Source organism: Chrysemys picta, chromosome 4, assembly GCF_011386835.1.
Source record: "Chrysemys picta bellii isolate R12L10 chromosome 4, ASM1138683v2, whole genome shotgun sequence".
In the NCBI taxonomy this organism is placed as follows: Eukaryota; Metazoa; Chordata; order Testudines; family Emydidae; genus Chrysemys; species Chrysemys picta.
This window is the reverse complement of record NC_088794.1, coordinates 132,837,201-133,920,537: the sequence shown is the minus strand read 5'-3', so window position 1 is coordinate 133,920,537 and position 1,083,337 is coordinate 132,837,201. Positions and strand designations below refer to the sequence as shown.

Here is a 1,083,337-nt window from a genome sequence, read left to right as displayed (position 1 = left end):
CTACAATAAGATGACTGTTAGCCCAAAACAAACAGTTGAAAGAGGAGTCCTTCTTTCTGACATGCCAAAAATTGAATGATCATGGAAATATTTACTGCTTCACCCTAAGTGGTCCTTCCAGGACAGGGATGAATCTGCTGTGGTAGCGGTTCAGTGCTCTCCAGCTGTCAAACCAACCCCTTTCAAAAGCACTAAACATTTTAAAACTTTAAACTTTACACCAGCATTTTGATTAACCCCATTAAATAAGTAATCGGAAAACCCGTTGTGTTAACAGATATTGCTATATTAGAAATTGTCTACTTTTCTCACTTAAAGCTGCTTCGAACTGTTACTACAGATTTCATAGTATCACTACTTCCTAGCAATAAATACAGTGAGAAGTGTTATGGGACATTTCAAGTTCTCATGGATGTTTACAATGTACTTGCAGAAAAAAAAATGGGTGTTAAATTTTCTCCTCATACTATTTGGGCAGACAGTCTCCTTTGAACAGAGGAAGGATTGCACCTGACAGGCTGGTAAGCTACTATACTCTCACTGAAGTTCTAATCATTAAAAAATTCTAGAGCAGTAGAATAAGAAAATCAGCAATAAGTAGTTATGAATACAGCTTAGATATGAGTTAAATATGAGTCAATAGAGTAACACTGTTGCAAAAAAAGCAAACATCATTCTGGGATATATTAGCAGGAGTGTTGTAAACAAAACACGAGAAGTAATTTTTCCGCTCTACACCACACTGATTAGGCCTCAACTGGAGTATTGTGTCCAGTTCTGGGCACCACATTTCATGAAAGATGTGGACAAATTGGAAAGTCTAGAGAAGAGCAGCAAAAATGATTAAAGGTCTAGAAAACATGTCCTATGAGGGAAGATCAAAAAAATTGGGTTTGTTTAGTCTTGAAAAGAGAAGACGGGTCATAACAGTTTTCAAGTACATAAAAGGTTGTTACAAGGAGGAGGGAGAAAAATTGTTGCTCTTAACTTCTGAGGATAGGACAAGAAGCAATGGGCTTAAATTGCAGCAAGGGTGGTTTAGGTTGGACATTAGGAAAAACTTCCTAACTTTATTCCTGTAGCTAGTTTGAGCTCATTTTGTGTCTTTGCCTTTCTAATCTTGCCCCTGCATTCCTGTGTTGTTTGCCTATATTCATCCTTTGTAATCTGTCCTAGTTTCCATTTTTATGACTCCTTTTTATTTTTTAGATCATGCAAGATCTCGTGGTTAAGCCAAGGTGGTCTTTTGCCACATTTTCTAGCTTGCTTTTGGGCCCTTAATAGTGTCCCTTTGAAAAACTGCCAACTCTCCTCAGTTGTTTTTCCCCTCAGTCTTGATTCCCATGGGACCTTACCTATCAGCTCTCTGAGCTTACCAAAATCTGTCTTCCTGAAATCCATTGTCTCTATTTTGCTGTTCTCCCTTCTACCCTTCCTTAGAATTGCAAACTCTATGATTCCATGATCACTTTCACCCAAACTGCCTTCTACTTTCAAATTCTCAACGAGTTCCTCCCTATTTGTTAAAATCAAGTCTAGAACAGCTTCCCCCCAGTAGCTTTTTCAACCTTCTGAAATAAAAAAGTTGTCTGCAATGCAGTCCAAGAATTTGTTGGATAGTCTGTGCCCCGCTGTGTTATTTTCCCAACATATATCCGGATAGTTGAAGTCCCCCATCACCACCAAATCTTGGTCTTTGGATGATTTTGTTAGTTGTTTAAAAAAAGCCTCATCCACCTGGTTAGGTGGCCTGTAGTAGACTCCTAGCATGACATCACCCTTGTTTTTTACCCCCTTTAGCCTAACCCAGAAACTCTCAACACTTCCGTCTCCTATGTCCATCTATGAGTATGAATGTACTTCTATTGTCTAGACAGGTGGTGGTCATCCACCAGAGCATTAAATTTAATGGTATGTCAGTACCATGTTATGTTCTGAAGCCTGCCAGCGAGATCGAAGATACTAGCAGCTAATGGGCAGCAGAAACTTTTTTTTACTAGCTTCTCCCTTACCTTGCTTAGATAAGAGGTTAAAACTCAGTGCTATGTCTATGAGAAAAACTTTTTAAAATATGAAGAAGACTGGGCTGATCTAAGGGTAGAGGTCTGCTTTGTGATTAGCAAGAGTAAAGCTTACTTAATAGTGACAGGCTCTGAAAGATGGTGCTTCTGCTTGGCCAAAAAGATGGGGTCTTAGACAAGGCTCTATCAAAGATGGAGAGGAGCCTGTGAGAGGAAGGAATTTAAGAAAAGACACTTGCTATCATATAAAAAAATGCAGATTAATGTTCAGATAAGCATCTCACAAGTGGTTGTCATACAGCATCAGCACTGTTTGACTTTACCTTGCATCTTAAACAAACCTGGTCAGATACTCTTCAGAATGCTAGTAGGAATCAGATAATGCTTTGGGGTTCTACAGGACTGGTATCTTTGCATGCTATCTTGCAGAAGTCAAGAGTAGATAGTAGCCCATGCTGATCTGTGTTGTGATCTGGGAGTTTGTACTGTCACTTTTCACAGTATCATTTTTGAAAAATGAAAGTTTACTTGGAATACTGAAATGCTAATAACTTATTTTTCCAGTTATACATTTGTGTGACAAGTCACGTGCACTAATAAAATAACTTGAATATTCAACTAGCTGCAATTAAGATAAAACACTAATACAGGTAAGATAAAACCTCTAATACATAGAAAATACAGCTCCTTTTAATGTTTTTATTTTGCCCATATACAGGTTGCCAGTATACAGCATAGCACTGACAACAGGCAGTGCAACACATTATATTGCATTTCTGTTGGCCAAAGAGTAAAACTAATATATAATAAAAAAGGTAATAGTGCATCAAAACTAGGGTTGACAGGTATCCACACACATCCCCTCACATAAACTCAATTAAGAGCACAAGTTGAATCAAAAGTCATTCCTTAGAATTTTTGGTTGCAATACAGCTAATATAAACATAAGTTATAAAAAAGTACAGGTCATAGAAATGTTTACAAATAAGTTAATTTCAATATTCACATTAGAAAAATATACATTTGATATGATCAGTCTTTTCCAGAAGAAAGCATGTATAAATAAAACAGGTTTTTATATTTATGGCTCCACTTCACTTTATGAGAGCAAAATATCTTCACTTTGGCCATCTGCTTCCATTGCCAGTAGTGCTTCCACAGTTTCCAAAGGAACCCCCTCAGGGGTGCGAATGTGCATTGTAGTACCATCAGCATTAGTTACAATCACAATGCCTTCTGCTTGAGACAGAACAGCAGTACCTGGATGAGATAGAATAAGCCCATCTGCAGTCTGAATAAAGATCTGTTCCTGTCCCTGGGACAAGAATTCATGGCTCTCATCAGCAATCTCAAAGGCTACAGTTTCACCTACAGTAACTGCATTCTCTAGCTCATGTTGTCCAGCATGTTGTTCCTCTAGCCCACAAGAGAATTCATTCAAGTTTTTAATTGGACTTTCAAGATTCTCCCGAGTGGATATGGAGGTTTCCTGTACAGGATTCTGATGTGGGTCAGTTTGAGTCTTGTAAGAATGGTCTACTGGCACAATGTTTGTTGAAAAGACTTTTTCAAGCTGCTGCATCTGATCAGCAATATCAGCATCATTAAGTTGTTCAGACTGTTCACTGGTAATAGTGTAACTCTGGTTTTCTTCATCTTGCTGAAGTTTCTGATATTTTCCATTATGATCAGTTCCTTTATTCATTGACAAGTTGGTACTCTGATTATCAATCACATCTTCTGATACCATGGAGCTACAAAATTCAGAACTTGTCAGTCTACCTGCTGTGTTCTCGTTTACAAAGTGTGCTTGAACAAATTCTTCTGGTGAGCTATCTGCCTCAGCATGCAACAATGCTTCAGTACATGGTGGAGATGTGTTACTTGTACTATCTGGTCCCTGTATACTTATGAGTTGAGAGCATTCCATTCTCATTTTCATGGACTGAAGGATATCTGAATTTTCAGTGTTAGTTCTAGCTTCTAAATCAAGTGATTTGTGTTGCTCCCCAGTATGCTTTGCACTTCCAGTTATGCAAGGAGTAATACCTCTGTCTTTGGAGAACACAACCATCCCATTTAGTGGATTAAAACCTGAACAGTTGGGAAAAAATGTTACAGCATGTTGTACAACAATATGATTTTGAACTCTCAAAAGTAATTTTCTACAAGCATCTTTCTAAGATTTTTATCTAGTTTTCCCTCCATCAAGTAGCATTGGATTCTTAGAACAGAATTATGCTATTGCCCTATGAATAATGGTACAAAAATTATACTTTTCCAAGGAGTCTGAAGTATACTTCTACTCAGGCTCTAGAAGTAGCTCCGGTAGGTTCCATATTTATTCTCCCAATGGCTCCATATCAAATGACCTTAGTTTATCAGAAAAGGGTGGTGATGGGTTTTTGTGTCATAATCCTGAAAACAGGATCAAAGATATGCTGGGTTCTTTCCATCATGCATGTCACTAGTAATAAGAGATACAACAGCAGGCCAAATTATGCCCCTTCTGGCACCTGTGCAACTTTGTTACCTTTAGTAGGTTTTCACTGGTATTGTCGATTGGACCTTAGTAAAAAAATCAAACTCAGTAACAAACACTGATATGCCAACTCATTCAATTTTAGCTGTTTCCTCTTCATGGTTAACAAGAGTCAAAACTTGTTTTTGTCATTAAGATATTGATTACATAGGAGACCTGTCAGGTAAGAAAGTGCCATTTTTATATGGTCAGGTTTTAAAGTGGAGCTGCACCTTAAACTAGCACAAACCTTAGTGGAGGTGCTAATGAATCAGATACTGTTTCTTTCTTGACTTTTTAAATAAATGGAAGTACAGCAGAAAATCCTCTTGTAAATGAAATAAGAGGAATGTGGTCTTGTAAGGGATACTTTAAAGGAGGAACAAGGAATATCTAAAAAAGTGAAAGGGAAGAAGGGGCAAAAATAAGCAAAAGCACAGAAGCTTGTACTAGTGGCAAAATAACAGCTATATGAAGAGAGGATAAAAAGGTGTAGTTCTTACACTGATTTTATCTACACTCTGACCAGCCCCATGTTCTGTCTTTTCTGTGTTTGTACAGTCCCTAGTACAATGGGGTCCTAGTCCATGATAGGGGCTCCTAGACACTATGATAATACAAATAAATAATATTCTTAACTCAGACTTCTCAGCTAAACTATCATTTAAGGACCTACAGAAACAAGTGCAAGACTAAGTTGAAGGCATGGTCATGACATCTTTAGAGACAACACAAGATAATGGAATTAACTGAACTGCACCAAAACAGAACAGAGTTGGTAAGTTAGAAGTTAAATGTTACCGTCTTTTGTAGTCAGTGTAGACAAGTTCCAGCTCTTTTCCTCTTCTCCATTTTGGCTAGCATAAACATTTTCCACATTCTCCAATATGCCTTCTACTCTGGTCCTTTTAGCTGATGGCAACAGTTCTTCATATGAACTCTGTCAATACAAAAACTAGCAGGTTTTAGATCACTTGCAGAAATAGACAATTTGTGATCTTTTCCAGTACTAAGTATAACATTACTCCCACCTACAACAGTTTTTCAAAGCTAGGGGGCCCTTAAAAAAATTCTAAACACAATCTAGAACTTTTTAAAAGATGTTTTCTTGTCTTAGTTTTGATGTCTGTTTTAATAAACCTGGCCTTGCTTCACAATTTGAGGGATGGGTCTGAGAGAAGTCTCACTAGTAAGATCTGACACAGCTCACACAAGGAATACCTACTATAGAAGACAGGTTTCAGAGTATTCAAATTTGTTAGTCTCTAAGGTGCCACAAGTACTCCTGTTCTTTTTACTATAGAAGAAAATCTCTCCTCCCTCCCCTCTCCAGCTTCAGTAAAGGGTAGTGAACTCCCTGCCATGAGAAGTGAGAGTGGGGGTGGGAAGGCTGACAAGGTTACAAGTTTAAGCAGAGGCAGAAAAAAGGGAAGATGTTGCCATCAATCCTCTCTAAAGGCAGCTCTGAGGGCTCGTCTACACTACAAAATTAGGTCGACTTAATTTAGGTCGACCTACGGCCACCAGGGTAATTCAGTCGGCTGTTGGTGTCCACATTGCCCTCCTTCTGCCAGTGGAGCACATCCTCACCAGAAGTGCTTGCATCGACTAAAGTGGGGCATTGCGGGCACTGACAGCCAAGCATGGCACACTGACAGCCACTGGGGCTCACACTGGAGCCCCGGCCTCAGGGTAACAGCCCCAGCTGTGAGTCCAACTGGTTCAATTTCACAGCATGGAGCCTACTAGCAGTGAAATTGACATTGTCTATTTCACGGCTGTTATTGTCTCTGACTCAGAGCTGTAGTGCTCTGAGAACCCTGGGGGCTCAGCACTGGGGAAGGCTCACAGCTGGAGACAAGAAATTGGCCAGGCTCAATTTCACAAAACCAAGACTACCAGCAGTGAAATTGACATTCTTGTCAATTTCACGGCTTCAAGTTATAAGCAGGTGCTGCTGACAGAATAACAGCCAAGAGGTGATGTAAGTAACAGCATCTGCATGGACACTGTGACCCTAACTACACCAACAGAAGTGCTACACCTCTCATGAGGTGGAGCTGTTATGTTGGTGTAGCAGGCCACTTACTTGGGCAGAAGCAGCATTCTAGCATAGAAACTGACATAATTAGGTCAGGTTTCAGAGTAGCAGCCGTGTTAGTCTGTATCCGCAAAAAGAAGAACCGGAGTACTTGTGGCACCTTAGAGACTAACAAATTTATTAGAGCATAAGCTTTCGTGGACTACAGCCCACTTCTTCGGATTTATTAGAGCATAAGCTTTCGTGGACTACAGCCCACTTCTTCGGATGCATCCGAAGAAGTGGGCTGTAGTCCACGAAAGCTTATGCTCTAATAAATTTGTTAGTCTCTAAGGTGCCACAAGTACTCCGGGTCTTCTTTTTATAATTAGGTCAGCATAAGCTGCCTTACATCGACCAAACTCTGTGGTATAGAGTAGACCAAGCCTGAATTGAGGCTGCCATCAGAAGAGAGGAAACTATCTGCTCACTGCTATAGCCACAGGCAACAGATTAAATATGCTAATCTGATCCTCTCAGAAACAAATGGGCTGGTTTCACTCACCACTGTTAGTCACCTAATTAACTGCAGCATTCACTTCTCCCCCATTACTTAAATTTGCATGATGGACAGTCCACCTTTTTCAACCCAAGCTACTGTTCTCTTCCAATAGCATGATACTTCATGTCAGCCTGCCAGATCCCACTTTAGACCAGGGGTTCTCAACAAAATGTTTGGTGGCCTCAGAGTGCGCCCATGAACTCTTGCTGGTGGTAGCCGCTCTGACAAATTTTCCTAAAATACTTAATAATCTTTAGGAAAAACAAATAAATATACACATACATGTCCAAACCATTGCAATTTATGTAGGTTTTTTTGCTGCCTCCCCTGCCCCCCCGTGGAGCCTCCTGGCCCCCCAGCGTCCCCAGACCTTGCTGTTTCCCCCCACTTCCCCCCATTGCCCCAAGCTCCCTTCCACAGCCTCGCACCCCAGGTTCATTCCACTCCTCCTCTCGACCACAACTCCCGGTAAGGCCAGCCCTGCTGAAGTACCACTGCCCTGGGCTGAAGCCCAGAGCCAGAGCCCCATGGGTACAGTGGAGGAGGGGGCTGAAGCCCAGAGCCCAACACCAGAGCAGGGAGGGGGCTGAAGCCCACCCCCGGAGTCCCACAGATGAAGCTGGGCAGGAGGGTCGGGGAGGGGAGCAGCTGAATCCAGTCCCCCGGAGTAGCACATCCTTAATGAGGGAGTGAGGGCAAACACACTGAAAAGCAAAGCTCTTTACCTAGCTAATTTTGATATCTTTTCTTAAAGAAGTACCCTCCAATAAGATATTTCAGTGTTACTGACTCAAAACTCTGTTACATCTGGAAACATCACTTTAATAGAAGTCAGGTAACACAGTTGTGAATATTCAAGAAATAAATTATATTACCATATTTTAAGCAGCTTTAACTTGTTTATATATTAAATTCACAATTATTCTGTACCTCATTTGCTCGTTTTTTCCCTGATATCTCTGTAAACATCTGCTCACCAACTGTTTTAATTACACATTGTGTGGAAGAGTCTATAGCTTGTATCTTTTGTTTTCCAAGAAGCTTCTCTGTAATTCCTAGTGATTCAGCAACCTATAAAATAATTAGGGATGACAGAATATAAGTGTGGTTTCTCCTACACCTAATATTTATATAGTCAAATACGTTTCTAAAACTGATCTAGAAAGACATTCAACACTGGGGTCCATTCTATCAGAGAAAACATATATACAGCTTCTCAAGCTATTTTAGACTACAATAACTTCTACAATTAGCCTCCATTCAAATTAAGCATCTCCTATATAATAACTAAAAGTAAAAATCAAGAAAAAAAAATCAAGCTTAGAGCAAGAACTAGGAATGTAGGGAATATGGCGCACAGGTCCCGAGTAAGTTACTGTACAGCAGAGTTTAACAAAGGACACTATAAAGGTTGTTCATGACTTAAAGAAGTTCTCCCAGTCTCTCTCTCTCTCTTTTTTTTTTAAATCCCTTTATATCTTCAGACTCGGTACACATTCTCTTACCAATTTTTGCTCTATTTTGTGCACGCATTGGTTTGTTAGTATAGGGTTTCTCATGAATGCTGGACTTTTTTTTTTTAAATAAGCACATTACAACATGTGTTAAAAAAAATCAAAGAATTATACATGGACTTTGCAAAGAGCAGCAAAAAAAGGTAGGTCAAATTTTGGGCCTACCAACCTTGACAGTGTCCCTTTAAACTGGCGCAATTTCATTTCTCCATAGAAGAAACATCATGATTGAGCAGTTACACGAGATAAAGTCAGATGAACACATGTAATAGTAATACAAGGCAAACTTTTGGTATATATTATGATTCTGCCATGATTTATTCTGAAAAACAAATATTCGATTAGCCAGTGCCAAAACTACATATTGTATTTCATTTTTACCCAGGATTATTCTATCTGTGAAATACGATTTCCTCTCTTCCCTTCCTCCCCTGGATTTTCCAGTTTGTCCTGTCTTCTCTCCATCTCACTCAAATTAAGATCTTTGGAGCAGAGACTGTCTTTTGTGCCTTGTTAAATACTGATCATGTTGTTTGCACTTTAAAAGTTTTGCTAGCAGTAATATGTACAAAATATTGTGTTATTCACTACTGAAAATTCGACAGTGATACACCATTACTTGGAGAGAGTCATTTCATCCCAAGCATCAGAAACTGTAAGAGATGTGAGAGATTCCAATATAACGGTCTCTCTCACCCAATGCTAAGAAGTGGAGTAGTGTCTGGAAAAATTGAACTCTTTACCCCAGCACAAATTTGTATTATGATCTGCACAAACAAGCATTAAAAACTGAAAAAGCTATTAAAGAACTAATCTTTGTTGTGTTACATGCCTCAGTTTGATTATGTTCTGTTAATGAGCTTGCTGAATTTATACTTTCATTGAAATATTAAAAATAAATAAATTTTCAAATGGTTCAATTATAGGGTATCTTTAAACTGTAATGTTTACTAGAAAATAAACTTTGGCAAATATAATGGATTTGTCTGCAGGGGGCTCTTTGCATCTCTGTCAGATCCTCAAATACCACTTATTTTAGCTCATCCCCAAGGTCCTCATGTGGTGGCCACTTCCTTTCTAGCCAAACATGGGATGGGATTCTGTTAATGCTACTGTCCATCAGAGATTATGTTGAGTCACCAAAGTACCCCTGGGCAGCAAAGCATAGCTTCACACTATTCTAAGCACCTGGGGTTTTGATTTGCATTTTGTAGTCAGCTATCAACTAAGGCTGTGGTTTAATCAAATATTTTCTATTACTAATCAAATTCCAAAAGATAAATATTGTTTAATCTTTTGGTATGTGTTCTTCAGTTTACACTTTATCTCCATTTTCTCTTACCAGGAAGTTGTTTTTCTGTTCACTTATGCTATATACTGCTTAGCAAGAGAGAAAAACATTGTTGAACATCCCCAAAGAACCCCCCTCCAAAATGTGTCCTCTTACCTTGGGATCTTTTATTTCCACAGGCTGCTGATAACTCAGAAAATCAGAATTACTGAAATGGTCTTGAGACATTTTCTTTACCATATTATGTAACTCTTCAAATTCTCTATAAACATCTGGAAAAAAGGCTTTTGCTGGGTAACCTTTTTCAACCTAAATGGAAATAAGCAAGAATATTAAATATGAAATCTAATTCGATCAGCAACATATAGATTTGTTTTGCCTACCACTTTTTTCAATCCTCATTTTATTAACCTTACCAATCAGTCCAGAAAAGAAAGGACTGTGGAATCTTCAGAAATAACACTGATGAAGCAGGCAGCAAAAATTAAAAGTATAATCTGGCAAACTATCAACCTTTGACTACATGAGACTCAAGGGTGAACTCTAAAATGTCTTCAGCCTTCATATGTCTAACATCGAACTAAGATTAATTCCCAGAGAAGTTTTCATGGTGTACCTGAAATCTCCAATAATTTAATATACGTACATGATGAGAAAAGCTCACCTTCATCAGTAGAAATTCATACACAGTAACAAGCTTTGTCAGGCGGGGAAGAGCCAGCTCCATTAAATCTTCATTGTCACATTGTTGGATTAGCTGGTAAAGACCAAAATAGTTTCTTTAGGGGGGGACCCAATATATGCTAATCATCCCTTAATTCATAATGTAAAAAATCTCAGTTCTGCACTATAGGACACAATAGTCACTATCAAAGAAATGGCACGTGGTAAGGACCAATTCACTTTCCTTTACAGGATCAATAAAATTAAGTGGCTTTAAGAATAAATCTAAATTTAAAGATCTGACCAGAAAAGTTAAGAAGAGTATGGTCCAGTCTTTCAACACAAGCAGTTAATGATCAGTCTCAGTAACAATTGTGTACTCATATGAAAAGAAAAGTAGATCTTAATGAATTAAGCAAATAAGCACAACCATAAGCTCAAACCACAGTAATGTGCAGGAAGCTCAGAAAAACATGACAATTACTTAGATTGTAAGAAAAATATTTTTAGAAAAAGATGGACTCCTTTTTATTATACATAATTTTTATATATTAATAGAGACACATAGTAGCAGTGGCAGTACTAATTATTTTCCCCCAAAACAGAGCCAAGAGTGCATCAAACTACTAAGAGGCCAATAACTATTATCCACAGGGCCAGTTTCTAAAAAAAAATCTATATCTTTTACCAATAACTTGATTTATATGTTTTGCTTAAAAACTTATATAAAATTTTACTTTGGTATTTAAATAACCCCCAGGCCTCCTCATTTATGCACATACATGTCTAGCTATATGTCAAACATACAGCAGCTCCTTGGAGAGCACATCCTCACTACATTTTGATTAAATTTATCAGATTTTGGCAGCAGGCAAGGAAAAAAGGTACATATGAAATAGTTGTAGAAGGGAACCATACCTCTTTTAGTCCAGCTTTTCTTCTAAATATGATGTGTTCTGTTGACACATTACTAAGCGACTTAGAAGGGGACCGACCAGGTCTATTAAGTCTTCCTGAACACATTGATCTTCCAGTCATCCTCGGTCGGCCACGTCTTTTAGGTCGTCTGGGTCTTCCAGGTCCATTTGGCATTCCAGGTCCCCAATGTACTAAACCAGTCTCATTTTGTTGTGCTGCCAACAAAGGTCTGTCTGTTGCAGATTTACCAGTCTTTATAAAAAAAAATACAATAATCATTAAAACACTCTCCCTCCCTCAATATGCTGCTGAGAAAATCTGTTTAAAATATTTAGCGAAATTATTCAACCAAATGCTCTCAGTATCCCTAAGCTCTCTTTGCCAGAAACTGGGAATGGACAACAGGGCAATCACTTGATTGCCTGTTCTGTTCATTCCCTCTGAAGCACTTGGCATTGGTCACTGTTGGAAAACAGGATACTGGGCTAGATGGACCACTGGACTGAACCAGTATGGCCATTATGTTCTTATGCAATTTCAGTATTGTTAGATATGAGTAAGTACAGCTGCATGAATATTTGCAGGATTAAATCAGGAAGAGGCTAGGGACACATCTGCTTCTGTAATTTGTTGTCCCTATTTGGAATGTTAGTTCTCCTGCTGATCCATTAAATTAAGTACAATACACAGAACAAAGGGAATTTGATCATAAACAAGAGTAGCCTATGGTCTTGTCAAAGAGCTGCTTGATTCAAAGAGGGTATCTTTTATTTTAAAAGAGAAAATAAAATGGTTTTATATTATTAATTTAGATTTAAAAATAGCATAATAGATCTAAACAAAAAGCTCTAGTTGCCTTGATGGTTAGTTTTACAATTTCATAATGATCACTCAGCAGCATAGGCGCTGACTTCCACTCTGCCCGGTTGGTGCTCGACCCCCCACCCCGACCTCACCCCTGCACTATCCTTGCCCCGCCCCAATTCCACCCCCTTTCCCCAAGTCCCTGCCGCACCTCTTCTCCGCTTCCTCCCCTGAGCGCGCCGCGTCCCCGCTCCTTCCCCTCCCTTCCGGAAAGTCCTAAGCATCAAACAGCTGTTAGGCAGCGGGGGGGGGGGGGGGGAATGGCGGAGGAGGAGCGGGAACGGAGTGCGCTCGGGGAAGGGAAGGAGGCGAGGAGCTTGGCTGCTGGTAGGTGTTGAGCACCCGCTAATTTTTCCCCATGGCTGCTCCAACCCCAGAGCACCCACAGAGTCAGCGCCTATGCTTAGCAGTATTAAGTTCATATATGAATAACAGACTCAATGCAGCAGCAGCAGCATTAAGCAATCAAATGGAAGGAAACAAATTAACTCAGCCAGCCAGAATACCAAAGAAACTATCCACTATTCCAGAAACATACCTTCAGCTTTCCCCCAAAATCCTGTCAAATAAACAGTTCTGCAGTGAGCCCAGGAAGTCATCAAGTTCAGGCTATCCTGAATTTTGTGTTTCCCTATTTCTAAGAACGTAAGAACAGCCATACTGGGTCAGACCAAAGGTCCATCTAGCCCAGTATCCTGTCTTCTGACAGTGGCCAATCTCAGGTGCCCCAGAAGGAATGAACAGAACAGGTAATCATCAGGTGATCCATCCCGTCACCCATTCCCAGCTCCTGGCAAACAGAAGCTAGGGACACCATCCCTGCCCATCCTGGTTAATAGCCACTGATGGACCTATCCTCCATGAATTTATCACATTCATTTTTGTTATATGTTATAGTCTTGGCCTTTGCGACATCCTCTGGCAAAGAGTTCCACAGGTTGACTGTGCGTTGTGTGAAGAAATACTTCCTTTTGTTTGTTTTAAACCTGCTGCCTATTAATTTCATTTGGTGACCCCTAGTTCTTGTGTTATGGGAAGAGTAAATAACACTTCCTTATTTACTTTCTCCACACCAGTCATGATTTTATATACCTCTATCATATTCCCCCCCTCTCCCCTTAGTTGTCTCTTTTCCAAGCTGAGAAGTCCCAGTCTTTTTAATCTCTCCTCATACGGAAGCTGTTCCATACCCCTAATCATTTTTGTTGCCCTTTTCTGAGCCTTTTCCAATTCCAATATATCACATCTGCATGCAGTATTATGATATTTTCTGTCTTCTTATCTTATCCTTCTCTTAATTATTACCAACATTCTGTTTGACTGCCGCTGCACATTGAGTGGATGATTTCAGAGAACTACCCACAATGACTCCAAGATTAGTGGTAACAGATAATTTAGACCCCATCATTTTATATGTATAGTTGGAATTATGTTTTCCAATGTGCATTACTTTGCATTTATCAACATTGAATTTCATCTGCCATTTTGTTGCCCAGTCACCCAGTTTTGTGAGATTCCTTTGTAACTCTTCGCAGTCTGCTTTGGACTTAACTATCTACAGTATTGTATCATCTGCAAATTTTGCCACTTCACTGTTCACCCCTTTTCCCAGATCATTTTTTAAAACTGGTGTTGTGGTCTCAATACAAACAAAGTCAAGCTATTTAAGCAACAGTAAACAATGGATATGCAGGAATACAATATTCACTACACCAAAAGAAGTTACAAAAATTTATATTTTCAAAAATGGTCTCAAAGCCAGCATAGAAAAAAGTTGGCAAAAGAGAGTCCAAGAATCTCTCACTGAAAGCCACTTCCCCTAGCTAGCTAGAATATTAAAATGAATGTCCTAAAGATTCATGTGATGAGGCTGTTTATAAATATCTTCAAATGGTAATTAATGTTACAATAATTCAAGTGTCCTCTCAGTTCTATGAACGAATCTTAGTCCTAACCTTCAATACCTCCTGCTTACATTCCAACAATAGCCCCCCTCTTTGCACAGACTTCCCAAATTTAGTGCAGTGTTACCTATAGACTAGATGCAAATTACCAAACTCATTCAACTGCAACTGAAGTTTTTAATTTGAAGTGTGGGTCACGGGTGCTATTCTTCCTCCATAATCTACCTGTATTGATAATCCTCTTAATGTTTCTCGATAACAATCATAACGGACAATGGCTTATGGCCAACAATATAGCTATCTGGCAGGACAGAAAGACAAAATCTAGCCTGGTGACTCAAGCAGCCACAATAATTAAGTCAATTTATAGACTAGTAAGTCATTCAGTTACCAAGGGGAAATTCTGTGGGGCTCATATTTGTCAGACAGAAATTTCAGATTTTCTGTAGCACTATATTCAGCCAATCAACAGTCCTAAAGATTGTATGGCAAAATAAATTCAAAAGACCACTTTTAGGTTTTTCTTAAGTCCCCATCACCACAATATACAAATACTGCACAGGCAAATTAGATCTATATAATGAGTCAGTTAACTTCATGGAGCTTTCTCTTCTTTTTCCTCCCCAAGTTGTAGAAAACTCTGCTTTTTGTTTGTAATTATCTACTAACCTTATGTCATGTCTCAGGCTACCCACATTCACAAAAACGCAACAAATATAACATTGCCGCATCCAAAAGAACAGTCTTCCTAAAAAGGCAGTTGTGATACAATTATAGCTCCACTGTTTACAGTGGAGACTTTCTTTTGCAGCAAGAAGGCTACAAAGACCATTCATTTCTATTGACAAATGCACTTTACTATGAAATGGACAGTTTAAAACCAGTTTCTTGGAACCTCTCCAACTGAAACTACTGACATTTTTCTAACGCAGGGAATTGTATTCTACCTACACTAGATTTCCCTCTATAGTTTCAATTGCAGAAGTTATGCTTCACTTCCAACAATACACTATATAGCATAGCTGTCCACGGACAGCTGAGTTTCAACCCAGCAGAGGCTGTATTTCAGTGATGGGTCAAACTGACTCCTGAATATAGAAGATGGTTGGGGTTTTTTAAGCCTTTTAAAATGAAATATACATAAACTGCAGAGTGTTTTTTCCTTATGTCAATGCTGAGAAATAAGCGAGGTTAGTTACAAAGTCTAAATCTTGTTCTCCCCCAGCAGGTCACTAAATTTTTTTGTTCGTTTGTTGTTTATTTTAAAACTTAACCAATGGTCATACATATTTATTGCAGTTTCAGACAAGCAGATTGCAACTTTTCCTAATTCATTCCTATTCTCTTTTGGCCATGCACATAGGCCACTACCTTCAATCTATGTAAAGAATTCCTATTGCCAGCAATAGGAATTCAGTATATGAATTAGTGTAGAATAAGGTTCTAAAATTGCAATAATGTTGGAGTGAAATTGCCTTTATATTGTTTATGAAACTGCATATTATGCAGAAAGCAAACTATTACTTTACCTGTTGCTCACTCTGTGAAGAAGCAGTTTCTTCCAAACCAATAGCTAGTGAATTTTCATTATTTAAAGTGACAGCAATTGGTTGCGAGAGTGCCAGACTCAGAGTTTCATCATCTGCTCCTCCAGAAATATCCAGAAACACACTTCTATTAGTTTTATTCATTGAGACTTTTTGCTGTGTAGACTCCAGTTGTCCATGACCTGGATTAAGTTTATAATGTCGTGCTAATCCTCCATTTCCTATGTAGGATTTTTCACAAGTCTGACATTTAAACATTTTGGGCTTTAGGTTATAATTCAAAGGATTGAATAATGCATCCATTCCCTTTGCTTTCCCCTCATCGTCATCTTCTATGCTTAGTTCAGCATAGTCATCAGAATCAGACTGATGACCATCGGCCAAATCCTCTGTTTTAATGAATTTATAATCTTTCGCTTTATATTTTGGAGGGCGTGAAATCCGTCCACAACGAGTCTTCACTTTCAAAGACTTTTTTAGCTTTAGTTCTTCTTTTTGCTTTTTCTCAAGGCTCGAGATAAGAGTATTTGCTGAACTGGCTGCCACCAAAGTAACATTTCGAGACTCTGTAGCAGACACTGTGGCACATGTAGTTTTTTGTCCATTCAGTGCCTGGTGTGTGGGAATCTTATTCACTGACACTGGTCCATCCGGGGCTAAAGGTCTCTGCACAAGTAGCTGAACTGGAGGCTCAGAAGAACTATGCAAGAAAAACTGTTGCTGCTCAGTTCCTGTTACAGGCTGTATCCTAATAATCTGGGGATTAATAATATTAAGTCTAGACAGACCAGAATTCCTACCAACTGGCTGACTCGGTGTTATAGCTTTGGACTGGACTCCTGCAACAGGTGGCACTGGCTTTTCATTTTCCTTCATCTGCCCCGGCTGCACTTGAACACAAATGGCTTCTAATTGCTTTAGGGGGAAAAAAGTTGAAAATGTAAAAGTACAATATTATTTATCAAGATTTTAGATCTTTGTGTATAAGACCTTAAAGTGAAACATGAAGAAACTAGATACATCATCCAGTTTTCTTACAACACTCAAGGAACATATTTCCTTCCTTCCAGCTACTAAATTATCATACAGTTCCATTTGTTGCTCAGATAAGGAATTTCAGTTTACTTTGTATATCATATCACTGTTTTATTTTTAATGTCCATCAACCATGAATTTAGTTGTCAAAAACTAAGGAATAATTTCTGCAAATGGATCCGTTGGGCAGAGCCCTGTTGAAGTCAATAAGGGTTCACCTGTGCAGATTCAGTTGCAAGCTCTAGACCTATGCTGTGAATTTGTAAACTGAATAACCACATCTCACCCACAGGACAACTACTGTCTATTAATTTTGCAGGCCAAGTATTAGGCCACAGTTATACCCTAATAAATGCACAGTTCAAAAATCCTTAAGATGATATAAGCAACTCAGGCCTCTGGCCTATCACCTCCTGTCTGTCCTTCTCTCCCCACCCTATTTATTGTTTTGTTTTTTAAAAATCACACCACAGGGATAGCAAGGGACTGAGGAAGAGTCAAAGCCTGTCTATTGCCTCTTACTTGAAAAGTGTCCATTTCTCTAGCTGCAAACCATCCATCAAAGCACTTAAGCACATGCCAAAGTGCAAACACACAAATAATCCCGCTGATGCTGTGCAAACACATGCTTAAGTGCTTTGCTAGATCAAGGCCTAAATGCACAGCTCTCCACTTAAAGGAAAGTCTACAAGTTAATTGCTTCTAGTTGGCAAATAATCCCTCTCCCCCCTCCCCCAATTAAGCAAATACTATCCCCAAAGAAAAGGCTCATTATTATTATTTGTATTACAGTGATGCCCAGAAACTCTAATCATGGACCAGGATCTCACTGTGCTAAGCACTGTATGAAAGGACAGAACAAAAAAAAAAAAAAAAAAAAAGGCAGTCCCTGCCCCAAAGACCTGACAGGCTAAATTCAGTCCAGACTTCTAATTTCAAACTTCAAATGTTTCTATTATAACAACACCTGTTCAAGAATGTGAACAGAGATTTTTCTGTTTTTAAAAACAGTCTTCCATAATACAAACACAGCTGAACGAATATTACTCACTTTAAAAAAAAAAAAAAAAAAGTTACTATTGGGCAAGAACCAAACATGGAAAATCTTAGCCCAAAAGGAAAATATTGGGAAAGTTAAAGAGTGCATGAAAACAAAAGTTATAATAGAAACAGCTTTAAAATCTCAAGTATAGCAGGCAGCCACTGTAATAAAAAAACAAAACACCTATAGATCAATGAGCTAGCACAAACTAAGTACCCCAAACACTCAGTTGCTAGATACGCTAGACTGACAGGTTACATTGGCCTAGTCGCTGTAAAGTAGTTCTTCCAAATCATGTTGGACAACTGTGCTTATTCTGCCAGACTAGAACATAGGTCACGCTGACCAGCGCCTGTCACCTCCATTCAACAGTATACGCTCTACCTTGTTAGAAACTGAGCTGCTCCCAACACCAGTGTTCCAAAACTATTAGACTGGAGAAATCTAATTCCAAGGCAGGTTAAAGTGATCAGGAAATTAGGGTCAGCAGTGGAAATAGTGCAATAGCACTCAGCAGTTTCATCACTGAGAACTGGCCATGACTATTCAATATTCAGCACATTCTAGTTCCCAGGCCCAATTCTATATTGGAGACCACTTTCCCATTCACTTGGCCCTTGGCTTTCCAAAGACATTCCCTCTTCCCCTTTGTTTACCTTGTGTACAAGGCATCTGGTGGTACCGATAGTTTTGCCCTGCTGAAGGGCAACCTGCTGGGCCACATTCTGCAACTGCTGAGCTGCATTGTGCATGATACTGGTCACGGGCTGGGACCCGGAGGCAGCAGTCAGGCTACAGCTCTGTGGTGAGCTGCTGAACCCTGATGCTGGGGGCATGAGGCCAATCTCCTGGGGTAGCGAGTACCCCCCAGCTCGGGGAGGAGGCAACAATAAGGATCCAATGCCAGCTCCAGAGGAGGGAAGAAGGGGCGGTGGAGGCTGCTTCTGGGCCCTGCTCACTTGTTCGATGACCCTCTGCAGCTCCTCGGGGGCCAGGGGCGTCGCTGTGGCCTGCTGGCCGGGAGGCTGAGCCAGTGGCTCGGCTTGACTCCTCTCCGCAGGCAAATTCCCCGGCAACCCAACTGCCTGGTTCTCGGTCGCCGCCACCACCAGCTGCTCCTCCGCGCTCAGCTCAGCCCCCTGCACCAGGCTCCCACCCGGCTCCAGGTAGAGGGCGGTGCCGACGGCGGAGGAGCTGGCAGCCAGGCTCTGGGCCAACTCCTCGGTCACCGCCAGCACCTCCGATCCCTCCTCGGTGGGGGATCCAGCCTCCAGGGGGCCCAGCAGACCCCCTCCCTCCTCAGGCTCCAGCGGACCCAGCAAGTCACCCCTGGCCGCGACCGCCCCGGGGGGATACCCAGGTCCCAGCAGGCCAACCCTCTCCCCGGCCGCCGCGCTGTGGCGAGCCCCGCGGGCGGCGGCCGGTCCGGGGGGCTCTTCCTCAGCAGGAGACGGCGGCGATGCCACCGTCACGCTCTCTCCGCCCCCATCCTCGGGAGCCGCCATCTTGGCAGCTGTCGGGGGGCGGGAGACGCATTCGGCCCCCAGGTCTTAAAGGTGCGGAACGAACCTACAGGAACCGGCAATGCGGGAGCCAATGGGGGCCGCCGCTGCGGTCTGGACACGTCATCATGGAAGGGGCGTGGTCATATGGACGGACCGGGGCCCAGGAGGGACAAGACACTTTCGAAAGCGTTTTCCTGTGCGGTGGTGCTCAGTGTAATACAGTTGAATTCGGTATACACTCATTCAACAGTATAGTTCAGTGCAATTCAATTCAGTGCAACACCCCACAAGTAGAATTCAAAACAGTGCAACTCATAGGGCGTCAGTACGTCTGTATAGACAGATTTGATACACCATGGGATAGACAAAAAGCATCTGAAACTGATTACAGTGCTTTTAAAAGTAAAAATAAGTGGTGGGGGAAGATCTTAAGCCTTTTTTTGTAAAGTAAATTGTATCCAAACCAAATGTCAGCCTGTTTTCTGAAACACACAAGATATAATCCCCCGATTAAGGGGTTTTAATGGAAATGCCAAGTCAACTTTACCCACAAAGGTATTACCTCACTGTTTTAACATTTTGGCTCTGATCCTGCAAAGATGTGTGCACGTGCTTACCCTCAAATCTATGGGATTAGGTACATGCATAATTTTTTCAATGAGCAGCATGCTGAGTCTACCCTGACTTTTAACCATTTCATTGGGAATGTTTTCTTCAATTTTTTAATTTGAAGTAGGGCAGTTTTCTCTGCATGACAATATTTTTTACAACCAGTTTTCAGAGTAGCGTAAAATTATTCAAGAGAATCAAGAGAGACTAGTTTTCTACTTTTAAACGTTCTAAAGCAAAAATAAAGAGACTATTTGAAATTTGTGGAGGGACTATTTTACATCTACAATTTACTTCTCAACTCACCTAAATGTGCTGTGCTGTTACTCTTTTGCTGAATATATATTTTTAAAACTATTATTTTGTATTGCACCAAGTAATGTGCTATAACAAAAACATGAAAAGTCAAATATGAGTGTGCAGATAGATGCAGGCATAATGGATACACTTGCATTTCTGACTGCAGATAATGTAATTGTGGGTGCATAAATCCTCAGGCAAAGGTTCCCCCTAAAAACTGTGGTGCTGCATTATAAGGTTATAGATCTTTTTAAAAGCTTGATGGAGAGGCAGTTTAAACCTCACCCTTTTGGTAGCTGATTGAAAGTAAAATAATCTCAGTCATTATTTTATAACAAGATTTTAATTTTAATATGAGCATGTTAATTTGCGTTTTTATCCATCAAAACATATTAATGGAAAGTCAATGTAATATAAAAAAATTAAAGAAAGAAAAAATTGCGTTGTGGCCCGTACGGGGATCGAACCCGCGACCTTGGCGTTATTAGCACCACGCTCTAACCAACTGAGCTAACCGGCCACTTCGTACAAAACGTTTGCACTGATCTTCATAAGAATAACACAGAAACAACTGTTGCCATTTCTCCCTCTCTAACTTACTGTAGACTCGTGTAAATATTGCCTGCTCCCGAGACAATGTACTCAGTTCCCGCCCCGACAGCGGGGTCCGGGGTCCAGACTCCAGACCTTGTAGGCTCAATAAGCATATTTGAGCCAGCGATTATACAAACCCGTTCAAAGGGTTCAGACGGGGGGGCCATGAGTAAGCAGGAGCAACAACCCTAAGGTACAAACAGCCCACAGGTCTCATTCATTCAGGCTAGATTCATAGCTAGTAAGTTATACCCCCACGCATGGCTTTTTAAAAGTGACTCCAGTTTTATTTAATTAAATCGAAATATTTCTTTTGCCACTTATTTTAATATTATTTATTTTTAATTCCCATTTATTTTACATACTGATTTTTAAACAAATATTGCATTGGTAAAATATGAGTCACATATTATTTTCTTTCTATAACTTTTGGGTTTATTGTAAATTGTATCTTTATTTTACATTAAAATAAACTTGTATTATTTATAGATGGTCAGTCCTGCAGCAAATCTTGCAGTTTTCAGCTGAGATTGCTACGTAGGCCATCAAACAAGAAAAAGAACCACAAACAGGGGAAGTGCAAGTTAGTAAACCAGAAATTCTGTTTAATGTACATGCATCAAATCCACTATTTTTCTTCCTAATATTATTATAGGTTCTCTGGCAAAGATGATGAACTTCTAATTGGATTGTAGCCACACCACTTTTACCGCTAGTTGTTTCACAGTGAATGACAGGTGGTAAGGATCAACTGTAGGCTTAACATACCTACCTAAATATGACTCTGAAAAGAGGAGGTAGTACTCACCTTACGTCTAATCACTGTTGCAATATTTAATGTATTGAATAAATATGGACCTATCTATACAGTACTATATACTTAATATACTTCTAAAATTGTTCATTAAGCAGAAATTTTGTGTGGGTGTAGCAACAATTCATAGATTCATAGGACTGGAAGGGACCCTGAGAGGTCTTCTAGTCCAGTCCCCTATGCTCAAGGCAGAACAAAGTATTTGACCATTCCTGACAGGTGTTTGTCTAACCTGGTCTTAAAGAACTCCAATGACAGAGATTCCACAACCTCCCTAGGCAATTTATTCCAGTACTTAACTACCTTGGCAGTTAGGAACTTTTTCCTAATGTCCAACCTAAACCTCCCTTGCTGCAATATAAGCACATTGCCAGGGCCGGCTTTAGCAAGAGCGGGGCCCAATTCCTGGGGGCGGGGCTTGCTGCCGGCAAGCCCCGCCCCCGGGAATCGGGCAGCGCTCCAGCTGGGGTCAAGGGGCTTGGGTCCGGGCTGGAGCTGCTGGGGCTGGGGCCGGGGGTGCTCGGCCAGCACGCTCGGCCGTGGCCGGCACCCCAGGGCCCGAGCTGACCTGGACCGGAGCCGCTCAGGCCGGGTCCGGGAGTGCTCAGCTGGTGCCAGGGCCGGGCCGGCGCATTTGGCCAGAGGCGCGGGGCCGGGGCTGGGCTGGCGCACTTGGCCAGAACCGGGGCCGGCACCCTGGGGCCCGAGCCGAGCTGGGCCAGAGCCGCTTGGGCTGGAGCCGTGGGTGCTCAGCCGGGGCCGGAGCTGCGGAGCCGGGGCCGGGCCGGCGCCCTGAGGCCCGAGCTGAGCCGGAGCCAGAACCACCGGTGCCGGGGGCGCTCGACAGGAGCCGGACTGGGCCGCGCCTCCCCAGATCCCTCCTTGCGCCCCTCCCCCACCCCAGTTTACCTGCTGCTGCCTGCCCCTGCTTGTTTTCAGACTTCCCGCGAACATCTGATTCGCGGGAAGCAGGGGAGGGGGAGGAGCAGGGGGCGGAGCATTCAGGGGAGGGGAGGAGGGGGAAGTGAGCTGGGGGCGGGGTGGACAGCTGCGGGACCCTCTTAGGCGCGAGGCCCAATTCAGCAGAATCGGCTGAATCGGCCTAAAGCCGGCCCTGCCCATTGCTTCTTGTCCTATCCACAGAAGTTAAGAACAACAATTTTTCTCCCTCCTCCTTGTGATAACCGTTTATATACTTGAAAACTGTTATGAACCCTCTGTCTTCTCTTTTCCAGACTAAACAAACCCAATTTTTTTGATCTTCCCTCATAAGTCATGTTTTCTAGACCTTTAATAATTTTTGTTGCTCTTCTCTGGACTTTCTCCAATTTGTCCACATTTTTCCTGAAATGTGGTGCCCAGAACTGGACACAATACTCCAGTTGAGGCTGGTATCATCATGGAGTAGAGTGGAAGAGTTATTTCTCATGTCTTCCTTACAACACTCTTGCTAATACATCCCAGAATATGTTTGCTTTTTTTGCAACAGTGTTACACTGTTGACCATAGGTGCCGACTCCGTGGGTGCTCTGGGGCTGGAGCACCCATGGAAAAAAATTGGTGGGTACTCAGCACCCACTGGCAGCTCCCTGTGGCCCCGCCCCGCGCCCCTGCTCCAACTCACCTCCGCTTCCGCCTCCTCTGCGAGTGCGCCACCGCATCCTGCTTCTCCCCCCTCTCTCCCAGCACTTGCGCCATGAAACAGCTGATTCGCCGGGCAGGGAGGGGGGAAAAAGGGGAACGTGGCGCACTGGGGGGAAGAGGCGGGGCCAGGGAGGGGATTTGGGGAAGGGATCAAATAGGGGCAGGGAGGGGGCAGAATTAGGGTGCGGACTTTGGGGATAGGGTTGGAATGGGGGCGGGGATGGGGTGGAGTTGGGGCGGGGCCACTGGTGGGGAAAGGGGCGGAGGGTGCAGGCACCCACCGGCGCTGGAGAAAATTGGCGACTATGCTGTTGACTCATATTGAGCTTGTGATCCACTATGATGCCCAGATCCCTTTATGCAGTACTCCTTCTTACATAGTAATTTCCCATTTTGTATGTGTGCAACTGATTGTTCCTTCCTAAATGGAGTACTTTGTATTTGTCCTTATTGAATGTCATCCTAATTAACTTAAACCCGTTTCTCCAGTTTGTCCAGATCATTTTTAATTTTAATCCTATCCTTCAAGACATTTGCAACCGCTCTCAGCTTGGTATTCTCTGCAAAAATTAGAAGGGACAGGTTTCAGAGGGGTAGCCGTGTTAGTCAATATCAGCAAAAACAATGAGGAGTCCTTGTGGCACCTTAGAAACTAACAGATTTATTTGGGAATATCAACAGAGGGAAAATTACTTTTTGTAGTGCTAATAAGGCCAATTCAATCAGGGTGCATGTGGCTCACAGATACTCATACCTTCTTGTCAACTGTTGGGAATGGGTCACATCCACCCTGATTGAATTGGCCTCGTTAGCACTGATCCCCTACTTGGTAAGGCAACTCCCATCTTTTCATGTGCTGTATATTTATATCTGCCTACTGTATTTTTCACTCCATGCATCTGATAAACTGGGTTATAGCCCATGAAAGCTTATGCCCAAATAAATCTGTTAGTCTCTAAGGTGCCACAAGGACTCCTCGTTAAAAATTGTAAGTGTACTCTCTATGCCATTATCTAAATCACTGATGAAGATACTGGACAGAACTGGACCCAGAACTGATCCCTGCAGGAACCTACTTGATATGCCCTTCCAGCTTGACTGTGAACCACTAACTACTCTCTGGGAACAGTTTCCCAACCAATTATGTACTCACCTTATATTAACTCCAGCTAGGTTATATTTCCCTAGTTTGTTTATGAGAAGGTCATGTGATACAGTATCAAAACCTTACTAAAGTCACGATATACCACATCTACCACTTCCCCCCCATCCACAAGACTTGTTACCTTAAAACTTTTAAAACTTACTTCATATTTCAAATTTGTATGAGACTTTTAAATTTTTAATTGAAAACACAATACTGATACACTAGTACTTTTAAAAAAACACAAGCCTAAGTCACTACCTTCTACAAGAAACTGTATGAAAGGGCCAAATAATTCTGCAAGTTTGAATATATGTAATTTCTATGGAATTCTCCCAGTAAGCCCCATTTTTCACACTGTTTTACAGTTATACTGTGTGTGTGTGTGTTTTTTTTATAATAGTTTGTTTCTATAGCTTTGATGATTTACAATAAAAAAATATTTATTTGTACTATCACAGGCAAGCATAGTGCTTTACAGAAAGGCATAACAAGATGCATTTACAGTCCTGCTCCTGCAATGGGACTACTCAGGTAATTACAAATGTTAAGTGTTACAGAGATAAGGGGGGTGAGGTAATATCTTTTACTTTTAGTAAATATCTTTTAATATCTGGTGGGGAGAGAGACAAGCACTCTTGCAGCAGTCACTCCAAAGACGACATAGGAGTTTGTGAGGATGCAGGGGCCCAGGTGAACAGTGCAGGATCACAGCCTATTGTAGACACAGCAGCCTACAGACAATGCAGGCATGGAGGAATACAGTTCACCACAAAGATGGCTCAAAGAGTTGCCATTTGTGTAAGAGTACAGCAAGCCAAACGGTGGCGAGGGCCTGGGCTGTATTATTGCACGGTCATCTAGACCGCGTCTGCCTCAGCAAAGGACTTGACCAGGAGTAGTCAATAGGCGGACCACAGGCCAAAGCTGGAACACCAGACACTTTTGAAATGACTGTGAAATCTTTCAGAGTAGCAGCCGTGTTAGTCTGTATCCGCAAAAAGAAGAACAGGAGTACTTGTGGCACCTTAGAGACTAACAAATTTATTAGAGCATAAGCTTTCGTGGACTACAGCCCACTTCTTCGGATGCATCCGAAGAAGTGGGCTGTAGTCCACGAAAGCTTATGCTCTAATAAATTTGTTAGTCTCTAAGGTGCCACAAGTACTCCTGTTCTTCTTTTTGTGAAATCTTTGTATTTACTTATTATTATCATTATTGTTATTGTGGTGTGAAAAAAAATGTTCCTCTGGAGTCTAGACCTTGACTATTCCTTGACCAAGACCTTGACAAAAAAATAATTGACTACACCGCTAAGCAGTGTGACGTTCCCCTTGCCTTGAGAAGACCCCCCCACAGCACTGCGGGGCTGCCCAGGTAAGGCCAGCCTAACCTAATCCTCCTCCCGCGCCCGGCCCACCCACAGGGAGCATCCTCAGGGGCAAAGCACCTGCCCGGCCTCAGAGCTTGGAAACCTGGGAACACAAATCCCTATTGCGTTTGCCCAACAATCACGGACTGAGGCGCAAAAGAAGTCTCTACTGCACATGCGCAGGCGGAGCCGTGTGGGGTACAAGGTTCTGGTTTGCCACTGTGCATCATCCGTCAAGGACGGGTGGGGAAAAGAGAGAAAGCGAGAGGGTTGCTACGCCTGCGCAAACGGGGTCGTAAGTGGCCCGGCCTAAAAACAAACTGTACTACGCCTGCGCGACTGTGAAACTGGGTAAAGATTGGAGAGCCTGTAATCTCGCGCCATGGGAGAAGAAGGAGACGGTATTGCGCTTGCGTGCCGGGGGGAGGCAGCTGCATTGCGCTTGCGCGGCTTTGTGGGCGGGTGGGGCTGACTCGGCTGTGTTTCTGGTCTGGAATCTTGAGCCTGTGCGGTTGCCAGGGTGACGGGAATACAACATGGCGCGCTGACAGCTCTGTCGGGAGGGGTGGGCGCTGCAGTGAAGGCCTCAGCCTTTCCCTCCCCGTCCCCACACCGCTGAGGAGCCGCAGGATGAACAGTAAGGGCGGAGAGGGACGGGGCCCGGGGGCGGTGTGAGGGGAGCGAGGGAGAGGGCCTCCCGCTGGGGGGGTCGGGGGACAGTTTCTCTGTGGAGAGAGAGGGAAATGCGGAGCGGGAGGCGCTAACGGGGTGCAGCAGGCAGGATGTGTAAGTGGGAGCGGGATCGCCGTAGGTTGGCAGCGGGTCCTGTGGCAGGGAGCAGACCCTCCTAGGGCAGAGAGAATGGAGATACTGTGTGAGGACGGGGGTGAGGCGGTGTCTAAGCCTTGCTCTGGGTGGGGCAGGTGCATGAGGTGCTTGTGCCCCACTTTTGTTATGTGTGAGTGGAGGACTAGGCTCCACTGTCAGATCCATTTGGAACAGAAATGGCCCTGCTATTGAGATGGGGATGGAATATGCATATTGGACTATGGGTTGGTGGGAGGGGGACCAGATCCTACTATGCAAAGATATATGAGGAGATAAGTAGCTGGGGGAAGGACCTGCCCTCTGATTACTAATATCAGTAAAGGAGCATCACAAGACCCACCTCAGCCTCTCGGTTGGTTCTGATGCTGTTGATCATCTTTTCCTTGACTTTTTGCCCTCATTGGCTTTTGAGATACTGTCCTCTTCTGGATTTCCTCCTACCTGTCCAGTCATTCCTTCATCAGGTTCTGTCCTTGGCCCTTTGATCATCTCACTTTACAGGCTGTCCCTGGACAATATCTTCTCACATGGTTTCAAATATCAACTCTGTGCTGATGACTTTCAAAACTTTCTCTCTACCATTGACCTGTCTCTTTCTAAACAATCCCATCTAATATCCCAGAGGAAATGTCAGAGAGATACGTTATCTTATCCATTTAAACTGAACATGGCCCCAAAAAACTCTTAAACTTTCCTCACAAACCTCCTCTTCCCCCTTTTTTTATCACTGTTGGCACCATTCTCTTTATTACTTATAAATTAAAAATTAATCCCATGTTCAGTATATCTTTCTCTTGGCCTACAGCGTCTTCCTTCTCAACATCTCCATACTCCATCCTTTTCTTTCCATTTCCACACCCACATTTCTGGTTTAGTTCCCCACTGTATTCCACCTTGACTACTGCAGTATCCTCCTATATTCATGGATTCTAGGACTGGAAGGGACCTTGAGAGATCATGGAGTCCAGTCCCCTGCCCTCATGGTAGGACCCAATACTGTCTAGACTATTCTGGATAGACATTTATCTAACCTACTCTTAAATATCTCCAGAGATGGAGATTCCACAACCTCCCTAGGCAGTTTATTCCAGTGTTTAACCACCCTGACAGTTAGGAACTTTTTCGTAATGTCCAACCTAAACCTCCCTTGCTGCAGTTTAAGCCCATTGCTTCTTGCTCTATCCTTAGAGGTTAAGGTGAACAAGTTTTCTCCTTCCTCCTTATGACACCCTTTTAGATACCTGAAAACTGCTATCATGTCCCCTCTCAGTCTTCTCTTTTCCAAACTAAACAAACCCAATTCTTTCAGCCTTCCTTCATAGGTCATGTTCTCAAGACCTTTAATCATTCTTGTTGCTCTTCTCTGGACCCTCTCCAATTTCTCCACATCATTCTTGAAATGCGGTGCCCAGAACTGGACACAATACTCCAGTTGAGGCCTAACCAGAGCAGAGTAGAGCGGAAGAATGACTTCTCGTGTCTTGCTCACAACACACCTGTTAATGCATCCCAGAATCCTGTTTGCTTTTTTTTGCAACAGCATCACACTGTTGACTCATATTTAGCTTGTGGTCCATTATAACCCCTAGATCCCTTTCTGCCGTACTCCTTCCTAGACAGTCTGTTCCCATTCTGTATGTGTGAAACTGATTGTTCCTTCCTAAGTGGAGCACTTTGCATTTGTCTTTGTTAAACTTCATCCTGTTTACCTCAGATCATTTTGAATTATGACCCTATCATCCAAAGCAGTTGCAATCCCTCCCAGTTTGGTATCATCTGCAAACTTAATAAGGGTACTTTTAAGTGGAACAGCTTTGCTAGGAGAGATTGAGAAAGACCTGCCCCACAATACCCCAAGGCCCAATGATAAGGGCACACTCCTGGGTATGGGGTGACACAAATTCAAATTTCTTCTCCATATTAGGCAGAGTAGGGAACTGAGTCTGAGTCTTTCACAACCTGGGCAGTGCCTTTCCCAGTGGGCTACCAACACTCACTAAGATAGTCAGGACACAATTAGGATTAGGGATGTGAGGTAGCTGTGCACATACTCATTGGCAGATTTCTAGGCACCGATGGGACTTCAACATCAGAAATTTAGGCACCTAAGGATTTTAGGTGCTTTCAGAGTTTGGCAGCAGCTGAATGAAGGTTTTGAGGATCTCAGAGGCACCTAAGGCTAACATTTAGGTACCAAAAGTGTCAGTTAGGTGCCTAAGTCCTTTTGTGGATCTAGGCCTTAGCTTTTTTTGAAAATCCCACTCTTTGATGCCTATATTATTGAAAATTTTGGCCTGAATTTTTGATGTAAAAAACTTCACAATATATTTGTTAATGCACCGAAAAGAAAAGGATAACTTTTCAATAACACGGAAGCGTTTTTATTGTGAAGTGACAATTTTTATGCCACTAAGAGAAAATTTGAAATCAAAATACAATTTTAGTCCCTGATTTCGCAAACACTTATGCACACGTGTAATTTTAAGCCTGAGCAGTGCCTTTAACATAAATGAGACTTTACAGGGGTTTGATCCTGCATCATTCAAGTCAATGGATGCTTTTTCATTGCCTTGAATGAGAGCAGGATCAAACTTCAAAAGAGTAAAATTTTGGATCTGCTTAAGTGTTTTCCAGGATCAGGGTCTTAGTCTTTAATATTTTGTTTTTGCCTACAGCTCTTTTGTAAAATTTGAGTGATACCTTACCATAGTGGCTTTTTTAAATTATAGTTTAGTTAGATTAAAATGTATCATGCAAGTTGTAATAGCACACTTTTTTCCCCCAAACCCTCACCTGATTTAAATCAGTGATAGACAAAAAGTGATTTAAATTACTCCATCCTGGTCCAGTGCTCCAGGCCTATTCTTCTGTGAGAAAAATACACTGGTGTGCTATAGCCAGACAAGAGTTCATGAACCAAATAGAGGTAGATGTCCATGGGATCAATCAGAAAGCTTTGTTTTGTGGTGGTGGTGTGGTTTTTTTTTCAATGTATTACATGTGCTTTTTAGCCTAGGTATTTTGAGTCTTCAGCACATATTGCTGATAGAATCTTCATATTTTATTTCTAGTTTATCTATCTCTAAGGATAGCCTGATTTGGATTTTTATCGTGCCATAAAATCAACTATTTGCATGTACGAACTAGCAATGGACGGTGTAGTAGAGAACTATTGAGATTGCTGACTGTTACCATTGAATAACAGGTAGACAACTTGCTAAACTTTGCTGCAGATACTTTATATGTTTAACACAGAAACTGTCTCCGACAATGTGGGGACGTAAAATGTCACTCACTATGCTATCATTTATCTCAGCCACAGTGACAGTTGACCTTTTAAAAAAAAAAAAAGTTGAGGAATGTTCTTTACAATAGTGAGGTATGAACATGCTAAATCAATGGTTGTTAAGGGTTATAAAATATTAGCAATCAGGCCTCTGAGCAGGATTATGCCACCTCAGCATATTATTCCTGATTTGGTGTCTTTGTGATGGGTTTTGGTGCCCTCCTATATCAGTTTTTGAGATTCTGTTTCTGACTTGTAAAGTACTTCATGAGCAAAGACTGTTTATAATACATAGCATTAGCAAGTGTACTTGGTATTTTATAAACAGGCACGTGCCTTGCACTGAAGATCTTACCATCTAAATCCGACAAGAAAATAGTAAAAGACAACAGTTCAGGAGAGAGAGAGGGAGCAGAATGTGGTGGTGATGAACAGGGAGAATAGATTTCTGGAAGAACTGGGCTTTAAAGAGGGCCTAGTGTAGAGAAATAGTGTTTCAAACATAAGAGCAGCATGAGGGAAGAGAAGGGAGAGTCTTAGAAGGAACTTAAAGAGCAAATGATAAGAGTGACAGGAGAGAGAGATGATTTTATCCAAAGTGCCACTGTTAGACTGCAAAAGAGGAAAGGTTGTAAAGGGGAAGGTCACAGTAATAAAGATGAAAAGTGAAAGAGAACCTTGGTAATGAGGAAAGGTTTTAAATGATCTTAATAAGAGAAGAAGCATTCATTGCAAGAGTGGATGTGAAGGTTGGCTAGTAGAAAAGAAGAACTGAAGATGACACCTGGGTTGCTGGTACGTACAGGTCTGTCGCATCTTACGCGCATTTAACATGCGCGATTTCAGCTTTACGCGGTCGGCAAAAAAAAAAAAAAGGAGAGAAAAATAACAATTTTAATATTGTACCTGTAGTGCGGGCGATTTCCCCCCCGCCATTACACTCAATGTAATTTTGACTATATGCGATTTTCGCTTTACGCACTGACTGCGGAACGTAACCCCAGAGTAAGATGCGACAGACCTGTATCTGAAATGTGAAGATCCACCATCCAGCTTCTGGATGGTAGAAAGAACTTGCCGTCACTTCTGCCCTGCAAAAACTCCTGGATGCTTCAAGGAGAAGGGGTATGTCTCCACTACTGTATGGCCTGGTCCAGACCTAAACTTGGGTCTAAACTCCACACCCCGAGCAACACAATTATATAAACCTAACTCCCAGTGTAGACAGCACTATGTCGATAGGAAGGCTTCTGCTACCGTCTCACACAGAGGTGGATTAACTATGCTGACAGAAGAAGCTCTTCCTTCAGCATAGTAGCATCTTCACTGAAGCGCTATCGCGGTGCAGCTGCACTGCTGCAAGCTTATCACTGCAGCATTTTAAGTGTAGACCTGTCTGTAGTTAAGCTGACCTAAGTCCCAATATGCAGTGATTCTCAAACTTTTGTATTGGTGACCCCTTCAACACAGCAAGCCTATGAGTGTGACCCCTCTTATATATTAAAAACACTTTAAAAATATTTAACACTATTATGAATGCTGGAGGCGCAGTGGGGTTTAGGGGTGGTGGGCAATAGGTTGTAACCTCCCCCCCCATAATAACCTTGTGACCCCTCAGGGGGTCACAACCCCCAGTTTAAGAACCACTGCCATATAGACACCACTAGGTAGACAGAAGAATTCTTCTGTTGACCTAGCTACTGCCTCTCAAGAGGGTGGATTCACTCTAGTGATGGAAAAACCCCTGTGGCTCTAGCATGTGTCTATACTATGTTGCTGTAGCATAGCTGCAGTGTCGCAGTACCCTAAGTCTCCTATAGCTGTCAGGCATGAGGGTGTGAGGGAGGAAAGAGGTCTTTGTTACTTTACCTCTCCCTTGGTCTCTACTTTTTGGAGTCTTCTCTGTGAATAACTCCACTGCCTGCTTCCTTTGTTGTTCATAAGCTTTCCCCAGCAGTAACAGTAGCATGAAACTGACATGAATTGGTTTATCTTCAGCTCACTGGTGGAGATGGTTGTTGCACCTATAGGTGCAGATGAGATTACCAAGGACAGAATCTGGAGGGACACTAAGCAATGAGGGGACTTGAGGGGATGAATAAGACTGGCTGATGGAACAGTCAGTATTACTGGAGCAGGACCAATCAAGTACATGTAGAGGAAGTTAAGGAAAGAGAAATATAGTTTGGGTCAAAGACAGGATAATGATACCACCCTCATTTCTGCGCTGCCTCTGGAGGTGGGTCTGATCTCCTCACCAAGAGCGGCTGTGCAGGGCCGTCCTGTCCCTCCCCAGCGTGGCTAGACTAGCAGCTAGGAGCCTCAGGCTCCCAGCAGCAGGGGAGATCAGATTTCATGGGGGAGGGCTGATTTCACAGTCCTTGACACATTTTTCATGGCTGTGAAATTGGTAGGGCCCTAGCTATGACAGAAAAAAGGCCTCTTGTATGTACAAAGGTATCGTGTCACGGAGCAGGGAGGTCACAGTTTGTGCTCTGGGATTGTGTTAATGTATTGTACAATCAATAATATGAGCATCAGTAGGACGGGGCAGTAAAACCCAATTTGCTCTAATTCAATTTAATTTTTTTCCCAAATGATTGACATGTGAACCACAACCAAAAGCGTAATATTGAAAATCACCCAGCAAAGACAGAATTTAATGAAAATCAACTAAGGATAAATATAAAAATATTTACTGTTTACAACAAAACTTACTTTTACATTTTAAAATTTAAATATTTTTGTTTTTAGAATATAAACCTGTTGGTAAAATAGGCGAGGGAACATTTTCTGATGTTCTGAAGACACAGAGTCTTAGGGATGGAAATTACTATGCATGCAAACAAATGAAACAGCATTTTGAAAGGTAGGTATAGTTAATCATGCTATTGCCCAAAATATGAAAACTTTGTTTACATTTATTGGGGAAATAAATATAAATTTAAGACTGACTAGAGGATTCTGAATACTTGTTCATGTGTATTGAAAAATATGTTTGCATATGTTAGAAAGGGGGAACTGAGGGCCTGATCATATAGCAAATTATAATTTGGCATTGTGCTTTCTACCAAGTAGACCCATTGATGTTACTCACTGTAGCAAATTCTATACCTGCTTGTCAACTGAATTGAGACCAGGATTAGAGAGAGAGGAGGACTGGGGTCTTTGTTCATTCCTATCTACTATTTGTTCCTGTCACCACTCTGGTCTTGGTTTTACATTTGTAAATGAATTCCTACCAGAAAGGAAAAGTAGAATATGTCTGAACATGCTCGTGTCATTTTTCTTCCTGCCATAAATGAATTAGTACAAGAAGATGGTGTAAAGAACACCCTCGTTATCCATTGTCAGGTTCATTTTAAATGCATTTTATTGTGGATCGTGTAACAGTAGTTATTTTCTCTCCCTATACAGATTTTGTTCCTCTTTGTATTTTGTATTTGCCTTTATTCACATTTGATTGTGTCCTCTAATAGTGGGCAACACAAGTCACAGTGGGAGCTCTTTCTTATTAGGAAAATGGGATTCACTGCACACTCACACACAGCATTCTCATCCAAATCAAGGTGCACAACCCCTAACTTTAGCAAGGGGCCAAGTTCAGCTCTCAGTTAGACACATTCATTTCCTATTGATTTCAGTGGGAGTTACAGTTGACGTTGCGTCTATTGCTTTGAAAAATTTCAGGTTTGATTCAGTGCTCTGTTGCTGCACAGATTATGAAGTCAATCAGATCTGCAGAGATTAAGCAAGAGTGAGTTTACCAACACAAATCCATCCTTTTCCTTTAAATGGAAAAAAAATTAATCAGCTCAGGCCACTGAATATAAACTTTCTACTATAGCCACTTTGTGCTGGTCCATTGTTACAATGGAGTCATAAACTCAGTGGATCTGGCCAGCTGGAGGAACAAGGTGTATGTAAAAGTGGTTCTGTCCTTAGTTACACTGAGTGAAGCTTAGTTACAACCCAGTATTTGGTCCAGAATGTTCAGAATACGCACACAAATTTCTTGGCTAATCAGTTTTAGAAATATTAAAAACTGAGAATTTGTTTAATTAGCTCTATGTATGAGGTTTATTTGGGAAAGATGGCAATTTGCTGGTGCTGACTTTTGGGTTTTTTTTTAATTGTGTTTGTTGTTGTTGTTGTTAACACAAACCAGGCTTCCATTATGTCTCACTGAAGTTATGATCAGTTTATTTTTGTTTATCAAGATTAAATCTTATTAGATGGTGAGGTAGCTGGCCCTGTCATGTAAACCAGTATTGATGAGTCAGTCAGTTTTGCACAGTGTACTCCAAGTAAAATTACTATTATTTACAGATCGTTGAAACTGGCAATGTATTTTGTGAAACAGATTCCAGCAATAGATTTTTATCAGGGAAATTCATATGGCAGTTCAGATCTAGTTATACTCTTTTGACAAATTCTGCCTATTTATCTTAAAATATAGGACATTTCATGTTGTTACTTATATAAAAAGAATCAGAAATAGCATCTTTTGAGTATATATTTTCCTTTTTAATGTATATTGAAATTGATTAAAAACAAACATGAAAATTGTACTACTTTGGTTCTGAAAATAACCCTCATTGTGTAAATCAATTGACTGTGGTCATGATTTGAATTAAAAGTAGGAACATTTTATTCCACATTTTATTTGGGACCATTCAGAAAAGCTAACATTAAGCACTGAGACCAAAAACATATCATGTTAGTTTTCAGACATCTGTTTTAGTTTTGTCTCTTTTCTTATTAAAAAAGAAAACAGACTCTCTAGAGTTGAGACCAAATTAATAAAAATAAATACTAGTTATAAGATTAAGAAATTTTGAGTGTGTTCAACTCATTGCACTTAGATGGCCAGCATTCCCATATTTATGAGGGATTGTGAGAACATCTTCCCTATGATGCGTTAAAGTCTCCCTTAGGTCTTGGACCCTCTGAAAGTTATGAATGGCTAGAGGTTACACTTTTTCTGGAATGTTCACTTATAGCTATAGGTAATAGTGATATAAATTGATCTTGCTAGTACAGGATAATTTTCTTATTTTCATGTTGAAACATAAGGATTTTGGCATTTGGCTAACTCTTGATCAGCTTGTGAAAGGAAAAGCTTATCCTGTAGTGATTTGCTATATCTAGTGTCCATGCAAGGCCATTGAAGCCCCATAAAATGAATTTCCCCCCCCAGTGGTTTCTGTAGCTTGGACTTCTAATGGTTAATTGAGTCCCAGGCATGAGTGACATGATTAAATACTATGTTTTAATTAGCTAGTAAAATACTGTGTTTCAGTTCTTCACACTAGTGGTTATTAATTTTAAATTGAGTTTTAATGCTAATGACTACACAGGGCTAGATTGTGACTTTAGGCATAGTCTTTAGCTGTAAGCTACACCAACCCAGGAGTAGCCGTGGGAGTTATTGTGACTTGGACGCACAATTCCTCTCTGATTTCTTTCTTGCTGCTGCGGAGTAGTAATTTACTTCTGGTCTACACCAACAGTAAATTACTACCCACCTCTCCTGGATCAGCCAATCTGGTCAGCAAGAAGGGGAAGTGGAACCAGGATATTATCCATTTCCTACCCTATTCCCTTGCCCCAGGCAATTAACTCCCCAATTACTTCTGCATTCCTGGACCCGAGATTTGGGTAGCTTGCATAGGGACATAAGAGGAGAGGAGGTTCTTGCTCCCTTGTGTGGATACTAAGTCACAATCTAATTCCTAACTTGTAAACTAGTTTTCCACTCTCACTTCTTTTTTAAATTACACATTAGTATCGAGCAAGTGAATAGTCTGCGAGAAATACAAGCACTGAGGCGACTGAATCCACATCCTAATATCCTTATGTTACACGAGGTGGTTTTGTAAGTACAGTGTATTTATTTCCCCTACTTCCTATATCCTCTATTTGAAAAATTTTCAGTAGCTTTTGGAGACAAAAGATAGTTTGGAGGCATTTAACCAATTATTTATTCCACCAAAAAGGAAATCTTTGGAAGATCTGTCTGATTCTCCCAAGCCCTCATGCCTCTTGTTAGGCAAAGGTATGATACAGTTCTAAATTGCACTTTTCAATTTCTTTAGAGTGTATTGCTGCAAAAACATCAGAACTACAACATCCATACTAAAAATTATGGGAAAACAGGTGACCTGGGACAAGAGATATTTTAAGCAATTAATAAACAAATTTATATTCTGGTTTTACGGGAAGGAGACTTCATGCCTACTACCCTCCAAGGCTCTATGTACTCTGTTGCACAGATAGACCAAATTCTGTAGCAAAGTTGACTTATTCTATTGCCATATAATTACCTTCAGCCTCCTCACCCCTATGCAACTGCACAGAACTATGGTTCATTGCTGAAAATAATCAGGCATAACATTTGTTAATTATTATTTTCAAGGATTTTTTTTTTTGCTTTGCTCTTCAGGCTGACTTTTTCTATTCCGTGGGCCTCCACTCTTGCAGTGTTATCCAAACAACCCAGCTTAGAACCTACTTCCCACCACAAGTGCCAGAAGAGGGAAGCTACTAGTCATCTTTAATAACCCACCTCCCAAGTTCCCTAGATCTAGCTGCAGCCCAGATTGTCAGCCACTCTCTTGCTCCAAGGTGGACTCTATTTCTGGTTCCCCGATTCCTTTTTGCCTGGCTCAACTGAACAGTGCAGGGAGCATGCACTGTAATCAAATTAACACCTTGTTATTAGGAAAGGAAGAGGCATCCATAGACAGGTCCCACCAGGGCAAGGAGACATAAAACAAAATGTCGGTTGCCAGCTGCAGGAACATGATGAATTCCATGGCATTTGGGAAAAACATCAAGTTATTCATCAGCAGAATTTTGAAGTCCACAGGGGCCCTGTTTTGAGATTAATGAGACAGGTCACACTTCTCGGGGAGATGTTCCAGCTCCCTGCAGAGTCAAACAGGAAACACTGCATCAGTTTACTCTCTGTTCATATTCACAAGCTTTTCTGCAACCACAAGGGTTAAACATTTTTTTTAAAAAATCTCAGATTCTGGAGTAAAATGTTTGAATGTCACAATTGTGGAATAGGCTGGGTCCTGTTTTTAATCATTTCACAGCTCCTATTACATACATAGTACAAGGGAAAATGAAAAAGCACAGATGGACAACAATTACCGTTCTGAAGGTCATTCCCAATATAGACTCATAGACTTTAAGGTCAGAAGGGACCAGGGCCATAATGATCATCTAGTCCAGAGTTCCCCAAACTGTGGGGCGCAAGGGGGCATGGAGAAACGTTCGAGGGGTGCGGCTAGGGCCCGGGCCAGCCTCCAGATGAGGAGCGATATCCGGGTCCCTGGCCACCGGCTCCGCACCCAGGGCTTTGCTCCTGGTCTCTCCCCTCCACTGCCTTACCCCCAGCTGTGGCCCCAGCCTCAGTCCTCTTACCCCTGTCCACATCCCCCGCTCCTGGAGCCATGGCACCACTCCAGGCTCTGGGGTGGGTGGGGGCACAGACAGGGGTAAAGGGGGGCATGAGGTGAAAAGTTTGGGGACCACTGATCTAGTCTGACCTCCTGCACATTGCAGGCCACAGAACCTCACCCACCCACTCCTGTAATAGACTCCTAACCTCTGGCTGAGTTACTGAAGTCCTCAAATCATGGTTTAAAGATTTCAAGTTACAGGGAATCCACAGAATTTAGAAAGTGACATACTCATTTAAAAATGTGACTTATTTTGGCCACACTGAACAATATTGGGCCCAGCTCAACTATTAAATATTTTCAGATATGGCACAATGCTTTTGTATCTCTTATCAATTTTTAGCATATACTTTATGGCTATATTATGTCTTGCTATTGCTATTTTACTGGGAGCTTCCAGACTGCATCATTGTGCCATACTTAGAGTAAAATCCATACAGTACTTGGAAAGCTAAGGAGGCTTCCTGCCAGGAGAGCCAGATGCAAAGAGTTTGGAAAAATGCCATTGTAAATTAAAATTATAAATCAATTTGAATAGGCTTCTCTAGGTAAAGGTTTGTTGAAACTGAAAACTACAAATTGCGTTATTGATGGTTAAACTGACTCTTTTGCTGAGTGGAGTACTTTTTGTCTACTTTCTGTACAAATGCAAATATAATTTTATTTCTTGCTCAGAAAAAAAACCTATTTGTTTCTTCAGTGACAGAAAATCTGGCTGTCTTGCCCTAATATGTGAACTTATGGACATGAATATTTATGAGCTAATAAGAGGTATGTAGAGCATGTTTGAGTCATTCAAAATCCTCTCTTTCAGAGACCATAAAGTGGCATTTATCGTACTTTTCACTTGGCTGTTCATGTAATGGTTATATAGTATGAAATTTAAGAGTATATTGTACAATTTTTAGGGACATTTCTACTATTTTATGGCTGTTTTCTATACTATATAGACATTTTAAATTTAGAAACTTGTGCACACGTCTATTTTTAAATGAGTCAGAGTAGTGACTCTATAGAGCACTATTAATATACATGATCAAACATGAAAGGAAAACAGGGAAACAACCCTGATTGTAAAGCATGGAAAGTTTGTATTTCATTACATTATACATTTTCATTGTAGAAATTACCAGTTTAATGGTAAGAAAATTGTGCTCATTTTGTTTGAAAGTAGCAAATCTTCTAGTTGAAACATAATAAAGTTTGAGAACCAAGGTAAGTCTATTCAAGAAGGGCTCATGATAGAGTAACAGAAGCCTCTACAGCTTCTGCTAAACTTATCCCCATATAGGAAATCTGCCACATTACTACCTGGAACTTCCTTCATGTTCTGTAAACATTAGTTCCTAGCTTCTGATGCTAGAGCAGCTGTTTTTCAGTGTAAGAATTAGGACCATGGGAGGAGTTTCCAGGAAAAGACAGTAGGATGATTTGTCAGTAACTAAAGACAGTAAATCGAAGTGGAGGAAGGCTAGAGTGTGTTGGTCATGTATTTTTAGAACTGTCTAAACAAAAAAGTTGTACTGCTTTAATTATATGACCCCCTGCACTCTGTGGACACAGTTATAGTGGTGCTTGTATCAGTGTAGTTTATTCATGTAAGAGAAAGAGAATAAGCTATACTGGTCTATGGCACCTTTATACTTGGGTAAGTCCATCCACACAAGGGGTTGTACTAATAACTATATACGTTTAAAGAAAAATCACATCCCTAACCAACAGTTTTTGTACTGGCATAACTATGTAGACTAGGCCGCATAGACACTTTGAGAGCTGGATACTGGTTGCTGGCTGGGGCTAGGGAGGTTGTTATTGAAGTTGAATGTGCAGGGTGATTTCAAAATTTAAAATAGTCACTAGAAAAGCCAAAGTGCCCAGGGTATGATAAGTGGTGCTATAAAACCCAAATAAGCAAATAAGAGTGTTGCTTGCTGAGTTACAATCTAGAGAAAAGTTCCTACTAGCTTCAAGGAGACCATGCTTTCAGACCTCTTGCAATGGTGAATAACCCTGTTTCTTATCACAGGCCAATGGGGGCTGCAAGAAGCAGTGGCCAGCACATCCCTCAGCCCGCGCTCCTTCCCGTAGCCCCCATTGCCCTGGGATGGCGAACCACGGCCAATGGGAGCCGTGATCGGCCAAACCTGTGGATGCTGCAGGTAAACAAACCAGGATATAAACTGGTAATTCGATGGATAACAGTTTCTACCAAATCAAAGTTTTTCATAGGAAGATTCCAAGTTTGCTGACATTTTTGATTTTCTGTTAGGAAAACCAAAATATTTCATGTCAGGTTGGGTCAACTCAAATTGAAACATTACAGTTTAGTTCAGTTTGATATTGAACTGCATCCATCTGAGCTGCTATGATACCTCATGCCCACGTTCTTTTTTATGGGCTGGGCTGCCTGGCTGGACTGCATTTCCCATGATTCACCACTGTCTCATCTCTTGTTTAACTTCTGTAGTACATCATGGGAAAGGTACTATGGGGAGCCTGGGTCATAGAGGAGAATGGGGTATGAGGCACCTGATCTATAGCTTCACATGAGGCAGCAAGATAACATTTTATTATATTTTCAAATTGAATTGTTTTGGAACTTTCTGTTCTGTGGAAAAAATATTTCAACTTTGTCTCAATGAAACACATCTGCCAAAATATCAACATTTACTGTGGATGGAAATTCTGATTTTGAACTAGCAATAGCCACAAACAAAGCCACCAAAAAGAAAGGACACCTACAAAACCCAGCAATACTTGAGACGTGCTATTTTAAAACCTAGAAAATGTTCACTGTTAAGCTCCCACCACACAGTTGGACTGGAAAGTAAATTAATCCTTCTTAATTTTGAAAAGTATAGTATTCAACAACTTTGAGACTATTATCTGGATGATAGTTGCAACTACATAAAAAGATCTCCTTTTGTAACGGCACTGTTCTGAAGCAGAAGGAACATATGGCTAATCTGTATATCACTCTGCTGTACATATTATTTTATTGATGCTTTCTCAGAGAGCAGACCACCACAGCTGTGCACCCACACAAACTAGTTAACATTTCAGACTGTTTCAGTGTGCAGAAGAGATATGGATTACTACCAGTAAACAATATCTCTTTAGTGTTAATTATGCTTTAATTTTCTGAATAAAATTATGAACCCTGCAAAATATAATTTGGAGAAAGGCATAAAACTACTACAAAAAGCTTTTTTTAAATCAGTGGAGACTATGAAAGAGGGGAAGCAAATGTCTAGAACCAGCTGGTCTGTACAAAGTTTTGGAATGAAGAAACTTTTCTAATTGGAACAGGTGTGTGGGAACAGCAATGTTTAGGAAAACAGCATTTATTGAGTTCCTTAGTGGCACTGGTCTTGGAAATTAATCCTATTTTTTTTTTCCTGAAAAAATTCTGGTTGACAGAAACATTAACATTGGTTATACAGAGTAGGACTATTTTGAAAGTGTCTTTAAAACTACTCAAGTGGAGAAAGAATTATGACATAATTTCCTTACAAAGTTATGTTCTGAATAGAACATTTAGTGCCATAGAGTGCCTTCATTCACTGTCTACAAACTAGACACGCAGCTCTATTCCCATGAAGTCAATGGGAATTTTGCCAGTGACTTTAGTGGAAGCAGGTTAGGGCTCTTAAGATCTGGAGAAGATTCCGTGGATACAAATGCATTGCAGCCACATACAAGGTAACATCTTCCTGTTGTGATTCTGTTCATAATTATTTATTGAGTTGAGTTAAGCTTTTATAATGTTGTAATTCTGAAAGCTGAAGAGCATTGGTTCAGTCCTAAAAGGTGACCTGCAAAGGGAAAAACAGTTGAGCTTGTGCCTTGTTATGAAGATGCCTACATTTTTTTTTTTTTTTTTTAATTCTGTTTTGAACGTTAGTAATTCAGAGTTTGTCTGATGTGGAAGACTCTGTAACCTTGTCTACACTAAGAAAGCTTTTCAAAAAATCCCATTGTTGCTAGCACTAATTAAGTTCCACTGATGACAGCACTGTTAAGATCCCTAGTGTAAATGCACCACTATTTCAAGCATTGTTGTCTAATCTACATGGATTATGGTGACTGGGAAACTAATGTGGAATTTTGAGAAATGCCTGTCAATTTGTGTGATTTGTATTCCTAAGTGACTTAGGGACTTATGAATAGTTGACTAAGGGTAGAATTATCAAACTAGAAACATCAAGGGTCAAGAGAATGAAAGCAAGCAGTTTATTGGGGAAGGAATCTTTAGTCAATCATACTGTTTAAAATTGTTTTTATTAATACATATTACCTTCAGTAATTAACATTTTGGAATTTTAAACATATCAAAGATTTGACACCCCATCCCTTACAAATAATGTGTGAGTGCTCGCAATATACATGGTCAGAGGTACAACAGGTCCTCTAGCAAAATCAAGGAAGACCAGATTTGACATTCCTGATACCCAATGGTAAAAAAAAATTAAAAATCAGAAAACAAATCAGGAAACGTTTTCAGGCTTTTATACACATCAAAGAAGCAAAAAAGGACCCAATCGGATTATTTTTTTTAAATCCTATGCAGAATTCTGAAAAAAAAATATTGCAGGTTAGTCTTAAAGAAAACTGTGTTACAGCAGACTCTTACACCAACAAGGGGATGAATCATCTTGTGGTTCAGGAACTGGACCGAGAATCTGGAAATCTTGGTTCTGTAGCTGGCTCAGCTGTAGACTTCTTTTGTGACCTTAGGAAAGCCATTTCACTTCTAAGCTTCAGTTTCATCATCTGTCAAATGGGAGAAAGTGCTCAGATACTGCAGTAATGTACTGTGGCAGGGGTGGGATGGGGTTTCGGAACCTTGACACTCCCAAGTTCATGTGCCCGTCTCTCTTTGGGCAGATGGTTGCAGCCTAATGGTCTCCTTCCCCACAATCACCCCTTGGTCGGGGTAGTGGGCCTAGCGGCCAGAGTTCAGATAACTCACCCCAGACGTCTGGGCAGTGTGGCCCAATGGCCAGGGTCCATATAAATTGCTCGCATGTTGGAGCAGTGCAGCCTAGCGGCCAAAGTCCATAGGATTCCCATGGTGGTAGGGGGACCTGGGCCCGCCCTCTCCACTGGATCCTGACCCAGGGCCCTGGTAGTGGCAAGTTCCCCTTGCCACCAGCTCGGCGGGGATCTACCCGCAACACGCCGAGCATCTTTGCAGCTCTAACGCCGTTTGCCTCTAAAGTTCCCCTGGGTCACTTCCTACCATAAACGCCGGGTTCTCCACTTCGGGAGGTCCTCTGGTCTGTTCCCCTCCTGTGACGTAATCCGTCTGGGCGTCAGAGTGCGTCCTGGCTTGGCTGGCCTCCGGATCCTGGTGCGTAGGCTTTCCCTCCTCAGGAGCTGGCAGCGTGCCTCCTTCCCCTCCGGCAGTCAGCCCAGACTGAGCAGTTCTGCAGGCTTTTATACCTGTTCTCCAGTTGGAGCATGCCCAGCAGAGCTTCCGGGGCGTGGCTTCCTCTGCTAGGAAGGAAAGGTTAACCCCTGCGGTACTAGTGCGGGGCCACAGGACCATACAAATGCCATTAAAGAAAAGAATTCTTATTGTCTTACTCTTTTAGGTATAACATTTATTTTTACGTGGCAAACAGTTCTACTTGGCAAAGAATGAATACAGATAGAAAATCCAAAGTTTGCAATAACATGTTTGGCTATATAATTAATTAGCATTATAATCTAAAGTTAGTTTTAGTTAATGAATTGTTAGACTATATTTAACTTTGAAGTAATTTAAAACTTGTTTAAACAAAGTCACTACGTTTTCTAAGGAATTTGCTAATTTTCTCTTCTTACTAATGATATTATAAATAATACAGCATTATTTAGAGGCACTACAGCAAAGCTCAAAGCCTCAAGCGGGCCTGTAGAAGGAAACAGTCTAAGTGATTATGAGATGTCTTCAGGACTCTAAACAAAAATGGAGTAGTCTTGCTTGTCAGCAGTCTTACCTATGTCAGTAAAACCCACTGAAGCGAACACGTTGTTCTGTAATTTGCATACCAAAACAGGAATAAGACACTTTGGGCAGTGCACTTGTAGAGGATTATATCCCTTCTAAACCTTGAATCTTATGTATCATTACTTTAGTGCTTACATAGGAAATAAGGCCTACCAATATGTTTGGAATGGAATATTTCTGCTATAATACAATTGGGAAAAAATAGATATATTATGTTACCATTCATAATACTCACACGTTCTCTGGAACAGAATCCCTCCCAACACTATGAAAAATCACGCAATACCAAAGCTGCCAATGTATAGGCAGTCAAATTCACAGCTGCACTTGTCAGACTATTCTGGTGTATTCTGAAATGTGTTTGTCTTCACCTTATGTCCTAGTTTAAATGAAATGCTGATTGCAATTGTGTTATTTTTGTATGACAAGTATAAAAATGTTAATCAAATTCTTCTTATTCATGAAGAAGGGAATATGGATTCATTATCAGAAGCTGAAAAATAGATGTTACTTCTATTGTATACTTACTCACTGATATAAAGCATTTGTACAACTTGAAATTTCATTTGACTGTTCCACATTCTAGGGAGGAGAAAGCCATTACCTGAAAAAAAAATAATGAACTACATGTACCAGTTATGCAAGTCCCTTGATCACATGCACAGGTAAGACACTAAATTCAGCAGTAACCTTGCAAGAAGTATGCCATATGCTTATAATTAAATATTGCCTACAAACAATTAGAAACATAGTGAATATGCTCATACTTTCATTGAGTTGTTCTTTTTGGTATTTTTATATTGGTGCAGAAATGGAATATTTCATAGAGATGTGAAACCAGAAAATATATTAATAAAGGTAAGTAGTCTTGTAAGATGATATCACTAATCTAAAAGTGTAAGTACATACACTAGTTTCTCAGAATAAACAGAGAGGTATAATTTTCATAGTTAGCGAGAGTTGACTCTTCGGTATATAATTTTAGTCTTGTGCCCTCCCCTCCTTGAACGGTGAATGAACAAATGTTTTCTGTTGCTATTGGATAAAAGCGTAAATGGATTCTCTTGTTCTATAGCTCAGATGTAAGATTTGCAGCTAAGTCTGAAAGCAAACAAATTCTCATTTTCATCTATTAATAACTTTTTCCTTTCTGTGCTATTTCAGTCCTGCAGCCCTCTCTCTCCATGCTTAACTCCTACTGTCGGCAGAAGTTGTTCACACGATTGCACAAGGAGACCTTAAGTTGATTTTGTTTTTGAAAGATTCCTGTATTAAAAACTATCAAATGCTGGCAGAAGGCCTATTTCCCAGAGTTGTTTAGTAGTTTTGTTGCCAGAATTCAGCTCATTTATATTTATGGGATAGATTTTACTGTTTCAAAGTCCTTAGTGTGTCCCAAAATGAAACCAGAAGGAGGAAGAGGAACTAATAGAAAGAAAAGCCAGGAAAATATCTATCATGTGACTACTAAAAATGAGAACACCAAAAAAATAACTTCATGTAAATATGCCACTTTTAGCAACCTTCCCTTCAAGACTAGCTAATACATTTTACTATTAATGGTTATCTCTAACATTTTTTGTGAAAATGTACAGAAAGATACTAGTGTGTATTATGGGACATAAATGGCCTTAAATTTCAGAGGCACTTACAATTTAAAGGGCAGTTTTACAATTTGTTACCATAATGAAACATTTACCATAGCTGAGATATGCTTCATTGATAGGCCCATTCAGTGTCGCTGGAGAATAGGTTTTTAATAACATTTAAACACAGACATGCAATTTGACATTCCAAATCACCTCTTTTCCTCTTTTAAAAAAACAACAAAAAAAAAAAACCTAAAAGTACCGAAAGCAAACTATAATTAGATTTAGAATGGCTGGTTCAGGTATTTCAGAAGGCTTCCTGCCTTTGCTTCAATATTTGACCGTTTTCTAATTTATTGGACAACATAAGTTTGTTTGTTTGTTTGTCTGGGGTGTTTTTGCAGGAGGATACCCTGAAGTTAGGAGACTTTGGATCTTGTAGGAGTGTATATTCCAAGCAGCCATATACAGAATATATCTCTACACGCTGGTACCGAGCACCTGAGTGTTTGCTCACAGATGGCTACTATAGTTACAAAATGGACATGTGGAGCTCTGGCTGTGTTTTCTATGAAATCACAAGGTACAGTGCTAAGTAGAAAGAAATTAAGAATTTGATTTATTCAGTGTCAAAGAAACTTCAAGTTGAGGATCAACTCATTATGTAATCAGAACATGGCCTGAGTAATATTATGTTAATATAAATGCAGGGCCTGTGCAACCTATTAGCGACCTAGGCGATCACCTAGGGTGCTAGGATTTTGGGGGTGGCATTTTCTTCAATGGCGACAGCAGCGGCCGGATCTTTGGCCGCCCTGGTCGCCGCCGGCATTTAGGCGGAGGGAGCTGGGGCAAGGGGGCGCGGGGAGGGCCACCTGCAGCAAGTAAGGGGGGGGGCATCACGCAGGGAAACTCCCCGCCCCAACTCACTTCTGCTCCGCCTTCTCCCCTGAGCATGCCGCCCCACTCTGTTTCTCTCCCTCCCAGGCTTGGGCGCCAAACAGCTGATTGGCGCCGCAAGCCTGAGAGGCAGGAGAAGTGGAGCAGCAACAGCGTGCTCGGGGAGGAGGCGGAGCAGAGGTGAGCTGGGGTGGGGAGCTGCTGCATGGCTTCCCGGGTGGGGGGGCCTCAGGGCGGAGAGGGGGTGGGGAGCTGCCACTGGCTCGGGGAGGGGGCGGAGCAGAGGTGAGCTGGGGTGGGGAGCTGCCGTATGGCTCCCTGGGTGGGGGTGGGGAGCTGCCACAGTGGAGGTGCCTCAGGGTGGAGTGGGGGTGGGGAGCTGCTGCGGGGGAGGTGCTGCAGAGCTCGGGGTGGGGGTGGAGCAGAGGTGAGCTGGGGTGGGGAGCTGCCGCACGGCTCCTCGGGCTGGGGGGGGGGGAGCTGTCATAGGGGGGGCGCGTCAGGGTGGGGGAGGGGAGGAGCTGCCGCAGGGCTTGGGGAGGGTACAAGGTGGAAGTTTCGTCTAGGGCACGAAACATCCTTGCACCGGCCCTGCATAAATGTTGTTTTCCATGGTTTTCTAGAACTCTTTCATGCCTCTAGTCTGGAAGTTACATTTGGCACAGATCAAGTATTGTTTGGCACCAAACATATATAATAGCAGATTAACAATAAAGTAGCTGGATGCTTAACAGAAAGTAAGATTGCCACATGCCTTTATGTAATTAATTCCCCCTAAATGTTTTATTGTTTGTAATATTTTTCATGATTGAATATGTCTTAGTTTGGGAAATAGTGACTTTTTTTCTTCCTTTCCTCACTGAGTCCTGCATGGCTCACTGAGGGTATACTCCCAGGAGTAGCCCGCAGTGGTCAGTCCCGAGTCTGGTACTATTCAGTAGTTTCATTAATGACTTGGATAATGGAGTGGAGAGTATGCTTATAAAATCTGCAGATGACACTAAGCTGGGAGGGGTTGCAAGCCCTTTGGAGTATAGGATTAGAATTCAAAATTACCTTGACAAAATGGAGAACTGGTCTGAAATCAACAAGATAAAATTCAATATAATTGCAAAGTACTACACTGAGGAAGGAAGAATCAAATGCTCAAATACAGATTGGGGAATAATTGGTTAGATGGTAATACTGCTGAAAAGGATCTGTGGGGTATAGTGGAACAACAATGTGATGCAATTGTGAAAAAAGCTATTATCATTCTGCAGTGTATTAACAGGAGTGTCATACGTAAGACATGGGAGGTAATTGTCTCTCTCTACTCAGCACTAGTGAGGCCTCAGCTGGAGTACTTTGTCCAGTTCTGTGCACCACCCTTTAGGAGAGATGTGGACAAATTGGAGAGAGTCCAAAGGAGAGCAACAAAAATGATAAAAGGTTTAGAAAACCTGATTTATGAGGAAAGGTTAAAAAAAACTGGGCATGTTTAGTCTTGAGAAACAAGACTGGGTTGGGGTGGGGGAGAAACATCTGATACCAGTCTTTCCTTACATTAAGGGCTGTTATAAAAAGGATGGGGATCCATTGTTTTTGGTGTCCAGTGAGGGTAGGACAAGAAGTAACCGGTTTAATTTGCAGCAGGGGAGATTAAGGTAAGATATTAGGAATAACTTTCTAACTATTAGGGTAATTAAGTCCTGGAATAGGCTTCCAATGGAGGTTGTGGAATCCCCATCACTGGAGGTTTACAAGAGCAGGTTAAACAAACACCAGTCAGGAATAGTCTAGGTTTACTTCGTCCTGTCTCAGCACAGGGGGATGGACTTGATGACCTTTCAAGGTCCATTCCAGCCCTACATTTCTATGATTCTATGCTGACACTGCAAGTGAAATATGATTGTAGCCTACCAATGCTATTTTTAATCTATCTAGTACATGTGGTGTAACAATAGTAGAGTAGACATGGCAGCATGCGCTAGCAACCCAGGTACATACCAGGCTCTCCAGGCAGCTTGTACTCTGGCTGCTAGCCTATGCTGCCATGTCTTCACTACCATTATTACCAGTGCTAGATAAATTAAAGCTAGCAGGGGGATGCCTTCCTGTGCTACAGTCACACTTTCAATGGCAGTGTAAACATACTGTTGTTGTCATGAGCATAGCAGTCATCAGTTTTGATAGTACATTTGAAATGTTAATATTTTTGCCTCTTCTGCTGATTTACTCTTTTGCAACAACAGAGGAAATCCGTCACATGAGAGTCGACTCCACAATTTAATTTGTAAAAGTTTGTTAAACCCCATTTTCTACCGGTTGTTTTGTGAAAAAAACAGACCTTACAGTTTGACTCTATGCAAAAGTGAGTTTTGGGAAAGCTGTAATAAAACTTGTTCAGCTGATTGAGATCTGCAAGTGTGCAAGAAATTATAGAACTGGAGAGAGTCTTTTTAATTTCCATTATTATTATAATTCATGAAAATAGTTAAAAAAGGCAGTGAATATTTCCTAAACATCCTTGTGCTCTGGAAAAGGCAGCTGATCTGTGAGGCTTTCCTTTTCTTCCTTCTCCTCCACTTGCCTATGTGCCGTAGCAATGGCAACAATTCTGCTCTGTCCTCTTCCCATACTGCCACCTTCTTGTTTGGTATGCAATGAGCAGTGGCAGTATTTTTGCTTCTCTCTCCTCCTTCACCAAGGACATACAGCTGCTATTGCTCCTGCCACATGAACTGGCAGCCCTTCTGCTTTGGCTGCTTGCTAACTAGTAGAAATAACTAATTTTATGTTGGGCAGAGGCCAGTTGACACACACAAAACCCAAATGTGTCCTTTCTCCCACAAAATAAAACTGACCCCAAATGAACTAACTCTACAGTACTCTCTTATAAAATGTCACACTTTCATCCCCATAAAAACCAGCTGAGCTTTAAAACTCTGCAAGTAAGTATACTCCAGGTGAATGCCAAAGAATGTCTAAACTCTGTTGTAAACAGATTGTGGGAATGGGGGCAGGTCAGGTTAGAGACTGTTCTTTTGCCTGAACTGATTTGCCCATTCCCACCAGAAGTGTGGGCAATAATCTAACACATTGCTCTCCTATAGCTGACCAGTATGAAATGCAGTCTGAAAACAGTCTGTCAGTTTTCAGAGCACCACACAGTGGCAGTCATTCCATTAGAACTAGTTTAAATCACTTTTAGTATTGCCAATTTTATTTCTTATCTTTCAGTTTCCACCCTCTCTTTCCTGGCTCTAATGAATTGGACCAAATATCAAAAATCCATGATATTCTAGGCACCCCTGCTAAGAAAACTCTTAATAAATTCAAACAGTAAGTATGTAGTACATTCCCATATTTATTAATCTAAATAAAATCTAGCAGTTTTCACAATCAGCTCTTTTATTGTGAACACTTAAATCTAAATATAGTCATTGTCATATATCTTAATATTAATTAATATGTAAATACTTAAGTCTGTCTTAAGTGTAATTCCTAAATGCAATTTTCTGATCTCACAAGATTTCAAGTTGAGGGGAGAGGAAACTTGAGCAGTTTTTTCTTACCCACATCAGGGATTTGTGTCCTGCAGCCTATACCAGCTGAACCATTGCTGCACAAACTTTGTGGTCAAGGGGACTTTCCTCCTCCACAAATGTAATGCTGCTTCATGCCAGTTGTCAGATAGGGGTTCTCTCCCTACCCAGAGGCAGTTCCTTTGTGATGCTCCCAGGCAGATGAGAGCAAATCAAAATTGTATTCTAGGTCTCACCTGGCAGTTTACCTCTGCAACATCTAGCATGTCAGTGATAATTTTATAAGGAAGGAAATTCTGTCATTTCAGTGCTTCTTAATTATTTCCGTTTTCAAAAACATAGTGATTAATTACTGTCCCTAGTCAGATTAGATTGACCTTTTAGGTATTTTTCAGTAAGTTTAATATTTGGAGGCAGTTTACATGAATGATAAGTGTTTGCTCTATTACTGGGTTTAACACAGGTCAAGAGCTATGAGTTTTGATTTCCCCTTTAAAAAAGGGACAGGACTATCTCCACATGTGCCTAATATCTCCCCCAAGAGCCTCTCCCTTATGTATGCGATGATAGAATACGATCCTGATCAGAGAATTGGTGCCCACCAAGCACTACAGCATCCTTATTTCCGAGAGCTGAGGTAAGTTTACACTTTCAATACAGGATTGTAAAGTTAGATCCCAAATTGCACAATGGACTGTGGAGAAAGGAACTTGGTCTAAAGTAAACCCTGAATTTATTAGGTTACAATCGCCTTGCAAATAACCATAGCTGCAGTTTTCTTTATTTACTGCATTAAAACAACTGAGAAGTAAAATTCATATGGCAGTTTCTTTACTATCCTACTGGACTCCAGATTTCATCTGAAGGGGTATTATTTGACTTTTTGTTCACTCTTTTCAGAACAGCAGAGAAGCAAGCTGTAACCATGCACAGAAAAATGAGATTAGCAGAAAACATAGTGGGACAAGAATCTATCAACTTGTGGTGTATTTCAAAGGATGGTAATAGGCAGGTAATATTTAAATCAAACTGGAGAACATGCAGCCTATTTAAATAAAGTCATTTGTAAGGTCTAGTTTAGATTCATAAACGTACATTAGATACATATAATCAGATAGGGCAAGTTTAGATACATAAACAAAAGTCACTTAATGGTGACTGCATGGTTTTATTCCTGAGGTAAACTAAGGTTCCAGTCCTGTATAGGAATCTGCTGGCACAGACTTCTGCACCTGTGCAAAATCCTATTGAAAGGCAGGGTCAGGGCCTAAAGGTTTGCCATAGTCCTTTAATTAGATAGTGGTAGTAAGTCTTGCTGATAGCTTTGTGCCTTTTTGCCTTCTGTATACATTATAAAGGACCAAGATATTTTTAATTTCTATTCATGTACATTGGAAATTTTGGTCTTGTCTACCCTGTTTTTCCTGGAAGACTATAGCTAACTGGAGAACTAAGGTAACATTAGAGGCCAAGGATATGAAGCCTTGCTGAGATAAGAGATTTATATGTAGACTGTTAAACTTTTTTTTTCTGTTTATACTTATCAAAACTAACTCCAAAATGATTCCACTTCTCCATCCCTTCATCCAAATGCCAAGTTCCTAATCCGCATCTCTGGGTCCTCCAACTGAGACCTGCAGCAAAACAGGACTTGACCTTCCTAATTTAAGATAGATTTTGTTGTTGTTGACAGAGATAAGATAGATGAGTTAATACCTTTTATTAGACCAACTTCTTTTGGTGGAACAGAGAAGCTTTCAAGTTTCTCAGAGCTCTTCTTCAAGTCTCCGTAGTTGACATATATTCAGCCTTTTTGGTTAAAAACACATCATAAATTAGCAACAAAAAAAGTCACAAGCCCAATTTTCTTCTATAGGTCACCTTTAAAGTACGAGTCCTTTTCCCATTAGCAGCCATTTGTGCCACTAATTCAACTGTTGGGAATTGGTTGAAATGGGGTTTGTACACAGATGCTTGGGGAAAACCACAAAAAGAAAATGTGCAGGTAGTTATAAATAACCATCATTAAGGGTGTGTGCTTAAGAATTCAGCTGAAATGGAGCTTTGGTGGGTTGCTTTTTGGGGGATGAAAGCTCTGTTTTTTATTGTATCCTGTTTAAGAAAAATGTCACTGTCAGCAGATTGAAACTTGTATCTTTATTTTAAAAGTACTCTCATAGGAAAACCCAGGAGAATCCAATAAGACATCATGGACCTTCCTATGCAATAGAGTTGCCAAAACTGAATGTTTCTGGAGTAACCAAGTTGACTTCTTATCCTAGTCCTACATTTCATTCAGTTTTTACCACGCCTGCAACAAATGGTGAAGTCCCTGTGTTACAACCTATTAAATATATTGGGACAAATCACAAGGTAGTAAACTTTAATTTGCTTATTCAGTTATACACAGCAAATAAATATAAATGCATTAGAGACCATATTTCAAACTTATATCATTTTTTCAACAGTCTGAAAAACAGAAGGAACTTAAGTCTTCTATGAAACAATACCACTTACCCACTATAGAAAGAAGAGGTGGAGGATATTGACCAGCTTGTCAAATATTTGGAATGTAAGGAAAAGCATGACTATGCAGTGAAACAGATTCAATCATGCTTTCTATATTATTGTCAAAGGTACACCAAAAGCAATAGTGCCTTATATTTTGTTTCTCTGAAATGCTGCAGGAAAACACTACAAGACTATTAGCACTTTGGTACTTTATTTCTGAACGGTATCAATATTTATCTAAGCACCATTTTGGCAGCTCAAAATGCACTTTATACTTGAACCCTTTTAAACAAATTCGCTTTAAAAAAATTTTTAAAAACAAAAATGGATAATTTGGGATTTTAGTTTGTGCTAGGAATGACATTTTGTAATTAAGTTTTATATTATATACAAAATAGTTTATGGTGTTATTTAAGACTTGTTAAACTTGATCTGTTCATTTTGTACCTTTTTAACAGATGAAAATGTTAAGTTGCGTAGACAATGTTGAAAAATAATTATCTCTTGTATTAGGTTGATAGTTTCAAAGCTCAAGTCTTAATATTTTATGGATTATGATATAATTTGAGAAACACCTGAGTTTAGTAAAATTAAATAGTTTTAATTACTTTTGAAATTTGTATATGCAAAGGATAACTGTACAGTTACATATCAGATTTGCTTATGAATCAATCGTTATCATTTGTGTCCTTTTCTTTCTTAAACCATGCTTTTGTATTAATCAAAAGCTTTACAGGGTCTGGTGGTTTTACAGTTAGTTGGCTGAAATAGTGGTAAAGAAACAGCATATGGATTTAGACCATTTTTTCACATTTCACAAATTATAGGCACTCATTTAATAAGGTTCTCAGCTTTTTGTGCTGTAGAAGCCAACAAAATTCAGAAATAGCATTTTGGTCATTGTAGCAGAGGGATACCATTTAAGGTAATGACTAAGAGTTCAGTGTGTTTGATTTTTAAAACTTTAATATCCTAGAAAGAAGGAAAATTGTCAGTTTAGCATTAGCTCTGTTAAAAAGTGGCTTTACAATTTCAGAACCAAATGGAGTTCAACTATGGAAGATATCTTATAGCTATGTTAGGACTGGATTTTTCAAGTTCTAGATATTCCTAAGTGGAAAGCTTTTCCTGACATATATGGAGGTACTTAAGATAATTTCTGTATAATGAGCTGTGCACTTAAAAAAAGATTCTAGCCTTTATGGTTGTAAAAGTTATGCTGTTCACAGCTGGAAAGTTAATGGATGTCTTCCTGTTTGAAAAACAGCTCCAGTGCCTCTGCTGCTCTTCAGAGCTTTTCCAGGCTGCAGCAGAATGAAATCATTAAGAGCCCAGTCAGTTTTCCAGCTGCTAGTCAGAACTTAGTGGACAGCAGTTAAACTGAAGTCACATCATCTTGGTGCTGCTGAGGCACTCGTTGGAGAACACCCCAGACTCAGTCTACACTAGAAAGCTTTGCCAGCATAGTTATGTCAGGTAGGAGAGTGGGGCAGGGGGGGAGAGTCCCACCCCCTAATCAATATAGTTAAACCACCCCCCTACCTCTCCCTCCTTTCCCCCTGTAAACACATCTTATACTGACAAGAGGAGTCCTTTTGCCAGTATAGCTTCTGTTGTTCGGAGCAGGCGGTTTAACTCTACTGCCAAAAGAACTCCTTTTGCTGAGTAGGCACTGCATCTCCAGTAGGGGGCTTTGCAAGTATAGCTCCACCATACACTATAGCCTTTGTGGTGTAGAGGAGTGAAGATCTCTTTTCTCCATGTTTTATCAGACATCAACTAGCCAAAGTTCAATGCAAACAATGGAGCCATTAGTCAAGATCCAGGAACAGCACCCTGGTAGAAATCCCAACAGCTCATGTGTCAGGGGCAGTAGGCTTCTCATCAAGGTGTTGCCTTTAGGCCTCACAGCGATGGTGCAGTTGTAATACCCTGATAATGCCCAGGAAATGCATGGACCTTACAGGCTTCATTTGTTAATGTATACATTGTTTTAGAACGTAATGGTCTGTGTGAGTAACTAATTCCTAGGTAATTGTTGTTTGGTGGTAAGAAGTGTGCTGGTCACCCTAAATCTTTGTTGCCTTATTGCTTATAGGAAGTAGAATGGCACTCTTAGCGCTAGATGGCTGGTCACTTTTTTATTAGAAAAAAAACATAAGCCAAACTAAACCCAGCTTTTTCATAAAAGGACATTAAAGGACTCAGTGCTTGTCTGCATGTACAGCGCTGCGGTGCACCAGTGCAGCTATGTCACTGTAGCACTTTAATGAAGATGCTACTATGCTGACGGGAGAGCTTCTCCTATCAGCATAGTTAATCCACCTCTGCAAGAGCTGGTAGCTATGTCAACAGGAGAAGCTCTCCCATCAACATAGCACTGTCTACGCCAGCCGTTAGCTCAGTATAACTATGTCACTCAAGTGTCGATATTTCACACCCCTGAGCAACACAGTTATACTGATGTAAGTTCGTAGTGTAGACCTGGCCTAAGCAAGTCAGTCTACATACAGCTAAAATAGTGCTGTAGTTTGCCCTAACTTCTAGAATTTTTTTCACGTTTGGTATTTGAAAGTTAGGCTGTTATAAAATCAACAAGTCTCACTTTGAAAATAAGATGCTGTGACTAACTTTATTTTTCATTAAAATCTCAGCATGTCATTCTCTCTACTAACCACATAGATGTCAGAATAGAGTTTGGCAGTGATACATTTTAAAAAAATACCTACCAAGTCTTCTAAGATTGTGTGGCCTAGTGCACAGAACACTGCACTACGACTCAGAGCTGGGTTCTGTTCCCAGCTCTCCTGCTGGTCTAGTAGGTGATCTTGAACAACTCACTTTACCTTCTTATGCATTGGTTTTCCAATCTCTAAAGTGGGTATATGGTACATTCCTCCTTTGTAAAACTCTGAGATCTACTGGTGAAAATGCTATGTAAGAGCTAGATATCATGGAAAGCCAATTTTCAAAGTGTAGTATGTTCTGACACAGGCAAGTTCTCTCAAATTCATTGCATGGCAGGGTGTATGGCTAAGGGTACTGGTCATGGAACATGGAGTCCCACTATTTGGCCCCCAGTTTAAATTTGACCTGATCACTACCCACATCATGATTTCATGGCTGTTTGCTGGCCTCTGAGATGTTTCTTACTCCAGTTCTTATTCAACAGGTAAATACTTTCTCAGCCCTGGAAGTATTTCAATAGAATGTAGGATAGGGGCAAGGCCCAATAGGAGGAATCTGGGGGGTTGCTTGTAGTGCTGCCAACCACCATATACCACTGGCTTGGATAGTGGACTTACACCAGGAACTGTATCAGTCATCTTTCATAAACATGAAAGCCTAATGAACTGGAAATTAAGAAAGGGTTTGAAGTGATTTAGGATGATAAAGAGATGTGTAAGTAGAAAATACCCATAATTTAGTTTGAAGAAGAGTAGGTCAACACTATCTGGATGAGTACCTGTGCTGTGTGTTTACATGGATACATCATTAGTGTTGAGGAAATGGAAGATAGAGAGATCCGTATCTGTGGTACAATAGTAGCCTACTAATCCTTATCTTTAGAAATTTGGGAGAGGTTTCATCAGATGTCTTTTGTGGGATGGAAGCTGTTACATTAGTTTTCCAAAGGAGGAACTGAGAAATACAAGACTCCTTGCAAATCTTCAATGTTGTGAGGGAGCAGGAGCCAAAAAAAAAAAAAAAGGGCACAAAATGATTTTTGTATTGCAAGATACTACACCAGGGGTCGGCAACCTTTCAGAAGTGGTGTGCCGAGTCTTCATTTATTCACTCTAATTTAAGGTTTTGCGTGCCAGTAATACATTAACGTTTTTAGAAGGTCTTTCTATATGTCAATAATATATAACTAAACTATTGTTGTATGTAAAGTAAATAAGGTTTTTAAGAAGCTTCATTTAAAATTAAATTAAAATACAGAGCCCTCTGGATCGGTGGCCAGGACCCAGGCAGTGAGTGCCACTGAAAATCAGCTTGCATGCTGCCTTTGGCACATGTGCCATAGGTTGCCTACCCCTGTACTACACTATAGTAGCTGGCAGGGCTGGCTCCAGGGTTTTGGCGCCCCAAGCAGCCCCCCCCCCCCCCCCCCAAAAGCCACGATCGCGATCTGCGGTGGCAATTCGGCGGAAGGTCCTTCACTCTGAGCAGGAGTGAGGGACCGTCCACCAAATTGCCACCGAATAGCTGGACCTGCCGCCCCTCTCCCGAGTGGCCGCCCCAAGCACTTGCTTGCCAAGCTGGTGCCTGGAGCCGGCCATGGTAGCTGGGTGACCTTCCTGTCAATCATTCAAGTCAGATTGAAAGAATGGAGAAGTGTCAGAGGCACTTGTGTTCTCCATTAAAGATACAAGGCTTTTGGTATGCTTCATTTCCTTGCTCTAAACATATATCTAGAGTAGCAACAGGTCAACCCTACGGGAGCATTAACATTCTAAAAGTTGATGAGCTTATCTTGTTTGATGAATACACTGGACAGTCTTGTTCTGTAGAGTGATGGATATAAGTCCCCAGAACATTTGATCTGCTGCAAAATTTCACTACAGGCTGCTCATTAGAAACTCAAATTGAAAAATAAAGTTGATCAACATTTGACATGAACAGCAGCCTCTCCAGGTTCTAAAAGTCTTACAGCTGTCCTACTCTTTCAAGCTCATGCTGTAGATCAGGGTTCACAGCAGCAATCTGCTAGTGTCAGAGATAAAGTTAATTTCATCTGATTTTCCTAGAGCTTTCCTAAGAGCTGTTTTTTCTCAAGGTGATTCAAGTAAACCACCTACTTTCATGTAATACTCCCATTCCAAAAGAAAACATGGAATTTTACAGAAAATTATTTGTATGAGGTTTTACTATTCTACCTCATAGCTAAGCATTATTACAAATGAGAAGCATGCCAAAAACCAAACTGCTTTCATGACTATCTCTTTTGTTACATAAGTTGTGCATTTTGAAACAGACTAACTTGTTAGGACACCCTAAATCAGTGGTTTTCAACCTTTTTTCATTTGTGGACTCCTAAAAAATTTCAAGTGGAAGTACAGACCCCTTTGGAAATCTTAGACAGGCTGCAGACCCCCCTCCTCCAGGGGTACAAAGACCACAGGATGAAAAACCACTGCCCTAAACATTATTCAAGGAAACTATTTGAAAAAGCCAAACTAAAGGCAGACGACTTCCAAGAAGACTAACTTAAGAAAATCACTACCGTATGTCACCTTGAGAACTTAATTTTATCACATCAGACTTTAGAAAGTGCTTCAAACTTATGCTGTGAGCTTACTAGTAGTTGTTTAACAATGAAAGCATCATCTTTGACTCCATTATTTCTGTGTTAAGTGGGCATTTAAGTGAAGAGGCTATTCCAATGTGATCCTTAACTCTACTGGATAGAGCAAGTGAAATATACAACTCCTACGTGACTATAACCACCAGAAAAAATAGGCAGGGCCTGCTGAAAAATAGCTGCTTAAGTAACATATCCCGAAGGGCGGTTAGGAACTAGATACAGTGCTTTACCAACATCAGAAGTTTCAACTGAGGAAGCTAACAAGTTAGCTACCTGAGTTATCTACAGCACTAATAAAACTCATACAACATTGATTTGTTAGTTAATCTTTAAACAGTTTTATTGAATTTCATATGCATGGCAGTTGCCTTCATTTGTCTACCTGGAATTTGTATTAACATAGAGTTGTGCAAGCCATTAGTTTTACTTCTGACAATTTTATATGCAGCGTTTTAAAAAAGGACCTATCTATAGAAAGTCCAACCTTGTTCATTTTGTTCAGATGCAAAATTCTCATTTTCACCAATTTGTCAGTGTGGCAGAGTGGCAATCACTAGTTTTAGCATGAATACCAGTTATCAGAAGTGACATATTTCCGAGTATGAAAATGTAAGTGTAGTCTCTTCAGATTTGAATATATGTAAAAATGCATCTTTTTGATTGTGTATGCTTTTACCTCTTTTTAGATCCCCAGAACCAAAACAGACAACAATGGGAGCTGGATTCTATTTCTAGAGCATCAACAGAACTAAAGTCCAATTAGAGTCCATTATGTCACTGTAAACCCCGAAAGCACTGGGGATTGCATAAAGTTAATGAGGGCATACTTTGGGCCTGCAGAACCTTTACGAAGGGTGCTAACATTTAGGGAAACCCAGCTTGAGGTTGTCAGGCTAGGAGTTGGAAAAATCTTCAATTGAAAAATAAGCAAATTGGGAACTGAGAAACATGGAAGCCCACAATGCCATTTTATAGAGTAACCTTGCCAAGCAAAGCCATATTATAATTTCCTCTCACCCAGCATTCAATTTGCTTTAGTGCAAAAAAATAACTTGTGTTCAATATGCAATGATGTATTTTCTCCTCCTGTTTAAAAATTTGGGGATTTTTTTTTTGTTTCCTAAAATTTTAGGAGTGTCTTGTTCTGATCAATACACTATATAAACATATAGTTTAAAATATTTCAATTACATGACTTATGCAAAATACAAAATCTTCCAAATAGGATATTCACTGTTTTTATTGTGCAATGTTAGGGCTTGCTTTGCTTTGCTTTTTTGTATTGTATCCCAATTATCCACACTAGAGGTTGAACATATACACCCAGAAGATTCATGATCTGGCTTTAGAATTGCCAGTCTACTTACAGAGTTCAAATATTGCTGATCTGGCAAAACTTTGGGGGTTGTTGTTAAAAGGGAGGTTTGTATTTTAAGCTCCTCTAAAAGGGCGTATTTCCTGGGATCTGAATGAAGCATGCAGGACTGGGTTCCTTCCATGGTAAGAGAGCGATGAGTGCTTTGAGCAGGGATTGATTACCCAAGTATGTGCTTAAAATTAAGCACATGCTCCAGTCTCTTCAAATTAAATATGCTCATGAGTGTTTTGCTGAATAAGGTCTTAAATAGATAGATCTTGTCAAGTGACCACACTTTCACTGAAGAATTCCTTTCATCATTCGAACTATATTCAATATTTCAGGTTTAAGACTAGTTGTCTCTGCATGCAAATGTAGAATAATATTCAGAGCACTTGAAATAGGGCAATAGGACAAATATTAAATAGTGACTGTATTTATGCTGTTTACTTTTTTGCATGTCAGTTTAAAACTACCTAATCTATCCACTTTTATGATTTCTAGTCAATTTCACTTTCAAATTCTCAGGCAAGTAGCCCAATACTGCAAAGTTTGGGTGGAAAGGCAATACATTTTCATACTCCCCATAGGATTTTTTAAATTACATTTAAATAGTTCCGTTGGACATCGGTTTTTGCAATTACTTGACCCAACAATATAGTATTTAAACGGTTTATTCTAGTTACTTTGCTTCTCAAAGCTTGTTTTGAGACAAAATGATAATCAATTTAATTCAAGTATGAGTCTTACAGCTTGAAAACAGGACAGACTGACACCCTTATTTTAAAGTGATTGTGTTCACAGAACCTGGTCACAATAAATATATATTTAGGGAAAGGGTGATATTTTCAAGTCTACTTCTTACCTACAAGACTTGTGAAGGGTGCGAGAATAACAGAACCAAGAAATGAAGTCTATTTAGCAAAAGAATTTATGACTTGGGTGCAGCCATGAAAGTTTCTAAACTTGGGGAAAGAGGAGTTTCTTCTAAACAAAGTACTTTTGACCCTTATTACAGAAGATGGACAGAAAGTTGGTTTCCATTCAGTGCTTTGTTTCTATGCCAACGGTGCCAATCAATGTTAGTCATGATAAAGAAAGCTATCCACAGACCAGCCCCCATTTTACATAGACCAGTGAATGACTGTCAGATGGTAACAACTTTGTCTTTTCTAATTTGGTTAGTGATCTGAATACAACCCAGGTGGTGACTAGCTCAGAGCATTTGGTAATAGGATTCTCAGACTGTCTCCACTGTATGTTTAAAAATCAGTTTAAGAATTTAACATATATTGCAACCAAGTGTCTCACTACTTCCATTTTTATCTAAATCAACTTTGGAGACATTTAAATAAGGAAGGTAAAATTAGAATTTTAATGGTTGTTAAATTGACAGTTTCAACCTGGTTTGTTTATATTCAAGGATTAAATAAACTTGAACTGCATAAAGCACAGGTCTGATTATTCTTCCGTTGAAGTGAACAGCAAAATTTATCTTCAGTGGGAGCAGGAGTGAGGCTTTAATTTTTATAAAACTGATATGTAGAACCAGGTGAGGCTTGCTAAAGTTTGAGTTTCTCCAGTGTTGCAAACAGATTTAGACTAAATCTCAGGAAAAACTTCCTAACAATAGGACAATGAAACAGATTGCCTAGGGAGGTTGCGGAAGGTCCTTCATAGAGGCTTTCAAAAGAAGGCAGGATAGCCATCGGTCTTGCATGGTTTAGATACAACAAACCAGCTTTCTTGGCAAGTTAGACTAGATGAGCCTTGAAGTCCCTTCTAACTCTATAATTCTATGTATAATTATATAGTTTATTCTAAAATGACGGTAGAGAATTAGTATCTTGTTATTAAAGAAAATTCTATTCAACTATAAATTTTATACAAAGATGTTGTTGGAACCTGGGATAAAGTTTGTTAGTAATTTAGGCCCAGATCATGCCTTCAGTATCAGCATTAAATTGACTTTTGGAAAGTCCTTCCATTTTGAAGGATATGAATGCCAGAGCAGAGCTAAGAAGGCTGTGCTTATACCACCTCCTAGCTGCACATCTGCAAAGTTCAGAAGAAGCCCAACAATAGAGTCTGAAGGGGCTTAGGCAGGGCAGAGGAAGTGAGAAGATGCCATCATATCATCTCAATCACCCTTTCTACTGGATTTTGATCCAGAGTAGCACATTCTTCATTCCTTTCATCCCCTTGCAGAAAATACCGGAAGGGATGAAATGGCCTTTGTTTTGCTAATAAAAACCAATTTAGTATCAACCACTATCATGCAGCACTAGATTATGAAAATACTTGGATATATCTACTTCAAATTTTAAATTGATAGCAAGGACATCTCATTTTTTTAGCACAGCAAGTTGTTCCAAAATACAATCTACTCCACTATTTTAGTACATAATTTTAGATTGTAAAAATCAAAGTGTATGCACCTACTACACTGTCATAGTTGTCTACATAATAAGCATTAGCTTGAAAGTCAATGCAATTCAACAATTAAAATTAAAACATCTAATTTTTAGACAAATACAGTATTAAACTGCACTAAAATGCAACTATTAAAAGGCATCAGAAGAAATCACTATACTGCAAAAAAAATCTGAGGCTCCTATTTTAGTAAATATTGGGTTTTAATGTCTGGAAAATGTATTCAGAGGTAAGTTGTAATAGGAAGAAGTGCAGGGGAAAATTTCTAATTTCATTTCCCTAATCCAATTAAGCAACATTAAACATGAAAGTGTTCCTGATGCAAAAGGTTTTTAAAATAAGGAATGTGTTCTACAAGGATTAGAGTGTATTTCTGTACCCAATATTTAATTCAAAAGATTGATTACATCAAAATCGATCCAATTTAAAACAGAACGTAAACAAAACTGCATATTCAAGATAGTTTAATATGTATTTTCAGAATTAGAAATATCTTTTAGATGATGAAAATTACTAGTGTACTGATCCATTTTCCTCCCAATCACTGAATTACATTTATACATATAATACAGAGCCGATTGCAATTGGAAACAATATTAAAATAAATGTTTCATAGATACAAAGGATATATTTTCTCCACAACATAGCTTTTCTGGGTGTCTGAATACCCATTTTAAAGTAATTCTCTACTAGCATTAAACTATTTAAGTGCAAACAATTTTGTTTAAAAAAAACCCCTATGATTGCAGCATCCATCTTCCTGAATTACATTTTTAAGCCAGAAAGTAATGACTTTCATTTTCCATGAGTGCATTCCAGGCTGTCTTCTAACCATCTCTGGTTAAAAATAAAAAAATCAGTGCAAAAAACAATGGTGAAGTACTAATTTATATAACCGTTGAACTTACTTGGATTTAAGAAACATACTTTATTTTACACGTATCTCTCTCTCTCTCTCTATATATATATATATATATTGATTAAATTACACTGAACTTGAAAAGTATAAAGAAAACTGAGAAAAAAATAATTTTTACTGCAACACCAAATGAAGCATTTCTTTTTTAAAAGGAAAATTCTTCTTTGGGTGAGCAGCCTAGAAGTATTAGCCATACTAAGAATTCATTACATTATTCTTTTGCAAAGTATTATGTGATTCACATAATTCCAAGTTTACACTCTGCCATTTTATAATTTCTGATGCTCTCTGCATGAAGAACAGCTCCTGGTTCCACTGTCATTACTTCTTGTCCTGTGTTCAAAGATTCGCTAGCAGTAGTGTGATGGCTATACTACAGTTCCACTTGGAGAATTGGCCTGGTTTTGGGATGACAATAAACCCTGCAAACAAAGCAGTTTACATTAATCCAGCAAGAGAGCCTGACATTAACTTAAAAAATTAATCTGCAGCAGATAAATTTATCAGTACAAAGGTTTGTATGTACAGGCACTCACTACTAACAGATTACCTTTATTCCTCAAAAAATAATGTGCCAGATTCCTATATGAAACATTTTATTTGCCCTGCTTAATAATGTTCAAAACAATGTTTTTGGGACAGATTAATAAATATGTTTAGGACACTGAATTTGTTGCAAATGTTTGATCTTAGTTTGCCTTGCATTTTTCTTAAGCCACTGGCAACTTCTGGACACTTATTTTTATACCACACTACACAAATAGTAAGTATCCTTTGAACTAATGGTTAAATATACAGCAAATGGGCACTACACAGACAATGTGTCTACTCTGCCATCAAGAAAAAAATTAGACAGTTGACCTCCATTAATGTTAATACTACTGGCGAGAATCCAAAGTTCTCATCTGCTGCTGATAAATAGTAAACAGTTTAAGAAATATTTTAACAAATATTCCTATAGGTTAGTTGGGAATGAGAATGCCTGGAAAAGACAATGAGTGTGGCGGGGAGACTCAGAATTCACATTAAGTTTTGCATTACCATTTAAGTTTGGATTTAGATACATCTATTAACTTAATTTTTTCACAAGTTTACCACCTTATTGAAATGCACTACAAATCAATAGTGGCTTGCTAATATTTCAGATTCGCAGCTTAAGAATTATGCAGCATTCTTAGCTACATATGATTCTTGTTGATAACTGGTTTGGATGGTATAATAAAGAGGTATTTTCTGCTTTTGATTTATGTACTTGGCTGTCAGGTGATCAAGAAGCTTTTCCCTATGTCATTCATTGAAAAGAAATGTAATGGTTGAATTTCAATTTGGACACCAGCCTTCAGATTTAAAAACAAACATCTGCACCAAGAGGCAGGTTTGTTTTCTTGCACTTTGTCATTTAGTTATTAAAAAGAGTGCTAACAGCCTGAAGAACTAAATACCTGCTAAGCCTGAAGTACCCTGATTAACATAATGACTTCACTTTCCCTTGCTATATAGCTAAAAAAAAAAAAAACCCACACTTTTAGTAATTGTTTCTTACCTCTAAATTATGTTCCTGTGACTCAGATCCATCAAGCTAGGCAAGATCAGATGCAACTAACAATAGGAATGTAGAATTAGTGACATCTTCAGAGTCTATAGGAGCTCTTTCTTGCTTGGATCCAAGTATCCAGGAACCCCTACTGAAGAAAAAAATCCCTGTTCTCTTAAATCACAAACAGAAGTGGAAGAGGTTCTGGATTGGTGGATCTGAGTCACAAAAAAAAAACTAATTTCAGGTAAACTCATCCTCCCCTTTAAAATCTCTGATCCACCAATTCAGACATGGGATGCATCCACATGGATTGGTGGGGTTCATGGCAGAAAATAAGTACATGGAAGATGGTATGGTATGCTACACCTTAGACTGCCCTCTGTAAATAGCATCTACAATTGTTTTATTTTGTTGTGTATGCAATGCATAACTGATTTTCATATAATTTATGCAATGAAGTAGATTTGTGGCTCAGTCATGAAATATACAAATGTGATATTCAGGCCTTACAAAGTTGCACATTTCAGAGTTCAGCATTACATGGAAGGAGGAATGGTAGGGTTTGCCTTCCTTCTCTGGGAGGAGGAGGAGGATGCACAGGGAGTGGAACTGTACATTAAAGGGTAAAAATTTTAACAGCATCTAAGTCATTGGGCACTTCTGAAAAAGTTACCAAAAAGGACTTTTTTTTTTAAAGTGAATAAAATGTGTGATGAATATACCAGAATGTTGAATCACATGCAGAGTTTACAGTGTTATCATGTACCACGTTCCAGGAGTCTGTTAATCCTAACCATGACACCAAAACAATTTTGCATTTTCTTGAAAGATTACACATACTAAGTAACTTTTAAAATGCAGTGGAAAAAGGATATTCTGTAGTTAAACATCCCTAGGTACCAATATTCCTAATCTTGTTTATGACAAATTAATCAAGGGTCTGACATGTGCATATGCTAGTAATCCTATGATTGTGAAGCATAAATTAAATCCTATAAAGATGGCGTAAAGGACAAGGTATTTCTCATGACCACAGTATCCAGGGGCCATGACAAGCAAGAAATAGACACTATCCATTGTGAATGTTAAGGGAACCCTTATTTGAAATGCAGTCACTTCCTGTGTTTTGCTATATACAGCTGTGCTTTAAAAAGGGGCGATTCTAGAAAGCACTACCTCCATTCAATGTGATACCACATACCCTATGATCTTCAGCATTCAAGTCATGAGGACCCAGACTGGGTTGATTCTCATCCTTATCTCCTGGGCTATGAATACCTTTTTATCAGAAAAAAGTTGAATAGTTTGAATAGAGGACTGGACAATAGGCACTCCTGAGTTTTAATTCCTGCTCTGAAATACTTCCTGCAGTTTTGAGCAAGGTACAGTCTGGTTCAGGTGCCCATCTATACAGTTAGGATAACTGTATATCTACTTCAGAGTGGTCTAAGACTAGACGTTTGTACAGCACTTTGAATGTGAAAAGCTAATATTAGCTAATACATTCTGATGAGTAACAGTTTAGTAGTATAATTCATATTAAGACCAAGGATGAAAATGAGTAGCACAGATTACATTTAACAAAATTGAAATTTGTAATTTCAAGTCTTTAAATCAAGACTGGATATCTTTTGAAGTGATATGCTCTCTCTCAAACAAATTATGGGTTTAATGCAGAAGTTATTAAGTGAGGTTCTTTAACCTGTGTTATACCAGCGGTCAGCCTATATATAATCATAATGATCCCTTCTGACTTTAAACTATGAATATGGTTATGAATTTTGGTCTGAGGATGATCATCAAAATTTGGTGAGGAAAACTTATGTTCAAGAAGGAAAGAAGCAAAGAAATTAAGATTGTAGCAGGCCATTTGCCTCTTTACTGAACCACTCTTGGATAGACCAGAGAAGATGGGACAGAACGCAAGTTACAGAAACTGAAGTAATTCTTAAATACAAAAAATCCTGCTAATGCAACAGTAATGCTGCCCACTTCAAGGTCAAAGTCGGGGGCACCTGGCATTGGCCACTGTCGGTAGACAGGATAGTGGACTGGATGGACCTTTGGTCTGACCCAGTATGGCCGTTATGTTCTTAAAGTGCAAAGAAATTCAGATTCCTACAGTAACTTCAGATCTGTTCTGTCGTGCACACAATGCATACTACGCACCAAAATAAGTTATATTAAGCTATGTATTCAGCAAACAAGGAACAGAATATACTTAGTGTGCATGCAGCAAGGGCAAATTCAAAGTGGCTGCTGACATCTTAAATAACTGCATTCATTTTTTGCATTTATCTTTATTAAATGTTCAATTAGAACAGCATTCATAGGACATGAGACACTCAAATCAGGAATTAATTTCCAATTAAAAAACTCAAACTACAAGAGGAAAAAAAATTACCTCCTGTCAAGCTTTGAAGTTCTTCCTACTAAGGTGAATGGAGTAAGGTGTGAAGTTCATAGTTTTGCCACTGCTTTTTTTTGTTTTGTTTGTTTTTGTTTTGGAAGAAGTCTTATCTGTTCAGGTTACGATGTCTGAACCTCCTTCAGTTACAAATCATAGAATGCATCAAAAATTGCAGGAAGCCCAGGGTGGGAAGATGTGCAGAGTTCATGTATATTTTTCTTTGTTCCTACTGTTAAGACGGGTCTTTTTGGTGGAGGATTTTGCAGTGTTCTCTCCCTAATTCAAGTTGTTTTCCCTTGGCCTACCAAATGCTAGTCAGGCCTGCCAGAACATATACTGTGATTTCATAAAAAGGGCAGGACTGAAATAATATATTCATTGAGCATGCTCAAACTTTAAAATCATTTATCTTTTCATTCCCTATCCTGCAAATCTAGCAAAGGCATTAGACCTCAGTAAGGATATTCCAATCAAGTTCTGAACCAGCCATATTTGCATTTTCTATTCAGAAGAGACTGCCTTTAAAAAACATTGAGTACCACAATTCTCAGTACTGATGGCATTTTGATTTTTTTTTTTTTTAAATTTACCTTCACAAACTTACAGAACTTCTGAAATACCTTTTGAGGCTGAAGTAATGTGTGAAGACAAAAATTTATAATGCAGTTTCCAGATTATAGCAGCTGAGCCTGATAGTCTGAATTTCAAAAATCAGCTAATGCTTGGTGAATATGAAATAAGGAATAAGATTAATGCCAATCAAAGTCACCATAGGGTTACAAATATTCTTATATGAATGAAGATAAAATTGATTAGAACCAAAGAGGGAACAATAGATAAGTTGGTGTTTTTCATTGAGAAACTGAAAAATGTGCAACAATGAATATGGTGGTAGCTAGGTGCTATATGGTATGCTGGATATATTAGGGCTTGTTTATACAATCACCAAGCTGCAGCAGCGTAAATCACGTCTTAAATGATTTAAAACTAAACCAGTATAAAGCCTTGCTTGAACACTACCATCCAATTTTCAACTTGTTAGCTAGGCTTGCGCCTCTAAGTTTTAAGTTGCAAATTAAACCAGTAAGAGTATCCACACGCACAGTTGCATTGATTTACATTTTTTAAGACCACAGTTTTAGTTAAACTGATACAAACTTTGTTTAGATGAGACCTCAAACAGTAGCTTGCTCAGGTAAATGTTCAAGTGCTAAGATGAGGCTCTGAGCTACATGAATTTCTTTACTAGATCACATTAAAGGAATTCCTAATGGAGTAATAAGATCAGTTAGTGAACTGGTGTTAAAATGTTATGGGTTTTTTTTTTTTTTAAAAAGGGCAAATCCTTTATGAACATATACCCACCATATAGCAGAAGACTTCTTGAAAAGAACTGGGAGAAAGAGGGGTTACGGGAAAGCTGATAAGCATTTTAAATAGAAATGACTATTTGTTTTGTTTCTTTTTAATATTTATTCATTTTATGGAAATTTTATGTTTGGTGCTGAAGTATCTACTTGTCTTTTCTTGTTTTGCTGTAGTAATGTCACATGCCTGAGTATAGTTTGTGTACGAGCAGGATAAAGTACCTTGTAAATGTGTGCAGCAGTAACACAAGTGATTCAGATGCAATTTTACTTCTGGTATATATTAGTGTATAGGGATATATTTCATTACTGAAGTGTATTTCCATCCTTGTGACAAAAAGCAGATTACTAAAATTTCACTATCTACATATAATCCATGTAAAAACCCTCTGCCTCAGACATCCACAGAGATTAGATAAAGTATACCATACCTTAAGGGCTCTTAACACTTCGGTTTAGATATGACAGGCACCTGTGTCCAAGAGGCAGACTATACCTCATGAGTTTATGTATAATGTAAACGTATAACTGCCTTATTTATCTTCTCTAAAGCCTGCTGAAGCACGCACATGCTTTTGCTGACAGGATCCTAATCCCACCTAGGCATGGAACCTAGTTTAGGAGGAAAGGACTCATACTTAAGTACAGAGAGAAGCATTCTCTAGCCTTTTGAAACTAGAACTTTTGGCAAGATTTAGGTTATAGGTCAGGTCAAACAAAAGCAACTTGAGAGAAACCAAGCAAATTTAATTTTGAATAGAAACTGCAGCAGCCAAGACTATGCAAACTCTCAATCTGAAAAGAGTGCACGGATAGAAAAGAGTGAAGACAGATGTGCCACCTAAATGCGAACTTTCAAGGCAGACTAGAACATGATCACACTGACTATTTCCTTAAGGACTTTTGTGCAAGAGATATTTAAAAAGGAAAGTAAAAGCCAGGTTACAGCTGGGAGACATCTTTTACCAAAGTATCAATTATGACTGTAGAATAGGGGGAAGCCAGATTGCTTTCATATTCCTACTAATTCCTGTGGAACTTGTTTGACCAAACAGTTCTCAATTACATGGCATTTGACAATCAGATGTTCCCACGGCAAGCCGTCAGGACGAATTTCACCTTGCCTCTCAGCATATGCTTTCAAAAGTGCTACCAGGTCCAGTCACATTAAGGTCATTCACTTCACTATTTCTTGAAGTGCCAGAAGACCATCCAGTGTTTAAATCCAATAATAAGGAAAGACGCTTCTCCCATCAGAAAGCTACAGAGGAATCTCACCAACAGAGAAACTGATCTCTGCTTGCCAGGGCCCATGACTCTAGAACTTAGGTCAATGAAATAAGGAGAATTTGAAGGCCCTGCTAGAAAAGCCCTAACCTGAGAAACAACCTCCTGGATATCATGTTTGTTGATTGCTTATCTGAATAAACCTGGAACTCTAGTTTAAGGGATGAGCTGTCCCCATGTATCTCTGATGGAAGTGAGTGGGCAGCATTTTACATCAGCCTAACTTGACTATCAAAGTCAATGTCAAACTTGGTCTGTTCTGGACCTATGATATTATTTATAGGTTGGAAGCACCTGAATTCTCTTCTCTTTTGAATAAAGCCCACATTGTTAGGGCTGTGAACTCAGTTTTGTATAGTAAGCCTCAAGGTCTACTTAAGGTTGTGACTGAGAAGCACAGCCTGAACTGGAATCCATAGGGGAAAGAGCTCCTGTAGAGTCCAAAGACAAAAATTCTCCATTCCAACTGCTGCTTTATGGATACACATTGACAGCCTAATTTACCAATGTCTGAATTACTAAATATGAGTTTAAAATGATTTATTTCATTGTTCTCATATTTAAGGATTTTAAAAGAAAACATGTGAACTTTACAACATAGTTCAAAGTTAGAAGTGACAGATCGAATATCAACTTGAGAACAATTTCTGAAAGATTTACTCAAAAACTGCATGATTTAGTCAATCCCTTGAATTATAAAATGGCAGCTAAAAAGCTAGCAGTTTCACTGCAGCCATCTGTTCAGCAAGGTACGTATAGCATATAGAAAAAACCTTTCACTCGTTACATCCCAGCTTTCAGAACTTTGATGTGAAAAGGACTATTGAAAATTATTTACATTTACAGTTCAGTCACACATTTTATTTAACGTCAGTATACAGAGGACAACCCCAGCAAATTTTGTAATGTCAAGTATTTAGTAAGGTTCTTCAGCTGTAACAGTGACAACAGAATAGCTAAAAAATAAGCAGTATGAAACAAACTTGAATTTTTAAAATTATAAATATACCAACAATACTTATTAAAGCTTAATTATTGCAACAGTTAATTTAACAATATTTCATGTTAGAAAGGCTCTATGAAATTTATTCAAGTTGTCAAGAAATTAGATGGAAGTGTAAAAAGGAAATACATATGAATTTTCTTTTGATTTGCACTCAAGATATAGTCAATACAATTTTGTACAGTATCACCTAACATATCAATCTTTAACAAACTCAAGTATACAGAATTGGTAAAAATGGAGGGGAAAAAAAATCTTGTTTTTAACTTTTACACCTAAGTTGTGCCACAGTAAATTAACTGACATGAAATTCATTATTGTAACATAAGCAGGCCAACAATTTTTTTCAGTATCAATTTAGTTGATTTAAGCTGCTAAAGGGGCAGATGTATACACAGTCTCTTCAAGTACATAACCAAGTTTGAAAAAGGTGATAGTTCAAAACATGGGATTTCTGCAAGTATTTAGTAAAAGGCATGTTATTTCTTAACATGAAACAGAAACCCTCACCCATAAGACCTTTTATACAGGGTTATGATCTCTCCTGGCTTCACTGAAGTCACTTTGCCACACCTCCATTGTGCACACCTTGCTATACATTATCAAACCAGTGTATTAGTTTAAATTCACTCTGCTAATGAAGGTGTACTATATGTCCAATTTCATTTGCTACTATATGCACATTACAGGAAGCTTCAAATTGCACCTTGGTAACCTGAAATCATATAGCTGTGATTCAGTTTTACTGTAGAATTTACGCAGATACCGTTATCACATTGAAATAATTCTAATTTGATAGTACTTCAAAATACCAGTAATTGAACTTCAGTTGTATTGAAAAAAATGCTCTTTTCCACTGAGGAAGAATTAATGTGTAGCCAGTGTTCCCACTCACCAAAGTATAATATATGAATGTTTGTTAAGTTCTTTTAGCAAAAACCATTAGTCATAATTTAAGGATGTTATAATTTAAGATTTTCATATACAATAAGAATCAAAAACATTCTAAATTTCATGTGCATTGTTTCACAAAATGGTAACGTATTTAGTCTGCCAGATATATACTGCCATTTCACTCTCCTTTGTAGTTTTGTCCAATCTTACCTTGAGCTCTCTCAGAAAAGAGAAATAAGTGGTAAGTTTCCCTTAAATTAAAACAAAGTGGTTGTACAAGATAAGCAGGTTAAATTTTAGTATCATTCAAACATTTAGATAATACAGTTTATTTTGTATTGAAATAACTTTAGTAATAAAATTAGTAATTGTAATTAGCTTCATTCATGCCTAGTAAAATAGTTTAAAGTAAAAGAATTAAATTCCTTTGCATGTAAATACGAAGCATTTTTACTGCATCTGTAGTATATGCAACTTGGCTTGAAGTAACTGGCAATGTGATTCATATGCAATTTCACTTTTCTAATTCTCTCCTATTTAAATTGTTTTCAGACATGTTAAGGGATAAGATGAAAGTTTCGATGACCTCAACTAGGTTTTCCTAGGGAGCAATCCCCATGGCCAATCTGATGACAGTTACTCAACTAAGGAGAGGAAAAAAAAAAAAAAAAAACCTCAAAAGTCAAACCCTCAAGAAGAGGGGACTAAAATTGTAGTTCCTAAAATGAGGGAAAGTGAAATTTGCAAATGAATGGATCAGACTGAAAGGAAAAATTGTTCATTCATTTTTCAGACAGGTAAAGCATGCTTTCCCATCACCCCAGCCCAATTTGTTTTACTGATTTTGTAAATCCCTTGCACTGCTTTTGTCCAAGAGTTAGTATGTTCATTTTAAAAGTGTGTTTGGATCACATACTTTACAAGAATAATGTAGCCAATAAGAAAGCTCAAGGTATGATGGGTAAACTGAAGTAATTCATAAAACTTGTGCGTAGGCTGTATGGGGCTGGGATGGCAGTGCATCATTCTGGCCTAATGGAATCAAGGTTGAAGATCCATTTCTGGATTTTCAGGCAAGGCCAGTAGAGACAAAAACACTGTGGGCAAGAGATTCAATAGGTCTAAAATGAGGAAGACCACCCTACGCCTGGTCGTTGGTGCTTTCATGGCTCTTCCAAAAAGGAGGCAAATGAGAGGGAAAGGTAGAGATGGCTCACTGGCACTGATGCTTTCTACTGCAAGGTTAGTTTAATTTTCTGTTCAGTCTTTCTTTGGGTTGGTTATGGTTGGCACTCAACTGAGGCTGTTTCTGAGGCAATGGTGGAAGAATTTTTTTTAGCACAAAAAAGTGGTAGGGAGGGCAGTCTTCCAGGACTGTCAGGAACCCAGATAATGGGAGGAAGACAGAAGATAGCAGCTTTAAACTCCAAAGTGACAGACTTAGCCAAGGATAAAACTACTGGCAATATAGAAATGTGTGGTATATAGCCCAGAAGTGACACGTTACCATCAGTGTTTTTATACTTTGACCATTCTCGTTAAATATGCATAAAGTTATTATAAGTGCTCTATCCTATAAACCAAAAGATGCTTATCTTTCTGGCACAGATACTTCCCCATCAAACTCCTGTAAACATGCCACTAAAACTTAGTTTAAATAGCAGAGTGAACTCACTGTAAATGCAAATGAAGAAATCAGAGAAACAAGTCCATTTGAAAAATATCTTTCTAGGGAAGTAAATATATCCTAAATAATATGGCATTTACATCAGTGTGCAATATATTAATTTTGAAAGATCGTGATAACTTCAGCATGAAAATGACTTACCTGTAATTAAAGTTTTCCATATTAGCCAAATACATAAATCCTGATTTTGGGTACTGCATACTCTATATCTGAAATATTTGAGATGATGTATTTTCTAAATCAAAACCATCAATGTACAAAAACAGATTAAGTTACACTCAGCAGTTTAAGGAAACCTAATTTATAAGTTCATAGAAAGAAAATGTAAAGGGGTAGTGTTTGGTAATACACACGCAGTCTGGGTTAACATTTATGCAAAATGGCAATATTCTACTCCAGAAAGCTGAGACACTGATACACGTTTAAAGTTGCTTTCATAAGAATGTTTGTGACTGGCACTGATTCACAGAAGTTAAAGTAGTTCCAGTGTAATGTAGTTTCACTATTTTGAGTTAATGATTCTCATGTACTAAATATCTTTAAAGGTAAAGTAATGCCCTTTCCCCCACCTTTAAAAGAAAGATACACTATGTTCAGACTTAGTCGACCTAGCCACTAAGTGTGCACAGATGCTGAGTGGAAGGGGTTCTCAATGTGTGCATATAATAGGACAGATTTGAGAACCAGACTGGAGGAGCTTTTTCAATATGTGCTTGGGGTTTCAAAGCAGCTAGAACCACCACTTTTTTTAAAAAAAAAGGAATAATTCTGATAATTCATTCTGAGACTTCCTTGCAACAGAAATCTGAAGTTAGTTGTGGTGTATTTTAGTTTTCTGGAACACAGTGGTTGCTCCAACTACAAACATGACTCTAGAGAATCAAGTAGTTTAGGATTAAGGAACTACATATATCTATATTGTCCAATTAGGAAAATATTCAAATAATTTAAGACCAATACTCCAGGAATGCAATAGCCTAATAAGTGCTGCATTTTTACACAAGCCCCTGCTGGTTCTCAGAACTGTATTTCATCAGAGAATGTTAAACAAAGCTATCTTGGCATAGAAGGTGCTTGAGGTTATAAACTGGCAATTAGTTTTAGAAAACACAAGAAAACAAATTTGCCATGCAATGGACAAGATAAATATTGTATTCAAGATTAAGAGGCTTTTACAAGGGAGGGTAAAAACCCTAGAAATGTGTTACCTTAAATTGATAGAAGTGATTGCCTGAAAGAAACCCACTAAAAATTCTTTTTTGCCTGCATACTTGACTAGTAAAAATGACACTACTGGACCAAACATGAAGCTGTTTATGCAGAATTTTTTTTTTTAAACTGTGGCCACGATTCTTCTCATGATAATGAGCCCTATAAAAATTAAGATCTTTATACAGGTTCATAAAATCTCATTAGTAATGTATTATGCATTTAGGACTGATTCACAATTTCAGGCAAGATACTGCAAATTATTCCCAATATGGTCAGCAGAGAGTTTTAAAAAGTATGCTCACAAGTTGACTGACATTTATTAATATTCCAGAAATCCATAAAAAGGTAGTGTTAAACACTTAAGTTTTCAGATGGGATACCTAAATTCTAAAAAAGCTAGCATTTCATGGTAGACTCAAAGCAGTAGTATTTCAAAACACAGGAAAACGGCAGCACAGGAAAATGTGTGAATGACTAATATTGTTACTTTAGTGATTGAATACTTTTAATCTAGTTTTTAAATCTTTGTCTTCACCATGTGTTTATACTAAAAAAGTTTGAAAATATAGGAACACAAACTTTGGATATACAGTATTTCTCTGGTTGGAAGGCAACTAAGAAATGTACCCCAAGACACTTCAAATCATTCAGAAATATGGCATGCAGTATCCAAAAGTATGGCTCTGAGGAAATAACCTTTTTACATTAAGCATAAAGAAATTTTATATCCAATAATCAGGTATATTGAGAAAACTACCTATTCAAAGTTCTAGTTCTTTGATGCAGCATTAAGGATTAAAACTTACCACTTTACCAGGCCTTGCCCATGTGCAAATAAATCCCTCCTGACAAGCAGTGACTATACAGTCTTCAAGAAAAATTAACACAGTCAGTCTTTCATGTGCTATCTTTTTACAAATAAGAGGCTCTAACAAGGGAACATCTTCCATTCTGGGACAGAGAGGTGTTCCCAAAGTTTTAGCTGGGTCCGTTTTGGTTTTAGTAACTAGGTTCAGTTTGTCACTGCTCTTGCTAGATATATGTCCCATGCTATGATTTCTCTTGTGATCTTTTTCATGGTGTCTTTCTTTCCGATCATGTAGCGATAAGGTTGCAAACTTACTAACACCAGCAGCAATGGCACCATCCATGACACTGCTTTTACTGCCAGCATTTGAGACTGCAGAATGTGGAAGGCTGTTTGACCGTGGAAGAGGAGGGGGTACTGAGTTTCCAGGTGTTGTGATACTGTTTCCATTACTTCCTGGATTATTTCCACCACTTCCTGCAGGTGGACTTGTGGCATTCATAACATTTGTGTGTGTCCTTGCTCTTGATAGAGGTTGGTGAGGGAAGAGAATATCTTCTGTAAGGTCCCACAAACAGAGTTGTGTGTCTTGGCCTACAGAACCAAACCTATATGTAACACTTACTGGACGACTGTCTGTAGAGTTCCTTTTTGATAACCTAGATTGTGTACTATTTGCTCGATCCCTACCAAAATGAAGGTGGTCTTGGAAATCCTCATCACTACCACTAAATTCCATTGGGTCACTCTCTTCTACACTAGTGGTATATGGGTCAAATGCCACAACACTAACCCATGATTTATGTCCGTGGCCTCTAGCTATTACTCGACAGTCCACAAAAGACCAAACCGTTACCAAGTCATCCTCTCCACCTATTACAATGTATTTCCCATCTGGGCTCCAACACACACATAGTAGTCCCCCAAAGTAGCTTTTCATTGTACCATGCAACTCCACTGAATCGAAGTTAAACACACGAAGAAAGCCATCTTGGCTCACACACGCCAAAAATTTCCCATCGGGGGAAAAAGCAAATTCATTCAGGGCACCTTCGCCTACGGTCCATTTAAGTAGAGGATTTCTTGTGGATTTACTCTTGCAAGTGTGGACTGCAAAACTTTCTCCTTGCTTAAGTAGCTGGTAGTGTGGGGCTGTGGTACCACAAGTGTGCTCCACATTATACAAGTACATATTTCCACTGGAATGAGCTACTAGGAAAAGGCTTTCCGAACCTGGTACCCATTTTACACAGGTTACTCTGGACTTGTCTATTAGTCTCTGTGAAAAACAAAGAACAAGATATGCATCAGAAGAGTGATAGTTTTACAGTTTACATCTATTAAAATAAAATTTGACTGAATTTTGAATACTGTCAAACTCCTGACAGTTATAAAGTGGTGTTATTTGCAAAAGAAGCTCCAGTCAGCTTAGGCAGTTAGGAAGAGGAGGAATTACTGTTTAGGGAAAAAGGTGCTTTTATTCTTTCTGGTCCAATTTTTATTCAATAATAAATCTCTGTCAGTAACTAGGCCAATTTGTTATAGATCACAATTTAACATTCTTAGATTTACCTCTACAAGCTCAGCAAAAACAAGAGGTTTACTTAAGGAGCCAAAGAACACAGTCTCAAAAATAGTATGCAATCTGTGTGAATAGAAGTTACTCACCTACACTCTATATTAAGCTTATATTTAGTTAGAAATCAAAACAAAGTTAAGACCAGAGTTCAGATTAAATCCCAAAAGCCACACATGGGACTTGCCCTCAAAAAAAAAAAAAGCAGCTTTAGGAGCCCAATGGAAGATTCTAGAGTTACTAAAGTCTGCAGTGAATGTGTGCCAAGATATATACTATAATTACTTCCTCTGACTTACAATAACCAAATTCCTAGAGGTGGATGGAAAATTGATGGCTTGTAGTTAAGTACTGGTCAGAGAATTTAAATCAGAGCATCCCTTTTCCAAGTTACCCTTCACATATCAGAGAAACATAGAAGTCCATTAGATCATTAGGGAGGTGGTGGAATCTCCTTCCTTAGAGATTTTTAAGGTCAGGCTTGACAAAGCCCTGGCTGGGATGATTTAGTTGGGAAATTGGTCCTGCTTTGTGCAGCGGGTTGGACTAGATGATCTCCTGAGGTCCCTTCCAACCCTGATATTCTATGATCGCCATCTGTACAACAAGCAGTCTCATTCAAAGTATTAAGTACTTCCACAAATCGAGAGACAATGAGTGACCATGTGTATTAAATATGCATATGTACGATATTTTGAGTGTCTTAGTGCTGAAAAAATTGAAAGCTGCTTAGCAAATTTCACCTGGCTGCTTGAGCCTGCTAGTCCAGCCATGGTGCCCAATAGATATTTGTAAACTCTGAGCTGATCCATCACGCTGCCCACCTGACCACCCACACCTCCAATGTGATCTAGGGCAGAAACAAGCAACAGCAGTAAATAAGTGAAAGTATTATGGGCCACAGTTTGTAGGTTGAAAGAACAGTTGAGATATTGCAATCTTGACTTTTTGTATAAGTAAAAAAGGAGTTCCCAGGGAAACATACAGGGACTGACTGGCTGTAAAGTGCACTTAGCTATTTGTCAGAAGAAAATTAATTGAAGGATGAGGCAGTAGACGTGTATTTATCTACCACACTGAAAAGCAGCAGTTAAATGAACATTTCAAGCTATGCTTTGAAGCACTTCTATTGCTGTCAACCTGAGGATGAAAGCCAAAATCTGTATGCCAAGTACTTATCATTATGGACTACCAAAAAGAGGAGTTCAAATACAAAATGATTTAAAGATTCAGAACAGTAACAATCTAGCAAATTTCTTCTGAAATAAGCATCTTCAAATAGCAGTTTTGCTCGTTTTTTGTGGTGAACTAAAGAGTTGGTTTGTGTGCTAATTATTTTAATTGTGGTAATTGTTTTGTTGTTGGCCAATCATGCCTCTATTGTGACCCCAACAAAATATTAGAGAATTACCTTTACTAAAAGTATGATGCTAGGAAACAGGATCAATCCTCCCTGCCACAGGCCACATCTGTCCCCTAGCCATGGAATAAGTACTGAGATGGCAAAATGAAAGCACTCTCACACTGCTCTATTAATGTGGCCCAAGAATGGGCAAGAGACCCCATCTACAGGGGTGAATATTATTCAACATTTATATTACACTAGCACCTGAAGGCCACAACCACATTAATGGTAGGTTTTGTACAGAAACAGATGACAATTCCTGCCCCCAAAAGCTTACAATCCAAGATGACAAGACGTAATAGGTGAATGAGAAACAAGCAGATTGAGGTGGAGATGCGGATGACAAAAGATAACAAAAATGGAAGGTGCACAAATCTTAGTGAGCGATCACAGCTTGCCACCTGCTTAACCATCAAGGTTGCAGTTTTCTGTATGCATTAGGAAGAGCAGAGTTGAGGGAGAATTGGAGAATAAGGTGATGGGTTTATGGATTTTTGACTGGAAGCCTTTCCAGTTCACAAGGTGCAGCATGGGAGAAAGCACTAAAATACTTGTGGGAGAAACAGAAAATTGTGGCTGGTAACATTCGCAGAGAGACTGTGCTATAAAACAACAGGTTGAACAGGTAGGGTGAGGCTAAATTGTGGAGGGCTTTGAAAGCAAGAAAAAGTCTGCATTTGATACAGTAAATGAAAGAGTCAGTGGAGGGACTTAAGAGGGTAAAAGGCGGGAAGGTAAGACAAGAAGATAATCCTAACAGCCACATTAACAGACTTGAAAGGGGACCTGGTTACAGGCAGAGAAGCTGGAGAAGGAGATTAAAGAATTTGCTCAGAAGTTTGGTGGTGTGGGTAGAAGGGAGAAGTTGGATCTTGGAGCTGTTGTGCAAGGAGAACCTGCAAGATTTCAGACATGGCTTTAATGTGTGGGTCGAAAGAGAGGGGAGAATCAAAAATAATGCATAGACCACAGGCTTGATAGTTAATAGTTCAGTTGCCCAACCAGAGGGTGCTGTAATTGGATTACAGACTTGTCCGCTGGAAATAAGACCACCACCAATTCATTTCACATACAGTTAAGGCTAAATTTTCCATCACTACAAAAATGGACTGGATTTGAACAGCCAACCAGAAGCAAGAGGTTCCATAGTCTACTCCTAGGGGAATTCTGCACCAGTGCGCATGCACAGAATTAATGTCTGGTGTGAAATTTTTCCCCCACAGTAGAAAGTACATTCTGCCCAAGAAGTGCTGCAATTCCACCTTTCGCCCACCAGAAGCAGCTGTGGCCCCAGAACAGCGGGCTGACCAGCAGTAACAGCTAGCAGCCAACTGTATTCGTTACAACAGCCTGCCAGTGGAGCCAGGTTAAGAGGCAGAGTGGGGCACACAGGGCTGCTATGGGGTCACAGATTGGGGAGCAGGCTCAGTAGCTAGTGAGGTGACAGCATTGAGCCAGGGGTGCATGGGAAGGGGGTCTCTGGGCCACATGGGGACAGGGGCAGATGTGCCTGACTGAATGGGAGAGGCTTGGGGTCAGCCAGGGTCTGCATGGGGAAGGCTCCCCAACGCCTTAAAAACCCCTGCCCCCCCCCAAAAGAAAGTTCCATATTTCTCCCACCCACACCTAACAACTCTCCAGTTCACTCCAAATCTCCTCTACTCTCCCTCAGCTCCTCCATTACCCCGTGACTCCCCCAAGCCTTTGCACTGCTTTTAAGGGGTGTGGAAATACATTTCTGTATTGTAGTTTAAATGAATTACTCAAAGTTCTGCATTAATATGCCCAGTAAGGAATCTGTCAAAAAAACATTTCCTGAATCTTTGTGAGTCTGTCTGTTTTGTTACAGACATACTTGCTTTCAGTTATTTTGAAATAAATTACCAAAATAATTGAAACTGGCATGTTTATATTGTGTTATTTGGACAAATAAAATATGCAGAATTTTAAAATATTGCATGCAGAATTTTTAATTTTTTGGCACCGAATTCCCCCAAAAGTAATAACCTCTTGAGCCTTTCAAGTCCCTACGTCTTGCCTATTCCAATGATTTTATATTTTGATCACAAAGTAATAGGACTGATTTTATCTTACTGAACTTGTTTCATTAGGCAACTATGACAGTAAAAATCTGGGATATCAGCAGGTTACTTTACTAAATCAGTTATTTGTCAGAAGGAATCTACCATCTTGATTGCTTTAGGGCAGAGGAGATTGCCTCTTTTTTTTTAAAAAAAAGAGGCAGTAATATTTTGACCACTCGTCACCAGTGATTTGAAAGCACTGGTGACAACAACTGTATTTTGCAAGAGATACAAGCCTGAGCAAGTCTTGAACTGGATGCAAACATTTCCTAACTCTTGCGTGTGTCAAGGTGTCAATTTGTCTGTCCCTTGGTGGCTCCCAGATTTGGCAGCATTAGCTGAGGAACCTATTACAATTAAAACTACCAGGATTAGAGAACAAGTTAAAGTCTACACTTCGCTACACTGCTAGTTGCAGCCAACCACACTTCAGCTTGAAAAAAATTGTGGTTAATTAATGGTGGCAATTTTAAGATTTAAAGGTTAGCACAGGCAACCAAACTTGTCACTATTAGCTGCATTTCCAATCTCTGCTACTGCTAGTATTAAGTGACCTCCTCTGCCATAAGTCTTGGTTTTTTTTCCAAATACCATCTCATTTGTTTATTGCCTCAGTGGTATGAGAGGCGATTCATTTCACTTTAATGGAACTAGTTATTGTGAAATGGGGAGAGTGTCCCAAACTGTTTGAATGCTTTTATCAACTTTTATTCTATGCTTACCATATATACTGGCAAAAACGAACTAATTCACCACCAGTGCACCTTCACCTTTTAGAAAGAGTCATGTAGGTAGAACGTAGGCTTTGTCATGGAGTTGGCTTACTCATGGTTAGACAACATGGGTTATGTCTGCACGAAGTCTCCATTGATGTTATCACCATTTCCTCTACATCAATGGGTAAAGCTAAGATTTTATCACGGTTATTTTTAGTAAAAGTCACAAACAGGTCACAGGCAATAAACAAAGCCCTGGGTACATGGTCCCCGGGTGAAGCCACCGAGCAGGGGCGCGCGGCCCCAGCTGCAGCCCCTGGAGGAAGCCTCAGGGTTGAAGCACGCGGCCCCCACCAAGCACGCAGGGCCGGCCTTTGGGGTGGGATGTATGGGCACCTGCCCAGGATGGCTCACCCAAGGGTGCGCCATGCACAGGGTTTGGATTTCCACCTGACCCGCTGCCGAGAGGCAGCACAGCAGGGAAGCGAGCAGCAGAGTGTGTGTGGGTGGGGTGGGGGTGGGGGGAGACCTGAGCTGCAGGGGGCAGTTAGACGACCAGGTGATTCCTCTGGAGCAGGGGTGCCACTCCTCCACCCTGCTCCACATGTGCAGCTGCTGCTGTTCCTGTCCCCCTCCACTGCCCACTCATCCCTGGAGTCGCCCCGGACTGGGAGTGTCCTCCTTTCTGCTCTGCCGGGGGGGAGGGGAGAGCGGCGGCGCAGCAGCAGAGTGTCCCCCTCCCCCCTATGTACCCGATTTCCACTACGCTGGGGTGACGGGGCAGAGGGAATCTGTGTGTGCTGCTGCCTCTCTGGGTCCGGAGCTGCTGGCATCTGCTTGTGTCTAAACAAGCCTAGTTCAGGCTCCTGACCCAGAGTGTTTTCTTAAAGAGAGCGCACTCAGGCACAAACACACTCCCCTCAACACAACACACACACCAGGGTTGCCTGCATCCAGGTCACTTCCTCACCTGGGCTGTGCTGAGGCATCAGGAGCTGCTGCTCTCTTGCACTCCCCTTACACAGCCCACAGGGAAAGTGACCTGGATGCAGGAAGCCCCGACATCACTCCTTTTGCACCCCTCCAGCCCCCTATGGCTGCGCGGGGCAGACGAGCAGCCATCCAGTGGGGGAGCGAGCGAGCAGCAATGCCAGCTGCTTTGTGCATCCAGGTCAGTTTCCCCATGTGGGTGCAGGAGGCGGATGCAAAGGTTAGGGGCTCAGGAGGAAGGTGCAGGGGTTGGGGTGAAGGGGGCACAGTGCAGGGGGTGGGGCACAGGAAGGGGCAGAGGCTAGGAGTGAAGGGGTGTAGGGATTAGGGGTGCAGGAGGGGAAGCAGGCATTAGGGGCGAAGGGGGCACCTTGCAGGGGTTAGGGTGGAAGGGAGGGTGAGGAGCCTGGGGAGCCCATGAGGGCCAGGGGCAAGGGGAGGGCTCGCCCACAGGGGCTGGGGCACCAAAACGCAAGTTCGCCCAGGGTGCCATTTTCCCTAAGGCTGGCTCTGCAAGCACGGGACGCCCCAGGTTTGCGGTGCATGGTCCCGGCTGCAGCCCCTGGCAACCGCGAAACTGGGCATGCAGCTCCGGCTGCAGTCCCCGCCAAACCCAGGATGCCACAGGGCTGGGGCACATGGCCCCAGCTGCAGCCCCCAGTGAAAGCTGGGGGGCTTGGGCTGCAGGGTACTGGTTCCAGTCAGCCCTAGTTGCAGAATAGGGGTGCACAGTCCCACTTCACCTCCTGAAGCCCTAGAAGTCACGGAATCCATGACTGCCGTGAACTCTGTGATTAAATCGTACCTTATCAATGGGAATTCAAGTGCCAACAAGGTCACAGAAGTTTGCCATTATGTCAAACTAACAAATTTATGTGAAAGTGATAAAATTTCAGAGGCTACTTGTGCCTTTTCTAAACTACAGCTCACACCAATGCAGCTGTACCAGTGGTGAATTATAGGTCCCATTTTTTCTAGTATAGACAAAATCATAGTGAAGCTTCACTCTGCTGTACATTGGTTTCTACCAAAAGGCACCTTTAAGTGGTGCATTCCAAGAAAACGTAAACTTTCCCCACTCAGCGAGACAAGGGGAATTGGGGAGAAGATGCAGGAAGTGGAAGAGGAAAGGGTAAGGAGAATTTCCCTCTCCTGAGCTAGTTGTAGCTGCTCCTAGAAGTGTGAAGAGGAACTAGATAGGTCTAAAGCAGCACCCTACTGGGAATGAGACTGTTTTCAAGACCCTACTCTACAGCTGTCAGTGAGGATGGGGGGGATGGGCCTCCCACCAATCCCAAGTTGAGCCAGGCTAGACCTCTTTTCAGGCTGTCTAGAATAAGGCTTTTGATTGCTAGAGTTAATTGCAAATTCTAAATTCAAGTCATTTGGCAATTATGCTAGTTGTGCAGCCATTCAATGACCACGTGTTACCATACACAAATGTTTGTTTCCGTCTGTGGTTCACCCTTGAACAAAATGTTTGTGGAGTGTCTACAGTAGCATTTACATTCATGCTAGTTAATTCAAGTAAACAGGCAATCAACTAACTAGTTACAATACGACCATAACTAGTCTAGACAAAACCTATACGATTTTTTGGTGAAAACACACCTTATAGTGCAAGACTTCACGTATTTTTAGTGGCAATCTTTGAGCTTACTTACATAATAACTTTTTAAAATAGGACATGTTTCCATGCAAAAAGATCAAGATTCCTACTTACTTCCTCATTAAATAATTTGCTAGTTTCTTTTTTAATAGGGTCTATAAGTTGGACCTGGCCTGCAGAGAAGCCCACTAGTAGAGAGACACTTTCTGCTGTGGCTGTTAAGTGATTGAAGTCATGACACGTAGGTTGCGTTCCTTTGTATATCCTTTTGTCTATTGGTTTACTCAAGTCAGCAGCCTGCAAAAAGAACAATGAAAACAAAAATTAAGATAGTTTATCATAAAAAGTTTATACATAACAGACTAAATTCTATTAGTGAACAAGTTTGCTGTATGTAGCAAGATGATCAACAAATGTAGTGAAGTTATAAAGCAACTTTAAATATTAATCAATTTGGCTTTAGTAAGTTACCATTGCTGTGTGAACAAAAGATGAGATGCTTTCAGCAATTTAACACACACACAGGCTTATCTATTACACGTCTTTCAGTTTTACTAAATACTGAATCATGTCCACCCATTGTGGTTACACTACATCCCACATGAAGATTAATGACACTCAAAGAATAATATCTAGGATCCAGCCTCTACATAGCCACGTTTCCACCAGGGCTCCTTTGAGAAGGGATGCTCTGATGGACAGGGGGAAAGGTCTCCCCACCAACTTTTCTGGCAAAAGCTTTCCCACATACAGTAACCCCTCACTTAAAGTCATCCTAGTTAACTTTGTTTCGCTGTTACATTGCTGATCAATTAGAGAACATGCTTGTTTAAAGTTGCACAATACTCCCTTATAACGTTGTTGGCAGTCGCCTGCTTTGTTCACTGCTTGCAGAAAGAGCAGCCCATTGGAGCTAGCTGGTGGGGGCTTGGAACCAGGGTGGACCAGCAGCCCCCCCTCAGCTCCCCACTGCCCTAAGTTCCCTGTGCGGCAGCCTCCCAGTAGGCTACCAATTGCCAGCAATTCAGCTGTCCCTCCCCCCACTGCCATGTGCTGCTCCTGCCCTCTGCCTTGGAGCTGTTCCCAAGAGCCTCCTGCTTGCTGTGCGGGGGGGGGGGGGGAGGAGAGGAGGAGGAGGAGGGGGCGGCGGTGCAGGAGAGGGGAGCTAATGTCAGGGTGCCCTCCTCCCCCCTGCTTACCCCATCTCTATAGAGCAGGGGGGGACATGACAGGGCTCAGGACGGAGGGAGCTGGCAGCAGCTGCTGTCTCAAACTTGCTGATCTACTTAAAAAGGCAATGTACTTAGAGTGGGGTCAGCATCCTTAAAGGGGCAATGCACTTATCTCACACACACACACACACACAATGTGTGTCTCTGTTTCTGTCTGCCATGCTGTCTCCCCTCCCTCCATTTGTGCTGTCTTGTAGAGTGTGAGGCTACATTAACAACAATGTGTTAACCCGTGAGTGTTCAGCCCAGTGCTAGTTCATCATTTAGCACGATGGCATTCCCTGGGAAATATCCCACCCTCTGACTTCACCACCTCAACCAAGCTTCACAGTCATCATTACTGTGTACAGTATTGTTTGTTTAAAAACATAGTGTGTGTGTATACATACATACACACACACAGTGTCTTGTCTGGTGAAAAAAGTTTCCCTGGAACCTAACCCCCCCCTTATTTACATTAATTCTTATGGGGAAATTGGATTCGCTTAACATTGTTTCGCTTAAAGTCGCATTTTTCAGGAACATTACTACAACGTTAAGCAAGGAGTTACTGTACTTGTTGCTAGGCAGAGTTGTGTGTGGTACAGATTACAGCACAGGAAACATTTTTAGCCAGCAGGTCTCCTAGGCCATTTCTACACTAGTGAACTCTGGAGCCACTTTGAGCTCCTTATCGCACTCTTCAATATTTGCTCCTATATAATCATATAGAAACTAGATTGTTTAAGTTTTCAAACAAGCACTTTCATGCTTTTTCACATTCTGCCCCACGTGCTTGTGAGCAGTTCCCTGTAAACTCACTCATTACCCTCCTTCAAATCCTTCCTTTGCTGTGATGCCTACAAAAAAATTGACAATAGTTGGTTGCTGCTGGGCTGAGACCACAGCTACCCTGCTAACAAATATTGTCACACTGTTTACTTGTGCTCAGTCACGCCTGAATTCATCTGTTGCCTCTTGCCTTATACTTAAGATTGTATGCTCTTCAGAGCAGGAACTCTCTTTGTTCTGTGTTTGTACAGCACTTAGCACAATGGAATCCTTGTCTGCAACTTGGGCTCCTAGGTACTACGGCAATACAAGTAATTCACAGGGTTTTTGTATGGTGCCTATACCATAAAGATATTTGTAGGAGACTCTATTCTCTATCATTGTTCTGTACAATAAGAATCTCATATAGTCTATACACACACTGTCTGGATTACTGGGACCTTAACATTTTTTCTGGAGGAAGAAATGGATCTCCCATGACCCTTGGTAAATAAAATGGCTCAGGCTGGCAAAGAAAGTTAAAGGCATGGAGTAGTTTCCATGTAACAGACTGGAGACATTGAGACTATTTAATTTGTCTCCCCTAAAGTCTCTTTTCTGTCCTGGAAGACTGATGGTCATTTCATTGTTCTCTGGCTCTATTACAAGATTCAACAGTAAAAGATGAGCAGCTGAAAGAATCTATTTTAAATTGTTTTTAAAAACCTTCTCTTCACACCCATTTCACTTCAAGAAATGATACTGATCAAGCAACCATAGAACACAAATGTAAATCTGGACGGGACCTCAAGAGCTCATCTAGTCAAGCCCCCTCTACTGAGGCAGGCTCAAATATACCTCTAGACCATCCCTGACAGGTGTTTGTCCAACCTGTTCTTAAACACCTCTAATGATGGGGATTCTACAACCTCCCTTGAAACCCTATTCCAGAACTTAACTATCCTTATAAAGTTTTTCCTAATATCTAACCTCAATCTCCCCTGAAGACTTACTTCTCGCCCTACCTTCAGCAGACATGGAGAACAATTGAGGATGGAGGTCCATGCTAGAGATTCAGCACATCCATGCCTTCAATTAAGATATGAAATCATACCACATCCTCAAAGTTAGATGCAGTTGGGGGCTTCAAGTTGACAGGAAAGTAGCTGTCCCTTTACACTTGTTTCAGTGACACTCTGCTTGCCTTCATACTATGGAAAGACAGCTATTTAGAAGGTTCAGAACTTATGACAACTACAGGAATATTCATATTTGAGTTGGCACAGGTATATGTTGTAGTTAGGTGACTTGCCCAAAAGGGCTTGTGCCCTTTTGATGCGCAAGGCCTTTAATTTTCCAGTTTATTTTACATGAAAAATCCAGCTCCAAACTTTGAGGGGGGAACAGTTTCATCAGATCTCTAGGCCTTATAACTCAGAACAAAATTCTTATCCTCTTTCATCTACAAGGTCCATGCATCTGTTAACCAATGAAATTTTTATAGCAGCAACCCTTGGGGGGGAGGGTGTGTGTGTTAAAATGGGTATCGTTGTGTTTAAATTCCTCCTCCTCTACTGGGAGAGGATAACTTGTAGCACCCTCCGATTGAAGGTGATACCCATAGATACCTGAACATGCAGTTGTAAAATTGAGAAAGTATGAACGGACAATCAGGTGGCCACCCTTTCAAGAGAGGGTTATGTTGTTAGTTAATGGAGACAGACTGATTTGTAGGTTTCATGGATGCATCATCTCAGCCACCTGAAATGGTAAATTTCAATGCTTTTCTTTACATCCTGATGGTAGAGAATATCTAGAGCACTGGACTCGTGAAAAGCCTGTGTGTGATTGATCTAGATATTGAGGGCTCTATAAACATTCAATGCATGTCCAAGCATCTCTGCTGGATGCGATGTTTTGGACAAAGAGGGAAGCACCATTTCTAAGACTGAAGAAAAAAAATTAATTTTCGGGATAAAGATCAGGTCTGTTCAGAGAACCACATCATTGTGAAATGTGCAGTACTGTTCCTCAAGAAGGAAGCCCCCTACCTCCGATACCCTCCAGGTAGAAGTAACTGCTACCAAGAAAACCATCTGGAGACAAAATACATGGATACTTTCCCAAGGAGATCAAAGAAATGCAGAATCAGGGCATTAACAACCAAACTGAGGTCCCATGATGCTGTTTGATGAGTCTTAGGAGAATGAAGTAAAGATGCAATGTTGAGGAAATGCTCAAGATCTCAGATAAAGAGTCTTCTGGCCTTTGGAGGAAAGTATGCTATACAGTGCAGCCATTTTTTTCAGTGTTAAAATGTCGACACTGAAATCCCTGATCAGACCTTCCTGTAAGAATTTTAAAATCTGCAAACAGATGGCGGAGGAGAAAATAGGGTGAATTTATTAAAATTAAAGTAATTTAAATCACCAATTTTAACCATAATTTAAATCAGGAAGCAGGAAATCTTAATTTAAATGATTGATTTTAATCTTTTGCATTTGTATTTATTTTTCTAAAGAAAATTGATTCTCACCGGTTAGTAATCATAAAAGCCATGTTGATTTGCCTTTAAACTAAATTTGGAACTTTTTACTAACCAGGATAACACTATCTTTTCACATTTAAGCAATTATATAGTTTTTCAGATTCTTAAATTATGTTAAAGGTTTTACTTTATTTTAGAAAATGGCAAATGATCATTTGATTTACTAGATTAATGTATTCATGTGTGTCAAGTTGCATCTGGATGGAAGTTGGAATTCAATCAAAATGCACAAAACAGTTTAACAGTTATTTAAATAAAGATGCTGAATACAGCAGAAGAAACCTAAGTTTATAAAAACACGTTTTGTATTTAAAACTGATTTATGAAACAAAGAAAATATCTGTAGTTAGTGAATTGTACTATTTCTAGTCACCATGTCCCTTCAGGGTTTTAGACCTACTAGATCTTATCCTCTCACACCTTTATTTTTATTCAGAAATTGGAAGAGGAAAACAAGATTTTCTGCTTTTTCATCTTCCACCTGGTTTCCCAACTTTGCATGAACTAATTATTCAATAAACAAAGAAAGTATTTTATGCACCTGTAGAAGAGGCACCTGCTGTCAACGCTGGTTTAGCACTTCAGTAAACTCTGGTTCCAGGTGCATACTCAGCAACTTCTACCAGTTCAATGGTTTGACTTTAATACTTTGGCATCAAGCATATACTGCTTAAATATTTTTATTTAATTTAAATTATTGTAAAATTATAGTAAGTTCGGCCTTAAAATTGGATACAAGTTTCAAAATTAAATGTTTTATTTTCAAAAAGAAAAACTTGTTTAAATAAAAAATGCAGTTTAATAAAATCAGTTTGTTTTTCTCATTAATTTTTTAGCCACTCAGAGAAAAGCAATGTTTCTTGCACTGCCCCTTGGACTTCCACCAGGTTCACAGAATAGAAAAAATTCGTGCAAGTTTTTCTAGATGTCAGCAGAGTGGAGATTACAGCTTCTGTATATCCCATGTCTCCTCCAAGATCATTCAAAAGCCACACAGTCTTCTGTACTCTGACTTATACATCAGTCCCATAGAAAGCAAATCCTATCTTAAAAGGGAGGACAACGAGATCAGACTGAGCCATGTTGAAAGACTGGAGAACCAGGGGTGCCTCAACCAATGCAGAGCCACTAATGTTACCAGTGCATTCTCCCTCCTTGTCTTCTGGTTAGTTCTGAGTAGCGGGGGGAGAGGAGGGAGGAGAGAGACAAGTAAAGACATACAGGAGGGCTACTGGCCACCTCAGGGAGCACCTATGCTTACTATCTTTGGATCTCTCTCTCTCTTTCAGGAGGGAAAGGAGGGGACCTTTCAAACCTGTTTACATCTGTAAGGACCCTGAAATTCCTCATTAGAAAGTGAAGCTTCTGGGTTCACACTCCACACACTGCTTGATGTAGCTGTTCGTTGCTTAGCCAGCTGGCAACCATTTTCCTCTTTGCTCCAGTATTTAGAGCTCTGAGGGACTGTAGGTTCTTCCTCCACCCAGAGAAAACTGTTGTTGGGAAAGCTCAGAGAATTCCCTAGTAAGGGCAGTACTCAAGATTCCCTGGACTTGATACTTCATTTGCCCCACACTGAATCCCTTGCCTGCATGTCCAGAGAGGGAGGCTTTGACCAAGCCTACACAGAGAGGCTCACCCTGGGAGAAAAGTTTCTCTGCAAGATCTGGGTCCATGACAATAAATCCCAGAATCTGACACTCACTACCACACTCAACTGAGATTGGCAGGAACTGAAAACTTCTCTATTTGGGAAACGACATTGGTCAGCCAGTAGTCATACTTGCCTGAAAGATGATATAGCTATATCAAAAGAGCACCAAGATGATAGAGTGTATATTTCCTTTTGAGCTACAAGGCCTTCTTACATTTTTTTGTTTTAATTTATTTAAGAAGTTTCCATGGCAGCTCCATTTACATTCAACGCACATACCTCCAGGTTACTCAATGGTTACCAATACCTGTCTTGCCTGGGATTGGCTTTCCACAGCCTCAGGCAAAGCTGGTATTGTAACAATAAGCTCTTTGCTTACTGTAAATCTCAGGCTGTTCAGGGGGCACACTATCTCCTACCACAGCTAAGGAAATCTCTCTCAAAAGAAGGATCCCAGTCCAGAGGATCTTCTGATCTTGAATGACAGTGGGCAATATGGAGTGATCAGGCAAATTACTTGTGGAAGAGAGCTGACCCTGCTCCCTGGAAGATGAACATGAGGAGCCTCTCTGCACTTCTTGGGCCCTTTCTTGTTCCTTTCATAAAATTATAGCAATATAGGGCTGACCTTGAGAGGTCACCTAGTCCACCCATCTGCAACAATGCAGAACGAACAAAACCTAGACCATCCCTGAGAGATGTCTGTCCAACCTGTTCTTAAAAGCCTTCAGGGATGTGGATTCCACAATCTCCCTCAGAAGCCTATTTCAGAATTTAATTATCCTTACAGTTTTTCCCCCCCCCCAATATCTACCTATGGGCTTGTCTACACTGGCACTTTACAGTGCTGCAACTTTCTCGCTCAGGGGTGTGAATAAACACCCCCGGGAGTGCTGCAAGTTTCAGCGCTGCAACGTGCCAGTATAGACAGTGCACCAGCGCTGGTAGCTACGTCCCTAGTTGAGGTGGGGGTTGTTTTTTTTTTTTTTTTTTTTTAAGAGAGCTGGGAGACCCAGCTGTTGCCGTGACTACACAAGCCACGTTAAAGCGCTGCCGCAGCACCACTTTAACATTGCCAGTGAACACGTGCCCTAAATCTCTCTTGCTGCAAATTAAGATCATTACTTCCTGCCCTATCTTCAGTGGATGTGGAAAACAAGTGATCACTGTCCTCTTTATAACAGCCCTTAACAAATCTGAAGACTTACCAGGTTCCCCTCCCCCAGTCTCTGCTCTTTTTAGAGCCTTTTCCCTTTGAAGGTTTTTGTAATACTTAACTAGAGGAAGAGAGTCCTTGCACTCCTGATTTTACTGGAAAAACTAAGCCTTAGAAGTCTCCTCTGTGAAGGAGCAACATTCTAGTCAGAATTGTAGCGTCTTTCCCCAATGTCTTTTACCTTTCCTTCCCAGTTTCTCAGGTTATAAGAGGAAAACAAGCATAATTAACCACTCATAGCCCAGCCAGCGAGTATACCATAACCTTACAGGGTCTCCACCCCCCCTTAGTTCTAGTACAGAAGGAAGTGGTTTCTATTTCTTAATATAATAATATAATCACTGAAGAGGCAATCTAAAGGGAACACTGCATCTGTTGCTGTGCTATAGAAATAACACTTGAAGTGAACACTTTTCAGATGGTCCCTAAATGGGTTCCTTGAATTTTACTGGTGTTTCCAGACCCATTTGAGGAAAGAGCCAGGGAAGCCTTTACACAGCCATACTTTTTGCATCACTGGATCCCATAGTGAGCCTGGCTGAGTTACATCAGGGCTCTCTCACAAAGAATCTGAGAGACCATTGCGGGAAGCAGTTCAAACTGGCTGAATGGATTTTCAGGGCTGTGACAACTCCCAGGACAATGCCCTGATTGACAAGGTCTGGTTTCTACCTTCAAGGATCTACAAGTAGGGGCATATGGATCTGCAGACTTTCCCTGTGAAGAGACAGCTATGGAAAGTAAATTTAGAGACTTTTTAAATAGTGTTTTTGCTCTGCAGAAGGCCAGGTAAACCTTCCTGGAGGCATGGAGGCAGAACAAAAAATTGTCAGGCTCTTCAGTGTACAGTAACTCCTCATTTAACATTGTTTCAATGTTACGTCCCTGCTCAATTAGGGAATATGCTCGTTTAAAGTTGTGCAATGCTCCCTTATAATGTAATTTGGCTGCCTGCTTGTAAGATTCTGTGGAAGAGCAGCGACTTTACAAGGGAGCATTGCACAAGTTCCTCTTCTCTGCCTCCTCCCCCTCCCTCTCAGCACTTCCCCCACTGCCAAACAGCTGTTTGGCAGCGCTTAGGACTTTGGGGAGGGAGGGCAGGAGCAGGGAAGCGCCGTGTCTCTGCTCCTCCCCCTCCCTCCCAGAAAATCCTAAGCGCTGCTAAACAGCTGTTTGGCGGCGCTTACGACTTTCTCGGAGGGAGGGGCAGGAGCGGGGAAGCACAGCTGTTTGGCAATGCTTGGGACTTTTGGGGGGAGGGATGTGGCGTGCTCCGGAGAGGAGGTGGAGTGGGGATGGGAAGAGGCAGGCCTGGAGCATTCCCGGCAAAATCCGAGACTGTTCTCTGGGGATGTTGCTGCTGCCGCTGCAAAGGTGCTTCCTAGCGTCCTTGTCTGCAGCGGGTTGCACCTGTGTGGGGTAAGCCAGGGGCACTTTCCGACCACAGAACAGTACTGTACAGTATACAGTATAATGCCTTTTGTCTGTCCCAAAAACATTTCCTTGGAACCTAACCCCCCACGTTTATATTAAATCTTATGGGACAATTGGATTAGTTTAACATTTTCACTTAAAGTTGCATTTTTCAGGAACATAACTACAACCTTCTTAAGTGAGGAGTTACTGTATTTAATCACACCATTCCCTCTGTAACTTACAGCTCTAGTTCTATTTATATAGATGCATGTAGGCTGACATCCCATTGGATAACAACTCTATTGATCTTACAGACAAAAGAGAAGACTTTATTCAGACTTCAAAAAGAAAAAAAAGGCCTACCTAAAGATCTAACTTGAGTGATAACATTGTTAAAGATTCAACATTCCCACCCCTTCAATTAAGGTGTAATCTAATATACACCTGACACACATTCCCTCTCCCAGAAGTTCTACAGCAAAATTAAGGAAAACAATTGATATTCCCAATATTTATACTGTAAATACAAGCAAAAAAAAAAAAGCCTTTATATCATAGAGCAGTGAAAATACAAGCATAGTTTATAAAGTTCAATTGTTTAAACTGCGTTACAACTTTTTTAAACCTCTTTCAGCCGTGCATCTCTTAAATTGAGATACATCAGGGCAGAGTTAAGATTGAGCTTCAAGTTTAATTTTGTTTTACACTTGACTCGATTTCCTCAGCTTGAAGGCTACATTAATGCTATTTTGCATAACTAGATACACTAATTTTGTTGTGTCTCACCTAGGTTATGAAAGGCTGGTTATGCCATAACTTTGAGAAAAGACGTGTTTCCTAGGGCTGGTCCACACTAACCCCCCAGTTCGAACTAAGATACGCAACTTCAGCTATGTGAATAACGTAACTGAAGTCGAAGTACCTTAGTTCGAACTACAAAGTACTTATCGCGGGTCCACATGCGGCAGGCAGGCTCCCCTGTCGACTCCGCGTACTCCTCTCGCGGAGCAGGAGTACCGGCGTCGACAGCGAGCACTTCCAGGATCGATTTATCGCGTCTAGACAAGACGCGATAAATCGATCCCAGAAGATCAATTGCTTACCGCCGAACCCGGAGGTAAGTATAGACGTATCCCTAGATTTGCAATGAGATCTGATTTAGGATTCTGATATCACAAAAAAGCTAATAATCATCATATGTAACATGAAAGCAAACTTTTTAAAGTTTACTAGCTTTATTTTTAAAGAGAAGCCCCACTAGTAGCAATTACATTTGTAAAATTTTACTTATACCCAACTCCTCAGATGTGGTGCACAAGTAGTTCAGTATTCAAAACAGCACATGATTAAAACTGGCTCATCTGCTTCCAGCTTATAAATGGAGATCTGCAAGTTTCAACTAAGACCAGAAATAAAAACAAACAAATTTGCCTTCAAATGGAGATTTAGACGGGGAAAGCAAGGAAAGAGAACAGAGGGAAGGGGGAGAGACAGCAAAGAAACTGTGGTGGCCTGCTTTAAAAATTACTATTTAAAAAAAATAAAACCTAAAGAATCAGGAAAATAGACATAAGACTGAATCAGTAGGAGAGAATGAGAAAAACATGACATGATATTAAGGTTTGCAATACAGCCATCCCCACCACCCATTTCATGACACTGCACTTCCCTGGAAAGTGTCCTGCAGCTCTTAATTTGTGTCAGATGCCCTGTGCTGTAAACCTAGAAGAATGAAGGCCCTGATCTTGTAAATAAATACTGGTGTGTGCATAACTTTACTTTGCTTCAGTAACAGTTGTATGGGATGATTTTTTTCTAATAATGAAGTATTTTGAACAAGTTTAATCACAAAATACTGAACAAATGCCATCAACATTCACTCTAAACACAACAACAACTTCAATAGCATGTACATATCTCATCTCTCTTTTCACTCCAAACACTTTATTCTACTGAGCACTCGTTCCCCTGGACTATCTTTTCCCCACAAACAGAGCACAATTTATTATATATATATCTTGTTTGTTCAAGATACCAGGGTGGATAAAAATCGATTAAAAAACGGTTTTTGATAAAATGCTTTTTGAGATAAAACCTATCTAAAGATAGTTTTAATTAAGATAAATTATAGCTCAGAGATATCTCATCATGGAATAGGGATTATAAATTCTATTGTATGAGACAATATATTCATATAATATTTAAGAAAAGTTTTGTAAATGGAGTTCCAACAGTTCATGGATTAGGGACCCAATCTTATGGGGTTCCAGGGGCTTCTGTATAGATTTAGGTTAATCTACACAATGGGACTCAGTGCTCAGTCTAGAAGATACCATCAGAGATGCTTAGTTTTACAGTTCTCAAACTGTGGATTTGTGTCTCCAGAGAGAACATGCTTGTTAACAGCAAAAATGTTTTAAAATAAATACATAATATATAGAGGTGAGAAATAACAGACCTCAACCCTACTGTCCCTCTGCAAATTTGTGTACAGTCAATCCCTTACCTCTCTAAAAGTGCAAAGTTTCAAAAAGTTCAATGAATAGAAGATTGTTGGGGGTGGAATAGATCTGGACAAGGAAAAGAAGTCTGGAGATAAATGTGAGAAGGAAGGGATAGGCAGTAGAAACAAAAGTGAAACTGTTTGAGCAGCATATTCCAGAAGTCTTGAGGTCTTTGTGAGCATAGGTGCCGACTCTGTGGGTGCTCCAGGGCTGGAGCACCCACAGGGAAAAATTGGTGGGTGCTCTGCACCCACCAGCAGCTCCCTGCCCCGCCCCCTACCTCAGCTCACCTCCGCCTCCTCTCCTGAGCGCACCGCGTGCGCGCTTTTCCCCCCCCCAACTCCCAGCACTTGCCACCGCAAAACAGCTGTTTCGCACAGCAAGTGCTAGGAGGGAGGGGGGAAGAAGGGGAATGCGCCATGTGCAAGGGAGGAGTCGGGGCGGGGATTTGGGGAAGGGATTAGGATGGGGGCGGGGCAGGGGTGGAGTCGGGGCGGGGTCAGGGGGCACGAGCACCCACCAGAGCCATGAGAAGTTGGCGCCTATGTTTCTGAGTGTATCCTTCATTGATTTGAGATCTACCATACCATTCTCCCACTGGAAGGGAAAACCTATAATGGCAGCAGGCCAAAAAAAAAAAAACAGTTTGGGAATAAGAACCATTCAAGAAGTATATGTTTACTGATGATGTTTTAAAGAAAGTCACACCAGAGAACTAGAGGAAGTCACTTAAGCACTTGGATTCAGAGACTGTTGAAGTGATAACTTCACTTTTAACAGCAGTAGCTTCTTCTGCTGGTGTAAAAAGAATATTTTCTTCCTTTGGACTAATTCATTCCAAATTGAGAAATCGTTTGGGACCTGAAAAAGCAGGAAAGCTAGTTTTTCTTGTCCAGATTATGAACAAACAGGAAAATGAAGGTGAAGATGACTGAGTTAGCTGCAGAAGCCAATATTTAATTGTTGTTTAAAAAAAAACTTAACTATTTTAGTTCAAAGCTTTGTTTTTGTTAAAATTGTTATTTTAAAAAACAAATGTTTAACTGAATTCAAAAATTCATCTGCTTGTTTTGTTAAAAAATTATGTTTGCTGTTGAAGAAAAAAATCCAGGAATACATAGTAATGTTGTTTTAGTTTAATAAAAAAATTTAAATGTCTGTCTGGTGATGTTCTCCTCCTAATACAGCATGGCAAGAAAATCCTCCAAATATTAATGATTAACCTCTTGAATTGGAGATAGTTCACCTCCCAATGACCTCATAAATATCTGTTTCAATTACCTTTGGTAAATGAAATAACCAATCATTCATTTTCTGAGATAGCTGTAAAACTAATCTGAAAAGTTTTCAAAAATAAATCAATTAAAAATGTATTGTGTGTACCTTTTAAAAATGAAACCTACATCTGAGTTGTGAAGAATATGTATTAAGGTTATAACAACCAACAAGAACGCACTTTTACATATAAATCCATGATTAAATCAAGTCTTCCTGACTAGTGATTTAAATCAAACCCACCCTGCAAGATACTAACAGTTTTGTGATTATCAAAACCAGACGTTTAATTCATTAAATGCAGAATCAGGATATGTTAGGTGTGCTGAAAAGTTCCTGCAAAATCATATAAAAACAGGGACTTTCCCAGTATTTCAAAATTAAGTGTTTCAGACCATTACATAGGCTTAGCTTGTTCATTTTTGACAAAACTAGTAAGATTAGAAAAAAAATGTGTTCAAGTTCTCAATAAAACTTGCATAAAAATTGTTATGCATCTCATTTTAGGTCCTGTATAAAAACCAGACGTGCTTTGAAAGCGAAGAGTCACTTTCAGAAGTATTTCAGTGTATAGTCTACTGGATGAATAAGACAAAACTCATAATGGCTCTATCATTTAAGGCCAGAATCTTGGGCACAAATCTATACTTAGGCATAGGAGTAAGAATGGTTTCGTTTTCCAGGAGGATTGAAGCATCCATAGCCTCCACTGAAGTCAATAGGTATTCAACACTTCTGAAAAAAATTCAGACTATGTGCCTATTTTAGGCACCTAAAGTGAAGAGTTGTGGTTTATTTTTTAAATGTCTAAACATTAACAATTCTAAATATTTGTTTCAATTTCTATAAAAATTGGAACACATTTATCCAAAGCTCTGATCAGCCTTGCCAAATAGCAAGGGTACAAAATCAAAACCACATCTCCCCCCATAAACTGGAAGAGGAAAAAAACCACTCAGTGTATGCACACATCTACAAACCCTTGGCTTACCCTTTTTCTCCCCTTAAAAGCTAGAAAAAGAAAAAGAGCTTTGCAGAAGAACACGAAGGTTAACAAACTTGGCTTACTTCAAACCAGGAAAGGGGATGAAGGAGTGAAATTCTAAAGACCTTCACAGAAAAAGACTACCTTTTGCATTGTGAGCCAATGCTGACTGCACCTGTTGCAATATGGTAGAGTGGCAGTCTCAACTAGATCCAAAGCTATGTTTACAATAGACATTTTATCCTTTTTCAATTGAACCTTCTATAGAATCAGTTAAAGCACAAACTGTTCAATGAATCCGCATGGTTATAGCGCCATTCTAACCATATCAGGTCCAAAGTTCTCCAGACATCTATACCACATTTCCAGACATAGCTCAGTAAGCAGTGGATTCTGGGAGATTTTCAAAGATCCTTGGTGCACTGCAGCTGGCCTTGCAGAAAGAATAGGCTGTGTCTAGGCTTGGGAAGTTTTCCAAGGAATTTTGAAAAACCCCAACTGCATTATAACCAAAGAACTTGTTTCAGAGATGAAGTCAGCAGAGACTAGTTGACAGATACCTACCAATCTTTTCAGGATGTTTGATTCTACATATTTAATGTAATACAATTAAAATAATTTTGCTTTCTCCCAGAAAAGTCTCAGCTCTAGTCAGCAGCCAATTCACATTAGTATTTCCATTGTTCCTAACACTAGTGAGAGATTTCCCAAGAACTGTCAGCATAGACCAGGCCAGTGTGCCCGGAAACAAATTATGTTTGGAGCCAACAAAGCCACTAGCTAGTTATAAACTCAGCCTGAAACTGTAGGGTAGACAGCGATTTAACACAGAAGTAGTAGAATTCTAAATTAAAGAGTTACAGTTCCCACTCCTCATTGTGAAAGTATGAGACCAAAGAGGTCTGGTGTCACCTAAACGTCAAATGCACTAGATTATATAACAGCATTAATTGTTCATGCAATTGTATCAGACTATAATGTAGGGACAAGTTGAGATGAATTGACAGTTTCAGTTTTGTTTCATACAAAAAAAAAATCCAATATCCTCAGTTTTATCTCTTGAAATACTAAATAAACTACATATAGTAGCAAAGTTGTCTTACTCATAACTATAGCAGTTTCTACAGCTAAGACTGAAAGTTTCTTTTACACTCCCTGCCTCCTTTTTCACATGCTCCGAATTCTAAACCATTTGCCTTTTGGACTGATGTTTTTCCATGCCTAGGCTATGTCTACACTACCATGGTAAGTTAACCTAAGTTACGCTACTCCACCTATAATAACGTAGCTGGAGTCAACGTAGCTTAGGTCGACTTACTGTGGTCTCTACACTGCACTGGGTCAACAGGAGACGCTCTCCCATTGATTCCAGTACTCCACCAGGAACGAGAGGAGTAAGGCGAATCAACCGGAGAGTGCTCTGCCGTTGATTTAGCGGGTCTTCACTAAATCGAGCGCTGGTGTATCGATCACAGCAGCGTGATCTTGTGGTAGTGTAGACATGGCCTTAGTCTCTGCTTAAGTGATTTGATGGGAAGTCTGAAGAAAATGCCTGCAGTCTTTGAGTTACAAGGGAGCGAAGAGGGTTTTTGTTGTGGTTTTTGCATAAACTAGCCCCAGTTTTTGCTGTAGCCACGTAAAAACACAGCTGAAGTAGGAAACAATCCAAATCAGAGCTGTATAGAGCAGGCAACAGTTTGTCAGCCTGAAATGAGAAGAAGGCACTACAATGGAATATTTACAGGTGTCAGCTGATGTTTGGAAGTATGAACTACGCTTACTAATACTGCTTACAATTAACCACATGTACCATTTAAATAGACTTGTGAGTATCATTCATCTATTATTTAAATCCTTGGAATGCACTGCAGTATGTTCCTTTACAATCTCCAATTAAGAAAGTATACCATTTCTGTGAGCCAATTAAGTGGATTCTGACAGATTTAGAAATTTTTTCCTAGACTACTCCACAGTAATTTGATCAATAAGCTTAAATGTAATTTTAAAGTTTGAACTGCATCTTAATTCTGTTCCCAGCTACCCAAAAGCCAGAAACTTAACATGGGTATTGCAGATTCTCCTCTCTGAAATAGAGGGTATTAATTCTCACCCTACTCTTATTCCCTACATTACACCCAACCCTTCAATGGATCCTTTAGTCTCCTCCCACTCCTGAAGTCATACCTTCTTTCATGCAACCCCCTACATTTATACCAGCCTCTCTTCCCATGGAAGAAGTGTCAGCCCTCTCAAAGTATTATGTAACAGTGAATAAGGTACTGTACAAACCAGATGAACTAGATATATGGAAAATAAGTCAATACAAACATGCCAAATAGATCCCAGCTAAACCAAGTATTCTGATGTAGTTCTGCAAATATTCTTGACTAGTTAGTTCATTGGGTCAACAAAAGTGACATGAAAATGTTTTCAGAGGAATTAAACTACTTATTTTCACAACATTTTAAATTGGATCATCCTCCCCACATTAGTATGAGAGATTTACTGGTAACACAAGTAAAACTAGTGGGAAGTTACAACTACTGTTAAGATTTGCCAATGAATGCTGCCTTTGACAAGTTGCACTTCTCATTTAGACAAAGGCAGCTGAACTGCTTTTATATTGCCAAAAAATATGCAGCAGTTTGGAAATGGTATTTACTTTCAGCATGACAATCATCTATCCCGTAGACTGAATGCCACCTGCCTATTTCACAAGGAATCTAGTCTATGAAGATCTCCTTCCCACACAAAAGTTACTTGACCTGTTGGACTAGTTCTCTCCTCTCAGCCACACTATTATCTTTGTACAGTCAATAGTTCTCTCTTTAGCTATCCTAACTCTCATACAACTTCTCCCTTTCATCTTCTCCTGTCATTCTCAAATTTTTCCAGTCTTCTCTTTTCAATGGCTTCTGCTCACCTTTGAAATCAACCCCATTGACTGAAGACCATCTGCCATCTTCTATGAAGATTACAAAATATGTAGTGGTGTGTATTGTACAACTTGTGTCTTTTGTTAAGCTCATCATATAGTACCAAACACAGCATTATATTTAGCATAATTGTGCTGAACAACTGAATACATACAAATTTTCATTCCTGTGCTGTGCAAAGTTTAGTCCATAAACTAAGCCATTGCTAGTTACAAGCCAGTTTATTTCTTCTCTAAAACTTTAGAAAAAGTCACATTTCGATGGGAAGTGAATATGCTGTTCTCTTTCTTGGGATACCAGGAAAAGGCGGCTTTATGAAACATATGAAAACTGCTACATGGGAGGTTAGCAGTATCAGGATGTTAGAGGTTTTCAATCCTTAAGAGACAGACTGGGTATGTATTGGAGACTACAAACAAGTAGAAGCCAACAGCTAAGTATAATGAGAAATTCATATGATTTCCCCCCCCCCACCCCCCAAAAAGGCAAAATAGTTTTTTTTTAGTTACATATTACACAAAATTAAGATAATTTGTTAAAGAACAATGTAAACATGCTAGAATGCAATTTTGGTGTTAGAAGACTTCTTCTGCTCTAATTTTAAAACTATCCAGATATTAGAAACACTCTACTGGTCTGTAGTTCTTTAAAATATCTGTGACAAACAAAATTGCAGTTCATCTGAAATTTTTAATATGTTAAGAAACTGAACAGCCTAATGAATAAGAATATTTCCCTCTTTAAGGATATCCTGACATTTCAGAAAAAAGTAATTAAGCATTGCGTGTAATTAACGTTTTTAAAGCCATATTAATTCATTATATTAGCCAGCATAAACAAACCTATACAGTTCACTAAAAATACATTCCAGTAGCCTCATACTAATGGGAATCTGCAAACTGACTGGAAGATCATATTCCTTTTCAAATCAGACCAATTTTAACTCCCCACAGTTGGAACTGAACTATGTATTTGCAGCGCCGTATTATTGCCTAGGCCTAGGGCGGCAAATTTTCAGGGGCAGAAGCTCCCCTCCACGCCCTGCTCCAGCTCACCTCCGCCTCCTCTGCAAGCGCGCTGTGGCGTCCTGTTTCTCTCCCCGCCCAGCACTTGCGCCGCGAAAGAGCTGTTTTGCGGGGCAGGGAGGGAGGGGGGAATGCCACGCGCTGGGGAAGAGGCGGGGCCAGGGGCGAGGATTTGGGGAAGAGATCCAATAGGAGAAGGGAGGGGGCGGAGTTGGGGTGAAGACTTTGGGGAGGGGGTTGGAATGGGGACAGGAAAAGGGCGGAGTTGGGGCAGGGCCAGGGCGGCAATTATTTCCCGACCTAGGGGCGACAAAATTATTAATCCGCCACTGTGTATTTGTACTGAAGAAATACCTAACAGCAATCAAAGATCAAGACCCCCATTGTACTAAGCACTGTACAGACATTCAGTAAAGACAGTCCCTGCCACAAAGAGCTCACAGTTTAGGTATAAAACTTTGAGATATGATTTTAAAAAAGGGAATACACAACAGAAATTTACCAGAAAAACCAGCACTCAAGATTTCAGTATCATCTGTTGCTATAATAAAATATAGCATTTTAAATCTGATAGTGTACATTTGATATCTGTGAGGGGAAAATTGTTACAAAGCAGTCAGCATAACTGCACCCTGTATTGCATCTGATGTTGCTATAGAAACTTATTTCACTGTAACAGTGCTTGATAATCACGTTATAGTCTCTTCATTGCAAAGCTCAGTATGAGTCAATTTCTGATTGTAAATATGGATCTTTTCGGACTGTTAGGTCTTACTGGCTCACAGGAATACCAGGGAATTTTGGTGTTATCTTACACATACCCAACCCAAATAATTCCATCATGTTGTAGCATGTTAAAAAAAATACAAGTGTAAAAATCAGATTATTACTAATATTCTATAAACAAACTAATTCCCTGTTATTCTAGAAGTCTAAAACAGTCTGATGATAATAGTTTGAATAAAATAAAGTATCTGCCAAGGAGGAGCCACTACTTCAATACCAAAAATAGGCCCAACTGGTTTATGCTTTTACTCCAAGCCATATCTGGTCATAGTCAGAAAAGATGTAATATTGTACACTGCCAATTGCTGTATTGATGTTACTTCAAGCTTCTAGCATTTTCCTTCCATGTCTCTCAAAAGGCTCTTAACATCCTTGTGTGGCAAGTAAATATTCTCATTTTACAAGCAGGAACCTGAGGCAGACAAAGAAACTACCTGCAAAAACATGTACTGAGGACCTGGCTGCAATACAAATTCATCCTGTAGAGTAGATGGGACTAACCATATCTGAGCTATGCTACCATGTTGGACAGACCAAGCACTTCATCTAAACTGGAAGCCTAAATCTTATTTTAGAAGTTCTAGGAGTAGAAGGCAGAAAGTCTCACTCAAGTACAATCCAGGTCTCCCAACATACAGAACTGTTACTTTACTTTCACCCAACATGTTTGTTACTTGTAATCAAAGCTCTTGTTTAAAGTTAAATTCAAGTTAAATAAGTTGTCTGATGCTTTGCAATTTACAAGAGCAGCAGAAAGCATAATTTTATATTTCTATTTACAAGATAACAAAAGATGGCATTGGAATTATTCCTCCCCCAATTGTTATGTACTTAGTGCCTAACAAATCCATTTGCCCACATTAATAAGCTGGAAGGTTTTCCTGGGAAATGTGGGGAGAGGCTAAGCCAACATCTGCAAAATTAAAGCTTTAAAAATGAAGTTTAATCCTTCAAGAAAGTCTTCTGAATAAGAACTGCACATACACAAAGCAGTGTTGTCTTCCCAATTCTGCAAGCCAACTGCTCCAGTACCTCTGTGGCGTCTCATAGCTTTGCCAAACAGCAGCTGAGTGAAATTAATATCCAGCTCTTATCACATTTATCAGTAGCTATCAACGCATTTTACAAAGGGGGTAACGAACATTATCCCTATTTTACAGCTGGGAAAACAGAGCAGCTAAGTGACTTGCCCATGGTCACACATGAAGTCTGTGGCAGAGAAGGGAATTGAATGCAGGTCTCCCAAGTCCAATGCTAGTGCCCTAATCACCAAACCATCTTTCCTTTATACCAGCAAAAGCACTTTTATACCAGTATAATAATTTGCACTATGATTTTTGCCAGCACAGAAAGACTGCCAAAAAGAATCACACTCATAACCAACATTACTATGCCAGCAAAAGTTTCTAGTGTAGATTTAGGCCCAAGATCCTTCTCCTTCCAGCAATTAGGACATGGAGCTTAAAATCTGTCAAACACTAAATGTGGGATAATGCAAAAAAACCAAACAAACAAAATAAAATTTTAAATGGAGCTCCAAAGCAAGACTAAGGGACAGCACATGAGTAGACACTAAAGTAGCCTCACCTTTTCCAGTACTTTATGAAGGCAGGGGAATAGACTTCTCAGAGCACTGACAGATCTCACTAGCGGCCTCCTTCACTCCACTTTACGATGATTTGTACTAAACCCTCTAACCAACTCAAGATTAGCAAGAAGCTATTATAAAGGAAGCAGTGTTCAAAGAACTCCAGCCAGAACTAAGGTTGACCTAATACCAGATACAAGGGTGGACGGACATGTGTTAATTAGAAGATATGTCTAGAAGCTTCTGGCATACATCATCAGGATTGGGAAAAGAACCTGTTAATGTTTTGTTTTTTTTTAAACTAGGCAGAGGCCCCAGTTTTGCAACCCATGTTAGGAAAATGGATGTGAAAGACTTAACTCTTGTCTAACTCATCTGGGAAAGCTTCCTACTTGCCCCAGATAAGTGAATTTTTAACGCCTGCACCCACAAGTCACTACTTCAAACGAAGAGCCTTTTTAGCATACACATTTTGCTTCATCCGGGTATATGCAAATTTGTTCAAGAGTCAAAATTCAAGTTACCAAAAGCAGGTTAGCATAATATGCTAATTTGATGTGGATACAAGTAGATGGTTTTTGCATCTGAACATAAGAAAAAAACATTTAGGGAAATTCTAGCTGTTTGTATTAAAGTCTCTTGTTGAGATAGAGAGCTAATACTAAACAATTACAGAATGGTAATTTCTTAAGTATTCATCTGACCCAGTGGTTGTCAAACCATGGGACACTTGTGGCCTAATCAGCACCCTGCTGTGGCCCATGTGACATCCTCAGGGCTGTAATTAGGGCGGGGCAGGAGGGGCACCTGCCCCAGCACAGAGCCAGTGGGGGGAGAATAGGGTGGCACAGGATCGGGCCCCGAAGCATCAGCAGGAGACCAGGGTGCTCAGCTCCTCCCAACACCACAGGATCGCAAGTCCAGTAACCCTGGCTGGAGCAGGCTCCTCTGCACTAGGACCACAGCGGCAGGTGGGCAGGGCAGGCTGCACTGCTGAGCTACATGCAGCCAAGGGGGTACAGCTAATGCATGGGGGACACACTGGTGGCTATCCCTGGATGGGAGTAGATATTGGGGCACAGTCCCTGGATGGGGGGGTTGAGTGCTGGGCGGCAGTCCCTGGGGCTCCGCACCCATGCTCTTTGGGTGCTCACCCCAGCCGCACTCACAACAGCAGCACGGACCATACCTTGCCACCCTTATAGTAAATTAATTTTAGCAGGTAATGTTTTGACTTATTTGGCTAATGTAAAATGCTCTTAGACATTTGCCAGTGTTGAAATGAAAGGTGCTATATTGATTTGAATTGTATTGTCGTCATATAACAAATACTGAACTTTTTTGGGGGGGTAGATGTACAAGTATATATAGTGTGTGGATGTGGCCTACATAACAGAGAGCTGCATAGGCAGCCCCCAATGATAAATAGGTTGAGAACCATTGATCTGACCCATATCACCTTTCGTAAGTAAGCATTAAAACTTAGTAGCGAGTGAGCAGTTGAATTCTACAGCCACACAATATTTACCGGTACCATACTAAAAACAAAACCCCTTTAAAAAGTTTATACAGATGTAATAAGACTACAAAGTAATATTTTGATACATGGCATAATAAGGCTCCAGGCCACATCATACATGGAATAGGATTGACAAATACTCCATTGCTATAGAGTACCGCCATCTAACTTCAAACAGGTATTACCTACTTAAAAATCTGTATGCATCAATGCAGCTGCTAGAGCAATAAGTGGGAATGGTAAGTTAGCCTTACAACCTCACATGTGCTTTCACTCACCCCTATGCTCAGCATCATCGTCCTCTTCCCTAGAAGGTTTGAAAAAGTGTACACCATAGTTTGGTCAGGCTAGGGTACTCACCTGAAAGGTAAGAGACCCAGGATCCAGTCCCCTGTTCCAATGAATTTTATAATTTATCTATTATCTACAGTGCAACAGTTTCAACAGGAGAGGCGGAGAAAGCCCAATATCAGAATAGCTTATAGCCCAGTGTTTTGGACACTCCCTGAAGAGGTGGCAGATCTCTGTTCAAACCTCTCTCTCTCCTCAGGCAGAGGGGGACTCGGACCAGGGGTCTCCCACAATTCAGGTGAGAATCCTAAGCACTTGGCTAGAAGTTATGAGGGAGGATTTCCTCCCCTGGCCATTTTGTGTAAGCTCTGCTATAGGGACCCAATCCAGTAGGCAAAGTCTGAGTATACTTACTGGATTGGAACCCCACAGGCAAAGGAATGCCCTGTGCATCACTCTGGGGCTCAGCCATCCAAATGCCTGGCATGGGGCTGCAGCACACATGCTTAGAGGCTGAAACATAGGTGCCTATGGAACTTTTACTGGAAAAAAAATTAAGTGCTGAGCAAGTTTATGCATCTACAAAATTCAGGGGTAGCTGACCAGGGGTTTTGTGAATCCCAATGGGGCCTGATTCTTGAATATAACCTTTTCTGGCAATGCACCTTTCGTTTTGTAAGTAACTTCCTACTTCAGTGCTTTGGCTCATCCCATCATCAGAAAAGGCTCCATGTACTCAAAAAATTCTAGAACTGCAAAATGAAGTCTTAGAAACGGTTAGTAAAATATAACAAATCCATCTATGTTCATTCTAATAAACGTCTGTCCTAATCTGAAAGAGGCAGTCTAGCAACACATGTAGAGCTGTAATACTCTGTTTAATTTATTTTTATAGTTAATAATTACCCTAGTAAACCAAACTGTTAAACACAGTGGTTCTCAAACTTCTGTATTGGTGACCCCTTTCACACGGCAAGCCTCTGAGTGCGATCCCTCCTTATAAATTAAACTTTTTTTATATTTAACACTATTCTAAATGCTGGAGCTGACGCAGGGTTTGTGGTGGAGGCTGACAGCTCGTGACCCCCACGTAATAACCTCATGACCCCAAGAAGTCACAAACCCCAGTTCGAGAACCCCTGAAAGCATTCAGATCACTGCATTATGTAACTGAACACTTGCTCGAAACTTATGCATGAGGTCGCAATAAAATTTTTAAAGTTATTTAGCACATCTTTAGAGGACTGGTGTCCATAATGCAAAAGTTAAGGCAAAATACTGGCAAAGTGAAAAAATGTATAGAAAAATGCAGTCACAAGGTCACATTTTCAGCTAGATAACTTACTGCAAAACAGAGACTATACAAATGGTTTCAAACTAAAAGTTTAAAACTTAAAGGTAACTCTCCTACATGCACCTGGATATTTAGAACCAGACTTTTACAATTCATGGGAATCTTGCTCAATAGATTACAAAGAACATGATTTATGAAAAATTAAGTCACATTTGTCATGGAAGTGAAAAAGATGGAGCTTTTGTTGTATTCATGGTTAAGGCTACAATTTAGTCACAGAGGTCACGGAAGTCATAGAATCCATGACTTCCAGTGACTTCTGAGACTTCAGCCTGTGGTGGTCAGAAGCTGAGGGGTACCCCTGCCGCCTCTGGAGGCACCTGCCACCATGGGGGAACCCCCAAGCTGTGGGCAGCAGGGGTACTCCACAGCTCCCAGCTGCCGCAGCGGAACCCCCCAAGCTCCCGGTCACTGTGGCTGACAGGTGAGGCGGGGGCACCCCACAGCTCCCAGCCCCCATGGGCAAAGAGGGACCCCCAGAGATGCAGGCAGCTGGGGTACCCCGCAGCTCCCAGCTGCTGCAGGTGGTTCCTAGCCCCTGCGGCAGTGTGGGGACCTGCAGATCCCCACTGGGGAGTCCTCTCTCCCCACCGTAGCCCCAGGGCTCGCACCTCCATCCGGAGTCATCACCCTGGACCCCACCCCAGAGTCTACACCCCAACCCTCTGTCCCAGCCCTAAGCCCCTCATCCCCAACCTCCCTCCCCCCCCCCGAGCCCACGCCTCCAGCTGGAGCCCTCATACCCCCCCTGCACACCAACCCTCTGCCCCAGTCCTGAGCCCTCTCCCACACTCCAAACCCCTCGGCCCCACCCCCACCACATGAGTTTTATTATGTGCATCAATAGGGAGGTGATGTGTCTCACATCACCTCCATATTGGTGCACATAAAATTCATTCTGCACATGTGTGGGAAAAATTAGAGGGAACACTGCCCTATAGGCAATCTCAGTATTTTTAAATGTATTTTACTATGTCTCCTGTGCTTTTGATACCTTTCCACTCCTGCCTTCACTGCACTTTTTTTCTATCCTAAATGATCAATACTGTGTTTTCATTGTATATTCTTTCCTTTCTCTCCCCCTGCCATTAACATTAACTTCCCCCCCCCCCAATACATTTTTACCTCCTTCCTCTTAAGCTTTCAGACCTGTGTTTTTACTTTATGCTCTTAGTCTTCCTCTCTCCCAACTACAGTTACACCCTTCCCCCTAGGATGAACAATAGTGGCTCCAATTACCCTGTACCTGGCTTCTCTCTCCTGCAGAAAAAAGTAGTTGCATAAGGTGTTTTGCTCCCCTGCTCTCAACTCCTCTCTGGGAAAGAATACGGCAGTTCCCAGTCCCACTCAGGCCCCTACAGATTGCTACTAGCCCTGAGTGAGCAGGTGTTTCTAATGAACTTGATTATAGCAAGTTATAGAGCTGTACTTTTGAGCTATACCTGTGGCTGAGTGCCCTCCACAGGAGCAGACAGGGAAAGTAGACTGTTGCTAGAAAAGTTATCAGTTGTTTATGGTTAGGGCCCTAACAAATCCACAGGCCATTTTGGTCAATTTCACGGTCATAGGATTTTAAAAATAGTAAATTTCATGATTTCAGCTATTTAAATCTGAAATTTCATCGTGTTGTAATTGCAGGAGTCCTGACCCAAAATGTTGTAGTGGGGGTTGCAGTACTGCTACCCTTACTTCTGAGCTGTGGCTGCTGGCCAGGAGTCCAGCTCTGAAGGCAGAACCGCCGCCAGCAGCAGCGCAGAAGTTGTGGTATGTAGAGCCCTATGTGGATACAAATGTATACCCGCGGATGCAGGGCTCTCCTAGGAACTGCAGCAGCAAAAGGAGCAAAACGTGGAGTCACCGCTCGCAGGAGCCAGTGCTCTACACCAGCAACTTCTCCGGCCTGGCTGTACCACCCTCAGCCCTGCCATGCAACTGTCTGCGGCTCCTGTCTGGGCACGTGTGCCACTTGCACACTATCGCAACCAGAGACAGATGCGATGAGCATGGTGCCCGCCCAATGGACGGGGTCGGGGGCAGTACAGCCATGCCAATGGAGCTGCCAGTGCAGGGTGCTAGTTCCTGGGAGCAACAGCCCAACGTTCTGCTCCTTTTGCCACTGCGGTTCCTAGGAGAGCCCTGCAGTTCCACAGATACTGATTTATATTCGCAGATATCTGCACCCACAGGTATAAATTTGTTTCCATGCAGAGTTCTAGTGGTATGGCATTGCCACCCTTACTTCTGTGCTGCTGCCTGCAGAGCTGGGCCCTCAGTAAACAGCTACCACTCTTTGGCCGCCCAGCTCTGAAGGCAGCAGCGCAGAAATAAGGGTAGCACAGTATGGTATTACCTCTGACCTCTACGCTGCTGATGGGGAGCTGGGGGAGAAGGGGGGCGCTGCCTTCAGAGCTGGCTACCCGGCGAACAGCCACCACTCTCTGGCCACCCAGCTCTGAAGGCAGTGCAGAAGGAAGAATGGCAATACTGTGACCCCCCTAAAATAACCTTGAGACCCCCCTGCAACTCCCTTTTGGGTCAGGGCCCACAATTTGAGAAATGCTGGTCTCCCCCATGAAATCCATATAGTATACAATAAAAGCATACAAAAGACTAGATTTCATAGGGGGAGACCAGATTTCACGGTCTGTGAAGCCTTTTTCATGCCCATGAATTTGGTAGGGTCCTATTTATGGTCCTAGAGTTGTGGGGCAGAGCAGATCTGAAGTTATGCAGTTCTCCCAGCCTCTGATGCATCTTACCTTTGGCCCTTGTCCCGCTGGACTAGTTTGGCACCCCTCTATAGCAGTAAAACACTAACTTCATGGTAGTATGAATATACATAACCTTTCTGATTAAGAGTAGTGTTTATGTGGCTACTATGTACAGCTAGTGTTTTATAGAACTCTCTTTAAAAAAACATTTGAATTTATTGGGAAAACTTCAGTATGCACTAATCTTACACAGAAACGCAGAAACAAAACAAAACCAATTTTCTAAAGAATAAAAACCTGACCTTCAACACAATCTGACATTTAAAATTCCTTGTACTTTGATTTGTCTCTCACCATGGTTTCTAGTACAAGATAACAACTTAACAGATTTACTGAGTAAGAGTATTTCTTTATATTGTTTGTTGCAGGCCAAAGGCATTATTACATGAATTTAAAAATCCACAAATGACTCATGAAATTTTTTTTAAAGACATTCAGTATGTGGAGCCCTTATTAGCATCTTCTAGTGAAGAACTAGCAGTAATAACAGAACATTGATATAAAAGGACATCTAACTTCTCAAAGTTTTACAAAGTGAAACATGTCCCAAGAGACTCTCATAACTTGGTAGCTTAATGAAAGTGATCTCCTAATAGAAGTGGGTAAGAATCATGCTCTGTGTCTGGAGAATCTTCAGGGACATCGCCTCTTGCTTAATAAGGTAGGTCTATATTCTGCTGCACACAGTAAATCCCATGCAATTTGTACACTGCAGTACATTTTAAGAAGTTGACGCTCTTGTTCAGAATAGCATTTGGCATTATATTGTATCTTTTCATTCACCAGTGAACCCAAATACTTAAAATTAGACTTCAGTAACCCAAGAACTGTGTGATGTGGCCCTTACTGAACTCTACAACATCATACAATCTCGAACATTAGGATTTACATTATCAAGAAGACACACTGGTCAAGACAAAATGGTTAAGTCCAATTTGAAAAATGTCAGTCTAATTTCGACCTGGACAGTCAAAACCGAGACAGATTTGCAGAAAGTCTAGAAACTTGTACCTTTTAGGTTTGTAATTTAACTCCCTCTTGAACTGCTTTCTTGCATAATGAAAGAGCATTCTTTCCGATAACTCACACTATGTCAATTACATTTCGACTGCACAGTAAATTCTGTTCTTCCACAACTTTTGTCCTGTTACATCCCTAACCTATCTGCTCCTAAAACCATTTCTGCACAAGAATTTCAAGTCAGTATCTGTTTTCACTATGTTGGCGATCATCCTAAACCATAACAAACAGTATAACTACAGTAATTGAGATACTTATGCAACATTTCAACAGATTTTAAAGTATTTCCAACATACACTTCCCAACCTTGAAACAGTTCTGAAGCTTGCCAATTGTTAATTTAAGCATTTTTAACATTTAACATGAACCCACTGTTTAAAAAACAACGAACCCCGTTTAAAAAAAAAATTGTACTGTAGATCTGCTACGACAAAAGTCAGCTCAGAAGACTGAGTACACCTAACCCACACAAAAGATAGTTGGGGTCACCAGTTTCAGAATTTTTGGGGTGATTGGTGTGTGTGTTATGACAGATACAGCCATTTCCTGCAATGTCCTTGGAAGGCCTTACTTTATTAAGTTAATCTATTATGGTGGGCCAAAATTGTGTGCAACCTCTCGAGGGAGGAGATGTGAGACCTGGAAGTTCAAAAGACTATACAGAAAATGTGCCAGACAAGTATGAACTTTTGGGATAAGTAGTGTTAAGTGGATTTTCTGGGTAATAACTAAGGAGACATTAATGCAAATTACCCAACTCCGGTTATACAAAACCCCAGTCTTTTATAGTTACTCTCCCAAGGAGAGAGCATAAGAACAGCCAAACTGGGCAGAGCAATAGTCCATCTAGCCCAGGATCCTGCCTTCCAACAATGGCCAGTGCCAACTGCTTCAGAGGGAATGAACAAAACAGGGCAATTAGCAAGTGAACCATTCCCTTTTGTCTAATCCCAACATCTGGCAGTCAAGAGGCTGAGGAACATCCAAAGCATAGGGTTGTGTCCCTGACTAGGTTAGGTCCATCAATGGCTTCCATGAATTTATCCAATTCTTTTTTGAACCCAGTTATACTTTTGGCCTTCACATCTCCTCCTGGGAACATGTTCCACACGTTGACTCTGCGTTGTGTTAAGTACTTCCTTTTGTTTGTTTTAAACCTGTTGCCCATTAATTTCATTGGGTAACCCGGTCTGTTGATTACCTGTTACAGAAGGCCAAGATCAAAGGCCTGGGCAGTATAAAGAAATGGGTAATCTTCCCAGCCTCTGTTTTGGTTCTGAATTTAAGGCAGATAAACTTGTAACCACAGGGAAAACCCAGTTGTGGGTTCTGACGGTGCACTTCAGTCTCTCCTTTTCTCTTCTTGTGGCACATAATAGCCTAGTCTCCTGTAGGCTGTAATACTTTGGCCTCATTTCGGTTGTTGGGTTTAGTGTGCAAGTGTCTTGTGATATACAGGAAATCACACTAGATGATCTAATGGTCCCTACTGGCTTTAAACTCAATGACTAAAGACTAAAACCTACCAGAGCTCTAGGTCAAAGATGGGGGTTACCTTTGGTAAGCTTTCTAACATGCACGTAGGTTCTTTTATTGATTTAAGATGTTAACTCTAATTAATTTACCTTAGGAATAAATGTGCTAACTTAGAAGAAGCTGTGGGGTAACACGTAACTGTGGGCAATACATTGGTCATAGTCTTTAGAGAGAAAGCAAAGACTGTTTAGGCAATCCAACTTGCGGGGAATCACAGTGTAAATCAGGGAGCCGTACAGCCTTAAAAACTCACATCAGAAGCGAGTGCGATGCAGAGCTCTACCCAGGAGAGGTAATGGCTGGGAGCTAGAAACCCTTATGCACGGTCCACCAACAGCAAGCACCCAGAAGAGGAAAAACTGGTGCAGTTACCCTGAAACTGTGACATGTTTGTTCAGAATACTCTGTAGCTCAGTAGTTAAGGCACTTGAGATGTGGGATACCCATTTTCAAATCCTTGCTCTACCTGATGTGAAGCAGGGACTTGTACTCAGGTCTCCCCCATGCCAAGCGACTGCCCTAACCACCAGGGTATTGGGTATTCTGTGACAGATCTTAATCTCTCTTGTTGCAACTGCTCCACTTAGTATAATTAAATATTTATTGTGCCAAAGAGAGAGAGACAGATTCTTGGTGGTTAAGGCATTTACTGGGACATGGAAGACCCAAGTCAAATTCCTTCTCCAAATCAGGCAAAGCAAGAATTTGAAAAATCAGTCTTCCACATCACAGGCATGTGCCCTGACCACTGGACTACTGACTATAAGGAGGTGGGGGAAGGGGTCTCTTCATGAGAAAGGGCTAATCTTGTTTAGGTGCCTGACTCCAGAAGGGGGTTCACGGCTGTGAACCCCAATCCAAGGCCTCCCTCTGGCCTTGAGTTAGGCACTTAATTTGCTTTGGATGGTAGGGCTTAGGCCATGCCAGTTTAGGCATCTGACAACTGAGCTTGCTGGTTTTTGTGAATCTTTTTCTTAGGCACCTTACTCTCCCCATTATTGTATAGGGAGAGTAACTCCGAGCTGAGGATTCCACTGAGCAGCAGGGTTAGGTGATGCAATGCCTAAGTCTAGCCTTTAAGGCCTAGCTAAATTCAGTTATAACTTGGTAATATGTACAAAGCCAGGAGAGTTCATCTATGATTAGATCATATATGGCATTAATTTCATTCATCTCTGACCTTGTAAACATGAACCGAACAACATTTTTATCAAAGAATGCCCTGTGGTCCACAAACAAGATGTATCTGATGGCAAGTCTCAGTTACCTGGTCTATACTTGAAAAATTATATCTTGCTTAGTCTTCCCATGCTCACCATAAAGGTACAAAGGAACTTGCCAATCCAACCAGAACCCACACACTATTTAACCCTTTGCCACACTACCATAGCAACCACTGAAAGGTCATAACTACTGCAGCAGCTAAGTTCACAAGTATGGACCTCCAGGAGAAACATCATCTTTTGGACAGAAATTTATTCTGAAGATTGAAACATACAACCCAGAGCACTCCCAAGTGAGCCTGAGATAGCACTCCCCACCCAAAGAGGGGATCACTCTCAAAACAACTCTGGACTTCACCTCCAGCAAAGCTTTCACCTTAACAGGAGATTGTTATACATAACTAGCCTCACTCAGTCCAGAAGCGGAGGTGAAAACAAAAACCACAGGAACATACCAGCACTCCCAAGAACACTTAACTAGCCAAGTATTTCATTAAAATGGCCACACCTAATTGCATCACAACCCTAACTTCTCCTTACTAACATACAGTTTCACTCCCCTGTCCACTGGATCTAATTTTAAGACAAGGTTAGAATCTACTAACAGGTTTTTTTGAGCTTTGGATTGTTGTAACGGGACAGAAAATACTGCATAAAAGCCTCATTACATCAAATAGCTGGCATATAACTCATCTGCTCTTCTCAAGTTTCCAGTATTTCATTCTTTCCTGCTACCTTCCTCAAGTTCACTTCTAAACATATTCTGATAGAGACTTTCAGTCTGGGGGAAAAAATCCTTCAGACTGCCTTGGAGACTTTTCATAGCAAACAAGTAGGTTCTTCCAAACTTTCTCTATCTTAGACACTGGACCCAACTCCCGATTCTACCCTCAAGAAACCAGGTTAAGAAAGCATCACAGTGTCACAAGGAATACCAATCCTTACATAGGATTCATCTCTAAAGCAACACAAACAATTCAGTAGCCTGGGTAAAGAGACTTACAACTAAAGATTAATTCACAAAACAGAAATGGCAGACAAATCTGATTTGGAACGTGAAGGCAGCCAGATAAAGAAAAGTATCCTAAAGGAATAAATACCCTTTAGGAATGTGATTTGGACTCATTCAGATTGGGATTTCAAAACATTTTAACTATTTCCAAGTTCTTCCACGGCTGAATTCAATATAGTACATACCAAAAGTTCATAACCTGCAGAAGTTCCCAGTGCAGACAGTTGTCATAGTTTCACAGTAATTGCACCTGTATTCCCCCTCCTTGGTCACTCAAGGGCACGCATTTAAAGTTTCCGGCTCCCAGCCATCACTTCTCTTGGGTGGAGACCTGCATCTCTCCCTCAAGACCAGAATTTTAAGGCTGCATGACTCCGTGCCTTACACTTTGATATCCCCAGCAAGCCAGTCACCTAATGGCCAGCGCCTGTGCTTTGCTTTCTCTCTGAGGGCTATAAACAGCGTATTTCCAGCAGTTACAAGTTACCACACAGTTCTTTCTAAGCAAGCACCTTTATTCTTAAGGCAAAAGCATTACAGAGAAAACATTAAAATCAATAAGAGTGCCTATATGCACACTAAAAGCTTACCAGAAGTTATCCATCAGTCTTATGGGGCTCTGATAGGCTAAAGTCTTTTCAACTCTTCCGCAAGAGTTGAGGCTCTAGGACAGAAGATCCTATCCATTTGTTGGATCAGAAAGGCAGCCTTGAGTCAGTTTACATGTAGCCTTTTAAAGCCAAATATTCTTTGTTTTCCTCGTGTGTGGAAACTCACTTTGAACCAGTATATATGTACCTTTGCAGGGGATGATACCTCTTTGGAGGTGTTTAAGGTGAATACATCATATTGTAATCAAAGTTTTAGTTCCTGGAGGAGTGTGGAACCCTCTCCCATGGAGTAGAGCACAGTCGCACATATGCTTGGCCCACAATAACATATAAACTTATTACGATATGTTCCCCTAAAGATAGTGTGTGCCGTTGCAATATCTGTTTACTTTGCTAGCTCTTTCATGGTTAAATAAAGCATGGTACATACTAAATAAAAGTTCTTTACCTGTAAAAGTTCCTACTGCAGGTAGTTACCTAAAACTGAGGAATAAGACCCAGCTTTTTCTTAAGATAATGGCAATTCCTTCTCTAACTTCAACAGGAACAGAAGCTAATGGAACAAGGCTTTTTAAAGACTCTTAACAGGCAGGAAGAGGTAATAAAATTAATTTCTTTTTAATCTAAGTTATACTGCAGCTTTAAAATACAAACCTGCATTTGCTGTAGTTAACATTTTAAAGTACCTGAACTATCATCACTGGTCTAATCTAGCTAAATTGATCAGGAGAAAAAGTTTAAGTCAGGCTTACATAACACAAGCCAAACTACACACAAACAAAACCAAGCCTCGCTTCCAGGTGTAAATTCAGAGTGACACTGTTCACTAGCAGAAGCTAGACTACAGCTCAACCTGCTAAAACTGAGTTAAGGGTGTTTTCCTGCTATAGATGCAAGCTAAGTAGCCAAGTTTAATCAGTCTTAGCTAGCTAGTGTTGGCTAAATGTTCTCTAGTCTAGAGACAACTTTAGAAGCATGCTGTATGTGAAGTTTACAGCAGTTTATATTTATTCATTTTAAGGCAGTGTTTTACACTTCTAGTTTAATCTATCATTGAGCTCTCCTTCTTTCACTTATCTTATACACCATATCAAGAAACAGTAGCAAATTTTATAACAAACGGCATTTCTCTTTATGAAAATTATGTTAATCATTCTGACAGCTGTAACTGTCAGCAGACAATCTTCCCTATGCTGATGCCAATTTTCTACATAAAGAGAACCAAAGCCATAGGCCCCAATCTACAGAATCACAGGCCATAATGATTTCAAGCTCATCAATATTTCTAGATACATTCATAATGAATACAATATTCCAAATGTATGGCAGATCAACTTCCCTAGTCTCTCATCTATAATATTTTCTTTCATTTGGATACATTTAATATATTTCAGCTGTTACTTTAAGGCTTTTTAAACTGAAGTTAGTAATTATGGTATTAAAAGTACCTGTTCTGAAGGTCAGTGATAAGATTGGATTGCTTTGCTTTGCCCAACACAAATTCTATTCTAAACTTCTAGTATATTTTACTGTATTATTTGAAGTAAGAATAGTATATTTAGAACATTTATAGTATGTCTCAAAACCCAAAACAAACATCCAGCAGGTAAGTACAGTACGATTTTCAACTGCTGCTAGGCCAAAAATACAAAGTTAAATACTGTTTTACTAAAGATATTGGAAAAGCTATTAGAAGAATGCAAATAAGACTTACAAGTTGTAAGTTGGCACTTAAAAATTCATCAGTTCCCTATTTTCATGGCATATTTTCAGCCTCTAGATTTTTCTTTACTTTAAGTGTGATAACAAATGACTAAAAAAGATTGGTAAGAGTCACATGTCCTGTAACCGGGCTGCATTAAGAGCTGCTCTAAATAAAACAGTTGCAGAAGTTTGCAATTATTCAGTACTGAAAACTAAGTCAAAGATGATAGACTCCTAGCAGTTACAAGGGTTGGAAGATGGACAGATTTTAACCATCATCTACACTGACTCCTATGTAGAAAAGGCCACTATGGATTATAAAATGGAAGTATTACAAATATTATTTGTTAACATGAGTAGACAGATAACTGTTCAATAACTTCACTCTAAGTGCTTAAATACCAAATTAATATTTAAATTTAATTCACAATTACTTAAAACATCCCCAAATTATCAAGACTCATCATATGATTAACTTAAATTATGTAAATGTCAATTCAAATGTGTGTATGAAACAAATGCATACAATTAGACAACACAAGTTGGGTCTGTTCAGTTGCTAGTCATTACCAACTGATCCTTACTAGGCTTAACTCTCCTCAGCAATTAGCTAGTGCTTACATTTTACATGAATTATCAAGCAAGAGAAAGAGTGGTTTGGACATTCATTCACCTGGAACTGTGTAAACCCAGGTCCAATTCCTTGCTATGCTACAAACTTCCCATGTGACCTTGGGCAGGTCAGTAAGTTTCTCTGTGCCTCAAATCCTATTTGTAAAGTGGGAATAACTCTTCCCTACATCTCAAGGTTGTCAGAGAATATATACATTAAATATTGTAAGGTGCTCACATACTTTAGTAATTGGGAGGGGGGGTTCATATGTACCCAAGATAAATAGATAATATCTCAATAAAACTTTGAGATTGGTTATGCCTATGCTTACATATATTAAAAGTAACATCTGTTCACTTGGTGATGCAAATTATCAGAATGCCTCACTAAACACCAGGAAGTAAGGCACCAAGTAGTACCAAAAAGTCAAAACAGCAATTATATATATTTATGTAGGTACAATTTGCCCATTAATATAGTATACTAGCCATTTAATGCACAAGCTATTAGACCTGCACCACCAAATATCATTCACAGGTTGGGAGCCTTATTTTGCATCAGTACTTCTCTCATGATAAAAGCTTTTGCTGTTATATTTAGAAATTTTAAGTCTTGGCCTTTAGAGGATTCAGCTCACTGTACTAGACACATCTGGAGACAGTCCTGGGGTTAGTTCACACTTTATAACACTAGACTCTAATTTTTCACTTTAAGTGTGAAAATTTTTCTCCAAATAAGGTTAACCCTAATAATAATAACCCTAAAACCCCACCCTGTCAGAGATCTGGCAGCCCCATGCTAACACCAAACACGCCTCGGAGAGAGTCCCATAATCTTCAGCCTGTAGCAGCAGGTGAGACAGGCCCAGAGTTACTATGTCATTACCAAACCTGCCCAAACGAGCCAAAAGAAAGGGCTGCACAGGAACATACTTTAGCTACTGGTGATGACTGAGTTGTTTAACTTAACTAGTTTTTAAATGTAGCTTTATAAATGTATGACTGGGCTTATAAAACAGAGTTGCCCACCACAGCAGGGGATTAGACTCTACAACCCAAGAAGTCACTTCCAGTCTTATATCCTTTAGGTAACCCCCAACACTAGTCCTCCTCTCTCTCAGGGTTCTCCCCCTCACACCTCTACCCCCTACACACACACACACACACCCCCACACACACACACGGTCCGACACCATGCAAGCCCCATGGCTCTGTGAGCAGGTACAGTTCCCGGCCACAGACCGACTCCACCTAGGAGGGCCTCCACCCTTCGCCTAGAGGGATCCCGCCCCCCTGAAAAGTGCTGAGCTCACAGTAGGGCAAAGCCCACTCCCCTGGCCTGGCCTCCGGCTCCCCGGCCTTCGCAGGTAGGGCTCCCGGATCACACTGAAGCCAAGCAGCTCGCCCCTGGCACGCCCCTCGTGCTCCGAGCAGTTCGGGGCCCTGGTCTCTCCCGCCCCCCGGCTGCCCCGGTACCTTGCGGACCCCCTTGTAGATGTAGAAGTAGAGCTCCCGGCCCACATTGAAGCAGAGCCGGTCGCCGTTGCCGCTCTGGTCGTTGACGTTGACGAAGGAGACGCGGACTGGGTTGGAGCCCTGCGAGTTGAAGGGCACCCGGTTGGGCCGGCTGTACTCCGAGTGGCTCAGCAGCTTGTACAGCCCCTCCCGGGTAGTGAACTGGGTCTTAATCTCGTTCATCTCCTTCCCTCCTCCCTCCGCCGCCATCTTGGAAAGGAGCATTCATCCTGCCCCAGTGCCCGGATGTGCCCCCACTGCGCAGCCGCCACCGCTCGCTCTCTCTACCCGAGAGCGGCACGCAAAGGCCGTAAGGGGGAGGAGCGCCTCGCCTGTTTACTGCGCCTCTGCGCATGTGCCTGAAATCTGGGCGGCCCCTAGTGGGGGAGAGGGAGGAGCCTTCTCTTGGGAGAGGCAGGGCCAGGGCTGGCGCCCAGGCGAGCGAGTGAGTGGCAGTGCTGCTCAGGGGGGAGAGCGGGGCTCGCGCACCCAGTGCTTTTACAAGGGGTGGTCGTCAGCGCAGCAAACGGGTGTCAGACCTCTGGGCGGAGGGCCAGCAGCACAGTGTCTTAAGGCTAGGGGGTGCTGCGGGGAGACAGGGGGATCAAAGCCCACCGGGAGGGGTTGGGTAGTGCTTAATGCCATGGGCTTGGGACTCTGCAGGGCGAGGGGAAGGGCGATTTAATTGTTCAGGGCAGGGTTTTTAACAGCATCCTGCGGCACTATGAGGTGCCAGTGTCGCACCCCCAGGTAACTTGTTATCACCATGCACAGTTTTTGTTCCCACCTCCGAAAATTGTCAGCTGTGAGAGTCAGGAGGAGTCTTGGGACCCTTGTCTGTGACCATGGGCAATTACTTCATCTCTCTGGGCCTAAATTCACCTGCTGACTGTAATCGTTCTCACCTACCTCAGAGGGGTGATGTTAGGCATAATTATTTATTGAATAAATTTACACCTTATCAATAGGCATCTAATCAAATAACAAGCAAAGGGATTCTCATTTGCCCTACGGCCCTCTGTTGTCACTCCAGCAGCATGTATAAAGGTGCCTTAAACTGGGTAGGAGTGGCCCTTGGGTCAAGTTCACAGCCAGCACAGGACTGATGGAATGGTTCTATGCCACTTTACTCCCAGTCCTGATTCATCTCTGCACATCCTGGATTCTGGAGCCACCCGGGTCTAGTTCCTGTCATAAATTAGAGCACTGCCAGATGGTTTTAATATTCACTTTTGCAACAGCCCTAAAAAGCTGGGCCACGGTATGCTCCAGTCATGCCTCCTCCCACCACTGACACTCTCTCTGTTGATCCTGAGAACACACCTATGCCATGGTCTGCAAAGAAGGGCAGTGTAGGGCTGTTCCACTGGCCCTATGCCACTGGGTAAATCCCCTTTTGCTGAGGGATCCTCAAGTGTCTGGTTTTGCCAGCTTCATGGCTCCTCTTTGTTGGCAAAACCCAGATTCAGAGTCTGGGATCACAAAGGTGCAGGAATGCTAAGTGCAGAAATAAAGGAACTGAGAATTAAGGCCAAAAATTCTAAATAGAAAAACCACCAGTTTAAATATACAGTGAACCCAAACTGATGCCTCAAATGCTTTGAGATCCTCAAATGAAAGGCACCGTAGAAGGTTATAGGATTATTATTTAAGTTCCATGATAAACTCCAACATTTATAACAAACAATGAGATTATTTTTATGAATTAGAGGATATCTTTATGAAAACATTCCCAATGGGTTATAAAATTTTATAATATGGAAAGTGGATTGGTTGATAATATATTGCTAAGGCAGCATCCTTTTTCACAGTTCTGCTGCACTAGTGCTCCCAATGCTATCACAGCATCTGAATTACTCCTCTCATCACCCTTTTTTGATAATAGTATTGTGCTGATCTTGCCCCTACATGTTAGCTCTGTTTGGATGGTAGGTTTAAAAATAACACTGTTGTGAAGGTATAAGTGATTAATATAACATCTTCTTATATGGTACATAGGGAAAGCAATCTAAGATTTCACACAATTTGTTTGGTAAGAAAACTATTATTTTAAACTTTCAAAGATTTGTTTAGTTGTCTTTTATTGGTAGGTTACAGAATTAACAAGTTACAACTGAAACCTGCCAAAACAAAACAAAAAAATCTTAAAAGAAGTGTTTCTCTAGGAACCATTTTACAAAATTATCTTAATTGGACTCAGATTCCCCAACTCTCTACATAAAATTTTGGTGCTGGGTCCTCCGTTCTGGTATAGCCAACATTAAGTGACTAAACTAGCCCTGTAGTTAACCAGTAGCATCTCACAGAAGAGAGTGTCCATGTGTGTGCATGGAACATTCCAATTGTGCATGCACTTAGTACGAGTATGCCACAGTGCTGTTCTGCACAAGCACGTGATATTCCTCCTCCCTAGCCTCCATCTTTCTAGGGCTGAGTGTTGGTATCACAGAATTACCATGATTCACTTCCCAATGTTTATCAGTGATTTGAGTTAAGTACCAGCTGATGTACAGTTTTGCATACAATTAATTTGTATTGCATTTTAAATAGGGCTGTCGATTAATCGCAGTTAACTCGCACAATTAACTAAAAAAATTAATCACAATTAAAAAAATTGATCACGATTAATTGCAGTTTTAATCACACAGTTAAACAATAGAATGCCACTTGAAATTTATTAAATATTTTGGACGTTTTTCTACATTTTCATATACATTGTATTCTGTGTTGTAATTGAAATCAAAGTGTATGTTATTTTTTATTACAAATATTTGCACTGTAAAAATGATAATCAAAAGAAATAGTATTTTTCAGTTCACCTCATACAGGTACTGTAGTGCAATCTCTTTGTTGTGAAAGTGCAATTTACAAAGGTAGATTTTTGTGTGTGACATAACTGTACTCAAAAACAAAACAATGTAAAACTTCAGAGCCTACAAGTCCACACAGTCCTACTTCTTGTTCAGCCAAACAAGTCTGTTTACATTTACAGAAGAGAATGCTGCCCTCTTCTTATTTACAATGTCACCAGAAAGTGAGAACAGGCATTTGCATGGCACTTTTATAGCCAGCATTGCAAGGTATTTATGTGCCAGATATGCTAAACATTTGTCTATCCCTTCATGCTTCGGCCACCATTTCCAGAGAACATGCTTCCATGCTGATGACGCTCGTTAAAAAAATGTGTTAATTAAATTTGTGACTGAACTCTTTGGGGGAGAATTGTATGTCCCCTGCTCTGTTTTACCTGCATTCTGCCATATATTTCATGTTATAGCAATCTTGGATGATGACCCAGCACATGTTGTTTATTTTAAGAACACTTTCACTGCAGATTTGACAAAATGCAAATAAGGTACCAATGTGAGATTTCTAAACATAGCTACAATATTCGACTCAAGGTTTAAGAATCTGAGTGCCTTCCAAAATCTGAGAGTGACAAGGAGTGGAGCATGCTTTCAGAAGTCTTAAAAGAGCAACACTCTGATCCAGAAACTGCAGAACCCAAACCACCAAAAAAGAAAATCAACCTTCTGCTGGTGGCATCTGACACAGATAATGAAAATGAACATGCGTCGGTCCACACTGCTTTGGATTGTTATTGAGCAGAACCCGTCATCAGCATGGACAGATGTCCCCTGGAATGGTGGTTGAAGCATGAAGGGACATATGAATCTTTAGCACATCTGACACGTAAATATCTTGCGATGCCGGCTACAACAGTGCCATGCAAATGCCTGTTCTCACTTTCAGGTGACATTGTAAACAAGAAGTGGGCAAGATTATCTCCTGCAAATATAAACAAACTTGTTTGTGTGAGCAATTGGCTGAACAAGAAATATGACTGAGTGGACTTGCGGGCTCTAAAGTTTTACATTGTTTTATTTTTGAATGCAGGTTTTTTTTGTACATAATTCTACCTTTGTAAGTTCAGTTTTCATGATACAGAGATTGCACTATAGTATTTGTATTAGGTCAGTGGTTCTCAAACCTTTGTACTGGTGACCCCTTTCACATAGCAAGCCTCTCAGTGTGACCCCCCTTATAAATTAAAAACACTTTTTTATATATTTAACACCAGTATAAATGCTGGATGCAAAGCGGGGCTTCGGGTTGAGGCTTACAGCTCATGACCCACATGTAATAACCTCGCAACCCCTGAGGGGTCCCAATCCCCAGTTTGAGAACCCCTGTATTAGGTGAATTGAAAAATACCATTTCTTTTGTTTTTTACAGTGCAAATATTTGTAATAAAAATAAATATAAAGTGAGCACTGTACACTTTGTATTCTGTGTTGTAATTGAAATCAATATATTTGAAAATGTAGAAAACATTCAAAAATATTTAAATAAATGGTATTAAATTATTGTTTATCACGATTAATTTTTTATCGCTTGACAGCCCGAATTTTAAACAAACAGCTATATCCATTAAAAATCAAAACATGGGCCACATGTACAGAAGATTTCAAACATTCCTGACTGTTGCTAACACCTTTTCAGTTCCACCAGTAGTAGCAATCGTGGTAGACCTTAGTGAAGATGCTGCAAAATGTAGTTAGTGTTAATAAGTATGACCCCAAGGCAGTGATACTCAGACTGAGGCTCGCAAGCCACAAATGGCTCTTCAATGTCTCCTTGTCAATACCCGACCCGGGCAAACTGTCCAACCCAGCGGACCAAATTTGGTGATGAATCCTGGTCACGTGCCATCTGAGGAACGTTGTGCATATGCTAAGAAGAATGTGTCTCCTGCGGCTCTTTGCAGTTCATGCTATTAAAACACTGAGGAGAGCCCAAGGCCTGGCGGCCTCTCCCTGGATAAACCCGAGGATGAGGGGCCCCCTGGGGTGGGCTATGACCAGGTAAGTAGCACTCCCTGCCCTAATTCTCCTGCCCCCATGACCTGCCCCCCCACAGTTGCCCCATCCCCTGGGGCCCAGCCCAGCCCCCCCAATTTTCCCCCATGTCCTAAATCCTCTGTTCTAATCTTCCTTACTCTGAATTTCCTTCTGTGTCTTAGACCATCTGACTCCTGCCTCCCCATCTATCTTACAACTCATCTGGCCTCTGGGGTCTTCCTCTTTCCCCAGTTCTCCCACCATCCAGGGTCCTGCCCCTCCATGTTCTGCCCCCCACCCTATCTGCTCCCATAGTCCTGTCGCCCCATGCCATCGACCCCCTTCTCTAGCATCCTGCCTCATCTGTACCCATGTCCTATTCCCCCCACACCATCTGCTCCCATGATCTGCTCCCTGCCTCCTGTTTTCCTAGCCCCCGCATCTGCCTCCCACCATGTCCTAGTGTCCTCCAACCCCATTTGTCTCCCACTGCAACCTAAACCCCACCTCACCTGTCCCGTGTGTCCTGATCTCCTCCTGTGTCCAGCCCCAATCCCCACCCTGTGTCCAGATTCCAGTCTCCCTGTATTATCCCCTCATTGTTCAACCTATGAATTGCTTGGCCCTCTCCCACCCCCCCAGCCTCATGTTGGGCCCCAGGCTCCAGCTGGGGCAGCTCCCTCTGCAGCTTAAGGGATCCCTTGGATCAACAGAGGGGTTTCTTTCCTCAGGATGGGGTGGGGCAGAGTCCAACTGGTGCAGAGGACTGATGGAGCTCCATGCAGTGAGTCCCAGCACATGGTGCTCTTAGGGACAAATCCCTAATGTGGGGCTCGGCAAGGCTGCTGGCTCTTCGGGGTGGCAAACCCCAGTGGGATCTTTCAGGGAAGCCAGTTCATGGAGGAGCACACTGCTATATTTGCCACTCTGTCATCCTGAAAGGGGAACTGACTGGGGCAAAGGAGTCAGGAAGCTGCAGGTGTTTTGCAAAGCAGGTTCAGTATTATGGACTAAAACCAGTTAAGAGAGAGGCTAGAATAGGAAGAGACAGGATTACCTATGTGCTATATGAAGAAGGGAAACCAAACACACTTGAACAACCATATAAAGATAAATTAGTTTTTAAAACTGTCAATTAGATCTTAATTTCAAGAGAGAAAAAAGCATCATAACTAGAGATGAGAAAAGACTTGCATGCTTCTCAGTTTGTCATATTTTATTTAAATATAATGTTTCACAGAGCAAAAATGAAAAAAACAACAACAACCGAGACTAAAGAGGCTTAACGTAGTTTAAAGAATTGCTCAGATGGTTGCTGACACACAGAAATACGAACATCAGAGCATCAGAGGAGCTGTGGGAAGTTAAGCAGGCTCGGGTGGACAGAATAAAAAACTTTTGCATGGGAATGTTGTTGTATAGTTATGAATTTAACTAATATAGAACTATCCAAACAAGAACTTGCTGTAATGGTTCACCAGAAAAATATTTTTTAAACAGAAATATATCATTACAATTGTGAAGAAACTGATGCAGTATGCTTTTGTACAGTAGAATTATTTTTATATCTCAGAATTTCTTTCTTTATTGTTTTAGCTCCATCTAGTGAATTTTTATTGCATTGCAAACTAGGAAGGCTTCCTACTGAATTACTTTGTTGGTAGTTCAGCCTCTTTACTTTTAAGAGGCAGTTGCACACACTTTGAGACAGCAACCTAGATTCTTCTCTGTGCCCACAATAGCAACAGGGCAAGTGTTTTCTATCTATCTATAGTGCCCCCCATTACCATAGTAGTTGAGTATCTCATAATCTCTAATGTACTGTATTTATCTTGCAAAGTATGGAGTACTAATATCCACGAGAGAATAAGTAACTTGCCCATAGTCACAAAGGAAACCCATGGCAGATGAGGATATTGAACCCAGCCCTCCAGTTGCAGGCTAGTACCTTAACTATTAGATGATCCTTCCACTATTGGTGGTTTATGCCTCCCCTATTCACGGGCTGCCAGAGAACAGTGTGGCCCATGGTACAGGCTAGGGCAGCCCTGAAGCTATCCTAACTTGCACCCCCATGTCCAATGGGCTATTGCAGGAGCACAATACACTCCAGACCTTACCCCTCCCACTACCAACAGACATCCATCTGCCCCCACCTATTCCACAAATCTCTCCTGGGACACTTTCCTACTACTTAGCCTAGACTCTTGCTTCTTCAGTTTCTTGTTACCTGCCCTCCTCAACAGCCCCCACTCCCACAACAAATTTATATATCCTCCTTGAACATCTATCTCTAAACACTTTGTCCTTGGAAGGTACATTACTATTAAGTTATTTCACAAAAGATAAAAACATGTCATCTTGTTTAAATAGTTTGTATGCTGCAGGGATTGTAGTTAGGGAGTGTAATAGGGACCTTATTTTCTTTTGGCGATCATGTGATCTAAATGATGGCTTAATCCATTATTTTCAAAATATACCCTCTCACTACAGTCATTTGATGAATTGAGATAACCTACCTGACACAAGGAAATAAGTATAAAAGTACTATATTTTTAGAGATGGGTACATATGAAATATCATTTTTCCTAAATGAATTGGGGACATAGAGTTCATGTGGATAAACTTAAACATGTAACTTGAACATATTTAAACATTAATTGGCATAATTTTATTTCTGATCAAGATGTAAAAACCTGACTCTTTTAAATGAGTACCTTACCAAATCAGCTCTAACTGGTGCTGACAGTAAAACTCTCAAATTTAATTATAAGGGAAGCTCTGGGCTGTGGTACAAAGGTTATCTTTCATCTTAAGGAAGACCAGACAAAGTAATTGGAGGAAAGACGAATCAAGGAAATTGTGAAGAAGCACTCTCAGTTCATTGGCTTTCCAATTACACTCTTTGTAAGTGTTCATCTTGGAATGTTAATAGTAATTAGACTAATTTTTAAATCATTTAAAAATGACAGTATATTACAATTTAGTGGTACAATAGATAATTTAGTCATAGTACAGAAATTCCATTCCAAAGATGCTGTTTACTAATACCATAGACTAAATTAATATATTAAGGCTGACTTGAATTATGTACTTCAAATACATTAAAACTCTTGCTTAAGAATCATCTCTTCCACCCCTTGCCCTGCTAGTGGGAATTCCTATGATAATCAACAGGGCTGTCAGACCTTGGTTCTCCTAATCCATTCTGTGATTTCACGTATGATGATTTATAATCTACACAAGATTGGAAGTGAGTGGCATAAATCTCATTAAGGGGATACTGTTCACTTGACATAAACCTAATGGTTTCAATAAACTTCAATCTCTTTATAGAGCACTTTGAAAAATGTCTTCAAATGACAAAATATTAAAGTCTCTGAAAGGTACTTGACTCTTTAATGCAATCTACATCTAGCTATTTAGAATTATGCTGTCCTACTACCTTTAGTTCATTCTAGTATGCTTAAATAGTGGGGTGCTATGTAACAGAAAACCAAATAACTATTTAAAGATTGCTACCGTCAAATAAATTTTCCCCTTCTTTTAGCACATCTCCCCACTAAATGTTTAAGAAGTTAGAAAGGGTCAGGGGAGAGAACTTGGCTGCTGCAGTATATAAGGTATACAAGATCACTTTGAAAACCAAGCCCAAAACTGTCAGTTGAGGACACTGGTATACCCTTAAAACTTATTACCAGGGGCTTTGACTCATGTATTCCATGCTATGATTAATGTCCATCTTCCACTTAAACTTCTAATAACATTGACAGATGGAGAAAGAACAGGATAAGGAAGTGTGAGGCAGAGGAAAAGGAAGAAAAGATAGAAGACAAACCAGAGATTAAGGATGTTGGCTCTGGTGAAGAGAAGGAAAAGAGAGATGGGGACAAGAAAAAGAAAATTGGCTTGGTTTTATTGACCTCTTCCTGGTCAATCTGTATTGGGAACCCAGATGACAATGAGGAATATGGAGAATTCTACAAGAGTCTGACCAATGACTGGGAAGACCACTTAGCAGTGAAAGTAGTAGGACTCACATCTAAAGTCTAAATAGCTGACAAGACCAATGGATCCTACTTCAGTTGTGTGCTTTGGGTGTCTGACTATTCTTGACCCAAGGAGAGAGATCTAAAAAGATGTCTGCCACCAGCAACTGAAGGTCAGATATGCCTGTCCAAGTGCTATATCACATAATGAAACACTGCTTTAATTTCATAGTGAAGATGACACTGTTACAATTTACACACCTGGCCTGTCTTTTACTTGCAAAGTAAAAATTGTAGGTCTTAAACTTGGCTTGGTTTTTACAATGTAGGAAAGCAGCATTGCTTTGACATAAATGTTTACAGTGTTGTAGTCATATTGTTCCCAGGATAAGAAGAGCTCTGTGGTGCTTGAAAACTTGTCTCTAATAAACAGAAGTTGGTCCAATAAAATATATTACCTCACTCACCTTGTCTCATACATATTGATAACGGATTAAGAATATCCTTTGACATACCTGATTGCAAAATAGAAGTTAAACATCACTCATCACAACTGGTAAGATGTAGCAGCAGTACCTGAGGCACTTCAGGAGCTCTGGCTCAGCAGGAGGGGAATCCTTGTCTGCAGAGCTTGGGACTCTTGCAGGAGCAGGGAATTGACCTTCACTCTCACTTACCGGGGATGCTAGTGGAAAGCAAAATAAATCTTCTGGATAGTTTAGTCTTGATGTTGGGGCCGGGGGCTAGCCTCCTGCAATGGCCAGGTCACCGGCCACCCATGACTGAATCCAAGAACTTTCTTCGTGCCTTGTGGCTGCTATTCCTTCAACCTGGTTATGTCAGCTGCAACGTCATCTTCTTCAGATTCAGTATCTCTCTTTGGAGTACTGCAAAAGATATATGTCTTGTTTTCAGCATTAACTATCAGGTGTAAGAACCTCACGGATAAATGTTACAAATCTGACCATGAAGCCACTAAGTGGCACTTGCTGGAAGAGTCGCATTGACAGTGTAAGGCCAGTGAGGTACCAAGTAACTGAAGTGTATGACATCCTGATGGAACTGGCGCAGTTGAGTAAAGCTGAGGCCGGAAAGCTGAGGTGCAAAGCCTGGCAAACCAGATCACTGACTTAATTGTGGTTTGGCACAATATACCTGTGACGGGATCCCCCGGGTACAACCTGGGGTACCGCTGTGTCCCCTTAACTCTCCAGCCTGGGTTGTCTTTCACAATGCTTTGCTAGTAACAAGCAGCAAACCCCTCTGGCTCAGCACAACAGCATATGGAACCCCATACCCTGCTAAATGGAATGCTCCCTAAGCCACTCACGAATCACACAGAGAAAGGCACCAGCAAATTTCCCAAGCCCCCAGCTTTGCATCCCAGAACAGTATTGACTTGCCCTCGTCAGAAACCTGACTAGTGTAAGTTCATTACCTAGTTCGCTCTTCCCTTGATGTGAAGAGGACACACACTAGCCTTTGTAAACTGAGCTGAGATTTCCCAAGCACTTCAGTCAAAACACACTATTTTAGCTAAAGTATAAAACAGATTTATTAACTACAGAAAGATAGATTTTAAATTATTGTAAGTGGTAGGCATAAAAGGTCAGAGATAGTTACCAAAGAACATAAAAAGTAAGCATGCAGTCTAAATCCTGAATCTTATCAGACTAGGCAGTATTTGGAACAAGCAGTTTTTCTCACCCCACTAGATGTTGCACGTAGGTTACAGTTCTTAATACACAGGATTCCCCTTTAAGCCTGGGACCAGTCTCCTGAGTTCAAGTCTTTGTTTTCCCAGCATTCTTGTTGCTTCCAGCATAGGTGGGGGAAGAGTAAGGCAAAAGCGTGATGCCACTGTCTCCTATTGTATACCCTCAGTCCATGCGCCTGGAAATCAGTAGCCAAGCAATGTCCTGGTGGGCTTTGCTGAGTCACAGAGTTGAGCAATCCCCCATTGTGTGATACTTGCACAGCTCTCTTACAGAATTGTAAATCCCTTGTTTATAACTCCTCTGCTGATTAATGGTCGTTTAACACCCTCCTTGTTGTCACTGGAGAACTAGTGGATGACTCTTAAATTTACAGCTTATTTCAGTAACAAACATATAGCAAAATCTCATAACTTTATACACACTAACAAGATACATATTTTGACAGAACAATGGGTTTCAGCTGATTATGATTTTTCATATGGTGACTTACATGGCATGTTTTGTATGAAATATATCATCATAATTATGACGGGGGGAATATGGAGGTTCCAGGGTGCTTTTTTGAGGTACAGAATACCACAATCCTGTTCCAAGTAAATGTTGTAAGCAAGGCATTACAAACGCAGTCAATGGACATAGTTTCATAAACTTCTTAACCGTGTTACACACAAACAGTGAATTACTATCAACCAAAATATGGTAACATGAGGTAGCTGCCAAATGAACTTCTCACTGACAAGTAACATGACTGGTCAAGTGTAGACAAAGTATAATTGCCCAAGCTGTCAGGAAAAGGGACTGCAGATAACCCTGTCCTGTGTCTGAAATAGAAGATCTAGAGACAGAGGAAAATATATCAACACCTCATTGGACAGTTGAAGCAGAATCGTAAACCACTACTGACACTGATTCAACTCAGGGAATCAGAGCCATCTTTGCCCTGCCCTGACATGTTCCACTGCATTCTGACCAAATCTAAAACATATGTACACACTATTAGGTATGCAAATACCTTGATAGGCGATCATGCCCGTTTAAAAATGTGGCATCTATGTCCTGGCATAAAATGTAACTTTTGCTCACTTTCTTAAATGCTCTTCCCTTGAGATTATACAGATTTTGAAAGTGGCAGTCTCCATAGATGTTGATGTTCACTTCAGCAATTTAACCACAAATGCACTCTTTCTGATGTATTATCTGAGATTTCCACTTGCAAATTTCTCCCTCAGTTGAAACATACTTCTCTTGGGGAGCATTCCTGAGTTTTGTTATCTCCCAGAGTGGATCTACTACAACTGGTGCCTATGAAGAGAAAAATAATTACCCAAAGGTATATATTTGGGAGAAACTTCTTGTCTTACATGTTGCCTATCTTCCCCAAAGAGTTAAGATGTGTGTTTATATTGGTTGGTTGGTTTGTTTTTCTGTCATTTTGCTTAAGAAAAGGGACTGATGGAAACGGGTTATTGCCATTAGTGAATGTGCTACTCTACGAACCTATAGCTGTTTGAGTTGCATTCTGGTTCCACAGTAGAAGCACAGACCCAAGAGCGCAGATCTAACTTCAGAGAACAACGATTACAGGAAATGTACGGTAATAATTCTCTTACAATGCCCATAAATCAAAAGGCAGAGCCAGGTACTGCAAAGAAGCACTTGTAAATAGAGGGAGGACCATTCTTATTTGTCTCTAAACTAGTATATGCATCATTCCTATTTAAAAATAGGTCTTCCAGTTCCACATTAAAGGCACATATATGAAGAATGAATTTACCATCTGTGACGGTGCTGCCCATGGGAGCCAGCTGAGGTCACTCAATTAGGGTGAACTGCAAACAAAATGGGCCAGACAAACCCCAAACACTGGTGGATATTCCAATACTTAGATTTACCAAGCCAGCACAAAACAGCTTCTATAGTACCTCACTGGTTACTTAGAAGTCCAAACAACACAGTTTCCTTAAAGTACCCAGCCTCAGGCCTCCATCCAGACATATATGTCAGATATGATGATGATTACTGAGAATCTTATCTCATCATATAAAAGAAAAGGTTCTCCCAGTCCCAAAGGATCCGCCACATACCCAGGTCCAATTATAACATAGATCTTACCCAAAATACACGCTTATAGCCAATTTTTATTAACTAAGCTAAAATTTATTAAAAAAGAAAAGAGAGAGAGTGTTGGTTAAAAGATCAATATACATACAGACTTGAATTCAATTCTTGAGGTTCAGATACATATGAGAGATGAGTTTGTAGTTGCCAAAAGTCCTTTTAGAAATAGTTCATAGGTTATAGTTCAATGTCCATATTCAGGGTGGCTCCAGTCAATGACTGGGGATCTCAATCCTTATGGCTTAAGGTTTCCCCCTCTTGAAACCCAAAGCAGATCTGAGATGCAGAAGGATCGTGTCCCAGGCTTCTTATACATTTCCAGCAGCCTTTTGGCCTGAGAAAACAATAGGCTTAACTCGCCTTCTTCCAAACATCCTGGCAATTAGCACAGGGTAATTTATCCATTAAACAGTTCAGATACAGGTTACCACAACCTTCAAAGAAACATATAGACAATAATACTATTTCACTCAAGTATCTTCCTAAATGTTAATATTCCTTTTTTGATCTTTGAATCAAAGCTATAGCAATAGACAAGACTTGTTTGCTTACATCACAAGACCTGAGCAAACATCTACCCTTCTATCTCTAACAATGCAGGCTTGCATTTCAAAGCTCTATTCATTTACATATCTTCCTAACCAGTCTTAAAAGTTCGGCCATGGGTCATGTCAGTCTGGGAGGTAATTAACTCTTTCTGGCCCTGTCATCTTTCAATGAGATATTATATTACACACATAACATCACACCATGTAGTGGCATGCTCAGGATAGGGGCTTATGGTTTGTGATAGCTAATTATATGAACTGCCCTGAGCCCGATTCTCCAGTTCCTTGCAAGTTATGTAATCATTTCACCTGTGCAAAGGGCATAAAACAGTACCAGATCAGAATGGCATTATTTTATATTCACTTTACACCAGTATAAATGACTATACAAGTTGCAAGGAACTAGAGAATAAAGTTCACGGTCTGGTCATGGGGGAGAGGGAATAGAGGGATGGGAGGAAAAGACAGATACAAAAATCTTGGGTCATATTAATTTAATCCATTATGCTTTATTTTGCAATTAAAAACAGTGAAAACAATTTAATAACTTAGCTAATATTAAAAATTGGCATTCTGTGGCCTGCCATTGTAATCCTTCCAGGAATCCTTGACCTCTGTTCTGTGACCACATGCCAAACCACTAGCCAGAATTTATACAGATTCCATTATCAAACAACCTGCATTCAGCTTCAATAAGTTAAACAAGTGGAACTTTATTAACCTGTGCACTGCTCTGTCCAAGTGGCTTGTGTTGCTTTCAGCCCAACACTTCACATTCAGTGTTACTGGTTTCCTCTCAATGAGACCCTCCAGGGAAGATGGGGCCTCTGACTCTAATTTCACTGATCATGATACATGTTCCCTATTTTTACAAACACTTGAATATAAACATTAAAAACAAATTGATGCCCAGACCCCCACTCCATGTCCCTTTAGCCAGAGGTTCTAGCACATGGAGTTGGAGTCTTGCCTTTACCACAGGCACATCTGGTTACGTAGGATACGTCTACACTGGAATAAAAGACCCACAGCACAGCTGCAGCTGGCCCAGGTCAGCTGACTCTGGCTCAGGCTGCAGAGCTGTAAAATTGCTTTGTAGACATTCAGGCTCAGGCTGGAGCTCAGGCTCCATAATCCAAAGGGGTAGGGTTGCAGATCCCCAGCTCCAGCCTGAGTCCAAATATCTACACAGCAATTTTACAACTCTGCAGCCCGAGCCCTATGAACCTGAGTTAGCTGATATGGGCCAGCCGTGGCTATTTAACTGCTGTGTAGACATACCCTATCTGTGTCCCTGTCTCCAAGTCTTGCACATTATCTCTCTGCGGAGTCTCCTCCCTACCTGTAAGGTTGGCCTCTGGAGGATTCTGTCTCTCTGTTCCCTGATGAGCTCTGTAGGGTCTCTGGGTGTTTGTCTGCTGGCTTGAGTCTCCTGTTCCTGTGGATCACTTGTCCCGGCCTCTTGCATAGTCACCTTGTATGACCTGGGTGCTGCTCCTCATCTCACAGCTCCATTTGTTCACTCCTGGTGTTTCTCTAATGGCTGGATCCTCACAGGAGTGCTTGTCTCCAGGGCTGGTAGGTTCTTGGCTGACCTGTCATATTCCAGTGCCTACTTTCTCTGATGGTCAGCCATTTCCTCTTGGTGGTATTGGTATCTCCCAGGCTGCAACAAGTTCCTCTTCATCGGTAGCAGGGTTTTGGTCCTTTGTCCCATCAGGCCTGTACTGGACTCTTCTGACAACCCTCTGAGGGGGTATGCCTGTTTGCCAAAAATGCTAACGAGAGGTCTGAATGTCAAGAAACAGTCTTGTGTAACAGCCTTTTAGGTATTTTCACAGCTGACTCCACTTTACCAGTACTCTGTGGACATGGCTGGGGAGGAGGTGTCGTGGTCAAGCTCCCAGATGCTTGTTCAAGTTCCTTGAATTCTTCCAAGGCAAAGGTCTACTGTAAATTAATACAGTGTCCAGAATCCCATATCTCAAAATGGGCTTTCAATTTGCCACCCACTGACTTTTTGTACCAGACATGTCATTCAAAATTTGAATAGTAGTCTACTGTAATCAAGTAGTACTTTTCATTGAAGGTAAATAAACCTGCTCCCACCTTTTACCATAGTCTATTAGAAAGCAACAAAGAGTCCTGTTGCACCTTATAGACTAACAGACTTATTGGAGCATAAGCTTTCTTGGGTGAATACCCACTTCGTCAGTGCGTCTGACGAAGTGGGTATTCACCCATGAAAGCTTATGCTCCAATATATCTGTTAGTCTATAAGGTGCCACAGGACTCTTTGTTGCTTTTTACAGATCCAGACTAACACGGCTACCCCTCTGATACATGGTCTATTAGGTAGCTCATGTGGTAAGTCTTTCTGCTGGCAGGTGTTCACACCCTTCAATCGAGGCATGGAGTTGTGTATTCACTTCTGGCTGTTAAACATACTCTTGAGCCTATGTAAGACAGTTATCAACGCTCAGGTAAGAGGCTGCTTATTTATCTATTTATTTATTTATTTATTTTGGCAAGACATCCTTATATAATGAAATGGGGACAACATTTCTCTGCCCTTGAAATATGACTCCATTCTACATGTGCAGCTCATCTTTCATTTGAAAATATGTTTTTGGTCCTTGGCTTTTGTCTTCTGGCCACCCTGCTAATATTGCTCTCTTGACACCTGTAGTAGAATGTCCTTTTCCATAGCCTCTTTAATTTCCACCCATTTCGCTGTTGAAACTGGAAGTGCAGCATGTTAATGGATTCAATGTTCTGATCTCCCTTCCCACAACTTGCTGATGCTGGGTATATAGGCCCTACTTATGGCATCAGCTAATGCCAGAAGTCATCCTGGACAATATTTGATCTCTAGCTGGTAGTGGTAGAGGTTGATATGACTGGTAGTCATATCAACATGTGCTGCATTTCATTTGGAACACTAAGAAGGGGCTTTACCATGACTGTCTCTAAGGGTTTGTGGTCTGATTACAGTATTACTGCATGGCTACATGTGTACAGATGGAATCGTTCTGCTCCAAATATCACAGCTGGAAGCTCTTTTTCTGTTTGGGTGTACTCCTCTTCAGTCCCTGACAAGGCTCTGCTGGCATAAATTATCAGCTGCTCCTGCAAAAGAGCTATACCCAATCATTTCTCCAGTTCATCACATTGGAATGTTAGTGGCTCTCCTGGCTGGTAGTACCTCAGGAGAGGGGAATCCCTTATAACTTGTTTCAGCATGTCAAATGTTTGCTGTTAGGGACCTGCCCAGTCCCACTCCACATCCTGTCTCGTGGACATTGGATACTGCCATCTTTTCAATGCCCTGTTGAATGATGTTCACTCTATGTAGCTGTGGAACTTGCCCGATGGCTTCTCTACCACCACACTACTTTTTCTTGCTGCATTGGCCTCTGTGAGTGCTACATTAGCTACAATACCCCTGCTCTATAAACTTTCAAGCTCCTTTGCATACTGGATTACATAGTGCCACTGGAATTTTCTTTCGTGGTAAGCACACAGGTTCCACTGTAGGGTCTACTTCCAGTCACAGCTTTCATCAGAGGCACCCATTGCCTTTGAAAACATCCCAATCAACTTTTAAAATTGTCTCCATTGTTCATGAGACTTCTCATTTTGCTTTTTGCACTTCAGCTATACAATGCTGATGCTGCACCATGATCAGATCCATGACTTGTACTAAATGTATTCCCCAAGGAGAGGGGGCCTGTGTTGCTTAACTTCTACTGCCACAAACCTCAGTTGGTACCCTCCATTATTTTTCAGGTTAGTTACTAAGAGCTCACACTTTCCTAGGGGCTGGAATTAGGCTCTCATTGTAAATTATTAGTGTGTGACTGCTGCTTTGTAATGGGTGTGCTCTAATCCAATTCATGCTGAGGAATCACAATGCAGGAACCTCCACTATCCAGCTGAAATTGCACACAGCATTTCTTATTACTATCGTTGCATTCACAGAGGTGGTATTCTCCCTTGTTGTTTTCCTGTCACTATGGCCTGAACCTGATATATGCTCCTAGACTCAAGGAGAGAGTCATGATGTCATCACAGCTGTCTGATGTGCCATCCCCTTCTTGTAAAAATCTGACTGAATTTTTTGAGACCTTCTTCTGCTCTTACACACACTGCTAAAATGCTCCACCTTGCCCCATTCCTTACAATGCTGTCTTAGTGCAGGGCACTTCTCCTTTACTCACTCATGCTGTCTCCTACAGTAAAGGTATAAAATCCTGACCCCTTACTCTCCTTTGCTGTTGTCTCACTGTATATACCTCTGGGGCTGTTGTCCTCACAGGGCTTTCATCCTTTTTGTTGAGGCTTCTGTTGCATGCCCCTGTCTAAGCATCTGTCTAATGTGAAATCGCCTACCCATAGCAGCCACTCCAAATTGGTGGTGACCCCAAATTAGGGAATCTATCAAGTCTCCAAAATTGCATGTAGCAACCAGTGTATAAGACAGTAACATAGGTGTTTAGCCTGGCCCCCTCAGATTGGTCTTAGTGTATAGGGTTTTTTTAATTACAAAAGAAAAAAATCACCTGCATTACTTTGTAGTTTTGTTCTGCTTTGGGGAGCAATAGTTCCCTAGGGCTGCTGTAATGCTTGAGGCAAGGGTAAGCTTCAGAGGGCTACAGACGTCGCTACTGTGTTCCCCAATAAGAGGGCAAGTCTGGACACAGCATGAACGCCTCTTTCCATTGGGTCTGTTGCTGGGCTAGGTTTGGGTCTGCAAACTCCAGTGCTCTAGGGAGTTTCTGATTAGTTCCATGGCTCATGTCACCAGCTGCTGCACTTCGATTGCTCTATCACTGGGCTGCTAACGAGTGAAGCCAAGAGTGATAGAGGTTAAGTTTAATAACTGGAACTTTAATAAAGACTGCGCACTGCTCCGTCCATCTGGCTGCATTGCCTCTAGCCCAACTCCTCACGTTGCCTGTTTCCCTGAATAACCGTTCCTCCAGGGAACATGGGTCTTCCGACTCCAGTTCCACTGATCATGATAGAATACTGCTTTCTCTTGTGCAGCTGAGATTTTAATAAATTCTACTTATCACTTGTAAAGTTAGTACACCGCTACCTCAATATAACGCCACCCGATATAACACGAATTCTGATATAACACGGTAAAGCAGTGCTCCGGGAGGGCGGGGCTGCGCACTCCGATGTATCAAAGCAAGTTCGATGTAACGCGGTTTCACCTATAACGCGGTAAGATTTTTTGGCTCCGGAGGACAGCATTATATCAAGGTAGAGGTGTAGTTGAATTCCTGACTCCTGCTATGTCATGTGTATCCATGTGCAAAAATCTGACAGCATTCTATCTAGCAGTGACTCTGACAATATCCCATTCTCATTGCCTAATTTATATTCCTCTTTCAAAGAAAGATTAGGTAGTTATCATAGTTCAGCTAGACTTTCTGGCTCATAAAAACTGACACACAAAAAGCTACATAATTTTGTACAACAACTGCTGCCAGCTACAGTTCAGAACAGCAACTTCATTTTATTAAAAAATGATTAGATTAAATTTATTCTGACTTACTCAAGGAATTTAGATACTCCTTTGTAATGAGAGCAGTGGTTATCAAACATTGCTGTATTATGGATCATTCTTTTGAACTACACATCCTCCTGTGTCCCATATCACTTCCCATTGACAGTTATGAGACTTGAGAAAGTGGGAAACAGCACAGCTGCTTAGCAGCAGGGGCAGCACTTTACTCAGTCAAGCCACAATCAAAGCATAAGCCTTTGCTCAGTCAGGTATCCTTAACTGGGTCTACACTTCCTTAGGCTACCACTAGGCTTTATACCAGTGATGGACAAACTGTGGCCCATGGGCTGCACACTGCCTGTCAGGGTAAACCACTGGCAGGCCGCAGACAGTTTGTTTACATTTGCACATCCGCCCACATCTCCCAGTGTCCACGGTTCGCTGTTCCCGGCCAATGGGAGCTGTGGGAAGTGGCGCGGGCTGCAGGGACATGTACAGGTTTGCGCAATGCAGCGTTGCACGGGTGGGTGGCGTGGCCCAGGGCCATGCAACGAAACGTGGACTGGGGCGGGGGCGCTGCAGGGCCATGCAGTATAGCATGGGGGGCACCCCAAGGGCATGCAGTGAGTATAACGTGCAGGTGGTGCCTCAGGCCAATGCACTGAAGTGTGGAATGGGTAGCATGTGCCCCAGGGCTGTGCACTGCAGTCTGGCATGGGGGGGTAGCACCCCAAGGCTACGCATGAAACGTGGCCTGGGGGGTGCCCCAGAGCCATGCATCATGGTATGAGGAGGGGCGCCCTATAGCCGCGCAGTGAAGTGTGGCAAGGAGGGGGGCGCCCCGGGGCCGTGCAGAGAAACGCGCAGAGACCCTGAGGGGAAGGGCAGACGGAGGCGATGCTACCCCGCCCCTCCCCCATCCCATCTCTTGGACGTTCTGATGCGAGGGGGAGGGGTGGGAATGGTGAGCTTCTGGCTGCTTCTAGGACTTTCTGAGGGAAGCGGGGTAGGGGAGGGAGGCAGAGCAGGAGAGGCGGAACTTGGCAGAGGGAGAGTCTAACGGGTGCCGCCTCCTTCTAGGAAGTTCGGAGGGCGGGGATAGGATCGGGGCGGAGTTCGGGTTTGCAATGAATGAAGTCATCTTGCGATTTGCGCAATCCCCCCCTTTCCCAAGCCAACCGATGACAGTTGATCTCGCGCAAGCGCATTTCCCACCCCTTCAGAGGTGACTGTTGGAAAGGGAGCGCGCGCGCGAACCGGGCTCCGGATGGCGCATGCGCAGTCTCCTCAGCTAGCTGACAGCGAAACGCGTGCGCAATCCGAGAAATTTCGTTCTGGCGCATGCGCATTTGTTCCCCAGCGGCTCCCCCCGGCCCCTCCCCCCGTGATGAGGGTTGGAGTCGCCACCCCCGTGCCTGTCAGTGAAAGTTCCCGATGGTTCTGGAAGGAGGCGGCGCCGGGGGTATATAAGGCGGGCGGGAGGCGACGAGTACCAGCGCTGTTAGTGCGGAGAGGGAAGCACGGTTAACCGAGAGGAGCAGCTACAGCTATCGCCGCTAAGGTGAGACGTGGAGGCAGCAGTGACCGGAGGATGTATCGGAGGCTGGACCTCTCAGCGGCTCTTTCTCCGGCCGGCGGGTGGGGGGTGACTTGGGCTGAGGCGGAGGTTCTTTCGCGCCGCGGAACGGAGACAGGCGGCTCTGCTCGCGGGAGCCGCGCTTGCAGGGCCGTGTAAGGGCTGCAGGCAGCGCCTGCCGAAAGAGCCCCCCGCAGAGCGGTGTCTGGCGTTGCGCGAAGTGACCCCTAGGCGGCTGTGCGGGGACTCACGCTTGTCTGGGGCGCTGATGGGAGCGGAGAGAGGCGGCTCCTAGAGGAGACTGGCTCCCGCTTCACACACGGAGCGGCCGGAGCAGGGGAGGGGACCGGCTCTGGCCGCGCAAGGGCGGTGATGGGTTCGGACTCGGGACGAGGCTGGCTCACGTGCGGGGGGGTGTGTGGAGAAGGGTCTGTCGGGGTAGCTCGTGTGGCTGCGGGGGTCTAGCGGGGGCGGGGACCGGCCCCGGAGGGGGGTGTGTGCGTGTGCAAGGGACTCGCTCTTGCGGCGAGTGGGTGGGGAAGGAAGGCTCTGGCAGTTTCTAGAATCTGTTCCTGGCCGGAGGCTGTAGGGGGCGCCGTGCCCCCGTTTCTTGGGAGAGTGAGGCGCTGATACCTCCCGGTTTCCAGCTCTGCCTGCTGCAAACTATACCAAGTACCCACCGCGGGGGCAGGTTGGAATCTGAATTTGACCCGGTTCTCCGTGGATATTTGTGGTGCATCTTACAGCGCTATTGCTCTGGAGAAGCACATTGCTAGGGAGGTCTCCCTCTGAGCTTTACGTGGATTTGGTTTAAGCCGGTACTGTAGCAGTTAAAACAAGGATATGACACTAGCACTGGGCTCCCCAGACTGGCGAAACCTGTTCTTTTGCAGCTAAGAAGTAATAAATGGATTATACCAAATTTATCTCTTCTTGGAATTGAAGTATAGTACCATTGCCTGGGTGAGGGGTATGAGCAACAAAATGCCACATTGTCTGTTAAACAGTCAATGCAGTTGCACATACACACCTTTGGGTTGTATGAGCTATGTTGCTCTGCAGCCTTGAGGTGAGAGCTTCCAATTTGTGACTAATCACTCAGCAAAAAAATTAGATGACTGCTGGAAACAATACTCCGATTGTGAGTTGAACTTAAGGGTATATGTGTAGGTATGTTTTGCAAATCATTTTCTAGTCCCAAATGTTGTATAAGGCTAAACTTAATTGTTGGAATTTTGGTTTAGACTATAATGTTAACTGTATACAGTATTCAGTCCTTGATTCTAGGGAATGATAGTCCCTAGATGCTCTGGAAACTCATTTAGATTTTTTTGACTTGTGTAAAAGTACATATTTTTTTAGACAAACAAGGCAGAACATCTAGAAGCCAATTCAAGTATTCAACACAGTTTCACTTTCTTCTCCTTTTCTAAATGGCTCCTGCAACTCTGAGGATGAAGAATCCTGAAGGATTCACAATATTGGCCTTACTGCCTATCATGCATTTTTAAGGAATGGGCAAATTGCTGCTGAGGTACTTAAACCTTTGTCCTCCTGAGGAGCAGAGAGTTGTGCTCATCCATCACTGCCAGGTCTTTCCAGATAAGGGGTATAAGAATTGGAGTTGGAGTGCTCTTCACTGCCAGCAGGAAGAGAATACCAACTGGGGTTCTCTTACTTAGTCTGATAGATAAGTCATGCTCTCAACAACCCTTCTATCCCAAAGTGGTGGTACTTGTTAAAAGAAGTCTTAGTGGTTGAACATAAAACAGGTGAAGAATACTATGTAATTGTTTTAAGAGCCATTCTACAGAGCTGTCTTTTAGAGCTACAACTTCACTTATTTCTACAGATGCCAGAAGCTGTGCAGACTCAAGACCAACCAATGGAGGAGGAGGTGGAGACCTTTGCCTTCCAGGCTGAAATAGCTCAGTTGATGTCTCTGATCATCAACACTTTCTATTCCAACAAGGAGATCTTCCTGAGAGAGCTGATTTCTAATTCATCAGATGTAAGTAATGGAAATAATTAAGTGATTAGCAGCCAGTGACATTGCTACCTAAATGCAAGTAGTGTGTTGAGGGGTCTGATAGTTGCCTCTTGTTTTGTAGGCTCTGGATAAAATCAGATATGAGAGTTTGACTGATCCAAGCAAACTAGATTCTGGAAAAGATCTGAAAATTAACCTCCTTCCCAACAAGCATGATCGCACCCTGACCATTGTGGATACTGGCATAGGGATGACCAAAGCTGATCTGGTTAACAACCTGGGTACTATTGCCAAATCTGGCACCAAAGCTTTCATGGAGGCATTGCAGGCAGGTGCAGATATTTCCATGATTGGTCAGTTTGGTGTTGGCTTCTACTCTGCCTATTTGGTTGCTGAGAAAGTAACAGTGATCACCAAGCACAATGATGATGAGCAGTATGCTTGGGAGTCTTCTGCTGGAGGATCATTCACTGTAAGACTTGATAATGGTAAGTACTAACATTCTGTTGCACAGATAGCTCTAAAGCAGCCCCTCATTCATGTGTTTCCCCATGTTATGGAAGGGTTTTGAAGATGGAACAGCAGTAGCATACGGTATCATGTTAGACTAAACTGCAGTTAAAACAACTGCTCCTCAGGGGTAGTGTTTCTTAACCTCTGCTGCAAAATTGATTCACAGTTGTAAGTAAATTACAATGGTAGTGCAGCAGTGGTCCTGCATTTCTCTTGTGAAAAGGATAAGAATGTGAGGTAGTGGTTCAGATAAGAAACTTCTATTTCAGAGGATAGCTCAACTACAAAGGGAGCTGGGAGCTGTTTGTATGCTGCAGGGATTGTAGGTAGGGTGCATATCTTGTATTAAAGATCATGTGATCTAAAGGAGGGCTAATACATTATTGTAAAAATACATAAAAATACTATGTAGATGTGGGTGTACAGGAAACCTGTGTCCCCCAAATAAATTGGGGACATAAATAATGTGGATAAATTTAGGCATAAGGTGCTTAATTAGAATCTTCTGATCAAGATGAAAAAACCTGACTAGCTAAACTGGCACCTTGCTAAACACACTTTTACTGGTGCTTGCAGTAAAGCTCTCAAATCTTTATTCTAGGGGAACCTCTGGGCCGGGGTACAAAGGTTATTCTGCATCTTAAGGAAGACCAGACAGAGTACTTGGAGGAAAGACGAATCAAGGAAATTGTGAAGAAGCACTCGCAGTTCATTGGTTATCCAATTACACTCTTTGTAAGTGTTCAGGTTGGAATGCTAACAGTAAATTAAACTAGTAAAATTTAATCACTTCATAAAATGACCACATTATAATGTTTAGTGGTACAATAGAAGGTTTAGCCATAGTATCTCAACAGTACAAAATTTTTGTTCTAAAGTGATACACCAGATTAAAAATCATTAATATACTAATGTGTAGTGTGTATAGATAACATTTGAATAAGTATCTTTTGTTTTTCCTCACTTGCTGTTGGGGACTCCTGCCAATCAACAGTGCTGTCAGACCTGGTTCTCTTCATACATGGAGTCACAGAATAGAGTAAAAGATAAACGTGATGGGCATTGAGTGACCTAACACAGTACGTCATTAAAGATGTACTGTTAAACCTAATGGTTTCAGTAAACTTTAGTTTCATATACAGATGTTTTCTGTTTGGGGTTTAACTTTGTTTTGGGGTTTATTTTAGAAATTTCTGAGTTGTGTAGCTGTCCAAAGACTAGGGTTTTTTCAGGGTCTTCTCTTGGTCTATACTGTAACAAATTAATCTCTTTAATGTTCCCTGATGCACTTTAACATGTTTCAAACCTTTAGTGTGCACCAGCAGGGTTTACGTGGAACAATTAACATGCAACTCATTAGTGTGATTTAGAAATGACACCCTTGTAGTCTGTATTAGTGCTCTGTGTAGACAGCCCCTTAGAGACAAGTAACCAGTTCTGATGTTTTTCTGATCTTTATTGGATACAAGAAAAATGAAATCTGGATTGATCAGAGCTGTTTTGTTGCTGTTCATCAGTTGAAACTAAAAATCAGAAGCCCTCCTTACAGAGCATCCTTAAAGTGACTTAAATGACTTGATAAATATTTCTCCTTCTGCCTTTTTTAACAAGGCTTTCACCAAATAAACTTGTTTCCCCCTCCTCCCCCCACAAACAATGTCTAGCTATTCAGGATTGTGCTGTGCTACTACTTTTTGATTTATTCTTTTATGCTTAAACACTAGGGTGCTAGGTAACAGAAAACCAAGTGCAATAGTTAAAATTGTCTCCCCCTTCATTTTTATCGCATTTCTACACTAAATCTTTAATTAGAGGTTAGGAAGAGCAAGGGGGAGAACTTGGTGGTTGCAGTGCGTGTGTGTATAGGGTATCCAAGATTGCTGTGACAATCAAGCCCCAAACTGTTGAGGACATGGGCATGCATGGAAAGATTATTATCAGCGTTTCTAACTCATGTATAACATGCTGTGATGTCCATCTTCCACTTAAATTTCTAATCTTTTTAGGTGGAAAAAGAGAGGGATAAGGAAGTAAGTGACGATGAGGCAGAGGAAAAGGAAGAAGAGAAAGAGGAAAAAGAAGAAAAGACAGAAGACAAACCAGAGATTGAGGATGTTGGCTCTGATGAGGAGGAAGAAAAGAAAGATGGGGACAAGAAGAAGAAAAAGAAGATTAAGGAGAAATACATTGACCAGGAGGAGCTCAACAAAACCAAGCCAATCTGGACCCGGAATCCAGATGATATTACAAATGAGGAATATGGAGAATTCTATAAAAGCCTGACCAATGATTGGGAAGACCACTTAGCAGTGAAAGTAAGTAGGACTTGTCTCTGAAATCAGAATGGCTACCTCAGTGGATCCTACCTCCGTTGTGTGGTTTGGGTATTGTCTAGGTTCCTTTTTTTAATAAAAAGACACCTCAGTACTTGAAGAGACCTTTCTGCTTGGCTGAGGGTGATGAAAGCTGCAGTATATGCCTACTAAAACTGCTGTAGCACTCAGTGTAACTGAATATCCTAAAGTTAGAAAATACAAAGTTATATCTCTTGATTTGTGCACATCTGAAACAAAGTAGAAAGTATAGGCCTTGTAAAACAAAGTTAAGTTATTAAACATAATGTAGGCAGCAGCATTTATCTCAGGCGCTGATTGGTAAAGTTTTTCTACAGTTAGGAATTGCCTTTGACAATCAAGGTGAATACATGCAAAACAAACGAAATAATGGATGGTAGGTTCTTATGGCACCACAGGAGCCCTGCCTAAAGAGAATGGGACCCTCCTGTAGAGCTCAAATTCTACAGTATTCGGAGAACATCCCTTCCACTAAGAGCTACATACTGGTGGAGACTAGGGGTATACCTTGATTAAGAGAGCAATGACATTTTATTAGTGAAGATGTCAAGAATGTCTCTTGGACGTCATAGCCCCAGCTCAGTGAAGTGGCCATGAATGTCTTCCAAACAGTGTAAAATGCATCAAGCTAACTTAAAAGATTCTTAAACCATGTCTTACTTTCTTGCAGCACTTTTCTGTGGAAGGGCAGCTGGAATTCAGAGCTCTTCTATTTGTCCCAAGACGTGCACCCTTTGATTTGTTTGAGAACAGAAAGAAAAAAAATAACATTAAATTGTATGTACGCAGAGTCTTCATCATGGATAACTGTGAGGAGCTAATTCCTGAATATCTGAGTAAGTAGGCCCTTGTTTGAGAAGTAACATTCCTCTGAACTCCTGTCATGTACACCGCTGAACAAAAGGCTTTCTAATAGGCTTGGTCTACACTACCCCCCTAATTCGAACTAAGGTACGCAACTTCAGCTACGTGAATAACGTAGCTGAAGTCGAAGTACCTTAGTTCGAACTTACCTTGGTCCACACTGGGCAGGCAGGCTCCCCCGTCGACTCCGCGGTACTCCTCTCGCCGAGCTGGAGTACCGCAGTCGACGGCAAGCACTTCCGGGTTCGACTTATCGCGTCCAGACTAGACGCGATAAATCGAACCCAGAACTTCGATTTCCAGCCGTCGAACTAGCTGGTAAGTGTAGCCAAGGCCATAGAAACATCTTTTGTGAGACCATAAATAGTGACCAAAATAAGATTGTCTTTTTCTTTAAGATGTGAATGTGGACGAGTAAGACAGAACAATTAAGAGTGTTGATTATCTATCTGATTCTTTAAGGTTTTGGAGAAAAGGAACTCTCTTAAAAAAAAAAAAAAAAAAAAAAAAAAAAAAAAACCTAGACTATATATTTATTTGGAGCATATCTAATTTATTAAGATTATTAATTTCATTGTAAAGATCTTTCTCTTAGTTTGCAAGATTTGACACACATACTTTCTTACAGACTTCATGCGGGGAGTGGTGGACTCTGAAGATCTGCCTCTAAATATTTCCCGTGAAATGCTGCAGCAGAGCAAGATTCTGAAAGTGATAAGAAAGAACTTGGTCAAGAAATGCTTGGAACTCTTCACTGAATTAGCAGAAGACAAGGAGAACTACAAGAAATTTTATGAGCAGTTCTCTAAAAATATTAAGGTTAGTGACCCTTTAGTATTTTAGCAAGAACTTCTCTCTCTATTTTGCATGGTGGCCTCTTATCAAATGATTTATATTATCTGTTTTTTATTATTGGCACTTGCACAATATGAGCATGTAGTTTGAAAAGGTGAGGGTTTTTTTTAATATATATTTATTTTCCCCCCAGCTTGGCATACATGAAGATTCCCAAAACCGAAAGAAACTCTCAGAATTGTTGAGGTACTACACTTCTGCATCTGGTGATGAGATGGTCTCTTTGAAAGACTATTGTACTCGGATGAAGGAAAACCAGAAACACATATATTACATTACAGGTAACTCAACTGCAATTACTTTCAGTTTTGGCTTTTAAAAGCTTCTGAATGTACTAGACCTTTGCTTGCTATTTAATGACTCTCAGGCAGGCACCGGAACTTGTGCCATAGGTAGTACATAGGACAAGTTGGAAGCTATCTGTCTTTTAAATAGTCTTGCTGTGGATTGGCAGTTCTTGCTCCATAGGATATCATACCACATGCTGTCACAATACCACTGCATGTTGGGATTAGTCTATAATTGAACAAGTGAGTCAGCAATACAAAAACATGTGTGGCATTTCATAAGGGTGAGTCTCTCTAACTTAAAACTACTTTCTTTAGAAGTATGTATTTATTTAGACAGACAGACATACCCTGTCTGAAGTAAGGTTATTGCATTTAAGCCCTTAGTAGGTATATGAAGGTGAACTCCACACAACAATATCTTTGCATGTTGGAAAATGCACAAGGAGGCAAGCTACATGGTGAATATCTCTCTTCTGAGCATCTGATGGAATCTTAATGACAAGCATCCGTGTTCTAAATGTCATGCTTGAGTATTTTTCATACTCGGAGTTGAGACATCTGTGGGTCTTTGTTCCCAGTCTCATGTCAAGGAATCATGTAGCTGTGTTTTGAGAGAAGCAGCCCTGGGCACAAACAAGGTTTCTAGTGGTATTCATATGGCCCCAATTTATACCTTGCAAACATTCCAGTCAGGAATGCAACTGCTAGGGAGCCTCTGAAATAACAGGAACAGTCTCCATTTTTTGGCTATTCCTTATCTTTGAATTTACTTCCCCCCCCCCCCCCCCCCCTTCGGGGGTCAGGGGACAACAGTGACAATGAAGTAGAAGTTTTTTGTGGTAGTCTCAAACTTCAACTCAACACACTTAAATTGGCTTCTTATCGTTCCTGAGGTACTTCACCTAGTGTTTGAGAATGTCTGTCTGAGAAATTGGAGATTAAAAGTACAACATGCTACATTCATGAGCTGTGATCTCTTCTGGAGTAGGTATTGCCAATCTGCAGCTGCTGTCCTTCAGCTATGGATTGCTAGGCCTACATGATTAAGGGACCAGGTGTAGCTTATCTTTCATCCTGATAAACACCCAGATTTTAAGAAGTTTATTTAAAAGGGTATATGTGGCTTAGCATCAAAATCAAGTGGCCTTAGGCAAATGGCTTCAAGATTCTGGATTTCATGACTAGGTTCAGTGCTGCTCAAGGATAAGCCTGAACCTGTTGAGGGAGCAGGTGCAAGCCTCTTTGCAGAGGACAAATAGGAAAGCCAATGTCCTTTCAGGGTTGTATCTGACACCTAGGGAGGGAAACTCCACTTTTCTAAGCAGTCCCTCAGACTGCTGGCCTCAGGGTGGCTCAGTAGTGCACTTCACAAGCTATTCTGGGCACCTTAGGCTGAAGTTGCAAGGCCCCTTTCAACAAGCACCAAAACAAGGTTAGCATTTTAGCCAGTCTTCCATTTCCAGTAGTCTGTCCAGAACAACCGGCTGTTTGCTGCTCCGTTGCTCTTCTGGGACAATTCAAGCTTACTTAAATGAGAATCTCAGATACCTAGAGAAGGGACAGTTTTCTATAGTCATCTACTGTAGTCAAATAGTTGTGGCTTAAGTTGAAAAATGGAATTCTTCTTTCAGGTGAAACTAAAGATCAGGTAGCAAACTCTGCTTTTGTGGAACGCCTTCGCAAACATGGTCTGGAGGTAATTTACATGATTGAACCTATTGACGAGTACTGCGTGCAGCAGTTAAAGGAATTTGAAGGCAAGACCTTAGTTTCCGTAACAAAGGAGGGTTTGGAGCTTCCAGAGGATGAAGAGGAGAAAAAGAAACAGGAGGAGAAGAAGGCAAAGTTTGAAAACCTCTGCAAAATCATGAAAGACATACTTGAAAAGAAAGTGGAAAAGGTATGAACATCTCACTGTTTGTAGGCAGTCTTAACCCAACTGTTACATCACTCTTCTGATTAGTAAGCTCTTACAGGCTACTGGGAGCAATGGTCTAGCTGTTAATGAGACAGCCTTTAGTCAGCCATGTTCCTAGCATTTAAGAGCTCTAGCACCACAAATATTGCTAGTCTATAATTCCTGTCTCATATGGAACACTTTCTCACTTCTCAGGGTTAAGTGTGTGTTTTAAGGCAAGGTGAAGAATGAGGAATGTGTAAAATAAACTGTTCTACTTGGTGTAGCTTGGCAGGAAGTATTTAATACTCCATGTCTTGTACTAAAATTACTAGCAGTTTTTTTTTTTTAAATAAACTATAGAACAGGGGTAGGCAACCTATGGCACATGTGCCAAAGGCAACACGCGAGCTGATTTTTCAGTGGCACTCACACTGCCCAGGTCCTGGCCACTGGTCCGGGGGGCTCTGCATTTTAATTTATTTTTAAATGAACTTCTTAGGTTTTTAAAATGTTTTATTTACTTTACATACAACAATAGTTTAGTTATATATTACAGACTTCTAGAAAGAGACCTTCTAAAAACATTAAAATGTATTACTGGCTCGCAAAACCTTAAATTAGAGTGAATAAATGAAGACTCAGCACACCACTTCTGAAAGGTTGCTGACCCCTGCTATAGAATGATCAGGCAATCTGTGCCCCTTACCTCTTTAGATGCAAAAAAAATTAATAAATTAAGGCATGACTCAAACACTAAAGTCAATTTTTTTTCTTGTATCCAACAGTAGTAACTAGCATATAGTCTGTCTGTACAGTGGTTATTACTTCCTCTTCCCCCACCAAAAAAGTAGGGTTGGAACATGTAGTTTTATAATCAGTTTGTCAAGTGGTGGGAGATGCTTTGGTTTCCAATCAGAGTGAAACAAGATTAGTCAGTTACTAGACTGTCCATTGGACTTTTAATAGTTAAAGTATCCTCAAATTCCACTTTGATGTGGATATACAAATGTTGATTGCATCATAGCTCCTCTGTATTTTGTTTCTTGGCTTATGCAGGTACTCTAGAACAATTGCTGCAGTTCAGCATATCTAGTATCTTAAACCCTACAGAAACCAACTTTGTGGTAACAACTAATGCTTCCACTCAACAGGTTGTGGTCTCCAACCGTTTGGTGACTTCTCCATGCTGCATTGTAACAAGTACATATGGCTGGACTGCAAATATGGAGAGGATAATGAAAGCACAAGCACTGAGAGACAACTCCACAATGGGCTACATGGCAGCAAAGAAACACCTTGAGATAAATCCTGACCATTCCATCATTGAAACACTAAGGCAGAAAGCAGAGGCCGACAAGAATGACAAGTCAGTGAAGGATCTGGTTATTTTGTTGTATGAAACCGCGCTCCTGTCCTCTGGTTTCAGTTTGGAGGATCCCCAGACACATGCTAACCGTATTTATAGAATGATCAAACTTGGTCTTGGTAAGTAAGCCTGTTCAATTTATAATCTTAGTTCATGTATATTTATTGTCCTTGGGAGGAATTTAATGGTTGTAGATCAACATTTCCTCTTGTCCAAATAACTGAGGGTGCAGTTGAGTAATCACTGCTGCCTATGATATGAAGGACATAGAAATTGTTTCTGTCCTGAACTCTGGTATTAGAGATTAAGACCATCTGGAAATATATTAATTGTACAATCGTGTTTTTTGTACAGGCATTGATGAAGATGATGCTGTTACAGAAGAAACTAGTCCCGCGGTTGCTGAGGAGATGCCACCACTTGAAGGCGATGATGACACTTCACGTATGGAGGAAGTGGACTGAAATAGCCAGCTAGCTTACAGAAACTTGTGGCTGTTTCCTTGGCTAATTTGAATAAGTTATATTTTGTATATTATGAATGTTACCTGCCAAAAAAATTGACATGATCTGCATTCCCTCTTTATATTTATTTTCAAAGATGTTATACCTTATTTTTGTTACCTTTTTTTTAGCTAATGTGAGATACGAAGGGAATGTGTTTTTCTTGGTGCATTAACACTGTAACACCCTAGACAGGCAAGGAAGTGATTATTTTGTCTATAAGAGCTGGTTGCAGATGGCAGGGATTTCAGCTTATTCTTTATTGCCAGAAATATGGGAAAAGTAACTTAATGTGCTATCTGGATGTTTAAAAGTTGTAATCTGTTATACAGCTCCTCACTCACTAAACATGTCTGGCATACGGTACCTAGTAACTAGGTATCTAGAAGAGCTGAAATATTTGGGGAAGCTTTAACCCCCCTGCTCCTATGTTTCAGAGTCTTGATGTTAAAATTTGTCTTTTTATACTGTAAAAGGATTTTGGATTGCACTCTACCATAGAATAGAATCCACTGTAAATCTCTTGTGATTTATGCAACTCTGCATGTACAGTTCAACCTTAGAGCTGTCTAGGAATAAAAGTGTTATGAATGAAGCTTCATTGTGAGGGAATGCAAAGTTATTTCACTAACAAGTGTGGCAGTCATACTAATTGATTCTCTGGAGACAAGTGAGCCATAATTGAAAGCCAGCAGTTTATTCTAGTATCTGTTACTGTGTATCTGGGGGGCTGCACTCAAGTTCATTGTGTAGAATGATTTTCTTCACCTCTGCATGATTTAGAAGTGTCCTATGCATGGTCGGTTCCCTACCTTCCCCTCTTCAAGTCTTAATTTCAACTCTCCAGCTGAGGTAGTTGGTACCCAGAGCCCTTTTTTTCTAGTCCTACTCTCCACAGCCTAGAAGCCACAAGGGAAGAGTCATGACAACACTCCAACCACCATGGCTTCACAGGCCCAAAGTGATCAGCTCCCCTACTGCAAAGTGCAGCCCTTGCCAGTGGTGCTAGCCTCTTTTTGGTGGGTGGGGCTGAGGTGGGCCATATCCCCCTGCTTGCCATGAAGCCCCACCCCCACTTCTCTCTCCCTGAGGCCCTAGCCAGGCCAGAAGCCAGAACTGGGCCATGGTAAGAGGCATCCAGGGAGCCCAGGCTGCTGGGGCAAGCCCTGGACCCTCTGCCTGCCTGGGCAGCATGTCCTGAGGGTCCAGGGCAGGAGTGACAGCATGGGTGGTGCATAATAAAGGTTGGGGGGGGGGGAAGAGGAGAGGGATGGACAGTGGCAGATGTGGGACTCCTGGAAAATCTCCCTATGCTGGAGGAACTCTCCCTCCCTGCTGCAGCCCCTAGGGCACAGTTTTTCCAGTCTTGGAGCCTCACTGGGGGAGGTGGGTGAAAGGAGCAAGCAGGGGGTGGGGTCTCAGGGAGGGAAGAGGAGGATGGGGGGGCCATGGGCAGAACAGGGATGGGGCCACGGGGAGGGGCTTGGGACTCAGAGCTCCAGCCAGGATGGAGACTTGTGCTGTGGTCCCTGCCCAATGATTCCAGATCTGGGGTGGGAGGGGCTGAAAGCAAGGAACAGGGCATGGCCTTGGCCAGAAGAAGAGGGGCAGGGGTCGAGACTCCCCAAAGGGAAACGTCACACACTGCCCATGGGTGATGGATTCTATCTAAAAGTGTGTGTGTGCCGGGGGGAGGGGGGGAAGGGTATGAAGCCATGCCTCCTCGGTAGCCCAAGCCCTGCCACTCTTCTTCCCCTGGTACACACCCTCTGGCCAAGCTGAAAAACATAGCTGGGCCAGGGACCCCAGACACCTCCACTGGCCTGGGATGGAGGGACCCAAGAACAGCCCCCAGCCTATGTCCCTGTTCCTCTGGCCCCCGACCTAGGGCAGCTGGAGGGTCTGCAGCTGCCCACGTGGCTTACCCCAACCCAACTCCAGCTTCCATCCTGGCCTGGGGGCAGCGCCTCAGGAGGCCGAAGAGCTGTAGCCAGGCCATGGTCAGGGGCAGCGTCTCAGGAGGCCGAAGAGCTGTAGCCAGGCCATGGTCAGAGCCACCTTTGCAGCTGTGGGGGGCTGCAGACCCTCCATCTGCCCTGGTGCGAGGCTTGAAAGCCTTGCAGATCTTACACTTGTCCCAGTGATGAGTGTCTCCCAGACACCGGAGGCAGGAGTCATGGGGGTTGCCTGTGGGCATAGGCTTAGTGCAGGAACTACAGGGTTTGAAGCCCTGAGACATCATGCCCCGAAGCCAGTAAGGGTGTGTATTGGAGGGGGAACACCCCAACCTGCTAAGTAGTGAGACTATAATTAACAACTAAGAACTGTGAACTATTAATGAATAAAGGGAACTATTTACAGAGAGTAACAGAAGAGCTAGGGATTAGTGGGACACTTGCAAGCAGGAGACCACTGTTCCAACAACTGTCACTGGTGGTAAGAAGGAACTGAAGGGGGGGTTGGGCCAGCAGGGTCATATATAGAGCACCATACCAGCACCACTCCAGGGGGCTCCACAGCCAGCCCGACAGGGAGCTGCTATGGAAAAGTTTGACAGCTGTGCACACAGTGCATGTGCACACCTAACTGGAATAGATATGAGCAACATCTCGAAGAACAAGTTACAAAAGGTGGGTAATCATTTTTAATGGAAGGTTAATAACTTTTTTCCTCAGGCACCCATAGCAAGATCACCTTTCCCTCACAGACCTCTGGAAGGTTATCTCATCCAGAAGGCATCTCATGTGTCCAGTCCAGAGAGAGAGCAGGAGAACTCGAAGGAGGCAGACCTCCAACCTGTCCTGAGAATGATCTTGTCTTTCCAACCCAGCTTGACAATTGAACTTCTCAGGAGAATAGTCAATGCCCTGGAAATTCTGGTTGAAGTGCTGCAAGACTAGTCTCACAACTTCTCAACATTCTGCACTTATAGGTCCCTGGTGGAATGGCAATGCCAGTAAATGAAAGCTGGTTGGAACCAGCCAAGGACCTTTGGCAAACCCCTGCCTCCAAGGCGCCCACCTCTAAGAAGGCAGATAGGCACTATCAAGTCTCCTCCAAGGGCTCTGAATATTTCTACAACCACCTGCCACCAGACTCTTTAGAGAGACAAAGTGTATGGGGTAATATCTGTTATTGGACCAACTTTTGTTGATGAGAGAAAGACAAGCTTTTGAGCCACACACAGCTCTTCTTCAGGTCTGAGAAAGGAACTCAGGGCATCACAGCAAAATGCAAGGCGGAACAGGTGGTTTAGCATAAGCAATCTGTTAAATGGTTAAAGGGGGAAAAAGGGGGAAAGAATGTTTAATAGAACCTCCTTCAATCCCTATAGTGCATTGGCCCTTCACACTTCTTTTACCACAGCATCCAAGCTCATTTCAATCCTAAAATGCTTTGAAGGACTACAGACAAAAGAAAGTTGACAATTGTTAATAATTTAAGAAAATAAGTAAAAATTACACCAACAAGGTGAGGAAAGTAGAAATGGGATACTTGAGGATGAGAAATGTCACAACATAACAATAAAACATTCTCTAAGACATTAATAGTGGTGATAAAATATCTTTATAATAATTCCTTTTTTCTCTGAAGCCTGTATGAACAGTTATATTAATTCAAGAGACTTACTCTCACTAATTTTTGCTTAACAATTAAACATAGAATTTTAATCTTATATTTGAATATCCTGTATGTAGGTTTAATTAGATCGCTGACACTGCTTAAGGTGTTTTGTAGTTGAATATATCAAAACCCTTCTTCCCTTCATAGTCAAGATATCCTATTTGTACAAAGTGATGTCACAGTATCATCTGTAACATCACATTCTGTTGCCACAGTAATAAATCTGACATCAAAACAGATGACTGGCTTTTGATGACTAAGAAGATAGTTTGTACAGCAAAAAGATCCTGTGTGCATATGCATTAATTAGCAGTTCTGGGAACTAGGATGGAAATAATGATTGAAAGGTAGGATTATGCATGCAAACGTTTCCTTCTTGGTGATGCTCAAATGTTTAAAACAAAGGTATTCGAATGCTTGATTTGTTTCAAACAGTTTCTTAGATAACTTCTCCAAATTCTCTCATTGGCTGAAGTGGTCATTTACTAAAATTGGATGAAGCATATTCACAAGGCTTATTATAACACAGAAGCTGAAATTATGTTTTAACTTATAAAAAACAGTAAGCTAAAGAAGCCAGATAAAATGCTATCAGAACAAGAGACTCAGAGCATCTGTGAATTGTCATGACATATCTCTTGTCAAACATTATGCCTGTTTTGCCTCACTCAAACATTATGCCTGTTTTGCTAATTGCCTTCTGAAACGAGGGAAGAGAGGTGAGGGGAAGGGGCTGGGGGAGAGATAAGGAACCATGGAGTGGAGCAGGCTGGCAGGTAGAGAAACTGTACCAATAAAGCAGGAGCTCTTTGAGGCCATGGTAGATAGGATACAAGTTTCAGGGATCGTGTGGGGCTGGGTGATAATGGCACTGGTACCACAGGTTTGGGGCGGGCAGCTATGTATGGTGCTGGGATGCAGTGTCTGCAATTGGGATGTAACAGCCCCACCTCTGGGGATGTAGTAAGTAGTGAGCTCTCCTGAGCATCAGTTGCATGTTTTAGGCTCAGGAAGAGAGAAGTGGCACAGGTAAAAGGAGGGGGTGGTGATAGTGTCATCTCATTTCTGGAGAATAAAAGTGTGTGAGATTTGAGGATGTGCTCTGCTTTTTAGCTGTGGAAATCAAACTTTTTAAACACTTCATTAATAAAAGGCTTAAAGTAAGTGGAAGATGAACATGTTAGGCTGGCATTAAAGGAATTAGTGTTTGGTTATTTAATTTGTTAGGAGGGTTTCTTTAACAAAACTCCTTTTCCCCCTCCTGTGTATTATATTCTTGTGATCTAATAGAGTCCACTAAAAATCCAGACTTTGTAGCAAAACTAACACATAAATGCATGGTAAAATCTTTTAAAATTATTGACTCTCTCTCTCTCTAGCGAAAAATACTCCTAAAATTTATCCTCTAGTGTGTTGAGATTTAAAACTCGCACAGTGAATTGGAAAATGCTGAAGACATCTATTTCTAGTTTTCTTTGCTGGTGGACTGATGACTTAAGCCTTTACCTCCATGAAAGTTGATTCAGATGTGAAGCATGAGAAGAAGGGAAGAAACCAGCTATGTTCTATTGGAATAGTTAAAATGTTGAGCAGTAGGTGGTGGCCCATGAGTGCAGATTAAAACCTCCACAGGAGATTAACCTAGACTATGGAATTTACTTCTGCAAGAGATAAGAATTACCACAGAGCACCACTTTCAGAACTAGATTCCGAACTAATTTCTTGAACTTCACTTTCCCTTCTTAAATTCTTCCTAGATACATAAGAAAGGCCATACTGGGTCATAACAATGATCTATCTAGACCAATATCCTGTCTCTGACAGTGGCCAGTGCCAGATGCTTCAGAGGGAATGAACAGAACAGGGCAAATTCGAGTAATCCATTCCGTCACCCAATCCCAGTTTCTGGCAGTTGGAGGTTTAGGGACACCCGAAACATGAGGTTGCATCTCTGACTAGCTTGACTAATAGCCATTGATATTCCTACTCTCCATGAATGAATTTACCTAATTATTTTTTGAATCCAACTAGAATTTTGGCCTTCACAACAGCTCCTTGCAACAAGTTCTACAGGTTGACTGTGCATTATGTGAAGAAATACTTCCTTTTGTTTGTTTTAAACCTGATGTCTATTAATTGAATCGGATGACCCCTAATTCTTGTGTTACACAAAGGGGTAAATAACACTTTCTCCACACCATTCATGATTGTATAGACCTCTATCATAGTCCCCCTTAGTTGTCTCTTTTCTAAGATAACCAGCCCCAGTCTTTTTAATCTCTCCTCATATGGAAGCTCTTCCATAGCCCTAATAATTTTTGTTGCCCTCCTCTGCACCTTTTCCAATTCTAATATATCTTTTTTGAGGTGACCAGAACTGCACAAAGTATTCAAGGTGTGGGCATACTATGGAGATATCCTATCTCCGGAAGGGACCTTGAAAAGTCATTAAGTCCAGCCCCCTGCCTTCACTAGCAGGACCAAGAACTGATTTTGCCCCAGATCCCTAAGTGGCCCCCTCAAGGATTGAACTCACAACCCTGGGTTTAGCAGGCTAATGCTCAAACCACTGAGCTATCCCTCCCCCCTAGATTTAGATAGTGGCATTATGATATTTTCCATCTTATTATGGATCCTTTTTCTAATGGTTTCTAATATTCTGTTAGCTTTTTTGACTGCTGCTGCATATTGAGTGGGTATTTTCAGAGAACTATCCACAATGACTCCAAGGTCTCTTTCTTGAGTGGTAACAGCTAATTTAGACCCCATTTTTTTGTATGTATAGTTGGGATTATGTTTTCTCATGTGCATCATTTTGCATTTATCTAAATTGAATTTGATCTGCCATTTTCTTGCTCAGCCAAACAGTTTAGTGACATCCTTTTGTAACTCTTCACAGTCAGCTTTGGACTTTTATCTTGAGTAATTTGGTATCATCTGCCAATTTTACAACCTCACTGTTCACCCCCTTTTCCAGATCATTTATGAATACGTTGAACAGCACAGGTCCCATTACAGGTCCTTGGGGGGGACCTCACTGTTTACCTCTTTCCATTGTTAAAGCTGACCATTTATTCCTACCCTTTGTTTCATATCTTTTAATGTATCAGTGATCCATAAGAGGACCTTCGCTCTTATCCCAGGACTGCTTAGTTTGCTTTAGAGCCTTTGGTGTGGGACCTTGCCAAAGGCTTTCTGAAAGTCCAAGTACTCTATATTGACTGGATCACTTTTATCTATATGTTTATTGACACCCTCAAAGAATTCTAATAGATTGCTGAGGCATGATTTCCCTTTACAAAAGTCGTGTTGACTCTTCCCCAACATATCGTGTTCATCTAGGTGTCTGATATGTCTGTTCTTTACTATAGTTTCAAGCAGTTTGCCTGGTATTGAAATTAGGTTTAGTGGCCTGGATTAATTGCCAGGAGTGCCTCAGTAGCCATTTAAAAAAAATCAGTATTACATTAGTTACTCTCCAGTCATCAGGTACAGAGGCTGATTTAGGCAATAGGTTACATACCATAGTTAGTAGTTCATATCTGAGTTCCTTCAGAACTCTTGAGTGAATACCATCTTGTCCTGGTGACTTATTACTGTTTAATGTATCAATTTGTTCTTAAACGTCCTCTACTGACACCTCAATCTGGGACAGTTCTTCAGATCTGTCACCTAAAACGAATGGCTCACATGTGGGGATCTCCCCCATATCCTTTGCAATGAAGACCAATTCAAAGAATTCATTTGGTGTCTTTCACAATGGACTTGTAATCTTTGAGGACTCCTTTAGCACCTGGATCGTTCAGTGGCCTCACTGACTATTTGGCTGGCTTTCTGCTTCTGATGTGCTTTTAAAAAATGTTGCTATTTGTTTTTGTGTCCCTGATTAGTTGCTCTCCAAATGTTTTCTTGGCCTGCCTTATTATACATTTGCAGTTGACTTGCCAGAGTTTATGCTTCTATTTTCCTCACTAGCATTTGACTTCCCGTTTTTAAAAGATGCCTTCTTGCTTCTGACCGCCCTATTTACTCTCGTTAGAGTAAAAGCATTTTTTGGGTTCTCCTACTTTTTTTATTTTTTTTTATTTGGAGTATACATTTAGTTTGGGCCTCTGATATGATGTTTTTAGGCAGTTTGCAGGCATTTCATCCTTGTAACTGTTCCATTTAATTTCTGTTTAACTAGCTTCCTCATTTTTGTGTAGTTCCTCTTTTCGAAATGTTCCTATGGTAGTCAGGGCTGGCTGTAAATCAAATGGAACCGCAGATGAGGAGTGTCTTCGGCACCCCCGCCTCCATTTGCTAAACTTTTGAATACCTTATTTCTTATTGCATTTGTAGCCCATTTCACAACTTTGATGCATGATTTGCAGGCATGATTTAACCCTGTTATATAAGACAATAAATTTGCACACTAGGATCTGTACAGCTGCAAGCCTGGCGCCCCAGGCGGTCGCCTGGGTCACCTGCCCCTAAATCCAGGCCTGGTGGTAGCTTTCTTTATCATTTTCCCCGTACAAGGATGTTAAATTTAATTACATTATGGTTGCTATTATTAAGCAGTTCACTTATATTCCTCTCTTGGAACAGAGCCTGCATTCCACCTAGGACTAAATCAAGAATTGCCTCTCCCCTTGTGGGTTCCTGGACAAGCTGCTCCAAGAAGCTGTCATTTAATGTGTCTAGAAATTTTATCTCTGCACTCCTTTCTTAGGTGACATATATCCAGTCAATATGAGGATAGTTGAAATTCTCCATTATTATTGTGTTTTCTGCCTTTGTAGCCTCTCTAATCTCCATGAGCATTTCACAATCATTGTCACCATCATTGTCAAGTGATCAGTAGTAATTCCTACCGCTAGACTCTTATTGTTCAAACGTGGAATTTCTACTCAGAGAAATTCTGTGTTACAGTTTGATTCATTTAAGATTTTTATTTTATTTGACGCTGTGCTTTCTTTCACATATAGTACCACTCCCCAACCAGTGCAACCGACTGTGTAATTTCTACATATTTTGTACCCTGGTATTATCGCATGCCAATCCTCATTCCACCAAGTTTCCATGATGCCTATTATACCAATTGTTTCTTTTAATGCTAAGCACTCTAATTCACCCATGTTAGTATTTAGACTTCTAGCATTTGTATACAAGCATTTGTACATTTTGTCAATATTCAGTTGTTTGTCTTCATGTGTTATATTTAAATGGGACTCTTTTATGTTTGACTGTTCCTTGCTAGCTCCTACTTGTATTTTACCAACTTCTTTCCTATCGTCTTTTCTAGGATATAGAGTTTCCCTTTTAATAAATTAATCTCTAAGGGATGGCTCTGCCTGAACCATGTGCTCTTCCATACCTGTTGGCTTTCCCCCAGGTCATAGTTTAAAAAATCCTCTACAATCTTTTTAATTTTACATGCCAGCAGTCTAGTTCTGTTTTGGTTTAGGTGGAGCCCATCCTTCCTGTATAATCTCCTCCTTTCCCAAAAGGTTCCTCAGTTCCTCCTCCGTACACCATCGTCTTGTCCACACATTGAGACCCTGCAGTTCTGCCTGTCTTCCTGGCCCTCCACATGGAACTGAAAACATTTTGGAAAATGCTACTATGGAGTTCCTGGACTTTAATCTCTTACCTAGCGGCCTAAGTTTGGCCTCCAAGATCTCTTTCCTACCTTTTCATATGTCATTGGTACCAATATGTACCATGACCACTGGCTCTTCCCCTGCATATATGTCTGTCTAGATATCTTATGAGATCTGCAGTCTCTGTAAATCGCCTGCCAAGTGCAATGCAGTTCTCCCAGTCATCACAAACCCAACTATTTATGTTCCTAATAATCAAATCCCCCATTACCGGGCTTTTCCTAGTAACTGGGATTCCCTTCCCAGCAGGGGTATTTTCTCAATGTCAGAGGATACCATGACATCATCTGGAAGGAGGGTCCCAACTATGGGATTGTGTCTCTCTGCTCTAGCTTGATGTTCTCCTTCCCTGAGACTTTCATACTCCTTAACTACACAGAGGCTGGCAGACTGGGAGGTGGGACTGCTCTATTGTGTCCCTGAAAGTCTCCTTTATATACCTCTCTGTTTCCCTTAGCTCCTTCAGTTCAGCCACTCTGGCCTCAAGAGCCTGTACTGTGTCTCTGAGAGCCATGAGTTGCTTGCACCAAACGCATGCATACACCACCTGCCCACAAGGCATGTAATCATACATGCTGCATTCAGTGCAATACACTGGATAGCCCCCACTCTGCTGCTGGACTTCTGCTTGCATTATTTTTACTTTTGACAAAAACACACAATATGCAGGGCCGGCGCTTCCATTTAGGTGACCTAGGCGGTTGCCTAGGGCAGCAGGATTTGGGGGGGCGGCAATTCTGCGGCGGGCGGTCCTTCCGCGCTCTGGGACCCGCTGCCGAAGTGCCCCAAAGACCGGGAGCACGGAAGGACCCCCCGCCGCAGAATTGCCGCTGAAGACCGGGAGCGTGGAAGGACCCCGCCTAGGGCGGCAAAAACCCTGGCGCCGCTTCTGACAATATGCCTGCTCTTGCACACAAAACACAAATAAAAAAACCCCTCCCAGACCTATAAACGAATCTATCTGTTTCTTCTACATGTTATTTTGGGAAATACACAGCTATGTAATGCGGACCATAAAAGTGCCTACATATATATCAAAGGTAACTAAGAGAGAGTGATATTTATAGCATTAACATGTGTAATGGACCTAGAAAACTATATAAAGCTCTGGTGAGCTGTTGCACTGCTTATAGACTGAGAGATTTTCTTTTGGAAAATATTTTATATACATTTACTATCGGGGCTGGCCAGGTCATAACTAAAATGCATACTGGAATTAAAGACAGCTGTAAACAGCTTTTCAACATTCAATTGCTAGCATTTGGGAGAGTAGGTATAAATGATTGGCTCAAGTAAAGTCTTGCTCTCTTAAAACTGACAGTAATATTTATTCTTATACTTGAGCTGTTTACCACGGAGATAAGAAGAAAAGCTAGAAATTAGCTTCCCTTTGTCACTTGGTGTATTTTGTAGCTGGGTGTTATCGCCTAAGTGGATGTGAGATGCTATTGAAACCTTTCTTTATGCACGACACCCATAAATCTGGTCAGGGAAAGATACAAGAAGTGTTAAAGAATGTTCAGTACAATAAGCATTCAGATATCATGGTGATGGGTACAATATCAATACTACATCAAAGTAAAACATGACTGTTGCTTTTTCGTTTGGCAAGACTCTCACAGAGCTTTTCAGCGCACTTAAACTGAATTGAGACATGTTCCTTTATATTGGCTTCTAATTGCATTTGGAGGTCTTTGATCGCCACATAGAAATGTTTACAGAGATCTTGTGGCAAATACATAATTACAAATGTTCTTGTGCATATTTCTGATGTAAAGACTTTCTTAAACCAGGGTTGGCCTAATACTGAAGGACCTGTAGAGAAACCAAGTGACATGAAACTTCAAGTAGGTTTGTACACTTCTGCTATTTGATTATTTAGCAGCCTTGTTTAAATATTCTGATGTAAAAAAAAAAACACAATTGTTTGACCTTTTATCTAGAAGAGTCATATGGGGAATGGCTATCACATATATCTCCCTTCTCAACCCATACGAGAAAGTTGTGATATACAGGGGAACGAACAAGAAACCGATCTTTTATATCTTGGCCCCTGTCACGTGATGTGGTTCAGGGTTACAAAAGGTGATAGTTTTACCATATGGCGGGAGTCTATTGTCTCCAACACTCTTATGTGTGTTATATGTTGATAGTGAATGTCAGTGTGTATTGCATTCTCTCAATGACCTTTCTCATTATTGTGGCATGGACAATTTGGGAGAGACAATGCTAAATTAGTTTGGTGGCAGCCAAACCAAACACAATTCTCATGCAATGAGAGGCTGTTGGCTGTTTGTTGAACTTATGATATGATATATTATGATATATTATAAAACGGCCTTGAGGTTTATATTTTTTTTAAATATTTACATTTTTTAAATTAAGTATAAAAAAATCCCAGTGAAAAATCCTCCCCTCTGAACCATGGCTGATCAAATGTGGAACAGACATAACTGCATCAAAGAAGCATTCAGTGTCCTTAGCACCAACGGTGGCATGAAGATGAGACAGAGAAGCACACTACTTCGTCATAAGGTGCCCCAATTGTGCTTTATTGTTTTGGTGATGGGAAAGAGAGAGATGGGTGTGGGTGGATTGGAGGGAGATGAGAATTTTTTGCAGTAGCCCTTCTCTGAACAGTACTAGTCATTCCTTGCACAAGCAGGGCTGGCTCCAGGATTTTGGCCACCCCAAGCAACCAAAAAAAAAAAAAAAAGCCGCGATCGCGATCTGCGGTGGCAATTCGGCAGGAGGTCCTTCGCTCCGAGCGGGAGTGAGGGACCGTCCACCGAATTGCCGCCGAATAGCTGGACCTGCCGCCCCTCTCTGGAGTGGCCGCCTCAAGCACCTGCTTGCCAAGCTGGTGCCTGGAGCCGGCCCTGTGCACAAGATTCTCTTCCAAAACTAGCTGTTGCTCTGCCTCCCAAGATATTCAGAGGGATAGCCATTTTTAAGCACTTTAGAGTATAAAAGAGCCCCCCCCCTTTTTACTTGTCATTTATAAAAAGCCTTAAACAGATTTCAAGTTCCTCACCAAGTTACTCTTCCATATTAGGAACATACTCTAAATATGTTGTATAACAGCTGTTTCAAACAAACAAAAAGAAACAAAAGAAACCCTTCCTCTGTTACAGGAAAAGGTTTTCTTTCCAAGTATTTTAACTATCTGTTCTTCACTGCCGTTTTCTGTAGAGGGTTGTAGAGGACTGTTCACAGACTTGCTCACTGTCAAGTAAGTGCGAGTTATAGTTAAAATTATGTGATCAGAAGGCCAGCATTTGTGGTACTGAAACCACTATGGTGACAGTACTTTCACACCAAAATGTCCCTGGGCATATAATCATCTTTGCCAAAATACCTTACTGCATCCTTCGGTCTGCTTCTGCTGGTACTGATGGCAAATAGCAGCAGAGATTTTAAGAGAAGCCTGCATTAATATTGTAACCCTAGCTATTGTTCCAGTACTGACTGAAATAACTGATGTTTATTTACAAAAGAGCTTATCGGTTCTTCATATTTGCAGTCGAAGTGATAATACAGTATTTGTCTCATTTATTTAGAGCTATTTTGTTGTTATAGTTTTTAGATCCTTATCGTGGTTATTCAGAAGACATGTCAACTCAGCCAGATTGTAGTTTGAATTTCATTAACAACATAAATTGTAGAAGAGTTAACTGTTGGCTGACACACAAAATACCAGAGGTGGTAGCTTTGGAAGACATCTTCCCTTTGGAAGACCAAGAGTTCCTCCATACATCTTCAAACTGGGTCTCCCCAGCAACAGAAACCCATGATGAAGTTTCTATGGAAACAGTAATTGATTTTAAAATGCCAGGGGATACAATCAGTAAAGAGAAGATGGATTTTCCAACAAGACTTGTAATGTCATTTGAACTGCCTACGAACTCTGAAGTAATTGCTGATGCAATGTGGCTGACACCTGATCATTCCTTACTTATGGATATTGATCCTTCAAAATCCAGGGGATTCCTAGAAAGCCCAGTCGCAGCTGCTCTGCAACAACCTATGCTAACAGAGTGTGAGGGTGACGTTACCATGTGTGAGCGACCAATAATCAAGAACAAACAAGTATTTCCAATTCTAGAGTGTGTTGGTGAAAAATTAAGAGAAAAACTGCACATTGACCTAAACTGAGGTATGAATAGGCTAATTATAATCTGGACTTGCCAAAATGTTCCCACTGTTAAATATATACTATCAATAATGCAAAAAGATACTTCTAAACAACTTATTCTAGCTGTCGTGTTAACTTGTGGGGCATTTGTACTTGGGTAGTAGTATTAAGGCTTTTGGTTAGGGCCTTGCAACCCTTGTGGGTAAGACGACGTTCTACTCAATTTATGAATTGTAGTCCTAGGTTGAATCTGTACACACAGTCACGCCACCCCCACCACAAAACTAGGACCCTCTTAACATCAGATGGCTGCATGAGGTACAGGACCTGTTCCAGTGTCTGAGAGGCCAGGTGCTCCCTCTCTCCTTTCTCAGGCTTTCAAAGAGATGTTGGTTTTCAGTGTTGGGGGTGGGAGCCGCTGGAAAGTGACCCAAATCCTATAGAGATTTTTCTGAGTGATTGAGAGCACAGCTCAGCTGGATTTGGGAAATACTCCCATTGGTTTTTTTGGCCCATTCCTGTGTACAGAAAACAGAGATAGAAATTAATGTTTTTCTTTGGATGGCCTCTGCACATTCCCAGTCATGGGATGCATTGGCTGTGCAGCTCCAGCGATGGAATGTTTCGAAGCAGTGCCCACTGTGGCATTCTCTCGCCCCCTTCTGTTCCTCCCCTCACTATTTCTTAACATTCTGAGGGCAAGGCTGTAAAAGGGGGTGTGGTGCGCTGGCTGCCTTAGATCCTTCCAAATGGACCAGGCTGATCCAGCCCAGATCCAATCTCTTCAAAGACCCAGTGCCTTAGTTAGATTTCATAGTTAGGTATGAATAGGGTTTGAAACTTTAGCTTGCATATTTTCTTTATGAAAGAATTTCTTGTATTCATTTTTATTAGTTCCCACTCCTCTGGGTGGGTTTAAAGATCCTGTGGCCAGGGCTGGCTCCAGGGTTTTGGCCGCCCCAAGCAGCCAAAAAAAAAAAAAAAAAATCGCGATCTGCGGCGGCAATTAGGCGGAAGGTCCTTCGCTCCGAGCAGGAGTGAGGGACCGTCTGCTGAATTGCCGCCGAATAGCTGGACCTGCCGCCCCTCTCCGGAGTGGCTGCCCCAAGCACCTGCTTGCCAAGCTGGTGCCTGGAGCCGGCCCTGCCTGTGGTAGATCCGAAGAGGAAGTGGCCAGGGGTTAAGAGGGTGTGCCTCTTGTCCTGCTATATTTCCGCTTTGGATGCCCATACAAGATGTTTGGTTTGCGTCAATGAAGGACACTCTCCTTCCTGGTGCATGATCTGCAGCACTTTCAGTCCAAGAGCTCACAAGGAGCCTCAAAGCCGGCTTCAAGCCATACGACTGCAAGAGGACTAGTGGCCTAACCTTCTGGTTCCATAACCACTTGTTCCATGAGTCCCAAGTGGTCTGCGTTGGCCCCTATCCCTTCAGGGGATAAAGAGCCCAAGATCCCGATAAAGGTACCCTGCTCTTCCTTTAGAACGAAAGCAAAACCTTTGATATTGAAAGATCCTAAGTCATTTGGATTCTAATTCTAGATACAGCAGAACCCCTCAGATGTCTGCTTCTGTTACCAGAACCAATCCTGGTGGGGGCATCTCTTGGATTCAACACCTCTGGTTCCAGTGAAAAGTTTGGTGCAAGATATGATTAGTTCTAGCAGAGCCAAGCACTACTCTGGGTCCCCCTTGGATACCTCAGGGTCAGTTCCAAAAACACCCTCAGAACCTAGGCCAAGGGTTAAGGCAACAGAAGAGGGCATACCCCTAATATAACAAGACTGAGGAGTTGTTCTGACTCTGATGCCGGCACTGTCTACCATAATGACAGCTGTCCAAGTACATTACTTGAATCAACAATTCAAATCTGATCTGAAGGTTATGAAGATTCCTGTGTCCTCTTGGTGGAGTGATAAGGGGAATAAAAGAAAAGTCACAGGTCCACTTCCTACTCCCACTTCCCTGATGGGAAAAGACAAAAGATCATGGAGCAGATTCAGATATCCCTAGATGTTTGACTAAGACTACTACAGGCTCACCAGGGAGGTCTGTCTCCCCCTTTTCAGTTTTAAGGATGCAAAGTCACTGATTTCCTTTTTATTTACTGCCTTGGTTCTGAGGTCAGAACTACAATTTGACATCGAGCTAGATTGTGAAAGACAAGTTAATTTACTTCCTCAGTTCCCCTCACCTGAAAGGAAAGAGTGCCTGGGCTACACAGATGCTCTACACAGTTCATATAAACATAGACCGTGCCCTTACTTCAGTAGATACTTCAATAGGGAACCTTATACAGAATATTAGAGACACAAGGTGGGTGAGGTAATATCTTTTATTGGACCAACTTCTGTTGGTGAGAGAGACAAGCTTTCAAGCTACACAGAGCTCTTCTTCAGGTCTGGGAAAGGTACTGAGTGTGTCACAGCTAACTACAAGATCAAGCATATAGTTTAGCATAAGTAGTTAGCACATATTCTAAGGCAGTGGTTCTCAACCAGAGGTCCGCCCCCCCCCCCCGGGGAGGGAGGAGGGGGGAAGTCTGTGAGCAGGTTTCAGGGGGTCTGCCAAGCAGGGCCGGCATTAGACTTACTGGAGCCCAGGGCAGAAAGCCAAAGCCCCACCGCATGGGGCAGAAGCCTGAGGCTCCAAGCCCCACCACCCAGGGCTGAAGCCAAAGCCTGAGCAACTTAGCTTTGCCAGGGGCCCTGTGGCGTGGGGCCCCAGACAATTGTCCTGCTTGCTACCCCCTAACTCTGGCCCTAACTTTTATATGCAGAAAAACAGTTGTGGTGGTGGGCTGTGGAATTTTTATAGCATGTTGTGGGGGGGCCTCAGAAAGAAAAAGGTCGAGAACCGCTTTTTTAAGGGACCATTCAAGATGAAGTGGCCCATTAACAGTCCTGTAGTCATAAGACCAAAGAGGGGTTAGTAGGTTACAGATTGTTGTAATAAGCCATAAATCCAGTGTCTTTATTAAGACCATGATTTTTAGTGTCTAGCAAAATTATGAATTTAAGCTCCCAGGCTCATCTTTTGAAAGTGTTGTGCAGGTTTCCTTTGAGGATGGGGACTGATAGGTCAGATATAGAGTGATTGCTTTGTGAAAAGTGTTCACCCATAGGTGATAGAGTGTTTTTGTCTTTTATCATTTTCCTGTGTGAGTTCATTTGAGAGCGTAGTGATTGTCTAGTTTCACCCACTTAGTTGCTACTGGGGATTTAGTGCACTGGATGAGGTATACTACATGTTATGATAAGCATATGTAGCACCCAGGGATCTTGAAAGGTTTAATTGTGGGGGATAGTTATCATTGTAACTGTGTAGATATGTCTGCAGGTTTTGCATCTGTTGCTCAGTTTCATGAACTGGTTATCAGAATGGCTTCAACTTTAAAGATGCCATCCATCTCACTAGAAGAGAACTCTCATCCAATGTTCCATATATTGGGGTCGCCTTCCAACAGCCAGATCATACTCTCAGTGTTAGAAGTGCTGTTAAAACCAGCCAAATCTGTTTGGACCAACCCTGCCTCTAATCGGCCATGACAAAGAAGGCTGACAAGCTCTATCACTTACTATATGAGGGATTTTCTTTTCCTTCCCCCACACACCTGGATCACAACTCACTGGTGGTTGCTGCAGCAGTTCAGAGGACAACAGGAGAGCAAGTGCATTCTACCCCATCTGACACAAAGAACAAAAAGTTGGATGATCTGATTAGGAAGGTTTTCGCCTCAGTCCCATTGGGCATTTGGTTGTCTAATTACCAGGCCATAATGTCCAGGTATCTGTACCATTTGTGGGAGAAAATGGCCTTATTTGCCAAGGACCTACCTGAATATCAAAGGAAATTGGCTAAAGCCTTAAAACTAGAAGAACATCTAGTAGTTACGCATGGACTGAGAACCTCATTTGATTCATCAGATGCAGCAACAAGATCAGTAGCTTCAGCCATCACACTGACATGACATGCATGACTTAGATTCTCTAGTCTTCTGCCTGAAACTAGGACATGTGTGGAAGATCTTCCATTCAACGATGATGGCTTGTTTAGTGCAAGGATGGATAAAGTCCTAGAGATGGTGAAGGATACTAGATCAACATTAGATCTCTGGGAGTTCATCAACCCTCAGAGGGAAGATTTGGAGCACCTGTCTTTAGATATCAGAAGCCGTAATACCCTTCCTCACCCTCATCTTTGTGTTTCATGCAGAGACATCAACATGAGCACCAACAATCTCCTGCAGAGGCAAAAGAGCTTCAAGCCCTACTCAAAGGACAGGCAAACCACATCTTTGTCTTTTGTGCCAGGCCTTAGACTGCAGGCTGGACATGAAATTCCACAGCTGCAAACCAATCTTAATCCGTTTACGCTGCTCCTGTCCCATATTTGGGGATCAGCTTCCTGTCTTGTACAACTGAAGTTCTATAACCACAAACAAGTGAATCCTAGACATAGCACAAAAGGGATATTACATACAATTTGACACAATCCCTCTCCACAACCCTCCTCTTTCCTCTCTATCCAGGTACTCCTCTCAAGGGAGCCTACTAAGAACAGAGGTTTGCCCAGTAGAGGAAGGAATTCAGGGGAAAGGGAATCTCTCCCAGATACGTTCTGATTCTGAAGACTGATGGAAGTCTCTGACCCATCTTAGACTTGAGAAAGCTCAACTCCTTCATCAGAAAGTTCAAATTCTGCACATTGATCCTAGCACCCATAATTCCCTCCTTAACCTGAGCTTAGTTCTGGGCTCTTGATTTGTAGGATGCATATTTCCACCTCACTATCCCTTTGGCTTTTCTACTACACCATGCCTGTTTACAGAGTTCTTACCTTTGATGGCAGCACATCTAAGATGATGGGGTGTACACATCTAACTTTATTTAGACAATTGGCTCATAAAAGTGTCATTGGGGATTTTTAAGAGCAGGTTGGACAAACACCTGTCAGGGATGGTCTAGATAATTCTTAGTCCTGCCTTGAGTGCTGGGGACTGGACTAGATGACCTCTTGAGGTCCCTTCCAGTTCTATGATTCTATGATCATCATCACCACAAGAAAGTCTGTCCAAAGATATGCCTCACAAATGCTTCCTTTTTGAGAAACTGGGACTCAGAATAAATACATCAGGGAAAAAAAATCACACTTACTCCCTACACAAAGAATCTCCTTCATTGTGGCAGTACTGGACTCAAGCAAGAGCCTTCCTTCAGTCAGGTACACTCATACCTCAAGAGAACTCCAACCAGACAGGAATGTTCTTCTCAGACTGATGGGCCTCATGGCCTCAGCTACATATGCAACCCACTATGCTCAACTCAGATGAGAGCTCTGCAGCACTGGATAGCAAAATATTATCTGACAAGTTTGGACAGCATATTATTGAAATTGACTCGCCCAAGAGAAGTGCTTCTGTCCGTCTCGCGGTGGACAGCACCACAACATCCGGAAAGGGGTAGCATTCAATCCCCCAGCTCCATGAGCAACTTTCACCTCCACTGCTTCCAACTTGGGATGGGGAGCTCACTTCAGCAACCTAACAATTCATGGTCATGGGAACCCGTTGGAGAAGAAGTTACATATCAGCATAGTGGAATTTAGGGCAATTCCTTGAGCTCTCAAGTCTTTCCTTCCTCACATCCAAGACAGGGTAGTCCAAGTAGTACAGTGGTTCTCAAGCTGTGGGTCGGGACCCCAAAGTGGGTTGTGACCCCATTTTAATGGGGTTGCCAGGGCCAGCATTAGACTTGCTGGGACCTGGGGCTGAAGCTGAAGCCCAAGCTCCACCCCAACCCAGGGCAGCAGGGCTCAGGCTCCGGCCCCCTCGTCCCCCACCCGGGGTGGTGGGGCTCAGGATCCACCCCTTACTCCAGGGTCATCTAGTAAGTTTGTTGTCAGAAGGGGGTCACAGTGCACTGAAGTTTGAGAACCCCTGAAGTAGTTACAAACACCACAGCAGCAGTGGTCTATGAACAAGCTAGGATTAGCTCATTTCACTCAGTGGTGGAAAGAAGCTGTGGCACTGTGGGACTGGTGCATCCATCACATTTACTCCATAGCCCACCATCTGGCGGGCAGACAACAATCTAGCAGATCAACAGAGCTGAGACAGAAGAGATCTGCATGAATGGTGTCTAAAGACAACAGTCATAGACGAGATGTTTGCTTTCTGGGGTTATCTGAAAACAGATCTGTTCACAACAAGGCAGAATGCTGAATAGAATACCCTGTTTCCCCGAAAATAAGACATCCTCCAAAAATAAGGCCTACTTACAGTTTTGCCTCTCGTTGTAATATAAGGCATCCCCCCCGATAATAAGACCTCCCCGATAATAAGGCAAAAAAATGTGTACCGTATTCTTCTTCATTGAAAAATAAGACATCCCCTGAAAATAAGACCTAGCGCATCTTTGGGAGCAAAAATTAATATAAGACACTGTCTTATTTTCGGGGAAACAGGGTAATAGAATTGTGGGACTGGAAGGGATCTTGAGAGGTCTAGTCCAGTCCCCTGCACTCATGGCAGGACTAAGTATTATCTAGACCAGCGGTTCTCAAACTTTAGCAACCTGAGGACCCCCATTTTGATTTAAAAAATTTTGTGGACCCCCCAAGCACCCTGCTCAGCTGCAGGCCCTGCCCCCACTCCACCCCTTCCCCCAAGGCCCCACCTCTTTCCATTGCCACTCCACTCCTACCCCTCCTCTTCCCCGCCTCTTTTCACTCCCTCCCCCAAGCATGCCTGTCCCCACTCCTCTCCCTCTCTCCCAGCGCCTCCTGCACACTGGGGAACAGCTGTTCTGTGGCGTTCAGGAGGCACTGGGAAGGAGGGGGAGGAGTTGATCAGCAGGGCCGTCAGCCCCAGACATGATTCTGCCCCCTCCCCAAGCACGCCCCATACCCGCTCTTCCCCCTCCCTCCCCACACCTCCTGCATGCCATGGAACAACTGTTCCCTGGCATGCAGGAGGTGCGGGGAGGGAGGGGAGGAATTGAGGGAGGAGGAAGAGTTGATCAGCAGGGCCCGCAGACCCCCTGGAGTACCCCCGCGGACCCCCGGGGGTCCGTGGACCCCAGTTTGAGAAATGCTGATATAGACCATCCCTGACAGGTGTTTGTCTAACCTGTTCTTAAAAATCTCCAATGATGGAGATTCCACAACCTCCCTAGGCAATTTATTTCCGTGCTACTCTGACAGTTAGGAAGTTTTTCCAAATGTCCAACCTAAACTGCCCCTTGCTGCAATTTAAACCCATTGCTTCTTGTTCTATCCTCAGAGGTTAGGAGAACAATTTTTCTCCCTCCTCTTTGTAACCACAGTTTATGTACTTGAAAATTGTTATCATGTCCCCTCTCATTCTTCTCATCTCCAGACCAAACAAACCCAATTCTTTCAATCTTTCCTCATAGGTCATGTTTTTAAGACCTTTAATCATTTTTGTTGCTCTTCTTCAGATTTTCTCCAATTTGTCCACATCTTTCTTGAAATGTGATGCCCAGAACTGGACACAATACTCCAGTTGAGGCCTAATCAGCGCTGAGTAGAGTGGAAGAAGTACTTTTTGTATCTTGCTTACAACACTCCTGCTAATACATCCCAGAATAATGTTTGCTTTTTTGCAACAGTGCTACACTGTTGACTCATATTTAGCTTGTGATCTTCTATGAATCCCAGATCCCTTTCTACAGTACTCCTTCCTATGCAGTCATTTCCCATTTTGTATGTGTGCAACTGATTGTTCCTTCCTAAGTGGGGCACTTTGCATTTGTCCTTATTGAATTTCATCCTATTTACTTCAGACCATTTTTCCAGTTTGTCCAGATCATTTTGAATTTTAATCCTAACCTCCAAAGCACTTGCAACCCCTCCCAGCTTGGTATCGTCCGCAAACTTTGTAAGTGTACTCTCTATGCCATTATCTAAATCACTGATGAAGATATTGAACAGAACCAGACCCAGAACTGATCCCAGTGGGACTCCACTTGATATGCCCTTCCAGCTTGACTGTGAATCACTGATAACTACTATCTGGGAACAGTTTTCCAACCGGTGATGCACCCAATGTATAGTAGCTCCATCTAGGCTATATTTCCCTAGTTTGTTTATGAGAAGGTCGTGTGAGACAGTATCAAAAGCCTTAATAAAGTTAAGGTATACCACATCTACCCCTTCTCCCCATCCACAAGGCATGTTACCCTGTCTGAGAAAGCTATTAGGTTGGTTTGACATGATTTATTTTTGAAAAATCCATGCTGACTCTTACTTATTACCTTATTATCTTCTAGGTGTCTGCAAATTGATTGCTTCATCATTTGCTCCATTATCTTTCCGGCTACTGAAGTTAAACTGACTGGTCTGTAATTCCCCGGGTTGTCCTTATTTCACTTTTTATAGATTGGCACTATATTTGCCTTTCTGCAGTCCTCTGGAATTTCTCCCATCTTCCATTACTTTTATAATTGCTAATGGCTCAGGTATCTCCTCAGTCAGCTCCTGGAATATTCTAGGATGTATTTCATCAGGCCCTGGTGACTTGAAGACATCTAACATGTCTAACTTGGAATACCTTTCCAACAGTTCAAATGCAGCCTCCTTGGCATGCCTTAGGCATATTTCTGGAAATTGCAGAAACTGTAGAAATTGCAGAGCTGCAACATGGAGCTCTATTCATATGTTCATAAAACATTATGTACTAGACCTAGCACCTCAGTTGGCTTAGAGAGTGGTACTTCAGTCACTGTTTAATTAGGACTCCAGGTCCCACCTTCCTCAGATGACTACTACTTATCAAAGTAACCCATGACTCTGAATGTGCAGAGGCCACTCAAAGAAGAAATTAAGGTTGCTCACCTGTAACCAGAGTTCTTTGAGAGGGACTCTGCACATTCATACTCCCTGCCCAGCTTCCCCTCTTCCCGGGAGTCCTAATTACAATCTTGGACCTGAGGAGGCAGAGGAAGGAACTTGGGTGGCCGGAGTACTAAACCCTCTTTTATAGCCTCACCTTCAAAATGTTTAGGAACAATAAGGGGAGGGGCTGGAGTGAGCACAAGAGTGCTACAATGGGCTCTGCTTGCAGAGCTGCCCCACCAATGTATCCTGTGAGTGTGAGTACGCAGAGTCCATCTCGAAGAACTCCAGTTACTAGTGAATAACCCTCATTTAAAGTCAGACAAAATCTCTCATATATTCTCCAGGGGGCATTTTTGAAAATATAATAGCAATATTTTAAACTGTCTTTATAAATGAAGCTTACTTTCCTAGTCAGCTTGTGTATTGGGTCACTGGTTCATTTCTCAGGTGATAGAATGTTCTCTCTTCCCAGGGTCATTCCCCACAAGATACCCACCATCTGCATTTGTTACTCAATAACTCAAGCCAGGTTGTAGCATTCCCCATAAAGTGCCAACGGGTATCAGCATATTGCTGGAGTCCAGGGCATCTGATTGAACAGTTTCCAGGAAACAGCAAACATGGCACCATAACTAAGTAGAAACGTTAGCAGCAAAATTCTGCATAAGTGATGCTGCATTTTGTGGTCAAACTGTAGCTTAACGGTGTAACTGTTAAATGCATAATGAAAAGTAGGCATCATATCATATTTCATTTTACAGTGACCCACCATTCAGATAATCGAGTCCTGAGACTATCATCTGTGGCCACTTCACTCTGAGCATGAATGATCTTTCACAGCTTCAACTATGGATGACTTTTAAAATAGCTCAGATGAAATAAAGCACAAAGAAACAAATAGCCCCGATCTAGTCTTATTTTACAGGGATAAACTGATTATTGCCTTGTATATGTGACTAATATGTAATAGAATGCTAAGGTATCATTGATCTGCCTTGATGCAGCACCAGATGTATTTTGAATATAGTTTTACATATAAAATCCATACGAATTTGCATGCAATATTGGATTTACAATGGAAATACCAAATAGCCATTTTGTTACGAGATGTTTACTTTTATTTTTGCTTTGTGAAAATTGAGTAACTTCCGCCTTCATTGTGCAATTACTAGTAATTAGCTCTTGCAAGCACATTTAATCTATCTAGGTCAAGTTGCTTTACAAAGAAAGGTAATATCATTATCTGCAGTTTACAGGTGGGGAAATGAGGCATAGAGATATATAAAGTGACTTGTCTGTGGTCACACAGCAGGCCAACGGAAGATCTAACAATAGAACCTGGGTTTCCTAATCCTAGTCTAGTGCCCTATTCACAGGCTCATACTGCCTCCCACTAAACAGAAGAAAACTGAGTCTTAAGTGACTATCTTTGCTCATTTCCATTTTCTCCACTTTTCCTGTAATATAGGGAGAATTTGGGGCATGTGCAACCTAGACCCTTTTGAACTGATTTCTACCACAAAAAACTCTACTTCTTCCATGTCCATAGAATAGAGAAGAGAGCTGAGTGAGTATTTTTTTACAGTGGCAAAGAAAAGGCTCTCCAAATCACTTGGGGCCAGATTTTAAAATATATTTAGGTCCCTAACTCAGGAGTTAGGGATCTAAATACCTTTACAAATCTGGCTCTTGGTCATGCCTAGTAGTGAGGGGGTTTAAAACTTGAATTTATCATTTTAGGCCTAATCTTGTGTTGTTGTTTTTTGAATAATCAACTGTCATATTAGCCACCATAATGATGATGCCTAGCTCTTATATAGTGCTTTCCATCAGTCAATCTGGAAGTGCTTTACAAAAGAGGTATTATCACCCCCATTTTAAAGATGGGGAAACTGAGGCAGAGAGCAGTAATGTGCCCAACGTCAGCCAGTGGCTGAGGTGGAACCCAGGTCTCCTGAGCCCCTGTCCAGCATGCTATTCACAAGGCCACACTGCCTCCCTTACAGTAGATATATTTCTTCATACGTTTAGCAATACATCAATAAAAAAGCATATTACTCTTAACTAAAACAACTACAAACTCTATCATGGTCCCTTATTCACTGTATCTCTTTGTTCACAATCTGGGTTGATTTAGTAGGAAGCCGCATATTCTGAAGAATTTCCTACACCATGCATGTAGATGGAGACAATTCCATTACGCAATATTAGTAGGGAGCCCTTTGGTCTTTGTCTAGTATGGCTTCTAGCTTCCACACACCACCGTTGTGTCTGAGTGCACGTCTAGCAAAAGGTCTCTTTATTAGAATGCCCCAAAGGATTGCCAAAATTCCTATTTGTTTATATAGCTACAGTAACATTGTACACAGTCTAATGTACAGCTTCTTGTAATGAGGAGATTGGCGCAACTTGCACCTTTCCCATTCAGCTTGAATCTTGACACTTGGTAAGACATTTATTATGTGTCACTGACTGCAGGAGCAAAACCATCTGGATTTGAAATGCAATATTTCTCTAGGAGGTCACCAAAAGAGCCTCAGCCCAACAATTTACACAAATTATATTAATTTCTGCTATGAGACTTTATGTTGGGTATAAAGCATCCACTGTGGAGAAGTTCAACTGAGTTCATTAGTTGTATTTATTGGACTTTTAACCAAGTAACTTTTAAAGAAACATCAGTTATCTAGAACGTCCTCTTCAAAGCCATTATGCTTGTAACTTGCATGCTACTGCCACAGGCAATTCCACTAGTGTACCTTCTGCAGAAGCTGATTTACCAGCACAGAGTGGTGATGTGCCCAAGGTCATCCAATGGCATCTGGAAAGGTGGCTGCAGTTGTGTCAGAGTTTATATTTTAAAAGTCAGCTTTGTTTATATTAGGACTTTGTCTCTGTATGACACATAGTTTAGTGGTCAGGTCCCAATTACTAACCTGTCTGACTCCTCCATGCTTGAGCTGGTCTGGGCTTGTGTATGTTACATCTGTTTCCAATGAATTCAGATAATTGTGATGCATTACTTTGTCTTATTGTGCTTCATTGTGCACTTACTGTACTTTTACTGCGGTATAGACTCATTTTACAGTTTTTTAAAAAGTGCCATGCTGATGAAAGGAAGATGTATAAAGATTCCTAATATCTGATCAGCACAAGAAATAATGGTATTCAGCACTACACCAGGGGGACTGAGGAGCAAGCCAGTGCCAGCCCTGCTATGTGAACCAGTAGACAAGTCTCTTTTAGCTCCAGTACATCTGTGAGGGGCCCTATGATGGAGCATACACACATGCTGTCTGTAGGTTGATGGCGAAACAGTTAATCTTCTTAGCAGAAGGATCACAGCTGCACATGATCAGTGCAGGGTAGCAGCTGTGAAAAGTTAATTTTCCAGCATACACAGTATACATGACCTGGTCTGAGAGGAAAGGGAGAAAGGAACTTTAGAAGTTGTTGCTGGTGTCATTGAAGTAGTCTGGATTTTATATGGGGGACTCTGGCTAAAGAAAGTCAGGTAATGCTTATGCCTAACTTGGAGACAGGAACATGTTCTGTTTTCTTTACAACAAAGTACATCTCCCAGCTCTTTGAATTCTCACCAGCTAGATGAATCCTTCCTTGACCACTTCTTCTTGGCCTGCCACAGACCCCCAAACCTGGTTACTCCCTCTCCCCTAATGGTTGATGAGCTGTGTAAAGAGTACTAAAGTTTTAACATCATGCTGCACCTTAAGAATTCTTTTGTTTGGGTTTTTTTTGGAGGGGGGAGGGAGTGGAAACAAGTTGTCTTTGAGCCCCCTGCCTCCCAGATAATGAGTTGGAAGCCTTGTTCACTGTTATGTCTCTAGGTACTAACTAAGCCAAAACATGCTCCTTCAGTAAAACTAAATAACTTTAATTGGCTCAGCAAAACAAACAAGGCAATAACAACAAACCAAGGTCTTGAGTAAGCACAGTGTGACATTACAAGTTGCCCTTCAATTCCACTCTGAAAGGCTTCAATCGGGACCAGGGTCCCACTGCCTTGGTGCTGTATAGACATGGAGGGAGACATAGTCCTTCCTGAAGAACGCACAGTCTAGAGTCAGTCTCAGCTGCAACTCCGCTAACTCCTACCTCTCAAGGCTTGAACTCTGCCCTCCAGCCAGTTCTAGAGCTGCAACTTGGTGCAACAGCACAGATAAAGTTAGTTTCCTACTGCTGCATACCTTGCCTTCCCCATTGCTTGCCTTTCACAGTAGGCAGACTAACACAACACAAATAGCCTGTATGTTTAATGTGCCATCAAACCAAGGGATACTCTATAGCTGAGGCACAGCTGTGCCATATTTCCAGTTGCGGTGATTGTTTAAGCAGAATGTAATGAATGACCCATGTGTGTGGTGTTCAAACAGAAAGGTACAATGAAAGATGTAGTTCCAAACTGGACCACTGGGAGAGCTGTTCCTTGCAGCTCCCATCTGTCAGACCACTTCGGGAAATGTGGGGAGGTGACTGGTTTGTTCAATATGACTGGGGGACTTTACTGGGTAAGCTGTTGGAAAGGCAGAGAGTACCAGTCCCAAAGGGGTTCAGGGCCAATCATGGTTGACAGAGCTCTGTATGGAGAGGACAGTCCTTCCCAAGGAAGATAAGGAACAACCAGGAGTGACAGTAAGTGATTGTTTCAATCTTATTACTGCCATAATTTTCGGTGTAGCTATACAGAGTGTTTTGTGCCTGTATATCCCTTCTAGCCCTTCTTTCTGCTTAGAACAAAATCTTGTTCTGCACTGCTTCTGCCATGACTCAACCACACTTCTTTTATTTCAGTTTTGACCCCTCTACACTTGCAATTAGGACTTTTTAAAGCACCAGTTCACACGGACCAGTTGCTGACAACTGTTCTCACAATAGATTAGCTACCTACTGTAGACAGATCTTGTGAGATTCAAATAAACATTTTCACACAGAGCTGCATGACTGAAAGAAGAATAGTTGTAATTACAAACGTATTGAAATCAGCTGTAGGTCAAAGCACTTACCATGGCATGCTTTAGCGCCCATATCCCAGCCGTGAGCCAAATTTACGTATGTAAGTAAATCCTGTACAGGCTGCTCGCTAGCTGCTCCATCCTTGTTATTGCTTTTACCATCCCACTCATCTCTATGCTCTTGTGAAAGTCGTCAGAGAATCTAGAGGTGCAGAAGAACTATCAATCCAACCCCTAACTACTGGAGAAGGAAATCAAGCTGGTTTGGCATGATTTGTTCTTGGTAAATCCATGCTGGCTGCTAGTGATTATCACTTCATCCCCCACGTATTCACAAATTGAATGTTTTATACACTGCGTTAGTAACTTCCCAGGTATTGAAGTTAGGCTGACTGGTCTGTAGTTTCTTGGCTCCTCCTTTATAAAGATGGGTACCCTTCTCAAGTCTTCCGGGATCTCTCCAGTCATCCATGAGTTTATTGCCAGTGGCTCTGAGATTTCTTTAGCTAATTCCTTCAGTATCCTCTGGTGAATCGTATCTGGCTGGCCCTGCTGATTTGAATCCATTCAAATTGATCAGAAGATCTGACATGTTCTTTACTTATCCTGATCTACATCCCTTCCCCTTTATTGTCTATGGTAACTTCACAGTCATCCAGTCACATGTTATTTTTTGTGAGAAGACTGAAGCAAAGTAGGCACTGAACAGCTCTGCCTCCCTATCATCTTCCATTACCAGCTCACCTTCTCCATTGAGCAGCAGACCCACACTGTCCTTGATCTTTTTTTGTCTGACATATTTGAAGAATTCCTTCCTATTGGTCTTTAACCTTTTTTGCCAGCTGTAACTCATTCTTTGCCTTGGCTTTCCTGATTTTGTCCCTGTACGCTCATGCTATTCCCAGGTATAGGGGGAAGAAGAGAGATAGAGGCAGTGAGAAGAGAGGAAGGTACGTGGAGGTCAATTGGAAAAGGGAATTGGAAGGTGGAGGGGGAGCTGGGTATAAGGAAGAAAAGAAGAAAGGAGTACAAAGAATTAGAAAAGTGGCATGGTGTACATAGATATGTGACTGGTTTTCTTTTTCTGTGAGCTTCCCCTTTAAATTCAGCAGCAGCCATTTTCAAAAGCAGAGTCAGCTGATGGGTACAGAGGGTGGGATCCAGGAAAGTACTGAAGCACCCCTGTCCCATTTGGGGTTCACTGTGATCTGCAGAACTCCTGCCCAACCCTGTAGGTGCCTACGTTTTCCAGAGTAAAAGTTCCCCAGATGCCTGTGTTTCTGCCTCTGGGCATGTGCACTGCTGCCTCCTGCTAGGTGACCGGATACCTGTCTCGCACCTAAGCCCCTGACTGATCCATGAACCAGGGGAAGATGGCATAGGTGTCCACTTCATGGGTGCTCCAGGGCTGCAGCACCCATGGGGGGAAAAGGGTGGGTGTTGAGCACCCACTGGCAGCTCCCTATCAGTTTCCCCCTCCCCCCAGCATCTCTTGCCTGCTGGCGGGTCCCGCTGATCAGTGCCTCCTCCTCTTTCCCAGTGCCTCCCATCTGCCATGATCAGCTGTTTCATGGCATGCAGGAGGTGCTGGGGGGGAGGGGAAATAGCGAGGGCACGGCGTGCTCATGGAGGCGGTGGAATGGGGTGGGAAGAGGCAGTATGAGAAGAAGTAGCTGGGAGTGGGGCCTTGGGGGAAGGGGTGGAGTGGGGGCAGGCCTAGGGTAGAGCCAGGGGTCCAGCACCCCCTGGTACATAGGGAAGTTGTTGCCTGTGGAAGATGGGCATTCATGTGTGGAGCCTGCTCTGATAGGTGTGCTGAGAGTCCATTCAAAATGCAGAGGTGGAGGTGCTACCCTTCACTTTATAACGCGTAGCCCAGTGGTTAGAGCCCTCAGCTGGGATATGGGAGACTCAGATTCAATTTCCCCCCCTCTGCCATATGGGTAGAAAGGATTTGAATAAAGGGCTCCCACCTCATAGGAGAGGGCTTTAAGCACCGAGCTACGGGATAGGCCAGTGTGGGGCTCCCTCAGCCTCTCCTGTTGAATCCTCTGTTGATAAATGCTTAAACAGTCCTTGGGCCAAAGAGCAGGAAGGACTCAATATCCCAATGGTTAGAGCACCCACCTGGGCAGTGGGAGTTCCTGGGTCCAGTCCCCCTGCTTTGCCACTCTTTGTTACTTATCCACAATGGCTCCAGGTAGCAGATGCCCATTTGTGGATTGCTAGGTGCCTCCCTAGAGCCTGGACTTATACAGCCCCCTCTGAGAGAGGGGCGGGGCAACCCCTTTGGTTGGCATTTCCCATTGGTTGGTTTAGGCGGCTCCCCAACAAACTTGCTGGCTTTTGTGGTTTGCATTCCTGGGGTGCCTGTCTCTCCCCATTCATGGTGTAGGGAGCCGAGGTGCCAAACTTGGCTTTGTGGATCACAGTGTTGTTTCTGTGATTTTCTAGACACCTGAAAGTTGGGTGCCATGATGTTCAGTGTTGCAGTGTCTAAGCCCCTTTGTGGATCCCATCCAGAGTGAGACACAAAGTGAAGAAACTACTCTAAGGCAAGTTTCCTATCTAATGAGAATGAACAAGAATCTGAAATATATTTGAAGAGACTTGTGCCCTGATCCTGCAGCGAGGTTCCACGGGGGTACATGGGTCTCCTTTGCTGAACTTTTTGCAAAATATGGGTCATGCAAATGTTGTAGAAAACAGTGGCAAGAAAAACAATCTATTTTCCTAACACTAATGAGAAAGGTGTGCAGTACTTAGGCAACCAGCTGGGATAGATTTCAAGGACTTAATAAAAGTGCTTAGAAAGCATAATGTGCCAAACCCAGTCTTTCTATCTGTGCAGATTTCCTGCAAAACTGAGCTTATATTAAAAACATACAGGGAAAAAGTGTGATGCATGTAAATATGAAACTGCGATGCCTTTTATTTTCTGTGTACTTCATCTGTATTACAGGGGTTTTCTGTCTTCAGCCGCCATTTTCAAAAGCAGGGTCTCCAGCCTTTACCAGTGACACACTCACTCTGTGGTCTCATAGAAAGACTTCATTTCCCCCCCTTTTCATTGCTTCAGCTTATTCTATCTTAAAAGCAATTTAGGTTGAGGTACAATTTTGCTCTTTGTATATGGAAACGGGTGGAGAGGTAGAGGAAAGCTGTGATACACAGGAGGGATGGGAAAGGAGCTGGCTCTCTCTTTCAGGATCAAATCACTGTGTGTTTCCTGAATAATTCTGATGAAAATTTGTTTATGGAATTTAAGGGTGGTGGGGAAAAGTAGATGAAGCGTTAGGGAGGGGAGGGGCAGGGCAGGGCAGAAGGGAGTGGAGGTGTCATGCCTATAAAACAGGAGCAGGCTGAGGCTGCTTGGAGCAGAATGGCTTCCGTGGAGAAAAGGCAAAGGAGAAGGAAGAAGTACTGGGGTGGACAACCCAGAGCAGGTATGGATGGGGTTAGGATGATCTTGGAAAATGGAGTTATAGTGGGAATAGGGAAGCTACACTGTTCTGCTTCTAACACCCCTTTTCCCTAAAAGCAAGTCTGTATTGCTGTTAACAGGATACACAGTCAAGCAGTTTATTCTGCCTACTAGAGAGTGCAAGGGTACTAGTAAATATTAATCAGGTTATTGCAATTTTATATAAAAATGATTTCTTGATTACATTTCCTGCCAGTGTGCTAGAAATGTCCTATAAAAGTGCAATACCTCGCATTCACAAGCTAGAGTGGGCTGAAAAAATGAGTTACAGCTAGTTCTAAACATGGCTTTACTTGAGCCTGACTGAAGAGTTCACTTGGGAAAGTGAAATGCCTTCTGTATTATCTGGCTCCCTGGGTTAATGCAAGTTTTTCTCCATTTTCCAATGACTTATAATGTTTAAAAACCATGTTGTGCACAAAATGACAGTCTTTGTGTCTTTTCTTTCTCATAACAGGATGATTAAATGTTGAATGTCCTAAATTTTTTCCTTGAGCCATCCTTTTGGTAAGATATGAGGGTATGAGCTTTGTGGATGCTCACTGCTTTTAAGCTGTAGAAGCCAAACTTTATTAAATATTTAACTTAAAATGCAATTGTTAATGTGGTGGATAGATGTGTTTCTAGTGTTAGGGGAGTTACCATGTCTAGGTATCCTCTATTAGAAATGCTTTTCTAACACAGCTTGTCTTTCCCTCCTTTGTGGTAGACTCCTGTGATCTGATGGATTCTGATAAAAGCTCAGACTATGTAGAGAGACTAGCACACAAATACATGGTAAAATTCCTTTAATTTATTGGTCTTTCCTATACATGTATGATTCTCTAGGCTAAGATTTCAGACTAAATAGCTAAATTGGAAAATGCTGCCTAATGAGCATATGTGGCTAATTGTATGTGTTGGTAAATTGACACAAACTGATTCACCTGCAAGGTAATGAGCATGGTAGGAAACTGCTTCTGATTTAACTCCTGTGTTACCATGGAAAAACCCTTACATTTTGTAGTTTTGAGTAAACACAGAAGACATAAAGTATCCTCTGGAAAAGCTGTGGGTGTTATAGATGTAGTTTAGCTATTTATCTATGGTTACACTACCATGAACACTAACTCCTCTTTTATAACTTGGATGCAATTTAAAATAATGGCCAAACTAAAATCAAGTTAACAAAACTGAAAGTGCTGTTTCTGTTGCAGGCTCTGAACCACTCTTTCTGCTATGACTTTAAAAAATAAATAAATCCCCATGACCTGAAATTTCTTAGGTCAGCACAGATTTATTTTCTGAAAATTTGAGGTTTTTCAGACAAGTTATCTTTGTGTAATGGAAGTTCAGAACAATACAGCATCAGCAAACTTCCTAAGTATATTCGAGAATGTGTCCTATTTATATTGACTTCAAAATAAATCTTGTGCTGTTTTATATTTACAAACATCTGGTTGTTCCCCCTTCTCTACAGCGAAAATGCACAGTGGAGTCCAGTACAGAGTCAGAATCTGAATCCAATAATGAGGTAATTTCTTTTGCTGCTTGATTCCCTGGGGGCTGGAGTTCTCCTCTCTGACTGTATGAAACAATGTCAGGGGGACTCTCTCTCACAGCATGTTGGCTGTGCTCATTCCCTGCCCACCCTCCTGCAGACTCTAGAGGGGAGAGAAGGCTGTCTTCACAGCCACGATTGTCTTCCCTTCAGAGCATCCTGTTGTGTGTGTGTGTGTGTTTTTTTGTTTGTTTGTTTGTTTTTCTGGAATGGCTGACTTGGGGAGCGGGGTGGGGTATTGACAATAGTGAATGTTTGGGGAGCTGAATGTAGTACTAGAGTTTCTCTGGTAAAAGGTACTTACAGCTGAACTGGGTCCTCTCTGATGAGGTGACTGTTTTTTCCCTTAATAGCTCAACTCTTGTGCAGCTGGGCTCCAGCATGTTGTAGAGTTAATGCAAGAATTATCTGCATTATGTGCTTCCAATGCATATTCTTGTCATCAACGGAGTGCAGTTGAGAGTGGATTTGACTTTCCCACTTGCTGGCAACAGTTGCCCCAAATTTCTGTCATTCCACAAAGAACCTGTTACCCTGATGGGTACAAGATAAAGAAAACAGTAAATCCTATGTTGTGATAGTGTGAATATTTATCTGTGGGTATAAAACTCCAGAATCTAACTGTAAAGATCCACCAGGTTAATATTGCCCCCTCTGTTGTCTGGAGATGTAGTAGGTGTCTTGCTGCAGTCTGTCACCCCTTCCCCATGCTCTGTGGAGGGTTGCTGAGAGGAGAGACTGGGAGGAGGCAGAAATGAGTCCTTCTACCAAGAATCTGACCCGAGGTAGATGACTTCTCTTTGAGAGCAGAAGATACAAAAGCCCCTCTTCTATGCAGTCATCTGTGACTGCTTCCATTGAGAACCAGGGAAGCCCATGGTTTGGGCCATGGATGATGATAGGGATGGCTGAGGCAGACATAGTTGCCTACTTAAGAGGATTTTGCACACCTTCATTGGAGCAGAAAGTGCATTTCCTCTTTGATATTCCTATGTTTCCCCACCTTTTTTCAGTAACTCCTCAGAGTACCCAAATCAAAACAAGAATTGTTGGTGCCAAAATCCGCTAAATGTCACAAACAGGCTTTGATAGGAATTTTGAGGTAAAAATTTTCAGAATAGTGTTTGAAAGGTCTGAACTCCTCTCCAGGCCTAAATAGGTGAGACTTTAGAAGAGACTTCTCTGAAAACATCCACTCAATATGCAGTGGCAGTCAAAAAAGCAAACAGAATGTTGGGAATCATTAAGAAAGGGATAGATAATAAGACAGAAAATATCCTATTGCCTCTATATAAATCCCTGGTATGCCCACATCTTGATTACTGTGTGCAGATGTGGTTGCCCCATCTCAAAAAAGATATATTGGACTTGGAAAAAGTTCAGAAAAGGGCAACAAAAATGATTAGGGGTATGGAACGGCCGCCGTATGAGGAGAGATTAATAAGACTGGGATTTTTCAGCTTGGAAAAGAGACGACTAAAGGGGGATATGATAGATGTCTATAAAAAAATCATGACTGGTGTGGAGAAAGTAAATAAGGAAGTATTATTTACTCCTTATAACACAAGAACTAGACTCCACCAAATGAAATTAATAGGCAGCAGGTTTAAAACAAAAGGAAGTATTTTTTTTCACACAACGCACAGTCAACCTGTGGAACTCTTTGCCGGAGGATGTTGTGAAGGCCAAGACTATAACAGGGTTCAAAAAAGAACTAGATAAATTCATGGAGGATTGGTCCATCAATGGCTATTAGCCAGGATGGGAAGGGATGGTGTCCCTAGCCAGTTTGCCGGAGGCTGGGAATGGGCGACAGGGGATGGATCACTTGATGATTACCTGTTCTGTTCATTCCCTCTGGGGCACCTGGCATTGGCCACTGTCGGAAGACAGAATATTGGGCTAGATGGGCCTTTGGTCTAACGCAGTATGGCTGTTCTTATGACTTTCTGTGGTGGGTTTCTTTCATAGAGACTAACAGGTACTAATGCTTTGCAGACGAAGGCTTGTCTGTTTGAGCTGCTGAGAAGGAAGAATAATAGTGACAGCTCCTCAGTGGAGTCTAGTCTGCAGTAGTGGCTGACAGAATTAGACCAAGAAGAGACTGAAGATTGTCTAGGGTGTTTGGGCTTACCTGTGAAATAGAATTCTTGCTGACAGTATTAGTTTTAAAATGACCAAACACTATAAACACCACTGGAGAAAAATCAGTTTAACAAAGACTTTCTTCAGGAACATACCTAATTGTTTGCTTGGGTCTTCACAAGTTCATATTATGCACACAGGAGATAGATGCAACTTGCTTATCACTGAAATAATTGTTAGGAGTTGATTTAACTGATCTGGCTTCAATAAAAATATCAAAACTCATAGGTGACAGCAATATTTAATGTTCTGGAGCAGCTCACAAGGGAGAGAAAAGGAAAGAGGATGTATAGTTTCTAGCTTCTCCTATGTATTTTATAGCCCCGAAACTTGCATTTCTTCACTTCATTCCCTCAAATCTATTCTGTACAATAAAAAATACAGTACAAACACCCAGAGTTAAAGCGGTTTAGAAATTTTTTTTAAATGGTACTTCACTTTCTTTTGTGTTTTGACTAGACTCTTGCAGAAATTTTTAGAGCACTTAAACTGAATTCCAAGAGATGTTCTTTTTGTTCTAACTAGCATTGGACATCTCTGCTCTCTACATTAAAACATCCAGAAAGAACTTGTGGCAACCATGTATGAAACCATTTGTAAATATGTATGTCTGATGGGAATACTTCCTTAAACAGGGCCTGCCTAGCACACTTACTGAAGGAGTATTCAAGAAAGCAAGGGACACACTACTTCAGGTAGGTTTACACACTTCTGCCATTTCATTATGTAGCAGCCTTGTTTAAATTTCCTTAAAAATAAACCATTGTTCAAGTTGTGGAGTGGGTGGATGTTGATTCTAAATGATGCTGTTACTTATGTTTTTCTAGTGTGATCTCTTAGTATTGCAGCAATGAATGGTTGTAGGGGAAACTGGATGGGTACCAAACTTTTTTCCAGAGAAATGTCAAGAAAAATGCAATGGATAATATAGTGATCTGCTTTATTTAGATGTATTTGTTTTAGTTTTTAGATCCATATGATGGTGATTCAGAAGATGCATCAACCCACTCAGATTGTAGTTTGAATTCTCTTAATGACATAAACTATAACAGAGTTACACCTTTGGTGCACAATTTGCCAGAGATGGTGGAAGACATTTACACTTCTGAAAACAGAGGGTCCCTACATATGTCTTCAAATTGGGTGTCCCCAATAACAGAAATCTGTGATGTCTATATGCAGCCAGCAAATGACCTTAAAATACAGATGGAAGTTATCACTAAAGAGAAAAGTGATGTTCCAACAAGACTTGCCAGACCATGTGAACTGTCCAGAGCCTCTGGAGTACTTGCCTCTGCAATGTGGCTGACATCTGACTGTTCCTTACTCATGAGTGGTGATCCTTCAAAATATCTTGGAGTCCTAGAAAGCCCAGTCACCACTACTCTGCAACAACCCATGTTAGCAAAGTCTGATGGTGAAAATACAATGTGTGACCAATCAATCAAAAGAAAACTAGGGCTTCCATTTCTAGAGGGTGTTGGTGAAAAGCTAAGAAGAAAGAAATTGCGTGCAACTTAATCTAAGGTGTGTATATATAGGCTAATTATTATCTGGAATTCTCTCTGTTTAAACATATATATCTCTCATTTACTATAGTATAAGACTACAAAATGTCAACTAGGTCTAGCAGTACCCTACAGAATATTAATGCTTGTGTAGGGGAGTTTGGAGTTAATATAGAGCTGTACCAGTAGTTGTGATCAAACCTGATCCTATCCAACATACAATACTCTACCTTCAGTCCTATTCTTCTCCTGCACCTGTGGCCAAGTAATTATGCATTTCTTTAAGCAATAAGCTACAGCAGATACTATGCCTTATTGTATACATGCCTATGCTATTGCTGTCGGGGTCAGGATTTCTCATGAATTGGTGGTTGGAGAAATGCATAGCCTCACAATAACTAAACTGAAGTAGTGTTGGTAATTCTGTAACTGCAGAATAAGTAGCACTTCCCATATTGTTTCACCTTCACAGTGACTGCACCATCTTCAGCGAGGCCTGTGCCTGCTTCCTGCAGCTGCTTTGTTCCTGTCGTGAATGGTCACTTGCAGGTTCAGCCTTGGAAAGCTGCCAAAATAACTCCAATCACACAAACTTATTTGTGTTAGCAGATAATGCTCATCAACTTTGATTTTGCAGGGTCAAACTGATTTTCCCTTTTTATTCAGTGTTGCGAATGAACTCTAAGGAGCCTGTTTCTCTAACCTTTTCTCCAGCACTGTGCATGCCAATGTAATATTATAATGTAAATACCAACAGTTGAAGTTCTTCTACAATGCGGGGTTTTTATTCTTTATGAGAATGATTTTTTTTCTTAAACCCAGCTGCTAAACAGAATGATTAGGACCCAGAGAATAAATAAGTTTTTAATTAGCAGGGGCTACCTCTTTTTGCCTTCCCCTCCATATGGTATGGGGTAGATTTTTTTTTTTTTTTTGGAGTAATCCAGAGAAGGAGAAAGGGCTTCATGAACCCCTTTGCTCAGCACTAGTAAAACTGTCTGCTACTGAACAAATGTAGAGGTGTGGGACTTGCCTCTTAGCAGGAAGAGGTGAGAAAAGGGTATCTTGTTGCAGCACCACCTAGAGCCACAGGGATGTTTGTTTAAACTTCTTTTCAAATTTACTATCCCAGTATATAACCTGTGTTTTATTACAATTGAAATAAACTACTTTAAACCAAGCCTGAACTTTATTGCTCTTCCTTAACTGAATTTTCTCAAGGTGGAGATGAGAAGTGGGGCAAGTGAAACATAAAATAATTCTACATCAAGTGTTCTGTTTGAACATCATCAGTTAGAACCTTTGTGTCTTAAGTTCATGAAAGTTCCACCTTACTTAAAAATCCTCCAAAGACTCACTAGTGTGCTAGAGCATGTATGTTGCTAGTATGGATTTCCATAGTGGAAGAGGGGTAAGAATACTTAACATTTAATGAGTGGCTACAATGTAAAATCATTTCATTTGTGTTCAAGTTCAGGATGGAAGCAAGAGAGCATGTTGAAGGTTTAGTTTCTTTTAGTAAACTCTTGTGCTTAAGGAAAACTAAGTTACTTACAGCTTTGATGTGCTGGAGGATGACCCTCTTGTATACTGAAATTTGCTGGGAATAAAAATGCTTCTGCTCACTTTTTCTTCCCTAGCATGACAATCAATGGCAATGTAACTATAAAACAAGACCGTTAGGCTCCCATGTGGTGCGTACAGCTTTGTTTGGAAAAACGAACAATGTTAATTATTTTACTACAATTGATGCAGTAGCCCAAAGCCTCCACTAAACTGGCACTAGGCTAGTGCCTCCCACTACATCTATAGAGTATCTCCATAGCAGCATAAGCCTTGTTCTTTAGTCAGTGATGCATCAATTTTTTTTTCTAAATTCCTCAATGTTTTTACTTCTGTTAAGTTTTTGGATACAGTTAACTTTGTCTGAGATGAAATCTAGAGAGCAAACTTGAGGTGGAAAGACTTTTATGCTCTAGCTCACTGGGATAGATTTCTACAACTGCTAGTAAGTGGAAAGCTGCTACTGGGGATGGTGAATAAACAGTGTTGAAATCTGGACCTCATGGTCCATCCCTTTAACCTGCCAAAGTCCAAAGCTGGGGCCCAAGGTCTGAAAACCCTCCACAGTGCGTAGTAAACATTACTTAAGCTTAAAATGCTGGAGGATTCTTCATAGCATAGATTAGTGTCTAACATGGGGCTAGGATTTGGTAGAAGTAAACAGAAAAAATTCAGAGCCCCCATCTAGCCATGTAGAATAGGAATGGGCTCAGGATAGGGTGACCAGACAGCAAGTGTGAAAAATCAGGACGGGGGTGGGAGGTAATAGGAGACTATATAAGAAAAAGACCCAAAAATCGGGACTGTCCCTATAAAATTGGGACATCTGGTCACCCTAGCTCAGGATGCCAGTAGCTCTGTTCATGACTCGTCAAGGCTGCCATTAAACATCTCTCAGCTTTTTGCTGATGTTTATTTCTGTTGTAAATTTTAGTAAAAGTGCATGGTAACATAAATAACAGTGAGTGAAAAGAGTTATGGTCCTCACTTTTAGGGTCATTAGACACATGCACACCCAGCTGTGTCAATCAGGGCAGGGAAGTAACCTTCCATCTCCTGCATTTCATATCCAAAGTAGTGTCATCAAAGGGCTTAACTTCCCCCACCCTTTGATTTACTTCAGCAACTGCATGAGACTATATTTCAGGGTGGATGCTTTTCCTCAGTTTAAATTATTTTCCATTTCACTGCCTCTAGCACCACCCTAAATAATAATTCTTAATATTTACCCTCTTCAGGCATGCATCTTTCTTCCACACACAACTTACCTGTGTAAAAATGACTTAAAAACAACCCATGCATCCAGTTCCTTACTCCTGTCTTGTTGCTTAATTGGCTCTTTCCGTCGTTCTGAGGCTCCAAACCTAATTCAATAATCTAGGTTCACTGGTTCTTTCCTTTAGACAGATTTTTTTCTAGATGGTTTCAAAACTACACCTCACTTTAGAAAAAGTTGTGTGTGTTTTATTTGTATTTGATCTAGGTTGGAGGTGAGAGAACAAGCTTCCCTCCATTACCCTCACTATGCCTCAGGCCTGTCTTGTAGGATGACCAGGGGCGAGGGGTCATAGATACTGTCTCCATGTTGAGTCAGTTTTGGCTTTCCTGCTGAGACCGCTAAAAACAAATAGGAACTAGGGGCAGTTAAGGGGGTGGTTTTTAGGGTAGACACCTGTTCTCCAGAGTCTATACTAAGATCAAAAAACATCTGTAATATATCAATTGTAACCATAACATAAATGTGGTAAAAATAGAACTATATATAGTATCCATGTAGAAGATAAAGATTGGTCAGACTGTATAAAATACATGTTGGTCCATCTTTACCCATACATAACTGTTTTGAAGAGCTCTTCAAAACAGTTAAGATCCATATTTAATCATCCTGTGAAAACTTAGGGTACTACTCTTTGGAACTAATTTGTGGATAGCCTTTAATATACTGTCAAGTGGTCTGAAATTCATTAGTTATCTATACAAGGCCTACATTTAACTTATAGCAAGGATCAGTTTAAGTATACAACAGCATCTTTAACATGTAGTTTAGGGGTCTATATGAGCCAGGCAACTACAGGCCTGTCAGTTTGATAGCTGCAGTATGCAAGGTCTTGAAAAATTTTTGAAGGAAAAAGTAGTCAAGGACATTGAGGTCAATGCTAATTGGGACAAAATACAACATGGTTTTACAAAAGGTAGATCGTGCCAAACCAACCTGATCTCCTTCTTTGAGAAGGTAAAAGATTTTTTTAGACAAAGGAAATGCAATGGATCTAATTTACCTCTATTTTGGTAAGGCATTTGATATGGTTCCACATGGGGAATTATTAGCTAAACTGGAAAAGATGAGGATCAATATGAAAATTGAAAGGTGGATAAGGAAATGGTTCAAGGGGAGACTACAGTGGGTCATACTGAAGGGAATTATCAGGCTAGAGGAGGTTACTAGTGGAGTTCCTCAGGGAGTGGTTTTGAGACCAATCTTATTTAATCTTTTTATTACTGACCTTGGCACAAAAAGTGGGAATGTGCTAATAAAGTTTGCAGCTGACACAAAGCTGGGAGGTATTGCCAATACAGAGAAGGACAGGGCTATCATACAGGAAGATCTGGATGACCTTGTAAACTGAAGTAATAGCATGACATTTAATAGTGAAAAGTGCAAGGTCATGCATTTAGGCAGGGCCGGTGCTACCATTAAGGCGAACTAGGCGGTTGCCCAGGGCGCCAAAAAGTGGTGCTCCCAATTTTTTTTTTTTTTTTTTTTTACAGCGTTCCTCCCTGAGCGTGCGGTTGCTGCTCCACTTCTCCCGCCTCCCAGGCTTGTGGCGCCAATCAACTGTTTGGTGCCGCAAGCCTGGCAGGGGAGGAGAATTGGAGCGGGGGTGGCGTGCTCGGGGAGGAGGTGAGCAAGGGTGGGGAGCTGCCGCACAGCTCCCTGGGGGGTGGGGGGGCGCGCCTCAGGGCAGTGGAGGGGAGCTGCTGCGGGGAGGGCACCTCATGGAGGGGGGGGAGATGGGGCGCAAGGTGGAAGTTTCGCCTAGGGTGTGAAACTTCCTTGCACCGGCCCTGCATTTAGGGATTAATAAGAACTATTGTTATAAGCTGGGGATTCATCAGTTGGAAGTAACAGAGGAGGAGTAGGACCTCAGAGTATTGGTTGATCGCAGGATGACTATGAGCTGCCAATGTGATATGGCTGTGAAAAACACTAATGCGGTCTTGGGCTGCATCAGGTGAGATATTTCCTGTAGAGATAAGGAGGTGTTAGTACCATTATACAAGGCACTGGTGAGACCTCATCTGGAATACTGTGTGCAGTTCTGTTCTCCCATGTTTAAGAAGGATGAATTCAAACTGGAACAGGTTCAGAGAAGGGCTACTAGGATGATCTGAGGAATGGAAAAACCTGTCATATGAAAGGAGACTCAAAGAGCTTGGCTTGTTTAGCCTAACCAAAAGAAGGCTGAGGGGAGATATGATTGCTCTCTCTAAATATATCAGAGGAATAAATGCCAGGGAGGGAGAGGAAATATTTAAGCTCAGTACCAATGTGAACACAAGAACAAATGGATATAAACTGGCTATCAGGAAGTTTAGACTTGAAATTAGACGAAGGTTTCTAACCATCAGAGGAGTGAAGTTCTGGAACAGCCTTCCAAGGGGAGTAGTGGGGGCAAAAGACATATCTGGCTTCAAGACTAAGCTTGATAAGTTTATGGAGGGGATGGTATGATAGGATAGCCTAATTTGGCAATTAATTAGTCTTTGACTACTAGTGGTAAATATGCCCAATGGCCTGTGATGGGATGGGATCTGAGTTACTACAGAGAATTCTTTCCTGGGTGTCTGGCTGGGGTGAGTCTTGCCCACATGCTGAGGGTTTAGCTGATCGCCATAGTTGGGGTTGGGAAGGAATTTTCCTCCAGGGCAGATTGGCAGAAGCCCTGGGGGTTCTTCGCCTTCCTCTGCAGCGTGGGGCACAGGTCACTTGCTGGAAGATTCTCTGCACCTTGAAGCCTTTAAACCATGATTTGAGGACTTCAACGGCTCAGACACGGATTTGATACAGGAGTGGGTGGGTGAGATTCTGTGGCCTGCCTTGTGCAGGAGGTCAGACTAGATGATCATAATGGTCCCTTCTGCCCTTAAAGTCTATGATTCTATATCATGACAGGTGTGAATGCACAACTCAGCTATTTTAGTCTCTCAACTTCCACTATCTACAGAACCTAGCTCTTAAAGCCTTTTTTCATTGGAGCTCTAGAATCTCTAAAGTAGTGCTCGCTCATCAACTGAATCATAAAAGGGTTTCAGAACAAATTACAGGGGGATGATTGAGCTAAGTCTGGCACTTTCTTCATTCCTCCCTCAAGGCAGCAGGGCTCAGAGGTCCTTACATAAGAGGCTCCACCAAAAGCTGATACTGTCCACCCTCCCAATGGAAGACACCCCCTACTCCAAGGATCAGGCTGCTGGTCAATGACAGGCTACTTGTACTGTTGCCACAGACTCACAAGCCATATGGTGTCATCAGTCTAAGAGCTACAGTTTCCCAATACAGCACAGGTTGTGCTCCCCCCACCAGTACACTCTTGCATATGTATCTCTATGTAAGCATGGCTCATTGAGTTCTTACAGCCACATGATCAGCCCATCTAAGACCTGTGTTTCCCTGGGTACAGGAGTTCAGAGGTCTCAAATGCCAAATGGGAATACAGAACAGCAAAGCTCTTTAATTACCAATGCAAATTTTGTTATGCATTTGATATTCAAATTACCTAAACACCACAGGAAGTTTAGACAGATGCTCCACGTGGCAACATTCTGTAGTCTAAATACCAGTCTCATTGGATGAAGCTTTTAGAAGATTTAGGGGCCTTCTAGTAAGCTTTAGGGCACAAGAAAATTATGCACTTCACTGGAAAGGATGTTAGAGGCAACATCCATGTTCAGAACTCACATCCCACAAAAAGCTCCTCAGAGGCAGAGAATACCAGATTCTGTGCATGAGGAACATCGATCAAGTGAGACTGTATTCAGAAATTGCAGGCTGTTTCACTATCCTAGAAATTTCTGAAGATAAAGGAGCCATACAAGTAAAAATCTAGTAAGGTTGTAGTTTGAGACCAGCAGAATTTAAAATGTTAGTGACTACTGTGGAACCAAAAGCTATGTGGTTGGGTGGGTCAGATTTTTGGGTCTGCCAGCTTTAAGTGTCCCTTTAAGGAATGAACAGAATAAAACCAACATCTTTAGAATATGCAATCAGAAGAGACACACCTCTAAGTGTGGTAGAGCTATTAGCTTATGTCAATGATGCCGCTCTCAGAGGTGGAAATAATATTCATTAAAAAAAAAAAAATCCCAAGTGGATCTAAATTCAAGTGTCTGCAAGCATGTTGATATTAATGGAAAGTTACTTCCTCACACATATCCACTGTGCTGGTTACTGTATCACTGGAAGTGATAAAACTGTTCTGAAAATTAGTGTTGTGTACAGGGTAATTCTCACATAAGTATGCAGGTGGTTCATATCTATTCCAGGTAGATTAAGCAATGTGTGCAGTTCATTGCTCCTGTGTAACAGTAATATTGGCATGACATCTCCCTTGCCTTCCTTTTGAAAACCAGTGTTTGCTCAATTTCAACTTGTTCCACTGAATTAATTTTGGCTTTTGCATTCTTGTTTCTGCTTACAGGCGATTTATACAGGAGATTTGCAAGTTACAAGCCACAAATGGTAAAACTGGTTTCTTAGTACGTTAGCACCATTCATTATTGAAGACCTGGGTAATGTTTCACCATCATTCTCCATTCCTTGAAAATTTAAAAGCATTAATGGAAGTAATTCTCTAGAGCAAGTCATGGCAAGAACAATGCTTTGAGAAATGAAATAAAAAACCACAAATCATGCTATAGAATTTAATGTAGTAAGAACCACCAAACATTACCACATGTAACTAGAGCCATCTAAAAACCACATCCAATTCTTCCTTAAATCATCAGTATCACCTTTCAAGTACACCAGCCTCTATCAAGTCAACTTTACACCAATCCTTCTGACAACTTAACCATCCCTTGGAAGTTAAAACTAACACTGTAGACTAGATTAAAGACACTGAATTTTACTACTATTTTCCTGTTAGAAAGTGTTATTTTGTTACTCTGTGCAGAGGACTGCAACACCACGTTCATAGAAACTGCGAGGATCTTCCTTGGTGGCTATTTCAAAGTCAACAGTGAAGATCAGATCAGCACGGGTGAAGTTCAGATAAACTGGTAATGTAACCTGGAAAAGAAGTTAGGCATTTATTAAAATGTGGATAAGACAGCTGAATGCAAGATAAAAGTCAAAGGGAAGACAGCAAAGGTCCCCACCACTGGAAATTAGGAATAGACACATTCCAAATTGGATTCTGCCCATCCTCCCCCAACCAAGATCTGTACTCGTAAGAAGGAACTTCCAACCTGCCAGGTTAAAGTGTACTTTTTCTAATACTTTTCTAAGGTGTTGTTCAGACTTCTAAGGACCCAATGCTACCTGAGTTTAAATTTCTTGATACCCCAGCTAGCCACAAAGAAAGAGGGTGGGAGCAATGCTGGATCTGTTTGCAAGACTCCTAGGAATTGTGACCTCCAGGCTGAAAACTCACATTGGAAAGGAACATCTGTGGTACTGCAAAATGTAAGACTAATGAAATGGAAGCAGGTATTTTCTCATTTTTATTCTAGGGCACCAGAAAGTAGAATTTAAAGCTGATGGGCCACTACTGAAAGGAGACACAGAATGACAAAACATTTATCTCCACGTTACTTACCACATCAGCCTTTTTTTCTGCATTTGTCTGCTTGATCCAGCGAAGCTGTGTTATGGGCAATATCGTTGATATAGCATTTGAAAGGGACAGTTTATTGTTACTGCATGTAGCTCCCTGAAGTTTCAAACCTAAGAGTTAAGAAGTATGAACATTTGAGGTCTTTCCTGAAAGGGAAGCGTATGCACATTTAAAGGAAGTTTCCTTTTCCACTCCATTTTCAAGTCCAGAGGTAGATTCACCCATCTAAAGTGTGGTCACTGATATTTAGACCTACTGTTAAAATGGGAGACCTAATTTATACAGATGAAAAAGTACTCCAGAAAAGGCAACAGTGAAGGCTATTAGAGGAATAAAAAAAAGCCACCAGAGCGCTACTTCTAACATAGAGACTAATGTTAGTTATTTGCATTTATCCATATTGCACTACTACTGACAATGTTCATTCATAAGGATTCTCAACCACTATGCACTAGCATAGCAAAGTTTTCCATTAACATGTTTTTAAATAATGCAGAATCCCCCATAGAAATTAACTTCCAATGCTACTTCTAGTGCAACTGCAATCAAACTTTCACTGTGCTTGTTAACTCCCCTTGGTGTTATGTATTTGATATGGTCCGGACCAGCATTTTTATAGAAGAAAAATTCCCAGTGTTAAGGGCTAATACCACTTATTTCCTTCCCTTCCACCTTGTAAAAAGCACATCAGCTAACCTGTGACTCCAAAACTGCAAGCATCCAGGACTGCATTCTGAGTAGTTGTCACATTGACTTCTAGACAAAGTTCTTCCAGGGACCAGCTGTTTGCTTGAGCCACATATTGTCTTGTAGCAGTAATATAAGCCTCAGGTACGAATAAGCCACCCAGGCACACATGGATATTCTATGAAAAGAATTGTATGTTTTAGAAGTTTCTATAGTACCTACTGCAATGGCACTTAGCTACATTCAATCTCTCTTTAAACAAAGAGTTGCACTAAAATATGGACCATCTTGCTAACTATGTATTGCATGTTTCCTCAGATGAAGATTTATCCTCAAAGGGATGGTTTCCTACTAACATACACATGTAGAAACAATTTTATGAATCCTAAAGTCTGTTTTATAGGAAAGAATTAGCAGTTTCAGAAGAGTTCAGTATTTGTATGCAATTGTATTGCACATATACAAGTAGAATTAGAAATAGGAATTTCCAAGTGTGTCAACATTTCCCACAAGGCTGTGCTATAAGGTATTGTCTTCTTTGAATACATGCAGCCTATTCCGTGCACATGCCCAGCACACCGAAACCGGAGAACTTTGCCTAGCAGTACCCATAGAGGCTGTGCTCATGCCTTGGGACTCATCCCCTGAGTATTTAAAGGCAGCACCTCCCTGACTCTCCTCAGTTCCTTCTCACTGCCCATGGCTTGAATCGGAGCTCTGAGTGTTGTTCTTGCCTCATGTTTTAGTCTCAGTTTTCTGAGCGTTATTTCTTCTAGATCAGCGGTTCTCAAATTATGGGTTGTGATAGTCAGTAGTACAGTCATTGCCCTGACAATAGATCCGGTTGTCGACTTCAGTACCGCCCTTGACCTCAGTGTTGGCACCTCTTCTGGTACCGGGTAGGACTGTGTCTCACTCAATCCCACAAGTGCTAATTCCCCATTCCTCTTTGGTACCGACGCCGCCCATGGGTTGGGATGCTATCAGTACACCATGTTCCCTTTTGCTCTATCTTCCACTTCTTGGGTTTTTACCAATTGCATAATTGTGGTGATAGCATACCTCAGGAAGAGGGGATTTCATATCTTCCTGTATCTGGATGATTGGTACAGAGAAGCAACTCCAGAGAAGAAGTCCTCATGTTCAGTTTACACTATGCTTACTCGAGAGTCTAGGTCTCATCCTAACCAGTGCGAAGTCAACATTGATGCCAGCTCAAAGTACTGAGTTCATTGCGACCCTGCTAGACTGAGTTTGAGAGAATTTCTGCCGACTGACTGATTTCGCATTATTCACCACCTATGTCTGGAACTGCAGTCTCAACCCTCAACCACAGCCCAAGTATGCCTGAGGTTGCTAGACCATGTGGCTGCATACACACAGATAGTCCAATATGTCAGGTTACGCCTTTGTTCTCTTCAAATGTGTCTGACGTTGGTCTATCATCTGAACCATCATCTGTTGGACAAACTGGTCTGACTTCCTCTGCCTATGGTGGACAACTGTTCAGGGAACGTATGCCACGGTGTTCCCTTCGCCTGGTCCCCGTCGACCAGGACTACTGTAATTGATGCCTCCTTAATAGGCTGGGGAGCACACCTGAGTGCACAGAAAGTTTAGGCCTGTGGTCGGAACAGGAAGCTTCTCTGCAAATCAGTGTCCTGGAACTTTGTGCCATCTACAGTGCTTGTCAGACACATCAGGGACTCAGCATGCGCATCCTTAACAATAGCACCATGATGTATTATAAAAACAACAAGGAGTCCAGTGGAACCTTAAAGACTAACAGATTTAAGCTTTTGCCCAAATAAATCTGTTAGTCTTTAAGGTTCCACCGGACTCCTTGTTGTTTTTGTGGATACAGACTAACATGGCTACCCCCTGATACATGACATGATGTATTAAATGAACAGACGGGGATGCATACTCCAATGTGCTGTGTCAAAAGGTGATCAGACTCTGGCAGTGTTGCATTAAAAAAACAAACAAACAAAAAAAACACACCACACACACCAATCACTGTGGCCTGTCAGTTACCTGGGATCCAGAATTGCCTGGCAGATCCCCTCAGCAGAAAATTTCTCCTTGAATTACAAGTGGTCTAAAAAGCCCAGTGTCCTGCGGTACCTCTTTGCAGTTTGGGAATTCTGACCTGTTCTTCAAGGCAGACAAGAAATGCCATCTGTTTTGCTCTTGAGGGTGTGGGTCTCAGTCCAGGCCCCCGATTGATGCTTTTCACCTGATGCTGGGAATCAGCACTTCTGTATGCTTTTACTTCCAATTATCCTGGAGGTTATTCTCAAGCTGAAACTGGATCGTGCCACGCTCATTCTCATGGCTCCAATGTGGCAGAGACAATATCAATTCTCTGATGTCCTCAGGTTATTCGTTTGGCCTCCCATATCTCTTCCTCTTCACCCTGACCTTTCTTTCTCTCTCTCCCCCTTTTGGTCAGAAAGCTCCTTTCCTTATGGCAACATCATCTGCTAGGAGCGTGTGAACTGCAAGCTCTGATGGAGGAGCATCCTGACATACAATTTTCTAAAAACAAAGTAACCCTGCAGTCTCACCATAAATTTTTATCTGAAGTGGTTTCTCAGTTTCACTTGAAACAAATTATCTCTCTATCAGTGTTCTTCCCTGAGCCGAATTCAACCCCAGATGAGCGGCATCTTCACACGTTGGATGTCAGATGATGTTTAGCCTTTTACAGATAAAACTAAATATTTCTTTTCTTAGTCTCACCTGTTTCATATGTGAACCCAATGAAGGGGCAAGCAGTCTCTTCATAGATGATCTCAAGGTGGAGAACTTCCTATATTATGACAGCATATGAAGCAGCTCAGACTGCGCCTCCCCAAAGGGCCCGGGCAACAGTGATGGCATTTCCAAGTGATGCTCCTATATTAGGAATTTGCAGGGCTGCCACTGGATCCTGTGTACATATGTTTAAAACCACTATGCCACTAATGCTAAATCCAAATCAGATGAAAACTTTGAGAAGGTAATCCTGCACCCCTTGTTTAAACATACTCTAAGCCCCACCTCCTGCAATTACTGCTTGAGAGTCACCTACATGAAATTCATGGCTGCATCTACTTGAAGAAGGAATTACAGTACAGGTAAGTAACTGTTTCTATTCTTCTGGATGTGATACAGATGTGTATTCCACAACTCACCCTGTGCATCGGAGTCTAACATGAGGGAGGTTGGGGGGTGCACCAACCTTATATAGCCACAGTAGAGGCTAGGGTCACAGGGTAGGAGTGCTCCTCTTACATGTACTGCTAGCCAAAATTATTTGCTTTGGTGCTCTGGACATGCACACACCTACAGGGAATACATGGCTGCATCATATTTTGAAGAACAACAGTTACAGAACAGTAAGTAAGGCTATGTCTACACTAACACGGTAAGTCGACCTACGCTACTCAACTCCAGCTACGTGAATAATGTAGCTGGTGTCAACATACCTTAGGTCCAGTTACCACAGGGTCTACACCGCGGGGGGTCGACAGCAGAAACTCTCTTGTCGGGGGTAGAATACAGGGGGGTTGACTGGAGAGTGATCTGCTCTTGATTTGGTGGGTCTTCACTAGGCCCGCTAAATCGACTGCCGGTGGATCAATCTCAGAGCGTCAATCCCGGCTGTAGTGTAGACATAGCCTAGCTGTTTTTTCCCCATTGCAGCAGCTGTGCTGTGTGCATGAGCTGTAGCTAGGTTTGGCAATTTTTAAACACAGGAAGTCATTCAGGAACACCATAATATACAAGCATGTTTGAAGGGGTGTCCAGGTAAGATTTCTGGTAAGCTCCTTAGCTAAAACGTTTCAATGCCCTTTACACTAACAGTTAGATATAAGCAGTTACAGACTCATGTAACCCTGATTTCTCAGAATTTCAGAAAAGCCTTTAATGAGAACGGCAATAAAACACAAGATGGATACCTTTAGTTCTTTTGCTCCACCAGAAGCAGCTGCCTGGGAAATATTCTGTAGTTGTTTAATGCGTTCACTGAAGTCAGACACCCACTGAATAACAGTCATGCCAGCAGGTACAGTGTAATGAGACCAGCTACGAGGCAGAATACCTAGAGAAGACGTATCCAAGATAAGAGCTCTGTATGAGTTGGATTACACATGATTTCCAAATGCAATTTTACCCTTTCAGTGGCAGCCACTTCGCTATTACTGTGTTTTACAACAGATTTTTTTATACCACCAAGCACAATGGGGTTCTAACCTATCTGGGACCAGAGAGTACAAGTGTAAACAAACTGAAAGACAGAGATTCATGACATTATAGAAAGCTACCTAGTTTTCTAAAATGTGTTCTGCAGATCAATATTTAAACAGAAATTACTGTCTGACTTCCAGGATTTGTTAGTAAGTTGTAAGACATTTATTAGTAAGTTTATTAGCATATACATCGAGTTGCAAAATACGTCTCAAGCTTATTTTAGAATGAAGCCTTTGCAACATGGAAGACTGCAATTTTAAGGAGTTATTGCGCAGGATACCACCTTTATCCTCAGGTCACAAGACAAAGAATATTTTATTAATTTACTGTACAATAGTTCTGTTTAAATCGATATCTCGACCATCAGCATATTCCACTATATTGGTACAAAATGTCCCCTTCTTATCATACTGCCAAATGTATGAGCAGAGAAAATAAAGCCAGGGTAACTTCTGGAGTTCCTCTGATAATTTTGTTAAAAGTGAGTGCTTAAAACTTAAGGTTTTGGTTGAAACTGGTTCAACAACACCGGGGTAATGGTTGCACTCCATATGTTTATGGACATATGCTTATGAGTGAATATAATGCAACTTGAATATGCTTTACGCAAAAGGTCTCTTGTAAGCTATCATTACAAAGCTTATAATCTACTGAGTGAGTTCAACCTATTTGTATGAATGTATCACTCTTGTCTCTGAAGCTAGAAATATGAAGTATTACTCTGAAGTCCTATTGTAATTATGTAAAGCGTGGGCCATTAATGGTGGCTTGGACTCTTGATGGCTCCCACTGACTAGGAAAATTGGTTGTGAATGGCTCTGTTTACTTGCAAACCTTCCTGGGGACATGCAGGCCAGCCCTGGAAGAATGAAGGCTGGGGTCTCACAGGAAATGTGACCATGTCACATGATACTAGAATACATCTTAAACCTGGAGCTTTTCCATTTAGAAGGAGGGGTGGGGACCCAGAGAGAGAGAAAAGATTCTCACCTTGGGCCAAAGCTATAGAAGGGGGTGGAGCAGAAGAAGGGGGGCTGCCAGTCATGAAAAATCCCCTAGGTACCACCTAAGATGGAACTAACAAGAACTGGGCCCAGACTAGGAAGGAGTTTAGTCTGTGAAAGAAGCTTATTGGAACATCTCTGAAGGTGAAATTTACCTGAATTCAGTTTCTTAATGTATTAGGCTTAGACTTACGTGTTTTGCTTTATTTTGCTTGGTGACTTACATTGTTCTGTCTGTTATTACTTGAAATCACTTAAGCCCTACTTTTTATTCTTAATAAAATCAATTTTTGTTTATTATTAAACCCAGAGTAAGTGATTAATACCTGGGAGCGCAAACAGCTGTGCATCTCTCTCTATCAGTGTTATAGAGGGCGGACAATTTATGAGCTTACCCTGTATAAGCTTTATACAGAGTAAAACAGATTTATTTGGGGTTTGGATCCCATTGGGAGCTGGGTGTCTGGGTGCTGGAGATAGTTGACCTGCTGAGCAGTTTTTGGTTAAAGTCTGCAGCTCTGGGGGCATGGACCAGACCTGGGTCTGTGTTGCAGCAGGCTAGTGTATCTGGCTCAACAAGGCAGGGTTCTGGAGTCCCAAGATGGCAGGGAAAACAGGCTCAGAGGTAATTTCAGCACATCAAGTGACAGTCCCAAGGGGGCCTCTGTGACCAAACCCGTCACACCAGGCTCCGGCTGTTTGTTTCAAACTCAGCAAAAATCTTACTTTTTGAGAACACGCTCAGTTTTAGTGTTGCCAACTCTCAATTCCTTTCCAAGTCACACAGTATAGCTGTCTTACTTAAATCTCCAGCTCCTGGACAGTAACATGAAAGTTTCATCTTTCATTTAAATAGTTTCTAGCTCCCACAGTTGCAGCACAAGGTCAAAAACCACAATCCAAGTGAACCCCAAAGGCAAAAAACCTAGACTGACTTGAAAAAAAATATAAATTTTTTACACCAATCTCATGCTATTTGAATGCTTAGGTTGGCAATACTGCAGTTCATATATGTCACAAGACCAACCTCACCATTTTGACTTTCAGAATTTTGTATTAGGCAAGAATAGTGGTGTTTCTTTTACCTGGTCAGTGCTGGAAATGAGAAAAGACATCAACTGATGTAATAGGGGAAAGCATTCTAAAACGAGAAGCCTGTTTAAAGTCACATACCTTTCACCAATTCGTTTATAAGTGTACGCAAGTAGTTGGTCTGTTTCTTCTTGCCTTCACAAACCTGAACCACATCTGCAAGATCCTGACGGACATCCTGAAGTAATTTGGCTCCCATTTTCACCTCTCTCTCAAAGAATCGGAACAACGGATCCTTATTTAAGCAAGAAAAATGAGGAAACAACAAGGTGAGCATCTTCTGGTGGGAAAACTAACCGTAGCCCTGCAACACTGAAGGGCACTAGTTGGTTGCCCAAATCCCACATGTATTATCATCAACTGTTAAGGCCTCACCGTAATGTGTTTTTTTACAATGTAGTCATTTCCTCCACCCACCCCAAAGATGCAGCTGCCTCAGAGGTGATAGTTTAAGGGAACTGAAGCAAGAACTTCATTCCCTACTGACACCAACTGCAGGTGGGAACAACAGCGTGCAAGCTGCCTGCTGCAGTTTGGCCTGATTACTACAAGTTCCTATTCCTTTCTGTATCTATGTCCAGAGCCCAAGTCCATAACCTGATCTAAACAGAAAAGTTTAATATATAATCCACGTCTGAATTATTCAACAACCTAGAAACTAAGACTTTCCATAAACTCTCTTGATTGTAAAACAACCTGTCTCATATTAGTCTCAGAGCTTTATGGCTCCCTTTCATGATTAGTCCCCATTCCCAATTAGCAGAAGCCTCAGTATTAGCTACCACCCAGCTTTCCAACGAGGACCAACCAGTGATACTACCTTTGAGCCAACATACACCCATCTGATCACTCAAGTGAACTGAAATGTGGTGTGTATGATGCTGCACCTACAGAACCCCTGGTTTAGGAAGCAAGAGACTAGAAATAAACTCTTCTACATGATACCTTCCCAATCAAATGAAAGTGTTACTCTGTCATAATTTCTTAAACTGAATTATAGCAAAGAAAAGGAAACACTGCCTTGTTTTTAGATTCAAGTAGTATAGCAGACTTTGAGAGACCATTTTCAGGCTGCAATCTGAGTAGGATACCTCACCCACATTTGCATAACTCCTACTCGTTTACAGACCAAAATATGTATTTGGAAATCTTAATCATCACCTTAATATTTTCCACTGTTCGTTTAAGATGATTTAGAGTTTGTGGGATAAGATGGAACCAGTTGGAGGCTGTGGTGTGCAGTGTTCTCATCCAGGATGGACGCCCATCTGAAGTTGAATCTGTTCTTGCCTTCTTCCCAGTTTCTGCATAAGCTAGATCATCCTCTAGCATCTGCATTTTTAGCATGTTACTGATCATATCAATACCTGAACCAAAGAATAAAGTAAGCAGAGCCACACAAAAAAAAAAAAAAAAGTGTTGGGATATCAGTACAAGGAAAGATTTAAAGATGCATTAGTGGATTACATTCAACACTTCTGCGATTACCACTTATTTAAAAATAATTCTTAAGTATACTATTAAACATGAGTAACCTTTCTTAGGACTAGAACTAAAAGTCAGAGTCTCACTTGTGTAGTATCTTCCTGTCTACTGATTAAATTCTAAACAAGTTACTTTCAACCTTAAGAATTCATAGACATTTATTTGTTATTTTGTGGAGGCTGATATAGTTAATACACATTGAGATACTTGTAACTTTACTATTTAGTGTCACTCAAAAAGATACTTGTGTCTCATCTATTTTCAGCATTTAAAAAAGAGAGTTTGAAGTTTACATAACTTGTAAGCACACAAGAAAGTCAAATACAAGTTTTACCCTGTGTGGTGAGAAGAACTCTTTCTGCATTGTTTGGTAAACCAAGCCAGGATGGGGTTTGTGTATCTGGCAGCAACTCAACCCATTGGACAAATTCTTCACGTCTGCAAGTGAAAGTTGTGGCAGTAAATTGAACTAAGTTAATTAACCATAATCTCACACATTTTACTAGGTTACCAGGAATACATTGCCTGGCTAAATACGAATGCAAAAAATACAACTTAGAGTTCAGCTTCTCAGAAAGAAAGCAGCTACTAAGGTGAGACCAACCGAAATTTGAGGCTGAAAAAATACCTGATTCCATCTGGCATTTGAATATCCTTATGTCCATCAACCTTGCAAGCCAGTTTGAATTCACTATCAAAGCTCAAAGTGGTAAACAAACGCTCCAGGAAAGTGTTTAGCAGACGCTGATCAAATTCATTATCAATGCGACCTCCATAAATGGACTGTGCTATCAATGTCTTCAGAGCAGACCATGGGATCTTATCAGGTGAAATGTTTTGGCGGCCCTGACAGTAAAGACAATTTAATTTGAATGTGAAGATTCCCCATAAAAATAGGGAAATCGAGTTTGGACAGTTTAATGAAAGCCGAAATCAAGCAAACAGTTTGATATTTAGTCAGGATGAGCTCTACCCTGACATTTGGTGGTGAGCCATGGAAAAGGACTTTAGGGGCTGATCTCATTTGCATGGGCACACCCACCCTGCCTAACATGAAGGATTGCCTGCCCAAATGGTCACTTTGGCTACTGTGGGATCCCCAGTTTCTCCATTATTGGGGCAGGAAGAATAAAGTGTTGTTACCCTGATTATGTGAATCAAGGACAGTGGAACTGTTTTATGACAGAGGGACTCGCCATCAACTAAGTAGAACTCGCTAGACAAGGGACCTGGGTTCCAAAACCCAGTGAATTGAGAGAGGCTAGGGACAGGCATTTGTGTCTGGTGGTGTGAGCCCCCTTTGAGGGCCTGAACACCAACCCCCTCCACTGTGAAATATCAGAGCTAGTTTTGATTCCATTAGGATGTCTAGTTATAGGCTGCTGAGCTGAATTCACTTTGGGCCAATGATGCACCAGCACTGAGGCTCCCCTATTATAAGCTGAAATCACTAAAGAGCTAAAATGACTAAGAGCTGAAATCACTGAGTGCCGTGTTAAGTAGTGGAGTGGAGTGGGGTGGCTGAACATATATTGCTGAGTGGCTGGCGGAGCAGAGCAGTTTGTGAGACAGTTGGAGTGGCTCACGGGACGGCTGGCGGAGCGGAGCAGTTTGTGGGATGGCTGGAGCTGCGTGGCTGGCGGAATGGCTCGTGGTGAAGGCTGCAGCAGAACCCCACGGAGAGGTGGGGCAGTCGGCCTCGGACCACGTAAGGTGCCCCTTAATACCCCCACTCACCCATTTCCACCCAGGCTAGGAGGTAAAACTCTACAGATAAACTTTTGAACTCTGGGGCTGCACTGACCAGGAACAGGAATTTTTGGGTTGCTGGACTTAAGACCCTGAGGGGAAAAGGACACTGCCAAACTTACTTGGGGGTGGGTCTTTTGCTCATGGTTTGTGTTATGAAACCTGTTTGTGGTGTTTCCCCAACAGAATGCCGCATTGTTTCCTTCCTTTATTAAAAGGACTTTGCTACACTTAGACTCCGTGCTTGCGAGAGGGGAAGTATTGCCTCTTAGAGGCGCCCGGGGGTGGGGGAGGTGGTATGTAATTGTCCCAGGTCATTGGGCTGGGGCTCGAGCCCGTTTAGCATTGTGTTATTGAAACGGAATCCCTAGATACTGAACCCGGCCCTTGTTGCTGCCAACTCAGATGGGCAAAAGGGTTACATTTGCTTCCAGCTAATCTCGTTAGTGTTTCAGATTAATCTGCCCTTCGTTGAACAGTAACCACAAGTAATCCAAATGTTACTTTGTATTTAAAAAAAAAAAAAGATTGAATTTTTTGCTCTGTCAATTACCTTTGCTGCATCATCCAGCCATGTATCTATTGTGTCACAGGCAGATCTCAGATCAGATTCACCAAATTCATATTTCTTGGACCAGCCCAGGGGAGCATATCGCAAACGTTCTTGAATGATGGCATGGAACCAGGCAAGGAGGAAATATAAACGAGCACGTTCGTTTGGAGACTAGGATGGGAAAAAGAAAATGCATTATTTCTCCACACTAAAACCAAAGTGATCAGAATTTATTAAAAAAGAAACCAGGCTGGCTACAGTGCTGGTGAATGTCAAATGTTTAGTAAGCACAGTATCTCCAGGTTTTAATGCATCAGATCACAAAAAGCTTAACAGATTGCTTCCTTACATGCCATTCGTGTTTTAATCAGGGTAAAGTGAAAGCCTCTGAAAAGCTGGTTGCTTTACAGTAAACTAATGTTATGCCTTCTGATATTAATGTATGCTAGACCAACTGAAAGCTATGAAGTTAAAAAGAAACTTTCATAAACAGTTTTCAGTTTCTGAGTTCCCCATAACTATACAGAAACCATCATCTCACCTTGCACATTCTAGAAACAGGAATACTACTGAATGTCCTCAGCATGTTCGCCTTTACACCAGGTGGTGGTTCAAACACAAAGATCCGACCAGCACGCAGCAAATTCACCGGCACCTAGGACAGAAGAGCATCAACACAAGTTATACCCCGAAGAATGCTCTCGTCTACGAGGAATGTGATATTTTGAACAAGTTTGTTAACCTACACTAAGTTTTTTATTGCAACAGAGTATCCGCCCTCTTGCAATAAGATGCCAAAACTATGAGCAGTATGGACTTAATTCATGTTAAAGTATGATTCTCATGTTGTAAGTACTAATGGCCAATTCCCATCCTTTCCTTTTCTTAGTAGAAAGTAGGAAGATGTAGGCAGCCTTTTCTTCCCTACGTAAGCATGGAGACAGGATATTTACAAAGCACTTGACATTACTAGGAACGGGGTGAGCAATACCCCAGAAAGCACCAGCAGGATTTTGGTGACATTTGTTCCTCCTCCTGCAGATTCATTCCAAAATCCACCCTTTCCCCTGGCAAACTAAGGCCATCATGGGGAATGCTGCCCTGGTTGGTGGGATTCTTGTAACAGTGGACATTGGAACAGCACTACACACCACTTGCTGTGCCAGTCGAAGCCGAACTTGGTTTCAGTTACCTTGGGATTTATCTCCATTGTAAGGAAAAGTCTGAAGCAAGCATGAGGTTGTAAAGAATGCAGCTTCTTCTCTAGCTGCATCAACCAACCAGGAGCCAGATGGACATTCTTTAGCATCACCCACCTACAAGAATATGGTAACAGAACAGTAACTAACTTATGTTATTCACAGTTCTACTTCTATAAAAAGAGGGACAAAACATACTTGCATAGGCGTGCACAGCACATTTCATTAGGGTGTGCACACAGGGAGCCCCGCCCTAGCCCCGCCCCCATCCACTCCCTCCTACTTCCCACCCCCTGACTGCCCCCCTGAGAACCCCCAACCCCCCAGCTCCTTGTCCCCTGACCACCCCCTCCAGAGACCCCCCCACCCTAACAGCCCCCCAGGACCCTTCTTGCTCCCTGTCCCCTGACTGCCCTGACCCCTATCCACCCCCTGCCCCCTGACAGACCCTGGGACTCCCATGCCCCATCCAACTCCCCCTACTCCCTGACTGCCCCCTCCAGAGACCCCCCACCCTTAACCACCCTCCCCGGGATCCCACCCCCTAACCAACTCACCCTGCTCCCTGTCCCCTGACTGCCCTCACCCCTTATCCAACTCCCCCGGACCCGGACCCCTTACCATGAGGCTCCTAGCAGCATGTTTGGCTCCGCGCAGAGCCAGACATGCTGCCCCGCGGGAGCTGGCAGCCCCGCCCCTCAGAATGCTGCGCGCGCGGTGGCATGGCTCCCGATGAGCAGGGAGCATGTCTGCCTCCCCGCAGAGCCAAACACTGCCCCACAGGAGTGCGCAGCCCTGGCCCCCAGAGCACTGTGCGTGCAGCAGCATGGCTCCAGGGGAGAGGGGAAGGCGGGGGAGGGGCCGGCGACTTGCTGTGCTCAGCCAGGCGCTCCGGCCTGGGAGTGCGGACCCCATGACTTGCCACGCCGGGAGAGTGGGGCCATTTTCGCACCCCTGCATTAGGGTGTGCCTGGGCACACCCCGTGCGCATGCCTATGCATACCTGCCAGATTTCACTGCTGTGTTTATTGCCTTATCTGCTTGATTAAATCCTTCAGCAGAGCCTACAAGCAGAAGGTTATGGTTAGCTCTAGAAACTTAATTGGCTTAAATTATGTTTATATGAGGTGGTAAGAAATAAGACAAACATGACAATTATGCCTGCAACAATTTGGTTTTTTTAAATTAGTAAATGTTAATTTCACCATGCACACACACAAAAATTAAAAAGAAAATTTGAATCAACAATAAAAATTTACAGACAGCCAAACAAGAAAAATGCTGCTTGAAGACAGATTTACGGATATTTACTTTGTATATTTTGACAAGTGATGTTGACAATTTGTGTTTATGGTGATAAAGCTTTAACTTTTTGAATCTCAATGTCTGTCATTAAATAAATTGTCTCCCCACCATGATTTCCCTCCATTGAAAATTTTAAACCTTTACATGTTCTTAAACCAAACATCAGCATCTGTCAAAAATTATTAAAAAAATGAAAGTCAAGTTCTGCCGAACCTAACAATAATGTATTCTTACCTATAGCAATAGAGGTAATCTGTGTGTTTTGTTCAGTGGCAAGATCTTCAACATAGTCACTGGCATCATAGCCAGGTACAGAACACATCAGTACAGGAGTATTAGGTTTCACCTACAATCCAAGACATTTAAACAAAACATTCACAATTACTGTAAGAATAAGCCATATTGATAATTATGCACCTCCCCCAAATCTGCGGGGGAAGTTAAATTCCCTTCATCCCTTATGCTACTGTAATAAACTGTTCAGCATAGTTAGTAAATTGGGTTATACTGCAATAGTTTTAGCTAAAAAATTTCCCTGGAACCTAACCCTCTCATTTACATTAATTCTTATGGGGAAATTGGATTCGCTTAACATCGTTTCGCTTAAAGTCGCATTTTCCAGGAACATAACGACAACGTTAAGTGAGGAGTTACTGTACTCTTCTTTCAGTGCTGAAACCTATAACGGACACCCATTTCCTCAAACTGAGGCAGAGCAGTCTGATGTGCCACCACCACCAGAGATTTATGCCCTCAATACGATGTCATGTTTTAAAGTATTTTCATTCCTATAATTTACCTCAGTATTTACAATGTGTTTCAGATCTAATGGCTGCTCCATAATAGACATAAAGGATTCGCCAAGGTTTGCTGAAACAAAGGCATGTGCCATGGCCAGCAGACGATCTGGACGGAATGCCTGGATCAAGAGTAAACGATGAATGGCCTGCCCAATAGGTGCTAAAATGAGAAGAAAAAAAAAAGAGTGTGTTTGTTCCTGAAGCTTAACAGATCATAACTCAACATTTTGATCTTTCCTTCCCAATCCTTGAACTGTGTTAATCAAATAATTGGAGAATAAAGAAAAGACTTGGCAAAACAACTACAGCTTTTAAAGACTGAGATGCCAGTTGCTAAATGCAGGACTCTAGATTCAAATTCACATAATGGTAATTGATGTAAATCAATCTGACAATCAAAACTAACTCTGTCCCAAGAAGGTTATCTTAAACTGACCTAGGCATATCTATCAATGTGACTATTAGTCTTACACACAGTAGTACTCCTTTCAGGTTGCGAGCTCTTCAGTGTCTAGTACAAAAGTACCCTAATTTGATTAGGGCCTTTGGATGCTTCCGCAGTGAGTTCATATACATAATCTAAAGCCTATAAAAGGGTTGCCATGAATTCTCTAGATATTTCAGCAAAGAAAAACGCTTTCCTGCAGCATCTGTAACTGAAGTGTGGCAATATTGTGTAATACGTAACACATGAAGAATGCTAGACTATTAAGGCAAATAATTAAGCTGTTATTTGTAATAGAAAATTTTTAGCTTGACAGTATCCCTTGTTAAGATTTTGTCCAGATCTACTGACTGTTTAGCTATCATTTGAAACCTATATGCTCCAGTGATAAAAGCACTACGGGAAATTAGTGTAGTTTATCTTATGCAAATTCTGATCCCATAGCCAAAGAGTTTTACAGCAGCTACTAAAAGTGAGCAACCTTTAGAAAAAAAGTTGGTTAGTAACAATTTATAGCAATTAGACAGCTGTGTCAAAGAAATACTCATTATAAATAGCCTATTTCAAACAAATTTTGCCTACAAGTGCTGTCCCATGTGATCTTACAGATGGGAAAGATTAAGCAAAAGAGTGGCAGTTTTCTTTTAAATTTTTCTCCAATCCAGAGCTTTAGTTTCTTTCTAGCCACCTACAAATATCTACACTTAGCATGAACTTAGGGAACTGGGGTAAAAAAATCTGTCTGGGGATTGGTCCTGCTTTCAGCAGGGGGTTGGACTAGATGATCTCCTGAGGTCCCTTCCAACCCTGATATTCTATGATTCTAAGAAGTTGAGGTTGGGGGGAGGGCGCGCAGAGGTAGCAATAGTTCTACCAGGAGACCAGGCAAGGTCAGCAAAACTTGTAATAAGAGAGCCTTTTACAGAGGACTGTTACAGAGCACTGAGTTAGACCAGGCTGGCAATGACCAAAAGGCACAGATGCCCATTCAACTGTCTACGTACAATGAATTGTAGGGTAGTTTGTTCCTGTTGCAGGGCACCACACTGACTACACTGGAACCAATTTTAACAGTGTTTTGAAGAGACTATTTGAATTTGCCTCTTTTATTACATTTGCAAGGAAACAGCACTCATGTAAAAATTCTGATACCAAGTAACTGACACCTTTTTGTGGGCAGTCTGAGGGTGATATCAAGATAATGCCCCATCTTGCGGCAAAGACTCTATGGTAGGTTAGAGTCAGGGACAGGCTGCACAGTCATTACTCATGCTGCAATTGTTTTGTGGATTGAAGACTTCCATTTTCAATCCTATCAAACTTGCAGTTTTCATAAGTGCTAAATTCTAAGACTTCAATGAAGGTCTATTCTATTCAAGACTTAAATTGGTAGCAAGGCAATTGCCAGGGTAAAAGTGCAACTGAACTTACTTGCAGGTTTTTCTTCAGACCAAATGTATGGCACAGTCTGCTCTGGTGAACTGCTCTCCAACCAGATACAGAATTGCTGTATTGAAAGAAATATTAATTATGATGCATTGTACATGACACTTAGGATTCCATTCCAGCTGTAAGATCTTCAGAACAGGGACTTTCTATACACATATGGATACAGAGCCTACCATTATAAGGTCTTGATACTGACAGGGGGTTTTATTGCAGCAAAAACCCCAACCAAAACTAAACACATACTGCATTTTACTGAAGATACTGGAAGTCCACTTAAGTAAAATAAAACCCAATGCTTGAAACTATATACTAGTTTCTACAGAGAGGGGGAGACTGTTCCCGGGGTTAGGGCACTAGCTAGGGAAAACCCAGGTTAGAATACCTGCTCAAAAAGTCTTCCTGTGTAAACTTGGCAAGCCACTTAGTCTGTGGCTCACTTCCCAATTGTAAAACGGGAACAGTACTTCCCTACCTCATAGGAGTGTTGTGAGGTTAGCTACATGGTGAGGCACTCATACTATAGCAATGGGGGGCCATGCAAGTACCCAACATAGGTCTAACCTAAATGTAGTGCAGTGACAGTGCTTAAGCAGGATACTTGCCTCATCAGCTTGAACCTTAGAAACCAGGTCCTTAAACTCAGGAAGGCAGCTCAATCTCATCATAGCTTCCATTTGTTCTGTTGTAAGTCCACTGACCTTTGGGAGAGATGCTGTGCTGAGTACAATTTCTTTTCCTCTTAAGAAATGTTGGAATTCTGCATCATATGTAGGCTCCCTTAAATTAAAAGTAGGGTACATTTTAGCCAAGTGTCTGTCTTCAGCTGAAGTAGTGGTTAACCTTAAGGCACCAAATACAAAGCTTTCATGTATGTAAATGGGAAAACTGAGATGCATCTCAAAAAGCAAAGATTCAAACATTTACCCAATTGTGCCTTTAAGTTTAATTCTGGCCAACAGCATAGCAAAGGTTATGTGATCCTGATGTAACATGCCACGAGCTACTCTATTGAAAGCCACCTATCAAAACAAAATGTAATCGGTTAGTTGTATTATGAAGAGCCTTAATCAGATTTCCACATGACAAGAACCTTTGCTAAGTATAATGTCTAGGAAAATACTGAACCTGGAAGAGGTCTTTTGTGATGATTGAGAGACGCTGAATGTGATCTGTAATTCCCTTCAAATTTGGGTTCTCATACAAGACATTATGATAGATGTCCAAGAAAAACTGGGGAGAATACTGGTATAAGAAGTGTATCTAAAGAGGTAAAAAAAAATTATATATATATAAAATCACTGAAGTTATTGCAATTCATGATGTACTTATGTAGTCATAACTGGAATTTAAACAGTACAGCATAATTTTGAAAAAAATGTTAACAGTACTGAATATTTCTGGTGAGAAGAAAGGGATTAAATTTGGTTTTTTATCTAACCTGTTTCAGTGATTCCATTGTGAAGTAGATACTACTGCATGCTGTAGAAAGTGGCAAATACTGCCGAGATACACTCTCCACCTCTTGCATGACAATATCAGTGTCTTCTACTTTTCTGGTGACCTCTGCTGCTTCCTTCTTTAGGGTCTCTAAAGTAGTTATGATTGTGTCATCTAAAATATGTCCCTTCACTTCATTGAGAGCTTGTAGCAGAGATTTTTCTAACTGCCGCAAACGCAGTTGGAATTCACCTTAAGTAAAACAAATTGAGATCTATGATCACACGCATTGCATATAACCTATATAAACATTTTATTCTATACCATTTGTCATATCTCCTGTATGCTTTGAAACAGAACGTTCCAAAATATCACATTCCTCAACTATAAAAAGAATAGCTGTATATTAGTAAGAGAGTGACTGTCAAGTTTATTCTCTGACTAGTTAGGACTCATTTTTATGGTTTGATTTTTCAGAAACCTACCTTGAAGTTTAAGGAGGTCAGAACGTTTTTCATCAACATCTGGTCTTTCAGCTTTCAGGACCTCATTCAGACACTGGCTCTGTAAACTACTGCGAGTTACTGTGAAATTGACAAACGTAACACGAGAGCAGAGATCCGGGGGAAATTCAACCTATCAAAATAAATATCAGGATCATTTTGTTGGCCTAATATGTGTGTTCTGCCCTGCTGAAAGCTAAACAAATTTGTAAGCGTTCCTTACTGTTGGATCTCTGGTGGAGAGGAAGATGACAAAGGACGGTGACAAGTCAATATCTTGGTCTCCCAGGGTAATAAGCACTCGACCTCCAGTTCTCCGGACTTCACGATTCAGCACAGGATTCAGAATTGGGTCATAGCTCTCCACATCCTAAACAGCAATACAATTGTGAGAGTAATGAACACAACAGTAGCTAAAATGGACCTGTGCTGGAACAAGCTTGAATAAAGTTTGATCTGGATCACATTTTTTCCCCTGCTTGGGAAAAGGTCTAGTAGTAATCCACATGAAGATTTGGTCATGTGTGTAACTACTGTTAATCCAATGTTATTCCCCATACAAGCAGCTAATTTTTAGGATCAAGTACTATTCAGACATTTTGGATGATGGATTACATACCTAAATAAACAAGAACAGGAGTACTTGTGGTACCTTAGAGACTAACAAATTTATTAGAGCATAAGCTTTCGTGGACTACAGCCCACTTCTTCGGATGCATCCTGTTCTTTTTGCGGATACAGACTAACACGGCTGCTACTCTGAAAACTACATGCCTAAGTAACGTTTCCTGTTTGGATTTCTTAATTTTTCTGTTTTCATTGTGTAGATATCAGATTATAAGTAGCACCAAGAGGTCCCAATCAGAAGTGATGCTCCCATTGCTACCTGAATCCTGCATCAAACACCTCACAGTTTAAGAGCACAAGCAATAAGAGGGTGATGGAGACCGACACCTTTGGAAAGTAAATTAATCTGTGCCTCAGTTTTACCATCTGTGCTATAGGGATAATACATCCTTATTTCTTAAGGCATGGGTGGCCATGAGAAGGAGCCAGAATTTATCAATGTACATTTCCAAAGAGCCACAGTAATATGTCAGCAGCCCCCCATCAGTTCTCCCATCCACCGGCAGCCCTGCCGATCAGTACCTCCCCCTCCCTCCGCATACCTCCCGATCAGCTGTGTGGGGTGGGGGGAGTGGGGGCAGGGGTTGAGCAGCAAGCACCCCCTGGCGCATTGGCGCCTGTAGCTCCAGCCCTGGAGTCGGTGCCTATACAAGGAGCCACATATTAACTTCTGAAGAGCCGCATGTGGCTCCAGAGCCACAGGTTGGCCACCCCTGTCTTAAGGTGTTGTGAGGTGTTGGATACTACAGAAATGGGTGCCATCTCTAAAACAGATGTACTTTTTTATATACGTGCATACATTTGCCTTTTTGTATTTTCATCAAGCCAATCTGGCTTCTCCCATCTGCTCCAACCTAGCTATTTCAACACTGACAGACATCCATAGAAGTGAGTTTTAAGATTTTTTTTTTTTAAAAAACAGGAGCATTATAGATCAGTGTACGGATTGTTGTGTGCAGAAGGGATGTTTTGTAAAGAGCCACTGAAGGGGAGTGGACAAGCAGACTGGATAGTCAAATCAGAAGGGGCACAATAGCTGACAAATTATTAAGTAGCAAGGGGCACACCTGAGAAAAGCCTTTAAATTTGACCTTGATACGGTAGGAGAGAGGGAGCAATGTGGTTAGAACAGGTAAGGAAGACGATCTTTGCTGCATTTTGATCCATTGTCTACACAAGGACCTTCATTTATTCGATACCTGAGAAGCACAGAATTGCCAGAGTAGTTTTATTGCTAAGCCCCAGCAAGTGAAGATTTCAAGTGTACTTCCTGGCAAATGCAACCACAATTTTTTTTAATTTATGTAAACAAGAGACTAACCTGGACGAGTAGAGGGTTACCAAATCTCAGTGCACTTTCCAAGTTCTTTCTGAAAGCATCATCCAAAAAGGTAGTACGAGTGATCTTACGGTCCTTGTATTCATTCATAATGAACTCTGTGGCTTGTCCAGAAGGATCAATGATCAGTGGATACCTGTTAGTGAAAAAATATTTCCGTCATATGACTGATTTAAGGCTTCTGATAGAAGCCATTTAGTCCACTCAGGTTGAGTTAATATTCTAAATCTTTTTTGGAGAATGTAGGCTCATGTAATGAAATATGGAGGATCATGGTCATTGTTTGGAGAAGATAACATAGTTAAATGATCTAACCAGATACAATTATCAAAAGGATACTTTACTGTTTCAGTCAATACAGACTAACAGTTTCAGTTTGAGCTAAGTTGGTATAATAGTGAAGTACACTAAAAATGCAAGTTGTTTTGCTTATAAACACAAGGGAAGGAGATTATTAAGACTTGCATTTAATTTGCTATCATGGGTACTATGTAGATATCAGACAGTGCTCAAAATTCTCTCAAAGCATTTATATTCAGTTGGATGATAAAGTTTCAATCAAGTTTTCCTTTTGATAGGTGTGTGCAAATTCCATTGACTTCAGTGGGAGTTCTGTGCACCGATCCATTGTTAAGTTTATCCCCATACATTCTGTACTTATTGTACAAATGAAGTACCTATTAAACCGCTTAAGCATGATAGCGTTTTCTGTGTACAGGTCATCTGCAGGTAGAGAACTTGCTTGCCAGCGAAGACGCTCATCTGCATTGGAAAGGTATTCTGTCCTTGCAATGTCTGTACGGAACTGAAGAGTAAAACATTATTATTACTTGCCCAAAGAGAGCCCACAGTTTGATCAAATTTGATCTTTACCTTTTGTGAACACCTTGTGATTTCCCCTTTACGAAGCAGTAACTCATTACAATCAATGTTAACACCTGTGTTAGTCATGACATTGGTAATTGTGGAGCAATCTTTACCTGGATATTTGCTTGCTGCAAGTGATGGGACCACGTAGTGAACAAGTTCTGTCGCATTTGCTGATCAAAGTACCCAGCATAAGCAATAAAAGCTCCTGAAAGCAAACAGTCTCCTGCAATAGTGGACATCTGGTTCTTGAAGGTTTCACTTGTCTTCTCCCATCTTTCACGTTCAGCAGACAGATTCTTCAAGAGAGCAGTGCTACGGTTTACCTAGAATTAAGGAATGGTCAATATAATGCACATCTTTATTCAAAATGAAGGCTCCCATAATTAATCGCATTTGCAACCTATACGGACAGACAAGTTTGCCCAACACACCAGACTTTGAACCCAAATTTTCAGAATTACGTATGTCCAGAAAACAACTATGAGTGCATGCACAACTCTGGAAGTTGGGTTGTTCGTATTCTTGGGCTGTGAATTTTATGGTTCTGGTAGTGGAAAGGGACAGAAGGATTGCAAGCATTTTGAAAAACAGGATTAGAATGCAAAACAACCTTGACAAATTGGAGAAATGATCTGAATTCCACAAGAGAAATTCAGGAAGGGGAAAAAAGAATAAATGCAAAACTACAGAACAGGGAATAACTGGCTAGGACAGGGGTGGCCAATCTGAGCCTGAGAAGGAGCCAAAATTTACCAATGTACATTGCTAAAAGGCCACAGTAATATGTAGCAGCCTCCCATGAGCGCCCCCCTCCCACCCTCCGCTCCTACTGCCCACCGGCAGCCCTGCGGCTCAGCGCCTCCCTGCACCTCCCGATCAGCTGTTTTGTGGCGTGCAGGAGGCTCTGGGCAGGAGAGGGAGGAGCGAGGGCACGACAGACTCAGGGGAGGGGGCGGGAAGGGGTGGAGTGGGGGCAGGACCTGTGGCAGAGCCAGGTGTTGAGCAGTGAGCACTCCCTGGCACATTGGAAAGTTGGCGCCTGTAGCTCCAGCCCTGGAGTTGGTGCCTATACAAGGAGCCTCATTAACTTCTGAAGAGCCGCATGGGGCTCCAGAGCCACAGGTTAGCCACCCCTGGGCTAGGATCTAGCTGGCTAGGCTGAAGAGGATCTGGGGGTTATATCGGATCACAAATTGAATATGAGTGATCAATGTGGTGCAGCTGCAAAAAAGGTTAATATTCTGGAACGTATTAACAGGAGTGTTGTAAGTAAGACACGGGAGGTACTGGTCCCAGTCTATACAGCAATCAGGGCTCAGCTGCATTACTGTGTCCAGTTCTGGATAGATGTGGACAGGTTGGAGAAATTCCAGAGAAGGACAAGAAAAATGATTAAATGTTTAGAAAACCTGTCTTATGAGAAAAGGTTAAAAAACTGGGCATGTTTGGCCTCGAGAAAAAGACAACCACGGTGAAAGTCTTCCAATATGTGAAGGGCTGTTCTAAAGAGGACTGATCAATTGTTCTCCATGTCCACTTAACCTAGGTTGAGAAGCAAGGGGCTTAATCTGCAGCAAGGGAAATATAGATTAGATATGAGGAAAAACTTTCCAACTATAAGTAGTTAAGCACCGGAATAGTCTTCCAAGGGAGGTTGTGGAATTCCCATTATTGGACATTTTAAAAAACAGATTGGACAGACACCTGTCAAGGATGAACGAGGTTTATTTTATCCTGCTGCAGCAAAGGGGGCTGGACTCGAGTTCACTTTCAGCCCTACATTTTTATGATTCCATCAGTGCAGCTCAAGGAACCAAAAAATAAGAGGACATTTGTATGGACCGTTTGACCTGACTTCACTAGTCTTGTCTGAAGAGAACATTAATATAGCAGTTACCCTGCAAGATAGTTTTAAAATATGAGAAAAGGCAGACACTCAACTCTATTAAAAACATTAAGTAATCACAATTCCTCTGAAACACATTTGAGACTTACAGAACTGATCCTTTTAATGGGTGAATTTTGTGCTTGTGAAAGAGGACTGGCTTTGCTTTACCTATGCTAGCTTTCCTTGGTTGAGTAACATCCCACCTGCTAGCCTAGTCCTAATCAGACAGATTGCCAATTAAATTGGCAGGCCAGCATAGGCAATGACTGGAAGAGCAATCCTCACTCTGGTCTGTTTATCAATGGTCGGCAAAGCTCTTTGTAAGAAGTCCAAAAGGAGGAAACATATTGAAAGGCAAACTGTTGTGTAGAGAGGCCATTAAAGCATTCTGTGTTAGAAAGGTATACAGAATGTTTCAAAGCCACTATTCCCACCCCCTGAAACATCAAAGAAAAGTCAGTAAAATGGACAAAATGGTACATTAAGGATTCTCACTTTTGCTTCAACTGCAGCCAGGTCCGCCTTAATTGCTTGAGCCTCTGAAATCAGCACTGCGTACTCTTCCTTGTAGCGAGCAGTACTGGCCTCGAGATCACGAATCATCTGTTCTACCTCATTAGCTTTCGGTTGATGGTCTTTGGCATCATCCTCCAGTTTCTGTAGTTCATTGCGGAGGGGTTCTACTCGCTTCAACATATCAGCATAATTCATCTGTGAAACATGTGAACAGTCAGTTCTAGATACTTTCTAGAATGGAACTTACCACGTGACTTGGGACCATGCAAGTCAGCAAGCATAATTTTTTATGGATTGAGGGCACCCCTCAGGATTTTAGGTATTCAGACTTTCATTTTAAAAAGTTTAAGTTTCTAGTCTTCTACTTAAACTGATTCACTATTGTGAGTCTGCAGGTGGCCTGAAACAGCCAAGAGGTGTGAACTGCACTATTCATCTCACTGAAGCGAGAATGATGTTCTTTGGGAAGCCTCCAGATTTCAATCAAATTTCAAATTCAATCGTGCAGTGCAGAGACAATTGCCGATGATGCCAGAGCTCTCTCTCAGGGAGTGTAGGATGAAGGCAGGGGAGATCCTGCAATGAGTCTGGAAGGCTAGAAGAGGGAAGCTTACCCTATGGGGTAAGTACCAAATTAGTGTATCCTTTTCCCTGCACACTGGGATTAGTCTGCCCCTGCCCCCACTGAAGAAGCCCTCCCGTTTTCCATAACGGCACACTACTCAACCATCTAAAATCCCACCCGGAAACCCTCAGCCAAAGCCTACACCCACAAATAACCAACCTGGGCTTTGAATAGGGCTGGATGGGATGCCATCTGTGCTTGCCATTGACATTACTTCAGAGCTAGATGCCCTCCCCTCAATAAGACATGATCACACTGCTCTACAACATTCCCCACCCTTGTCAGGAGGAGGAAATGAGATCAAACCAGGCAACAAAATCTGGTCTGTGCGTACACAAAACTGGCTAGAGAGCAAAAAGACCAGCCATTAGTCACTATTATTAAAAACAGATTATTTTTCAAAAGACAGTTGAAAATAAGTTGTAGGGTTGCAATCTTTACATACAAGTTCTTATGAAATGTACTGAAGGATCCTGTTAATCACAGAACAGTTAACCAGGTATGCAAGAACATTCAGCACCTTACTCTGTGCATTCACTTGAGACCAATTACTGTTTTTACCACTACAATAGCAAGCTAGACAAGATGCCACAGATCTTTGAGTGATGGAAGTCTGCGGATTCTGAGTCCTTGCATATTTCCAGCACTGTAGAACTAGTACTTATCACTAGTTAGATTTCCCACATAACACTGAAGCATTCTACATTGGCGCATCTACTGCAGATGAGTTACCTGTGCAATTGCCCATTTTACCAGTGGACCACATGCTAAGGATGCTCGGTTTATGATTTCATAATTGTAACTTGGATTTGACATGAAATTCTTCTTCATTTTTTCCCGGATGGAATCACTGCAAAAGAAGAGTCATGTTTGACACAGCATGTGCGCAAGTGTTGAATCTCTCAGCACAGAGTTACTGAGAGGAAGTTGCCCCTTTACTACAGTAGATGAACTAAAACCAATACCTTAGATCTTCAGTATTAAAGTTGACAATGCTGCTGATGAAATTATCTCTGAGAATAACTGGTCTGATCTTTTTCCAGTCATTTGTCTCCTCACCCAACAGGAGACAGATTGATTCTAAAGCCAGTTTTACTGAAGCAGGCGGGTTGGCCATTGCTCTTACTTCAACAAGATGCTGCTTCCTTATAGAGCTCACAGCTATTAAGGGGATGAAAAAAGTATTCAGCATGCAACAGTCAGGGATTTAAGGCTACTGCTGGGAAATAATGAACAGGGCCGGCTCCAGGCACCAGCTTCTCAAGCAGGTGCTTGGGGCAGCCACTTCGGAGAGGGGCTGCACGTTCAGGTATTCGGCGGCAATTCGGCGGACGGTCCCTCACTCCGCCTGGGAGTGAAGGACCTCCCGCCGAATTGCCGCCGCAGATCGCGATTGCAGATCGCGATCGCGACTTTTTTGTTTGTTGGTTTGTTGTTTTTTTTGGCTGCTTGGGGTGGCCAAAACCCTGGAGCCAGCCCTGATAATGAAAGACATTTAAGTTCAATTACTGGGAATAGTCTATACTCCAGTGCTCTGATGGCAGTATGTGCTACTCAGACTATACTTCAAAATTTATTTTAAGAGCAAAATTTAGCTCTGAGATGCACATTTTCTCCCTGATAGATCATCATCTTCATGAATATATGACAGAGTTTAATATTTAGTTCTCTGCATAAAAGGTGGAGATTTTGCACACACACGAGATGAATTCTGCTTTTTGTGAGGTAGAAAACAAACCCTAACATCACCAATTGTGACTACTAGTAAGATTTCTATTGTGAAAATCTTGTGAACAATTTATTTATATTCCCAGCAATAGCTCGGTACCTGCAGTTATTCACCTGATCTCCTCAGCAGAAAAGTTTACAATAGTTGGAATGAAGTTTTCCCTCATAATGATGGAACGTATCTGTTTCCAGTCAGTTGTACTTTCACCCAATAGTAGACAGATGGACTCTAGTGCTAGCTTCACTGCTGCAGGTGGGTTGGCCATAGAATGGACCTCTACCAGATGCTGCTTCTTTATTGATTTTACAGTTAATCACAGTGGTCAAGCCAGATCGAGCAGGAGAAAGGAAGAGTATTGATAGGGGAGAAAAAGGAAGAAAAGACAGCAAAATAGTAAGGACAGGAATTAGCAAATCTTCATTGACATTGTTGAGAGATTTTCAAGCTTCAGGTAACATCGAAAATGAATTAAACTTCTCTTGTAAAAACCAAATACTTTCCACATTTTGAAAACTCTCCACCAGTATGCTCATGCGAGAGAGAGCAAGCTGAACTATCAGAAGCCTCCAAGCACTACTACAAGAGCAAGAGTTTGCATGTGGCAGCTACGTTGCGTTCACAAGTTAAGGAGCCTAAAAACAAGGCTGTGCCTCTACAGCAAGAGACCGTATACCTAGGCAAATAGTGAGTGAGAAGTCCTTCCTCCCCTTATGCAACCCACTGATAAGCCATTGTAATGAAGTCTTGAGTAACTAAGTTGTAGGTAGTATTTCCATTCACGATACTTATGTAGCATTTATTAAATCACTAACTCCATGAACTGGACATTGCTATCTCTTAAGAGGCAACACCAACAGAAACAGAACACATTAGGGGTTTGTCTAGAAAACAGTGAGCAACAAGCTGGTGTCTAAGTGCACAGCAAGCTAGCATGCTGTAGACTAACTGACTATGTGGACCATACTACTGCACACCAGAAATTTCCTAGCGTTTGTTGACCTACTCCTGTTTCAGGAGTTCCTATTCTAATGTACCCTGGTATACTGAAAGATAGTAAGTAAATTTAGCAAAGTTTGGCAAAAAACAGTGAACTATTAAGACAGTTTATTGCTCAAAGTTTAATAAAAATACTGCTTAGAATGCAAGTCTACAGTAGCAATAATTGGAAGTTTGGAAGCTCAGTAGTGCTAGTGAACTATTTTCTTTCTACTGCTGCCACACTAAAGATTAAGATACTGCTGATAAAGGGATGGACCCAAAGTTTACTGAAGCAAATGGAAGCGTGCCCACTGACTTCAAGAGCCTTTTGATCACCCCCAAACCCCTAAAGGATGGCATGCTGTAGTTATTTGTGTTGACTTACCATTCTGAGCATCAATGACAGCAGGCTCAACTTTGTCTAGCTCCTCTTTCATACTCATTTGCTTATCTGCAATTACTGCTTGCTGTTCGTGCAGCTTCTCTTGAATGTCTTGGCTCATAACCTAAGAGAAAGATTGTGCAACCTGTAAGATATTATTTCTAAATATACTGTACATGTGCAAAGGGTAGAGAAAGCTTTGATTTCACCTTTTTCTCCTCAGCTTCTTGCTGATGCTTCACCATTTTTTTCAGCTTGTCATTAGCTGCTGCATTCTTTACTTCCAACTCCTGGCTCTTTATTCTCAAGTCCCTATGCAGTTCTTCCACCTGACATGAATGGTAAGATTAGAGTCTGTACAGACTAAACTCAGTTTTAAAATGTTTTAATAGCTCTAATTTTATATTAAAAAGCAAAGTTTAAAGGTATGTACCTGGTCAACAGTTTCCTTGATCTTTTTAAGACCAACATTCAAATGCATCTGCTGTTCCTCCAGCTCACTCCTTTTCTCATTGAACAAGTTGACATAATGGTTGATGAAGTCCAAATAGTGACGTGGTGTGATGGCCATAGTTCTGCCTCCCCATTTTGCTAGGCGAGCGTTAGCCTTTCCAAAGGAAAAAGAGTTTGCCAAAAGTTATTATATAATCCTAATCTTTTATATATACTATCTAGATTTTTTAAACTCAAAACTGTCACAGCAGCAACACTGTTGTATGGAACTTGTGTCAGTCCACTAGAACATGACATTAGAGATCTGAGTAGCATGGCAGAACACACCTGATGAAGGGTTTGATGAACAAATACACAGCTATTTACAATAGCTTCCCTATGTGATGGCAGTTGTGGTAACTTCTCATACACAACTGGCATATAGTCTGGCACAATGTAGTTTGGCTTCTCAAGATCCATTTTGCTTGTAAACTCTTTGCCAACTTCGTACAGTGCTTCAGTTGACCAGTCTCCAAACCAGTTCAAGACACACCTTCAGACAGGACAAGACGTATTACAACTTCCAAAATTTCTTTTTTCAAGAGGGTATTAACAATATTCTTAATTAAAAAAGACAGACCTGAAGTGTTAAGATACTCTGTTTGGGAGCTAACCTACAACAAAGTAAGTTAGTTACCTGTTGAAGAGAGATGGAGAAGTAGCTGCTTTGTCCTTCAGGCCCTCAGAAGATGGGTTCATGGTGAACACAACATGGAGATTGCGAATAACTTGACTGGTGAACCATTTGTACAGTTCTTCATGTGAATCTAGCATTAAACCTTCTTTCTGTGCTCCCTCTTTACATTGAGTCATAAGGGTGGCATATTCATCTCCTTCAAAGAGACCAGGAACCTAATCCAGGAAATAAGTATATTTTTCTTAAAGGCTTGATTTTCCCTGCATAACTGCTACTTTACACAGATTTATTCAAGTTACCTCTCCATTGGCCAGAAGATTATTCATTTTTTCCACAAATCCAGAATCCAGTACATTTGACTCATCCATTATAAACGCTATTTTCTCATTCTTGCAGCCAGAGCGTCTGAAGACCGTTCTCAGATCTTTATCAAAGTCTTCACCTGTGTATTTTCTATGAACCTATAAAGATTTAGCAATAGTTACTGATCTTTTTTAGCCCTTATCGTCCCACACAATGACTTATCTTTATACATTTATCTTACCAAAGACAGAATATCTGCAAGACAACTGCAAGCTTTAACAGTCAATTTTTTTGTTGAGTGATAGAACTAAACCAACCTTTATTTGGTAAACACTTAAACCATTCATCCAAGCCACAAATCGTGAGAGAGTGGTTTTCCCTGTTCCACTAACTCCAATGAGAAGCAAGTGACCCTGAGGCTGGCGGAAGATTCTGAAAGAGATTGGTACTTCAAGTACGTTTACTGCTTGATAAATTGTGAATTAGCCACAACATTTCTAAACTTCCTTTCCTTGCAAACTTAACCTGTATTTTTTTTTTTTTAAGTACTGTGACTGGTTCGGGGACACACTGAAGTGACTATTGGCAATATTTCTCAGTCCGCTACAATTCCAACCTTGCAGTGCTCCCTTTACAGAATGCCTCTCCCAAGTAGAACACCAGAACAAACCGGTGTGCCATTCTGGACTAGTCTGAATACAGATTTGTTTTACAATTCAAACTAGACAAACCCAGAAGTTGGAAATTCAGCTTACCGGTCAATTCTTAGCACATGATCCAAAACTTCATTAAACAGCACTAGTGGCACATCAAGTTCTTCTTCATAAAACACTTTCAGCCTGGCTTTTACATAGTCTCTCAGCTCTTCCTGATCCACTGGGATATAATCCTAGAATAAGAAGGTCAATATGTAAGCAAGAGATCTAACAGTCTAGAATTTAAGACTAAGGGAGAGATTCTCACCCTGCTGACCCCTCTGTGCTGGATAAAGGGCTAGAGTGACACAAATTCCCAACTCAAGAATTGAGGATGATAGCCACAGGGAACCCCTCAGACTCTGATGTAGCATGTGCCACAGGCAGGGCCTGTAATGTCACAAGCCATGGCAGCAGTGCTGCCCAGAATTTCTCCAGGCACCTGGGAACTGGCTTGCACGATTTAGACAACCCATTAAAGCTCAAAGCTACCTTAAGTTCCCCCCCACCTCACCCCACTCCCCCCTTGGCTAGGAGTTCTGTGCTGTGCCTCTTAGCAGCATAGTTCAGACTGTCACTTTAAGTTGAAAAAAACTAGTTTGCACAACAGCTCAGATGCTGCATTTAAATCAATCCACAAATAGAAAATGCATCATGTCTGTAGAGCCACTGTAATGTAAGGCATTTAAAATGATCTACTGCTTACTTTCAGAGGCAATATAAGTCAGTATATTCCATAAGTGCCAGAAAATTCCCAGGTAGATAGGTATTTGTGCTCCTCCTTGGCACTTTTACCATCACTGCAAATTCCTGATTTGAATACACATATGGCTCAACTGGTTTGAGGTATGTTAACATACATGCACCCAGTGTATTAGATAAGTGCATTTTCATAAGTCTAAACAGACAGAAGCACATTTAGCCAGCAGGCACAGAAGTAGATTTATGAATACCTGCTTGGATGCTGAAAAGCAAACCCTAAAACATTCAGTGATGAGCTTTACAATCACATATTAGCATTACACAATTGTTTCTTGAAGTCAGCTGCAACAGTAGAAGCCATATAAAGGATTGGGGGTGTGTGGGGGGAGAGAAATCTAAGGCTATGAACAGTTTATTGATCAGACATTATTGTTCGTTATGAGATGACTATAGGCATTTGTTGTTCTGAAAGCATATAGCCAGATACAAGATTGAGTATGCTTGTACTGCACAATCATACCACCTTGGGTCATACCTCAGATCAAGTTATGCAATGATCTGACTAACACCACTTGGGAGACCAAGGGAAACCCAGGATGCTAGGAAATGAAGCTTGTGACTCAGTGGGTGGCATTTCTTCTTTGAGTCATTAGTTAGCCAGTGTGGTTACAGACACCATTGGCTTATTTGTTAAACAAGCCAAAGAGACAACCTACATCCTCTAACTGCACTAGTCCAAGACCCCAAGATACTTTCTGCAATTGTTACCCTCAATATTCTAGATGAGTCCCTGTTTGGATATATGCTCTGCCTTCAAATTCACAGTTCTACTCCCTTGGTACCCGGACAGGTTCTGCTATGCGCTGGATACCCATCATGCCATGCTGCATCAAATGTGTTTGCTTACCAACTCCAACTGGTTAGCAATCCTTATTGTCAAAGGTAAATTCTATCACATCATGGACTGTGCTTAGTATGCTAGAAGAAGCGCTGCCTAAGAGAAGTGGTGGGCAAAGATTCACTCTCTTATTCTGATACTTCGTGTCTGCAACTGTTAATATCACGGCTTCTATTGAGATATCCCTCTTTACCTTTGACAGCCAATTGCTGTACAAGATGGGTCTGCTCATAGCTTTCTCTTTGTCTATGTTGGGGAAATGTTTCAGAGCTACCATATCAATGTTTTCATCAGTCCAACGTCTCTCCTCATCCTCCACAAGTCTAGTTAGAGAGAGACAGTTACAAGCAAGCATGCAACACCTATTAAAAACAGATATATGTGAAGGACACACCAAGTACTATAAATAGCAAGTTAAGGCAAAGGGTAATACTATTGTACATATGGGTCAGTTCTATCTACTTGGAACTACTTAGCAATCCAACAGACACTGCTCTTACCCTGAGCTTAGAGAACTAGATTTCAAATCCACAAAGGTATTATTCTTCATATTTAGGTTATGTGTATAAGCCTTTGTAGGTGGCACTTATTTTATGAACTTAAATTTTTGTTCATTTCTACAATTTGTACTTTTAATACTATTTCCATAGTTTCTTTACCTGTCTTGGAAGAGACGCAAGGCTTCGTGTGCCCAAATCCTAATAAGGCCTTCAACAGGTAAGGTTTCTAATGGTCTTAAGGCTTCAAAGATACCTCTCACCCATCGAGTCATTTCACGAGGTGAATAAATGTAGTGTGGCTGTGTGTCCTGGGTGAACCTTTTCTAAAAATTCAAAACACTGGGTATAATATCTAATGGGATAAAGTTATGCAACAATAATTAACATGCAAACAATGCTTTTCATGCCCCCATCTTACAACTGCTAATAAAAACAGGGTAAGCAGGCCAAAACAAAAAGCACTGGGATTTATCTAAAGTGGCATAGTAACTAGGAAAGAGGACTAGTCAGCAGAAGTTGGGAATAGTGTGTAGAGCAAGTTACCTGTGACATTGTGTAGAACTCTACCATGGCAGCAGTAAGAGGTTCTGCATATGTGCGGAGTGATGGGATGAGCCTCAGCATTGCACGATTGAATGTTCCATATATCTGAGTAAGTGAAGCTGGTCCAGGATAGTCCACATACACCACAGGGACATGGCGTAAAAATCTGAAAGAGGTCCAATAACTTAGTGTTCATACCAGGAAAGACTTCATCCAACACAGCTAGACTAGACTAGATCTGACCTATCTATTTTCAATATTCAAAACAACGGCCATCCTTGGTGGAGATTTCATCTCAAATTAAGCCACTAAAAGTCAAAATTAGGAGATCCAATTACTGACTTGTACTCTGCAATATCACATCACATCATATTGGTTCGTTTTTGATCCAAGCTGCTTGTTTCATAGGGTAAAAATAACTATTAATTTCACAACAGCATTCTCAGCCTCTGAAGTGAGTAATGTTCAGCACTCACCTTAGCCACCACCCTGTTGGCTAAAACAAAGTCCTCTTTGAAGTACAGGAATGTGAATGGAGTACAGTCTGTGTTGTTCATAGATTCTAAGGCCAGAAGAAATCTTGTCTAACCTCCCATATAACACTGGTGGTAGAACTTCCCCAACATAATTCCCAGGGCATCTTTTAGAAAAAAATGCTACTATCTCGATTTAAAAATTGTGAATGATGCAGAATTCACCCTTGGTAAGTTATTCCAATGGCTAATTACTCTCACTGTTAAAAAATGTATGCCTTGATTCCAGTTTGAATTTGTCTAGCTTCAGTCTAGCAAAGAAAGGTACAACATGATCCAGTGGCTGGAAGCTGAAGAGCCCATTATTAAATATTTGTTCCCCATGTTGGTCTGTGAGTACCTATCAAGTCCCTCCTTAACCTATTCTTTGTTAAGCTAAATAGCTTGAACATTTTGAGTCCATCATTATAAAAGCACGTGTTCTAATCAGTGCCAAATACAGAGATCAAATAAGACTCTTTATTCCTATTTGTGATCCCCATTTAAGCATCCCAGGATTGCATTAACTCTTTTGGCCACAGTGTTCCATGTTCAGCGGGGAGCTCAAGTTCAACTGATTATCCACCACGATCCCCAAACCTCTCTCAGGATAGAGTCCCCCAACCTGTAAGTATGGCCAACCTTCTTTGTTCCTAGATGTATACATTTACATTTAGCTTTATTAAAATGCATATTAACTGCTTGCGCCCAGTTTACCAAGTGACACCGATTGCTGTGAATCAGTGATCTGTTCTCGTCATTATTTACCATCCTCCCATTTTTGGGTCCTCTGCAAACAGTCAGTGATTATTTTGTTTTCTTCCAGGTAACTGATAAAGATATTATGGCCAAGAACCAGTCCCTGCGCAATCCTACTGGAAACAAGCCCATTCAATAATGGCTCCCTGTTAACAGTTACATTTTGAGACTTATCAGTTAGTCAGTTTTTAATCCATTTAATGTGTGCCATGTTACTTTTATATCATTCTAGTTTTTTTAAAAATCAAATTGTCATGCAGTACCAGGTCAAATGCCTTACCTAAGTGAGTATATTATGTCAACACTATTACCTTTATCAGCTAAACTTGCAATCTCATCAAAAACAACAAAGTTACTTTGACAGGATCTATTTTCCATAAACCCATGTTGATTTGTATTAGTTACATTGCTCTCTTTTAGTTGTTTAACAATCGAGTCCTGTATCAGTCACTATTATTTTGGCTGGGATCTAGGTCATCACGTTTACCCTTTTTAAAATCTGGCATTTTAGCAGTTTTCTTCCAGTCTTCGGAACTTCCCGTGCTCCAAGACTTACTGAAGATCAACAGGAGCTTGCTGGACCATTAATGAGCAGCTCAATTAGATGCAAGATATTTTTAAACCAATATTTGATGCTACAAACTAGATTCCAGTATTAGAGTGTAAAGGCATCAGATACTCCATTTTGCAGATCAGGACTATAGTTTTAGTAGCTTCAGACTAGTATTTACCTATGTGAAAGTGGTTTCCTTCCAGGATCAGTAGGTGGGTTACAAGCTCCAACAAACTGAATCCTCTCTAATTTCACCCAGGTCTGATCCGATGTACGGTAGAAGCCTCCATGTTCCACCATCTGAATGAGGGAATTGTTTTAATACAAGAAAGTTCCCATAATAATATAATAGTAATATCCTTAGTTTCACAACAAAACAAACCTGTCTAATGAAGGATATGACTCTCTGCGTGCCATACTTATCCATATCTGGCAAGTTGATTTCATCACAGAATAGCACCAGCCACTTTCCTAGCTGCACCGGACCCAGCACCACTCCTTTAGGTGTATGCCTGTACTCACAGTAATGATCAAAAGTTTTCAAAAGTAGCTCTGGGGTAGTAGCACTAGAGAAGTTAAGTCCAACCACCTTAAAAAAAAAAAACAAAAAAAACAAGGGTGAAAGAGGTAAATCCATGAAGACATTTGATACATTTTAATAGTTTAAAGTCTTAGAACCACAGTTTCAGTAGATGATCACTCCTCAGTAACAAATATGTATTACAACTTGGCTTTTGGATTGAAACTATATGCTGTAGGTTGACTAGATACTGATCACTGGATGCTGTTTACATAAGTATTTGGGTCACTACAGATATGTAAAATTCCTTATAGACTGCCATCAAAGTCTGTTATCTGCCAGTTGTACCCACTTGTTAGAATACATACCGTCTCTCATCACTGTTAACTGGTTTAAACACTCATACCTAGACGGAACAGCCACCTGAACTCAAAATACTTTTGATTTAATACTGAACAAGTGAAAAAAAAAAAAAAAGCCAGTACTACTGGCGCTAGTTAGAAAGGAAGAACAGATGGCCTTGATGTGAAGGGACTCCTGGAGTTAGGAAGAGTCTAGATCTTCCTGGTGACTATGGGCAAGTCACTGATTTCTGCTTCAGTTTCCACTCCCTTTTACAGATCATGTTTCTGCCTCACAGAGTGTTATAAGGATACATTCATTTAGTTGGGCAAAGAGCTCTGATACAATGAAGTTTTTGCCATGTAAGTAGAGAGGTGTTGCAGTAATCATTAGAGTAAACCCTGTAGGCAGCTTTTCCTTGTTATAAATTTGCAATTATTCAATAACGCACATATAAACAGAATAGTTACCTCCATATCAGGGAGGGCTCTGAGAGCACTGAAAAGGATCATAGTCTTTCCAGAACCTGGTGGGCCACAGAGCACCAGGGGTTTGTGTTCCGCTAGCCAAGTATACAGCAAGGCTTCATGGCGGACGGTATCTAGGGTTGGTACTACAACTTCAGGAGCAGCAACCTTGTGGGTCTCAACTTCAATCTGAGGAACCTTGGACTGCCATGGGACCCACTCACCTGTAATCGACACCTAGGTGAACAGAAATATAGTTAATGTATGAAATTTAGTAGAGAAATGGGTTCCAATGGGGTTCTCATCACAACCCCAGCTTATTTTACACAACTTCATGCTTTAATCGGTGAACTCAGTTAAGCTTTTAACACCTGCAAATTTGATGCTGTGGGACTAGTTTAGAAGAAGCTTGGACTACACAGTACATTATGTACCAACTGAACAAACAAAAAGGCAAAAAAAAAAAAAATCAAATGTAGAGTGGCTTGCCTTGAGCTAACTTGTGAGATACTGATTTACTCCCATTGAGAGAGGTTAATTTAGAAATAGTGTCATATTGGCTTTGTTTCCTTAGGAATTAGGTTTTTAACCTATAAAAAGTACAAGGGGCTATTACCTCATAATCAATTATGGGTATGTTGGGTGCTGTGGGCAATGGTACAGTGGTGATTCGCCTAATGTATTCTCCCAGCTCTGCTCTCATTTTCAGACGACTGTCTCCAGAGAGTGACCATAGTATTGCATAGACCAGGTATCTCTGATGGAAAACAAGAGAAAGATTAGTCCACACAAACGCAAAGAAGTATTACTTGTGTTCGAAGGACAGCAGAAGAAAATACAAGGAGAGCCTGGTAACTGTGTTCATCTTTAGGCTTTCAGATCACTTTGCTGCAGTATTTACTTTACCTGGATATAACGCTCCAGTTGATCTATCTGCATAGGGAAGTCGGGATGGTTTGCATTGTACTGGGCTACATTGCGGCAAGCCTGATGCAACATAGAGAACAATGAACCAAGACAGCGCAAGCGAGTGAGGTCCATGATATGCTCTAACTTGAAAGCATGTTCAAGAGCTTTAGTCACCAGTCCATTAGATGTGAAATAGGGTTGCATAATTGTTGCTGCATCTCTTTGAATCTGTTGGTAAAGACATTAGCATTGTTCAAGGAACTTGGTTTGTAGTCTTAAGTCATAACACTACATTTTAAAATAAGTTTGTCTATAACATGGGTTCAGAGTGTCATACTTTAATAGGGGAATACAACACGCAAGTTACATTTTGTTAACTCAATCTCTATGTATATTCAGTACAGTCTGTAAGATAAGCTTTCGAGGCACTTCCTACTTTTAGTGAGTCTGGTATCAGTCCACAGTATTACAATCCATTCCAAGATATACCTGCAACATTGGAGAAGCTGCTTCATCTTCATCTTCTTTGCCCTTTCGCCTCTGCTGAGCTTCCTCTTCACCTTCATCCAAAGGGATGTTTCGTAGTCTGGCCAAGAAGTTATTGAATATCATGTCAGTGCTTAAAACATCTTCACTGAACCAGACCATTCCGCACCTTGACACTGTGGTCAGAGTAGCATATTTCAGATCCTGTACCTCAAACATGATACGCACCTAGAGAGAAAGTGCAGACATTTAAGAGAAGTTAGGATTTATGTCCTACTGAATCTATTACAGTAACTTCTCACTTTCACGGTTAATGTTTCATTGTTAAGTCGCTGATCTGTTAGAGAACATGCTCGTTTAAAGTTGAGCAATGCTCCCTTATAACATTGTTTTTCTGCAAGCAGTGGACAAAGCAGGCGGCTGCCAGAGCAGCCCGTTGGAGCTAGTTGGTGGGGGCTTGGAACCAGGGTGGACCGGAAGCCCCCCCACCAGCTCCCCTAAGTTCCCTGTGCGGCAGCTGCCCAACAGGCTATCGATTGCCAGGCAGTTCACGTATCCCTCCGGCCTCTGCCATGGGCTGCTCCTGCCCTCTGCCTTGGAGCTGCTCCGGGGAGCCTTCTCCTTGCTGTGCGGGGGGGAGGGGAAAAGAGGGGTGCTGATGTCAGGGTGTGTCGTCCCCCCCCCCACCCCGCTCCTGTACCTCATCTCCACAGAGCAGGGGAAACGGGGGGACAGGACAGGGCTCAGGATAGAGGGAACTTGCTGGCAGCAGCTGTTGTATCAACTTGCTGATCTACTTAGAAAGGCAATGTACTTAGTGTTGGGTCAGCGTACTTAAAGGGGAATGCGCTTGACACACATGGTGTGTCTGTCTGTGTCTCACACCCACCCACAGCCACCCAAGTGGTGCATTAGTCTCACACACAGTGTGTCTCTATCTCACACACACATGCACCTCTCCCCCGCCAGCACTTTGGAAAGTGGTGCGCTCCAGTGGGATTGCATGAGTTCATCATCACGTTCAGTTTCCACAGGGAATGTTTGTAGCCACTCCCATGCTGTTTCTCCTCCCTCCATTCCTGCTACCTTGTAGAGTGTGAGGCTCCATTAACAATGTGTTAACCCTTGAGGGCTCAGCCGGGTGCTAGATCATCTACCAGTAAGGCATTCCCTGGGAAATATCCCACCCTCTGACTCCACCACCTCAACCCAGCTTCACAGTCATCATTGCTGTGTACATTAAATTGTTTGTTTAAAAAACTTATACTGTGTGTGTGCACGCACACACACACACACACACACACACACACACACACACACGACTGACTTGTCTAGTGAAAAACATTTCCCTGGGACCTAGCCCCCTCCGACCCCCATTTACATTAATTCTTATGGGGAAATTGGACTCACTTAACATTTTGCTTAAAGTAGCATTTTTCAGGAACATAACTACAATGTTAAACGAGGAGTTACTGTAAAAGCTATTAACATGCCTCTTTAAACTCCCCAAAAGCTAATATGTGGTATAAAAATTAGTTTTGTCTTAACTTCATAAAGTATTTTATGTATTCAACACCTAATTAAACATTCATGCATGATCTAGTATTTCCTAGTCTGGAAGGGTCAAGGTAAACCTGACATGACAAACTCCATAACCACAGAAGGGTTTTTAAACAATTCAACCAGACTATTGCATAAAATCACTTTTGCTCTGATGCAATATTAACTTTACTCTGTGCCCACAGGTAGTGTGATGAGAACCTGTTCATGTCAGTTACCAAAAGCAGCAGAGAGATCAAATTTTCAGTAGATTAAACTATTTAGAAATGCTAAAATGTTTGTAAAAACAAAAATCTTTACATTTGGTGGAAGGCTGAGACGTTCTCCATTGGGCAGAGTCAACAGTTTGTTGTCATCCAACACGGAGTTTAAGTTCTCCACCCATTCAGGATCTACATCTCCATCAAAGATGATCCACTGTCGTTTTTGCAATTCACCTCTCACATTGTCTATGATCCTAAGTTCAGGAAAGCATTTAGTGTAGGTTAAAAAACAGTAATTTTCCCTTCCCTCAATTCTCTATGGCAATGACAACATGCAAGAATATCTCTAATAGCCACTTCTTAACTTATACGCTATTCATGTTTAAGACTCACTTTCTCAGGACACGTGTAAACAATCCATCTGTCCATTCTCTGGTATTTGGATCCAAAGTACCATACAGGTGATCTTTGCTGATTGCTTTTGGATCAATGATGTGAGCAACACCTTCTACACCCTCTAGCCGCTCCAGGGCTTTTAGCAGCACTCTCCAAGCCATGCTCTTTCCACTTCCAGAAGGACCCACCATCATCAACCCATGATTGATCTGGGTAATTTGATAGAGCTGAAGAACCTGTGACAAAACAGAAGGATCTGTCATTTAAGACTTGCATTTATTAAAATTCAAACCTATTAATCTGGAATCACTTAAAGTTGAAACTTATTTTAGGTATTCTGTCTATTTGGGAAGCAGTTGTATTTGATTTCTGTATCACGGAATATGGAAAGTGTTACATGTACTTTGTCAACTCTACATTGTAAGATTTACAACTATCACAACGTACCTTTTCTACCCACATGCCACCAACTTCTTCTCCATCACCATATGTAAGGTACATTTCTTGACACACTTTCTTAAGCTCCTCTCGCAGGGCTGTCATTTCACCACGGTGATACTGTACTCCAGGGAATACATCAGACAAGAGACTGAACAGCAGTGGGATGTCTTCTGCAATAAGTTTGGGTACCATTGTTTCACACACACTCTGGATCAAAATCTACATGGAAAATTTCATGTTTTGATTAGACAATACACCGTAAGCAATGAATATCTGCATTAGTCACATTGGTAGAAAAATTTCAGACAGGTCATGCTGAATACTCAGACTGCAGAGTATATTGACATTTGCTAGGTTTGCATTTGGCATTCTTATTCCCTGCAAAACTTATTTGATGTTGAGTTTTATATTTGTGCAAGATCATTTATGACAGTGCATTATGAACTTTAAAAAGTGATGCTATACAGGGAATACTTAAGCTATTGCCTAATACAATTGCTTTAGTTGAGGAGTGACAACTGTACTTGCCTACATAATATTTACCTGAAAGTGATGTGAACTGCAGGAGTTCATTCAGAATGTCTACTCCACTTGGAATAGAGTCAGGACATCACTCGTTTTATAGGAGTGGTGAAAGTTTGTAATGACCACAAACCATCAGATGCCTCTGTTTTATTGTAAGAAAGAGGCTTCCAACAACTCAAGCACGGATTAAAACTCAGTTCAATCTACTGAAACTGCCACTCCTGTAGCCTAAAGTACCATGACTTCAAGTAAATACAACATTTGTGAACTTAAATAGATTACATTTGTGCTTGATGCAGCAGGTGCTTTACTGCAAGTGCTCATATACATGAATATGTACTGTAATCACCCCTTTGCTGTGAATGAATAAAAAAAATCTGTATATGTTTTACCTCTTGTTCAGATAGGTTCTCAGCAATTTCCCCTTCATCAACAACAACTTCACCACGCTCTGTCTTCTCCCGCTTTATCTTCTGAATCCTCTCCCTCTTCACATTTCCTGCACTAATCAGTACACTCTTCAAAGCTCTTAAGCCAAAGTCATAATGACTTTGAGAGGAGAGCTGCTCATCACAGAGGCTAAAGATAAAAGATACCAGAGTCAGTTTTAGACATAGTAAGATCACAAAACTAATGTTCAATAGTAAAGTGTCAAGCATGCTTACCGTTCGATGTTCTTGCTATGGTAGTTTCAAAACTAGCTACAGAGCCATTTTAAGTTCCAGATTTAAGTACACAAGTGATCTTTTAATGGTTTGGGCCACACTTGTTTAAGTGACTATTACTTACTTGAAGAATGGGACAATCTTATTGGCGAGCACTTCAGCAGTACGGAAACCCTGGGAGTACAACATGACCTGGGCAATCAGCTGGCGGTCTGGCTTTGTCATCGCCAAGCTACGGAACAGCTTCTTCAAGTTGTCTGGAAGATTTGATCTACCCACATAACCAGGATTCATGGTGACGAAGATAGCCATGTCTGGGCTCACTTTAACTTGTTTATTCAGCAGCTCACAAGTAATAGGTGCGAAAGCTAAAAGTAGTTCACACAAAGTATTTTTAGTTACAGTTGATTTTGTCTCAGTCAAATAAGCTATCAACTACAGTAGCTGAAACTTCAATTTTAGTATCCTGTATAGTTTTGTTTGTGGTACAGTAACTCCTCACTTAAAGTTGTCCCGGTTAACGTTGTTTCATTGCTGATCAGTTAGAGAACATGCTTGTTTAAAGTGGCGCAATGCTCCCTTATAACATTGTTTGGCAGCTGCCTGCTTTGTTCACTGCTTGCAGAAAGAGCAGCCCGTTGGAGCTAGCTGGTGGGGGCTTGGAACCAGGGTGGACTGGCAGCACCCCTCCCCCCCACACACACAATCAGCTCCCCGCTCCCCTAAGTTCCCTGTGCAGCAGCCGCCCACCAGGCTATCAATTGCCAGCAATTCAGCTGTCCTTCCCCCCACAGCCATGTGCTGCTCCTGCTCTCTGCCTTGGAGCTGCTCCCGGGAGCCTCCTGCTTGCTGTGCGGAGGGGCGGGGGAGGAGAAGAGAAGAGGGGGGCTAATGTCAGGATGTCCCCCTCCCTCCTGCTCCTGCCCCCTGCTTACCCCATCTCCATAGAGCAGGGGGAAACGACAGAGCTCAAGACAGAGGGAGCATGGTGGCAGCAGCTGCTGTCTCAACTTCCTGGTCTACTTAAAAAGGCAATCTACTTAGAGTGGTTCAGCGTACTTAAAGGGGCAATGCACATCTCTCTCTCTCTCTCACACACACACACACACACACACACACACGGTGTGTGTGTCTGTCTCTATCTGCCATGCTGTCTCCCCTCCCTCCATTTGTGCTGCCTTATAGAGTATGAGGCTACATTAACAACAATGTGTTAACCCTTGAGGGCTCAGCCGAGTTCTAGTTCATCATTTAGCAGTAAGGCATTCCCTGGGAAATATCCCACCCTGTGATGTCACCACCCCAACCAAGTTTCACAGTCATCATTGCTGTGTACAGTATTAAATTGTTTGTTTAAAAATTATACAGTGTGTGTGTCTTGTGTGCTGAAAAAAATTTCCCTAACCTAACCCCCACCCCCATTTACATTAATTCTTATGGGGAAATTGGATTCACTTAACATTGTTTCACTTAAAGTCGCATTTTTCAGGAACACAACTACAACATTAAGTGAGGAGTTACTGTACAACTAGTCAAACATTTTTTCTACCACTACACTAAAGTTACACAATGTTGAAAGTGACTGCATATCAGTTGAAAGCTACTTCCTTTAATTGTTTAATATTTAAGTTACATTTTCAAATTTAACACCCCCCCACCCGAAAAAAAAAAAAAAAGCCTGGCCAATGTGGGAATAACTGATCAAGTAGAGTTCTCAAAAGGACCTATTTCAGACATGCAAGTGAGGGCATTCTTTTGACAGCACAGCTATACAAAATCATTAGCAATGAAAAAAATTGCATACTCTTGTCATAGTTTGGATTGCAATGTTCTCGCAAGGCTTCCTGGATGCACTGAACCTGCTGAGAAACAGCCGAAAGCATACGCTCCTCAAGTCTGTTGAACTCATCAAAGCAGCCCCATGCGCCCACTTGACAGAGCCCCACAAAGATGCGTCCCATTGCCTGTAGGCAGAGAGAAAAAAAAAAAAAAAGAGAAGATCAGCTTTATTTACACACACACACACACACACACACACACACACACACACACAGAAAAAAAAGTTACCTTGGTTATTCTTCCCTGTACATAGTGGAACTGGTGTAGACTGGATAGGATTGTGGTTACATAAATTAACCCCCTATTTAATGTGTGTGTACGTTTATGCTGAGAATCTTTATGCTTTCAACAGAAACAACTACTTCTTTACCCACCACTCCACTCTTCTCTCCCCACTCACACCACTCTTGCTTCTCAGATGTTTCCGTTTTTGAATGCCAGCTTCCATGTTTTAGAATGTATAAGGCACTACCAAGCAACTTCCACTCCTCTTTAGGGAAGTCTGTCACTTAATTATTCTAAAAACTCTGCAAGCACATTCCTAAACCTGCAGCAGAATTTAAAAGTAGTTCCGATGCTGCAATGTATCAGGAAGTCCATTGAGATAAGGAGTATGTGCAGCAACATATACGTTAGGAGTCAGTCAACTAAACCTACTTGATTTCCACTAAAGTAGGTGTACTTCAGTTAGTCCCACAGTATGACTGCAGGATGGTAATGGAAGACTGTAGTTTGAAAATATTTTAAGTTACTTTCCTAAAGCTTGGAGTTCAGATTTTCCCTTGCTAAATTATTGTCTAAAAGCAGAGCAGGGAGCTTCTAACCCAATTCTGCTTTAGGTGGTAGCGAGGACCAATGAAGCTGCACAGTAAAGTAACCAGAATCTATTTTACCAGATACAGGAACAAGCTTTCAAACATTTTTTGACATCTACAAGCTGAAATGGCATATTAATGAGATCTTAACTTAAAATGAAGAATGTTCTGATGTTAAATGAAAGACACTATACCTGGAAGTCAAATGTTTCATCACAGTTGAAAACCAGAACAAAGCGACCAAGCTGGTGTCCAAGGGCCTTTACAGATTCTGTTTTACCAGTACCAACAGGACCTATTTTTAGAATAGGATAAAAACATTAGTGTCTTCCTAGGCACTAAACTGACAATATTAACATCTAGAGTCTACGGGCTGGGCTATGGTACTGCGGTAAGTCAGCCCAAATTACGCTACTTCAGTTACATGAATAACGTAACTGAAGTCGACGTAGCTTAGGTTGACTCAATGCAGTGTTTACACCGTGCTGTGTTGACGGGAGATGCTCTCCCGACGACTTTCCTTATTTTTCTCAGGGAGTTGGAGTACACACTTTATTAATTTTATAGCTGATGAACATCAGTCTTTACCTTTAACAGAAGACACATATGGAATCAGTACAAACTTACCAAAAGGTGAGCCTCCAAGTCTTGCCTCCAAGGCTTGCGTCATTGTCAGGTAACAGCGGTCAGTAAGAGGAGTCTGAACTAGTTTATCCTGAACACCAAGATACTCAAAGCCATAGCTGAATTTGGCATTTGCCATCTGAATGGACAGCTGTTGCAACACATCTGTCTGTTTTGGGTCAAAGTAGAATCGCATCTGGCTGAGCCACTCAAAGGATTTGGAGTTGTCAATCTTACTTTTGATCAGTGATCTTGTAACATCTCTTTGGTGCACTAACTCTGTAATCTGGAGAACAAGCATCTCATTAGCAACCACCACGAAAAAAGACCATGTACTCTAATGAAACTAACAGTTTTACTGCATCTCACTGCACCTCAGTTTATGAAAAGCCATTGCTCGGTGCTAGAAGGCATCATCTAATATCCATCCTCTAGCTTGCAGAAAAGAGGAGCTAGTAAAGAAAGTCTGTAGATGCAGGATCCCTCTCAGTCAAGCTTCAAGCCAAGGCATAGTTCTGAAACCACAAGAGCTGTCCTTATGGACAACCTTTTTCTGTCCACAAGCAGAGAAAGGAAGCAAATCCATACTCATCCTGCTACACCTCTCTGGCACCAGATACTGTTAGTCACCAGATATTCTTGTCTGCCTCCAAGAATCTGTAATGATGAATGAGAGTGCCCTTAAACCAGCTCACATTTTCCTCTAAGAAACCCCAAGTGCTGTAGAGGGAAAGTGTTTCTACATCCCTCGCCACCAAAAGCCCTCACCTCTGAGGTCCCACAAGTTTAATCCTCTGCAAAAGTTATTCAAAGTCTATATAAAGCCACCAAGAGAATTGCTCAGACACTATGGGCTGAAATCTCAGCAGGTACAGACCAAAACTGAGCTCTACATCTCCATTCCCATCTTTCAGTAGCTGGAATCAGCAGCTGAAGAAAGTGCATCTGACTAGAGCTAAACCCAGCCAAGACTGAGATGCCGGTAGATAAAGAGAAATGTTTCTAAGAACTTGCTTCCTCCGAGACTCCACTATGGAGGGCACCTTCCCCTCAGACTAGTTTATCACTAGCCTTCAATCCTTTTGGATGCTAAAGGCACAAAAAATGTCAACTTTCATCTTCAATAGGCCAGAAATTGACACCTCATTGTATCAGCAGACTTGGACATGGTAAGGCTGAAGGTCCACAGATTTGATTATCGCAAGTCATGTCTAGCAGTGAAACCACACCCCATGTGAAAGCTCCAACTCGTACAAAACACAGCACTCTAGTTTCTTGGCAGCACAGTCTGCCACAAACACCATTCTGTGGCTATGCACTCTACACTTGTTCCCCAATTAGAAGTTTAGGTCAAGGTTTATTTTATAGGAGCCTTTGAATAACAGGACAGATTGTCAGTTGCACTCGTCTGGTGGAAAGTAGAGCTTCTTAGGAGGAGCTGGAGTTAAGCTATGAATTCAGTGGGCAAGAAGCGATGGACTTTCATAGCTAAATGCAAAAAGCCTTCAGTTTAGCTTTTCTTTCTTCAGAAAGTTCTTCACATGCCTATGACAGCCCCTCACGCAAATACAGAAGTTTTAAATTAAGCTATTTCTCCTATAAGGAGTTTCTATTTTTAAACAGCTGAAGGAGCTCAGACACTATGATTATGGGAGCCATGTACATACTGTGACAAAGTTCCTCCTCTGCCTTGGTTGGTTCTGCGCTTTCTGGCGGATTTGCTCGCCTCAGAGGTTCACGGCAGTCCTCAGTTTGGCTCCTTTTGTAGTGGCACAAACCTGCCGTTCACTTGGCTAACCTCTTCACTGGCCAGCATGGGGAAAGAGAGGAGAACAATCCCCGCAGTCTCTGCTGACCCACCTAATGGGTCAGGGGATAGGCCAGGGACCTTCCCCTCTGCTGGGATCCACAGTCCAGGTCACCTCCTCTCATCTTAAATAGGGAGTTGAGGTGGATGGGGGAACCCAGGCCCGCCCTCTACGCTGGATTCCAGCCCAGGGTCCTGTGGATTGCAACCGTCTACAGTGTCTCTTGTAAAGCTGCGTGACAGCTACAACTCCCTGGGATACTTCCCCATGGCCTCCTCCAAACACCTTCTTTATCCTCACCACAGGGCCTTCCTCCTGATGTCTGGTAACGCTTGTACTTCGCAGTCCTTCAGAAGTATGCCTACTCACTCTCAGTTTCTTGTGCCTCTTGCTCCCAGCTCCTCACACGCACCTCACTAACTGAAGTGAGGTCCTTTTTAAAACCAGGTGCCCTGATTAGCCTGCTTGTCCTAATTGATTCCGGTAGATTCTTAATTGGCTCCAGGTGTCCTAATTAGCCTGCCTTAATTGGTTCCAGCAACTTCCTGATAGGTCTGGAACAGCCCATTATCTTACTCAGGGAAAAGGGACCTGTTTAATCTGGGGCTAATATATCTACCTTCTATCACTCCCTTGTAGCCATCTGGCCTGACCCTGTCACAATACATAGATGATAAAAGTTAATATAAACTGTAGATTTATAAATCTTATCTACTCTCAGAATAGGAGATTGGCTGGTATATTCTAAGAGTTGTTTCTATTCACTAAATAATTCTTCAGAATCTTATGCTACACTGACACTTAAGTTTATAGACATTATTTCAAGTCAGGCATATGTAACCTCTACAGAAACAGCTGTTCCTCAAGAAAGCTTGATGGGAATATTTTAGTTTTCCCTACATGTCAGTTTCATGATTTGAAGATGGACAGATTGTATTTAAATTTTGTAAGAGACCGAATGACTACTTGAGGATGGGGAGGAGAGTATTACTTACCAAGTGTTCCAATTTCCTTCTGCGGAGAGGTGGCTGTTCCATCAAGACAGAGTCTGCTAACATGTTCAGTGTGACCTCAACATTAGCCAGCACAGAGTGCAGAGGACTGCTGTCTCCATCACCACCCATGCCATTCAGAGCAGATTCCACATTCTCTGACCATGCAATTTGGGCTGACAGGACAACAAGCTGGGCCTGAACATTTAAAATACAGTTAGATTTTTGCTACAAGTTGTTCCTCCCACGAAAGTGTATTATATAGTTTGGTTAGACAAACGTGAATAAGATGGATACCTGATATTTGTCAATCCAAGAAATATAGAGAACTGGATCAATTGAAGTTGCTTTACCAAAGATTTCTACTTCAGTAACAGACTCAGCTAGCAGCTTTGCAAGTGTGACCCTCATTTCTTTTTCAACAAGTGTGAGCCACTCATTTATCTTAAGATGTTCTGTGATAGACACAGGTGTTTTAAACAGCACCTGAAACAATTAAAATTTAAGTGTAATTTTAGTTTTCATTTAGACCAGGTTTGTAAGTTTGCAAAACCCCCCGAAGACACAGCTCTACCTCCTCTCCTTCACGTGATGAGATCCCCAGAACAACAGTGTTATCTTCATTCAGGATGATGCTAGAAACTCCAGCAAACATTTTCTTGAAATGTTTCTGGAGCTTAGCTACATTCTTGCTGTTTCCTATGATTTCGAGCAAGTCCTCATCACCAACGAAGTAGAACCTAGTATTAGAGATAAGGTTAAAGCTTTTTAAAACAACTGACCACTGAGGTGAAAGAATTTTTTTTAAATTAATTTAAGGCCCAGAATTAAATATATTTACTTGAACCCGCTATAACCCTTATAAAACTGGGGAAATGTCTGATATTACACAGCATTGCACAAACTTCCTTTCCTCCATACTTCTGTTAGCTCATAGTAAAAATACCTCAGGGCTTATTCTCTGCACCATTTTTAGTCTAGATAGAGTTTTCTTCCCACTTTAACACCTCATTAGCAGATAAATGCCAAGTATTGAAAGATTATGAGATAGCAAAGATCCCACTCTGAACACATGCTTGATGTGGAGGTTAATGTTTAGATCTACAATCCAAGGACCTCACATACTACTGAGAATTGAAGGTGAAAAAGAATGCAACATGATTCAAATATAGAATGACACAAGTTCTTAAGCTTTGGTATTTGATGAGAGATTACTAAGGGTTTATCTAGTTTAATGAAACAAAACTAATTTGAGAATTTCATTATTCAGTACCAGGTGAAACAGCCTATTAAGCAATATTTATATTCAAATTATGCCATTTAAGTTACTAATCACAAGTGACCCACACAAAGAAAGTGAAGTTTGTCATTTCCCAGGAAATGGGACCATAAAATGACTAAATTATTCAACCTTTATTATTATTATTTTTTTTTTTATGATTCCAAAGCATTCATGACAGGTTTCAGAGTAGCAGCCGTGTTAGTCTGTATACGCAAAAAGAACAGGAGTACTTGTGGCACCTTAGAGACTAACAAATGTATTAGAGCATAAGCTTTCGTGGACTACAGCCCACTTCTTCGGATGCATATGCACCCGAAGAAGTGGGCTGTAGTCCACGAAAGCTTATGCTCTAATACATTTGTTAGTCTCTAAGGTGCCACAAGTACTCCTGTTCTTTTTGCAAAGCATTCATGTTTTCATATCTGTGTATGCACTAAAAGGTTTCTAGCAGAACACAATAAAAGGATGTACTTAGGCACTACTGTGCAAACGAACACAATTCATATTACAGTTTATTCCAGCACAATTGGTTGAGGAGATGAAATTCCTTACCGAGGAAAGGAGGATCTCTCCCTCTCCAGATATTCTCCCAGTGTTTTCTGGATCTTTCCAAGCAAGTCTGCTAATCTCTCCAGTGACCTTTGTACACCTTGGATGTTAAGAACATCCATTACAAGGGGAGATTTGGATACTTTTTTCATAAGTGCCAGAAACTCAGTACTGATGCTGTAAGTGAGAGTGAGAAAAATATTAAGCACACTTTAAATGAGGGATACAATAGTACAAGTTCAGTTACTGAGCGTGAAAAAGGGTGATATCTATTCATATTGTGTCAGAGTATTCTGGTGTGGCTGGCTTTATGCTACACTAAAGATGAATTCTAGTTGGAGCACTCCACATGGTACCCAAGAACCAGACAATGACTAACTCAATTGCCGGTGCTCAAATGGACCGTACAGTAAATCATTGCTAATGTCTACCTCTGACTCTCTGGAGAGGTGCATACGTCTGTCCTGGGACACCTGAACCTAGTCAAAGACTTTGAAATGGATAAGAGACTGCTTGTTAGCTCAGGGTGGAGACATCAAATGAAGACTGGAAACAGGCAGAGACTGCAAGGGTGCAATCTACCTGCCTACCCCAATGCTAGATGATAGGTGGGACAGAAAGGGCTACCTAAACTTGCAAGGAAAGACTAAGGTCTAGATAAAACAATAAAAGACCTGTAGACCTAGAAGTTAACCCTTTTATGTCCAAAAGAAAACTATCCTTATGAACAAGCTGTTCTGTCACTGCACTCTCATACTGTCATAGGCTTCCAAAGTCTGCAGCAGGGGCCAAAACCCAGATGGATCTGCTGAGAACACTATTGGTGAACAAGACTATTTTGCTCTGGGTCACTAGAACAAAAAAGTGGGGGCGAATCACAGGATTCACTGAGAGAAGTACAGACCTATCACTTGGAAGGGGTGCTCATGCAATGGGCAGGCAGAGGAACAAAGTCAATGGTGCAGTTTGCCCTGAACTGTAATTGAGAATTTCACACAAATCCAAAGTACATATACCTTTTGAACCTCTGTGTTTCAACAGGCAGTAAGTGCTCAATATCAGCACTACCAGTGAAGATACCCTCCAGGTAGACCCATCGCCTTTGGACATCTATCCAGACATCAAAGAGTGCAAAGATACGATTCAATTTGTCCTCCCAGCTAAGGGCATCTTCTTCAAATACCTAAATGTTACAAAAATCATTAACATTCAGTTTACCTTTAAAAACAAAAAACAAACAAAAAAAAAACAAACTAAAAAACAAACCAAAATTTCAGGTACAAGTCAGCATGATTTTAAGAAGTTGGACAAGTAACACTAATCAAGCTAGTTTAAGAACTGAATTGGAAATAATATTGCAAGTTTGGTTAAAGCTATAAAAAGTTATAATCACACTTATACACCTAGTTATTTGCCAAACTTGACACACAAGGTGCCAGCTGAACAAATGTACACTAGGAAAAGAATACTAAAACAAGGAGGGAGCCAAAGCTAATTGAAAAGAAAAATAAAGTAATTTTACAGTATACCTTGAAGTATGGTGATAATTTCATGGCAGACACACTGTTAATGTGCTCCTTGACCTTGTTGAAGAGATCATCCCAACCACGAATCAAATGACATTTGTAGTGAGAGTTAACCAAATCCAGTTCGTAAGTGTTCCACACTTCTCTTATCTTTAAGAAAAAAAGAAGTCAGATTATGAACTCCTGATAGTAATTTTAATTCGATTACATTTACTTCATTCTATAGTATAGAAATGTAGTTACATGAGCTGGATTCTTATCTTTTTACAGATCACATGAACCTGCAGGTCATGGATTGCTGTGAATCATATGGTGGAAGATTTCAGAATTATGTCTTCTGGGTCAGGGTTAAAATTATTGCAAGTCATAAAATGAAATTAGAGAAGGCAGTTTCCAGTCTTCTACTTAAAAGTTTTATAATAGTAACATACTAGCTATGCATTTTACTTGACTTATCTTTAAGTTTAAGTTATAGTACCTTCAGTAAACTTGCAAAGCTTTTAATAAAACCCCTAAACCTATAGGTTTTCATGTTGTGTCAGTTTTTGTGTTTAATTTACTCAGTTATTTAGAACTAAAAGTGTATGGTGAAGATCTAAAGCATTTCACTTTCACCATCCTGGGTATCCAAAATCCAACTTGTTACATAGCTGTCAGCAAATTAATTTATACCTCTAAAACCTCTCCTGCACAACAGGTCTAGTGTATGTAATGATAGATACTAGCCTGTTTCAAGAACTCCTCCAAAGCCATCTCTCCCTGAGCCACAAGAAGTACATCTTTGACAATTGCTTCATTCTTCTGCAAGTCAACATCCCAGATCTGTCCCAGGGTTAGTTCAGAGACAGCCCAGTTCACATGAAGTTTCTTCATCAGCTGCTTCCAGTGACGATCTTTAAGAGCCTCGGATTTCAGTTCAATCACCAACATGTTTTTCTAGAATGTGAGACAGCATATATTAAGTTAATGGATGCACTTAATTTTTTTAATTAGTTATCAAGGGTAAGTACAGCTTACCTTCATGTAACCCTTCAGAAGCCTCAGAACGTATTCATAGGAGGCATACTGCCGCAAACGAGCAGGGAAGTTTTTCAACTGGTTCAGTAAGCCATCCAAATTTTGTCGAAGCTGTCAATAAAATACAGAAGCCAAGAAAGAATTCATCTTCCAACGACATTATGATAAACACAATCACTCTAGTAAACTGGATATTACAACAGTTATTAGTTTTACTTACAGTTTGTAATCTTAACATTTTTATTCAACTGTTCTTTAAGAATGGGAGAATCACCCTTAGGCTACGTCCTCACTACGGGGGGGGGGGGGGGGAAGGGGGAGGGTCGATTTAAGATACGCAAATTCAGTTACGCAAATAGCGTAGCTGAATTCGACGTATCGGAGCCGACTTACCCCACTGTGAGGACGGCGGCAAATTGACCTCCGCGGCTCCCCCGTCGACGGCGCTTACTCCTACCTCCACTGGTGGAGTACAAGCGTCGATTCGGGGATCGATTGTCGTGTCCCGACGAGACACGATAATTTGATCCCTGAGAGACTGATTTCTACCCGCTGATTCAGGCGGGTAGTGTAGACGTAGCCTTAGATAATATTGATCATGCTTTCCTATGCTGCATATATTTAATTTTGCCAACAATAAATATAGCTGTATACAAGGCAGGCAAACCAAATACTAGAAGTATGAAAACATTCAATTGCCCCTCAAAACCTCATCATTCCAACAGATTCTCCAGGCCTTTGTTGATATATTCCACCTCAGCACATTATATGGAGTAAACAATACTGCTTTAAGCTTAATTCGTGACTGTTGGTACAATACTAGTTTTCTCTATCCCTTGATCATTGGAGTAGCACAGCATGAAGTAATTTTACACTAGATCACAGTGGTCATGAAATTGTGACATTCTTCCTTACAGATAAGAGGTAGAAGCCTTTGTGACGGGTTGGATCACAGAAACCCCCTTGGGGCGGCCAACTGATTGGCCAACAGACTACTTCTGCCCCTGGTTTCCCTGCCAGCTTGGGACTCCAGCACCCTATCTTGTTGAGCCAGACACGCCAGTCTGCTCCGACACAAACAGGGTGCTGGAGTCCCAAGCTGGCAGGGAAAGCAGGGGCAGAAGTAGTCTTGGCACATCAGTTGGCCACCCCAAGGGGGTTTCTGTGATCCAACCCGTCACAGTGGCGTAGTCGGCAGGATCTGTGCACAGCTGATTGTTTTGAGATACTGGTAGTGATTTTAAATGAGTTTTAAGTGTGGTGGCTGGAGAACAGACAAAGTTGTTACTGGTTTGTTATTTTCTGTTTGCTTATTTTGGGTAAGGGAAATAGGGATAGAAAAGGAAGCAAAATAAGTAAGAGTGAAGATCAGAAGAAGCTAGAACTACACCAGTTGCAAATTGCCCAGAAAGGCTAAACACTGGGTGCTGGGAAAGTCTCTGTTAACTAAGAACCCCTTGAGCTGAGTGCATCTCAGTTTCAGTGAACTGCAGATGGGTGTGGCCCAACCTCGGTCTCTGTGCTGAAGTTGACTAGAGTGCCTAACTTAGCAAGACAGGAGTGGAGGGGTGCCTGTTCTGGCAGGAGGGGGTTCTCTGTGGTACCCCAGCTCATCGAGTGACGGTCTCAAGGGTAGACATATGGAAATTGATGTGCAATTTGCCCAGTTAAAGGTTGCCCTGGAAAAAGAAAAGGCTGCCCACCAGCAAACCCAGGACTTAAAAGACAAAGCATATTGAGACCCAGAAGCACGAAACTGCCTGTAATGGAGTGGAAGAGGTGCACAGAGACACGTATCCTGGAGCTGGAAGTTGGGGTCCTGGTGACTGCTGCAGTGGGAACAGACCCCAAAGGACTCTCTAGCTGGAAGCAAGCGCAACCTGAGTGAAAGGGGGGGGATTTTTCTGGCCAGTGAAAGGTCTGTCATAGCTGGTAGCTGTGAGCCCACAGCTGGATCAGGGTTTCTTTCCCTTTTGGGGGACACAGGAGTGTCTGCCCCAGAGGGGAGCCCAAAAACAAATTTTAGGTATACTGCTTCCGCCATGGTCAGTGTCCAAGTCTCTGGCAGTAAGTTCAGGAGGAGGGTGTGACATTGCACTCTAAGATTTTATGAAAGTATGCTGATGAGTGTGAATATAATGTAACTAAAATATGCTTCATGCAAAAGGTCTCTTGTAAATTGTCATTACAAAGCTTGTAATCTACTGAGTGTGGTCATCCTATTTGTATAAGTGTATCACTTGTATCTGAAACTAGAAATATGAAATATAACTCTGAGGTCCTATTGTAGTTATGCAAAGTGTGGGCCATTAATGGTGGTTTGGAATCTTAATGCTCCCATTAACCAGGACAATTGACTGTAGATGGCTCTGTTTTACTTGTAAGTCTTCTTGTATACATGTGTGCTGGCAAGTGGCTAATGAAGTCTTACAGTGACATGTGATCATGTCACCTGAACTGGAATCCATCTTTAACCTGGTGCATTTACATTGAAAAGGAGGGGTGGGAACCCAGAGGGACAAAGGATTCCCGCCTTATGCAAAAGATATACAAGTGGATGGAACAGAACAAATTAGACGGCCATCATGAGAAATCCCCTAACTACCACCTGAGCTGGAACAAGGGCTGTACCAGGGGAAAGTATTGTGCCCAGACTAGGAAGGCATCCAGTCTGTGAAAGAAACGTATTGAAACATCTCTGAGGGTGAGATTTTATCTGTATTCAGTTCTATTACTTAGACTTGTATGTTTTGTTTTATTTTGCTTGGTAATTCACTTTGTTCTGTCTGTTACTACTTGGAACCACTTAAATCCTACTTTCTGTATTTAATAAAATCACTTTTTACTTATTAATTAACCCAGAGTATGCATTAATACCTGGGGGGGAGGGGGCAAACAGCTGTGCATACCTCTCTATCAATGTTATAGAAGGCAAAAAATTTATGAGTTTATACAGGGTAAAATGGATTTATTTGGGGTTTGGACCCCATTGGGAGTTGGGCATCTGAGTGTTAAAGACAGGAACACTTCTTAAGTTGCTTTCAATTAAGTCTGCAGCTTTGGGGCACGTGGTTCAGACCCTGAGTCGGTGTTGGAGCAGATAGGCATGTCTGGCTCAACAAGACAGGGTGCTGGGGTCCCGAGCTGGCAGGGAAAGCAGGGGCAGAAGTAGTCTTGACACATCAGATGACAGCCCCCAGGGGATTTCTGTGAACCAACCCGTCACAGCCCCGTTTCAGTTTATGTATCCAAGAAGCATCCGCTTGGACAATAGCTTTTCATCAGTGAAGTTAGACAAGTGTTTGAGAAAAGTGATAATTTAGATCAACTTAATTTCAAGAAACAGATATAGCATCAGTTCTTGTCCTCTGCAGATGTAGCCTATAATTAAATATATTTAAGGTTGTGCAGTTTCTGCAATCCTGATAATTTTTCAGGTTTTGTTTTGTAAGCCTTACCCTGCTGAAGCTTCAGTTAAGAGGAAAAGTTATTAGTGCTGCAAGTTAGATTAAGATAGAGGCTGCATTCTCAGTTATGAATTCTATTTTTCATATGCGAAAAAGACTCAGATACATAAGCACCAGGCCATATATTCTGGCTCATTTTCAAGTTGTTAGAACATTTAAATGTATTTTTACCACAAAGGCCAAGAGCCGAATGATATAGCTGTAGTTATGATTTCTATATACGGAATAAAAAAGGTACCTTGCGAGGTTGTACTGAAACCCACGGCTGCTCCTTCATCTGATCAATCTGGTCCCAGACCTTGGAAAGCTCAGACCAAACTCCTTTGAGGTCTTGTAACTCTTCTAAAGCTACCTACAGTACAAAGGGATACATCAAACTTTGGTCAGTTATACAGAAAGGACAGATATTTATTATCATTGAGTTAGACAGAGCTTGTTAAACAAATCATTGGGATAGGAACTTGGTCAGGGTACTGGTAATTGGACAGAGACTTGACCCTAGCTTGCCTAGCGCATCTCTGGTGCCAAAAGGAGTTATCATATGTTGACTGCTCAGTAGCTTAAATTAAGGCTTGTCTACATGGAAAGTTACTGCCCAGCATGCAAGAGTGAACGCCTACAGTATATCAAACTTGCCTTGCAGTAACGTCTCATGTGGACGCTGCTACAGTGCAGTTGAAGTCCTGGACTGTGGCTTAGAACAGCATTTCTCAAACTGGGGGCCGTGGACCCTGGGGGACCCTGAGGCTCCACGGGCCCCCGCTGATCAACTTAACTTCTCCCCATCCCTCCCAGCACCTGCACACTGGGGAACAGCGCTATCTCCTGGAGGCTACTGAAGCCAAATTGGGAAGATTTTAGGCACTAAAAGTCCGGCAGCACAGCGGGGCTAAGGCAGACTCCCTGACTCTCCTGGTTCCACTCTGCTCCCTGTGGCTCTGGGGGGAGTAGAAGAGGAGCAAGGAGTCTCCACGTGTTGCCCCGGCCCTGAGCGCTGAGTCTGCAGCTCCCATTGACTGGGAACTCCAGCCAATAGGAGCTACGGGCAGGGGCAGTGCAGAGAGACCTCCTGGCCCTTCCACTTAGGAACCACTGTCAGAGAGATATACTGGTAGTTTTTGGGAGCTACCTGAGGTACGCACCACCCAGCCAGAACCCACATCCCAACCTCCTGCCCCAGCTACAGAACCTGCACTCCCTCCCAGAGCCCGCATCCCGTACCCCCTCCTGCACCCAAACTCCCTCCCAGAGCCCGCACCCCTTCCTGCACCCCAACCCTCTGCCCCAGCCTGGTGAAAGTGAGTGAGGGTGGGGGAGAGTGAGTGACAGAGGGTGGGGGAATGGAGGGGGCAGGGGTGGAGTGGGGGCAGGGCCTGGGGCTGAGCGGTGGGGTCCCTGAATTCCTCCCCCCCCCATCAAAATGGGGGTCCTTGCATCGCTGAAGTTTGAGAACCGCTGACTTTGAAGCTACTTGTCACGTAGATAAGCCCTTAGTCTCATCTCTAGTTAGTTTAATGGCCAGATTTCTACATCTTATAAAGCTGCCCTCAAGTGTCTGTGGTTGCTGTCTCAGTGGAAAACCCAAGGGCTGAATGGGTATTGAGACTGAGTTACTCACCCCTAAGGCTGGACCATCCCAGTTAAGGATAGGGCACAGTGATAGGGCAGCATGAAGGGAGAACCATTGACTGCTATCCCTCCTCTATGAATGAATTGAAGGACTTCTGCCTACAAGAAGTCATCTGTCCAGAACCATTTGCAAACACCAAATTCATGGATTTTTAAAAAACAGTTTGTACCTGCACACGTTCTTCACTGCCACTGAGTAGTCCTGTATCTGTTAGCTCAAGAGCTTCTTTGGCCTTTGCACATTTCTCACGATCATCTTTCAACCTACCAAATTTCCCTTCGAAAGCGGTAAGTGCTTGAAGAGCCTCCTCTGGACGCAAGTTTCCCTAGAAAGAACCATATGAAGGACAACATGGCACAGATGTTAAGAGTAAGGGTTTACATAGGGGTCTCAAACTCACTTTACCTTAGGGCCAGGGCCAGTCCTTAAATCCTCCCAGCGGGTCAATAATGTCACTCATGCTGCCCAGAACCCAACCCCCCTCCCCAAAAAAACTCTACCCCCAACTGCCTAAGGATCTGGGAGGGAGTTTGGGTGGGGGAGGGGGTGGAGAAAGAGGGGATGGGGGTGCAGGCTCTGGGAGGGAGGAGGGGTGCAGGTTCTGGGAGGGAATTGGAGGTGGGAAGGGGGTGGGGGTGCAGGTTCTGGGAGGGAGTTTGGGGGCAGGAGGGGGTATATGGGAAGGGGGCCAAGGGGTATGGCGCTTACCTGGGGGTCTCCGCGCGCTGCTTCCCCCAGGCACCACCCCCGTAGCTCCCCATTGGCCACAGGGGCGCTCAGGGTGGGGGCAGCGTGCAGAGGCAAAGCCCCACCCCGCCCTGGGGTCGCAAAGGGGGCCTGGCAGACACGTGGAGCAAGCAGGCAGATGCCGCTCAACTCTGCTGCACTGCCGGGGCCCCGGGCCATTGTAAATCGCCTATGGGCGGCAGGTGGGGCCAAGGGAGAGACCAGCCCCAAAACTGCTGGAGTCCTGCGGGCCACATTGGGGAGGATCGCGGGCCGCAGATGGCCCGTGAGTTTGAGACCCCTGGTTTAGCACTTAAAATCTGTACAGAAACTACTTCTGATTAGCATCAGACACCATGCCATCTCTTCTGCTTTAAGGAATTTTCAGTTTCCCCGGCAGACCTTTAACTCTGGGTATATGAGTTACTGATCCCTTGCCTGGGTACATGTCTAAAGAATCATCTTGACAGAAAAGATTTTTTAGCAGACGCTAGCTAGTAACATTTATTTTAAGACACAGGCTCAGCAAGATTCTTCCTCTCACCAACTGCTCTATAGAGTGCACACTCCTTATTGCTAGTTAAATTTGTAAAAATCAAGTTACAATAGAGGTGTTTCTGTTTTAAAATGCAAGTTACGTCAGGGAAAGTGTTGGAGTTTTAAACCAAGAGCAAAAGACAAGGTACACTTTCTGCCAAGTCACTAGGAAACCCCCTAGAGAGGATTCACATTTCTGCATAAAAATCTGTAAAGGTAACAACTATGCCCCCCCACCCCAGTCTATTTCAGGATTTACTGAACAACCTCTTTGTTACAGAATGCTAACTTTCTATAGTAGTTCAGCAAAGAGACACGAAAAAACTCACTGTCACAGGCTTAGTTTTCTCCCAGTCAATCAGCAGGTCAGTTGTACGGCTCTCCACTGCTCGATCCTCTTGAACGATCTTCATTTGCAAATTTTCTACTTGTTGTTGAATGGCAGAATCCTTGCGACGCATTATGTCATTGAAAGCACCCCACTCTCCTTCAATGTTGTCAACGTATAACCAGGAGGAAGGGAACTGGAACCTCTGTTTCTCTAGCAAGCGCTGACCATTGCGGTAAAGCTACAGTCCACACAAACATTGTTAGAGGTAAACTACTTTAATTTCTCTGTTAGCTAGAAGTTCAATTAGAAATTCAGATAGCCAGAAGTTTAAAAGAGAAATCAGCAATAGATCAGCCTAAAGAACCCTCAGAAGTATGAAGTAATTCAATAAGGCTCACTATAGAATCTTGCTTTGAAAGTGTTTATCTAGAAGAGTTACTAGGACAGGAAATTAGAGGCAGGGTTTCTCTTAGGCGGCTTAGACTGGTCATGATCAATTGTCCCCTTGCTGTAAAAAAGCTTTTAAGGATTTCCAGAAACAAGAGGTTAGTAAGAAAAAGTGACAACTTACCTCAACTTGTTTCTCAAACTGCTTGATTTTACGTTTCAGGGATTGTACATATGTGCTGAATGTCACTGCATCTGATGTGCTAGCAGTGTCCACTAAATGCTGCTCCAACTCTTGACGGGACTGTTAGGGGGAGGAGAGGAAACAAAAAAACCAACAGTATTTTAAAGGTGGATGTGGTAAGTTGATTTTGTAATAAGGAATCATTGTTTGGACTATTCTTACCTTAGAAATTTGAGAGTGGAACTCGGTCATGTTCTGACCTAGCATTTGGCCAAATTTACTGAGTACTTCCTTATGGCAAGAGTCATATTTCAGGTTCACCTTAAATTGTACCTACAATCAAGAAAGTTTACTGAGTATTACTATTAGTTATGAAGTCTCATTTTAACCTCTATAAGCCCATTCTGAAGTTTATTTCCACAAAAAGAACAGGAGTACTTGTGGCACTTTAGAGATTAACGTGCCACAAGTACTCCTGTTCTTTTTGCGGATACAGACTAACACGGCTGCTACTCTGAAACCTTTATTTCCACAGGTTACTTTTACAAGATGCATGAAAGTTTCAGGTTCTTACCTTCCCATAGTCTATGATAACAGGTCCAAATTCCTTCCTGGTTTCTGCATTGTCAAAGGTTCCTCTAGCCTTCCTTATCTGAACTAAAAGGGCTTGCCACTTATTTAAATCTTCTCCAAGACGGTTATATACGTTTTCAGCTTGCATATCCCATAAGCACTGGTACTGCAGCCATACCTATTAATAAATACATTTAAAAAACCTCCATGTGACAGTGAATTTTCAGAATGTAGATACTTTCCTTATTTATGTAACTGAATTAATGGGGATTACAGTAAACAGGTAACATTGTTGGATTTAGAAGAGCTCTTCTATATCTTTAATCAAAGGTAACGCCCACCAAATGCGTTATTCTACAATTTCAAACTGAAAATCAGAACTCATATCCTACCTTAACATACTGTTCAACCTCTGTCACAATGCCCATAACAGCCGAATAAGACTCCTCCAGTGCTACAGGACCATCAGGCATCCGTGTTAAGGCATTCCGATAGAACTTCTCTTCCTCAGACAACTCATAGTGTACTCCCACCTGACAAGACCCACAATTAAATACAAGTTGCATATACCAAGTTCAGAATACATGGAGCAATTTTTGAAAATGAAAACTGGCCTTCATAACCATTAAAGATTACATTATCTGTATACTGTACATCTGCAATGCAACAGTTCTAGTTACAGCCATTTTATTAGATTTATAAATAAATTTCTCATGTTTACCTGGTATCTTTGACTTTGAATTCTGGGTAGTGATAGTATTACCATTTTCCAGGAAAACATTTCTTGATAGAGCTTATATCTGCATTCTTCAATTGGTGGATTCAAATAGATCACCTGGTTGGTTATCCTCAGTTCATGTACAACATTCTACAGGCATAGAAAGACACCACATTCAGTTTCAATTTTGCTAAATAAGAGCTTGCTGCGCCAGCTAAAGATACACAACTCAAAATACATTTTAGACAAAGCCTGCCACCTCTTCTTCTTTGAGTGATGGTCCCTATTGTATACCACTGAGGGTTAACAACAAGCAGGGTGCGAGGAAGATGATGAAACCGTGGAATGGAGCACAGCCGCACCAAGCGAGGTATCCATCGCAGAGTCTTGCACCAAGGCATAATGGGAAGAGAGTACGTACCGAACTCCACGTGACCGCCCTACATATGTCTGTAACTGGTACATTGTGAAGCACAGTTGTAGTCTATGCTTGCACTCTTGGGAGTGGGCTTGTACCCCAAGGCATGGGGACAGTCCCGATAACTGATAGTGTAATGCACCCCAAAACCCACTTAGAAATCCGCTGAATGGAAATCACTTGCCCTTTAATCCTTCCTGCTATAGCGATAAAATGTCTAGGGGACTTCATGAATCATCTCATCCTCTGAAGGTAGAAAGCCAGGGCCCAGCAGACATCGAGGGAGTGACGGCGCCGTTCCTCCACTGAGGCGTGAGGTTTCAGAAAGAAAGCAGGTAAGTGTATGGATTGCTTGAGATGAAAATGGGATACAACCTTTGGCAGAAACTTGGGGTGCAAGCACAGGGAAACACTGTCCTTACAGAACATGGTAAAGGGGAGGGGTCCATCACCATGACGCCCAGTTCTCCAACCCAGAAGTAATAGCTACCAGGAAAGTGACCTTCATGGAGAGGAGAGACAGGGAGGAGGTGGCCAGAGGTTCAAAGGGAAATTTTGTCAACACCGTGAGGAGAAGGTTGAGGTCCCATTGGGGGAGCAATGGATTGAAGGGGAAGATAAGTCCATCGGAGGTCCTTCCAAAACCTGGTAGTCAAGGGTGAGTAAAGAGAGTGCCCCTCCACAGGAGGGTGAAAGGCACTGATAATGGTTATATGCACCTTGATGGAGTTGAGAATGAGGCCGGATGTCTTCAGGGAGAGAAGATAGTCCAAAAGAACAGGGACGTCCACATCTTCAGGAGCAAGATCCCTCTGTTGGGTCCATGAGGTGAAACACTTCCACTTGGCCCTATAGGACTGCCTTGTGGACTCTTCTCTGCTCTTCAAGAAGTTGTCTTGTACTGCTGACGAACGTTCCTGCTCTAGTGAAGATGCCCATCCAAAAAACAAACTCGGATGTGAAGAGTCTCTGGATTGGGATGCTGGGTCCTGCAGCCATGTCGTTTGAGGAGTTCCAGAAAAGCTGGCCGTGGAAGCAGGGGGAATACATTGACATATGGGGACGAAGGGAACCCAGAACTGCAAGGCCAGAGGGGCAATCAGAGTGAACTTCATTCTCTCGCATCTGATCTTGTGTACGACACATGGCAGAAGCTCTAGGGGGGGAAATGCATTATTGATCTGGTCTGACTTGCAGAGGACTAGGGCATTACCTTGGGAAAGGTCACTGAGCCCCTCTCTCCCTCAGAGGAATATTGGGTGCATTTGCTGTTGGTGTGGGAGGCGAAGATGTCCCCGGACAGAATCCCACAGTGGTTAAAAATGTTGGTGACCACGGTGTCGTGGAGCTCCCATTTGTGATCAGTCATGAATTTCCTGCTGAGAGAGTTCGCAATTATGTTCTGAGTTCCGAAAAGGTATGCTGCTGACAACAGGATCTTTGAGCAATGCACCAATCCCAAAGATTAACTGCCTCCGTACTAAGTGTCTGTGACGTCATGGCCCCTTGTTTGTTGATTTAGTAAACAGTGATAGTGTTGTTTGACATGATGAGAACATGACAGGAATGAACGAATCTGAGAAATGCACAACATGCTCTACGCACCGCTCAAAGTTCTTGGATGTTGATAGGCATCCAGGATTCCCGAGCAGTCCAAGACTCCTGAGTCATGTGCTCGCCCATGTGGGACCCCATCCGACAAGTAACACATCTGTGGTGATAGTCATGCTTGGAGGATGGAAGGAATGGCATTCCGGTTCAGACCTGACCTGGATCTGTCCACCACTAGAGGGAGGAGAGAAGCTCTTGGGGAACTGTCAGTAGAAAGTCCATGATGTAGTTCATGGGAGAATAGGTCCTCTGGAGCCACAGCTGCAGGCAACAAAAGTGGAGACAAGCTCAGGCAGTAATGTATGTACAAGTCACCATGTAGCCAAGAAGAGAAAGGCAAGTCCTGGCCAGAAGAGAAGGACTGGAAATTGCAGTGGAAATCAGCTCTTGTAGGGCTTGGAACCTGTCCTCTGGGATGTGGGGACATGCTGATATTGCATTGATACAGACCCCAATGAATTCTAGGGACTGTGTGGGATCCAATTGATTTTCTGATGTTTACACTCACTGCCAGGGAGGAGCGGAGTGTAAGCAGCACGGAGGTCAAGGAACGACCCTCCTCTTTGGCTCCTAGCAGCACGATCAAATCGTCAAGGGAATATAGAGACCCCTCGGCGGTGGAGGTGGTCCACTGCTCCTGAGAAAACTTTGGTGAAGACTTGTGAAGCAGTGATGAGTCTAAAAGGTAGAACCTTGAATCTCAGGAAATGTCTGTGGGTAGGATGGATATCCATGTGGAAGTAAGCATCCTGCATATTGAGAGCTGTAAAATACATGCCTCTTTCTAACACAGGAACGATGGCTGCTAGGGTGACCATATGAAACTTTGGCTTGCGTATGAAGCAGTTGAGATGATGGAGCTCTAAGATCAGTCTCCACATGCCCCTCTTGGGGGCTAGAAAATAGGTGGAATAGAACACTGCAACCTGATAGGTCATAGGAACAGGTTCCATCACTCTTCTTTGCAGGAGAGAGTCCACTTCTAGGTCGAGTAAGACTTGCACTTGGTTGCTGGTGTGTAGATACCCAGTGATTGCAGAGCGGCTCTGGAGCCTTGGATGGAATGGAGGGAATCATCTGTCTTCTGACTGAAGAGATGAGACCCATCGAAAGGGAGGTCTTCTAGTGGTGTTCTGGACTTCCCTTGGGAAACCTGACGAATGCAGCCACGACTCCCTCCACACAACGATCCCCAAAGCCATAGTGCGCGAAGTAGCGTCTGCCACGTCCACCGTGGCCCGGAGCGTCGTCCTTCAACTAGTTTCCCCTCCTGTAGGATAGCCTGGAAGCAGGTTTGATCCTGCTGGGGAAGTTTGTCTGCGAAGTCCCACCAACTTGCCGTAGGTAAGGAAGTTGTATTTAGCGAACAGAGCCAAGTACTTGGAAATGCGAAATTGGAGGCTGGCAGAAAAGAATACCTTCTGACACAAGATGTCCAGTCGCTTGCCCTCATTATCTGCTGGGGTGGAGCTGAGTAGGGGACCCATAAAAGCGGCCGCCCAGCCAGGCAGCGGCACAGCTGCGAGCAGCGGCACCGGAGGCAGCAAACAGGGCGGCTAACAGGGGAGTTTGAGAGGGAGTTTGCAGGGGGAGGTAAAGGGGGAGGCAGGAGGGCGCGGTGTGGTGTGTGCTCTGTTTCCCCAGGTGCTGTGGGCAGAGACTGCAGCAGCCATGAGCCAAGCAGCAGCAGCAGATAGAATGCAGATGGCGGCATGTGGGAGCTGTGGTATGTATATAGTCCTAGCAGGCGACCTGGAACAAAGGTATGTGTGTATGAAGTGTCGCCTTATAGCGTTACTGGAGGAAAAGATTAAGGGGCTGGAGATGCAGGTAGAGACCCTGGTGGAGTTTAGACGGGGGTTTGAGCAGCTGATGGAGGATAGGCAAGGCGGAGCTGAAGGGGAATGCTCTAGGGTGCAGGAGGAGGCAATAGTAGACGACAGCGAGAGGGGAATGGAAGGGGGAGAACAAGGGAAGTGGAAGCATGTGACTGTGAGAAGCAGGCCAAGGAAAAGAAGGGCCAGTGAGGGGGGAATAGAACTCAGGAATAGGTTTGGGTGTTTGGATAACGAGGTGGAGGGGCAGCAGGTGGTGACTGAAGGTGGGAGGGTGAGGAAGAAGAGAAGAGCAGCTAGTCCGAGAGAGAGAGGGGAGGAGTTGATGGAGACAGCACCAATTCTGGGCCCCCGGAGGATTCAGGAAGGCATAAGGGGGAGCATAAGGGAAGATAGGAACAGACACAGGTCAGGACTAGAGGGATCAGAGACTAGATTACTAGATCGCACTGTTGCCAGGCGACGGCAGGTGTATGTAATTGGAGACTCTTTACTGAGGAGATTGGACAGGCCTGTGACCAGGGCAGACCCGGAGAACAGAAGGGTGTGCTGTCTACCGGGCGCAAAGATATGCGATGTGGACCTGCGGTTGAAAAGGATCCTAAAAGGAGCAGGTAAGAACCCCTTGATAATCCTTCATGTAGGAACGAATGACACGGCTAGGTTCTCGTTAGAGAGAATCAAGGGAGATTATGCCAGGCTGGGGAAGACGCTCAAGGAGATAGAAGCTCAGATTATCTTTAGTGGGATTCTGCCTGTTCCGAGGGAAGGGCAGCAAAGGGCTGATAGGATTGTAAGAATAAATAGTTGGCTAAGGGAGTGGTGCTATAAGGAGGGCTTTGGGATGTGTGGCCACTGGGAGGCTTTCGGGGACAGACACCTGTTCTCGCGGGATGGGCTTCACCTGAGTAGGGAAGGAAATAGACTTCTGGGAGGGAGACTGGCTCATCTTATCAAAAGAGCTTTAAACTAGGAAGTTTGGGGAGACGGTTGGGAGATGCACAGTTAATCTCCACGCCAGATTCCAGTATTGAAAAGCTGAGTGAAATAAGAGGAGACATAGCCGGGGAGATGAGATTGGACATAGGAAGGACAGGGGGGACGGACACAAAGAGGCCCGCAACATATAGTGCTACTAATGGGAGACAGGCTAAACAACATACATTAGGGTGTTTATACACCAATGCGAGAAGCCTAGGTAATAAAATGGAGGAATTGGAGCTCTTGGTCCGAGAATTGAAACCAGATATCGTAGGAATAACTGAAACGTGGTGGAATGGCAGTCACGACTGGAACACAGGTATGGAGGGGTATGCACTGTTTAGGAAAGACCGGGACAAAGGTAAAGGTGGGGGGGTGGCATTGTATGTCAATAGTGAAATAAGCTGTAAAGAAATAATAGTGGATGGAATAGATAACACGGAGTCCGTCTGGGCGATACTCACACTGGGTAAAAGGACTACTAGAGCCTCTCCGGGGATAGTGCTTGGGGTGTGCTATAGACCGCCGGGATCGACCCAGGATATGGATAAGGAACTATTTAATGTATTTAGGGAAGTAAATACTATTAGAAACTGTGTAATTATGGGGGACTTTAACTTCCCGGATATAGATTGGGGAACAAACGCTAGTAGCAATAATAGGGCTCAGATGTTCCTAGATGTGCTTGCTGATCAATTCCTTCACCAGGTGGTATCTGAACCAACGAGGGGGGAGGCCATTTTAGATTTGATTCTGGTAAGTAGTGAGGACCTCGTTGAGGAAGTGGTAGTAGGGGACAACTTGGGCTCCAGTGATCATGAGCTAATTCGGTTTAAACTAAATGGAAGGAGTAACAGAATTAAGTCAAAGACTAGGGTTTATAATTTTAAAAAGGCCAATTTTAACAAATTAAAGGGACTGGTAAGAGAAGTGGATTGGGCAAACGTATTAATGGATCTAAAGGCAGAAGAAGCCTGGGATTACTTTAAGTTAAAGATGCATGAGCTGTCAGAGGCCTGTATCCCCAAAAAGGGAAAAAGATTACTAAGCAAGAGATTTAGACCGAGCTGGATGAGCGACCGACTCAAAGGGGCGATTAGGAAAAAACAAAAAGCGTACAAAGAGTGGAAGAGGGGAGGGATCAGTAAGGAAACTTACCTTAGTGAAGTCAGAGAATGTAGAGATAGAGTGAGAAAGGCCAAAGGCCGTGTAGAGTTGGACCTAGCGAGGGGAATTAAAAGCAATAGTAAAACGTTTTACAGCCATATAAATAGGAAGAAAGCAAAGAAAGAAGAAGTGGGACCGCTGAAGACTATAGCCGGAGAGGAGATTAAAGATAATCTAGGCATGGCGCAATATCTCAATGAATATTTTGCATCAGTGTTTAATGAGGCCAATGAAGGTATTAGGGATACTAGCACCATTACAGAGGGGCATACATGATGGGGGATTACCGTATCCGAGGTAGAAACAAAACTTGAACGCCTTAATGGGACTAAGTCGGGAGGACCGGACGATCTTCATCCGAGAATATTGAAGGAATTGGCCTGGGAAATAGCAGGCCCATTAGCGATAATATTTAATGAATCTGTAAACTCGGGGGTGGTCCCGTTAGACTGGAGAATAGCTAACGTGGTTCCTATTTTCAAGAAAGGGAAAAAAAGTGATCCGGGTAACTACAGGCCTGTTAGTTTAACATCTGTCTTGTGCAAGGTGCTGGAGAAAATCCTGAAAGAGAAACTAGTTGAGGACCTTGAGGTTAATGGCAATTGCGATAAATTACAACATGGATTTACGAAGGGCAGATCGTGCCAAACGAATCTGATCTCCTTCTTCGAGAAAGTAACGGACTTATTAGATAAGGGAAATGCGGTGGACCTAATATACCTGGATTTCAGTAAAGCGTTTGATACTGTACCCCATGAGGAATTATTGGTTAAACTGGAAAACATGGGGATCGATATGAAAATCCAGAGGTGGATAAGGAATTGGTTAATGGGGAGAATGCAGTGGGTCGTATTGAAGGGTGAACTGTCAGGTTGAAGGGAGGTTACTAGTGGAGTGCCTCAAGGTTCGGTTTTGGGACCCATTTTATTTAATCTATTTATAACTGACCTCGGAACCGATTGCAGGAGTGGGCTGATAAAGTTTGCAGATGATACGAAGGTGGGAGGCGTTGCAAATTCGGAGGAGGATAGGGATATTCTGCAGGGAGACTTGAATGAGCTTATGAATTGGAGTATCAGAAATAGGATGAAATTTAATAGTGAAAAGTGTAAGGTGATGCACTTGGGGATGACTAATAACAATTTTAGTTACAAGATGGGGACGCATTGGTTAGAAGTAACGGAAGAGGAGAAGGACCTAGGGGTCCTTGTAGACCGCAGGATGACTATGAGTCGACAATGTGACGTGGCGGTGAAAAAAGCCAATGCGGTCTTGGGATGCATTAGGCGAGGTATATCTAGTAGGGATAAAGAGGTCCTGCTTCCGTTGTATAAGGCGCTGGTGAGACCTCATTTGGAGTACTGTGTGCAGTTCTGGTCTCCCATGTTTAAAAAAGATGAACTCAAACTGGAACGGGTGCAGAGAAGGGCGACTAGGATGATCAGAGGAATGGAAAACCTGTCGTATGAAAAGAGACTAGAGGAGCTTGGGTTGTTTAGTCTGACAAAGCGAAGGCTGAGGGGGGATACGATTGCTATCTTTAAATATATCAGAGGGATAAATACAAGGGAGGGAGAGGAATTATTCCAGTTTAGTACTAATGTGGACACGAGAACGAATGGATATAAACTGGCCGTGGGGAAGTTCAGGCCTGAAATTAGACGAAGGTTTCTGACTGTCAGAGGGGTGAAATATTGGAACGGCCTTCCGAGGGAAACGGTGGGGGCGACGGACCTGTCTGGTTTTAAGATTAAGTTAGATAAGTTTATGGAGGGAATGGTTTAATGGTAAAACATAGTAGCCAAGGAAAACCAAGCAATGGTACGTAAATAGTATAATGGCCAACAGGGGTCAGGCTAGAGACTCTTGCCTACATGCTTGGGGTCTTACTGATTGCCATATTTGGGGTTGGGAAGGAATTTTCCTCCAGGGTAGATTGGCTGAGCCTCTGGAGGTTTTTCGCCTTCCTCCGCAGCATGGGGCAGGGATCACTAGCAGGAGGGTCTCTGCCGATTGAAGTCACTAAAACACAGGATTGGGGACTTCAACAGCAGAGTCCAGAGAAGGGTTTTGTGGCCTGCAGCATGCAGGGGGTCAGACCAGATGATCATAATGGTCCCTTCTGACCTTAAAGTCTATGAGTCTATGAGTCAGCATTGCTGCCGGGCCCGCTCTGTCACTGCCTGTATGATGAGGAAATTGGATGGGCGGGATGAGAAAAATCAGACCCCTTTGCAGGTACACAATACCTCTTCTCCGCCCCTTGGGGGGTAGGTGTGTAAGTGGCTGGAGTGTGCCAGACAGTCCAGGCCAATTGAAAAACAGTATCACTGATTGGTAGAGCCATTCTGGCAAGTATCAAGGTGTGTAAGATATCAGACAGCTGGTGCTGTTTGTTCTGTACAGTGGAATGTGGAGGGTATTAGCCACCCTATGTAACAGTTCTTGGAACTGACAGTAATCATCCAGGGGCGAGGAGGGAGACAAAGACACTATAGCATGTGGAGATGAAGGGAACTGCTCTGGTTCCAGCGGTACTATCAGAGTTGGACTAAGAGGAGCACCTGCCAATATTGGTTCAGAATGCCTACTCGATGACGGTCAAAGAGGTGAGGTAGGGAACGCCTCTCGAGTGGAGTGGGAAGGTTCCAAAGGCAGATACCGAGGCCACAATACCCAGTACGGCCAACCAGGTAGATCCGTTACTGTGGAGGGCCCCAAAGAGCAGGGTACCAATGGTTCCGTTGCTGGGGAAAGGGAGGGTACTGCCAATGAGTCTGCGGAACCTTAGGGTAGTCATACTGGTTATGGAAGGGGCAGATCCTACACTCCATCCAAGTCCTCCAATAACAAAAAATCAAAGTCCAGTTCGAATGGCGGTGCCCTCAGAACTGGTGGATCCACAGGAGCCATAGGGGAATGGGCGGGAACATGTCCTGAAGGAGGAAAGTCTAATGTAGGAGAGCGTACCCCCCAGAGGAAGACAGCACTTGAAGACATGGAGACCTCACCTCCCCCAAGGAAAAGAGTTCAAGAGGCTCAGGGGAGGACTCAAGTCTCCATGGTGCCCGTGGTACATGATCTGCAGTTGGAACTGGAGCCAGAAAGGGGGACTGCCTCAGTACCAAAGGTTCCCTTGACTTCAGCGAAGCAAGGGCGTATGTGTGGACCAAGAGATGCTACTACTTTCAAAAGCTCCAGCTTCTCACGCATGGCGTGTGCATATAACCCCCAGTGGAATACAAATCAGGACCATAACTTGAAGAACTTACATTATATAGCAATATGTACCACAAGAGTATTTTATTTCTACTCAAGATTCTGTATTGTCTTATTTTAACAAAAAGCATAATGAGTAACAGTCAAATGTAACTTACTTTGATCTTTGGCTCCCCACCAGGCTTGTGACTGACTTGAGGCACATCTGTATCCATGTCAACTTCTGCTTTATCATCAGCTTGTCCAAGAAGAACTTGGGTCCAAGCTCTCAGCCCAGCCTGTAGACGAACTCCTAGTATTCGTTCAATCTAAGGGAGGAAGAAGCCATATTGAAAACAAATACAAAGAAATCTGGCAGAAAGACACTTATATCGTGTGTTCTCTCCATATGAGTCCCCCATTGTCAAGAAATCCCTGAAACTTTCAGATACAGCAGGACTCTTAAAAGGATGGAAATTCAGCCTTACACCTTAGAACAGGAGTGGGGTTTTTTCTTTAAATAAACAAACACCTTTAAAGCAAAGGAAGTTTATGTCAACATGTTAGACTACTGTTTAGAGTATTTAAAATCTATGTTTTAGGAGGGGACCTAAATGTCAGATTTACTGCCATGTTGTCCTAAGTAAGGGACTGCACCTTAGCATTATGATTAGTATTGTCTGTATTAAGGTGCTGATGTTCACCCACACTGGGCAACCTGTTCCCTACCCTGCCATATTCAACCATCCATTAAGCCTTTAGCTATTATCCTGTCAGCTGAAGAGCTAGCAAGTCTTCCCTGGAATCCATTAATTCCAGTCATCGGTAGCTAAGCACTCTTATCTGTCTGCCTAAGAGCCTGCCAAATGTCCTAAATGGCATTTGGTAGAGATATTCAGGAAGTGGCAAATAGATTGGAAATTCTTACTCTATGTCACTTGCGAGTGGTAGACCACGCTGTTAGTGACAAATTACTTTGCCACTTAACACCTTTGAAGGCTGTTCACTTTGAGTGAAAGACCTACCTCCATATCCAACTTATTGACCCAGATCGGCAAATTGGAATATGAATGAAGATTCAAGTCATCCACAGCTTTTTGAACTCTGTTCAAGATTTCTGAAAAAGTCTTATGATCATACATGCAGGTTTCCAAGGATCGAACTTCCAGGTCTATTTTTTCTTCAATAATGAGCAGATCATCCACCTAAGGGAAAATTTAATGTTAGTACTTGGCTGATATCAATCTGCCATGTTGGTGAAAGTGATAAAACATCCCTCTCTCACAAACAGAGCTACCTCCATTCTTGTGAGGGGGCAAGTCATTACTCTATTTTCATTCACTGAAGTCTCTGGGAACTTGCCTGATAATGGAGATGTCAGAATTAGACTAAGTTAGCACAAAAATTTGGCTAATTCCCTTAATCTAAAAGGGAGATACTTTTTAAAAACCTGCATGCATGTTTCTCAGTAATTGATGCTATACTAGAATATAAAGCATTAATACAAAGTGTGTTCATGTTATAATCACTAACTAAAAGGTTTCAGTAGCTACTTTACTAAATTAGCATTTTTTTTAATAAGATATGGTTTCTCTACCATCCCTGAAAAAGAACATTTGCCACATTACCAGGTAATAATCTGAGAGCATACATCTTGTCAATGGTTTCTCTGTTCAGTGACTTCTTCAATACTATAAGACATTATGCAACTATTGCTTAGATCTCACACAGATTATTTTCCAAGAGAAAGACAGCTGTGTCCTGAATAGCATCCAATCCAAAACTAAATGATTTTGTTGCTAATAAACTCAACTGCCACTGATATGTGCAGAGTCTCACTTAGAAAAAAGAACATAATCAGTAGAACAAACCTTTTCTTGGAAGCTGAAGACAGTCTCTGCTAGGCGTTGTACATAGGGGTCAAGTTTGTATGACTCCCACACCAGGGCAATACCTTCTCCAATCAAAGCCTGCACTTCCTTCTTTAGACCGGCTATCAGCAGAGAAATAGTGTTACGCTCTTCCACCTTCTCACAAGTACGTTCATACGTACGGACACTTTCAATCAGAGAAATAGCAAAAGGATAGAGCTGGTTTGCTTGGTGAGCTTTGTTGACAATTGCAAGTGGAACACGAAATCCAAACCACTTAAGGTTGCGGACTTCTTTTGAGAGTGTAATTATTTCTGGGAGAAAGTTGACTTTTAGTTTGAGGACATTTCCAGTTCGGCCTCTAACACGAGTGTTTTCAATAGTGAAGATACGGCCACACACACCAAGGTTGCGCTGCTGAACCTTCTTTGCCCAGTCATCAAATATTTCTTGAGTGTTGAGCTTCATACGGAAGCTGTCCCCATCCTGCTTCAGCTTCTGACCTTCAACATGGTTCTCCCAACCTTTGCCAAGCACATCTTCAACACGCTTCATGTAGGCTGTGAGCTGTCGATCAATCTGTTTGGCCCAGATTATAGACCCAGACACGGGAGGCAAGTCACGAACATGACTCATTTTGCAAGCCTGACTTTGTGGGTATTGTACCTTGAATTTGTCATGAAGAGACTCGATATCATCTTTTACACGCTGGATCAATTGTGTTTGATATTCACGAATAGCACCCCGAATGTGAGGTCTGACAAACAAAGCATTGAATCTGGAGAAGATCCTGAACATTTCATTAGCATTCTTTGCTGTGCCAAGCTGGTCTCGTAGACTAGCAGTTATTCTTGTTTCAACCCTATCAATTCTTTCATCATACCGTTTCATTGCTGCCTCCCAGGCTTCTGTACCTTCTTTAGAAACATCTAAGCCATCTACTTCTTTAACATTCTCATAAGCAAGATTTACTTCTTTAATAGCATTAGCATCTGCAGAATCAAAAAGGACTTCTGCTGCCTTCATATCCTGGGGTTCAGGTACATCTCCTTGATTCTGCTGGGCAACAGCAGTGACCTGCATAAAGTCACATAGTTTAGTTAACTCTCCAAGACTTACTGATCTAAAGGTTTCTTCGTGTCACACACATTTTGAGAGTTATGCATTTTATGTACACACTAAAAAGACACATGCAATTAATTTTTTGCACTGTACTTACAGTTGACTAAATCTTTTGGAACCTAACAGTGCTAATTTGGTTTTGGTAGGGTATTAGTCTGCAAATGAGATGAGGAGAGTATACCTTATGCGGCACAATGTTTAGCAATAATGAGATTCTCCACTTTAAACTTGTGATGTCGTTATTTGCCATATTCAAAAATCAAGCGATCCAAACTTAAAGCAAGTTATTGTATGCAGTATCCATTTTTTCCATCACAAGGAAAAACAAGCCAGCATTAGTGTGCTTTTATTCATGGAGTTAAGTAGGACATATATTAGTGTATGTACACTTTAGCCTTATTACTAGCAAAACGTGGAAGAATGTAATACCATTCTTCTCATTAATGTCTGCAAGCAAAATGAAAATGATTAACTATCTTTCACTACTGTCAGGGTATAAACACTGAATAATTTAAGAGGACTGCTCCTTTTGGAAAACTAAAGATTATTTAAAAACATGCCTTCAAGGCCTGAAAATAAATCCCTAGATTCTTTTTCCATTTGAAGAGAGATTATACAGAAAAAAGCATTGCTGTTTGCATGAATACAAAAGTGACAAGTTACAGACTGAATTGGTATTGGTACATTTCTAATGTAGCTGAAAATGGGTCTTTACCACTATGTCACACATATCAAAACTTTGAAATAACTGTTTAACTTGCTACAGGTTCAGCAGAGGAGCTCGCAGCTATGCGAGTGATTGTATATTCCTTTCCATGGTGGATTTCGAATGCTTCGAAGAGTTCTACCCAAATCCTAATGGTTATGTTTTGCACCTGTGGTTCCTTTAGTCAGCTGTTTGCAGGGGAACACAAGTAATTTTGCTTTTGTGAGTGACTAATGTAACTGGCTTGTGTCTGCATGTAGACTTTCATAAAAAGAGATGGGAAACTGCTATATCTTTACCAGATGTATAGGCAGTTACCCTAATTAGGAAGGAGTGGAACTCTACCTGAGGTCTTAAGACTCTCACAATAACTGCTCTCAGCTGCTCATGCTGGCGCCTGAACTTCCTCATTTGATCAAGACGAGCCTGCAGTTTCCTGTGAGCAGGATTGATACGCCACACCATCTTCAGATTCTCTTCTCTCTTTCTCTTCACAATGTCTCTCAGCAACACTTGTAGTTTCTCATATTCATCATCCCAAGTATGGAAGACTTCAAAACATGCAACCATAACCTGAAAGTTTAAGAAACTTGTTTGACTCTCAAACGACATGCTCTCATATCTGCATTCAGTGTGTTACATTCGCTATTACCGCCTTTGACACCCTAGACGTACCTTTTCAAACTCTTCATAGGCAACATGCATCAGTTTTCTGGTTCCCAATACTTTAAGTAGCTGAGAACTCAGGTCTCTTGAAATGGCTTCCACTAGACGCAGTGCCCTTTGAATGGGGTACTTTGTATTTCTGATTTTTCTCAGATGGGTGAATATTGCCACAAGTGCCTGTCTTATTTTGTCCAGTTCAGTAGCAGACAACAAGTCATTCAAAGGAAAGTCTTTCATCAGTGGATTGTAGTCATTTACAGTTTCCAGTGCCTGTTTTAGACCTAAAGACAATACAAGAGAGTTAAATTTAATTGACTTCATTGTGTCAATTCCATCTGGCCAGTTGAAAGACAATAGTTTTCACTTCATACAAGGTGAAGCTTTTTGATTGCAATGTTGACATTTAACTAGTGTAACTATATCACAAGAGCTAAACTTCTACAGAAAGTGCTCATTAATCTACAGCACATTGCAGTTTCTTACCTGTGTTCGTGTCAAAGCTGACAGTAGCATGAAAACGTTTGCCATGTTTCAAGATATCTAGCGTCAGGAGGACTTCTGGGCTTTCACGCTTCTCCTGAATGCGGTACAGAGCACGTTCCAAGTTCAGCCAGAAACTAATTTCCTGTAAAGCCGTGCCTGACGCAGGATCTCGATCCAGTTTGGTCACCTTAAACGCAAGTGAAATGTTGAAGAAAGTGACATGCTTTTGTTGTGTAACTGTTAATTGTTTTGCACTTCTATTAAAAAAAACTGCCTCCACACAACTTCAATAGTTCAACATGCCAAAATGGAAAGATCTAGTCTACACTAGCCCACTGCAAGCCATTCACCAACAACTGTAATAGTGGACATTGCATGCAGCAGCTGTACACAAAAGGTATAAGTTACAAAATGTTCCTAGGATAAAAAGAGCCAAATTAAAGTGTTTTCACAGGTGAGCAAACGTATTTCTTTAGGCTTCTGGAGGTACACTGGAGAAGGTGCAAAGCTGTTGTTGCTGTTGCCAAGTGGAAGGGATCCCGTATCTACTTGGGGTAGACTGAACTCATTTAGACATAGGAGTTGTGGTTGCTTTAAAACAAAACAACACAAGTGTAGTTGGTACCTTATCTTCATTTGGTTTTAGTCACCATGAGTTATGCAGAAGGACACTGACCAAAGCCCCAACATAAGCCATGCTCTTTGGGGAACCTGCTGGGTGTACTATATCAGTCCCAGAATCCAATAACTGCAGGAGCTGGCAATAAAATGAAAGAAGGAAGCTGTGGCCTCATTCTTTGCCTCAGTATATCCATGCAGGAACAGTGACAATTTGGCCATGAGAAAGTAAATAGCCACTATTTCATCCTTATTTAGGTTATGCCTGTATGTGTTGCACCAAGTGGTGTGCATGCATCCTATGAAATCTTAATGTATTGCAAACTTATACCTTAAGGGTAGAGCAGCCAGCGTTGCTTATGTCTGTCTCAATTATAGCATCCAGCTACAAATTATTTCTAGCACTTAAAAAAAAAATCAAGACTTGACACATATATTTCAAGTTAACTAAGTGTCACTGTACAGTAGCCTCTTCAAAATTTATCTTCACCACAACTAGAAAAACTCCACTCCCTCTTGGCAGATAGGTATTATGCCCAGAGAAGTGAGCCAACTTGGGCAAGAGAGTCAGTGGCTCCTTCTTTTAACTCAGGTAGTCCCAGGCTACCTAGTTCCCTGCCTTCACTGTTTATTTCCCAGCACAGACAGGTTGCCAAGGACACCTGCTTGCTTTCTCTTCACAGACTGATAACACGGTGATTATCAATACATAGTACCACACAGGTCTAAGCAAGCTTACTTCACTCTTTAGGCAAAAATCCCTGGAGAGAAACCACTTAAAAATAAAGTACTAAAAAGCTTATGAGGAACCTAAACCCTAACACGGACTCTGTCAGAAGCAGTCCTCCAACCCCTGCACAACCTAGGGGAATCGATCTGGTTATCAGCTCATCACAGCTTCTCTCAGAACCAGCACACAGCCTCTTGGGGACTCGGTAAGCAAGTCCTTCCAAGCCTTCCTTAAGGACTGGGGCCCTCATGGACCGAGGGCCTGTCCGCTAGCTGGATCAGGAAGTCATCCTGGGTCAATGTGAACTCACACTATTCATCCAAATGTCTTCTCTTTGCTAGTCTCTCGAGAATCCGGTTTGAACTATATCTGGGGACAGGGATGTGGCTTCAAAGGGTTGATAACAAGAGGAATTACATTACATTACCCCTCCCCTCCTAGTGGAAACCCCCTTAATCTTAAAACTTCACAATCAGGTTCCCCATCAGGGGGTCGGACACAGATGGGACTAGAGCTGAGTCCGAAGGAGCAAGAGGACCATGAGAGACAGCAAGAGCCTGAGAAAGAGCTGCAGGAGAAGCAGAAGCAGCATGAACTGGCGGTGGTGGAGCGGAGAGGCATAAGGGACTTCCCAGGGGTGAGTGGGGATAGACCCTGGGGTGCCAGTTCCGCAGGGAACCTCAATACTAAATTGCTGCCCCTGGTTAAGGAGTGGGGTGATGTGGATGCCTTCAAGCAGGCTGGTGATTTGAACGAGGGGGGCCCTACAGAAAAACCCTGGTATCTAGCTCCCTTGCTGTGTCCCAAGGCCATAGACGCCATCAGCCAGAAGGGTGGGGTGGTGAACAGGCTTCCATTCCTAACCCCAACCTATATGTCTGCGTGGAGTCTCCTGAGCTCCCTCGGAACCCCAGTGGAAGCGGAAGGTCATGGTCAATGGGGAAGACATTTCTGGGGTGGCGAGACCCTGGGACAGAGAACTGTTGTCAGGCCCCAGGTGGTGCAGCCCCACCAGATGCTGAAGGGTTGTGTGATGTGGGTGAAGGTCCCAGGGATGAAGCCCCTCGCCCTGCCTATGGCCCAGATCCCTGTGCAGACACAGGAGGGGTTGGGCTGGCTGGTAGTTGGGGTTCTCCAAGATATCGGCTGTGAGGTCCTGTTGGGGGATGACTGTCTCTTTGGGACAGGATTCAGACCCTGCTCCTGTAATGGCTGAGGATTTGAATTTGAATCCAGGGAAACAATTGGCTAAGAGGGAAATGGTCAGTGAAAATGCACATGACCTGGCTGGCAGGGAGGTGGAGCTGCAGGGCTCAGGATACCTGCCTGCCTGTAACCAGACCCTTGGGGCTGAGTGGGACAAAGAGATGCTCCCCACCCCCCCGCACAGCGGAGAGGGGCTCATGCAGGCTCTGATGCTGTGACCAAAGCAGCGAGCTGGCTGCTTACCCCCACTGGGACAGCAGGGGCAGCGCTGAGCATGGTGGGAGCCGAGACCCCATCTGAGTGAGGGGACACACAGGCAGGGCAGATTGACTGCCAACCAAGTTTTCCTTGTCCAGACGTGCTGCTGGGAAGTGATTCCACGGCAGGGAGGGAGCTACCAGGGACAGGGCTCAGCGGGGCTGTGACCCCAGGCCTAGCCAGTGAGAGGGAACAGGTCCCACTCCCTTCCCCAGCAGCTGAATTCCAGACGGAGCTGCAGAAGGATCCCTCCTCGGAGAAGCTGAGGGTGCTGGGCTGCCTAAGGGAGGCAGGACTGACAGTAAAAGCTGGAAAGCGCAAGGTGGGGATGGGAGAGATGTCATACCTGGGCCACAAGGTGAGGAGCAGCTGCCCAAGCCCAGAGCTGCCCAAGGTCAAGGTGGGGGCTCTTAACCAAGAGAGCCCAAATCGCAGCCCTCCAGACTGGAGCACTGAAGACCCAATCCCAGTTTGAACCCCAGGGGTACTAGGGTGGCAAAAGGGCACTGGCCGCATAAGCCTTCCCACATGTGGCCTTCGAGTGCCATCGAGCACACCTGACCTATGGGAGGGCGTGAAACTGGAAGGGACTGGTGTAACTCCCAACAAGGAATGGGAGAGATGCTGGAGCATCCATGGGAACGTTGGTGGGTTCGAACTTCCCCAGGTCACTGGCCAAAGTGATCCCGCTCAGTTTGGTCTTGAAGCGGGGAAGAGATGTGACGAAGTGGGAATGTTCTCTCTGAATACTGTGTGGGTGCCTCAGTTTCCCCTATGCAGTTCCTAAGTATCTAGGTGGTGGGATAAGGGTGTGTGATTGTCGCAGAGTCCTAGAGGGCCAGTGTGATGCTGTCTGCACAGAGAATGGCCGACGCCCTGTCTCCTGGCAACTGATGGCCTGGGCCCCTCCTCTGCAAAGGTGCCAACTGAAGGTGTTGGAGAACAAAGATCAGGTGACCTCCTGGCCCAGGAAAGAGACAAAGGCCAGAGGAGGGGCTGGAAAGTTTTAGTTTGGAGCTGGCTGGGGAAATGGAGGGGGGTCAGATGGGGCTCTGGCCTCCCTGGCCCAAAGATGGACTTAACTTAGGGGTCCTGTGTTCTGTACCTACAAGCTCTGTTTTAGACCGTGTTCCTGTAGTCTAATAAACCTTCTGTTTTACCGGCTAGCTGAGAGCCATGTCTGACTGCGGAGTTGGGGTGCAGGGCCCTCCAGATTCCCCAAGAGCCCCGCCTGTGCAGACTCGCTGTGGGAAGCGCACGGTGTGGAAGGGGATGCTGAATGCTCTGAGGTCAGACCCAGGAAGGTTGAAACTGTGTAAGCTTCTTGCTCTGGAGACAGTATGCTCACAGAGAGGAGACTCCCCCAGAGTCCTCACTGGCTTCGTATGGAGTAGTTCCAGAGCATTGCCTGGTGACTCTGACAGTTCAGAACTTTACTTGGAGCAGAGTTGAGTTACTGGGGGAGTAACACTATGGAAATGCAAAGTAAGCTGCCACCCTCACCAAAACAAAGCATGGGAGCCACTGTGGGGAAGAACTTTTATACATGCCAGTAAACATTTTCCCAGACCTGCTCTACTCAGTACCAACCTTCTGCACCAGTCCCTTCAAAGTTTTTTTAAAATTTCCGTCATTTTTTACTACCTGAATAGAAAGATGCAAAATTAGCCAGCATTTTATTAGTAATAATTTACTTAAAGGCAAAGAACGTGAGCCAGGTTCTTAGCTGTACACTGGTGTAGCTCAATTTACACTGGCTGAGAATCTGGCCCTATGTTTAGAGTTTCCTGCATAGAGTAAGATTTTACAACACAGTTAATAGGCCAACAGCAAAAGAGGAGGCTTTCACACCCTTAAAGAATGACACAGGAGTTTCTACCATGTAGTCTGACATTTGGTTCTGCAATTTTACCTTTTGTATTTCTCTAATCCATCGGTTAACTCCAGACTGTAGCTGGTTGAGAAAAGTTGGGTCCTCAACCTTGTCACCAAAGTCAGTAACCTTTGGCTTTTCTCCACGCTCATAACATTGCTTGGCAACATTAGTAATAATTGGATGAATTGGCAAACTGATCTCTGGAATTTCAATATTCTGCAGCAAATGCAGCAGTCCCATTTCAAGTTCTGCAATTTTTTTCTCAACTGATGGAGCCATTTTATCACCATCCCTGGGGGAAAAAACATCATCAAATGAAAAGCTAGGCCAATGGCATACATAAATTGCATGCACTTGTGTTCATGTAACTTGAATTACATTCCCAACAGCTTTAAGTTAATTTTAACAGGAAATGAGGTGTTTCAAGTCCTATTTACCTCAGCCCCACATTTCTTTTTGATCCATTTTTCATTAGTACTGAAAATTTATTATTTGCATTTAACAGAATTACCTGTCTGCTCTGCCAGACTCTCTGATAAAGGACTTAAAAAAGGGAGCAACAGCATTGCTAATGAAAGAATGTAATGTTTCATAAGGAGAATCTTCACTAAGAGTAAGCACTCTCAGTTGGGAGGACACTGGTTTGTCAGCATCGATCACTGGTGTACGCTTAATGAACGCCAAACTGTGGAGTAAAGAAAAAAGTTAGTTAACCATAAGACATTTAATTCCAGAATACAGTAAATTGCAGTAGCTCTAGTATAACACAAAATTAAGTGGTGTATATCAGACGTTACATGCTAGCGTGCTTTACTGGGTACACTTTTGAAAGTGTGAGAGCAAAACTTGTGCTAATCCTTTAAAACTATTACTAGTAGCTGAATGTATTAGGTTTTTATATTCATCCATTTTAGACTGACAGAAAACTAAAAGCAATCAAGTCTATAATCATGATAATTGAAAGCACATCATTTTCTGGTGTAAGACTGCTTCTTAAATATTTTAGCTTCACAGAGACAAATGCCTGCTAGGGCTAGACAATGACAAGAAACAAATATGCAAGCATATGAGAGAGCGCGAGAGCACGCTGTTGTGAAGCTAGATGTTTTTAGAGCACTTTGAACATCAAAAGCACTATATAAACTCTATATATTACTATATGTGTTAGCCAAAGGATTATAGGACTAGCTTTTCCTAGTCCTAAAACACTCATATCAGATTTCAGTAAGACTGCACTCACCTGTTTGACTTTAGCCCATAATGAATGTCATTATTAATGCTATACAATATGATTTCTTTTTCCTCTTCTCCTTCATCACTCACATCCTCTGCAAACAGAATTTGATATATTAAAAACCTCTAACATACACTTAAAAGCCTATTAACCCATCCCTCTCCACCCCATCTACCTCACGCCTACTCGTGCAGAAGCTCATTTGTATCCATCTCTCATCTAGCTTTGAAACTTTACACAAAAGTATCGTGTGCCATACAGCTCAAGTTATATTTTTAGGGGGTTGAGATACTACCTATAATAACCAGATAAGATGAAAACTGGTGAAGCCTTGCTACTTAACTTGAGAATTGTACCGTCAGTCTTTGATTTTTAATCAGCATTTCCAAGGCAACTACATTAAAATCATACCCAGAATGATTTCATTTGTTGTGAGCAGAATTGGATAGAACATACCAAAATATCTTTTCATTTGTACTAAGCCATGACTTAGAACCCCAAAACGCATGACTCCTCAAGACAGAGGTTTTTATGGCTTTATTACAAGAGATTAGTTACTTCAGGACCACTACTGCTCCCCTTTTTTCTAGGCTGCCTCCTGTATGAATTGCTGTAGTAAAAACAAATTACAAGCCAACTCCTTACATGCTGATTTCAAGAGAGAGATTTGCAGAGTTTCCCCACAATACAAAGCCTGAGTTATGGCTTGTTAAAACTAGACAAAGTTTTGTTATCTCAGTATGCTTAAATACCTGCAAGAACGTGCCACAAGATCGTCAGTTTAATTCCTTTCATAACTTACCTCGATATTTTTCAAAGACTTCAAATTAGGGTACGTCCACACTTACCGGAGGGTCCGGCGGCAGGCAATCGATGTTCTGGGATCTGGTTTAGACGCGATAAATCGATCCCGGATCGATCCCAGAAGTGCTCGCCGTCGACGCCGGTACTCAAGCTCGGCAAGAGGAGTATGCGGCATCGACGGGGGAGCCTCCCTGCCGTGTCTGGACCCGCGGTAATTTCGGACTATGGTACTTCGAATTCAGCTACGTTATTAACGTAGCTGAATTTTAACGTAGCTGAATTTGCGTACCTTAGTCCGAAGTGGGGGGTTAGTGGGGACCAGTCCTTATATTAAGGAAAAGAGGAGATTAAAAGTACAAAGTGTAAAAGAAAATGACTGTTTCCCTAACTTAGCTAGTGAGTCACAAGGTGATGTAATCACGGTGCATGCTTAGGGTGAGCAGACGGCAAATGTGAAAAATCAGGACAGGGAGTAGGGAGTAATATGAGCCTATATAAGAAAAAGACCCCAAAATCGGGACTGTCCTTATAAAATCGGGACATCTGGTCACCCTATGCATGCTGCCACTTCTGCAGTGAAACCACTGCAATGCAGCACAAAGCTATCTCCATCTGAGGAAGACACGCCCAAGTGAGAAAAAGAACAGGAGCATTACTCTCCTGTTCTCCCAATGCCTCCAAAAGATGAACTACCAGAGTTTTATTTTGTATTCCTGTAGCACCTAAAACCCATGGACTAGAAGTAGCCCATTGTGGTGGATGCCCTTGATGTCCAGATGAAAACAACCACTTAACAGCATACAATTTATGTTCGAGAAGATTAACGGGTGAATCTTCGTAATCTGAAGTCTGGCTCTTATTCTGAGAGTTGATAGTAGTCAGCACTCGGTGCTTTACATTTTGAAGTCACGATAGAAAAGTCAACACTAAAGATTTTAACTTCATAACCAAGCACGAGCGCTAGAACTCTACCCATTGCACTTAAAGGTATTTAACCCCCTTCCTACTGTATTAGTTGTGTAAAAGCACTGATAATCCAGCAGCATATTTCCAGAAGTAAGTTTTATTACACCAGGTGACGCTGACAGGAAGCACAGCTCTAGTGAGCTAATCAGTACTAAAAAAAAAAAAAAAGAACGGGAGTACTTGTGGCACCTTCGAGACTAACAAATTTATTTGAGCATAAGCTTTCGTGGACTAGAGCCCACTTCTTTGGATGTGAGGCTATGCATTTCTCCAACCACCATTTCATGAGAAAGCCTGACCCCTGCAGCAATAGCATAGGCATATATACAATGCTAAGGCATAATACATCCCACTTAATCAGATGGACAGAATGGAACATCGTAAGAAGTTCTATACACATACAGAAAACATGAAAATTAATCTTAATCATCTTAATTAATTAGCCTCTTAGAGTTGGTATGGCAACTTCCACCTTTTCATGTTTTCTGTATGTATATACACCTTCTTACTAGAAGTTCCATTCTATGCATCTGATGAAGTGGGCTGTAGCCTACGAAAGCTTATGCTCAAATAAATCTGTTAGTCTCTACGGTGCCACAAGTACTCCTGTTCTTTTTGCGGATACAGACGAACACGGCTGCTACTCTGAAACCTAATCAGTATTATATTTCCAGCCCACTTTTCAGAATGTTTTTAATCATCTTTTAAAAATTCAATACATGAGTGGTCAGGCTATTAATTTTTAGTGGCTGAAGCTGACCAAGAGTGTCCATAAAAGTCACGTGGGTCAGTTTTAAAAATATTAACAAAACCTTTTCTAGAATGTGGTATTTTAAAAGTTGATGTTTCGGCTATTAGTGTTGAACAGATTCCTTTTTGATGAAGTATTTAAAACAAGATTTAGAATTTTAGCAAAACTGCTCTCCCCATACAGAGGTGCACCTTTGTCTGGTTCCTCTATACCAGGGTGGCCAACCTGTGGCTCCGGAGCCCCATGCAGTTCTTCAGAAGTTAATATGCGGCTCCTTGTATAGGCACCGACTACGGGGCTGGAGCTACGGGCGCCAACTTTCCAGTATGCTGAGGAGTGCTCACTGCTCAACCCTTGTCTCTGCCACAGGCCCGGCCCCCACTCCACCCCTTCCCGCCCCCTCCCTTGAGTCTGACGTGCTCTCGCTCCTCTCCCTCCGAGCCTCCTGCACGCCACAAAACAGCTGATCTGGAGGTGCAGGGAGGGAGGGGGAGGTGCTGATGAGCCGGGCTGCTGGTGGGCAGGAGGCGCTGGGACCGGGGGATGGAGCTCATGGGGGGCTGCTGATGTATTACTGTGGATCTCTGGCAATGTACATTGGTAAATTCTGGCTCCTTCTCAGGCTCAGGTTGGCCACCCATGCTCTATACAAAGAAAGCATCTGAGGGTATGTCTACACTACAATTAAAAATCACCCAAGCCCCCTGTGACTGAGTGAAGGGGCTGTTTAATTGCAGTGCAGACAGGCTTGGGCAGACTGAGCTCTGGGCCCTCCCACCTCGCAGGCTGGAGCCCGAATGTCTACGTAGCTCTTTAGCCACAGCCAGCTGGCACAGGCCAGGCGCAGGTGTCTAATTACAGTATAGACATACTCTGAGGGAACAACAGTCCTTTGAAGACCCCAAAAGATCAAACCTATTCCTGATCCAGACACTCCATATATTTCAGAGACGTGCTATCCCAACTAAAAAAAAATATTTCAGTTTTGGTCTTTACAACCCAAACGTTATCACAAAATACTTATGCACTCAAACACCCACATGCACAACGACTTGTTGCAAGCCTGCAGTGAATGATCAGATGGATCAAACTCCGATAAAAAATAAAAGCGCCAGAAGAACAGCTTGCCATTTGACTCCTCTGCCCTTCCTTACAGAGATTCTTCTGCTAGTGAAGAAACATGAATCCTGCTGAAGACTTGTTTGAGATTTGGTTTTTTTAGGGGATGGAGGCGGGAGGAGCAGTGCCAAACAAATTTGCCAGAAGCCTTCTAGTGGTTATCCTATGGCTTGGAGCAAGGGTCTAAAGTTCCTGTGAAATGATGGCAAAGAAGAGGTCCTCAGGGTCGAGCAAGGATATAGCATCTAGTCTTGATGTGATAAATCGACCCCCGAGCGCTCTCCAGTCGACTCCTGTACTCCACCACCGCGAGAGGCACAGGCAGAGTCAACGGGGGAGTGGCAGCAGTCGACTCACCGTGGTAAAGACATCACGGTAAGTCAATTTAAGTACGTCGACTTCAAATACGTTATTCACGTAGCTGAAGTTGCATAACTTAGATTGATTCCTACCCCCCCCCCCAGTGTAGACTGGGTCTCAGCCTGCTGTGTCTCTTGACAGGTGTTGGGGCTACAAGGGAACATGATAGTCAAAGCTTCACACACTACTTATTACAAACCAGATCAGAAATTTTATTGCAGGTAATGCAAATATCTTCCTAGGGCATCTAGGAAGAGGCTGGACTGGATAGTGTGCTAATGTAAAGGGTAGCAAAGGGAGAGGTGTGAGTAGAGAGTGGATTGAGATCTCAAAATCAAAAGACAGCTGCCGGTTTATGTAATGACATACCAAGATAGGAAACATGAACACATTTAAGACCAGCACTCAATAGTGCATTTGAGTCAGTTATTCCAAAACAGTTCCATAAGTTTCCCTTACTGCACATGTGTGCTCATAGTCTCTAGTGAAAGAGGTACCAGTAGGATTTACAGAATGCAAGTCACTTAAGTCAACGACAGTTGCCAATTGTCACAAGCTATTAAAAGGAGATGACTACTAAAATTAATGTTTACATGTAGTTATTAGTCTTAAGTAAACTAACCTCGCCCTTGGGTATGCCAGTATAACATCTGACCATGTTGCGTGCAACACGCACACACTTTGGGCTGTGACTTTGTCAAGAAAATTGTTAAGAACCACCCCAGGCTAGTCATGGAGGCCATGGAATTTTTCTAAAAAGATTCCCACATTGACATTAACAACGGTTCAGGTAAACTGGTGTTCACGCCTTTACTTGGGCAGCCCACCATACCGTTTTAAGCACTACGTCGTTTGGATTTGGAGGTCTTCACCATGGTGCTTAAAAAGGTCTGGCCAGTTGATACTGTCTACACTTAGCACCAAGTAGAACTTCTAGAATTGCTTCAGCTGAACATTAGGAACAGTGGGAAACGGAGAGAGAGTTTCCCTGGGCTGGGGTCCAATAATTATATACAGCAAGAATGTCATAAGCAATCTTTTAGAACCGTTTACAGTTATACAAGTGCTGGAATCATTTGCTGTTTTTACCATGTTAAATAAAACCCAGGAAGTTAAAGTGAGCTATTTTGCCCATTCAAGATTTTGTGGTGCTGAATTTAACATCCAATTAACTTACTACTGTTAGAAGTATCATGAAACGGCAATTTGTTTTTACCAGGGTTTGCAGAATCAGCCTCTTGGCATTTGGCCCAAGGCATATTTTTTGGGTAAAGTTTAGGTAGAGCAATGTTCTCAAAAAACACTTACGCTTCCTCACTCCTGACAGGGTATCCATCACAGAAAGGAATGAGTAATACCAAAATGTTCGCAAACTGCTCTCAGAGCACTTTCTCTTAGACATAAGATGAAAAAATAGTCTGTGCCTGCAATATTTGAACATGCTTGGGTAGACTGGGGACCAAGTACTCTAGGAGTACAATAAAATAACTCACTGAACAGCTGTGGCTGGTGCCCATCAGCTGATTCAGACTTGTGGGGTTTGGGCTGAGGGGCCGAAAATTGCAGTGTAGACATCAGAGCACAGGCCTTGTGAGGGGTGTGGGTATCAGAGTCCAGTCTCCTACCTGAGAAGAACATTTACACTGCTATTTTTAGTCCAGCAGCACAAGCCAAATGACTTGGGCTCTGAGACTGTGCCGCAGATTGCATTACAGTGTAGACGTACTTCATGTGTCTCATAAATGGGGCAACTGGAGTTAGAGCACAATTGGCTTGTTTTGTGTGTGTGTGTGTGTGTGTGTGCGCGCACGTGCTTTTAAGGACTTTGACTTCCCACTCTCACCCCACTTCTCCAAAGCTTTTTTGCTATCGTTGGGGTGATCGGGGGCTAGAAATACTAGACCACCTAATTAACTGTCAAGGATTTGATATCTGTTATTACATCCCCATATCTGAAACTGATGTAGTTTATATTCATCCCTACGAGCAATTCACCCATAAAAAAGTTACTAGATGCTATACCGGGGGGGGGGGGGGACGGGACGGAAGAATAATGTAAATATCTAACATAGAAAAGTACACAAGCCAGGTTTTGAAACATTTATTCAATTTTAACTGAATTTGTTAGTCTCTACGGTGTCACAAGTATTCCTCGTTCTTTTTAGTGGTGTTAATATAGCTCAGTTGCTAAGCATTCTAGCCTCTAGGCTATAACATCACACATCCAAGTCCTTCAACAGTACTGGCTCATACCCACTGTTTAAATTGCAGTGCAGTACTTTGCAACACTGTGGCAGGTGCAGTCCTTCAGATGAAATTATAGGGAGATTCCTTCTGCCTGCATCTGTGAACTAGCCACATAGAAACGAATGATCCTTTGATTCTTCTCAAATTGAGCAACGAAAAATCCTAACATCATGTCCTTATCTTTTCAAGCCAGGTACCAGGCACAACGCCCGTTGTATTTACCTACATAAGACCTTTGAGCCAGCATCTACATATTACTTTATTTATAGCTTTGGGGTGATACGTGGCACAACACAGCAATAAAGTCAGATGCTGATGTGAAGGAGGTCCAAGTTCAAGGCTTCCAAGCACTCCAGTGCTGCAAAGCCAAGACAGAAACTTGACAAAAAAATAAATGCATAGCGTAGGGGTGGCCAACCTGTGGTTTCAGAGCCACATGCGGCTCCTTGTATAGGCACCAACTCCAAGGCTGGAGCTACATGTGCCAACTTTCTAATGTGCCACGGGGTGCTCACTGCTTAACCCCTGGCTCTGCCACAGGCCCTGCTCCCACTCCACCCCTTCCCGCCCCCTGCGCCTGCCATGCTCTCGCTCCTCCCTCTCTCCCCAGAGCCTCCTGTACACCACGAAACAGCTGATTGCTGACCGGCGGGGCTACTGGTGGGCAGGAGACACTGGGAATGGGGGGGGGGCTGATGGGCGGCTGCTGACGTATTACTGTGGTCTTTGACACTGTACTTTGGTAAATTTTGGCTCCTTCTCAGGTTGGCCACCCCTGGCATAGCTCATGGGAACGTTTTATCACCTTGACTTTGATTTCAGCCACAGTTCATATAAGGCAGTGTCCATAAGTGTCTTTTTTCAAAGACCAATGTTGATTTCTTGATCTCGGTAATTTAAAACTGAAGTACCAATTTCTGGCAATATTTTGTCCCACAGCACGGACATATTAGTAGCCCCTCTGTATAGGTTTTGGTTTAGCTTTCAGGACCAAGGTTATAGTTCATTCCCTCCCTGTGGGAATGGACAGGGGTGTTGCTGGGTGGGTTACAGCATCCCTTCTTCTCTTTATTCCAATACAGGAGGTTTCAAGGGGAACCAGTTCCAACCCTTGGGGGAATCAGTTAGGGAATTGTTGATGGGGTTGTCTCCCCTCTTCCTGTTGCAATAGGGTGTTACAGGGTACACCACACTGTGCAGGTGGGGTCAGCATCTCCCCTGGGGGAACGGGGTGAGAATACAGGGGGATCACAGACCCACCCCCACTGTGTGTATGTGTATATGGGGGGAGTCACAGGCCCACCGCTCACTCTGTGTGTGTGTGGCGGGGGGGAGGGGAGGGAGGAGGGAAGTCACAGACTCACCCAGGCCTGTCACAGGGAACATACATAAGAACATAAGAAAGGCCGTAGCAGGTCAGACCAAAGGTCCATCTAGCCCAGTATCCTGTCTACCGACAGTGGCCAATGCCAGGTGCCCCAGAGGGAGTGAACCTAACAGGCAATGATCAAGTGATCTCTCTCCTGCCATCCATCTCCACCCTCTGACAGACAGAGGATAGAGACACCATTCCTTACCCGTCCTGGCTAATAGCCATTAATGGACTTAACCACCATGAATTTATCCAGTTCTCTTTTAAACTCTGTTATAGTCCTAGCCTTCACAACCTTCTCAGGTAAGGAGTTCCACAAGTTTACTGTGCGCTGCGTGAAGAAGAACTTCCTTTTATTTGTTTTAAACCTCCTGCCTATTAATTTCATTTGATGACCCCTAGTTCTTGTATTATGGGAATAAGTAAATAACTTTTCCTTATCCATTTTCTCCACATCACTCATGATTTTATATATCTCTATCATATCCCCCCTTAGTCTCCTCTTTTCCAAGCTGAAGAGTCCTAGCCTCTTTAATCTCCCCTCATATGGGACCCGTTCCAAACCCTTAATTATTTTAGTTGCCCTTTTCTGAACCTTTTCTAGTGCCAGTATATCTTTTTTGAGATGAGGAGACCACATCTGTACGCAGTATTCGAGATGAGGGCGTACCATCGATTTATATAAGGGCAATAATATATTCTCAGTCTTATTCTCTATCCCCTTTTTAATGATTCCTAACATCCTGTTTGCTTTTTTGACCGCCTCTGCACACTGCGTGGACATTTTCAGAGAACTATCCACGATGACTCCAAGATCTTTTTCCTGACTTGTTGTAGCTAAATTAGGCCCCATCATATTGTATGTATAGTTGGGGTTATTTTTTCCAATGTGCATTACTTTACATTTATCCACATTAAATTTCATTTGCCATTTTGTTGCCCAATCCCTTAGTTTTGTGAGAGCTTTTTGAAGTTCTTCACAGTCTGCTTTGGACTTAACTATCTTTAGCAGTTTAGTATCATCTGCAAACTTTGCCACCTCACTGTTTACCCTTTTCTCCAGATCATTTATAAATAAGTTGAATAGGATCGGTCCGAGGACTGACCCTTGGGGAACACCACTAGTTACCCCTCTCCATTCTGAGAATTTACCATTTATTCCTACCCTTTGTTCCCTCTCTTTTAACCAGTTATCAGTCCATGAAAGGACCTTCCCTTTTATCCCATGGCAGCTTAATTTACATAAGAGCCTTTGGTGAGGGACCTTGTCAAAGGCTTTCTGGAAATCTAAGTACACTATGTCCACTGGATCCCCCTTGTCCACATGTTTGTTGACCCCTTCAAAGAATTCTAATAGATTAGTAAGACACGATTTCCCTTTACAGAAACCATGTTGATTATTGCTCAACAGTTAATGTTTTTCTATGTGTTGGACAATTTTATTCTTAACTATTGTTTCGACTAATTTGCCCGGTACAGACGTTAGACTTACCGGTCTGTAATTGCCGGGATCACCTCTAGAGCCCTTTTTAAATATTGGCATTACATTAGCTAACTTCCAGTCATTGAGTACAGAAGCCGATTTAAAGGACAGGTTACAAACCTTAGTTAACAGTTCCGCAAATTCCGCAAAGGGAGCGGGGGAACAAAAGTCACCGCGTCGCACAAAGCAGCGACTGTCACCAGCTACCATCTGCAGCGGACGGAGGCTCCGCTCAACCCAACCCCACCCCGCAGCGGCTCGGCGCCCGGCCCGGCTCTCACCCTTGAGCGTGGATCGCTCCACCAGCACCGTGTGCACCTGCGGGTCGGAGAGGAACTTGCGCATCTGCTCCAGGGCCCCCTTCTCCTCCAGCGCCGCCTCCAGCGCGGCCGGGACCTCCCCGCCGTCCTCCAGCAGCAGCGGCACCAGCTTGCGCAGGTGCTTCTGCAGCACCGAGACATCGGCCACATTCGGCACCGCGGAGCCGGGCACCTCCAGGCCGCCCCCCTCGCCGGGACCCCCGCCGGGACCTCCGCCGCCCGCGTCCGACATCCCCAGACAGCCAGACACAGCCCAGAACCTGCACCTGCGGTTGAGCCACCACCTAGTACTACTGAGCCAGCCGCACTCACCGCACCGCCTTGGAACCACCTCCCCCCCGCCGCGGGGCGGCCTGGGAAGTGTAGTCCCCACAGCCCGGATGCGCACAACAGAGCCGAAGAGAATGACTACAAATCCCAGCATGCACATCTTTCCCATTCTGGCATAATAATGGGAGGGAGACTAGAATTTGCCGACGGACTGATAGATTTCCATGGGAGTTTTGTAAGGCTGGGGAGCCCGGCCAGTTCTTGCTGCTTTGAATGGGAACTCTTACCGTTTACATTGTAAGGTTTTTAGTTTTATTTGTTCTTGACAGTACTAACCAAACAGCTGTAACCTGCGGTTGCCAGGTAATCATGAGTAGGGGAAAAAAATCTTATCCTGCCATCAGGTCCATGTGGGCGAACCTTGTGACCATATGGGATGCCATTGACTTCAGCAGGGTGTCATGTGGGTAAAAAGGTACATCCCTTCTGGTCCTATTGCAGCATATGGCAGGTTGGGCTAAATTCCACTCTCAGTTATGCTGATGTAACTGGTGTAACAGAGCAGAATGGCCCCTTATCTAATTGTTCCAAAGAGAAAAAAAATTCATATGTAAAAAAAGCCAAAATTAGGGGACAGTAAAAATTAAATTTATAAAATGATCATATGAAAATCTGACATCTACTGAATACTCAGTAGATTAGAAAAGAGAGAGGCTAATAATGACCAAATTAAATGACATGATGTGGGCTGACTTGGGCCCCATTCCAGTAATCTGCATCAGCACAGCAGCCTGCACATACAAATCAATCAGATGGCAAGATCCACGCCCTGGTCCCACACTGCAATTTAGCACTCCCACATGTACTTTACACTCATTAGATTAGTCCTAATTGTGTTTTTTAACTGGGCCATTTAAATAAACAACACTTTTGTTAGATATAGGCTTTGCACAATTTAATGAGTCCAGCCCCTTAAGGGTTAATTCTCTTTTAAGCAACAATTCATAGATTCTAAGGCAAGAAAGGACCACTCTGATTATCCAGTCTGATCTCCTGTATAACACAAACCATAGAACTTCTGAATACATAATTCCTATTTGAACTAGAGCATATTATAGGATGAAAGATGACTTGCAAAGGTAGAAACAACAAGGAGTCATTGTGGCACCTTAGAGACTAACAAATGTATTTGGGTATAAGCTTTCATAGGCTAAAACCCACTTCATCAGATGCATGGAGTGGAACATACAGTAGGGAGGTATAACTACACAGCATATGAAAAGATGGGAGTTGCCTTACCAAGTGTGGGGGGGTCAGAGCTAATGAGCCAAGCTAGAGGAAATGATTGACATTCTCCAGTGCCACTCAATTAATTTTGATAGATGGGGCATGTAATACCTCATTTGGAGAGGGCTGATAACGCACTTTAGTTTTCTTGATATTAAGAGTGAAACCAAGACATGCGTAGGCATTGGCAAACACATTCAAGATAGTTTGAAGATCTTGTCATTGCTCTTGTGAGAAGTATGTCACTATGATCTTGGGCACGAACTATGTCGTAGTCGAGGAGATGCCAGTGCTTTGACCGTGGCTGTCTCCAAGATGTTTTGAACTTTTCCTTTTGTTGGAAAAGAGTGTTCGTAATAATAAGTTCACGGTCAGCACACTTGGTCAGGAGCAGAATTCCATTTGAATTGCTTTTGCCAACTCCTTCTTTCCCGATTGTTCCTTTCCACAGGTCTGAGTCTCGTCCAACACGTACATTGAAATCCCCCAGAAGGATAATCTTGTCTTCTGTAGGGGTCTCCGATAAAATGGTTTCCGGCTGAGAATAAAAATCTTCCTTTACATTCTTATCGGCATCCAGTGTTTGTGCATAGGCGTTCACAAATAGTTGCCTGTTGATTTTTGGTGAGCCTCAATCAGAGTGTCATAAACCACTCATTGATGCCAACTGGTACTTCAGAGAGGCACCTTACGAGCTTGTTCTTTATAGCAAAGCCCATTCCATGGAATCGGGGTTCATCTATAAATTTTCCCTTCCAGAAGTAGGTGTATCCTCCTTTCTCCTCCCTCACCTTCATCAGCTCTTCTAGTTTCGGACAAAGCAGCAATATCAATGTTAAACCGACTCAATTCACGAGCAATAATGACTGTACGTCACTCTGGTCAGTTGCTGTTTGAGTTGTCCATCAGGGTACATAGGTTCCAAGTTCCAACTTTGAAAAGTTTCTTATATATTCGACCTCTGAGGTGGTGATCCTGCTGGATGCGGCTCTCCAGCCAGAAAAAAACAGAGGCAAGACTATTTTTAGAGTACCTTTTCTAACCCCTTCCCAATGTGGGGTGAGCAGAGTGGATCCTAAAAAGGACTGCTCAGTCATGGGTGCAGCTGCCGAGATGCTTGACCCACCTCAATCCTCGAGCAAGACGACTGTATCACACACACACCGCCTGGTGTGTCGGTCTGTGAATAGGAACTTCCAGATTTCACTGTCCTGTTCCCATCGCCACTCGCCGATCGCCACCAGACTTTTGACTTGTGCAAATGTTATTTTCCCAAAAACTGGAAGATGCTGGTGTGAGACTTCTTTTAAAGCAAGTTCAAAATGCAGGGGACCATCACATAGGACTTCACTCCATTTTAAGCGATTAATTCTTGCTGGAAAGAACATCTTGAAGACCCCTTAACCATAATTCTATGAAAAAAGAACAGGAGTACTTGTGGCACCTTAGAGACTAACAAATTTATTTGAGCATAAGCTTTCGTGGGCTACAGCCCACTTCTTTGGATGCAAGCCCAAGAAAGCTTATGCTCAAATAAATGTGTTAGTCTCTAAGGTGCCACAAGTACTCTTGTTCTTTTTGCGGATACAGACTAACACGGCTGCTACTCTGAAACCCATAATTCTATGGTTGCACATGAAGTCCTTGAGCAAATTCCTCAACAACCATTTAGGGATGAGCTCTGAGACCCTCCCAATTTGTATGAGGTACACAATGCCACCAAGCAGATGAAGAACAACAAGGCAGCAGGTCTAGATGGGATCCCCACTGAAATCTTTAAAGACGGTGGACCAGAGATAATTTGGCAGCTTTACCTGCTTATCCTTAAAATCTGGATAAAGGAGGAGATACCCAGTGAAATGAGGGATGCCCTGATTGTCATCCTCTTCAAGAAAGGGGATAAAGTGGATTGTGGAAATTATTGTGGTATCTCCCTCCTAGCCATTGCAGAGAAAGTTTTGGCACGGATCCTTGCAACCTGCCTTCTGCCCTTGTCAGAAGAAATTTTACCAGAGTCACAGAGTGGTTTCCGACCATGTCGTGGAACTCTGGATATGATCTTCACAGCACAGCAGCTGCAAGAAAAGTGTCAGGAGCAAAACCAACTGTTGTACATGGCTTCTATTGATCTAACTAAAGCCTTTGATTCAGTGAATCACCGTGCCCTCTGGACTGTACTTTCTAAGATTGGATGTCCTGATAAATACATCAGTGTCGTAAAATTGATTCATGATAACATGAAAGCGACTGTTCTGAGCAGCACTGGCTCCCAGGGTGAACCTTTCAAAGTACAAACAGCAATCAAACAGGGCTGTATCATCGCTCCAACCATGTTTGCGGTTTTTATTGCCGTCATTCTTTACCTAATTGCTGGGAAGTTTGCAGCTGGCATTGAAATCATGTACAGAATGGACGGAAAGCTGTACAGGCTTAGCAGGCTGGAAGCCAAGAGTAAGATCTCCACAACATCTATTGTGGAACTTCAGTATGCTGATGACAACACAGTCTTTGCCCACTCTAAGAAAGATCTTCAACTATCTTGAATGTGTTTGCCGATGCTTACGCATGTCCTGGTTTCACACTTAATATCAAGAAGACTAAAGTGCTCTATCAGCCCTCTCCAAATGAGGTATTACATGCCCCATCTATCAAAATTAATGAAGTGGCACTGGAGAATGTCGATCCTTTCCTCTACCTTGGAAGTCATCTTTCATTCAAGGCAGATATTGATGCAGAAATTCAACATCACCTCAGCTGTGCCAGTGTAGCTTTTTCTCATTTACGGCACTGGGTTTTTGAAGATCACAACATTCAAACAGACACTAAGCTTCTTGTTTATCAAGCCGTTATTCTCCCAACACTGTTGTATGGGCCCAAATCTTGGACAACCTATAGACACCACTTGAAAGTCCTTGAGAGGCACCATCAACGCTGCCTTCGTAAGATTCTGAAGACCAAATGGGAAGACAGGCGCACCAATATTAGTGTTCCGGAAGAGGCAAAGACCACCAGTATCGAGGCAATGATCATCCGTCAGCAATTCCGTTGGACTGGTCACATTGTCCGGATACCAGACCATCGCCTCCCAAAACAGGTCCTGTTCTCTCAGCTGAAAGAAGGGTGGACAAGGGTGGGAAGCCGTAACGTGGGTGAACAATGGAAGTGTTATAAGGACTTGCTGAAGGACAACCTAAAAAAGTGCAATATTGACATTGACACTTGGGAGACACTTGCCCAGGATCGCGTAAAATGGAGTGAAGTCCTATGTGATGGTCCCCTGCATTTTGAACTTGCTCGCCAACAAGCTGAAGAGGACAAGAGGTGCAGGAGGAAGGAGAGACTGGCTTCCAGTCGTGGTCAACAACCTCCTGCTGAGCCTGAAAACATCTGCCCTCATTGTAATAGAACTTGTGGTTCAAGGATTGGCCTTATTAGCCACCTGAGGACCCATAACTCCCATGGAAGATGATCATACTCGGTAACGAGTGATCGCCCATCACTAACCTGTCTGACTCCTCCATGCTTGAGCTGGTCTGGGCTTGTGTATGTTACATCTGTTTCTAATGAATTCAGATAATTGTGATGCATTACTTTGTCTTATTGTGCCTAATTGTGCACTAACTGTACTTTTACTGCAGTATAGACCCATTTTACAATTTTTTAAAAAGTGCCATGCTGATGAATGGACGATGTATAAAGATTCCTAATACCTGATCAGCACAAGAAATAATGGTATTCAGCACTACACTAGGGGGATTGAGAGGAGCAAGCCAGTGCCAACCCTGCTATGTGAACCAATAGATAAGTCTCTTTTAGCTCCAGTCCATCTGGGAGGTGCCCCATGATGGAACATACACACATGCTGTCTGTAGGTTGATGGCGAAACAGTTAACCTTCTTAGCAGAAGGACCACAGCTGCACATGGTCAGTGCAGAGTAGCAGCTGTGAAAAGTTAATTTTCCAGCATACACAATATACATGATCTGGTCTGAGAGGAAAGGCAGAAAGGAGCTTTAGAAGTTGCTACTGGTCTCATTGAAGTAGTCTGGATTTTATGTGTGGGACTCTGGCTAAAGAAAGTCAGGTAATGCTTAGGCCTAACTTGGAGACAGGAACATGTTCTGTTTTCTTTACAATAAAGTACATCTCCAGGCTCTTTGAATTCTCACCAGCTAGATGAATCCTTCCTTGACCACTTCTTCTTGGCTTGCCATAGACCCCCAAACCTGGTGTTCCCCCTCCAATGGTTGATGAGCTGTGTAAGGAGTACTAAAGTTTTAGCATCATGCTGCACCTTCAGAATTCTTCTTCTTCTTTTTTTTCTGGTGTGGGGGGAGTAGAAACAAGCTGTCTTTGAGCCCCCTGCCTCCCAAACAGATAGTGAGTTGGAAGCCTTGTTCACTGTTATGTCTCCAGGTACTAATTAAGCCAAAACACGCTCCTTCAGTAACACTAAATGACTTTAATTGGCTCAGCAAAACAAACAAGGCAATAACAACAAACCAAGGTCTCAAGTAAGCACAGTGTGACATTACAAGTTGTCATTCAAATCCACTCTGAAAGGCTTCAATCGGGACCAGGATCCCACTGCCTTGATGCTGTATAGACATGGAGGGAGACATGGTCCTTCCTGAATAGGGTTACCATATTTCAGCAAGCAAAAAAGAGGACGGGAGGAGCCCTAGCCCCGCCCCTGCCCCTCCCACTTCCTGCCCCCCCAGAACTCCCAACCCTCCCCCCGTTCCTTGTCCCCTGACTGCCCCCTCCTGGGACCCCTGCCCCTAACTGCCCCCCAGGACTCCACCCCCTATCTAAGCCTCCCTGCCTCTTGTCCCCTGACTGCCCCAACCCTTATCCATACCCCCACCCCCAGACAGACCCCTGGGACTCCCACGCCCCATCCAACCACTCCCCACCCCCTGACAGCCCCCCCCCCCAGAACTCCCAACCCATCTAAACCCCTCTGCTCCCTGTCCCCTGACTGCTCTGATCCCTCTCCCCACTCCTGCCCCCTGACAGCTCCCCCCCAGAACTCTCAACCCCCCCACCGCTCCTTGTCCCCTGACTGCCCCCTCCTGGGACCCCTGCTCCTAACTGCCCTCCAGAACCCCACCCCCTACCTAAGCCTCCCTGTGCATTGTCCCCTAACTGCCCCCTCCTAAGACCCCCCCCAACTGCCCCCCAGGACCCTACCCCCTACCTGTACCCTGACTGCCCAAAACTTTCTCCACTCCCCCCAAAAAGCCCCCCCATGAACTCCCGACCCCCCCCCCGTTTCTTGACTGCCCCCTCCAGAACCTCCCTGCCCCTTCTCCTGCCCCCTTACCCTGCTGCTCAGAACAGGGTGTTGGGCTCTGTGCGAGCCGGACACGTGGCTGCGCTCCCTAGCACAACAAAACCCGGTCCCTGGCCCTGCACAGTGCTGCCGGAGCCGGGCTGCAGGGGAGAACTGCCAGCTCAGAATGCAGGGCGGAGCTCCTCTACAGCTGCTCCGGAGTCCAGCCCGTGACTTCCCTGCAGCCCTCCCAGCCGCTCGCTCTGCTCTGCCCTGCCGGGGGAGGGGGGAAATCCCAGACATTTTGAGTGCTTTACAAATTCCCCCCGGATGCTATTTTTAGCGCAAAAAGGAGGACATGTCCGGGTAAATCCGGATGAATGGTAACCCTATTCCTGAAGAACGTACAGTTTAGAGTCAGGCTCAGCTGCAACTCCACTAACTCCTACCTCTCAAGGCTTGAACTCTACCCTCCAGCCAGTTCTAGAGCTGCAACAGCACAGATAAAATTAGTTTCCTACAGCTGCATATCTTGCCTTCCCCACTGCTTACCTTTCACAGTAGGCAGACTAACACAACACAAATAGCCTGTATGTTTAATGTGCCAGATAATGCTCCATCAAACCAAGGGATACTCAATAGCTGAGGCACAGCTGTGCCATATTTCCAGTTGCGGTGATTGTTTAAGCAGAGTGTAATGAATGATCCATGTGTGTGGTGTTCAAACAGAAAGGTGCAATGGAAGGTGTAGTTCCAAACTGGACCACTGGGAGAGCCGTTCCTTGCAGCTCCCATCTGTCAGACCACGCTGGGAAATAGCGGGAGGTGACTGGTTTGTTCAATATGACTGGGGGACTTTACTGGGTAAGCTGTTGGAAAGGCAGAGAGTACCAGTCCCAAAGGGGTTCAGGGCCAATCATGGTTGACAGAGCTCTGTATGGAGAGGACAGTCCTTCCCAAGGAAGATAAGGAACCACCAGGAGTGACAGTAAGTGATTGTTTCAATCTTATTACTGCCCTAATTTTTGGTGCAGCTGTACAGAGTGTTTCTGTGCCTGTATATCCCTGCTGCTAGCCCTTCTTTCTGTTTAGTAGGGAAAACAAAATCCTGTTCTGCACTGCTTCTGCCATGACTCAACCACACTTTTTTTATTTCAGTTTTGACCCCTCAACACTTGCAATTAGGACTTTTTTAAGCACCAGTTCACATGGACCAGTTCATTACAACCGTTTTCACCTACTGTAGACAGATCTTGGTAGATTCAAATAAACATTTTCTCACAGAGCTGCATGACTGAAAGAAGAATAGTTGTAATTACAAACGTATTGAAATCAGCTGTAGGTCAAAGCACTTACCATGGCATGCTTTAGCGCCCATATCCCAGCCTTGAGCCAAATTTAGGTATGTAAGTAAGTCCTGTACAGGCTGCTCGCTAGCTGCTCCGTCCTTGTTATTGCTTTTACCATCCCACTCATCTCTATGCTCTTGTGAAAGTCGTCAGAGAATCTAGAGGTGCAGAAGAACCACCAATCCAACCCCTAACTAGTGGAGAAGGGGAAAGAGAAAGCGGAGACAGAAAAGAAAGGTATAGGGGAAAGAAGAGAGATAGAGGTAGTGAGAAGAGAGGAAGGTAGTGGGAGGTCAGTTGGAAAAGGGAATTGGAAGGTGGAAGGGGAGCTGGGTAGAAGGAAGAAAGGAAGAAATGAGTACAAGGAATTAGAAAAGCGGCAAGGAGTACATAGCTGTGGTATTCTTTTTCTGTGAGCTTCCCCTTTAAATTCCTAGTGATTTGCTGTCAGCAGCAGCCATTTTCAAAAGCAGAGTCAGCTGATGGGTACAGAGGATCGGATCCAGGAAAGTACTGAAGTACCCCTGTCCCATTTGGGGTTCACTGTGATCTACAGAACTCCTGCCCAACCCTGTAGGTGCCTAAATTTTCCAGAGTAAATGTTCCCCAGATGCCTGTGTTTCTGCCTCTGGGCATGTGCACTGCTGCCTCCTGCTAGGTGACCGGATACCTGTCTCCCACCTAAGCCCCCGAGTGATCCATGAACCAGGGGAAGATGGCATAGGTGCCAACTCCATGGGTGCTCTGGGGCTGGAGTACCCATAGGGAAAAAGGGTGGGTGCTGAGCACCCACTGGCACCCCCCATCAGGTCTCCCCTCGCCCCAGTGCCTCCCGCCTGCTGGTGGGCCCAGCTGATCAGCATCTTCCTCTTCTTCCCAGTGCCTCCCGCCCACCATGATCAGGGCCGGCTCCAGGCACCAGCCTGGCAAGCAGGTGCGTGGGGTGGCCACTCCGGAGAGGGGCGGCACATCCAGCTATTCAGCGGCAATTCGGTGGACGGTCCCTCACTCCCGCTCCGAGCGAAGGACCTCCCGCCAAATTGCCCCCTCAGATCGCAATCACGGATCTTTTTTTTGTTTTTTTTTTGGCTGCTTGGGGCGGCCAAAACCCTGGAGCCAGCCCTGACCACGATCAGCTGTTTCTCGGCATGCAGGAGGAGCTGGGGTTTGGGGAGGAGCGAGGGCACGGCAGGCTCATGGAGGGGGTGGAATGAGGTGGGAAGAGGCGGGATGAGAAGAAGTAGGTGGGAGTGGTGCCTTGGGGGAAGGGGTGGAGTGGGGACAGGCCTGGGGTAGAGCCAGGGGTCCAGCACCCCCTGGCACATAGGGAAGTTGGTGCCTGTGGAAGATGGGCATTCATGTGTGGAGCCTGCTCTGATAGGTGTGCTGAGAGTCCATTCAAAATGCAGAGGTGGAGGTGCTACCCTTCACTTTATAATGCGTAGCCCAGTGGTTAGAGCCCTCAGCTGGGATATGGGAGACTCAGGTTCAATTTCCCCCCCTTTGCCATATGGGTAGAAAGGATTTGAATAAAGGGCTCCCACCTCATAGGAGAGGGCTTTAAGCACCGAGCTACGGGATAGGCCAGTGTGGGGCTCTCTCAGCCTCTCCTGTTGAAACCTCTGTCGATAAATGCTTAAACAGTCATTGGGCCAAGGAGCAGGAAGGACTCAATATCCCAACAGTTAGAGCACCCACCTGGGTGGTGGGAGTTCTTGGGTCCAGTCCCCCTGCTCTGCCACTCTTCATTACTTATCCACAACGGCTCCAGGCAGCAGGTGCCCATTTGTGGATCCCTAGCAGAGCTAGATGCCACCCTAGAGCCTGGACTTATGCAGCTCTCTCTGAGAGAGGGGCGGGGCAACCCCTTTTGTTTCCCATTGGTTGGTTTAGGCGGCTCCCCAACAAGCTTGCTGGCTTTTGTGGTTTGCATTCCTAGGGTGCCTGTCTCTCCCCATTCATGGTGTAGGGCGCCGAGGCTTTGTGGATCACAGTGTTGTTTCTGTGGTTTTCTAGACACCTGAAAGTTGGGTGTCATGATGTTCAGTGTTGCAATGCCTAAGTCCCTTTGTGGATCCCATCCAGAGTGAAACACAGTGAAGAAACTACTCTAAGGCAAGTTTCCTATCTAGTGAGAAAGAACAAGAATCTGAAATATATTTGAAGAGACTTGTGCCTGATCCTGCAGTGAGGTTCCACGGCAGTACACAGGTCTCCTTTGCTGAACTTCTTGCAAAATATGGGTCATGCAAATATTATAGAAAACAGTGGCAAGAAAAAAAATCTATTTTCCTAACACTAATGAGAAAGGTGTGCAGTACTTAGGCAACCAGCTGGGATAGATTTCAAGGACTTAATAAAAGTGCTTAGAAAGCATAATGTGCCCAACCCAGACTTTCTATCTGTGCAGATTTCCTGCAAAACTGAGCTTATATTAAAAACATACAGGGAAGAAGTGTGATGCATGTAAATATGAAACTGTGATGCCTTTTATTTTCTGTGTACTTCATCAGTGTATTACTGGGGTTTTCTGTCTTCACCTGCCATTTTCAAAAGCAGGGTCTCCAGCCTTTACCAGTGACACACTCACTCTGTGGTCTCATAGAAAGACTTCATTTCCCCCCTTTTTATTGCTTCAGCTTACTCTATCTTAAAAGCAATTTAGGTTGAGGTACAGTTTTGCTCTTTGTGTATGGAAACTGGTGGAGAGGTAGAGGAAAGCTGTGATACACAGGAGGGATGGGAAAGGAGATGGCTCACTCTTTCAGGATCAAATCACTGTTTTCTGATGAAAATTTGTTTATGGAATTTAAGGGTCGTGGGGAAAAGTAGATGAAGCATTAGGGAGGGGAGGGGCAGGGCAGAAGAGGGTGGAGAAGTCATGCCTATAAAACAGGAGCAGGCTGAGGCTGCTAGGAGCAGAATGGCTTCAGCGAAGAAAAGGCAAAGGAGAAGGAAGAAGTACTGGGGTGGCCAACCCAGAGCAGGTATGGATGGGGTTAGGATGATCCTGGAAAATGGAGTTATAGTGATAGTGGGGATAGAAGCTGAACAGTGCAACTTCCCTAACACCCCCTTTCCCTAAAGCAGTAGTTCCCAAACTGGGGTTTGCAAAATGTTACACTGGGTTCTCGGGGGGGAAAAAATCCCTAATGGTGGACAGAGCTGTCTCTAGGGACCCCAGGCAGCACAGGGCTAGCAGTCTGGAGCCCCTGGACTTCCAAGACTAAGCAGATCAAAGCAAGCATATCTATCACACTGATGAGATTTAAACTTCAAGACTCCTTATAAGAAACGGAAAAGGAGGTGGATATTCTTTGCTGTTTTTAAAATTAAATAGGTAGCTAGTATTGTTTTTAAAATTATTATGAAGAAGTTTAAGCTTTGTTGTAACGTTTGTTGTTTGCATGGACTGCTCAAAACCTGAATGCTTGTGTAGGAGGAACTCTTTGAGTTGGCTTCTTAAATACCTTCATGCTGTTTCACGTCTGATACTCCTTGATGAAACATAGGAGCCTTGTCTTATAATAGGCTTATTCAAAGTGATTAAAAACTACAAAAGTGAGATCTTGGAAGAGTGCTGCTGTTTCCATAATGTAATAAAAATACTGTCATGGTAAATAATAATTAATAATAAATAGTGTGTAATAAATATGTCAAAAACAAATTTTATATTTCCATGATCACTGCTTTTATAATTTATACTCAGGTAAAGGAGAAAATCCCTGGAAATATCCATTTTTATGAGGGGGTTTGTGAGACTTGACATTTTAGTGAAAGGGGTTCACAGGTTGTTAAAGTTTGGAAACCACTGCCCTAAAGGCAAGTCTGAGTTGCTGTTAACAGGACACACAGCCAAGCAGTTTATTCTGTCTACTAGAGAGGACAGTGGTACTAGTAAATATTAATCAGTTTATTGCAATTTTACATGAAAATGATTTCTTGATTGCATTTTCTCATAATAGGATGACTAAATATTGAATGTCCTAATTTTTTTCCCTTGAGCCATCCTTTTGGTAAGGTATGAGATTTGTGGGTGCTCACTGTTTTTAAGCTGTAGAAGTCAAACTTTATTAAACATTTAACTTAAAATGCAATTGTTAATGTGGTGGATAGATGTGTTTCTAGTATTAGGGGAGTTGCCATGTCTTGGTATCATCTATTAGAAATGCTTTTCTAACACAGCTTGTCTTTCCCTCCTTTGTGGTAGGCTCCTGTGATCTGATGGATTCTGATAAAAGTTCAGACTATGTAGAGAGACTAGCACACAAATACATCGTAAAATTTCTCTTTAATTTATTGGCCTTTCCTATACATGTGTGATTCTCTAGCCTAAGATTTCAGACTAAATATCTAAGTTGGAAAAAGCTGCCTAATGAGCATATGTGACTAATTGTCTGTGTTGGTAAATTGACGCAAACTGATTCATTTGCAAAGAAATGAGCATGGGAGGAAACTGCTTCTGATTTAACTCCTGTGTTACCACCTGCAGCATGAAAAACCCTTACTTTTGTTTGTAGTTTTAAGTAAACACAGAAGAGACACAGTATCCTCTGGAAAAGCTGTGGCTGTTATAGATGTAGTTTAGCTATTTATCTGTGGTTACACTGCCATAAACACTAACTTCTCTTTTATAACTTGGATGCAATTTAAAATAATGGCCAAAGAAAAATAAAGTTAACGAAGCTGAAAGAGCTGTTTCTGTTGCAGGCTCTGGACCACTCTTTCTGCTATGACTTTAAAAAAAAAATCCCCTTAACCTGAAATTTCTTAGGTCAGCAGATTTATTTTCTGAAAAATTGAGTTTTTTTCAGACAAGTTATCTTTGTGTAAAGGAAGTTTAGAAAAAATGCCCACGTCTGATGAAGTGGGCATTCACCCATGAAAGCTTATGCTCCAATACATCTGTTAGTCCTAAAGGTGCCACAGGACCCTCTGTTACTTTTTAGAAAAATACAGCATCAGCAAACTGCCTAAGTATATTCGAGAATGTGTCCTATTTATATCGACTTCAAAATAAATCTTGTGCTGCTTTATATTTACAAACACGTGGTTGTTCTCCCTTCTCTACAGCAAAAATGCACAGTGGAGTCCAGTACAGAGTCAGAATCTGAATCCAATAATGAGGTAATTTCTTTTGCTGCTTGATTCCCTGGGGACTGGGGTTCTGCTCTCTGATCATATGAAACAATGTCAGGGGACTCTCTCTCACACAGCCTGTGCTCCTTCCCTGCCCACACTCCTGAAGACTCTGTAGGGGAGAAAAGGCTTTGTCTTCCCTTCAGAGCATCCTCGTGTGTGTGGGTTTGCCCTCCCCCCCGAATGGCTGACTTTGTGGGGGGGGGGTATTGACAATAGTGAATGTTTGGGGAGCTGAATGTAGTACTAGAGTTTCTCTGTTATAAGGTACTTACAGCTGAATTGGGTTGTTTCTGAGAAGGTGGCTGTTTTTCCCCCCTTAATAGCTCAACTCTTGTGCAACTGGGCTCCAGCATGTTATAGAGTTCCTGCAGATAATTCTTGCCTTATGTGCTTCCAATGCATATTCTTGTCATCAACGGAGTGCAGTAGAGAGTGGATTTGACTTTCCCACTTGCTGACAACAGTTGCCCCTAATTTCTTTCATTCCGCAAAGAACATTTCCACCTGTTACCCTGATGGATACAAGATAAAGAAAACAGTAAATCTTATGTTGTGATGGTGTGAATATCTTTCTGTGGGTATAAAACTCCAGAATCTAACTGTAAAGATCCACCAGGTTAATATTGCCCCCTCTGTTGTCTGGAGACGTAGTAGGTGTCTTGCTGCAGTCTGTCACCTCTTCCTCATGCTCTGTGGAGGGTTGCTGAGAGGAGAGACTGGGAGGAGGCAGAAATGAGTTCTTCTACCAAGAATCTGACCAGAGGTAGATGACTTCTCTCTTTGAGAACAGAAGCTACAAAAGCCCCTCTTCTATGCAGTCATCTGTGACTGCTTCCATTGAGAACCAGGGAAGCCCACGGTTTGGGCCATGGATGATGATAGGGGTGGCTGAGGCAGACATGGTTGCCTACGTAAGAGGGTTTGCACGCCTTCATTGGAGCAGAAAGTGCATTCTTCTTCGAGTGATTGTTCACGTCCATTACACATTAGGTGTACGCGCGCCGCGTGCACGGACGTCGGAAACTTTTTCCATTAGCGGCTCCCGTCGGGTCGGCGGGCCCCCTCCTTCCCGCCAGAGCGGCGCCCCGCTCCAGGGTATATATATCCCTGCCGACCCGACCCCTCCAGTTCCTTCTTACCGTCCGTGGCGGCGTTGGAACAACTCTGTCTCTCGTCTGAGAGTGTCCCTTAGCAAATAGTCATTAGAGTTATCTAGTAGTCATCAAAGATAGAGTTTACTCAGTAGTTAACGGCTCATTAGAGTACTTAAAGCTCCTGCTGGGGTTGTTTGTTCAGCCCCGGCACCGGCCCCGGGCGGTGGGGTATGCCACACGCCCAGGGTTTCAAGGCCTGTGCCACGTGCCGCAGGCCTATGCCATTGAGCGACCCCCACGCTTCGTGTCTGCGTTGCCTGGGGGAAGCTCATCAGAAAGAGCGCTGCAAAATCTGCAAGGCTTTTAAGCCCAGAACTAGAAAAGAGAGGGACTTTCGCCTTAAGCAGCTGCTCATGGAGACGGCGCTACAGCCCTCTGCTTCGACGGCACCGTCTGCCTCCGTGCGAAGCGCACCGGCTTCGGTGAGGGAACCGGCACCGGCGAGTCACTCGAAGACCGTGGCACCGACCCAGCGGGGAAGGGCACGACGCCGATCGTCTTCGCCGGCGAAAGTGAAGGGCCAGCCTAAGGCCCGCGGTCGCTCCCCGCATAAGAAGGCGGCACCGGTAAAGACCTCGAGTGCCCCTAAGGCCGACACGGCCTTGTCAAGGACCCCGGTAGTGGCTCCGGCGCCGAAGGGCCCGTCGAGCCCCGGGATGAGCGCGTCGAGCGACAATGAAGGGCTAGAGGAACTTGTGGAACAGCCCTCCACTCCGGACACGTTTGAGGCAGCTAAGGACCTCATCGCCTTGTCCGTTGAGGCCCCAGTACGCGCTGAAGGCGCCCCGCCTATGCTGCCGCGCAGAGGCAAGCCGGCGATGGTGCGCCCGTCACGGTCGCCGTCTCGGCACCGTTCCAGGGACCGGTCCCGGTCGAGCTCCGCCTCGGTGGACTCCCGGTTGCCCCCGGCGCAAGAAGCACCGCAGCAGTCGGGCTTCAGCACACGATCGGCACCGACTCAGCAACCGAGCACGAGTCGGCACCGTGAAGCATTGGCGGCTCGTTACCCAAGGCTGACCAGCTGTAGCCGTTCCCGGTCCCGGGATCACCGGTACCGTTCCAGGTCCAGGTTGACGAGGCGCCGTTCCAGGTCCTGGTCGCGAAGGCGCTATTCTCCAAGATCGGACCGGCACCGTCCTACGGCGCCACCGTGGCCTTCCAGGTCACCGTCCGTGGTCTCGGGGACTGACTCAGACCGATACGGCGGGGTTGCCCGTAGATCACAGGCCAGCAGGGACTACGGACAGTCACAATGGGGCCAGCCGAGCCAATGGCCATTCTGGACACCCTGGGCCTACCACCAACAAGGGCCCCCATCGAGGGCTTCGAGATCCGGGCCATCCCGGTACCGATCCCGCTCCCCGCGGCACCGTCCGCCATCGTATAGGGAGGCAACGGTCTCTAGACCACCGGAGCGGGAAAGAGGGGACTCGGCACCGAGTACGGTACCGTCCCAATCCCACGCGGCGGGTCATGCCGCAGAGGAGCAATTGGCTGAGGCCGGACTGCAGGATACTGAGGATGGGCAAAAGGCCCCGACCTCGTCCTCCTCGCCAGATGAGGCAGTTGCGGGCACATTGGTGTCCGGCCCTCCCCCGATTGACCATCGGGCACATCAAGACCTGCTTCGCCGGGTAGCCCTTAATCTGGGTTTGCAGGCGGAAGAGACCGTGGAGCAGGACGACCCCATGGTCGATATCCTGAGCCCAGAGGGCCCCTCCAGAGTCGCTCTCCCGATTATACGGACAGTACAGTCCAACTATAAGACGGTGTGGCAAACACCGGCCTCTAGCGCGCCAACTGCAAAGGGCGTGGAGAGAAAGTACTTCGCCCCATCTAGAGGGTTTGACTTCCTCTTTCTACATCCGTCCCCCTGTTCGCTGGTGGTCTCGGCGGTGAACGAGAAAGAGCGGCATGGCCAGCAAGCTCCTGCCCCCAAGGGCAAGGAAGCTAAGAGATTGGACTTATTCGGGAGGGAAGTCTATTCATCGGGAGGCCTTCAGCTGAGGATCGCCAATCAGCAGGCGATCCTAAACAGGCACAATTTCAACTCCTGGGCATCAGTCGCCAAGTTTAAGGACTCCCTCCCACCTGACGCTCATCAGGAGTTCACGGCCCTGGTAGAGGAAGGAATGGCAGTAGCCAAGACCTCTTTACAGGCCGCTCTAGACTCAGCCGACGCTGCGGCCAGAACAATTGCGTCGGGAGTCGTGATGCGGCGTTCGGCGTGGTTGCAGGCTTCAGGTCTCCCGCCGGAGGTACAGACCATGCTGCAGGACCTCCCGTTTGAAGGTTCGGGCTTGTTTTCCGACCAGACGGACGCCAGGCTGCACAGCCTTAAGGACTCACGAGCGACCCTTAAGTCACTGGGTATGCACACGCCGGTGACGCAGCGTAAGCCCTTCAAGCCCCAGCCGCCGCAAAGGCATTACCACCCTCGGCCCCGACACGAGCCTTACCGCCGTCGAGGCAGGGATAATAGGCGGAGACGAAACAATACGCCTAACCAGGGCCAGAATCATGGCCAGGGCAAGCCACAGCCGGGAAATAAACCAGGCTTTTGAAGCTACGCCCGAGGACAGCGTACCACCTCCTATACCGGATCCTCCTTTGGGTTTCAAGGACCGTCTGTCCCGTTTCTACCGGGCCTGGTCGCGCATAACATCGGACCGCTGGGTCCTGCACACAGTGAAGGTGGGTTATACCCTCCAGTTTTCCTCGCCCCCTCCCTGCCATCCCCCTTCCCCGTCCCTCTTCAGGGACCCTTCTCACGAGCAACTCCTCGTACAGGAGGTACAGACCCTTCTCACTGCAGGAGCAGTAGAAGAGGTCCCTCTGGACCTAAGGGGAAAAGGATTCTATTCCAGATACTTCCTGATTCCCAAGGCAAAAGGGGGCCTCCGTCCTATCTTGGACCTGCGCGATCTAAACAGGTTCCTGATCAAAGCGCGCTTCCGTATGGTCTCCCTTGGAACTATTATCCCATCCCTGGATCCGGGGGATTGGTATGCTGCCCTCGATATGAAAGATGCCTATTTTCACATCGCAATCAATCCGGCCCACAGGCGGTTTCTGCGCTTCATCGTCGGCCAGCGCCATTTCCAATTTACGGTCCTGCCCTTCGGCCTGGCGTCAGCACCACGGGTGTTCACGAAGTGCATGTCCGTGGTAGCAGCCTTCCTTCGAAAAAGAAGGATGCGTGTGTTCCCGTACCTGGACGATTGGCTACTCATGGGCAGGTCGGAGGCCGAAGTCCGATCTCACGTAACGCTGGCCTTGCAGACGTTCGACAAGCTCGGCCTCCGGGTCAACGTACCGAAATCCACGTTAGTCCCCACTCAGAGGCTGGACTTCATAGGTGCTACCCTGGACTCTGTAACCGCGCGAGCGAGTTTACCAGAGGCACGGTTCATGTCAATTCACGGGGCCGTAAGCTCGGTCCAAAAATTTCCCACGACAACAGCAAGATGTTGCATGCAACTTCTGGGGCATATGGCAGCTTGCACACACGTGGTCAGACATGCCCGGCTGAGGCTCCGGCCTTTACAGTTGTGGTTCGCCCACACGCATCGCCCCAACAGAGACCCATTGGATCAAGTAGTCACGATCCCGAACCAGGTGCTCAGCTCGCTACGCTGGTGGCTCGATCGCCAGCAGGTATGCGAGGGGATCCCCTTCGCTACCCCACAACCCACTCTGACGTTAGTGACAGACGCATCAGACATAGGTTGGGGGGCGCACCTGGGGGAACTGCGGACACAAGGGCTGTGGTCCAGAGAAGACAAGCTGCTTCACATCAATCTGAAGGAGCTAAGAGCGGTTCGCCTCGCCTGCCAGACCTTCCACGCCTTCCTAAAAGGTCACAGCGTGGCAGTCCTGATGGACAACACTACCGCCATGTTCTATATAAACAAGCAGGGCGGGTCCCGGTCTTCTCCCCTCTGTCACGAGGCTCTCCAGTTATGGAACTTCTGTATAGCCCATGCAATACACCTCATCGCGACGTATCTTCCAGGAATTCAAAACGGCTTAGCGGACCGCCTCAGCCGCTCCTACCGAATACACGAATGGACGCTGAGAGGAGACGTCCTGCATTCGATCTTCCGGAGGTGGGGTTTTCCCCGGGTGGATCTGTTCGCCACCAGGGACAACAGCCAATGCCCTCAGTTCTGCTCGTTCCAGAACCTCAGCCCGGGATCAGTAGCGGATGCCTTCATGATCCCATGGGGAGGGAGCCTAAAATATGCCTTCCCTCCATTTCCACTTATACACAAGGTTCTTCTCAAGACCCGCAGGGACAGGGCAACGATCATTCTTATTGCCCCGGCCTGGCCCCGCCAGCATTGGTTCACGTCCCTGCTGGAACTGTCCATGGCCGATCCAATCACCCTTCCCCTCCATCGCGACCTAGTCACACAAGACAAAGGTCGCCTACTCCACCCGAACCTGTCTTCGCTTCATCTCACGGCATGGTATCTCTCTGGCTGAACGATGCAGAACATAGGTGCTCTCACCAGGTTCAGCAAGTCCTCCTTAATAGTAGGAAGCCCTCTACAAGGGCAACATACCTGGCGAAGTGGAAAAGGTTCTCCCACTGGTGTGAGCCCCAACGCATACAACCTTTACAGGCCTCGGTTCCGTCCATCTTGGACTATTTTACTGCACCTCAAGAATCAAGGGCTTGCGCCCGCCTCAATTAGAGTTCACTTAGCCGCTATTTCGGCTTTCCATCCGGGAGAGTTGGGAGTGTCAGTATTCTCCAACCCCACAGTGGCCCGATTCCTCAAGGGGCTGGAAAGGGTGTTTCCCTACTCACGCCCGCCGGTTCCGACGTGGTCTCTGAACCTAGTGCTAAATAGACTTATGAGTCCCCTCTTTGAGCCCCTGGCCACTTGCTCCCTCACGCACCTCTCCTGGAAGGTGGCGTTTCTCGTGGCCATCACGTCGGCCAGAAAGGTATCGGAATTGAAGGCCCTCTCGTCGGAGCCACCTTATACGGTGTTCCATAAAGATAAGGTGCAACTTAGGCCGCACCCCAAATTCCTCCCAAAGGTGGTGTCACAGTTCCACATGGGGCAAGACATTTGCCTTCCGGTGTTTTTTCCAAAACCCCATACGGACCCTCACCACCGCAGCCTACATACCCTGGATGTCCGAAGGGCGTTGGCATTTTACCTGGAGCGGACCAGGTCGTTCCGCAGAACACCCCAGCTGTTCATTGCGATTGCGGAACGTATGAAAGGCTTGCCTATTTCGACACAGCGCTTGTCGGCATGGATTGTGCACTGTATACGCACTTGTTATGAGCTCGCCAATGTTCCGGCCCCGGAAATCCGGGCCCATTCGACTAGAGCCCAAGCGTCCTCAATGGCCTACTTGGCGCAGGTCCCGATCCAGGAGATCTGTAAGGCAGCCACCTGGTCGTCCATACACACGTTCACAGCCCATTACGCGATCCATCATCAGACCAGAGAGGACGCGATGGTCGGTCGGGCTGTGTTACAGTCAGTTGTACCTTGACTCCTACCCACCTCCAATGGTAAGCTTGGGAATCACCTAATGTGTAATGGACGTGAACAATCACTCGAAGAAAAAACGGTTACTTACCTTCTGTAACTGTTGTTCTTCGAGATGTGTTGTTCACGTCCATTACACTTCCCACCCTCCTTCCCCTCTGTCGGAGTCTCCGGCAAGAAGGAACGGGAGGGGTCGGGTCGGCAGGGATATATATACCCTGGAGCGGGGCGCCGCTCTGGCGGGAAGGAGGGGGCCCGCCGACCCGACGGGAGCCGCTAAGGGAAAAAGTTTCCGACGTCCGTGCACGCAGCGCGCGTACACCTAATGTGTAATGGACGTGAACAACACATCTCGAAGAACAACAGTTACAGAAGGTAAGTAACCGTTTTTTTCCTCTTTGATATTCCTATGTTTCCCCACCTTTTTTCAGTAACTCCTCGGAGTACCCAAATCAAAACAAGAATTGTTAGTGCCAAAATCAGCTAAAAGTCAAACAGGCTTTGATAGGAATTTTCTGAGGTAAAATTTTTCAGAATAGGGTTTGAAAGGTCTGAACTCCTCTCCAGGCCTAAATAGGTGGGACTTTGGAAGAGACTTTTCTGAAAACATCCATTCAGTGTGCAGCAGCAGTCAAAAAAGCGAACAATGTTGGGAATCATTAAGAAAGGGATAGATAAGACAAAATATCATATTGCCTCTATATAAATCCATGATATTCCCACATCTTGATTACTGCATGCAGATGTGGTCGCCCCATCTCAAAAAAGATATATTGGACTAGGAAAAAGTTCAGAAAAGTGCAACAAAAATGATTAGGGGTATGGAACGGCTGCCGTATGAGGAGAGATTAATAGGACTGGGACTTTTCAGCATGGAAAAGCGACGACTAAAGGGGGATATGATAGAGGTCTATAAATTCATGACTGGTGTGGAGAAAGTAAATAAGGAAGTATTATTTACTCCTTTTCATAACACAAGAACTAGACTCCACCAGGCAGCAGGTTTAAAACAAACAAAAGGAAGTATTTTTTCACACAACGCACAGTCAACCTGTGGAACTCCTTGCCAGAGGATGTTGTGAAGGCCAAGACTATAATGGGGTTTAAAAAAAAACCTAGATAAATTCATGGAGGATAGGTCCATCAACAGCTATTAGCCAGGATGGGAAGGGATGGTGTCCCTAGCCTGTTTGCCAGAAGCTGGGAATGGGCGACAGGGGATGGATCACTTGATGATTACCTGTTCTGTTCATTCCCTCTGGGGCACCTGGCATTGGCCACTGTCGGAAGACAGGTTACTGGGCTAGATGGACCTTTGGTCTAACCCAGTATGACTGTTCTTATGACTTTCTGTGGTGGGTTTCTTTCATAGAGACTAACAGGTACTAATGCTTTGCAGACGAAGGCTTGCCTATTTGAGCTGCTGAGAAGGAAGAATAATAGTGACAGCTCCTCAGTGGAGTCTAGTCTGCAGTAGTGGCTGATAGAATTAGACCAAGGAGAGACTGAAGATTGTCTAGGGCAGGGGATCTCAGACTTCTGTACTGGTGACCCCTTTCACACAGCAAGTCTCTGAGTGCAACCCCCCCTTATACATTAAAAACACTTTTTTATATATTTAACACCATTATAAATGCTTGAGGCAATGCAGGGTTTGGGGTGGAGGCTGACAGCTTGTGACCCCCCATATACTAACCTTGGGCCCCCTGACCCCAGTTTGAGAAGCCCTGGTCTAGAGTGTATGGGCTTTCCTGTGAAATACAATTCCTGCTGACAGTATTAGTTTTTAAAATGAAAGAACACTATAAACACCACTGGAGAAAAATCAGTTTAACAAACATGCTTTCTTTAGGGACATACCTAATTGTTTGCTTGGGTCTGCACAAGTTCATATTGTGCACACAGGAGATAGAGATGCAACTTATCACTTAAATGATTGTTAGGATTTGATTTAACTGATCTGGCTGCAAGAAGAATATCAAAACTCATAGGTGGCAGCAATATTTAATGTTCTGGAGCAGCACACAAGGGAGATAAAAGGAAAGAGGATATATAGTTTCTAGCTTCTCTTAGGTAAGTTTCAGGGCTATAAAATATATTTCTCCACTTCATTCCCTCAAATCTATTCTGTACAATAAAAAAATACAGTACAAACACTCAACAGTTAAAGTGGCTTAGATAAGTGTTTTTATTTTTTTAAATGGTACTTCACTTTCTTCTGTGTTTTATTAGACTCTTGCAGAAATGTTTAGAGCACTTAAACTGAATTCCAAGAGATGTTCTTACTTGTTCTAAATGGCATTGGACATCTCTGCTCTCTACATTTAAAAACATCCAGAAAGAACTTCTGGTAACCATGTATGAGACCGTTTGTAAATATGTATGTCTGATGGGAATACTTCCTTAAACAGGGCCTGCCTAGCACACTTACTGAAGGAATCTTCAAGAAAGCAAGGGACACACTACTTCAGGTAGGTTTATGCACTTCTGCCATTTCATTATGTAGCAGCCTTGTTTAAATTTCCTTAAAAATAAACAGTTGTTCAAGTTGTGGAGTGGGTGGATGTGTTGATTCTAAATGCTGCTGTTGCTTATGTTTTTCTAGTGTGATCTCTTGGTATTGCAGCAATGAATGGTTGTGGGGAAAACTGGATGGGTACCAAACTTTTTTTCCAGAGAAATGTCAAGAAAGGTGCAATGGATAATGTAGTGATCTGCTTTATTTAGACCTATTTGTTTTAGTTTTTAGATCCATATGATGGTGATTCAGAAGATGCACAATTTGCCAGAGATGGTGGAAGACATTTACACTTCTGAAAACAGAGTTCCTACATATGTCTTCAAATTGGGTCTCCCCAATAACAGAAATCTGTGATGTCTATATGCAGCCAGAAAATGACCTTAAAATACAGATGGAAGTTATCACTAAAGAGAAAAGTGATGTTCCAATAAGACTTGCCAGACCATGTGAACTATCCAGAACCTCTGGAGTACTTGCCTCTGCAATGTGGCTGACATCTGACTGTTCCTTACTCATGAGTGTTGATCCTTCAAAATACGCTGGAGTCCTAGAAAGCCCAGTCCCCACTACTCTGCAACAACCCATGTTAGCAAAGTCTGATGGTGAAAATACAATGTGTGGCCAATCAATAATAAAAAGAAAACTAGGGCTTCCACTTCTAAAGGGTATTGGTGAAAAGCTAAGAAGAAAGATTAGGTTGCATGCAATTTCTAAGCTACATATAGGCTAATTTATGATTGGAATTCCCTCTGTTTAAATGTATAGTAAATGAGAGACAAGACTTCAAAATGTCAACTAGGTCTAGCAGTACCCTACAGAACATTAATGCTTGTGTAGGGGAATTGGAGCTAATATAGAGCTGTACCAGTAGTTGTGATCAAACCTGATCCCATCCAACATACTGTACTCTGCCTTCAGTCCTCTCCTTCCCCAGCAACCCAACTCTTGCACCTGTGGCCAAGTAATTATGCATTTCTTTAAGCAATAAGCTTCAATAGATATTATGCCTTAGCATTGTATATATGCCTATGCTATTGCTGCAGGGGTCAGGCTTTCTCATGAAATGGTGGTTGGAGAAATGCATAGCCTCACATCCGAAGAAGTGGGCTGTGGTCCACGAAAGCTTATGCTCTAATAAATTTGTTAGTCTCTAAGGTGCCACAAGTACTCCTGTTCTTTAAACTGAAGTAGTGTTTGTAATTCTGTAACTGCAGAATAAGTAGCACTTCTCATATTGTTTCACCTTCACAGTGACTGCACCATCTTCAGCGAGGCCTGTGTCTGCTTCTTGCAGCTGCTTTGTTCCTGTCGTGAATGGTCACTTGCAGGTTCAACCTTGGATAACTGCCAAAATAACACAAATCAGAAGTTTGTGGGAGCAGATAAGCCTCATCAACTTTCATTTTGCAGGGTCAAAATGACTTTCCCTTTTATTTGGTGTTGACAATGAACTCTAATAGAGCCTGTTTCTCTAACCTTCTCTCCAGCACTATGCACACCAATGTGGGTTTCTAATGTAAATACCAACAATTGAAGCTCTTCTACAATGAGGGGTTTTTATTCTTCCTTTATGAGAATGATTTTTTTTTTTCTTAAACTCAGCTGCTAAACAGAATGATCAGGACCCGGAGAATAGGGTTACCATACGTCCTTTTTTTCTCGGACATGTCCTGCTTTTCGGCAGTCAAACCCCTGTCCGGGGGGAATTGCCAAAAAGCCGAACATGTCCGGGAAAATGGCGGCTCTGCTCCTCCCCTGACTCTTCGGCTCTGTTTAAGAGCCGAGCTGCCCAAGCGCTATGGGCTTCAGGCAGCCCCCTTGCCTCCGGACCCCAGCCGCCGGCCGAGCACTTCCCCTCCCGGGCTCCGGCGGCGCAGGGTCTGGAGGCACGGGGGCTGCCTGAAGCCGGTAGCACTCGGGCAGCCCGGCTCTTAAACAGAGCCGAAGAGTCAGGGAGGAGCAGAGCCGCCGCGGCTGGAGGCTCTGCTCCTCTTCGGCTCTGTTTAAGAGCCGGGCTGCCCGAGCGCTACCGGCTTCAGGCAGCCCCTGTGCCTCCGGAGCCCGGGAGGGGAAGTGCCTGGCTGGGGGCACAGGGTCCAGAGGCATAGGGGCTGCCCAAAGCCCGAGCGCTACCGGCTTCACGGTTTGCCGGGCAGCCTCCAGACCCTGCGCCCCCAGCTGGGCACTTCCCCTCCCGGGCTCCAGCTGTGCTGGGGTAGCGCCGGCCGGGGGCGCAGGGTCTGGGGGCTGCCCGGCAAACCGTGAAGCCGGTAGCGCTGGGGCAGCCCTTTCCCCGTGGCTGGGAGTGGGAGGGAGGAGGGGGCGGAGTTAGGGAGTGGAAGGGGTGGCGTTGGGGCGGGGCTAGGGGTGGGGAAATGGGCGGGGCCAGGGCCTGTGGAGGGTCCTCTTTTTTTATTTATTAGATATGGTAACCCTACCGGAGAATAAATAAGTTGTAATTAGCTTGGGCTACTTCTTTTTGCCTTCCCCTCCATATGGTATGGAGTAGATTTTTTTTTTTTTGGAGAAGGAGAAAGGGCTTCATAGAGCCCCTTTGCTCAGCACTAGTAAAATTGTCTGCTACTGAACAAATGTAGAGGTGTGGGACTTGCCTATTAGCAGGAAGAGAGTGAGAAAAGGGTATTTTGTTGCAGCACCATCCAGAGCCACAGGGATGTTTGTTTAAACTTCTTTTCAAATCTACTATCCCAGTATATAACCTGTATTTTATTACAGTTGAAATAAACTACTTTAAACCAAGCCTGAATTTTAGTGCTCTTCTTTAACTGTATTTTCTCAAGATGGAGATGAGGGGAAGTGTGGCAAGTGAAACATGTAAAATAAACATAGTCAGTTAGAACCTTCGTGTCTTAAGTTCACTAAAGTTTCACCCTGCTTAAAAATCCTCCAAAGACTCTCAAGTGTGCTAGAGCATATATGTTGCTAGTATGGATTTCCAGGGCCGCCCAGAGGATGCAGGGGGCCTGGGGCAAAGCAATTTTGGGGGCCCCTTCCATTTAAAAAAAAGTTGCAATACTATAGTAACATGTATTTGGAAATGTAAAAAATAACCAGTGAAATACATTCAAAAATTAATTTTTAATCATTTGAAAATACACAAAATACATTATTTAAAAACAAATGCTTTAATGGTATGTATACATTTGCAATTACATAATGGGCTGTTGCTTGGTGATGGTTGGTGCCAATGGGCTGTCACTGCCTGGGGGTGGCGCTACTGTTGCCCAAGGCTGGGTGGGGAGCTGGGCTCTGGGTCGGGGGGGGTGCCCAGCTCAGAGGGGCTGGGCTCAGAGCTGGGGGTCAGGGTGGCGGGGGATGGGGTTGGGGGGTGTCCAGTTCAGAGGGGCTGGGCTCAGAAGTGGGGGGTCAGGGCTATAGGGGGATGGGGTCAGGAGGGTGCCTGGCTCAGAGGGGCTGGGCTCAGAGCTAGGGGTCAGTGCTGTTGGGGTATGTGTGTCCGGTTCAGAGGGACTGGGCTCGTAAGTGGGGGTCAGGGCGGTGGGGGGATGGGGTTGAGGGGGTGTCCAGTTCAGAGGGGCTGGGCTTGGAGCTGGGGGTCAGGGGGGGGGTGTGCCCGGCTCAGAGAGGCTTACGATGCCGCTTATCCCCTCTCCCAGAGCCTCAGCGAGCTGTATCCAGGAGCTCCTGCCGCTCAGCCCGCTGGAGCTTGCAGCCCCGCTTCCTTACCACGCGGCTCTGAGCAGGAGGACCTCCGCCCCTGCCCCCAAGCCACGCCACTGCAGCGCAGTCCAGGAACGCAGCGTGCTGAGGTGCCGGGGGATAGGGGAAGGCGAGGCGAGGCGAAGGCAGGGGGGAGCCTCCGACATTCTCATGGGGGGCCTTGCAGGGCCTGGGGCAAATTGCCCCACTTACCGCCCCCCCATCTGTCTGGGTGGCCCTGTGGATTTCTATGGTGGAAGAGTTGTAAGAATACTTAAGATTTAGGGGAGGGATAGCTCAGTGGTTTGAGCATTGGCCCACTAAACCCAGGGTTGTGAGTTCAATCCTTGAGGGGGTTATTTAGGGATCTGGGGCAAAAGTTGGTCTTGCTAGTGAAGGCAGGGGACTAGACTTGATGACTTTTCAAGGTTCCTTCCAGTTCTATGAGATAATATATGGAAATATACCTATTTAATGAGTGGCCACAATGTAAAATCATTTCATCTCTTTATGTGTTGTCACAGAGTGTGGGGGAGTCAGGGCCCGCATCCCCCACTTCCTGCGATTTACCATGACTCTCAGCCAGCCCATAAAACAGAAGGTTTATTAGATGACAGGAACACAGTCTCAAGCAGAGCGTGTAGGTACAGCCAGGTCCCTCTGGGGGGCAAGGATCTTAGACCTCAGCCTTAGGGTTCCCTGCCTCTTCCCAGTCAGCCCAAAAGTGAAACCCCCTCCCACAGGCTCTCCCCCCTCCTTGACTCCTCCTCTTCCTTTGTCCAGTTTCCCAAGCAGACGGTGGCACCTGGCCCAACCCCACTCCTGGCTCAGGTTACAGGCTCAGGTACCGTCCCTCACCTAAAGTCATTCCCCTGCTCTCCCATCTCCCATGCAGACAGTCCAGTAAAACTAAACAACATTCCCAGGTCAAGCCACCCCGCTCCCTACTGAGTCACATCTCTCCCCCCTTCGAGACTGAACTGAGCAGGGTCACTCTGACCCATGACCTGGGGAAGTTCAGGGCCCCCTCTCTGGGACAACGTATCCGCTATCACGTTGGCACTTCCCTTCACATGGACCACGTCCATGTCATAATCCTGCAGGAGCAGGCTCCACCTCAGGAGCTTGGCATTGGCTCCTTTGATCGGGTGCAGCCAGGTCAGGTGAGAGTGGTCGGTGTACACAGTGAAGTGTCGCCCAAACAGATATGGCTCTAGTTTCTTAAGGGCCCACACCATGGCCAGGCATTCCTTCTCGATGGCCACATAGTTTTGCTCCCGGGGTAGCAACTTCTTGCTCAGGTACACAATGGGGTCTCTCTCCCCTTTTCATCATCCTGCATTAACACCGCCCCTAGTCCCGTGTCTGAGGCGTTGGTGAACACCATAAAGGGCTTGTCAAAGTCTGGGTTTGCCAGAACTGGGCCACTGACCAGAGCCTCCTTCAGCGCCCGGAGAGCCTTCTGGCACTCCTCGGTCCAGACCACTTTGTCTGGCTTCCCCTTCTTGCACAGCTCAGTGTTGGGGGCAGCTATGGTGCTAAAGTGGGGTACGAACCTTCGATAGTACCCCACCATCCCAATAAAGGCTTGGACCTGCTTTTTGGTTTGTGGAGCGGGCCAGTCTCTGATCACCTCCACTTTGGCTGGTTCCGGCTTTAGGCAGCCGCTCCCCACCCGATGGCCCAGGTAGGATACTTCAGCCATCCCCACCTTGCACTTCTCAGCTCTTGGAGTCAGTCCAGCACTTGTCTAACCTGGGACACGTGGTCCTCCCAGGTCTGGCTAAAGACACAGATGTCATCAATGTACGCCACAGCAAAACTCTCCATCCCCCTCAGTAGCTGATCCACCAGGCACTGAACGTGGCCGGCGCCCTTTTGAGGCCGAAAGGCAGGGTCAGAGACTCATAGAGCCCCAGAGGGGTGATAAAGGCCGATTTCAGCCTGGCATCTGCATCCAGTGGCACTTGCCAGTAGCCCTTTGTAAGATCCATGGTGGTAAGATACCGAGCGCCTTCCAGCTTGTCTAGGAGCTTGTCAGGCCTGGACATGGGGTAGGCATTGGATACACTAATGGCATTACGCTTCCTATAGTCCACACAGAACCGGATAGACCCGTCCTTTTTGGGGACCAGCACCACCAGCGAGGCCCAAGGGCTGGAAGACGGCTGGATCACCCCCAAAGCCAGCATCTCCCTGACCTCTCTTTCCAGGTCCTGAGCAGTTTTCCCTGTGACAAGGAAGGGGGAGCATCTTATAGGAGAATGTGATCCGGTCTCCACCTGGTGGACAGTCAAATTAGTGCATCCAGGCTGTTTGGAAAACAGCTGTCGGTACTGATGCAGAACCCCTCTGATCTCAGCTTGCTGGGCAGGGGTCAGCCAATCAGAGAGGGGAATTGTTTCCAAGGGGGAACCAGCTCTTGTCCCAGGGAATAGATCTACTAAAGAGTCATCTCCCTGCTCCTCCCAATGTCCACACACGGCCAACACCACATTCCCCCTGTCATGACATGGTACACCCGGTGGTGATGTGCCCCGTTAGACAGCTTCACCACATAGTTTACCTCATTTAGCTGCTTGATAACCCGGAAGGGACCTTCCTAGGTGGCCTGTAGTTTGTTTTTCCTCATGGGGATGAGAACCATCACCTGATCCCCGGTGGTGTAGGCACGAGCCCGCGCCGTGCGGTCATACCAGACTTTCTGCTGCCTCTGAGCTCTGGCCAGATTCTCCCTGGCCAAGCCCATGAGCTCAGCCAGTCTTTCTCGGAAGGTCAGGACATACTCCACCACCAACTCTCCATCAGGAGTGGCCTTCCCCTCCCATTCGTCTCTCATCAGGTCTAGGGGCCCCCTTACCCTCCTGCCGTATAACAGTTCGAAAGGCAAAAACCCAGTAGACTACTGGGGCACTTCCCTGTACGCAAACAGTAGGTGAGGTAAATACTTGTCCCAGTCCTGCGGGTGCTGGTTCATAAAGGTTTTCAGCATCATCTTTAGCGTTCTGTTGAACCTCTCCACCAGCCTGTTGGATTGGGGGTGGTATGCTGAGACCCAGTTGTGCTGGACCCCACATTTCTCCCACAAGCACTGAAGCAGGGCCGACATGAAGTTGGACCCTTGGTCGGTCAAGACTTCCTTGGGGAACCCCACTGGGCTGAAAATGGTCAGCAGCGCATCCGCCACAGTATGGAAGCTAAGGGCACTGCCTCGGGGTAGCGGGTAGCGAAATCTACACCACCAAAATGTATTTCTTCCCCGACCGGGTCATCTTACTGAGAGGTCCCACTATGTCCATAGCCACCTTCTGGAAAGGTTCCTTGATGATGGGCAAAGGTCTCAAAGCCGCTTTCCCCTTGTCCCAGGTCTTCCCCACCCTCTGACAGGGATCACAGGATCAGCAATACTGTTGGACCGTAGTAAAGACCCCAGGCCAGTAAAAGTTCTGTAGCAACCTCTGCCTGGTGCGCCAGATTCCCTGGTGCCCTGCGAGAGGGATGTCATGGGCCAGGTACAGTAGCTTGCAGCAAAACTTCTGGGGGACCACCAGCTGCCTCCTGCTCTCCCATGACTCCATTTTCCCTGGGGGAAGCCCATTCTCGGTATAGGAACCCCTTCTCCCACAGGAACCTCTCCCTATGATATGTACCGCACCGATGTCGGCTAGGTCCCTTAGCTTCTGCAAGGAGGGATCTTTCTGCAACTCGGCCTGGAACTCAGCAGCTGGGACAGGGATGGGGACCGGCTCCCTCTCACCGGATGGGTCGGAAGCCGCCGCCTCCCTGAGCCATGTCCCTGGGTACTCCCTCCCCTCCGAGGTAGGGCCCTGCGCCTCGGGCAAGTTACCCTCCCCGAGGTCAGGGTGTAGTGGCCCTTGCTGGCTCTGGCTACGGGTTACAACCAGGGCACCCTGGGGGTTGCTTGGCCAGTCCTCCAGGTCCCCCCCCCATTAACATCTCAGTGGGCAAATGATGGTGCACCCCCACTTCCTTGGGGCCCTCCTTGGCCCCCCATTTCAGGTGTACCCTCACCACAGGCACCTTGAATGGGATCCCACCCACCCCCGTCATGGTCAGGTAGGTGTTGGGCATCACCCGATTTGGAGCTACCACCTCGGGCCGGGCCAGCGTCACCTCTGTGCCCGTATCCCAGTATCCATTGACCTTCCTCCCATCCACCTCCAGGGGAACAAGGCACTCACTCCGCAGGGACAGCCCCACGCCCACCCTGTAAACCGAGAACTTTGAATCTGGGGCATCCAGCCCTCCAGCAGAGCTGGCCTGGGGCCCTCCTTTCTCCTGTGCAGTTGGGAAGCGGTCAGCCCTCCTTGCCTGGGAAGCCTGCCCCTCGTCTGACTAGGTCCCTACCCAGATAACCCTCTGTGGGTTCGCTCTGCTCAGTCTGTCCTTGAGTTTGGGGCACTGGGACCGTATGTGGCCTCTCTGGCCTCTCTGGCCACAGTAATAGCAGCCCATGTCCCGTGGGTCCCCTTGAGTCGGCCGGTTGGCCCTGATGGTGGGTGTTCCCTTTGGAAGGGGGTTCTCCATATTCCCCCTTTGGGAGGTCCCAGAGTGACTCTCTCTCTCTCTGCATCATGGCCGGCCTGTTTCTTTGGGACTCCTCTTTGCCTCCCCCTGACCAGCTCTTCACAAACTCATCGGCCAGCCACCCTGCATGTCGCGGGTTCTTTGGTTTTTTTGTTCATCAACCACAGCCTCAGGTCAGATGGGCACTGCTCATACAGTTGCTCCAGTACTATCAGTTTAACCAGGTTCTCCTTCGTCTGGGCCGCATCTGCCCACTTGCTGGCGTATCCCTCCATGCGGACAGCTAGTTGCAGATATGAGACCTCAGGGGTTTTACGCTGGCTCCGGAACCTTTCCTGGTACATCTCAGGAGTCAGCCCAAACTCAGGTAGCAGGGCCTTTTTGAATAGTTCGTAGTCCCCTTTCTCCGCCCCTTACAGTTGGCGGTACAATGCCACAGCTTTGGGGTCCAGTAAGGGGGTGAGAACCTGGAGCCTGTCCGCAGGATCAACCTGGTGCAGCTCGCAGGCCATATCAAAGACATCCAGGAAGTCATCCATGTCCTCCCCCTCCTTACGCTGGGCCAGGATGCACTTAGCAAAGCTCTGTGCAGTCCTCGGTCCCCCCTCACTCACCGCGGCAGGGGCTTGCTGCCCCTCAGCCTCACCAGCTCCAGTTCATGCTGCCTCTGTCTCTCTTCATGCTGCCTCTGTTTTTCACGATCTTCCAGCTCTCACAGTTTTATCTCTCTCCCCCATTCCAGCCGCTTCCGCTCCATGGATGCCGAGCTTCGCCGGGAGGATCCCCTGCTGGCTGGGGGTGTCACGGTGCCCTTGGTATTCGCTGGGCTCCTCCCTTCCCCTAGGCATAGGAAAGATGGGTCTCGGGAAGCCCTCAGCAGCCGGCTGACCACTCCCAGCTGGGACAGACACTGGTGCCTGCGCTGCATCTGCCCGGCTGCTTCCCTCAGAAACAGGGATCAGTTCATTCCAGCAATCTCCCTCCTCCAGCTGGGCAATCAGCTGTTCTTTGATGAGTCTCCCACTGCACAGCCCCCTCTGCTTGCACAGCTCCACCAGGTCACTCTTAAGCCACTTGGCATACATCTTCCTGCTGGCCAATCACAGGCCTGGGTGCTTGCTGCTCCCCAGTTCCAGGGAGACCCCTAGTATGCCAGCCCTTTTCGAGGTCACCACCTCTCTGCCAGGGTCAAGCGGCAGACTCCTCCGCTCCTGGGACCACTTGCTGCAATCCCCCAGGGGACTCTGTTACTGCAAAAGTCCTTCTTGCTGGTCTCACACTCCCAGGGGTTAATTGCCCCCTGAAACCGTCCCTCACTGACTCTTCAGCACGCCTGGTCCCTGTCAATCCCCCTTCATTTTACTGCTCCCCAGTCACTTAATGCAGGAAGCGCTGTCCATGGGGTGCAGTAGATCCCCCTTGACTCCTCCTCTCCCTTTGTCCAGTTTCCTGGCAGAAGGTGGCACCTGGCCCAACTTCCCTCCTGGCTCTGGTTACAGGCTCAGGTACTGTCCCTCACCTAAAGTCATCCCCTGCTCTCCCATCCACCATGCAGACAGTCCAGTAAAACTAAATGACATTCCCAGGTCAATCCACCCCACTCCCTACTGCGTCACAGTGTTCACTAAGTTCAGAATGGAGAGCAGGTTGAAGGTTTAGTTTCTTTTAGTAAACTCCATTGAGGGTTGCACTCTTGTGCTTAAGGAAAACTAAGTTACTCAGCTTTGATGTGCTGGAGGATGACTATTCTTGAATGCTAAAATTTGCTGGGAATAAAAATGCTTCTGCTCATTTTTCTTCCCTGGCATTATAATCAATGTTAGTGTAACCATAAAATGGTGACAGCAAGGCTCCAGTGTGGTGCATACAGCCTAGTTTGGAAACACCAGCAATGTTAATTATTTTATCATGACTGATTCAGTAGCCCAAAGCCTACACTAAACTGGCACTAGGGTGAGTGCCTCCCACTACATCTACGGAGTATCTCCATAGCACCATAAGCCTTGTTCTTTAGTCAATTTTTTTCCTCAATGTTTTCAGTTCTTCTGTAAAAATTTTTTGGATACAATTAACTTTCATCTCAGATAAATTAGAGGTGGAAAAAGACCTATGCTCTAGCTCACTGGGATTTATTTCTGCAACTGCTAGTAAGCTGACAGTTGCTCCTAGAGACAGTGAACAAACTGTTGAAATCTGGACCTCATGGTCCATCCCTTCAACCTGCCAAAGTCGAAAGCTGGGGCACAATGTCTAAACCCCCTCCCCCCTCCAGTGTGTGGTGAACATTATTTAAGCTTAAAATGCTGGAGGATTCTTCATAGCATAGATCAGTGTCTACCTTTACCAAATCCTAGCCCCATGTTAAACAGAAAAAATTCAGAGCCCCCATCTAGCCATGTAGAATAGGAATGGGCTCAGAAGGCCAGTAGCTCTGTTCATGACCCCTCAAGGCTGCTATTAAACATCTCTCAGCTTTTTACTGATTATTTTTGTTGTAAATTTTAGACATGCATGTAACATAGATAAGTGAAAAGAGTTATGGTCCTCACTTTTAGGGTCATTTGACACATGCAAGTCCAGCTGTGTCAATCAGGGCAGGAAAGTAGCCCATTCTCCTTTCAAATCCATAATAGTGTCAAAGGGCTTAACTTCCCCCACCCTTTGATTTACTTCAGCAACTGTATGAGACTATATATTTCAGGGTGGGCACTTCTCCCTCAGTTTAAATTATTTTCCATTTCACTGCCTCTAGCACCAACCTAAATTATTCTTAATATTTGCCCTCTTCAGGCATGCTTCTTCCTTCCACACAGGGAGCTGTGTAAAAATGACTTAAATGAACCCATCCATCCAGTTCCTTCCTCCTGTCTTGTTGTGGTTCTTTCCTTCTTTCTGAGGCTCCAAACCTAGTTCAATAATCGAGGTTTACAGGCTACTTCCTTTAGACAGATTTTTTTTCTAGATGGTTTCAAAACTACACCCCACTTTAGAAAAAGTTGCATTTTTGTTTTATCTTAGTTGGAGGTAAGAGAACAAGCTTCCCTGCATTGCCCACACTATGCCTCAGGCCTGTCTTGTAGGATGACCAGTGAGGAGGGGTCATAGATACTGTCTCCATGTTCAGCCAGTTTTGGCTTGCCTGCTGAGACTGCTAAAAAACACATATGAACTAGTGGCATTTAGGGGAGTGTTTTTTAGGGTAGACACCTGTCCCCCACAGTCTATACTAAGATCAAAAACATCTGTAATATACCAATTGTAACTATAACAGAAACATGTGGTAAAAAGGGAATTATATATAGTATCCATGCAGAAGATAAAGATTGGTCAGACTGTATAAAATTCATTAAATAGATGTTGGTCCATCTTTACTCATACATAAACTGTTTTGAAGAGCTCTAACCTTAAGATCCATATTTGATCATCCTGTGAAAATACTCTTTAGAACTAATTTGTGGATAGCCTTTAATATACTGTCAAGTGGTCTGAAACTCAGTTATCTATACAAGGCCTACATGTAACTTACAGCAAGGATCAGTTTAAGTATACAACAGCATCTTTAAACATGGCAGGTGTGAATGCACAACTCAGCTATTTTAGTGGAAGTTGAGAGAGAACCTACAGAACCTAGCTCTTAAAGCCTTTTTTCATTGGAGCTCTAGAATCTCTAAAGTAGTGCTCGCTCATCAACTGAATCATAAAAGGGTTTCAGCTCAATCATCCCCCTGTAATTTGTTCTAAGCCTGGCACTTTCTTCATTCCTCCTTTAAGGCAGCAGGGCTCAGAGGTTCTCACATATGAATCTTAGTGAGGCTCCACCAAAAGCTGATACTGTCCACCCTCCCAATGGAAGACACCCCCCACTCCAAGGATCAGGCTGCTGGTCAATGACAGGCTACTTGTACTGTTGCCACAGACTCACAAGCCATATGGTGCCATCAGTCTAAGAGCTACAGTTTCCCAATACAGAACAGGTTGTGCTCCCCCCACCAGTACACTCTTGCATATGTATCTCTGTGTAAGCATGGCTCATTGAGTTCTTACAGCCACATGATCAGCCCATCTAAGACCTGTGTTTCCCTGGGTACAGGAGTTCAGAGGTCTCAAATGCCAAATGGGAATACAGAACAGCAAATCTCTAATTACCAATGCAAATTTTGTTATGCATTTGATATTCAAATTACCTAAACACCACAGGAAGTTTAGACAGATGCTCCATGTGGCAACATTCTGCAGTCTAAATACCAGTCTCATTGGATGAGGCTTTTAGAAGATTTAGGGGCCTTCTAGTAAGCTTTAGGGCACAAGGAAATTATGCACTTCACTGGAAAGAATGTTAGAGGCAACATCCATGTTCAGAACTCACATCCCATAAAAAGCTCCTCAGAGGCAGAGAATACCAGATTCTGTGCATGAGGAACATTGATCAAGTGAGACAGTATTCAGAAATTGCAGACTGTTTCGCTGTCCTAGAAATTTCTGAAGATAAAGGAGCCATACAAGTAAAAATCTAGTAAGGATGTAGTTTGAGAGCAGCAGAGTTTAAAATGTTAGTGACTACGGTGTAACCAAAAGCTATTTGGTTGGGTGGGTCAGATTTTTGGGTCTGTCAGCTTAAGTGTCCCTTTAAGGAATGAACAGAATAAAACCAATATCTTTAGCATATGCAATCAGAAGAGACACACCTCTAAGTGTGGTAAGCTAATAGCTCTATGTCAATGATGCCGCTCTCAGAGGTGGAAATAATATTCATTAAAAAAAAAAAAACAAGTGGATCTAAATTCAAGTGTCTGCAAGCATGTTGATATTAATGGAAAGTTACTTCCTCACACATCCACTGTGCTGGTTACTGTATCACTGGAAGTGATGAAACTGTTCTGAAAGTTAGTGTTCTGTGTACAGGGTAATTCTCACGTAAGTATGCAGGTAGTTCATATCTATTCCATGTAGATTAAGCAATGTGTGCAGTTCATTGCTCCTGTGTAACAGTAATATTGGCATGACATCTCCCTTGCCTTCCTTTTGAAAACCAGTGTTTGCTCAATTTCAACTTTTTCCACTGAATTAATTTTGGCTTTTGCATTCTTGTTTCTGCTTACAGGCGATTTATACAGGAGATTTGCAAGTTACATGCCACAAATGGTAAAACTGGTTTCTTAGTACGTTAGCACCATTCATTATTGAAAACCTGGGTAATGTTTCACCATCATTCTCCATTCCTTGAAAATTTAAAAGCATTAATGGAAGTAATTCTCTAGAGCAAGTCATGGCAAGAACAATGCTTTGAGAAATGAAATAAAGAACCACAAATCATACTATAGAATTTATTTAATGTAGTAAAAACCACCAAACATTACCACATGTAACTAGAGCCATCTAAAAACCACATCCAATTCTTCCTCAAATCATCAGTATCACCTTTCAAGTACACCAGCCTCTATCAAGTCAACTTTACACCAATCCTTCTGACAACTTAACCATCCCTTGGAAGTTAAAACTAACACGGTAGACTAGATTAAAGACACTGAATTTTACTACTATTTTCCGGTTAGAAAGCGTTATTTTGTTACTCTGTGCAGAGGACTGCAACACCACGTTCATAGAAACTGCGAGGATCTTCCTTGGTGGCTATTTCAAAGTCAACAGTGAAGATCAGATCAGCACGGGTGAAGTTCAGATAAACTGGTAATGTAACCTGGAAAAGAAGTTAGGCATTTATTAAAATGTGGATAAGACAGCTGAATGCAAGCTAAAAGTCAAAGGGAAGACAGCAAAGGTCCCCACCACTGGAAATTATGAATAGAGACATTCCAAATTGGACTCTGCCCATCCTCCCCCAACCAAGATCAACTGTACTCGTAAGGAGGAACTCCCAACCTGCCAGGCTAAAGTGTACTTTTTCTAATACTTTTCTAAGGTGTTGTTCAGACTTCTAAGGACCCAATGCTACCCGAGTTTAAATTTCTTGATACCCCCAGCTAGCCACAAAGAAAGAGAGTGGGATCAATGCTGGATCTGTTTGCAAGGAATTGTAACCTAGGAATTGTAACCTCCAGGCTGAAAACTCACATTGGAAAGGAACATCTGTGGTACTGCAAAATGTAAGACTAATGAAATGGAAGCAGGTATTTTCTCATTTTTATTCTAGGGCACCAGAAAGTAGAATTTAAAGCTGATGAGCCACTACTGAAAGGAGACACAGAATGACAAAACATTTATCTCCACATTACTTACCACATTAGCCTCTTTTTCTGCATTTGTCTGCTTGATCCAGCGAAGCTGTGTTATGGGCAATATCGTTGATATAGCATTTGAAAGGGACAGTTTATTGTTACTGCATGTAGCTCCCTGAAGCTTCAAACCTAAGAGTTAAGAAGTATGAACATTTGAGGTCTTTCCTGAAAGGGAAGCGTATGCACATTTAAAGGAAGTTTCCTTTTCCACTCCATTTTCAAGTCCAGAGGTAGATTCACCCATCTAAAGTGTGGTCATTGATATTTAGACCTACTGTTAAAATGGGAGACCTAATTTATACAGATGAAAAAGTACTCCAGAAAAGGCAACAGTGAAGGCTATTAGAGGAATAAAAAAAAGCCACCAGAGCGCTACTTCTAACATAGACTAATGTTAGTTATTTGCATTTATCCATATTGCACTACTACTGACAATGTTCATTCATAAGGATTCTCAACCACTGTGCACTAGCATAGCAAAGTTTTCCATTAACATGTTTTTAAATAATGCAGAATCCCCCATAGAAATTAACTTCCAATGCTACTTCTAGTGCAACTGCAATCAAACTTACACTGTGCTTGTTAACTCCCCTTGGTGTTATGTATTTGATATGGTCCATACCAGCATTTTTATAGAAGAAAAATTCCCAGTGTTACGGGCTAATACCACTTATTTCCTTCCCTTCCACCTTGTAAAAAGCACATCAGCTAACCTGTGACTCCAAAACTGCAAGCATCCAGGACTGCATTCTGAGTAGTTGTAACATTGACTTCTAGACAAAGTTCTTCCAGGGACCAGCTGTTTGCTTGAGCCACATATTGTCTTGTAGCAGTAATATAAGCCTCAGGTACGAATAAGCCACCCAGGCACACATGGATATTCTATGAAAAGAATTGTATGTTTTAGAAGTTTCTATAGTACTTACTGCAATGGCACTTAGCTACATTCAATCTCTCTTTAAACAAAGAGTTGCACTAAAATATGGACCATCTTGCAAACTATGTATGGCATGTTTCCTCAGATGAAGATTTATCCTCAAAGGGATGGTTTCCTACTAACATACACATGTAGAAACAATTTTATGAATCCTAAAGTATGTTTTATAGGAAAGAATTAGCAGTTTCAGAAGAGTTCAGTATTTGTACGCAATTGTATTGCACATATACAAGTAGAATTAGAAATACGAATTTTCAAGTGTGTCAACATTTCCCACATGGCTGTGCTATAAGGTATGGTCTTCTTTGAATACATGCAGCCTATTCCGTGCACGTGCCCAGCACACCAAAACCGGAGAACTTTGCCTAGCAGTACCCATAGAGGCTGTGCTCATGCCTTGGGACTCATCCCTTGGGTATTTAAAGGCAGCACCTCCCTGACTCTCCTCAGTTCCTTCTCACTGCCCATGGCTTGAATCGGAGTTCTGAGTGTTGTTCTTGCCTCATGTTTTAGTCTCAGTTTTCTGAGCGTTATTTCTTCTAGATCAGCGGTTCTCAAATTATGGGTTGTGACAGTCAGTAGTACAGTCATTGCCCTGACAATAGATCCGGTTGTCGATTTCAGTACCGCCCTTGACCTCAGTGTTGGCACCTCTTCTGGTACCGGGTAGGACTGTGTCTCACTCAATCCCACAAGTGCTAACTCCCCATTCCTCTTTGGTACCAACGCCGTTCCCGGGTTGGGGTGCTATCAGTACACTATGTTCCCTTTTGCTCTATCTTCCACTTCTTGGGTTTTTACCAATTGCACAATTGTGGTGACAGCATACCTCAGGAAGAGGGGATTTCATATCTTCCTGTATCTGGATGATTGGTACAGAGAGGCAACTCCAGAAAAGAAGTCCTCATGTTCAGTTCACACTATGCTTACTCGAGAGTCTAGGTCTCATCTTAACCAATGGGAAGTCGGCATTGATGCCAGCTCAAAGTACTGAGTTCATTGCGACCCTGCTAGACTGAGTTTGAGAGAATTTCTGCCGACTGACTGATTTCGCATTATTCACCACCTATGTCTGGAACTGCAGTCTCAACCCTCAACCACAGCCCAAGTATGCCGGAGGTTGCTAGACCATGTGGCTGCATACACACAGATAGTCCAATATGTCAGGTTATGCCTTTGTCCTCTTCAAATGTGGCTGACGTTGGTCTATCAGCTGAACCATCATCTGTTGGACAAACTGGTCTGACTTCCTCTGCCTATGGTGGACAACTGTTCAGGGAACGTATGCCAGGGTGTTGCCTTCGCCTGGTCCCCGTCGACCAGGACTACTGTAATTGATGCCTCCTTAATAGGCTGAGAGCACACCTGAGTGCACAGAAAGTTCTAGGCCTGTGGTCGGAACAGGAAGCTTCTCTGCAAATCAGTGTCCTGGAACTTTGTGCTTGTCAGACACATAAGGGACTCAGCATGCGCATCCTTAACAATAGCACCGTGATGTATTATAAAAACAACAAGGAGTCCAGTGGAACCTTAAAGACTAACAGATTTATTTGGGCATAAGCTTTTGCCCAAATAAATCTGTTAGTCTTTAAGGTTCCACCGGACTCCTTGTTGTTTTTGTGGATACAGACTAACATGGCTACCCCCCCGATATGTGACATGATGTATTAAGTGAACAGACGGGGATGCATACTCCAGTGTGCTGTGTCAAAAGGTAATCAGACTCTGGCAGTGTTGCAACACACCAATCACTGTGGCCTGTCAGTTACCTGGGATCCAGAATTGCCTGGCAGATCCCCTCAGCAGAAAATTTCTCCTTGAATTACAAGTGGTCTAAAAAGCCCAGTGTCCTGCGGTACCTCTTTGCAGTTTGGGAATTCTGACCTGTTCTTCAAGGCAGACAAGAAATGCCATCTATTTTGCTCTTGAGGGCGTGGGTCTCAGTCCAGGTCCCCAATTGATGCTTTTCACCTGATGCTGGGAATCAGAACTTCTGTATGCTTTTTCCTCCAATTCCAATCATCCTGGAGGTCACTCTGAAGCTGAAACTGGATCGTGCCAAGCTCTCCCTCATTGCTCCAATGTGGCAGAAACAATATCAATTCTCTGATGTCCTCAGGTTATTGGTTTGGCCTCCCATATCTCTTCCTTTCTCCCTTTTTGTGAGAAAGCTCCTTTCCCTGTGGCAACATCATCTGCTAGGAGCGTGTGTGAACTGCAAGCTCTGATGGCAGATCATCCTGAGAAACAATTTTCCAAAAAGGAAGTAACTCTGCAGTTGCACCATAAATTTTTATCTAAAGTGGTTTCTCAGTTTTACTTGAAACAAATTATATCTCTACTAGTGTTCTTCCCTGAGCCGAATTCAACCCCAGATGAGCAGCATCTTCACACGTTGGATGTCAGGTGATGTTTAGCCTTTTACAGATGGGAACATTTAGTTCTTTTCTTCATCTCACCTGTTTCATATGTGAACCCAATGAAGTGGCAAGCAGTCTCTTCACAGATGATCTCAAGGTGGAGAACTTCCTATATCCTGACAGCATACGAAGCAGCTCAGACTGCACCTCCTCAAAGGGCCTGGGCAACAGTGATGGCATTTCCAAGTGATGCTCCTATATTAGGAATTTGCAGGGCTGCCACTAGATCCTGTGTACATATGTTTAAAACCACTATGCCACTAACGCTAAATCCAAATCAGATGAAAACTTTGAGAAGGTAATCCTGCACCCCTTGTTTAAACATACTCTAAGCCTCACCTCCTGCAATTACTGCTTGAGAGTCACCTACATGAAATCCACGGCTGCATCTACTTGAAGAAGGAATTACAGTACAGGTAAGTAACTGTTTCTATTCTTCTGGATGTGATGCAGATGTGTATTCACCAGCCCCCCCTCTGCATCGGAGTCTGTACTGTTGACATGTGGTGCAAAGGAAATGAGGGAGGTTGGGGGGGGGGGCAGTGCGTGGGGTGCACCAACCTTATATAGCCACAGTAGAGGCTAGGATCACAGGGCATGAGAGCAACCCCTACTTGACTAGGAGTACATAAATTATTTGCTTTGGTGCTCTGGACGCGCACACACCTACAGGGAATACATGGTTGCATCACACTTTAAAGAACAGTAAGTAAGGCGATGTCTACACTACCGCGGTAAGTAAACCTATGCTACACAACTCCAGCTATATAAATAACGTAGCTGGAGTCAACATACCTTAGGTCGAGTTACCACAGGTCTACACCACGGGGGATCGACAGCAGAAACTCTACCGTCGACTTACCTTACTCTTCTTGTCGGGGTTAGAGTACAGGGGGTCGACTGGAGAGTGATCGGATGTCGATTTGGCGGGTCTTCATTAGACCCGCTAAATCGACCGCCAGTGGATCGATCTCCGAGTGTAGATCTCAGCTGTAGTGTAGATATAGGCTAGCTGTTTTTTCCCATTGTAGCAACTATGCTGTGTGCATGATCTGTAGCTAGATTTGGAAAATGGCAATTTTTAAACACAGGAAGTCATTCAGGAACACCATAATATACAAGCATGTTTGAAGGGGTGTCCAGGTAAGATTTCTGATAAGCTCCTTAGCTAAAGAGTTTCAATACTTTTTACACTAACAGTTAGATATAAGCAGTTACAGACTCATGTAACCCTGATTTCTCAGAATTGCAGAAAAGCCTTTAATGAGAACGGCAATAAAACACAAGATGGATACCTTTAGTTCTTTTGCTCCACCAGAAGCAGCTGCCTGGGAAATATTCTGCAGTTGTTTAATGCGTTCACTGAAGTCAGACACCCACTGAATAACAGTCATGCCAGCAGGTACAGTGTAATGAGACCAGCTACGAGGCAGAATACCTAGAGAAGACATATCCAAGATAAGAGCTCTGTATGGGTATGAGTTGGATTACACATGATTTCCAAATGCAATTTTACCCTTTCAGTGGCAGCCACTTCGCTATTACTGTGTTTTACAACAGTTTTTTTTATACCACCAAGCACAGTGGGGTTCTAACCTATCTGGGACCAGAGAGTAGAAGAGTAACATGAACTGAAAGACAGAGTTTCATGACATTATAGAAAGCTACTTAGTTTTCTAAAATGTGTTCTGCAGATCAATATTTAAACAGAAATTACTGTCTGAAGTACAACTTACTAATGAATGTCTTCCAGGATATGTTAGTAAGTTCAACTGCATATATATCAGGTTGCAAAATACGTCAAAGCTAATTTTAGAATTAAGCCTTTTGCAACATGGAAGACACCCACTTTAAGGAGTTACTGCACAGAGTACCACCACCTTTATCCTCAGGTCACAAGGCAAAGAATATTTTATTAATTCACTGTACAATAGTTCTGCTTAAATCAGTATCTCAACCACCAGCATATTCCACTATATTGGTACAACATGTCCCCTTCTCATCACACTGCCAAATATATGAGCAGAGAAAATAAAGCCAGGGTATCTTCTGGAGTTCCTCTGATAATTTTGTTACAAGTGAGTGCTTAAAACTTAAGGTTTTGATTGAAACTGGTTTACGGTCAATAATATCAGGCTCCAACTGTTTGTTTCAAACTCAGCAAAATCTTATTTTTTGATACGTCTCAGTTTTAGTGCTGCCAACTCTCAATTCCCTTCCAAGTCACACAGTATAGCGGTCTTACTTAAATCTCCAGCTCCTGGACAGTAACATGAAAGTTTTATCTTTCATTTAAATGGTTTCTAGCTCCCCCAGTTGCAGCACAAGGTTAAAAACCACAATCCAAGTGAACCCCAAAGGCAAAAACCTAGACTGACTTGAAAAAAAAAACACACCCCAATTTTTAAGCCAATTGCACTCTATTTGAATGCTTAGATTGGCAATACTGCAGTTCATATATGTCACAGGACCAACCTCACCATTTTGACTTTCAGAATTTTGTATTAGGCAAGAATAGTGCTGTCTCTTTTACCCGGTCAGTGCTGGAAATGAGAAAAGACATCAACTGATGCAACAGGATTACTTGGAAAGCATTCTAAAAAGAGAAGCTTGTTTGAAGTCTCATACCTTTCACCAATTCGTTTATAAGTGTACGCAAGTAGTTGGTCTGTTTCTTCTTGCCTTCGCAAACCTGAACCACATCTGCAAGATCCTGACGGACATCCTGAAGTAATTTGGCTCCCATTTTCACCTCTCTCTCAAAGAATCGGAACAACGGATCCTTGTTTAAGCAAGAAAAATGAGGAAACAACAAGATGAACGTCTTCTGGTGGGAAAACTAACTTAGCCTTGCAACACTGAAGGGCACTAGTTGGCTGCCCAAATCCCACATGCATTATCATCAACTGATGCAGTCATTTCCTCCATCCACCCCAAAGACGCAGCTGCCTCACAGATGGTAGTTTAAGGGAATCAAAGCAAGTACTTCATTCCCTACTGACGCCAACTGTAGGGGGGAACAACAGCATGCAAACTGCCTGCTGCAGTTTGGTCTGATTACTAAAAATTCCTGTTCCTTTCTGTATCTATGTCCAGAGCCCAAGTCTAACTTGATCTAAACAGAGAAGTTGAATATATAATCCGTCTGAATTATTCAACAACCTAGAAATTAAGAGAGATTATGGAGAGTCAACTGTAAAACAACCTGTCTCATATTAGCCCTCAGAGCTTTATGGCTCCCTTTCATTATTAGTCCCCACTCCCAATTAGCAGAAGCCTCAGTGTTAGCTACCACCCATCTTTCCAATGAGGACCGACCAGTGATACTACCTTTGAGCCCACATACACTCTTCAGTTCACTTGCGTGATCAGCATGTGGTGTGTATGATGTCGCACTTACAGCACCCTGGCTTAGGAAGCAAGAGACTATAAACAAACTCTTCTACATGATACCTTCCCAACCAAATGTAAGTGTTACTCTGTCATAATTTCTTAAACTGAATTATAGCAAAGAAAAGGAAACAATGTCTTGTTTCAAAGTCTGCTATACTATTTAGATCTAGAGAGACTATTTTCAAGCTGTAATCTGAGTAGGATACCTCACCCACATTTGCATAACCCTTACTCTTTTGCAGACCAAAATATGTATTTGGAAATCTTAATCATCACCTTAATATTTTCCTCTGTTCGTTTAAGATGATTTAGAGTTTGTGGGATAAGGTGGAACCAGTTGGAGGCTGTGGTGTGCAGTGTTCTCATCCAGGATGGACGCCCATCTGAAGTTGAATCTGTTCTTGCCTTCTTCCCAGTTTCTGCATAAACTAGATCATCCTCATCCTCTAGCATCTGCATTTTCAGCATTTTACTGATCATATCAATACCTGAACCAAAGAATAAAGTAAGCAGAGCCACACAAAAAAAAGTGTTGGGATATCAGGATAAGGAAAGGTTTAAAGATACATTAGTGGATTACATTTAAACACTTCTGTGATTGCCACTTATTTAAAAATAATTCTCACGTATACTATTAAACGTGAGTAACCTTCCTTAGAACTAGAAGTAAAAGTCAGTCTCACTTGTGTAGTATCTTCCTGTCTACCGATGAAATTCTAAGCAAGTTACTTTCAACTTTAAGAATTCATAGACATTTATTAGTTATTTTGTGGAGGCTGATATAGTTAATACACATTGAGATACTTGTAACTTTACTATTTAGTGTCACTCAAAAAGATACTTGTGTCTCATCTATTTTTTAATTTTTTTAAATGCTGAAGAGTTTGAAGTTTACATAACCTGTAAGCACACAAGAAAGTCAAATACAAGTTTTACCCTGTGTGGTGAGAAGAACTTTTTCTGCATTGTTTGGTAAACCAAGCCAGGATGGGGTTTGTGTGTCTGGCAGCAACTCAACCCATTGGACAAATTCTTCACGTCTGCAAGTGAAAGTTGTGGCAGTAAATTGAACTAAATTAATTATCCATAATCTCACGTATTTGAATAGGCAACCAGGAATACGTTGCCTGGCTAAATACCAATGGAAAAAGTACAATTTAGAGTCCAGCTTCTCAGAAGGAAAGCAAGCTACTAAGGTGAGACCAACTGATATTTGAGGTTGAAAAAAATACCTGATTCCATCTGGCATTTGTATATCCTTATGTCCATCAACCTTGCAAGCCAGTTTGAATTCACTATCAAAGCTCAAAGTGGTAAACAAACGCTCCAGGAAAGTGTTTAGCAGACGCTGATCAAATTCATTATCAATGCGACCTCCATAAATGGACTGTGCCATCAATGTCTTCAGAGCAGACCATGGGATCTTATCAGGTGAAATGTTTTGGCGGCCCTGACAGCAAAGACAATTTAATTAGAATGTGAAGATTCCCCATAAAAATAGGAAAATCGAGTTTGGACAGTTTAATGAAAGCCAAAATCAAACAAACAGTTTGATATTTAGTCAGGATGAGCTCTACCCTGACATTTGGTGGTGAGCCATGGAAAAGGACTTTAGGGGCTGATCTCGTTTGCATGGGCACACCCACGCTGCCTAACATGAAGGATTGCCTGCCCAAATGGTCACTTTGGCTACTGTGGGATCCCCTGTTTCTCCATTATTGGGGCAGGAAGAATAAAGTGTTGTTACCCTGATTATGTGAATCAAGGACAGTGGAACTGTTTTATGACAGAGGGACTCGTCATCAACTAAGCAGAACTCGCTAGACAAGGGACCTGGGTTCCAAAACCCAGTGAATTGAGAGAGGCTAGGGACAGGCATTTGTGTTTGGTGGTGTGGGCCCCCTTTGAGGGCCTGAAACACCAACTGCACCCCCCCCTCCACTGTGAAATATCAGAGCTAATTTTGATTCCATTAGGATGTCTAGTTATAGGCTGCTGAGCTGAATTCACTTTGGGCCAATGATGCACCAGCACTGAGGCTCCCCTATAAGCTGAAATCACTAAAGAGCTAAAATGACTAAGAGCTGAAATCACTGAGTGCTGTGTTAAGTAGTGGAGTGGAGTGGAGTGGCTGAAGATATATTGCTGAGTGGCTGGCAGAGCAGTTTGTGAGACAGTTGGAGTGGCTCACGGGACAGCTGGCGGAGCGGAGCAGTTCGCGGGATGGCTGGAGCTGCGTGGCTGGCGGAATGGCTCGCGGTGAAGGCTGCAGCAGAACCCCACGGAGAGGTGGGGCACTCGGCCTCGGACCACGTAAGGTGCCCCTTAATACCCCCACTCACCCATTTCCACCCAGGCTGGGAGGTAAAACTCTACAGATAAACTTTTGAACTCTGGGCTGCACTGACCAGGAACAGGAATTTTTGGGTTGCTGGACTTAAGACCCTGAGGGGAAAAGGACACTGCCAAACTTACTTGGGGATGAGTCTTTTGCTCATGGTTTGTGTTATGAGACCTTTTTGTGGTGTTTCTCCAACATAATGCCACATTGTTTCCTTCCTTTATTAAAAGGACTTTGCTACACTCAGACTCCGTGCTTGCGAGAGGGGAAGTATTGCCTCTTAGAGGCGCCCGGGGTGGGGGGGATGGTATGTAATTGTCCCAGGTCATTGGGCTGGGGCTTGAGCCCGTTTAGCATTGTGTTATTGAAACGGAACCCCTAGATACTGAACCCGGCCCTTGTTGCTGCCAACTCAGATGGGCAAAAGGGTTACACTTGCTACCAGCTAATCTCGTCAGTGTTTCAGATTAATCTGCCCTTCGTTGAACAGTAACCACAAGTAATCCAAATGTTACTTAGTATTAAAAAAAAAAAAAAAAAAAAAAGATTGACAGAGCAAAAAATTCAATTACCTTTGCTGCATCATCCAGCCATGTATCTATTATGTCACAGGCAGATCTCAGATCAGATTCACCAAATTCATATTTCTTGGACCAGCCCAGGGGAGCATATCGCAAACGTTCTTGAATGATGGCATGGAACCAGGCAAGGAGGAAATATAAACGAGCACGTTCGTTTGGAGACTAGGATGGGAAAAAGAAAATGCATTATTTCTCCACACTAAAACCAAAGTGATCAGAATTTATTAAAAAAGAAACCAGGCTGGCTACAGTGCTGGTGAATATCAAATGTTTAGTAGCACAGTATCTCCAGGTTTTAATGCATCAGATCACAAAAAGCTTAACAGATTGCTTCCTTACATGCCATTCATGTTTTAATCAGGGTAAAGTGAAAGCCTCTGAAAAGCTGGTTGCTTTACAGTAAACTAATGTTATGCCTTCTGATATTAATGTATGATAGACCAACTGAAAGCTATGAAGTTAAAAAGAAACTTTCATAAACAGTTTTCAGTTTCCGAGTTCCCCATAACTACACAGAAACCATCGCCTCACCTTGCATATTCTAGAAACAGGAATACTACTGAACGTCCTCAGCATGTTCGCCTTTACACCAGGTGGAGGTTCAAACACAAAGATCCGACCAGCACGCAGCAAATTCACCGGCACCTAGGATAGAAGAGCATCAACACAAGTTATACCCGAAGAATGCTCTTGTCTACGAGGAATGTGATATTTTGAACAAGTTTAACCTACACTAAGTTTTTTATTGCAACAGAGTATCCTCCCTCTTGCAATAAGATGCCAAAACTACGAGCAGTATGGACTTAATTCATGTTAAAGTATGATGCTCATGTTGTAAGTACTAATGGCCAATTCCCATCCTTTCCTTTTCTTAGTAGAAAGTAGGAAGATGTAGGCAGCCTTTTCTTCCCTACGTAAGCATGGAAACAGGATATTTACAAAGCACTTGACATTACTAGGAACGGGGTGAGCAATACCCTAGAAAGCATCAGGCAGGATTTTGGTGACATTTGTTCCTACTCCTGCAGATTCATTCCAAAATGCACCCTTTCCCCTGGCAAACTAAGGCCATCATGGGGAATGCTGCCCTGGTTGGTGGGATTCTTGTAACAGTGGACATTGGAACAGCACTACACACTACTTGCTGTGCCAGTCGAAGCCGAACTTGATTTCAGTTACCTTGGGATTTATCTCCATTGTAAGGAAAAGTCTGAAGCAAGCATGAGGTTGTAAAGAATGCAGCTTCTTCTCTAGCTGCATCAACCAACCAGGAGCCAGATGGACATTCTTTAGCATCACCCACCTACAAGAATATGGTAACAGAACAGTAACTAACTTATGTTATTCACAGTTCTACTTCTATAAAAAGAGGGACAAAACATACCTGCATAGGCGTGCACAGCACATTTCATTAGGGTGTGCACACATTGAGCCTTGCCCTAGCTCCGCCCCCATCCACTCCCTCCTACTTCCCACTCCCTGACTGCCCCCCTCAGAACCCGCAACCCCCCAGCTCCTTGTCCCTGACCACCCCCTCCAAAGACCCCCCCCATCCTAACAGTCCCCCCAGGACCCTCCTTGCTCCCTGTCCCTTGACTGCCCTGACCCCTAGCCACCCCCTGACAGACCCCGGGACTCCCATGCCCCATCCAACCCCCCCTACTCCCTGACTGCCCCCTCCAGAGACCCCCCACCCTTAACCACCCTCCCCGGGATCCCAACCCCTATCCAACTCACCCTGCTCCCTGTCCCCTGACTGCCCCACCCCTTATCCAACCCCCCCAGACCCGGACTCCTTACCATGAGGCTCCTAGCAGCATGTTTGGCTCCGCGCAGAGCCAGACACGCTGCCCCGCAGGAGCTGGCAGCCCCGCCCCTCAAAATGCTGCGCACGCGGCGGAATGGCTCCTGATGAGCAGGGAGCATGTCTGCCTCCCCGCAGAGCCAAACACTTCCCCACAGGAGCGCGCAGCCCTGGCCCCCAGAGCACTGCGCGCGCAGCAGCATGGCTCCAGGGGAGGAGGGAAGGCGGGGGAGGTGCCAGCGACTTGCTGTGCTCAGCCAGGCGCTCCGGGCCAGGAGCGCGGACCCCATGGCTTGCCACGTCGGGAGAGTGGGCCATTTTCCCACCCCTGCATTAGGGTGTGCCTGGGCACACCCCGTGCGCATGCCTATGCATACCTGCCAGATTTCACTGCTGTGTTTATTGCCTTATCGGCTTGATTAAATCCTTCAGCAGAGCCTACAAGCAGAAGGTTATGGTTAGCACTAGAAACTTAATTGGCTTAAATTATATGTTTATATGAGGTGGTAAGAAATAAGACAAACATGATAATTATGCCTGCAACAATTTGCTTTTTTTAAATTAGTAAATGTTAATTTCACCATGCACACACACAAAAATGAAAAAGAAAATTTGAATCAACAATAAAGATTTACAGACAGCCAAACAAGAAAAATGCTGCTTGAAGACAGATTTAAGTATATTTACTTTGTATATTTTGACAAGTGATGTTGACAATTTGTGTTTATGGTGATAAAGCTTTAACTTTTTGAATCCCAATGTCTGTCATTAAATAAATTGTCTCCCCACCGTGATTTCCCTCAATTGAAAATTTTAAACCTTTAAGTGTTCTTAAACCAAACATCAGCATCTGTCAAAAATTATAAAAAAAATGAAAGTCAAGTTCTGCCGAACCTAACGATAATGTATTCTTACCTATAGCAATAGAGGTAATCTGTGTGTTTTGTTCAGTGGCAAGATCTTCAACATGGTCACTGGCATCATAGCCAGGTACAGAACACATCAGTACAGGAGTATTAGGTTTCACCTACAATCCAAGACATTTAAACAAAACATTCACAATTACCATAAGAATAAGCCATATTGATAATTATGCACCTCCCCCAAATCTGCGGGGGAAGATAAATTCCCTTCATCCCTTATGCTACTGTAATAAACTGTTCAGCATAGTTAGTAAATTGGGTTATACTGCAATAGTTTTAGCTAAAAAATTTCCCTGGAACTTAACCCTCTCATTTACATTAATTCTTATGGGGAAATTGGATTTGCTTAACATCGTTTCGCTTAAAGTCGCATTTTCCAGGAACATAACCACAACGTTAAGTGAGGAGTTACTGTACTCTTCTTTCAGTGCTGAAGCATATAACGGACACCCATTTCCTCAAACTGAGGTAGAGCAGTCTGATGTGCCACCACCACCAGAGATTTATGCCCTCAATACTATGTCATGTTTTAAAGTATTTTCATTCCTATAATTTACCTCAGTATCTACAATGTGTTTCAGATCTAATGGCTGCTCCATAATAGACATAAAGGATTTGCCAAGGTTTGCTGAAACAAAGGCATGTGCCATGGCCAGCAGACGATCTGGACGGAATGCCTGGATCAAGAGTAAACGATGAATGGCCTGCCCAATAGGTGCTAAAATGAGAAAAAAAAAAGTGTGTTTGTTCCTGAAGCTTAACAGATCATAACTCAACATTTTGATCTTTCCTTCCCAATCCTTGAACTGTGTTAATCAAATAATTGGAGAAGAAAGAAAAGACTTGGCAAAACAACTACAGCTTTTAAAGACTGAGATGCAAGTTGCTAAATGCAGGACTCTAGATTCAAATTCACATAATGGTAATTGACGTAAATCAATCTGACAATCAAAATTAACTCTGTCCCAAGAAGGTTATCTTAAACTGACCTAGGCATATCTATCAATGTGACTATTAGGCTTACACACAATACTCTTTTCAGGTTGCGAGCTCTTCAGTGTCTAGTACAAAAATACCCTAATTTGATTAGGGCCTTTGGATGCTTCCGCAATGAGTTCATATACATAATCTAAAGCCTATAAACGTGTTGCCATGAATTCTCTAGATATTTCAGCAAAGAAAAACGCTTTCCTGCAGCATCTGTAACTGAAGTGTGGCAATATAGTGTAATACATAAGACATGAAGAATGCTAGACTATTAAGGCAAATAATTAAACTGATATTTGTAATAGAAAATTTTTAGCTTGACAGTATCCCTTGTTAAGATTTTGTCCAGATCTACTGACTGTTTAGCTATCATTTGAAACCTATATGCTCCAGTGATAAAAGCACTACGGGAAATTAGTGTAGTTTATCTTATGCAAATTCTGATCCCATAGCCAAAGAGTTTTACAGCAGCTACTAAAAGTGAGCAACCTTTAGAAAAAAAGTTGGTTAGTAACAATTTATAGCAATTAGACAGCTGTGTCAAAGAAATACTCATTATAAATAGCCTATTTCAAACAAATTTTGCCTACAAGTGCTGTCCCATGTGATCTTACAGATGGGCAAGATTAAGCAAAAGAGTGGCAGTTTTCTTTTAATTTTTCTCCAATCCAGAGCTTTAGTTTCTTTCTAGCCACCTACAAATATCTACACTTAGCATGAACTGTTAATACAGAAGTGGGGGGGGGGGGGGAAGGGGAGGGCGCGCAGAGGTAGCAATAGTTCTACCAGGAGACCAGGCAAGGTCAGCAAAACTTGTAATAAGAGAGCCTTTTACAGAGGACTGTTACAGAGCACTGAGTTAGACCAGGCTGGCAATGACCAAAAGGCACAGATGCCCATTCAACGGTCTACGTACAATGAATTGTAGGGTAGTTTGTTCCTGTTGCAGGGCACCACACTGACTACACTGGAGCCAATTTTAACAGTGTTTTGAAGAGAATATTTGAATTTGCCTCTTTTACTTACATTTGCAAGGAAACTGCACTCATGTAAAAATTCTGATACCAAGTAACTGACACCTTTTTGTGGTCAGTCTGAGGGTGATATCAAGACAATGCCCCATCTTGGGGCAAAGACCCCATGGTAGGGTAGAGTCAGGGACAGGCTGCACAGTCATTACTCATGCTGCAATTGTTTTGTGGATTGAAGACTTCCATTTTCAATCCTATCAAACTTGCAGTTTTCATAAGTGCTAAATTCTAAGACTTCAATGAAGGTCTATTCTATTCAAGACTTAAATTGGTAGCAAGGCAATTGCCAGGGTAAAAGTGCAACTGAACTTACTTGCAGGTTTTTCTTCAGACCAAATGTATGGCACAGTCTGCTCTGGTGAACTGCTCTCCAACCAGATACAGAATTGCTGTATTGAAAGAAATATTAATTATGATGCATTGTACATGACACTTAGGATTCCATTCCAGCTGTAAGATCTTCAGAACAGGGACTTTCTATACACATATGGATACAGAGCCTACCATTATAAGGTCTTGATACTGACTGGGGGTTTTATTGCAGCAAAAACCCCAACCAAAACTAAAAACATACTGCATTTTACTGAAGATACTGGAAGTCCACTTAAGTAAAATAAAACCCAATGCTTGAAACTATATACTAGTTTCTACAGAGAAGGGGAGACTGTTCCTGGGGTTAGAGCACTAGCTAGGGAAAACCCAGGTTAGAATACCTGCTCAAAAAGTCTTCCTGTGTAAACTTGGCAAGCCACTTAGTCTGTGGCTCACTTCCCAATTGTAAAACGGGAACAGTACTTCCCTACCTCATAGGAGTGTTGTGAGGTTGGCTACATGGTGAGGCACTCATACTATAGCAATGGGGGGCCATGCAAGTACCCAACATAGGTCTAACCTAAATGTAGTGCAGTGACAGTGCTTAAGCAGGATACTTGCCTCATCAGCTTGAACCTTAGAAACCAGGTCCTTAAACTCAGGAAGGCAGCTCAATCTCATCATAGCTTCCATTTGTTCTGTTGTAAGTCCACTGATCTTTGGGAGAGATGCTGTGCTGAGTACAATTTCTTTTCCTCTTAAGAAATGTTGGAATTCTGCATCATACGTAGGCTCCCTTAAATTAAAAGTAGAGTACATTTTAGCCAAGTGTCTGTCTTCAACTGAAGTAGTGGTTAACCTTAAGGCACCAAATACAAAGCTTTCATGTATGTAAATGGGAAAACTGAGATGCATCTCAAAAAGCAAAGATTCAAACATTTACCCAATTGTGCCTTTAAGTTTAATTCTGGCCAACAGCATAGCAAAGGTTATGTGATCCTGATGTAACATGCCACGAGCTACTCTATTGAAAGCCACCTATCAAAACAAAATGTAATCGGTTAGTTGTATTATAAAGAGCCTTAATCAGATTTCCACAGGACAAGAATTTTTGCTAAGTACAATGTCTATGAAAATTCTATACTGAACCTGGAAGAGGTCTTTTGTGATGATTGAGAGACGCTGGGTATGGTCTGTAATTCCCTTCAAATTTGGGTTCTCATACAAGACATTATGATAGATGTCCAAGAAAAACTGGAGAGAATACCGGTATAAGAAGTGTATCTAAAGAGTAAAAAAAAAAAAAAAGAGAGAGAGAGAGTTTAGAACGTATGGCTCCACTGTTTGACAAATACTGAGGTTATTGCAATTCATGATGTACTTATGTAGTCATAACTGGAATTTAAACAGTACAGCATAATTTTGAAAAAAATGTTAACAGTACTGAATATTTCTGGTGAGAAGAAAGGGATTAAATTTGGTTTTTTATCTAACCTGTTTCAGTGATTCCATTGTGAAGTAGATACTACTGCATGCTGTAGAAAGTGGCAAATACTGCCGAGATACAGTCTCCACCTCTTGCATGACAATATCAGTCTCTTCTACTTTTCTGGTGACCTCTGCTGCTTCCTTCTTTAGGGTCTCCAAAGTAGTTATGATTGTGTCATCTAAAATATGTCCCTTCACTTCATTGAGAGCTTGTAGCAGAGATTTTTCTAACTGCAGCAAACGCAGTTGGAATTCACCTTAAGTAAAACAAATTGAGATCTATGATCACACGCATTGCATATAACCTATATAAACATTTTATTCTATACCATTTGTCATATCTCCTGTATGCTTTGAAACAGAACATTCCAAAATATCACATTCCTCAACTATAAAAAGAATAGCTGTATATTAGTAAGAGAGTGACTGTCAAGTTTATTCTCTGACTAATTAGGACTCATTTTTATGGTTTGATTTTTCAGAAACCTACCTTGAAGTTTAAGGAGGTCAGAACGTTTTTCATCAACATCTGGTCTTTCAGCTTTCAGGACCTCATTCAGACACTGGCTCTGTAAACTACTGCGAGTTACTGTGAAATTGACAAACGTAACACGAGAGCAGAGATCCGGGGGAAATTCAACCTATCAAAATAAATATCAGGATCATTTTGTTGGCTTAATGTGTGTTCTGCCCTGCTGAAAGCTAAACAAATTTGTAAGCATTCCTTACTGTTGGATCTCTGGTGGAGAGGAAGATGACAAAGGACGGTGACAAGTCAATATCTTGGTCTCCCAGGGTAATAAGCACTCGACCTCCAGTTCTTCGGACTTCACGATTCAGCACAGGATTCAGAATTGGGTCATAGCTCTCCACATCCTAAACAGCAATACAATTGTGAGAGTAATGAACACAACAGTAGCTAAAATGGACCTGTGCTGGAACAAGCTTGAATAAAGTTTGATCTGGATCACATTTTTTCCCCTGCTTGGGAAAAGGTCTAGTAGTAATCCACATGAAGATTTGGTCATGTGTGTAACGACTGTTAATCCAATGTTATTCCCCATACAATAAGCTAATTTTTAGGATCAAGTACTATTCAGACATTTTGGATGATGGATTACATACCTAAGTAACAAGAACAGGAGTACTTGTGGCACCTTAGAGACTAACAAATTTATTAGAGCATAAGCTTTCGGGGACTACAGCCCACTTCTTCGGATGCATCCTGTTCTTTTTGCGGATACAGACTAACAAGGCTGCTACTCTGAAACCTACATACCTAAGTAACGTTTCCTGTTTGGATTTCTTAATTTTTCTGTTTTCATTGTGTAGATATCAGATTATAAGTAGCACCAAGAGGCCCCAATCAGAAGTGATGCTACCATTGCTACCTGAATCCTGCATCAAACACCTCACAGTTTAAGAGCACAAGCAATAAGAGGGTGATGGAGACCGACACCTTTGGAAAGTAAATTAATCTGTGCCTCAGTTTTACCATCTGTGCTATAGGGATAATATAACCTTATTTCTTAAGGCATGGGTGGCCAACCTGAGCCTGAGAAGGAGCCAGAATTTATCAATGTACATTTCCAAAGAGCCACAGTAATATGTCAGCAGCCCCCCATCAGTTCTCCCATCCACCGGCAGCCCTGCCGATCAGTACCTCCCCCTCCCTCCGCATACCTCCCGATCAGCTGTGTGGGGTGGGGGGAGTGGGGGCAGGGGTTGAGCAGCAAGCACCCCCTGGCGCATTGGCGCCTGTAGCTCCAGCCCTGGAGTCGGTGCCTATACAAGGAGCCACATATTAACTTCTGAAGAGCCGCATGTGGCTCCAGAGCCACAGGTTGGCCACCCCTGTCTTAAGGTGTTGTGAGGTGCTTGGATACTACAGAAATGGGTGCCATCTCTAAAACAGATGTCCTTTTTTATATACGTGCATACATTTGCCTTTTTGCATTTTCATCAAGCCAATCTGGCTTCTCCCATCTGCTCCAACCTAGCTATTTCAACACTGACAGACATCCATAGAAGTGAGTTTTAAGATTTTTTTTTTTTTTAAAAACAGGAGCATTATAGATCAGTGTACGGACTGTTGTGTGCAGAAGGGATGGTTTGTAAAGAGCCACTGAAGGGGAGTGGACAAGCAGACTGGATAGTCAAATCAGAAGGGGCACAATAGGTGACAAATTATTAAGTAGCAAGGGGCACACCTGAGAAAAGCCTTTAAATTTGACCTTGATATGGTAGGAGAGAGGGAGCAATGTGGTTAGAACAGGTAAGGAAGATGATCTTTGCTGCATTTTGATCCATTGTCTACACAAGGACCTTCATTTATTCAATACCTGAAAAGCACAGAATTGCCAGAGTAGTTTTATTGTTAAGCCTCAGCAAGAGAAGATTTCAAGAGTACTTCCTGGGAAATACAACCACAATTTTTTTTTAATTTATGTAAACAAGAGACTAACCTGGACGAGTAGAGGGTTACCAAATCTCAGTGCACTTTCCAAGTTCTTTCTGAAAGCATCATCCAAAAAGCTAGTACGAATGATCTTACGGTCCTTGTATTCATTCATAATGAACTCTGTGGCTTGTCCAGAAGGATCAATGATCAGTGGATACCTAAGTTAGTGAAAAAATATTTCCGTCATATGACTGATTTAAGGCTTCTGATAGAAGCCATTTAGTCCACTCAGGTTGAGTTAATATTCTAAATCCTTTTTTGGAGAATGTAGGCTCATGTAATGAAATATGGAAGATCATGGTCATTGTTTGGAGAAGATAACATAGTTAAATGATCTAACTAGATACAATTATCAAAAGGATACTTTACTGTTTCAGTCAATACAGACTAACAGTTTCAGTTTGAGCTAAGTTGGTATAATAGTGAAGTACACTAAAAATGCAAGTTGTTTTGCTTATAAACACAAGGGAAGGAGATTATTAAGACTTGCATTTAATTTGCTAACACGGGTACTATGTAGATATCAGACAGCGCTCAAAATTCTCTCAAAGCATTTATATTCAGTTGGATGATAAAGTTTCAATCAAGTTTTCCTTTTGATAGGTGTGTGCAAATTCCATTGACTTCAGTGGGAGTTCTGTGCACCAATCCATTGTTAAGTTTATCCCCATACATTCTGTACTTATCGTACAAATGAAGTACCTATTAAACCGCTTAAGCATGATAGCGTTTTCTGTGCACAGGTCATCTGCAGGTAGAGAACTTGCTTGCCAGCGAAGACGCTCATCTGCATTGGAAAGGTATTCTGTCCTTGCAATGTCTGTACGGAACTGAAGAGTAAAACATTATTATTACTTGCCCAAAGAGAGCCCAAAGTTTGATCAAATTTGATCTTTACTTTTTGTGAACACCTTGTAATTTCCCCTTTATGAAGCAGTAACTCATTACAATCAATGTTAACACCTGTGGTAGTCATGACATTGGTAATTGTGGAGCAATCTTTACCTGGATATTTGCTTGCTGCAAGTGATGGGACCACGTAGTGAACAAGTTCTGTCGCATTTGCTGATCAAAGTACCCAGCATAAGCAATAAAAGCTCCTGAAAGCAAACAGTCTCCTGCAATTGTGGACATCTGGTTCTTGAAGGTTTCACTTGTCTTCTCCCATCTTTCACGTTCAGCAGACAGATTCTTTAAGAGAGCAGTGCTACGGTTTACCTAGAAATTAAGGAATGGTCAATATAATGTACATCTTTATTCAAAATGAAGGCTCCCATAATTAATCGCATTTGCAACCTATACGGACAGACAAGTGTGCCCAACACAGCAGACTTTGAACCCAAATTTTCAGAATTACATATGTCCAGAAAACAACTATGAGTGCATGCACAACTCTGGAAGTTGGGTTGTTAGTATTCTTGGGCTGTGAATTTTATGGTTCTGGTAGCGGAAAGGGACAGAAGGATTGCAAGCATTTTGGAAAACAGGATTAGAATGCAAAACAACCGTCAACAGATTGGAGAACTGATCTGAATTCCACAAGAGAAATTCAGGAAGGGGAAAAAAGAATAAATGCAAAACTACAGAACAGGGAATAACTGGCTAGGACAGGGGTGGCCAATCTGAGCCTGAGAAGGAGCCAAAATTTACCAATGTACATTGCTAAAAGGCCACAGTAATATGTCAGCAGCCTCCCATGAGCGCCCCCCTCCCACCCTCTGCTCCTAGTGCCCACCGGCAGCCCTGCGGATCAGCGCCTCCCTGCACCTCCCGATCAGCTGTTTCGTGGTGTGCAGAAGGCTCTGGACAGGAGAGGGAGGAGCGAGGGCACGACAGACTCAGGGGAGGGGGTGGGAAGGGGTGGAGTGGGGGCAGGACCTGTGGCAGAGCCAGGTGTTGAGCAGTGAGCACTCCCTGGCACATTGGAAAGTTGGCGCCTGTAGGTCCAGCCCTGGAGTTGGTGCCTATACAAGGAGCCTCATTAACTTCTGAAGAGCCGCATGGGGCTCCAGAGCCACAGGTTGGCCACCCCTGGGCTAGGATCTAGCTGGCTAGGCTGAAGAGGATCTGGGGGTTATATCGGATCATAAATTGAACATGAGTGATCAATGTGGTGCAGCTGCAAAAAAGGTTAATATTCTGGAACGTATTAACAGGAGTGTTGTAAGTAAGACACGGGAGGTACTGGTCCCAATCTATACTGCAATCAGGGCTCAGCTGCATTACTGTGTCCAGTTCTGGATACCACACTTTAGGAAAGATGTGGACAGGTTGGAGAAATTCCAGAGAAGGACAACAAAAATGATTAAATGTTTAGAAAACCTGTCTTATGAGAAAAGGTTAAAAAACTGGGCATGTTTGGCCTCGAGAAAAAGACAACCACGGTGAAAGTCTTCCAATATGTGAAGGGCTGTTCTAAAGAGGACTGATCAATTGTTCTCCATGTCCACTTAAGGTAGGTTGAGAAGCAAGGGGCTTAATCTGCAGCAAGGGAAATATAGATTAGATATGAGGAAAAAAAAAAACTTTCCAACTATAAGTAGTTAAGCACCGGAATAGTCTTCCAAGGGAGGTTGTGGAATTCCCATTATTGGACATTTTAAAAAACAGATTGGACAGATACCTGTCAAGGATGAACGAGGTTTATTTTACCCTGCTGCAGCAAAGGGGGCTGGACTCGAGTTCACTTTCAGCCCTACATTTCTATGATTCCATCAGTGCAGCTCAAGGAACCAAAAAATAAGAGGACATTTGTATGGACCGTTTGACCTGACTTCACTAGTCTTGTCTGAAGAGAACATTAATATAGCAGTTACCCTGCAAGGTAGTTTTAAAATATGAGAAAAGGCAGACACTCAACTCTATTAAAAACATTAAGTAATCACAATTCCTCTGAAACACATTTGAGACTTACAAAACTGATCATTTTAATGGGTGAATTTTGTGCTTGTGAAAGACTGGCTTTGCTTCACCTATGCTAGCTTTCCTTGGTTGAGTAACATCCCACCTGCTAGCCTAGTCCTAATCAGACAGATTGCCAATTTAATTGGCAGGCCAGCATAGGCAGTGACTGGAAGAGCAATCCTCACTCTGGCCTGTTTATCAATGGTCGGCAAAGCTCTTTGTGAGAAGTCCAAAAGGAGGAAACATATTGAAAGGCAAACTGTTGTGTAGAGAGGCCATTAAAGCATTCTGTGTTAGAAAGGTATACAGAATGTTTCAAAGCCACTATTCCCACCCCCTGAAACATCAAAGAAAAGTCAGTAAAATGGACAAAATGGTACATTAAGGATTCTCACTTTTGCTTCAACTGCAGCCAGGTCTGCCTTAATTGCTTGAGCCTCTGAAATCAGCACTGCATACTCTTCCTTGTAGCGAGCAATACTGGCCTCGAGATCACGAATCATCTGTTCTACCTCATTAGCTTTCTGTTGATTGACTTTGGCATCATCCTCCAGTTTCTGTAGTTCATTGCGGAGGGGTTCTACTCGCTTCAACATATCAGCATAATTCAGCTGTGAAACATGTGAACAGTCAGTTCTAGATACTTTCTAGAATGGAACTTACCACTTGACTTGGGACCATGCAAGTCAGCAAGCATAATTTTTTTTATGGATTGAGGGCACCCCTCAGGATTTTAGGAATTCAGGCTTTCATTTTAAAAAGTTTAAGTTTCTAGTCTTCTACTTAAACTGATTCACTATTGTGAGTCTGCAGGTGGCCTGAAACAGCCAAGAGGTGTGAACTGCACTATTCATCTCACTGAAGCGAGAATGATGTTCTTTGGGAAGCCTCCAGTTTTCAATCAAATTTCAAATTCAATCGTGCAGTGCAGAGACAATTGCCGATGATGCCAGAGCTCTCTCTCAGGGAGTGTAGGATGAAGGCAGGGGAGATCCTGCAATGAGTCTGGAAGGCTAGAAGAGGGAAGCTTACCCTATGGGGTAAATACCAAATTAGTGTATCCTTTTCCCTGCACACTAGGATTAGCCTGCCCCTGCCCCCACTGAAGAAGCCCTCCCGTTTTCCCATAACGGCACACTACTCAACCATCTAAAATCCCACCCGGAAACCCTCAGCCAAAGCCTACACCCACAAATAACCAACCTTGGCTTTGAATAGGGCTGGATGAGATGCCATCTGTGCTTGCCATTGACATTATTTCAGAGCTAGATGCCCTCCCCTCAATAAGACATGATCACATTACTCTACAACATTCCCCACCCTTGTCAGGTGGAGGAAATGAGATCAAACCAGGCAACAAAATCTGGTCTGTGCGTACACAAAACTGGCTACAGAGCAAAAAGACCAGCCATTAGTCACTATTATTAAAAACAGATTCTTTTTCAAAAAAGACAGTTGAAAATAAGTTGTAGGGTTGCAATCTTTACATACAAGTTCTTATGAAATGTAATGCAAGATCCTGTTAATCACGGAACAGTTAACCAGGTATGCAAGAACATTCAGCACCTTACTCTGTGCATTCACTTGAGACCAATTACTGTTTTTACCACTACAATAGCAAGCTAGACAAGATTCCATAGATCTTTGAGTGATGGAAGTCTGCGTATTCTGAGTCCTTGCATATTTCAGCACCATAGAACTAGTACTTATCACTAGGTGTTAGATTTCCCACATAACACTGAAGCATTCTACATTGGCGCATCTACTGCAGAGGAGTTACCTGTGCAATTGCCCATTTTACCAGTGGACCACATGCTAAGGATGCTCGGTTTACGATTTCATAATTGTAACTTGGATTTGACATGAAATTCTTCATTTTTTCCCGGATGGAATCACTGCAAAAGAAGAGTTATGTTTGACACAGCATGTGCGCAAGTGTTGAATCTCTCAGCGCAGAGTTACTGAGAGGAAGTTGCCCCTTTACTACAGTAGATAAACTAAAACCAATACCTTAGATCTTCAGTATTAAAGTTGACAATGCTGCTGATGAAATTATCTCTGAGAATAACTGGTCTGATCTTTTTCCAGTCATTTGTCTCCTCACCCAACAGGAGACAGATTGATTCTAAAGTCAGTTTTACTGCAGCAGGAGGGTTGGCCATTGCTCTTACTTCAACAAGATGCGCCTTCCTTATAGAGCTCACAGCTATTAAGGGGATGAAAAAAAGTATTCAGCATGCAGCAGTCAGGGATTTAAGGCTACTGCTGGGAAATAATGAACAGGGCCGGCTCCAGGCACCAGCTTCTCAAGCAGGTGCTTGGGGCGGCTGCTCCGGAGAGGGGCGGCACGTCCAGGTATTCAGCAGCAATTCGGCAGACGGTCCCTCACTCCGCCTGGGAGTGAAGGACCTCCCGCCGAGTTGCCGCCGCAGATCGCGATCGCGACTTTTTTTTTTGTTTTTGTTTTGGCTGCTTGGGGCAGCCAAAACCCTGGAGCCAGCCCTGATAAGGAAAGACATTTAAGTTCAATTACTGGGAATAGTCTATACTCCAGTGCTCTGATGGCAGTATGTGCTACTCAGACTATACTTTAAAATTTTAAGAGGAAAATTTAGCTCTGAGATGCACATTTACTCCCTGATAGATCATCATCTTCATGAATATATGACAGAGTTTGATATTTAGTTCTCTGCATAAAAGGTGGAGATTCTGCACACACACGAGATGAATTCTGCTTTTTGTGAGGTAGAAACCAAACCCTAACATCACCAATTGTGACTACTAGTAAGATTTCTATTGTGAAAATAGAGAAATAAAACAATTTATTTATATTCCCAGCAATAGCTCGGTACCTGCAGTTATTCACCTGATCTTCTCAGCAGAAAAGTTTACAATAGTTGGAATGAAGTTTTCCCTCATAATGATGGAACGTATCTGTTTCCAGTCAGTTGTACTTTCACCCAATAGTAGACAGATGGACTCTAGTGCTAGCTTCAGTGCTGCAGGTGGGTTGGCCATAGAATGGACCTCTACCAGATGCTGCTGCTTTATTGATTTTACAGTTAATCACAGTGGTCAAGCCAGATCAAGCAGGAGAAAGGAAGAGTATTGATAGGGGAGAAAAAGGAAGAAAAGACAGCAAAATAGTAAGGACAGGAATTAGCAAATCTTCATTGACATTGTTGAGAGATTTTCAAGCTTCAGGTAACATCGAAAACGAATTAAACATTTCTTGTAAAAACTAAATGGTTTCCACATTTTGAAAACTCTCCACCAGTATGCTCATGTGAGAGAGAGCAAGCTGAACTATCAGAAGCCTCCAAGCACTACTACAAAAGCAAGAGTTTGCACGTGGCAACTATGTTGCGTTCACAAGTTAAGGAGCCTAAAAACAAGGCTGTGCCTCTACAGCGAGAGACCGTATACCTAGGCAAATAGTGAGCTAGAAGTCCTTCCTCCTCTTATGCAACCCACTGATAAGCCATTGTAACGAAGTCTTGAGTAACTAAGTTGTATGTAGTATTTCCATTCACGATACTTATGTAGCGTTTATTAAATCACTAATTCCATGAACTGGACACTGCTATCTCTTAAGAGGCAGCAGCAGCAGAAACAGAACACGTTAGGGGTTTGTCTAGAAAACAGTGAGCAACAAGCTGGTGTCTAAGTGCACAGCAAGCTAGTGTGCTGTAGACTAACTGACTACGTGGACCATACGACTGCACACCAGAAATTTCCTAGCGTTTGTTGACCTACTCCTGTTTCAGGAGTTCCTATTCTAATGTATCCTGGTATACTGAAAGATAGTAAGTAAATCTAGCAAAGCTTGGCAAAAAACAGTGAACCATTAAGACAGTTTATTGCTCAAAGTTTAATAAAAATACTGCTAAGAATGCAAGTCTACAGTAGCAATAATTGGAAGTTTGGAAGCTCAGTAGTGCTAGTGAACTATTTTCTTTCTACTGATGCCACACTAAAGATTAAGATACTGCTGATAAAGGGATGGACCCAAAGTTTACTGAAGCAAATGGAAGCACTCCCACTGAATTCAAGAGCCTTTGGATCAGCCCCAAACCCCTAAAGGAAGGAATGCTGTAGTTATTTGTGTTGACTTACCATTCTGAGCATCAATGACAGCAGGCTCAACTTTGTCTAGCTCCTCCTTCACACTCATTTGCTTATCTGCAATTACTGCTTGCTGTTCGTGCAGCTTCTCTTGAATGTCTTGGCTCATAACCTAAGAGAAAGATTGTGCAACCTTTAAGATATTAGTTCTAAATATACTGTACATGTGCAAAGGGTAAAGAAAGCTTTGATTTCACCTTTTTCATCTCAGCTTCTTGCTGATGCTTCACCATTTTTTTCAGCTTGTCATTAGCTGCTGCATTCTTTACTTCCTGCTCCTGGCTCTTTATTCTCAAGTCCCTACGCAGTTCTTCCACCTGACATGAATGGTAAGATTAGAGTCTGTACAGACTAAACTCAATTTTAAAATGTTTTAATAGCTCTAATTTTATATTAAAAAGCAAAGTTTAAAGGTATGTACCTGGTCAACAGTTTCCTTGATCTTTTTAAGACCAACATTCAAATGCATCTGCTGTTCCTCCAGCTCACTCCTTTTCTCATTGAACAAGTTGACATAATGGTTGATGAAGTCCAAATAGCGACGTGGTGTGATGGCCATAGTTCTGCCTCCCCGTTTTGCTAGACGAGCGTTAGCCTTTCCAAAGGAAAAAGAGTTTGTCAAAAGTTATTATATAATCCTAATCTTTTATATATACACTATCTAGATTTTTTAAACTCAAAACTGTCACAGCAGCAACACTGTTGTACTGAACTTGTGTCAGTCCACTAGAACATGACATTAGAGATCTGAGTAGCATGGCAGAACAGACCTGATGAAGGGTTTGATGAACAAATACACAGCTATTTACAATAGCTTCCCTATGTGATGGCGGTTGTGGTAACTTCTCATACACAACTGGCATATAGTCTGGCACAATGTAGTTTGGCTTCTCAAGATCCATTTTGCTTGTAAACTCTTTGCCAACTTCGTACAGTGCTTCAGTTGACCAGTCTCCAAACCAGTTCAAGACACACCTGCAGACAGGACAAGACGTATTACAACTTCCAAAATTTCTTTTTTCAAGAGGGTATTAACAATATTCTTAATTAAAAAAGACAAGACCTGAAGTGTTAAGATACTCTGTTTGGGAGCTAACCTACAACAAAGTAAGTTAGTTACCTGTTGAAGAGAGATGGAGAAGTAGCTGCTCTGTCCTTCAGGCCCTCAGAAGATGGGTTCATGGTGAACACAACATGGAGATTGCGAATAACTTGACTGGTGAACCATTTGTACAGTTCTTCATGTGAATCTAGCATTAAACCTTCTTTCTGTGCTCCCTCTTTACATTGAGTCATAAGGGTGGCATATTCATCTCCTTCAAAGAGACCGGGAACCTAATCCAGGAAATAAGTATATTTTTCTTAAAGGCTTGATTTTCCCTGCATAACTGCTACTTTACACAGATTTACTCAAGTTACCTCTCCATTGGCCAGAAGATTATTCATTTTTTCCACAAATCCAGAATCCAGTACATTTGACTCATCCATTATAAACGCTATTTTCTCATTCTTGCAGCCAGAGCGTCTGAAGACCGTTCTCAGATCTTCATCAAAGTCTTCACCTGTGTATTTTCTATGAACCTATAAAGATTTAGCAATAGTTACTGATCTTTTTTAGCCCTTATCGTCCCACACAATGACTTACGTTTATACATTTATCTTACCAAAGACAGAATATCTGCAAGACAACTGCAAGCTTTAACAGTCAATTTTTTTGTTGAGTGATAGAACTAAACCAACCTTTATTTGGTAAACACTTAAACCATTCATCCAAGCCACAAATCGCGAGAGAGTCGTTTTCCCTGCTCCACTAACTCCAATGAGAAGCAAGTGACCCTGAGGCTGGCGGAAGACTCTGAAAGAGATTGGTACTTCAAGTAAGTTTACTGCTTGATAAATTGTGAATTAGCCACAACATTTCTAAACTTCCTTTCCTTGCAAACTTAACCTGTATTATTATTTTTTTTTTAGTACTGTGACTGGTTCGGGGACACACTGAAGTAACTATTGGCAATATTTCTCAGTCTGTTACAATTCCAACCTTGCAGTGCTCCCTTTACAGAATGCCTCTCCCAAGCAGAACACCAGAACAAACCGGTGTGCCATTCTGGACTAGTCTGAATACAGATTTGTTTTACAATTCAAACTAGACAAACCCAGGAGTTGGAAATTCAGCTTACCGGTCAATTCTTAGCACATGATCCAAAAGTTCATTGAACAGCACTAGTGGCACATCAAGTTCTTCTTCATAAAACACTTTCAGCCTGGCTTTTACATAGTCTCTCAGCTCTTCCTGATCCACTGGGATATAATCCTAGAATAAGAAGGTCAATATGTAAGCAAGAGATCTAACAGTCTAGAATTTAAGACTAAGGGAAAGATTCTCACCCTGCTGACCCCTCTGTCCTGGATAAAGGGCCAGAGTGACACAAATTCCCAACTCAAGAATTGAGGATGACAGCCACAGGGAACCCCTCAGACTCTGATGTAGCATGTGCCACAGGCAGGGCCTGTAATGTCACAAGCCATGGCAGCAGTGTTGCCCAGAATTTCTCCAGGCACCTGGGAACTGGCTTGCACGATTTAGACAACCCATTAAGGCTCAAAGCTACCTTAAGTTCCCCCCCACCTCACCCCACTCCCCCCTTACCTAAGAGTTCTGTGCTGTGCCTCTTAGCAGCAAAGTTCAGACTTTCACTTTAAGTTGAAAAAAACTAGTTTGCACAACAGCTCAGATGCTGCATTTAAATCAATGCACAAATAGAAAATGCATCATGTCTGCAGAGCCACTGTAATGTAAGGCATTTAAAATGATCTACTGCTTACTTTCAGAAGCAATACAAGTCAGTATATTCCATAAGTGCCAGAAAATTCCCAGGTAGATAGGTATTTGTGCTCCTCCTTGGCACTTTTACCATCACTGCAAATTCCTGATTTGAATACACATATGGCTCAACTGGTTTGAGGTATGTTAACATACATGCACCCAGTGTATTAGGTAAGTGCATTTTCATAAGTCTAAACAGACAGGAGCACATTTAGCCAGCAGGCACAGAAGTAGATTTATGAATACCTGCTTGGACGCTGAAAAGCAAACCCTAAAACATTCAGAGTGACGAGCTTTACAATCACATATTAGCATTACACAATTGTTTCTTGAAGTCAGCTGCAACAGTTGAAGCCATATAAAGGATTGGGTGGCGGGGGGGTGGGGGGTGGGAGAAATCTAAGGCTATGAACAGTTTATTGATCAGACATTATTGTTCGTTATGAGTAGACTATAGGCATTTATTGTTCTGAAAGCATATAGCCAGATACAAGATTGTGCAGTACAAGCATACTCAATCATACCACCTTGGGTCATACCTCAGATCAAGTTATGCAATGATCTGACTAACACCACTTGGGAGACCAAGGGAAACCCAGGATGCTAGGAAATGAAGCTTGTGACTCAGTGGGTGGCACTTCCTTTGAGTTATTAGTTAGCCAGTGTGGTTACAGACACCATTGGCTTATTTGTTAAACAAGCCAAAGAGACAACCTACATCTTCTAACTGCACTAGTCCAAGACCCCAAGATACTTTCTGCAATTGTTACCCTAAATATTCTAGATGAGTCCCTTTTTGGGTATATGCTCTGCCTTCAAATTCACAGTTCTACTCCCTTGGTACCCGGACAGGTTCTGCTATGTGCTGGATACCCATCATGCCATGCTGCATCAAATGTGTTTGCTCCAAATGGTTAGCAATCCTTATTGTCAAAGGTAAATTCTATCACTTCATGGACTGTGCTTAGTATGCTAGAAGAAGCGCCGCCTAAGAGAAATGGTGGGCAAAGATTCACTCTCTTATTCTGATACTTCGTGTCTGCAACTGTCAATATCAAGGCTTCTATTGAGATATCCCTCTTTACCTTTGACAGCCAATTGCTGTACAAGATGGGTCTGCTCATAGCTTTCTCTTTGTCTATGTTGGGGAAATGTTTCAGAGCTACCATATCAATGTTTTCATCAGTCCAACGTCTCTCCTCATCTTCCACAAGTCTAGTTAGAGAGAGACAGTTACAAGCAAGCATGCAACACCTATTAAAAACAGATATATGTGAAGGACACACCAAGTACTATAAATAGCAAGTTAAGGCAAAGGGTAATACTATTGTACATATGGGTCAGTTCTATCTACTTGGAACTACTTAGCAATCCAACAGACACTGCTCTTACCCTGAGCTTAGAGAACTAGATTTCAAATCCACAAAAGGTATTATTCTTCATATTTAGGTTATGTGTATAAGCCTTTGTAGGTGGCACTTATTTTATGAACTTAAACTTCTGTTCATTTCTACAATTTGTACTTTTAATACTATTTCCATAGTTTCTTTACCTGTCCTGGAAGAGACGCAAGGCTTCGTGTGCCCAAATCCTAATAAGGCCTTCAACAGGTAAGGTTTCTAATGGTCTTAAGGCTTCAAAGATACCTCTCACCCATCGAGTCATTTCACGAGGTGAATAAATGTAGTGTGGCTGTGTGTCCTGGGTGAACCTTTCCTAAAAATTCAAAACACTGGGTATAGTGTTGAATAGGATAAAGTTGTGCAACAATAATTAACATGCAAACAATGCTTCTCATGCCCCCATCTCACAACTGCTAATAAAAACAGGGTAAGCAGGCCAAAACAAAAAGCACTGGGATTTATCTAAAGTGGCATAGTAACTAGGAAAGAGGACTAGTCAGCAGAAGTTGGGATAGCGTGTAGCGCAAGTTACCTGTGACATTGTGTAGAACTCTACCATGGCAGCAGTAAGAGGTTCTGCATATGTGCGGAGCGATGGGATGAGCCTCAGCATTGCACGATTGAATGTTCCATATATCTGAGTAAGTGAAGCTGGTCCAGGATAGTCCACATACACCACAGGGACATGGCGTAAAAATCTGAAAGAGGTCCAATAACTTAGTGTTCATACCAGGAAAGACTTCATCCAACTCAGCTAGACTAGACTAGACCTGACCTATCTATTTTCAATATTCAAAACAACTGCCATTCTTGGTGGAGATTTCATCTCAAATTAAGCCACTAAAAGTCAAAATTAGGAGAGCCAATTACTGACTTGTACTCTGCAATATCACATCACATCATATTGGTTTGTTTCTGATCCAAGCTGCTTGTTTCATAGGGTAAAAATAACTTAATTTCACAACAGCATTCTCAGCCTCTGAAGTGAGTAATGTTCAGCACTCACCTTAGCCACCACCCTGCTGGCTAAAACAAAGTCCTCTTTGAAGTACAGGAATGTGAATGGAGTACAGTCTGTGTTGTTCATAGATTCTAAGGCCAGAAGAAATCCTGTCTAACCTCCCATATAACACAGGTGGTAGAACTTCCCCAACATAATTCCCAGGGCATCTTTTAGAAAAAAATGCTACTATCTCGATTTAAAAATTGTGAATAATGCAGAATTCACCCTTGGTAAGTTATTCCAATGGCTAATTACTCTCACTGTTTAAAAAATGTATGCCTTGATTCCAGTTTGAATTTGTCTAGCTTCAGTCTAGCAAAGAAAGGTATAACACGATCCAGTGGCTGGAAGCTGAAGAGCCCATTATTAAATATTTGTTCCCCATGTTGGTCTGTGAGTACCTATCAAGTCCCTCCTTAACCTATTCTTTGTTAAGCTAAATAGCTTGAGCATTTTGAGTCCATCATTATAAAAGCACGTTTTCTAATCCTTTATCATTCTTGTGGCTCTTCTCTGAATCTCTTCAATTTGTCAACATCTTTCTTGAATTGTGGGCACCAGAACTGGACACAGATTCCAGCACTGGTCACATCAGTGCCAAATACAGAGATCAAATAAGCCTCTTTATTCCTATCTGATCCCCATTTAAGCATCCCAGGACTGCATTAACTCTTTTGGCCACAGTGTTCCATGTTCAGCGGGGAATTCAAGTTCAACTGATTATCCACCATGATCCCCAAACATCTCTCAGGATAGAGTCCCCCAACCTGTAAGTATGGCCAACCTTCTTTGTTCCTAGATGTATACTTTTACATTTAGATTTATTAAAATGCATATTAACTGCTTGCGCCCAGTTTACCAAGTGACACCGATTGCTGTGAATCAGTGACCTGTTCTCGTCATTATTTACCATCCTCCCATTTTTGGGTCCTCTGCAAACAGTCAGTGATTATTTTGTTCTCTTCCAGGTAACTGATAAAGATGTTATGGCCAAGAACCAGTCCCTGCGCAATCCTACTGGAAACAAGCCCATTCAATAATGGCTCCCTGTTAACAGTTACATTTTGAGACTTATCAGTTAGCCAGTTTTTAATCCATTTAATGTGTGCCATGTTACTTTTATATCATTCTAGTTTTTTTTTTTTTAAATCAAATTGTCATGCAGTACCAGGTCAAATGCCTTACCTAATATACTCACTTATGTCAACACTATTACCTTTATCAGCTAAACTTGCAATCTCATCAAAAACAACAAAGTTAGTTTGACAGGATCTATTTTCCATAAACCCATGTTGATTTGTATTAGTTACATTGCTCTCTTTTAGTTGTTTAACAATCAAGTCCTGTATCAGTCACTATTATTTTGGCTGGGATCTAGGTCATCCCATTTACCCTTTTTAAAAACTGGCATTTTAGCAGCTTTCTTCCAGTCTTCAGAACTTCCCGTGCTCCAAGACTTCTTGAAGATCAACAGGAGCTTGCTGGACCATTAATGAGCAGCTCAATTGGATGCAAGGTATTTTTAAACCAATATTTGATGCTACAAACTAGATTCCAGTATTAGAATGTAAAGGCATCAGATACTCCATTTTGCAGATCAGGAGTATAGTTTTAGTAGCTTCAGACTAGTATTTACCTACGTGAAAGTGGTTTCCTTCCAGGATCGGTAGGTGGGTTACAAGCTCCAACAAACTGAATCCTCTCTAATTTCACCCAGGTCTGATCCGATGTACGGTAGAAGCCTCCATGTTCCACCATCTGAATTAAGTAATTGTTTTAATACAAGAAAGTTCCCATAATAATATAATAGTAATATCCTTAGTTTCACAACAAAACAAACCTGTCTAATGAAGGATATGACTCTCTGCGTGCCATACTTATCCATATCTGGCAAGTTGATTTCATCACAGAATAGCACCAGCCACTTTCCTAGCTGCACCGGAGCCAGCACCACTCCTTTAGGTGTATGCCTGTACTCACAGTAATGATCAAAAGTTTTCAAAAGTAGCTCTGGGGTAGTAGCACTAGAGAAGTTAAGTCCAACCACCTTAAAAAAAAAAAAAAAAAAAAAAAAACAAGGGTGAAAGAGGTAAATCCATGAAGACATTTGATACATTTTAATAGTTTAAAGTCTTAGAACCACAGTTTCAGGAGATGATCACTCCTCAGTAACAAATATATATTACAACTTGGCTTTCGGATTGAAACTATATGCTGTAGGTTGACTAGATACTGATCACTGGATGCTGTTTACATAAGTATTTGGGTCACTACAGATATGTAAAATTCCTTATAGACTGCCATCAAAGTCTGTTATCTGCCAGTTGTACCCACTTGTTAGAATACATACCATCTCTCATCACTGTTAACTGGTTTAAACACTCATACCTAGACGGAACAGCCACCTGAACTCAAAATACTTTTGATTTAATACTGAACAAGTGAAAAAAAAAAAAAGCCAGTACTACTGGCGCTAGTTAGAAAGGAAGAACAGATGGCCTTGATGTGAAGGGACTCCTGGAGTTAGGAAGAGTCTAGATCTTCCTGGTGACTATGGGCAAGTCACTGATTTCTGCTTCATTTCCACTCCCTTTTACAGATCATGTTTCTGCCTCACAGAGTGTTATAAGGATACATTCATTTAGTTGGGCAAAGAGCTCTGATACAATGAAGTTTTTACCATGTAAGTAGAGAGGTGTTGCAGTAATCATTAGAGTAAACCTTGTAGGCAGCTTTTACTTGTTATAAATTTGCAATTATTCAATAACGTACATATAAACAGAATAGTTACCTCCATATCAGGGAGGGCTCTGAGAGCACTGAAAAGGATCATAGTCTTTCCAGAACCTGGTGGGCCACAGAGCACCAGGGGTTTGTGTTCCGCTAGCCAAGTATACAGCAAAGCTTCATGGCGGACGGTATCTAGGGTTGGTACTACAACATCAGGAGCAGCAACCTTGTGGGTCTCAACTTCAATCTGAGGAACCTTGGACTGCCATGGGACCCACTCACCTGTAATCGACACCTAGGTGAACAGAAATATAGTTAATGTATAAAATTTAGTAGAGAAATGGGTTCCAATGGGGTTCTCATCACAACCCCAGCTTATTTTACACAACTTCATGCTTTAATCTGTGAACTCAGTTAAGCTTTTAACACCTGCAAATTTGATGCTGTGGGACTAGTTTAGAAGAAGCTTGGACTACACAGTACATTATGTACCAACTGAACAAACAAAAAGGCACAAAAAAAAAATCAAATGTAGAGTGGCTTGCCTTGAGCTAACTTGTGAGATACTGATTTAATCCCATTGAGAGAGGTTAATTTAGAAATAGTGTCATATTGGCTTTGTTTCCTTAGGAATTAGGTTTTTAACCTATAAAAAGTACAAGGGGCTATTACCTCATAATCAATTATGGGTATGTTGGGTGCTGTGGGCAATGGTACAGTGGTGATTCGCCTAATGTATTCTCCCAGCTCTGCTCTCATTTTCAGACGACTGTCTCCAGAGAGTGACCACAGTATTGCATAGACCAGGTATCTCTGATGGAAAACAAGAGAAAGATTAGTCCACACAAATGCAAAAAAGTATTACTTGTGTTCGAAGGACAGCAGAAGAAAATACAAGGTAACTGTGTTCATCTTTAGGCTTTCAGATCACTTTGCTGCAGTATTTACTTTACCTGGATATAACGCTCCAGTTGATCTATCTGCATAGGGAAGTCGGGATGGTTTGCATTGTACTGGGCTACATTGCGGCAAGCCTGATGCAACATAGAGAACAATGAACCAAGACAGCGCAAGCGAGTGAGGTCCATGATATGCTCTAACTTGAAAGCATGTTCAAGAGCTTTAGTCACCAGTCCATTAGATGTGAAATAGGGCTGCATAATTGTTGCTGCATCTCTTTGAATCTGTTGGTAAAGACATTAGCATTGTTCAAGGAACTTGGTTTGTAGTCTTAAGTGATAACACTAGATTTTAAAATAAGTTTGTCTATAACATGGGTTCAGAGTGTCATACTTTAATAGGGGAATACAACACGCAAGTTACATTTTGTTAACTCAATCTCTATTTATATTCAGTACAGCCTGTAAGATAAGCTTTCGAGGCGCTTCCTACTTTTAGTGGGTCTGGTATCAGTCCACAGTATTACAATCCATTCCAAGTTATACCTGCAACATTGGAGAAGCTGCTGCTTCATCTTCATCTTCTTTGCCCTTTCGCCTCCGCTGAGCTTCCTCTTCACCTTCATCCAAAGGGATGTTTCGTAGTCTGGCCAAGAAGTTATTGAATATCATGTCAGTGCTTAAAACATCTTCACTGAACCAGACCATTCCGCACCTTGACACTGTGGTCAGAGTAGCATATTTCAGATCCTGTACCTCAAACATGATACGCACCTAGAGAGAAAGTGCAGACATTTAAGAGAAGTTAGGTTTTATGTTCTACTGAATCTATTACAGTAACTTCTCACTTTCACAGTTAATGTTTCATTGTTAAGTCGCTGATCTGTTAGAGAACATGCTCGTTTAAAGTTGAGCAATGCTCCCTTATAACATTGTTTTTCTGCAAGCAGTGGACAAAGCAGGCGGCTGCCAGAGTAGCCCGTTGGAGCTAGCTGGTGGGGCCTTGGAACCAGGGTGGACTGGAAGCCCCCCCACCAGCTCCCCTAAGTTCCCTGTGCGGCAGCTGCCCAACAGGCTATCGATTGCCAGGCAGTTCACGTATCCCTCCGGCCTCTGCCATGGGCTGCTCCTGCCCTCTGCCTTGGAGCTGCTCCGGGGAGCCTTCTGCTTGCTGTGCGAGGGAGAGGGGGAAAGAGGGGTGCTGATGTCAGGGTGTCCCCCTCCCCCCGCTCCTGTACCTCATCTCCACAGAGCAGGGGAAACGGGGGGACAGGACAGGGCTCAGGATAGAGGGAACTTGCTGGCAGCAGCTGTTGTATCAACTTGCTGATCTACTTAAAAAGGCAATGTACTTAGTGTTGGGTCAGCGTACTTAAAGGGGAATGCGCTTCACACACATGGTGTGTCTGTCTGTGTCACACCCACCCACAGCCACCCAAGTGGTGCATTAGTCTCACACACAGTGTGTGTGTGTGTCTCTCTATCTCACACACACATGCACCTCTCCCCCCCCTTTGGAAAGTGGTACGCTCCAGTGGGATTGCATGAGTTCATCATCACGTTCAGTTTCCACAGGGAATGTTTGTAGCCACTCCCATGCTGTGTCTCCTCTCTCCATTCCTGCTACCTTGTAGAGTGTGAGGCTCCATTAACAATGTGTTAACCCTTGAGGGCTCAGCCGGGTGCTAGATCATTTACCAGTAAGGCATTCCCTGGGAAATATCCCACCCTCTGACTCCTCCACCTCAACCCAGCTTCACAGTCATCATTGCTGTGTACATTATATTGTTTGTGCACACACACACACACACACGACTGACTTGTCTAGTGAAAAACATTTCCCTGGGACCTAGCCCCCTCTGACCCCCATTTACATTAATTCTTATGGGGAAATTGGACTCACTTAACATTTTGCTTAAAGTAGCATTTTTCAGGAACATAACTACAATGTTAAACGAGGAGTTACTGTAAAAGCTGTTAACATGCCTCTTTAAACTCCCCAAAAGCCAATATGTGGTATAAAATTAGTTTTGTCTTAACTTCATAAAGTATTTTATGTATTCAACACCTAATTAGACATTCATGCATGATCTAGTATTTCCTAGTCTGGAAGGGTCAAGGTAAACCTGACATGACAAACTCCATAACCACAGAAGGGTTTTTAAACAATTCAACCAGACTATTGCATAAAATCACTTTTGCTCTGATGCAATATTAACTTTACTCTGTGCCCACAGGTAGTGTGATGAGAACCTGTTCATGTCAGTTACCAAAAGCAGCAGAGAGATCAAATTTTTAGTAGATTAAACTATTTAGAAATGCTAAAATGTTTGTAAAAACAAAAATCTTTACATTTGGTGGAAGGCTGAGACGTTCTCCATTGGGCAGAGTCAGCAGTTTGTTGTCATCCAACACGGAGTTTAAGTTCTCCACCCATTCAGGATCTACATCCCCATCAAAGATGATCCACTGTCGTTTTTGCAATTCACCTCTCACATTGTCTATGATCCTAAGTTCAGGAAAGCATTTAGTGTAGGTTAAAAAACAGTAATTTTCCCTTCCCTCAATTCTCTATGGCAATGACAACATGCAAGAATATCTCTAATAGCCACTTCTTAACTTATACGCTATTCATGTTTAAGACTCACTTTCTCAGGACATGTGTAAACAATCCATCTGTCCATTCTCTGGTATTTGGATCCAAAGTACCATAGAGGTGATCTTTGCTGATTGCTTTTGGATCAATGATGTGAGCAACACCTTCTACACCCTCTAGCCGCTCCAGGGCTTTTAGCAGCACTCTCCAAGCCATGCTCTTTCCACTTCCAGAAGGACCCACCATCATCAACCCATGATTGATCTGGGTAATTTGATAGAGCTGAAGAACCTGTGACAAAACAGAAGGATCGGTCATTTAAGACTTGCATTTATTAAAATTCAAACCTATTAATCTGGAATCACTTAAAGTTGAAACTTATTTTAGGTATTCTGTCTATTTGGGGAGCAGTTGTATTTGATTTCTGTATCACGGAATATGGAAAGTGTTACATGTACTTTTGTCAACTCTACATTGTAAGATTTACAACTATCACAACGTACCTTTTCGACCCACATGCCACCAACTTCTTCTCCATCACCATATGTAAGGTACATTTCTTGACACACTTTCTTAAGCTCCTCTCGCAGGGCTGTCATTTCACCACGGTGATACTGTACTCCAGGGAATACATCAGACAAGAGACTGGACAGCAATGGGATGTCTTCTGCAATAAGTTTGGGTACCATTGTTTCACACACACTCTGGATCAAAATCTACATGGAAAATTTCATGTTTTGATTAGACAATACACCATAAACAATGAATATCTGCATTAGTCACATTGGTAGAAAAATTTCAGACAGGTCATGCTGAATACTCAGACTGCAGAGCATATTGACATTTGCTAGGTTTGCATTTGGCATTCTTATTCCCTGCAAAACTTATTTGATGTTGAGTTTTATATTTGTGCAAGATCATTTATGACAGTGCATTATGAACTTATAGTGATGCTATACAGGGAATACTTAAGCTATTGCCTAATACAATTGCCTTAGTTGAGGAATGACAACTGTACTTGCCTACATAATATTTACCTGAAAGTGATGTGAACTGCAGGAGTTCATTCAGAATGTCTACGCCACTTGGAATAGAGTCAGGACATCACTCGTTTTATAGGAGTGGTGAAAGTTTGTAATGACCACAAACCATCAGATGCCTCTGTTTTATTGTAAGAAAGAGGCTTCCAACAACTCAAGCACTGATTAAAACTCAGTTCAATCTACTGAAACTGCCACTCCTGTAGCCTAAAGTACCATGACTTCAAGTAAATACGACACTTGTGAACTTAAATAGATTACATTTGTGCTTGATACAGCAGGTGCTTTACTGCAAGTGCTCATATACATGAATATGTACCGTAATCACCCCTTTGCTGTGAATGAATTAAAAAAAAAATCTGTATATGTTTTACCTCTTGTTCAGATAGGTTCTCAGCAATTTCCCCTTCATCAACAACAACTTCACCACGCTCTGTCTTCTCCCGCTTTATCTTCTGAATCCTCTCCCTCTTCACATTTCCTGCACTAATCAGTACACTCTTCAAAGCTCTTAAGCCAAAGTCATAATGACTTTGAGAGGAGAGCTGCTCATCACAGAGGCTAAAGATAAAAGATACCCGAGTCAGTTTTAGACATAGTAAGATCACAAAACTAATGTTCAATAGTAAAGTGTCAAGCATGCTTACTGTTCTATGTTCTTGCTATGGTAGTTTCAAAACTAGCTACAGAGCCATTTTAAGTTCCAGATTTAAGTACACAAGTGATCTTTTAATGGTTTGGGCCACACTTGTTTAAGTGACTATTACTTACTTGAAGAATGGGACAATCTTATTGGCGAGCACTTCAGCAGTACGGAAACCCTGGGAATACAACATGACCTGGGCAATCAGCTGGCGGTCTGGCTTTGTCATCGCCAAGCTACGGAACAGCTTCTTCAAGTTGTCTGGAAGATTTGATCTACCCGCATAACCAGGATTCATGGTGACGAAGATAGCCATATCTGGGCTCACTTTAACTTGTTTATTCAGCAGCTCACAAGTAATAGGTGCGGAAGCTAAAAGTAGTTCACACACAAAGTATTTTTAATTACAGTTGATTTTGTCTCAGTCAAATAAGCTATCAACTACAGTAGCTGAAACTTCACTTTTAGTATCCTGTATAGTTTTGTTTGTGGTACAGTAACTCCGCACTTAAAGTTGTCCCGGTTAACATTGTTTCATTGCTGATCAGTTAGAGAACACGCTTGTTTAAAGTGGCGCAATGCTCCCTTATAACATTGTTTGGCAGCTGCCTGCTTTGTCCACTGCTTGCAGAAAGAGCAGCCCGTTGGAGCTAGCTGGTGGGGGCTTGGAACCAGGGTGGACTGGCAGCACCCCACCTTCCCACACACACACAATCAGCTCCCCGCTCCCCTAAGTTCCCTGTGCAGCAGCCGCCCACCAGGCTATCAATTGCCAGCAATTCAGCTGTCCCTCCCCCCACAGCCATGTGCTGCTCCTGCCCTCTGCCTTGGAGCTGCTCCCGGGAGCCTCCTGCTTGCTGTGCAGGGGGGCGGGGGAGGAGAAGAGAAGAGGGGGGCTAATGTCAGGGTGTCCCCCTCCCTCCTGCTCCTGCCCCCCTCTTACCCCATCTCCATAGAGCAGGGGGAAACGACAGAGCTCAAGACAGAGGGAGCGTGGTGGCAGCAGCTGTTGTCTCAACTTCCTGGTCTACTTAAAAAGGCAATCTACTTAGAGTGGTTCAGCGTACTTAAAGGGACAATGCACATCTCTCTCTCTCTCTCTCTCTGACACACACACACACACACACACACACACACACAGGGTGTGTGTCTCTGTCTCTATCTGCCATGCTGTCTCCCCTCCCTCCATTTGTGCTGCCTTATAGAGTATGAGGCTACATTAACAACAATGTGTTAACCCTTGAGGGCTCAGCCGAGTTCTAGTTCATCATTTAGCAGTAAGGCATTCCCTGGGAAATATCCCACCCTTTGACGTCACCACCCCAACCAGGTTTCACAATCATCATTGCTGTGTACAGTATTAAATTGTTTGTTTAAAAATTATACAGTGTGTGTGTCTTGTGTGCTGAATAAATTTCCCTAACCTAACCCCTCCCCCATTTACATTAATTCTTATGGGGAAATTGGATTCACTTAAAGTCGCATTTTTCAGGAACACAACTACAACGTTAAGTGAGGAGTTACTGTACAACTAGTCAAAAAATTTTTGTACCACTACACTAAAGTTATACAATGTTGAAAGTGACTGGATATCAGCTGAAAGCTACTTCCTTTAATTGTTTAATATTTAAGTTACATTTTCAAATTTAACCCCCCCCCCCCCCCGCCGAAAAAAAAAAAAAGCCTGGCCAATGTGGGAGTAACTGATCAAGTACATTTCTCAAAAGGACCTATTTCAGACATGCAAGTGAGGGCATTCTTTTGACAGCACAGCTATACAAAATCATTAGCAATGAAAAAAATTGCATACTCTTGTCATAGTTTGGATTGCAATGTTCTCGCAAGGCTTCCTGGATGCATTGAACCTGCTGAGAAACAGCAGAAAGCATACGCTCCTCAAGTCTGTTGAACTCATCAAAGCAGCCCCATGCGCCCACTTGACAGAGCCCCACAAAGATGCGTCCTATTGCCTGTAGGCAGAGAAAAAGAAGATAAGCTTTAAATATACACACACTGGGAAAAAAAAAAGTTACCTTGGTTATTCTTCCCTGTACATAGTGGAACTGGTGTAGACTGGATAGGATTGTGGTTACATATATTAACCCCCTATTTAATGTGTATGTATTGCTGAGAATCTTTGTGCTTTCATCAGAAACAACTACTTCTCTACCCACCACTCCACTCTTCTCTTCCCACTCACACCACTCTTGCTTCTCAGATGTTTCAGTTTTTGAATGCCAACTTCCATGTTCTAGAATGTATAAGGCACTACTAAGCAACTTCCACTCCTCTTTAGGGAAGTCTGTTAATTAATTCTAAAATCTCTGCAAGCACATTCCTAAACCTGCAGCAGATTTTAAAAGTAGTTCTGATGCTGCAATATATCAGGAAGTCCATTGAGAAAAGGAGTATGTGCAGCAACATATCCATTAGGCGTCAGCCAGTCACACCTATTTGATTTCCACTAAAGTAGGTCTACTTCAGTTGGTCACACAATATGACTGGGGAATGGTAATGGAAGACTGTAGTTTGAAAATATTTTAAATTACCTTCCTAAAGCTTGCAGTTCAAATTTTCCCTTGCTAAATTATTGTCTAAAACCAGAGCAGGCAGCTTCTAACCCAATTCTGCTTTAGGTGGTAGTGAGGTCCAATGAAGCACAGTAAAGTAACCATAATCTACTCACCAGATACAGGAACAAGCTTTCAAACGTTTTGAAATCTACAAGCTTAAAGGGCATATTAATGAGATCTTAACTTAAAATGAACAATGTTCTCATGTTAAATGAAAGATACTATACCTGGAAGTCAAACATTTCACCGCAGTTGAAAACCAGAACAAAGCGGCCAAGCTGGTGTCCAAGGGCCTTTACAGATTCTGTTTTACCAGTACCAGCAGGACCTATTTTTAGAATAGGATAAAAACATTAGTCTCTTCCTAGGCACTAAACTGAGAATATTAACATCTAGAGTCTACGGGCTGGGCTATGGTACTGCGGTAAGTCAGCCCAAATTACGCTACTTCAGTTACATGAATAATGTAACTGAAGTCGACGTAGCTTAGGTCGACTCAATGCAGTGTCTACACCGTGCTGTGTCGACGGGAGATGCTCTCCCGACGACTTCCCTTACTTTTCTCAGGGAGTTGGAGTACACAAATAAGTGGGAGAGCACTCTCCCATCAATTTAGCAGGTCTAAAACAGACCCACTAAATCAACACCTGCTGCATTGATTACAGCAGTGCAAATCTACCAGTAAGTATGGACGTGGCCTAAGTGTTGCTCATTTTTCAAAATTGGAGTCTCAACTATGGAAGTTACTTTATTAATTTTATAGCTGATGAACATCAATCTTTACCTTTAACAGAAGACACATATGGAATCAGTACAAACTTACCAAAAGGTGAGCCTCCAAGTCTTGCCTCCAAGGCTTGCGTCATTGTCAGGTAACAGCGGTCAGTAAGAGGAGTCTGAACTAGTTTATCCTGAACACCAAGATACTCAAAGCCATAGTTGAATTTGGCATTTGCCATCTGAATGGACAGCTGTTGCAACACATCTGTCTGTTTTGGGTCAAAGTAGAATCGCATCTGGCTGAGCCACTCAAAGGATTTGGAGTTGTCAATCTTACTTTTGATCAGTGATCTTGTAACATCTCTTTGGTGCACTAACTCTGTAATCTGGAGAACAAGCATCTCATTAGCAACCACCACGAAAAAAGACCATGTACTCTAATGAAGCTAACAGTTTTACTGCATCTCACTGCACCTCAGTTTATGAAAAGCCATTGCTCGGTGCTAGAAGGCATCATCTAATATCCATCCTCTAGCTTGCAGAAAAGAGGAGTTAGTAAAGAAAGTCTGTAGATGCAGGATCCCTCTCAGTCAAGCTTCAAGCCAAGGCATGGTTCTGAAACCACAAGAGCTGTCCTTATGGACAACCTTTTTCTGTCCACAAGCAGAGAAAGGAAGCAAATCCATACTCATCCTGCTACACCTCTCTGGCACCAGATACTGTTAGTCACCAGATATTCTTGTCTGCCTCCAAGAAGCTGTAATGTTGAATGAGAGTGCCCTTAAACCAGCTCACATTTTCCTCTAAGAAACCCCAAGTGCTGTAGAGGGAAAGTGTTTCTACATCCCTCCCCACCAAAAGCCCTCACCTCTGAGATCCCACAAGTTTAATCCTCTGCAAAAGTTATTCAAAGTCTATATAAAGCCACCAAGAGAATTGCTCAGACACTATGGGCTGAAATCTCAGCAGGTACAGACCAAAACTGAGCTCTACATCTCCATTCCCATCTTTCAGTAGCTGGAATCAGCAGCTGAAGAAAGTGCATCTGACAAGAGCTAAACCCAGCCAAGTCTGAGATGCCAGTAGATAAAGAGGAATGTTTCTCATAGACTCATAGACTTTAAGGTCAGAAGGGACCATTATGATCATCTGGTCTGACCCCCTGCATGCTGCAGGCCACAAGACCCTTCCCTGGACTCTGCCGTTGAAGTCCCCAATCCTGTGTTTTAGTGACTTCAATTGGCAGAGACCCTCCTGCTAGTGATCCCTGCCCCATGCTGCGGAGGAAGGCGAAAAACCTCCAGAGGCTCAGCCAATCTACCCTGGAGGAAAATTCCTTCCCGACCCCAAATATGGTGATCAGTAATACCCCGAGCATGTAGGCAAGAGTCTCTAGCCTGACCCTTGTTGGCCATTATGCTATTTACGTACCATTGCTTGGTTTTCCTTGGCTACTATGTTTTACCATTAAACCATTCCCTCCATAAACTTATCTAATTTAATCTTAAAACCAGACAGGTCCGTCGCCCCCACCGTTTCCCTCGGAAGGCCATTCCAATATTTCACCCCTCTGACGGTCAGAAATCTTCGTCTAATTTCAATCCTGAACTTCCCCACGGCCAGTTTATATCCATTTGTTCTCGTGTCCACATTAGTACTAAGCTGGAATAATTCCTCTCCCTCCCTTGTATTTATCCCTCTGATATATTTAAAGATAGCAATCATATCCCCCCTCAGCCTTCGTTTTGTCAGACTAAACAACCCAAGAACTTGCTTCCTCCAAGACTCCACTATGGAGGGCACCTTCCCCTCAGACTAGTTTATCACTAGCCTTCAATCCTTTTGGATGCTAAAGGCACAAAAAATGTCAACTTTCATCTTCAATAGGCCAGAAATTGACACCTCATTGTATCAGCAGACTTGGACATGATAAGGCTGAAGGTCCACAGATTTGATTATTGCAAGTCATGTCTAGCAGTGAAACCACACCCCATGTGAAAGCTCCAACTCGAACAAAACACAGCACTCTAGTTTCTTGGCAGCACAGACTGCCACAAACACCGTTCTGTGGCTATGCACTCTACACTTGTTCCCCAATTAGAAGTTTAGTTCAAGGTTTATTTTATAGGAGCCTTTGAATAACAGGACAGATTGTAAGTTGCACTCGTCTGGTGGAAAGTAGAGCTTCTTAGGACGAGCTGGAGTTAAGCTATGAATTCAGTGGGCAAGAAGTGATGGACTTTCATAGCTAAATGCAAAAAGCCTTCAGTTTAGCTTTTTCTTTCTTCAGAAAGTTCTTCACATGCCTATGACAGCCCCTCACGCAAATACAAAAAAGTTTTAAATTAAGCTATTTCTCCTATAAGGAGTTTCTATTTTTAAACAGCTGAAGGAGCTCAGACACTATGATTATGGGAGCCATGTACATACTGTGACAAAGTTCCTCCTCTGCCTTGGTGGGGTCTGCGCTTTCTGACGGATTTGCTTGCCTCAGAGGTTCACGGCAGTTCTCAGTTTGGGTCCTTTTGTAGTGGCACAAACCTGCCGTTCACTCAGCTAACCTCATCACTGGCCAGCATGGGGAAAGAGAGGAGAACAATCCCCGCAGTCTCTGCTGACCCACCTAATGGGTCAGGGGATAGGCCAGGGACCTTCCCCTCTGGTGGGACCCACAGTCCAGGTCACCTCCTCTCATCTTAAATAGGGAGTTGAGGTGGATGAGGGAACCCAGGCCCGCCCTCTACGCTGGGTTCCAGCTCAGGGTCCTGTGGATTGCAACCATCTACAGTGTCTCTTGTAACAGCTGCGTGACAGCTACAACTCCCTGGGATTCTTCCCCATGGCCTCCTCCCAACACCTTCTTTATCCTCACCACAGGACCTTCCTTCTGATGTCTGGTAAGGCTTGTACTTCGCAGTCCTTCAGAAGTATGCCTACTCACTCTCAGTTTCTTGTGCCTCTTGCTCCCAGCTCCTCACACGCACCTCACTAACTGAAGTGAGGTCCTTTTTAATACCAGGTGCCCTGATTAGCCTGCCTGTCCTAATTGATTCCGGTAGATTCTTAATTGGCTCCAGGTGTCCTAATTAGCCTGCCTTAATTGGTTCCAGCAACTTCCTGATAGTTCTGGAACAGCCCATTATCTTACTCAGGGAAAAGGGACCTGCTTAATCTGGGGCTAATATATCTACCTTCTATCACTCCCTTGTAGCCATCTGGCCTGACCCTGTCACAATACATAGATGATAAAAATTAATATAAACTGTAGATTTATAAATCTTACCTACTCTCAGAATAGGAGATTGGGTGGTATATTCTAAGAGTTGTTTCTATTCACTAAATAATTCTTCAGAATCTTATGCTACACTGACACTTAAGTTTATAGACATTATTTCAAGTCAGGCATATATAACCTCTACAGAAACAGCTGTTCCTCAAGAAAGCTTGATGGGAACATTTTAGTTTTCCCTACGTGTCAGTTTCATGATTTGAAGATGGACAGATTGTATTTAAATTTTGTAAGAGACCGAATGACTACTTGAGGATGGGGAGGAGAGTATTACTTACCAAGTGTTCCAATTTCCTTCTGCGGAGAGGTGGCTGTTCCATCAAGACAGAGTCTGCTAACATGTTCAGTGTGACCTCAACATTAGCCAGCACAGAGTGCAGAGGACTGCTGTCTCCATCACCACCCATACCATTCAGAGCAGATTCCACATTCTCTGACCATGCAATTTCGGCTGACAGGACAACAAGCTGGGCCTGAACATTTAAAATACAGTTAGATTTTTGCTACAAGTTGTTCCTCCCACAAAAGTGTATTATATAGTTTGCTTAGACAAATGTGAATAAGATGGATACCTGATATTTGTCAATCCAAGAAATATAGAGAACTGGATCAATTGAAGTTGCTTTACCAATGATTTCTACTTCAGTAACAGACTCAGCCAGTAGCTTTGCAAGTGTGACCCTCATTTCTTTTTCAACAAGTGTGAGCCACTCATTGATCTTAGGATGTTCTGTGATAGACACAGGTGTTTTAAACAGCACCTGAAACAATCAAATTTAAGTGTAATTTTAGTTTTAATTTAGACCAGGTTTGTAAGTTTGCAAAACCCCCCGAAGACACAGCTCTACCTCCTCTCCTTCTCGTGATGAGATCCCCAGAATAACAGAGTTATCTTCATTCAGGATGATGCTAGAAACTCCAGCAAACATTTTCTTGAAATGTTTCTGGAGCTTAGCTACATTCTTGCTGTTTCCTATGATTTCAAGCAAGTCCTCATCACCAACGAAGTAGAACCTAGTATTAGAGAGAAGGTTAAAGCTTTTTAAAACAACTGACCACTGAGGTGAAAGAATTTTTTTTTAATTAATTTAAGGCCCAGAATTAAATATATTTACTTGAACCCGCTATAACCCTTATAAAACTGGGGAAATGTCTGCTAGTTTGTGCAATGCTGTGTAATTCCTTTCCTCCATACTTCTGTTAGCTCATAGTAAAAATACCTCAGGGCTTATTCTCTGCACCATTTTTAGTCTATCTAGAGTTTTCTTCCCACTTTAACACCTCATTAGCAGATAAATGCCAAGTATTGAAAGATTATGAGACAGCAAAGCTCCCACTCTGAACACATGCTTGACGTGGAGGTTATGTTTAGATCTACAATCCAAGGACCTCACATACTACTGAGAATTGAAGGTGAAAAAGAATGCAACATGATTCAAATATAGAATGACACCAGTTCTTAAGCTTTGGTATTTGATGAGAGATTACTAAGGGTTTATTTAGTTTAATGAAACAAAACTAATTTGAGAATTTCATTATTCAGTACCAGGTGAAACAGCCTATTAAGCAATATTTATATTCAAATTACTAATCACAAGTGACCCAAACAAAGAAAGTGAAGTTTGTCATTTCCCAGGAAATGGGACCATAAAATGACTAAATTGTTCAACCTTTATTTTTTTTTTTTTTTATGATTCCAAAGCATTCATGTTTTCATATCTGTGTATGCACTAAAAGGTTGCTAGCAGAACACAATAAAAGGATGTACTTAGGCATTACTGTGCAAACGAACACAATTCATATTAGAGTTTATTCCAGCACAATTGGTTGAGGAGATGAAATTCCTTACCGAGGAAAGGAGGATCTCTCCCTCTCCAGATATTCTCCCAATGTTTTCTGGATCTTTCCAAGCAAGTCTGCTAATCTCTCCAGTGACCTTTGTACACCTTGGATGTTAAGAACATCCATCACAAGGGGAGATTTGGATACTTTTTTCATAAGTGCCAGAAACTCAGTACTGATGCTGTAAGTGAGAGTGAGAAAAATATTAAGCACACTTTAAATGAGGGATACAATAGTACAAGTTCAGTTACTGAGCGTGAAAAAGGGTGATATCTATTCATATTGTGTCAGAGTATTCTGGTGTGGCTGGCTTTATGCTACACTAAAGATGAATTCTAGTTGGAGCACTCCACATGGTATCCAAGAACCAGACAATGACTAACTCAATTGCCGGTGCTCAAATGGACCATACAGTAAATCCACTGCTAATGTCTACCTCTGACTCTCTGGAGAGGTGCATACGTCTGTCCTGGGACACCTGAACCTAGTTAAAGACTTTGAAATGGATAAGAGACTGCTTGTTAGCTCAGGGTGGAGACATCAAATGAAGACTGGACACAGGCAGAGACTGCAAGGGTGCAATCTACCTGCCTAGCCCAATGCTAGATGATAGGTGGGACAAGAGGGGCTACCTCAACTTGCAAGGAAAGGCCAACGTCTAGGAACTTCTAGGTCTACGAGACTTTTATTGTTTTAACCCTTTTATGATGTGCAAAACAAAAACTATCTATATGAACAAGCTGTTCTGGCACTGCACTCTCATACTGTCATAGGCTTCCAAAGTCTGCAGCAGGGGCCAAAACCCAGATGGACCTGCTGAGAACACTACTGGTGAACAAGACTATTTTGCTCTGGGTCACTAGAACAAAAAAGTGGGGGCGAATCACAGGATTCACTGAGAGAAGTACAGACCTATCACTTGGAAGGGGTGCTCATGCAACGGGCAGGCAGAGGAACAAAGTCAATGGTGCAGTTTGCCCTGAACTGTAATTGAGAATTTCACACAAATCCAAAGTAAATATACCTTTGGAACCTCTGTGTTTCAACAGGCAATAAGTGCTCAATATCAGCACTACCAGTGAAGATACCCTCCAGGTAGACCCATCGCCTTTGGACATCTATCCAGACATCAAAGAGTGCAAAGATACGATTCAATTTGTCCTCCCAGCTAAGGGCATCTTCTTCAAATACCTAAATGTTACAAAAACCATTAACATTCAGTTTACCTTTAAAAACAAAAAACAAACAAAAAAACAAACCAAAAAACAAACCAAAATTTCAGGTACAAGTCAGCATGATTTTAAGAAGTTGGACAAGTAACACTAATCAAGCTAGTTTAAGAACTGAATTGGAAATAATATTGCAAGTTTGGTTAAAGCTATAAAAAGGTATAATCACACTTATACACCTAGTTATTTGCCAAACTTGACACACAAGGTGCCAGCTGAACAAATGTACACTAGGAAAAGAATACTAAAACAAGGAGGGAGCCAAAGCTAATTGAAAAGAAAAATAAAGTAATTTTACAGTATACCTTGAAGTATGGTGATAACTTCATGGCAGACACACTGTTAATGTGCTCCTTGACCTTGTTGAAGAGATCATCCCAACCACGAATCAAATGACATTTGTAGTGATAGTTAACCAAGTCCAGTTCGTAAGTGTTCCACACTTCTCTTATCTTTAAGAAAAAAAAGAAGTCAGATTATGAACTCCTGACAGTAATTTTAATTCGAATACATTTACTTCATTCTATAGTATAGAAATGTAGTTACATGAGCTGTATTCTTATCTTTTTACAGAGCACATGAACCTGCAGGTCATGGATTGCTGTGAATCATATGGTGGAAGATTTCATAATTATGTCTTCTGGGTCAGAGTTAAAATTATTGCAAGTCATAAAATGAAATTAGAGAAGGCAGTTTCCAGTCTTCTATTTAGAAGTTTTATAATAGTAACATACTAGCTATGTATTTTACTTGACTTATCTTTAAGTTTAAGTTACAGTACCTTCAGTAAACTTGCAAAGCTTTTAATAAAACCCCTAAACCTATAGGGTTTCATGTTGTGTCAGTTTTTGTGTTTAATTTACTCAGTTATTTAGAACTAAAAGTGTATGGTGAAGATCTAAAGCATTTCACTTTCACCATCCTGGGTATCCAAAATCTAACTTGTTACATAGCTGTCAGCAAATTAATTTATACCTCTAAAACCTCTCCTGCACAACAGGTCTAGTGTATGTAATGATAGATACTAGCCTGTTTCAAGAACTCCTCCAAAGCCATCTCTCCCTGAGCCACAAGAAGTACATCTTTGACAATTGCTTCATTCTTCTGCAAGTCAACATCCCAGATCTGTCCCAGGGTTAGTTCAGAGACAGCCCAGTTCACATGAAGTTTCTTCATCAGCTGCTTCCAGTGACGATCTTTAAGAGCCTCAGATTTCAGTTCAATCACCAACATGTTTATCTAGAATGTGAGACAGCATATATTAAGTTAATGGATGCACTTAATTTTTTTAATTAGTTATCAAGGGTAAGTACAGCTTACCTTCATGTAACCCTTCAGAAGCCTCAGAACGTATTCATAGGAGGCATACTGCCGCAAATGAGCAGGGAAGTTTTTCAACTGGTTCAGTAAGCCATCCAAATTTTGTCGAAGCTGTCAATAAAATACAGAAGCCAAGAAAGAATTCATCTTCCAACGACATTATGATAAACACAATCACTCTAGTAAACTGGATATTACAACAGTTATTAGTTTTACTTACAGTTTGTCATCTTAACATTTTTATTCAACTGTTCTTTAAGAATGGGAGAATCACCCTTAGGCTACGTCCTCACTACGGGGGGGAAGGGGGAGGGTCGATTTAAGATACGCAAATTCAGTTACGCAAATAGCATAGCTGAATTCAACGTATCGGAGCCGACTTACCCCGCTGTGAGGACGGCGGCAAATCGACCTCCGCGGCTCCCCCGTCGACGGCGCTTACTCCTACCTCCACTGGTGGAGTACAAGCATCGATTCAGGGATCGATTGTCGTGTCCCGACGAGACACGATAATTTGATCCCCGAGAGACTGATTTCTACCCGCTGATTCAGGCGGGTAGTGTAGACGTAGCCTTAGATAATATTGATCATGCTTTCCTATGCTGCATATATTTAATTTTGCCAACAATAAATATAGCTGTATACAAGGCAGGCAAACCAAATACTAGAAGTATGAAAACATTCAATTGCCCCTCAAAACCTCATCATTCCAACAGATTCTCCAGGCTTTTGTTGATATATTCCACCTCAGCACATTATATGGAGTCAACAATACTGCTTTAAGCTTAATTCGTGACTGTTGGTACAATACTAGTTTTCTCTATCCCTTGATCATTGGAGTAGCACAGCATGAAGTAATTTTACACTAGATCACAGTGGTCATGAAATTGTGACATTCTTCCTTACAGATAAGAGGTAGAAGCCTTTGTGACGGGTTGGATCACAGAAACCCCCTTGGGGCGGCCAACTGATTGGCCAACAGACTACTTCTGCCCCTGGTTTCCCTGCCAGCTTGGGACTCCAGCACCCTATCTTGTTGAGCCAGACACGCCAGTCTGCTCCGACACAGACAGGGTGCTGGAGTCCCAAGCTGGCAGGGAAAGCAGGGGCAGAAGTAGTCTTGGCACATCAGTTGGCCACCCCAAGGGGGTTTCTGTGATCCAACCCGTCACAGTGGCGTAGTCGGCAGGATCTGTGCACAGCTGATTGCTTTGAGATACTGGTAGTGATTTTAAATGAGTTTTAAGTGTGGTGGCTGGAGAACAGACAAAGTTGTTACTGGTTTGTTATTTTCTGTTTGCTTATTTTGGGTAAGGGAAATAGGGACAGAAAAGGAAGCAAAATAAGTAAGAGTGAAGATCAGAAGAAGCTAGAACTACACAAGTTGCAAATTGCCCAGAAAGGCTAAACACTTTGTGCTGGGAAAGTCTCTGTTAACTAAGAAGCCCTTGAGCTGAGTGCATCTCAGTTTCAGTGAACTGCAGATGGGTGTGGCCCAACCTCGGTGTCTGTGCTGAAGCTGACTAGAGTTCATAACTTAGCAAGACAGGAGTGGAGGGGTGCCTGTTCTGGCAGGAGGGGGTTCTCTGTGGTACCCCAGCTCATCGAGTGACGGTCTCAAGGGAAGACATATGGAAATTGATGTGCAATTTGCCCAGTTAAAGGCTGCCCTAGAAAAAGAAAAGGCTGCCCACCAGCAAACCCTGGACTTAAAAGACAAAGCATATTGAGACCCAGAAGCACGAACTGGCTGTAATGGAGTGGAAGAGGTGCACAGAGACACGTATCCTGGAGCTGGAAGTTGGGGTCCTGATGACTGCTGCAGTGGGAACAGACCCCAAAGGATTCTCTAGCTGGAAGCAAGCGCAACCTGAGTGAAAGGGGGGGGGGATTTTTCTGGCCAGTGAAAGGTCTGTCATAGCTGGTAGCTGTGAGCCCACAGCTGGATCAGGGTTTCTTTCCCTTTTGGGGGACCAGGAGTGTCTGCCCCAGAGGGGAGCCCCAAAACAAATTTTAGGTATACTGCTTCCGCCATGGTCAGTGTCCAAGTCTCTGGCAGTAAGTTCAGGAGGAGGGTGTGACATTGCACTCTAAGATTTTATGAAAGTATGCTGATGAGTGTGAATATAATGTAACTAAAATATGCTTCATGCAAAAGGTCTCTTGTAAATTGTCATTACAAAGCTTGTAATCTACTGAGTGTGGTCATCCTATTTGTATAAGTGTATCACTTGTATCTGAAACTAGAAATATGAAATATAACTCTGAGGTCCTATTGTAGTTATGCAAAGTGTGGGCCATTAATGGTGGTTTGGAATCTTAATGCTCCCATTAACCAGGACAATTGACTGTAGATGGCTCTGTTTTACTTGTAAGTCTTCCTGTATACATGTGTGCTGGCAAGTGGCTAATGAAGTCTTACAGTGACATGTGATCATGTCACCTGAACTGGAATCCATCTTTAACCTGGTGCTTTTCCATTGAAAAGGAGAGGTGGGAACCCAGAGGGACAAAGGATTCCCGCCTTATGCAAAAGATATACAAGTGGATGGAACAGAACAAATTAGACGGCCATCATGAGAAATCCCCTAACTACCACCTGAGCTGGAACAAGGGCTGTACCAGGGGAAAGGATTGTGCCCAGACTAGGAAGGCATCCAGTCTGTGAAAGAAACGTATTGAAACATCTCTGAGGGTGAGATTTTATCTGTATTCAGTTTTATTACTTAGACTTGTATGTTTTGTTTTATTTTGCTTGGTAATTCACTCTGTTCTGTCTGTTACTACTTGGAACCACTTAAATCCTACTTTCAGTATTTAATAAAATCACTTTTTACTTATTAATTAACCCAGAGTATGCATTAATACCTGGGGGGAGGGGGCAAACAGCTGTGCATACCTCTCTATCAGTGTTATAGAGGGCAAAAAATTTATGAGTAAAATGGATTTATTTGGGGTTTGGACCCCACTGGGAGTTGGGCATCTGAGTGTTAAAGACAGGAACACTTCTTAAGTTGCTTTCAATTAAGTCTGCAGCTTTGGGGCACGTGGTTCAGACCCTGAGTCGGTGTTGGAGCAGACAGGCATGTCTGGCTCAGCAAGACAGGGTGCTGGGGTCCTGAGCTGGCAGGGAAAGCAGGGGCAGAAGTAGTCTTGACACATCAGATGACAGCCCCCAGGGGATTTCTGTGAACCAACCCGTCACAGCCTCGTTTCAGTTTATGTATCCAAGAAGCATCAGCTTGGACAATAGCTTTTCATCAGTGAAGTTAGACAAGTGTTTGAGAAAAGTGCTAATTTAGATCAACTTAATTTCAAGAAACAGATATAGCATCAGTTCTTGTCCTCTGCAGATGTAGCCTATAATTAAATATATTTAAGGTTGTGCAGTTTCTGCAATCCTGATAATTTTTCAGGTTTTGTTTTGTAAGCCTTACCCTGCTGAAGCTTCAGTTAAGAGGAAAAGTTATTAGTGCTGCAAGTTAGATTAAGATAGAGGCTGCATTCTCAGTTATGAATTCTATTTTTCATATGCCAAAAAGACTCAGATACATAAGGACCATGCCATATATTCTGGCTCATTTTCAAGTTGTTAGAACATTTAAATGTATTTTTACCACGAAGGCCAAGAGTCGAATGATATAGCTGTAGTTATGATTTCTATATACGGAATAAAAAAGGTACCTTGCGAGGTTGTACTGAAACCCACGGCTGCTCCTTCATCTGATCAATCTGGTCCCAGACCTTGGAAAGCTCAGACCAAACTCCTTTGAGGTCTTGTAACTCTTCTAAAGCTACCTACAGTACAAAGGGATACATCAAACTTTGGTCAGTTATACAGAAAGGACAGATATTTATTATCATTGAGTTAGACAGAACTTGTTAAACAAATCATTGGGATAGGAACTTGGTCAGGGTACTGGTAATTGGACAGAGACTTGACCCTAGCTTGCCTAGCACATCTCTGGTGCCAAAAGGAGTTATCATATGTTGACTGCTCAGTAGCTTAAATTAAGGCTTGTCTACATGGAAAGTTACTGCCCAGCATGCAAGAGTGAACGCCTACAGTATATCAAACTTGCCTTGCAGTAATGTCTCATGTGGACGCTGCTACAGTGCAGTTGAAGTCCTGGACTGTGGCTTAGAACAGCATTTCTCAAACTGGGGGCCGTGGACCCTGGGGGACCCTGAGGGTCCACGGGCCCCGCTGATCAACTTAACTTCTCCCCATCCCTCCCAGCACCTGCACACTGGGGAACAGCGCTATCTCCTGGAGGCTACTGAAGCCAAATTGGGAAGATTTTAGGCACTAAAAGTCCAGCAGCACAGGGGGGCTAAGGCAGACTCCCTGACTCTCCTGGTTCCACTCTGCTCCCTGTGGCTCTGGGGGGAGTAGAAGAGGAGCAAGGGGTCTCCACGTGTTGCCCCGGCCCTGAGCGCTGAGTCTGCAGCTCCCATTGACTGGGAACTCCAGCCAATAGGAGCTACGGGCAGGGGCAGCGCAGAGAGACCTCCTGACCCTTCCACTTAGGAACCACTGCCAGAGAGATATACTGGTCATTTTTGGGAGCTGCCTGAGGTACGCACCACCCAGCCAGAACCCGCATCCCAACCTCCTGCCCCAGCTACAGAACCTGCACTCCCTCCCAGAGCCCGCATCCCGTACCCCCTCCTGCACCCAAACTCCCTTCCAGAGCCCGCACCCCTTCCTGCACCCCAACCCTCTGCCCCAGCCTGGTGAAAGTGAGTGAGGGTGGGGGAGAGTGAGTGACAGAGGGTGGGGGAATGGAGGGGGCAGGGGTGGAGTGGGGGCAGGGCCTGGGGCTGAGCGGTGGAGTCCCTGAATTCCTCCCCCCCCCCATCAAAATGGGGGTCCTCGCATCGCTGAAGTTTGAGAACCGCTGACTTTGAAGCTACTTGTCACGTAGATAAGCCCTTAGTCTCATCTCTAGTTCGTTTAATGGCCAGATTTCTACATCTTATAAAGCTGCCCTCAAGTGTCTGTGGTTGCTGTCTCAGTGGAAAACCCAAGGGCTGAATGGGTATTGAGACTGAGTTACTCACCCCTAAGGCTGGACCATCCCAGTTAAGGATAGGGCACAGTGATAGGGCAGCATGAAGGGAGAACCATTGACTGCTATGCCTTCTCTATGAATGAATTGAAGGACTTCTGCCTACAAGAAGTCATCTGTCCAGAACCATTTACAAACACCAAATTCATGGATTTTTAAAAAACAGTTTGTACCTGCACACGTTCTTCACTGCCACTGAGTAGTCCTGTATCTGTTAGCTCAAGAGCTTCTTTGGCCTTTGCACATTTCTCACGATCATCTTTCAACCTACCAAATTTCCCTTCGAAAATGGTAAGTGCTTGAAGAGCCTCCTCTGGACACAAGTTTCCCTAGAAAGAACCATATGAAGGACAACATGGCACAGATGTTAAGAGTAAGGGTTTAGCATAGGGGTCTCAAACTCACTTTACCTTAGGGCCAGGGCCAGTCCTTAAATCCTCCCAGCGGGTCAATAATGTCACTCATGCCGCCCAGAACCTGACCCCCCCCCCACAAAAAACTCTACCCCCAACTGCCTAAGGATCTGGGAGGGAGTTTGGGTGGGGGAGGGGGGTGGAGAAAGAGGGGATGGGGGTGCAGGCTCTGGGAGGGAGGAGGGGTGCAGGTTCTGGGAGGAAATTGGAGGTGGGAAGGGGGTGGGGGTGCAGGTTCTGGGAGGGAGTTTGGGGGCAGGAAGGGGTATATGGGAAGGGGGCCAAGGGGTATGGCGCTTACCTGGGGGTCTCCGCGCGCTGCTTCCCCCAGGCACCACACCCATAGCTCCCCATTGGCCACAGGGGCGCTCAGGGTGGGGGCAGCGTGCAGAGGCAAAGCCCCACCCCACCCTGGGGTCGCAAAGGGGGCCTGGCAGACACGTGGAGCAAGCAGGCAGATGCCGCTCAACTCTGCTGCACTGCCGGGGCCCCGGGCCATTGTAAATCGCCTATGGGCGGCAGGTGGGGCCAAGGGAGAGACCCAGCCCCAAAACTGCTGGAGCCCTGTGGGCCACATTGGGGAGGATCGCAGGCCGCAGATGGCCCGTGAATTTGAGACCCCTGGTTTAGCACTTAAAATTTGTACAGAAACTACTTCTGATTAGCATCAGACACCATGCAATCTCTTCTGCTTTAAGGAATTTTCAGTTTCCCCGGCAGACCTTTAACTCTGGGTATATGAGTTACTGATCCCTTGCCTGGGTACATGTCTAAAGAATCATCTTGGCAGAAGAGATTTTTTAGCAGACGCTAGCTAGTAACATTTATTTTAAGACACAGGCTCAGCAAGATTTTTCCTCTCACCAACTGCTCTATAGAGTACACACTCCTTATTGCTAGTTAAATTTGTAAAAATCAAGTTACAATAGAGGTGTTTCTGTTTTAAAATGCAAGTTACGTCAGGGAAAGTGTTGGAGTTTTAAACCAAGAGCAAAAGACAAGGTACACTTTCTGCCAAGTCATTAGGAAACCCCCTAGAGAGGATTCACATTTCTGCATAAAAATCTGTAAAGGTAACAACTATGCCCCCCCACCCCAGTCTATTTCAGGGTTACTGAACAACCTCTTTGTTACAGAATGCTAACTTTCTATAGTGAGTTCAGCAAAGAGACACGAAAAAACTCACTGTCACAGGCTTAGTTTTCTCCCAGTCAATCAGCAGGTCAGTTGTACGGCTCTCCACTGCTCGATCCTCTTGAACGATCTTCATTTGCAAGTTTTCTACTTGTTGCTGAATGGCAGAATCCTTGCGACGCATTATGTCATTGAAAGCACCCCACTCTCCTTCAATGTTGTCAACGTATAACCAGGAGGAAGGAAACTGGAACCTCTGTTTCTCTAGCAAGCGCTGACCATTGCGGTAAAGCTACAGTCCACACAAACATTGTTAGAATGTAACCTACTTTAATTTCTCTGTTAGCTAGAAGTTCTATTAGAAATTCAGATAGCCAGAAGTTTAAAAGAGAAATCAGCAATAGATCAGCCTAAAGAACCCTCAGAAGTATAAAGTAACTCAGTAAGGCTCACTATAGAATCTTGCTTTGAAAGTGTTTATCTAGAAGAGTTACTAGGACAGGAAATTAGAGGCAAGGTTTCTCTTAGGAGGCTTAGACTGGTCATGATCAATTGTCCCCTTGCTGTAAAAAAGCTTTTAAGGATTTCCAGAAACAAGATGTTAGTAAGAAAGTGACAACTTACCTCAACTTGTTTCTCAAACTGCTTGATTTTACGTTTCAGGGATTGTACATATGTGATGAATGTCACTGCATCTGATGTGCTAGCAGTGTCCACTAAATGCTGCTCCAACTCTTGACGGGACTGTTAGGGGGAGGGGAGGAAACAAAAAAACAACAGTATTTTAAAGGTGGATGTGGTAAGTTGATTTTGTAATAAGGAATCATTGTTTGGACTATTCTTACCTTAGAAATTTGAGAGTGGAACTCGGTCATGTTCTGACCTAGCATTTGGCCAAATTTACTGAGTACTTCCTTATGCCAAGAGTCATATTTCAGGTTCACCTTAAATTGTACCTACAATCAAGAAAGTTTACTGAGTATTACTATTAGTTATGAAGTCTCATTTTAACCTCTATAAGCCCATTCTGAAGTTTATTTCCACAAAAAGAACAGGAGTACTTGTGGCACCTTAGAGATTAACGTGCCACAAGTACTCCTGTTCTTTTTGCGGATACAGACTAACACGGCTGCTACTCTGAAACCTTTATTTCCACAGGTTACTTTTACAAGATGCATGAAAGTTTCAGGTTCTTACCTTCCCATAGTCTATGATAACAGGTCCAAATTCCTTCCTGGTTTCTGCATTGTCAAAGGTTCCTCTAGACTTCCTTATCTGAACTAAGAGGGCTTGCCACTTATTTAAATCTTCTCCAAGACGGTTATATACGTTTTCAGCTTGCATATCCCATAAGCACTGGTACTGCAGCCATACCTATTAATAAGTACATTTAAAAAACCTCCATGTAACAGTGAATTTTCAGAATGTAGATACTTTCCTTATTTATGTAACTGAATTAATGGGGATTACAGTAAACAGGTAACATTGTTGGATTTAGAAGAGCTCTTCTATATCTTTAATCAAAGGTAACGCCCATCAAATGCGTTATTCTACAATTTCAAACTGAAAATCAGAACTCATATCCTACCTTAACATACCGTTCAACCTCTGTCACAATGCCCATAACAGCCGAATAAGACTCCTCCAGTGCTACAGGACCATCAGGCATCCGTGTTAAGGCATTCCGATAGAACTTCTCTTCCTCAGACAACTCATAGTGTACACCCACCTGACAAGACCCACAATTAAATACAAGTTGCACATACCAAGTTCAGAACATCTGGAGCAATTTTTGAAAATGAAAACTGGCCTTCATAACCATTAAAGATTACATTATCTGTATACTGTACATCTGCAATGCAACAGTTCTAGTTACAGCCATTTTATTAGATTTATAAATACATTTCTCATGCTTACCTGGTATCTTTGACTTTGAATTCTGGGTAGTGATAGTATTACCATTTTCCAGGAAAACATTTCTTGATAGAGCTTATATCTGCATTCTTCAATTGGTGGATTCAAATAGATCACCTGGTTGGTTATCCTCAGTTCATGTACAACATTCTACAGGCATAGAAAGACACCACATTCAGTTTCAATTTTGCTAAATAAGAGCTTGCTGCGCCAGCTAAAGATATACAACTCAAAATACATTTTAGACAAAGCCTGCCACCTCTTCTTCGAGTGATGGTCCCTATTGTATACCACTGAGGGTTAACAACAAGCAGGGTGCGAGGAAGATGATGAAACCGTGGAATGGAGCACAGCCGCACCAAGCGAGGTATCCATCGCAGAGTCTTGCACCAAGGCATAATGGGAAGAGAGGTACGTACCGAACTCCACGTGACCGCCCTACATATGTCCGTAACTGGTACATTGTGAAGCACAGTTGTAGTCTATGCTTGCACTCTTGGGAGTGGGCTTGTACCCCAAGGCATGGGGACAGTCCCGATAACTGATAGTGTAATGCACCCCAAAACCCACTTAGAAATCCGCTGAATGGAAATCACTTGCCCTTTAATCCTTCCTTCTATAGCGATAAAATGTCTAGGGGACTTCATGAATCATCTCATCCTCTGAAGGTAGAAAGCCAGGGCCCAGCAGACATCGAGGGAGTGACGGCGCCGTTCCTCCACTGAGGCGTGAGGTTTCAGAAAGAAAGCAGGTAAGTGTATTGATTGGTTGAGATGAAAATGGGATACAACCTTTGGCAGAAACTTGGGGTGAAGCACAGGGAAACACTGTCCTTACAGAACATGGTAAAGGGGAGGGGTCCATCACCATGACCCCCAGTTCTCCAACCCAGAAGTAATAGCTACCAGGAAAGTGACCTTCATGGAGAGGAGAGACAGGGAGGAGGTGGCCAGAGGTTCAAAGGGAAATTTTGTCAACACCGTGAGGAGAAGGTTGAGGTCCCATTGGGGGAGCAATGGATTGAAGGGGAGGATAAGTCCATCGGAGGTCCTTCCAAAACCTGGTAGTCAAGGGTGAGTAAAGAGAGTGCCCCTCCACAGGAGGGTGAAAGGCACTGATAGTGGTTATATGCACCTTGATGGAGTTGAGAATGAGGCCGGACGTCTTCAGGGAGAGAAGATAGTCCAAAAGAAGAGGGATGTCCACATCTTCAGGAGCAAGATCCCTCTGTTGGGTCCATGAGGTGAAACACTTCCACTTGGCCCTATAGGACTGCCTTGTGGACTCTTCTCTGCTCTTCAAGAAGTTGTCTTGTACTGCTGACGAACGTTCCTGCTCTAGTGAAGATGCCCATCCAAAAAATAAGCTCGGATGTGAAGAGTGTCTGGATTGGGATGCTGGGTCCTGCAGCCATGTCATTTGAGGAGTTCCAGAAAAGCTGGCCGTGGAAGCAGGGGGAATACACTGACATATGGGGACGAAGGGAACCCAGAACTGCAAGGCCAGAGGGGCAATCAGAGTGAACTTCATTCTCTCGCATCTGATCTTGTGTAGGACACGTGGCAGAAGCTCTAGGGGGGAAATGCATAATTGATCTGGTCTGACTTGCAGAGGACTAGGGCATCACCTTGGGAAAGGTCACTGAGCCCCTCTCTCCCTCAGAGGAATATTGGGTACATTTGCTGTTGGTGTGGGAGGCGAAGATGTCCCCGGTCAGAATCCCACAGTGGTTAAAAATGTTGGTGACCACGGTGTCGTGGAGCTCCCATTTGTGATCAGTCATGAATTTCCTGCTGAGAGAGTTCGCAATTATGTTCTGAGTTCCGGAAAGGTATGCTGCTGACAACAGGATCTTCGAGCAATGCACCAATCCCAAAGATCAACTGCCTCCGTACTAAGTGTCTGTGACGTCATGGCCCCTTGTTGGTTGATTTAGTAAACAGTGATAGTGTTGTTTGACATGATGAGAACATGACAGGAATGAACAAATGTGAGAAATGCACAACATGCTCTACGCACAGCCCAAAGTTCTTGGATGTTGATGGGCATCCAGGATTCCCAAGCAGTCCAAGGCTCCTGAGTCATGTGCTCGCCCATGTGGGACCCCATCCGACAAGTAACACATCTGCGGTGATAGTCATGCTTGGAGGATGGAAGGAATGGCATTCCGGTTCAGACCTGACCTGGATCTGTCCACCACTAGAGGGAGGAGAGAAGCTCTTGGGGAACGGTCAGTAGAAAGTCCATGATGTAGTTCATGGGAGAATAGGTCCTCTGGAGCCACAGCTGCAAGCAACAAAAGTGGAGACAAGCTCAGGCAGTAATGTATGTACAAGTCACCATGTAGCCAAGAAGAGAAAGGCAAGTTCTGGCCAGAACAGAAGGACTGGAAATTGCAGTGGAAATCAGCTCTTGTAGGGCTTGGAACCTGTCCTCTGGGAGGTGGGCACATGCTGATATTGCATCGATACAGACCCCAATGAATTCTAGGGACTGTGTGGGATCCAATTGATTTTCTGATGTTTACACTCACTGCCAGGGAGGAGCGGAGTGTAAGCAGCATGGAGGTCAAGGAACGACCCTCCCCTTTGGCTGCTAGCAGCATGATCAAATCGTCAAGGGAATATAGAGACCCCTTGGCGGTGGAGGTGGTCCACTGCTCCTGAGAAAACTTTGATGAAGACTTGTGAAGCAGTGATGAGTCCAAAAGGTAGAACCTTGAATCTCAGGAAACGTCTGTGGGCAGGATGGATATCCATGTGGAAGTAAGCATCCTGCATATTGAGAGCTGTAAAATACATGCCTCTCTCTAACAAAGGAACGATGGCTGCTAGGGTGACCATATGAAACTTTGGCTTGCGTATGAAGCAGTTGAGATGATGGAGGTCTAAGATCAGTCTCAACATGCCCCTCTTGGGGACTAGAAAATAGGTGGAATAGAACACTGCACCCTGATAGGTCATAGGAACAGGTTCCATCACTCTTCTTTGCAGGAGAGAGTCCACTTCTAGGTCGAGTAAGACTTGCACTTGGTTGCTGGTGTGTAGATACCCAGTGATTGCAGAGCGGTTCTGGAGCCTTGGATGGAATGGAGGGAATCATCTGTCTTCTGACTGAAGAGATGAGACCCATCGAAAGGGAGGTCTTCTAGTGGTGTTCTGGACTTCCCTTGGGAAACCTGACGAATGCAGCCATGATTCCCTCCACACAACGATCCCCAAAGCCATAGTGCGCGAAGTAGCGTCTGCCACGTCCACCGTGGCCTGGAGCGTCGTCCTTCAACTAGTTTCCCCTCCTGTAGGATAGCCTGGAAGCAGGTTTGATCCTGCTGGGGAAGTTTGTCTGCGAAGTCCCACCAACTTGCCGTAGGTAAGGAAGTTGTATTTAGCGAACAGAGCCAAGTACTTGGAAATGCGAAATTGGAGGCTGGCAGAAAAGAATACCTTCTGACACAAGATGTCCAGTCGCTTGCCCTCATTATCTGCTGGGGTGGAGCGTCAGCATTGCTACCGGGCCCGCTCTGTCACTGCCTGTATGATGAGGAAATTGGATGGGCGGGATGAGAAAAATCAGACCCCTTTGCAGGTACACAATACCTCTTCTCCGCCCCTTGGGGGTAGATGTGTAAGTGGTTGGAGTGTGCCAGACAGTCCAGGACAGCTGAAGAACAGTATCACTGATTGGTAGAGCCATTCTGGCAAGTATCAAGGCGTGTAAGATATCAGACAGCTGATGCTGTTTGTTCTGTACAGTGGAATGTGGAGGGTATTAGCCACCCTATGTAACAGTTCTTGGAACTGACAGTAATCATCCAGGGGCGAGGAGGGAGACAAAGACACTACAGCATGTGGAGATGAAGGGAACTGCTCTGGTTCCAGCGGTACTATCAGAGTTGGACTAAGGGGAGCACCTGCCAATATTGGTTCAGAATGCCTACTCGATGACGGTCAAAGAGGTGAGGTAGGGAATGCCTCTTGAGTGGAGTGGGAAGGTTCCAAAGGCAGATACCGAGGCCACAATACCCAGTACGGCCAACCAGGCAGATCTGTTGGGGTGGAGGGCCCCAAAGAGCAGGGTACCAATGGTTCCGTTGCTGGGAAAAGGGAGGGTACGGCCATTGAGTCTGCGGAACCTTAGGGTAATCATACTGGTTATGGAAGGGGCAGATCCTACACTCCATCCAAGTCCTCCAATAACAAAAAATCAAAGTCCAGTTCGAATGGCGGTGCCCTCAGAACTGGTGGATCCACAGGAGCCATAGGGGAATGGGCGGGAACATGTCCCGAAGGAGGAAAGTCTAATGTAGGAGAGCGTATCCCGCAGAGGAAGACAGCACTTGAAGACATGGAGACCTCACCTCCCCCAAGGAAAAGAACTCAAGAGGCTCAGGGGAGGACTCAAGTCTCCATGGTGCCTGTGGTACATGATCTGCAGTTGGAACTGGAGCCAGAAAGGGGGACTGCCTCAGTACCAAAGGTTCCCTTGACTTCAGCGAAGCAAGGGCGTATGTGTGGACCAAGAGATACTACTACTTTCAAAGCTCCAGCTTCTCACGCATGGCGTGTGCATATAACCCCCAGTGGAATACAAATCAGGACCATAACTTGAAGAACTTACATTATATAGCAATATGTACCACAAGAGTATTTTATTTCTACTCAAGATTCTGTATGGTCTTATTTTAACAAAAAGCATAATGAGTAACAGTCAAATGTAACTTACTTTGATCTTTGGCTCCCCACCAGGCTTGTGACTGACTTGAGGCGCATCTGTATCCATGTCAACTTCTGCTTTATCATCAGCTTGTCCAAGAAGAACTTGGGTCCAAGCTCTCAGCCCAGCCTGTAGACGAACTCCTAGTATTCGTTCAATCTAAGGGAGGAAGAAGCCATATTGAAAACAAATACAAAGAAATCTGGCAGAAAGACACTTATATCATGGGTTCTCTCCATAAGAGTCCCCCATTGTCAAGAAATCCCTGAAACTTTCAGATACAGCAGGACTCTTAAAAGGATGGAAATTCAGCCTTACACCTTAGAACAGGAGTGGGTTTTTTTCTTTAAATAAACACTTTTAAAGCAAAGGAAGTTTATGTCAACATGTTAGACTACTGTTTAGAGTATTTAAAATCTATGTTTTAGGAGGGGACCTAAATGTCAGATTTACTGCCATGTTGTCCTAAGTAAGGGACTGCACCTTAGCATTATGATTAGTATTGTCTGTATTAAGGTGCTGATGTTCACCCACATTGGGGAACCTGTTCCCTACCCTGCCATATTCAACCATCCATTAAGCCTTTAGCTATTATCCTGTCAGCTGAAGAGCTAGCAAGTCTTCCCTGGAATCCATTAATTCCAGTCATCGGTAGCTAAGCACTCTTATCTGTCTGCCTAAGAGCCTGCCAAATGTCCTAAATGGCATTTGTAGAGATATTCAGGAAGTGGCAAATAGATTGGAAATTCTTACTCTATGTCACTTGAGAGTGGTAGACCATGCTGTTAGTGACAAACTACTTCGCCATTTAACACCTTTGAAGGCTGTTCACTTTGAGTGAAAGACCTACCTCCATATCCAACTTATTGACCCAGATCGGCAAATTGGAATATGAATGAAGATTCAAGTCATCCACAGCTTTTTGAACTCTGTTCAAGATTTCTGAAAAAGTCTTATGATCATACATGCAGGTTTCCAAGGATCGAACTTCCAGGTCTATTTTTTCTTCAATAATGAGCAGATCATCCACCTAAGGGAAAATTTAATGTTAGCACTTTGCTGATATCAATCTGCCATGTTGGTGAAAGTGATAAAACATCCCTCTCTCACAAACAGAGCTACTTCCATTCTTGCGGGGGGCAGGTCACTACTCTATTTTCATTCACTGAAGTCTCTGGGAACTTGCCTGACAATGGAGATGTCAGAATTAGACTAAGTTAGCACAAACATTTGGCTAATTCCCTTAATCTAAAAGGGAGATACTTTTTAAAAACCTGCATGCATGTTTCTCAGTAACTGATGCTATACTAGAATATAAAGCATTAATACAAAGTGTGTTCACATTATAATCACTAACTAAAAGATTTCAGTAGCTACTTTACTAAATTAGCATTTTTTTAATAAGATATGGTTTCTCTACCATCCCTGAAAAAGAACATTTGCCACATTACCAGGTAATAATCTGAGAGCATACATCTTGTCAATGGTTTCTCTGTTCAGTGACTTCTTCAATACTATAAGACATTATGCAACTATTGCTTAGATCTCTCACAGATTATTTTCCAAGAGAAAGACAGCTGTGTCCTGAATAGTATAGAATCCAAAACTAAACTATTTTGTTGCTAATAAACTCAACTGTCACTGATATGTGCAGAGTCTCACTTAGAAAAAAAAGAACATAATCAGTAGAACAAACCTTTTCTTGGAAGCTGAAGACAGTCTCTGCTAGGCGTTGTACATAGGGGTCAAGTTTGTATGACTCCCACACCAGGGCAATACCTTCTCCAATCAAAGCCTGCACTTCCTTCTTTAGACCGGCTATCAGCAGAGAAATAGTGTTACGCTCTTCCACCTTCTCACAAGTCCGTTCATACGTACGGACACTTTCAATCAGAGAAATAGCAAAAGGATAGAGCTGGTTTGCTTGGTGAGCTTTGTTGACAATTGCAAGTGGAACACGAAATCCAAACCACTTAAGGTTGCGGACTTCTTTTGAGAGTGTTATTATTTCTGGGAGAAAGTTGACTTTTAGTTTGAGGACATTTCCAGTTCGGCCTCTAACACGAGTGCTTTCAATAGTGAAGATACGGCCACACACACCAAGATTGCGCTGCTGAACCTTCCTTGCCCAATCATCAAATATTTCTTGAGTGTTGAGCTTCATACGGAAGCTGTCGCCATCTTGCTTCAGCTTCTGGCCTTCAACATGGTTCTCCCAACCTTTGCCAAGCACATCTTCAACACGCTTCATGTAGGCTGTGAGCTGTCGATCAATCTGTTTGGCCCAGATTATAGACCCAGACACGGGAGGCAAGTCACGAACATGACTCATTTTGCAAGCCTGACTTTGTGGGTATTGTACCTTGAATTTGTCATGAAGAGACTCTATATCATCTTTTACACGCTGGATCAATTGTGTTTGATATTCACGAATAGCACCCCGAATGTGAGGTCTGACAAACAAAGCATTGAATCTGGAGAAGATCCTGAACATTTCATTAGCATTCTTTGCTGTGCCAAGCTGGTCTCGTAGACTAGCAGTTATTCTTGTTTCAACCCTATCAATTCTTTCATCATACCGTTTCATTGCTGCCTCCCAGGCTTCTGTACCTTCTTTAGAAACATCTAAGCCATCTACTTCTTTAACATTCTCATAAGCAAGATTTACTTCTTTAATAGCATTAGCATCTGCAGAATCAAAAAGGACTTCTGCTACCTTCATATCCTGGGGTTCAGGTGCATCTCCTTGATTCTGCTGGGCAACAGCAGTGACCTGCATAAAGTCACATAGTTTAGTTAACTCTCCAAGACTCACTGATCTAAAGGTTTCTTTGTGTCACACTCATTTTGAGAGTTATGCATTTTATGTACACACTAAAAAGAAACATGCAATTAATTTTTTGCACTGTACTTACAGTTGACTAAATCCTTTGGAATCTAACAGTGCTAATTTGGTTTTGGTAGGGTATTAGTCTGCAAATGAGACAAGGAGAGTATACCTCATGCTGCACAATGTTTAGCAATAATGAGATTCTCCACTTTAAACTTGTGATGTCGTTATTTGCCATATTCAAAAAATCAAGCGATCCAAACTTAAAGCAAGTTATTGTATGCAGTATCCATTTTTTCCATCACATGGAAAAACAAGCCAGCATTAGCGTGCTTTTATTCATGAAGTTAAGTAGGACATATATTAGTCTATGTACACTTTAGCCTTATTACTAGCAAAACGTGGAAGAATGTAATACCATTCTTCTCATTAATGTCTGCAAGCAAACTGAAAATGATTAACTATCTTTCACTACTGTCAGGGTATAAACACTGAATAATTTAAGAGGACTGCTCCTTTTGGAAAACTAAAGATTATTTAAAAACATGCCCTCAAGGCCTGAAAATAAATCCCTAGATTCTTTTTCCATTTGAAGAGAGATTATACAGAAAAAAGCATTGCTGTTTGCATGAATATAAAAGTGACAAGTTACAGACTGAATTGGTATTGGTACATTTCTAATGTAGCTGAAAATGGGTCTTTACCACTATGTCACACATATGAAAACTTTGAAATAACTGTTTAACTTGCTACAGGTCCAGCAGAGGAGCTCGCAGCTATGCGAGTGATTGTATATTCCTTTCCATGGTGGATTTCGAATGCTTCGAAGAGTTCTACCCAAATCCTAATGGTTATGTTTTGCACCTGTGGTTCCTTTAGTCAGCTGTTTGCAGGGGAACACAAGTAATTTTGCTTTTGTGAGTGACTAATGTAACTGGCTTGTGTCTGCATGTAGACTTTCATAAAAAGAGATGGGAAACTGCTATATCTTTACCAGATGTATAGGCAGTTACCCTAATTAGGAAGGAGTGGAACTCTACCTGAGGTCTTAAGACTCTCACAATAACTGCTCTCAGCTGCTCATGCTGGCGCCTGAACTTCCTCATTTGATCAAGACGAGCCTGCAGTTTCCTGTGAGCAGGATTGATACGCCACACCATCTTCAGATTCTCTTCTCTCTTTCTCTTCACAATGTCTCTCAGCAACACTTGTAGTTTCTCATATTCATCATCCCAAGTATGGAAGACTTCAAAACATGCAACCATAACCTGAAAGTTTAAGAAACTTGTTTGACTCTCAAACAACATGCTCTCATATTTGCATTCAGTGTGTTACGTTCGCTATTACTGCCTTTGACACCCTAGACGTACCTTTTCAAACTCTTCATAGGCAACATGCATCAGTTTTCTGGTTCCCAATACTTTAAGTAGCTGAGAACTCAGGTCTCTTGAAATGGCTTCCACTAGACGCAGTGCCCTTTGAATGGGGTACTTTGTATTTCTGATTTTTCTCAGATGGGTGAATATTGCCACAAGTGCCTGTCTTATTTTGTCCAGTTCAGTAGCAGACAACAAGTCATTCAAAGGAAAGTCTTTCATCAGTGGATTATAGTCATTTACAGTTTCCAGTGCCTGTTTTAGACCTAAAGACAATACAAGAGAGTTAAATTTAATTGACTTCATTGTGTCAATTCCATCTGACCAGTTGAAAGACAATAGTTTTCACTTCATACAAGGTGAAGCTTTTTGATTGCGATGCTGACATTTAACTAGTGTAACTATATCACAAGAGCTAAACTTCTACAGAAAGTGCTCATTAATCTACAGCACATTGCAGTTTCTTACCTGTGTCCGTGTCAAAGCTGACAGTAGCATGAAAACGTTTGCCATGTTTCAAGATATCTAGTGTCAGGAGGACTTCTGGGCTTTCACGCTTCTCCTGAATGCGGTACAGAGCACGTTCCAAGTTCAGCCAGAAACTAATTTCCTGTAAAGCCGTGCCTGACGCAGGATCTCGATCCAGTTTGGTCACCTTAAACGCAAGTGAAATGTTGAAGAAAGTGACATGCTTTTGTTGTGTAACTGTTAATTGTTTTGCACTTCTATTAAAAAAAAACTGCCTCCACACAACTTCAATAGTTCAACATGCCAAAATGGAAAGATCTAGTCTACACTAGCCCACTGCAAGCCATTCACCAACAACTGTAATAGTGGACATTGCATGCAGCAGCTGTACACAAAAGGTATAAGTTACAAAATGTTCCTAGGATAAAAAGAGCCAAATTAAAGTGTTTTCACAGGTGAGCAAACATATTTCTTTAGGTTTCTGGAGATGCACTGGAGAAGGTGCAAAGCAATTGTTGTTGCTGTTGCCAAGTGGAAGGGATCCCGTATCTACTTGGGTAGACTGAACTCATTCAGACATAGGAGTTGTAGTTGCTTTAAAAAAACAAAACAAGTGTAGTTGGTACCTTATCTTCATTTGGTTTTAGTCACCATGAGTTATGCAGAAGGGCACTGACCAAAGCCCCAACATAAGCCATGCTCTTTGGGGAACCTGCTGGGTGTACTAAATCAGTCCCAGAATCCAATAACTGCAGGAGCTGGCAATAAAATGAAAGAAGGAAGCTGTGGCCTCATCCTTTGCCTCAGTATATCCATGCAGGAACAGTGACAATTTGGCCATGAGAAAGTAAATAGCCACTATTTCATCCTTATTTAGGTTATGCCTGTGTGTATTGCGCCAAGTGGTGTGCATGCATCCTATGAAATCTTAATGTATTGCAAACTTATACCTTAAGGGTAGAGCAGCCAGCGTTGCTTATGTCTGTCTCAATTATAGCATCCATCTACAAATTATTTCTAGCACTTAAAAAAAAAATCAAGACTTGACACATATATTTCAAGTTAACTAAGTGTCACTGTACAGTAGCCTCTTCAAAATTTATCTTCACCACAACTAGAAAAACTCCACTCCCTCTTGGCAGATAGGTATTATGCCCAGAGAAGTGAGCCAACTTGGGCAAGAGAGTCAGTGGCTCCTTCTTTTAACTCAGGTAGTCCCAGGCTACCTAGTTCCCTGCCTTCACTGTTTATTTCCCAGCACAGACAGGTTGCCAAGGACACCTGCTTGCTTTCTCTTCACAGACTGATAACACGGTGATTATCAGTACATAGTACCACACAAGTCTAAGCAAGCTTACTTCACTCTTTAGGCAAAAATCCCTGGAGAGAAACCACTTAAAAATAAAGTACTAAAAAGCTTATGAGGAACCTAAACCCTAACACGGACTCTGTCAGAAGCAGTCCTCCAACCCCTGCACAACCTAGGGGAATTGATCTGGTTATCAGCTCATCACAGCTTCTCTCAGAACCAGCACACAGCCTGTTGGGGACTCGGTAAGCAAGTCCTTCCAAGCCTTCCTTAAGGACTGGGGCCCTCATGGACCGAGGTCCTGTCTGCTAGCTGGATCAGGAAGTCATCCTGGGTCAATGTGTACTCACACTATTCATCCAAATGTCTTCTCTTTGCTAGTCTCTCGAGAATCCGGTTTGAACTATATCTGGGGACAGGGATGTGGCTTCAAAGGGTTGATAACCAGAGGAATTACATTACATTGCCCCTCCTCTCCTAGCGGAAACCCCCTTAATCTTAAAACTTCACAATCAGGTTCCCCATCAGGGGGTCGGACACAGATGGGACTAGAGCTGAGTCCGAAGGAGCAAGAGGACCATGAGAGACAGCAAGAGCCTGAGAAAGAGCTGCAGGAGAAGCAGGAGCAGCATGAACTGGCGGTGGTGGAGCAGAGAGGCATAAGGGACTTCCCAGGGGTGAGTGGGGATAGACCCTGGGGTGCCAGTTCCGCAGGGAACCTCAATACTAAATTGCTGCCCCTGGTTAAGGAGTGGGGTGATGTGGATGCCCACCTTACTGCCTTCAAGCAGGCTGGTGATTTGAACGAGGGGGGCCCTGCAGAAAAACCCTGGTATCTAGCTCCCTTGCTGGGTCCTAAGGCCATAGATGCCATCAGCCAGAAGGGTGGGGTGGTGATCAGGCTTCCATTCCTGACCCCAACCTATATGTCTGCGTGGAGTCTCCTGGGCTCCCTTGGACCCCCAGTGGAAGCGGAAGATGATGGTCAATGGGGAAGACATTTCTGGGGTGGCGTGACCCTGGGACAGAGAACTGTTGTCAGGCCCCAGGTGGTACAGCCCCACCAGATGCTGAAGGGTTGTGTGATGTGGGTGAAGGTCCCAGGGATGAAGCCCCTCGCCCTGCCTATGGCCCAGATCCCTGTGCAGACACAGGAGGGGTTGGGCTGGCTGGTAGTTGGGGTTCTCCAAGATATCGGCTGTGAGGTCCTGTTGGGGGATGACTGTCTCTTTGGGACAGGATTCAGGCCCTGCTCCTGTAATGGCTGAGGATTTGAATTTGAATCCAGGGAAACAATTGGCTAAGAGGGAAATGGTCAGTGAAAATGCACATGACCTGGCTGGCAGGGAGGTGGAGCTGCAGGGCTCAGGATACCTGCCTGCCTGTAACCAGACCCTTGGGGCTGAGTGGGACAAAGAGATGCTCCCCACCCCCCTGCACATCGTAGAGGGGGCTCATGCGGGCTCTGATGCTGTGACCAAAGCAGCGAGCTGGCTGCTTACCGCCACTGGGACAGCAGGGGCAGCGCTGAGCATGGTGGGAGCTGAGACCCCATTTGAGTGAGGGGACACACAGGCAGGGCAGATTGACTGCCAACCAAGTTTTCCTTGTCCAGACGTGCTGCTGGGAAGTGATTCCACGGCAGGGAGGGAGCTACCAGGGACAGGGCTCAGCGGGGCTGTGACCCCAGGCCTAGCCAGTGAGAGGGAACAGGTCCTATTCCCTTCCCCAGCAGCTGAATTCCAGACCGAGCTGCAGAAGGATCCCTCCTCGGAGAAGCTGAGGGTGCTGGGCTGCCTCAGGGAGGCAGGACTGACAGTAAAAGCTGGAAAGTGCAAGGTGGGGATGGGAGAGATGTCATACCTGGGCCACAAGGTGAGGAGCAGCTGCCCAAGCCCAGAGCTGCCCAAGGTCAAGGTGGGGGCTCTTAACCAAGAGAGCCCAAATCACAGCCCTCCAGACTGGAGCACTGAAGACCCAATCCCAGTTTGAATCCCAGGGGTACTAGGGTGGCAAAAGGGCACTGGCCGCATAAGCCTTCCCACATGTGGCCTGCGAGTGCCATCGAGCACACCTGACCTATGGGAGGGCGTGAAACTGGAAGGGCCTGGTGTAACTCCCAACAAGGAATGGGAGAGATGCTGGAGCATCCATGGGAACGTTGATGGGTTTGAACTTTCCCAGGTCACCGGCCAAAGTGATCCCGCTCAGTTCGGTCTCGAAGTGGGGAAGAGATGTGACGAAGTGGGAATGTTCTTAATGTTCTCTCTGAATACTGTGTGGGTGCCTCAGTTTCCTCTATGCAGGTCCTAAGTATCTAGGTGGTGGGATAAGGGTGTGTGATTGTCGCAGAGTCCTAGAGGGCCAGTGTGATGCTGTCTGCACAGAGAATGGCCGACGCCCTGTCTCCTGGCAACTGATGGCCTGGGCCCCTCCTCTGCAAAGGTGCCAACTGAAGGTGTTGGAGAACAAAGATCAGGTGACCTCCTGGCCCAGGAAAGAGACAAAGGCCAGAAGAGGTGCTGGAGAGTATTAGTTTGGAGCTGGCTGGGGAAATGGAGGGGGGTCAGATGGGGCTCTGGCCTCCCTGGCCCAAAGATGGACCTGACTTAGGGGTCCTGTGTTCTGTACCTACAAGCTCTGTTTTAGACCGTGTTCCTGTAGTCTAATAAACCTTCTGTTTTACCGGCTAGCTGAGAGCCATGTCTGACTGCGGAGTTGGGGTGCAGGGCCCTCCAGCTTCCCCAAGAGCCCCGCCTGTGCGGACTCGCTGTGGGAAGCGCACGGTGTGGAAGGGGATGCTGAATGCTCTGAGGTCAGACCCAGGAAGGTCGAAGCTGTGTAAGCTTCTTGCTCTGGAGACAGTATGCTCACAGAGAGGAGACTCCCCCAGAGTCCTGACTGGCTTCGTATGGAGTAGTTCCAGAGCATTGCCTGGTGACTCTGACAGTTCAGAACTTTACTTGGAGCAGAGTTGAGTTACTGGGGGAGTAACACTATGGAAATGCAAAGTAAGCTGCCACCCTCACCAAAACAAAGCATGGGAGCCACTGTGGGGAAGAACTTTTATACATGCCAGTAAACATTTTCCCAGACCTGCTCTACTCAGTACCAACCTTCTGCACCAGTCCCTTCAAAGTTTTTTTTAAATTTCAGTCACTTTTTACTACCTGAATGGAAAGACGCAAAATTAGCCAGCATTTTATTAGTAACAATTTACTTAAAGACAAAGAACATGAGCCAGGTTCTTAGCTGTACACTGGTGTAGCTCAATTTACACTGGCTGAGAATCTGGCCCTATGTTTAGAGTTTCCTGCATAGAGTAAGATTTTACAACACAGTTAATAGGCCAACAGCAAAAGAGGAGGTTTTCACACCCTTAAAGAATGACACAGGAGTTTCTACCATGTAGTCTGACATTTGGTTCTGCAATTTTACCTTTTGTATTTCTCTAATCCATCGGTTAACTCCAGACTGTAGCTGGTTGAGAAAAGTTGGGTCCTCAACCTTGTCACCAAAGTCAGTAACCTTTGGCTTTTCTCCACGCTCATAACATTGTTTGGCAACATTAGTAATAATTGTATGAATTGGCAAACTGATCTCTGGAATTTCAATATTCTGCTGTAAATGCAGCAGTCCCATTTCAAGTTCTGCAATTTTTTTCTCAACTGATGGAGCCATTTTATCACCATCCCTGGGGGAAAAAACATCATCAAATGAAAAGCTAGACCAATGGCATACATAAATTGCATGCACTTGGGTTCATGTAACTTGAATTACATCCCCAACAGCTTTAAGTTAATTTTAACAGGAAATGAGGTGTTTCAAGTCCTATTTACCTCAGCCCCACATTTCTTTTTGATCCATTTTTCATTAGTACTGAAAATTTATTATTTGCATTTAACAGAATTACCTGTCTGCTTTGCCAGACTCTCTGATAAAGGACTTAAAAAAGGGAGCAACAGCATTGCTAATGAAAGAATGTAATGTTTCATAAGGAGAATCTTCACTAAGAGTAAGAACTCTAAGTTGGGAGGACACTGGTTTGTCAGCATCGATCACTGGTGTACGCTTAATGAACGCCAAACTGTGGAGTAAAGAAAAAAGTTAGTTAACTATAAGACATTTAATTCCACAATACAGTAAATTGCAGTAGCTCTAGTATAACACAAAATTAAGTGGTGTATATCAGACGTTACATGCTAACGTGCTTTACTGGGTACACTTTTGAAAGTGTGAGCAAAACTTGTGCTAATCCTTTAAAACTATTACTAGTAGCTGAATGTATTAGGTTTTTATATTAATCCATTTTAGACTGACAGAAAACTAAAAGCAATCAAGTCTATAATCATGATAATTGAAAGCACACCATTTTCTGGTGTAAGATTGCTTCTTAAATATTTTAGCTTCACAGAGACAAATGTGTGCTAGGGCCAGACAATGACAAGAAACAAATATGCAAGCATATGAGAGAGCGCGAAAGCATGCTGTTGTGAAGCTAGATGTTTTTAGAGCACTGTGACCATCAAAAGCACTATATAAGCACTACATATTAATATATGTGTGTTGGCCTAAGGATTACAGGACTAGCTTTTCCTAGTCCTAAAACATTCATATCAGATTTCAGTAAGACTGCACTCACCTGTTTGACTTTAGCCCATAATGAATGTCATTATTAATGCTATACAATATGATTTCTTTTTCTTCTTCTCCTTCATCACTCACATCCTCTGCAAACAGAATTTGATATATTAAAAACCTCTAACATACACTTAAAAGCCTATTAACCCATCCCTCTCCACCCCAGCTACCTCACGCCTACTCGTGCAGGAACTCATTTGTACCCATCTCTCATCTAGCTTTGAAACTTTGCACAAAAGTAGCGTGTGCCATACAGCTCAAGTTATATTTTTGGGGTTTGAGATACTACCTATAATAACCAGATAAGATGAAAACTGGTGAAGCCTTGTTACTTAACTTGAGAATTGTACCGTCAGTCTGATTTTTAATCAGCATTTCCAAGGCAACTAAATTAAAATCATACCCAGAATGATTTCATTTGTTGTCAGCAGAATTGGATAGAACATACCAAAATATATTTTCATTTGTACTAACCCATGACTTAGAACCCAAAAACGCATGACTCCTCAAGACACAGGTTTTTATGGCTTTATTACAAGAGATTAGTTACTTCAGGACCACTACTGCTCCCCTTTTTTCTAGGCTGCCTCCTGTATGAATTGCTGTAGTGAAAGCAAATTACAAGCCAACTCCTTACATCTGATTTCAAGAGAGAGATTTGCAGAGTTTCCCCACAATACAAAGCCTGAGTTATGGCTTGTTAAAACTACACAAAGTTTTGTTATCTCAGTATGCTTAAAGACCTGCAAGAACATGCCACAAGATCGTCAGTTTAATTCCTTTTCATAACTTGCCTCGATATTTTTCAAAGACTTCAAATTATATTAAGGAAAAGAGGAGATTAAAAGTACAAAGTGTAAGAGAAAATGACTCTTTCCCTAACTTAGCTAGTGAGTCACAAGGTGATGTAATCACGGTGCATGCTTAGGGTGAGCAGATGGCAAATGTGAAAAATCAGGACAGGGGGTAGGGAATAATATGAGCGTATATAAGAAAAAGATCCCCAAATCTGTTGCAAGCCTGAAGTGAATGATCAGATGGATCAAACTCCGATAAAAAATAAAAGCGCCAGAAGAACAGCTTGCCATTTGACTCTTCTGCCCTTCCTTACAGAGATTCTTCTGCTAGTGAAGAAACATGAAACCTGCTGAAGACTTGTTTGAGATTTGGTTTTTTTAGGGGATGGAGGCGGGAGGAGCAGTGCCAAACAAATTTGCCAGAAGCCTTCTAGTGGTTATCCTATGGCTTGGAGCAAGGGTCTAAAGTTCCTAGGGTGACCAGACGTCCCGATTTTATCGGGACTGTCCCGATATTTCCTTGTTTGTCCCGCGTCCCGACCGACGTGCGGTCGGGACACCGGACAAACAAGGAAATGCGCCGGAGCCTGGAGCCCGGAAGTGCTTGTGCCCCCCCCCCCCACCACCCCCACCCCCTCCTCCCCCGATTGGCTCCCTCCCCGAATCCCCGCCTCTTCCCCGGGCTCACCATTCCTCCCCCCTCCGCAAGCGCTGGAGGGAGGCCCGGGAGACTCAGGGGAAGCGAGACTCAGAGGAAGCGCGGGGCCGGGGTGAGTGAGAGTCTGGCCTGGTCCCCAGCAGGCAGGACCCAGTTGGGTGGTTGGGAGAGGAGGGGGGCGGCCCGCGGGGCCAGGTGGCGGCTGTTCTCCCCCCAGGGCAGCGGGACTCGGGAGCAGCCGCTGCTGCAGCTCCCACTGCCGCGGGGGGAGGGAGCGGCCATGGTGCTTGGCGGCTGCGGCTCTGGCGCCCCCGAACCCCCCGGGCCGGGGCCTGCTGCAGGGACCCAGCAGCGCGCACACTGTGCCCAGCCCCTGGCCAGCGTCTAGGCTGCTGCCCAGCTGGTGCTATCGTGTGGCAGCCCCGGGGTGGAGGCATCGGCAGCCCAGCCCCGTTCGTTCCCCTGCGGGACGGGGGGGCTGGGGCCTGCTGTCCCCACTCCGGGGCTGCCGCGCGATAGCACCAGCTGGGCAGCAGCCCAGACGCAACTGGCCAGGGGCTGGGCTGGGCGCAGCGTGCGCGCTACTGGGTCCCCGCAGCAGGTCCCGGCTCGGGGGGTTCGGGGGCGCCAGAGCCGCAGCCGCCAAGCGCCATGGCCGCTTCCTCCCCCCGCGGCAGTGGGAGCTGCAGCAGCGGCTGCTCCCGAGTCCCGCTGCCTGGGGGTGAGAACAGCCACCGCCTGGCCCCGCGGGACGCCCCCCTCCTCTCCCTACCACCCAACTGAGTCCTGCCTGCTCGGGACCAGGCCGGACTCTCACTCGCCCCGGCCCCGCGCTTCCCCTGAGTCTCGGTTCCCCTGAGTCTCCCGGGCCTCCCTCCAGCGCTTGCGGAGGAAGGTGGGGTTTTTTTTTTGGCCCCGCCCCCTGTCATGCCCCCCCCCCTCCCCCCGCGTCCCGATATTTGACTTGGGTGATCTGGTCACCCTAAAAGTTCCTGTGAAATGATGGCAAAGAAGAGGTCCTCAGGGTATCGAGCCAGGATATAGCATCTAGTCTAGATGTGATAAATCGACCCCCGAGCGCTCTCCTGTCGACTCCTGTACTCCACCACCGCGAGAGGCACAGGCAGAGTCAACGGGGGAGTGGCAGCAGTCGACTCACCGTGGTAAAGACATCACGGTAAGTCAATTTAAGTACGTCGACTTCAGCTATGTTATTCACGTAGCTGAAGTTGCATAACTTAGATTGATTCCTCCCCCCACCCCAGTGTAGACTGGGTCTCAGCCTGCTGTGTCTCTTGACAGGTGTTGGGGCTACAAGGGAACATGATAGTCAAAGCTTCACACACTACTTATTACAAACCAGATCAGAAATTTTATTGCAGGTAATGCAAATATCTTCCTAGGGCATCTAGGAAGAGGCTGGACTGGATAGTGTGCTAATGTAAAGGGTAGCAAAGGGAGAGGTGTGAGTAGAGAGTGGATTGAGATCTCAAAATCAAAAGACAGCTGCCGGTTTATGTAATGACATACCAAGATAGGAAACATGAACACATTTAAGACCAGCACTCAATAGTGCATTTGAGTCAGTTATTCCAAAACAGTTCCATAAGTTTCCCTTACTGCACATGTGTGCTCATAGTCTCTAGTGAAAGAGGTACCAGTAGGATTTACAGAATGCAAGTCACTTAAGTCAATGACAGTTGCCAATTGTCACAAGCTATTAAAAGGAGACGACTACTAAAATTAATGTTTACATGTAGTTATTAGTCTTAAGTAAACTAACCTCGCCCTTGAGTATGCCAGTATAACATCTGACCATGTTGCGTGCAACACGCACACACTTTGGGCTGTGACTTTGTCAAGAAAATTGTTAAGAACCACCCCAGGCTAGTCATGGAGGCCATGGAATTTTTCTAAAAAGATTCCCACATTGACATTAACAACGGTTCAGGTAAACTGGTGTTCACGCCTTTACTTGGGCAGCCCACCATACCGTTTTAAGCACTACGTAGTTTGGATTTGGAGGTCTTCACCATGGTGCTTAAAAAGGTCTGGCCAGTTGATACTGTCTACACTTAGCATGAAGTAGAACTTCTAGAATTGCTTCATCTGAACATTAGGAACAGTGGGAAACGGAGAGAGAGTTTCCCTGGGCTGGGGTCCAATAATTATATACAGCAAGAATGTCATAAGCAATCTTTTAGAACCGTTTACAGTTATACAACTGCTGGAATCATTTGCTGTTTTTACCATGTTAAATAAAACCCAGGAAGTTAAAGTGAGCTATTTTGCCCATTCAAGATTTTGTGGTGCTGAATTTAACATCCAATTAACTTACTACTGCTAGAAGTGTCATGAAACGGCAATTTGTTTTTACCAGGGTTTGCAGAATCAGCCTCTTGGCATTTGGCCCAAGGCATATTTGTTGGGTGAAGTTTAGGTAGAGAAATGTCCTCAAAAAACACTTATCCTGTCAGGAGTGAGGAAGTGTATCCATCACAGAAAGGAATGAGTAATACCAAAATGTTCGCAAACTGCTCTCAGAGCACTTTCTCTTAGACATAAGATGAAAAAATAGTCTGTGCCTGCAATATTTGAACATGCTGGGGTAGACTGGGGACCAAGTACTCTAGGAGTACATCTACACTGCAATAAAATAACTCACTGAACAGCTGTGGCTGGTGCCCATCAGCTGATTCAGACTTGTGGGGCTTGGGCTGAGGGGGCTAAAATTGCAGTGTAGACATTAGAGTACAGGCCTTGTGAGGGGTGTGGGTACCAGAGTCCAGTCTCCTACCTGAGATGAACATTTACACTGCTATTTTTAGTCCAGCAGCCCAAGCCAAATGACTCGGGCTCTGAGACTGTGCCGCAGATTGCATTACAGTGTAGATGTACTTCACGTGTCTCATAAATGGGGCAACTGGAGTTAGAGCACAATTGGCTTGTTTTGTGTGTGTGTGTGCACGTGCTTTTAAGGACTTTGACTTCCCACTCTCACCCCACTTCTCCAAAGCTTTTTTGCTATCGTTGGGGTGATCGGGGGCTAGAAATACTAGACCACCTAATTAACTGTCAAGGATTTGATATCTGTTATTACATCCCCATATCTGAAACTGATGTAGTTTATATTTGTCCCTACGAGCAATTCACTCATAAAAAAGTTACTAGATGCTATATGGGGGGATGGAGGGGGAAAGACGGAAGAATAATGTAAATATCTAACATAGAAAAGTACACAAGCCAGGTTTTGAAACATTTATTCAATTTTAACTGAATTTGTTAGTCTCTACGGTGTCACAAGTATTTCTCGTTCTTTTTAGTGGTGTTAATATAGCTCAGTTGCTAAGCATTCTTGCCTCTAGGCTATAACATCACACATCCAAGTCCTTCAACAGCACTGACTCATACCCACTGTTTAAATTGCACTGCAGTACTTTGCAACACAGTGGCAGGTTCAGTCCTTCAGATGAAATTATAGGGAGATTCCTTCTGCCTGCATCTGTGAACTAGCCACATAGAAACGAATGATCCTTTCATACTTCTCAAATTGAGCAACGAAAAATCCTAACATCATGTCCTTATCTTTTCAAGCCAGGTACCAGGCACAACGCCCGTTGTATTTACCTACATAAGACCTTTGAGCCAGCATCTACATATTACTTTATAAAGAGCTTTGGGGCGATACGTGGCACAACACAGCAATAAAGTCAGATGCTGTTGTGAAGGAGGTCCAAGTTCAAGGCTTCCAAGCACTCCAGTGCTGCAAAGCCAAGACAGAAACTTGACAAAAAAATAAATGCATAGCGTAGGGGTGGCCAACCTGTGGTTTCAGAGCCACATGCGGCTCCTTGTATAGGCACCAACTCCAAGGCTGGAGCTACATGTGCCAACTTTCTAATGTGCCACGGGGTGCTCACTGCTTAACCCCTGGCTCTGCCACAGGCCCTGCTCCCACTCCACCCCTTCCCGCCCCCTGCGCCTGCCGTGCTCTCGCTCCTCCCACTCCCCCCAGAGCCTCCGGCACACCACGAAACAGCTGATTGCTGACCGGCGGGGCTACTGGTGGGCAGGAGACACTGGGAATGGGGGGGGGGGGGAGCTGATGGGCGGCTGCTGACGTATTACTGTGGTCTTTGACACTGTACTTTGGTAAATTTTGGCTCCTTCTCAGGTTGGCCACCCCTGGCATAGCTCATGGGAACGTTTTATCACCTTGACTTTGATTTCAGCCACAGTTCATATAAGGCAGTGTCCATAAGTGTCTTTTTTCAAAGACCAATGTTGATTTCTTGATCTCGGTAATTTAAAACTGAAGTACCAATTTCTGGCAATTTTTTTGTCCCACAGCACGGACATATTAGTAGCCCCTCTGTATAGGTTTTGGTTTAGCTTTCAGGACCAAGGTTATAGTTCATTCCCTTCCTGTGGGAATGGACAGGGTGTTGCTGGGTGGGTTACAGCATCCCTTCTTCTCTTTATTCCAATACAGGAGGTTACAGGGGGAGCCAGTTCCAACCCTTGGGGGAATCAGTTAGGGAATTGTTGATGGGGCTGTCTCCCCTCTTCCTGTTGCAATAGGGTGTTACAGGGTATACCACACTGTGCAGGTGGGGTCAGCATCTCCCCTGGGGGGGGACGGGGGGGAATACAGGGGGATCACAGACCCATCCCCACTGTGTGTATGTGTATATGGGGGGAGTCACAGGCCCGCCGCTCACTCTGTGTGTGTGGGGAGGGGTGGGAGGAGGGAAGTCACAGACTCACCCAGGCCTGTCACAGGGAACATACATAAGAAAGGCCGTACCGGGTCAGAACAAAGGTCCATCTAGCCCAGTATCCTGTCTACCGACAGTGGCCAATGCCAGGTGCCCCAGAGGGAGTGAACCTAACAGGCAATGATCAAGTGATCTCTCTCCTGCCATCCATCTCCACCCTCTGACAGACAGAGGCTAGGGACACCATTCCTTACCCGTCCTGGCTAATAGCCATTAATGGACTTAACCACCATGAATTTATCCAGTTCTCTTTTAAACTCTGTTATAGTCCTAGCCTTCACAACCTTCTCAGGTAAGGAGTTCCACAAGTTGACTGTGCGCTGCGTGAAGAAGAACTTCCTTTTATTTGTTTTAAACCTGCTGCCTATTAATTTCATTTGATGACCCCTAGTTCTTGTATTATGGGAATAAGTAAATAACTTCTCCTTATCCATTTTCTCCACATCACTCATGATTTTATATACATCTATCATATCCCCCCTTAGTCTCCTCTTTTCCAAGCTGAAGAGTCCTAGCCTTTTTAATCTGTCCTCATATGGGACCCCGTTCCAAACCCTTAATCATTTTAGTTGCCCTTTTCTGAACCTTTTCTAGTGCCAGTATATCTTTTTTGAGATGAGGAGACCACATCTGTACGCAGTATTCGAGATGAGGGCGTATCATCGATTTATATAAGGTCAATAATATATTCTCAGTCTTATTCTCTATCCCCTTTTTAATGATTCCTAACATCCTGTTTGCTTTTTTGACCGCCTCTGCACACTGCATGGACATTTTCAGAGAACTATCCACGATGACTCCAAGATCTTTTTCCTGACTTGTTGTAGCTAAATTAGCCCCCATCATATTGTATGTATAGTTGGGGTTATTTTTTCCAATGTGCATTACTTTACATTTATCCACATTAAATTTCATTTGCCATTTTGTTGCCCAATCACTTAGTTTTGTGAGAGCTTTTTGAAGTTCTTCACAGTCTGCTTTGGACTTAACTATCTTTAGCAGTTTAGTATCATCTGCAAACTTTGCCACCTCACTGTTTACCCTTTTCTCCAGATCATTTATGAATAAGTTGAATAGGATTGGTCCGAGGACTGACCCTTGGGGAACACCACTAGTTACCCCTCTCCATTCTGAGAATTTATCATTTATTCCTACCCTTTGTTCCCTCTCTTTTAACCAGTTCTCAATCCATGAAAGGACCTTCCCTTTTATCCCATGGCAGCTTAATTTACATAAGAGCCTTTGGTGAAGGACCTTGTCAAAGGCTTTCTGGAAATCTAAGTACACTATGTCCACTGGATCCCCCTTGTCCACATGTTTGTTGACCCCTTCAAAGAATTCTAATAGATTAGTAAGACACGATTTCCCTTTACAGAAACCATGTTGACTATTGCTCAACAGTTAATGTTTTTCTATGTGTCGGACAATTTTATTCTTAACTATTGTTTCGACTAATTTGCCCAGTACAGACTTTAGACTCACCGGTCTGTAATTGCCGGGATCACCTCTAGAGCCCTTTTTAAATATTGGCGTTACATTAGCTAACTTCCAGTCATTGAGTACAGAAGCCGATTTAAAGGACAGGTTACAAACCTTAGTTAACAGTTCCGCAAATTCCGCAAAAGGAGCGGGGAACAAAGGTCACCGCGCTGCACAAAGCAGAGACTGTCACCAGCTACCATCTGCAGCGGAGGGAGGCTCCGCTCAACCCAACCCCACCCCGCAGCGGCTCGGCGCCCGGCCCGGCTCTCACCCTTGAGCGTGGATCGCTCCACCAGCACCGTGTGCACCTGCGGGTCGGAGAGGAACTTGCGCATCTGCTCCAGGGCCCCCTTCTCCTCCAGCGCCGCCTCCAGCGCGGCCGGGACCTCCCCGCCGTCCTCCAGCAGCAGCGGCACCAGCTTGCGCAGGTGCTTCTGCAGCACCGAGACATCGGCCACATTCTGCACCGCGGAGCCGGGCACCTCCAGGCCGCCCTCCTCGCCGCCCCCGCCGGGACCTCCGCCGCCCGCGTCCGACATCCCCAGACAGCCAGACACAGCCCAGAACCTGCACCTGCGGCTGAGCCACCACCTAGTACTACTGAGCCAGCCGCACTCACCGCACCGCCTTGTAACCACATCCCCCCCCCCGCCGCGGGGCGGCCTGGGAAGTGTAGTCCCCACAGCCCGGATGCGCACGACAGAGCCGAAGAGAATGACTACAAATCCCAGCATGCACATCTTTCCCATTCTGGCATAATAATGGGAGGGAGACTAGAATTTGCCGCCGGACTGATAGATTTCCATGGGAGTTTTGTAAGGCTGGGGAGCCCGGCCAGTTCTTGCTGCTTTGAATGGGAACTCTTACCGTTTACATTGTAAGGTTTTTAGTTTTATTTGTTCTTGACAGTACTAACCAAGCAGCTGTAACCTGCGGTTGCCAGGTAATCATGAGTAGGGGAAAAAAATCTTATCCTGCCATCAGGTCCATGTGGGCGAACCTTGTGACCATATGGGATGCCATTGACTTCAGCAGGGTGTCATGTGGGTAAAAAGGTACATCCCTTCTGGTCCTATTGCAGCATATGGCAGGTTGGGCTAAATTCCACTCTCAGTTATGCTGATGTAACTGGTGTAACAGAGCAGAATGGCCCCTTATCTAATTGTTCCAAAGAGAAAAAAAAATCATATGTAAAAAAAGCCAAATTAGGGGACAGTAAAACTCAAATTTATAAAATGATCATATGAAAATCTGACATCTACTGAATACTCAGTAGATTAGAAAAGAGAGAGAGGCTAATAATGACCAAATTAAATGATATGATGTGGGCTGACTTGGGCCCCATTCCAGTAATCTGCATCAATACAGGAGCCTGCACATAGAAATCAATCAGATGGCAAAATCCACACCCTGGTCCCACACTGCAATTTAGCACTCCCACATATACTTTACACTCATTAGATTAGTCCTAATTGTGTTTTTTAACTGGGCCATTTAAATAAACAACACTTTTGTTAGATATAGGCTTTGCACAATTTAATGAGTCCCGCCCCTTAAGGGTTAATTCTCTTTTAAGCAACAATTCATAAATTCTAAGGCAAGAAAGGACCACTCTGATTATCCAGTCTGATCTCCTGTATATCACAAACCGTGGAACTTCCCAAAACATAATTCCTGTTTGAACTAGAGCATATTATAGGATGAAAGATGACTTGCAAAGGTAGAAACAACAAGGAGTCATTGTGGCACCTTAGAGACTAACAAATGTATTTGGGTATAAGCTTTCATAGGCTAAAACCCACTTCATCAGATGCATGGAGTGGAACATACAGTAGGGAGGTATAAATACACAGCATATGAAAAGATGGGAGTTGCCTTACCAAGTGGAGGGGGGGGGCGTCAGAGCTAATGAGCCAAGCTAGAGGAAATGATTGACATTCTCCAGTGCCACTCAATTAATTTTGATAGATGGGGTATGTAATACCTCATTTGGAGAGGGCTGATAACGCACTTTAGTTTTCTTGATATTAAGAGTGAAACCAAGACATGCGTAGGCATTGGCAAACACATTCAAGATAGTTTGAAGATCTTGTCATTGCTTGTGAGAAGTATGTCACTACGATCTTGGGCACGAACTATGTCGTAGTCGAGGAGATGCCAGTGCTTTGACCGTGGCTGTCTCCAAGATGTTTTGAACTTTTCCTTTTGTTGGAAAAGAGTGTTCGTAATAATAAGTTCACGGTCAGCACACTTGGTCAGGAGCAGAATTCCATTTGAATTGCTTTTGCCAACTCCTTCTTTCCCGATTGTTCCTTTCCACAGGTCTGAGTCTCGTCCAACATGTACATTGAAATCCCCCAGAAGGCTAATCTTGTCTTCTGTAGGGGTCTCCGATAAAATGGTTTCCAGCTGAGAATAAAAATCTTCCTTTACATTCTTATCGGCATCCAGTGTTGGTGCATAGGCGCTCACAAATAGTTGCCTGTTGATTTTTGGTGAGCCTCAATCAGAGTGTCATAAACCACTCATTGATGCCAACTGGTACTTCAGAGAGGCACCTTACGAGCTTGTTCTTTATAGCAAAGCCCATTCCATGGAATCGGGGTTCATTGATAGATTTTCCCTTCCAGAAGTAGGTATATCCTCCTTTCTCCTCCCTCACCTTCATCAGCTCTTCTAGTTTCGGACAAAGAAGCAATATCGATGTTAAACCGACTCAATTCACGAGCAATAATGACTGTACGTCACTCTGGTCAGTTGCTGTTTGAGTTGTCCATCAGGGTACATAGGTTCCAAGTTCCAACGTTGAAAAGTTTCTTATATATTCGACCTCTGAGGTGGTGATCCTGCTGGATGAGGCTCTCCAGCCAGAAAAAAACAGAGGCAAGACTATTTTTAGAGTACCTTTTCTAACCCCTTCCTGATGTGGGGTGAGCAGAGTGGATCCTAAAAAGGACTGCTCAGTCATGGGTGCAGCTGCCGAGATGCTTGACCCACCTCAATCCTCAAGCAAGACGACTGTATCACACACACACCGCCTGGTGTGTCGGTCTGTGAATAGGAACTTCCAGATTTCACTGTCCTGTTCCCATCGCCGATCGCCACCAGACTTTTGACTTGTGCAAATGTTATTTTCCCAAAAACTGGAAGATGCTGGTGTGAGACTTCTTTTAAAGCAAGTTCAAAATGCAGGGGACCATCACGTAGGATTTCACTCCATTTTAAGTGATCAATTCTTGCTGGAAAGAACATCTTGAAGACCCCTTAACTATAATTCTATGAAAAAAGAACAGGAGTACTTGTGGCACCTTAGAGACTAACAAATTTATTTGAGCATAAGCTTTCGTGGGCTACAGCCCACTTCTTTGGATGCAAGCCCACGAAAGCTTATGTTCAAATAAATGTGTTAGTCTCTAAGGTGCCACAAGTACTCCTGTTCTTTTTGCGGATACAGACTAACACGGCTGCTACTCTGAAACCCATAATTCTATGGTTGCACATGAAGTCCTTTAGCAAATCCCTCAACAACCATTTAGGGATGAGCTCTGAGACCTCCTAATTTGTATGAGATACACAATGCCACCAAGCAGATGAAGAACAACAAGGCAGCAGGTCTAGATGGGATCCCCACTGAAATCTTTAAAGACGGTGGACCAGAGCTAATTTGACAGCTTTACCTGCTTATCCTTAAAATCTGGATAAAGGAGGAGATACCCAGTGAAATGAGGGATGCCCTGATTGTCACCCTCTTCAAGAAAGGGGATAAAGTGGATTGTGGAAATTATTGTGGTATCTCCCTCCTAGCCATTGCAGGGAAAGTTCTGGCACGGATCCTTGCAACCTGCCTTCTGACCCGGTCAGAAGAAATTTTACCAGAGTCACAGAGTGGTTTCCTACCATGTCGTGGAACTGTGGATATGATCTTCACAGCACGGCAGCTGCAAGAAAAGTGTCGGGAGCAAAACCAACTGCTGTACATGGCTTCTATTGATCTAACTAAAGCCTTTGATTCAGTGAATCACCGTGCCCTCTGGACTGTACTTTCCAAGATTGGATGTCCTGATAAATACATCAATGTCCTAAAATTGATTCATGATAACATGAAAGCGACTGTTCTGAGCAGCACTGGCTCCCAGAGTGAACCTTTCAAAGTACAAACAGCAATCAAACAGGGCTGTATCATCGCTCCAACCATGTTTGCGGTTTTTATTGCCGTCATTCTTTACCTAATTGCTAGGAAGTTTGCAGCTGGCACTGAAATCATTTACAGAATGGACGGAAAGCTGTTCAGGCTTAGCAGGCTGGAAGCCAAGAGTAAGATCTCCACACCATCTATTGTGGAACTTCAGTATGCTGATGACAACACAGTCTTTGCCCACTCCAAGAAAGATCTTCAACTATCTTGAATGTGTTTGCCGATGCTTACGCATGTCCTGGTTTCACACTTAATATCAAGAAGACTAAAGTGCTCTATCAGCCCTCTCCAAATGAGGTATTACATGCCCCATCTATCAAAATCAATGGAGTGGCACTGGAGAATGTCGATCCTTTCCTCTACCTTGGAAGTCATCTTTCATTCAAGGCAGATATTGATGCAGAAATTCAACATCACCTCAGCTGTGCCAGTGTAGCTTTTTCTCATTTACGGCACAGGGTTTTTGAAGATCACAACATTCAAATAGACACCAAGCTTCTTGTTTATCAAGCCGTTATTCTCTCAACACTGTTGTATGGGTCCAAATCTTGGACAACCTATAGACATCACTTGAAAGTCCTTGAGAGGCACCATCAACACTGCCTTCATAAGATTCTGAAGACCAAATGGGAAGACAGGCACACCAATATTAGTGTTCCAGAAGAGGCAAAGACCACCGGTATCGAGGCAATGATCATCCGTCAGCAATTCCGTTGGACTGGTCACATTGTCCGGATGCCAGACCATTGCCTCCCAAAACAGGTCCTGTTCTCTCAGCTGAAAGAAGGGTGGACAAGGGTGGGAAGCCGTAAAGTGGGTGAACAATGGAAGTGTTATAAGGGCTTGCTGAAGGACAACCTAAAAAAGTGCAATATTGACATTGACACTTGGGAGACACTTGCCCAGGATCGCGTAAAATGGAGTGAAGTCCTACGTGATGGTCCCCTGCATTTTGAACTTGCTCGCCGACAAGCTGAAGAGGACAAGAGGTGCAGGAGGAAGGAGAGACTGGCTTCCAGTCGTGGTCAACAACCTCCTGCTGAGCCTGAAAACATCTGCCCTCATTGTAATAGAACTTGTGGTTCAAGGATTGGCCTTATTAGCCACCTGAGGACCCATAACTCCCATGGAAGATGATCATACTCGGTAATAAGTGATCACCCATCACTAACCTGTCTGACTCCTCCATGATTGAGCTGGTCTGGGGCTTGTGTATGTTGCATCTGTTTCTAATGAATTCAGATAATTGTGATGCATTACTTTGTCTTATTGTGCCTAATTGTGCACTTACTGTACTTTTACTGCAGTATAGACCCATTTTACAATTTTTTAAAAAGTGCCATGCTGATGAATGGACGATGTATAAAGATTCCTAATACCTGATCAGCACAAGAAATAATGGTATTCAGCACTACACCTGGGGGACTGAGAGGAGCAAGCCAGTGCCAGCCCTGCTATGTGAGCCAGTAGACAAGTCTCCTTTAGCTCCAGTCCATCTGTGAGGGGCCCCATGATGGAACATACACACATGCTGTCTGTAGGTTGATGGCGAAACAGTTAATCTTCTTAGCAGAAGGACCACAGCTGCACATGGTCAGTGCAGGGTAGCAGCAGTGAAAAGTTAATTTTCGAGCATACACAGTATACATGACCTGGCCTGAGAGGAAAGGGAGAAAGGAGCTTTAGAAGTTGCTACTGGTCTCATTGAAGTAGTCTGGATTTTATGTGTGGGACTCTGGCTAAAGAAAGTCAGGTAATGCTTAGGCCTAACTTGGAGACAGGAACATGTTCTGTTTTCTTTACAATAAAGTACATCTCCCAGCTCTTTGAATTCTCACCAGCTAGATGAATCCTTCCTTGACCACTTCTTCTTGGCCTGCTATAGACCCCCAAACCTGGTGTTCCCCCTCCAATGGTTGATGAGCTGTGTAAGGAGTACTAAAGTTTTAGCATCATGCTGCACCTTAAGAATTCTTCTTCTTCTTCTTCTTTTTTGGTGTGGGGGGAGTGGAAACAAGCTGGCTTTGAGCCCCCTGCCTCCCAAACAGATAGTGAGTTGGAAGCCTTCTTCACTGTTATGTCTCCAGGTACTAATTAAGCCAAAACATGCTCCTTCAGTAACACTAAATGACTTTAATTGGTTCAGCAAAACAAACAAGGCAATAACAACAAACCAAGGACTTGAGTAAGCACAGTGTGACATTACAAGTTGCCCTTCAAATCCACTCTGAAAGGCTTCAATCGGGACCAGGATCCCACTGCCTTGATGCTGTATAGACATGGAGGGAGACATGGTCCTTCCTGAAGAACGTACAGTTTAGAGTCAGGCTCAGCTGCAACTCCACTAACTCCTACCTCTCAAGGCTTGAACTCTGCCCTCCAGCCAGTTCTAGAGCTGCAACAGCACAGATAAAATTAGTTTCCTACAGCTGCATATCTTGCCTTCCCCACTGCTTACCTTTCACAGTAGGCAGACTAACACAACACAAATAGCCTGTATGTTTAATGTGCCAGATAATGTTCCATCAAACCAAGGGATACTCAATAGCTGAGGCACAGCTGTGCCATATTTCCAGTTGCGGTGATTGTTTAAGCAGAGTGTAATGAATGATCCATGTGTGTGGTGTTCAAACAGAAAGGTGCAATGGAAGGTGTAGTTCCAAACTGGACCACTGGGAGAGATGTTCCTTGCAGCTCCCATCTGTCAGACCACGCTGGGAAATAGCGGGAGGTGACTGGTTTCTTCAATATGACTGGGGGACTTTACTGGGTAAGCTGTTGGAAAGGCAGAGAGTACCAGTCCCAAGGGGTTCAGGGCCAATCATGGTTGACAGAGCTCTGTATGGAGAGGACAGTCCTTCCCAAGGAAGATAAGGAACCACCAGGAGTGTCAGTAAGTAATTGTTTCAATCTTATTACTGCCCTAATTTTTGGTGCAGCTGTACAGAGTGTTTCTGTGCCTGTATATCCCTTCTAGCCCTTCTTTCTGCTTAGTAGGGAAAACAAAATCCTGTTCTGCACTGCTTCTGCCATGACTCAACCACACTTGTTTATTTCAGTTTTGACCCCTCAACACTTGCAATTATGACTTTAAGCACCAGTTCACATGGACCAGTTGATCACAACTGTTTTCACCTACTGTAGACAGATCTTGTAAGATTCAAATAAACATTTTCTCACAGAGCTGCATGACTGAAAGAAGAATAGTTGTAATTACAATGTATTGAAATCAGCTGTAGGTCAAAGCACTTACCATGGCATGCTTTAGCGCCCATATCCCAGCCTTGAGCCAAATGTAGGTATGTAAGTAAGTCCTGTACAGGCTGCTCACTAGCTGCTCCGTCCTTGTTATTGCTTTTACCATCCCACTCATCTCGATGCTCTTGTGAAAGTCGTCAGAGAATCTAGAGGTGCAGAAGAACCATCAATCCAACCCCTAACTACTGGAGAAGGGGAAAGAGAAAGCGGAGACAGAAAAGAAAGGTATAGGGGGAAGAAGAGAGATAGAGACAGTGAGAAGAGAGGAAGGTAGCGGGAGGTCAGTTGGAAAAGGGAATTGGAAGGTGGAGGGGGAGCTGGGTAGAAGGAAGAAAAGAAGAAATGAGTACAAGGAATTAGAAAAGCGGCATGGTGTACATAGCTGTGGTATTCTTTTTCTGTGAGCTTCCCCTTTAAATTCCTAGTGATTTGCTGTCAGCAGCAGCCATTTTCAAAAGCAGAGTCAGCTGATGGGTACAGAGGATCGGATCCAGGAAAGTACTGAAGCACCCCTGTCCCATTTGGGGTTCACTGTGATCTACAGAACTCCTGCCCAACCCTGTAGGTGCCTAAATTTTCCAGAGTAAATGTTCCCCAGATGCCTGTGTTTCTGCCTCTGGGCATGTGCACTGCTGCCTCCTGCTAGGTGACTAGATGCCTGTCTCCCACCTAAGCCCCTGAGTGATCCAGGAACCAGGGGAAGATGGCATAGGTGCCAACTCCATGCGTGCTCTGGGGCTGGAGCACCCATAGGGAAAAAGGGTGGGTGCTGAGCACCCACTGGCACCCCCCTATCAGGTCTCCCCTCGCCCCAGTGCCTCCCACCTGCTGGTGGGCCCAGCTGATCAGCATCTCCCCCTCCTTCCCAGTGCCTCCCGCCCACCATGATTAGGGCCAGCTCCAGGCACCCCTCCGGAGTGGCCACCCCACGCACCAGCCTGGCAAGCAGGTGCGTGGGGTGGCCACTCCGGAGGGGGGCGGCACATCCAGCTATTTGGCGGCAATTTGGCGGATGGTCCCTCGCTCCCGCTCCGAGCGAAGGATCTCCCGCTGAATTGCCCCTGCAGATCGCAATCACGGATTTTTTGGGGTTTTTTTTTGGCTGCTTGGGGCGGCCAAAACCCCGGAGCCAGCCCTGACCACGATCAGCTGTTTCTCGGCATGAGGAGGAGCTGGGGTTGGGGGAGGAGCGAGGGCACGGCAGGCTCATGGAGGGGGTGGAATGGGGTGGGAAGAGGAGGGATGAGAAGAAGTAGGTGGGAGTGGGGCCTTGGGGGAAGGGGTGGAGTGGGGCCAGGCCTGGGGTAGAGCCAGGGGTCCAGCACCCCCTGGCACATAGGGAAGTTGGTGCCTGTGGAAGATGGGCATTCATGTGTGGAGCCTGCTCTGATAGGTGTGCTGAGAGTCCATTCAAAATGCAGAGGTGGAGGCGCTACCCTTCACTTTATAACGCGTAGCCCAGGGGTTAGAGCCCTCAGCTGGGATATGGGAGACTCAGGTTCAATTTCCCCCTCTCTGCCATATGGGTAGAAAGGATTTGAATAAAGGGCTCCCACCTCGCAGGAGAGGGCTTTAAGCACCGAGCTACGGGATATGCCAGTGTGGGGCTCTCTCAGACTCTCCTGTTGAATCCTCTGTCAATAAATGCTTAAACAGTCATTGGGCCAAGGAGCAGGAAGGACTCAATATCCCAACAGTTAGAGCACCCACCTGGGCGGTGGGAGTTCTTGGGTCCAGTCCCCCTGCTCTGCCACTCTTCATTACTTATCCACAGTGGCTCCAGGCAGCAGGTGCCCATTTGTGGATCACTAGCAGAGCTAGTGCCTGGACTTATGCAGCTGTCTCTGAGAGAGGGGCGGGTCAACCCCTTTTGGTGGCATTTCCCATTGGTTGGTTTAGGCGGCTCCCCAAAAAGCTTGCTGGCTTTTGTGGTTTGCATTCCTAGGGTGCCTGTCTCTCCCCATTCATGGTGTAGGGCACCGAGGCTTTGTGGATCACAGTGTTGTTTCTGTGGTTTTCTAGACACCTGAAAGTTGGGTGTCATGATGTTCAGTGTTGCAATGCCTAAGTCCTTTGTGGATCCCATCCAGAGTGAGACACAAAGTGAAGAAACTACTCTAAGGCACGTTTCCTATCTAGTGAGAAAGAACAAGAATCTGAAATATATTTGAAGAGACTTGTGCCCTGATCCTGCAGTGAGGTTCCATGGCAGTACACAGGTCTCCTTTGCTGAACTTCTTGCAAAATATGGGACATGCAAATGTTGTAGAAAACAGTGGCAAGAAAAAAAAATCTATTTTCCTAACACTAATGAGAAAGGTGTGCAGTACTTAGGCAACCAGCTGGGATAGATTTCAAGGACTTAATAAAAGTGCTTAGAAAGCATAATGTGCCCAACCCAGACTTTCTATCTGTGCAGATTTCCTGCAAAACTGAGCTTATATTAAAAACATACAGGGAAGAAGTGTGATGCAGGTAAATATGAAACTGTGATGCCTTTTATTTTCTGTGTACTTCATCTGTGTATTACCGGGGTTTTCTGTCTTCACCTGCCATTTTCAAAAGCAGGGTCTCCAGCCTTTACCAGTGACACACTCACTCTGTGGTCTCATAGAAAGACTTCATTTCCCCCCCTTTTCATTGCTTCAGCTTACTCTATCTTAAAAGCAATTTAGGTTGAGGTACAGTTTTGCTCTTTGTGTATGGAAACAGGTGGAGAGGTAGAGGAAAGCTGTGATACACAGGAGGGATGGGAAAGGAGATGGCTCTCTCTTTAAGGATCAAATCACTGTTTTCTGATGAAAATTTGTTTATGGAATTTAAGGGTCGTGGGGAAAAGTAGATGAAGCATTAGGGAGGGGAGGGGCAGGGCAGAAGGGGGTGGAGAAGTCGTGCCTATAAAACAGGAGCAGGCTGAGGCTGCTAGGAGCAGAATGGCTTCCGTGGAGAAAAGGCAAAGGAGAAGGAAGAAGTGCTGGGGTGGACAACCCAGAGCAGGTATGGATGGGGTTAGGATGATCCTGGAAAATGGAGTTATAGTGATAGTGGGGATAGAAGCTGAACAGTGCAACTTCCCTAACACCCCCTTTCCCTAAAGCAGTAGTTCCCAAACTGGGGCTTGCAAAATGTTACACTGGATTCTTGGGGGAAAAAAATCCCTAATGGTGGACAGAGCTGTCTGTAGGGACCCCAGGCAGCACGGGGCTAGCAGTCTGGAGCCCCTGGACTTCCAAGACTAAGCAGATCAAAGCAAGCATATCTATCACACTGATGAGATTTAAACTTCAAGACTCCTTATAAGAAATGGAAAGGGAGGTGGATATTCTTTGCTGTTTTTAAAATTAAATAGGTAGCTAGTATTGTTTTTAAAATTATTATGAAGAAGTTTAAGCTTTGTTGTAACGTTTGTTGTTTGCATGGACTGCTCAAAACCTGAATGCTTGTGTAGGAGGAACTCTTTGAGTTGGCTTCTTAAATACCTTCATGCTGTTTCACGTCTGATACTCCTTGATGAAACATAGGAGCCTTGTCTTATAATAGGCTTATTCAAAGTGATAAAAACTACAAAAGTGAGATCTTGGAAGAGTGCTGCTGTTTCCATAATGTAATAAAAATACTGTCATGATAAATAATAATTAATAATAAATAGTGTGTAATAAGTATGTCAAAAACAAATTTTATATTTCCATGATCACTGCTTTTATAATTTATACTCAGGTAAAGGAGAAAATCCCTGGAAATATCCATTTTTATGACGGGGTTTGTGAGACTTGACATTTTAGTGAAAGGGGTTCACAGGTTGTTAAAGTTTGGAAACCACTGCCCTAAAGGCAAGTCTGTGTTGCTGTTAATAGGACACACAGCCAAGCAGTTTATTCTGTCTACTAGAGAGGGCAGTGGTACTAGTAAATATTAATCAGTTTATTGCAATTTTACATGAAAATGATTTCTTGATTGCATTTTCTGCCAGTGTGCTAGAAATGTCCTACAAAAGTGTAATACCTCGCATTCACAAGCTAGGGTGGGCTGAAAAAATGAGTTACAGCTAATTCTAAACATGGCTTTACTTGAGCCTGACTGAAGAGTTCACTTGGGAAAGTGAAATGCCTTCTGTATTATCTGGCTCCCTGGGTTAATGCAAGTTTTTCTCCACTTTCCAGTGATATACAATGCTTAAAACCATGTTGTGCACAAAGTGACCCTTTGTGCCTTTTCTTTCTCATAATAGGATGACTAAATATTGAATGTCCTAATTTTTTTTCCTTGAGCCATCCTTTTGGTAAGGTATGAGATTTGTGGGTGCTCACTGTTTTTAAGCTGTAGAAGTCAAACTTTATGAAATATTTAACTTAAAATGCAATTGTTAATGTGGTGGCTAGATGTGTTTCTAGTATTAGGGGAGTTGCCATGTCTTGGTATCATCTATTAGAAATGCTTTTCTAACACAGCTTGTCTTTCCCTCCTTTGTGGTAGGCTCCTGTGATCTGATGGATTCTGATAAAAGTTCAGACTATGTAGAGAGACTAGCACACAAATACATCGTAAAATTTCTCTTTAATTTATTGGCCTTTCCTATACATGTGTGATTCTCTAGCCTAAGATTTCAGACTAAATAGCTAAATTGGAAAATGCTGCTTAATGAGCATATGTGACTAATTGTCTGTGTTGGTAAATTGACATAAACTGATTCATTTGCAAAGAAATGAGCATGGGAGAAAACTGCTTCTGATTTAACTCCTGTGTTACCACCTACAGCATGAAAAACCCTTACTTTTGTTTGTAGTTTTAAGTAAACACAGAAGAGACACAGTATCCTCTGGAAAAGCTGTGGCTGTTATAGATGTAGTTTAGCTATTTATCTGTGGTTACACTGCCATAAACACGAACTTCTCTTTTATAACTTGGATGCAATTTAAAATAATGGCCAAAGAAAAATAAAGTTAATGAAGCTGAAAGAGCTGTTTCTGTTGCAGGCTCTGGACCAGTCTTTCTGCTATGACTTAAAAAAAAATCCCCTTAACCTGAAATTTCTTAGGTCAGCAGATTTATTTTCTGAAAATTTGAGTTTTTTTCAGACAAGTTATCTTTGTGTAAAGGAAGTTTAGAAAAATGCCCACGTCTGATGAAGTGGGCATTCACCCATGAAAGCTTATGCTCCAATACATGTGTTAGTCCTAAAGGTGCCACAGGACCCTCTGTTACTTTTTAGAAAAATACAGCATCAGCAAACTGCCTAAGTATATTCGAGAATGTGTCCTATTTATATCGACTTCAAAATAAATCTTGTGCTGCTTTATATTTAAAAACATGTGGTTGTTCTCCCTTCTCTACAGCAAAAATGCACAGTGGAGTCCAGTACAGAGTCAGAATCTGAATCCAATAATGAGGTAATTTCTTTTGCTGCTTGATTCCCTGGGGACTGGGGTTCTCCTCTCTGATCATATGAAACAATGTCAGGGTACTCTCTCTCACACAGCCTGTGCTCCTTCCCTGCCCACACTCCTGAAGACTCTGTAGTGGAGAAAAGGCTTTGTCTTCCCTTCAGAGCATCCTCGTGTGTGTGGGTTTGCCCTCCCCCCCCAAATGGCTGACTTGGGGAGGGGGGGTGGGGTATTGACAATAGTGAATATTTGGGGAGCTGAATGTAGTACTAGAGTTTCTCTGTTATAAGGTACTTACAGCTGAATTGGGTTGTTTCTGAGAAGGTGGCTGTTTTTCCCCCCTTAATAGCTCAACTCTTGTGCAACTGGGCTCCAGCATGTTGTAGAGTTCCTGCAGATAATTCTTGCCTTATGTGCTTCCAATGCATATTCTTGTCATCAACGGAGTGCAGTAGAGAGTGGATTTGACTTTCCCACTTGCTGACAACAGTTGCCCCTAATTTCTTTCATTCCGCAAAGAACATTTCCACCTGTTACCCTGATGGATACAAGATAAAGAAAACAGTAAATCTTATGTTGTGATGGTGTGAATATCTTTCTGTGGGTATAAAACTCCAGAATCTAACTGTAAAGATCCACCAGGTTAATATTGCCCCCTCTGTTGTCTGGAGATGTAGTAGGTGTCTTGCTGCAGTCTGTCACCCCTTCCCCATGCTCTGTGGAGGGTTGCTGAGAGGAGAGACTGGGAGGAGGCAGAAATGAGTTCTTCTACCAAGAATCTGACCAGAGATGACTTCTCTCTTTGAGAACAGAAGCTACAAAAGCCCCTCTTCTATGCAGTCATCTGTGACTGCTTCCATTGAGAACCAGGGAAGCCCACGATTTGGGGCATGGATGATGATAGGGGTGGCTGAGGCAGACATGGTTGCCTACGTAAGAGGATTTGCACGCCTTCATTGGAGCAGAAAGTGCATTTCCTCTTTGATATTCCTATGCTTCCCCACCTTTTTTCAGTAACTCCTCAGAGTACCCAAATCAAAACAAGAATTGTTGGTGCCAAAATCAGCTAAAAGTCAAACAGGCTTTGATAGGAATTTTCTGAGGTAAAATTTTTCAGAATAGGGTTTGAAAGGTCTGAACTCCTCTCCAGGCCTAAATAGGTGGGACTTTAGAAAAGACTTTTCTGAAAACATCCATTCAGTGTGCAGCAGCAGTCAAAAAAGCGAACAATGTTGGGAATCATTAAGAAAGGGATAGATAAGACAAAATATCATATTGCCTCTATATAAATCCATGGTATTCCCACATCTTGATTACTGCATGCAGATGTGGTCGCCCCATCTCAAAAAAGATATATTGGACTAGGAAAAAGTTCAGAAAAGTGCAACAAAAATGATTAGGGGTATGGAACGGCTGCCGTATGAGGAGAGATTAATAGGACTGGGACTTTTCAGCATGGAAAAGAGACGACTAAAGGGGGATATGATAGAGGTCTATAAATTTATGACTGGTGTGGAGAAAGTAAATAAGGAAGTATTATTTACTCCTTTTCATAACACAAGAACTAGACTCCACCAGGCAGCAGGTTTAAAACAAACAAAAGGAAGTATTTTTTCACACAACGCACAGTCAACCTGTGGAACTCCTTGCCAGAGGATGTTGGTGAAGGCCAAGACTATAATGGGGTTTTAAAAAAAACCTAGATAAATTCATGGAGGATAGGTCCATCAACAGCTATTAGCCAGGATGGGAAGGGATGGTGTCCCTAGCCTGTTTGCCAGAAGCTGGGAATGGGCGACAGGGGATGGATCACTTGATGATTACCTGTTCTGTTCATTCCCTCTGGGGCACCTGGCATTGGCCACTGTCGGAAGACCGGTTACTGGGCTAGATGGACCTTTGGTCTAACCCAGTATGACTGTTCTTATGACTTTCTGTGGTGGATTTCTTTCATAGAGACTAACAGGTACTAATACTTTGCAGATGAAGGCTTGCCTATTTGAGCTGCTGAGAAGGAAGAATAATAGTGACAGCTCCTCAGTGGAGTCTAGTCTGCAGTAGTGGCTGATAGAATTAGACCAAGGAGAGACTGAAGATTGTCTAGGGCAGGGGATCTCAGACTTTTGTACTGGTGACCCCTTTCACACAGCAAGTCTCTGAGTGCAACCCCCCCTTATACATTTAAAAACACTTTTTTATATATTTAACACCATTATAAATGCTTGAGGCAATGCAGGGTTTGGGGTGGAGGCTGACAGCTTGTGACCCCCCATATACTAACCTTGGGCCCCCTGAGGGGTATCGACCCCAGTTTGAGAAGCCCTGGTCTAGAGTGTATGGGCTTTCCTGTGAAATACAATTCCTGCTGACAGTATTAGTTTTTAAAATGAGAGAACACTATAAACACCACTGGAGAAAAATCAGTTTAACAAACATGCTTTCTTTAGGAACATACCTAATTGTTTGCTTGGGTCTGCACAAGTTCATATTGTGCACACAGGAGATAGAGATGCAACTTATCACTTAAATGATTGTTAGGATTTGATTTAACTGATCTGGCTGCAATAAGAATATCAAAACTCATAGGTGGCAGCAATATTTAATGTTATGGAGCAGCACACAAGGGAGATAAAAGGAAAGAGGATATATAGTTTCTAGCTTCTCTTAGGTAAGTTTCAGGGCTATAAAATATATTTCTCCACTTCATTCCCTCAAATCTATTCTGTACAATAAAAAAATACAGTACAAACACTCAACAGTTAAAGTGGCTTAGATAAGTGTTTTTATTTTTTTAAATGGTACTTCACTTTCTTCTGTGTTTTATTAGACTCTTGCAGAAATGTTTAGAGCACTTAAACTGAATTCCAAGAGATGTTCTTACTTGTTCTAAATGGCATTGGACATCTCTGCTCTCTACATTTAAAAACATCCAGAAAGAACTTCTGGTAACCATGTATGAGACTGTTTGTAAATATGTATGTCTGATGGGAATACTTCCTTAAACAGGGCCTGCCTAGCACACTTACTGAAGGAATCTTCAAGAAAGCAAGGGACACACTACTTCAGGTAGGTTTATACACTTCTGCCATTTCATTATGTAGCAGCCTTGTTTAAATTTCCTTAAAAATAAACAGTTATTCAAGTTGTGGAGTGGGTGGATGTGTTGATTCTAAATGCTGCTGTTGCTTATGTTTTTCTAGTGTGATCTCTTAGTATTGCAGCAATGAATGGTTGTGGGGAAAACTGGATGGTTACCAAACTTTTTTTCCAGAGAAATGTCAAGAAAGGTGCAATGGATAATGTAGTGATCTGCTTTATTTAGACCTATTTGTTTTAGTTTTTAGATCCATATGATGGTGATTCAGAAGATGCATCAACCCACTCAGATTGTAGTTTGAATTCTCTTAATGACATAAACTATAACAGAGTTACACCTTTGGTGCACAATTTGCCAGAGATGGTGGAAGATATTTACACTTCTGAAAACAGAGTCCGTAAATATGTCTTCAAATTGGGTCTCCCCAATAACAGAAATCTGTGATGTCTATATGCAGCCAGAAAATGACCTTAAAATACAGATGGAAGTTATCACTAAAGAGAAAAGTGATGTTCCAATAAGACTTGCCAGACCATGTGAACTATCCAGAACCTCTGGAGTACTTGCCTCTGCAATGTGGCTGACATCTGACTGTTCCTTACTCATGAGTGTTGATCCTTCAAAATACGCTGGAGTCCTAGAAAGCCCAGTCACCACTACTCTGCAACAACCCATGTTAGCAAAGTCTGATGGTGAAAATACAATGTGTGGCCAATCAATAATAAAAAGAAAACTAGGGCTTCCACTTCTAAAGGGTATTGGTGAAAAGCTAAGAAGAAAGATTAGGTTGCACGCAATTTCTAAGCTACATATAGGCTAATTTATGATTGGAATTCCCTCTGTTTAAATGTATACTATAGTAAATGAGAGACAAGACTTCAAAATGTCAACTAGGTCTAGCAGTACCCTACAGAACATTAATGCTTGTGTAGGGGAATTGGAGCTAATATAGAGCTGTACCAGTAGTTGTGATCAAACCTGATCCCATCCAACATACTGTACTCTGCCTTCAGTCCTCTCCTTCCCCAGCAACCCAACTCCTGCACCTGTGGCCAAGTAATTATGCATTTCTTTAAGCAATAAGCTTCAATAGATATTATGCCTTAGCATTGTATATATGCCTATGCTATTGCTGCCGGGGTCAGGCTTTCTCATGAAATGGTGGTTGGAGAAATGCATAGCCTCACATCCGAAGAAGTGGGCTGTAGTCCACAAAAGCTTATGCTCTAATAAATTTGTTAGTCTCTAAGGTGCCACAAGTACTCCTGTTCTTTAAACTGAAGTAGTGTTGGTAATTCTGTAACTGCAAAATAAGTAGCACTCCTCATACTGTTTCACCTTCACAGTGACTGCACCATCTTCAGCGAGGCCTGTGCCTGCTTCCTGCAGCTGCTTTGTTCCTGTCGTGAATGGTCACTTGCAGGTTCAGCCTTGGATAACTGCCAAAATAACACAAATCAGAAGTTTGTGGGAGCAGATAAGCCGCATCAACTTTCATTTTGCAGGGTCAAAATGACTTTCCCTTTTATTTGGTGTTGACAATGAACTCTAATAGAGCCTGTTTCTCTAACCTTCTCTCCAGCACTATGCACACCAATGTGGATTTCTAATGTAAATACCAACAATTGAAGCTCTTCTACAATGAGGGGTTTTTATTCTTCCTTTATGAGAATGATTTTTTTTTTCTTAAACTCAGCTGCTAAACAGAATGATCAGGACCCGGAGAATAGGGTTACCATACGTCCTCTTTTTCTCGGACATGTCCTGCTTTTCGGCAGTCAAACCCCTGTCCGGGGGGAATTGCCAAAAAGCCGAACATGTCCGGGAAAATGGCAGCTCTGCTCCTCCCCTGACTCTTCGGCTCTGTTTAAGAGCCAAGCTGCCCGAGCGCTATGGGCTTCAGGCAGCCCCCTTGCCTCCGGACCCCAGCCGCCGGCCGGGCACTTCCCCTCCCGGGTTCCGGCGGCGCAGGGTCTGGAGGCACGGGGGCTGCCCGAAGCCGGTAGCGCTCAGGCAGCCCGGCTCTTAAACAGAGCCGAAGAGTCGGGGAGGAGCAGAGCCGCCGCGGCTGGAGGCTCTGCTCCTCTTCGGCTCTGTTTAAGAGCCAGGCTGCCCGAGCGCTACGGGCTTCAGGCAGCCCCCGTGCCTCCGGACCCTGTGCCGCTGGAGCCCGGGAGGGGAAGTGCCCGGCTGGAGGCGCAGGGTCCGGAGGCATAGGGGCTGCCCAAAGCCCGAGCGCTACCAGCTTCACGGTTTGCCGGGCAGCCTCCAGACCCTGCGCCCCCGGCTGGGCACTTCCCCTCCCGGGCTCCAGCTGCGCTGGGGAAGCGCCAGCCGGGGGCGCAGGGTCTGGGGGCTGCCCGGCAAACCGTGAAGCCGGTAGCGCTGGGGCAGCCCTTTCCCCGTGGCTGGGAGGGGGCGGAGTTAGGGCGTGGAAGGGGTGGAGTTGGGGCGGGGCTAGGGTGGGGAAATGGGCGGGGCCAGGGCCCGTGGAGGGTCCTCTTTTTTTTTTTATTTATTAGATATGGTAACCCTACCGGAGAATAAATAAGTTGTAATTAGCTTGGGCTACCTCTTTTTGCCTTCCCCTCCATATGGTATGGAGTAGATTTTTTTTGGAGAAGGAGAAAGGACTTCATAAAGCCCCTTTGCTCAGCACTAGTAAAATTGTCTGCTACTGAACAAATGTAGAGGTGTGGGACTTGCCTATTAGCAGGAAGAGAGTGAGAAAAGGGTATTTTGTTGCAGCACCATCCAGAGCCACAGGGATGTTTGTTTAAACTTCTTTTCAAATCTACTATCCCAGTATATAACCTGTGTTTTATTACAGTTGAAATAAACTACTTTAAACCAAGCCTGAATTTTAGTGCTCTTCTTTAACTGTATTTTCTCAAGATGGAGATGAGGGGAAGTGTGGCAAGTGAAACATGTAAAATAAACATCGTCAGTTAGAACCTTCGTGTCTTAAGTTCACTAAAGTTTCACCCTGCTTAAAAATCCTCCAAAGACTCACAAATTTGCTAGAGCATATATGTTGCTAGTATGGATTTCCAGGGCCGCCCAGAGGATGCAGGGGGCCTGGGGCAAAGCAATTTTGGGGGCCCCTTCCATTAAAAAAAAGTTGCAATACTATAGTAACATGTATTTGGAAACGTAAAAAATAACCAGTGAAATACATTCAAAAATTAATTTTTAATCATTTGAAAATACACAAAATACATTATTTAAAAACAAATGCTTTAATGGTATGTATACATTTGCAATTACATAATGGGCTGTTGCTTGGTGATGGTTGGTGCCAATGGGCTGTCACTGCCTGGGGGTGGCGCTACTGTTGCCCAAGGCTGGGTGGGGAGCTGGGCTCTGGGTCGGGGGGGTGCCCAGCTCAGAGGGGCTGGGCTCAGAGCTGGGGGTCAGGGTGGTGGGGGATGGGGTTGGGGGGTGTCCGGTTCAGAGGGGCTGGGCTCAGAAGTGGGGGGTCAGGGCTGTAGGGGGATGGGGTCAGGAGGGTGCCTGGCTCAGAGGGGCTGGGCTCAGAGCTAGGGATCAGTGCTGTTGGGGTATGTGTGTCCGGTTCAGAGGGGCTGGGCTCGTAAGTGGGGGTCAGGGCAGTGGGGGGATGGGGTTGAGGGGGTGTCCAGTTCAGAGGGGCTGGGCTCGGAGCTGGGGGTCAGGGTTGGGGGGGGGGGGGGTGTGCCCGGCTCAGAGAGGCTTACGATGCCGCTTATCCCCTCTCCCAGAGCCTCAGCGAGCCATATCCAGGAGCTCCTGCCGCTCAGCCCGCTGGAGCTTGCAGCCCCGCTCCCTTACCACGCGGCTCTGAGCAGGAGGACCTCCGGCCCTGCCCCCGAGCCACGCCACTGCAGCGCAGTCCAGGAACACAGCGTGCTGAGGCGCTGGGGGATAGGGGAAGGCGAGGCGAGGCAAAGGCAGGGGGGAGCCTCCGACATTATCATGGGGGCCCTTGCAGGGCCTGGGGCAAATTGCCCCACTTACCCCCCCCCCATCTGTCTGGGTGGCCCCGTGGATTTCCATAGTGGAAGAGTTGTAAGAATACTTAACATTTGGGAGAGGGATAGCTCAGTGGTTTGAGCATTGGCCCACTAAACCCAGGGTTGTGAGTTCAATCCTTGAGGGGGCTATTTAGAGATCTGGGGCAAAAGTTGGTCTTGCTAGTGAAGGCAGGGGACTAGACTCGATGACTTTTCAAGGTTCCTTCCAGTTCTATGAGATAATATATGGAGATATACCTATTTAATGAGTGGCCACAATGTAAAATCATTTCATCTCTTTATGTGTTGTCACAGAGTGTGGGGGAATCAGGGCCCGCATCCCCCACTTCCTGCGATTCACCATGACTCTCAGCCAGCCAAAAACAGAAGGTTTATTAGATGACAGGAACACAGTCTCAAGCAGAGCGTGTAGGTATAGCCAGGTCCCTCTGGGGGGCAAGGATCTTAGACCTCAGCCTTAGGGTTCCCTGCCTCTTCCCAGTCAGCCCAAAACTGAAACCCCCTCCCACAGGCTCTCCCCCCTCCTTGACTCCTCCTCTTCCTTTGTCCAGTTTCCCAAGCAGACGGTGGCACCTGGCCCAACCCCACTCCTGGCTCAGGTTACAGGCTCAGGTACCGTCCCTCACCTAAAGTCATTCCCCTGCTCTCCCATCTCCCATGCAGACAGTCCAGTAAAACTAAACGACATTCCCAGGTCAAGCCACCCCGCTCCCTACTGAGTCACATCTCTCCCCCCTTCGAGACTGAACTGAGCAGGGTCACTCTGACCCATGACATGGGGAAGTTCAGGGCCCCCTCTCTGGGACAACGTATCCGCTATCACGTTAGCACTTCCCTTCACATGGACCACGTCCATGTCATAATCTTGCAGGAGCAGGCTCCACCTCAGGAGCTTGGCATTGGCTCCTTTGATCGGGTGCAGCCAGGTCAGGGGAGAGTGGTCGGTGTACACAGTGAAGTGTCGCCCAAACAGATATGGCTCTAGTTTCTTAAGGGCCCACACCATTGCCAGGCATTCCTTCTCGATGGCCATGTAGTTTTGCTCCCGGGGTAGCAACTTCTTGCTCAGGTACATGATGGGGTCTCTCTCCCCTTTTCATCATCCTGCATGAACACCATAAAGGGCTTGTCAAAGTCTGGGTTTGCCAGAACTGGGCCACTGACCAGAGCCTCCTTCAGCGCCCGAAGAGCCTCCTGGCACTCCTCGGTCCAGACCACTTTGTCTCGCTTCCCCTTCTTGCACAGCTCAGTGTTGGGGCAGCTATGGCGCTAAAGTGGGGTACGAACCTTCGATAGTACCCCACCATCCCAATAAAGGCTTGGACCTGCTTTTTGGTTTGTGGAGCGGGCCAGTCTCTGATCACCTCCACTTTGGCTGTTTCCGGCTTTAGGCAGCCGCTGCCCACCCGATGGCCCAGGTAGGATACTTCAGCCATCCCCATCTTGCACTTCTCAGCTCTTGGAGTCAGTCCAGCACTTGTCTAACCTGGGACACGTGGTCCTCCCAGGTCTGGCTAAAGACACAGATGTCATCAACGTACGCCACAGCAAAACTCTCCATCCCCCTCAGTAGCTGATCCACCGGGCACTGAACGTGGCCGGCGCCCTTTTGAGGCCGAAAGGCAGGGTCAGAGACTCATAGAGCCCCAGAGGGGTGATAAAGGCCGATTTCAGCCTGGCATCTGCATCCAGTGGCACTTGCCAGTAACCCTTTGTAAGATCCATGGTGGTAAGATACCGAGCGCCTTCCAGCTTGTCTAGGAGCTTGTCAGGCCTGGACATGGGGTAGGCATCGGATACACTGATGGCATTACGCTTCCTATAGTCCACACAGAACCGGATAGACCAGTCCTTTTTGGGGACCAGCACCACCAGCGAGGCCCAAGGGCTGGAAGACGGCTGGATCACCCCCAAAGCCAGCATCTCCCTGACCTCTCTTTCCAGGTCCTGAGCAGTTTTCCCTGTGACAAGGAAGGGGGAGCATCTTATAGGAGAATGTGATCCGGTCTCCACCTAGTGGACAGTCAAATTAGTGCATCCAGGCTGTTTGGAAAACAGCTGTCGGTACTGATGCAGAACCCCTCTGATCTCAGCTTGCTGGGTAGGGGTCAGCCAATCAGAGAGGGGAATTGTTTCCAAGGGGGAACCAGCTCTTGTCCCAGGGAATAGATATACTAAAGGGTCATCTCCCTGCTCCTCCCAATGGTACATGGTACACCCGGTGGTGATGTGCCCCCTTAGACAGCTTCACCACATAGTTTACCTCATTTAGCTGCTTGATAACCCAGAAGGGACCTTCCTAGGTGGCCTGTAGTTTGTTTTTCCTCATGGGGATGAGAACCATCACCTGATCCCCGGTGGTGTAGGCACAAGCCCACGCCGTGCGGTCATACCAGACTTTCTGCTGCCTCTGGGCTCTGGCCAGATTCTCCCTGGCCAAGCCCATGAGCTCAGCCAGTCTTTCTCGGAAGGTCAGGACATACTCCACCACCAACTCTCCATCGGGAGTGGCCTTCCCCTCCCATTCGTCTCTCATCAGGTCTAGGGGCCCCCTTACCCTCCTGCCGTATAACAGTTCGAAAGGCAAAAACCCAGTAGACTACTGGGGCACTTCCCTGTACGCAAACAGTAGGTGAGGTAAATACTTGTCCTAGTCCTACAGGTGCTGGTTTATAAAGGTTTTCAGCATCATCTTTAGCGTTCTGTTGAACCTCTCCACCAGCCTGTTGGATTGGGGGTGGTATGCTGAGACCCAGTTGTGCTGGACCCCACATTTCTCCCACAAGCACTGAAGCAGGGCTGACATGAAGTTGGACCCTTGGTCGGTCAAGACTTCCTTAGGGAACCCCACTGGGCTGAAAATGGTCAGCAGCGCATCCGCCACAGTATGGAAGCTAAGGGCACTGCCTTGGGGTAGCGGGTAGCGAAATCTACACCACCAAAATGTATTTCTTCCCCGACCGGGTCATCTTACTGAGAGGTCCCACTATGTCCATAGCCACCTTCTGGAAAGGTTCCTTGATGATGGGCAAAGGTCTCAAAGCCGCTTTCCCCTTGTCCCAGGTTTTCCCCACCCTCTGACAGGGATCACAGGATCAGCAATACTGTTGGACCGTAGTAAAGACCCCAGCCCAGTAAAAGTTCTGTAGCAACCTCTGCCTGGTGCGCCAGATTCCCTGGTGCCCTGCGAGAGGGATGTCATGGGCCAGGTACAGTAGCTTGCAGCAAAACTTCTGGGGGACCACCAGCTGCCTCCTGCTCTCCCATGACTCCATTTTCCCTGGGGGAAGCCCATTCTCGGTATAGGAACCCCTTCTCCCACAGGAACCTCTCCCTATGGTATGTACCGCACCGATGTCGGCTAGGGCCCTTAGCTTCCGCAAGGAGGGATCTTTCTGCAACTCGGCCTGGAACTCAGCAGCTGGGACAGGGATGGGGACCGGCTCCCTCTCACCGGCTGGGTCGGAAGCCGACGCTTCCCTAAGCCATGTCCCTGGGTACTCCCTCCCCTCCAAGGTAGAGCCCTGCGCCTCGGGCAAGTTACCCTCCCCGAGGTCAGGGTGTAGTGCCCCTTGCTGGCTCTGGCTACGGGTTACAACCAGGACACCCTGGGGGTTGCTTGGCCAGTCCTCCAGGTCCCCCCCCATTAACATCTCAGTGGGCAAATGATGGGGCACCCCCACTTCCTTGGGGCCCTCCTTGGCCCCCCATTTCAGGTGTACCCTCACTACAGGCACCTTGAATGGGATCCCACCCACCCCCGTCATGGTCAGGTAGGTGTTGGGCATCACCCGATTTGGAGCTACCACCTCGGGCCGGGCCAGCGTCACCTCTGTGCCCGTATCCCAGTATCCATTGACCTTCCTCCCATCCACCTCCAGGGGAACAAGGCACTCACTCCGCAGGGACAGCCCCGCGCCCACCCTGTAAACCGAGAACTTTGAGTCTGGGGCATCCAGCCCTCCAGCAGAGCTGGCCTGGGGCCCTCCTTTCTCCTGTGCAGTTGGGAAGCGGTCAGCCCTCCTTGCCTGGGAAGCCTGCCCCTCGTCTGACTAGGTCCCTACCCAGATAACCCTCTGTGGGTTCGCTCTGCTCAGTCTGTCCTTGAGTTTGGGGCACTGGAACTGTATGTGGCCTCTCTGGCCACAGTAATAGCAGCCCATGTCCCGTGGGTCCCCTCGAGTCGGCCGGTTGGCCCTGATGGTGGGTGTTCCCCTTGGAAGGGGGTTCTCCATATTCCCCCTTTGGGAGGTCCCAGAGGGGCTCTCTCTCTCTCTCTCTGCATCGTGGCCGGCCTGTTCCTTTGGGACTACTCTTTGCCTCCCCCTGACCAGCTCTTCACAAAACTCATCGGCCAGCCGCCTGCATGTCGCGGGTTCTTTGGTTTTTTTGTCCATCAACCACAGCCTCAGGTCAGATGGGCACTGCTCATACAGTTGCTCCAGTACTATCAGTTTAACCAGGTCCTCCTTCGTCTGGGCCCCATCTGCCCACTTGCTGGCGTATCCCTCCATGCGGACAGCTAGTTGCAGATATGAGACCTCAGGGGTTTTACGCTGGCTCCGGAACCTTTCCTGGTACATCTCAGAAGTCAGCCCAAACTCACGTAGCAGGGCCTTTTTGAATAGTTCGTAGTCCCCTTTCTCCGCCCCTTACAGTTGGCGGTACAATGCCACGGCTTTGGAGTCCAGTAAGGGGGTGAGAACCTGGAGCCTGTCCGCAGTATCAACCTGGTGCAGCTCGCAGGCCATATCAAAGACATCCAGGAAGTCATCCATGTCCTCCCCCTCCTTACGCTGGGCCAGGATGCACTTAGCAAAGCTCCGTGCAGTCCTAGGTCCCCCCTCACTCACCGCGGCAGGGGATTGCTGCCCCTCAGCCTCGCCAGCTCCAGTTCATGCTGCCTCTGTTTTTCACGATCTTCCAGCTCTCACAGTTTTATCTCTCTCCCCCATTCCAGCCGCTTCCGCTCCATGGATGCCGAGCTTCGCCGGGAGGATCCCCTGCTGGCTGGGGGTGTCACGGTGCCCTTGGTATTCGCTGGGCTCCTCCCTTCCCCTAGGCATAGGAAAGATGGGTCTCAGGAAGCCCTCAGCAGCCGGCTGACCACTCCCAGCTGGGACAGACACTGGTGCCTGCGCTGCATCTGCCCGGCTGCTTCCCTCAGAAACAGGGATCAGTTCATTCCAGCAATCTCCCTCCTCCAGCTGGGCAATCAGCTGTTCTTTGAGCCTCCCACTGCACAGCCCCCTCTGCTTGCACAGCTCCACCAGGTCACTCTTAAGCCACTTGGCATACATCTTCCTGCTGGCCAATCACAGGCCTGGGTGCTCGCCGCTCCCCAGTTCCAGGGAGACCCCTAGTGTGCCAGCCCTTCTCAAGGTCACCACTTCTCTGCCAGGGTCAAGCGGCAGACTCCTCCGCCCCTGGGACCACTTGCTGCAATCCCCCAGGGGACTCTGTTACTGCAAAAGTCCTTCTTGCTGGTCTCACACTCCCAGGGGTTAATTGCCCCCTGAAACTGTCCCTCACTGACTCTTCAGCACACCTGGTCCCTGTCAATCCCCCTTCGTTTTACTGCTCCCCAGTCACTTAATGCAGGAAGCGCTGTCCATGGGGTGCAGTAGATCCCCCTTGACTCCTCCTCTCCCTTTGTCGTTTCCTGGCAGAAGGTGGCACCTGGCCCAACCTCCCTCCTGGCTCTGGTTACAGGCTCAGGTACCGTCCCTCACCTAAAGTCATCCCCTGCTCTCCCATCCCCCATGCAGACAGTCCAGTAAAACTAAATGACATTCCCAGGTCAATCCACCTCACTCCCTACTGCGTCACAGTGTTCACTAAGTTCAGAATGGAGAGCAGGTTGAAGGTTTAGTTTCTTTTAGTAAACTCCACTGAGGGTTGCACTCTTGGGCTTAAGGAAAACTAAGTTACTCAGCTTTGATGTGCTGGAGGATGACTATTCTTGAATGCTAAAATTTGCTGGGAATAAAAATGCTTCTGCTCATTTTTCTTCCCTGGCATTATAATCAATGTTAGTGTAACCATAAAATGGTGACAGCGAGGCTCCAGTGTGGTGCATACAGCCTAGTTTGGAAACACCAGCAATGTTAATTATTTTATCATGACTGATTCAGTAGCCCAAAGCCAACACTAAACTGGCACTAGGGTGAGTGCCTCCCACTACATCTATGGAGTATCTCCATAGCACCATAAGCCTTGTTCTTTAGTCAATTTTTTTCTCAATGTTCTTTAGCATATGCAATCAGAAGAGACACACCTCTAAGTGTGGTAAGCTAATAGCTCTATGTCAATGATGCCACTCTCAGAGGTGGAAATAATATTCATTAAAAAAAAACCAAGTGGATCTAAATTCAAGTGTCTGCAAGCATGTTGATATTAATGGAAAGTTACTTCCTCACACATCCACTGTGCTGGTTACTGTATCACTGGAAGTGATGAAACTGTTCTGAAAGTTAGTGTTCTGTGTACAGGGTAATTCTCACGTAAGTATGCAGGTGGTTCATATCTATTCCATGTAGATTAAGCAATGTGTGCAGTTCATTGCTCCTGTGTAACAGTAATATTGGCATGACATCTCCCTTGCCTTCCTTTTGAAAACCAGTGTTTGCTCAATTTCAACTTGTTCCACTGAATTAATTTTGGCTTTTGCATTCTTGTTTCTGCTTACAGGCGATTTATACAGGAGATTTGCAAGTTACATGCCACAAAGGGTAAAACTGGTTTCTTAGTACGTTAGCACCATTCATTATTGAAAACCTGGGTAATGTTTTACCATCATTCTCCATTCCTTGAAAATTTAAAAGCATTAATGGAAGTAATTCTCTAGAGCAAGTCATGGCAAGAACAATGCTTTGAGAAATGAAATAAAGAACCACAAATCATGCTACAGAATTTATTTAATGTAGTAAGAACCATCAAACATTACCACATGTAACTAGAGCCATCTAAAAACCACATCCAATTCTTCCTCAAATCATCAGTATCACCTTTCAAGTACACCAGCCTCTATCAAGTCAACTTTACACCAATCCTTCTGACAACTTAACCATCCCTTGGAAGTTAAAACTAACACTGTAGACTAGATTAAAGACACTGAATTTTACTACTATTTTCCGGTTAGAAAGCGTTATTTTGTTACTCTGTGCAGAGGACTGCAACACCACGTTCATAGAAACTGCGAGGATCTTCCTTGGTGGCTATTTCAAAGTCAACAGTGAAGATCAGATCAGCACGGGTGAAGTTCAGATAAACTGGTAACGTAACCTGGAAAAGAAGTTAGGCATTTATTAAAATGTGGATAAGAGCTGAATGCAAGCTAAAAGTCAAAGGGAAGATAGCAAAGGTCCCCACCACTGAAAATTATGAATAGAGACATTCCAAATCGGACTCTGCCCATCTTCCCCCAACCAAGATCAACTGTACTCATAAGAAGGAACTCCCAACCTGCCAGGCTAAAGTGTACTTTTTCTAATACTTTTCTAAGGTGTTGTTCAGACTTCTAAGGACCCAATGCTACCTGAGTTTAAATTTCTTGATACCCCCAGCTAGCCACAAAGAAAGAGGGTGGGAGCAATGCTGGATCTGTTTGCAAGACTCCTAAGAATTGTAACCTCCAGGCTGAAAACTCACATTGGAAAGGAACATCTGTGGTACTGCAAAATGTAAGACTAATGAAATGGAAGCAGGTATTTTCTCATTTTTATTCTAGGGCACCAGAAAGTAGAATTTAAAGCTGAGGGGCCACTACTGAAAGGAGACACAGAATGACAAAACATTTATCTCCACATTACTTACCACATTAGCCTTTTTTTCTGCATTTGTCTGCTTGATCCAGCGAAGCTGTGTTATGGGCAATATCGTTGATATAGCATTTGAAAGGGACAGTTTATTGTTACTGCATGTAGCTCCCTGAAGTTTCAAACCTAAGAGTTAAGAAGTATGAACATTTGAGGACTTTCCTGAAAGGGAAGCGTACGCACATTTAAAGGAAGTTTCCTTTTCCACTCCGTTTTCAAGTCCAGAGGTAGATTCACCCATCTAAAGTGTGGTCATTGATATTTAGACCTACTGTTAAAATGGGAGACCTAATTTATAGGGATGAAAAAGTACTCCAGAAAAGGCAACAGTGAAGGCTATTAGAGGAATAAAAAAAGCCACCAGAGCTCTACTTCGAACATATAGACTAATGTTAGTTATTTGCATTTATCCATATTGCACTACTACTGACAATGTTCATTCATAAGGATTCTCAACCACTATGCACTAGCATAGCAAAGTTTTCCATTAACATGTTTTTAAATAATGCAGAATCCCCCATAGAAATTAACTTCCAATGCTACTTCTAGTGCAACTGCAATCAAACTTTCACTGTGCTTGTTAACTCCCCTTGGTGTTATGTATTTGATATGGTCCGGACCAGCATTTTTATAGAAGAAAAATTCCCAGTGTTATGGGCTAAATCCACTTATTTCCTTCCCTTCCACCTTGTAAAAAGCACATCAACTAACCTGTGACTCCAAAACTGCAAGCATCCAGGGCTGCATTCTGAGTAGTTGTAACATTGACTTCTAGACAAAGTTCTTCCAGGGACCAGCTGTTTGCTTGAGCCACATATTGTCTTGTAGCAGTAATATAAGCCTCAGGTACGAATAAGCCACCCAGGCACACATGGATATTCTATGAAAAGAACTGTATGTTTTAGAAGTTTCTACAGTACCTACTGCAATGGCACTTAGCTACATTCAATCTCTCTTTAAACAAAGAGTTGCACTAAAATATGGACCATCTTGCAAACTATGTATGGCATGTTTCCTCAGATGAAGATTTATCCTCAAAAGGATGGTTTTCTACTAACATACATATGTAGAAACAATTTTATGAATCCTAAAGTCTGTTTTATAGGAAAGAATTAAGTTTCAGAAGAGTTCAGTATTTGTACGCAATTGTAGTGCACATATACAAGTAGAATTAGAAATACGAATTTCCAAGTGTGTTAACATTTCCCACAAGGCTGTGCTATAAGGTACTGTCTTCTTTGAATACATGCAACCTATTCCGTGCACGTGCCCAGCACACCAAAACGGGAGAACTGTGCCTAGCAGTACCCATAGAGGCTGTGCTCATGCCTTGGGACTCATCCCTTGGGTATTTAAAGGCAGCACCTCCCTGACTCTCCTCAGTTCCTTCGCACTGCCCATGGCTTGAATCGGAGCTCTGAGTGTTGTTCTTGCCTCATGTTTTAGTCTCAGTTTTCTGAGCATTATTTCTTCTAGATCAGCGGTTCTCAAATTATGGGTTGTGACAGTCAGTAGTACAGTCATTGCCCTGACAATAGATCCGGTTGTCAACTTCAATACCGCCCTTGACCTCAGTGTTGGCACCTCTTCTGGTACCGGATAGGACTGTCTCACTCAATCCCACAAGTGCTAATTCCCCATTCCTCTTTGGTACCGACGCCGTTCCCGGGTTGGGGTGCTATCAGTACACCATGTTCCCTTTTGCTCTATCTTCCACTTCTTGGGTTTTTACCAATTGCACAATTGTGGTGACAGCATACCTCAGGAAGAGGGGATTTCATATCTTCCTGTATCTGGATGATTGGTACAGAGGCAACTCCAGAAAAGAAGTCCTCATGTTCAGTTCACACTATGCTTACTCGAGAGTCTAGGTCTCATCCTAACCAATGGGAAGTCAGCATTGATGCCAGCTCAAAGTACTGAGTTCATTGCGACCCTGCTAGACTGAGTTTGAGAGAATTTCTGCCGACTGACTGATTTCGCATTATTCACCACCTATGTCTGGAACTGCAGTCTCAACCCTCAACCACAGCCCAAGTATGCCTGAGGTTGCTAGGCCATGTGGCTGCATACACACAGATAGTCCAATATGTCAGGTTACGCCTTTGTCCTCTTCAAATGTGTCTGACGTTGGTCTATCATCTGAACCATCATCTGTTGGACAAACTGGCCTGACTTCCCCTGCCTATGGTGGACAACTGTTCAGGGAACGTATGCCAGGGTGTTCCCTTCGACCGGTCCCCGTCGACCAGGACTACTGTAATTGATACCTCCTTAATAGGCTGGGGAGCACACCTGAGTGCACAGAAAGTTCTAGGCCTGTGGTCGGAACAGGAAGCTTCTCTGCAAATCAGTGTCCTGGAATTTTGTGCCACCTACAGTGCTTGTCAGACACATCAGGGACTCAGCATGCGCATCCTTAACAATAGCACCATGATGTATTATAAAAACAACAAGGAGTCCAGTGGAACCTTAAAGACTAACAGATTTATTTGGGCATAAGCTTTTGCCCAAATAAATCTGTTAGTCTTTAAGGTTCCACCGGATTCGTTTTTGTGGATACAGACTAACATGGCTACCCCCGATACGTGACATGATGTATTAAGTGAACAGATGGGGATGCATACTCCAGTGTGCTGTGTCAAAAGGTAATCAGACTCTGGCAGTGTTGCAACACACCAATCACTGTGGCCTGTCAGTTACCTGGGATCCAGAATTGCTTGGCAGATCCCCTCAGCAGAAAATTTCTCCTTGAATTACAAGTGGTCTAAAAAGCCCAGTGTCCTGCGGAACCTCTTTGCAGTTTGGGAATTCTGACCTGTTCTTCAAGGCAGACAAGAAATGCCATCTATTTTGCTCTTGAGGGCGTGGGTCTCAGTCCAGGTCCCCAACTGATGCTTTTCACCTGATGCTGGGAATCAGCACTCCTGTATGCTTTTTCCTCCAATTCCAATCATCCTGGAGGTCACTCTGAAGCTGAAACTGGATCGTGCCAAGCTCTCTCTCATTGCTCCAATGTGGCAGAAACAATATCAATTCTCTGATGTCCTCAGGTTATTGGTTTGGCCTCCCATATCTCTTCCTTTCTCCCTTTTTGTGAGAAAGCTCCTTTCCTTGTGGCAACATCATCTGCTAGGAGCGTGTGTGAAAAGACGGTTACTCACCGTTGTAACTGTTGTTCTTCGAGATGTGTTGCTCATATCCATTCCATTAGGTGTGTGCGCGCCGCGTGCACGATCGTCGGAAGATTTTTACCCTAGCAACACCGGTGGGTCGGCTGTGGAGCCCCCTAGAGTGGCGCCTTCATGGCGCTGAATATATACCCCAGCCGACCCGGCGCCCCCTCAGTTCCTTCTTGCCGGCTACTCCGACAGTGGGGACGGAGGGCGGGTTTGGAATGGATATGAGCAACACATCTCGAAGAACAGTTACAACGGTGAGTAACCGTCTTTTCTTCTTCGAGTGCTTGCTCATATCCATTCCATTAGGTGACTCCCAAGCCCGACTTAGGTGGTGGGGTCGGAGTGAGACATTGCTGTGTGCAAAACCGCTGAACCAAAGGCAGCATCGTCCCTGGACTGCTGCACTAGTGCATAGTGTTCTGTAAACGTGTGGACTGACGACCAAACCGCAGCTCTACAAATGTCCTGGATCGGAACTTGCGCCAGGAAAGCCGCCGAGGAAGCGTGGGCCCTCGTGGAGTGAGCGGTGAGGTGGGGTGCTGAGACACCTGCCAGGTCGTAGCAAGTCCGGATGCAAGACGTAATCCAGGAGGATAGGCGTTGTGATGAGACCGGTGAGCCTTTCATTCAGTCGGCCACTGCAACGAAGAGTTGCGTCGTCTTTCTAAAGGGCCTTGTGCGGTCAATATAGAAGGCCAGGGCCCTGCGTACGTCCAGAGAATGCAAACGTTGATCCTGGCGAGAAGCATGTGGTTTAGGGTGAAAGACCGGGAGAAATATATCCTGGTTGATATGAAATGGAGAAACCACCTTAGGGAGAAAGGCAGGATGTGGACGAAGCTGCACTTTATCCTTATGGAAAACTGTGTAAGGGGGCTCGGATGTAAGCGCCCTGAGTTCAGAAACGCGCCTTGCTGAGGTGATGGCTACGAGGAAGGCTGTCTTCCAGGATAGGTACAGAAGTGAACAGGTGGCCAGTGGCTCGAATGGAGGACCTGTGAGCTTGGAGAGAACCAGGTTGAGGTCCCACGTCGGAACGGGCTGACGTTGTTGTGGGTACATCCGGTCTAAGCCCTTGAGGAATCTAACGACCATCGGGTTAGAGAATACCGAGGACGCGAGTTCCCCTGGATGGAAGGCCGATATAGCGGCCAGGTGAACTCTAATTGAAGATATCGCCAACCCCTGCTGTTTTAGGGAGAGGAGATATTCCAAAATAAGAGGAATAGGTGCGTGCAATGGGGACGTGGCTCGTTGTTCGCACCAACAGGAGAACCGCTTCCACTTGGCCAAGTATGTGGTCCGTGTTGAGGGCTTCCTACTGCTCAGCAGAATCTGTTGGACAGAGTGTGAACACTGTTGCTCTGCCTGGGTGAACCATGGAGCAGCCACGCCGTGAGGTGGAGTGATTGCAGGTCGGGGTGACGCAGCCGGCCGTGGTTCTGCGTGATGAGATCCGGATACAACGGAAGCGGGATCGGTGTCTGAACCGAGAGTTCCAACAGCGTGGTGTACCAATGTTGTCTCGGCCACGCTGGAGCGACCAGAATTACCTGTGCCTGGTCTCTGCGCAATTTGAGCAGTACCTTGTGGACCAGAGGAAACGGAGGGAAGGCATAAAACAGGTGGTCCTTCCAGGGAAGGAGAAACGCGTCCGAGAGGGAGCCCGGGGCTCGACCTTGCAGGGAGCAGAACACGTGGCACTTCCTGTTGTCTCGAGATGCAAACAGGTCTATCTGGGGAAACCCCCACTTCTGGAAGACGGAATGTATGATGACCGGACGGATAGACCACTCGTGCGTTTGAAAGGACCTGCTGAGTCGGTCCGCTAAAGTGTTCTGGACTCCAGGGAGGAACGATGCCGTGAGATGGATTGAGTGGGCGATGCAGAAGTCCCACAGGCGAATGGCCTCTTGGCATAGAATTGACGAACGTGCTCCTCCTTGCTTGTTGATGTAAAACATGGCCGTGGTGTTGTCGGTGAGAACTAACACACAGCGGCCCCGTAGGAGATTGAGAAATGCCTGGCACGCCAGGCGCACCGCCATCAGTTCCCGAACATTGATGTGTAGGGCTAGCTGAGGTGCCGTCCACAGGCCCTGGGTATGGTGCTCGTTGAGATGGGCGCCCCAACCCAGAGATGAAGCGTCTGTGACCAGGTGCAGAGAGGGTTGTGGGGCGTGAAACGGCATCCCCTCGCAAACTACACTGTGATCTAGCCACCATGTGAGGGAGGTCAGGACCGAGTTCGGGATTGTGACCACCATATTCAGGCTGTCCCGATGTGGGCGGTATATTGATGACACCCAGGTCTGGAGTGGGCGAAGCCGAAGTCTGGCATGCCTGGTTACGTACGTGCAGGAAGCCATGTGACCCAGGAGGGTAAGGCACGACCTCACCGTGGTAGTTGGGAAGGCCTTGAGTCCTTGGATGAGGCTCGTGATGGTGCAAAAGCGATTGTCTGGCAGGATGGCTTGTGCGCGTCTGGAGTCTAGAACCGCACCGATGAATTCTATTCTCTGGGTAGGTTCTAGAGTGGATTTGTCCTTGTTGAGTAGGATACCCAACTTGTTGAATGTGCGCACTATTATGTGGACGTGATCGCGAACTTGTTCCTTGGTGCGACCGCGTACCAGCCAGTCGTCTAGGTACGGGAACACCTGTATCCCTTGCCGACGAAGGTACGCTGCCACGACAGCCATACATTTCGTGAACACCCGTGGGGCAGAGGATAGGCCGAAGGGAAGGACTGCAAATTGGTAGTGCACCCTGTTTACCACGAATCGGAGGAAGCGTCTGTGAGGCGGGTAAATAGCAATGTGAAAGTATGCGTCTTTCATGTCGAGGGCGGCAAACCAGTCTCCAGGATCGAGGGAAGGGATAATGGCCCCCAGAGAGACCATGCGGAACTTCAACTTTACTACGAATTTGTTGAGTCCGCGCAAGTCCAAGATGGGTCGCAGACCTCCTTTGGACTTGGGGATGAGGAAGTAACGGGAATAGAATCCCCTGCCCCTTAAATCCACCGGAACCTCCTCTATGGCCCCCATGGCGAGGAGCGTAGAGACTTCCTGTATAAGAAGTTGCTCGTGAGAAGGGTCCCTGAAGAGGGACGGGGAAGGGGGGGAGGAGGGGGGAAATGAAGAAAACTGGATAGCGTATCCCCTCTCCACCGTGCGGAGGACCCAACGGTCCGAAGTTATAAGGGACCAAGCACGGTGGAAGTGGGAGAGGCGATCCCGAAAGGAGGGGGCTGGATCCTGGGGGATGACTGGGGCGCCGTCCTCGACCGCACCTTCAAAAGTTCTGCCTGGGGCCTGAAGGTGGTCTAGGTGGCCCCTGGTTCTGGCCGGGTTGAGGGCCGGTCCACCTTCTTCTACCACCTCGCCCTCGCCTCCGGGCCGAGTCCTGTCTCTGACGAGGCGGGGGGGGGTAGAAGCGCTGAGGCTGCGGCCTAAATGGCCTGCGCTGGGGGCCCACAACATGCATCCCCAGGGAGCGCATGATTGTTCTCGAGTCCTTGAGGCTCTGCAGGCGAGAGTCCGTCTTATCTGAGAACAATCCATGACCCTCAAAAGGCAGATCTTGTAGGGTTTGCTGCAGCTCCGGAGGCAAACCCGAAACCTGAAGCCAGGAGATCCTGCGCATAGCGATACCCGAAGCCAGGGTCCTCGCCGCTGAGTCTGCAATGTCCAAGGAGGCCTGCAAGGAGGTCCGAGCCACCTTCTTGCCCTCCTCTACCATGGCTCCAAACTCTTCCCTGGACTCTTGGGGAATCAACTCCTTAAACTTCCCCATAGAGTTCCAGGAGTTGAAATTGTAGCGGCTCAGTAGCGCCTGTTGGTTCGCCGCTCTAAGTTGTAGCCCTCCGGCTGAGTAAACCTTACGGCCAAACAGATCGAGCCGCTTAGCCTCTTTTGATTTAGGCGCTGCAGCCTGCTGGCCGTGGCGCTCTCGTGCATTCACTGATTCCACCACCAGTGAACACGGTTGGGGGTGGGTATACAAGTACCCATAGTCCTTAGAGGGGACAAAGTATTTTCTTTCCACCCCTCTCGCTGTGGGTGGAATGGAGGCAGGAGTTTGCCATATCGTATCCGCATTCGATTGTATCGTGCGGATCAGAGGTAACGCCACCCTCGATGGGGCATCTGCTCCAAGGATGTTCACGATCGGGTCGTGCACCTCCACTATCTCCTCCGCCTGCAGGTCCATATTACGGGCCATCCTACGCAGGAGATCCTGGTGAGCCCGAAGATCTATCGGAGGGGGACCCGTACATGAAGTGCCCGCCACTGCCTCGTCCGGAGAGGAGGAAGAGGATGCCTCCGGTGGTACCGGATCCAAGGGGGGGTCCTGATCCCCTTGCTCTTGGGCCGGGGCATCACCTGCACTTGGGTCCCTGGTGTCGGGTGGCGTGGACACCGAAGCCTCCATGCCTCCTGGCGGAGGCCGAGAGATGGTGGATTCTGGGGCCCTTCTGACCGAGTGACCCGAGCGAGAGGTCGATGGTATTGGAGCCCCTTGCTCTTGGTGGTACGCCCACGGGGTCCAAAACGACCAGTGAGATGGTCCATGAGAGTGGTCCTCTGCCATCTCTTGCCAGTGGCCGAAATTTTGTTCCTCGGCGTGCCCTTGAGGGGGGTATGCCGATCTCGACAGGTCCTCCGAGGAACGAGACACCGATCTTGACGGCCATGGCGGTGCCGAGAGAGATGAAACCATCCCGGTGGGCTGCGGTGCCGCACGGTGCCGGTCCGGAGATGATCTCTGCGCGGTGCCGGCGATCGGTGCCGGGACCGCGACCGGTGCCGATGACCTCGTCGGTGCCGGGAGTCGGATCTGGACCTCGACGAGGACCTGGAGTATGCCCGGTGCCGGGAGCGACCCCTCGACGTCGAGCGTCGACCGTAGCGGTGCTGAGAGCTACGTCTCGACGTTGATCGGTGCCGACGATCATATCGGTGCCGAGACGAAGAGCGGTGCCGCGAAGAAGATCTTGGCCGCGAGTACGACCGGTGCCGAGACGGTATTCGGTGCCGGGACTGCGAGCGGCGTGGGGACCTGCTTCGGGACCTGGATCGGTGCCGAGGTTCCAGCCCTTGTGATGGCGGGCGCATTAAGGCAGGTTTCCCCCTCGACTGGACCGTGCGAGTCAGCGGTGCAGTCGGTGCCGGTGGTTGAGGCGGTGCCGGCTCCGTGAGAGCTATTAAGTCTCTCGCCGCCGCGAAGGTCTCTGGAGTCGACGGGAGGCACTGTATCACCGCCGGCCTGGGGGGAGACGCTATTTGCACCGGACTCAACGGCCTCGGCGCCGGAGTCGACGGTGCCGGAGGCACCTGTTTTCGTTGCTCCACTGGCGGACGCGGCTCTACCCCCGGCACTGGGGGAGCTGGCGTCTTCGGCACGGATGTCCCCGTCTTATGGGCTTTTTTATGCCCTGGGGATAAGGACCGGCGCCGAGGCACTTGCTGTGTCTGCGGTGCCGACGAGGTCCGGTGCCGGGGAGGCTTGTCTGACGCCACTCGCGTGGTCGTCGCAGCCGGTGCCGCCGGGGCACTGCGCACCGAGGTGCTAGGTGCCGGGGCCTTGCTCGTGGAAGGAGTGTCCGGGCTAAGAGCCGCCTCCATCAGAAGTTGCCTGAGCCGAAAGTCCCGCTCCTTCTTGGTCCTCGGACGGAAGGCCTTACAGATTTTACACTTGTCTGTCTGGTGTGACTCTCCCAGGCACTTCAGACAGGAGTCGTGCGGGTCGCTCGTGGGCATAGGTTTAGCGCAGGAGGCGCACAGCTTGAAGCCGGGAGCGTTGGGCATGAGCCCGGCCCCGCGGCCGGGGGAGAAAGGGGGGAGACGACCCCCTTAATCCCCTGGACTACTTAGAACAACTTTAAAACTACTTAACTAATTTACAACAAACTCTAGGACTATAACTATAACTACAACTATGATACAACAAGATAAGCTAGGGAAAGTGGAGAACAGCTAAGCAGCGCTCCACAGTTCCAACGACCGTCAGGGGCGGTAAGAAGGAACTGAGGGGGCGCCGGGTCGGCTGGGGTATATATTCAGCGCCATGAAGGCGCCACTCTAGGGGGCTCCACAGCCGACCCGCCGGTGTTGCTAGGGTAAAAATCTTCCGACGATCGTGCACGCGGCGCGCACACACCTAATGGAATGGATATGAGCAAGCACTCGAAGAAGAACTGCAAGCTCTGATGGCAGAGCATCCTGAGAAACAATTTTCCAAAAAGGAAGTAACCCTGCAGTTACACCATAAATTTTTATCTAAAGTGGTTTCTCAGTTTTACTTGAAACAAATTATATCTCTACTAGTGTTCTTCCCTGAGCCGAATTCAACCCCAGATGAGCAGCATCTTCACACGTTGGATGTCAGGTGATGTTTAGCCTTTTACAGATGTGAACATTTAGTTCTTTTCTTCATCTCACCTGTTTCATATGTGAACCCAATGAAGGGGCAAGCAGTCTCTTCACAGATGATCTCAAGGTGGAGAACTTCCTATATCCTGACAGCATACGAAGCAGCTCAGACTGCACCTCCTCAAAAGGGCCCGGGCAACAGTGATGGCATTTCCAAGTGATGCTCCTATATTAGGAATTTGCAGGGCTGCCACTAGATCCTGTGTACATATGTTTAAAACCACTATTCCACTAACGCTAAATCCAAATCAGATGAAAAACTTTGAGAAGGTAATCCTGCACCCCTTGTTTAAACATACTCTAAGCCCCACCTCCTGCAATTACTGCTTGAGAGTCACCTACATGAAATCCATGGCTGCATCTACTTGAAGAAGGAATTACAGTACAGGTAAGTAACTGTTTCTATTCTTCTGGATGTGATGCAGATGTGTATTCACCAGCCCCCCCTCTGCATCGGAGTCTGTACTGTTGACATGTGGTGCAAAGGAAATGAGGGAGGTTGGGGGGGGGGGGGGCAGCACGTGGGGTGCACCAACCTTATATAGCCACAGTAGAGGCTAGGATCACAGGGCATGAGAGCAACCCCTACTTGACTAGGAGTACATAAATTATTTGCTTTGGTGCTCTGGACGTGCACATACCTACAGGGAATACATGGTTGCATCACATTTTGAAGAACAGTAAGTAAGGCTATGTCTACACTACCGCGGTAAGTAAACCTATGCTACACAACTCCAGCTATATAAATAACGTAGCTGGAGTCAACATACTTTAGGTCGAGTTACCACAGGTCTACACTGCGGGGGGATCGACAGCAGAAACTCTACCGTCGACTTACCTTACTCTTCTCGTTGGGATTAGAGTACAGGGGGTCGACTGGAGAGTGATCGGATGTCGATTTGGCGGGTCTTCATTAGACCCGCTAAATCGACCGCCAGTGGATCGATCTCCGAGTGTAGATCTCAGCTGTAGTGTAGATATAGGCTAGTTGTTTTTTCCCATTGTAGCAACTATGCTGTGTGCAAGATCTGTAGCTAGATTTGGAAAATGGCAATTTTTAAACACCGGAAGTCATTCAGGAACACCATAATATACAAGCATGTTTGAAGGGGTGTCCAGGTAAGATTTCTGATAAGCTCCTTAGCTAAAGCGTTTCAATTCTTTTTACACTAACAGTTAGATATAAGCAGTTACAGACTCATGTAACCCTGATTTCTCAGAATTGCAGAAAAGCCTTTAATGAGAACGGCAATAAAACACAAGATGGATACCTTTAGTTCTTTTGCTCCACCAGAAGCAGCTGCCTGGGAAATATTCTGCAGTTGTTTAATGCGTTCACTGAAGTCAGACACCCACTGAATAACAGTCATGCCAGCAGGTACAGTGTAATGAGACCAGCTACGAGGCAGAATACCTAGAGAAGACGTATCCAAGATAAGAGCTCTGTATGGGTATGAGTTGGATTACACATGATTTCCAAATGCAATTTTACCCTTTCAGTGGCAGCCACTTCGCTATTACTGTGTTTTACAACAGATTTTTTTATACCACCAAGTACAGTGGGGTTCTAACCTATCTGGGACCAGAGAGTAGAAGAGTAACATGAACTGAAAGACAGAGTTTCATGACATTATAGAAAGCTACTTAGTTTTCTAAAATGTGTTCTGCAGATCAATATTTAAACAGAAATTACTATCTGAAGTACAACTTACTAATGAATGTCTTCCAGGATATGTTAGTAAGTTCAACTGCATATATATCAGGTTGCAAAATACGTCAAAGCTAATTTTAGAATTAAGCCTTTTGCAACATGGAAGACACCCAATTTAAGGAGTTACTGCACAGAGTACCACCACCTTTATCCTCAGGTCACAAGGCAAAGAATATTTTATTAATTCACTGTACAATAGTTCGGCTTAAATCAGTATCTCAACCACCAGCATGTTCCATTATATTGGTACAAAATGTCCCCTTCTCATCATACTGCCAAATGTATGAGCAGAGAAAATAAAGCCAGGGTATCTTCTGGAGTTCCTCTGATAATTTTGTTACAAGTGAGTGCTTAAAACTTAACGTTTTGATTGAAACTGGTTTATACTCAATAATACCAGTCTCCAACTGTTTGTTTCAAAATCAGCAAAATCTTATTTTTTGATACGTCTCAGTTTTAGTGCTGCCAACTCTCAATTCCCTTCCAAGTCACACAGTATAGCGGTCTTACTTAAATCTCCAGCTCCTGGACAGTAACATGAAAGTTTTATCTTTCATTTACATGGTTTCTAGCTCCCCCAGTTGCAGCACAAGGTTAAAAACCACAATTCAAATGAACCCCAAAGGCAAAAAACCTAGACTGACTTGAAGAAAAAACAAACAAAAAAACACACCCCCCAATTTTTAAGCCAATTGCACTCTATTTGAATGCTTAGGTTGGCAATACTGCAGTTCATCTAGGTCACAGGACCAACCTCACCATTTTGACTTTCAGAATTTTGTATTAGGCAAGAATAGTGCTGTTTCTTTTACCCGGTCAGTGCCGGAAATGAGAAAAGATATCAACTGATGCAATAGGATTACTGGGAAAGCATTCTAAAAAGAGAAGCTTGTTTGAAGTCACATACCTTTCACCAATTCGTTTATAAGTGTACGCAAGTAGTTGGTCTGTTTCTTCTTGCCTTCACAAACCTGAACCACATCTGCAAGATCCTGACGGACATCCTGAAGTAATTTGGCTCCCATTTTCACCTCTCTCTCAAAGAATCGGAACAACGGATCCTTGTTTCAGCAAGAAAAATGAGGAAACAACAAGATGAACGTCTTCTGGTGGGAAAACTAACTTAGCCTTGCAACACTGAAGGGCACCAGTTGGCTGCCCAAATCCCACATGCTTTATCATCAACTGATGCAGTCATTTCCTCCACCCACCCCAAAGACGCAGCTGCCTCACAGATGGTAGTTTAAGGGAATCAAAGCAAGTACTTCATTCCCTACTGACGCCAACTGTAGGGGGGAACAACAGCGTGCAAACTGCCTGCTGCAGTTTGGTCTGATTACTAAAAATTCCTGTTCCTTTCTGTATCTATGTCCAGAGCCCAAGTCTAACTTGATCTAAACAGAGAAGTTGAATATATAATCCATGTCTGAATTATTCAACAACCTAGAAATTAAGAGAGATTATGGAGAGTCTCGATTGTAAAACAACCTGTCTCATACTAGCCCTCAGAGCTTTATGGCTCCCTTTCATTATTAGTCCCCACTCCCAATTAGCAGAAGCCTCAGTGTTAGCTACCACCCATCTTTCCAGTGAGGACCGGCCAGTGATACTACCTTTGAGGCAACATACACTCTTCAGTTCACTCGAGTGATCAGCATGTGGTGTGTATGAAGCTGCACTTACAGCACCCCGGCTTAGAAAGCAAGAGACTATAAATGAACTCTTCTACATGATACCTTCCCAACCAAATGGAAGTGTTACTCTATCATAATTTCTTAAACTAAATTATAGCAAAGAAAAGGAAACAATGTCTTGTTTCAAAGTCTGCTATACTACTTGGATCTAGAGAGACCATTTTCAAGCTGTAATCTGAGTAGGATACCTCACCCACATTTGCATAACCCTTACACGTTTACAGACCAAAATATGTATTTGGAAATCTTAATAATCACCTTAATATTTTCCACTGTTCGTTTAAGATGATTTAGAGTTTGTGGGATAAGGTGGAACCAGTTGGAGGCTGTGGTGTGCAGTGTTCTCATCCAGGATGGACGCCCATCTGAAGTTGAATCTGTTCTTGCCTTCTTCTCAGTTTCTGCATAAGCTAGATCATCTTCATCCTCTAGCATCTGCATTTTCAGCATTTTACTGATCATATCAATACCTGAACCAAAGAATAAAGTAAGCAGAGCCACAAAAGAAAAAAGTGTTGGGATATCAGTACAAGGAAAGGTTTAAAGATACATTAGTGGATTACATTTAACACTTCTGTGACTGCCACTTATTTAAAAATAATTCTCACGTATACTATTAAACGTGAGTAACCTTCCTTAGAACTAGAAGTAAAAGTCAGTCTCACTTGTGTAGTATCTTCCTGTCTACCGATGAAATTCTAAGCAAGTTACTTTCAACCTTAAGAATTCATAGACATTTGTTATTTTGTGGAGGCTGATATAGTTAATACACATTGAGATATTTGTAACTTTACTATTTAGTGTTACTGAAAAAGATACTTGTGTCTCATCTATTTTTTAATTTTTTTAAATGCTGAAGAGTTTGAAGTTTACATAACCTGTAAACACGCAAGAAAGTCAAATACAAGTTTTACCCTGTGTGGTGAGAAGAACTTTTTCTGCATTGTTTGGTAAACCAAGCCAGGATGGGGTTTGTGTGTCTGGCAGCAACTCAACCCATTGGACAAATTCTTCACGTCTGCAAGTGAAAGTTGTGGCAGTAAATTGAACTAAATTAATTATCCATAATCTCACGTATTTGAATAGGCAACCAGGAATACGTTGCCTGGCTAAATACCAATACAAAAAAATACAATTTAGAGTCCAGCTTCTCGGAAGGAAAGCAAGCTACTAAGGTGAGACCAAACTGAAATTTGAGGTTCAAAAAAATACCTGATTCCATCTGGCATTTGAATATCCTTATGTCCATCAACCTTGCAAGCCAGTTTGAATTCACTATCAAAGCTCAAAGTGGTAAACAAACGCTCCAGGAAAGTGTTTAGCAGACGCTGATCAAATTCATTATCAATGCGACCTCCATAAATGGACTGTGCCATCAATGTCTTCAGAGCAGACCATGGGATCTTATCAGGTGAAATGTTTTGGCGGCCCTGACAGTAAAGACAATTTAATTAGAATGTGAAGATTCCCCATAAAAATAGGGAAATCGAGTTTGGACAGTTTAATGAAAACCTGTTTGTTTGATTTTGGCTATTTTCTTTTTATATTGCTTGCTTCCAGCTAATCTCATCAGTGTTTCAGATTAATCTGCCCTTCATTGAACAGTAACCACAAGTAATCCAAATGTTACTTTGTATTTAAAAAAGATTATGCAAGAGCAAAAAATTCAATTACTTTTGCTGTATCATCCAACCATGTATCTATTGTGTCACAGGCAGATCTCAGATCAGATTCACCAAATTCATATTTCTTGGACCAGCCCAGGGGAGCATATCGCAAACGTTCTTGAATGATGGCATGGAACCAGGCAAGGAGGAAATATAAACGAGCACGTTCGTTTGGAGACTAGGATGGGAAAAAGAAAATGCATTATTTCTCCACACTAAAACCAAAGTGATCAGAATTTATTAAAAAAGAAACCAGGCTGGCTACAGTGCTGGTGAATGTCAAATGTTTAGTAGCACAGTATTTCCAGGTTTTAATGCATCAGATCACAAAAAGCTTAACAGATTGCTTCCTTACATGCCATGCATGTTTTAGTCAGGGTAAAGTGAAAGCCTCTGAAAAGCTGGTTGCTTTACAGTAATATCAGAAGGCATAGCATTAGTTTAATGTATGATAGACCAACTGAAAGCTATGAAGTTAAAAAGAAACTTTCATAAACAGTTTTCAGTTTGAGTTCCCCATAACTACACAGAAACCATCACCTCACCTTGCATATTCTAGAAACAGGAATACTACTGAACGTCCTCAGCATGTTCGCCTTTACACCAGGAGGAGGTTCAAACACAAAGATCCGACCAGCACGTAGCAAATTCACTGGCACCTAGGATAGAAGAGCATCAGCACAAAAGTTACACCCTGAAGAACGCTCTCTTCTACGAAGAATGTGATATTTTGAACAAGTTTGTTATCCTACACTAAGTTTTTTTTGAAAGGTAACAGAGTATCCTCCCTCTTGCAATAAAATGCTGAAACTACCAGCAGTATGGACTTACAACATGAGAATCATATACTTTAACATGAATTAAGTACTAAAGGACCAATTCCTACTTTCTATTAAGAAAAGGAAAGGATGGGAAGATGTAGGCAGCCTTTTCTTCCCTACGTAAGCAGGGAGACAGGATATTTACAAAGCACATGACATTACTAGGAATGGGGTGATCAATACCCTAGAATGCACCAGGCAGGATTTTGGTGACATTTGTTCCTCCGCCTGCAGATTCATTCCAAAATGCACCCGTTCCCCTGTCAAACTAAGGCCATCATGGGGAATGCTGCCCTAGTTGGTGGGATTCTTGTAACAGTGGACATTGGAACAGCACTACACACCACTTGCTGTGCCAATCGAAGCCGAACTTGGTTTCAGTTACCTTGGGATTTATCTCCATTGTAAGGAAAAGTCTGAAGCAAGCATGAGGTTGTAAAGAATGCAGCTTCTTCTCTAGCTGCATCAACCAACCAGGAGCCAGATGGACATTCTTTAGCATCACCCACCTACAAGAATATGGTAACAGAACAGTAACTAACTTATGTTATTCACAGTTCTACTGATATAAAAAAAGAGGAACAGAACATACCTGCCAGATTTCACTGCTGTGTTTATTGCCTTATCTGCTTGATTAAATCCTTCAGCAGAGCCTACAAGCAGAAGGTTATGGTTAGCTCTAGAAACTTAATTGGCTTAAATTATATGTTTATATGAGGTGGTAAGAAATAAGACAAACATGACAATTATGCCTGGAACAATTTGCTTTTTTTAAATTAGTAAATGTTAATTTCACCATGCACACACACAAAGATGAAAAATATCTGAATCACTAATAAAAATTTACAGACAGGCAAACAAGAAAAATGCTGCCTGAAGACAGATTTAAGGATATTTACTTTATATATTTTGACAAGTGATGTTGACAATGTGTGTTTATAGTGATAAAGCTTTAACTTTTTGAATTTCAATGTCTGTCATTAAATAAACTGTCTCCTCTGAACCCCCCAATTTCCCTCCACTGAAAGTTTTGAACTTTTAAGTGTTCTTAAAACTAACATCAGTATCTGTCAAAAATTCTTAAAAAAACAAAACAAAACAAAACAACCTCGTCAAGTTCTGCCAAACCTAACGATAATGTATTCTTACCTATAGCAATAGAGGTAATCTGTGTGTTTTGTTCAGTGGCAAGATCTTCAACATGGCCACTGGCATCATAGCCAGGTACAGAACACATCAGTACAGGAGTATTAGGTTTCACCTACAATCCAAGACGTTTAAACAAAACAGTCACAATTACTGTAAGAATAAACCATATTGATAATTATGCACCTCCCCCAAATCTGCCAGGGGGGGGCATAAATTCCCTTCATCCCTTATGCTATTGTAATAACTGTGTTCAGCAAAGCTAGTAAGTTGTGTTATACTGCAATAGTTTTAGCTAAAAAGGATCCTAGGAATACTGTTCTCTCAGTGCTGAAGCCTATAATGGAAACTGAGGCAGAGCAGTTTGATGTGCCATCACCAACAGAGATTTATGCCCTCAATAGGTCATGTTTTAAGTAAAGTATTTTCATTCCTATAATTTACCTCAGTATCTACAATGTGTGTCAGGTCTAATGGCTGCTCCATAATAGACATAAAGGATTCGCCAAGGTTTGCTGAAACAAAGGCATGTGCCATGGCCAGCAGACGATCTGGACGGAATGCCTGGATCAAGAGTAAACGATGAATGGCCTGCCCAATAGGTGCTAAAATGAGAAAAGAAGAGAGTGTTATTTGTTCCTGAAGCTTAACAGGTCATAACTCAACATTTTCTTCCCTATCCTTGAACAGTGTTAATCAAATAATTGGAGAAGAAAGAAAAGACTTGGCAAAACAACTACAGCTTTTAAAGACTGAGATGCAAGTTGCTAAATGCAGGACTCTAGATTCAAATTCACATAATGGTAATTGATGTAAATCAATTTGACAATCAAAACTAACTCTGTCCCAAGAAGGTTATCTTAAACTGACCTAGGCATATCTATCAATGTGACTATTAGGCTTACACACAGTAGTACTCTTTTCAGGTTGCGAGCTTTTCAGTGTCTAGTACAAAAATACCCTAATTTGATTAGGGCCTTTGGATGCTTCCGCAATGAGTTCATATACATAATCTAAAGCCTATAAAAGTGTTGCCATGAATTCTCTAGATATTTCAGCAAAGAAAAACGCTTTCCTGCAGCATCTGTAACTAAAGTGTGGCAATATTGTGTAATGCATAACACATGAAGAATGCTAGACTATTAAGGCAAATAATTAAGCTGTTATTTGTAATAGAAAATTTTTAGCTTGACAGTATCCCTTGTTAAGATTTTGTCCAGATCTACTGACTGTTTAGCTATCATTTGAAACCTATATGCTCCAGTGATAAAAGCACTACGGGAAATTAGTGTAGTTTATCTTATGCAAATTCTGATCCCATAGCCAAAGAGTTTTACAGCAGCTACTAAAAGTGAGCAACCTTTAGAAAAAAAAGTTGGTTAGTAACAATTTATAGCAATTAGACAGCTGTGTCAAAGAAATACTCATTATAAATAGCCTATTTCAAACAAATTTTGCCTACAAGTGCTGTCCCATGTGATCTTACAGATGGGAAAGATTAAGCAAAAGAGTGGCAGTTTTCTTTTAATTTTTCTCCAATCCAGAGCTTTAGTTTCTTTCTAGCCACCTACAAATATCTACACTTAGCATGAACTGTTAATACAGAAGTTGAGGTTGGGGGGGGGGGGGGGGAGGGCGCGCAGAGATAGCAATAGTTCTAGCAGGAGACCAGGCAAGATCAGGAAACTTGTAACAAGAGAGCCTTTTACAGAGTACTGTTAGAGCATTGAGTAACTTAGACCAGGCTGGCAATGACCAAAAGGCACAGATGCCCATTCAACGGTCTATGTACAGTGGATTGTAGGGTAGTTTGTTCCTGTTGCAGGGCACCACACTGACTACACTGGAACCGATTTTAACCGTGTTTTGAAGAGACCATTTGAATTTGCCTCTTTTACTTACGTTTGCAAGGAAACCGCACTCATGTAAAAATTCTGATACCGACACCTTTTTGTGGGCAGTCTGAGGGTGATATCAAGATAATGCCCCATCTTGCGGCAAAGACTCTATGGTAGGTTAGAGTCAGGGACAGGCTGCACAGTCATTACTCATGCTGCAATTGTTTTGTGGATTGAAGACTTCCATTTTCAATCCTATCAAACTTGCAGTTTTCATAAGTGCTAAATTCTAAGACTTCAATGAAGGTCTATTCTAGTCAAGACTTAAATTGGTAGCAAGGCAATTGCCAGGGTAAAAGTGCAACTGAACTTACTTGCAGGTTTTTCTTCAGACCAAATGTATGGCACAGTCTGCTCTGGTGAACTGCTCTCCAACCAGATACAGAATTGCTGTATTGAAAGAAATATTAATTATGATGCATTGTACATGACACTTAGGATTCCATTCCAGCTGTAAGATCTTCAGACCAGGGACTTTCTATACACATATGGATACAGAGCCTACCATTATAAAGGTCTTGATACTGACGGGGGGTTTTACTGCAGCAAAAACCCCAACCAAAACTAAAAACGTACTGCATTTTACTGAAGATACTGGAAGTCCACTTAAGTAAAATAAAACCCAATGCTTGAAACTATATACTAATTTCTACAGAGAGGGGGAGACTGTTCCCGGGGTTAGGGCACTAGCTAGGGAAAACCCAGGTTAGAATCCCTGCTCAAAGTCTTCCTGTGTAAACTTGGCAAGCCACTTAGTCTGTGGCTCACTTCCCAATTGTAAAACGGGAACAGTACTTCCCTACCTCATTGGAGTGTTGTGAGGTTAGCTACATGGTGAGGTACTCATACAATAGCAATGGGGGGCCATGCAAGTACCGAACATAGGTCTAACCTAAATCTAGTGCAGTGACAGTGCTTAAGCAGGATACTTGCCTCATCAGCTTGAACCTTAGAAACCAGGTCCTTAAACTCAGGAAGGCAGCTCAATCTCATCATAGCTTCCATTTGTTCTGTTGTAAGTCCACTGATCTTTGGGAGAGATGCTGTGCTGAGTACAATTTCTTTTCCTCTTAAGAAATGTTGGAATTCTGCATCATATGTAGGCTCCCTTAAATTAAAAGTAGAGTACATTTTAGCCAAGTGTCTGTCTTCAACTGAAGTAGTGGTTAACCTTAAGGCACCAAATACAAAGCTTTCATGTATGTAAATGGGAAAACTGAGATGCATCTCAAAAAGCAAAGATTCAAACATTTACCCAATTGTGCCTTTAAGTTTAATTCTGGCCAACAGCATAGCAAAGGTTATGTGATCCTGATGTAACATGCCACGAGCTACTCTATTGAAAGCCACCTAGTGAAACAAAATGTAATCGGTTAGTTGTATTATAAAGAGCCTTAATCAGATTTCCACAGGACAAGAATTTTTGCTAAGTACAATGTCTATGAAAATTCTATACTGAACCTGGAAGAGGTCTTTTGTGATGATTGAGAGACGCTGGGTATGGTCTGTAATGCCCTTCAAATTTGGGTTCTCATACAAGACATTATGATAGATGTCCAAGAAAAACTGGAGAGAATACTGGTATAAGAAGTGTATCTAAAGAGTAAAAAAAAAGAAAAAAAAATAGAGAGAGTTTAGAACGTATGGCCCCACTGTTTGACAAATACTGAGGTTATTGCAATTCATGATGTACTTATGTAGTCATAACTGGAATTTAAACAGTACGGCATAACTTTGAAAAATGTTAACATTACTGAATATTTCTGGTGAGAAGAAAGGGATTAAATTTGGTTCTTTATCTAACCTGTTTCAGTGACTCCATTGTGAAGTAGATACTACTGCATGCTGTAGAAAGTGGCAGATACTGCTGAGATACAGTCTCCACCTCTTGCATGACAATATCAGTCTCTTCTACTTTTCTGGTGACCTCTGCTGCTTCCTTCTTTAGGTTCTCCAAAGTAGTTATGATTGTGTCATCATCTAAAATACGTCCCTTCACTTCATTGAGAGCTTGTAGCAGAGATTTTTCTAACTGCCGCAAACGCAGTTGGAATTCACCTTAAGTAAAACAAATTGAGATCTGCGATCACATGCATTGCATATAAACCTATACAAACATTTTATTCTATGCAGCTTGTCATATCTCCTATATGCTTTGAAACAGTGTTACAAAAGATCACATTCCTCAACTATAAAAGGAATAGCTGTATATTAGTAAGAGAGTGACAGTCAAGTTTATTCTCTAATTCTCTGACTAATTAGGACACATTTTTATGGTTTGATTTTTCAGAAACCTACCTTGAAGTTTAAGGAGGTCAGAACGTTTTTCATCAACATCTGGTCTTTCAGCTTTCAGGACCTCATTCAGACACTGGCTCTGTAAACTACTGCGAGTTACTGTGAAATTGACAAACGTAACACGAGAGCAGAGATCCGGGGGAAATTCAACCTATCAAAATAAATATCAGGATCATTTTGTTGGCCTAATATGTGTGTTCTGCCCTGCTGAAAGCTAAACAAATTTGTAAGCGTTCCTTACTGTTGGATCTCTGGTGGAGAGGAAGATGACAAAGGACGGTGACAAGTCAATATCTTGGTCTCCCAGGGTAATAAGCACTCGACCTCCAGTTCTCCGGACTTCACGATTCAGCACAGGATTCAGAACTGGGTCATAACTCTCCACATCCTAAACAGTAATACAATTGAGAGAGTAATGAACACAACAAGCTTGAATAAAGTTTGATCTGTATCACACATTTTCCCCCCGCTTGGGAAAAGCTCTAGTGGTAATCCACATGAATTTTTGATCATGTGTGTAACTACTGTTAGTCCAATGTTATTCCCCATACAATAAGCTATACACAGTTTAATTTTTAGGATCAAGTACTATTCAGACATTTTAGATGATGGATTACATACTTAAGTACTGTTTCCAGTTTGGATTTCTTAACGTTGCTGTTTTCATTGTGTAGATATCAGATTATAAGTAGCACCAAGAGGCCCCAATCAGAAGTGATGCTCCCACTGCTACAAATATTAGACCTGAACCCTGCCTCAAACAGCTCACAATTTAAGAGCACAAGCAATAAGAGCATGATGGAGACAGACACCTTTGGAAAGTAAATTCATCTGTGCCTCAGTTTTGTCCATCTGTGCTATAGGGATAATATAGCCTTATTTCTTAAGGTGTTGTGAGGTGCTTGGATACTACAGAAATGGGTGCCATCTCTAGACAAACCTACTTTTTTATATACATGCATACATTTGCCTTACTCTTTGTATTTTCATCAAGCCAATCTGGCTTCTCCCATCTGCTCTAACCTAGCTATTTCAAATACTGACTATTCACTGTAGACATCCATAGAAGTGAGTTTTAAAAAACAGGAGCATTATAGATCAGTGTAGGGACTGTTCTGTGCAGAAGGGATGGTGTGTAAAGAGTCACTGAAGGGGAGTGAACAAGCAGACTGGATAGTCAAATCAGAAGGAGCACAATAGGTGACAAATAATTAAGTAGCAAGAGGCACAGCTGAAAAAGGCCTTTACATTTGACCTTGATATGGTAGGAGAGAGGGAGCAATGTGGTTAGAACAGGTAAGGAAGATGATCTTTGCTGCATTTTGATCCATTGTCTACACAAGGACCTTCATTTATTCAATACCTGAAAAGCACAGAATTGCCAGAGTAGTTTTATTGCTAAGCCCCAGCAAGAGAAGATTTCAAGAGTACTTCCTGGGAAATGCAACCACAATTTTTTTTTAATTTATGTAAACAAGAGACTAACCTGGACGAGTAGAGGGTTACCAAATCTCAGTGCACTTTCCAAGTTCTTTCTGAAAGCATCATCCAAAAAGCTAGTACGAGTGATCTTACGGTCCTTGTATTCATTCATAATGAACTCTGTGGCTTGTCCAGAAGGATCAATGATCAGTGGATACCTAAGTTAGTGAAAAAATATTTCCATCATATGACTGATTTAAGGCTTCTGATAGAAGCCATTTAGTCCACTCAGGTTGAGTTAATATTCTAAATCTTTTTTGGAGAATGTAGGCTCATGTAATGAAATATGGAGGATCACGGTCATTATTTGAAGAAGATAACAGTTAATAATCTAACTAGATACACCTATCAAAAGGATACTGTTTCAGTCAATACAGACTAACAGCTTTCAGTTTGAGCTAAATTGGTATAATAGTGAAGTATATAAAAATGCAAGTTGTTCTGCTTATAAACACAAGCAAAGGAGATTATTGAGACTTGCATTTAATTTGCTATCACGGGTACTATGTAGATACCAGACAGTGATCAAAATTCTCAAAGCATTTATATTCAGTTTGATGATAAAGTTTCAATCAAGTTTTCCTTTTGATAGGTGTGTGCAATTTCCATTGACTTCAGTGGGAGTTCTGTGCACCGATCCATTGTTAAGTTTATCCCCATACATTCTGTACTTATTGTACAAATGAAGTACCTATTAAACCGCTTAAGCATGATGGCGTTTTCTGTGCACAGGTCATCTGCAGGTAGAGAACTTGCTTGCCAGCGAAGACGCTCATCTGCATTGGAAAGGTATTCTGTTCTTGCAATGTCTGTACGGAACTGAAGAGTAAAACATTATTATTACTTGCCCAGAGAGCCCAAAGTTTGATCAAATTTGATCTTTACCTTTTGTGAACACCTTGTGATTTCCCCTTTATGAAGCAGTAATTCATTACAATCAATGTTAACACCTGTGGTAGTCATGACATTGGTAATTGTGGAGCAATCTTTACCTGGATATTTGCTTGCTGCAAGTGATGGGACCATGTAGTGAACAAGTTCTGTCGCATTTGCTGGTCAAAGTACCCAGCATAAGCAATAAAAGCTCCTGAAAGCAAACAGTCTCCTGCAATAGTGGACATCTGGTTCTTGAAGGTTTCACTTGTCTTCTCCCATCTTTCACGTTCAGCAGACAGACTCTTCAAGAGAGCTGTGCTACGGTTTACCTAGAAATTAAGGAATGGTCAATATAATGTACATCTTTATTCAAAATGAAGGCTCCCATAATTAATCGCATTTGCATATGGACAGACAAGTGTGCCCAACACACCAGACTTTCGACTCAAATTTTCAGAATTACGCATGTCCAGAAAACAATTATGAGTGCATGCACAACTCTGGAAGTTTGGTTGTTAGTATTCTTGGGCTGTGAATTTTACGGATCTGGTAGTGGAAAGGGATAGAAGGGTTGTAAGCACTTTGGAGAACAGGATTAAAATTCAAACCGACTGACAAATTGGAGAATTGAGCTGAATTCCTCAAGTGAAATTCAGGAAAGGGGGGGGAAAAAAATTAAATGCAAAACAACTACAAAACAGGGAATAGCTGGTTAGGATCTAGCTGGCTAGGCTGAAGAGGATCTGCAGGTTATAGTGGATCACAAATTGAGTATGAGTGAACAACATGATGCAGCTGCAAAGAAGGCTAATATTCTGGAATGTATTAACAGGTGTGTTGTAAGACAGACCTGGGAGGTACTGGTCCCAATCTATACTGCAATGAGGGCTCAGCTGCATTACTGTGTCCAGTTCTGGATATATCACTTTAGGAAAGATGTGGACAGGTTGGAGAGTTTCCAGAGAAGGACAACAAAAAATGATTAAATGTTTAGAAAACCTGACCTATGTGAAAAGGTTAAAAAACTGGGCATGTTTAGTCTTGAGAAAAGACAACCACAGTGAAAGTCTTCAAATATGTTGAGGGCTGTTCTAAAAAGGACTGATCAATTGTTCTCCATGTCCATTTAAGATAGGGTGAGAAGTAAGCGGCTTAATCTGCAGCAAGGGAAATATAGATTAGATATGAGGAAAAACTTTCCAACTGTAAGTAGTTAAGCACTGGAATAGGCTTCCAAGGGAGGTTGTGGAATTCCCATTATTGGACATTTTAAAAAACAGATTGGACAGACACCTGTCAAGGATGAACTAGGTTTATTTTACCCTGCTACAGGAAAGGGGGCTGGACTCGAGTTCACTTTCAGCCCTACACTTCTATGATTCCATCAGTGCAGCTCAAGGAACCAAAAAATAAGAGGACATTTGTATGGACCGTTTGACCTGACTTCACTAGTGTTGTCTGAAGAAAACATTAATATAGCAGTTACCCTGCAAGATAGTTTTAAAATATGAGAAAAGGTATACACTCAAGCATTAAGTAATCACAATTCTTCTGAAACACATTTGAGACTTACAGAATTGATCATTCTAATGAGTGAATTTTGTGCTTGTGAAACAGGAGTGGCTTTACCTATGCTAGCTTTCCTTGATTTTGGGTAACATTCCACCTGCTTGCCTAGTCCTGATCAGACAGATTGCCAATTTAATTGGCAGGCCAGCATGAGGCAGTGACTGGAAGAGCAATCCTCACTCTGGCCTGTTTATCAATGGTTGGCAAAACTCTTTGTAAGAAGTCCAAAGGAGGAAACATACTGAAAGGCAAGCCATTGTATAGAGAGGCCATTAAAGCATTCTGTGTTAGAAAGGTATACAGAATGTTTCAAAGCCACTATTCCCACCCACTAAAACAAAGAAAAGTCAGTAAAATGGACAAAATGGTACATTAAGGATTCTCACTTTTGCTTCAACTGCAGCCAGGTCCGCCTTAATTGCTTGAGCCTCTGAAATCAGCACTGCATACTCTTCCTTGTAGCGAGCAATACTGGCCTCAAGATCACGAATCATCTGTTCTACCTCATTAGCTTTCTGTTGATTGTCTTTGGCATCATCCTCCAGTTTCTGTAGTTCATTGCGGAGGGGTTCTACTCGTTTTAACATATCAGCATAATTCAGCTGTGAAACGTGAACAGTCAGTCAGTTCTAGATACTTTCTAGAATGGAACTTACCACGTGACTTGGGACCATGCAAGTCAGCAAGCATAATTTTTTTATGGATTGAGGGCACCCCTCAGGATTTTAGGTATTCAGACTTTCATTTTAAAAAGGTTAAGTTTCTAGTCTTCTACTTAAACCGATTCACTATTCTGAGTCTGCAGGTGGCCTCAAAGAACCAAGAGGTGTGAACTGCACTATTCATCTCATTGAAGCGAGAATGATGTTCTTTGGGAAGCCTCCAGATTTCAATCAAATTTCAAATTCAATCGTGCAGTGCAGGGACCATTGCCCACGATGCCAGAGCTCTCTCTCAGGGAGTGTAGGATGAAGGCAGGAGAGACACTGCAAGGAGTCTGGAAGGCTGGAAGAGGGAAGCTTACCCTATGGGGTAAGTACCAAATTAGTGTATCCTTTTCCCTGCACACTGGGCTTAGCCTGCCCCCTCCTGTTTTCCCATAACAGCACTCTACTCAAGCTTCTAAAACCCACCTGTAAGCCTTTGGCCAAAGCCCACACCCACAAATAACCAACCTGGGCTTTGGAGAGGGCTAGATGAGATACCATGTGTGCTTGCCATTGACATTACTTCAGAGCTAGATGCCCTCTCCTCAATAAGACATGATCACACTCTCTACAACATTCCCCACCCTTGTCAGGTGGGGGAAACTAGACCAAACCAGGCAACAAAATCTGGTCTGTGCGTACGCAAAACTGGCTACAGAGCAAAAAGACCAGCCATTAGTCACTATTATTAAAACAGTGATTTTCAATTGTCTTTTGAAAAAGTAAGTTGTAGGGTTGCAATCATTATATACATGTTCTTATGAAATGTAACAGGATCCTGTTAATCACAGAACAGTTAACCAGGTATGCAAGAACATTCAGCACCTTACTCTGCATGTTCACTTGAGACCAATTTCTGTTTTTACCTCTACAATAACAAGCTAGACAAGATGCCACAGATCTTTGAGTGATGGAAGTCTGCAAATTCTGAGTCCTTGCATATTGCCAGCACCTTAGAACTTGCACTTATCACTAGGTGTTAGATTTCCCACAACACTGAAGAATTCTACATTGGTGCATCTACTGAAGATGAGTTACCTGTGCAATTGCCCATTTTACCATGGGACCACATGCTAAGGATGCTCGGTTTACGATTTCATAATTGTAACTTGGATTTGACATATAATTCTTCTTCATCTTTTCCCGGATGGAATCACTGCAAAAGAAGAGTTATGTTTGACACAGCATGTGTGCAAGTGTTGAATCTCTCAGCGCAGAGTTACTGAGAGGAAGTTGCCCCTTTACTACAGTAGATAAACTAAAACCAGTATCTTATCAGTGGTTCTCAAACTGGAGGTCAGGACACCTTAGGGGGTCGCAAGGTTATTACATGGGGTGTCACAAGCTATCAACCTCCACCCCAAACCCTGCTTTGCCTCCAGCTTTTATAATGGTTTTAAATATGAAAAAGTTTTTTAATTTATGGGAGGTGTGTGTGTGTCACACTCAGAGGCTTGCTATGTGAAAGGGGTCACCAGTACAAAAGTGAGAACCACTGCCTTAGATCTTCAGTATTAAAGTTGACAATGCTGCTGATGAAATTATCTGAGAATAACTGGTCTGTTTTTCTCTAGTCATTTGTCTCCTCACCCAACAAGAGACAGATTGATTATAAAGCCAGTTTTACTGCAGCAGGAGGGTTGGCCATTGCTCTTACTTCAACAAGATGCTGCTTCCTTATAGAGCTCACAGCTATTAAGGGGATGAAAAAAGTATTCAGCATGCAACAATCAGGGATTTAAGGCTACTGCTGGGAAATAATGAAAGAAATTTAAGTTCAGTTACTGGGAATAGTCTATACCCCAGTGCTCTAATGGAAGTATGTGCTACTCAGACTTTATTTTAAAATTTATTTTAAGAGAAAAATTTAGCTCTGAGATGCACATCTTCTCCCTGATAGAGTTTGATATTTTGTTCTCCGCATAAAAGGTGGAGATTCTGCATACGCATATGAGATGAATTCTGCGTTTTGTGAGGTAGAAACCAAACCCTAATATCACCAATTGTGACTACTAGTAAGATTTCTATCGTGAAAATCTTGAACAATTTCTTTCTATTCCCAGGAGTAGCTCGGTACCTGCAGTTATTCACCTGATCTCCTCAGCAGAAAAGTTTACAATAGTTGGAATGAAGTTTTCCCTCATAATGATGGAACGTATCTGTTTCCAGTCAGTTGTACTTTCACCCAATAGTAGACAGATGGACTCTAGTGCTAGCTTCACTGCTCCAGGTGGGTTGGCCATAGAACGGACCTCTACCAGATGCTGCTTCTTTATTGATTTTACAGCTAATCACAGTAGTTAAGCCAGATCAAGCAGGAGAAAGGAAGAGTTTTGATTGGGGAGAAAAAAGGAAGAGGAGACAGGAATTAGCAAATCTTCATTGACATTGTTGAGAGATTTTTAAGCTTCAGGTCATATCTAAAATGAATTAAATCTCTCTTGTAAAAACCAAATGCTTTCCACATTTTGAAAACTCTCCACCAGTATTCTCATGTGAGAGAGCGCAAGCTGAACTATCAGAAGCCTCCAAGTACTACTACAAGTGCGAGAGTTTGCACGTGGCAGCTATGCTGAGTTCACAAGTTAAGGAGCCTAAAAACTAGGCTGTGCCTCTGCAGTGAGCGACTGTATACCTAGGCAAATAGTCCTTCCTCCTCTTATGCAACCCACTGATAAGCCATTGTAACGAAGTCTTGAGTAAATAAGTTGTAGGTAGTATTTCCATTCACGATACTTACGTAGCGTTTATTAAATCACTAATTCCATGAACTGGACACTGCTATCTCTTAAGAGGCAACACCAGCAGAAACAGAACATGTTAGGGGTTTGTCTAGAAAACAGTGAGCAACAAGCTGGGGTGTAAGTGCACAGCAAGCTAGCGTGCTGTAGACTGACTATGTGCAGTAGTATGGTCCACACCAGAAATTTCCTGGCGTTTGTTGACCTACTCCTGTTTCAGGAGTTCCTATTCTAACGTGGCCTGGTATACTGTAAGATAGTAAGTAAATCTAGCAAAGTTTGGCAAAAAACAGTGAACCATTAAGACAGTTTATTGCTCAAAGTTTAATAAAAATACTGCTTAGAATGCAAGTCTACAGTAGTAATAATGGGAATTTTGGAAGCTCAGTAGTGGTAAGTGAATTATTTTAATTTCTCCTACTTCCACACTAAAGATTAAAGATACTTCTGATAAAGCGATGGACCCAAAGTTCACAGAAGCAAATGGAAGTACTCCCACTGACTTCAAGAGCCTTTGGATCAGCTGCAAACCCCTAAAGCAGGGGTAGGCAACCTATGGCATGCGTGCTGAAGGCGGCACGCGAGCTGATTTTCAGTGGCACTCACTGCCCGGGTCCTGGCTACTGGTCCGGGGCGCTCTGCATTTTAATTTAATTTTAAACGAAGCTTCTTAATCATTTTAAAAACCTTATTTACTTTACATACAACAATTTAGTTATATATTATAGACTTATAGAAAAAGACCATCTAAAAATGTTAAAATGTATTACTGGCATGCGAAACCTTAAATTAGAATTAGAGTGAATAAATGAAGACTCGGCACACCACTTCTGAAAGGTTGCCGACCCCTGCCCTAAAGGAAGGAATGCTGTAGTTATTTGTCAGTGTTGACTTACCATTCTGAGCTTCAATGACAGCAGGTTCGACTTTGTCTAGATCCTCCTTCACACTCATTTGCTTATCTGCAATTACTGCTTGCTGTTTGTGGAGCTGCTCTTGAATGTCTTGGCTCATAACCTAAGAGAAAGATTGTGCAACCTTTAAGATATTATTTCTAAATATATTGTTCATGTACAAAGGGTAAAGAAAGCTTTGATTTCACCTTTTTCTTCTCAGCTTCTTGCTGATCCTTCACCATTTTTTTCAGCTTGTCATTAGCTGCTGCATTCTTTACTTCCAACTCCTGGCTCTTTATTCTCAAGTCCCTACGCAGTTCTTCCACCTGACATGAATGGTAAGATTAGAGTCTGTACAGACTAAACTCAGTTTTAAAATGTTTTAATAGCTCTAATTTTATATTAAAAAAGCAAAGTTTAAAGGTATGTACCTGGTCAACAGTTTCCTTGATCTTTCTAAGACCAACATTCAAATGCATCTGCTGTTCTTCCAGCTCACTCCTTTTCTCATTGAACAAGTTGGCATAATGGTTGATGAAGTCCAAATAGTGACGTGGTGTGATGGCCATAGTTCTGCCTCCCCGTTTTGCTAGACGAGCGTTAGCCTTTCCAAAGGAAAAGGATTTTTGTCAAAAGTTTTTTTTATGTAAAAGATTATAATCTAGATTTTTTTTTTTATATTCCTAAACTCAAAACTGTCACAGCAGCAACACTGTTGTACTGAACTTGTTTCAGTCCACTAGAACATGACATTAGAGATCTGAGTAGCATGGCAGAACACACCTGATGAAGGGTCTGATGAACAAATACACAGCTATTTACAATAGCTTCCCTATGTGATGGCGGTTGTGGTAATTTCTCATACACAACTGGCATATAGTCTGGCACAATGTAGTTTGGCTTCTCAAGATCCATTTTGCTTGTAAACTCTTTGCCAACTTGGTACAGTGCTTCAGTTGACCAGTCTCCAAACCAGTTCAAGACACACCTGCAGACAGGACAAAACATACATTAAGACCTCCAAAATTTCTTTTTTCAAGAGGGTATTAACAATATTCTTAATTAAAAACAGACAAACAGACAAACAGACAAACAGACAAACAGACAAACAGACAAACAGACAAACAGACAAACAGACAAACAGACAAACAGACAAACAGACAAACAGACAAACAGACAAACAGACAAACAGACAAACAGACAAACAGACAAACAGACAAACAGACAGACAGACAGACAAACCTGAAGTGTTAAGATACTTTGTTGTTGGTTAGCTCCCAAACAGAATAAGTAAGTTACCTGTTGAAGAGAGCTGGAGAAGTAGCTGCTCTGTCCTTCAGGCCCTCAGAAGATGGGTTCATGGTGAACACAACATGGAGATTGCGAATAACTTGACTGGTGAACCATTTGTACAGTTCTTCATGTGAATCTAGCATTAAACCTTCTTTCTGTGCTCCCTCTTTACATTGAGTCATAAGGGTGGCATATTCATCTCCTTCAAAGAGACCAGGAACCTAATCCAGGAAATAAGTATATTTTTCTTAAAGGCTTGATTTTCCCTGCATAACTGCCACTTTACACATATTTACTCAAGTTACCTCTCCATTGGCCAGAAGAGTATTCATTCTCTCCAGGAATCCAGAATCCAGTACATTTGACTCATCCATTATAAACGCTATTTTCTCATTCTTGCAGCCAGAACGTCTTAAGACGGTTCTCAGATCTTCATCAAAGTCTTCACCTGTGTATTTCCTATGAACCTATAAAGATTTAGCAATAGTTACTGATCTTTTTTAGCCCTTATCGTCCCACACAATGACTTACGTTTATACATTTATCTTACCAAAGATAAAATATCTGCAAGACAACTGCAAGCTTTAACAGTCAATTTTTTTGTTGAGTGATAGAACTAAACCAACCTTTATTTGGTAAACACTTAAACCATTCATCCAAGCCACAAATCGCGAGAGAGTCGTTTTCCCTGCTCCACTAACTCCAATGAGAAGCAAGTGACCCTGAGGCTGGCGGAAGATTCTGAAAGAGATTGGTACTTCAAGTAAGTTTATTGCTTGATAAATTGTGAATTAGCTACCACATTTATGGTGACCAGATGTCTCGATTTTATCGGGACAGTCCCGATTTTAGGGGACTTGTCCTGCATCCCGACCTTACATTGGTCAGGACGCACTTTGTCAAGATATCGGGGGACCGTCTGGTGGAGGACGCAAGCCGGCACTGCCGGCGCCGCTCACCTCTTCTTCTTGGGCCCTGAGGCAGCTCAGCTGAACTCCCAGCGCCTGCCTGCCCGCCGGCCGGCAGGAGCCTGCCAAGTGCTGCAGCCCCACTCCCCAGGCACACACAGAGACGGCGAGGAGGTCTCCACTGTGTGCTGCAGGGGCGGGGGGACTTGTAGGTGCCGGCAACAAGCCCCCCCCCCCGTCCCCCCCAACCAGAGCGACCTTAGGTGCCAGAGGGACAGGACCTGCTTGCTGGATGCTCCCTGGGAGCCGCTCCAGTAAGGCTAGCACTGCCTGGGATTCACCTGGCCCCCTGGCAGGTCCCTCTGGCGGGGAGGGGGTCTCTGCGTGCTGCCCCCCTCCCTCCCCGAGGGGGGAGGTGGAGACTGAGCGGAGGCAAGCTGGTGGGGGGCGGGGTGTGGAGCTGCCGGTGGGTTCTCAGTTTTTCCTGTGCTCCGGCAGTTTTTTTTGTTCTTTTGTTTTGTTCCGCCGCCCGCTTGTTTTTTTTTTGCTCCGTTCCCCTCCCCCGCGTCCCGATATTTGACCTCTGTCATCTGGTCACCCTAACCACATTTCCAAACCTCCTTTCCTTAACCTGTATTTTTTCTAGTACTGTGACTGGTTCGGGGGCACACTGAAGTGACTATTGGCAATATTTCTCAGTCTGCTACTACAATTCTAGCCTTGCAGTGCCCCCTTTACAGAATGCCTCTCCCAAGTAGAACACCAGAACAAACTGGTGCTCCATTCTGGACTAGTCTGAATACAGATTTGTTTTATAATTCAAACTAGACAAACCCAGGAGTTGGAAATTCAGCTTACCGGTCAATTCTTAGCACATGATCCAAAACTTCATTGAACAGCACTAGTGGCACATCAAGTTCTTCTTCATAAAACACTTTCAGCCTGGCTTTTACATAGTCTCTCAGCTCTTCCTGATCCACTGGGATATAATCCTAGAATAAGGAGGCCAATATGTAAGCAGAAGATCTAAGACTAGAATTTAAGACTAAGGGAGAGATTCTAACCCTGCTGACCCCTCTGTGCTGGATAAAGGGGCTGGAGTGACAAATTCCCAACTCAAGAATTGAGGATGACAGCCACAGGGACCCCCCTCAGACTCTGATGTAGCATGTGCCACGGGTAGGGCCTGTAACGTCACATGCCATGGCAGCAGTACTGCCCAGAATTTCTGCAGGCACATGGGAACTGGCTTGCACAATTTAGGTAACCAATTAAGGCTCAAAGCTACCTTAGTCCCCACCTCACTCCCCCTTGGCTAGGAGTTCTGTGCTGTGACTCTTAGCAGCATAGTTCAGACTTTCACTTTATGTTGATAAACTAGTTTACACACCAGTTCAGATGTTGCACTTAAATCTGATGCATTTTCTATTTGTGCATCGTGTCTGCAGAGCCACGTAAGGCATTTAAAATGATCTACTGCTTACTTTCAGAGGCAATATAAGTCAGTATATTCCATAAGTGCCAAAAAATTCCCAGGTAGATAGGTATTTGTGCTCCTCCTTGGCACTTTTACCATCACTGCAAATTCCTGATTTGAATACACATATGGCTCAACTGGTTTGAGGTATGTTACCTAATACACTGGGTGCATGTATGTTAAGTCTAAACAGACAGGAGCACATTTAGCCAGCAGGCACAGAAGTAGATTTATGAATACCTGCTTGGACGCTGAAACCCTAAAACATTCAGAGCGATGAGCTTTACAATCACATATTAGCATTACACAATTGTTTCTTGAAGTCAGCTGCAACAGTTGAAGCCATATAAAGGATTGGGGGTGGGGGGGGAAGAAATCTAAGGCTATGAACAGTTTATTGATCAGACATTATTGTTCGTTATGAGATGACTATAGGCATTTATTGTTCTGAAAGCATATAGCCAGATACAAGATTGTGCAGTACAAGCATACTCAATCATACCACCTTGGGTCATACCTCAGATCAAGTTATGCAATGATCTGACTAACACCACTTGGGAGACCAAGGGAAACCCAGGATGCTAGGAAATGAAGCTTGTGACTCAGTGGGTGGCATTTCTTCTTTGAGTCATTAGTTAGCCAGTGTGGTTACAGACACCATTGGCTTATTTGTTAAACAAGCCAAAGAGACAACCTACATCTTCTAACTGCACTAGTCCAAGACCCCAAGATACTTTCTGCAATTGTTACCCTCAATATTCTAGATGAGTCCCTGTTTGGATATATGCTCTGCCTTCAAATTTACAGTTCTACTCCCTTGGTACCCAGACAGGTTCTGCTATGCGCTGGATACCCATCATGCCATGCCGCATCAAATGTGTTTGCTTACCAACTCCAACTGGTTAGCAATCCTTATTGTCAAAGGTAAATTCTATCATAGCATGGACTGCGCTTAGTACACTAGAAGGAGTGCTGCCTAAGATTCACTCTCAATAGGATACTTCGTGTCTGCAACAGTCAATGGCAAGGCTTCTATTGAGATATCCCTCTTTACCTTTGACAGCCAATTGCTGTACAAGATGGGTCTGCTCATAGCTTTCTCTTTGTCTATGTTGGGGAAATGTTTCAGAGCTACCATATCAATGTTTTCATCAGTCCAACGTCTCTCCTCATCCTCCACAAGTCTAGAGAGAGAGAGAGAGAGAGAGAGAGAGAGAGTTAGTTACAAGCAAGCAGGAAACACCTATTAAAAACAGATATATGTGAAGGACACACCAAGTACTATAAATAGCAAGTTAAGGCAAAGGGTAATACTATTGTAAATATAGGTCAGTTCTATCTACTTGCAAATACTTAGCAATCCAACAGACACTTCTCTTGCCCTGAGCTTAGAGGACTAGATTTCAAATCCAAAGGTGGTATTCTTCATATTTTGGTTTTGTGTATAAGCCTTTGAGGGTAGCACTTATTTAACGAATTTAAACTGTTGTTCATTTCTACAGCAAGCACAATTTCAATTTGACAAATCCTGAAGATGTGAGAAAGGAGCAAGGGGGGGGGGTGAGAGGAGGGGAAGCCTTTCAGTGTAATTGTAACAGTTTAAGGTCCATTTTTGGAAAAAATCTCAATTTGCATTTGATAAAATCCCTCAATCTCAAATGCAACAATTGAAGAAAGGGGCCTACTGAGATTGGCCAAGCCTTTTCAAACTATTAGTTTTTATCACCTTTAAATTTGAGGTGCACTATAATCCTGTGGTCTTTGTAGGCAGTCTGTACTTCACCTCACAAACCTGCCCATTAAGACAGTTTTGTGCTACAAGCAGATAAATGAATGAGCCATCAGTTTGAAGTTGAAATCACTGATGTTAAAAAAAGTGAGTTTGGCATTTAAACTACTTGAGTATTCTGCCCAGCTGAGCCCCTGTGAGTGTTTATACTTATACATCTGAAAGAGCAATCTGGAATCAAATTAGAATTCAACTTGGACCTCGACTTGTTTTAAAGGAAAGTCTCTGGAAAGAGCTGAGAAAAAGATCAATTTGTACTTTTAATACCATTTCCATAGTTTCTTTACCTGTCCTGGAAGAGACGCAAGGCTTCGTGTGCCCAAATCCTAATAAGGCCTTCAACAGGTAAGGTTTCTAATGGTCTTAAGGCTTCAAAGATACCTCTCACCCATCGAGTCATTTCACGAGGTGAATAGATGTAGTGTGGCTGTGTGTCCTGGGTGAACCTTTCCTAAAAATTCAAAACACTGGGTATAGTATCCAATAGGATAAAGTTGTGCAACAATAATTAACATGCAAACAATGCTTCTCATGCCCCCATCTCACAACTGCTAATAAAAACAGGGTAAGCAGGCCAAGACAAAATGCACTGGAATTTATCTAAAGTAACTAGGAAAGAGGACTAGTCAGCAGAAGTTGGGAATAGTGTGTAGAGCAAGTTACCTGTGACATTGTGTAGAACTCTACCATGGCAGCAGTAAGAGGTTCTGCATATGTGCGGAGCGATGGGATGAGCCTCAGCATTGCACGATTGAATGTTCCATATATCTGAGTAAGTGAAGCTGGTCCAGGATAGTCCACATACACCACAGGGACATGGCGTAAAAATCTGAAAGAGGTCCAATAACTTAGTGTTCATACCAGGAAAGACTTCATCCAACTCAGCTAGACTAGACTAGACCTGACCTATCTATTTTCAATATTCAAAACAACTGCCATCCTTGGTGGAGATTTCGTCTCAAATTAAGCCACTAAAAGTCAAAGTAGGAGAGTCAATTACTGACTTGTACTCTGCACTATCACATCATATTGGTTCGTTTCTGATCTAAGCTGCTTGTTTCATAGGGTAAAAGTAACTATTAATTTCACAACAGCATTCTCAGCCTCTGAAGTTGAGTAATGTTCAGCATTCACATTAGTCACCACCCTGTTGGCTAAAACGAAGTCCTTTTTTTTTTTTTTTTTTTTTTTTGAGATATCCTATCTCCTAGAGCTGGAAGGGACCTTAAAGGTCGAGTCCAGCCCCCTGCCTTCACTAGCAGGACCAAGTACTGATTTTGCCCCAGATCCCTAAAGTGGCCCCCTCAAGGATTGAACTCACAACCCTGGGTTTAGCAGGCCAATGCTCAAACCACTGAGCTATCCCTCCCCCGCTTTGAAGTACAGGAATGTGAATGGAGTACAGTCTGTGTTGTTCATAGATTCTAAGGCCAGAAGAAATCTTGTCTAACCTCCCATATAACACAGGCGGTAGAACATCCCCAAAATAATTCCCAGGGCATCTTTTAAAAATCTCGATTTAAAAAAATTGTGAACGATGCAGAATCCACCCTCGGTAAGTTATTCCAATGGCTAATTACTCTTAAAAATGTATGCCTTGTTTCCCGTTTGAATTTGTCTAGCTTCAGTCTAGCAAAGAAAGGTATAACATGATCCAGTGGCTGGAAGCTGAAGAGCCCATTATTAAATATTTGTTTCCCATGTAGGTACTTAGAGACCAATCAAGTCCCTCCTTAACCTATTCTTTGTTAAGCTAAATAGCTTGAGCATTTTGAGTCCATCATTATAAAAACACGTTTTCTAATCCTTTATCATTCTTGTGGCTCTTCTCTGAACTCTCTTCAATTTGTCAACATCTTTCTTGAATTGTGGGCACCAGAACTGGACACAGATTCCAGCACTGGTCACGCCAGTGCCGAATACAGAGATCAAATAAGCCTCTTTATTCTTATTTGTGATTCCCATTTAAGCATCCCAGGATTGTATTAGCTCTTTTGGCCACAGTGTTCCATGTTCAGCGGGGAGCTCAAGTTCAACTGATTATCCACCATGATCCCCAAACCCCTCTCAGGATAGAGTCCCCCAACCTGTAAGTATGGCCAACCTTCTTTGTTCCTAGATGTATACATTTACATTTAGCTTTATTAAAATGCATATTAACTGCTTGCACCCAGTTTACCAAGTGACAGATTGCTGTGAATCAGTGACCTGTTCTCGTCATTTACCATCCTCCCATTTTTGGGTCCTCTGCAAACAGTGATTATTTTGTTCTCTTCTAGATAATTGATAAAGATTTTAAATATCATATGGCCAAAAACCAATCCCTGTGCAACCCTAATGGAAACAAGCCCACTCAATAATGGCTCCCCACTAATAGTTACATTTTGAGACTTATCAGCTAGCCAGTTTTTAATCCATTTAATGTGTGCCATGTTACTTTTATATCATTCTAGTTTGTTTTTGTTTTTAAACCAAATTGCCATACAGTACCAGGTCAAATGCCTTACTTAAGTGAGTATATTATGTCAACACTATTAACTTTATCAGCTAAACTTGCAATCTCAAAAACAACAAAGTTAGTTTGACAGGATCTATTTTCCATTAACCCATGTTGATTTGTATTAGTTACATTGCCCTCTTTTAGTTAACAATCAAGTCCTGTATCAGCCACGCCATTATTTTGGCTGGGATCTAGGTCATCCCATTTACCCTTTTTAAAATCTGGCATTTTAGCAGCTTTCTTCCAGTCTTCGGAACTTCCCGTGCTCCAAGACTTACCGAAGATCAACAGGAGCTTGCTGGACCATTAATGAGCAGCTCATTTGGATACAAGGTATTTTTAAACCAATATTTGAGGCTACAAATGGATTCCAGTATTAGAATGTAAAGGCATCAGATACTCCATTTTGCAGATCAGGACTATAGTTTTAGTAGCTTCAGACTAGTATTTACCTATGTGAAAGTGGTTTCCTTCCAGGATCGGTAGGTGGGTTACAAGCTCCAACAAACTGAATCCTCTCTAATTTCACCCAGGTCTGATCCGATGTACGGTAGAAGCCTCCATGTTCCACCATCTGAATGAGGGAATTGTTTTAATACAAGAAAGTTTCAATATTATTATTTTTAGTTATTAATAATAAATATAATCCTTAATTTCACAACAAAACAAACCTGTCTAATGAAGGATATGACTCTCTGCGTGCCATACTTATCCATATCTGGCAAGTTGATTTCGTCACAGAACAGCACCAGCCACTTTCCTAGCTGCACCGGAGCCAGCACCACTCCATTAGGTGTACGCCTGTACTCACAGTAATGATCAAAAGTTTTCAAAAGTAGCTCTGGGGTAGTAGCACTAGAGAAGTTAAGTCCAACCACCTTAAAAAAAAAAACCAAGGGTGAAAGAGGTAAATCCATGAAGACATTTGATACATTTTAATAGCTTAAAGTCTTAGAATCACAGTTTCAGGAGATTATCATTCCTCAGTAACAAATATATGTTACAACTTGGCCTTCAGATTGAAAATATATGCTGTAGGTGGACTAGATACTCACTGGATGCTGTTTACACAAGTATTTGGGTCACTAAAGATATGTAAAATTCTTTATAGACTGCCATCAAAGTCTGTTATCTGCCAGTTGTACCCACTTGTTAGAATACATACCATCTCTCATCACTGTTAACTGGTTTAAACACTCATACCTAGATGGAACAGCCACCTGAACTCAAAATACTTTTGATTTAATACTGAACAAGTGAAAAAAAGAGCCAGTACTACTGGCGCTAGTTAGAAAGGAACAATAGATGGCCTTGACATGAAGGGGCTACTGGAGTTACCAAGAAGATCTAGACTCTTCCTGACTATGGGCAAGTCACTAATTTCTACTTCAGTTTCCACTCCCATTTTACAGATCTAACTGTTACTATCTCAGAGTGTTATAAGGATACATTCATTTAGCTGAGCAAAGAGCTCTGATACAATGAAGTTTTTACCATGTAAGTAGAGAGGTGTTGCAGTAATCATTAGAGTAAACCTTGTAGGCATCTTTTACTTGTTATAAATTTGCAATTATTCAATAATGTACATATAAACAGAATAGTTACCTCCATATCAGGGAGGGCTCTGAGAGCACTGAAAAGGGTCATAGTCTTTCCAGAACCTGGTGGGCCACAGAGCACCAGGGGTTTGTGTTCCGCTAGCCAAGTATACAGCAAAGCTTCATGGCGGACGGTATCTAGGGTTGGTACTACAACATCAGGAGCAGCAACCTTGTGGGTCTCAACTTCAATCTGAGGAACCTTGGACTGCCATGGGACCCACTCACCTGTAATCGACACCTAGGTGAACAGAAATATAATGTATAAAATTTAGTAGAGAAATGGGTTCCAATGGGGTTCTCATCACAACCCCAGCTTATTTTACACAACTTCATGCTTTAATCTGTGAACTCAGTTAAGCTTTTAACAGCTGCAAATTTGATGCTGTGGGACTAGTTTACAATCAGCGTGTACGACACAGTACATTATGTACCAACTGAGCAAAAAAGAAAAAACCACCATAAAACCAAACAGAGTGGCTTGCCTTTTGAGCTAACTTGTGAGATACTGATTTACTCCCATTGAGAGAGGTTAATTTAGAAATAGTGTCATATTGGCTTTGTTTCCTTAGGAATTAGGTTTTTAACCTATAAAAAGTACAAGGGGCTATTACCTCATAATCAATTATGGGTATGTTGGGTGCTGTGGGCAATGGTACAGTGGTGATTCTCCTAATGTATTCTCCCAGCTCTGCTCTCATTTTCAGACGGCTGTCTCCAGAGAGTGACCACAGTATTGCATAGACCAGGTATCTCTGATGGAAAACAAGAGAAAGATTAGCCCACACAAATGCAAAAAAGTATTACTTGTGTTCGAAGGACAGCAGAAGAAAATACAAGGTAACTGTGTTCATCTTTAGGCTTTCAGATCACTTTGCTGCAGTATTTACTTTACCTGGATATAACGCTCCAGTTGATCTATCTGCATAGGGAAGTCAGGATGGTTTGCATTGTACTGGGCTACATTGCGGCAAGCCTGATGCAACATAGAGAACAACGAACCAAGACAGCGCAAGCGAGTGAGGTCCATGATATGCTCTAACTTGAAAGCATGTTCAAGAGCTTTAGTCACCAGTCCATTAGATGTGAAATAGGGCTGCATAATTGTTGCTGCATCTCTTTGAATCTGTTGGTAAAGACATTAGCATTGTTCAAGGAACTTGGTTTGTAGTCTTAAGTCATAACACTACATTTTAAAATAAGTTTGTCTATAGCATGGGTTCAAAGTGTCATACTTTAATTGGGGAATACAACATGCAAGTTATATTTTGTTAACTCAATCTCTATTTATATTCAGTACAGCCTGTAAGATTAGGAAGTGCCTCGAAAGCTTCTTTTAGTGGGTCTGGTGTCAGTCCACAGTATTACAATCCATTCCAAGATATACCTGCAACATTGGAGAAGCTGCTTCTTCACCTTCATCTTCTTTGCCCTTTCGCCTCCGCTGAGCTTCCTCTTCACCTTCATCCAGAGGGATGTTTCGTAGTCTGGCCAAGAAGTTATTGAATATCATGTCAGTGCTTAAGACATCTTCACTGAACCAGACCATTCCGCACCTTGACACTGTGGCCAGAGTAGCATATTTCAGATCCTGTACCTCAAACATGATACGCACCTAGAGAGAAAGTGCAGACATTTAAGAGAAGTTAGATTTTATGTTCTACTGAATCTATTACAGCAATTCCTCACCTAACGTCGTCCTGGCTAACGTTGTTTCGTTGTTACATCACTGATCCGTTAGAGAACATTTGGGTGACCAGACAGCAAATGTGAAAAATCGGGACAGGGGGTGGAGAGATAATAGGAGCCTATATAAGAAAAAGACCCCAAAATCAGGACTGTCCCTATAAAAATCAGGACCTCTGGTCACCCTAGAGAACATACTTGTTTAAAGTTGCACAATTCTTCTTTATAACATTGTTTGGCAGCCGCCTGCTTTGTCCACTGTTTGCAGAAAGAGCAGCCCGTTGGAACTACTGGTGGGGGCTTGGAACCAGGGTGGACCGGCAGTGCCCCTATCAGCTCCTCTAAGTTCCCTGTGCAGCAGCTGCCCAGCAAGCTATCAATTGCTGGGCAGTTCAGGTATCCCTCCCCCTACTGCCGTGTGCTGCTCTGACCCTCTGCCTTGGAGCTGCTCCCGGGAGCCTCCTGTTTGCTGTGCAGGGGGTGGAGGGAAGAGGGGTGCTGATGTCAGCATGTCTCCCTCCCCATACCCCATCTCCATGGGAGTGGGCGGGGGGGAGGAAGAGAATAGGACAGGGTTCAGGACGGAGGGAGCTTGCTGGCAGCAGCAGCTGTCTCAACTTGCTGATCTACCTAAAAAGGCAGTGTACTTAGAGTGGGGTCAGCGTACTTAAAGGGCAATGTACTTCACATACCCACAGTGTGTGCGTGTCTCTGTCACAACCCCTCCCACACGTTGTGTGCAGGCGTGTCTCTCTCTCACACACACCCCCACACACCCCCTCGGCACTTTGGAAAGTGGAGGGAGTGGTGCGCGCCAGTGGGATAGCATGAGTTCATCATCACGTTCAGTTTCCACAGGGAATGTTTGCAGCCACTGCCATGCTGTCTCTCCTCCCTCCATTCCTGCTGCCTTGTAGAGTATGAGGCTCCATTAACGATGTGTTAACCCTTGAGGGCTCAGCCGGGTGCTAGATCGTCTACCAGTAAGGCATTCCCTGGGAAATATCCCACCCTCTGACTCCACCACCTCAACCCAGCTTCACAGTCATCATTGCTGTGTACATTAAATTGTTTATTTAAAAAAAACGTATAGTGTGTGCACACACACACACACACCCCTACCTGACTTGTCTAGTGAAAAACATTTCCCTGGGACATAGCGCCCCCCCCCCCCCCCCCCGACCTCCATTTACATTAATTCTTATGGGGAAATAGGACTGACTTAACATTTTGCTTAAAGTAGCATTTTTCAGGAACATAACTACAATGTTAAACGAGAAGTTACTGTAAAAGCTGTTATCATGCTTCTCTAAACTCCCCAAAAGCCAATATGTGGTATAAAAATTAGTTTTGTCTTAACTTCATAAAGTATTTTATGCATTCAACACCTAATTAGACATTCATGCATGATCTAGTATTTCCTAGTCTGGAAGGGTCAAGGTAAACCTGACATGACAAACTCCATAACCACAGAAGGGTTTTTAAACAATTCAACCAGACTATTGCATAAGATCACTTTTGCTCTGATGCAATATTAACTTTACTCTGTGCCCACAGGTAGTGTGATGAGAGCCTGTTCATGTCAGCTGCCAAAAGCAACAGAGCTATCAAATTTTCAGTAGATTAAACTATTTAGATATGCTGAAATGTTTGTAAAAACAAAAATCTTTACATTTGGTGGAAGGCTGAGACGTTCTCCATTGGGCAGAGTCAGCAGTTTGTTGTCATCCAACACGGAGTTTAAGTTCTCCACCCATTCAGGATCTACATCCCCATCAAAGATGATCCACTGTCGTTTTTGCAATTCACCTCTCACATTGTCTATGATCCTAAAGTTCAGGAAAGCATTTAGTGTAGGTTAAAAAACAGTAATTTTCCCTTCCCTCAATTCTCTATGGCAATGACAACATCCAAGGATCTCTCTAATAGCCACTTTTTAGCTTATATGCTATTCAATATTTAAGACTCACTTTCTCAGGACATGTGTAAACAATCCATCTGTCCATTCTCTGGTATTTGGATCCAAAGTACCATAGAGGTGATCTTTGCTGATTGCTTTTGGATCAATGATGTGAGCAACACCTTCTACACCCTCTAGCCGTTCCAGGGCTTTTAGCAGCACTCTCCAAGCCATGCTCTTTCCACTTCCAGAAGGACCCACCATCATCAACCCATGATTGATCTGGGTAATTTGATAGAGCTGAAGAACCTGACAGAACAGAAGGATCGGTCATTTAAGGACTTGCATTTATTAAGATTCAAACCTATTAATCTGGAATCACTTAAAGTTGAAACTTATTTTAGGTATTCTGTCTATTTGGGGAGCAGTTGTATTTGATTTCTGTATCACGGAATACGGAAAGTGTACTTTTGTCAACTCCACATTGTAAGATTTACAATTATTACAATGTACCTTTTCTACCCACATGCCACCAACTTCTTCTCCATCACCATATGTAAGGTACATTTCCTGACACACTTTCTTAAGCTCCTCTCGCAGGGCTGTCATTTCACCACGGTGATACTGTACTCCAGGGAATACATCAGACAAGAGACTGAACAGCAATGGGATGTCTTCTGCAACAAGTTTGGGGACCATTGTTTCACACACACTCTGGATCAAAATCTACATGGAAAATTTCATATTTTGATTAGATAATACACCGTAAGCAATGAATATCTGCATTAGTCACATTGGTAGAAAAATTTCAGACAGGTCATGCTGAATACTCAGACTGCAGAGTATATTGACATTTGCTAGGTTTGCATTTGGCATTCTTATTCCCTGCAAAACTTATTTGATGTTGAGTTTTATATTTGTGCAAGATCATTTATGACAGTGCATTATGAACTTTAAAAAGTGATGCTATACAGGGAATACTTAAGCTATCGCCTAATACAATTGCCTTAGTTGAGGAGTGACAACTGTACTTGCCTACATAACGTTTACCTGAAAGTGATGTGAACTGCAGGAGTTCATTCAGAATGTCTATTCCACTTGGAATAGAGAGAGTCAGGATACCACTCATTTTACAGGAGTGGTGAAAGTTTGTAATGACCACAAACCATCAGGTGCCTCTGTTTTACTGTAAGGAAGATACTTCTGCCAACTCAAGCACTGCTTAAAACTCAGTTCAATCTACTGAAACCACTCCTGTAGCCTAAAGTACCATGACTAAGTTCATAAATGTCGTATTTACTTGAATAGATTACATTTATGCTAGATACAGCAGGTGCTTTACTGTAAATGCTCATATACATGAATATGTACTGTAATCACCCCTTTGCTGTGAATGAATATTAAAAAAAATCTGTGCATGTTTTACCTCTTGTTCAGGTAGGTTCTCAGCAATTTCCCCTTCATCAACAACTTCACCACGCTCTCTCTTCTCCCGCTTTATCTTCTGAATCCTCTCCCTCTTCACATTTCCGGCACTAATCAGTACACTCTTCAAAGCTCTTAAGCCAAAGTCATAATGACTTTGAGAGGAGAGCTGCTCATCACAGAGTCTAAGGATAAAAAGATACCAGCGTCAGTTTTAGACATAGTAAGATCACAAAACTAATGTTCAATACTAAAGTGTCAAGCATGCTTACTGTTCTATGTTCTTGCTATAGTAGTTTCAAAGCTAGCTACAGAGCCATTTTAAGTTCCAGATTTAAGTACACAAGTGATCTTTTAATGCTTTGGGCCACACTTGTTTAAGTGACTATTACTTACTTGAAGAATGGGACAATTTTATTGGCTAGCACTTCAGCAGTACGGAAACCCTGGGAGTACAACATGACCTGGGCAATCAGCTGGCGGTCTGGCTTTGTCATCGCCAAGCTACGGAACAGCTTCTTCAAGTTGTCTGGAAGATTTGATCTACCCGCATAACCAGGATTCATGGTGATGAAGATAGCCATGTCTGGGCTCACTTTAACTTGTTTATTCAGCAGCTCACAAGTAATAGGTGCGGAAGCTAAAAGTAGTTCACACAAAGTATTTTTAGTTACAGTTGATTTTGTCTCAGTCAAATCAGCTATCAACTACAGTAGTTGAAACTTCACTTTTAGTATCCTGTATAGTTTTATGGTACAACTAGTCAAACATTTTTTCTACCTCTACACTAGTTACACAATGTTGAAAGTGACTACTTATCAGTTTAAACATTTAAAAGAAGTAGCTTTCATGTTTAAATTACATTTTCAAATTAAAAAAAAAAAAAAAACAACCACACAACCTTGGCCAACGTGAGAGTAACTGATCAAGAAAATTTCTCAAAAGGACCTATTTCAGACATGCAAGTGAGGGCATTCTTTTGCCAGAAAAGCTATACAAAACCATTAGCAATTAAAAGAACTGCATACTCTTGTCATAGTTTGGATTGCAATGTTCTCGCAAGGCTTCCTGGATGCATTGAACCTGCTGAGAAACAGCCGAAAGCATACGCTCCTCAAGTCTATTGAACTCATCAAAGCAGCCCCATGCGCCCACTTGACAAAGCCCCACAAAGATGCGTCCCATTGCCTGTAGGTAGAGGAGGAAAAAGAAGATCAGCTTTATTTACACACACACACACACACACACACACACACACACACACACACACAAAAAAGTTACCTTGGTTATTCTTCCCTGTACACAGTGGAACAGGTGTAGACTGGATAGGATTGTGGTTACATATATTAACCCCCTATTTAATGTGTGTGTACGTTTATGCTGAGAATCTTTATGCTTTCAACAGAAACAACTACTTCTTTACCCACCTCTCCACTCTTCTCTACCCACTCACACCACTCTTGCTTCTCAGAGGTTTCAGTTTTTGAATGCCAGCTTCCATGTTTTAGAATGTATAAGGCACTACTAAGCAACTTCCACTCCTTTTTAGGGAAGTCTGTCACTTAATTATTCTAAAATCTCTGCAAGCACATTCCTAAACCAGCAGCAAAATTTGAAAGTAGTTCCGATGCTGCAATGTATCAGGAAGTCCATTGAGATAAGGAGTATGTGCAGCAACATATACGTTAGGAGTCAGCCAATTAAACCTACTTGATTTCCACTAAAGTAGGTGTACTTCAGTTGGTCCCACAGTATGACTGCGGGATGGTAATGGAAGACTGTAGTTTGAAAATATTTTAAGTTACTTTCCTAAAGCTTGGAGTTCAGATTTTCCCTTGCTAAATTATTGTCTAAAAGCAGAGCAGGGAGCTTCTAACCCAATTCTGCTTTAGGTGGTAGTGAGGTCCAATGAAGCACAGTAAAGTAACCATAATCTACTTCACCAGATACAGGAACAAGCTTTCAAACGTTTTGAAATCTACAAGCTGAAATGGCATATTAATGAGATCTTAACTTAAAATGAAGAATGTTCTGATGTTAAATGAAAGACACTATACCTGGAAGTCAAATGTTTCATCACAGTTGAAAACTAGAACAAAGCGGCCAAGCTGGTGTCCAAGGGCCTTTACAGATTCTGTTTTACCAGTACCAGCAGGACCTATTTTTAGAGTGGGATAAAAACATTAGTGCCTAGGAGGAGACTAAACTGACAATATTAACATCTAGAGTCTACGGGCTGGGCTACAGTACCGCAGTAAGTCAGCCCAAGCTACACTACTTGAATAATGTAACTGAAGTCAATGCAGCTTAGTCTAACCGCACTGTGTCGGCGGGAGAGCATCTCTTCTCAGGGAGGTGGAGTATACAAATAAGTGGGAGAGCACTCTCCCATTGATTTAGCAGGTTTTCAACAGACCTGCTAAATCGACACCTGTTGCATCGATTACAGCAGTGCAGATCTACCCTAAGTAGGAGGAGGGATAGCTCAGTGGTTTGAGCATTGGCCTGCTAAACCCAGGGTTGTGAGTTCAATCCTTGAGGGGGCCATTTAGGGGTCCGGGGCAAAATCAGTACTTGGTCCTGCTAGTGAAGGTAGGGGGCTGGACTCTGACCTTTTGGGGTCCCTTCCAATTCTGTGAGATAGGTATATCTCCATATAAATATAATAATAATATTTATATTATAAGTATAGACCTAGCCTAAGTGTTGCTCTTTTTTGGAGTCTCAACTATGGAAGTTACTTTATTAATTTTATAGCTGATGAACATCAATCTTTACCTTTAACAGAAGACACATATGGAATCAGTACAAACTTACCAAAAGGTGAGCCTCCAAGTCTTGCCTCCAAGGCTTGCGTCATTGTCAGGTAACAGCGGTCAGTAAGAGGAGTCTGAACTAGTTTATCCTGAACACCAAGATACTCAAAGCCATAGTTGAATTTGGCATTTGCCATCTGAATGGACAGCTGTTGCAACACATCTGTCTGTTTTGGGTCAAAGTAGAATCGCATCTGGCTGAGCCACTCAAAGGATTTGGAGTTGTCAATCTTACTTTTGATCAGTGATCTTGTAACATCTCTTTGGTGCACTAACTCTGTAATCTGGAGAACAAGCATCTCATTAGCAACCACCACGAAAAAAAGACCATGTACTCTAATTATACTAACAGTTTTACTGCATTTCACTGCACCTCAGTTTATGAAAAGCCATTGCTTGGTGCTAGAAGGCATCATCTAATATCCATCCTCTAGCTTGCAGAAAAGAGGAGCTAGTAAAGTCTGTAGATGCAGGATCCCTCCCAGTCAAGCTTCAGGCCAAGGCATGGTTCTGAAACCACAAGAACTGTCCTTATGGACAACCTTTTTCTGTCCACACGCAGAGAAAGGAAGCACATCCATACTCATCCTGCTACACCTCTCTGGCACCAGATACTGTTAGTCACCAAATATTCTTGTCTGCCTCCAAGAAGCTGTAATGATGAATGAGAGTGCCCTTAAACCAGCTCACATTTTCCTCTAAGAAACCCCAAGTGCTGTAGATGGACAGTGTTTCTACATCCCTCCCCACCATACCCCAAAGAGCGCTCACCTCTGAGGTCCCACAAGTTTTAATCCTCTGCACAAGTTATTCAAAGTCTATATAAAGCCACCAAGAGAATTGCTCACACACTATAGGCTGAAATCCCAGCAGTTACAGACCAAAACTGAGCTCTACGTCTCCATTCCCAGCTTTCAGAAGCTGGAATCAGCAGCTGAATGAAGCGTATCTGACTAGAGCTAACCCCAGCCAAGACTGAAATGCCGGTAGATAAAGCGAAATGTTTCCCAAAAAATTCCTTCCTCTAAGACTCCACTATGGAGGGCACCTTCCCCTCAGACTAGTTTAATCACTAGCCTTCAATCCTTTTGGATGCCCAAGACACAAAAAATGTCAACTTTCATCTGCAATAGGCCAGAAATTGGCAGCTCATTCCATCAGTACAGACTTTGACATGGTAAGGCTGAAGGTCCATAGATTTGAATATTGCAAGTCATGTCTAGCAGTGAAGCCACACCCCATGTGAAAGCTCCAACTTGTACAAAACACAGCACTCTAGTTTCTTGGTAGCACAGACTGCCACAAACACCATTCTGTGGCTTTGCACTCTACACTTGTTCCCCAATTAGAAGTTTAGGTCAAGGTTTATTTTATGGGAGCCTTTGAATAACAGGACAGATTGTCAGTTGCACTCATCTGGTGGAAAGTAGAGCTTCTTAGGAGGAGCTGGAGTTATGCTATGAATTCAGTGGGCAAGAAGTGATAACTTAAGACTTTCCTAGCTAAACGCAGAAAACGTTCAGTTTAGCTTTTCTTTCTTCAAAAAGTTTTTCACATGCCTATGACAGCCCCTCACACAAACACCGAAGTTTTAAATTAAGCTATTTGTCCTATAAGTTGTTTGTATTTTTAAACAGCTGAAGGAGCTCAGACACTAAGGTTACTGGAGCCAAGTACATACATAGATGATAAAAGTTAATATAAACTGTAGATTTATAAATCTATCTACTCTCAGAATAGGAGATTGGGTGGTATATTCCAAGAGTTGTTTCTATTCACTAAATAATTCTTCAGAATCTTATGCTACACTGACATTTAAGTTTCAAATGTTATTTCAAGTCAGGCATATGTAATATCTACAGAAACAGCTGTTCCTCAAGAAAGCTTGATGGGAATATTTTAGTTTTCCCTACGTGTCAGTTTCATGATTTGAAGATGGACAGATTGTATTTAAATTTTGTAAGAGACCGAATGACTACTTGAGGGTGGGGAGGAGAGTATTACTTACCAAGTGTTCCAATTTCCTTCTGCGGAGAGGTGGCTGTTCCATCAACACAGAGTCTGCTAACACGTTCAGCGTGACTTCAACATTAGCCAGCACAGAGTGCAGAGGACTGCTGTCTCCATCACCACCCATACCATTCAGAGCAGATTCCACATTCTCTGACCATGCAATTTGGGCTGACAGGACAACAAGCTGGGCCTGAACATTTAAAATACAGTTAGATTTTTGCTACAAGTTGTTCCTCCCACAAAAGTGTATTATATAGTTTACTTAGACAAACATGAATAAGATGGATACCTGATATTTGTCAATCCAAGAAATATAGAGAACTGGATCAATTGAAGTTGCTTTACCAAAGATTTCTACTTCAGTAACAGACTCAGCAAGCAGCTTTGCAAGTGTGACCCTCATTTCTTTTTCAACAAGTGTGAGCCACTCATTTATCTTAGGATGTTCTGTGATAGACACAGGTGTTTTAAACAGCACCTGAAACAATTAAAATTTAAGTGTAATTTTAGTTTTAATTTAGACCAGGTTTGTAAGTTTGCAAAAAACCCCAAAGACGCAGCTCTACCTCCTCTCCTTCTCGTGATGAGATCCCCAGAACAACAGTGTTATCTTCATTCAGGATGATGCTAGAAACTCCAGCAAACATTTTCTTGAAATGTTTCTGGAGCTTAGCTACATTCTTGCTGTTTCCTATGATTTCGAGCAAGTCCTCATCACCAACGAAGTAGAACCTAGTATTAGAGATAAGGTTAAAGTTTTTTAAAACAACTGACCACTGAGGTGAAAGAATTTTTTAAATTAATTGAAGGCCAAGAATTAATATATTTGCTTGAACCCGCTATAACCCTTAATAAACTGGGGAAATGTCTGCTAGTTTGTGCAATGCTGTGTAATTCCTTTCCTCCATACTTCTGCTAGCTCATAGTAAAAATACATGAGGGCTTATTCTCTGCACCATTTTAGTTTATCTAGAGTTTTCTTCCCACTTTAACACCTCATTAGCAGATAAATGCCAAGTATTGAAAGATTATGAGACAGCAAAGCTCGCACTCTGAACACATGTTTGACGTGGAGGTTATGTTTAAAATCTACAATCCAAGGACCTCACATACTACTGAGAATTGAAGGTGAAACAGAATGCAACATGATTCAAATACAGAATGACACCAGTTCTTAAGCTTTGGTATTTGGTTAAAGAGATTCCCAAGGGCTCATTTAGTTTAATGAAACAAAACTAATTTGAGAATTTCATTATTCAGTACCAGGTGAAACAGCCTATTAAGCAATATTTATATTCAAATTATGCATTTAAGTTACTAATCACAAGTGACCCACACAAAGAAATTGAAGTTTGTCACTTCCCAGGAAATGGGGCCATAAAATGTCTAAATTGTTCACCCTTTATTTTTTAGGATTCCAAAGCATTCATGTTTTGATGTCTGCCTATGCACTAGAAGGTTGCTAGCGGAACACAATAAAAGGAAGTACGTAGGCACTACTGTGCAAACTAACACAATTCACATTAGAGTTTATTCCAGCACAATTGGTTGATGAGATGAAATTCCTTACCGAGGAAAGGAGGATCTCTCCCTCTCCAGATATTCTCCCAATGCTTTCTGGATCTTTCCAAGCAAGTCTGCTAATCTCTCCAGTGACCTTTGTACACCTTGGATGTTAAGAACATCCATCACAAGGGGAGATTTGGATACTTTTTTCATAAGTGCCAGAAATTCAGTACTGATGCTGTTAGTGAGCGAGAAAAATATTAAGCACACATTAAATGAGGGATACAATAGTACAAGTTCAGTTACTGAGCATGAAAAAGGGTGATGTCTATTAATTTTATTAATATTGTGTGAGTATTATGGTGTGGCTGGCTTTATGCTACACTAATGATTAATTCTAGTTGGAGCACTCCACATGGTACCCAAGAACCAGACAAATGACTAACTCAATTGCCAGTGCTCAAATGGACCATACAGTAAATCCACTGCCAACGTCTACCTCTGACTCTCTGGAGAGGTGCATACGTCTGTCCTGGGACATATGTCCTGAACGTGGTCAAAGGCTTTGAAATGGATAAGAGTCTGCTTGTTAGCTCAGGGTGGGAGACATCAAATGAAGACTGGACACAGGAAGAGACTGCAAGGGTGCAATCTACCTGCCTACCCCAATGCTAGATGATAGGTGGGACAAAAAGGGCCACCTAAACTTGCATGGAAAGACTAAGGTCTAGATAACTTCTGGGTCTACAGGTCTTTTATTGTTTTAACCCTTTTTTTATGTCCAAAGTCTGCAGCAGGGTCCAAAACCCAGATGGACCTGCTGAGAACACTACTGGTGAACAAGACTATTTTGCTCTGGGTCACTAGAACAAAAAAGTGGGGGCGAATCACAGGATTCACTGAGAGAAGTGCAGACCTATCACTTGGAAGGGGTGCGCATGCAGCAGGCAGAGGAATAAAGTCAATGGTGCAACTTGCCCTGAACTGTAACTGAGAATTTCACACAAATCTAAAGTAAGTGTACCTTTGGAACCTCTGTGTTTCAACAGGCAGTAAGTGCTTAATATCAGCACTACCAGTGAAGATCCCCTCCAGATAGACCCATCGCCTTTGGACATCTATCCAGACATCAAAGAGTGCCATGATGCGATTCAATTTGTCCTCCCAGCTAAGGGCATCTTCTTCAAACACCTAAATGTTACAAAAACCATTAAGATTCAGTTTACCTTAAAAAACAAAACAAAACAAAAAAAACCAACCCCACCCACTTCAGCTACAAATCAGCATGATTTTAAGAATTTGGACAAATAACACTAATCAAGCTAGTTTAAGAACTAAATTGGAAATAATTTTGCAAGTTTGGTTAAAGCTATAAAAAGGTATAATCACAGTTATACACCAAGTTATTTGCCAAATTTGGCGCACACAGTGCCAGCTGAACAAATGTACACTAGGAAAAGAATACTAAAACAAGGAGGGAGCCAAAGCTAATTGAAAAGAAAAATAAAGTAATTTTACATTATACCTTGTAGTATGGTGATAACTTCATGGCAGACACACTGTTAATGTGCTCCTTGACCTTGTTGAAGAGATCATCCCAACCACGAATCAAACGACATTTGTTCTGATAGTTAACCAAATCCAGTTCATAAGTGTTCCACACTTCTCTTATCTTTAAGAAAAAAAAGAAGTCAGGTTATGAACTCCTGACTGAAATAAATGTAATAGAATTAAGATTACTTTCTATAATGTAGAAATGTAGATACATGAGCTTGATTCTTATCTTTTTACAGAACACATGAGGTTCATGGATTGCTGTGAATCATATGGTGGAAGATTTCATAATTAATGTCTTGTGGGTCAGAGTTAAAGTTATTGGAACTCCTAAAATGAAATTACAGAAGGCAGTTTCCAGTATTCTACTTAGAAGTTTTATAATAGTAACGTACTATGTATTTTACTTGATTTACCTTTAAGTTTAAGTTACAGTACCTTCAGTAAACTTGCAAAGCTTTTAATAAAACCCCTAAACCTATGGGGTTTCATGTTGTGTCAATTTTTGTGTTAAATTTACTCAGTTACTTAATTCTAAAAGTATATGGTGAAGGTCTAAAGTATTTCACTTTCACCATCCTGGGTATCCAAAATCCAACTTGTTACATAGCTTTCAGCAAATTAATTTACATCTCTAAAACCTCTCCTGCACAACAGGTCTAATATATGTATTGATAGATACTAGCCTGTTTCAAGAACTCTTCCAAAGCCATCTCTCCCTGAGCCACAAGAAGTACATCTTTCACAATTGCTTCATTCTTCTGCAAGTCAACATCCCAGATCTGTCCCAGGGTTAGTTCAGAGACAACCCAATTCACATGAAGTCTCTTCATCAGCTGCTTCCAGTGACGATCTTTAAGAGCTTCAGATTTCAGTTCAATCACCAACATGTTTATCTAGAAAGCGAGACAGCACATATTAAGTTAATGGATGCACTTACCCTTGATAACTAATTAAAAAAATTAAATACAGCTTACCTTCATGTAACCCTTCAGAAGTCTCTGAACATATTCATAGGAGGCATACTGCCGCAAACGAGCGGGGAAGTTTTTCAACTGGTTCAGTAAGCCGTCCAAATTTTGTCGAAGCTGTCAATAAAATACAGAAGCCATGAAAGAATTCATCTACCAGCAACATTATGAGAAACACAATCACTCTAGTAAACTGAATATTAGACCAGTTATCAGTTTTACTTACAGTTTGTCATCTTAACATTTTGCTAAACTGTTCTTTAAGAATGGGAGAATCACCTTTAGATAATATTAATCATGCTTTCCTATTGTGCATATATTTAATTTTGCTAATAAATATAGCTGTAAACAAGGCAGGCAAACCAAATCCTAGATGTACGAAAACATTCAATTGCCCCTCAAATCTCATCATTCCAACAGATTCGCCACGCTTTTGTTGATATATTCCACCTCAGCACATTATATGGAGTCAACAATACTGCTTGAAGCTTAATTCATGACCACTGGTACAAAACTAGTTCTATCTATCCCTTGATCATGGGAGTAGCACAGCATGAAGTAATTTTACACTAGATCACAGTGGTCATGAAATTGTGACATTCTTCCTCACAGATCAGAGGCAGAAGCCTTGTTTCAGGTTTATGTATCCAAGAAGCATCAGCTTGAACAATAGCTTTTCATCAGTGAAGCTGGACAAGTCTTTGAGAAAAGTGCTAATTTAGATTAACTTAATTTCAACAAACAGATATAGCATCAATGCTTGTCCTCTGCAGATATAGCCTATAATTAAATATATTTAAGGTTGTGCAGTTTCTGCAATCCTGATAATTTTTCAGGTTTTGTTTTGTAAGCCTTATCCTGTTGAAGCTTCAGTTAAGAGGAAAAGTTATTTCTGCCGCTCAGTGCCGCAAGTTAGATTAGATAGAGGCTGCATTCTCAGTAATGAATTCTATTTTTCATATGCCAAAAAACCCCAGATACATAAGCACCATACCATATATTCTGACTCATTTTCAAGTTGTTAGAGCATTTAAAATGTATTTTTACCTAAAAGGCGAAGAGTCTAATAGTATAGTTGTAGTTATGATTTCTATATACACTGAATAAAAAAAGGTACCTTGCGAGGCTGTACTGAAACCCATGGCTGCTCCTTCATCTGATCAATCTGGTCCCAGACCTTGGAAAGCTCAGACCAAACTCCTTTGAGGTCTTGTAACTCTTCTAAAGCTACCTACAGTACAAAAGGATACATCAAACTTCGGTCAGTAATATAGAAAGGACAGATACTTATTATCATTAAGTTAGATAGAACTTCTTAAACAAATCATTGGGATAGGAACTTGGCCAAGGTACTGGTAATTGGACAGAGACGTGATCCTAGAGCTTGCCTAGCGCATCTCTGGTGGCCCAAAAGGAGTTACCATATTTTGGGTGCTCAGTAGCTTAAGTCAGGGCTTGTCTCCATGGCAAGTTACTGCACAGCACGCAAGAGTGAACACCTATAGTATATCAAACTTGCCTTGCAGTAACGTCTCATGTGGATGCTGCTACAGTGCAGTAAAAATCCTGGAGTGTGGCTTAGCAAAATGTGACTCAGAACAGCATTTCTCAAACTGGGGGCAGTGCTATCTCCTGGAGGCTACTGAAGCCAAGCTGGGGAGATTTTGGACACTAAAAGTGCAGTGGCACAGCAGGGCTAAGGCAGACTCACTGCCTGCCCTGGCTCTGCGCAGCTCCCTCTGGTCTCCGGCAGGGGGGGTGGGAGCAGGCAGCGAAAGAGTAGAAGAGGAGCAGGGTGTCTCCGCGCGTTGCCCTGGCCCTGAGCGCCGACTCCGCAGCTCCCATTTGCTGGGAACTGCGGCCAATGGGAGCTGCGGGGGTGATGCCTGCGGGCAGGGGCAGTGCACAGAGATCCCCTGGCTCTCCGCCTAGGAGCCGCTGCCAGAGACATATGCTGGTTGCTTCCGGGAGCCGCCCAAGGTAAGTGCCACCCGGCTGGAACCTGCACCCTTCAGCCCCTCCTGCACCCCAACCTCCTGCCCCAGCCCAGAACCTGCACCCCCTCCCAAAGCCCGCATCCTGTACCCCCTCCCGCACCCAAGCTCCCTCCCAGAGCCCACACCCCCTCCTGCACCCCAATACTCTGCCCCACCCTGGTGAAAGTGAGTGAGGGTGGGGGAGAGCAAATGACAGAGGGAAGGGGGAAATGGAGGGGGCAAGGGTAGAGTGGGGGGGCAGGGCCTGAGCAGTGGGGTTGGGGAGGTACCTGAAATTTTTTTTCCATAAAATGGGGGTCCTCGCGTCGCTGAAGTTTGAGAACCACTGACTTAGAAGCTACTTGTCACGTAGATAAGCCCTTAGGGTACGTCTTCACTACCCGTCGATTTATCCGAGATCGATATATCGCGTCTCGTTAAGACGCGATATATCGATCCCTGAACGCGCTCACCGTCGACTCCGGAACTCCACCAGAGTGAGCGGAGGTAGCGCAGTCGACGGGGGAGCCGCAGCCGTCGATCCCGCGCCGTGTGGACCCCAGGTAATTCGATCCAAGATACTTCCACTTCAGCTACGCATCTTGGATCGATCACCCCCTCCCCTAGTGTAGACAAGCCCTTAGTCTCATCTCTAGTTAGTTTAATGGCCAGATTTCTACATCATATAAAGCTGCCCTCAAGTGTCTGTGGTTGCTGTCTCAGTGGAAAACCCAAGGGCTTGAGTTATGGGTATTGAGACTGAGTTACTCACCCCTAAGGATGGACCATCCCAGTTAAGGATAGGGCACAGTGATAGGGCAGCATGAAGGGAGAACCATTGACTGCTATGCCTCCTCTATGAATGAATTGAAGGACTTCTGCCTACAAGAAGTCATCTGTCCAGAACCATTTACAAACACCAAATTCATGGATTTTTAAAAAACAGTTTGTACCTGCACACGTTCTTCACTGCCACTGAGTAGTCCTGTATCTGTTAGCTCAAGAGCTTCTTTGGCCTTTGCACATTTCTCACGATCATCTTTCAACCTACCAAATTTTCCTTCGTAAATGGTAAGTGCTTGAAGAGCCTCCTCTGGACGCAAGTTCCCCTAGAAAGAACCATATGAAGGACAACATGGCACAGATATTAAGAGTAAGGGTTTAAGCACTTAAAATCTGTGCAGAAACTACTTCTGATTAGCATCAGACACCATGCCATCTCTTCTGCTTTAAGGAATTTTCAGTTTCCCTGGCAGACCTTTAACTCTGGGTATATGAGTTACAGATCCCTTGCCTGGGTAAGCATCTAAAGAATCATCTTGGCAGAAGAGATTTTTTAGCAGACGCTAGCTAGTAACATTTACTTTAGGACACAGGTTCAACAAGATTCTTCTTCTCACCAAATGCTCTATAGAGTGCACACTCCTTATTGCTAGTTAAATTTGTAAAAATCAAGTTACAATAGAGGCGTTTCTGTTTTAAACTGCAAGTTAAGTCAGGGAAAGTGTTGGAGTTTTAAACCAAGAGCAAAAGACAAGGTACAATTTCTGCCAAGTCACTAGGAAACCCCGTAGAGAGGATTCACATATCTGCATCAAAATCTAAAGGTAACATCTATGCCCCCCGACCCCTCCAGTCTATTTCAGGGTTACTGAACAACCTCTGTTACAGAATGCTAACTTTCTATAGTGAGTTCAGCAAAGAGACACGAAAAAACTCACTGTCACAGGCTTAGTTTTCTCCCAGTCAGTCAGCAGGTCAGTTGTACGGCTCTCCACTGCTCGATCCTCTTGAACAATCTTCATTTGCAAGTTTGCTACTTGTTGCTGAATGGCAGAATCCTTGCGACGCATTATGTCATTGAAAGCACCCCACTCTCCTTCAATGTTGTCAATGTATAACCAGGAGGAAGGGAACTGGAACCTCTGTTTCTCTAGCAAGCGCTGACCATTGCGGTAAAGCTACAGTCCACACGAACATTGTTAGAAGGTGACCTACTTTAATTTCTCTGTTAGCTAGAAGTTCAATTAGAAATTCAAATAGCCAGAAGTGTAAAGAGAAATCAGCAATAGATCAGCCTAAAGAACCCTCAGAAGTATAAAGTAACTCAGTAAAGCTCACTATAGAATCTGGTTTGAAAGTGTTTATCTAGAAGAGTTACTAGGACAGGAGATTAGAAGCAGGGTTTCTCTTAGCAGGCTTAGACTGGTCATGATCAATTGTCCCCTCGCTGTAAAAAAGCTCTTAAGGATTTCCAGAAACAAGATGTTAGTAAGAAAGTGACAACTTACCTCAACTTGTTTCTCAAACTGCTTGATTTTACGTTTCAGGGATTGTACATATGTGATGAATGTCACTGCATCTGATGTGCTAGCAGTGTCCACTGAATGCTGCTCCAACTCTTGACGGGACTGTTAGAGGGGGAAAAAAACCCAGTATTTTAAAAGGCGGATGTAGCAAGTTGATATTGTAATAAGGAATCATTCTTTGGACTAGTCTTACCTTAGAAATTTGTGAGTGGAACTCTGTCATGTTCTGACCTAGCATTTGGCCAAATTTACTGAGTACTTCCTTATGCCAAGAGTCATATTTCAAGTTCACCTTAGATTGTACCTACAATCAAGAAAGTTTACTGAGTATTACTATTCGTTATGAAGTCTCATTTTAACCTCTATAAGCCCATTTTGAAGTTTATTTCTCCATGTTACTTCTACAAGATGCACGAAACTTCCAGGTTCTTACCTTCCCATAGTCTATGATAACAGGTCCAAATTCCTTCCTGGTTTCTGCATTGTCAAAGGTTCCTCTAGCCTTCCTTATCTGAACTAAGAGGGCTTGCCACTTATTTAAATCTTCTCCAAGACGGTTATATATGTTTTCAGCTTGCATATCCCATAAGCACTGGTACTGCAGCCATACCTATTAACAAGTACATTAAAAAAACCTCCATGTAACAGTGAATTTTCAGAACGTAGATACTTTCCTTATTTATGTAACTGAATTAATGGGGATTACAGTAAACAGGTAACACTGTTGGATTTAGAAGAGCTCTTCTATATCTTTAATCAAAGGTAACGCCCATCAAATGCGTTATTCTACAATTTCAAACTGAAAATCAGAACTCATATCCTACCTTAACATACTGTTCAACCTCTGTCACAATGCCCATAACAGCCGAATAAGACTCCTCCAGTGCTACAGGACCATCAGGCATCCGTGTTAAGGCATTCCGATAGAACTTCTCTTCCTCAGACAACTCATAGTGTACTCCCACCTGACAAGACCCACAATTAAATACAAGTTGCATATACCAAGTTCAGAATACATGGAGCAATTTTTGAAAATGAAAACTGGCCTTCATAACCATTAAAGATTACATTATCTGTATACAACTGCAATGCAACTGTTAGAGCCATTTTATTAGATTTATAAATAAATTTCTCATGCTTACCTGGTATCTTTGACTTTGAATTCTGGGTAGTGATAGTATTACCATTTTCCAGGAAAACATTTCTTGATAGAGCTTATATCTGCATTCTTCAATTGGTGGATTCAAATAGATCACCTGGTTGGTTATCCTCAGTTCATGTACAACATTCTACAGGTATAGAAAGACATCACATTCAGTTTCAATTTTGCTAAATAAGAACTTGCTGGGCCAGCTGAAGATAAACACAAAATTTTAGACAAAGCCTGCAACCTCTTCTTCGAGTGATAGTCCCAATTGTATTCCACTGACTGTTATTAACAAGCAGGGTGCGAGGAAGATGATGGAACTGTGGAATGGAGCACAGCTGCGCCAAGTGAGGCATCAGTCGCAGTCTTGCACCAAGGCGTAATGGGAAGAGAGATATGTACCGAACTCCACATGACTGCCCTAAATATGTCTAACTGGTACATTGTTAAGCGCAGTTGTAGTCAATGCTTGCGCTCTTGTGGAGTGGGCTTGTACCCCAAGGCATGGGGACAGTTCCGATAACTGATAGGGTAATACACCCCAAAACCCACTTCGAAATCCCCTGAATGGAGATCATTTGCCCTTTAATCCTTCATGCTATAGTGATAAAATCTCTAGGGGACTTCATGAATCATCTCATCCTCTGAAGGTAGAAAGCCAGGGCCCAGCAGACATCGAGGGAGTGACGGCGCCATTCCTCCACGGAGGCATGAGGCTTCAGAAAGAAAGCAGTTAAGTGTATGGGTTGGTTGAGAGGAAAATGGAATACAACTTTTGGCACAAACTTGGGGTGCAAGCACAGTGAAACACTGTCCTTACAGAACATGGAAAAGGCGGAGGGGTTCATCACCATAACCCTCAGTTCTCCAACCTAGAAGTATTAGTTACCAGAGAAGTGACCTTCATGGAGAGGAGAGACAGACAGAGGAGGTGGCCAGAGGTTCAAAGGGAAATTTTGTCAACACCGTGAGGAGAAGGTTGAGGTCCCATTGGGGGAGAAATGGATTGAAGGGGAGGATAAGTCCATTGGAGGTCCTTCCAAAACCTGGTAGTCAAGGGTGAGTAAAGAGAGTGCCCCTCTGCAGGAGGATGAAAGGCACTGCTAGTGGTTATGTGCACCTTGATGGAGTTGAGAGTGAGGCCTGACGTCTTCAGGGAGAGAAGATAGTCCAAAAGAAGAGGGATGTCCACAACTTCAGGAGCAAGACCCCTCTGTTGGATCCATAAGGTGAAACACTTCCACTTGGCCCTACAGTACTGCCTTGTGGATTCTTCTCTGCTCTTCAAGATGTCTTGTACTGCTGACGAAGAAGGTTCTTGCTCTAGTGAAGATGCCCATCCAAAAAAAACAAGCTCTAATGAGAATCTCTGGATTGGGATGCTAGGTCCCGCTGCCATTTTGTTTGAGGAGTTCTGGAAAAGCTGGCCACGGAAGCAGGGGGATATGCTGACATGTGAAGAAGGGAAACCAGAACCAGCAAGGTCAGAAGAGGCCAGAGTGACCGTCATTCTCTCCCATCTGATCTTGTGTAGGACACGTGGCAGAAGTTTTAGGGAGGAAAAGCATAATTGATCTGGTCGGACCTGAAGAGGACTAAGGCATCACCTTGGGAAAGGTCAATGAGCCCCTCACTCTCCCAGAGGAATATTGGGTGCATTTGATGTTGACATGTGAGGCGAAGAGGTCCCTGATCAGAATCCCACAGCAGTTAAAAATGTTGGTGACCACGGTGTCGTGGAGCTCCCATTTGTGATCGGTCATGAATTTCCTGATGAGAGAGTTTGCAATTATGTTTGAGTTCCGGGGAAGTATGCTGCTTACAACGGGATCTTGTGAGCAATGCACCAATCCCAAAGATGAACTGCCTCCATACAAAGCATAAGTGACCTCATGCCCCCTTTTTTGTTGATTTAGTCAACAGTGATAGTCTTGTCTGACATGATGAGAACATGATCTAGGATATTGATGGGCATCCAGGATTCCAATACTCCTGAGTCATGTGCTCGCCCAGGTGGGCACCCCATCTGACAAGTAACGCATCTGTGATGATAGTCATGCTTGGAGGATGGAAGGAAGGGTATTCTGGTTCAGACCTGACCTGGATCTGTCCACCACTAGAGGGAAGAGAGAAGCTCTTGGGGAACGGTTAGTAGAAAGTCCGTGATAATTTATGGGAAAATAGGTCCTCCGGAGCCACAGCTGTAGGCAACGAAAGTGGAGAGAAGTTAAGGCAGTAATGTATGTAGAAGTCACCATATGGTCAAGAAGAGAAAGGCAAGTCCTGGCCAGAACAGAAGGACTGGAAATGGCAGTGGAAATCAGCTTTTGTAGGGCCTGGAACCTGCCCTCTGGGAGGTGGGCACATGCTTATATTGCATTGATACAGGCCCCAATGAATTCTAGGGACTGTGTGGGATCCAATTGATTTTTTGATGTTTACACTCACCGCCAGCAAGGAGTCGAGTGTAAGCAGCATGAAGGTCAAGGAATGACCCTCCCCTTTTGCTGCTAGCAGCATGATCAAATCGTCAAGGGAATATAGAGACTCCTTGGCAGTGGAGCTGGTCCACCGCTCCTGAGAAAACTTTGGTGGAGACTTGTGAAGCAGTGGTGAGTCCAAAAGGTAGAACCTTGAATCTCAGGAAACGTCTGTGGGTAGGATGGATATCCACATGGAAGTAAGCTTGTGTATGAAGCAGTTGAAATGATGGAGGTCTAAGATTGGTCTCCACATGCTCCACTTTGGGACTAGAAAATAGGTGGAATAGAACCCTGCACCCTGACAGGTCATAGGAACAGGTTCTATCACTACCCTTTGCAGGGGAGAGTCCACTTCTTGGCCGAGTAAGACTTGCACTTGATTGCTAGTGCGTAGATACCCAGTGATCACAGAGCAGCTCTGGAGTCTTTGTGGGAGTAGAGGGAATCATCTGTCTTGGGGGAAAGTGTGTAAGTGGCTGGAGTGTGCCAGACAGTCCAGGCCAGTTGAACAGCATCACTGATTGGTAGAGCCATTACACACCAAGGAGTGTAAGCTATCAGACAGCTGGTGCTGTTTGTTCTGTACAGTGGACTGTGGAGGGTACTAGCCACCCTATGTAACGGTTCTTGGAACTGACAGTAATCATCCGGGCGTCAGGAGGAAGATGAAGACACTACAGCATCTGGAGATGATGAAGGGAACTGCTCTGGTTCCAGCTGTACTGTCAGAGTTGGACTAAGAGGAGCACCTGCCAACACTGGTTCAGAATGCCTACTCAATGACGGTCAAAGAGGTGAGGTGGGGGAACTCCTCTTGAGTGGAGTGGGAAGGTTCCAGAGGCAGATACTGAGGCCACAATGCCCAGTATGGCCAACCAGGCAGATCCGTTGCTGTGGAGGGCCCCAAAGAGCAGGGTACCAATGGTTCCGTTGCTGGGGAAAGGGAGGGTACGGCCATTGAGTCTGCGGAATCTTAAGGTAATCATACTGGTTATGAAAGGGGCAGATCCTGCACTCTGTCCAAGTAATCCAATGCCAAAAAATCAAAGCCTAGTTTGAATGGCGGTGCCCTCAGAACTCGTGGATCCGCAAGAGCCATGGGAGAATGGGCAGGAACATGACCTGAAGGAGGAAAGTCTAATGTAGAAAGGGGGACTGCCTCGGTACCAAAGGTTCCCTGACTTCAGTGAAGCAAGGGCGTATGTGTGGACCAAGAGATGCTCCTACTTTCAAATGCTCCAGCTTCTCACGCATGGCGTGTGCATATAACCCCCAGTGGAATACAAACCAGGATCATAACTAGAAGAACTTGCATTATATAGCAATACGTACCACAAGAGTACTTATTTCTACTCAAGGTTCTGTATTGTCTTATTTTAACAAAAAGCATAATGAGTAACCGTCAAATGTAACTTACTTTTATCTTTGGCTCCCCACCAGGCTTGTGACTGACTTGAGGCGCATCTGTATCCATGTCAACTTCTGCTTTATCATCAGCTTGTCCAAGAAGAACTTGGGTCCAAGCTCTCAGCCCAGCCTGTAGTCGAACTCCTAGTATTCGTTCAATCTAACGGAGGAAGAAGCCATATTGAAAACAAATACAAAGAAAACTGGCAGAAAGACACACTTATGTGGTGTCTCTAAGATTCCCCCATTGTCAAGAAATTCCTGAAATTTTTAGATACAGTAGTACTTTTAAAGGATGAAAATTCAGCTTTACATCTTAACAGGAGTGTTTTTTTTTTTGTTTTTTTTTTTTAAATTAAACACTTTTTAAGCAAAGGAAGTTTAAGTCAACATGTTACAATACAGTTTAGAGTATTTAAAAATTAGGTTTTAGGAGGGGACCTAAATATCAGATTTACTGCCATGCTGTCTTAAGAAAGAGGATTTCACCTTAGCATTATGATTAGTATTGTCTGTATTAAGATGCTGATGTTCACCCACATCCGAAAACCTGTTCCCTACCCTGCCATATTCAACCATCCATTAAGCTATTATCCTGTCACCTTTGAAAGCTATGTTCGCTTTGAGTGAAAGACCTACCTCCATATCCAACTTATTGACCCAGATCGGCAAATTGGAATATGAATGAAGATTCAAGTCATCCACAGCTTTTTGAACTCTGTTCAAGATTTCTGAAAAAGTCTTATGATCATACATGCAGGTTTCCAAGGATCGAACTTCCAGGTCTATTTTTTCTTCAATAATGAGCAGATCATCCACCTAAGGGAAAATTTAATTTTAGTACTTTGCTGATACCAGTCGGCCATGTTGATGGAAGTGATAAAACATCCCTCTCTCACAAACAGAGCTACATCCATTCTTGCAAGGGGGCGAGTCGTTACTTTATGTTCATTCATTGAAACTTACTGAAGTCTCTGGGAACTTGCCTCATAATGGAGATGTCAGAATTTGGCTAATTCCCTTAATCTAAAAGGGAGATACTGAGAAACATGCATCCAGGTTTTAAAAAAGTAACTGATGCTATACTAGAGTATAAAGCATTAATACAAAGTGTGTTCATATTATAATCACTAACTAAAATGTTTCAGTAGCTACTTTACTAAATTAGCATTTTTTTTTTTTTTTAATAAGATATGGTTTCTCTACCACCCCCCATAGAACATTTGTCACATTACCAGGTAATAATCTGAGAGCATACATCTTGTCAATGGTTTCTCTGTTCAGTGACTTCAATACTATAAGACATTATGCAACTATTGCATAGATTCCAAACAGTTAGATTATTTTCCAAGAGGAAGACAGCTGTGTCCTGAATAGTATACAATCCAAAACTAAACTATTTTGTTGCTAATAAACTCAACTGCCACTGATATGTGCAGAGTCTCACTTAGAAAAAAGAACATAATCAGTAGAACAAACCTTTTCTTGGAAGCTGAAGACAGTCTCTGCTAGGCGTTGTACATAGGGGTCAAGTTTGTATGACTCCCACACCAGGGCAATACCTTCTCCAATCAAAGCCTGCACTTCCTTCTTCAGACCGGCTACCAACAGAGAAATAGTGTTACGCTCTTCCACCTTCTCACAGGTCCGTTCATAGGTACGGACACTTTCAATCAGAGAAATAGCAAAAGGATAGAGCTGGTTTGCTTGGTGAGCTTTGTTGACAATTGCAAGTGGAACACGAAATCCAAACCATTTAAGGTTGCGTACTTCTTTTGAGAGTGTTATTATTTCTGGGAGAAAGTTGACTTTTAGTTTGAGGACATTTCCGGTTCGGCCTCTAACACGAGTGCTTTCAATAGTGAAGATACGGCCACACACACCAAGGTTGCGCTGCTGAACCTTCCTTGCCCAATCATCAAATATTTCTTGAGTGTTGAGCTTCATACGGAAGCTGTCGCCATCTTGCTTCAGCTTCTGCCCTTCAACATGGTTCTCCCAACCTTTGCCAAGCACATCTTCAACACGCTTCATGTAGGCTGTGAGCTGTCGATCAATCTGTTTGGCCCAGATTATAGACCCAGACACGGGAGGCAAGTCACGAACATGACTCATTTTGCAAGCCTGACTTTGTGGGTATTGTACCTTGAATTTGTCATGAAGAGACTCGATATCATCTTTTACACGCTGGATCAACTGTGTTTGATATTCACGAATAGCACCCCGAATGTGAGGTCTGACAAACAAAGCATTGAATCTGGAGAAGATCCTGAACATTTCATTAGCATTCTTTGCTGTGCCAAGCTGGTCTCGTAGACGAGCAGTTATTCTTGTTTCAACCCTATCAATTCTTTCATCATACCGTTTCATTGCTGCCTCCCAGGCTTCTGTACCTTCTTTAGAAACATCTAAGCCATCTACTTCTTTAACATTCTCATAAGCAAGATTTACTTCTTCAATAGCATTAGCATCTGCAGCATCAAAAAGGACTTCTGCTACCTTCATATCCTGGGGTTCAGGTACATCTCCTTGATTCTGTTGGGCAACAGCTGTGACCTGCATAAAGTCACATAGTTTAGTTAACTCTCCAAGACTCACTGATCTAAAGGTTTGTGTGTCACACACATTTTGAGAGTTAAGCATTTTATGTACACACTGTAAAAAGACAGGCAATTATTTTTTTGCACTGTACTCAGTTGACTAAATCCTTTAGAACCTAAGGGTGAAAATTTGTTTTTTGTAGGGTATTCATCTGCAAGTAAGATGAGGAGAGTATACCTTATGCTGCACAATGTTTAGTAATAATGAGAGATTCTCCGCTTTAAACTTGTACTGTAGTTATTTGCCATATTCAAAATCAAGCGATCCAAACTTAAGGCAAGTTATTGTATGCAGCATCCATTTTTTCCATCACATGGAAAAACAAGCCAGCATTAGAGTGCTTTTATTCATGGAGTTAAGTATGTACACTTTAGCCTGATTACTAGCAAAAAGTGGACGAATGTAATACCATTCTTCTCATTAATGTCAGTTAATCATTTTCAGTTTGCTTACTATCTTTCACTGCTTTCAGGGTATAAAGATGGAGAATAATTTAACAGGATTGCTCTGTTTGGAAAACTAAAGATTATTTAAAAACATGCCCTCAAGGCCTGAAAATAAATCCCTAGATTCTTTTTCCATTTCAAGAGAGATTATACAGAGAAAAAGCATTGCTGTTTGCATGAATACAAAAGTGATCAGTTACAGATTGAACTGGTACTGGTAAGTTTCTAATGTAGCTGAAAATGGGTCTTTACCACTATGTCACAGATGTCAAAACTTTGAAATAACTATTTAACTTGCTACAGGTTCAGCAGAGGAGCTCGCAGCTATGCGAGTGATTGTATATTCCTTTCCATGGTGAATTTTGAATGCTTCTAAGAGTTCTACTCAAATTCTAATGGTTATGTTTTGCACCTGTGGTTCCTTTAGTCAGCTGTTTGCAGGGGAACACAAGTAATTTTGCTTTTGTGAGTTAATACATTTTAATGTGACTGGCTTGTGTCTGCAGGTGGACTTTCATAAAAAGAGATGGGAAACTGCTATATCTTTACCAGATGTATAGGCAGTTACCCTAATTAGGAAGGAATGGAACTCTACCTGAGGTCTTAAGACTCTCACAATAACTGCTCTCAGCTGCTCATGCTGGCGCCTGAACTTCCTCATTTGATCAAGACGAGCCTGCAGTTTCCTGTGAGCAGGATTGATACGCCACACCATCTTCAGATTCTCTTCTCTCTTTCTCTTCACAATGTCTCTCAGCAACACTTGTAGTTTCTCATATTCATCATCCCAAGTTTGGAAGACTTCAAAACATGCAACCATAACCTGAAAGTTTAAGAATGTAAACTTGTTTGACTCTCAAACGACATGCTCTCATATCTGCATTTAGTGCGTTACTTTAGCTATTACCGCATTTGATACCCTAGACCAGGGGTGGCCAACCTGTGGCTCCGGAGCCACATGTGGCTCTTCAGAAGTTAATATGCGGCCCTTGTATAGGCACCGACCCCAGGGCTGGAGCTACAGGTGCCAACTTTCCAATGTGCTGGGGGGTGCTCACTGCTCAACCCCTGGCTCTGCCACAGGCCCTGCCCCCACTCCACCCCTTTCCCTGAGCCTGGAGTGCCCTTGCTCCTCACCCCTCACCCCCCAGAGCCTCTTGCACGCCACGAAACCGCAGATCGGGCGGTGCGGGGAGGCACTGATTGGCGGGACTGCCAGTGGGAGGGAGGCGCTCGGAGCAGGGGGTATGGGAGGGGTGCTGATGGTGGGCTGCTGACATATTACTGTGGCTCTTTGGCAATGTACATTGGTAAATACTGGCTCCTTCTCAGGCTCAGGTTGGCCCCCCCGCCCTACACGTACCTTTTCAAACTCTTCATAGGCAACATGCATCAGTTTTCTGGTTCCCAATACTTTAAGTAGCTGAGAACTCAGGTCTCTTGAAATGGCTTCCACTAGACGCAGTGCCCTTTGAATGGGGTACTTTGTATTTCTGATTTTTCTCAGATGGGTGAATATTGCCACAAGTGCCTGTCTTATTTTGTCCAGTTCAGTAGCAGACAACAAGTCATTCAAAGGAAAGTCTTTCATCAGTGGATTATAGTCATTTACAGTTTCCAGTGCCTGTTTTAGACCTAAAGACAATACAAGAGAGTTAAATTTAATTGACTTCACTGTGTCAATTCCATCTGGCCAGTTGAAAGGCCATATTTTTCACTTCATACAAGGTGAAGCTTTTTGATTGCAATGTTGACATTTAACTAGTGTAACTATATCACAAGAGCTAAACTTCTACAGAAAGTGCTCACTAATCTACAGCACATTGCAGTTTCTTACCTGTGTCCGTGTCAAAGCTGACAGTAGCATGAAAACGTTTGCCATGTTTCAAGATATCTAGCGTCAGGAGGACTTCTGGGCTTTCACGCTTCTCCTGAATGCGGTACAGAGCACGTTCCAAGTTCAGCCAGAAACTAATTTCCTGTAAAGCCGTGCCTGACGCAGGATCTCGATCCAGTTTGGTCACCTTAAAGACAAATGAAATGTTGAAGAGAGTGATATGCTTTTTTTATATAACTGTTTATTAATAGAAGTGCAAATCTAACTAAAACAATTAACTGCCTCCACACAACTACATAGTTCAACATGCCAAAATGGAAAGATCTAGTCTACACTAGCCCACTGCAAGCCATTCACCAACAACTGTAATAGTGGATGTTGTATGCAGTAGCTGTACACAAAAAGTGTAAGTTACAAAATGTTCCTAGGATAAAAGAAGAGCCAAATTAAAGTGTTTTCACAGGTGAGGAAATGTATTTTTTTAGGCTTCTGGAGGTAAATGGAGAAGGTACAAAGCTGTTATTGCCGCTGCCAAGTGGAAGTGACCCCGTGCATACTTGGGTTAGACTGAACTCATTTAGACATAGGAGTTGTGGCTGCTTTAACAAACAAGTGCAGTTGGTACCCTATCTTCATTTGGTTTAAGTCACCATAAGTTATGCAGAAGGGCACTGACCAAAGCCCCAACATAAGCCATGCTCCTTGGGAGCCTGCTGGGTGTACTAAATCAGTCCCAGAGTCCAATGATTGCAGGAGCTGGCAATAAAATGAAAGAAGGAAGCTGTGGCCTCATCCTTTGCCTCAGTGTATCCCCTCAGGAACAGTGAGAATTTGGTCATGAGAAAGTAAAAAGCCAGTATTTCATCCTTATTTAGATTATGCCTGTGTGTGTTGCAGCAAGTGGTATGTATGCATCCTATGAAATCTTAGGTATAAGTTTGCAATACATTAAGGATAGAGCAGTCAGCATTGCTTAGGTTTGTCTCAATTATAGCATCCATCCATAAATTATTTCTAGCACTCAAAATTCAAGACTTGACCCAGATATTTCAATTTAACTAAGTGTCACTGTACAGTATTCTGTTCAAAATTTATCTTCACCACAACTTGAAAAAGCCCCACTCCTCCTTGGCAGACAGATATTCTGCCCAGAGAAGAGAACCAACTCAGGCAAGGGAGTCAGTGGCTCCTTTGGAGGAAGAGTGGTGCATCATTACTCCTGTAACAGAAGGGGAGGAGATGCGAAACACAGCATGGCACAGATGCTGCTTCTCCTGTGAGAGGGAAGAGTAGAGATGCTGGAAGCCCTACTGCTTTTTCCAGAAAGGAGGGGACGCCACAAGGGGCCTTGCTGGAAAGTCAAGGCCTTACTAAGTACCCCAGAGGAGGCCTACAGAGCAGCTGGGTTGGGCATAAAACTGATTAATTCATGCTTATGTACATTTAATATGGATGTCAGTTCAGGGCATCTGCACTTCCCCCTCACTGGGCCAGCAAGGGCACTTACTCCCAAGCGTTAGGTCCCCTGCTGTTGCCTCTCTTGTTTGGAGATCCACAGCTCTCCCTTTTAACTCAGGTAGTCCCAGGCTGCCTAGTTCCCAGTCTTCACTGTTTATTTCCCAGCACAGACAGGTTGCCAAGGATACCTGCTTGCTTTCTCTTCACAGACTGATAACCGAGTGATCATCAACACATAGTACCACACAGGTCTAAGCAAGCCAATTTCATTCTTAAAGCAAGTTTCAGAGTGGTAACTGTGTTAGTCTGTGTCAAGGTTCCCTCCCCATTCTAAACTTTAGGGTACAGATGTGGGGACCTCCATGAAAGACCACCTAAGCTTATTTTTACCAGCTTAGGTTAACAGTACGCTGCCACCACCAAGTGTTAACCAAATATTTAGGGGGAGCCACTTGGAACTCTGCCTTCCCCCAAATATCTCCGAAGCCGCTAACCCCCTTTTCTGGACAGACTTGAGAAGGATTCCTCCCCCAAGCCTCTACACCCCTTTTCCTGGGTTGGCTTGAGAATCCTCCTCACCAGTTAGTCCTGGTGAACACAGATCCAAAACCTTTGGATCTTAAAACAATCAGGTTCTTAAAAGAAGAATTTTAATTAAAGAAAAAAGGTGAAAGGAGTACCTCTGTAAGATTAGAATGAAAGATAATCTCACAATCAATTTAAAAAAAAACAGAGGGTTTCCCTCTGGGCAAAACTTTAAAGTTACACAAAGAACCCAAATTTATCTTCCTTCTTATTTGCAAAAGAACCCACAAACAAGAAAATGGATGTAATCTAACACATTCCTTCTCTAAATACTCACTACCCTATAGGAGTTGGATGGTTCCTTCTTTCTCTGTTTCCAAAAGCCCACACAGCACAGACAAAAGACTTTTCCCCCCTTCCCGATTTTAAAGTATCTTGTCCCCTTATTGGTCCTTCTAGTCAGGTGTCAGCTAGGTTATGTGAGCTTCTTAACCCTTTACAGGTAAAAGAGGAATTAACCCTTAACTGCATGTTTATGACACACACTCCAAATCATAGACAGTGCTAGACCACACTGGCTGTGATTTCTTCCTAGAACTTTAGAAGAAAACAGAATTAATAAGACACATGCACCTTTACATACACTACTGATTATGTAAAAACTAACAATATTTTTCACATTTCAAGGACGATTTTAACCAGTTGATTCTGGGAAACTTTCACGGGAGAGTGCATCAGTCACTTGGTTAGAAGCTCCGGAAATGTGTTGTATTTAAAAATGAAAATCTTGGAAAGCTAAACTCCACCGAAGAAGTTTTTTGTTATTGTCCTTGACGGTGTGAAGCCACTTCAGCACAACATGGTCGGTTTGTAGTTGGAAACGCCGTCCCAAATGTATGGGCGTAGCTTTTCCAGCGCGTACACAATGGCGTAACATTCCCTTTCGGTGACTGACCAGTGGTTTTCCCTCTCAAACAGTTTCTTGCTGAGAAACACGACAGGATGGAATTCTTGATCCGGTCCTTCCTGCACTAAAACTGCCCCCACACCACGCTCGGACGCATCTGTGGTTACTAGGAATGGTTTGTCAAAGTCTGGGGCCTTCAGCACAGGGTCAGACATGAGTGTCGCCATAAGCTGGTTAAAGGCCTTTTGACGCTCATCAGTCCACTGCACTGCATTTGGCTGTTCCTTTTTGGTTAGGTCTGTCAGTGGGGCGGCGATGTGGCTGTAGTGTGGTACAAATCGCCTGTAATATCCGGCCAAGCCTAAGAAGGATTGGACCCGTTTCTTTGACTTTGGGACAGGCCACTTTTGGATAGCATCCACTTTGGCTGGTAGGGCGTTGATCGTTCCTTGACCCACCTGGTGTCCAAGGTAAGTCACTCTGTTTAGGCCTATTTGACACTTTTTAGACTTAACAGTTAGTCCTGCCTGCCTTATGCGCTCGAAAACTTTTTTCAGGTGCTCCAGGTGTTCTGCCCATGAATCAGAAAAAAATGGCCACATCAAGGTAGGCAACTGCAGATTCTCCCAATCCCGCTAGGAGACCACCTACAAGTTTCTGGCAGGTGCATTTCGCAGCCCGAAAGGAAGCACATTAAATTCATTCGCCCCTGCATGGGTGATGAAGGCTGACCTTTCCTTGGCGGGTTCATCTAGCGGTACTTGCCAGTACCCCTTGGTTAAGTCTAAGATAGAGATAAACTGGGCATGTCCCAGTTTCTCCAATAGCTCATCTGTGCGTGGCATTGGATAGTAGTTGGGACGAATTACAGCATTTAGCTTACAATAGTCCACGCAAAAGCGTATATTCCCCATCTGGTTTGGGAATTAGAACCACTGGAGATGCCCATGCACTGTCAGAGGGGCAGATTATCCCCATCTGTAGCATGTCCTGGATCTCCCATTCTATAGCAGTTTTGGCTTGAGGAGACACCCGGTACGGTGGGGTTCTAATTGGGCAAGCATTACCTGTGTCAATAGAGTGGTATGCCCGTTCGGTCCGTCCTGGGGTGGTTGAGAACATTGGCGTGAAGCTAGTGCACAGCTCCTTGATCTGCTGTCGCTGCATATGTCCAAGGGTTGTGGAGAGGTTCACCTCTTCCACGCCACCGTCACTTTTCCCTTCGTAGTAGACACCTTCAGGCCACTCAGCGTCATCTGTTCCCTGGGCTGCAAACTGGAAAACCCTTAATTCTCTGAAATAGAAGGGCTTTAGAGAATTTAGGCTTTAATTTTGAGGTAGGGGATGCTATGAGATAGTTAACAGCTCCCAGGCACTCTTGGACCGTGAATGGTCCTTCCCACGACGCTTCCATTTTATGGGCTTGGAGCGCCTTTAAGACCATGACTTGGTCTCCTACTCTGAAGGACTGCTCTCTGAAATGTTTATCATACCAGGCCTTTTGCTCTTCCTGAGCATCCTTTAAGTTCTCTTTAGCAAGGGCTAAAGAGTTTCAGAGGGTGCTTTGTAGGTTGCTTACGAATCTAGAAGGTTAGTTCCTGGAGAAGGCGTAAACCCCTCCCACTGCTGCTTCACCAACTGTAATGGCCCCTTAACCTCGCGGCCATACACAAGTTCAAATGGTGAAAACCCTAAACTGGGATGTGGTACAGCCCTGTAGGCGAAAAGCAACTGCTGCAATACTAAGTCCCAATCATTGGAGTGCTCATTTACTAATTTACGTATCATGGCCCCCAAAGTTCCATTAAACCTCTCCACCAGGCCATTGGTTTGATGGTGGGAAGGGGTGGCAACAAGTGATTCACCCCATGAGCTTCACACAGGTTTTTCATGGTCCCTGCCAGGAAATTAGTTCCCGAATCTGTAAGGATGTCGGAGGGCCAACCTACCCTGGCAAAAATGTCTGCTAATGCCTGGCACACACTTTTAGCCCTGGTGTTGCTTAAAGGTACTGCTTCCGGCCATCAGGTGGCAAAATCCATGAAAGTTAGTATGTACTGTTTTCCTCTTGGTGTCTTTTTTGGAAAAGGACCCAGAATATCCACAGCTACTTGCTGAAAGGGAACCTCAATTATGGGGAGTGGCTGGAGAGGTGCTTTGACTTGGTCTTGGGGTTTTCCCACTCGTTGGCACACCTCACAAGACCAGACATAATTAGAAACGTCCTTGCCCATTCCCTCCCAGTGGAAGGACTTCCCCAAACGGTCTTTGGTTCTGTTCACCCCAGAATGGCCACTAGAATGATCATGGGCTAAGCTCAAGAGCTTTACCCGGTACTTAGTTGGAACTACCAACTGTCTTTGAGGATGCCAGTCTTCCTGGTGTCCACCAGAAAGAGTCTCTTTGTATAAAAGTCCTTGTTCTACAACAAACCGGGATCAGTTGGAAGAGCTAAGAGGCGGTGGGGTGCTCCATGCCACCGCCCAAGCTTTCTGGAGGCTGTCATCTGCTTCCTGCTCGACTTGGAACTGTTCCCTTGATGTTGACGATAGGATGACCAGACAGCAAGTGTGAAAAATCGGGACAGAGGGTGGTGGTGGGGGGTAATAGGAGCCTATATAAGAAAAAGCCCCAAATATTGGGACTGTCCCGATAAAATCGGGACATCTGGTCACCCTAGTTGGAGACATCAGTTCTCCTTGGATTGTGGACTTGGTCCCTCTGGAAGCGATGCAGGTGATGGGGCGGTTTCCGTTGACTGTGAACCGTTCCCCGCTGGTGCACTATGTGGTATTTCAGGCTCTGGCTGAGCCTCTCGGGTAGGGTTATCTGCTGCTTCTGCCAGTGTCAGCTCGCTGGTGCCCTCTGGCATTGGAGTTGTAGACGGGTTTGCAAGCGCTGGACTCAGTGGTGACAACGGTTCTGGTGCTGGTTGCTTCGCCAGTTCCAGGACTGGATCCGCTACAGCTGTTGCACTCGTTGGCAGGGAATCTGGTTCCACCACCTCTGTCTGGGTCTCTGGTAACACAGACGGGGCCCTGGTGGAAGGCTCAGGAACAGGGATAGGTGTGAAAGCTTGATTAACCTGGCTGTGGATGACCATTCCCACCCTCTTGGCTAGCTTCACATGGTTGGCCAAGTCTTCCCCCAGCAGCATGGGGATGGGATAATTATTATAGACTGCAAAAGTCCACATTCCTAACCAGCCCTTGTACTGGACAGGCAACTTGGCTGTAGGCAAGTTTAAAGAGTTTGACATGAAGGGTTGAATTGTCACTGGGACCTCTGGGTTGATGAATTTGGGGTCCACTAAGGATTGGTGGATAGCTGACACTTGTGCTCCAGTGTCCCTCCACATGATAACCATCTTCCTGCCCACACTCACAGTTTCCCTTCGCTCTGGGAGGCATCTGGGCCTGGAAACCTTTGGTGTGATTGTGATGTAATGAACTGTAATCGGTTGGGGTTCTTGGGGCAGCTGACCTTCAACCAGCTTACGGCGACACTCATGTCTGATCCTGTGCTGAAGGCCCCAGCTCATTACATTTAAAACATTGCCCCGCTAAGGGGTCACCAGGGCGAGGTGGGGTGCTGGAGACTGGTGTGATGGGACAGTTTTCCTTGGGATGTAGGTGGGGCCTTGGGCTGCCTCCAGTGGTAGGGTGTGGTTTGAGGGTGTCCCTTCTGATCTTTGTTCAAACTGAGACCAGGGTTGTTCCTCTCTGCTCCTTCCACCCGTTTTGTGTCAATTTTCCCCGCCTCTCTGGCGGCCTGGGACTGCTTGTATTGATCAGTGTAAGCAGCAAGACTTTCGGCTGAGGCTATTTTCTTATCCCATAACCACTGTTTAATATTATCCTTGGTCATGTTCAGGAATTGTTTTTGAGTTATCAAACCCAACAGTCCTTTAAATCTAGTTACACCCCTGCCGTCGACCCATTTCTCTAACAGATCCTTCATCTGGTTTACATAAGCCACATTTCTTAGTCCAGGCCCTCTCTGAAGGGCTCTAAATTTTACTCTGTAAGTGTCAGGGGTAACTTGAAATTGTTTCAAAACCAAATCCTTAAATTTACCATAGTTAGAAGCCTCCACAATAGGCATCTTGTTGAATACGTCCAGAGCTCTTCCAGTCAATTTTGCTACCAATGTGGTCATCTTGTGCTCGTCCGGAATTGCATGGAGCGTGCACAGTCTCTCAAAGGTGAGGAAATATTCAGCAATATCACTGGATTCATCATACTATGGACATAGTCGCTCCCATCCGTGAATTTTTGGTGGAGGATTGTTAGGATTATTTGGTGTATTCTGCTGAACCCTTGCTAACTCCAGTTCATGGTTCTGGGTCTCCTTCTGGGCCTCCATAGCTCTTTCGTGGGCAGCTGCCTCTGCCTCCATTTTGGGTTTTTCTGTTTACATTTTGGCTGCTTCTATTTCCAAAGCTCTTTTGTGGGCAGCCTCTTCCCTGGCCATCTGTATCGTGTTCTTTTGCTTTTTCCTTCAGCCTCAAACCTCGTCAAGTCCAGTTTTTTCTGTGCATCCCTTTCTGTCAGCTCCCCCTCCCCCAAGAGTCAGAAAAAAACTATTTTTGTGAATTCTTTTGCAGAATGTTAATTATTTGCTAGTTGCTCACAGCTTGAAACCTCTCTCTAACAAAGACCTTTGTTAAAAAAAAAAACTTAACACCTCTGTCTTCAAGCAAAGAGAAGATCTGTCTCCCCTTTCAGCTCTGCTTTTCCAAGCAGCTAAAGGGGGGGAAGGGAAATCTTACTGGTGCAAAATGATCCCACCGAGCTGCCACCATGTCAAGGTTCCCTCCCCACTCTGAACTTTAGGGTACAGATGTGGAGACCTGCATGAAAGACCCCCTAAGCTTATTTTTACCAGCTTAGGTTAACAGTACACTGCCATCACCAAACGTTAACCAGATATTTAGAGAAAGCCACTTGGGAGATATTTGGGGGAAGGCAGAGTTCCAAGTCCCTAACCCCCTTTTCTGGGCAGACTTGAAAATGATTCCTCCCCCAAACTCCTACACCCCTTTTCCTGGGTAGGCTTGGGAATCCCCCTCACCAGTTAGTCCTGGTGAACACAGATCCAAAACCCTTGGATCTTAAAACAATGAAAAATCAATCAGGTTCTTAAAAGAAGAATTTTAATTAAAGGTGAAAGGAGTACCTCTGTAACATCAGAATGAAAGAATCTCACAGACAATTTAAAACAGAGGGTTTCCCTCTGGGCAAAACTTTAAAGTGACACAAAGAACCCAAATTTATCTTCCTTCTTATTTGCAAAAGAACCCACAAACAAGAAAATGGAGGTAATCTAACACATTCCTTCTCTAAATACTCACTACCCTATAGGAGTTGGATGGTTCCTTCTTTCTCTGTTTCCAGCAAAAGCCCACACTGCACAGACAAAAAACAAACTTTCCCCCCCTTCCAGATTTTAAATAAACTATCTTATCCCCTTATTCGTCCTTCTGGTCAGGTGTCAGCTAGGTTATGTGAGCTTCTTAACCCTTTACAAGTAAAAGAGGAATTAACCCTTAACTGTATGTTTATTACAGTCTATCAGCAAAAAGAATGAGGAGTACTTGTGGCACCTTCGTTCTTTTTATTCTTAAAGCAAAAATCCCTAGAGAGAAACCATTTAAAAATAAAGGGCTAAAAAGCTTATGAGGAACCTAAACCCTAACACAAACTGTCAGAAGCAGTCCTTCAACCCCCACACAACATAGGGGAGTCCTTCTGGTTATCAGCTCATCACAGCTTCTCTCAGAACCAGCACACAGCCACTTGGGGACTCAGTAAGCAAGTCCTCCCCTAAGGACTGGGGCCCTCCATAGACCCGAGGTCCTATCCGCTACCTGGATCAGGAAGATACCTGGATCAATCTGAACTCATGCTATTCATCCAAAGGTCTTCTCTTTGCTGGTCTCTCGAGAATCCGGTTTGAACTATATCTGGGGACAGGGATGTGGCTTCAAAGTGTTGATAACCAGAGGAATTACATTACATTACCTCTCCCCTCCTAAGGGAAACCCTTCTGAAACAATGTGAAGTTTTAAGATTAAGGGGGTCTTTGGAGATCCATTGTATTAATCTTGGCTGCTTGGTACTTCTTTAGCAGGAAATCTCACAATAGTACCTTTGCATTTTTAATATGATGAACTCCAAAGATGTTAAAACTACTTCAATAAGGTTTCACTGAATTCAGTGAAGCTCATTCAGGATACTGTAAGTCTTTTACAATGGGTTCAGAACTTTACTTGGAGCAGAGTTGAGTAACACTATGGCAATGCAAAGTAAGCTGCCACCCTCACTAACACAAAGCATGGGAGCCACCGTGGGGTAGAACTTTTATACATACTAGTAACAACAAACATTTTCCCAGATCTGCTCTACTCAGTACCAGCCTTCTGCACCAGTCCCTTTACACTTTTTTTAAATTTCAGTCAGTTTTTACTACCTGAATGGAAAGATGCAAAATTAGCCAGCATTTTATTAGTAACAATTTACTTAAAGGCAAAGAACATGAGCCAGCTTCTCAACTTTACACTGGCTGAGAATCTGGCCCTAAGTTTAGAGTAAGATTTTACAATACAGTTAAGAGGCCAACAGCAAAAGAGGAGGTTTTCACACCCTTAAAGAATGACACAGGAGTTTCTACCATGTAGTCTGACATTTGGTTCTGCAATTTTACCTTTTGTATTTCTCTAATCCATCGGTTAACTCCAGACTGTAACTGGTTGAGAAAAGTTGGGTCCTCAACCTTTTCACCAAAGTCAGTAACCTTTGGCTTTTCTCCATGCTCATAACATTGCTTGGCAACATTAGTAATAATTGGATGAATTGGCAAACTGATCTCTGGAATTTCAATATTCTGCTGCAAGTGCAGCAGTCCCATTTCAAGTTCTGCAATTTTTTTCTCAACTGATGGAGCCATTTTATCACCATCCCTGGGGGGGAAAAAAAACATTACCAAATGAAAAGCTAGACCAACAGGCATACATAAAATGCATGCATTTATGTCCATATAACTTGAATTACATCCAACAGCTTTAAGTTAATTTTAACAGCAAAATGAAGTGTTTATTTGCCTCAGCCCCACATTCTTTTTGATCCATTAGTACTGAAAAACTATTATTTGTATTTAACAGAATTACCTGTCTGCTTTGCCAGACTCTCTGATATAGGACTTAAAAAAGGGAGCAACAGCATTGCTAATGAAAGAATGTAATGTTTCGTAAGGAGAATCTTCACTAAGAGTAACCACTCTCAGTTGGGAGGACACTGGTTTGTCAGCATCGATCACTGGTGTACGTTTAATGAACGCCAAACTGTGGAGCAAAGAAAAATGTTAGTTAACTATAAGACATTGAATTCCAGAATACAGTAAATTACAGTAGCTCTAGTATAACACAAGAATAGGAGGTGTATTTCAGACCTTACATGCTAATGTGCTTTACCGGGTACACTTTTAAAAGTGAGAGAGCAAAACTTTTACTAGTAGCTGAATGCATTAGGTTTTTATATTCATCCATTTTAGACTGACAGAAAACTAAAAGCAATCAAGTCTATAATCGTGGTAATTGAAGGCACACCATTTTCTGGTGTAAGATTTCTTCTAATATATTTTAGCTTCACAGAGACAAATGTATGCTAGGGCTAGACAATGACGACACAAATATGCAAGCATATTAGAGAGAGAGTTAACGAACGTGCGTGCTTTTGTGAAGCTAGATGTTCGTAGAGCAATTTGAACATGAAAAGCACTATATAAGCTCTACTTACTACTATATGTGTGTTAGCCTAAGATTATAGGACTAGCTTTTCCTAGTCCTAAAGCATTCATATAAGATTTCAGTAAGACTGCACTCACCTGTTTGACTTTAGCCCATAATGAATGTCAGTATTAATGCTATAGGATATGATTTCTTTTTCCTCTTCTCCTTCATCACCCACATCCTCTGCAAACAGAATTTGATATATTAAAAATCTCTAACATACACTTAAAAGCCTATTAACCCATCCCTCTCCACCACATCTACCTCACACCTACTCATGCAGCAGCTCATTTGTCCCCATGTATCATCTAGATTTGAAATCAAATCAAATAATTTCAAGTGTCAGCAGAATTGGATAGATCAAAATATATTTTCCTTTGTACTAACCATGACTTAGAACCTAGAAACGCATGACTCCTCAAAACAGAGGAATTTATGGCTTTATTACAAGAGATTAGTTACTTCAGGATCATTACTGCTCCCCCTTTTTCTAGGCTGCCTCCTGTATGAATATCTGTAGTGAAAGCATATTACAAGCCAACTCCTTACATGCTGATTTCAAGAGAGAGATTTCCAGAGTTCCCTCACAATACAGAGACTGAGCTATGGCTTTTTAAAAATACAAAACGTTTTGTTATCTCTGTATGCTTAAAGACCTGCAAGAACGTGCCACAAGATTGTCAGTTTAATTCCTTTTCATAACTTACCTTCATATTTTTCAAATATTTCAAATTATATTAAGGAAAAGAGGAGAGAGAGAAAATGACTGTTTCCCCAACTTAGCTAGCGAGTCACAAGGTGATGTAATCACTGTGCATGCTGGCACTGAAACCACTGCAATGCAGCACAAAGCAATCGCCATCTGAGGAAGACACACCCAAGTGACAAAAAGAACAGGAGCATTACTCTCCTGTTCTCCCAATGCCTCCAAAAGATGAACTACCAGCGTTTTATTTTGTATTACTGTAACACCTAAAACCCATGGACTAGTAACATAGCCCATTGTGGTAGATGCCCTGGAGCACCATTTAACAGCATACGATTTATGTTTGATAAGATTAACTGGTGAATTTTCGGGATCTGAAGTCTGGCTCTTGTTCTGACAGTTGATAGTAGTCAGCACCTGGTGCTTTACATTTTCAAGTCATGGTAGAAAAGGCAACACTAAACATTTTAGCTTCGTAACAAAGCTTCGTAGAACTCTACCCACTGCATTTAAAGGTATTTAACCTCCTTCCTACTGTATTAGTTGTGTAAAAGCACTGATAATTCAGCAGCATATTTTCAGAAATAAGTTCTATTACGCCAGGTGCTGCTGACAGGAAGCACAGCTCTAGTGAGCTAATCAGTACTATATTTCCAGCACACTTTTTCAGAAGGTTTTTAATCTTTTAAAAATTCAACATATGAGTGGTCAGGATATTAATTTTTAGTGGCTGAAGCTGACCAAGAGTGTCCATAAAAGTAACATGGATCAGTTTGAAAAATATTAACAGAACCATTTCTAGAATGTGGTATTTTAAAGGTTACTGTTTAGGCTACTAGCCTAGAACAGATCCCTTTTTGATGACTTACTTAAAACAAGATTTAGAATTTTAGCAAAACTGCTCTCCCCATATAGAGGTGCACCTTTGTCTAGTTCCTCTATACAAAAAAAAGCATCCGAGGGTATGTCTACACTACAATTAAAAATGACCCAAGTCCCCTGTGCCTGAGTGGAGGGGCTGTTTAATTGAGGTGCAGAGACTGGCTTGGGCAGACTGAGCTCTGGGACCCTCCCACCTCGCAGGCTGGAGCCCAAATGTCTAAGTAGGCCACAAGCACGTGTCTAATTACAGTATAGACATACCCTGAGGGAACAACAGTCCTTTGCAGAACCCAAAAGATCAAACCTTTGCCTCCAGCATTTATAAATGGTGTTAAATATATTAAAAATATTTTTAATTTATAGGGGGGGGGTCACACTCTGAGGCTTGCTATGTGAAAGGGGTCACCAGTACAAAAGTTTGACAACCACTGCTCTAGGCCATAACGTCACACATCCAAGTCCTTCAACAGCACTGGCTCATACCCACTGTTTAAACTGCACTGCAGTACTTTGCAACACTGTGGAAGGCGCAGTCCTTCAGATGAAATTTGAGGCAGACTCCTTCTGCCTGGATCTGTGAACTAGCCACACAGAAATTAATGATCCTTTGATACTTCTCAAATTGACCAAGGAAAAATCCTAACATCATGCCCTTATCTTTTCAAATCAGGTACCAACAGGGAAGTCTATGTGAAGGCACAACAGCTGTTGTATTTACTTACATAAGACCTTTGAGCCAGCATCTACATATTACTTTATAAAGAGCTTTGGGGGGACATGTAGCCCAACACTGCAATAAAGTCAGATGCTGTTTGTTGTGAAGGAGGTCCAAGTTAAAGGCTTCCAAGAACTTCAGTGCTGCAAAGCCAAGACAGAAACTTGACAAAACAATACATACATAGCTCATGGGAATGTTTTTATCACCCTGACTTTGATTTCAGCCACAGTTCAGACAAGGCAGTGTCCACACATGTTGATTTCTTGATATCCATAATTTATAACTGAAGTACCAATTTCGGGCAATTTTATCTTCCCACAGCACAGACATGTTAGTACCTCTCTGTATAGGTTTTGGATTAGCTTTCAGGACCAAGGTTATGGTACATTCCCTCCCTGTGGGAATGGACAGGTGTGTTGCTGGGTGGGTTTCAGCATCTCGTCTTCTCTCTATTCCAATGCAGGGGGAGCCAGTTCCACCCCTGGGGGGGAAATCAGGGGCTGTTGATGGGGCTGTCTCCCCTCTTCCTATTGTAATAACGTGTTACGGGGACACCACACTGCATGTGGGCTCAGCATCTCCCCTAGGGGACGGGGTGGGGATACAGGGGGATCACAGACCCACCCAAACTGTGTGTATATATATGGCGGGAGTCACAGACCCGCCCCTCACTGCGTGTGTGTATGCGGGGAGGTCACAGGCACGCCCAGGCCTGTCACAGGGAGCGGGGGAAGAACAGTCACCGCGGCGGACAAAGCGGCAGCTGCCGCCATCTTGACAGCTACCATCTGCAGCAGAAGGAGGCGCCCCCCAACCCAACCCCCTCCTACCCCCGCAGCGGCTCGGCGCCCGGCCCGGCTCTCACCCTTGAGCGTGGATCGCTCCACCAGCACCGTGTGCACCTGCGGGTCGGAGAGAAACTTGCGCATCTGCTCCAGGGCCCCCTTCTCCTCCAGCGCCGCCTCCAGCGCGGCCGGGACCTCCCCGCCGTCCTCCAGCAGCAGCGGCACTAATTTCCGCAAAAGCTTCTGCAGCACCGAGACATCGGCCACATTCTGCACGGCCGAGCCCGGCACCTCCAGGCCGCCCTCCTCGCCGCCCCCGCCGGGACCTCCGCCGGGACCCCCATCAGACATCCTGAGACAGCCAGACACAGCCCACAATCTACTCCTGAGCCACCGCCTAGTACTACTGAGCCAGCAGCACCCACCGCACCGCCTTGTAACCACCTCCCTCCCCCGCCCCCCGCCGCGGGGCGGCCTGGGAAGTGTAGTCCCCACAGCCCGGATGCGCACCACAGAGCCGAAGAGAATGACTACAAATCCCAGCATGCACATTTGAACGGGGTGAGGGGGGCGACTCTGCGACCTAGAGCATCCTGGGAGCTGTCATTCACTGAAGTCACAAACCTGACGAGAAAGGCGACCAACAAGGCCACAAATCCCGCTTTGCCTTGGGCAGGCAGATCCGCGACGGCGCGGACCACATGCCGGCTGGGGAATGTAGTTCCTACCACCTAGCTCGCGCATCGCAACGTCAAACGGGAAAACTATAAGTTCCACAATGCACCGGGACAGAACCGGCCTTCACAAGTGCATCCTGGGAGCTGAAGTTTACTGGGGGCAAGGCCGGTCCCGCGGCAGGCAGGCAGGCGAGAGAAATGACTAGAAGCTCCGGGCTGCCTCGCCCAGCCGTTTGTCTAGCGACTGCGTCACAAAGCGTTTCCTCAGACGCTGCAGCGGGGGGAGGGGCGGGGAGAGCGGAGTTGCTGCTTGGTGGCCTTTTCTGAACGTTTGCCTAAGGCAAGTAGCAGGTTTTTGAAAAACACGCAAGTGAAATGCCATCTTGGTCATTCTGGCCATAATAAAGGGCGGGAGACTAGAATTTGCAGCCTGCCTGATACATTTTCATGGGAGTTTTGTAATGACTCGCCAACTGCTATGCCACCTTGTGGCTAGGTGCAGTGTTGCAGGTTTTTTTCTCTTTAGTCCTGCTGACCTTCCTTGAGTGATGGTCCCTGTTTTCCACTGTGGGTTACATGTGTGCACCATGTGCCCGGAGTCAGAGAATTTGAAAGTAGTATCTGTTGGTCCGCCCATGTGTCCCCGCTTGCCTTGTGCCTTCGACCACGGTGATAAAGAGTGGGGTGAACCAACCACCTCTTCAGGTCTCCTCACAGCTGCATGGTCCAGGTTGAAAGCTTTAGTGTCCTTAGCTTTGACCTCGCGGGTGCTGGGTTACCTTATCTGGCTGGTGTACGCTTCTCTGCCCCACCGCTGCTCCTCTTCGCTGCCAAAGGGACCTGTGGCGGCAGCAGCATGTGAGAGCTGAGACCCCCTGGCCTTTTTCCAGGGTCCGCCTGCAGCAGTGCATGCCAGGGACTGCACCTGCGTTGTCCAGTGTCCAGAGGAGCAGGGCAGCAGGACAGGCATGGACAAATGCCCCATCAGGGGAGCGCACCTGTCTCCCTACAGCACGCCCCCAGCCGGCCCCTCACCTGCCTACCTCACCTGGCTGCCAGCGCCAGCCAGCAGCAGGAGCCCCAGGAGGCAGCACGAGCCCGGCTCACTAGGTGGGAGATTGCAACACATGCTGCGCCTCCAGCACGGCTCTTAAACTGCTCCTTCCCTACTCTCCACCACAACTTCTGCCCCCGCAGCAGTTCCCCCCACAGAGGGTGCTGGGCTGCCTGGCCCTGGGGCCCCCTGTAGTTGGGGGGGCCTCATGGCAGGGTACTGTGTGTTTCATTGTAAATCCGCCTCTGGTCCTCCTTACACCTGGGAGATATGGATCCATGGCCACACCACAGGACATTTTTGCCTGCCTGGATCCAGAATCCCCTCCTTCATTGGGAACCTCTGTTTTCAGGAAGCTTATATCTCCACTGAGAGACCTGCCTACAGGGCAGAGCCTATTATCCCATCCCCTCCTCTCCATACACAACTTACACATCTCCAATGGCACCGGCAGTACCGCCGCTGGAACCTCAGGAGATTCGGAATCATCAGAGGAATTGCTCCACAGATGAGTCCCTATACATCCCGAAGGATTCTAGGACTACCCTTCGATCACTGGGTATATACACACCTTCCCTTAAGAGGAAGTTACATCACCAATTGACCCCATCAAGGTATAGAGCTCAATGCTTCTACCATCAGAGACCCTACAAACCACCTCATAAAAGGCAGAAGATTGAAAAGTCCTGCTTCCATGTTCCTTCCACACTGGCCTCAACATCCCAATCCCAGCCCCCAACCAGTAATATTTTTGATGTGAGCTTGGGAGCCGTGATTCACTGAGCCCAGCACCTCCTGACTCCAGTAGAACAGGGATCGCCTAGCACTCTTCTTCAACATCTGGAGCATGATAACGATGGACACATGGGTGCTGATCATCATCCACACTGGCTATATGATTGAGTTTGCAATGCTACCTCATCCAAAACTGCCCTCCCCAACCCCCTTTGGGGACCAGTCTCATGACAATATTCTCGCTCAGGAGGTGAACTTATTGCAGCAAAGAGCAATAGTGTGTTCCTCCACAGTATCAGGTTACAGGTTTTTACTTGACCTGCTTCCTCATATCCAAGAAAAAGGCTGGGTGGAAACCAATCCTTTACCTCCACCACCTCAACCCCACTTCATTCACAAACTCAAATTTCACAGTCATGTAGGCAGCAATAATTCCATTTTTAGAAAAAATGGCATGTGGTCATGGCTCCTGCCCACAGACAATTTCTCAGATTTATGGTGGGCTCTGACCATTTCCAGTACTATCCTTCAGAATAGCTACTGCCCTCATAGTATTTACACCAAGGTATTTTCAGTGGTAGAAGCTCACATCAGATGTCATGGCCTCCTCACTTTCCCATACTTAGACGACTGGCTCCTCACCACCAAATCTCGCCAAAAAACCTATACGTTGACATCTATGATGCTCCACCTCTTTTCCTCAATGGGGAGTCAGTGTAAACGTTACAAAAATCTGGTTTTACTCCCATGAAATCTTTGGATTTCTTTGGGGCAACCTTGAACTCTATCACCACAGGGGTGAACTTGCTCACAGTTTTCAGACCATGAACAATATCATAGGTCACATTGCAAGCAACACTTTGGTAACAGTCAAAACATGTCTGTCCTTACTTGGCCACATGGCTTTGTGCACATATGTCACTCCATTTGCAAGACTCCATCTTTGAGTATGACTACATTCAGTTCACTCCCCAAGCTGTCATTCCATGAATCTCACACTGACAGTTCCTGCCAAGATACTGTCCTCCCTTCTGTGATGCACAAATCCTCATCACATATGTGTGGGGGAGTCTCTTTCTCCCCTCTTCACTGGTCAAGACAATCATTATGGATGTTTCCCTGCAAGGTTGGGGAGCCTGTATGGGCAACCACACAGCACAAGGAGCCTGGACATCTTGAGAGTATAGAATGCACATCAGTGTCCTGGAATTATGGGCAGTAAGGAAGGTGTGCGAATCCTTTCTTCCATTCGCTCGCTTTCACCACATCCTGATAATGTCAGACAACGCTAGGATAGTCTTTTACACCAGCAAGCAAGGGAGCAAGATCTGCCTCCCTGTGTGCAGAAGCAGTCAATCTCTGGAACTGGTGCATCAGCAATCAGATGACTCTATCTGCAGCCTACCTTCCAGGGACACAAAATGCACTCTCAGATTCCCTCACCAGACATTTTACGATTGACCACAAGTGGAAACTTAACGACACGGTTCTGCCTGACATTTTCACATGATGGAGAACCCCAACAAGAGATCTGTTCGCTTCCCAGGCCAACAACAAGTGCATCGCGTGTTGCTCCAGATGTAGGCTGCCACTTCCAGGGTGATGCTCTCCTTTCCTGGTCAGACCAGTTCAACTGTGCCTTCCCTCCGCTGCCGCTTCTGCCACAACTGCTACACAAGTTCCAGCAGAAAGGGGTGATGTCATCCTGATCACCCCTTTCTTGCCCTGTCAGTTCTAGTTCCCCGAGCTCCTGACCCAATGCAATCGCAGCATCAAACACCCCAATCCACAACCACTCCACCTCAGGGCGTGGTATTTGGGTGGGCATCATACCTAGAATGTGCATGCTCTTCAGCCATGTGAGACATCTTCTGCAATAGCAGAAAGGATTCGACTAGGAAATGTTACCTAGCTAAATGGAAATGCTTCTCGTCCTGGACACAACAAAGAGGTATTCTACCAGAAGCTATGGGTATTCCACTCATTCTAGACTAGATCCTATCTTTTGAAGACATCAGGTCTCTCCTTCAGCTCCTTGTGAGGCTGCTTTGTGGTGATCAGTGCATTATGAACTTAAAGTGATCCTATACAGGGAATACTTAAGCTATCACCTAATACAATTGCCTTAGTTGAGGAGTGACAACTGTACTTGCCTACATAACATTTACTTGAAAGTGATGTGAACTGCAGGAGTTCATTCAGAATGTCTACTCCACTTGGAATATAGTCAGGATACCACTTGTTTTACAGGAGCGGTGAAAGTTTGTAATGACCACAAACCATCAGACGCCTCTGTTTTCTTGTAAGAAAGACACTTCCAACAACTCAAGCACTGCTTAAACTGCCACTCCTGTAGCCTAAAGTACCATGACTTCAAGTAAATACGACACTTGTGAACTTAAATAGATTGTTTATGCTAGATACAGCAGGTGCTTTACTGTAAATGCTCATATACATGAATATGTACTGTAATCACCCCTTTGCTGTGAATGAATATAAAAAAAATCTGTATATGTTTTACCTCTTGTTCAGGTAGGTTCTCAGCAATTTCCTCTTCATCAACAACTTCACCATGCTCTCTCTTCTCCCGCTTTATCTTCTGAATCCTCTCCCTCTTCACATTTCCTACACTCTTCAAAGCTCTTAAGCCAAAGTCATAATGACTTTGAGAGGAGAGCTGCTCATCACAGAGTCTAAGGATAAAAGATACCAGAGTCAGTTTTAGACATACTAAGATCACAAAACTAATGTTCAATAGTGAAGTGTCAAGCATGCTTACTGTTCTATGTTCTTGCTATGGTAGTTTCAAAGCTAGCTACAGAGCCATTTTAAGTTCCAGATTTAAGTACACAAGTGATCTTTTAATGGTTTGGGCCACACTTGTTTAAGTGACTATTACTTACTTGAAGAATGGGACAATTTTATTGGCTAGCACTTCAGCAGTACAGAAACCCTGAGAGTACAACATGACCTGGGCAATCAGCTGGCGGTCTGGCTTTGTCATCGCCAAGCTCCAGAACAGCTTCTTCAAGTTGTCTGGAAGATTTGATCTACCCGCATAACCAGGATTCATGGTGATGAAGATAGCCATGTCTGGGCTCACTTTAACTTGTTTATTCAGCAGCTCACAAGTAATAGGTGCAGAAGCTAAAAGTAGTTCACACACAAAGTTTTTTAGTTACAGTTGATTTTGTCTCAGTCAAATCAGCTATCAACTACAGTAGTTGAAACTTCACTTTTAGTATCCTGTATAGTTTTGTTTATGGTACAACTAGTCAAACATTTTTTTCTACCACAACACTAAAGTTACACAATGTTGACAGTGACTGCATATCAGTTGAAAGCAACTTCCTTTAATTCTTTAGTGTTTAAGTTACATTTTCAAATTTAACAAAAAAAAACAAACAAACCCTGGCCAATGTGGGAGTAACTGATCAAGGAAATTTCTCAAAAGGACCTATTTCAGACATGCAAGTGAGGGCATTCTTTTGCCAGAAAAGCTATACAAAACCATTAGCAATTAAAATAATTGCATACTCTTGTCATAGTTTGGATTGCAATGTTCTCGCAAGGCTTCCTGGATGCACTGAACCTGCTGAGAAACAGCAGAAAGCATGCGCTCCTCAAGTCTGTTGAACTCATCAGAGCATCCCCATGCGCCCATTTGTCAAAGCCCCACAAAGATGCATCCCATTGCCTGTAGGCAGAGAAAAAGAGAAGATCAGCTTTATTTACACACACACTGGGAAAAAAAGTTACCTTATTCTTCCCTGTACATAGTGAAACTGGTGTAGACTGGATAGGATTGTGGTTACATATATTAACCCCCGATTTAATGTGTGTGTATCTTTATGCTGAGAATCTTTATGCATTCAACAGAAACAACTACTTCTTTACCCACCACTCCAGTCTTCTCTACCCACTCACACCACTCTTGTAGTACGGTGATAACTTCATGGCGTCTGATAACCCTTGTGTCTGACGAAGTGGGCATTCACCCACGAAAGCTTACGCTCCAATACTTCTGTTAGTCTTAAAGGTGCCACAGGACTCTCTGTTGCTAACTTCATGGCAGACACACTGTTAATGTGCTCCTTGACCTTGTTGAAGACATCATCCCAACCACGAATCAAACAACATTTGTTCTGATAGTTAACCAAATCCAGTTCATAAGTGTTCCACACTTCTCTTATCTTTAAGAAAAAAAGTCAGGTTATGAATTCCTGATAGTAATTTTAATTCTATTACATTTATTTCAGTCTATAGTGTAGAAATGTAGTTACATGAGCTTGATTCTTTTCTTTTTACAGAGCACATAAACCTGCAGTCCTTGGATTGCTGTCAATCATATTGTGGAAGATTTCATAATTATGTCTTGTGGGTCGGACTTAAAGTTATTGGAACTCATAAAATGAAATTACAGAAGGCAGTTTCCAGTATTCTACTTAGAAGTTTTATAATAGTAACGTACTAGCTATGTATTTTACTTGATTTATCTTTAAGTTACAGTACCTTCAGTAAACTTGCAAAGCTTTTAATAAAACCCCAAACCTATAGGGTTTCATGTTGTGTCAGTTTTTGAGGTAAATTTACTCAGTTATTTAGAACTAAAAATGTATGGTGAAGATCTAAAGCATTTCACTTTCACCATCCTGGGTAGCCAAAATCCAATTTGTTACATAGCTGTCAGCAAATTAATTTACACCTCTAAAACTTCTCCTGCACGAAAGGTCTAGTATATGTAATGATAGGTACTAGCCTGTTTCAAAAACTCTTCCAAAGCCATCTCTCCCTGACCCACAAGAAGTACATCTTTGACAATTGCTTCATTCTTCTGCTGCAAACAAGCAGGGAAGTTTTTCAACTGGTTCAGTAAGCCATCCAAATTTTGTCAAAGCTGTCAATAAAACACAGAAGCCATGAAAGAATTCATCTACCAGCAACATTATGATAAACACAATCACTCTAGTAAACTGGATATTACAACAGTTATCTGTTCTACTTACAGTTTGTCATCTTAACATTTTATTAAACAGTTCTTTAAGAATGGGAAAATCACCCTTAATAATAATAATAATTAATATGATATTGATCATGATTTCCTATGCTGCATATATTTAATTTTGCTAACAATAAATATAGCTGTATACAAGGCAGGCAAACCAAATCCTAGATGTATAAAAACATTCAATTGCCCCCCAAAACCTCATCATTCCAACAGATTCTCCATGCTTTTGTTGATATATTCCACCTCCGCAGGTTATATGGAGCCAACAGTACTGCTTGAAACTTAATTCATGACTGTTGGTACAATACTAGTTTTCTCTATCCCTTAATCATTGGAGTAGCACAACATGAAGTAATTTTACACTAGATCACAGTGGTCACGAAACTGTGACATTCTTCCTTATACATAAGAGGTAGAAGCCTTGTTTCAGGTTTATGTATTCAAGAAGCATCAGCTTGGACAATAGTTTTTCATCAGTGAAGCTGAACAAATGTTTGAGAAAAGTGCTAATTTAGATCAACTTAATTTAAAGAAACAGATATAGCATCAATTCTTGTCCTCTGCAGATGTAGCCTATAATTAAATATATTTAAGGTTGTGCAGTTTCTGCAATCCTGATAATTTTTCAAGTTTTGCTTTGTAAGCCTTACCCTGCTGAAGCTTCAGTTAAGAGGAAAAGTTATTTCTGCTGCTCAGTGCTGCAAGTTAGATGAAGACAGAAGCTGCATTCTCAGTTAATATAATGTATGGAGATATACCTATCTCACAGAATTGGAAGGGATGCTGAAAGGTCATGGAGTCCAGCCCCCTTCCTTCCCTAGCAGGACCAAGTACTGATTTTGCCCCAGATCCTTAAGTGGCCCCCTCAAGGATTGAACTCACAACCCTGGGTTTAGTAGGCCAATGCTCAAACCACTGAGCTATCCCTCCCCTGTTATGAATTCTGTTTTTCATACGTCAAAAAGACCCACGTACATAAGCATCATGCCATATATTCTGGCTCATTTTCAAGTTAGAGCATTTAAAATGTATTTTTACCTCCAATGCGAAGAGTCGAATAGTATAGTTGTATTTATGATTTCTATATACTGAATTAAAAACGTACCTTGCGAGGCTGTACTGAAACCCATGGCTGCTCCTTCATCTGATCAATCTGGTCCCAGACCTTGGAAAGCTCAGTCCAAACTCCTTTGAGGTCTTGTAACTCTTCTAAAGCTACCTACAGTACAAAGGGATACATCAAACTTTGATCAGTTATATAGAAAGGACAGATATTTATTATCATTAAGTTAAATAGAACTTCTTAAACAAATCATTGGGATAGGAACTTGGCCAGGGTACTGGTAATTGGACAGAGACTTGATCCTAGAGCTTGCCTAGCGCATCTCTGGTGGCGCAAAAGGAGTTACCATATGTTGGCTGCTCAGTAGCTTAAGTCAGGGCTTGTCTACATGGCAAGTTACTGCACAGCACGCAAGAGTGAATGCCTACGGTATATCAAACTTGCCTTGCAGTAACGTCTCATGTGGATGCTGCTACAGTGCAGTGAAAGTCCTTGAGTGTGGCTTAGCATAATATGATTTAGAACAGCAATTCTCAAACTGGGGCCTATGGACCCCTGGGGGTCCCTGAGAGTACTCCCCAGGGTCCTCGGGCCCCTCTGATCAACTCAACTTCCCCCCATCCCTCCCAGCACCTGCACGCCAGGGAACAGTGCTATCTCCTGGAGGCTACTGAAGCCAAACTGGCTTCATTGACCCTTCTTCCTAGGAGTCGCTGCCAGAGAGATTTGCTGGTCACTTTCGGGAGCCGCCCAAGGTTAAGAGCCACCCGGATGGAACCCGCACCCTTCAACCCCTCCTGCACCCCAACCTCCTGCCCCAGCACAGAACCTGTACCCGCACCCCCTCCCAGAGCCCACATCCCATATCCCCTCCCACACCCAAACTCCCCCCCCAGAGCCCGCACCCCCTCTTACACCCCAGCCCTCTTCCCCAGCCTGATGAAAGTGAGTGAGGGAGAGCGAGTGACGGAGGGAAGGGGGAATGGAGGGGGCAGTTGTGGGGGCCTGAGGGAAGGGGTGGAGTGGGGGCAGGTCCTGGGGCTGAGCGGGGGGGGCAGGTTGGGGGTCCCGGAAATTTTTTTCATCAAAATGGGGGTCCTCGGGTCGTTGAAGTTTGAGAACCACTGACTTAGAAGCTACTTTTCATGTAGACAAGCCCTTAATCTCATCTCTAGTTAGTTTAATGGCCAGATTTCTACATCATATAAAACTGCCCTCAAGTGTCTGTGGTTGCAGTCTCAGTGGAAAAGCCAAGGGCTGATTGGGTATTGAGACTGAGTTACTCACCCCTAAGGCTGGACCATCCCAGTTAAGGATAGGGCACAGTGATAGGGCAGCATGAAGGGAGAACCATTGACTGCTATGCCTTCTCTATGAATGAATTGAAGGACTTCTGCCTACAAGAAGTCATCTGTCCAGAACCATTTACAAGCACCACATTCATGGATTTTTAAAAAACAGTTTGTACCTGCACACGTTCTTCACTGCCACTGAGTAGTCCTGTATCTGTTAGCTCAAGAGCTTCTTTGGCCTTTGCACATTTCTCACGATCATCTTTCAACCTACCAAATTTCCCTTCGAAAATGGTAAGTGCCTCCTCTGGACGCAAGTTTCCCTCGAAAGAACCACAAGAAGGACAACATGGCACAGATGTTAAGAGTTCGGGTTTAGCACTTAAAATCTGTGCAGAAACTACTTCTGATTAGCATCAGACACCATGCCATCTCTTCTGCTTTAAAGAATTTTCAGTTTCCCTAGCAGACCTTTAACTCTGGGTATATGAGTTACTGATCCCTTGCCTGGGTAAGCATCCAAAGAATCATCTTGGCAGAAGAGATTTTTTAGCAGACGCTAGCTAGTAACATTTACTTTAGGACACAGGCTCAGCAAGATTCTTCCTCTCACCAACTGCTCTATAGAGTGCACACTCCTTATTGCTAGTTAAATTTATAAAAATCAAGTTACAATAGAGGTGTTTCCATTTTAAAATGCAAGTTATGTCAGGGAAAGTGTTGTAGTTTCAAACCAAGAGCAAAGGACAAGGTACACCTTCTGCCAAGTCACTAGGAAACCCTGTAGAGAGGATTCACATTTCTACATCAAAATCTGTAAAGGAAACAATTATGCCCCCCCCCCCCCGCCCAAGTCTATTTCAAGGTTACTAACAACCTGTTTGTTACAGAATGCAAACTTTCTACAGTGAATTCAGCAAAGAAACCCAAAAAAACTCACTGTCACAGGCTTAGTTTCCTCCCAGTCAGTCATAGTCTATGATAACAGGTCCAAATTCCTTCCTGGTTTCTGCATTGTCCCAGTCAGTCAGCAGGTCAGTTGTACGGCTCTCCACTGCTCGATCCTCTTGAACGATCTTCATTTGCAAGTTTGCTACTTGTTGCTGAATGGCAGAATCCTTGTGACGTATTATGTCATTGAAAGCACCCCACTCTCCTTCAATGTTGTCAATGTATAACTAGGAGGAAGGAAACTGGAACCTCTGTTTCTCTAGCAAGCGCTGACCATTGAGGTAAACCTACAGTCCACACAAACATTGTTAGAAGGTAACCTACTTTAATTTCTCTGTTAGCTAGAAGTTCAATTAGAAATTCAGATAGCCAGAAGTTTAAAAGAGAAATCAGCAATAGATCAGCCTAAAGAACCCTCAGAAGTATAAAGTAACTCAGTAAGGCTCACTTTAGAATCTTGCTTTGAAAGTGTTTATCTAGAAGAGTTACTAGAACAGGAAATTAGAGGCAGGGTTTCTCTTGGCAGGTTTAGACTGGTCATGATCAATTGTCCCCTCGCTGTAAAAAAGCTTTTAAGGATTTCCAGAAACAAGATGTTAGTAAGAAAGTGATAACTTACCTCAACTTGTTTCTCACACTGCTTGATTTTACGTTTCAGGGATTGTACATATGTGATGAATGTCACTGCATCTGATGTGCTAGCAGTGTCCCCTGAATGCTGCTCCAACTCTTGACGGGACTGTTAGAGGAAAAAAATCCAGTATTTTAAAGGTGGATGTGGTAAGTTGATTTTGTAATAAGGAATCATTGTTTGGACTATTCTTACCTTAGAAATTTGTGAGTGGAACTCGGTCATGTTCTGACCTAGCATTTGGCCAAATTTACTGAGTACTTCCTTATGCCAAGAGTCATATTTCAGGTTCACCTTAAATTGTACCTACAATCAAGAAAGTTTACTGAGTATTACTATTAGTTATGAAGTCTCATTTTAACCTCTATAAGCCCATTCAGAAGTTTATTTCCACAAAAAGAACAGGAGTACTTGTGGCACCTTAGAGACTAACGTGCCACAAGTACTCCTGTTCTTTTTGCGGATACAGACTAACATGGCTGCTACTCTGAAACCTTTATTTCCACAGGTTACTTTTACAAGATGCATGAAAGTTTCAGGTTCTTACCTTCCCATAGTCTATGATAACAGGTCCAAATTCCTTCCTGGTTTCTGCGTTGTCAAAGGTTCCTCTAGCCTTCCTTATCTGAACTAAGAGGGCTTGCCACTTATTTAAATCTTCTCCAAGACGGTTATATATGTTTTCAGCTTGCATATCCCATAAGCACTGGTACTGCAGCCATACCTATTAATAAGTACGTTAAAAAAATTCCATGTAACAGTGAATTTTCAGAATGTAGATACTTTCCTTATTTATGTAACTGAATTAATGGGGATTATAGTAAACAGGTAACATTGTTGGATTTAGATGAGCTCTTCTATATCTTTCATCAAAGGTAACTCCCATCAAATGCGTTATTCTACAATTTCAAACTGAAAATCAGAACTCATATCCTACCTTAACATACTGTTCAACCTCTGTCAGACTGTCACAATGCCCATAACAGCTGAATAAGGCTCCTCCAGTGTGGCAGGACCATCAGGCATCAGTGTTAAGGCATTCCGATAGAACTTCTCTTCCTCACCCACCTGACAAGACCCACAATTAAATAGAGGGACCTCCTGAATCATCTCATCCTCTGAAGGTAGAAAGCCAGGGCCCAGCAGACATCAAGGGATTGACAGTGCCGTTCCTCCACGGAGGCGTGAGGTTTCAGAAAGAAAGCAGGTAAGTATATGGGTTGGTTGAGATGAAAATGGAATACAACTTTTGGCAGAAACTTGGGGTGCAAGCACAGGGAAACACTACTTGCAGACCATGGAAAAGGCGGAGGCGTCTGTCACCATGACCCTCAGTTCTCCAACCCAGAAGTAATAGCTACCAGGGAAGTGACCTTCATCGAGAGGAGAGACAGGGAGAAGGTGGCCAGAGGTTCAAAGGGAAATTTCATCAACACCGTGAGGAGAAGGTTGAGGTCCCATTGGGGGAGAAATGGATTGAAGGGAAGGATAAGTCCATTCGAGGTCCTTCCAAAACCTGGTAGTCAAGGGTGAGTAAAGAGAGTACCCCTCCACAGGAGGGTGAAAGGCACTGATAGTGATTATGTGCACCTTGATGAAGTTGAGAGTGAGGCCTGACGTCTTCAGGGAGAGAAGATAGTCCAAAAGAAGAGGGATGTCCACATCTTCAGAAGCAAGACCCCTCTGTTGGGTCTATGTGGTGAAACACTTCCACTTGGCCCTACAGGACTGCCTTGTGGACTCTTCTCTGCTATTCAAGAAGATGTCTTGTACTGCTGACCAACTTTCCTGCTCTAGTGAAGATGCCCATCCAAAAAACAAGCTCAGATGTGAAAAGTCTCCGGGAGTGGGATGCTGGGTCCTGCAGCCATGTCGTTTGAGGAGTTCCGGAAAAGCTGGCCGCGGAAGCAGGGAGATACGCTGACATGTGGAGGAGAAGGGAAAGCAGAGCTGGCAAGGCCAGCGTGGCAATCAGAGTGACTGTCATTGTCTCCCATCTGATCTTGTGTAGGACACGTGGCAGAAGCTCTAGGGAGGAAAGGCATAATTGATGGGGTCCGACCAGCAGAGGACTAGGGCATCACCTTGGGAGAGATCACTGAGCCCCCCACTCTCCCAGAGGAATATTGGGTGCATTTGCTGTTGGCGTGGGAGGCAGAGAGGGCCCTGGTCAGAATCCCACAGCAGTTAAAAATGTTGGTGACCACAGTGTTGTGGAGCTCCCATTTGTGATCGGTCATGAATTTCCTGCTGAGAGAATTCGCAATTATGTTCTGAATTCCGGGGAGGTATGCTGCTGACAACGGGATCTTGTGAGCAATGCACCAATCCCAAAGATGAACTGCCTCCATACAAAGCGTAGGTGACCTCATTCCCCCTTGTTTGTTGATTTAGTAAACAGTGATAGTGTTGTCTGACGTGATGAGATCAGGACAGGAATGAATTAATGTGAGAAATACACGACATGCTCTCCGCATCACCCAAAGTTCTAGGATGTTGATGGGCATCCAGAATCCCGAGCAATCCAAGACTCCTGAGTCATGTGCTCGCCCATGTGGGCACCCCATCTGACAAGTAACGCATCTGTGATGATAGTCATGCTTGGAGGATGGAAAGAATGGTATTCTGGTTCAGACCTGACCTGAATCCGTCCACCATTAGAGGGAGAAGAGAAGCTCTTGGGGAACTGTCAGTAGAAAGTCCGTGATGTAGTTCATGGGAAAATAGATCCTCTGGAGCTACAGCTGTAGGCAACAAAAGTGGAGACAAGCTAAGGCAGTAATGTATGTACAAGTCACCATGTGGCCAAGAAGAGAAAGGCAAGCCCTGGCCAGAACAGAAGGACTGGAAATTGCAGTGGAAATCAGCTCTTGTAGGGCCTGGAACCTGTCCTCTGGGAGGTGGGCACATGTTTATATTGCATTGATACAGGCCCCAATGAATTCTAGGGACTGTGTGGGATCCAACTGATTTTCTGATGTTTACACTCACCGCCAGGGAAGAGTGGAGTGTAAGCAGCATGAAGATCAAGGAATGACCCTCCCCTTTGGCTGCTAGCAGGATGATCAAAGCATTAAGGGAATATAAGGACCCCTTGGCAGTGGAGATGGTCCACCGCTCCTGAGAAAACTTTGGTGGAGACTTGTGAAGCAGTGGTGAGTCCAAAAGGTAGAACCTTGAATCTCAGGAAACGTCTGTGGGTAAGATGGATATCCACGTGGAAGTAAGCATCCTGCATATTGAGAGCCGTAAACCACATGCCTCTTTCTAACAAAGGAACGATGGCTGCTAGAGTGACCATATGAAACTTTGGCTTGTGTATGAAGCAGCTGAAATGATGGAGGTCTAAGATTGGTCTCCACATGCCCCACTTGGGGACTAGAAAATCGGTGGAATGGAACCCTGCACCCTGATAGGTCATAGGAACAGGTTCTATCACTACCCTTTGCAGGGGAGAGTCCACTTCTAGTCCGAGTAAGACTTGCACTTGGTTGCTGGTGCGTAGATACCCAGTGATCGCAGAGCAGCTCTGGAGTCTTTGAGGGAGTGGAGGGAATCGTCTGTCTTCTGACTGAAGAGATGAGACCCATCGAAAGGGAGGTCCTCTATGGTGTTCTTGACTTCCCTTGGGAAACCTGATGAATGCAGCCGTGACTCCCTCCACATAACGATCCCCAAAGCCATAGTACACTAAGTAGTGTCTGCCACGTCCACCACAGCCTGGAGTATTGTCCTTCAACTAGTTTTCCCTCATGTAGGATAGCCTGGAAGCAGTTTTCTGGTTCCCAATACTTTAAGTCTCTTGAAATGGCTTCCACTAGACGCAGTGCCCTTTGAATGGGGTACTTTGTATTTCAGATTTTTCTCAGATGGGTGAATATTGCCACAAGTGCCTGTCTTATTTTGTCCAGTTCAGTAGCAGACAACAAGTCATTCAAAGGAAAGTCTTTCATCAGTGGATTGTAGTCATTTACAGTTTCCAGTGCCTGTTTTAGATCTAAAGACAATACAAGAGAGTTAAATTTAATTGACCTCATTGTGTCAATTCCATCTGGCCAGTTGAAAGACAATAGTTTTCACTTCATACATGGTGAAGCTTTTTGATTATGATGTTGAAGTTTAACTAGTGTAACTATATCACAAGAGCTAAACTTCTACAGAAAGTGCTCATAAATCTACAACACATTGCAATTTCTTACCTGTGTCCGTGTCAAAGCTGACAGTAGCATAAAAACATTTGCCATGTTTCAAGATATCTAGCGTCAGGAGGACTTCTGGGCTTTCACGCTTCTCCTGAATGCGGTACAGAGTACATTCCAAGTTCAGCCAGGAACTAATTTCCTTTAAAGCCGTGCCTGACGCAGGATCTCGATCCAGTTTGGTTAGCTTAAAGACATAAATGAAATGTTGAAGAAAGTGACATGCTTTTGTTGTGTAACTGTTTATTAATAGAAGTGCAAACCTACCTAAAACAATTAACTGCCTCCACACAACTTCATAGTTCAACATGCCAAAATGGAAAGATCTAGTCTACACTAGCCCACTACAAGCCATTCACCAACAACTGTAATAGTGGACGTTGCATGCAGTAGCTGTACACAAAAAGTGTAAGTTACAAAATGTTCCTAGGATAAAAGAAGAGCCAAATTAAAGTGTTTTCACAGGTGAGGAAATGTATTTCTTTAGGCTTCTGGAGGTGCAGTGGAGAAGGTGCAAAGCTGTTGTTGCTGACGCCAAGTGGAAGTGACCCCGTACCTACTTGGGGTAGACTGAACTCATTTAGACATAGGAGTTGTGGCTGCTTTAACAAACAAGTGCAGTTGGTACCCTATCTTCATTTGGTTTAAGTCACCATGAGTTATGCAGAAGGGCACTGACCAAAGCCCCAACATAAGCCATGCTCCTTGGGAGCCTGCTGGGTGTACTAAATCAGTCCCAGAGTCCAATGATTGCAGGAGCTGGCAATAAAATGAAAGAAAGAAGCTGTGGCCTCATCCTTTGCCTCAGTGTATCCCCTCAGGAACAGTGAGAATTTGGTCATGAGAAAGTAAAAAGCCAGTATTTCATCCTTATTTAGATTATGGCTGTGTGTGTTGCAGCAAGTGGTATGTATGTATCCTATGAAATCTTAAGGTATAAGTTTGCAATACATTAAGGATAGAGCAGCCAGCTTTGCTTAGGTTTGTCTCAATTATAGCATCCATCCATAAATTATTTCTAGCACTCAAAATTCAAGACTTGACCCAGATATTTCAAATTAACTAAGTGTCACTGTACAGTATTCTGTTCAAAATTTATCTTCACCACAACTTGAAAAAGCCCCACTCCTCCTTGGCAGACAGATATTATGCCCAGAGAAGAGAACCAACTCAGGCAAGGGAGTCAGTGGCTCCTTTGGAGGAAGAGTGGTGCATCATTACTCCTGTAACAGAAGGGGAGGAGATGCGAAACACAGCATGGCACAGACGCTCCTTCTCCTGTGAGAGGGAAGAGTAGAGATGCTGGAAGCCCTACTGCTTTTCCCAGAAAGGAGGGGACGCCACAAGGGGCCTTGCTGGAAAGTCAAGGCCTTACTAAGTACCCCAGAGGAGGTCTACAGAGCGGCTGGGTTGGGCATAAAACTGATTAATTCATGCTTAAGTAGGGTTACCATCTGTCCGTATTTCCCTGGACATGTCTGGCTTTTGTGTCTCTAAATAGCCGTCCGGGAGGAATTGGTAACAAGGTTAAAATGTCTGGGATATTTTTTTCTCCCTCACCTCCCTTCCATGCAGAGTGCAGCTGCTGATTGGGCAGCTTGGCCGATTGAGCTGCTCCCATTGGCCTCCAGCAGCCAGAGCCCTCCCCTGCTCCCCCCTCCCTCTGTCTGCAGCCCTGTGTAACACACAAACCGACCCTCCGGGCAGCGTGTTTTGCAAACAGGTGGAGCCAGAATGTTAAGGGGAGTCCGGGGGGGGGGGGGCAGTCAGGGAGCGGGGGAGTGTTGGATGGGTCCCCGGCCTCCACCTGCCACCCCCTCTCCGCGCGTCCCCCCCGTGTACCTCCCCTTCCCTGCCTCTCCCTTGCCTGCTTGTACTGCCAGAGCCAGCAGCAACTGCTGTCTGCTGCCCCCGGGTCCTAGCATCCCCCATCCACTAATGGGAAGACAGGCTGCCCTTACCCTGTCCTTCCACCCTAGCCCCGAGCCTCTCCAACGCCCCAAACCCCTCATCCTCAGCCCCAACCCTCATCCCCCCGCACCCTAATCCTCTGCCCCAGCCCTGAGCCCCCTCCTGCATCATGAACCCCTCATCCTCAGACCCACAGCCCTCACCCCTGCATCCCCTCCTATCCCCAAACTCCCTCCCAAACCCCTTCCCCCCTTCCCACATACCCCCTTCTGCCCTCAAACTCCCTCCCAAAGCCTGCACCCCTCCCTTTGCACCGCCTCCCACCCCCAAACTCCATCCCAGAGCCTGCACCCCTCACCCCGTCCTGCACACCCACCCCCTGCCCCAGCCCGGAGCCTGTACCCAGCACCCAAACTCTATCCCAGAACCTGCACCCCTCCTGTACCCTAATCCCCAGCCCAGGACCTGCACCCCAAACCTCCTCCCCCCACCCAACGCCCCTCCCAGACCCTTAGGCAGGTTGGGGGGATGGGTTCTGGGCACCACCAAAATTTCTACAATCCTGCCACCCATGCGAGTGGCCAAGGGTCGGGGCAGTCAGGGGACAGGTAGGGTCCGGGGGGGGCAGTTAGGGTGGGGGGTTCTCAGCAGGGGGAAGTCAGGGAACAAGAAGCACGGGGGGTTGGGGTTCTGAGGGGGGCAGTCAGGGGGTGGGAAGTGGGAGGGAGTGGATGGGGGCAGGGCTAGGGTGGGGCTTCTCCCCCTCCCTCCAGTGTCCTCTTTTTTTGATTGTGTAAATATGGTAACCCTATGCTTAAGTACATTTATTAGGGATGTCAGTTCAGGGCATCTGCATCTGTACTTCCCCCTCACTGGGCCAGCAAGGGCACTTACTCCCAAGCATTAGGTCCCCTGCTGTTGCCTCTCTTGTTTGTAGATCCACATCTCTCCCCCTTTTAACTCAGGTAGTCCCAGGCTGCCTAGTTCCCTGCCTTCACTGTTTATTTCCCAGCACAGACAGGTTGCCAAGGATACCTGCTTGCTTTCTCTTCACAGACTGATAACAGAGTGATAATCAACACATAGTACCACACAGATCTAAGCAATCCAATTTCATTCTTAAAGTAAAAATCCCTAGAGAGAAACCATTTAAAAATAAAGTGCAAAAAAGCTTAACCTAAACCCTAACATGGACTCTGTCAGACGCAGTCCTTCAACTCCCGCACAACCTAGGGGAATCCTTCTGGTTATCAGCTCATCACAGCTTCAGCTCAGAACCAGCACACAGCCTCTTGGGGACTCAGTAAGCAAGTCCTTCCAAGCCTTCCCTAAGGATTGAGGCCCTCCATGGACCCGAGGTCCAGTCCACTAGCTGGATCAGGAAGTCGTCCTGAATCAGTTTGAACTCATGCTATTCATCCAAAGGTCTTCTCTTTGCTAGTCTCTCAAGAATCCGGTTTGAACTATATCTGGGAACAGGGATGTGGCTTCAAAGGGTTGATAACCAGAAGAATTACACTACATTACCCCTCCCCTCCTAGAGGAAACCCCCTTCATCTGAAAACTTCACATTGTTTCAGAAGGGTCTTAAACTACTTCAATAAGGTTTAACTTAATTCAATGAAGTTCATTCAGGATACTGTTCATCTTTCACAATGGGTTCAGAACTTTACTTGGAGCAGAGTTAAGTTACTGCAAGAGTAACACAATGGCAATGCAAAGTAAGCTGCCACCCTCACCAAAGCAAAGCATGGGAGCCACTGTGGGGCAGAACTTTTATACATACTAGTAACAACAAACATTTTCCCAGATCTGCTCTACTCAGTGCCAGCCTTTTGCACCAGTCCCTTTAAAGGTTTTTTTAAATTTCAGTCATTTTTTACTACCTGAATGGAAAGACGCAAAATTAGCCAGCATTTTATTTGTAACAATTTTCTTGAAGGCAAAGAACGTGAGCCAGGCTCTTAGCTGTACACTGGTGTAGCTTCACTACGAGTAAGCACTCTCAGTTGGGAGGACACTGGTTTGTCAGCATCGATCACTGGTGTACGCTTAATGAACGCCAAACTGTGGAGCAAAGAAAAAAGTTAGTTAACTATAAGACATTTAATTCCAGAATACAGTAAATTACAGTAGCTCTAGTATAACACAAAATTAGGTGGTGTATATCAGACGTTACATGCTAACATGCTTTACTGGGTACACTTTTGAAAGTGTGAGAGCAAAACTTGTGCTAATGCTTTAAAACTATTACTAGTAGCTGAATGTATTAGGTTTTTATATTCATCCATTTTAGACTGACAGAAAACTAAAAGCAATCAAGTCTATAATCATTGTAATTGAAAGCACACCATTTTCTGGTATAAGACTGCTTCTTAAATATTTTACCGTCACAGAGACAAATGCCTGCTAGGGCTAGACAATGAGAAGAGACAAATATGCAAGCATATTTGAGAGCGCGCGAGCGAGCGAGAGCGCACTGTTGTGAAGCTAGATGTTTGTAGAGCACTTTGACCATCAAAAGCACTATATAAGCACTACATATTACTATATGTGTGTTGGCCTAAGGATTATAGGACTAGCTTTTCCTAGTCCTAAAACATTCATATCAGATTTCAGTAAGACTGCACTCACCGGTTTGACTTTAGCCCATAATGAATGTCAGTATTAATGCTATAGGATATGATTTCTTTTTCCTCTTCTCCTTCATCACCCACATCCTCTGCAAACAGAATTTAATATATTAAAAACCTCTAACATACACTTAAAAGCCTATTAACCCATCCCTCTCCACCACATCTACCTCACACCTACTCGTGCAGGAGCTCATTTGTACCCATCTCTCATCTAGGTTTGAAACTTTACTCAAAGTGCTGCATGCCATACAGCTCAAGTTATATTTTTAGGGGGTTGAGATACTATCTATAAACTGGTGAAGCCTTGTTACTTAGCTTGAGAATTGTACAATCAGTCTTTGATTTTTATTCAGCATTTCCAAGGCAACTAAATTAAAATCATACCCAGAATGATTTCATTTGTTGTCAGCAGAGTTGGATAGAACATACCAAAATATCTTTTCATTTGTACTAAACTATGACTTAGAACCCAGAAACGCATGACTCCTCAAGACACAGGTTTTTATGCCTTTATTACAAGAGATTAGTTACTTCAGGACCACTACTGCTCCCCTTTTTTCTAGGCTGCCTCCTGTATGAATTGCTGTAGTGAAAGCAAATTACAAGCCAACTCCTTACATGCTGATTTCAAGAGAGAGATTTGCAGAATTTCCCCACAATACAAAGCCTGAGTTATGGCTTGTTAAAACTAGACAAAGTTTTGTTATCGCTGTATGCTTAAAGACCTGCAAGAACGTGCCACAAGATTGTCAGTTTAATTCCTTTTCATAACTTGCCTTGATATTTTTCAAAGACTTCAAATTATATTAAGGAAAAGAGGAGATTAAAAGTACAAAGTGTAAGAGAAAATGACTCTTTCCCTAACTTAGCTAGTGAGTCACAAGGTGATGTAATCACGGTGCATGCTTAGGATGACCAGACAGCAAATGTGAAAAATTGGGACGAGGGTGGGGGTTAATAGGAGCCTCTATAAGAAAAAGACCCAAAAATCGGGACTGTCGCTATAAAATTGGGAGATCTGGTCACTCTATGAATGCTGGCACTTCTGCAGTGAAACCACTGCAATGCAGCACAAAGCTATCGCCATCTGAGGAATACACGCCCAAGTGAGAAAAAGTACAGGAGCATTACTCTCCTGTTCTCCCAATGCCTCCAAAAGCTAAACTACCAGAGTTTTATTTTGTATTGCTGTAGCACCTAAAACCCATGGACTAGTAACCCATTGTGGTAGGTGCTCTTGAGGTCCAGATGAAACCAACCACTTAACAACATACAATTTATGTTTGAGAAGATTAACTGGTGACAGGGCTGGCTCGAGGGTTTTGGCCGCCCGAAGCAGCCAGACAAAAAACAGGTCCTCTCCCCACTCCATCCATTTCCGCACCCTCCCCTGAGCCTGCTGTGCCCTCACTCCTCCCACTCCCCCTCTGAGCCTCCTGCACATCACGAAACAGCTGATCCGGAGGTGCAAGGAGGGAGGGGGAGGCGCTAATCAGCGGGGCTGCCAGTGGGTGGGAGGCGCTGGGAGCGGGCTGTGGGAGGGGGCTGCTGACGTATTACTGTGGCTCTTTGGCAATGTGCATTGGTAAAATTCTCAGGCTCAGGTTGGCCACCCCTGCTCTGTACAAAAAAAGCATCTGAGGGTATGTCTACACTACAATTAAAAATCACCCAAACCTCTGTGTCTGAGTGAAGGGGCTGTTTAATTGCAGTGCAGACAGGCTTGGGCAGACTGAGCTCTGGGCCCTCCCACCTCGCAGGCTGGAGCCCGAATGTCTACGTAGCTCTTTAGCCACAGTCAGCTGGCACAGGCCAGGTGCAGGTGTCTAATTACAGTATAGACATACTCTGAGGGAACAACAGTCCTTTACAGACCCCAAAAGATCAAACCTATTCATGATTCAGACACTCCATATATTTCAGAGACATGCTATCCCAATTAACAAAAATTTTCATTTTTCGTGTTTACAATTTTTAGGTCTTCACTGTGGTGCTTAAAAGGGCTGGCCAGTTGATACTGTCTACACTTAGCATGAAGTAGAACTTCTAGCATTGCTTCAGCTGAACATTAGCAACAGTGGGAAATGGAGAGAGAGTTTCCCTACTGCAGGCAAGGCTGGGTCCAATAATTACATACAGCAAGAATGTCATAAGCAATCTTTTGGAACGGTTTACAGTTATACAACTGTTGGAATCATTTGCTGTTTTTACTGTGTTAAATAAAACCCCGGAAGTTAAAGTGAGCTATTTTGCCCATTCAAGATTTTGTGGTGCTGAATTTAACATCCAATTAACTTACTACTGCTAGAAGTATCATGAAACGGCAATTTGTTTTACCAGGGTTTGTAGAATCAGCCTCTTGGCATTTGGCCCAAGGCACATTTGTTGGGTGAAGTTTAGGTAGAGAAATGTCCTCAAAAAGATCTATCCTGTCAGGAGTGAGGAAGAGTATCCAACACAGAAAGGAATGAGTAATACCAAAATGTTTGCAAACTGCTCTCAGAGCACTTTCTCTTAGATGTAACATGATGTGTACAGAAAAAATAGTCTGTGCCTGCAATATTTGAACATGCTGGGGTAGACTGGGGACCAAGTACTCTAGGAGTACATCTACACTGCAATAAAATAACTCACTGAACAGCTGCGGCTGGTGCCCATCAGCTGATTCAGACTTGTGGGGCTTGGGCTGAGGGGGCTAAAAATTGCAGTGTAGACATCAGAGCACAGGCCTTGTGAGGGGCGTGGGTCCCAGAGTCTGGTCTCCTACCTGAGAAGAACATTTACACTGCTATTTTTAGTCCAGCAGCCCAAGCCAAATGACTTGGGCTCTGAGACTGTGCTGCAGATTGCATTACATTGTAGACATACTCTGTGTGTCTCATAAATGGGGCAACAAGAGTTAAACACAAAGAGCACAATTGGCTTATTTCTTCAAGGACTTTGACTTCCCACTATCACCCCACTTCTCCATCCAAACTATAGCAAAAAAGCTTTGATCGGGGGCTAGACATACCAGACCACCTAATTAACTGTCAAGGATTTGTTATCTGTTATCACATCCCCATATCTGAAATGAATATAGTTTCTACTCCTCCCTACGAGGAATTCACCCATAAAAAAGTTACTAGATACTATACAAAGGTGGGGGAGAAACAGTGTAAATACCTAACATAGAAAAGTGCACAAGCCAGGTTTTGAAACATTTATTCCATTTTAACTGAATGTCACTGGTGTTAATACAGCTCAGTTGCTAAGCGTTCTTGCCTCTAGGCCATAACATCACACATCCAAGTCCTTCAACAGCACTGGCTCATACCCACTGTTTATACTGCACTGCAGTACTTTGCAACACTGTGTCCTTCAGATGAAATTATAGGGAGATTCCTTCTGCCTGCATCTGTGAACTAGCCACATAGAAACTAAAGAAGAACAGGAGTACTTGTGGCACCTTAGAGACTAACAAATTTATTAGAGCATAAGCTTTCGTGGACTACAGCCCACTTCTTCGGATGCATAGTGGGCTGTAGTCCACGAAAGGTTATGCTCTAATAAATTTGTTAGTCTCTAAGGTGCCACAAATACTCCTGTTCTTCTTTTTGCGGATACAGACTAACACGGCTGCTACTCTGAAACCTGTCATAGAAACTAATGATCCTTTGATACTTCTCAAATTGACCAAGAAAAAATCCTAACATCATGTCCTTATCATTTCAAGTCAGATACCAACAGGGAAGTCTATGTGAAGGCACAATGGCTGTTGTATTTACCTACGTAAGACCTTTGAGCCAGCATCTACATATTACTTTATAAAGAGCTTTGAGGGGGACATGAGGCCCAACACAGCAATAAAGTCAGATGCTGTTTGTTGTGAAGGAGGTCCAAGTTCAAGGCTTCCAAGCACTCCAGTGCTGCAAAGCCAAGATAGAAACGTGACAAAACAATAAATGCATAGCGCAGGGGTGACCAACCTGTTGCTCCAGAGCCACATGCGGCTCCTCAGAAGTTAATATGCGGCTCCTTGTATAGGCACCAACTCCAGGGCTGGAGCTACAGGTGCCAACTTTCTAATGTGCCAGGGGGTGCTCACTGCTTAACCCCTGGCTCTGCCACAGGCCCTGCCCCCACTCCACCCCTTCTTACCCCATTCCCCTGCACCTGCCATGCCCTTGCTCCTCCCTCTCCCCCCAGAGCCTCCTGCACACCATGAAACAGCTGATTGGGAGGGAGGGGGAAGCGCTGACCGGCGGGGCTGTTGGTGGGCAGGAGACACTGGGAATGGGGGCGGGGGCTGACGGGGGGCTGCTGACGTATTACTGTGGTCTTTGACACTGTACATTGGTAAATTCTGGCTCCTTCTCAGGTTGGCCACCCCGGCATAGCTCATGGGAATGTTTTATCACCTTGATTTTGATTTCAGCCACAGTTCATATAAGGCAGTGTCCATAAATCTCCTTTTTCAAAGACCATTGTTGATTTCTTGATCTCGGTAATTTAAAACTGAAGTACCAGTTTCTGGCTATTTTTTCCCACAGCACAGACATGTTAGTAGCCCTCTGTATAGGTTTTGGGTTAGCTTTCAGGGCCAAGGCTATGGTACATTCCCTGCCTGTGGGAATGGACAGGGGTGTTGCTGGGTGGGTTACAGCATCTCTTCTCTCTATTCCAATACAGGAGGTTACAGGGGGAGCCAGTTCCACCCCTTGGGGGGAATCAGTTAGGGAATTGTTGATGGAGTTGTCTCCCCTCTTCCTCTTGCAATAGGGTGTTACAGGGTACACCACACTGTGCATGTGGAGTCAGTATCTCTCCTGGGGAATGGGGTGGGGATACAGGGGGATCACAGACCCACCCCCACTGCGTGTATGTGTATATGGGGGGAGTCACAGGCCCGATCCTCACTCTGTGTGTGGGAGCACCCCCACGACCCCAGCCCACACCCCCAGCCCCCTGCCTCCCCCCACACAGCCCCGGCTCCCTGCCCTGACTCCTGCACCCCCCACATCCCCACCCCGAGCACCAAATGGGAGCTCCTGCACCACCACCCACATTCCCACCTGCACCCCTTGCACCAAACAGGAGCTGCCCCAGGTAAGCGCTCTTCACCCTAACCTCCTGTCCCAACCCTGAGCCCCCTCCTGCACCCTAGCTCCTGGCCAGACCCTGCACCCCAATTTTTTTTTACATTTTTTTATAAAGCACTCTTTTCCAAAGCACTTTACAGTAGTTAGCTAACAGTACAAACAATATTTGGAAAGATCATTAAGTGGTCCGCCGAGACCCTCAGCGATTTTCAAGTGGTCTGTGGAAAAATAAGTTAGACTACAAGAACAATCAAGGTACCTCACTTTATTTTCATTTACTTGCTATTACTTATAGGAGGATGAAGAAAAAAAGACATGAAAAATGGGGGCGGGGGGGAGATAAGAGAAAATGTTCTTTTTCTTGGCTGAGTCCCACGGAGGGGCCCCAAAAATGAAGCTGAGCACAGAGCCCCATTAACTCTAAATCTGCCACTGGGGCTGACCCCTCCCCCGCAGCTCCCCATGACGCAGCCATTGGCTGACCCCTCACTCCCCAAGCTCCAAATGCTGCTGCCAGGATAGGGGCTGACCCCTCCTTTGCCCCAGCTCCCCGCACCACTGCCAGGAGCTGGGGCTGACACCCTCCCCACACCGCTGCCACGGGCTAGGGCTGGCCCCTAACCCCCCCCCCCCAGCTCCATTCTGGCTGGGGCTGACCTCCCAAGCCCTGCTGCCTGACACCTTGCTTTGGCACCCCCCCAAACACTCGTTCCTCCATGCCCTGCTGGGGGGGGGGGGGCACACCGGACTTTTTTGGTAAACTGGGTATTTGTTCATTTGCTCTTGCCAACTGATCAATTGGCAAGAGCAAATGGGATAAATGTCCGTTTTTGTCAAAAAAGTCAGGATGGCCGAGACAGAGCTTAAAAGGGGAACTGTCCAAGCCAAACGGGGACATATGGTCACCCTACCTCCAGGCAAGTGGGTCCTGAGGGAGTCCGGCCAGGGCTGGTGCAGACCCTGGCTTGGCTAATTGCGCCACCCCCTTGAGAGGCCGAAGTGATTTCCCGCCCTGGCACTGGACCGGCCCCGGCCACGCTGCTAGCTCAGCCTGGCGGACGCAGTCACCTTCCAGCAGGGCTGGTGAGTGTGGCCAGGAGGCAGGGTATGAGGGAGTGGGTCTCTGGAGGTGTGTGCGGGGCTGCTGGGCAGTGGGGGAGTCTTTGGGGGGGGCAGTGGGAGAGGTCTGTGTGTTGGGATGCTGGGCAGTGGGGAATATGAGTGGGGTGCTGAGTAGTTGTGGTGGTGGGCTGTGGGGAAGTGCATTGGGCAGTAGTGGTGTGGCTGTGTGTGAGGGGGTGCGGGGTAGGGGTGGTGATGTGCAGACCGCTGTGCATTTGTGGTGGACGGTCTGTGCGTGGTGGGGGGGCTGCTGGGCATCGCAGTTCTGGGAGACGCTGGGCTTAGGGAGTCGGGGGCTCTGTGGCATGGCATGGGCCCACTCCCGAGGGAAGGGGCACGCTGGCAGCACAGGGCTGGGCAGGCCACTGTGGGTCTGGCAACTGCCGGTTTGTGTAAAGTGCCCTTGCACTGGGCTGGGTGGAGCAGGGCTGGCCCCACCATGCCATGTTCCATTGCTCCTGGCTGGCCCCTTGCTCTGGGGACTGACCTCCCCACGCCATGCTCTCTTGCTCCCATGGGGGCCCACAAATCTGTTTGGCGCCGGGCCTGCAAAAGGTTAATCTGGCCCTGCCTCCTCCCCCCACCCGGCTCTCCCTGCCACAGCGGCTCGGCGCCCGGCCTGGCTCTCACCCTGGAGCGTGGAGCGCTCCACCAACACGGTGTGCACCTGTGGATCAGAGAGGAACTTGTGCATCTGCTCCAGGGCCCCCTTCTCCTCCAGCGCCGCCTCCAGCACGACCGTCCTCCAGCTTGCACAGGTGCTTCTGCAGCACTCAGACATCGATCACATTCTGCACCGCCGAGCCCGGCAACTGCAGGATGCCCTCCTCGACATCCCGAGACAGCCGGACACAGCCCAGAGCCTGCACCTGTTGCAGAGCCACCAACTATACTACTGAGCCAGCTGCACCCACCACACCGCCCTGTAACCACCCCGCTCCCCCGCTGCGTGAAACTGTGGATATGATCTTCACAGCACGGCAGCTGCAAGAAAAGTGTCAGGGTCAAAACCTATCACTGCACATGGCTCTTATTAATCTAACTAAAGCCTTTGATTCAGTGAATTGCTGTGCCCTCTGGACTGTACTTTCTAAGATTGATGTATTTATCAGGATGTCCTAAAATTGATTCATGATAACATGAAAGCGACTGTTCTGAGCAGCGCTGGCTCCCAGAGATAATCTTTCAAAGTACAAACAGCAGTCAAACAGGACTGTGTCATCACTCCAACCATGTTTGAGGTTTTTATTGCCATCATTCTTTACCTAATTGCTGGGAAGTTTATAGCTGGCATTGAAATAATTTACAGAATGGTTGGAAAACTGTTCAGGCTTAGCAGGCTGAAAGCCAAGAGTAAGATCTCCACAACATCTATTGTGGAACTTCAGTATGCTGATGACAACACAGTCTTTGCCCATTCTGAGAAAGATCTTCAAACTATCTTGAATTTGTTTGCTGATGCTTACGCATGTCCTGGTTTCGCTCTTAATATCAAGAAGACTAAAGTGCTCTATCAGCCCTCTCCAAATGAGGTATTACATGCCCCATCTATCAAAATCAATGGAGTGGCACTGGAGAATGTCGATCATTTCCTCTACCTTGGAAGTCATCTTTCATCCAAGGCAGATATTGATGCAGAAATTCAACATCGCCTGAGCTGTGCCAGTGTAGCTTTTTCTTGTTTACGGCACAGGGTTTTTGAAGATCATGACATTCGAACAGACACCAAGCTTCTTGTTTATTAAGCCGTTATTCTCCCAACACTGTTGTATAGGTCCGAAACTTGGACAACCTATAGACACCACTTGAAAGTGCTTGAGAGACTCCATCAATGCTGCCTTCGTAAGATTCTGAAGATCAAATGGGAAGACAGGCGCACCAATATTAGTGTTCCGGAAGAGGCAGAGACCACCAGTATCGAGGCAATGATCATCCGTCAGCAATTCCGCTGGACTGGCACATTGTCCGGATGCCAGACCATCACCTCCCAAAACAGGTCCTGTTCTCTCAGCTAAAAGAAGGGTACTGTAACGTGGGTGGACAACTTGCTGAAGGACAACCTAAAAAAGTGTAATATTGACATTGACACTTGGGAGACACTTGCCCAGGATCGCGTAAAATGGAGTGAAGTCCTACGTGATGGTCCCCTGCATTTTGAACTTGCTCGCCAACAAGCCGAAGAGGACAAGAGGCGCAGGAGGAAGGAGAGACTGGTTTCCAGTCATGGCCAACAGCCTCCTGCTGAGCCTGAAAACATCTGCCCTCATTGTAATAGAACTTGTGGTTCAAGGATTGGCCTTATTAGCCATCTGAGGACCATAATTCCCATGGAAGATGATCATACTCGGTAACGAATGATCGCCCATCACTAACCTGTCTGACTCCTCCATGTTTGAGCTGGTCTGGGCTTGTGTATGTTACATCTGTTTGCAATGAATTCAGATAATTGTGATGCATTACTTTATCTTATTGTGCCTCATTGTGCACTTACTGTACTTTTACTGCAGTACAGACCCATTTTACAATTTTGTAAGAAGTGCCATGCTGATGAAAGGCAGATGTCTAAAGATTCCTAATACCTGATCAGCTCAAGAAATAATGGTATTCAGCACTACACCAGGGGACTGAGAGGAGCAAGCCAGTGCCAGCCTTGCTATGTGAACCAGTAGACAAGTCTCTTTTAGCTCCAGTCCCTCTGTGAGGAGCCCCATGATGGAGCATTCACACATGCTATCTGTAGGTTGATGGCGAAACAGTTAACCTTCTTAGCAGAAGGACCACAGCTGCACATGGTCAGTGCAGGGTAGCAGCTGTGAAAAGTTAATTTTCCAGCGTACACAATATACATGATCTGGCCTGAGAGGAAAGGGGGAAAGGAGCTTTAGAAGTTGCTGCTGGTGTCATTGAAGTAGTCTGGATTTTATGTGTGGGACTGTGGCTAAAGAAAGTCTGGTAATGCTTAGGCCTAACTTGGAGACAGGAACATGTTTTCTTTACAATAAAGTACATCTCCCAGCTCTTTGAATTCTCACCAGCTAGATGAATCCTTCCTTGACCACTTCTTCTTGGCCTCCATAGACCCTCAAACCTGGTGTTCCCCCTCCAATGGTTGAAGAGCTGTGTAAGGAATACTAACATTTTAACATCATGCTGCACCTTCAGAATTCTTCTTCATGGTTTTTTTTTTTTTTTTTTTTTTGGTGTGTGTGTGTGTGTGTGGCGGGGGGGGGGGGGGGGGGGAGTGGAAACAAGCTGTCTTTGAGCCACTGCCTCCCAAACATATAGTGAGTTGGAAGCCTTGTTCACCTAATCTCCAGGTACTAATTAAGCCAAAACATGCTCCTTCAGTAAAACTGAATGACTTTAATTGGCTCAGCAAAACAAACAAGGCAATAACAACAAACCAAGGTCTCAAGTAAGCACAGTGTGACATTACAAGTTGCCCTTCAAATCCACTCTGAAAGGCTTAAATCAGGACCAGGGTCCCACTGCCTTGATGCTGTATAGACATGGAGGGAGACATGGTCCTTCCTGAAGAACGTACAGTCTAGAGTCAGCCTCAGCTGCAACTCCGCTAACTCCTACCTCTCAAGGCTTGAACTCTGCCCTCCAGCCAGTTCTAGAGCTGCAACTTGGTGCAACAGCACAGATAAAGTTAGTTTCCTACAGCTGCATATCTTGTCTTCCCCACTGCTTGCCTTTCACAGTAGGCAGACTAACACAACACAAATAGCCTGTATGGTTAATGTGCCAGATAATGTTCCATCAAACCAAGGGATACTCTATAGCTGAGGCACAGCTGTGCCATATTTCCAGTTGCCGTGATTGTTTAAGCAGCGTGTAATGATCCATGTGTGTGGTGTTCAAACAGAAAGGTGCAATGGAACGTGTAGTTCCAAACTGGACCACTGGGAGAGCTGTTCCTTGCAGTTCCCATCTGTCAGACCACGCTGGGAAATGTGGGGAGGTGACTGGTTTCTTCAGTATGACTGGGGGACTTTACTGGGTAAGCTGATGGAAAGGCAGAGAGTACCAGACCCAAAGGGGTTCAGAGCCAGTCACAGTTGACAGAGCTCTGTATGGAGAGGACAGTCTTTCCCAAGGAAGATAAGGAATCACCGGGGGTGACAGTAAGTGATTGTTTCAATCTTATTACTGCCCTAATTTTTGGTGCAGCTGTGCAGAGTGTTTCTGTGCCTGTACATCCCTTCTAGCCCTTCTTTCTGCTTCGTAGGCAAAACAAAATCCTGTTCTGCACTGCTTCTGCCAGGACTCAACCACACTTTTTTATTTCAGTTTTGACCTCTCTACACTTGCAGTTAGGACTTTTTAAAGCACCAGTTCACACGGACCAGTTGCTGACAACTGTTTTCACAATAGATTAGCTACCTACTGTAGACAGATCTTGTGAGAGTCAAATAAACATTTTCTCACAGAGCTGCATGACTGAAAGAAGAATAGTTGTAATTACAAACGTATTGAAATCAGCTGTAGGTCAAAGCACTTACCATGGCATGCTTTAGCGCCCATATCCCAGCCTTGAGCCAAATTTAGGTATGTAAGTAAGTCCTGTACAGGCTGCTCGCTACCTGCTCCGTCCTTGTTATTGCTTTTACCATCCCACTCATCTCTACGCTCTTGTGAAAGTCGTCAGAGAATCTAGAGGTGCAGAAGAACCATCAATCCAACCCCTAACTACTGGAGAAGGGGAAAGAGAAAGCGGAGACAGAAAAGAAAGGTATAGGGGAAAGAAGAGAGATAGAGGTAGTGAGAAGAGAGGAAGGTAGCGGGAGGTCAGTTGGTAAAGGGAATTGGAAGGTGGAGGGGGAGCTGGGTAGAAGGAAGAAAAGAAGAAAGGAGTACAAGGAATTAGAAAAGCGGCATGGTGTACATAGCTGTGGTATTCTTTTTCTGTGAGCTTCCCCTTTAAATTCCTAGTGATTTGCTGTCAGCAGCAGCCATTTTCAAAAGCAGAGTCAGCTGATGGGTACAGAGGGTGGGATCCAGGAAAGTACTGAAGCACCCCTGTCCCATTTGGGGTTCACTGTGATCTACAGAACTCCTGCCCAACCCTGTAGGTGCCTAAATTTTCCAGAGTAAAAGTTCCCCAGATGCCTGTGTTTCTGCCTCTGGGCATGTGCACTGCTGCCTCCTGCTAGGTGACCGGATCCCTGTCTCGCACCTAAGCCCCCGAGTGATCCATGAACCAGGGGAAGATGGCATAGGTGCCCACTCCAAGGGTGCTCCGGGGCTGCAGCACCCATGGGGGGAAAAGGGTGGGTGTTGAGCACCCACTGGCAGCTCCCTATCAGTTCCCCCCTCCCCCCAGCATCTCTTGCCTGCTGGCGGGTCCTGCCGATCAGTGCCTCCTCCTCTTTCCCAGTGCCTCCCATCTGCCATGATCAGCTGTTTCATGGCATGCAGGAGGTGCTGGGGGGGAGGGGAAATAGTAAGGGCATGGCACGCTCAGGCAGAGGGTGGGAAGAGGTGGGGACGTGAAGAGGCAGGGTGGGGTGGGGGCCTTGGCGGAAGGGGTTGAGCATCCCCTGGCACATTGGAAAGTCAGTGCCTGTGGCAGATGGGCATTCATGTGTGGAGCCTGATCTGATAGGTGTGCTCAGTGCCCATTCAAAATCCAGAGGTGAAGGCGCTACCCTTCACTTTATAATGTGTAGCCCAGTGGCTCTGTGGATCACAGTGTTGTTCCTGCGATTTTCTGGACACCTGAAAGTTGGGTGTCATGATGTTCAGTGTTGCAATGTCTAAGTCCCTTTGTGGATCCCATCCAGAGTGAGACACACAGTGAAGAAACTACTCTAAGGCAAGTTTCCTATCTAATGAGAATGAACAAGAATCTGAAATATATTTGAAGAGACTTGTGCACTGATCCTGCAGTGAGGTTCCATGGGGGTACATGGGTCATGCAAATGTTGCAGAAAACAGTGGCAAGAAAAACAATCTATTTTCCTAACACTAATGAGAAAGGTGTGCAGTACTTAGGCAACCAGCTGGGATAGATTTCAAGAAAGCATTATGTGCCAAACCCAAACTTTCTATCTGTGCAGATTTCCTGAAAACTGAGCTTATTTTAAAAACATACAGGGAAGAAGTGTGCTGCATGTAAATATGAAACTGTGATGCCTTTTATTTTCTGTGTACTTCATCTATGTATTACAGGGGCTTCTGTCTTCAGCTGCCATTTTCAAAAGGAGGGTCTCCAGCCTCCAACCAGTGACACACCCACTTTGTGGTCTCATAGAAAGACTTCATTTTTCCCCCTTTTCATTGATTCAACTTACTCTATCTTAAAAGCAATTTAGGTTGAGGTACAGTTTTGCTCTTTGTGTATGGAAACTGGTGGAGAGGTAGAGGAAAGCTATGATACACAGGAGGGATGGTAAAGGAGATGGCTCTCTCTTTCAGAATCAAATCACTGCTTGTTTCCTAAATTATTCTCAGGAAATTTTGTTTATGGAATTTAAGGGTGGTGGAGAAAAGTAGCTGCAAGCATTAGGGAGGGGAGGGGAGGGGCAGGGCAGAAGGGGGTGGAGAAGTCATGCCTATAAAACAGGAGCAGGCTGAGACTGCTAGGAGCAGAATGGCTTCAGCAGAGAAAAGGCAAAGGAGAAGGAAGAAGTGCTGGGGTGGACAACCCAGAGCAGGTATGGATGGGGTTAGGATCATCCTGGAAAATGGAGTTATAGTGATAGTGGGGGATAGAAGCAGAACAGTGCAGCTTTCCTAGCACCCCCCTTTCCCTAAAGCAGTGGTTTCCAAACTGGGGCTTGCAAAATGTTACAGGGGGTTCTTGGGAAAAAATTCCCTAATGGCGGACAGAGCTGTCCTTAGGGACACGGGGCCAGCAGTTCAGAGCCCCTGGACTTCCAAGAGCTAAGCAGATCAAAGCAAGCATATTTATCACGCTGAGGAGATTTAAACTTCAAGACTAAGAAATGGAAAGGGAGGTGGATATTTTTTGCTGTTTTTAAAATTAAATAGGCAGCTAGTATTGTTTTTAAAATTATTATGAAGAAGAAGTTTAAGCTTTGTTGTAACGTTTGTTGTTTGCCTGGACTGCTCAAGACCTGAATGCTTGTGTAGGAGGAACTCTTTGAGTTGGCTTCTTAAATACCTTCATGCTGTTTCACATCTGAGGCCTGGTCTACACTACGAGGTTAAGTCGAATTTAACCGTGTTAGGTCGATTTAAAAATGACTGCTTCCACACAACCAACCCTGCTCCGTTGACGAGGGGAGTAGCGCTAAAATCGACCTTGCTGGGTCGAATTTGGGGTAGTGTAGATGCAAATCGATGGTATTGGCCTCCGGGAGCTATCCCAGAGTGCTCCATTGTGACCGCTCTGGATAGCACTTTGAACTCCGATGCACTAGCCAGGTACACAGGAAAAGCCCTGGGAACTTTTGAATTTCATTTCCTGTTTGGTCAGCGTGGCGAACTCAGCAGCACAGATGACCATGCAGTCCCCCCAGAACGTAGAGCATAGAATGTTTCTATGCTCCTCCTATCATCTCTGTCCCTGAGGTTATCGCAGATTAGAAGGCAAAAAAAACGCACTCGCGATGACATGTTTTCCAAGCTCATGCAGTCCTCCCACACTGATAGGGCACAGCTTAATGCATGGAGGCATTCAGTGGGAGAGGCCAGAAAAGAATTAAGTGAGCACGAAGAGGCAGGACGCAATGCTGAGGCTAATGGGGGAGCAAACGGAAATGATGAAGCATCTGTTGGAGCTGCAGGAAAGCCAACAAGAGCACAGACCTCCGCTGCATCCACTGTAAAACCGCCTACCCTTCGCCCCATGTTCCATATCCTCCTCACCCAGACGCCCAAGAACGCGGGGTTGGGGAGGCTCCGGGCATCCAGCCACTCCACTGCAGAGGATGGCCCAAGCAACAGAAGGCTGTCATTCAAACAGTTTGATTTTTAGTGTGGCTACAATAAGCAATGTGGCCTTGTCCTTCCCTCCTCCCCCACCCCACCTGGGCTACCTTGTCTGTTATCTCTTTTTTTTTTTTAATTAATAAAGAAAGAATGCATGGTTTCAAAACAACAGTTACTTTATTTCCAAGGGGGAGGGTAGTGGCTTACAGGGAATTAAAATCAACAAAGGGGGTGGGTTTCCATCAAGGAGAAACACACACAACTGTCACACCGAAGCCTGGCCAGTCATGAAACTGGTTTTCAAAGCCTCTCTGATGCACAGTGCGCCTTGCTGTGCTCTTCTAATCACTCTGGTGTCTGGCTGCTCAAAATCGGATGCCAGGCGATTTGCTTCAACCTCCCACCCCGCCATAAACGTCTCCCCATTACTCTCACAGATATTATGGAGCACACAGCAAGCAGCAATAACAATGGGAATGTTAAAAGAACAGGAGTACTTGTGGCACCTTAGAGACTAACAAATCTATTTGAGCATAAGCTTTCGTGGGCTACAGCCCACTTCACTGGATGCATAGAATGGAACATATAGTAAGGAGATATATATACACATACAGAGAACATGAAAAGGTGGGAGTTGCCCTACAAACTCTAAGAGGCTAATTAATTAAGATGAGCAATTATCAGCAGGAGAAAAAAAACTTTTGTAGTGATAATCAAGATGACCCATTTCAAACAGTTTGACAATAAGGTGTTAGGATACTTAACATGGTGAAATAGATTCAATGTGTGTCATGGCTTAGCCATTCCCAGTCTCTATTCAAGCCTAAATTGATGGTATCTAGTTTGCATATTAATTCAAGTTCAGCAGTTTCTCATTGGAGTCTATTTTTGAAGCTTTTCTGTTGCAAGATTGCCACCTTTAAGTCTGTTACTGAGTGACCAGAGAAGTTGAAGTGTTCTTCTACTGGTTTTTGAATGTTATGATTCCTCATGTCAGATTTGTGTCCATTTATTCTTTTGCGTAGAGACTGTCCAGTTTGGCCAATGTACATGGCAGAGGGGCATTGCTGGCACATGATGGCATATATCACATTGGTATATGTGCAGGTGAATGAGCCCCTTATGGCGTGGCTGATGTGATTAGGTCCTATGATGATGTCACTTGAATAGATATGTGGCCAGAGTTGGCATCGGGCTTTGTTGCAAGGATAGGTTCCTGGGTTAGTGTTTTTGTTCTGTGGTGTGTGGTTGCTGGTGAGTATTTGCATGGCCCAACAACATTTTTATGGCTGACTTAGAACAACACTTCATAGGACCTAATCACATCAGTTACACCATCAGAGGCTCGTTCACCTGAACATCTACCAATGTGATATATGCCATCATGTGCCAGCAATGCCCCTCTGCCATGTACATTGGCCAAACCAGACCGTCTCTACGCAAAAGAATAAATGGACACAAATCAGACGTCAAGAATTATAACATTCAAAAACCAGTAGGAGAACACTTCAACCTCCCTGGACACTCAATTACAGACCTAAAAGTCGCAATTATTTAACAAAAAAACTTGAAAAACAGACTCCAATGAGAAACTTTAGAACTGGAATTAATTTGCAAACTCGACACCATTAAATTAGGCTTGAATAAAGACTGGGAGTGGATGAGTCATTACACAAACTAAAAACTATTTCCCCATCCTAATTTCCCCCCTACTGTTACTCACACCTTCTTGTCAACTGTTTGAAATGAGCCATCCTGATTATCACTACAAAAGTTTTTTTTCTCCTGCTGCTAATAGCCCACCTTAATTGATTATTCTCGTTAGAGTTGGTATGGCAACCCCCATGTTTTTCATGTTATATATGTAAGCAGAGTCAGGATGAACTCTACCCTGACATCTGGTGGTGAATTATGGCGAGTGTGGAAAAGAACTCCAGGGGCTGATCTGGTTTGCATAGGCACACCCACTCGCCTGGCATGAAACAACAGCAACTCAAAGTGGTTACTTTGGCTGGTGTGGGATCCCCAGTTTCTCTGTTATTGGGGCAGGAAGAATAAAGTTTTGTTACCCTGATTCTGTGAATCAAGGCCAGTGGAACTGTTGTATGACAGAAGGACTGAGTGAGTCCTTCACCATTACCTAAGTAGCACTTGCTTGACAAGGGGCATGGGTTACAAAACCCAGTGAATGGAGAGAGGATTTGAACAGGTATTTATATCTGATGGTATGGGCCCTCTTTGAGGGTTTGAAACACCAATTGCACTACCTCCTCTCTCCACTGTTGAATGTCAGAGCTAACTTTGATTCCATTAGGAGTCTAGTTACAGGCTACTGAGCTGAATTCACTTTGGGCCAATGGTGCACTAGCACTGGGGCTCCCCTACTATGAGCTGAAATTGCTGAGAGCTGAAATCACAAAAGAGCTGAGATCACTATATTGCTAAGCGGCTGGCAGAGCAGCTAGCAGAGTGGAGCCTCACGGGATGGTTGGAGCTGAGCGACTCACAGGTCGGTGAGCAGGGCGGAGCGGCTGGAGAAGCAGCGAGCAGAGCAGAGCCTTGTGGGAGCGGCCCAAGGAACGGCTGAAGTGGAGTAGAGCTGAGTGGCTCACAGGTCGGTGAGCGGAGCAGCTGCCAGAGCAGTTAGTGGACGGCGGGAGCGGCTCACGGGACAGCTGGTGGAGTGGAGTGGCTCGTGGAGAAGGCTGCAGCAGAACCCCACGGAGAGGCAGCCGGTCGGCCTCGGATCACGTAAGGTGCCCCTTAACACCCTGTGTGCCTTCCTCCCCCCCCCCCGCTTGAACTCTGGGGCTGTACTGACCAGGGACAGAGACTTTGGGGGGTTGTTGGACTTTTGGGACTTTAGCGATCCTTGTGTTGCTGGACCCAAGAGACTTTGGGGTTGTTGGACTTTTGGGACTTTGGTGATTCTTGGGTTGCTGGTTTCAAGAACCAAAGGGAAAGGACACAGCCCAATTTGCTTGAAGCCTGTTTGTGGTGTTTTTCCAATTTAATGCTGATGTTGTTTACCTCATGTTATTAAACATTTTCTGTTACACTCAGACTCCGTGCTTGCAAGAGGGGAAGTATTGCCTCTTAGAGGCGCCCAGGGGATGGTATGTAATTGTCCCAGGTCACTGGGTGGGGGCTCGAGCCGGTTTTGCATTGTGTTATTGAAACGGAACCCCTAGATACAGAACCCGGCCCTTGTTGCTGCCAACTTAGATGGGCAGAAGGGTTTTTTATATATCTATCTATCTTCCTACTGTATTTTCCACTGTATGCATCTGATGAAATGGGCTTTAGCCCACGAAAGCTTATGCTCAAATAAATTTGTTAGTCTCTAAGGTGCCACAAGTACTCCTCATTCTTTTTGCTGATAGAGACTAACATGGCTACCACTCTGAAACCTGTCTATATGCAGCCAGCAAATGACCTTAAAATACAGATGGAAGTTATCACTAAAGAGAAAAGTGATGTTCCAATAAGTCTTGTCAGGCCATGTGAACTATCCAGAACCTCTGGAGTACTTGCCTCTGCAATGTGGCTGACATCTGACTGTTCCTTACTCATGAGTGGTGATCCTTCAAAATATCCTGGAGTCCTAGAAAGCCCAGTCACCACTACTCTGCAACAACCCATGTTAGCAAAGTCTGATGGTGAAAATACAATGTGTGACCAATCAATAATCAAGAGAAAACTAGGGCTTCCAATTCTAGAGGGTGTTGGTGAAAAGCTAAGAAGAAAGAAATTGTGTGCAACCTAATCTAACGTACATATAGGCTAATTATGATCTGGAATTCCCTCTGTTTAAATGTATACTATAGTAAATGAGAGATAAGACTTCAAAATGTCAACTAGGTCTAGCAGTACCCTACCGAACATTAATGTTTGTGTAGGGGAATTGGAGCTAATATAGAGCTGTACCAGTACCTGATCCCATCCAACATATAGTACTCTGCCTTGAGTCCTGTTCTTTCCCAGCAACCCTAGTCCTGCACCTGTGGCCAAATAATTATGCATTTCTTTAAGCAATAAGCTACAATAGATACTATGCCTTAACATTGTATACATGCCTATGCTATTGCTGCAGGGGTCAGGCTCTCTCATGAAATGATGGTTGGAGAAATGCATAGCCTCACAATAACTAAACTGAAGTAGTGTTGGTAATTCTGTAACTGCAGAATAAGTAGCACTCCTCATATTGTTTCACCTTCACAGTGACGGCACCATCTTCAGCGAGGCCTGTGTCTGCTTCCTGCAGCTGCTTTGTTCCCATCGCGAATGGTCACTTGCAGATTTAGCGTTGGATAACTGCCAAAATAACTCAAATCATAAGTTTAGGGGAACAGATAATGCTCATCAACTTTCATTTTGCAGGGTCAAACTGACTTTCCCTTTTATTTGGTGTTGACAATGAACTCTAATAGAGCCTGTTTCTCTAACCTTCTCTCCAGCACTGTGCATGCTAATGTGGGTTTATAACGTAAATACCAACAGTTGAAGTTCTTCTACAATGAGGGGTTTTTATTCTTCCTTTACGAGAATGATTTTTCTCTTTCTCAAACCCAGCTGCTAAACAGAATGATCAGGGCCAGGAGAATAAATAACAGTTTTAATTAGCATGGTTACCTCTTTTTGCCTTCCCCTCCATATGGTATGGGGTAGATTTTTGGAGTAATCCAGAGAAGGAGAAAGGGCTTCATGGAGCCCCTTTGCTCAGCACTAGTAAAACTGTCTGCTACTGAACAAATGTAGAGGTGTGGGACTTGCTTCTTAGCAGGAAGAGAGTGAGAGAAGGGTATTTTGTTGCAGCACCATCCAGCGCCACAAGGATGTTTGTTTAAACTTCTTTTCAAATCTACTATCCCAGTATATAACCTGTGTTTTATTACAATTGAAATAAACTACTTTAAACCAAGCCTGAACTTTATTGCTCTTCCTTATTAACTGTATTTTCTCAAGGTGGAGATGAGGGGAAGTGTGGCAAGTGAAACATGTAAAATAAACCTACATCAAGTGTTCTATTAAACATCATCAGTTAAAACCTTTGTGTCTTAAGTTCACGAAAGTTCCACCTTACTTAAAATCCTCCAAAGACTCACTAGTGTGCTACAGCATATGTGTTGCTAGTATGGATTTCCATAGTGGAAGAGTGGTAAGAATACTTAACATTTAATGAGTGGCCACAATGTAAAATCATTTCATTTCTTCATGCGTTTACCAAGTTCAGAATGGAAGTAAGAGAGCAGGTTGAAGGTTTAGTTTCTTTTAGTAAACTCTGTTGAGGATTGCACTCTTGTGCTTAAGGAAACCTAAGTTACTTACAGCTTTGAGGTGCTGGAGGATGACTATCCTTGAATGCTGAAATTTGTTGGGAATAAAAATGCTTCTGCTCATTTTTCTTCCCTGGAATAAAAATGCTTCTGCTCATTTTTCTTCCCTGGCATTATAATCAATGGCAGTATAACTATAAAACGGTGACCGTTAGACTCCAGTGTGGTGCATACAGCCTTGTCTGGAAACACCAACTCTTAGAGGGCTTATTCCTTCACCCTCCCACTTCCCTGGTCCTTCTCACGTGAACAGAGAGCAACAATACATGAAGGTGCAAACAATTCGATGTTTATTGGGATGAACTTCCAGCAAGCTTAAATCCAAGTTCCTTTTGCCTTATTTTCTAATCCCAATTTACTTCCTGTTTGCCCCTAATTTATATAGTAATATTCTCAACTATACCTTAACCAATCCTAACATATTGTAACATGATTAGCTAACCAATTATATCTCATCACAGTAATTAGTTTATACTCAGCAAAATCAAAATTAATTATACAGCAGACAGAAACAATCACAGAATCAGACAGAGACCATGCAAATAAACAATAGCAAAGTGGGAACTTTAATGACAAAACAATACAGAAGTGAGGATTTCACAACGACATCTATAAAGACATAAGGGTTTCCCAACTATGTCTATTGATAAGTGAGTTGTTACTAAATAGAAAACTGGTTCTCACATAACTCCTTAGTTTATAAAGCTCTGCTTTATATGGGGGCAGCTTTCACTCCTGCCTGCTATTCTACTATAAGAATTAAACGCTTTATATCCTTTCCCTCCCTACTTCTGGGATTAACTTCTGGCTACATCCCATGAGTAATGAATGATGAGAGAAGCTGTGCAACAGAATGAGAAATTTCTTACCTGATAATTTTCCTTCTGTTAGCAGCTTCTCTCCTAATTCAACCCACCATGGTAGTCTGGTAAATGACTAGAATATACATTGAATTTTTTTTCTAATACAATATACTAATGTATCAAGTTGGCTTAATACTAATAATTGGTTGCTGTAGTGTTTCTATAGCTGCGATAAGAACTTTCTGATGACCTGAGCTGAAGGTCAAAACATAATGCTGGAGCCTCCAGCAACAATATTGAACCATCTCCAAATTCCACGGGTGGAGAGGCATTAGCCCCTGAGTAACGAATTCAGAGAGAAGCTGGTAACAGAGAAAATCATCAGGTAATAAATTTCTCATTCATGCATCTGCTAGAACTCAAAGCAAGACTTCTGGCATCAATGCTTCCAACCTTTAACTTGCTGCTGCTTTTGTCATAAGTCCCCTGTGCAAGGATCATATGAGGAGAGGTGTCCAGGCATGCCACTCTCTTATGATTTTGAACAGAAGATTATCTAGTTGGAACGAAGCAAAAAAGGAGAATAGCTGTTTGTCAGGGATCTGACAAAAACCAAGAAATAAGGAATTTGCAGTAAATCCATGCTTTGACATTTGTCTCAAATCCTTCATGTATTTCATTGATCTTTGACAGAACTTAGTTATTATGGAAGTGAAGGACTAAATAGGATTGGTTTACAGGTGCTATGCAATGTTCCCCACACAGCTCCGAATGAACTTCAGTCCTGACTTTGTAACACCTTGTTCTGGCATTACTTCAATGCTGGACCATGATCAAAGAGTGCCCTTGTGACATATTGTGTATATTACAAAAACATTATCCAAATGAAGACTAGGATAAAACCACCAAAACTCATCCCGTAACCTTTAAGTATAATATTTGAAAGTAATGCATTCTAGAATTTGCTTTTTTATTAACTAATTTAATTCTTTACTTTCAGATAATGTGTAAATTTTTTTCTTCCCACCTATATATAAAATATGTTTAAAATTAGCCTTGGTTGGCTTATCTTCCTCATGTTCTCTGATGAATTAGAAACAGTATGTTTCTTTTCTCCAGCTACAACCCAGTTCCCAGAGAATTCAGAGCATTCCAGATCTACATTATATGAGAAATACTGTAAATTCACTTTTTTTTTTAATACAATAAGAGACACTTGACTCTTATCTAGTGAGTCCAGTACAAACAAACAGCATGCACCTTGGAACAGTTCTACTGGTTTAAACTGATACTTAAGTCACAACCTCCCTTCCCCTCTTCATCCTTTTATTTTTTTTAAAATACACACTTCCAGGGAGCACAGAATCTATGCCTCAGCCCTTTACATCATTTGTCCTTTTCAGCTCTCCCTTCTCTCCCCATCCCCCTCTCCCCCCAAAGAAAAAATGGAGACAGGAAAAAATCTTAAGCAACCAGCTTCAGGGCCAAGCCAAACTTCTATGTGGGAAACACTCACTTCTTCGAGGGATGTCCCTGTGGGTGCTCCACTCCAGGTGTTGGTGAGTCCCTGCGCCTTCGCTCAGAGATTTTGACAGCAATATTCGTACCAGTCACACACACGCAGAGCCTGCCCCACGCGTTGAGTGTGTTTTAATAGTATGCGTGTGCAACCGGTCTCCTCAGTTCCTTCTCTACCATCCCCGGCTTGAGAGGGAGCTCAGCAGACTCGTTAGAGAATTTTCTCTCCCTTTGTTCAAATAATTTCCTTCTTAGTTTAGCTTCCCAGTAGTAGTTAGATACCACTTCCCCTAGCTTTCTCTTAAAACCAAACAAAACCAAAAAAACAACAAACCTTCTTGTTCCTGTCAGCAGCAGCCGCTTCCGACATGCCTGGCTCTCCAGGTTTTAAGCACTGCTCTACCTGCAATGATGCCATCCCCCTCTCAGGTGGCCTCTCAAAATGTATAAAATGTTTGGGGGAGTCCACATCCCCGCAAAATGGACCCACTGCAGCAAGCTGAAATCCAGGGCATGCAAGGACAGGGAGTCTAGATTAAAACTGCTCTTCCTGCAGAAGTCCTTAGGACCAGCCTCAGACTCGGGCACCGACTCTGCTGCATACTGCAGCGCCCCCCCCCCCCCGCCTCAAAAAAGGAAAAGAAAACCTTAAAAAAAGGCAGCCTCTCACCCGCAAAGGGTACTTTGAGGGATAAGAGTTTGCTGGACAGATCTGCTACCTCCCTCCTGTTATTTCCCCAGCTGAGCACTTTCGACGCGCTGGGCTCCTCCGGCGCTGCACGAAACCCGGCTGCAGCAGTAGTGCGAAGCTCTGGTGCTAAGGTTTCAGGCTACCAGTTGCCTGCCTCTCTTCCGGCACTGCAACGGAAGTGGTGCCAACGCATATTAGCCTGCCTGACGCCCCCGCAGGCTGTTCTCACTCTCCCAGCACCGTCATCCTCTGAGCTGGCTGGCAGTGACAAGGCTCAGGACACCGGTGCAGAGGAACCCTTCTGCACAGAAAATTCCTCACGCAGCCCTCACCTCACAGAGGTGCTGCGGCACCACAATTCACAGTCAAGGGACCTGCTGGTGTCACCTGTCTTGCAGTCACCCCTACTTAACACCTACTTCTCTCTGGACACTCGGGCAAGGTCTGGACAGCTTTCTTCCAGTGATGAAGAATCTGGGCTGCAGGGAGATTTCTCATCCTATCAGATCTCCCATTCACAGACCCCAATCAAGATGGGTCATTAAAAAACTACCTCGTCCTACTCCCAGGATCCCACCCCATGATGTGTAAATCCATGGATGGCACCACCCATGCCCTTCCCACCACAGTGGCAATATTGGGCTCAATGGACACCTTATACTCAGGACCACACTCGTTGTGCCACCACAGCCAGGCGCAAGACCTGCTTGGTACCGACTGTTGACGATCTTGCCACTGACTCAAGACACCAGGCAGCCCCGTCACAACTGCAGGATCAATCATAGTCTGCCTCCAAGCCAGTAGTCATGCCTGATGAAGCATTGCTTCCTCCTCCCCTGAGGTCAAAATTTCAGGACCTCTTTAAAAGAATTGCCAATGAGCTAAGAATTAACCTGGAGGAAGTTCCTGAACAGCAACATGAGTTAACTGACATCCTGCAGACCTCTACTTCTTCCAGGATTGCATTACCTATCAACGCCGCCCTCATGGAACCTGCCAAAGCCATCTGGCAAACACCGGCTGCAAGCTTACCTACCTGTAAGTGAGCAGATCGGAAGTACTTTATCCCTTCGAAGGGCTCTGAATTCCTTTTCACTCATCCAGCGCCAAACTCTCTGGTAGTAGATGCAGTCAACCAAAAGAACAAACACCAGTTTCCCCGCTCCACCCCATCTGACAAGGACAGTAAGCGATTAGATCTGCTCAGACGTAAGGTATACGCATCTTCCATGTTACAATTTTGCATCGTTAATTATACAGCCGTTCTCGCAAAATAAGACCACAAAAATTATAGTGAATTCATCGACTTTATTTACGACATTCCAGAAGAAACGAAACAACAATTTACAGCCATAGTTTGAGGGACAAATCATCTCCCGTACTGCTCTGCAAGCTGTCCTCGATGCGGCCAATACTGCAGCAAGATCCACTGCCTCTGTGATGCGCCGAGGTTCATGGCTCTCATCCTCTTCCTTTCTTCGGGAGGTCCAGAGTACCATTGAGGGTCTCCCCTTCGATGGCGACAACCTCTGCCTCTACGACTGATGTACTTCATTCCATGAAGGACTCAAGGGCAACTCTCTGGTGTCTAGGAATTCAAACCCCTATGACCAGAAGGCGACAATATAGATACCAACCTTATCAATGTCCACGCTACCCCACATAAACCCAGCAATTTCATAGATCACATGAGCAATAACAGCAACACCAGAGACCCAGATACCATTGCTGCCGCCCCAACTCCTTGGCAGTGTCTCCACCCGCTCTGACTAGTAAGCAAATCTGAAGCCTTGGTCGAGGGTATAGAAAACAACAACATTCCCACGTCAGCGCATACAGCACCTGCCCCTATTTTTGAACATTGCCTACGCCCATTCTCCCATCAATGGCAGAACATTACCGACAAGTGGGCTATAGAGGTCGTCACCATTGGCTATTCCATCCCTTTCCTATCCTTGCCTCCCACCCATCCACCCTGTCTCTCTTCGGGGACCCCTCACGAGCAACTGCTCCTCCAAGAAGTACAACATCTCCTTCAATTGGGAGCAACGGAAGTCATGCCCGAACACAGAGGAAAAGGTTCCTACTCCCATTACTTTTTAAACAGAAAAGAAAACCGGGGGATGGTGATCGATCCTTGACCTCAGGTGGCTCAAATTCATCAAAAAGCAAAAAGTTCAAAATGGTTACCCTCACCACCATAATTCCAGCGCTGGAGCAAGGCGATTGGTTTTCAGCCCTCAACCTACAGGATGCCTACTTTCATGTGACTATACGTCCGGCCCACAGTTTGACACACTTTCAGTACAGGTGTTGCCCTTTGGACTATCCACCGCCCCCCGTGTTTTTTCCAAACTCCTAGCTGTAGTCACTGCCTACCTCAGGAAACAGGGGGTTATAATATTTCTTTACCTCGACGACTGTCTCCTCAAAGCCTCAACGAAAGTCTTCGATCCACACAGCTCACCATCTCCTGCTTCCTGTTCCTTGGCCTACAAACAAACAAAAACAAATCCACCTTATCTCCTACCCAACAACTGGAGTTCATAGGAGCATACCTCAATTCCCAGAAGGGAATAGCATCTCTCCCGCTCGACCATTTCAAGCACCATAAAACTGCTGGTCACGAAACTTCGCAACAGTCCTCAGGTCACTGCTTGGGACTGCCTACAACTCTTAAGTCACATGGCCTCGTCTACTTTCATGGTCAGGAATGCATGCCTATACATGAGGTGCTTCCAAGCTTGGCTGACCATGGTTTACAGACTGAATGTACACGCTCTAAACAAACTTCTATCCATACCCTTCAAAGACTCCCTCCTATGGTGGACAGTTCCCTCCAACCTCTGCTCAGGAGTCCCTTTTCTCCAGGATGCTCCATCCCTTATAATGACTACCGATGCATCCCTCACAGGATATGGAGCACACATGTCCCACCATACAGCACAGGGGCTATGGTCTTCCACCGAAACCTCCCTGCACATAAATGTCCTAGAACTTTGAGCCATACTCAACACCTGCCATCACTTCCTCCCATTCATTCGGAACTAACATGTTTGGATAATGACAGACAATATCGCCTGCATGTTCTGTATAAACAGGCAGGGAGGAGCTTGATCTCACTCGCTTTGCACAGAAGCTCTGAAGCTCTGGAATTGGCGTCTCACTAACAACTGGATATCAGCCGCCTATCTCCCTGGGGCCCTGTATACCACTGCAGACGAACTAAGCAGACGGTTTTCCTGGGATCACGAATGGGAGATAAATGAGACGGTCATATGCAACATATTCTGCATTTGTTTCTCCAAGTGGTGATAAATCCCTGTGGGTTTTGACTGCTGCAAGCTCGTGTTTCCTCCTCCTTGGTGAAAGCACCCTTTTAGTTGAAAAAGTTACTAAAAAGGGATGGTAAATTAATCTCTTTGATCCTCCTTATGTAATGTTTTTCTAGAGGCTGTGTGTTTGTTCCTAACCTAACTCAGAGATGCATATTAATAAGCTTTTCCGCCAAACCAAGATCTTTGTGAAAGCACAAACTTCATGCTTTGGACACTTGCAGAATTTTTATTTGCAGTACACTAAAAGTTTCAGAGTTTAACAAGCAGTTATTTCTGTATGTCAAGGGCCCTAACAAAGGAAAAAGGGCCTTTAACACTTCAGTACTAGACATTGGCTTTAGAATGATATTTGCCTAATTTACAAGATGACAAGATAACCCCACAGGAAACAACAGGGCATTTGAGCAGAGGCCTACAATGTATCTTGAGTAGAAAGGGCTGAGGCATCTGTCCAAGAAATCTGAAGAGCTGCTTCCTGGTCAGTACTTATCACATTTGGGTATTACTATAAAGTCAATCTCTTCTCAGAGAAAGAGGCAATATGGACAGAGCATTTTTAGGCAGCAACTTGAGGTAAGCCTTCATTCTAAGTTGGCACTAGTTGCCACATCTGTGCACTCTGGTTCATTACAGGATGGGGTAAAGGAGACCTTCAACAAGAGAGAATTACTTATTGGCATCTATCAGTTTTCATTTCCCGCATCTTGATACAACCCTAAAAATGAGGGGAGGAGGGTTGTATGTTTTTGTAGAAAGAATCATGATTGGTTGTATAGGAGAGGTGTTGGCTCCTTTGTATATTCTGGAAAGACTCAGTATTTTTATCTCCGTCTTTTCTGATAAGTGGAAACGTACCACATTCAGTTACTGGGAAGAGGAAATTACAGTAAAGATAATTACTGGTAAGTTCTTTCTTTTTGTGAGGCAAAAAAAATATAAAGTTTGAGATTATAAAGATGTCTTGGCTTTTTTCAAGAAACAACATTAAGGAACTTAATTTTTTGAACAATTATGAGACTAAGTACATTCATAAGCCAGGAGAAAAGAATGTGAAAATAGTTGTGGGATATTAGTCAAGTAAAATATTATCAAAACTTCGTTAAAGACCTACTGTAACTCAGAAAATATTATATTTGATACTTTGAAAGTATGATGTACCATTGCTGTTTAAAGTCTGAAAAATACAGGAATAAATATTATTCCAATATTTTTACTACACAATAGTTGAAGGTGTTTTTCCCTGAATTTGAAAATATTCTCAATTTTTAATGTTAACAAAATTTTTATGTGGCATATACTTAAATTGAAATATCTTGGTTTAACTATTAATATACACTCTCTCTTTTTTTATTTAGTTGGCATACTATGTAGTTCAATTTTTAGAAAAGGACAGCACGCTTACTGAACCAGTAAGTTTATTTTACTGTTTTATCATATTAATTCATTTTGAAGCATTAACAACATTTTGATTTGCACTGTTTATAATGTTTGTTGCACCTAAAAATCATTCCAAGGTAATAGATTGATATTAAGAGCAAAGTTCTTTAAATTTCTAATTAATAAAATGTATTTTTAAAATTGTTTGAACGATCCCTGGAATGAGCTGCTCACTAAGACGATATAGTTGGTTTCCCCCTCCCCAAATAATGGTACAGTGAGCAATTTTTACTTCACTGAGCCAATGTCCATTAGTAAAATTAGCATATCTAAAACAACTGATCAAAAAATAAATCTGACAAGAATGCATATTCATTTTAGAAAGCTTAGCATTTTGATCACCTCACATGATTGTTATATGTGCTAAATCAACATTGTATTCTAGTTGCTCACTCACCCAAAGGAAATAAAATATTTCCTCCTGTTATAATCATGGTGAAAGTGAGCAAGTAGATTTTGCACCTACTAGTAAATTTTTATAACAATTTATAAGGCTGCACTAAGGACATTATTGCATATTATGACAATTCAGTTTCTAAGTTAAAAAAATGTATGCAGTTCTCTAATATGTATAATGCTGAACTATCATTTTACTTGTCCTGACATTCAATATCTTTTCATTAGCTTTAGCTTTTAATTTATATACATAAATCTCCTTCCACCTATCTCTCTGCTTTTTTCGTCCCTCCCCTTCTGAAAAATGTGAAGTATTATTTCACTTCCCTGATAAGATAAAGGAAAATTATCTGATAGAATGGCTAATGTTAAAGATTCTCACACTTTTTAAAGTTATATCTATACATACAAATATGTTCAGATAATGTATATTTTAAAGGATGATTCTTTAAAAACAACTGCTAATTTTTTACTGTTCGAGTCCTTGCTCATGTGAATTCCATTGTAGGTGTGAGCGCACCCATGTGCGCCGTCGTCTGAAACTTTTGCCTTAGCGGTTCCCGTAGGGCCAGCTATGGCGCTCTCTGGAGTGCTGCACTCATGCCACAGTGTAGCACGTGCGGCCAGCCCTGTGCCCTCTCAGTTCCTTACCACCTGTGGTGGTCAGAGTACCTCTGTCCCTCAGTAGTTACTTTACTAAATTAGCATTTTTTATAAGATATGGTTTCTCTACCACCCCCCAAAAGAGAACATTTGCAACATTACCAGGTAATAATCTGAGGACATACTGTGATGGGTTGGATCACAGAAACCCCCTTGGGAGCTGCCACCAGATGTGCAAAGACTACCCCTGCTTCTGTTTTCCCTGCCAGCTCAGGACTCCAGCACCCTGTCTTGCTGAGCCAGACACTCCCGTTTGGCTCCAGACACAGACCCAGGGTCTGAATCACTTGTCCCAAAGCTGCAAGTTTACCCGAAAACAGTTCACAGTAGTGTGCTTGTCTTTAGCACTCAGATGCCCAACTCCCAATGGGGTCTAAACCCAGATAAATCCGTTTTACCCTGTATAAAGCTTATGCAGGGCAAACTCATAAATTGTTCGCCCTCTATAACACTGATAGAGAGATATGCACAGTTGTTTGCTCCCCCAGGTATTAATACATACTCTGAGTAAATTACTAAATAAAAAGTGATTTTATTAAATACAGACAGTAGGATTTAAGTGGTTCAAAGTAGTAACAGACAGAACAAAGTAAGTCACCAAGCAAAATAAAATAAAATGCGCAGATCTATGCCTAATCAAACTGAATACAGATAATTTCCTCACCAGTTCCAGAGTGCTCCCTTTTACAGGCTAAGCTCCTTTTAGCCTGGGTCCAGCAATCACTCACACCCCCTGTAGTTACTGTCCTTTGTTTCAGTCTCCTTCAAGTATCCTGGGGGGGGGTGGAGAGGCTCCTTCTTTAGCCAGCTGAAGACAAAATGGAGGGGTCTCCCACAGGTTTAAGTAGACTCTTTCTTGTGGGTGGAGACCTCCCTCCTATGCAACGCCCAACTCCAAGATGGAGTTTTGGAGTCACCTGGGCAAGTCACATGCCCCTGCGTGACTCAGTCTTTGCAGGCCAACGCCATTGTCCACATGGCATCTTGCATGTCTCCAGGAAAACTTCTCATGTGGATTGGAGCATTCCAAGATGCATTGTTCCCTAAGTGTCTCCTGATCAGGTACTTAACCTGGCAAATTCCTTCCTAAAGAAGCTGACCAAATGCTTCACAAAGCTTACTTAGAAATCAGGCAAGCATACAGCCCATATTCTTAACCTCGAGTAGAAAATGATATATATGTACAAATAGGATGAATAGATATAGTAGACCATAACCCTTACGGAGATATGTTACATGGCACAGGCAGCACAAAACATATTCCAGTTATGTCATACGTACATTTATAAGCACCCCCTCCCCATAAAGCCTTATGGGGTACACTGTCACACATACATCTTGTCAATTTTTTCTCTGTTCAGTGACTTCTTCAATACTATCAGACATTATGCAACTATTGCTTAGATTCCACACAGTTAGATTATTAAGAGGAAGACAGCTGTTGTCCTGAATAATATACAATCCAAAACTAAACTATTTTGTTGCTGATAAACTCAACTGCCACCGATATATGCAGAGTCTCACTTGGAAAAAAGAACATAATCAGTAGAACAAACCTTTTCTTGGAAGCTGAAGACAATCTCTGCTAGGTGTTGTACATAGGGGTCAAGTTTGTATGACTCCCACACCAGGGCAATACCTTCTCCAATCAAAGCCTACACTTCCTTCTTTAGACCAGCTACCAGCAGAGAAATAGTGATAGGCTCTTCCACCTTCTCATAGGTCCATTCATACATACGGACACTTTCAGTCAGAGAAATAGCAAAAGGATAGAGCTAGTTTGCTTGGTGAGCTTTGTTGACAATTGCAAGTGGAACATGAAATCCAAACCACTCAAGGTTGCGGACTTCTTTCTGGGACTTAATTATTTCTGGAAGAAAGCTGACTTTTAGTTTGAGGACATTTCCAGTTCAGCCTCTAACACGAGTACTTTCAATAGTGAAGATACGGCCACATACACCAAGGTTGCGCTGCTGAACCTTCCTTGACCAATTATCAAATATTTGAGTGTTGAGCTTCAGACGGAAGCTGTCTCCATCTTGCTTCAGCTTCTGGCCTTCAACATGGTTCTCCCAACTTTTGCCAAGCACATCTTCAACATGCTTCATGTAGGCTGTGAGCTGTCGATCAATCTGTTTGGCCCAGATTATTTACCCAGACACGGGAGGCAAGTCACGAACATGACTCATTTTGCAAGCCTGACTTTGTGGGTATTGTACCTTGAATTTGTCATGAAGAGACTCGATATCATCTTTTACACGCTGGATCAATTGTGTTTGATATTCACAAATAGCACCCCAAATGCAAGGTCTGACAAAGCATTGAATCTGGAAGAGATCCTGAACATTTCATTAGCATTCTTTGCTGTGCCAAGCTGGTCTTGTAGACGAGCAGTTATTCTTGTTTCAACCCTATCAATTCTTTCATCATACCATTTCATTGCTGCCTCCCAGGCTTCTGTACCTTCTTTAGAAACATCTAAGCCATCTACTTCTTTAATGTTCTCATTAGCAAGATTTACTTCTTCAATAGCATTAGCATCCGCAGCATCATAAAGGACTTCTGCTACCTTCATATCCTGGGGTTTAGGTATATTCTCCTTGATTCTGCTAGGCAACAGCAGTGACCTGCATAAAGTCACATCGTTTAGTAAACTCTACAAGACTCACTGATCTGACAGTTTCTTTGCCACACACATGTTGAGAGTTAAGCAGTTGGGAGCACACTGGTTTGTCAGCATCACTCACTGGTGTATGCTTAATGAACGCCCAACTGTGGAGCAAAGAAAAAAGTTAGTTAACCATAAGACATTTAATTCCAGAATACAGTAAGTTACAGTAGCTCTAGTATAACAGAAGATTAGGTGGTGTATATCAGACATTACATGCTAATGTGCTTTACTGGGTACACTTTTGAAAGTATGGGAGCAAAACTTGTGCTAATGCTTTAATACTCTTACTAATAGCTGAATGTATTAGGTTTTTATATTCATCCATTTTAGACTGACAGAAAACTAAAAGCAACCAACTCTATAATCATAATAATTGAAAGCACACCATTTTCTGGTGTAAGATTTCTTCTAAAATCTTTTTGCTTCACAGAGACAAATGCGTGCTACGATTAGACAATGACAAAAGACAAATATGCAAGCATATGAGAGAGAGAGAGAGCGCGCACAGTTGTGAAGCTAGATGTTTGTAGAGCACTTTGACCATCAAAAGCACTATATAAGCACTACATATTACTATATGTGTGTTGGCCTAAGGATTATAGGACTAGCTTTTCCTAGTCCTAAAACATTCATATCAGATTTCAGTAAGACTGCACTCACCTGTTTGACTTTAGCTCATAATAAGGGTCAGTATTAATGCTATAGAATATGAATTCTTTTTCCTCTTCTCCTTCATCACCCACATCCTCTGTAAACAGAATTTGATACATTAAAAACCTCTAACATGCACTTAGAAGCCTATTAACCCATCCCTCTCCACCCCATCTACCTCACACGTACTCATGCAGGAGCTCATTTGTGCTCATCTCTCATCTAGGTTTGAAATTATACCCAGAATTATTTAATTTGTTGTCAGCAGAGTTGGATAGAACATACCAAAATATCTTTTCATTTGTACTAACCATGACTTAGAACCCAGAAACGCATGACTCCTCAAGACAGGTTTTTATGGCTTTATTACAAGAGATTAGTTAGGATCACTACTGCTCCCCATTTTTCTAGGCTGCCTCCTGTATGAATTGCTGTAGTGAAAGCAAATTACAAGCCAACTCCTTACATGCTGATTTCAAGAGAGATTTGCAGGAGTTTCCCCATAATACAAAGCCTGAGTTATGGCTTTTTAAAAATACACAGTCTTGTTATCTCTGTATGCTTAAAGACCTGCAAGAACATGCTAGAAGATTGTCAGTTTAATGCCTTTTCATAACTTGCCTTGATATTTTTCAAAGACTTCAAATTATATTAAGGAAAAGAGGCGATTAAAAGTACAAAGTGTAAGAAAAAATGACTGTTTCCCTAACTTAGCTAGTGAGTCACAAGGTGATGTAATCGCTGTGCATGCTGGCACTTCTGCAGTGAAATCACTGCAATGCAGCACAAAGCTATCTCCATCTGAGGAAGACATGCCCAAGTGAGAAAAAGAACAGGCGTATTACTCTCCTGTTCTCCCAATGCCTCCAAAAGATGAACTACCAGAGTTTTATTTTGTATTACTGTAGCACCTAGAGCCCATGGACTAGTAATAGACCATTGTGATAGGTGCCCTTGATATCCAGATGAAACCAACCACTTAACAGCATACAATTTGTGTTTGATAAGATTAACTGGTGAATCTTCGGGATCTGAAGTCTGGCTCTTGTTCTGACAGTTGATAGTAGTAAGCACTTGGTGCTTTACATTTTCAAGTCACGGTAGAAAAGTCAACACTAAACATTTTAATTTTGTAACAAAGCACGGGCACTAGAACTCTACCCACTGCACTTAAAGGTATTTAACCTCCTTCCTACTGTATTAGTTCTGTAAAAGCACCGATAATCCAGCAGCATATTTCCAGAAGTCAGGTCTATTACACCAGGTGATGGTGACAGGAAGCACAGCTTTAGTGAGCTCATCAGTACAGTACTATATTTCCAGCCCACTTTTTCAGAATATTTTTTTAAATCATCATCTTCTAAAAATTATATAAATATATAAATATAAAAAATTAAAATTATATATATAATTTTAGCAAAACTGCTGTCCCCAGATAGAGGTGCACCTTTGTCTGGTTCCTCTAGACAAAGAAAGCATCTGAGGTGATGGTATATCTACACTACAATTAAAAATGACTCAAGCCCCCTGTGACTGAGTGAAGGGGCTGTTTAACTGTGGTGCAGACAGGCTTGGGCAGACTGAGCTCTGGGACCCTCCCACCTCACAGGCTGGAGCCCGAATGTCCAAGTAGCCCTTTAGCCACAGCCAGCTGGCACAGGCCAGGCGCAGGTGTCTAATTACAATATAGACATACTCTGAGGGAACAACAGTCTTTTGCAGACCCCAAAAGATCAAACCTATTCCTGATGCAGACACTCCATATATTTCAGAGACATGCTATCCCAACTAAAAAAAAAATAAAAAAAATTTCACTTTTGGTGTTTACAACCCAAACGCTATCACAAAATACGTATGCACTCAAACACCCACATGCACAACGTGACTTGTTGCAAGCCTGAAGTGAACGATCAGATGGATCAAGCTCCGATAAAAATAAAAATAAAACACTCCAGAAGAACAGCTTGCCATTTGACTCCTCTGCCCTTCCTTACAGAGATTCTTCTGCTAGTGAAGAAACACTAATCCTGCTGAAGACTTGTTTGAGATTTGTTTTTGTAGGGGATGGAGGCGGGGGGGAGCACGGCCAAACAAGTTTGCCAGAAGCTTCTAGTGGTTATCCTATGGCTTGGAGCAGGGGTCTAAAGTTCCTACTAAATGATGGCAAAGAAGAGGTCCCTTATCCTGCTGTGTCTCTTGACAGGTGTTGGGGCTACAAGGGAACATGGCAGTCAAAGCTTCACACACTAGTTATTACAAACCAGATCAGAAATTTTATTGCAAGTAATGCAAATATCTTCCTAGGGCATCTAGGAAGAGGCTGGACTGGATAGTGTGGTGATGTAAAGGGTAGCAAAGGGAGAGGTGTGAGTAGAGAGTGGATTGAGGACTCAAAATCAAAAGACAGCTGCCGGTTTATGTAATGACATACCAAGATAGGAAACATGAACACATTTAAGACCAGTACTCAATAGTGCATTTGAGTCAGTTATTCCAAAACAGTTCCATAAGTTTCCCTTACTGCACGTGTGCTCATAGTCTCTGGTGAAAGAGGTACCACTAGGACTTACAGAATGCAAGTCACTCTTAAGTCAAAGACACTTGCCAATTGTCAGAAGCTATTAAAAGGAGACTACTACTAAAATTAATGTTTACATGCTAAAGTCATTGGTCTGAAGTAAACTAACCTAGCCCTTGGGTATGCCAGTATAACATCGGACCATGTTGCGTGCAACACGCACACATTTCGGGGTGTGACCTAACAATTGCCTTGACAAAATCACCCCAGGCTAGTCATGGAGGACCTGGAAGTTTTTTTTTTTTTTTTTTTAAAGAAAAAAGATTCCCACAAGGACATTAACACCGGTTCATGTAAACTGGTGTTCACGCCCTTACTTGGGCAGCCCACCATACCGTTTTAAGCACTACGTTGTTTGGATTTGGAGGTCTTCACCATGGTGCTTAAAAAGGTCTGGCCAGTTGATACTGTCTACACTTAGCGTGCAGTAGAACTTCTAGAATTGCTTCAACTGAACATTAGCAACAGTGGGAAACTGAGATAAGAGTTTCCCTGGGCTGGGGTCCAATAATTACATACAGCAAGAATGTAATAAGTACTTTTTGGAACGGTTTACAGTTATACAACTGCTGGAATCACTTGCTGTTTTTACCATGTTAAATAAAACCCAGGAAGTTAAAGTGATCTATTTTGCCCATTCAAGATTCTGTGATGCTGAATTTAACATCCAATTAACTTACTACTGCTAGAAGTAACGTGAAATGGCAATTTGTTTTACCAGGGTTTGCAGAATCAGCCTCTTGGCATTTGGCCCAAGGCACATTTGTTGGGTGAAGTTTAGGTAGAGCAATGTCCTCAAAAAAGATATATCCTGTCAGGAGTGAGGAAGAGTATCCAACAAAGAAAGGAATGAGTAATACCAAAATGTTTGCAAACTGCTCTCAGAGCACTCTCTCTTAGACGTAACATGATGTGTACAGAAAAAATAGTCTGTGCCTGCAATATTTGAACATGCTGGGGTAGACTGGGGACCAAGTGCACTAGGGGTACATCTATACTGTAATAAAATAACTCACTGAACAGCTCTGAGACTGCTGCAGATTGCATTACAGTGTAGACCAGGGGCAGGAAAACATTTTGGCCTGAGGGCCACATTGGGTTTCCGAAATTGTATGGAGGGCCAGTTAGGGGAGGCTGTGCTTCCCCAAACAGCCAGGTGTGGCGATAGGGCGATACAGGGTACACCACACCGTGCATGTGGGGTCAGCATCTCCCCCGGGGGGCAGGGTGGGGTTACAGGGGGATTGGGGAGGAACAGTCACCGCGGCGAACAAAGCGGCAGCTGCCGCCAGCTTGGCAGCTACCATCTGCAGCGGAGGGAGGCGCCCCCCAACCCCGCCCCCTCCTCCCGGCTCTTCCCCGCTGCAGCGGCTCGGCGCCCGGCCCGGCTCTCACCCTTGAGCGTGGATCGCTCCACCAGCACCGTGTGCACCTGCGGGTCGGAGAGAAACTTGCGCATCTGCTCCAGGGCCCCCTTCTCCTCCAGCGCCGCCTCCAGCGCGGCCGGGACCTCCCCGCCGTCCTCCAGCAGCAGCGGCACCAGCTTGCGCAGGTGCTTCTGCAGCACCGAGACATCGGCCACATTCGGCACCGCCGAGCCGGGCACCTCCAGGCCGCCCTCCTCGCCGCCCCCGCCGGGACCTCCGCCGCCCGCGTCCGACATCCCCAGACAGCCAGACACAGCCCAGAACCTGCACCTGCGGCTGAGCCACCACCTAGTACTACTGAGCCAGCCGCACTCACCGCACCGCCTTGGAACCACCTCCCCCCCGCCGCGGGGCGGCCTGGGAAGTGTAGTCCCCACAGCCCGGATGCGCACGACAGAGCCGAAGAGAATGACTACAAATCCCAGCATGCACATCTTTCCCATTCTGGCATAATAATTGGAGGGAGACTAGAATTTGCCGCCGGACTGATAGATTTCCATGGGAGTTTTGTAAGGCTGGGGAGCCCGGCCAGTTCTTGCGGCTTTGAATGGGAACTCTTACCGTTTACATTGTAAGGATTTTACTTTTATTTGTTCTTGACAGTACCAGGGTCAGCTCCAGGCACCAGTTTAACAAGCAGGTGCTTGCGGCGGCCAAGGGAGAGGGGCGGCACCTGCGGCAATTCTGGGAGCGAAGGACCTGCCGCTGCCGATCGCGGCTTTTTTCTTTTCTTTTTCCAATTGCCGCCGCCGATCGCGATCACGGCTTTTTTGTTTTGTTTTTGTTTTTCTCGGGGCGGCAGAAATGTTGGGAGTCGGCCCTGGACAGTACTAACCAAGCAGCTGTAACCTGCGGTTGCCAGGTAATCAAGAGTGGGGGAAAAAAATCTTATCCTGCCATCAGGTCCATGTGGGCGAACCTTGTGACCATATGGGATGCCATTGACTTCAGCAGGGTGTCATGTGGGTAAAAAGGTACATCCCTTCTGGTCCTATTGCAGCATATGGCAGGTTGGGCTAAATTCCACTCTCAGTTATGCTGATGTAACTGGTGTAACAGAGCAGTATGGCCCCTTATCTAATTGTTCCAAAGAGAAAACAATTCTGTTAAAAATTCGTATGTAAAAAAAGCCAAATTGGGGACAGTAAAAATGAAATGTATAAAATGAATATATAAAAATCTGACATCTACTGAATACTCAGTAGATTAGAAAAGAGCTAGGCTAATGACCAAATTAAATGACATGATGTGGGCTGACTTGGGCCCCACTCCAGTAATCTGCATCAACACAGGAGCCTGCACATAGAAATCAATCAGATGGCAAGATCCATGCCCTGGTCCCACACTGCAGTTTAGCACTCCCACATGTACTTTACACTCATTAGATTAGTCCTAATTGTGTTTTTTAACTGGGCCATTTAAATAAACAACACTTTTGTTAGATATAGGCTTTGCACAATTTAATGAGTCCAGCCCCTTAAGGGTTAATTCTCTTTTATTCAGCAATTCATAGATTCTATTCTAAGGCCAGAAAGGACCACTCTGATTGTCTAGTCTGATCTCCTGTATAACACAGACCACAGAACTTCCCAAAAAATAATTCCTGTTTGAACTACAGCATATATTATAGAAAAAAATATCCCTGGTTTATTTTAATTTAAAAAAAAAAACCCATGCACATGGACTGACAGTTTTTCAAAGTGTGTGGTATATCCCCCACCAGGCGGTGTGAAGGACTGGCAGAGGGGAAGGGTTGCAAACAGACCTCTGAATTAGGTCATGTCTACACTACCTCGTATGTCAGGAAAACTTATGTTGCTCGGGGGTGTGAAAAAACACCCTCCTGAGCATGCTATGTTGGCCGGAGAGGTTCTCCCACGGACACAGCTACTGCTGCTCGTTGCGGATGGTTTAATTATGTTGATGGGTGAGCCCTCTCCTGTCGGCATAGAGCAGCTACATGAGAGATCTTACAGGAGCGCAACTACAGCTACTATAAGATCTCTAGTGTAGACAGTCTTATTCTCCAGAATCTCATTTTCTGAAAGTCTCTAGCTGCCGTGGTTGTGAGGAAAATCTTTAAAATGTGAGGGGAGTGTAGCTGATACAGCAATGTTTGCCTGAGTTTGTAGAAGAATAGTTTTGAGGTTGGACCTGCCCCTTTCATAATAACGGGTGCTGCTAACCCAGATGTCAACATTGGTAACAATGATTAAGTTCACTGCTTATCAAAACACAAAGGAGGGGACGTTTCATGTTACAAAGATCTACACAAGCATCTCCCAAAGTGGAGTGGGGATGGTGAATAGCTGGGCAAGGACATGGAAGATGTGTAAATCTTTAACACCACATGGTGGAGCTGTAGGGACCATCTCATTTTCTGAAAGGATGTTCAGCTTTGAAAAATGTGTGAAATGCTGTATTAACCGGAACATCAGCTACCTACTAGCAACAGAAAAGTTTAATTATTGTATTTTTTTTATTATAGAATGTTAGTTGCAACTAACATTCTATCTTGCACTTACATTAAGTTAATCTGCAAAAAACACTGCAGAGAGGAGAGAACTAAATCAGAGCGACATAGTATGTTGGAAACTGGCTAGATTGAGATCTTGATCTCCTTCTTCTCTTTGTTTAATAAACATGCATTAAGAAACTACAGGTGTTGCTTTGTGATTGTGAAATATAGAATAGCATTTTACTGCAGCTGTTTTTATAAACATGACATCCTTATACAGTGTCTGAAACCCAAACATTGGCACTACAAGAACGTGAAAGTGACTATGAATGACAGTGAAAACACCTTAAATTATTATTTTCATTATTTCAGCTGAGGGAAATGCTGAGAGTACAGAGGAGAAATAGTGCTAAGTAAATTAGCTTTTAAAACTTTTTTTCCTTTGTAATAATTAAAGGTGTGCTATGTAAATGTTTGTTTGCACATATGATTAAGTTGATAGTGCTTCTTTAAGGCTTTCTTTGTGGCTGGTAGTTGCAGTGTGGAATCCAAACTATGGCCAAGACAAGAGTTGTTCATTTAACAGCTACTGCCCATGGCACTGCGTGTTGTAGATTGAAAATATCTGTATGCTTCCCTACTAATTCAGCAGATAATTTTGCAATACTCAGCTCCTCTCTCACCCCGACCTTTACTTGTTCTCTCTTGTGCCATCTCTGTATTTAAGACATACTCTGGAAACTCTTAAATACCTTGGGTGCAGGGCATGTGCCTTTTTGTGTCTGTAAATCTCTATGCATGCTTATAGTATTACAGAAATGATAATTGAAATATTTTGAGTGAAAGCATCAATAGAACTAGGTAAGAAATGTTGCCGAATTTTTGTCTGATGTCCCGGCCATTAAACAGAAATTCACATTATATGTGTGAGACCTTCATAATGCTTTGTTTTAAAAAATAGAAATTGCTCTTTTTTTTAGAAATTGCTCTTCTGGCAAAAATCAGAATAATTTTCTGCAGTTTTTGCCAAATTTTCCTCTCTGCACAAATCATTTTTTGGATATGGATTTTTTTTTGCATCACTAAAGAATATGTTGTGTTTCAAAGTATGACAGTTCTTGTACTTTTCCTTCAACATAATGAAAGTAGTCCTAAGCCCTATTGGTGTAACAATGTTGTTCCTATGCAAAGGAAAATACAGCTTAGTATCTTTCTGTGGTCTTAAAATAAGAGTTTTGCCAAACCACTACAGATCTAATTTTGTTCTCCCAACTCAATTAGTCTCAAAGCCACTTCAAATTATTTGTTGCTTTGAAAAATTTAGATGTGAATTCCCCTTCATAAAGAAATACCCCTGCCTGAAAAATCAAGCAAACCCCTTCCTGCCTCTAGTGGCAGAATGACATGGTATGCATTGTGTGTGCTCTCCCCTACAAACCTTACTCATGCAGGTAGTCCAAGGGCACATCTTCACTACCCGCCGGATCGGCGGGTAGCAATAGATCTATTGGGGATCGACTTATCACGTCTAGTGAAGATGCGATAAAATCGATCCCTGATCGCTCTGCCGTCGACTCCGGAAATCCACTGTGTCAAGAGGCGGAAGCGGAGTCGACGGCGGAGGGGCAGCGGTCGACTCGCTGCCGTCCTCACAGCCAGGTAAGTCGACCTAAAATACACACCTTCAGCTACGCTATTCACGTAGCTGAAGTTGCGTATCTTAGGTCGACCACCCCCCCCCCCCCCCGGTAGTGTAGACCTAGCCCAAGTAAAGTCATCAAGACTGAGTTATGGTTGGGTTGGGTTTTATGGAAGCTCTCAGGATAGATTTGAGATGTGTCTAGTCTTTGTGTACCATGTGTTGAGCCTTTTCAAAATAAGCACAAGATCAAGTAACTCTAGTTGACTTATCTGCGTTAGTTGTGGGAGAATTGGGACTCTGACACTTTAAATGGGTTTTAACATCTCTGCCATTGTTATGCTGCAGTCTTGTCATACTGCTATGTTTTAAGCAGGACTGGTGCCAAAGAATAGCTTACTCAATCATTTTGGAAAAAATTCTGGCTCCGATTTAAAAGAAAAAAAAATTGAGCGTCTCAAATGTTCCTGTCTGGAAAAGGCCACATTCAGATACAGACCATCTAGCTTCAGGCCCAGGAATACATGGTGGTGGGGTTTGGTGTTTTTGTAGAGTTTATATTTTGCTGACTGAAAACCAGGATGGAATTTTCATCATAAAATGAAAATGCCAAAATTCATAATTGTGATGAAAATGTTTATTGAAATTACATTTTTTGATTTTTTTACCAGCTCTAATGCTGTTATTTATGTCCCTAGCCCCTATTTACATATTAACATTGCTGAGTGTTATTTACATACTTAAAATGTGACTCATTTCACATCTCCCCATATATCTCATGCTCCACGTCCACCTCCTTGCACTGGTTTTTCCTCTCCAGCCCCAGGCTCACAGGTCATGTTTTGCCATCACATTTTAACAGAATGGCTTTTCTTCCTTACTGGTGGGCTGGCTAGCTGGGCTCCCCTCCCCACCCCCAGCTCTGCTCCCTGCCTCTGCTCTACCTGGGTGTATTCCACTTGACTGGATCCCACAGGTTGCTGCTCCTCCTGCCCATAAAGACAGTGGGTCTCTACATAGGCACAACAGTCCACCTGCACGGATCAGATTGTTGTATTAACCTTCAATGTGTTTAGCTGAAAAGGAGTGTCTGTGTAACATGTTGATTTTACTAGTTCTAATTTGACATCCATTGTTCAATTATAGCTCTTGAGCCATCTCCTCCAAGCATTTATTGTCCAATTCTTCTGTAGAGGCACTTGTTGTTGTATCTGCTTCTTATTGAGGGGTTGATTCTACATATCTTTCATCATTAGAAATATCATCACTTGGTAATATTCTTAATAAAAGTCTTGATTAGTCCAGATATCCCAGTATGGCCATTGTGGGGGACCATACAGGAGAGGAAGTAGTATCAAAGGTTGTTCCCACCACCTGTGATGTCTTCCCCAAAATTCATCTTTTTTTCTCTCTGGGGATATAAAAAAATGGGTTCCTGCATGTATGGGTAGGAGAGCCCTGCACTGAGATTGAAAGGAGGTCCCTATTCAGGACTGGGTGCTCAGGGGGTGGAAGTAGCCTGCGGAGATAGGAGCTGAGAGGGAGGGACATGTCGCCGCTTCCAGGGAATCTCTCAAGGTAAGCGCCGCCCACTCCCTCCTGCACCACAGCCCTGAGACTGCCCCAGCAGCGGCCAGTGTGGCTGGCCTAGGGGTTGCCTAAGCTCCTCAGGTGGTCCCTGGGCCAGCCATACTGTCTGCTGCAGAAGTCACGGAGGTCCTGGAAAGTCACAGAATCCCGTGACTTTCATGACCTCTGTGACAAACTCACAGCCTTAATTATAAGTAGCCTAAACTCGATCTCCAAGTTGTTCCTTACCCTGAACTTAAGAGGTAGACAGAAGTTTCACACATCCCACAGAAGTGCGTCTCTTAGACAGCAACCTTACTAGGAGTGGCCTTTGCTAACTGACAAGTGAGGCATTTAAACCCTGGGGAGATAGGCATGCCGTCCTGAGGAAGGTGAGCCTCCCCAAAAGAAGAGAGGAAAAAACCAATCCTCTTAAGTACTAAACTAAAAAAAACTAAACTAGCAACTAGGAAGAAAGTGTTTTAAGCAAGGCACCTTGAAGCAGACGTGTTAACGTTCTGTCTCAAGCTGAGATGGTTGAGAAGGAAAGGCCTGCACAGACCTATTTAGGCTTGGTGTGCAGTATGAGGATGTATGGGATGCTTGCGCCGGCCAAATGGCTGCTACTAATGAAGATCCTCAATTGAAGGCATGTGAGGCACACATGTTTCTTAAGTGGAGCACCCATAGGGACATGACTCAAAGAAAGTCTGTTTTCAAAGTGAAAAACTGGGACTCCAATCAGGCATGAGTGTGCAAAGAAAGTGTTTAGGAGGTGGCATAAGAAAGGTAGGTGGGAAGGAAGAAGTGGTACACTTTTTCTCATCCTCTCTCCTTTTAAATATAAGAAATGGACATTTTACAGTACAGGACAAGGAGGGAGAACACAGTATTTGAGTCATACCTTCACTGTTCTGTCCTACCCTCAACTTCAACTCGCGTCTAGCCTTACCTTTCCCCGCGTATTCTCTCACCTCACGCCCACTCCACCAATTGGTTGTACTCTGTCCTGCACTCATCCCTGCCAACTCAACCCAACCAGTTTAAAACTCGCCACATCCCGTTATGCTCACAAGCTAAAGTACCCCTCTTCTTCCTACCTAACGTCTCATCAGGTCAGATCTATTCCCTCATCTTTGAATCATCACCCACTCTGTCCCTGCCAGGTGACAAGCCCTCCTCAAATCTTCCAAGTCCAGGAAGCCCATCCATCCCCAGGCACAGAACCATTTCCCTTCCTTCCACCTACCACCTCCAGGCTCAGAACCAAATGCAGAGGTAGAAGGAAAAGAGTAGCGACAAGCAGATTCAGGGAACCCTAGATTCTGCCTCTGTGGATTAATGTGAAATAACCCCACAGAAGCCTTATTCCCTTTTGTGCTTCCTCCCTCTGCTGCTTGCAGTCTATGGCCATGTCTACAATGCACGCTTCTTTTGGCAGTGTGTAGAATATGTACTCGGGCAGCCTCCCAGTACAGGTTTAAGTAGCAGTGTAGACAGTGAGGCACTGCTTAGGTGAGTAGAGTAGACACGCCTGGAGGGTGTGGGTATGTACCTGAGTGCATACACTACAAGGCTCTCTACTAGCCCAAGCTGTGCTTTCCTGTCCATATTATTTTTAGCAACGTAGTGTCCCAGTGCCTCCCTGCTGCTGGAGCCTTTCCCCGTTGCAAGGAAAGGCTCCGGAAGCTCCCCAGTGAGTTTTTCCACATTGCCAGAACCTTTCCCTGCTGCAGTAAAAGGCTCCAGCGGTGGGGAGCTGCTAAAGCCTTTCCCTGCTGCCTCCCCGCACCAGAGCCCTTCAGTGACACGTGTAGCTACATACTACTGAAAATGGTGTGTAGTGTAGACATAGCCTGTGTGTTGCAGTGGCAGGAGACCAGAGGCTGTGGCAGTTTGAGCCTTATCAGGACTGCCTGGGAGCAGTGGATGGTACTGCACCGTACAGTATATTAGTTGCACTAAACCAGTGGTTTTCCAACTTTTTTTCTGGCGACCCAGTTGAAGAAAATTGTTGATGCCCACGACCCAACGGAGCTGGAGATGAGGGGTTTGAGGTGTGAGAGAGGATTAGGGCTGGGGTTGGGGTGCAGGAGGGGGTCAGGGCTCTGGGCTGGGGCCAGGGATGAGGGATTTGGGGTGCAGGAAAGGGTTCTGGGTTGGGGGGCTCAGGACTGGGATGCAGGCTTACCTCAGGCAGCTCCTGGTTAGTGGCAGGAAAGGGTTCTGGGTTGGGGGGCTCAGGACTGGGATATAGGCTTACCTCAGGCAGCTCCTGGTTAGTGGCACAGCAGGGGTGCTAAGGCAGGCTTCCTGCCTGTCCTGGCACCGCGGACCACGCAGTGCCCTGGAAGTGGCCAGCAGCAGGTCCGGCTCATAGACAGAGGCGCACAAGCAGCTCTGTGCAGCTCTTGCCCGCAGGCACCACCTCCCCAGCTCCTAGTGGCTGGTTCCCAGCCAATGGGAGTGCAGAGCTGGTGCTCGGGGCGGGGACAGCGCGCAGAGCCCCGTGCCTCCTGCACCTAGGAGCCAGACCTGCTGCTGGCTGCTTCCGGGGCGCAGCACGGTGTCAGAATAGGTAGGAACTAGCCTGCTTTAGTCGGGCAGCACCTCCAACAGGATTTTTAATGGTCCAGTCAGCAGTGCTGACCAGAGCTGCCGCATCCCAGTGCCTTACATTATGCAGCCCGCAGTTTGAAAACCACTGCACTAAACTACAACGTAGCTGATAGCTGTGGCTTTAGAGTTGAGCTCCATTAGCTTCTAACATCTAGCCCTCCATAGTTAAACAGATTTTTAAATTATTTTATAATATGCAAAGACCAGCTGCGGTACAACACTAAGGATGAAAAAATAAATCAGGCAGTCAATATTCCAAAAGGTGAGAGGTGTATTGCAAAGGACATTTATCTCGATATAACGCTACCCGATATAACATGAATTCGGATGTAACGCAGTAAAGCAGTGCTCCGGGAGGGCGGGCCTGCGCACTCCGGCGGATCAAAGCAAGTTCAATATAATGCGGTTTCACCTATAACATGGTAAGATTTTTTGGCTCCCGAGGACAGCTTTGTGTTGAGTAGTGGAACAAGCCAAACTTAATACACCTCTATGTGCATACTTTATGGCATGCATTAACTTAGGCATTGATGGCAATTTGCATGTAACAAGACAAACAAGGAAAAAAAACTACATGGAAAATGGGGCTGAAGTTTAAAAAGGCACCTTCAAGCTAAGATTATTTTGAGAAAATATTTTAATAACTAAAATGAAACCAAATGAGAGGGTAAGGGGAATTAGAATGAAAAATGGAACTCAGCATATTATATTTAGGGCTGTCAATCGCAGTTAACTCACCCGATTAAAAAAATTAATCACGATAAAAAAATTGTGATTAGTTGCAGTTAAGTGCACTGTTAAACAATAGAATACCAATTGAAATTTATTAAATATTTTTAGATGTTTTTCTACATTTTCAAATATATTGATTTCAGTTACAACACAATGCAAAGTGTACAGTGCCTACTTTATTTTTATTACAAATATTTGCACTGTAAAAATGATAAACGAAATATATTTTAAATTCACCTCATACAAGTACTGTAGTACAATCTCTTTATTGTGAATGTGCAATTTACAAAAGTAGATTTTTTTTGTTACATAAGTGTACTCAAAAACCAAACAATGTAAAACTTGAGAGCCTACAAGTCCACTCAATCCTACTTCTTGTTCAGGCAATCACTAAGATAAACAAGTTTGTTTACATTTACAGGAGATAATGCTGCCTGCTTCTTATTTACAAAGTCACCTGAAAGTGAGAACAGGCGTTCGCACGGCACAGCATTGCAAGGTATTTACGTGCCGGATATGTTAAACATCAATGCTTCAGCCACCATTCCAGAAGACATGCTTCCATGCTGATGACACTTGTTAAAAAAAAAAAAATACATTAATTAAATTTGTGACTGAACTTCTTGGGGGAGAATTGTATGTCTCCCCTGCTTTGCGTTTTACCTGTATTCTGCCATATATTTCATTTTATAGCAGTCTGGGATGATGATTCAGCACGTTTGTTTTAAGAACCTTTCACTGCAGATTTGACAAAACGCAAAGAAGGTACCAATGTGAGATAGCTGCAGCACTCAACCCAAGGTTTAAGAATCTGAAGTGCCTTCCAAAATCTGAGAGCGACAAGGTGTGGAGTATGCTTTCAGAAGTCTTAAAAGAGCAACATTCCAATGCGGAAACTACAGAACCCGAAACATCAAAAAAGAAAATCAACCATCTGATGTGGCATCTGACTCAGATGATTAAAATGAACATTCGTCAGTCCAGACTACTTTGGATCGTTAATAAGGAGAACCTGTTATCAGCATGGACACTTGTCCCCTGGAATGGTGGTTGAAGTATGAAGGGACTTATGAATCTTTAGCACATCTGGCATGTAAATATCTTGCGATGCCGGCTACAGTAGTGCCATGCGAATGCCTGTTCTCACTTTCAGGTGACATTGTAAACAAGAAGCGGGCAACTTTATCTCCTGCAAATGTAAACAAACTTGTTTGAGTGATTGGCTGAACAAGAAGTAGGACTGAGTGGACTTGTAGGATGTAAAGTTTTACATTGTTTTATTTTTGAATGCAGTTATTTTTTTGTACATAATTCTACATTTGTAAGTTCAACTTTCATGATAAAGAAATTGCATTACATTATTTGTATTAGGTGAATTGAAAATACTATTTTTTCTTATACAATGCAAATATTTGTAATAAAAAATAAATGTAAAGTGAGCACTGTACCCTTTGTAGTCTGTTGTAATTGAAATAATTGAAAATGTAGAAAACACCCAAAAATAATTAATTAAATGGTATTTTATTATTAGCATCATGAATATACATGATTAATTTTTTTAATCGCTTGACAGCCCTAATTATATTATTCACTAATGGCAAATGTTTTACAGGTATATATTAAATGAATTCTTGCATTCATTATAAGTGAAGAAACCAGAATTTATTTTTAACAGCAAGATATGGGTGATCAAGTATTTGAGCCCAGCTCAAACTAAACCCTCACCCTGCGACACGAAGTCCCTCCCTCCAATACAAAATACTTGCATATTTTCAAATATATCAAACAATGAAAAAATAAACCATAACACATTAACTTTAGAAATAACCACCTATGCACAAAAATACTTAATTGTGTATGCAAATGTATTGTATATACATAAAACATTTAGCTACCTTAGAGTTAAATTGCAACCCCTACCTGACTCAGCAGTGAAAAGTAACAAGAGTCCAGATGCTGTGATATGATAGAACAGAATGACATTTCTTAATTAGCTATGTATTTGAAAATTAAAGGCATTATCTGTGATCTTCAATAATTCACAAATACACTAAATGTATACAATTCAACTCCAAATCAGATATTCATCCTATTCATACTAAAAATGGAGAATTGTGTAAAAAAACAAATGCATCCCTCCCTCCCCAGATATTTGGCTGAAATAATCAATTGTTTATATTGGCAATGTTTGGTCTTCTTTGCACCTTGGTCTAGGGACACCGTGTGTGTTAATGCTTTTGGAAATTAGATTTCCAACTGCAAGTTCTGGTTATTTCCAGTTTTTGTTTACTATGACTGTAAAAATGATTGGAGGATGCCTGTAGAGTGTTAATCTGTTACTGTAAAAGCATTCTTTGAACTAGTTTTTAAATGTTTCATGGGTTTATTGTATACACTTACATACAGTAACTCCTCACTTAACGTCATCCCAGTTAAGTAGTTTCATTATTAGGTTGCTGACCTATTAGAGAACATACTCCTTTAAAGTCCTGCAATGTTTCCTTATAACACTGTTTGGCTTCCCCTGCCTGGTGCTCCTGCTGGGGGAGCGGGTCGGGGACCGGGGTCTTGCGCCGCTCCGCCGGGCATTCCAGCTGGGGAGCAGGGTCGGGGCATGGGGCCTTGCCCCGTTCCGCCTGCCTGGTGCTCCTGCCGGGAAGTGGGGTGGAGGCGCAAGCCTGGCCTGTTTCGCCTGGCTGGTGCTCCTGTTGGGAAGCGGGGTGGAGGCGCAGGCCTGGCCCTGTTTCGCCTGCCTAGTGCTCCTGTTGGGAAGCGGGGTGGAGGCGCAGGCCTGGCCCTGTTTCGCCTGCCTGGTGCTCTTGTTGGGAAGCGGGCGGGTGGAACGGGGCAAGCCCCTGTGCCCCGACCCCACTACGCCCCTGCCTCAACCAAGCTTCACAATCATCATTGGTGAGTACAGTATTAAACAGTTTGTTTAAAATTATTTAAAACTTATACTGTATATGTATGTGTCTTTTGTCTGGCAAAAAAAACTTCTGTGGAACCTAATCTCCCCCCCAATTAATATTAATTCTTATGGGGAAATTGGATTCACTTAACATTGCATTTTTCAAGAACATAACTAGGATGTTAAGTGAGGAGTTACTGTACCACACAGGGTATTGTGAGTGTTTATAAAGTACTGAAGATCCTCTGATGATCCAAGAACTATCACTTGTAAACTGGAAGAAAAATCTAGATTAAAAAAAAAATGTATTTGCTGCATCTATTTGCACCATCTGATGCTGTCCTCTCCTTTTCTGTCTTACTGGGAATCCTTAATTTTGCTCCTGCTTTGCTAGAAATCCTTCCAACAGATACTTACTTCAAGTTTTTATAGGGAAGATAATGTGGTATAAGAGGTGTTTTTCTTTGGTATTTGTAGGATGGTTTGAGGGATTCTTCAAAATAGTTTTTGGGTTTAATGCAGTACTTGATACCTGCACTAAAAATTAAGGTTATTTATGGTAGAGAATAATCAGAATTTGATGCTAATTTATTTCTAAGACTTACCATAAATTTACTTGTAACTTTCACAAAGGCACCAATACTGAACTGCAATTTTATTCTTTAACTTACGTGCTATTGTCTCAAAATTGTGAATGATTTTTAAACCAGTGGTAGTCTGCACACTCACCAGAAGGTTCTGTGCTAAATTTAGTTTCATGATCAGCAAGTAAAATTCACATGTTCTTTATTTAGTCCATATAATACACCATTTTTAGAATTTTAAAATTAGATAAAAGAGCATAATAAATGGCAGGTGTATGAAGGTTGTTCATAAACAAGGTCAGAACAAAATCTGAATTACAAAATGTTAAAAAATATGTAGGTACATTTGAACTTAACATTTTACTAAAACAAAGTTACAGATATTGTCTAATGAAAAATAATTGTGCCACTTACCTATTTTTGCTGTTTCTAGGAACTTTTTATTCTGTACATAGGACCATTCTGTACAAAATATGAAGTCTACATTTTTATTACTTATTACCATAAAACAAAGTACAATGTATGTACAATATTAAAATAAAGCCATACTAAAGCCACACTAAAAAGACACTTGTAATATTACTCTTGACATTTCTGATGTACAGATGTAATTTTTGAGAACATGGAAAGGTGTCAAACACAGAACTTTATGAAGAAGAACAGCCACCAAAATTCTACTTTATTTTTACTTTTTATTTTGGATGTAGTAGTTTTAGAGTAGTTTAGTACATGACTATACAAAATATATAAATGATGGTAACACACAAGCCAAACAATCAGTGCCGATAATTTTTGGAATACTGTCTAGGCAAATGTTCTATGGCCCAAAACCTCAAATGTGAATTTCTGACAAACTTTAATTAAAAAAAAAAATTGTATCCCCTCCCTTTTTTTTTTTGGTGAATGTTTATCTTCAGTAAAGAACAGAAATAAAATCTAGACAGTAAAAGATGTTCTTATATGTTGAGCGTTACACAATCAAACATTGATATACAAGTTTTTTTCCCAGGGTAAAATAAGAGTACTTCTTTCCAGAAACCTCTTGCACAAACATACTGAACACCCAAAATCAAATTATTTGATAATTTACCAGCTAAAGATGGAAGTTCAAACAATGGTATATCAAAATACATAGACATTGCTTTATACAATTAAAAAAGCACCCTTTTTCCCTCAAAAGGAGAAGGCATCTTTAAACGGTTTTAATATAGTTTATCATAATGGTAAAGCATATTCTCTTTCAAGTTTAACAGGAAGTGTTTTCACACACAGTGGACTTTTCCACTTGAAGCTTTAGGTGGTCTTTCAATTTAGTTTTTTTTTTTTTAGCAATAATTCCCACCCACTAAAATGACTTTTTCCAATAGACAATGTAATAAATATTGGACATTGTATTTTCAATGCAACCAACAGACAGCAGGCACTACATCTGCACAATGTTACAATGAATGTCTGCTTTGCACAATATTTTTATGGATGCAGGAGACCTCTTTTTTTTAAAAAATAAAACAAACTATTTTTAAAGAAGCCATATTTTTATCTGTTTATGCATCAAGACATTAAACATTAAAGTTATATTATGTTACTGCCAGAGACAAAAGAAACTAGTCACCCATTTAGAATAGCAGAACACATCTCAAACAGCTCTTAAGCAGAATAAGTAAGTCAAAATACTGGCCACCCTGAGAGAAATCAAATATTGAAGACAAAGCACTATATGTTTAAAGAGATTTTCCTCCCGTGCTTTTCCATCTACAACAAAAAGCTCATTACATGCAAGTAATCTTGTGGAATATATAGCAGCATTTGAAGATCATCAGCAACTCAGATGCATTTTCATTTTACCTGTGAGGTGTATTTGTAATATATGTGCTCTTTACAACACACAAAAATATATTCACGTAAAACTATGGTCACTGTTGATTTATCAGCTCTTAAACTCACATCTTTTACCTGTTTTTACTTTATAATACAAGCTATTGGTGTTGTGTTTCACTGAAAGGCAACAATGTTTGTCTGTCTGAGAAGACTAATGCAACTTAAATGACATCATGGTATCTGCCACAGAATATTGAACTCTTAGAGCCCAAGAAAAAATGCTGAGTATTAAAAGCTCAGATAAGGGAGAAACAGTGTTTTACTAAACTGAAAACAAGGAATGAAAATCAAAATATAAATATTTTTATATTCAATTTATTCCCAGTCAAGGTAGATAAATTTTCATTTTAGGAAACAAATTCTTCTACCAATTGACTTTTGGAATACTGGTGCTGTATTACATACTAAAGACTGGAAAATATGGCTTTAAATACATGTAAAGTACTAGGACATGGTATATATATGTCTTTATCCTAAGTAAAGGAACAATTTACAGAACTCTTAGAAAGCAACCATGATTGAGGATTGTCATGAAGTTACCATTTTGTAAGCTGTGTTTTATAATAGGAAAGTAAAGAACTGTATTTTCAAAACTGCTGGTATATTACAAGACAATAGTAATGTGGAAACAATTTCAAAGTTGAGAAGTCTTAGAAAAACATGTAATACTTAAATCCGAAAGAATTTTGCTTTTGAAAACAGTGTTATCATAGTACCAACTATCAGTCATTCAAATGACTGCAATTTTGGTGGAAATAACTTACAGAATGTTATTCTCAAGTACTACTATAAAACTACGCATGTTACCAACTGGTACTTTGACAACACCACCAGAAAAACGTGGCCACCTAATACTAGTCAACCCATGGTTCTGCGTATGGAATCAAGTAATTTACCATTGTTTGAACTACTAATCTTGAGCTGCATACTGTATTAAGTTATTGCCTACAGAACTGGGTTGAAGAAAGCTTTGACTTTTGTGTAACTGATTGGTATGGCACAAAAAAGTAAGTTCTCTACTGTAGAACCAAGTCCAGAAAAAAGTTTTCCTCCAAAATAATATTTCACTGTAATAGTCTAATGCCCATCGTGTGATATTAGCTCATCAGCTCTGCAATGGGATTCCAAGGCTTTCATGGTGTAGATATCCTGAGGCAGTTCTGACTTGCGTCGCATAAGAGGACGATCCTTTTTCTGATCTCTCTGTGCCTGAAATCAAAATGCAAAACAGTTGGCCAAAAAAGTTATTTGCCAAATACAAACTAATACTCAAGAATCTTTGCTCATGCTCCTATGTACATTTACTTTAGGAAGAGGATTAAAATTTGCACTGAAAATGTTTGCCATATTTCCTTCCTACCCAAACTATCCATATATTATTTTCAGTCGAGACTATTTTGTTAAGTAAAAAGAGAAGATCAAATATTGCTTTATAACAAGTCCATCTAAAACATTTTCAGCTTTATTAGTAAAATCTTATCCCCCCAAATTATTGTCTTTGCTTCTATATGATGCAGTTGCTGATCTACCTTCTCCATACCATTTGTTATGTCTTCTCCCTAAGGTAAACAATCCTAATCTTTTTTCATGAGAGTTTTTCCATCCTTCTAATCATTTTCATCGCACATTTCTGAACCTTTGCTAATTCTGACACGTCCTTTTAAAGAATGGGTGGCACAACTGAATACAGTATTTCAGATAAGGGAATATCTTTGATTTATAGAACAGCATTATAAGATATTTTCTATCCCATTCCTTATGCACCCTAATATTTAGTTTGTTTGCTTTTTTGACCATTGCGGCATATTGAACAGAGGTCCTCATTCAGCTGTCCTCAAAAATGCTGTATTTTTCTTGAGTTGTTACAGCTAACCAGAATCCAGTAAGGTGTGAGAATAGTTAAAATCCTATGTGCACTTTACATTTGTCAACATTGAATTACATCTGCCACTGTGTTGCTCATTCACCTAAGTTAAGTCTGTGCTGAAGCGTCTCCCAGTCTTATTTAACTCAAACTGTCATCTGCAAATTTTGCCACCTCAGTCACTGCTCACCCCTTTCCCCCAAATTAACAAATCTAATGACCACCACCAGACCTAGCCCAGAGCCTCAGGCAGTTTGCTGTTAACCTTTTGTCATGATGAAAATTGACCATTTATTCTTACTCTATTTTTTTTGTCTCAGAGTTTCTGATCCATGACAGTACTTTGCCTCTCAAACTACTTAGTTTTTTCAATAGTTTCTTGGTAGGTACTTTGTCAAAGCCAAAATAAATTACGTTAACTGGGTCTTGTTCATCGACTACTGTATTGGCCTGTTCAGAGAATTCTAATAGATTAGACGACCACGATTTCATTTGCAGAACCCAACTCTCCAGCCCAACAGCCACTTCCTCCTCTCCTGCTATCATGCTGTGGAGTCTTTCTGGCAGAAATCTTGTGACTAGGCTTTCTTCACTATAAAATTTTCCTTCTCATTCAGTTCTACCACCTTCCTAGCTAAAAAACTACTTCTCCAAATTAACTGAAACCCATGCCTGTAATCCCAGCCACCTTTTTACCACCTTTGACTCACTCCTCAAACGTTCCCATTTCTCCTACCTCCACCTCTCTCCTCTCATAGGATGGATCTCACCAATTTCTTCCAAGAAAAAATTGACAAAATACAATGTGACCTTTTCCCCTCCCTTATCTTGCTTTCTCTTCCCCCTTTCACTCCTACGACTCTTTCTCACAGACAGATTTTCTCATCTGCTCTTCCCTCTCTAACTCTTTCATTTGACTAAGTGAACCCATATCTCCTGATTTTCTTTGCATTCACTTATTCCCTCCCTTACTCTTCTCCTTTCCTTCTTTCCCCCACAAACCCACACTCCTACCTCTTTTCTCGACCACTGTGGACATCACTATCATTCTGCCTGTCACTCAATCCCATAACCTAGGCATCACCTTTGACTCGGACCTCTTTAGGTTTTCACATCCAAGCTACGTCTAAATCTGGCAGATTCTTTCTGCAGAACATCTCTAAGACACGGCCTTTCCTATCCATCCACACAGCTAAAACGGTCTTCCAGGCTCTCCTCATCTCTCATCTCGATTATGGCAACATTCTTTTCTCTGGTCTTGACAAATGCAACCTTGCCCTACTTATATCCATTCAGAATGCTGCTGCAAATATAACTTATTTCTCTTTGCATCTCTACACTAGCTCCCCCTTCTCTATCACATCAAACATAAGCTATTTGTTTTCACTTTCAAGGCTTTTCATGGCGTATCCCCATCCTAACTACCATCTTGCATTTACTACTGACAAGTCAACGTCTACCTCCAATTGGTCCATGCCAGCCTTCATTGCCCACTTATTACATCTTTAAATAAGCACCTTCATGCTTTCTCCCATGCTGCCCCTCATGCTTGTGAAGAGTTCCCTGTGAACATCTGCAAAGCCATTTTGTTTTCCTTCAAAATCTCTCCTTTGCCATGATGCCCATGAAAAGCTTGACAACAGTTAAGTTGCTGGTGTGCTGATACCGCTGCTTGTCATACTGAGCAATAGGGTCTCCTTGTACTCCTCTGTCCACTTCTATCTGCTGTCTCTTGTTTTATACTTAAGATTGTAAACTCTTTGGGTCAGGGATTGTGGTTTTCTTCTGTGTTTGTACAGCACTTAGCACAATGGGGTCCTGGTCCATGACTAGGCTTCCTAGGCGCTACAATAATACAAATAGTAAATAAAATAATAGATCTAATTATGATAATTTGTTTTGTAATTTGGTTTTTAATTATTTCAACCAATTTATCAGATATAGAAGAAAGATTTACTGGACTATAAATTCCCTGGGTCACCCATCACCTTTTTAAAATAAGCATATTTGCTGCCTCCTAATCCTCTGATATGGTATGTGGTTTTAATGCGACTATAGAATACTGTAAGCAGTACTTCATTCTTAAAAGTTTCTTCTGAACTCCTGGACCTATACCATCTTGTCCTAGTGACTTGCTTTATAATTTATAAATTTGTTTCAGTACCTCTTCTTTTGACATCTCAGTCTTTGATTGCATCTCATCTTTATTAATGAAAAACATCCACTGTGGTGAAGACTGATGCAAAGAAATTGTTTAGTTTCTCTGAAACATCTTTATCCTTAATTGCTTCCTTTACCTGCTGGTCAACCAGCAGACCCATTGATTCTCTTGCAGGCTTTCTGCTTCTGATATAATACTGTCCTAATTTCCTTCTCACATTTTCTGCCATAATTCATACTCCTTTCTATTGGCTTCAGTAGGGTTTGATTTCTGCTTTTTGAAGGACACCTATTTAGCTCAAATAACCTCATGAATCTTAGCCATGCTGGTTTACTTCTTGCCATCTGCTCCTCTCTCTGTTTAGGAATATGCATGCACCCTGAGACAGTTACTGTATCTTTAAGTACCCGTCATACTAAATCTAACAATTTTAATTTCTTTCTTTTTTGCGGTTAGGGACCTTTTGACTACTTTTATTTTTTAACCTCCCCCCCCCCCCCCCGCCCCGCTTTCTAAAGTTAAATGTCATCATGCTACGTTGGTAGTATGGGTTTTAAGTCTAAGGGGTTACAGTTCCTCTCCCATTATTTTTCCTTTCCCAAGGATGCTACACTTAATTATATTGCTCTTTGGGGGCAGGGATTGTCCTTTGATTCTTTTTGTACAGCGTCTAACACAGTGGCCTCTTGGTCTAAGATTAGGGCTACTAGGCACTACAGTAATACAAATAATAAGAAGATATATTTTGAACACTACTAAATGTTTTATGCATATGCTTACTTTTGAACCAACTCCTATGAATTACTTAGGACTAAGTTGAATATCGCTTCTCCTCTTCTGAGCTCTAGAACTTGCTGTTTGTTTAAAGTTTATTTAGATTGTAATCTCTTCAAGACAAGGACCATCTCATACCATGTATCTGTACAGTTACCAGCCTACCAGTTTATATATGAGTACTTGAAGTCCCCCAATTATTACCCTTTATTAGACTTTGTTGCTTCTGATCTCATCACATTCTACATACTATATTCCTTTTTCTGATCTGGAGGCTGGCAATATAACCCTACTAAAATATTTGTATTCTTAAGATTTGGGGTTTGTATCTATACAAATACTACAATGCAGTTCCCTCAAAACCAAATCTGTCCCCAGATTCTGTGAACTCTTTTGGCTCTAATGGTACTTCCCCCACCTCTTTAACCTGATTTATATTTCTTCTATAGTTTAAAATCAGGTATGACAATTCCCTATTAATTTTCTGTCATTCTACCATGTTTCAGGGAGGCATTTTATGTTAAGGCCCTTTTCTACTGCCAGGCATTTTATTTCATGTATTTTGCTTTAAAGCTTCTTGCAGTTGTATATAGGCATTTATAGTAATTATTGATCATATGCCTATTTTTTATTAAAATCCTTAGTCTGACCCCTTGTTGATTTAACAGAATTTACCTGTGATCTCAATCTGTCTCTGCTCTAGGTTGATTATTCTCTCTGCCCTAATCTTTGCTAGATACAGAGATACATTTGTATTACTGATATTCCTAACAGATGTCTGTTAGACTGCAGTGCTCCGTGTCACCTTTCCCTCAGCTCCTAGTTTAAACAATTCTCCCAAACTTTATTCATTTTGTGTGCCAGAGGTCTGGTTTTACTTTAGTTAAGTTGGAGCCCATCTCCCTCCACTTCCCTGGCCTTTTTTTTAATAGGCACTCAACCTGCCCCAGTGCCTGAAATTCTCCTCTTTAAATCCTTGTTTTATCCATTACTCCTGAGGGACTTCTGCACCAAAGAATTAAAAACTATGTGCACAATATTGTAAATTTCTGCAAATTTTGTCAATAAATAAATGTGGCTCCAGCATGGCAATGGGGCACACAGGCCACTGGCTGCACTGAGGTGGGAGATCACTCTGAAGCCCCCATCTCCCCCAGTACAGGGACTCGGCAGTGAGGCTGCACTTGACACAGTGCAAGGGCTGGGTCTGCCCCAGAAACACTCCAGGGCCCTGCTCCTCTGTGCCAGGTACACCAGGTGTGGCTGGGCAGGCTCAGCCCAGCAGGATCCAGGTGTGGGGTGAGAGATTTTTGTGTGGGGCAATCTGGGTGTGGGCAGCTCAGTGGAAGATCTGAATGCAGAGGGGCTCGTTGGGGGGTTCTGGATGCAGGGGCAATGGGACTCTGCAGGGGATCCAGGTGATGGTGGTTGGGCTCAGCGGAGGGGTATGGGTGTGGGGAGATGGGGGTCTCAGTGTGGAGGGTCTGGGTGCTGATGGGGTGAGGCTTGATGGGGTGGGGGTCCAGTGCAGCTGGTTGGGGCTCAGTGGGGTGGCGGGCTTGTTGGAGGGGTCTGGGTGTGGGGGGGTAGGGCTTTTCAGGATGAGGGTTCAATGGGCCTGCTTAACAGGGGAGCCCCAGCTGCTGCCGAGGGGATGCCATATGCCGGGCTCCCGCTTTCCATCGCAATTCCCCTATTTCCTTTTCTTCTCCATTACCCTCCCCTAATTCCCACATTCCCCCCCTCCCTATTCCACCCTCTTCCTTCCCCACTGCCTCTTCCCCCCTACCCCACCCCACTGTGGGCACTCCCTGATCCCAGGAAAGGCTCCCAGCACACAAAAGGGGAGCACAACTGGCACTAGGACTCAGGAAGCTGCATTCAGTTGCAGAGTCAGTGGTGCCTGAGGCAGCCTCCGAGCTGCGTAGATCTGCATTTGCAGAAATTGGGGTGGGATGGGGCAGTGGCTCATAACCCCATGTCTCCCCCCCATGCCTCACCTCCCCCCCCAAAACTGTACATGGTCTCAACCTCCGCCCCTTGTTCGGGGCAGGATATCTGAGACCAGGGGGGGAGGGGAGGGGAGGGAAAGAGAAGAGCGCCTGTTTTCTGCAGGCATGCAGTCCCGCAGAATCCCCCCAGGACTAATCCATATATTGAGACTGAAGTTCCCCTGGCTTCACGCATGGAAAGGGAATCATTTCAGAGAAAGCTATCACAGAAGCTCTAGACCTAAAGCTTTCTTCTTAGCAATCTAAATTTAGCTTCCAAGACCTCCCTAGGTTACTGGTACTAATATGTACCATAACCACAGACTGCTCCCCAGCACTCCCTAGAAGCCTGTCTACAGGTCTTAGGGCTTTTGTCACCTTCACATCCCATAAGAAAGTCACTGAACAGATCTCTCAGTTGCCACATACACATCTCTCTATATTTCAATAGATCAAATACTCTACTATCACAGCCTGTCTTGAACTTCCAAATGTGAAGAATGATGCTCCTCCTCTATGTCAGTCAGAAAATAATTCCCAACTAGGTTGCCTTCCATCATGAGATCTTCTGAGTCCCAGTCCAGGGGCGTAACCCCAAGACCATCCCAGTCTATTCTAAACTCCAATGAGAAGGCAACTATTTTAAAATCATTACAGTAGTAACAGTTATTCTGTTGCACCAATATATACACCATATAAATTGTTACAAAGTACATATATAGCCCCCATCACCACAGTAGGGGTTTGTCCCAAATATTTAAACATAGAGAAACAAATGTTCCTTCCTTCCTATCCTGCAGGAGCAATAGCTCCATTAGTTTACAGGATTTTGTGTGTGTTAGAACGAGGGGGTGTATTAGAAAGAGTGTATGTGTGTGTGTGTGTATAAATGGGAAAAAAAAGTGAGTTTGCATTTAGTTCTGAAAGTGTGGAGGTCTGGTTTTCTCTCTCAGCATAACAGGAAAAAACAAAAAACAAAACACCCAAATGAAAGTTGTCCTAGGCTTTGAATAAATAACTAAAAATGTATTCTATACCACCAGAGTTTGGAGCAAGAAAAGAAAATGCCTGACGTTAACAGTTTTAATCCTTTTTTGCTTTACTTGCCTTTACACATAAGGAATGAAAATTAAATAATTCAATGAATCATTCTGTATCAGTGATTACTTTCCACATTTTCACTTCTATAGCTTCCTTGTCTAGTTAGTATCTCCCAGTGATAAACTTTTATATTTTACTAATTAAAAAAAGAAAATCTGTTAAGTCTCTTTTTAAGAAAGCTGTTCCGACACTAACTAATAAATACCTTTCTTCTGCTTTACAACACCTCCTCCCTGGCTCTGTCACCCAGATTCACTCCCCAGCCTTCATCTTCTCTCCATGGCTCACTAGTCCTATTGATTTGACTGCTTTCCTGGTTCTCAAAAAAGCACTTGGCAGCCATCAACTCAATTGCCTCTATGCCAACTCCAACTCTTCTCAGACATGTTAAAGGTCTATAGCAATAGTCCAAGTTGGCAGACGTGGTAAGATTAATCAGATCAGGCCTCCCCTCTGGTAAGCCATAGGAGCTTTGTCAGATGGAGAAGTGTCTTCTATAGCTGACTGACCATCACTTGCCTGGCAACTTTGCCTGCAACCCCCCACACCCTGTACTTAAAATGGGGCAGGAGAGAAGCATAAAAGCAGCTACCATTACCCACCCCTCTCCAGCTCTGTTGTCCAGCCTAGTTCCAAGGTTCTGATCCTCAGCGTGCCTTCACAGTTTTATTGCCTCTCTCCACATCCTGAATTCAATTCCACACCTAAGAGTTTTGTTTACTCTGTTACGAATAAATAATAATAATAAAAAAGTTTGACTTCTGGTGTTTTTTTTTTTTTCCAGAGCATAACAGATCTCCAATCCTGCCTGAGGTTTCTAGGTGCAACCAGAATGAAAATAATCATGGAACCCTGCTCCATAATGCAGAGGGGATTGAGACATCCCCCTGCCTAGCCCGGTCTTTGACATGCCTGCCTACACAATGGAAAAACAACTTTTCTGCTGTGTGTAATGCCTTACACATGCCTATGAAGGGGGGTCATAAGATTTACAGCACAGCAAGCTTAGTTCCTTGAAGGCTGTTTGAATTAGCTTGCCTGGTGGAAGTCCTATGAAACTGAACGCACTAAGGCTCATGTCTCCTCACGACGTTTCCTAGCAGGCTCAAATATACACTATACACAAGAGGTGGCCCCACAAAATCAGATCCATCCACCCTCACCAGTAGGTTCAACAAAATCTCACAGCCAACTGACAGATGTAAAAGAATTAGCACAGGCAATATATTTTCATCTATTGGTAGGGTATCACAACTAGAGCAATTTCTATCCCATATCCACATCTATAGACAGACTCAGGAATCAAGAAACTGCCAGTTACCCTGAAACAATTTTCTGCAAAAATGTGAAATGGGACACAAGTAGATAATTAGCCAGATTGCCAACATCAGAGTTGGCAACAGCAGCAAAAGATTATACTTATCCTCAGTGATATGAACAAATTTAAGGGAGTGTATTTTATAGAAGAAGGATAATACAAGTACTTTGGTAATGACTAAGTCTGACTATATTTCTTACAACCTCTCCTTCGTGCAAAAAAGTTGAGGTATACAGAAAAGAACTTGACACACCCTAGCCATCCTTATACTCATTGTCCGCACTATGACATGAACAGAAATAGCAATGTTTTTGTAGAAGAAATCACAAAACATACAGTAGAAAGCAGGCATTACAGTTAGCATTTTTATTTCTGGCTACTATTGTATTTTTTGTTTTAAAGTAGCATCTTTGACAACATTGATTAGTGTACGATACCATGGTTAAAATATTATGAAAATACTACTGAAGATGATTTCTAGGGTTAATGGGTACTGCTGTTTTTAGAAAAGGTAACTGCTCTCTTTAGTTTGACTGGTTACTATTTACAGATTTGTAAATTAAGTTTGTAGAGAACAAGTTTAATTTTTTCATATGGTTTTACCTGACACGCCTCCTCTTTCACTGTCTTTTTCAGCATCTGTAAATCTTCAATTAAAGGCCCATCTGTTTCCATTGCAACAGGACTGTTCAGCACACTGGTGTCACTATATGTTGGGTACTAATAAAATGCAAATTGTTAAAATAGAATCATTGTTAGCAATGATAACTGGCTATTAAGAGTAAATCAGAGCATTTCATTGACAAGACTTAATTTTAGACTAGCTTCTGTATAATTTATTTTAATGCATCAAGAATTAAATTAATTATGCTCCCAGAACTGAAGTATGATGGAAAAATAAAAACTGAGTCTCCATTACTTTGGTTCTGGCAGAAATACAATATTTAAATATACAATTAAAGTAAAAGGAGCAAAATTATACCAGGAACATGTATGACTCTGAGTTTTAAAGATGGAAGAATAAAATTCTAAATTGCCAATGCTCAATCTCTATTCTGCTAAATATTTAATATAAATTGTATTAGAGACACTATCAAACGTTTTCTGATCGATATAACAGAAATATGTACTGGTTTTGGTTGCAGGAGCAAGTTTGTATTTGTAAAGACAAAACCCAGTAGTCAAAAAGACCACGTTTTCCTATAATATGGTTTCACAATACAATGAAAAGTGTAAGTACTTCTCTTTTAGAAATATAAAATAGGAACATACAGTACCTTTGCTGAATAAAAAAGACCTGTCAAATTAAACTTTACAGAACCTAAACTAACAAAGAGCACTAGTTTGCAGAGATCCTGACAATTACAATTTTTATCTTCGATCTAATGATCTATTAGTACTGTTAAGACCAACAAAGAAAAAATTGCTGTGTGTCACATACATATAGACCATTTTAAAACCCATTAAGATTTTTCCACAATTATTTTAGTAACTGAATGTAATGGTAACTTAATAGACGTATCTGATTTCACACACAATACAAAGCAGAAAAATGAAGAAAATTAAGTACAAAAAGTTAATTATTTTAAGTCACTATAATTCAAATACCTTACACTTTTTTATTTTTACATAAGGTGCAGAATTAGAAATACCTTTCAACAATAAGTATAAATTAAAAAATTAGGAATATAAAAACAAATACTAGAAGGCAGATAACTAGATATAAATTCTGAAAGAAATTTTGGTCATCTGTCAAAAAAAGCACGAAGAGCATGCACAGATATGCTGTATATAGATTCTTCATGTGGCTGAGGGCTTAAGTGTCAAAATTAATTTGTGTTTTTAAATTTAACTTGCTGGTTATATTAATTTTGTCATTCAAACAAACTATGTAAAGTATTGTATACATAGGTTATGCTAATCAGTTTTAAAAAACGTACATAGTTACACAGAATGATTTTTGAACAATAGAAAAAGGTTCACATTTGTACAATTACATTATTTTACTATATCAGTCTGAATAAGTCACAGTAGTTTTTTAGCAAGGCACAACTGTTTATCATTTGTGAGAATAAGTATGAACATATTTTGAACAAGCATGCACTCTTCATTCAACACTTTTGTAACAGTGCCTTTTTAGTAAGGTTAAAATTACTGGCAAAGATTAATCAAATTTGTCTAATGGCACTAATCAAAAAGTAGACTCAAAAATGTAACTGTTTATCTAAACAGAGTACGTTTGTTGCACAAAGTTTTAAATTTCTCTGCTTTCACATACATGGTTCTTTATAAAGTTACAATGCACTTAAGCTCTCACTCAGCTGACCTACTGATAAACTGTCCAATTTTAATTACTAAATATGTTCTATGACCACTTTAGAAAGGATTTCCCCGGAACCCCCCAGAAAAGTCAATGAGAGAAAATATTTCTAAAATGTCTTTTGGTTAGAAAAAGATAGCTGCATTCTTTATTATTCATTAAACTGATACCAAGATCACAACAGTGCAGCCATTGGATCGCCCCAACAGTTGTACTCAGAGAGGAACCTTTTGGGTTGATAAGAACTTTATAGGTAAAGGTTTCCTTTTTTGCCAATAGCAAACCTTGACATGATTGAACTCCAGAAATTTGACACTTAAAGGAACAAATAGCAGCACAGGAACACCAAAAGCAATAGAACAAGAATAAATCAGAATAGCTTGTTCACTCTAAAATGTTTTTGTTCTTTCAGAAAAACTTGCCCTTGTAGCTGGCTATAGAAACTACATCTGCTTAAGAACAAGGTGGTTTTCCTTTTAGCTAGGAGCTGGTTTTGATGTGCATGTTCACCCACAAACAGTCCATTACACAATCCAGACGCCAGGTGGATACAACAGACAGGGACATGCACCATTGCTTTAATTCACTGGGCACGGCAGAGTAAAACAATCTGACAGGTCACAAGTCCCAGCTAGACCTAAGTTCTACTTTTAGTAGAAAACACTCCAATTCCCAACATCCCTCTTCTAATTTAGGCTTTTGTTTACATTGAGGTTTTTCAAGATAAACCAATATTATAATCGCTGTTTATGCAATTCTGAACAATCACTTTTCAGATCACAATTCTATAGATATGTCTTATAAAGGAAGAAAGGAAAAGGTACTTCAGACCAGTCTTGTCTGAAACCCTTGTTTGCAAAATAAGTACTTGCACAAGAGAAAGGTTACAAATTTTAAAAGCATTTTTATTGCAGATTTTTCATATACAATATTAGTGAAACGGTTTTATTTCCAGGATCAGTCATATCTGTTACCCTACTGATATTTAACAAAACCCTAGAATTTTTAACATGAATATGTTAATCTTTTCTAAATACCTGGGGATTTGATTTGGCTAGATTTTCTATTTTAACCCATGCTTCTTCTCTTTCCTTCGATTTTAGCTTCTCTCTGCAAAAAGAAAATTTAAAAACAGAGGTTACAGAAACTTGGTGAATTTATAAGTCACAACTCACATACTATCCTTTAACAGAATAGTGACTAATTGGTTATTTCATCTGTTTAGATGCATCTTCTACCAATTTTTGATCGACAGTTTGCCCATATACATATCTAAACCATACCACACCGCTAGTTGTGATTTCAGGGCAACATTAAAACAAAAGAGTGACAATCGTCTCAAGAAAATAAGGACACTTCATTACAATAAGCTGACTGGCATTCTCACCTTGTGCACAATATGTTGCTAAAAAATACATGATTACAGCAAAAAAAATCTTCTGCATTTAGACTGGTGTATAGTCTGAAATGCTTTTGGATTCTACCTTTATAATTAACAATAAAGGACATTGTTTATTTCCACTGTTCTGACTGCAGTTTATTTAAATTTAAGTAAAATAATGACATCGATAAAAAACTATTTTGAAATTGAATAATGCTTCAATTCAATTGAAGCATTATTCAATTGAATTGAATTGAATAATTGGGGAGGGATAGCTCAGTGGTTTGAGCATTGGCCTGCTAAACCCAGGGTTGTGAGTTCAATCCTTGAGGGGGCCACTTAGGGATCTGGGGCAAAATCAGTACTTGGTCCTGCTAGTGAAGGCAGGGGGCTGGACTCAATGACTTTTCAAGGTCCCTTCCAGTTCTAGGAGATAGGATATCTCCATTAATTAATTTATTCATTAATGGTGAAATACTTGAGGAAAACAAATCAAGGGAAAGGGTCTAGTTATTGTCTAAATTTGTTTGAGAGATGTACATTCAAAGGTGATTTGCAAAGTGTGTGGGGAGGGGAATGAGCTTGTGCCCCTATGGCTTCCTTGTGGAGTAAAAAAAGGCCAAAATGACCATTGAAAAGAAAGGGAAATTTTTTTTTCAGCTTCTCTTCCACCTCAGAAAAATTAGGATTAAGCCTTATTCCTCTTTTTAGCTGACTAACTCCTTGGCCAGAGAACTGATGTGAAATCCTGGCTCTACTGAAGTCAATGGCAACACTTCAATTGACTTTAGTGGGGCCAGGGTTTCAACACGCAGTGGGAGCTCTCTCAGCATTCAGATGGTAAAGTAGGCGTTCTAAATATTTAAGAGTGTGTCCTCTCACATGGTTGTGTTAAATCAACACCTCCCTCCTCAAATGAATTTTAATTCATGAGCAAAAAAATCACTCCTTCAGTTGCTCAGGATTCAGTTTCTTGTCTGGACTCTGCTGCACTCAAGGAAAAAAAAAGAATCAAGACTTTATTTTCTAATATAAAAAATAAGTAGAATTGTTTTTACTAGAAAAATAGTACACCAAAAACTCAGTCCTATTTATCTTTTTTGCTTCTTTCTATGATGTATACATTTTTTTCATCCTTTTGCCAAAATACTTTTAAAATTTGTCTCATACTACATATTCTAGCTCACTTTCACTTAAATTTACAGGAATAACCTATATACCAGCATAAGTACCTATACCCTAGTATAACTTGAGGCCACACTAGTTCGGGGTGGAGGGGAGGGATTGCATTGATTTCAAACAAATATAGTTAAAGCAGAACAAAACTATGTGTTGCTAAGCCCTTAAGGACTGCTACAGGAAGAAATCATGATATTTCACTTTGAAACTAAAAACATGATTCTAACCAAGATCTGCTCAAACCCCCAAATAGTCCTATGCTGAAACAGAACCACCAATAGTTTTAATTTCTTTAGTTCCTTTAATCAGGATCTGAAACACTTTACAAGCAATTATTTATGCCTCAAACCACCCCTGTGAACCTGCTTAGACTTATACCTATGGGGAAGAAGCAGCACAGAGAAATTATGTGACTCAAAGACCATACAAGTCAGTTGCACATTTGGGAATTGTCATAACTAGAAAGGGAAGGGTACAACCCTCCTATATACAATACTATAAAATCCCTCCTGGCCAGAGGCACCAAAATCCTTTTACCTATAAAGGGTTAAGAAGCTCATGTAACCTGGCAGACACCTGACCCAAAAGGACCAATAAGGGGACAAGATACTTTCAAATCTTGGGGGTGGGGGAGGCTTTTGTTTTTGTGCTCTTTGTTTTGGTGGATGTTCGCTCTTGGGACTAAGAGGGACCGGACATCAACCCATGTTCTCCAAATCTTTCTGAACAAGTCTCTCATATTTCAATTTGTAAGTAATAGCCAGGCAAGACGTATTAATCTCTCTTTGTTTTCTCAACTTGTGACTGTTCCTTTGCTAGAGGGTTTATCTCTGTTTGCTGTAACTTTGAACCCAAGGCTAGAGGGGGTTCCTCTGGGCTCTTTAAATCTGATTACCCTGTAAAGTTATTTTCCATCCTGATTTTACAGAGAGGTTTTACCTTTTCTTTTTAATAAATCCTTCTTTTAAGAACCTGACTGATTTTTCCATTGTCCAAAGACCCAGGGGTTGGGTCTTTGATCACTTTGTAACCAATTGGTTAGGATATTATTCTCAAGCCTTCCCAGGAAAAGGGGTGTAGGGGTTTGGGGGGATTATTCTCAGCCTGCCTGGGAAAGGTGGGGTAGGGACTTGGGAGATATCTGGGGAAAGGCAGAGCTCCAAGTGGCTCTCTCTAAATGTTTGTTTAACTCGCTTGGTGGTGGCAGCATACCTTTTAACCTAAGCGGGTAGAAATAAGCTTAGGGGGTCTTTCATGCGGGTCCCCACATCTGTATACTATAGTTCAGAGTGGGGAGGGAACCCTGACAGGAATAAAAACCAGAAAAGTTCAAGCTTCCAATCCCCATCTCTGTTCTGACCGTACTATACTTCTTTCCTATTTATCAACAATTTATTAAATAAGTTCCCAGTACTGCTCAGTCTATCAAATAAAGGAATCTCTTGCTTTTTCCTTTTAAATTTGTACCTAGGTTAAAGATGAAATTAAGCAAAATTAAATAGTTCACTTTACAGATGGTTGTGAGGAATATGCTACAACATAGCATTAATACAAACATATCGCATTCATCATTGCATTTATGACAAAATACAATAATGCCCTGTACATACATGCACACACACTACAAAACAATGCTGGAGGATTCTGAAAAGTATTGGGGTGGGGATGTGGGGGACATATGGCAAATAATGCATTTAAAATAAAAGCAGGATGTAAATTAATCATCATTCTCTTCTGTTGGACTTTGAGACTGGTGGTGTCACAACAATGATTTTGCAGAAAGATGGCTGCCAGCAGCAGTATTAGGTTTGAACTATTATTTTAAACACTTCATTTTAGAATACATTTCACAGTTCATGCATGCTGAGAAGCAAAAGAATCTCACCATGTGAATTTTCAGATTTTTGTGCTGAATAAAACGGGCACAACTTTTTTTTTTTTTAAAGCGAGAGTAACTTTTCAAAGTAAACAATGAAAATTCTCTGAACACGTTATTGTAGAATAAGCTGAAATGTTAATATGAAACTTACTTCAGTTTTTCTGCTTTAAATTGTTGTGTGCAGTCGTCAAACAGTTTTTGGTTCATCTCCATGAAGAGTTTCAGAGCATTGTATATCAAGCCATGTATTGTCCTAGAAGTAAAACTTCGGGTTGAAACTCACAGTACTTTAAATTTTGCTCTGCTCAACAGTAGCCAATAATTTACGAGACTAGAAAATTACATTATTTTGGAATACATAAAGACAAAACTAGTTAATGGAAGTTTCTTTTTAGCTACAGTATGGCTAATACAAATTCTAAATCATTAAATGTTCTTCATATACAGTTTACTTACTCTACAGCAGTATTTGCCACTTGTTAATGAAAAATGTTCTTCGGAAGTTCTAATTCTCCTTTATATAATATTGCTTTAGAAATTTAAAAGTTGATATAACTAATCAAAATAGAATTATTAGAAAAAATTAAAACTAATATAGACCTCAGCAGGTGATACATTTATACTGTCAACTGACTGAAATTCTGTAAATATTTCTATACTGATATAGAGGAGTCTGCATAATGTAAAATTTATTCTGAAAGCATAATCATAGCTATACACATATGGTAGAAATATATAAAATACTGAATCACAATAATAATAGGGGTCTTTAAAGCTAGTATTAAACTACTCCTAGGGGAATTCTGCACCACTGTGCAATGCAGAATTTCGCAGAATTCCCTGTTCTGCCTCCGCAGAATTGGGGCTGCAGAGCTGCTGGCTGTCACTAGGGGCTGCTGGACTCTGCAGAGCCCAGCTTGCAGTGAGCGGTGCGCCCAGCCTGGCTGGCTAGAGGCTTCATGCTCTACTTGATCCTCATTCTCCAGGCAAAGGGTAAGGAAGGGGAGGGCTGCACGCACCACACAACGTCCCCTGGCAGGACAGTAAAGAAGCAGGGGGGAGTAAAGGCTCTAGGGGTGCTGGTGGCTGAGCTCTGGTGGGAGGGGGGTGCTGGTGTCTGGGCCGGGGGGTGCCCTGCAGCTGGGTTCTGGCGGGCGGGGGGGGGGGGGGAGAAACAGGTATTTTTAAATAAATTACCAAAAATAATTGAAACTGGAGTGATTATATTGTGTTATTTTGACAAATAAAATATGCAGAATTTTAAAATGCAGAATTCCCTCGGGAGTATATAAGCAAACAGATTAGAAACAGCATGAAAAACAACAACAAATCTTCACCTGCATTATATAGCGCACACTGCCAGGGAAGTAAAAGTTTACTCTACAGAAGTAATCTATTATAAATTACTGATCACCAGATCAGAAAAGAAATCAGTTACATCGTTAATTTGCATTATTCATGTTGGTTGCACAGTGAGCATGGGGGTGTACTGGATTTCACGACTTCACTCAGGCTCAGGACAGAATGAATGGATGGCCATAAAAAGTGAGAAAAACAACTGAAAGTAACCTATATTTACTATTCACCACACAAATCTTTTTTTAGGATTACAGTTTTTCTTTTAAAAGTAATCCAGATAATATTTTTAAAATCAATATATCAATGGATTACCTGTATCCGGTTATTGCACACACCTCCCTCAGTATACACTGAAGTTAGTGGGAGATTCATCAGGCATTACTGTAGGCCAACCAATCAGTAGTCCTCACTCCACAGCAATGAGCTATGGAACAACCACACCACCCGCTCTTGCACACTAGCTCAAACAAAACTGTTTTGCAGCTGGAGTAGCTGCAGGATGGAGCTGACTAGGAGTACTTTCATGCTTGAGTATTACACTATTGTGTGGATGGAAAGGGAAAAACAAAGGCGATATGTAGACAGAGAAAGAAAACAGGAGACAAAATGCTGAGAAAAGGAAGAAGAAAAAAGAAAGAATAAGATGATTTTAATATGGATATAGTCAAATGATTATCAATGGAAAAATATGGGTCAACAAAGTTTAGACGTCAACCATCAAAATTTGTCTTTAGTAACCACTAAACTACTATGCAATACACATTTAAGTTACGCTCTATAAATAATCCAAAATAAAATATGGTGTAGGAGAAAAGCTGCACTAAAACATATTTTTACAGGAAAGAGTCCACCCTCTCAAATGCATTTCCTGGACCCTTTGATAGGTGTTCTGACATTTGCCCTCACTCATCTCCTTTCATATTGTTAAGGTCTTGGTAGAAATATTGTGAATACGCATGATGCATCTGAAGAAGTGGGCTGTAGCCCACAAAAGCTTATGCTCAAATAAATTTGTTAGTCTCTACGGTGCCACAAGTACTCCTGTTCTTTTTGCGGATACAGACTAACACGGCTGCTACTCTGAAACCATGATTATACTGTAGCTACAACAGGTAATTCACAAACACAAGGCATTTTAACCCTAATTGTTTGAAACTAAAGTTCAGTACTGTTAGATAAGTAACATTAACATTTAGAAAGTCCTTTAAACATATTAACCAATATATTATTTGTACAAGAGTCTCTTACTTGTTCCAATGTGTCTTTGAATTTCGGTACAATGATGGAAACATGATGGGCAAAATCTTTGCTGCATTGTCACTGATTAAACTCATAATGTACTCATTATTCCAGTAGTATAGTGCTCGTTCTGCCACCTGAAAGACATGAAGGTAAGCACACTACTTTATCCATCTTCCAGTTAGCATTTTCATACCATAAAGTTTGCTAAACAGAACTGAAATTAGGAAATAAAATGGCTTGGAGAGAATTGATGATACCAAATATTAAGTACCAAAATATTTTAAAATTACCATCAAGAAATTCAAAGTTATGGTTTACTTTTTAATCTGGGTCAGAACTGTGTATTTTACAAACATATGGCTACAAATCATTCTTAAGAAACATGTGTCCTGTGCCCTCCATTTTATCTATGATGCAGCACATTCACAATTTAAATAGAATCCCTTGTGATCTGTTGGGGTCATGTAGGCAGTGACACTCTCCTTGCATTTAAAAAAAGGTTCTCAGTCAAGAAAGTCGGTGCCAATTTGGTACTTCTACAGTAGCACTGCAGCACAGCTAAAAAACTTAAGAACTGCTGTGATCCAAGGATCTCTTGATGCCAACTTGCAGAAGGCACAGAGGTACATAGGAATACAAGGATCCCATGTGTTCACTAAAGAATATCATGTACGGTCTCTAATGAAAGCTTGTGTCATACTAGTAATCAATCATTGTGAAATGTGTACACAGAACACACATGAAGAGTTATGTATATATTCTAAAAATAATGTTCTCTAAGAGTTAAGACAGGTCACTCAAGAACAGTGTATCTGGAGACAAACTTTACAGGCAGGGAGTGGGAGACACTTGTCTCCGTGGTGGATCACTATGTATTGTATGTCATATGGTAGAAATGTATTAGCATTCTAAGTCAAATGTTAACGAAGAGCTGGCAGAGATTTGAGAAGGAAATTAACAGAAGGAAATAAACAGCAGGTAAACATCAAAGATATGTTCTTATGTATTTGGGGGAGCAGAGAGGCACCCTGGAATCCTTCACCAAGGAAGGAAACTGACAGTGGGATTTGCTTAATGAAAAAGGGTTCTCAGCCACGCTTGGCTGAAAATGCTGGGAAGAACTTTGGTTGAGATAAATTTCTCTAGTCAGAAGAAAAAACGGTTGCTAATCTTTCTGTAACTGCTGTTCTTCAAGATGTGTTGCTCATGTCCATTCCACGTTAGTTGTGCACATGTCATGTGCACAGTTGCCAGAGATTTCTCTCTCGGTGGTATCCATAGGGCAGGCTCTAGCGCCCTCTGGTGCAGCACATTCATGCGCTATTATAAGGGGCAAGGCCGGCCCCGCACCCTCTCAATTCCTTCTTGCCAGAGAACTCTGATAGAGTGGCAGGAGGCTGGGTCGTGGAATAGACATCTCAAAAAACAACAGTTACGGAAAGGTTAGTTACTGGTCTTTTCTTCTTCAAGTGCTTGCTCATGTCCATTCCATGTTAGGTGACTCAAGTGGTAACCAAGGAGGTGGGCTCAGAGTACATGGACATGCGGATTGCAGCACTGCTCTTCTGAACTTGGCATTGTCTCTAGCCTGCTGTGGGATGGCGTAGTGGGAAGAGAAGGTATGCAATGACGACCATGTCACAGCCCTGCAGATGTCTCAGATTGGGACCTGGGCCAGAAATGCCACTGATGAAGCTTGAGCTCTGGTCGAATGGGTGGTCAAGATGGCAGGAGGTGGTATGCCCGCCTGCTCGTAGCATGTATGAATAAAGGAGGTAATCCAGGATGAGATTCTCTGGGCTGAAACCGGTAGGCCATTCATACTGTCCGCTATTGCCAAGAAGAGCTGTGTGAATTTACTGAATGGCTTGCTCCTCTCAATGTAGAAGGCAAGGACACTTCTAGCGCCGCTCCCTGCATTCCTCTGTGGTTTCGGGAAGAAAACTGGCAGGAAAATAGCCTGGTTACTATGAAGCTGCAAGACCACCTTTGGAAGGAGCTGGGTGGGGGCGCAGTTGAACCTTGTTCTTAAATAACATTGCATACAGTGTTTCTGAGATAAGGGCCCTAATTTCTGAGACCCTCCTGGCTGAGGTAATTGCTACAAGGAAGGCAACCTTCCAGAGATACGACAGAGGGCATGATGCTAGCAGCTCGAAAGGAGGGCCAGTGAGTCTGGATAGGACCAGGTTAAGACCCACAGTAGAATCGATTCACAAATTTGATGGTAAAGTCTCTCTACCTCTTTAAGGAAGTGAATGGACATCTCATGCGAGAAGACCGACCTACCGTCCACCGAAGTGTGGAAGACTGAAATTGCCACTAGATGTACCTTGATAGATGTGAGTGCCAGACCCTGTTGCTTAAGATGGAGCAAGTATTCTAGCACAGCTGGAGGGATGACTGAGTTGGCGAGAGACCTCGTTGAGAAGACCACACCAAGAAACGCTTCCATTTGGCTAGGTAAGTAGTTCTAGTGGACAGTACCTAGCAAGATCAAGCGAACTTGCTCTGAACAGGCCTATTCCTCCGGGTTCAACCATGGAGCATCCACGTGGTCAGGTGAAGGGCCCTCAGGTTTGGGTGGAGTAAACCGCCGTGGTCTTGTGAGATCAGATCGAGGTGGGGTGGGAGCAACAGTGGCGGTGCTACTGACAGGTCCAGCAGCATGCTGAACCAATGTTGTCGCAGCCACACAGGAGCTATAAGGACAACCCTTGCCTTTTCTTGCTTGACTTTCAGAAGGACCTTGTGTACTAGAAGTGGAGGAAACACATAGAATAGGACCTCTGTCCATAGAAGTAGGAAGGCATCTGAGAACCTGGGCTGTGATTAGTTATGAGAAAAACTGCTGACATTTTTTGTTCTGCCTGGTTGCAAACAGGTCTACCTGGGGAGACCTCCACCTCTGGAAGATGGATCTCGTCACCTCTGGGTGAAGGGACCATTCATGATAACAGGAAAAAGACCTGCTGACGTGATCTGCGAGGGTATTCCAGGCTCCTGGAAGATGGCAAGACTTGAGGTGAATTGAGTATTTCATACAGAAGTCCCACAGATCAATGGCCTCCTTGCACAGGTAAAGAATCATGCTCCTCCCTCTCTGTTGATGTAAAACATGGCTGCCATATTGTCCATAAGCACTCGCACAACTTTGTCCGTGATCTGGGAAAGGAACACTTGGCAAGCGAAGCGGACCTCTCTGAGCTCTCTGACATTTATACGTAAGGAGAGCTCTTCCAGGAACCACAGGCCCTGAGTCGAGCTTCCCAACCTAGATCGGATGCATCTGAAATGAAAGATACTGAAGGCTAGGGGGAGGGGTTTGTAAGAAGGAAAGGCCTGCAGCCACCGATCGAGGATCCTTCACCAGTCAAGGGAGACGAGGACTGGGGCGGGAACTGTAAGCACCGGGCCAACCAAGCATGCAGGGGTCTGAGGTGTGGCCTTGTGTGCCGTACCATGTAAGTGCACACAGCCATGTGTCCCAAAAGTTTGAGGGAAAATGGGGCTGTCGTTATGGGGTGGGCCTTAACCTTGGACATCAGAACCGATATTGTCTGGAATCGAGCTTCTGGAAGGAAGGCTCTGGCCTGGGTCGAGTCTAGTACTGCTTTGATAAACTCTATTCTCTGGATGGGAATGAGAGTCGACTTTTGCTGGTTTAACAGCAGGCCCAGTGCACTGAAGGTGGCTTGGACCAGGCTGATGCTGTTCTTCAGTTGAGCCTCTGAACGGCAGTTGATCACCCAGTTGTCGGGGTACAGGTTAACTCTGGCACCTTGCCTTCTGAAGAAGGCCACTACCACCACCATTCTGTGAAAACCTGAGAGGCTGCTGACAGACCACAGGGGAGGACAGTGAATTGGTAATCGGTTTGGTTTACGATAAATCTGAGGAACCTTCTGCGGCCTTGGAAGATGGAAATAGGCATATTTCAAGTTGAGAGCAGCATACCATTCAAGTTGGATCCAATGAGGGAATAATGGAGGCCAGGGAGACCATGCAGAACTTCAGTTTCTTGAGATAACTGTTGCGGCAATGCAGGTCCAGGATGGGTTGAAGACCCCCTTTGGCCTTCAGGATTAGGAAATATTAGGAGTAAAACCCCTTCCCTCTCAAGTTCTGATGCACCTTTTCCACAGCCCCTACTTGCAGGAGGGATTGGACCTCTTGTGCTAGAGGTTGCTTGTGAGAAGGGTCCCTAAAGAGGGATGGGGATGGGGGGTGGTGGAAGAAAACTGAAGGGTGTAATCTTCCTCCACTGTACTCAGCATGCAGTGGCCTCAGGTGATGAGGGATCATGCCAGGCTGAAGTGGTAAAGTCGGTCTGAAAACAAAAGGGGGGCAGAATCCGATGTGGGAACTGATATAATGCTCTCAGGCGTGCCTTCAAAAGTTCTGTTTGGGGCCTCTTGGATATCTGTGTGACCCTGGTAGGAGGTTGAGGTAGAGTGGGCAGTTGTCTATGCTTGTAACTCCTGCGCCGTTTCTTGAACAGGTCCTGTAAAGGCAGTGGAGCCAAGAATTGGGCCAGTTGCTGGGGCTAAGGACTGAGGCCAGGAGCATCACCTCATGACCACTGAGCAAGTCATTGTTCTGGCTTTGTGCCAGCTGCACCTAGAGCTGCTTGGAGTGAGGCCCTGGCTATGGTTTTCCCTTTCTCTCTCAGGGTGGAAAACTCTTGCCTGGAGTCCTGAGGCAGTGAATCTTTAAACTTTGCCGTAGAGTCCCAAATATTGTAATCATACCTCCCCAGAAAGGCTTGTTGGTTGGAAATATGAAGCTGTAACCCACCCGTTGAATAAATTTTTCTACCAAATAGGTCTAGTTTCTCTAAGTCCTCTTCCTTGGGGGGGGGGGGGGTAGGGAGAGGGAGGAGTAGCACCTTGCCTGTCCCTCTCATTGGCCACTGTGACCACAATGGACCCAGGAAGAGGGTGAGAGTACAAGCATTCGTACCCCTTGGCAGGCACACAGTACTTCTTCTCTGCCCTCTTTGAAGTGGGAGGGAAAGAAGATGGTGTCTGCCATAAATACCTGACAAGACCCATATCAGCCTTGTTGAGGGGTAGGGCAACCTTTGATGGGGCCTTTTTAGAAGCTCCTGGTGGACTCTAAAGTCATCCTGTGGCACCGCGCCACTTGGTCCCGAGATGACTTCAACTGGGGAGGAGGAGGAAGAGGCCTGAACCTCTTCTTCTTTGGCCCCGATTATGCCCCCCTGCCCTAAGTCTTTCATGTCAGTACTGGGCTTGGAACCAGCATCTGGATCAGGTGCCAGATGTGTGGTGGAGGAGCCCTCCTCTCAGACACTACCAAGTAGGAACGGCTGGACGGTGGTCCTGGTACCAGGGGAAAGCCCCACATTTGCCCGAATGGCCACTAGACCTGTGTAAACCACTGTCCTCTGGGCCAGGTCCCTGTGGGGGAGCACGCACCAAGATCTGGCGGGATGTAGGATGGGTGGGGGCAGCAGCTCTTAGGCTGAGCGTAGGGTTTCACCTCCAACTCAGAGTCCTTCTGAGGAGGCCAATGGAGTGGGGGAGGGGCGATACCCCGTCACTTCTGCCAGTTGGTGACGAGAGTCCAGGGATCAATGCCAGATCAGGGAAGTCCTCATCAATGACATGAGGGCCGATTTGGCTCTGGTCGGTACCGAAGGCCCTGGAGCTGGGTATGAGCTCCGGGCCCCATGCTCCATTCTGCTTCACACACTCGTTGGGAGCCAGTGGTTGACCCATCGGGATTGGCAGTACTGGGAGTGTCAATAGGTCCCTTCCTGCCACAGCAAAGGCCTCTGGAGTGGAAGGCACCGCTATCCCGCTAGTGCCACAATGACTTCCAGGTGTCAGCGGGTGGTCCCGCACTGGACTCAAAAGCACCCGTGACATGAGCAAGCGCTCGAAGAACTGGTTAGTTAAATTTAATCTTCAGAAAGAGTGTTATAATTTGGTTTTACCTGTAACCATTTGTCTCCAATATGCTCACTCTATCACTTGAATCTCTGTTCTTTGATGATAAACTCATTCTTGTTTTCACTAAAGATATATCCAAGTGCTGTACGTCAAGTACGGTAATCCTGAGTTGAATTTTACAAGCTGGGACATACTATTCCTGTGAGTACATTAGATCTAAAAGCTTTATGAATGTTTGGTGGCTCATGAGCTGACCACTCCAGAGGGACACTTGGAGGACTTGGGGGTTGGTGTTTGTCTATTGCTAACCTCTACAAAAAAAAGCAAGGCCTGAAACTACTAGGGCCATTCATTTTGTAAATACTCGCGGGGCCAAGGAGAGGCCAAAGTGTAGCACCGCGAATTGGAAGTGACGCTGGCCCACCATAAAACCAAGGAATTTTCTGTGTCCTTGGAAGATGGAAATATGAAAGTAAGCGACTTTCAAGTCGAGAGCAGCGTACCAGTCTCCCGGATCCAGGGAGTGGATGACGGAGGCCAGAGAAGCCATGTGAAACTTCAACTTCTTGAGATATTTGTTGAGTCGCCGCAAGTCCAGAATGGGTCTTAGGCCCACTTTTGCCTTTGGGATTAGGAAATAGGAGTAGAATCCTTTCCCCTTCATTTCCCGAGGGATCTCCTCCACTGCCCCCAGCTGCAGGAGGTTGTCTACCTCCTTAATGAGGAGTTTAACATGAGAAGCATCCCTAAAGAGGGAAGGGGTTAGGGGTGGTGGTGGCCAAGAATTGGAGGGTGTATCCCACCGATACAATTTCTAGCACCCAGCGATCCGAGGTAACCTGTGACCAGGCTGAACGGTAGGGACGAAGACAGTTGAGGAAAGGATGAGGCGGATCTGGGAAGTTGACTGGGGCATCGCTCTCGAGCACACCCTCAAAATGCATGCTTCTGGCCCCCATGATGTTTCACTGGGCCAGGTTGTGCAGGTGAACAGGAGGAGGAAGGGTGGCGACGACTAAAACTCGTGTCCTTATTCCTTCTCCTTGCAGACCCCTGTCGAGACTGTCAAGGCCTTAGTGGCGGGGGCATCTGGATCTGTTTAGTCACCAACTGAGGCGTATGCTACCCCAGTAAGCCCGAGTGTCCTTCAATCTGTGGGGCTCACATCCATCTGTTCTGCAAAGAGTACAATCCCATCAAATGGTAAATCATGGACAGGCCTGCGGACTGAAGTCAGGAACAGCGCCTCATGGCCATCGCTGAGGCGACCACTCTGGCTGCTGAATTGGCCACATCCCATGCCATTTGGAGGGAACACCAAGCTGCAATAGTACCCTCCTCAACAAGAGCCCCGAATTTTTGGGCCGCATCCTGGGGCATGGAGTCCTTAAACTCATGGAGGGAGTCCCATAAGTTGAAGTTATATCTCCCCAAAAGAGCCTGGTGGTTTGCGACTCTGAACTGGAGACTGGCCGTGGAATAAATTTTCCTTCCGAAAATGTCCAGTCTCTTGGCCTCCTTATTTTGGGTGGTGGAATAGATTGCCTTGCTTGTCTGCCTTGTTGGCCGCAGAAACTACCAATGACCTTGGGGGCAGGTGAGCGTATAAGTATTCGAACCCCTTGGCTGGGACGAAATACTTCTTTTCAATCCTCTTGGAGGTGGGTGTAATTGGGGACAGGGTTTGCCAGAGGGCTTTGGCGATCTTTAGAATCCCTTCGTGCACGTGCGGGGGTAGATGCAGCGAGCACAATAAACAAAGTGTCTGATTGCTCCGCCATCTCTTCCACCTCTAGGCCTAAGTTAGTGGCCACCCTTTGGAGCAGGGCTTGGTGCTCCTTAAAATTGTCCAGTGGGCTAATGCGAGAGGGCCCCACCATAGCCTCATCTGTAGAGGAGGATAATGATAGGACCACTGAGGTAGGGCCCGGGGCATCATTCCCCGGGATAAAAGGGGGTCTTGGGGTGGGCACCTGCCCTTCCGCCCCAGCATCTGCTTGCACTTTGCGCACTAAGCCCAGTGCCATCGGTGCCACCTGATGCTTGTTTGACGTGGTGACCGACGATTGGTGCAAAGGGGGCATCGGCATAACCAGCATGCCCCAGGCATTCCAGTAAGGCCATTGTGCTGGCCACTGGCCCTGTTGCCAGGACGGCATCACAGAGGTGGACGCAGCCTCAGAAGCTCAGTCGCGATGGTGCTGTCTCGGTGAGAGGCTGAACTCCCCTGCCACAACACCCCCAAGAGCCTAGACCATGATGTGGGTGGAAAGCTGAAGATCCTCAGCTTATGGTCATGAACAGGTACCTCTACTGCCCTGACAGAGAGGCAAGGGGCAGGAAGTTGGGTGCAACAACCACTAAGTCGCTTGGCCCTCTGAGCTCCCTATCACGGGCTCACTAAAGTTAGGCATCCAACTATGTGCTATTTTTTCAGCATTTTTAACATACTAAAATCAGTTATTTTAAAGAAGTTTAGTACATATATATCTAAAACAACCAATTCACTAACAATGTAAAAATCCCAAACTGAAGATCTGGTTTTATGAGTTCCTTGAAGTACAGACCTGGAAGTGTGGACTGGACACACATTTGGCTAGCTGTCTGAAAAGAGGCTCCATAACCTTTACAAATTCAGATGGTTCAATGACATCTAAAATTTCCTCTAGTTCATTTAAAAACATGACTTCTTTTGGACTGTGAGTCTTTGGCCAGTATTTGAGCAGTGCCATCACCACCTGTAAAAAGAAAATTTGCAGGAAAAAATTAATGCACAATTTTCATAGCAACATTTTAAATATTTGACTTCCATTTTTGCAGGAATTGTCATTGTAAACAAGTACTTTTGTTACTGTATTAATGAAGTATAAGAAGTCTGGTTATTTACCTTATACAGTAACTGGAGTTCTTTGAGATGTTTGATCCCTATGTATATTCCACTCAAGATGCGCATGCGTGCCAGGTGCCTGAGACCAGAAGTTTTTTTGCTAGCAGTGTCTGTTTGTCCACAGCTACACCCTTGTCCTCCTCATGCTCCAAACTGAGGATTTAACGGGCCTCTCTACTTCCTTCGCTACTGCAAATAAGCTTAGGATAACAATCCAAATCAGAGGGGAGGGACAGGAGGGACCGCACACCTTGAAGAACTCCAGTTACTGTACAAACACTTTCTTCTTTGTGTGATGGTCTTTATATGTATTCCACTTGAGGTGACTCACAAGAAAGGTGTGAAGACCCTGCTGTACTACAGATTGGAACTGCTCTGCTATGAAGGACACATCTGCTGTAGAAGCTTGTACCAGGGTATGCACTGAGCCCCACATGGCCACTCTACAGATCTCCATAAGAGGAACATCTCGAAGTGCAGTGGAACCCAGGGCAGAGGGAGGGACTAAGTTCCCCTACAGCCTTACCAGAAAGACTAGAGGGAAGACCCCCAACACAAGGGGACAGAAGGACCATCAGGTCTGGACCAGGGTTGCCGACTTGGTGTGAGGTCTTGGGACTACTTGGTAAAAACTCTGGCTTACCCTGAAACGAGTGAGACTGAAGGTGACCCAGCCTGAGAACTGAGTCACATGGCAAAAGAGGAAGTTACTTGCATGTAAATGGAGGTTCTTTGAGATGGGTGGAACCTATCTATATACCACAGTGGCTTATGTACACGCACCATGCGCCCAGAGTCAGAGAATTTCAAAGTAGTGTCTGGTCCATGCATGTGCCCTGGCTTGCCTCATGCCGCCGACCAAGGAAATAAAGGGAGAGGCAGACCGACCGACCACCACTTCAGTTCCTTCTCCAGTTCGAATCAGACAAGATTCAAAGCAGAGGGCAAGGAGCGCGGGTAGTGGAATACAAATAGGGACCACACATCTTGAAGAACCTCCAGTTACAAGTAAGTAACCTCCTCTTCTTCTTTGAGTAATGGCCCTATTGTATTCCACTGTGGGTGACTGACAAGCAGTACATAAGTAGGAGGAAGGCTCAAGGATGAGGACAGCAGGGCTGAACAGAGAACTGTCAATCCAAAGGAGGCATCAGCAGCTGAGTCCTGTACTGGGACTTGCAAACATGTGGATGGAGCTCCACATGGCTCCCGGAGGGGTATGTCCTGAAGAGACACTACATTTGTTGCTTAAGCTCTAGTGGAATGAGCTCGTATCTCTGTAGGGGGAGGGCGGTTCAAGAGCTGACAGAGTAGAATGCAACCAGATATCCATTTGGAAATTCCCTCGGTGAAGATGGCATGCCCCCTGATTCTCTCTGCTAGAGTGACAAACAGTCTCTGGGACTTCCTGACTGGTTTTGATCTCTGCAGGTAAAAGGCCAAGGCTCGTCAAACATCAAGAGAGTGGAGTCTACATTTTTCTGCAGATGCGTGCAATATGGGGAAGAATAAAGGTTAGTGAATAAATTGGTTAAGGTGAAATTCCAAAACCACTTTAGGGATAAATTTGGGGCATAGGTGTAAAGAAACGATCTTTGTGGAACAGAGTGTTTGGAGGGGCTGCCATCACTGCTCTGAGTTCACTAACCCTCCTCGCTAATGTGATGGCTACAAGGAAGGCAACCTTCATGGAGAGGAGAAACATGGGGCAAGTAGCTAAAGGGGAGCCTGGTCAGTACCAAAAGAACAAGATTCATGTCCCCTTGGGGCACAATCTTTTGAGGAGTGGGAAAGTTCTTATCAGGCCTTTCCAGAGTCAACTGGCTAGCGAGTGTGTGAAAATAGAGTAGCCTTCAGTAGTGGATGGAATGCACTGATCGCCTCTAAGCAGACTTGCAAGGAGCTGAGGGAGAGTCCTGATGTCTTCAAAAGATAGGATCTAGTCTAGAATGAGTGGAATATCCATAGCTTCTGGTAGAATGCCTCTTTGTTGCATCCAGGACGAGAGGCATTTCCATTTAGCTAGGTAACATTTCCTAGTCGAATCCTTTCTGCTATTGCAGATGATGTCTCACATGGCTGAAGAGCATGCATGTTCTAGGTATGATGGCTATCCAAATACCACGCCCTGAGGTGGAGTGGTTGTGGATTGGGGTGTTTGATCCTCCCATTGCACTGGGTCAGGAGCTCAGGGAACTAGAACTGTCAGGGCCAGAAAGGGGTGATCAGGATGACTGTCACCCTGTTCTGCTGGAACCTGCATAGCACTCATGGCAGAAGTGGCAGCGGAGGGAAGGCATAGTTGAGCTGGTCTGACCAGGAAAGGAGAGCATCACCCTGGAAGTGGCAGCCTATGGCTCCTCTGGAGCAACACGTGATGCACTTGTTGGCCTGGGAAGTGAATAGATCTCTTGTTTGGGTTCCCCATCATGTGAAAATGTCATGCAGCACCATGTCATGAAGTTCCCACTTGTGGTCAATTGTAAAATGTTTGCTGAGGGAATCAAAGTGCATTCTGTGTCCCTGGAAGGTAGGCTGCAGATAGAGTCATCTGCTGATGCACCAGTTCCAGAGATTGACTGCTTCTGCACACAGGGAGGCAGATCTCGCTCTCTTGCTTGCTGGTGTAAAAGACCATCCTAGCGTTGTCTGACATTATCAGGATGTGGTGAAAGCGAAAGAATGGAAGAAAGGATTCACACACCTTCCTTACTGCCCATAATTCCAGGACACTGATGTGAATTCTGTACTCTCAAGATGTCCAGGCTCCTTGTGCTGTGTGGTTGCCCATATAGGCTCCCCAACCTAGCAGGGAAACATCCATAGCGATTGTCTTGGCCAGCGAAGAGGGGAGAAAGAAAGTCCCCACGCATATGTGATGAGGATTTGTCCACCACAGAAGGGAGGATGGTATCTTGGCAGGAACTATCAGTGTGAGATTCATGGAATGACAGCTTGGGGAGTGAACTGAAGGTAGTCATACTTGAGGTGGAGTCTTGCAAATGGAGTGACGTGCACAAAGCCATGTGGCCAAGTAGGGACAGACATGTTTTGACTGTTACCAAAGGGTTGCTCGCAATGTGACCTATGATATCGTTCATGGTCTGAAAACTGTGAGCAAGTTCACCCCTGCGGTGATAGCGTTCAAGGTTGCCCCAAAGAAGTCCAAAGATTTCATGGGAGTAAAACCAGATTTTTGTAACGTTTACACTGACTCCCCATTGAGGAAAAGAGGTGGAGCATCACAGATGTTGACGTATAGGCTTTTTGGTGAGATTTGGTGGTGAGGAACCAGTCGTCGAGGTATGGGAAAGTGAGGAGGCCATGACATCTGATGTGAGCTGCTACCACTGAAAATACCTTGGTAAAGACTATGGGGGCGGTAGCTATTCTGAAGGATAGTACTGGAAATGGTCAGAGCCCACCATAAATCTGAGAAATTGTCTGTGGGCAGGAGCTGTGACCACATGCCATTTTTTCTAAAAATTGAATTATTGCTGCCTACATGACTGAAATTTGAGTTTGTGAATGAAGTGGTTGAGGTGGCAGAGGTCAAGGATTGGTTTCCACCCAACCTTCTTCTTGGATATGAGGAAGCAGGTCAAGTAAAACCTGTAACCTAATACTGTGGAGAAACATGCTCTATTGCTCCATGCTGCTATAAGGAGTTCACCTCCTGAGCGAGAATACTGTCATGAGAGTGGTCCCCGAAGGGGGTTGGGAAGGGAAGTTTTGGATGAGGTAGAGTTACAAACTCAATCATATAGCCAGCACCCATGTGTCCATCGTTATCATGCTCCAGGTATTGAAAAAGAGTGCTAAGCGATCCCCGGAGCACAGGAGTCAGGAGGTGTTGGGCTCAGCAATTCACGGCTCTCAGGCTTGGATCAAAAATATTACTGGGTTGCGGGGTGGGATTGGGATGTTGAGACCCGTATGGAAGGAACATGGAAGCAGGACATTTGAATCTTCTGCCTTTTATGAGCTGGTTTGTAGGGTCTCTGATGGTAGAAACGTTGAGCTCTATACCTTGATGGGGTTGATTGGCAATGTAACTTCCTCTTAAGGGAAGGTGTGTATACATCCAGTGATCGAAGGGTAGCCCTAGAGTCCTTCAGGATGTATAGGGACTCATCCGTGTACTGACTGAAGAACTGAGATTCATTGAAGGGGAGGTCCTCAATGGTATTCTGGGCCTCCCTGGAGAATGCTGAGGCACAGAGCCAGGACTCCCCCTTTGCATAAGAATGATGGTAGCCATGGCTCTGAGGTTGCCTTGACTGCAGATTGGAGGGTGATTCTGGCTATTAACTTTCCTTCCTTTATTAGAGCTTGGAAATGAGAATGATCCTGCTGTGGGAGGCTGTTGGCAAAGTCCTCAAACTTAGCATAGTTCAGGAAATCATATTTAGCCAATAGCGCTTGATAGTTGGCTATCGTGAACTGAAAATTGGAGGACAAGAAAACCTTCCTCCCCAGTAGATTTACATGTTTATCCTCCTTGCCTGCAGGAATAGATCTGGGGTGTTGTTGCCTGAACCCTTCTAAAGTGGCCTGAACCACCACCGAATTGGGAGCTGGGTGAGAGAATAAGAATTCTGAACCCTTAGCCAGGACATCTCTCCGTCCTTTTTTGGGTAGGAGTGCAGGTGGAAAGGATGTACCACATTGTTCTAGCCAGCTCCAATATGGCCTCATTTACAGGGAAGGCTATTCTTATAGGTCTAGAGGTGTGGAGGATGTCAAAGAGCTTGTGCTGGAGTCCCCTGTAGCCTAATCTAACCGTAAAAGATACTTAACACTACTAAATCTATAAAAGTTATTAAAAACTATGAATTATTTAATTAATATTGTTTTTCAGAACGACGTCAAAGCTGAGGATACTAAAGGTTTCAACCTGGACTATGCAGCTGTGAGAAGGAGACCTGAAGAGGTGGTTGGTTCACCCCACCCTTTATCGCCGTAATCAAAGGCACAAGGCAAGCAAGAGCACATGTGCGGACCAACAGACACTACTTTCAAATTCTCTGACTCCGGGCGTATGATGCACACGTGTAATCCACAGTGGAAAACAACAGGGACCATCGCTCAAGGAAGAAGGGGACCACCAGCAGACCAGGGTCAGCAGGACTAAAGAGAAAAAACCCTGCAACACTGCACCTAGCCACAAGGTGGCATAGCAGTTGGCAAGTCATTTTGCCACATGAGGGGGAGGGAGAGGACGAGGGGGTCCTGACAGGCTGGGGTGAGACTACGGACTCGTTGAACAATCAATCAGGAATCTCCTAAAACTGCACTCTTATGGATTGATACTCTTGGTGGGAGGACGGACAGATATTACACTTGGAGGGGGTATGAGCTTTCCTGGGGCAAAACAAGCAAGCGTCATGGTCATTGCCTACCAGGAAGACCCGGGAGCAGACCATGCAGATCTTGAATTCTGAGGTCTTGGTCATACTAGGCATCCCATACAGTGGTGAGAGGGCACCTCAGGCCCCTGGACCCTAAAACTAACTCTAAACTATCAAACTTATCTAAGAACAGGTAAAACTATTTACACTAGACAAAGAATGCTAGATAAAGCAGTGGACACTGAAGGGTTAGGGTTCAGACTATGGGTGGTAGAAAGATACTGGACTAGCAGTCGTTCCACACATCCCCTAATAACCTTGGTTCAGAGCACAAGGAGTACAAAGGTGCAGGCGTGGTCTGACAGACACTGCTAGTGAAAAATCTTCTGGTCTCAGGCACATAAACCATATGAACACGTTGAGTGGACTACACATAGAGACCATCACTTGAAGAAGAACCGAAGGAGTCTTGTCCCAAACAGTCAGTGATCAGGCATGTTGCTGTATCATGGAAATTACTATTCCCAGACTAACACGTGTTACTCAGCTGTGAAGGTTAAAAAGTGCTACTCCAAACATGAACAGTTACAGACATTTAAAAGAATAGTGTGAAAGTCATCATCAAAGGGTAAAGTAAGTAATTCTGATGCCAAACAATCATTAATACACTCATAAGCTGGAAATTTCTGTCTGTGCAATACTAACATAACTGGCTCCAATCTTTGCTTTTTTGTTGCTTTCATACCTAGGACCTGATCCTGAAAACCCTTACTCATGGGATTCCAAGATGAGGCCTCTAAATTGTAAGATGTTATTTTTGGATGAAAGACATAAGAAGTTCACAGGTGACTGCTGTAACTATACATGTGACTTTTCAATGCCAAAACTGATAAAACTATATTATCACCGCCATCTCATATCTTCCTTTCATCATACTCATCAAAGGTTTAGGCAGGCCATAAAACATGTAAGATAAAACCATAAATTTGGAAAACACTGGGTTTTTTGGGGAAGATTATACACAAAGACTGAATTTTTAATACTTATAGAACTGTTGTCACATTAATTATATCAGCTCTTGTAACAGTTACAGGCACCTTCTAAAACTTAAAAAGAGTCTCAAAGAACAGGAAAGATGGGTTTCTGTATGTGTTGCTTCAGTTAGGAATGACGTAGGGCAGTTTGCTCAAGCCTTTTTGATGAAGAATAATGCATTCTAATGATTTTGATCACTAAATAATGAGATGAATGCTTTTATTATGGATGAAGATTTTTTTCTGATGTTTCTGTCTCCAATCATCAATAAAGAGGCACAGTTCAGATTTTTTCAGTCTGTGGCAGTATGTTAATGAATTATGTATTAAGTTTGGTGTCAGAAATTATTTTCTTAATATTAGCTAAGGGTTTTCATGTTATTAGAGGTTTGTTTTCAACTAATGTGCAGTTATACATGACTGGAATAGCGTTCCTCAACGTCAAATGTTAGATAATCTCTTTGGGAATTTCCACTTTTTTTTTTTTATAAACTAATAAGTTTCTATATTTGTATTTTGTAATTTAATATAAAAAAAGTATGGCAAAGTGTGTGAGGTGGAAGGAGAGGAGCAACACATTTTTTTTGCCTGTGTGACAGAGAATAGGAGAGTAGCTGAGCCAGCACTCTGGTCACTGCAACTCTAATTAATTAATTCTAGAGCAGATCTTATTAAGAAGAGCTGTGCCTAACTGATGGGCTGAGGAGAACTAAGAGACTAACTAGGCCACCAGACCGATGATACAAAAGGCACAGGAAAGAAGTGGGAAAAGAGGGAAGGAGAACGAGAAAGGGAGAGAAATTGCTCTCCCTGCTTGCCTCAGGTGCAGAGGGCTCCCCAAGACTATAGGAGTGAGGCTATATAGTGCATAAGGGTGGTGGAAAATAATATTGTAAATAAACTGCACCAGGTGTTTTATCAGCAAAAAGGACCGAAAGCGGTTTGTGGACTTCAACGGAGGCAGGAGCAAGTGGGCCCTGCCACAGGATAGCACCCTAGAAACAACTACTACTTTGCCACCCTCAATCTCTGCTATTCATATCTACAGATATCAATGAGAAACACACCTGTGCTTCATTTAAAAACTTGCTTTCTTTCCCCTCTGCCCTTTATTTCATTCTGCATATTTTGACCTTTTTCTAAAAATAAACAGCAAATTAAAAATATTTATCTTTTCCACTTATCTTTTCCTCATCAGATTCACAAGGTTCTTTTTACCCTGTGCATATATTCTCTGTCTCTCTCCCCTTCCCTTTCTGCATCACAGTCCCCTCTCCAGTTCCACCTCTCCTCTCCCTTCTAGCTTTAGTTTCCCTCTCCAGTTCCTGCTGCAATTAGATAATAATAGCAAATACTATGTGGAAGTATTCTGCATAAGGATAAAGATGCCCAATCCCTCTCTCCTGGGAAATGCCTCAAATTAAAACCTTCAATTTCTAAATATTAAGAAAACCATTTGTGTGTGCTGAGATTGCGTGGCCAAAAAACCATGAGATTAAGGAGGAAAATAATTTTTGACAAACATCTTTAAGCTTGTACTTACCAAAGTATCAGAAAATATTCATACTAAATTTTAATAAAAATTTGCCAACAAATTGTTTATTTCAAGCAAAAGTTAACAAGAGGGTAGACCTCTTGAGCGGAGCCTAGCAGCTGAGCCAAATTGCCTGAAGCTTTTTTTTAGTGTGGTTAAATATTCACTAGAGAGATAGTGTATGCACCATAGATTGTTAGTATTATATAAAATTGGGCCATTACTATTAGTGTGGATGGAGTAATATCTTCTTTCAAAATTAACATACATAACAGAAAAATAGGCGTTTTTGTACTGTACAATGAGTAAAAAACAGTTACCCACCTTTTGTAACTGCTGTTCTTTAAGATGTGTTTCTCACGTCCATTCCATTGTAGGTGTGTGCGCGCCCACGTGTGTGGTCGGAGACTTTTGCCTTAGTGGTAACTGTAGGGCCGACTATGGCGCCCATTGGAGTGACGCACTCATGCCGCGGTATATCAGGCACTGCTAGCCCTGCACCCTCTCAGTTCCTTCTTGCCGACAACTCCAACAGAGGGTCAGGAGGGCAGGAAATGGAATGGACATGAGCAACACATCTCAAAGAACAACCATTACAAAAGGTGGGTAAACGTTTTTTCTTCTCCGAGTGCAGACATGTCGATTCCATTGTAGGTGACTCAAGCAGAATCCAAAGAGGTGGGCTCGGAGTTCACAAGATTGCAGATTGGAGTACTGCTCTGCTGAAACCAGCGTCATCTTGAGCTTGCTGGGTCAGCACATAGTGCAAAGCAAAGATGTGGACGGACGACTAGGTTGCGGCACAGCAAATTTCCTGGATCGGCACCTGAGCAAGGAAGGCTGCCGATGACACCTGCGCCCTAGTCAAGTAAGCTGTCATGATCGCTGGCAGGGGCACTTTCGCCAGCTCATAGCAGTAGTGGATGCAGGCCATGATCCAGGATGAGATTCTCTAGGTGGACTTACGGAACAGCTTTGTTCTATCTATGTAGAAGACCATCGCCCATCTGATGTCCAGGGTATGCAGCCTGTATTCCTCATCCGTTGTATGAGGCTTTCGACAAGGGCCTGGTAGGTATATGTCTTGACCAGCATGGAACTGGGAAACGACCATGGACAGAAAAGCCAGGTGTGGACGCAGCTAGACCATGTCCTTATAGAAGGTACCTTTTAGAAGGTATAAGGAGGTTCCGACATGAGTGCCCTGATCTCGGACACCCTACACGCTGAAGTTATGGTGACCAAAAAGGAGACCTTCCAGGAGAGAAGCAGGAGGGAGCAGGAAGCCAAGGGCTCAAAGAGGGGCCCCGTGAACCTCAACATCACAAGATTCAGGTCCCAAGGAGGGACCAGGTCCCGGACACGTGGGTAAAGGCACTCCAGACATTTCAGGAACCATTCCTTGAAACAGAGGGCAGAAGGTGAAAATGGCCGCCAGGTGTACCTTGACCAAAGATAGCAACAGTTCCTGGAGCTTAAGGTGCAGCAAATAGACCAGGATGTCTTGCAATGGGACCTCTTCTGGACAAATGCAGCAATCCAAGGCCCAACACAAGAACCGTTTCACTTTGCCACGTAGGTAGCCCTGGTGGAGAGTTTCCTGCTGCCCAGCAGGACCTGCTGGACACCAGCAGAACACCACCGTTCTTTCCCACTTAGCCATGTAGTACCCAGGCCATCAAGTGCAGTGCCTTCGTGTTTGGATGCAATAGATTGCTGTGGTTCTGGGACAGCAAATCTGGCCAAAGAGGTAGCTGCAGCGGGGTGGCTGCCAAAAGGCTCAGCAGCATGCCAAACCAGAGTTGACGAGGCCATGCTGGGGCTATGAGGATGACCATTGCTTTGTCTTGCTTCATCTTTAGCAAGATCGTGTGGATTAACGGTATCGGCGGGAAGGTGTACAGCAGGGCTCCCGACCATGGGATCAGGAAGGCGTCCGACAGGGAGCCCTTGTCCCTGCCCTGCAGAGAACACATGGCACTTTCTGTTCTGCCTGGACGTGAACAGGTCCACCTGGGGAGTTCCTCACCTGTGGAAAACTAGGCTGATGGTCTCCGGATGGAGCGACCATTCGTGGCAAGTTGAGAAAGTCCTGCTGAGGTGATCTGCCAGGACGTTTTTGGTTCCGGGCAGGTGGGCAGCTACTAAATGAATGGCATGCAGCACACAAGTCCCAGAGGCTGAGCGCTTCCTGACAAAGGGCTGAAGACCTGGTGCCCCCCTGCCTGTTGATGTAATACATCACAACAGTATTATCCGTCAGGACCTATACCTGATTGCCTTCCAGGTGGGGCAAGAAAGCCTGGCAGGCCAGGTGAACTGCTCTGAGATCCCTGACATTGATATGAAGGGATAGGTCATGTTGTAGCCAGCGGCCCTGGGTGTTTGAGCTCGCCCAGATGGGCTCCACAACCCAGATCTGACGCGTCTAAGACCATGGTGAGCGACAGAGATAGGGTCGCGAAGAGGACTCCTTGCAGTACCGACCTGGGATCCCGCCACCAGTCCAAAGACCAGAGGACATGGCTCAGCACCATGACCACTCGGTCCAAGGGGTGCTTGCTGGGAATGTAGACCGAGGCCAGTCACGGTTGCAGAGGCTTTAGATGAAGCAGGGTGTGGTTGACCATGTATGTTCACGTAGCCATGTGTCCTATAAGTCACAGGAACGTGTGGGCTGTGCTGAGCAATTGGCTCTTTATGAGGGAGATCAAGTCAATCATAGCCTGAAAACGTGTTTCCAGCAGGAAGGCCCATGCCTACGTAGAGTCGAGAACAGCTCTGATAAACTCTATGCGTTGGACTGACGTTAATGTGGATTTTTCTGTATTTATTAACAGGCCCAGGTCGCTGCAGGTGGAGCGCACCAAATAGAGGCTCTTTTACACCTGCTCCAGAGACCTGCCCTTGATGAGGCAGTCGTTGAGATACTGGAAGATCTCGACCCCTCGATGCCTCAGGTAAGCTGCCACCGGCGCCACGCATTTTGGGAACACCCTGGAGCCCAGGACAGGCCAAAGGGTAGTGCCATGAACTGGAAGTGGCGCCCAGCCACTATGAAATGCAGGAAACTCCTGTGTCCTGGGACTATGGGGACATGAAAGTGTCCTTTAAGTCGAGAGCGGCATATCGGTCCCCAGGATCCAGGGAAGAGATGATGGAGGTCAGGGAGACCATGCAGCACTTCAACTTCTTGAGAGACTTGTAGAGGCCCCGCAGGCCTAGAATGGGTCTGTGGCCCCCTTTCACTTTCAGGTTTAGGAAGTAGCGGGAGTAGAATCCTCTTTCTTCCATGTCCCAAGGAACCTCCTCCACAGCCCTCAAGATTAGGGGCTTCTCGACTTCCTGAACTAGGAGTTGCTCACGAGAAGGGTCCCTTAAGAGGGATGGGGAAGTGGGGGGGTGGGTGGGAGAGAGGGGAGGCCAGAAATTGCAGGGTGTAGCCCCGAGCCACTATGTCCAGGACCCAGCAGCCTGACATAACCCAAACCAGGCCGAGTGGTAGGGGAAATGGTGGTTGAGGAAAAGACAGGAAGGATCTGGGCAGTTGACTGGTGAGTCATTCCCGAGCACACCCTCAAAATGAGCGCTTCTGGCCCCCTTGGTGCTTCTCCTGGCCAGGCTGTGTAGGAGACCGGGACGACAAAGAGCGGTGGTGGTTAAACCCGACGTCCAGTTTCCTTGCAGGCCCTTGTTGAGGATGCCACTGTCGAGGTGGTGGAAAAGGCCATAACGGCTGTCTCAATGCCTGAGGAGTGTGCATCCCCAGAGAGCAGAGGGTCGCGCATGTGTCCTTCAGGCCGTGCAGATGCGCATCCGTTTGGTTGGAGAACAGGCTGTCACCATCAACTGGGAGGTTCTGAATAGAGGCCTGCATCTCTTGGAGCCAGGAACCGTGCTGCATGACCACCGCTAAAGCAACCACTCGGGCAGCTGAATCGTCCACATTCCAAGCTATCTGGAGGGAGCACCGAACTGCTGCAGTCCCCTCCTCCCTCCACCAGGATCGTTAACTCCTGGACCATCTCCTGGGACATGGAGTCCTTGAACTTGAGGAGAGAGTCCCACAAGTTAAAGTTATAGTGACCCAAAAGGTTCTGGGGGTTCGCCACCCGAAACTGGAGGCTGGCCGTAGAATAAATTTTGTGACCAAACAAATCCAACCTCTTGGCCTCCTTACTTTTAGGGGTGGAACTGGTGGGCCGACATGACCAATGATCCCAGTGGCAGGTGGGTGTACAAGTAATCAAACCCCTTTGCAGGGATGAAATACTTCTTTTCTGCCCTCTTAGAGGTAGGCGGGATGGAGGACAGGGTTTACCAGATGGTTTTGGCAATGTTCAGGACCCCCTTGTGTACTGGGAGCGCGACGCAGGCTGGGGCGGATGCCGAGAGCACATTAAACAATGTGTCCGTCTGCTCCTCTATCTCCTCCACCTTGAGGCCCAGGTTGGAAGCGACGCTGCGGAGCAGTGCCTGAGGCTCCCTAAAATCATCTAGCTTCAGGGGGCCCGTCACCGCCTCATCCAGAGAGGAGGAGAATGATTGGACGACCAGGAGAGGTCTGGCAATGTCCTCACACGTCGGAGAGGGTGACTTTGGGGTGGGTACCGGCTCCTCACCTGTGGCAGCTGCTAGAGCATCCTGCACTGAACCCAGTGCTGTGGAGGCCAACTTCGGCATGTCTGACGCGGTGACCAAGGGTTGGCAGGAGTGGGGCAACAGTATGACGGGAACGCCTCAGGCATTCCAGTAAGGCCATTGGGTCAGCCACTGGCCCTGCCGCTGGGTCAGAACTGATGCCGCGGACGCACCCTCTGGAGCCCAATCACGATGCTGTCTGGGCGAGTGGCTGAACTGCGCTTTCCGAACTGTAGAGTCATCACTCTCCGGTGACCAAGGTGGGGCTGTGGAGGCTTGGTTCTGGTGGCTCACCATTGCTGCCAGTGATCAGTGCCAGGAACAGTCCGACCGGTGCCGGGAGTAGGGCTGCGTTGGGGAGCGACCAGGAGATCTTGGCGATGATGACCGACAACGTGATGAAGACCAGTGCCAGGGAGATCATCGACACCAGGGTGAGCTCCAGCGCAAAGTCAGAGATCGTGAGCGTCGCGCCAGAGAAACTGGGCTGACGCAGAGACCAAGAACATGGTGACCTAGGGCTCTGTCTTGGCTCTGGAGACCGGTGGCGCTTGCTTGTTTTGTGTGAGGCCTTGCCAGCGGGCTTGCACTCACGGAGAGCCTTACCCGGTTTCATTGCCGCCTGCAGTGCCACCTGTGGCGGAGGCACTTTTAGCTCTCCAGGCGCTTGGGGCTCAGAGGGCGTTGACTGCACCGTTGGTTTGGGCCCTTCACCGTTCCCTGAAGTCGGTGGCAGGTTCTTTCGGGGGGATGAACTCCCATAGTTGACGCGCTGGGTGCTGGTTCAGGCTTTGCCCGGTCCAAAGCTGGACGTTTTGCAGCGCTGCATCAGGAGGGGCATGAGGCATATGTTGCGCTCTCTTTGTGTCAGAGGACGAAAGTTCTGGCAGATGCAACAGCGCTCCTTTATGTGGGATTCCCCGAGGCTCTGTAGATAACTGTTGTCCGGGTCACTAACAGGCATAGGCCTGTTACACAAAGGACAGGGTTTGAAACCTGGAGAGCGGGGTATGCCCCACCTGGGGCAAAGTCCCCGCTGGGACACTATCTAACCGAACACTTAACAGGTACTTAACTAACAAATGATTAAACTATTTACAGCTAGAAGAACAAGGCTAAGAGAAGAGAAGCAAGGGACAGAGGTGCTCTGACTGACCACCACAGATGGTAAGAAGGAACTGAGAGGGCACAGGGCCAGCGCACCTGATATACCGTGGCATGAGTGCGGCACTCCAGAGAGCGCCACAGCTGGCCCTACGGGAACCGCTAAGACAAACATCTCCAACGACCGCGCACGTGGGTGCGCGCACACCTACAATGGAATCAATATTGAATGTCAGGACAAGTAATATGATAGTTCAGTATTATAAATATTAGAGAACTGCATACATTTTTACTCAGAAACTGAATTGTCATAATATGCAATAATGTCCTTAGTGCAGCCTTATAAATTGTTATGAAAATTTACTAGCAGGTGCAAAATCTACTTGCTCACCTTCACCATGATAATAACGGGAGGAAATATTTTATTTCCTTCGGGTGAGTGAGCGAGCAACTAGAATACAACGTTGATTTAGCACATATAACAATTATGTGAGGTGATTAAAATGCTAAGCTTTCTAAAATGAATATGCATTCTTCTCAGATATTTTATTTTGATTAATGTTGTTTTAAATATGTTAATTTTACTAATGGACATTGGCTCCGTGAAGTAAAAATAGCTCACTGTACCGGGGGGGGGGGGGGGGGAACCAACTGTATCAGCTTAGTGAGCAGCTCATTCCAGGGATTGTTCAAACAATTTTAAAAATACATTTTATTAATTAGAAATTTAAAGAACTTTGCTCTTAATAATAAAATCAATCTATTACCTTGGAATGATTTTTAGGTGTAACAAACATTATAAACAGTGCAAATCAAAATGTTATTAATGCTTCAAATGAATTAATATGATACAACAGTAAAATAAACTTACTGGTTCAGTAAGCGTGCTGTCCTTTTCTAAAAATTGAACTACACAGTATGCCAACTAAATTAAAAAAAAAGAGAGAAAGTGTATATTAATAGTTGAAATACTTTGGTTTAATTTAAGCATATACCACATACAAATTTTATTAACATTAACAATTTAGAATATTTCCAAATTCAGGGAAAAACACCTTCAACTATTACATGTAGTAAAAATATTTGAATAATTTTTATTCCTGTATTTTTCAGACACACTTTAAACAGCAATGGTACATCATACTTTCAAAGTATCAAATATAATATTTTCTGAGTTATAGTAGATCTTTAACAATGTTTTGACAATATTTTACTTGACTAATATCCCACTATTATTTTCACATTCTTTTCTGCTGGCTTCTGAACGTACTCAGTCTCATGATTGTTCAAAAAAATAAGTTCCCCAATATTGTTTCTTGAAAAAAGCCAAGACATCTTTATAATCTCAAACTTTATATTTTTTTGCCTCACAAAAAGAAAGCTTACCATTAATTATCTTTACTGTAATTTCCTCTTCTCAGTAACTGAATGTGGTATGTTTCCACTTATCAGAAAACATGGAGATAAAAATACTGCATCTTTCCAGAATATACACAAGGAGCCAACACCTCTCCTATACAACCAATCATGATTCTTTCTACAAAAATATACAACCCTAAAAATATGAGGGGAGGAGAGTAGTATCAAGATGTGGGAAGTGAAAACTGATAAAGATGCCAATAAGTAATTTTCTCTTGTTCATTGCTGGCGGGGCCAAGCCAAGGCTATGAGAATGACCCTCGCCTTGTCCACTTTCACCTTCTGAAGGACCTTGGCGATGAGGGGGAATGGAGGAAGGGCATAGAGGAGCTGGCCCGACCAGCTCAGGAGGAATGTGTCGGACATCGCGCCCTTCCCCACCCCTCCCCTGGAACAGAATTGTGGGCAACGCTGGTTCTGGCGGGTTGCAAACATGTCAAATCTGGGGAGCTCCCCACTCTAGGAAGATTCGGTGGGTGACCTCCGAGTGGAGCGACCACTTGTACTAGGGGGAGAAGATCCTGCTGAGGCGATCCGCTTGCGTATTGCAGATGCCTGGGAGGTGAGCCGCTGTCAGGGAGATATCGTGGGCTATACAGAACTCCCACAAGGCCAGGGCTTCCCGGCAGAGGGCTAGGGAACGAGTCCCGCCTTGCTTGTTGATATAGTACATGGCAGCGGTGTTGTCCATGAGGACTCTGACCATTCTGCCACGGAAGTGCGTGAGAAAGGCCACACACGCCAGACGTATCGCCCTGAGTTCCTTGACATTTATGTGCCAGGACAAGTCTGGGGTCGACCACGTACCCTGGGTCTGTACGTCTCTCATGTGAGCTCCCCAGCCCAGGTCCGAAGCATCGGACGTCAGATCTATGGATGGGTTGGCCTCCCTGAAGGGAACCCCTTGCAGCATATTGCTCGGGAGGGACCATCATTGAAGGGAAGCCAATACCGGGGACAGGATTGTGAGAACCTTGTCCAGGCCGTCCCGGGCCTGGGAGAATTGGGAGGCTAGCCAGAGTTGGAGGGGCCTCATGCGGAGTCTGGCATGGCGGACCACGTACGTGCAAGCCGCAATGTGCCCCAGGAGCCGAAGGCATGACCTGGCTGTGGCCACCGGGAACGAGGAGACCGAGGCAATGAGGTCCATTAGGGTCTTGAACCTGTCCAGGGAAAGATAGGCCGTGGCCTTGGAGGAGTCCAGGAGAGCTCCAATGAACTCTATGCGCTGGACGGGCACTAGAGTAGATTGTGCCTAGTTCACGACTAGACCTAGGTTTTTGCACGTGGCCAGGAGTAGCTGCACATGGGTCTCCACCTCTAGACGAGAATCGCCCTTGAGGAGCTAGTCGTCCAGGTAGGGGAAGATTTGCACTCCCTTCTTCCTGAGGTATGGTGCCACCACTGCCATATATTTCATGAAAACGTTGGGGGCTGTGGATAGGCCAAAGGGGAGGACCGTAAACTGGTAGTGCCCCGTCCCCACCACGAATCTGAGGAAGCGTCTGTGCCCCTCGAAAATGTGGACATGAAAGTAAGCATCCTGGAGGTCCAGGGCCGCGTACCAGTCTCCCAGGTCTAGGGTGGGGATAATAGAAGTTAGGGGCACCATGCGGAACTTGGAACGGGTTAGGAACCTGTTCAGGTCGCACAGGTCCAGGATGGGTCTGAGACTCCCTTTCACCTTGGGGATCAGGAAGTATTGGGAGTAAAAACCCTTGCCCTGGAACGCGTTCCACCGCACCTAGGTTGAGCAGCCGATCCACCTCCTGACCCAGGATACGGACCTGCTTGGGATCTCCCAAGGCCACATTGGGGGGCGGGTGGCTTGGTGGAGGGGGAAGCGAACTGCAAAACGTATCCCTCGGCAATAGTGCTGAGGACCCACTGGTCTGACGTTATGCAGGACCACACCCTGAGGAAGGCAGACAATTGGTTGCAGAACAGAAACTTTATTGGTCGGGGGGTGGGTGGGTGGGGGGGGGGACTCCCTGGCAACAGGCCCGGTGTCCCCCTGTAAATAGTCAAAAATGCCTCTTTCCCTGCCGCTTGCCCTTAGAGGGACCAGGCTGCTGGGTAGAGCAGGACTGCCTCTGCGACCGGTGTTTCTGGTCTCGGGCCTTCTGTAAGGGGACTCATATCTGCCCCTAGCAGGCTGAGCTGCCGGGAGCAATTTGGCCTTTGCCGGAGGGACGTAGAGGCCCAGGGTCTGCAGGGAGATGCGGGAGTCTTTCATCCCATGCAGCCTGACGTCCATTTGGTCATCAAACGGGAGGTCCTACCTCAGGGATTGGGCCTCCGTCGACAGACGTGACAACAGGAGCCACGATGCCCGGTGCATGGAGATTGCAGACGCCATGGAGCGAGCCGCTGTGTCAGCCGCATCCGTCGCCGCTTGTAGGGCCAGTTTAGCTGCCGCCGACCCCTCTTCCACCAGAGCCTTGAAGGCCTTCCTATCCCGTCCGGGACAAGGGGCTCGAACTTAGGCAAAGACTCCCACAGGTTAAAGTCATACCTGCTGAGTAAGGCCTGGTGGTTGGCTACTCTCAGTTGAAAACTAGCTGACGAATAAATCTTTCTGCCAAAGGAGTCGAGTCTCTTGGCATCTTTGTTCTTAGGGGTGGGCGCAGGTTGGCCTTGGCGCTCTCTGTGGTTCACTGACTCAACCATGAGCGAGTTAGGTGCCGGGTGGGAGTAAAGTTATTTGTGACCCTTCGCCGGCACAAAATAGTTCCTTTCAGCCTTCTTGGAGACAGGGCCCAAGGAGGCGGGAGCTTGCCACAGGGAACAGGTGATATTGGCAACACCTTGGTGTAATGGCAGGGCCACGCGGCCCGGTGCCGAGGGAGATAGAATGTTGAAAAGGGAATCAGATGGTCCCTCCATCTCCTTGGCCTGTAGCTGAAGGCTGGATGCCACCCGCTTCAGCAAGTCCTGGTGCACCTTAAAGTCCTCCTGTGGTACTGAAGGCGGTGGCGCCACAATGGCGTCGTCCAGTGCCAGAGACGCTTCACGCTCGGAGTCGGGCACCGCAATTGGTGCCGGGGCGTCAAGACCCAGGTCGGAGTCCGGTCTCGGGTCCGCCGAGTCCTGGCCTGTCGACTTATCCCGTGGGTGGCCCGACGAGGCCGATGGAGCCTCGGACGCTCTGGCGACAAAACGAACCCCTGCTGGGCCGGTATCTGCTGCCACGGTGCCCACTGGCATCATCGTCCTTGCTATAGGGTACCATGCCATCGACTTTGCTGGGTACCTGATGGCACAACGTGTCCCGGTGGGGCAGTGCGGCCCGAGGACGGGAAGAAGGGTGCCGAGGCCGAGGTGGCCAAAGACCGTTCGGTGCCTCGGGAGCAATTGGAACGGTGCCTGTGGTGTCCTCTCCCTCGTGATCTGGACCTCAATGACGAGGAACGGTACCCCCTCGACGAGCTGCTTCGGTACCCGCGACAGCGGAACTAAGCCCGGTGCCGTGATGCCGAGATACCCCGGGGAGAGTCTCTGGCCCGGTGTCTGGTCGAGCGGGAGCTGGAGCGCGAACGACGACGTCTGTCGTGTCGAGATCGGCTCCGGTACCCACGCCTGACCGGGGAGCGCTCCCAGCGCTTCTCACGGTGCCTGCGCTCATTGGCGGGCGGCGTAGAGGGGCCCGTGATTCCCGTCTCGACAACGGGTCGGAGGGTCCGGCCGGTGTGGCCGGTGGCCGGAGTCCCCCAATGAGCAGTCACTGTGCGCCGAGCGGTGCAGGGAGCCATCCCCGGAGTGGGAGCTGCGGCTCGCCGAAGAGGTCTGATGGGCACCTAACAGGGGCTTGCCTCAAGACCTGGGGCCCATACTCTGTCCGTGCCGAGCACACAACCAAGACGTAACGTCCTTTGCAACCTGCACCGCCTCTGGCATCGACGGTATCCGTACCGGGGATATCTGGGTCGACGGCACTGGGCTGCTCCGCTCCATGAGAGTCAGAGGTCTTAAGCCCCGGGGGGACCAGGGGCTGCCCAGCGTGGGACCAGCCTCCCCCTTGTCCTTATTGCGGCGTCGCTGCGAGGCCGGGCCCTTCCCTTGCTTTCTGGAGGGAGAGCGGCGCCGAGTGGTCGAAGGGACCTCGCTACGTACCGACGACGAGGCGGCCAGTGCTGAGTCCGATCTGCGCACCGGCATCGGTGTTAACGCCGACTCCATTACGAGAGCTCGAAGTCTGAAGTTCCTCTCCTTTTTGGTTCTTGGTTTGAACGACCTACAGATTTTGCAGCAGTTGCTAATATGAGTCTCACCCAGGCAGAGAAGACACACAGCGTGAGGGTCGCTCCTGGGCATAGAGCGGTGACAGGAGTCGCATGACTTGAAGCCTGGGGCGCGGGTCATGCCCGGAGCCCAAGCTAACTCTGAGAACGATCCGATGAACGGTACCACTAGGGAAGAAAGGCTGCAGTGGAGCTGGAGCGCAAAGTTTATGTCTTGACTGCTACAACCTTGAGGCCCTAACGCTTTGGAATGTTGGACAGAATTAGATGAACAGGGTACAATTGATGTATGTACTTCATATGCTTGAAGTATATCTTTAGTGCTCTAAGAATGCCCATTTATTCCCCAACCATCCAAGAGTTAGAACACAATGAAGAGAGAACTATTCTACCAATTGTGTAAAGAGGAACTTGCCTTGAACAGAAAGGTTTTTGGAGCTGTAAGAACTTTTTCCTCATGACAAAAGCAGTGTGGTTCTTGTATGCTACAGGAACTAATTCTAAAACTTGTCTTTTAGAGGTAATGGCAACTAGAAAGACCAGTCACAAGCTTGTCTAATTTAATCATTGTGATTAAAATTGGCACCTACACTCAAATGGAGGATCCAATGTGCTGTCCACAAAATACTGCTATGGCTCGTGTCATGCATGTTTCAATGGTGCTTAGTTGTAGGACTCTAATCAAACCTTCTAGCCGAGGTCACTAGAACTTTGGGATTATTATAATATTTGTATCACAATAGCATCTCGAGGTCAGGGTTCCATTGTGCTAGGCACTGCACAAAGAGGCAATTCCTGCCTCAAAGAGTTTTGTTTTCCCTCACATCTGAAATGCAAATTTGACCAGATCAGTGAATGAAATATCCTGGTTGAGTTCTGTCAGGATACCAAACTGTATCAGAGGTTAATGGAGAATCCATGTTGAACTACACTTCTCTTCTGATGTCCAAGTTCTTAACTGTAGGTGTATCCAGTCTGAATGAAGGAATTCCTGTTTCAAAGGGTCTGGTATTTTCTGCAGGTACCATGTGGGGTTCCTGGCTATCTAGCAAGTCTAAAGTGCCTTCTGGGCTGTGGAGGACTAGAAGGAGCACCACAACTCTCCCTATTCCTCTTCCTGTATCCTTTAAGTGAACTGTCTTGAAGGGTAACACAGTCTTTAACCAGAACATAATTTCCATTGCCATGGAAAAGCTTTGACCTCTGATTAATCCCTGGTTTTGGAATTGATAGAAACACTCATGTCTCAATCATAATCCAACCCCCAATAGGAAGTAGGAGAAAACTTCCTCTGAGAGTACCATAATTGCCCACTATGTGGTTTCTTGCACCATTTACTGATGCAGCTGGTACTGGTCACTGTCACAAATAGGACACTAGACAAGATGGACCACTGATCTGATCCCCTATCACCATGTTTGCATGTCTTGCTGCTGTTTCTTTTTTCTTTTTAAATAAAGACATGCCCTGATAAAGATCTTGAAATGAACCAAAAGATTTTGAAAAAATTGTATTCCAATATGCTTGCTTCCATAGTGAGTAAGTAAGGGTCTAGAACAAAAGTTGGGTGCCTTTCAGCATGTTTGTATTCTGGAAAAGAATCAGCATACTGAAGTGCACATAACTAACTGTTGGACATGCGTGCCCTCAGAAATCCTAGCGACACAGCACCAATGACGAAACAGTAATTTTCACAAACCTCCCCATCCTTTGAGGTTACAAAGGACTGTGGTGTAGGGCCGGTTGCAGGATAATTTTTAGACTATTTTGTGAGTTGCTGAGAAAAAAATCCCCACAAAAACCACAGCTGTTCTTAACTGGCCATTTGATTCTTCATCCCAGACTTATTTTGGTCCCAATTCTGAAATTCATTTCCTCACAGAAACTTCAGATGAAGTCCTAGATTAAGATTCAAATTCTATTTCTTGATCTTTGATTTATTCTAATAAAGTGAAATTAACACATTAAGTTAAAAATGGGTCAAAGCAATTACTAGAAAAGAATTTTCACATAAAAACTGGTTTAAAAATTTAATACAACCATTTATCAAATTTACATAAAAAGACAGTGCTTTCTATATGGGGTATTTATTCATTAAAAAGCGATTGGGAATGGGCTGATTTTCTGAACAATTTCCTAGGTATCTAAAAGGAGCTTTTTCTAAACGGATTTTCAGTACTGTTCCAAATCTAGAATCCTTTGTGGCTCTCCACTGTGAGCCTAACAAAGGTTCAAGGAGTATGAAAGCAACAACAGGGGAGCGCTCCTAATGTTATTACCTAGATTGTTTCAACACTTAAAAAAGACAAAAAAATTTAGGTATTCGGTTTTTTACTCCACCTCTTCAGTAACATCCACTTAATGAATGCATGTTGAAGAAATAGTGACTTAGCAAAACATCCAAGGCACCAAAAAGTTACAACGAACTGAACTAAAATATTAAATTATCCAAGTAAAACATACCACATATAATGGATCTTTTAAGAACAGATCTACTAAAGGGACATTCTCATTAAAAGGATAAGATTTTCTATGATATAATACAATGCTTTTCATCCACAGATCTCAGAACGCTTTTAAAAGGAGTATCTTTACCCCATTTTACAGATGAGGAAACTGAGTCAGAGAGAGGGGAAGTGACTTGCGTAAGATCACACAGCAGGCCAAGAGCAGAGCTGGAAATAAATCCCAGGTCTCCCAACTTCCAGTTCAGCATTTTATTCCCTGGACCATCCTGTGGAACAGAATCTATAACACTTCATAAACAAATTAATTTACCTGTGGGTGGTAGACACTGAGCGATTTCACTTTGTGCAAAGGTAATAACACCTTCAATAAGAAAATTTTGTGCTCTTCTTTTAATGGTAAGGCAAATCCATTAATTATACTGTAAAAAAAATCAGAAGTTTTTAAAATCAGTTTAAAATCAGTACTGTTCAAAATTTTCACTATTGCCAAATTTTTAAGGATAAAAAAATCATTTTTTGTGCTTTATTTTAATTGTTCCAAGCTGTTTTTTTTTTGAGCTCTCCCATAGAACATTAATGTAGCATTTTTCCCCATGCTGAAAAGGGGGATCACTATATTAAATAAAAATAGAACAAAATGTTAAGAAAATTTAAGTCTACTTATCTAGAGAGCAGAGTAGAAATTCAACCAATGGTAAAATCAACATCCTCATATCCCTTATATCAAGAGTTCTAACTTGCGTCTTTTCCAGGTGCCGAAATCCTCCCTCCAAGTTCCATAAAAGACCCAGTTCCCACCTCCTGCTTCAGCTTCCAAACTTTCAACCTCCTTGTAAACAAAGTTCTGAATAAATACCCCTCCCAGCTGCTGAAAGCCAGCTGCTTCATTCCTGATGAGGGAATCAGCCAAAGACCCAACACCTGGGAGTCCGAGCCAAGAGAGTACACAGATCGGAGACAGGATTACTCTACTGGGAAATGGATAGTTTTTTAGCACTGGAGCAGGCAACAAGACAGCACCACAGCACATGGAGTTCAACACCAAGTGAGTAAAGACAGGTGTTACTCCTTACTGGGTACATTGTACCCTTTGATCTTTTTATCTGGAATGGCCTTTTGAAAACCTGTCAACTTTAAAAAAAAAAATGGAATTAAAAATAGTTTCACATTTTACAACTGGAGTCTCACTGCCAATTTTTGTGGTTTTACCATCACACATTCTTATTTTTAAGATGTTTTCATCTCACATTAACTAGCATGGAAGGCTCTCACAAACAAGAGGGGAGCTGACAAACTACTGAACTATTACATCCTAAAATACTAAGTTAAGAGCATTCAGCTTACAAAGTCAAGTACTCAAAAGTTAGAAAATGCCAGAATTAAGGTTGCAAAAGCAACCTTAATTCCCCGTACCTTGTACGTTCACATTATAATGCAGTCTATAATTACATTATCACATACCATTTTTTTCACATGACCTGTGCCTCATTTCACTGAATGAGTAGTTATTCATTATTTCTTTTTATCCTCCTCATTCAATGTGTGGTATCGGGCCTTATTTAACACATGCCATCCAAACCCCACACTGAATACAAAATTATTGATTATTGGTGCTCTCGTCATCATATTTGAGTGTTTCAAAACATGAATTTATTTTCTTAATGCTTCTGGGAGATTAGGTGTTGTCCCCATTTTGTAGTTGGGGAATTGAGGAAGAACAATTAAGGCAAAATTGTCATAGAAGTGTCCATTAATTTTGGGTGCCAAGCTTAAAACACATAGGGACTGATTCTTCAGAGTAATTAGAATTTCATAGTGCTTTATATGTTTGTAGCACAATTCCAGTTTATTTTTGTTGCAGTTGTGAGCACTCAGCACTTCTGCATCTCTGACCTCTGGTGCCTCACATTAAGCACCCAGAAAAGGAGGAGAGCACAATTAGTAGCTAACTATGAAATTTTTTCTTTCTGTGACTTGCCCAGCATCACATAGGAATTACATGGCAGAGGTAGGGATAGAATCCAATTCTCCAGGGTGGCATTCAACTTTCTTTCTCATCCTGTAATCGCCTGCCTCATTCACTACACACATTCCAATTTCTGCAACAAACAAGCAGGGATCCCACGGACACTAGCCTCATTAACTATACAATACTGATTCATTCCTATAGCACCATCCTTCTTGGGCACTGAAAGAGGCAGGGGTCCTGTAGAAAAAAAAAATAGCAAGTGATCATGTAGTTACAGAATATCATAAGGCACGAGCAACCTTAAATTCTGAGTGCTTGACTTCGCAACCTGAACTTTTTTTTGTAGTTTTCTGGAACTATGCTAAGCCTCAACTAGAATCATCAGCAAGGTTCAAACTTTTAGATTCACGGCACAGACCTCTACCACTTGAGCTAATGGACTAACTGGTAGCAGTTATAGGCTGTTATTGTCTGTGGACCTGCCACTAGAGGACGAGAACAAACTTTTTGAGTGGGTTTCACAACTATTTGCTGTCAGCAGAAGAATGGAGAGACTCAGGATTCTTGGGTTCTGGAGGGAAGTGTTCTTAAGTGTTACAGATCCTTCTGTCCCCGTGTCTCAAGCCAGTCTGTCCCCACCACTGAGCCTGACCATTCCTCCCACCCCCAGCTCCTGTCCCACTCACCCCTCTACATCGATACTCCCACTCCTAAGCGCCCCACTCCCTGCCTTACCCTCACCCCTCTGTATTAAAGTCAGGCAGTTTCCTCTTTCATCACTTTGCTGCTTGGGCACCAGTTGTGGGGAGAATACTGAGAGCACAGGAAAGACGTTTTCCCTACTTTCAGTTCTTGTGTCTGAGATTTTTCACAAGCTTTTAACTTGGCCAAATTTGAGTACATTTTCACAAAGACAGCAAAAGGCACAACCCCTGACACAAGGGCAAACACCCTTGCAAAAATTCAAGCCTTCGTTCCAAAGCAGGAGATTCTGCAGTGTGAATTACATCTTAATAGAAATACGGTCTGCCCTTCCATTCAGGATTATGTAACGTCCCTATAGCAACGGAAGTAATTGCTTACAAGTAAAAGTGGTATTTTTTTTAGCACCAGTTAATACTATTTAGCAGCCAGAAATGGACAGTCAGTGCCATGTCCACTGGCCAGCTCTCTGCAAGCCTCTGAACAATTGTGTGAGTACTAATCTTAGATGTCTGGTAGATAAGTGCAATTGTTTTTTTTTTTTTTTTTTAAGTTAATGGTGTGCCTTTAAGGAAGATACAGGGATATGGAACAGAAGGACAGGAGTGACTTTAGTTTGCCAATTGTCAACCAGCCTAGGACAAGGACTTTCTGTTCCTTCAGTAAGTCACCTAGTAATGCATTATACCCCAAACAGACACAATCAAAATCTCTTTTAGCTGGCATTTGTGCTTTGCTATGCCAGGCTATAAGGATAAAGTTAATATTGACACCACATATTGCTGATAGTATGACTGAAAAGCTAAATAAACAGGGTGTCTTGGCTTTTTTTTACATTTAATATTTTAAAGAATTCTCATGGAAAATAAAATTCACAATGTGACTAGGATCCAAAGACAAAAGACAAAAACATAATTTGGCCCTGGTCTACACTACAAGTTTAGGTCGAATTTAGCAGCATTAGATCGATTTAACCCTGCACCCATCCACACGACGAAGCCATTTTTGTTGACTTAAAGGGCTCTTAAAATAGATTTCTGTACTCCTCCCCAAAGAGGGGATTAGCGCTGAAATTGACCCTGCTAGGTCGAATTTGGGGTAGTGTGGACGCAATTCGACGGTATTGGCCTCCGGGAGCTATTCAAGAGTGCTCCATTTTGACTGCTCTGGACAGCATTCTTAACTCAGATGCACTGGCTAGGTAGACAGGAAAAGCCCCGCGAACTTTTGAATTTCATTTCCTGTTTGGCCACCGTGGCGCGCTGATCAGCACAGTTGACCATGCAGAGCTCATCAGCACAGGTGACCATGGAGTCCCAGAATCGCAAAAGAGCTCCAGCATGGACTGAACGGGAGGTACTGGATCTGATCGCTGTATGGGGAGATGAATCCGTACTATCAGAACTCCGTTCTAAAAGACGAAATGATTAACCGCAGCCAGACACCAGGGCGGTTAGAAGAGCGCAGCAGGGTGCGCTGCACATCAGAGAAGCTTTGAAAACCAGTTTCATGACTGGCCAGGCTACGGTGTGAAAGTTCTGTTGGTTTCTCCTTGATGAAAACCCACCCCCTTGGTTCACTCTACTTCCCTGTAAGCCAACCGCCCTCCCCTCTCCCCTTTGATCTCCGCTTGCAGAGGCAATAAAGACATTGTTTCAAATTCATGCATTCTTTATTAATTCATCACAAAAATGGGGGGATAACTGCCAAGGTAGCCCGGGAGGGGTGGGGGAAGAGGGAAGCACAGGGGCGGGGTAGCTGTAGGGGCACCCCCTAGAATGGCATGCAGCTCATCATAGAAGCAGGATGTCTGGGGCTCTGACCGGAGCGGCCATTTGCCTCTCTGGTTCTTTGGTAGGCTTGCCTGATATTCCAGGCAGGACTGAATCTCCATTAGACGAAACTTAAAGAAGGGAATGACCCGGAGTCACTCCCATTTATGTCCAGGCACCCCGACCAACCTCACTGAGGCCGGCCAGGAGCACCCATGTCTGCCCAGGCACCCTCGACCGACTTCACCGAGGCCAGCCAGGAGCACCCATGTCTGCCCAGGAGCCCCTGACCGACCTCACCGAGGCTGGCCAGGAGGAACCAGGAGACAGCAGCAGACGGTACAATACGGCTGCTAACTGTCTTTGCTAACTGTCTTTGTAGCACTGCAAGGTACCGCGTCTGCCAGCAGAACAGGAGACGTACGGTGACAGTGAGCTGAGCGGGTTCCATGCTTGCAGTGGTATGTCCTCTGCACGGGTAACCCAGGAAAAAAGGCGAGAAACCACCCGTGACAATGTTTTTGCCCCATCAGGCACCGCGAGCTCAACCCAGAATTCCAATGGGCGGCGGAGACTCTGGAAACTGTGGGATAGCTACTCACAGTGCAACACTCCGAAAGTCGACGCTAGCCTCGGTACTGTGGACGCACTCTGCCGACTTAATGGTCTTAAGTGGGGACACACACAATCGACTGTATCAAATTGATTTCTAAAAATCGACTTATATTAAATCGACCTAATTTCATAGTGTAGACATACCCTTGGTTTACTCCTTTACCTAGACAATCTTCTGGAATGGGCATTGTGGACTGATTGTTGGTATAGGAAACAGCTCTTTATAACAAAGATCCAAGTGGTGTGTCTACGAAGGGCTACAAATTAATTTTGTCTTGGCTCGGAGCTGCCTTTTACAGCAATTCCACAACAAGAATAAGAACAAAAGAGTTACCTACCTTTCTTAACTGTTGTTGTTCTTCAAGATGTGATGCTCATGTCCATTCTAGGTGTGTGTGTGCCCACATGCACAGTCATAGGAGATTTTTTTAGCCTTAACGGTATCCATAGGATTGGCAGTGGTGCCCCTTGGAGTGCCACGCTCGTGCATCGGTATATTAGGCACCGCTGACCCTAGCCCTCTCAGATCCTTCTTGCCAGCAACTCTGACAGAGGGGCAGGAGGGCCGGTAATGGAATGGACATGAGTAAGACATCTTGAAGAACAAGAGTTATGAAAGGTAGGTAACCATTTTTTCTTCTCAGAGTGCTTGCTCATGTCAATTTCATTCTAGGTGATTCACGAGCAGCATCTTTGGAGGTGGGCTCAGAGTTCATGGTCGTGCGGCTTGTAACACTGCTCTACCAAAGCCAGCATTGTCTCAGGCCTGCTGGGTAAGTGTGAAATGAGACATGAATGTTTGAATGGATGACCAGGTAGCAGCCCAGCAGATATCTTGAATCAGCACTTGAGCCAGGAAAGCCGCAAACGAGACTTACGCCCTAGTCGAGTGGGCAGTTACAATCTCCAATGGAGGCACTTTCGCCAGATCAAAGCAAAAACGGATGCAGGCGGTGATCCATGATGAAATTCTCTGGGGGGACACTGAAGACCTTTTATCCTGTCTGCTACCGTGAAAAAGAACTGCATCGACTTACAGAATGGCTTTGTCCTTTTGATGTAAAAGGCTAGCAGTCTCCTGAGGTTCAGAGACCGTAATCTATGCTTCTCATCCGACTTATGAGGTTTTGGAAAGACGACAAGTAAATATACATTCTGGCCTCTATAAAACTGAGAAACTACCTTGGACAGGAAAACCGGGTGCAGTCACAGGTGGACCATGTCCTTGTAAAACACCATATAGGGTGGTTCCAAGGTAAGTACCCTAATCTCAGAGACCCTATGCGCACACGTTACTGCTATACTGGCACTAGAAAAGATTCAGAAAAGGGCAACTAAAATGATTAAGGATTTGGAACGGGTCCCATATGAGGCGAGATTAAAGAGGCTAGGACTCTTCAGCTTGGAAAAGAGGAGACTAAGGGGGGATATGATAGAGGTATATAAAATCATGAGTGATGTGGAGAAAGTGGATAAGGACAAGTTATTTACTTATTCCCATAATACAAGAACTAGGGGTCATCAAATGAAATTAATAGGCAGCAGGTTTAAAACCAATAAAAGGAAGTTCTTCACGCAGCGCACAGTCAACTTGTGGAACTCCTTACCTGAGAAGGTTGTGAAGGCTAGGACTATAACAGAGTTTAAAAGAGAACTGGATAAATTCATGGTGGTTAAGTCCATTAATGGCTATTAGCTAGGACGGGTAAGGAATGGTGTCCCTAGCCTCCGTCTGTCAGAGGATGAAGATGGATGGCAGGAGAGAGATCACTTGATCATTGCCTGTTAGGTTCACTCCCTCTGGGGCACCTGGCATTGGCCACTGTCGGTAGACAGGATACTGGGCTAGATGGACCTTTGGTCTGACCCGTTACGGCCTCTCTTATGTTCTTATGCTACCAGGAGCGAGACCTTCCATGAGAGTAAAAGGGAGCAGGAAGCCAAAGGCTTGAAGGGGGGCGTGAGCGGTGACAGCATGAGATTCAGGTCTCAAGGAGGGACAAGGTCATGGATATGAGGATAGTCACTACAGACCTTTCAAAAACCAGACTGTCATGTTATGACTGTAAAGACTGACCTGCCCTGGAATGGAGGGTGGAAGGCTGAAATAGTGGCCAAGTGAACCTTAACTGATGAAAGAGACAGGCACTGGAGTTTGAGGTGCAGAAGGTAGTACAGGATCGACTGCAGTGAGGCCAGGTCAGGCCAAATACCCTGGTTCAAGGCCCAGCACGTGAACCGTTTCTCTGCTCCGGGGACTGAAGGAGTTTGGCTGTCCTCTGAGGAGGTCTCATGACTGGCTTACCCACCTGGGGAGACCGAGCACTCCTGCTCCTCTGCATTCAACCATGCAGCAACCAAGCTGCATGGTGCAGGGCAGCCAGGTTCACGTGCAGAAGACTGCTGTGGTTCTGAGACAGCAGATCCATCCAGAGGGGCAGCTGCAGCAGAGCCACCACTGAGAGGTCCAGCAGAGTGTTGGCGAGGCTAAGCCAGGACTATCAGGATTACCTTTGCCTTGTCCTGTTTCATCTTCTCAAGGACTCCGTGGATTAATGGCACTGGTGGGAAGGAGTACATTGGGCCCCCAACCACGGAAGCAAAGCAAAAAGGAATCTGACAGGGAGCCTCTGTTGATCCCCCAAATCGAGCAAAACACGTGGCACTTCCTGTTCTGCAGGGACATGAACGAATCCACCCAGGGAGTTCCCCACCTCTGGAAGATCATGCTGACCACTTCCAGATGGAGTGACCATTCATGGCAAGACAAGAAGGTCCTGCTGAGGTGATCTGCCAACACGTTCCTGGCCATGAGATAAATGGAATGCTGCACACAGATGTCCCAGAGAGCTTCTTGGCAGTGGGCTGACGATGGGGTTTTGCTTTGCTTGCTGTTGTAAAACACTGCGGTGGTATTTTCCTTCAGGATCTGCAGCACCTTGCCCTTCACGTGAGGCAGGAAAGCCTGACAGTCCAAGCGAGCTGCTTTGAGCTCTCTGACATTTATGTGGAGGGAGCGATCGTCTTGCGACCAACGTTCTTGTGTGCTGAGATCACCCAAATGCGAGGTATCAGAGACCAGTGTCAGTGACGGGGCTGCAAAGGGAACTCCCTGCAACACTGATCCAGGGTCCACCCACCATTTCAGGGATGACCGTATGTGATCCACCACCCTGACCACGCGGTCTAGATTGTTCTGTTGGGGATGTAGACCGAAGACAACCACGCTTCCAAGGGTCTGAGATGGAGCCGCATGTGACTGATTACATAAGTACAGGCTGCCTTGTGGCCTAATAACCTCAGGCACATGTGAGCGGGTGGGCCCTCACATGCAAGATCAGGTCTGACATGGCTCGGAAATGGGCCTCCAGAAGGAAGGCTCTGGCTCTTGTGGAGTTGAGAACCGCCCTATGAACTCTATCTATTGCACCGATACTAAGGTCGATTTCTTTTTATTAACTGGCTCAGATCATGGCAGGTGGAACGTATCAGATCAAGGCTCCTTTGAACCTGATCCCGAGATCTGCCCTTGATGGGCCAGTCGTCAAGGTACGAATAAACCAGGACCCTTCGACACCTCAGGTAAGCAGCCACTGGTGCCAGGCATTTTGTGAAAACTTGCAGGGCTGCTGAGATCCGAAGGGAGGCATCATGAATTGGAAATGACGCTGGCTCACCACAAAACAGAGGAACCATCTGTGTCCTTGGAAAATTGAGATATGAAACTATGCGTTGATCAAGTTGAGGGCAGCATAGCAGTCTCCGAGATCCAGGGAAGGGACGATGGAGGCTAGGAAGACCATGCAAAACTTCAACTTTTTGAGATTTTTTTGAGGTGTGTCAGGTCCAGAATGGGTCTTAAGACCCCTTTCAATTTCAGGATTAAAAAATAGTGGGAGTAGAACCGTTTCCCCCTCATGTCCTGAGGGACCTCCTCCACTGCTCCCAGCTGTAGGAGGCTTTCTACTTCCTGAACGAGGAGTTGCTCATGAGAAAATTCCCTGAAAAGGGGTGGGGAAGGGAGTGGGAGGGAGGGGCAGCTGAGAATTGTAGGGTGTAGTCCAGAGATGATATACCGAGCATCCAACGGTTCGAGATTACTCATGACCAAGCCAACCGGAAGGTGGTTGAGTAAGGAGTAGGGTGGATCCTGAGAACTGACTCGGGCACCGTCCTCAAGCACACCCTCAAAACAAGCGCTTCTGGCCCCCTTGGTATTTTGCTGGACCAGGCTGGACAGGCAAATGGGAGGTGGAGGGGCAATGACAGCTGAACCCTGAGTCTTTGTCCCTTCTCCTAGAGGAGCCCTGCCAAGGAGGCGGGGACGGCCTGAATTGTTTTTTCCACCATCTGCAGTGTTGCAGGCTTAGTGAGCGGAAGGTGGCTCTAATGCCCTTGAGTCCATGCAGCCTTGCATCTGTCTGCTCCAAGAAGAGCCCCCTTCCGTCGACGGAAGGTCCGGGATGGAGGACTGCAGCTCCTGGGACAGTCCTGCAGATCGAAGCCAGGAACTGCGCCACATTACCTCGTCCGAGGCAACGTCCCTGGCCACTGAATTGGCCGCATCCCAGGCCATCTGGAGGTACCCTCCTCCAAAATGGTGGTAAACTCCTGGCCCAAGTCCTGGGGCAGGGAGTCAAACTTTTTGAGGGAGTCCCACAGATTAAGACTGTATTTCCCTAATAAAGCCTGGTGGTTTGACACCCTAAACTGAAGCGTGGCCATCAAATAAACGTTCCTTCCAAAAAGGTCCAGCCTCTTGGAGTCTTTATTTTTGGGTGTGGAACTGGCTTGCCCTTCCCTGTCCCTTTCATTGGCCACCAAGATGACCAGTGACCTGGAAGCGGGTGGGTATATAAGTATTCAAACCTTTTAACAGAGACGAAATATTTATTTTCAGCCTGCTTGGAGGTGGGTTGGATAGAAGACAGGGTTTTTCAGAGGGCCTTGGCTATCTTTAGAACCCCGTTGTGCACAGTCAATGCGACCCACACGGGGGGCTGATGCCATTAGCATGCTGAATAAAGTGTCAGACTGCTCTGCCATTTCTTCCACCTCCAAGCCTAAGTTCGAGGCCACCCTCCTGAGCAGGGCTTGGTGCTCCTTAAAGTCATCCGGTGGACTGGCATGCGAGGGCCGTGCTACCACAACCTCTGGCAATGAGGACAAGGATTGGACTACTGGGGGAGGGCCTGTGACATTGTCCCCTGTAAGGAAAGTTTCCTTTGGAGTGGATACCTGCTCTTCAACCCCAGTATCGGATTCCACTCCACGCACTGAGCCCAGGGCCATTGGTGCCAGGGGTTACTTCTCTGAGGCAGCAAGGGAAGAGAGGTGCAAGAAGGGCATCGGCATGCCTGGCATGCCCCAAACATTCCAATATGGCCACTGTGCAGGCCACTGGCCCTGCTCCTAGTTTGGCAACGTGGGAGTTGAGGCAGCCTCAGGTGCCCACAAGGGCCGCTGCTCCTGTCACGGTGAGGGGCTGAAATCCCTCTCCAATCCGGACGAGTCCCCTTCTGGTGATCAGGGTGATGCTGTATAGGCTGACCGTAGCTGCGGGAGAGCGATGGCTTGAGTAGAGGGATCGGCACCTTGCCAAAAACCTAGATGGGGAAATTGGTTACCGATGCTGAACCAGTCTCATGCCCGGGGGTAACGACGCACCAACAGAGATCTGCGCTAGGGAGTTGGCTGGCGGGAGGACAATTGGCGTGGGTCATACAGAGACTGACGCCTCACTGTGGGCAATCCGTGCCGCGTCAATGGTGACCGCAAGGGTGGTGCTGGTGACTTGGGCTGTCTGACAGGAGACCTAGGTTACAGAGTCGGGAATCTCAGCCGTGGGGACAGGGAATGCTGTCTTTGCTCTGGGGACCAATGGCGTTTGGCTGCCCTCTGAGGAGGTCTCATGGCTGGCTTACTGGCCTGGGGAGACTTAACTGTATCCAACGTTTTGCGCGGCACCGGGAGGATTCTCTGGTCCCTGGCTGCCAGGAGACCCTCAGACGTTGATAACCCTGCCAAGTGCCTCGTCCCCTACCACTCCCAGGAGTCAAAGGCGGATCCTTAAGGGGGTTGAGTAGTCCAGCATGAGATGAACCCCCTTGAGGATCCGGAGTGGGCGGACAGTCCAAACTGGGTCCTTTGCACAACTCCCCTGGACCTAAGTTCCCTCTAAGCTGTGCGGCCGCACAGCAGGCTATCAAGGGCCGCGCAGGGGAGTCCTCTCTCTCCGCCGCAGCTCCGGGGCAGCCTGCACCCCGGAGCCCTCACCACCAGACAGAGCCCTCATCCCCCCGCATTCCAACCTCCTGCCCCAGCCCTGTAGCCCCTCATCCTGGCCCCAATCTCCTCATCCTGGCCCCATCCCAGAGCTTGCACCCCCAGCCAGAGCCCTCACCCCCCCACACCCTAACCCTTTGCCCCAGCCCTGAGCCCCCTGGCATGCTCGGAACCCCTCAGCCCCACCCCCACTACACATTACCTCCATATTGGCGCACACAACAGAATTCATTCTGCACATGGATGTAAAAAATTAGAAGGAACACTGCCTTTGACCCTTCTTGCATAGTGCCAGGGAGTCTCGTTCCTTCAGGTGCTCTTTGGCACCAGCGAAGGAGAGCGGTGCTGGCTGTGCCCGCCACACCGATGCCGAGGTGCTGGGTGTAGAGTCGGAGTGGGAAGGCTCCGATGCTGGGCGAATCGCAGCCTCCATGAGGAGGGCCCTTAGATGAATCTTGCGCTCTTTTTGAGTTCTAGGACGAAAGTTCTTACAAATGCGACACTTGTCCTTCACATGCGACTCTCCCAAGCACTTTAGGCAGCTGCCATGGGGGGTTGCTAATGGGCATAGGCCTATTACAGGCAGAACAAGGCATAGAACCCAGGGACCATCCCCTGCTGGGACTTTAACTTACTAACTACAGTACTTAACACCACTAACTACTGTAAACAAACTATATACAAAGCTAGCAAGCACTAAATGCTAGAAAAAAACACTATCCACTTGAGAGGCAAGGGGAAGGTGCTCTGACCAACTGTCTCAGATGGTAAGAAGGAATTGAGAGGGTGTAGGGCTGGTGATGTCTCATTTACCGATGCATGAATGTGGCACTCCAGAGGGTGCCACTGCTGACCCTAAAGATACCTCTATGGCAAAAAAAACAAAACAAACAAAACAAAAAAAAAACCACCTCAGATAACTGTGCACGTGGGTGCGCACTCACCAAGAATGGAATCGAAATGAGCAAGCACTCAAAGAAGAAAAACCTGTTACCTAGAGGGAGCTGTATGTCAGCAGCCTCCTCCACAAAAATCTTGTTTAGAGTGGGGAGGAAAGTAGATCATCTGTCATATATGGGAGAATTCACAGTTCAAAAATCTGAATTTAAGTACTGGGTATTTAGATTAAAAAAAAACATTTAATCTAGTTTTCATCCAGCTGAGGAGAATGTGAAATATTTATCTAGTACTTGTATTTAACTTTAGACCTTAATAGTTCTAATAACTGTTCCATACCTTCTAGAGGGAGCAAGCAGGATGACAGAGTAATAACGTGGAAGAGAAGTTTCAACATTGGGGCAGCTTTTCAACAGTAAGGCAGTAATAACTATTCATGCTTTTAATTTTATATACTTATGTTGCATTCCAACGGTACAATTAGTTTTGTGGCAGCCATGTCTAAAAGCATCTCTTTTGGAGCTTCATTTTGAGAACTACCTTAGAGATGTGAAATCATCGGTTTGTGTTTTCTGCTAATACAGTGGAAACAGGTTAATGACCTGATGAATATGCATTTCTTAGGGTTTTTTCAAGAAAGCCAAATTACTGCTCTCTCTTTTGTAACTTGTTGATCAACATTACTTGATTGTAAATAACTTCTGGAATATGTTGAAATACTGTTAACTTTGGAATCCTTTTACTTGTTGAACATTTCAGTAAATAAGATGAATAAATAACTATTCTAGACAAGCCTATGCATAGGTCCAGGCTATTTCAGCTATAATTTCAATGTTTTTCTAGCAAATGTAGATGCACACAATGTAAATTATAAAATTTCACTAATCTGTTTATTTTATTCTAACATTTAAGTATCTGAAAAGTCTTAGGAGTATATCTACCGATGCATATACAGTAACTCCTCACTTAACGTTTTAGTTATGTTCCTGAAAAATGCAACTTTAAGCGAAATGATGTTAAGCAAATCCAATTTTCCCATAAAGAATTAATATAAATGAGGGGGTTAGGTTCCAGGGAATTTTTTTTCCACCAGACAAAAGACTATATTTTATTTATAGTCTCACACACATATACCCACACAATATAAGTTTTAAACAATTTAATACTGGTACACAGTGATGATGATTGTGAAGCTTGGTTGAGGTGGAGGAGTCAGAGGGTGGAATATTTCCCAGAGAATGCCTTACTGCTAAATGATGAACTAACAATTGGCTGAGCCCTCAGGGGTTAACTCTCACACTCTACAAGGCAGCAGGAATGGAGGGAGGGGAGACAGCATCTCAGAAAGAGACAGACACAGAGTGTGTGTGTGTGTTGCACATTTCCCCTTTACGTACACTGCCTTGTTAATTAGATCAGCTTGGTGAGACCAAAGCTGCTGCCAGCTGGAGCCCAACTCCCTCCGTCCTGAGCCCTGTGGTGTATCCCCCCGCTCTATGGAAGATGAGAAAAGCGGGGTGCAGGAGCAGGGGGGAGGGGGACACCCTGAAATTAGCCCCCCTCTTCTTCCTCCCCTACCCCCCCCCCCCCCCCCCGCAGAGCAAGCAGGAGTCTCAGGGAGCAGCTCCAAGGCAGAGGGCAGGAGCAGCACATGGCAGCGGGGGGAGGGACAGCTGCAATTGCTGGGCAGCTGCGGAACAGGGAATTTAGGGGAGCGGGGAGCTGATAGGGGGTCTGCTCTTCCTGCAAGCAGGGGACAAAGCAGGCGGCTGCCAAACGACGTTAGAAGGGAGCATTACACAACTTTAAACGAGCATGTTCCCTAATTGATCAGCAACGTAATAACAAAACAACGTTAACTGGGACGACTTTAAGTGAGGCGTTACTGTAGTATAAAATGTGTGAATCTGTTTAAAACAAGAGTTTGCTAGGTATTTACAGAATTGAAAAAATGCACATCAGTTTTGATTATAAAGACTCTCTTTTCCTTAAAATTGTACAAATTGTAATTTCAAAAGCATTTTAAGATTTTTTTAGATGAAATGCTAACATTTACTGTGAGCTGAGATTAACATAAAATGAGTACTCCAATGATTTGATAATCTATGTTTAACATAGGATCCCTCGAAAGACGATTCTATTGTTGATCAGGAAGGACACACAACTATATGCACAACAGACATGGGATAGATTTAAGAGTCAGGTCCCAACTTCGTTAATTTAACACTGGATGGGGTGCTATGTGCCCACCCTCTGCCCTCACATACCAAGCATTTAACTGGTTCCAGTGTGGGGCTATCGGGCTCCCACCACAGAGCCAATAACTCAGAGTATACCGTCTCAGCCTACCCCTGGGACTGAGCTCATTTCTGAATCCTTGCTCCCTTTCCCTACATGGGGGGGAGGTAGACGCTACCAAGGGGATAGATGCCTCAGTCCACAAAGAATTCAGGTCTCCCCTTCTCCTATAGGCACACGGTCCACTAACAAAATCCAGGGTCTGTTTACCTCTGGGAGCTGGTCCTTCTAGCTTTTATCTGCTCTGGACACTGGACACAAGTTGCAATGAGCTAAACAGTCTTCCTCTTTCCTAATATTAAACTTTCAAATCCTATTGCTTTCAGTCCAAATGAAAGCCGCGAGCCCACCAGAAACTTTTGCCAGAAATATTACTTCCTCATCTCAAAAAGAGGCAACTTGTCAGACTCGCAGCATCATAAAACCATAACTTCTATGTTACAACTAAAGGGAGGAAGGCCAGGGCAGTTAACAGAAGCAAGAAGTTTTTGAAAGCTTGGGAGAATTTAATGGGCAGAGGAACAGGGGACATGCAAGAACTATTCCACTAGCATCATCTCCCCTGCCCCACCTAATGGAAAGGTGGAGGACCTAAAGAGGAGGAGGGGCCAGCCCCCATCTTGCCACTATGTGCTCTTAAATCTTCCTCACTCCTTCTGAATTCTGTTATATTCCCCATTGACTGAAGGGGAGAGGGGAGCATTGGTATGGGAATTAAAGTCTTCCCACTACTCAGTGATGAGTGTAATGCGTAAACTGTGGTAATAAATGCTGTATAAATACCTACAAAAATATTAACTAATAATTGTTTTACATGATACTAACTTTTTAATCCAAACATAGTCAACCTAAATGTCTTATATTAACTATTAGAAAACCAGAGCTGCTGCTTTTTTTTTTTATAATTATTATTAAACTTTACAGTTTCTTCATTTATTTACTTTAAACCTGTCATCCTGGCAACATATTGTGGAACATGAAATAAGAAGCAATCTTACACAGATAATCACAGCTATTAGACATTGATTGGGCCTATTAGGTCATGCAGTCTATTGCCTTGGAGGTGCAAGGTAGTTCTCTACAGTATCTTCTCCAGTAAATCATTCTAGCACTGAGATTTTCCTTTGTGAACAAGCAGATCTTGTGTTTAGGACTTCATTTTGATATTCTGTAATTTAATCTATTATAGCTAAACTTGTCCACATACACTTTAGACCTAAACAATTACACTCTCTCACTGGCGTTTACACCCTTTAAATATTAGTAAATGGTTATCATATTCCCTCCTTAGTTATAACTCTGCCAAACTATACAAAGTTATACATTTCTTCAAAATGTCTCTCTCCAGCCCCTATTCAATTTTTAAATTCTTAATGGTTTGACGAGTTTTATGGTATACAACCAGCAACTTACCTGCCCAATATTTCCAGTAATTCTGCAATGCCATTATGATGTTCTGTTTCATAAATAAACCTAAACAAATGAAATACAGTTTTAGTCAGTCAGTATTGACTATACATAGGCATACAGCCCTATCTCCAAGACATGACTTTGTATCTATCTGATATTTCATGTAGAGTCAGAAAAATGTGAAGTAGAAAATTAGTACTTCAGACAGTGTACCAACCTTTATATTCAGCAGGCTGAAAAACCCATTTTTTAAAATATAATATGTACAAGTCAGGAATATATTTGATTGTTTTGCATAATTAAATCTTTAGAGTTGCTTTTTTGCTGTGCTTACAAAATGATCTATTGATAGCAATAAGTAGCCACTTTGAATGCTTTTATTTTTAAAATTTACACTACTCAAAGGCCCTAGGACTACAAGATACTCGTGTTGTTTTTGCTTCCTTGCAACAACTGTTCTGTAGCTGAACTGCATGCCCTGCACAGCAATGCTATCAATGGCATATCCATCTGTACTGAACTGGCACAGTAAGTTACTGTTCTCTAACCACCTACACTGATGAGAAAAAATGAGCAAACATCCTTGTGCTTTTCCAGTTGTCACATTTTATGCAGGGGTAATGATCAAAAACTGAATGAAGTCAAATTATATTTTAAAATTAAGACAATACTGAGCGTGTAGCATGATGCTATAATTTATTCTCCCATTTGTAAGGCGAACGGGTGTGAGGTGTTCCAATAGTTCCCAGATATCGATCTAAAAGATTTGTTTTGCACTATACATTTGTTTGCAAGATGATCAGTAATAAATAGGACAAGTCAAGCCTTCACATTATGTTTTCTCTTTTGGTGGAAAGGCACAATTCGTTGATTTTTTTTTATGTTTTCCAAAACTATAAAGCTCCACGTTTGTCCAATTTATACTTTAGATAGGTTTTGAAAACACATATCACAGAATTTCATCAATAAAATTTAGAATAGAAAACAGTTTTCCATTTTAAAATGTTTTTATAGAATGGATTCAAAATAGTTTGCTTTGAGTATTATTTTCCCCAGAAAAAGTAACTCTGTTCAGATGAGAACATTTTTTGCTGAAAATGAAGTTGGTAGGAAAATCCTTTTTATTTGATAACATTAATTTCATTTAATTGTTAAACACCAAAACAAAGAAAATATTTAAAAAGTAATAAATACACAAGGAAAAACTTTAAAATCCATATCCCAATATCAGACACATAATTTTAGCTTATGATTCAAGGAAGCAAGAAAAGAAACTCTGCTTAAACCTGGCCTGGGAGTTACACTGAGGACCTGCAGAATCATGCCAAATATGAGCAAAGTAAATGTTTTAGAGAGGTGTACATTACATTAAAAATGTACATGTAACTATCTTTCAGTTAAGCTCAAGGATTAAGAAGTTGAAGGAACTTGTTTCTAAACTTATTTTTCTCCTTAGAATTTTATGCCCAGAAGTACTATACAAAATTTCTATACTGATTTGTTTTTATTGAGATGGATAAAGACTCTAGTTTCCTATGTCCTTGAGAATTCAGTTGGTAGATAAAGAAGGCTTCTTGTTTATACTTTTCTGAGAAGGGTGCTCTGTATACCATAATCTAGATTTCACTACAGCATTCCTTATGTACATTTCAGAACAGAAGCAGAAAAGTGAAAAAAAATTCCATCCATTGTTTCTACAAACTAAAAAAAGGTGAATGGGAAGAATATTTGTCACCCATTCAAAAGACTACTAGAAATGACTAGATTTGAAATCTTGGCTTCCATTACATTAAAACACTGCCAATGCAGAAAAAAAATGGCAGAATAAACCTCCATTAGGATACATTTCAGATATATTGTTTCATGAAATTGTGCATTCCAGCATTAACTTAATCAAAACCCACTACTGGTTAAATAAATTATAAGCAAATTTGCATTCCCTTTCTGTCTTTTCTTGAAATCCTTTTCCCTGAAACAAAACTTAACAGCACTTTGTCTAAGAAAGAGTGGGGTTCAGTGTCCAAGAACCACTGCATGAAGACAGAGCAGGTGAGGCTTACTCACTCTTTTTAGGCAGTTCCTCAGTTCCTTTTTCTAAAGGAACATTTTTCTAGCGATAAGATCCCTCTACACCTGAACTGGCAAAAAGCTTTTGTGCAGTTGACACCATTCTCTTCAAGGGGCCACATGTTCGCTTTTAGGAGGAAAAGTGCACAAGGGGCAAACACATAAGAAATTGTGCTAGATACAAGTAACACTGCTATACAGCATATACATCTACAGAAAAATGAGAAGCATCAAACAAAGTGCATGCCTTCAAAAGCTGAAGTCTGTGGAACCTGTACTGAGACCTTATTGTGCGGCAAACTGCTTACTTGCAAATGGAGTAGTGATTAGTCCATATTTAAGTATATATCAATCATATCCTGTCTAACATGAAGCCCATACATGCCAGCTGTTTGCCCCTACATGCTTGGAAATCCACTTAACACTTTAATATCATGTCACACTGAGGTACTGATATAGGTCAACTGTAAGTTTGGAAATAGTCATGAACTGTGTTTCCTGTGAAAAATTTCAAGGTATGTAAGTTTACCTTTTCCCTTCCCTCCTTAAAATTCCTTCCAAATTTCTAAAGCCTTCTCCAACTTTGCTTTTTGAGAATGTTCTACATGGTACATTACTGCAGTAGCAATTTTATATGGAGCAACTTACTAACAAGCCAGATTTTGCTACCCTTATCTATGAGCAGTGCTTTGCAAGTATCGATTAAAACAGGGTTTCATGGTAGTAAGTTTCTACTCAACAAGAGCAAGGGAGGCAGAAACTGGCTCTATGTTTTTGTGGTGGGTTGCTATTGCTGCACTCAGAACTGCAACCCCACTGAGTATGTCTCCACTGTAATTAAAAAACATGGCTAGCTTGTCCAGCTCACTCAGGCTTGCAGGGCTTGGACTAAGGGGTTGTTTAATTGAGAAGTAGATGTTTGGGCTTGGGCTGGAGCCCAGGCTCTAGGACCCTGAAAGGTGGGAGGGTCCCACAGCTTGGGTTGCAGCCCAAATATCTACACCACAAATGAACAGCCCCTTACCCGAAGCAGCTGGCACAGGCCAGCTGCAGGTTTTTAATTGCAATGTAGACATACTCTGACCTTCTGAATTTACATCTGTGTTTATTGAACTGGGGTGTGTATGTGTACGCACGCGCAAAGTTTGGCCAATGTAACAATAACTATTAGAGGGGATCACTATCCATTTACTCTAGTGGTTACTGCCACAGACAATACAAAAACTCTATCAAAATGTTTGTAAGTGTTCAGGGAGTCATTATTTTTATTCTAAGCCAAATATGCTGGAGGCAAAAATCCAAATAAGCAATGTGTTCTGTTTCCTAAAAATACTCTCTGGATTCCAGAGAAACAGAAACATTATTGAAAACAATACTGATATAATACTTAGCTGACAAGGTCTCTTTTATTTAATTGAAATCTAGCATACAAACGGCTCACTATAATGGACTCAATTTTTAGTAGTATATTTTAGGTTATTCCTCAATCATTTCCTTAAGCTTGTGAATTTATAAACATTATTGATTTGGTTATCTAAAGTGAAGATAGGAAGGAAACTCAGGTAACAGTGCAATAATGCAAATAGGCATAATATCAGTTAAAGAGTAATTGTGTACCTACAACACACACTAGGGCAGAACATTTCAAAATAGCTCAGCCTCAATTCACCAACCTTCCAACTGGAGTGGAGTTTGTGCCAATCGGGAAGTCTGAGAACTTAAAACTATCCAGTTATGAATACTGGATATACGATTCTATATTCAAAAGAAAATTAATAACCCTGATTCACAACCAAAGTGGCAGAAGCAAAGACATTACTATTATTATTTCTTGCAATAGCAAATACACTTTCGGCAACAGTACCACTGCGGTGCTTTGACACCGATTATCAGGACTACCCCTAATTGGATATCTTTTCCTTATGCACCTCAAATTGTACTTGCTTCCCTCAGAAATGGAACTTGCCCTTTGAAGTGAGTTCCTGCACATGTATTTTCTTCACTTGTGTTGCCATATCTGTCCCCAGGATGGAGATTATATATGTTATGAAAAACAAACAAATGTATCTACGTTCTATGATATTATAAATAAATAATTATAACGACAACAACAATATGCACTGCACTCGGTAACATGGCGCTATCATTCAAACAACTCATCCCTGATAAAGCACTATATAAAAAGTCAAGTTGACACAAAACTGATGTAAATGCAGAATCTCAAATGTACCCAAACTGCAGCTATAACATTTATCACAAGCTATACTTCCCCTGATTTGGATCCCACTGAGAATTGCTTAATTAAACAGATGCCAATATTATTAGGCACAAACATGTTTACACAAAATGAAATAACTAAGATTTTGCTAATAAGAGACCAAAAAGTCTAAATCACCGTGTCTAATCATATGTATCAAAATAAAGAGCTGTGACATACCTATAAAATATATTATTAATTTGTTTCCTGATGTAAGCTCTTAGGCCTAAGAATTTCCCATATATTCTGTGAAGAGTAGTTTTAAGAAAATCTCTTTCCCGAGGATCTTCACTGTCAAAGAGTTCTAAAAGCTGTGAAAAAGAAAAATACATTTTACTCAAATTTAATGCATTTTAAATCAATTTGGATTTAAAGGTTGAAGATATATTAATTTTTACCTCACCTGCAATACAAACTTCTGATCAATATATTTCTTAGCTACATTAGGTTGGAAATCTGGAGATTCTAAAAATCTTAAGAAAAATTCATAAACAAGCTGAAAAAAATCCACAAAGAAAAAACATTAGTTTTTTGATACAATATTATATTTTTGTAAGCAGTACAATTACAACTCAATTCTGACACTGTTCAAAAAGAAGCTTCCTAGTTCAAGATAGTATTATACATTGTTTTTATATCATTTCACAACAAAAGTAATACTACAATTTGGTGGGGGGATTGTATGTCATCAGGTGCTGTATTTTCTAACAGTGCTATGTTCTTTAAACTGCAGAGAATTCCCAAATACTACATTCCTGAATTAATTTTACTTCATACCAATAGATACTGATCTAACATCCATGGTGTTCAGTAATGCATATTTTGAAAAATCTTTTACTTTTACTTTGCGCTCATATTTTTCAAACATCTAAAGCTAGAACCTTGCCATAGATAAATAATAAAAACAAAACATGAATAGTAAAAATAATCAACTAAAGCTCACTTTAATCTTTACTATTTAATTTAAAAATCATATTATGTTTGTACTGAAACAAGCAACAAACTTTTGACCTCTAAAAACACAAAGATTGATTTTCAACATAATTTTCTTTTCAGTTTACGCATTAATATCTTTTGAAAGATTAAAACTAATAATTTCAAATGACACAATGTAATTTCAAAGACTGTCCAGCTCTTAATATTAACAAATCTATTTTTGACTGCAAAAGATCATTTACACTAGTGTGTTTAACACACAGTAGGAAGACACATTGTGTAATACTATTTTGCAATAATTTAGTTACTATTTAGTCAAACGAAATGAGGAGATTGCTAATTACCTGTAGGTGAGGCCAGGCAGCTTCTAGAGTTGGTTCATCTTCCTCTGGATCAAATTCTGCCCCCGTTGGATTAGAAGATGGTGGTAATGTTCGAAACATGTTAACTGCAAACTAAAATCACATGTATCTTTAAGAACTCTGAAACAATGGAATTATTTAAAGATGCTTACTGAGATGAGGATTCTTTATAAAACAAGTATTTTAATTAATACCACAAAAGTTTATCATTTAAAAACTGGTACAGTATTTAACTCAACTAATGTTTAACAAAAATGATTAGCTAGTCAATTAAAACTTTCTTCTCTGTAGATTATAACGCACAGAACATTTTCAAGTCATGTTTCAAGTCTAAACATGCAGAGAGAACCCTGTTACTACAGATATATTTGGGAGCTAATGATGTTAGAGAACGTTTTACAGAGAAAGTGTTTCCAAAGAACTATAGAAGTGGAAGCTAGAACAATGGAGATTAAATAAATGTTCACTCATATATGCCCTGTTCCAAGAAAATGTCCCCAAATGTTATGACAGAAAACTACCATATTATGATTTTAAAAACTGTTTACATATCTATAAATTCAAATATCCATTTATCACAATTCATTACATTCTGTCACCTTCCTGTTTACTATCAATCACTGGCAAATATTCTAAAAAAATATTCTTGCCCTGAACATTCACTCCAAAATTAGTGTGTGGTCCCAAGCCACGTCCCTTATTTTAAAAAGATTAGAAAGACATGAGATTCTGAATTGGTCTTGCAAATTCTAGCCTAAAATTTAACCTCCCCCCCTCCAGCTAGATTAATAAGAATCTTAACTCAAACTCATTGTACAATTGTATGCAAAGGGGGGGTGGGGAGGAGAGGAATGGAAAGTGGATCAAAAGAGGATTGCCTCCACTGGTTATTGTTCCTTTATAAAGCAGGGGCCCCTTGTTGAACAGCCAATTCCAGCACTTGAAAGAAGCGACAGTATTAACCAATGTGGTCTCCCAATGGACTACCATTGGTCAGTGGCCACTGTGGCCTCCCCAGGAGTGAAACTCATCCCATCCCATCCTACCCTGCAATATGGGCTAATAGTAAATGGTGAACCCTCCCTCCCTTTTTGTTTCAGGTAGGAGAGCTCACTAACCCTAACCCTAACCCTAACTGGAGCCTAGACTGTCCCCGTAGCAACTACTTCCATAGTCCAAAGCAACAGAGGGTCCTGTGGCACCTTTAAGACTAACAGAAGTATTGGAGCATAAGCTTTCGTGGGTGAATGCCCACTTCATCAGACGCCCACTTGCGTCAGATTCAGACTAACACGGCTACCCCTCTGATACTTGATTCCATAGTCCAACACACCATCTAAATTATGCCCTCACAAACCATATTGTTGCAAGTGAACTCTGTAGAAAGGTAAGAAAAATTATACTAATTAAGTCTATCTTAATTACCAATAATGGAGAAAAGGCAGAAGTCACAAACTATTGAATAAATATTTCTGTTCCGTATCTGGGGTGAAAAGATGATGTAGTTATAGCATATTATGATAACACTCCTTCCATTCTAACTAGTATCTCAGGAGAAGTTAAACAGAAGTTACTAAAGTTAGACATTTTTAAATCAGCAGGTCCAGATAACAAGCATCCAATAGTTTTAAAAGAGCGGGCTGAGGAGATCACTGGACAGTTAATGTTGATTTTCAGCGAATCCTGGAACCTGTCTGGTCTTCCAAAAGACTGGAAGGAAAGCTAATGTTGTGCCAATATTAAAAAAGGGTAAATGGGATGACCTGGAAATTACAGGCCAATCAATCTCACACTGATCCAGAGCAAGATAATGAAGTGGCTAATAAAAGACTTTATTAATAAAGAATTAAAGGAGGGTAATATAATTAACGACAATCAACGTGGGTTTATGGAAAATAGAGCCTGTCAAACTAACTTGATATGGGTTTGTTTTTTTATGAGATTACAAGTTTGGTTGATAAAGATAATAGTGTTGATGTAACATACTTGGCACTTCTATAAGGCATTTGACTAGGTACCACATGACATATTGATTAAAGAGATAAAATTAACATGGCACACATTAAATGGATTAAAAAATGGCTGATAGCTCTCAAAATGTAATTGTAAATCATCATCAAAATGGTGTCTCTTTAGTGGGGTCCCACAGGGATCAGTTCTTGACCCTAGACCAGGGGTAGGCAACCTATGGCACGCGTGCCAAAGGCGGCACGCGAGCTGATTTTCAGTGGCACTCACACTGCCTGGGTCCTGGCCACCGGTCCTGGGGGCTCTGCATTTTAATTTAATTTTAAATGACGCTTCTTAAACATGTTAAAAACCTTATTTACTTTACATACAATAGTTTAGTTATATATTATAGATTTATAGAAAGAGACCTTCTAAAAACGTTTGAAGTATTACTGGCACGCGAAACCTTAAATTAGAGTGAATAAATGAAGACTCGGCACACCACTTCTGAAAGGTTGCCGACCCCCTGCCCTAGACTATAACATTTTTATTAGTGACCTGGAAGAAAAAAAAAATCATCACTGATAAAGTTTGCAGATGACAAAAATTGAGGGAGTGTTAAACAAAGAAGGGGACAGGTCACTGATACTGCGTGATCTGGATCACGTGATAAGCTGGGTGCAAGCAAACAATATGCATTTTAATAAGGCTAAATGTAAATGAATACATCTAGAAAGAAAGAACGTAGGCCATACTTACAGGATGGGGGACTCGATCGTGTGAAGCAGTGACTCTGAAAAAGATTTAGGGGTCATGGTGGATAATCAGCTGAACATGAACTCCCAGTGTGATGCTGTGACCAAGAGGGCTAATGAAATCCTTGAATGCATAAACAGGGGAACCTCAAGTAGAAATAGAGAGGTTTATTTTACCTCCATATTTGACACTAGTGTGACCACTTCTGGAATACTGTGTCCAGTTCTGAAGGATGTTGATAAATTGGAGAAGGTTCAGAGAAAAGCCACAAGAATGATAAAAGAATTACAAAACCTGCCTTATTGTGACAGACTCAAGGAGCTCAATCTATTTACCTTAACAAAGATAAGGTTAAGGAGTGACTTGATAATAGTCTATAAGTACCTACACCTGGGGAACAAATATTTAATAATGGGCTTTTCAATCTAGCAAAGAAAGGTGTAACCGCTGGATGATCCAACAGCTAGAAGTTGAAGCTAGACAAATTCAAACTGGAAATCAGGCGTACATTTTTAACAGTGAGTATTTAACCATTTGAACAACCTACTATGGGTTGTGGTGGATTCTCCATAACTGTCAATTTTTAAATCAAGATTGGCTGTTTTTCTAAAAGATATGGGCTAGCAATTATTTTGGGGGAAGTTCTATTGGTAGTGTTATACAGAAGGTCAGATTAGAGTATCACAATGGTCCCTTTTGGCTTTGGAACCTATCAATCTATGAACCCTGGCATAGGAGAAACCTGCACTCCATTCCAAACACAAAATTCCTTTTCTAAGTGCAGAAGTATTACCTTATAATACTGCTGTTAAAGTTCAACTGCCACCAACTGCTCATTAAGATTTGGGATCTAGGACTAGACTAGAAGAGTCGTCAGCTTTCCTCTAAATGCTTCCATAAAGAGGTTCTCCTTTCCAGATTAAGGCCAAGATGGAGTGAGAAGAAGAAAACTGCCAAGGGTGGTGGGGGGGAGGGGACTAATTAAAAGAAAGTGATTTCCCACAGGAAAAAATTCCTTCCAAAAGGCTTTCTTGCAAAGAGCAGAAGAGGAAACATCTGCTTTCTTGGAAATGGACTGTAGAATATATATTTGGTTCAGCAAACATGCCAGCAGGAGGAGCTTTCAATACCAGTTAACCAGAAACTGCCTCCATTCCACAAATATCTACAAGTAATGTCGTGTGTTCAAAGTACTGCACCCAATGCAAGACAACAACGTCCCAGCTCCTTCACAGACACACAGCAAGTAAGTGTATAATACACATAAGCTTAGTTTTTCCTTACAAGCTCAAGTTTGAAGTTAGTCACTTGGTTATATATAAAGCAGCTATTCAAACATAAAATTTACTTCATTCTCTTCAATATCAAGCCTACAGAATCAATTCTTTGTGCAAGTGTTAGTCTCTTTATTTTTTTCAAATTCTATATTAATCACTAATCACAGATAACATCCACACAGACATTCTATTTCTTTCTTCCTCAAATTTAATTATATTTTTAATAGTACCATAAAAAAAATTGGTTTGTACTCCTCACTTCTTTACAATGCAAATTTTTTTATTACATTAAAAATGTTTTATATGTTTTTTACATCCAAAATACAAGTCCTATATAGACTGGAAGACAGATGACTACTGAGTTACTGCAAATGTAATATCACATAAGAAAGTGAAAGGATAGAAAGGGATTTTTATTTAAGCTATTTAAAACTTTTTGTTTATGTTAATACTTGTTTAACTTAACCGATTAACAATTTGGATAAAAAAAAAGCCTTTGTTAAAGATTCAACATCCTTATTCCTTCATTTAAGGAGACAAAGCTCAAAATAAACAGAAATGGTCCTTCACTAAAATCAGGGAAGACTATACTTGAAATTCCTGGAATCTCTAACGTTAAAAAACCAATAAGGAAAATTTTTGAAAAACTTCCCTCTTTATACAAAAAATTAAGCTTTCCTTTCTCTTTTTAAATCCTTCAGAGATCACCTAGGTGATGGTATTGTATCCGAAGTTGATGACTTTTCTTGGGTGGAGGTTCAGGCATATAAGGTACTCTACTCGGCTAAGACGTATCTCGCCGTTTAGACAGCTATTTATACCCATTCTAGCTAAGCATCCAGTGTCTGTGCTCTGGCTGTAATAGTGGACATAGCCCTAGTAGCTCAAACAGCAGATGCGGGAACGCCCACCCACACAGTGTAGGTTCCCCCTCACTCCATATATTGGAGATTAAAAGTTATAAAGTCATATATATTCATACGTATTCAAGTACATGATACCAGCAGCAGTTAAACTCTTTTAGCGCCTAATAAAGACATTTAGCTGTAAAGCAACTAATCCAATTTCTATATGCCATATATACTCAATTATAAGCCGGTTCATTTATAAGCCGGCCCCCCCAAGATGGATGAGTAAAAATGGAACATTTTTATGACCTGTCCATAAGCCGACCCTATAATTCAGGGGTCAGCAAACTTTGGCTCCCGGGCCATGAGGATAAGCCGCTGGCGGGCCGAGATGGTTTGTTTATCTCGAGCGTCCGCAGGCACGGAGGTAAACCTAAGTAAACCAAGTGTCCTGGGGCGCCAGCTGCTTACCCTGACATGCCAGGACAGCAACCAGTGGGGAATTTTTTTTGTGGGGGGGGGGGGAACTGGGGGTCAGGAGAGTAACCCCTGTGACCACCCTCCACATGACCTCACCCCTAGCCCGGGACCCCCACGCTCTCCCCATCCCATCCCTTCCCACCTTATCTGGGGGAGGATGCCTCTGGCCTGGCTGGAGCTGGGCAGCGCGGCCGCAGCCTGCTCCGGCGGGCGGGGCCAATCGGCACGGCTGAGCCTGCCAGCCCCGGAGCTGCAGCTGCTTTGGAGGCTGGGGGGAGAGCAGCATGGCCAGAAGTGGAGAGACTCTGGCCCCGCCTCTTCCCTTCTGGCTGTGCTGCCTCTTCTTGCTCCCTCTGTTTGGGGGAGGGGCTGTGTCCCACCTCTCCCTCTCTATACCTGTTCATAAGCCAACCCCCTTCTCTGGTGCTTCCCTTTTTTACTAAAAAAAAATTGGCTTATGAACAAGTATATATGGTATTTTATTTAAAGGAGACACGTTTTTAGTGGAAATATCTACATGTTCATTAACATTAGCATTATTCTTACCTTCTTTCATCTGTGAAGCATGAAGGAATTAACTAGGGCTGTTGATTAATCGCAATTAACTCAAGTGATTAAATCAAAACAATTAATCTCAATTAAAAAAAATAATCACAATCACACTTTTAAGTGCACTGTTAAACATTAGAATACCAATTGAAATTTATTAACTATTTTGGGATGTTTTTCTACATTTTCAAATATATTGATTTCTATTACAACACAATACAAAGACAGGCCCAACAAAGAAAATAACAGAACACCACTAGCTGTCACCTTCAGCCCCCAACTAAAACCTCTCCAGCGCATCATCAGAGATCTACAACCTATCCTGAAAGATGATCCTTTACTCTCACAGATCTTGGGAGACAGACCTGTCCTCGCTTACAGACAACCCCCCAACCTAAAGCAAATACTCACCAGCAACCACACATCACTGAACAAAACCACTAACCCAGGAACCTATCCTTGTAACAAACCCCGATGTCAACTCTGTCCACATATCTATTCCAGTGACATCATCATAGGACCTAATCACATCAGCCATACCATCAGGGGCTCGTTCACCTGCACATCTACCAATGTGATATATGCCATCATGTGCCAGCAATGCCCCTCTGCCATGTACATTGGCCAAACCGGACAGTCTCTACGCAAAAGAATTAATGGACACAAATCTGACATCAGGAATCAAAATACTCAAAAACCAGTGGGAGAACACTTTAACCTGTCTGGTCATTCAGTGACAGACCTGCGGGTGGCTATATTACAACAGAAAAACTTCAAAAACAGACTCCAACGAGAAACTGCTGAGCTAGAATTGATATGCAAACTAGACACAATCAACTCCGGTTTAAATAAGGACTGGGAATGGTTGAGCCATTACAAACATTAAATCTATCTCCCCTTGTAAGTATTCTCACACTTGTTATCTAACTGTCTGTCTGTACTCGGCTAGCTTGATTATCACTTCAAAAGTTTTTTTTCTCTTAACTAATTGGCCTCTCAGAGGTGGTAAGACAACTCCCACCTGTTTATGCTCTCTGTATGTGTGTATATATATCTCCTCAATATATGTTCCATTCTATATGCATCCGAAGAAGTGGGCTGTAGTCCACGAAAGCTTATGCTCTAATAAATTTGTTAGTCTCTAAGGTGCCACAAGTCCTCCTGTTCTTCTTTTTGCGGATACAGACTAACACGGCTGCTACTCTGAAACAATACAAAGTGTACATTGCTCATTTTATATTATTTTTATTACAAATTTTTTCACTGTAAAAATGATAAACAAAAGAAATAGTATTTTTCAATTCACCTCATACAAGTACCATAATGCAATCTCTTTGTTGTGAAATTGCAATTTACAAATGTAGGGTTTTTTTATTACACAACTGCACTCAAAAACCAATGTAAAACTTTAGAGCCTACAAGTCCACTCAATCCTACTACTTATTCAGCCAATCGCTAAGACAATCAAATTTGTTTATATTTACGAGAGATAATGCTGCCCGCTTCTTATTTACGTTCTCTGAAAGTGAGAAAAGGAGTTCGCATGGCACTGTTATAGCTGGCATTGCAAGACATTTACGTGACAGATATGCTAAACATTTGTATACCCCTTCATGCTTCGGCCACCATCCCAGAGGACGTTTCCATGCCGATGACGCTTGTTAAAAAAATAACGAGTTAATTAAATTTTGACTGAACTCCTTGAGGAAGAATAGTATGTCTCTTGCTCTGTTTTACCTGCATTCTGTCACATCTTTCGTATTATAGCCGTCTCAGATGATGACCCAGTACACGTTGTTCATGTTAAGAACACTTTCACTGCAGGATCTGATAAAACGCAAGGAAGGTACCAATGTGAGATTTCTAAAGATAGCTACAGCACTTGACCAAGGTTTAAGAATCTGAAGTGCCTTCCAAAATCTGAGAGGGGTGAGGTGTGAAGCATGCTTTCTGAGTCTTAAAAGATACACTCTGATGCGGAAACTACAGAACCCGAACCATCAAAAAAGAAAATTAACCTTCTACTGGTGGCATCTGACTCAGATGATGAAAGTGAACATGTGTCGGTCTGTGCTGCTTTGGATCGTTATCAAGCAGAACCCATCATCACCATGGATATATGTCCTCTGGAATGGTGGTTGAAGATGAAGTGACATATGAATCTTTAAGAACATAAGAACGGCCATACTGGGTCAGACCAAAGGTCCATCTAGCCCAGTATCCTGTCTGCCGACAGTGGCCAATGCCAGGTGCCCCAGAGGGAGTGGACCTAACAGGTAATGATCAAGTGATCTCTCTCCTGCCATCCATCTCCATCCTCTGACAAACAGAGGCTAGGGACACCATTCCTTACCCATCCTGGCTAATAGCCATTAATGGACTTAACCACCATGAATTTATCCAGTTCTCTTTTAAACACTGTTATAGTCCTAGCCTTTACAACCTCCTCAGGTAAGGAGTTCCACAAGTTGACTGTGCGCTGCGTGAAGAACTTCTTTCTTGTATTTGTTTTAAACCTGCTGCCTATTAATTTCATTTGGTGACCCCTAGTTCTTGTATTATGGGAATAAGTAAATAACTTTTCCTTATCCACTTTCTTCACATCACTCATGATTTTATATACCTTTATCATACCCCCCCCCTTACTCTCCTCTTTTCCAAGCTGAAGAGTCCTAGCCTCTTCTTGTGCTAGTACATCTTTTTTGAGATGTGAAGACCACATCTGTACGCAGTATTCGAGATGTGGGCGTACCATCGATTTATATAAGGGCAATAATATATTCTCAGTCTTATTCTCTATCCCCTTTTTAATGATTTTTAACATCCTGTTTGCTTTTTTGACCGCCTCGGCACACTGCGTGGATATCTTCAGAAAACTATCCACGATGACTCCAAGATCTTTTTCCTGACTTCCTGTAGCTAAATTAGCCCCCACCATATTGCATGTATAGTTGGGGTTATTTTTTCCAATGTGCATTACTTTATATTTATCCACATTAAATTTCATTTGCCATTTTGTTGCCCAATCACTTAGTTTCGTGAGATCTTTTTGAAGTTCATCAGTCTGCTTTGGTCTTAACTATGTTAGCGCATCTGGTACGTAAATACCTTGCAACGCTGGCTACAACAGTGCCATGCAAACATCTGTTCTCACTTTCAGGTGACATTGTAAACAAGAAGCGGGCAACATTATCTCCTGCAAATGTAAACAAACTTGTTTGTCTGAGTGACTGGCTGAACAAGAACAAGGACTGAGTGGACTCGTAGGATCTAAAGTTTTATATTGTTTTATTTTTGAATGCAATTATTTTTTGTACGTAATTCCATATTTGTAAGTTCGACTTTCATGATAAAGAGATTGCATTACTGTACTTGTATGAGGTGAACTGAAAAATACTGTTTCTTTTGTTTTTTACAGCACAAATATTTGTAATAAAAATAAATATAAAGTAAGCACTATATGCTTTGTATTCTGTGTTGTAATTGAAATAATATATTTGAAAAGGTAAAAAACCATCCAAAAATATTTAAACAAAATTTATTCTATTATTAACAGTGAAATTAGTCGTGCGATTAATCGCGATTAATTTTTTTAATCGCTTGACAGGTCTAGAATTAACCCTTTGTAACCTTGAAATGTTTCACTTTTTTTTAAATACTTCGTTTGAATTCTTGAAAAATCAGTATAGGTGCCTTTGATCATGAACTATATTTTAACTTATATTGTGCTATAGGTATGCCTGGTGATTTAGGCATACAAGATGATAGGTTCCTGCCTTGAAGCTCTTTCATCTAACTGTCAGACAAAGGAAGGGGGAAAGGGATATATGCAACACAAAAAAATCCCAAACTAAAAACCCTCCAAAAATCAAAAAACCCCCAAACAACTGTTCCCTCTTTCTATCCTCATTTACTTTCCTCCAGGCAAATATGCAAAGACAATATAAAGCATCTGTGAACTGGTTCCTGCACATCCTAAGAACATAAGAATGGCCATACTGGGTCAGAGCAAAGGTCAATCTAGCCCAGTATCTTGTCTTCTGACAGTGGCGAATGCCAGGTGCCCCAGAGGGAATGAATAGAACAGGTAATCATCAAGTGATCCATTCTCTGTCACCCATTCCCAGCCTCTGGCAAACACAGGCTAGCGACACCATCCCTGTCCATCCTGGCTAACAGCCATTGATGGACCTATGCTCCATGAACTTAGCTAGATCTCTTTTGAACTGTTCCTCTAACAGTAGGTGCAAATAGGTTAATATTCAAATCCATTAAAAAATTACTTCTTCCACATAGTCTATGAAAAGGGAGCTCATCTTTTATATAAAAATATATAATTTAATTGAACCGCCAAAATGTTTACCTGCCTTACTGAGTAGTCAAGTGATCCTACTCATACTGTAAACCAGAAGCAGAGGAAAATGATTAGAAGCAGAAAAGACTTCTGTAAGTGGACAAATGTAAGGAGAAGGTAAATTGGGTGCTTCTATCTTCCAGAAAAAGGGGATATATAAAGAATACTGAAAAGGAAAAATGTAAAACTGATCCAAGGGAATTAAGTGCACAAGCCAACCACCAACTGGCAGATCAAGACCAAACTCTGTCTAAAATTGTTACTTCATAATCTTCTGTTCTGATTCTTCCTGTCAAGCATGTGGCTGCTGGCCACTGACAGGAACAGGATACTGTCCAGACAAACCACTATTCTGATCTTGGTATGGTAATTCCTAGTACCCATCCCACCCACCCACCCTGTTTATGCCTGTCCCTCATTGTGTCAAGCCTACATTTAGATTGTAAACTTTTTGGGTCAGCAAATGCATGTTTATATCTCAGAAGACCCTAGTGAACTCTTGGGTGCTCAAAAATGAACAGTCAGCATGGTTTCCACTGCATAACAGTTTTTGAAAATTGTTCCCTCTAAATATATGCTTGACACAATGAGGGACAGAAATAAACAGAGTGGGTGGGTGGGATGTATTGAAGATGTCAAATGCAGTGTCTTGATTAAGGTATTTAATTCCTAAAATGCTGCATATAAATATACAGACATGACTGACCATCCTTAAGAGATGCATCTTTCAAATAAGCATGACTCAGTATCTTGCACTGGATAGCACAAACAGGTGAATTATTTTAGGCACATTTTAGAGATACTAACATGAGAACAGGGTAAATTACTTATCTATCAAAACAGTCTTATGGGCAAGTCACCACCCTGGGGTATTGTGAGCTGTGGCATATGGATTTTGCAAGTCATTTAAAAAATTAAAATAAATAAAAATGGTCTTCCATCTAAATGATAGCAACAAACCATATGGGAAAATCAACAATGCTAGCACTTGGAAAGCATGTAGCAGACTGACCGCTCCTGTGGTACCCTGTAAAACCATGACATTTATGACAGAAAATATCATGATGCCAATATATAAATCCATGGTATGCGCGCACTTCGGATATTGCATGCATTTTGCTAACCCCCATCTCAAAAAAGATATATTAAAATTGGAAAATGTACAGAGAAGGGCAATAAATGTGATTAAGGGTATGGAAGAACTTCCATATGAGGAGAGATTAATAAGACTGGGACTGTTCATCTTAGAAAAGAGATGACTAGAAGGGGATATGATAGAGGTCTATAAATCATGAATGGAGTGGAGAAACTGAATAGGGAAGTGTTATTTACCTCTTCACATGACACAAGAACTAGGGGTTTACCCAATGAAATTAACAAGCAGCATGTTTAAAACAAACATAAGGAAGTACTTCACACAACGCACAGTCAACCTGTGGAACTCAATGCTAGGGGAAGTTGCTAAGGCCAAAAGTATAACTGGGTTCAAAAAGAATTAGATAAGTTCATGGAGGATAGGTCCATCAATGACTATTAGCCAAGATGGTCAGGAATGGACCCCATGCTCTGGGTGTCCCCAAACCTCTGGTTGTTAGGACCTGGTACTGGATGACAGGGGATGGATCACTCAATAAATTTACCTCTGAAATGTCTGGTACCAGCCACTGTTGGAAGATAGGATAAATTTTAAAAGTAGAAGTAATCAATTACAGCTGCCATTGTGATTCTCCTGAAAATAAGTCCCTCTGGGTGCTCTTTAAAAAAAGATTATCTGATTTAAAGGCATAAAAGACAGCAATTCAAAAATTCTAGATGCTCTGACATTACTTAAAGCAAATACAGACCTTATTTTAATTCCTTAAGAAAACCCTGCCATGATCAAAACATAAATAACAACACAGTATCTCATCCATCTTCACAAAATAAGAGCATACCTGAACCTTTACCAAATGCCTGAAAAAACAGATGGACCTTGTAGCATGACTGGAAAGTTAACATAATTGTGTTATTTCAGACAAGAGGGCCTCAGAATGCCCTGACAGCAACTCCCTCTCTTCTATAGCTAGGGAGCACCTGCTCAAGTGCTCTCGCTGATTGCAGTTGTGGTAGCGTTGTATAGGAAGTAAGGTGATGTCTCAAACCAGCAGATCCCAGGCTATTTAGGATTTTACAGGTTAAACCCAACATTTTTAATTCACCTGGAAGCTACTTCCACACCATCAAACAAACCAGATCACAGAGCACAGGTGTTGTGTTCCCAATAAGACACTCTTCATTCTGCATCAGCTTCAGCTCCAAAAGAGACTTAATATGTAGTCCCACATAGTGTGCATTATAAAAAAGTCTAATCACAAAGTGACAAAAGCATGAATTACAGCAGTAACCTGAAAGAAAAGGTGGTACATACCCCTCTGGTCACATGTAGATGGAAAAAAAAAATCAACCCAGCCAGCTGCTACTTGGTCATCTTTATGCAGCTATTGGTCCAATCAGACCCATAAGTTATGAACTCTAGTCACAAATGGCAGCCACACTCCCTCAATCATGGGTGAGATACATAGATTTGATTGCCTAATCCAGCTCACCATCACTACTTTGGTTTATTCTGATCTGAATCTCAGCCAGCTTGCTTTCATCTATGCCTCAGTCTGCACCAGATACTGAGTCAGGTGCTCAATCACTCCTGCTGGGATTAGTGGAGATGGAAATAAAACTGAGTGCTATCAACATACTGAAGCACAGTAACCTATATGTCTTCACTAACTCCCCTTCCTCCCCCCCCAACAGCCTATATAGACATTTAATATGCATAGTAATAAGACTGAACCCTGCAGAAGCCCACATGCTGTGGAGTATGGCCTTGAAATTTAACAGGGTTCGGTCACCTTTTTGTCATGGATATGCCTTTTCTGTCCCTATGAAAATCCATCAAGATTTAGCCAAATTATAAGACTTTGAAAAAACTCTGCTCAGCTGCCAATTTCTAGCAAGTTTTCCCAAAATTTTTTAAAAATTCCATCCATATTGAGAGTACTTCATGGGTGAGAAACCTTTCCCTGCAATTGCTGCTCTTGGCTACTATGGGCTGGGGTGCCAGGCACCAGAACTGAAAGCAGGAAGACTGTCTCTTTTTTTGAATGCTCTCAATGCTGCTTCTCTGCTGGCAGCCATACAGCATGGAGGAAAAAGCAACCAGACCGACGGGGAGTGTTGGGGGAGGTGGTGGTGGTGGTGGTGGTGGGGTTTACTGCAACAAGGACAGGGATCCAGGGGTCTTTAATTACACAATCACATACAATTTTTTCCATAAGACGCCTGCCTTGGTCAGTGCACAGTATGGATGGTGATCATTAAATGAGTACTTGTGTATATTGTATATAACTTGTGTTATTCTCATTGCACCATGCCTCATCCATTTCACGCTATTCAAACTACTCTGAATCTATAGTCACTGTGAAAGCCTAGAATATCTGTTGAGTCAATGTGAAGCAATAGAAGCAGCTAAAAGCATGGTTGAGAGCTCTTTTGTTCAGAATGTCACCAGGTTCAGTCATCAATGGGATCTGGTGTCTTTTACTGTTAAATTTTTATGTTCTCAGATATTTTTGGCTTTTTTACATAAGACGACTTTATGAATTTCACCTGTGCAACAGCATGGGCTTTCTGCTATTAGTACAGAATTAAGTTTTTCATGAGCTTAGTATGTGATTATGTAATTAAAGATTGCTTCATAATGCATACACACCAAGGGACTGAACTGAAGTTGCAAGAAGCCTTAATTCTGGCATTTCTTAATTTCAAGTGTTTGATTTTGCAATCTTTATGTTCTTTTAAATAGTTTGTGTGCGCACAATATGTAGGTTGCGAACACAAGACTGGAGAAATTAAACTGTTCCAAAGCAAATTTGTTTTGTGAAATTCCAACATGCTTCAACTTCTGCATGACCATTTCCAAGTTAATGAATAACTAGAGGCGGAACCAAGTATTTCCAACAACACTGGCAATATGATTTAGAAAGCTGTCAGTTTAAAAAAAAAAAAAGACAACTGATTTCAGAGATTTTTTTCACGAACGCTAAAATATTGAAAGCTTCAAAAAAGATCAGCTAAGCTTTACTAAAAGAAATTAATACAGACAAAGAATTAACTCTGAACCACAAAAAGAGCTTTCAAAATATTTCCGGTTGTTAAATCACTTACCATATGCACTACTTCAGGGTAAATGGGCTCTGTGATCACATTGCGATTGTGTGTGATGTACTCTACCATTTCACTTAAAGCAGCTCGCTTTACTTCCTTCCACTTTAGGTCACTCAGTGGATCAGAAACGAAGTCAAAAAGAACACAACATTGTCGCAACTTCTGAATAAAAAGCTTTTCTTGCTCAGCAGGAGGAACATCTGCAAAATGAAAATATTTGGTTATGAACATGCCTACAAACTACGTTATTATAAAAGACTTTGTACTCCTCCCACTCTCTTTTTTTAAGAGACTTTGTAATAGTGTTGAAGAATACCAGCAAGCATTCTACATCTTAAACTACCTGCAAAACACAGAGATTATGAAAATCCTTAATATCACTGGAGTCTTGTGCTCCAGTAACATCCTATGATACAGGAAGCATGTATGGCAATGCCACTGGGGTTTTGCTTGCATTTGTCGTAATTGTTGACTGAGCAGAAAAAACCACCACACATAATTAAATATTTTTACCACACACAAAATTCCAGACCTCATCTTAGTGTAAAAATTATGGTAAGACTAAGAGTCATCTACTCCACAGATTTAACATGCTTGATGCATCTTTAGTTTGTGCACTTGACTAAACTTTTTCTGAATGTCCAAAATAAACTGCAAAACTTCCTAACTATCAGAGTAGTTAAGCAATGGAATCAATTGCTTAGGGAGGTTGTGGAATCTCCCTCATTGGAGATTTTTAAGAACAGGTTAGACAAACACCTGTCAGGGATGCTCTAGAGATGATGCTTAGTCCTGCTTTGAGTGCAAGGGATTGGACTAGAAGATCTCTCGAGGTCCCTTCCAGTCCTACACTTCTATGATTCTATAAAATATTTTACATTTTTGAAGTTTTAAACTCATGAGGTGGTGTTCTTTTAGTTTGAAAGGAATAGATTTTACACTTAACACTCCTACCTCAGGTGTCCCTTTTGTGTGGGAAGTACTACATCCTTAGATATCGATACATTCAACATATTTAAACAAAAACTGTATTAGTGCTGCATGAATTTTCTAAAGAAAAATTCACCTTATGACGGACATAAGACATTAGAGAAATGGGGTCTGAAGCTGTATAGCTCAGGATTTTCATTGAGTGGACAGAAAAACCCCCAATTACACAGTTTGAATATTCAGAAGCTCTGCTTTGTATGTGTAGACACACATTACCAATTATTATAGTTTGACAAAATCCTGATCCTTGACTAGGTAATGCAAATAATAATCTCTCAATTCCCAACTCCTGTGATTTACAGCACGTGCCTTGTTACATACTTTAAAATGTGCAGCAATGAAATCAATAATGCTGACACTGAAAGTGACAATATTAAGCATTAGAGTTCACATATAATACATTACATTGATAACTATATAGTCTGCGCTTTTTTTTTTTCCGCCCCAACTGACAGCACCTTCCAATATACTGAACTTCCATCAGTCAAGAAAACTCAAATGTTTTGGGCAGTTTATACTCCTCCATCAGGGTTTGCAGTTCGAAGGCAATGGGATTAGTGTTCCTAAATACATTTGGTGCTTTTGAAAATCCCATCCTAAGGTGCCTAAATATGGATTTAGGAGCCTAAATTTAGGCTCCGATTTTTGAAAATATTGGCCTGTGAGCACAAAACACAATACATATTAACTTCATTAGTGTACTGAAAGTCTAAACTTTTCATGGTTAACACTAAAGCTCCTTTTTCCCCCGAAGACACAAAGATTTTATACCCCCAATTTTGAAACAAAAATACAATTTTAGTCCCCTGATGTCACAAACACTTCTGCACATGCTTAGTTTTAAGTATGAATAATCTCACTGAAGTCATTGGTACAATTCAAGTGAGTAAAGTTACATACTGCTTATGCACTTGCAGGATCATGGCTTTAACTTTCAATACACATTTCCAGCCCCATCAATAACGGTATTGTAAAATTCAAATAAAACACCCTACAAGTAGCAGCATTTTAAAAGATGGTGTTTATAATTTAGTCCATTCTAGAATTTTAATCTAAAGTTGCAATAGCACAAATTTGCCAATTAGTTTTATAAAGCTTCAACTTGGTTTAAATCAGTAATTTTTCTAAAAAAAGATAAAGTGATTTAAATTGATGATGTAAATTGGTCCATACTTCTCAACACACTCTAGGAATGACACACTAATGATATTGATGGCAAACAGAACAATCTTATGTGAAGCAGTCATCAAGGAAAGATGATGCCTCACTTGTTTAAACTCTATTATACTTTCTTCTATATTTGCCGAGGCTCAGAGTCCCAACTATACAGACATATTTTGAGGATTTCTACATATTACTACGTATTCTCCGTTACCCATTAGTTTGGTCAAACTGATACCTGTTAGGCTGTATTGTATGAACATAAAATTATCCTTTGTATTTCTTTAGATCGGTGATCTCCAAACTTTTTACGTTCTGCCCCCCCTTACCCATAATGTAATCTGTCTGCGCCCCCATCCCAAGACCCGGGACCTCAGCAGGGAGCGGAGCCACAGCTAGGGCTCGCAGCCAGAGCCGTGGCCAGGGCCTCAGCTGGTGGCAGAGCTGAGGCCAGAGCAGAGCTGGGTGGCGGTCTCTGCCCACCCCCTACGGGGGCTGGCCTGGGGCCATCGCCAGAAGCCGAGCCATGGCCGGGGCTGGGAGCCGCACTGGAAGTGGGACCAGGAGCTGGGCCATGGTTGGTGGCCAAGGCCTGGGCAAGCAGCTGGGAGCAGAGCTGGGGCCGAAAGTGGGAGCCATGACCAACCACAAAGCCGGGGCCTCTGCTGGGGCCAGAGCCGGAGCAGAGCTGGGGACAAAGCAGGGCTGGGTGGTGCTTCCGCCTCCCCCCAGAGGCTGGCCCAGGACCTGTCCCCCGAATGTTCCTTCCCACCCACCTAAAGGGGCACACCCCACAGTTTGGGGACCACTGCTTTAAATTCTATTATTATTTATATTGATATTGCAACTAAGGGACTAAGGCATGGATCTGGGCATCATAGTGCTAGACATTGTAGAACACACAGCAAACAGCCACTGCCCTGAACAATTTGCAATCTAAGTGCAAGACAAGAAACAATAGGTGGATACAGAGGTTGTACATGGTTACAGTGAGACAATACGCTTTAGACTTGAAAAAGAATCGCTATACAAAACTCATTTAGATGCTAGCATCAAAGGGCTTGTCTATACTTACCGCGCTGGTTCGGCGGCAGGCAATCGAACTTCTGGGTTCGATTTATCGCGTCTAGTCTGGACGCGATAAATCGAACTCAGAAGTGCTCCCCGTCGACTCCGGTAATCCTGCTCGCCGCGAGGAGTACGCGGAGTCGACGGGGGAGCCTGCCTGCCGGGTCTGGACGGCGGTAAGTTCGAACTAAGGTACGTCGACTTCAGCTACGTTATTCACGTAGCTGAAGTTGCGTACCTTAGTTCGATTTGGGGGTTTAGTGTAGACCAAGCCAAAGAGAGGTTAACAGAATAGGATAAGACTGCCTCTGCAAGCACTTCAATAACTTGCTTTCAAGACTGCTAATTAACTAAATTTCTCCCCTTTTCCCACAGAAGTATTATAAAATGCTAGGACTTTTTATCACAAGCAGTAAGAGTCCGTGCTAATATGATCATAGTTTGTTTCAGATTTTGCTACCAATTATACATGTATGTACAATCTGTTGCTTAATAACCTGAGTATTTGACAGCATTTGCGTAATCTGGTTTGATGTTTAAACACGCTAGGATATTCTTCTTGCAAGTGATTGACAAATCCATCTCAGGATAGCAAACAATACTGCTATTTGGAAACAAAGTATAAAATATATTTCAAATACATATTTTGTATTAAATGGCAAGCAATCATAATATCTTTAAACTTTGTACAGAGTAATTCCAAATACTTGTTCCAAAATAACCGTAAGCAACAGCAGCCTTAAACAGGAGCACATCAAAGTAAACAGCATACAATAAGAAGCAAAACTCAATTACAGCTTTCATCAGTGTTGCTAGGAGATCACTGATAGCAAAAAACTCTATAACTAGAAAGAAATGCTAAATGACAGATGCTCATGAACAGACCAGTGCCTTTCTTATGACTACACGCAGGATTCCAGCCTAATGTTCACCAGCACTTTAAACGTGTTTAACTACACATGAAAAAACACAAAATACCAAACTTTGGTGCAATTTAATTTAATTGACAATCATTGCTTTACCCAAGGAGCTGGTATGATCAATGGACACTACTGGCTAATGTGTTTTGATTTCTGGCGGAACACATGTAAACAAGCATGCAAAGAAGTTACAATTTTCTTAGAATTAGTCTTTAATTCAATAATTGTTTGTATATTCCTGCGATAGAGTGCTGGGCAAGAATGACTGAGCCAGCACTCTGGTTTCTGCAGATTGAATCAAACAATGCAGAATGGAGCTGGTTAAACAGAGCTGTGTCTAATTTGTGGGTGAAGGAGAGCTGGAAGGCTAATTAACCTATTAGACAAAGGCTACAAATAGGCACAGAAAAGAATTAGAGGGAGGAAACAGAGGGAGGAGAGAGATTGCTCTTCCCTGCTTGTTGCAGAAGCAGGGGGTTCCCTAGGACAGTTAAGACAGGGGTTCTCAAACTGGGGGTCGGGACCCTTCAGGGGGTTGTGAGGTCATTACATGGGGGGTCACGAGCTGTCAACCTCCACCCCAAACCCCGCTTGCCTCCAGCATTTATAATGTGTTTAATTTATTGGGGGGGGGGGTCACACTCAGAAGCTTGCGATGTGAAAGGAGTCGCCAGTAAAAAAAAAAGTTTGAGACCCACCGGGTTAAGAGCTGAGCTGTATATAGTATGAAGATGTTGGGAACCCACATTGTAAATAAAACTATACAAGATGTTTGACCAACACAAGGGTCTCTGAGCAGTTTGTAAACAGGAGCAGAGGCAGGAGCCAGAACAGCCCCGTCACAATTCCAAACTAGCAGTATTTTATTGCCTGTATTTAAAGGTTTTGTCTGCACAAACAGTATTTCTTGAAGTTGCACTTTCCCAGTTAAATCTGATATTTCACCACTGAATGCCAGGGCTTACAGAGTCTCTGATTCAGTCCCTAATACTTATGGGTGTTCACAGTATAGAAACCCTTGCAAGGCTACTGCATAAAACCATACCATACTACAGGGATCAGCAACCTTTGGCATGCGGCCTGTCAGGGAAATCCGCTGGCAGGCCTGGACGGTTTGTTTACCTGCAACGTCCGCAGGTTTGTCCAATCGCAGCTCCCACTGGCTGCAGTGCACCGGGCCGAACCTGTGGATGCTGCAGGTAAACAAACAGTCCCGGCCCTCCGGGGGATTTCCCTGACGGGCCGCATTACAAAGGTTGCTGATCCCTGCCATTCTACTTAATTAGACCCTGCAAAATTCAGAAGTCTAAATATAGTTTTTGACAATGCAAGTAATTGACAAAGCTATTTAAATTGATTTATAGTACATTGTATCTTAATAGGAAAAATGAAGTATCGATATTCTAATGAATATTGCTAATAATTCTGGAAGTCATGGACTGAGCTAAACAAAGAATCGAGTTTGACCTCCTCTTTGAGATGGTTTGGATATTTTAGACAGGCCTAGTCCACATAGTGATGAAGCCAGGTTATTTCTCTACACCCCTGGAGACAAAAGTCACTTGTTCCATTTTCCCTTTCCGGCCAGTGTGTTCATTGGTAGTTAACTGTTAGAAAAAGCTGTTAGAAGGCTAAGAAGCTGATGTGACGAGGCAAGGACTGTGGTGATACCGTGGCTTTAAGAGAATGAATAGACTCTTCAGAGTATGGGGGCTGACAGCTGGAGGAGGCTGTTGGCTTTAAGTGAGACTGACTGATTGACCAGAGTTAAGATGCTCTGTTTGTGTGTTAATTATGTACCTAATAAAGACAGTTAAGTTACTAGCAATGAATTATTAAGACTAGTGGATTACGAATATAAACCACCACATGGCATCAGGAGTGAAGGAAATTACAAAAAGACCTGGAAGAAGTTAAAAAAGAAAAAAGAAAACAGGTAAAAGTTGCTCAAAAGTGAAAAATAAGTTTGAATGAAATCAGATGGATCAATTAAGTGTTCCTACATTTCTGAAAATGTCAAGAAATGCTGCAGAAAATTGGAAAATGTTTAAATAACAATTTGATTAATTTTTGAGGGCATCGGGATCTACTCATAAGGAAGATGAACAAAAGATTATCTTTTTGAATATTGCAGATACTGAAGCAATTTCATTATATAATTCATTTGAGCTTAATGTTAGAGAATGAACCAACTAGGAGTCGATCTGAAAACATTTTTTTTTTTGAGGAATTCTGTTTACCAAAAAGAAGTGAAACATTTGAAAGATTTCAGTTTCACTCAAGAGGCAGAAATTTCTGAATCATTTTTAACAGACCTAAAGATAAGAAGTCAGACACACAATTTCCACAATCTGAATCAATGGAAAGAGATCAAATTGCAGTAGGAATAAAAGATATCAGTGTAAGAAAAAGGCTATTAGAAGAGCCAGATCTAGCTCTGGAAAAAGCAGTGAAATAGGCTTGCCACATATTGAAGTCACACTGGCCAAGGAGGGCTTGGTGGTTGGCCACTCTCAGCTGGAGGCTGGAAGACAAATAAACCTTACATCCAAAGAGATCCAGCCTCCTCAAGTCTTTATTTTTGGGGGTGGCTTTGGGCTGTCCTTGCCTCTCCTTGTGATTAACCGCCTCAACCACAAGGGAATTAGGGGCTGGGTGGGAGTATAAGTACTCATGCCTCTTGGTTGCCACAAAGTACTGGCATTCGGCCCTTTTCGAGGTAGGGGCCAGGGAAGAGGGAGTCTGCCACAGGGCATTAGTGATCTTGGAAACCCCTTCACGAAGGGGTAGAGCCACCCTGGCAGGAGCCAAGGAGCAGAGGACGTCGAAGAGAGAGTCTGAGGGCTCTTCCAATTCCTCTGCCTGAAGCACCAGGTTGGAGGTGACCCTCTTCAAAAATTCCTGGTGCACTTTGGCATCATCCTGAGGAACTGGGTGAGAGGGCCCCGTGATAGCCTCATCTGGCGATGACGGGAATAATGCCGGTGCTGCAGGAACCTCCATGTCCATTGGTGGTTGTCACGGAGTCACCGGGCAATGCTCTGGAACTACTCCATACGAAGCCAGTCAGGACTCTGGGGGAGCATGCACGCTGGCGATTTAGGTAATCCATGCATGTTATGTTGTCATGACTTTCATGTGCGTACCTCTGATCAGTGAGAGGAAATGAGTGCAGGTGTTTCTCACTGCTCCAAGTTTGAGGAGGTTGATGTTTAGCTCGTCAGTACCAAGTACTCCCATGTCGGTGCCATCTTTCCGGAGATGGCATGGTCCGTATCTCTATCTCAAGATGGCGGTACCGCTGCCTCAGTTCCTGTGCCCATAGAGTATTTAGGTTTTCTCTGACTCTGTACCATAGTGCCCACACGGTTTCTGGGTATTATGTTTGGTAGCTATCGGTACTAAGGTCACCACACATGCCGGGAATCTCCTCTGGCTGGTTAAGGAACTGCACAGAATGGCTGGTGGGTCTCTTTTTCTACTTAGACTTTCACAGGGAGTCCAAAGACTTTCTTTGCTTCACCTGCCCTGTCTCATGCTGGGGAGAATCAGGCTGTAGAGCCACCTCCATGAGGAGTACTTTTAACTGGAGTTCCTGTTTTTTCGAGCCCTGGTCTTCAGCTGCTGGCAGAGAGCACCTTTCTGGGGAATGTGAGTTTCCCTGAGGCAATGGACATGGTTGTCCATTACCAGTATGGCCTCCTTGCACGAGAGGCACCTTTTAAACACAGGGATGGGATGCCAGGCATACCCCTTACTGGGGTGGGGTCAATCCCCAGTAGGGAAAAAAAGAAAAAAGGGGTAAAAGCCATCTATTACAATTTTCATTAAAAAAGTAGCCGAACAAGAACAAAACCTCATCATCTAACAAAATGTGAAAAAACCCACAAACTATTAAAGTAACGACTTTAAAAGAGGATTTAAAGTATTCGCAAACGGACTGCTAAATGCTCCATCTCTAGCCAGGGGCGATCGAGAAAGAACTGAGGGTGGTACGCCTGCACAGTATTAATTAGCCTAGAGGCAGAACATGTGCAGGCCAAAAACGGACACTGCCACTGAAAATCTCCAATCAGAAGCATGGGGACGCTTAAACACCTACAGTGAAGTACCCATAGGGACACTACTTGAAGTAGCAGCAAAACTGCAATTGTGGTCAATGCTTACAATTCAATGTGCACACTGTGTCATAGCAAACGGATCAACATACAGATGGCAACGACTGTGTATAATGCTATACAAGCTTAAGAGAAATCTGTCAAAATGCACAGTGCCATCCAGAGTCAAATACACAGTGTCATCTGAGGACCTTGATTTGTCTGAAGGAATCAGATATGCTAGTTATTCGTTGCTGTGGGTAAAATGTGCGCAGTAAGTTTTTTTCCTCCCTAATGCTTCTCACACCCCACCAGAATACATTGTGCCCCCCCAGGTGGGCCCACTCCCCCATCTGAGAACCTCTGCTATACAGCTCTTCTGGATGCTGTAAAATAATACAGTATGTCATTTAATTTAACTATAATAAATAATGTAATCATTGAGTAGCATCATTAGGTCATTAGCAGATGACCCAATACTCTTCAAATAAATCTTGTTGCAACTGGTCTTGACTTGGAAAGAGAAGACACTATGGATTAGAAACCAAGGATCCTGTTCTACTAAAGAAAAGCCATTCAGAAATTGCTTCAAAATGCAGTTCTGAATTACATCACATCCAAATGCAATTGTGTTATTTTAGGTTTAGTGTTTATTTTATGAACAAAAAACAAATTCATAGAAGTCAGTTCAAGTGAAATCACAACTATAGAAAAAAATACAGATTTGTTGTTTTGATGTCAGATTTATTTTATAACCAAACATTTCCATCATCCCTCTTTGCTGACAATGAACCAGATTTCCTAAATCTTCTCCTTTCTTTTTTTTTTTTGATAAGTAACTTTACTTTTCTCTGAGGATGGCATGGGGTGTATGCATTTGGGGGGCAGGGGAGGAGAGAGACACACTACACCGGATTTATAAATCTGTAGGAAGTAGCGTGTTCTAAGGAAGGACTTTCAGACAGTAAAGTTAACTCTTGGTTGAGATGTAAACAGAGGTCCTGACTACTTTGTCTCTTAAGATCTCAACCTAACTTACTATTAGTTCCTGCAAAATTCTAGCACTCATTTCAAGGGTCTTATCTAATTTATGGTAAAATTGTTAAGAAATGCCAGTGGGCTTTTGGGGCTTTAATTACTTATGAGGGACAGATTTCTCAGCAACTCTTTCCTTCACTTTTTGGTATCAGCCTCATTCTCTTTCCCTAAATGATTAGCTGCCAAGCTGTCTCCTGTATGCTCCATAAGAAATCCACTTCCCAATACGCTGCACCATCCCTCCCATTGTCAGTTTAAGCAACACCTTCCTCTGATCCACATGGCTGTTGAATTTGGAGGACTCTATGGGATATGAAAACGGAGAAGAGAGAGAATCAAGCAGCTCAGCTACCAGACTGTTGTATCAGTCTTTTGGGGAGGAACAAGAGAAATGCTGTTTTAATCAGGGGTAGGTCAGTTCTCTGCTCAGCAGCCATTGCTGCTAGTGTCAGATGTTAGCAACTATTACTAGCAATTCCCTCCTGAGTAAAAGTCTCAAGTCGTTGCATTGAGGAAAAATTTGGCTCAGATAAAGTAAAAAGCCAGTTATGCATATTTTCAGAACACGACATTTGCAGAATATCCATTTTCTGTATATTTTAGACATATTCATACTTAGACACATAGCATTTATTGTATTCTTGACAGAATGCACAGCTAAGAATTTTCCATTTAATTCATGTAACAATGCTCTGTAGTGATCAGAGAATGATTTATTTATTTTTGCCAATCTTCCTGTAGCAGGGCTTGACTCACTGGTGCAGCGCCTCCTCCTGGCTGTCCTGGGAATTAGCTCTCCAGCATACGGAGCACCACCTCCTGGCTGGTGTCTCGCCTGCTGCTGGCCCCCCGTGTCCTTCCTGGACCCCGGTGCCCCTTTACCATGAGGTGCTGCCCCCTGGCAGTGCCCCCACACTCTGGGTCTCCCCTCCCAGGGGAACCCCCAACCCTCTATCCCCACCTTCCCTCAGCGGCTACTGCCAGTCATCATCTAGCCCCTGCTCACTGGGGTAGACTGCACTCCGTAAACCTCTCATCACTAACGAGGTGGGTTTTGACCTGCTGCCTTTGCCTGCAGCCCAGTACCTCTCGTTAGGCCTTGAACAAGGCCTGCAGCCTGGGGAATTGCCAAGCTGGAGCTCCCCAGCTCCTCTTGTCTTTCCCCAGCACTTCTCTACCTCTGGAACCCTGCTCCTTGGCAGCTAGGTCCTTCTCTCTCCACCGCTAGAGAAAGATGCCTTCAGCTCCTGGCCCCCAACCCTCTTATCAGGGCCAGCTGGGCCCTAATTGAGCTAGCCACAGCTGTGGCTGCTTCCCCAATCAGCCTCGCTTGGCTGCTTTTACTCCTTTTCTCCAGGAGTGGGGAAGCTGCCCCACTACACTCCTCAATACTTTATCATATTCCATTTACCTTAAAAAGACAGGAAAAACTTATACCTGAAATGAGAAGGAAGATATGGCCTTTTGTCTCAGGTAGGAATTCTAATAAGAGGAACAGAGTCCCAAACGAAAGTGTTGCTTAGCTGCCAAAAGCAGGTTCCAGTATTGCTAGAGATTTGAACTAAGATAGTGCTACTCATTTACACTGGAAAAAAGGTGGACGGGTCCATCATGTAACTGATTTAAATCATAACACCCAACTGTTCAACTTTAGAAAAAGTTTATAGCTTGTTTGGCTTTATATTAGCTAGGAATCTCTGGTGGTAGCCTACTGTTGTACTTGGAAGATAGGACATGCTTACAAACATTTCCCCCCATCCCCATATACCTTTCCAAATCATAATTTGAAGACACTTTGGTTTACAAAATTTTAAGTTATAAGAAATCTAATAGTAAGGCAACAAGAAACATTGCCTATGGAATTTTCTATTAGCCGTAAGAGTAAAGTAGTACACCTCTACCCTGATATAATGCGGTCCTCCAGAGCCAAAAAATCTTACCGCGCTACAGGTGAGACCGCGTTATATTGAACTTGCTTTGGCCCTCCTGTGCCTTGTCCTGTGACCCCCATTCCTAATCACACCCAGGACCCCACCCCCTACCCAAACCCCCTGCTCCCTGTCCCCAGACTGCCCCGCCCCCTATCCACACACTCCCCCGCCACCTGACAGGCACTCATCGGCAATGGCGGGAAGTGGAGCAGCCCGGCCCCAGTCCACTCCACTCTGCCAGCTCCCAGCCGCAGCGCTCCACTTCCCGCCACAGGTGAGTATGGAGGGGCGTCTTTTCCTCAACCTCCCCGCACTCACCGGCAGCGGGAAGCGGAGCGCCGTGGCTGGGAGCTGACGCGCTGATCCGCCGGAGCGCTGCTTTACCGCGTTGTATGTGAACCCGTGTTATATCGGGTCGCATTATATCGGGGTAGAGGTATAATAGTATTTATCTCTTAAATTATGATACAAAAGAATCTGGCATTGCAAGTCCTATATTTATTAGGGATGAAAACAACATCAAACAGTTCTAACTTTCCATTAGAAGAGAAAGCAGGAAGTTGGAAGCCCTGTAAATAATTAATTGAAAAAATGGTAATCCAAAATGTTAGATTTCTCTTGGGCACAAGAATCCAGAGTCTAAGATGTCTTGTATAGAAGATTATTTGAAGGGAAAAGTATGAATCAGTACAGTACAGTAAACTGCTCCTGTGATAGTTTGGGGGGAAAAAAATCTAGGGTTCATGACTAAATTTCTAAAATACTTTTCAAAGAAAGAAAGATTTACTATATCTGAAACAGTAGATAAGACAACATTTCCTTATTATGTTTAAAGGATTTCAAGCTTAGATCTCCTGATCAGTATGGCCTGAAGGAACAGAGAACACTTTTAAAGCATCATCAGCATTATTAAAAACCAAAAGCATCACAGGCATGGAGTATTGTGTCCAGTTTTGGGCCCCACACTACAAGAAGGATGTGGAAAAATTGAAAGAGTCCAGCGGAGGGCAACAAAAATTATTAGGGGGCTGGAACACATGACTTATGACGAGAGGCTGAGGAAACTGGGATTGTTTAGTCTGCAGAAGAGAAGAATGAGTGGGGATTTGATAGCTGCTTTCAACTACATGAAAGGGGGTTCCAAAGAGGATGGATCTAGACTGTTCTCAGTGGTAGCAGATGACAGAACAAGGAGTAATGGTCTCAAGTTGCAGTGGGGGAGGTTTAGGTTGGATATTAGGGAAAACTTTTTCACTAGGAGGCTGGTGAAGCACTGGAATTGGTTACCTAGGGAGGTGGTGGAATCTCCTTCCTTAGAGGTTTTTAAGGTCAGGCTTGACAAAGTCCTGGCTGGGATGATTTAGTTGGGAATTGGTCCTGCTTTGAGCAGGGGATTGGACTAAATGACTTCCTGAGGTCCCTTCCAACCCTGATATTCTATGATTCTTTGATGTTTTGGACGACTTTTAAGAATACACAGTAGATGGCTTGATAGAAAAGTGCAAATTAAAAACCTTCTACCATAAAACTACCCAATGAAAAATGCTTCACTGAAGTAGACATCTGCAACAGCAGCTGTACAGGAGCCTAAAATTAAATTATAAATCAGGTTTTTATCTGGCTTTTATACCAATTTAGGTGTTGGAAATCTTCATTCACCATTTAATATTTAAACACAATGTTTAACGCATAAAACTCAGGTAGTTCCATCAGTAAGGAAAATGGTTTATATCTCCAGTGCCAAAAGAATTGAAGCCTAGCGCAAAACGGTTGCTTCTCAACCATATTGTGGACTTCACAAACAGAGTCAAAAATTCTGATTTAAATTAACAATTTTGTTTCAAATGAAATTTGCAAATTGTACTAAGAGATGTTTCCTGTAGTTTGAACTTTCATAACACTGCACTGATCAAAATGGATACAGATTTGTTTTAATCACTATCCACACATCTAAAGTGTGAGTTATCTAGGTTTCTTCATAATTCATAATGTATGCCTGAACTAATACTTTTCTAACTTTAGGGAGAGAGGGGCATAAGTAAACACTGAATGATCATATAAAAGTTTCTGAAACATTAGTTCTTAAATGTTGTACCTTTAAGACCCCCTCAATGTAGTATTAAACTTTATTTATGTTCAAGGCTTTTAGTACTGTGTGGTAATTAGTACTCAGGACAGAGAATACATTTTTATTTAAAAAATCTTGCAAATAAAAAAACTGAAATGGGAATTAAGCAGCTGCCCTAAGAAAACCAAAAAAACCAAACAGTGACCGAAGAGTTAAAATGTGCACATCTCTGGATTTTATCTTGCTATATCACCTTTTCCCCCCTCAGCGTGAGGAAGGATTTGCTGCTCTGTATAAAAAAAAGTCAATGATGAAGACTATATGGTTTAAAATACACAGTTTCAACAAGGAGCACTGCATTTAGTAGCCTATGGAGAGAACTAGCTACTTATGCTGCAGATGAAATCAGTAAAGAGCTTTGAAGAGGATCAGAAATGAAAAACATTATCAGAAAACGGATAACACTATAGTCTAATCATAAACAAGACAAATTTCACTACCAACTATTGTGCAAAAATATTTTTCTGACGTCAGAATAAATGTCAAAGAATAAACATTCACACTAACAGATTACAGGTTTCATTCAAGGAAATTAAAATAAATAATAAGAGGGGTTTTAATTATATAAATAACAAGAGAATGAGGAAGGATGAGGTTGGACCACTCTGCAGCATGGATGGGAAGATTAAAGATCCTCTAGGTATGGCCCTAAACTAAATGAACACTTTGCCTCTGTTTTCAATAAGTATGCTAATATCGAACATGTGCAGGAAGGCAGGATGGTGGACGGAAGTGAGTGCACAGAAAAGAAAATTACCACATCTGAAGTTGAAGAAAAACTTAAGAGTTTAATGTTCTCAATTTAGGGGGACTGGATAATTTCCATCCCAGAATACTGAAAGAACTGGCACATGAGATTGCTAGCCTGGAGGCACAGATTTCCAATAAATCTACACATTTGGGGTGGTACCATCTGATTGAAGAATAGCTAATGTCTTATCTATATTTAAGAAAGGGGGAAAAAAGTGATCCAGACAACTACAGACACATCAATCTGACCTCATTAGCATACAAGACTTTTGAACAAATTTTCAAAGAAGAACAGTTAAATTCATGGAGGTAAACAGAAAAGGGGATGCAGTGCAACATGCGATTACCAAAGGTAGATTATGCCAGACTAATCTGATATCCATCTTTGAGGACATAATTTAAATTTTAGTTAAGGGAAATTCAGTAGATCTAATACATTTGGACTTCAAGTAAAGCATCTAACATGGCCCCCCATGGGAAACCGTTAGTTAAATAAGAGAAGATCAGGATCAGTACAAGAATTGTAAGCTGCTTAAGGAACTGGCTGAAGAGGAAAAGGCAACAGGCTGTGCTGAAAGATGAACTATCAGACTGGAGAGAGGTTGCTAGTGGAGTTCATCAAGAATTGATCTTGGGACCAATGTTATTTAATATTTTTATTTATGACCTTCGCACAAAAAGTAGGCACGTGCTAAAGAAGTTTGCTGATGATACAAAGTTGGTAGGCATTTTCAATAGGTTGGAGCACTGGAATATTATATAGAAAGATCGGGATAATCTTGAAGACTGGAATAACAGAAATGGGATGGAAGTGTAATAGTACAAAGTACAAGATCATGCACTTATGGTCTAGTGAGAATTTCTTATAAACGGGGGCTCACTAGTTGGAAGAGATAGAGAAGGAGAGCGACTTGGGTGTGTTGGTCGATCAGAGGATTACTATAAGCCACCAATGTGATTCCAGCTGAGAAAAAGGCAAAGGCAATCCTAGGAAGCATCAAGCAAGGCATTTGTAGTAGAGAGAGGCAGGCATTAATGCTATAGTATAAGGCACTGGAAAAACCTCATCTGGAATACAGTGTACAACTCTGATCACACAAAAAAATTCTTTGCAATATGGTAAGCTAATATGAGTAAGCCAGTAACGTTCAGTGATCATTTCCCTTCAATGCCAAAAAGAAACACTTTATATCGCTTGATTTCAGATCAAACAAGTAATATTTTCTAGAAAAAAAACACACCTAAAACTCCAAATAGCAATGCTTTAGAAATAACTTGCAATTTCAAAACAGCAGACAATAATTCTGATCTGACTGCATGGAGTCTCAGATTGTGGCAGGAAGTAAAAGTAGGAAAAAGATTCACTTTACACTTCAATGCATGAGAAAAGCAAAAAAACCTACAAGCAGTGTGCAAATTCCTGGATATTGTTCTCTCAGGTAACACTTTCTTTAAACCAAAAATTGGCTGCTTTTCTGGATACTTTTTCCTAGGTATTTTTTAACCAAGAAGTAGTCCCCCATTCACCATATTAAAATTTCAATTGCTCTATCTTCAACAGTAATACCCAACCATATTCTGTGTTCCTAATTTATATGCATTATTTAACGCCTTTCTTAGACGCATATTTGCAGTGGCTTTAACCGCAGACCAGTGCACTGCAGCCATTAATCTGCTTCATTACATTCTAACTAGGTGGTAGTTTCATGTAAATAAGTAGTAAAGAAATTGGTTAACAGTTAGCGCAGAAGACATCACCGCATTAAATGCACTCATAGGCACTGAATACCTGCCTTAATTTAAATATCCTGCCTTGGTACCTGCAGGAAAAAAGAAAGGTCAGTTTATAGTAAGAGCACTATACTTTGAAAATGACCTTCAGAAACATGAACAGACTTTTTTTAATCAGTTGATGGTGAGGTCAGGGCACCCTTTGGTCTTGCATGCAATTAAGAGATTTGTTTTTCTGCGTGAGAACTAGAACCATACTACTTTTTAAATTTGGCTCTTGAATTTCTGTTATTCTCATTCGATGAAGTGTGAAGAGTTCTTTAACAAGTTTTGTTAAATAAAAATGTGCCTCTTTTGAAGTGTCAATTTGTTTTAAGAATAAGTATGCTTATTCAGGAATTTTTGAACAATGGTGAAGCTTTCTTTTAAGGAATTAGTTACATATACTAAGACTGAAAGATTAATTGGCTATCATCTAATGCATTTATTGCATAGCATACTTCCTATGTTTGTTCACTGTCAAAGGGACCCAAGAGTGTGATCTTTTAGCATTCTATAGTAACAGCAATATGAAATTATACAAGTAAATGTATTATATATTACATCTAGAAAGCATTTGTTTGCCTTAAGATCCTTCAGTACTTATGGAGATTGAATAACCATCCACCTCAAGGTCAGTAGTTCAAAGACAGCCCAAGTTTAGAGACCACCATATGACAAATGTTTGGTGCCGTATCTCAACTGAACTCTTTGTACATACACCTCATACAATGGGGCCCTGATCTTGATTGGGTCCCCTGGGAGCTATCAAAATGCAAACAGTCCAAATGCTCATGGACACATACTTACATCACAAAGACACCATTACATCTGGCATTCTTGTTGGCATTCTGTAGAGACGCCAAGCAATAAGCAGGTATAGAGTATGATCCTCACCTACAAATCATAGGTTAGGGTTGGAAGAGACCTCAGGAGGTCATCTAGTCTAATCCCCTGCTCAAAGCAGTACCAACACCAACTAAATCATCCCAGCCAAGGCTTTGTCAAGCCGGGCCTTAAAAACCTCTAAGGATGGAGATTCCACTACCTCTCTAGGTAACCCATTCCAGTGCTTCACCACCCTCCTAGTGAAATAATGTTTCCTAATATCCAACCCAGACCTCACTCACTGCAACTTGAGACCATTGCTTCTTGTTCTGTCATCTGCCACCACTGAGAACAGCCTAGCTCCATCCTCTATGGAACCCCCCCTCACTCTTCTCTTCTGCAGACTAAATAACCCCAGTTCCCTCAGCCTCTACTCGTAAGTCATGTCCCCCAGCCCCCTAATCATTTTCGTTGCCCTCTGCTGGACACTCTCCAATTTGTCCACATCCCTTCTGTAGTGGGGGACCAAAACTGGATGCAAGACTCCAGGTGTGGCCTCACCAGTGTCGAATAGAGGGGACTTCCAAGTCAGAGGTGAGACATACTGGCAGGTCAATGCAGAAGAGGAAAAATTGGCACTGCTATTGGCTATACTGTGCCTCTTCTGCAGAAAGAGAACTTCCAATATATGTCAATACAGCATCTGTCACAAAACCTAAATTAACTTAAGAGAAAAAAATCCTTCACCAAATCTTTCAGAACTTGCTGCTGCTTTTGGGGGTGGGGGGTGGGGGGGGGGGGGGGAGTCAAACTTTGAGAACACAAAGTACTTTAGCTGGTTCAAAATGGAAATTCCAGCGGGCTGGTGAAGGGCGGGGGGAATCCTGCAAGAACAGTCAAATTGAACAGGGTTTTTGGGGGGAATCTTTCCCACTATTGTTTTTCCACCAGTGCACCTCAGAGCAGATCTAGAAACATGGTGGTAAAAATGACTGTGCCCCCAGTTTATACTAGCACCGTCTCTTGTGTTACCATTTGTGAAGCTACACTAGTCGCAATGCAATTGTGGGAGATTTCTCCAGAAATGCTAGTGCAGAGAAGGATGGATGGATACATCTACAGTGGAAATATTGGTAAGCATTCTTCCTGTATCAGTGGAAGCTGATAGGCTGTTGTCCACACTAAAAAACAGAATCCATATTTCTCCAAAAATGCCTGCATTCTGTCTATACTACAGCTATCATTTTCTGCATCTGTGCAGAAAAGTGCTTACAAGCTTTCCTAGTACAGACATGACTTTAAAGCGAGACTTCTGTTTGCAGTGGGGAGGGGGAGAGAATGAGAACTCTTCCTAGTTTTCATAACTCTTGTTTAAGCTATTTATAGAAAATATCTGCCGTTAGCATTAGTAGATCTCTTTTCTCCTCTAAGGTGGAAATTTTAAAAAAACGAAGTAAAAAATGGAAGTGCATTTTTATCTTTAAATATTTTCCACAAGCATGTTTAGCAAATACTCACTATATGAGTTTTATGAAAATATAAATTAATGTGCACAAACACACACTATACTGTTTTTATTTAAGATAAATACCTATTATCATAGCTTAAAATATTTACCGGATAATGGGTAGTCAAAAGCAACCTGCTAGAGTGTGTCAAACATTTTCTGAAAATAAGTTTTCTGGCAGAAAACAATGATTTGATTAAATCAAAACATTTTATAGGAACATATTGATTCTACCTAACTTTGACAAAATCATCAAAACATTTTTTATAAAGTCAAAGCACTTTTGTTTGAACTTTTGTATTATTTATGCTATAAAATATAGTTTATATTATGCCATTTATATAATGAATTATAATAAAGTCAAAACAAGGCACTTCACTTAAGGCTGTTTTGTGGGAAATTTTGTTCAAAGGGAAATTTCAGAATTTCATTCCAATTTGGGAAAATAAGCAATTTTGGAAGTGTTGAAATTTCCTATAGAACAGAAATTCCAAGTTTCAATCAGCTCTAGCAGATGCCAAAAATAACTCACCAGCAAAATCAAGGGGCATCCTAGCAAAAAGCCCAGCCCTTGCCCCACCTCTTCCCCTCCAAACCTGACAGGGTATACTGGGATTTCAAACAGGGTTCTCCTTTGACTCTGCTTGGGACTCCCTCTTATGTTTAGCTAGGAAAAAAACTAAAAAACTGAAGCCACAGAATCCACCACAAAACACGCCCTTTGCTGCAGAATTCTGTACTAGTGTACTAATATTTAAAATATCCTTTACAGATGCAAAGAAAACATCCCCATTACAAGCCAAACTTAATCCAGTGCAGTGTCATCTCATCTCTGCAACAGAACATCTTCTAGAACAGTAGCTGTAAGAGAGGCGTGAGCTCCCCAGTTTGTCTCAAAGTATTCACATTTAAATGTTTTCATTAGGCTTCAAAACTGATACTTAGCATTCGTTGCTGATTTCAATATAAATATGCTGCTCCTGATGCTTTCCTCCATCAATGGTGGAGAAAATCCTGGATATCAGGGCAGTCAGACAGCTATCATCTGTCAAAGTTGTTGAACTCCACCTGCTCCCCAAAACTGTAAGTCCTTCTGTTTCTATTCACAAGGGAAAGAGATGTATCCCACTTCCTAGTGCCAAAATTTTATCTGTTCCGACCTGCCAGAACCTCCTGTAACTTCACTCCACCTTCACCCTCACCCCAAAAAAGCACCAACCTGTACCTTTTGTCAATACAACATTCTGCAACGCATTGAAAATTTAATGTTTAGGAAAAGTGTGACATGATCATAATAATCTATCATTTAGACTATGGAAATACCTACAAGCCTTGAGGCACTGAACTTAATATCATAATAAGTAATCTAATTCAATAAACCTTCCAATTTTGAATTAAGAACATAAGAATGGCCAGACAGGGTCAGACCAATGGTCCATCTAGCCCAGTATCCTGGCTTCCAAAAGTGGCCAGTGCCAGATGCTTCAGAGGGAAGGAACAGAACAATGCAATTATCAAGTGATCCATTCCCTAATGTCCATTCCCAGCTCCTAGCAGTCAAAGATTTAGGGACACCTAGAGCATGGGGTAGCTTCCCTGACCATGTTGGCTAATATCCGTCATGAAAATTGACCATTTATTCTTGTTTGTTTCCTATCTTTTAACCAGCTACTGATCCATGAGAGGACCTTCCCTCTTCTCATGACTACTTACTTTGCTTAAGAGCCTTTGACGAAGTCCCAAACCGAAGGCTTTCTGGAAGTCCAAGTATACTATATCAATAGGATTAGTCCTTGTACGCATGCTTGTTGACACCCCCAAAGAATTCTAACAGATTGCTGAGGCATGATCTCCCTTTAAAAAAGCCATGCTGACTCTTCCCCAACATATCATATTCATCTGATAATGCTGTTCTGTTATAATTTCAATCAATTTGCCTGGTACTGAAGTTAGGCTTACTGGCCTGTCATTGCTAGGATCTCACCTCTGGAGCCTTTTTAAAAAATTCATCTTAAGTTTTGTAAGCTTCAGTGAACCAAAAAATTCAGCACATTTTGTTGGAGAAATTAGGGGAACTTGACAGAGTACTTTTTTTGGGGTGGGGAGGGTGTGGGGGGGGACGGAGAAGGTCTGCTTTCAGTCACTTTGGCTTGTATTCCTTTGATTATGGGCAGAGTCCCTGCTCTCACTCAATGGATAAAACGTCTTGTAGGGCAGTGGTTCTCAACCTTACAGACTACTGTACCCCTTTCAGGAGTCTGATTTGTCTTGAGTATCCCCCAAGTTTCACCTCTCAAAAACTGCTTGCTTACAAAATCAGACATAAAAAAGTGTCACAGCACACTATTACTGAAAACTTCCTTACGTCTCATTTTTACCATATAATTATAAAATAAATCAATTGGAATATAAAGACTATTTACATTTCAGTGTATAGTATATAGAGCAGTATACACTGTATGAAATTTTAGTTTGTATTGACTTCGCTAGTGCTTTTTCTGTAACCTGTTGTAAAACTAAGCAAATATCTAGATCAGTTGATGTACCCCCAGAAGTCCTCTGAGCACCCCCCAAGATATGTGTATCCCTGGTTGAGAACCAGTGTTGTAGAGCACTCCCCAATCCACAAGCCAATATTATGGTCTCTTGGAATACATCCAAATCCCTCTTCAAGCAGCTGGGTGATACTAACCTTTTAAAAGGTATCACAAGGAATTATAATTTTGCTCTATTAGAGATCAGATTCTACTGTTTAAATCAGGGATCCAGGCTTTCCAGCAGGAATTCTTTGGCCATTATAGCAAAATGTTTTCAATACAGGAAATCTATGTACAGTATGCATCTGAACAATTTAGCTTATACCACAAAAAGCTGAAAAGACTAGTTGATGCAATACAATTTCAGCTCTGTATCTTTGATAAAGGTTGAACGCAGTTGTTCAAGTTGTCCCCACCACATCCAATAAATGTTTTGGACTCAAGAAAAGAGTTATAAAAACAAAGTCAATGAAAGAGAATGGACATTAAAAAAAAAAAAAACATTTTAACCTGCTAAGGTATTTTACTGCTTTTAAAAACCAGAAATATAGCAATGCCAGGCATTAGTAATTGCAAGATATAGTATGTAATTTTTTCCCTACCTAAACACCATACCTAATTTTGTTTCAGATTTAGAAACTTGGTAAAAAATGTAAATTTACAATACATTCCTATTCTATGAATCCCAGACTATATACTCAACAACTAAAAAATATTTAATATTCAAATTACAAAAGCCAATTTTCACAAAACTTGTTTGTTAAAGTAAAACAACAACAACAAAACCACACACACTTCTAGGAAGTGATTTTTGAATAAATACTAGATATTTTCATTATAATTCTGGGTATTTTTCCAGAGGACTTCCTAGTTCAGTTACTATCTGTAGTGATTTTAGAGGCATTCTAGTTTGTTCACACAGAAAAAGCATTGCAGCACTCTGAACACTTACATTATGCTACACAAACTGTGTACCGATAACTTAGCTCTGCCCTGCCCCCAACCCAATACCTTTCTGGGGTAGTGACTTCACATCCTTTGACATCAGCAAAGCTAGAAAGGGGGATGGGAGAGTCACAGTAGAAAGCAGTAAAACCTGCTTTTAACTATACAAGCGATGCTTCTCCGAATTTTTAAATTCTCCAAATAGCATTTAATATAAAACTGATTTCCATATTCCACAATTATACTGAGTATGCATCAAAACAGAATAGATTCTGCTACAAAGGACTTCCTGCTTTCCTTATCTGAAAATCACAATAGCCATTTATTAGCTAGCCACACACAGTTTCAATTCACTGAAACACACAATAACTCACCTCTAATATGTAAAAGGGCCACGGGCTGAAACGGCCCATTGGAATTGGCTGCATCAACCACCATCCTGCTGCCAGCTTTATTACATGTCAACATCTAGGCTTCAGCAGGAAAGGCAATGTACTCCTTAAGGCAAGAAACCAGCCTCCATTTTAGTTTAAAAAAAAGAAACTGAAGCTCTCTGCAGCTGGAGGGAACTGGCTAGTTAGTGATGTAAGCAGTCAGGAGAAATCTGATTGGCTAATAGCAGCAACTTAAAATGACACTAAAAAGCTGCAAATCAAAAAAGGTTTCTGTGTGGCTGTCACTGCATTAAGCTTGTACATTTTTATGCTTTCTCTTGTGCCTCCATTCATCAGTAATTTTAAACAGAGAGCCCTTTTCTCAGCACACTCTCATGAGCTAAGCCTGCAGAGTAAACAAACTTATCTTGACAAAGGAGCTTGAACAAATTACTGAAAACTTTCACCCATGATGATTTTACTGTTGGCACTTAGAGCTTTGCGTATAATGTGTACAACATACGGTATACATGTATAAGGTGCTAGGCATGGTACATGTACTTGTGCTGAAAATGCAAAAGTTTAGACATTTTCTCCAAAAACAATTGCCACTGAATCGCAAAATAAAAGTTCTCATTAATACTCATATCATATTAATAGTGTGATTCAATCAGTGGTTGATTTCATTGCATAGTAAGAGCAATATCTTTTTACAATGTTAATTTTCAATTGCCATATATCTGACATTTTTAAGTACACGTACTTTACTGCATTACTGTAATTAAATCTAGCATGAAACATTAAATTTCAATGCTGTACCTCCTAATTATTTATACCAAATAAATCAATACATACCAAATAAATTAATCACTTTAGTAAGCAGTTAGGTAGACACTTTATGGAAAACTTTGTAAAGTTTTCTGTTAAGATAAAATTCTTCTTTTATACCTCATTCCTCCTCCTTATATCCTTATTAAGATGAAAGATAGGCATCTTAAAATTTAATCTAAAATATAACCTGTTGTAAAAACAAGATTTTATAAAAATTCAACATTATTTCACTTTTCAAAATTCCAATAACCATGTTTGTTTAAAAATACTGAAATCCAAACATTGCACTACTAAGAACCTGAAAACCATACTGTGTATAAACAAGTGAAACTCAAAATTGACTGTCCAAGCTAAGAAAAAAAATTATAGTAACAAGTAGAATGAATTTTTAAGCTTTTCACTTTTATTAAAATCATAGAAACAGAACTGGAACGGACCTCAATGGGTCGTCTAACCTAGTGCCTTGCACTGAGTCAGAATTTAGTACATCTACCATCTCTGGCAGGTATTTGTCTAACCTGTTCTTAAAAACCTCCAATGACAGGGATTACACAACCTCCCTAGGTAATATGTTCCAGTGCTTAAGAACACTTACAGTTAGGAAGTTTTTCCTAACGTCTAACCTAGATCTCCGCTGCTGTAATTTAAGCCCATTAAAATGTATTGTTAGCGATATACAGTAGGTAAACATTTATTTACAACGTAAGAATTAACTTGACAGTACCCCTTAAAAGCAAATATTTGAAAGATCATTTCTCCTTATCGCTTCTTACTCCTCCCACACATAGGGATGGCATTCAGAAAACTAAATGCATTATGCTGCTTATATTTGCCCCTAAAAATGCTCTCTAATATAATGTAAATATTAAGGTCTAGCAGCACCAACCTTAACTATCAACATACGTCTAGAAAAGGGGTATGTCAGGAGAAAAAAAAGACTATTTTTTATGTAACAGGTGGTGATTGGAACTCAAGTTCCCTATTCTTCCAAATTAATTGAAACCCTAGAAAACATTTTAAAGATATTTTCCTTGTTTCTCAGAATTCATGAAAGCAATTTGTGCATATTTTAGTTAAAATGACTTTTTACTCCCAACAAAACAAACACCATACCAAAGGGCTGAGCCTGTAACAAAACTAGATTTAAAAACAAAAATAGAAATCAAAATGACAGCTCTACCTAATGACTGGACTATAATCACCTGACAACTGATGTACTCTCTCTATACAGTACTGTCAGTGAACTCTAAGTTGTAAACTCTTTGGGGAAGGGCTGTTCTAGGTCCTGTACAACACCACGCATGCTGTCTGTACTCAAAACAAAATACCACAACCACCAGGTCTTGGTGGAACAAAGGAGGAGAAATTTTGTGACAAATTAGTTTCCTTATTTTCACAAGTTTTTTTTGACAGCAGAATTCTGTAAATAAGTCCTGCTTTTTCATTTATACAAAGTGAAATTTAGTTGTTTTGTAATATGCTAAGACATATCACTAAAGCCAATTTTAACTTTAAAGCAATGCAGTTTCATTGGTTCCAACTAAGGCTGTCAATTAATCAGTTAACTCAAGCGATTAACTCAACACAAATTAACGCGATTAAAAAATTAATCGTGATTAATCAGTTTTAATCGCACTGTTAAACAATAAGAATACCAATTTAAATTTATTATAAATATTTTGGATGTTTTTCTACATTTGCAAATATATTGATTTCAGTTACAAAGTGTACAGTGCTCACTTTAAAAAGAATCAAAAATAATATATAGTGCAAATATTTGTAAACAAAAGAAATAGTATTTTTCAATTTACCTCATACAAACTGTATGTAATCTCTTTATCATGAAAGTGCAACTTACAAATGAAGAATTTTTTTTTTAAAACATAACTGCACTGAAAACCTAAACAATGTAAAACTTCTGATCCTTTAAGTCCACTTAGTCCTACTTCTTGTTCAGCCAATCACTAAGCCAACAAGTTTATTTACATTTACGGAAGATAACGCTGCCCATTTACAATGTCACCTGAAAGTAAGAACATGGTTTGACTTGTAGGTTACACTATTTTTTTTACAGTGCAAATATTTGTAATCAAAAATAATAGTATGAAGTGAGCATTGTACACTTTGTATTCTGTGTTATAACTGAAAATGTAGAAAAACATCCAAAGTATTTACAATAAATTTAAATTGGCATTCTATTATTATTTTAACAGTGTGATTAAAAAAAGTCGCGATTAATCTCCTTTTTAATCTCACAATTAATGGCGATTTTTAAAAAATAATTTGACAGCCCTAGTTCCGACACCTCTCCTCAATGTACTCACTTTCTTTAGCTTCCCTCCACCCTCACCCTATGCATGCTACATCAATGTAAGAGAATTCACATTTTCTCTCTTTGTTCAGGCATACCAGCCTCAGTACTCTTTACAAAGATTAATAGGCAAAAGCTCTGCTAGTGCATCAGCATGGAAGTTAAGTAGTGCGCCAGGGGCACAATAAAGCAGTCAAGTGAGGACCAGAGCTGCAGTTACAAAAAGGTTGCACATTTAATATGGGGCAGTCTTGTATTTGCAATCACAGCCGTGCTAGTATTGCCTGACTTGGGGCATCAAAAGTTTTGGAACAGCCAACAGCCAAAGAGGAGCATTTACAGTTAGGTCGTGTCGTAAGCAGGTGAAACAGCAATCGATATGAAAGCTACATGTGGTATCTCATCACTTTGCATTAGGGCTCCACAAGACCAACGGCTAAGCCCGATTAAAGCCATCACTAGAGAGCTGGTTAAAATAATCATGAATCATATTTACACTCACTTTGATCTTTAGAGAACATACTTTGAGTGACATGTGGAATCTAGATTTTTTGACTGACTATCTCTGTCAAACAAATTCTAGTGTTTTATAACAGCCTCACTGAAAAACAGGAAAACACCAGTGCCTGTGTAGCTTCACTCATGGTTTGAGCCACACAAAAAAATCATTTGCAATCAAAGGACAAAATATCTTTACTGAAGCTAAGTTAGTTTAAACAACTTCATTTGGAAAGAAAATAAAGACGTAGTAATTCTCTTCAAGACCTTAATTTTGGAAGGGGAAAAATATTAGGGTTGGTTTAAAAGGAGGAAAGATATTGGACTGAGGAGAGAAAGGATATTCTAAAGAGCAATTTATAAAATAAAAGCCAGAAATAAGAAATGTAGAAAATGCTGGGAGAGGTAGAAGACATATACCATCAAAAATCAATAACTAATTAAATAAAAGTCAATGTGTGGGAAGACAATAATCCCCTAGGTTGATAAAATAACACTTGAAAGAAATAGGAGTACCTTGGCCTAAAAAAAGGAGGAAAAGCACGGAGGAGGAGGAGTCCTCAACAATTGAAATCCACTTGAAGTTTGTGCAAATTAACAAAAACAAAGAGGCAGCTTTAAATGACTTAAAATCATTTTTAAGTTATGATTCCCTGAAATTGGGCTCTTTCAAAAGAACGAATATGGTGCAATATGCGAAGTCTCCAGTCTCTGGGGCTTTTCTGTAAACTCTTCTACCAGAAATTTGATTTCCACCATCACCTCTAATTTCAGTCAGGGGAAGGGGGTCTTTAAAAAAAAAAAAAGTCATTAAGTCTTTCACTGAAAAAGGGGATGTTTCAGACAGATAATTTACTTATTCATACAAGTGGATCTGTTAACTAGAGGCATAACAAGAGTAATGGGTCTCCTGAATCAGGCGAAACTTCTGCAAAATCCCTTAATTGCTGGCAAACATCATTAAAAGGCTTATCTTAGGATCAAGCATATTTACCTAAAATACAAATTAAATGGTATGATTGAGATATTCCAAAAAAAGAGCAAAAGAGAGGTGTCTGTGTAATGTTGGGAGAAGGAAATTAATGACCAGGATATTATTTGATACTCCTCAAAACATTTAGAGTCTCCATGCCCTCAAACAAATCAAAAATAAGTAGTTTGCACTTTAGTACAATATATTTTATACTGAAACCAGGGAAGAAGGAGAGAGTCAAGATCAGTGGTCCCCAAACTTTTGCTGTCACCCCTCCCTCCCCCGTTACCCGTAATGGAACCTGTCTGTTCCCCCTGCAAGAAGCGTGGTTGGGAGCTGCGGCCAGGAGCGGGGCCGGAGCTGCAGCTGAGAGCCAGGGCCGGGAGCGGGGGCCACAATCAGGGACGGGAACTGCAGACAGGAGCGGAGCTGTGGCCCAAGCTGCGGCTGGGGGCAGAGCGAGGTTGGGTGGCATTCCCTCCCCTCCCCTCATGGTGGCTGGCCCAGGCCTTGAAATGCCCCCCCTACAGGGGCATGGCCCACAGTTTGGGGACCACTGGTAGGAAATAGGGAGGGAGAGGGGAAGTTTAGGAAGTGCCTGCACACCACATAAGGCAGCAAAGGGCCACACAGATCAACCATCTCTGAGCATCATACCTAGTGATAAAAGAGGTGGAATGTTCCTGGTTCCAGAGGTTAACAGTAACTCTTCAAGACCAAGAAAAAAATGTAACTACTACCCAACCCTTCTCCCCATCCATCCTCAACCCCTGGTGCAGCTCTCCCTTCAGTTGCTCTATTTGAAGCAGGGTACATGTCCCAAACTCTAATTTATCCTTTCACCACAGAGGTCCAATATGAAAGAGCAAATATTAGAAGACGTTATTTTAGTTCACTCATATAAACTGTTCATAAATAATAATCGTGTTTATTTGACTACTTGAGTTTTCTTAGGGTACGTCTACACTGCTGGATCGGGAGAGGGATAGCTCAGTGGTTGGAGCATTGGCCTGCTAAACCCAGGGTTGTGAGCTCAATCCTTGAGGGGGCCACTTAGGGATCTGGGGCAAAAATCAGTACTTAGTCCTGCTAGTGAAGGCAGGGGGCTGGACTCGATGACCTTTCAAGGTCCCTTCCACTTCTAGGAGACAGGATATCTCCATTAATTTAATTTTTATTTATTTTATCCCCAATCGCTCTGCCGTCGACTCCTGTACTCCACCGCGGTGAGAGGCGGAAGCAGAGTTGATGGGGGAGTGGTGGCAGTCGACCCCGCACCGTGAGGACGTGAGGTAAGTCGACCTAAGATAAGTCGACTTCAGCTACACTATTCTCATTACTGAAGTTGCGTATCTTAGGTCGATCCCCGCCCCGTGTAGACCAGGCCTTTGTGTTTATGTGTTAAGTTAAAGTTAAAAAAATAAATAAAAAGGTCAAAAATCGAGACAGTATCAATTTTAAATTTCCACTCTTTTGAATTTACATCCACTAAGATTGAAATTTGATCTCAATGGGTTCAAACCAATAACCAAACCATTATTTATTTATTTAGGTGGTCTGAACTGGAACTGAACCTGAACACAACTGAACCCAACCAAAATAAATACTGGTTCAACTCCCTGAGCCCAAACTCCTCCTGCTGTATGAAGAAAACAGAAGAACCTTAAACACCCTTTTGACTTGAAGAACAGCTTCTACTACCCCTAGTTTCAGGAAGTGCAAAATTCCTTGTAAAAAAGTCTGGCATTTGCCGTCTCCTGAAGAAGGGATGTGGTAGAGTCTGGAGCTCCATGTCATATTTCTTCTGCACTCCCCTGCTATATCAACATGTTGATGTTGAATGTAGCCATATATGTGCCCACCTACTTCTGGGCAGGACACTCATTACAGTCACACTTATTGCTTAGGCTGGAAGGAGGAATTAGAGCCATTTTCTGCTCTGGGCACTTTCCGCTTAGTGCTCCTTGACAAAGATTTTAACACAGAATAAGATAAGTCATATCTCTTGCAACTTTATTGTGACCAAATATGAGGGGAACCTTTGCCTGTGTATGTGGCCATGAACTCCTCCATGATAATGCCAGGTCCAACCAGATTAGCGGTGACTAGAGGGCTCTGGGAGCTAGGATTAAGGAGTCAGAAGCACAGGTGGCGTTCTCATCTATCCTCCCCATTGAGAGTAAGGGCCCAGGCAGGAATACGTGCATCCTGGAGATGAATGCATGGATGGTAACGATGGGAGAGCTTTGACTTCTTTGACCATGGGATGCTATTCCTTTTACTTCTTTGATCATGGTCTGCTGGGAAGAGATGGGGTCCACCTGACCAAGAGAGGAAAGAGCATCTTTGCCCAGTGAATCAGCGGGGGAATCTGATTAACATTTTAAGATGTCTGTCCACATATGTGAGGAGAATGGAGAATAAACAGGAAGAAGTGCAAATATTAGTACATAAGCTAAATTATGACTTAATTGGCATCATGGAGACTTGGTGGGATAAGTCTCATGACTGGAATATTGGTATAGAGGAATACATCTTGTTCAGAAAGGACAGGCAGGGAAAAAAGGAAGAAGGGGTTGCTTTATACATAGATATATGCATTTGTTCTGAGATACAGAAGGAGGTGGGGAGGCAGACCAGTTAGTCTCAAGGTAAAAATAAAAGGATTAAAAAATAGGGGTGATGTCACAATTGGGGGTCGACTATAGAGCACCAAATCAGGAAGAGGTGGAGGATGAGGCATTTCTAAAAACAAACAACAAATATCCGAAACACAAGACCTGGTAGTAATGGAGAATTTTAACTACCCAGACTCTGTTGGGAAAGTAATCCAGCAAACCACAAAATTTCCAATAAGTTCTTGGAATATATCGGGGACAACTTTTTGTTTCAGAAAGTGAAGGAAGTAAGCAGGAGGGGGAGCCCATTTTAAAATTGATTCTGACCAACAGGGAGGAATTGGTAGCAAATCTGAAGGTGAAAGACAATTTGTGTGAAAGTGATCGTGAAATGATAGATTTCATAATTCTAAGGAAAGGAAGGAGTGAGAGCAGCAGAATAAGGACAATGGACTTCAAAAAGGCAGACTTTAACAAACTCAGAAAACTGGTAGGTAAGGTCCCATGGGAAGAAAATCTAAGATAAAAAGGAGCTTGGGAGAGCTGGCAGTTTCTCAAGGAGACTGTATTAAAGGCACAATTGCAAACTATTCTGATGCAAAGGAAAGAGGAAGAATAGTAAGAGGCCAATATGGCTGCATCAGGACCTCTTTAATGACCTGAAAATCAAAAAGGATTCCTACAAAAAAGTGGAAACATGGTCAAATTGCTAAGGAGTACCAGAGAACAGCACAAGTATGTAGGAACAAAATCAGAAAGGTTAAGGCACAAAATGAGTTACAGATGGCAAAAGACATCAAAAACAATAAAAAGTTGGGCGCAAAAGAAAGATGAAGAAAAGTGTAGGTCCTCTACATAGCGGGGAAGGAGAGCTAATAACTGATGACATCAGAAAGATGAGGTGCTTAATGCCTATTTTGCTTTAGTCTTCACTAAGGAGGTTAAAGAACACCAGATACTTAATACAATTAATATTAACCATGGGAAGGAATGCAAGCCAAAATAGGGAAATAACAGATTAACGAATATTTAGATAAGTTAGGTGTATTCAAGTCATCAAGGGCCTGATTTAATTCGTCCTACGGTACATACGGAACTAGCTGAAGCAATCTTGGAGAACTCGTGGAGGATGGGAGAGGTCCCAGAAGAGTGGGGAAGGGAAAACATAGTGCCTATCTTTAAAAAGGGGAACAAGGAGGAATTATAGACCAGTCAGCCTAACTTCTAAACCTGGAAAGATACTGGAAAAAATTATTAAACAACCAATTTGTAAGCACCTGGAGGATAACAGGGCTATAAGGAATAGTCAAGCATGGATTTTTCAAAAACAAATCATGCCAAACCAACTTAATTTCCTTCTTTGATAGGGTTACTGACCTTATGGGGTGGGGGGGAAGCAGTAGACATGATATACTTTCATTTTAGTAAGGTTTTTGCTACAGTTCCTCATGACATTCTTATAAGTAAACAAGGGAAATGTGGTCTCGATGAAATTACTATAAAGTGGTTACATAACTGGTTGAAAAACTATACTCATAGAGTAGTTATCAATGGTATGCTGTCAAATTAGGAGGGCATATCTAGTGAGGCCCCGCAAGGGTCAGTCCTGGGCCTGGTACTACTCAATATCTTCATTAATGATTTGGATAATGGAGTAGAGCTGTGGATTTCGACCTTTCCAGACTATTGTATTCTTTTCCGGAGTCTGATTTGTCTGCATACCCCAAGTTTCTCCTCACTTAAAAACTACTTGCTTACAAAATCAGACATAAAAATACAAAAAAGTGTCACAGCACACTACTACTGAAATATTGCTTCCTTTCTCATTTACACCACATAATTATAAAATAAATCAACTGGAGTACAAATTTTGTACTTAAATTTCAGTGAATATATAGCACACTATAAACAAGTCATTGTCTGTATGAAATTTTACTTTGTACTAACTTTGCTAGTGAATTTGTACTGACTTTGTTATGTAGCCTGTTGTAAAACTAGGCAAATATCTAGATGAGTTGATGTATCCCTTGGAAGACCTGTGCATACCCCAAGGGTACACATACCCCTGGATGAGAACCACTGGAGTACAGAGTATGCTTATAAAATTTGTAGATGACACCAACTAAAAGCACTTTATTTAAAATTCAAACTGACCTTAACAAATTGGAGAACTGGTCTAAATTCAACAAGATGAAATTCAACGAAGACAAGTGCAAAGTACTTCGCTTAGGAAGGGGAAAAAAAATGCACAACCATAAAATGGGGAATAACTGGCTAGCTGTTAGTACTGCTGAAAAGAATCTGGGGGTTATAATGGACTACGAACTGAATATGAGTCATTAATGTGAACCACCTGCAAATAAGGCTAATATGATTCTGGGGGTGTATTAACAGGAGCGTTGTATGTAAGACATAGCAGATAACTGTCCTGCTCTGCTCAGCACTGGGGAGGTCCCAGATGGAGTACTGTGTCTAATTCAGAAGACCACAATTTAGGAAATATGTGGACAAATTGGAAAGAGTCCAGAGGAGAGCAACAAAAACAATAAAAGTTTCAGAAAACCTGACCTCTGAGGAAAGGTTAAAAAAACTGGGCATGTTTAGTCTTGAGAAAAGACAACTGAGGGGGTACCTGATAACAGTCTTCCAATATGTTAAGGGCTGTTATAAAGAAGAAGATGATGAATTGTTCTCCATGTCCACTGAAGGTAGGACAAGAAGTAATAGGCTTAATTTGCAGCAAGGGAGACTTAGGTTAAATATTAGGAAAAACTTTATAACTATAAAGGGTAGTTAAGATCTGGAACAGGCTTCCAAGGGAGGTCATGGAGTCCCCATCATTGGAAGCTTTTAAAAGCAAGTTGGACAAATACCTGTGAGGGATGGTCTAGGTTTACTTGGTCCTACCACCACACAGGAAGCTGAACTTGATGACATCTCAAGCCTCTTCCAGCCCTACATATCTATGATTCATTGAGCTTGTGTTGAGATTCATTGCTCTGTTGTCAGCGATCACCTTAGCAGGACCAAATATGATTCTGCCAGAGAATTCTAAGGCACAGATTTACCCATAGTAATCATCCACTGCCTGACTTGATTCAGAGATAGTATCCAGCCACACATGTTGCCATCATAGGTCCCATTGCTGGCCTCAGAGTCCGTGGAAATATGCGAATTCTTTTTTGGACTTGGCTGGTTCATCTTTTGGTTGGATCTCTGTGGTGATTACCATCTTCACCCCCAAGTATCTCAGCTAATGGAACAGAATGAAAATCCAGAATGCCCCATAGCTCTCTACCCCATGTGTTTTGTGGAGTCTTGGAGTTTTTGTAGATGGGTTTCTTTTTAAACAGTGCTCCCTTCTGTGGCTTAGTCAGCAGCAAGGATGTCAAATCCTTATAGTCCTGTTGTTCAATATGTTAAAGAGGAAAAGTAGGAGTACATCCTTTAGGGAGTCCAAATTTTCCTCTCTGAAGAAAGGTAATAAGAGGTACTGTCATCTTTCCTATTTGAGGAGACCCTGGAGCTCTTTCCCACTAAGTTGAATAGGTCCAACATTATGGAGGGAGAGGGGGGAATTTGATGATAACCTAACTGGTGAGGATAGACCTGCCTGCTAGGTCTTGAGTGCTGAAGAGGGCTAAGATGCTTCTGGATGTTTCCACTTGCCTCCAACAAGCCATGCAGATTGAGCCTTTCCCCCTAAGCAGAGAGAAGATCTGTGGGGTGGGGGCACTGTGGCAGAGCTACCGTCTGTGGGTCTTCTCACTGTTGGAGCAGAAAGAGGCTATGAGGTGCTCTATTTGGTCATGCAGAGGAATCGTGGAAGAAGCAAGAGAGGAAGCTTGGCAAATGGACCCCTCTTTTCTCAAAATATCAATCAGAAGAATCAAGAGGGAAGGGGAGAGAGGGAGAGAGAGAGAGAATACAGTTCATTGCGGCACCAAAAATTAGTTTTAAAAATCAGGATGGCAATTGATAAGGTGGGTGTGCTGTGCTGCGCTGCTACATCCAGAAGCAGACATTCTGGGATGAGGGGAAAAAGCATGTGCCCAAGTCCCATGGACAAGTCTGCGCTACATCCAGTATTTGCAGAAAAAAGAGGTAGCCTAAATGTCTTCAGTTAGGGCAGAGGTCAGATTCCAGAAATGCATTCACCTAGTGCTTTTTACACTTTTATTGAAGCCCACTGAAAATCCACTCTGACACTGAGCGCACTGCCTTCATATCACAGTGCTACTTATTTCTATCTGCCACTGTTCCTTCTTGGTGGAATCTGGTATCAATACTCTGATACGCAAGAATCCACCAACCTCAACAGATTTCGTTTTTACAAATAAATCCACCTAGTCTGGTAGAGCCTTGTTGGCAGCTACCTCAAGTGGGAACTTTTTGCCTCTCTAGTGAGCAGAGCTGGTGCTAGACATAAGCAGATTGAGAAATTGCTGAGAACCCCAAGCAGCTCATGGGAGCCCTCTATTATTATTATTATTTGTTGGGGGGTGGGGGTGGGGGAGAGATATTCCTGATTAGGGCTCCCAATGGGCTAGCACCAGCACTTCTAGTGAGTGAGGTTTGTTCAAAAGCAAGCATCCCTCCATTTTCATTTCAAAGCTTCAAATTTCTAATATATATACACACCACTACCTCGATATAACGCGACCCGATATACCACGAATTTGGATATAATGCGGTAAAGCAGCGCTCCGGGGGGCGGGGCTGCGCACTCCGGTGGATCAAAGCAAGTTCAATATAACGCAGTTTCACCTATAACGCGGTAAGATTTTTTGGCTCCCGAGGACAGCGTTATATCGAGGTAGAGGTGTATTTTATATACTGATTAGGTATCAAATTCTTGAAGTATATTTCTCATTCACAGGCATTTGTCTTTTTTTTAAAATAGAAAAAACAGTTGTCAAGGGAAGATATCGATACCCTTTGTGTCAATTTTTTCTTCATAAGTTTGTATAGTGATTTTATCCCAGTCAATAGCTGTAATAATTGGCAATACTGGAATCCTACTTGCTAGAACAGCTGCACAATTTTTAAAGAGCTACTTCATGGATTTCCTTAAAGTCCTTCAAACTCAATTGATGGAATTTATAAATGCCACAGAACATGTGGACTTCTGGGGATCAAAATACACAGCAAATTCCTCAAAAATTAACCTTTCATCCTGAAAAACATATTGAAAAGCATAAGTTACTGAAGGATAGATGAACTGAAAAAAGGTAACAGACAAAACAGACAGGGAAACCAATCCATATTTGCATGGCTGTTATGACTCAAAACAAGATTTAAAGAAAAAAATGTTTAGGCCAAATATGTACTGAATGGTCTTGTGTGGGAGAAAGAAATGAGGAGAGATCTCTGGAGTCCAGAAAGGCCTGTATAGGAAAGGAGTGTTAACTATCATGAACAGATGCAAGTCTTTATGTCCTATTGGTTATATTTAACACTACAAACTATCAAGTTAAACTGGATACAAATCCTCCTTGCTCAGATGCACTGTGAACTGCATAAATACCTTCAACTATCCAAACACTGGTTACCTACAGGGCTAGATTAAGAACATCCAGGGTACTAAGCAACCCTCAAATGGGACCGCCATAACTTTTTATTACTGTACCCCGGCCCCAAAGTGCAGATTCATTACCACTGCAAAGAGTTGTCTGCTGGACTAGTAGGGGGCACCATCGGTGAAACGGACAGTTACCGGTTCCGTAACTGGCGTTCTTTGAGATGTGTTGCTCCTGTCTATTCCACAGTAGGTGTGCATGCTCGCCACGTGCACCCGTGCCGGAAGTTTTTCCCTTAGTAGTACCTGTAAGAGGGGAGCACTGCTGCGACCCCTGGAGTGGCGCCTCAATATCACGCTATAAGGGGAGCTGTGCACTCCCCCAACCCTCGGTTCCTTCTTACCAGAAAACTCCGACAGAGGGAAAGGAGGGTGGGATGTGGAATAGACAGGAGCAATACATCTCGAAGAACGCCAGTTACGGAACGGGTAACTGTCCTTTTTTCTTCCAGTGATTGCTCCTGTGTTTTCCACAGTAGGTGACTCCAAGCTATATCTGATGGAGGTGGGTAGGAGTTTAAAGGTTAGCGGGATGGAGTACCGCCCTACCAAACCTGGCGTCATCCTGTGCTTGGGAGACGATTGCATAGTGCGAGGAAAAAGTGTGGACAAAGGACCACGTGGCAGCCCTACATATGTCCTGGATAGGGACATGAGCTACATAGGCGGCCGACGAGGCTTGAGCTCTCGTAGAATGTGCCTTCACAATAGGCGGCGGGGGAACCCCTGCCAAGTCGTAACACGTACATATGCACGAGGTGATCCAGCAGGAAAGGCGCTGGGTGGAAACTGGGTGCCCCCTTCAGATGCTCGGCCGACGCAACGAACAGTTGCGAGGATTTCCTGAATGGCCTGGTTCAGTCCAGGTAGAAGGCCAGTGCTCTATGTCCGTCTAGCATGTGTAGGCGGCGTTCCTCGTTGGAGGAATGGGGCTTAGGACAGAATACTGGTAGGAAAATGTCCTGATCCATATGGAAGGCGGAGACCACCTTCGGGAGAAAAGCGGAGTGTGGGCAAAGCCGGACCTTATCCTTGTGGAAAGCCGTATACGGGGGTTCCGAGGTCAAGGCCCTAAGCTCCGAGACCCGACAGGCTGAGGTGATAGCCACCAAAAATGCCACTTTCCATGATAGGTGGGACCAGGAACACGTGGCCAAGGGTTCAAAGGGAGGACCCGTGAGGTGGGATAACACTAGGTTCAGATCCCATTGCGGAACCGGGGCCCTGACGTACCAGAATGCGCAATCTAGGCCCTTTAAAAAGCGGGAGGTCATTTGATGGGAAAACACCGAGTGACCTTGCACCGGAGGGTGCTATGGAGAAGATGAGTACTACTAAGGCTACTAGAAGAGCTAACAGCAAGGCTGGAGCACAAAGTTCCGACTACCTTCACTGGCAGCAAGAAGGAACTGAGGGTGGGGGGAGAGCGCAGATCCCCTTATAGAGCGATATAGAGGCGCCACTCCAGGGGCACGCACATCTACCGTGGAATACACAGGAGCAATCACTCAAAGAAGAATTGGAAGTTCCCTCCACAGACCACCATTCCTTGACTTCAGCCCAAAGAGAGGACCTAGTTGGGAGCCCTTTCACCCTTGGGGCTCTCTACACAGATGTCACGTATGCTTTTGGCAGGCCTGGGGCAACTCGCACCATTGCTTTGGTTACACTGCTTACATTTTCAAGTAATGAGGGCTAGCAAGAGACATTACTTAAAAAACAAAAAGGTAACTTTAAGAGTGTGATATCAGCATTTGACTACAGGAGTTGGGGCCTGTGGCCAATGGTGCCAATACATTAATCCAGCCCAGCTTTCTAGCAACTACACTCTTTCACTATCATCAATATTTTGTAATGAGGATTTTATGAAAGAAGGAATCCAGCATGCTACCAAAGAGTTCTGACTGATGATGCTGGAGATAGAGATACAAACCATGTCAAGGCTGTATCCCCACTTTGAACTTTAGGGTACAAATGTAGGGGCCTGCATGAAAACTTCTAAGCTTAACTACCAGCTTAGCCCTGGTCCACTGCCACCATTTCAATGGATTCCCTCCCTGGGAAGCCTTGAAAAACCTTCACCAATTTCCTGGTGAATACAGACCCAAACCCCATGGATCTAAAACAAGGAGAAATTAACCATTCCCCTCCCTCCTCCCACCAACTCCTGGTGAAAACAAGGAAGTGATTGGCAAATCTGCCATGCTGGTAAATAAGAGATTCAAATCCATGCAAAGAAAAGTCAGAATAAATGAAAATAAGGCAAGAACATTTTTAAAATCTTTCTTTTAATGGATTCTACCGAATTTTCAATGGAAATGAGTTCAGGAAACCTTGACAGTAACAGGCTAAGAGTACTTTCTCTTAAGTAAGCATTTGGTAAGGCAGCTGAACTGAAAAGGACTTGGAATCCAAACTCAGTTTTGCTTAGACCTAAAATCTTCAGTACAATTGAATATTTCTTGTGGCTGGCTGGAAAAATGTAAAACTACATGGGTTTTGTTTTTGTTTTAAATACTTTGCCTATAATTTAAAAAAAATAGTGCTAAAGTAAGAAATGACAATTTAAAATAAGCTGATTTGATCAGTTTTCTACATGAAGCTTCCATAGTTGCCAACTTTCATCGAGAGACATCACAAGAACATAAATACGTAAGAACAGCCATACCTGGTCAAACTAAAGGCCCATTTAGCCCAGTATCCTGTCTTCTGACAGTGGCCAGTACCAGGTGCCGCAGAGGGAATGAACAGAATCATCAAGAGATCCATCCCGTCGCCCATTCCCAGCTTCTGACAGAGGGTAGGGACACCATCCCTGCCAATACTGGCTAATAGCCATGGATGGACCTATCCTCCATGAATTTATCAAGTTCATTTTTGGACCCTGTTATAGTCTTGGTCTTCACAACATTCTCTGGCAAAGAGTTGCACAGGTTGATTGTGTTAAGAAATACTTCCTTTTGTTTTAAACTTGCTGCCTATTAATTTCATTTGGTGACCCCTACTTCTTTTATGAGTAAATAACGCTTCCTTATTTACTTTCTCCACACCGGTCATGATTTTATAGACCTCGATCATATCCCATCTTAGTCGTCTCTTTTCCAAGCTGAAAAGTCCCAATCTTATTAATCTCTCCTCACACGGAAGCTGTTCCATACACCTAAACATTTTTGTTACCCTTTTCTGAACCTTTTCCACTTCCAATATATATTTTTTGAGATGGGGCAACCACATCTGCACGCAGTATTCAAGATGTGGACATACCATGAATTTAGAGAGGCAACATGATATTTTCTGTCTTATCTATCCCTTTCTTAATGATGCCCAACATTGTTAGCTTTTTTGACTCTCCGTGCATGCTGAGTGGATGTTGTCAGAGAACTATCCACAATGACTCCAAGATCTCTTTCTTGAGTGATAACAGCTAATTTAGACCCCATCATTTTATATGTTTAGTTGGGATTATGTTTTCCAATATCCATTACTTTGCATTTATCAACATTGAATTTCATCTGCCATTTTGTTGCTTTAACAAGCTTACCAGATAAGCTCATTCAAGGTTTTATTAGTGAAATTTATTCAATAGGAGAGTTAAAATACATACATTATCGGTAATATTTTAAATCAACGTTCAGAACAACTGAGTTAGGCAGTAACTTATCAGTGATGAAGAATTTATCAGACACACTAATTCTTCCACGCAACACAAGATATTCATTTGTTGCTGCTTAATGTGCTTGGTATAAGAGAGTAAGAGAGACCTTATGTGCCACTCTGTATACACCATTTTTGTTCTAACATTATTTCATTGCTGAGAGACTAGAAGAACAATTATTATATACCAAGTTAATACAATATGGATTACATGCAAAGGATAGTGTTTTAGTTGTTCCCCACAGCAACTGTATTTACTAATGTTTATGGATTAGATTTTAATTATTCCATGGTGCAATATTTTTTTCCCATTTAACATCTATCACTGCCTTAGGGAAGCAAATATTTTATTATACCGCTGTTTGTTTAAATATGTGCAGTGGAACATGGTGTAACACTGGTATTTTAACAAGTTCTTTAACCAACAAGCAATTTTATTACCCTGCAACTGAATATAATTTGGATACCAAATTACCAAACTTCACACGGAGAAGATACTGCCAAGTACTGGAGCACCAAAATACTGCATCTACATTCTTCAGTTGATCTGTCACCCAAACCTACCCTCTCCTAATATTAAACAAATATTTTTTGTTGATTTCTCTAATAGCGTTTGCGTTAGTTGATATATCCAACTGCTTAGAAGAGAAAAGATAGTAGTTCCTGGAAAAAACAAAAAGACATTTGACTCACAAACTCCACTCACAGGATTGCTCATAGTCCCATTCATTTCACTTATACTTTGGTGAAAAGGTTTTTGTTGTTGTTGGTTTGTTTTTTGTTTTTTAAAAAAGGGGAACAGTTATCAAGACATTGATATCAAGGTCAGTTTTACCTCCCCAAAACCAAATTCCACCTATTTTCCTCCATTATTTCAAACAGGAGTAATGTTTCCTTTAGCATACAGGGGGGAAACATCTTGTCAGGTATTTATTAAAAAAAGAAAATTAAAAATTCAAAAGTAATTTCACTTTGAGTATTGTAGTTAATGTAATACATCTCGTTATATTTCAGAGAACTGCACAAGCTCCCTCAGTTCCTGGGCACTCCAGAAATCCTCAAGTTTTCCACTTGCTTCATTTTCAGATCACCCACTTTATCAAGGAACATTTTATTGTCTTTAATTGCTACAACGGTGGTCTCAGTTTTCAAGGTTCTTTTTGGCAGTATCAGCATCTTTGTCAGACTTAATTTTCACTGAAGATGAAAACTACCAGAACTAACTTATTTGCTATCCAGTCATTTATAAATCCAAGTCACTGAATGCTGGTTTAACTCAGTATGTGTTTCCCTATCCCAGTCTTGGCTATGAGGCAGACAAGTTGAGGCACCATCCCACAGCTCTTCACCTCCAAAGTCTTTGACCAAAGTGGACTTGGATTTTGGCATATACCTAGAATCTCAGACTAAAAAGAAAAACAAAGTTGTCTTCAACTCAAAAAAACAATATCCTTACAGACTCATACATGCTCAGTTTTAATGTGATTTTTAAAATTTATGCTATTAGCATAAAAAAGTAACAAATCAAATGACAGTTCTCTTCACCAAAACTCAAGACAGGATTGATCAGCATGCACAGCAAGATCTTCAGCAAAAATGAGATAAAACAGACTCCAATCAGTCGTTTCACATGCAGTTATTTGACATCAAGAAAACGGCACCGTCATATGCTCAGCACTCCAAAGTTAGTCTGTATTTGCAGACACTAAAAGACTAATCAAAAGTAGGCTTCACAGCAAAGTCCATGGGCACATCTTTCAACTTGTTAACTTATTTCATCCTACCTTGATACAGACCTTTATGTGAAAGCCGGATCCATTTTTTTCAAAGCCAGAAGTCCAATTTTGAGAGGTAAGTAACACTTCTAGGAATAAACTGTGAACTGTATTTGAAAATAAAAGCTGAATCACAATTGGCTTTTCTAAGCTTAGTACTGGCGAAGGCCACCTTAGGCTATGTCAACACTGCGCTGCAGAGCAAACTAAGGTGGTGTGAATTGCAGAGCACACCAAAGTGTTGCAATCTAACTGTCCCATGTGAGTGCTGCTGGCATGAACTAAAAGGTATCTAGTTCACGTGAAGTATGTACCTTTTAGTTCGCAGCAGCAGAATCCACCTGGGGCAGTTAGATTATAACATTTTGGTGAGCTCTGCAATTCATAGCATCATAGTCTGCTCTGTCGCTCAGTGTAGACAACCTCTTCGTTAAAAGAGTAACATATTATGAGAGTCTCTTAAGACCCGAAACAACTTTCCATCCTGCTTTAAAGAAGAAAACACATACTGACATAAAATGTCTTTTTGAACCAGTACATCGTCATGATGGAAACAGACTAGATAGGTTACTACTTATGCAAGACCACCACACATTGATCAAGAGATCCTGCAACACTCTAGAACAAGGCCACCGCTCTCCACCGCTCAGTTCTGAAGGCAACGCAGAAGTAAGGTGGGTGAGGAGGTTGTCTCACAGCGGGCGAGTGAGGAGGGTCTCGTGGTGGGTGGGTGAACAGGCGAGCAGCAGGCGAGGAGGGGTCTAGTGGCGGACAGGGGGGTCTTGTGGCGGGAGGGGATGAGGAAGGACGGGGGGGGGGTCGTGGCAGGATGTGGTGAGCGGGTGGGGAGAGAGGCAGAGCGGGGTTGAGTGTGGGCAGGCCCTGGGCAGAAGAGGCAGGACAGGGAGCTAGCCTCCCCCAAGGGAAGCTTCACCTGCCGCCCATGTCTCCACACCACCTAAAACAAAAAATATATATAGCTTTTTACAGCCAGAGTCCAATGTGCAAAGAACAAGCATGTAATTCATAACATACGAAGATCCTCCATCAAAATTCTCATTATTTTAAGGGGAAAAAAGGCTATTTAAATTGTTTTCCCAAAACTCAATGCAACAAGACAGTAGGATTACGAAGACAAGGGGTGGGGGGGGTGGGGGGGGGAGAGAAATCCTAACATTTTAAAATAAATCTTGTACACTGTTACTATACCAGTTATTTGGAATAGATTATACAGGTTAGGACCCTACATGAAGTCAGTTATGGGAATACCACTACTAATTAATATTCTGAATTCCAGAGCAAAGCACACAATTTTAATTTTATTATATATTACACATACATATACATTGCAATAAGTTGAGAATTTAAATGCACAGAAGTGAGGAAATTCAAAGTTATGTTTTCCACAGTCACAAATCAACCCCTTTCATATATTTAGCACTGTGTACTGTGCCATATATTTTAAATTTTATTGATGAATGTGTATTTGCAATGTAGTACAATATAAAGAAAAGGTTAGTTACAATAAGAACTGTAACTTTGGATTTACTAACTCTTGCTAGTTAAACATTATGGATGAGAATTTAATGTAATGTTTTTCATTCAATTTTCTTGCTTAAAATGTAGAGAACTATGGCTGACTGTACGCTGTATAAATTACTGCAGGGTATTTGAGTGTTCAGATACATACAAGGTAGCATGTGACATTCCAGTGTCACGCACATGCAATCTGAAGCTCAGTACCATTTTTTAAAATAGAAGGTTTTGTTCTGTTCTGTATGTGAACAAGTTTTTAACTGATATAACATTTAAAAACCAATTCCAACAGGTCCTCATTTGGGATGAGCTGTTTATGTTAGAAGGACAAAAGTATACCTGAAAGTTTCTTAGACCATGAAAGAGACAAGTACAGGTTACTTATCTTACAGTAACTTGAGTTCTTTGAGATGTATTTGTTCCAATAGGTGTTCCACCTTAAGGTGTACACATGCCCGTGCACTCTTGATCAGAGGCTGCAAATTAGTGCTCACAGATCCACACCTGTGCAGAACACCTCAAGTGCCAAACAATGGGATATAAGCAGGCACGAGCCTGCCACCACTCAGATCCTTCTCAACTACGAAGCCAGAGACTCCACAACAGAGGGGAAGAAGGGCGGGAGGCAGAGCACCCAAAGCGACAAAAACATCTTGAAGAACTCAAGTTACTCTACACCACAAATTTATATCAGTATAACTACGTTGCTCAGGGATGTGAAAAAAATCCACACCCCTGAGCAACAGTTATACTGACCCAACCCCCAGCGTAGACAGTGTTTCTCCCATCGACATAGCTACCGCCTCTTGTGGAAGTGAATTAACTATGCCAATGGGAGAAACTCCCTTGTCAGTGTAGTAGCATCTTCACTGAAGTACTACAGCTGCACCACTGCAGCGTTTTAAGAATAGATCTGCCCTAAGCATATGTCCCTATGGGTGCTCCACTGCAGGAGACTCCCAAGCATTAATTCAAAGAGGAAGTGGGTGCTGGGGTGGTAAATCAATAACTGTTCAGACACTGCATCACCAAAGGCAGTGTCATCTCTGAATCAGGTAAGAGGTAAATACATAAATAGCAGACCAAGTCACAGTCCTGCAAATTTCTGCTATGAAAAAGTCTTTTAGTAGAGCCATAGACATGGATAAAGCTCTAGTGGAGTGTGCTGTCACTCTGGGGGGTGGGAGGGCTGTACCACTGTTCTTTCAAAACAGGTCAACCTGAAACTCACTTAGACAAATGCTGCATAGGAATAGGTTGGCCCTTCAAATGATACAAATAGCCTACAAGAGGCCCTGAAGGATTTAGTCCTGTATAAATAGAAGGTAAGCACCCATCTAACATATAGTGAATGAAAACTTGATTCCTCTCCAGAAGTTTTGGGTAGAATACAGGAAGGAGAATCTCTTGGCTTTTGTAGTAGTCCCATGAGACCTTAGGGAGAAAAATGGGGATGAAGGTGTAGTACGACTTTGTCCCTGGAAAAAGTGGTATATGGCGAGTCAGCCATGACTGCCCCTCAGCGTTCCCATTCTTGCTGAAGTAATGGAGACCAGGATCGAAGTTTTAGAGGAGAGATAGACAAGAGAGCAGGTGGCCATTACTTTGAAGGGGGGCGTTCCTAAGAGCATTAAGAACCAGGTTGAGATCCAACTCAGGGGCTGAGTCCCAGACAGGCAGATACAGAACCCCTGGATGGGTAAGTTGAAAACTATGATAGCAACCAAATGTACCTAAAATAGACCTCACGGCCAGACCTCTCACTTTTAATTCCAGCAGACAGTCCAGTATCTCAGAAAGCAGAACTTCTAAGGCTTAGGAAGATGGAAGAGAGCACCAAGAGTGAAAGTGTTTCCACTTCCAGAGGTAAGTCTTGCAGGTACAGTACTGGCTTTCTACAAAATAACTGATTGAACTGCATTCAAATATGTCAATTCCATGGTTGAGAGCCATTCAAGAGTCATGCCATGAGGTTTAGAGAGGACAGGATGGGGTGGACAAAAGACCTAAAGGTCTGTGTCAATAGGTCCTCTGTGGTAGGAAGTCACAGGTGTGCCACCTCTGAGGTGGATGAGATTTGAGTACCATACCTGTCTTGACCAAGCTATGGTGCTATGAGACTAGCTCCCACTCTTTCCGTGCATAGCTTGAGAAGAGTCTTGAGGAATAATGGTACCGGTGGGTATGCATAAAGCAAAACATGAGGTCATGGAGTTATCACCAGAGAATTTAAACTGTAACTGCCCCAGTAGTGAAAAAGGCGACATTTGAATTGTCCAGGGTGGCAAAGAGATCTATTTGCGATAGACCCCAAGACTGGCAGATGCTGTGAAAGAGTCTTTGAGCTCCCATCCATGGTCTTGCCAGACGTGTCCGCTCAGGAAGCGTGCAATAGTATTCTGAAGGAAGATAGATCGCTGATATGTCTCTTCAATAGGAAGTATACCAGTTCTCCAGAGTCTTCGTGACTCTGCACTTAAGATGTAATACATTGCTGCCCTGTTGTCTAGCAATACTCTGAGTGGCCCTGTATGTCATGAAAGAAGTACTGGCAAGCATATTGAACTTCTCTCAGCTCCAGAATGTTGATGTGATGCACTGATTCTTGCAGAGACCATTTGCCCTCAACTATATCTCCCTGCAAGTGAACGCCCCATCCTAACAGAGAAGCATCTGTTGTGAGGATCTTTGATGGTGTGGGATGCGAGAATGGGGTTTCCACACTGACCTTCTGTGGATTCTTCCACCACATAAGGGAATCCAACACGTTTTGATGCACTGTGACCCATTTGGAGGGGTTGTGTTTGTTTGGTATGTATACTACTCTTAACCATGTCTGGAGACATCGGAAGTGTAGTCTCATGTAGGGAGTCTCAAATGTGGAGGCCAACATGTGACCCAATTGCTGAAGACAAATCCACATGGTTGTTTGTGAGCTGAACTTCAGTGCTGAGATTAGGCCAGATAGGGTGGAAAAATCTCTCTGGGTAAGTAGGCTCTTGCTGTTATGGAGTAGAAAATGGCTCCTATGAAGTTTATCTTTTGTATTGAGTTAGTATAGATTTTATGTATCAGAGGGGTAGCTGTGTTAGTCTATAAGGTGCCACAGGACTCTTTGTTGCTTTTTACAGATCCAGACTAATAGACATATTGGAGCATAAGCTTTCGTGGGTGAATACCCACTTCGTCGGACCAAGTACTACTAAATCATCTTTTTGTGCAGGCACAGATTCCCAGTGATTGTAGCATAGGCCTGGAATCCTTGAGAGTAGTTTATATGCTCACTAAAGAGCTTGGCTCATTCACAGGAGAGATCCTTGACCATGTACTATATTTCTCTCAGATGATCTGTGCCCTCGTCGAGGATCGCACGCAATTTTTTAGGGTAACCTTCCGGGAAGGCATGCCCCATCCCCCAGCTAAGTAGCCGATGGGACTAACAAAACTCTAACAACTGCTAAGGGCTAACTCAACTACTAATTATGTACACTAACTTTACAAGAACTCTAATTCATATGAACAAAGCCTAAACAATGCTAGTAATAGCAGCGAACATTCTGTGCACCATCACTGGCGGAAGAAGGAACTAACTTCTGGCGGAAGTAGGAACTAACCAGAAGCTGCCAGAGTCGCTCCCCTATGCATACTGCTCAGGGAAAAACTTCTGGCACCGGTGCATGTGGCGAGCACACACACCTAATGTGGAATGGACATGAGCAAGCACTCGAAGAACTGCGCAGTTGAAGCGCTGTAAAAAACACCGCGATGAGAGACGTACAGCTTTCTGTACCGGGGGTACAGAGCCACGGTGCCAGTGTAGACACCCTGGCCCATTATAGCGCTACGATTGATCTCTGGGAGGTGTCCAACAATGCCTGTTCTCACCAATCTGGTCATCAATTTTAATTCTATTGCCCTGCCCTCAGGTGACCAACTGTGAGCCCCACCCTTAATTTCCTTGGTAATCTTGAAAGTCCCCATCCTGTTTGCTTGGGGATGCATGCAGTGGTCTCAGCGCATCTTTCCAAGTGACGGCTCGCCTGCTCCACAAACCAGGCGATCCCCCACTTGGAGCAATGCCAAGCTGCTGAACCTCATCAGCATTTGGGAAGAGGAGGCTGTCCAGTCCCAACTGCGCTCCAGCCGTAGGAATTATGATACCTACGTACAGATTTCATGACACAACAGAAAGGGGCCATGACCAGGACACACTGTAATGCAGGGTCAAAGTGAAGGAGCTACAGAAGACCTACCACAAGGTGCAGGAGGCAAACCACCGCTCCAGTGCTGCACCCATGAGCTGCCAGTTCTACAAAAAGCTGGGCGCGCTATTCGGTGGTGACCCCACCTCCACTGCGAAGGCCACTGTGGATATTTCGGTGGCACACGTGCCAGTCAAGAGTAGACCGAGCCAGGAGGAGGAAATCTGGGATGAGGATGCGAAGGGGGAGGGAGACCCAGAGGACAACTTGAGGTCAGAGATGCATGCAGACAGGAGCTCTTCTCTACCCCGGAGGAGACTAGACAGTCACAGCTGTCGGAGCTTGGCAAAGAACAAACAGGAGGAGGCCCCTGGTAAGTGGCTTTGATTTTGGGAATCGCTGAAGCGAGTTGTTGGGGGCAGGAGGGTTGCAGAAAGTAGGCTGATGTCCGTATGATGCGCGTACCACCACATGCCTAGTTTGAGCAGTGGAATAGGCTGTTAATTGATTCCCTTACTTCATGGGAATCTACCTCAGAGACCTCCATGAAACTCTCATGGAGATACTGGACAATCTGCTGCCGCAGGTTCTTTGGAAGAGCTGCTTTGTTTCTTGGCCCATTAAAGGTAACTTTCCCGCGCCACTCTGCCGTCACGGGGTGGTGGGACCATTGCTGTACACAGGCAAGCCACATAAGGGCCAGGGCGGAAGCCGCAGTCTTGGAGAAAACCATCTCTTGATTCCCTGCTCACCCTCAGCAGCAAGATATCTTTCATAATTAATACAGCCTGTGGAAAATGTGGGGAGGAATGATTATAAGCCCTCCCCCCACCAGCGCTGGCTCTCCCCAAGAGCCACGTGCCCAGTGTACAGTATGGTCCTGGAACACTGATTTCTCCTGCCCCTGTGGTTACTCACCATTTTGGGGGTCTTGTGGCTCATGTGTGTTGCCTGGGGTCAGCCAGTTAGTGACAGTGAATAGTGAATGTGTTTTAAATCACTGAATCAGTGGTCTGTATGTTGCAAACAATACTGCTTTTGTAAAATTTTGCATTTTGGCTTCACAGATACGACCTTGGGAGCCCTGCCTCCCTCTTTGGCATCACTGGCTGAACGGCTGCTCAGAATTAGAAAGCAGCCACGAAGAACTAAAGAGGACTTTCTGCATAATGTCATGATGCACTCCATGACCCAAAAACAAGAATTGAAGGAGTGGCGGGACAGCGAGAAGAGGGACCAAAAGGAAAAAGCGGCGCGCCAGAACGAAACCACGAAGCAGCTCTTAAACATTATGGAGTGCCAAGTGGACATGCTCCAGGCGCTACTAGCACTGCAAACCGAGCAGCTCCACACCCGCCCTCCCCTGCAGCTGTTGTCACAAAACTCTTTCCCATGCGCCCTCCAGACACTGCCAATAGACTCCTATCAACCTCCTGGCTCCAGTCTGTACCCGCTGCATTCCAGTCCTTCCCCATCACAGTCCAACCCTGTGGACTCCCAGTACCCACTGCACTGTACTCCAAAGGAGAAGGCTGGATAGAATACCTGGACATACACAAATCTTTAACCGCCCCAGAACCCCACCTCATCTTGGGACCCTCTCTTCCTCTATCCCCCTCAGTGCTGATGTGGTTTTTTGTTTGTCTCTCTCCTCCAGCTGTTTTTTAATACAAGAATTGTTTTAGTTTGAAAGCAATCTTTATTCTATTAATTGAAAGCAACAGAGTCCTGCAAAGCAACAGGCAATTTTCTTAAACCTTCATAGTGAATTGTCTGCACCAATCACAGTCACCATCTAGCATTACAAGCACTGCACTCCCAAGCATAGCAACAAATATTAGAATCAGACTCATAGACTTTAAGGTCAGAAAAGACCATTATGATCATCTAGTCTGACCTCCTGCACAACACAGGCCACAGAATCTCACCCACCCACTCCTGTAATAAACCCCTAACCTATGTCTGAGCTACTGAAGTCCTCAAATCATGGTTTAAAGATCTCAAGGTGCAGAGAATCCTCCAGCAAGTGACCCCTGCCCCACTCTGCAAAGGAAGGCAAAAAAACCCCAGGGCCTCTGCCAATCTGCCCCGGAGGAAAATTCCTTCCTCTGACCCCAAATATGGTTATCAGCTAAACCCTGAGCATGTAGGCAAGACTCACCAGCCAGACACCCAGGAAAGAATTCTCTGTAGTAACTCAGATCCCACCCCATCTAACATCCCATCACAGGCCATTGGGCATATTTACCGCTAATAGTCAAAGATCAATTAATTGCCAAAATTAGGCTATCCCATCATACCATCCCCTCCATAAACCTATCAAGCTTAGTGGCTTTCAGCTTCAAATTGCTGCCTGAAGGCATCCCTGATCCTTATGGCCCCGCGCTGCGCCCCTCTAATAGCCCTGGTCTCTGGCTGTTCAAATTCAGCCTCCAGGCACTGAGCCTCAGCGGTCCAGCCCTGAGTGAAGCATTCACCCTTCCCTTCACAAATATTATGGAGCATACAGCACACGGCTATAAGCATAGGAATATTATCATCAACCAGGTCCAGCCTCCCATATAGGCAGTGCCAGCGGGCCTTTAAACGGCCAAAAGCACACTCAACAGTCATTCTGCACTTGCTCAGCCTGTTGTTGAACCACTCCTTGCTGCTGTCAAGGTGCCCCAGGCAGGGTCTCCCAGGATCACAATGGGCATTTCAACTTCCCCTACAGTGATCTTCTGGTCTGGGAAGAAAGTCCCTGCTTGCAGCTTCCTGAACAGACCAGTGTTCCGAAAGATGTGTGCATCAGGCAACTTTCCAGACCAGCCTGCGTTTATGTCCATGAAACGCTCGCGGTGATCCACAAGCACCTGGAAAACCATAGAGAAATACCCTTTCCAATTAATATACTCGGTAGCTAGGTGGTCTGGTGCCAGAATTGGAATATGTTTGCCATCTATCGCACTTCCACAGTTAGGGAAGCCCATTTGTGCAAAGCCATCCACGATGTCACACATGTTGCCCAGAGTCACAGTCTTTCAGAGCAGGATGCAATTAATGGCTCTGCACACTTCCGTCAAGACGAGTCCAACGGTCAACTTTCCCACTCTGAACTGGTTAACGACCAATCGGTAGCAGCCTGGAGTAGCCAGCTTCCACAGTGCAATCACCACGTGCTTCTCCAACGGCAGGTCAGCTCTCATTCTCATGTCCTTGTGCTGCAGGGCTGGGGCGAGCTCATCTCACAGGCCCATGAACGTGGCTTTCCTCATCCAAAAGTTCTACAGCCACTGCTCGTCATCCCAGACATGCATGATGATGTGATCCCACCACTCAGTGCTTGTTTCCTGAGCCCAAAAGCGGCATTCCATTGTGGTCAGCACCTCCATGAATGCCACAAGCTATCTTGTGTCGTAGCTACTATGCATGGTGAGATCAACGTCAAACTCCTCTTGCCTTTGTAGTTTAAGGAATAACTCCACTGCCACTCGTGAGGTGTTAGTGAGAGCAGGCAGCATATTGGTCAACAGTGTGGATCCATTCCTGCAGACCAAAGAGAAAGAGCACGCAGTACACAAACCATTGAAAGATGGCGCCAAATGCAGATGGAAGCACAGGGATTGCTGGGATGCGAAGCAATGCATCACAGGGCATTGGGACAGGACCCAGGAAACCCCCTCAATCCCCTCCACCTTCCCACAACTCTTAATGGCAGAAGAGGAAGAGATGCTCTGTGAGATAGCTGCCCAGAGTGCACTGCTCCGAATACTGCTGCAAATGTGAACATGCTATTGCGCAGGCAGCTGACAGTGTGAACACACAACAGCGTTTTCCCTTCAGCGCTCTCTGAGCGGTGCTGAACCTGCCGGTGCTGTAACTCTGCAGTGTAGACATACCCTGATACAGCTTAGAGAAAAAAACAAAGGTGAATAGCTTGGTTGATATGATATTCAGAGGACCCCTTTGGTGAGTGGTGCGCAAACTTTTCCAAGTACATCCCCTCTTACCATTAACGGAATCTGTCCATTTCCCCCCTCCCCCTGTTTACTGAACAGTGAAGGCTTCCTCAGCAGTGCAGTTGGGCTGAAGGCAAAGCTGGGGCAAAACTGGGGATGATGGGGTGCTAGGGCTAGAGGCAGAGCTGGGCCTGGGGTCTGAACGGGGCTGGGGGCAGAACAGAGCAGGAATCATGGCACTCCCTCCCCGTCCCCATGGGGGCTGGTCCAGGCATGGAGGCAGAGCAGGACTGGGGGCTGAATGGGGCTGGGGGAGGAGCAAGCCTAGGGCCAGAGCAGGGTGCTCCCTCCCCACCACCAATGGGGGCTGCCCAGGCTCCACCGTGTACAACCCTGAACATTCATCCACATCCCCCGGGGGCGGAGGGGGCATGCCCCACAGTTTGGGGACCACTGCCTTAGGGAAGCATTTTGGAGGAGATCTTAAATATACCTTCTCCTTGGAAAACAAAGTAAAGGGAGAGCCATTATCTCTTCAACTCTTTGAGCAGAAGTGATAGCCCACAAGAAGGCCATCTTCATAGACAGATGTAGCAGCAAGCATGTAGCTAATGGTTCAATGGGTCATTTCATAAGATGGTTAAGAACCAGGTTGAGATCCCAAAGCAGTGTAGAGGCTCTAAATTAGCGGGAAAAGATTCAGAAGTCCTTTCAGGAATCTCACTGTGGTCGAATGAGCAAATACTGAGAAACCTTTACTGGCACATGGAAAGCTGTTACTGCCGCTAAATGAACTCTGATGGAACTCTTAGAAAAGCTTGAATTTTTCAATTCCAACAGGTAATCCAAGATTGAGGAAAGGGACAACGGGATAGAAGAAAGATGACACCAGTTACACCAAAGGTTATATCCTCTCCATATCTGAAGGTAAATATGTCTAGTAGATTCTTTTCCGCTATTTAACAGTATATTTTGTACTTCTGATGAATACACAATCTCTAGACCTAAGAACCATTAAGGAACCAAACTTGTAGTTGCAGGATATTCAGGTTGGGGGGTGAGGGGGAAGTGTCTGACACATATTCAGAGACAACCGTCAAGGTTTGATCAGGAGCTGCCACAGAAGTGGCAGAGGACAAGAGGGGAGTTTGATAAGGTAAGGAAATCAAACCTGTCTTGGCCAAGTTGGTGCAATCAAAATGACTTCTGTTTGGTCCTGTCTGATCTTGACAAGTACCTTTAAGAGCAATGGAATTTGTAGGATATGCATAAAAAAAGACTTTGTCCATGTAACGAGGAAAGCATCTCCTAGAGATTGAGGACCATGCAGCCCTCTGGAATAAAATTTCCTGCATTTTCTGTTGGCTGATGTGGCTAAAAGGTTGACCTCTGGAAATTTCCAAGCTAGAAATATTTGCTGATGACAAGAGTCCAACGTCCCTTCATAATTTATGGAGAAATGTCTCCTCAGGTTGTCTACTATGGTGTTTTTGTATACCTGAGAGGTTAGAAGCCGAGACAACTATCCAATTGACTATGCACCAATTACAAAGCGTTAATCACTTTGGTGCGGCGCAAGGCAGAATGCGCTCTGCCCTGACAACTGATATAATACATGCACGCTATGTTGTCTGTCATGATCGTGATGGATTTATTTTTAAGTAAGGGAAGAAAGTGCGGGCAAGCATTTCCGTCTGCCCTTCATTCCAACAGATAGATATGCAATTGCTGTTCCTGCTGTGGCCATTTGCCTTAGACTGTGAGAGGACCCAAACATGCTCTCCCCCACAAGAGAAGTGTCCAGTGTTAATATGACTGTAAGAGGATACTGTTTAAAACAGGATTCCTGCACAAACTTTGGATGCATCCATCAGGTGAGTGACTGTCGGATTTGACTGGATACAGATACCTGCTTGTTGACACTAGTTGTTGGGTACATAAACAGTCCTGACCCACCCCTGGAGACACTGAAGAGGCAACCTTATTTTTTGTGTGATAAAAATGCAAGCTGCCATGTGTCCCAGCAGTGGCAGATATGTCATTGCTGGAACCTGAAGGCTGAGTTGCACTCTCTGTGTAGAATTCTTTAGCGTGAAGAAACTGTGGAAAGCGAGATAAGCTCTGCCCATTACAGAATGCAGAAGCGCTCCAATAAAGACAATTCGTTTCATAGGGGTCAAAAACAATTTCTCGAGATTTATCTGTAGGCCCAGACTTCAGAATAGTGAAGTAGCTGTTCGAACTGCCAACCATACCTCCTATTACGATTGACTCTTGAGTAGTCTGTCATCAAGGTAGGGAAAGGCAGTTACTCCTAGACAACGGAAGTAGGCAGCTACGACCACCATCATTTCTGAGAACACCTTTGGGGCGGATGACAGGTTGAAATGTAGGACTCGGTACTGGTAATGATTGTGATTGAAAGTGAAACGAAGAAATCTTCTGTGAGAAGAATTAATCACTGTGTGGAAATAGGCATCTTTCAGGGTCGCAAACAAGTCCCCTAATACCAGGGAAGGAATTACAGCTGCAAAGGGCATTATTCTGAATGTGAGATGTCTGAAATGCTTGTTCAATTTTCTGAGATCTAGTACCAGGCTTCAACCCCATTTTTGATGAGGGATAATCAGCAAATATTTAACTAGAATGCTTTTCCACTATGCTGAAGTGGGACTGGCTCTATGGCCCTGAGACCTAGGAGTGATGAGATCCCATTTCAGCAATTGCTCGTGAGAGGAGTCCCTGAAGAGGGAAAGGAAAGGGATTGAAAGGACAGGAAGAAAGCAAATTGAAGAGTATAATTCAAAGTAACAGCCCCCAGTAGCCATTTGTCTGATGTTATAGCCTCCCATACTTGATGAAAGAGTGAGACATTGTCCAAATTGAGCAAGTTTCTGGTCCTTATAATAAGGAATGGCTTCTTGAGTATGCTGCCTGCCCCTCTCATTGACTGTGTCCACAACCAGAGATTTGGTGCTGGATGAGAAAATAAAGACTCAGAATCCCTAGCCAGGACATAGCTTTTTTGTTGTTATGTTTGTTTGTAAATCCACCTTCTTGCATGTGTGCGAGGCCATTGCTGGAGTTTGCCAGATGGACTTGGCTGACTTCAGGAAGGCATCATTAATTGGCAGGAACATGCATGTTAAGGTTGAGGTGTGCAATATGTTCAAGAGCTTGTCATGGGGATCCTGGACTTCTTTCAGGGAAATTTGCAAGGTGTCAGCAACCTGGCTCCTCAGCACCTGGAACTACCTAAAGCTGTCAGCGAACAATGGCAGCAGTTGCATGATTGCCTCAGTTGGTGATGACAAGATGTTTGTGAGGGGGTAACCTCCTTGTCTCCCTTGCCTCTTGTTTCTCAGAGGTCTCCTCCAACTCAAAATAGGGAAAAGAGATGGACAATACTGGGGAATTAGATCTATGTTCTCTGTTGGACTGAGTTGAGGTCCCTCAAAATTGCTGGTGGTACTTTGTCCAAGGATCCCAGTAAGGCCAATGAGGGAGATCATAAGGCATGGCAGGAGGAATCCAATGCTGGTCACCCCAAGTGTTGGAAGGCAGGGATCTGGTGTCCTGTCTCTGTTACATCTGCAGTGGGGAACATCATCATCTCCTGGAATAAATTGGAGATTCTTGAACAAAAGTTCAGAGTCTGAGTCAGAATGATCCTCCACATATTGTACTGGAGGTGACAACCCCTCCTCCTGGATAGTTGAAGATGGAGAAGAAGTAGGCCTCCCAAAAACATGAGCAATCAGTGATCCAGACAGCCTCAGTACTGAGAGGTAGAGCCCTGAAAATCTGCATAAGAGAGGGATGAGACTTTGCCAGTGGGTTTCATAGGTATCTGCTGACAGCAGGGAAATGGTGAGACTGAGGAACCTTGGGTTCGATTCCAGGCTTTGGAAGGGAATGTGTTCCAGTGGGCACAGACTCTTTTGCCCATTTTCTCCCACAGCTTGACCCTTTCTGCCCTGTCCCAGACCGGCTAGAGTAGTCAGAAAGATGTTAAATTAATAACAAAAAGGAAGGGTAAAAAGAGGGAGGATATGACTACTCATTTAGCACAGAATCAAGATGTTGAGAAGAAAATTAATCAAGCAACCAAAGGGCAGAGTACAAATTCTTGAGTTGCCTATACACCAATGCTAAGAACTTGATAGCAAACAAGAGGAACTGAAATTGCTCATCTATAGGCATAAATTCAATCTAATCAGTATTACTGAAACCTGGTGGGATGATTCACACAACTGGAATGTTAAAATCCATGGTTATAATATATTTAGGAAGGATCGAGTGGGCAAAAAGGGAGGGTGACTGGCACTTCATGTCAAAAATGGCATAAACTGTTCCTGAGTCACTGAAACTCAGAAGAAAATGATCTTGAATGCTAACGGATCAATGTTCTAACAGATAAAGCACAAGATGGGATATTAGTTGGTATCTGCTACAGACAAACAAATCACACTAGAGAATAGGATGACTGGTTCCTTATGCACCCATCTGTAATATGTCTGAAAAAAAGCTCTGATCATGGGGGACTTCACTTTGAGTGACATATGCTGGAGGTCTCATACTGCCAGTACTAAAACATCTTTGGAATTTCTAGATATCATAGATGACAATTTCCTAACTCAAAAAGTGTTGAATCCAACATGGGGGATTACATGTTAGACCCCATCTTAACAGATAAAGAGAAACTGATCACACAACTAGAAATTAATGGTAACTTAAGTACAGGTGACCACAACCTGATCACATTTATAATGCATAAACAGAGGTTAACACCTTTAGGGTACATTGCATTAAAAATGCAATTGTGTATGTGTTATTGTGGCATTGTATGTATCTTCTCTAATAGGGAGGGAGGATGCTAATATACTTCCTTTGAAGCCATCCCACTGAAGAGCTATTAGTCCTGGGGGAATTGTGCATCATTACATGTGCACAGAATTCATGGCCCCCGCAGATTTATTTGCTTACCTGCAGAAAAATGAAAGGGAAGCAAAGGGAAGCCGCAAGAGTAGTCATGCGCCCACTCTGGCAGTGCAGACAGGTCAGTGTGGGCACCCAGAGCATCTGGTAAAGATGTAAATCACCACTTTGGGGAGGAGGGAAGGGCTGGGAAGTCATGTGGGGGGGGGGGGAGAAAGAGAGAGAGAGAGACAGAGACACTCTGTCCCTCTCGCTCACTATTGCAGCATGCTCGGCGTGGAGGGGCAGAGGTTTGGGGTATTTCTGAAGAGGTAGGCATGGGGCAGGCTCGGCTTCCTTAGGCAGAGGAGAATGTAGCGGCCTACCTGCTTAGTGAATTGTTCCCATTGTTCTTAGTGAATTCCCCCAGGAGTATAAAACAGGTGTAAAATTTTAAGGCTTCTTTACATTGCCAGAGTGGTATAAAGGAGCCTTATTAAAAAGGACAGTATGGCCTTATATATGCTTATGGTGCTTTAGTGATTAGAATTGGTCTAAATTTTTGGACTGAAAAAATGTCCTATCAAAATGTACTCCATGAAGTGTTTTCTATTGACCTTTTTGGAGATGGTCAGTAGCCAGTATAAACTGTGAGTTTGAGTCCCCAGCCCTCAATTGTTCTTCAGTTGCCTATGATGAAACACTTAGCATATGGCTGCACATATTTGTTGACTAATAATTAGAAGTAAAGGGTCGATACTAGCTACATTATTATTAGACTGAAGAGGTTTGGTGATTTCTTCCAAAGCTCCTCACTCCCATTCTCCATCCATTGTATTGTAGTTTAAATACATTACCAAAATAATTGAAACTAGCTGGATTATATCTCATTATTGAGAAAAAAAATTGCGGAATTTTAAAATATTGAGTGCAAAATTTTTAATATTTTGGTGCAGAATTTTAATTTTTTTGGCAAAGAATTCCCCCAGGAGTAAGATATGCATATACTAGTTCAAACTGGATTCTCCAGGGACCAACAGACAAGGAAAGGGCTTTTGGATAAACAGCCTGGTTTTCAAACAGCTCAGGGCCTTCTTGATCAGGGTAGTCTAGATCAGCGGTTCTCAAACTGTGGGTCAGGACCTCATTTTAATGGGATCATCAGGGCTGGTATTAGGACTTGCTGGGGCTCGGGGCTGAAGCCAAAATCCGAGCCCTGTCGCCCAGGGCTGAAACCCTCAAGCTTTTCCACTCCCTATGGAGGCAGAGATTGGGCTTTGTCCCCCCTTGCCCTAGGCGATGGGGCTCAGGCTTCAGTCTCTCTTCCCGGGGTCATGTAGGATATGGATAAAGAACTATTTAATGTGTTTAGGGAAGTAAATACTAATAGGCACTGTGTAATTATGGGGGACTTTAACTTCCCAGATATAGACTGGGGAACAAACGCTAGTAGTAATAATAGGGCTCAGATGTTCCTAGATGTGCTTGCTGATCAATTCCTTCATCAAGTGGTAGCTGAACCAACGAGGGGGGAGGCCATTTTGGATTTGGTTTTGGTGAGTAGTGAGGACCTCGTTGAGGAAGTGGTTGTAGGGGACAACTTGGGCTCCAGTGATCATGAGCTAATTCGGTTTAAACTAAATGGACGGAGTAACATAATTAAATCAAAGACTAGGGTTTATAATTTTAAAAAGGCTAATTTTAACAAATTAAGAGGACTGGTAAGGGAAGTGGATTGGGCAAACATATTAATGGATCTAAAGGCAGAAGAAGTCTGGGATTATTTTAAGTTAAAGCTGCATGAGCTGTCGGAGGGAAAAAAGGAAAAAGGTTAGTAAGCAAGAGATTTAGACCGAGCTGGATGAGTGACCGTCTCAAAGGGGCGATTAGGAAAAAAACAGAAAGCGTACAAAGAGTGGAAGAGGGGAGGGATCAGTAAGGAAACTTACCTTAGTGAGGTCAGAGCATGTAGAGATAGAGTGAGAAAGGCCAAAAGCCGTGTAGAGTTGGACCTTGCGAGGGGAATTAAAAGCAATAGTAAGAGGTTTTACAGCCATATAAATAGGAAGAAAGCAAAGAAAGAAGAAGTGGGACCGCTGAAGATTATAGCTGGAGAGGAGATTAAGGATAATCTAGGCATGGCACAATATCTAAACGAATATTTTGCATCGGTGTTCAATGAGGCCAATGAAGGGATTAGGAATATTAGCAGCGTGACAGAGGGGGATACAGGAGGGGGGATTACCATATCCGAGGTAGAAACCAAACTTGAACACCTTAATGGGACTAAGCCGGGCGGACCGGATGATCTTCATCCGAGAATATTGAAGGAATTGGCGCGAGAAATAGCAGGCCCCTTAGCGATAATTTTTAATGAATCTGTAAACTCAGGGGTTGTTCCGTTAGACTGGAGAATAGCTAATGTGGTTCCTATTTTCAAGAGAGGGAAAAAAAGTGACCCAGGTAACTACAGGCCTGTCAGTTTAACATCTGTAGTGTTCAAGGTCCTGGAGAAAATTCTGAAGGAGAAAGTAGTTGAGGACCTTGAGGTCAATGGCAATTGCGACAAATTACAACATGGTTTTACCAAAGGCAGATCGTACCAAACCAATCTGATCTCCTTCTTTGAGAAAGTAACGGACTTATTAGATAAGGGAAATGCGGTGGACCTCATATACCTTGATTTCAGTAAAGCGTTTGATACTGTACCGCACGAGGAATTATTGGTTAAACTGGAAAAGATGGGGATCGATATGAAAATCCAGAGGTGGATAAGGAACTGGTTAATGGGGAGACTGCAGCGGGTCATATTGAAGGGTGAACTGTCAGGTTGGAGGGAGGTCACCAGTGGAGTTCCTCAAGGTTCAGTTTTGGGACCCATTTTATTTAATCTATTTATTACTGACTTCGGAACCAATTGTAGGAGTGGGCTGATAAAGTTTGCGGATGACACAAAGCTGGGAGGTATTGCCAATTCGGAGGAGGATCGGGATATTCTGCAGGGAGACTTGAATGACCTTGTGAATTGGAGTATCAGAAATAGGATGAAATTTAATAGTGAAAAGTGTAAGGTGATGCATTTCGGGATGACTAACAACAATTTTAGTTACAAGCTGGGGACGCATCGGTTAGAAGTAACGGAGGAGGAGAAAGACCTCAGGGTCCTTGTAGACAGCAGGATGACTATGAGTCGACAATGTGACGTGGCGGTGAAAAAAGCCAATGCGGTCTTGGGATGCATTAGGCGAGGTATATCTAGTAGGGATAAGGAGGTGCTGCTTCCATTGTACAAGGCACTGGTGAGACCTTATTTGGAGTACTGTGTGCAGTTCTGGTCTCCTATGTTTAAAAAAGATGAACTCAAACTGGAACGGGTACAGAGAAGGGCCACTAGGATGATCAGAGGAATGGAAAACCTGTCGTACGAAAGGAGACTCAAGGAGCTCAGGTTGTTTAGCCTGACCAAACGAAGGCTGAGGGGGGATATGATTGCTTTCTTTAAATATATCAGAGGGATAAATACCAGGGAGGGAGAGGAATTATTCCAGCTCAGTACTAATGTGGACACGAGAACGAATGGATATAAACTGGCCGTGGGGAAGTTTAGGCTTGAAATTAGACGAAGGTTTCTGACCGTGAGAGGGGTGAAATATTGGAACAGCCTTCCGAGGGAAACGGTGGGGGCGAAGGACCTGTCTGGTTTTAAGATTAAGCTAGATAAGTTTATGGAGGGAATGGTTTAATGGGATAACGTGATTTTAGTCAAAGGAACAGCGTGCCATGGCAGGTAAATAGTATAATGGCTAATGAGGGTCAGGCTGGAGAATCTTGCCTACGTGCTCGGTGTTTTACTGATCGCCATATTTGGGGTCGGGAAGGAATTTTCCTCCAGGGTAGATTGGCAGAGGCCCTGGAGGTTTTTCGCCTTCCTCCGCAGCATGGGGCAGGGATCGCTAGCTGAAGGATTCTCTGCTAATTGAAGTCTCTAAACCACAGGATTTGGGGACTTCAACAGCAGAGTCAAGGGAAAGGGTAGGGACGGCTTTGTGGCCTGCATCATGCGGGAGGTCAGACCAGATGATCATAATGGTCCCTTCTGACCTTAAAGTCTATGAGTCTATGAGTCTATATTTGTTGTCAAAAGGGGGGTCATGGTGCAAGCAAGTTTGAGAAACCTTGGTCTAGATAATACTTTGTCCTGCCATGAGTGCAGGGAACTGGACTAGATGACCTCTCAAGGTCCCTTCCACGCCTACGATTCTACGTGTATATTACATATATCACACAAATCGTCAAGTGCAGTGGGATGAAAGATACTGTGAAAATGTTAAGGGAAGAGGGTTTTTTTGTTTTTTTTTAAAGTTATAACATCTTACTGAAGTTATGTTTTTATAAAAATAAGACTGAATACACTTTCAAACAAAAATGCACAGAACTGAGTGAACTTCAGTGCTGAAACAGTATTTTATATCAGAGGGGTAGTCGTGTTTGTTGCTTTTTACAGATCCAGACTAAGAGTCCTGTGGCACCTTAAAGACTAACAGATGTATTGGAGCATAAGTTTTCGTGGGTGAATGCCCACTTCGTCAGACGCATTTTATATTTAATCATCATCCAAGAGGTTCAGTGTTTTCTTCTAATAGCAAACTTATTGCTATATATATTTAATTCACCTAATGAGTTTAAATGGCTAGATTGTCAAAATCAAAAGGATCAGGTATATATTTTTAAAAATATAACATTTACCATGCTGACATTACCACAGTAAAAAGTATTCCTTCTGTTTGAATACTTATACTGGAAAATCAAGACTGGATTTCATTAGTAAAAAAAAAATTCTGCATATTCTGTGTTTCATAATAGAAAACTTTTCCAGAAGTCATAACATTATTAACGGACCATTCTGCGATTGACTCTTATTTCTCAACAGATCAAGAGTGTGTTCGAGACTTCATATAATCCTTACAGAATAATCCACTCTGGTTTTCAACAACGCACATCAATGGTTAATCCAAGAATTTGTTTGAGGGACTGGTAATAGGATAGAATTTTCCACCTCCATGACACTTACCAAGGTCAAAACATCATTTCCAGTTTTTAATGGACTGTTTCTCACATCAACATTGACAGTCCGGTTTACAGTTTAAGCACTGAAGCCAAAGTCTGAATGGGCATGGACACTTGTACTCAGTTGACTACCTTGTACTCCCTATGTGTTCTCTCGTCTAATTCTTTGATTGTAAGATGTTTGAGCAGGTAACATCTTTTTATGTGTTTGTACAGTGCCTTTCACAATGGGATACTATCACAATACACAAATAATTCTTGTCCATAGAAGTGGTCATGCCAGAACAGGATTCATTACACTAGCAGGGCTGTATGGAGAAGCCTGCACTAACACTGCCCTTCTTTGGATACAGAAAGGTTGTTGGTCTCCAGGGCTGTGAACGCAAGTACTAAATTCACCACCTCACAAAGAATGGAAAGTAATGCAAAAAATAAGTTGTCATCGTGTAACTATGGTGGAATGGTCAGGATAGCCGAACATGCACAGAGATGTGAATGTTAATGTTATTTATAGTCTGTGGCACTAAAGCATTTTTTATTTACAGGTTTTATAAAATAAATGGAAAGCATCTATTAAAGAAGCAGTTAGCACCCCTTGAAAGAAACAAAGAAATGTTCTATTTGAAGACTGTTCCGCTAACGCAGCGCACATGAGTTGCTGCAAAATATTTTTCTTCCTTTGTTTATCACTAATTTCATCTGCTTGGAATCAGGACAGTAGAGCCTAACCCTCCCTATTCTTGCAAGAAGTGTCACATAACAAGCAAAAAAGTTAACACTGACTTAAAAATGAACAGAATTTCCTCATTTTCAAAGAACACTAATAAAATTTAAGCGGGGAAATTAAGAATTTAGGAAAAAGTCTCTCTCAGCCACTTTCACACTGCCTACAACACTGTTGTTAAAACACACCACTCTAAGGCTTTCACTTCCATCTTTAACAGATACCAAAAAGTAATATATACTCTGCCTCTAAACTTGCACTCTAGCACAAAATGTTACAGCAACCTCGGTCACTTTTATATCAACAGATCAGCTCACCTTACATCATATATGCCACACGTTCGGAAGTTGTTCTGCCTTAAGATTGCTGATGTCGCTGTTTATGTTTTGTGCTATAATACAAGTTTGCACAAAATGGACTACTAGCAGAAACAAGTAGTAGTAAGATATCAAAGAAAAGTTAGAAATTTTCTCCCTTCAACAAAGCTGGTCAGTGTGGTTTCAAAACGTCACAAAACTTAAGACTTCACTCTAAACAAAAAGGGAGAAATTCACTTACACTCAGAGGGCTAACACAAGGCCCTCTATACCACTTTAGCCCTCCAGAAGGATTCAGGCAGATTAGACACATAAAAGGAGCTCCACATCCACTAAATTCCAGAGGTTAGTTTAGCGCTGGTCCTGAATAGGGTTGTGTGGAGGGGGTTGAGTGTATTTAGGATGAGGAGGGCTGCTGAATCTGAGAATTCTGTGGCCCAAAAGCTGCTGTAAAAGGAGGAGTGGGGTTGATGGAGGAAGGGCAGCTGCATGGCCTACCTGTGGGTTTTGGTGTGTGAAATCTAAGCCTCTCAACACTGCTTAGTCTTCCACACAAAACCCAATTACAATGGTTTTATATGGAAAGAAGTGAATTTCACCCTAACGTAGCATCTGGTCAAGCTGTACTCAAGTGACAATTACACATATACCAACCTTGATTTTTTTGGGCAGGGGGAGGGGGGCACATTAGGAAATCTTCATTTCAGTTGTGATAGAAGACAACATATATTTATATTAAAAAAAGCCAACTTTTGGAAATTAAAGTGTGTGTCTATTACTAAGTTACCCCTAAGAACTCCAAAACTTTAACAAAGATCATAGAAGGAAAAAAACAGATACCTTTTAAAGCTGGCAGTTTTTGGAGTTCTCGGTTATTGCTAACATTAAACCTTGAAGAACTCTGCCGTTTTTCCTTCTTCAGTACAGTCTGTGGAGCAGGTACTTTGATTTTAGATAATTGTGCTGGGGGAGGAGCGCTGTTTGTTTTTTTGTTTGACACCTGTTTAAAAAAAAACACATTTAAATGTAGTTGAGCTTGTTAAACAGAACATTCTAAAAACAGAGTTAGGTTACAGACAAGTTTGATTTTGCTAAAAACAGAACAAAATTCTAATCAACTTATTCTATCTTACCTCTGACTGCATAGCCACTTACTTCCCTGCTCGTTCTTTCCAGTCAGTCAGTCTTGACTTCGTCACAATACTCCACAGATGTGGAATATCATTCTGTCACTTGTGTTACCTAACCTATTTGGAACTGTCTACTCCCCTCCCCACACCCCATTAAGGCTTGGTCTACACTACCCCCCTAATTCGAACTAAGGTACGCAACTTCAGCTACGTGAATAACGTAGCTGAAGTTCGAAGTACCTTAGTTCGAATTAGTTCGAACTTACCTTGGTCCACACTCGGCAGGCAGGCTCCCCCGTCGACTCCGCGGTACTCCTCTCGCCGAGCTGGAGTACCGCAGTCGACGGCAAGCACTTCCGGGTTCGACTTATCGCGTCCAGACTAGACGCGATAAGTCGAACCCAGAAGTTCGATTTCCAGCCGTCGAACTAGCGGGTAAGTGTAGCCAAGGCCTTACAGACATTTCCATAGTGTATGTCTGTCACATTGCTTTTCCCCCCCACCTTTGCCTGTCTTGTCTTTTTAGGGTATGTCTACACTGCAATGAAAGACCTGCAGTACTGCCATGGCTAGCCTGGGTCAGTTGATTTGCGCTCCCGGGCCTCAGGCTGCAGGGCTATAAAATTGCAGGGGGGTGGGTCTCAGAGTCCAGCCAGAGCCTGAATGTCAACATTGCTATTTTTAGCCCTGCAGCCCGAGTCAGTGCTTTTGCCATCTTGAAGCCACTGCCACCAGTTGCACTACCTGTATACAGAAATCAAAGGATTTATTTGAACACTGCAAGTACCCCTCAGCATGCACAGGCAGGACTTACCTTCCTCCCAGTTTCCCACTTTCTCTCTCCATCTTCCCACCGCCCAACCAAGCCAACATAAAACAAGACAGTTTAGCATTAAGATAAAGATAGACAGCACCTCCACCAACAGGTAGTGCCATCTACACTGATCATCATAATATGATACCAGAAGAGAACCCTTAATAAGGATATAATTTCTCTAAGAGTAAGGTAATTTTATGAGTATAACAAGAATTGATCTAGCTAGAGACATTACTGCAAACTTTTCAATGCTTTTTGAATTATCTGTACAGGAAAAAAAATTTACACTGAAGTATACATGTCTGCAAATACAATTGACATGCCCTTTTGCTATTTCTTGTACTGTCAAGGGCAAAATTGCTGAAAAAACACTGATTCCTGACTTTGACAAATAGACTAATACGGATTACAACAGGAGTTAAAATGAGGTACATATGGTAGCCAGCAAAGTATGGTTTCATCTCAGCATGAAGTTACAGATGCAAGAAACCAGATTCAGTTGCATTTTCACTGGAATACAGTTGTCCTAAATTTTAAGCTACTTTTTGTTCACCTCTTCACACTCTACAAAGCATAGCCTGCCCATCAATTCGTTACTTTAGTGTTTTAGGTGTGTGGTGAGCAAGTCATGTAATCATTCACAGTCAGCAGCAATGAGAAAGCTGAACTGAACCCCGAGTGAATCCCTTCCTCTCTGGGCAACAACTCAGGGGTAATAACAATGCTTTCCCCTACATAAAACTACAGCACCCCCATGCATACATCACACGTCTCTCCTCTTTGGCAACATGATCATCCAACCATCGTGGTGCTCTCATCTGCACTGCAATCTCTCTATGACACTCTGCAGAGCAGGTGTCTTTCATGATTGTGATCCAATGGGAACCCCCAGCAAGACAGGAGCACTGTCCCCTTCAAGTAGCAACTTCGACACGCTTGGAGTGTCGAACTGGAGACGATACCAATAAGGAGATAATTGATAGTTGGCTCTAGAGGAGGCACATCCGAAGACTCCTCTGGAGCAATGTTTTTCCCCTCTCGCAATCCCACGTTAGCAAGTCTGTCGTGCAGCTTTGGAGACTACAATGGACAAAAAGTTAACCTCATCGGAAGCTGTAAAGTAAATGTTTGCTACAACCCCAGGGTGAAGCAGGGCTCCAGCTGTTTGCTGCAGAATGCCCCACAGAGTTAAGTTGGTGGAAGCATTTCTGAGGAGGACGCAAACCATGGATAGAAAGGGCGTTCTTTGGACATGAACCACTGTGGTAATTACTGCGGTGGCTGCATGTCCACCTAACTTAAGTCAACTTATTTTGTAGTGTAACAAGGCCTGAGTGTAGCACATACCAACCTACTCGAAATAACCCACCAAAAGCCTCACTTTTTTCCTGGAAAGTGACCAAGAAACCATGGTCAAGAATCCATATTGACTTTGCGGGGTCCTTTTTAGGGAAAGAACTTTCTGATCATAGTTGACTCTTCCTTGAAATGGCTCAAAGTGATCTTAATCTCATCACAAATGTGTAGTACAACGATCACTGCATTTTGTCAACTATTTCTAACTTGTGTTACCAGATATTATTGTGTCCAATAAGAAAAATGCTTTTACCTCTGATGAGGTCAAGGACTTTTCCAAAAGCAATCTCATTAAAGCTGTCACCATTGCACCAAGCAAATGGTCAGGCCAAATGGGTGCTGCAGAAAACCAAAGATGCCATCACGAAGATCATCAAAGGTGACCAGCTGACAAGTCTTACAAGGTTTCTCATTGCTTCAAATCTCACCCCATTCCTGATTACAGGAGTTAGCCAAGCTACTCATGGGATGATGTCTTAAAATATGCCTCGACCATAATCCCAACCTGTCTAAGGAATTGCAACACACCAGGATCAGGTTCTGGATTCCTCCTTGTGATTATCTACTCTGCTTTCCTTCACACCACAAGAAAGTGTATTCAGTAGAAGTTATGGTGCTAGACCAAGGTGGGTTCCTTCAACAATCATCCTCCGGTCCCGTCTCATATAAAGTCCAGACTGCCAATGGACAAGTTTGCTGTCGTTACATCAACAACTGAGAAGACACTCATCTCCAAGTAACATTGCACCAAGTGTCTCCAGTTTGGCATTTCTGTCGCACCGAGAATTTTCCAACACTTCAAGGAAATTCTGCTTTCCAGAATTCCAGATGCTGTACCATATGGAAGTCCTGCTACGAGATCAACAGAGGATGAACTTGCTGAGCAATTTTGAGAAGTCTTGTGCCAATTCGAGAAATCAGGCATTCGAATCAAGAAGGGAAAATGTGAAATTGGAGTTACGAGTGTCACCTTCTTGGATTATCCCATCAATGCATCTTGTATCCACTTGACAGAAAACAAAGTATGGGCAATCCATGATGCCCCAATCCAAATTCCAGAAGGAACTTCAAGCATTTGTGGGGTTGCTCAATTTCTACCAGTTTTCTTCCAAAAAAGGCAACGGTTGCTGATCATCATTACATTCTTGACAAGGAAGTTCCATAGAAATGGACTTGTCCGCACGCAGAAGTCTTTAAGAACATCAAGAAGTTATTGACGTCCGACTCTGTTCTCGTCCACTATTACTAACAAAGGCTGTTGATTGTTATCTGTGATGCATCGCCTTATAACATCGGAGCTGTTATTGGCCATCCCTTGCCAGATGGAACTGAGGCACTTATCGCCTACTATTTCAGAACCTTCTGGTCCGCCAAGAGAAAATATGCACAAACTTGTCAAGAAGTGCTTGCTATCATTGCTGCAGTCAAGGAATTCCACAATTACATCTATAGTTGTGCGGTTGAGAGTCGTACTGAACACAAGCCACTTCTAGGAATTGTCTCCAATAACAAGTCAACACCTCCAGTCATGTCATTGTGAAAGCAACGGTGGAGGGTTGTATTAAGTGCTTCCGACTACATGCTTGTCTACAAGCCAGAAAAGTCAATCACTAACACTCACGTACTGAGACGAATGCTGCTACAGATTCTGGATTGTGCCATTCCACCCTAGCTGAAGTTTTGGAATCCCTCCCTGACCCACTCCTTATGGCTGACTCAATTGGGAGTAGAGAGGTTAGGCGGCCAGCTGGGAAACTGCCCATAGAGTTCAAACCATTTTTAAACTGTCAACATGGGCTTTATGCCCATAAAGGTTGGCTCTTACGGGGACGTGTTTTTATTCCAGAAAGAGGTCGCTGAGTCACCTTAGATATCTTACATGCAGCACATCAAGGAATTGTGCACATGAAAGCATTAGCCAGAAGTTATGTCTGGTGGCCAGGTATCGATGCTGACCTAGAAATAATTGTAAATGAGACTTGGTCTACACTACAGAGTTAGGTTGACGTAAGGCAGCTTACATTGACTTAAATATGTAAGTACATACACTACAACATTGCTCCCGCCGATGCAGGTTGTCCACTACACTGACCTAATAACTTTAACTCTGCGAGAGGAGAAGTGCTTAGGTCACTGTAGTTAGGGTGGTGCAGAGTCTGTGTTGACATTGCATTACTTACATCACCTGTTGGCTGTCAGCCCTGTGTGGAGTCCCCCTGCTCTGGGGACAAGGTATCTTCATTGACAGCTGACACTCCAGAACCTGAGTGGACTTCCATTTCGTACTCATAACCATTAATGAACACTGTTGCAAACATTTCAGAACCTCCAGATTCTTTGTTGTTCAGAATATGGTAAAGCTTCTTGACATCATTGAAGGAAGTGTTGAGTTTGGTTGACACTGGAGGATGAGAATGCTCATCACAGTCCTTTTGCTTCACACTGTTGACCTTGATTGGCAGACTCACTCCATGTGACCTTTCTTTTTGTAGAATCGGCACTCCGCATCTTTGAACCTACATGCAGAGCACTTATGCTGTCCTCTGCAGTCTAAACAGATCTTCCAACAATTAATCTTTGTCTGACAACATTGTGCTTGAGTTCCTTTGGTACTACTGAGTTTGTCAATGACAATCATCTGATTGTGACAGTGTTCATGTTGTTTGTCGCAAAAAAAAATTCCTAAGTGTGCAATGATGGTGTTTCGGTGGCCAGGACCTATTCCTGAGCAATGACAAATGTCAAATTCAGCTCAGCAAGGAGATGGCCGTGAAGCGCTTTATCCTGAACTCCACAAACAAGGCGATCTTGCAGCACGTCATTGAGGAAATTACCAAAGTTACATTGTTCAGCATCGTGACGCAGCTTGCAGCCATCTCAACAGCTTGTTGATTTCATTTATGCAACTGAAATCTCCAAACAGATGGCACAGGCGAGAAATATGCCCTCAGCAAAGCTACAATTTTATTGTATGTCTTGGTCAAAACAGGCGCAACGAACGACTGTATAATTATAGAATCATATGACGGGAAGGGACCTCGAGAGAGTTAGGAAGTTTTTCCTTATGTTTAACCTAAGCCTCCCTCGCTGCAATTTAAGCCCATTGCTTCTTGTCCTATCCTCAGAAGTTAAGAACAATAATTTTTCTCCCTCCTCCTTGTAACAACCTTTTATGTACTTGAAAACTTATGTGCCCTCTCAGTCTTTCCAGACTAAGCAAACTCAATTTTTTCAATCTTCCCTCATAGGTCATGTTTTCTAGACCTTTAATCATTTTTGTTGCTCTTCTCTGGACTTTCTACAATTTATCCACATCTTTCCTGAAATGTGGCACCCAGTACTGGACACAATACTCCAGCTGAGGACTTATCAGCCCGGAGTAGGGCAGAAGAATTACTTCTCGTGTCTTGCTTACAACACTCCTGCTAATACATCCCTGAATGATGTTTGCTTTTTTTGCAACAGCGTTACACTGTTGATTCATATTTAGCCTGTGATCCATTATGACTCCCAGATCCCTTTCCACAGTACTCCTTCCTAGGCAGTCATTTCCCATTTTGTATATGTACAACTAATTGTTGCTTTTTTTATTTAAATGATTTTAATAGATTACAGTAAGTATAGACCTTGCCAAAGGTTGTCATAACATTAAATTTAAAATGTAAAGCAAGTTTATTTTGAAGATAAAGATACTTATGATACATTTTTATATCATTGATTTTTATCCACCTTGTGAAGAGAACAGCTATAACGTAACAGTAGACATAGGCTATGGCTACATTAGAGAGCTTACAGCGGCGCAGCAGCACAGATGCAGCTGCGCCGCTGTAAGCTCTCTAGTGTAGCCACACCACACTGACGGGAGAAAGCTCTCCCATCAACTTAATCAATCCACCTCCAACGAGTGGTGGCACCTATGTCTGCAGGAGAAGCTCTCTCGTCAACTTAGTGTTATCCACACCAGCACTTAGGGCAGTGAAACTCATGTCGCTAAGGGGGGTGGCTTATTCACACCCAAGTAACATAAGTTATACTGACATAAGTGGAAGTATAGACATAGCCTAAGTCTTTAAATCCATCCCATATCTACACATAGGGACCTAGGGCTGACTTCCTAAAAAATTTTAAGAAGGACTAACACAATTTTTTTTATCACCTATTGGCAAATAACCCCTTTCAATACTAACTTCAGAAGCAAAGTCATAGAATAGCTTAAAAATTACAAGTGTGATTCCTATATGCCACTGACTAACCTTTCTGTACATCTAAAGACAGAAGTCTGTCAGATGCTATTTCTGATACTGCCTTTATAAGATACAGAAAAAAAAAATCTAGCTGTCAGGAAAGCTAGTGAGGATTAAACCTTTAGAAGAGGGGCACTGTACATAATAAGAAAAATGAGAATTTAATGAGAGGCTACATTCAAACAATTTGATGGTGCAGTCAGGATGGACTGGTATTTAAAATCATGGGTCAGTTTTGATTTCATAACTTTTTTTCCCTGATGTTCATTTGTTCTTGTTGGTATGAAAACCAGGTATTATTCAAGCAATTGTGATAGCTTGGCTCAGTAAATTACTTATTCAGATTCTTCATTTTTGTTATGTAAAATTGTAAACATTAAATCTGAGACAATACTTAATGGAAAATGCCACTGTTTCTTTGGTCAAACAATGTATAGATATTAATTTTTACTTTAAAAAAATAATTATAGCAGTTTCAATATTTCTGTGGCTGAGGAAGAAAATTTGATTAAATGAGGTTGATGGTGGCAGTACGAGACATTTGTTTTACTTAGTTTCATTATCGAAAATATAATTTTTTCAATATGTATTTCTAAATTTTAGAATAAATGTTTTGTTTGATTTTTTTAAACTAGGGCTTTATATGTAGCGGTCATCTTGAAATTATATGTGGAGACATATTTTTACCCCTCTTTGACCCAAAGAGTGCTTCCTTATCCTAACAACTCTACACCACAGTGAACTGCACACACTGAACTTTAACAGAATCTGTTATTTGAACAGATATATTTTGGATTTGTGTTATTAACAGTAAGCGTGTTGTTAACGGGAAGAATACTGTTGTTAACACAACAAGAAAAACGTATTGTGCTCCTTGTTGCTGTGACTTTGGAGTTAGATTTGGCTGTCAGACAGGGAAATTGCTCTCCTTCCTCTGTCAGGAAGGTGTGTGTACCTATACAAATTGCAGTTTCCAGCTGCCTTTAAATAAAGTCAGAGAAAAGCTCAAATTAAGTGCCACGTTTCATTAAAATTATATTTACCTATATTTACACACCATACAGTGTAAGCAGATCTTGAAACTTAACTAAAAGCAGAGTTTGCCCATTCTCTCCATCCTGCATTTGTCCTATTTTCACCTGTTCAAGGGAGTAAGTGACCTTTAACTTTTTATTTAAATTACTATTTTTGAAACTGTAAAGTAGGACTCAGGCACTCCTAAAGATAACATTAAGAAAAAGACAACTTCAGTTATTTATAAACTGTAGTTTTAGAACTAAATTAAAGCACAACCTTAAACTTGATATATTATAAAATCAGCATTGCTGAAGGAAATAACTTTAATATAGCAAATTATCATCCTGAAGGCTGCCAAAATACTTAAGGAGCTATATATTTTAGGGATTGAGCACCCATTTTTGAAATGCAGCCACTTCCGGGGTAGAATGTGCCAGCTACTCTATACAATAGGTGTGGGTTGTTTTTCTGGAGGGAAAGCAAAAAGTCAAACTACCGGAAGGGAATTTAGATGGTCAGAATGTACTTGCCTATACTTGAAACAGCCAAGACACCCTAACACCCTTATTTCTGCATGAAGTTTTTACCACTCTAGAGGCTGGATTGTTTATTGACTCAGTAGTCATGGGAACCACAATAATTTGCAGAAGATCTGAGGCATTTTAGAAGTGCATGTGGATGTCTGATGGGATTAAACCGGAGACACTCAATCTAAAATCATGAGACCTACTGCTTACCCTTAAAGGACTTAGTCCATTAACCTAAAGCAGTAGCAGGTTAACCAACCTCATTTGGTCCAACTGCTAAAAGTGAACAGACCTACACTGTGATACCATGTGTTATAAAAGTTGAAAGAATGATGAGCCACTTTGAACTGGTAAAAACTGCTAACTAGCTGCATTTGATGACTGCAATAGCCTTTTCTTCAGATGATCTTGTATTCCAAGCTCTTTTGCAGAGTTGCACAAAAGTCCATACTCTCTTCTCAACATCCACATAAAACTATTTGAAGAGATCATGAGAGTTTATAGCCTCCTAGCAGCACCAATACACAGATGCTGCTCAACTGTAAGTTGCCTTGGCTATTGCCTAATATTAGCTATTTGGAAGAGATCAGAAAACAAATAAGCCATTGGCTTAACGTCAACTCAGGGAAGAGAACAGCAGTTATTGCTAAGTGGAAGGAGATTCAGGATTCTTAGGGATCGAGTACTTTGTAAAATATCAGGAGACATTTCATACATTAATCCTATCTTGGTCTTTGCAATGCATGATATTTGTACTGAAGCTGAAGTTCTCAATTATCTTTGGATATGTACTAGAGAGTAAAATGTGGTGGCAATTCAACCCATTGAACTTCTTTTTCCCCTAATTTATTTAAATGATAAAAATCTTAAAATAGATGTTTGCGCATTCAAATGTAAATTTTTAGCAATTACATTTAAAAGCAAATTAGGCTGTAAAGAAATCTTACAATGAAAGCCAAACTAGTTCACTCAAGACATACTGTTACTTATTCAACATATTGCCCTCATTTAATGTATTACCCAAATTCAATATATAGTACACTATAGCACTGTAATTACAAATGTCTCAATGCCATGTACTATAGTATTAATATTATTTTCATTCTTTATAATGGAGCCAAAGCCAGTATTCACATTTTTCCAAATGTAAGTACTTTCAGTTTCAGTTGTACAGAAATTTTTGTGCCTTAATTGCTTTTGATTTCAGGTGAGCTAGTAGGTGCAAAAAGCATATTTTCTTCATTTGGACTACTGAGGTTCATTGAAAACTGAGAATTCGGTTGAAAAAACAGGAAAGCTTGTTTTCCCTCTTCCAATCTCTGAATAAAAACAAGGTATGAGAGCATGAGATCTACTAGGGCTAAAATCTTGAAGGGCAAGGTGATCAGAAACAATCAGTTCAATCAACTACTTCCTTTGTTTAGTAAATCAATTTTAAATATAAAATATGTTTCGATAAGCTTACATTTTTTCTGCTCTATCCAGAACATTAAAAAGTTTTATTTAACTAAAACAATTTTAGAATGTTGTTTTTCTGCACTGAATTCCGATGTCCATCCAAATGCAGCTTGACACAAATCAGGAGCCAAAACGTAACTAAGAAATGCCTCATTCATCATTTTCTAACACAATAAAATATAAAAATAAGAAACTGAATAAATATATTTTAAGCAATTACACAGCTTAAATAAATGTGTATAATTATAGTGTACCCTTTGGTTAACTAAAAATACCAAATTTAGCGTAAAGGCAACATTTAGCTGCAAATCAACACATTTTAATGGTAATATACCAATCAAGGAGAATGGACCTCTCTTTAGGAAAATTAACAAGTATTAATGCAAAACAAGATTGAAATAACTGATTTAAATCAAAGTTTCTTGCTTGCTGTTTTCAGTCATAATTAACACTTATGATTTAAATCAATTGACCCTGACTCCTCATGTAGTTACACTTTTAGTTTTAAAACTGTTTTTTTGCTATAATAAGGAGTATCATTCTGTACCCAGTTTAGAGAATCAGACCTGACAGCTTTGAGGATCCAAGTTCTAACATGGCCTATTTAAAACCATTTAGCATTTCCAGAGTTCAGAAACCACACCATTGTCCATCTGCAGGGAAAGGAGCCAAAAGACTTTCAGATAGTTAATAGTTTAAACAAAATTACCAGCTCAAACTAGTACTACAATATAGTACAGAGACTTTTACTAAATTAACTTTGTTTAATGGAATACAAACTTAATTTCAGACACTGGTTAACCAAGACAGGCAACTACCAATCTCCTATACTAACTGCCTCCTTTGTCGTGGGCACTTTTACAAGTACACCTCTACCCCGATATAATGCGACCCAATATAACACGAATTCGGATACAACGTGGTAAAGCAGCGCTCGGGGGGGGGGGGGGGGGAGCTGAGCACTCCGACAGATCAAAGCAAGTGCGATATAACGCGGTTTCACCTATAACGCAGTAAGATTTTTTTGGCTCCCAAGGACAGCGTTATATCGGGGTAGAGGAGCAATAGAGAAAAATGTTTATAAAAAATAAATCTATCATCTTTCATACCTCAGAGCCTTATCAAGAAATTAAGGCAGCTACAAATGTTTTTTTGGAGAGATTCGGATGCATGGATTACACATTTTGACAAAAAAGGAGAAGACTTAACAAGAGGTTAGCATTTGTTTTATACAAGCTGACAATCCATATATTGATCAATTTACAAAAGTGTAATTCTCCTTCCCCTCCACCTTCCCCTCCACCTTCCCCCCCCCCCAAAAAGGCAACTAGTGTATGGTATAAATCCCCCAAAATACCAGTACACACAAAGGAATCTCGATAGATTAAAAAATACTTAGTAAAGAAGAAATTAATTTTCCTCTGTGTCCTAGCACTGATACAGACATTTTTACAGAAAACGCTCAGGAACATTCCTAGCACACCAATGCATTAGCCACAAGAACAAGAAAAATAAATTAACAAAACTGCCTCCTTCAAAACTCTTCTGTTAAAGAGTTAGATTTTTATATATTTCCCCTATTATTTTGATTTAGTAATTACATGAATAAAATTGTTTTCACTGTGCATCTGATGTGCTACGGTTCTTTCTAATCATGTGCCATTTAACATGTATTCTTAGAAATAAATTCCTATCCTGAAGCTAAATATAATTTTGGATTATAGTGTTCTCAAGTTTTAACTGCAAAAAATGGCAAGTTATCCTAAAACAATAAGTGAAATATTCACATAAGAAAAAATTAAATAAGGAAATAAGTAGTTGTAGATGGAGAGTTAGATGTGAAGAAGCGGGTAAAGTACGCGCTTTGCATACAAAGTACTTCTTTCACCAGTGGCCAACAGAAGTATCAGTAAACACAATCACAGCAATGGAAGTTATAGCTTCCCTTCATCGTCTTTTGTTTTATTTTTCAAAATTAAGTCCTATTTAGGTTTTTTGTGCCACCTCTTCTTAGAAATCCACCCACCAATACACTCACTGTATACATTTTGGTAAAGCTGTTTTTTAATCCTGTGGAGCCAACCTTGCCAACAGCCTTTGCAAGCACCTATACACAACCAGATTTCCATGCGATTCTTATGGACTGCTCTCATTTAGAATTTCTGCCAACAGAAGTTCCTGCCCTGTGAATTTCTTGGATTACTTATCACTATTAAGGCAATTAAGGTAAAAATGAAATACCAACACTTGTCTTTCAGTGATTTGGAATTTTGTTGTTGTTGTTACAACAGGATTAAAGACATTTTCTACATATAAATGAAAAATTTCAAAATTCCAGATTTTCATAAAATTCTCTGAATTTCGTCAGATGTATGCTCATGAAAAAAAATCCACTGAAAAAGTGTTACTAGTAGTTTATCAGTACAGTCCGTATTGCTAAGCAGGCTTTTTAAAAATAAAGAATACCCTCCCATGGAGTTATCACAAACTACTCCAGTTTCCAATGCAGTATTAAAAAAATAAAAATAAAAAGCACTTTTAAGAAACTCACAAATGAAGAAAAAAGTTTGGGCATTTACAAGACATACCACCTTTTTAGTATAGCAATTAATAGCTTTCATTAGTTAAACAGACCACTGAATGCTTGTAGCCAGAAAGCAAAAAGGAAGAAGTCATAAAAACATTAGTATTCTCTCACCCTTTTGTTGGGCGGGAGGAGTAAAACACTTCCTCTAGATTCTTACAGAATGTTGGAGAACTCTTATTTTATTGGTCCTCCTTTAGATAATAAGGCCACAATTTTGTAATTGGAATAATATTCTTGAGAGAAAAATGCCACCAATTTACTCAACCCAGGAACCTGAAAGTTTGAAAAGTAAAACTTTCAACAACTGTAAAGTTCATGACCTAAAACTGGTGCACTTCAGTAGCAAGCATACTGAAAAGTGACAGATGTGAGATACTGGCAAGGCAAGACCTAATGTCACAGATTGTGGGTCAGTATCCAACACACTTCAATAGTGTTTAATTACAAAAAAGCCTTTTTTAATTTGTGGATCGTGAATTAGTTTTCAAACTAGTATTACAAACAGTTTAACAGCTTCTGACACTGGGTCAAGCTGTTTTCAGCAAGATGGCCAACAACAGAAATTTAAAAATGGCTACTGTAATTTGTAAGTTTTATTTTCTTGTTACATTTTAGAGTTTGTTCCTGCTGAAAAGCACATTTTACTGTTCGAACTTTCCAGATTTCTAAAACTAAGCACAGTTAAGTAGTGTTTCATTGAACAAATTCTGATATATCAACTTAAGAACACTGAGATACAGAGGAAGCTAATCCTTCCCCTACCTCCTGTCCCCCCAAAAGACAACTAGAGTATGGTATAAAGTTTTGATACTTGGACACTATCCAAATCATAGTTCATATTCATATTCTCTTATGCTGAGGAAGAATCAGCATGAATTTTGTAAAAGGGAAATCATGCCATGCCATGCCAATCTATTAGAATTCTTTGAAGGTGTCAACAAACATGCAGACAAGGATGATCCAGTAGATATAGTATAGTGTACTTGGACTTTCAGAAATCCTTTGACAAGGTCCCTCACCAAAGGCTCTTAAGCAAAGTAAGCAGTCATGGGATAACAGGAAGGACCTCTCATAGATCAGTAACTGGTTAAAAGATAGGAAACAAAGGGCAGGAATAAATGGCCACTTGTGACAGTGGAGAGAGGTAATTAGCGGGGCTGGTACCCCAAGGATCTGTAGCGAGACCAGTGCCATTTAACACAGTCATAAGCGATCTGGAAAAGGGGGTAAACAGTGAGGTGACAAAGTTTGAAAACAATACAAAATTACTCAAGCTAATTAAGTCCAAAGCTGACTGCGAAGCGTTACAACAGAATCTCACAAAACTGGGTGACTAGGCAACAAAATGGCAGATGAAATTCAATGTTGATAAATGCAAACTAACGCATACTGCAAAACATAAAACATCACCCCAACTACACATAATTTTGTATGGGGTCTAAATTAGCTATAACCATTTAAGAAAGAACTCTTAGAATCATCATGGATAGTTCTCTGAAAAAATCTGCTCAATGCGCAGAGGCTGTCAAAAAAGCATAACAATGTCGTTAGGAAAGGGATAAAAACAGAAAGCATAATGCCATTATATAAATCCATGGTATACCCACACCTTGAATACTGCATGCAGTTTTGATTGCCCCATCTCAAAAGAGATACATTAGAACCGGAAAAATTACAGAGAAGGGCAACAAAAAATGATTAGGGTTATGGAACAACTTCCATGAGGAGAGATTAAAAAGACAGCCTCTTCATCTTGGAAAAGAGACTACTAAGAGGGGATATGATAGAGGTCTATAAATTCATGAACGGTGTGGAGAAAGTGAATAGGGAAATGTGTAAACAACAAAAACAAGGGGTCACCCAACTAAATTAATAGGCAGAAGGCATAGAACAAACATAAGGAAGTACTTCTTCACACAACACACAGTCAACTCATTGCCATGGGATGCTGTGAAGGCCAAAAGTATAACTGGGTTCAAAAAAGAATTAGAGAAGTTCATGGGGGATAGATCCATCAATACTACTAGCCAAGATGGTCATGGATGCAACCCAATCCTCAGGTGTCCATAAACAGCTGACCGCTAGAAGCTGGGATTGGACGAAAGGGGACAATCACGTGATAAATTGCCCTGCTTGGTTCAATCCCTCGGAAGCATCTGGCACTGTCCATTGTTGGAAGACAGGATACTCAGCTAGCTGGACCATTGGCCTGACCCAGAATGGCTATTCTTATGTTATTATTTTATGTTTAAAGGTGAGAAAAAAATCCCAATTAACATACTATGCCTGCTGTTTAACAGCTAGAAAAAGCTCACAATATTTTTTTAAAACAAAGTGATCAGCCCAAGATAACACTGCAAGCAAAGCATACAGCAATAGGCTTCTACATTTTAATTTCTTTACCCTAATATTGGCAGTAATTGCTATATTTAGATGTCTGCCCACTGCATTTCATTATTTTTGAATTTTTCAGGGGGAAAACAATGCAAAAAATTTAATAGTCTATTAGGCAACTACACATATATTTCTCATAATTATGATTAACAGATTAAATTGTTCTGACATGATTACAGTGAATGCATTAAACTGTAGAATAACTATCCAAAAGTATACTTTGATGCTACTGCAACAGTTAATGGTGACCTGCAAATGAAAAAAAAATGGGTTGTTTTTTTTTTTTTGTTTTTGATATATGAAGAAGCCATAAGGGCTTTATCTCTATCTCTCTCTCTCTCTCTCACACACACACACACACACACACACACACACACACACACACACACACACACACACACATTAAAACTACTAGGAATATTAAAGTCAGGTTTCCTCTGGCTCTGTTATCAAAGGTCAGATATGGATTGAGCATCATGTAAACTCTCACCCTGTGTTTGAAGTGTCAGAGTTAAATATTCAGACTCCTCCACCCACACACAAACCTCTCCTAATGTTTCTCAGGCATTTGAAGTAAATTAGTATTAAACCAAAGCAAACAAAGGTACACCAGAGTTTTAAGTAGCCTAGATGAGATCACTTTCCCTCTCAAGCAGGTTGCACTCGTGGGGTCTCTCTGTCATCCTACCAGTCCTCTTAATCTTCCTGGAAAAAGAGGAGAATATGATCATGCTGACCAATGTTCTCTCACTGTTTCCTTGTACTCATTTGCATATCTGCTGTCCTTGTCTTATATTTAAACCATATACTCTCTGGGGCAGACCATCTTTGTTCAATGTCTGTATAGCACCTAGCCCAATGGGGTCTTAGGCCCAAGACTGGATCTAACCACTATGGCAATACAAATAAATAATAAAATTATCCAACATCCAGCTACCGGGGCTGAGCAGGATCTTCCCTTCAACTGTTGCTCCAGCAGCCACTGTGGTGCTGGGCACAGAACTGAGAGCAGGGAAACTGTCTCTACTGTATCTCAATGCTCGCCTGCTGGCAACCAGGCAGCGTGGAAGAGAGAGAGGATGCAACCTAAAACTGAACGAAAAGTGGAGAGGAACAAGAAGTGGGGAAAAAACTATACCCACAACAGCATCCTCCCCACAAAGCCTATAACTGAACAATTGAACCCATTAGCCCCGAGTCTCAACATCTCTTTGCTGCATAGCAATTAGCTTTGTGAAATCTGCTGGCAAAGTACGTGTCTCCATCCCCCTCAAGTGGCAGGTCCATAGATGAAATGAGCCTTCTACTGCTACCAGTGACTATTAGCTCAAGAGGTAGAGGATTGTGTTGTGGATTTAATGATCTCAACCTTACTGATAACCCATGTGAGAAAACAATATGCTTCCACATGACAAAAACTGAAAAACCAATTTCCAAGTATATTAAAAAAAAAAAACTTAGGAAATTACATAAACGACATTAAAAGAAGGTTAAGGTGACAAAGTCAAGTGTCCAAAAGTTAACAAATGCCAGAATTTGGCCTGTGTATTCACATTATGATATAGTAGTTACATGATCATGTTACTTTTTCCACGGGACTTCTGACTCATTAAGCACATAGGCTGGATGGTACTCTGGGGATGTGTAGTGAAAGAAACTTGCGTATAGGATCCCTGCCTCATTTGTTGAAGTTGGAAGGTGTATGATAAACCAAGCAGGGAAAGACAAGAAGAAAAAGGATGGGCTTATGGTCAAGGTAGCTGAATGGCAATCCTAGAGAACTGGACTCTATCCTTGCATCTGCTATAGAACTGCTAGGCAAGGCTAGACAAACTACAAACCAAACCAAACAGGTCATAGGTAGCTACTGTGTTCTCATATTCTAGATACCGAACCTGAGATACCCTGGTGTCAGATTTACCAGCTGCACCTGATGTCAATGGAAATTATAGTTGAACATATAGAGTGCTATAAAACGCAAAGCACTTTGAAAAATCAGATTCTAGGCTTTTCAAATTGGGCACCCAGAATTAGAGGAAATTTCTGACAATTCTGGCTTTAATCTGTGCCTCAGTTCCCCATCTGTAAAACAAGGATAATGCCACCCCCATACATCACAGGGGTATTGTGAAAGTAAATTCATTAATGTTTGTAAAGCACTCAAATACTATAATGCAACACCATAGAAAAGCCCATGAAAAAATATATAATTCTGTATTCACTGAAGGGTTTAGATGGTTTGCAGGAAATTATGCATAGGGCAATACATTAAATAAGAAATCACAGAAACTGTAGAAATGTAGGACTGGATGGGACCTCAGTAAGTCATCCAATCCAGTCCCCAACACTGAGGTAGGAATAAGTATTATCTAGACCATCCTTGACAGGTGTTTGTCCAACCTGTTCTTAAAAACCTCTAATGATGGAGATTCCACAAACTCCCTAGGTAATTTGTTCCAGTACTTAACTACCCTTACAGTTAGGAAGTTTTGCCTACTGTCTAACCTAACTCTCCCTTGCTGCAATGCAAGCCCATTACTTAGAATCATAGAATATCAGGGTTGGAAGGGACCTCAAGAGGTCATCTAGTCCAACCCCCTGCTCAAAGCAGGACCAATTCCCAACTAAATCATCCCAGCCAGGCCTTTGTCAAGCCGGGCCTTAAAAACCTCCAAGGTCCTATCCTCAGTGGTTAAGGAGAAAATGTATCGCCCTCCCCTTTATAACAACCTTTAACATATTTAAACACTTGTCCCCACTCCACCCCAGTTTTCTCTTCAACAGACCAAAAAAACCCACCCCAAAACCAACAACCTGGGTTTGTTTATTGTTGTTTTTTCCCAAATCTTTCCTCATAGGTCATGATTTCTACACCTTAAGTAATTTTTGCTACTCTCCTCTGGACTTCTGCCAATTTGTCCACATCTTTCCTGAAGTGTGGTGCATAGAACCGGATACAATATTCCAATTGAGTCCTTATCAGTGTTGAATAGACTGGAAGCATTACTTCTCATGTCTTGCTTACAATAGTCCTGCTAACACATCCCAGAATAACGTTTCTTTTTTTTTTTTTTTTTTTTGGCAACAGTATTACATTGTTGACTCATTTAGTTTGTGATCCACTATAACCCCCAGATCTTTTCTCCATTACTGTTTCCTAGACAGTCATTTCTCAATTTGTATTTGTGCAATTGATTATTCCTTCCTAAGTGTAGTACAGTGCATTTGTCCTTACTGAATTCCATCCTATTTATTTCAGACCATTTCTGCATTTTTTTCCAAGATCATTTTGAATTCTAATTCTGTCCTCCAAAACGCTTGCAATCCCTCCCAGTTTAGTATCGCCACAAACCACTAGTGTACTCTTCATGCCATTATCCAAATCATTTATGAAGATATTGAATAGAAATAGACCCAGACAGAGCTCTGTTGGACCTCACTAGATATGCCCTTCCAGATTGACTGTGAACCTCTGATAACTACGCTGAGTATGGTTTTAAAATCAGTTGTGCACCCACTTTATGGCAGGTTTATCTATTCTATATTGCTCTACTTTGCTTATGAGAAGTCATGTGAGACAATACCACAAGCCTTACTAAAATTAAGATATACCACATCTACTACTTCCCCTTCCCCCCGTGCACAAGGCTTGTTACCCTGTCAACCAAGGATATTAGGTTGGTTTGACATGATTTGTTCTTGACAAATCTATGTTGACTGTTACTTAACTTACTGTCTTCTAGGTGCTTACAAGTTGATTGTCTGATTATTTGCTCCATTATCTTTCTGGGTACCAAAGTTAAGCTGACTGGTCTATAACTCCCTGGGTTGTCCTCATACCCCTTTTTATAGACAGGTACTATATTTAGCCGGTTCCAGTCCCTGCATTCCTTCCTGTCCTGCACAAGTCCTCAAAGATAAACACTAACGGCTGAGCCAGTTCCTTAAGTATTCTAGGATGTATCCCTGCCAACTTGAAGACATTTAACTTGCTTGTCTAAGGCTTTGTCTACATGGCACGTTTTTGGTAAAACTTTTGTCAGTCAGCACGGTGAAAAAACACCCCCGACTGACAAGTTTTACTGATGAAAAGTGCTGGTGTGGACAGCGCTTTGTCAGCGGGAGATGTTCTCCCACCGGCAAAACTACCACTGCTTGTTGGGGGTGGTTTTATTTTGCCAGCAAGAGAGCTCTCACCTGCTTGCAAAGAGCAGCTACACAGGAGACCTTACAGCAGCATAATATAATGGAGCTGTGCTGCTGTAAGTTACACAGTGTAGACATAGCCTAAGTAACTCTTAACTTGTTCTTTCCCTATTTTCGCCTTGTATCCTACCCCATTTACACTGACGTTCACTGTTAATCATCCAATCTCTGCTAACCATTTTGGTGAAAACTGAAACAAACAAAAAAAAGGCATTTAACACTTCAGCCATTGATGTTTTCTCTTGTTGCCTTTTCCTTCTCATTGAATAATGAGCCTACTCTTGTCATTGGTCTGCCTCTTGCTTATAATGCATCTGTAAAAGGTTTTCTTGGTACCTTTTATGTCCCTATCCAGTTTAATCATATTAGAAAGGCCAAGGTGCACAATTTTGTCCCCTACATACTTGTATTTTTTATTTTATACATATTTTCATCCTTTGTAATTTGACATACTTTCCACTTTTTAATATGACTCTGAGCTTCAGGTCATTGAAAATCTCCAGGTTAAGCCAGTATGGTCTCTTACCATACTGACTATCTTTCGTACACCTTTGCATAGTTTGCTCTTGTGCCCTTAACCATGTCTCTTTAAAAAACTACCAACTCCCCTGAACTCTTTTTTCCCTTAGGTAAAGTCCTGTGGAAGCAAATCTATCAATTCTCTGAGTTTGCTGGTCTGCCTCCTTGAAGTCCATTGTCTTTATTCTGCTGTTTTCCCTCCTACCACTCCTTAGAATAATGAACTACTGCTTCATGATCACTGTCACCCACGCTGCCTTACACCTTTAAATTCTCAACCAGTTCCTTCCTATTTACCAGAATCAAATCTAGAACATCCTCTCCTCTATTCACTCTATCTTCTGTAATAAAAAATTGTCTCCAATGCATTCCAAAAACTTGTTGGATAACCTGTACCCTGGTCTATTATTTTCCAAACAGGAGTTTGGGTAGCTGAAGTCCCCCCATCACCACCAAGTCCTGTTCTTTGGATGATTTTGTTAGTTGTTTAAAAAAACCTCACTCACAGTGTGACAGGGTCCCCAGGGTGCAACCTGGACTGTAGGACTGCTGAACTCCCCAGGACTGGCCTTAGGGAAAATGGCATCCTGGGCAAACTTGTATTTTGGTGACTCTGGCCCCCATGGGCATGCCCCCCCATTGCCCCAGGCCTCCATGGGCTACTCACCACCCTTCACCCCCAAGCCCTGCAACCCTAATCCCTGCACCTCCCTCTCACGCTCCTAACACCTGCTCTGTGCCCCCTTTGCCCCAACCCCTGCGCCACATGCGGAAATTGATCTAGATGCACTGAGCAGCTGGCACTGCTGTTCTCTCTCCCCCGCAGAACACTGCTCCTCTCCGCACCTCTAGAGGGATATGGGTGGGGGGAGGGCAAGGAGCAACATCAGGCTCCCTGCATCCAGGTCACTTTCCACACCTGGGCTGCATAAGGGGAGGCAGGAAAGCAGCAGCTCCTGATGCTTGCCTCACAGCACAGCCCAGGCGGGAAAGTGATCTGAATGCACGGAGTGTTTGATATTGCTCCCTCCACCTCACAGTCTGGGGGTGGGGGGGAGGAGGAGGGGAGAGGGCAAAGGAACATTATGAGGAGGGGGGTGAGCAGTAGCTGTGCATCATTGCTTGTCTTCTCCCCCTCCCCCATGTTCCTCCACCGGGAGGAAGCAGGGAGAAATCTGGGCGCACACACAGACTCATGCCAGCCAAGAGTAGTTTCTGACTCTACACCAGCTGCTGCCGCACAGCACCCTCTTGACCCTGGCGTCCCTGTGCTGATTCCTGGGTGGTCCACCCCTAAAGGCCAACCCTGCCCACTGTCTCCCACACTGTGATGCTGATGTCAAGCTACAAACCTCTGACAGGTAATACACTTACACAGACATCCACAGGCAGGGACACATCCAACTGAGTTACATGAATGATCTCCCAGTCACTCACGAACCATCAATAGAAAGGCTCCATCCAATTCCCCCCAGCTCCAGCCCTATACAATCTTACACTGCTCAAAGCCCCCTTGGGCAGTGCAAGTTCATTAAGTAGTTTGCCACTCCCTCAGTGTGGAATGGACACACACTAGCCTTTATAAACTGAGCTGAGATTTCCCAAGCACTTCAATCAAAACACTGTTTTAGGTAAAATATAAAACAGATTTATTAACTACAGAAAAATAGGTTTTAAGTGATAAGCAATATGCATAAAGGTCAGAGGTAGTTACCTTAATAAAATAAAAAGCAAACATGCTTTCTAAATTGTAAAATTTGAGTCTAAGCAAGAGTTGAATCATACAGCTTTTCTGACCCAGACAAACAGTACAAGCATCCTTAATACACAGGCTGGGCCTATCTTTCCGTCTGGGACCACCTATCCCCAGTTCAAAGTTTTTGTCTTCCAGATGTTCCTCCAGGTGCTGAGATGAGGAGAAAGAGGCCAAGTGACAATGTCACTTCACCTCTTTTATATTTTCTTCCAGCTTGCTGGAGAGATCTTTGCTGTGGTGTGTGTGTGTGTGTGTGTGTGTGCGCGCGGGGGGGGGGGGGGGGGAAGAAGGGAAGAGAGAGAAATCAGGCAGTCCCCATTGGGCAAGCAGTCTCCATTGAAAACATGCTGTCTCTGAGATGGCCATTGGGAGAGTGGATTCCCTTTAACGGGCCAACAGCACATATGCGGCTGGTCCTTTGTTGCAACTGAAATGCTGGCTGTGAGTGTCCCCCAACCTCACAACATATTTCAGTAACGCATATAGCAATGCTTCATAACTTCACAATGATAGCATATACAATCAAACAGGATATTAATGTTCAACAGATCAAGACTTAAAATGATACCTCACAAGGCATACTTTGTACAAAACATATATCATCACAGTGGTGAATACTGGGGTTCCAGGGTAGTACTTTGAGGTACAGAATGTCACACACCTCTTTTTCCTGGTTAGATGAGCTGCAGTAGACCCCTACCATAACATCACCCTTGTTTCTTACCCATTTTATCATTACCCAGAGAATGTCAACACATCTGTCTCCCACTTGGGTCTTTACTATACAAGGCAATAACTCCTCCGTTTTTTTCCCTGCCTGAACAAGCTGTACCCTTTTATACCAATATTCCAGTCATGTGAATTATCCCACCAAGTCTCTGTGATTAATTGAATTGTGATTCAATAGTTACCCATTTAGTGAGCACCATTCATACTATATACTGAATGAGGCAGGGTCCTGGGGGGAAAATATCATGTGAACATGTAATTAAAGATTATAATAATGCATATGCACTAGAGAGCCAAATTAAGGTAGCAAGACCTCCTTAATTCAGGTATTTCCTAACTTCTGAGTGCTTTACTTTGCAACCACAACAATTTTCTTCTGTTTTTTGTATGCAACATAAAACATTCAGGTGAAAACAATCATATTTTCCCTTATATTTTGCAATACCAGTTCTTTAAATAAAAGTTTTAAATGTCGGTGACATTTCAACTATAAAATACCTCCGTCTCCAAACTGTTATTGATGACACGGGTTAGTCTGAATCAATTGTAAGATTTTGATGTCCCGATGCCCAATCCTCATTTTTGAAATCCAGTTGTTACATACAGATTCAGAATTACTCATCCCCATCCCAAATCTATTATGATGTATTCTTAACTCAAAGCTTGTGTATAAATGAGCTGTTGGATCTACCCTAAAAGTGAGGAAAGTGATTTTTATTCAGGCTGTTTGAAGTGTTTCCTTTTATTTATTTATTTTGTTTGGGGGGGCGGGGAAAACACATGGGAGAAAAGATGTCAGATTCAACACCCCAATCCTTCAAAGCTTAGGCCTGATCTACACTAAAAAGTTGGTTCAACTCAGCTACATCCCTCAGGGGTGTGAAAAATCCACACCCCTGAGTGACATAGTTAAGCTAATATAACTCCCTGCATAGACAGCACTAGATTAACAGAATAATTCATTTGTTGACGTAGCTACAGCCTCTCAGGGAGGTGGATTACCCCTCCCATAGGCGTAGGCAGTGTCTACACCAAAGAGCTGCAGCATTTCAAGTGTAGGTAAGCCCTTAGAAATCAAGATCACAAGAAATCAAGATCACAATCCATATGTGACCAACAAAACCAGAGACTAGACTATTCCTGGTATTTCTAAAATGGCCCTATGTCAGGGTTGAAGTACATTTGAGAGGCATGGTTGTTGTGAATTAGGCATAAAGTTAACACACTAGAGACCTGGGTTGTTGTAATCTTCATTTCAGATAGCACTTTCTGCACACCTTAGGAAAGTTGCTTCTCTTGCCTCCACGCCTCAGTTTTCAAAACTGTAAGATGGGGATAATGCTTACTCATTTTCATAAATCACTTTGAGATCCACAGATGAAAAAAAAAATGCTATAAAAGTCCAAATCATCATGTGTTCAGATAAGCACTACAGAAATGCCTAAAAATAAAATATTTGTGGGACATTGCAGGGACTAGAGACTGTCCTCTATTCAAAGAACAGGGACAACACAAGTAGCAATCTGGCATTTTTCACATGCATTAAATTCACTTGAAAAAACAACATATGTCTGTGCATTTCTAAATCTGTTGGTGGTCTAGAGAAGGATTTAAATATCTATTTATCTCAAACATCTATTAGCCAGAGGTAGATACTGAAATAAGGGTTGTACTTCACAGAAACACTCCTTTTATGTTCAATTCTAAGATTACCTACATGAAAATCTCCTCCAGAATGTCTACTTTTGGGGGAAATTCAGCACGCAAGTTGTATCTCTCTTACTACAAATTAATATAACCTCATGAAACAACCAAGTCTTCAATACGTTGACAAATTCCTTTCTATGCATGCATATAGCAGATTAGTATACATCTTGGTTAGTTATTTGCCTTAAAATGTTAAGTCTTCAACACACTATCCTCTTATATTACAAGATGTACAAATATTCTGTCAATAAAGCTGCTAAAACAGTCAAGTAAGCGTTCAGGTTTTCAAGATTTTTCTTGTGGCTTTACCTTGTAAACTGAAGATGCTAAGCACATCATATATTCAGGCCACATCCTTGTCACTGTCCCTTTCCCATCCTATTCTCCCTCTTTCACCACAAAGAATTTTCAGTAACATAGGATTGTGCCTGTGCTGCTCCTTCACATAATACTTCACAAAAGGTGCCACCAGGAGTAACACACAAGAGCTGTAGCATGCTCTTCCCCTGAGAACGTCACCTGCCAGGTAACTTTTTTTTTTTTAAATGTAAAAAGTAACCCAGATCAAATAAATTAGCAAATACAGTAAGAAATCATGAAAGAAAATTACATTTCCATCCAATATATTGTATTAAGTTAAAGATACAGGGGCCAAACCAATTTACAAGGGAGATTCAGAGTATTCATTGACTTGCATAATCTGCTACAGATTTGATCACCTATCAATGAAGTCTTCCCTCTATAGTAGCTAAAGTATTATTTCACTTTGCCAAACTTCAAATCACAACTCAACATGAATTCATCAATGAGCACATTATGGCTAGATTACTCAAGTGGTTAGCTATAAATAAACTGACCCTGATAATATGCATCTTATAGTACGTTTCTGCTCATGACAAACAATAAAAACTCAATGAAGCTCACCAGAAAAATAATCATCACTTTCCAAGATAAAAATACATACTATTCCTGTGTGTCATAATTCTTGGGTGGGAATGGAAGGAGGGCAAAAATATTCTTTTATGTAGCAGAGAAACAAATATTTGAACTAACACATTTACAAACAAGACTATAGAAGTGAATGATCTTTTCAGGGAAGCAGTTTTTCAGACTGGCACGGACACATTTTAGGGAATTTCAAAACCTACTCAAACACAGAGTTTGAAATTTCCAAATGGAAAGATTCTATGTAATGTTAGGTCTCCAGGAAATGTGGGAAGGAGAATGAGTAGCAATTTAATTGACCCACTTGAAGCCATCACATCTAGCTAGTTGACAAAGGAAAAAGTGAAGCAGCAAGAGAGAGGAACAAAAGCAATAACAGCAGAATTGTCAGTCAGAAGTGGAACAGTTCAGTGTATGGCTTTAAAAATTATAGAAATGTAAGGCAGAAAGGGTCCTCCAGAGATCATCTAGTACATCCCTCTATGCTGAGGAAGCATCACATATACCTGACAGATGTTTGCCCAACCCATTTTAAAAAACCTCCAGTGATGGGAATTCCCAAACCTCTGTTGGAAGCCTATTCCAGTTCTTAACTATCCTTACAGTTAGACAATTTTTCCTAGTATCTAACCTAAACCTTCCTTGTCGCAAATTAAGCCCATTGTTTCTTGTTTTAATTTCAGTGCACCTGGAGAGCAATTGATCACTGTCCTCTTTATAACAGCCCTTTACAGTTTAGAAGACTTATCAGGTACCTTCTCAGTCCTTTCCTCATAGGTCAAGTTTTCTAAACCTTTTATCATTTTTGTTGCTCTTCTCTGGACTCTCTCCAATTTGTCCACATCTTTCTTGAAGTGTAGCACCCAAAACTGGACGCAGAACTCAAAGCGAGACTTCTCCAGTGTTGAGCAGATCAAGACAATTACCTCCCTTGTATTATACAACACTCCTGTTAATATACTCAGAATGATATTATCCTTTTTAGCAACAGTATCAGATTGTACAACTGATATTCAATTTGTGATCTACTATACTCCAGTTATTCCCCATTTGAAGTTGTGCATTTGATTTTCTTCTTCTACTTTACACTTATTAATGAATTTCATCTTGTTGATTTCAGAACAATTTTTCAATTTGTCAATGTCATTTTGAATTCTAATCCTATCCCCCAAATTACTAGCAATCCCTCCCACTGGAGAAGTCATAAGAGAAAAAAGTGGCAGCCCACGAACAAGACTGTTACATAAGTCTTGACTGCTTGGAAGATGCCACTGCCACTTGAAAGAGATGGACTAGCATTCAGTTCATAAAGGAAGAGAGCTATTGGCAACAGAGAGAAGACGACGTAGAAGTTGAAAAACTGGGGCACCTTAAAAGAAAAAGACAGGCCCTTTACCTGACAAAAGGGTTGGAGGAAGGAAAGATTACTCCTTAGGGAATTCTGTGCAAATAAATAAATAAATAAATAAATCTACACACAATATTTTAAAATTCTGCAAATTTTATTTGTCAATAAATAAACGTGGAGGCTTCACCATGGCAGTGGGGAGCACAGGCCACCTGCTGCACTGAGCTCGATCACCCTGCAGCTGCCACTGCACCCCTCCCCCACACTGACATGGATTCAGTGATGAGGCTGCACCGGACCCTGACACGGCACGGGCGCCAGACCTGCCCCAGAAATACCCTGGAGCCTTGCCCTTCCACACCAGGTATGGACAGGCAGGCTCAGCCCAGCAGGGTCCAAGTGGGGACGGGCTCTTTTGGGGGGGGGGGGGGGGGGGAGGGGGGAATCCAGGTGTGGGGTGAGAGGGTTCTGGATGGGGCAATCTGGGTGTGGGCAGCTCAGTGGGGGGTTCAGGTGCAGTGGGGATGTGGATACACAAGGGCTCACTGGGAGGTTCCAAGCGCAGAGGCACGGGACTCTGCAGGAGGGTTCAAGTTAAGGTGGTTGGGGCTCAGCAGGGAGGGTCTCGGTGTGCAAGGGAATGGGGCTTGGCATGGGAGGTCTGGGTGTGGGGGGGCCTGAATGCTGGGGGAATGGAGGTCTGGGTGCAACTGGCTAAGACTCAGTGTGGTGGGGGTCTGGGTGCAGGGGGCTCATCAGGATGGTCCAAGTGCAGAGGGGGTGGGTCTCTTCAGGGTGGGGGTTCTAGTGCAGGGGGTGGGACTGGTGCAGAGGGGTGCATTCAAGGGGGTTCCGGATGCAGGGGGCTGGGGGTTCAGCAGACATGGGAGCAGGAAGCAAGGTGTGAATTTGTGCAGAGCTTTCTGTAGCCAGGTAGATTTCAGGGGGTAGGTCTAACCTGGCCCCTCCTTGAAAGGGAAGAGCAAGTCCAGTCCTCCCTTGCCCCAGCCCAGTCAGGACTAGTAGCTGAGCCCAGCACAGGGTAGAAGCCACTCCAGGGACCCAAAACAACATGCCCATGGTGTTGGGGAGGGGTGCTTCCCTATGCTTCTACATCAGAAAGTCATTTTTCTGCAGGGAAACAAGGAAATCTGTGGGGGACTTGAACTTTGCACGCAGAATTCCCTCAGGAGTAAAAGGTGCATGCCTACAGTAGTTGACAGATAGAGGTAGCCAGTGGAGGAAAAAAAGGAGCTGTGGGGAGTAGAAAGTAAGTCATCAAGGACCAGCCATAGTTGATTTTATTTTGAGTAATTCCCTTGAAGGCACTTTCCAAAAGTTGTATGCAGCTTTGTAAAACATCTTTCCTGTCAAAAGAGTCCTAATGGTTTCCAAAAAACCAAACCTCTGCCATCTAAGTTATACCAATGTGGGAAAGGTTATAAATACTCTTGAAAAGTCTTCCCAATTATTCTCACAAAGAAGACTGCAAGCTGTAGCAATAATTACCTCATGTTCTTGGTTATCTTGTCCATCTTTACCACTTTTTCCACTTTTGCCCAATTTTGCAGGTTCCTGAAAATTAAAGAGATTTATAAATTTTCCCAGCTTCAAGCTTAATTTCAAACAGAATCAAATATGCTTTCAGTCAAGTAACTGATTGTCCAGAGAACTACATAAAAATATGCACTACAGAAGGTTAATAAGGCCAATAAATTTAACTATTATACTATAACAATTTTAGTATCAGAAATTCCACAAATACTTAACACTTTTCACCTTCAAAATGCTTTAGAAACATTACTTATTTCTCACAACATACCAATAAGCAATTTACATCAATGAATCTTATATCCATTTATATTTAATAAAACAGAGGCAACGAGTGCAAATGGTATGCACAAGGCAACAGAGAATCAGCCTTCGTTTACCCTCGGTTTTTAGCCCCTAGTGTAGCTTTGAAGCCAGGATAAGCTGTTCCAGTGCAAGTCACGGTTTATATTGCTCAACTATGTTGATATAGGTGTTTGCATCTGTGTAGCTACAACAGCGGCTAAAACCCCAGTGTTAAAGCAGGTCTGTAACACAAGAGTTTCTCCTCACTTCAAATGCTGCACTTAGACTACATCCAGCCCCTATTTCTCTCACTACAGGATAAAGGAAACGAAAGAAATACAAACATTAACATAGTCTACAACTTTTTTGGAGCAGTGGGGCATCTTTATTTTAATGCACAAAAATCAATACATTCATAAGACACAGACAAATCCATGAGCAACTGATTTTAAACTGATGTGGAAATGCTAAAAGACTGCCTGAAATCAAAGGAATAGAGGAAGCTATCTAGTGGAACAGGCACAGAATGGGAGTCAGGAGCTCTGGGTTCCACTCCTGGCTTTGAATATCAGGGGTAGCTGTGTTAGTCTGTATCCACAAAAACAACAAGGAGTCCGGTGGCACCTTAAAGACTAACAGATTTATTTGGGTATAAGCTTTCGTGGGTAAAAAAAAACTCACTTCTTCAGATGCAACTCCTGGCTTTAACACTAACTCCCTCTAAGGGTTTTCTACCTGTACATGGCCCTGATCGTAGTATCTGGGCACCTTCCATATAAAACAACAACAATAGTGAAATCCCCAGTGGACTTCATGGAATCTCTGGCACTTCTTCCTTTTTTGAGGTAAAACTCTCTTCAGGCCACTCTGTGGCCTAGAGCAATCACTATTTCTCTGCCTCAGTTGTCCTGTTTGTAAAATGGGACCAATGTTACCACACTGGGTGGGGTAGGGATTGCAAATCTTAAGTAATGCTTGCAAAGTGTTTTTAGATAGTTCTATGAACATAGCTTCAAACAGCACAGTATTCAGTAATAAAGCTACCCAGGAAAGTGCCGTAGATGCCAACCTTAAAAATAGCCTCCCCCAGAGACCTGCCCCCCTTTAAAAATACTCCCTCCCACACAAAGTAGAGATACCCACCTTGCCTCAAATGAAGAGATCGCCTCTAACAACTCATTCCTCCTACATACACCCGATAAAACAGCCACCCCGTACCCGAGCAATTGCCCCTTCATGCCCCCAAGAAATCTCCTCCTCCGCGAACCCCTGGATCTCCCTGGTGCTGCTGAACCCCGGCCTCCCCCCGAGGTCGGATGGGGGCGAATCGGGCCCCAGAAATTGGGTGAGGAGACGCAGCATCGCCGGGGCTAGGCCCACCGCCCACCCGCAGGGAGCGCCCCCTCCCACGCCGCCTCACCGGCTCCCCCTCCCCGCCCCCTCCCACGGGGAGCACCCCGGAGTCCCTCGGCAGCCTCCGCCCGGACCGACCCGCCCCCGCCCTTGTCCCTCTCTTCCCTCCACCGCCAGGACCTGCCCAGCTCGCCACCCCTCAGCGGCTCTGCCTCCGGGCCCCTCTCCCGCAGGGGCCTGCTCCCCTGGCCCGCCCCGCGAGGAGCTCCCCGGGCCGCCAGCGCCCCCGGCCGGCCTGACTCACCTTCTCCTTCTTGTTTTTATTCGGCATGGCCGGTCGGTTGGGCGGCCGGGCCGGAGCGGCGCGGCGCGGCGCAGCCTCCTGGGGTCCCCGCTCGGAGTCCTCGCTGCGACTCCCCCGCCCCACTCAGGCTCTTCCCCTTCTCCGGCTCCCAGCGGCGGCAGCCCGGCCTCCGCCCGGCCGAGCCGGGACGCCGCTTCGCCATTGGCTGTCCCCCGTCACGTGGGCTCAACGTTTCCCCTCCTCCCCTCTGTGAGCTAGGGGGCGGGGCTGTCTCCATCCCAGCGCACAGCGGCGGCTTGGGGGGGTTGGTAGGGGCTGGAGAGCGGCCTCCTGGCAGTGCCGCCCCGCCGCCTGCCTCCTCCCTGGGGCTCACGCCCCGCCGCTAGAGCCGCTCCCCCCCCGCGGTTCAGACTGGCCCAGGCAGACGCACCCCCCGGACCGAAGCAGAGTCGTTTCCCCGGCTCAGCCAGGCTGGGGGGAGAGCCGCCCACTCTGAGCCAGCCTTATCTAGCCCCCCCCTCCGGCAGAGCCGCCTCCCTGGGTGGTAGCATGGGCTCAGTTTTTCGGCTTGTATCTTGGCTTCTGCAGAAGTCGGTCTAAGACCCGTTTCCCTATTGATCATAATAGAGGCTGAAGATGTCCAGCATCTCTTGGGCTTAGGTACCCCAGCATGTGAACACAATTAACTGCTAAGGAGAAGGTGCACTCTGCATGGGCATCCTGCTATTTTAAATGTATTATCCTTTTCCTTTCAGGGAAGTTTTCAAGTTTAGTGAAACATGCATTATTCTGCTAGGCCCACCTCCTTGCATAGATTATAATTTGAAACAGGAGCTACTTTTTAATCCATCCATGCCAAATATAAAAAAGCATCAGAACAACCCTGAACAGATGAACATCTTTTCTCTTTCATGCTTATCTTAAAATTATTATTTGTATTACTGTAGTGCCTAGGAGTCCTGCTCAAGGACCAGCCTTAATTGTGTGATTTGCTGTAAAACTACAGAACAAAAGGATGATTCCTACCCCCAAGGAGCTTACAATTTAGGCATAAAACAAGAGATCACAGTCACAGGGAATACAAGAAAACAATGAACCATACTGGTCAGCCTGATATGCAGTGGTCTCAGCACACTAGTCTAGTTGTTAATCTTTTTTGGCGGGCCTTATAGAAAAAGAGTTTGAAGGAGAGTTTTGAAGGAGGATTCTGTGTTAGCTTTGCGAACATTTATGGAAATCTCCTCCCACTCATGTGGGGCAGCATGGGAGAAAGTACCAAGGTGTTTGAGAATCTAACAAGTAGCAAAAAGAAGAGGGAGGCAAAGAGAGGAGCAGGGCTAAGAAAAGGATTTTTGCAGCACAATACTGAATGGATGTGAGCAGAGTAAGGAAACATTTGTCAAGGCCAGCTGTTGCAGTAGTCAAGATGCAAGAAGAAAGCCTGAACAAGAGTTGCAACTGTGTGGATGGATGGGAAAGATAGATGTTAAAAACATCCAACTAAAATTTTGTCAAATGTAATTTTGGGTCAAAAGGACCTTTCAGCTGGGAAAAAGCAGAAGAAAATTTAACCCACAGAGTAATGTTGTCAGAACATTAAATGTCTGAAAACTAAGAATGAAAGTGCTTATTTATCTGTAATTATAGCACTGTTATAAAGGGTTGGTAAAATGTGCTAGATGCTTAGAAGCCAGTGGCCAGTATAGAAGGTAAAAAGGCCTTTTCCCACTCCCAAACAGTGAGTACCACAGGCAACACTGGTGAGAAGCTCAGACCTCAGTTCTAGTTGCTGGGATTCATAATAGTGAGTTATTTCACATTTTGTAGAGTGCAATTTCAGAATGATGGCACTGCATCTGCTAAAATTTGGAAGGTTGTTTTTGTGACCACCAGGCTAGAAACTTTTATTTTGTGAAAAGTCTCATCTTCCCTCCTATCCTACTTGTTATGGAAAGCATTTCAGTTACCAGTAAAAGTTAAGTGACTGGATTTTTCCAGATCTGGTATAGTATATGCAATAATCAGTGGGCTGAGGTGGTTGATAAAAGATACAATTCTATTTGTTCTAGTGACTTCAAAACTGTGAGATCAAACAAGTGATTTATATATTCACCATAACATTAAAATTAAAATATTTCCAATTGTACTATTAAATCACAAGTATTGTGTTATCAGATGGGAGTGACTATGCAAAAAAGGTAATGTAATGTTAATATGAATATGACTATACTAGTATAGCTGTGTTAATGTCTGAGCATGCCCAGTATAAACTAGATGTGTCTGGAAGCCAGAACAGATTACTGAATTAGGAGTTGCTGCAGTTAACAGTTGTGCCTTCTCTCCAATATGCCTTCTGAATGCTTCCTAAACACCACAGTCAATATTTTTTTTAGAATATATGGATTGAACAGTTTAAACTTGCAAAACATTTAAAGCATCAAAATATCTAGCTGTTATAAACCAATGAAATTGTTTAAGAATGGGTTGATATTGGACCAAAATGTCCAGTATGCCACTGAAGGAAGCAAGTTTATTCATCTAGTTCTGTTCATCTTTATTGGGCATTCCTTTACTTAAAAAAAAATCTCTTTTCTTAGAGTTTGTCTACCCCCAGAAGTTTAACTGGTTTAAAGCACTCCACCCACAGGACAAAGAGTAGAGGATCTAGTGAATAATTATCATTGTATGCTAGCTTCAGCTATCAACACAGTGGCCCCCAAACAGACCATTCCCTCCCATCATCCACACACATCTCCTTGGATTTCTATCACCCTGTGCCAGATGAAGAGAGAGTCAAAAACTCAAGCACCAATGCTAGAAAATAAAGGCTGAAACAGATACATTGAACAAAGAATTTCTCCAAGCCTATGCCTCAGATGAAGCTGCCAAATCCTGCCCCTAAGAAGTGATTAAGGGTGCTAAACCACTTTATCAATCCTGAGTGCCTACAGCCCACAATAAAATCCAGCACCACACACTGCAAAGAATTATCATCCTACTTTGCCAAAAAGATTTCACACTTTTGGGAAACCTTCTCAAACAGCATGGATTTTCTACCTCTTTACAAATTACAGTTCAATAATTGCTTGGGTGTATCCTTTAAACTAGTATCTGGGCACCAACTCCCACTGAATCCTATTTATATCCATTCTCTTGAGTAAGGCTCTGTCCTGCTGACATGGTCTGCTGTGCTGTAAAGGTTAAACACTAATTTATTCAGAGCTATATACAAATCAAATTCTCCTAGAGGAAATCAACAGCCTAATTTCAGAACTGCACATATTTACAAAACATAATATATCAGTGTAACTGGATTGTTATGAATGACTAGATAGATTCATAGATTTTAAGGCCAGAAGGAACCATTGTGATCATCTAGCCTGACCTCTTGCATAACATAGAACTTCCCTGTATTAATTCCTCCTTAAAGTTCAATAGTTGCACTTGAACTACAGCATATCTTTTAGAAAAACATCCAGTCTGGATTTTAAAATTTTCACTGATGGAGAATCCACCATACCCTTGTTAAGTTGTTCCAATGATTAATTTTCCTTCATTGTTAATCATTTTTCTTATTTCTAGTCTGAATTTGTCTAGCTTCAACATCTAGGCATTGGTTCTTGTTATATTTTTGTCTACTACACTGAAGATCCCTTATTTATCCAATTTCTACTTCACATATAGGTACTTATAGCCTGTGATCAAGTCACTCCTTAACCTTCTATTAGGTAAGCTAAATAGAATGAGCTCCTTATGTCTTTTACTATAAGGCATGTTTTCCAATCCTTTAGTCATTCTTATGGCTCTTCTCTGAACCCTCTCCAATTTATCAACATCCTTCTTGAAGTGTGTGGGCACCAACTTTCCCCAGTGCCGATGGGTGCTTGCGCCCCCTCCCCCCCACCAGCCCTGCCCTGCCCTGACTCCACTCTTTCCCCATCCCTGCCCCTGCCCCACCCCCATTCCAACCCCTTCCCCAAATTCCCCACCCCAACTCCACCCCCTCCTTGCCCCTATTGGACCCTTTCCCCAAATCCCCGACCCATCCCCACCTCTTCCTCGAGCATGCCGTGTTCCCCCTCTTCCCCCTCCCTCCCTCCCAGTCGTGCAAAACAGCTGTTTTGCGGCACAAGCACTGGGAGCTAGGGGGAAAAAGCGGGCACGCAGTGTGCTCAGGGGAGGAGGTGGAGTGAAGGGGGGGCGGGGAGCTGCCAGTGGGTGCTGAGCACCCCATGGGTGCTCCAGCCCCGGAGTACACACGGAGTCGGCACCTATGAGTGTGTATACCAGAACTGAACATAATATTCCAGTAGCAGTCATACCAGTGCCAAATACAGAAGTACTGTAACCTCCCTATTTCTACTTAATATTCCCCTGTTTACTCATCCAAGGATTGCATAAGCCTTCTTGACCACAGCATTGCACTAGCAGCTCATATTCAACTGATTATCTACCATGAAGCCTATGTCTTTTTCAGAATCACTGCTTCCCAGGATAGAGTCTCCCATCCTGTAAGTATGGCCTACATTCTTTGTTCCTAGCTGTATGACCTGACATTTAGCCATATTGAAATATATGGAGCAGGTCCTCAAGGAATCAATTATGAAACATTTAGAGGAGAGGAAAGTGATCAGGAACAGTCAGCATGGATTCACAAAGGGGAAGTCGTGCCTGACTAACCTAATTGCCTTCTATGATGAGATAACTGGCTCTGTGGATGAGGGGAAAGCAGTGGATGTGTTATTCCTTGACTTTAGCAAAGCTTTTGATACGGTCTCCCACAGTATTCTTGCCGCCAAGTTAAAGAAGTATGGGCTGGATGAATGGACTGTAAGGTGGATAGAAAGCTGGCTAGATCGTCGGGCTCAACGGGTAGTGATCAATGGCTCCATGTCTAGTTGGCAGCCGGTTTCAAGCGGAGTGCCCCAAGGGTCGGTCCTGGGGCCGGTTTTGTTTAATATCTTTATTAATGATCTGGAGGATGGTGTGGACTGCACTCTCAGCAAGTTTGCAGATGACACTAAACTAGGAGGCGTGGTAGATACACTAGAGGGTAGGGATCGGATACAGAGGGACCTAGACAAATTAGAGGATTGGGCCGAAAAAAACCTGATGAGGTTCAACAAGGACAAGTGCAGAGTCCTGCACTTAGGACGGAAGAATCCCATGCACTGCTACAGACTAGGGACCGAATGGCTAGGTAGCAGTTCTGCAGAAAAGGACCTAGGGGTCACAGTGGACGAGAAGCTGGATACGAGTCAACAGTGTGCTCTCGTTGCCAAGAAGGCTAACGGCATTTTGGGCTGTATAAGTAGGGGCATTGCCAGCAGATCGAGGAACGTGATCGTTCCCCTTTATTCGACATTGGTGAGGCCTCATCTGAAATACTCTGTCCAGTTTTGGGCCCCACACTACAAGAAGGATGTGGAAAAATTGGAAAGAGTCCAGCGGAGGGCAACAAAAATGATTAGGGGTCTGGAGCACATGACTTATGAGGAGAGGCTGAGGGAACTGGGATTGTTTAGTCTCCAGAAGAGAAGAATGAGGGGGGATTTGATAGCAGCCTTCAACTACCTGAAGGGGGGTTCCAAAGAGGATGGAGCTCGGCTGTTCTCAGTGGTGGCAGATGACAGAACAAGGAGCAATGGTCTCAAGTTGCAGTGGGGGAGGTCCAGGTTGGATATCAGGAAAAACTATTTCACTAGGAGGGTGGTGAAACACTGGAATGCGTTACCTAGGGAGGTGGTGCAGTCTCCTTCCTTGGAAGTTTTTAAGGCCCGGCTTGACAAAGTCCTGGCTGGGATGATTTAGCTGGGAATTGGTCCTGCTTTGAGCAGGGGGTTGGACTAGATGACCTCTTGAGGTCCCTTCCAACTCTGATATTCTATGATTCTATGATTCTATGATATATTGTTTGCATGCACTCATCTTACTAAGTGATCCAGTCCTTTTCATTATTTACTACTCCCCCAATGTTTATGTCATCTACAAACTAATTTTATGTTTTCTTTACGGTCACTGATAAAAATGTTAAATTGTATAGAACCAAAAACTGATCTCTGAGGAACCCCACTAGAAGCACACCAACCCAATGGTGATAGTCTATTTACAGTTATATTTTGAGGCCTATCAGTTAGCCAGCTTTTAATGCAATTTAGTATGTGCCATGTTAATTTTATATCTTTCTAGTTTTTTAATCAAGAAGTTGTGCAGTACTAAGTTAAATTCCTCACTGGAGTCTAAGTATATTTCATTAACACTATTCACTTCATCAACCAAACTGTAATCTCTTAAAAAAAAGATACCAAGTTAGTGTGACAGGATCTATTTTTCATAAGTCCACATTGATTGTCATTAATTATATTATCTTCCTTTAATTTTTTATTCATCGAATCTCTTAGCTGCTGCTCTGTTATCTTGCCTGCAATTGATGTTAGACTGAAAGGCCTGTAGTTACGTGGGTCATCCTGCTTCCCTTTTTTAATATTGACACAACACTAGCTTTCTTCCATTTTTCTGGAGCTTCCCTAGTATTCAAAAACTTATTGAAAATCAACATTAAGAGTCAAGAGAATTCATAGGCCAGCTCTTTTAAAACTCTCATATGCAAGTTATCCAGCCTTGCTGATTTAAAAATGTGTATCTTTAGTAGCTGCTGCTTAACAACATCCTTAGTTACTGTTGGAGTGAATAGTATTTCATCATCATATGATATCAATACATCATACATACATAGGGACAAACTATCATGAATAAAACGGTACAGCCATAAACTTGCAGTCAATTGATGTGTGACAGAAGGTGGTATATTGTGTAACTGCATATCTTTTCCCCTTATTTTTTAATACAATTTGGGCTGGTCAACAATTAAAATAATGCTTAAGTATGATTAATTTTACTTCTAATATACAAAACTTAATTGGGAGCTTTAAAAACATCAGTTAAAATTTTGAAAATTCAATTAAAATTGCAAAACTATGTTTTTTCCCCAGCAGAAAATATTGAACAGTGTTTTGAAGCCCTGCAGCACTATGCAATAAGTTATTCACATAACCAGAGTATTTAATAGAATGTTTTAACTATTGGAATATTTTACACTTGCTATTGAACTTGCTGCCTGTCCCTGAATAATTAGGCCCTCATAAGTGGTTATCAGCATAGGACTGGAAATAAGATCATAGTTCACAATTGGGCCGAATGTTGCTGTATAACCATGTAGCCTGTTGGAGGACAATATTGGAATATCCAAGGTACTTTCTAGATGCCCTCTTGTTGTACAGGAACCAGCTATTGGACTGATATTATTAGACATTACAGTTACCTGTTGCCTGTGCCCATTAACACACTTGTTTCCGGACTTCCAAGTGGCCTTCCCTAATGGAATTTGAGCCATCCTCTCCTGCCTCCTGGGAATTGTCCCTTTATCCAAGGAAGAAAAGAAAAGAATTGTTAACTCTTTTCCTAAAAATAATTCCTAAAACCAGTAAATGAGTGGTTTGTTCTTATCTGGAATACTGTATGTAGTACTAGTCATCTCCATTTAAAAAAAAATATTGTAAAATTAAAGGGAGTTCAGAGAAGTTCAGATTAGGAACAGGGGAAAACTCCCCGATGAAAAGAGATTGAAAAGATTGGGATTGTTTACCTTAAAAAGGAGATGAATAAGAGGGAACATGTTAGAAGTATACAAAATAACAAATGGTATAAAGCAGTGGTTCTGAACCAGGGGTATGCGTGGTATGCAGGGGTCTTCCAGGGGGTATGTCAACTCATCTAGATCAGTGTTTCTCAACCCGGGGGTCGTGACAACAGGGGACTCGTGAGATGGGTTTAGGGGGGGTCATAAGTGCAGGGCTGGTGTTAGGGGGTAGCAAACAGGGCAATTGGCTGGGGCCCCACAAAGCTAAGTTATATGCTTCAGCCCCAGGCAGCAAGGCTTGGGCTTGAGTCCTGGGTAACAGGGCTCAGGCTTCAGACTCCTGAAAGGGGTACAGTAGTCTGGAAAGGTTGAGAACCACTGGCATAGAGAAGGTAGATCAGGAGTTTTTGTTCTCCTGTTTTATGAGACAGACAGCAAGGGAACATTCAAAGAAATTAAAAATGGCAAATTCAAGACAGATAAAGGGAAATACTTTTTTTTTTTTACACAGTGCATAGTTAGACTATGGAACTTATTACCACAGGATGTCAGTGAGGCCAAGATTTTAGCAAAATTCAAAAATAGATTGGTTTCAGAGTGGTAGCCGTGTTAGTCGGTATCAGAAAAAAAAAAAACCAAGGAATGATTGTGGCACTTTAGAGACTAACAAATTTATTTGGGCATAAGCTTTCGTGGGCTAGAACCCACTTCATCAGATGCATGGAGTGGAAAATACAGTAGCAGGTATATATACATAGTATATGAAAAGATGGGAGTTGCCTTACCAAGTGGGGGGTCAGTCTAATGAGACAATTCAATTAACAGTAGAATACCAAGGGAGGAAAAATCACTTTTGTAGTGATAATGAGGGTGGCCCATTTCAAACAGTTGACAAGAAGGTGTGAGTAACAGTAGGGGGAAATTAGTATGGGGAAATTAGATTTTGTAATGACCCATAGATTAGACATTTATAGGGACAATAAGAATATCCAGAGTTATGATAGTTAAAACAAAAAAAAAAAGGATGGCATGTAAAACCTTACTGCAGCAGAACTTAGGCCAATTTTCAGCAATTAGGTGTTAAAATTAGTCTTTAATGGTGGACAGATCTGTCCCCATCTATTGCAAGGTTTCTCACATCTTCCTCTGAAATATCTGGAGCTGTCCCTGCTCAGAGATAGGATACTGGACTTGATGGACCTTGAGTCCAATCCAGTATGGCAATTCCTATGTTCCAGTGATGCTTTTTAAAAGTTGTATATTGACACCTAGATTCCCTGGTGATGGGAACTTTTGAAATAATAACAACACTGAATAACTTCAGGTAAGTCAGTTGACCTCCTTGTGCCCAGTGAAGCAATTGAAAAAATTGGCAAATGCAAGACCTTATTTCATGCAGTTTAGCTGAGTTATTTAGTATGAGTAAATCATACCACAAACTATGAATAGGGGAAAGAAAGGGAGTGCATTTTAAGGGTGGGATGGTTTATAGAAAGTCTGTTTTTTTTCATGTTTGTTAGATATGTTTTTGATGACTGCTTGTGTTTTTAACTAATATAATAGGCTGAGATATTGCTAGGAGAAGTTAAATAAATCTAAATAAAATAATTACCTTTCTTAAATTCACTTGATGTGCCTAGCTGAGGGCATAAGACATATTTTATTTTTAACAGGTTGCTTTAATTTTGCTTTTTGTTATAACTTGAGTATTCTTACTATTACATATTTCTATGAGATTTTCTGCAATATTTTCTTTGGTTTCTGTTTTTTGCTGTATTAAGCATGATATATGTATTGATGTCAAAGGAAAGCTTAATTTTATGTCAAATGATACAGACTGGTAATCATACAAGTGGTTAGATTCCAGAGGTGAGACTTCTCTGTCATCTTCTTTTATCATCTTTAAATTGATACTTGTGCACAGCTGTTCCACAGCACTGACTGAATGATGAGTTCCAATTAATTGTATCTCCTGCTGATGCTGTGTTGAGATTTTCTCCTTTGGCACATTAAAGATTTTTTTTTAAGGCCTGACAAAAAATTGCTAAGGCGGCCAAAGTCCACAGATGTTTTCATTCCACTTTTGGAACACTTAAAGTTTTCTGTATCTCCAGCCTAAATTTGTCTCTGCAGCTGCTAGTCTTCAAGCCTATTATACAGCCGTGTAATAAAATCTGAGGATGTGCTTACTTCTCACAATGAAGTTGGCTATACATGTCTGCCCCTTTCTCAAGGCCTGGAGTCCCATATTACTTTTGCCTGTGTCAGGCAACTGGGACATGGATGGTCTAGCTTAGTGGTCAGAGCCAGCATTAGACCTAGTGGTAGGAGCAGGTGCTGGGAATTGAGTGTCAGAAACCAGGAGCTAGGGTCAGAGCTGGAGGCTGTAGTCATGACTCCATCTGTATCTTCCCATTGAATCTTTATGGCTGGAATAGTTTGATAGCAGTGTGGGAGGGGAATAGAGTGAGCATCAAGGTTGGCAGACTATCAGAGGCGGGGACCTCCCCATCTCTGCACAGCTCCATGAGTCCCTGTCATGCATGATTGCTTCTTTTATTGGGAGGGACACTATTCAGCAGGCTGACCTGGCTTCTGAGTAGATAACATGGGCTCCTGCATTGAGCAAGGAGCCATGAATTCCTGAGTTTTAATCCTGACTCTTCCGTTGATTTATTATTGACCAGATCAGCTTGCCATGTGGCCACGGTGGTTTTCTGCAATACCTGTGAGGCAGAAAGATAATTTCTGCTAAATAGAACTTTTTCTGTCTGAAGTGTTTTCCCTCACATTTAAAGAGTCAAAATCTGAGAACTTAGATGTGTGTGTGATTAATGAAATCCATTTCCTTTTTCTACCAAAAAACCCCAAACAAAACAAAAAACACTAATGTTTATTTGAATATGAAATTTGGCATTGAAATAAATACCCTTCACATCATGACACATACTAATTTACACAGCAACTGATTCTCTGATTATAGGGTCTGAGACTGAAATAAACATGACGAACTGATGTATTTAAATGTTCTAAGTGCATACAAATTGAAATAATTTCATGTACATTTATTTCTGTTACATGCATGTTCATATCTGGATCTTTTAACTGTAGTACATTATTTTAAAAGTGAGTAGGGTACATGATTTTCAAATAAATTTTAAACCAAATTTCCTATAACATGTGACTGGAAGTCGCTCAGATGCTATGGTGATGAGCATGGTCTAAGACTAGTCATGTGTAATAACCAGAGGGCCTCCAATTGTGAGGGATCTCTCACATGAGAGAGGCATACTCAGAATCTGCATGTTCAGAGTCTGTAGGTGCCATCTTGTTATGTATACAATAAAAAGAGTTGTGGTTTAAACTTTGTGCCTGGCCTCACTCTGGGTTCCTGAAATACAGAGACTGCAGCATATTCATAAGGAAGATACTCTTGGTTGCCTGATTGTGCTTTAGAAAGCACAACAGGGTGACAGAAGTGACCACATTCTGCATGGAGCAAGAAGTGACTATTTTTGTCAGGTACATGCTGGATCAGTAAACGGGGCAACTGTTACACATCAACAAGAAATTACAGTCATCAGACCAAGAGGAACCAAACAGAAGATAGAGTATTGAGACACAGGACACAAAAGTGAAACCAAAAGAAAAGCAGTTAAACTAGTAAATAGTATTAAAAGAAAAAAAAGAAATCAGTGCCACTTCCACTTTTTCCTTTGCTCTATAAAATAAGTCTTTAAGGCAGTACAGAGATGCAACACTTCCTGTGCACACTCCAGATGCAGACTTTGGTTTTTTTTGACATACTTCCTGCTGGGGCAGAAACAAAGAAGCCCAGGACAGGGCAGTTGCAGCCTGGATCTGCACAGAGTAGTAGAAAGTTTTATTACCTCATTCTGTATATAGTTTCTGTTCACAATAAAGGGTTTATCTAGTTTGCTCACCAGTAAGATATCTGCAAGGTGCCAAAAGTGGAAGGCAGCATATTGGAGGGAGGTCTGCCAGTGTCAGACTATGTTAAAAAGCACGACAACCATGATGAGGAGGATATAGCATAGATCAGTGGTTCTCAAACTTCATTGCATCGCAACCCCCTTCTGACAACAAAAATTACTACACGACCCCAGGAGGGGGGGACCATAACCCAAGCCCCACGACCCCAGGCATGGGGGTCAAAGCCCAAGGACTTCAGTCCTAGGCAGGTGGCCTGTAACCTGAGCCCCACCACCCAGGGCTGAAACTCTGGGATTCGATTTCGGCCCCGGGCAGTGGGGCTTAGGCTTCAGCCCTGGGCCCCAGCAAGTGTAACACCAGCCTTGGTGACCCCATTAAAATGGGGTTGTGACCCACTTTGGGGTCCCAATCCACAGTTTGGGAACCATTGGCATAGATACAACAGAAGGAAAAGTCTTGTCCTTATTATAAGTGTAGTAAGTGAAGGCCCCAATGAAGGTCCAGTGTGAGGCCTGAGGCCTGAACCAAACTAAAGTAATGGTCAAGTCTTTGCTAACATAAAGCAAAGTTAAGCTGTGAGCAAGAGGCAGGCCCTGCTCACAGAAGCTGGCAAGAAAAGGGCTGATGTTGCATAAATATATATTCACCTCGCATAGTTAAAGTATAAACATGGTACCAAGATACACTATACTGGAACATTTCACAGATAACATGGAACAGGCCGACCCATCCCAATGACAGGGGCAAAAGGGTAAGATGATGGATAGAGTTGTTTTGATCGAACCAACATGTACAAGGTGCGAGGCGGCACCTTACTACGTGAAGGGGTTGCACCTTAATACGTCAGGAGTGATGTGTAACTTGTTTGTACCCGTGTATAAAAATGTATCCCTGGGGTGGTGTCTTTGTCTGGCCACGGGGGCAGTGGAAAGTCCCGCCACTGAGCCGGGTCCTTGCCAAGAGGCACTTTCTCGTAGTATGCCCCGTAGACTAAGTAATCTGCGGGGAACTGCAATTGTGTCCGAGATCGCAATAAACCTGGCTGAGGTGCCTTTGTACCTTACTAGACTCTGTGGTTATTGGGGGTTCTCGTCGGGTTTACTGTGTCAGCTATCTGCGCAGAGCTGGGGCAGCACATAGAGGGAACACACGCACGCAGCCGAGTGATATCAACAGGAGAAAGCAGAAGCACCACACTGGTAGCATCTGACAACAATAAGCTATGTCCAAAGAAAATTATTTTCAGTTATTTAAGTGCAAATAAAGTAGGTGAAACAACTCAAAAATGTCCAGAGTTTTACCAAACTTAGCAAACGCATATACAGAAAAAATATTAACCTTTGCACTCAAATCATGAAAAATTTCATCTCAAAAGGAAAGTTGTTCTCAGGTTTATTTTTAAGAATATTATAAACACCTGTTTCCATGGGTTTATGATTAGAGTACAATCTTAACTCTTTAAGGATCATCATCTAGACCAGTGGTTTTCAAACTGTGGGTTGTGGCCCACTACTGGGTCGCAAAATGTAAGCCACTGGGTTGCGGTGGCTCTGGTCAGCACCGCCAGCTGGGCCATTAAAAGTCTGGTCGGCAGCACAGCAGGGCTAAGACAGGTTCCCTGCCTGCCCTGGCTCTGCGCGACTCCTGGAAGCAGTGGCATGTTCCCGTTTTGGCTCCTAAGCGTAGGAGCAGCCAGGGGGCTCCGTGTGCTGCCTCCACCCCAAGCGCCAGCTCCACAGCTCCCATTGGCCGGGAATCGCAGCCAGTGGGAGCTGCGGGGGCAGCACCTGCAGATGGGGCAGTGCACAGAGCCGCCTGGCTGCACCTCAGTGTAGGAGCCAGAGGAGGGACATGCCACTGCTTCAGGGAGCTGCCTGAGGTAAGTGCCGCCCAGAGCCTGCACCCCCTCCCAGGCCCCAGCCCCCTGCCCCAGCCCTGATTGCCCTCCTGCCCTTTGAACCCCAGGGCACCCTCCTGCACCCCAAACTCCTCATCCCCAGACGCACCCCAGAGCCCGCACCCCCAGATGGAGCCCTCCCCAGCCCTGATTCCCCTCCCACCCTCCAAACCCCTCGGTCCCAGCCCAGAGCACTCTCATGCACCCCAAACTCCTCATCCCCAGTCCCATCCCAGAGCCTGCACCCCCAGTCAGACCCCTTACCCTCTCCTGCATCCCAACCCACTGCCTCAGCCCAGAGCCACCCCCCCACCCCCTGAACTCCTCATTTCTGGCCCCCACCCCAGGGTCCACACCCCCAGCCGGAGCCCTCATCCCCTCCTGCACCCCAACCCCCTGAGCCAGCCAGGTGAAAATGAGCAAGTGAGTGAGGGTGGGGAGAGCGAGTGACAGAGGGAGGGGGGATGCAGTGAGCCAGGGCGGGGCCTCAGAGAATGGGCAGGGCCTTTGAGGAGAGGCAGGGTAAGGGTGTTCAGTTTTGTGCAAGTAGAAAGTTGGTAACCCTAGTTACAGACCCTTCTGCTCCTGTCCCTGCATAGCCGCTTCCATTTTGCCTTTGCTCCTGTAGCCTCTCAGCCTCCTGCAGCTTATTACTGCTTTCCCCTCCCTCCCTTCAATGCTCTTCTCTGCATCTGAGTTGCTTCTTCCTTCTCCTCTATGCTACGTACAAGGGAAGCACTGAGCACACCAGCGAGGCAGTCATTCTGCTCTCTGTTTGAGTATCTGAAGGCACAGCAGCCCCTGGAAAGCAGGAGGAGCCGTTGCAGGAAAAGTCTAAGGGTATGTCTACACTACGAGAGTAGTTCGATTTTACTTAAATCGAATTAGTGGAACCAATATTACAAAGTCGAACGTGTGTATCCACACTAAGAACAGTAATTCGACTTTGTGAGTCCACACTAACGGGGCAAGCGTCGACATTGGAAGCGGTGCACTGTGGGCAGCTTTCCCGCAGTCCCCGCTGCCCATTGGAATTCTGGGTCGAGCCCCCAATGCCTGCTGGGGGAAAAAATGTGTCGAGGGTGATTTTGAGTAACTGTCGTCATTCAACCGTCACTCCCACCCTCCCTCCCTGAAAGCGCCGGCGGGCAATCAGTTCGTGCACTTTTCTGGTGAGTGACAGCGCGGACGCCACAGCACTGCGAGCATGGAGCCCGCTGCGACCATCGCTGCAGTTACGGCCATTGTCAACACCTCGCACCTTATCATCCACCTTTTTCAGAGGCAGATGCTGAGAAATCGGGCGAGGAGGCTACGGCAGCGCGGTGAGGACATTAAGTCTGAGAGTGGCACAGACCTCTCGCAAAGCATGGGACCCCGCGCCATGGACATCATGGTGGCAATGGGTCATGTTGATGCTGTGGAATGGCGATTCTGGGCCCGGGAAACAAGCACGGACTGGTGGGACCGCATAGTGCTGCAGGTCTGGGATGAATCATAGTGGCTGCGAAACTTTCGGATGCGGAAGGGAACTTTCCTGGAACTTTGTGAGTTGCTGTCCCCTGCCCTGAAGCGCAAGGACACCCGGATGCGAGCAACCCTGACTGTCCAGAAGCGAGTGGCCATAGCCCTCTGGAAGCTTGCAACGCCAGACAGCTACCGGTCAGTCGCGAACCACTTTGGCATGGGCAAATCTACCGTGGGGGTTGCTGTGATGCAAGTAGCCAATGCAATCGTTGAGCTACTGCTGTCAAAGGTAGTGACCCTGGGAAACGTGCAGGTCATCATAGATGGCTTCGCCGCGATGGGATTCCCAAACTGCAGTGGGGCTATAGATGGAACGCACATCCCTATCCTGGGACCGGAGCACCAGGCCAGCCAGTACATTAACAGAAAGGGCTACTTTTCAATGGTGCTGCAAGCACTGGTGGACCATAGGGGACGTTTTACCAACATCAACGTCGGATGGCCAGGCAAGATTCATGACGCTCGTGTTTTCAGGAACTCTGATCTGTTTAGACGGCTGCAGGAAGGTATTTACTTCCCAGACCACAAAATAACTGTTGGGGATATGGAGATGCCTATAGTGATCCTCGGGGACCCACCCTACCTGCTAATGCCCTGGCTCATGAAGCCCTATACAGGCGCCCTGAACAGTGAAAAAGAACTCTTCAACTACCGGCTGAGCAAGTGCAGAATGGTGGTGGAGTGTGCTTTTGGACGTCTCAATGGGAGATGGAGAAGCTTACTGACTCGCTCTGATCTCAGCGAAACCAATATCCCCATTGTTATTGCAGCTTGCTATGTGCTCCACAATCTCTGTGAGAGCAAGGGGGAGACGTTTATGGCGGGGTCGGAGGTTGAGGCACATCGCCTGGCTGCTGATTATGCCCAGCCAGACAGCCGGGCGATTAGAAGAGCCCAGCAGGACGCACTGTGCATCCGGGAGGCTTTGAAAGCTAGGTTCCACAGTGAGCAGGGTACCTGTGACTATTAAGTTTGTTTAAAGAGAAGCTGAACCTGCCCCCATTTCTTTACCCACTTAATGTTGACTATCCTCTCCAGTTACATACCCCCCTCACCCTGTTGCCCCCCTTCCAACACACCTTTAAAAATAAAATAAATGGAACTTTGTTCATTAACACCGTTTTCTTTATTAAGGGTTTCATGGTAAAGGGTTGAAACTGGGACACAGACTGTGGTGCAGAGCGGGCGTAGTGATGGAAAGGACGCTTCTAAACTCGAGGAATGACAGGCTCCTGCTCCTAGAGCGGTATGCAGTGGTGGACTGGTTGTTTCAGCGGAGCCTGCCACCCCTCCTTTTCGGGACTCTGTGTGTGAGGGCTATGTGAGTTTGTGGCGGGGGAGGATGGTTACAGATCCCCTGCTGCGTGGCTCTGTCATCCAGGTTAAGGACCGCTGCATAAGATCTGTAACCGCCCTCCCCGCCACAAACTCACATAGCCTCCCACACACAGAACATGAAAACCACCTCCCAAACTGAACAGGGTGCCTAGTGACTGCAATGTGTGTGTGACCTGCTGCTGAACCTGCCCCCGTGTCTGTACCACGGTAAAGGTGACTGTCCTCTCCAATTACCAACCCCCTTTCCTCCCTTCAAACACACTCTCCTCTAAAAGAACCTGACGGAAACAGTAATGAACAGAAACGTATTTTTTATTAACTACTACACAGTTAGGGGATGAAACTGGGACGGGGGCTTGGGTAAGGTGCTTTTGGAGTGAAGGAAAGGACTTATCAAAACTTTGGGAATGAGAGCTGTCTGGTACTTGAGCAGTCAGCAGGGGTGGAGTGACTGTTTCACGGCCCCTGCCGCCCCTCCTTCTTGGGACTTTGGGTGAGGGGGGGATGGGACTTTGTGGCGGGGGAGGGCGGTTAGAGATAGACTGCAGCGGGGCTCTGTCATCCTGCCTCCGGTCCTGCAGAACATCTACAAGGCGCCAGAGCGTGTCCGTTTGCTCCCTCATTAGTCCAAGCAGCATTTGAGTCGCCTGCTGGTCTTCCTGCCACCACCTGTCCTCCCGTTCGCTGTTTGATCGCTAGTATTGCGACATGTTCTCCCTCCACTGGGTCTGCTGTGCCGCCTCGGCTCGGGAGCAGCCCATAAGTTCGGAGAACATCTCGTCCCGTGTTCTTCTCTTTCGGCGCCTAATCTGCGCCAGCCTCTGGGAGGGGGATGCCGGGGTAAGTCGGGAGACACTCACAGCTGTGGGATGGGAAAAAGGGAGTGAATTCCTCACAAAGATACATTTTTGTGAACAATGATTATAGTCTCTCTCTGTGAACAAGACCATGCACAGCACCTATCACATGCGCACTCAGGACAAGGTCGAATTTTCGGCCTTCCCATTCAGTGCCTGGGGTCTTGGAGTACAGATCACACAAGCGGGGCAGGACAGCGGAATTCGGGTAGCAGGCGGACATGGTAAGCCCTAGACTTTTGGCTGCTGAAAGCTGAATTTATAGCAGTGCCCTCCTTTCACATTCAAAGCAATGCCCCTAGTGTTGGCCAGTTCCTGCTGCCGGCAATCCGGCCAGCATGAACTCTGCCCCTGTCCCACCCCCCTCGTGGCTGTCCCCGGGAAAGATCCCTGTATGCTGCCCCTGTCCCGCCTCCACCGCGTGGCTGTAAACCATCAGTTACAGTTATGTAAAGGAACAGGCAATCAGTGCCAATACTAACATTCCCCTAATTTAAAGCAGGTCACCATGAGTGATATCACTCTGATGAGGATTTCGGACCCAGAGAAAGAACGCATGCTGTGTGAATGCCAGCAAAAACCAGGGCCGTATGCGGCCATGCTGTGCGAGGCACTGATCCCGGAGTACTTGCTGCTAGCCTGGCGCGGAAAAGTTTCCTACCATGGAGGACGCAATAAGGCCGCTCTCCCCAGGAACCTAATGCAAAGGCTTTCAAATTACCTCCAGGACAGCTTCGTGGAGATGTCCCAGGAGGATTTCTGCTCTATCCCTGGACATATTGACAGAATTTTCCAGTAACTACACTGGCAAGGACTAAAAAGTAGAGCGCCTAGGGCAAAGTAATCATGCAAAATCGGACATTTTGAGATACTTTTGCAGTAGTTGCACTGGCAAGGACTAAAAAGTAGAGCGCCTAGGGCAAAGTAATCATGAAAAACCCATTGTTAATATTCCATTCCTGTTCTGATCAAAATAAATGTTTACATGTTTAAAACACTTACCGACTGATCCTTCCCCTGATTCAGGCTCAGGGTTAACGCCTTGGGAGGGTTGGTAAGGGATCTTCGTAAGGGTGATGAAGAGATCCTGGTTGTCGGGGAAATCAGCGTTGTATGCGCTGTCGACTGCCTCGTCCTCCTCATCTCCTTCCTCATCTTCCCCGTCCGCGAACATCTCCGAGGAAGCAGCCATCGACAATACCCCATCGTCAGAGTCCAGGGTCAGTGGCAGGGTAGTGGTGGCGGCAGCACCTAGAATGGAATGCAGTGCCTCGTAGAAACGGCATGTCTGGGGCTGGGATCCGGAGCGTCCGTTTGCTGCTCTGGTCTTCTGGTAGCCTTGTCTCAGGTCCTTGATTTTCACACGGCACTGCGTTGCATCTCGGCTGTATCCTCTCTCCCTCATGGCTTTGGAGATCTTCTCATAGATCTTCGCATTCCGTTTTTAAGATCGCAGCTCCGAAAGCACGGACTCATCGCCCCACACAGCGATCAGATCCAAGACTTCCCGATCAGTCCATGCTGGGGCCCTCTTTCTATTCTGAGATTGCATGGTCACCTCTGCTGGAGAGCTCTGCATCGTTGCCAGTGCTGCTGAGCTCGCCACGATGTCCAAACAGGAAATGAGATTCAAACTGGCCAGACAGGAAAAGGAATTCAAATTTTCCTGGGGCTTTTCCTGTGTGGCTGGTCAGAGCATCCGAGCTCGGACTGCTGTCCAGAGCGTCAACAGAGTGGTGCACTGTGGGATAGCTCCCGGAGCTATTAGCGTTGAATTCCATCCACACCTACCCTAATGCGACATGGCTATGTCGAATTTAGCGCTACTCCCCTTGTTGGGGAGGAGTACAGAAATTGAATTTAAGAGACCTCTATGTCGAACTAAATAGCTTTGTTGTGTGGACGGGTGCAGGGTTAATTTGATTTAACGCTGCTAAATTCGACATAACCTCCTAGTGTAGACCAGGCCTAAGGCTGGAGCATGCTACTCAGTCAGCTCTGTGGAGTTGCTCAGTACACGTTTGGAGAATTTTGCTGCCAAACTCTAGCAAACCTCTACTGAGCAATAGGGTTGCCAACCCTCCCGGCTGGGCCGGGAGTCTCCTGGAATTGGGCTCGATTTCCCAGAGGCTATTGAAGACAATCTGGGAGATTTTAGGCTGCTAAAAGTCCAACGGGGCTAAGGGAGGTTCCCTACCTGTCCTGTCTCCACACTGCTCCCAGAAACGGACGACATGTCCTGAGTGGCTTCTAGGCACAGGGGCCACCAGGGGGTCTCTGCACGTTACCCCACACCACAAGCGCCAACTCTGCAGCTCCCATTGGCTGGGAATGGGGAACCACGAGCAATGGGAGCTACAGGGCTTGTGCCTGCAGGCAGGGGCAGCGCACACAGCCGCCTGGCCGCCCCTGAGCCTAGGAGCAACTGCTGGACATGCCGCAGCTTCCAGGAGCCACTGAAGGTAAGCGCTGCCCGGCTGGAGCCTGCACTCCAACTCCCTCCCACACCCCAGCCCCCTGCCTCAGCCCCCTCCCACAACCAAACTCCCTCCTGGAGCCTGCACCCTGAACTCCCTCCTGCACCCCAACCCTCTGCCCCAGCCTGGTGAAAGTAAGTGAGGGTGGGGTAGAGCAAGCAACGGAGGGAGGAGAGCTGGAGTGAGAAGGGGCAGGGCTTCACAGAAGGGGTGGGGCAAGGGTGTTTGTGTGATTAGACAGTTGGCAACCCTACTGAGCCTCTGAAAACAGCAATGTTCAGACACTTATAACTTGCCCAAATCTGCATGGATTTTCATGGGGATCGTGAAAGGGAGATCCCCCTCTGCCAGATTTCAAGTCCCTGTTCCAAAACATGGAGACAACTAGAGCTTCTCAACAAAACAATTGTATGAATTTTCTTAACACTGGCAAAACAACATATTTTCTCCTCAGTCTCAGAAATGGCTGAAGCTGATAATAAATACATAAAAATCAGTTCTGAGGCAGACTCCCTGGCATGAACAATTTCAGCCTAAATGATTACATTTTGGCAAAGCTATAAGCATGTGAAAACAGGATCTGATAATGGAAAGTGTCACACAACCTTAACCATAGGTTTTTTTGCGGACTGCAAAATGACTCAACTTCCTGGAGATCTTCATGCATTGAACATAGTTGATAAGAATGCTGTGGCTTGGCTTGACCGGATTGCATATGCCAAATACATAGAAGTGAGATGTGGAACACAGGGTGAACTCTAAGGGACCGAAGGAGCTGAAGCTCGAAGGTGACCATGTTGATTTGTCACCAAATGCAGTATGGGCCAAAGAACTGATAGTCTAGTTTCTGGGAGAGTCTGTCTATGCTGAGGTATTCTGTTTAAAGCCATACCTTTTGTCCTGTGGAGTATGCAGGGCCCTGTTGTCTATGTTTGTCTGTATGCCTTTTGTAATCCTCCTTTGCCTTTTCAAGGTGTCCCTTCACCTCCTCATGGATGCGTTCTACTAGGTCCAAGGCAGATGAGTTCAGAGAGGAAGTGGGTAGTTGGGGGTGAAACTGGGGATGGTACCCAAAGTTGATAAAGAAGGGGCTGTAGCCTGTGGATGCAGGGTCTGCATTATTGCATGAGAACTCTGCATATGATAACAGTGAAAACCAGTCATCCTGGTGATGGTTGATGTAGCATTGTAAGTATTCAAGGATCTGATTGATTCCTTCCTTTTGGCTGTTTGACTGTGGATGGTAGGCAGAGGACAGGTGCATGTGAACTCCTAATAAATCCTGGGCCTCATGTCAGAAGTAGGCAGTAAACTGTGGTCCCCAGTTGGAAGTTTATCCAGAGCTGGGCAGATTCCTCCACAGAGGGTAAACCTGTACTGGGAATAAAGTGAACCATTTTAGAAAAGCAAAGCAATCTATCACTGTCAGGATGGTGGTGAAACCAGCGGATTCTGGAAGTTCCACCACAAAGTCCAAAGAGATGGCTTCCTAGGGCGGAGAGAGGTGTTCAGAGGTTGGAGGAGACCTCAGGGTTTCTGGCAAGGGATGTTGGTGCGGGCACACACCTAGCAGGAAGCTATAAAGGTCTTTATTATGGAGCACATTCAGGGCCACCAGAAGAAATGGGATGTTAATTGTTGGGTTTTATATTGCCGTAAATGTCTTGCCAAGGTGGATTGTGGCACAGTTGTAGAACTGCCACTTCTTCACAGGTATTGTGGGGTGGTAGGTGTAGATGCAGTCCTTCACAAACATGATCCCCTCCCAGGTGTCATGTGGTTCTCGGTTGACAATGGCCAATACATCGGATGGAATTGCAGACAGAAAGGCAGAGTGGATGAGTGTGAGCAGGTCCTGGCAGTGTTGCATTAAGAAAGTTATGGGATTTGAGAACATGGGCTGGGTTCAAAACTGGCACCTCGTGAGTCGAGGCCATATCTTTGGGACAAGGCATTGGCCTTGCTGTTCCTGATTCCAGGGCAGCAGGTCAGGGTAAAGTTGAACCGAGAGAAGAATAGAGGTTATTGGAGCTGTCGTTGGTTCAGGATCTTGACCCTGCAGGTACTCTTGGTTCATGTGGTCCATAAACACTTGGACCGGATGACAGGCCCCTTCCAAGTGGTGTCACCATCTTCAAAGGCCGTTTTAATTGCCAAGAACTCCTTGTCCTGGATCTCATAGTTTTCTCAGCACGTGTGAGCTTCCTTAAGTAGTGGGTGATGGGATGCAGTATTTGCTTGGGTCCATGACTTTGGCAGAAGACTGCCCTGATCTCAGTACTGGAGAGGTTGGCTTCCACAACAAAAGTTTGCGCTATGTCAGGGTGGGCCAGTACTGGAGCGGTGGTGAAGGTAAGCTTAAATTGCTCAAATGTATGCTGGGCCTCAAGCGACCAGTGGAATTTAGGGCATGGCTACACTTGCGAGTTAGAGCACATTAAAGCAGCCCAGTGCGCTCTAACTCATGACGCGTCCTCACTGGCAAGGCACGTAGAGCACCCGGACTCCGTGGCTAGAGCGCTCCTGGTAATCCACCTCAGCGAGTGGAATAACGTTTAATGAGCCCCCGCTGGAGCGCCGCAGCGCCAGTGTGGACGCCCTGGTCTGTTAATGCACTCTGATCAGCCTCCAGAAGTGTCCCACAATGCCTGTTCTAGCCACTCTAGTCATCAGTTTGAACTCTACTGCCCTGCCCTCAGGTGACCAACCGTCATAGCCGCCCTTTAAATTCTCTGGGAATTTTGAAAATCCCCTTCCTGTTTGCTCAGCCAGGCATGGAGTGCTCTCAGGAAATCTTTCCAGGTGACCATGCCTCCATGCGCCAGGCGATCCCCAGTATGGAGCAATGGTGAGGTGCTGGACCTCATCACTGTTTGGGGGGAGGAAGCTGTCCAGTTCCAGCTGCGCTCCAGCTGTAGGACTTATGATACCTTCGGGCAGATATCAAGGGACATGACGGAAAGGGGCTGTGACCGGGACGCACTGCAGTGCAGGGTTAAAGTGAAGGAGCTGGTTGTCTGAGGTCAGCTGCACAACTTGGACCTGCAGTGCTTGGTTATCTGCCTGAAGGTGGAGAGCCCATCTGGGTGAGTCCAATGCTTCTAGCGGCTGCAGTAGTGCTGCTGCATCCATCCTTCTCACCACTAGGCTAAGGCCCTCAGGGTAACTGTGGTCTGAACAAGTTGTCGTGGCCAGATTGTGGTCAGTCACACCTAGTACTCAGAGCCATGAGTTCACAGTCACAAGATAGGAGTCAGAAGTCAGCCAGGTCAGGATACCAGGAGGTCAGAAGCAGGAGAGAAATTGGAGATCAAGTCAGGAACCAAAGTCAGGCCGGGTCAGGAGGCCAGAAAATCAAACCAGGGGAGGGAGAGGGAGCGGGAGCAGGAGCAGGAAGCACAAGGCACACAGTCCAGAACAGAGTGGAGCCCAATTGTTCAAACAGCTTCCTGTTCTTGCTGCTTGCTTAAGTAGGGCCAGCAGGCCAATCAGCTGCTCCAGGACTCTGCCAATAGGATTTCCGGGGCAGATCCTAAAATTAGGACTGGACTTCACGGGTCCAGGTAAGCAAGCATCAGCCAGCTGGAGGGTTGGAGTATGGCTGCTCTTAAAAATCCTGCAGACCGAGGTTTGAGAGCTATGGGTCATGGCACCCAATTAGGTAATCTGATGACCTGTAATTAAATATGTCTTGTGTTTTTATATTTTACATGTTTTATATAATTTCCTTTTATGCTACATACAGTTTAACAGTCTTATTACAAATGGAAGATATGTTATTGGCATGTCTTATGTTTAAATAGGATTCATTATATATCCTACCCTTGGCTACTGCTGGTGGTTTGCACATTGGCCTGTTAAATCCAAGGTTGTGAGTTCAATCCCTAAGGGGGCCATTTAGGGAACTGGAGCAAATATCTGTCTGGGGATTGGTCCTACTTTGAGCAGGGGGGTGGACTAGATGACCTCCAGCCGTCCCTTCCAACCCTGATATTCTATTATTCTATTCCTGTGATACCCTTGAGGGGGTGAGTAACTTCAAAACACAGCCATTTAGAAAAATGATCCTTCCAAACTAAGACCCCAGTCTTACAATCAGATATCCGATCCATACAGGCAGACGCTGCCTCTTATATGAAACGCATCTGAATTCACAATGCTGAGGTAAGGCTCTGCTTGTGGTGGCTCTGATTACAGAAATTACGGATATGGGGCTTGTGATAAAATTGTAATATGTTTAAAAACTGACAAAGGCCTTTGAACACTCTGTGCACTGATCGTGACGGGTTGGATCACAGAAACCCCCTTGGGGCTGCCAACTGATGTGTCAAGACTACTTCTGCCCCTGCTTTCCTGCCCTGGCAACTTAGGACTTCGGTACCCTGCCTGGTTTGAGCCAGACCCGCTAGCCTGCTGCAAACCCAGGGTCTGAACCATGTCCCCTAACAGCTGTAGGCTTAACTGAAAGCAACTTACAGAAGTGTTCCTGTCTTTAACACTCAGATGTCCAACTCCCAATGGGGTCCAAACCCCAAATAAATCCGTTTTACCCTGTATAAAGCTTATACAGGGTAAACTCATAAATTGTTCACCCTCTATAACACTGGTAGAGAGATATGCACAGCTGTTTGCCCCCCCCGATATTAATACATACTCTGAGTTAATTAATAAGTAAAAAGTGATTTTATTAAATACAGAAAATAGGATTTAAGTGGTTCCAAGTAGTGATAGACAGAACAAAGTGAATTACTAAGTAAAATAAAATGAAAAACGCAAATCTAAACCTAATACAGTAATACAACTGAGTACAGATAAAATCTCACCCTGAGAGATGTTTCAATAAGTTTCTTTCACAGACTGGATGCCTTGCTAGTCTGGGCACAATCCTTTTCCCTGGTACAGCCCTTGTTCCAGCTCAGGTGGTAGCTAGAAGATTCCTCATGATGGCTGCCCCCTTTGTTCTGTTCCATCCACTTATATATTTTTTGCATAAAGTGGGAATCCTTTGTCCCTCTGGGTTCCCACCCCCCCCTTCTCACTGGAAAAGCACCAGGTTAAAGATGGATTCCAGTTCAGGTGACATGATCACATGTTACTGCAAGACTTCATTACCCACTTGCTAGCACACACATATACAGGGAGACTTACAAGTAAAACAGAGCCATTTGCAGACAATTCTCCTGGTTAATGGGAGTCATCAAGATTCCAGACCACCATTAATGGCCCACACTTTGCATAATTACAGTAGGCCCTCAGAGTTATATTTCATATTTCTAGATTCAGATACAAGAGTGGTACATCTATACAAATAGGATGATCACACTCAGTAGATTATAAGCTTTGTAATAATACCTTACAAGAGACCTTTTGCATGAAGCGTATTCCAGTTACATTATATTTAAACTCATTAGCATATTTTCATAAAATCATATAGAGTGCAACGTCACACTGATATGTCACCTTCTGTAGCAAGGGAGATTTGTACACTACTTCAGTTAGTCTAGATCCATTGTGATGTATACTTTTGCAATCATAAATTTTTTTTTTGCGTCCAAACTCTATGCCTTTATCACTACTCTTGTAACTTCAGATTACAAAAGAAAAAAACATTACATGCCTTCTGCCAAACAGCGAGGCTAATGGTCAATCTCATTAAGCTAGATATTTTAACTCATCAAAAAAAGAACTAGATAAATTCATGGAGGATAGGTCCATCAATGGCTATTAGCCAGGATTGGCAGGGATGGTGTCCCTAGCCTCTCTTTGCCAGAAGCTGCGAATGAGCGAATCACTTGATGATTACCTGCTCATTCCCTCTGGGGCACCTGGCATTGGCCACTGTCGGAAGACAGGATACTGAACTAGATGGACCTTTTGTCTGACCCAGTATGGCCGTTCTTATGTTCTTAATCTCATGTGGATGTGGGTTGGTTTTCTTTTATTCTTTTTGTTCAGAAATGAATTTAGTAATTGAGAGATGCTAAACTAACACTGCTAATGACTGAAGTCTGTAGTTATCCAGAGAACAAGTGTAATATGAGCAAGGTCCCCCATCCCACTCTCTATTGTGCCTCAAAACCTGTTTTGGAGGGGTGAACCTGTAGGGCTGAAAGAGTAATCAAGTCTCCATGCTTACTCAGTCTGTATTCTGACGACAAGAAGCCCATTCTGATATGAAGATCTACAAGAAGAAGTAGATTGAGAACAGTAATTTTATATTGGCTATTGAATACCTGTCAAATGGTAACTTTCAGTCTCTATCCACATGAGACAAATATGAGGTAGTTACTTAGAGGTAAACATCTCTGTATCCCATTCCTAGTCCCTTGAGCCATTCAGTATCTGTATCTTTTGCTGATCTGAGGAGAAAACACGATTAATAATTTATTCATAGTTTGTATTCTAGTTTTCATTTAGCAAAATGAATTTTCTCTCATAAAAACATAAGCTATCTCAATGTTATTTGGCTTCTAGATATTACACCTTCTTACCAGCCCACACTTCTTTGTAACGTCTGTTTTGCTTACAGAAAAAGGAAATTAAAACATAACTTACAAAAGACATTAAAATTGACCCTTGATTATAAGAATGCTTAGGCTTCTGCATCATTTGAAATGCACATTTTATCTGCAGTGCTGTATATCACACTAGTAAAATCTACCACTGCTACAAAACACATTGCAAAACAGTGAATTCCATGAACAAGGAGTGACTTTGTGAATACAAATTAGATATTATAGCTTATATACACCTTCAGTGATCTAACACAGAACAATGCAAATTTATAGTGCTGTGAAATGAGTGAGGTATGGTAATTTTGGAGATCGAAAGCTAAATTCTCTGCTGAGGTAAACTGGTATAGTTCCACTGGAATTGATGGAAATGCCAATGCCAACATAAACCAGAGAAGAATTTGGCCACAATAATATCTAGGGTATGGGTGCAGTTTTTAATGATATAGAACTACTTCAATAGGTTGAGTCTAAGTCATCCTAGGCCAGAATTTAAACATATATCCGTGGTAGGGGTTTTGTTTTGTTTGTTTGATATGTTTGTTTCTTTTGCTAGAAAAGTTTTGCGGTTAGAAAAGTTTTCAAACTGGCACTTGAAGATTAGGCTATTTATTCAGCTGTGTAAATATTGATGTAGATGCCTAACTTTAGGCTTGTATGGCTTGTTTTACAGAGGTGCTGAGCACCAGGATATTAGCTTTGAAATATTTGAATTTATTTCTTAGTATGGGTAGTTTGTACAAGCTAGAATGGGATCTTTGTTTAGAAGAAGAAAACATGCAAATAAGGAGGTATAATATCTAAGAGTTTTGTCCAAAAGTTTTGTAACATAGCGGTTCTTTTTGATCTTTGATTTCTCTTGGATCCTCAGGTAGTGTCACTAGCCAAAACACCTGAAGTCACGACCATTTCCCTCTGATCTGGACCTTGAAAACTTTGATTTTCAGATTGGATTCCTGCAGTGCACAGTGCTAGTCAAGAAATCTACAGCTATTCCTGATAATGGGTAAGGGATAGTTTGGCAGGGTGAACAACAGAGAGCATAACAACCAGTTCTCTGAAGACTGCACTGATCCCCAAGTCTGTAATTTGCTCCCCTTGTTGGTCTACCAGTGTTCAGATTTGTTGACTTTCAGAACTAGTGCAAGTCCAACTCTTTGCTTAGGCCTTTCCCTTAGTAAAAGTCTTGTGTACACTATAAATTATTTGCCAGTAAGTTTTACCAATATAGCTTTACCGGCAAACTCTCCTAGTGGAGATGCAGTTTATACTAGTTCCCCAAACAAAATAAGTTATATTGGTAACAATAATTGCATCTTTGCTAGTGTTTTTGTTGCCATATCTAGGTCATTTAGGAGATAGTTGTTATTATACTTCTAATCAACATAGCTATATTGGTAAAAAAAATTAAACATAGATCAGCCTAAGACCAAGCCCTGGTATTAAAGGTGACCTGGGGAGATAGAGGAGGGCCCTTCTTTTACTCCTTTACAAAGAAGGTCTGATTTAAAAAAAAAAAAAAAAAATCTTGTTTTGATATTAGAAATTCAGGCCCTCTCTAATCCAGCAGTCTGTGGTGACTGGAGAACTAATGCAATGGTGATATCACAAAAGCCAAGAGAGTGATAGTTGGACAACTGAGAGGTGAAGGAATTTTTAGTCAGACTGTTTGAAGCTCTGTTTTTATTAACACCTCTGCTGCTTTCTAATTAACATTTTGAATAAATAAAGCTCTTGTTGAAAATTCAGCACCTGCATGCTTTTGGATAAGGTGTCAGAGCTCATGATAAACTTTCCTGAGGTCTACTAGCAAAATGAGAGAAAACTACACTTGACAGCCCTGATATTTCTAACATAAAATAGAAGCAGAAAGTTAGAAAAATATCAACAACAAAAACATCTTCAGGCCTTCTTTATACACCATAAAGTAGCAAAAAAGGACACTCCCTCCTTTTTAAATCTTTTGCAGGTCACCTTTAAATGACTCAGAGGTTTTCTGATTTTCTTTATTATAGAAGTTATTGGTCATTTATATGAGGATCATCTGCCTATGGCCAGTTATTCACAGTTGGTTAATAATGTATGTTTAAAAACAAAACTGTAAATGTGCCCAGACACTTATGCATTGAGCCAAATATCATGTAAGTGCAGATATAATAACAGTAATGACTTAATTGAACAATGAGAGAGACAAGGTAGGTGAGGTAATATCTTTTATTGTATCAACCTCTATTGGTGGAAGATACAAGCTTTTGAACTACAGAGAGCTCTTCTTCAGGTCTGGGGAAGGAAGCGGAGTGTCTGAACTAAATACAAGTTGGGACAGATTGTTAAGCAGAAGGAGTAAAATATGATGAAGGTGGTCACTCAAAATGAAGTGGGCAATTGGGGATTAGATTATTTTGCTTAAAGGGCTTGAAGGGGCAATTAAGGGTAGCAGGGAGTATGTTGTGTGGTGTGTTAAGAAATTGTTATTATAAGTCATAAAACCAGTGTCCCTGTTAAATCCATGATTCTTGGTATCTAGCAGAGGCATGAATTTAAGTTCCCAGACTTGCCTTTTGAATGTTTTGTGCAGGTTTCCCTTGAGGACAAGTATTGAAAGAACAGACGTGAAGTGATTGCTTTGTGAAAAGTGTTCCCCCATGGCAATAGGGTGTTCTTGTCTTATTTTTCTGTGTGAATTCATTTGAGATCATAGTGATTGTCTGGTTTCACCCACATAGTTGTTATTGGGGCATTTGATATGCTGGATGAAGTACACCACATATTGTGATAGGCATATGTAAGACCCATGTATCTTGAAAGTGTCATGGGGGGTACTGATCATCATAGCAGTTGAGATATGTCTGCAGGTTTTGCATCTGTTCTGGCAAGATCTTGTGCCACTTTTCAGTTGGCGTGTCTTGGTCTATGGACAATTTGCTTCTGATGATGAGCTTGGTGAGATTGGGCGGTGTGACGGGTTGGATCACAGAAACCCCCTTGAAAGCTGCCACCTGATGTGCCAAGACTACTTCTGCCCCTGCTTTCCCTGCCAGCTCGTGACCCCAGCACCCTGTCTTGCTGAGCCAGACATGCCTGTTTGCTCTAACACTGACCCAGGGTCTGAATTACTCACCCCAAAGCTGCAGATTTAAATGAAAGCAGCTTACAGAAGTGTTCTTATCTTTAACACTCAGATGCCCAACTCCCAATGGGGTCTAAACTCCAAATAAATCCGTTTTACCCTATATAAAGCTTATACAGGGTAAACTCATAAATTGTTCGCCCTCTGTAACACTAATAGAGAGATATGCACAGCTGTTTGCTCCCCCACAGTTATTAATACATACTCTGGGTTAATGAATAAGTAAAAAGTGATTTTATTAAATACAGAAAGTGTTCCAAGTGGTGACAGACAGAACAAAGTGAATTACTAAGTAAAATAAAATAAAACACGCAAATCTAAACCTAATACAATAATACACCTGAATACAGGTAAAAATCTCACCCTTAGAGATGTTTCAATAAGTTTCTTTTCTCAGACTGGACACCTTCCTAGTCTGGGCAGAGTCCTTTCCCCTGGTATAGCTCTTGTTCCAGCTCAGGTGGTAGCTAGGGGATTCCTCATGATGGCTGCCCCTTTGTTCTGTTCCACCCACTTATATATCTTTTGCATAAGGCGGGAATCCTTTGTCCCTCTGGGTTCCCACACACACTCACTGGAAAAGCACCAGGTTAAAGATGGATTCCAGTTCAGGTGACATGATCACGTCACTGTAAGACCCCAAGCCTTCATTCCTCCCAGCTTGACTCAGGAAGGCCTGCCTGCACACAGAGCCATCCACAGTCCATTGTCCTGGTTGATGGGAGCCATCAAGATTCCAAACCACCATTAATTGCCCACACTTTGCATAATTACAATAGGCCCTCAGAGTTATATTTCATATTTCTAGTTTTAGATACAAGAGTGATACATTTATAGAGATAGGATGAACACACTCAGTAGATTATAAGCTTTGTAATGATACCTTACAGGAGACCTTTTTCATGACGCATATTCCAGTTACATTATATTTACTCATTAGCATATTTTTATAAAATCATATAGACTGCAATGTGACAGGCAGTTCTTTGAAGGCCAGAAGAGGGGTTCAGGAAAGATTTCTTTCAGGCTGTGCTCCCCATCAATTATGGGTTGTAATTATTTGGTGATATCTCGTATGGATTTCAGTGTGTGGGGTGGTAAGTGACAGGAGTATAATCAGTGGGTTTCTTTTTCCTGTATTGAATCGGGTTCTCCTGGGGGATTTAGGTGGCCCTTTCCATGATGCAATCTACTTCTCTGGTGGACCATCATTGTTCAGTAAAATAGGTTTTAAGTGTGTATCCCACACTTTCTCTGTGGAGCAAATTCTGTGGTTTCTGAATACCTGGCTGTAGATAACAGATATTTTGGGGGTATGTTTGGGGTGTTTGCTGGATATGCAGAGGTAAGTATGGTGATTGATGGGTTTCTTACATATATTCGTTTGTAGGATTCCATTGTTTAAGCTGATCGTGCTGTCCAAGAATTGATGTAGGTATAGGTGTTTTCTAGAAAGAGTTTGATGGTTGGGCGGAGGGGGGGTGGTGGTTGTTGAAGTTGTGGTGGAAATCTATGAGGGAGTTCATATCTTCTGTCCAGAGGATGAATTAAACAAACAATGAAAGTTACATAGCTTCTGGCATTATAACAACTATTCAGTTGTATAATAAGGATCACTTAGGAAAATGAAATAAATTTGTAGGTAAATCAAAACAATAATACACAATAATTTGTGAGCAGCTAGTGCCAAAATACTAGCCTGGGTTACTCCTGGGGAAATTCTACGCCACTGTGCACGTGCAGAATTCATTTCCCCTGCAGATTTCTTTGCTTCCCTGCAGAAAAATAACTTTTTGATAGGAAAGCCACAAGAGCGGTCATGTGACCCTCCCCAGCAGTATGTTTTGGGTGCCCAGGGCAGCCGGCAGAGAGGTAAATCACTGTGGGGCAGGGGAAGACCTGTCTGGTGGCTCCTACCCTGTGCCGGGCTCAGCTGCTAGTCCTGGCTGGGCTGGGAGGACGGGACTTCCTCTTCCCTTGCATAGCATCCAGGGCCAGGTAGGACCCATTCCCAGATTTCTCCCCAGCCTGCAGGAAGCTCTGAAAACTTTCCTCCCCCCCCCCCCCACTTCCTGCACCCATCGCTCCTCAGCTACTAGGGGAGGGATCACTGTATGGGGAACTGCTTCCCCATCCACCCAATCCCCGGGCATCCAGATCCCCTCATAGCCAGATCCTCCAACTGAGCCTCATCCCCACCCCCCGCATCTAAAACCTCCCCTGCCAAGTCCCACACCCTTTGCACCTGGACCACCCCGACAAGTCACCCACACCTATATCCCCACCCTACCGAGCCCCAACCGGCTGCACCTGGATCCCCACTCCAGTGACCCCAACTTCATCAGCATCTGGACCACTCCACTGAACCCCCCCCACTCAGACCCCCCCTGCCAAGCTCTACCCCCCCATAAACAGCCCGCCCCTGAGCTCCAACCACCTTCACCTGGACCCCCCTGCACCCAGAACCCTCCCACCCCAAACCCCTGTGCATCCAGATCCTCCCCGCACCCGGATTCCCATCTGAGCTGCCGGCACCCAGCTTGCTCCACACAGAACCCTCTCAACAAAGTATGGCCTTTCATTTTCAAGAAAACTGACATCATGAGATTAGCAAAATCATAGTCCTGTGTGAATTGATATCATTCCATTCTGGAGACCATTGTATAATACTCCAGCTAACCAAATTGTTTTTTTAATGCTAAGGAGCAGAATAGCTACAGAATTCAGCTTTCCTTCTTCCAGAAGTAACTGCCTTCATCACCAAGAGCAACCTCCCACAAATAGCTGGATAGAGATCCAGGATCTTATTGCTGTCATATGTTAATGAACTACTATTATTGCCAAAGAAGTGGTAATATATGAAGATATAGCCATTGTTTTCACAAGACTACAGAGAGTCTCCCCGTTCCCCACCAGTTCCCCTCCCAAAATGTACATACTTGTAAGCCAAAAATTACAGGAGAGAATATGTTGTTTGCAGTTGTGTTGCAGCTGTGTGGTAGACAGATGTTTTCTTAATCTTTTAATGGTTAAAATATACATCCAGTTCAAACTTCTCACTCCTCCAGAAATATCATTCTCTTACTACTAAAATTATGAATGGGCCAAGCCCCAGCAAAACAAACATAAAGGGCCATGCTGAATTTAATGAGATTGCACAGTGCATAAATCAGTGCAGAATTTAGTTTGCAATATATTAGGATCATACGTAATTCTTACAAACACACCTCTACAAATACAAATAACTAATGTCAGACCTATTCTCTTATTTATTTAATTAAATTAAGAACAAGAACAAATGAATTAATGGTGCACATGCAAATATAGGCATTATGGATACACATTTGATTAAAGACATCCAGTAAACTCATAGTAAAAGTTAAAGCGAAGAATCTGTCTAGTTCAGAACATTACAGTACTCGGGATGCCAGCTATAGATCCACGTTCATTGAATACACATCATGTAGTCCAGGGGTAGGCAACCTATGGCACGTCTGCCGAAGGCAGCACGCAATCTGATTTTCAATGACACTCACACTGCCTGGGTCCTGGTGACTGGTTGGGAGGGGTGGGGGGTGCTCTGCATTTTAATTTAATTTTAAATGAAGCTTCTTAAACATTTACAAAACCTTATTTACTTTACATACAACAATAGTTTAGTTATATATTATAGACTTGTAGAAAGAGACCTTCTAAAAACGTTAAAATGTATGACTGGCATGCGAAACCTTACATTAGAGTGAATAAATGAAGACTCAACACACCACTTCTGAAAGGTTGCCGACCCCTGATGTAGTCACTCTGGGCTAGCCCCACATATGAACTTAGGTGCCTAAGTGTCACTTTAGGTGCCGAAGTCCAACATTTAGGCACCACTGAGATTCCCAAAACTCTTGCTCAGCTGCTGCCTAACCCTGCAGGCCCCTCAAGTCCCTAGGGTTTAAATTTCCACCATTGAAGCCCCACAGGTTTCTGCCAGTGAGGATAGGTACAGCCACCTCAGTCTAGGCACCTAGCTCATGCCTTAGCCCCAGCTTAAGCTTTTATATATGTGTAAGTTCACACATATATAAATGATGTCTATTGTCTGTGGCTATGGTACATGTCTGCCCTGAGGCAATTACGGTATAGCTTCTCTTTTTCAAAATACTACTGTTTTTCCTGATGATGCTTATGTAAGAGCTAAACCCACAATGTGCGTCTCTGATGTGAATACAAAGTAAGTATTATGATGTAGAAGAAATGGGGAGAATGGTTTAAAAACAAGCATTTTTAAAAATACAGAAACAGTTTGAAACAACTCATGAGAGCCATGAAATTGACAAGAAAGCCAGCTCCCCAGCTGGGCTGCTGCTGGCTCCAAGCCCTGCTGCTGCCCAGGCACCCTGCTCCCCACTGGGACCCCTGCTGCCTGCTGGAGACCCATCTCCCTGCTCCCAGCCAGGAGCACGGCAGCTGACTGGACTCTGGGTGCGGATCTCCCCACCGAAGGCAAGAAGCCCCGGGCAGCTTCCCCTGCTCCCAGCTGGTAGCGGGGAGGCAAGAAGCCCTGGGGAGCAGCTGGGCTCCTGGTGGCGAGCTGTATGGAGCTGAGAGCCGTGACTCTCAGTCCTCCACATCGCCTCCCTTCAGTTAGTGGAAGTGCTCGTGGTGAGGACTTGCACTACTGACAGAAGGAGGGTAGTGTGGACATCGCTACTGCAGTAATTAATGCAGTGGCTGTAAATTGACCTAACACAGGTCGATTTAAGATTGTAGTGTAGACATAGCCTTAGTCGATGAGGAGGGCTCTGTCCTGTTGGCTTAAAGCGGCTACACTAGAGAGCTTACAGCTGCATTGCATTGGTGCATTGGTGCAGCTGCGCCGCTGTACGTTCTCTAGTATAGCTAGAGCCTTAGACTAAAGCATTTCAGTCTTCAGGAAACTAAACTGTAGTGTGCCACAGGCAGTCTCTCAACTAAGGTGCCACCAATCCTGAGGCCTCTGTCTTGGCAGGGAACTAATTAGGTGGGATCTGCCCAGATGGTTCTAGCAGGGGTGATCCTTGCTCCATGTGGCAGAGCAAGGCAAACTCCCCCCACCCCCATTCACTGCCAGTTAAACCTGGGGGAAAATACCTTCCTCATCTCAATACTAGGTATCAGTGGGACCCTGAGCACGTGACCAAGATTCACCAGTGAAAACAAATAGAACTAGATAAATGATTAAGAGGAAATTCTCAGTCACTGCCAGGGCAGAGATGGTTTGTGAAAACTAATGGCACAGTTATTCTTAAAAACATGTATGCATTTTGGTTTCCTGGATTAACTAAAGAATATTACATTTAGATGAATAGAAAATTAAACCAGACTGAAGTGAAGTGTCATGTACTCCAGGTTTATTTATAATATTCTTATTTTTATTTGGTGGGATATATTCAGTGGGCATCAGAAAAGACATTAGCATTTGGAGGGTGGGCCTGGGGAATCATTTCATTCTGACTCCTGTCTAAAGATATAGCTACACTAGTGAGATGCACTAATTTCAAAAGGTCTGTGAAAACTGTTGGAAAATGATAATCCATAAGTGATACTTTCTGTACGTGTTGGTCTTATGGATTAATTTGTGCGTGGTTTTGGGGGGTAGAGGCAGGGGGCTTCATTGGAACTGTGCTGCCTAGGAAGTGTCAGGAGAACAGGGGATCAGTCAAGATAGCGCTAGTATTTCAAGGGATCTGAGGTTTGGAGGGGAGGTCTGCGTCTGCAGAAACTGTTGAGCAGTAGTTAAAGATCTACCTAAGGAGTGGGAGGGCCTTTTCTGTAGACATGTCTGACATGACCTTTGTTTTCACACACATTTCAAGAAAGTACAATCAATATGTGTGGTGTGATGGGCTAAAAACTTCCATTTTTGGTCATAACATGCCCTCTTATAGGGCTCCATTTTGCAAGGCCTCAAATGCTTCCAACAAGGTGCAGAGCAACCAAAACTTCCATTGACTTAAATGGAATTATGGGGCTCAGCATGTTGTAGGATCAAGCCCTGAGAGACTCCTTGGTGCCATGAGAAGGGCATCTCAAGAAGTCACATTTCTACATCAAAACAAAGGTAAAAATTGACATCTGACTATATATTTCACTACCATTCCAGGAATCTCATGGGAGCACATAGCCCATGGATCAGTCAGTGTAAGATGGCCATTTCACTTCTTGGGAATAATAAAGTAGCTACCAAATAGCAAACTAATCACGAGAAATTATGCAGTATGATTTTTTTTTTATTTTTATATGTAAAGAAAGCTCCAATATTGGCATGCCTGAAAGCTATGCAATATAATGAAATATAAATGCTCACTTCTTTTATTTTAGTAGGTAAGTAACTTGAACTTAATAATAATTTCTCATATTTAATGTAGCGCTGCTCTGAGATATAGTAATATGGCAATAGTGCCCTCTCGTGGTACACTTTTGTTAACAGCAACAAGTCAGTTAACTTACACCATTGTGGATTGGTATAAAACGTTGAATAGAAAAAAATTACTCATTTGTGTAGATGAATTCTGGGGATATTTTTACATGGCATATAGGGAATGGCTCAACAGGTAACAGCAATAATAGGAATTGTGTTCACCTAATGCCACAAACAATATGATGAGAATATACTCTTAAATCACTTGCATCATCAGTTCTACCTGTATTTTTTTATCTCACTGTAAAACAGCCAGGGTGCAGATTTGCTTTCATGTCCATTTCAGGGTCATTAGGCTTTTATAGTGCTACTTTCCTGTGGCAGTTCTTTCCCATGTACTTCATTTCAATATGTTGTAGGATCACTAATTTGTACCTAGGTCCTCAGCCTGAGGTTAATATAATGCTTGAGGTCTGGGACTAAAAATCCAACCACCATGGGGAAAGAGTGTGTTACTGAAACAAAATCCAGTACTCAGGGACCCACCCACACAATTTTATAAAGAAAAAGAGTGACATAACAAGAGGTTAGTGAGTAGCTCAAGGATGAACAGCAAAGGATATGTATAAGTGACTCAATGAAATAAATGTTAAGTTTTGAACCAATCTTACAAAATTATTATTTAAACATACCAGCCTAGGCAACAAGTCTGCTTGCCTGCTCATTACTATAAATATTGATGAGCCTGAAAATTAAATAAAATTTTACTCGCACAGTAAAAATGTACAAATGTAAAAATGTGTGGCTGAGTAGAATTTTATGTCTCTATGTAAAAACAATTATAGTTACGGTTCTCTTTCTGCTATTCTGAAGGTTCTGTTTCACTTTGGTTAGAGTCTTCTTACCCCTTTCACAGGTGCGTGGTGAGGATGGGAGAGTTATGGGCCTTCCCATCCATGTAGAATGGGAGCAGGAAACAGAGGGAAGCAGTTAAAGCCATGGCACTGCCCTCCCCATCACACTGGCCAGTAGAATTGTCCAGCAGATCAGGTGGGAGTGTAGTGCACTCCTTAGTGGCTTGTGCACTCCTCATTTATCAGGGAGATTGAGGAGGCAGGGAGCCTCACTGGGATGGTTTGACTCTGTTCTGATTTGACACTTGGGGACTAGCCTGTGTACAACCATCTTAGGGTCAGGGGGTGCACAGATAGCTTAAAAACATGTTTATCTCCCCTTTTCATAGCTGCTCTGTGTGCTAGTCAGACACAGATAAAGATCTGGGACTGGACATTTTTAGTATAATACCACTTAGTATATCAGAAAATATGATTGACATGATAAACCTTAATAATATTATATTGATGATTAAACATGTTTTAGCATTAGGTGAATATCCTTTTAATCTCTACTTATATATTCTTTGCTTTTAGAATGCATTTGTGCTCGTTTGATCCAGTGATTCCTCTGATAAAAAAAAGGACAAAAAGTGCTTTGCTAGAAAATTTTTTTGATGGTGTCAATAAGCATGTGGACAAGGGTGATCCAATTGATAGTGTACTTGGACTTTCAGAAAGCCTTAACATGGTTCCACACCAAAGTCTCTTAAGCAAACTAAGCAGTCATGGGCTAAGAGGAAAGGGCCTTTCATGGATCAGTAACTGGTTAAAAGATAGGAAACAAAGGGTAGGAATACATGTTCAGTTTTCACAATGAAGAGAGGTGAATAGCAGGGTCCCCCCCAAGGACCTGTACTGAGCCCTGTGCTTTTCAACATACTCATAGATGATCTGGAAAGGGGGTTGAACAATAAGTTGTCAAAATTTACAGAGGATACAAAATTACTCAGGAGAAGTCCAAAGCTTACTGTGAAGAGTTACAAAGGGATCCCACTAAACTGGGTGACTGGGCAACAAAATGGCAGATGAAATTCAATGTTAAATGCAAAGTAATGCACATTGGAAAACATAGTCCCAGCTATACATGCTAAATGAAGGGGTGTAAGAGAGTCTCCTGAGGTTTTTCTCTCAGATGGCGGAAGACCCTGGCCATGCCCAGATATTTACACTGTGTGACTTATACACACGCCCCAGTTTCTTATCTCTTGCAAGGGGGACCTTGTCCTTTGTGGGCCTTCTTAAGTCTCTTCTGATGGGAGATCAAAATGAAAGTTAAATGTCCCAGTGCACCAGAGAGTAACTTCTTCCTGGAGCCCCTCGAAGGGGAAAAAGGCCAAGTTACTTTCTTCCTTCGGGGGGCCACATGTATTGTGGTTTTCAAGGAGTCATTCTGGCTGGGCTGCTGAATTGGGCTCACTCCGACAGGCTTACCCTGGGAGTTTGCTGCACTCCCCTAGTGTCAGGGTAGAGATATCCTGGCTGGGAGTTTCCCCTGTGGCTTCAGGTGTCACCTCAGCAGTGTTCTGTTCTGGGTGATCTCTTCCCCCAGCTGCCTGGAGTTTCCTCCTTTTTGAAGGCTTCCTCTCTACCATACACGATTGACAGGGCTGGAGGGGTAGGGCTAGCCCCACACACAGGGCCTCTCTGATGCCTTCTTCATCAGCATGGGGTCTATACACCCCATCACATGGGGTCTAAATTAGCTGTTACCACCCAAGAAAGATCTTGGTGTCATCATGGATAGTTCTCTGAAAACATCAATGTGTAGTGGCAGTCAAAAAAGGTAACAGAATGTTACGAACCATTAAGAAAGGGATCGATAAGACAGTAAACATAATAAAGCTACTATATAAATCCATGGCACGCCCACACCTTGAATATTGTGTGCATTTCTGTCGCCCATCTCAAAAGAGATATTAGAATTGAAAAAAGTATAGGTAATGGCAACTAAAATGATTAGGAATATGAAACAGCTTCAATATGAGGAGGGATTAAAAAGACTGGGACTGTTCACCTTAGAAAAGAGACTATTAAAGTGGGATATGATAGAGGTCTATAAAATCATGAATGGTGTGGAGAAAGTGAATTAGGAAGTGTTATTTACCCTTTCACAAAACACAGGAACCAGGGGTCATCCAATAAAATTGATAGGCAGCAGGTTTAAAAGAAACATAAGGAAGTACTTCACAAAGCATACAGTCAAGCTGTGGAACTCACTGCCAGGGGTTATTGTGAAGGCCAAAAGTATAAAGGGGTTCAAAAAAGAATGAGAAGTTCATGGAGGATAGATCCATCAACGGCTATTAGCAAAGATGGTCAGGGACGCAACCCCATGCTGTAGGTGTCCCTAAACCTTTGATTGCCAGAAGCTAGGATTGGACAACAGGGGATGGATCTCTTGACAATTGCCATTCTGTTCATTCCCTCTTAAGTATCTGGCATTGGCTGCTGTCGAAAGCCAGAATACTGGGCTAGATGGACTATTGGTCTGACCCAATATGGCCATTCTTATGTACTTACATTTTTATATGAATTGAGTTAAAGAAAACCAATTTCTGTATAAATAGGAATTTTTCATTTTCATATCACTAAATTATATTATGAATTGTTGACATTAAAATTTTCCTGTAAAGGTCAACACACAGCACAAAGAGGACATTTGATCTATGCTGCTAACATACTATTTAAATGGGCAACCACTACAGAGCTCATTAACTTGTCATCTTTGTTCCAAAATCCCATCAGGCAGTATTTTGCTGTTGTGACTTCCAGTGTGGTCATATCAAATATTAAACAACACGAGCAAAGCTAAAGGTGTGATAATTAGCTGAGAAATGACTGTCCTTTGGGGAGGCCTGGGGTGGTATTTTGAAGGTTTCAGTAAAGAATCCAAGACCTGTAGAAGTCCTCAAAAAGGATCCAATGTGATGTTATACTGTACAGTGTTAAAAACCTTGACAATGTTATATGAAGAGTTGAGACATTGACACTGTAGAAGATACGATTTACTGGATGTTTCAAAGACTGGTAACAAGATATGGAGCCTTTTAGCTCTAGTTTATCGGTTTAATTCTAGTTCAGGTAGAAGGTGACTGAATGTTATCTGATGGCCTATATGGACTGAATTGGTGATATTAGTCCAGTTCCTAGTGAACAGAAACTTTCTAACTTCACTGTTATAGGAGACAGTATGTCTACACTGCAATCTGAGGTGTGATTGCAGCCCAGGTCGATATACTTGTGCCAGCATAGCTAAAAACACCAATGTAGATATGGCAGCATGGCCTTCAGTGTGGGCTAGTAATATGGGTATGTACTTCAGCTGTACAAGCACACCAGGGACCCTATGCAGAAGCACAGGTTTCAGCATCAACACTACTATTGCACGTATGTCTACCTGTGCTTCAATCACAACTCAGACTGCAGTATAGATACTCTCTAAATGTAGCTTTGTTGGCAATCTGATCATCAAAATTTGAATGGAAAAATGGAGCGTGAACTATCCCCTCACACCTCTAGGAATTGTCTCTCTAGCCCAGAGTTGAGGCATATTGATATGCTGCTGCTTCCATTGTTGAATCTATTCTGTAGATAAGCAAAGGACTTTAATTTCAAAAACCATTCATCTGACACATTTTACCAGCAGAGTGTTCACCAAAGGTCCAGACAAACACCTGTCGGGGATGGTCTGGGTATACTTGGTCTTGCCTCAATACAGAGGGCTGGACTAGATGACCTCTTGAGGTCCCTTCCTGCGCTACATTTCTAACACGCTTGGCCCAAGCTACATCCCAGTGGTTTCAGTTGGTGTGGACAGGACCAATAGTGTCTGTGTGACTGCCCAAATATACACTGCACAGTGCTAGTCAAGGTATTGTGGAATGACCAGGTGTCCTGTGGGGCAGGCAGATGCCCCCTTAACAGGCTGAACCAACTACTTGGCCAACAGCAGTGAAATGGAAACATATGCTAGTGAGAGGCTGCAGCCCAAATGTATGAAGAAACCCCCATCCTGTTCCCTCAGCATACTACTATCTTTCTTTATGGCTTCAGTAAACCCTGTAACCTAGAGAATAAGTGAAGACTCAGGTGGGTCTGTTCAGGTGGAGGGAAGCAGAGAGTTCACTTGTCCTAGCTCCCTCACCCCTTGAGCATCAATGCACCATTCATCCCTGGAGTGGGCCTAGGTCCCTTTCACTCCCACTCACATCTGTCCAACTATCTTCAAGATTGATCTGCCTAGTGCACAGCCAGGTTACTCAGCATTAAGCTCTGCATAACCCAGAACCGAGATAAAATGAAGAGGAAAAGAAGATGGGTTTTAATGTTGCTACTAGTGTTTTTGATCTGATATATAACAAGCAGGGCTGGCACAACCCATTAGGCGACCTAGGCGGTAGCCTAGGGCACTACAATTTGGGGGGCGGTGACCGCGGTGGTATATCAGCGGCGGGAACTTCCGCCGCCTCTGTGGAGGGGCGGCATTTTGGGACGGGACCTTCCGCCACCTAGGGCGGCAGAAAACCTGGCGGCGCTCCTGATAACAAGTGAATTAATGATACCATATTACCAAGAAAGAAAATATGCATCCTCATTCAATGCCTAATTGAAGGTAATGGAAAGTGACAGCTGTGATTGGTGGTTTTAAAATGTGTTGAAAGGTAATTGGTTTTCTTTGTAGGTATTTTTGTCTTGAAAGGGTAGATTTTGAACATTTCATGGAAGAAATACTGCATATAGCAATCTATAAAATGGGTAAAGATTGGATAATTATTAACATGTGCAAAGCTAGATATTACATAGGTAAGAATGTTGCTTTAAATAAAACTGAGTATAAAAGTATTTGAAATATTTGAATTTAAAGTTATGTTGGTTATGAGTCATAACATTGTAATAGGTTGTGAGTTAGAAATTATATAGATACATTTCTGCTGGTGTCCTTTCTCCATGTTTTGGTGAAATGTAGTAGAGCTATTAGAAGAGCTACTGCCGATCATGCGGACCAATATTATCTCATTGTTCCCATGTATGCCCCTGTCTGTCTCCATCTTTTGTCTCTTGTTTTATACAATCGGGTCTTGGTTCTATCTAGGACTTGTAGATGCTATAATAATGCAAAGGACTAATAATATAGTAGTGATACAGTCTAGCTCTTATATATTGCTTTTCATCCGTAGAGCTCGATGTAGACATATGCAAAATAACTTCTTATTGCAAATGGTGCTTAATTGATAGCTCTGCCACATGAAATTCTCTTTTCATCTACAGAACAGGTATAAACATAGGCCACAGCCATGAAAGCTTCTCTGCCAGTGTCCTCCCCTCAAGTCAGACCTGGAGGACAGTTCGTTTTATCTGCTCATTTAAGGCTTGAGCTCTGTTGAGATGGACATAAAAGATCACTTGTTATGGTGGTAGTTTTGTTATAGAGTCTCCTCTCTGCAGGAAATACAGTAGACTAAAATCCCCAAAAATGTTCTGCCTAGGTTGTTTAACAGCCATCGTATGGTAACAACCTTTGGTTACTGACATGCATGATTTAACTGGTTATCTGTAAGGGACATGCTCTATGTTCCATTAATAACAATCTGAGATATCAATTCTTCCAGTAATTATGTATGATTGTGCGACTTGGGCTCTGTGTGTGATGGTTACAAGACTGAATCTTCAATATATTGAGCAATGCAATATGTCTGTATTAGCTTGTTGCCTTATTCAGAACCAGATTGTGATACCCTTACTCACACTGAATAGTCTTACTCTGCAGTAAGTCCTACTGAATTCAATTCTTACCTGTGGGGTTTGATAGAATACACCCCTATATTCACAACCTATATGCTATTGTAATAATCTTTGTACAGAGTAGGCCTTGTAAGGTATCACTTGAAAACTCATAGTTTGCTGGTCAGTATTGTCCTGGTCAAACATGTATGGCAACTTTGTGTGTGAAGTTAAGATTCCCCTGTGTGATGTTATTAACACATTTTCCAAACCCGACAGTCCTGCCCTGGCAGAAGTCCGATTTGTCCTAAACAAAGGAAGTAATGCATGCTTGCCTTAATTTACATTTAAGCAGTAAACAGAGTCATCAAGCAGGGAGGGGGGAAACAAAGGAAGTTCAAATAGGTGGAAAAAACCAGTAGTGAATATCCTTCCACATGGACTCTTTCTCATGAGTCTCAGCTGGAAAGGAGGGAGGGATACTGAAGCTATAAAAAGGAGGGAAAAAACGCCCAAAGGCACCCCCCCAATCTCCCTGCCCATTGCATTCACTGCACCTGAAGAGACAAGGGAAGCAGCTGACCTAAAAAACTTGGTCAGTAAGACTGCTGAAAGTATGTGGTGAGAAAACTTTACTTACTTAAAATCTCTTTGTAGTTAATAAACTATTGTTTTATCTAATACACTGTGTTAAGTCAAAGTGTCTGGGTAACTCCATTTGGGGGTAACAAGTTGTGTGCATATTCTTGCCTTAGAGGAATAATGGACTCAGTAAATTAATACTGTCCAGGGTGTGTTGGGGTCACCCTACAGCATAACCAAGGCTGGTAAGAGCCAATGTTTGTCTGGCTGGAGCGTGCGCACACACACACACACACACACACACACCCATCTGGGAGTGACTTACATGCTGGAGGCTGTTTGTGAGCAGTCAAGGCTGGAGGCTACAGCAGCAAGGAATTGTAAAGGGGACTTCTGGTTACATGGCCAGGGTGACGCAGCTATTCATTAGTCTGGATTGTAGCTTGGTATGTCACAGGGGTAAGATACTATTCAGTGTGAGTAAGGATATCACAGTCTGGCCCTGAATAAGGCAACAAGCAAACGCAGCCAGCTTATATTACTCAATATATTGCACATGGGAGTTTAAAATTTTTCCAAGCAGCTAAATAGATGAGATGTAAAGACAGAAATTAAATATATAATCAAGGGAAACAAATAACTAAATACATACATTGGGGAGTCCCTTGATTGTTAAAGTCTGCTTTTTCACTCAGTATTAGTTGGGCTAGTGGCAACCATGCATTCTTTCCCTTTCTCTCAGCCCAAACCTTTGCACCTGGAAGTAATTAGTTCTCAAGAAAAGGCTCTGGCATCTCAAGCTAGAGAAAGCAGACCAGGCATACGTGGCAGAGCCACTACAACAAACCTGAAAAGCTGTCTTCAGGGATTTCAGTTACCATCACATGAGTTATTAGAAACTAGCAATATCACAGCAACCTTTGAAGTCAGACATTTCATAGCTATAATGTGTATTATTAATGTATTGTATTCAAATATAAAATGTTACAGGATTCATCTTTGTGTGCAGGCTCACTTGATTGACTCTCTGGGGAATCATTTAGTATTACATCATACATTAGTCTAATTGTATAAAAAGTAATGAAAATCAAATTTAAAAAAGAAAAGGATATCTGAAAGACTCATGCAAAAGAGGATAAAATGAAATCAGTCACAAAATAGAACCCTTATAATTTAGGACTATAGAGGGCAGAATCCACTACCAAGTCAGACTCTTCACTATCAGATCAACCTCAATACAATAAGGGAGTCTTGTGATTCCTTGTAATAAAAAGCTGGAAGAAAACATGCTTCTACCAAGAAAAGTTAGGGAGAGGGGATTTGATAACTAAATATCATTTTCATATGAAGCTATATTTTTATATAACTGTCCCTTTGCAGTTGTATTTGCAAATTAAGCCATTTTGCTCACACTGCCGATCAAAATGTAGTAAGAAGCACCACAGAAACTTGCAGAGACCAATCAATATTTTCAGGGGAAGAAAATGCTCATTAGAAAAAAAACAAAAACCATGCCACAGAGTTAGTTACTTGTCCCATTATGTGTAAGCTGAATCACATACGACCAAGTCCTATGAAATAATTTTTAATATAGCATCTCTCATTTGGAGATTTACATTTTTCTCAAGTATCTGGCCTGATTCTTGGTTACTATTTTTTAAAATGTAAGATAAGCAGAATAGTTGACAAACACGCTATTTTCTCACTGATAGGCAGTAAAACAAAGGATGTGAGATGCCAGGAGCAGCAAACCGTGGCCACTGGGCGCTGCAATCGGCCGAACCTGCGGACGCGGCAGGTACACAAACCAGCCCGGCCCACCAGGGACTTTCCCTGCACAAGTGGCGGAACAAATTTGGGAACCACTGGGATAGAGGAATAAAGCAGAGCTAAGGCAGTTTGAGTTACAGTAAATATACACATTGTTATATCAGTTTAAGTCACTTCATCCTATTTGCTCCATCTTTCCTCAAATAGTTATGTTAGTAATTTACTCAGTAAGAGTACTATAAATACCTACATGGGGAACAAATATCTAATAATGGGTTCTTCAATCTAGCAGAGAAAGGTATAATCTGATCCAATGACTGGAAATTGAAGCTAGGCAAATTCAGACTGGAAATAAGACAATTTAACATTGGGAGTAATTAACCATTGGAACAACTTATCAAGGGTTGTGTTGGATTCTCCATCACTGACAATGTTAAAAATCAAGATTGGATGTTTTTCTAAAAGCTACACTCTTGGGATTATTTTGGGGCAATTCTATTGCCTGTGTTACACAGGAGGTCAGACTAGAGGATCACACTTGTTCTTTCTGGCATTGGATTCTATGAAGCTTGGGTGAATAATTGCTTGCCAGTGTCAGAAGGGGGTTCACAATCTGGGTCTGAGAACTATTTGTAATGAAAGTTAATGATATAAACTGAGATTTCAGGGATCAGGCAGGAATTCTCTCTCCTGTGTACATTGCTCAATTGGCAGGTGCATTATGTTATTTTTATTGCCTTCCTTCGAAGCAGCAGTTTCTAACCACTGCTGGAAGCAGGATAGGGAACTAGACAGACCAGTGGGTTGATTTGGCATGGCATTCCTGTGTACCTAGAATGATGTTAAAATTTTGGTAAGTAACCAAGCAGCTATGAAGCCAAAATAATGTGCCTTAGAATGTCTAAAACCAAAAAGATCTTCATAATGGATGGATGCTGTCAAGATGTCCTGAAACAAAATGTATCAGTGCATGTTCTAGGTGCTGTCCAAAACAGACATTTCAGTAGGTTCCCGTATCTATATACCTGCCAGGGCCGTCTCCAAGCACCAGCCAACCAAGCACGTGCTTGGGGCGGCACCTTAGAAGGGGTGGCCAATGTTGGGGGGCGGGGGGTGTTCACGGTGTTTGTTTTTTTTGTTCGGTGGGGCGGCGCCAAGGGTTTTTTTTGTTTGTTTGTTTTGGCTGGGCAGCGCAGGGAGTGTTTCGGTGGCGGTGTGGCGCTGGGGAGGGGGGGGGGGGGGACTTCGGTGGCCTGGCCCGGCGCTGGGGGGAGGGAGGGGGTTTGGGCAGCTCGGTGCGGCGCTTCAGGGGAGGCGGGGGTTTGGGCGGCCCGGCACGGCGCAGCGCTCGGGGCGGGGGTTTGGGCAGCTCGGTGCGGCGCTTCGAGGGGGCGGGGGTTTGGGCGGCCCAGCGCGGTGCTTCGAGGGGGCGGGGGTTTGGGCGGCCCAGCGCGGTGCTTCGAGGGGGCGGGGGTTTGGGCGGGGCGGCGCTCTTCTTTTTTGCCTAGGGTGGAAAAAAAAAAGTTCAAGCCGGCCCTGATACCTGCCATCCTAAACTGCAAGACAGTTACAAAATGTGGTGGATATAACTTAAAAATGCATTCCAAAGCTAATTGCATTATATAATCTTTAGAATAATCTCTCTCTTTTTAAAATCTTCATTCTTCTGACAAGCATGCCAATCCCTGTTGTCTTCAGACGTGCAGTACATACTGTTCACTGAAAGTATCTGAGGATATGTTTACACAGCAAAGAAAAACCTGCAGCTGGCCCAGGCCAGCTGACTCAGGCTCATGGGGCTTCATTGCTGTGTAGACTTCTGAGCTTAGGCTGGAGCCTGAGCTCTGGGACCCTCTCACATTGCAAGGTCCTAGAGCTCAGGCTCCAGCAAGCAACAATCAGCAGGGTATGTCTACACAGCGATGACACAGCCCTGCAGCCCAACCCGAGTCGGCTAGCATGAGCCAGTTGCAAGTCTGCTTGCTGTGTAGACATACCTTGAAAGTCAGGCATTAAAATGAACATTCGCCCTCAGAGTTTGAGAATGCAATTTTGTAATCTTGTGTACAGAGACTTTAGCAATTTTAGTCACATGGCTTATCTCCAAAAATACTTAACTAATAAATAATCCTATTAAACTGTCACTTTTGTTGGTTTCCCTAGCCTCTAAAGGAAACATCCTGTCACCAGTGTTTCTTTAAAAAAAAAAATCTGGTCAAAGTACAAAAAAAATCCAAACTTCCCCATTCACGGTGTTCTTATCGCTGTTAATATCACTCAGCCATTTTGCTATTCAAAAGAAGTATTCCCAAATATTTTACTTAAGTAGAGACTTTGAGAATTATTTTATAGGATAATGTTAGGAGTTAAATTTCTTTTGGGATTGGAGATCTTAACTCCAATCTCATCAATACCATTAGTTACAACACTCTTCAGTTTCTCTATTACTTTTCAGTTTATTTCTTCTACCTGATCCCAAATGTGGTTAAATTTTCATTCCCTCAGAAGTGGGTCTGATCATTTTCCTGCCAAATAAGTGTTTTTTAGTACTTTCAATTCTGTTCACAAAAAGTATCAAACAAGGTGATCCACTAAGCCAAATTCCCCTCAGGATTTGAGAATGTGACTCTAATCTTGTGTAAAGAGGCCTTAACATTAGTCACAGCACTCTAATTTTACCAAACTCCCAATTAAGGCTTGATCAGAGGTACTGACTCCAGGGGTGCTCTGAGGCTCAAGCACTCATGAAAAAAAAAAGGGGATGCTAAGCACCCACCAGCTAGAGCTGTTGGATGGCCCAGGGCTGGCTGCCGATCAGCTGTTCAGTGGGTGGCAAGAGGCACTTGGGGCAGGGCAGAGAAGAGCCAGGGGCAGGTGCGCGGGGGGCCTTGGAGGAGAGGGCTGAGAGGAATGAGTGAAGGGTGGTTAGGGAGTCTGGAGGAGGGGGTGAAGCAGGGTTGGGAAGAGGTAGAGTGAGGGTGGTCCCTCACAGCCGAGCACCCACTGGAAAAATAAAAGTCAGCGCCTATCGGCCTGATCCCACAATCTTCGCTCAGGCAAAACACTCCTCTTGACTTGAGTGGATCAGATAGATAAAATACAGTACTATTAATTCTAACTGCTGATTATGGCAATTTTGGGCTGGGGGGTCTGATAGACTAGCCCTTACACGAGTAAAGGTTGCACTAAACTACACAGGCATTTCCAATACAGCTATACCAGTATAGTTATATGGGCAAAGCCCTCTAGTGTAGACACAGCATATGCTAACAGGAATTTGGCTGACAGGAGTTTTTCTGCCAGCAGTTACACTGTCTCTATGAACATCATTAGTAATGACAGCAGCACTCTGTCGGCATAGCTGGATCTACACTGGGTGTTTGCTGGCATAGCTATTGTAATAGTTGCTTATAGATAGGATTGGAAGGATTAGATCTTTTAATCAGTAAATATCTATTTCACCATACATGCACAAACTGATGGGAAAAAAATGCTTCCATTGATAATCAATATTTATAGATAGGCAAAATAAGAAAAATGAGTTTGACGTAAGGCTATTTACTTTATATATTCTGACATAATTAAGGACAATTTGTGTTTTAATGGTTATAAAGCTTTAACTTTTTGAATCTCAACATGTCATTAAATAATTGTCTGACCTTCCCCCCATAATTTCCCCAAATTGTTTAAATTTAAAATTGATAAAATTTGAAAAAAGGTTGCAAATAAAATTATCAATTGAAATTACATAAAAACAAACAACGAATTCTGCCACGCCTACTTAGAGTCGTCAAGAACCAACTCCTGCACAGGCAGGCAGGACTGAACTTCCTGCTAAGTTTGCCCTCAGATCAAATAGAATATACAAGACAAGAACTTACCACTAAGATAAAGATCCACCAGCATCTATTGGTGGAGGTACTGCACTAATCGTTACAACTTTCCCATCTCTAGCTGGGAAGAATTCCTGGAAAGCCAGGTAGTCTGCCATCCATGCAGATTTCCCTGTTGGTCTGCCCAGTTGAGTCCTATATTCAGTCATGGAGACATCACTTGTAGTTGGCTCTAGATTATTAGTGAGTGCTAGGGTGACCAGATGAGCGGAAGAAAATATTGGGACACATTGCGGGGGGGGGGGGGGGGGGGCGCGGAAAGGGTTGGGTGCCGGTAGAGCAAAAAGAAAAAGAAAAAAAAACACACACAACGGAGCCGTGGGCAGAGCAAAACAAACAAACAAACACCGGAGTGCAAAATATTGGGACAAATTGCATCCCGACCAAACATTGGTCGGGACGCGGGACAAATGCCTAAATATTGGGACAATTCCGATTTTATCGGGACGTCTGGTCACCCTAGTGAGTGCATGGTTCATATCCTCTATTTTAGGCCTGTCCATTGAAACACTGCAGTGTATTGGGATCTTGAGGAGATCCTGAGGACACTGCTAATTCTTCTTCTACAAGCACCTATTGTGGAGCCACAAGAATCTGCTGGGATACATCCAAGTCCTCCTCTGCATCCCTCGGAGATGGTTGTTGAACATCCTCAATGCTTGCCCTCCCCTTTCTTTCAGTGAATCTGTGCATCAATTCTCAGTGCACTACAAAGAGACTCTTGCTTTTTGTATTAGCAGGATAAGTTTAGTTTAATTACTGTGCAAGTTTCCCCTCCAAAAAAGAAGTTTGGGATTTTTCCAGGCTGCTTTTTCCAGTTATGTAGCCATATCTTCTCACTTCCTGAGTGGGCATGTAATTCTCCTTTACCCTGGCCTCTTGTGCCTGGAGTTCTTGCTTCCAGCTTATCTGTTCCTCCACCATCTCAATAATAGAGATATCAAAATGCTGACATACATTAACCCAAGAAGTGGCAAAAATATTTTTACTCTTAAGAGTGTATTGTAGCAAAGTTCCTCCTCTACCTTAGTGGGTCCTGCGCTTATTGGAGGATTTGCTCACCTCAGTGATCTTCCCTTCTGGTGGAACCCACAGTCTGGGTCAATTCCTCCTGTGTCTGATCAGGAGTTGGGAGGTTTGGGGGGGAACCCAGGCCCACCCTTTACTCTGGGTTCCAGCCCAGGGCCCTGTGGATTGCAGCTGTCTATAGTGCCTCCTGTAACAGCTGCATGACAGCTACAACTTCCTGCATTACTTCCCCATGGCCTCCTCCAAATACCTTCTTTATCCTCACCATAGGACCTTCCTCCTGGTGTCTGATAATGCTTGTATTCCTCAGTCCTCCAGCAGCACACCCTCTCAGCTCCTTGCACCTCTTGCTCCCAGCTTCTCACACGCACACCTCACTGACTAACTGGGAGGCTTTTAAGTAGTTCCAGCCAGCCCTTGATTGGCTTCAGGTGTCCCAATCAATGTAGCTATCTCCACTGCCTTCTAGAAGGATCTTAATTGGCCCCAGGTGTCTTGATTAACCTGGAGCAACTGCCATTTGGTTACCATGGTACCAAGGATTTGTTTAACCTGGAGCTAACATACCTGTTCCTCACTACTTTACAGTAGCCATCTGGCCTTGCCCTATCACAGTATATTGTGTGATAAACCATCTCAGCCTTTTTTTAATTACTGATCCCACTTGAATGATGAAGGTCAGAATAATAATTCTTATTTGAAGTGTCGCTAGCCTCTGTTTGCCAGAAGCTGGGAATGAGCGATAGGGGATGGATCACTGGATGATTACCTGTTCTGTTCATTCCCTCTGAAGCACCTGGCATTGACCACTGTCGCAAGACCACATACTGGCCAGATGGACTATAGGTCTCACCTAGTACAGTCATTCTTATGTAACACTTTGGAGTTATATAGCATCTTCAATCTGAGAATCTCAACCTGCTTTAAAATATTTTAATGAACTAAGCATCACATTATTTCAATAAGACTGATATTATTATATCCGTTTTACAGAGGAGTAAATGGAAGCACTGAAAGATTAAGTGGCTTGCCCAAAGGTACCTAGAAAGTCTACGGCAGAGCTGGGAATGTGACCCGGGGACAAATCCTTAGCTGGTATAACCGAGGAGTCTTGTCTCCTTACTTTAACCACTCAACAACACTTCCTCCCAACAACAAAAAATCCCAAATCGTTCATATTTCATTGACATAGAAACAAAACACAAGGCAGGTGACTAACACTGATGACTTCAAAAGAAAGATGAAATATAAAATTATTAGGGCTGTCAAGATATTAAAAAATAATCACGATTAATCACACTGTTAAACAATAACAGAATACCATTTAAATATTTTGGATGTTTTCTACATTTTAAAATATATTGTTTCAATTACAACACAGAATACAAAGTGTACAGTGCTCACTTTATATATATTTGCACTGTAAAAAACAAAAGAAACAGTATTTTTCAGTTCACCTAAAACAAATACTGTAGTGCAATCTCTTTATCATGAAAGTTGAACTTACAAATGTAGAATTCTGTACACAATATAACTGCATTCAACAATAAAACGAAGTCCACTCAGTCCTATTTCTTGTCCAACCAGTCACTCAGACAAACAAGTTTATTTACATTTGCAGAAGATAATGCTGCCCGCTTCTTGTTCACAATGTCACCTGAAAGTGAGAATAGGTATTTGCATGGCACTGTTGTAGCCTATGTCGCAAGATATTTACATGCAGATGTGCTAAAGAGTCACATGTCCCTTAATGCTTCAACCATCATTTCAGAGGACATGCGTCCATGCTGATGACAGGTTCTGCTCAATAACAATCCAAAGCAGTGCGGACCGATGAATGTTCATTTTCATCATCTGAGTCAGGTGCCACAGCAGAAGGTTGATTTTCTTTTTTGATGGTTCGGGTTCTGTAGTTTCCGCATCCGAGTGTTGCTCTTTTAAGACTTCTGAAAGCATGCTCCACACCTTATCCCTCTCAAATTTTGGAAGGCACTTCAGATTCTTAAACCTTGGGTCGAGTGCTATAGCTATCTTTAGAAATCTCACATTGGTACTGTGGCGGGATGACAACTCACCGGTGCGGCGCCTCCTGCTGGTTGTCTCGGGAATTAGCTCTTTCCAGCCTGGAGCGCCCTCTTCGGGCCATTGTCTCACCTGCCGCTGGCCCCATGTCTTTCCCAAACCCCGGTGCCCTTTTCCTAGGGGTTCTGCCCCTGCAGTACCCTGCAGTCTCTCTGGGTCTCCCCTCCCCGGGGAACCCCCAAGCCCCTATCCCCACCTCACCTCAGTCTTTGGCTACTGCCAGTCACCATCTAGCCGCCGCTCACTAGGGCAGACTGCAGTATAACTGCCGCTCATCAACGGCAAGGGGGGTTTGGACCAGCTGCCTCTGGCCTATATCTGGGCTGCCCCTAGGCAGCCCTAGTACCCTCTAGTGGGCCCTTACTTCGGCCTGGAGCTTGGCTAGGCTGGAGCTCCCCAGCTCCCTGGCTCTTCCCCAGCACTGCTCCACCTTAGGTATCCTCCTCAGCTTCCCAGGCAGCCAGGTCCCTCCCTCTCCAAAGGCAAGAGAGAGTGTCCCTGTGCTCCCGGCCACTGCCCTCTTATAAGAGCCAGCTGGGCCCTGATTGGGGCGTGGCCGCATCTGTGGCTGGTTCCCCAATCAGCCGAGGCTTGCTGCTTTCCCTAGCAGCAGCCCTCTTGCCGCCTCAGCCCTCTCCCAGGGCTGATTTCAAGCCCTCCGGGCAGGAGCGGGGTGACCACCCCGCTACAGGTACCTTCTTTGTGTTTTGTCAAATCTGTAGTGAAAGTGTTCTTAAAACAAACATGTGCTGAGTCATCATCCAAGAGTATTATAACATGAAATATATGGCAGAATGTGGGTAAAACAGAGCCGGAGAAATACAAATCTCCCCCAAAGAGTTCAGTCACAATTTTAATTAACACATTTTTTTAACTAGCATCATCAGCATGGAAGCATGTCCTCTGGAATGGTGGCCGAAGCATGATGGGGCATATGAATGTTTAGCAAATCTGGCACGTAAATACCTTGCAATGCCGGCTACAAAAGTCCCTGTTCTCACTTTCTGGTGACGTAAATAAGAAGCTGGCAACATTATCTCCCATAAATGTAAACAAACTTGTTTGTCTTAGCGATTGGCTGAACAAGAAGTTGGACTGAGCGGGCTTGTAGACGCTGAAGTTTTACATTGTTTTGTTTTTGATTGCAATTATGAAACAAAAAACCCCGGACATTTGTAAGTTGCACTTTCATGATAAAGTGATTGCACTACCGTACTTGTAAGAGGTGAATTGAAAAATACTATTTTGTTTATCATTTTTACAGTGCAAGTATTTGTAATCAAAAATATAAAGTGAGCAATGTACACTTTGTATTGTGTTGTAATAGAAATCAATCTATTTGAAAAATATAGAAAAACATCCAAAAATATTTATTAAATTTCAGTTGGTATTCGATTAAAACTGCAATTAATCACAATTTTTAAATCGTGATTAATTTGAGTTAATTGCATGAGTTAGCAGCGATTAATTGACAGCCCTAAAAATTACATAATTTATATCTTTATTACAAATTATATAATTTTACAGCTCATATATAATATACAAATATCAGGATAATTGAGTCCTCTCATGTCAAAAGGAATGAGAGTCACTCTCTTTTACCTGACTGCTTGAAATTATGAACATTTTGGGTAATAAAGTCAGGAATGAGCCATCTTACTGTATTGTCACTCTTACAGTCCAGACTCCAGTTTAATAATCTTGCATGCTTACATCAGTATAATTACAGAAGCAATATACTGATCAGTACAGTTTAACAGGAATTTGAAGAAACAAAATATAACATTTTCTCCAAAGAAACGCAAAACCTTAAAGACAATATTTTCAACCTGAGTGCCTGAAGTTAGGATTCTAAATCCATATTTAGTCTGCTAAATAAAAGTAACCAGGTTGTCAGAAGTTCTGAGCACCTGCAGTTCTTTTATGGATCAGGCCACTTTTACTAATTATAGACACTTGAACTGATTATCAGAAAATTCCAAGGATCCAAATCTTGTGACTGAGAAGCCAATGAAAGCTCCAGGTGGTCTGATCAACTCAGCATGGCTTTGCTATATGCCAAATAAAGGAACCAGAATGGGCAGATTGAAGTCAAACTGAGTTGTTGGGCAACCAAGTAGATGAGGTCTTGGGGGTACTCCACCACTATATTGGAGATCTGCGCAAGAGCAACGTCTGAGCTCTTATTGCAGAGAAAGTGGAGTACAATTGCATTGAGGGGGGTGACATCTGAGCTCTTTAGGGGAGTCTGTGCTTTCTGCTGCTGTATTCATTGAGAAGCATTACTGTGGCAGGTGGAAAAAAGAGAGAGCAAATAAGGATAAAGGGCCCAATCCTGCAAAGTGCTGAACACCTCTTGTGAGTTACAAACTGCCCTCAAATCCTATTGACTTCAATTCCACCTATAATGGGGACAGATTGAAGAAATAGGGGGCAGGTAAGTATGTGTGTGGTGAGAATCTAAGAACCTCATTTGAACCTGTCTTTGGGTTATGGCCAGGTGCTTTAATTCAAGACAATGGTCAGATGCCTAGGGTCTGAGAGGTGCTTAATGCAAAAGAAAGAATATAGCCACTTTCGTTTTGATCTTGTTCATGTGATAAAAGTTCTAACAGGTTCCAATCCTTCTGGCAAGTCTACAGACTTTTCCTAATTATATTTATACAAATTTTGATAAATGTTTCATTATTATTAATGACGGCAAGATCTGAACTCATTAAAGTGGGAAATTGGTGGGATTACTCTGCTCTAGCTTTTATTTGCCATGTGAGCATTTTCCCAGCATTATTCTCTCTTCATATGTTTTACCTTTGTGGATCAAAGCATACTCAGCTTTCCTTGTTTTATGTGAATCCTACTGAAATAGAAGCTCAGACTTTTTTGGCAGAAAATGTTACTGGAGAAGTCACGATTGAGTTCAGCTTGTTAAATCTGTTTACTCAATGTGCTTAAGTCTTTTTGGAATTAAAAAAAACAACATGGATAAGTTTGGGCAATAGGACATGACAAGCAGTACATTTCTGCGTAACTATTCCTGGGAAACAGTTGAGTCACATCAGCTGTATAGGACAAGAAATAAGTCCTCAGAAATACACTGCCTGGAATATTATTCTACTTTTATGCAATTAGAATTATGGAAAAATAAAATATTTATGAAAAAATGCAGAGGTCGATTGACCTATGTACTGAATTTTTTGTCTCTCAGACTTGTGAACATCAAAAAATAGAAATTGTTATATTGGATGAGGCTGTGACGGTGGGCAGTATCAGATGCTCCTGAGAAAGGTGTCAGAACCCCACAGATGTGGGATAATCCGCTCCCCACATTAGGTCTTTTGCTGATATCTCAGTTAGAGATTGGCTCAAACCCTGAAGCTCTGATTTAATATCCCTTCCAAAATTTGTTTAATTTTGATAACTGTCGATATTCATGACATCCATATAAATAGCAGAATTGTGTTAAATTCTTGGCCTCCATGACTTCTTGTGGCATTGAATTCCACAGTTTAATCACATGTATGAAAATGTTTCCTTTTATAAGTTTTAAATTTCCTGACTTTTGAATTTCATAGACTGTCCCCTTGATCTTATGTTATGATATAAGGACAACAGAAGCTTCTGATCTAGCTTTTTTATACTATTAAGTGTTTATATACTTTTATCCTGTCCTCACCTACTCATCTCCTTTCTAAAGTAAACAGGCCCAGGGTTTCTTCATATGAGAGTTTATCCATGTCCTTGGTCATTCTTGTTCTTCTCTGAACCTTGTCTGTTTTTTCAGGATCTTGTTTCAGAAAGCATGAAACACTGCACACAGTGTTCCAAAAGAGGCCACATTGTTGACTTTTATGAAGGTATTCTTTGTGTTAGTCACCATCCCATTCTAGCTGAAGCTATCTCGGAACAATTAGCAGTTATCTTCAAGAACTCATGGAAGAGAGGTGAGGTCCCAGAGGACAGAAGAGGGGCAAACATAGTACCTATTTTTAAAAGGGGGAACAAAGAGGATCCGGAAAATTATAGACCAATCAGCCTAACTTTAATACCTGGAAAGACACTGGAACAAATTATTAAACAAGGATAATAGGGTGATAAGAAATAGCCAGCATAGATTTGTCAAGAACAAGTCATGCCAAACAAACCTAATTTCCTTCTTTGACAAGGTTACTGGCCTACTGGATACTACTGCTTTCCTATAGACTTGATATGTTTTGATTTTAGTAAGACTTGACACAGTCCCACATGACACTCTCATAAGCAAACTAGGGAAATGTAGTCTTGATGGAATTACTATAATAAGATGGGAGCACAGGTGGTACTTGTACTCAAAGAGTAGTTATCAATAGTTTTTGCTGTCAAGAGAGGAGGGCATATCTAGTAGGGTCCCACAGGGATCTGTCAGGGGTACTATTCAATATTTTTATTACTGCCTTGAATAATGGAGAGTATGCTTATAAAATTTGTAGGTGACACCAAGCTGGGAGGGGTGGTTGCTAGCCCATTGACCTTGACGAATTGGAGAACTGGTCTGAATTAAACAAGATGAAATTCAATAAAGATAAGTGTGAAGTGCTACACTTAGGAAGGAAAAAAATCAAATGCACAACTACATAATGGGGACTAACTGGCTAGGTGGTATACTGCTGAAAAGAAGCTGGAAGTTATAATTGATCATAAATTGAATGAGTCAACAATGTAATGCAGTTGCAAAAATGGGGTTGTAGTAACAAGAATGTTATATACAAGACAGGGAGGTAAGTGTGCCACTCTACTCAGCACTGTTGAGGTCTCTGCTGCAGTAGTGTATCCAATTCTGGGTGCCACACTTTAGGAAAGATGTGGACAAACTGGAGAGGGTCCAGAGGAGATCAACAAAAATGACAAAAGGCTTAGAAAACCTGACCTCTGAGGAAAGATTTAAAGAAAACTGGGCATGTGTAGTCCTGAGAAAAGAATGGCTAAGGGGGGCGGGGAGGGGGGACCTGATAACAGTCTTCATATATGTTGAGGTCTTTTATAAAGAGGATGGGAATCAATTGTTCTCCATGTCCACTGAAGGTAGGACAAGAAATAATGGGCTTAATCTGCAGCAAGGAAAATTTAGGTTAAATATTAAGAAAAACCTTCTAACTATCAGGGTAGTTAAGCATTGGAATAGGCTTCCAAGGGAAGTTGTGGAATCTCCATCATTGGATGTTTTTAAGTACAGATTGGACAAACACCTGTGAGGGAGGGTCTAGGTTTACTTGGTCCTGTCTCAGCATAGGGGGCTGGACTTGATGACTTCAAGGTTCCTTCCTTTCAGTGGCCAGACCAGCTAGGAATGGCTGCTGGCCTGTGCCTAACGGCACTGCTAGGCAACCAAAGCTCAATGCCCTGCCTTAGAATGTTCAGAGTGGCCACAGCCCCGGATTGGCTGCAGGTTTATCAGTCCTGTTACAAGCCTGGCCCCCATAGCAGTTCAGAGGCTGCTCAATGCACACCATACCAGCAGCTGCCCTTGCCCTTGTTCCACCCGCTGCTTCAGCCTCCTTCCAGTCCCTGCTCATTCCAGCTGTGCTCCAGCCATGGCTCACCTCTGGCTTCAGACTTCTGGTTTCAACTCCCCAGCTCTGCCTGTCGCTTATGACTCTGGTTGACCTTCTGGTTCTGGCATTCAGCTTCTGTCTTTCTGGCCCCACCTCTGGCTTATGACTCTGGTTTACCTCCACCCTGGCTCTGGTATTTGGCTGCTGCCCCTCTGGTGCTGACCCTTGGCTCATTTCTGGACTCACCTACCCTGGACCAATAGACCAAACTCTCTCCTTCACCATGACACCTGACTTGCCCATGGCCAGTCAGCAACATTTCTAGTTATAAGTCTATGATTTTATATCCCCTTTTAATAGGGTTTCAGGCTAGGAGCAATTACATAATACACAGTTCACAAGGTCCTCATCTCAGTGCCTGGTTCAACTCACAGTCTTAGAGGTCACAAAGTCTCTAGTTAGGCTAGTCTCCTAAAGACTGAGAAGAAAAAACCAGCAGCTTCTACAGCCTGCATGGCTTCTACTCCCTTTCTCTTGTTCAGCTTCCTTTTTCTGTTTACATAGCCCAGATCTAGAGCAGGGCGGGGCTTCCTTGATTACAGCCCAGACTGCCCCAGATGTAGGCTCCAACCTGTTCCTTAAAGGAGGTAATCAAAGGAACATGCTACCCCTTTCCTAGAACCTTGCTGACCCTATGGCAAGTTTTACTGTCTGTCCATGCATATATGGGCACTCAAACAGGCAAATCTTTCTCGTGGACTTCATTAGGATGCTGGCCTAGCCCGCTCCCCTTGACCATATGCTCCAGCCAGAGGGGCACCTCCTGCTTAGCTGCTCCAAAGAAGTCTGCAAGACCCTTGGCCATATTTTTGTTCTCATAACTGAGTATGTCGAGACTAGGAATTGCATTCGCCAACATCTGATGAACAGACTCCTTCACAATCTTTGACAAGTCATAAGTAAAAATAAACTGCTCCCCTCATAAGGGGAGCCCTTTAGCCATAACAGCAGTAATCAAGGGCATTGGGCTTGCATCACTGGCAAACCAGCATAAGGCTGCCTCCTAATCTCTTCAAGATGTGAGGACCCACTCACAGGACACCCTTTTGAGTTAAGGTAGTCTTTCATCCAGTCTAACTCCCCATTCAGGTTTCCATTTATGATTGACCACATTTTTCCCCCTGCAGTCTTCAGTAAAGGACATAGGAGAGCCCATTTCTGATCCTCTTGCACCCAAGTTACTTTGTGTGTGATATCAGCTGGAGGATCACATTTATTCTCCTCCTCTTGTAAGTTCACTTTTATTTTAGCCCCCATTCACGTTAGGGCTCTGTGCTGCTGTCTCCAGTCCTCCAGCTAGGGAGTGGGCCCTTGTCTCTTTCTCGTCTACTTTGACTTCCTCCTGGATGGTTGTTTCTACATCACTAACATGGCAGCTTTTCCCTTCAATGAGCTGATGGGCTGCCTCACTCAGGGCCGGCTCCAGGCACCAGCTTAACAAGCAGGTGCTTGGGGCGGCCAAGGGAGAGGGACGGCACCTGCGGCAATTCAGGGGCGGCAGGTCCTTCACTCCCTCTGGGAGCGAAGGACCTGCCGCTGAACTGCCGCCGCCGATCGCGGCTTTGTTTTTTTCCCCTCATCCTGAGCCTTAATGATCTGGTACTGCCAGAGGATTTCTTTGTGAAGCTCTTCTAAATCTCTCTCCAACAGTAAATGCCAACTCCTGGTCCTGTTTTATGGCTTGAGCCAGTACATGCTCCCTGTAAGAGCATGTCTCTTCCAGCTCCCGCCGCAAGACCTCTGCTTTTTGGGTCTGTAAGATATTCATCTGTCCAAGGACTTCAGCCCTGATCCTCTCATCTGCAGTAATGTTCTCTAATTCTTCCCAGCTTATTAGTAGATGGGTTTGTTGGACAGCTGTAGTGGATATCACTGCAACTTCCAGTGTAGAACAGCCTCCGTATTTGTGCCTGTTGACACCCAGTCCTTTTATAGGTGATCTAGTCCTCCCCTTGAGTAGTCTTCTAGAACATTTGAGCCATCACTCTGCTCACCAATATAGACACCGACCCCCTGGTAAGTTATAGCTGTGCTCACCATCTCATCACATGTACAAGTGCTCTTATTGTGTATCTCTGTCCTCATCATCTTTAGTCCTTCCAGTGTCTTAAATTGTTCCAGGAGCTGAATATTGTGCTGCTTGAGTTTCTTGTTACTTTCCTCTAACTGGACCAGCTAAGTTTCAGTACACACTTTTCTAGTGTTTTAACTGCCCAACTTATGTCCTGCAACTCATTCCAGAGTCACTCATTCTCAAACTGTAGGGCTTGTTCAACTTCCAGTTCCAACTCCTGGGTAGATTTTCCCTTGTATAACTCCTTTCCCACCACAGCTTCCTGGTGGCAGGCAGCCTGATGTTTCTTGGACTCAAAACTTGTCGGCTTTTCCAGTCGGGCTATCCTTGTTCCCATGGCTGCAAGAGAAAACTGGTATTTGGATGACATTGTTCTTTCCAACTACTGAAACTTGGCCTTCAAGTCCATATTACTTAGCTGACCAGAACATTTATTTTCTTGAGCTGGTTGTTCACTATCTCATTGCTGCTCTATTCTTCCTCCAACTGAGCCTAGCATTGCTTCTTCTCTAGGGCCAGTGCATCTTGATCTTGGGAATTAGCAGTCCTAGTCATTGGACTATCCCTGTTGTTCAGGGCCTGGCACTTACCACATTAATCAGCTTTAAGTTTCTCCTGCATTTGGACCATCTCAACCTTGATATGCTCATGCAGGTGCTCTTTGAGGCTAACCTGGATCTTCCTCTGAAGAGCGCCATGCTCATTTTCCAGTGTTGTTGATTCATTCCCTCAACTTAGTCACAACCAAGTAGCTTCTCTCCTTCTCTGCAACCAGCTCTTTCTGCCTGTCTTCTAGTTGCTGAATTTGTTCCTCTTTTCAGCCAGTTTCAGTAAGAAAGCAGTCTGCATCTGGGCCTGCAAGTTACTTCACTGTTCAATAACACCAGAGACTTTATCACATCCATCTCCTGAAACCCCAGAGACCTTTGATCTGCTTTTGCCCTGGTTCCCCCAGGTCTGGAACCCTGTAACCTTCTGGAGCAGCAATTGGGTTATTTAAGGCTCCTTTATCAAGGGTACTGAAGCTCCCCACACTTTCATGCTCTGAGGCTGTGGACAGAATCAAGTGGGGAAAAAGTCTGAAACCCATGGCCAACCTTGGTCCCTGACGCTTGTATCTGCTTCTGGGATACGCCAGGTTTTCCCACAATTACAATTCTCACTTCCCTGTAATGACAGTCCCTCAGTTTAAAGTTCTTGTAGCTGATTGCACTTAAAACAAGTTACCCATGGGGTATCACTTTTCCTGGTGCAAGATGATCTCTCAGTTCTTTGTTCAGCTTCTGCAGCTATCTGGGTTTCTGCACTCTGGGGTCTAATATCTTTCATAGACACCTGGGAAGGTCTAGACTCAGTGCCCTGTGACAGCCAGCAATCCATATAGTCTCTGGTTCCCCGGGGCAGACCCAACTTACATGCTCCTCTTGGTGACAGTCCATGTACCCAATTGTAGGTCTCCTTCCCTTTTGGCATTTGTGACAGGCCAGGCTGTGCGGTCATCGTTACAGCTGCTGCGCACCTTGCCAAGCCTGGGACCGGAACTTCTGTGTAGGCACCTCACTTCATTCTCATCCCTCCTTGATAGGAGAGGGTTTTTGAGTCCCATTTGGGCACCATGTGTAACAGTGCAGGCAGTTCCTGCAGACTCCCTTCAGCCAGATGTGGTGCTGTGGGTATGCACCCACCTTAATTTCCCCCAATTGAGCGGCAATAGGATCACTTTAACAGCCCAAGGCAAGCAGAAACCAGCTCACACTAACAAATGGCAGGTCCCCTTTTAATAGGGTTTGAGAACAGGAGCAATTACAATACACAGTTCATAAGGTCTCTGGTTCAGCTCCCCAAAAAGTCTCTAGGTAGGCCTAGAGCCAGAGAGGACACCACCCCCACTGTAGCCTGTGTGGATTCTCCTCTCCTCTCTTCCTCAGCTAGCGTCTGTTCCTCTTCCTGTTTATATAGCCCAGCCATAGGTTGGGGCAGGGCCTCCTTGATTACACCCCAGACTGTCCCTGGTGTAGGCTCCAGCTTGTCCCTTAAAGAGGTAGTACACTGCTTCACATACCTAGATTGCATGCTGGTGTTACAAATGGAAGTCACATTCTTTCAGTCAGACGTACAGACATAAATTCCTCCAATTCTTCTGGCTACTTTTCCCTGTCCCACCAACATGTTCTCAATCTTGTTTGGAATAATCCAAAACCAGCTGAGCCCTCATCCAAGTCCTGGTTTCATACAGACACTGGGTTATTCGTTCCACTGCTCTGGCCAGGTCAGATGTCATGGAGCAGTAGTTTGCATATTTTCTAACCCTTTCTTAAACCCTAAAACTGTTTACTTTCCCACTTTGGCATATTATTCATTTTTTTTCGCACTAAGGTGGAAGATGGTTTTTTGTTTTATTTTTGGAAAAAAAAAAATCCATGTATGGAATTTGAGCCATTCTCTAAATTTTTCATCCAAAGCATGCTTCTGACTGAGCCATGGAATGGCATGGTTATTCCAAACCCACTCTGTACTAGCCGCAGCTGTGTAAGTAATTCACTGTTTGTGCGAGGAGATCTGAGATGGGTAGGGATGAAAGTAGGAAGAATTGATAAAAAATTATGTTTTCATTTTAAATCCTTTTAGCTGAACCCTCTCATTTATGTTAACGATATAATTTGGCAAAAATGCTGTCATTGGTCAAATGGCCTCCGACTGACTATACAACAGACTCTCATACTAGCTGCACATTTAGGATTGAATCCTGCACTACTGAAGTCAATGGGAGTTTTGACTTTGATTTTATGGGAGTAGGATCAGGTACAGTAATGGCAAAGAAAGGTAAAAATCAGATAATCTATTGCTTTTGTTATACAGATGTGTCCAAGCACAAAAAGAAGAACAGGAGTACTTGTGGCACCTTAGAGACTAACAAATTTATTAGAGCATAAGCTTTCGTGGACTACAGCCCACTTCTTCGGATGCATATAGAATGGAACATATAATGAGGAGATATATATACACACATACAGAGAGCATAAACAGGTGGGAGTTGTCTTACCAACTCTGAGAGGCCAATTAATTAAGAGAAAAAAAACTTTTGAAGTGATAATCAAGCTAGCCGAGTACCGACAGTGTGATAAGAAGTGTGAGAGTACTTACAAGGGGAGATAGAGTCAATGTTTGTAATGGCTCAGCCATTCCCAGTCCTTATTCAAACCGGAGTTGATTGTGTCTAGTTTGCATATCAATTCTAGCTCTGCAGTCTCTCTTTGGAGTCTGTACTGTCTGTACTCGGCTAGCTTGATTATCACTTCAAAAGTTTTTTTTCTCTTAATTAATTGGCCTCTCAGAGTTGGTAAGACAACTCCCACCTGTTTATGCTCTCTGTATGTGTGTATATATATCTCCTCATTATATGTTCCATTCTATATGCATCCGAAGAAGTGGGCTGTAGTCCACGAAAGCTTATGCTCTAATAAATTTGTTAGTCTCTAAGGTGCCACAAGTACTCCTGTTCTTCTTTTTGCGGATACAGACTAACACGGCTGTTACTCTGAAACAAGCACAAAAAGAAAACTTTCATAGACTGGAGACTAGTATCCCATAATTCCTTTAACACAGGTGGCAAATTCCTAATCTATGTTGACATTCAGCATGTATGTGGAAATACACTTTAACAAATCTTATTGCTTGAAACTTGGTCATGTGACCAAAGAGTAAATTATTACCCTTTCAGCCAGTGATAGCATGTTGGGCATAAGCAGTAACTTCCACTGTGGACAGTGGGAAAAGGCTAGCACCAACAGCCAGAGAAAGCTGGCACCAGCAAAGAAAATCTGGCACTAGAGCGCTGCGGCTCTCCTTGGGGAAGGAGGAGCCAGCTCCAATGTCTCAGCCCTACCTCCTGAAGGCAATCAGTGTTCATTAGCCTTGCTTTTGTCTGTGATTGGGAGTGTCCCTGATTTTCTGCCAACCGTCTGTTGAAGGCTGCACCTGCTCTCCTTGCCCCAAACTGGATTTGTCTGGCCCCAAACTGGAAATGGGCCAAGGAGCCGGTGCCCTTACTACTGGTATCCCCAAATACTGCCTGTTCAGTTCTGCCCACCTTCCCCCAAAGGCCACTGTAGCCTGAAAGAAAGGGGGCCAGGAACTTGTTCTCTAAAATGGCTACTTCCAAACCACTTCCCCTAAATACACCTCTACCCCGATATAACGCGACCCGATATAACATGAATTCGGATATAACGTGGTAAAGCAGCGCTCCAGGGGGGCGGGGCTGCACACTCCGGCAGATCAAAGCAAATTCAATATAACGTGGTTTCACCTATAACGCGGTAAGATTTTTTTGGCTCCCGAGGGCAGCGTTATATCGGGGTAGAGCTGTACTACCTTTCCTGTCTGAGGGAATGCTGTCGCCTGGAGGAAGAGGATCAGACAAGTACTCTGTAAGCACTGACTTCCCTCCTCTTGCAAAGGCTTCTGTTGCTTAGTGGCAGAAGGACCCCAAATCTTGCTCATTCTACTCTGAAGACTGTCCCTTGAAGAGGAAGAGACGTTTCTTGAGCATGGGGATAAAACTAGTGGGAAAGCCCCCCAAACATCAATCAATAAAACACTGACTCTTTGGCATTTGCTTTCTCATGAAACAAAAATGGGGTTCTGGTATGCAGACAGTTCCTGGGTGGAATGACTAAGTGATGAATCTATCTTCTAAAGAAGACTACTGAAATCATCTAAGAGATGGATACTCTGGATTAGATGTTTCTAATAATTCATGCACTCAAGAAAAGAAGTCCACCACTCTTTGGCCTGGTCTACACTACGACTTTAATTCGGATTTATCAGCTTTAATTCGAATTTACCCTGCAACCGTCCACACAACGACGCTATTTATTTCGATGCAAAGGGCCCTTTAAATCGATTTCTGTACTCCACCCCGACGAGCGGAGTAGCGCCAAAATCGATTTTAACATTTTGAATTAGGGATAGTGTGGCCGCAATTCGATGGTATTGGCCTCCGGGAGCTATCCCACAGTGCATCATTGTGACCGCTCTGGACAGCAATCTAAACTCGGATGCACTGGCCAGGTAGACAGGAAAAGCCCCGCGAACATTTGAATTTCATTTCCTGTTTGCCCAGCGTGGAGAGCACAGGTGACCACGGATAGCTCATCAGCACAGGTAACCATGCAGGCTGATAATCGAAAAAGAGCACCAGCATGGACCGTGAGGGAGGTACTGGATCTGATCGCTATATGGGGAGAGGATTCAGTGCTTGCAGAACTTCGTTCTAAAAGACGAAATGCAAAAACTTTTGAAAAAATCTCCAAGGGCATGATGGAGAGAGGCCACAATAGGGACTCTGAGCAGTGCCGCGTGAAAGTCAAGGAGCTCAGACAAGCCTATCAAAAAACAAAGGAGGCAAACGGTCGCTCCGGGTCAGAGCTGCAGACATGCCGCTTCTACGCCGAGCTGCATGCAATTCTAGGGGGGGCTGCCACCACTACCCCACCTGTGATCGTGGATTCTGGGTCGGGGATAGTCTCATCAGTGACGCCTGAGGATTCTGCCGATGGGGGAGAGGAGGAGGAGGAGGATGAGGATGAGCTTGCAGATAGCACACAGCACTCCGTTCTCCCCAACAGCCAGGATCTTTTTCTCACCCTGACTGAAGTACCCTCCCAAGCCTCCCAAGCCAGTACCCAAGACTCTGACCCCATGGAAGGGACCTCAGGTGAGTTTACCTTTTAAAATATAAAACTTGTTTTAAAAGCAAACGGTTTTTAATGATTACTTTGCCCTGAGGACTTGGGATGCATTCACGGTCAGTTCAGCTACTGGAAAAGTCCGTTAACGTGTCTGGGGATGGAGCGGAAATCCTCCAGGGACATCTCCATGAAGCTCTCCTGGAGGTACTCCAAAAGCCTTGCCACAAGGTTTCTGGGCAGTGCATCCTTATTCCCTCCTCCATGGTAGGACACTTGACCACGCCATGCTTGCAGCAAGTAATCTGGTATCATTGCCTGACAAAGCCTGGCAGCGTATGGTCCCGGTGTTTGCTGGCATTCAAGCAACATCCGTTCTTTATCTTGTTGTGTAATCCTCAGGAGAGTGATATCACTCCTGGTAACCTGGTTGAAATACGGGAACTTAATTAAGGGGACAGAGGTGGCCGTTCCTACTGGGCTGTTTGCCTGTGGCGGAAAATAAATCCTTCCCTGCAGTTAGCCAAGCGCAGATGGGAAATTGGCCCTGAGTTTTTCGCGTTTGGCTAGCAGGGATCTTCCCTGTTACCAGCCACGTGGTGGGGGGAGGGGTACCGTGATCATCCCAGAGAATTCATGGTGAGAGGGGGGGGGGTGGTTAGTTTGTTTTCTGCTGCTGCTGAATGTTAACAGAAAAACCGCAGCACTCTACAGGCTATGCTTGGTATGTGGGAAAGGAGGGCGCAGAAGCTGTAAAACAATGGCTTACCATGGCCGCATGCAAGCCGAATTCTGTTGCCCAGACCTGTGATCTCTAGCAGCAAAGCCACAGGCACTCAGCATTAAGAGGCAAAATGCGACCTTGCACAGAAATCACATGTGCTATGTAATGTGAATAGTGTTGGTCACCGTGAAAGAGTATAAGCATTGTTCTGCAAAATGTAGCTTTTTAAACAATTCTCTCTTTTTTCCCCTCCCTACAGCAGCTGCAAATTCCTCAAGCCTCCCTCCTCCATCCCGAAGGTTATCACAGATAAGGTGTCGTAAGAAGAGAACGCGAGACGAGATGTTTTCTGAAATTATGGAATCCAGCCGCAGTGACAGAGCTCATCTGAATGAGTGGAAGGAAACAGTTTCAAAGTATAGGAAAGAAGCCAGTGAACGTGAGGACATGAGGGACCAACGTGAGGACAGGAGGGACCAACGTGAGGACAGGAGGGACCAACGTGAGGAGAGGAGAGACGCTCGAGATGAGAGGTGGCGGCAGGAAGACCAGAGGAGGCAGGATGCTACGCTGGGGCTGCTGCGTGAGCAAACAGACATGCTCCGGCGTCTGGTGGAGCTTCAGGAACGGCTGCTGGAAAACAGACTGCTGCTTCAGCCCCTGTTCCACCCTCCCCCCTCCCCATGTTCCGTATCCTCCTCACCCAGACGTGTAAGAACGCGGGGGGGGGGGGGGGGGGAGGCTCCATACACCTTCCCATTCCACCCCAGTAGACAGCCCAAGCAAAAGGCTGTCATTTTTTTAACCTTTTCTTTGTGGCTTTTTCCTTCCCAGCAATCCTCCTCCCAAATACCACCCGGGTTCCCTCCCTCTTTTTATAATCTATTAATAAAGAATAAATGATTTTTAAATGATAGTGACTTTATTTGGTTTGAAAGAAAGCTGGGGGAAGGGGGAGGGTGGGTTCCTTACAGAAAATCAGTCAATAAAGGGGGCGGGTTTTCATGAAGGAGAAACAAACAGATATTTCACACTGTAGCCTGGCCAGTCATGAAACTGGTTTTTAAAGCTTCTCTGATGCACAGCGCTTCCTGGTGTGCTCTTCTAATCGCCCTGGTGTCTGGCTGCGCGTAATCAGCAGCCAGGCGATTTGCCTCAGCCTCCCACCCAGCCATAAAGGTCTCCCCCTTACTTTCACAGAGATTGTGGAGCACACAGCAAGCAGAAATACCAATGGGGAGATTTCTTTGGCTGAGGTCAGAGCGAGTCAATAATGATCGCCAGCGACCTTTTAAACGGCCAAATGCACATTCTACCACCATTCTGCACTTGCTTAGCCTGTAGTTAAACAGCTCCTGACTCCTGTCCAGGCTGCCTGTGTACGGCTTCATGAGCCATGGCATTAAGGGGTAGGCTGGGTCCCCAAGAATAACTATTGGCATTTCAACATCCCCAACGGTTATTTTCTGGTCCGGAAAGTAAGTCCCTTGCTGCAGCCCTTTAAACAGAGTAGTGTTCCTGAAGACGCGAGCGTCATGAACCCTTCCCGCCCAGCCCGCGTTGATGTTGGTGAAACGTCCCTTGTGATCCACAAGTGCTTGCAGCACCATTGAAAAGTACCCCTTGCGGTTTATGTACTCGGTGGCTTGGTGCTCCGGTGCCAAGATAGGGATATGGGTTCCGTCTATCGCCCCACCAGTTAGGGAATCCCATTGCAGCAAAACCATCCACTATAGCCTGCACATTTCCCAGAGTCACTAACTTTCGTAGCAGCACCTGAGTGATTGCTTTGGCTACTTGCATCACAGCAGCCCCCACAGTAGATTTGCCCACTCCAAATTGATTCCCGACTGACCGGTAGCTGTCTGGCGTTGCAAGCTTCCACAGGGCTATCGCCACGCGCTTCTCAACTGTGAGGGCTGCTCTCATCTTGGTATTCTGGTGTTTCAGGACAGGGGACAGCAAGTCACAAAGTTCCATGAAAGTGCCCTTACGCATGCGAAAGTTCCGCAGCCACTGGGAATCGTCCCAGACCTGCAACACTATGCGGTCCCACCAGTCTGTGCTTGTTTCCCTTGCCCAGAATCAGTGTTCCATGGATAGAATCTGCCCCATTAACAACATGATCTCCAAAGCACCGGGGTCCGTGGTTTCACAGAATTCTGTATCCGTGTCCGTGTCCATGTCCATGTCAATGTCCTCATCATGCTTGTCGCTGCGCTGCCGCCGCCGCTGCCTCCTCGCCTCGTTTTTCTGGTCCTGGCTGAGCATAAACTCCACGAGAACGCGCGAGGTGTTTACAATGTTCATGACTGCTGTCTTGAGCTCAGCGGGCTCCATGCTTGCCGTGGTATGGAGTCTGCAGTGTTCACCCACCCAGGAAAAAAGGCGCGAAAATGGTTGTCTGCCGTCCGTTGCTTTCATGCAGGGAGGGAGGAGGGAGGGAGGAGGTGAGGCTGTACCCAGAACCACCTGCGACGATGTTTTTTGTCCCATCAGGCACTGGGATCTTAACCCACAATCCCAATGGGCGCGGGAGACTGCGGGAACTATGGGATAGCTATGGGATAGCTACCCACAGTGCAACGGTGCAGAAATCAACGCTAGCCCCGGTACTTGGACACACACCACCAAATTAATGTGCTTAGTGTGGCCGCATACATTTCGACTTTATACAACCTGTCTTTCAAATCCGAATTATATAAATTCGGATTAATCCCGTAGTGTAGACATACCCTTTAAGGAGAGAAAAAAGAGCTATATGATTACTGAGATAGGTAGATCATATGGCCTGTTAGTAAAAGCTGCGTGATCCTTAAGCCTTAGAAAACAATTTACTGGATCAGGGCACGCATCTACGTTAATGTCATTTAAGTGTAGTGGAATTCCTGTTTAAATTCTTTGTGCTGTAAGGCAGTGCCAAGAAATGTACTTAATATCCCGATTTAAGCTGCCACAGCTCCAGCACACCCAACTGATGAAATGTTTAATTTCGTCACAATTTGAGGATTTATGCAAATTTGACATTTACTAGTTTTAATTTTTTTCTGAAGATCTGAAGGCTTTCCAGGCATTTTTCCAGGCTGAGTTGATCCTCCTTTACGGGAACCCATGGGTTCAACACCACAACTGCATACATGGTCCAGAGTATTTAGCTAGGATTTAGTCAGGTGTCAGTATGCATTAGATATGAAGTCTCTAGGCAGAGCTGTCCTAGAAGCATAATATTGAGAAGGAACTAAAGATTGCAGAGTTAGTTTGCCAAATAAATTAAATAGAATGTGTATGACTTGTAAATAAGGGGAGGAAAAGCATTGCGTGTTTGGATGCCTTGAGTTTGTCTTGTATTGAATTAAATGATATTAGCATCTCTTCATTGTCACACAAATCTCTGAGCAATGTTTCCCAAATGATGGGTCCTGACTCACCAGTGGGACACAAGAAAGTTCTAGGTGGGTTGCAGGCCCAGTGTAGAGGGGAGGCCCTGGACAGTGATGGGGAGGTAGGTGGAAAGCAAGCCTGCCCCACACTCACACCATAGAAGTGGGCCCAGGGCCGGCTCCAGGGTTTTTGCCGCCCCAAGCGGCGAAAAAAAATAAATCCGTGATTGCGATTGGCGGCAGCTCCACCACGCTGCTTTCTTCTTTGGTGGCAATTCAGCGGCAGGTCCTTCCCTCTGCGAGAGGGACAGGGACCCTCTGCCGAATTGCCACCGAAGAGCCCGATGTGCCACCCCTTCCCCTTGGCCGCCCCAAGCACCTGCTTGCTCAGCTGGTGCCTGGAGCTGGCCCTGGGTGAGCCCTGTTCCACATGGCTGGGCCCAGTCCCCTACTCCAGGCATTGCGACTTGGCACATAGGGTTGCAGTGCCGCTTAAGTTTGACTCAGCTACCCCTCCATCAGCTGTAAGAGATGCGTGTTTTCCAAAGCTTTTTCTGGAGAACGGAAGGACTGATTGAGGTTACAGTATGGAAAATGGGGAGAAGTTTGCTGTTGGGTCAGACAGATTTTTTAGGGAACTGCTGCTGCTCATGTCATTGACATATTTGATTGATTTTTAAAAAAATTGCGTGCATCCAAAGGGTGATAGGTGAAATGCATAGCGCTAAATGACCAAGTGGCTAGGAGTGCTACCTCGTTATCTGGGAAACCTGAGTTAGCTCTGCTGTGCCACAGATTTCCTGAATCATCTTGGGAAAGTCACTTAGCCTCTCTGGGTGCAATCCATAAAGGTACTTGGGCACCTTAGTCCCATTTTAAGGCCACTACAATCAAAACTCCTGCTTGGTTGTCACCTAATCCTGTAGGCACCTAAGCTAACTTGGCACCTAAATTGTTGCCTCAAAGCAAGTGCATTGTTGCCCCACATAGGCACCTGGGTGTCTTGAGTGAGGTTGCAAGCAAAGATAATGTGCCTATCTCAGAGCGGGGAGTGGCTTAGCATACAGTATCCCTGCTTAGTGTGCTCGCTTTGTGGATTGCAGTCTAAGATGCCTGTCTCTCTCCATTTATTGTATAGGAACGTAGGTGCCTACCTTGGGCTATGTGGATTGCGGTGCTCTTCCTGTGATTTTCTAGGTGCTGTGACAGTCAGCATTGGAACACCTAAGGAACATACATCTACACTGCATTAAAAGTCCACAGCACAGCGCTGGCTGGTCTGTGTCAGCTGACTTGGACTAGCGGGGCTAAAAATTGCGGTATAGATATTCGGGCTCTGGCTGAAGTCCAGGCTCTGAAACCTTCTGAGGGGGTGGGTTTCAGCTCCTGGACTCCAACCCAAGCCCTGACATCTACACAGCAATTTTTAGCTCCACAGCCCAAGCCCCATAAGCCTGAGTCAATTGATTGGGTTTTGCAATTCAGTGCTGTGGAGTTTTTACTGCCGCATAGATATATCCTAAGTCCCTTGTGTACATTGAGGATATTAATACGTACCTACTTCACACAGATGTTGGGAGGATAAATACATGAAAGAGTGTAAGGTACTTAGATATGGTAATAAGGGCCCTGTAAAGTACCTAAGACTGATAGACCAAATAAATATTTAGTTGAGGTTTTAATAAAATAGAGAGAGATCCTGATCTAAAGCCCATTGAAGTCAACAGGAGTCTTTCCACTGATGTCAGAGTTTTGTATCAGACCTATAATAGATTATTAGAACTAAAACACTACTTATTTTCACCATTTATGTTGTCTGGTATGTGTTTTTTCACTCCTCTTGAGGTCATGTAATTAAACTAAACGGGTCAGTTTCACCTTCTCTTTCTAGACCATTTCACTTTTTGGTTCTCTAACACTGTCACAGTGCTATTGGGTTTTAGTTTTCAGCACTGCAGGAGAATGGCTTTGATGGAAATTTTAAAGGATTATGAAAACATTTTATATTTATCTCAGATTCTGAAAAATCCTTAAAAATCATGGGGAAAAAAACCCCCAAAACAAACATCTGGTTCTACTTAACCATGCCCCTATACCAGGAACATTTTTCAGTGATTGATAATGACATTTTGTTATACTTACATAACAATATATTCTTGTACTCATTGTTCTGTACTGAATAATAGACTATACCTGTTTATGTATATATAGTAGTAGTACTATATATAGGTACTTAACCACTATAATAGTGTACATGTAACTATGTTATACAGTGTGGGCCAAATTCTGCCTTCAGTAAGAAATGTGAAGACCAATAGAGGTCTCACAGGTATAACTGAGGGCAAAATTTAGCTCTGTGTATACAATTGCTGGTCAGCTTAGCTTTTTACAAATACTGAATGGGTGGTGAAAATCCTTTCAATGCGGTATAACGTGCAAGAAGAATTTTGCTGGCAAGACAACTCATATAGCACCACAAAAATGGCTTGCTGCCTTAAGGAAATACAAAAGAATAAATGAAGGGCAAAGTTACCAAATACCAGAATCAGAACAACCACAACATTAAAAAAAAAAAAAGTGTAACTCTCCCATAAGATATTCACAATTTCATAACACTCTGAAATGCAGATGGAAAAGACACCTAATGAAAATGATAAAAAAACTAAAACATACAGAACAACACACACAATCATATGCAATCTAAACCAGAAATAACCCAAACAACTATGAAAAATTGTAGATTTCTGCCATAGACACGTTTCTATGAGAATTTTACATGTTTTCCAGGGGGCCTATCAGGCGAAAGGAGACTTCTCTAATGTTGGCTTACAGGTGCTCCATAGGCCTCCTACATAGGTTGTAAATCATTGAGGGAGCACTGTATCATGGTCAGTGGAACTGGAGTCAGGAGGCCCATGGTCCCTGGAGGGACTACTATAGAGCGAACACTAGGGGAATTGGAAACATGGAGAGTTAGGCTGGACACAGCTCAGCTACATGGACAGAGCAGTCCACAGGGTTTAGTAAAGTTCCATTTGTTCAACTTAACCTGTATTCAGTTTCACTTAGTGCTACTGAAACAAGTACAACTCAGATCTAGAAAGAATGGAGTATCCTCGCTTGGCCACCACGTGTGATAGATCATGAGAATAATATCAGGAGATTGAATCACCCTGACAGCCTAATGGGATGGGTTCTTTACCAGCTGGCTGAATATCAGTCTGCTGAGAAAAAATGTCAAGAGTAGTCAGAGGCCAAAGATCTGTCTTTCTCTCTCTCTCTCTCTCTTCCTGAGACTTTTGTCCTGGAGAGAGGGTGGAGAAACCAGCCATGTAGTCTAAAGACTAGACCCATCTAGCAGAAAATGTGGGGAGGATGGATGTTCTTTGCAGTCATCATGAGCAGTAGTCCTGACTCCTATTCTTCAACATGTTTTTCCTTGTCTTTTAAATGGTCCTTCAGATGAGATATAAAACTTATGGTCACTAGACCATGTTGTACTTTTCATAAGGTCAGGAGCATTAACCCCAGTGTCTTGGCCAGATTCTACTTCGCCTACTTGCAGCTTCATTTTGTGCTCTACTGTCACAGGGGGCCCTGCATGTCAAGCCCAGCCACCCCGGTTGTCCCAGTGCAGGGTTGGTACACCCTGTCATGTGAAATTGTGGTGACTCCCTGTGGGCACAGTCAATTGCAATAAGGAAAGCTCAGGGCCCCTGGTGGGGCCAAGCAAACAATCAGTCTGCAGCCCCTGGGTGAGGCGGAGCAGAGTAAACTATCTATGGCTCCTGAGCCTCCTGGTTGGGTCAGGCAATAGCAGTTGGAGGTTCTGACCCTCTGGGCAGGGCAGAACAATCAGTCTGTAGCCCCTGTGCAGGGCAGAGCAAGCCCTCAGTAGCCACAGCTAGTGGCAATGTGTGTGTGTGTGTGTGGGGGGGAGATAAGGGAACCTGCACCCTCCTACTCCACCAGGTTCTGACCCAGGGCCCTCTGCAGGGCTGGCTCCAGGCACCAGCGTAGGAAGCAGGTGCTTGGGGCGGCCAATTCAAAGGGGCGGCACTCCGTCCGGTATCAGGGCGGCACATCTGGGTCTTCGGCGGGAATTTGGCGGCGGGTCCCTCATTCCCTCTCTTCCTCTTTGAGCTGCCGCCGAATTGCCGCCGAAGAGGAAGAGAGGGAGGACCCGCCGCTGAACTGCCGCAGAAGAAGTGGCACGATTGAGATGCCGCCGAAGTGCCGTTGCTCTTTTTTTTTTTTTGCTGCTTGGGGCGGCAGAAAAGCTGGAGCCGGCCCTGGCCCAATGAAGTGAGGAAATTACCAGGTAAGGGGTTAAACATCAGTTTCTAATACATTCCCAGGGTTACTTCCTACCGCTAGTCTCAGCATCCCAGTCAGTCTCCACAGCTGGCTGGTCATCCACAGCGTCGCACAGTCCACAGTTCCCACCACGTGGAGAGCTGCAGCTGCTTCTACTGAAGCCTGCAATACATGTCCTTCCTCCTCCTCAGCCAGCCCAGACTGAGCTGGACTGCCTCCTTTTATCTGTCCCTTCCACCTGAAGCATGCCCAGCAGGGTCAAGGGGGTGTGGTCTCCTGGGCCCACAGTGGAGGTGAAAGTAAGCTGGTACAGTCTGGTACGGCGTACTGGCAAGAGCTGGTACGCCGTGCTGGACTGGACTGGCTTCTCCAGCGCTGATTTAAAGGGTCCAGGGCTCCAGCTGCTGTGGGGAGCCTCAGGCCCTTTAAATCACCGCCGGAGCTCCGGCAGCTGGGCTCGGGTGGGGATTTAAAGGTCCTGGAGCTCTGGCCCCTGCAGGGAGCCCCGGACCTTTAAAAGTGCCGCCCGAGCCCGGCTGCCAGAGCTCCAGCGGCACTTTAAACGGCTTGGGCTCCTCGCAGCAGCCGGAGCCTCTGGCCCTTTAAATCGCCACCGGAGCCCTGCCGCCGCTGGGATAGGAGCACCGGGCCCTTTAAATCCCCTCCCAAGCCTGGCTGCCGGAGCCCCGGGACCCTGGCAGCCAGGCTCCGGCGGGAATTTAAAGGGCCTGGGGCTCCCCACAGCAGCCGGAGCCTCTGGCCCTTTAAATCGCTGCCAGAGCCCTGCTGCCGCTACCCCAGCAGCGGCAGGGCTCCGGTGGCGATTTAAAGGGCCCTGCTGCTGCTACCCCACAGCAGCCGGAGCCCCGGGCCCTTTAAATCACCTCAGGAGCCCCGCTCCCCCAGTCCTAGCCTGAGCCCTGCCACCCTGGGGTAGCAGCGTCAGGGCTCCCGCGATGATTGAAAGGGCCTGGAGCTCTGTGGCGGCCGGAGCCCCAGGCCCTTTAATTCGCCCCTGAACTCCAGGACTCCCAGCCACCTCTGCAGCTGGTAGCTCCAGGGTGATTTAAAGGCCCTGGGGCTCCCGCCACAGCTGGAGCCCAGGGTCTTTCAATCTTGAAAGGCCCTGCCTCTTCCGGTTGAGGCCACGCCTCTTCCGGTTGAGGCCACGCCCTGCCCAGGACTCCAGCATACTGGTAAGTCCTTTAAACTACTTTCACCCCGGCCCAGGGTGATTGGTCAGGCCCCGGGCTTGGTACACCACATCACACCTACCTCTATTAAACAGCTCCAAGTTTCAACCCAGAGGTGGCTGCATTTCACTGGTGGATGGAGGGATCTCTGAGTTAAGATGTGTTAAACAGCTGCAATTCCCATCGACTTTACTGGAAATCACGCATCAGTTGGGATAATAGAATATGGGAGATAGGGAGCTCATTTATAGTTCTTTTTTTCTCCTGACTCTGAAGTCAGGTCCTTCTCCACACAGCATTGTTTATATTTGTTTTTGTTTGGAGGAGAGTTCCTCGGCAGTCCAGCCTTAGCATATCACAGAGCCAGCATCTGTGGTCTTTCTTTTATTCTGCATCAGAGTCAGGGCCGGCTTCAGGCACCAGCCTAGCAAGCAGGTGCCTGGGGCAGCCAATGAAGAGGGGGGCGGCACGTCCGGCCCTTTCGGCGGCAATTCGGCGGCGGGGCCGTCACTCCCTTTGGGAGCAAAGGACCTGCCGCCGAATTGCCGCCGTAGAATGAAGCGGCGGTAGAGCTGCCGCCGCGATTGCAGCTTTTTTTTTGCGCTGCTTGGGGCGGCAAAAATGCTAGAGCCAGCCCTGATCAGAGTGAACTGAAGTGTTTGGTGGGTAGAATTAACAGACCAAATCTATCCTTGATGTAATTCCAGTGACTGTAATAAAATAACACCATGGAAAGATTTAGGCCAACGTTTTTGCTGTTGGGCTGGAGGTAGTTCCCTGCAAGGCTGGGGTGGAAAACTGATTACATTGTGAAGCTTAGATGCAGTGGGTAGCAGCAAAAATTACAAAAGGCCTGAAAAACTGAGGAATCCATAATGTTTTTGTGTCTGTGGTTTTCCACTGGCTCTGGACATGACTCTTTGACTTTGGCATCATATCCATTCCCACTTCAATGGATTAGGATAGTAAAAACTCAGGGGATTATTGTCTCTAAATCAAGCCCATCATTCAAGTGTGTACACAAAAGTGAGCCTAGGGACCTGAGATCTTGCCAAAACCCCAGAAGCTGAAAACAAGCACCATGGTTTGTTGTTGTTTTTTTAATTTGTAAGACACTTTTTAGTGCTTATGCAGTTTTTAGTCCATCTATTTCATTGCTGCTCTCTCTTGATTTGATAGTATGAGGTTTAGTGCCTCCCATAAATCAGCAGAGGAAGCTCTGCTTCTGGAGGAGGAGAGTGAGTTCAGTGCTCTGGTGGGGCAGATAGAGACAAATACCCCTTTTCTACTTGCTATCTCTATAACCTTAATTCTCAAAAGATCCCCTTGGATTCCTCTGGGGGTTTAAGCAGTCCTCAACCCCCTGCTGAAACAAGGCTCCCATTTATTGTTAATAATCTCAGATTTCACTCTGTGTGTGCCACAGAATGACTTGAGGGTTCAGGGACATTATGATTTTTAAAGTATTTTTGATGCTTGTTTTTGACACAGTTACTGTGCAGAATTTATACAATTGTATGAAGTGTTAGTAGTTAATTTGTTATTATTTATTTGTGGTTGTATTTACAGGCCCCCCTCATGATCTCAGTCTCACTGTGCTAGGGGCTATTCAATCTAATTTTTGGAAATGTTATAAATGAAAAGGTAGGTGCATACAACTGCCATCCAGGCATTTGCATGCATTTTGGCACCAATCCCACAGTGTGTATGTACTTGCAATCACACATGGCCATTAGGTGCCTGACTGTGCAGGTATACAAATATATTTGTGCAATTACAAGTCTAGCTTTGAAAATCTGATCTTTAATGTTATATGTTTTTATTCTTGGGTTTGTTCCCCTTCCCTCAGTGGCATGAAATAAGGGTCCAGCTCTTAGTCTAAATAAATCAGGTAAGATGATGAGTTATTAGTCAGGATTCTTGTTGATATTTAAAAAGAAATTTGAGTCATAATCAGCATTAAAGGAGGACAAAAGCAGCAACTGAGATGTTGAACTGATTTCAAAGCATATTCTTTTTACTAACTTCTATATCCTTCCCAAGAAAAATGCAAACAATCCACACAATTGGTGCACAAGTGGTACAACACAAATATGCTTTTAGAACCAGATGATTCCTAGTATGGAACAGCAAAATGAATAGTCAGAGCATTCATCCGATGGAATTTCCACACCAGACTATAGATTTTATCCATCCATTTGTAAAATAATTTATACATAGCTGTAGTCAGATTTAGCCTAAAATTGATTATCTGAAGAATTTGTTGAAATAGTCTCCAAGGTATTTGGGAAAGTGACCACACTTTGGGAAAGTGACCCGCTTCTCCAAATTGCTCTCATGTCCCCCATCTCATTCAGATACCCAAGTCTGACTTGAGGGGTCTTATTATCCTGGCTGTTTGCAAGTTGTCCATTGTAATTTTAGGTTATTGTAATGTGAATTATTTTTGTTGTTGTTGAGGTGCCAAGAGTAGTGTGATTCTAAAGTTTCACTGAGCACAACTGGAAATAAACATCCTATGTATTGTTTCATAGCTGATTCCATTGGAATGGTTTGCTAAATTGTCCTAATTTAGGGCCTGACCCTGCCATCCTTACTCAGGCAAAAATCTCACTGTAGGATGTGACTGATATTGTTTACTGTGTTTCCATTTTCAGAGGGGCAGCCGTGTTAGTCTGTATCAACAAAAAGACCGAGGAGTACTTATGGCACCTTAGAGACTAGTATTTTCCACTGCAGGCATCTGATGAAGTGGGCTTTAGCCCACGAAAGCTTATGTTCAAATAAATTTGTTAGTCTCTAAGGTGCCACAAGTACTCCTCGTTCTTTTTGTGTCTCTATTGTTGTCTTTCATTTAAGTTGGAATACAGATAAGTACATTCTAGATTTAAACATTTTTTTTTCAAAAGACCAAATTTGTTTAGCTGTCTAAACCCTGGAAACACCTTCAAAGAGGTGATTTTAGTATCTTGTAATTTTCTGTACACTGTAAATGGTTACTTGGAATGTGCTTCTATTTGTCTTCCCCGAAAGAAAAAAAATACTGACCAAAAGAATTTAAAGTGCTTAAGAATTTTAACCACGGAGGATACACTGGGAGGCTAGAATGGCACATGATGCTGAGCCTGTCAGATTCTTAAAATACCAACAATTTGGGTCTATAATCCTGTCACTCTTTTTGTGTATCTGAAAAAATATCCTTATTAATTGAAACCTGAGATTTCAGGCAAGACATCTGATTTTTGCAGTACCCATATAATAAATACCAAGTGGGACTTTGGGTATAAAAAAATGCAGAGATACTGCTTTCTAAACAGACCTTCTGAAGGCTCACCAAAAAAAAAAATACAACTTAATAACAATTCTCCTGGATCATATTATCCATATTTCCCTTTCCCCATTTCTGTTATCGGTATTTTCTTTGAAAGTATCTTTTTTAAACAGTCTGTGTGCTCCTGTTTATTGCCCACCTGAAATGATGATTCTCAGTTTGTGACATCATAACTGGTTCATTTTAAAATTATGTCAGAAAGGGTCAAATCGTGATTGGTGCTGAACTCAGTGGAAATTGGGTGCTCAGCACTTCACAGGGCCCATCGTGAAGATTGCACTGGCATGTAGGGAGATAATTTATCAGCAACAGTAGATGAGCTCTTAAGGAGAAAAGATTCAGAAGACATATAAAGCATAAATCTGGGTGGTTTGAAGTAAAATTCTTTTCAACATTTTCCAGGGAAGGTCAGCTGCACCTCAAGATTCCAATAAAAGTACAGATTTTTGTTTTTAATGCTAAGAATAGGAAGTTTTTAAACCTCCACACGAGCTACAATTTACTTATGACTTTCCAGAATGACTCAGGGCTTTATAACTGATCAGCTACTGGGCCACTTTTGGAATATTGTAGCCTTTGCTATCCATGACCATTGATTCTGCAGAGAAAGGCATCATTCCCCTTAACAGGTCAGCATGGCGTGCAACTGATGAAGCAGCAAGGGAGATGGCTGGATCGCCAAGGTTCACTGAGAATTTAGTCCATCACACCACACAGAATGTTGGTATTTTTATGCTACACATGAAAAGAAGATAGTTTTCTTTTCCTCAGCAGTAGGATCTGTGACATCCAGACTAGCAGAACCAGACCATTTTGAACTGTGGGCACTCTGTTTAGCCAGGCTCAATAATAGAATTGAGTGATTCTCAGTGGAAACCACTCATTTTCTTTCACAGGTCAGAACTGGACAGAGGTAGATGCTTCAGTGAGCAAAGGATTAAAGCGGGAAAACCACTTTTACTACTGGGTTTTCAGCCACTTTCATTTACTGAAATGTAGGATTTGCTTGAAAGCTGCGTCCCACCACTTGTAAGATAATCCCCATGCCCTTCATGCCTGGTTAAAGTCAGTAAGGAGACCGTGGACCAATTATTGCTGAAGATTGATAAAGGAAAAGAAGATGGAGGAAGTAATCAGGAGGCAGCCATTTTAGACTCAATTCTGACTAATGGAGAGAAATTGGTTGCCAAAATGAAGGTGGAAGGCAACTTGGATTAAAGTGATCATGAAATGATAGAGTCAGGATTTTAAAGAAAGGAATGAGTGAGAGCAGCAGAATGGACTTGAAAACAGCAGGTTTTAACAGATTCAGAGAACTGGTAGATAAGGTCCTATGGGAAGAAAATCTAAGGAAAAAAAGAATTTGGGAGAGAGACAATATTAAAGGCACAACATCAAACTATCCTGATGTGAAAGAAACATAGCAAGAATGGAAAGAGGCCAATATGGCTGAATCAGGAGCTCTTTAATGATCTGAAAATGAAAAAGAATCCTACAAAAAGTGAAAACATGGATGAATTGCTAAGATGAGTACAGCAAAATAGCACAAGAATGTAGGGACAAAATCAAAATGGCTCAGGAACAAAATGAGTTACACCTGTAAAAGGACATAAGAGGCAATAAGAAGAGGTTATTTAAATATATTAGAAACCAGAGAAAGATGAAGGAAAGTGTAGTCCCACTACTTAGCTGGGAAGGAGAGCTAATAACAGACAACATCAAGAAGTTCAAGGTGTTTAATGCCTATTTTGCTTCAATCTTTGCTAAAAAAGTTGTGTGACCAGTTCCTTAACACTATTAACAATAAGGGGGAAGGAACACAAACTAGAATATGGAAAGAACAAGTTAAAGAATTGTGACATACCTGGAAACAATCTAGATTAATGAGCAGCTGTGCCACCCTTGCTGTGCAACCTTGGGTGCGTTATCATGCCTTGCTGAAGGAGGTCCCATCTGGTCTACTCACAAAGAGCCTTCTAGCATGCAAGCCACACCCGAATGTTTGTATGTAACTGCAGCTTGCCAGCTACACTTGAGTTACACTCTGACTCTCACCAGCCTTGGTTATACTGCAGGGTGACCCCAACACACTCCCAGTCTTAAGATTTCCCTCCAGAAATGTATGTCCTGTACTGCCCAGCCTTCTCCTGGCAATACAAGTTATATTAGGTCCGTTATTTCTTCAATAGAAATAATATGCACACAACTTGCCACTCCAAATGGAATTTCCCAGACACTTCAATTCAAGCACACTGGCTTAGATAAAACAAAAAAACAAGTTTATTAACTACAAAGAGATAGATTTCAAGTAAGTACAAGTAATGAGGCATACAAGTCAGAAATGGTTAGAAGAAAAATATAAAATGCAACTGGTGCCTAACTTAACAAATTATGTTAAATTCAAAGCAGTTTTCTTACCACCTGCTTTTAGCAATCTTATTGAAAAAACTTCTTGGATCAAGACCCCTTCTCTCAGAATCCAGCTAATGCTTCCTTTTTCGCTTCAAGTGTGGTGAATGCGATGGGAAGGGTGAGGGGTGCCTTGAGGTGTTTGTCCCTCCTGTTTATATTTTCAGTTCCCCTCTTGAAAAACGTTTCCAACTCGGTATCAGGAGACACAAAGCCAATGGGGAAGGATGTTCCCTGCTGCTTTTTCCTTACCTGTTTGAGCTTCCTTTGTTTCCCCTTCCTGCTTGATGACTCTGTTTATTGCTTAAATTCAAATTAATCAGAGCAAACATTCCTTTGTTTAAGAAAAGCCTGTTCACCAACCTCAGTTTGGAACACCTGTTAGTGGAATCTTGTAAATTTACATACAATGTTGCCACACATTTTACCAGGACAATAATGACCAGCAAATTATGAGTTTTAATAGGACTGTCAATTATTTGCGGTTAACTCACATGATTAACTCAAAAAAATTATTGTGATTAAAAAAATTAATCGTAATTAATTGCAGTTTTAATCACCGTTAAACAATAGAATACCAATTGAAATGTATTAGATATTTCTGGATGTTTTTCTACATTTTCAAATATATTGATTTATATTGCAACACAGAATATAAAGTATATAGTGCTCACTTTGTTATTTTTATTACAAATATTTGCACTGTAAAAATGATAAACAAAAGAAATAGTATTTTTCAATTCACCTCATACAAGTACCATAGTGAAATTTCGTTATTGTGAAAGTGCATCTTACAAATGTAGATTTTTTTTGTTATATACTAGCACTCAAAAATAAAACAGTAAAGTAAAGTAAAACTTTAGAGCCTACAAGTCCACTCAGTCCTACTTCTTGTTCAGTCAATTGCTAAGAGAAACAAGTTTGTTTACATTTACGGGAGATAATACTGCTGGCTTCTTATTTACAATGTCACCTGAAAGTGAGAACAGGTGTTTGCATGGCAGTTTTGTAGCCGGCATTGCAAGGTATTTACGTGCCAGATATGCTAAACATTCGTATACCCCTTCATGCTTCGACCGCCATTCCAGAGGAGATGCTTCCATGCTAGGGTGACCAGACAGCACGTGTGAAAAATCGGGATAGCTGGTGGGAGTAATAGGAGCCTATATTAGAAAAAGACCCCAAAATCGGGACTGTCCCTATAAAATCGGGATATCTGGTCACCCTATTCCATGCTGATGATGCTAGTTAAAAAAATAATGCATTAATTAAATTTTGACTGAACTCCTTGGGAGAGAATAGTATGTCTCCTGCTCTGTTTTACCTGCATTCTGACATGTATTTCATGTTATAGCAGTCTCTGATGATGACCCAGCACATGTTGTTCATTTTTAAGAACACTTTTACTGCAGATTTGACAAAATGCAAAGAAGATACCAATGTGAGATTTCTAAAGATGGCTACAGCACTCGACCCAAGGTTTAAGAATCTGAAGTGCCTTCCAAAATCTGATCAGGACTGCGCTTGGAGCATGCTTTCAGATGTCTTAAAAGAGCAACACTTTGATGCGGAAACTACAGAACTCGAACCCTCAAAAAAGAAAACCAACCTTCTGCCGGTGGCATCTGACTCAGATGATGAAAGTGAACATGTGTTGGTCTGCACTGCTTTGGATCGTTATCAAGCAGAATCCGTCATCAGCATGGATGCATGTCCTCTGGAATGGTGGTTGAAGATGAAGAGACATATGAATCTTTAGCACATCTGGCAGGTAAATATCTTGCAATGCCAGCTACAACAGTGCCATGAGAATGCCTGTTCTCACTTTCAGGTGACATTGTAAATAAGAAGCATTATCTCCTGCAAATATAAACAAACTTGTTTCTCTTAGCGATTGGCTGAACAAGAAATAGGACTGAGTGGACTTGTAGGCTCTAAAGTTTTACATTGTTTTATTTTTGAATGCAGTTATTTTTTGTACATAATTCTACATTTGCAAGTTCAACTCTCATGATAAAGAGATTGTGTTACAGTACTTGTATTAGGTGAATTGAAAAATACTATTTCTTTTATTTCTTTTTTACACCACAAATATTTGTAATAAAAAATAAATATAGAGTGAGCACTGTACACTTTGTGTTCTTTGTTGTAACTGAAATCAATATATTTGAAAATGTAGAAAACATCCAAAATATTTAAATAAATGGTATTCTATTATTGTTTAATTGTGCGACTAATCACGATTAAGTTTTTTTAATTGCTTGACAGCTCTAGTTTTTAAATGAACCCTCACAAGATGTACTTTGTAGAGAGATTATTACAATAATGTATAGGGTGTGAATACAGGGATACATTCCGTCACATGGCTATTTAGGCAAGTTAGAGATATTAAAGTTGACAGGGCCTGACTAAATTCATCCTAGGGTACTTCAGGAACTAGCTGAAGCAGTCTCAGAACAATAAGCGATTATCTTTTCAAACTCACAGAGGATGGGTGAAGTCCCTCTCTTTAAAAAAAAAAAGCAGGGGGGGAGGAAGGATCCAGAATCAACCTAACTTCAATACCTGGAAAGATATTAGAACAAATTATTAAACAGTCAATTTGTAAGCACCTAGAGGGTAAAAGGATGATAAGTAATAGCTAGCATGGATTTGTCAAAAACATATCATGCCAAACGAACCTAATTTTCTTCTTTGACTGGATTACTGGCCTAGTGAATGAGGGGGAAGCTGTATATGTGATATATCTTGATTTTAGTAAGGTTTTTGAGAAGTCCCACATGACAGTCTGATAAACTAGGGAAATGTAATCTAGAGGAAATTATAAAGTGGGTGCACAACTGGTTGAAAAGCATACTCAAAGTAGTTATCAGTGTTTCATTGTCAAACTGGGAGGACATAGCTAGAGGGGCCCTGGGGGTGTCTGTCATGGGTCTGGTACTATTCAATGTTTTCATTACTGACTAGACCGGGGTGGGCAAACTTTTTGGCCTGAGGGCCACATCGGGGTTCCAAAACTGCCAGTTCCTCATTAAGTTAAAGAGCTTAAGTTCCTTAAGACTTTGGGATGCATCTTCTATCCAAACCTGTTGTTTGACATATATTCAATGTTTCTAGGTATTTCCTTATCTGCTTTTTATAAACAGCTATACTAGCAAAACAGTTATACTAGCAAAATGTCCATAACTCTCTAGTTGCTTAGACCCCTTTTCCTTAGTTTTCTAGTTAAAGACATTTAAAAAAAGCAGTCTAGTAGTTCTGCCATTTTGGAGTCATCACAAGTGTGTCTCTTTTCATCTTTATTAATCAATCACCCTCCTTTATCTGTAGTATTTCTTTGCCTTCTGCTATGTGGGGGAAAGACTTTTTTCTACTCTGCCCTTTCTTCCTTTGATTCTTACCCAAACACTAGAATGTTCCAATGCATTTTGATCTCAACAGAAAAATAATGCAGAGTCAGAAGCTATTTAGAATCGAGAGAGTTGGGCAGCAAGGAGAAGCATTAAAAAAAGGATTAGTTTTGGACAGTGAAATTTATTCCACCTGCAAAAAGCCCAGCTGAGCTCTATGTAAGTAGAGTATGCAGCGAGGGGGAAAGATGAAATCTACCACCTGAAACCAGGGGTCAGGGCTGCTAATACGCCAGTCTATAGGCTGGGATAGTGGTCACAGCAGTTCTCTGCCAGTTGTGTAGGAAGCTGGAGACACTGTATTGCATTAGTGCTAATATTTGATTCCTGCCCCCTTTGTCCTGATCCAGCCCCTAGTGTAGCCTTCTACCTCAGCCTAGGCAGGGCTCGTGCACAGGCTCTTCCATCGAATGTAGACACCCCTATATGGCTGCTCAACCAGCAAGCCTCTTACGCAGCCCCTGTACAGGTCTTAAACATTGTGTGGTGGTTTACAAACAACTCTTTTCACACAGTTGAATTTCATCCATTTAAAGCAAAGAAGAGGAACAACACTGGCATTTTGTTATTAGACAGATGTGGTCAAAATACAGAAGTGGGCACTAGGAACTCGTGAGATAGAATCCTTCTCTTATACCAGCCATTTGTGTGCAATGGGCAAATCAATGAATGACTCTGCTTCGGTTTCTCCTGTGTCAGATAGGAATAATCCTGTTAACTGACGTCATATGGGGTTCTGGGAGTTAGTCAATATTTATAAAGCACTTTGAAAAGGAAAAGTCTACGGATAGAATTTTCAAAAGCAGCTAAGACCCATTCTCAAGAGTCATGTAGGAGCATAAGTCCCACTGACTTTCAATGAGACTTAGGCATCTACGTCACTTTGGGGTTTTGAAATATTTTTTGCTGAGAAGTTTGCTAACCTTTATAGAAATCATATTGACATGGGAATGACATTTTATAGAGAGCAGAAAGAATCAACAAAATAACACATTTCACTTATGTAGGTTTCAGAGTAGCAGCCGTGTTAGTCTGTATCCGCAAAAAGAAGAACAGGAGTACTTGTGGCACCTTAGAGACTAACAAATTTATTAGAGCATAAGCTTTCGTGGACTACAGCCCACTATGCATCCGAAGAACTGGGCTGTAGTCCACGAAAGCTTATGCTCTAATAAATTTGTTAGTCTCTAAGGTGCCACAAGTACTCCTGTTCTTCTTTTTGCACTTATGTAGGGTTACCATCTTTTAGTTTTTAAAAAGGAGGACACTCCATGGGGCCCCGGCCCTGCCCCAACCCCGCCCCTTCCCCGCCCTCAGCCCGCCCCAACTCTGCCCCTCCCCTGAACGCTCCACCCCCTGCTCCTCCCCGTCCCCTGCTTCCCGCGAATCAAATGTTCGCGGGAAGCATGAAACAGGGAGGCAGCGGGTAGGCTGGGGCGGGGTGCGGCGCGGCTCAGTCCGGCCCTCCTGGCCGAGCTGCTTCCTTCGGCGGCCGGCTGGCCGGCCCAGGCCAAGAGGCTCTGGCCCCGGCGTCTCCCGCCCGGCTTGGCTCGGGCCCTGGGGCACTGGCTCCCGGCCCAGCCCCGCGACCCCGGCTCCCGGCCTGGCCCGGCCCTGCGACCCCGGACCCCGGCCCGGCGACCCCGGACCCCGGCCCGGCCACGCGACCCTGGACCCCGGCCTGGCCCGGCCCCGTGCCCCCGGCTCCCGGCCCGGCCCCGCGCCCGGCCCGGCACTGCGACCCCGGCTCCTGGCCCAGCCTGGCCCCCGGCCCGGCACCGAGCCCCTGGCTCCTGGACCCTGGCCTGGCCCCGCGACCCCGGAACCCGGCCCGGCCCGGCCCCGTGCCCCCGGCCCGGCCCTGCGCCCCCGGCTCCCGGCCCGGCCCCGCGCCCCCGGCTCGGCACCAGGCCCCCGGCTCCCGGCCCAGCACCGCACCCGGCCCGGCACTGCGACCCCAGCTCCTGGCCCGGCCTGGCCCCCGGCCCGGCACCGCGCCCCCGGTTCCCGGCCTGGCACCGCGCGCCCGGCTCCTGGATCCCGGCCCGGCACTGTGACCCCGGCCCGGCACCGCACCGGCCCCGGCCCCGGCACCGCACCCCCGGCTCCTGTCGACCACCGCCGGCCCTGCCCCGGCCCCGCACCGCCGACCCCAGCCCCAGAGGCCCCGGCTGAGCACCGCCGAGCCCTCTCTCCCTCCCTCCCTCCCTCCCGATTTTCCCGGACATGTCCGGCTTTTGGGGATTTCCCCCCGGACAGGGATTTGAGCCCCCAAAAGCCGGACATGTCCGGGAAAATCCGGACGTATGGTAACCCTAACTTATGTTTGTGAATAAAACAGCATGATTGTGTCAAAGAAATATGAATTCATAGAAAGAGTTACTGGTATGTAGAGCTGAATTTTACAGCCATATTTTGTGCAAGAAAAGGAAAATGCCTTGGAAGTATTTCAGGTTCAGAAAATAAACATCTGTTTATTTAATGAACTAAAGGTGTGTTTTTCCTTCATGGCTATTCATGATCCTTCATAGATCACATTATGTGCTTTTTTTTCCAAATGTGTATAGGCAACTTCTGGAGAACGTGATCCATTCTTGCTTTGGCTGTACATTCAAATGGGTCTGGAAGTCTGAGCTCTGGAGCAGAGAGGCCAGCGGAGATGAACATCAGGGAACAGGTTGAATTGGACCCCCGTATTAATAGCCTTTTCCCAGTCTTAAGTTTCATAGCTTGTATTTTTTTATTTGCTTGTTCCCCTCACTGTTTCCATTTTCTTCTTTTCTTGTGTGTGTGTGTTAAACCAGGAGATAAAAAGTGCTTATTCTGTTCTCACTTCTTGCTGTTAAAAAAGTGCAATAGTTCACTTTCAGAAATTCCTGCTTGCTTTAAACTCCCTGAAATGGTGCCACCAAAACCTGCTTTTAATTATTATGTAGAAGCTGGAGGAAGCCCTGTCGGGAAAGCAGTTACAGAGAGAGTCAGAAGTTTTAGTTATTCATTATCAATTAATTTAATTCCTTTCTCTGTACCTGAGGTGTTCTGCTCAGACCAGAGGTCATTGTCTATACTGCAGTATTAACACTTGTCCTGCTGGAGGCATCAAATATAAGCTCTCGTTAGGTCATAATGGGATTGAATCTTCTTGGATTCTAGCTGGTATGAATGCAGAAATAAGTTGCAGAAGTAAGGGTTGCAGAGTTACCAGCTGATGTGTGTGAATTTTAATCCTTCTCATCGAAAGGTGCATCACATGTCCTTCTTGGTGTAAAACAGCATGGCATATTATTGTAGTTCTACAAGAAGAGACATATAGCTGCAGTGCAGAAGAACCAAGAGAAGGATTTACTGGATACTTCTTCAGTCAAAGTAACTAATAAGAAATGAAAATTCTTTGAGCCAATAAACACAGTCGCCAGCTATCAAAGATCTGAAACCTCCCCCGCCACAAACTTAAACCAGAATTTTTTAATATGGCGCTTAAAATTAGACTCCTAAATCTATATCTAGACCCTTAATTATAAAAACTTATGATGGGCAGGGAGTTCCTGAGCTCACATTATGTTCATTGGGATTTGTGGGTGCTTGTCACTTAAATAAGGCTGGTATTTAAGAAACTAAATATGGATTAAGGAACTTAACTTTAGGCACCCACACTTGAAAATATTTGCCCTATTGTTTCTTAGAAGAGTGACCACTTTCCATGAAGTGACAAGAACACCCCTGGGTAGGTCATTTTTCATTTTCAAGCTTCTTAGCCCGATGGTAGCACCAGTTCAAAAAGCTTAGGATCAATATAAGAGTAGCTCAAAAAGTAGTTCACACTGACTGCTTAAAAACAGACAGCAGAAGGGATGTTAGATGGGGTGGGATCTGAGTTACTATGAGAATTCTTTCCTGGGTGTCTGGCTGGTGAGTCTTGCCCACATGCTCAGGGTTTAGCTGATCGCCATATTTGGGGTCGGGAAGGAATTTTCCTCCAGGGCAGATTGGCAGAGGCCCTGGGGGTTTTTCGCCTTCCTCTGCAGCGTGGGGCATGGGTCACTTGCTGGAAGATTCTCTGCACCTTGAAGTCTTTAAACCATGATTTGAGGGCTTCAATGGCTCAGACACAGGTTTGGTACAGGAGTGGGTGGGTGAGATTCTGTGGCCTGCGTTGTGCAGGAGGTCAGACTAGATGATCAATAATGGTCCCTTCTGACCTTAAAATATATGATTCTGTGATTCTGTGAAATCCTGCTGAAAGTAATGGAAAAGTTGTTCTGCCTGAATTTAGGTACAGGCAATAGGCAAAGATCATTTTGGGGTGAACAAAGCATAAGCAACTTGGACAAGTTTGAGGTGCATTTAAAAATTGAGCCCAGCTGAGTTTGTTTCTTGGATGATCTTGCTTATTAACATTAGCTTCCTGCGTCATTACCACCATTCCATTCTTACTCAGAACTGTTGCTCCCACCCCTTCCTAAGAAAATCTGATCTTGTCTCCAATGTCCTGTGACAATCAGGGTCCAGATACCCCAATGGGAGAACAGAGGGTTTGACTCAAGAATAAGCAATTGAATCAACTGATTGCATACAACGTTATTGTGCTGTACAAATATGTAAATTAAGGTCTTTAGAGAAGTGTTTGAAACTTAATAATCACTATGAGATAAATTCATAACCATGGCCTGGATATATATGTATATAGAGAACTGGGCTCACAAACTTCAGCTCCACCTCAGACCAGGACAGTGAGCGATCAGCTAGGGAAGGGCACCCCCAAGCCAGGTGTTTACACAAAACCAGAGTCAAGGGATGATCCATTATACAACCCAGGAAAAGACAAGAATGAGCCATTAAAGTTAATGGAAAGACATTGAGACAACTGGGGATTTACCCAATTTGAACGTCTACAGTGACTGAAGATAAAAACTGCAAATGCTTTTAAAATGGAAGGGGTTTGAAAATGAAGAAGGACCCACATAATGTTGCAAGCTATCGACTGATAACTGTTGTCTGTGCCATTCAAGGTGCTGGAGTGTCTTATTCTTCATTGCATCTCCCCACAAGTGGAGTCAATATTCAGCATCGAGCAAGCAGGCTTTTGAAGAGGTCAGAACACCTGCATTCAACTGCTTGCTTTGACAACATTCATCAAACATGATTTTCAGAAAAACCTGAAGAAGGGAGGAGCCTTATTTATGTACCTAACAGCAGAATATGATGTGGGCTGGCACATGGGGCTCTTAGTCAAATTGTCAAGAGCATACCCCGACTGGGTAGTGAGTGTTGCTTAACTTCTCCTCTGCACATGGAAGGCAGAATGAATGTGTGAAAGACAAACCAATGGTCTATCCAAGGGACTGTGATGGTGCTGATTCTATTCAACCTGTACAGAAACAACCTTCTGCTCACCCAGTCCCGCAAGTTCACATATATGGATGGTATTTGCTTAGGCATCCAAGCATGGTCATTACCCGAACTTAAAGATGCCCTGAATATTGGCTGAATATTATAGTCTGTGACATGTACAACCAAGTCTGACCAAGACCATTTTGAGTGTGTTCCATCTTTACAACGGCAGAGCAGATCAAGAATGAAATATCTTTCTCAATGGTCATTGCTTGACACACGAATCCCACACATTCTACCTCAGAGTAACTAGATAGATCTCTCACATATCTTAACCACCTGAGGAAAACCGTGGCTATGATGAGGACGAATAGCCTTCTGTGCAAATTGGCCACATCTCCTTGGGGATCCAATGGTCAAACTCTCTGATCATCGGTTTAGTCTTCTGTTACTCTGCAGAAGAAGACTGCTCTGGTCTGGCTCAGTTCTTCTCATGTCAAGTTGGTTGACACCCAGCTACACCCAACCATGCACATCATAACTGGGATGATTCGACCCACACCAGTACTGTGGCTCCCTGTGTTAAGCAACGTCACTCCCCCACACATCTGTCATGAGGATGCTACAGCCAGAATGGTTGAGAAGATCAGGGCAAACCCGAGCGTACCACTGTGCACAGACCTGTTTGACCCCCCAAGAGCGTGCTTATTGTCGAGGCGCCTGTTTTGGGCCCACTTGCCCTGCCCAGATATCTCTCTGACATCAATGTGGCATGAAGAATGGTCTGCAGCTGACATCAGAAACCAGTCTCTTATAATATACCCAACCATCCATGTACCCTGCTTTGATTTGCTGCACCACTCATGGGCCTTTCTGAACCTATTTTGAATGGGCACAGGGTCAATGTGCTGCCAGCCATCACACCTGGGGCCAATGAGAAGATCCCACATGCAGTTATGGCCAAAGACAGACATCATACCTCACTGCTGGCTGCCAGCTCTGACCATATTGGATGGTGGACTGAGGGCTCTGCACTTTGCTGATGAGGCTGCCGCAAATTGGCTTGGCAAGCTCCATTATTGTAATAATGTTCTTCTCTCCCACCTCAAACCCCTTTTCTCATGGGAAGTTCACTGAACTTTTCATCTTTCAGTCATTTTTGGAGGACTGAGTGGGTTTTTTTTTTCAAATGGTTAATGACCTACTTGGAGTCTCTAATCATGGGTCCCTCATCCTCCTATCTTACCTAATCTCATGGCAGCTTTTACTAACCACTTTTATGGCCACTCAACCATCCCTGAGTGCTTCAAGCAAGAAATTCTGTCTCCAGAAATGTCATGGACTGTTCAGATAACTGTCGTCTTTAGGGACCTCTCTTACTGAATCCCTATTGTTCATAAACATGAAATGTATATGCCTACCCTGAGATTTATCCATTTAGCCTGTTGCATGAGCAGCTGTGGGGCAGACTGTAACATTGAGGTGGGAAACCTTTATCTCAGACAAACTGCAGATAAGTCCCCTGTAATACAAACAGAAGTATCCTCAGGGCACAATAGAAAGGAGAGGGCACTGAATATAAAATGAGAAATAACTGATTAATTACCATACTTTATTAGAATTCAGAATGGTTCTCCTCTCCTTGTCTGCTGGAAGTGGGATACCAAACATGATCAATTGTTTTGAGAATTGGCATGCCCCAGTTAGTTTCATAGAACAGTACACCTTTTATCTATAAAAAGTTAGAGACCCCATTAAAGCTATTCTGACCCCTCTCCCCACATGGTTAGGTGTAACATCCCTCTATGCTTTATACAGGAATGAAATAACTGAAATGTGAAGTCAGATGCTGGCATGCTTGAGAACCATACGCCTGCTCTACTAAGAGAGCAGAGCAGAGCATCTGGAGAGAGATGAGAGAGTGTGGGTGGCAAAAGAAAAAACAACCAAGGCTGCATGTTAGAAAGATCATATCCTTACTTAATTTTGTGGGTCTCAGGAGCGATTAAGAAAACATTGGGGCTTTAAAAATATTGTTGAAGACTACAGAGTGATTCACAATAACACTTCAAAGAAGGGAATTCCTGGAAGTTTCACTGTAATGCCAGAAAGTAGACTGGAGGGCAGCAGAACAGCAACACAAGAACATAGTGATGGAGAAAGAACATATCTGGAGAGGAAGAAAGAAGAGAGAGGCTGAAGATTGGGAGAGGTGGTCAGACAATATAGATTTGTTCATATTGAGAACATGTGATCCCACTGGTGGGGGCAGATTCATTGTTTTTCAGAATTTGATTATATAGGCTGGGATGTTAGCCAATGCTTAGCCATATTTTCAGCAGAGGTGATGCATTAGCATATTGGCCAATCAAATAGTGAATTCAACTTCACACCACTGAGTGAATGACTCTACAGGAGCTTGTGAGGAACTTTTTGAGGAAGCATTTTTATTCAAAAAAATTCCATTTAATCAAGTTTTGTGTGTGGAATGTGTTGGTTTTGACAAAACTTTAATTTATAAAGGTTTCTTTGATTCTGGAAGGAATTTCTGGTCACAGCGGGCATTTTTTAAAGACTACTAGAGCTCTCTCACAGGACACTAAGGCTAAAAGCTAGATATCAATGACATTTTTGAAAAATTCACCAGTGCTAACAAGGACTGTGTAGTGGGGTACACTCACCTCTCGTGAGCACCCCCTTGGCCAAGTGCGTGTGCCTGCTCTCTCTCTCGGATTGTCCCTGCTCTGGGTTAGGGCAATGCCCCAGGGCTCCCTCCCTGGAGCCAATGTCTTTTCCCTCTTGGCTACAGCCCTCCAGCTGGGCCACTATAGTTCAGTTCCCCCTCTGAGGTGCCTCAGGCCACTTCCCCCCAGTAGCTGATGGGGGGTGGGGGAAACCCAGGTCCGCCCACTACTCCGAGTCCCAGCCCAGGGACCCTGTAGGTAGCAGCCATCTGCTGTGTCCCTTTAACTATGTCACACACCTTCTCTAATTCCCTGTGCCACTTCCCTGTGCTATCTTCACCCTTTCTTCAAGGCCTTGTCCTAATGGAGTCCCAGCAACCAGCTCAAGGCTCCTTCTTGCTCTCCCTGGCTTCTGGAAGCACTGCCCTGTCTGCAGTTCTATAGCTCCATCAGCCAGCCAGCCATATTCCCACAGCTCCCGCAAAGAACTGAACTCCCTCTGGCCCTGCAGCTCTTCATATATTTGGCTGCTGAGCCCTGAGTGGCTGTGTCCCAGCCACTCTAGGCAGCTTGGAGTACCCTCTCCTCTGCCATTTTTTGGTGAGAGGGTGTGGCAGGGCCATGAGGCCTCCAGCAGGGGGCCTTACAGGGTCTGGTATATCCCATCACAGGCTGTTTAAAATAAGTGTCAACATTCTAGAGACCAGTTTGAATTATATACAGTATCAGATGCCACAGATTCTGTAATTTTATAAATGTGGAGGTTTTGAAGAGTAAGCTTGAGCTGTACTTTCTATAATCTTCTTTTTAACTGTTTGACTGTAGAATAAATTGTTACACAGTGTCTTGGATGCAGTAAGAGACAGACATAAGGGCTCTGACTGTTTAGAGTTCTGCAAAAATAGTGAAACAAAGTTTTATGTTGTATCCTCTTTATTAAGTATTACAGCAGTTTTGGTCCCTATCCTGCATCCTACTGAGAACTGGAACTAGATGAATAGTACAAAAGAAGATGAGTAAGTTCAAATTTTTTATGATCATATTATCAGGTGTTCATTAGTATTCAAATGTCCATTGGAGATTCATAAATCTTAAGTGTTTGATGAATGATTATTCATAGCAAATAAGTGTTATTTGCTATTTGTTAGTCTCCTTTTAAAGAAGTTTCAGGCGTCTAATGGAGAAGAAAAAAAATAGGCCATGAGATTACCAATCACATACCACAAATAAGCAGAGAGTCGAAACAATAGGTTTACAAGTGCTAGGTTGAAAGTTGTTCACCAATTAGTCAGTGAAGGGTTATGAATACATTAAAAATCAATCAGTTCAAGAATGATACATGAACAGAAAAAAGACTAAAATTATTCTACCAGATATCCTGAGCATCATCCCAAGTCAGTAAGTAAGAAATGCCTCATTTATTAAGTGATTAACATAAGTTATTCATTTTAATATTGCCAATCCTGAACATAAGTGGCCATTTGCAGACTCAAACTTGGTGACAAAATCTGCAACTCAAGGCCCTATAAGATTCCCCTATCAGACAGGATTGCAGACAGATTGAAAAACAAACCAACCCACACACCATTAAATTGAACCATTGCAAATATCACATTTCAACAATCATTAAAATATAGCAAGACAATCTGCATTTTTTTGAACTGCAGAGCAGGTAAGTTTAAGCTACGACTTGGAAACATTTTACTGAGATACCCAGTTATGGATATGCAGCTCAGTCCAAATACTCACCAATTAATATTGCCCTTTTCTATTGTCATAGACGAGATTTAAATAAACCCCCCAAAACTAAGTGACTCAGAGTGGTATCCTTCATGATGAATTTACAACCATCAGCAGTCTTCATTGGTTATCTGTATCACAGCAGCAGCTGATCCTAGTCCCATCCAGTAATGTGTTTGTTTGGCCTTATTAAAGAGTGAAGTGCAGACGCCAATGATATCCTTAGCTGTCTCTTGACTTTCTCAAAAGCCTGGCTTGAGCGTTGACTTCTTTTCCAAAAACTGAGTTGTTGTATTTACTAGTGATGGTACATTCAACAGGATGGATGTAATAGTAAGTATTACAAACAGATGTATCCTGATTTAATGCCTGGTATTAAAGTTAACACATGGTATTAAAATCAATGAGTAGAAATTGCTTCCAAGACAGTAGGCAGATACACCATCTGGGAAGATGAATTGAAGAAGAGTTTGGAGAGAGTTTATTTTAAGTCCCTTTCCTCAGGATTGGCTTTATGAAGATAAAGACGGCTCTAAAACAGGATCAAAGTGACAGCGAACACAAGGCAACTGTCAACAGATGTTTCTCCAGTTTCCAGCAAGCTGTGAGGGAAGAATACACACACTTCCCTTTATGTGATCTCCCATAAAACAGCATCCCCTTTTCTTGTATAGCCCTACCCACACATCACCCATATGATGGGCAGGGAACTTGGATTCTACTTATAACCCTTGTAGCAAGACTGCTGCCCCAACACACCCTCTCCTGGCTAGATATGGCATTACAGCACCATTTCCCTGAGTTTCCCTCACCTTCTTTTGGGGTACTCTAGCCATAGGAGTGTCTTGGTCTTCCAGTCACACCACTTTACAGAGTCTAGCCCCTTCCAAAGCTTCTGAGTTTTCTACCGTGTCTAACAAAAAACATGACCACAGCCAGACCACCTTTTCCTCACAGGCACACCTCAATTGTGATAGGCTTTCCCTACACCTCATCCCAGAGTCCTATGCCTCCCACAACCCCAGGGGCTGGCACGCTCTGCTCCCTAGCAGGAGCTCAGGCAGGCTGCAGCTCATCAGGGATCCTGCCTCTAATCAGGCATCCAACTCACCCTGGGAGTAGCCTGTCTGCTTTTTCCCCCCTTCCTGCTCCTCAGCCTTTTTTCAGAGTATTTAATAGAGAGAGGGCATTTGCCATCACCTTCTCTCCTCTCTAGTTGGGCTTACCCAGCTCCATATGAAAATCCCCAGCTCATCCTCAGAGGTCTGCTAACTAAATAGAACAACCTGATCTCCAGCTGATTAGAATTAGCACAAGGCAGAGGGGGAGAGTGCTCTGTTACAGGCTGAACCCTTAGGGGTCAGCCAACCTCTGACACCCCTTATATGTTGGAATTTAAGGAGCAGCTTTATATGCTAAAGGTGATTTAGCTAGGACTAAAGCTTTGACCTCTGTACAAATGACCTTAAACCTCTGTACAAATCTTGTGCCGAAGGTCAGAGAAACCAAGCATGCTGGAATTTTAAAGACTATAATTGCATATTGACTAATCAGTCAGTGTTCAGCAGTTTCTTCATAGTTTGTCCACTAAACTTAGCCCCTGTTTACACTAAGTAAATTTGCACCAATGTAGTTGCATTTCAGAGCAAAACTGATGCAGAAACACTGACCTAGTGCAAAGCAGGGCTCAAACCAGTGTAGCTTATTTCAGTGTTACCAGCTAAAACTGCACTGGTGTAAATCCTGCTTTGCATCTCCCTGGTTGTACACTCATGGGTATTTCCTTAAGATCGACAGGACCGTAGAGACAATACACGCTCACTACAAAGCCTTCACGTTTATCTTCAAAAATCATGAGTGTGCTGCAGATTGCATGCACCTTATCTCAAATGTAGGGTGCCTAAAGCCAAGAAGATGACCGCCTAAGTCAAGCTAGGATGTTTCCAGGAAGTTTAAAACGGAAGAAAATAGTGTTGGTGGCTTTGGGAAATATAAACATAATTAGTCAGCTAATGGAATATTGAGAATCGGGTTGTCCTAGCTTCCTGGTTACTGCACTGTACTGCTAGAAAAAAAGCAGCGCTGCAAACAGAAAAGCACAGGCATGGCAATGTGTAGCCTATCAGCAGGTTCATGTTCTCATCTAGACACTTGATAGTTTCTTTACATTCTTATATTGTCACCATGTATATTACATGAAGGTACACACTTCAGTTATGTCTACACTGCATGCTCCTTTTGGCCGTCTGTAGAGTACATACACTGCATGCCCTCCTAGCATGGGTGTAAACAGCAGTGTAGACAGAGATGTGAATAAAGACATGCCTGAACCCTGGGGGTATGTACCCTTTGCTCCTCCAAGCTGTGCCTCCTCGTCTACACTGCTATTTTTAGCAGTGGAGTGTCCTGCAGCTGCCTCCTTGCTGCTGGGATTTTTCCCCCCTGGAGGGAAAGGCTCCAGCAAGGGGGAAAAGACTTTGGCAGGGAGGAGGCAGTGGGAAAAGGTTCCAGCAACCCCCTGCTACTGGAGCTTTTTCCCACCACAGGGACTTGCTGGAGCCTAGCTCTGCCACAGCGAAAGACTCCAGCAGCGGGGAAAGGCTCTGGCAGGGGGAGGCAGTGAGGAAAGATTCCAGTAGTTCCCTGCTGCCGAGCCTTTCCCCACTGCCTCCCCCGTGTCAGAGCTTTTAGCTGACTTGTAACTACACCCCACAGTGGGAATGCAGCCTGCTTTTCGCTGCTGGGTGTAGCTACACATACCCCACATGCTGACTCAAGAGGTGTGCAGTGTATACCTAGCCTTATTGACAGGAAGTGGACCTGTCTCAAACTCCCTCTCTTCCAGTTTCAAGTCAAAAATGCCATATTTGCAACTGTGCTTTTATTAATCTCCCTGGAGCCTATTTGCTTGCTGCATCCTACACTTTTTCAAAGAAGTACCCAGGTGCGGGAGCATGCACCAATTTTTCAACATTTAGATGCCATAAGGCTTGAACCAAAGCCCACTGAAGTCAACGGAAAGGCTCCTGTCAACTTCAGTGGGCTTTGGATCAGCCCATAGTGTACTCTGATGCAATGGAAATTTGCACAACCACCAGATGTGAAGGTCATCATACTCACGGGAAAATGTGTACTTTGCGCGAATCTTATTTATTACTTCATGCAAAACATGCATGTACATTGTTATTAAGAACTTAGGCTACAGTAGCATCCAGCAGATCCAGTCATAATGAGGGCCCAGTTTTGTTGGGTGCTATACAACCATAGACCTAGATCTTACAAATGGATCCACCTGGGAATAGTCCTGTGCTTGTGCTTGAAATCAGTGGAGCTCTGCATGGGTGCAGGCTTGTGCCCAGCCACATCCATTTGTAGGATCTAGCCCATGGAAGTAGTGCAAGCCCTGAAGAACTTACTCTCTAAGAAGATGAGCATATGGAACGTGGGGGGAAGAAAAATAATCAAATATACCCAATTAATCTATCTGCATTTACATACATTTCCTATGTATATATTTTAGGTTTGCAATTCCATAAATAAATCAATATCCACTTTCTCCAAATCCCCCTCAGCTGACCACCAAAGCTAGCCAGCAAACTTTGAAAATTCAACCAAACAAAAGATCATTTTCAGTGACTTTTTTCATTGAATTTCCCTCCCCCACCTTAGGGCATGCTCTGCTCAATTGCCTCTCAGCCTAGCCATTAAACACTGGCTGATTTCTTCTAGGTGTTATGGCACAAATGGTCTTGAGAAGACATCAAACAGGTAAAACTTTATCAATACAGCTTCATATTAAAGTTGTATATTTGTGATATTACACACAAAATGTTGATTAAACATTAATTTTTAAAACTATGAACTTGCATGAACTTCATAAAAAAAGAGCTACAATGGTCATTACTGGACATATCTTTTAGAAAAGAAATACACAACTGAAAGCGAAAATACACTTGCACAGAGTAGTGGAGAAAAACTCCAATTTAGTACCACCTGATACTTCATATGTCTCTAGAGCCATTTGCTAGTCACTTGACATATAGTCTAGTAGAAGGGCCCTAACTCTCATTGATAGGAGAAAAATAAATAATCCTGGTCATTTGCTTGAATTTTAATACAGTTATCACTTTCTCAAATAAATGGTTCCCTTTATAAAATGCATCCCCCTTCCCCGCCTTGTCCAAACACTTTTGGGCTAATTTTGATCTCTGTTTGAAATTGTACGCATGTGCCTGAGGAATTGGTAGCACAGTATGTTCTCTACATCCATGTGCTACAAATCTGGCTGACAACAGCTTCGCACAGTATTCTTTCCTGATTGTCCTTCATCACAAATGTTAAGTGCTGCTATCAAATAACTTGAAACTTTTTTTTTTTTGCTCTGAATTGTATGGTTCCCAGAATTTCCTCAACCCATAGTTCTGCAGCCTTAAAAAACTATTTTAAAAAGTCAAAATAGATCTCCTCTGCTTTCATTTGTTACTACAGATATCAGAATCAGGTGAAATGTGTGGTTTTGCAGGGGTTTTAAATTTCATCTCTGGGCTACATGAGAATGTTTATTTTTAGGAGTTATTTCTATTATCTATTTCTATTTTAACAAAGGACATTGACATAGAAAATAACATAGATATAAAGTACTGGGACTTTGGAAAAGCTTTGACTATTTTACTACAGTAATTATAGCATTGGAAGTGAGCTGCTTCACTGTATAAAGAGCTGGTGTGAATACTGTGATGGATCATTTACCATCCAGGAGAGATAACATCTGATATAAACTGGAGGTATTAAATACATATACTTGGCTTACTATTGGGACTACAAGGGACTTACATACTGTCTAACCAGTCTGGTAAGAACAGCAAGAAGCCCCAGGGGAAAGAACTGTAAACATATAAATGAACTTTATGTTAATCAAGACAGCTTGGAATAGATGTGAAGCTAAGTGAAATATTCAAAGATTCTGGGTCAGATCCTATTTCCAGTCAAGTTGTGTTTGGTGTATAACCTTGAATGGAGTGGATAGTGGGGGAAGATGGCTTTAAGCCACCTTTCCACTGCCCTGATCCTTAGCCTTATTGGGGATCAAACCAGACCGCGGTGTAATTTAGTGCAGCCTAGAGATTACTCTAAATTGTGCCAGATGGACAGATGTACCCCTGCCCCCAGTCACATGGCCCATCCAGAAATACCTCCTAGGCCTGTGGATGGGTGAGATAGAGCTTGGTATGCTGGCTTTGCCTCACCTGGGGACTTCCCCTGTGTTAGGGGAATCCCAGCTGCTGTGTTAGGGATGCTCTCCTTCCTCTTTGTGCTGCATGGCAAAGGAGATGGGGTCAGAGGTCAGGGGTCAAGATCTGATTTAGAGTGTCTACACCTAACACCTAGCCAGGCTCAAGGTGATCTTTTCAAATACGGTGTGTTAAATGAGAGGAAATTTAAAATATATGTCCTATCTAGAAATGTGGGGATTCAATTAATATTGGATATAAAGGTATAAACAAGAGGCACAAGCTAGAGAAAGGGAATGAGCCATGAGTCTGGAGAGAGACACAAGACACAAGAATGGCCTGACAGCGTGGATGTTAGAAACACCCATAATCTCCATGGACCAGAGTGTGTAACCCTTACCCACACAACTAGTAAGATTGATTTCAATGGGATGAAAGGGAGCAAGTATTCACCCATGTGAGTAAAGGCTGAACAATCTGGCCCTAAGAAGTGAAGAATTCTTGTTTAAATCCATAGTAACTAGAAGATTTGACCTTGTCTAGCAAGGTTGTTTCCCTCACTGGATATTTAGTATAATGCTCACCTTTGATTTTTTAAAATAAACTTCTATATTTAAGATCATTTTGGCAGTAGGCTGTTACAGGAGTAACCACTGCAGGCCATATCCAAAGACCTCTGGGGACCCAGGCGCTGACTTTTGTTTTTGCCGGTGGGTGCTCCTCTCTGCCCCCTCCTCCCCATGTGAATGGCAGGCGGGGCCTTGGGGGAAAGAGGCCAAGTGGGGACATGGTCTTGGGACAGAGCATGCGTGGGCCTTGGGGGGGAAGAAGTTGATCAGGGGTAGGGCCTTGGGGCAGAGCAGGAGTGGAGCCATGGCCTGGGCGCCAGGGCCCACAAAACATTAGTCTGGCCCTGTGGTTGCTGAGTACCCCCCTTTTTTGGGGGGTGAGTGCTTGAGTCCTGGAGCACCCACGGTGTCAATGCCCCTATGTCTGAGGAGACAGGTGGAAGGCATGACAGGAGGTTCCTGGAATACTCAGTTAAGTGTGCATAAGAGGAGTGCCAATTTTCCAAAGGTGCGGACAGGACTTTGTCTAATGCTAGTTGGACAGTGGGGGGAGATTTTCAAAGACACAAAAGCAGTTAGGTGCCCAACTCCCATTGAAAGTCAATGGGAGTTGGAGGCCTAGCTCTCATTTGTGTCTTTGAAAAATCTCTCCCTGAGAAAGTTTGAAGATGCAGGGGAATGGCAGGCATGACTGACCAAAGAAAGCTATACCAAACAAAATGAGACACCTTTGCAAGTGGAAGGAACTTTATATGGAGGAAGGCGGCCAGTAGGGTTCAAAGAATGTAAACAAGATGTAGTAGGTTGTTGATGGTATAAACTGCTGCAGGGATGTAGGGGACATGGGGAATATTTCCAGTTGAGAGTGGCTTCTTAAACTATAAATGCAAACAGATTAATGTTTTTTTTTTACAATTCATTGTAGAAAAACTGAGGTTTTGAACTGTCACAGAAGATAAACACAGTGGCCCAGATTTTGGTCATAGTTAAATCCAATGTAAATCTGGAGTGACTACATTGATATCAGAGGAATTATTCCAGTGTAAAACTGGTGCAATTTAACCACGCCCTTTGTTTTCCTGCATGTGTGTACAGACCTGAGCACTCTGACAGCACTTAGCAACTAACTAACTAACTAACTAACTAATAATGGTAGGTATCCCTTGTTGGTGGAAGGAAGCATAGAAGAAATTAATGTTAGAATAAGAATTGTTTGCAGGAGTGTTTGAGTGTTTAATTTCCAGGTTTGTACCTGGGACACTATTTGTTGCTGGACTAGGTTTGATTCTCTCTCTTCTTCCAGATAATTTGAAACAAAGTGCAAAAACAAAGAATAAAAAGGTTTGTTTTTTTTTTAAATGAGTAAGATCTCTGGCTTATTTGTCATAAAATATCTTACTTTGCCCAGTATAAGTAGTTCTCAATGAAAACAAGTGTATGAGCTTTTTGCTGTATACATTTTGTGAAGAGAATAACACAATATTTAGTAGTAGGATGTGTCTCAAAATGCACCAGATCACATTATGTTACATCACAGTTATATTTTTTAAATGTCTGGAAGCATCCCCTTTAGACCACACCACAAGTTCCTTCCTATTCTATTCCTCCAAGCTTGAACACTGAAAGCGTGATTATGTTAAGAGTATAACTCAATTAACTATTAACAGGAATAGGTAATTACGGCTTAGATTGTGCTCGGTTTGATATATCCCTTTGCTGCCTTTTGACTTTTGTTTGTCATCCAGTTGAAGGGGGGTAAAAAAGACAAGGCAATAAAATGTGTTTTAAAGTAGCATGTTTCTCAATACACTGTAGCAACTGGAAATACTTCTGACACATCTGAGCTTTTCAGAAGTGGAGCATATTGTTCTAATCTGATCTAAACAACTCTCCCTGAGCAACCTCAGTGGGATATATGCTTAAGATTTATTTTGAGTGGAGGATGTAACAGGATCAGATAACTTTGATTTGTACAAGAGGGAAAGTGTGATCTTTTTCAAGGATTCCTGGCATTCATCGCAAATTTCTCTTCTGTTGCTCATTAAAGGGAAAGTGATAAATAAGTGATCTGCTTTCCGTTTAGAAGCAAGAATGTGGATCCGGAAGCTGATTTATTTCAAAACAAATGAAAAAGCTTGACCTCCGATAGCCTTTTACCAAAGTTCAGTAATAGCTGAAGGTACACTAGAGGCATGATCCTTTAACTATAGAAGCCAGTTAAGGACAGGGACCACTTCCTTCCACATTTTGTCTGAGTGGAAATCATTTTGTGAGCCAGAAAATGAGAGTGGGTCTGAGCTAGCAAGCTGCACAAAACTCCAGGCTTTAACTAAAGTGTGCCAGAAACATGAGACTAAGAGATACGAGGAGAAAGAAAGCAGAAGGTGAACTTTATTAAAAGCAAGGAAAAACTAAAATCTGGAAAGAATTCTACTGGCTAAATTCTGCCTTGGTAAACTGTGCAGCTGCGGTGAGCTCTTCATCATAGTTGAACAAGACTGTGAAGAGCCCAGTTAGGTGACACAATGCTGACCATGACTAACAGGTCTGTTTAGATCATGGCAAGTTGTGGTCAGCATTATGTCAGCTAATTGTGTCTAAATACGGCTGGGATCTGCATTTCATCATAATTAGCTGATATGATGATGAACACAACTTCTGGTTGACACTGAAATTGTGAGCAGCATCATTTCAGGTAATTATGTTTAATTGCTGCTGGGACAAGGGTTTAATCACATTCTAAGGTGCCACAAGTACTCCTGTTCTTCTATTAGCTGCTATGATGCTGGTCTACCCTAATTGCATTGTAGCAGATAACTTGACTCTTTATCATTGTTTTCAAACACAATAACACTTTCTAGAGCGGGGCTGCACAGGGCTAATATTGTATAAAGTTAATGTTAGTAAGATTGCACAAATAAGGATTGGGTCAGAATTTTTCTCTTTCTTTGTTACAAACTAACCAGAAAGGGAGACAATTTGGAATAGCTCTGGTTTGCATTAAACTCTTGTAACTGTCTTAGGTTTTCTTTATTCAAATTGATGTCCAAAGTCTCTGATTTCACAGTTTTGACTTCTTTTCTCAGTCCAAAGGCCAGGTGCCAGTTAGGAGGGGTCATAGGATGTAGCATATATTATCTCAGGATACCTGTATGGGTGAGAGAAACAGTGGCTATTGTTAGGACCTGGAAAGAAGAGTAACACAGCAGTGCACTGAAAGAGGAGGACAACAATGTATGCAAGATATCCATCTCCCAGGGTTAAGAAAGACTGGAGACTTTGTCCATTTCATGAGAGTATCTGAACCCCAACTGATACTCATCATTTGGCTTATTTCCTTTGAACCCTCTCATGTAAATGCTTCATGACAGGGCACAGCAGTTTAGTTTATGTCCAGGGGCTGGCTCTCTTTTCTTCTGTTCTTTTTAAACTGGGGGAGTATATTGCTAACTGCTTTGGTTCCTTCCAACCCAGGAACAGTTTTGAAGGAAGATGAACCTATCGCTTTGAAAATGATATCCTTGTGGAAGAAGCAGCCTAATGTTTGCAAGAGTAAGAAATGAAGTGATTGATATGCTGAGGGAGGGGAAAGGAGTTTATGTTTGCAGAATGAGGGGAAAGACTCCAACATTAAACCTAAATGCTTTAAATGTATCCAGAGCTAGATAAAAAAAAAATCCTTAGACGTGACCCATTCAAATAGAATTAATTATTTTTTTACTTTAGATTACAGTGTCAATGGATAGATAAAACATTAGTCTTTAATGGTGATCCTTGTACCCGGTTCCTTGCTCAAATCAAAAGACAGAGAATCAAAATAATGATGATGGTACTGTTGCAGAGTGCAGTGCTTTGGGTAATTCAGAAGAGTTACTTCCCCATGGGTCAGGGTTTCATTGCAGATGCTAAGATTAGTCTTCACCACCTGACTTTGGAAAGCAAACTATTCTTGGAGGTTTGGAAGATGTGTGAGAGCTCTTGTATGTCTATGAGAAGCAGTTACCCCATAACCATAATCCCCTGTAACCTACAGCATGAGAGATGGCCTGTGTTGTGTGTGTGACTAATGTTTGTGACAGCAAATGGATTCAGCTCAGGGAGGTCTGAAATGGATGGGGCCATTTGGTTTCCCTTTATGAAGATGGTAAGTTGAGCAGACCCACAAATACGCAGAGAGATATCATATTAAATGCATGGCTACAGAATGAAAAAATTAGAGTCTGTGTCCAAAATTTTCAAACTTCTATGCCTAAAGTTAGGTACATGTTTGATATTTTGGTACCTATATCAAAATGGCCTAATTTTTAGAAAAGCTGAGCACTCACGGCACCTATTGAAGTCATTAAGAGTTGTGGGGAGCCAGCAGCTTTAAAATCAAACCAGTTTGATTTGAGTGCCTAGCTTTAGGTGCACATGTATGAAAATATTGACCAATATAGTTTTGGTTGCAGATTTATGAGGGGAATTAAGTGGTATACATTCCATAAGCCTGAAGTGGTTGTATGGATATGGCAACCTATTTCTGAAAAGAGAAGGGTTGTAATATGTTTATAAATGGTTTTCTACAAAGTTAACAACATTACTTTGCATAATATGACTTAACTTGTCTTAAAAATTCTTCCTTTTTCTCATTAGGTCTAATCTGATATGGGAGAAATCTTGTTAAACTTAATCAGGGAGATTGCAACAACTTGAGTTTCTCACCTTCATCTTTCCTAAGCCAGATTTTTATATGAGAAGCTATTAAAGACATTACAAGAAGATGCCTTCATCCCAAAATGTCTTGATAAGTGTGTAAAAAGCAACAAAGAGTCCTGTGGCACCTTATAGACTAACAGATGTATTGGAGTATAAGCTTTCGTGGGTGAATACCGACTTCGTCAGACGCATGTAATGGAAATTTCCAGAGGCAGGTATAAATATGCAGGCAGGAATCAGTCTAGAGATAACGAGGTTAGTTCAATCAGGGAGGATGAGGCCCTCTTCTAGCAGTTGAGGTGTGAACACCAAGGGAGGAGAAACTGCTTTTGTAGTTGGCTAGCCATTCACAGTCTTTGTTTAATCCTGAGCTGATGGTGTCAAATTTGCAAATGAACTGAAGCTCAGCAGTTTCTCTTTGAAGTCTGGTCCTGAAGTTTTTTTGCTGTAGGATGGCTACCTTAAAATTTTCACCCACGAAAGCTTATGCCCCAATACATACGTCTATAAGGTGCCACAGGACTCTTTGTTGCTTTTTCCAGATCCAGACTAACATGGCTACCCCTCTGATACTTGATATGTAAAAAGCAACAGAGGGTCCTGTGGCACCTTTAAGACTAACAGGAGTATTGGGAGCATAAGCTTTCATGGGTAAGAACCTCACTTCTTCAGATGCAAGTCTTGCATCTGAAGAAGTGAGGTTCTTACCCACGAAAGCTTATGCTCCCAATACTTCTGTTAGTCTTAAAGGTGCCACAGGACCCTCTGTTGCTTTTTACAGATTCAGACTAACACGGCTACCCCTCTGATACTTGATAAGTATGATCAGTACATTTCCAATCGTCATTACTTATAGAAGTGTAGGGCTGAAAAGGATCTTGAGAAGTCATTTAGTCCAGCCCCCAGTGCTGAGACAGCATGAAGTAAACCTAGACCATCCTGGTGTTTGTCTAAGCGGTTCTTAAAAACTCCAATGAGGAGGACTCCACCACCTCCCTTGGAAGCCTATTTCAAAACTTAACTATCTTTGTAGTTAATGAACTTTTCCTAATACCTCACCTAAATCTCCCTTGCTACAGATGAAGCCCCTTACTTCTTGCCCTACCTTCAGTGGACATGGAGAACAATTGATCCCCATCCTCTTTATAACAGCCCTTAAGGTATTTGAAGACTATCATCAGCCCCTCCCAGCTTCTTTTCTTGGAGATTAAACATGCCCACTTTTTAACCTGATTTATAAGGACAGGTTATTCTAAACCTATCATTTCTTGATGGTTTCCAAAAAGATCATGTCTAAGGCAGAAAAAACAATACTTGGGCATAATCACTTAGAGGTGTTATTTCTGGATTCTCGCTTGGGCTTCATATACATATTAAGATGTTAGATGAATTGAATGTTTTAGCCGTTGTGGTTTCATCATAAATTGGTGATGACTTATTTTCCCTGCTTGGTTTTACTGTAGGACTTCAAAGCAGTATGTAGTAATGAGCACCTGCAACTTGAAATCAAATTGCTGTTTTCCCAAGGTTTGGGTTACAGAAAAGCCTGAGGGATTGATGACACACAGATGGAAATAGGGCTACCATCCCCCGCTAACCCATTCTTTGAATACATTTCAGATTACTGAGCATTTTGAGCCGGTCTGCTCTAAGGGGGTGCACAGCTGTCCTTTGTTCAGGTAGGGATTGGGGCTTGATTCAGTGAGGTGCTTAAACAGGTGCCTTAGTGTGAAGCAGGTGAGTAGCCACCTTGCCTTCAACGGGATTATTCATCTGTTTAAAGTTAGGCAGGTGCCTAAGTACCTCCTCTGAATCGGGGCCTTCCTGAGATGCTCTAAATTGTAGCTGACGGGAAGCGGCTTCCCAGCCTTTGCGGGACGTTACACGTGCCGGAGCCCAGCAGGTTACTCCAGTGCACACAGCTGTGAGGCAGGGGTACATTTGGGCTACGCGGCGGACACATTTGCAGCGTCAGCACCCTGCCGCCTGCCCCTAAGGAAGGGCTTAATTGCCTGTGCTCACGCCCTCGCGGACAACCCCAAGCGCATGGCTAGAGCGATCTCCGCAGTCAATGAGGGGGCTCCGCACCGAGAGCGGGTGATTGGTAACTTTACAGAGCTCGGACCAGGCGCTGGGCGCGTTTGGGATCAAGACGCTCAGTCTCTTTAGAGTTAGCGCTGGGTTTTTTTTTTTTTTTTAAAGGTGTCTATGGCCATTAATGGCCGGAGCCCAGCGGTTTCCTCTGCCCAGCAGCATTTTGCATCTCAGCGGGGAAGGCTGTAAAGCACCCTCCGGGCAGGTTTTCTGCAGAGCACCGACAGGGGTCCACTAAGTGCCCGGGATAGCGCGCGCCTCCAGCCCCTGCCCCCGCTCGCCTGATCCCCAGCAGCTCGGAGAGTGTGGAGGGGCGGAGAGAGGTTACAAGGTAGAGGTTTCATTAGCTGATCAGTTCCGTTAAAGGGAGCCAAGAGCAGGCGTGTATTTATTCCAGATCTTTATTACTATAAAAAGTTCATAAAAAATGAACGCACATTTTACAAAAAGAGGAGAGAGAGATCCCATAAATAGGACATTCCGTTTTGCCCCGGCTAGTGGCACTTCTAGTATCTAACAACATCGGACTCGATTCCCTGGTATTTTGAAAACCATTTCAAAATCGGTCGTCACCAAGCGATACTAGAAATGCCAACTAGTGTTTTCCGGGCACTCAGCAGAGACCACTCGTACACACAAGCACGCACACATACACACGGACCCAGACCCCCTAGAAAAACCTCCATAAAAATAGGGAACGCTTTGTTTTTACAAAAAAGGGGTATTTACAAGATGCACAAGGACATGCAGCATGAACGGAGCTGGGCTGGCAAATCAACATGATTCGATCAGAGAAGGGGCAACAATGGCACTTGCATGAAACTCACACAGCAGCCTGCAAGTCCCGAGGGAGAGGAGCGGAGAACAGCTCCTACCACCCCCCCTGGAGGACACCCCCCTCCTCACCCCAGCACAGGGGCCGTTTCCTTTACACGTGGATGACCACCGTGCTGGGGCTCTGGAGCCGGTTTTTGTACTGGTTGAGCCAGCTCCGCAGTTCGGAGATCTTGTAGCCCTCTGGTCCTCTGCCTCCCTGGTACATCACCACCTCCTCCTGGATGATGTAGAGCCTTTCAAAGAAGGCGCCATAGGCGGCGCTGGAAGCATTGTCCATGGTGTCCACTGCCAGGGGGCAGCCAGGCGCCCCTTCCTGCATCAGCTGAGCCGCCCTCAGCCTGTCCTGGAGGCACTGGTGCTTGGGGATCTGGTAGGCTGCGTCCGAGCTGACCCAGCCGTCGGAGGGGTGAGCCTCTTCGATGTAGACCAGCAGGAAGTCAGCGATGTCCACGAAGTGCGCAGCCAGGCGCTGGAAGGACCTCAGGCGAGCCATGAACGGGGGTCAGGTGCAGCTCCCGAAGTTCAGGATCAGGGGTCTCTTGCCTCGGGCGTAGTCCAGGAGTCTGAGCCGCTTCTGCCCGTCCAGCTGGATGACTTCGGGGTTGGGGGCGGAGGAGCCCACGTGGGCTGACTTGAAGAAGTCTAGCTTCTGCCCGTGCCACACGGCTTTCAGGGACTCCAGGGTGAACATGCGGTTGGAGTCGGACACGCAGACCGGGGGGTCGTCCGGGGGCGGCTCTTGGCCAGGACAGGCTTCCTCCTCCGCCCTGCTGCCCACCAGCAGCACCTTCTTCCTGATGCAGAGAAAATCCAGGAGCCAGAGCATCAGCGCGGTGAGCAGGAAGCGGGGGAACAGGAGGATGCAGGCAGCGACCTGGGTGAGCAGCTGCAAGGTGTGAACGCCGAGGGAGTGGAGCATCTTGACGGCGGCTGGGCTCCCGCCCCCTTCGACACACGCCTGCCTGCCGGGCTCTGTGCAGCGCGGCTGAGATCCCGCGTCTCTTTAAGCCCATTTTATAGTCAGGGATTTAAATGAAAAGTGACTCCACCTCCGGCCAGAACCCGCCCCTTTGGAACTTAAGCCCGGGGATTACCTACCCCTCCACTCCAATGACCTAAAATACACAGGGAGGAGGAGAGAGACCCGGCAGGAGCTGCAAGGGACGTGCCACAGAGCAGGGAGCAGCTACTCTCCAGCAACAGCCGAGAGCCAGGGCACGGCCGGGGGCTCCGGCGCAGATAACAAACACACACACACCCCCTTACAAACAACCCGGCCTGCACAATGCAACAGGCGAGCTCCGCGGCCCCGCCCCCTCCCTACTGCGCTCTAGGGGTGTGCGCGCCTGGGGGGCAGCGCACGTGGGGAGGCAGCGCGAGGGCCGGCTATAGCCGGGCGCCCCCAAGGCGCCTCCGACCCGGGTGACGTGACCCCGCTCCCCGGGGGCAGAACCAGTAATTCCCTCCGATTGATTGCGACTATTGCTGCGAGTGTTCCCCTCCCCAGGCCCTGACGCGCCCCTTCCCTAACTTCGGGAACAGAGGCTGGCACAAGACGCCGCGTGTCTGCAGGGCGAACTTCCCCCGGCGCAGCGGCCGGGCGAGAGGCTGGGGGTCCGGGGATCGGACAGGGGTACCTTCCGCCTTGGCCACCCTGGAGGGCTGGGCCCTGGAAGGGGCCGTACCCAGGAGGTGCATTTGCTTAAGGGGCGCTTCGCTTTTGCTCTGCCGTGATGAGCAAACTCCCGGTCCCCTGGCAGACCGCGGGGCGCCCTGCGTCCAGGCTGGGGAGCGACTGCAAACGGCCTCGCTGGGCTGCAGCCGCCGGGGGTCTGCCCTGGAGGAGGGGACGGGGGCGCTTGCCAGGTTAATGACCACTCGCTGCCTCTAGTTACTAAACCTGTTGACAGCATGAAATAAACGAGAGGGGAGAGAGACAAGGGAAGCGATTCCTCGCCACTAGGGGTAGCTGTTGTCCGAAAGCTGAAACGTCCCCGCGCTGCTGTGGGTGGTGAAGGGAGAGATCCTTCTCGCCTCTTTGCAGAGTTGTGGCCGCCTCGCCAGTTGTAATCTTACATAACCCCTGCCGGCTCTTCCCTCTGCTGCAGAAAGCAGAAGCCTTGAGTTCACCTTGACCAAGTATCAGTTCACAGTGACAAGCAGGTGTCAGACTGGAGGTGAACTTGTGACCTGTTGGCTCTTCATTCTATCCACTCTGATCCCTGGGGGGTAATTTCTTGTCATTGAACATTACTGTCCTTTCTTATTTCCAGTACAGAAATGCCTACAGGCTGCAATTGAGATCAGTTCCCTGCTATGCTAGGCAAGGTGCAAACATACACTGAGAGATGAGTCTTTGCCTCCAAAGAGCTTAGACCCAGATCCTCAAAGGTATTTAGGTTCCTAACTGCCATTGAAATGGGGCTGGGCCTTACAACCTAAGCAGAAAGGAAATGCTATTTATCCCCATTTTACAGACAGGGAATGGAGGCCTGTGGCAGAACAGGGAATAGAGCTCAGACTTCCTCAGTCTCAGTCTGGTGCCTTTATCTCATGACCATCTTGTCTCATTCTTTCTGAGAAATTCTAAGCCTCCAAAAATCTAGACCTGTCCTGGTTATCTGGGTATATATCTGTCCCCCATCCCAGTAATATCTGAGCACTGCCTTTATTGGGACAGTTAGACCATTTCTTGTCTACTTGATCTTCTGGGCATCTTCTGGGTAACAAATATGTATTATCAAATTTAATCTGAAGTGGTAGGATGGGATTTGTTGCATGCAGTGGGGTCAGTAAAGTATGGAACCAGTTAAATCAACATTGACTAAGTCAGGTTGAAAGTTCACTTAAAAAGACCCCAAACAGACAGAGACAGCAAATAACATAATGCACAGAAAAAAAACCCTTTCCACGATCAAGAGGAGCATGAATATAAAGTTATTTGATAGCAGCACTTAACATTTGTGATGAAGGACAATCAGGAATATAAAGTCTCGTGACAACTGGTGATGGAGCAAAAGACTTTAAATAGATGGGTTTCAGAGTAACAGCCGTGTTAGTCTGTATCCGCAAAAAGAAGAACAGGAGAACTTGTGGCACCTTAGAGACTAACAAATTTATTAGAGCATAAGCTTTCGTGGACTACAGCCCACTTCTTCGGATGCATCCTGTTCTTCTTTTTAAATAGATGGGTGGAGTACTGGCTACGGGATGGAGCATGGGATTCGTAGCCAGAAGCTCTGGATTCCATACCCAGCATTGCCACTGACTTGCTCTCACATAGTCCTATGTTCACTAATTCTGAATGCCTCTGTTGTTGTGTCATCAATTGAGATGTCGGGTGCCTGATTTTCAGCAGCGCTGAGGATCTGCAGCTTACATTGACTTCAGTGAACACTTCTGAAAATTTGGCTGCATACCTCTCTGCCTTAGGTTCACTGTCTGTAAAATGGAGGTAATAACACTTAACTAGAGAATAAGACTGAGAATATATTATTGCCCTTATATAAATCGATGGTACGCCCTCATCTCGAGTACAGATGTGGTCTCTTATTCTCAAAAAAGATATACTGGCACTAGAAAAGGTTCAGAAAAGGGCAACTAAAGTGATTAAGGGTTTGGAACGGGTCCCATATGAGGACAGATTAAAGAGGCTAGGACTCTTCAGCTTGGAAAAGAGGAGACTAAGGGGGGATATGATAGAGGTATATAAAATCATGAGTGATGTGGAGAAAGTGGATAAGGAAAAGTTATTTACTTATTCCCATAATACAAGAACTAGGGGTCATCAAATGAAATTAATAGGCAGCAGGTTTAAAACAAATAAAAGGAAGTTCTTCTTCATGCATCGCACAGTCAACTTGTGGAACTCCTTACCTGAGGAGGTTGTGAAGGCTAGGACTATAACAGAGTTTAAAAGAGAACTGGATAAATTCATGGTGGTTAAGTCCATTAATGGCTATTAGCCAGGACGGGTAAGGAATGGTGTCTCTAGCCTCTGTCTGTCAGAGGGGGGAGATGGATAGCAGGAGAGAGATCACTTGATCATTGCCTGTTAGGTCCACTCCCTCTGGGGCACCTGGCATTGGCCACTGTCGGTAGACAGGATACTGGGCTAGATGGACCTTTGGTCTGACCCGGTACGGCCTTTCTTATGTTCTACCTCACAGGGGTCTAGAAGGCTTAATGTTCATGTAAATTGTCTTGAGAACCATGGAGAAAGGCCCTGTGAAAAGTATTATCCTCATTCTTCTTCTTCTATTCCAGAATAGTCTACAGTATTGCGAAATAATCTATCTGTGCCCACAGTCCAGAGGCCAACTGTGGGTCATCCTTAATGTGTGACAGCAGTGAGTGAAGTGATTCAGTGTTCTGTTATCCAAATGGAACTGCATTTTTATCTCCTTTTTACTAGGCACCTCATAAAGACATGTTAATGCACTAGGACTGTTCTTTGTCTTGAGCCTGGACTAATAACTTATAGTGCATGCCATGGTGCTCAGTACAGGGCAAATCACTGAACAGTTATTTACTGTATTGTTAAACTTATTGCTGAACTCCTCATATGGGCCTCTTGCCACCTCTCAGTGCAGTTACACAATCTTCAAAACCACAAATTAAAGCTTCTAAACGAACACAGTAACAAATTATGTTGGCTCTAAAGAAACCCCCAGCAAAAAAAGTTGGAACTCTCAAAGCACCCCCTTCCAACTAGGCTGACAGACAAAAACCTGAGTAAACAGATGGGTCTTGCAACCTTGAACATCAACAAACTTTGCTCTGTCAAACCAATGGGAGTGACCTTGAGGCATCAAAATATGGAGTTTTATATAGATTCGTTGGTGGAAAAAGATTGGAAATTCAGTCTTAGTTTATGCCTTTGGAAATCCCGCACTCTCCATTCCATGCAAACAACTTTGTTTTTTCTTTTCAGTTTGAGAGGTACTTTTGAACTGTGGCTTCCTATTCAGGTGTGGACAAGTATGTTGGGCAGAGCACCTGGTGGAACAATTGCTGCGGTGGCCTGTGTTTGCACTCTTTTGCTATGGACTCCAAATACAATCTGAGGGCATAATTTCATTCTGATGTGAGGTTATATAAGATGGTGTCTAAATTCAACCCTCACTTGCAGCTACATAGAGCTAGAAGGAGAGGGAAGAAGATCCCACCTCGCCTGACAGAGGACCTGAGAAGATTTGCATTCCTGGCATATTCAGACACCAAGGAGGACTGTCAGGGTAAATTGGCAATGGACCATTTTATAGATGCCCAGCAGGACTTGGATTTGCAGATCAAGATGAGCAAAAGGAGCCCAAAGACACACTGAGAAGCTATGGAATTTGCTACTGAACTTGAATCTTTCCTTGCAGAGGTGCACTGGAAGAGGAAGCAGCTGCTAGTGAGGAAGAGGGAAGCTGAGTGACATGAGCCCTAGGCTATAAGTATAGCTCTGAGTCAACTATGTATGAGGAAAAAGGTGTTTCTAATCTGGTTCATGACCTTGTTGAACAGTTAGAAAAACTGATAAATTCGGTTTGTAAAACAAGGGAAATTGGCAATCATGCAAAACTAAGGGAAGCGGTTCAGTTAAATGCTAGTACTGTGGGGAAAATGAATAATAAAAGAGACTATTGTAAATATAAGGTGGGCCAGAATATAGCATCACAAGTATCTAATGAAAGCCTCTTTCCTAGCTGGGAAATGGGGGGACACCATGCTGAAGGGGCAAATCTTGGCAAGGACCAGCGCCATTTAAAAAAAAAAAATCTAAAGAACAATATTGGAAGTTTGGCTATTGAGTGCATATCAGGATCTGTGAAAAGTGTGGGCATAGTGGACACTGTCTCAAACATAAATTATTAAACCGGACATGCTAAAAAGCCTAGGGAATAGGGGATTCAAATTGAACCAACTAATTTGCCTCAAATAGAGACCATGACTAGGGAGTTATTTGGGAAAATTGGGTTTGAAAATTGGACCTCTGGAATTAGAGCAAGAAGTCTGGCTAGCCAAAGTGGTGGATGAGCTGATAATTGTTTGGATTTTTTTATGGCTAATAACTTTGTAATAATTGCCAGGCTGGTGTCTTACAAATCCAGTCGGTAGAAATTCCCGCTAAAGAAGTAGCCCAGGTGAAACAAATGGTTTGTAGGCAGTTGGCTCACAGTGAACAAGTTTCCCTGCTTCCATGGGCAGAAGTCATTATAACAGCTACAGGCTATGGTAGCTTTCCAGAAAAAGGAAGATGGGCAGTGGTTGAAACCTGTTTTGAAACCCAGGGTCTTGGGGGAATCTTAGCTGCTAAAGCTGTTGTGGCGCTTAAACAGGAACAGATTCATTTGCTGAATGTTTCCAACAAGCAGCAAATAGTAATGAAGAGAGCCATGGTTGCAAAATGTGAACCAATTGATCTAGTAAATGCTGATATAGAAGAAAACTACAAGGGGCCAAGGGTTAAAGGTGAGCTCACAGAGTTCTGCTGGGGCTTGTCTACATGGAGCGGCAACATGCATGTCTTACACACTGATTGGTCCATGTAGACCCTGTTGTGGTGTGCACTAAAAGTTCTCGAGTGCGCTTTACATAGTGCTGTTTGAAACTAGGAAACTCTTAGTGTGCACCAGCAGGGTTTGCATGGACCAATTAGTGTGAAACACATTAGGATGCTTTAGAAATCACACCCCGGTAGTGTGCATTGCGGCACCGTGCAGACTAACCCTTGTGCTTGTTCCGGCACAGTGGTGTACAGTTAAATGGGGAACAGCAGAATGGTCTACAAGACTTTCTGATTAGGAATCAGGAGTTGTTCTCCCTGCCAAACAAAAGTATAGGTTGTACTGTACTAGTCCAGCATAAGTTCGATAGTAGGGGAAAACAACCCAATAAACAGTAACCAGTAGCAAAGAGGAAAGAGGCATTACAGGCCATTGAGGAAATGTATTAGGAAAGCATAAATGAGCCTTCAACCACCCTTGGGCCTTATCCATAATTCCAGTTAAGGAAAAGGATGGCACCCCCAGATTCTGTGTAGACTATCGAAAACCAAATGAAGTCACTTGGACTCTTATCCCGCACCACAAATAGAGAATACTCTGGATGATGTAGCACATTCAATCTGGATTTCTACACTGGATCTTAAAAGTGGGTATTGGCAAGTGGAAGTGGATGCAAAGGACAGGAAAAACTGCCTTCACAGAAGGGCAAGGTCTGTGGCAATTTTAAGTGATGGCTTTTTCCTTGTGCAATGCACTAGCCACATGTGAGAGGGATTCCATGGCATGCCCCTCTCAGCCTGTCTCTTATACCTAGATTATATCTTGGTGCATGCTAAAACCTTTGCATAAGAACTGATACACTTACAAGTAGCCTGGGATAAGCTGAAGGATGCCAATCTGAAATTAAACCCAACTACATGTGAGTTGTTTCTGAAAGAGGTCCTTTACCTTGGGCACACAATTAGTGAGGAGGGAATTTCCACTGCAGAAAAGCTTTACAGAGCTGGCGGACTCCCTAGACACACACAAATGTGCAGAATTTTGTAGGACTCTGCTCCTGCTACAGAAGGTTTATTTGTGGGTTTGCTAATATTGCAAAACCATTGCTTAGGTTGGGTAAGAAATGGAAGTCATTTCAGTGGTCAGCAGAGTGTGATGCAGCATTTTCAGAGTTGAGAAAGGCTCTAGTGGCTGCACCTGTCTTGGTCTACCCATGTTTCAAAACCCCTTTCATGTTGGGCGCAGTACTGACACAAGGACACAGAGGGCTTGAGAGGGTGGTGGCTTTTACAGCAAAAGTCTAAGTTTTCATGAAAGAAATTATCCCACCACCCTAAAAGAACTCCTAGTGGTGGTTAAATATATAGAACATTTTCATCACTTATTTATATGGGAGGAAGTTTATGGTTTGGACAAACCATGCTTTCCTGCAATGGCTGTTTAGATTAAGGAATCCTGAGAAGCAACTTGCCAGGTGGTTGGAAAAATTGCAGTGCTCTGATTTCACAATTACACACAGGCCTGGGCAAAAGCACATAGTAATGCTGATGCCTTGTTGGGTGTGATAATTGCATACACTGCCCTGACCAGGGGAGCAAAGTATTAGTTGCTCAAGTGAATGAGTGTGCTCAAAAGAGATGGCTTTCTCCTCTCTTCACCTAATATGCAGAAGTGCAAATGTTCCTACTTTATCCACTGGAACAATAGGAGTGGGGTAGCAGGAATGCACTCCAGAACTAAAAGTTTCCTAAAGAGCAGATTGGATTTTGATATCCGAATAGTGTGTGACTGGAAAATCAGCTGGCAAACACAGTCACCCTGGAAAGTTGTCACCTTGCAACACCACAGTAAAAGCTTTCTGGTCACAGTGGGAAAGCTTGGATTGGAAGATGGAATGTTCTAGAATAGATGGGAGAAAGCAGCCAGAGGGATACAGATACATTGAAAAAGGAGGTTCTGATGTTATGTCATGATTTTAAAACTGCTGGATATTTTGGAGTTGCAAAAACCTTAGCCAAGTGAAGGGAGAATTTCTATTGGGTAAAATGCAGAATATTGGTGCAGGAAATGTGATTCAAAGAAGGGTCTCCCTAAGACAGGGAGAGCCCCTTTGCAGCAGTGTTTCATGGGAGCACCAGTAGAGCATATTCCCACTGATGTGCATTGGGTCTTTGCCTGAGACAGAGGCGGGCAATCAATACTTGCTGGTAGCTATGGACTATTTCACAAAATGGCCTGAGGCTTACCCAATAAGAAGTCAAAAGGCTGTGACAGGGATCCTAGTGAATGAATTCTTCACCAGACTTGGGGGCTGAGGGAGTTGCACACCAATCAAGGGAGAAACTTTGAAACTAAAATATTTCACAGGCTTGTGATAGTCTACGGGTCCACACAACTTGCAGCACCACATCACATCCACAATCTGATGGGATGGTGGAAAGATTCAATAGAACACTGTGAATTCAGCTGGCTACCTTTGTAGTATGGTGCCAGAGCCTTTTATATTAAATTCGACATTATTCACAATTGCAGTTGCATTTATGTGCCTTCAGTCTGTTAAGCCAAACTGATGTAGTTGCTAAGGGCTAAACTCTGTTGTTAGAACTAGAGCCTGTATTTCTTTTGAATGTATAAAGACTTCTATCAAGGAAAACTCTTGTACCTTCCCAATCCTCAGCATTGGAGATCTCAGAGAATACATTATTCTAAATGCTGTACAATACAATAGAACATTTGGGTATAGATGGTTTTCACCCATCTACATGTGGTCTATGGTCTACAGTCACTAACCTCGTGTGTGTGTACATTTAAATGTATAATTATACATATGTATGTGTCTACGTTTTAAATTTTCTTTTTCCCCTTTTGAGGTTTTTTGGTTCTAGTTTTTCTTAATTTGGTAAATTTGATTTCTAGCCTTGTGGTAAAGTTTGTTTTTTTTACCAGCTGCTACAAAATAAATTCAGCAACTTATAAAAACAAAACCTCAAAAAGCTAAAATTAAAAACATCAGTTCTGCTTTGATCTAGAGGATGTGTTGAAATGGTATATTTACATGTTTATTTTCTATTTTCTAATTCCCAGTGCAAAAGCATATACAACTTCCCACATCTCGTATCTTTTCAGTTACATGTAGTTAATGTGTTAGGACAGAAAATGTAAAAGAGATGGGAAAGACTTGTATTAATCTCATTGAACTTTGGATGAGACCTAAATCTGCAAATAAATAATTTCTCCTCCCATAAGTGGCTACTCATCCCAAGTAACTACAGTGGAGCAATTACTCCTAGTTAGTACAGGTCTTGCTGCCCTTTGACTAGTGTCTCAGATCATCTCAGTTCACCTAACATTTTTTTCCCTACGTTGGGTTTTAATACAATCTTAGCTGGTCCTGTATGTGTTGTAACCTCTGCTATTAATTCCACTTCTGAAGTGCAATAAAAGCTGGAATAATGTTTTTATTGTTCTGTACACCATCTTAAGGGACAGAGATGAAAGAGGGCTCTTCAGAAATGGATTATTATAACTCATGCCCCAAATAGAGAAACACATTTTTGGGAGGTGGAGGGGGAAATATATAATATCTAGGCCCCTCCCTCCAACATGCTTCTCTCTCCTTAAATAATATCCTGTTTGGCACTCAAAACACTAATATAATGCATAGTGCCTGAGAGACTGTAAAGAACAGTAGATAGAACACTGATTCTATGGGGTGGAATAACTGTGTTGATTATCAGTCTCCTACTAGAACTCTGCAGTGGAGAAATCATGAGAAGATTTGACCCTAAGGTGATACCATATAATTGTAGCCATCAGAGTGGTTTGCTCCATAGCAAAGGCAGCAGCCTAGTCCAGAAATTGAACTCCATGGAGCTGAACTTAACCTGCAGCTTTATACAGACTGAATACAGATCGAGTACTTGGGGAGGGACAGTGCTAGTCTCTCTACCTTTTTCATAGTGACTTCAGGCATGATACAGAAAGATGACTTTTCTTAGGAATGAGACTCACTATTTGCTTAGATCTGGACCCCTTCTGAGAAGACTATGGCAAATTATACCAAACTCTATGCTGTACAGAAGTTTTATAACAGGACTTAGTGTTTTCAATGGCTACAGAGTTCGATCAACTAACATCTTTCAGAAGAATGAAAGCAGACATATGTGCCTGATGGAAATAAGGTTGTTCGTCATCTTTTAAACTGCAGCACCTAAATATTGTGATGGCAACAATATCTTGTCAAGACTCTATCAAGTGGCTCTTGTTCCATAGAAGACCTGACTTGTGAATTGGCAAACTGGGTCCCAGCTCTGTTGGTGGAAGATAATCAGCACACTGCTGTGCATCTTCTGCTGTGGGCAAGTTTCATCATTGTATGCCACTCTTTGTTTAGTGCTGATTCTTGGGCCACAAATACTATATAGGCAGAGCTCCTATTGACTTCAGTGTAGTCAGGATTTCACCCATGCTGCGTAGTGAGATAACAGGACCCAAAAAGGGATGAAGAATCAGAAAATTGTTGCTTCACTTTGCTGTATTTGGGAAGTGTAATAGAGTTTACCACATTTTTGTCATGTCTTTAGAAAAATAAAACCTTGAAACCTTGAATTGTCCAGACTGTGATGTGCTCCTCATCTGAAATGAACATGGATGTTTCCGTTTTCAGTCTACAGCTGACTAGGGGAGTGGTAAAGCAGCATTAAAGCAAATGTCCATTCAAGAAGAAATCTTTCGGGATCACGAGTAGAATAATCTTTGCGAGGTGACCTTCACTTCTTAGAATGTAAAGATTTTATCCAGCAATGGTTTAACATTTTTTGAATAAGCTGTGGAGCTGAGACATGAATAGTTTAACAAGAATGTAGGAGTTCACTATGCAGTAGAGAGGCAGGAATGTTAGACTACTTTAAAACGTGGAACTGAGATGAGTAGCTTACTGAGCTTGTAAGTGTTTTTATCAGCCCAAAGCCAGAAACAACACTAAAACTCATCTTACACACACAGTATGCCTTACTTCTGTGAAAATGATCATTTTAAGTAAGATGGAACTGCGTTAAACAAATGGCCTTCTCAACATAAAGCTAGAATTCATTATATTGTGTCTGAATTCTTACCAACTCTTCAAATAATTTGCTCGTTTCAGGGCTTTTCTTTGAACATAAGTGTTTGCGCAGTTTTCCAGAGATTTTTTTTTCCTGGCATTTGCACCATAACTCCATTATTTTTAGCCATATAAAATGGCATTATGCAACATCTGAAATTTGTTTCTTTAGATCTTGGTGATTTTATAAATCTTAATTTCCAGGATACTCCCTTGAAGTTACCTTCTCTTCATGGCTGTAGGCTTTCTCTTCTCAGACCTTTGGTATTTATTTTTACCATTTCTGTGGTCAGGGTTTGGCAATGTTGTATTCTACTAATGACAAAACATAACATAAAAATTGGAAGGAACACACCTCTTAATCTCCTAATTTAATGCAACTGAAAGGCTTTGTTAATCAATAATAGAGAGAATTATAGCTAGTTTCTGGACAAGTTTGAGACCATATAAAAATAGACTGTTGCAGCCAGATAGACTCTGACAAACGTGAACTATTCAACTGAAGAATAGCATGTAATTCTTTGTTTGATCCAAAATAGATGCAATTTGCTTATTTTAAATTGTAATACAGTATTTCTTTCTAAACTATTGCCCAGAAAGACTTGGAAGTGGTAGTCTGTTAGTTTGGACAAGTATAGATTGTTTATATGGAACATTTTAATTGACATAAAAATGGTGTAAACCCAATAGCTCCTCTGTTCTTGGATGAAGAGAAGATCTTTGGCATAACAGAGAGTTGAATTTGTTCTCTAATTTTTCCTCTTAGGCAGGAAACTGCACATAGTTTAATGCTCGGATGAAATTTCTCAGCATCTTACATGATCATTACATTTTCCCTATAAGTGGCAAATTCTACTTTATACTATCATATATCCACTATTGATTTAAAATCACATCTGCTGATCTTTGCACCTTCCTTATGTTTTGATTTAATTTTGTTGTTTATTTAGTTAAGCTATGCAGACAGGGAATTAAGCTTATTTTACTGATTAAAATGATGCATTTTACAGTTTAATTTGTTTACATAGATCTCTTTCCATTTTGTATTCCTTAGAATCAAAAGAGAAATAAAGCAAAAATACTATTGACTTCAGTGGGGTTAGGATGTCACCCAAAGTTAGGTTAGTTTAACAGCTGGTTTAAGAGTATTGGATTAGTTTAATAGCTCAGGTTGATTTTGTGAGGTCGCTATACCTTTGCTTCTATACCTTTTTGTTTTTAGAGGAATAACAGTTATTTACTCTGTGAACTTCAAGGGTATTCTTAAACTAAACAGTACAGTATCTTTATAGGGAAAAATGTGATAAGTATAACTACAGTATGTGATATAGCCCATCATTTTCTCCTGAAGCTCTGTAGGAAAATCTAGCAAAGATGAAGTGTGTACTTCAAACTCAGATATTACATTTTGGATTCTGATTCACTCTTCTCTGGGGATGAATTACTGTGGATGCTTAGAGTGGGTCCAGTACCTCTGCAAACATTAATTTAAGGGAAGCTGATTGCATTTGAATATTAAAGCCTACAAAAACAAGAAATCCATCTATATTCACTACTGTTTTTTTCAATTAATTATATGGGAATGTTAGTCCTTTGCTGTTAGTTATTACCTGAAACCTAATTTAAATCCCTTGAAATAAGAAGACAGTATTTATTTAGAATAGGTATTCTGTAAAATACCTTTATGGAATAATATATGCATAAAGCTAGAAATGTTGAATATTAAATGTGAAGAAAATCAAATTCTCTTAAGTCCACCCCAAAAAGGGCAGCTGTTTCAAATGCTTGCTTACTGCAAACAAAACCTGCATTTAATATGTACTGAGGGAACATTTTCACAAATGATGATGTATTTGGAGAAACTGATATTTTCTTTATCTAATTTTAATTGGTGTTGTGCACCAGTTGAGCCAAAAACAAATGGAAAAACAACCACAAACCCCAGGAATTGAAATAGCAGCATAATAACTGAAACGGTGAAAGTGAAAGCCACTCAGAGGTAAGACTCTGAATTCATCCTTAGCTCACCCTTCTGCTGCTGCGTGCTCTCACTGCTTCCATCCTGCATTAATACTGGTTTAACAATCCCTGACATCGGGCTGCCAATGGAAGCAGCTGTCCCTTTTCAGCAGGAAAATAACTGCCAGCAGCAGGCTCAGAGAGGCTGATTTTAATTAAAATTCTGATTTCAAATACAATTCAGTTTGTTGTCCGTGACCAAAGGAGTTTTGCAGAATGGAATCTAATGGGACACCATGTTGACGAGAATAGGAACCACATTTGTTTAATAATCTTTGGGCCCTACTAATCATGAGGGACAGATCCTCAGTGGGTGTAAATTGTCAGATTGTCAATTTACACCCACTGAGGATTTGCCTACAGGTGATTAGAAATCTATATTTAAAACATAATATTCTTTAATTGACTAAAGTGCCTTTTAAGGTCACGCAACAAGTTTACAGTCAAATTGTTTTGCTGTTCATCATATTTTTGTTATTAGATTATTAGTACAGGCTGGTATTTCAACAATCAGGACTATGCAGCTATATAAAATCCATTGTAAACCTATTTTTTTTTATGTACAGTAGATCCCAATTAAATCTTGTCCCTTCCCCACATCTCTCCGGGGTAGTACCAGTGAGGTAAGGGAACTAGGACCTGATCCAAAGACCACTGAAGTCAATGGGACATTTTCCTTTTATTTCTGTGGTGGATCAGGCTCTAGTACAGTTCTGCGGGGCAAAGAGCATCTCACAGAATTGTGTCATGTGTGTCTTCATCTGCCCCACTCGGTCTGGGGTCCAGGGAAGTGGATCAGTGACTGATATATCCTAATCCCTTTGGAGTCATTGGCAAAATTACTGGTGATTTCAGATGGAGAATAATTGGGCCTGATTCTGTCAACACTTGCTAGGGGGCATAGCACTTATTACTGACTGAGCCCCATTGATTTCAGTGGGTTTCAGAATGTTGATTAAGTCCTAAGTATGATACAGGACTCGGGTTGAACTGTGGTGACACAGTCTACCAGCACTTATCTGAAGTTGCTATCTTGGACTCCACACTCTTAGCATTCATTATAACCCCCCCTCTTCCTCCCAAACAGTCTAAGACTCTAGCTAACCAACATTCCCAAACGGCACCTGGCAGTAGGGTAACCAGACAGCAAATGTGAAAAATCGGGACGGGGGTGGAGGGTAATAGGAGCATATATAAGAAAAAGCCCCAAATATCGGAACTGTCCCTATAAAATCGGGACATCTGGTCACCCTACCTGGCAGCAGCTATAACCTGGCTACTTCCTGTGACCCACAAGATGCAGAGATTTCACTCCACAGGAAGTTCCGCCTCAAGTGATCCAACTGACAGTTGTCTTAGTGATCCCTGATTGGCTCCTTGTTAATGTATAAGCCCATGGAGCATACCAGGAAGTGTCCAGGCACCAGTATGGATCTCTAGCTAGCTGCCATGACCACTCTGCTTCTGAACTCCCAGTACTGATATCAGTTCTGACTGGGACTGGCACTCCTAATTGAGCCCTCGAACCCCAACACTGGCCTTGATACTTGGTATTGACCCTCAGTCTGATTCCTGCTTCTGACTTTGGCTTGGCGCTTCAACTTGACTCTTGACTCTGATACCAGCTCTGACCCTTAGCTTCAGTTCCTGGTTCCCAAGGTCCTGCTACTAGTCCTGTCTACCTTCACCCAGGATCCTGACAAACGTACACAATCATATTTGGAACAGCTGTATGATCTCCTTTGAGCAGCCTCTCATGTTGATGATCCATATGGGTGTTGCTTATTTTGTGGGTGCAACTTGGAAAGTACTACCACCACCAGTTATCCTCTCTCCCCCAGTTCAACCCATGGCAAATAGATGGTGAAAGCAGAACACTTGACAGAGGGAGGCAGTGCTGATACCAGAATTTTATGAAGCTATTCTGAGGAAATTTGAAACTTGCTCAGATTTCTAATCATTCAGGGATCTATCAAAGATCTCTACTCTACACTGCTTCTAAGAGGTCTCCCATTAAGGATTTCCTTTGGTTTGGATATAATGGGCTATTTTTTTCTCTGGGGCGCGGGGAGAAGATGATGTAATTGATTAAACTCCTTTGATGCCAGCTATGGTACAGAAGCACACCAAAATTACCCATTCTGAGTCTTTTCATCACATACTGTACTGGAATAAATGCTTCCACTACCAATCATGGGAATTGAGAAGATTCATTTACATTGCTCCTCTTGAAAGGTTTGCACCAGATTTAGTACTAACTTTTATCCCACACTAAGTGCTTTGTTACATTTGAGCAATGTTGACTCTGTTATTTCCTTACACTAAAAGCAAGAAATCATAAGCAAGGCAACAAAGATATAGACCACTCACATCCAGAGCAATGCCAGTTTCAAAGTGTTAGCTGGCAACTGTGATGATGCTCCTCAGCTAGTAACCCTCTTTAACACTCTCACTTTCAGTTTAACAGTACCACTGACTTCAGTATCCAACCCAAATAACTGAAAAATCACATGGCAGCGCTCACCCTTGATTTCAAGCCATTAACTTGCTGCTTTGTTGTATAACATACTGTTAGTACACATATGAATCTGTATGCATCTGTATAATTCAGTGGGTAAGATTTAATTTAGTAGTGTATACAGTACAGTTGACTTTTTGAGGAAGTCAGTAGTAAGTACATGGTAGAAACATGTGGCTTTTAAACAGGTAAGAAGTTTTGAATTCTTTTTCTAGTGTATGTTATGTAGAGGTGCCAGCTAGTAATTTTAAGTTGATAATTGTCATTGAAAGATTAAACAACATAACACTAGAATGCAGGGGTTAAGGCTGAATGTCACAATGTGATTTTCAGCTCTTTGTGTGCATTAATGGTGATGGTATTATTGAACTGAAAGGGAGATTACTGTCCACACCATGTAAGCTCAGTTTTGTTGGCTAGTGTGTGGGTGGAACCAAGCCAACTGTGCCTCTCTGATTTGGGCAAGATTGAGAAGTGCTGGGCACACGCCCCTGCTTTTCTCTCTGTGCCTGGGGAGATTATGCAGACAGGTGTGTGCGGAAGCAGGGTTTTAACTTCCTCTTATGCTCCTGTGTAAGAGTTGGCCATGATCTAATCCACTGTTAGGCTGAAAGTGCCAAAAACATGAACAGAAGTACAACATGTAACTTTTATCTTAAGTAAACCAAATATTTTTTCAATGGGGAAAATACAGCACATTACATATGCTTAGATTAAATAAAATAGTTAATGTGACTCACTAGTACAGTATAACCTTGATCATCCGAATGTCATGGGAGACATTGAGTAAGCCCCGGCAGTCAAGGTTTTGACGGAGTGGAATTTTCAAGGCAATAGATGCTGGGGGAGTTGACCTTGTTTTGGATTACAGGAATTCTTGAATCAGAAAGGTTTGAATTAATTGAGCCTGTGTTGTGAATATTGTGTCAAAGATTGCTGAAATGAATGCACCGAAGTCAAACAATAATGTTCTTCAGTGTGTATCTTTTCAGAAGAGTTCATATTTTTCACTTAAAAGAATCCATTGTTGTAAAGCATATTCACTTTCTGTGCTTTCTTTTTTCAGCTGGGCTGTCTGTGCTTCATTACTGATTATTGACATAATGTATAGCTTCAGTACCCTCTGAATCGATATCTTTGAATCTTGTTACACATTCCTCTGCTCATATTTAATACTTTTTCCACAGCTGAGCTTTCCCATACTGTGCTGTAAGTGGGCTTCTACCTTGACCTGTAGGGAGAGACCAGAGGGGACAGGAAGACAGCTTATTCTTCATGTGGATGCAGTCCTTGGCCTCTTTGCTGAGACTCCTGCCAAGTGTTCTAGTTGTGTTGGTTGTTTCTGTCGTGTATACTTGCTGACTAGGGACTTCACTGAGATGGTCAATAGCCACTATGTAGTAATGAATTTTGATTGTTACTAATGTGAGACAATACAAATTAGTGACCTAAAGGTGCATTTGCTTTTGTAAACAGTGATGTCATCCATTAGAGAATGGTTTCTATTTTACTGTGTCTCAATACATTGTCATTTAATTAAAAGTGGTCAAGAGGAATAGCCACACAGATTGTGTAATCTTGCCATTTAATTTTTGTCTACGTCCATTTTAGTACATTTACATGTCCATTATCTGCCCACTAATTATTTCTGCAATTAATGCCCCTTAAAAATATTGCATTTTTTATTAATGTCAAAAGATAAGATGAATTTTGCCGAGTGATAAACGCATGAGTGAAGTACAATGTTATCAAAAGTCTTATGGTTATAAATTAACTGCATATATGAGTGGTGCTTTGAAGTATTTGTTGTAAATTATTATTCTTAATGTGTTGGTATTATTCCTGTTTAATTTTTGGTTGAAGATATGGCTTTATTATTGTATACTCTATAGCAGGGGTCGGCAACCTTTCAGAAGTGGTGTGTCGAGTCTTCATTTATTCACACTAATTTAAGGTTTCATGTGCCAGTAATACATTTTAATGTTTTTAGAAGGTCTTTCTATAAGTCTATAATAGATAACTAAACTATTGTTGTATGTAAAGTAAATAAGGTTTTTAAAATGTTTAAGAAGCTTCATTTAAAATTAAATTAAAATGCAGAGCCCCCCGGACCGGTGGCCAAGATCTGGGCAGTGTGAGTGCCACTGAAAATCAGCGCGCGTGCCGCCTTCGCCACACGTGCTATAGGTTGCCTACCCCTGCTCTATAGTTAATAACAGATGATCTTGTTGCCGATTGGCTGCTATTCTTTCCATTTTCAGTATGTCCCTTATTTTCAGATACCATCATTTAGCTGAAGGGCTTGATTAATTTAACCAGAGTATAAAGATTCATTTCTTTGCTGCAGTGATCACAATTCCCCACAGATAACTTTCTTTGGGTTGCCTTACTGGGGTTTCCAACAGGGCTCCCAGAAATTTTCAGAGAAGAGATTGAAAAAAAAAAGGAGAGAAATACCTCTTTATAAGTGTTACACAAATTTGAGTCCAGCAAAGTTTAATTTTGAGATATAACCAGAACACCATGTGCATGTGTTCCTCCCTAACTGCACACTCTTCAGCATAAATCAGATTTAGTTGAATCTAGTTTGTTTTGTATGGTTGGTGTACAGAAATATTTGATTATTTTCCATTGAAATTCTCACCAGCTTGGGGCAGCGATGCATTTATGTGCGTCTGCACAAATCTCCTTTCATCCCTGCTCTGCAATCTTAAACTGAAACTAATTTTCCTATTTTTCTGCTATTTCCTCTCTGTTTATATATATACTTGTCCTTCATGAGACAGGAGAGAATTTTGCAGCCTTTAGTGATCTTAGTTTATATATTTCTATTGAGTTTTCTAAAGGGCATTGTTGTTCTTTAATTCAGAGAATGGGCGGGCAGATTCTGATTTACATCCATGGTGCTAAGAGCAGAATGTGGCCCTCTGTGTTTAAGGATATGACCACAATTTTAAAAAGTAATCTCGGATGACTCCAATTTTGGGTGCCCAAATTGGGACACTTTAAAAGTCTTGATTTTTCAGAGGGCGGGTGCTCAGCATTTTCTGAAAATCAGTCCCCTTTAAAAATATTTCAAGTTGGGCACCAAGGATTTGAGGCATTCAAAGTCATGTATGGCTTTTGAAAATCTTGACCCTCATCTGGAAATACTTGTAGAAATCTTGTCTGTGTAACTTCTTGTTGTTTACTATATTTATTATTTGCAGGCTGACAAGATACTTGGCGCTTTACAAGACACTAAAATAAGATTATTCCTGCCTCAAAGAGCTAAAAGACAGGCACAGAGGAGACAGGGTACACTGAACAAATTCAGAAGAGGGAGTAACATCCATATAATAGAATCATAGGACCCTAGGGCTGGAAGGGACCTTGAGAAGTCAAGTCCAGCCTCTTGTGCTGGGGCAGGACTAAGTAAACCTAGACCATCCGTGATGGGTATTTGTCCAACCTGTTCCTAAAAATCTCTAATGATGGCTATTCCACAACCTCTCTTGGAAGTCTACTAAGAACGTAAGATTGGCTACGCTGCATCAGACCAATGGTCCATCTAGCCCAATATACTGTCTTACAACAGTGGCTGGTGCCAGATGCTTCAGAGGGAATGAACAGAATGGGATAGTTATCGAGTGATCTGTCGCCTGTCCAGTCCCAGATTCGGGCAGTCAGAAGTTTAGGGACACCCAGAACATGGGGTTGTGTCCCTGACCATCTTGGCTAATAGCCATTGAAGGACCTATCATCCATGAACTTATCTAATTCTTTTTTGAACCCAGTTATACTTTAGGCCTTCATACCAATGCTTGGCAATGAATTTCACAGGTTAACTGTGCATTGTGTGAAGAAGTACTTCCTTATATTTGTTTTAAACCTACTGCCTATTAATTTAATTGGGTGACCTCTAGTTCTTGTGTTATGTGAAGGAGTAAATAACATTTCCTTAATCACTTTCTCCACACCATTCATGATTTTATAGACCTCCATCATATCCCCCCTTAGTTGCCTCTTTTCTAAGATGAACAGTCTCCGTTTCAGTCTCTTCTCAGGTGGAAGATGTTCCCTACCCCTAATCATTTTTGTTGCCCTTTTCTGTACTTTTTTCAATTCTAATATGTCTCTTTTGAGATGGAGTGACCAGGTCTGCACGCAGTATTCAAGGTCTGGGCGTACCATGGATTTATATAGTGGCATTATGACATTTTCTGTCGTATCATCTGTCCCTTTCCTAATAGTTCCTAACATTCTGGTAGCTTTTTTGGCAGCTGCTGCACATTGAGCAGATGTTTTCAGAGAACTATCCACGATGACTCCAAGATCTTTCTTGAGTGGTAACAGCTAATTTAGACCCCATCATTTTGTATGTTTAGCTGGGATTATGTTTTCCAATTTGAATAACTTTGCATTTATCAACACTAAATTTCACCTCCCATTTTGTTGCCCAGTCACCCAGCCTGGTGTGATCTCTTTGTGATTCTTCATAGTCTTCTTTGGATTTAACGATCTTGAATAATTTTGTATTGTCTGCAAACTTTGCCACCTCACTGTTTACCCCTTTTTCCAGAGCATTTATGAATATGCTGAACAGCACAGATCCTAGTACAGATCCTTGTGGCACCCTGCTATTTACCTCTCACGGCTGTGAAACTCATTTATTCCCAACCTTTGTTTCGTATCTTTTAACCAGTTACTGATCAATTAGAGGAGCTTCCCTCTTATCCCATGACTGCTTACTATGCTTAAGAACCCTTGGTGTGGGACCTTTTAAGAAGCTTTCTGAAAGACCAAGTACAGTGTATCTACTGGATCCCCCTTGTCCACATGGTTGTTGACCCTGTCAAAGAATTCTAATAGACTCCAGAGCTTAACTACCCTTATAGTTATTTTTTCCTTAATATCTAACCTAAATCTCGCTTGCTGCAGATTAAACTAATTACTTCTTGTCCTACGTTCAGTGGACATGGACAACAATTGTACATTGTTACGATGTTCTGCCTTTGTCATTGTTTAGCTAATCAATGCACAATTAGTTGTTTCCTCATATGTCAGTTCCTCCAGCCAATGATTCTGTGAACTCCCTCTAGTTTATCAGCATCTTTCTGGGCGTATGGTGCCTGACCTGAATGTAAAATTCAGATGCAGTCATGACAGAGAAGGTCTTAATCTCACAGCTCTGGGATGAGATGCCATTGCACATGCAGTCTAAAAGTGCCATATTTTGCTGCCATGTGACATTGCAACCTCGCCTCAAATGTGCTGTCTATACTTAACCCTAGACCTCTTTCAACAGTGCTGCTTCTCATGTTTCTTCCTCCCAATGATTATATGTGGAATTGTGTTCCATTGGTTCTCCCTATATATGCTAGCTTGAATTTTGCCAATGTGAATTTCATTTTTAACCCATGTTTCTAATATTTGTAAATCCCTTTGAGTTATTCCTCTCTCATGACTGTTGTTCACAACTCCTCCCACTTTAGTACCCCGAGAGAATTTCACTGAATTTCACTCACTCTTCCAGACAATCAGTTGAGATGTGCAATAATATTGGATCAAACCTCAATCCCTGCAAATCTCCCCCAATTTACTACATTGCCATTTATTACACTTTGCTTATAGTCTGTTAGCCAGGTTTCAATCCATAGGACAGTGTTTCTATCCAAGTCAATTTGAACTAATTTTCAAATAAAACTTCATGAGACACGGTATCAAGTATTTTACTAAAATCACAATATATTATAGTTAGTGGATTCCCTTCATTCACTTAAAATTCTGTCAAAACAGGCAGCCAGTTATGTCTGGCAAAATGCATTCTTGTTAGCCCTCTACTGCTTCGGGCTCATGCTTTGGGCTGAAAGTGGAAGGTTATTGTCTTTCCCAACTGAAATTGGGGCTCTTTCATGTTATGGTTTGGTTACCCTCCCTTAAAGTAAAATGACCGTATTTCCCTTTCTCTTTTATTATTTTATGATAAACGACAGTGAATTATGTGATGTGAATTATTGTTAGGTTATGTTTTCAATACACTGCTCTCCCAGGAGAAAAAACAAACCTTATAGTATTTTTGGGCTGGGCTTTTCAGAGGAACCTAAGGGATTTAGCGACCCTTCTCCCATTGAATTTCAAACGGTTTTGAGCACCAATCTTCCCAAGGCTCCTTTGAAACTCTACCCTTAATTATAATAATTTACTATTGTTAGGGTTACCAGATAGCAACTGTGAAAAAACAGGACAGGGTGTGGGGGGTAATAGGCACCTATATAAGAAAAAGACCCCCAAAACAGGACTGTCTCTTTAAAAACAGGGCATCTGGTCACCTTAATTATTGTTCATGATTTCATTTTGGTAGTGCCTGAGGACTATGTCCATGTTATACTAGGCACTGAACAAATGACAATAAGACAATAAGCCCCTATTCCAGAAAGCTCACAATCTAGGATTCACACTCTTGCAATAGGTGACTAAACTGACATGACGTGGGGAGAACAAGGTAACAGTAAATCTTTATAATTTGGTGCTTTTTAACAAATGCTTTCTGCTGAAATCTGAATTAGGAAAATATATTTTTCTGTGTCTTAGATATTTCTTATTCACTGACGTTAGTCCAATTCAGAAAACAAGAGATTTTATTTTTTGCTCAGAAACATCAGACTAGCCAAGCACTTATTAGAGAGAATTTAGTTAAAAAAAAAAAAGGCACATAACAATGGGGAAATGATTTGATAAAACATCAGTTTGGGCATGAAAATATTTTTGGTTATTGGACTCCACTAGTTTTACAGTAAGCAAAAATTTCAATTTACACTGTTGTCAACCCAAGGCCGTAAAACTAGGAGTGTGAGATGTTATCTTCTGCCAGTTACGTAAGTTCATGATGCATAAGTTATTGCAAAAAGTAGGGTCATGACTCCTAAACCAGCTCCTTTTGAAGTGGTATTGTAATTCTTCTTGAGCCCTTTCTGCATATTTGTACGTTTCAGTGGATTAACTCTTAGCAGAATTTACCTTGATTTTAATGAAAATGAAATATTGATGTAAAAAAATCCTTAAATCTTCTATTGGAATATTGACTCATTGATATCAAAACAGCCCATACAGAGTCTGACCAGTTTAAATACAGATTCAGTGCCTAATCTTTCTTGTAGGATAGTTTAAAAATACTTAAAAAAATAAGTGTGTTCTAGATTCAGACATGAATATCAAACATATTGTGCAGCATTGTCTAGCTGGAACAGAGGATTGAGAGTCAAGCAACCTGAGTCCTATTGGCACCTCTGCTATTGTCTTGCACTGTGACCTTTGGCAAGTCACTACATTTCTTTGTGCCTCAGTTTACCCTTCAAAATATCACCAAATGCTAAAGTTTATGTACATGAAAACTGTACATTTCAGTGAGTAGTAGACATACAGCTCAGCTTTATGAATTTCATTGAAGCCAAAAAGTAATTTTTTAATAGCCCACACAAAAGTGGAAACTGGAGTGGTTCTGTTTCGCAGGTTGGGGCGCTGGGTGTGGAGAGTCTGCAAAGAAGTCACTGCCATCTTTGTGTCATGGGCTCTGGTCCGTCCATCCTAATGCAGAGGGTTTTTTTGAGGATGTTGAGGGGATGTGACTGTTGACTTCACAACTACATAGATCCGTTAACTAGTCTATCTAAGGTATTTATATGCCCCCCATCACTGTATTATCTAAGCACCTGACAATCTTTAATGTATTTATCCTCACAATACCCCAATGAGGTAGGGAAGTGCCATCATTTAAATTTGACAGGTGGAGAAACGAAGGCACAGAACAGCTGAGTGACTTTCCCAAGGTCACACAGGAAGTCTGTGGCAGAGCAGGGAATTGAGGCCAGGTCTCCTAAATCCTAGGCTAGTACCCTAGCCCCTGCACCAGACAGAATGGTTTGGCAGTCATGGCGATTATTGGAAGCCCTGGGTTTGGAGTAGTGCCCGATGAGCAGCTTCATTGCTACTCTGCAGCCTCTGAGGACATGGTTCCCCAGGAGCATTGCAGAACTCGTGAGCAAACAGCTACATGAGTGTAATATTTATGAGATGGTTATTGCTATAAAATCTGCTTGTTCTAGGGCTTCTACCTGCTACACTAGACTGGGCATAAAAGGGTGAAAATGGATGGAGAAATGGGGCAGGTCATTTGGATTCTGATAATTAACATTCCTTCTTAGAAAATAAAACTTTTGAAACTTTCCTGGAAATGGGAATTTACGATTTGCCACAAAGACCCACAGGGGATGCTGCAACCTACACATACTTACAAGTGTGGTTATTACCATGCAATTCTTCTTCATGAGTAATTTCCAGAGCAACACTGAGCCATCCAGTCATACATATAATGCAACAGTGTGCTTGGGAAGAAAGACTCAATTAGAGGCCAAAGATTATAAAGATTTATTACCAATATTTGGGAAAAAGTTCTGACATCAGGGGAAAAGCAAATTGAGCAACAAAAGGGGAGGGGAAGTAATGGATTCCACAGAAAGAGAAGCTCTCTCGGTGTCTGATCCAAAGCCCATAGAAGTCTGAGAGACTCTTTCCATTGATATCAATGGGCTTTGGGTCAGGGCCTAAGAGAACAGAGACACTTTATCCTATACTCTTTCCTACTGTCCCTTCCTGAATTCACACACTGCAGCCTGTTCATGATCAGCATCATCATTATAATTATGAAAAGAAAATAATGGTCAAAATGTTCAAACGTGCTTGCCTGGACTTAGGTATCCAAATCTAGGCACCTAAATAAGTGGCTTGATTTTTTTCAGGGGGGCTGAGCCCCTGCAGTTCCCAGCGATGTCAGCCACCTCTTTTAAATGTTCATAACTGAACTATTCTACCGTTAACTTTCTAAGACCATTTTTGTCTTCACTCTTAATGCGCATATGAATCATGCGGCATTTTGATCGATGCCTTGTGTCTTGCATATCCTGTCCCAACACACTCATTTCTTGTACACATTACTTGTCTAGGTTCCCTAAGTTAGATCTGCTGTAAATAGTGCTTGTTGTTTTTTTTAAGTAGCTATTAAATGCTTCAGGAGCTCTTAAACCTTGCCAAAGAATACTTGGAATAAAAATAGTGCATAAACATAACTGGAAATGAGGTTATAGGACTGTGTTTAATTGTGTGAATCAAATCAGGTGTTGTGCTTAGGGTCAAAAGGGGCTGTACAGAATGTCAGGCAGTGACCTATCCCTATCATCATTTGGGTTCTCTGTTTGAAACTATTCATCTTACATTTACAGTGATAAAAAATTGCTTTCCAACTGCATGGAGTGGGGTTTAGATTAACTCAGCCTGCCATGACAGGACCATTGTTTCAGTGTACAAAAATGATTTTTTTTCACCAGGCACTAGGAAAGGTCACTTGCATTAATATCAGACACTGGGGAGAGGGGAAGCAAAAGAACAATTAAGGTATTCCTAATTTCAGTACTATTGAACCAAATTAAAATCCACAATTAAGCCTGACGTGATCTAAATGCTCTCTGATGGCTATTAGGGAACATGTGACATGGAAGGTCACCTGCAGTTTGAATAGCTGTGAAATAATCATGCACCGTAGACTGCATTAGGACTTGTCCATATAGGTCTGATACAAATCCCATTGAAGATAGTGGAGATTTTTCCTTTGATCCCAATGTTCTTTGGATCAGGCTTTCATTTCTTAAGGACCAATTAACACAAGGTTCTTTAACATGATGGACCATACAGGAGAATTGGTTTTACCTGATAATTTCTGTTCTTGGAGCCATCCGGCACAGCAGGCTTGTTCATATCTATGGAGGTACTGGAGACTGCTGGAATTCAGCCGTCAGACAACCCTTCAGGATTTGCTCTAGCAAGTTCTGCCTACACACAGAGAGAGTATGGTGGTTGAAGCACCCGCTGTTTGCAATGTCTCTATTGCAATGTATTTTGTTTGCTTAGCAGCAAGCCCTAATGTTTGGAGGCTTATTTAGTTTTGTTGCTTTGGGGAACCAAATTTTATTTATATAAATGATTTTTTAAAATTTGACATCACAGCCACACCCAGCCTCAGGATGGTGAGGCCCTCAGAGAGGATTACGAAGGCGGAAAAGGTAAATGTAAGCTCATTTGGGCAGAGACTGACCCCTCCTCTGTGTTTGCAGAGCAGCTAGCACAATGGGGCCCTGATCTTGGTTGGTGCCTTGAGGAAATATCACAATACAAATAAATAATAATAAAAACCCCATTTCAAGTGCCCAATCCAAAAACCACTGAAATCAACGGAAAGATTTCCCCTGAAGGATGGAAATTCCCTGCCTTGCTATAACCCTATATTGAAGAAAACACATGGCAGTTATGCTCTCAGACATAAGACTCAAGATCTATCTACATGTTAAGAGCAGCTGTAGGGTAAAGTCGTTTTCCCCTCTACCCTCTCCAGGTGAATGGCTCAGCTAAAGTCCGCTGTAGGGGATCTGCTGAGGTCCCTGCTATTGTTTCCAGACACATGCTGTGACTTGCTCTGAGGCAGAAGCCCATTAAATGAAAGCTTCCAGCCATTTGGTTGAGAGGGGTGGATGTGGAAGTCTGAAATAGAACAAGTGCTAGAACTGATATGGGAACCTTCATAAACAGCCTTGGATTCACTGGCAATATGTAAAGAAGACACCTGAACTGAATGTGGTTCTAACGTATGCAACTTTGAGGACAGTTCTGTGGCTGGCGTGAAGTGGCATGTTGAAGATAAACATCTATCAGGTCCATAGATGACAGGTAGTCCTCCAGTAAAATTGTTAGTAAGACTGATGAGGAAAACGTTAATTTGAATTTGGGTTTGTGATATGCTTGGGTAAGGACTTCAAATGCAACACTTTCCCCCTCAGTCTTTTTGGGATCACAAAGATGATCAAGAATCCTCCAGCTGAAGGATTTGCTCGATTGTTCCTATATATAATGGCCATCTGGCTGCCTTCTTCATGGCTTAATGCTTTTCTAAATGCTGGGGATTGGACAAAGCTTGGCACTGGGAACCAGTTTAACATTATTTCCTTCCTGAAGCATTTCCAGGTACCTTTCATGAATCTGAGCACTTCTGGCTTGATTAAAGATGGTCTTCTCCCTGCATCCTGGGACTAATTCTGATCTTTCACCAGTCTGGACTCTTTTGACATTGGTGCAGCTTAAACGGTGTAAAACCAGAATCAGCAACTTTGATTCTGGACTTTGTGAGGCTCATGTGATAGTCACACACTTATTTTGTTAGAGGAACCTTTTAGAGAGAAGATTCTTTCTGAAATTTCCCCCTCTGGCAAAGCTATTCCTTGATTGGTTTCTTGCACTGGATCCATTTCATCTGTTGGACCTATCCATGAACAAAGAGAACTTTGTTGAATTGCCTGCAGAGTTTATTTTTCTTAGTCTGAGGCTTGGAAGATGGGAGCATTCTGCCACTTCTTTATTCAGCCCGTCAGTATGTGGACTACACCCTACATATTTGGAGGATGCTAGTAAGTTTTACCCTGATTCTCTGCTTCTTTTCATCTTGTAAGCCAGAACTGCCTTCTGCTTGCCAAATTAGAAGCAATTGCCTATGTATAAAATCTGTGAGAGTCCATTGATGCATCTGCCATAAAGGCTCAGGCCAGAGTAACCTTATTCAGCAATGGCTTTCTCTTTGTGTTTCATGTTTACTGCTCTTTCCACTCTCCAAGTTCCATTCTCTAGAGGGACATTTAGTTGTTTATTTGGAGTTGTATAACGCATACTCATCAAAGAATCTTTGGGCACATGTTCAAAATGCGTTGACTGACCACTACAGCTACTACTAGTTAGAACTTAGCAGCTTTTATGTGAGGTCTTGAAATGCTTTACGATGGTAGCTATTGTGATCTCCTCTTGGAGATGTGGAAACTGAGTCACAGACAGGTTAGGCCACAGAGCAGGCCAGTAGCAATTTCAAGACTAAAAACGAGATCTGCTGACTCCCAGCAACTACTTTAACCACTAGCCCATGCTGCCTTCCATTGATGTGCCAGTCTATACAGCGCATAAGTGCAATACTTTTCTCAGGTACCTGTATCAAAGAACTTTTATAGCATAAAATGCCTCATATCATTTCAATGATGGAAAATATGGCCATTACACAGAGATGTCCGTGATTGACAGTTTCATCCATTTCATATACATGGTGCTGCCCCCTCCACAGCAAGGGACAGCACCATATTGTAGGATCTCTGGACAGGATAATAATAGAGACTAGCTCCATCTTATCATCCAGTAGAGAAGTGTGAATTTAGGGATTCTTTAATAGTTGTATTATTGGTATAACAAAGTAAGAGCTGTGAGAGGAGTACTTTGGGGTGTTCATGTACTATCTCATAACTGTCTTCAGTTCTATATGCTAAGGTAGTATTTAATCCCTGGTGTGACCTTATTGAACTCAGTGGAATTTCATCAAGGAACGTATTTATCCCAGCATTTTGTAATGATCTTTGTGAAATGTTTTGATACAGAGCATTGCACAGATAAATGAACCAACATTCATAACCAGCAAAATTCCAGTCATCCCATGTTTTTTTGTAAGGAAATGTTTATTAGAGATGGTTATTGCTGGAACATTCTGATATTAAAAAACCCCAAAACAGTTTACCAGTTCTTTCTGTCCTTACTCAGGTAAAACTCATTACTTATATGGTGGGAGTCTTGCCTGGCTAAGAGTTGAGTAAAGGCTGCAGGATTTAGCGGTGTGTTGTTTGCCTTGTGCTGCAAAAGTTCAGTTAGTTTGTTTCTGGCAAGCAATGTTAGCAGTTTTGATGGCTTTTTTATTGTATTTAATTATAATGATAAACTGTGGCAGTGATTTGCAATAACATTTTGGAGCATTACAAACACAATTCTAAGGAAAAAGGGTTTCCTTTTATATTACAAAACACATTGACAGTGGAGTGGGTTGTCTGAGGCAAAATTCCTGATATATTATACTCTAAATCTCTAAGCTTTTAAAATATTATTTTTTATTCTGTGGGAATGGACTGTGATTTTTACTGTCCACAAAAGCTGCAATGGCAAGAAAATAAAAATGTTAGCACAAACTCAGAATACCACAGTGCTTTCTTATAAATTTGCATGTGAAATCAAAGTCAAAACATGCTTTTCAGTATTAAAAAATCACATTGTTCAGAGGATAACTGGAGGGTACAGTAGGGAGAACAGAAATGACATCCCTGGTACAATTATGTGCCTTGATTTATTTAATGCTCGCTTCATTAGCCGGGGCACATACTAAACTGGTGTTAGGGCCACACCAAATAACTTATGCTGTACTAGACAGTCATTTTTAATGCAAGCTCAATTAAAAATTGTAGAAGGGTCACTTGAACAAGGCTGTGAGCTCCTTGGGGAAAGGACTTTCCAGAAAGCACCTACCATGCTATGTGCACGACCATAACCAATAGCAATAAGGTATCCTTCCCAGTGTGGCTGATGTTTATTCATGAATAAGGATAGACTTTTGTCATGAGTTATGATTCCATGATTTTTATGTTTTAAAGAACTATTTCTCTGTGACTTTTGGCATTTTATCTGAGAGTGGATGGATGTGATGGTCCTCACCAGATTTTGCTGAGAACTTTGACAGCTGCCAAATTTTTTCTGTCCGCTGTTGGTATCTACCTTAATCTGTTTTTTCTAATTGATAATTATTTTTTAATGTGGAGTTTGCTCTCATAATTTACACCGAAAGAGACCTCTCACTTACTGCTCTAACTAACTGGTTCACTTTATAGTTATCCTCTTCTCACCTCCCCTGCTTCTTTGTCTCATCCTCCTGTTGCCACTTGTCATGACCTAGACTCTTTGGGGCAGGGATTTTCTTTTTAGTGTGTGTCTGTATCGTGATTAGCGTGACAAGGTCCCGATCAGAGATGACAAATAACTGTTGATAGTGGGGGGGGGGGGGGGAAGGGCACAATTTAAAGGTTCTGGTGGTATGCAGTGGGCTTCAGGGCAGGGCATATAAACCCTGGCAGAAATCTGGGGGGACACATGCCCACCCCCATGCATTGCCTCAGGTCATGATTCTTGATTGGTATCCCTAGGTATAGCTGCAATACAAATAAATAAGGGAACTAGGAGCTTGGTGTGAGACTGTGGTAGGTCCCTGCAAGGTGACAAGGAAGTGACAAGAGTGGAAAAAGAAGGTTCAATAAACACACACAAGTGAAGTGTGAAGTCTAGGAATGAAAAGTGTATATTCTGGACTAGATGAGTGCACAAGCAAAAGCTGCTACTGGGGCAGCCCTAACTAATCCAAATGGTGTTTATGCAGGGCTGGGCTAGAGGAATTACTCAAGTATGGTCACATCTGCAGGGCTTATTTTACAGCACACACACGCATTTTGTATTCTCTCAAAAGCTACTGCCGTTACATTCACCACTTTTTAACCAACATTCCCGAGCTAGTAGGAATTAGAGATGGGAAAATCCTATTAGGTCCCCTTATTCTTCCAGCTACTAGTGCAGGATTGATTCATATATTATTTTATCAAGTGCTCTGCCCAATCTAATTTAGATAACCCACATAGTGGGGTCTGCAAAGTGACATCTATGCCTGTCAATAAACATTCTTATGGTTTAAAGAGATTTTCATAGTATTTCTTTACTTTGAAAATAGCTGTGGTTTTTTCCCTTTACACCCCCTCCCTCCTTTTCACCATTAATAATACCTACCTCTTATATAGTGCTTTTCATCCATTGATCTTAAAGCACTTTACAGAGGGCAGTATCTTTATCCCCATTTTACAGATGGGGAAACTGAGGCCCTGAGTGGTGAAGTGATTAGCCCCACATAGCCCAGTGGCAGAGCTAGGAATAGAACCCAGCGCTCCTGAATCCTAGCCCAGTGCTCTATCCATTAGGCTATTCTATTAGTTAAGCCCATTTCTTATTCCACCCAACTATCCTTCTTTGTGTCTTTCCTTCTTCATAAGCATGCATGCCTATAATATATATTATGGCACAAGGTTTTAGCGTTGTGACTCCAATTGATATTAGTTGTAGTTATAGGTCTAACACTCAGTGTGCAACTTAAAAAAAAATAAGGAATGGGGCAATTTACACAAAGGGGCAGGTCCCGGACTGAACACTGTGAACTCTTAGAAGATAATAAGCCTGCTGCATACTTGTGGTGACATCTGTTTTAGGCTTGTGGGAGGGGGGTGTTGGTTGAGGTCTGGGATGCTCTACTGAAGCATCCTACTCCTCTATTTGCTTTCTATTAGGCTTGAAAAACAAATGAAATGTGTTAAATGATTTCAAAGTGCCACTCGCTGTACTTCATTCCTATTTTGCAATTGCCAGCTCCCCGTAATTCCTAACGCTAAAATGTCTAAAATAGCAGTCCTTCTATTAAGAGAACCAGGGCCAAAGGACCATGGACCACAGCGACACCCAGAAAAACTGTGTCAGAATATTTTCCAGTGGGTGTTTGATTGTTTGGGGGTCCAGCACAGTTTCTTCTTGTGCAAGAGGTCTTTCTAAGCCAGGAGCTAATTTTGCTTTCCTTCCTTCATGAAGACTTTTAAAAAGTGCAGTATTGACACATAGCTGACCTCTCAAATGCAAAATTTTTGCACAGGCAAAACAGACTCATGTTTTTACATGCATACAGACAGCTACACAGGCCAGTCAAGTAGCTGGGCACCCAATTTGTGTATGTAAATTTAGGGCCCTTGCTGAAAAATTTGGCCTGTGATGACCACCTTTCCCGGGAATGGTCATTGTAGATTAGGTTGTGCATATCTTATTGTTAGAATGCTCGTAGAACTGAGCCCAAACCAAAACACAAGAACCTTGAGCAAGATCACATCTGGATTGAGAGTTGAATTTTGCTGCCTGCTCTTGAATCTGTAATGGACAAACCAACTCTCCCCTCCCCACCTTAACTTTGGAAAAGTTTGCATCTGGATCTGATTGTGTGCTCTATCCCGTCTCAAATGACCGTATGGTTCTTATGTACTTTTTATCCAGTCCTCTGCATCTTTAGGTAGCTGGAGGGAAGAAATACATTTTTATTTTCAATCCTTTGCTTTTTTTTTTTTTTACATTAAAATGTATAGAGTCAAACTGGGGAGAGTCTCTCTGTCCATGTGAGAACTGAGGGCTTACGTTATTTGGCTGAATCTCCTTGATATGGGTAGCACCTGTGTATTTCCAGTATCTTGAAAATTGAATACCATGCTGAGCCCGTACTCGCAATGGTTTTGTATTTATTTAAATGTATCCTCAAACCACCACTTTGCTTCCTCAATCCCATGTAACATAGAAGGATCTTCGCTGCAGTGCTGAATTAAAGCCACTGCGGTGAGGTGTTAATAAGCAGGCACAGAAAGGGAATTAGTATAGAGCAGTTCTCAGGCTTTTTCATAATGAATGTAGATCCTAACAGAGCATTTCTCAGAGACAGCTCACCTCCCAGTCCCAATCACATGGGCTGCCTCACCACGTGCAACTCTGTAATGTCTCTGTGGCAGCTACAGTGATTGCTTAGAAGGAAAACCAAAATGCGTACAATAAATCTTTTTAATGCGACATGGCAGCTGGAAACAAGGAAAAGAAAACAGCACCATATGACCAGCCAGCTGTCTGTGGACTGACAGTAAGTGATTTGTGGGCCATCCGTGGCCCATGCACCACAGTTTGGAAATTGCTGGTTTAGAGAAGGGGGCCATGTGAACATACAACACAAACCTGCTTTTACTCAGTTGTGCAGCAGTCTTACCTCCTAGTGCTTTGCATTTCTATTGCCTCCCTCTCTCCCTTTTCTCTACCCATACCTTGTGTTTAGCCTGCCCCGTATAAACTCTTCCAGACCTTTTTACCTCTGTACCGTCTTCCAGTCTGTCCCTTAAACTCTCTCACTAGTTGGGTGTGACATACCTTGCATTGCTACCTATTATGTATCTCTTCTGTGTGGTACAGTAACAAGCACAAGCCCCTAACTGGGGTTGTCAGAGGCTGACTGGCCCTTTAAAGGCAAGCTATGCTCAGTCTTTTCTGTGCCCTACCTGCTAGCCCCCAGCTAATGGTGATTTGGCAACTTAGTGCTAGCATTCCCCAGCTGAAGAGAATTGGAGGGACAACTCAAGCAGAGCTGGGAAGAGAGTCTAGGGGAGAGAGACTACAGAGAAGTCAAGACCCTTCTGCAGGTAGGAGAACCCTCCACTTCCCCTGGGAACAGTGTCAGGCCCTAAAATAGAGTGAATAAAAGCACTTTAGTACAGCCTGATGGGGTGGAAGACTTATTAGATCAGTAGAGAGGGAGAAGCTAGAGGCCTGAGAGCCAAATGGAAGCTGTGTGAAGCAGCCCAAGGGGACATAGCAGTAGGATGTAGTCTAGGGAAACAGCAGCATGTCTGAAGAAAAAGACATTAGCTGTTAATTCAGGGTCCCTGGGCTGGACCCCAGAGTAGAGGGTGGACCTGGGTTCCCCTAGCAGACCCTGGGGAAGGGACATGCAAACCCAATTGAAGGAGCAGGTTAGGCTCCTGCGGGGGAGGCCTTGAGCGAGGGCCAGTAAGAATACTGCAGTGGCGCCCAAGAGGGGTGGAAGAATTATTATTGGGATGTTGATCCTAGCTTTTCAGTTGGACCTTCTGTTACCCTAGAAGGGGACTGAACTTAGTGACTTAGCTGGATGGCCAAGCTCTGGAAGACCTGGTGAGAGGCGGATGGCCTGCAGCAGGTTCTGGAGACAAAGGCCCTTGCAATATCACAAGGGGATGCGATGGGTGGCGAGTGTACTGCCTTACAGGGTGCAGTTTTGCCTAATTAGAAGTATATGTAGCTAAAAGAGTGTCTTTGACATAAATTATAAAATTCAATCATATACCTACTAGTTCCAGCTGCCTTCTCAAAGCAGAAAATAACCATCTTAAAAAAGTACTAGTCTAGCTCTCCAGTAATGGAATTTATGTTAGCAATAGGCAAATGTTTCAAGGTTTGAAGAGTCCATTCAGCTGAACATCAAAAGGTTCAGATGATCCACTGAAATGTAGCCAAATCTCTTTGATCAAGTAACTGGTATTGACACTGCATGAGAATAAATGCCTTCTGTTGTGATTTCTGGTAATTCCTGGTTCCAGCCAAGTTGGAGAGTTTGGGTACCCCATGAATAGCCTTTGTTAGAGCATTGTGGTGTGGTCTTTCTGGTCTCTGGCCAAAGCAGTTGTTTACATAAATACAAGTAAGAAGTTAACTGAATGCTAGCAAACCTAAATGTTTTGGTGCTAGTTTTGGGTGAAAAACTGGGTTAGGTCTTACTTTATTTGAATCAAGTTGCCCTCTTGAACTTGGGCCCAATCCAGCAAAGTTCTGAAGTCAATGGGACTGGACACTTTTTATGTCTTGATTGAAGGTTCTTTACTTCTTTATGAAGCAACAGAGAGTCCTGTGGCACCTTTAAGACTAACAGATGTATTGGAGCATAAGCTTTCGTAGGTGAATGCCCACTTCGTCAGATGCAGGTCGGGTGCATCCGACTAAGTAGGCATTCACCCACGAAAGCTTATGCTCCAATACATCTGTTAGTCTTAAAGGTGCCACAGGACTCTCTGTTGCTTTTTACAGATCCAGACTAACACGGCTACCCCTCTGATAATTCTTTATGGGTTCTCCAGTTTATTTCAGAAATCCGGTATTGCCATTCTCCTTGAATTCCATTCTAAACCCGAGGGCTGGGACTCAGAAGCCATGCGTAGAGCTCTGCTGAGTTAAGTCATTCCATTTTGCAGAGGATTTCTATCACACACAATATGGTCACTTGCTCCAGGGCAGTCCACCTGGGGGGCTGCCATCAACCTTGGAAACCCTTGGGTCCCTGACTGCAAAGCAGGCTGGCAGGAAAGGGGGCAGGTTGTTTCAGAACCAGCTCTGCTACAGACTTTCACAACGACCTTGAGTAAGTCACTTTGTCTCCAGTCCAGCAAAGCATTTAAACACATGATTAACTGTAACTTGATTTCAATGGAACTACTCTGGCTTGGTCTACACTACCCCCCTAATTCGAACTAAGGTACGCAACTTCAGCTACGTGAATAACGTAGCTGAAGTCAAAGTACTTTAGTTCAAACTTACCTTGGTCCACACTCGGCAGGCAGGCTCCCCCGTCGACTCCGCGGTACTCCTCTCGCCGAGCTGGAGTACCGCAGTCGACGGCGAGCACTTCCGGGTTCGACTTATCGCGTCCAGACTAGACTCAATAAGTCGAACCCAGAAGTTCGATTGCCAGCCGCCGAACTAGCGGGTAAGTGTAGCCAAGGCCTCAGATTTAAAGTTAAGCACATGTTTCAGTGTTTTGCTGAACTGGGACTTTAATCTCCCCAGCTGTAAAATGGGAATCCAGCTGCTATCTCACAGGAGTGTTTGTAAGTATAAATGAATTGATATTTCTGAGGTGTTCAGATTGTGTGGTGGATAATATATCATAGCAATTCCAAGGCGCACAGATAGAGCTGCTCTGCTGTATGTCATACTTACTCCCTGAGCATCACTTAACACTGATGTGCACAGACAAAGAATGGCAAACCTGAACATATTTTAAAGCTGTTACTGGCTCTGCTATTCTTTTTTCCCTGTTAAATGGCAGTTGTATATAGCTGGCCAAAAACTTTTTCCTGAAACTCATCTAGAGCTGTTTTGCTTTTAGAAATCTAAAACTTGAGTCAACCTTATTCTGTTTAATGTCTCCATGAGTAACTAAAGTTTAAATCCATTTTACGGTCACCATCATTGTAAACAGGACTCTTTTTCTACACTTTTATCTCAATTTTATTACTTTTTTGAAGTTTATTAAAATTAGGATTTCTAAAATCCTCTTTATTTTGCAATCTTTGTTGGACTGTAGCCTCAGTTTCTCTGGAAGTTACAACTTTGGCTTTTGTGGTATTTGGACAACATTTTCTTTAAGAAATCCCTTGGGAGAAGGGGGAGAAATCTTGACTTTTAAAAAGTTGGGGCATCAATTTCCCTAACTCTTGGTTTTTTCTTCTATGTTGTCCTTTCAGACAGCACAATAGCAATAATATATTTCAAGGGGAGCAGCTCTGGTCTGTGCTTCTCTTGAATGTGATCCAAGAGTTAATATCCTGTTCCCTTTCTAAGAGCTGGATCCTTAATAAGCTCCTGCCAATTAGACTCTTTTTGGATAGACTATGTCTTCCTCCCATGAACGATGATAATGTGTCAAGGATAGAACAGACTAGAATTAGGCCCAGAGAGGTGCTTGCCCTGAATTTGGGGGTGTTCAAAAACAGGAACCTGGATATTAATTTTGCAAATAATATTTTTCCCCTCTATAAAAATGAGCTGAATCAAAATACCCAGATCCAAACTCCCTTAAGTTTTTAGGTATTCAAAATCTGTATCCAGCTCTAGATTTGGGGCCTTATTCTCCTCTGATGCCAGTTTTAAACAGGATTTGCCATAGTGAATCAGACTAATGGTCCATCTAGTTCAGGATCCTCTCTCTGACACTGGCCAGTGCCAGCTGCTTCCGAAAAAGAAATATTGCATTAGTTAGTTGGGGATTAGCCAAGAAAGTTTCCTCCTGATTCCCAGTAGTTAGAGGTTGTCTTGTGTCTTGAAGCTTTATATCCTTTTCAAAGCACCTTTTTAAATACTAAATAACTCTGCATATTCTTATTATCCATATACAAGTTTACTCCATTGAGTTCTTCTTGATTTGCACTATTGTAAGTGAGAAGTGAATCAGGCCCCTGGACTTTGCAGCTTGTTCTCCTCTCTAAAACAAATTCTCTTCGCAAGTTGATTAATTTCCCTGCCACCAAGCAATGTATGGATTGCCACAGTTAGCCTCTATGCATCTAAGGTCCTTCTAAGAGCATCCCAGTAAGCTTGAGAAGAATGCTCAGAAAGTTTGATGCCAATTGATCCCCTTACATAGCTGTAGAGTCTTGTTCTAGACTTCCAGTATAACCTTGGGTAAAGCTCTCTGCCTCAGTTTCCCCTCACATAAAACAGGGATGATCATGTCTACCTCCCAGGGGTGTTTGGAAGGATTAATTTATTAATATTTGTAAAATGCTTTGAGATGGGGGGGGGGGGAATAGCTCAGTGGTTTGAGCATTGGCCTGCTAAACCCAGGGTTATGAGTTCAATCCTTGAGGGGGCCACTTGGGGATCTGGGGCAAAATCAGTACTTGGTCCTGCTAGTGAAGGCAGGGAGCTGGGCTTGATGACCTTGCAAGGTCCCTTCCAGTTCTACAAGATAGGTATATCTCCATATATTAAAAAAAAAATCTTTTCTGTCTTATCAAACACATTTAAAATTGTCTATACTGTTCGTATCAGCCTTCCCCTCTGTCAATTATCTGACAAAATAAGATATTTCATGTTGTCTATTAGGAAATATCTCCAATTAATGTAGAAAGGTAGCTCCTTGTTCTCAGAGTCCATGGCATTTCAGTGCCTCTGAAAACCACACTGCTTATTTAGACACCCAATTTTGAGAAGGTGCAGGCTCCACTCCAAACAGCTGTAAGTCAAGCTCTAAATGAGTATCAAAGACTTGCCCCTCTATGTAGATTCCCAAATACCCCTCCCCCCAAGTTAAGGTTCACCTGCCATATGCCAAGCCACTGGCTCAGCAAGTCTTTTGCTATTTTTGTCCCTTCTTTAGGGAGGCAGCTTGTCTGCTTAACTCAACTCGTAATTCTCAGATCATGATCTGCATGTCTTCAGGTTTGCCACGTGTAAAACCCTTCTGACTGCATGTGTATTGTTTTACTCTTGGAACCAATGACCTGTAGCATGAGGGCATGACCTGGACAGAATGACCCAAGCTTGGAATAAGGAATCGCAGCTAAAAATATATCTTGTGCTACCAATACGGAAATGTGGGCATTTTACATTCATAAAAGACAAAACTTGCATCTCAGGGAGTGAAATGATTTATATTTTCTACCCAATAAAAATATGTACCTCAAAAAATAAGTCTCAATACTATACATATATCCACCATATTTTGTTAGCCTTTGGGTGAATTATAATAAAAAATGATTTAAAAAATAGAACTAAGTTAAGCCGCAATTTCTGATCCAAGGAGGAGGGATGACCCCTTTAATTCCTTATAAAACAGGACAGGGCTGAGAGGGACATCTGTTTGATTCCCCCCACCCCACCCCTGCAAGAACTGTGGACAGATAACACTCTGGGAGGGATGAATAAATCCTGCACAGCCCACAACCTTTATTTATTTATTTTAGTTATAATTTCAGAAGTGTATAGGGTGAAATCCTGGCCCTATTGATTTCAGTGGGGTCAGGATCCCCTCTCCCCAACACTTTTAGATTTGTATTGTATGGGCTTGATCCTAATCCCACTGAAATGAATGACAACATTTCCATTGACTTCCATAGGCTTTAGATTGGACCCTACCTACAGCACCTGTTATCAGTGCAGAAAGGGCATGCACTGTGTGTTAGCATATCTTACTCAGAGGTGTTCTTCCAGTTCAGGACAAAGAATAAAGGAGTCCCCCAAAGGTACAGCCGTACTTGTGTGGGACAGCCTAGTGATCTCTGTTGTGGCTCATGGAGGAGTACTGTTGTCTAAGATATAACAAAACAGCCTTTGTGTAGAGCATAGAGCAGTACTTACAAAAGCCACAAGACAACTTTTCAATCTATTTATAAAAATGCTTGCAAGTCTCATTTCAAGATGGGTTAAAGATTCTTTCTCAGCTCAATATTTTTATCTAGAGCACTGTAACAAATAAAAAGGGATGGGGGGGAGAAAATGCCCAACAAGCAAAGAACATACAAATTCACTGGGTCTTGCAAACTCTTGTTCTCCTGGCCACCAACTGACTCTTGGTTGCCTGCTAATAACTTGTAGTCGCTATTTCTGCTTGACTTTGTTCATTCCCTCTGAGCTGCCTTTACTTTTAGACTGCATTGAGGTTTCACCTCGTCCAATCTATATCAAAAGGTCTTGACGCAGCCCTGCGTACAAGTTGTAAAAAAGGAATGAATATTTTGCCTTATGAAATATTGGCTAATGGATCCAAGTCCTAAAGTACTTATGCTTTTTTAATAGAGTGACTTCTGGTATGTTATGATGTGTTGTTATTTGAAGCCAAATTCTGATCTCATTTGTACGCACACAACCCTATGGACTACAATGGGCTTGTATATGTGTAACTGACAGCAGAATTTCACCTAATACTTCAAAGGTTTATAGCAGAGTATGACGCTATTAGCTGTTTTTTGCTAATCATCCCACCTATTCTACTTGCAAGTGTTCACTGACCTGTTTACCAGCAGAACTACTTCAGTTTAATCAAGACTGTATGGAAAAATAACAAATAATGATACTTCTAGATCTTATATTGCCTAATGGTAGAGTGCAAAAGCAACTTAATAAAAATGCTGCCATCAAATCAAAGATTAGGTTTGAAGTCAGAGAGGTTGCTAGTCTTGCTACTTGATCCACATTTCTTTTGTTATGGTGAATTCATGTATCCTTTTCCTGGGAACTGCTGTCATCAGGCAATTATTTATATATTACCGTGCACAGCACTTTATAATAGGTAGGGTGTGCCAAAGAATACAATTCCTCTCTTGACAAGATTATAACCCAGGGGGTATACAATACAGTGCAAAACAATAGGCAGGTACCAAGTTAATGAATATAGAACATGCTGTACAGCTGGAATGTTTTGCAGAACAGGTGAATTTTGAGGAGTTTTTTGAAGGAGAGTGCTGGCTGGATATTAACTGGGAAGCCTTTCCAGGTGTGGGCTAGCATGGACATGGTGAAAAGGGTTAAAGATTCTGCCTACATGAGGGAAATTTCTAAATATTTCCCACTGTTGGTTCAGCTCCACTGAAGTTAGTAACGTTGGAAGACCTAATATAGGCTAAGGTGTTAAAAACACCAGTGGCAGCTGTTTACAAAGGCTCCCAAATTTAATACTGGCAGTGGAGCTGAACAAATGTAGATAGGGCGACAGGGAGCAGACAGGAGTGAAGTCTGGGTGAAACAAAAAGAGTGGGAGGGAGCACAAGAGATGAAGTACAGCCTGTTCCTAGTCGGAGTAAAACTGTACATAGTCCAAAATACAATACACAGCATATCATTGAAAAAGATGCCTAGACTGAACAATAACGTTTACGTTCCTTAACTTGTGCGTGCCAAGCAGTAGGATGTTCTGGTCATTAAGGAAATTAGCTTTTAAAAATTATTTTTAAAAAGTTTTTTAATTACAAGCTGCATTTTGCCTTTGTTATTAGATGGGGTCAGTCAGGTTACTGAAGTAATTATTGTGCTCTGCTTGGCACTGGTTAAAGCTTAACTGGAGTAACTGCATTCAGTTCTGTATGGAAAAAAAGACACATGGACCAATTGAAGAGTTTAGAGGAGTGCAACAAAGATGGTAAGAAGTTTGGCAAATAGGATCTAAGTGGAAAGGTTAAGATAACTTGGCATCTTTAGCCTAAAGGAAAGACAAGTGTGCGTGGGGGACATAACAGGAAACATAAAGGAATGTTTTAAAGAGGACAAGGATCAATTATTCTCATTAGTCACTGAGGATTGGACAAATAATAATTGGCTGAAGCAGGAGGGAAGTTTTTAGGTTAAATATTAGGCAAAACTGTAGAAGAACTGTTAGACGATGGGACAAGCTGCCAAAGGCAGTTGTGCAATTTCTGTTGTTGGAGTTATTCGAGGCTAAACACCCATCTACAGGAACAGTTATAGAATAATTAAATGAATCCTGCCACAGTGCAGAGGGGTGGTTCCTAAGGGCCCCATTGATTCTACGATTTGGTTATGTATCCAATTTCTCTAAGTTGTTTGGGTTTTTTTCTTTCTCCTAAATCCTGGAGTTTATTTCAGCCTTCATTAAAATCTATTGGAGGGGAAGGGGAGAGAAATTCAGCCTTTTAAAAATGTTATTTTGGCTGTCCAGAAAACTTTGAAAAACATAAAATATCAACTGATTTGCAATCATATGTTTCCTTTTAAGTCTTTCGATCTCTCAGATTTCCTCTTTGCACAATAGAAATCTCCTTTTTGTCCCTCTGAAAATGTGGGGACTAGGAAAGAAGGGCAGAAAGCACTTAATAGAATTGCAGTAGTTTATTCACTGGCCCTCTCTCTCCTCTTTTTAGCAGCAAAATTTGGGATTGCAGCCTTAAATTATCTCTGGAAATCACTGACAACATGCTTGTCTTCATTTCTGTGTCTTTTACCTGTAAACAAATGATCTGTCAGATAATGAGCAAATCTGCTTGCTTGGGAGTAGTCCCATTTAGAGAATCAGTCCCCTTCACTTAATCAGTACCAACTAGGAGTAACTCCAAGTAGAGTTACGCTGGTATAAAAATCACATAGAATCAGGCCCATGGACTTCAGTGAGTTGAGTCAATGGGATTTGGCCCAAAGACTCAGTAGGACAGATCCTGTTGTCAGATGTATGGTGCGTATCAATGCATATATCAAAGTATCTGTCACCATGCTTGCAAGCAGAGCAAAACTTTTTTTTAAGATTACCATCTATTTGACCTAATGACAGTCATGAAGATGAAGCTATTATGTGTTACACTGTGGTGATGATAAAAAGGCCAGTGAACTAACTTACATTGCTAGCAGTGCATTACATATGCAATTATAAACCAGCAAGCTGGGCTTGTTTGTTTTCCCATTAGCATTATAGGTATAAAACCAAAGCAGTTTAGTGCTCTCTGAGAAATGGAGTAGGGTTCAAGCAACCAATCTGCTGATGTTAACACGGAGGCAGAGGCACAGCTGTTCTTAGGGTTAAAAGAAAAGAGTTAGCAAGGATTTAACATACCACCAAAAACAGTGGAGTCAAACCAAATCTCTCTTCTGCCAAGACTGAAATTGCTGAACATGCCATCCCCCCCCAGCATGTTGTGTTTACCACCAAGCTAGAATATTATCTCTGCAAAACAAGGATATATTTGTTATGGAGATTATCACTGTTTGCCAAATCAATAGGGAGAGAGGGTGGGTTGGTCCAGTAAAAGATGTTACCTAACTTCTGTTGGTGAGAAGGACAAACTCTCGAGTTTACACAGAGCTCTTCGTCAGGTCTGGGACCTGTGCTCAGAGTGGAACAGATTGTCTAGCACAAGTTAACACATTTCAAGAGACCATTCAAGGTGAAGTGACCCATTAATGCCTGGGGAGGGGAGGGGGGAAGGCTTTCTCTCTAATGGCTACAATAATGCTTCCAAATCAATAAAAATATAAACTAGAGTAGGAGATGCCAGTATAGTGTGATGCCCCTTAGGTTTGTGTTAAATCCCTAAGCCCCTCCACCCTTTTGTCCACTGTTGTGTTGCAATGAGTAAATTGGGGACAAGATTCTGCTCCTGACACCCTCTGGAGGGGTGTGTGGAAGAGCTGCAATGCAGCCAGGGAGCCCCTCAGGAGCCTGGGCCACACAGAGGTTTTTGGGGGCCTGGGCCAAAAGCTGAACCTGAGATCCTTCCAAAAAAATGACCACTGATGGGAGGGTTGGCAAATGAGCCCACACCACGGTCACCGTACAGCAGCAATTCCTGTCCCCCGGGGCTAGGTGTTGTGACCTGGAGGAGGGGAAGGGGTCCCCAGATCTACTCATGGCAGCAGTAGCTCTGTCACCCTTGGAAAAGGTGTAGCATGCTCCAAACTCCAGGCTGGGTCAGCTCCCTTGGATAGTGGAGAGGAAGTGGGAGGAGCCCCACTTATCCTGGCCTTAATGCCCCTGCATGCAGCTAGCAGCTGTTGGGGCAGTAACAGAAACTCCACCTCGAGTCCCTGCTACCACCCCAACAGTCTAACCCCAACCCTGTCTCAATAAGATTCTGTCCAGCTCCCGCATGGCTGCTCAGAGAACGAGGAGCTTCTCATACACCCCCTCCCTCTCCCCATCCTCGCACCCAAGGAAAATGGAGCCAATTTATGGTCCTGTTTGTGGCAGGGGCTGTCCCTTATTTTTCCTTAAAGGGACATGTGCACCTAAGGCATCGTATAAAGAAGAAGAATCTCTGCTGAGAAATTTTAACATAGATACTCTTGTTCATCAACCAAAATCTATGTTTCTAAAACAATAGGTGGGAGATAACACACACACCCTTATAGACATTATGTACCATACACATCTAATAGAGAAGAAATTATTCTTTTCTTTTGTAATGTATATTAATGAGTCTATGTCCACAGATTCTCCCAGTGATCTTAGAGCTATAGACCCTTACTCAGTATCTGTTATCTCAGTTCTTTCTCTTCCTCCTCTGCCTGGATTAAACCACATGTGGATTTAAAGGGAAGGGATATCTCCTCCCTCCATTGGTGAAACTAAGTAGACAGGAGAAACCAAGGAATAAGAAATATCTACATCAGAAGAAATGGTTCATAGGTTAGCACAGAAGAGAACTTATTCCTAATCACAATGATCTAAGTGGCAAATCAGCTGTAATAGCTTGCAGAAGACTGTCACACTCTTTTGCTGTTATCTGTACCCATTCTGTTCTGCTAGGAGCAAAGGTAACTTGGTGTTTCTACTGCTGCAACATCTGGACCCTTTGCAGCTCAATGTGAATTCACATGAGCGAGTGTGACGTGCCAGCATTAGGTGAGCAGATGTTATCAGTTTCTGTTTGGTGATAGTTTTAAAGGCAGATCCAGCTACGAGAGGGTAGAGCAAGAAAAGCAGGCACCACTTTGGGGGAGTGCAAGTGAGGCATAGGAAAATCACTCCAGAGATATCTTCAGAGACTAGTCAAGACAAAAGTTACAGCACAAGCATTTGGAAGGGGGCCATTGCAAACAACTTGTCCTCATTCCAGTTGAGCAACTGTAAGCAGGGACATTTTCAACACAGGCCATTTAGGGACAGAAGGAAAGATTGGATGGCATTAAAAGCAACTGCACAAATACACAGGCCTATGAAGATGTGGCCACCGGCCATGCATATTCAGAGCAACCTTTCCTGCTTCCCGCTGCCCCCCCCAACCCTCCTACAGGCCCTACCTCAGAAAGGGTCACACCTATTGCTAAACACATGACATACCAGAGACTGGCATAATTTAACCTTTGACTGAATCACTTTTCTTAACTGGGGCTCATACTGAAGAGGGAGCAGGAGTGAGGATGAGGGTGGGGGAGCAGAGAATAGGGCTATGAAGGAATGTTAAAGTAATCCATGTACTAGAGGGAAAAGAGGAGTTTTCCTTTGATGAAATATTCACCCTCTGATCCTTGGTTTTAACGGGCCTAGGAAGAGCCACAGTGACAGTCCTACATATTTTTTGAGGAAGTGCTGAGGTGGTGGTGCCAGATCATTGAAGTCTTTTCTCTTTTTCCCCCCTACTCACAAGCTGCCGTCCCTCTGTTTTTCCCCTAGCTTCTCAGAGCCAGCTCAGCTTGTTTTAAAACTTCTGCTGTTCTCTGCACTTCTGTATTTGTTCTACATAAAGAACAACACAGTAATACCAGGGTATAAAATATATCAGAAGGACAGGTCGTGCTGGTGGGGGAGTGGCACAATAGTGAAAGAAAGCATAGAATTAAATGAAGTAGAAATCTTAAATGAACTAGGGTTACCATATTTCAACAATCAAAAAAGAGGACGGGAGGAGCCCCACCCTAGCCCCGCCCCCATCCTGCCCTAGCCCCGCCCCTGTCCCTTCCACTCCCTCCCACTTCCTGCCCCCCTCAGAATCACCAACCCTCCCCCCCCACTCCTTGTCCCCTGACTGCCCCCTCCTGAGACCTTCCCCCCCATCCTAACTGGCCCCCTAGGACCCTATCCCTTACCTGTCCCCTGACTGCCCCAACCCTTATCCACCCCCCCACCCCCAGACAGACACCAGGGACTCCCACACCCCATCCAACCACTCCCCACCCCCTGACAGCCCCCCCCCCCAGAACTCCCGACCCATCTAAACCCCTCTGCTCCCTGTCTCTTGACTGCCCCCTCCAGAACCTCCCTGCTCCAGACTGCCGGAGGCCCGATGGGAACGGCCAGCCGGCGATCTGCGAATGCAGGGAGGGGGAAGGAGGGAGAGAGAGGAGTGGAGTGATCTCAAGTTGCAGGGGAGAGGAGGGGGAAGCGGAGGAGGGGCTCTGGCTGCCAGAGCCCCGTGTGAGTGGCACGATCCGGCCGGCTGCCCTGTCAGCGCGCGCACTCTGCATGGGGGGGAAATCCGGACATTTACAAATTTCCCTTGGACGCTATTTTTAACTCAAAAAAGCCGGATATGTCCGGGGGAATCCGGACAAATGGTAACCCCAAATGAACCAAACTGTACCATAGAATCCTTATGGATAGTAATTCCATGATTGAATAATAAGAATATAGCAGTACGGATATACTACCTACCGACCACCTGACCAGGATTGTGATAGTGACTGTGAAATGCTCAGGGAGATTAGAAAGGCTATAAAAATAAACTCAGTAATAATGGGGGATTTCAACTATCCCCATATTGACTGGGTACATGTCACCTCAGGACGTGATGCAGAGATAAAGTTTCTTGACACCTTAAATGACTGCTTCTTGGAGCAGCTAGTCCTGGAACCCACAAGAGGAGAGGCAATTAAGTGGAGCACAGATCTGGTCTAAGAGGGGAATATAGCTGAACTGCTTGGTAATAGTGACTATAATATAATTAAATTTAACATCTCTGTGGCAGGGAAAACACCACAGCAGCCCAGCACTGTAACAATTATTTTCAGAAAGGGGGACTACACAGAAATGAGGAAGTTAAACAGAAATTAAAAGGTACAGTGCCAAAAGTGAAATCCCTGCAAGCTGCATGGAAACTTTTTTAAAGACGCCATAATAGAGGCTCAATTTAAATGTATCCCCTAAATTAAAAAACATAGTGAACCAAAAAAGTGCCACCATGGCTAAACAACAAAGTAAAAGAAGCAGTGAGAGGCAAAAAGGCATCCTTTAAAAAGTGGAAGTTAAACCCTAGTGAGGAAAATAGAAAGGAGAAACTCTGGCAAGTGAAGTATAAAAATATAATTAGGAAGGCCAAAAAAGAATTTGAAGAACAGTTTGCCAAAGACTCAAAAAATAATAGCAATTTTTTTTTAAGTACATCAGCAATAGGAAGCCTGCTAAATAACCAGTGGGGCTACTGGACGATCAAGATGCTAAAGGAGCACCCAAAGACAATAAGGCCATTGCGGAGAAACTAAATGAATTCTTTGCATCAGTCTTCACAGCTGAGGATGTGAGGGAGATTCCCAAACTCGAGCCATTCTTTTTAGGTGACAAATCTGAGGAAGTGTCCCAGATTGAGGTGTCATTAGAGGAGGTTTTGGAACAAATTGATAAACTAGACAGTAATAAGTCACCAGGACCAGTGGCATTCACCCAAGAGTTCTGAAGGAACTCAAATGTGAAATTGCAGAACTACTAACTGTGATATGTAACCTATCATTTAAATCCGATTCTGTACCAAATGACTGGAGGATAGCTAATGTGATGCCAATTTTTAAGAAGGCTCCAGAGGTGATCCCAGCAATTACAGGCTGGTAAGCCTGACTTCAGTACTGGGCAAACTGGTTGAATCTAAGAACAGAAAGAACGGAATTGTAAGACACAGATTAACATGATTTGTGGGGAAGAGTCAGCATTGTTTTTGTAAAAAGAAATCATGCTTCACCAATCTATTAGAATTCTTTGAGGGGGTCAACAAGCATGTGGACAAGGGGGACCCAGTGGATATAATGTACTTAGATTTTCAGAAAGCCTTTGACAAGATTTCTCACCAAAGGCTCTTAAGCAAAGTAAGCTGTCATGGGATAAGAGGGAAGGTCCTCTCATGGATCAGTAACTGGTTAAAAGATAGGAAAAGGTTAGGAATAAATGGTCAGTTTTCAGAATGGAGCGAGGTAAATAGTGGTATCCCCCAGGGGTCTGTATATTCATATTCATAAATGCTCTAGAAAAAGGGGAAAGAGTGAGGTGGCAAAATTTGCAGTTTCAAAACTACTCAAGATAGTTAAGTCCAAAGCAGTGTGAAGAGTTACAAAGGAATCTCACAAGGCTGGGTGACTGGCAGATGAAATTTAATGTTGAGAAATGCAAAGTAATGCACAGTGGGGAAAAAATAATCCCAGCTAAACATACAAAATGACGGGGTCTAAATTAGCTATCACCGTTCAAGAAAGATCTTGGAGTCATCGTGGATAGTATTCAAAACATGTGCTCAATGTGCAGCAGCCATCAAAAAAAGCTACCAGAATGTTAGGAACTATTAGGAAAGGGACAGATAATATGACAGAAAATATCATATTGCCGCTATATACATCCATGGTACACCCACAGCTTGAATACTGCATGCAGATGTGGTCACCCCATCTCAAAACAGATATATTGGAATTGGATAAGGTTCAAAAAAGGGCAACAAAAATTATTAGGGGTATGGAACAGTTTCCCTATGAGGAGAGATTAATAACACTGGGACTTTTCAGCTTGGAAAAGAGATGAGTAAGGGGGGATATGATAGAGGTCTATAAAATCATGGCTGGTGTGGAGAAAGTAAATAAGGAAGTGTTATTTACTCCTTTTCATAACACAAGAACTAGGGGTCACCAAATGAAATTAATAGGCAGCAGGTTTAAAACAAACAAAGGGAAGTGTTTCTTCACACAATGCACAGTCAACCTGTGGAACTCTTTGCCAGAGGATGTTGTTAAGGCCAAAACTATAACAGGGTTCAAAAAAGAACTAGATAAATTCATGGAGGATAGGTCCATCAATGGCTATTAGCCAGGATGGGCAGGGATGGTGTCCCTAGCCTCTGTTTGCCAGAAGCTGGGAATGGGCAACTATATGGATCACTTGATGATTACCTGTTCTGTTCATTCCCTCTGGGGCACTTGGCTTTGGCCACTGTTGGTAGACATGATACTGAGCTAGATGGTCTTTTGGTCTGACCCAGTAGGCTATTCTTATGTTGGCTCCAGTGCCTCGGAGGTTGGGAAGAGGACATAACAGGACTAGGGTGCCAGCCGTGACCAAGACTTGTGCTTCCTAAGGACAAGCTCTGGACTGCTATTGTCAACAGATATTTCAAAACTGCTTCCCTAATCCCCCACTTAGCTAAACTTCACAATACAATTTCATCCAATGGAATTTTAGCAGGAGGAGTCTGGCTGGCTCCACTGGCTGGTATTTGGGTGGGGAGTCATTCATCTCTAGGTCACTGATTTGAATTTGGCCCACCTTGTGGGTAACCACAAGCCATTCCCTTCTGATAGCAGTTCAGTGCTATATGCAAAATATGTAGGTAGTCTCAGATCCTAGGCAATATATCTAGATCATGAAAGCTAATAAATGGGTGGTAGAGACAGAATTACTCTCATATCTATCCAAGGCTAATAGTGAAGCACATTGGTGAGGGGGTGTGAGAATGTCTGCACTGCCCCTACCCTAGGAGAGGTACCTGTTGGGTGAAGAAACGGAGAACTTCAGTCTCTTGGGCTGAGGACCCAGCACTTTTAAACAGTATTAATTTCACTTATTTGTAAACGCAAAACAAAACAGCTATTAGTACAGGGACCTTAAATGTATCCGTGCTGTTTCCTACTGGCATTGTGTACTTATTAATAAGGCTAAGTTTTTGACACAGATATTTTTAGAAAAAGTCAGGGACAGGTCACGGCTTCCATGAAATTTGTGTGACCTGTCCCTGACTTTCACGAAAAATATCCCTGACAAAAGGGATAGGCAGATTTAGCACCCACTGCCGCTGGGGCTCCTAATCCCGCACAGCTGCGGTACGTGGGAGCTTTGGGGTCCCAGTGCCCGCAGGGCTGGGCTGCTGCGGGGTCCCCTCGCCCTTGGCTGCAGTTGGGAACTGTAGGGTCCCCCAGCCACTCACATGTCTGGGTAGCTGCGGGGCTCTCCCCGCAGCCTGCTGCGGCTGGGCAGCTATAGAGTTCCCCCGTTGCCATTGGGCTGCTGCAGGGTCCCCTGCTGCCCGCCGTGGCTGGGCGAGGGCTGGGAGCTGCAGGCACGGGGCTGGCTGGGAGCTCCAGCCCCGAGGCAGAAAATGTCAGAGGTCAGTGGAAGTCATGGATTCCATGACATAATCGAAGCCTTGCTTATTAATACTATATTGTAATTGATATCTTCAAAATGCTGTGCAAATTTGAACAAATTAATCCTCCCACCAATCCAGGAGACAAGTAATTATTCTTATTTCCGACATGCTATAGATACATCTAGCTGGAAACTATTGCAAATAAGTATACTAAATTCTATCTAGTAAACAATAACTCTTGAGGCTTGGATCCAGCAAAGCACTTACGCACAAGCTTAACTTTAGGCACATGAGATGCCCCTTTGAAGTTAATAGGGCTTCTTGCAGGTGACAGAGAGACACATGCTTAAGTGTTTTGCTGGGCGGAAGCCTTGATTAGGAACCACAGGGTCCTATTTCTCTAGAAAGTTTATAACAGGGGCTGTATTTCATTGTACTTGTATGAAATACCAAAAAAACAAAACAAAAAAAAAACACCCAACCCCTCCCCCCTCAAAACCCAATCAACCTAAACTAATAACTGGGATATCTGGCTTTAACCCTTTAATTAGTATTAAATTCACCACTAGGCAGAAGCTGACAGGAGTGATAGCTTGCACAAGTATTCCGTCCTACACCTGTGGTACTTAGGTTGTACTTCTTCTTGGGTTTCTGAAATAGAAAGAGCTCAATTGCTCTTTGGAGCTGTCTCCATTTGGCACTTGGACATGAAGTCCCCTAGAACACAGAGGTCTTTCTGTGAAAGACGAGATAGCCCTGATTGCTTTTCCTTTACTCACCATCTCAGAAGGACCTCAGCCTCTTCTTTGCTGCAGTTATTCATGTAGAGTTTTTCTTTCCCTCTTATCTATTTTCTGTGTGATGGTTTCTGTCAGGGGTGGGGAGGGAGAAGTTGTTCTTTAGGAAGCCAAATTCTACAGAACACAGCACATCTTGAATACTTGGCAGCTCTTCAAACTTCCTCAAGAGGCTGTTAAAGGGCCCCAAGAAGGGGTAAGGTATTATCAGCTCATTTTTAGCATGCCAGAGTATATTATTTTACACATCTAGCAACATGATGTGTTGCATCACAGTCCACCTCAAGAGCCCAAAGGAGATCATGACACAGTGCCTAAGGAATATCTGATGTCATCTATGCTACAAGACTGTGTAGTTGACAAATGAGCAGCTGTGCAATTGAGCCATAAACATGTACGAAAGTAAAGACAGAAGTTAAACATTGTTATCTGCCAATCATCCATTGTTCAGAGGGAATATCCTGAGTAGATGACCTTGCTGGGGTGTCTTAAAAATGTATGCATAACTGCTGGAAGTGGGCCCTTTGACACCATTTGGGATTAAAGGGTTGGCAGCAGAGACTTGCGTACTCAGAGTATGATGTGGCTCTGTTTCACAGCTTCCAGCCACATGGGAAAGAGGTATGGTCTAGTGGGAAATTCAGTCCGTTAATAGAATCCAGAGCATGGGAGAAAGTTTTCTTTCTTTTTTTTTTTTTTTTTTTTTTTGTAATGCAGGATTAATGGCAACATAATGTATCATCTAAATTGGAAGCAACATGACATCAAGATAAGCAGGGGGATCAGTTGATGCAAATTGCCTTATGTTAGCAAGATCCCCTGTACTCCCATTGAAATAACTCACTGGACTTGAGTATGATAGAAGGTACAACACAACTGGATCCCAGGTTAGGCTCCTTTTACTTATTTAGTAGCCTATACACAATGGCTTCCTTTTTCAAGCAGTTTGCTACCTGGAAATAGTCTTGTGACTCTATTCTTCCAAACCTTGTGCTTTTTCAACGTTTGCCAAGAAGCTGAGACATAGAACAGATTATGATTTCAAACTGATGCCTATGGTGCATGAAATGACACTTCTTTCTGTCTCGTCATAGCTCCCCTGTGGGATTGTAAATGTCTGTTGTGTGCATTTCCCTTATCCTGCATCTCCCTCTCATTTTCTGTGTCAGACTGGATTCACCTTCATAAGTCCCTTGGGGTATAAGGATATTTAAGGAAAAGGAGAGAGAACTACATATAGGTGTTCTTGGCTGGGTAGTCATTTCCCCCAATATTCAATATAGTATATGAAATAGGCTGATATTAAGATTCAGGAGCTGATGGCTAGGCTGTGGGGACACATTTAGCAAGGTATTTGCTTCTATTGATTTTTTTTTTTTTTAGGTGCTAATCCCAGGGGCCAAATTCTATCTCTAGTTGAGCATAAGCATGGGTCTCGGAAGTGGAGCAAGTGATGCAATTCTAAGCTTGACCCCTTCCCCTCCCCCCCCCAAAAAAGGACTATCCCTGAGATGTGCAGGATACGGTGCTATACCATGACAATGCCAGAAAATGGAATGGGTCTCTGAGAAAGTGGGTGGGGTATTCTGAAGCCAGGAGTGAATTATATATTGCTACCTGGGAAAGGTGCTTATAGCTACTGTTCATTGCAGGAAATTTAATTTTGGCTATAACTTGCCTATAAGTGGGCCATTAATAGGTATTGCCAAAACAGCTTGCTGTGACAGTGAGTGTATTACATTCATATATACTGCAGTGTTGCATTGCATCATTTCCTGGCTTACTGAGTAAATGGGAATTTAACTTTTGACGTAAGCTCTCAATCCATCACAAATATCCTCTGCAGCTGATTAGAGAGGAATAGGTGTCATTTTGTGCTATGTCTGATATGTGTAGCAAGCAGCCCCATGACAGTCATCCCACCTCTGAAATTATTTGTCATTCTTTTTTGTCAGGTTCTGACAAGCGTCCCCAATAAGAGAGGGCCTGAAGCACAAGTGTTGTAAGGGGCATAAGGAGAATGAGCTACACATGCTCACAGGAAAGGACAATGAGATTCAACATGCTGTTACAGGCAGGTGCTATCAAAAGGAACTCAGTGTATCCAAGCATATTAGTGTTTGTGAATTACTTCTGGCCAGGAGGACTGCAGGCAGGGGCACTGAGAGAAAATCCATTTCTTTGCAGATAAGGGCATGTTCTGGGGTGGAGACGGTCACTGGGGGGGGGGGGGGGGGAATACCAGACGGTTTGCATGACCAGATGTGCAGACACTGCTCACATCCTGGAACATGCAGCTTTTGCCCTCTTATATATGTATCTCCTTTTGGGGAGGGGAACATTTGGCCATGTGACTTTTTTTTTTCTTTCTTTAGAAAGTGGATTAGGTACTTGTACTATTCCTGAGCGTTACATGGTGAACTCCCCTGGTATTAATGACCGCATCTGAAGAAGCAAATCTCTGACACATGCTGTTTCCATTTAGATCAAATGGCACGTGCATTTTGGAAAGGTGCCTTATTGAAAGACAAACATTTGATGCAGTAGTTACTTTGATGGCTAGTGACTAATGTTTGCAGTAAAATCCAGTGCAAATCGCTAAGATACAGTTTAAATCCATCTTTGGTATCCAGCCAGGAAAAACTGTGGAAAGAGAAAGCTGCACAAAAAGAAGGATGGCTTAGTCAATAGAGAAACCAAGGAATTTAATCATGATAGGCCATATTCATCCTATTTGCTTCAAGGGAGTTACTCCAGGGATGAATTTGGCCCAGTCGATGTATTTGTATCATCTATTGTTAAACTTGGAAAACTCTATGAATGTTAGTGTACATAAAATATCAGTACCTCAGAGAATGAGCTCTAGTGGACAAGATAAACAGCTGGTACTAATGAAAGCGAAATCAAGTCTGTGAAATCAAGAGATATTTGTAGCAATCAGACAGAAAAAAATCCCATTTTGAGCTCTTGTTCTTTTACACGGATGCACAAAAATAAACAGTACCAAACCCACTCTCTCCCCCCCCCCCCACAAACCAAAGCCCATAACAACAAAGCCCCCTTCCATCTCACTGACCCTTCCTGATGGTCAGCCAAAAATGAAAAAAAGTGAACAAAGATGACCTCTAAAGGAAAACAGCAGCCATGGGAACATATGCAGTGAGTTAAGGACACAGTGGCAGCTATACTTTAGAATTGTCTGTCTTTTGTCAGTGGAAGTCAAAGCCCTAATAGAATGGTAATGTAGCTTTTCTTCACATGAATTACTTTTGGTATTTTAGTTTATGCTTTATTAAAGTTCTGTTTAAAACACACTTCCAAACCTTTTACAATTTGGATTGTCTTTTTGCAACCACAGCCCTGCCCAATGGCCACTGTCAGAAACTCTTCCCAAACTTTGCCCAAATCGGGCAGATTTATGGCAGTCTATTGCACCTGAAGAGATACATGCTTGAACAGGGAGAACCATGCATTCCACCCACTTTTTCAGAACTGGGCCTAGTCCCACAGAAGTTGGTAATGGGTACACTGAAAAAGTCTGTTCCACTACCTATGATCAAGTCTCATGCCAGTCTTGGCTGTTCCAAGTCAGCAAGGTAAGCCTTGGCCGACTGCTGACAAGAGGACGCCCTGAAACAGTCCATAGTAGGACTATTGAAAGAACAAACCAGGTGGCCTGATTTTCAGAGATACTATTTACCCACAACTCCATTTGAAGTTCATGAGAGCTGTGGCTACACAACAACTCTGAAAATCAAGCCCTACATTCACTGCCAATCCTCTTGCTGACTACGATGTAGATTCAAACCTCTCTTTCTCAGGTGAAGTTAGCAAGAATGATTCCCCCAACACCTGGCCTCTGCTTATATTCCTGGTACTGCCTACTTTAAGTTTAGTCCAAGTTCTGGCACAAACACAGCGCCAGCTGCATTGATGACCCCTGTGTGATTTAAAAACAAAAAACCAAAAAAACCCAGATGGTTTCTAAAATAAAAATTGTAGGCCCTTTCAGTACTAAATAAAAACACAAAAAGCCCTGAAATGTTCTGAGACCATTAGCATTCTTTTTCAGTAAGCTGATGTCTGTAAATGCATAAATTTGACAATAATGTCCAGGAACTAACTAGGGCAGACTAGCTGCTATGTTAAAAGAAATATTGAAATTAGCCAATTTATGCAACTGTTAAAAACAAAATACGCCCCCTCCCTACCTTCCCACAACAGGTTTCTGAGATTGGCTGCAAGAAAGTTATATTAAATGCAAAATGACATTAGTTAGCCTTTCAGAGCTTACTGATATAACCGTAGAAGGGCACTTAATTTCTCATTACAATAAAAGTTGTATACAAAATTCTTAAACTTTAATCAAGAAACTTGGAAAATTACTTTTTTATTCATTTAAGTAGAGTATGTAGATAATTGGACTTGTTTTATTTAGAAGTCAATATTTATCAACTAAACTACCATGACATAATGCAGTTAGTCAAATGTCAGTACATGGGGACTAAGCGCTTCTGAATCCTACTCTTGGATACAGGTCAGTTGGTCTACATTAAGTCCTAGAAAACAGAAAATTGTTTCCTCTTGGTAAGAGATGTGATCTGGTAATAGTTTGAGCACAGAGCTGGAAGCCCAGAATTCTTGAGGTTCAGTCCTGTCTGGTTTTGCTACTGGTTTGGGTTGTGACATTTTGTATATTGGGTAAACTGGGGCACAGAAAGCTTAACTCTGTAAAATACATGCATCACAGTGATGTCCTCAGAACTAATTCATATTTGTTTAGTGTTTAGAGGTCCTCAGACTTAAGGTGCCATGTACATGGGGGGAAAAAAGTTTTTATATTATTTATTACTGTTCTAAATGATTATGTAAATTTTTTTAGCATCCATGATCTTGCAAAGTCTGCAATATTAATTGTCAATAGCCATCTGTCTTTATGCACTCTCTCTCTAGCTGATAGAACGAGGAGTACTAACACGGCTACCACTCTGAAACCTGTCATTCTAGCTGATGGAATTTATTAAAGAAAAATTACCATAGATTAAATAAAATGGAATTTATAATTTCTACACTAGGAGTTAGTAGTCTGGTTCTACACTTTTTTAAGAATAATGCTTTATTTTGGTTAAGCTTTTCAGTGCTGCTCTAGCTATAGTCTACAAAAGATGTTGTTTTGCATATAATTATAATACTTATTAAAATGTGACTAAAGGTTTAATACTGATGAACACTTCATTCGTAAGATAAAAACTTCCATTAACTTAAACTATTATTATTCATATTTTTGCAGAAGCCATTCATCTCCTAATTTCAGCTCTTAGTGCATAATGAGTGCTCACAAGTGTGTGAATGTCCATATTTCCCATATCTAAAAAGAGAGAAACAATGCAGACACTTCTGTAGTGATTGAGAGAGAACAGCACTGAGCTTTGAAATTTCCTGGTTATTGCAGCAGAACAAGATACAGTGTGAGAGTACCTAACTCTAAAAGAAAACACTCTGAGTAGTATCAAAGGGCTAAATAAATGGGACTACTAGTGGGACAGGATATTACTCTGCGTGAGTAAGGCTTGCAGAATCTGGCCCAAATAATCAGGTTCCAGTGATTGTTATAGCAATTTCCTATGACTCTCCATTAGGGGAGTGCTCTTTCTCTGAATTTGCTATATTCTCCACTGCAACTCTCAGTGTAATTGCCACATTGTAAGATGTATGATTTCAATGGGGCTACTGATGAAGCACAGCAACATTCAATGAAAGTAAGGACAGCAGAATCTGGCTTTATAATAGGGAAGATACGTCACAACACATTACCAGCTCAAATGAGAGTGTCTCAGTTGGAAACATAACCAAGTTAACGAAAGAGCAGAGCCATTAATGAGCTTGTCTTCATTGATTAAAACAACTTTTTTTTTTTTAAACTTCGGGGTAAGTAACGTGTGAGTTATCCTGAGGTAAAAACACAGTGAAGACAAGACACTGAAGTTTTACCACAAGGTCAGCTCTATACATGAGCATGGGTAGCAGACTCTGCTCCTGCGTCAGAATAAGAGAGGTTCAATTTTATTCTCTATTATGTAGGTTTTTATATCCCGCTCATCACCATTGTATCCAAGCATCTTCCAGTAGTGTATTAGCCATGTGACTACACATCTGTCACATGTTGGTTGTTCTCTTATCCTCTGCTTCCCAGAGGGAGAAGTGGGTGCAGCAGAGTGTCTTGTTTTGGTAATGGTTGTCTTATATTATTTAAAAAAAAACCCACACACATAGCAACAGGCACTTATCTTAGAAAAGGCAAGGTCAAAGAAATGTGCCTGGCACTTGGAGCAGACAGTGGTGAAGTTTGTGATCGTCATAAACTCCCCCAGGAGCTAATTCCACAGTCTCAGACCATGCCGGAAGACAGTTCTGTCTCCCACACATGAGCTTTACACTTATTGTTGAGAGTTCCATTGTGTCCGAGGATTAGAGTTGTTGACTGTGATCTTCATCCCAGAGCTTTAGATCAGTGGTTCTCAACCAGGGGTATGTGTACCCCTGGGAGTATACAGGGGACACATCAACTCATCACTGGACATTTGCCTAGTTTTACAACAGGTTACATCAAAAGCACTAGCGAATTTCATAATTCATACAGATAAAATGAGAAAGTAAGCAATTTTTCAGCAATAGTGCTGTGACACTTACTTTTATGTGTGATTTTGTAAGCAAGTAGTTTTTAAGTGAGGTGAAATTTGGGGATATGAAAGACAAACCTGACTCCTGAAAGGGGTACAGTAGTCTGGAAAGGCTGAGAATCACTGTGTTAGATGATCTTTTAGATGTCCTGGAGCCAAGCCATCCAGCATTTTGAAGAGAAGGACTGAGACCTTGAACTTGATTTGATATTCTATGGGAAGCCAGTCGAGAGAGAGCGAGAGAGGACAGTGCTGCAGCGTTCTGTACTGATTGGAGTTTCCTCAGCACTGAAGGCTTCATGCCCAGGTATATCACATTGTTCTTGTTTGGATTACAGGTGATAAAGGCATGAATAACTGAGACCCATAGGCGTGGACTCTGTGGGTGCTCTGGGGCTGGAGCACCCACAGGAAAAAAAGTAGTGGATGCTGAGCACCCACTGGTGGGCCCCACCGATCAGCTCCTCCCCCTCTCCCCCAGTGCCTCACGCCCGCTGCTGATCAGCTGTTCAGTGGCAGGCAGGAGGCAATGGAGGGGGGGAGGAGCGGGGACAGGAAGAGGCAGAGTGAGGGTGAAGCGGGCTTGGGGATGGAGACAGAATGGGACAGGAAGAAGTGGGGTGGAGGCACAGCAGGGATGGGAAGAGATGGGAGGGGGGGAAGGGGTGGACTGGGGGTGTGGGGCCTGAGATGGGGTAGGGGTGGAGCACCCCCAAGGAAATCAGAAAGTTGGTGCCTGTGCTGAGGCCAGATCTTTGTCCACCAGGATGGGATGGAGTTTCCTAGCCAAGCGGAGATGGTAGAAAGCATTCCTTTCAGATGCTGCTATGTGAGAGTTCAATAGCAGGAAGGAATCCAAGAGTGCTCCTAGACTATAGACTGAATTGACCAGTTGTGCACGGTGGTTGCAAGCGCTTCAAAATACCTTACTCTGACCAACATCACCTCTGTCTTGCTCAGATTCAGCTTCAGCCAGGAACTGATCTCATCCAAGCACTGGGCCGTCATGGTAGTAATGATGTGGTCGTATGTGGTGAAGGTTGGGTAGAGCATATTGCTGGTTCTTGAGTCCATGTTGTCTGACCTGTTCACTCAGTCATTGTATGTAGATGCTGAAAAGGACCAGAAAGAGAAATGATCCTTGTGGAACTACATAAACCAGGGGTCTAGTGTTGAAGGTGCAGCTTCTCATCACTACTTGTTGGGACTGTTGTCCCAGAAGGATTCGAACCACTTGAGTATATGAGGTTCAGAGACTAGATAACGTTTTATTTTCATGGCCAAGCTAAAATAAATCCTTAGGCCTGATTCTCTTTTCAAGACTTTAACTCCACTGAAGCGAATGGAACTGTACAAATGTTATCTCCTGATTTACAACCATGTAAGTAAGACGAGAATCAGCCTGTTAACCTTTTACAGAAGTATGATGTTACATTATTCCTGTGAAGCATCATATGCTGGCTGTGCATCAGACAAGAATCGTGCTTTATAAGTCATTATTACTTCAGCTCAACTTACACTAAAACCATCAGCTACATCCCATTTCCTTTATTTATAGTTCCTTTATTATTGGAAGCATCATACCCATGATCTGCTTTCCACTCTGTTAGAGATGGTAAAATGAATTGAATGTGATTTTCTTTTTTTTTCAGTGACAAGGAATCTCTTCCGCTCCATTGAAATCGATGGAAATCTTGCCAATGACTTCAGTAGGAGCAGGCCCAACCAACTGCCAAGCATTTTAGCTTTCCCTCAAAGGAGAGTGAGGAAGGCAAGAGCTAGGGCTTGTCTACACTTAAAGCAGCGGTGCAGCTGTAGCACTTCAGTGGAGATGTTACCTATGCTGATGGGAGGAATTCTCCTGTCGGTGTAGGTAATCCACCTCCCAAAGAGGAAGTAGCTAGGTCGATGGGAGAAGTCTCCTGTTGACCCAGCACTGTCTACACCTGGGGTTAGGTACATTTAACTGCGTCACTCAGTTGTGGATTTTTCCTATTTCCCAGTGTAGACTGGGTCTTAAAGTGCAACAATCTACAATGAATTAACAGGCCCTCATTACATCTATTCTAATGTGGCTTTACAGACAATTAAATGCTGGAAGTGTAGTGTACTGGAACATCTACTGATGTACTCTAGTTGTATCCAGAAATGTATATCTTTGCTTATATGTAGTAAATGATAAACCACTTCATTCATTCTTGCATAATGTATTCTAATCAGTGGTTGAAACAACTGAGGTTGGTCTGACACCAGCATTTCTTGTTAAATACATGCAGAATATACATATGGAAAATATTTATGCATTGTTTTATCTAAGAGATTTTCCTGCCTATTACTGTTCTCATGAAATTTTACCAAGGCTTTGTGTTTGTTCTCTGCACAGGGCTGAATTTCACCAATTCTGCATATCTATTGCATTGCCAATCACACATGATCATAATTTTAAAATCCTCAAGATACTGGGCCAGACTCTGCCCCGTGCCCCAGGGTTGGTTGGATTGACACATGCTAGCTCTGCTTGAGTTAGCATGCTAACAATAGCAATGTGACTGCAGAGGCAAGGGCAGCAGCACAATCTAGCCACTCATATTGAATCCCACCCAACCCCCTGGCTGTGTACTCGGGTGGCTAGCCCAAGCGGCTGCTCATGCCACTGCAGCCACACTGCTATTTTTAGTGTGCTAGTCCAAACAGAGCTAGCGTGTCTGTCTATCTGTGCTGGGAACACTCCCAGCTTCTGTGTAGACCTTCTCTTAGACCAAACTCTAGCTATGCCTTTATCCAACAATAAGATCCTGATCCATCTCTTCACTGGAAAAAGATATGGGTGAGGAGTAGAACTTTTTTAGCCATTTATGCTGTCTATGAAGCATGTCATCTCTATATATCAGTGGCTTTCAATCTGTTGTCTGTGGACCACCTCTGGTCTGTGGAACAATTGCTGGTGGCCCATGGAGAACTGGCTGGTCACATAATATTGACTCTATTATTCCAACAGTTACTATTTTAGCTTCTTATAATGCAATTTATTTAATACATAAGCAATTGCTGTACTTGTGTCGTGGACCACGGGTCTTGATCCCTGGAACACAGGACTCTTAAGTACTAGTAAGCTCAACACTGCCACCCAGTGACCTGCTAATAGTTACTAGGGCAGAAGCCCTGAACCATAATGGAGGACTCCAGTCCTTGAACCTGACTGGCAGACTGTTGGGGATCCTGATTGATCCACAGTTCCTATATAAACCCCCAGCACAGGAACAGGAAGTTGTCCATGCAACTGGGATTCACTCTGCTCCCCTTCGCTGGCTTGATTTCCTGGCTTCTGACCTGGCTTGACTCCTGGTGTTTGTCTTGTGGTTCTGATCTCGTTTGTCATCTGCCTCTGACCCGCTGGTATCCCAACCTAGCCTGGCTCTGATTACCAATTCATGATTCTTCTATCAAGTTTATTTCCTGTTACTGAACTCCTAGTATCCTGACCTATCTGGATCTTGATTCTCATCCCATGACTGTGGATCCCGGCTCTGAGCACTAGGTCTGACTGCCTATGACCTGACTGTAACAACCTGCTTCTGAGCTCTTACATTGCAATGGCCACGAGTAATACTTTCTACTGTTTCTGGTTGGCTAGGAGACTCTGTCCCATCCTGGCCAACGAAGACCTGGCCTCAGTTATTCATGCCTTCGTTATCTCTTGGCTGGATTACAGCAATGCATGAAGCCTTCAGTGCTTGGGAAACTCCAGCTAGTACAAAATGTTTCAGTATGTCTTCTTCGCAACACAGGCTATTGTGAGCACATCACATCTGTCCTCTGCTCTCTACACTGACTTCCCATAGAACTTCAAATCAGGTTTAAGGTCTCAGTCCTTCTATTCAAAATACTCTATTTTGGGCCCAGGATATCTAAAAGATTGTCTAAAGCTCGGGGAGGAAAAGTGTGGCCCCTCTGCTTCACTCCTCTGGCAAAATGGAACTCTCGGCAATAAGGGTAAAGCGCATCTGTGCAAGAGACAGAACCTTTTCCGGAGTGATCCAATATAATGTTGTAATGAAAGCCCTGAGCAATCAAGGACTATCACAGACCTCACTACTTTCTGCTTCAAGTGCAAGTCGCATTTCTTTGACCTTGCCTTCTCTATTCGACACACATAGCAACAGGTATATTTAACAACACAAAGTAAAAAATGTACCAAAACAAGATGCTTTGCTTCACATGCTGCGCCCTCTGGGATGAGGATGAGAGAACAAACACATGACAGATGTGTAGTCACATTGCTTAATGCACTGCTGGAAGGTTCTCAGATACTCAGGTGATGTGTGGTATAAAAACCTATATAGAATAGGACTGTTCTTCAATCATCAAAAGCAGGAGGTGGCCTGACCATCACAAAGAGGAAGGGAGGGCTCCATGGCAGAGTTTCTCTGTTAAGATGTGGTCTATGCTAATAAAAATCTTTGCAAATCCCTACTGTGTATTGTACATTGAAATCTTTGGGTAAATATAAATCTGTTATATAAATACAGGCATTTGTTTAGTAAAATAATTGAGATGTCCTAATATCAATGTCCAAGTACAGAGTCATAGAGCGATTTAAATCACAATTAACTAGTATGGGTCTGTCAATGTTAAATTTATTGTAAGGCTTCATTCTTTGTAAGTATCACATGGTGGTTATTGAGTTATATACTGGAGAGGAGAAAGAAAACTATTTATTGCCTTTAACCCCAGAAAATATAAGTGCTAAAATGGAGATATGATCCAGCATTGCATCACTTGATACTAAATTTGGTCAGGTTTTAAAAATCTTCTGAAAGGATACAGGATAACTTTTAAAAATGGGCTGACATTAGTTTGTTGTTTAATATAATCACATACTTATTGGGTAGATACATACACTATATAACAGCTTTTTGAGAAATCACAACAATCATCCAATGGGAGAGAGATTCAGACTATATTCTGTTCTACTCACTGACCATTTTAAAATCAATATTGGATGTTTTTCTAAAAGATGCTCTAATTCAAATACAAATTATTACGGGGACGTTCTCTGACCTGTGCCATGCAGGAGGCCAGACTAGAAGAACACAGTGGTCGGTTGTGGCCTTGGAATCTCTGAATCTCACTTATCTTCATGCAACTTGACTGCAGACCCTGAACCTGCATGGGTGTAACCCAAAGCAAAAACTGGTGATTTATGAGCGAAATATTTCCATAGCTGGTATTTTTACAAGCTGTTTACTGTTAGTTCTGGTATTTATAAGAAATGTTCATACTGACTCTAACAGGCAAATAAAGATTTCACCCTCTCCTCCCCTTTAAGGCAGAGAGTTGGCCATCAGAATGAGATGCAAAGGTCATCAGAATGTTTTCCCGGTTGTTTGCACCATGGAATAAGCTTACAAAATACAGATTTCACAATACTACGTTACCAGAATTTCCAATGGAAATCGTCTGAGCTGCATATTCGGTATAACTGAGGCTGCAGAAGGGCTTTCTAATCGAAATTGCTGAAGCTATTATAATCCTTGTCCATGTTAAACTCATCTACTATAACATTACAAAGGAAAAGAAAATGGTTAGTAACCTCCCATTTAAACCATTGGCAAAGAAATGGAGAGAGCTTAGAAAGTCTACACTAAATGAATAATCGATAAAAGCAAAGTGACTTGAACAGGCACAGAACATCAATCCTGACTTGCTAGAACAATTAGCTACAGCCATTACTTGGGAATCACTAAAAAGGAAACTGTACCCTCTGCTCAATCCAGCAATTTAAAAGTTCTGAGAGTGAGAAGCACTTACTCTCATGAATAAACGGTGAAATGTATCTTTAAAATAAAGTTTTTAATTAGAACTGGCAGTTCTGAACCTGCTGTTGGCAGAGACCATCCTGCTGAAAAGAAGTCCAATGCAATAGACTGTAAAGTATGTCTCTATCCTGCTTTGGTACTTAACAATCAGCATTTAAAATTGAACATTGTGTTACATATTAAACATTACAGCTCTTTTCCCCAGTGGCCAAAGTAGGATGGAGATTTTGTCATTTCTCTCTCAGTGGGCTCTATATTCAGCTGGTGTCATAAATGATGTCACTTTGTTTAATAAATAAAAAACATTGGCCACCTGTGGTAATAGAGTCAGCAATCCTACGTGATAGTTTTAGTCCCATCCTGCAAACCTTTGTTGACTTAAGCACATGGCTAGGTTACATTGGCTTTGATGAGAATTAAGCATGTGCTTAAAAGCTAAGTATGTGCTTAACTGTCCTGACTAGGGTCATCCTGAACTGGGGTTGCTGTGTCAATAGGAATGCTAATATGAGTAAGGACTTCTCAGGTCAATAGGGTTTTCTAGGATCAAACCCTTTATTTTCAAACTGGGACTGTAAACTCTGAGATGAGAAATGATTCTAACCCTGTGGGATTAAACTTTCACTTAAACTGAGCAGAATAAGTGATTTTGTTTAACATTCCGGGGGGGAAGAGAGCATATGTTTAAGGAATAGAAAGGGTAGGTGAATGGAAGTGCAAAATGTCCCTTGTGACTTGTCTCTGATTAATCTTCCAAGAAGAATGATCCAATCTCCTCTGCTTTCCTGCTGTGATTGATGGGCCTTTGTGGTTTCTGCACTCTTCCTCCTTTTAAATCTGCTCTGGCTGTTTTATCATGTAGCGGAGTCCATTTTTTTTCTATAGCCCAAACACAGCAACCCTTGTCGCTGACCTCATCAACCATGTGCTCAGCATGGGCATGAGTCACAATAGAAATTAGAAATCTTAGCTCTTTCTAATTTGGCCTTCTCGACGGGGAGCAGGGGATTCTGATATTTCCAGACTTGTTTACTGGAAGTCTTGTCAGTTACAATAACCCAGTTTAGCTCAGAAATCTTCAAACTGCCCTGTCATTCCCAGCATGCTCCTCGGAGTCTAATTGAGGAGTTGCATTTTCTGTCAGCCACATGCGCTGGTGGCAAAAACAAGTATGTGAGGAACAACAGGGACAAGCTAGAAATGAGTCGAAAGTAAAGTTGCTTGTTTGACCAAGAGAAAGGAGGAGGCAGGTAGGGAAACAGGCTGGTTAGAAACCCATTGCTGCCACTGTTGGACATGTATTCCATGCTAGATATGCTCTGCTTCCTGTCCTGAGGTTAAATACACTGGGGAGGGAGAGGAGGCAAGCAAACAAGAATCTTTAGTCATTTAAGGTTGCAGGGAAAAGCCAAGGGGAGCAAAAGAATTGACAGGTGATAAGAGCTTCTACAAATATATGGGGGAGGGGGGAGAAGGAGTGTCAGGGAAAAGAAAAGTCCATTTATAAAGTAGGAGTGGTCTGAAACTAGTGGTGAGGGCGTATGTGGCTATGTAAAAGTTTGAGTATTGCCCTGTGCCTGCCTACTAGGAGCAGTGCTGGAAGTCTTGTTCGTTCTCTCTCTCTCTCTCTCTCTCTGGTGTTCTCCTTAGTCTGAAGGACAAGTCCCCCAGACTGAAAGCACATTTCACTCTTGGTGGATGGGGGGAAAAAATTATATATTTAAAAAAACTGGCTGCAAAGATAGGCTTGCACAAAGAAAGAAGAGCAAAAGTTAAGCTTCCAGGGCCCTGATCCTGCAGTTGACTGCCCACAGAGCCCTTGTTGCAAATAAGCCTATTTGGTATAGGCACCCATATTTCAAAATCAGCACAATGTTATTCTGAATTGGCTAACTGACAGATCTCAAAGAGTTATTGTCAATGGAGACTCCTCATTGAATGTGGGTGTTTCTAGTGAAGTTCCGCAAGGACTGGTACTAAGCCTGGCAGTATGCAACATTTTCATCAATGGTCTGGAAATAAATAGAAAATCACTGCTGATAAAATTGGAGGATGAGACAAAGATTGGTGGAGGGATTAATAATTAGGAGGACAGGGCAGTCATAAAGAATGATCTGGATCGCTTGGTAAGTTGGGCCCGTTCAAACAAAGTGCATTTTAGTACAGCCAAATGCAAGGTCATACATCTAGGAACAAGGAACACAGGCCACAGCGTGTTCTGAAAAGGATTTAGGGGTCATAGTGGGCAAGTGAATGAACATAGATTCCAAGGCCAGAAGGGACCATCTAGTCTGACCTCCTGTATAGCACAGGCTATAGAACTTCCCCAAAATAATTCCTACTAGGAAAAACATCCAATCTTGATTTTAAAATGGTCATTGATGGAGAATCCACCACGACTCTTGGTAAATTATTCCACTGGTTAATTACGCACTCTTAAAAATGTATGCCTTATTTCCAGTCTGAATCTGTTTAGTTTCAACTTCCAGTCATTGAATGGTGTTACCTCATGTTACATGGAACGTGAGCTCCCAGTGCAATGATGAGGCGAAAAGGACAAAGGTGACCCTTGGATGTAGCAACAGAGGAGTAGGGAAATGATTTTACCTCTGGTATATGGCAAAATGGTGCAAGGGCTGGTGGAAATGCTGCAGAGCAAGACACTTAAAGTGCTTGGTCTGTGTAGCTTATCAAAAAGAAGATTGAGAGGTGACCTGATTACAGTATACAAGTACCTTTAAAGGGGAAAAAATACTGGGTACCAAAGGGCTCTTTAACTTAGCAGAGAGGCATAACACAAGCCAGTGGCTGGAAGCTGAAGCCAGAAAAATTCAAATTAGAAATGAGGCACACATTTTTAATAGTGAGGATTATTAACTATTGGAACAAGCTACCCAAGGAAGTGGTGGATTCTCTCTCTCAATGTCTTCAAATCAAGACTGGAGGTCTTTCTGGAAGATATGCTTTAGCCAAATGCAAGTTATTGGACTCAATCCAGGGGTAACTGGGTGCAATTTAACAGACTAAATGATTTAGTGGTCCCTTATGGCCTTAAACTCTATGAATCTATGAAACGGTTGTAAACCTCTAGGGCTAAATCCTTCTCATCTTGTGTCTTGATGGAGTTTCACCCATGTCAAGGGAGGAATAGAGAATAAGAGGACCATGAACAATAAGCAACTTAGGTTTAGAATGGTATGAATCTTGCCAAATAAACCAGATTTAAAAAAAATAGAATTAGGGTTCAATCCTATAGATACTTCCATGAAGGGAACTCCCACTGATGTCAATATGAAAGTGTTCGGATACCAATGTAATGAGCATGGTATGTGAACAGATAGACAAATAGGTCAGCCAATAGAGTATATATAAGAGCAGGCCCGTAGTGGATAAAGAGAATGTTGTAGATGTAATATATCTGGATTTGACTAAAGTATTTGATACTGACTCATGAAGTCTTGAAAAATGAACTTAAATTGTTTTGGATAGGAACGCCGTCATGTGGGCTGAAACTGGCTGAAGAGAAGGGTAATGATAAATTGCAATGTATCGAAGTTGGTGGAGATGGCTTGTGGGTATGGCAAGGACTGTCGTTAGGTCTGGTTCTATTTAATGTCTTGATTAAGAGGACGTAAACAGCACAAGAGTAAAATTTTCTGATGATACTAAGCCAAGAGGAGATGCAAGCAACAGTCATCAGAGAAATAACACAAAGTGACCTAAGCATATTAGAAACATGGGTACAAAATATAATGTGGTTTAGCATGAAACAATGCCAGCATCTGAAGAAAAATAATCTGAAATGTATAAACTTATTAGAAGGGGGAAATAGGGACAGTAGTGGACAGCAAATTAGATATGAGTTTGCAATGTGAAATAGGCTGTATAGGTAAAGACATCATCTCTCAGAGCAGGGAGAAAATACTCCACCGGTAAGATTCTGGTAATGTTGCATTCAATTGTGGGCTCAATATTACCAGAAAGTTATTGACAAATTGGAGAGAGTTTGGACAATTGCAACAAAAATGATCCATGGGATTGGAAAAACTGTCTTAGAAAGAAAGATTAAGGCTCTGATCCAGCAAAGTACTTACATCCATGGTTAACTTTAAGCACATGAATAGTCCTATTGACTCCCACCACTCCCTTTGTAACCGCATTAGCTGTCTCTACCAGGTGGCTTCAGTGGCGCTACTGATGTGCTCAAAATTAAGCATGTGCTTAAGTGCATTGCTAGATTGGAGCCCAAATGAGCCCAATTTGACTTGGGGGAGCAGGGTAAAAGTTGACAAGTATATGAATGGTGTAAATTAGTTTCACTGAAGTCAGGAGCTACCCTGATTTACATTAGCTGTGGCTCTGCCCCTAAGCATGGACCAGAATTAAATAAAGACTTGATCCTGCAGTCATTTATTGCACTGGAGTGGTGGGGCTGTAGGACTAAGCCATGTTGTGGTGTATTTCTGAAACTGAGAAGCATTAGACTGTAGGATAGTCTTTCAAGGGGAACTCTTATTGCTGGGACTTTTCAGACAGGACAAAACACCATAAAACATACCTTAGGGAACAATACCGTATTGTTAGATTGGAGGGTGTAAGAATTCTTTTCTATCTCTAAGTTCTGTGATTCTACCGAGCGGTAATCGCAACTCCATAATTTAAGGTTGGAGGAACCATTCCATTCTAAGCTCTTATTTGCAATTATAACTATTTGTAAAAATATTATTTTGTGACTGAATTTCTCATGTTCATTTTTGTGATGCAAAGGAAATTAATAAAAGTTTTTAAATAATAAGGCTGGGAAATACAGAAAGGATGATAAAATGCTTTTTATCATAATGGGCACACCTGTTCTAGCTACCTTTTTGTTGTTTGGGTAGATCAGGGCTAAAAAGCAATTGACTTTATCAGGAAGGATTTTTCAAAGGAGTCGAAAGGAGGTAAGTGCCCAAATCCAATTAAGAGTCAGTGGGAGTTGAGCACTCAATTCCTTAGGTTCTTTTGAAAATCCTAGCCTAAAAGGATAAATAAAATTGGTTTGATAGCAAGAGGAATCAATCTGTTATGGAAAGAGTCAAGAACACCTTATTTTAAGAATTAAAACAGAGATCTGATGGGTTTATTGTACAGTACTGATAAGGGTGATCATATAAAGCTGATAAAGAAATGACTGGAGTCTGATCTGACTCAAAGTCTTGAGTGTATTTTGAAGCTATATTATTATTCAAGGCAATGTTTCTTACAATATAATAATGGCCTGAATTATGATGTCACACCATTTTAACTATTATTATTATTATTTATTATTTATTTAGTATTTCACACTGTCTAAAAGAGCATCCGCTACTGCATTTTTTTCTTTCATTAAGTTACTTTTTATTACTAACTGTTAACTTTGGCAGCATTTTAGTTGGTAATTTTTCAGTGGCCCTTCTGTGGGTGTGGCTGGCAAGTATCATAGACTATCCGGGTTGGAAGGGACCTCAAGAGGTCACTAGTCCAACCCCCTGCTCAAAGCAGGACCAATCCCCAGACAGATTTATATCCCAGTTCCCTAAATGGCCCCCTCAAGGATTGAACTCACAACCCTGGGTTTAATAGGCCAATGTCAAACCACTGAGCTATCCCTGCAGAAGCTAGTAAAGCAACTGTACAGGATACGGGTAAATGAGAAGGAAAGGGCAACTGAATGGAGATTACAGTGGAACTTCAGTTTTCTAAGCCTTGATTAATCAAACCTCTGAGGTGCTGAAAAGTTAGTTTCCCCCTGAAGATGAACATCAGCACATAGGGGCCAAATTCTCTTGCTACATCCTCATTTGTCCCTTTTGTCCGGTTTTGTATCATTCTGCTTCACCCTTTCCATCTTCATGACCCTGGTCTTTCCATTCTAGATATGCTGTCTCAGTACTCTAGCTTGGTGAATAACTCGCCATCCCATGCTACGCTCAGCTCCTTCATTCAGAGCTCACTCCCGTATTTTGTTTGGCAGAGCAGCTACAAAGGATCGCATACATTTTTACACCTCCAGCACAGAACAAAAACGACCACAATAGAGGCCAATAAGTTGGCCCCAGGTGAGAATGCACTCGGAGAGCTTACAATGGTATGATTGAGTCCTTCCTTTTCATCCCTTTGTACAGAAGCAAGCCCTGAGCAATGGTCTCAATCTGAGACTAATGGCAAATGGAATTCTGTTCTATGGGAAATTCTGACCTTTTTGAAAAGTTTTCATTCCAAATCAGAACAAAATGCTGAAGTTTCTAAATTTCCCACAAAATACAAATTTTGAAAAATTAAGCTTAAGAATGATCAAAATGTTCTGTTTTGATAATGCCCAATTGTTTTGTTTTGATAATGATGAAATGTTGTAATATAATATGTATTTAATATTTAATGCAGCATACAAATATAATAAAATAGTATATAAAAGTCAGAATGAAATAGTTCAATCAAAATTGAACGAGAAAGTTGCAGTGAATCATTTTGATTTTGTTCCCTTGAAAATTGTTAAAATCCACACATTCCCATGAAAAGTTTTGATTGAGATGAAACTGCATTTTCTGACAGCAAGCGTTCCACTGAAGATGTCGGCACTAACTCTAGCCTCGGTGCAGTGCCTGACAGCCAGGGCCGCGAGAGTGGGTTCGGGCCCTGGTGAAAATTTTCTTTTCGGGCCCTCCAGCAAAGGCAGACTGGCTAAACAGGGATGACGAAGTGGGGGGGAAGATGGGGAAGCCAGGCCCAGAATTTTTTCGGGCCTCCCTAGCAAGGGCGGATTGGCTAAACAGGGCCCCGGTAATTTGTACCGGCTTCCCGCACCTCTTGTTGGCCCTGCTGACAGCATTTGGAAGAACTCCATATATCCCTGTGAAAGACCAAGGTAAATGGGCACCACACCCGCACCATCCTTGGAGATACATTTGTGTTTCCCCAGAACGATGATGTAGTGTTCCAAAATGCAGGTGAACAAAGGGTACGTCCACACTGCAACCCCTTCCCCACAGAGGCGGCTCCAGGCACCAGCGCACCAAGCGCGTGCCTGGGGCGGCAAGCTGCGGGGGGTATCCTGCCGGTTGCCATGAGGGCGGCAGTCAGGCTGCCTTCGGCGGCATGCCTGCGGGCAGGGCCGGCTCCAGGGTTTTCGCCGCCCCAAGGGGCAAAAAAAAAAAAAAAAAGCCGCGATCGCGATTTGCGGCGGCAATTCGGCGGGAGGTCCTTCGCTCCAAGTGGGAGTGAGGGACCGTCCGCCAAATTGCCACCGAATAGCTGGACGTGCCGCCCCTCTCTGGAGTGGCTGCCCCAAGCACCTGCTTGGCAAGCTTGTGCCTGGAGCCAGCCCTGCCTGCGGGAGGTCCGCTGGTCCCGCGGTTTTGGTGGCAATTCGGCAGCGGGTATGATGAAGGCGTGGGAATGGTGGACCTCCCGCAGGCATGCCGCCTGACTGCCGTGCTTGGGGCGGCAAAATACATAGAGCCGCCCCTGCTTCCCCACCAGCTCCAGCGACTCGGGCTATGGGGCTAACAGTAGCACTGTAAACAGTTCTCCTCAGGCTGGAGCTCAGGCTCTTCAACCCGGTGAGGGGGGTGGGTCTCAGAGCCGGAGCTCCAGTCCAAGCGGGAACATCCACACTGTTATTTTTAGCCTTATAGAGTGAGCCCCACAAGCCCAAATCTTTTGAACTGGGCCCTCAGACTCACTGCCGCAGGCCTTTTATTTGCAGTGCAGATGTACCCTCAAATACCTGCACATCTTGGACAATACATGTGTATAATGTGCAATCATTGGCAAACACTTCATTATAAACAAAGTTATTTCAAAATGTTCAGTAGTGTTCCAAGGAGTTAGTTCTAAGTATATGCCAGCATGGCAATGGATACAGTAAGCAAATATTATAATCCACTTAGTTTAGGGTAAATATGTGGCTAAAAATGTGTGAGATCAACCTATTTCTTTTTACATTTCTATTATGAGAATCAGAGACCAGGCAGCTGAGATACAAAGACTAGAGGATGATTTTGCTCTTCTCTTATCAGATAGGCTAGCAGCCAGTAAAACTAAAACCCACACTGGAAATGAATGAGGGCCTGTAGGTGTAGGAATCTGCTGTTTGTACAACTGCACAAGTTCTGCTAATGACTGATGAATATAGGCCAAGTATTCATGTAGATCTGCAAACTTTTGTTGCAATACCTGGGAAGCTGAGTGCAAGCTCCTTGGCTCTTCCAAATCAGTCATCTTATGGGAAGTAAGGAATCCTCTGTCTTCCTTTCAAGCTCACATCTGTCATATCTTGGTTTTTTCCCCAGATTTAACACATACTTAATCCTATCATAATGCAAAGCCTGGAAAGTTGGGGGTGGGGTGGTCAGTTGTAGATTCAGAATTCCTAGTATGTGCACCTGGCAGATGCAGGAAGAGTCATGAAAAATTGGGAACCACCCACCAGTTTCAGAGAAGGAATGCTCTGGTTCAGATGCAATACCTTAACTTTTCACTTCCAGTTTGAGTTAATTTCCTCCTTTTGCATCTGTTCATCATTGGGCCCAAGAGAAGTAAAGATCTGTCCCTCACAATTAGAAACAAGTGGATTCTTTTTGGAGGATATGCCCATTGTTTACTCTACCACACGGACAAACTCATAAAAAGCCACTGAGATTACTGGATGTAGGGCTGCAGGCCCAGAGGGATGTGGAAGCCATGAGGTTGTATAAAATATGATGTTTAGTGAAGGACTGGCAGTTATATGTACTGCCAAAGTGGCTGGATCGAGTATCAGCACATTGTGGGGACTGAACCTCAGTCATTTCAGAAAATTCTTGTGTCTTGGAAGGAACGGGGTCTGGCACCGTGCACCTCCTCCCTTTCTGCTTAACCCCAAGTTACTGCACTACTTATGTCTTTGATTAGTGACTTGCGACTCCTCTTTCCCAGGCAGGGGTGCTACCCTTGGGAGGTGAGTGAGGAGCTTCCATGATAGACATGTGCATGTACTTTAATGGTACTGAGAAGTATAGATCATTATTCAACTACGTGCCTCTCTTTCTCTAGGTTAACTTGTCACTGTGTTCTTGCTTATTTGTACTTTATATTGTCACTTCACCCAGCAAACCAGTGTCTGATGTTCTTCCATTCTCCTTCAGGAGAAGAAAAGAGTCTGTGCACAGAGACACACATCTAATCCATAGCAACCGTGCTGCATATCTCTGTTTCCAGACCACTGCCAATTCTGATTGTAAATCCGAGGAAAGCAACCAGTAATGACAGGAGCTCAGTTGCTCTTTTCGAGTCACATGCAGCCTAAGGTCTCCATGCGAACACAGACCAGGCTATCATTTCATATTTAGAAATGATGTTTTTCAACAAGCTTTGGTTCCCCTGAGCAAGCCTGGTTTTACCCAGTGAGTTGAGCTGTGAAGAGAATCTGTGACCCCCATCACACATCTGGCACACGAGCATAGTTGCATCACATTTTAAGACAGATGGATTTCCCACCCAGCGTGAGTTCAGTATCTGATCTCTGTACCTTGGTATTTATTCATGTGATAAGTCTGTTTCTGATTATTCTTTTCTCTCTGCTGCATAGTTTAAGGGCAAGACTGTGGTTTGGCCGATGCACCCATGCAAGGGAGTAAGGGTGCCTGAAAAAAATAATCAGAACCAGACTAATCATATGAATGAATAACAAGGGACAGAGAACACACACCATCTATACAATCAGATACTATGCTCACACCGGGTGGGAGATCCATTTGTCTGGAAATGTGATGCAACTGTGCTCATGTGCCACATATGTGACGTGTGTCACAGATTTCTCCCTCTAGTCAGACTAATTGGGTAAAACTCTCTTGTGTGGATTGCATATCATAGCATTGCTCTGATATGCAATTCTCCTGTATGGAGGACTGCATATCAGAGCAGGGGGTGAGATCAGCCTCCATCAGGGGTGTAGATAGGCAGAATGAGTGGAGCTTTTACTTGCCTCCCCACCACCTATGCTGATCCGGAAGAATAATCTGCTACTGGTGGTATAGACCTGTAGTGTATTTACTTTCCCCCTTGAACAAGGGGAGCTAATTGTGACTCTTAGAATCAGAATTTCCTCCCTACTCTGCTCCTGGGACAATGCAGCTATGCATCAGCCCACTGATCAAGGCAATTTGTAAAGTGACAATCTTGCCCGATGCAATTCACCCTGGTTTGGGTACTTACCATGGCCTTTTGGTGTTATTTTCTGAGAGCTACACCCGGGGCTACAAATGGCTCTTATTCTAAAGTCAGACTGCAATTTAACTATGGCTGCAGCTAACCAGTCACTGATGTGGAAGTGGGCTTACCTCCGCTCCAAAGAGACAACCCCAGACTCTTAGCGTAAGAAATGTCATTGAATTTTTGTGTAATTGTGACTGTGTGACTGGATTAGGCAGAGCCTGTCAAACTTTCATATTCATTTACTGTGACTAGCTTTTATTTACCACAGTATTAATGCTGAGGAGATGGAGAGTGGGTTGACACATTTTCATAGAACCATAAAACCATAGGGGTAGAAGGGACCACAAGGGTCATCTTCTGAGTCTCTGCCAAGATGCAGGATGTGTTGTCTAAACCATCCAAGACAGATGGCTATTTAGCCTCTTTTTTGAAAATCTCCAGTGAAGGAGCTGCCACACCCTCCTGAGGCAGTCTGTTCCATTGTCCTACTGTTCTTACAGTTAGGAAGTTTTACCTGAGATCTAATCTCCATCTGCTATGCTGTAGTTTGAACCCATTACCTCTTGTCCTGCCCTCTGTGGCCAGAGAGAACAGCTTTTCTCCATCATCTTTATGGCGGCCTTTCAAATATTTTAAGACGGCTATCACATCCCCCCCACCCCCATCTCCTTTCTTCCAAACTAAACATACCCAGTTCCTTCAGCCTTTGCTCATATGGCCTGCATTCCATCCCTTTGATCATCTTTGTCACTCACTTCTGGATCCTTTCCAGTTTGTCTACATCCTTTCTATACATTGGTGGATGTATAGAAAATTGGACACAGTACTCCAGCTGAGGCCTAGTAGAGCGGTACTATCACCTCCTGTGTGCCTCTCTCAATGCAATCTAAAATTGCATTTGCTTTTTTTTTTTTTTTTTTTTTAACAGCATTGTATTGCTTGATGGGGTGGTGATCCACCAGAATTCCCAGAGCCTTCTCAGCAGTGCTGCTGCCAAGCTAGTTATCCCCATTCGATATTTGTGCATTTGGTTTTTCTTCCCTAAGTGGAGCACTTTACATTTGTCTTGAATTTAGTTTTGTTGTCTCTAGCCCAGTTCTCCAATTTATCAAGATCCCTTTGAATTTTAGCTCTATCCTCCGAAGTGTTTGCAACTCCCCCAACTTTGTGTCATCTGCAAATTTGATCAGTATCCTCTGTATTCCTACATCCAGGTCATTAATAAAGATGTTAAAAAACACTGGACCCAAAACAGACCCCTGTGGAACCCCACTCAAGACCTCCTTCCACTCTGACATCATTCCATTAAGAGTTACTCATTGTTTGCGGTTTAACCAATTATGTCTCCACTTAATGGTAGTTCGGCCAAGCCCACATTTCTCCATCTTACTTAGCAACATGACTAAGGGACTGTGCATGGGCGTAATTTGAGGAGTGCAGGGAGGGCATTGCCCCCTGCCCCAAACAGAGGTGAGGTATGGGAGGTGGCATGCGGGGTCACATGCCACTCCCCCACGCCCCAATTTTTACGAGTGCTGAATTGCTCTGCAAGGCTTGCTCTGCTCATTGGCCTTCTGGGGAAGGGAGGGGAAGGAAGAGCGGGGCCTCTGTCCTTTCCATGCTGCGCCCCACCCCCTACATGCTTCCTGGGCCCCTGTTCCTGGCAGCCGGGTCGAGGCAGGGAGTGGGACGGATCAGCTGCTCCAGGTTGCTACCTCTGCAGCTGCCTCCTGGGTCATAGTGTCCATCTGTTTCCAGTGAGTGCCCATGGGAAGAGCAAGGGGGATGGAGGTGGGGCTGGGAGAAGGGAGGAAGACACAGTGGGGAAGGGTGATGGGAGAGGGCAGGGAGAAGAGAATGGGATATGGAAGTGTGTGTGTGTGGGATGGGGAACCAGGAGCCCTGTATGTGGTGTCTCCTCGGCGGTGGCAGCAACAGCCCCAGCAGGGAGGTGGCCACAGCAGTGCAGAGAAAGCAGCCACATTGCTGCAGCAGCCAATGCTCAGGTCATCACAGCGGCAGCTGAGGCTCCCCTCATTAAGCTGACCTGTCCGACCCAGCACTGGCAGCCCAGGAACCACTGCAGGCAGGGGGAGTGAACCAAGAGAACTGGCTTCAGCATGCACACCCGTGCTTCCCCCACTCCCCCAAATATAGCAGTCAAACTAAGCCTATGGCACTGTGTCAAAAGCCTTGCTAAAGTCCAGGTATATTATGTCCACCACATTCCCCCTGACCACCAAACCAGTTACCATGTCAAAGAAGGAAATGAAGCAGGTTTGACGTGATTTGTTCTTAAAAAATCCATGCTGGCTGCTAGTGATCATCCTCCAGGTATTTGCAAATTGAATGTTTTATACGTTGCTCTAGTAGCTTCTGAGGTACCGAAGTCAGGCTGACTGGTCTATTTTCTGGCATACACCACATCACCCAGTGAAGTGAAGGACATGCCCGTCACAAGCAGACTGTTCTGCTTTGGTAAACGGCAGGCAGAATTGACGTGCCACAGAATTATATCAGTCTCGATCCTAATTTTTTCTACACAAATTGACTTCACATCATGGTTTCAACCTCCCCAGGGTTCTTTAGCCCCTCTTTTCCAGTGACCTACAGGTCCAGAGAAACAATGGGATGATTACTGGCTTGATACTATGTTAAATGTTTAAAAAGGGCAGGGGAAATATGTCTAGCAAGGGATCATTTAAACCTAGGAAAACATCAGTAATTATAGGAATTTACATAACACCTTACTCTCAGAAGGATCCCAAAGAGCTTTACAAACAGGCTTACACAATCTCTCTACAAGACTCACTTGACCCACCACTGAAACGCAGAATAAAATTTAGTCATGTTTAACAGTGCATGGGAACAATGTAGATGAGGAGGTAAAAAATACTGTGTTCAGCTGAAACTACAGGGGGATTTTTAAGGTAGCAGGTAACATGGTGCTAAAACAAGACAATTAGAGGGTCACAGGATTTAGAGCCCCTTAATTGTCCCTGCCACCAAATGGGGATAAGGGGTAGAATGAGGGAGAAAGGAGGACTCCAGTATTTTCCCCAGGAATTGAAATTAGGGGGGTGTTCAAATTTACAGGGAGGTGAGGATCAAGGGGTGAGATCGTGAGGGTGAGGGTGGGCTGTATGGCACCATAATAAAAACTGAAAAATGTTTCACAACCATTTTATTAGATTTAACTCATGTTTTAAAATCATCACAAATTAAAGTTAGCTACTCAAGCCTTCTATGAAAGCACTACATCCTTCTTGGTTTCTTGTTGTAATTTTGCACAACTCTGTTAATAAACTCCTTGAGTGCAGTGTGTTCATCTTTGGTGGCTTCTTGTGTGTTCGGTACTTCCAGTCCTTCAGTTGGTATGCTCATTAGTTCATTCACATGATCAGGCAGAAGGCGACTTCTTTCAGAACACAAAATTCTATTCAATGATGAAAAAGAATGCTCAGCTGTAGTTGTTGTGACTGGGAGTAGCATGAGATGAATTCCTACTTCTTTCATCCCAGGAAACATAGCACAATGATTGGGTCAAGCCACTAATGATGATTGAATAAAGATTTGACTTCAACTTCTTTTTTATTTGTTGTATGACATTCCACTCTGTGTTCAAATTCTCTATTCTGTCCTGATCACACTGCAGCCCCATTGCTGGTAGTGCCTCACTCCACTCAACTGTTGGTATTTTATAAGACTGGCATCCATAAAAGCTACGTGATAATGACTTACAACTCACTCACCCTTGATAGGGAACTTGATGCTAGAATTGGCAAAGCTTCTGTTACCTTTGGGAAATTTACCTCATGTGTTTTGGAATAACAAGTTGCTCACTCTGAACACAAAGATGTCTGTTTATCAGGCTTGTGTCCGTACCCTCCTTTACATTTGTGAAAGTTGGGCTATGTACTCCAAGCAGGAGTGGAGATTGAACAGTTTCCACCTCCGCTGTCTTAGAAAAATCCTTGGTGTTACTTAGGACTAGGGTACCAGATGTCCTGTTTTTATATGGACAGTCCCGGTTTTTGGGACTTTTTCTTATATAGGCACCTATTATCCCCCACCCCCTGTCCCATTTTTTCACAGTTTCTATCTGGTCACCCTACTTGGGACCAACGGATCACCAGTAACAAAATCCTTGAGAGAACTGGTCTATGTAGACTACGCTGGACACTTGCTGGCTTCGCTGGCTAGGACACATGAAGCGCATGCCTCAAGATTATCTGCCAAAGGCTGAGCTCTATGGTCAACTTAAGAACCGCAGAGGAAGGCCAAAGCTCTGATACAGTGACAAGGTCAAGCAAGGCCTGAAGAAATTCAGAATTCCCATTGACAACTGGGAAAATCCTGCCCATAATCAGTCAGTTTGGAGAAGCCGGGTTCAGGCTGGTGCAGTCACTGTGGAGAGCCACCAGAGAGCCCAGGCTGAGGCCTGCAAGTGATCCAGGAAGCAGAATGTGCTTCAGTCTCCATCTGGTGAGTGGACCTGTGGCCACTGTGGAAAGGTTTGCCACTCACACATTGGGCTCTTTTCCCACACAATTGCTAAGAACTAATGACGGACCAACTTTGTTGCATCTCCTTTCATCTGTCAAGATGTTGGACGGCCACCTAATAACAGTTGCAGTAATTTGAAGACAACACCCCAGGATCACTCACGAGAAAGCCAGCAGGTTTTCCCAGGTTGTACTAACTTCAGTCCCAGAGCATCTTCAATTTTTTACAGGATGTTCAGTATTTTTGGACTCTTGTTGAAAAAAGAGTATAATGAAGATATTACATTTATGGCTTTTTAATGTCTTTTGAAGATTCTGAAGCTTACACTAGTGCTAGCTGAATACATCATAGAATCATAGAACTGGAAGGGATCCTGGGAGGTCTAGTACAGTCCCTTGCACTCCAGGCAGGACTAAGTATTATGACCATCCCTGACAGGTGTTTGTCTAACCTGCTCTTAAAGACCTCCAATGACAGAGATTCTACAACCTCCCTAGGCAATTTATTCTAGTGCTTAACTACCCTGACAGGAAGTTTTTCCTAACGTCCAACTTAAACCGTCCTTGCTGCAATTGCTTCTCCTCCGAGGTTACCAAGAACAATTTTTCTCCCTCCTCCTCCTTGTAACAACCTTTTATGTACTTGAAAACTCTCGTCATGTCCCCCCTCAGTCTTCTCATCTCCAGACTAAACAAACCTTTCTTCATAGGTCATGTTTTCTCACCTTTAATCATTTTTGTTGCTCTCCTCTGGACTTTCTCCAATTTGTCCACATCTTTCCTGAAATGTGGTGTCCAAAACTGGACACAATACTCCAGTGCGGAGTAGAGAGGAAGAATTACTTTTTGTGTCTTGCTTATACTTCACCATGTCTTCCAGAGAAGTTTGCAGCTCCACAGATGCACAAGCAGCCATCTGTTTGGGGTCCAATTTACAAGCATTTACTCTTCTAAGATATGGGTTGCAGGCAATATGTCTTCTATAACCTGAATATCTAGAAATGCATCTACTGGCCTACCACTGACATCAAGATAACATTCACAGTGACTTAATATTTGATGCCTATTTGCATCGGTACATTCATCAGCCATGTATGCAAATATTTTCAATGTGGTGAGAGAGTTCTTCGCCTTTTCAACTGCTGAGTTGCACCCCATGCTTCTAAACAGTCAGTTGAGTTTCTTGCAGAAAGACAGTGAGCATTTGCCAGTCTTGTTTAGAACCAGTGTCCAACTTCAGGGTTAACCACTGACAATGCAGTGAACATTGGTCTCCAGTTTGTATTGTGTGGTATCTCTTGTTTAAATAGAAAGCATGATGCGACAGCCACGTTTGTTCACATAAACTGTGTTGTGTCTCCAGCATTCTTAACAGCCTCATTAAGTACTTCTAAAATTGGCTTTGACAGTGACTGGCTTATAAGGCATTCTGCATGTGGATGCAGTCCAGAGGCTTGGTGTTTTGCAGCCTTTTCATGTAGTTTGTCAGCATTGGCTTTGCTGATCCATCTGGCAAATCAAGCTCCTCACTTTTACCAGTTGTAGCAGTGAGAAACTTTCCTTCTTTGTAAGCTTTTTTGCAAGAGGTGCATTAGTATCCATCTTTTCAAATTTCAATAAAAGGGACCAATTTGACCAACAAGATCAGGAACTGCCTTTAGGTTGGGGAGACAGTTTCTTCAGTAGGTAGCTGTGTTTGTGCTTTGGGTTGTTGAGATGTAGATACAACACTTGAACCTTCACATATCAAGAACCAAGAATATATCAACATGTTATGTTCTTCATCTTGGTTAGTTTGACCATGGGGGGAATTATAGGGGAGTTCAGAGGGGGTGCAAGGAAATCTCTGGAGGACTCCTTGCACATCTCACCTAAAGACTTTGGACAATCACATGGTAAATCACCCTGAAAGAGTCTGGGAGGTGAAGCACGCAAGGCACTTGGCTCTGCACTGCCCCCGATTTACAGCTGTGCACAATCTTGCTATTAGACTAAGAACTAATGGGGTTATTTATGAAGCCACCATCAAAATGACAGGAGATGATGATGTAGGCATGACAGCACAGCATGTCTGAAATGTTATGACATACCACTATAGCTTGTGACAGGCTATAAGGAAAAAACAAATGTGTGTGTGTGTGTGTGTCATGCTTTTGAATATCAGCAGCATGGCACAGAAAACTGCAGTTCCATATGGATTATTGTGGATTTAGGTTATGGCTATTATACGCATTACCAGATTACTTGGGAAGTGAAGTCACATCAAGCTCCCCATTGCCTTGTAGTTCAGTCTTTTAAAAATAAAAAGGTGGTTCTTGTCATTTGCCTATGATTTGAAACAACAGCTACTAACCTGTGTCAATGCTCTTCATGACATTGAATGGAACTCTCATTATCCCATGATCGATGTGACCCTGTCAGGACTGCAAGATAATGTCACGTCTCCAGTTGTGAAACACCATCATGTACTTTAGTTTCTGGGCCTCCAATGATTGTTGAGATAGCTGTTTGTGTGCTGGATTGAGAGTCCAAATGTTGTTGATCACTGGATGAGGATTGTTTCAGTTAGTGATGTGTGCTTTGTTGACAGTGATAGGAGGATCTTGATGGAGAAAAAAATGTGTCAAGAGGGACCCAGGTAGTGCCTCAGTATGTGTAAAAGGACATGAATCAAGTGGTATGTAAGATTATTTACATACGTTCCTCCATGCATGAAAACTGTACAGCTAGCAAAATGCTTCATTTTGCAATGGAGCGCACTTGATTTCGTACACTCCAAACTCCTATGTAAGAGTTGAGTGTGCAATGAAGACAGAAATGGGCCAAAAATGAATATTTTTTACCTAGGTGAGTAGGACTCTGTAGCTATGCACCACTTTCTGCAGGTGGAGATCTCTGAGCCAAATAAAGAGCAGAATATGGTGCAAATTAAGCAGTCCTAGTAGTGCACCATGATACACTTACTTTTGGAGTTATTTCCTTTTTTATTCACACACAGAGAGCAGACTGAAGCTCTAATGAATTTGGAAGACAAATTCCACAAAATCTTTCCTGTACTGAATGATTTCCATGCATTTAAAGAGTGAGAATGTATGTTTAAGAGGCAGACAGACCATAATTTGCCCTAAAACTTTTTCTTGTTCCTTTCCATCTGAAAAGTTATTTATTTCCAATATATTTTTATTTTCTGTTTTTCAGGGGGAAGGAAAATATAAGTAAGCTCTAAAACACATGTTGTTATGGAGCTCTTTCTCAACTTTACTTCTCTTTCACTGATGAGTTCATTAAACAAAATCTCAACAGAAATAAATGTTGTGATGAGATTAACAGAATGAATGCTAGAGTTCAGATACTGACCTTTTTTTAAAAACCAGTGGGCTTATTGACGTGAAGGGAGTTGTAGTTTAAACACCAAGGTCAATTATTTTGTTAAATATTATTTAAAAGTTACTGCCCTGAAACGAAAACAGAGCTATCCTTTCCCTAAACATTCAAACAAGATATTCCGCCCCCCCTCTGTAAATTGTACTTGATAACTTCTATTTGATCTTCAAATGTAAACAGTTTCTGTTTCAGATTTGTGTGACAAACTGTTTCTAAAACGAAAATGATCTTAAAAGTTCAGAGCTGCTGTTTACTTTCCCTTCTTAATCCTATGAACAGCTTTTTGTAAGAAAAGCAAGTTGATAGGAGTCTGGCATTTTCTGTCTACATTAAAAACATTAATGTCAGACAGGTCTTTCCATTCATCCAAAAAGAAAACAATTGCTGTATTTTTGTGTGTCGGGTTAATAGGAAATAGTGTGGAAACTTCATTCAGATTTCTTTAAAACCAGTATGGACCATGAGTTAAGGTCCAATGGAGCTTTGTTTTTGTTTTGTTTTTTTAATCAGTCTAAAACCTAAGCACTATCCATCGAAGGTAACACTTGCCGGACCGAGCGTGTTTGTTTTTAAATTGCATGGACAAAACACTGAACACTATCATTCAGATTGTTGGGATCAGTGGGCGGTGAGTGATTAAAACTCAGGCATGAGTGTGAGGAGTGTATGATTTATTCCTAGCTCTAATCGTGAGACTTTGAACAAGTCAGTTAGCCCCAGGTAAAATGGGGCTAATAATAGCCATCCAGCAAGGATGTGAAGAGGCATAATGCGTTGCTGTTTGTAAAGCGCTATGAAATCCTCGGATGCTGTAGAAGTGCAAATTATTATGACTAGTGGCTTATTTACTTTTATTTGAAGAAATGTCTCGTTTTGGGAACTCCGTAGACGAAGCTCGGGCTTTTCTCTGCACGCCAGGCACGTGGTGCGAAATGCCAGAAACGCTGTAGGCTATAGTGATACACAGATCATAAAATTCAGCTAAGACAAGCCTCGTTCTTCGAAAGAACCGACTGTTCCAACTCAAGCTGATTGCATTATTTATTTGTAACTATCCGTACAACGTATGAGCAGTAAGGGGACGGGGGTCATGTCTTGAGCTTCTCGTGCTGTGAGAGGGAGCTCACAAGATGTGCAAATGCAGATCCCGGTAGGCTTGGGTGAGAAATCGCTGAAAGGGACAGAAGGAGGGAAAAGGGGAGTTCAGAAAGCCAGACCCCAGGGCTGCTGCTTCTTGCAGCCCCTCAGCTGGTGGAAATCGGTATGGCTCCCCGGGAACCCATAGCTCTGGGCCGATTTACACCACCTGAGGATTTTCCTCCTTTGGCGCCTAGAGCCATGAGCGCAGTTTTTAAGTCCATTATCTGTACCCGCCCATTGTCTTTCCCTGACTGTTATCACCGAAAGGCAGCGGACTGGATTCGTCTGTCCGTTGCTACCTTCGCGCTCTGCCCTCGCATTGTAGCTTTCATTTCATCCATTTACATTCTTGCCCTCTCCCCCTACAGGGGGCTGGGTGTCCCCCACCCCCCTTGCTTTTGATATTGGTTACATTCAAAAGAATAAAATCAATTTCACCCTCATACTTCTCCCAGCCTGGTCTGGAATCAGCGAATAAGCGCAAACGTCTCCAATGGCTCGTTTGTGGTCTTTCTAACTGCGCTAAGTGTAACAAACAAATCCGCGCTTAGACCTGGAGAGATTCCCAAGGCGGGGGGTTGGGGGGGGGTAGAGCTCCCCTTAGCTACCGGACAGAATGCTACGTTTCTAACCTTCCCTCTTGTCTATTTCAGCCTTGCTATTTTCCCTTTATTATTCCCTTGACTCTTAGTTTACCCATTTCCAGCCCCCGAGCAGCAAAAAGAGCGCAGATCTGCTCCTTTCATTCACATCTCTTTGGGTTCTTTGGGGCTGAAGATCTGGACTGACCAAAATAATCTGTTTTAAACCGCTGCTTGTGTTTCCCTCCCGCCAGGGTCAAGACATCGTTCTTTCTGGACTCAGATTTGGTTTTCGTTTCTTTTCTTCTTCTTCTCTTCTCCTCTCCCCTCCCCCCTTCGTTCTTTTTGACCAACTGGGATTTTTCACACACTGTCCTCCTTTCGCATAGTCTATTGATCTCAACGTTTATTAAAAACCAGCCTCTGTAACGTGCTGTCAGCCGGGCACAGGAAGAAGAAGAAAGTACACTGGGTAGGTGAGGACAGGGGTCACTCAGATGTTATGAGGCATAGTGCATTCATGTCTGTAAAGTGCTTTGAAATCCTCAGATGCTGGAGACGTCTAAATTATTTGTATTTCATTAGGGGAAAAAAAGATTTTTTTTAATTCATTACCCAAAGTTGGGGGCAGGGACGAGAAGGGACGAAAATAAGCAAGTCTGTACGAGTCACTACTAAAATGCAACGAACAAGCAGCCTTCGATTTAAGGGATCTTTCTGCTTTCACCAGGAAAGAGCAAGTTGTTCAATATCCTTGTGACCTGTGCCCCGCTCGAGAGCCTCCAGGAAAAGTTCTCCACAAGTGACCAATGTATAGGCTTGGGAAGTGCAATGAACACAAACCCCATTGTGCCTAAGGAGGAAGCGAGCCCCCTGCTGCTCCTTCGACCTGTCCCCATTTAGTCCAATTGTAAGGAATTCGGCAGGACAATGGGAGTTCGAATATGCAGGCACAGCTGGTAGGGGCAGGAAAAATGATCGACGAAAATTCATTGGACACCCATCACCCACCGAGCCCTTTGCATTAATCAGATGCTAGCAAGCCAAAGCAGCCCTCTTCCCTCACATTCCTTGAGACAGGTCAATAAACCCAAAACACCCCCCCGCAGTTCACGCAAATCCTTTATCGAAAGGTTGGGTGGAACCCCATTTTCTGTATAGACATCCCCCCCCCCCCACACACACACTTGATCACAATTTTCCTATTTTGATATTTGCTGAGTCAAAACGGACGCTGGCAAAGTTACAGTGAAAAATAAAAACAAATCAGCCTGCTAGCCGCAAAGATCAGTTTTGCTGAAATTGGTAGTGGGAGGGGGCCACGCAAAGCGTCTGAGTTAAGTATCATCCCCTAATGTAGATTTAACAAATGATATTAACAAACCGCAGAATCAACAAGGAGCGAAATAGACCCACACCTTACACTGTAAGTGATTACGGGTTTAGATCCGCTAAAAGTGTTCTCCTTCCAGGCGGCGTGTTATTGTATTTTTATTCTTACGCATAAATGATTAACAATGAGCGTTTACAAGGGCACAACCAAAAACCAGCTTAAATTGATCCGAAGCACACACCCGGTGCGGGAATTGGCAACACACAGCCCAGGAACTCGGCGGATCATACGAATGGTCATTTCGAGCAAGGAAGGAAACATTCTGATCTGGGATCGTGACCAAATAATAACGTGTTACATAAAGCCAAGGGCGGTTCTTATCAGCCAACCCGACCTGAGGATGAACAACCCGCAGGAACCGATCCAAAACCAATCCTGTTAAAGGAGCAACTGTGAAATGCCAACTCTCTCTCTCTCTCCCCCCGCGCCCTCCTCCCCACTAGATCAACATCGCCTGTCTGTAACTAGGGCTTTTAACCAGCAACCGAGTGTGTGTGTGTGTGGGGGGGACAAATCCTCCCTTAACAAGATTTATCAAGAAACATTTAACTGGGCTTTAATCATATTAGCAAGAGCCCAATTAGGGCTGCGAGAGAAGCGAGAGGAAGAGAGGCGGTGTGGGGAGGGAAGGGACTGGAGGAGGAGGAGCCGTAGATGGTGTCATCTGAGGACAAGCTCCTTTCACCAGGGGCTGCGCATCCCCGAGCGAGGGCGGGCGCGATCAGCAAACGCTTTCGTACCGTGCCATTTCCTTTCCCTGCAGGGGGCGGGGGCGTGTGTGCAGGACTATTAAGGCCCCGCCGATAGCTTTTAAATTATGGTTCTGAAGCTATTGTGTTGTCTCTCTCAGGAATAAAACAAGAGCAGGGAAAGGAGAGAAGGAATCAAGGCAGCTTCAAGAGACTGGGAAGGGGGGCAACTAATGTGCCATAGATAGGTGGTACGGTCAGATAGTTACACAGGTGCTGGAACTAGGGGTGCGGGGTGCTCCAGAACCCCCTGGCTTGAAGTGGTTTCTAGCCTATACAGGGTTTACAGTTCGGTCCAATGGCTCTCAGCTCCCCCACACTATACAAATTGTTCTAGTACTCCTGGCTAATATCAACGCGCAAGCACTCGTGTAAAGACCTACCAAGTCTCACTCCTGGCAAGGAGATCATCCCCCGGCCCTCATTTAAGGAATAATTGTAAAGGCGCTTCCCCTGATTCCCCCAAGCTTGCTGTGCCTCCCAATGAGTCATCCCCCCCCCAGGTTTGCTTTCAGGACCCCGTCTCCCCAACCCCCACGTTCATTGTCACACGCTTGAACAGTCGCTCTTTTCTTTTCTTCCCTCCCGCCCCTCTAAAGCGGATGAAACACGGTTCCAGCCGTTCCCAAGGGGAGCTTTGGCCTCCTGCTGCGTTTAATTCGAGTTGGAGGTGTTCGAATTCGGGCGGCTCCTCGCCCTCTGCGCCCCCCCCGGAATCAATGGGGAAGAACAGTTTTTTGGAAGACATTAAGGGGGCGGAGGGGAAGTTTCCATTGGGGCAGAAGGGGGTACTTGATTAGCGGTTAAATTTCTGGTTTCAGGCCCTGGAAGGTTAAGCCTCCGCTCAGTGCACGATCCCCGGGGAGCAGGGGGCATTTCGAGTGTTTCTTTCGTTTACTGGCTCGGTAGGACTTGGCCTGTTTCATCTGCCAGGAAAACGGTGGCAGGCGAAACGAACGAAATCAGTAAGGGGAGGCGATGAAATGCGCCCCCCGCCCCGGATCCTGAACCTGTTCGGGCCACCCGAGAAATGTTTGGTCGGGGGATGGGGTTGGACAGTGACCAGGGCGCAAAGCAAAAAATCGTCCTGAGTTAAAAGGGGAAGGGACTTGACCACCTGAGGAGAGAGCCGTGCCCCGGTGCCAGCCTAGGAGTAAGGAGCTAGGACAGCTAACTAGCCGGGACCTCTGGGCGCACTGATTTTGCGACGCGCCTCGCTGCCGCCCTTTCATTTGCTTCCAGGTTTTAGGTGATAAGCTCCTTAGATAACAAGACACCTTTTGCCCAAGCGGCTCCGGCTCTTTGCTGACGCGCACTGTACAAAGGGTTATTGGTTTTAAAGGGGCGGAGGGCAGGGTTTAAACAGGGGCTTCCGGGTTATCATTCATTATTATTTTATTCAGATGAATTATTTATTTTCCCTCCGCATGCAAAATATTGAGGATTTGTCTCTCTGCCCCTCCCCCCCCCGTATCTGTCCGCTACCTTTCAATATAAGCAGGCAGTTTTTGGCGAGCAACAGTCAACTTTGCAGAGCGGAGAGGGCTCCAGGGGGGCTGAGGTTAAACTGACTTGCCAAGGAGTCCCTGCCAGCCGTCAACACCCATCTCTCTGCTGCTACAGCCCAGTACAAACAAGCCCTGCTGGACGCTACCCTCCCGGCTTCCAGATGTTGCAGGCCCGCAACATCTGGAAGCCGGTCCGCCGAGCGCTCCGCGGCAGCGGGGCATTCTGCAAGGAAAGATACCCCCACCTCACCCCCCCCCCCACACCCCGGCACAGCGCTCTTCCCACGCCGCTGCTCCCTCCTCTCCTGCGGCTGCCGCCGGCAGCTTCCTCCTTGTTTCTGTCTTGGCGGCAACCTGTGTCTGTTTCCCTTTGAATCTTACCTTGCCAGTGTGTCTGCGGAGCGTATCTAGGGCCCCCCGCCTAACTCTACGTGGCCAGGGGCATCTCTAAGAACTCTACAGAAGGGGTGTTAGCTGCCTCCGGCACTCGGAGCCCCAGCCTTGCGCGCGCTCCGCTGGCTGCTGGCAGCCGAGCCGGGTTCATCTGAGGACAGCGGCGGCTCCAAGCCTGCGCTCTAGTCTGCCTGCCAATGTCTCCGGCATACTGATGTTGCCGAGGCGGCCTCGGCCGGGAGGTGACTCTCAATGGGCCACAGCAGCCGCCGATTAGCGGAGCAGCAAGTCAACCGCGAGGGAGGCACGTCTTGGCCGCGCCGCTCTCCTTCCCCATAACCTTGTTCTGCTCCGCTGCGGGATGGAGGCCGGAGACACACGGGACCACCCCCAGCCTGGCCCCTCCGACCCCCAGCATTTACACCCGTGCATCCCCCTTTACAACAGCGCAGGGGGCATTGACTCGGCAAACCTGCCCCGGAAACGCACCTGCTCTCCCCTGCTTTTGCCGCCTACCGTAAGAGCAATTTGCTTCCGCTCGGAAACCAAAGGCCGGCTGGTATGACTGCGAGTCAGTGCTTTCCAGAGCCAGTCTGCTCCTTTCGGAAGTAATGAGGAGTTTTGGTTTCTTCCCCCTGCCAGCCTGCCCGGCCAGCTCCCCCTGGGATCTGAAAGTCAAGCTCGGTTCTTTCTGGATTCTGCACCATCACTTAGCCATGATGGCGGTTGAAGATGGGTGAGCCCACGCAGAATCCGCCTCACTCCCCCAGGGCTGTGCTGGCCCTGCAGTGCTGAACAAGTGAAAAAGAGTGAGCTTTACTTTTTAAATAGATGATTGCCCAGAGTGGCTATTTGGTGAGGGATGGCAAAAGCAAGGTGCGGCTTTCATGAATGGGCAGTATGTGTACTGGCCCTGCAGGGTTTGGGGTGGATGACTGCCTCCTTATGGGGCCTAGTGAGCACAGAGGGGATTTAGCTGGGCACACCAGAGCTTGACTGGAAGCATGGATGCCCCTTGACAGAAAAGAGAATTTCTCTATCTAGGGCACAAGCAGAGCTGGAACTGTGCCTCGGTACTGAGTACAATGTGCATAGCTATCTCTGTATATGCATCTTTAATTCATACTTTACTGTAGTGTTTAGGTGCTATATGCAAAATTAAGAGTCACATTTATATCTGGGTCCAAATATGAACCATTCTGCATTCTAAGCTGCCTTCTGAATTGATATTATTCTTTGTGGTTGTCTTTCAGGGAGGGTAGGGGGCGGAAATCTTGCCAGGCTGTTGTACTGGTCTCTGTAGCTGCAGGAAAGACCTTAGTGCAGGGGTGGGCAAATTACGGCCCGGGGGTCGCATCTGGCCCTTCGGACATTTTAATCTGGCCCTCGAGCTCCTACTGGGGAGCGGGGTTGAGGGCTTGCTCTGCGCAGCTCCTGGAAGCAGTGGCACGTCCCCGCTATGGCTCCTATGCGTAGAGGCAGTCAGGGGGTGCCACACGCTGTCCCCGGCCCAAGCAGCTCCCATTGGCCAGCAAACAGGGCCAATGGGAGCTGCAGTGGCGGCACCTGTGGATGGGGCAGCGCACAGATCCGCCTGGTTGCACCTCCACATAGGAGCCAGAGGGGGGACATGCCGCCTCTTCTGGGAGCTGCTTGAGGTTAGCGCTGCCTGGAGCCTGCCTCCCTGACCGTCTCCTTTGCCCCAACCCCTTGTCCCAGCCTCCAAACCCCTCGGTCCCACCCTCCTGCACCCCAGAACCCACACCCCCAGTGGAGCCCTCATCCCTCCCTCCTGCACCCCAGCCTGGAGCCCCCTCCCGCACCCTGAACTCCTCATTTCTGGCTCCACCCCCGAGCCCACACCCCCAGCCAGAGCTCTCACCCCCTCCCGCACCCCAACTCCCAATTTCATGAGCATTCATGGCCCACCATACAATTTCCATACCCAGATGTGGCCCTCAGGCCAAAAAGTTTGCCCACCTCTGCCTTAGTGGGATGAGTTTTGTACCAGCCAGGCCTGGCAAATTGCAAGACTCTGGCTCTTACTGACCTCTAGTGTCAGTGTATTCTACAATTCAGGGCCCTCCGCTGAGAATGCTCTGTGCTTGACCCTGTATGGTTTCACCCTCGGGATCATCAGTTCCAGCTGAGCTACTATCGTGGAGTTCAGAGGAAGAGGTGGCGATTGAGGTAGCTTGGCCCTTGTTTCCTTATTTTTTATTATTTCCCTATTGAACAAGACTTTTGCAAAGGCTCTGGAATCAGACATAGTGCCAGTGGAATATATAGAGCATAAGTGTGATGAACTTCTGATGGTCATTCATGGTTACCAAAATGTCTGTTAACTATTTGTGGTTTCCATGGAGTCTTCGTGCCAAGGCTCTGATAGAGCATGGTGCAAAAACCTTCATGTCGAGCATTCACACATTTTCCTGCTTCTGTTCAAACAAATTCAAACCCAAGTCTTTGTGTTGATCTCTTTTTAGACATTTATACTACGTAATGTGATCACTGCAATGCTTTTAAGAAACATGCCATGTCAATTGCAGAATGTATTAACTGTGCAAATGGTGGACACTTGGCAAAGGACACTTGGCCATTTTGATTGTTGTGTGTATAATTCCAAAAGCAATTGCACCCTAATATGTAGATATCATTAAATACATTTTAATTTTGAATTCAAAGCCAATTTTTAATTATACAAGCTAAAAACAATTTTTAAATAGACATTTCTTTTTAAACTCATAGGACTGAGTCCTGTGTTCCTTGCATATGCACAGGAAGTTCTGAGTGTGCATGGAATGCAGGATCAGGCATGAATTTTTAAAACAGCCAAAGCTATTTGTCTCAAATGTGCTAAAAAAAACCCAAACCCCTGTACCCTGGGGCTGGAATCATGTCATCAGTGTTTCAGCATGAAGTTAATTTTTATGTGCTCAGTGTAACCCTTTGCGAAAAAAGAGCAGAAGAGGCTGTTATAATAGAAATGCTGATAATGCTAACCATAATGGTGTGAACTCACGACTATAATAAGACCTTCACCTCAGCTAGCAGCCTAATTCCAAAGAGCTGATGTTATCCACTAATGTAATCAGTTTGTTGGCTGTAACATAGGAAACTGGGAATTGGTCTATTTTATTGCTATTTTTGGCATAAAGATTTCTTTAAAAAACAACAACAGTAAGATGCTAGGATTCAGGCAATTAGATTTACCTTTATTGTTTTAAATAATAAACCCCCATTCTTTTCTTCATTTACAAATGTATAGTTTCCACTTCAGTGCAGATTGACAAAAGCATATTTTAGAAAGGGACAACAAGTGCTTTTCAAGGGCTAAAACATGCTTTCAGACTAGTGACCAGTATTAAGGAAAGACCCAATTATGGAAATGGTTGAAGGTTTACGGGGGGCGTCTCAAAGCACAAATGTTCATTTTAGAAAATAGAAGTTTCCTCCGGGGAAGTTGATGAATGAGTTCTGAGTGATTTGCAGATGCATCCTAAGGGGGGATGGGAAGAAGAAAAGAAATGACAGATGCCCTGTTAATAATTTAGAATTATGTTTCAACAGCTAATGAAATTGCATCAGATATGTGAAAAATTGGAAATGACTGCTTATGCATTTGAGCTGGTAAATTCAACATTTGTCATTCATACCTCTTTCTTTTGATAGATTTTTTTTTAGGGAAGCTGCATTCAGTGACTCTTGGAGGTAACTCCATTCTAGATCTTAATACAAAGCACGTCCAATTAACTTTTATGCAGTATCAGATGAAACCCTCCTGGGTGAAATCCTAGCCCCCCCCGGGGCAGGATTTCACCCAGTGTGAATAGCAGTATTGTATTGTCATAGAAAATTAAAAGGATAGAAGCAGGCTGAGTAGCCCATCAAGTCTATTTGTGGAACTCTGATTGACTTTAATGGAATTCCTCACACTTTGGGCCTGATTCAAAACCCATGGGAGTCAGGGTCATGGATGGCTTGTTGGACCAAGTCCTTTATCTCCCCACCTTGCCATTACTAAAGATATTAGTTAAAGTATATGAAGGCATTTAAAGTGTAGAAAAGAATGAATGTAACCAAATAGTAATTGTCTCTCTAGTTCCTCACTTTGTAAATAACAAAGAGAGCAACAAAAATACCTTGACGTACAGCAGAAGAAAATGTGCAAATTCTTGAAAATTCTATCAACAAATCCTGAAAATACCCTAATGGCTTTTATTTGGATTTGTTTGAAATTTCTTGAAAATCATGCCTTCTGAATTATACACGAATACTGTTCTACTTACAAGTGAGTCACATGCTTGTCTAGGACTCTTGAAAAGTAGGCTAAAGCCACTACAGTGACTACCTTGTTCATCTGATTAGCTTAAGGCAACATTAACCCTCTTCTTAGACTTGTCACCTAAGCATAGTCTTACTGCAGATATTACAACCATTTGTGAATGTATGCACACTGAGCTGGGGAAAGTCTCAGGGAGTGCAGTTGCTTGCTATCAGACTTAAATACAGAAATGTCTCAGAAGATCTGCATTATATAGCTGTTGGTCCTGCCTATTGCCAAGCTGACTGGCAAAGGGGTTTTAAGGCATGTAAACAATTCCAGAGTTGTTCTTAATCACATAATTGAAGAAATAAGACAAAGACGATGTAATGAAAGCTGCAATGTTTTGTTTGTGTAAGATAAAAAATGAGTGATTATTGAGCTGGGGTAGGGAGACAAGGAAATGCTGGGTAAAAATAATTTCTAAGCGGTATTCCCAAGTGGGCATTTTCTTCCTCTTTTATTATCTTGTCTGTAGCACACAGGGAAATTTACAAGATATTTATTGTTTATGATTTATATTGTGAAGACCCAAATAGGGCCTTATTGTGCTTTGTGCTGCACAAACATGTAGGAAGACACAGTCCCTGCCCCAAAGGGGGCAGAGGGTGTGTGTGTATGAGGAGGGGAAAGGGGATCTATACATCAGTGATGTGATCAGGGTGATGGTAGACATGCTAATTGTTAGCTCTTCTTTTTTAACCAATGTTCATTTGATTTCTGTAAATGTTTGTTTTTATGATGGTAGCTAGAGTAGGACCAGGGGAAGTGCGTGTGTGTGTGTATGTTTGTTAAAAAAAAAAAAAAGGGAGCAAGGGGAAGGTGTATTGAGAAGGTCGGGGAGGAAGGGTTGTTTGGAGAGCAGAGAGGGAATACTGTATGGAAGGCAGGGAGAGTGAGCTGCCATCAGAATGGCTGTGATTGGAAACAGGTTTCAGAGTGGTAGCTGTGTTAGTCTGTATCAGCAAAAATAACGAGGAGTCCTTGTGGCATCTTAGAGACTAAAACATTTATTTGGGCATAAGCTTTCGTGGGCTAAAACCCACTTCATCAGATGATTGGAAAAAGGGGCAGGAGGAGTTTGTGGTGAAAGATAATCAGCAGACAGAAAATAATGTCCTGGGGTCTTGTCTCAGTTGAACTATATCTTCTTTCGTATGCCCAGCATTTCTCATTGCAGATGCAATTTGGCCAAATGATAAATGATGAAAAGTAGTAAGGGGATAGTGAAAAGTAAGATTAAGAGAGAAATGTATTTCATTTATTAATTTGAAAAAAATATGCTCCTCCCACATGCTGGGGAGTGTACATTTATTATAAGGAATCCTGGATAAAAAACTAAACGGGAGTTAAGTTTGCAAGGAAATAATAGTAACTTGGGGATGAGAAAGAAAAACAATATCCCCTACAAAAGGAACCCCACAACCAAACACTGCACACAAACATTGTAATTGTATTGTTAAAATTGCATTAGAACATGAGGAAATTCACAGTTCAGGTGAATTGCTAAAAGAAACCCAAACATTTGTAAGTATATGTAGATTTAAAGCTCCCGAACAACCTTAATTCTGCCCCAATAATGACATCACCCTCCAATTTTCCTTCTTTGTTCTTGGGGCTGATCCTGAAAACCCCTTATGCCATGTGGCCCAGATTGTGACTCATGATATAAGGTGATATTCAGTGTGAGTGAGGGTATTGGAAATTAACCCTGTGCTACATTTGGCTCCAGGATTTCTCTGCGGGATAAGAAATTCACCAACTAAATTGTCTGTACCTCTGCTTCCAGTGCTTTCCCTTTCTCTATGGATTCTCTGATCCTGCAGGACTTCTACAACCCTTCAGAATGGTAGCAAATTACTATGATTATTATTTGTATTATTATTCGTATTCGAGGATCCAACCAAGATCAGGGCCCCATAGCACTAGGTGTTGCATCAACATATAGTGAGTGATATTCCTTGCCACAAAGAAATTACAGTCCAAATAAGCAAGCCAGACAAAGGATTGGAAGAGGCACACAGAGGTGAAGTGATTTATTCAACATCACACAGCAGCTTAATATCAGAACCAGAAACAGAACCTAAGTTTCCGGCATCCTAGTCTAATATCTTTTAACTGGATCATATTGAATTTTGTGAATGGGCTGTAAGGATTAAGAGTACTAAATAATTTGCTTCTGGAAATACCGTCTGTATTAAAACTGCCTGATTCCTATGTCCCTGATGCATTGTATCTGTGCAGAGTTCAGAAAATCTACCCCTGCTGCGAACATGTGGCAAAAACCATAAGACACTGGGGATATATGTTGACTACAGTTAATGTCTGATAAAATAGAAAATAAACATTTTCACACCTTCCCTTTCCCAACTCTTAGACAAAATTCTATGCGTGAGCCTAGCAGCTGAAAGTCCACCGGAAATGGGATTATGGGAGTTCAAGAATTCCCTTGTCCTGCCCTGCCATGGGCTTGCTGTCATTGCAGCCCAAAGAGTGGGAGCACCTGGCCTAGGAAGGAAAGTGTCCAGGGAACGTGCTGATTCAGTGCATCCCTGGACAGCCTGTGCTGCTAGGGCTCTTGTAGAGCCATGACCTGACAGCTGTTTTATGGGAGAGCAGTGCTGCAAGCACTACCTGCCTTTCCCTGGGGGTGAATCGCTCCTGGAGTGCAATGGCACAGGGGAGATAGCTTTTGAAATCCCACTTCTACCAGCAGGGATGAATGGAGCGTCTGGTATTAAGAACAGGAAAGCACTTTTTCATCAACATACTTTTTCGGGCTGATCCTCAAATAGATCGTTGTACCAGTCAGGAGTGGGAAACCTCCCCAGCATATCCCAGTGTTGTGCAACTCACTGGGTTCAACTTTTCACCTCAGTGGATGACAGTTTTCCAGTGCAAGTAGCAGCTTTATTGTTTACTTAATAAGCAGAGATCACTCCTCTTGGCACAACCTGCTGACAGACATTTGGGGAGGGGTGTGATTAAATCATTTAATTCATACCTGCAGGACAAAATGTACCCTGCCACCAGTTTTGTATCAAGGTTCCATTTGCCAACAGTTTATATAAATAATTAATAGCTGTTGTACGCTTGTTACTAACAAGTGGTATGTGTTATAGGTGGTTAGATCAACACATCAGTAGTAGGTGTCCTAGATGGCTATAAGTTATGTTAAAAATCAACCTGTTGCCCTGTGGGACTTAGTAACAATCTATAAAAAATGATTAACCATTTATTAAAATGACCTTTGACTAACCCTTTATATACTGTTTCTAAATGGCGCCTGAATATAAAGCCTGACCATGTAGTCTTTGTGTCAGACATGCTAATTTCACAGCATCAAGGAGAATTTTCAGAAGGGAATTTTATAATCAACCTAAGCTCATCTAAAGTACCTTAAAAATAGCTAACCCAAAGACTGCATGGAGAGAGCATACAATGTGCCCAGATGTGTGTTGTGTAGAAGCTAAGGAGCAATACTAATTTGCAAGCACTTTAAAATGCACTTGCAGCAGTGGTTCTTTAACTAGTAACTGAGAAACCTGCTCCTGTTGGGCCTCTTATAGAATCACAGAGTCATAGAATATCAGGGTTGGAAGGGACCTCAAGAGGTCATCTAGTCCAACCCCCTGCTCAAAGCAGGACCAATTCCCAACTAAATCATCCCAGCCAGGGCTTTGTCAAACCGGGCCTTAAAGACCTCCAAGGAAGGAGATTCCACCACCTCCCTAGGTAACGCATTCCAGTGCTTCACCACCCTCCTAGTGAAATAGTGTTTCCTAATATCCAACCTAAACCTCCCCCACTGCAACTTGAGACCATTGCTCCTTGTTCTGTCATCTGCCACCACTGAGAACAGCTGAGCTCCATCCTCTTTGGAACCCCCCTTCAGGTAGTTGAAGGCTGCTATCAAATCCCCCCTCATTCTTCTCTTCTGGAGACTAAACAATCCCAGTTCCCTCAGCCTCTCCTCATAAGTCATGTGCTCCAGACCCCTAATCATTTTTGTTGCCCTCCGCTGGACTCTTTCAGATTTTTCCACATCCTTCTTGTAGTGTGGGGCCCAAAACTGGACACAGTATTCCAGATGAGGCCTCACCAATGTTGAATAAAGGGGAACGATCACGTTCCTCGATCTGCTGGCAATGCCCCTACTTATACAGCCCCAAATGCCGTTAGCCTTCTTGGCAACAAGAGCACACTGTTGACTCATATCCAGCTTCTCATCCACTGTGACCCCTAGGTCCTTTTCTGCAGAACTGCTACCTAGCCATTCGGTCCCTAGTCTGTAGCAGTGCATGGGATTCTTCCGTCCTAAGTGCAGGACTCTGCACTTGTCCTTGTTGAACCTCATCAGGTTGTTTTTGGCCCAATCCTCTAATTTGTCTGGGTCCCTCTGTATCCGATCCTTACCCTCTAGTGTATCTACCACACCTCCTAGTTTAGTGTCATCTGCAAACTTGCTGAGAGTGCAGTCCACACCATCCTCCAGATCATTAATAAAGATATTAAACAAAACCGGCCCCAGGACTGACCCTTGGGGCACTCCGCTTGAAACCGGCTGCCGGGGAGACCCGAGCCGCGCCGCGGGGGGGTGGGGTGGGGGGACGGGGGGACCTGAGCCGCGCCGCGGGGGGGGTGGTGGGGAGGGGACGGGGGGACCCGAGCCGCGCCGCGGGGGGAGGACAGGGGGGATGGGGAGAGCCGAGCCGCGGGGGGGGGGGGGGGGGGATGGGGAGACCCCGAGCCGTGCCGCGGGGGGGGGGGGGGGGGAACCCGAGCCGCGGGGACCGGGCCGGGCCGGAGCCAACCTGGGCTACACTGCGGGGGCCGGGCTGGAGCCAAGCCGGGCCAGAGCTGCTGGGGCCTGCGGGAACGGGCCGCGCCTCCCCGGAGCCCTTCTCCCGCCCCCACCACCCCAGCTTACCTTGTGCTGCCGGTCCACCCCTGCTTCTTTTAAGCAGGGGAGGGGGCGGAGCGTTCAGGGGAGGGGAGGAGGGGGAAGTGAGCTGGGGGCGGGGTGGACAGCTGCAGCGCGGGGCCCTCTTGACTTGCCCTTGGTGAATCCATGCTGACTGTTTCTGATCACTTTCCTCTCCTCTAAGTGTTTCATAATTGATTCCTTGAGGACCTGCTCCATGATTTTTCCAGGGACTGAGGTGAGGCTGACTGGCCTGTAGTTCCCCGGATCCTCCTTCTTCACTTTTTAAAAGATGGGCACTACATTAGCCTTTTTCCAGTCATCTGGGACCTCCCCCGATCACCATAAGTTTTCAAAAATAATGGCTAATGGCTCTGCAATCTTATCCGCCAACTCCTTTAGCACCCTCGGATGCAGCGCATCCGGCCCCATGGACTTGTGCATGTCCAGTTTTTCTAAATAGTCTCGAACCACTTCTTTCTCCACAGAGGGCTGGTCACCTCCTCCCTATATTGTGCTGCCCAGTGCGGCAGTCTGGGAGCTGACCTTGTTCGTGAAGACAGAGGCAAAAAAAGCATTGAGTACATTAGCTTTTTCCACATCCTCTGTCACTAGATTGCCTCCCTCATTCAGTAAGGGGCCCACACTTTCCTTGACTTTCTTTTTGTTACTAACATACCTGAAGAAACCTTTCTTGTTACTCTTAACATCTGTTGCTAGCTGCAACTCCAAGTGTGATTTGGCCTTCCTGATTTCACTCCTGCATGCCTGAGCAATATTTTTAGACTCCTCCCTGGTCATTTGTCCAATCTTCCACTTCTTCTAAGCTTCTTTTTTGCGTTTAAGATCAGCAAGGATTTCACCGTTTAGCCAACCTGGTCGCCTGCCATATTTACTATTCTTTCTACACATCGGGATGGTTTGTTCCTGCAACCGCAATAAGGATTCTTTAAAATACAGCCAGCTCTCCTGGACCCCTTTGCCCTTCATGTTATTCTCCCAGGGGATCCTGCCCATCTGTTCCCTGAGGGAGTCAAAGTCTGCTTTTCTGAAGTCCAGGGTCCGTATTCTGCTGCTCTCCTTTCTTCCTTGTGTCAGGATCCTGAACTCGACCATCTCATGGTCACTGCCTCCCAGGTTCCCATCCACTTTTGCTTCCCCTACTAATTCTTCCCTGTTTGTGAGCAGCAGGTCAAGAAAAGCTCTGCCCCTAGTTGGTTCCTCCAGCACTTGCACCAGGAAATTGTCCCCTACACTTTCCAAAAACTTCCTGGATTGTCTGTGCACCGCTGTATTGCTCTCCCAGCAGATATAAGGGTGATTAAAGTCTCCCATGAGAACCAGGGCCTGCGATCTAGCAACTTCTGCTAGTTGCCAGAAGAAAGCCTCGTCCACCTCATCCCCCTGGTCTGGTGGTCTATAGCAGACTCCAACCATGACATCACCCTTGTTGCTCACACTTCTCAACTTTATCCAGAGACTCCCAGGTTTTTCTGCAGTTTCATACCGGAGCTCTGAGCAGTCATACTCCTCTCTTACATACAACGCAACTCCCCCACCTTTTCTGCCCTGCCTGTCCTTCCTGAACAGTTTATATCCATCCATGACAGTACTCCAGTCATGTGAATTATCCCACCAAGTCTCTGTTATTCCAATCACATCATAGTTCCCTGACTGTGCCAGGACTTCCAGTTCTCCCTGCTTGTTTCCCAGGCTTCTTGCATTTGTGTATAGGCACTTAAGATAACTCATCGATCATCCCTCTTTCTCAGTATGAGAGAGGAGTCCTCCCCTCTTGCGCTCTCCTGCTTGTGCTTCCTCCCAGGATCCCATTTCCCCACTTACCTCAGGGCTTTGGTCTCCTTCCCCCAGTGAATCTAGTTTAAAGCCCTCCTCACTAGGCTAGCCAGCCTGCTGGCGAAGATGCTCTTCCCTCTCTTTGTTAGGTGGAGCTCGTCTCTGCCTAGCACTCCTCCTTCTTGGAACACCACCCCATGGTCGAAGAATCCAAAGCCTTCTCTCTGACACCACCTGCGTAGCCATTCATTGACTTCCACGATTCGACAGTCTCTACCCAGGCCTTTTCCTTGCACAGGGAGGATGGACGAGAACACCACTTGCGCCTCAAACTCCTTTATCCTTCTTCCCAGAGCCATGTAGTCTGCAGTGATCCGCTCAAGGTCATTCTTGGCAGTATCATTGGTGCCCATGTGGAGAAGCAGGAAGGGGTAGCGATCCGAGGGCTTGATGAGTCTCGGCACTCTCTCCGTCACATCGTGTATCCTAGCTCCTGGCAAGCAGCAGACCTCTCGGTTTTCCCGGTCGGGGCGTCAGATAGATGACTCAGTCCCCCTGAGGAGGGAGTCCCCGACCACCACCACCCTTCTCCTCCTCTTGGGAGTGGTGGTTGTGGAACCCCCATCCCTAGGACAGTGCATCTTTTGCCTTCCAATCGGCGGAGTCTCCTTCTGCTCCCTTCCCTCAGATGGGTCATCTAGTCCACTCTCCACATTAGTACCTGTAGAGAGAACATGGAAACGATTGCTCACCTGTATCTCCATTGCTGGTGCATGGACGCTCCTCTTTCTCCTTCTGGAGGTCACATGCTGCCAAACCTCTTCACAATCCTTCTGTCCCTGCTGCGCCTGCTCTGAATCTTCAGAACATTGTGGCCGTAGAAGCATCTCCTGACGTCTGTCCAGGAAATCTTCATTTTCCCTTATGCAACGCAGAGTCGATACTCGTTTCTCCAGCCCTCGAACCTTCTCTTCCAATATGGAGACCAGCTTGCACTTTGTACAGACAAAGTCGCTTCTGTCCTGTGCAAGAAAGACAAACATGGCACAACCTGTGCAGGTTACAACAGCTGATCGCTCACCTTCCATATCATCATCTTCTTAAGAGCTTCCTCAACTGTTGCAGGAACTACTCAGAGAAACCTGCAGATGAAAGCCTCAGTGAGCTCTCCCCAGGCAAACTCCCTCTGTTAGCCTCTGCTGTTCACCGCTCAGCTGGTTCGCTGCTGACTGCCCTTATATACCAGTCAGGCCCACTCAAGGCCCACCTGGAACAAAGCACTCCCAATTCACACTTTTCAAACAAACAAGCAAGCAATCAAGCACACGGTCAAACTGACCAACTGTCCCAGCAGCAGACACTCAGATACTCACCAACACAGCCCCCCTAATGCAGCACTTAGTGTACCTCCTCTTGGACAGCTCCCAGGCAAACTCCCTCTGTTAGCCTCTGCTGTTCGCTGCTCTTCCCCTCAGCTCCCCTATCTCCCACTGCTTGGCTCCCAGCATGTTTGTTTATGTGGTCCACCTGAAAGGGCTCTGCAGTGATTATAGTTTGAAAACCATTGACTTCTAGTAGATAAAGTTGTAATAGATGGTAACCTAAAAGAGGATAGACAGTCTTGTGGTAGGGCATTGGCCTCAGGCTCAAGACACCCGAGTTCTCTTCCTGGCTCTCTCTCACTTAACTTCTCTGTGCTTTCGTTTCACATCTGTAAAATAGGACTTGTTGTGTCTTTTCAGCTCACAGGGGTGTTAGGGAGGAGGAATTCATCACTGTGGAGACTGTAAACTGTAAGGAACAGGGAGTGTTTCCTTGTATGTGTGTAGTGCCTAGTAAAATGTTGTTCTGTTTGGGGCCTTTATGTAAAAACAATAGAGAAAATGAATGTTTGAGGCACAAGTGTGATGTGTGCCATAGAAAAGCCACTACCTCTTTACTATCCCTTCTTCTAAACGAAGATCAGTTTAAAAACACTCCCCATCCCCAACCTAAAGGCCAATCACCAGAGATACAATATCAGAAGAAGGGGATTCAAGGCAATTCTCAACAGTCCAATGTTTAAACCAAACGAGCTATTCTTTTGGCTAGATTCACCAAATGCTACAATGTTGGGTGCACCAGTTCAGAAAAAAATACAAACCTATCCAACTTTGAATTGTACCAGAGGGTCAATAATGAGAGCGTTCTGACTATGATGTGTTGGGCATTGTACAAAACACAAATAAAGACAGTCCTTGCCCTGAGGAGCTTGCAGTCTAAAAGATAAACACATTCGACAAGATACTCTGAGAGGAGGTACTGAGAACATTGTAGTTTTCTTTACTCTTCTCTTCCCCACTTGTAGTAGGGTTGCGCCGGGGCTCTACCCTCCGAGACGGAGGGGTGCCACACCAGCTCACTAAAGTGCAGGCAGTCCAAGCTCAGGTCCCTTTACGCAGGGGCTGAATGGCCCACAGTTCAGGAGCTCAGGCCCTTAGGCAGGGGCTGAGCGCTAATTCACAGTTTAAGCAGGCCCAGGCCCTGGATCAGGGCGGGCACACACAGTCCCAGCTCAAGCCCTTTGGGGCAGGGTTTGAGCAAACAAGCAGTTAAGGGGCTCAGGCCCTCTGGTGCAGGGGCTGAGCAGACAAGCAGTTCAGGAGCCCAGGCCCTGGGTCAGGGCGGGGCACAAACAGTCACAGCTCCGGCCCTTGGATGCAGGGGTGGAGCAGGCAAGCAGTTAAGGAGCTCAGGCCCTCTGGCGCAGGGGCTGAGCAGACAAGCAGTTCAGGAGCCCAGGCCCCGGGGTCAGGGCGGGGCACCAACAGTTAAAGCTCAAGCCCTTGGATGCAGGGGCTGAGCGGACAAGCAGTTAAGGAGCCCAGGCTCCCACCTGAGCGTTGGGTGAGGGGGAAGCCTGCCACCCATGTGGGGTGGCAGGGGGGAACGCAGGCCCACCCACTCCACTGCGTTCCAGCCCGGGGCCCTAGCAGCGGTTACTGACGCTGCCGGTCAGTGGGGTATCCTGACCGAAACACACGGACATCGGCTCACAGGCCTCTGCAGCCTGAACGGGTTCGGCTACCCCCGGGCTACTTCTATGTTCCTCCTCGGGGCCTACCTCATTGGTGATGCCGGGTTCGGGCCAGCCCAGGAGCATCGGTTCCTCGGGTGCAGGGCTTGGGGGCCGGTCCGGCAGCTCTCCCCCAGGGTAACTGGCACGGGGCAGGCTTGACTCCTCCTCGGGGCAGCTGGTCCGGGGCAGGCTTGGCCAGTCCTCCTCAGGGTAGCTGGCACGGGGCAGGGTTGGCCAGTCCTCCTCGGGATAACGGGTCCGGGGCAGGCTGGGCCAGTCCTCCTTGGGGTAATGGGTCCGGGGCAGGCTGGGCCAGTCCTCCTCGGGGTACCTGGCGAGAGGTAGGCTTGACCGGCGCGGAGGGTTAGCAGGCGGCTCGCGGCCTGCGGCTGTCTCCCAAGCGGGAGCTCGGCCCGGGACGTCTGCTCTCTCTGGCAGTCTGGGCCTCACTGAGCTCTGCTGGCGGGTTTTTATACTTCCCGGTCGGGGCCGTGACCTCGGAGGGGCGGGCCCCGGACCCGGTGGCTCTGCCCACACTGGGGTTGGAGGAAGCTCGGCCCTGCCGGAGACGGAGGGGTGCCACACCGGCTCACTACACCACTATATAATGCATGAACTTCTAACCCTCAGCTCCCAATGTTGAGCTTCCTCTATATTTCATTGTTTTGAAGGGGCTGGATTCCACACACAAGTTCTATAACAACACAATAAAGGATATCTTTGCAGTATTTCTGACCTGGCTGGAACAGTTACTGGAGAGTCATAGATTCATAGATTCCAAGGCCAGAAGAGACCATTGTGATCATCTAGTCTGACCTAACACAGGCCATAAAAATTTCTCCAAAATAATTCCTAGAGCGCATCTTTTAGAAAAAATCCAATCTTGAATTAATAATTGTCTGTGATAGAGAATCCACCACAACCCTTGGTAAATTGTTCTAACGGTTAATTACTCTCACCATAAAAAAAATGATGCCTTGTTTCCCATCTGAATTTGTCTACCTTCAGCTTCCAGCCATTGGATCATGTAATATCTTTCTCTGCCAGATTGAAGAGCCCGTTCTTAAATATTTGTTCCCATTCAGATACTCACAGATAATAATCAAGTCACTCCTTAACCTTCTATTTGTTATGCTAAATAGATTGAGCTCTTTGAGTCTATCACTATAGCGCATGTTTTCTAATCCTTAGATTTTAGAAAGCAACATTTAATGTGATTTCCACCCTGATTTCTTGATCAGAGCTTCAACTAAATTCCCAAGGTAAGCAGTCCCCCCCCGATTTGGAACAAGGATTTAAACTCATGTTTCCCGTTTCTCAGGTGAGTGTTCCAACCACTGGGCCATTGCCTGTTGAAGCTTTCCCACTAAGTATAAGTATCTAAATATTCACTGGGCCAGGGAAATATTCTATAGTTCAGTGATTGGAGCACTCTCCTGAGATGTGGGAGCCCAAGTTCAAGCACTTGTTCCAATGGTTATTTAATTATACACAGTGGAACATCTTCAACAAGAGAGATTGAGGGTCCCATCCCAGAATAGCCCATATCTCACTGGTTAGGGAACTCTCCTGAGAGCTAAAATATGTGGGTTCAAATCCCTGCTCCAACTCAGGCAGAGGGGGAACTGGACCTGGGTCTCCACAGCATAGGGGAGTGCTCCAATGGAAGTCTGCTGCTATTATACTGCTTGTGAGGAAGGGCTCAGGCCTAACTCCAGGAGGGGGTTCCTGCCTGTGACTCCTGAGAGGCGATAGGTGCTCCCTGCAGCACAGACTTAGGGGCCTACATCCCTTTGGGGGTGGGGCTTAGGTCACACCCCCTCTTCAGCATTACTTATTGGCTAATTTAGGCAGCTCCCTGCTCAGCTCACTGGCTTTTATATATCCCATTCTTAGGTGCCTAATTCTCCCCATGCATCGTATAGGAATCCTGGGTGCCTAAATTGTCGATTCCATTAGGCAGCCGGGTGCTTAAAGTCAGGTGTTGCAATGCTGCCCTAAATCCCCTTTGTGGCTCTACCCCTTAGACTCTGTCCTTGAAAAGCCACAGTATTGATTGGGGCTGTGGAGTATTTATTTGTGAGAATGGTTTCTTGCCTTACTATATATAAACTGTGTACAGTGAGATTATCATGAGAGGTGCCATATAAATTAACAACTCAACGTGTCTCAATCTCATTCAGGTATCAATTGTTTATATGTTTCTGCCCCTCTGCCAACTCTGCTTAACTGTCCTCGCTCCCTATAAATCCCTGCCTGCCTATTCTTGTGGTTGGCTCTTGGCAACATTTTATCTTTAATTGTCACACACAATCAGCCCATTTATCTCACTACCCAATAAACAGTCTAGAGATGAAAGTGCTCCTGCCATGTAAATAACAGCAGTTGCAAAATATCAATTGTAGATTGCATCAAGGAAAGGGCCACGCAAATACCCTAGAACAGGGGTGGGCAAACTTTTTGGCCCAAGGGCCACATTGGGGTTGCACAACTGTATGGAGGGCCAGCTAGGGAAGGCTGTGCCTCCCCAAACAGCCTGGTCCCTGCCCCCTGACTGCCCCCCTCAGAACCCCCAACCCATCCAACCTCCCTCCCAGGACCCCGCCCCCTATCCAACTCCCCTGCGACCTGTCCCCTGACTGCCCTACCCCCTAGCCACACCCCCGCCCCCTGACAGCCCCCCCGGGACTCCCACCCCCTATCCAACCACCCTCTGCTCCTCGTCCCCTGACTACCCCCTCCCGGGACCCCCCGTCCCTAACTACCCCCCAGTATCCCACCCCCTTATGCAATCCTCCCTGCTGCCTGTCCCCTGACTGCCCTCCCTACCCCTATCCACATCCCCGCCCCCTGACAGGCCCGCCAGGACTCCCACTTCCAACCCTCCATGTTCCCCATCCCCTGACTGCCACCCCCAAACTTCTGCCCCATCCAACCGCCCCCTCCTCCCTGACTGCCCCCCAGGATCCCCCACTCCCTTACCCAAACCCCCCACTCCCCGCCCCCTTACCAGCAGTAGGAACTCGCAGCCGCGACACCCCGCCAGAGCCAGCTGCACTCCCCACACTGCAGGGGGACAGGGGACAGGGCAGGCCAGTCCCGTGGGCCGGATATGGCCTATGGGCCGTAGTTTGCCCATGTCTGCCCTAGAAGAATCTGCTTCAATACAGAAAAATAACTCCCACTGATCACACACCCCTATAACCTCACATTAGAACCCATATGGGTGTCATCAAACAATTACAATTCATACTTGATGGGGACCACTTCCTGCAAGAAATCTTTCCTGAATCCCCTCTTCTGACCATCAAACAACCCCCCAACCTTGCCAACCTCATCATCAGAAGCAAGCTCCCCACAGACCAGGACACACCAATTCACAGTGGCACCAATTCCTTGCCAGAACAACGGATGCAAAACCTCCAGACATATCTCCATTACTACAATGATCTGTATCCCCCACAATGCACCTTTCACGATCCATGGTTCCTATACATGTGAATCACAACATGAGGTGAACCTCATCCACTGCATTAAGTGCCCCATAACAATAATGAGGGTGAAACCAGACAATCACTGTGTCAGAGGTCCCCAAACTGTGGGGCGTACCCCCTAAGGGGGCATGGAGGACCATTCGGGTGGGGCACAGCTGGGGTCTGGGCCAGCCCCCACGGGGGGTGGGGAGGGGCGCTACCCAGCTCTGCTCCTGGCCCTGGTTGCTGGCCCTGCGCTTGGGGCTCCTCGGCTCCCAGCGCCCGGAGTCCAGGCTGCCGGCCTGGGGCCCTGGCTGCTGGCTCCGCTCCTGGCCCCACCCCCACCTGTGGGCCCACCCTCAGCCCCTTACCCTTGTCCACGCCCCCACCCTTGGCGCCACGGCCCGGCTCCGGGAGGGGGATGCTGACAGGGATGGGGGGCGGGTGTGTGTGAGGTCAAAAGTTTGGGGACCAGTGCACTGTGTTCTTGAATGAACTCACATAGAAATATGATAAAAGACAAAAACTCCCCATCACCATGAGCAAACACTTTTCACAAAGTGACATAGCTGAACCGTCTATATTCATCCTCCAAGGAAACCTGCACAACACCTTCAAAAGGCGTGTCTGGGAACTTAAATTCATAATTCTGCTAGACACAGGGCCAGCTCTAGGCACCAGCATTCCAAGCATGTGCTTGGGGCGGCACTTTTCAAAGGATGGCACTCCGTTTTTTTTTTCTTTTTGCTTCGGTGGCGGCACTCCACCCCCCCCCTTTTTTTTTGCTTGGGGCGGCAAAAAACCTGGAGCCGGCCCTGGCTAAAACCAGGGACTCAACAGGGACACTGGTTTTATGGCTCATTACAACAACTTGTAACACACCACACTGCCTCCTTTCCTTAATTTCCCACTTCAGATCCCTTATGCATGTAGGGTGAACAGATGTTCCGATTTTATAGGGACAGTCCCGATTTTTGGGTCTTTTTCTTATATAGGCTCCTATTATCCCCCCCCCCCCCCTCCACCTCCTGTCCCGATTTTTCACACTTGCTGTGTGGTCACCCTATATGCATGGCAATCTAACCCTCAACTGCCCACTTCATTTCAAGTGACTGCCTACAACATGCATTACCCTTTCTGATTAACAGTCTGTTCCAACTAGAATTTAGATGTTCTGATTTCCCTCCCCCACCTGAAAAAGAGCTCTGTGTAGCTTTGTACCTTCCACCAGCAGAAGTTGGTCCAGTAAAAGATATTACCTCACCTACCTTCTCTCTGTAAGTTGCAAAAGTCACTCCAAGAAGATTATGTGCATTGCCATCTTTCTGCTTGGCTATGTAAGTCAAATGGTGAAATAATTGTGTCTCAGGGGAATTTTGTTCTGAAACAAACTTTGAAGTGGACTAAAATATTTGGTTTGTCCAGCTCAAAGCAAACAGAATATACACTGCATGGGAATAATGTAATCAATGTGATGGTTTTCAACCTCACTGACAATGAAAGGGTTAAAAAATACCAATAAATGCATCTATTTAACATCATACATTCTAGCATTTTTTTCTTGCATTTTCCTATCACGGTATTTGATGAAACAGCTTTTGTTTGCTCACACTTGTCTCTTTTAAAATTCATATATCAGCAGTAGAAGCTATTTTTTCTGTAACAGCTTGCACTTAGTTCCCAATGGAGACAGAAGCCTAGTCATTCCATTGCTTTGGATTATAATATGAAGCTTAATTCTTTTTTAAATCTAGAGACTTTTAGTGCCCCAGACGCCAGAGATTGTAACCAATTTACATGCTGCAATAATACTCGTTTAGCAATCTGTACGAGTTCTTTACAATAGAAAAGGAATGTAGTTTGTGAACATTAGACCCCTACATATCACTTGAGGGCAAATAAGGGCAGTGGCAGAAGAAAGTTAATCTACACAATATGAATCCCTCCTGATCTGTGGAGCTGCCTTTATAACTGCATAGCAAAAGAAGAGGGGTTGTTTGTCTGTCTGTTGCATTTCAAAGGTACTTTTCACCGTGGCATCTAAGTGTCCTGTTATAGCTAAAATGTTGTGCATGATGAGTGTATGTGCATTGGGGAACCTGAGATAGCACTTTTAGGCCCTGATCTTGCAAACACATACATATAGGTGCTTAACTTTAAGCATATGAGTAGTACCATTGACTTCAATTGAACATTTCATATGCTTAAAACTGCGCACATGTGGGTTTCCTGGACTGGGGCCTTAATTAGCCGTTGTATTGGAGAATGGTGCAGAAAGCAAGATCAAGAGCCAAAATCTGGTTGCCCTGCTTGCACAGTGGCCTTCCTGAAGAGAAGCTGGATTTAGCCCATATTCGTAGTGTAGCGAGCATAAGCACTAAAAGAAAAGTAAAATGACCTTCAGTAAATTAGGATGAGAGAGTTACTAATCATAGCATCTATGATCAAAGGGATGGTGCAAAGAAACAGCCACAGCCCCTTTCTCACAAGCATCCTCCTTATTGATTATCCTAATAGCCCATTACAGCCTATGGCTGCCTTTTTACAGGAACATTTCCTCACTATGTCTTTCTGGGGGATGGGCCCTTTAATTGGACACAGAGGTGGTGCTGCAGCTCCAGTAGGGTCATTATGCAATTTGTTGCTTTTTATTGCCTTGCTTCTTTCTTCTCAGCGGTAAGTATCCTTAATTCCTGCTATGTTTTCTTTTTCTTAGGGTTTGTCTTCACTACCGGGGTAAGTCGACCTAAGTTACGCTATTCCAGCTACATGAATAACATAGCTGTAGTTGACATAGTTTAGGTCAATTTACCCCGGTGTCTTCACTACACTGCGTCGATGGGGGGCACTCTCCAGTCAACTTACCTTACTCTTCTTGGAGAACTGGAGAACCGGAGTTGACTGGAGAGTGCTCTGCCATTGATTTAGTGGATCTTCACTACAGCTGCTAAATCGACACCCCTGCATCAGCAGCGTCAGTCTCCCAGGAGTGAAGACAAGCCCCTAGTCTTCAGGAGATGGCACCTTTTCACAAAATGTGTTTCTCCTCTTAAAACAAACACAAGCTGCAAATACACACGTAATATCCTGTTCTTCTTTGACTCACCAGCTCACAGGTACTACCTGAGTGTTGTTGTAGCCGTGTTGGTTTTAGGATATTAGAGAGACAAGGGGGTGAGGTAATCTCTTTTGTTGGCCCAGCTTCTGAAAGCTTGTCTTTTATACCAACAGAAGTTGGTCCAATAAAAGATATTACCTTACCCACCTTGTCTCTCTAATGTACTACATAAGGCAGCTTTGCCAAATTGTTATGAAAACTTTCTAGCTCTGATACAAAATCTGCTCGCTTGATGTGTGCCATGATGATTACAATTTAAAAAATGATCTCTACCATACACGTAAAAGAAAATTCCTCAGACTGAGTGAATAGGCAGTAGAATTTTGCCAGGCTGTTGTAAATGTGGTGATTGCTATTTTTTAGCACAGGTAATAGTTTCTAAATGGTATGTGGAGTTTCTGGATATACAACTGATTACTATTGATCTAGATCTCCTATCAAAATATTTTTCCAAAAGATTTTTTGATGATAATGCTTTGGAATACTTTTTGGCTGGTTCCACCTTTTTTATGCCTCTCCTAGCAAGATTGAGTGTCCACTTACATTAAGAGGTTTAAAAGTGTTTGGAATCTTCAGCACTAAAGCATAAGACTTTGACAGTCTGAGCTCAGGCAGAAAGGTATGATAAATGTATGTTGGATAGAGGGTTACACTTGCACATCTCAGAACTTCAATTGAGATCAACGGGAGTTTTGGCAATGCAGGATTGGAGTCTTTCCTGAACTTCCAAGTTAGCATGAAAGTATTTTCCATGAATTGGTAGTGGGAAATCCTAACTCTTGGCATCATTTGGAGATTAAAAGCATTCTGCAATTTTCTGTTAGTGGTATTGAAGTCCATCAATGAATCCTTTCAGAAACACCACCTGGCATGTCCTAAAACCTTCTCTGCCTATCACCTATAGCACAGTGTTACAAGGGCCTTGCAAAGCTAAATGCCATTGGAATTTAGTAATGTAGGCTGCATGTGTAAACTGTGGTAAAGCTGAGTTTCTCTAGAGAAAAAACCTGTAACTGATTAAATCATGCCTCTAGCTAAGTACAAATGAGTTTGAAGTGGATAAAAACAGTTAAAAACTTCCTGGTTGCTGTCCGTTTTCAAAATGAAACTAGACAAGAAGATGGCAGGAAAAACCTCCTAGTCAAATCTGACTTTAAACCCAAAGGAACAGAACAAAAGAAACAGTCAGGGTTATGGGCCTTTAAACATTTGGTTAGTGCAATATGAATCCACACAATAGAGTCCAGCTTCGAGTCCTTAATTTTCATTGAGAACTTAATAAAATAAACATCTCTTGGGTGAAACCACTTTAGGATGTTCTACCTTGTGGCCTGCCATGGGTAACGGTGAATGCTGAGAAGCCTAGAATTCTAGAATATGGGTTTCTAGTCATAGCAAGTCATGAGAGATTTGATTCCCAGACTTGTCAATGGCCTAATTTTGAATGTTGCTGCTCCTGGATCTTGGTGTAGTGACCTGTTCCCCCCTCTGCCCCCCATCCTTATTTTAGAAAAAAAAGGAAAAAAATTGTGGGACAGTATTTATTGTTTTTAAATGGTGACTGTTTGAAAACTGTGACATGCTTGCAGGGTGGATTTGATTTAAATCAAATTGATTTACATCATGATTTAAATCAAATTGATTTACATCATGATTTAAATCACTAGTCAGGAAGATTCGATTTAATCACGGATTTCTACATTCTTGTTGGTTGTTATAACCTTAATACATATTCTTCACAACTTTGAGATAGATGTAGGTTTCATTTTTAGAAGGTACACACTATACATTTTTAAAGTGATTTATTTTGAAAACTTTTCAGATTAGTTTTACAGCTATATCAGAAAATGAATGATTGGTTATTTCATTTATCAAAGGTAATTGAAGCAGATATTTATGAAGTCATTGGGAGGTGAACTATCTCCAATTCAACAGGTTAATCATTAATATTTGGAGGATTTTCTTGCCATGCTGTATTAGGAGGAGAACATCACCAGACAGACATTTAAATTGTTTTATTTAACTAAAACAACAATGTTATGTATTCTGGATTTTTTTCTTCAACAGCAAACATAATATTTTAACAAAACAAGCATATGAATTTTTGAATTTAGTTAAACATTCAAGTTTTTTAAAATCAGGTTGTTTTTGTTAAAATTGTTTTTAACTAAAATAGTTAAATGAAATATTTAAAAAAACAAAACAAAAATTAAATCGACTATGTCAGTCAGGTCAACATGAGAAATTTAAAATATTGGCTTCTGCAGCTATCTCAATCGTCTTCACCTTCATTTTCCTGTTTGTTCATAATCTGAAAAAGAAAAGCTAGCTTTCCTGCTTTTTCAGGTCCCAAACGATTTCTCAATTTGGAATGAATTAGTCCAAAGGAAGAAAATATTCTTTTTACACTGGCAGAAAAAGCTACTGCTGTTAAAAGTGAGATTATCACTTCAACAGTCTCTGAATCCAAGCGCTTAAGTGACTTTCACCAGTTCACTGGTGTGACTTTCTTTAAGACATCAGCAGCAAACATATATTTCTTGAATGGTTCACCCTTAGCTCTGAAGTTGATTATAGTTGGCATTATGGAGGGATGATTGCTGGATGTCCATGTCATAGCCAACTCCTCTTCTTCAGCAGTTAAGATTTGACCCTGGTACCGAGTATTGAGAATATTTGCAAGAAAATGAGCTGGAGATAGTGCTTGTCTCATTCGTTTTTTTAATGCTTGTAATTTAACTCTGTCATTGCATATTTCTCTTTTTAAGATCTCACTTAGTTCTTCTAAATTTCAACAGCGCCAACAATAAAACAGCTATTTCCCTGCATTTTGTTCAGGGCTACAGAAATAGGCTTCAGGGTACTCAGCCTGTGTTCAACATTTCTCTTAAGCCCAATGTTGAGATCTTTGGCTGTGACAGTGCCATCTATTTTTTTTTCACAATTTTGTTCACAAACTGTCATCAGATTAGGCCAGTTCTTGATATAGTGCTCAAAACAGTCCACTACTGAGTTCCATCGCACGTCGTGTGGGAGAGTTAGCTTGGTTCCTCCCACTTTTTTCAGAGCAGCTGCGGCCAAGTTGTGGTTACAGAAGTATTTTGCAATTTGGGCAACATTAGCCTTTATTCCTGGAACACTGAAGTCTTGGGCTAGGAGGTGCATCAAATGAACACTGCAACCATATGTTATTTGGGATTCTCTTCTAAGTTTCTTCTCGTCTTTGATACATTTGCAGCATTGCTCCTGGCATTGGCCACTGCCAGTACACAGGATAGGAGAGCAAATATGACATTAATATGAAAAGAAATGGAAGTGGTAAGAAAGCATCCATCACTGAAAACAAGCCGATAATGCCATTAATGCGGGGGTGGGGGTGTCAATGCAGGGACAGAAGAAAAGAGAAAACCTAGTGAGTCATAGCAATAGAAACAGTAGGTGCTCGGCACATTGCAGCTGTGCCGTAACGAGGGTGAGGTGAGTGAGGCACTTGCCTCGGGTGTGGAAGGTGAGGGGTGCAGAAAGTCTCTCCTTCGGCGGCAATTCGGTGGCAAGTCCTTCCCTCTGAGAGGGACTGAGGGACCTGCCGCTGCATTGCCGCTGGTCGTCGGCAAGGGAGAGGGGCGGCACGTCCGGCTCTTCGGCGGAAATTCAGCGGCGGGTCTCTCGGTTCCTCTTGGAGGGAAGGAGGAACCCAAGAGGAACCCACTGCTGAAGAGCCAGACGTGCCGCCCCGTCCCTTGCCTCGGGCGGAAAAATCCCTAGTTATGGCTCTGCATTGCAGGATCAGCTTCTAGAGCTATCCGCCACTTCTTCTAGCTACAAATCCTAGCTACACCAGGGCTTCTCACTTCTTTGCCAGAGTTGGTCTTGGTGCCACAGGACTCTCTGTTGTTCTTTGCCAGAGTTGGCCTTGGAGGTATAAAAGCTCTATAAAAGGTGCTAGGTTTGGCCTCCAAAACTGAAAGAGTTTTATCAGACATTTTCACCAGCGGAATGAAAGTGATGGGATTTCCTGTCCTTGAAGATGCCATCAGAATCACAAATCCCTCCCCTGACTCATTGGTAGAAGGGAGATTACTGCTGCTGACAGACATGTGAGTGTGGGAAGTCAGAGTCCTGGCAATCTATCTGCCTGTATGTCGTAAAAAGTGTAAGGCCTGATCCTGTGATGTGCAGAGCAGCTCCTGAGAGATGTTGAGGACCCTTCACTCCTATTGTGGCCCCATTACTCAGCACTCTGCAGGACTTGGTCCATGGATATCTAGCAGGCAATATATTATATGGAAGGTGACAAAGCGATTATTTATTTATTTATTTATTTATTTTAGGTGGCATCCTTGCATCTTGAAATTACAATCTTCCTTGGTACTCCATGTGGGCTGCTTGTTTCCAGCGCTTCTAAGGTAGGACATTCCTAAGATCACTTACACACATAAGTCTGATCTTGCAGTAATTCTGTAACCACCATTGCTCTCCCTCTGTGCCCAATCCTCTGAGGATATGAGTCTATCGCAGGCCCACCTATCGGTGTATGACTCTTCAGGTCCAGCTGTGGCAGCTCTTGCTTTTAGCTTTAGAGGTCCTTGGTTCAATGGCAGAATAACATCTGTCACTCTTGGGCGAAACTCCTACTGAGAGCAACAGAAATTTTGCCTGAGTAAGGAAATGGCCCCCCTAACATTTATTCACCACTTGTCTCATTCCTCAAGAAGCACAGTCAAACTGGTTTCTGTCACAACACTTCTCTTCTGCCTTCTCACAGATTTTATGGTCTCATGGGAACGTATGTTCATTAATTAGAAGGGAATCCAAGACACCAAAACCAAGTGAAACATCATTATAATTAGGGTGAAAAACTATGAGAATTGATCAGTAAGGCTGCATCACTTTAAAAAGTCACAACTCTCCCTCCTGCTAATACTGCAATTTCATACAGAGAGCTGGTAAAATTTGCTGTATCTATGCTGGGAGGACGCAAGGTGATATTTTTACATATATGTTATGTTAGAGGCTAAAACAATCCACAAAATTAAATGCATTTATAGACAACTAGGGAAAATACTGAGTGTGTGTATGTGTGTATATATTGTTATGAGTTGGGGGAAACCTTTTTAGAGTTAAAACCTTGTTCAAACTGATGTGGGAACAAGCCCTTCCTTTAAGATATTTATAAGAGACAGTTAAGGGGCCACACCTCAAAGCCTCATAGAGTTTGCCCAGAAACTAGCACCACGTGGGTGGAGGGTTCAACTAGGTGTTGGCCAGATGTGTGTATATATGGCCAGGCCTACTCTACAGACTTATATTGGTAGAACTGTGTTACTCAGGGGTATGAAAAATCCATACCTCTGAGCGATGTAGTTATACTAACCTAACTCCTGGTGTAGACAGTGTTAATGTCTCACAGGAGGGCTTCTCCCATTGACCGGGTGCGCCATTTCAGATTTTGGTGGTGGTGGTGGGGGGGAGGCAACTTTAACCGTGATTCCAGGGACTACTTAGTCACCCGGAAACTCTAGGGGTATTTTGCAGATAATAACTTAGAAATTAGCTGATAGGAGCACTGTATCTAATGCCTATATAAAAAAAGAGAATTAAATAAATATTAGACCCACTAAGCTCTAATACTAACATGTTTTCACATCTTGTGACATTCACTTAAGGTACACTGGTTAGGTTTAAAATTGTAATGTATATTCTTTGTTACTAACTCTTGAATACAGCAATTGAAACAATTGTAGAAAAATCTAGATTATGTTCTATCACTTTTTTTCAGTTCACTAAGCTTGGAATAGTTCATTTAATTTTGGAAACATCCTCCGAGGGCAAGGCCCGTGAGTTTATACTGCACCTGCAGGGGCTCTAGGGGTGTTACTTCACTACAAATAATAAACTAGAAACTGACTTTAGGCAGGAGTGAAACTGACACTTTCCAGTCACTTTCATAGTACTGCCAATCCCAAATGTTCAAAAATCATGAATCAGGCTCACCAAAAATCATGAGATTGGCTTTAAAATAATGAGATTATGTAAAATAATAGCTTTGGTGTTCTTTTTATTTGCCTTCTGCTTTTTGAGCCGTTAGGGTGCACTGGGGTCACATTTTGAAGCTTTCTCCACAGCCACGAGGACTAGACACTTCATTTTCCTTTCAGAATGAAGGCTGAAATCATCACATATCTGCTTGACTCCAGGAGCTGGGACTTTAAGGAAAACAATTATCAGGAGACTCATGACAAAATCATGAGAGTTGGCAACACCACTTTCACTTCAATTTAAAGGCTAGTTACTTTCCAGAAGGCTCTTAAACACAACACTACAGTGATTGAGTTGCAGTTCTCATAGGAGAATATTTAAAACTAAACACCAAGAAAATTCCACATTTTAAGGTTGAGAAAAAAAGGGAGACTTCTGAAATATATAAGGGCCATTGCAGGCAGGAAAGCAAAATAAAAAGGCACAGGTGCTCTGGGCAGCTCTTCCTTTAGAAAGAAAGTGGGAGAATCAAATCTTCTAGTCCTTAATCCAGTAAAACTTCTATTGCCATCAGCACCTTCACTCATAGATATTAACATGTGCTTAATAACTATATTCTTCATACTTAAATATCTGAGCCATCTTATCCAGGGCTACACATTTTATACACATTGGCTTAGGGACTACATTTTCTGGCATATTCTGAGCAGTGCTGAGAACCATAGATGATGCCCAGTGAATAATACGAATCATGACAATAATCGTCAACTTTATGGACTCTGTGGATGCAATTTCTGTTCATTGTTCTGGAATTGGCCTGGATACACCTGAAATCCTAAGAATTTGGTGCATAAACACATCTGATACTTATACAACACTTCCTCATTCCTTCCTTTTCTCAAACTCCGAACAAAAAATGATAAAACAAAATGGTTTTCAGTTAAAATGTAAAATTGCACAGCAGCCATTGCTTTGCAACCCAGCATAGGGCAAAATCTGCCACCTCTTGGGAGTTAAGTGATCTCCTCTCATCTGACTCTCATTCTCCATCCTTCCTGACCTCTGTGCTGCTTTTCATGCTGTCAACCATGACATCCATCCCAACCTCTTGGGACCGTTTGCTGGAGTCTCAGAGAACTGGCCACCTTGGTTTTGCTCCCATCTATCAGAGTCCTCTTTTTCTGCAGCCTGCAGCAGAGAGAGAGGCTGATTTGCTGGATAGGGAGCTAGCCCTCAAAGACCTGGCAGTTCTACTCTTCCCCTGTGGACTTTGTGTATGACATCAGGCCAGTGCCTTAGGGACATAGTTTCAAAGGTTTTTTAGGCACCCAAAGATGCAGCTAGGCATCTAGTGGGGTTTACAAAGCACCTGAACTCGACACTTTTGAAAATCCCCCTAGGTGCCTAAATACCATTGAAAATCTGGTCTTTAGTCTCTCTTTGTCTCAGTGCCCCATCTGTACAATGGGGATAACAGCACTTCTCTACCTCAACAAGGGGCTCTGAGGAGAAATAGGTTAGACCCGGGGTTCTCAAACTGGAGGTCGGGACCCCTCGGGGGGTCGCGAGGTTATTACATGGGGGGTTGCAAGCTTTCAGTCTCCACCCAAAACCCCGCTTTGCCTCCAGCATTTATAATGGTGTTAAATATATTTAAAAGTATTTAATTTATAAGGGGGATCGCACGCAGAGGCTTGCTATGTGAAAAGGTTCCTCAGTACAAAAGTTTGAGAACCACTGGGCTAGACCTTGTGAGGTGCTCAGATACTATGGTGATGGGACCACATAAGTACCACAGGTAGAGTGGGAGCTTCTCTATACCACTGCTATCCATTTCCCTGGTTTTGACCCCTTTTTGCCTATGCCCCCAAATCTCCCCCTTTTCTGAATGTAACCTTGGCTCAGAGGGCCCTGCGTTCCCTCTAAAACAGCCCCTGACCCCACCCCCAGGGATTCCTGTTTTACAGGATAGACTTCCAGAGCCTTAATTTAATCACCAGCCTTTTCTTATCTTAGGCTATGTCTACACTGGCGCTTTACAGCGCTGCAACTTTCTCGTTCAGGGGTGTGAAAAAACACCCCCCTGAGCGCAGCAAGTTACAGCGCTGTAAAGCGCCAGTGTAAACAGTGCCCCAGCGCTGCTCCCAGCACAGCTCCCAGCGCTGAAAGCTAATCCCCTCGTGGATGTGGAGTACCTGCAGCGCTGGAAGAGCTCTCTCCCAGCGCTGGCGCACGACCACGCTCACACTTCAAAGCACTGCCGCAGGAGCGCTCCCGCGGCAGCGCTTTGAAGTTTCGAGTGTAGCCATGGCCTTAATCACTCTGCCTCTGTTTGTAAACAAAATACCGACTCCCTGCCCAGGGGCACATCTCCTCTGCAGAACTTACATTTCACACTAATGCTGTGCTGTAATTAAGAGCTCCATCTGGGAGCTTGCACACCTCCTGTACAAAACTTGGGGATGGGCTCGCACCCCCCTGCTGCTCCCCTGCTCCCCCTAATTGGCACCCTTGCCATTGACATAGCTACCATCTCTTGGGGAGGTGGATTAACTATGCAGATGGGAGAAGCTCTCCTGTGGGTGTAGTAGCGTCTTCACTAAGGCACTACTGTACAGTGGCACTGGTGCAGACAGGCTGCTGTAGTGCTGTACGTGAAGACAAGCCCTGAGAGAACACACCCAAACTGAGAACAGTCAAGAACAGGGGGAGAGGCAGAGGCTAAAAGCAAGAAAGCCTGGCAGTAGCCCATGAACACAGTGTGACGCTGCGTGGGAAAAGCTGGCTAAAGAGGCTTGGGACTGTAAGCTAAGAAATTGCTTCTTTTGTTCTTGGTTCCTCCTGCATTCAGAGACACAGAATTTTCTATATCTTTGTAAATAAAACCATATCAAAGAAATACCTATCACCAACGTCTACTCCCAACTGGACCATCCCAGGGCCCTGAAATTTGGCTAACTGCTCAGGTCAAAAAGGAGCAACTAGCTATTAGGTACATGTTATTTCCAAGTAGAGCCAGAGTGTTGGCTGTTGAAAGGGTTTGGCAGCTCATTCTTCCATAGTCTAGGAGTTTTTAGTCATAGATTCATAGAATATCAGGGTTGGAAGGGACCTCAGGAGGTCATCTAGTCCAACCCCCTGCTCAAAGCAGGACCAATTCCCAGCTAAATCATCCCAGCCAGGGCTTTGTCAAGCCTGACCTTAAAAACGTCTAAGGAAGGAGATTCTACCACCTCCCTAGGTAACCCATTCCAGTGCTTCACCACCCTCCTAGTGAAAAAGTTTTTCCTAATATCCAACCTAAACCTTCCCGACTGCAACTTGAGACCATTACTCCTTGTTCTGTCATCTGTTGTCCAGCTTTTCTAAATAGTCCTGAACCACTTCTTTCTCCACAGAGGGCTGGTCACCTCCTCCCCATGCTGTGCTGCCCAGTGCAGTAGTCTGGGAGCTGACCTTGTTCATGAAGATGGAGGCAAAAAAAGCATTGAATACATTAGCTTTTTCCATATCCTCTGTCACTAGGTTGCCTCCCTCATTCAGTAGGGGGCCCACACTTTCCTTGACTTTCTTCTTGTTGCTAACATACCCGAAGAAACCCTTCTTGTTACTCTTAACATCTGTTGCTAGCTGCAACTCCAAGTGTGATTTGGCCTTCCTGATTTCACTCCTGCATGCCTGAGCAATATTTTTATACTCCTCCCTGGTCATTTGTCCAATCTTCCACTTCTTGTAAGCTTCTTTTTTGTGTTTAAGATCAGCAAGGATTTCACTGTTAAGCCAAGCTGGTTATCTGCTATTCTTTCTGCACATCTTTTGTTCCTGCAACCTCAATAAGGATTCTTTAAAATACAGCCAGCTCTTCTGAACTCCTTTTCCCCTCTCATATTATTCTCCCAGGGGATCCCGCCCATCAGTTTCCTGAGGGAGTCAAAGTCTGCATTTCTGAAGTCCAGGGTCCATATTCTGCCGCTCTCCTTTCTTCCTTGTGTCAGTGATTGTTTACGCTGTGGTGGATTTTTCCTCAGGTGCAATTTTTAGGCACATGTTGACCCTGGGTAACAGGAACATTGAACCAAACCAGAACTATCATCCTGATACAATGTTTTAAAAAAAATTAAAGAGCTTTGCTGTTTGGATTTCGGAGAAATGATTCTTTAAATAAACCAAGGGAAACACCAGGGACTGCATACAAATAGTCTTTTAGAGCCTAATCCAAAGCCACTGAAGTAATTGGAATGACTCATTTATTTCAATGGGTTTTGGATCCAATCCTTACTGTTTGCTATGATGTTACTAATTCAATGTAAGAGTAGTTCTTATTAGGCAGGAGGCAGCATCCCACTGCAACGCTGGCAGACCAGGTCCCAGCTCATGCAAAGGTTCCTAGGCCTCATTGAACACTTACAAATGCATAGATGGAAATGAATCAGGCTTACCTGTGTGTTAGCATTATCAGAATAGATATGAGAGTTATAACAGTTTGTTTGGTGTGCTTTATGGAATGCTTGCAGGATGCTGCCTGTATTAATCCAATTTATAATCTCTGTATCCCACATTATAATGTTTAAATGTTATCTCTGTAACTATAAAAATCTTTGTTAAGACTGTAAATTCCCCACAGTCAGGGGAGAAGCATCACCAAGTGTGAAATATTAGTGTACCCCAAGAGGCGTGATCTCCTGCTCATCAGGAAGGACTATTGAATCCAGATGGTCCATTGTAGAACAAAGACTTTGTCGATTGCTCCCCCCATACTCATGAAGAGGTTACATGCAGGAGTGCTTGTCCCATCAGCTTGGAATCTGGGGTGGGGTGGGGTGGGGTGGGGGTAGGGGTGGGTGGGGATAAAATCTTTGACAAGGAGAAACTGGATCTTTTATGTTGTCTGGAGTCTGAGGGGCAAAGATTCCTAAACATAAGCAAAAGGTCCACATGCTGCTTGGCATGGGCCAGCCTTAAAGAACATATAGAACTGCTTATTATAGAAGCTTATATTATGTTTTACAATCTAAGACTGTAACTCATTTTGGTGTGTATGTTTCCTGTTTTAACTTTGTAAATAACTCCTATTTCTTTTCTTAGTTAATACATCTTTAGTTAGTTTATTAGAGGATTGTCTGCAGGCGTTGTCTTTGGTTTGAGATCTGAGTACAATTAACCTGGGGTAAGTGACTGTTTCTTTGGGACTGGGAGTAACCTGAATATTATTGTGATGTTTGGTATAAAGTGACTATCTATCACATAATGCAATTTGCCTGGGTAGCAAGATAGACTGGAATGCCTAAGGGGACTGTCTGTGACTCCATGGGAACACTGTTCTAGTGCTTTAGGAGTTCACACTTGTGGCTGGGTTGGTAAAATCTAATTATAGAACATATTACTAGTTTGGGGTTTCTTCCCTGCCTTTTGACAGTCTGCCTTGAGGTTGACACTCATGGTCGTGAGCCACTCCAGACAGTGTGACACCCAGAATTAAATCTGGCTTCCTTTACTGCCAGTAAAGGATTTCATTGACTTCAGGAAGTGCCCACCTGAGTAAGGTGAGCAGGGTTTGATGCTGTAGGAGAAGATGGTCTGAATCAAAAAGCCAAAGGGGGCAATGAGCAGCAAGGAGGGGAAAATACGTATTTGCAGGTCATTGAATCCTGTAGTTTCCACAAACTGTCCATTTTACACCAAGATCTGGCATTTCCTAAATGTGTGCTCTTGAAGAAAAATGTTAACACAACTTTTCTGTTTCCTGTCAATCTGTTTGTTCTTTATGGATTGCTGTTAAATGGTGAGATTTTAATCTTGCCAGTCAGCCTAAGAATGCAATGATCATAATACACAGTTGATTAACTTTTTACCCATCCTGTTACAAAGAAAGTTCATTGTTACGAGAACCATAATGTTTGTTTGGCAGCAAGTCTGTAACTCTGCTTTAACCCTTCACCCAATGTGTTAATGTGATAAAAGATCTTTACCAGGCCTGCTACCACACTTTTGCTAGCTCATACTAAATGACATATTATGGAATTTTAGCAATAGACTCTTTTGAGTGATTCCTAGCTGACCAAGCTTGGATATCTTAGGCCTAGTCTTCACTTACCGGCTGGTCCGGCGGCACGCCATCGATGTTCTGGGATCGATCCCGGAAGTGCTCACAGTCGGCGCCGGTACTCCAGCTCGCCGAGAGGAGTACGCGGCATCGACGGGGGGAGACTTCCTGCCGCGTCTGGACCGCGGTAAGTTCGGACTAAGGTACTTCGAATTCAGCTACGTTATTAACGTAGCTGAATTTGCATACCTTAGTCCGATTTGGGGACTTAGTGGGGACCAGGCCAATGTGCCTCTATTTGGACAGGGTCAGATTCTAAAGCTCCTGATGGAGAGTGGCAGTGGGGCCACTTGCGGAGTAAAGTGCTACTCAGCAGGAGCAAAGGCTATTATCTGGCTCAAAATGTTATAGGATCTGATCCTGCAAATACTCACCGAGTGTCCTGCTTATTACAGTGAGTAGCTCCAGCAGGGCTGTTCATGATAGTAAGCACTGTATTTGGTAGTAAGGTGACCAGATGTCTCAATATTATCGGCTTTGTCTTATATAGTCAACTGTTACCCCCTCCCCCATCCTGATTTTTCACACTTGCTATCTGGTCACCCCATTTGATAGTAAGTGTTTGCAAGATAGGCCCAGAGATTGTCTCTAGCAAATTACCCTAGAAATTACCTGCTACGGTACAGTTGCACCATCTAAGAGAAAATAACTTTAGGTACCATGTCTGTTGTCAGCAGGCCAGAGATTGAAACGCTTTTATGGCAAACATATTATGACGTGTCAGATACATTCCCATTCACACCCTGGTATACAGTGTGCAGCTGAGCATGAGGAGGCCTGCAGTAATTCTAAACACCCTCCCAATCTCTCGCTTTAATCTTTGGGCCAGATACTCAACTGCTGTAAATTGGTGTAACATAATTGTCTGTAATGGCACGACCCAGATTGACACAAGCTGAAGAAATGGCCCTCTATTTAAAGCCTGTCATGAGGATTTCCATACTTTAAGGCACCCTCGTAAGAGCAGTCATGTGCTGCTTTTTCCGGAGCTGAACATGGAGAGAACACCTTTTGTTTGCAGTGGCAGCTCTAGGAAATGTAGTTTGAGTTCTATCCGGTAGGTAAAAAAATGGATTGGAAAATGTTTGCGGAAAGGAGTCTTTTAGGACAAAATCTAAGTCATTATGCAGTAGGCACAAAGACATTATTTGCACCTTTCCAACAAGTTGGGAAACATGTCTGTCTTTCTGTAAAAGATCCTTGGATGCCATAATGTGGCATTTGTAATGGTAGAACAGGGAAGTAGTTACTACTGCTCTATTGTGCCTATTTTGCTTTATCTGATTGGCTTTGGCAGCAAAGTGGGCGGTGGCTCAGGGTTTAAAATCTACGGAAAAACCCAAACTGGGCACTAGTTATGTATGTGATGGCAAGAGTAATAGTAGTATTCCTTTGGCACTGTGCTGGGAATGTCCTCAATGGTAACACTGAAGCTTGCCCTCTGTGCTGTATCGTATCTGGATTTGTTAGCTTGTGTAATTAAACTGTGATTCTATATCACTAGGTTATCTAAACTAAATATAGCTTAAATTCCTGACATCAGCAAATGCAGTGCAGCCCATTACAGCAAAAACAGTAAATGATCTCCCTGCCTTTGTCTAGAGAGACAGTAAGCTGGGGAGGGATAGCTCAGTGGTTTGAGCATTGGCCTGCTAAACCCAGGGCTGTGAGTTCAATCCTTGAGGGGGCCACTTAGGGATCTGGGTCAAAATCAGTACTTGGTCCTGCTAGTGAAGGCAGGGGGCTGGACTTGATGACCTTTCAAGGTCCCTTCCAGTTCTAGGAGATGGGATATCTCCATTAATTTAATTTAAAAAAACCATCGCTTTCTCATTGCTCTGGACTTGACAATACATTTGTTCAGTTAAGAATAAACTTTTGCTTTTTTTAGTGTGTTTGTGAGCTCTGTGTGATGTATATGGCTGTGCCGTTCTTTTGCAAAATGTGGGAGAAATGGTTCAATAATAGTCCACTATGGAATTTCTTGCATGTCCACTGAAGCAGCTGCTATCAGAGACAGGCTGCTGGGTTAGACAGATCAGTGCCCTGATCTGGTAAGGCAATTTTGTACTACGTAAAAAGAAAAAAAAAATTTCCAATCTCATCTATATGGTGTAAATGTGAAATAAACCCATGGTAGCCAGTGGAATTATACTAATGTGAGATCAGAATCAACCATGAGATATTTATTCAGATGGTAACACTGTTTGCCTGCCTCTTGCAAACCATGAATAGTGCAAAAGGCATTAAAGCCCTTATTTTAATTTCAGATGCAAAATGTATGATGAAATCCACCAAGGGAGCATGCATAGAGCACAGTTTTTTGGTGTTACTGTACTTTGCAATCTGTGCCAGACATCTATACAGCCAGACAGTAAACAATGTCAATGCTACCTTAGCACAGGGTTTACCTCAGAGTGGGAAGTACAGCTTACATTTAAAACACAAAGGTCAGTAGGCCACCAAGACCATCCCCCACAAAAATACAATTGCCCTTTCATCCGCAGTTGATAGCTCACATTAATAATAGCAAAATGTTTTCTGGGGAGAAGCCCATGCAACCCCATTGTATTTCTGATCTAGAAGTAATACTAGTTGTGGCTATAGAGTAGATTGATCTTGTGAATTCCTGACTGGCAAGTCAATGATATAAATCTTTGAGTAAATTAAGGGCAAAGTAGAAAGTAGAGGAGAGAAAGGGATGGGAAAGGAAGAGAAGAGGAGAATCTTGTCTTCTTCTTTCCTGTTTTTGCCCTGTTCCTTGCTGATGTTTCCTTTCAGTAATAGGTTCACCTTCCCATGGGTGTCCAGTAACCAGTAAGGACCCAGTCCTGCAAACGCTTCTGCACAAGTAGTCTGATACTGACTTCAAGGGGACTACTCGTGAATAAAGGTCTGTATATACTTATGTGTTTGCAGGCTCAATTAACACTAACTGCTCGCTCCCCTTCCAAACCAGTCACAATGTGATTTTTGGGTTGCAGAATATCGGCAAACAATGCTTTGCTAAAATGTTTATGGAAGTCCTAACATAAACATGCTACAGATTTTGAGGTCACATTTCTCCTTCAAAAACAAATTTGAATCAAACACTAAGCATGAGAAGTTCCACTTTGGTTGCATAATTCTTTGTAAACTTTAAATTTGAGACAGCTGAAGGAATGGGTCCTCCCTGGCAGAAATGAATCAACACTTGTATTGAAAAAAGATGGTCCAAAAAATTATCTTGTTGGAAAAGGGAAATCAAGCATTAAACTTACTTCAGAGGCCAAGACTGCTGAAATATAAGTATCTTGGCTTATTTTGTTTTCTGTAGAGATTTTGAAGTTAAGTAATTTGAAGATGGTTCATTTAGTTTTTGACCCAGATTTAATAATGATTATTGTGACATGAGTCATAATAATATAGTATTTAGCTAATAAAGTGTTGCATTGAGAACTGTCAAAGTTGGGTTTCTGATGCATGATGTAGTTTCCATTCTCCCCTTCCCCCACAATGAAATGAAACTTCTAATTTCAGTACTTGGTTCCCTTGGATACAAAACTGTTCAATAGAGAACTTGGAGGGTTTTCAGAATTCTTCACTCCTATCCTTGAGCTCTGCTCTGTTCTAGGACAACTAATGCTTAGAAAGATGGATAAGGAAGATGAATAGCTGAGAACACAAAATTAGGAAGCAACAGGGAAAAGAGGGAAAGGATACAATAGGAATTGCTGTAGTGGATCAGCCTAGTGCTCTATGGAGTCCAATCTGGGGACCCACTCCAATATCAGATAAAGGTGGGAGCATGACTAGAGAAGGGTTAGCACTGGTGACATTCGCTGGGGACCATTAAAGGTGAAGAAGGATGTCAGTCTGAAAAACTTGTAGCAAAGGAGAGTGGTCCAAATTAAAAAGTCAGCTGTGAGCAATAACTGTCACTGGAGTTGGTTGGTATCTTTCCATGTAAAATTGCTTTTTGCCTAAACCGATATTTCCACAGGAAGTGTCAAATATTCAAATTCAATTTCAGGTTTTTATCCAAAAGAAATTTTTTTGAAGAAAAATTTTGATCCAAAGAAAACCTTTTTCATGTTTGTCATTTTTTTGTGGGAACAAAAGCTATTTCCCAGGCAGGTTTAGCTACCACACATTTACCTACCATTTCTTGTTTTATTTAAGGAAAAACCTGGGATAATTTCACAGGTCGCTGCCTGGTAATTGGTGGAAAATGCTGAGGGCCAGATCCTGATTCCTCATGCACTGTCTACTCTGTCCCTCTCCAGCTGAGGAAAACAGGCCTAGCTGACCTCTGACACAGGGGCACCCCCAGCTGATGGCTGCAGTTAGGCTTAGCAGATTTTTAAGTATTTTTTAATTTTTTATCAATTTAAATTTTCACAGTTGCAGGGAATTATGGGGAGGGGTGTTCAGACAATAATTTAATGACCGTGGACATTGAGAATAAAAAAAATTAAGTTTTATAACCATTAAAACACAAATTGTCAACATTCTGTTTCAAAATATACAAAGTTAAGTATTCTTAAATCAAACTCTAGTAAGTTCTCAAGCGCCTTTTTCTTACTTTGCCTATCTGTACATTTCTATTTTGTCATCGATTTGTGTATGCACAGTGAAATCTACATCTACTAACATTTACAGATAAAAAGCTAATCCTTCTAAAACTAGCGCTCGCCTATGCCTTAGCATATGTGTGTTGAGGGAATGTTAAGATAGTTTAATGTACATGGTTGTTGCATAAGGGCTAGTCTACACTGGCAAAGCTAAAGCGCTCTAAAAAACCCACCTCAACGAGAGGCGTAGCTACGAGCACTGGGAGTGCGGCTCCCAGCGGTGGGGCACGTTTACACTGGTGCTTTACAGCACTGCAACTTGCTGTGCTCAGGGGGGTGTTTTTTCACTCCCCTGAGCGAGAAAGTTGCAGCGCTGTTAATTGCCAGTGTAGACAAGCCCTTAGTGTGGACTGCAAACCGAGCATTCTTCTTCTTCTTCTTCTTCTTCTTCTTCTTCTTCTTCTTTTTTTATTATTTATTTGTATTACAGTAGCACCTAGGATCCCTAGTCATGGACCAGGACCCCATTGTGCTAGGAGCTGTACAAACACACAACAAAAGGACATTCTCTGCCCCAAAGAGCTGACAATCTGAGTATAAGACAAGAGAGATCAGGTGGTTACAGACAGATGGATGGGGGCGTACAAGGAAGTGATGAGACTGCATTGGTTAGCATGCTATGGCATCAGCACACCAGCAGCCTAACTATTGTCAAGTTTTTGTAGACCTCACGGCAAAGGAGAGTTTTATGGAGTGATGTGAAGGAGGGCACTGAGGTATCTTTGAGGATGCTTACAGGACGCTTCTCCTAGGCACAAGGGGTGGCATGGGAGAAAACATTAAGGTGCCTGTTTGACAATTTAACAAGGGATGATGGAGGGTGGGATAATGGGCCAATTGGAGGTGAGAGTCGACCTTTTGATACTGAACAAGAAATGATAAGTAGGGTGGGGCTAAGTCATGATGGGCCTTGGAAGTGAATCAAGTAGCGTATGATTGATGCAATAGAGAAGGGGTTCCAGCGAAGGGATGTAAAGAGAGGGGTGCCGTGGTCAAAGGACAGCTAGGAAAATGATCTTTGCAGCAACGTTGTGAAGGGATATGAGTGGGGCAAGTCTGTATTTGTCAAGGCCAGAGAGAAGGATGTTGCAGTAATCGAGACACAAGATAAAAGGTTATCTTAGCTAAACACAGATAATAGAAAATATTGCGAGCAATGCCATTTTGACTGACTCTTTCGCTGCTGCCTATAAGCACACCGCCTTTTGGTTGGGAGGTGTTAAAATTTTGTTAGCCGGTTATATCGCAACCTATTCTGCCTTTTCTTAAATGTTCTCTTAAGCCTTTGCGATTGGCTTTTATTTCTTCCATCTGTACCCTCCCTTTCCATATCTCTCTTGAACTGCTTCCTTCCATCCTTTCCAAGAACAGGCTTTCAAATCTCTTGCTGGGTGAAATCCTGGCTCCACTGAAGTCAATGGGAAAACTCCCATTGGGGTCAGGATTTCCTGCACTATATATTTTTTTCTGCGTGCCATCATCAGAACACCACTCCCCAACAGGAGTTTCTCAGAATGTTCATTTGGTTCTGACTCTGAGGTTTGTGTTGTGTTCATTAATAAACCTTAAAATGTTTCTAACACATTACTAACCATTTTTTCCCCTTTAGGCCCAGTCCTACCTTACTACTGCAACTAAATCTCCTAAAGAGATCAGTGGGAGTTTTTGCTGTGCAAGGAATGCAGGACTGAGACCTCTATTAAGAAACAGACAATATATGTGTACAAAAATGTCCTAAACCAGGACTTTTTGTAAAAAAATCTTTCTCTTTTATTAATCCTTGCATTAAGAAAGCTGACTGTCTTTCAGCTCATTAGCTATACTTTCCCTTTTACAGATATTCTTGCATGTAGGGCCTCATTCTCCAAAATTATTTTCAGCTATTCACGTGAATTTCCGGTTCATGGAAACCTCCCTGTTCAGAACAACAGTTAAACAACTGCTTGAGTCCCACTGAAGTAAATGGCATTTAAGCACACGTTTAAAGTGCGTAAGTGCTTTCCTGAATGGGGCCCTAACAGATTAGTTTAACTATTTAAGCAACTTTTTAATGGAAATTTTATTTATCAGAGATGAAACAGCCATAATAAATACTTTATCTGACAAGTATATGCCACCACTGTATTCTCTTATGTAAATATATAGTTCAACCATTTTTAGGGACTATTCAGATGTGTATTTTTTAAATCTTACAATCTGTTGTCGACATATGGATTTAATTTCCTATAAAGATGTGATTTTTAAGAACCTAAGTGATTTAGGAGCCCAAGTATAAATTCATTTAAGAGCCTTTGAAAATCTCCCCTTCAGCTATTAAAAGTCTAATCTAATGGACTGTGAAGGGCTCCTATGGAGCCAGTGCTGTGTATTGAGTCTTTAGAGACTTAGGCCAGATTCTCAGCTGGGGCAAATTGGAGCAGCTCAGTTGTGCTCACAGGAGCTATGCCAGTTTACACCAGCTGACAGTCTGACTCTTTCCTTTAGTTATGCAGTAACAAGCAAGATAATAAGTATTTTATGATAGCACCTAAATTACAACTTAGTTCAAACACAACCCATGAAGGGCAGGCCGACAGCATTAAGAGACCACATGCACTGGGGACAGCATGTGGTTGCATCACCCCAGGGGGAATTCTAGCAGGCCTTATGCATTCAGGAGCTTCCGGGCATGTGGGGCAGAGAGAACTTGTGCAGTTCTCTAGGAAGATACAACCTGTGCTCCCCACCACAGCCAGCCAGCTCCGCTCTCCTTGGCATACCTACTCCCCCACCACATTTGGGGCCACTTGCACTCCACAGATTGATGGGGGAGCAGTCTCTTTTCTGCTCTGTGGAGGGCGCAGTCTGGATCTGTGGCTAGCTCCATTGTGCTAGGTGCTGTATAAGCCGTCCCTGTGCCAGGGAGCCTATAATCTGTTCTTCACTAATGGCAATTAATAACAATGGGTGAATGTTCATTGCACCCTCCCCCTCACCGTGCACCCATACAAGGGCTGGCTACAATCTGGGACATAATAGTTAATCCTCACAACAGCCTTTCAAGAAAGTAAGTGTTCAGGGACTCTTTGCAATTCAAATTGTTGGCATGCATCCAGTTGTGCCCAGGTTCATAGGTTAAAACACCTTCCTGCAAAGTTAATTTTGAAGAGCGAGCTAGCTGGAATTTCCTAAAGAAAATAGCTTGTTAGATATTCGTTTTTATGGCCAAAAGATCCAATGGCCTCCAACGACATCCAGCGGACAGAATGTGACTCAAAACACTGTATGGCCTTCAGCCATTGCCATGATTTGGGTCTGATCTGATGATCCCAGGACTGTTTTACTTACCTGCTTGCACATGTCACCAGTCTCCTCTGAATGCATCCAAATCCTTTGGTTCACATTACAGATTTGTGGCATGAAAAGACTGGACTTTTTCCACATTAGGGAACATTGGAAAATGTTCATTTTAATTTATTTGCCCTGGTATAACATTGTTGTTTTTATTTTTCTAGTAGTAAGGATTCAAATATGAAAAATTTGGCTTCAGGACAGAGAACTTAAATGCAATATTTCAGTCAAGTATGACTTTTTAAACTTCTAAGAAGAGTGGCTTATGCAAGAGACAGCATGCTTTCTAATAATGAAAGCTGCAAGAGAGGTCTGTCTTTGAAGACCTGATCTTTCGTTCCTGGGAAGCCCACAAGTCTCCCACTAAAGTCATACCAGTTAAACACACAGTGAAGTCTGTGGGACAACGGGTTGTGCAAGAAGTACAGGATCTGGTCCCAAATGTGCACTAAGAATTCACCCCTGTGCACAGACATGGACCTCACCCTGCATGGTCCAGGGCAAGTAACTTGTCTTCCTTGTATCTCAGTCAATTCAGCTGTAAAATGGAATAAAAGACCCCATGGAAAAACAGCTTGATTTTATAGTGTCTGTGTGGTTGTTTGGTATCGCTTAAATACATCAAAAAAAGAGCAATCATAAAATCAGATTAGATCATTTTTATTATTGCCTGAGTAAAATCACATTATTGCCAGAGTGAAGCATGATCGTTTCTCTGAAACAATAAATGAGTCTTTGGAGAAATAAAAATTTTATTAATGAAAATGTGGATTTTTCTCAACACTTTTTGGGCCAGATGCATTGGTAAACTTGCCTTCTTTGAGCCACTCTGGAGACACAAACCAGCCATCCACCTGGTTTAACTGGTTAAGGTGATTTTATTGCTGTTTTACATCTTTGGAGCTTATTGAAGAACCTGACTTTTAAACTAGAATTCAGACTGCAGAGAGGCAACACTAAGTTCTGGTCTTCTTCCAGTAAGTGCCCCTCTTCTTGCAACATATCCCTCTCAAAAATTGCACCAGCAGTGCTGGCCAATGGGGTGGGGATAGGAGGGGCAGGTTTGGTTGGACACTTATTAAGGGATTGGTACACCCAGCTGATACTGCTTTTAAGGGGAATTAGTCAGTCAAATCATTTAAGGATGGCTTTGAAAATATCAGTCCTCGCATCTATGATGCATTCAGTCTCAAAGGGTATATCTACAGTGCACATAAACACCTGTGGCTGGCCCATGTCTGTTGACTCGGGCTTGTGGGGCTTGGGTTACTGGGCTGTTTAATTGCAGTGTAGACCTTAGGGCTTGGGCTGGAGCCTGGGCTCTGGGACTCTTCCCCCTCCCCCCTCCCAATGGAGTCCCAGAGCTTGGACACCAGCCTGAGCCCAAACATCTACACTAGAATTAAACAGCCCAGTAGCCTGAGCCCAGCAAGCCCGAGTCAGCTGACATGGGCCAGGTGTGGGTGTTTAAGTGCAGTGTAGACATACCTTAAGAATGTAGGGTCTCCGAACACGTTTCCCTTTTCCTGGACCAAATCCTGCCCTGTCAGTGCAGCAAGGAGAAATCACAGATGCTGCCTGGTGCATCCTCTTCCACAAGAATCCTGCTAGGATAGGACTATATTATATGGGGATGGCAGGAGAACCATGCTGTGTAATACGCTTTGCAGATTGTCTGAGTGAGGGGTGCATTCACCATCTGCGGGCTAAAGCTTACGGCTGAAGTAAGGGGGACCAATATTTCCATGAGAGCGTAGAGGCTACTTAATAATCCTAAAAAGATTTACTACTTTATAATAGGGATTAATTTTTCTTATTCTTTCAATAGCTCTCTAGAAAATTAGAAGGGACTTTATGAAAATACAAAACACTCAAAAATTCCACTTTTTCTGGCCGCCTTTGTTCCAAAAGCTCTGACATATTGTCAATCTGATACTCCCACACAGAATAACTAGGGGAAACTAAAAAACAAACACAAAAAACCCAGCAAATCCATAAATAAGAACAAACATGGATGATCTCAGTTCAGTTTCAAGGACAGCTGGGAAACATGAATGGAAACAGTGAAGCTTGAATATGTATATTGAGGGAAGTTAATATAATTTGTAGAGAACTGTGGTTTTTTTTTTTTAAGAGAACTGTAGAATTGAAGAATATTTAGAAATAGGCTAAAAATAAGTTACCCAATTGTGGTTCTCGACAATGGGTTACAGCTAACAAGTGTAATTTGATGGGATGGTAATGGTTGCCATTTTGCTATAAATTCGTACTTTTCCGTTATCTATTTTAGACTTGCCTTATTCATTTTTATACAGCAGAAGACTAAATATACAAACAGAGATGAAATTAAATGATATGTATGATGGAGAAAGAACTTCAAAGGTTCTAATTGGAGCTTCACTATGGATGGTGCTAGATTAAAATACTTTCAGCTTAAGTTTGTTAACACTCAGGACCTTAATAATAACAAGAACCTCAGGAAACTTGGTCAAGGCATCAAGACAGCAGGACACATCATTCTGACAGGGGAATTTTTATGAATCACATGGGACTGGCTGTATTCCAGTACTAGTTCCAGGACTGAAATTTAATTCCTGTCTATATCCTCTAAACGTGCTAGAAATCTGAGTATTGAGTAGTTATTACAGTGAACTATATTACGTGCACTATTTAAGCACACAAAGTACAGTACATGATTGTAGCTCTGTTTCTAAGTACACATCTGTTTAAAGTGCTTTAATTTAGAATTTGTAGACTTTGGTTGACTTTTACATTGTATATAATATGTGTGGTTCCAAAGAGTAAGACACAGCAACTGCAAAAGCTGACTGGTGATGGAGGGGGTATTGTTCTCACAGCTGCCCAACTGTGTGAAGAGAAGGAAGTTTCACAATAGAAAAAATGTTGCCCCTTTCTTCTCTGGTTCTCACAGCTGCTGATTTCATCCAGAGAATAGAAGTAATCAGTGCATAGAAGGGGAAGAAGGGATGGGTGAATCCTCCATACGTTTCTATAAGTATGTGAACTTGTGGGGACATTACCTGAACTGAACCATATTTCTGTGTGGGTAGTGTTCAGTCACCTCGGGGGCTTTTAGCGACATTGTGTCTCAACAAAGCACAATCCCTCAATGGGGCACCACAGCATGCTAAAAAATGTGCCTGCTGCATTACCCCCTATCAGGACACAGCATGTATTTGCTTCCCAGTACATCCAGCCAGCACGGACGATGGACTATGGCCCTGGAACTCCTTTTGTTGGGGGCTAGTGTCCAGTGGGCACTAGCAGGGGACAGTCTCTGAAATTAGGAGAGCAATGGGACTGCAGATGGAACTAGTCCCTGCACAGGGAAAGAAAGGGACTGGAAAGAAGGGCACGTTGTTTCTTATCTTTTATTTTGAATACCTATGCAGATGCATGCCGTCTGGGGGTAGATCCTCAGCTGATGTAAACTGTCAGATATGTTGACTTCAGTGGAGCCATGACAATTTACACCAGGCCCCTTGGCCTTTAATAATGAGGGTATTAGAACTTTGTAACTAAGGGTCAAATTTTTCAGAAGAGCTCAGCTCCCATTCGCCTTCTTTCATGTGGCCTAGAAACAGCAATGTCAGATGTCCAAGTCTAGGTTGGCAATCCAGTTAACTGCTTCAGGTGACACAGAGTAGATGGCAGAGATACTAGCGGGATATGATTGTTTAGGACATTGATTGACGAGGCATTCCATAATTTGAAGTCTGTCTCCCCAGTCTCAAATCGGAGTTTGCCTTCGTCCCCATTTATGGAGAAGGTAGGTGCATCTGCCATGTGCCGTATGGATGCAATTCAAAGTGGACCATATTTTCCATGAGAGTGCAAAAGCCACTGGGTTCTTCAGCTGGGTTCTTGATGAGATGTTTGGAATGTTGGTGCCCTACCACCTTGCTTGCCCTTGATCTTTGGGAGAGAACCCCAAATTTTCAAGCTCTTGCACTGCAAGTCAAAAAGCTTTTCTATAATTGAGTCAGAACGACTCCCTTCTAAGCACCTGGGCATGGGCCAGATTTTCCTAAGCGCTCAGCACTCAGAACATGATGACCTCTTTTGACAATCTGTCCATGAGTGCCTCAGTGTCGCAGAGCTGGGTGTGCAGACAGTTGCTTGGCTTGGGATTCTCTGTTCATGATTATGATTATGATTTAAAGAAAGAAAGAAACCTTGTAATGGAGAGGTCATCAAGATTGGTTGCTCTGAGTTTCTGGGAAATATCTGGTTGATGTAAACTGACACAATTTCTGCTGTGGAGAATGATTGAAAAGGGAAAGCTTACATAACCAAGGGGAAATTTCAACCTGATGTCAGAGCTCTTTCTCCACAGGGGACTAGTTACAATAAGAAGTGGATGCACACAAATGCTTTTTTGTTTGCTGGAGTTATCTTCCATTTCACCACTTCACTCCCGCTCTGAAGCATTTCTTGTTTACTATACCTGTGGTTATATAACCACTCTCTGGAAGACGCTGCTAGTGCGCCCATCTAATATCATTTTGTGCCAGCTGTTCTAGTGGATGTTAGTGGATTTGGTCTGGCTGAGGCTCATTTCTTAGTGGAGGTATATGGTACCAGACAGGCTCTAAAGTACAGTACAGGGTAAAAATGATAACTTCGCTAACAATCTTGACATTGAGATTTTTTTCCCCACTACTTCAAACTTGTTTTGTTGTACTAGTGTATTATGTCTTAGGTGTTTTGTCTGTGACTGACTTAGGCCATCATTATATATGCAGGAACTGTATAATTTTATATGCCTGCACCACATCGAACACAGTATTGGTACTTGATAGATAATCATTATTATTTTAATGCAAGTGATAAAATGGTTTTAAATTGTGTCTAACAAACGTGTCTTCTGATGGTTCCAGTGTTCCGTGTATGCAAGACTCACAACTCACTGGCACTGGTTGGTGTGTGACCTTGAACAAGGGCAAGTTAGGCTAAGCCAAAGTGGCCTTGAAAGGCTGCATCAAACTGTCATGTCAAAGAGTAGTGAGCACACTCATCCTCATGTGAACTACTGTACGGACTGAACATTAGGAGCAGGATATATTAGCTGCCCAGCAGGAATGCCACTGCAGTATGGCAGATTTATGATGAGTAAATTCTACAGTAATCCTACTGATGATGCTTCAAAACATCTGTTCACAAAGCTGCAGTATCTTAGCTGGCACTATGGTTTACTAGGGTAAAGCCACACATTGGCTAGATCCAATTTCTGAATCTCTTTAACTGTGGTTATAGGCACTGTACAGAGATTTGCTTCTGTTTTTTTACCAGCAGTTTCATTACAGCAAAGCAAACTCATTTGGAAATGGTCTAAATATATCGTCCTTGATCCAGCAAACCACTTAAGTATGTACTTAAGTTTAACCTTTTGCTGTAGCATTTGAAGACCACACTGAGTTAGCTTTAATAATCCTTGTTCAATGGGACTGCTCATATGCTTAAGTGCTTTGTTAGATTGGGGGGCATACAGAAAAAAAGCTGCAATTTGTGTATTTTAGAGGTCAGTTGTAAGGATTGAGAGCGATGGAAAATGTCACAGTACTGAAGGCTATATTAAGGACAAGATTTATTAGGTTTTGATTTATTCCAATATAAGTTTTATTATTAGCAATGAACTTTGGAACATATACAGTCACAGCGTTGATGCTGCCTTATTCTAATTTTAACATGACTAGTTCAAAGGGCAAGATCATTGGTTGATATTCAGTTCACCCTGTTATCTTTAATACTATTCCCTATAGCAGTAACTTACTAACACACCAACTACACACAAATAATAATTAGGACCTGACTTAAAGCCACACCAGGTTAATTGATTCCCTTCAGTCTTCATAATACCCACTATCTCTAGGTACTACTGGGGTTTGTGATCAATGTATGGGGGTGTGATCTAGACACAAAGATGGATAGGAGACCTAAATGTTGAATTTCTTAACAGTTGAGCATTTTGGGATCAGCAGCCAGTTCATACTTACATTTCACTGATTTCAGTGGGAATTAAATACATGGAATATCTGCAGGCTAGGGCTCTAAATTGAACCTCATTGTCACACTTTACATTAACATAGACTTTAATATGTCAAATTCTTTTGCATTTTTTCCAGACAGTGATTAAAAATGTAACTGAAAGTCTGTAGGTCCCTGTGGATCATTGGTACAAGGATTCTAGCAACGCTTTTAGCACAAGATGCTATGATGATTGTAATGAGGTGTATTATAAACTTGTTTGTGGATTATTGACGCAGTATGCTTTTATGGTCACTTGTAACTGCATGAATTTAGGAGAACTTCAATTCAGGAATCCTTGAGATGTTTATCACATTGGTTGGAATTTGCATATATGTTTTAAAATGTGCTATATTCTACTCTGCACATCATGCAATATAAAGTCCTGCTCTGCGTTGCACAAGCGGGGAGGTAAGAGGATGCCTTTTCTTCCCAAGCAAACAGGGCAAGACCTGTCCATAGTACTTGAGAGAGAGTTAGGAGAGAAGGCAGTTAATACACATGCCAATTCACTTCTTCCCCAAGCGGGCATGATCTGCAGTTAGTGTATTCTGTGCGCAGATGCAAGCAGCCATAGGTGCATCACAGTGCATACTCCCAGCCTGTCCTGTTCACGGGAGCAGTATCTCCAGTGCCTTTCACTAATCCAGCCAGGACAGGATTAAGACCCTGGGTGGGTCTTAAATTTCAGAGATCCATCACAGCTTAATCCCCCTTCCAGGCCACCTCTTGAAATGTGACACCTCTGGGTGGGTTGTTGGAAGCAGAAATGGAAGCTAGGACCTCTGGCTCTATCAGTAGGACCCTACTGCTTGAGCTAAAAGACCTAACTTTGTCAGCTCAAAACCAGTGGCAGACTCATAAACCTCTGTTCTGGCTACTAGAAGAGGACTGGGTGCATTTTTGTGTGTGTAAATAGTAAATTCACTGACAAGTGCATTTTTCAGGGCACCTAAACTATTTACAAAATTGGGTTGAATTCAGTGAATAATTCTAAACGAAAAAAATGGAAACTTTTTTTGAGAATGTCAGAACTATTCATTTTGGCTATTTTGATTCAAAATGTTTTGATTTTTCATTGTGGAATTTAGCTAATTTGTTTAAAAACAAAACAAAACAAAACAAAACAAAAAGGGTGAAAAACACCTGAAAGCAACCCAATACAAAACAAAAAACCCAAAATGAAATTTTTACAATTTTTCAATTGTTTCGGTGAGGGGGAAAAATCAATTTTGGTTCAGATGAAAACAAATTTCTTTTGAGGGGGAGGGGATTTTTTGGCTTGGTCCCTGAATAGAAAAATCAATTATTCACTCAGCTCTAAGGAGGACAGAGAACCATATTGTGTGGCTTTCATATGTATTCCCACACACAAATAATTAACAAACACTTGTTAGAGGGAAGAATTAATTCTGTCCTTAATACCAATGGACAACTATTTCTGAGCAATAACCATGTGAAATCTCTCTCGTTCATCCCCCTCAAAATCTGGCTAGTTATTAATTACAAAATCGAGCATGTGTGTGTCAGAAACACCTACAGGTGTTAGTGACTCAAGTGACTTGCCAGCTACCATACTTTACCCATGATGCTTTAAGAGGGTATCCATAAGAGAATGTCAGCTGAATAATTAAGAAACAAGATGTCCGCTGTTGCCCTTAATTTAAAAGAATGGAGAATTTTAAACATTCAGCTTAACTTTGGCTCAGTGGCCTGGTGAGTTTGGAGAACCTTTTCTTTGTGAACTAGTTGGCCTGATGTGTTCTTGCTTCAAGTTCTCACAGCCCTACTCCGTTGATTTGTCCCGGTTCGACTGATTAAATCCGTGATTTAAATTACCTTGGTTTCTTACAACAAAGGAGGCTCTGGATGAAAGAAAATCTTTTAATCCTCCCAGCAATAGCCTTACATGACCTTCTAAACACACTATTAACTCAAAATTATTAGCAATATTTTGCAGCTGTCTTAAGAGGAGCTTATGAAAGAGATAGACCCAATATTCAAAAGATTAATTATGCTTGGATCTGAGGAAAGTATTATTCAGCACACAATTAAATGTTTAAAAATATACTTGGTGCTGTAGAATGTTAAATTAAATGGGAGGGTATGTTGATTAGTGGTTATAGCAGACCACAGTCACCCCCCAGGGTTCGATTTCTAGTTCTGTCATCAACTGGTTGAGTGACCTGGTGGAAATCACTTACCTTCTCCACTCCAGTCTTCTTCCTCCTTCAGGAATTGTAATACTACTCCACTTACTGTATACCCAGGAGAACCAGACTTTTAAAAAATATCTAGTGATTGCCCACCTTGAGGTCACCTTAGAGGAGCCTGGTTTGCAGAAAGCATCGATCCTCTGAGAAATAGGCCCCTTTAAGTTGGGTCAGGTTGAACACTCAGAATCCATAGTTATGTTTTAAAATTTTGTCCTAAAGTTCAGTCGGTGTTTGGTTGAAATCTACTATCATTGTACTGCTGTGTTTTATGAACCTACTTTTCAGTAGGTTGATTTTAAATTTTGCATCATAATTATCCACCAAGCTTCTATTACTTTGAGATGGCAGTCAATGGCTTCTTGTCTGGTTGAATTCTCTGCTTTCTGGATCACAAAGTTTGCTGTTTATTGTAACTTAGAACTCTTTTAGATTGTCCAGGTTTGGCTGTATTCATTACTAAACAAACACCTGACCGTTTAAAATCCCTCATGAGTATAGTAAACTGGGATTTCAAACCCTTCAATAGCTGGTCCCAGGATTTTTAGTTTTCTTGACCTTGAACCCTCAGGGTTGTAGATGTCCAGTATATTCTGTCCTTTGTTTTGAAACTGACCGTATCTTTAACCCAAATATTTCCAAGATACAATATGATAAGAGTGTATCTCACTGATCTTGTAAAATACTTTTGACATATCTGTATGCTGCCACTCCTTCACCTGTCCTAATTTCTCTCTTTCTTGAATAGACTGTATCCACTGTAACATTCAAGTTGGGAGACTCCTCCCAAATTTCAATTATGCTCACTTCTAGGATAGACTTCAGTAGCACAGCTAGTATCACTCACAGCTGGTCTTGCTTACTTTTTTGTAGTACTTGTATTTGTGCACAAACATAGGGACCCTCTTTAAAAAAAATATGGGGGTCAAACCTTGAAGCCTTTACTCAATTCATACTCAATACAGGGTTTGATCCAAACTGCACTCAAGTAAATTTGTTAGTCTCTAAGGTGCCACAAGGACTCCTCATTGTTTTTTCAAGTAAGTGGAAGTCTTTCGAGTTGGATCAGGGCCTAACTGCATAAAACTAAATTCATACCAAATTCTGCTTGCCTTTTAAAACTTCATCTGTGTTTCTACTAGAAATTTAAAAATATTTTCCACAATGTATTGATGTAATAAATGAGCATATATTTGAAGTCAAATGGTCATTAATAAATAACTATTTTATACCAACTCTATAATGTCTTATTTACCTGATTCAAATTAGTAAAAAAATTAGCTAAAGTTGTAGTAACCATTGACTTCTTTAAAAGCATGGGTCGTCCATATATGATTCAGCACGCCTTCCCATCAGAATCAACTCTTTGGATCGGCCAGTTTTTACTCAACCAAAGGGAGTCTCCATATTCTGAATTCAAAACTTGCACCGCTCGTTAAATTGGCCGTTAAGGATCAGTTTCTCCTGCGAGTGGCAGGAACACAGTTCCTATTCACTTCAGCTGGATTCTCCCCACACGGTGTCTCTCCCCAACAAGTTTGCCAAGCCATCATCCACTCCTCATTAAAGTTCCTTTAAAATATACAATTCTTTCACACGACCCACTGATTTCCTTTTAGTCACTTAAGGGATTGAGACCAAAAAAAGCTAGGTGGTGGTGGTGGTCTTCTGTATGTATATCTGCTGTGACTGAACGAACAGGTGATGGTGCTGTATTTCACAACAGAAATGGTTGATAAAGAGGGAAAACTGTCATTTGTTCAACTGTTGTTCCTGAATTTCAACAAACTCCACTTAACAATAATATTGTTGTTTGCAGTGTTGTTGTAGTTGTATGAAGTTATGAAAGAGATAAGGTGCTTTGGGAAATATCTTCTATTGGACCAAGTTCTGTTGGTGAACAAGACAAACTTTCGAGCTCCACGGAGCTCTTCTTCATGTCTGGGGAAGGTTCTGAAAAAGAGCTTTGTGGTGCTTGAAAGCGTGTCTCTTTCATTAACAGAAATTGGTCCAATAAAAGACATTACCTCACCCACCTTGCCTCTCTCAATAATATTGTTGTGAACGCACTTGTATCAGGACTCATGCTTTTTAGGAAAATCAATTTTCCGGTAGGGGATGTGATAAAAAAGTTCTAATAATCTTAATAATCACGAAGGCTATGAGCCTTCAATGTGTTGCATACAGATGGACGGTAGTACCCACACTTTTCCCCACTAATTTCCATGGGGAACCTATGTGGGCACAGCAGTGCACCTGCACACAACAAATTGCAATATAGAGGCCCCAAATGCTCTCCTCCTTCACATTACCTGTTCTTAGCTTGAGCAGTTACCATTGTTCAGGGCCTTGCAGGTTGTTTCATTAGGAGGAGAAATTTATGATGGAGTCAGGTATTTCTTTGATGCAATCCTGTTTATTTACAAATAATGAAAACAAATTCCTGATTCTCTGAACACAGCAGAAATCAAACAGAAGTCAGTGTCTTTGCTCACAATTCCAGGCTTCTTTCCAGCCAACACTCTGCCCAAAAAGATCTTTTGGCTTTCTCTCAAGGCTTCACTTGTTGCCTATTGGCTTTCTGGTTGGCTTTCCTGTTGGCTGTTTGCTTCTGGTAGCTTCTGATTCACAGACACCCACGGTTCCACCAAACACTATCCAGCCCCTGCATGTGCCTTCAGGCCCAAGGGAAAACCCCTCAGACTGTATGGTCCAGCTCCTACCAAGCTTGCCATGCTAATCCATGATTTGGATGGTGGCTTCTGTTGTTGGGCTGTGGTTTCTATAATTGTCATTAAACAGAGGGACATTTAACTGTTCCGTCGTGTAGTCTGAAAGAAAGGGGGTTCTCATGCTCACCAGTTTCAAGAAAGTTTGTGACTGCCTATAGATCAGATTACCCACCATCCAGCATAACATGCTACAGTGGAAACTGCCTGTCTAGCATCTGTTATGATTTTCCCCTGAGCAGTATGGATTTCCATGGCTTCTGATGAGCTGCATGCACCTCTCTAATTTTATGCTTGGCTTGTGATGCTTGGGGTTGGGTTGAAGCTCTGTATAGTTACACTAAGGGGGAAGAGGGATACGAAAGAAAACTGCCTTTATTCTATTTATCTAATTTGGGACTATGAATATTAATCATAATTGTACGGTGATTGCATGGTGTCACTAAAGGGTGGAATTAATGTTGTTTGGGTTCCTTATCTGTACATTTCCTTACTTTAACATGTTTGGATTGCTTTTAAATTAAACCCAGAAAATTGGAGATAAACACAACATCCCTGTAGTGTTTATAAGTTTCTGATATATTTTCTCAATCTTAATTCCATTTTCCCCCCGCTCACCCTTGCAATGCATATGTTTTGTTTGCTGAGATGTAAAAGACAGCAGACAGCAGCAGCTGAGTAAGATATCTTCTTGTGCAAGGTAGTGTGGTGGGATTCTGAGAAGCCCCAATGTTTTCTTTTAATAACTACAGAGCCATGCAATGAAAATTGATATAGTGCTGTTCACACAAGGTGTCTCACAGACCAAAATGAAAGGATTAATGGAGTGTGAAACCAGAAAGAAATCCTTAATCCATACTTGAAAGCAGAGACTTTCAAATTTCCTGAGATCAGAAGGCAAAGAGTTAAAAATCTGCTGTATTTCAGTAATCCTAGTGCAGGACTTCCCAGTACAGGAGTACAAGTAAGGATCCTAAAAAGGCCTGTTCCTGTAAGACGAAGTTAAATAATGAAACAGGTAACAACAACTACTCAGAGCAGAGGGAGGAAGTAAGACCCAAGCACAGAAGAAATGCAGGATATGAATCCATGAACCTGCCTTTAAAGTCACCACCAGGATCTTCTAAAATCAACACAAAATCTTTACTGAAAGAAGCCAGTATAAAATCTCCAGAACAGCGCACGTATGGTGAATCAAGTCTGGTCCAATGTATAGAGGTGAACAGTTCTGAATAAACTGGAGTATTAATCAAATGAGCAAGCTTGTAATTTCTTGAAGAGTTCCTCTTCAAATTGCTGACCAGCACTTTGGGGGAAACTGAAGAAGAGACAGCTCCCAAAAGAATGTATCCAGATTTTGCACTGGGTTCTGTTGTACCTTGGGACAAGACATTCAAAGTTCAGCTACTATTGTTAACCCATGCAATGTAGGTATGTTCAGTAAAGCTGCGAGTTGCTTCCCTCAGTATTAAGATTTGGAAGAATTTAAGAAGATCTCAGTAACTTGAGATTTAATTTTTTTTATTAAAGCTAATGTTAAAATTATATAATGCACAGGTTAAGGAGAGAGTGTCTGTACATCTGGGTATAATGCTTAAATGATCCAAAAGTACAAAGTTTGGTTTGAAAGTAATAAAATACATATAGTATGTAATCTGCAACATCCCCAAATAAAGTTAATAGATTCAGCAATACAGTTAAAGTATTAGCATCCAAATGTTTGGGTACATCACTCGTGAAAGGTTATACTAAGCGTAGCTTTTGGAAAGCAAATATAGCAATGATTGTAGATTTTCCCTCATTAATTGAGAATTTAGGGTAGATTGTCCCTCAGTAAATACAATACATCAGAGAAGTATTTCAGTTTTCTTCTTAGGACAAAGTCCTTCAGCCCCAGGAAGGGCCATAGAGTGCTTTGAACACAGCGGAACTGACGTGGTTCTGTTCAGGACAGTAGGAGTCATAAGGCAGAGTACAGCGACCTAGTGCAGTTGTCTCTAGATGCATTTCATTCCCTTAAATGTAGCCTTTGAAAGAAAATATTTCTTGGAATAACATTAGAAGGCCAGAAACACTGATTTACTGATGCTGAAACATCAGTCTGCAAAAGGCACCAAACTGCAATGATTTAGGAGTACTGAAGTCCTGCATTGGGATTACTCCCATGCAGCAGATTTTTAATAAAAGATTGTTTAGCTTTGGTAACTACCTTAATTTATACATAGAATTTTATTTTGTATAAATACATGAATTTGTCCTATTATGTTTGGGCCCTGGCTGGCCATTTATTGGAGATGTAACTTATGAAATTCCTTTTGATAAAGTTGATTGTTCACTAGCTTTCAAAAGCCAACAACTGCTTAACTGGCTAAACAGTGAAATCACTGGTAGCTAGCCATTAACCTGAATTCAGCATTTTCATCAAAATCTCTACATGTTTTGCATCTTCTCTTCCTTACATTGGCAATTGGAATGAATTCTTGTTTAGAATTCCTTGCATGGCACATAACCTCATTTGATTTTTAAAAGGCAGCAATGCTGTTTTTTAAAAACAAAAGCTAGCAGATTGTGAAATTGTAAGCAACTGATGATTTTTCTTTTCTCTAAAGCACCATCCTAAAAAAAGAAAAAAGAAGATCAAAATAGAGCTAATTGTGAAAACCTCTTTCAGCCATAGGGTCTGATTTCCCACCTAATGAAGTCAACGTGAATTTTACCATTGTCTTAAATGGGAGTTTAAGTGTATGCTTAGCTCTGAAACCCCCAAACCGGAATAAAATGGCAGCTTAATTATATCTCAAAGGGATTTTTATTAAAATAATGTATAAGTAAATGAATCAAGCAATACTGTTAGTTACATAAGATCTGTTAATACCGTAGGACAAATCTTGCTTCATTAACTATGTATATCTATCCATCTACAATGGTTGCACTTAAAAAGCTCATTCTGGTGTTAGAGTTATTCCTGTTTCCAGCAGCATAGTCTCAGGAAATGGTAGAACCTTTCAAAACCAGAATGGACTTTTAAAGTGCAACCATTGTAGGTTCTTATACCATGCCTACCATTATCTGGTATACTCACTATCTGGCATACTATCTGATATATTCACATGTGTAGATACATTGAAGGCAAGTGACAGAGTAGAGTTTGGCAAGAATTTTTTACAGGAACTTTGATCTCTAAATAAAACTTTAAAAATATTTAAGATGGAATCCTATAAATTCTTCTCAGAACAACGCCAAATCCTGCAGCCCTTGCTTAGTCCTCATACAGGCAAATCTCCCATTTGCTACAAAGGGATCAGGCTCAAGTCTTGAGTACAGATTGCATGATTTGGCACAAAGAAAGTGGGATGGGAACTGGTTTATCACCTCTGACAATGAGATTGGACACTGCTGGAATCACAAATGAGCTCACTGTTTAACAAGATAGTGAATGCCAGCATGAAGCCGGGAAATGCCAATTTTAATTAAAAACTGCATTTTCAAATCAAATTCCTAGTTAACAAAGGGTGGGAAATTGCCATATATAACCTTCCTGAATGCTGCATTGAGAAAGGTGGGTGCAGCTTCCCCTTACGCGGAATTGTTGCTACCTTCTTTTCCCCCTCAAAAACAAAACAAACAAACAAAAAACAGAAATAAAAGACTACATTGTCTGTGGAATCTCTTGTCCAGACAATATATTTCTGCTATGTTTACCCCGAGTAGACAGATTTTATTTTTATTTTTTCTTTCAGTATTAGCTACAGAGAAAACAGATGAAATTAATATGGCTATTGACATGAACCAATTGTCTGCCATTTGGAATCTACTGAGTATACAATTGTATAACTGAATCTTTTAATACATTTAAAAATATTTTTTGTTTATTCCAAAGACAAGGAAGAAGGGTGGGGGCAGTGGACAGGGGAGCCAACAACAAAAACCCAAATTAGTTTAAGAACCAGCATGTCCCCTTACTTTAAAGAACACAGTAAACATTTCAAAAGTGCATGCCAGCTCATTATCTAACTCAGTCTTCATTGACTTCATAAAAAACAGCAGCAGTTAAGCAATGTTTGCCAAAAGCAAATTCTGGTACATGCATTGATGATAAAAAAAAAAAAAAAGTGACATCCGCTCTGTACAGGTTCCTTAAGCTTGCCACACAGGGGCAAATCAACATTTCATCATTATCCTTTCTTTCTGTTGTTTAGCCATTTCCTGATTACTCTCCAGTCTGTTTTGATCATTGTTTATGCAAAGCTCTGGTATGATGTATGCTTCAAATTGTTAGCCAAGAACAAACCTCTCCAAGTGTTTAAAGATGTAGAAACAGCTTCAGTAACACAACTTTGAACTGAAAATTTATTAGCAAATATCTTTTACACAAATCTAATATTGTCAAAAAATCTGAAATTAATTTATGTCTGTATGGATTTCTTCTTCACATGCTCCTTTGAAGACCTAGTTTATCATTAGCTCCATGAATTTTTTTAATTAACATTGTTTCCCAGTGTAGGAATATATTAGGTGGATGACATTTTTTCAGTCAATACTTCATACTGTTTGCAGACAATAAGTGTATTAATGAAAAAAAAATATTTTAATATATTGTTACTTGATTAGTAACCACAAAAAATGGGGCAGATTCTGCAGATTATTCCCTGTGCAAAAAGTAATCCTTTACTCCCCTCTCCATCATGTATGTTCCTGGACACTTTTTGAATTCTATGGAGTTGGCAGTTTGCCTTGGCAGCAGTTGATTATTTTCAAAGAGATGCAGTCATATTTTTTAACACATTGGAAGCTGCTCCTGTTTTTTTCTATAGCTCCTTTCCAGGTTGTGTGCGCACATAGGTGTGTGTGTGTGTACATGTATTAAGAGTAGTATCCTTATACATTTTTTCTGTCAGGATTAATGGTATGTTTGTGCCTATACTCGACATACATGGCCGCCACCCAAGTAAAATGCATATATACTATGCATATATACTATGTAATTTTGATAATCTGTTATGCTATTCCACTTGTATGCATTGATATGCTAGGTAGAGCAGGTAAAAAAGTAAATTTGTTTCATAATTTTTTAAAAATAAGAGTTTTTTCATTTCAATTGAAATATTTAGTGACCTTTTTTGTTTTTTTGAAGGAAAAAAATTCTAAATGAAATACATTCTGTTTTTTTATTTACTTTTGATGGGAAAAATCCCACTTTCTCTCACTTAAAAGAAAACCCTCCCCTTCTCTTCTTCTCCCCCTCTACTTTATTGGGTGAAAAGTAAAATATTGAAAAGTGGGATTTTCCTCACAATTCCAAAAGGGAAAATTTTGAAATTATTTGGGGATTTTTTTTAATTTAACACGCCAGCATAAACTGACAAATTTTGGTGAAAATAAAAACATTTCAAAACATTTGTTATTGTTGAAACCTCATTTTGTGATAGGAAAATTATCGATTTCTTACATCTTTTTCTCTGGTGTCAGGCAGAACATGATTGTTTCAGTCCTGTGCCATAGTAGCTAAAGTAGAAACAACGCAACCTAGAAAGGATACTGACGTGGACAATAGAAACTTCACGGAGAGATAGAAGTATCTTGAAACAACAGAATGTAAAGAGGACATTGACACCAACTGCAAAAATAACAGAACCTAGAGTATCTTTATGGACAAGAGAAATAGTAGAAGTGGAAGTAACAACAGAAATAATGAAAGATAGAAATAGACAGAGTTGGTGGCAATTGCATGTAGAAGTGTCATAAGTAACACCAGCATCTGGAAATGGGTGACATGGACAACAGAAACAATGCAACTGGGAAATTACAGTGACATGAGATTCTGAATGCCTTTCTTGTTGTGGGCTCAGTTGTGACCCCACTGCATACCCACACAAAGAAATAAGGAACTCCTTTACTCCTCAGCCCAGGCTGCCCACCTTGCAAGACCCAGTGTGGTGGGGGCAGAAATTGTTGGTGGGCTGCTATGATGACTCCACAATGCCATCCACAGCCTCAGAAACCACCCTGACATTATCATCAAAGAGGCTGATAAAGGAGGTGCTGTTGTCATCATGAACAGGTCTGACTACCAGAAGGAGGCTGCCAGACAACTCTCCAATACCAAATTCTACAGGCCACTTTCCTCAGATCCCACTGAGGAATACACTAAGAAACTGCACCATCTACTCAGGACACTCCCTACACTAACACAGGAACAAATCAACATACCCTTAGAGCCCCGACCGGGGTTATTCTATCTACTACCTAAGATCCACAAACCTGGAAATCCTGGACGCCCCATCATCTCGGGCATTGGCACTCTCACTGAAGGACTGTCTGGATATGTGGACTCCCTACTCAGACCCTACGCCACCAGCACTCCCAGCTATCTCCGTGACACCACAGATTTCCTGAGAAAACTACAATGCATTGGTGACCTCCCAGAAAACACCATCCTAGCCACCATGGTTGTAGAGGCTCTCTACACAAACATCCCACATACAGATGGAATACAAGCTGTCAGGAACAGTATCCCTGATGATGACACAGCACAACTTATTGCTGAGCTCTGTGACTTTATCCTCACGCACAATTATTTCAAATTTGGTGACAATATATACCTCCAGACCAGTGGCACCGCTATGGGCACCCGCATGGCCCCACAATATGCCAACATTTTTATGGCTGACCTGGAACAACGCTTCCTCAGCTCTTGTCCACTCATGCCCTTCTCTACCTACGCTATATTGATGACATCTTCATCATCTGGACCCATGGGAAGGAGACCCTGGAAGAATTCCACCATGATTTCAACAGCTTCCACCCCACCATCAACCTCAGCCTGGACCAATCTACACGGGAGGTCCACTTCCTGGACACCACCGTACAAATAAGCGATGGCCACATTAACACCACCCTATACCGAAAACCCACCGACCGCTACGCCTACCTTCATGCCTCCAGCTTCCACCCCGGTCACACCACACGATCCATCGTCTACAGCCAAGCACTGAGGTACAATCGCATCTGCTCCAACCCCTCAGACAGAGACCAACACCTACAAGATCTCCACCAAGCATTCTCAAAACTACGATACCCACACAAGGAAATAAAGAAACAAATCAACAGAGCCAGACGTGTACCCAGAAGCCTCCTGCTACAAGACAGGCCCAGAAGAGAAACCAACAGAACTCCACTGGCCATCACCTACAGTCCTCAGCTTAAACCTCTCCAACGCATCATCAGTGATCTACAACCCATCCTGGACAATGATCCCTCACTTTCACAGACCTTGGGAGGCAGGCCAGTCCTCGCCCACAGACAACCTGCCAGCCTTAAGCATATTCTCACCAGCAACCACGCACCGCACCATAACAACTCTAACTCAGGAACCAACCCATGCAACAAACCTCGATGCCAACTCTGCCCACATATCTACACCAGCAACACCATCACAGGACCTAACCAGATCAGCTACAACATCACCGGCTCATTCACCTGCACGTCCACCAATGTTATATATGCCATCATATGCCAGCAATGCCCCTCTGCTACATTGGGCCAAACTGGACAGTCACTACGCAAGAGGATAAATGGACACAAGTCAGATATCAGGAATGGCAATATACAAAAACCTGTAGGAGAACACTTCAACCTTCCTGGCCACACAATAGCAGATGTAAAGGTAGCCATCTTACAGCAAAAAAACTTCAGGACCAGACTCCAAAGAGAAACTGCTGAGCTCCAGTTCATTTGCAAATTTGACACATCAGATCAGGATTAAACAAAGACTGTGAATGGCTATCCAACTATAGAAGGAGTTTCTCCTCCCTTGGTGTTCACACCTCAACTGCTAGCAGAGCACCTCACCCTCCCTGATTGAACTAACCTCGTTATCTCCACACTGATTTATACCTGCCTCTAGAGATTTCCATTACTTGCATCTGAAGAAGTGAGGTTCTTACCCACGAAAGCTTATGCTCCCAATACTTCTGTTAGTCTCAAAGGTGCCACAGGACCCTCTGTTGCTTTTTACAGATTCAGACTAACACGGCTACCCCTCTGATACTGGGGCAGATTAGTTCCCTTATGTGACAAGAGGGAAGCAGGAGCTGAACTGTGATGCTGAGTCACAGTTTGGTCTCTGCCCTGCTCTTGAGACAGCTCTGTTTACTGCTTACTTGGACTGCATTGCGAAGTGCTGGTCCAGCCCTCTGAAGAGTGCTTTACTCCATGAATAGTCCAATTGATTTCAGTGGGACCATTCATGGTGCTACCCAATGTGAGAAAAGTTTTCAGAAGATGGCCTTCTGTGTATACTCCGTCCTTACGCAGGCAAAACTTCCACTGAAATCCATGGGCTTTGCCTGAATGAAGACAAAGCAAAATCTTAGAGTATTTCAGAGCCATAAATAACAGTAACCATAAATGATGACTAAACATGAGTAATGATACCTGAAAATCACAGCTCTCAATAACTAGCATGGCTTTCTCTTTCTAACATAAATTAAGTGTTATCAATATCTTTGATTGAGCCAAACACTAAGGCTCTTTTTACAGTCTCATTATTTTCACCCTGTACTTTCTATATCCTTTGACCTTTGGATTAAGTGGATAAAGTCCATCCTTTGCTTTATAGTTTTGGTTGAAGATAAGCTGCATTTTTTTTGAACAGATAAATGTTTCACGGCGGTTACTCCTGCACTGTTCAAAGAGAGCACTCAGAGGTGGTGGTATGTGGCTAAATCCGCATGCACTGCTTTGAAAATGTAGGGGTGAGTGTTTCTGAAAGTGAGGGAAGGATGATGAGACTGGTGAGAATCAGGCACAGTGCAGGCACTGTGTATGTTTCCCACTTTGGTCTGCCAGTTCCCCTCATACTGACCTGCATCACCCCTGCTATTCCAGTCTCGTGTTCTATTGAGCAGAGTCTGCCAGTTACATTGACATGTGCATAATTGTGTGGTGAGGATTTTTTTATGTGGATAAACTTTTACTAGAGGCTAAATTTAGACCATCAAACTCATTTCCCTGAAGCCAGATTTAAACCAGGCTCTTTAAATGTGAAGGGCTAGTGCATTAATCCATTGTGTCACACAGAAAGTTTGGTCAAATGAGGACAAGTTTGCAGAATTAGCTGCAATTTCCCCAGGACTTTTAGTTTGGTAAACAGGTGGCTGATGTTCCAGATTCTGTAATGTGATGGGTGTAGTCTCTACAAAATGTAACTTAATTTTTGGTATGAATCATACAAATCACCTGTCTAGACCAAAGAATAATGGTTCTGAACAATAAATTAAATTAACTGCAATCATGGTTATAGCCCTGGGAAATTTTGATTCCTTTCATTCTAAACTTTGTGCAACAAATATACTTGTAATCTTCTTTTTATCTAAGCTGTAGTACTTCTGCTTAGCAAAGGTTATAATGACCTAGATGAGCCTTGGGGAGGAAAGTGATGCTGATAGTCTTCAAACTGGAACTTGACTGCAATGAATGGCATGTATATGAGACACACTACATTGCTCACTTTTGCTTTTGTCTTAGAAAAAGTTGGCTTCCATTATGCAGCCATATCTACTACAGATTTCTGTCTAGCCAATTGTTTGTGTATCTCTCCTGTCCAATGCCTTTTTAAAATGCAGATCGAGGAACCTGATCATTCCCCTCTGTTCGGGATTGGTGAGGCCTCATCTGGAGAACTGTGTCCAGTTTTGGGCCCCACATTACAAGAAGGATGTGGAAAAATTGGAAAGCAGAGGGCAACAAAAATGATTAGGAGGCTGGAGCACATGATTTATGAGGAGAGGCTGAGGGAACTGGGATTATTTAGTCTGCAGAAGAGGGGGGATTTGATAGCTGCTTTCAACTACCTGAAAGGGGGTTCCAAAGAGGATGGATCTAGACTGTTCTCAGTGGTACCAGATGACAGAACAAGGAGTAATGGTCTCAAGTTGCAGTGGGGGAGGTTTAGTTTGGATATTAGGAAAAACGTTTTCACTGGGAGCGTGATGAAGCACTGGAATGGGTTACCTAGGGAGGTGGTGGAATCTCCTTCCTTAGAGATTTTTAAGGTCAGGCTTGACAAAGCCCTGGCTGGGATGATTTAGTTGGGGTTGGTCCTGCTTTGAGCAGGGGGTTGGACTAGATGACCTCCTGAGGTCCCTTCCAACCCTGATATTCTATGATTCTATAATTCAAGGGCACATTCCTGGGTCTGTGTGCTGAGCTCACCCCAGCAGGGACACCGAAATGAGAGCTGCACTGACAGTGGAAAAGTGAGTGTTGATTCTACTGTGGAAACTTACAATGCCAGTTCGCTGCCGGTCAGTGGCAAATCATTTTGGAGTTGGAAATCCACTGCAAGGGCTGTTGTCATGCAAGTGTGCAGGACCGTTATTTGCCTCCTGCTATGCAGGACTGTAACTCTGGGCACTGTGCAGGGCATAGCGGATGGATCTGCAGCAATGGGGTTCTACAGTGGAGGAATAGACGGCATGCATATCCCTATTTTGGCACCAGACCACCTTGCCATAGAGTACATCATCAGAAAGGGCTACTATTCTGTGGTTATGCATTGGTGGATCGCTGGGGATGCTTCACTGACATTAGTGTGGGCTGATAAGGGAAGGTGCATGATGCTCACAATTTTAAGAACACAGGACTGTTCTGAATGCTGCAAGCAGGGACTTTCTTTCCTGATTGGTGGATTACCTGTGGCAATATTGAAATGCCAGTAGTGATCCTAGGAGAACCAGCCTACTCTTTGCTTCCTTGGCTCATGAAACCGTACACTGGCCACCTCAACAGAATCAAGGAAAGATTCAATTACCAGCTCAGCAGGTGCAGAATGATAGTTGAACGTGCTTTTGGTTGATTGAAGGAACGCTGGCGTTGTTTACTCACAAGATTGGACCTCAGTGAGAAAAATATCCCAATGGCTATAGCTGCCTGCTGTGTCCTCCCATAAGATCTGTGAGGGAAAAGTTGCTGCCGGGGTGGAGGTGGAGTGGCTGTCTGCTGAGTTTGAACAGCCAGACACAGGGTCTACCAGCGTGGAGCTATACAGTTCAGGGAGGTTTTGAAAGAGCACTTTAACAGTGAGCCACAGTAATGCATTGTTGTGTACTGTGCTCTGGCCGGCCCGGCTGTTTTAGAGCCTGTTAAGAATTGTGTGGTGCTTGGTGTGCATATATGACTATAACACTGTCAATGCACCTATTAATTTTGTGGTGCTTGCTGTACATGTATGATTATTACACTGTGTTTGTCACAGATCCTATAAATTGTGTCACATTGTACAGTAACAAGTAATTGGTTGCTTTCAGAACTGCTAGGCACTCTGCAGCATAGGTTGTGAACTAATAAAGATGAATTATGTTCCAAATAATGGAATTTTGTTCTGTGACAAAAGCAGTGAAAAGAAAAATCAGTGCAATTTTAAAGCAAATACATTAAAAATGTAGTAAATGAATAGAACAGAACTTATGAAGGGTAAAGAACATTTGTGTCCATTTTAGCTACATATACACCAGCCCTGGCTTTCACAGGTCTGAGTATGTGAAGCTGTGGATGTTTTTAATGTTCCCTGGGCTAGAGTGGTAGTGGTGTGGTAGTGGTAGGGATGAGGACCCTGATGCCAGGTAGAATACTGATGGGGCGGGGGGTCAGGTGGCACTGAAATGGAGTTCTCTAGGGACTGTAGAGGGAGGTGAGCCTGTGATTGTTGAGCCTGTATGTCCACAAGAGTCTTCAGCATCTGTGTTTGCCGCTGGAGAAGCCCCACTATGTCCTGGTGCATCTCACTCTCCTTTTCCTGCACCTTTCTCCTCTCCACTCTTTCCTTCTCAAGGCTGTTTGCAAAGTACACCCTACAGGCTCCGTGCTCATGGTCTGATGCAGCACTGGCCTGAAGGCTTTTATTGAACATGTCATCCCGAGTCCTCTTCTTTCTCCTCCACATCTGGCTCTGGATTCTGCGGGTGTGACGGGGGAATCCCTTCAGGCTGCAATGGCAGTAGGTGCAGATAAAACACACTGAGGTGCCATGGTCAGTACAGTCACAAGAGAAAGTGAAAATCAGGATTCAGAACTCCCTTTCCTTGCTCCCCTAAAGTTTTAAACAAGACCTGCTTATTGACACGTCTGCTTGGGGGTGCTTCTGCACGGTGACACTCACAGCACCAGCCATGGTGAGTATGGCCCCCCAGCGATGAGGGAAATGAGGAGGGAATTGCTCGGTTGCATGAAACTATGAGTATAGGGCAATGGCACTGAAAACCGGCCCCATTTTCACACAGACAGTGGTGATTTTAGTTGGTATCTCACTCCTGAGGCAGAGACAAAAGCAGAGAGAGCACAGCTGCTGCTGGCATCCTGAAGCTGCCTGGGCCTGTATGCTGCTAGCTTGTGTACTGCAATGATGCCTGCCAATGTTATCGCTCACTGGCACAGGAAATGTCCTAGCGCAGAGGAAGAAATGAGGCTGCCATCCCTAGAAACCTTCAACAGAGGATTGCAGAGCACCTCCATGAGAGTTTCATTGAGATCTCTCAGCAGGATTCAAGGGACATCCCACTGCACATAAACAAATTGCTCTGCCTGGCCCTCCTTGCCTAACTCTACAGTGGTGTAAGCGATGTGGGACTCACCCCTGCAGCGCCTCCTGCTGGTCATCTCAGAGAATTAGCTCTTTTCCAGCCTGGACGCCCTCTGCAGGTCGGTGTCCCGCTTATCGCTGGCCCTGTGTCCCTCCCGGACCTCGATGCCCTTTTATCTGGGGTGCTGCCCCCTGGCAATACCCCCACACTCTGCCTCTGGCTCTCCCCTCTCTGGGGAACCCCCAACCCTCTACTCCCCACCTTTCCTCAGTCTGGGCTACTGCTAGTCATCACTAAGCCCCCACTCCCTGGGGCAGACTGCAGTGTAAAAGCTATTCATCATAGGCAAGGGGGTTCAGACCTGCTGCCTTCCTCTGCCTCCCAGTACCTCTATGGGCCTTGGACCAGGCCCTGCAGCCTGGAGAGTTGCCAGCCTGGCGCTCCCCTGCTCCTCTGGCCTTTCCCCAGCCCTGCTTCACTCCCAGTACCCTTTCTGCAAGCAGCCAGGCCCTGCTCTCTCCCAGCCTGGAGAGAGACTCCTGGGCCTCTGGCTCCCAATCTCTTATATAGGGCCAGCTGGGGTGTGGCCCTGCTGCGGCTGCTTCCCCAATCAGCCCCGCTTTTCCTGCCCCAGCCCTCTCCCAGGGCTGATTTCAAGCCCTTCCAGGCAGGAGCAGGGTGACCACCCCGCTACAAGTGGAATGAAAAGCTGATAACAACTCTGCCTCTCCTTGTTGCACCACTACTTCTTCTAAAACAAGTACATGAATGAAAAGTTGTTAACTCTGTCCTGTCAAGTTGAGGGTACCTTCACTGTAATGGAAAATAAATTTACACACTTTCCTGAGGATCCTTCCCCTGCATCAGGCTCACCTGTGCTCAACTGCTGGGACTGACTGGATAAGGTGGAGTCTCAAAGAGGTGATGGCTAATGGCACATCTGGACCTGGTTACCCGTCCTTCTCTACCTCTTCCTCATCCTCACTGTTCAAGCCAGGTGCCTATGGCTCAGACTTCTCAGAGGTATCAACAGTGGTCTTTAGGGTGGCAATAGAGTCTCCTCCAAATATGGCATGCAGCTCTTTGTAAAAGTGGCAGATTTGCAGCTTGGTACCAGATTGACTGTTGGCCTTCCTGTCCTTGTGCTATGCCTGCTCCAGTTCCTTTGCTTTTACATTGCATTGCTGCTGATCCCTGTCGTACCCCTTTTCCTGCATCCCCTGTGCAATCTGCTTGTAGATGTCTACGTTTCTATGGCTGGTCTGTAGCAGTGCTAGCACAACATCTTCTCCCCACAGGCCCAGGAGGTCTAATATCTCCTGTTTACTCCAAGCTGGAGCATGTCTGGAATGTGTAGCTGGCATGGTCAGCTGGACAGTTGCACACAACAATGGAGAGCTGCTACGTGTGCTCTCCATGCTCGACAATCAGAACAAGACGTATCAAAAATGTGCAGGGATTTAAATGTGAAGGAGGCCTTCCAATATATGTGACCCCTTTGCAGTGGAGTTGTGTAACCAGGCCAGTCAGTGTCGGGCATGGTGGGAAAGCTGCTGGAGGACTGTTGAGGTCAACATAGGCAACACAGTTCTTACAGTCATGCTGCGTTGACTCAATACATTGATCATGACTCAATGCCACTCAGGCAGGTGGTTCTACTGTATTAGTGTAAGGGGGCGCTTACATCAGTGGGAGACAATTTTAAGTGTAGGTACATGCTCTACTAGGTTGACAGAAGGTGGCTTATGTTGACCTAACTTTGTAGTGTAGACCAGCTCCACAGTGCTAGATCTGAAGACCTCAGAAGATAAGCACATAAACAACACATAAAGGGTGGGGCAAGAAGGAACTCTTCATAACTTCATAATAGAGAAAGAAGGCCACATTGGTTAATAACCAACCTGCCTGAGAGGGAAAACAAAAGTGGCTATAAACATAATTTATATAACAGACGGAAGAAAGGGGAAGTTGAGATTAATGAATATAACTCAGAAACTAGGAGTAGTAGAAAATAGATAAGGGAAACAAAAGGTCACAAGGAACAATTTATGGCCTGCAGTGTTAAGGGAAATAAAAAGAGGTTTTTAAAAGTATATTAGGAACAAAAATAATCCTAACAATGGCATTGGTCTATTACGAGATGGAAATGGTAGAATTGTCTGTAATGCAGAAAAGGCAAAAGTGTTCAATAAATATTTAAAAAGCAACAGAGGGTCCTGTGGCACCTTTAAGACTAACAGATGTATTGGAGCATAAGCTTTCGTGGGTGAATGCCCACTTTGTCAGACGCATGTTTGTGTTCTGTATTTCGGTAAAAGCCACATGATATAGTCAACATATGCTGATGAAATATTTTGCATTCAAACAGTAATTCAGGAGGATGCTAAACAGTATCTACTAATTCACAGGGATCAGTTCTTGGAACAACTCCCCAAGGTGGATTCTCAGTCACTGACAATTTGAAAATCAAGATTTGATTTTTTTTTTTAAGATATAATCTAGTTCAGCCACTGTTTTTGGACTTGAAACAGAAATTAATTCAGGGATGTATGATCTGTGTTATACAGAATGTCAGACTAGATGATCACAATGGTCCCTTCTGGCCTTATGATCTATTATATGACTTTCCTGTATGTGGTCCTATGAAGTGATGGCCAATGTGCTTTATACCCATTTCTGCCATTTTCATGGAAGTTCATTCATCTCCAGACCAGAACTGGAAAATAGGCCTTTCCCAGTTTTGGATCTGACTTGGATCGCTAACACTAGAAATTGGATTAAATTTAGGTATTCGAAGCAGTTAGGATCTGAGGATCCTGTTCTGGGAGAAATCAAAATAAAATAAGATAAAACCTAAAAAATTTGAAGAATAAGCTAAGAAGCTCCTGATGTAGGAAAGTAAGTGTAGTGAATTTTTTAGCTTATTTTGTCAAAGTAGGAGTTGCACCTAAAAGAAAATTGAATTTCATTACTGATACATAGCTTGGCCAAGTTCTTTGGTTTTACAAAATTAATTTCACTCTTACACTGAACACAAAATGTTGGATATTTTAAAATGATTTTTTCCTTTGAAATGTGAGTTTGTAACTACACGATGTGTTGTCAAAAGGGGTTTGCTTTATGAATGAATCTTTCTATTGCATAGCAAACATATTTAATATTATTGGCATTATGTTGTAGAACTGTCTCAAATATATTCAAGTTGAACAAATGCAGGTCTTCTTTTGAGGATATTCTCCCTTCTGTTTCATGTATTTCTTTGTATCGGATCATCATTGTGCGTCTTGTACAACAAAAACACAAAGGCAGACTGTTACAACTATAGATTTAATATACTGGCTCTATTTCCCCTATTAGTAACACCACTGTAGCATTTTTTACCCGCAGTAGGAACACAAGGTAATGAAAGAAGAATTTGGCCCATGTAAACATCCTGGAATAAGTTTTTACCGGTACAAAGACTCAGTTTTGTTGGCATGAGCTACCAGACACGTGCATCATTACCCTTTTCCAATAATACTTTATTTTTCTTTGTATCCTCATTTGTACTTGGCTGTGGGCAACAACTCTTGTCTTTAATCAAAGTAAGAAAATGTAGTATCCGCACTCCTAGTATGCCAGGAAAAAAGAACAATTAATTTCCTGTGGTTCTGAGAGAAATGATTACTGTATATTTATTAGACTACAAATGTAACTCTGATGTTGTTCTCAAAGGAACAATTATACCCAGCCAGAGTCATCCTGGGTAAAATATTAACTATAATGTCAAGGCTGTCTTTTCTCAATGACACAACAGATGAACTGAAGTGTAATTGGAGAACAAAGTACAAATGTATTTGCAACTAGTATTTCCGTCAGACAGTTCACATTTCACTACACACCGATGGAACTCTGTTGTGAAAGGCGCACAGTGTGGGCCTGCTCAGTGGAAAAAAAACAAAACACAAATCCAAAAACACTCTAGTGCATTTCTTTGACTGATTCAGATTCCCATCAATATACTATACTGATTCTGCAGTTCCAAGCCAATCCATTTTCTGCTTCTTTAAAACCAATTGGCACCCATTTTACTCAGTGCAGGAAAATTCAAAAGGGCAGAAGCCCCTTTAATCTACTATCTAATGGATTAGCCATTCTGAGCTGGTAAATCAGGTGGAACAGTTTACCAAAAAAGTGGTGATTCTAGCAAAGTGGCACCCCTATGGAGGAGATTATTTAATGAATGAAATCCTGACCTTATTAAAGTCACTAAGAGTTTTGCCACTTCAGTGGGCCCAGGATTTCACCCAATGTGTTTCCAGATTGTTTTACTACTGGCCTAGGACCTAGTCCTACAATCAGTGCTATGCTCGCAGACTTTGGCACCTGCTGTAAAGCCCAGTTGTCTTCAGTGGGGCTCCTTGTGCGGGCAAAAGTCCACTCATGCAGAGTTCATTGTAGGATCTGGGCCTTAGAAAACAACCAGGCTTGTGCTTTTAGAATAAGAATTCAACAGGCATGATTCCAGGTGCATCTCAGAACCTATGTTTCCTCTCCAGGGGACACAAACTCAGAGCTATCCCAAAAATATGTGGTAGTGCTGAGAGTGCTCGTAAATGAGTAACAAAGCACCACAGCAACTTAAAAGGAATATAATTGCCTTTTATTATTCTCTAAGCTTATATAGAGCAGAAGCCCCTCAAAGCTTTAGAGGGTAATAAAATCTTCCTTTTTAAGTTGCTCATTTTTTAAAAACCAGCTAAACAATCATAACAAGAATTGTAATGTCTGTTAAAGAAATATTTATTTTAAAAAAATTTGAGTTTTGCTTCTGATTGTTAATTAGCAAAGTGGCCTCCACCAGTCATTTGCTTGGAAATGACAATTATCAGTCACATAAATAATTAGAGGATTTATTGTGCTGCTTTCTGGGGCCATCTTTAATTTTGGCAAAAAGCAAATAAAGCAGGCCAATAAGGAAAAAAATAGTCGTAATGAAAACAGTAAAATCTGTTGGTATTTTTTTTTAATTCTTTCATAACATACCAAGTTGATTTATTTGTTTTGAGCCTTTTTAAGTAAAATGTCATCAGGGAATGTGTTTTTCATATTGTCCTCTTACAAGTGCAGTGGACTTGTAGGGAGAGTGGCCTGCGTTAAACATCAACTGGTCAGTCAAGTAGGGTGACTTGGAGAAAGGAGACTTGATTCTCTACTGCCTCAAACCCCTGTGTAGTAATTTGCTTTTGTGCAAAGTGGTTGTAAATTACTACTGGTCTGATTGGAAAACTTGACATTCTTTTTGTACCGGTGTAAATGACTGCACAAAGTGCAGGGCTGTGGAGTATCAGGTCCATAGTGTTTATAGAGTTCCTGGTAATCTGTGCTATAATATACTTTCTTTTTTTGGGTTACTCTTATTATTTTCAGTCCCGTAGATGCTATGCCAGCACATTACTTTTGGCTAGAGATGTAATTCAACCATGTTCCTTCAAAAATCACTGCAGGGAGTTCTCTGGACTAGGCCACGTATCTGGGGAAATGAATGAAATACACCCCTCAATCAGCTCGTGACTTAGTTGGTTGATTTGAGTAGAAGAATCTTAATGCTCAAAGAAACAGAAGGGAAACAGATTTCTTTACTCAATGTACGTGCACTGCCCAAAGATCGCTTTCGTGCTTTGTGTGCCAAACTCTACATTCAAGAGAATTTTTGCTAGGCATTCAGAAGATGAAGGTCTGAAAAAGCCAATTTAATCAGAGGACTTCACAGATACTTGGAGAAACCAGTAGTAGAACCAGGAACTGTAACTGCTTCCTTACTGTTTTTTTTTTTTTAAAGTTTACTCCAGAATAGAGCATCTTTTGATCACTACAGAACTAGTAGAAATTCAAAGATAAAATAATCTAACTTCCCCTTTATTTTGTGCCCATTCTCTATATTGCTTCAAGCAGGCCCTAGATCTTACTCTACAACATGACAGGTATTTGGAGGAGAGGAGAAGAATCACATGCAAGCTTCTAGCTCTGCCACATTTCTCCACATACTATCAGGCAGTCTGCTAAATGTCTATAATACATGGTTATCTGATTCCACACACATTGCTGAGCATGGAGAAAAGCATGAAATCAATAATTTTTATGGATTCTGCAAAGATCAAAGCACAAACCCCAGATAACCTTTATGTTAGAATTACTGTATTTATTTGGAAACATATAAAGAAATTGAGGATCAGCTCCCCATCTGGCATAAATTGGAAGTGCTTCACTCAAGTCAGTGGAGATCTGATGTTTTACGTCAGCTAAGGCTCTAGTTTTGGATATCAAAACGTCCTTGTCTAGTCTACGAAACCTTCCTTGCAGCAGACTTCACCCCTTTGCATCTTCCTTGAAACTACAGCTAGATGGAAACTAATACAAATTTGAAAATGAACAGTGATAATGGCAATTTTAGAATTGTATATATTAAATAACTGTAAAAATTCAGATCTATAGTACAAGTTGCTATTCCCTGTATATCATTGAATTAAACTACCATTTCTATGCTGATAACTCCCAGATCTACCTCTTTGCAACAAGAAGAACAGGAGGACTTGTGGCACCTTAGAGACTAACAAATTTATTAGAGCATAAGCTTTCGTGGACTATAGCCCACTTCTTCGGATGCATATAGAATGGAACATATATTGAGGAGATATATATACACACATACAGAGAGCATAAACAGGTGGGAGTTGTCTTACCACCTCTGAGAGGCCAATTAATTAAGAGAAAAAAAAAAAAAAAAAAAAAAAAAAACTTTTGAAGTGATAATCAAGCTAGCCCAGCACAGACAGACAGTTAGATAACAAGTGTGAGAATACTTACAAGGGGAGATAGATTTCAGTGTTTGTAATGGCCCAACCATTCCCAGTCCTTATTTAAACCGGAGTTGATTGTGTCTAGTTTGCATATCAATTCTAGCTCAGCAGTTTCTCGTTGGAGTCTGTTTTTGAAGTTTTTCTGTTGTAATATAGCCACCCGCAGGTCTGTCACTGAATGACCAGACAGGTTAAAGTGTTCTCCCACTGGTTTTTGAGTATTTTGATTCCTGATGTCAGATTTGTGTCCATTAATTCTTTTGCGTAGAGACTGTCCGGTTTGGCCAATGTACATGGCAGAGGGGCATTGCTGGCACATGATGGCATATATCACATTGGTAGATGTGCAGGTGAACGAGCCCCTGATGGTATGGCTGATGTGATTAGGTCCTATGATGATGTCACTGGAATAGATATGTGGACAGAGTTGACATCGGGGTTTGTTACAAGGATAGGTTCCTGGGTTAGTGGTTTTGTTCAGTGATGTGTGGTTGCTGGTGAGTATTTGCTTTAGGTTGGGGGGTTGTCTGTAAGCGAGGACAGGTCTGTCTCCCAAGATCTGTGAGAGTAAAGGATCATCTTTCAGGATAGGTTGTAGATCTCTGATGATGCGCTGGAGAGGTTTTAGTTGGGGGCTGAAGGTGACAGCTAGTGGTGTTCTGTTATTTTCTTTGTTGGGCCTGTCTTGTAGGAGGTGACTTCTGGGTACTCGTCTGGCTCTGTCAATCTGTTTTTTCACTTCAGCAGGTGGGTATTGTAGTTTTAAGAATGCTTGATAGAGATCTTGTAGGTGCTTGCAATATGCCAACATTTTTATGGCTGACTTAGAACAACGCTTCCTTAGCTCTCGTCCCCTAACGCCCCTACTCTACTTGCGCTACATTGATGACATCTTCATCATCTGGACCCATGGAAAAGAAGCCCTTGAGGAATTTCACCATGATTTCAATAATTTCCATCCCACCATCAACCTCAGCCTAGATCAATCCACACAAGCGGTCCATTTCCTGGACACTACTGTGCTAATAAGCGATGGTCACATAAATACCACCCTATACCGGAAACCTACTGACCGCTACACTTACCTACATGCCTCCAGCTTCCATCCAGGACACACCACACGATCCATTGTCTACAGCCAAGCTCTAAGATATAACCGCATTTGCTCCAATCCCTCGGATAGAGACAAGCACCTACAAGATCTCTATCAAGCATTCTTAAAACTACAATACCCACCTGCTGAAGTGAAAAAACAGATTGACAGAGCCAGACGAGTACCCAGAAGTCACCTCCTACAAGACAGGCCCAACAAAGAAAATAACAGAACACCACTAGCTGTCACCTTCAGCCCCCAACTAAAACCTCTCCAGCGCATCATCAGAGATCTACAACCTATCCTGAAAGATGATCCTTTACTCTCACAGATCTTGGGAGACAGACCTGTCCTCGCTTACAGACAACCCCCCAACCTAAAGCAAATACTCACCAGCAACCACACATCACTGAACAAAACCACTAACCCAGGAACCTATCCTTGTAACAAACCCCGATGTCAACTCTGTCCACATATCTATTCCAGTGACATCATCATAGGACCTAATCACATCAGCCATACCATCAGGGGCTCGTTCACCTGCACATCTACCAATGTGATATATGCCATCATGTGCCAGCAATGCCCCTCTGCCATGTACATTGGCCAAACCGGACAGTCTCTACGCAAAAGAATTAATGGACACAAATCTGACATCAGGAATCAAAATACTCAAAAACCAGTGGGAGAACACTTTAACCTGTCTGGTCATTCAGTGACAGACCTGCGGGTGGCTATATTACAACAGAAAAACTTCAAAAACAGACTCCAACGAGAAACTGCTGAGCTAGAATTGATATGCAAACTAGACACAATCAACTCCGGTTTAAATAAGGACTGGGAATGGTTGGGCCATTACAAACACTGAAATCTATCTCCCCTTGTAAGTATTCTCACACTTGTTATCTAACTGTCTGTCTGTGCTGGGCTAGCTTGATTATCACTTCAAAAGTTTTTTTTTTTTTTTTTTTTTTTTTTCTCTTAATTAATTGGCCTCTCAGAGGTGGTAAGACAACTCCCACCTGTTTATGCTCTCTGTATGTGTGTATATATATCTCCTCAATATATGTTCCATTCTATATGCATCCGAAGAAGTGGGCTATAGTCCACGAAAGCTTATGCTCTAATAAATTTGTTAGTCTCTAAGGTGCCACAAGTCCTCCTGTTCTTCTTTTTGCGGATACAGACTAACACGGCTGCTACTCTGAAACCTCTCTTTGCAACAGGGGCTGTCTTTTAGTTCTGTGTTTGTGCAACACCTAGCACAATGGGGTTCTGTTCCATGACTAGGGCACCTCTGTGCTATATTAATATAAATAATTAATAATAATAGTGTTTAATTAATATAAGTCACAGCACCTCAGAAAATTTCAGGGCAACAAAGAAGACAATTTCTGAGCAGCTATCCTTCAGAAAATACACATCCGTCACTGCCTTCTCATCAGCTGGGAGAGAATTCCAGTGAACATCAACAGAATGCACTCAAACAGTCTCAACTTCTGCAAAAGAGGGTGTGAGGACGTAGGTCACCACAAAAGTTTTATGAGGCTATCTTCAAATCTAAACTTTTTGGAGAAACATACAAAGAGTATATCTAGACTGCAAAAAAACCCACGGCAGTGAGTCTCAGAACTTGGGTCTACAGACTCAGTGTCAGGGGGCTTGTTCTCCAGGGCTAAAAATACCAGTGTAGATGTTCCCGCTCAGCCTGGAGTTTGGGCTCTGAAACCTGGTGAGTGGGGTGGGTCTCAAGCCTGAGCCGAAGAAACAGCTTCACTACTATTTTTAGCCCTGTAAAGCAAGTCCCGCATGTCGACGGGCTGTGGCTTTTTTTTCTTCACTGTAGACGTACCCACAAAAGCTTACAAAACACTTTTTGAGACACATTTTGATGAAATCCCAGCCTATTATGTTGTGGGCCCTGTAGGAGACATTGACTTGAAATTACAAAATAGCAGGGATAATATTAACAGCAGCAGCCACCACAGCATTAAAAGAGAGAGCCTCCAAAACAACGTGGCTAAAATGTATAAACAAATATGAGACAGAACAGATTACAATTAGGATTAGACAATCCTGTTATTTAGCCAATGAGCAACTTGTACCATGCCAGGAACAAAGGTAAACAGGAAGCTCAAATTACATTGCACTAAATCTAGGAAGATGTCAATCTTTTAATTATATAGCACCAAATCTTAAAGCACTCACTCACTTATGCAGGCAAAACTCCAATTAAGTCTACAAATGGGAATTTTGTCTCAGTATGGACTTCAGGATTCTGCCTATACTGAATAAATTATACCTGCATCCCTAGCCAAGTTTAACAGTTCTGCGCCAATCAACCATGTGCCCACATGTGCATAAAAACTCTCCACTGAGTGAGTGGGGAGCAAATGGATGCCAAGGAGTTTATATTTATTTCAGTGTGGCCAAATTTAGTGAAGTGGAGAGGGTGTCAGCAGACTGAATGGGATCAAGGAGTGAAGTAGAGGAGAGCATATTGAAACACTGAGAATAAAGCGCATGACCAAGGGGTACTGAGATGAAAGGAAGAAGGGAGATAGGAAAGTAGTTAGAGAAAGACAGGTGCCATTAGTGATAGTTTCTTGAGGAGAGGAGATACAACAGAAGGCTTGAATGCAGAGGGAAGGGAGCCAATGCCAGACAGGAGATAGCAACAGAGGGTCCTGTGGCACCTTTAAGACTAACAGACGTATTGGGAGCATAAGCTTTCGTGGGTAAGAACCTCACTTCTTCAGACTTGCATCTGAAGAAGTGAGGTTCTTACCCACGAAAGCTTATGCTCCCAGTACTTCTGTTAGTCTCAAAGGTGCCACAGGACCCTCTGTTGCTTTTTACAGATTCAGACTAACACGGCTACCCCTCTGATACTGAAATTAATGGTTTTTCTGTCTTTATTTATTTGTGGTCAGGAAAAGCAATGGCTTAAAGGGGAATTTGTTTTACCAAATTGTGGAACAAAGAGCATAATGTTTAAGAATAAAACAGATTGTTTACATTTAAAAAAAATTAAGAATACTGTAAAATATGGAAGAAGGATACCCTAAACCTGAACTTGCAAAGCCTGTACATGTTTATCTGGTTTATAACTCATTTGTAAAACTTAAGCTCCTTTAATTTAAAGCTTCTTTTATTTATTTTCACTCAGTTTTTATTAGCGTCAAAAATTTCTTCGTGGCCTTGAGGGGTAAACAGGCATGTGATAAAACAACTAATTCTTTGCAAACTGTATTCATCTAAGGCTATGTCTACATTGTCTTGTAGTTTGGGATGTGAATAGCACTGAGCGCCAAAGTGCTGCGCTGTAACTCCCCTGTGTGGATGCTGTGGGCATGAACTGAAAGGTTCCTAGTTCACATTAATATACTACACTTCCAGAAAGAAGAGCGATATATAAATTGCTGTACTACATAAATGCATGTACTACATTAATGTGAACTAGGAATCTTTTAGTTTATGCCCGCGGCATCCACACGAGGAAGTTACAGTACAGCACTTTGGTGTGCACTGCAATTCACACCCCTATGGTCTGAACTGTGGGGCAGTATAGGAAAGCCCTTAGTTAGATCCCTCCTTGAGTATGGAAAGCACAAACAATGCTAATGATACAGCTTGTCCTAGCTTGTCACTTCACTGAGAGAACCTTAGGGCCCGAGCATCTTCTGAGAGGGTCTGAGTTCCTTTTTTGGGGGCTTAGAGTGCTCAGCACCCTGAAGGATCAGACCCTTAGGCTGAAAAATGCTTTATTAGTATCCTCAAAAAATAATGAACTCTTACTGGAAACTGTCAGCAATTCAGATTCTACCCAATGGTGTGACGCTTTCCACACTTCAGTTAGAATGTGTAATTTACATACCGACTTCCTTCGTAAAGCCCTTTGAGATCTGCTGATGAAAAGTACTAGATAAAAGCTAGGGATTGTAATTATACAGCCCTGAATGAAGGGTAGTATTGATTCACATTGCCCCAAGGGTTGTTCTGGGGCTTGATCATACGCCTTTTGAGCTTCTGAGTGCACAGAGGGAGTGTGCAGTGTGTTCACACCTGTGTGTCTAGCCAGATCTGCTAACTGATGTAGAGAGAGGGGGTAGAGTTAGGGCCCCACTTCTTTCCTTCCTGTCCTTGATGGTCTTCAGAGTGATCTGTGATCATAATTAGCTTCTGTGTCAGGAGTATAAGTAAGTGGCAGAGGGAAAGCTCCTTTCATCTTCTCCTCCCAAATGCACATCTATACCAGGGCCAGGGGCAATTTAGCCCTTCATTTCAAACTCCTGTAGGTAGCTGTATAGAAAACTGCAAACCAAATTATAAAATAATAAGACTAAGGAAGAGATGGGCTCCTCTCCCCCACTGTGAAACAAGCCAAGACTTCACACATTAGCAGCTGTCACTTCAGGGGCTCGAAAAGTCCACCAAACAAAACCTTGTCTCTTTCTAAGGATTTTAAGAACAAAAACCCATTAATACTGAACTCAATGTCTTCCCCCTCCCCCCATTGTAGGGTGCTGAACTCACAGACTGCTGTGTCAAAAACACAGGCCCTTATTGCTTCAGGTTCCCTAATAGCTAGGGTGACCAGATCTGAAGAAGTGAGGTTCTTACCCACGAAAGCTTATGCTCCCAGTACTTCTGTTAGTCTCAAAGGTGCCACAGGACCCTCTGTTGATTTTATAGGGACAGTCCTGATTTTTGGGTTTTTTTCTTATATAGGCTCCTATTACCCCCCACCCCCGCCCGATTTTTCACATTTGCTGACTGGTCACCCTACTACTAGCTGTCACTATTAGGAATCAGAGCAGAAGACATTTACAAATTGATATTCACGAACAGGTCTGGTTCTGTCCAGTAGAGGGCAGTGGTAAACATGCATATAAGCCAGTTCTAAACAGACATCAGCAATTTGTACATCTCACTTCTTTCTGGAAATGTTTTATCTGCTGTGCTTCTAACACCAGCATAACTATAAGTGAAAGGGAGGAGATAAGAAACAAATACTCTGATTCCTTGCCCCCCGCTCCCCGGCTTGTTACTTTATGCATTTAACTGCCTGTGGGTGAAATTCCCTCTTGGTATGGTAACCTCTGCACTGCTTAAGCCCTGGATAGGGGTTGTGTTAGAGAAGGGGCAGGGTATTTTGGGCACTGCAAAAAGAGTGGTCACATGGCTATCACGTCGTTGATAGGTTCTCTGTGCTAGCCTCACATAGGCAGGCACAGAAGACTGCAGTGAGGTGTGGGGCAAAGGGGGTTGTGGATCCATATTTATACCTACACAATGTATAGGCACAACTGTTGAGCATGGATTCCAGTTCTTCAACCCCTCAGCACTCCTCAAGCATAGGGTTTTATGTGGGAGGAGTGAATTACATCCAGCGTGAACAGTGAGTTTCGCTATATGCCCTATATCATTAGTTTCCTTGTTGATCATGCGGGTCTTGTACATGATCATAGAATCATAGAAGATTAGGGTTGGAAGAGACCTCAGGAGGTCATCTAGTCCCACCCCCTGCTCAAAGCAGGACCAACCCCAACTAAATCATCCCAGCCAGGGCTTTGTCAAGCCAGGCCTTAAAACCTCTAAGGATAGAGTTTACACCACCTCCCAAGGTAACCCATTCCAGTGCTTCACCACCCTCCTAGGGAAATAGTTTTTCCTAATATCCAATCTAGACCTCCCCCACTGCACCTTGAGACCATTGCTCCTTGTTCTGTCATCTGCCACCATTGAGAACAGCCTAGCTCCATCCTCTTTGGTAGTTGAAGGCTGCTATCAAATCCCCCCTCACTCTTCTCTTCTGAAGACTAAATAAGCCCAATTCCCTCAGCCTCTCCTCATAAGTCATGTGCCCCAGCCCCCTAATCATTTTCATTGCCCTCCGCTGGACTCTCCAATTTGTCCACATCCTTTCTGGGGAGGAGAGGGGGAAAACTGGATGCAGTACTCCAGATTGGCCTCACCAGTGCCGAATGGAGGGGAATAATCACTTCACTCGATCTGCTGGCAGTGCTCCTACTAATGCAGCCCAATATGCCGTTGCCTTCTTGGCAACTAGGGCACACTGTTGACTCGTATCCAGCTTCTCGTCCACTGTAATCCCCAGGTCCTTTTCTGCAGAACTGCCGCTTAGCCAGTCGGTCCCCAGCCTGTAGCGATGCATGGGATTCCTAAGTGCAGGAAGCTCATCAGATTTCTTTTGGCCCAATCCCCCAATTTGTGTAGGTCACTCTGGACCCTATTCAGCGTATCTACGTCTCCTCTCATCTTAGTGTCATCCGTGAACTTGCAGAGGGTGCAATCCATCCCATCATCCAGATCATTAATGAAGATGTTGAACAAAACTGGCCCTAGGACTGACTGCTGGGGCACGTCTCTTGATACCGGCTGCCAACAAGGCATCGAGCTGTTGATCACTACTCGTTGAGCCCGATGATCTAGCCAGCTTTCTATCCACCTTATTGTCCATTCATCCAATCCATCTCATGATACTAGGGAAGAGATAAGAACTTACAAAAAAAAAACAAAAAAAACCCACCCCAACAGTTAAATGTGGTGTAAAACCACAAAACTGTTCATGAGGTCAAGTGCTTTTAGCTCTTAAAAAGAACAAAAACAAACAAACCTAACTAGATTGCAAGTTAATGATGCCCCTTTAAAGGAGACTTGCAAAGTTTTTTTTTTAATTTGCCAAGTGCCCTTTTTTTGCTGTTGTACAACATATAAATAATGGGTAACAGTTTTTTAACTTTGATTTTCTGCTTGAGTTTAGAAATATAAGAAATGCCAAATCTGCTTTGTTATAGCTTTGCTGGAGGACTTCCTGCACATCTCAGAGGATGCATGTTGATTTCTCTCATACCATAATTGAAGAGGTGAAGATGTTGAATCTTTAACAATGACAATTTTTATTCAAAGCTTTCCTTAGTCATTGAAGGCAAATTGACATTAAAAATAAACAAAAACACCCTAATAAATAAAAGCAAAGGATTTTAAATATCCTGAGTACGGATTCTTTTCTCTCTCAGTTGTTCAGCTTTCACTCTCTTGACTGTTATGATATCATTTGACTAACTAGTCACCAGAGAGTCATCTGAGGTAGATAAGACAGGAATTTGTAATGTTAAAAACAAGTAGAAAAAGAGGAGACAGGGAAAACCTAGTGAATGGGGCACTGGATTGGGAACCGGGAGACAAGGTTTATATACCCAGCTTTGCAAATGACTTGCTTTGTGACTTTGGTGAGTCTCCTCACCTCTTTAAGCCTGTTTTACCATATGTAAAATGTGGATAATGATACCTGCTTTCCTTTGTCAAGTGCAATGAGATGGATGGATGAAAAGTGCTAGGCATTACTATTCTGTGAATCAGGCAAGCAGGATTTGCCTCTGTCTGTAAGCAAAAGTGGAACAAATCTGGTCAGTTTTCATTGTCCAAGGTGAGTGAGGTGCATAAGGTAAACAAATGCCCTAAATGGTGAAAAGCAAATTAGATGTTTAAAATGCTGCCAATTATTGTAATGTAAATTGTTATTAGTAACACAAATGAGGGATTAAAAAGACTTTGTAACGAGAGCATTATCCGTTCACAATGCTTCTTTTCACAGAGTACTAAAGAGATGGGAGATGCAGGTGTCTCAGGTTGTGCATCCAGAAGCTGAGGCATCTCATGTCACTATTCATTTTTGAATATCTTGGCCATATAGCCCCATTGCAGATGTGAGTACAGGGATCAATTAGGAGTAACACAGCAAGAAGGTTTCATGTTGAAATATGATAATTCAGCAGTATAGGTAAGTTTTTGATCTCAGGATTTTGTAGTAATACATGTATCATATAGTTTAACTTCAGAATAATTCTAATATAACTACCATGCAGTTAATGTACTAGGTTTCTAAAAAAAAATCTGAATTAGAACTAACCCCTTGGTCTCAGATTTAAGTAATTCAGGCATTAAGTTAGACTGACTTTCCATTATATGAGTTAGTAGTAATTATTGATATAAATATTAGAACATTACTGTAATTACAGTGGGCTAGATTCACAAAGCAGCTTAGGTGCTGTGATTCTGAGTGCGCTAACACCTAGGAAATCACTGGAATTCACAAAGCGCTTCTTACACAATGAATAGAGGGGACAGGAGCCTAGAATGGGATTCACAAGAGCTAGCCAGCATACTAGGCAGGGAGCCATCCAGGAAAGGGGGGTGTCCTAAGCCCCACCCCTCTCAAGGAGTTAAGAGCCTAAGCTGGAAAGAGGCAACTATCGCTGCTTGGGATTGTGATCTATGAACCCAAGAGGAGGACCACCTGCCTCATAACTTTTAGCCCAGTGATTAGGGTACTCCATTGGGATGTAGGAGACCCCCAGTTAAAATCCCCCCTTCACATGGGCGGGGGAAGAAGGATTTTGAATAGGGATCTGCCATCTCTGAGGTAATTTCCCTTAACCACCGTGCTATGGGATATCCTGACATTGGGCCCCTCTCACTCTCTTCTGTTGAAGCTGTTCCTCTTTGGGTAACTAATTGAAGAGTCACTGGAGCATGGGGACTGGATCTGGGGTCACCCACATCCTGGGTGAGTGCTGCAGTCTGTAGTCTAGAATCATTCACAGGCTTGTTCTCTCTCTCTCTCTTTGGCCCAATGACTCTTTAATTATGAAATCCAAAATGGAACAGCTTCAATGGGGAGAGACCAATATCAGACTGTACCATAGCCCCGTGGCTAGGGCACAACTGGAGAGGTGGAAGATCCCTGGTCAAGTCCCTTCTTCCCTCTCAGGTAGAGTGGGGACTCAAACTGGTGTCTCCAACATCCTAGGTGAATACTCTAAGTGCTGGGCTGAAAGTTATGCTGTGGGACCCTCCCCACTCCCCAATGTAGTAAGTGGGCTCTGAGCTTGCCTACTGGCTTGGGTTCCACAGGCAAGTTAGGCAGAGGCATGCGTATCTTCCACTGGTTTGTCCATCGTACTGGGGCTTAGGTGGTCTGGAGGCCTAGAGTGGAGCACAAATGGCTTGGAGACACAAACACAGGTGTGTATGGAACTTTCACAGCAGAAATGTAGGCGCCTACAGGGTTCAGCAGCAGCTGCGTGGGGGTTTTGTGAACTCCACCAGTGCCTGATCCAGGGATTTAGCTGTCTAAAGTGACAGGCACTTAAGTCCCTTTGTGAATCTAGCCCGCCCTATGTGACTACACTGTAATTGATGTGTTATGAGGTGTATCTGATCATTGCAGGCACTTTGCCTATGAGAAAGGCTATAACATTAATTATCAACGAGTTAACAACTGCTGCATCCAAACGTCATGAACGACCGCTGTCCATAACAAAACAAAAACTACCCCGTAAAATTATCCAAATGCCAAAGTCACAAAATATCACCGTGCAAAAATACACAAACAAAAACCACAACATGAAACAAACAAAATACAAATGTTAACTGATACCTCACTTGGTGAGAATTTTTTCTTCCACATCTCATACAATTGCCAGTGAAAGAGGATAAGTGGCTCATCGATTCCCTGGTGTACTCTGGAGATTGTGTAGGTGACACAAATACGTTGGGGAATCCTCCTCTTCTGTACACCTATGTGTTATATGCACTGCAGTCCTGGAGGCTGATTCTCTCTTGCCCTCACCTTGTGTACCCATGTATTCCACTGCCAGGAGGGTGTAAAATGCAACCAAGTCAGAATGGTAGTATTTTACATCCACTTTACACCGGTGTGAATGATTATGCAAAATAGAACCAGGGCACTGAGATTTTAGCATTGCAGCTATAGCAGCCTTCGTGGATTTAGTCAGCCTCAGTTTAATCATTATAAATCACACTTTTAAGAAGTGCACAGTAAAGTTGTCTAGCCTGAAGCGAGTCTGCTTTCTCTCAGGAGTCAGCACCAGAATGTTGGGAACTTGAAAACAGTGTTATTCTTCTACTGTTTTCCTGCATTTTAGTACTGCCTTCCTTCTTCCCCAGCTTGCCTCCTGCTGAAATGATTGTGGTGTATAATAACAATCCTTGGGGAAATGACCAGCTGTCCTAGTTTTCTTACTTGGACAATTATACCAGTTTTTCCAATTTTCCAGACATTTCTCAGGATGTCTTTATTAATTCCTCAGTGCTGGGAACTGGGTTTTTCCAGTGCATAAATAGGGAGGGATAGCTCAGTGGTTTGAGCATTGGCTTGTGAGTTCAATCCTTGAGGGGCCACTTAGGGATCTGGGGCAAAATCAGTACTTGGTCCTGCTAGTGAAGGCAGGGGGCTGGACTCTATGACCCTTCAGGGTCCCTTCCAGCTCCATGAGATAGGTATATCTCCATAAAACAATAACAAGGACATGATATAGTGGGGAGCAGGGTCTAGCAGTCATTCCTGGATGACAGGATTAGGTCACACCAACATGCCCCAGCAGGTAGCTACATTAGAGATGCTGTAGGGTCTGCAATGTTGCTGATGTACTCCAGACTGAAGCATCTGTTGCCATCAGGGGACTTGTGGTGTGACTGGAGTACTGGCCTAACAGAAGTCCTCACCTGAAGCACATAAGCAGTAGGCACACAGCCATATAAGGCTACTTCCGATTAGCCCCACAGAACCAGGGAATAGGAAGTGGGAACTTATTCCATGCTGCTTCCCACCCCTGAACACCCTGCCGCACAGTGGCCCCAGGCAGTAGAGAGACTAGCTAACAGTAGCAATCACAGAGGTCTGTGAGGCTACTTTTGCTCCACAGAGACAGGGTATAGTTTCCGCTTGCACATGCTCCCTGCTACAGTCCCTTCCTGTGGCCTCTGCTGCTACTTAACCAGGCCCCAAACAGACAAGTTTGGGAGGAGGGGAGTTTCTGAGCCTGTGTTGAGATATGGGGAGTAGGGTTCTGAGGTTGGGGATATTGGGTGGTAATCAATTAGTGAATAAAGGTGAAGGTGAGCTGCTATGTGTTGGTGGTGGGAAGACAGGTGGGTAAGAGCTAGATGGAGATAAAACATTTTTCTCTCACTTTGCTCTTTACTGTAAAGAAGCCTTGTTTTTCATCCTGAAAGGGGGAAAGGAGTGAGAATGGGAAGAGGGCAGCCCTTTTCCTTCACACTTTCCCTTATCGCCCCACCAAAATACTTCTATGTGGTACACCTGACCAGTGTTTGCGTGTTGCTTTGAAAATATGATCAACCTGCAAAGAAGGCAGTGGGGAGGAGGCTCTGGTACCTGTAACCTCATCACTTAATTTCAGTTCCAGCAGGTGAGAATCAAGATAACAAAGAAAATGCTTCAATTGTCTGTCAGCTAGGCATGAGCATCTGGGTTCAGATAAAATCACCTCTCTCCATAAACCCTTGCCCAAAACTTGAATCTTTTTGAGGTTCAGAAAACTTTGATTAATTCATTTTGCATTTTTGTGGTCATTCATTTCCTGGTTCCTGTTGGACTGGAAGCAACAGTGCTAAAATACTGCAGGAAAGGTTGTTGCCCAGGTCATTTTTGGGCTGGAAACAAGCAAGATGTATCAGAAAGCTCACAAGAAATCCTGTTCTTTTTGTAGATACTGACAGACTTTCATTCTCTGAAACCAGTTGTAGATCCAAAAAGTTTGAGCGTCAGAGGGCACCTGAATTTTGGGGTGCTTCAAGTGGGGAGAAAAAAATCTTAAAGCCTCTTGGGGTTATCCCACCACATTGGGGTTATATTTAAAGGGAACCTCAGAAATCCATCTCTTGACTCTGCAGAGTAGGATTGTGCCATTTATGCTAGCTTACTACTTAGCATCACATTCTATTATTCCTTGCCCTGAAACGTAAACCTTATGACCCGGTTCAGTACTGATGTTTTAAGCTGTTTTGGGTGGCCATTGCCTTTCTGCCAGAGACTGAGCCTGTTATCTCCCTACAACACACTTGGACCTCTGCTGGCTCAGTATTGGTCACTATTGCGAGGTGCTCTCTGTGCTAGTGGCCTAGAATGGAGTACAAAGGGCAATAATACCCAGAGCACCAGTAAACCAGTCTCTGTGGGTGCCTCTCCAAATCCTGCTTTGGCAGTCAGCAACAGCACAGTATCACCACACCCCAAGGGCTTTTATATGAACTTCTATTTCAGGGAAATAAAAAGCACAAACTGGTTTCAGTCATGTTATTTTCCCCTTTTTACTAGCGTTTTTTAGGGGATGAGTAACTGCTCACTGAGACATGTTTGCAACAAATACAGGTCATGAAATAATCAAAATGTTTATTTCATTATTCGTTCATTTTGCATTTAAACCTTTTCCAATTCTGCCTCCTAACTTGTTTAGCTAAATGTTAAAACTGCTGCTGCCAAATGCCAGTTGATTCAATAGGCTAGGAGTTTCAAATTCTTGTTTTACACAGGGAATGTGATATAGAACAATGACCTCGATTTTTCTGCTGTGTCCTCAGATTCACCTCTTTTTCATCTGTCTCTTCTCCTCTTGCAGTGTCTTATCATGGATTTTACAGGTCATAGGGAGAGGGTTTGGGCACAATTGTTATATAATTAGATGCAATAGCCCAGGTAGGTGTTCTGGTTACATCTTCAACAACTAAAGATTATTTAATAGATTGTAATTAAAAGCTCTGATCCTAGACCCTGACCTGGTAAACCTTGTGTACAACCAAGTGACCAGACAATCTTTCAAACTCATTAGAGGAGTTGTCTGTATCCCACTTTACAAAGCGACATGAGGATACTGTTTAGAGTTAGCCTCAAGCCACCTGCTTTGTAAGCTGTTGCTGTGCACTCAGTTGATCCCACAGTCCTTATAGTAACTGGAAAACTACAGCTGTATTAGATGACTTCATTTTAAAGCACATATTTTAATTCAGGGAATGTAGAGAGCAAACCTTTTGCTATATTTCTCAGCATGTGACCCTCAGCAAGCCTATCATTATGACAGACTACTTCAATACCGCTGAGAAACTGACAGGTTATGGGCATGACATTTTAAAATGGAATCAACAAATGTAAAGAAAATCAACTGAACTCAGCTAAATTGTCATTTGATGCGGTATATGTACTTAGAATTTATTATGATATTTCTCAAGGGCTTCTCCTTTTACAGATCTCTATATTCTTCTCCTTTTACAGATCTCTATATTGGTCTCGTCCTTCTGTCTGAAAACCCATTACATCCTTAAAGTTAATGGATGTTTTGTTCAACACTGGCTCTCAGCTAACAAAATTATACTATATACTTTTTCATACTGTTAAGTTTTGAGAAGCATCTTACTGGGTCTGATAATAATAAACACAGGGAGAAAGGTTCAGGTGTTACTTACTCAATAATTTTTTTAATGTAGGGATGTAGGGACCAGTGCTTTTTGCTACCTCATCTTACTCCTCTTTCCTTTTATTTTTACCTTATTGGCAGACTAGATTTTGGTTTTTTTTTTAACATATAATTTGGAGTCCATTACAATCCCACCTGTATGTTCTTTAAAAAAATATAAATGCTTCAAGGAAGGGAAAAAATGATAATCTGAACATTTCTTTGATAACTTTTCAGTGGCTTACTAAAAAGAATCCGAATGCATTCTTAATATATTTGACCTTTATCATTTCTGGAAACTGTTGTATGGCACTGAATTTATGCATGTATAGGAAGGAGATTTTTTATTAAGGAAAACCTTGGAATGATCTTGTTAATGCTAATGTAACATTTCAATTATTTATCTTTTAAAAAATGGGCTGTTTTGATGTGTTAGCTGCAAAGGAGGAAATGAAGTGTTGATGTAGCGAAGATTAATTAACTATGTCTGGAGATTTCCAAAGCAAAACATCTGGATCAATTTGTTTACAAAATCCCTGTAGATAAAAAGCACTATCTCTCCAAGGGATCAGTCTGCTCCCTTTCTGAAGAAACATTTTAAAAAAGGAAAGTTGGCAATCTTTATGCATTGAAAACTCATGGGAGTTTGTTTATTAAGAAATCCAAGTAAGGTCTGAAATCCTGCTTCCTGGGAGATCAACGAGCCCCTGCGAAGGCTGCATGAATTTGTGATCTTAATTTGGCTTGGCTTCCCTGTTTGTCTTGATTCTTCCCTCCAGTCTGAAAAAGTACACATTTTGAACCCTTAGGAAAACCACAGCAGGGAGGAGACAGCCAGGGTGGGCTGTGGAATGGAGACAAACTCTTTGATTTCCCAAGATACATATTTCACATGGGCACAGCCACTCTCTGAGAAATGGAGAATCTTGCAGCATAGGAAATGTAGTAGCAGGTTCCTTATGTTTCCTGTGGGTCAGCTAATAAAGGGTCACCTGGACCATGTAAATATGGACTGTTGCAGTGTAAACCAGACACTCCAACTTTTTAGAGAATTAACAGTCTTGTTATTCAGGCAACAAACATAACTTGGCAGTAGCTCCACAGACCCCCCCCCCCCCCGTTGCCAACAATGCACAACAAAACCCTGGAACATCCAGGAAACACATTTTGATGTCTAACTATCTGCCTACTCCCCCTAGTGGATGGTTTCTTATACACATTATAACATTTTCCCCTTTTAAATAATTACACAATTTTCCAAATCAACAATAATAGTAATGCATTTCAAATTGCACGTAATAATGAAAATAAAATAAATAGGCCCTCAGTTATTGTTACATAGCATAATCTTTTCAATACATAGATGGTTGTGTCTCCCATATAGAATGCCTCAATTCGACCTCTATCAAAGGTAATTCAGCCAGCAATGTTGCATTTTCAGGAACAAAATTTGGTTTAAAACTCCTTCTGCAATGTGGCAACTTGAACAGTCTGTCCATGATGTCTATCTGTAACAGTTGTTATTGTGTCTGGCGGCTCCCTCTCCAGACTTCCAGAAATTGGTGCTGAACCCAACTGGGCATTCCAATAGCACTGGTCTACAATTTTTGAGAAGTCGTCTGCTTCAGAGATAAAATGTGCTATTTATTATGTATTTTGATGTGCTGAATTCAAATATGACAATTAAAACAACTGATCGGCTACTGTTTCTAAGATATTTAAGTTTTTACATTTTATGTCTATGTATATTGTGTAGATAGTAGAGTTTTAATCATAAATTGTAAACCTAGGTCTTTTCATGTGTTTATGGTTGCTTTACATGATAATATTTCACCTGTCCTGTTTATGTAACACTTTAAAAATCAGCAAAAGGATTATATAAATAAAATTGATTATGAAACAAAAGGCAAAAAACTATTCTGTACATAGTTTAGTCCTATTCATTGTCTACTCGGTGCTTCTTGGCTTGTCTCTTTTATTCATTAAATGGAGCATCTCTTGTCACTGTCCAGCAATAGTCTGCAAGCATTGATGGGCTCCATTTGCCCTGATAGCGTTTCTCCATTGTTGCAATGTCCTGGTGAAATCGCTCGCCATGCTTGTCGCTCACTGCTCCGCAGTTCGGTGGAAAAAAATCTAGACGAGAGTGCAAAAAATGTATATTTAGTGACATGTTGCAACCAAGGCTTTTGTATGCCTTGAGGAGGTTTTCCACCAACAACCTGTAGTTGTCTGCCTTGTTGTTTCTGAGAAAATTTATTGCCACTAACTGGAAGACTTTCCATGCCATCTTTTCCTTGCCACGCAGTGCATGGTCAAATGCATCATCTCAAAGAAGTTCATGAATCTGAGGACCAACAAAGACACTTTCCTTTATCTTAGCTTCACTTAACCTTAGAAATTTTCCACGGAGGTACTTGAAAGCTGCTTGTGTTTTGTCAATGGCCTTGACAAAGTTCTTCATCAGACCCAGCTTGATGTGTAAGGGTGGTAACAAAATCTTCCTTGATTCAACAAGTGGTGGATGTTGAACACTTTTCCTCCCAGGCTCCAATGACTGTCGGAGTAGCCAATCTTTCTTGATGTAGTGGGAATCTCTTGCACGACTATCCCATTCGCAGAGAAAACAGCAGTACTTTGTGTATCCAGTCTGCAGACCAAGCAAGAGAGCAACAACCTTCAAATCACCACTGATGTTGGTCATAGTTTATGCACCTCAAAAGTTGTTTCATGTTGTCATAGGGTTCCTTCATATGGACTGCATGACCAACTGGAATTGATGGCAAAACATTGCCATTCTGCAGTAAAACAGCTTTAAGACTTGTCTTTGATGAATCAATGAACAGTCTACACTCATCTGGATCGTGAACGATGTTGAGGGCTGCCATCACACCATCGATGTTGTTGCAGGCTACAAGATCACCTTCCATGAAGAAGAATGGGACAAGATCCTTTTGATGGTCACGGAACATGGAAACCCTAACATCACCTGCCAGGAGATTCCACTGCTGTAGTTTGGAGCCCAACAGCTTTGCATTACTCTTGGGTAGTTCCAAATCCCTGACAAGGTCATTCAGTTCACCTTGTGTTATGAGATGTGGTTCAGAGAAGGAGGATGGGAGAAAATGTGGGTCCTGTGACATTGATGGTTCAGGACCAGAAGTTTCATCCTCTTCCTCTTCCTCGTCTGACTCAAGTGAGAATGATTCTGGTGCATCAGGAACCGGCAGTCCTTCTCCGTGGGGTACTGGGCGTATAGCTGATGGAATGTTTGGATAAGCACAGTCCACTTTTTCTTCTTTGACACACCTTTCCCAACTGGAGGCACCATGCAGAAGTAACAATTGCTGGTATGATCTGTTGGCTCTCTCCAAATCATTGGCACTGCAAAAGGCATAGATTTCCTTTTCCTGTTCAACCACTGGCGAAGATTTGTTGCACAAGTGTTGCAGCATATGTGTGGAGCCCACCTCTTGTCCTGATCTCCTCACTTATCCTCCGCCATTCCCAAGTCAAGGATCGTATATACTGACCCAATAGCATATCTTGAAAACTAGAGCCAATCAACAATTTTAAGCATCATTTTCATTCTCAGTGACCCAGAATTAATAAAGTTTGACTACATTTATTTCAGAAGCATTTTGGCTGTAGAGAAGTGAAGTCAAACAACATTCTTTAGCATGTTTGTCATGTAGCTGCTTTTGCTTCTGTTGTTTTTGCTATATTTTTCCCATTAAGTATGGATAGATAAGGCCTAACCTTGACCTTTGTTTCCTTCCTATTAACATCTCTGCTGTGGACAGTCCTGTAGTTGATTGTGGTGTTATCTGACAATTAAAAAGGCAATAAGACATTTTCCTATCCATAGTACCCCCAGGTAGTCTTTTAATCTAAATGACTAAATTGCGAATTCAGATAACCCATCTGATTGTGGATGGTAAAGTGCTGATGCTGTTTTGCTTCAAAAATCTTTGGAATTCCATGCTAGTACAAGAACTTCCATTATCTGATACACGCATTTCAGTTAAACCATGGATACTAAAACTGGTCCTTAATTTTTCTGTAGTGGCTTCAATAGTGGATGTATTCATGGGATAGATGTCTACCCATTTTGAATGTGCGTTTACAAGAACTAAAAACATTTTTCCCAGGAATGGTTCAACATAATCACTACGTACTCTCCTCCGATACCTCTTGGCCATGCCCAAGGATGGATTGAAATCACAGTAAGAGCTTTGCAACTCTCTTGATAGATAGAACAGAACTGTATTTTACTCTCAATATCAGTATCTTTCTTTGGCCACCACATGTAACTCCAGGCTAACCCTTTCATTTCAGTAGTTCCTGGGTGGGTCTGATGGAGTTCATCCATTATTACTTTACATCCTTGCTTTGGATTGATGACTAGTGCTCCCCATTATACACCCGCATCTTGTGCACTAACTTCACCGTGTCGCTTATAATAAGGTGTGAGTTCCTGATCAGCTTTGGGATCGGGCCATGCCCTTAGCACAAACTCTCTAACCTTTGCGAGTATTGGATTTTTACCAATCCATGATTTTACCTGTAATGCTGTCACTGGAGCTGTATCCAGGTAGTCCCTTAGGAACACTCTCTCTTCACTTTTGTCTTTTTTATATGTCTCTGGTAAAGGAAATGGCTTAAAGCGTCTTCATTTCCCAACTTCATACCAGCTTTGTAAACAACAGTATATTTACAGCCTCTTAATGTCACTTCCCAACTCTGGATTCTGGATGATGCCATTTGTAGCAATGCCTTCGTCTCATTAAATTGTAAGTCCTGGCCCCTGTGCTGCTGTGCTTCTTACCTTCATCTGTAATATTATTAGCAATGAAAAAATACAATAATATTTTGCAGTATCTTACCAAGTTTGGTGTTGCAGATTAAATGGTGAAATAGTCCCAAATGTTGCAGCCATTTCCCCTGTGTTTATAATTTTGTAGGTCTTACTTACAGAAGAATTCCCAGACCCATTTCTTTCTTTCTCTTTTTCGTTCTTGTGAGTTCAGCTCCACCTCATCACCCTATGTTGTAGCGTAAACCAGACATACTCCAACTTCTTAGTATATTGACAGTCTTTTTATTCAGGCAACATACATATAACTTGGCAGTAGCTCCACAGACCCACACTTTCCGCAGTTGCCAACAATGCACAACACAACCATGTAACATATTTCCTTGTTTATCTGCTTACTCCCTCTAGTGGCTGGTTCTTTATACAGATTATATCAGGATCCCATGGACACATCCCACCCTCGTCCCATCAACATTCAAGCCCGATAGTTCTTACCGTTTGTATAGCACTTTACAAACAACCCTGTGAGGAAGGCACTTATTGCCTCCATTTTCCAGATGTAGAAACTGAAGCAAAGAATTTAAATGTTTTTCCTAAGGCTACACAATGTATCAGTGGCATATCTTGGATCAGAACCCTTATTTTGCAGTCCTGTGCCTATCCCAGTATCCCAAGCACCCTCTGTTTTACCCTTGTAGAAACCCTAGTTATGGTGCACAGGAGGCGTGAAGGTTTCCCTGTATGGCTGCTGGACTGCCTCACCGTGGGTTTAAACTGGGCATGGAGGACCTTGCAAGCGCTTTGAGTTTCGTTTAAAGCGTTTCCATGCCCTGGTGCAGGGCAACTGAGGCTAATGCACAGTAAATTGTTTAATGATGTATATTTACACATTTGTTAATAACAATAATGATGCAATGTTTTTTATGATCCGTGTCAGTAGACCTTAGAAATGGCTACATATTTATTTTATTAAAAACGAGTTACTCACACAGACAGCTCAATGCATTAGGTTCACTTTGCAGATGTGTTTTCTTCTGCAATTTATTAAAAATCCCACAAATACTGTTTTTCTTTCCTGTTCATTAGCAAAAACAGCTCATGGTCTTATGGCTGCTGGATAAACTCATGGAGGTACTAAGAAAGGGTTCTAGTGAATAAGAATTTAGGCTCAATCGGAGTTAGATGCCTAAATACCACTGAGAATCAGGGCCTTACTGCCTATGAAAGGTATCAGATTAGCAAGTCTGGATACTGAAATCATCTGCTTATTTACAGATAGGGTGACCAGATGTCCCGATTTTGGGGTCTTTTTCTTATATAGGCTCTTATTACCCCCCACCCAGTATCCTGATTTTTCACACTTGCTGTCTGATCACCCTATTTACAGAACAGGTACTGGAAGTGAAACCTTCTTCATGGTAACTTACCAAGTTTCTCAACACTGTCTTGGAGAGGCCCAGTGGGGGGTAAGAATCTCGCAGCCCATTGAACAATTAGCATACCTATTTGGACTACTTACTAGTAAGACTGTCTGTTATAATAGTGGTTACCTGTCCATACAGCTGTGGACTGAGATTATCAGATAATTTGACATGGGATGCCAAAGTGCTGTCACAGGATTGTTGACTTCATTAGCTACTGATCTGGGCTTGAACTGGATTTGAACCAGTTGCCTGCATTGGAAACGAAAAGATCTGTATCTAAATAACTATAGTGTCAGCCATTCTGCATTCAAATAACTGGCCACAGTAGTGTAATTTAACTCTGTTAAAAGATGATACAGAAGAATTTTAAAGTGATTACCTTTCTTTCAATGTGTTGTCTAGGAGTGAATCTGTTCTCAGTTACAACAGTGTAAATCTGGGGTAATTTAATTGAAGTCAGTGGAATTATTCTTCATTTACACTCGTCTAAACTGAGATCAGAATTGGGCCTGGTCCAACTCTAAGAAAGATCCAGCCTGACTTGCCACTTATTTACACTAGTTTAATTCCATTGGCATCAGTTGAGTTATACTTTTCCTGTGGGTTTGAGAGAGAAGAGAATCAGGTTCAGGTTCACCATCCCATACGTCCAGCTTCAACTTCTAAATCTGTTTTATTTTTAACAGCCTAAGCCTCTGCAAGGAGGACTCTGCTTATTGTGTTCATCCATATGTAGCCCTGGGGTGGTTTAGAAAGAGAATAATGTGCAAATCAAAATTAATTTTTCCTCTTACAGCAAGCTGGGAAAAATGGATAAAATTAATCTCTGAGGTAATCAATACAGTTCTGCCAGGGATTTGGATTTGACTCAGCATGTCCAGGTGGTTATAAAGGCAAGTATAATGGGACTTTGGTCCAGATCCTCAAAAGTATTTAGGCTCCTAACTTCTACTTAAAAGAGTAGAAGTTAGGCGCCTAAATACCTTTGAGGATCTGGGCTTTTGTTTCTGTATAGTGAGAAAAGACATACCTCCTCAGCCGCCAGAGGGAAGTTCTGTGAGCTCATTTCAAAGGCTGATGGAGTCCCCTTCCCCTTTTTTCTTTGATCTCCTCTGCCATATCCTCAAGATCCTTGAATTAGGTAAAGAGGGATGGATATCAGCCCCCTAGAGTCCATCAACACACTTCCAGAACAGCTGGAGGAAGATTGTGGATTGATGTGAAGAACCCCCTATCTTTACTACAGTAATGAGAGCCCCCAATCCAGCCTTTCTCCCTAGAAGAGGGGAGACCAAGTTTCCTCCATAGTTAGTGCTTTGCTTACATATTTTTGTGGGGTGAGGTAAGGTGGTTCTATAATGAATCTTGGTTGTCCTAAAATAAATGTGAGATGCAGGCTGGGGCCAGACTTTAACTACCTTTTTGATTCAGAACTTTATTAATGTGTGTGTTCTATAAATGGCAAAGTGTCGGTTGAGTCTGCTCTGAAGAATTATGGGCAGCCTTGGCTTATTACATTTTCACTGTTGTGGATGCTGGTATTTTATAAAAATTGAGCCTATTTTCAGTGGTTTAGGAGAGAATCCGGCACAAATATGTCTGGGAAATAAATCTTTCATAAAAATATCTGCACTGGTGCCTGCCTTTTTCTCATCAACAGTAGATACATTTTCAGAAAAATAGACAGATACCACAAAACTTAAGGGAAACATTTCAGAGTTCTTTATTAATTGTGCATGTGGTGTTCTTACACATGACAAACATTTTTACATGAATTAGTGGAGCCCACCCACACTATCTGTGATCCCATTAAAGCTTTGAATCGTCTTAGTTTAATATCAATACAAAAGAAGGTATAGTCAGAGGTAATCAGGATAGTAGCATGGTAATCAGTGTGCTGAGAGATACTGGGAAAGTAGCAGAGGCATTCAGAGGGTAATAAAATGATACTCATCTGCTACAACATATTACAAATATATGGTATTAACAGACAAACTTCTGTCACTGACACACTGTACAATATAGCCTCCATATAGTCTTGTTAAAATTGACTTAGCACTGTATGAGATGGAATAAGTCCATTGCAGCCTACCCAATGCATGGGTCCAGCTGTATATTTTACTTAATCAAATTAGTTTACTACAAATAAACACTCTATAACAATGAAGAAGTGAAAGCAGATAGTCTCTAACAAACAAACATGGTGCAGACTAGTCATTTAGCTCGCATAGCAGAGACTTGTGGTTTTGGCAGTAAAAATCTAGGGTTGTATTCCTGCTGTCAACCTGTGGTGGAGGTTTGTTACAAAGTGGTGGGTCATAGAATAACTTGAATTTCTGTGGCCCTCAGATACTCAGGATGAACTTCCCTTGTAAGGGATGAATGTGTAGCACACTAGATTTGGTTGATAAATGTTTACATAACGTACTTAGATTTCTGTAAGGCATTGAACTTAGCCCCACATACCAATAGGAATATTTTTATAAAAGGACTATAAAAAATCAAGATAGCCTCTATTAAATGGATTAAAAACTAATTAATTGATCACAAATATGGGTGTTTCTAGTGGAGTCCCAGAGAGATCCATTCTTGGCCCAGTGCTTGGGAAGGAAATCTAATATAATTACTGGTAAAATATGCAGAAAGCACAAAAATAGGTGGAGTGGTAAATGACAGAAACAGGTCAGGTGTACAGACTGATAAATCAGTAAAATGGGGTCATTTGAACAACACATATTTTAACACAGTCAAAGGCGAGGTCATACATCCAGGAACACAGAATGTGGGTCACACTTACAAGATGAGGGACTGTGTCATGGAATGCAGTAGCACTAAAAAGGACTTAGGGACAATGGTAAGCAGTTGAACATGAGTATGATGTTGTAGCTAAAAAGGGCTAACATGATCTTGGTGGATGTATAAGCAGTGGAATATCAAGTAGGAGTAGGAAAGTGGTGTTACCTCTGCATATGGTATTGGTAAGACCATTACTGGAATCTATGTATACACCTTAAAAAAGGATGTGTACACACTTCAAAAAGGAGGTTGAAAAGCTGGAAAAGATTCAGAAAAGAGCTGTAAGAATGACATGAGGTTTGGAAAACATAATTTACAGTGAGAGACTTAAGAAGGTCTATCAGGAGTGGTGGAAGCTCCCTAAAAGTGGGGGAGCCACTGGGGCCCGAACCGTGGCCCTGCCCCCCCGTGCCGCCTCTTCCTCCTGAGGCTGAAGCCCCGTCCCCACACTGCCCATTTCCCCCGATACCCCGACCTCGCGCTGCCCCTTCCCCGCCCATGTGCCGCCTCTTCCTCCGAGGCCCTGCTCCCATGCCATCTCTTCCCTCCCACTTTTAAAAGTGATGGGGCCATGGCCTCCTGGCTCCCCCTGTTCCAGTGACACTGAGCTCTAGCTATTACATTTACCCAAGGGAAAGTTAAGGTGTGACTCTTGATTACATTCAACAAGTACCTACATGAAGAGATTGCTGATAGTAATCAGCTCTTAATCTATCAGAAAAAGGCATATTGAGAGACAATGGTTGGAAACTGAAGCTAGACAAATTCAGACTAGAAACAAGGTGCAAATTTTTAACAGTGAAGGTAATTAACCAGTGGAAAAACTTACCTAGGGAAGTGCTGGATTTTCCATAACTTGAAGCCTTTAAATCAAGACTGGATAGTTTTCTAAAAGATAGGCTATAACTAAAACAGAAGTTATAGGCTTGATGCAGAAATTACTGGGTGAAATTCTGTTGTCTGTGCTATGCAGCCAGGAGGTCAGACTAGATGATCATAATGGATCCTTCTGTCCTTAAAAATCTCTGAATTTAGAAAAGTGGGCCATATCGTCTAATGGCTGGTCCATAAAGAATAAGAGCCTGCTACTTCTGTTAGCTAATGCAGTTATTCCTTTAGGTCCAGAGGCAGAGGCCTGTACTTTTGTTGCTGAAAACTCAAGTTAATTCCCCACTGATGAGAAAAGGGGTTTGAGGTGACAATTTCCTGGTGCAAGTGCTGGAGGAACCAACTAGGGGCAGAGCTCTTCTAGACCTGCTGCTCACAAACTGGGAAGAATTAGTAGGGGAAGCAAAAGTGGATGGGAACCTGGGAGGCAGTGACCATGAGATGGTCGAGTTCAGTATCCTGACACAAGGAAGAAAGGAGAGCAGCAGAATACGGACCCTGGACTTCAGAAAAGCAGACTTTGACTCTCTCAAGGAACTGATGGGCAGGATCCCCTGGGAGAATAACATGAGTGGGAAAGGAGTCCAGGAGAGCTGGCTGTATTTTAAAGAATCCTTATTGAGGTTGCAGGAAAAAAACATCCCAATGTGTAGAAAGAACAGTAAATATGGCAGGCGACCAGCTTGGCTTAACAGTGAAATCCTTGCTGACCTTAAATGCAAAAAAGAAGCTTACAAGAAGTGGAAGATTGGACAAATGACCAGGGAGGAGTATAAAAATATTGCTCAGGCATGCAGGAGTGAAATCAGGAAGGCCAAATCACACTTGGAGTTGCAGCTAGCAAGAGATGTTAAGAGTAACAAGAAGGGTTTCTTCAGGTATGTTAGCAACAAGAAGAAAGTCAAGGAAAGTGTGGGCCCCTTACTGAATGAGGGAGGCACCCTAGTAACAGAGGATGTGGAAAAAGCTAATGTACTCAATGATTTTTTTGCCTCTGTCTTCACGAACAAGGTCAGCTCCCAGACTGCTGCACTGGGCAGCACAATATGGGGAGAAGGTGACCAGCCCTCTGTGGAGAAAGAAGTGGTTCGGGACTATTTAGAAAAACTGGACAAGCACAAGTCCATGGGGCTAGATGCGCTGCATCCGAGGGTGCTAAAGGAGTTGGCAGATGTGATTGCAGAGCTATTGGCCATTATCTTTGAAAACTCATGGCGATCGGGGGAGGTCCCGAATGACTGGAAAAAGGCTAATGTAGTGCCCATCTTTAAAAAAGGGAAGGAGGAGGATCCGGGGAACTACAGGCCAGTCAGCCTCACCTCAGTCCCTGGATAAACCATGGAGCAGGTCCTCAAGGAATCAATTCTGAAGCACTTAGAGGAGAGGAAAGTGATCAGGAACAGTCAGCATGGATTCACCAAGGGCAAGTCATGCCTGACTAACCTAATTGTCTTCTATGAGGAGATAACTGACTCTGTGGATGAGGGGAAAGCAGTGGATGTGTTATTCCTTGACTTTAGCAAAGCTTTTGATACAGTCTCCCACAGTATTCTTGCCAGCAAGTTAAAGAAGTATGGGCTGGATGAATGGACTATAAGGTGGATAGAAAGCTGGCTAGATTGTCGGGCTCAACGGGCAGTGATCAACGGCTCCATGTCTAGTTGGCAGCCAGTTTCAAGTGGAGTGCCCCAGGGGTTGGTCCTGGGGCCGGTTTTGTTCAATATCTTCATTAATGATCTGGAGGATGGCATGGACTGCACTCTCAGCAAGTTTTCAGATGACACTAAACTGGGAGGAGTGGTAGATACACTGGAGGGTAGGGATAGGATACAGAGGGACCTAGACAAATTAGAGGATTGGGCCAAAAGAAACCTGATGAGGTTCAACACGGACAAGTGCAAAGTCCTGCACTTAGGATGGAAGAATCCCATGCACTGTTACAGACTAGGGACCGAATGGCTAGGAAGCAGTTCTGCAGAAAAGGACCTAGGGGTTACAGCGGACGAGAAACTGGATATGAGTCAACAGCGTGCCCTTGTTGCCAGGAAGGCTAACGGCATTTTGGGCTGTATAAGTAGGAGCATTGACAGCAGATCGAGGGACGTGATCATTCTCCTCTATTCGACATTGGTGAGGCCTCTTCTGGAGTACTGTGTCCAGTTTTGGGCCCCACACTACAGGAAGGATGTGGAAAAATTGGAAAGAGTCCAGCGCAGGGCAACAAAAATGATTAGGGGCCTGGAGCACATGACTTATGAGGAGAGGCTGAGGGAACTGGGATTGTTTAGTCTGCAGAAGAGAAGAATGAGGGGGGATTTGATAGCTGCTTTCAACTACCTGAAAGGGGGTTCCAAAGAGGATGGATCTAGACTGTTCTCAGTGGTAGCAGATGACAGAACAAGGAGTAATGGTCTCAGGTTGAAGTGGAGGAAGTTTAGGTGGGATATTAGGGAAAACTTTTTCACTAGGAGGGTGGTGAAGCACGAGAATGGGTTACCTAGGGAGGTGGTGGAATCTCCTTCCTTAGAGGTTTTTAAGGTCAGGCTTGACAAAGCCCTGGCTGGGATGATTTAGTTGGGAATTGGTCCTGCTTTGAGCAGGGGTTGGACTAGATGACCTCCTGAGGTCCCTTCCAGCCCTGATATTCTATGATTCTATGAGGGTGAGTTTGCGAGGAATGCCTCTTTGGGAATCAGTGTTGTTGAACTGTCTGTGCAGGAACTGGATACAATTTAACTGTATTGTCTTAATGTTGTTGTCTTTTCCAATGGCAGGGATCAGTTTGCAGCCACAAATCAACCAAAATTTATTAGTCAAATTCTTTGTCTATGCCCACAACAACAGTTAGCAATAATAATTTGCATCCTAATACAGTGATGGAAAGATGCTTTTAAATGGCATGTGTGAAACATGCCACAATTTTGAAAACTGCACTTAGATGACTTTTAAGATTTCCGTTGGAATTTTCAGTGCCAGTGGATTCAATCTTAGCATTCTATAATTGTTTTAAATATAAGAAGTGTTATGGTGTGTACATACTTCTTGTATTTCTAAAGGGCCAATCCCTGCTTATAGCAGACATAGAAATCTTTGCGCAACTGTCTTTCTACACCAAGAAGCTGTTTGTGAAAGGCTTTGGCATCACCATCCAAAGACCCTCTAGATCAGGGATGGGCGAACTACGGCCTGGGAGCCACATCCGGCCCTTCAGACGTTTTAATTCAGCCCTTGAGCTCCCACTGGGGAGCAGGGTTCAGGGCTTGCTCTGCTCCAGCGCTCCAGCTGGGGAGCGGGGTCAGGGTCTTGCCCCGTTCTGCGCGTGCCGTGGCTCTGCGTGGCTCCCAGAAGCAGCAGCATGTCCCCCCTCTGGCTTCTACGCATAGGGGCAGCCAGGGGTCTCCACATGCTGCCCCCGCCCCAAGCACCGCCCCTGCAACTCCCATTGGCCTGGAACCATGGACAATGGGAGCTGCAGAGGCGGTATCTACAGACGGGGCAGTGCACAGAGCCACCTGGCTGCCCCTCTGTGTAGGAGCCGGAGGGGGGACATGCCGCTGTTTCCGGGAGCTGCTTGAGGTAAGCGCCACCAGGAGCCTGCACCCCGGATCCCCCTCCCACCCTCCAAACCCCTCAGTCACAGCCCAGAGCACCCTCCTGCACCCCCAGCCCCACTCCACAGCCCGCACGCCAGACGGAGCCCTCACCCCGCCCCTAACCCCGCTGCCCCAGCCCGGAGCCCCCTCCCACACCCTGAACTCCTCATTTTTTGCCCTACCCCAGAGCCCGCACCCCCAGCCGGAGGCCTCACCCCCTCCAATTTTGTGAGCATTCATGCCCGCCATACAATTTCCATACCCAGATGTGGCCCTCGGGCCAAAAAGTTTGCCCATCCCTGCCCTAGGTTCTGTGTTGCTTTCTCATCAGTCCACTCATTCACAGAGAGCAACAGCTCAAAGTCTGTCAAGTACTCACAGATTCCAGTCTCATTTGCCTGTCTAGTACATTTCTTCTCAGGCAAAAGTGCTTTTGCCATGTTGAAGCTTCTGCCACTGGTTGTAATACTTGCATATGAAAATACTTGCATATGAAAATCAAGTATTACTGGAACACGGCAAGTAACAACTCCAGCACACACTGGCAGGACTTAACTTCCGCCTAAAACCCTCAATCAAGACAACATAATATCAAAACAAGACAACGCTAAGATGAAGATACAGCACCACCTATTGGTGGAGGCTGTCTGCAGTGATCATTACAATACCCCAGATAAGCAGCCCACCCCCCACAGATGAGGAGCTACAACATTTGCCCTTGCATTGGTTGAATTAGTTGTAAGAAATGTAAGTTATTCTTAAAAAGTTTCAGAGTAGCAGCCGTGTTAGTCTGTATCCGCAAAAAGAAGAACAGGAGGACTTGTGGCACCTTAGAGACTAACAAATTTATTAGAGCATAAGCTTTCGTGGACTACAGCCCACTTCTTCGGATGCATATAGAATGGAACATATATTGAGGAGATATATATACACACACAGACAGAGAGCATAAACAGGTGGGAGTTGTCTTACCACCTCTGAGAGGCCAATTAATTAAGAGAAAACAAACTTTTGAAGTGATAATCAAGCTAGCTCAGTACAGACAGTTAGATAACAAGTGTGAGAATACTTACAAGGCGAGATAGATTCAATGTTTGTAATGGCTCAGCCATTCCCAGTCTTTATTCAAACCGGAGTTGATTGTGTCTAGTTTGCATATCAATTCTAGCTCAGCAGTTTCTCGTTGGAGTCTGTTTTTGAAGTTTTTCTGTTGTAATATAGCCACCCGCAGGTCTGTCACTGAATGACCAGACAGGTTAAAGTGTTCTCCCACTGGTTTTTGAGTATTTTGATTCCTGATGTCAGATTTGTGTCCATTAATTCTTTTGCGTAGAGACTGTCCGGTTTGGCCAATGTACATGGCAGAGGGGCATTGCTGGCACATGATGGCATATATCACATTGGTAGATGTGCAGGTGAACGAGCCCCTGATGGTATGGCTGAGTTATTCTTAGTGGTGCCTGAACAATGGTTGGGTGACGAGGACACAACATGAAAATTTAGCAGGCAAAGGGGTTGATGGAGCTCTTTCCTTGCTCTCTGCTGGAAAAAGTCAAAACATGATAATTGGACAAGTTTGAAATTCCTAGAGGATTTTTGAGTGGAAATGGATAACAATTGAAGGCTGATTATCTTAAACTTGCTATTGGTCTTCCTTGCGCCTTCTAAAAGTAGACACTGGGAAACTAACAGGGGATGTTTTTACTCAGAGGCTAATAGGAGTCAGAGCTCTCTAGATATCGTTTGTCCTGCACTGACTTATCTGACCTCATTCATGTAACATTTTATTTATTTGTATTACATCCCCCTACTGTGGCCCCTGCTGTTATTTTAGGGTACGTCTACACAGATCGGCAGGTAGCGATCGATCTATCGGGGATCGATTTATCGCGTGTCGTGTAGACGCGATAAATTGATCCCTGATCACTCTCCCATCGACTGCTGAACTCCAGCTCGGCGACAGGCAGAAGCAAAGTTGACGGGGGAGCTGCGGCGCGCCGCGAGGACGCGAAGTAAGTAATTTTAATTTGATCTAAGATACGTCGACATCAGCTACGCTATTCTCGTAGCTGAAGTTGCGTATCTTAGATTCATCCCCTCCCACCCCCCAGTGTAGACTAGGCCTTAATTTGCAGATGCAGGCTCCCCAAATAAATTCTGTTGCCCTCTGCTAGTCAGTCTTCTACATTTCAAAACAGCAGGGGGCAGTGTCTTCCTTACACCAAATATACAGGGAGTGAAATCCTGGCCCCACTGAAGTCAATGGCAAAGCACTCATTGTCTTCACTGGGGCCAGGAGTTCACCCAGGGGTTTCAACTGCTCATACTAATTGATGTAGTGGTCCAAACTGCACTTGCTTTTATTTATGTGACTAGGCCCATTGCCCAATGTGTTAAATATTATTCAGTGCCTTTCTTTTACACTGATTGAGTCCATGCCTATCTTTTTCAGAGAAACAAACAGGTGATCGTGTTACCTGTCTAACCACTGTAGCCCATATTAGGCCTTGCACAATACATGGTAGTGACTAACAGCATTTGAATAATAAGTTTTAGTAGCAAAGAGTCCTGTGGCACCTTGTAGACTAACAGACGTATTGGAGCATGAGCTTTCGTGGGTGAATATGTTCCACTCTATATGCATCCGAAGAAGTGGGCTGTAGTCCACGAAAGCTTATGCTCTAATAAATTTGTTAGGCCTGGTCCCCACTTAGTCCGGACTTCGGACTAAGGTACGCAAATTCAGCTACGTTAATAACGTAGCTGAATTCGAAGTACCTTAGTCCGAACTTACCGCGGTCCAGACGCGGCCGGAAGTCTCCCCCCATCGACGCCGCGTACTCCTCTCGGCGAGCTGGAGTACCGGCGCCGACTGTGAGCACTTCCGGGATCGATCCCAGAACATCGATGGCGTGCCGCCGGACCAGCTGGTAAGTGAAGACTAGGCCTTAGTCTCTAAGGTGCCACAAGTACTCCTGTTCTTTTTGCGGATACAGACTAACACGGCTGCTACTCTGAAACAGGACTCTTTGCTGCTTTTACAGATCCAGACTAATACGGCTACCCCTCTGAAGTTTGAGTCCTTCATCATCCTTGCATTCCTCCTCCTATTAGTTTGCCTTGAACAAAATGTTTTTTAAATAGCTACAGATAGAAATATCTAATAATCCCCCTTTAAGGCAAATGTAGGCACCCTCTACTAGAGGGGCTTCTGAAGTTAATTGGGAGGGTTCCACTTGGGAAGATCTTGAGAGCTGCAATCCAGCCTTGGAGACTACAACTCCTTTGATACCTTTGGGGAGAGAGAGAGAAACTTCCACTTTCAGGGTTGCAGGGAGAGCCTGTGGTGGGCTGCATATTGGTAAGGAGCTGAGATTGCTTTGTGGAGCTCTGTCCAAGCCTGGAGCTGCTGCTGAGAGTCTACTGGGGCTATGATTGAGCAGGGAGCCTCATAGGCTGTTGGTGGCATCTTTGGAGCCAAGGCAGAGACCATAGCTGCGGGCCTGCAGTGAAAGCAGTGTGCGTGACTACCACCTTCGTTGTTTGGGAAAGGGCTTGCAAGGGAAGGAGGACAGCAAAGAGCCTTTGAGGGGTTACCTGAGTCTGAGAAGGGATGAAGTGGTCTTATTGTCTAACCAGGCTCCAGGGTAACTGACCTCTGGTTAAAACAACTCCCGTCTTCAGAGGAATTGTGGAGTTTGGAATGATCCCAAGTTAGAATTGCTCTGCCCCTTGTTCCCTTGGCTTGACTGTTTTACTGGACTAACAGAGTGAGCTGTCCCCAGCTTCAAGATCTTCACATGCGCCCACACAAGCAAGTCTTTAGAAATTCATAGGAGTGCACACTCAGGGGTGGGGTAACTGGTGGCAATGTAAATGCAAGTTGGTTAAGTTTAATTTACTACTGTAAACTTCATGTAGTATGTGATTTATTGAACTGCTGATTTAAATTGGTTGTGATGTTAATTACTCTCAGTTTATCTTGTTTTCTTAAATTGTTAAATAAAGGTGTGTTAACTCTAATCTAATCTAATCTGTGTATATTGGGTGCAGATTGTTTAGAACTGGTACTTTTTAGTTAGACCTATTGCCTAGATGAGCTCAGGTTTGTTCCTGGAGGCTCCCAAGGCATGCCAGTGAGTGTGCTCAGGGCCTAGCCAGATGGAGGCTCTGCCAAGATTAGTGCCCTTTACAAATAACAGGACTACAGCAGAGGGGCGGTGTAGAGGAGCGGACTCATCCCTGCAGCGCCTCCTGCTGGTGACTTCTGCGAATTAGCTCTTCCAGCATCCTGGAGCACCATCTGCAGGCCAGTGGCCCCCATGTCCCTCCTGGACCCTGGTGCCCTTTTATCTGGGGTGCTGCCCCCTGGCAGGACACCCCTCAGTACTAGGGTCTCCCCTACCTGGGGAACCCCCACCCACTATCCCTACCTCACCTCAGAATAAGGCCACTGCCAGTCACCTACTAACCCCCGCTCCCTGGGGCAGACTGCAGTATAGGCCACTCATCACAGGTAAGGTTGGGTTTGGACCTGCTGCCTTGGCTTACCCATGGGCTGCCCTTTGCAACCCCCAGTACCCCTTAGCCTCCTACTAGGCCATAGCCTGGGGCTATCCAGGCTGGAGCTCCCCAGCCTTTTACCAGCCCTGCTCCACTCCGGTGCCCTGTGTCTATCTCACTGCAGCCAGGCCCTTCTCTCTCTGAAAGCAGAGAGAGACTCCTGAGTTCCTGGCTCCCAGCCTTTTTATACAGGCCAGCTGTGGCCTGATTGGGGCATCCCAGCTGTGGCTACTTCCCCAATCAGCCCAGTAGCTTTTCCCTTTGCCCCAGCCCTCTGCCAGGGCTGTTTTAAATCCCTCAGGTAGGAGTGGGGTAACCACCCCGCTACAGGTGGATAGAGGATTCCCACCTATTCAGTATTACCACTGGGATACTCAGGATCTCCTTTACTGTCAGCAACATCAGGTGCCCAGCCACACAGGTGAGTGTTACCTGCTCCCGAGTAACCCAGGGCGGAACATAGCAGCGGCGGGTGTGTGTGTGTGTGCATGTTACACAATCAAAATTAATCAGAACAAAAGATTATTTCAATTTTTAATACAAATTGTTTGGTTCCAAAGGTTTTGATCAAGTTAAATGAATGACTGAACTAACCAGTGATTAAATTAAGGGGCAGGCATTGTAACATATGGTTACTAGATCATTTACAGTCAAGCAGTAACCATATTGCATTTGCAGGCACATGAAGTAACAGTTGTCTCCATTGACACAGAAATCAGACTGACCTATGTGGCCTATATTAGTTGGGGAAATTCTATATTCATGCCAATGGCTGCACTTGCCAGATGCCAAAGACAAACCTGATGCATATACTATAGATTGGTACATAGTTCTGAACACACACACACACACACACACACACACACAAAAAAGATGTATTTCATTTAGTGAAAACATTAGCTTGGTTGTCATTGTGGTGGTTTCACTCCATTCAAACCTCAGAGACGGATATTCAGAAATGATTAGTACTGGCTGAATAATGGATTTTTCAGTTCACTGGCAATTCTGAAAATTCAAAAAAAAAAGTTTAATTGAAATGAAAATTTTTCAAAATTTTTGGTGAATCAGAGTTGAATAGTTTTTCATTGGATCAAAACATATTAAGTGTTTTTGTTTTGACCTTTCTGAAATGATTAAATCTTTCCATTCAGACCTCACTATTTGGCAAACTTGATATGAATTTGCGTAGCATTGGGTTGACTGGAACTGCATATTTGGTGAATAAACTGTTTGCTCAAAAAAAAAAAAATCTGCACAGCTCTAGATATGGGTTATTTGGGCCTCATTTTGCAATCCTTAATTGAGAAAAATTTTAGCTAGCCAGGTAGTGCAATATCTTCCTGTCCTCACACAGGAGCCATTTTCTGAAGAGTTCTCTCATTATACCACTTTTAACAGCTAGATAGTACAAAGATCTTCCTTTATTGTGATATTTTTAATGTTCCCAACTTTTAGCCATATTTTCTTCCTTGAGGCTGAAGTGGGAGCTTTGCTGCATGCTACAGCAACAGAAGGTTTAAGATTTGGCTCACTGATCTTATTTTGGAACACCTTAGGAGGGTATGGGGGCCTACTCATGTTCCTCCTGCACGCCCCTCCCCTGCGACAAATTCCATAGAGTCTGATAGATTTGGGTTTTTGCTTCTCATCTGAAAGCAGTTTTAGAAGCTTTTACCAAACCCTTATGATTGGGATTGAATTTTTTGCTCATTTAAATGATCCTTAAAAAATACACAAAGAAAAGAAAACATTTGGTAAATCAGCCACATTAGTCACTGTTGACACTTCAGGAAAGGACTGAGACTAGCAGTGGGCTGAAATGTTTCATAAAGAATTCTTTATTTATAAAAATAAGCAAAGGCGAAATAGAGATGAATCTTATAACAAGCCTTTGTTTTGAAAAGACAATTTCCTGAGACATTCAGAGCGAATAAAAAAGCTGCCTTTAAGTTATTTTCAAACTGTTTAAAATCTTTTTGTTTTTCCTTTATTTCTTCTGTTGATAGGTGAAGCACCAATGTAGCTATATTTTTGGATTATGTTTTATGGATATAATATCCTTGTAATTCTTATAGCATCCTTCAACGTGAGAGATCTCAAAGCACTTTGCAAACTATACTGCATATAAAGGGGGCAAAATGCAGTAGCCATTTAGCAGCACACAGCAATGATATATTTACCTTTTAAAGGCCTTTTCTAAAGTCCATGGAAGGCTTTTGGGAGATCTCTCATTGATTTCAGAGATGAGACTCTGGCAGGAAGTGAAGAATATCTTATGCAATTGAAACTGAAGGAATTAGTTACAATAAATATTTTAGATAGCTTTGAAAGGACCGAGAGGTGTGCTTTTGTCCATGCAATCTCTCTACTTTCTCAAACAGCCTTACATGAAGGCCCTCTTTCGCAGTGGCTAACATGCTATTCATTAAATTCCTTGCAACAAAGGAATTTAAAACTACTTCTTCAAGTGCTTGTTCACATTGATTCCAATCAGGTGTGTGCGCGCTGCGTGCAAGGTCATCAGAAAGTTTTCCCTTAGCAGCTCCTGTCGGGTTGGCTGTGGAGTCCCCTGGAGTGATTCCTTCATGGCGCTCAATATATGACCCTGCCGACCCAACACCACTTCAGTTCCTTCTTACCGTCCATGATGGCCATTGGAACAACGTTCACTTGCTCAGCAAGTACTCTCCTTACTCCAGTTACCTGTTTTAGTTTTTATAGTACAATACCAAGGGTTGGGAGAGGGCTCTCTCCCCGACCCCTAACCCCATCTCGGGCTTCAGAGTATGCCACGAGCCCAGGGCTTAAAGCCTTACATTGCTTGCAACAAGCCCATGCCCATTAGTGACCCCCACGACTCTTGCTTAAAGTGTCTGGGGGAGGCGCACCATTCAGTGAGGTGCAAAATTTGCAGGGCTTTTCGTCTGAGAACCAAGAAGGAGCGAGATTTCTGCCTCAAACAACTGCTCACGAAATCCACTCTGCACCCCAGCCTGCTGCGGACTACCAGGATCCGGCACTGAGCGCATCAGTATAGAGCGCTCCAGAATTGGTGCGCGACACAGCGCAGGGGAAGGACTCTAGTGCACCGGCGCTCCCCGGCACCACAGCAAGGGACAGCGCCCTGGCACTGCTCAACTTCACCGGAGGCACATAAGCATCATAAGAAGACTGATAGGGGGCACTCACTGGCTAGAAAAGCCACAGGACCATCAGGGGATACACAAGCGCACCCCAGAATGGAATTGGTGCCAAAACAGCATGAGCCCGTGCCATTGACTTTGGCTTCCCGGAAGGGACCGTTGAGTCCGCCACGCAGCAACTCGCCGCAAGAGTGGAGGAGTTTGAGTCACCCTCCACTGTGGACACTTTTGAAGCTGCCAGAGACCTAATTGAAATGACAGCTTCACAGCCCCCTGAGGGACAAACCTCCGGTACTGATACGTTCGGTACCATCTAGAGGTAAGCTGGCCATGATGCTGTGTTCACAGTCCCCGGCTTGGCACCATCCACAGCACCGCTCTCAGTTGCTATCACTGCAGCACCACTCCCCGGCACCGAGCTCCATAAGAGTCTCTCCGGCCCCGCAAGACGCTCCCTCTCTCCAGCACTGAGGGCAGACTGGCACTGATCCCCGGCACCAAGAGACGACCGGCACTGATCCACGGCACTGAGAGAGGACCAGCACCGACACATGGCACCAGCATTGTGTCTTCGATCGCCGGCACCAGATACTCGCCCATCTATGACACCAGACTCCCAGCGCCTGTCTTATATGAAGTCGACCCGGCACCGGTCTCCCGCCTCATCGGCTTGGCCCCAGTCTCCTGCGCAGGGCCCTTTGGCTTCACCTTGGTCATTGCGTTCAGGGTCCACTTCCTCGGACTCTGACGGTGACTCATGCTACTCCAGGTGCATGTCTCACAGGCAGCCAAGGGAGGTGCAGCCAACCTGGCAGCCCCCTGCACAATGGCCCTTTTGGACTCTCTGGGCTTACCATCAGGCCCAGGGATCCCTTTCAAGGGATTCACGGTCTGTTACCTTGGAACACCGACCATGTCACTCTGCCAGGGGCAGGCCTACGCCTCGGGGATCCGAGGCCACCCAGTCCCAGCCGACCCCTCAGCCTCAGGCCACTGCGGAGGCTACTCCGACGCAGGACCAACCACAGGGACAGACTACAGCCGCGTCGGCTATTGCCGCCACAGGGACAGACACTGTCCAAGAGGAGGTAAGGGAGCTGGAGGGACAGGAAGACTGGTACCTCCTCTGGCCACCTCGTCCTCATCCCCTGATGAAGCTGTGGCAGGAGCCTCAGCTTCAGGCCCTCCACCAATTGACCAGAGGGCACATCAGGACCTTCTGAAGGAGATTGCCCGCAACATGGGGTTGCAAACCGAGGAGGTGATTGAGGCCGAGGACGCCATGGTGGACATTCTTATTCCTGAGGGTCCATCGCGAGTAGCTCTGCCATTAATCAAGACAGTTCAGACCAACATCAAGAATCTATGGCAGACCCCAGCCTCAATTCCGCCGACCGCCAGGGGTGTGGAACGAAAATACTTCTTCCCTTCCAAGGGCTATGAATATCTGTTTTCACACCCGCAACCATGCTCTCCGGTTGTCTCAGCGGTCAATGAGAGAGCGGCAGGGACAGCAAGGGCTGGCCCCCAAATCTAAGGAGGCAAAAAAGATGGACCTTTTTGGTAGGAAGGTCTATGCCACTGGGGGTCTTCAGCTGAGGATATCCAAGATATCCTCAGCAGATATAACTTCAACTCCTGGGCATCCATGTTGAAGTTTAAAGAGCTGATCCCTGCAGACTCTAGGTCTGAATTCTCTGCTATTGTTGAGGAAGGGAAGGCGGTGGTATGGACCTCGTTGCAGGCATCCCTAGACTCGGCAAACTAGGCCACCTGTACTCTCTCCTCAGGCATAGCCATGAGGAGGACATCATGGCTTCAGGCATCCAGATTACCCCTGAAGTTATAACAAACCCTACTGGGCCTTCCTTTTGAGGGCATGGGGGCTGTTCTCTGAGCAGACAGACTCCAAGCAGCACAGCTTGCAAGATTCCAGGGTGACAATGTGGTCGTTGGGAATGCACATGCCGGCAACCCAACGCAAGCACTTCAAGTCCCAACCTCGCCAATAGCGTCCATATCCTCCTTGGCCAGGGCAGGATTTTTATAGACGAAGGAGCAGGAATGGCAGACGCAAGCCTTCCAAACCCCCCTTGGGGCAAGGCCAAGGCCAGTCCAAACCTTCATCAGGCTCTAAACAGGCCTTTTGAAGGGACGCCTGAGGACAGCGCACCTGCTATCCACCAGGTCTTTGTCCATGTTTTCTGAATCACCTGTCCCATTTCTACAGTGCTTGGTCCCAAATAACATCGGACTGCTGGGTCCTTCGCATGATAGAAGTGGGATATTCTCTCTAATTATGCCCCTTCCCTCCTTCCTTCCCTTCCTCCTACCCCCTTTCCCCGTCCTTCTTCAGGGACCCTTCTTACAAGCCTCCTCTGGGAGCAGTGGAGGAGGTTCCTCAGGAGCTAAAGGGGCAAGAGATTCTATTCTCACTATTTCCTAATCCCCAAGGCAAAGGGGGAATCTCAGACCCATTCTAGACCTGCGAGGACTCAACAAGTTCATGGTGAAGTTGAAGTTCTGCATGGTCTCCCCGAGCACTATTATCCCTTCCCTGGATCCGGGGGACTGGTACATTGCCCTTGGCACGAAAGATGCGTACTTTCACATAGCCATTCGGCCTGTGCATAGACATTTTCTCCAGTTTGTGGTCAATCACAAACACTATCAGTTCATGGTTCTCCCATTCGGTTTGTCAATAGCCCCCCCCACCCCCGTGTATTCACCAAGTGCATGTCGGTCATAGAAGCCTTCCTCCGAAAGAGGCAGGTGCAGGTATACCCATACATAGACGACTGGCTGCTCAGGGGTAGTACAAGGGAGCAGGTAGAGTCTCATGTCAGACTGGTCAGATCCACTTTCGAGAGACTGGGACTCCTCCTCAACGTGAAAAGTCAACCTTATCACCGACCCAAAGAATAGACTTCATTGAAGCAGTGCTGGACTGGGTACAAGCAAGGGCATTCCTGCCAGAGACCCGTTTCCCATTAATGCCATGACAGACATTATTCAAAGCCTCAGGCAATACCCAACCACTACTGCAAGGGGATGCCTGTGTCTCCTCGGACACATGGTGGCCTGCACTTACGTAGTTAGGCATGCCAGAATAAGGCTCAGACTCCTTCAAGCATGGCTCACGCAGATATACCGTCCGGGACGTGACAGGCTGGATCCGGTAGTGACGGTCCCAGGACACATACTCGAGTCCCTACATTGGTGGCTCAACCCCCGGATGGTATGCAAAGGTGTTCCCTTCAACAGCTCACAGCCCTCTTTTTGTCTCTAGTAACGGACACGTCAGATCTGGGTTGAGGAGCACATCTGGGAGATCTCCAAACACAGGGCCTGTGGGCGCAGGAAGAGTTCTCCCTTCATATCAATATCAGGGAGCTCAGAGCATTGCGACTGGCATGTCAAACTTTCCAGTCCCAGCTGCAAAGCCAAAGCGTGGCAGTGATGATGGACAACACCACTGCTATGTTTTACAGCAACAAGCAGTGTGGAGCCTTTTCCTCCCCTCTACGTCAAGAAACCCTCCAGCTATGGGAGTTCTGCATAGCCCACTCCATTCACCTGGAGGCGTCCTATATCCCAGGAGCGCAGAACGAACTAGCAGAGTACCTGAGCAGATTGTTGTGCAACCACAAATTGTCCATCAATCCGGATGTACTTCATCCCATCTTCCAAAGGTGGGGATTTCCCCATGTCAACCTATTCACCACCCGGAGCAACAGGAAGTGCCCAATGTTCTGCTCCTTCCAGAAACACAGCCTGGGTTCAATCACAGATGCATTTCTGCTTCCCTGGGGAGACCACTTCATGTATGGCATCCCATCGGTTCCACTTGTACACAAGGTGCTGCTCAAAATCCGCAGGAACAAAGCGGAGGGGATTCTGCTGGCCCAAGTGTGGTCCTGTCAACATTGGTATACCATGCTTCTGGAGCTGTCAGTGTACACCCCGATCGTGATCTCTGTCCCGATCTGATCACTCAGGACCATAGTCAGCTCCACCACCCAGACCTCCAGTCCCTCAACCTCATGGCCTGGAAACTTTGTGGTTAAACCCCATAGAGCTCCTATGCTCAGAGCTGGTAAGGGAGGTTCTACTTGGCAGCAGGAAACCATCCACAAGGGCCACTTATCTAGCCAAGTGGAAGAGATTCACTAGCTGGTGTGCCTAGCAACACACACCTCCACTCCAGGCATCTATACCACTTATCCTGGAGTACCTTTTGCAGCTCAAACAGCAGGGCCTAGCAGCAGCATCCGTCAAGGTACATCTCACTGCTGTCTTGGCTTTCCACTCGGGAGTGTCTCTACGCTCCATATTCGCTAACCCTATAGTAGGATGTTTCCTCAAGGGCTTGGAATGCCTATATCCACAGATTAGACAACCGGTTCCTGCATGGGACCTTAACCTGGTCCTCGCCAGGCTCATGGGGCCCCCTTTTGAACTGCTGGCATCTTGTTCCCTGCTCTATTTGTCATGGAAGGTGGCCTTCCTGGTCGCCATCACAGCCAGGAGGGTGTCTGAGTTAAAAGCTCTGACCACTGGCCCACCCTACATGGTCTTTCACAAGGACAAGGTGCAGCTCAGGCCTCACCCAGCCTTCCTTCCCAAAGTAGTGTCACAATTCCACACCGATCCAGACATTTTTCTACCTGTCTTCTACCCTAAGCCTCACACTAGTACCCAAGAGCAGAGGCTGCACTTACTGGATGTTCGGCGAGCGCTAGCATTCTACATCGAGCGCACAAAGCCGTTCAGGAAGTCGAACCAACTGTTCGTGGCATTAGCAGACTGGATGAAAGGACTCCCAGTCTCATCTCAAAGAATATCTTCCTGGATCACATCCTGCATCCGCACATGTTACGAGTTCGCCAAGGTCCCAGCCCCAACTCTTATGGCACATTCCATAAGGGCATAAGCCTCATTAGCTGTGTTCCTGGTCCAGGTTATTGGCAGAGCAGCAACTTGGTCATCGGTGCATACGCTTAGCTCTCACTATGCTATCACCCAACACGCCAGAGATGATGCAGCATTTGGCAGAGCTGTGCTCCAATCAGCGATTCCTTAACTCCGACCCCACCTCAGGGATAGAGCTTGGGAGTCACCTGATTGGAATTGACGTGAACAAGCACTTGAAGAAGAAAAAACGTTTACTCACCTTCTCGTAACTGTTGTTCTTCGAGATGTGTTGTTCACGTCTATTCCAATACCCACCTTCCTTCCCCTGTGTTGGAATACCCGGCAAAGAAGGAACTGAAGGGGGGTCAGGTCGGCAGGGTCATATGTTGAGTACCATGAAGTCGCCACTCCAGGGGGCTCCACAGCCTACCCTGATAGGAGCTGCTCAGGGAAAACTTTCCAACGACCGTGCACGGAGCGCTTGCATACCTGATTGGAATCGATGTGAACAACATATCTCAAAGAGCAACAGTTACGAGAAGGTTAGTAACCATTTTTTTCTTTTTTAAGCTCCTTTCCTCTAGAAAGATGATCTGGTTGATGCTGTCCCCTGCATGGTCTCTGAATGGTATGCATGCTTATCACAAGATATCACTGTAAAGGTGTCCAGTTAGGAATGACCCTTCCCCACCTTTCTGCATCTTTGTGAAAAGCTGTCTGTGCCTATCCAAAGTGAAATGTTGCACCAGAAAGGTTCCTTTTGTGTAACGTATGCAAGCAATGTCCTTAGCATGTGAGGAGTGGCAAAGGAAGGGCACAAGAGAATGCAGAATGTATGTGTAAGTACCAGAGAACTTAGCAAATGTGCAAAACATGACAACACATGGGTAAGCACTCTTTGATAGCACACCCTAAGCTAACCCCATTGCTAGAGGCAATTAATCCAGGTCAGATGGGAGAGAAGATGTCAGTAAAATGCTGCTTGAAGAGGAGACATTTACAGTTTATTGCTGAGGTAGCGTTCATAAGAACAATCAAGGATACAGAATCAGAGAGTTGCTTGGTTGAAACTTCAAAATTCTCTGGAAATGGTCAGCAGCCTTCGGTGAATAATTACACACTGTTGGGGCCCAATTCTGGGAGGCAATATCATCTGAGAGTATTCAATACTGGAATCTTTGAGCGATGAAGGAGTTCAGTGCCTTGCAGGATCAGACCTCTAGTAATGGGGTAAAATTCTGGCTCCATTGGTGTCAGTGTGGCCAGGATTTCAGCGATGGATTCTCCACATTAACGGTTCAATGTATTTTCCTTAGCTCACATACTCTCAGAGCATTGGATACTGCTGTGTGAGGAGATTTACACAAATCTGGGACTCCACTGAGTAGTGGCCAACTGGGGTCTGCTGCTACAGAATTGCCAGGTTAGAACAGAAGGCCCCATGACCCTTTGTTTCTCCCAATGAGAGGAAGCATTTGTTTGTACTCAGGATGAGTACCCAGGCTAAGCATGGATTCTGGTATAGTTTTTATTGATTATTAAGTGGTAGTTATACCTTCTGTTGGGTAACTTGTTTATCATCCTACTTGCTTCTGCTCCTATCACATGTTTCCCCTGCTCATCGTACACTTGGCTTCATGCTTAGATTGGGGTAATGGCTGGTCTGCTAGAAGTAAGCCTGCCACAATGGTCGCCTGGTCTTGCTTATATTTTTATTTTCTGTCTCCTTTCTACATGACTGGTGGACAGCAGCATGTTTAACAGATGGTTTTCACAAGCTATTGCATAATTATTTTTCAAGTGGCTTCTCAAAGCAGATGTTCCCATGACTTTGTTCTTTCCTCTATTGACACTTTAACACAAACAGCCGATTCAGTTGCTGCTGTCCTTAGATCTAGTGAAGAAAATACCATAGCAATGATGTTGGTTTTCTTTTCAGGCTATTTGGCAAAAATAAATGTGTGCAGGCACCATCCTTCTCCCACTGTCCCTCATCGCTAGCACTACTTACAGATGTTATCTCTGGGCCTTTCTGCTTTATGTGCTTGCTGTCTTTCTGTGATCCTTACCCCCAGTTTAATATGTGACCTCCATTTTCCTCTGGGTCTCTGGTTCCTTTAATAATATGTTGAGTCCTTGCTCCTTGGCACTTCTAAGGTCTATTAGCATATTCTTATGCCAGCATGAATCTTAATTTATCTGTGGCACCTTTGTGCACAGAGACCTCAGCCCATCACAAGCCCCTTTGGTATGACCTTAGGTACCTTCGGGCCTAATAGCTCTTGTCCTCTTCCTCCTCCAAGAGTAGAGGTCTTGTTTTTGGGATGCTCTACTGCCCATTGCTTAGAGCCAGGGCCGGCTCTAGCTTTTTTGCTGCCCCAAGCAGCAAAAAAAAGCGCCGCCCCCCCGCCGAGCGCCGCGCGGCCCCCCCGCCGAGCGCCGGAGCCCGCCCCCCCCTGCGCCGAGCGCCGCCGGAACCCCCCCCGAGCGCCGAGCCCTGCGCTGCCCCCCCGCTGAGCGCCGCGCCGCCGGAGCCCGCCCCCGCCCCCCGCCGAGCGCCGCCAGAACCCCCCTCCAGCGCTGCGCCCGCACCGCCCCCTCGCCGAGCCCCGCGCAACCGGAGCCCGCCCCCCCCAGCGCCGCACCGCGCCGCCGGAGCGCCCCCCCCCCGCGGAATGCCGCGCCGTGCTCCCCCCGCAGTCTCTTACCAGGTGCTGCCCCAAGCATGTGCTTGGGTGCCTGGAGCCGGCCCTGCTTAGAACAGTGGTTCTCAACCTTTCCAGACCACTATACCCCTTTCAGGAGTCTGATTTGTCTTGCATACCCCAAGTTTCACCTCGTTTAAACTACTCACTTACAAAATCAGACATAAAAATACAAAAGTGTCACAGCGCACTATTACTGAAAAATTGCTTACTTTCTCATTTTTACCATATAATTATCAAATATATTGATTGAAATATAAATATTGTACTTGCATTTCAGTGTATAGTATATAGAACAGTGTAAACAAGTCATTGTATGAAATTTTAGTTTGTACTGACTTTGCTAGTGCTTTTTATGTAGCCTGTTGTAAAACTAGGCAAATATCTAGATGAGTTGATGTACCCCCTGGAAGACCTCTGTGTACCCTTGTTTGAGAACCACTGGTTTAGCATAATAGGCCTGCATTTTTACAAGCCACACAGTAAGATCACTTCTTGATTTGATTTTAATCTTGTTCCTTTAAAGATAAAGTGACTGCAGCTATTAGTGAAATAAAAGGCAGCCTGGGCCAGTGTCACCGAGTCATAATTTATTATTATGTAGGATGACCTTCAGCAGCTAATTCTAAAATGACGATAAATGCTTGAATCGAGAAAAAACAAATCTTCTGGTAAATCCACTTCATGGCTTAGTTTAAACATCATGGTTTTTACCTCCAGGATATGCCATATAATTTGATATAGCCGTCCAGTTGCATATTGGATTTTGTCTGGTTCTGGTTTATCTACTGATTGCATGCTATTTGGTCTGGTAAAAAGAGTTCTGTTTGCTTCATCTTCAATTTTGTCCTATTTCTTTCCCCAGGAGTTACTATTGAATTCTGAGGGAAAGGAGGACTTTCATGCAAAGGTGTTAGCAATGCATAATGCTATGCCACCTTCTTCTTAACCATGTTAGCTGTTGGCCAATATAATTTCTATTACTTTTACATGAACTAATAGAGCATCTCAAGAAAGATAGTGGTGGAAGCTGTATCCCTTGAGACTTTTAAAACTAGATTGGACAGAACACCAGAAGATGTGCTGTGAGAAACAACGCGTATTGGTAGAGAAATGGACTGGATGGTAATAGCTCTTTCCCATCTCTAACATCTGTGATTCTACTATTGTCTGTCACAGCAACAACCATTTGCTAGTGTCTTTCTGATTGCAGGATGAAATTTGTCAGCACCATTGCTTCTGTTCTTGGCAGTGAACACCAAGATTATGGCAGAAGGGAAAGACAACTCACCTGAGGGATGGAATGTTATTGCTGCCATAATTCCTCAAGCCCCTTGATTCTCCAGTTTCAAACAGGAAATGTTTGAGATTTCAGCATATTATATTTTCTTTGCTCCTTTCCCCATTAGTTGTGGGTGAACATTTTGTCCTTCTACATTTCTTCCGAACAAGAACAACCCTGAGATAAATCACTTTGTGTTGGCTTTATTGTGGCATAAGAGTCTGTTTGTGCAAAGTTAATTTGTACTTTCCTTTTTATTTTGTTTTGTTCCTTCACTGTTTATCCTCTGCAATAGCCTCCGTGGTGGGTGTGTGTGTGAGATTGCTGGTGATCATGTGAGAACTGCCTTCAACTTGGAATTTCTGTTCCATCATTAGCCATCTAATTATCCATCCATCCATTCATTAAGATGTCTTACCTATATTATCTAATCTGTCTAGCCAGGTGAGAGAGAGAGAGAGAGAGAGAGAGAGAACAAAAACATGGCCACAGTCTTGCAAATAGATTCGTCTGGTCTGACTCTTATGCCCATAAGGATCACTCTCCGGGGTCAGACTCATTGAGAAGACGAAGTTTTCTAATTTTGTTGTGTTAATGAAATACTTAATGATCTAATCATCATCATCACAACAAAACAGAGCTGGTGACTGCTGTACCACACAGTATTTCCTTCTTTTCCAAAACATAATCCAACTCTTTCTTGAATTAAAGTACACAACTTACTTTTACTGTTGGCTGCATAACTTTTGGCAGTTTGTTCAATATTCCAAGCAAACTTTGTATAAAGAAACTGCCTGAATTGTTTATGGACTTGTCCTGTTGCCCAGAGTTTAGTTCATGATCTCTTATTTTCAAATAGTTAAAAGGTAGTTAAAGGGACATTGTAGTTAAAGGGACATTATTAAGTAATTAGAGAGTTTTCTGGGTTGAGGTGCAGTCGGGAAAAGAACAGAACTGTGTTATGAATAATTTAAAAATAAAAGAAAATGGGTATTTCTATTTAAATATTACACGTCTGTGTCTTTACTCTGCAGGGTAGTGACCGGTTGAAATTTTCACAGTGAGATATGTCTATATCTCCTAGACTGCTTTGAAAATTTCAACCTAAAAACAGAAAAGCAGAACCAAATGGTCAGATTTCTCTCTCCAAGTTGAGTGAAATGCAAAAACTTGAGCAGTCTGAATGATAGTTGTAAACATTGCAATCACTTGTGTTTAAAATTGTTCCACACTTTCACGTTTAAAAATCTGAGATCTGTTAATAAGAGGGGCATAAATATTTTTGTCCCACAAGATTGAAAACATGTGCAAATACTGGCCACATGTTGATCTAGTGTAAAAGCTACTCCTCAGCAGAGCTTACATGACAAACTCCCCATCCCACCCAATGCCAGCAATAGACTCTCGGCATGAATAGTATGTATTTGGGCTTTGCATTATTCTGGCCTGCTGGAGAGTGATGGTGGATTGAGGGAGCCTCTGTTTTAGGACCTGATTCAGCTCCCATTGAAGTCAACCGGAGTTTTCCCAGTGATTAGAATAGGAGCAGGATTGGGTCCTAAGGCAGCAGAGTGCTCTGGCAATCCCCTAGAGCATCCAATGAAAATGTCCATGGCAGCTATTGCTACTCAGAGCCTCAGCATTATATGCCTAGGAACAAGGAATGCAGACCCTACCTACTGAATGGGCGACAGTATCTTAGAAAGCAGTGACTCTGAAAAGGATTTACGGATCAGAATGGATAAGCAACTCAACAGAAGCTCTTAATGTGATATTTTGACAAAAAGGGCTAATGCCGTCCTTGGATGTAGAAACAGGGGAGTGCTGAGCAGGGGTAGTGAGGTGATTTTACCAGTGCATATGGCATTGGTCAGATCAGTTCTGGAAAGGTCCATCCAGTTTTGATATCAACATTTTAAAAAGGATGATGGAAAAATTGGAGAATTGAAGAAAAGAGCCACAAAAATAACTCAAGGGCTAGAGAAAATGCCTTAAAGAGCTCAGTCTGTTTATCTCATCAAAAAGAAGATTGAGAAGTGACTTGATTAGTGTCTAAGTATCTTCATAGGAAGAATATAACAGGGCTAAAGAGCTGTTTCATCTAGCAGAGAAAGGCATAACAAGAACTGATGCAGGGGCTGTAGAGCGCCATTTAAAGTTTGGGGGGGCACAGATTTGTTCACCCCCTCTCCACCTGCCCTCTTCTCAGATGCCCCCTTCTCCTTCTCACCCCATGGCCCATGAGCCCATACACCCACCCCCTCCAAATGTGAGTGAGTAGCACTGTGACTGTTCAGGTTTGGCCTGCCCAAAATGTGATTGGGCCATAGCCCAGGTGCCCACTCCATGGCCTATGCAATGGTAGGAAGCTGAAGACAGACACATTCAAAGTAGAAATTGGGCACAATTTTTTAGCAGAGAGGATGATCAACCATTGCAACAAGATACCTAGGGAAGTGGTGGATTCTCCATCTCTTGATGTCTTCAAATCAAGATTGGATGCCATTCTAGAAAATGTGCTTTAGCCAAATGCAAGTTATTGGGCTCAATACCAGGGTAACTGGGTGAAATTGAATGGTAGGTGACATACAGGAGAACAGATAATCTAGTGGTATCTTCTGGCCTTAAACTTTATGAATCTGTGAATTAAGTGCAATACCAATCCACAGCCTCCACACCCCGAAGAGTCGGGGGTCGTGCAGAGTTGAGGTTTGGATACCAATAATAGAATGGCATGAGGGTAAATCATTTCCTTGCATTGCAAATACTCAGGAATGGAACAGTTCCACTGAAAAATATGCCAGACAGATGATGTGGAAAGGAGGAGGGGTGCCAACATGAAGACCAATAATCTGTGTCCAAAGTGTGGATCTTGGGACGTCTGCACAGAACACTTATACATCCTCGTGGCAAGACCACTGACTCTGCAGCCATTATCAGTGACTAAAACATACGTAATTTTTATTAAAGGGAAAAAAATCAGTGAGAGCAGGGACCTAATGTTCATACTTGTTTCTAAGGCATCTATCACACTGTTTGTGCTAGCCAAAGAAACAGTGATTAAAAAAATAAAAGAAATAAATTAAAAGGAAAATATTGAAAAGTGAAGCATTCAAAAGTCAGGAAATGGCAGAGTTGTTTGCCCTCGTGGCCTTAAATCTGCCCCCCTCCCCCAGGTGTATTTGCATTCTGCTATAGCCGGAATGTACACGACTACATTGTTTTTTCTGCAGGACTCCTTCGTCATTCAAGGTGAGCACTTAAGAAGGATGTAAATTGTTCATAGGCCTTGTTCTGGCCCTCAGCCACGGTGTGCAGTTTGGATGATATGAAATCACTGAGGTAGCTCATTACTGCTCAGTGAGTGGACCATGGCTTCATTCACTACACATCATCCATCTTGTACAGTGACGGTATGACCTAAAGTCCATTGGGAGGCACCATGATGGATAGGGCCCTGGACTGAATCAGGAGACCTGGTGTAAAGGATTGGGATCTATCTTATTGTACCCTCCTCCTACCAGACCAGGTTTTGCTCTTACTGAGCCAGCTCACTCCCTGGGGTAATTCTGACTGAAGCTCCCTCACAGAATACAGGGAAGCAGTTTCCAGCAGGATTAGTTGTTTTTATTTCAAGCCTCTTTAATGAAACAAATCAAAATCACACAGACTCTTCCCTCAAAGTCTGTGCAGGCTGGGTAGTCCCTTCCCAAAGTCTGTCCCTCACACCAGTAAGCTCAGCAGCCCAAAATTCCCTGGTTCTTACCTCAGAGCCTCCATAATAAAAGGACTTCATACAGTCTCCCTTCTGTCCATTTGGTTCTGGAGCAATTCTTCTCTGCAGCTGCTTCAGCAGCAGTCCATTAGGCACACAGCCACAGGCCACTCAGCTTTCTGGAGGTTATTGCTATCTCCCTCCCTCCATTCCCCTGTTGCCTTCTTTTATGAGGATCAGGCAATTAAGTTCCAGCTCTTTGCCCAGATGCAGAAGACTGGGCTAATCAGCCAGCTGCAGGCCTCTGACCCCAGAAGACAGTGCTTCTATATCGTGATGCCAACTTTTCCCAACCTAGCGCTAAAAATTTCCCAAATCTGGTGAAAAAGTCCCAGATAAAGTTTTTTACAGTGCTTCTATATCTTTGGAAATTTCCCAAAACCTGGGAATTTGTGAATAAAATGTTTCAACTTGGGAAATTGGGAATTTTCATTCAAAACATTTTACTCACAAATTCCCAGATTTTGGGAAATTTCCCAGGATATAGAAGCACTGCCAGAAGAATGGTATCCTTTATACATTCCCACCTGGGTTCTCTTCCTGCTTTGCAGCCTTGTACTAGTCCCTTCACTTCTCTATTTCCCCTGCCATGTCTGTATTGCCTTTTTAGATTGTAAGCTGTTTAGTGTAAGGACTATCCTATACTGTGTGTTTGTACAGGGCCTACCACAATGAGCCATGATCTTGGTTGGGGCCTCTAGGTGCTACTGTAATTCAAATAATGAACAACAATAACAACATACATTAAACTCCACAGGAGTCTTCATAGTGACTTCAATGGCCTTTGGATGAGGGCCTGAATGAAGAAGGGGTCTTATGACAAAAATATATTTTTTTCCTGATTTACAGTCTGTCCTAATGTCCTAGCATCTTAGGACCAACCCCATCTCTAGCGTTCACTTACCTGTTGTGAAGAAAGGAATGGGGTGGGAGGTGGGGGAGCTCTGCAGGCATGTTGGTTAAGTTGCATACAGCTGCACATCATTAGTTTTGTGAGTAGTTCCTTAATGCCAAGTAACAGAGAGGTATCTAGGAAAGTTCAGAGCTTATTTGAATACTCCCCCTCCCCCCCCCCCACACTACAAGTATTCTGAAATGTGGACTGGACGGTGTATACCTTTCATGAGAATAGAAACAACTGTTTGTGTTCAGACCTCTCTCCAATTGAGTGGCATGGCTATTTGAGTAGTCTTATATTCTGTCGCTGTTGAGCCTGGTACAGGGGCAGCTCTTTTTACTTGCCAAATAAAATATGTTTTCCTATAGAACCTGCTTCCAGAGGAGTATGTGGAGCATGTGACAACTTCAAAATTATGGCTGTATATGTGCAGCTAACACATAAATTACAGGGAGTAGTTACTCCTGAATTCAGATCAGATGCCATGGCAGGTCACATTTGAAAACCATTTATTTAACAAGAATATTCCTTTAAGTTTTGCATGCTTTTTTTTCTTTGGGAAGAAATTCAGAGACTAGCTGATGGTGGGATAGCTTAAAAATAATTGTAACTAGGAACTGGGCCATGATTAAAGTTGTTCAGCTGTTCGTTTTATTGTTTGTTCCCAAAACCTTAAATGCACTCTTGGAGAACAACAACAGCTAGCATGTAACTCCGTATGGGCCAACTCCTGCGGTCCTCTCTCGGACCATTCTTACTCAGGCAAAACTCCTGTTGAAAGGGACTGAGTAGGGAATGCAGGATTTGTAACTATACATATTAACCATTTTGTAATAGTAAGATGGAAAACTACCATGCAGAGGGAGGGGGAAAACAAAACGAAGAAGAAACAAAAGCAAACCTATCCTAAGAACTCTTAGAACCTGGGGGAGGTACAGAGCAGAATACACTGTGAAATCAACTTTGGAGAATACCTTATGGATCTCAGTTACCTTATTTAAACACCTCTGGCCCCTTTGAAGCCAATGGGAGTCTTGCTAGTGATATCAGTAGGATCAGGATTTCACCCTTACAGTATAGCAATAGAGAAAACCAAGGTAGATATACAGAAGGCAATGATCACCTACTGGAGTAAAACTAATCTTGTTTTTACAAATAGGAAGTTGTATTTTCTGTTGCTTTTCCTTAGGTGTTGTACATGATTTTTAACTCTTTGAAGCAGAGACTGACTTTTTATTTTATGTGTGTACAGTGCCTAGCACAATGGGGGTCCTGATTCTGTTTGGAGCTAACATAATGAATAATAATACTTAATAAAATATTGAAATAATGATCTAGCAAGCTATATAAATATCAATATAGTACATAGCACGTTGGCCAAGATTTTCAAATATGGGTGCCTAAAGATGGACTCCTAACTCCATGTTTATGCACCTAAATATGTGGCTTGACATCAGTGTTGCTCAGCACTTTTGAAAATCTGGCCTCTTATTTAGGTATTTGTGGACTTTAGAGCCTGACTTTAGTTATCCATTTTTGAATACCTTGGCCTCTGTTGGTACCTGCAGAACTGCCAGCTTTATAAGATCAACAAAGAAACTTAAGGAACTGGAAACTGTGTAGTTGCTGAGTTCAGAAATGATGAACTATATTTAGAGGATGAGACTTTGAAAAGTTCATAAAGGTAGGTAACCTAGGTGTCCAACTCCCATGACTTTCAATTGCTGCGGGAAACTTAAGGGCTTATCTACGCGGCCCTGCAGTTCAGACTACGGGGTGTGATTTGCATCATGCTGTGCTGTAACTCCCCCGTGTGGATGCTGCAGGCATGAACTAAAAAGTACCTAATTCTCATTAACGTAGTCCTGTTTAAAGAGGACTATGTTAACACAAACTTAGACACCTTTTAGTTCACCCATGCAGTGTACACATGGGGGAGTTACAGTGCAGCATGCTAGTGTGTGTTGCAATTCACATCCTTCTCACAGTCTGAATTGCAGGGATGTGTAGACCTAGACTAACTTGTATAGGCACTTTTGAAAATTGTACCGAAATAGCATATTTACAGATAGCTGTAGTGGATACCAATTGTATCTTTCATAAAAAACTATTTACTTTAAAGTATTTCTTTACCAAAAACTTGATGTTGCATTCCTTACAGAGCCAGAACTCCAATTAACTTCTGTTTGGATATTGAGTATGCAAGGAATGCAAGATTGGATCTTGTTCGCTGTTAATAGTAGCTACTGTAAGTATAATTTGAACCTTTCCCCTTCGGGAAAAGTATTGGAATCTTATACATTCTTTAACATACTATGCTCTATGGGCCAAATTCCAGTCTCACACACAATAAGGGCCTGATCCAAAGTCCATTGATGTCAATGGAAAGACTCCCATAAATTTCCATCGGCTGTGAATCAGGAGTAACTGAGCTGAGGGTCAAGTCCACTATGTCATGCAATACAGTCTCGTTTAAGTATTGTATGTCCATCAGTATTTATAAAAAATAAACACTTTAAATTAGCCAAAATAATACAAATTTCACTGGTATGATACAAAAGGAACGGATTTTGTTCTATTGATGTTTTTAAAACTTTAATGTAGTGTAGTGAAAAGGAGACTGAATATTTTAGTTTTGTATCATTAGAACCATATGGCATCCCAAAAACTTTTGGCTGAAAGAGAGTTGGGGAAACTTATAAAATCAGGCTAGTCTGAAAGATGTGATCAAAATTGTTATATCTGATGATATGCCCAGTTTTACAATGTGAAATACTTTGGCCTTTTTCCTGATATCCTGGTAACATGTTACACAACTTAGTTAATTATAAGAAACTCTTTATTTTGGACAATACTGTCATTATTGTTCTGTTTTGGAGCTGGAAAAAACAAGAAAATTGTCCTAATACAGCAAAGTAGAGCATCCCAGAAAACATTGCAAACATGGTCTAATGAGGAGGTAGTATGGTTATTACTCATCATTGACTCTCCCTGTATTTTTTTCTAGACCAAATTTGCTTAGCTGGAAAAAGTCTAATCTGAGACTTGGTTCTATAAATCCTATAATAAAGTGTATTCTCCTCCATCCTAAAGTTTGGAACAGTGATAAACTCTTATTCTTTTTGCTACAGAAGCAGCACCATTAATAAATCATTCCATGGTCTTACTGAAAGCAGTTTTCCAGGAGAAAATATAAAACCATGATATTCCAAAATTCGATGTTAAAATAATATTCACTGTCAGGCTTATTGTGACAAAAGCAAGTTAATTTTCATCACTACTTTAACCTAAACTCAGTCAGCACAAGATTTATAGCAGCCTTCCTCCTACAAACTGAAGTAGAATGGACACTTGCATAAATGGCCAAATCTGCTTCCCTTATTTCCTTGATTACGCCCGTTAAGATCAGTGGGGATGATTTTCCTGAGTCAGTCACATAGGATTTGGCACAAAGAGTTTGAGGGAAATGAAGTTAAAAGGAAATACACCAAACTGCTGTTAATATGCCAAAAAAAAAAAAGACAATTGGGCATAATATTTTCATAGATTCATCTATATTGACATCTGAAGGGACCTTTATGATCATCTAGTCTGATCCCCTGTATAATACTCATCCAGTAATACTGCATCAAACTCGATAACTTGTGATTAAACTTGTGATTAAAAGGGATGAAGGTTCTGTGAAATACGTCCTAACTTGAGGATAATGGAATACTTAATAGCTATGAAAGAAGAAGCAAGGTAATTATATTTAGAATGCTAACAGGTCACTGTGACCTGAATGGTAATTTATATTTACTAAACAAGCACAATGATGGGTTGTGGGACACATGCAAAGTCCAAAAACAGTGGAACATCTGCTGTGGCAATGCAGGGAGAATTACACAGAAAGAATTTTGGTGTCCCTGGCCCCTGCTACCTTTCCACCCATTGCCCCCGGCCCCCGCTGCCTCCCTGGGTTCCCCACCCATACTCCTATTGCCTCTGGCCCCATTGCCTCCCCAGGCTCCCTACCATGCCCATCACCCCTTGCCCCTGTTGTCTCCCCCCACATTGCCCCGAGCTCCCGTCTGAGGCCATGCACCCCAGGCCCATAAGACTGGCCCTGGGGACAAGGAGGAAGTCCAGGGGGTGAGTAATCCCTGAAATCCTGCCCTGGAGTAAGGAGTATAGCAAGAGGCAAGGAGGGGGTGAAGTAGGCATGGGGAGTAGAGTGGGCTCCTCTGGTAAACCCAGAAACAGGCAAGGGAAGAGAGCAAGGCTGGGTGGGAAGAGCCTGGGGAAACAGGGATGGGGACTCAGCAGACCTGGATTTCTGGTTATAGGTTCCCTGGGCTGGAGCTGGTATAGCAAGGGGGCCCGGATTCCCCTGCTAGTCACTAGAGTAGTGTCACAGAGGCCTGGCCTGGGGCTGAACGCTGTCCGGGGAAGGCATTTGGAAAGTGGTCCTGTTGGACTTCGTAACCCTGGAAGGAGTGGACTAACTGAGGATGTGGCCAAAGTACAGTAGATCCTCAGAGCTATGAACATCAGAGTTAGGGACTGACCAGTCAACCATACACCTCATTTGGAACCACCTCGGCCACACACCTGAATGTCCCTCCATACCCCCTCCCAGGGGACCCGCCCCACAGTTTGGGGACCACTGGTTAAGAGGATCAGATTACAAGCAACAAAGTGTGGGCAGCATGCCTTCAGCAATATGATATTCTGCATACCTATGCATAGGCTGCTCACTCCTATCTTTGTTCTGTGTATTTCAGAAGCTTTTGGAGAAAGTATATGTAGTAATTTTTGCAACAATCTTTTTGTTTGGCATTGGGAGGTCAATACAAATCATACAGTCCTAGATGTTAAGGCCAAAAGGGACTATTATGATAATCTAGTTTGACCTCCTGCAAAAATGGGCTCTAAAATTTCAGAAAAACAAAAGCTGATACCATAAATCATAGAATCATAGAAATGTAGGGCTGGAGGGGACTTTCAGAGGTCATCTAGTCCAGCCCACTATGCTGAGGCAGGACCAAGTATACTTAGACCAGGTGTTCGTCCAACCTGTTCTTATAAACCTTCAATGCTGGGGATTCTACAATCTCCCTTGGTAAAGTATTCAAGTACTTAACTATTGTTATAGTTAGAGTTTTTCTAATATCCAGGCTAAATCTCCCTTACTGCAGATTAGGCTGATTACTTTCTGTCCTATCTTCAGTGAACACGGAGAACAGTTGATCACCGTCCTCTTTATAACAGCTCTTAACATATGAGAAGACTGTTTTCAGGTCCCCCCGCAACCTTCATGCCTCAAAATTAAACTTGCCCATTTTTAAAAACTTTTTCTCATAGGTCAAGTTTTCTAAACTTTTTATCATTTTGTTGCCCTCTTCTGGACTTTTTTTTTTTTTTTTTTTTTTAGTGACCACATCTTTTTTTAAAGTGTGGTGCCAAAAACTGGACACAGTACTCCAACTGAGGCCCCACCAGTGCCAACTACAGTGGAAAAATTAACTCCCGTGTGTTACATACAACACTCCCATTAATACATCCCAGAATAGTACTTTTTTTACAAATGCATCACATTGTTGGCTCATATTCAATTTACTATAACCCATAGATCTTTTTCTGCAGTACTACTTCCTAGCCAATTATACCCCATTTTGGAGTTGTGCATTTGATTTTTCTTTCCTAAGTGTAGTACTTTGCACTTGTCTTTACTGAATTTCTTCTTGTTGATTTCAGAACAATTCTGTAATTTGTCCAAGTCATTTTGAATTCTAATCCTGTCCTCCAAATGCTTGCATCCAATCCCAGCTTTGTGTCATCCACAAATTTTAAAAGCATACTCTCCACTTCATTATCAAAGTTATTAATGAAACTATTGAATAGTTTCAGACCCAGAACAGACCTGTACAGGACCCCACTAGATATGTCCCCCCCCAGTTTGACCGCAAACTACTGATAGATACTCTTTGAGTGTGGTTTTTCAGCCCCAGTTGTGCACCCACCTGATAGTAATTTCATCTAAACCACTTTTCCTTAGTTTGCTTATGAGAATGTCATATAGGACTGTGGCAAAAGCCTTACTAAAATCAAGATATATCACATCTTTTGGTTCCCCCCTTATCCACTGGGCCAATAAACCTATCAAAGAAGGAAATTTAGTTGCTTTGGCCTGATTTGTTCTTGACCATTCCATCTCTTCATTGTTCTCTATGTGCTAACAAATTTATTGTTTAATAATTCTTTCCAGTATCTTTCCAGAAATTAAAGTATGGGTGACTGGTCTATAATTCTTGGGTTCTCTCTGTTTCCCTTTTTAAAGATAAATACTATGTAATAATTGCTAATGATTCCAAGATTGCTTCAGCTAGTTCCTTAAGTACCCTAGGGTGAATTTCACCAGGCCCTTCTGATTAAAAACATCTAATTTACCTAAATATTATTTAATGTGTTCTTTCCCTATTCTGTCTTGTGTTCCTTCCCCCTTGTTCATATTGTATTAAACATCTGGTTACAATTTACCTGTATAGTGAAGACTGAAGCAAAATAGGCATTAAACACCTCAGTCGTCTTGATGTCATCCATTACTATAGCTCTCCTTCCCTGCTAAGTAGTGGACCTACACTTTCCTTCATCTTTCTCTTCCTCTTAATATATTCATAAAACTTCTTATTGCCGTGCATGTCCTTGCTAAGTGTAACTCATTTTGTGCCTTATCCTTTCTTGATTTTGTCCCTATATCTGTTTTTGTGATCCTGTAAATGCCTGTATTTAGATACATTTCCACAGACAAGATGGCTTTACATTCACCAAACCAGACCGAAAGATGTTTTGAAGTGCATAACATAACTATTGACATGAAAATTGAAACAAGTTGCCATATAAATGTGTTTAGTGTAGAATCACTACAGATGAGACCATTAATCCTGTTGCTTAACAAACTATGTATTCATTATTATAGCTCAGAACAGTCTTTCTCAGCCAGTATTGGAGAACAGTCTCCAATTATCAGAACAGTCTCACCTCTCTTCATTAATATTACAAGCCATAAGACACATTACACTGCACACCTTAGTGTTATCTTAATTTTTTTATTTGCAATAAGAGCCACAGGAAAGGGATTTATCTTATTGCAAAGAAGTACACTTAGGCCACTTGATGGTGTGATGAGTCTCCCAATAATTAGCCATCAAACACTATTATCTGGAAGTCTTAGGAACTGATTCTAGTTCCCAGTCTGATGGTTTATAGAAGCTATACATGTTCCACAAGTGGCCGGGGAGACTCCTGCTGCAGGAATAGCACAGGGAGAGTGCAGAAATTTATGCCGAGGTTGTTTCAGCCTTTGCAGTAGTTCAGAACCTAGGCAGCACAGAGGTGGCTCAAAGCTCCATTTGGTCCCTGCCACTCAGGATTATGGCTTCAGTGCTTTCCCTCTCAGGAGGTACAGCACAGAATCTGTCCCTCACTGTTTTGATAAGACCCAAAGTATTCATGAAAGAGAGAGCAGCCTATTAGCGAGTGGTCTATCTAACCTGGTGCAGTAAAACCCTATCACTGCTACAAATGAAAGGCTATGGAGCAAGAAACATAAATCTACTTAAAAATATAGTATTTCACACTAAAACACATTGGAAATTTTTTCCCTTCTCACAGAACATTTTATTCCTTTTTTGAAAAATTATAAGCTGAAAATTGTTGGCTGAAAACTATCAATAAAACTGCCAAAAACTTAAAATATTTCAGTCAAAAATTGCTGGAAAACTGAACATTTTGAGCTGTCACATTTTTAGTTCTCCAACTAAAAAAAAATCATTTTTTTTTTCGTTTAGGGGAGCAGGCATAAATTTAGATTTTTGTCAAATAGCCAATTTTCCATCAAAAACGTAAGTTGATGCAACATTTTGGACCAGCCCCACTTAAGATAACTTAATAGGGTTCAGATTCCGATGATCTTGGTTATATTTTTCCCCATCATGATGGGTATTGAGGAACACTAGCTCAGTGACAATGTAGAGTAGAGCTGAGCAAAATTGCTTGGACCCAAACTTCTTTTTTGATAAAAGTACAGATTTGGCAACACTGAAACATTTAGCAGATTGATGTAGATTTCACTGAATTGTTTTGGAAAACTAAAACCCCTAGAAGAAGTTCTGAAAAAACCCCAATGTTTTGTTGCAACATTTCCCAAATGAAATAGTTCACATTTTTGGATTTGAAATAACTATTTATATAGAAATTATTTTTATTTTTAAAAACATACTCAAAATCAATATGAAACATTTTGTTCCACCTGACATGATTTTTGTCCCTTGATTTTTTTTCAGAATTGTCAGCAACCCCAAAAATCTATTATTTGCTCAGCTTTAATGAAGAGCAGAATATATACACCCTTTGACAACTACCTTTTGCTTATCAACTGGTGTTGGGGTAATTGTCCAAGCAGTCTCATTGCTTAATTATCCTGCAATTAATATCACCCACCAAATATGATAAGAGAGATAAGCCATGATAACTGCTTGGTTCTGGGCAAGATCCAAGTAAGCCTGAACTTGTTGACCTTCAGGGCACACTGCAAAACCCAGCTTTCTGAGCAGGTGTTGGGGAAGGGTAGTCGGAGCAGGGAAGGTTCTCATATGGCTTGAATCCAGCTCTTTGGCAACCACATGAGTGGCACAAAGGGGCCAGATCAGAAAGAAGACTCTGGACCAGAATATTGATGTGGAGAATTGTAGCACTCTGAACATGTGTCTAAGGAAGAATACGTTGGAAAGTTTCAAATAAACAGAGAGGCTGTGTTGGAGCTGTATTTCCTAGCCCATAATGACCTTCGTAATGACAGAGAAGGTGTCAGTACTTTGCCTGTCTTATGAACACTACTTGTCTCTGTCAGTTCTAGATACCGGGCCTTCTCAGTGGGTAGTAGATGACATAACACATATGTAACTCTCATCCTTGACAAGATGTTTTGAGGCTTTCTTTCTAGCAGGCCATCATTCCAAACATAAATCACCTTCCCACAGTGAGCAGAGGAACAACAACATGGGAAGACAAGATTTATGAGAGAGGCTGCTTTTCCAAATGTCCCAGATGCACTGGCGTGCACTTTCATGGCTTTAGTGCCTCCTAGAGGCACACAGTGTAGCACAGAGGCAGGAAGCTGTGGTATAGTAGAAGTATTCGGGCAGTATGTAGCACCAACTGTATATTTATTTACCAGTGTACTGGCTGTTTTCCCCAGCAGCTGGTGTGACTTGGATATTTGATTCCTCCAGTGCAATGGAAGTGTTCAGTACTTGGCCTCTGAACTAGTGTAACTAGTCTGTTAACATGAGATGGTGCTTTATGGTTCTGACTTTCCTTATTTGCTATGGTTAACATTTAATACTCTTGACTTCCAAGTGAAAGAATGACTCCTGGATTTGCAGGAGAAGGTGAATGTTGGTGAGGTTTACATGATTGCACACAGATAGGTTTCATAGGGTAATATCACTGCCAAACATGACAGCATTGTAAACACTTTGAATTTACAGTCAGGATAGTGGGATGTGAAACCCAAACCAATTTATTCCAGGCTGCTCGTTCTAATACGTTGCCATTCCTCAATCCAAAACAAACTGGTGGTGGCCATGTAATGAGTACCATAGGATGATTTTTGTCATTTGCAGGCAATAATGCACCTATATTTATTGATGCTATTTTGTAAGTTGGCCCCCACTTGACAAGAGTATGGTGTGTAAAAGGATTAGACGTGTTCTATCACAATGTCATTTGTCATGCTGCTTTGGTGTCCTAAAGGCGAATGTCTAATTCTTACATCATAGAGATGACCATTTGTAAAGGGACTCATTAAAAGTGAGGATGATTGATTAAAAAGGCTGTCTGCATATTATATAACATACCGTAGCAACAGCAGGTCCATTGCTGTACAGAAGTCATTAGATATCAGAGGCAGAAGCAGTTAATCCAGTTTGATATTGTAGCCCAGGCTTCTCAAATACTTTCTTAGTGGGAAACATGTCTAAATGAAAAGGCCATGTTGTAGACAACCCCCACCCTCATTTGCTATTGCACGGCCCATCCTCCCTTCCCATCTGGGATTGCTCCATACATTCCCAATTGCTTGATTTCGTCTCGTCAACCACAGCAGTGATGAACATGGGACAGAATATTAGAAAAGCAAGTTGGTTTTAGCAGTCTTTAATGTTTTGTCCTTTCTGAACGAAAGCTAATCACACATTGCTCTTTTAATCACACATTGCAGCATTGCTCTTCATTTTATCTCCTCCCATCTGTTCTGTTCCTCTTTCCCGCTGCTCCCTGGCTCATGCTTCTCTGCTGCCTGGTCCCCTCCGCTCATCTCTCCAGCAGGTGCAGCTTGGTTTCCTTTTCCGGCTGATGACTTCACTCCCACTGGCAGTTCTTGGCTCCTCACCTGCTGTTAGGGTGAGTCCTGCTGATAGCTCTGCTCCCTGATGTTCATTCCTAAATTAGAGCAGCCCTCGGTCTGCTTTATCTTCCTCCTTCCAGCTGCTGGGCATTACCAGGGCATAGGGACTCCTCAGCCATGTCTCCTTCACATGTTCACACCCCTAGGAGCAGTGCAAAGCAGATAGTCAACTTAACAGCTCTCTGAGCATGTCAGGGGAATTTCCCAGATGGAAAAGAGCCAGTGCATGGTCTGTGGTGTGTGATAGTTGTGCTAATAATGTGTGTGCTTGTGGGTGGAGGAGCAGAGGGTATGTCCTGTGAGGTGGTTTACATTTTCATTTCCTTGCTTTGGTGGGTTTGTGTGTGGCATGCTGCATGTGTAGCAAACCCCGCCGGCTTCTCAACAAAGCATTTTTGTATTCATTTCCACAGGTGTTTTTAATGCTTAATTGGGAGGGGAGGTTTGACTGGGGTCAGGCTTGGGAAAGGGCAGAAGTGCAGCTGCTGATGGAGAATATTTTCTCTCTCATCAGCTGTGTAATGAATCCTTCTTTGTTGTAGTATAAAATCTGATGGAAAGTGCAGAGCCTGATGGAGACACTTTTGTGTTTCAGGCCCCCCATCAACCAGACAGGCATTCATACACAGCCCATAAACTTTCAATTATAATATGAATAATGGACAAAAAGTACCCTAACTCCATTAAAAAATAAGCTTCCAGTTATACCAGTTCTGGGCAGGATCCACCTCTCTACTGAGTTTTGTGTAGATAGACAAAGATTCTTTAAGAGATAATGGGCAACAGTGAAATACCAGGACTCCCAAGGAAAAACTTCATCTGGAGCTCAAATTCAAAGGCTTCTTTTTAAAAATCTATGAAGAGAAACAAAACAAATACTACATAGAAAATTCAAAGGCCATAAAAACTAAACTTCTGAAATTTCACATCCATTGACCAATTACTTTGAAAGAAAAACAGGATTTCCCCTCGCCATTTTGAGCTCGGAACACAACCCTACTATGGAGTCTCTACTAGGTGCCTCCATAATTATTATTATTATTACAGTCATGCCCTGAAGCCACAATTGGTATCAAGGCCCCCTTGGTGCTGTACAAACATAGAGGAATACACTCCTCCTGCCCCAAAGAGCTTATAATCCAAGAAAAGAAGTGCCATACCAAAGAGGAAGTGGAGAGAAGGAAACAAATATATACAACGTTTATATACTTTTGAACATATTTTGTTACAAAACAACAGTCAGGAATCCCCATATATCTCTCAACCTAACCGTCCCTGATTGGCTGATTTCTGATAAGCATCACAATAGAGGTGGGTAGGTGTGCAGTTCAGAGGGCAACATGGAAGAAAATGCAGAGTCATTACTGTGAGTATCTCACAAATGAGCAGACAAGGTCCTTATGCTATCTGAATAGTGTTAAAGAAAAGAAAAATGACATCATGAAGTTACTCAAAGATGTCTCACCCTCAGTTCTCTCTCAGTCATTGTCTTCACTGACACAGTGGTGGGTTTTTGTTGTTGTTGTTTTTTACAGTGAGATAACAAACACAATAGTTTATCTTGCTGGAAAAACAATCCTAGGTATAGACAAGGCACTTACAGCATTTGCCACAAGGCAGGTAGGCAAAATCAGCACTACACCCCCTCCCCAGGGTTGATCTCACCTACTTTACCTCAGTAACACTAAAAAGCTTTGTCTTCACCATGTTTTTACAGGGGTATGGCTAGCATGTTAGTTATCAGTAGTTAGCTATCGAGCAAATTATCTTGCTTTTTTTTTTTTTTTTGGTCAGTGAAGATAGGGCCATAGGAGCAGTGTTGTTTATGACTCTCTTCATTCAGATTTGGTTTAAAAGGGCAATCCTATTTTTTATTACTCTGTGGTCCCTTTGATTTACTGAAGTTAGAGTCAATGTTGCATCCCCAAAGGCACATACTTTGTCGGTGAAACGATATTTTAGTCTCACTTCCTTTTTCTAATCAGGAGAAATGTACTTGATTTAATAATGTTCTTCATGTCCTATGTCACACTACCAGACTTCAAGGAGAGGCATCTACAGAGGAGACATTTTCCTCTATTGAATTCATGTTGATGCCGTTTTGCCGGGAGGCAGTCATGGCAAAGTAATCATCAGCAGGGGACCTGTTCATCTTTTGCTATGGGCACATTGGGTCAGAGCCTCAGCTGGTGTAACTTGTCATGACTCCACTGAAGTTAAGTGAGGTGAGTATCTAACCCACAATACTGATAATTTCCCAAACTCCTCAAAATAACCAGTGAAGAACTATCCCCCAAAGCAAAGCCAACGAACTACCTCATCCTGTTTTTATTAAAAGATTAACTTTCAACAACCATTATGAACAAATCCCAATGTAATGTGCTGTCAAATATAACTTTAGATATAGTTCCTGATATAGTTAACTACTATCGTATATTCTGTCTCCTTTATAGATCTCATTGCAGATTCATGCTAAAAGAAATCGGTGTTACAATTTTTCATGTAATATCTATCTTGCCTGAGAGTTTATTTATGCCACATTTCATTACATTACACCATCTCAATTGATGTCATTATTTTAAAACAAAAATAAATCAGAGGAGGGCCATGCAAATCAGCTGAGTTCACAATCAGTAGAGTTTCAAATATAAGAAACATATTTCATTTATTTTGTGTTGCTCTCATGTATCTCAGAGAGAAGTATCTATCTATCATCTATCACCTGTCTAGGTTATGCTGTGTATTTATTGGCATTTCTGGAAAGTGGTATAGTTTTGCTTGTGTTAAATCGGGCCATCAGCATTGGGGAACGTTTCCCTTGGAAGTTTTTCAGCACTGTAGGGATGGAGAGGTCCTTTGGAAGCACCTCCTGAAGATCCACTAGTGAGGCTATTTAGAGCTCTTTGCCATGTGTTTTTGCATCTTCCTTGATGTGTAAAGCACGTGTGGGCAGTGAGCAGCTGACTTGGACATGTTTGTGAGCTTGTGACTGAACTATTTGCAATTTCATAGAAGAAAACTTGCTTTATCTCCCTAATCCTGCTGTTGGCAGGCGACACATGAAAAACAAAGGTGAGACACTGTACCTATTTAGTTCTTTTTTTCCCCACAACCTCTAACTCTGTGATTAAATCAATCAATCAGTAATCCTCAAATTTAAGAGTGGATAAATAATACTCCAGAATGCAAGAACGTATGAGTAACCCAAATCAAAATATGTTAACACAGCTGCACATCATGTGATGCACCACAGATCTAATCTGAAAATACTTGAAATGTTCAAAAATGTCAAAAATATTGCAGATTTCAGATGATCCCTTAACTGAACAGGAACAAATAGGTGAAACAAATCAAGGGTTGGGCTGAAATTATACAGAAACACAGCCGTTCCTCCTTGCTAATATGGAGAAGCTCTTTACTATTACTTTTGTGGCATAATGTCTGTTGAATAAAAGTGAAGATTTTCAGTCAGAACCACTTGTCTAATAAGGAAATGGGTGTACAATTTCTAGCACCCATGGCTATTTGTAGTGTCAAACAATATGTCCCTCCTTTGCAGTTGGGGCCGCTTTTCTGTGAGGAAACTATAACAGATTGATTAGTACTCTTGAGCTACATATCAACAAGACCCATGAATGCATTCTGAAGAGGAACCTTAGCTAATAGTGGGGCTGTCTTTTGAAAGTGGTTGGAAAGGATTCTGATGGCAGGATTCCTAAAACTGTGTTTAAATATTGACCACCACAGTAAGTGTAAGCCTTGGACTCTCCAAATCCTCTCTCTAGACCTCACAGATTTTCCATATAGTTTGCTTGTCAAAGAGATACCTCTGATGCACGTGTGCATGGGAAATGTGAAAAAAAGGAGAGTTTTTGACTTGTGCGCACTGTTATCTGGGAAAAGAGACTTTTCTTCCTCTAACTTTTTTGTTCTATGATGTAATGAGAACCTTTTAAACAAGGACAAGCTAGTTACAAGTGCCAAGCTTTCCCCCAACTGCTGCTTCTGATCTAGCACACCCACCCTTTCAAAAACTTCATAATTAAACATGCAAAAATGAAGACTTAATTTGAACATGTAAATTAATCACATGTTGTAACAATTGAAATTCATAACTTCACATCCATTAGCAGACAACGCTCTTTCTCATCCTTTTGTTTGTATGTTTATAGTAATCACGCAATAGGATTTATGGTGCATGTCACCCTTTGAAAATTAATTCCGCATCAACTTAGGAGATGTGCTCCCATTAAAGCCCACATTTCTGTTGTATAGCTGTGCTCTGCAAATGCAAATAATTGCCCCAGATGTCTAAAGAGCAGCAGGAGTGACCATTTGTTTGATGCATGGTGTACATCATTGTCAATTCTATGTCACTTCTCTAGGGGTTAAATCAGTTTTGTGTTTTGGACTTCTTAGGAAAACAACAAACAATGTAGCTCATCCAAAAAACATCTGCTGATTTTTTTTTTTAAATAGAAGACAAAAAGTTTTTTCCAATGTGTTTTTAATCCCCTGCTAAGAAAATAAGTCTACATAAAAGAGGATAAACCTTTTTCCTCCTGTAAAAATTGTGAATGTTCCTTCTTTGGTAAATTAGTAAAACCCAAACCCCATCTAAATAGTCTGTGTAGGGATTAAAAACTCAAATGTT

General features: G+C 43.2%; 11 protein-coding genes, 4 long non-coding RNA genes, 1 other non-coding gene and 1 pseudogene across 64 annotated transcripts; 6 read left to right on the top strand and 11 right to left on the bottom strand.

Annotated features, from left to right (window-relative positions):
- Window positions 1-2,706: 2,706 nt before the first annotated feature.
- ZNF839 (zinc finger protein 839) lies at window positions 2,707-19,493 on the bottom strand. Of its 3 annotated transcripts, none has more exons than XM_008168178.4 (8): window positions 18,559-19,493; window positions 15,808-16,740; window positions 11,511-11,762; window positions 10,594-10,686; window positions 10,086-10,238; window positions 8,055-8,195; window positions 5,344-5,482; window positions 2,707-4,115 (listed from the first exon to the last, which is right to left on the bottom strand). In XM_008168178.4, the coding sequence occupies exons 1-8, from the start codon at window positions 19,405-19,407 to the stop codon at window positions 3,121-3,123; spliced, it is 3,555 nt and encodes a 1,184-aa protein (XP_008166400.2). In that variant the 5' UTR covers window positions 19,408-19,493; the 3' UTR covers window positions 2,707-3,120. The 3 variants fall into 3 exon arrangements, with proteins under 3 accessions (XP_008166400.2, XP_005285834.2, XP_042714119.2); XM_005285777.4 differs by having other exon boundaries at window positions 18,862-19,465; XM_042858185.2 differs by lacking the exon at window positions 10,594-10,686 and having other exon boundaries at window positions 18,559-19,465.
- A 1,269-nt stretch (window positions 19,494-20,762) lies between these two features.
- TRNAI-AAU (transfer RNA isoleucine (anticodon AAU)) lies at window positions 20,763-20,836 on the bottom strand. The gene has a single exon. It is a non-coding gene; the product is annotated as a tRNA-Ile (tRNA).
- Window positions 20,837-26,139: 5,303 nt separating this feature from the next.
- On the top strand, window positions 26,140-60,109 carry MOK (MOK protein kinase). Of its 26 annotated transcripts, none has more exons than XR_010600760.1 (13): window positions 26,146-26,285; window positions 32,753-32,867; window positions 35,787-35,876; window positions 38,171-38,241; window positions 44,052-44,130; window positions 44,275-44,323; window positions 45,459-45,637; window positions 49,177-49,278; window positions 49,945-50,118; window positions 50,387-50,493; window positions 51,651-51,854; window positions 51,950-52,053; window positions 57,990-60,109. XR_010600760.1 is itself a non-coding variant. In XM_065593619.1 (13 exons), the coding sequence occupies exons 1-12, from the start codon at window positions 26,267-26,269 to the stop codon at window positions 52,028-52,030; spliced, it is 1,275 nt and encodes a 424-aa protein (XP_065449691.1). In that variant the 5' UTR covers window positions 26,146-26,266; the 3' UTR covers window positions 52,031-52,053; window positions 57,990-60,109. The 26 variants fall into 26 exon arrangements, 24 of the variants coding, with proteins under 24 accessions (XP_065449695.1, XP_065449691.1, XP_065449690.1 ...); XM_065593619.1 differs by having other exon boundaries at window positions 50,382-50,493; XM_005285778.4 differs by lacking the exon at window positions 26,146-26,285 and adding an exon at window positions 26,345-26,521 and having other exon boundaries at window positions 50,382-50,493.
- Window positions 34,504-117,992, bottom strand: WDR20 (WD repeat domain 20). Of its 9 annotated transcripts, XM_065593615.1 has the most exons (8): window positions 117,642-117,987; window positions 82,712-82,894; window positions 74,216-75,496; window positions 51,198-51,290; window positions 43,994-44,069; window positions 42,713-42,969; window positions 42,104-42,243; window positions 34,504-36,928 (listed from the first exon to the last, which is right to left on the bottom strand). In XM_065593615.1, exons 1-4 carry the CDS (start codon window positions 117,903-117,905, stop codon window positions 51,261-51,263), a joined length of 1,758 nt encoding a protein of 585 aa, XP_065449687.1. In that variant the 5' UTR covers window positions 117,906-117,987; the 3' UTR covers window positions 34,504-36,928; window positions 42,104-42,243; window positions 42,713-42,969; window positions 43,994-44,069; window positions 51,198-51,260. The 9 variants fall into 9 exon arrangements, with proteins under 9 accessions (XP_065449687.1, XP_065449686.1, XP_065449685.1 ...); XM_065593614.1 differs by lacking the exon at window positions 34,504-36,928 and having other exon boundaries at window positions 41,733-42,243; XM_065593613.1 differs by lacking the exons at window positions 34,504-36,928; window positions 51,198-51,290 and having other exon boundaries at window positions 41,733-42,243.
- Window positions 117,993-137,485: 19,493 nt separating this feature from the next.
- Window positions 137,486-149,218, top strand: HSP90AA1 (heat shock protein 90 alpha family class A member 1). Its single transcript, XM_005285789.4, has 11 exons — window positions 137,486-137,973; window positions 139,841-139,999; window positions 140,100-140,466; window positions 141,093-141,226; window positions 142,498-142,806; window positions 143,516-143,681; window positions 144,338-144,528; window positions 144,698-144,845; window positions 146,486-146,754; window positions 147,906-148,239; window positions 148,475-149,218. Exons 2-11 carry the CDS (start codon window positions 139,841-139,843, stop codon window positions 148,582-148,584), a joined length of 2,187 nt encoding a protein of 728 aa, XP_005285846.1. The 5' UTR covers window positions 137,486-137,973; the 3' UTR covers window positions 148,585-149,218.
- Window positions 149,219-174,353: 25,135 nt separating this feature from the next.
- Window positions 174,354-546,638, top strand: LOC135983199 (uncharacterized). Of its 6 annotated transcripts, none has more exons than XM_065593610.1 (6): window positions 175,356-175,538; window positions 180,052-180,119; window positions 180,802-180,855; window positions 183,663-183,722; window positions 183,991-184,554; window positions 185,008-185,715. In XM_065593610.1, exons 2-5 carry the CDS (start codon window positions 180,066-180,068, stop codon window positions 184,546-184,548), a joined length of 726 nt encoding a protein of 241 aa, XP_065449682.1. In that variant the 5' UTR covers window positions 175,356-175,538; window positions 180,052-180,065; the 3' UTR covers window positions 184,549-184,554; window positions 185,008-185,715. The 6 variants fall into 6 exon arrangements, with proteins under 6 accessions (XP_065449681.1, XP_065449682.1, XP_065449679.1 ...); XM_065593606.1 differs by lacking the exons at window positions 175,356-175,538; window positions 185,008-185,715 and adding exons at window positions 179,159-179,304; window positions 546,514-546,638; XM_065593605.1 differs by lacking the exon at window positions 175,356-175,538 and adding an exon at window positions 179,160-179,304 and having other exon boundaries at window positions 185,008-185,077.
- LOC135972201 (cytoplasmic dynein 1 heavy chain 1-like) lies at window positions 192,007-281,672 on the bottom strand. 2 transcript variants are annotated; one of them, XM_065593599.1, is made up of 78 exons: window positions 281,312-281,672; window positions 271,935-272,022; window positions 271,206-271,379; window positions 270,731-270,986; window positions 266,007-266,193; window positions 265,533-265,804; window positions 265,203-265,430; window positions 263,030-264,106; window positions 262,184-262,363; window positions 261,338-261,487; window positions 251,952-252,098; window positions 251,623-251,763; window positions 251,232-251,408; window positions 250,880-250,990; window positions 250,658-250,777; window positions 250,085-250,324; window positions 248,662-248,817; window positions 247,101-247,214; window positions 243,396-243,506; window positions 243,105-243,314; window positions 242,382-242,528; window positions 241,869-242,035; window positions 240,856-241,029; window positions 239,596-239,761; window positions 239,319-239,507; window positions 239,025-239,219; window positions 236,225-236,507; window positions 235,792-235,892; window positions 234,748-234,907; window positions 233,068-233,311; window positions 232,671-232,857; window positions 231,760-231,972; window positions 231,310-231,548; window positions 231,014-231,170; window positions 229,157-229,381; window positions 228,665-228,895; window positions 228,375-228,515; window positions 227,762-227,995; window positions 226,812-227,018; window positions 226,608-226,729; window positions 224,606-224,771; window positions 224,222-224,385; window positions 223,756-223,885; window positions 222,023-222,156; window positions 221,585-221,699; window positions 221,264-221,425; window positions 220,965-221,179; window positions 220,616-220,820; window positions 220,269-220,442; window positions 220,045-220,164; window positions 219,839-219,959; window positions 218,589-218,784; window positions 217,479-217,596; window positions 216,101-216,316; window positions 213,828-214,040; window positions 213,525-213,652; window positions 212,830-212,983; window positions 211,105-211,251; window positions 210,864-211,014; window positions 210,380-210,630; window positions 210,067-210,201; window positions 209,866-209,960; window positions 209,544-209,718; window positions 208,924-208,999; window positions 207,047-207,207; window positions 206,482-206,593; window positions 205,946-206,006; window positions 204,936-205,059; window positions 204,285-204,398; window positions 203,744-203,914; window positions 202,070-202,287; window positions 201,776-201,879; window positions 201,118-201,323; window positions 200,038-200,191; window positions 197,569-197,711; window positions 193,631-193,799; window positions 192,917-193,044; window positions 192,007-192,387 (listed from the first exon to the last, which is right to left on the bottom strand). In XM_065593599.1, exons 1-78 carry the CDS (start codon window positions 281,580-281,582, stop codon window positions 192,259-192,261), a joined length of 13,947 nt encoding a protein of 4,648 aa, XP_065449671.1. In that variant the 5' UTR covers window positions 281,583-281,672; the 3' UTR covers window positions 192,007-192,258. The 2 variants fall into 2 exon arrangements, with proteins under 2 accessions (XP_065449671.1, XP_065449670.1); XM_065593598.1 differs by lacking the exon at window positions 218,589-218,784 and adding an exon at window positions 217,712-217,907.
- On the top strand, window positions 292,459-305,650 carry LOC135982757 (uncharacterized). Its single transcript, XR_010600307.1, has 4 exons — window positions 292,459-292,518; window positions 294,605-294,658; window positions 303,755-303,814; window positions 304,086-305,650. It is a non-coding gene; the product is annotated as an uncharacterized LOC135982757 (long non-coding RNA).
- LOC101950650 (cytoplasmic dynein 1 heavy chain 1-like) lies at window positions 317,404-400,401 on the bottom strand. 2 transcript variants are annotated; one of them, XM_065593601.1, is made up of 78 exons: window positions 400,004-400,401; window positions 392,019-392,106; window positions 391,290-391,463; window positions 390,815-391,070; window positions 386,068-386,254; window positions 385,594-385,865; window positions 385,264-385,491; window positions 383,090-384,166; window positions 382,244-382,423; window positions 381,403-381,552; window positions 376,684-376,830; window positions 376,355-376,495; window positions 375,964-376,140; window positions 375,612-375,722; window positions 375,391-375,510; window positions 374,819-375,058; window positions 373,393-373,548; window positions 371,832-371,945; window positions 368,148-368,258; window positions 367,857-368,066; window positions 367,133-367,279; window positions 366,623-366,789; window positions 365,606-365,779; window positions 364,605-364,770; window positions 364,329-364,517; window positions 364,035-364,229; window positions 360,571-360,853; window positions 359,975-360,075; window positions 358,985-359,144; window positions 357,303-357,546; window positions 356,906-357,092; window positions 355,995-356,207; window positions 355,544-355,782; window positions 355,248-355,404; window positions 353,442-353,669; window positions 352,950-353,180; window positions 352,669-352,809; window positions 352,058-352,291; window positions 351,107-351,313; window positions 350,903-351,024; window positions 348,796-348,961; window positions 348,413-348,576; window positions 347,946-348,075; window positions 346,214-346,347; window positions 345,774-345,888; window positions 345,453-345,614; window positions 345,154-345,368; window positions 344,804-345,008; window positions 344,455-344,628; window positions 344,231-344,350; window positions 344,025-344,145; window positions 342,775-342,970; window positions 341,689-341,803; window positions 340,304-340,519; window positions 338,010-338,222; window positions 337,707-337,834; window positions 337,009-337,162; window positions 335,273-335,419; window positions 335,034-335,184; window positions 334,550-334,800; window positions 334,205-334,339; window positions 333,999-334,093; window positions 333,677-333,851; window positions 333,057-333,132; window positions 331,283-331,443; window positions 330,718-330,829; window positions 330,180-330,240; window positions 329,178-329,301; window positions 328,530-328,643; window positions 327,990-328,160; window positions 326,309-326,526; window positions 326,013-326,116; window positions 325,353-325,564; window positions 324,312-324,465; window positions 322,979-323,121; window positions 319,040-319,208; window positions 318,328-318,455; window positions 317,404-317,788 (listed from the first exon to the last, which is right to left on the bottom strand). In XM_065593601.1, exons 1-78 carry the CDS (start codon window positions 400,269-400,271, stop codon window positions 317,660-317,662), a joined length of 13,950 nt encoding a protein of 4,649 aa, XP_065449673.1. In that variant the 5' UTR covers window positions 400,272-400,401; the 3' UTR covers window positions 317,404-317,659. The 2 variants fall into 2 exon arrangements, with proteins under 2 accessions (XP_065449673.1, XP_065449672.1); XM_065593600.1 differs by lacking the exon at window positions 342,775-342,970 and adding an exon at window positions 341,919-342,114.
- Window positions 426,576-508,480, bottom strand: LOC101950935 (cytoplasmic dynein 1 heavy chain 1). The gene is made up of 78 exons (XM_065593602.1): window positions 508,111-508,480; window positions 505,035-505,122; window positions 504,319-504,492; window positions 503,856-504,111; window positions 494,261-494,447; window positions 493,787-494,058; window positions 493,019-493,246; window positions 490,856-491,932; window positions 490,016-490,195; window positions 489,387-489,536; window positions 485,482-485,628; window positions 485,164-485,304; window positions 484,773-484,949; window positions 484,533-484,643; window positions 484,322-484,441; window positions 483,752-483,991; window positions 482,984-483,139; window positions 481,172-481,285; window positions 480,061-480,171; window positions 479,770-479,979; window positions 479,055-479,201; window positions 478,554-478,720; window positions 477,594-477,767; window positions 476,590-476,755; window positions 476,313-476,501; window positions 476,019-476,213; window positions 474,012-474,294; window positions 473,252-473,352; window positions 472,223-472,382; window positions 471,591-471,834; window positions 471,196-471,379; window positions 470,283-470,495; window positions 469,840-470,078; window positions 469,542-469,698; window positions 467,571-467,798; window positions 467,079-467,309; window positions 466,798-466,938; window positions 466,191-466,424; window positions 465,257-465,463; window positions 465,038-465,159; window positions 462,749-462,914; window positions 462,373-462,536; window positions 461,351-461,480; window positions 459,678-459,811; window positions 458,538-458,652; window positions 458,217-458,378; window positions 457,918-458,132; window positions 457,402-457,606; window positions 457,050-457,223; window positions 456,825-456,944; window positions 456,619-456,739; window positions 455,073-455,268; window positions 454,020-454,137; window positions 452,661-452,876; window positions 450,822-451,034; window positions 450,521-450,648; window positions 449,834-449,987; window positions 448,589-448,735; window positions 448,348-448,498; window positions 447,854-448,107; window positions 447,511-447,645; window positions 447,305-447,399; window positions 446,983-447,157; window positions 446,364-446,439; window positions 444,596-444,756; window positions 444,155-444,266; window positions 443,598-443,658; window positions 443,391-443,514; window positions 442,730-442,843; window positions 442,192-442,362; window positions 441,730-441,947; window positions 441,432-441,535; window positions 440,776-440,987; window positions 439,731-439,884; window positions 438,384-438,526; window positions 428,205-428,373; window positions 427,492-427,619; window positions 426,576-426,960 (listed from the first exon to the last, which is right to left on the bottom strand). The coding sequence occupies exons 1-78, from the start codon at window positions 508,379-508,381 to the stop codon at window positions 426,832-426,834; spliced, it is 13,956 nt and encodes a 4,651-aa protein (XP_065449674.1). The 5' UTR covers window positions 508,382-508,480; the 3' UTR covers window positions 426,576-426,831.
- On the bottom strand, window positions 510,373-514,249 carry LOC101940155 (cytoplasmic dynein 1 heavy chain 1-like). The gene is made up of 3 exons (XM_005285790.5): window positions 514,034-514,249; window positions 513,400-513,643; window positions 510,373-513,189 (listed from the first exon to the last, which is right to left on the bottom strand). The coding sequence occupies exons 1-3, from the start codon at window positions 514,158-514,160 to the stop codon at window positions 512,931-512,933; spliced, it is 630 nt and encodes a 209-aa protein (XP_005285847.2). The 5' UTR covers window positions 514,161-514,249; the 3' UTR covers window positions 510,373-512,930.
- Window positions 515,134-562,752, bottom strand: LOC101951192 (cytoplasmic dynein 1 heavy chain 1-like; annotated as a pseudogene).
- A 1,015-nt stretch (window positions 562,753-563,767) lies between these two features.
- LOC135983200 (uncharacterized) lies at window positions 563,768-587,603 on the top strand. Its single transcript, XR_010600757.1, has 2 exons — window positions 563,768-564,663; window positions 586,864-587,603. It is a non-coding gene; the product is annotated as an uncharacterized LOC135983200 (long non-coding RNA).
- On the bottom strand, window positions 576,496-754,758 carry PPP2R5C (protein phosphatase 2 regulatory subunit B'gamma). 5 transcript variants are annotated; one of them, XR_010600755.1, is made up of 17 exons: window positions 754,558-754,758; window positions 752,574-752,639; window positions 725,165-725,324; window positions 663,339-663,538; window positions 648,907-649,017; window positions 648,030-648,122; window positions 647,807-647,937; window positions 643,306-643,365; window positions 627,665-627,773; window positions 620,098-620,151; window positions 605,243-605,413; window positions 596,764-596,891; window positions 594,308-594,409; window positions 590,755-590,827; window positions 588,001-588,117; window positions 581,570-581,897; window positions 576,496-579,397 (listed from the first exon to the last, which is right to left on the bottom strand). XR_010600755.1 is itself a non-coding variant. In XM_065593603.1 (16 exons), exons 1-16 carry the CDS (start codon window positions 754,582-754,584, stop codon window positions 579,266-579,268), a joined length of 1,734 nt encoding a protein of 577 aa, XP_065449675.1. In that variant the 5' UTR covers window positions 754,585-754,758; the 3' UTR covers window positions 576,496-579,265. The 5 variants fall into 5 exon arrangements, 3 of the variants coding, with proteins under 3 accessions (XP_065449675.1, XP_065449676.1, XP_005285849.1); XM_065593603.1 differs by lacking the exon at window positions 581,570-581,897; XM_065593604.1 differs by lacking the exons at window positions 581,570-581,897; window positions 754,558-754,758 and adding an exon at window positions 754,044-754,116.
- A 97,686-nt stretch (window positions 754,759-852,444) lies between these two features.
- LOC103306092 (uncharacterized) lies at window positions 852,445-948,043 on the bottom strand. 3 transcript variants are annotated; one of them, XR_010600752.1, is made up of 5 exons: window positions 947,905-948,041; window positions 923,294-923,398; window positions 919,158-919,344; window positions 887,423-887,545; window positions 852,445-857,068 (listed from the first exon to the last, which is right to left on the bottom strand). It is a non-coding gene; the product is annotated as an uncharacterized LOC103306092 (long non-coding RNA). The 3 variants fall into 3 exon arrangements; XR_010600754.1 differs by having other exon boundaries at window positions 919,178-919,344; XR_010600753.1 differs by lacking the exon at window positions 923,294-923,398 and having other exon boundaries at window positions 947,905-948,043.
- On the bottom strand, window positions 861,096-862,771 carry DIO3 (iodothyronine deiodinase 3). Its single transcript, XM_005315605.4, has one exon. The coding sequence runs from the start codon at window positions 862,466-862,468 to the stop codon at window positions 861,641-861,643; it is 828 nt and encodes a 275-aa protein (XP_005315662.2). The 5' UTR covers window positions 862,469-862,771; the 3' UTR covers window positions 861,096-861,640.
- On the top strand, window positions 894,082-922,703 carry LOC135983198 (uncharacterized). The gene is made up of 4 exons (XR_010600751.1): window positions 894,082-894,867; window positions 912,270-912,439; window positions 913,508-918,539; window positions 919,885-922,703. It is a non-coding gene; the product is annotated as an uncharacterized LOC135983198 (long non-coding RNA).
- Window positions 948,044-1,083,337: the final 135,294 nt, after the last annotated feature.

Excerpts from the sequence above, each read along its gene's own strand:
- ZNF839 (XM_008168178.4), bottom strand. The coding sequence starts at position 19,407 with ATGGCGGCTCCCGAGGATGGGGGCGGAGAGAGCGTGACGGTGGCATCG. Across the intron at positions 11,763-15,807 it reads CTTCACAGAGTGAGCAACAG|ACTGGTAAATCTGCAACAGA; the intron begins GTAAAGTAATAG and ends TTTTTTATAAAG. Across the intron at positions 10,687-11,510 it reads GAAAAGCTGGACTAAAAGAG|CTAATCCAACAATGTGACAA; the intron begins GTATGGTTCCCT and ends GGTCTTTACCAG.
- MOK (XM_065593619.1), top strand. Across the intron at positions 44,131-44,274 it reads TCCCTTGATCACATGCACAG|AAATGGAATATTTCATAGAG; the intron begins GTAAGACACTAA and ends ATATTGGTGCAG. Across the intron at positions 44,324-45,458 it reads CAGAAAATATATTAATAAAG|GAGGATACCCTGAAGTTAGG; the intron begins GTAAGTAGTCTT and ends GTGTTTTTGCAG.
- WDR20 (XM_024105132.3), bottom strand. The coding sequence starts at position 117,905 with ATGCTCCTTTCCAAGATGGCGGCGGAGGGAGGAGGGAAGGAGATGAAC. Across the intron at positions 82,895-117,641 it reads TCTACAAGGGGGTCCGCAAG|GCTGCTGACTTGAGTAAACC; the intron begins GTACCGGGGCAG and ends TTCTTTTTGCAG. Across the intron at positions 62,435-74,215 it reads GGGCAAGGCCTGGTAAAGTG|GGTTTATTGTCATCCCAAAA; the intron begins GTAAGTTTTAAT and ends CTTTGTTTGCAG.
- HSP90AA1 (XM_005285789.4), top strand. The coding sequence starts at position 139,841 with ATGCCAGAAGCTGTGCAGACTCAAGACCAACCAATGGAGGAGGAGGTG. Across the intron at positions 140,467-141,092 it reads CACTGTAAGACTTGATAATG|GGGAACCTCTGGGCCGGGGT; the intron begins GTAAGTACTAAC and ends TCTTTATTCTAG. Across the intron at positions 146,755-147,905 it reads TTGAAAAGAAAGTGGAAAAG|GTTGTGGTCTCCAACCGTTT; the intron begins GTATGAACATCT and ends TCCACTCAACAG.
- LOC135983199 (XM_065593606.1), top strand. The coding sequence starts at position 179,199 with ATGCCTATAAAACAGGAGCAGGCTGAGGCTGCTTGGAGCAGAATGGCT. Across the intron at positions 179,305-180,051 it reads GGGTGGACAACCCAGAGCAG|ACTCCTGTGATCTGATGGAT; the intron begins GTATGGATGGGG and ends CCTTTGTGGTAG. Across the intron at positions 180,120-180,801 it reads GACTAGCACACAAATACATG|CGAAAATGCACAGTGGAGTC; the intron begins GTAAAATTCCTT and ends CCTTCTCTACAG.
- LOC135972201 (XM_065593599.1), bottom strand. The coding sequence starts at position 281,582 with ATGTCGGACGCGGGCGGCGGAGGTCCCGGCGGGGGTCCCGGCGAGGGG. Across the intron at positions 264,107-265,202 it reads TGAGAGTCTTAAGACCTCAG|GTCACTGCTGTTGCCCAGCA; the intron begins GTAGAGTTCCAC and ends GACTTTATGCAG. Across the intron at positions 206,007-206,481 it reads GATTACCTCTATTGCTATAG|GCTCTGCTGAAGGATTTAAT; the intron begins GTAAGAATACAT and ends TTCTGCTTGTAG.
- LOC101950650 (XM_065593601.1), bottom strand. The coding sequence starts at position 400,271 with ATGTCGGACGCGGGCGGCGGAGGTCCCGGCGGGGGCGGCGAGGAGGGC. Across the intron at positions 356,208-356,905 it reads AGAACCTATCTGAACAAGAG|ATTTTGATCCAGAGTGTGTG; the intron begins GTAAAACATATA and ends TTTTCCATGTAG. Across the intron at positions 344,351-344,454 it reads TCAAGGAAACTGTTGACCAG|GTGGAAGAACTGCGTAGGGA; the intron begins GTACATACCTTT and ends CATTCATGTCAG.
- LOC101950935 (XM_065593602.1), bottom strand. The coding sequence starts at position 508,381 with ATGTCTGATGGGGGTCCCGGCGGAGGTCCCGGCGGGGGCGGCGAGGAG. Across the intron at positions 504,112-504,318 it reads GAGTCTGGCAAAGCAGACAG|GGATGGTGATAAAATGGCTC; the intron begins GTAATTCTGTTA and ends TTTCCCCCCCAG. Across the intron at positions 427,620-428,204 it reads TTGCAGTTTTGGAGTCACAG|GTTTGAAACTTCAGGGAGCT; the intron begins GTTAGTTGATGT and ends CTTAACTCTTAG.
- LOC101940155 (XM_005285790.5), bottom strand. The coding sequence starts at position 514,160 with ATGGGCGCATGGGGATGCTCTGATGAGTTCAACAGACTTGAGGAGCGC. Across the intron at positions 513,644-514,033 it reads CAATCCAAACTATGACAAGA|CTTCTGCACCTATTACTTGT; the intron begins GTATGCAATTAT and ends AACTACTTTTAG. Across the intron at positions 513,190-513,399 it reads AAAATTGTCCCATTCTTCAA|ACTCTGTGATGAGCAGCTCT; the intron begins GTAAGTAATAGT and ends TTTTATCCTTAG.
- PPP2R5C (XM_065593603.1), bottom strand. The coding sequence starts at position 754,584 with ATGCCGAATAAAAACAAGAAGGAGAAG. Across the intron at positions 643,366-647,806 it reads ATTAATAATATATTTTATAG|GTTTATTTATGAAACAGAAC; the intron begins GTATGTCACAGC and ends TCATTTGTTTAG. Across the intron at positions 605,414-620,097 it reads ACAGCACGCTTACTGAACCA|GTGGTGATGGCACTGCTCAA; the intron begins GTAAGTTTATTT and ends TTCTTTTTACAG.